This window comes from Eschrichtius robustus, chromosome 1 (assembly GCF_028021215.1).
Source record: "Eschrichtius robustus isolate mEscRob2 chromosome 1, mEscRob2.pri, whole genome shotgun sequence".
In the NCBI taxonomy this organism is placed as follows: domain Eukaryota; kingdom Metazoa; phylum Chordata; class Mammalia; order Artiodactyla; family Eschrichtiidae; genus Eschrichtius; species Eschrichtius robustus.
In genome coordinates this window covers 159,165,474-160,318,906 of record NC_090824.1, presented here as the reverse complement: position 1 = coordinate 160,318,906, position 1,153,433 = coordinate 159,165,474, and the positions used below count along the sequence as shown (strand labels likewise).

Genomic DNA, 1,153,433 nt, shown 5'->3' with positions numbered 1-1,153,433 from the left:
TAAACAAGAACCAAAGGAAATGGAACACATATAAAATTACAATTTTGATAATTGCTCAGAAGGAAAAGTTCAAAGTGCTAGGGGTTTGTATGGGAAGGTCAGAAAAGCCTTCTTAGAAAAAGTGATACTTCAACTGAAAAGAATAGATTCTACTCAGGAGAGGTGAAAGAGTAAGAATGTTCTTGGCAGAGGGAAGAAAAGGATTTTGACATGTTTCCGAAACCAAAGGCAATGTAACTAAAGCATAGTGACAAGGAGAGAGGAGGGCAGGGCCAGGCCATTGTGAGCTATAATAAGGACTGTAGAATTGGTAGATAGCATAGAATCTGGATTTTAGATATGATAGACACCCAAGGTACAAACAAAGAAGGTGAGAAGATGAGGGAAATATAGAAGGAAGGGTTAAGTTTATTGATGGAGATCTCGGATAGCGCTGAAGATAAAACTTAGATGCCCCAGTAGACAGAATGTCTGGAAATGTTGGTGCATATTGTGTATACAACCTAGTCAAGCTACCCCTTTCAATGGCTTTGACAGATGATTTCCTAAAGGGGCCACGTGAAATTTAAAAAAATAATAAAATAAAATAAACCCCGCATGCAACTCTTCTGTATGTATCTCATTTCAGTAGGTTCGAATGTCTTATGAACAAAATTAAATTAAAATTTCAGATCACTCCTGGGGAAGGGAAGTGACCATTTTCAATGGGAGAAAACAAGGGAGTAAAAAGGAAAGCCATTCTAACAGATATTTAAAATTCAGTTTGTTATCAATCCAACAACTCTTGATGTACTTACCATGTGGACATGGCCCCTGTGTCTGAAAGCCACTGTGGTCTGAGGAATACAACACTGGTGCTGATGCTTGGAGACTTGCTATTTAAAGCCTCAATTGTCGGCAACCCAATTTTCTTTTAGATTCATTCTGTTTGTTTTTGTTCAGTTCTAGGAGCTCAGCCTGAGTCTGAGAAATAATTTAACAATCTTCACTCAAACCATTGGGACACATCTTTCTAAATCATCAGCAACGTTTTCTCTTTTCGAAGAGACCAGACGGGTCCTAGCTCCCTGTCCTCATTCTAAAGGAATTTATGAGAAATTCAAGTTCAAAATGGCTGATGGAGCATTTGAGGTTATACCTGCTTCCTCCCTAAAGCTCAGTAAATTTACAAAGAAAAAGAAAAAAATCACACCAGCATTAGGAGCTTGGGGAGCTCTCTGTCCATCAGCAAGCGGTAACATTCGAGATTCTACGGATGCTACAAAATTCTGTAATTGAGCACATGATAAAAAATAAAACAAAACAAGCATCTCAACATACAGCATAGAGAAGAGAGGGTCTTCAATAAAAGGAGGTTCCCTGGGGTCAGAATAGGCAGGTGTAGGCTGCAGGAGTGGGCTAAGAAGAAACTGGCAATGATATTGATTAAAATGAAAGGGCTCTGATATAGCATATCTGGCTGGACCAATCTTTGCCATATAAACTGTGGAAACTGCCATCTTGTGTACGTTTCTATTATTGTGGAATTTGCCATCCTAGCTAGAGGTCTCTTACAGCTACAAGAGAAAGAGGCAGGGCAGTGCCAGGTAAGTCCTGGCCACCAGACAAGACATGGACTACTGTCTAGCAGAGGTAAAACATCTAATGCACAAGAAAGAAGAAACTGTGTAGACTACTTGTCTGCCCAGCTTCTCACTGCAGAGCTTCTGTAAACCAATCTCTGTACCCTGAGGGGGACGGTGATTTTCCTTCTTCTTTAGATCTCAGGCACAATCATATTATCAAAATCCTTATATAGTTGATATATAAATCTCACTGTATTAGTTATTTTCATAATGTTATAGCCACCCATGAACCTATCACCTATAGCAGAAGCTAGGATCTTGAAAATGTTCCCCCCATCCCTCTGCCACCCCTCACCCATTAAGGCGATCATCTTGAATCCCACCCCATATTCATCATTTCCTTGATTTCCTTTCTGCACATGTTTATTTCTTATAAAGAAATTCTTTAAAAATTATATAATTTTTATTTGACTTTATAAAAATTGGTATCATGCTGTGTATAATCCTTTTACAGTTACTTTTTGCTTAATATTATATTGCTATGTTTTATCCCTATTCTTGCATCCCTGTTCTCTGTAGTTACGCATTCTGACTGCCATGTAATATTTTGTTATCTGCATTTACTTTAGTCATGCACTCTCCTGCTGGTGAGGGTTTAGACGGTTTCCAATTTTCTGATAATGTGAACAATGCTGCTATGAACATGCTGGACCATTTCTCCCATGTTCAGGTGCAAAGTTTTCTCTTGGTATACACTTAGGAGTGGAATTGTCAGGCCATAGCAGAGAGGATGTCCAACTTTAGCCAGGAATACCAAACCATGCTCCACAGTAGGTGCTCAGCCTACACCCCCTCCAACAAGGTATATTTTATCCATGTGCTTGTCTCCAATACTTGATATTGTCGGATTTTAAATTTTTGTCCATTAAATCATATAAAGTGTCACGCCGTTGTGGTTGTTACTGACATTTTCCTGATCAATAATTATGCTGAGCATTTCTTTACAGATTTATTGGTCATTTGTGTTTACTCTTCCATGAAATGCCTGTTCTTGCTCCCTACTACCTGACTTTAAAATCAGTTTTTTGGTGTTTTTCTAGTTAATTTTTGAGCTTTTAAAAAATATTTTCAATAGCAGTCTTTTGATTTTCCATTTTGCAAAGATGCTTTCCCAGATTGTGACTTACTTTTCCACTGTCTGGAATGGGTCTTTTGATAAATAAAATCTGAATTTTAATATTGCTTATTTATTGATATTTTATATTCCTTGCTATTTCTATGTTATTTAAGGAGCTGCTTTTTGTAAATTAATGTAGTCATCTTGCTAAATTATCCTATTATTTCTAAAACATTTTCTGTCTTTTATTTTAGTTCTTCTATGTAAGCAGTTATGTTCCAGTGATGACACTTTTGCTTTCTCCTTTCCAAAACATATGAGTCTACTTTTTTCCTTTCATGTATCTTAAATCTTACTGGACTGGCTAGTACTTCTGTTAAAATATTGATTAGAAGTGGTGATAGTGGATCCCCTTGTCACCTTTCCTATTGTGAAAGGAATGTTTATAATATCTCTCCATTTATAATTAACTTTACCCATATATTTTTATTCTGAATGAGTGTTAGATTTTATCAAATCATTTTTTTGCATCTATTAAAATAATGTTCCTTTTTCAATCTAATAATGTAGTAAATTTCAATTGCAGATTTTTAAATATAAAATTACCTTTGCTTATCCAGAATAAACCCAACTTGGTCATGGTGGATGATATTTCTTTTTCTCACCTTAGAAAACTGATAAAAATCAATACTAGATGTATCTTGGCTTAGTGTTTCTTTACTGCTACAATTCTTAATAGTTATAGAATTAATCAAATTTTTTATTTCATTTTTACTCAATTCTGATGTTATATTTTCCCAAGAATTTGTCTACTTCTTTTAATTTTTGTAGTATTAAATTTTGTAATATTAAAGAATATCAACTTTTTAATCTTCTAAGTTTCTACACACATTTCACTTTTTATATCATTTTAATGTTATTTTTGTCTTCTTTATTTCTTGATTATTTTGCCAGATTTTTGTCTACCTTAATTTTTTCAAAGAACCAACTTATGTGTTCTTTTTTTCCACTGCCATTGTATTTTGCTTTCTATTTTATTAATTTTTGACCTTACTTCTGTTGTGTTTTTCCTTTCTTCCTCCCTCTCCTTCTTTCACTTTTCTTCTTCCTTTGTTTCTTTTTCTTACCTTTCTTCTCCTTCTCCTTCTTTTTACTCTTATTCTTACTCTGATATTCTGTGGATAACATTTAAAAAAAAATTTATTGAAGTACAGTTGATTTACAGTGTTGTGTTAATTTCTGCTGTACAGCACAGTGATTCAGTTATACATATATATATTATTTTTCATATTCTTTTCCATTACGGTTTATCACAGGATAAACCCTCCTTGGCAACCACAAGTCTGTTCTCTATGTCTGTGAGTCTATTTTTGTTTCATAGATATGTTCATTTGTGTCATATTTCAGATTCCACATAAAAGTGATATATGGTATTTGTCTTTCTCTTTCTGACTTACTTCACTTAGTATGATAATCTGTAGGTCCATCCATGTTGCTGCAAATGGCATTATTTCATTCTTTTTTATGACTGAGTAAATATTACATTGTATATATGTACCACATCTTCTTTAGGTTGTTTCCATGTCTTGGCTATTGTGAATAGTGCTGCTATGAGCATAGCGGTGCATGTATCTTTTCAAATTAGAGTTTTGTCTGGATGTATGCCTAGGAGTGGATTGCTGGATCATGTGGCAACTCTATTTTCAGTTTTTCAAAGACCCTCCATACAGTTTTCCATAATGGCTGCACCAATTTATATTATGGATAACTTCTTAAGATCAACACTTAGCTCATTAATTTGGAGGTTTTCTTCTTTTATTATGTAAGGTCTCAAAGCTATAAATGGTACATCATTTTTGCTGAACACATGTGTTTTGTGATATTTGTTTCATCATAATGTAATTATAAATGTTTACATTTTTATTCTTAATTTCTTCTACAGTACACCCATACATTTAAAAATGTCTAAGTAAGTGAGGATTCTAAAAAATATCTTTTTGTTATTAACATTTAGCCCAATTGTGTTTTGGGTGAGATTATGATCTGAAAAATATTTATTTTATGAAATTTGTTGAGGCTTTCTTTATGGTTTTGTACATAACCAATTTTTGAATGCATGAAAAAAAAGCGTACTCTCCAGTAGTTGCATGCAGAACTCTAAAATATGGTCATTAAGTTATACTGCTTGATTATGTTTTCCAGATCCTATATGTACTCACATTTTTTCCCCACTATTTGACTTATTAATAATCGAGAGAGGTATTTTTAATTTTTCTATTAAAGTAGAGGAATTATTTTTCCTGTAGTTCCATTGCTTTTTTTACTTTCTATATTTTCAAGCAATTTTATTAAATACTTGCATCTTTAAGCTTGTTATATTGATATTTTTATTGCTGAATTAACTTTTTATTTTCTATTTGTGACCATATCAATCTCTAATAATTTGGTTTTTAATCAGTTTTATTTGATATTAATATTCTCATTTGATATTAGTAACTCATGTTAGCTTTCTTTTAATTAAGCATTTGATTGATATTATTTTTCTGTCCTTTAAGTTTCACTGTTTAGTGTCTGGGGTAGTTTAACAAATATATCCTCAAATTCTTTCATATTCCCCTTTCATATGATGGAGCTTAATTCCTGACCCCTTAACTGTGGGCTGGTCTGAGTTACTCATTCTAATGAAAACAATACCGCAGAAATGACGGTTTGTCCCCAAACAATTCCTCAGGCCAAAGCTTCACTCTTTGTGGTCCTGGGAGAAGCAATCTGGGTCTTGGCATTTGAAAGGGAAAGGGGTGGGATTCATTGCCTGAGATTAGTTAGTACAATGCTTCTCAAATTTAGTCATCTGGAGAGCATGGTAAACCATAGATTCCTTGGCCACATCACCACAGTCTCTGATTTTGTCCTTCTGAGGTGGGGCTGAGAATCTGCATTTCTTACAGATTCTCAGCTGACTGCCTCCATTTGGAAGACATGCTTTGACTAGTGCCGAGTTAGTATTCACCTATTTTTCTCAGTTCCTCATACTTACTGTGCTTCTGAGCTGTCTGATTTTATTCTAGAAGATAACCTGGACCAAAATTCTGACTATTTATAGGTATAGATTAAGGTTGCCAAATAAAATGCAGGATTTGCAGTTAAATCTGAACTTCACTAGAATATTTACACTAAAAAAAAGTATTTGTTGTTCATCTGAACTTCAAATTTAACTGGGTGTACTGTAGTTTTTATTTCGTGAATCTGACCTCTCTAGTATAGGTAGAGGCATTGTTTATCCCAGAGTCTCTTGGAGGACTTGTAAAAGCACAGATTTATGAGCTCCACCCGCTCAGTTCTGTTTGGGTTTGTCTGGGAGAGACCCCAAGAATTTAAATTTGTCACAAGTTCCCAGATGATGCTATTAATGCTGGCCTGGAGCCAGACTTTCAGAACCTTTAGTTCATCCCAAAGCAATGGTCAGGGAGAAGCAGAACTATTGCTTTATCCTCTGACAAAACCACTATGCCCCACAAACCAGCATGCACCCTAGAGATTTTTCACAGTTTTTGATGTGTCTTGGTTTTTCTTCTATGAGCCTTTTGGGATCATTCCTGGGAGAGACAGCCAGAAACTCTCCTAGTTCAACATCTTGGTAAGAGCTGGAACCATAGAACAGTGATTTTATTTTAACTTGCCCCTGAACTACAACAAAAATTCTCCTAAAATTAGTTATATTATTTTATACCAATGTACACCAATAATTTATATAGTTATATAAATAATAATCAAATTATATAAATAAAATAGTTTTAATCTTTATTCACCAATAACACCCACATTTTAGAAATAGCAGAATAAGAAGAGGAATCTTAATGCACCTGGAGTTAATTTTGTATATGGTATGCATTAGGAGTCTTTGTTGGATATCTTGTGTATGTCCCTCCAGATTAATTCTCCTCCATTTTGAACCCATTTCTGGCTCAGAAATACTCATTTATATCTTGTGCAACAGAGATCCCTTGACCTCTGGCTTCTGGTTTGCTTCAGGCATTGAGGAACCAAAGGAAATTAGAGGGTAGGAGGAAGGTGAGGTGGGGTATTTATGATACTTCAATGGATACTTCTTCCCTGAAGTATTGCCTGGGGCTGGTTGTGCCTCTAGATTAAAAGTTACTTCTACTGTCAAGGTCCTCCTCCTTACATAACAGCTGTACTTTCCAATCCTAGTAACCCTCTCTTACCCTTTTTATCCTTGAGTCTAGAGGGAGTAATAGTTCTGCTGTTTCTAGCCCTGGGTTATGACATCCTTTGTGGTTTCACTATTTCCTGCTAGCATCTCTGTAAATAATCCCTTTATTAAACCCTTCCCCAAAGTATCCTAATAAGTATGTGCCATCTATTTCCTGCCGGGATTCAAATGGCACCTTTTTATTTTTATCCATATGGAAAAACCGATTGTTCTAGCACCATTAAGTAAATATTTCATCATTTCCTTATTTATTAAAAAAAAGCCATTTCTATGATATATTTCCATACATTTATGGGTCTGTTTCTGGACTCCTTAGTGTTCATTTCATTCCATTTAGATTTGTGAGTAAGAGTCTCTGTAAGACCCAAGAATCTATATTTTAAACAAACTCCATAGGGAATTCTTAGGCACACTAGATTTTGAGAACAGCTTAGAATTTTTTTTTAACTAATTCAATAAGATTGCCAAGTTGATAGCAGAGAGGTAGTTGTCAAGAAAACTGTCCTTGTTTTAGAGGAAAAATAACTATCGAGTTTTATAATTAGCCCAAGAAAGACACTTAGTCTTATTTTTTCCACTTTTTTAATGAGCAATTTTGGAAGTTTGGGAAGGTAGATAATTCTATTTTGACAGGTCTCTTTCAGACAGTTTAGAGCTATTGTACACATCAGGTACACAAATGGAGATTCTTGATTACGCAGAATTTAAGTGAAAGGTAGCCAAAAGGACAAACAGAAGTTTGGTTGTGTAGGAATTTTCATTATTTCAATTCAACTTAGCTAGAAGAGCATTTGATTTGTCCTAGGTTATCTGCATTTATTTGAAAGTTGCTAATTATTCTAACTTAGACATGTCTTGCAAGGTTTAATAAATAGATTGTGATGAGTAACCATGCTGTTTTCAAAAAGAATTAAGTTTACAGGAAATTATGTATTAGAAATATACACTAGATTCAACCAATTCCTGTCTTGGAAGCTTTGACAGCTGGCTTATGTAAATGCCTTAAGGCTATTCACCTGGAGTGACCACCCACATTTAGACCAAAAAACAAACCAAGTAACTAATATCTATCCTCTAGTCTTGCAGTCTCCAGAGCCAGGTGCCTGTACAATATACGATCCTATGGGGCGGGGCGGGTGCAGGAAAAAGATATCAGAACTTCTATTTACATTTATTTTAAATACTATCATTTGCAATTTTCTATTTTTGGTTGCATGTTATAATATCCATAATATTTGTAACAAGTGATAGCAAATATATTACATTCTACATCAGTAAATCCACATATACTGGGGATGTATGCTCTTGCATTTTTAATTGAGCATAATGCAAGTTCAGGTAAGTTCAGAGATCGCTGCTCTAAAGCCATGCTACTCTTAATGGAGCCTACTGACCAGCAGCAATAGCCTTCTCTGAGTGATTGTTTGAAATGCAGGTCCAAATCCAGTTACTGAGTCAGAATCTGCATTTTCATTAGATCCTTAGGAGATTTCTTTGCCTAGTTAACTTTGAGAAGCACAGAGAGCTGGCCTTGTAAATCCTTTCAAAGTTAAGTCACAGGGATCCTATGAAGGAACGAGCAGATGAAAACTCTTTCCTATTTATTTAATTCTCTTAGTAGGACGGGGAAATTTCCTGTTTTCCTCCTCTCAGTTTTAGCTCAGAAAAGCCAAAGGTGGTCTGTCTTCTTCGGTAAGAGATGTTTTTTTTCCCTTGTTCTTTTTTCCTTTCCTTTTTTTTTTTTTTAAATACTATTATGGTTTTTTCCTCTGGGTTATATTATTTCTTTAAAAGACAATTCCCTGTGAACAAATACCTGTACTCGAGACTATTTTGCAGTGCAAAAACTAAAGAGAAGTCTACTTGATTCCCTGATATCTGATTTGACTCTTGTCTTCAATATCGAAATAACCTTCTAGTGGATAGCTCTTATATTTTCCTCCAACACACTCTGTAGTACAATCAGTTACCTTTCCAAAAGCAGATTTTCAGGTAATTCCTCTATTTAAAAACATTTTATCAGAACAGTGGTTTCCAGTTTTTTAAAGCATCCTATCATTAAACATAATTGAATATGGAATTCCTCAAATGTTTATATTTCTATTTTATGTTAATATCTATAAAGCATAATCATGAATTGCAATATTAAGCTCTCATTAGCATACTACTATATTTCATAATAATATACTAGGTAAAAAGCATGAGAACAGGATGAAATAAATAGTATTTTACTATCTCATTGATCACCCTGAATTTACACTATTATTAGGTGATAGCTTATAAGAAAATATACACTTAGGACAAAGTTCGTTCTTAACAGTCGCAGAGGTAAATATTTCAAAGAATTTTCTCGATAATTTCAAGTATTTTTAGCTGATACCTTGTCAGAACTGATTACATTGTCATTATTTTTGCTTCATCACTTGGCTGATGAAGAGCTACCACAAGGTTAAAGGAAAGTGTCAGCTTTGCCATTTTTGAGTTGCTCACTTGTTCTTGCATTATTAGTATTATCTTCAGTCTGCAGCTCTTGGGGAAAAAATTTTTTTTTCAATCACTTGTCCATTTTATGATGGTTTAATTAAAACCAGATAATTTAATGCACAACTCCACATAACCTGGCCCACAGAAATTACAGCATATTGTGATGTGCTGAAAGCAAGCAAACAGGAAAAGATGAGGCTGTCAATCCCTGTCTTGGGAGCCTGTGCATCAGATGAGGGCACCTGTGCATCAGATGAGGACAGGGGCCACCTTACATACGTCCCAGCAAAGACTTCGGTGACAATCCACGTGGAAATGTGAGTAAAGCTTATTTTCTTTATTTTTTAGCTTAATATTACAAATAGAAAGTCTAATAATTTTTTTTTTTTTTGCATCCCAGTGCATTGTTTTGTACCTGATGAAGACTGCTGGCCTTAAGAATTAAACTCAAATTCCTAGTGCAATGTTTATTCGATTAGACTACTTAGGATCACACACAATTTCTAGACTGGGGCAAGATTTTCTCACTTCCTTATCCACAAACCTTTATTCAGAGTCTACTTTTTGCCCAATAATAATAATTCAATGATGCCATTTTATTTTTGCCAAAGGGGTCTAAAGTCATTTTATTGATTTTAAGGATCTTTGAACCACATTAATGTTCTTCATTCAAGCATTAGTTACATATTTCTTTGTGCAGCGTTATATCTCACAGCAGAGGAGAGATGTTGAATAGAGAATTCAGTGACCTTCTACTTATTCACTGCTATTTAATAATCTACAAACTCTTCCCAGACTTACAACATTATGTGGCTTTATAGGTTCCTTCCTCCCTTAATACCAATTGCTTACTTATTTTCTCCCTTATTTCCAATTAAAAAAAAAAATTCTGTTCTTCAGGAAAAAAAAAAATTGGGTGGATATGAGATCATGCATGATCCCACCATATTCTCTCCATCCTTCTGCCAAATGTTCTTGCAATTTCTCTGATAAATGGGTGGTAAGTGAGTGCAATTCTGACACACAGACAAATTCTTACAGTCTTCCTTTGGAAGGAAACTAAGCTAAGAAAGGGACTGTTAATAGCTCTTTGGAGCATCCATAACTTTGGCTTTTAATACTGTGGTTGGAAAAGGAAATAGTATACTCCAAACTGAAGGGATCTATTTGAATAGTAGATGGATAAAAATTTGACTCAACTCTACTAGGAATTGGGTGTGTGGTTTCCTGAGGGCTGCACATGCTATATTTGATGCTGAGATTCCTAAACAAACCTTTAGGCAGATTCCATTGCCTAAGTGTTCTTACACTGCTGAAGACCTGCCTGATATTATTTTTTTCTTATTTCTCTGAGAAAGCCTTTTTCTTTCCTTCTTTCTCCCATTCCTTCTTTCCTCCTTCTGCCCTTCCTTCCTACTTTCCTTCCTCCCTTCCTTCCTCCCTCCCTTCCTTCCTCCTTTCCTTCCTCCCTTCCTTCCTCCCTCCCTCCCTTCCTTCCTTCCCTCCTGCCTTCCTTCCTTCCTTCCTTCCTCCCTCCCTTCCTTCCTTCCCACCCTCTACCTCACCATCTTCTCTGCTTCCTCCTCCTCCTCCACCTCTTTCTCCTTCTTTTTAAAATTTAGGTCTTAGTTGCTCTCAGAAATCTGCTCTGTTTTCTTAGAGTGTTCAAATGAGCCAGCCTAAATTTATGGCAGATAAAAGGCAAATCTTGGTCAGTGTTAAAGATAGATCAATTAATAGGTAAACTGTATCAGTCTTAATAAACTCAAAATAAATATTTTGTAATAAAACCTATACAATTAAGTCAAACAATCTCCATATGGTTGTTCTCTATAGGATTTACCACAAGCCAGAGTTCTCTCACATGGAGGGAAGAGCTGAACCTAATTGTTGGAAAAAAAGCTCACTTTCCATTTTACCTTACATTTAGGTTGAATGCAAATCTTTATTTTCAGTAAAATGTGTTTATCTGTTCTGTGTTTATGTCAGGAAGAAATTGCTGCAGCGGATGAGAACTTGGGTGTGCCAGTCAGTGCTAATATAGACAGATACTGAAAACACTAGTATTGCTTTACTAGGTCTTTGTATTTTATTTAGTTTGGGGAGAGAGAGAGAGAGAAACAGACAGACAGACAGAAAAGAGAGAGAGGCATCCACTTCATAAAGCAATAGATTTGTTGAAGCTGTTCTAAATTTGGAGAACTGTAGTACCATAGGGGCTAATTTATTCACTATCCAGTTTCTATCTCTTGGGGTAAAGTGGTATGTCCAATGAGCTAACTTCTCAGACCACAGTGTACCTCTAATGGTCTAACACAGCTTAGCACTAAAACCAGGGCCCAGCTCTTACTGGGGTGCCATATTTGAGCCTGATTTCTCAGTACACTAGGATGTCCCTTATCCTAAATACCTTTGCTTCAATTTGTTGTCCTGGTAGGAAATACAAGGAATGGACATAGCATCTACTCAAGTTCTCATGGTTTAGCAGCATCCTACTATGTGGTACCAAGGAATATGAAAGAACATAGCATTTAGAGTTGGCAATCACTTAATAGGTGACAACTTTAAGCTCCTCTTTTTATAGATAATCAAATCGAGAGACAGAGATAATATGAAAGATATGAGGGCTTTAGTGAGTTAATTCTAGAGTTGAGACTGGGGAGGAAATACGCTGTGTTCCAGGTCTGAGTTTGTTCTGTGGTACCACACCTGTCCTTCTGCTTAAGTGGAAGGAAAGGGGTGCAAGTGTACTGGGCAAAACCATCTGACTCATTGAGTCTGGGGCCTTCCCAGAGTTAACAGAACACTTTGACTTGGTAACACTTATCAGAGCCTATCCACCTACTTTTTCTTATTTTATCTTCATCATAGTTAAGTGGGGGTAGATATCATTAGTCTCATATTTTTTGATGGAACACCCAAGCTGGAAGTGCTCTCTCAAGGGGTTGCCAATATGGGCACTTTTTAAATTTTTCTTTTCATTTGCAATTTTATAAGATAAACAAAAGATATTTGTTTATGTCATATGTTTAGTAAGATTGATTACAGTACATACATGGGAGTTTAATTAAATTCTGGATCTTATTTAGGTTACCTTATACTTAAACCTTTACAGAAGTGCCCTGATCCCTAATTCAGAGACAGGAATTCCTGCACAGGGTTGAGGTTTTCTTTAAGAAACATCTAACACTCAAGGAACAAATGATTCTAGCTTCAGTGTATTTTTAAACCATTCCTTAGGGCTTTATTTTAAGAAAAATTGTCTTTGGATCTCATTTTCCAATCCAACACCCAAGGGAGTGATTGCTATACAAAACAAGACGGGCTATGGCTGATCATTTCATTTGTACTCATTAAAAAGATTGAAAAAAACTAAATAGGAAACTATACACAATAAGCATTGAATTTATAAGTTGATGCCTAGAAATAGAAAGTCCCTTGAAACTAATTCCAAATAGTTTTAATGCAGTCATCATGCAATGTGACTGGAAGGTTGGCAACTAAGATTGGGTTTTGATTTAACAAATGTGTATTCAACACCTATTTATACCAAGCAGTGGTATAAAGTTTGAAGAAACAGTGGCTAATGAAACGAAGTCTTGACCTCATATAGAAGTTATTTTATGTTGAAAGCAACAAGTATGAAACAAGCAAACAGATGATATAATTTTAGGTGGCTGAGTCCTCAGAAGAAAAAAAATGCAGTTGTATGTAGTTGGGTCAGTGAATAGAGGGTGGAGATGAGCGTTATTTTAGGTAGGATTGTCTAGGAGGTAGCATTTGAACTGAAACCCACACAACGTGGAGTATCTAATCCTTCAAATCTCCTGGGGGGACACATTCTGGGAAGAGGTAATAGCCAGTATAAAATCCTAGAGGCAGGAAAGAACTGACCATGTCGAAGGCACAAAAAGGGTGAGGGGACAGCAAAAGGGGTGAGTGGGAGGTGTGTGGAGGTGAGGTCTAAGCGGTAAGTGAGGCCAGACCATGTAGGATCTTGTAGTCCCTCCTAAAGATTTTCAATTTCATTCAAAAGCTGGAGAGAAGTCATTGGGACATTTTGACCAGAGGAGTGATACCATCTGCTTTTCTTGATAAAAAGGATCCCTCCTGACTGCTATGCATGGACTAGCCACTGTGGAGGGCACAGGGCAGTGTGTGGTGACCCCAGAAGCTGGAGAGACTCAGAGGTCTTCGCGATAGTCTAGGGGAGATATGATTGAGGTTGGCTCTACATGTGAGCAGTAGCTTTGGTAAGAATTGATCGAGTTCATGATATAATTCTAGCATAGCAGTGACAGGACTTGTTAAATGGGTTGTATAAGGGATATCAGAGAAAAGAGAAACAGGGAAGATGCCTAGACTTTGGACTACATAACTGGGTGAAGGATGATGCTATTTAATTAGATGGAGAAATCCTTGTGAGGAATGGACTTGGGAATGCGTTTAAGAGCTCTATTTTGTACATGATTGGTTTCAGACGTCTCCAATACATCCAAGTGTAGTTAGTAGTAGAATAAATGAGTCTGAATTTCAGGGGAGAGGTTCAATCTGAAAAATACAAATCTGGGAGTCATTAGGGTAGAGAGGTGAAGGAAGCTAAAGACTGAGCACCAGAGAGTTAAGGTTTTATATCTTCTACCTCCATCTTTTTAAGGATGAACTGTGGTCTGTGATTCTAGCATTGGCTCAACTCTGTGCTCAGTGACCTTGGATACAGTGAAATGCTCCACTCACACACAATTCACGCATCCACAGATCTGAGCAAACGAAGAAGGAATAACCTTGTTTTCTGTTTGAATCATTGACTACTTGTCTTCTCATCGCCCTGTAGTCTGTCTTTTGAGCATCTCTGTTTGTTGCTTCTTTTAGTTGAAAGAGGTCCACGCTCATCTTTGTAGGTGCCCAAGAACTCCACATGTTTGCACTAGGAGCATTGCCCTGGCCATCCACTTCCTTAGGTATACCAGCCAGAATCTGTTTGCAGTTGATTGCATATATATTACAAAAGCCATCTAGGAAACATTGAGTTTGGAAAGCAATGAAATCACATGGCAGGAAGATTGCAGAGGAAAATCAGATACCTGTTTTTGGCTTCTGGAGAAGCTGTATTGTTTGGTAAATTTGAACATACAATGTGGAAATTTTTCCTTACGGTGAAAAGGGAGTTTAAGTAAACTACTCTGTGAGGTTAGGGGGAGGCCTGATTGAATAGGGTGTTAAATTCTAATTGAATTGGCTTTGGTGAAGTCTGTACCCCCAGTGCCATGTATACAGGCTGGACTGTTGTCTACTTTTTAAATCTCAGCAAGTAGCCAATCACCCCTAGCCAGATTTAAAGGGAGACAGGCAGTGGGAAATGAAGATTAACATTCTAACATTCTCAGGACAGGTAGGATTATCTCACTTAATGCTACTTTAGTCTACAGATGTCAAATATATGCATCTAAATACACAGACACTGATGCTCAATGTGTCTTTAGAACAAGGCAGAGTAGAGAGCCTGAGGTATGTTTAATCACAATGGCTTACTGTATAGACTGGAAATGTGAAGCATGTTGTGCTGGGCAAATGGAAATGTTTAAGATGATTGTAGTAAAGAGAGATTGGCTGTTTGGGGTCTTAGAGCTTCTAAAGAGAAATGACTGGGGATGATCACTATATCAACCAGCCCAAAATAAACGCTTTAAAACCCCGTAATTCAAGTCCGAAGACAATTGTGTTTGGGACATCAGACACATTTAATAGTTTTAAGAAAAAAAATCCCTCTGAGGCAAGTTTCTTTATAACCAAATTTTCTGGCTTGCGCTTCCCTGTTTTGCTTTATACCTAAATGTGTTAAGATGGCCCTGAAGCAAACACAGAAAGGATTCTTTTAGAGAGGCACTTATGGGATTTGTGTCTGAGGAACCCCATTATCCCAGTGTTCTTTGGGGCATATTAGCATGTTTTTCCTCCCGAGAAGAGTACTGAGAATGTCATTTCCCTCCTTAAAAAACCTTGCTATTGCATACACTCAAAATATTTAAGCACACCATTTGAGATTATTGATTATAATAATAAAAACTAATACTTCCAGACTTCCCTGGTGGTCTAGTGGCTAAGATTCTGTGCTTCCACTACAGGGGGCGGGGGTTCGATCCCTGGTTGGGGAAGTCCTGCATGCTGCGCAGTGTGGCCAAAAAAACCCCAACAAAACAAAAACAGACAAACAAAAAAAACCTGATACCTCTATAGAGCTTTACAGTAAAATCATACACTCTAGAAACAAGATACCATTTCCCTTTCCTCTGGTTCCCCATCTTACTTTGTCAACTAACCACTCTCACTTTATTTCTTACCAATTCCTCAACCAATTTCTTTCCCCTCAATTTTTGCATACTTCCTCACCTTTGTAGTTCTTTTTCCTTCTGAATGAGAACACCTTCTGGGCATCTAACACATTTCTTTACACGTAGAACGTTCTCAGTAATATGATGATGAATGAATGAATAACTACAGAAAAACTAAGTCTTTACTGGTTCCACTCCATTCCTACTTATTGAAATTCTCTTTTTCCATCAAAGCCCACGTAAAAAGATGTCATCTCATGAAATTTCTCCTAATTGTATTATTTAAATTAAATTTATCCCCATGTATTTTTTCTTTTCTGCCTAAAGTTCTTTGTAGCTTCATTATTGTGCTTGCCCCCTATTATATTTAAGGATTGTATGTCCCTGCACTGGTTTATGAACTCCTTGAGGGCCAAATTTATGTTTTCTTCATTTTATAGGATCAGTGGTGATTACCACAGTGCTTTTTATATAGTAGTCTAATAGCCATGTACTATTTGAAAGTAGATATTATCACTTGAATTTTATATGTAGGATGACTTTAATTCTTCAAGGGCTTGGCCCTGTATGAACTCTTTTTTATCTATTTTTCTGCCTTTCCATAATAAACATTTATCTTATTATTTGTGTATGGTAAGTGGCAGGAAGTAGAAAAAGGAACACATTCAAGAGTAAGAGGAGAGTTGCTATATATGTTTTGTGGTGATGTGAGACAGTAAAATCACACCTATAAGGAAATTGGAGCGCCCATTTGAAATTACAGGGACATGCAAATCAGAACCGCAAGGAGCTATCACCTCACACCTGTCAGAATGGCTATCATTAAAAAGACCACAAATAACACATTTTGGTGAGGACGTGGAGAAGAGGGAACCCTAGTACACTGTTACTGAAAATGTAAGTTGGTGCACCAACTATGGACAAGAGTTTGGAGGTTCCTCAGCAAACTAAAAATAGAGCTACCGCATGATACAGCAATTCTACTTCTGGGTATATATTAAAAAAAAAAAAACACTAGTTCAAAAAGATATATGCACCCCAATGTTCATAGCCGCATTATTTACAATAGATGAGATATGGAAACAATCTACATGTCCATCAAGAGATAAATGGATAAAGAAGAAGTGGTAAACATACAATGGATTTCCACCAGTAGAATATTACTCAGCCTTAAAAAATCATGAAAATTTGCCATTTGCAACAACATGGATGATATTATGTACCCTGGAGGGTATTTTGCTTAGTGAAGTGTCAGACAGAGAAAAACAGATACTGTATGTTATCACTTATATGTGGAATCTAAAAAACAAAAAAAAAAAAATAAAAAAAAATGAATATAACAAAACAGAAACAGACTCATAGAGTATAAACTAGTGGTTACCAATGGGGAAAGGGATGGGGGGAGGGGCAAGATAGGGTTAGGGGATTAAGAGGTGCAAGCTAGTATGTATAAAATAAATAAGATACAAGGATATATTGTACAGCACAGGGAATATAGCCACTAATTTAGAATAACTTTAAATAGACTATAAGCTATAAAAAATATTGAATCATGTTGTGCACCTGAAACTAATATAATATTGTAAATCAACTCTAATTAAATAATAAAAATAAAATGTCTAAGAAAAATAATAAAAGTACTGGGCTAAAGGTATCTTTAATAACATAGGTGATTTCCTAGGGTCCTGAAACCTAGGGTTTCTGAGACCATGAGGTCTCCTTCTTGAGCCTCTTCCATGGGATTAGAAGATGACTGACATATTTCAGCTTTTAGTTTCTTTCTCATTCTTCTGGTGCATGGTTGGTGTTGGATAATCAGCTTCAGTTTGGAATTTGGGAGACCTCTGCTTTCATGAACCTTTCCCTTTTCAATAGAAAATAAAGCAGTAGCTAGAGACTGAGTGTTCCATTTTATAAGCATTTCCTTTGGAGAATATAAATTAAATTCATGTCTCAAATGAGGGAGAAAACTCTGACACTGATTTTATGGGAATGAGTGTTCCTGGAACAAAGGAGGGCTGTGCAAAGGTCCTGAGGTGATAGTGGGACTTGCAGGTTCAGGTGCAGCAAGGATACCAGGTGGCTGGATCAGTGGGAGCTAGGTAAGGAGGTCAGAGGAATAATGAGGGTTTTGATCTTGTGCAACCTGGTAGGTCATTGTAAAGATGTTTGCTTTACTTTTTGTGAAATGGAAAAACATTGGTGGAGCAGAGTCAGAACTCAATTTAACTTCTATTTTGAAAAGGCTGCATGCACTGCTTGCTAGGTTGGAAACTGACTATAGAGAAGCAAAGCTGGAAGCAACTTGTGTGAGATGGTGGTGGTTTGACCAGGGGGGTGGCAGTGGAGGTACTAGTAAGTGCTGGATTCTGGATATGTTTCATAGGATTTGCTGATGGCTTGGGTGTGTGGTGTGAAAGACAGAGGAGGAATCAAGGATGAACCCAAAGTTTGGAGCCTGAGCAAACAGAAATAGAGTTTCCATTAAAAGAGATGAAGACAATTATAGGACAATCAGGTTAGAGGAAATATCGGAAAATCGATTTTGGATGTGATAAGTTTCAAATCTGTATTAGTTATCCTTGTGGAGATATGAAGTAGGCAGTTGGACACGAGAGCCTGGACATCGGGGGAGCAATCTAGGCTGATATAAATCTAGTAGCTGTCAGCATAGAGATGGAATTTAAAGACATGTGATGTCATGATATCATCTAAGGAGTGATTAAGTAGAAAGAAGAGCTCAAGTACTGAGACCCATGAGAAAAGAAGGATCCATCATTTTAGATCCAATAGGAATACCAGCGAAGTGGGTTGAAAACCAGATGAGTATAGTGCTCTAGTGACCAAGAGAACAAAGTGTTTCCACGTTCAAATCTATCAGTGTTTTCAGCTTGTTTTTGAAACTCTCTCTCTCCCTTTTGGTTCAGTAGACAACTGAGTCTGTAACGTACTGTGATGAATGTTTGACAAACTGGGAGCTCCAAGATAATCATATCCTCTACAAAACAACCCCCTTGGGAGGATGTGTACCTCCCAAAGTAATGCTGTCATAGCCCAAGTCATTTGCAGAACTATTTGGGGGAATTGCCATCATTTCCCTTAGGATATACATGGATAGTGCACAATTATGTTCTGAAAGATAATTTTGTGGGAGGACTAGGGTTCCCCCCACCCCCGTATCTCAAGTCTGGTGAATAAGGGTTGTGAAGCCAGACATCTCTATACTTGGTCAACACCAAAGTATGAATGTCAAGGCTTAAGGTTGATTTGCATCCTCGTCTATCTTTTAGTACATTTTCTGTTTGTTTCAAAGCTGTGTATGCTCACTGATTTCAAATTAATCATTAGATTACACGGATAAAATAAAAGGAAGGGAAACACACCCACAGTCTTACTTTTATTGTTTGTAAGATTTCTGCATCATTTTCGCACTTTTCTACTTGCTTTTAATTTCATCTTTTGGAGACCAAATATCTTATAAACCTCCCAGAAATGGCCTTTAAGTTGGCTCTCAACATAAGAGCTGTAAGTGATTTCAGAAAGACATTCAGAGGTACGTCTTGGAAGTATGAAATATAAATGTGAATGTATAACTTCTAATTTTTAATTTGTGTCTTATCTTCTTTATCTTTTTTTCTCTCACCCTATCCCAATCCCCTTTTCCAACGTCCAGTTGGTCAACTGGTGAGAAAAAAAGAATGCGATTTGGAGTCAGACAGAGTTGGATTTAAATTGCTGTTCTGACTGTGAAGTTATTTATTCTATCTGAGCCTCATTTCCTTCATCAAGAAAGTGGTAATCTTAATAGGGAATTGTACATAATTAATTAAGGGAGCACGTGTAATGTATAGTGTATTTAGCACAGCATAGGTGCTCATCAAAATTTAACATAATTGGAAACACGTGTTTTATAGTCTGAAAAATAATGCCTCGTTTTTTTCTCATCTGAGTGATGTACTTTCCTCTTTGGTTTGTTGTAATGATCAAATTAAATCATGTATATAACATGCAACAGAGAGGCTGGAATATGTGTCCAACAAACCTTTGTTGAAGACATGGATCTATGTTTCATGTTTTATTCCTAGTCCAGTGCTTTGCACATAGTAAGAATCCAAATACTTTTTTAAAAAATTAAAATGAATTTTATTTGTTTATAGTCCCATGCTTGTACTCATACTTCTCCAGTGAGATATGTCATGCTGTTTTACTAGAAAATGTGCAGGAAATGCATGGGGTGCTGTTTGCAGTAGGAGGTAGATTAGTAAAATAAATAAGTAAACACACTTTCCTCACCTAAAACACACATATTAATTATAAAGAAAAATTCAAAACACTGAGGCAAACAGAGAAACAACCTAAAAATATTACTAAGGATCCCATGATTCTTCTCTGATTGTATTTCCCTAATTGCAAAGGGCATGAAACAACACTGTCAGTTGGAGCAAAACCTTCAAAACCCAAGTTTAAATGGCAACCCAGGTCTTCCAGGTTTCATTCCGGTTTCCATAGAGTCCGTTCACTGTGCGTGAGTGTGACCTTGATGTTCATTTCTGCTCCTTGCACAAATTCTGTACATTTGGCTCTTCACACGACTTAAATACATGTTCATCTGCTTTGCCCATGCCCATGGCTGCAGTGCCTCATGCAAGCTTTCTTTCATACCACGCCTTCCTTTAACTCCAGTGGAAATCCTTCACAGCACACTTGAATGTTGTGAAACTTTTATTTCAAATGCTTCATTTCATCACAACAGGCTTTTATTCTATAATATCTATTTGGAGTAGGTTGTCCTTTTAGAGAATTTGTGACAAAGGAGCTTTATTGTATGTTTTCTCTCCCTCTCTTTCTCTGTCCTCACCAGACAAACATAGTACCTGCATTATGTTAAAAAAAAGTCTCTGTTTTATTAATTAGGTCACAAAAGTATAGCAGTTTAATGAAAAACTCAGTCATTTGTACGTTAAAACACCTCAAATAGAGAGTGATTTCAAAGTACTCCCTTCATCTGGAAGGTGTGATAGTGTTTATTTAGATAATCTCTCTCATACACACACTTGTGCATGTGCACACACTCCCTCACATAGGTACCCACTCTCTCACACATGTTCACTCACATGCACACATGTACTCACTCTCTTACACCCACACACTGCTTTATTTTCCAAACTCCAACTCTCAAGAAGAACTCTTAGGTGGCAGAAACCCCAGCTTAATTGGCATACTCCACATCACTGAAATGCATGGGCAATGCTTGATCAATAATTTTTGACTGAATATCAATTTCCATTAATTCAATCTGTGTAGCTATAGATCGGCTGCAGCTGATTAGTATTTTCTTCTTTCCAAATCAGAAGTGACATCTTCCATTATCTAAATCTATGGTTTTCAGCCTCGTTGGAATATTAAAATCATCCTGAAACTCTAAACAATACAATGCCCAGACTTCAGCTCAAGAAATTTGAATTCCATTAAGCGGGGTGAGACCCTGAGCGTTGTTTTTTTTAAAAGTCTCAGGTGACTCTAAGATGCCTCATGGGACTTCCCTGGTGGTCCAGTGGTTGGGACTCTGCACTCCCAGTGCAGGGAGCCGGGGTTCGATCCCTGGTCAGGCAGCTAGATCCTGCATGCCGCAACCAAGATCCCGCATGCTGCAACCAAGATCCCGCATGCCGCAACCAAGATCCTGCATGCCGCAATGAAGACCCAGTGCAGCCAAATAAATAAATAAATGAATAAATAAAATATTTACGATGCCTCATAGTACAGAGCCACTGATTTACCTGTACTTTTGAGTTGCCTGCCCCAGGCTGCTGGCCATTTCATCTTAAAAAGCTAAAGCAAGAGGCTTTAGCAGAGGGATCTAGAGGGGAGAGATATTCCCCAAATTCTTAGAGAACATAGAAAATCCAGCTGTAAACAGGAAAATGATCCAGAGAGAAGATGAAAAGTCCAGAGAGAAGATGGTTCAGAATAGAAGGTAAAGTCAAAAACCAGGAAGTAGATGGACCCTAATGGAAGCTGGTTGGAAAACAAAGTAAATAAGATCATAGATGTTATCTTAGATTACAATATTTACAGGTCAATGTCTGGTTCCAGCTGGCTTAAAGGCACCTGATCTGGTCAGATAATCTCCATTGACTTAGTCTACCCTGGACACCATCTGCATTTATAAAGGCTGTAGTAGAGTTAAGAGATCCTGGCTAGACTTTTCAAGGTAATTGAACACATATATCAACAATGCAATCAGAAGGACCACACCGTGGTTTCTCTATGGGTGGGAAAAAGCAGACCCTGAGTGCTTATCTCTCTCAGAGACTAGCTTGAAAGTGATTAACAGGCGGTATCAGTTGTCAGTTCCGCGTTTATCTCACGGAAGTCCATCCCAAACTTTGTGCGCAGTACAGCTTATCCTCGGGTGAGACTGTGGCAAATCGCTCGCATGATCGCATGAGCATTAGGACCCAGGGCCAGAACGTTTCTGCCACTGAATGAAGATCTTTGCAATGAATAATTACAAATGAGGCAGGCAATCATTTGCGTCATGGTTCATCGGCCCCGTCAGAGTGAAACAAAGACATTTTTCACTCTCGTCCCTCTACCATATGCACTATTAAAATGCCTTCGTAGATTACTGTAAATAATTCAAGTGTTTATTAAAAACTCTGTTGGAAGATCAAGGAATCATAAATAATAAGAGAGAATACCGTCCAATTTATTGTTATATGGCATGCTCCATCCATCATATCACAAAGTGCTTCAAGGGGAAACACAAAGGGAGACAGGTTTTTCAGGCCAGACTCAAAGAGGAGCTCATTTAAAGTGATCTGAGAAGAAGAGTTACAGGGATACGTTGCTTCTTAGGGTCCCAGTTATTTTGCTGGGTCAGGTCATTTCGCTAATCTAGCTCAGGCATTTACTTATTTTCATCGTAATTCCAGCTGATGAACTTGGCTTACAGTAAGGAGAAGGAGTGGGTGTATGTTCTAGCATCTGCAAGCAGCCCATCTTCTGTGTCCTTCTGTTTTTGTGTGTATAGAGACCGAGAAAATGTGAACCGCATCCAGCTCCCCCTGGGGTAGGGGCATTATGACTCAGCAGCATTGCCATAGAGCATGTGACTGCCATGTTGGCCCAGTGTGAGATGAAGTAGGGGAGGCCAAGGCAAAGGTAGCATCCTCATCTGAGCCGTGATCTTCTTGGTCGAGCATGATCACCTGCCCTCAGCCCAAGTGATCCTTGTAGTTATGAATAGCAAGGTAATAATATCTGCCATTCATTAGGCACCTGACGTGTACCAGGCACTGTATTTGGCAGTTGTGATGCAATAAGGATGGTTTCGTCTCCAGGTGATTGAGTTGCAGGCTTGGGAGTCAGACTGCAGAATTTGGAGTCTTGGCTTCACACGTACTAGTTCAATGCCTTCAGCAAATTCTTTAACCTTTCTAAATCTCACGTTCTTCATCTATAAAATGTGTTTAACAATGAAATCTGTTTCACAGGGTTGTGGACTGTACGTGCTCCATGAAGAAGCACTAGCCTATGACTGGCACTGCTAACACTCCAGAAATGTTAGCAATTATTATTAATCTCACTTGGTACTTAATATTAATAAGTAATACACTCTGGTGAATATACTTTAATATTATGGCAATATTATTATCTCCATTTTATAGATAGGCTAGTGAGACTCAGGGACATTTAAGAGCTTGTGTCTGACCCAGCTAACATTTGAATCTAGGCTTATTTGATTCCATAGCATGCTTCAAATGTGGTTATCAAAAGGGTTTACCCTTATTCACGCTACAAATAGAATTTTAATGTCATTCTACCTCTTTAGGAAAAGAAAATAACAGAATTTTTACAGGAAGTAATAGATATCTAAGTACCTCCAAGGTATATTTCCTCCTTACCTTGGTTCTCTGGCTTCCATAAGCATCTGGACCTTGAAGGTATGGGACTCCTCTTGTCATCCTGTGAATCCAGTCTGAAGATACTCTAGGCTCACACAAAGTTGTTGTTTACAGACCTAGAGCTAGTACTCTTCCCGCAGTATCAGACAGGATGCTATTGACCATTCTAGGTATTTTAAACACACAGAATTTAATTTAGAAAATTGGTTACAATGGAGTAGAAAGAACTACAAGAGTGAAAGGGAATAGAGGAATGACTGAAGAAACAAGATGAAAAATAGGTACTGTTCAAAGATTAGAAGCTGCTAATGTTCTGGGTAGACTCACTGGGAGGCACTGGTCTGTACCAACTGATGCATTGCTAGCTGTGCGATTGTGGTCACTTCCACTGAATGAATGCCACCTTGGCAAGGGCTGGAATGGGTGAAAACACACAGGCTCTCCCTGGGATGCTGGAAGCTGAAGTTGCCCTATCATGTTACCTGTAAATCTACTGCCACACTGTCAGATCCAGAAGCAAGAAATGTCTCCTTTTTCTTGCCTTCTTATTTCCCAACAGTATCTACAGTTGGTGGAACCCAACAGAAAGCCAGGTGGACCAGGAGTCTCAAAAGTATTGTTTGCCAACTGCCTACCCCAGTGGTGCAGTGCAGGGTATAGTGGGTGTGGGGCATATATAGCTGAAAGACAATAGGCAAATACTTATTATGGTAAGTGACACCTAATATAACCCTAAACTTTTAGTTGGAACTCTACTTTCAGTCCACAGGATTGTGGCTTTGCCTATCCTGACCAATCACTAGATCTACTTTAACACCAGCCTTTGCTTTAATGAGAATGGCTTGTAAGAAATTATAAGAAGTCATTCCCTCATAAAAGTAGAAGGGACAGAAATGTGAGGTCACAATTCTGAAATTTACCCATAGCTAGAAGAGTCTCCTCATAAATTGGAATATTCAGGTAACCAACTCTACATAATTAAAGACTCGCATTCTCAAAAGTCTTTCATTATTTCCCTTAGAAATTTCAGTTTGCCTTGGATTTTCTAGATTTAATATTCAACTATGAACATTGCCAGATGCTCCCCAGGACAATGTGTCATGAAGAATTGTCCTGTCCGAAACACATGAATCAATGCCCTATTTCTGCTCGACTGAGCCAGTGGCAATAGAAGCAGATACCTGCTAATGCTTAGCTTAGCTGATTTGTGTTATTTCAATCTCTTATCCCTTGTAGCTGGTCAGGGTCATCAAGTGACAAGTGTAGCAATGGATTGTGAACAGAGGGACATCACTTCCAGATTCAGGCTGTGAAAAGCCCCTGCACAACTGTCTGTCTCTTCCCCTTTGGTGAGAGTGGAGGCTGTGTTTTAAGATAGTAATGAAACAAGGTGGAAGAAGCCTGAGTCTCCCCACAGATAAAAGCAAGGCAGGGCTCAGCTTAGTGAAGATTTTTGATCAGGCAAAAATCTCTCTGAAAGCCTCTCCTCTTGGGTCCCTTATTTCTGCCTTGTTACACTTGAAACTTTGCAGTCACTTTCTTTCTTTTTTACCCTAGTTATCACATAGGGTCAGTTCTATTTCCAAAGAGTCTCTCCCAAATCGTTTTCTTGTCTACTCCTGTACCTACCACCTTGGTCCACGAGCTTGTCAACAATTATCTGGACTATCTTAACAACGTTTAAGTGGTGTCCTTCACTCAGCCTTTCCCTGCTTCAGTTCTTTAACTTGGATATTCCAGCACCGTATCAATTTCCCTAATCGAAGTTTTGGTCAATCCAATCTCCTACTCTTTAAGCTTTGTGGGCTGCCCAGTGCCTAAAGAATGAAGTTTAACTTTCTTATCCTGGCATTCTTTTTTTTTTTTTTTTCCCAGTGTAATACTTCTTTTTCCCCCTTTATTTTTTTAATTGAAGTATAGTTGATTTACAATGTTGTGTTACTTTCGGGTTACAGAAAAGTGATTCAGTTATACATACACATTGTATATATATATATTTTTTTTTAATTTTTTTCAGATTCTTTTCCCTTATAGGTTATTACAAAATATTGAGGATAGTTCCCTGTGCTAGAAAGTAGGTCCTTGTTGTTGATCTATTGCATATATAGTAGTGTGTATATTTTAATCCCATATTCCTAATTTATCCCTCCCCCTCTTTCCTCTTTAGTAACCATAAGTTTGTCTTCTATGTCTGTGAGTCTGTTTCTGTTCTGTAAATAAGTTCATTTGTATCATTTTTCTTAGATTCCACATATAAGTAAAACATACTGTATTTGTCTTTCTCTGTCTGACTTACTTCACTTAGTATGATAATCTCTAGGTCCATCCATGTTGCTGCAAATTAGTGTGGCATTCTTAATTCATTATGCTCTGGCCAAACCATTAGTTCCTTCCTATGTTCGTATCTTATTGGGAACGCATTGCGGAAATTAAAACATGACCCTTTTTTTCCAAGTCTAGCTACACACACTTCTGTGGGCAGGGAGATTCTTGAAGTCAAGTGGTAAATATGCCTACTTTACTGGTTAGGGCTGGGATTATGCTGTGATGGCAAATAAACCCAAGATCTCAGTGGAGTATTATAGAATTTATTTCTTAAATGCCCAGAGTCTGCTCTATATTGGGTTCTCTCCAGACCTATTTGGTTGACTCTTGCTCAGTGACCTAGTGATCCTATCTGTTTTGATCACGTGGCTTTATGGTGTGAACACATCACTTCCACACTTACCACCAGAGAGGAAGAAATGGTTGGAAGGTTATTAGGGGGATCTTATTACCTGAACCAGGAGTGATACACATCACTTCTGCACATAATCTACTAAGACAATAGTCATTTGGTCCTGACTACTGCAGAGGACTAGGAAGTGAAATATACCGTTTTCACTGCCCACAGAAGTGAGGAGACCCAGATAGGAGTAGCACTAGCAATGTCCATTCACACATCATGCTCAATAATTAATTCAGCTGCTCCATGGTAAGAAATTACAGCTGATATTTTTATAATAAAACTGGCATGTCATACAAGAATGTGTTTGCATTAATACTGAAACTAATACGATTTGAAAGAAATTCTGCACTTCCGGCAATTGCTTTAGATTATGTCCTCAAAACCTGGTAAATTAATTGTTTCATTTGTGGTTCTTTGTTGAAAAGGATTTGAGAAGCACTGAATAGATATATGATTATCTCTTCCTGATGAATTACTGGCAATTTTGTTAATGACATAACTTTCTACTTACATTTCTATTATTGTTTTATACTGGTGACAATAATTTCTTACCTTAACCATCTGATATATGACTTTTGTCTAATTTTTTACAAAGTAAGTTATTTTTTCAAAGCTTCTACAACTCTTTAACATGGAAAAATTTGCCCAATAACTTGTAGGGCCTATTTTTATAAGGTTCCAGCTTATTGTGAATCAAGAATTCAAGTCTCTATCTTAACACGTGCAATGTTACATCTCCAAAGGCAGTGAGAGTACAGGCATAACTCGGAGATATTGCAGGTTTGGTCCAGACCACAGCAATAAAGCAAATATTGCAACAAAGGGAGTCACATAAATTTTCTGGTTTCCCAGTACATATGCAAGTTATGTGTACACTATACTCTATAGTCTATTAAGTGTGCAATAGCATTATGTCAGAAAAAAACCCACAATGTATGTAACTTAAAAATACTTTATTGCTAAAAAAATGCCAAACAATTAGAATAGTAACATCAAAGATCACCGATCACAGATCACCATAACAAATATAATAATAATTAAAATGTTTGAAATACTGCAAGAATTACCAAACGATGACACAGAGACATGAAGTGATCAAATGGTGTTGGAAAAACGATACCAATAGACTTGCCCTATTCAGGGTTGCCACAAATCTTCAATTTGTAAAAAACACAATATCTGTGAAGTGCAATAAAGTGAAGTGCAATAAAACAAGACATGCCTTTAAAGGCAGGTAGGTAGTTAAGGGAAGTTGATAGAGCAGTATTGAGGCTCTAAATTTCAAGTTCAGTAACTAAGATGAGCTGTAAGTCATGAGGTCTTTCTAATTTTATCTCAAGGGTTTATTCTTTCAGGATACTGGTATACTCCATTTAATGTGACAATAGTAGAAATGTACTAGCTAAATAAGTGGACTATTTTGCTTTCAAACTAAAGAAAACTTCCTGGTAACTGAGGTGATGACCCTCAAGTCTCTATTTTGATGCCGTGGATATCTGTCAAATGTTGATAACTCTGATTTGTGAAAGCATCAGTTAAGAGAATAGATTAGAAGAAGAAAACATTTATAAAACACCATATATTCATGCAAAATGAATTATGAATGGATTATTGATTAAATGGGTGAATTAATGACTATTTCTCCAACCAAAAATCTTAAATAAAGCAGTAAAAAATCAAATGGAAGATACATTTTAGTTAAGTGCCTCTTGGTTTTCAACCTTCTAATTGATTTTATTTCCTATGGATTGTATTTATAAAAACTAAGTCCTCCTCAATATGCCTTTCAGGATATAGATTTTGTATAGCCTGTGTTGATCAAATTTACTAGAAAGAATCTGTTGAGAATTGGGAGTACATCTATTTTGTGAGTTTGAACCAGAAAGTTGAAGTCACAAATCCTACTGTTAGACCTCTTCTATAGAATTTGGTAATTTCAGTATTTACCGATAGAGCAAATATTTAAACCATTTGAAATGTGATTTTATGTCTGTTTTTTTATATATTGGTTTTCTGAGGCTACCATAACTGATTACCACAAGCTGGGTAGCTTAAAAAGAAGCCAGAAACTTATTGTTTCACAGTTCTGAAGGTTGCAAGTCTGAAATTAGGATGTTGGCAGGGACATGTTCTCTCTGAAAGCTGTAGGGGATAATCTGTCCTATGCCTCTCTTTTAGCTTCTGGTGTTGTCAGCAATCCCTGGCCTTCCTTGGCCTGTAAATGCATCACTTGCAACATTACCATCTTATCATATGGTGTTCTCCCCTGAGTCTCAATCTCTGTGTGTCTTCTCCTTTTCTTGTAAAGACACCTTTCATGTTAGATTGAGTCCCACCCTAATGACCTCATCTGGACTACCTATGCAAAGACTCTATTTCCAAATAAGGCATTCACAGGTACTGGGCATTAAGAGTTCAACATATCTTTTTGGGGATACAATTCAATGCATAACATCATCTGAAGAGTGACTTTTAGCTAACAAAAGAACAAAGAACTTCAATGGTAAAACTTGAAAGCAGTTGTCTAAGAATTGTTAGTCCTTCTCTACCTACAAGTTTTTACTTGATACATCTTTTTCCTTAACCACCTATCTAGAAACACATTTGTTATGTTCATGAGTTTAATTTAGAATCATACAATCTAGCTTCATGTCTGGACAGAATGTCAAGGTCTCCTACAGAGTTGAATTACATGTTAATTCTCTCTTAAATAGGGAGATTTTTGCCCCTCATCTCCATCCCAAACTGAGGAGTATTGGCCTCTTTTCTTTCTCTATAAACACATCTGATGTCATCTGGATTCTTAGTCAGAATATGAATCCAGTCAAAGCATCAACTTCATCACAGGGAAGTTGGGAACACAAAGAGAAAATTGAAAATTCAAACTCATCTCCATAAATCCTTGAGAATGTTTCATTTGCTGATATTTACCTGTTAATTAGGATCAAAGGAGAACATTTATATAATAAAGCTCATAAAAGCACACTGGATAAATATTAATGAATTCAGTGATGGGCCTCTGTTTCCAGGCAACCAGATATTCCCTGGGAGTATTAATGTTGGCTGTAAAATAACAACAGCTCAGGCAGAAGTGCTGATGGCTCTGTGGACTAAATGCTCTGGATCCTCTAGGCCAAACTGCCACCCTTCCTGAGTTGCAGATTGAAATGATGGCTTCAAAGATGACTGCTCTCTTTGCCTCTATCATGTCTGTCAGCAATGTGAGCTACACACTCAAAATTCAATGGGATCTGGTGAAAAATTGATTTTGACACCCATAGGAGAAGTAGTGAAGTGGGTGACTGTCCACAGTGTCAAGGAGCATGAAGCAGGGGGTTTGCATTTTAATCCTCACTCTATTGCTAATGGATTGATGCCTATAACTTCTGTTTCCATACCTGTCCACCAAAGGAAGGAAGGAAGGAAGGAAGGAAGGAAGGGAGGGAGGGAGGGAGGGAGGGAGGGAGGGAGGGAGGAAAGGAGGGAGGGAGGAAAGGAGGAAGGGAGGAAAGAGAAGGAAGGAAGAAATGAGAAAGAAAGTTTTTGGATTAGCTGAAGTACAGAATCATGTCCAGTTCTGACAGTCTGTGATGGTTACTGTTCACCATGATTAAAAGAATAAAAACTACTACTCAAATGTTAAAAGGAGGTGCTAGTAGACATAATTTGGAAATAAGCCACTCCACTGGAAGGTAACATTTGGGTTCCAAAGTTCAGATTGGATAAACGGCAAGTCCAGTATCAGGGAAAGCAACTTCTGGTCTCCTTTTGATGCACAGGTTATCTAATTAACCCCACTTCTCATCAAGCTCCATGTCTGCCCCCTCCCCACCCCATGTCACACCCCCAGTCACAGCCTCCCTTTAGCTCTCTCCTGATGGAGTGAGAATAAACGGGAGATTTGGAGTATATCTTGTGTTCCCACCAGCGTTAATCTGCTTCTCATCAAATCGACCCAGTGCAGCAATCAAGAGAGATGAGCTAGCCCAGAGCCAGTTGGCATAGCCGCCACTTTCTCATGCCGTTGCCAGTGCCTGGCTAGCCGAGCCAATGAGTTTGAAAAGAAGGGCCCTGTTCATGGTGTGTGAATGGGGACACAGCCACCTCTAGTGAGATTCCACACTGGGCCTACGAAGCCAGCACCCAGGGTGGGGGGATTTACTACTCTGCTGTCCTCTCAGAGCAACCTCCAGCCAAAGACAAGGTTGTCTCCATCCTCCTTGCCTAGGCTCCATAAACTTCATGCATTGATGGGAGCAGATCTTGGTTTGCAACGCTATTTCAGGCAGCCGCCAGCTAGTAATTTATTCCTACTTTGTCTTACACGGCTCCCTTCTCATTAACAACATATTTCATATTTTACAGCCGAAACTGGAAAAAAATATCTATTTCCCTGAATCTAACCTAATCATTGGCATAATTTCCCAGAAGTCAGACTAACTAAGAAAAGGGAAAATGGCATTTTGGTTTCAAGTCAGGCAGACCTATATTCCCATGGCAGCTCTGTCTCTTTCAAGAACTGTGAACCCAGGGCAAGTTACTTGGCCTCTCTGAGCTTCTGTTTATTCATCTTTAAGATAGGTATAATATTGCCTACCACACAAGGCTGTAGTGAGAATTCAATTTGTGTATTTTAAAATGTCTTGTACTGGGTCTCGCAATTTCGATCACTCAATAAGTAGTAGCTATTATTGTTATGGTGATGATCATTATTATTATTATTACTCTGAAAATACGCAAAGAGCAAAAAATCTTCAAATGGAGACAGTTAGAACTAGTTCTAGGAAAAAAATATGAAAGAGGTGAAAATTGGCCATTGAAAATTGGCACTTCATGTTACGGAAAATGGATTTGGGAAAAAAATCTGGATTTTCATCTGCATTTTGACACTCTAGGAATTGCTTTCTTGGAAGGGCAAGAGTAAGGATAAGTCATTTAGAATGTCCAATTCTTACGATCCTGGAGTGTAAAATACGGATGGTAATGGCCATGTCAGGAGATAAGAAGTATGAGAGCATTTTGATGTATTATGAAGTGTTGTATGTCACAAGATGGTTATGCCTTTGAATACTGACCTCCTTTGATTCCGTCCTTTTTCTTCATTGATCTCTTGTTACCATGCTACTTTTTTCTAGCACACTGTAGGTGCACTGTAGATTGAATTCCATTCGTACCACTCTCATTGCAACACCAGGTGCCCTTACCCCTCCCATCCCAACTGTCGTTAAAGGTTGCTGGCACCTGAAAACAAATTAAGGCGTGAACGGTGGATTCAGTACTTCTTCCAAATAAGATATGAATTTCTGTATTCAATGACTTAAAACAGTGTATTGTAGGCAGTGGTTCTTGGATTTTTATGTGCATGGGAATATCCTGGGAGAATTTTGTAAAATGCATATTCCTGGATCCCCCATGCTAATTAAGTAGGTTCCAGGAATCATCATTTTTTAATAAACTTTCCAGATAATTGTGGGAAATGCTAGAGATGGGACTATCAGTATCAAGACTAAAACAGGAAGGGAGAGCACTCTTTATTATTATTATTGTTTTATTTTTTAAATTTTTGGCTGCATTGGGTCTTCGTTGCTGCGTGTGGGCTTTCTCTAGTTGTGGTGAGTGAGGCTACTCTTTGTTGCGGTGTGCAGGCTTCTCATTGCGGTGGCTTCTCTTGTTGCGGAGCACGGGCTCCAGGCACCTGGGCTTCAGTAGTTGTGGCACATGGGCTCTAGAGCGCAGGCTCAGTAGTTGTGGCGCACGGGCTTAGTTGCTCCGCGGCATGCGGGATCTTCCCTGACCAGGGCTCAAACCCGTGACCCCTGCATTGGCAGGTGGATTCCTAACCATTACGTCACCAAGGAAGCCCGGGAGAGCACTCTTAATATCACAAGGTAGAAAGCTGCCTAATTTCCCAGTGGGTAAACCTACACAATTTTCTGCTTCATCCTAGCATGAGGTTGTGCTTGCCTCCAATCTCCTCTCCCCAGAGCCACAAAATAGATCATTCTTATGCAATCGTTTCTGATAAATTTTTTCTAGAACAAAACTTGGTTCTATGTCAGTTGGCCTACTTCAGCAACCTATCTCCCGTTCACCCAATTCTTTGGGCCTTGATAAATACTCCTGTGCTGCTTACTTTACCTTTCTTTGTTCTTGCTGGTCTTTCTCACACCTTTATTTCCTGGACAACTTGTAATATCTGGTTCAGGTATCATCTCTGCCAGAAAACCTACCCTGAGACCCTTCAGACAAAGCTAAGACCTTTTGCTGGCATCTTATAGCACTCAGAGAAGCGATATGAGATCATTGGTTTGCATATTTTTTCCTTCCATTAGACTGTGAATTCCTGGAAGATACTGATGATATTTGATTCATCTCTGTACCCTCCCCAGAGCCTCAACCAGATATATAAATAGATGACATTCTGTTTTAGGTGTTTGTTGCTCACAATTTATCTCTTCTTTCCTCAGTGGAAACACACACACTCACACACCCACACAAATGATATCTCCACCTTTTTCTCCTCTACCTCCTTGCTATTCCTCACCCACCTCTTTTCCTTTCCTATCCTGGAGTATATTGTGAACCCTGGAGGTCAGACTCAAGCCTGGGGATGCCGGGACTGTGGAATAAAAACATAAGACTGGCTGTGTTCAGAAGATGTCTTATTACTATTCACTAGGGCTGCTGGAATAAGAAGGAGACGTTTTCTTTTTAAAGGATTAACATTTCTGCCTGCACCAAGGAGTTTATAAAAATTAAAACACAGGAGATCGCGAATGTCAAATATGGTTCATGTCTGAAGGAAAAAGGAAGAAAAGAACTCCATTTTCTTTCTGGGTGACGATGGCAGTCACCTTTAAATGAATTAGTGATTAGCTCTGGAGGAAAACTCTTACCCCCATGGGGTGCTATTTATTTGTATGTTTGTAGGCTAGAAGCCAAATCCTTTCCTTGTCCTGTTTGCCTAGGGGAACCCCAAGTCCCTGCTTAGTATTCTGTTATGAATGCTGACAAAATACTGCAATTGTCTCCCCGGATGTTAATAGCTAATTTCTGGACCTCAGGGAAAGGATTTGTGGTTATGATTTACTGCTGCTAATGAGGCAAGACAGTACTCTTCCATAGATGAGAGAGAAGGTGAAACCCAAGTTCAGTTCCATGCATGCCTTTTCTTGGAGACAAGCTGTAAAGGATTGAGCATTACTTTCAAATCCAGTTGTCATAATCCTCTATGCTCAAGGATGGGTGTCTGGCTTATAATTCTTGGTTCACTTTTTCTTTCCAAAATAGGAAGAACAGAGATCACTTTAGATCCCTGGCTTGAGCTTGGTGGATGGACCAAATGTAGAGTCCACACTTGTCACAGAAAGGAACTCTGTATTTATTTATTAATGATGAACAATAAATGCCCTTGCAACAATTTGGTATGTGCCTTTAATCCACACTTGTTTACAATACAGTAAGCGTGCATGGATGCATCTCAGGAACTTCAGCTGTCTGGCTTGGACCTGAACCCAGATGACCAGATGCTTATCAGAATCTTTTGTGAACCATCCAAGCTTCTTACATGTCAGGAACTGAAGCGAACTGATTTTCTCACGAGATTTCAGGCATTTCCGGTAAGACCCTGACTAATGCAAGAACAAGCTTTTCTCAGAGTTTTGGCGCTTCACCAAAACTTTACAGCACTTCCTTGTAAAGACACCTTCCATAAGCCTGTGTGCAGTTGATCTCCCTGGGCCATTTGAAAGGCTGAGCAGAGAATCTCCATGTTCAGATAAAGATGCTGAGCATGTAAGGAAAGACAGAAGCATTATGTGTGGTATGGTTAGTGAATGAGGTGATGTCTTCTTTCTGTGTCTTTCTTACATGTGTCTTTGTCAATAAATACAGATGCCACGCTGAACTTTGGTTGTAAAATCATATATATTTTATGTTGCATTTTTAGATCCTTTTTAAAAACTAAGTTGATAGCTTCCATAAATATTTTGTCCCCTGGTGGTTTGAGTCTGGTTATTTCTTCCTGAATGTATTCAAAAATTCAGTTAGCTTTGCCTAAGTGAATAGTTGTACCTCAATTAAATGACAAGATTCGTCAATGATAGGGACAAGTGGCATGCATGTCATGGGTGATCTAGAATCCTTGGGCAGAGAATAACTGAGTGAAAGTGTATATAATGAAGTTCCACACTTATCCGTTACAATAGTAGTCATTGATTAGTTATCAGTCCACACATAATGAAAAATGCAACTTAGAGCAAAACACAGAGAAATGGAAATATGTCATAAGATTAGTGTTTTTTTTTCCCGCCATGCAACCTTTTATTGTAGATTATCACTGCTTAATCAAACCTTTTTTTCTTCATGAATAAATTTTAATTTCCTTTCTAAAAACCTTTTTTCAAATTGTTTTCTGTTTTGTTTTTAAGTTTAGGAGAAGAAGTTTCAGAAACTAGTTATAGTCAATCACCAAAACGAAAACCATTGGTTAAAAAAATTCAGTTTTTTTAATTTCATGGTCACAGAACTGAATTAAGGCTTCTAGATCCATACTTAGTCATGTTTTTCAGAAATCCTTTCTTTTCAATATTTTTAATGAATGTTTAATTTTAGAACAGTTTTAGTCTTAGAGAATTATTGTGACGATAGTAATTCCCACATACCCACACCAGTTTCTGTTATTATTAACATCTTACATTAATATGGTACATTTGTTATGATTGATAAACAAATAATGACACATTATTATTAACTGAAGTCTATGCTTTATTTGGATTTCCTTATTTTTTACCTAATGTCCTTTTTCTGATCCAGGATCCCATTCAAGGCACCACATTACATTTATAGTCATGTCTTCTTAGGCTCTTCTTAACTGTGACAGTCTATTCATTCATTATGACAAATATTCACCATACTTGTGATTGTCTTAGATGTTATACTAGTAAGAGTTGCCAGTTAGGTTTTATTGCATTTGTCAATTTAGTTTGATTGGAGAGCAGCGCTGAAAGTTGTTTTGAGAATGACTCTGAGTCTGCCTCTGGTTTAGTGGGAAAGAGTATCAAGAATGAGCCAGTCAATGAAAAAGAGAGAGAATGGTCACACATATGCCTGATGGTGGTTTCACCCAAGCTGTTTGAAATATAAATGAAATGGAAATAACTACCCTTTACATTTACAAGTTTATAGTGCATTTATGAGACTGCAATCATGCGTGCATTAAACCTCAGCAATAATCCATGCCCACTCTCTTATTTATCTGAAAGTCATTGAATGGATATTGTGTGCTGGTGCTCTGGGCTAGATGGTGGAGAAGGGAGGTAAACCAGACATGGACCCTGGACCTAGAACTTGTTATCAACATATGAAGTCTGGACAGTAGGATTTATAGGAAAGGACCTTCTATAGAAAAGGTGATCATTGTGGAAATGGCCAGAGAAAATGTTGTGTGTGTGTGGCTTTTGTTTTAAGTAGGACCAGAGTTAATCGTTTTAAAAAACAGGAAAAAAAAAAAAGGGAAAAGAAAAAAAAGGGCTTTTCTAAGATTGCATGTGTATATTGGGGACGAGGATGGGAGAAGGGTGCAGAGACTCTTCCTTAACCCCAGTGAATCTGATTTCAAAGGGACAAAAAGGCAGGGCATTTTATTTGCCAAGAAGCCACTTAACTTGGGTCTTCATTGCCCTCTCAGACCAGTACTTCACTACATGCATCCCATTATTCTATAGGTAGCCAATATATAGGTTTTCAGAACTCGAAGGGAAAAAAAAAAGGTTACTCTCAGCCCAACAATTGGGCAACTGCATTGACAGAATCATGATGCTCAGCTTAAATTTCTTAGAGGTTTCTGTCTGCTCCAAACTATCATAGTCTTGAGGCTGATTTGTGAATGCAGTTTGTAGGATCAGATTTAAAATTCCAAAGTCACACCATGGTGTCCTCTCTGGGAATGTCAAACGCAAGAATGGGAGGAGGAAATTAACGTATTCTGAGGACTGACTCTGTGCCAGGCTCTAGGCTGACTGCTTTTTAAGCATATCTCTCTATCTTCATAATGATTTGGGAAAGCATGTTGCAAACTTGAAATATTACTAGAGGAAAAAGTCATACATATTTTGAGCCTCCTTCTTAGAAATTCCACCAGAATCTAGAGAGTTAGATATTCTAGTTGTCTGACTTCTACCATTGGGGTCTGAGCTGGATATAATAATGCCCCTCAAAGACATCCATACCCTAATCCCTTATAAACAGGTTACTTTATAAAGCAAAAGGGATCTCTGCAGATAATATTCAGATTACTGATCTTAAAAAACAAAGATTATTCTGGATTATATGGGTGAGTTCAATCTAATCACATGAGCCCTTAAAAGCAGAGAACCTTCTTTGGCTGCAAGCAGAAGAGGGACAGAGATTAAGCAGAAGAGGAACAGGAAAAACAAAAAAGCAAAAAAAGATGGGCAGTGATATCAGAGAGATTCGAAGAATGAGAAGGATTTGAGTGGCCATTTCTGGCTTAGAAGACGAAGAGGGCCATAAACCAGGGGATGAGGCAGCCTCCAGAAGCTGAGTATTACTCCCACCCAACAGCCAACAGCAAAATGTGGCTCTTAGTCCTACACCTACATGAAACTGAATATGACCATCAACCTGAATGAGTTAGGAAGTGGGTTTGTCCCCAGACCCTCCAGTAAGGAACACAACCTGTTAAGACCTTGATTTTGGCCTATGAGCTATGTTTTTGTCTCCTAACATATAGAGCTGTGAGATAAGAGGGTACTGTGTGTTTTTTTTATTTTTAATTTTTTTTGTTTCTTTTTTTATTTTTTGGCCATGCTGCATGGCATGTGGGATCTTAGTTCCCCAACCAGGGATCGAACCTGCGCCCTTGCATTGGAAGCTTGGAGTCTTAACCACTGGACTGCCAGGGAGGTCCCAAGAGGGCATTGTTTTAAGCCATTAAGTTTATGGTAATTTGTTAGGGAAACCATGGAGAAATAATACAGAGGCCCATGTCATTGACCTAAGTGGGGCATGTGATAGACTAGGGGCACCTGGCTATACCTGTAGGTCATGGAGTAAAGGAGGAGTGAAGACAGCATCTAAGGACAAAAACAGGTATAGATACTTGGAAGTTGATAGCAGAGTCTAGACAAAGTTTCAGATCCGAAGCAGAGTGTGAAGGAAAAGGGACGAGAGAGGAAGCAGAGCCAAGAGGGTGTCCCAGATGCTCAGAGAAGAACTATTGAAACAGGATGATGAGTTTTGTCCATGAAAGAGGAGGAAACTATTAAAAACCAGGGCTGGTCTCCATTGGAGCAATGCCATGAGCATCGTCTCGCACCCTGCAGCCAAATGAGGGTTCACAATGGACCAATCAAGGATGCTTTAGCTGTGAGTATCCCTGTGTTGACTGGCTCCCCACTTATATTACTTTACCCTATAGAGGATGTAATTAGGCACTTTGCCCAGTGACTGAGAAGAAGCAATTTTTCTCTCTCACAGATGTAGGCATAGTCTGCAGAAACACACATGGCTATGGGAAAACAAAGCTCTCAGTCTGTGCCTGTGTTGGATTCCTTGTCATATGAAGGATGAGGTATAGTCATTACTGGATGATCTGGGGCAATAAAAGAGATAGACCTCAAAGGGAAGAGTTTTTCTCCCCATTATTTACTTGACCACTTCTGCTCATTCTCAGGGCTCAGTTTAGTCCAAACCTCTACAATAACCCTCCCTCACTCCCCCCACCCCACCCCAGGGTGGATTAACCTTCTGCTTCATGCTTCCTTACACCAGAGACCTTAACACACTGCAGAATGTCTGCACGTTTCTACACTCTACATGGTAGATTCAGAGTGGCCATGGGCCATGGACTATTCCTATATCCTCAGCCCCTCAAGCAATGCCTGAAACATAGTAAGCCCTCCTATTTATTTTATGGTAAAGATTATGTTACCTTGGATTTCTCTTCTTTTAGGTTATCAACTTGACCAAAAGATACCCAGTGCCTTATGTTAATAGATTTTTGATGGAGCAACCACACAAGCATTCCAGGACAGTTTAGATTTGGTTATTTTTTCAGGGACTGTATTTCTTAGGCTATTTTATGGTACTTTGGTTAAAGTGAATAGGTTAGTTTGGAATTAGAGTGAATATCATTACTGTCACATCAAATTAAAATCTAACCTGTTGCATCAACAGTTACTCAAAAAAGAAGTCAAAACACTTGATTATAGCGATTAAGCCAGCACATGTTGATATATACTCACAATTTACGTTACCTGCTTATCTTTACGTACTGTGTAGATTTGCACCTGCCTTAATGACAGAGAACACCTAAGTGCCTTCCACTCTTAGTTATTGTTCAATGTCACCTTTCTGGCAATGCTGCACTCAAGGCCTTAAATGTTAGGTCTGCCATCAGAAATCTATCAAGCGTTCTTGGAAGCTGGGCAAGTCTCTCTCCCTAGCACTGTTGCCAGCTTTGAGTTAATTGTTCATTCTGAATAGAGAACATATGGACTTTAAAGGCCGAGGTTTGAAATATTTTTTCCTTTCATTTTGAAAGGCTTTTACTTGAAATGTGAAAGGTTCTAAACATCGCTTCATTTCTGAAGGGAAAGAAAAAGTCCTCTGCAAAATGCCGTGAGATGGAGAAAAAAAAGAGAAGAAAAAAACTTTCTCAATGTAATGTTTTAACTATCTACTCATTTATAGGCACAACTAGGGAAGAGCTGGCTCTAATGAACACGAAAGAAAAATAGATTTCAGTTTATTTTCTAAAAGGGGTTGGGGGAATCCCTCTTCCCACTGATTATAGCAGAAAAATGGACCAATTAGTTGAGGCAAAAAGAGGAGAGGGGCAAAGAAATATTCATTGTTTCTCTTTCAAAGCCCCAGCTTGACAATATGTGTTTTTTCTTACCCAGCTCTGGGATGGTAATTAGCATAACTCAGGGCTGAGCTGTGTGCTAAGACATCAGGCCTGTCTCCTTTTCCTCACATCGCTCACACAGCAGCATGAGGGAAGCACAAGGGAAAGTCACCTCAGTCTCCACATCAGGTTGAAGCCATAATGGATAAAAATAAGCCCTGGGCTTCTTTACCACCACAGCAGACTCTACAAATCCCCTGTATACCAGTGTCAAATGTCCAGCGCATTGGCAGAGATTGTCCAGGGTCCTGGAAAAATGACTTAAAAATATCACTCCTATTTTGATACTTAAGGGAAAGTAAGACTTAAAGATGGGGAAGTTGAACCATTAAGAGCATCTTTGTGTGGCTGTATAAACTCTAGTGCAGCCTCTGGGTCATGTACAGTCACCTGGGACCCCCTGGGCAAAACCATTGACTTCTGTGCTGAGATCCTGGAAGACTCAGGAAGCACCACTGTGTGCCAATAGTCATCTAGGAATTTACGAAACTTTCCTCTAGAGTTGCATTCTGATGAAACTCTTGTCCCTTTAAAATAACAAAATGAAACCAGGTGACATTAATGGCTTGTGTAAGTTTCCTCTAAGGTAGGGCATTTTGTTCCCCAATTATCTTTCATTGCTTCATAGGTGAGAGTTCTATTCTTGACAATGTCTGTGTCCATATCGCCATGAAGCCAATAAACTAGACCCTTATCTGGTTGGACCATCCACTACAGCCTTCTTTGGATGAGTAAGGATGGGAGGGACAGAAATGCACATGAGAAATAGCTTCTTTTCTCAAGCATGCCTCGAAGGACTGTGCAAGAAGAGATCACTCCAGTTAATTTGTGACCATACTGAAAATACCCATCACACTTGCTGAATTTACCTTTTTATTTGTTTATTCATGTATTTATCCATAAATTTAACATATTTAGTATATATATAATATATATAGACAACATATATATATGATTTTAATACATAGATTTATTTATAGACTATCTTGTGCCAGGTACTATGGCAGACACTAGGGATACATCAGTGGACAGGACAGCCAAAGTCATGGAGCTTATAAACTAGCAGGAATGATGACAATTAGACAAGGGAATTTGACAAAGTATGTTCTATAAGAGACTATTCTGAAGGGTCTTATCCTAGTCTAGGTATGTGGAAATTTCTCTCTAGGAAGAAATTAAATTTATTTATTTATTTATTTATTTTATTTATTTATTTTTTTTCTCCTTTTATTTTTATTTTTTTAAACATCTTTATTGAAGTATAATTGCTTTACAATGGTGTGTTAGTTTCTGCTTTAAAACAAAGTGAATCAGTTATACATATACATATGTTCCCATATCTCTTCCCTCTTGCATCTCCCTCCCTCCCACCCTCCCTATCCCACCCCTCTAGGTGGTCACAAAGCACAAAGCATTGTATTTCTGCAGTGTCAGTGGTTACTTCTCCTTTTTCATTTCTAATTCTATTGATTTGAGTCTTCTCCCTTTTTCTCTTGATGAGTCTGGTTAATGGTTTATCAATTTTGTTTATCTTCTCAAAGAACCAGCTTTTAGTTTCATTGATTTTTGCTATTGTTTCCTTCATTTCTTTTTCATTTATTTCTGATCTGATCTTTATGACTTCTTTCCTTCTGCTAGCTTTGGGGGTTTTTTTGCTCTTCTTTCTCTAATTGCTTTAGGTGCAAGGTTAGGTTGTTTATTCGAGATGTTTCCTGTTTCTTGATGTAGGCTTGTATTGCTATAAACTTCCCTCTTAGAACTGCTTTTGCTGCATCCCATAGGTTTTGGGTCGTCGTGTCTCCATTGTCATTTGTTTCTAGGTATTTTTTGATTTCCCCTTTGATTTCTTCAGTGATCACTTCGTTATTAAGTAGTGTATTGTGTAGCCTCCGTGTGTTTGTATTTTTTACAGATCTTTTCCTGTAATTGATATCTAGTCTCATAGCGTTTTGGTCGGAAAAGATTTCAATTTTCTTAAATTTACCAAGGCTTGATTTGTGACCCAAGATATGATCTATCCTGGAGAATGTTCCATGAGCACTTGAGAAAAATGTGTATTCTGTTGTTTTTGGGTGGAATGTCCTATAAATATCAATTAAGTCCATCTTGTTTAATGTATCATTTAAAGCTTGTGTTTCCCTATTCATTTTCATTTTGGATGATCTTTCCATTGGTGAAAGTGGGGTGTTAAAGTCGCCTACTATGATTGTGTTACTGTCGATTTCCCCTTTTATGGGTGTTAGTATTTGCCTTATGTATTGAGGTGCTCCTATGTTGGGTTCATAAATATTTACAATTGTTATACCTTCCTCTTGGATCGATCCCTTGATCATTATATAGTGTCCTTCTTTGTCTCTTGTAATAGTCTTTATTTTAAAGTCTATTTTGTCTGATATGAGAATTGCTACTCCAGCTTTCTTTTGATTTCCATTTGCATGGAATATCTTTTTCCATCCCCTCACGTTCAGTCTGTATGTGTCTCTAGGTCTGAAGTGGGTCTCTTGTAGACAGCATATATATGGGTCTTGTTTTTGTACCCATTCAGTCAGTCTGTGTCTTTTGGTGGGAGCATTTAATCCATTTACATTTAAGGTAATTATTGATATGTATTTTCCTATTCCCATTTCCTTAAATGTTTTGGGTTTGTTATTGTAGGTGTTTTCCTTCTCTTGTGTTTCTTGCCTAGAGAAGTTCCTTTAGCATTTGTTGTAAAGCTGGTTTGGTGGTGCTGAACTCTCAGCTTTTGCTTGTCTGTAAAGGTTTTAATTTCTCCATCAAATCTGAATGAGATCCTTGCTGGGTAGAGTAACCTTGGTTGTAGGTTTTTCTCCTTCATGACTTTAAGTATATCCTGCCACTCCCTTCTGGCTTGCAGAGTTTCTGCTGAAAGATCAGCTGTTAACCTTATGGGGATTCCCTTGTGTGTTATTTGTTGTTTTTCCCTTGCTGCTTTTAATATGTTTTCTTTATATTTAATTTTTGATAGTGTGATTAATATGTGTCTTGGCGTGTTTCTCTTTGGATTTATCGTGTATGGGACTCTCTGTGCTTCCAGGACTTGATTAACTATTTCCTTTCCCATATTAGGGAAGTTTTCAACTATAATCTCTTCAAATATTTTCTCAGTCCCTTTCTTTTTCTCTTCTTCTACTGGGACCACTATAATTTGTATGTTGGTGCGTTTAATGTTGTCCCAGAGGTCTCTGAGACTGTCCTCAGTTCTTTTCATTCTTTTTTCTTTATTCTGCTGTGTAGTAGTTATTTCCACTATTTTATCTTCCGGGTCACTTATCTGTTCTTCTGCCTCAGTTATTCTGCTATTGATCCCGTCTAGAGTATTTTTAATTTCATTTATTGTGTTTTTCATCGTTGCTTGGTTCCTCTTTAGTTCTTCTACATCCTTGTTAAATGTTTCTTGCATTTTATCTAGTCTATTTCCAAGATTTTGGATCATCTTTACTATCATTATTCTGAATTCTTTTTCAGGTAGACTGCGTATTTCCTCTTCATTTGTTAGGTCTGGTGTGTTTTGACCCTGCTCCTTCACCTGCTGTGTGTTTTTTTGTCTTCTCATTTTGCTTATCTTACTGTGTTTGGGGTCTCCTTTTCACAGGCTGCAGGTTCGTAGTTCCCGTTGTTTTTGGTATCTGTCCCCAGTGGCTAAGGTTGGTTCAGTGGGTTGTGTAGGCTTCCTGGTGGAGGGGACTAGTGCCTGTGTTCTGGTGGATGAGGTTGGATCTTGTCTTTCTGGTGGGCACGTCCACGTCTGGTGGTGTGTTTTGGGGTGTCTGTGGCCTTATTATGATTTTAGGCAGCCTCTCTGCTAATCGATGGGGCTGTGTTCCTGTCTTGCTAGTTGTTTGGCATAGGGTGTCCCGCACTGTAGCTTGCTGGTCGTTGAGTGAAGCTGGGTCTTGATATTGAGATGGAGATCTCTGAGAGATTTTCGCCATTTGGTATTACGTGGATCTGGGAGGTCTCTTGTGGACTGGTGTCCTGAAGTTGGCTCTCCCACCTCAGAGGCACAGCCCTGATGCCTGGCTGGAGCACCAAGAGCCTTTCATCCACACGGCTCAGAATATAAGGGAGAAAAAAATAGAAAGAAAGAAAGAAAGAGGATAAAATAAAATAAAATAAAGCTATTATAATGAAAAATAAGAAAAAAAATTATTAAGAGTAAACGTATTCAGAAAAATTTTTTTTTAATTTTTAAAAATAGATTTATTAATTTTTTATAATAAAAAATAAGAAAAAATATTAAGAACAAAAAGTTATTAAGAAAATAAAGTTTTAATTTTTTAAAATAAAAAATATGAAAAAAGTTATTAAAAATTTTTTTTAATTTCTAAAAATAGAAAATAAGGAAAAAATTATTAAGAAAACATATATTAGGAAAAAAAATTTTTTTTAAGTAAAAAAAAAAAAAAAACGGACGGACCTAACCCTAGGACTAATGGTGAAAGCAAAGCTATACAGACAAAATCTCACCCAGAAGCATACACATATACACTCACAACAAAAGGAAAAGGGGAAAAATTAATATATCTTGCATCCAAAGTCCACCTCTTGAATTTGGGATGATTTGTTGTATATTCAGGTATTCAACAGATGCAGGCACCCGCCTCTGCATGTAGGTCGCCTGAGGGCGTCTGTTCTTCGCTCAGACAGGACGGGGTTAAAGGAGCAGCTGCTTCGGGGGCTCTGGCTCACTCAGGCCGGCGGTACGGAGGAGGCGGGGCGAGCCTGCGGCGGCAGCGGCCGGCGTGACGTTGCAGCAGCCTGAGGCGCGCCGTGCGTTCTCCCGGGGAAGTTGTGCCTGGATCACGGGACCCTGGCAGTGGCGAGCTGCACAGGCTCCCAGGAGGGGCGGTGTGGAGAGTGACCTGTGCTCACACACAGGCTTCTTGGTGGCGGCAGCAGCAGCCTTAGCGTCTCCTGCCCGTCTCTGGGGTCCGCACTGATGGCCACGGCTCGCGCATGTCTCTGGAGCTCGTTTAGGCGGCGCTCTGAATCCCCTCTCCTCTCACACAAGGAAACAAAGAGGGAAGACAAAGTCTTTTGCCTCTTCAGCAGTTCCAGACCTTTTCCCGGACTCCCTCCCGGCTAGCCGTGGCGCACTAGCCCCTTCAGGCTGTGTTCACGCCGCCAACCCCAGTCCTCTCCCTGGGATCCGACCGAAGCCCGAGCCTCAGCTCCCAGCCCCGCCCGCCCCGGCGGGGGAGCAGACAAGCCTCTCATGCTGGTGAGTGCTGCTCGGCGCCGAGCCTCTGTGCAGGAATCTCTCCGCTTTGCCCTCCGCACCCCTGTGGCTGCGCTGTCCTCCGTGGCTCCGAAGCTTCCCCCCTCCGCCACCCGCAGTCTCTGCCCGCAAAGGGGCTTCCTAGTGTGTGGAAACCTTTCCTCCTTCACGGCTCCCTCCCAATGGGGCAGGTCCCGTCCCTATTCTTGTGTCTCTGTTTTTTCTTTTTTCTTTTGCCCTACCCAGGTACGTGGGGAGTTTCTTGCCTTTTGGGAGGTCTGACGTCTTCTGCCAGTGTTCAGTGGGTGTTCTGTAGGAGCAGTTCCACGTGTAGATGTATTTCTACTGTATCTGTGGGAAGGAAGGTGGTCTCCACGTCTTACTCTTCCGCCATCTTGCCCCTACCCGAAATTAAATTTAAATGATGGATACTTTGGATTTGGTCAGAAAGAAAGGTGTTAGGATGGAGGAAGAAAATATTCCAGGATGAGAGAGGGTTGGAAATATGGGAAAGCTGGAAACTAGAAAAAGTGTTTTGTTAAAAAAATCAAAATAAAGTCAAATATAGTCCTCTGAAAGCAAGAGGTCTAGAGTTGTAATAACTATTCAACTAACTACACAGTTCCTGGGACCAGTAGACAATAAATATGTGTTGAATGATGAAGTGCGTTAGTTATCGATTGCTGTGTAACAAATTACCCCTAAATGTAGTGGCTTAAAATAGCAGTTATTTATTATCTCACATAGTTACTGAGGCTGAGAAATCCAGGAATGGCTCAACAGGGTGGTTCTGGCTCAGAGCCTCTCATGAAGCTGCAGTCAAGAAGTTGGCTGGGGCTGCCTCATTGAATGCTTGTCTGTGCTGGAGGGTCTTCTCCCAAACTCATTCATGTTGCTGTTGGCAAGAGACCTGGGATGTTGGCTGGAGTCCTCAGTTCCTCATGACCTAGGCTTCTCCATAGAGTAGCCCACGACATGGCAGCTGGTCTAAAGTGAATGATGAGAAACACACACACACACACACACACACACACACACACAGAGAGAGAGAGAGAGGCAAAAGCCACAAGATCTTTTACAGCTTGGCCTCAGAAACAACACACTACCACTTGTGTCATATTCTGTTGGTCAAACAGATCAGACCTGGTACATTATGGGAGAGTTCATACAAGGCATGAATACCATGAGTCAGGGATCACCTGAGACCATCTTGGAGGTTGATTATCATAAGGAATGAGTAATAAAAACAATTAGAATAACCGCAGTAGAAATAATATAAACTAGACAGGTAATAATCATGCATTTTTGGAGGGAAGTGATCCTACAACATCCCTAATCCTCAGCGTTTAATCATTAAGTATCATCAGCCAAATGGTAGGCCATGTTCATAACCTCATCTGCAGCACTCCATTCCCAAGCAATTTTTCCATCACTTGTCTTATACTTCTCCCCTATAAACCAGACTGGCCAGGTTGTGCCCTGTTTCCAGATTCCCAACTTTGATATTTTACCCAGATAGACCTCTCTTCCCAGAGGGCCCACCTCTTCTCTTCAGCTTCTCTTCAGCTTCATCTGCCCAATTCCAGCTCATTTCAGATGCTGTTTCTTTCAGGGACACTTTCCTGATCAGTCTCTAACCCACCAAAGGTGACCTTCTCACCCAACTCGTTTGCATCTTTCCTCTGGCATTTGTTCTTTGTTTCACGTGGTAATTGTTTATATACCTGTCATATTCTCTAATAAATTTTAACTTCCCTGAAAAAACGGACTTTTGTCACACTCCTCTGGATCCATGCAGCACCCAGGACTATGTCTGATACTTAAACTTCCCATTATCTGATCTTCCTTTCCCAGTTCTTCATGTAACTTTGGATATTTACCTGCACTTTCTGGCTTCATATTGGTTAAGGTTCAGTTTTTCTCTACAGTATAGAAATAATCCACATAAAGGTTCCAACTCTTGCCTTTCAAATGAGTTAAGCATACACATGTGATTCTATAAAACCCCAATTGCTTCTCTGTGTTACCCAGGTTTCTGCCTCGAGTCACATGACAATCCCTTGTCTCTAGTTTTCAACTCTCTTGGGTCTCCCAGATTTGGGTTTACATTCAGGACTTGTGGCAGCTCATACCCTCATGACATGAACCTATTTCAGAAATGTTACTCTGATTTTATCTTTGGCATATTCTCTAATATTCCCAGAACCCTGGCTCCCCACACTAGAGCTGTGGGAAAAAACATTCTGAACCCAGGGTCTTGGGATTGCCACCGTCTGGGCTACCCATGCATACTGGTCCTAAAAAAATACTGTATATTTGTATCATGCTTTGTAGTCTATTAAGTTCATCAACAGATGTTACCACATTGAATTCACAAAACACTATTTATGTTATAGTCTTATTCTAATTTTTTGTTTCTATCAAGAAATAGAGGTCCTAAACTGTATGTAACTTGCCAAAGATTACAGAGCTATCAAATAGTGGAATCAGGAGTTACTTCCAATTCTCTGACCCCAAGTCCAGTGTTCTTTCTCCATAACCGTAACTCTATAGTTCCTTGACCTTTAAATCCTCACATCAACATGGACCAAATTTACTCTGGGGACATTGCCCTCCTTACATGCTACACAACAGCCTATCAGAATTGCTGGCCCAGAATCAAGATATTTTAATCGTCTTCCGTTCACATTCATCATTGCTAATTAAGGAAGCAGATACAGACCTATGCCAGGCACATAATAAGCCAGTATCTCACTGAAGCTAGGTTAGGATAGGAGTGGAGAGGCATATCCCAGAGCTTAAGCCAGTCATTAAGTAATTCAGCTGGCTGGCAGAGTCAGGAATTAGGGTAAAATGCTGAAGCAGATGCTTCTGCAGTCTTGCAGCCCAAAAATTAAGTGAGACCTTTGACAACATTTCCCTCATGGACTAGGTTCCCTGCTCAGACCTAGCCACTAAAACCCACCCTGCTTTTTCTGGTCAGCAACATGGGCTGAAAGCTTTTTACCGTCTATAGTTGTCTCCGTATTTGCTAGATCCCAGGACAGGCTGGGAAGTCCTTGGTGAGGTCTGTGTATCAGAAACTGGGCGCTATATATCCCCATCCGGAGCACTGGCGCCCTCCAGGTTCAAATCAGGGACCTTGACTTCATAGTCAGAGGAAAGATATTGGCAATCTTGAAGCCTAGACACTAGTGGGTCATTCAGATCTTGTTTCAAACTCTATCCTTCACACTGGGCAGCACTGACCTATCCTCCCTTTACAGTGAGGATAATAATACACATCTTTTTACTGGATTCTTAAACACATTAGATGAAATAACTTATATAAAGTAGTTAAGCTAGTACAGGCATACCTCGGAGATATCCTGGGTTTGATTCCAGGCCACGGCAATAAAGAGAATATTGCGATAAAGCGAGTCACATGAACTTGTTGGTTTCCTAGAGCATATGAAAGTTATGCTTACAATATAATGTAGTCCATTAAGTGGGCAATAGCATTATGTCTAAAAAACAATGTACATACCTTAATTTAAAAATACTTTATTGTTAAAAAAGGTTAACCATCTTCTGAGACTCCAGGGAGTTGTAATCTTTTTGCAATAATAACATCAAAGATCACTGATCACTGATCACATAACAAACATAATAATAATGAATAAGTTTGAAATACTGAGGAAATAATGAACATATGACACAGAGACACAAAGTGAATAAATGCTGTGGGAAAATGGCGCCAATAGAATTGCTCAACACAGGGTTGCCACAAACCTTCAATCTGTAAAATCTGCTGTATCAGTGAAGCAGAATTAAGTACAATAGCATGAGGTGTGCCTGTACTTGGCACATGCAAGGTGCATGGCCTTGTACTTGTTTCCTCATCTGCTTTCCCTGTTCCTTTGTAAGTATCCTTAGTGTCCTCAAGAACAAGTTTAAGTCCCCTGGAGAAAAAGCATAAGGAAGTGCCAGAAACACAATTGATCAGAAGAAGGTCAGGTGTTTTCTGACCATGAGGCAACCTCCGTGTTCTTCAAGAATTAGAGCTTCCCTTGGGTGTACGGCCAGAAAACTATAATGTCAAGAAGAGCAATAATATCTGGCCAGTGGCCTTGGTGGGGCTGGAGCAGAGGCAAACCCCTTCCCCTATCATGTTCTTCTACTTCTGTGTCCAGGACTCTGAAATAAAAAGATGCAATAGATAATCAGGTGAGCCTTTGGTCTGATGAGGAAGTAGGCTGTGCATGGTCCTTTGGAACTGCATAAGCCTTCTGCGGGGAGACAAAGGTGACACGTTAGGACCAGCATTCTCCCCCCGCCATGCAGAGGACACATGCACGAAGGCTCCCGCTCTCTTTCCACACCGTCTAGACAGCACAGGCCCCAGTAGAGCATTGTTCTCATTAGTTACTCTCCTACGACTGGCTTTTAGTACAAATGCAAAACACAAACTGCATCCCAAGGGGCTGATTCTAAGATGCTAACAATGCAGAAATAGACACAGTACTGAAGAAACATGCAGAAATAGACACAGTACTTAACAAACATACAGAAAAATAGTAAGACATTTGCCATGATTTTTCTACTACCATCTAATTTTCATACTAAGGCATGAGTAGAGATGAGACAGGGTAGTTAGGGATGAGCTAGAGTGAAGGAAACCACTGGGGAGGCAGGGCCTCTACTGTTCCCCTCTACCCAGAAAAGCAACAGAGGTATCTGGCCTGTGTATCAGAAACTGGGCACTATACCTCCCCATCAGGGGCATTGGCACACTGCAGGTTCAAATCAGGGATCTTGACATCATAGTGGGGGAAAGATATTGGCAAGCTTGAAGCCTAGGCACTAGTGGGTGTATGTTGGATCACTCAGATCTTGCTTCTAACCCTGTCTTTCGTATCTGGCCGCTCTGGGCTATCCGCATTATAAAGGGAGGGTTGGACTCCAGGAGAGCTGGATGGGAAGAAAGGACTGAGCTCTGTTCCAGAGGTGGAAATTCTTTGAGATTTTTAATATTCTTAAAGCCTAGACCCAAATGATCAAAGCCAGGTGAATTCTGACTCTACATGAACGACTGTTTCACACTCTAGTTATTATTTCCAAACACGTAAACGACTCCTTATTACATTTCAAAGAAGAAAGTTCATTCTCCCGCTCTCTCTCCCCCGTGTGTGTGTATATGTGTATATGTGCATATATACATATATATGTACATACATATATCTCTGTATATACTTATATAGAGAGATCTACATATATATCTCCCTATCTATCTATCTATCTGAAATTGAGTTATGTTGGGGAACAAAATAAGTAAATATTAATAATAAGTAAATACTAAAAATAAGGAAATATATTTAATGTTGACACTTCATTTTAAATATCTTATTTAGTACGATGGAAATTTAGTTCTCTTTCACATAGAATGATTCTGGAGGTGGGAAGTCAAGGTCTTGCACGGAGGTTCCTTGGTCATTATAGCTCCAGGCTCCTTTCACTTCTCAGCTCTTTATTTACATAGATGGGACCCTTACTCTCATGGTCCAAGATGGCTGCAGACCTCCACACATCACACCTATGTTCTAGGTGACAGAATAATGAGAAGGATACTAAAGGGTGTACCCTTTCATTTAATGAGCATTATCAGTAAATTTCACATATTTCTGCTTACATTTCTGCTTTAGCTCAAGATACCCCCAAATCAAACACTGCCTGAGACAAGGGTTCCAGTGTTGCTATAGTTTATTTGGAAAGCGTAGGGAATAAAAGTAGAGAAATGTGGAATGATATATGGAAGAGAAGGTAGCCAAATGGTAGTTTGCCATTAAGCCAGCCATCAGAGTGGACAACTGGAACTCAATTGGCAAACAAATTCTGGGCAATTGTGTAAAATACACAACTTTAAATTTTCCCACCCAAGGGGGGAGAAAGCTGGGGTATAGGTACATCAATTCCAGGGAGCCGTGGATTGAGGTCTGTTCTTGACTGTGTTAACTTTTACTTCTGATGCCCCACACGCAGGCAGTGGCCTTCCACAGTCCTGGGAAATGATGCAGCAGGCACAGAGGTGTAGACCCTTGCTGTCAGAGCACATGCTGGGCAACTTGTAGTCTCAAGTTCACTTAGCAAACTGTGCCTCACTTGTAATCCCCAAGGACTTTTAGTGAACAAATTAGATTTGCATTTCAAAGCAGGTTGATTTGTCAAGATATACTTCTTACATCTGGGACTGAAATCAGTCTGCCTTTCCTATAGGAACACTTCTGATCAAGGAATACACAAGGTATTCCATTAATAAATATTAATCTCTTGATTTGAAGTTTAACTTAAATATTTTAATTGGTAGCAATCTATTTCTAGCTCTAAAATATATTGTGGAGGCACAAACTACTGTCATAATTTTGATTTCTGAATTCTTGGCATATCAGATAAATCAGGATCCAGGACCTATGTTCATCTCTATTTGGGAAGAAGTCAGAGGATAGATCCTTTTAAAAAAATCGTCAATTATAAAGAGGTAAGAATGATCTATTCTGGCTGTGATTACTGAACTACTCCAGGGATTAATGTCAAACATCCAGTGTAACCAGGTGCAAATTGACTCAAGCAGATGTACATCATATCCCATAGTGAGAAAATAAGAACAAGCTAAGAGTAGTATGAGGGATGAGGCATGAGGGTGAGAGAAACTAGCTGCAACAGAGAAGGTAGAACCTTCCAGAGAAGGTGCAGTAACTCAAATCACTATGTCTCTGGAGGTACAGTTATGAATTCTATTAAAATCTAGACCAGAACTGACACCTAAGAGGTTTTTTTTTTTTTTTTTTTTTTTTTTTCTGGAGGCACAGAAAATGTTGTGATAATGGGATAATCATAGATCAAGAAAATGTGAGCCTATAAAAGTGATATATACACCTTTATATCACCAATGCCTTACACAAGACAGCACAGAAATAAGAAATCAGTAAGTATCTGTTGAAAAAAATGAATGAATAATTATTGAATTTCTAGATCTCCCATGTGGTTCAAGAACTGAGCAAGGCTGCTTGGGATAGCTGTCGATTATGAAATAATCTAATATAAAACTATACATTTGAAATATCTTTTGGAGTTTTTTGGGGTTTTTTTTTTCCCCTTTGTGATAATCATTAGTTTCATTCATCAAAAAATCCCCAGCCCTCCACCTGCCAGGCACATGGGAAGAAGGCTCTTCCTGGAGTTCTTGGTGTCAGAAGGGATCACGTGGTTGGTTCTAGCCAATCAGCTGTGAGCAGAAGGAAAGTATGACTTCTGGGCTGAAACGCTGGCTCTCCAGAGCTTTCTTTCCCCCCTGCCACAGCTACCCACAGATTTCCAGAGAGCGGCTGTGTTGTCAACCTCTGTCTCCAGTTCAGGTGATGAGGAGCAGAGCCCCCAGACAACACACAGTTGTTCTGTAGCATAACAGGAAATAAATGTTGTTTTAAGCCATATTTCAGAGTTATTTGTTACTACAGCATAATCGAACCTATCCTGACTGATTCTACTCTGGGGATAGTTTATCAAACTTTCAACACATGCTCTCTGTTGTGTCCTGCAAATTCTATTTCTTTCTCCCACAGCCCTTTCCTTCATTCACTTCTCTTTTAGGGAGGAATCCATTTATTTCCCTAAGGAAAACCTGTATTTGGATATAAACCTTTTTTTTTTTTTTTCTGGCAGTGCCACAGAAAGAAAATCTTTCCAGGGAAACTGGTCCTCTTTCTTTACAAGTTCCAGGATTCAGAGCAAAGGAATCGTGTTTCCAAAAGAGATCAAAGTACCTTGTGTAAATGTTCCCTTGCTACTCTTCCTGACCCTGACTACTTGATTGATTAAAGACGGGCAGGAATTTCATCTGAACACTTAAACCTATTCCTGCCCATGTGTGCGGATCATACACACTCTGGTCCCTAGGAATCCACAAAATTATCTGTTATGGTGTATGCTATGGGGGACATGAGGACCACCTTCCTTGCCCTCAAGTCAATAGCACAGTGGAATTGGTTATTGCAAATATAACAAACATCATTACACAGAATTGGTGTAATACCGACTAATGTAGAATTGGGTTTCAATAGATGGGAGACGAATCTAATTTTAGCCAAGGCTATAGAAGAGAAATGGGCATTTATTACAATTAATACTGGCTGAAGTTAAGATGGTAATAGAAATATAACTGTGTGGAAGAAGACAGATGGATCCTGCCCAAGCTACTTCAAATCTTGATTTGTACCGTAAGATCCTGATACCCTGATACGCCAGATTTTGTAAAGGGCAGTGAGTGATGGAAGGACAGGGATTCCTGCCTTTCCAGCAGAACCTTCCAAAATTGATTCATGAGCACTTGGCATTGCTCCCAGCTGTGCTCTGAGCACTGCGAGAGTGCTTTTCTTAATGGAAACCTCATTTGCAGCTTTAGTTTAATTCTATTTCAGTGCCGGGGACCGCATGCTTATCAGAGAAGGAAAGGGAGGTGAGAAGAAACTGGCTGTCCCCAAACCATTGTGAAATCTTTGCTCTTTGTGGCTGGCTCTTCCCTGCTTCCATTCTTCTATCCTCTTTTATGATAGTATTCTTTATGTTAAATCTTCATTAACATCCTGAACCCAATATTACCTGGGAAGGTTTTCTTCTCTCAATCTTATTATGTTCAGGGTATTGTTGGGATTACATTTATTTTTGCCTGTTGATATTTTCCTAACTTCGTTTTTGAGAGTTTTATTTATCTTGTTTTAACTCCAGTGTGGTCTGAATGAGATGGTGTTGCCAGAAAAAGTGATGGGTTTGAGGAGGAGGTTGCCATGGAAACCATTTAGGTTCTGAGAATGGAGGATGATGGCACATCTTCTGGAAAGAACTTGGAACTATAAGGATACTTGATCCTTTTTAGGGCAGAGATAGCAAAGGGCCTAGATTTGAGTTCCCATCTAGTTCAGTGGGGCAGCCTTTTGCATTTCTCTCTGAAAACACCCCCAGCCCCCCCTACATACCTTTTAAAAAATAAACCATGACTCTCTGATCTTTATGACACAGGAGTCCAGTACTTGGAAACATGGTAGTAGTAGAAGGAAGTGTATTTCAGAACCTGTTTCCTCGAGGGTAAGACTTGATTCAGATTAGGACGTCGTGAATAAGATTATAAATATATAGGGTGAATTTACATGATAGATGTCTAGTGGTCTAGTTCCTCATTCTCTCAACCTCTGTTAGGATGCATCTAGCTCATGTTCATTTCAGGTAGAAATACAGAAGGAAATAATGAATGATTGACGAAATGATGGAATTAATTAATCTTAAGACCGTCTCATGAGCGAATGTGGGAACTTCATACTTTCTTTTGGCTGCTGTGGAGGACACCTGGAGAAAAAGAGGCTATTCTGGTGCAAAATGGCTTGAGGTTTTGTAAGATTTTCAAATCATATATGGCCACCACACACTGAAAGTTGTTACATAGTCTGAGTTCTTCTCTTCTCTCTGATACTAAATTGCCATGTGATCTTGGACAAAGGGCTCTATCTGTTAGACTTCAAGTGACCCCGTGAAGGGGTTGGACTAAGGCCAAGGGCACTTTTCAGATTATTGAGGTTTATAAAATAAAGCTTAGCTTTGTGATTTCTGCTTATAACTAGTGTGAATCTTTTTCATTAAACTGCATTTTGGGGTTATTTTTTCCCTCAATGGTTACCGCTGACCAGGGAGCAGTAGCTGGTGCTTTTCCCCAGAGACTAGCTTCCTTTTGACTCTGCACGGGCACCCACGCAGAAAAACAATAAATGAGAAACACTAATTGTTTGAGGGCAAAAAAACCCAAAAAAACCCAAAAAACACCACACATCACAGTGAGACTGTGTTTAAAAGATTTACAAGGAGATTTATACCAGCCAGGCCATTACAAAATCAGAAATTGACTCAGGATTGAAGTATAGATCCCAAAGATGTTTTGGTTTCATACTGTCTGTCGTTTTAGAAAGTAAGACATATTGATTAAGTGTAATAGTTTGCTGTTGCTGACTTGGAGGAAGGCTGATGCTACAACTGATCTATTGAATTGCCTGTGACTACACACAGGTTCATGCTTAGAGTGGCATTATCTCCCCGTAAGTACAACAGTCCAGTCGGTCTAGCTGTCAAGAAGATTGACATATGTTTGGCATGGGCTGCCACCCAGCCAGTTGTACGGTTTTTTCATTGCCATTATTCCTCTACAGAGTCGCTTACTTTGCAAATGTAAATTTATTCTAATGCAATTGATGCATGAATGTAAAATTTGATCGTAAGGTGAATTTTGCACTTGTTTATGCATGATTTTGTTCACATCCATGAGAAACGCTAGGTAAACAGAAAAATGCATTGTTACATAAGAATATACAAGATGCACACACGTGCACACCTTAAACATCTACCGATGAACTCAGTTCCCCCACCTGAGCCACACCCACCCTCATCTGATGTTAAACTTTCTGTTCAATTTCAGTTAACCCTCCCTTCACCACTTCACAAGAATGCATAAGCTACAGTCCTTCCAACACCTATTTCCAGAAGCAAGCTTCTGATCTTTTTTAAGGTAAAGTGCCATATTTATTGCAGTATTTATGTATTTGTTAACCATTTCACATATGTAAAACTATGCTACCATTTTTATTAGATGTCTACCTTCTTAAGGGTTATTTTGCATATGTCTGTCAAGTTTTTGAGTGTTTTGCCCTTGATTCATGTGTTTTTCATTGCACAATTTTTCATAGCATTGTGTATTCATTTCCTATTATTGCTGTAATAAATAACCTCAAACGTGGCTGCTTGAAACAATACACATTTATTATCTCACAGTTTCTAAGAGTCAAATGTCCACACACAGCATGGATCAGCTGGGTTCTCTGCTTAAAGTTTCACAAAGTAAAAACCTAGGTTTTGGTCAAGTTGGGCTCTTATCCAGAGGCAGGGGGCGGGGTGCAGAAATCCACTTATTAAAGTTGTTGGAAGAATTTGGTTCTGTGCAATTGTAGGTCCAAGATCCTTAGTGGCTAATGGCCAGAGCAGTTTTTGCTTCTAAAGGCTGCCTGTAGGCCTTGGTTTATAATCCTTTCTACATTCAAAGCCATCAGCAGTGTGTGAAATCCTTTTGCTTCAAATCTCTCTGTCCTCTCCTTCTGTTGTATCTCCTGACTTCCTCTTCTGTCCTCAGCTAGGACAAAAGCTCTGCGTTAAGGGCTATGTAAGTACATTCAATCTCCCTATTTTAGGGTCAACTGACTAGTAACCTTGATTACATCTGTAAAGTAACGTTGGCCACATAACATGACATATTCAAACCAGGGTGTAATGGTCACGGGGGCCAAATGTCTGCTTACAACTTAGTGACTTTGAGGAGCACGTGCGTCACATTATAGCAGAACTGACTCTATTTATGAATCATCTTTTGTCTTCATAGCTTTCCCATTCTTTCTCCTGCCTCCATAATGTTGAGATCCCTCAACAATTCATTCTTTTTTTTTCTTTCTTTCTTTCTTTCCTTCTTTCTTTCTTCCTTCCTTCCTTCCTTTCTTCCTCTCTTTCTTCCTCTCTCCCTTCCTCTCTCCCTTCCTCTCTCCCTTCCTCTCTCTCTTTCTTTCTTTCTCTCTCTCTTTCTTCCTTTCTTTCTTTCTTCGTTGGGTCTTCGTTTCTGTGCGAGGGCTTTCTCCAGTTACGGCAAGTGGGGGCCACTCTTCATCGCGGTGCGCGGGCCTCTCACTGTCGCGGCCTCTCTGGTTGCGGAGCACAGGCTCCAGATGCGCAGGCTCAGTAATTGTGGCTCGCGGGCCTAGTTGCTCCGTGGCATGTGGGATCTTCCCAGACCAGGGCTCGAACCCGTGTCCCCTGCATTGGCAGGCAGACCCGTGTCCCCTGCATTGGCAGGCAGATTCTCAACCACTGCGCCGCCAGGGAAGCCCAACAATTCATTCTTTACTGTTCTTTCTTTGCACTCTCTGAAACTAGTACTTACCTTTTCTTTGAGTGACAGGCATTGGAAAATGTCATAAAAACTGTGGTCCATCCCCTCAGACAAATGCAAACACATATAAGATTCCACTGATCCTGCTGCAGCCCATCCGTGGAGCTCCTGCAATGTAATATCTCCCTTTGCCATCTTATGCTGAAGGATCTTATAATGTGGCAGCGAAGATACAACATATTCTCTGTTTGCCATCATATTTAATCCTCCCAGCAAAACCATGAGAATGGTATTGTCATCTCCTTGAACTTGAGGCTTTAAAAAAGTTTAGTATTTTATTTAGATACTTGTCTAGTAGGTGATGGATCACACATTCAAATCCAAGTTTGTCTAGCCTGTGATGAAAAACACCTGGCTTAAACTATTACATTACTACAGATCACGCAAAAATGTCCATCTTTAGCTCTGATATCTGTCCTGATGTCCAACCCAACCAGCCCCCACCCTTGGCAGCGCCAGACTCTCTCACCATTTCTAGACTTGATTAGATGTATTCCTATCATCCCTATCTTACCCTCAACCCTCAGGAAAACTCACAAAACTTGTTTTGATTATTCTCTTCTCCTTTGTTGTGATGTCTCACCAATCACCGAATCTCTGCTAATATCTATCCCCCACACCTATGGCCAACATCTACTTATTCTTAAAGAAACAGATAACATGTCACCACCTTTGGAAGTTTCTCTGACTCTACCATGGAGAAGCATTACACATTCCCATATTTTAAAACTACCCCCCCGTAAATTCTTGTTAAAATACTCAGCTGTGGCACCTACCTCACTCTATTTTAATTAATTATTTGTATCTGTCACAGAGTGCATAAGAAGTGGGTGTTCCTATAAGTAAAAAGTCAATCTCTTGATTGTCATAGTACCATTCTTTTTTAGCACATTGTCTGGAATATAGTGTGAGCTTAACGAATACATGTTAAGGGGAACTGACTTGAATTAAATTCAGATAGAAACAGCAAAGGTATGAGTTTTAAGTGAGAACAGTCTGACTTTTGTCAGTCAATATATCTTAAGGTACCACCCCAATTTTAAAACATGGGGCAAAAATAAATAAAAATTTAAAAATGGGGCAGAAAGATATTGATAAAATGCTTGATAGACGTAATTTACTTTGAAGAGTTTTTAACTAAATAGCTTACTACTTGGGGCCATCCTGAGAGAGATGGTTCCTTATGTAGAATTCTCTTATGCTGCTTGCCCAGTTGAGATAGCCTCTTTTTTCTCTACTGATGAATACATGGAATCAGTCGATCAAGCAACAGATTACTGGGTACCTTTCCTATCTCCTTTTTTTAGTGGTTCTAATCCTTTAAGTGTCAGTGAATGTGGCATAATTGCTGGGTGTGAAAGAGGCTCTGATTTCTCTTATCCTCATCTCATGAACCTGATTCAAGTTGAAACTTTGAATTAGGCCCTACCAAGACTGCCTACCCACCCTTTACAAGTAGAAAATTTGGATACCGGCACACATTACAGTGGGTTATAGGATATTTGTCATGAACAAGCTCAGAGAGTGAGTCAGGCCCCAAACCCCCCTAATATCAATGAATGTGCAGAATATAACTCCAGGAACAAAAGTTTTCTGAATGTCACTCTATGCCTGGCCCAGGAGTGGACACTTTCATCCACTTTACCATACTTAATTCTCAGAACCATACAAATAAGAGTAGATTTTCTAATATTCCATGTTTTAGGGGAGGAAATTAAGCTGATGGTGATTAAGTAACTTACCTAAGTTTTTCCTCTACTAGAAAATTTGAATTTAGGTCTGTCTGATGCCAAAGTTTGCGCTCACTTGGTTTGTGTTCAGAGCTGAACGAGGTAAAGTATTAGAATTCTTAAGCCAGAACTGTGCTGGTCAATCCAAGTCCACCTGATCTATGTCCCCTGCAGCTTCTCTGGAAGCAGCCTTGCACCTGAGTGCTGAATATTCCATCTGGGACTCCAGAAGTGATATCCTATCATCTTCCCCAGTGAATTGAGTGAGGCTTGAGCAGATGGCAGTTTCTATGCCTCTGCTACAGGTGACTGCACTGACAAGGTTCCTTGAAGAGCCTTGCCAAGTCGGATGCCAGGCCCTACCATATGTAGACCTCCAGCCCTTCAGCTTCGTGCACATTAACTTCTCCAAAAAGCCATTTGGAGGATAAGCCAGTGGAAGGACATGGAGCCTGACTGAATGCACGCCAGTTACAGGTTTGTCTTCCACCTGTCAGTTTGCATTCAGACAAGGAGATAATCTGATTAGGTGAACTGGGAATTATCAAGATTCACTCACTCTACATATTTACACATAACAGACAGATCTAGAGATTTCTGGTAACCAGTGAAGCACAGGTAGAATGGCTGATTAAATTCCCCAGGATCCATTTTATATCTCAAATTGAAAATCTAATCCTCAATTTCTCCTCGCTGGTTAAATCAGCATAAGTCTTTCTTGGCATGCGACATACTGTGACCTAGGAGAAAGCTCCTTCAAATCCCCTATATTTCACATTGATCTTTTGTTATCCAAGGTTTTTCATTAATTTTCAGGGTCTCAGAGGTAAGTCACTCAGTCCCTAAGAACACAATCCAGGGTATGGAAGAAAAATAAGGGGATATCAAAGATATTTAGGTAAGAAAACCTAATCCTTTTAGGTTGAAAATGAGGGAAAGTCTGTTGCTGTCCCAAAAATGACCCTTAGGGCTGCTGTTAAAGTCAGAGCATGACAGACTCTTTGATTTGACTTAGTGTGACATTTCATCTGTGATTATGACACAAAAGTTGAAAATTACTGTTACATACTTAAGCAGTCATACTGACCACTCAGTAGAAGCCATAAGAGCATCACAAATGTTGACATTCGCAGTGGTATTTTCCAGGGTTTCTCCTCCCTTCAAAAATTTCTGATGTAAAAATGGCCCAAGAACTGCAAATGAGAAGTCCCATAGTTTTCCAGAGTTCCCAAATCATACACTGTATCAGCAGAGGTAAATTTTTTATGAAATGTAAGCTTCAGGGCCCCTCACTTGCATGGGCTTCTTCCAAGACTCTGAGAGGGGACCTGGAATGTTTTAACTTTGTAATATATTTTTGCAAAATTTGCAAAAGTAAGCTACTCTAACCACAATCAATTAAGACTATTATCTCATCCCACTATAATGCCCACCTCCCCCAATACCTTTCCTCATGTTGGATAGAACTGGAGTGCCTGCAGGCATTGTTGGGATTCAGCTAAAGTTAGGATGGGTTTAGTGAGATATTTTTATGTGACTTGTGGTCATGTCTGTAGTCTGTAGGTGATTGCTGGCCAGCCCAGCATAGGAATAGCTTCCAGGAATCCCCATCCTGTTCTCCATATTGGATCATCCAGTATTGCGGCACAAAGTTGTGGGTTCAAAAATCATACTGTAATATGATTAAGATGCTCAAGACTAAACTAGGTAGTAGAGAAAGAGAAACAAAGTTTGATATAAATGGAGTCAGAAGCTAGTCTGAGGAAAATTATTCCAATTATCAGATATGTAAAGTTATACGAGGAAGATGAGGTTCTCTTCTATAACCAGTCAAAACAAAAGTTCTCTCTTGTCAGGAATATACCAGTGAAACTAATGAGAACCTACTGTATAACAAAGGGAACTCTGCTCAGTGAGCTGTGGTGACCTAAATGGGAAGGAAATCTAAAAAAGAGTGGATATATATATACATATAACTGATTCATTTTACTGTACAGCAGAAACTAACACAACATTGTAAAGCAACTATACTCCAGTAAAAATTAATAAAAAATGAATATACCAATGATTCAGCATATCCACTTACAAGCTCATCAAAAATAGACCCTGGGATTGCTTGGTAATCCAGTTAATGAAGAGAAGTGAATCATATGAACACACTGGAAAATAATTAAACATAAAATTCTTGTTATTGTGACATGAAACAGTAACACAGACAAAGATAACAGAAAATTCATATTATATCATTGTAACAAAGACATTGACAATAATTAGGACAAAATGGATCCTGAGTGGCAGCAATTCAAATAATATTCAAGAGGCGTTCATATACCAGAAAACTTCAAATTGTTTGAAATCTTACAGTTCATACGTCAAAAAATCTTGAGAGAAGTTTTCCCAAACTTTACAATAATTCACATTTTTACAATAATGTCCTTAGCAATTATGGTTTGTGTATCTAAAACAATCTGAACTATTAAAATTTTAAAACAACAAATACTGATTGACCATCAGAGGAAACATGAATTCTATTCTGTCTTTAGAAAAATGATAGTAAAAATAGTTATCTCATGACAAGGAAAATAAAATGTATACAGCCAAAAAAAAAAAAAAGAAAAGATTACATAAATAATTAATTGACAAAAAATTTTTATTTTGGGATTTTGTAAAGTTTGGGATATTTGTTGGACTTTTAAAATTCATGATTTCTTTTCAAATTCTCAATAAATAATTATTTTCCATCTTATTTTCTTTTTATAGTGTTGTACCCTTTTCTTAAAGAGGGCAATCCAAATTATTTCTAAACTTTAAGCTCCATGAAACCTGAATTCACCCTTGTATGTCAGTCAGTATCCTTTGGTTGAAAGTGATAGAAAAGAATAGACAATTTAGACAACAAGAATGAAGTATGAAAAGTGAAGCAGGGCTAGGCCCAGGGTCTCAAATTATGCTGTTGGGATTCAGTCTCATACTTTCCAGCACTTAGCTCTTTTTTTCTTTTTTTGTGCCTTCTGTGCTAGTTCCATTCTTAGTTGGGCTCATCTCCTGGTAGCAAGATAGCTGCCAGCAGTGAGACTTCTACCTTATCCTTACAACAATTTCAGCACTTCTGACAAGAGTCCTGTATTGAATCTCTTTGGCTTAGACTACCTAATGAGCTCATCCATGAACAAAGCCAGGGGACTATAAGTCTCTAGCTGTCCAGAACTGGATTATGTGGCAACCTCTTTTCCATCTCATGAACAACCTGGAATGAGAAAGTGAGAAGAAGAAATTTTTTTCCCTGAAGAAAATCAGGAAACTGATATGAACAGAAGGAGAAATGGATACTGGTTTAGCAAACACAGAAGAGCTCCAAGACACATACATATTTCCTTCTATATTTTCTGTTTAGGACCTGGTTAGGCCCAGATGGCTTATGACCATAACAAGAGACATACACCTGGCTAAATACTGTGAATGAGGAGGGGAGGACCGTGGACTTCTCATCAGAACGTGTCCCTGTATTTTTTTAATTAATCATATTCTTAAAATCATAAGTTTAAACTATAGCTTTGTGCCTAAATACAGCTGCTAGATCTGGAAGGGAAACAACAGGACCAAAGATCCATCATGAATATTGTTTGACATATAAAAGGATCCAAGGTTCATTTAGTCAAAACATGAGCTCCCACTATTGGGCATCTGACTTGTGCCAGGCATGGGGCTAGATGATTTACATATGCATTTCTAATCTTCACAATCACTAAAGATGGAGGTATTTTTTTTAATATCTTTATTGGAGTATAATTGCTTTACAATGTTGTTGTTAGTTTCTGCTGTATAACAAAGTGAATCAGCTATATGTATACATATATCCCCATATCCCCTCCCTCTTGAGCCTCCCTCCCACCCTCCCAATCCTACCCCTCTAGATCGTCACAAAGCATTAAGTTGGTCTCCCTGTGCTATCCAGCTGCTTCCCACTAGCCATCCATTTTACATTTGGTAGTGTATATGTGTCAATGCTACTCTCTCTCTAATCCCATTGTGCTCATCACTTCACAGTGTATACGTGCATCAAACCGTCATGTTGTACACCTAATACACAATATTATATGTCAATTATATTCATTCAAGCTGGAAAAGAGGAAAAGAACGCATTTGAAAAAAAAAAGAATGTATCTTTGTGTATATTTTAATGGTGAAAAATGTGACCCTCAAACAGATTAACTAAACCATGGAAGATCACTCAGTTCATATGTAGATCAGCCAGTATTCAAACTTCCAAACTGGTACTTTGTATTATATTATGCTATCTCTAAAATGTTTTGCCATACTTCAAGCCTAAAGCATTTTACTTATGCCTGTATGTGATTATATATTATAGAATAAATCTAGCTAAAATATACCAGACCATAGTCTGATTTTTCAAAGCATATAAATTCTCCCATTGCATCTCCAATATTCTGCAAACATGGGATACATCCCAGCTCCCAAATAAGTAGTGGTCTTGCTAGATCAATTTCATTAAATACCTGATGTTGGTAGAAAGTACCATATCAAGTTAATACAAGAGAAATTCTGCCTTTGTAGGCTTTGATATAGTAAAAAGAGGGGCCAGTGCATTCTGAAAATTACCAGGACATATTTAGTCTCCATGCTTCAGCCTTCTCTCTGGGCAGATGCTTGTGCAAGCTTAATCTGTTTTAGAAGGCCTTATTAGAAATGTTGTGTGGCTCTATGGCACTTTACATTTTGTGAAGCAAATTTATATGTTAGTGTTGAAAGAGATTTGAAGAAGGATGAGAGGTGGAGGAGAGATTCAGCTTCTCTGTTCCCCAGGAAATCTAGCCAGGAAGAAATCAGAACAAATATGGGTGAACCTAGAGAACTAGTAGGACCTCTAGGTCCTGCAAGCAGCATCAGTTCTTCTCAGGACCCATCTGGTGCCCAGCACAGGAAATGAGAAACTCTTATTATTCTGGCAGAGTTATTACAATGAAGAGGGAGCCAACTCTGCAGCATAAGACTGTCCTTTTCCAAAATGGAGGCATAAATAATTAGTAGAGCCAACACTCAACCCTTCTAAAGGAAGGAGGTGTTACAGTGGGGAGTTCCATGTCATCAAAGGAGCTGATAGCATCAAACTATTAAAGAGAAGATCCAAGAGTCACAAATTCTGCAAAAGAAGGTATAACCTGGGCAGAGGTGCTGTTGCCATGAGCTTTGAAGGGCATACAAAACAACTCTTAAAAGAACAGATTTTTTAGTGACGCAAACTTGAAATTTTCTTCTGGCAAATGCCTATGTGGTATGACTCCAGTAAAATGTGTGAGACCTGCGTGTTCCAAGAGTGTTTAGATTGGAAGATTGGAAGGGGCAGCAAACCCTGTAACTACCCTCTATTCTCATCTTTTCCCATTCCTACAGTCAAACCCCACACAAACTGATAACTTAAAACTGAAATAAGGTTTACGCGAGTTTTCAAAAAATAAATGATTATTGTTACTAAGAATAATAATAAATTCACTTAATCTGTGACTATCAGATTAAGCAGAATAGCCATACAACTGAGAAAAAGGAGAAATTCAGCACACTCCATGGGAAAAAAGATGACCTCATGTACGAATGCATTGTTGTAACCATTGAGAGGGAAATTGTCTGTGCTTGGATATTATACTTAATCAAGTCTCTTAATGCATTTATTGGCACTTAAATCTGTTTTCCTCCACAGAGTTGCTAATCAGAATGATCTGACAGCTGTTTAAACAATTTCTCATGGACAATAATGAGAAATAGAGTAACTACAGTCAAGGAGATTTTATGATACCTCTCTGTCTTTACTTTCCTCACACATCAAGCCTTTCCCTTCTGCCATGAGTGTATTAAACTGGGGGCCTAGAATGGCCCACAGCCATCTAGAATACCTCTAAAACTTATTTGAAAGGTCCACATATTATAAATATGACAAAAGGTACATGAAAAGGTGCTCAGCATCTCTCATCATCAGGGAAATGCAAATCAAAACCACAAAAAGATATTATCTCACACCTACTAGAATGGCTACTATCAAAAATACAAGAAATAGCAAGTGTTGGTGAGAATGTGGAGAAAAGGGAACCCTCCTGCACTGCTGATGGGAATGTAAGTTGGTGCAGCCACTATGGAAAACATATGGAGGTTCCTCAAAAAATAAAAATAGAACTACCGTATGATGCAGCAATTCTATTTCTGGGTATTTACCTGAAGAAAAGAAAATCACTATCTCAAAAGGATATTGATACCTTCATGTTCATTGCAGCATTACTTACATTAGGCAAGATATGAAAACAACGTAAGTGCCCACTGAGAGATGAATGGAGAAAGAAAATGCGATGTATATATAATTCAGCCATAGAAAGAGAAATCCTGCTACTTGGGACAACATGAATGTAACTTGAGGGCAGTATGCTAAATGAAATAAGTCAGGCAGAGAAGGACAAATACTGTATGATCTGACTTGTATGTGGAATCCAAAAAACAAACAAACAAACTCAAGAGATATAGAGAACAGTTTGGTGGTTGCCAGAAGTGGAGGCTGGGGAGGTGGGTGAAAAGGGTGAAAGATAAAAAAAATAATAATAATTATGTGACTCCTACATATTCAATGAAGAAGTAACAAAAAAATAAAAATATGCTAAAAACATTGATTAAGAAATTCATGAATATAAAAGTTGAAATTGGTGATTTAAAAAGACAGAAAGAAATTAAAATAATGAATAAACTCCATCATAAGGTTTTATTTATGATTCATCTCCCAGCTAGCTCATGTAGCCTGAGAACAACTGTTTTTTCTAAATGGATAAACTATTTTCTAGACCCATACACATCTGAAAAAGGTTCTTCTCATAATCCTGCCTCAAAACAAGATGTTACCTGGGGACAGAATTATTGAGTAACAACAATTCCTCACTTAAAATTTAGTAGGTATTTATCAGCTGACAATGCTATAAACAAAAAAGTCTGATGTTAGCATTATTCCTTTCTTAAAAAAAATTGTATTTCTCTGTTTTGTCTTGGTGAGAATTTCTTTTTAGTGTGTTAAATTTTTCATCTTTGTCAGTAATTTTGGATTATGAAAGAGTGGTTCTTTTTTTTCAGTTTAAATATGTTTTCTTCTGTTAAGTGTTTGATAATTATTTTTGCTTGTTTGTTCTGGATCCTTCCTGAGGATGCCATTTATTAACACATGAGCCTATATTTTCTGCCATTCTTAACATTCCTTTAAGGAAAAAAAAATCAGTATGTGACTAATGTGTGCTAGAGAAACAACAGTGAAAAACACATCAATGTTCCCTAACTTTTGGGAATTACAGCCTAAGATAATAAATAAATATTCTATTATGTTGTACATCCATTTAGTTTCTTCTTTAACTTTTTAACTTTTTATTATTCCCCCCTGCATTCCTAGATCTCTAGTTTATTATCTACATACTGCCTTAATTTCCTACTCTGTTAATTTTATTTTTAGTGTTCTTAATAGATGTTCTGCCCCTTTAACTACATTTTAAAACACTTCCCTATTTGGAACCTTTCTGTAAACTTCTTTTTCATTGCAGATTGTATCTTGCCCTAATTTATCCCCATACCTTTATCATAAATTCATGAATTTTGGCCTTTATTGGCCCACCTCTTGGCTCACTGGCCTTGTGACTATGTAAATGGATGGGGCATGAGCAGTAAGTTTTGAACTCATCTGTTCTCTGAAGCCATAGACAGGAATAACTTCTTCCATATCTGGAAAATTTCTGATGCACAGTCTTAGCCCTTGAGGAAGTTGTGATTTTTTTAAAATATCATATTGATTTTAAAGGGAAGCTAGCACCATTGTAAAGCAATTATACTCCAATAAAGATGTTAAAAAAAAAAAATAGAGGGAAGCTAGAAGGAGGCAAACCCTGTGCTATCATTACTGTAAAAATGTTTTTTCTTTTCTTTCTTTTTCTTTCTTTCTTTCTTTCTTTCTTACTTTCTTTCTTTCCTTCTTTCTTTTCCTCCCTCCCTCCCTCCCTCCCTCCCTTCCTTCCTTCCTTCCTTCCTTCCTTCCTTCCTTCCTTCTTTCCTTCCTTTCCTATTCTATGTACAAGGTACATCTCAAGGTAATGGTACATCATTTTTTGCCCATCCCTTCAACTTCAAGTTCTTTGAGGTTCCCCAAGTTTGGGGTGAATGTCTGGGCAGAATCCCCCAGGCTCACGTTCCCAATCCAGTGCTGGTCACCATGCCAACCAAATAGAGTAGGCAACTTGTAAAAAGACCATGGAAAATCAAATAGCATTATAAAATAGGTGAGGTATTTTCAAGGGTGATTTTACGTGCAGATACATTTTAGAACAGAGGTTATCAGAAGATGGTTCCAGGACCAGCAACATCATCATTCACCCCAGGGAATTTGTGAGAAAAACAAATTCTCCGGTCCCACCCCAGACCTACTGAATCAGGGACTCTTGGGCTGGAGCTTAGAAATCTGTGCTTTAACAAGCACTCCAGGTTATTCTGATACATGCTAAAGTTTGAGAAACAGTGTCTTAGTGACTAACGCTTGTAATAATCAGTTTACTGTGAGATTGGGTTCCGGGCTCAGCATATATCCTCCCATCCCAGCAACGAGTTGAGAACAAATGAAAATAAAAATAATTGGTAGTTACACTGTTTATTTATTTATTCATTCAATGTGTGTGTCCAGCTATGCACCCAGTGCTGAAAATATAGGGAAGATTTCCCAGTACGGTGATAGATGGAAACATATGTAAACTCCTAAATTATAAAGTATTTTGGTCAGCACAGACTTTGAAAGAGTGCCATGAGAACACTTCATTTGACCTGGAGGACCAGGAAAGGCCTCACAGAGAAGAAAATATTTGAGCTGGAACTTGTTGGAGTCTGCTGCAGAAAGAAGATGATTTGTAGAAAAAGGTCAAGGATAATACATGTTAATGTAATGTGGGGTTAAGAGAAATTCCCAAGAGGATACGTTAAGAAAATCTTATATCAATGCCAAGAGCGGTCACACTGATAGGAATGATAGACCCTAGACTCAAAGAGAGTTTGAATTGGGGTGGATCCAAAGTTAAGGACAAGAGTCATGACCTCTAGACAAAGTGCAGGGGAGAGCAAGCCAGGTGAGGTGTCCCTGCAAATTGTTTTGACACGGTCAGAGCCCACCTCATCTGTTCTGGAAGTGTCACTGGTGACATATTGGATATGACATCTCACTGGAACCATAGCATGAGGTCTGATTCCATGTACCCTCACCCAACTTAGTTCTCCAATAGGTAAAATCTTCTCTAAGAATGGAGGAATTGTGAAAAGTTGCAACATGTCAGGGAATTTGGCAGTAGGATCTGGAATCCTATATTTATTATGTGGTCTCATCATATATCCTAATGCCTAAAATTTGGGATCAAGCTACTTTGGATGTAGGGCTCTGGCATAGCTTGAAATATAAGTACACTCTTCCTTTAAGCCAAGTTTTTTGGAGCTTTTTGAGCAATAAACTTGAACTTGCCAGATGCATTGGGATTTTTTTAAATAGATTTCCTTAACTGGAAAGTTATATGGCAATCGAAATGGCAGAGCTTCTGATGCCAGTGCCTAGGGGACCGTGTAGATGACAGAAGCTGGATTCTATGATTTTAACATATGAGTTTTAAGGAATTGGAGAAAATGAAAGCTCAATATCGGAAGTTTTGACCCAAAGAGAGTTTGCAGGTGCCTTTGGCTCTGGAGAACGAAATATAACAGTTCTGGAAGTTATCAGAAGAGAAAGGATGTGGTTTGAATGCCAGGCACTATGCTAGAAATTTTCTCATCTGCCAGGCTATTTAATTCTCACACAATGAGGCTAGAGGCAAGGAATTAGCATCACCATATTCACATGAGAAAATGTGTGCTCAAAAAGATTTGATAATTTACCCCAAATCTCAAATAGCTAAAAGGTGGCAAGACCAGGATTCAAACCCAAGCCAGCAGGATGCCAATAGCTTCCGCTTACTCAACCCCCAAACTTTTTTGGTAGATCTCTCCTGACTTCTCCAATGAGCTCCAGCCTAGCCATGGGGACCTGGGCATCTCTTGATGCCTTAGGGGCCAGAGCAGCAGCTTTTAGTAGTTTCACAAAATACATCTGAATCAAGTTTCAGTGAGTCGAGTAGAATGAGGCCGGATTTATGGAGTTCAAGAAACATTAAATCCTTCCCTTCCTGGGGTTGAGGGGCCTTCTCGCTGCCAACCAAAAAACAAAGTGGTTTCTCATTCTCCAAGGCTACATTTGAAAGCTCAGGCTTCCAAGATACAGGATGAGCAAAGTTCCAAAGTTCTCACAACAGGGAGAGGGCAGACTCAGCAGCCATTCAGGGTCCAACTCACTCCTAATGGGCAAGTTTCCCAGGCCCTGGAGCGATCCCTGGAATTGGACATAAAGGCTCAGGTAAGGGGATCATCAGAGGAGGGGGCATTCGTTCAGTCATGTGTCCCTTCATTCAACCAATATTTATTTTGGCAGGTAAGGAAAGGATTGCTAAAAGCAGCCAAATTCTTCATTCTACCGTAAGCCCAGAAGTTCCATAAAGCTGGATGGTGGCTAATATGAGACCATTGATGTGTAAGATGTGGGGCAATATGAAGGCAAGCCTGTCCAGGAAGTGGGCAGATTTAGAACCTGGTTGGGTAGCCATGGAAAATCAGGGATTCAAGCAAGATGCAATGGCCTGGGGCAGGGGCAAGACCACCCGAGTAAGGGGCTTGCAGCACAGAGGTAAGGAGGGAGATGGAGTCTGAGCTGGAGACTTTGTGACTTTCAAAGGCTGGCTTCTTACATATTTCTCATCCAGGACCCACACAGTTCTTAGCACATATGCGAACTGGATCCCCTAACAGAAGAAAAATATGACCTGTGAACGGTCAGGTGGGCAAGAGGAGATAAAGGAGCAGTGAGGCAGGCATTTTTAGCAGCTCTGGAGGCAGTCTGGGCTTTGTCACGTGCAAACTCATTGTTCTGTTCCCTGGTGAAATGCAATGCACCATCCTGCAGCCTCCACACTCACACCCCAGGGTTTTGTGAAGTCTGATCTAATCCATACTGGGGATACAAAAAGGTGAACGGGTTATGTTGCACAAGGTAAGCTCTGCTGAAAAAGCACGCCTGTTAAAATGTCCTTAACCCAAACAGTGCCCATCTAGACCAGCTTTCTTTTGAAAAGCAAAAAAAAAAAAAAAAAAAAAAAACCCAAAAAACAAAAACACAAAACAAAACAAAAAAACTGTTAATTTTCTCAAGTGGCAACAGGGAGAGATTTAAAAAGCAAACCCTAACCTTGGAGATATATTTCTAAATTTTACCAGGCCAGATAGAATTACTTTTTCCCCATTCTTCTTATACTAGATTGGAAAATTAGGAGTATTTTTTTGTGTAGTTTACAAGTTTAAAATTTCACCATGTTCTAGGAATTGCAAAAATGTTAGAGCCCAGGGTATTAACATAAGTGAGTGAGTGCAAGCGAGTGTTCCCTCTGAGTTAAACCAGTTGGGACAGAGGCTGCTCTGCAACTGCCACGCATCTGACCAATGTTGGTCAAATGGAAATACCAAGGGTCTTGTGCTCAGGAAAATCTGAATTGGCATCTGAAACTCACCAAGCATTAAAGACCTACCAGTGAGTCTGATCCGTGGTGGTTACACACTTAGTACCCTCCTTCTCTCCCTCCAAGAAGGACGCTCTTAAATCCGTAGCCCCATTCACGTTTACGTGTGATATGTTTCTTCCTCCAACCATCCTTCCACCCCTAGCCTTTTCTAGCTCACGGTGCATACCTGGAGGCAATGCTTAAGAAATTGTAAGAAACTGACTTAGAGAAACCAGGCTTCAAGGCTCAGCAGGAGTCCTGAGTCTTGCCATATACAGCACCTCCAGAAGCCAATTTGTCCAGAGCACACTGGCAGACAATAGAACATGACAGAATGATGTCCCCTACAACAGCTACCACTTTTCCTCCTCTTATCTTTTGCCTTTCCAAAACCACCTACGGACTGCCTCATCAGGCATCTTCTTTGCAGCTCTGCGTCGGAGCCTTCTCGGGGCCCTCCCACTATAAAGCAGTTCGATAGACTGGTACCCGACTCTGTCTCATCACAAAGCACCCGAATTGGTGGCTGCTTTCTGCCTGCAGCCTGGCGGGGCGGTTAGGAGAGCACAGATTGCTGAGTCACATTGTAAATTGTTTCAAATGAGTTTTTCTTTCCTGTTAACCTACCACAGTAGGAGGAGGTGGCCAGGGGAAGGATGTTGAGCAAAGAGAGACAAGGTTGAGAGGAAAGGGCTCAAGGGAGCTGGAGGGAGGGAGGATGAAATGATGGGATTTAGGCCTGCTCGGTTACGGCAATCAATTTCAGCCATCATAATAAAATAACGCAGAGGGGAAAAAGCAGACGTGACAGAAGTGATAAAATGGAAATGAATCCTCATTACCTCGCTGAAGAGAGGGCCACAGCTGCTGCTACTGTTTTGTCACTAGGCAAGGGGGCATTTCATCTCAGTGCTTATCATGTGGGTCTGGGCAAAGAAGGGGAGAAGAGAAAAACGTGCCCTGCGATGTTTAGCTGCAGAGCAGTGACCTTGGCCATGCGGGGACTGGGGATCTCAGAAATGCTCTGAGATTCACTTTTTCTTCCCTCTGCCCATCTCCCCAAGCTCCCACCCTCTCGCTGTGGGAAAAGCGCCTTGGCCCACCCAACCAAATAATTGAAGCAGTTGGAGCTTTATGTGGCTTCCAGTTCTCCAGCAGGAGCTCACATAATCTCCAAAAGCATGAGAGTGCACGGGCTGCAGGAAATGGCGGGGGACAGTGAATCCATCTGCACAATTAAGCTTGTGTCTGGAGCTGGTGGCAATGGCAGAGAACACGACGCATGGTCCAGGCAGCCTCAAAGACTCCTTGGTGTCTCGCAGTCCATACTCCTAAGCAGGATTTAGGGAAAGATGGATTTTGCCTTTAGCACCGGAAACCCCTTATCTTGTCATTCAAAGACTGTCCATGAACTGGTCCCAAATCGTTGCACTCACTTCTTTAAGCGCTCTGCCAGAGTCTAGCTTTATTACACTACCCACTATTCCTAGAACATGCCTTGTATTTCCCACACGTGTTGGCTTGCATGCCCTCCTCTGTTTCTTGTGTCTTTTTTCTTAGTTTTAATCATCTGAGTCTTATCATCCTTAAAGACACAGCTCCCATGGTTGTAAATGACATCTCCCTTTTGTAAATTCCTTTATAACTTGTGTCTAATTATTTTGCTTTGTGTCTTGGACCACAGTTACTTGTACTGGTATCCCTTACTGAGCTGTAAGACATTTAGAGACAAAAACATTGCCATCTATATAAGGTCTAGTGTGGTAACAGAGCTATCTACGTAGTAGATACACAATACATTTTTTGTTTGCTTTGTTTTAATGAGTAAATGAGAAGAGGAAAGAGAAAGTTAATGCCTCTTCCTCACAGCCAGTTGCTAGGATTTCTTTCCATCCAATTCTCCAGCCCTCTGCGGATCCTTGGAATGTCAGCTGTTGTTGATTCCAGACTTGATGGCGGACGCAGCCTGAGGCCTTTCCAGTTCTAGCCGGTGCTTCCTCCCATGATCTCCTGGATGAAGCATGCACTGGCAGGAAGCATTAGTGTCCTGACACCCATTATCATATCTAAAATTGGACAGTGGGCTCTGTTGGCTTGTAAATTTCAACAGTCTGATTCCCTTTAGAGCAGGCCTCCTTCCTGGCAGACCCAGACCCCTCAGATGCATTCTTACCATCATTTGTGGCTGTCCCCACATCAACACTTTTTCTACCTTTAATAAGGGCTACCTCCTATGTAAATCTGGGTCAAGTGTGGAGAAAAATCTGTGTCTAAGGTGCCATCCTTACCCTTAGGGGGTATTCAGTACAGAATACGTATCCAGCAGTTATCACAAACTCTTGGGATGGAGACAAGACAGTGACAGTTTTATCTCGGAGCAGAACTTGGACTCCTGAAGAGGCAGGGAAGCCCATTTGCCTGTGTGCACTGAAGCACTTCATAGCATGTCTTTCTGAACACGGGGTTCATGTCCAGCTGACAGCACTTTTGTTTTCAGGACATGCCTAGGCCAAAGATTAAACCCCATTGAGTCATGTACAAAAACGTACTTTCCTCTCAATCGCCTTTCATCCTCCTGACTATACCAAAGAGAAAGTCTTGGTTTGGTGCTATCCTTGAACACTTACTGATATTGCCTTTTAACAAAAAGAGAGCAAGCCCGAGGCCTGTAACCTTAGAGCAGCACTGCATGGCCAGATTTAAGAATAATGGCTTGTTTTCCTAGTATTGATTTATATGGTTACCTTTGGTTTACAGAAGGTGGTTTGGGTTTTCCACTTATGTACTAATGATAACAATAGCTAATAGTTCTTGAATATTTAACCCATGCAGGGCACCATTGTGTTTACCATGTTTTTATCTAATTAATCCCCATGGCAAGTCTATGAGTTGGGTGCTATTATTACTTCCTTTCCCAGATGAGAAACTGAAGCAGAGAGGTAAACTAAGTTATCTGAGGTCACAAAGCTAAATAAGTGGTGGAGATGGGATTTGAACCCAGTAGGTGCTCTTTTAATCTCTGTACTAGATTAAGTTGTTGATCCTCAGCCTTTACTTTATATTTGCCTTCACTGGTGGGATTTTTCCTTTCCTATAGATGCTTACTCCTTGTTATAGGTTTTTCTTTTCTACTTAGAGAAGCCCTTTTAACATTTCTTTTAGGATCAGCTTATTATTGATGGGCTCTTTTAGTTTTTGCTTATCTGAGAATTTCTTTATCTCTCTTTCAATTCTAAGTGATAATCCTGCTGGGCAGAGTATCCTAAGCTGCAGATTCTTCCCTGTCAGCACTTTAAATGTTTCTTGCCTCTCCTGTAAAGTTTCTGTAGAGAAATCAGCTGATAGCCTTATGGGGGTTCCCTTGTAACTGACTATTTTTCTGTTGTTGCTTTTAGAATCCTCTCTTTAACTTTTGCTATTTTAATTATGAAATGTCTTGGTGTGGGTCTGTTTGGGTTCTTCTTGTTTGGGACCCTCCGTGCTTCCTGCACCTGGAAATCTGTTTCCTTCTTCAGTCTTGAGAATTTTTTAGCCATGATTTCATTAAATACATTTTTGACCCCTTTCACTCTCTTTTCTCCTTCTGAGACCCCTACAATGCAAAAGTTGGCATGTTTGATGTTATCCCAAAGATCTCTTAAACTTGATTCAATAGTCTCCAGAATGTGTTCTTAATCACTATTTTATTACTGCTCATAGTAATGATATAAAATGTCTTTTTGGAACAAATTTATTTCAGTAAAAATAAACGTTAGAGCAATTTAAATATTAAATAATAATAAACAATCCTGAAAGTGGAACATAAATGCCTGGAGTTTGGGAAGCTCGGAATTAGAATGACGCAGTGATAGTCGGCCTGGAGCTTCTTCTCTGGCATGTAACAACCCAGATAAAGAAGCAGATTGAGCAGAGAGGAGTTGACCAGTTGTCCGTACCTCTTTACAAAGCAGACTGGAATAAATGGCTTTTCTGAGCTTTGTGTGGAGTGGTAGAAGCTTGTGGGCTCTGAAGTAAATCAAACTTGGTTTGATTTTTCTGTGATAGACTTTGTGCAGTTTTCTTGGTCTTTCTTGATTTCAGCTTTCTAATATGCAGGCATGAAAAATATCCTATATCAGAGGGTTGCTGTGGTGGAATGGGATGATTTATAGAAAACCACAGTACTAGATTTCCAACAATGATCTGTTTCTTCTAACCCCGTGATTTTTGTTTGTGACAGATGACAGGATGTGCAAAGTGTTACTGTTATGGCCAGACTCACAGTGTGAGGACTCTTTCTGAACTGGGAAATTAAAATATGTGATATTGCTATTACAGTCTTAAACTAATACAGCACTGGGTTCTACCCACTCCCCACCCCATTTCCAGTGGTAGACTCTAAAATATTTGGCAGAGGATTTGGGTGGAAGACTGCATGCTGAAGATATGCAAAAGCCATATTCCTTGCAGGAGAATATCAGCAAAGAAGCACTTGCCCCTGCTTGCAAGGAAGAATGGTGGGGAAGACTTAAAGACCACCTCTGGCAAAATGTGAAAAGCATTTTCTTTCACCATCTCAAGAGGTTCCTTTTGTTCTCTTTTTCTTCTAACAAAGCCAATTATAAGAATTGAAAATGCAATACTTGCATTTCAGCAAATATTGAACAATAAATATTAAGTGTTTGATTGCTGGGAAAACAGAGTCTGTGACCTCCAGAAACTTGATTTAGTTGGGAGAAAAAGAAAAGTAAACATATAATGTGTCAATTCGATAGAAAAAAAAAAAAAAATTAGTCCTAGCACTAAGCCTGGTGTATAGCAGAAACTCAATATTTGCTAAGTGACTGAATGAATGGAAGAATGAATCCTGAGGTCAGAAAATGTACTTTTTTGGAGTGTACACAGTGATTTGCTTTTCTAGTAAAGCTTCTCCTGACCTCTACATCAATACCCTGTACCTTACCCCTCTTTTGGTTAACATATTTGCCTTCTCCATTATACTGAGGGCCCCTTTATAGGAAATGTGTTTTGATGTCTGTCTCTGCCAGAGTAGGCGCTTACTAAAAATTTATTGAATTCATTTTTATATGAGCTTCATTTCCTGGGATGACTTTCTTCTAATTCTGGTACCTCATGCATTAGAAACCAGGGAGTTCTCTGGTGTTTCTGGATCCTACAAAAATGACTATTTATCCAGCATAGGTATGAGATAAAATGACTGAGGTCATTTTAATAAAATTTCAATTTTGCCCTCTAGTTATTTTGCAATCAGCTCTATATGGTTATATTATTCTTTACCAGTTTATAAATCAGTTTCTGTAAGTTCATAAATTTTGCATTATGTGTCACAAGAATTTGGCCCTGACTTGAAAACACTGGCTGTGTTGATTAAAATCCTGGTCAGGGATCATACACAAGCCAGTTCTGAGTCTGTCTTTCTCATAATGACAGCCTTAGTTTTGTGTATTATTTTTTAATTTTAAACAATGCTCCTTATGAATGGATTATGGATTTACACCCAACTAAATTTGTGACTGAGGAACAAAATGTGATATTCGGATCTCATCTAAGTGGAAATATTCCTAAGGGAGAGGAGGATGGGAAGAGATGAAAGTTGTCCAGAGAGAATTAACCTCAACTATGTGTAAGGTTCTCTGCTGGGGGCTTTACATATGTTGAAGCTTATTATAATCACTACAACACCATGAGACCTGTGTTATTAGTCCCTTTCCTATACAAGAAAGCTGTGTTTCAAAAAGAGATTTTGATAAGCCCAAGGTTATGCAAAAATGATAGGGTTTAGGATTTAGGACCCCTGCAGAATTTTTAACTCTAAAGGTCTTCCTTCCACTGGGAAATGAGTGCAGGCAGGCAGGGGAAAACTAAACTGATTTAGATGTCTCTGTTGAAAATGGATTAGGAAGAGACCATCTTCCATGAATATCCATGGAAATAACAGTATTTAAGGAACCCATTTAGTATGTCAATCTTCATTAGCATGTTATGGCAAGATCAGAGGGTCTGAGGATGGTCCAACATGAGGAAGACTCCGGCAGATTGTGATGAGTGTTTAGAATGTAAGTATTTGGAAAAGGGTATTTAAAAAAAATTTTTTTTTCTTTTTGGTTTGGTTACTTTGGTAAGAGACAGATAAAGATTAACTAAAAAGGAAAGCATGAATTAACTTTATAGAGAGCTCACACACACACACACACACACACACACGCTTTAAAATATTCCAATGCTTCTTTTTGTCCTTAGGAATAAGTACAATGTCCTTTCATGGCTTACAAGGACTTTCCACGTTCTGCCCCAATTCCCTTCCAACTCTTGCAGGTTGGCAGCAAACACTCATGTCTATGCCCCTGTCTTGCTGAACAGCTTGACTTAGGTTTCATCTCATTCTCTCTCTCTCTCTTTTTAAACAGCTTTATCGAGGTATAATTGACACACAGTAAAGTATACTTGTTTAAAGTGTACAACCTGATAAGTTTTGACATTTGTATACCCCTGTGAAGCTGTCCCTAAGATCAAGAGAGTGAATATACAATTATCCTGAAAAGTTTCCTCCTGCTCCTTGGTGTTCCCTCCCTGTATCTCTCCCCACACTGAGCAGCCACTGATCTGCTTGCTGTCACCATAGATTAGTGTGAATTTTCTAGAGATTTCTATAAATGGAATCATATAGCTTATAGTTCTTTGGCTCTTTCGCTCAGCTTAATTATTTTGGATTCATTATTTTTGGATCCATGTCATTGTGCATATCAGTATTTCATTCCTTTTAATTGCTGATAGTATTCCTTTGTATGGACATACCACAGTTTGACCATACATTTCCCAGTTGCTTCCAGTTTTTGGATATTATGTATAAGGCTGCTATGAACATTTGCTTACAAGTCTTTTTTTAAAATATTTATTTATTTATTTGGTTGTGCCGGGTTTTAGCTGCGGCAGGCCTGCTCCTTAGTTGTGGCTCGTGGGCTCCTTGGTTGTGGCATGCGAACTCTTAGTTGCGGCATACATGTGGGATCTAGTTTCCTGACCAGGGATTGAACCTGGGCCCCCTGCTTTGGGAGCACAGAGTCTTATTCACTGCACCACCAGGGAAGTCCCGTTTACAAGTCTTTGTATAGACATATGCTTCCATTTTTCTTGGTTAAATACCTAGGAGTGGAATGGCTGGATCATATGGTAGATGTATATAGGTTTATGTTCAACTTTTAAAGAAATTGCCAAGCTGTTTTCCAAAGTGTTTGACCCATTTTATACTCTAATCAACTGTCCATGAGATTTCTAGTTCCGCCACATCCTTACCAGGTTAACACTTGATATAGTCAACCTTTTTAAATTTTGCCATTCTAGTAGAAATGTTTTAGTTTCTCCTTGTGGATTTCATCTGCATGTCCTAATTATTAATGGTGTAGAGCATCTTTTCACGTACTTATTTGCCACTCATATCTTTCTTTTGTAATTGTATCTTTTCAAATGTTTATTTGTATGGGTTTATTTCTTACTATGGAGTTACAGGAATTATTTTTATATTCTAGATATGAGGCTTTTATCAGCTAGAGGTTTGGAAAATATTTTCTCCCCGTCTGTGGCTTGTCTTTGATTCTCTTGTGCCTTGTGATGAAGTCCAATGTATCAGTTTTTAAATTTTTATGGGCTGTGCCTTTGGCATCCTATTTAAGAAATTTTTGCCTAACCCAAGTTCAAAAAGATTTTCTTCTGTGTTTCATAGTTTTAAGTCTTATATTTAGATTAATATAAAATTTTAATTTTAAAATTTTAATTTAGATTAATTAATTTTTGTATATGATGCAAGATATGAATTGAAGTTCATTTACTTGCATATGAATACCCAATGGTGCCAGTGGCATATATTAAAAAATATATCCTCTCCCCACTGAATTGCATTTGCAACTTTATTGAAAATTAGTTATACATATATGTGTAATTCTATTTCTGTTCCAATAATTGATTTGTCTTTCTTTATGTCAATACCATGTTGTATTTATTAATACAGCTTTTTAAGTCTTGAAATCAAGCTGTTCCAGTCCTGAAATTTGTTTCTTCTCTTCCAGAGTTATTTTTGATTATTTTAAGATCTTTTTATTTCTATAAATTTCAAAATAAGGTTGTCAATTTCTACCAAAATATTTTTAAAAGCCCACTGGAGTTTCAACTGACATTGTATCAAAACTACAGATTAATTTAGAATGGCTTCTTACCAATATTGTTTGAATCTTCTGACCCAAGAACATTGTATATATCACAGCTGATTTAGGTCCTCTTTAATTTCTCTCAGCAGTGTCTTGTAATATTTAGTGTACAGGTTTTGCACATTATTGTCAAGTTTATTCTTAAATATTTTGTATTTTAATGCACTGTCAATGATGTTTAATTTTTTTTAAATTTCTTATTGTTTTATGTAGAAGTACATTGATTTGGGTACATAGATTTTGTATTCATTACTAAACTCACATATAAGCTCTAGTAGTAATTTTGAAGGTTCCATCAGATTTTCTACATGGACAATCATGTTGTTTGCAAATAAAGAAAGTTTTACTTCTTTCCAATCTGGATGTCTTTATTTTTTTTTTTTCTTGCTTTATTGCACTATATAGAGCCTTCATTAAAATGTTGAGCAGAAAGGGTAAGAGCAAACATTCTTGTCTTGTTCCTGATATTTGGGGAAAGCATTCAGTCTTTCACCATTACATATGATGTTAGGTATATTTTTGTTTTCTTTGTAAATGCCCAATGTCATATTGAAGAAGTTCCCTTCTATTTCTGATATTCTGAGAGTTTTTAATCAGAAATGGATGTTGGATTTTCTCAATTGCTTTTTTCCCCCTGCTTTTATCGAGACAATCATGTTGTTTTTCTTTTTCTGTTTATTAATTAATGGCAAATTGCTTTGACTGATTTTCAAATGTTAAACTAATTATTTATTTCTGGCATATTTTCTACTTGGTCATGATATATTATTACTTTTGTATATTATTGGATTTGATTTGCTAAAATTTTTAAATTTTTTATCTGTGTATATGAGAAATCTTGATATGTAATTTTATTGTAAAGGCTTTGTCTGGTTTAGGTATCAGAGTAATATTGTCCTTATAGAATAAGTTTATAAGGATTCCCTCCTCTTCAATTTTCTAGAAGAGCTTGTGGAGAATTGGTGTCACTTCTTCCTTAAATGTTTGGTAGAACTTACTAGTAAAACCAGCTGAGCCTATAGTATTAGTTTGGGAGAAGTAGGGGAGAAGGACAGTGGAGATGTATTTAACTATGGATTCAATTTCTTTATCAATGTGGAGCTATTCACATTATCTATTTCTTCTTGAGTATGCTAAGATAGTTTGTGTCTTTTAAGAAATTTGCCCATGTCATGTAAGTTGTCAAATAAATTTATAAAATTATAAAGTATTCCTTTATCATCATTTTAATATCTGTAGATCTATAGTGATCCCAGCAATCTCATTCGTGATATTGTTAATTCATGTCTTTTCTCTCTCTCTTTTTTTTTTTTTTCCTCATCAGTCTGGCTACAGTTGCATCAATTTGTTGACTTTAAATATATATATATATATATATATATATATATATATATATATATATATATATATATATATATATCTTTTGGTTAGTACATTGATTTTCTCCATTGTTTTATGATATTCTGTCTTATTTATTTCTGCTCTTATTTTAGCTATGTCCCTTGTGAAGCTTATTTGGGATTAAATTGCCTCTGTTTTTGTTGTTTCTGATTTTCTAAAATAGTAACAGAAATAATTGATTTGAACTCTTTCTTTTTTCTAATAAAGGCATTCAGTGCTATACATTTTCTCCAAGTACTGTTGTGTTTTTATTTTTACTTAGTTAAAAATACTCTATTTTTGCTTTCGCTACCTTTGACCCAAAGTTTATTTAGAAGTATTTTATTCAGTTTCCCAGACATTTTTATGCTAACAGTGTCCAATTAAATCCCATTGTAGTTTGTATGAATTAAATCCTGTTAAATGTATTGATACTTTGCCTAAAATATGGTTTACATTTGTAAATGTTGTGCATTTGCATCAAAGGATCCAAAACTCTGCTGTTGTTAAGTGGAGTGTTGTATAATTGTCAATTACATCATTAGTTGATAGTGTTATTCAAATCTTCTATATCCTTACTGAATTTTCAGTCTATCATTCCAATAATTATTGAGACAAAGGTGTTGAAATCTTTGATTATAAATTGTAGATTTGTCCATTTCTCTTTGCATTTCTACCAACATTTTGGATGATTATGTCCTCTTGATAAATTAATACCTTTATCAATATGAAATGAACTTCTTGGTCCTTAGTAGAATTCTTTGCTATGAAATCCTCTTTGATATTAATATACACATTCCAGCTTTAGTCTGACTAGTATTATCATAGTATATCTTTTTTTCCATCCTTTTGCTTTTAACCCATTTTTGTCTTTATATTTAAAGTATGTTCTTTGGGCTTCCCTGGTGGCACAGGGGTTAAGAATCCACCTGCCAATGCAGGGGACGTGGGTTCGATCACTGGGCTGGGAAGATCCCATATGCCATGAAGCAACTAAGCCTGTGTGCCACAACTACTGAGCCCGCACTCTAGAGCCCGCGAGCCACAACTACTGAAGCCCTCGCTCGGCAACAAGAGAAGCCACTGCAACGAGAAGCCCGCGCACTGCAACGAAGAGTAGCCCCAGCTTGCCGCAACTAGAGAAAGCCAGTGTGCAGCAACAAAGACCCAACGCAGCCAAAGATAAATAAATAAATAAATAAAAGTATATTCTTTGAAGGAGCGTATAGTTCATTTGCTTTTTTAATAAGATCTGACAATCTCTACATTTAACTGGGATGTTGACCTCATTCACATTTAATGTGATTATTGATAAAGTTAAGTTTAAATTTACCATTTGTTATTTGTTTTCTCCCTTATTTGTTTTTTATTCTGTTTGGACCTTCTTTGGAGTGAGTTTTTTTTTTTTTTTTTTAGTTTCCACAGTATTTATTGGTTTTTATTTCAACTACCACGATTTTCTTTTTCTTCCTTTAGTTTTTTTTTTTTTAACATCTTTATTGAAGTATAATTGCTTTACAATGGTGTGTTAGTTTCTGCTTTATAACAAAGTGAATCAGTTATACATATACATATGTTCCCATATCTCTTCCCTCTTGCATCTCCCTCCCTCCCACCCTCCCTATCCCACCCCTCTAGGTGGTCACAAAGCACCGAGCTGATCTCCCTGTGCTATGCGGCTGCTTCCCACTAGCTATCTATTTTACATTTGGTAGTGTATATATGTCCATGACACTCTCTCACCCTGTCACATCTCACCCCTCCCCCTCCCCATATCCTCAAGTCCATTCTTTAGTAGGTCTGTGTCTTTATTCCCATCTTGCCACTAGGTTCTTCATGACCTTTTTTTTTTTTCCTTAGATTCCATATATATGTGTTACCATACTGTATTTGTTTTTCTCTTTCTGACTTACTTCACTCTGTATGACAGACTCTAACTCCATCCACCTCATTACAAATACCTCCATTTCATTTCTTTTTATGGCTGAGTAATATTCCATTGTATATATGTCCCACATCTTCTTTATCCATTCATCCGATGATGGACACTTAGGTTGCTTCCATGTCCTGGCTATTGTAAATAGAGCTGCAATGAACATTTTGGTACATGACTCTTTTTGAAGTATGGTTTTCTCAGGGTATATGCCCAGTAGTGGGATTGCTGGGTCGTATGGTAGTTCTATTTTTAGTTTTTTAAGGAACCTCCATACTGTTCTCCATAGTGGCTGTATCAATTTACATTCCCACCAACAGTGCAAGAGGGTTCCCTTTTCTCCACACCCTCTCCAGCATTTATTGTTTCTAGATTTTTTGGTGATGGCCATTCTGACTGGTGTGAGATGATACCTCATTGTAGTTTTGATTTGCATTTCTCTAATGATTAAGGATGTTGAGCATTCTTTCATGTGTCTGTTGGCCATCTGTATATCTTCTTTGGAGAAATGTCTATTTAGGTCTTCTGCCCATTTTTGGATTGGGTTGTTTGTTTTTTTGTTATTGAGCTGCATGACCTGCTTGTAAATCTTGGAGATTAATCCTTTGTCAGCTGCTTCATTTGCAAATATTTTCTCCCATTCTGAGGGTTGTCTTTTGGTCTTGTTTATGGTTTCCTTTGCTGTGCAAAAGCTTTTAAGTTTCATTAGGTCCCATTTGTTTATTTGTGTTTTTATTTCCATCTCTCTAGGAGCTGGGTCAAAAAGGATCTTGCTGCGATTAATGTCATAGAGTGTTCTGCCTATGTTTTCCTCTAAGAGTTTGATAGTGTCTGGCTTTACACTTAGGTCTTTAATCCATTTTGAGTTTATTTTTGTGTATGGTGTCAGGGAGTGTTCTAATTTCATACTTTTACATGTAGCTGTCCAATTTTCCCAGCACCACTTATTGAAGAGGCTGTCTTTTCTCCACTGTATATGCTTGCCTCCTTTATCAAAGATAAGGTGACCATATGTGCGTGGGTTTATCTCTGGGCTTTCTATCCTGTTCCATTGATCTATATTTCTGTTTTTGTGCCAGTACCAAACTGTCTTGATTACTGTAGCTTTGTAATATAGTCTGAAGTCAGGGAGCCTGATTCCTCCAGCTCCATTTTTCGTTCTCAAGATTGCTTTGGCTATTCGGGGTCTTTTGTGTCTCCATACAAATTGTGAAATTTTTTGCTCTAGTTCTGTGAAAAATGCCAGTGGTAGTTTGATAGGGATTGCATTGAATCTGTAGATTGCTTTGGGTAGTAGAGTCATTTTCACAAAGTTGATTCTTCCAATCCAAGAACATGGTATATCTCTCCATCTATTTGTATCATGTTTAATTTCTTTCATCAGTGTCCTATAATTTTCTGCATACAGGTCTTTTGTCTCCTTAGGTAGGTTTATTCCTAGATATTTTATTCTTTTTGTTGCAATGGTAAACAAGAGTGTTTTCTTAATTTCACTTTCAGATTTTTCATCATTAGTATATAGGAATGCAAGAGATTTCTGTGCATTAATTTTGTATCTTGCTACTTTACCATATTCATTGATTAGCTCTAGTAGTTTTCTGCTGGCAGTTTTAGGATTCTCTATGTATAGTATCATGTCATCTGCAAACAGGGACAGCTTTACTTCTTCTTTTCCGATTTGGATTCCTTTTATTTCTTTTTCTTCTCTGATTGCTGTGGCTAACACCTCCAAAACTATGTTGAATAATAGTGGTGAGAGTGGGCAATCTTGTCTTGTTCCTGATCTTAGTGGAAATGGTTTCAGTTTTTCACCATTGAGGACAATGTTGGCTGTGGGTTTGTCATATATGGCCTTTATTATGTTGAGGAAAGTTCCCTCTATGCCTACTTTCTGCAGGGCTTTTATCATAAATGGGTGTTGAATTTTGTCGAAAGCTTTCTCTGCATCTATTGAGATGATCATATGGTTTTTCTCCTTCAATTTGTTAATATGGTGTATCACGTTGATTGATTTGCGTATATTGAAGAATCCTTGCATTCCTGGAATAAACCCCACTTGATCATGGTGTATAATCCTTTTAATGTGCTGTTGGATTCTGCTTGCTAGTGTTTTGTTGAGGATTTTTGCATCTATGTTCATCAGTGATATTGGCCTGTAGTTTTCTTTCTTTGTGACATCTTTGTCTGGTTTTGGTATCAGGGTGATGGTGGCCTTGTAGAATGAGTTGGGGAGTGTTCCTCCCTCTGCAATATTTTGGAAGAGTTTGAGAAGGATAGGTGTTAGCTCTTCTCTAAATGTTTGATAGAATTCACCTGTGAAGCCATCTGGTCCTGGGCTTTTGTTTGTTGGAAGATTTTTAATCACAGTTTCAATTTCAGTGCTTGTGATTGGTCTGTTCATATTTTCTATTTCTTCATGGTTCAGTCTCGGTAGATTGTGCATTTCTAAGAATCTGTCCATTTCTTCCAGGTTGTCCATTTTATTGGCATAGAGTTGCTTGTAGTAATCTCTCATGATCATTTGTATTTCTGCAGTGTCAGTGGTTACTTCTCCTTTTTCATTTCTAATTCTATTGATTTGAGTCTTCTCCCTTTTTCTCTTGATGAGTCTGGTTAAAGGTTTATCAATTTTGTTTATCTTCTCAAAGAACCAGCTTTTAGTTTCATTGATTTTTGCTATTGTTTCCTTCATTTCTTTTTCATTTATTTCTGATCTGATCTTTATGACTTCTTTCCTTCTGCTAGCTTTGGGGGTTTTTTTGCTCTTCTTTCTCTAATTGCTTTAGGTGCAAGGTTAGGTTGTTTATTCGAGATGTTTCCTGTTTCTTGATGTAGGCTTGTATTGCTATAAACTTCCCTCTTAGAACTGCTTTTGCTGCATCCCATAGGTTTTGGGTCGTCGTGTCTCCATTGTCATTTGTTTCTAGGTATTTTTTGATTTCCCCTTTGATTTCTTCAGTGATCACTTCGTTATTAAGTAGTGTATTGTGTAGCCTCCGTGTGTTTGTATTTTTTACAGATCTTTTCCTGTAATTGATATCTAGTCTCATAGCGTTTTGGTCGGAAAAGATTTCAATTTTCTTAAATTTACCAAGGCTTGATTTGTGACCCAAGATATGATCTATCCTGGAGAATGTTCCATGAGCACTTGAGAAAAATGTGTATTCTGTTGTTTTTGGGTGGAATGTCCTATAAATATCAATTAAGTCCATCTTGTTTAATGTATCATTTAAAGCTTGTGTTTCCCTATTCATTTTCATTTTGGATGATCTTTCCATTGGTGAAAGTGGGGTGTTAAAGTCGCCTACTATGATTGTGTTACTGTCGATTTCCCCTTTTATGGGTGTTAGTATTTGCCTTATGTATTGAGGTGCTCCTATGTTGGGTTCATAAATATTTACAATTGTTATACCTTCCTCTTGGATCGATCCCTTGATCATTATATAGTGTCCTTCTTTGTCTCTTGTAATAGTCTTTATTTTAAAGTCTATTTTGTCTGATATGAGAATTGCTACTCCAGCTTTCTTTTGATTTCCATTTGCATGGAATATCTTTTTCCATCCCCTCACGTTCAGTCTGTATGTGTCTCTAGGTCTGAAGTGGGTCTCTTGTAGACAGCATATATATGGGTCTTGTTTTTGTACCCATTCAGTCAGTCTGTGTCTTTTGGTGGGAGCATTTAATCCATTTACATTTAAGGTAATTATTGATATGTATTTTCCTATTCCCATTTCCTTAAATGTTTTGGGTTTGTTATTGTAGGGGTTTTCCTTCTCTTGTGTTTCTTGCCTAGAGAAGTTCCTTTAGCATTTGTTGTAAAGCTGGTTTGGTGGTGCTGAACTCTCAGCTTTTGCTTGTCTGTAAAGGTTTTAATTTCTCCATCAAATCTGAATGAGATCCTTGCTGGGTAGAGTAACCTTGGTTGTAGGTTTTTCTCCTTCATGACTTTAAGTATATCCTGCCACTCCCTTCTGGCTTGCAGAGTTTCTGCTGAAAGATCAGCTGTTAACCTTATGGGGATTCCCTTGTGTGTTATTTGTTGTTTTTCCCTTGCTGCTTTTAATATGTTTTCTTTATATTTAATTTTTGATAGTGTGATTAATATGTGTCTTGGCGTGTTTCTCTTTGGATTTATCGTGTATGGGACTCTCTGTGCTTCCAGGACTTGATTAACTATTTCCTTTCCCATATTAGGGAAGTTTTCAACTATAATCTCTTCAAATATTTTCTCAGTCCCTTTCTTTTTCTCTTCTTCTTCTGGGACCCCTATAATTTGTATGTTGGTGCGTTTAATGTTGTCCCAGAGGTCTCTGAGACTGTCCTCAGTTCTTTTCATTCTTTTTTCTTTATTCTGCTGTGTAGTAGTTATTTCCACTATTTTATCTTCCGGGTCACTTATCTGTTCTTCTGCCTCAGTTATTCTGCTATTGATCCCGTCTAGAGTATTTTTAATTTCATTTATTGTGTTTTTCATCGTTGCTTGGTTCCTCTTTAGTTCTTCTACATCCTTGTTAAATGTTTCTTGCATTTTATCTAGTCTATTTCCAAGATTTTGGATCATCTTTACTATCATTATTCTGAATTCTTTTTCAGGTAGACTGCGTATTTCCTCTTCATTTGTTAGGTCTGGTGTGTTTTGACCCTGCTCCTTCACCTGCTGTGTGTTTTTTTGTCTTCTCATTTTGCTTATCTTACTGTGTTTGGGGTCTCCTTTTCACAGGCTGCAGGTTCGTAGTTCCCGTTGTTTTTGGTATCTGTCCCCAGTGGCTAAGGTTGGTTCAGTGGGTTGTGTAGGCTTCCTGGTGGAGGGGACTAGTGCCTGTGTTCTGGTGGATGAGGTTGGATCTTGTCTTTCTGGTGGGCACGTCCACGTCTGGTGGTGTGTTTTGGGGTGTCTGTGGCCTTATTATGATTTTAGGCAGCCTCTCTGCTAATCGATGGGGCTGTGTTCCTGTCTTGCTAGTTGTTTGGCATAGGGTGTCCCGCACTGTAGCTTGCTGGTCGTTGAGTGAAGCTGGGTCTTGATATTGAGATGGAGATCTCTGAGAGATTTTCGCCGTTTGGTATTACGTGGATCTGGGAGGTCTCTTGTGGACTGGTGTCCTGAAGTTGGCTCTCCCACCTCAGAGGCACAGCCCTGATGCCTGGCTGGAGCACCAAGAGCCTTTCATCCACACGGCTCAGAATAAAAGGGAGAAAAAAATAGAAAGAAAGAAAGAAAGAGGATAAAATAAAATAAAATAAAGCTATTATAATAAAAAATAAGAAAAAAATTATTAAGAATAAATGTATTCAGAAAAAAAATTTTTTAATTTTTAAAAATAGATTTATTAATTTTTTATAATAAAAAATAAGAAAAAATTATTAAGAAAAAAATTTATTAAGAAAAAAATTTTTTAATTTTTTAAAATGAAAACACGAAAAAACTTATTAAAAATTTTTTTTAATTTCTAAAAATAGAAAATAAGGAAAAAATTATTAAGAAAACATTTATTAGGCAAAAACATTTTTTTAAGTAAAAAAAAAAGGAAAAAAAACGGACGGACCTAACCCTAGGACTAATGGTGAAAGGAAAGCTATACAGACAAAATCTCACCCAGAAGCATACACATATACACTCACAACAAAAGGAAAAGTGGAAAAATTAATATATCCTGCTCTCAAAGTCCACCTCTTGAATTTGGGATGATTCGTTGTCTGTTCAGGTATTCCACAGACGCAGGTACATCAAGTCTTTTGTGGAGCTTTAATCTGCTGCTCCTGAGGCTGCTGGGAGAGATTTCCCTTTCTCTTCTTTGTTCGCACAGCTCCCGGGGTTCAGCTTTGGATTTGGACCCGCCTCTGCGTGTAGGTCGTCTGAGGGCGTCCGTTCCCCACCCAGACAGAACGGGGTTAAAGGAGCAGCTGCTTCGGGGGCTCTGGCTCACTCAGGCCGGGGGGAGGGAGGGGTACGGAGGAGGCGGGGCGAGCCTGTGGCGTCAGAGGCGTCCTGACGTTGCACCAGCCCGAGGCGCGCCGTGTGTTTTCCCGGGGAAGTTGTCCCCGGATCACAGGAGCCTGGCGGTGGCGGGCTGCACAGGCTCTCGGGAGGGGCGGTGTGGAGAGTGACCTGGGCTCGCACAGAGGCTTCTTGGTGGCGGCAGCAGCAGCCTTAGTGTCTCCTGCCCGTCTCTGGGGTCCGCGCTGATTATCGCGGCTTGCGCCCGTCTCTAGAGTTCGTTTAGGAGGCGCTCTGAATCCCCTCTCCTTGCGCGCCGTGAAACAAAGAGGCAAGAAAAAGTCTCTTGCCTCTTCGGCAGCTGCAGACTTTTTCTCGGGCTCCCTCCCGGCTAGCTGTGGCGCGCTAACCCCTTCAGGCTGTGTTCATGTCGCCAGCCCCAGTCCTCTACCTGCGATCCGACTGAAGCCCGAGCTTCAGCTCCCAGCCCCCGCCCGCCCCGGCGGGTGAGCAGACAAGCCTCTCATGCTGGTGAGTGCTGCTCGGCACCGCTCCTCTGTGTGGGAATCTCTCCGTTTTTCCCTCTGCGCCCCTGTTGCTGTGGGATCCGCGTTGATATCTGCGGCTCGCGCCCATCTCTGGAGCTCATTTAGGCGGCGCTCTGAATCCCCTCTCCTTGTGCGCCACAAAACAAAGAGGCAAGAAAAAGTCTCTTGCCTCTTCGGCAGCTGCAGACTTTTTCCCGGACTCCCTCCCGGCTAGCACCGAAGCCCGAGCCTCAGCTCCCAGCCCCACCTGCCCCGGCGGCTGAGCAGACAAGCCTCTCGGGCTGGTGAGTGCTGCTCAGCACCGATCCTCCGTGCGGGAATCTCTCCGCTTTGCCCTCCGCACCCCTGTGGCTGCGCTGTCCTCCGTGGCTCCGAAGCTTCCCCCCTCTGCCACCCGCAGTCTCTGCCCACGAAGGGGCTTCCTAGTGTGTGCAAACTTTTTCTCCTTCACAGCTCCCTCCCACTGGTGCAGGTCCTGCCCCTATTCTTTTGTCTCTGTTATTTCTTTTTTCTTTTGCCCTACCCAGGTACATGGGGAGTTTCTTGCCTTTTGGGAGGTCTGACGTCTTCTGCCAGCGTTCAGTGGGTGTTCTGTAGGAGCAGTTCCACGTGTAGATGTATTTCTACTGTATCTGTGGGAAGGAAGGTGATCTCCACGTCTTACTCTTCCACCACCGTGCCCTGGAGTGAGGTTTTTAAATTATATTTTATTTTCTTTGTTGATTTAGTGACTATTACTCTTTGTTTTGTTATTTTAATATTGTGTGAGAATATGTATATATATACAACACACGGACAGTTGACGTTGAATCCTTTTATCTTTTTTTTTATGCCTGAAGAAGTCTTTATTTTGCCTTTAGTTTTAAAATACATATTTTCACAAGGTATAAAATTCTAGACTGACAGATTTTTTTCCTTTTGGTATTTTAAGTGTTGTTCCACTCTCTTTTCTTCTGCAGAGATTTTGTGAGAAATCAGCTCTTATTTTTGGTCTTGGGTTCATAATTTGTCTTTTTTTTCTCTGCCTGCTTTTAAACTCTCCTCTTTATCACTGGTTGTAAGCAAGTTGACCATGGTGCCCATGTGATTTTCTTTATTTCTCTTCTTCTTCCATTTTGTTGAGCTTCTGGGGTCTATGGTTTATAGTTTTCATCAATTTTGGAAAGTTTCACCCATTTTTGTTCCAATAGTCTCCAGTCTTATTTCTTTTGGGGAATCCAATTACCTACATCTTAGGCCCTTTAATGTTGTGCCAGAGTACAGTAGTTTTTTTTTTTTTTTTCTTTTGCAATGTCTTTTATCTGCCACTAATCTTATCTAGTGTATTTTTAATTGTATGCATTGTAGTTTTCATCTCTAGAAGTTTGTTTATATGAGATATAGTTAATAATAACTGTATGCTAATCTTAATACCCATTTCTGTTCTGTGTTAGTTTTGATGGATTATTCTTCTCATTAAGGGTCATATTTTTTCTACAGTATGCTTGGCAATATTTAATTGGATGCAGGACATTGTGAATTTTACCTTTTAAAGTGCTGGATATTTTTGTATTCTTATAAATATTATTTAACTTTTGTCCAGGATGCATTAAGTTACTTAGAAACAATCTGAACCTTTTAGGTCTTGTTTTAAGAAGTGTCCAGGCCAAGATTTGATCCAAAGATAATTATTTTCCACTACAAATGCAAGACCCTTCTGAGTATTCTGCCTAATGCCCATTAATTATGAGGTTTTCTAGTCTGGCTACTATTTATGGCCCTTTGTGAGCACTAGGTACTATCCTTTCTAATCTGTTTGTGTAATTTTTTTCTGACTTTGGCTAGTTTTTCACATGCACACACTGACCAGTACTATGCTGAGTACTTAAGGGGACCTTCTGCATATCTTCAGAGCTCTCTCTCTGGGCATGTTTCTCCCCTCTGGTTCACTTTCCTATGAACTCAAGCCTTATTGCTCCCTCTGGACTTTTGGTTGTGTTGCATCAATCCAGAGTCCACTGGTTTCTGCCTGTTTCCTGCTTCTTTTACCATAGCCTAAGAATTCTTTCAAGGCCATAAACGAAGGCAATTAAAGGGCTTATCTCATTTGTTTCTTATCCCGCCAGGATGACACCTTTTGTTGCTTGAGGTCCAGGGATTGAAAATCATAGCTTCATATGTTTTTTGGTTTTTCAGTTAGGAAGGTAAACCCAGCAACTGGCCAGAAATGAAATTCCTCTCTGATTCATTTTTTTGTTCCTGCCTTTTTCACAATCTGTTGGCATTACCTGAAATATTATAGTATTTCCTTTCTCTTCACAATCCTTTATATGTATTCAGATCTTTTTTGAGTCAGTTCTTTTCCTGAGTGGCTTTCCCATTGCCTTTTCTTAGTACTCCTGGAATACCTCAGGCTTAACCTTCCTTATCAACAATAACATTGATTATAATTGTCAGTTCTCATTGTCTTCTATTCTACTAGACTATAAGCATCTTGAAGGCATCATGGGAACAAGAATTACTTTCTTTTTACCGTTACATCCCCTGGTCCTTGCACTGAGCTTTACACATTTTCATTCATATTTTCCAAAGTGAAAATTAATAAATGGTCAACTCGATTAATTTTAACACAATAGGTAAAACAACTGGAGGAAATAAAAGAGGTGCATCTTGCTAAGGATATTTTACTCATACATATTTGGCCAGCTATTGGAATATTTGCATTTGAAATTGGAATTTCAAATATTTGAAATATTTGTCTTCACACCTGCCAATTCCACACTAAGGTACAAGGATCTATATATGTCCAGAATATTGCCTCCTAAATTGTTGAAAGCAATAGTAATGCGAGAACTCTGTGGAGAGCTCCTTAGAAGAATGGACTGCTCTAGTGATGGTTGTAGTACTTTCATACAATCACAGAAGTCAGCAAATCAGAAACCCAAGCATGTCATTTATCAGTGACTGTGAGGAGCTTTGCCAGCTTGCCCTTACTTTGTTCAGTGACAGGATGACAAAGACAGTGAGAGATATAGGAAAAGACAGTCTGAAGAAGCACCAAGATAATACCACCGTCTCATTTGCATCAGTCATGATATGCGAAACAATTCCTACTGAGAGTTCAAGTAATAAGGGCTGATGTTATCCCACTGACATCAAGAGAAGTTCATGAGAGCCAGGGTTTAAAACTTGGCTTCAAAGCAAGGGGAGGTTTGGCATTCATGTTTCTGGAAAACCAACATGTGAACCAGCATAGCTTACCACCCACGTAATACAGATCTCCTCAAAAATATCTATAAAGAATGACCAACTATCTAGTGATGTGGCTTCAAATGATGAGCAATGTATGGACTCTAAAAGGTGTACAGTCCAAATCTGAGAAATTTAATTAGAGCAAAAAACCCTATTCCTCTGCAATTTTCAACTACGGATATTGGTGCTGTTCTCCGGGAACTGTACAAGTGTGTTTGCTGTTTTCTTCATAAGCTTACTTTCAACACTGTGCTGGAGTTGTTTATACCACCTATAGGAGCCAGTCTTCTCAATGCCATGTTTAGTGCCTTCACATTAGAAGTTTGAAATTAGCCATGATGGGGTATTCATATCATAGAAACCAGCAACAAATGAGGACTTTCTCCCCAGAGAGTCAGTTGCTAAATACTACCAGTATATCACTGGTTGTACTTTAAATATTTGTTTACAGTGACTGTTTTAATAATAACAAACTTTTATAATTGACTGCGCACATTGGACTGAGCTCTATATGGCGGGGCAGCTGACCCCTTCAGGCTATGTTTTCCAGGCAAACATCTGTCTAGGTCTGGCCATTTGCAGGCACTGATGGGAGACTGGTGAGTGGCTGGTGGGAGAGAAGCCGGGATATTTCTATCCTTTTGTTTCTGCCCCAGGGCTCCCGAGTAACTACATCCCTTCTTTGGTTTCAGCTCGACAAAGAGACCTGCCATGATGCCAGCTTCTGGAAGGTGCTCCTAGTCCTTGACTGTAGTGTTGGCACTCTCTCCTTCTGTCCCCTGTGGTCTTAGGGTGTGGTGGCTTCCTGCTGTTACTACTGTCTGGATTGCCTGACTCTCCTCTGTTAGACTTCTAAGCTTTCTCATTACCTGTGTAAATCCTGAATCAAATTCCTTCTGCTTAAATATTGAGATAGTATTTGAATCCCAGCTATATCCTGATTGTTAGAATGCTTAAGCAATTGACCAAATTTCACATACAAATTAGCTAAGCTTGGACTTGAACCCTGGTGTGTCTAACTTTATAAACTGCTATATCGAATACCCTGGCTCATCCTTCAACTCTTATCCTGGTTTTCAGATTCTCTATTCAAGCTGTCCTTCATGGCCTTCTTAGAAGGAATAATCAAGACTCCAGGAAGATCCAAGTAAGGCCACCATGGAGAAATCCTGGAGAAATGCCTTTATTGGAGTCTAAATGGAAATCCTCTAACCATTCATCTTTACTTGGAGTTGGAAAATGAAAGATACTACATGAGCTTTCCAAGGCTCTTTTGCTGTAGGAGTGTATGATCTTGTTGTGTCTAGAAATGGTGCTATATTACACTTTTGGCCCAAAAGGGAGATTTAAAATAATGTGACATAACAATAAACATAATAATATGCCAGACCCATTGAAGGCCCACACTCAGCTAAATTTGATATTGAATTGGAAATATGTCACATAGTTTCACAGGGAATAGGAAACAATTACAGAGCACATGCACCTGGTCATCATTACCCTGTTTTTCTGGTCCCTTGTTACTCATCATTCTTAGCTTTCTTTGGACAAAATCTGACCCAGTTTTCCTGTCTAGGCTGTTCACAAGCATGGATTCTATCACTGTGCCTGGTTATTCTAAATCCCTGGTAGTTGTTGTCATTTACTTTTTGCCCTGTCTGGTGTTGTGGTGATGGACATAAAGGCAATCTCCGGAGAGGTCAGGGCTAGGTTAAAATTCCTGCTATGAGACTCCTGTGTTTATTACCATGACCGGTTTTGTTTTTCCTGCTTCTCATCACTGTATCTGTGGATTTCTTGGGTTTGGGATGGTGGGGTTTTTGCTGAGCCAGTGAGAGGGAAGCAGTCACATCTTATGCCCTTGACCAAGGACAGACTAGAGGTCACATGCCTGCCCCCACCCCATCCCTGCATTGGAGGATTTCCTTGAGCTCAAAAAAATTGTAAGTACCTGAGTGAAATAGACAGATGGATGCAGGCCCAACATCATACAACACCCAATCCCTTCTCTGTGTGCTTCTGAGCCCTCCATCCTTTCCTTGGGCAGGAATGAGCAACCCAGACAGTCCCTGGCTGTTCCCAGCCTCAAACTGATCTCTGCCATACTAGGTCTGCTGCTCTGACTTGCCTTCCTGGAGCATTCTGTTTCATGATGTCTAGCTGAAAAGAAATCTGGAAAAAAAAAGAAGATGACTTCTACATTTTGACGTAGACTAAATCAAAATATCCTGTATTTGTAATAAACAATAGTACTATCACCCTCAGTTTAAATCAATCCTTTGTCTCTTATAAGTTGTGTTGCCTAAGAGAGGACATTTAGCTTCTCCGATTTTTGTTGTTGTGCTCATATGTAAAATGTACATATGAGTCATTGTACTTTCTTTTACTAATTCATTCATGCTGAGGAATTTAAAAGTAAGTTCCCTAGGCAATGCTCTTACTCCCAAATGACCCCTTGTTCTTTCTTGCTTATTTCTCTCCTCTCACAAAAATTCGAGTTCTTTAATGCATAGCTCTCATTCAACTTCCAGGAAAGAATTCTTTCAAATACCATCATTCCTATAATGATGGGAGTGGCTGATAATTGATCCCTGCCCTTCTCAGGGAAATTTACATTAAGTATGGTGTTTAATTGGCCAAAGTGATACAATTTTAATAGGAGAACTTCAAGGTGTGTTATGAACTTACAAGGAAGCTATTTGGATCCAGAAGGAATTCTTAAGGTCTCTTAAAATGAAATCACAAATAACTCTCTCTGTTATCTATACCTAAGGTTTAACAGGTTGATCAATTCTGAACATGCTGTACATAACACTTACCAAGGTTGCTGTTGGTGTGATATGATATACACTGCAACTTCTTCCTAAATTGGAGAAGTACAGAGCAGCCCTCAATAAATAGTAACTCATGCTCTTCATGGGGAAAAATGGCCACATGGTACAGTCTAGCTGCTCAGAAAGTGGACTTGAGGAGAGTTTTGAGTAGTGAGGAGAACAAAATAATCTAGGGTTGGAGTCTGGGCTTCAGAGGACAGTTGAGCGTAGAGCTACAGTTCCAGGAAAGATTATTCACAGACTAATAAATCTATGGATTTATTAATTATACATTAATTAATAATAAATTTAGGAATACAATTGTCACCTCAGATCACTTATTCAAGCTTATATAATTTAAGGTCTGGAAAGCGCTTTAATTCTATTGGTCAGAATAATCTAGATTTTTCTGTAGTATCACATTACCCCTCTAATTTCAGTGACTTAGTAGTATAAGGTTATTTCTTACTATGTTATATACCTCTTGTGAGTTGGCAGGGCCTCTGCTCCATATAGTAACTCAGAGACCCAGGCAGACCTCTTCCAAATGCACACCTTTACTTGAGAACGGACACACCTGCCAGAATTAGTTACCTGGCCTTGTCTAACTACAAGGGGGATGAGACAGGAAGTCTTCCCGATATTTGGGAGGAGAGCTGAGCCAGCCATGAATTGCAGTATCTATTATAGATATCGTCGAGCTAGTGGTCCTTGTTCGGATCAGGAGCTCATCAAATGACTGCTAAAAAGTGGGAATCAGCTACCCAGAAAGATTTAGATGGTTATATACACATTGTTTCATTCAGTTATGTTAAGTTCACAGATTCCGGTAAACCTCAACCAGGAGGTCACTGACAGAGGTGTGCTGGAGCTGGTTTTTAGTGGTTGGCAGAGACAGCTGTAAAATTTCCAGAAATTTTGCAGGCCACTTAATGTTGCATTGTTAGCTTAAAATGGCTGCAGTTGGAATGGTTATACCATGGAAACTGGAAAATGCTACCAATCAGCCTTCCCCCCAGTTTTTCTGAAGAGTTGATTTCTTGCACACCAATGCTAGATCACAGATCTCAAATATGTTGCATCTCACATGTTTTTTTTTTTGTTTTGTTTTGACTAGCAAGTGATTTCTTGGAGCACTATTTTGGGAAAGAACGTCAGGTGTGAAAGAGTACTAGCATCAGATAGCAATGTCTGACATGGTGTCAGAGCCCAGCGAGCCGCAAAAGTGAATTCCTGCTTTCCTGAAACAATGGCCTCATTATACAGATAGGGATACTAAGACCCAGTGGGATTAAATTAAATTACCGGCTTAAGATCAATTAATGTTGCCAACAACCCTGGAACACTGATCTCGGGATTCCAACACTGTGTGTAACCATGTCTCTGAATCAGCATTGAAACAGCTAGTGTCTGCAGCAGCCTGACATTATCACGGGCCACCCAGGAGGCAGTGATTCAGGATGGTTACAGCTCCTCTGCTGACCTTTGAAGGGCATAGCTTTCTCTGTGGGTGTGCGCTTTCTCTAGTACCATCCAGCCTACAGGTGTGAGGCAAGCCCTCTTCCTAGGAGAGGAGGTTGGGCTTTATATAACTTAGGACATCTGAGATCTCCCTCTGAACTGGAGATTGGATTTGGAGATCAAACAACAGGGCCAGATCATCCTTTAAATTACTAAGCACCTGCTGGCATGACGACCCCTTGGTGTTAGCCCCCAAATTAGGTGCTCCTCATTTTATCACCTGTAAAAATTAAATCTGCTCAATACATTAACTTTGAGTGACTGTGTTTTTATCATACGCAATTAAAAATATATACACACACAAAGCCTGAAGGCAAAGGAAAAGGAGCTAGGGACCTAGTAGAAGCAACACCTAGTACACGGCTCCCACATGGTCTAACATGAAGCTATTTTGGTGCTTCCTCTGTGTGTCACCGTTATTCCAAAAAGAGTGAACATACCAACAGGAGTGACTCCCTCATACATGGGGGTACGCTTGTGCCTGCCTTTTTGGATGCCTGACCAAGAGTACACTAAACCAAACTCCTCCCACTCTCTATCTCCTGTGTTCCTAACTGACCAATGACCTCTAGAGCATTAGAGAAGAAAGAGCTATAAAAGTGTTGCTGCAATAGTTACTAATGAATATTGATGAGGTGTCAAGGCATTGCTGCTTTGAACAGCACAAAACCCAGGGCCTGCCCTCCAGCAGCTCATGACCTGTGGGTGATGGGTCTTATTTCACATGCAAAGGGATGAGGACATCGTGCTCTGCTTTGATGTTCAGAATTCCCAGAGCCTGCCTGAAACAGACAGCTCACATCCCAGACAAAGAGGGACTTGCTTCTCCTTTTACTTTATATCCTGGAAGTAGCAAGACTGGGAGAGTTTAAAGGATGGCATTGCAGCACCTTCATTCTCTGGAAAAATCAGAGCCACACAGGGGAAGTGATCTATCCAAGGATGCACAATTATTTTATGTCAAAGTCCATTTACAGACGTAGAGAACGGACGTGTAGACATGGGGTGGGGGTGGGGAGCATGGGATGAACTGCGAGATTGGAACTGGCGTATGTGCGCTACCATGTGTAAAACAGACAGCTAGTGGGAGCTTATTCTGTAGCGCAGGGAGCTCAGCTAGGTGCTCTGTGGTGACCTAGATGGATGGGATGTGGTGGGTGAGAGGGAGGTCTAAGAGGGAAGAGATATATGTATACATATAGCTGATTCACTTTGTTGTACAGCAGAAAGTAACACAACATTGTAAAGCAACTACACCCCAATAAAAAAAATAGACCCAGTATTCTAACTTCCGGTACAGTGTGCTAATCAGTGGCATTTTAAATAGAATTGAAATTATCTAAAACTTCCCTAAAAAAAGTAGCATAATTATGCCAAGTTCTATGTGACTCATTTACAATCAAATAATCATTTTGTTTACAAGAAGTGAGGGTTTTTTCCCCTGATTATTTCTAGTTGTTTTTTGTTGATTTGACTGCTTTGGATTTCTGTTTCTGACTTAGCTCTCTTCTTCCTTAATATTCTGGTTTCTGCTAGTCATTACCATGGAAGAAATTAGGACAGAGACTGAAAAATAATTAACAGCAAGCACACATTCATACAGATAGTACTTTTTTTTTTTTTCAAAGAATTTTCCACACTCATTCCCTCAGTTCATTCTAAAGCAACTTTGTGAGGCAGATCAATTATTATGATTTGACCCATTTTATTGTTGCTCTAACTGGGCAGTTAGGTAACATTCAGAGCAGCAGACAAGTATTTAGTAACAAAGTAGCAACTTAGGATTGGTTTTTATGATTTGAAGTTCAATGTTCTTTCCATGATAACAATGTGTAGTATCTACTTGAATCAATGTGTTATACATACCAGCACAGCACTAAAGATTTCTATGCAGGGCTCTATAAAAGGTCGCTAAAATAATAATCGTTGTTGAAATATGATTATCTCACATGCTAGGCAGACAATTTTTTCTCTCAACCCCACTTCCTGCTTATTTGGGATACTGTCAACATCTAACACAAAAGTAAAAAAACAACCAAAAAAAATGTCACAGTGTCCATATTCAAAATTATGAACATTTTATTCACAGAAATGCCTCTTAAGCTATCACTCATAATTGAACTACCTTAATTTTGCACCCAATTCTAATCAGTGGCCAAACCTAGAGCAAATCTGGAGAGGAATCATGGAGGATGGAAGTGGAAAATAGAGATTATATGGTTACAATTACTTTGTGGTAACAATTACAACTAATAGGTGCAAAGGTGAAAGCAAGGAAGAGAATGAAAGAAAAATTGGGAATCGAAAGAAAAGAAAAGGCAGACAGCGACTCTCGAAATACCTGGTAACCTGGTTCCATTTTGTGAAACTTGGTAGGTCTTCAGTGCTGAAAAACAATCTTGAGCCATTAAAAACAATGTAATAAAGTTCATTAAGGACTTGAGATCATTAGCAAATGCAGGGAGGAATTGCCACCAATCATAAAAACATTTCAATCCTGCGTTGTTGAGACTAATCCACCACAAATACGTATTTTTAATGCTTTACAGGACATAAGCAAACAAAATTACATATCTTTTGCTGTTCTTCCGTCTTTTAATTTGGCAAAGGGATAAACTTCTTCTTACCTGAAAATGTCCCCCACGTGGGAAAGTTCCTTTGCTTGCAATCATAGACACAGGATCCATTGACATCTCTTCGCTTTTGCTTTCTTTTTTTCTTTAATTAATTTTTATTAGAGTATAGTTGCTTTACAATGTTGTGTTTGTTTCTTCTGTACAGCAAAGTGAATCAGGTATACATATACATATATCTACTCTTTTTTGGATTTCCTTCCCATTTAGGTCACCACAGAGCCTTGAGTAGAGTTCCCTGTGCTATACAGTAGGTCCTCATTAGTTATCTATTTTATACATAGTATCAATAGTGTATATGCATCAATCCCAATCTTATCGGAGAGGATGCAAGGCTGTCGGGGCTGAGAGAGCCTGGAAACCCTCCTCTCTTGTCAGAGTTGGAACCATCCACCATCACAGTCCCCCTCTGGTGCTTTATGGTTGAAAAGAGAGTGTTAATCACCTGTGCGGTTTCCCAGAGCAAAGAATGACTGTGGTCCCTGGTCCTGAAAGAGCAGAGAGCCAGGAGGCTAGTGGGGGCTGGGATGGGTGGAGCTGGGAGTACAGAAAAGAGCAGTCCAAGGGATCACTGAATGACCATCCAGGCTCTCAGGAGGCTGACAGCTGTCAGGGCAGTCCAGAGACTTCCATCTGAAGGCTGATGTCCACAAACTGTACTTCCCTCCTTGCCTTGTTTAAAAGGGGACTACCTGAGTATTTTTGTTATTCACTTGGTACCTTTGGTTCCATTAGCCTCTATATGTCTGTCCATGGCAGTCTTGTCTGTGGGATAAATAACCACTGGGGCTCTGAGTGTGGCCACTCAGGGCAACCACACTGGCAACAATCATGGCAGGTCTTTGCAAGTCCACTTTCTTCTTGGCATTCCAGTATGAGCCCAAAACCCGCCCTAATGCCAGCTTCACCTTGTCCTTCAGACAATGTTTTATGGTCTTGTTGCCCTATTCATTTTTTTTCCTTAATAGCATTTGAAATGATCTTAATTTTTATGTACTTGTTCACTATTTCTCCTTTCCTCCACCAGGAGAGAGATCCCATCTGTGTTGTTCATTGCTGCATCCCCACTGCTTACAGCACTGCATAGGACTTGGTGCGTGCTTAATAACACTCATGGGAAAATGGTGAAAGAATAAGTGGATACATTAAGGTTATTCTTTTTCTCACGATGTTTCTGGGGTTTTTTGTTTTTGTTTTTAATTTTTATCAGAGTATAGTTGTTTTACAATGTTGTGTTAGCTTCTACTGCATAGCAAAATGAGTCAGCCATACATATACATATATCCCCTCTATTTAGGACAATACAGTGCATTAAGTAGAGTTCCTTGTGCTATACAGTATGTTCCCATCAGTTGTCTATTTTATACATAGTATCAATAGCTTATATGTGTCAATCCCAATCTCCCAATTCCTCCCACCCCACCCCTTTACTCCTTGGTATCCATACATTTGTTCTCTACGTCTGTGTCTCTATTTCTGCTTGGTCATTAAGGTCATCTATACCCTTTTTCTGGATTCCACATGTATGCGTTAATATACGATATTTGTTTTTCTCTTTCTGACTTACTTCACTCTGTATGACACTCTCTCGGTCCATCCACATCTCTACATATGACCCAATTTCATTCTTTTTTATGGCCGAGTAATATTCCATTGTATATATATGTACCACATTTTCTTTATCCATTCCTCTGTTGATGGGCATTTAGGTCGCTTCCATGTTTTAATAGACTTTATTTTTTAGAGCAGTTTTAGGTTCACAGAAACACTGAAAGAAAGATACAGAGATTTCCCATATCCCTACTACACTCACACATACATAGCCTCCCCCATTATTAACATCCCCACCAGAGTGATGCATTTTTTACAGTTGATGAACCTACATCGACACATCATAATGGCCCAAAATTCACAGTTTACATTAGGGTTCACTCTAGATGTTGGATCTTCTATGGGTTTGGTCAAATTTATAATGTCATGTATCCACCATTAATAGTATCATACAGAGTAGTTTCACTTCCCTAAAAATCCTCTGTGCTCCACTTACTCATCCTTCACTTCCTCTTGGTCCCTTGCAACCACTGATTTTTTTTCCATATAGATCCTTTTGCCTTTTTCAGAATGTCGTATCATTGGAATCATGCAGTATATGGCCTTCTCAGACTGACTTTTTTCACTTATCAATATGCATTCAAATTTCTTCCATGTCTTTTCATGGCATGATGACTCATTTCTGTTTAGCACTGAATAATATTTCATTGTCTGGATGTACCAGAGTTTATTCATCCACTCACCTACTGAAGGGCATCCAGATTGCTTCTAAGTTTGGGCAATTATGAATAAAGCTGATATAAACATCCATGTGCAGGTTTTTCTGTGGACATATGTTTTAACTCTTTGGGGTAAACACCAAGGAGCACAATTACTGGATCATATGGTAAGAGTATTAATTTTGTTAGAAATTGCCAAACCATCTTTCAAAGTGACTGAACCATTTTGCATTCCCACCAGCAATTATGAGACTGCCTGTTGCTCCACATCCTCACCAGCATTTGGTGTTGTCAGAGTTCTGGATTTTGGCCATTCTAATAGGTGTGAAGCGGTCTCTTTTTATTTTAGTTTGCATTTCCCTGATGACATATGATGCAGAGCATCTTTTTATATGCTTATTTGACATCTGTATGTCTTCTTTGGTGAGGTATCTGTTAAGATCTTTGGCCCATTTTTTAATTGGGTTGTTTTCTTCTTGTTGATTTTTAAGTGTTCTTTGTATATTTTGGGTAAGAGTCCTTTATCAGATGTGTCTTTTGCAAACATTTTCTCCCAAACTGTGACTTTCAAGTTTCTTTTAAATTAACATTTACAGAGTGTGAGACATTGTGCCTGGATTTCTCAGTTAGAGATGTCAGTAACAGTGGAATAGAAACCAATAGAGTCACAGGGAAGTGAAAAGACTGTCCCAGGCCATCTAGCTCCACTGTTGTGAGAAGTTCCATTTTAGAAAAACAGAAATAACTCATCTATTTTAAGAAGTTCAACTAACTTCAGTGACATACATTGACACCTCCCGTCTTAAGTGAATGTTCTTTGTATTTTACCACATCTGTACAAGTCTTTGATGGGGACAACAGATGAGACAGGATCCTACCTGGTTTGGGCAACCCAGAATTCATCTTGAGAGTTCACCTCACCTGCCCGAGCAAGGAGGGAAAAACAGATGTAAGAAGTCAGCTCTAGTGACCTACAAAACTACCTAACACTGAAAGCTGAACTTGGATATTCTGGGATCTTCTGCTACCCAGAAGTATAGGAAAAAGATGTCCAGAATTTGAATCTTCTCTCTGGTCTTGTTCCCTCTTTTAGTTATTCTGAACACAGAAGCCAAAGTCACTCCTTTGCTCATAATTCTGCAGTGGCTTCCACCTCACTCATTAAATCCAGACATCTTCCATGCCTCCATGGCCCCATGGAATCTCCCAAACTCCACGCCTCTGACTCATTTCTTCTTCTTTCCCTTCCCTCTCTGTGTGGCCAAACATGCTCAGTCCTGCTTGGGGCATTTGAACCTGCCAGTATTTCTGCCAAGACTGGTCCCCTCCCTGAGAGCTGCCCACCTCTGCTCAAGTATCACCTTTTCAGGGAGGGGGACCTATTGTTATTACACTACCTTAAGATAGCACTCCACTGTTACTTTTTATCATCCTACTTGTCTTTTATTTTTAAACCACCTAGCGCTTGTGACTATTTACCATAGATTCATTCATTCATTGGTTATCTGCTTCCTAGACTGGAGCCTAATGAGAAAGCAGGGACTTGGTTGTCTTCTTTCAGCTGATACATCCCCACCAGCTGTTACAGTGACTGACACATAGTAGGTACTCAATAAACAGTCGTTCAGTGTATTACTAAATTAATTATGTGACTTGGGACACATCTGCCAATAAAACTGAATAGTTTCTGTTTGCCCAGCTTCATTACTTTTGTATGATTCTAATGGAATATTTTATCATCTATGACACAATAATGAATGTAAGAACTTATTATTCTACCAGCAGTAACTTCCATTTAAATATAGCCTGAGTGACAATTGAGTGGAGAACACCAGCATCCGTACTCCATCTGGGCTACTCTTAGAAAAGAAAATTGGGCCAATCAAGATAGATTCTGTCACTCTTCATGACTGGAAACACACCCGTTTGCTCTATGACCATCATCATCAGATCTCTGACTCCACTGCTCTTGTTGTAATATTGCTGCTAGAATACGCTGTTTCTCTCAAAGCTTAAGGATAAAATTCCATTGAGAAACCAGCCTTTTGTACTGTTTTCTTAGAGACGATTCTCAGACATGATCTCATTCTATCTCTTTCTTCAACAAATTCCTCCTCTAGGCTGCTAACCACTTCTTACTGCACTGATGCTCTAGGGAAAGGAGTTTGTCACCTTAGAGCATCCATTAATGCTCCCACTCTTCACTCTTCACTTTCTTCCTTCTCAGGCTAAAACTTCATCCTGTTCTCTTACACAGCCTGGAGAAAAATACACATGTTGGAACTATTGATTTCTGTCCATTTTTGTTTGAAATGGTCAAAAGAGAGCTTAAGAAGAGGGAGAAGATTAAGACGAGATTTGCTCACCATTCTACTTCCTACTACATACTAATCTTGTGACCTTGGCCAAGCCACTTAACCTTTCTGGGCTTCATATGGGTAGAGTAAAACTTCATTTCCTTGGGGTCAAGAGGCTGACAGTTATCTTTCTTAGGGCTTTTCCCATTCTAATTTCCATTCTGTGTTTGTACTTGACCTGTGGACCAACTATTTAGCCCAGCTTAGTGACATCATTCTCAGGAAGTGACCCAGAGTGAAACACTGGCTCTGACTTGCTTTGGGAAACAGATTAGAGTGTATCTTGATTTCTTCTCTGGGTACCTTGATTTGTTTATATGTTTCATGGGTAGAAGAAAACCACTCCTTTATATGGCTTAACATGACCAGCAGGTGATCAAAAAAGAAAGGGCTTGCAGCCTTTAGACAATGACATGCACATAGACTGACTGTGAAGACGTATCACTTTGTATCACCTCTTCTATCTCCTCATGAATCTTCACACAGAGGGCCCCCCCATCCTTGCCATAGCGTCCAAGGTGACTTTCAATCTTACCTTCAGCTTAGGTGTAAATCCAATTCTGATGGATCAGATTCCATTCAGCTGAAGAGAATGGATCTGATTTTCAGTTCTTTTCCAAATAAGTCCCAGAGAGGTGTTTTTTTTTTTTTTTCATAGCCTGGGGAGCAGGGGAAGGAGCGCCAATGCACCATGCCTCGAGAAGACTTGGATACCTGGAGCTGAGAGACAAACAGGAAGTAGGATTTCCTTCTTCAACATGACACCTAAGCTCTTTCAGCCCTGGGTACTGAGTGGATTGGCTCATTGGAAGTGATATTTTCCTATGATGTTGACTGTTATCTACACCATGATGGTAAATAACTATGACATGGAACTAATCTATCTGTAACTTGGTGATATGTTCCTTCCACCTCTTTGCAGCAGAAAATTTTAGGCTGATTGTGTCTAGTCCCACCTGGTTTTGAGGTAAGATGTGGGCTTTTCGTTAGTGTTACCACCTCCAAATGAAATATTCAAGACCCACCTTGTTTTTCTGTATGGATCGGTGGGGATTTACATTTGTCCAGACCATCATATTTTTGGTTATTCATGGAAGAAGAGTTGGTTGGGGTTAACAGCTGGAGGCACAGATGAACATCACTTTAAAATGGACATTTTTTTGAGGAGCTGGCTTATGGCTGTTGGTCAATGGGCTCCCCTGGGGGGCAATCGGAGGACTCGTCTGCAGTGAAACAGCTTCCTGGTCCTTGTGATCTTTTCTCTTAAAGATGGATGTCTATCTTATCCTTACACTCTTGTCTCTCCTGTTCCTTGGCCTCTACACTTCTGGCCTCTGTCATTTACCAGTCTCTGTAAATGGAGGTCTGAATCTTCTTATCTAAAGCTGTTTACAGAGTATTTGTCAATGTTTTCACAGTGAGTCACTATCCACTGCCTATTTGGAGAAGAGAGAAGGAGTGGGTCCTCAGGGTATAATTGAAATAATTTCATGGGGGTGGGGGACAAGCTGTTTGATTTGAGAAAATACCATGCTTCTTCATATAGATCACTTTAGTGATGGACAATAGCTGCTTGGTCTCACTCACAACTAGGGTGGTGTTGAAGGTTCTAATGAGCCTGAAAAAAATGACATTATCGTGAAGTCCTGTCCAATGCAGTTGAGCTTTGTATAATGTTGAGTACATAGGAAGTTCTCAACAGACACACACTGGATTAAATTGAAGGCCTCAGGCCTCATGGTCAAGTGGAGAGAATACCAACTGAAGAATCACTGTCTCCTTGTAGCTTTCTAGTCCCTTATCTCCTGAGACTCCAGATTCAGGCAAGGCTTTGCTGTTTACTAGAACTGCATTGCAGGAAGTAAGGAGGGGAGTGCTTGCTGGCCCAACACCAGGGTTCACCCCAATACTGAGGACCCCCCTGCCGAATACTTAAGACACCATTATTACAGGTCATCTTTTAAAATACATGAAAGTAACATATAGTCACTTCCAAGTATTGCCTGTGATCACCAAGAAAGGAGTGACCTTGTGACATAGTAGGTAGGTGGGGGGAAAAGATCTCAGCATTGAGGGAGAAGATAAACCATGTCATATTTAGCAAATTTCAAAGCTTCTCGAAAAAGGATGCTGCTGGGCAGGGAGGGATAAATTGGGAGATTGGGATTGACATATACACACTAATATATATAAAATAGATAACTAATAAGAACCTATCATATCGCACAGGGAACTCTGTTCAATACTCTGTAATGACCTACATGGGAATAGAATCTAAAAAGGAGTGTATATGTGTATATGTATAACTAGCTCACTTTGCTGTATAGCAGAAACTAATATAACATTGTAAATCAACTATACTCCAGTAAAAAAATTAATTAAAAAAACAAAACATTTTAACTTAGAAACTCCTATTAAAAAATAACTACAATAAAAGCAATAACACTATCATTAAAAAATTTAAAAAAATAAAAAGGATGCTGCTAATATATTCTGGATATAGTCTGCTTTTGAATGTCATAGTATTTGTCATGTGAAACATTTAAGACACATAAATTGGTAACAGTGTTAGGAATCTCTTTTTAAAAATGAAATAAAAGTGAAATGAAGTTTTTATTGATGATGGAAGTACTGCTTTCTTCATTAGTCATTGTCCCATCCTATGGAGGAGAGAAGGGGAGAGCAAAACTATCACCCTTTCAGCCCCAAGTGGAATATCCTTCCTTCTCTCCATGGCTTCTTATCTTTGCCACCGACTAGGCTGCATCTTGATATTGCTTCTTTAAACTTTTGATGGAAGTTGTGAAGCTAGTAGTAGTTTGGGTCTAGACTTTAGAGGACCACAAATGTTATACTAAGGGCATCCAGTGTTATTTGATAAGACCTTAGAAACTATCATAGATGCAAGTTTTAAATAAATAATCAAAGATGTCTTTAAGGAAGTAGTTGTAGTGTTGAAAAGAAGGAGTTGGATGATAAATTGGAAGAGATTGAAGGTGGAAGCCACGTTAGAAGGACGTGGTCCAGGTGAGACAATAAAAAAAAAAAAATTAGCTATACTGGTGACATTACAATGAAAAGGAGGGCACAGATACTGTCACAGAGTCTCTGGATTTATAGCCACCCCAACATGCAACACTAGAAATAGACACCAGCCTCTCTCTCTGCCCTGCTGCTAACATTATTAATAATTTGTTATAAAAATAATAATAATAGCCAGTAATGACTGGTTACTTACTATGTACCAGGCACTTTACTCAATGCTTGCTATTCATTAACTCCTGTACTATTCTCAACCAATGCCCCAGGGGGGCCTATTATTATGCTGTTTTTGTAGGTGAGGACTTTGATGCTTCATGAAACTAAATAATTTGTCCAAATTCTCACAGCAGGTAAGCAGCAGAGCTGGAATTTGAACCTCAGTCTGTATGACTTTATAGCCCACTCCGTACATGATACACTGTCCCTCTTCTCTACCATGTAAAGTGGTCATCTGCTGTGCTCACGGGAAATTATAAGTATGCTTCTTATAATATTTTCATAATTTCTACTTCTTGTGCCCAAGAAGAAATGTTTTAGGGGAAGTCTACCTATGTGTGCCAAAAGAAGGTAAACTGGAGGGAGGAGCAGAGGAACTCTAATTAGCCTTCCAATTTACTGATTTTGCACCTCACATTTCTGAGCATGTCATTACTGATGGGCTTATAGTGGGTAGACCAGATGGTTGAGTTTTTGGAGCCTCATGGGTTGTATGTCTCTGATATTAGCTGAGAGATTGACATCAGATACAAGTGATTTGTCAATTCATCGGGATGAAGGAGGATGAAAATTAATGTCTTGGGGTAGACCCTGATGTTTTGAAATTCTCAGGTGAGAATGATGATTAACTGATTTTAATCCTGAGTGGGAGGGATGGGTATAGAGTGTTACTTGGAGAAATATTCAATAGAGGGTGCTTTGGAAGCACCCAAAACCCAGGTTTCTATGCAAACAATATAGTAACCAGCTGGGGCCGGTCCAGGTTGATGACTCCAATTGATGAGCACTGTTAGGCGGGCGTTGGAAGTCAGTGGAAGATGGAAATATAGAGTCCTCAGAGCATTTTCTGAGGAAGTGTGTCATGTTAAATGCACGCTTGAAAGTCTTAACTTCCCCAGGGAGAGATTTTTGTGGTGTACGTGTCTTCCATTTAAGAATGAGGAATTATTTACCAGACGTTTGCCACTAACGAGAGCTTTGATTAGATAGAGAAGGTTTGTCCTTTTTGTGATTAAAAATGCTCATTGCGGTGCATTAAATTAGATGCAAAACATCCTCATTAACACAGCCAATCTGGTATGTAATGTGTCTTAGGGAAATTGTCTTATTAATTAATAATTAGGGTCTTTGCTCAATGAAATGTTGGAATCTTGGTCTCGTAAATGAGACTCCCCTCCCCAACCTGTTTTGTTTTGTTTTGTTTTTCTCCTCTATGCTTGTGAAACTGGTAACATAAGAGAACAATAAAAATAAATCTCATAAGAGAATTGAGCTCTACTCTGTTCTAAGCTTTGCTCTAAGCTCTTTTCCGCAGCTGGAGTTCCTCCTTGGTTCAATGATCCAAAAGTGTCTCTGGATCTTTACTGGTGTTACAGATGTAGAAACGCTTCCAACTAAAGATAGCTTTAGACATCATTTAGTTCAGCCTCTGACTTATCCAAGACTGTGTGGTGCAATTTCTTCAATGTACAACTAGGCAGTTTCTGGTTTTTTTATATATAATGTGACTCTCACGACTTCATGCTGCTTATACTGTTGTGCAGATCAGTCAAATTAGCAGGAAGCGCCTCCTCATTTTGAACCAAAAGAGACTCCTTACATTCTACTTACTGATCCTAGTGTGTCTCTGGTGTAAGTTCTACGCCACAGGTCTCTTTATTTCCCTTGATGTTGCTTCATATATTTGCAGGCAACTCTGCTATAGTCCTTTAGTCCAGTTTAAATTTAGCAGTTTCTTGATATGATTCATTTTCAAACAAATTTATTTTGAGCCCTTCCATGTGGTAGCCTAGGAAAAGGCAAGATAACCAAAGCCCTGCCCTCATCCTTCCATTTCTAATGGAGATTAGAGAGTCTTCAATTTCACACACCTAAACAAATAAAAAGATAATTTCCGAGAGGTAGATGTAAAATGAAGGAAATAAAATAGGGTAACGTGATAAAGGATGACTGGGTGAGTAAGAGTGCAGGGAGCTAGGTGGCTAGTTTTTGATAGTAGTTTTTGATAGTAGGCTAGTTTTTGATATATATACACCACATCTTCTTTATCCATTCTTCTGTTGAAGGACACTTCCATGTCTTGGCTATTGTAAATAGTGCTGCAATGAACATTGGGGTGCACATATCTTTTCAAAGTAGAGTTTTCTCTGGATGTATGCCCATGAGTGGGATCCTGCATATGGTCCCTCTTTCTAAAGTAAATTCTGCTCACAACACCTTTTATGCTTTATCTCAACAGCCTGCTTGTTTCTTTTATAGAATTTACCATAATTCTCTATACACATTTTTATTATATTATACATGATGATTTATAAACTTATTAAATTACAATTTACCAGAATGATTTATATTTATTTATTTAATTTTAGCTCTCTTTTCTACCAGACAGTAAGCTCTGGGAGTTCTGGGTTATTGCCTGCCTCGTTTACCACGCTAATCCTATTGCCTGGCGCTATGGAATGAAGGAAGGAAGGAGTACTTAAATGTATGAATACAATATGAATGACAATTCGTGGGTTTTATAGGTAGACAGGCCTGAGTTAAAATTCTAGCTCAACCACTTACTAGCTGCATTCCTGCAGGCAAGTCACATCGTCTTATTGATCCACAGATTCCTCTTACTAAAATTGGATTGTTCTGAAATCAAGAATGTGAAAATGCCTGCTAGGCAGTAGGTTCTTACTGATACTAGTGTTCTTCCCTGTCACCTATATGTCTTTTGACATAGCCCCTATTGTCCCGGAGTTCTTAAAGATTACCCACTTTGTCTTGGACATATCTACAGCCTTTTTTATCAGTAGCACTAGATGCTCTTTTTTTTTTGATCTTTGAGTCTTTGACTTCCCCATATGACTACTTCACTATCTTATCTTTCAAGATTATTTGCTTGCAATTTTCCAGTTGTAGACCCATTTTTCCTCTAGAAACAATCTTTACATCCCCGACTTTATCAAGCATAATGACTTGCTAGGTAAGTGACTTAGATACCCAGTTGTATGTTAGATGACAAGGATATATTTGTTGAGTAGTGAATTGATTTACTGAGGCATTCATTACATCTGGCATACATGTCTTCTATTCCCTAAGGTCATATTCAGATGCCTATCTCAAATGAGAAGATTCTAGGTAGAGCAGAGACCTTGAAGAATTGTTTTTCTAAAACATGGAAGCCTCCTTGGTTTTGATGAACTCAAAATCTTAGAGTTAAAAAAGGATATTTGAGGTCATTTAATCCAAACTCCCCCACTTTCTGTTTAATAGGCAAAGAAACCAAAGTGAAAAAGGGTAAGTAACCTTACCTAATGTATGAAAAAAGCAAGAGTATATCCCAGATATCCAGTTTTTAGGCCAGTTCTTTGTCTTTGAAAATTAAGTACTAACATTTGGTGAACCATTACCATGTGCCAATTATTATTTAATCTTCAAGATTAGATATGAAACATTATTATCTCCACTTAACTTATGTGGAATCTGAGGCTAAGAGAAATTGTTTACTTTGTCCAAGTTCTCCTTGCAGAGCTTGCAATTGTCTGAATCCAGTTACCTGTCATGTCTACTCATGAGTTTGTGCTGCTTCCTTTAGTCCATTTAAATGACAGCAAAAGGATGAGCTCAAGGAAATAAAATCTGCATTGAATGACTTTTCCCTTACTAGGCCCTAAGGAGTAGGAATTGGTAGTGGATTTTGAGAATCCCTGAAGAATAATTCTGCAGGTGAGAGTGGTCTACACTTTCATGCTCCCAGAATACTTGAACTGAGGCAAAATTAAACGATCGACCAGAATCACAGAAGTTGCTCATGCCTTTGAAGTTCATGTCCACCGTCATGTTTTTCATTTGAGTTTTAGGTAAAGCTGCCTGATGACAGTCTGGCATTTATAAGTCTTGTTCCCCTAGCAACACCAAAGACTGAGGTGTCCTTAAGATTAAGGGGTCTACTGGCAAACTCCCAGTCCCCATCAAATTATTCTGCCATGGTGTCAGAAAACCATGACTCAGATGGTCTGATAGTCTTTTTAATATAAAATTTTTTGTAATAAAGTCTATGTGCCAAGTATATTAAGCACTTCATAGAGACTTACTTTACTCCATATAGTATTCTACAAGTTTATTGTTGCCATTTGGCAAATGATGTAAGTGGCTCAGAGAAATATATTGCCTTTGCCAAGACCACACAGCAAAGCTAAAATCAAGGATGACTGCTTCCATAATTCCTTCTATTCTATCATTCTTTTTTTATCCTTATTCCTGGTATCGGAGTTAACATTGTTAGCAAGATCTTATAGCCCAAAACGAATTAGATCTTTGAGAGGGAATATACGTTGCTCCGGAGGGCTGTGACTGAAGGGCCAAGGGCATTATGAGAGGGTGGTAGAGAAAGTTCTAGAGGAGAGTGCAAGGAAGTAGAAGGGTAGGAAAATGGAAGACTTCTAAAACCAATTTTATTTTCCATTATAGGCTTCCTCTTCCTGTGCAGTGTTTCCTGTGAGGCTTAAGGTAGAAGGCATGCTGTAACCAGGGATCTCTATGAACATGAAAAGGAATAATATTGCCTCTTCTGAGCATAGTGGCTAAAACAGAATCACTGACTAAAATTCAAAGTGATAAGCGAGCATGTCTTAGCAATGCCTTTGAGATTTCCCTTTCATCTTCCAATGCCAGAGCTAGATATTATCTACTTCCAGTGATTTTCCAACTGTTTTCCTTGGCTCTCAGGGAACCACAGAGGACAAAAATGGGAGACCAGAAGGACAGAGCTTCGGCCATAATGCCACCTCACCATCAACACGAACAGATCTTAATTTATACTTTTATATTAAAAAATAATTTGGATAAATAATTCTGCTGTTTAGGAAAAAGAAAAATATTTCTGCATTTTGCAGGAGAGCAAAATTGCTCAAAGAAGGTATAACTCTTTGAAGATTATGTAGTTGGTTTTAATATCAAAATGAAGTTTAGACTACAGGTCTCCTGACTTCAAAACCATGCTAATGCCAAATTTCACAAAAGTTTATTTTTTGGTATTTAGGTCTTGCATGAAATATTAAAATCAGCCTTCTATAACATCCCTAAGTGGTAGCACTTCATGTCATAACTGTAAATCTACAGAGACCATCTTTGACCAGTTGAAGTCAGCTTCTTGGAAAAGACCTGAAATCATACAGTATTTTGATGGTAATTGATTGAAGCCTGCCTTGCTGCTGAATGAATATGTTCAGTCCTCTCATTTTCAGGGGAAATAATACAGAAATCCTTCTTTACCTTGGTCGTTGTTTTTAGCAGGGTATATACTCATTTGATGTATGCTATCCCAAGCAAAAGGGTAGACTGATGCTTCTGCCTAAGCTGTTCTGATTGGTGGCTTTGGAACATAATAAAGAATACCCTAAGGACCAATTCAGATCGTAACATGTTTGACCTAATCCAAAATATTATCTTGTTGCATTTAGTTATCATTTTCATTGAGGTATAATACACCAACTGCACAGATTTAAGTGTACAGCTCAGTGTATATGTACATGTCAACGCAATCATGTAATCTCAACCTAGTTCAAAATAAAATCATCTCCAGCACCTAAGAGTCCTACCTGTGCTGCTTCACAGTCAATGACTGCCCTCTGCCAAGTGATAACCCATATTATGATTTCTATCACCCTAGATTTGTTCTGCCTATTCTTAAATGTCATATTAATGGAGTCAAACAATATATACTCTGCTGTGTCTGTCTTTTTTCTTTCATCATTATGTCTGTGAGATTTATCCATGTTATTCCGTGGATCAAGAGTTTGCCTCTTTCTATTGCTGAGTAGGTAACATTCCACTGAGAGATTAAAACACAATTTATTTCCCCATCTTCCTGTTGATGGACATTTGGGTTGTTTCCAGATTTGGGCTATAATAAATAAAGTTGCCATGTATCTTCTTGAACATGTCCTTTGGTAGACTTATGCCCTCATTTTTTCCTTGGGAACATACCTAGGAGTAAAATTAATGGGTCCTAGGTTAAGCAATTGTTTGATTTTAATAGGTACAGACTACTCATTTTCCAAAGTATTTCAACCAGCTCACAATGTATAATTCCAGTTGTTCCACATCCTCTGCAATAGTATTTTCATTCTTCAGTGTAGTTTTGATTTTCATTCCCTTAATAACTAATGGTTTGACCTTCCTTACATATGCTTGGCCATTTAGTATCTTCTTTTGATAATTATCTGTTAAATTATTTTGTTCATTTATTAATTGGCCAATTTGTCTTTTTCTTATGCCTTGTAGGAGTTCTATAATTTATTTATTTATTTATTTTTCCAGCTTTGTTGAGATATAGTTAACATGTAACATTGTATAAGTTTAGTGTGTATAACGTGATGATTCGATACACATATATATTGTGAAATAATTACCACAGTAAGATTAGTTAACACAATTTTATTTTTATTATTTCGTTTAACACAAGATCATACTGGGTTCTGAGAAGGAATGCATCTCTCTGTATCCTCAGATGACACAGTGCTCAGGTGTCAACAGAAGAAGAAGTGTGAGGAAGTTAAGGAGATGGTTGGGGATAGCCCATACTTCTGATGCCTGTGAACTACCTGTTCAGTGGAGAGGTAAAAGGAAATTTGCAGCACCAGGGCTCTCTGATTAGCACTCCAGCCAAAAGGTAATACCATCTGACATTGTGCAAAAGTGCTCCATCTGTCCGGGGTTCGGGTGGGCATGAGTGGGAGAGAAAGCGGACGAAGTGCTCTCTGATGTCAGTGATGGCTGAGCCATCTGGCAGTCATCCCTGAACCATATAGCTGCTGCTACAGGCCTAGCCTGATGGATTGATTGCAAAGTTTCCTTTGCACAAGTCTTTCCCAAGCCACACGGACTCATTTTTAAAGCCATGTGTAAGGAGAGAGGATGAGAGAAAGAGAAAAAGAAAGGGAGACCCTAAGGGTCTAGAGAAAATTAGAAATAGTTACACTTTCCAGACAGTTCTAAATAAGCATCACAATCAGTCTCTGAGAAAAGAAATGCTGGGGCTGCAGATGCCAATCCAGACCCTCCTTATGGACTGAGGATGCTCTGGCTTCCACAAGGAAATGGACAGAATTGCCCTGCAATGTGCACCCCGATCAATACTTCCTTATCAATCTTGTTACTGTTTGCAGGAGTTTCTACTTCAGACTCCTAACAGCTGTCACTAAATCTTGCTGATCAGTGCAGCCTTCTGAATAAAGGTAATTTTTCACCAATCATCTTTCTCAGATTTGGTAAAATTGGGCAGCGATTCATGCATCTTCTCAAGTTCTCAACCTATACGTAAGCAACCTCCTTTTGATGATTGTAGATCGCTATCTATAAGTCTTTCGCATAAAGACCATGAAATCTGAAGTCTGGACACTGCCCCAGCAGCCACCCATTACAGAGAAAAGTTAAATAGTACCTGGTGCATCAGGTTGTCAAGAAATCTAAGGGTAAGATGAAATATTTCAGGTCACCTGGTGTATTTCTTAAATCCATCCATTCGTTAAATGATTTGACAAATAATTATTGAATTTCTCCAATTCGTCAGGCACAGTGCTTGACACTGGGGATTCAGTAGGAAATAGGAGAGAAAATTTACATGAGTGATTTTGATAAAAAGAAATGGAGTCAGGATATAGGCAGTGATTGGGATATGCAGTGGAACTTTCTCAAAAGAGACGACAATTAAGTGGATACCTACATAAACAATTGGGGTCAACCATGGGGAAAAAAAGAAAAACTAGGGAAATATTCCAAATAGAAGGACATACAAACCCAAGAGCTCAAAGTCAAGAAAGAGCTTGGTTTTGTCAAAGACAGAGAGTCAATGTGGCTAGAAACGTTTATTCCTTGAAGAATCTGGTTTGTATTCATAATAGAAAAAGGAAGAATTATTATTATTATTATTCTTGCCAAGAAAGGCATTAAAAACTAAGGATATCCAAAACAAAAGGCTGCTCTGAGGAAAGAAACTACTATTCCAAACATTTTTTAGGGCCATGATTCATGGGAATGAGATGGTCAAAGTAATCTTGGCACTCTGGGAGGAGCTGCCTTCTCTGGTGAGCGCCATGTGGCAACACGGAAAGTCCAACGAAGTGATGGACTCCACGAAGGAAAGGGGGGTGCATTTTTAAAATTCTGCCCTAAATCAGGAAAATATATTAATGCCTCTTCTGATCACTTATTCCAAAAATACTGATTAGACATCTGCTGTGTGCCAGAGCCTGTTAACTCTTAAGGATATAATGATGAATAAAAATGGTTGGGGCCATATGGAACTGATTTCAGTCAGGTCTGTCTAAACCACACCATGGATAATTTTTAAAGGGAAAAAAAAAACTCCTTTATGTTTGTGGATATTCCTAGAGTTCTTGGGGGCAAGGAAAAGGCCTAAACAAGGGAATCTGTGATTAGTCAGGTCATTAACCACTGAAACACTAGTTAGCAGAGAATTCTGGCAAGACTAGGTCCACCTATCACAGAGAGAAGTCTCCACGGTTGGAGATGGTACTGCTGCTTGGTTTCAAACCAACAATTGACACCAAGTTTTCTGCCACAGAAAAATAAGGCCAAGACGTTTACATGATCAAAGCTGAATGGAATGAGTCAAAGAGATATGATAACTTTCACTTTTCAAAACTCACAGACCCCATCTCTGGACCACCAAGTCCAGATGCTTTAGGATACTCCATAATATAATGAACCTGCATTGGATGCTTTTGTGATACTTTTTCAGAAAAGAGGATTCAGGAAAACTTAATGGTCTGTTGATGGGAATGAAATAGAAGAAAGGAAAATGAAAAAAAAAATGCATCCCCAGCAAATTTTTATTTACTGTTACGTGAAAGCCATTTTTGATAAATTGCACAAAATTAACATTGTAAATATGTAGTTAAGAGGGTCATGGTGGTTTGTAATATGCTTGGCATTTTTCTGTTACTTGTTTGTTTTTCATTATGTTTTCACAAGTGGCAGGAGTCAAAGCTGTTTGTCCTTCTGGAAGTTTCTATATTAGTGTTAATCAGAAATGGATTGCCTTTTCCTTGAATTTGACATTCATGGGAACAAGAATCATCTTGTTTTCAGTCTTGAATCACTTGTGCTTAGCATGGTACTGGCTGAAAAATAGATGGCTATCGCATGAACAAGTGAGTGCATGGATGCATGGCTGTAGAATGCACGTGGTGACCCAAGCGTTAAATGTATGGGTTACTTTATCCATTCATCTGTTGATGGACACTTAGGTTGCTTCCATGTCCTGGCCATTGTAAATAGAGCTGCAATGAACATTTTGGTACATGACTCTTTCTGAATTATGGTTTTCTCAGGGTATATGCCCAGTAGTGGGATTGCTGGGTCGTATGGTAGTTCTATTTTAAGTTTTTTAAGGAACTTCCATACTGTTCTCCATAGTGGCTGTATCAATTTACATTCCCACCAACAGTACAAGAGGGTTCCCTTTTCTCCACACCCTCTGCAGCATTTATTGTTTGTAGATTTTTTTGATGATGGCCATTCTGACCGGTGTGAGATGATATCTCATTGTAGTTTTGATTTGCATTTTTCTAATGATTAGTGATGTTGAGCATCCTTTCATGTGTTGTTGACAATCTGTATATCTTCTTTGGAAAAATGTCTATTTAGGTCTTCTGCTCATTTTTGGATCGGGTTGTTTGTTTTTTCGATATTGAGCTGCATGAACTGCTGTGGCACATATATACAATGGAATATTACTCAGCCATAAAAAGAAACAAAATTGAGTTATTTATAGTGAGGTGGATGGACTTAGAGTCTGTCATACAGAGTGAAGTAAGTCAGAAAGAGAAAAATACCGTATGCTAACACATATATATGGAATCTAAAAAAAAAAATGGTCATGAAGAACCTAGGGGCAAGACAGGAATAAAGACACAGACCTACTAGAGAATGGACTTGAGGATACGGGGAGGGGGAAGGGTAAGCTGTGACAAAGTGAGAGAGTGGCATGGACATACATACACTACCAAACGTAAAATAGATAGCTAGTGGGAAGCAGCCGCATAGCACAGGGAGATCAGCTCTGTGCTTTGTGACCACCTAGAGGGGTGGGATAGGGAGGGTGGGAGGGAGGGAGATGCAAGAGGGAAGAGATATGGGGACATATGTATATGTATAACTGATTCACTTTGTTATAAAGCAGAAACTAACACACCATTGTAAAGCAATTATACTCCAATAAAGACGTTTTAAAAAAAAAAAGTATGGGTAACTGACATAGATCTGACTTCTAAGGAGGCTTTGAATCTTGTACCATTGCTTTCAATTTTCAGTAAGTTCTTCAAAGATTCTTACAAAAAGGGAAAAAAGAAACTCATAAAAAGAGATGGGAGCTTAAATCACATGTTATATTTCTTTCAGGCCATACTGTGTTTTTAAGTCCCATGCCTCTTTTTCAAAGCACCAAGCATATTTTTTTAACTTATTTTCCCAGTTTTATTGAGATATAATTAGCATAACATTGTATAAGTTCTAAGTTAAATAATGATTTAATATGTGTACATCCTACACTACAAAATGATTATCACAGTAAGTTTAGTCAACATCCAGCCGCTCACATAGTTACAATTTTTGTGTGTGTGTGTGGTGAGCACCAAGCAAGTTTCAGCTTCCTAAAAATAAGAAAGGGGCAGGAGGACATGCAAATCAACTTGTGGTTTTTAAAAGAATACTAGTCTTTGATGTGCACAGTGTTTCAATTCTCTGACTAGCAAATTCTAAACACAGCCTGAAAAAACAGCTCAGAACTAAGCCTAATTCTGACCAGCAGCCTGGTCAAGGTAGTGGTTGAGCCGGACGCCATTGCTGCCATGCACAGAACCATTTGGAATGGAGATGGAGTGAGCCAAGCTTGTAATTGCCCAGCTTTACAAAAAGGAAACTTCATTTGAAACATGCACAGCTTCCTGTGTGTCAGCTATTTATTCCTTCTGTTTTCAACCATCCAGCAAATCAAAAGAATTAAGGGGATTAAAAGCAGAAAAACTCAGTGACTTCATACCTCAAAATGGGGGCAGTGTTGAATGAAATCGTTTCTGGGAAGTGACTGAACAAAATAGGACTGGGATAGGCAGCTCAAGGGGAAGAAACACCTCAAGTTTGTCTCCTCCACCTACTCTTAACCAGCACACAATCTAAGACCAGATCCATTTCAGGATAAAAGCCCAGAAGAAATGCGTATCAAATCCACATAGGTTTTTAAATATGCAGATTCTCGCTGCTGCAGAGGGTTTTGAGAGGTGCATTCCTGGCAGGCAAGAGGCTTGGTAGGACACTTTTGTAAGCATTTTGACAATATGAATCAAAAGCCTTAAAACTCCTTTGATTCATTAATTCCACTTCTGGAAAGTAATCCTCAATAATTATCTCATAATATATATATAAATCTTATGCACATAAATGTAGATCAAAGCTTGTGCATAATACAAATCAGAAAATAATTAATCTAAATATTCTCTAATTTAGGAAATATCTAGAAAGTTTGTTGGAATATTATACACCCCTTAAGATTAGTTTTGCATACAATTGGGTAATGTGAGGTGAACCATGCACAATAGAAAAGTATATGTGAAATCCAGGATGGGCCAGTCAACTTTGACTTGTTCATTAAATCGTAAGGACACTGCACTCCCTGTAATGGAAAATCTCAGGTACAAAATTTCATTAATATGAAATAGTCATTTAGGTGGCTTACTGAATGCTACTTTGTTAATATTAAAATCAAGGTCATTGAAATCTTAAATTACTTGGGAATTGCTTTTTTGTCCTAAAGTGTGACCAGGAATTGTGCAAGGGAGTAGAACCTTTAATATTGGGCATAGGTAAAGTTGAAAAGGGCACAAGGATTTTAGGCTATTTCCCACTGTGTGTGTGTGTGTGTGTGTGTGTGTGTGTATGTGCGTGTGTCTTTCTGTCTGTGTGTGTGTGATTTATCTGAATGTGTTAAATAAAATTAAGCAAATTTGATAAAAAAAAGTTTTAAAGCCTAGAGAATCCTAAGCTGTGACTGTTTCTTTCTTTTTTTATGCTAATGTGTAAATGTGAGCAGCTCAGATAGGGAACCAGCAGCACATGGTGCCAATCAGTAGAGGATGTGATTAGTCCACTTTCTGGAAGTCGTTGGGATAAAACATTTACATTTCTTTGAAGTCTCATTTTCCCACTAGAAAAATAATGGCTCATAATACCTGTACTTTATAGCTCTTTAGTTGGTCATGGGGACCCAAGGAGATACTATGTGGAAGAAACTCATAAATTTAGTAATTCTGAGGCTGCATTAAAAAAAAAAACAAAACTATTTGGCATTCAAGTGCCAGAAAGAAAGAAGCTTAGTAACCACAATACCAGTAGTCAATCAAAAAAATTCTTTATATTAAAACTATAGGGCTTCCCTGGTGGCGCAGTGGTTGAGAATCTGCCTGCTGATGCGGGGGGCGCGGGTTCGAGCCCTGGTCTGGGAGGATCCCACATGCCGCGGAGCAGCTGGGCCCGTGAGCCACAATTACTGAGCCTGCGTGTCTGGAGCCTGTGCTCCGCAACAAGAGAGGCCGCGATAGTGAGAGGCCCGCGCACAGCGATGAAGAGTGGCTCCCACTTGCCACAACTAGAGAAAGCCCTCGCACAGAAACGAAGACCCAACATAGCCATAAATTAAAAATAAATAAATAAATAAAAATTAAAAAAAAAAAAAAAAAAAAACTATAAATACGTAGAGTTCAAGTCTATAATTGTTCTACCACTTTCCTTACTTGGTTTGTAAATCAGTATGTAAACAATGTCTGCATATTTGATTTGATTGATATGACTTTAGTGTCCTCTCTGTTTCCCTCTTTCTCTTTCTCTCACTCCCATTTATTTGGGGGAAAGAACCAAGTCCTTTTTTTCTGTCATGTTTCTCACATTCTGAAGATCTGGCCATATGTCATTTAGCATGTTCTTCTTTCCTCTGTAAATGTTGAGCTTCCATGGAGATTTGATCAGAATCATGTTTGATTTTTTTTTATCTTCATAAACACTTCTCTATACTTTATCACTGCAAGAGTCACAGAATATCTTTTGTTTCTTTGTTTATGTTAATGTTTAGAAGTTATCAGTTCAATTCATTCATTTTTAAGTTCTTCATTAGCCTTTCACCTACTAGTTTTAGCAGCCATGATGGATCACTGTTTAGATATTTTACTACATTAAGGGGTGGCTAAATGATGGTATTCTATCATTCCATCTGTGCTTATGAACCGTGGGATTCTTCTATAAAGAACTTTTACTCTTCTGCTATTAAAGTACCTTGAAACATAATCGGTATGGGAAAGGCAGTATAGATGTTCAATTACACTCTCCTACCTTTTTTTAAACCAGTTTTCAGAATGAGTTTATGCCTTAACAGTTTCCTAGAGTGATTAGTGAGATTTATTTTTGTGTCACTGTGAACTTAAGGATGATGAGTTCTTTTGGTGCTCTAAATGTTCATTATTTTTTAGTGGGATCCTTGTCACATTGGTGCTTATGACCCTTTTGGGCATAACCCAGGTAGGCATTGATAGCTTTCTTGTTTTCTGGTAAATATAGTTTATGTTATACATAACAATATATTGAAAGAATCATACACCATAATCAAGTGAGAATTATTCCAGGGATGCAAGGATGATTCAATATCTGCAAATCAATCAATGAGATATGCCACTTTAACAAAATGAAGGATTAAAAATTAAATGACCATCTCAGTAGATGCAGAACAAGCATTAGACAAAATTCAAAGTATGTTCATGATAAAAGTCCTCAACTAAGTGGGTATGGAGATAACATACCTCAGCATAATAAATGTTATACATGACAAACCCACAGCTAACATTATACTCAATGGTGAAAAGCTGAAAACTTTTCCTCTAAGATCAGGAACAAGACCAGAATATCCACTCATGTCACTTTTATTCAACATAGTATTTGAAGTCCTAGCCATAGCAATCAGAAAAGAAAAAAAGATAAAAGGTATCCCACTTGGAAAGGAAGAAGTAAGACTGTCACTATTTGCAGATGACATAATACTATACCTAGAAAACTCTAAAGACTCCACCAAAATCTGTTAAAAGTAATGCATGAATTCAGTATAGTTGCAGAATACAAAATTAATACACAGAAATGTGTTTTATTTCTCTACATTAATAATGAACTATCTTAAAGAGAAATGAAGAAAGCAATTCCATTTACAATTGCATCAAAAGGCATTGGAAAACTGGACAGCTACATGCAGAAGAATGAAACTAAACTACTTTCTTACACCATACACAAATATAAAGTCAAATGAATTAAAGGCTTAAATGTAAAACCTGATACCATAAATCTCCTAGAAGAAAACATAAGCAGTAAGCTCTTTGACATTGGTCTTAGGAATATTTTTTTTTGATCTATCTCCTCAGGCAAGGGCAACAAAAGCAAAACTAAATGAATCGGACTATAACAAACTAAAAAGCTTTTGCACAATGAAGAAAACTATCAAGAAGATGAAAAGGCAACCTACTGAATGGGGGAAGATATTTGTAAATAATGTGTCTGAAAAAGGGCTAATATCCAAAATATATGAAAAACTCATATAAATCAACACACACACACAAAATCGATTTGATTAAAAAGTGGTCAGAGTCCCTGAGTAGACATGATTCCAAAGAAGACATAGACATTTTCCCAAAGAAGACGTACAGATGGCCAACAAACACATGAAACGATGCTCAATAACGTTAACCATCAGGGAAATGCAAATTAAAACCACAATGAGATGTCACTTCACACCTGTCAGAATGGCTACCATTAAAAAAACAAACAAACAAACAAACAAAAACAAGAAATAACAAGTGTTGGTGAGGATGTGGAGAGAAAGGAACCTCTGTGTGCTGTTGGTGAGAATATAAGTTAGTATAACCACTGTGGAAAACAATATGGAGGTTTGTCAAAAAATTAAAGATAAAGATACCACATGATCCACCTCTGGGTATTTATCTGAAGACAATGAATATACTAGTTTGAAGAGATATATGTACTCCAATGTTCATTGCAGCATTGTTTACAATAGCCAAGTTATGGAAGCAACCTAAGTGGCCATGCATAGATGAATGGGTAAAGAAGATGTGATATATACATAAATAAAAAATCAATGTAATCTTGCCATTTCTGAAGAGCATGGATGGACCTAAAGGGTACCATACTAAGTGATATAAGTTAGAGAAAGACAAATATCATGTGATTTCACTTATATGTGGAATCTGCAAAACAGAACAAATGGGTGAACAAAACAGAAAAAGACTCATAGGTACAGAGAACAAACTGGTGGTTGCAGAGGAGAGGGGTATGGAAGGATGGGTGAAATAGGTAAAGGTGATTAAGGTACAAACTTCCAGTTATAAAATAAATAATTCAAAGGGTTGTAATATACAGCATATGGAATAGAGTCAATAATATTGTAATAACTTTGTGTGGTGACAGATGGTAACCAGACTGATCATGGTAATCATTTTATAATGTATAAAAATATCAAATCATGGCCTTGTACACCTGAAACTAATATAATATTGTAAGTCAATTATACTTCAATTAAAAAATAAAGAACATGTATAACCTTAAATGCAAATTTTAGAAAACAAGAAAGAGAAATAATGAGCTAAGAATTCTACTGAGCTAAAAAAGACAGAGTGAACACAAGGAAAATCATAAAAGGATGGACGTAATAAAGTTAAAAAGCAGAACTTAATGAAGCAGAATGCAATGAAACAGTAGAGGTAACTAACAAAAGCAAAAGATGTTTAAAAAATAAAATAATAAATTACTTCCTGGAAAACAAAGGAAATTTGAGAAGTGGTCACAGAACAAGGAGAGCTAAGTTGTCTTAGCTAAGTATTAAGATAACAAAATATTAAGTGTGGTATTCTGGATGGATTCCTGGAACCAAAAAAAAAAAGAAAGGGAAAGGACATTGGGGAAAACTAGTGGAATCCAAATAAAAAGTGAAGTTTAGTTGAGTAATGTACAGGCATACCTTGGAGATATTGCAGGTTCAGTTCTAGACCACCACAATAAAAAGCATACCACAATGAATCGAGTTACAAATTTTTTGGTTTCCCTGTATAAAAGTTATGTTTACATTGTACTGTGGTATACTGTAGTCTATAAAGTGTGCAATAGCATTAAGCCTAAAAAATTAATGTACATACCTTAATTAAAAAATACTATATTTCTAACAAATGCTAAACATCAGCTATGTCTTCAGCAACTTAATCTTTTTACATGAGTAACATCAAAGTTCACTGATCACAGATCATCTTAACAAGTATAATAATAATGAAAAATAATGGAAAAGCAAAGCAGAGAGACTTGCTCAATCCTGGTTTCTCACAAACCTTCAATTTATGAAAAAAACACAATATCTGTGTAGCACAATAAAGCGAGGTATGCCTGTATAGATAAGTAGAGAGATAGTAGATAGATAGATAGAAAGATAGATAGATAATGAACATATAGATAAAATATAAATATAGATATATAATGTATATATATTTTAAATATAAATTATATCCATATTTATATAAAACTGAGCTCCTAACTCAATATTTTTTATACATAATGGCTAATTTCATATGTCAACTTGGCTAGACCATGGTGCACAGTTATTTGGTCAAACACCAGTTTAGATGTTTGCTGTAAAGATATTTTCAAAGATGCAATTAACATCTAAATCATTAGACTTTGAGTAAAGCAGATTACCCCTCCATAATGGGAATGGATCTCATGCTATCAATTGAAGGCCTTAAGAGAGAAGACTGAAGTCCTCCTAAGAGGAATGGATTCTGCCTGCAGTCTCATTGAGAATCAAGATTGTATCATCAACTTTTCCTGGGTCTCCAGCCTCTCAGACTTCCCTGCAGATTCTGGGTTTGCCAGTCTCTGTGATTGTGTGAGCCAATTCCTTAAAATGAACCAATCTTTCTGTCTCTACCATCTATCTATCTATCATCTATCATCTATCTATCTATCTATCTATCTATCATCTATCTATCTACCATCTATCTATCTATCTATCTCACATATAAATTATTATTCCTTTCTGTCTAGCTTCTTACTACTCCATTCTGGGAAGAGTTCATAGTTTATTTCACCAGTTCCTATAATAGCCATTGGGGTATTTAAGTAGTTTTCCATCATTTGATATATCAAATTGCTGCAATAAATAGCCTTGTGCATACTTTATTTCATATTCTTGTCAGTGTATTTTAGGAGTAGATTTTTAGAAGTGAAATCCTGGCTCATATGATTTTTCCTGGGTATTTGCCAGGAATTTAAAAAATCACTATAATGAATGCTTCTCAGCCACCTCTATTTGGACATAATTTATCCTTTAATTCATCCTTTGAATCTGAAACAAGAGCCGTTTTGTGTATATCAAATGTACCACTGTATATTTTAAGGGTTCTGATGAAAAACTGAAGAATTCAAAAGTAAAGTTAAGTTGCATGTCAAAGGATAAGGGTTAGTCAGCATAGAAATGGGAAGGAAATGTCTTGAAACGGAAGGCGTGTGTACAGAGGAGCAATAAGAATGAGGGTTCTAGTTCAGCTGGAGGTAGACCTGTAGGTCTGTGAACAGAAAGCCCACTTCCTGGGGAGATGGAGTAAGAGAAGGTAAGCTGAAGGACTGTTTCAAACAAACACTCGAAAACCAATGAACAACATTTGTCTTCTGCCTCCAATTAATGTGTGGATTGAGAATAACCAAATTTGTCTGTGGCTAGAGTAACTAAGATGTAATTGGATTTTAGATATCCTATATGTTATGCTAATTTATTCAGCAAGAAGATGATTAGACAAGGAATTGTGGGAGTGAGTCATATGCCCTAGGATGCCCATATGACTTCAGGATGAGGGGACAGAATATGAAGAACTGGAGTCTTTGGGAATCAGCAGGGTTTAGAGAGCATGAGGGGAGATTAGGGAAGAAAATGCACACATGCTGGGCTTCCTTGACCCTTGTATGGGCTGGATGTTCAGGCATATTTTATGGACAGGATTCGGGATAGTTACTGAAATGAGACTATATAGAAAAGTGTTTCATGTTGCAACATTGAGGAAGATCCAGGGATCATGTGAAAAGAAATTTCTTACAGAATCAAATGAAGAATTAAAATATCACCAGCTGTGTCATAAAGATAAGGACTAGGTCTTCTTTTGTTGAGTTATATTCTCAATGCCTGAGACATAGTAGGTGTTCAATAAAAATGGGTCAAATGAATGAATGAATCAATAAATTAAAATAAACACAGTAGCTAGTAGATCTATATTTCCTTATAAGATCCTGATCAGTTGGTTAACATTTTGCTGAGTAACTCATAGATTTGGCACGCATTAGGACCTCCTTAAACATTCCATCGATGAGTATTCACCCCCACCTTGATCTTCTTCCTAGGACCCTAAGTGTTCCAGGATGAATCCATTGGGCTCACTAAACTCAGTCTGGTTGACTTTTTGTTTTATGAGGGCCACCACACTGCATCCTTAGGTCTTTTTCAGTCCCGAGATTGGAAATATTTTGGGACACAGTTTTCCCCTCTTCAGCTACCACCTTCCTTTCCAGTTGCTTTCAAAAACCAACAGGAAGAGTCCTTTGGCCTTGGGGATTTATTTCTTCATCAGTATGGGGAATTGAAGAAACAAATTAATAAACACAGGCTGATGGAAATGTTCAGCTTCTTAGGGTTTCTCAGAAGCTTGGTTCCTACACTCTTTTTAATTCCTTTCTCAGATGATATCTGCTATGGACTAAATGTTTGTGTCCCCCCAAATTTCATATGTTGAAATCCTAAAATCCACTGTGATAGCATTTGGAGGTGGGGCCTTTGGGAGGTTATTAGGTTTAGATTAGGTCATGAGTGTGGGACCCTTATGGTGGGATTAAATCCCTGATAAAATAGAGATTCCTCTCTTAGTCATGTGAGGATATAGCAAGAAGGTAACCATCTGCAAGGCAGGAAGAAGACTCTCACCAGAACCCACCCATCCTGGCATCCTGATGTTAGACCTCCCAGCCTCCATAGTGGAAATACACTTCTGTACTTTAAGCTTCCCAGTCTACGGTATTTTGTTACAGCAGCTGAACTGACCAGGCCAATATCTTAATATTCCACTGGCTTCCAATGGCCCTTAAATCTCAGAATGGCTTTCACCAAACCTTTCTTCTTGATTTGTCCTCTATAACCTGGAGTCCAGTTCATGTAGAAAAACTCCTTTTATGAAGTGTCCTCTTTCCCAGTACAGAGGTCCAAAAGTACAATTAGGGTGAAATAGCAGTTGGGCTCCATTGTTCATTTACATTTGGCCTAAGCGTGTGTCCTACATTTGTGGAGATCTTTGGGCTGAATGACCCCATCTCCTCAATCCCAACCCGCCTTCCTGTCTCTGCAAGAGTGAATGTTTTATGCCATTTTAAAAATGCCTCTGACAAGCTAAAATTAGCAATAAAACTGTCTTCAATTACCTGCCTAAAAATAGTTAGTGCCTGAGCTTCCCTCACTCTGTTATAAAGTCATTTTAACATGCTAAGAGGATTTCACACATTAAAATCAAAAGAGCACCCACTAAGAGTCAAATAGAATTAGGTGATTCATTCATGAATTCATCACCTCCTGTTCCCATACTCTTAGTATTCCTGATAGTTTTCTGGCTATCCTTTCGCTTTCAACTTTACCTCCTTTCCCTCATCCTCATTTGCACTTTAATGCTTATTCTAGGCTCTCTACTTTCCCCGTTCTCTACCATCTCCTTAGATATTTTATCCAAGTCCATGCTTTCATGACCACTTACATGCCAATAAGAGTCAAATGTACCCCCTCAAGTCTGGACTGTTCCTAAAATTTCTGATATGTAGGCACATGTACTTAGATGTTTCAAGAATTTCAAAACTGAGCACAAAATATCCACCCACCAAGCATGATTCGCCTCCAGTATTCCTTGTCTTGGTGAATGGCAGCACCTGTTTTGCATGTCAGAAATCTAGGAGACATCTTTGTAAGTTTATGTTCTTTTCTTCCCACCCATATCACACCTACAATAAAATCCTGTCAGTTTTGTCTCCTAAATATCTCTTGAGTCCATCCATTTTTCTCTCTCCTTTTTTTTTTTTTTAGCATCCTACACCAAGCTACAATTATTGCACTTGGAGTATGGCCATAGCCTCCTAGCTGTTTCATCCATGAGCATTCTACACTTGCCTTTAGTCCATCCTCTGCACTGCAAGTCAAAGAGAACTTTTAAAGCATAAATTTTTTTATGCCACACTTCTCAACTCTATTTTAAGAATAAAACTTCAAAGCCTTCTCTTTTTTTTTGCTTTTTAAAGACTAAAGCATATTCTGGCCCATGCTTCTTTTTCCAGTTCCCTTTATTATCCTTCCTCACCTTCTCTGTACACTTGCCATTATGTTTTTTGTTTGTTTGTTTTTAGGGTTTGTTGCATCTTTTTTTTTTTTTTTTTGCCATCCTCCTTCCTACCACAGGACCCTGGCATATGTTATTCCCTTTTATATGGAAATTCCTTCTGTGTTCTCTTGACCTATTAATTCAAGGGCTTGCTTCTTGTAGATGTAAAAGTGATATAATGTACATCACAATTTTATGTATATATAAACAATAATGATCATTACAGCACTTTTTTTACATAGTGAAAAATTAAAAATATGAATATACACTAATTTGGCATAACTAAAGAAGTTACAGTATAACCTATGTTGGAATATTATACATCCATTTAAAAAGTACTCTAGACATTTCTATAAACTTATATATAATATGCTTATAAAATTAAATTGAATAATAAGAAGGCACAGTTATATGGAATGAATTAAATGAAATTCCAATTTTCTTAAAATCAAATATGTATGTTTGTGTATGTTTTAGTGCATTTACACACATGGAAAAAAGCTGACATATACATTCACAAATATGTAAATAGTAATGTCATGGAGTTGAAATCATAGATGATTTTTATTTTCTTATTTTCATATTTTTGTTTTCTATATTTTGCATATCAACTGTATATTGTTATAGTCTTTGTATACATTAACCTTTGAAGATGTTTTATAAAATGTATAGTTTTAAGTAACTTTTAAGTAAGTTTTAAGAGATTAGTGGCATAGGTGTTGGGCAGGGAAAGAATGGTGAGATAACATCCAACTTTTTTACACAGGTGTAAAAATGATTTTGGACTCTACCTGGCGGGCTGGACAAGTGTGACTGTTGTGTCATGGATATGGTTATTATCTTGATCTCCATCCCTGCGCATTCTGATAGCTAACATCAGGGAAAGTTCTTTTGGAGCATCCTGAGTATATAAAAATGATGGCCATTTAAAACAGGACAAATAAAAGGAAAAGTGAAGACTACAAGTTGGCTCTTCTCTGCTTTGGGTCAAATTCAGCATTTCTTCTCTTAGCCCTATGATAACCAATAAACCTTGACCCTATAAGAGACAAAATCTATCCTTTGAGGCTAGATTTTAAAAAGCAGGGTATGTGTTATGTCTGCCAAGATGTAGACAGGCTTTGTAATATTAGAGGAAGAGAAAGAGAAAAAGAGAGAAGGAGAAAGAGATAGAGAGGTAGATAAATAGAGAGAGAGAGAATATAAATGTCCTAACTTCAACTTATGACCAAAATGAATCATAAAGCCTTTGCAAAACCATACAAATATTTGAATGAACAATAGCAGTTAAAAAAAGAAAGCCCAGAGGTGTAATAAACCTTTGTCAGGAAATTAGCTGAGGTGAATTTTTAGCAGGAACCACTGAGCAACCAGTTTTCACAGTCAGAGAGACATAGGTTTGAATTCTGGCCCTTCTACTTCCTGTGTGAGTTTGGACAAGTTACTTAAATGCATTTCTCTATGCCTCAGTTTCTACATAACACTTATCATGAGGGTTATTTTTTTCTTCGAAATATGAGAAATGCTGTATGCAACATACCAATAGAAAAGTATTTAATCACAATCATTTTTAACATAGGACTTTTACCTTAATCCAAACTTGACTGTTTAATGCTTAGGACTGGATTTTGCTGGATATAGGAAATAGTGATATTTTGGTCCTTATCAGATGTTATAAATTCAAACCCATGAACATCAACAATAACCAAGAACTCTGCTGGGCTTATGAGAAAGTTTGGGTCTCTGAGTTTATAGAAAGTTGTCTGAATAATATTCAGGTGACCCAGTCCTCTAGTTATTGAAAATCCATCCTTAGGTTAAGCTGGACAATCAAAGAAACATTATGGCTCTCCCTCTTCCCCACTCCTTCTTTTCCCACCATAAATCCTTACTAGAATGCCTTTAAATGAAGAGCTATTTGTCATCATGGCCGATGCTTCCTTTGAGAAATAATAAAGAAGCATTCTAACAAAAGTTGTTGTACTTTTTGTAAATAGTATGTTGAAAGCCAAGTCTGCATCAATCCATGGTATTCTCTGTATTTCTCTCTGGTCCCAGCATCAGGGATACTCATACTTCTCCTGCTCAATGAGTTTGTTTTTATCTTGTAGACAGGTTGAAATATGTAGTTCCTCTCTTTCCTTGCTATTACAAAACACAGAGAAACATTCTAGAAAGAGCCGTAAACTTTGCAACAGGTTTTCTGTATTTGCCTCTATCCTGGGCTCATCCAGTTTTTTCTTTTGCCTTAACTTCTCTTTTCATGTAAATTTCACTTTTCCTCTTCATCTTTTTGTAAGCCGGCTTAAAGCACTTTTGAGGAAATATAATGAAGAAGGAGGAAAGAAAGAGAGGGAAAGCACAGAAATAAGAATGGAAGCAAGCAAAGAAGGAAAATGTAAATGAATGGTGTGTGTCTTTTTCACTTATGTTTGTGGCAGAGCTGCAATGAAAAATTTTGATTATAATAAATTGAGAATTAGAAAATAGATATTCAAGAAAGTCATAAATGATATATATGGAATGTATGGGCCAACACTTTGGAAATGGATTCCCGACAAGGTTATTAGTCTTTCCTAAGTGTGTGAATAACAACAGTAATACCAGAGCTTGGACTTTTCGATAGTTAATTGTTAATACAGTCCAGGATCAGCAAAAGCAAATCTTAGTATTGTAGTCTATTGTAGTATCATTGCTTGAGAGTATCCCATCATTTTCCTCAACCTAAAACAGGTATGGAGGGCAAAGATTTAGGTTTCTGTGACTGTCTTCAGGGCCTTTTGCCAGTCTTAAAGTCTGCAAAGGTTCTGATGCTCCAACAAAAGGGGAAAAGCCAGCACACAAGCAAGCAAATAAAAGATACTAGATCAAAAAAATCTGTTTAAAGACAGTACATACACCAGCCCCGGGGTATTTCAAATGTTTATAATTCTCTACATATTTCATCTTTAAGAGTTCTCGAGATGCTATGTTCAGAATATGTTGCTAACATACCCGGCTCAGTGCTGATACTATCAAAGTCATTAAAGAAACATAGATGGTGAGAGATGAAGGAAACACATGAAAAAGACAAAATAATCAGAACTCCTAAGGCAGTCTACATGACTAGATTCATAGAATGACAGAATTAAAGGGGACCTTGGAAATCCCATTTCTGTGTTTCACAAAGAGAACACTAAGACATAGGGAGATTTCCCAGCATGTCCATATTAATCAGAATTGGATATTTTGGGGTAAAAGCACAGTGCTTTCCAATGAGATGAACAAACAGTGGTTTGCCAAAATCATAGAATATTAACTCAAATAACACAGGATAATAACAACATGGACTGAAGTAGCACATAACTTCATACTTCAAAGGGGAAATATTATTTCCATAAATTAATAATATCAGCTATTAATCAGTATGTAATTATTATGGGTTCATCTTTGTGCTACACCAGAAGCAATGAGGAAAGTAGAAGAAGAATCTCATAAGGACACTGTCCCCGGCTTCAGCGAATTTCCATTTTAATTGGGATGACAAGAGAAAATCACTGAAAAATATAACAAATGATCCATGGTTGTCCAACAGTGTGTAAATGGTATGGACTATGTAACACTCACGGCCATGCTACAATGCCTCTTGTCCAACCCTGATTTATTGAAGGCATAAATCTACTTTAAAAAGCCCTACAAGTGATTTTCCAGAATCTGCTTAATTTGTTGATTGACAACTCTTTTTTCTAATGCAGCCAGTTCTATTTAAGAACATTCTAAATTGTAAAAATGTCCCCTTTATGTTGATCCCAGACTCCCCTGCCATGTATATAATCCCATAGAAAAATTTTGTTTTTCCTTCTATGTGACAGTCTTTTGGATACTTTAATACACTCATCTTGGCTTTCTTCCATCCTGACCATGAATACCTTTAATCATTCCTCATATAACATAGCTCCAGTTTCCTCCCCTACCTGAATACTCCCCAGAATCCAATCCAGCACTCCAGGTGTGGTCTCATTGGCTCAGAATGGAGTGGGATGATTGCCTCTTGTTCTGAAAGGTTGATTCTATTTCTGTCCTTGTTCCCCAAGATTGCATTAGTATTTTGGCAACTACATCACACAGTTGACTCATGTAGAGCTTAGAGTCAATGAAAACCCCTGTGTCTTTCTTTCACATGTGTTATTGATACATTCCCCCCAATTATTCATGTGTGCAATAGTTGGTGGTTTTCATTTTTAAATTTACATTTGTGCCTGTTAAATGTCATCATGTTATGTTCAGTCTATTGCTGAAGCTTTTGGAACATTTTTTTGGATCCCTTTTTAGCTCTCCTTCCCAGCTTTGTGTCACACACAGGTTGATTTAGTCATATGTGTCCTCATCTAAGTTAAGGACAAAAATGTCGATTAGATGTACGCCAAAGTCATGATTAAAGAATGACGTTCTCCTGACAAACTGCCACAGCTGCAAAAGGCCAAAGAGGCATGACCCCAAAATGTAGTGTGGGGTGCTGGATGGGATCCTGGAACAGGAAAAGGACAGTGGGTAAATACTGAAAAGATGAGAATCAGGTATGAACTTACAATAATGTATCCATATTGATTCACTAATTGTAATAAACATACCATAGTAATGTAAAGTGTCTGTAACAGGTGAAACTGGGTGTGGGTATATGAGAACTCTCTGTACTATTGTCACATTTTTTCTATAAATCTAAAGTTTTTAAAAAATAGAGTTTATTTTTAAAAAATGACGTTGTCTTATGGTAAAACCTATCCATTTGTTACCAGTCTTTGGGTCAGTAAAGGTAGACTTGGACATAAAGCATCCTGAGGCTGGACAGTAGTGACTGAAAAAGAAATCTTGGAATTGTCAGTAATATTGGAATCAAGCAGAGCTATGTCATGAAACTGATATAACTGTTTACTTAAGACAGGGTCCCCCAGTGGTAACTTATGATAGGGGTCAGTTTTAGCTTGTTGGGGAATGGTAACTGGCAAGAACTGTAAGGATTCAGTTCAGTAAACTGGCAAGAATTATAAGGATTTAGTTCAGTAAGTAAAGTTACTGAAAAACTCCATTTATTAATAGAGACTAGTTCCAATAAACAAAGGTTACAAAGAAAGACATATAGATAAAGCCTACACGGGGAGTGCTGTAGTGTCTACACAACACTCAGGACTAATCTCTGGCACAATGGCTCCTGAGTCTAGAAGGCAGCACAGTGCTAATTACCAACAGATGATGTGGCTGAATCTACCTCTTGGTGCAGAGAATGAAGGTGCATTTGGACCTACAGTTGGGACCTACATAAGATCCAGATGTGATCACCTGGGGAAGCCATCAAAAAGCTCAATCAGGAATAAGTACTCTAAGCTTCATGAATATTTGAGCCCATATTTTCTATAAATTTTAGTAGTATAAATAGTTTAATAATTTGTTTAGTAGTATAAATTCATTAAATGCTATCTTAATTTGGACTGTTATAATAAAATACCATAGAGTAAGTGGCTTATAAACAACACAAATTTATTTCTCACAGTTCTGGATAAGTTTGAGGGTGCCAATATGGTCAGTTTCTGGTGAGAGCCCTCTTCCTGATTGCAGACTGCCAACATCTCATTGTATTATCACATGGCAGAAGGAGAGAGAGCTAGCTCTCTGGTCTCTTTTGTAAGGACACTAATCCCATTCATGAAGACTTCACCCTCGTGACCTAATCAGCTCCCAAAGGATCCACCTCCGAATATCATCACATTGGAGATTAGATGTCAACACATGAATTTGGGAGGGACACAAACATTGAGTCCATAATAATAAATGCCTAGTAAAACCCATATGTATTACATTTAGATCAGCATAGCCCTGATCTACAAACTTAGCAATTCTATTAAGGCGGGAAAACAGGGTGACATGAAGTTGGATTTACCTTACTTACTTATTTTTTTTTTAATTGAAGTATAGTTGATTTACAATATTGTGTTAATTTCAGGTGTACAACAAAGTGATTCAGGTATATATATATTTATATATTTTTCAGATTATTTTTCCATTATAGGTTATTGCAAGTTATTTAATATAGTTCCCTATGCTATATAGTAAATCCCTGTTTCTTATCTATTTAATGTGTAGTAGTTTATTTTTATTAATCCCATAGTCCTAATTTATCCCTTCCCCCCATCCCTTTCCCCTTTGGTAACCATAAGTTTGTTTTCTATGTCTGTGAGCCAGTTTCTGTTTTGTATATAGATTCATTTGTATTATTTTTTAGCCCACATAAAAGTGACATCATATGATGTTTGTCTTTCTCTGTCTGACTTACTTCACTTAATATGATCATCTCTAGGTCTATCCATGTTGCTGCTACCTAACTTATTTTTAACAAACTTTGTGACCTAAAATAAATGATCTAATCTCTCTGAGCTTTAATTTTTCTATCTGCTAAGTAAACCTAAAATTATCTACTTTGCAGAATTTAGCATAGATGAAAATGACAAATAAGAGTTCCCTGGCACATCACAGTCACTAAACTAATGCTAGTTCTTACACACACACAAAATCAAATGGCAACGCAAGAGGGAGGAGATGTGGGGATATATGTATATGAAAAGCTGATTCACTTTGTTATAAAGCAGAAACTAACACACCATTGTAAAGCAGTTATACTCCAATAAAAATGTTAAAAAAAATGGCAAAAAAAAATCAAATAAAAATGAAATCAAAGATCACCTTCATGCCAAACCAGATTGACTAGAAGAATATATAAAAATTATATAAAGGAAGTGCTTTCAAAAACCCTCCTATAGCCAAATTTTCACCAGTCATCAATATAGAAACAGTAAGCTTCTAAAAAATGAGATTTACTGGGTCCTTCATAGACCTCCTTTTCGTCAACACTTCATTAGTTATAACTGTATGTTTGTTTGTTTCTTAAATTTTTATTTTATATTGGAGTATAGTTGATTAACAGTGTTGTGTTAGTTTCAGGTGTACAGCAAAGTGATTCAGTTATACATATACATGTATCTATTCTTTTTCAAATTCTTTTCCCATTAGGTTGTTACATAATATTGAGCAGAGTTCCCTGTGCTATACAGTAGGTCCTTGTTGGTTATCCATTTTGAATATAGCAGCGTGTACATGTCATCCCTAAAAGTGGTATGGATAGATTTCTTTAAAAATATTCTGAACCTGGGCTTTCCACTCATCTGCTCTCACCTTCACCCCTTCATTCCAAATCAGTGAGGCTTGAGTGTGTTTCACATCCCATGTTCCCTTCCTTCATTTTGCACAATAGAGGCAGGGAGAGTGTCACTGCAGCCCCTGGGGGTCACAGGGAAGGAAGGAGATGGTGACAAGGTGAAGAGGTTTTGGGCCGTTCCCTGATCATTTTTCATCTGCTCTTTTAGTATCCAGAGATCTGTGTGATAAAAGATGAAGTCCGTGTGGCCCGTACCCATGGCTGCCTTCCTGATGATTAATAATCTGGTGTAAATTAATATTTCAAAGTGCACAGGGAGGAGTAATTCATGAGATGAGACGTTCACCACCTTCCTGCCATGTGCCCCTTAAAACGCTGTTCAGAGCTCAGTTGTGCAAATGACGAGAAAATAGAAGAAAAAAAAAAAAAGAAAGCACACTCTGGTATATTAAAATCGAGTTGGTGCCCAGGCACTGGAGATTTTCCAGCCACAATGATTTAATCTGGCATCTTTCTGTATCATGCATCTGGCATCTTTCTATATCAGGTGGGAGCAAGGCCACACCCTCTTCACTCTTGCTCCACCTCCTTTCCCCCCCTGCCAATCTAAGTTCTCCTGGTTTAAAAATGAAATTAAGGAACTCTACACCAATAGCCTGGGTATTGCATTTTAAGCACTCAGCACTCCTCGTGCTGTTGCTGAATGTTCATGCTAATGTGTTACAAAATCGCAGAAATTAGTAAAGATGTCCTGTTCCTTGAGGTCCTGTGGTCTATGCGAGTTGCCTGGATGCCTGGCTCACCAGTTTGGATGAGGAAAGGGCCCTAAGTATTCTGCTGCCTTCCTGCCCCAGCATCCTTCTTCCAGCCTGGAATTAGGATTTGCCAGGCAGTCGTTGCTGCCTGATAAATTCATCTGAGGGTCAGGATTGTGGGGTGGCACAGATATTGGGAAGGGCAACATTCACTTGGAAATATGTCTGAAAGGAATGGGCTTGGGTTTGGGGTGGGGGGAAAGGCAGCACGGAGCAGGCTGAGTCTTTTTCAGGGTTAGAAGGATCTGTCTCTTTTCTGTGGTGTTTGGGGAAGCACTACCATGGCCAGAGGGACATAGCTTGGGGCCCGAGATGGGGCCATAGCTCTGTCTTCCTCCAGCTGGTTCCCCGTGCCACGCCTGTAAGCAAGAGCCACTGAAGAGAAAATCCATTAGCAGGCTTCCCTTGGAGCGCCGAGGGCAGCAGCAGCCCTGTTATCCGTAGTTCCCATTCACTCCATGCCGGTGCTCAGTAAGGCAGCCAAACGGAGCTGCCCACTTTGCGCTACCCACATTTGACTTATTAGTAAGATAGTAATTATGTTGGAAAGGGATGAAGGACAACGAGGGGGAGGTGATGGAAGCGATTTGTCAGAGATGGGATGACAGGGCAGCACCTTCGCATAAGTGCCTTGGAGAGGGGGCGGAGAGGAGGATGAGAAGAAAGGTGGATGGAGATCTTTAATCACAATTCAATATCTTGTGTGCCTTTTTAGAAACTTGCTTATGGGGAATGGCCTCTATAATCAGGCCATCCACCCACCCGTCCTTATGAAACAACTACCAACAGCAAAGCCCAAAGGGGGACTTTTAATAAGGAGCGTGCACTTGCTTATGGGTGTTTTCTGGAGACAGTTATAGCTGCCTATTTTTTCTAACTACCTTAATGATGTCTCTTTCAAGAGAGTTAAAGTTAAATTTGGATAAGCTAGTGTGAAGTTTTGCCCAGCAGCTGGGGTATTCAAAACGGGAAGCATCCTTTATGCATTCTTTCAACAAATATTTGTTGAGGACATACTATGTACTAGGCACAGTTCTGGATGCTGGGAACATAGTGATGGATCAGACAGACATATCTTGGTTGTTGGCATTCCCATAGAGCTTACATTTTTGTAGGGGGGGGGGACAGAAAATAAATAAATCAACAGATAAGTACTTTTAGATAGTACAAAGTGTGTCATGACTAAGAATGGAAGCATTTTTTTTTTAACATCCTTATTGGAGTATAATTGCTTTACAATGGTGTGTTAGTTTCTGCTTAATAACAAAGTGAATCAGCTACACATATACATATATCCCCATACCTCCTCCCTCTTGCGCCTGTCTCCCTCCCACCCTCCCTATCCCACCCCTATAAGTGGTCACAAAGCACAGAGCTAATCTCCCTGTGCTATGTGGCTGCTTCCCACTAGCTATCTATTTTACATTTGGTAGTGTATATATGTCCATGCCACTCTCTCACTTTGCCCCAGCTTACCCTTCCCCCTCCCCGTGTCCTCAAGTCCATTCTCTACGTCTGCGTCTTTATTCCTTTCCTACCCCTAGGTTCTTCAGAACCTTTTTTTTTTTTTTTTTAGATTCCATTTATATGTGTTAGCATATGGTATTTGTTTTTCTCTTTCTGACTTACTTCACTCTGTATGACAGACTCTAGGTCCATCCACCTCACTACAAATAACTAAACTTCGTTCCTTTTAATGGCGAGTAATATTCCATTGTATATATATGCCACATCTTCTTTATCCATTCATCTGTCAATGGACAAGTAGGTTGCTTCCATGTCCTGGCTATTGTAAATAGAGCTGCAATGAACATTGTGGTACATGACTCTTTTTGCATTATGGTTTTCTCAGGGTATATGCCCAGTAGTGGGATTTCTGGGTCATATGGTAGTTCTATTTTTAGTTTTTTAAGGAACCTCCATACTGTTCTCCATAGTGGCTGTATCAATTTACATTCCCACCAACAGTGCAAGAGGGTTCCCTTCTCTCCACACCCTCTGCAGCATTTATTGTTTGTAGATTTTTTGATGATGGCCATTCTGACCCATGTGAGTTGATATCTCATTGTAGTTTTGATTTGCATTTCTCTAATGATTAATGATGTTGAGCATCCTTTCATGTGTTGTTGGCAATCTGTATATCTTCTTTGGAGAAATGTCTATTTAGGTCTTCTGCCCATTTTTGGATTGAGTTGTTTGTTGTTTTGATATTGAGCTGCATGAGCTGCTTGTAAATTTTGGAGATTAATCCTTTGTCAGTTGCTTCATTTGTAAATATTTTCTCCCATTCTGAGGGTTGTCTTTTCATCTTGTTTATGGTTTCCTTTGATGTGCAAAAGCTTTTAAGTTTCATTAGGTCCCATTTGTTAATGGAAGCATTTTTGATTGAATTGTGAGTGAATGTTTCTGTGAGTAGGTGGCATTTTTGCTAAGAACCAGTTAGACAGAAATCTGGGGGAAAATATTATAGTATCCCTGGCAGAAGGCAAAACAATGTAAAGACCCTGAGGTAGAAGTGAACTGGTGTTCTGAGGTCTAGCAACAAGACAAGGAGGGCTAGAAGCAAAGTGAACAAAAGGTGTCAAGGTCAAGGAGGAGGGAGGAGAGGCAGGCAGGGGAGTCAATCACAGGCTATGATGAGTTATTTCAATGTTATTCCAAGAAAATGGGAAACTGTTTAAGGGTTGAAGGTTGGCATGATCAAGTTCATGTTTTCAAAACATCTCTCTAATTGCTGAATGGAGAATCAATCATACGGGAACATAGAATATTATTCAGTGCTAAAAAGAAATGAGCTATCAAGCCATGAAAAGACATGGAGGAACCTTAAATACATATTACTAAGTGAAAGAAGTCAATCGGAAATATATACTATATATATCCAACTACAAATATAAGTTCTGGAAAAGGCAAAACTATGGAAGCAGTAACATAATCAGTGGTTGTCCCTTGTGGGTGGGAAGAGCTGAATAGGTGAAACACAAGATTTTTAGGTCAATGAAACTATTCTGTGTGTACTACAATTGTGAATACATGCCATTATACATTTTCAAAACCCATGGAATATACAACACCCCGAGTGAATCCTCGTGTAAACTGTGGACTTTGGGTGATAATGATGTGTCAGTGTAAGTTCATCAACTGTACCAAATGTACCACTCTTGTGGGCGATGTTATATATTGGGGATTTTTATGTGTGTGTGTGTGTGTGTACAGAAAGTATATGGAAATTCTGTACTTTCCATCAATTTTACTGTGAACCTATAAATTCTCTAAAAAATAAAGTTTATTAATTAAAAAAAAAAAATCATATGGGAACAAGAGAGAAACTAAGGAAAGCAGGGGTCTATTGAGCCAGACAACAGATTATAAAAATGTCAAATGTCGGCATTCAAAGGAAACAAGTGGATTACAAAGGAGGCGGTGTCACAGCCCCTAAGAAAGGAGGCACTGGAATTTAGCAGCTTTCCTGTGCACCTATTATATTGCCCATTGGCTTGACAATCTGACAATGGATTTTCCTTGGTGCCTATTATACTCCTGGTGGGTAAGTATCCCCATTAAACAGATGGTAACTCAGAGACTGAAAGTGATGTGTATTTATGTATAACTGATTCACTTCATTGTATAGCAGAGAGTAACACAACATTGTAAATCAACTATACTCCAATAAAATTAAAAAAATAATAAAGTGACTTGTCCTTCATTCCACCTAATACTAGGTGGTAGAAACAGAATTTGAATCCAGGAATCACATCTGAAATATGTGTTGTCCCCATTTTACTACACTGCCTGTCACTTGGGGAGACACTCTTTACCAGGCACCAGAGTGACTCTCAAGCACAGGACTCTAGTCTGGGTTACTGTTCTACCTCCCAGCACCTAGAACAATGCCTGGCAAATAGCAGGCACTCAGAAATATGTCTGCATAAATGAATGGCTGAGTAAACTCATAAAGGAATGCTGGGTATTAAATAAGACTGATTTAACTCCTTTTGCATGGGGCAAAGATTGGTCTGATAAATGAGGCTGTCTGAAATGGAGGACAAGTAGTACCAGATATACAAGAGGTGGGATGCAGAGATGGGAAAGTAAGGAAGGACTGTATCGATTAGGGAAATGACTTGCCTAAGGTCACATCATAGGTAAATCAGTGGGGAATGGTCTCAGGACTCACATCTCACTCTCAATCCCGAGAGGCTGCATTTGCCCTAGGAAGGCATCAAAGGACCTGGGTTTAAATCCCAGAGATGATTATCCATAGACCTCAGCATCCTCCTCAGAAAAGAGGAATGATGCTGTCCATCTCTCAGTAGTGTGGTAAGAAATAGATGAACTAATGAATTGAGAAATGCCTAAAAACAAGTCCTGGCCAATTAAAAATTCTGATGAGTTCTTCAAATATCAGTTTTATGAGTGATATACTCTGATCATATAATTTTGAATATTAGTAGCCACTCCATGCAGAAGTATTAGAAATTACTCAGACTTCTTAATCTGCTAAAAATACATGCACCACTGAGCAACAAATCTTGGGCAATTTCTTTGGAAAATTTGCTCTTTATCAATCCACAGAAGTTCATAATGCACCTATTAATTAACCAAGATTTTCTTAAAATTCTAAAAATACAAGATGATTTATATTTTGGTCAACATTTGGGGAACCAGAGGATAGCACTGAGGATTCCAAGGGACATATATCCACAAGACTCTTCTATATCTTGGAGTATAGTGGTAGACAGAGAAAAAAAATATGTGGGTTGAAAGAGGGGATTGTCAAAAGTAGTCCAGAAATGTGGGAAACCTTCATCTGTTGGTGGCTATTCTTTAGCCTGTAATGATTACTACCCGAAGTCTAAGTGTCAATACCTTATTCAACACTTATCAAATAGTTCTCAGGGTGTCAGAGAGAAAATGGTCAGGTAGCCCTGCTAAGGATGAATATTGTTACCTGGTTCATTACCTTTGTACATATGTGACTATCTCCCGAAATTGACTATGAGTTCTATAGTAAAAGGACCTCATATATTTCTTCTTAACTATGGTTATCACAGTTAAATCTTCGCTGACACAACTTAAAAAGCAGCCAGGGTGCTTCCTCAGACTTAAAAAATCTACGGAGATTGGCTTGAAACCTCATTTATGCATTTTGTGGAAGTTCAAAGCACATCCATATCATGATTTTTAAAAAATTCCATGAAGGTTTATATTGGATCCTGTTTGCTTTCTTCTCTGTGATATCTTCAGTACTCCATATTGTTTCAATAAAGTAACTCCATCCCTTTACTACCTTTTCCGAAAGAAGATCGAACCCACCATAAAAATATACAAGATTGCAGAAGACTTCGTAAAGGAGCTGAAAAGAGAGTTTGGGGAAGAGTAGGGGATGTGGAGAGAAAATATTTCACAATGGAAAAGCGAACAAAACAATGGCATGTTATACAGGCTTTTCCTCCAAAAGTCCTTTCTGTTCTTTCTGATACTTAGAGTTTCTCTCTTTGCCCTTTGTTCTCGAAGTCCCCTATTCTTCCATCCCCTGATCCCTCCATCTTCTTCCTCTCTATTCTCTTCTTTTCCACACACTTGCCAGGGTGATACATTTACATAGTCTTCATGCCTTACTTAAAGTAGCTTTGTCTGTGTCTCTGAGATTGGCCACATTTGACATACAGGACCTTGCAATCTGTTTCTATACTGTGTTCATCAAGACACAGTTTCAATAGCTTTGATTTTACCATTTGTCCTAGGGGTCTGTCTGTTTGTTTTTTTGTTGTTGGTTTTTGGTTTTTTTTAGTATAGTTTTTAGCACTTGTTATCATTGGTGGATTTGTTTTTTGGTTTGGTTGCTCTCTTCTTTCTAGCTTTCTTTTTTAAATTTTCTTATTTTTTATTACTTAAAAATTTTTTTTAATAAATATTTTTTATTTTAATAACTTTGTTATTTTATTTTACTTTGTTTTATTTTACTTCTTCTTTCTTTCCTTCTTTTTTTCCTCCCTTTTATTCTGAGCTGTGTGGATGACAGGCTCTTGGTGCTCCAGCCAGGTGTCAGGGCTGTGCCTCTGAGGAGAGCCAAGTTCAGGACACTGGCCCACAAAAGACCTCCCAGCTCCATGTAATATCAAATGGCGAAAATCTCCCAGAGATCTCCATCTCAATGCCAAGACCCAGATCCACTCAACGACCAGCAAGCTACAGTCCTGGACACCCTATGCCAAACAACTAGCAAGACAGGAACACAACACCATCTATTATCAGAGAGGCTGCCTAAAATCATAATAAGGCCACAGACACCCCAAAACACACCACCAGACATGGACATGCCCACCAGAAAGACAAGATCCAGTCTCATCCACCAGAACACAGGCACTAGTCCCCTCCACCAGGAAACCTACAAAACCCATTGAACCAACCTTAGCTGCGGGGACAGACACCAAAAACAATGGGAACTATGAACGTGCAGCCTGCGAAAAGGAGACCTCAAACCAGTAAGTTAAGCAAAATGAGAAGACAGAGAAACACACAGCAGATAAAGGAGCAAGGCAAAAACCCACCAGTCCTAACAAATGAAGAGGAAATAGGCAGTCTACCTGAAAAAGAATTCAGAATAATGAGAGTAAAGATGATCCAAAATCTTCCAAATAAAATGGAGAAAATACAAGAAACCTTTAACAAGGACCTAGAAGAAATAAAGAGCAAACAAACAGTGATGAACAACACAATAAATAAAATTAAAAATTCTCCAGAAGGGATCAATAGCAGAATAACTGAGGCAGAAGAACGGATAAGTGACCTGGAAAAAAAAATAGTGGGAATAACTACTGCAGAGCAGAATAAAGAACAAAGAATGAAAAGAACTGAGGACAGTCTCAGAGACCTCTGGGACAACATCAAACACACCAACATTCGAATTATAGGGGTCCCAGAAGAAGAAGAGAAAAAGAAAGGGACTGATAAAATATTTGAAGAGATTATAATTGAAAACTTCCCTAATATGGGAAAGGAAATAATCAAGTCCAGGAAGTGCAGAGAGTCCCATACAGGATAAATCCAAGGAGAAACATGCCAAGACACGTATTAATCAAACTATCAAAAATTAAATACAAAGAACAAATATTAAAAGCAGCAAGGGAAAACAACAAATAACACACAAGGGAATCCCCATAAGGTTAACAGCTGATCTTTCAGCAGAAACTCTACAAGCCAGAAGGGAGTGGCAGGACATATTTAAAGTGATGAAGGAGAAAAACCCACAACCAAGATTACTCTACCCAGCAAGGATCTCATTCAGATTTCACAGAGAAATTGAAATCTTTACAGACAAGCAAAAGCTAAGAGAATTCAGCACCACCAAACCAGCTTTACAACAAATACTAAAGGAACTTCTCTAGGCAGGAAACACAAGCAAATGAAAAGACCTACAAAAACAAAAACAAAACAATTAAGAAAATCATAATAGGAACATACATATTGATAATTACCTGAAATGTAAAAGGATTAAATGCTCCAATCAAAAGACATAGACTGGTTGAATGAATACAAAAACAAGACCCGTATATATGCTGTCTACAAGAGACCCACTTCAGACCTAGGGACACATACAGACTGAAAGTGAGGGGATGGAAAAATATATTCCATGCAAATAGAAATCAAAAGAAAGCTGGTGTAGCAATTCTCATATCAGAAAAAATAGACTTTAAAACAAAGACTATTATAAGAGACAAAGAAGGACACTACATAATGATCAAGGGATCAATCCAAAAAGAAGATATAACAACTGTAAATATTTATGTACCCAACATAGGAGCACCTCAATACAAACACTAGGCAAACACTAACAGCCATAAAATGGGAAATCGACAGTAACACAATCATAGTAGGGGAATTTAACACCCTACTTTCACCAATGGACATATCATGCAAGATGAAAATAAATAAGGAAACACAAGCTTTAAATGATACATTAAACAAGATGGACTTAATTGATATTTATAGGACATTCCATCCAAAAACAACAGAATACATTTGCTTCTCAAGTGCTCATGGAACATTCTCCAGGATAGATCATATCTTGGGTCACAAATCAAGCCTTGGTAAATTTAAGAAAATTGAAATCATATTAAGTATCTTTTCCAACCACAATGCTATGAGGCTAGATATCAGTTACAGGAAAAACTCTGTAAAAAATCCAAATACATGGAGGCTAAACAATACACTACTTAATAACCAAGAGATCACTGAAGAAATCAAACAGGAAATTAAAAAATACCTAGAAACAGATGACAGTGAAAACACGACAATGCAAAACCTATGGGATGCAGCAAAAGCAGTTTTAAGAGGGAAGTTTATAGCAATACAATCCTACCTTAAGAAACAAGAAACATCTCAAATAAACAACCTAACATTACACCTAAAGCAATCAATTAGAGAAAGAAGAACAAAAGAAACCCAAAGTTAGCAGAAGGAAAGAAATCATAGAGATCAGATCAGAAATAAATGAAAAGAAATTAAGGAAACGATAGCAAAGATCAATAAAAGTAAAAGCTGGTTCTTTGAGAAGATAAATAAAATTGATAAACCATTAGCCAGACTCATCAAGGAAAAAAGGGAGAAGACTCAAATCAATAGAATTAGAAATGAAAAAGGAGAAGTAACAACTGAACTGCAGAAATGCAAAGGATCATGAGAGATTACTACAAGCAACTATGTGCCAATAAAATGGACAACCTGGAAGAAATGGACAAATTCTTAGTAATGCACAGCCTTCGGAGACTGAACCAGGAAGAAATAGAAAATATGAACAGACCAGTCACAAGCACTGAAATTGAAACTGTGATTAAAAGTCTTCCAACAAGCAAAAGCCCAGGACCAGATGGCTTCACAGGCGAATTCTATCAAACATTTAGAGAAGAGCTAACACCTATCCTTCTCAAACTCTTCCAAAATATAGCAGAGGAAGGAACACTCCCAAACTCATTCTATGAGGTCACCATCACCCTGATACCAAAACCAGACAAAGATGTCACAAAGAAAGAAAACTACAGGCCAATATCACTGATGAACCCAGATGCAAAAATCCTCAACAAAATACTAGCAAACAGAATCCAACAGCACATTAAAAGGATCATACACCATGATCAAGTGGGGTTTATCCCAGGAATGCAAGGATTCTTCAATATACACAAAGCAATCCATGTGATACACCATATTAACAAATTGAAGGAGAAAGACCATATGATCATCTCAATAGATGCAGAGAAAGCTTTCGACAAAATTCAACACCCATTTATGATAAAAACCCTCCAGAAAGTAGGCATAGAGGGAACTTTCCTCAACATAATAAAGGCCATATATGACAAACCCACAGCCAACATTGTCCTCAATGGTGAAAAACTGAAACCATTTCCACTAAGATCAGGAACAAGACAAGGTTGCCCACTCTCACCACTATTATTCAACATAGTTTTGGAAGTTTTAGCCACAGCAATCAGAGAAGAAAAAGAAATAAAAGGAATCCAAACTGGAAAAGAAGAAGTAAAGCTGTCACTGTTTGCAAATGACATGGTACTATACACAGAGAATCCTAAACATGCTACCAGAAAACTACTAGAACTAATCAATGAATATGGTAAAGTAGCAGGATACAAAATGAATGCACAGAAATCTCTTGCATTCCTATACACTAATGATGAAAAATCTGAAAGTGAAATTAAGAAAACACCCCCAGTTACCATTTACACAAAGAATAAAATATCTAGGAATAAACCTACCTAAGGAGACAAAAGATCTGTATGCAGAAAATTATAAGACACCAATGAAAGAAATTAAAGATGATACAAATAGATGGAGAGATATAACCTTTTCTTGGATTGGAAGAATCAACATTGTGAAAATGACTATACCACCCTAAGCAATCTACAGATTCAGTGCAATCCCTATTAAACTACCACTGGCATTTTTCACAGAACTAGAACAAAAAATTTCACAATTTGTATGGAAACACAAAAGATCCCAAATAGCCAAAGCAATCTTGAGAAAGAAAAACGGAGCTGGAGGAATCAGGCTCCTGGACTTCAGACTATACTACAAAGCTACAGTAATCAAGACAGTATGGTACTGGCACAAAAACAGAAATATAGATCAATGGAACAGGATAGAAAGCCCAGAGATAAACCCACACACATATGGTCACCTTATCTTTGATAAAGGAGGCAAGAATATATAGTGGAGAAAAGACAGCCTCTTCAATAACTGGTGCTGGGAAAACTGGACAGCTACATGTAGAAGAATAAAATTAGAACACTCCCTAACACCATACAAAAAATAAACTCAAAATGGATTAAAGACCTAAATGTAAGGCCAGACACGATGAAACTCTTAGAGGAAAACATAGGCAGAACACTCTATGACATAAACCACAGCAATATCCTTTATGACCCAGCTCCTAGAAAAATGGAAATAAAAACACAAATAAACAAATGGGACCTAATGAAACTTAAAAGCTTTTGCACAGCAAAGGAAAACATAACCAAGACGAAAAGACAACCCTCAGAATGGGAGAAAATATTTGCAAATGAAGCAACTGACAAAGGATTAATCTCCAAAATTTACAAGCAGCTCATGCAGCTCAATATCAAAAAAACAAACAACCCAATCCAAAAATGGGCAGAAGACCTAAATAGACATTTCTCCAAAGAAGATATACAGATTGCCAACAAACACATGAAAGAATGCTCAACATCCTTAATCATTAGAGAAATGCAAATCAAAACTACAATGAGATATCATCTCACACCAGTCAGAATGGCCATCATCAAAAAATCTAGAAACAATAAATGCTGGAGAGGGTGTGGAGAAAAGGGGAACACTCTTGCACTGTTGGTGGGAATGTAAATTGATACAGCCACTATGGAAAACAGTATGGAGGTTCCTTAATAATCTAAAAATAGAACTACCATACGACCCAGCAATCCCACTACTGGGCATATACCCTGAGAAAACCATACTTCAAAAAGAGTCATATACCAAAATGTTCATTGCAGCTCTATTTACAATAGCCAGGACATGGAAGCAACCAAAGTGTCCATCATCGGATGAATGGATAAAGAAGATGTGGCACATATATACAATGGAATATTACTCAGCCATAAAAAGAAACGAAATTGAGTTATTTGTAATGAGGTGGATGGAGTTAGAATCTGTCATACAGAGTGAAGTAAGGCAGAAATAGAAAAACTAATACCGTATGCTAACACATGTATAAGGAATCTTAAAAAAAAAAAAAGGGTCATGAAAAACCTAGGGGCAAGACGGGAATAAAGATACAGACCTACTAGAGAATGGACTTGAGGATATGGGGGGAGGTGAAGGGTAAGCTGGGAGAAAGTGAGAGAGTGGCATGGACATATATACACTACCAAAAGTAAAATAGATAGCTAGTGGGAAGCAGCCGCATAGCACAGGGAGATGAGCTTGGTGCTTTGTGACCACCTAGAGGGGTAGGATAGGGAGGGTGGGAGGGAGGGAGACCCAAGAGGGAAGAGATATGGGGACATATGTATATGTATGACTGATTCACTTTGTTATAAGGCAGATACTAACACACCATTGTAAAGCAATTATACTCCAATAAAGACGTTTAAAAAAAAAGAAAGGCATTCCACAATAAAGATATTTTAAAAACTAAATAAATAAACAAATAAATAAAAAGGAAAAAAAAAAAAAAAGACACAGTTTCCATGAAAGACAGCGGTCTTCCTAGTAGTAATTCAGGTGTTAGTTGCTGAAATACCTGTTGGTTTTCAATAGAGTTGGGCTCTTGAGGAGTTACACCATCCCTATCTGCCTCCCTTCTGTCTCTGCTCCTCTATCTTCCAGCCGGAATGAATTCTTCATAGCCAGGGCTTGTGGACACTTCTATATATTTGCATATTCTGATTCCAAAGCCTCGAGAAAGTCAATATCCCCTTTGCACGGATAAATCTTACATAATTTTTAAATCAGCTCAAAAGTAGCCTTCTTTAAGAAGAATTCCCTGTCGCTGAGCAATGTCACCACCTCTTCCCTGAAATGTGGGTATTCCTGTCACATCTCTGTGAACTTCTACAGTTGGCCTTGGCATTCATATATGAAGTCTGCTCACTGTCTTCCCATTTCCTTTAGTCTCTTATTAACTGAAGACAATAGTACCTTCATCTCCATAGTCCCACTTCCACACACCATGTGTGATTTACAAGATACATTAACTAGCTGTTGAATGAATGAAAGAATAAGTGAATGATGAATCAACGAATGATGAATCAATTTATGATCAGTGAGTGATGTTGTTAATGACACTGAATGAATCAATCAATCAATGATGTTTTAATGACTATCCCTATCACTGTCTCTGTAATAACAATGCCTCCATTTTAAAGAGAAGTAAAAATGAAAACACAACAACTATAACATTCTCTTGTTTTTCTCTTCTATTTCTTAAATTGCCACAGCTTTGGCAGCAACTGGATCGGTTGGTTGCAAACACTATGATGTGTTTTGGCCCTTGAATCCTATACATTATGGCATATGAAAAAAAGTTATAATTTCAAGATTATAATTTGAATGGAAACAGATGGTATTTCAGTAGTGATGCACATAGATTCTTACATCTTGCAGGTCATATTCCCTGCCCCCTTCCCTTGGGAAAATATTACATGTGCCATATTTCTTTCTCCACCTCCATATCCCCACCCCTCTGGCCATATGTTTCATAATGAGGGCACTTAAAATACCCTAGAATTTGCCTATCCTCATGATATTTAAAATATGAGATGTGACAATATATTAAACATATTTCAAACACATGGGCTACATAGGAGGAGAGGAAAGGCAACAGAAAAAGTTCACACCATGTTATTTTGAGGGGAGTTCAGCAAGAAAGTAAGGGCGTGATGTAAGGGATTTCAGATAACAGCAAAACTGGCTACTCTGGCATAATGTGTGAAAGATGGTGTTTGGCGAATGTGTGATCAGTGTTTCTGAGAAACAGACCATCGGTCTGAAAATGTACATTTGAATTTATAGAAGCAAAGATCCTGGGCCACCCAGAGAGTTTGACTGTCTGTTCTCTAGTCTGGAGAGCAGGAAAGGGAAAGGTCACCCATCTGGTTCCCTGGGTGTCATGATGCTGCTTTGCTGGGATCATCTGCCTCTGGGCCCGCCATGGAGGCAACTTGGCTGGGCTTAGCTGTGTTGGCAAGAGGTGAAATATCCAATAAGAAGATGATAAATAATAAATGGGCCCATTTTTCATACTTGGATGGAGGGAAATGTTAATGGAGTTAGGGAAAGTTTTGCTCCCTTGTTTCAAACAGCTAGGCTTGATTATTTCAAGATTGACTGTTCAATCTCCAAAGGCCTTTGGATGGTATTTCTCTCTGCCAGAATGGGTAGAAAAGCTGACCATGTTGGAGGGTCTGCATGCCTCACTTCCTTTTAGAGGTTCAGCAATTATAGGTCCAGCTGGCTTTTGAATTCCCACTTGTCCTTAGGACAAGCTTGGTAGATGTGAGAACTACCTTCTTCCCATGCTGCATGCTTCTGAAAAAAATAATTATCCTCCTTATACTTATTATAGAGGGCTATGAGTACCCCTGGGTGGCATAGGGCTCTGCAGAGAGTACTCAACGCCATTGGATTAGCATGGCACATCTTCCAGTGCACAAATTTTACTCCAATAATGAGAAAGAATACATCACTTTTATATCAAAGTGAACACAGATATGAAACTGGACAGAAGGCAAAAGTCCATCATAATTCTAGACATAAAACAAATATAGGTTAAAACATAAAAACTTTAAAGAAGTGTCTGGGCTTCCTGTAGACCTCTTTGTTTACACCTCCTGGTCCCTGGGGATATCTTCTCATCGCCCGCCGTTATTGGTTCCCCATGGGGAGTTGTGGTGGAGGACTGTATGAGGAGCGTCTTCCTACAAAAACATTGGCTAGTTTGTTGGAATCAGAAAAGCAAATCACTTCTCACTTTTCATCTCATTGCTTTCCCTCTAAGCATCTGTAGGGCAAAAATCAAGGGATGCTCCCTGTCTTCCAGGAATTGGGACTTGGTATTGTGGAGTTCAGATCCACAGTGGAATCAGAAGAGTATCTCTTGGACATCCCATTTACTAAAAAGTAGTTGGAGGAACCAGTGCTAGCTCCTGGGTTCCGGCAAATGAGTTAAATTAGTGGCAGTGGATATGTTCAATAAGATAAGTCACAGTTGGTCATGATCACTGATTGCCAATGTGGAAACAGAAAAAAATATGTAAAGAATATTGAATATTGTGCAATTCAACTAATGCTCCTCCATTGGAAGTTAATTGGAGAGAACTAGCTGGGAAGGATGATCATCATGGCGTCAGTCTCAGGACCTTCCTGCAGAAACTCTGCTCCTGTTCTCTTTTCCTCTGCAATCCAAATTTTCTTCACCCAGGCTCGAAACATCATTTTTAATTACCTCCTGTCTCCCATACTAGTTCCCTCCTTTCTAATCCCACAGCCCAGGGTCTGCTCTCATTCAGGCTCTCACTTTACACTCTAGGTGTGCTACCACTAAATTCTCTTTCCATCTGTCTTCTGCATGCTGCCAGACTAATTTTTCTTAACTACTACTCTGATTATGGCACTTTTATGATCTGAAGTGGCTCCCTCCAATGGCTCCACATTGCCTACCAAATAAAGTTTAAACTCTTTTTGCTTTGCACACAAAGGACCCAATCTATGTCATAAGTCCTTCCCTCCTCACACCCTCCATAATGTTACTCAGAGCAGATAGCTCCAGTTTTCATCCTCTGATATGCTTGCCCTGTTTTGCCACCTGCCTTTTCTGTTCATTCTTCCTGGAGTGCCCTCTTCTACCTGTTCTAGTTAACAGCATCCTAGAGGCCATAAAAGAAGTCTTTCCTGATAATCCCAGCCCACAAAGTTGTGGTCTACTTAGGAAGTTTATAATGCTCTCAGAGTAACCACCATATACTGTCCTGAATTAGAAACATCATGTCAGTTCTTTTATCTCTGCAACTAGATGGGAAACACTAGAAAGGCAGGGAGATTTAGCTTTGAAAGATTCCAATCCTTAGTGGAGTGCTTTGAATATAGTATATGCTCAATAAATATGTGTTGAGTGAATGATTTGATTTTAATTTCCTAAGTAAGATAACTTAAACCTTTAAGATGTTTATTAATATTCCAAGCAACATGCTGTCACTTACAGAATGAATTGTTTGCTTACAAATGCTGCCTGGAAAAGAGATTAATTGCACTGTGGAAATTACCCTGCATAACGCAGAGGTGAGGCTTCAGACACAGGATGGAGAACTAGTTTAAATTCATAAATTAAAAATTCTGAAAAACAACTACTACTTTCCGTAAGAGATACACCAGCTTACAGCCAAGCTGTAGCCAAATTCCTAGCTATCTGTCAGGAACAAGCTTGTTTTCACCATGACAGCTATAGAAGCCGGTCAACAGGTTGGAGCAAGCTCTGGTTTCCATGGGGGCATCAAATCTAGTTATGCTGATACATTCCAACTGGCAGGTTGAGAGGGTTTGGTTTTCCTGTATGGCAACTAGTGTTAGGGAAAGGCACTTGAAAGTAAGAACAGACTATTTCCTTTCTAGTACTCCAAGACAGCAGAAGCGGTGTGGCTGAGGTTAATTCACAGCTGATGACACAAATAAATAAACATGAATAGAAGACATAATGCATAACTGTTGGTTGAAAGTGATTTTTTTTTTTTTAGAAATTAAAGTTCATATTTACTCACACTAGTTTTTACCTAATGCCCTATTGGTGTCCATCCAGGATACCAAAAGAAATGTCATCATTTGTCCTTAGGCCACTCTTGACTGTGACAGTTTCTCAGACATTTCTTGTTTTTGACGACCTTGACAATTTTGAGGATTAACGGTCAGATATTTTGTAGAATAAACCTCTTTTGCAATTTGTCTGACGTTTTTAAGGCTCGGGTTATGTGTTTCGGGGGAAAAAGACACAGAGGTAAAATACCATGTTTGTCCTGTCATATCGAGTCCACATACTGTCTCATGACTTATCTCTGTTGATGTTAACCTTGATGAACTGGCTGAGGGAGTATTTGTCAGGTTTCTCCACTACGCTATTTTACCCCTTTCCATACTGTACATTTTAGGTAGAAATTACCATGTGCATAACACACTTAAAAAGTGAGAGAACAGTTATGCCCATCTCCTTGAAGTGGAGGGTCTACATCAATTTTTTGGAATTCTTCTACATGCAATATTTGGCTATTCTTTTTCATTTATTTATTTATTTATTTACTTATTTATTCATTCAACTATTCGTTTATAACAATACAGACTCATATGTTTATTTTATATTTTGTGTTGTAATCCGATACTACTTCATTTACTTTCTTGCTAAAATTGTACCCACTTTGAACAGCAGGAGCTCTTTCAGTTGCATCCTTTATACCTCTGACATCTTCCTGTCACTGTGTTTGTGTGTGTGTGTGTGCATGCACGTAGGCACGTGTGTTAATTGCTTTTATTTATTTATTTATTTTCAAGCCCAACCTAAGTGCCTTATTTTATTTTTTTTTGAATTTTTGAATTTTATTTTATTTATTTTTTATTAGCAGGTTCTTATTAGTTATCAGGCTTATACATATTAGTGTATATATGTGAATCCCAATCTCCAAATTCATCACACCAGCACCTGCACCCGTCACTTTCCCCCCTTGGTGTCCATATTTGTTCTCCACATCTGTGTCTCTACTTCTGCCCTGCAGACTGGTTCATCTGTACCATTTTTCTAGTTTCCACATTTATGCATTAATATACGATATTTGTTTTTCTCTTTCTGACTTACTTCACTCTGTATGACAGTCTCTAGATCCATCCACGTCTCAACAAATGACCCAATTTCATTCCTTTTTTTGGCTGAGTAATATTCCATTGTATATATGTACAACATCCTCTTTATCCATTCATCTGTCAATGGGCGTTTAGGTTGCTTCCATGACCTGGCTATTGTAAATAGTGCTGCAATGAACATGAGGGTGCACGTGTCTTTTTGAATTACGGTTTTCTCTGGATATATGCCCAGTAGTGGGATTGCTGGGTCATATGGTAATTCTATTTTTAGTTTTTTAAGGAACCTCCGTACTGTTCTCCACAGTGGCTGTATCAATCTACATTCCCACCAACAGTGCAAGAGGGTTCCCTTTTCTCCACACCCTCTCCAGCATTTGCTGTTTGTAGATTTTCTGATGATGCCCATTCTAACTGGTGTGAGGTGATATCTCATTGTAGTTTTGATTTGCATTTCTCTAATAATTAGTGATGTTGAGCAGCTTTTCATGTGCTTCTTGGTCATCTGTATGTCTTCTTTGGAGAAATGTCTATTTAGGTCTTCTGCCCATGTTTTCATTGGATTTTTTTTTTTTTTAATATTGAGCTGCATGAGCTGTTTACATATTTTGGAGATTAATTCTTTGTTCATTGATTCGTTTGCAAATATTTTCTCCCATTCTGAGGGTTATCTTTTCATCTTTTCATCTTTGCTTTGCAAAAGCTTTTAAATTTCACTAGGTCCCATTTGTTTATTTTTGTTTTTATTTCCATTACTTTAGGAGGTGGATCAAAAATGATCTTGCTGTGATTTATGTCAAAGAATGTTCTTCCTATGTTTTCCTCTAAGAGTTTGAGAGTGTCCGGTCTTACATTTAGGTCTTAATCCATTTTGAGTTTTTTTTTGTGTATGGTGTTAGGGAGTGTTCTAATTTTATTCTTCTACATGTAGCTGTCCAGTTTTCCCAGCACCACTTATTGAAGAGGCTGTCTTTTCTCCACTGTATATTCTTGCCTCCTTTATCAAAGATAAGGTGACCATATGTGCGTGGGTTTATCTCTGGGCTTTCTATCCTGTTCCATTGATCTATATTTCTGTTTTTGTGCCAGTACCATATTGTCTTGATTACTGTAGCTTTGTAGTATAGTCTGAAGTCAGGGAGTCTGATTCCTCCAGATCCGTTTTTTTTCCCTCAAGATTGCTTCGGCTATTCGGGGTGTTTTGTGTCTCCATACAAATTTTAAGATTTTTTTTTCTAGTTCTGTAAAAAATGTCATTGGTAATTTGATAGGGATTGTATTGAATCTGTAGATTGCTTTGGGTAGTACAGTCATTTCCAAAATATTGATTCTTCCAATCCAAGAACATGGTATATCTCTCCATCTGTTTGTATCATCTTTAATTTCTTTCATCAGTGTCTTATAGTTTTCTGCATACAGGTCTTTTGTCTCCCTAGGTAGGTTATTCCTAGGTATTTTATTATTTTTGTTGCAATGGTAAATGGGAGTGTTTCCTTAATTTCTCTTTTAGATTTTTTGTCATTAGTGTATAGGAATGCAAGAGATTTCTGTGTGTTAATTTTGTATCCTGCAACTTTACCAAATTCATTCATTACCTCTAGTAGTTTTCTGGTGGCATTTTTAAGATTCTCTATGTATAGTATCATGTCATCTGCAAACAGTGACAGTTTTACTTTTTCTTCTCAATTTGTATTCCTTTTATTTCTTCTTCTTCTCTGATTGCCGTGGCTAGGATTTCCAAATCTATGTTGAATAATAGTGGTGAGAGTGGACATCCTTGTCTTGTTCCTGATCTTAGAGGAAATGCTTTCAGTTTTTCACTATTGAGAATGATGTTTGCTGTGGGTTTGTCGTATATGGCCTTTATTATGTTGAGGCAGGTTCCCTCTATGCCCACTTTCTGGAGAGTTTTTATCATAAATCAGTGTTGAATTTTGTCAAAAGCTTTTTCTGCATCTATTGAGATGATCATAGGGTTTTTATTCTTCAATGTGTTAATATGGTATATCACATTGATTGATTTGTGTATATTGAAGAATCCTTGCATCCCTGGGATAAATCCCACCTGATCTTGGTGTATGATCCTTTTAGTGTGTTGTTGGATTCTGTTTCCTAGTATTTTGTTGAGGATTTTTCCATCTATATTCATCAGTGATATTGTTCTGTAATTTTCTTTTCTTGTAGTATCTTTGTCTGGTTTTGGTATCAGGGTGATGGTGGCCTCATAGAATGAGTTTGGGAGTGTTCCTTCCTCTGCAATTTTTTGGAAGAGTTTGAGAAGGATGGGTGTTAGCTCTTCTCTAAATGATTGATAGAATTCACCTGTGAAGCCATCTGGTCCTGGACTTTTGTTTGTTGGAAGATTTTTTTTTTTTTGGCTGTGTTGGGTCTTCGTTTCTGTGCGAGGGCTTTCTCTAGTTGTGGCGAGCGGGGTCCACTCTTCATCGCGGTGCGTAGGCTTCTCACTATCGTGGCCTCTCTTGTTGCGGAGCACAGGCTCCAGACGTGCAGGCTCAGTAGTTGTGGCCCACGGGCCTAGTTGATCGGCGGCATGTGGGATCTTTCCAGACCAGGGCTTGAACCCGTGTCCCCTGCATTGGCAGGCAGATTCTCAACCACTGCGCCACCAGGGAAGCCCTGTTGGAAGATTTTTAATCACAGTTTCAATTTCATTACTTGCGTTTGGTCTGTTCATATTTTCTATTTCTTCCTGGTTCAGTCTTGGAAGGTTATACCTTTCTAAGAATTTGTCCATTTCTTCCTAGTTGTCCATTTTATTGGCATAGAGTTGCTTGCAGTACTGTCTTAGGATGCTTTGTATTTCTGCGGTGTCTGTTGTAACTGCTCCTTTTTCGTTTCTAATTTTATTGATTTGAGACCTCTCCCTCTTTTTCTTGATGAGTCTGGCTAATGGTTTATCAACTTTGCTTATCTTCTCAAAGAACCAGCTTTTAGTCTTATTGATCTTTGCTACTGTTTTCTTTGTTTCAGTTTAATTTATTTCTGCTCTGAAATTTATGATTTCTTTCCTTCTACTAACTTTGGGTTTTGTTTCTTTTTCTTTCTCTAGTTCCTTTATGTGTAAGGTTAGATTGTTTGAGATTTTTCCTGTTTCTTGAGGTAGGCTTCTATTGCTATAAACTTCGGGTTTTGGATCATCATGTTTTCATTGTAATTTGTCTCTAGGTATTTTTTGATTTCCTATTTGATTTCTTCAGTGATCTCTTGGTTATTTAGTAACATATTGTTTAGCGTGCATGTGTTTGTGTTTTTTAGGTTTTTTCCCTGTAATTGATTTCTATTCTCATAACATTGTGGTCAGAAAAGGTGCTTGATGTGATTTCAATTTTCATAAATTTACTGAGGTTTGATTTGTGATCCAAGATGTGATCTATCCTGGAGACTGTTCCATGTGCACTTGAGAAGAAAGTGTAATTTGCTGTTTTTTGGATGGAATGTCCTATAAATATCAATTAAGTCCATCTTGTTTAATGTGTCATTTAAACATTGTGTTTCCTTATTTATTTTCATTTTGGATGACCTGTCCATTAGTGAAAGTGGGGTGTTAAAGTCCCGTAGTATGATTGTGTTACTGTCTAATTTCCCTTTTATGGCTGTTAGCAGTTGCCTTATGTATTGAGGTGCTCCTATGTTGGGTGCATAAATATTTACAATTGTTATATCTTCTTCTTGGATTGATTCGTTGATCATTATGTAGTGTCCTTATTTGTTTCTTGTAATAGTCTTTATTTTAAAGTCTATTTTGTCTGATATGAGTTTTGCTACTCCAGCTTTCTTTTGAATTCCATTTGCATGGAATATCGTTTTCCATCCCCTCACTTTCAGTCTGTATGTGTCCCTAGGTCTGAAAGGGGTCTCTTGTAGACAGCATATATACAGGTCTTGTTTTTGTATCCATTCAGTGAGCCTGTATCTTTTGGTTGGAGCATTTAATCCATTCACGCTTAGGGTAATTATCGATATGTATGTTCCTATTACCATTTTCTTCATTTTTATGGGTTTGTTTTTGTAGGTCCTTTTCTTCTCTTGTGTTTCCCACTTAGAGAAGCTCCTTTAGCATTTGTTGTAGAGCTGGTTTGGTGGTGCTGCATTCTCTTAGCTTTTGCTTGTCTGTAAAGCTTTTGATTTCTCTGTTGAATCTGAATGAGATCCTTGCCAGGTAGACTAACCTTGGTTGTAGTTTGTTCCCTTTCATCATTTAAAATATATCATGCCACTCCCTTCTGGCCTGTAGAGTTTCTACTGAGAAATCAGCTGTTAACCTTATAGGAGTTCCCTTGTATGTTATTTGTCATTTTCCCCTTGTTTCTTTCAATAATTTCCTTTGTCTTTAATTTTTGTCAATTTGATTACTATGTGTCTCATCTCATCGTGTTTCTCTTTGAGTTTATCCTGCCTGGGACTCTCTGTGCTTCTTGAACTTGGGTGGCTATTTCCTTTCCCATCTTAGGGAAAATTTCGACTATAATCTCTTCAGATATTTTCTCGGCTCCTTTCTCTTTCTCTACTCCTTCTGGGACCCCTATAATGCAAATGTTGTTGTGTTTAATGTTGTCCCAGAGGTCTCTTAGGCTGTCTTCATTTCTTTTCATTCTTTTTTCTTTAGTCTGTTCCGCAGCAGTGAATTCCACCATTCTGTCTTCCAGGTCACTTATCCGTTCTTCTGCCTCAGTTTTTCTGCTATTGATTCCTTCTACTGTATTTTTCGTTTCAGTTATTGTGTTGTTCATCTCTGTTTGTTTGTTCTTTAATTCTTCTAGGTCTTTGTTAAACATTTCTTGCATCTTCTTGATCTTTGCCTGCATTCTTTTTCTGAGGTCCTGGATCATCTTCACTATCATTATTCTGATTTCTTTTCCTAGAAGGTTTCCTATACCCTCTTTGTTTAATTGTTTTTCTGGGGTTTTATCTTGTTCCTTCATCTGGTACATAGCCCTCTGCCTTTTCATCTTGTCTTTCTGTTAATGTAGTTTTTGTTCCACAGGCTGCAGGATTGTAGTTCTTCTTGCTTCTGCTGTCTGCCCTCTGGTGGATGAGGCCATCTGAGAGGCTTGTGCAAGTTTCTTGATGGGAGGGACTGGTGGTGGGTAGAACTGGGTGTTGCTCTTGTGAGCAGAGCTCAGTAAAAACTTTAATTTGCTTGTCTGCTGATGGGTGGGCCTGGGTTTCCTCCCTGTTGGTTGCTTGGTCTGAGGCAACCCAACACTGGAGCCTACCTGGGCTCTTTGGTGGGGTTAATAGCGGACTCTGGGAGAGCTCACACCAAGGAGTACTTCCCAGAACTTCTGCTGGCAGTGTCCTTGTCCCCATGGTGAGCCACAGCCACCCCCCGCCTCTGCAGGAGACCCTCCAACACTAGCAGGTAGGTCTGGTCCAGTCTCCTATGGCGTCACTGCTCCTTCCTCTGGGTCCCGATGTGCGCACTACTTTGTGTGTGCTCTCCAATAGTGGAGTCTCTTTCCCCCCCCCGTCTTGTCGAAGTCCTGCAATCAAATCCCACTAGGCTTCAAAGTCTGACTCTCTAGGAATTCCTCCTGCCACTGCCAGACCCCCAGGTTGGGAAGCCTGACGTGGGGCTCAGAACCTTCACACCAGTGGGTGGACTTCTGTGGTATAAGTGTTCTCCAGTTTGTGAGTCACCCACCCAGCAGTTATGGGAATTGATTTTATTGTGATTGCGCCCCTCCCACTGTCTCATTGTGGCTTCTCCTTTGTCTTTGGATGTGGGGTATCTTTTTTGGTGATTTCCAGTGTCTTCCTGTTGATGATTGTTCAGCAGTTAGTTGTGATTCCGGTGCTCTCACCAGAGGGAGTGAGCGCACGTCCTTCTACTCTGCCATCTTGAACCAATCTCTTTAATTGCTTTTAGCAACTGCTTACTTACCAGCACTAAAACTTCTCCATGTTCATCTTCCATAGTTCCAGTCCTACTCCTAGAATTGACCACTTCTCCAAGATGTTCCACATCCTTTAATCGGAGAATGGAATTAGAAACCAAGATCATAGTGCTGGGTGTTTGTTGCTACTGTAGTGTTATGACTTCTAGGCCTTCTCAGCTAACAGAGAAAAGAAATATAAGAGTGTATACTAACCTATGTATGCACACATATCTATAAATATTTCAATATGTAACCATGCCTGTAAGCTAAATATGAGTGCATACTGATATCTCCAAGGCTAATATTACCACATAGATCATTCTATCCTCATCCCCTTGTTCTGTCATCCATTTATTTAATTGTTAAATGCAGATTTATATCTATAGCAGTTTCAGAATTATTAACCCACATTTCCATAGGAAATAGCTGCATTACTAGGGAGGGATCCTTTTGCTTTTAGTCTTACAGACTCCACTCATTTCCCAAATTACTTGGCTTAAGACATTTTCTTGAACCTCATTCAGCAAGGTTGTTTCACACATTTGTAATATTCACTGCCTGCTTTCCATCCTTGGATCTCCCAAACTCCTAAGTGCTTTTTAAGATATTTTTTCACTTTTCATATATTAATATTGACTCTTTGTGTGGTATCCCTTGCAACTAGTTATCTATTTACTGTCTTTGTAATATTACTTTTTAAACAATGTCACACAATTGGAATCATATAATATTTAACCTTTTCAGACTGGCTTCTTTCACTTAGTAATATGCATTTAAAGTTTAACCTTGTGTTTTTGGGTTTTTTTGTTTGCTTGTTTTTTTGCTTATTTTGTGGATTTTTTGTCTATATACCTTTATAATATTGAATAATATTTCATTCTGTGATTATAACACAATTTAATTATTCACTCACTTATTAAAGAGCATCTTGGCTGCTTTCAGTTTTTGGTCATTATAAATAAAGCTTCTAAAAACATATGCATGCAGGAGTTATGTGAACGTAAAATTTCAAATCAATTGAGCAAATACCTAGGTGTGCAAATGTTGGATCATAAGGTAAAACTATGTTTTAGCTTTGTAAGAAACTGCCAAACTGTCTGCCAGAGAGGCTGTACTGTTTTGTATTTGAACCAACAATGAATGAGAGTTCCTATGGCTCTGCATCCTCACCAGTAGCCAGTATAGCATTTAAAAAAAAAATTCAGCCATTCTACTAAGCATGTAGTGACATCTTGTTGTTTTTGCATGTTCCTAATGACAAATGATATTAAGCAGCTTTACATATGTTTCTTTGCCATCTGTATATTTTCTTTGGTGAGGTATCTATTCAAATATCTTGCACATTTTTTAACTGGAATATTTGTTTTCTTCTTATTGAGTCTTTAGAGTTTTTTGTATATTTTGGATACAAATCCTTTATCATATAAGTATTTTGCAAATATTTCCCCCCAATGTAGTGCCTGTCTTTCCATTCTATTAAGAGTGTCTTTCCCAGAGCAGGAGTTTATAATTCTCATAAAATCCAATGTATTAGTTTTTTCTTTCATGAGTCATGCTATTGTCTTATATTTGAAAACCTATCACCAAACTGAAAATTATGTAGATTTTCTCCTATGTTTTCTTAAAGAAATTTTATATTTTTGCATTTTACATTTAAGTATATGATCCATTTTTAATTAATTTTTTATTGAGGTATAATTGTCATATAACATATTAGTTTCAGGTGTAGAACATAATGATTTGATATTTGTATATCCCCAAATCCTTCCATGGGTGCATTGTTCTCAACTTATTTCCTTGAAACTCTGACCCCCTATTGGATTTTTCCCCTCTTAGTAAGATTGGAAATTTGAAGGGTACTGGAATAGAAGGAATTTTCTTCCTGGTATAAGCCTTTAGAAAAGAGCTTTCCCCTGGGGAGTGGGATTTTGTTAAATAGAAATCTCTGAGCTTATTTCACAGTGTTTACTCTTCCCCTTTCCCTGCCAGAACAAAGAAATAATCTTTCTCAAAACTTCACCATGGCTTCTGGTTCGAGGCAGCTGCTGTGGTGGGGCAGACTATGGCAACTCAGGAAGCCAGTCAGAGGAGAGCAATGCTTTGGACCTGCCATCAGCTTATGACGTAAGGGATTACGTGTTGCAGAGACCCAGCCAGGAGGCCAACAGTGAGGCTTTTAGTTCTGAATAAGTCCTTTCTATTCCTTGTTCTTCAGATGTATATCCGGCTGTGTGGCTGACAGGGTCTTGGTGCTCTGCCCTGGTGTCACGCTTGAGCATCTGAGGTGGGAAAGCCGAGTTCAGGACATTGGACCACCAGAGACCTCCCAGCCCCACATAATATCAGCTGGTGAGAGCTCTCACAGAGACCTATGTCTCAAAGCTAAGACAACTCCACCCAACGGCCAGCAAACTCCAATGCTGGACATCCCATGCCAAACAACTAGCAAGACAGGAACACAGCCTCACTAATTAGCAGAGAGGCTGCCTAAAATCATACTATGTTCACAGACACCCTTAAAAACACCACCAGATGCGGCCCTGCCCATTAGAAAGACAAGATCCTGACCCACCTGCCAGAACACAGGCACCAGTGCCCTCCACCAGGAAGCCTACAAAACCCATTGAACCAACCTCAGTCACTGGGGGCAGACACCAAAAACAATGGGAACTATGAACGTGAAGGCTGCAAAAAGGAGACCCCAAACACAGTAAGGTAAACAAAATGAGAAGACAGAGAAATATGCAGCAGATGAAGGAGCAAGGTAAAAACCCACCAGGCCAAACAAATGAAGAGGCAATAGGCAGCCTACCTGAAAAAGAAATCAGAGAAATGATAGTAAAGATGATCCAAAATCTTGAAAATAGAATGGAGGAAATACAAGAAACGTTTAACAGGGACCTAGAAGAAATAAAGAGCAAACAAACAATCATGAACAACACAATAAATGAAATTAAAAATTCTCTAGAAGGAATCAAGAGCAGGATACCTGAGGCAGAAGAACGGATAAGTGACCTGGAAGATAAAATAGTGGAAATAACTACTGCAGAGCAGAATAAAGAAAAAAGAATGAAAAGAATTGAGGACAGTCTCAGAGACCTCTGGGACAACATTAAACACACCAACGTATGAATTATAGGGGTCCCAGAAGAAGAAGAGAAAAAGAAAGGGACTGAGAAAATATTTGAAGAGATTATAGTTGAAAACTTCCCTAATATGGGAAAGGAAATAGTCAATCAAGTCCAGGAAGCTCAGAGAGCCCCATACAGGATAAATCCAAGGAGAAACACCCCAAGACACATATTAGTCAAACTATCAAAAACTAAATACAAAGAAAAAATATTAAAAGCAGCAAGGGTAAAGCAACAAATAACATACAAGGGAATCCCCATAAGGTTAACAGCTGATCTTTCAGCAGAAACTCTGCAAACCAGAAGGGAGTGGCAGGACATATTTAAAGTGATGAAAGGGAAAAACCTACAACCAAGAATACTCTACCCAGCAAGGATCTCATCAGATTTGACGGAGAAATTAAAACCTATACATACAAGCTAAAGCTAAGAGAATTCAGCACTACAAAACCACCTTTACAACAAATGTTAAAGGAACCTCTCTAGGCAGGAAACACAAGAGAAGGAAAAGACCTACAAAAACAAACCCAAAACAATTAAGAAAATGGTAACAGGAACATACATATCTAGTATTACCTTAAATTTAAATGGATTAATTGCTCCAAACAAAAGACATAGACTGGGGGTGAATGGATACAAAAACAAGACCTGTATATATGCTGTCTACAAGAGACCCACTTCAGACATAGGGACACATACAGACTAAAAGTGAGGGGATGGAAAAAGATATTCCATGCAAATGGAAATCAAAAGAAAGCTGGAGTAGCAATTCCCATATCAGAAAAAATAAACTTTAAAATAAAGACTATTACAAGAGACAAAGAAGGACACTACATAATGATCAATGAATCAATCCAAGAAGAAGATTTAACAATTATAAATACTTATGCACCCAACATAGGAGCACCTCAATACATAAGGCACATGCTAACAGCCATAAAAGGGGAAATTGACAGTAACACAATAAGAGTAGCAGAGTTTAACACCCCACTTTCACCAATGGACAGATCATCCAAAATGAAAATAAATAAGGAAACACAATGCTTAAATGACACATTAAACAAGATGGATTTAATTGATATTTTTAGGGCATTCCATCCAAAACAACACATCCATCACCCTGATACCAAAACCAGACAAAGGTGTCACAAAAAAAGAAAACTACAGGCCAATATCACTGATGAACATAGATGAAAAAATCCTCAGCAAAATACTAGCAAACAGAAACCAACAGCACATTAAACGGATCATATACCATGATCAAGCGGGGTTTATCCCAGGAATGCAAGGATTCTTCAATATATGCAAATCAATCAATGTGATACACCATATTAACATACTGAAGGATAAAAATCCTATGATTATCTCAATAGATGAAGAAAAAGCTTTTGACAAAATTCAACACCCATTTATGATAAAAACCTTCCAGAAAGTAGGCATAGAGCAAACTTACCTCAACATAATAAAGGTCATATATGACAAACCAACAGCCAACGTCGTACTCAGTGGTGAAAATACTGAAACCATTTCCACTAAGATCAGGAACAAGACAAGGTTGCCCACTCTCACTGCTATTATTCAACATAGTTTTGGAAGTTATAGCCATGGCAATCAGAGAAGAAAAAGAAATAAAAGGAATCCAAATCGGAAAAGAAGAAGTAAAGCTGTCCCTGTTTGTTTGCAGATGACATGATACTATACATAGAGAATCCTAAAGATGCTACCAGAAAACTATGAGCTAATCAATGAATATGGTAAATTTGCAGGATACAAAATTAATGCACAGAAATTTCTTGCATTCCTAAACACTAATGATGAAAAATCTGAAAGTGAAATTAAGGAAACACTCTCATTTGCCATTGCAACAGAAAGAATAAAATACCTAGGTATAAGCCTACTTAATGAGACAAAAGACCTGTATGCAGAAAACTATAAGACACTGATGAAAGAAATTAAAGATGATACAAACAGATGGAGAGATATACCAGGTTCTTGGATTGGAAGAATCAACATTGTGAAAATGACTATACTACCCAAAGCAATCTACAGATTCAGTGCAATCCCTATCAAACTACCAATGGCATTTTTCACAGAACTAGGACAAAAAATTTCTCAATTTGTATGGAAACACAAAAAGCCAGGAATAGTCAAAACAACCTTGAGAAAGAAAAATGAAGCTGGGGGAATCAGGTTCCCTGACTGCTGACTATATTACAGAGCTACAGTAATCAAGACAGTATGGTACTGGCATAAAAACAGAAATATAGATCAATGGAACAGGATGGAAAACCCAGAGATAAACCCATGCACATATGGTCACCTTATCTTTGATAAAGGAGGCAAGAATATACAATGGAGAAAAGACAGCCTCTTCACTAAGTGGTGCTGGGAAACTTGACAGCTACATGTAAAAGAATGAAACTAGAACACTCCCTAACACCATACACAAAAATAAACTCAAAATGGATTAAGGACCTAAATGTAAGGCCAGACTCTATAAAATTATTAGAGGAAAACATAGGCAGAACACTCTATGACATAAATCACAGCAAGATCCTTTTTGACCCACCTCCTAGAGAAATGGAAATAAAAACAAGATAAACAAATGGGACCTAATGAAACTCAAAAGCTTTTGCACAGCAAAGGATACCATAACCAAGACAAAAAGACAACCCTCAGAATGGGAGAAACTATTTGCAAATGAAGCAACTGACAAAGGATTAATCTCCACAATTTACAAGCAGCTCATGCAGCTCAATATCAAAAAAACAAACAACCCAATCCAAAAATGGGCAGAAGACTTAAATAGACATTTTTCCAAAGAAGATATACAGATTGCTAACAAACACATGAAAGAATGCTCAACATCATTAATCATTAGAGAAATGCAAATCAAAACTACAATGAGATATTATCTCACACCAGTCAGAATGGCCATCATCAAAAAATCTACAAGCAATTAATGCTGGAGAGGGTGTGGAGAAAAGGGGACCCTCTTGCATTGTTGGTGGGAATGTAAATTGATACAGCCACTATAGAGAACAGTATGGAGGTCCTTAAAAAACTGAAAATAGAACTACCATATGACCCAGCAATCTTACTACTGGGCATATACCCTGAGAAAACCATAAGTCAAAAAGACTCATGTACCACAATGTTCATTGCAGCTCTATTTACAATAGCCAGGACATGGAAGCAACCTAAATGTCCATCGACAGATGAATGGATAATGAAGATGTGACACATATATACAATGGAGTATTACTCAGCCATTCAAAGGAACGAAATTGAGTTATTTGTACTGAGGTGAATGGACCTAGAGTCTGTCATACAGAGTGAGGTAAGTCAGAAAAAAAAAAACAAATACCGTATGCCAACGCATGTATTCGGAATCTAAAAAAAAAAAAAGGCTATGAAGAACCTAGGGGCAGGACAGGAATAAAGATGCAGATGTAGAGAATGGACTTAAGGACCTGCGGACGGGGAAGGGTAAGCTGGGACGAAGTGAGAGAGTGGCATGGACATATATACACTCCCAAATGTAAAACAGATAGCTAGTGGGAAGCAGCCACATAGCACAGGGAGATCAGCTTGGTGCTTTGTGACCACCTAGAGGGGTGAGATAGGGAGGGTGGGAGGGAGACACAAGAGGGAGGGGTTATGGGGATATATGAGTACATATAGCTGATTCACTTTGTTATACAGCAGAAACTATCACAACATTGTACAGCAATTATAGTCCAATAAAGATGTTAAACAAAAGAAAACAAACAAACGAAAAACTTCACCATGAGAACTGGGTGGAGTTCCTGTGGTTCATGGAGATAAAGCCCATGAATATGAGCTACCTTCCCCCGCCATCCCAAAACAATGGTCTTCAGGATTTTCTCACTCTCAAGCTTATCCATACGCAGCCTCCTGCAATTTATCAAATTCGCTGCCTAAATGTTTCTGTCCAGGGTCCCCATGACTACCCCAGGTTCAATAATTTAGTAGAAAGTCTCATAGGATTCAGAATACCATCATACAGCTAGGATTTATTACAGTAAAGTGACAGAAAGCAAAATCATGAAAGGAAAAATGTGCATGTGTGAAATTTGGAGGAAACCAGGCACAAGCTTCCCCCAGTCCTGTCCCAGAGGAGGCACACAGGATGCTCTTCATACTTACAGCTATGAGTTGTGACAATGCATATTAAATGTTGCCTATCAGGGAAGCTCCTTAGAGACTTAGTGCCCAAGGTTTTTACTGAGGTCACCCTCTGCCTGGCACATACCAAAATTCCAATCTCCCAGATGGAAAACAGGGGTCAGCTAAACCACATGGTTTATATAAACAGCCTAGGCACAGTGAGTAAGCACTGTTCTGTGAATCGTGGGAACCCTCCTAAAGTCGAAGTTGCCAGGCACCAGCCAAGGGCCAGCCTTGCAAGCAGGCCTCTCCAGGCCTGCTACATTACTGTTCTGCCCAGTGTTCCTACTAGTTTATGATCGCAGTGGCTTCTGCTTCCAGCAAGTAGATCTCAGTGGCTCCATCTCTCTGGATGCGCCTGTCTCTCCAGATTTCAAGGTAGTAGTTTATCCTGCAACCTCCGTTCTCTGAGAGGTCTAAGAAAAGTCATCGCATTGCAGTTTTTCCAGCTTTTCCTTATTGGAAGAATGGGCAAGATAACTTTTAAGCTCTTTACATGTCAGAGCTGAAACCAGAAGCTCCAAGGAGCAATTTTAATATCAAATTCTCCCTCACAAAAGTTCTTACACAAAGCTAGTGTTGTAGTTAACAACAGGACTTTCTCTTCTTGGAGAAAAAAGAAGACAAACAAAAAAGAATGTCCAGAGGATACATGTGTGTACATGTGAATGTGCCTATGGATGGCCAAATAGCAATACCCATCAATTCTCAGTAAACTTTTCAGGGTCTGGAGCAATAACTCTTACTGTCTACATATCAAAATCCTATGGGGGACATTCTGGAGGATATTATTGTTCCAGCCCCATCTAAAACCAAATAAATAAAAAATTGGGGGGTGGAATTCAGGAATTAAAAAAATCTTTTCACATTAAAAAATGCAGTCAGATTAAAAGCAATAACAACAATAACTGTCTTGGACATGTTGCTTAAGATGCTATCTGAATTTTACTGCTTCAAAAGAACTCTTTAAACTGACAATTCTGGATATCATTTTAGATTACTAAACCATGATTTGGGGAGTAGGGATAAAAAGCCAAATTTAAGAACCCATGTTTTAAGAACCCTCCAGGATATAATCATGTATGTTCAAATTTGAGAACCACGGATCTAGTATTTTAAAGACATAGGAAGAAAAAATTGTAAGTGACACATCCGTTACCTCCTCCACAGAGATTGTAAAGATTTAACAAGTTTACCTATTTAAAGGCTTTCGGGGAACGCCCACCCCATACTCTATAGAAATGGAGACATCCACAGTGGTCACCATAGCTGGCAAAATAGTCAGGGAAGCCAAATCTTGATAAGGAAGGGAGAAAAACTTCTCAAGAATGAAACCGCTGGTCTAGGATTGATCTCCTTCTCCCAGCTCAGGTTAGACTGGGAGCTGGCAAGGCTGGAGCAGGTATGCTGGCAATGGCCTTTCCCCCACGGCCACCTGGCTTGGTTCAGAAAGGCAAATATCAAACATGTGTCCCAGATAATAGTGATGACGTTACTCAAAGAAGAAAAACAAGATCATCTGAGGTCATTAATCAGGAGAGACAGAAGCAAAATGGTACCTGAGATGCAGCACCAACCAGCAGATCAAGAATAGAGAAACCAATATCATCAGTTCTGAGACAGCCTGAATCAAATCCTTAGAGAGGATCTTAAGTGTACAGCACGTTTTTATACCTGAAGCGTGTGATGTGGGCACATAGAAAATGAATTATATTGTCCAACCTCGCTTTCATAAAATAATCTTAAACAAACAACATTTCAAGATTATCTATCTATCAATTTGCATATATTAGAATGTTAATTATAATTGTGGTAATGTGCACTATTTCTCAAATTCTTCACCCCTTTCAGCTTCCATGCCTTTTTCCATGTTCTCTTAAGGTTTCTATTAACAAAGGTGAAATATACTTTAAGCTTTGAACTTGACTATGTGATTTGCTTTGAACAATTGTTTATAGGCAGATGTAATGTCAACAAGGGTTTGGAATATGTTTGCCAAGTGGGGCTTATCTCTACTATTGCTGTGGAAATCACATGCCCCAGTTAGCCTGATGATTCAAGGAAGATGAGACTCATGGAGAAGATACTGAACTGCAGATTTGCAAAGGGAACCAGAGCTGCCGCCGTGGCCAACCAGTAGATCTATGAATGTAAAGATTATTTTAAGCCCCTGAGCTCTGCAGTGGTTTGTTATCCAGCATTATTTTAACAATAGCTGACTGATGTAATAGTATAATTTACAATTTACAAAAAGTTAGAATCAAATTAAATGTTCAAGAATAGGACTGTCTAAGTAAACCATGGTATATTCATGCAATGGATGTGCTGCTGCTAAAAATAATATTATAGAAAAATATTCATTGACATACAAAATGCTCATAATAGACTTGCTAAGTGAATATGTGACTATTACATACTGTGCTTACTTTTTTTTTTTTTTGGTAGAAAATATGTGTGTAGATTTCTACCTGTATGCACCTATACATTTATATATAATTTTAAATTTTTTCACAGGAAAGATTGAAAAGTTAAAGACCAAAATATTGAAAGGGATTATTTCAGAATGCTGAAATAATAGATTTTTTTCCTACCTTAAAAAGGTTGTTATGTGTTCCACATTTTAGAATTATAAATAAGGGAAAGAGGGAGATTTTCTAAAAAACTAAATATTCCATGCAGACAGCTGTAGATTTCTCTTCAGTATTTCAGATATTGATTTGGTCCCTCTGCATGCTAATACTGATTGGAAACATCTGAGAGAGTGCCTGCACATCTCAGTATTTGCAAAATCTGAAAGGATAAACCTTTGAACATGAATGAATAGTTTATTGGTGTCAATAAGTGTTTTCATCAGCATAGTTTGTCATTTGCAATTTGTTATCAACTCTTCTTTCTTGATTCAGGGTGGAACTTTCCATAAAACAGAATTGTTAGACAAATAGACACTTTGTGTCTATTTGGTGATTGTGTGAGTATGTGGTTGAAAGGCTGAGTCACTGATGGAATGAATGTCAGATGGGTCAGAGATTATCCAGCAAAACAATGGCTTTTGTCCAATCCCACTTGTCTGCAAGGAACCAGGGAACCAGGTGGGAGGCTGGCTCAGATAAATTGGAAATGGATCCATGTTCCAGAGGATAAGGAATAGCTCTATATAATGTATCATGTGAGTGTCATCATGGTATTGTTCCCATTCATAAGCAACAGTTTCTTTTAGAAACTTGTTAAGCCTGTGTGTCAATAATACATTAATGTGGGCAAATGGCTCGAATAATACATTGGCAAGATCCTCTAAATCTTTGTGCCACCAAACAACAAGTGCCTTCAGAACAGTGCCTTCTTTAAATGGATGCCTGAGCATGAAAATGTTTGGGGAAATATTTGGAATTGGATCAATATTATATGTCATCTAAAATAAACCAAATAACCTGAGAACTAAGAAGAAAATCTTCCTATCATCTCCCACAGATTTGCCCATATTCTTACTAGGAGTGACCTGAGTTTGAGCTGCAAGATCAGTTGGACTCAGGACTTCAAACCAATCACAATCTTATGAACTTCCTCTAGTAATGAACATGTTACCTAATGCTGACAAAAGAAACGGCTTCATGGCAGCAGGGATCTGTAGCCAATAGAGCATTTAAAGTTTTCTGTATAGATTTCATTTCCAAACCATATCAACTCTGCCTTGCTGTGTGATGTGGGAAAGCTAGCTAAATTTTCTGAGGTTACCTGTGTGCAGTGCTGTGGAAATGCTGAATGAGATGAAGCTGGAAGAACCTAGTTGTACTCCTTAAGTGAGGCCATTCACTCATCACTCCTGGCAAGTCAGGTAATTGATGTAGTCTTCTCTAAAAATGGAATAACAATAACCAGCCACTGTGACAATGAACAAGGTGAGTCACATAAAGTGCCTGGCATGGATGTCTGTGACATAGTAAAGACTAAATTAATATTAGCATCCTCCATGCTTTTTTTTCGTCTTTTAATCTTATCTTTTTCTGCCTCTACTCTGGACTCCCTATTCTCTCCTTATTTCTTCCACCTCATATACTAGGAATTATGGACCCAGAGCAGGTATTTGGTTAGGGAAACTCACCTGTCTGGTGACAGGGATCCACCTGAACCACAATAGGAGAGGTAGAACTTGAAGAACTATTGTTACAAGTTGATTGAATAGATGCTGAGATGCTTAAATGAACACATTTAACTTACACATAACTTCATTCTATTACCAGCCTCCAAATCTTCCCATTCCTGCAGCCACAGCTTTTTAGGTAACATAGAGAAGGCATGGAATGGTCTGGATGGCAAGATTTTTAGGAGCATTTGTAGCCTCAGGATACCAATCTGTGAGCTTTCTTGTTTTTAAAAAAAGGAAAAATTTCACAAAGATTTATACAAGAAATAGTATGTAATATTACAATGTCTTCTCCAGTCTTTTCCCAACTTGACTCTTACTTATTGTCTAAAAGATTCAATCATTTCATAACTGATAAAGGATACCCGAAAAGAAATTTACTTCTCTTCTTTTCTTTTCTGTGTCTCATCTTCTTTAACGTTTCATCATCTATATCATCATCAGTTTGAGCCTGAGTCCCAACTCCTGCAGAATACTTGGTGACAATGTCATAGGTTTTATGTGTTCAAATGTCCTCCCCATGACTCATGGTATTCATTCAGCATTTCAAATTACATAGATTGTTTCCCAGGAGAGAGACATAAAACTGTGTAGACAAGGAATATAGAAGAACACACACACATACACACAGAAAGACATTACCACATGGCTACAAAGACATGGTCTCTAGGGTAAAGATGGTAGTTTCTATAGATTCCTTGTTAAAACCCACTTAAAAAGGAAGGAAATAGATTGTAACACCTCTGCTTAGCACTTCCCTCCAATTGCATTAAACCTTTAACAGTAACAAGGCATCCCCCAAACACCATTATGTAGGAAACCCACCTATCCCTACTGTTCAGATATGACAGCTGAGGCTTCGAGATGTTGAATATCTTTCCTACCAAGATTTATTAAGGACCAGCAGACTTGGTCTTTGTTTGCAATGTAGACATACATCAGCCTTGCAACACACACACACACACACACCCCTAAACAAATTCACTTGGGTGAATTTTTTTTTATGAGATTGTGCCTACATGTCATTGATTCTACTAATTCAGTCTCAAAATAAATCTGTTTTGTTAAAAAGAGCAAGCCATGAAATTGTCTGAACCTTTTACTTTTCCACTGGTCTGATGACTGTGTATACAGAAGCACAAATACATATAAATACTTCCTTGTGTGGTCTCAGGTAGAACTCAGAGGAAATGTGAAAGAGAGGCAGAGAAGAAAATTAAAAACTAAATGGAGGGCTTCCCTGGTGGCGCAGTGGTTGAGAATCTGCCTGCCAATGCAGGGGACACGGGTTCGATCCCTGGTCTGGGAAGATCCCACATGCCATGGAGCAACTAGGTCCGTGAGCCACAACTACTGAGCCTGTGCGTCTGGAGCCTGTGCTCCGCAACAAGAGAGGCCACGATAGTGAGAGACCCGCGCACCGCGATGAAGAGAGGCCCCCGCTTGCCGCAACTAGAGAAAGCCCTCGCACAGAAACGAAGACCCAACACAGCCAAAAATAAATAAATAAATAAATTTATTTAAAAAAACCCAAAAAACTAAATGGAATCCAATCCTGAGGAATGAGTCAGAAAGGGGAGCAGAAAGGAATGACAGTCTACAGAGGACACAGAATACCAGGCATCCCAAATTGAGGTCCGTTAAGAGAAGGGCATTAGAGTAGGTCAATGCACCAATGTTGTTGGTGCTCTTATTACAAGCCAAGGACTTTTATAAGTTCATGACAGATATTAATTCATTTAACTTTCCCCTGAGCTGATGAAGTAAGCAGTGTTATTATCATCCCATTAGTAAAGATGAGAAAACTGAGGCACATTTGGGTTAAGCATCTTGCCCCAGGTCATAAAATAGTAAGAGGTAAAAGGAGGCTGTGACCCTGGGCAGCACAAGCACCCCTCTTCATAGTGGCTATGAAAGAACCCAGAGAGGTGGGTGGTGGACATGGGACCACATGGGGCTGAAGTGAGAACAGTGCTAGGTACAAAGCAGGTGGTAGGTGCCCATTATATGTTTCATGCATCCTGAGGAGATTCCAGTAAAAAGGGAAAAATGTTTAAGTAGATGGAAAAGAGCACATAATAAGGTGGAGAGTAGGGAAATTGGGAGAGAAGAGAAAAAGAAAGGATTCATTCAGGTAACAGAAGCCTTGAGTTTTACTGAAATGTGAGCCAGTCCCACATGGGTCAGAGCCAGTTTACCCTACAGCTATCTCAGAGTGGCCACCGTCTTCACAGGCAAGCCCCACACGGAAGTGGGGTGGTTAGATTCTGGGTGTTGATAGTGTCTGTGACTAGCTGAGCACAGTATCCAGCAGAGGGCAGCTCCTCAATAATTCAGTGTGTTTAATACCTACTATGTACCTACTCTGGGTCAGGTAGTGGTGATACAAAAGAAAAGGTGATCCCTCAGGCTTTGCAGTCAGTTTAGAATTAGAATCCCAGGGTCTGCCACTTACTATGCATTGACTCTGGCAAATTTCTTTACCTTCTTCTGTCACATTCTCTTTTCCCTGAAACGTGACTAATAGATGCCAGCACAGCACCTGTGGTACCCTAATGGCTCCAAAGCTGTTAGTTGTTGAAGATGTTCTGTCATTATTTTCAAAGTATGACTGCACAGCCCTTGATGTTGATGGAGCTCACAGCTTAATAGGGATGAGAAACACATAAACTGACAATCACCAGAGAGCGTGCAGGATGTCCTGGTGAACACAGGCGTGAGCCCTAGAGGCGGGATGCATTTCTCCCACTCGCAGATTCGAGATTCTCCCTCCTCATTTTCGGGAAGCTGCACTTGGGGGTATCAACAAGGTTGAGGTGGTAATTCAGCTGCCTCAGCAAAGCCTGAGGAATGATAGAAAGATTCCACTAGAGAGTTCAAACTTGAGTCTTAAAATGGCAAGGTTGCATCATATGTTTAAATATAAATATCATCAGAAGCCTGGGAAATAATTCTGAAGTTGGAAATTCAGGCTGTATACCTGAAAACAAACCTTTGTCAGACTAAGAACTCTCTCACAAAGCAGTTCCTCACGTTATTTGGCATTGCTTTGCCACATGGTAATTATCCTATTAATCCAAATTAGACCCTTATCTTAGGTTCTTCATCCAAAGTGTGAATATAACAACTACTGAGGGGAGAGAAGGAGGGTGATTTTAGAAACATGCCTTGTCATGAGAGCAGGCACTTTTTTTTTGGCAGCAAGAAAGAAATACAATTTTAACATATGTAAGAACTAAGATGCATGAGTGTATTTAAGAAATATAATAAATTATAGTTTTTTAAAATAGATCTTTATTGGAGTATAATTGCTTCACAATACTGTGTTAGTTTCTGTTGTACAACGAAGTGAATCAGACACATGCATACATATATCCCCATATCCCCTCCCTCTTGAACCTCCCTCCCTTCAGAGTTCTTAGAGTGATCTTTAGGGAGATTCTAAAAAGGCAAGCAGACTCAGTTACCAGGTGTACCAGGCCCTCTGGCACCTCATTCCAGAGGCTTCTATTTAATTAACTAAAGACTTCTACAAAAGACTTTAACTTAATACAGGATCACATGACATAGACCCAAAGGGCAATAAAAGTGATATCCTTGTGTGTGGGACTTCCCAAACGCCACTGAGGAGCTCTGTGTGTCTGCTTGGTATGAATACCCTGGGAGGTGTGGCTAATAAGGCAGACTCTTGAGCCCAACTTTAAGAGACTTTATTCAGTAGGTTTGGAATGGGGTTCCAAGATCTGTAGGTTTTACAAAACTCTATGCAAGATTCTGAGAGCTAAGAGTAGACACTACTGACAAATGCCACATGCAAATCTTGCCTGATGATGAAAATCACTTGGAGTGTTAGTTAAAATGCAGATTTCTAGGCCACACTCCAGACTCACTGTATTGGAATATCTGAGATCTGGGCACAGATATTGTATTTTAACTACTCACAGGTCAGTCTCAGCTTCTGGGCTGGTGTGAACCTATGTGTCAATGCTTTGATGTCTATAAATCAATTTTCTAACATTATCAGTCAGTTCCTAAATGGAGACAGTTCTGAGTTTTAATTCCAGTCCTTGACCTACTAGACATGTAATTCTGGACAGTTCCTTAACCATACAAAGTCTCTGGTGACTCAATTGTGAAATAATAAGAGGTTATTGCGAAGACTAAAGAGTAGCAAGTATAGGGAGATTGGCTCAAGATGGCGGAGTAGAAGGAGGTGAGCTCACTCCCTCTTGAGAGAGCACCAGAATCACAACTAAATGCTGAACAATCATCGACAGGAAGACACTGGAACTCACTAAAAAAGATACCCCACATCCAAAGACAAAGGAGAAGCCACAATGAGATGGTAGGAGGGGCGCAAACACAAGAAAATCAAATCCCATAATTGCTGGGTGGGTGACTCACAAATTGGAGAACACTTATACCACAGAAGTCCACCCACTGGAGTGAAGGTCCTGAGCCCCACGTCATGCATCCCAATGTGGCGGTCCAGCAATGCGAGGAGGAATTCCTAAAGAATCAGACTTGGAAGACTAGTGGGATTTGATTGCAGGAATTCAACAGGACTGGGGGAAACAGAGACTCCACTCTTGGAGGGCATGTGTGTGCATCAGGACCCAGGGGAAGGAGCAGCGACCTCATAGGAGACTGAACAAGACCTACCTGCTAGTGTTGAAGGGTCTCCGGAAGAGGCAAGGAGTGGCAGTGGCTCACCGTGGGGACAAGGACACTGCCAGCAGAAGTTCTGGGATGTACTCCTTGGTGTAAGCCCTCACAGAGTCGACCATTAGCTCCACCAAAGAGCCTAGGTAGGCTCCAGTGTTGGGTCCCTCAGGCGAAACAAACAAGAGGGAGGGAACCCAGCCCCACCCATCAGCAGACAAGCGGATTAAAGTTTTACTGAGTGCTGCCCACCAGAGCAACACCCAGCTCTACCACCCACCAGTCCCTGCCATCAGGAAGCTTGCACAAGCCACTTAGATAGCCTCATCCACCAGAGGGCAGACAGCAGAAGCAAGAAGAACTACAATCCTGTACCTTTGGAATAAAAACCACATTCACAGAAAGATAGACAACATGAAAAGGAAGAGGGCTATGTACCAAATGAAGAAACAAGATAACCCCCCAGAAAAACAACTAAATGAAGTGGAGATAGGTAACCTTCCAGAAAAAGAATTCACAATAATGATAGTGAAGATGATCCAGGACTTTGGAAAAAGAATGGAGGCAAAAATTGAGAAGATGCAAGAAATGTTTAACAAAGACCTAGAAGAATTAAAGAACAAACAAACAGAGATGAACAATACAATAACTGAAACGAAAAATACAGTAGAAGGAATCAATAGCAGAAAAACTGAGGCAGAAGAACAGATAAGTGACCTGGAAGACAGAATAGTGGAATTCACTGCCATGGAACAGAATAAAGAAAAAGAATGAAAAGAAATTAAGTCAGCCTAAGAGACCTCTGGGACAACATTAAACGCAACAACATTCGCATTATAGGGGTCCCAGAAGGAGAAGAGAGAGAGAAAGGACCCGAGAAAATATTTGAAGAGATTTTAATCAAAAACTTCCCTAACATGGGAAAGGAAATAGCCACCCAAGTCCAGGAAGCACAGCGAGTCCCAGGCAGGATAAAGCCAAGGAGAAACGTACCGAGACACACAGTAATCTATTGACAAAAATTAAAGACAAAGAAAAATTATTGAAAACAACAAGGGAAAAGTGACAAATAACATACAAGGGAGCTCCCATAAGGTTAACAGCTGATTTCTCAGCAGAAACTTTACAGGCCAGAAGGGAGTGGCATGATATATTTAAAGTGATGGAAGGGAAGAACCTACAACAAAGATTACTCTACCTGGCAAGGATCTCATTCAGATTCAATGGAGAAATCAAAAGCTTTACAGGCAAGCAAAAGCTAAGAGAATTCAGCACCACCGAACTAGCTCTACACCAAATGCTAAAGGAACTTATCTAAGTGAGAAACACAAGAGAAGAAAAGGACCTACAAATACAAACCCATAATAATTAAGAAAATAGTAATAGGAACATACATATCAATAATTACCTTAAACGTAAATGGATTAAATGCTCCAACCAAAAGACACAGGCTCGCTGAATGGATACAAAAACAGGACCAATATAAATGCTGTTTACAAGAGACCCCCTTCAGACCAAGGGAAACATGCGGACTGAAAATGAGGGGATGGAAAAAGATATTCCATGCAAATGGAAATCAAAAGAAAGCTGGAGTAGCAATACTCATATCAGATAAAATAGACTTTAAAATAAAGAATGTTACAAGAGACAAGGAAGGACACTACATAATGATCAAGCGATCAATCCAAGAAGAAGATATAACAATTATAAATATATATGCACCCACATAGAAGCACCTCAATACATAAGGCAACTGCTAACAGCTCTAAAAGAGGAAATCAACAGTAACACAATAATAGTGGGGGACTTTAACACCTCACTTACACCAATGGACAGATCATCCAAACAGAAAGTTAATAAGGAAACACAAGCTTTAAATGACACAATAGACCAGACAGATTTAATTGATATTTAAAGGACATTCCATCCAAAAAGAGCAGATTACACATTCTTCTCAAGTGAACATGGAAAATTCTCAAGCATAGATCACATGTTGGGTCACAAATCAAACCTCACTAAATTTAAGAAAATTGAAATCATATCAATCATCTTTTCTGACTACAGTGCTATGAGATTAGAAATCAATTACAGGGAAAATATGTAAAAAACAGAAACACATGGAGGCTAAACAATACATTACTAAATAACCAAGAGATCACTGAAGAAATCAGAGAGGAAATCAAAAAATACCTAGAGACAAATGACAATGAAAACACGATGATCCAAAACCTATGGGATGCAGCAAAAGTAGTTCTAAGAGGGAAGTTTATAGCAATATAAGCCTACCTCAAGAAACAAGAAAAATCTCAAATAAACAATGTAGCCTTACACCTAAAGGAACTAGAGAAAGAAGAACAAACAAGACCCAAAGTTAGCAGAAGGAAAGAAATCATAAAGATCAGAGCAGAAATAAATGAAATAGAAATAAAGAAAACAATAGCAAAGGCCAATAAAACTAAAAGCTGGTTCTGTGAGAAGATAAGCAAAGCTGATAAACCATTAGCCAGACTCATCAAGGAAAAGAGGGAGAGGACTCAAATCAATAAAATTAGAAATGAAACAAGAAAGAAGTTACAACAGACACAGCAGAAATACAAAGCATCCTAAGAGACTACTACAAGCAACTCTTTGCCAATACAATGGACAACCTGGAAGAACTGGACAAATTATTAGAAAGGTACAACCTTCCAAGACTGAACCAGAAAGAAATAGAAAATATGAACAGACAAATCACAAGTAATGAAATTGAAAGTGTGATTAAAATTCTTCCAACAAACAAAAGTCCAGGACCAGATGGCTTCACAGTTGAATTCTATCAAATATTTAGAGAAGAGCTAACACCCATGCTTCTCAAACTCTTCCAAAAAGTTGCAGAAGAAGGAATGCTCCCAAACTCATTCTATGAGGCCGCCATCACCATGATACCAAAACCAGAGAAAGATACTACAAAAAAAGAAAATTACAGACCAATATCACTGATTATTATAGATGCAAAAATCCTCAACAAAATACTAGCAAACAGAATCTAACAACACATTAAAAGGATCATACACCATGATGACATGGGATTTATCCCAGGGATGCAAGGATTCTTCAATATACGCAAATCAATCAATGTGATACACCATATTAACAAATTGAAGAATAAAAACCCTATGATCATCTCAATAGATGCAGAAAAAGCTTTTCACAAAATTCAACACCATTTATGATAAAAACACTCCAGAAAGTGTGCATAGAGGGAACCTACGTCAACATAATAAAGGCCATATACGACAAACCCACAGCAAACATCATTCTCAACGGTGAAAAGCTGAAAACATTTCCTCTAACATCAGGAACAAGACAACAATGTCCACTCTCGCCACTATTATTCAACATAGTTTTGGAAGTCCTAGCCACAGCAATCAGAGAAGAAAAAGAAATAAAAGGAACACAAATTGGAAAAGAAGAAGTAAAACTGTCACCGTTTGCAGATGACATGATACTATACATAGAAAATCCTAAAGATGCCACCAGAAAACTACTAGAGGTAATCAATGAATTTGGTAAATTTGCAGGATACAAAATTAGTGCACAAAAGTCTATTGCATTCCTATACACTAATGATGAAAAATCTGAAAGAGGAATTAAGGAAACACTCCCATTTACCACTGCAACAAAAAGAATAAAATACCTAGGAATAAACCTACCTAGGGAGACCAAAGACCTGTATGCAGAAAACTATAAGACATTGATGAAAAAAATTAAAGATGATACAAACAGATGGAGAGATATACCATGTTCTTGGATTGGAAGCATCAATATTGTGAAAATGACTATACTACCCAAAGCAATCTACAGATTCATTGCAATTCCTTTCAAATTACCAATGGCATTTTTTACAGAACTAGAACAAAAAAATCTTAAAATGTGTAGGGAGACACAAAAGATGCCGAATAGCCAAACCAGTCTTGAGGGAAAAAAATGGAGCTGGAGGAATCAGACTCCCTGACTTCAGACTATATTACAAAGCTACAGTAATCAAGACAATATTGTACTGGCACAAAAACAGAAATATAGATCAATGGAACAGGATAGAAAGCCTAGAGAAAAACTGATGCACCCATGGTCAACTAATATGTGACAAAGGATGAAAAGATATACAATGGAAAGAAGACAGTCTCTTCAATATGTGGTACTGGGAAAAATGGAAAGCTACATGGAAAAGAATGAAATTAGCACACTCCCTAACACCATACACAAAAATAAATTCAAAATGGATTAGAGACCTAAATGTAAGACTGGACACTAAAATTCTTAGAGGAAAACATAGGAAGAACACTTTTTGACATAAATCACAGCAAGATCTTTTTTGATCCACCTCCTAGAGTAATGGAAATAAAAACAAGAATAAACAAATGGGACCTAATGAAACTTAAAAGCTTTTGCACAGCGAAGGAAACCATAAACAAGATGAAAAGACAACCCTCAGAATGGGAGAAAATATTTGCAACGAATCAATGGGCAAAGGATTAATCTTGAAAAGATATAAACAGCTCCTGTGGCTCAATATTAAAAAAACAAACAACCCAATCAAAAAATGGGCAGAAGACCTAAATAGACATTTCTCCAAAGAAGACATAGAGATGGCCAAGAAGCACATGAAAAGCTGCTCAACATCACTCATTATTAGAGAAATGCAAATCAAAACTACAATGAGGTATCACCTCACACTGGTTAGAATGGGCATCATCAGAAAATCTACAAGCAACAGATGCTGGAGAGGGTGTGGAGAAAAGGGAACCCTCTTGCACTGTTGGTGGGAATGTAAACTGATACAGCCACTATGGAGAACAGTATGGAGGTTCCTTAAAAAACTAAAAATAGAATTACCATATGACCCAGCAATCCCACTACTCAGCATATACCCAGAGAAAACCATAATCCAAAAAGACACATGAACCCCAATGTTCATTGCAACACTATTTACAATAGACAGGTCATGGAAGCAACCTAAATGCCCATTGACAGATGAATGGATAGAGAAGGTGTGGTATATATGTACAGTGGAATATTACTCAGCCATGAAAAGGAACAAAATTGTGTTATTTTTTGAGATGTGTATGGATCTAGAAACTGTCATACAGAGTGAAGTAACTCCGAAAGAGAAAAACAAATATATTATCGCATATATGTGGAACCTAGAAAAATGGTATAGATGAACCGGTTTGCAGGGTAGAAGTTGAGACACAGATGTAGAGAACAAACGTATGGACACCAAGGGGGAAAGTGGCCAGGGGGTGGTTGGTGTGATGAATTGGGAGATTGGGATTGACATATACACACTAATATGTATAAAATGGATAACTAATAAGAAGTTGCATAAAAAATAAATTAAATAAATTTCAAAAATTAAAAAAAAAAATAGTAGCAAGTATAAAATCCCTAGTAAACTGGCAGATAGTGAGTATTGAATATTCATTTCACCCTACCATGACTTTATCTACCTCTTAATATGAATGTAAATTCACAAATTAGAGGAGGTATAAAATAGAACATTTTGATCAAAGAATTATGATCAAAACAAAAGTGAGGTCATATTTCATTTTTTACTAAAAAATGAAAAATGAAAAATAATGATAACACCAATTTCACATGAGGTTTAAATGAAAGTTGTACATTCATACATTGCTACAAGAAATGTAAATTGGCAAGTTCTTTTGAAGATTAGTCATGCTTTTAAAATTATAAAAAATATTCAGATTTTTTGACTTGGTCATTTCGTACGGAAAGTTACCCTAAGGACAGAAAACATTATTTTCATAAATATGTTCATTTCAGCATTTTTCAAAATAGCAGAGATTTTTAAACAGCCTGAATGCCCAACAATATTAAAGACCAGGTATATCCATTTATATGTAATACTATGAAGGCACTAAAAGTAATCATTGAGATCACTGAGCAATAAAGAAAACCATCTGCACTGTGATGTAAGTGAGAAAAGCAAAGTAAAATTATATTTCTTCTATGATTACAAGTGTAAAATATTTATGTATAGAGGACATGGAAAATTAATAATTAAGTTGCTATGGGATGAAGAACTTGAGATTTTTTTCTTTTTATATAATACTGCTATTTCCGTTACAGTACTGCTGTATGTTCCATGATTACTTTAATATATTGCCTGTCCTTTCTATTATTTAAAAGAAAAAGACAGCTCATAGGCATTGTTCCATCCACAGAGGGTCCTGATATAAAACCACTTTGATGATCTCTGACCATTAAAGAAAAATCTAATTTGTATTACAGGGTCACCCTGGTTAGTCACCAGACCCCAGGCAGGAGATCAGGATCCAGTGAAAGGAAGCCACAAAAGGCAATGTGACAAGGGACATTCCAAACTGGATGCAAGAAAATGAGCTAAGTCCAGAATGAATGTCGAAATGCAGGCTGGGAAGAGGGTGTTGGTTTATAAGACAGCTGTAGCTGGAGGGGCTCAGAGTTATGAATGCTCTTTTACAGGTTTGTTAGTTCATGTGGAATGAAGAGATGAATTTGGCTCAAGCGTCCAGAGTGGAGTCACAGAAGTACATTTTCATATGTATTTTTAAAAGAGTCTGACCTAAGCATTAGCTGGGTTGCTCCAGAGAAGGGATTGCTTCTCTTTTCCTGCTCATTCTCTCCTTCCTATTCCTAATATGCTCCAAAGCTATGCCTGATTCTATGGGCATCATTTTGGCTCCATTAAGTAGTTGCTGTATGAATTTGCTAGGGCCACCACAACAAAGTATCTCAGACTGGGTGGCTTAAACAACAGAAACATTTCTCCCAGTTCTGGAGGCGAAAAGTCCACAGCCAAGAGTTGGCAGGGTTGGTTTCTTCTAAGGTCTTTCTTCTTGGTTTGTAGATGGCTGTATTCACACTGCATCTTCACATGGTCTTTCCTCTGTGCCTGTGTCCAAATATCCTCTTCTTAGAAGGACACCGATCGTATTGAATTAGGGCCCACCCCAATGACCTCATTTTAACTTCATCACTTCTTCACAGACCTTATCTCCACATTCATATTCTGGGGTACTAGGATTGGGACTTCAACATATGAATTTTGTGGGGACACGAGTTAGCCCATAACAGTTGTCATGCTTTAGCTCAAAGCATAAAGCAAGTCAGGTGGCAAGGGGTATAACACAATATATACTTGGGCAGAGAGACTCTGTGGGTTTGTTAGCACCTTGGAGATTCCTCATTTTATAGAACAAGGTGAGGCTTAGGTGGGTTAGGTGGACTTCCCAGGACTACAGAAGGCAAACTCACAGCCATCCTTTTGTGTCTCATAGTCTGAGACACCATGTAAGTCATCACTTCTTTCTTCCCTCCTTCTCACCCCTAGACTTTCCCTCCTTCCCTTGAAGCAGTCCCAGTTAATTGTATTCCAGACAAGAGTCCACAAAGGTATAAGCCTCAGTACAGAAGGAATCTGAGGAAGAGTCAGAGGCCACTTGAGTCCCACTGCCCACATCCTAAGGGGTGAATCTGTCAGATTCCACTGCAGGACAAGGTAAAGGCTCCACTGTGCCCCAACTGAGGTCTTTTGTCTACAGGATCCTGGTGCAGTATAGTGGGAAGTGTGGTTCTCAGCACAGAACTCTACTTCAGGAAGCAAGAAAAAACCTGGGCCCAGATGCCCCCTGATCCTGGGAAGTGGTCTCTCTGTATCTCATCTCCTTCCCTCTCCCCCAGCTCACTCAGCTCCAGCCACACTATCCTCCTCGTTATCCCTTGAACATGTCAGGCATCCTTATTCTGTCTGAGGACTTCTGCAGTGTGCTATGGTCTGAATATTTGGGTCCCCTCAAAATTCATATGTTGAAATCCTAACCCCCAGAAGTATTAGGAGGTGGGGCATTTGGGAAGTAACTAAGTCATGAGGGCTCCACCTTCATGAACGGGATTAATGTCCTTATGAAAGAGGCTCCAGAAGGATCTCTAGCCCCATCTGCCATGTGTGAAAAGTGTGTGACCTGGAAGAGGGCCCTCATCTGACCATGCTGGAACCCTGATCTCAGACTTCCAGCGGCCAGAATCATGAAAAATAAATTTCTGTTTTTTATAATTTACCCAGTCTGGTCTTCTGTTATAGCAGCCCCAGCAGACAAAGGCACAATGGCCACTCCTTCTGTACATGACATTCTTCTTTCAGATATCCAAGTGCCAAACTCCTCAAACTCCTTCAGTCTCTCACTGAGGCCTGCTCTCATCACTCTGTTTTAAGTTGTAAGCCATTATACTCCCCCAATCCTACACCTCTGATCACCCATGCTTTTTTTCTGTTTTTTCTACAGCAATTATTGCATTCAAATATATTATAAAATCTATCTACTTATTAGGTTTTGGGGTATTGTCTGTCACCCTCCTCTAAAATAAACATGAAACAATATGCTTTTATGCATACCACATTCCAAGAACAAAGTAGGCACTGAAGGAATATCTGTTGAATGAATGAATGAATGGATATCTACGAGGCCAAAATTGGAGGCAAGTTTAGTTTGCTCCAGGCAAATTTAGTTTCCCAAGAAGCAAGAATCAGAGAGAGAGAGAGAGAGAGAGGGAGAGAAGGATGTTGGCTAGGTCTCTGTGTACTGGTTTGCAAAAGCACAAAAATTTCAACTGTAATTATATAATAATGGAGGAAGGATCTTACATTCACCAAAAATCTGTTTGGCCCGAGTCAATTCCATATTTTACATCACACAGCAACTCTATTTTACAGATCTAAAAACTCAAGTTCAGAAAAAAATTAGGTTGCTGGCTCAAGGTCACATAGCAAGTAAGAGGAATCGAATTAGTTGTCAAATCCAGATCAATCTGGATCCCACATTCAAATGCTTTCACTACATTGTTACAGCCCTTCATTTGGTGACATACCAGGACCTAACACTCTGTCTTCCTTATCTACCTAGAGGAGAGGCAGCTTTTTGTGTTGGGAAAAACTAGCTTTCTAAAGGTGCTGGATGAGACATTGCCTGGTCCCAACTTTACTGCCATCTGAATATCAAATCAATGTCTCCTCTAGCCCAGTGAGTGAATCCCCATTTCAATATTGCAGTACATACATATGTTGATTAATTTGGGGGTGTGCTCTCTAGTGTTTGTTATTAATAAGAGTTAGGGTACTGCCTTATACAACTGAAGGAATTTTACAGTTGGGAAGATCCAACATTATATTCATAGTAGCTCACTCAGATATCTTTGTTTTTCTATGTTTTTTCTTAAATGAGAAAAAAAAAATAAATGGAGTTACAATGAGCTTACCCCAAATTGCTGAATAAACCAAGGGAATGAACTACCCAGGAGAATGTTCATCATCGTGTGGGTCTGTTCAGCCAGTGGGCAGATCACAGGAGGTCTGTGTGGCAGGGCTGGCCCGACTCTGTTCTTGAGTTACAAGTGTCTGCAGCAGGTATGAACATTCATATCACATACACGGAGTGGTAGAGAGAGTATTGGGGTTTTTTTTTTTCCTAAAGTAGAATTTAGTATCTGTTTTAAATTCCCATTTTGACAGACACAAATATTTACTCTCAATAGATTAAGGGACATCTTTTTCAGCTGGGTCGTGTCTCTCTTACCTGGGAGAGCAGTCAGCAAATGCCAAGCTTTGCTGGGGATGGAAGTGAAAGAGATCTCCTGTCATCAGTCTCCACAGATTGTTGCTTCTCATTCTGGAAACTAGCAGCAAGGTCTTTTCATGTTCACTGCCTTTCTCATCCGTATTTTCATCATCTTTTCGTGGAATCCCAGAGAACATCCTACAGACCCTGTGTGCTCAGAGACGCCAAGAACTCTCGCTTCCCATTAGGGGCCCCGGGAAATCTGAGGCAGCCCAGGGGGCAGAACCCAGGTCTTCTCTCTCAAACCTATGGAGTCTCAAGACCCAGTCTAAACTCCAGTATACATGGCACCACATCTAGGGCTCACGAGCAGCTGAGGTTTCCCTTTGGTTTCCCGACTGTCTCGTCTCCACACAGTCCATAAACTTTCTACCTAATCTGACAGCAAGTTTGCTTGGCTCTTTATCTCTTCACAATAGACTGAGGTTTGCGCCCCCAATTCTTTGTGGTTTAGGATTTTGAAGATAAAATCTTATGTTTTTCAGTTCCCAAAACGTTCCCCTTCAGAATCCATTTTGAATCTCAAAAGCCTAAAATTGACCTATTTTCTGGGCTCTGCTGTAATAACTCCAACCCAAGGCAGTGGATCCTTCCGAGTCTATTTTGAATGGAGAAGAGCCACGACATTTAAAAAAAAAAAAAAAAAAAAAGATAGGAAGGAAAACGTACCATCAAAATAATGCCTACTAGCTATCTTAACCAGTGAGAAAAATATGTGGTCAAACTCATCTAAAACCCAACAACCCTGCTAACTATGAGTTCTTAGGCGTGCTGTTTACTGCGGAGAGCAGAGAAATAAAAAGAACCTTGAGGATCTGCAGGTGTAATTCAATTGCTCACCCCCTCACTTCCCGGCAGGTTTGTGTCTGTCAAAGGCTGGAAGCTCTATTTTTATTTTTATTATTTTTCAAATTAACCTGTTAGCTATTGCACACCTTAGCCCAGGGCTTCTCAAACTCTAACATGCATGCAAGTCACCTGGAGAGCTTTTCAAAATGCAGATTCTGGTTCAGCAGATCTGTGGTAAAGCCTGAGATTCAGTATTTCTAGAGAGCTCTGGGGGCTGCTGTTGTCCATACTTTGAGTACAAGGTGGTAGCTTTATTTCATCAGCAACTTCTCTATATGCACCTTACAGTCCCAGGATGCAAAACACTTGTAATTTTTATCTTTATGTTTTGTCCATGCTGTTTGTCCTCTCTCTGGATGAACTACCCAGATTCGCTGTTTGTTTAGATCTTTGCAGTTTTCAGTCCTCGGGTCCATCCCCCTGATACTTTGAGTTCTCTCTCTCCCGTCAGTGAGTTTTGATACAACTGCCTCGTTGTGATGCATCACAGCGCACCCTAATTTTTGTCTGTTTGCTTGTTTGTTTTCTTTTACATCATATTATGAGCTCTTTACAGAAATCATTTGTCTCCTTTCTCACCACCTAATACAGTGTGTGGTCTAAGGAAGATAACAGTGCCCACTTGAAGAGGTCAGAGATCATCACGAAATTGGGTTTTGTCACTAATGAGATGAATTAATCACTAGGACTGTTCACGTAAAATGATGCACTTTGTACTTCTAGCGCTCAGAGCAGGGTGCAGGGATGAGGGAGGCAACCAGAGACAGGTAAAGACAAAGATATTTCTGCCACTCAAGGCTTCAGGGGGAACCTCACTGCACAGTGCCGATCACAAGGGGAGGCCCATGGCGATTATTACCTTTTGAAGATGGTGGATTCATTTCTGCAAAAGCCAATTCCAGGTCTGTTCCCATTAATCCCCTGCTTGATGAGAACGGCAGGGTGTACTGCTAATGATTTCTGGTTGCTTGTGGGCTGATGTGAAATGCATGTGATAATTAGCTAACTAAATTAGTTCTGTTCCCATTTTTTATATAAAACAGTTTTGTGAGGATGGCTTTTTACAATGATTTCTGGTCTAATTTCTTATTATCACCATTGGAAAAAAAAAAGATTTTTTCTCCCCATTCTCTGGGATATCTCTCCCACTCACCACTCTTGACACCTTCCAAATCTACCCATGTATGATCTGTTATATGTTAAGCACTAAATCCCAGGGATGCCTCCCTCTTCGGTCTTCTCTTTTGGATCACCGCACTACCACCACTGTTGGATTTCCTCCTGAATATTCAGATTAGTACGGATTTTTTTTTTCATGGCTCTAAATGTGGAGAGAAACACAAGTGATTTACTCAGAGCTTTCTGCTACTATAAACACTAGGACCTTCAACCCCAACATGTTAACATCCCAGATGTATGACATGAGTCACTCTCTGGGAATTGGCCCATCTGTTCTAAGGCTCAGCCAACTGGTGATTCTACAGAAAGAGCAGCATGCAGCTTTTTTCCTGGCACGGCCACTAGGTTTTAGGGCTTTACAGATTCCTGTATATCCAACCTGCTCTGGAGAGCTACCTGTAGGGTTTTCATAGTGCTCTGTGTTGAGTTGTTTTCAATGAGTTGAATTTGCACCTCCTTTCTAGAGGCAGTTTCTTATTTTTAAGCAAATCAATACTGGGCAGCCTTATATGTGGGAAAGTTCCTAGATAATGTTGTGAATTTGATCACAGGACTTTACCTACCTGTAGCCCGGCTACTTCATCAACAAAATAAAACATTCTCTTAGGTTCAATTACCAGAAATGTGATAAAACGGATACTGCTGTATGGTAGATCAAGATTCAATTCTCATCCTAACTGAGTTACCATGGTATAACTTTTTAAAGATGGCCAAAGATCCTTTGACACTCCTTCCAATGACAGGTGGGGGTCTAATTCCCCATCCTTTCATTTGGCCTGGGCTTAGTGACCTACTTTTCCAAAAGAATGACATTTTGAGACTTCTGAGGGCAAGACATAAGACATATTTCAGCCCAGGCCTCTTGGCCTGCTCTCTGTCTTGTCTGGAGGAAGCCAGCCACTATATAAAGAGTGTGACAATCCTTACACTGCCATGCGTTGAGGAAGCTCATGCTCACCATGTGGAAGGTCACATGGAGAGAAAGAGAGAGATACTCAGCCAGGCCCCTGATGACCAAGCCATCTCAGCTCAGACAACAGACATGTGACTAAAGGTGCGCCATCTTGGATGTTCAGCTCAGCGGAGTTTTCAGATGACTTTAGGCCCAGCTAAGCATTAGAAAGCCCAAGTGAGAGCCATCCAGCTGAAAACAGTCGTCCCACAAAGCCATGAGAAATCATAGTATTTTTATAAGCCACTAAGTTTCAGATGGTTTGTTCGGCACCAAGAGGTAGCTAGAATATATGAGAAAAGAGCTCCGTTTCCTTATCTATAAAACAAATATTTATGCCTAACTCCTGTGAATATTGAGAAGATTTAAATATAAACTGGTAAATCCCTTAGCACATTACCTGGCAAGAGGAGATTCTTAATAATTGTCACCTCCCCTTCCCTTCCAGTTCTAACAGGTTATAAATTTGTGATTAATTTGCTGTAGGTCTGTATTTGATTTCCTCCCAAGTTTACCTGTCTAAAAATCCCTAGGAAAGGGAGGCACTTAAAAATATCTATTTATTTCATCACTCACTATTTTCAATAACAGCTGAATCTTACCCATCTAGAAACACCAAAGAATGAATAATCTAGATAGTTATGTTTACAAAATGCTCAGTATGCATTTTTGTAATCTTCAATTTTTTAAAAAAAGCCTTCTAATTTAGAAGTAAGTTCTTTTTAACATCTATTATATTTTTTTCCTGCCTCTGAGGCACAGTATACTGAACATAAAGTAAATGTTTACTGATCACTCAGTTGTTATAAAAACTAGTTATTGTATTTCATTGTCATATAGTTATTATACCCCCATTTGCCAGTACACTACAGGTCCCTGCTTGCTATATATATGTTTTTTTCTTGTTGAGTGAATTCAAGTCCCCACCTATATCTTTGTGGTAATAGGTCAGCTGTCACATCTTAGAACTGACAGTATAATTATTTCTGGAACTACCTGGGCCACTGGCCAGACTGTAGAGGTCTGCCTTTAGGTCAGATGGCCATCCCTGGTCTTGTCAACTGGGGCAGGTTTGGATGGCATAGCATAAATCATAATGACCTACTGGGGAGGAATTCTACAGAAACAGCAAGACAGTCACCTGAATGTCCTGGGAGGTACACACTAATATCTAGACCACCTGAGGATTAGGGCACCTAATGTCTAGTAAGTTGCTGTTCCCACTGGCATTACTGTTCCTGTTCCCATATTAATCCAGCCTGTAGAACTTAATTCCCTGATTAGCTGCCTGCTTCTCCTGATGGGATGAGAGCTCTTCTTTGAACCTCAAACCATTCGACTGGGGCCTTGAAAGTATTTCAAACCCTTGCCAACCCCAGTTCCTTCTCTCTGGAGCCTGGACTTTGTCCAACCAGCTGCTATCTGGGGCCTTAATTCACATAAGAAACAGGGGCTAGAACCAAAACATCATTAACATTGAGTATTACTACTCCCTATAGACTAAAAGGGAAAAAGGAACAAAACCAAATCTTGTATATTAGTGCAATTCAGAATGAGCCAAAGGTCATCTCCCTCAGGGCCCCAATAATCCCAATAATGATTTCTAAGATTCAGAGAATAACTCAACATGTTCTACGTGCAGCTTAATCTCACAAGCTACATTCTACTCTTATGCGTGTTGCATACAGAAGAAGTAGAGGACAGAGGCTTGAGAGAATTTCCCAACGATACACAGGGAGTAAGGAGAGTCTGGATTCAAACCTGGGCCAGCAGATGACAGTTTACTACTTAACCACTGGACTACGGAGCCCCACAAAGTGCTAGCCCTACACCTGGCCTTGCCAGCCTTCCTTCTCTTTCTTTTGCAGTTCAAGGATGATGACTTAAATGCTTCGTGGCCCAGGCTGTGTGTGTTGTCATGGTGTTTAGTATATATTTTGGAGCTCTCTCCAGCTCCTATGTCAGCATCGTGAGAGAAGCAGTGAAGACAAGGAATTAACAACTCTGACACCAAAAATGAGATCCAATAAATACTTTCTGTCCAACAGCGGTTTTTTGACAGGATTTTAATCTCTCATGTTCCTTAAAGTAGTACATTCTTGGGAACATACCTCAAAAATTCCACACTGTCTAGATGTTTCCGGTTCTGCTCTACATTTAAGTTTAATTCCTAAAGAGAAATGGTATAAGTATTTGAGACAATTACTAGGAAACATAACATTGTTTCTTGTTCACATCCATAGATCCTTCTCACCTTTCATTCTGTTTAAAATTAAGTGGAAATAGTTTGATAAATTAGAAAATTCCATAAATATTATTCAGACACTCTTTTTCTAGTTAACAATTTCTACTTAATTCTTCTATACCTACTTTTTAAACAACAGCTCTTTGCCAAGATCTTAATTAAGTTTTAATTATTCAAATGTCTGTTTTTCCTCTTACTAATAGGGGATTTTAAAATTCTCCTAGCCATTTTATTTTTAGCCCTGGTCCATCTTTCACTTCAGTAATGAACTAGCCTATATTTCTAGCCTTCGCTCCTTGAAGCTATGGGTGACTTAGCTTCTCAGGGGATTCAAATGGAACCCCTGGAGAATTCAGTTTGGTTATCTGTTGTATAAATGGCATTCTTAGAAACCCTCATCCAGTAAATTTATTATACAAATAAAAACAGAAAGATCAAAATGTAAATGTCCTTAACAGCGTGAGTTTAGTGCTAAGGATCTTCTAATTTTGTTTTATCCTGTGATTTCCTAAAAATGACAAATAATGGGATGATTGCATTGACCTTCAGAGACCCTAATTAAGATGATTTTAAAATTGCCCTTGTAACAGCAAGTTCTACCCCGAGATTACTAAGGAGATCAGTGTCAAAAGAAGAGCCAAGCTTTTTAAAAGATGTCATGTTTTTTTTTTTTTTTTTCATAACTCCATTAACCAGAGAAAAACAATAAATAGCAAGTACAATAAGAAAAGGGGATGTGGAGAGAGAAGCCAAATGAAATAATTAAAAACAAACAAACAAACAAAGAAGCCCTCTTGGCTCTAAAGATAAGAGGCCCTGTTGAGAATGTGGCAAACAGAAGTTGCTTTTCAAGATAGAAATACAGGATGTTTCTCATCAAATTCTTAAGGAGAAGTAGTCAGAAGAGCAATCCATTTCGAAGTGGGTGTAATCAGGATTTTTAATCCTTTCATTTGGATGTAGTCTGATAGGCAAAAACCTGAACCATTAATCTCAGCTGCTGTGTCCTAGCAGACTAGAGCCTCTTTTTGCCCTTATGTCTATGTGGTTTCACTGTACTTTGGTACCCCCCAAATGGAGACAGCTTTACTTAACATTATTATTATTGGGAATTCCCTGGTGGTCCAGTAGTTAAGACTCCATGCTTCCATTGCAGGGTAGATGGGTTCACTCCCTGGTTGGGGAAGTAAAAGCCCACATACCACATGGCATGGCCCAAAAAAAAATAGATGTGCAAGATCTGTACACTGAAAACTGATAAAACATTGCTGAGAGAAATTAGGGAATAAATAAATGGAGAAATCTATTTAAAAAACATTATTAAACATTATTATTATCTATAATATAGGTAGCCTCTTAAGGTTAGACTACACTGCCCCACCCCCACTCAATTAACTCCATCCTAACTGACTGCTACCTCAGAATCAGGTCCAATGAGACTCTTTAGCACCAACTAAAGAGTCTTTTCTCTAGTTCCTCAACTGGAGAGGTATAGCCTGGTCCCTTCCATTTCTTTCTGTCGGATCAGTTATATTCTGTACAATTGTGTGCTTCTCAATAGCACTTCAGGTTGATTATGTTTGACCACTCCATAAGCCATGACAACTGACAGCCATTCTTCACTTTAACCCTCAGTGTTTTTTTCCTATGTTCCCAATGTTTGGTCTGCATCAGGTGGGTCAGCCTTGAGTAAGAAAGGCTAGAAGACTTCAGAACAATCTTCTCCCTAGGCTAACGTTCCCAGGAGGGGTTTAGCACATTCTTCCATATGATGTTCTATTTTCTCATGTCACCAGGAGCTTATCTTTCACAGCACTTAGAAGTGTTGCTCTTTTGCAAGTATCGTTTTACTCATTTGATTAAAAACTCTCCCCCCTCTTAAATGGTAAATTCCATAAGGGCAGAGTGCAAGCAGGTTTTTATATCTCATGCCTAGAGCAGCGTCTGGGACAAAATAAAGATGCAATAATAATTTGTTAAATGGATGAATACTGCGTGCATAGCTGGAGTCATACAAAGGTCTGTGTGACTTACCAGCAATGCAATTTTAAGTAAGTAATTTACTCTCCCAGCCTAGAATTTACCTGGAAAAAGAAAAGAAAGAAAGAAATGAAAGACAGAAAAAATAAGGATAATAAAATTCCTAAAAACGCAGCTTTCTATAAGGATTATAAAAGATAATATAGTTAAAGTGCTTCAAGCAGAGTGCCTGGAGGACAGTAAATGTTCAGTGCCCTGACATCATCTACTGTGAGTGCTTCATCTTAGAAGGAAAATCTAGAGGAGACTGATTTTCCCAGCATCACACAGCTTATGGCAGACACTGCATTGCATTTTTCCCATATCAGAACCTTGTTTTCCTCATTGCTTATCTAAGTGGCATACTCAGATTTCCATGTTGACAAGATTACTCTGACTGCAGTGTGTGTGTGTGTGTTGGGTACAGCCCTCTTCCCTATCTCAAACCACACCCTTAACAATACTTTCTCATGTTATTGGAATCTGATGTCAAACAAACACACAACCCACAAAAAGAAGGTAGGAAAACATGACACAATTCACGTATCTTTATTTATAAATTTGGGTGGGGGAAGGTTATTGAAATTCTAGCTCACTGTGTTGTTCCGTACATCTAGTCAGAAAGCAACAAGAGAGAGGTCCATGGGGGGCAGCTTTGGCTCGGAGGCAGGGTGTCTGTGATTCACAATTCCTAGTTCCTGTGACAAAAGCAGCCGCCTGACTGACAGCCTGGGGAGGGAGCCTTTTTCAGGCTTGTTCCCTGGGCTTCACGTGTCTCCATTTACTTCTGCCCTCTCCCTGTAAAAGAAGGGAGAATATCTGTTCTGAGATGCAGAGGGGTTTTGGAAAGCTTTTCCACCCAGTGGTGATAGCTGCCCACAATTACATTTATCGGTCATGGAATCTTCTTAACTGAGCAGAGCCAGAGGCCCAATTCTAATTTCTTTGCCCAAGTAAGATTTTCTCTCCCAGGTCTGGCTTATTCTCTCTTACTTTTAAAGGGGAAAAAATGCACCCTTGCCTAATTAAATCAAGAGTCAGTGTTATGGACTGCATGTTTGGGACCCCCAAATTCATATGTTGCAACCTTAACTTCCAAGGTAATAATATTTGGAGTTGGAGCCTTTGGGAATTAATTAGAGTTAGATGTGGTCATGAAGATGGGAGTCTCATGATGAGATTACTACCTTTATAAGGAAAGACAGCAGGATGAGAGAGAGGGAGAGCTCTTTCTCTTCAAAAGGCACACACAGAAGAAAAGCCAGGTGAAGACACAGTGAGATGGTAGCTGCTTATAAGCTAAGAGAAGAGCCTCAGAATGAAACCCACCTTGCTGACACCTTGATCTTGGATTTCCAGCCTCTAGAAATAAGTTTCTGCTATTAAAGCCACCCAGTCTATGGTATTTTGTTATGGCGGCTCAAGCTGCCTAAGACAGTATAGAGTATCTCTTTCTCTATCCAATGAAAGAGATACAAAATGATGCCACTTTGGTGACTTCAGAGGAGACTGTGGCTACTTGGTGAATCTGGTAAAATGTCCTTTTATTTATCAGCTACAGAGGGCTAGGGTAGGGCCAGAGGGGCAAGGGTTTTTGTTTTTTTCTTTTTTTTTAGTTAGCACTTCTCTCAGTGGGACTCTGCCTTGCTGTCAAGCTCCCCTTGATTCAAAGCCTTCTTAATGACAATAGACTCCAGCAGGGGCCAGCACAGTCTAGCATTGATTTTTGCCATTTTTAACCTCCTGTGGGTAGTAACTTTTATTATTATTAATATGGGTCTCCATGTCATTCAGATCACCCTGGAATCTGAGACTGAGGCATGAGGGCAAATGAACTGACTACTTCCTTAGATCCTTGCAGTTAATTCTTGGGTCCATCCTTCGACTCAGCTCTCTAAATGTATGGGTCCAACTGGAGCTATAAGCCCCTCAGTCTATACTTTGGTGCTTTTATTTCCCAGAAATGATTAGAAAATTTTCTTCTTTCCTTAGACTTGGAGTTGGACAAAACTTCAAGAGCCAAAATTTTCCCGGCAAAAAGAATTAAAGATCCATGTCCAAACTTAAGTCAGACATGTAACTCAGCCCTCACTCAGTCTTCCCAGAACTCAAGGCTCTGGGTCTGTAAAGTGAAAACAGTAAACACTCTTGTACCTAGCAGTATATTTAGGCTCTCCCTGAAAATAAATGGGACTCTACCTGTTTCCCAGCCTCTCCATAACTTGGGAAAGGATTTTTATATACAGCTTTCTCTACACCAGCTATTCCCACAGTATAAACCAGCAGCACCAGCATCAGGTGGGAATTGGTTAGAAATGTGGAATCTCAGGTCTCGCCCAAAACCTACTAGGTCAGAAATTCTGCGAGAGGCACCCAATGATCTGTGGTTTAACAAGCCCTCCAGGAGAATCTGATGTACACTCAACTTTGACAACCACTCAACTTTTTATTCACCCTATTTGTAAGCATCTCTACCAATACAAAAATGAGAGGCCATGTAGTATGATCTCATTCTTCTTGCCTGGGTGATTGGCTCAGGTTGGGTCAACTGTGTTCAAGCTTGGGACTGTTGATTCATATTTGGTGAACAAGATATCTTTTCTCTCCCCTTGAATGTGAATGATGAAAGCTGAGGTCTAGATTGCTGCTGATCACCATCTTACACCAGGAAGGAAGCCAGTGGTAAGACAAGAGCCACCACAGAGGAGTACACAATAATGGTAAAATGGACCTAGATTCCTGATACAATCATGCCTGAAATCTGAACTGCTGCTAGAATTACTAATTAAATAATACAGCAAATTCTCTTTATCCCTTAGCCAGTTAGAGTTGGATTTTCTCTTATTTGACCCCAAATCACCCTGACTAATAGTGATAACGGAGTCCAATTAAGAGGCTGTTGTAGAACCCATGGAATGCACATTGGTGGCTTACAGCAAGTGGGTGGTGGAATTGGGAATAAAGACAAGTGAAGAGTTTCTACATATTTAGAAATAAGAAGTTATGGGGCTTAATTTTGAGTGGGAAAAATGGTCGACTATTATAAGCATCAGAAACAGAAACAAACACCAGATCTTTTGATCTGGGGAGACTTTACTAGTGTTGCCTCTCCCAGCCACCATCCTGTATCTTACCCCCATGCCACACTTTCCATCTCTACTATAATCCTCTTTCTTAATTTGCCTTCAATCCTTTCGTCATATCTCGACCTCACCTTTTATCCATTTCAGGCGCACATTTTTTTGCTGCCCTTCTCAGATTTACTCCCCACCCCAATAAATAAAACATTAATAGTCTAAATTTAACAAAGAATTGAAAGAATATTTCTTCTTTTAATTCATTAATGCAAAAATAGTTTTTAAGCACCGTGCATGAACAAAGTGTGGAGTATGCAGAGATAAGAAAGAAATGAGCTTGTCCTCAATATTTTTATGGTCAAGAACAAGTTCAGCAACCTTTGCCTCTAAAGGGTCAGATAGTAAATGACTTTGAGAGCCATACTATCTCTGTTCCAACTACTCAACTCTGCCATTGCAGAGTGAAAGGGACCATAGACAATATGTAAATGAGTGGGTGTGGCTTGTTCCAATAAAACTTTATTTATAAAAGCAGACAACAAGCCAGCTTTGACCCATGGGCCACAGTTTGCTGACCCCTGATCTAGACAGACAGCTAATAAGAAAATGACAATGCAATATAGTGGAGACATTAAGAGAGTATTTTCAAAGTGGTCTGAGTACTTGTACATTGCTTGAGGGTATAATTTATAAGCTAAGGAAATATTTTCACATTTATTCTTTGCTGGCCTTGCCCACAAGCATGCTCTAAGTTAAGGTCATGGGCTTCTGGAACCCCTGTCCTTCTACAGGGCTGACTCAGAAACCAAACGTTTCAAGACTTCCTGAGGAATGGGCCTACCTAACCAATCAGAAAGCATAAGTTAAAAAGAATATATAAGAATGTAATTTGTTATTTCTTACTACATATAAGTAGGACAATAGTGGTAGCAAATCTTTATCTTAACTCCAGGTGGGGTTATCCCCTTTACCCATGTCCTGGGAGCCCAGGACCTCTTCACTGTCCTTGAGATATCCAAACCTTAAAATGAATTTATAGATAAATTTAGAAATAACTGAACTCTTCACAATATTGAATCTTTATAGCTACAAGAAATGTGCCTTTCCTTTGTCTCAATTCTTCTTCTATGCCTCTCAGTGGAGCTTTATTATATTCTTCCAACAGACACTGAACATTCCTCCAGGTTCTTTCCAAATTATTTATCTTTTTTGTTGCTCTTGTAAATGGGATCTTTCCTGAATTTGATTTTTTAACTTTACTCTTTGTGTCTAGGCAGCAATTGATTTTTGTATATTAATTTTTAACCAGACAATTTATAAAAACTCTCTTACTGTTAAAATGGTTTATCAGTTGATTCACTTCCCAAATATACAATCATATCGTGTGAAATATTAATAAATTTGCCTCCATTTTTTAATACTCAATACTTTAACCTTGCTTCTTTTCTTATTGTTTTGACTCATACTTTCAAAATAATTTAAATAAAAGGTGGTTTGTTTCCTTATTTTAATGGTAAGACTTCTTGTATTTCACTTATCAGTTGTGATGTTTACCTTTGATTTCATGTATATATATATATATATATATATATCAGATTAAAGATTTATAAATATATTTTTAATTTATTGAATTTTTACTGGTAAAATGAATAAATATTCCAGAAATAGATCCTTGTATATATGTGAATTAATATAGATACATGTATTCATCAAATCAATGGAAAATGATGGATTAATTAATAAGTGATGCTACTGGAATATTATCCATCACCAGAAGATATATTTGGACCTCTATTTTGTACCATTCCCCAAAGAAATTCCGAGTGAAATAAACATTCCAATGTAAAAATACCTTATTGATGGTAAAGTATGCCATTAATAAATTCAATATATGATAAAAATAGATTTTTACTAAAATTTTTTCAATGCAGTTACCAGGGATAGCAGATAAAGGACCCATGTCTTTAATTCCCAAAGAACATTTACAAATTTAACAGAAAAATACATAGAATCCAATAGAAATTCTGAGTCTCCTGGTGCAACACTCAGGAACTCAGAATTTGTTTCCCAGGAAACCCAACCCACTACAATGAAATGCAGATATTTTATGATGCATCGTCTGTAGTGACAAAATGAGGAAACAATGTGAATTCCAATTATAGGCTGAATATTTTATCTTATATCCATATCATAGAATATTATACCAGAAATAAAATGCCTCAGAGCTGCAGAAGTTGATGTGGAGGGATTTGCACTAGATATTTTGTTGAGGGAGAAAAGCAATATATAGACAATTGTGTATATTATAAAAATATTTTTATTAAATAATGTCAAAACTCATAAACAACACCTTTGTGTATATGGATTTATGTATATGTCCTGAGTCTATATGTGTATATATGCATACATATATGTTTATATGTAATTACATAAGCATGAGCAAAAATTAGAAAGAATATATGCTAAGTTGATGACCTGGGTTACTTTGTAGGAAGGATAAAGGTGGAAGGGGAGGGAAGAAGAGAGAAGCAAGCAAAAAATATACATTAAAAAATAAGCTTAGTTCATTTGTACCATTTTTTTATATTCCATATATAAGAAATATCATATGATATTTGTCTTTGTCTGCTTTTACCAAACAGAAATAGAGTCACAGATGTAGAAAACAAACTTATGGTTACCAAGGGGGAAGGAGGGGAGGGATAAATTGGAAGATTGGGATTGAGATATACACACTACTATATATACAATAGATAACGAATAAGAACCTACTGTATAGCACAGGGAACTCAGTACTCTGTAATGACCTATATGGGAAAAAAATCTAAAAAAGAGTGGATATATGTATGTGTATAACTGATTCACTGTGCTGTACAGCAGAAACTAACACAATGTAAATCAACTATACTCCAATAAAAATTAATTTAAAAAAATGAAAAAATGTAAGCTTAGGATCACATCTCTGCAGTGATATAAAATATATTTATGTGTGTCTCTGTGTGTGTGTATATATATATGTATGCATAAATAAAAGATATATAATTAAAAAATATATATACGTACTTATATATTAAATATATTAAGATAGGCTACCTTTTCACAAGGTATTGACAATATAATAGAAATATAACTCAGATCAGGAATAAATGCTTCATTTTATCCATAGTATTTTCAGTCTATATGGAGATGATCATTAATAAGTTAGACACAGTTCCTAATATTGAAACATCATTCCTTCTGTTAGCATGCATTAATATCTTAAAGTGTTATAGTATTCCATTCAGTAATTTATTTATGATTTTTTGGTTCAATATTCCCAGAGATTGTTTCTTTAACTTTATTTATGGGGAAATCTTTTTGTCTATTGACTAGAGATTAAGTCTGGAGAACAGGACAGAGAGAGTACTTTTAGGAGAATACTGGAGGAGTCTTGGTGTGAGATTGTGATTTAGAACAAAATAATGGAGGTAAAAATATGAGAAATATGGTAGTACTAAAGAAAGGGATTGCCTAATATGTGGTCAGTGTTTGTAAACATAGATACTTGAAAAGACATTGCCTTCCAGTGTATAGTACGGGGGATAATATTGTGATGTATGTTTTTGTGTTTTCCTGGTGTGATTTTAGTCTGTCTTTTCATTTTCAACCCTTATGAGTCCATTTCAGATATGTCTCATATATATAGCATGTAGTTGGGTTTTATTTTTTATATATAATCTGAGTCTTTTTCTTTTAATGGGTTAGTTTATCCCACTGACATCTGTTGCTATAACAGATATTTTTGCTCTGAATTCTGTCATTTATGTTATTCCATTTGTATTAATATTTCCTATGGTATCTGTCATTTGCTCGATGATCTATATTCTCTTTTACTTGGTGTATACGATTTTGGTTTTGGTTTTCCTAGTTTAATGTTTTTAGACTCTATTTTTCATATCATTGTCTTCATAACTTTAAATACCGTAATATATATATGTATAGATAGATAAATAACCTTATCAATCTATCAATTTCAAGTAGCATCAAATAAAAAATGAGGAAATACTCTTGACATTTTCTCACAACTTCTCTCCATATATAACGCCAAATCTTTGTAAGTTATGATTTTTAAGTTGTCAAGCTTAAAAAGCTTTACATTTTATGGTGAAACTTACCACATTTGTTTAGGCACAGTTCTTAATATAAATGGAATTCACGTTTCCACCCAGTTTTTTACCTCCCAGCTTTTCCAACCCCAACCTTTTCATTTTCTTTAACCATTCACTTGCTGGAATGTCACCAGTGAAAGACAATCCCTTTCCACCCTCCCATACACACTCTCTTCCCCTCATAACCCTCAGTGTTTCCCATTTCTACATCCTATAAGCCACAATTCTTAGTATTATATTCAGTCTTTCCATGTCTTTGTCCCTCCCTGCTTTTTCAGCTTCATCTCCACCACTTTCTGTCTCAAAGTTTCCATTTCACTTGTGGAGCTGCTATAGTTTATACATTTATCATACTATTTTATGCTCCTGCACCTGTACTCACATTGCCAAATACTTAACTCTCCTTGCTTTATTTTCTGCTAAACCTTATTTATTCATAAAAACTCAGATCAGAATTTATATTCCAAGAACATTTTTATTAAAGTATAACTTACATGTAGAAAACTACAAATACTGAGTGTACAGCTTAGTAATTTTCACTCATAGATTAAAAAAACCCTCATAATCAAGTAATTCACTATCTAGACGAGATAGAAATTTATCTGCATGCCAGACTTCCCCTTTCTGCACACCAGGCTTCCCGTTTCTGCACTCTGAATCTCTATCTCCCTCCCTAAAGGTAACCACTCTCCTGACTTGTTACCACTAGTTGTTTTGTTTTGGTTTTTTTTGGCAAGTTAATACCATTTATATGCATTTTTGTAAGTTTATATCATTTATATGCAGTTTTGCAAGTTTATACCATTTATATGTGTAGAAAGATATTGTATGTGTACTTTTGTGTCTGACTCCACAGACCCTGCAGTCTTGGTCACCTCCTCAGCCCCAGCCCCTCAGACCTTCTCAGCCCAGCTGTCTCCTCAGTTCTTGCTCTCAAGACCTATGGTTCAGGCCAACCCCTCAGCCTTAAGGGGCTCCCCAGACAGGACCCACTGCTCCTGGTCAGCTCAAGGAAGAGAAGAAAAACAAAAGAAATGGAAGACAAGGAAAAGGATGGGTATAGAATCATTTGTTTTTAAGACAAAAGAAAAAGAAGGGAGAAAGAGAAGACGGACGAGAAGGGAAGACGAGAAGAGCTCATCTATACTGTTTTTATTTGAGGTACTGAGATTTTCAGTTCTGGTATCTTATTTTTTATATATATATGTATATAATTTCCAGTGAAAATTTCCTTCTTGTCATCTACTTTTAAACATATTAAAAGTTATTTTAAAGTCCACGTCTGACAACTTCAATATCTGCATCAACTATGGATATATTTATATAGCCTATGCCTTCTCTTGGTCCTTTTTCTTGGAATTCCTAATAATTTTTTAAAGAATGAAGAATGGTGGATGTTAAATATGCTATATACTTTGTATATAGAGTATCTGGGTGATGTTCTCTGATTTCAGAGATTATTTTCTTTAGGTTATGGTTTGTAGTGAGATTAATAGCAGACCACCAATCTGGGATTGAGCAACTTTGAGGCTGATTTCTAGGTGTTGTAAGACATGAGTCCAGTTGACTCTCTTAGCCTATAAGGGATGTCTATTTGAAGTCACGGGGTATTTACCAGGGCCCCTTGACCATGGAGTGCTCTGAACTATAATATTCATCTCTCTTGTTCCATAAAGCTGCTCGTAGCTCTGCTCAGACCCTCAGTCCCCTGGCATATACTTTCTACTTGGCTTCCTTACCTTTCAGGCAGCACAAGTTACACAAAAGAGAGTATATCTAGGGAAAAAGTCATTTTCACTTCTCTCATCTTCCCTTCTATTTGGGATCTTGGACACTCAAGAAATAAGATCCATGAACTCTTCCTCTTATCCCCATGAGAGAGTTAAAAGCTCTGATCATCCTCTCTGTCTTGGAGCAGCTGTTTTTAACTTGGTTCTCAGACTCTCCACATATCTTGTGAAGGAATCAATAAGTTGCTGAGGTGAAAAGGTAGAGAAGAATATCAGACTCACCTCAACACTTTTCCTTTGGGACTTTGGCATCTCATGTCCTGGCTGCCTTGCTAGATATTTAAGGTCCCCACATAATTAAAAAAAGAATACATGTTATCCAGCTTTTCTAGTTGTTGTCATGGGGAGGGCTGGTCTGCTATGTGCTAGTCCATCATAACCATAAGCAGAACTCAGGACTGAGTTTCTAAGCAAGACAACTACTAACTCCCTCCACATATCACCCGGATTCACTTTGAAATAACAAAATGTAAACATAAGAATGACTTGCTACTATTTACAATAGCCAAGACATAGAGGCAACCTAAATGTCCATTGACAGATGACTGGATAGAGAATATGTGGGGTATATATAGATGGATAGATAGATAGATAGATAATGGAATATTACTCAGCCATAAAAAAAGAAATAATGCCATTTGCAGCAACATGGATGGACCTAGAGATTATCATATTAAGTGAAGTAAGCCAGACAGAAAAGACAAATACCATATGATATCACTTCTATGCGGCATCAAAAAAAAAAAAAAAAAAAAAGGACACAAATGAACTTATTTCCAAAACAGAAAGAGACTCACAGACACAGAAAACAAACTATGGTTACCAAAGAGGAAAGGGGGATGGGGGGATGGATAAATTAAGAGGCTGGGATTAACATATACATACAACTATGTATAAAATGGATAACCAACAAGGACCTACTGTATAGCACAAGGAACTATACTCAATATTATGCAATAATCTATAAGGGAAAATAATCTGAAAAAGAAATATATACTGAATATCTGTGTGGCATACCAGAAACTTATGCAATATTGTAAATCAACTATACTTGAAGTTTTTTTAAATTAAAGATGAATTTAATGATGAAAAACAAAAAGAATGACTTGTTATAGTGTCAAACACTACAGATGTCTGTTGTTCTCTGAGATCTTAACATTTGAGAGCTTAACATTGTAGATGCATTGTATAGTTGGGGCCGCATGGAAAGAAAGCTTTGTCCCATGTGTCCTCTTGTGCAAGAGCAGAATTCCCAAGTCTGAAATAAGAAAATATAGAGTATGTAATCATGGATCTCCATTAAAATCCATTACTTTTGGTGGTAAGAGCATAATTTGAGGGTGGTCTGTGGTGAAAACAGGGTACACTTTTGGATCCTACCAACACTCCTGCTCAACAGAATTACATTTTTGCATATCTGAGTCCCCCACTAGAGTGTAAGTTTCCTGAGGGCACAAATTGCCTCTTTTTTTATCCAAAGTTAAGTTTTAAAGTATATGCTGGTTAGATTGTGTGCCCTAAGGACTTCTTCAGTGCTTCGATGGGAATTTATTTTGTCAGTGTGTTCATTTTTTCCCCCAACAACCTAATACATGGTGGGGATGAGTGCCCTCCTTTAGGGAAATAGCTGGGGACAAAGCAGGTCAAGTCCAGGCTCTCATGTGACACTGTCTGATAGCATTTTCACTCAAAAACTGTTTGTTTTGACACATTGGCTCCTTTCCCCTAATTATAAAGACTGTATATCTAAATACAGAAAAATAAGAAACTGTAGACAGGGAAAATAAAGATTAATATAAAATCCACCTTTATTAATATAAAATCTACCTTTTCTTAATGGGGCCATTATTTGGGGGTCATTTCATTTCTTCCTTTAGATTGGGATAATTTTTTTTTAAACTTTTTAGGCCTGCTTTATATTGAAGTTATCTGATGCACTTGTGAAGTAATTGCATGGTGATTTGATTCCGCGTTTGGTTCTTTCTCATTCTTTCTAGTTTCTGTTTTCATTTGCTAAAGCTATTTTTCCCCGAGAAAAGTACATGGGAAATAATATTTCTGAGTTCTTCACATTTGAACATATGTTAAATTTGGATTCACATTTGACTTGTTCTTTTGATACACTTAGAATTCTAAGTATAAAATTATTTTCCCTCAAAGCTTTGAAAACATTAATTCATTGTTTTCTGGTGTAGAGTGTTGCTGAAGAGAAGGCTAAAGCCCTTGACTTTTTTTTTTTCCCTTTGTGGGGAAAAATATTTGTATTCTTTTGCTTTCTGTTTGTGTGTTTTATCACTCTCTGACACTTTGGAAGTACCCTTTTCTTCATTTCTAGTATAGACGTGGCTTCTTTCATTCACATGACTGGGCACTTGTTGGATTTTTGCAAACTGAAAACGCCTTTCTTAAACCCTGGTAATATTTATTCCTTTAGTTTATCTAATATATTCTCCATTCATGTTTCATTTCCTTCTGTTGTGTTCCTGGTTAATTCTCACTATTAGCTTTTTTCTCAAATATTCCATCTTTTTTCTCTTGCCAAACTATCCGGACTTAAAAAAAAAAAAAAAATTACTCATTTTCCCAAATAACTTTTAGCCTAAATGAAATATTTTAATTTTTCTCTTGATTACTACATTTTGTGACAATGTTAAAACATATTTTTATGTTTTAACATAATTTCTTCTTTAATCTAATGAAAAAAATCCTCTAAAGATATTTTCTGTTAACTGTACAATTTATTTTACTTTCAGGTTCAAGTAGTCTGTTTCTAATGAGCGTGTATTTGTGTGTGTGTGTGTGTGTGTGCGTACTCTTGGTTTTCTTTAAGTGTCTGCTGATCTGACTTGTTACTGCTGTTATATAGGAAAACAACTTATTTTTATAAATTTACTATGTCAGTAACTCAATTACTAAATTGTCATAATTATTTTTAATCTCCCCTTTTCTAAATAATATTCTTATTTCTTCTTATTTTTTTATTGTATTGGTTGGAACTTCCAGGAAAACTTTAAATATAGTATGATAGCAAGTTTAAGGATACATACTATATACGGATGGCCAAAAAGCACATAAAAACATGCTCAACATCACTAATTATTAGAGAAATGCAAATCAAAACTACAATGAGGTCACCTCACAGCAGTCAGAATGGCCATCATCAAAAAGTCTACAAACAGGACTTCTCTGATGGCGCAGTGGTTAAGAATCCACCTTCCAATGCAGGAGACACGGGTTTAAGCCCTGGTCCGGGAAGATCCCACATGCCGTGGAGCAGCTAAGCCCATGTGCCACAACTACTGAGCCTGCACTCTAGAGCCTGTGGGCCACAACTACTGAGCCCATGTGCTACAACTACTGAAGCCTGCACGCCTAGAGCCCGTGCTCTGCAACAAGAGGAGCCACCTCAATGAGAAGTCCACGCACCACAGCGAAGAGTAGCCCCACTTGCTACAACTGGAGAAAGCCCACATGCAGCAATGAAGACCCAATGCAGCCAAAAATAAATAAATAAATACATTTATACAAAAAAATGTCTACAAACAATACATGCTGGAGAGGGTGTGGAGAAAAAGGAACTCTCCTACACTGTTGGTGGGAATACACTGTACGTTGGTACAGCCACTATGGAGACCAGTATGGAGGTTCCTTAAAAAACTAAACACAGACCTACCATATGACCCTGCAATCCCACTCCTGGGCATATATCCAGAGAAAACCATAATTCGAAATGACAAATGCACCCCAATGTTCATTGCAGCATTATTTACAATAGCCAGGACATGGAAGCAACCTAAATGTCCATTAACAGAGGAATGGGTAAAGAAGATGTGGTACATATATACAATGGAATATTACTCAGCCATAAAAAAGAATGAAATAATGCCATCTGCAACAACATGGGTGGACCTAGAGATTGTCATACTGAGTGAAATAAGTTAGACAGAGAAAGACAAATATCATATGATATCATTTATATGTGGAATCTAAAAAATTGGTACAAATGAACTTATTTACAAAACAGAAATAGAGTCACAGATATAGAAAACAAATTTATGGTTACCAGGGGGGAAAGCAGCTGGGTGGGGGAGTGGAGGGATAAATTGGGAGACTGGGATTGACAAATACACACTACTATATATATAATAGATAACTAATAAGGACCTATTGTACAGCACAGGGAACTCTACTCAATACTATGTAATGACCTATATGGGAAAAGAATCTAAAAAAGAGTGCATATATGTATATGTATAACTGATATACTGTGCTGTACAGCAGAAACTAACACAACATTGTAAATCAACTATACTCTAATTTTTTTAAAAAAGGATACATACTATACAGAGAATATATACAATAAAATATTACATATTATATATTATATATATTATAGTGTGCACACAATAAAATTTTATATTGTTTAATAATATTGATATTATTTATTAGTTTTGAAGTCTTCATCATGTAAAGTTAGTATTTTTTTATTGATAGTTTGCTCAAAGCTTTTTTTAATGTTCTTGAATGTAAAGAAATAATATAAAATTTCTTCAAATTATTTTTAACACCTACTAATATCTTCTCTTCTTTGCTTATTAAAGTGTATCTTAATATATTAATATATACCTTAATTTGGACTAGCCTCACATTCCTGTATAAACTTTATTTAAATGTATTTAATAATTTTAACATGGTGATTTATATTATTAATATTTTATTAATACATTTCTATTCTTAAAAATTAGTCTGTAGGTTTTCTTGAGTTATCTTCATGGTTTATTATGATAATTATACTTGATTTATAAGTTTAATTGAGAAGAAATATATTGCTTTCCACACACAGAGAAATTTAGACAGCATAAGCATTATCTGCTCTTTGTTTTTAAGAACTTAAAACTCTCTGGACCTATCATTTTGAAGAAGGTCTTTAATAACATGTTCAATATCTTCCCTTTTAATAAGTCTATTATGTCACATCTTCTGTTTTGAAACAAATCATAGGCAATAGCTTATTTCATACAGTTTTCCAATGTTATTCATATAATTGTATAGTACTATTCTATTAAGTGTTTAATCTCTCCCATATTTGTGGCCCCTTGCTGTTATATAAATTTCTTATTCTTGATTTCCTGACATTTTCTTGATTTACAAGAAGTTTGACTGTTATTAAATTTACTCAAAACATTAGTTCTTACATTTGTCTTTTTAATTTTTAAAATTTTCTAATATATTAATTCAGATTTTGTCCTTGTAATTTATCATATTATCACCAAGGTGTTTTTAATTTTTTTTTTCATTGTTTTATTTGAGGGGGCTGGGGGAGGATAAGTGAGTTATCACCTGAAGAGTTAATTCTCATTTTCCTAATTCAATAGTTAATGTGTGCGTCTGAAGGCATATTTTTCTGCCTCCTTTAAGGTTTCATGGATGTTTATTATTCTAATTGGCATTAGTGTCTAAGACTATAACTGGACACAATACATTATCTTTGATCCTAGAGCTATTTGGTGGACTGTTTTCATCCTCTTTATTTTTCTATTTCAAGTAGGTACGTATTTTGTAAACATTCTATAATGCTCATATTTTTTAGTATTGAAGTACTTGAGTCTCATCTTTAAATAATAACAGCCCTTACACAGCTGCTATTATGATGTTTAGTAAAAATTGTTACTAATGTAATATAATCTGGCAAGTCAGATTTCGGCTTACTGTATTAGTATCTAAATCAAGAAACTTAGGAGGAGATTTAAGGTTTTTCATCAGCTTCTAAATTTGGGAGCTAAGTCTAAGTAATATCTCATATGGTATCATTTTTTTTAAACAAACTTTTACATCCCTCAGTGCAAAAGTAAACCATAACTCAAACAACTTTTAAAGATCAGAGCATTGGGGCCAGAATTAATAATGTGGTATAACGATAAATTAGTTCTGACAAGAGTTGTGTCCTTTTAGTCCTTCGAAATGACTAAATAAACAAAGGGGGGAAATGAAGCTTAGCAGAAGCTGATGGACAGGAATTGTTTCAACACATCACACATATAGGGAAAGTCTATACTGTTTTAAGCTACTCTGTCTATTGATTTCTCCTTTGACCTTTCAGTAAGATCGGGCTCATGTTCACCACGATGTCCATGACAGCTGCTATCAGGAACCCTGTGGGTGAGTTGGAAGATATCCAATTTCTTTTGAAACAGTGCATTCTAAAGAGAAGCTGCTGTTGCTTTTGATATTAAAAAACACAAGTACAAAAAGGTCCATATTTCCTGAAGCATCACTGCTGTGGAAGGCACATTTGTGGGATGAGTTTCAAAACATGACTTTAACGACAGAACAATACTTTAGCCTTCACCAGATGAATCACTGAAAAGCCAGACCCCAAATCCTTCCCTATGGGTCCCAAGAATCCCTATATTGTCTTATATTCGTTCCCAAACAGCCAAAGCTGACCCTTCTCACCTTTTGACATCTAGCCTGTTTCCTCTTTCCCACTACTTGTATTTCAGCACCTGGTCCCTATGTGAACATCACATTTCATTTTTGATTTATAAAGGCAACTCCTCACACCTAGTTAATGTCAGTTCTTGCTCTTGTCTCTGTCTCATAATAATAACAGTTTTCATGAGCAGACCCTTCACTGTTTTGCGACAGCAGGGAGTATGTTTAGCTATTCAGAATCACAGAAACATTCCATTTGAATAGGACCAAGACACCATTACTTTGTTCACTATCTTACAGCTACAAAGTAGGAGCATGACTTTCTTAAGTTTACACACAGCTGGTCTATAGGAGATGTAGGGCTTGAATCTAACTTTCCTGAATTTAGTCCTGTGTGCTTCCTCCTCTATCAGTCATTTCCCAACTTTGCAAAGCCCCAGAACACTTTAAATGATGTATTCTGTTGAGTCAAAGAATAGAAAACTCATTAAAGAGAGCTAAATTAAAATAAATGCTGGAAAACTAGACTCTGTCTGTTCAACCTCCCCGTTTCTTCTCCTTCTACAGACCCTGAGGCAAGCCAGCAAACATATACTTTGAAAACCACTGCTGTAGAAGAAATTAAACAACAGAAAGGACAATCAGGAGTGCCAGAGGCTGAGGAGGTAGGGGATGGGATAGGGATGTGGGGAAGAAATTGCAATTTTAAATAGGGTGCTCAAGGCAAACCTCATTGAGAAGGTGACACTTGAGCAATGATTGAAAGCAAGTGAGGGAGCGATCCATGTGGCCATCTGGTGGAAGAACATTCCTGGTAGAGGGAGCTACCATTGCAAACCCCTGAGCTTGTCTGAAACACAGTAAGAAGGTGCATTTGGAAATATGAGAGAGGAAGGTTTAATCTTCTAGCCATCCAGGTCAGATCAGAGAGTCCTGATGATACTGTGGCAACAGATGTTGTAGCTAAATCACCTTTTGTATCATCTTTATGGATATACCAAGCAGGCTCAACCCTCTCATCGTACAAAGATTTATCCAACCTTAATTTCCTTAAATGTGTGTGTTTCTGTATAAATCTATTAACAAGAAGCTTGCCAATGGGTTTGTTCTAGATGACATCACTTATTGCTATTGTTTTTAGACACTTAGTTACATGCTTGGGCACCCATCAAACTGAGAACAGAGCAACTTGGACAAAATCATTACGTGCATATGAGATGTAATCACATCTAGACACGTTCCCTCTAAAGATGCTGCCTCCACATATATCCAGACAAAACTATAACTTGAAAAGATACATGCACCCCTATGTTCATAGCAGCACTATTTACAATAGCCAAGACATGGAAACAAACTAAATGTCCATCGACAGATGAATGGATAAAGAAGATGTGATACATATATACAATGGAATATCACTCAGCCATAAAAAAGAATGAAATCATGCCATTTGCAGCAACATGGATGGACCTAGAGATTATGAGACTAAGCGAAGTACATCTGACAGAGAAAGACAAATATCATATGATATCACTTATATGTGGAATCTAAAATATGACACAAATGAACCTATCTATGAAACAGAAACAGACTCACAGACATAGAGAAGACTTGTAGTTGCCAAAGCAGGGGTGTGGGGGAGGGATGGATTGGGAGCTTGGGGTTAGCAGATGTCAACTATTATATATAGAATGGGTAAACAACAATGTCCTACTGTATAGCACAGGGAACTATATTCAATATCCTGTGATAAACCACAATGGAAAAGAATATGAAAAATAATATATATTATATATATATATATAATATATATATAACTGAATCACTTTGCTGTACACCAAAAACTAACACAACATTGTAAATAAATTATACTTCAATTTAAAAAATAAATAAAAAACAAAGATGTTGCCTCCATAGTAGGGTGAGTTTTTTTTTGGAGTCTGAGAAGCTGTGTCATTTCTTTGTCCAAAGAGTCAGGGAGGTCTTTCCCAAGAACAGAGTTTGATCAAGATATCCAGAACTCCACAAAACACTATGTCCTACTCCAAACTCTCCATGTTCCGGGACCACCCCTTTCCTTTTCCCATTGGTTTGCTCTGCCCAAAATGCTTTTCCTCTGACCTTCCCTCCTTCATCATCCCATCTACCTGGAAAATTCCCATTCTTCCTCCCAGATCCAGTTCATTGATCACCTCTCCCGTGGCAGGCAGAGTAAGTGGCTCTCTTCTCTGTGCTCCTTCAACATTCTGCTTCTGCCTCCTTTGTGGTACCAGTTGCATCCTACCATTGCTGTAGAAATGTGCACGTCTTCATCTTGTAGCAGATGGTGAGCTCCTTGAGGACATGTGCTGGCAATTGATTCATTTCTGCATCCACGGGCTGAACCCACCTGATACACAGTAGGCTCTTAATAAATGTCTGTCTAACAAACACGTGAATGAGTCATGCTAGTTCAATCCTATTATGCTGGTCCATGCTGTGGAAACTAACAGTTTGCACATCTGTGGAGAAAATTTCTATGTTGAGAATCAAAACTGAAATGTCCTGATATCACTACTCATTGGGATTATATAAAAAAGCAAACCACCTTGGGTCTCACCCAACATGAACTAGACTTGCATGGAACCATGTTTGATTATATAGGTTATAGGTCCTGGAAACTAGAATAATCACTCTCATTCAGGACATGAGATTTATAGATCAGATAAATACAATGCCTTACCAGAGATGAATTCATTTATTTATTTAGTCCATGCGTGCTTATTGAGCTGCAGGCACTGTGCTAGACACTTGAATATATCAGTGGAAGAAAAAAAAAAGACCAAGACTTCTGCTCTTATTGAACTTACATTTCATCTGTAGTTAACAGAAATAATTCATTGACTTCTTTTTAAATAGAGCAGGATAAGAGAGATCAGTAAATGCAAGGGGTTAGGGAGCAGATTTTAGTATTAATAGAGCAGTGGGCCTAATCAAGAAAGGTGACCTTTGAATGGAGATATAAAGGAATAGAGACCTCATAAGAAATTTCAGCTCAGCAGTGTCTTCTATGGATTAGAACCTCCTGTAGCAAGGAGACCAGAGGAGCAAACCCAGTAAACATTCCTGGCACCATTTGCTACATTATCCAAGTACCAGTAGCCTGCAGAAATGGCATCCATAAAATATTCTAATAGCATAGCCATCTCCAAGATGAATCTAGTCTATGCATTTTAAGATAGAAAAATGCTTCCACATCACTGCTTTGCAAATGTTTTTAAAGATCAAGGAAATTGGCCAATTTGAAAATGTTTAAAAACGGAACATTTTTACATCACCTCTTATATTACCCATCCCTTCACAATACATTTTGTGAAGCCTGCACAAGGGGTACAGTTATGCCCCCGTCCCCTACACCTCATGGGATGAAAGTGCTGAATAAATACTGTTGGTAAAATGCCCCGAGATGATAGATTCATGACAAGTTCACTGGTGGTCGCTGTGTTTCGGATAAGATGAGGTCCTTTTACTTTGTGAGCTCCTAAAAGATTTTGCCACTTGGAGAAAATTGACTCAGGCAGAGCTATCATTATTACTACTATTCTTTTATTCTTGCCAGAAACTGCCGTTTCAAAGTGTGTTCCTTTCTGGATTGAAAAAACAAAATAATGAGCCCATGTTTTTATTTCCTGGGAAGCCACATTCATTTACATTCACTCACTGTTTAGACTCCCCTGGTCTGTAATTTGCACAATGCTTCTAGACCCAGGTTTACAATCATAGCTAGGGCAAAGTGAGTTCCCAAAGCCTAGATTTTGCAAGATGCCTAGGTTGTGCTTATGTTAGCTCAGGGGTTCTAGTGCCTTCAGCACCATATCCATATATGTGTGCTGAGACATTTGATATGAAGCAATTTGGGTTCTTGCTTGTTGTGTTAAATCTCTGATGGGTCCTGTCTTCAGAGGCCAAGCACCATAGTGCTCTCTGCTGGATGAAATCTATCAGGCCCCTGACCTGTCAGATTTTTGTTTTGTTTTGTTTGTTTCTTTTGTGATAGGTGAATAACACTAACTTATATTTATATAGCACTACCAGGTGAAGAGTCTCTTTGTTCAAGACTAAACCAGATTGGTGATAAAAAGTAACTTAGTAACAAGATAATATTCCTAGTCTTCCTCTGACCCCATCTACTCTGAGTATCCAGGCCTTCAGCCCATCATACTCTGGGAATCCACAAGGAAATTTCATAGATGCTTCTTGCCTATCAGTGGCTGTCCCCTGTTTTCTTCTTTCCCCTGCCATTTCCTGTGATGATTTATATCAGCTGCTTCAGTCATTAGAGCATCCAGCCAGAGCATTTCTGTTCTGGTTATCTCTGGCTGCCTCACAAACACATTAAAACTTAGTGGCTTAAAACAACCACCATTTTATTTGCCCATGATTCTGATTTTTGGGCTGGGCTCAGCTGGTCTCTCCGGTGCTCACTCCTGTGATTCCATTCAGCTGGGATGCTGGCACACGGACATCTTTTCCTGTGTGGTCTTGGAGCCTCTCCTGTTCCATGGGAACCCTCCAGTTTGTCTCTCCATGTGCCCTTGACAGTGGTGTGACTGGGCTTCTTGAACAGAGGCTTAAGTCTCCCAAGAGCACAAAAGCAGTAGCTTCCAGACATTGATAATGATTTACATTCTTTCCACATGCAATATACTCACTTTCTACTCCACAGGAGCCCAGATTTGGACCCATTTTAACATCATGCTTGGACTGAAGGTCCAGAGTACTGTCTTCTAAATCACACCCAGGTGTAGAGGGGGCTCCGTTTGTGTTTTCCTCAGGGTCAGCCCAGTAAGTGCAAGTCCTCTTAGTCTGAAGATCTGTAAACTCACCCCATACACCCAAAGGTGTGACACAGAATTAGATACAGCAGCTGAATAACTGTAGTGAACACTCCCACACCAACAAGAAGTAAAAGAAGTTGCTTATCAGCCACTGGTTCATGGAAATTCTGAAATCTACCTTGGCATGCATCACCAATTCTCCTACCCCAGGAGCAGGAAATATTCTTGTATAAGGGCCGGATGGATTCAATTTTATTCCTTGGAAAGATTGTGTGTGGGGGTGTGTGTGTGTGTGTGGGTGTGTGTGTGTGCAGGCATGCTCACGTGCATGTCTTGGCTCTGCTCTCTGAGCTGTTAGTCCTGGCCTCTGCACCATCCATCATCCTTCCTTTCAAAAATGAAATAACCTGTTTGTAGCTAAAGATCTTCTCATCCCTGTCTATAGAAGTTCAGATGCCCAAAAGCCTCTTGCCATTTTGAACTATCCCTATCCCTTTTAGTCCAAGCTGGTAACACTTCCTTTAATATAATTATGCTTAAAAACTTTGTAGGTTTTCTATGAATCATGTCAGTGTTTACTTCACCCCCAGATATCATCAAGACAAGTCATACTCTACTTTGGGTTGCTGTGATAAAATGCCTTTAAGATTCTTAACATTTTTTTTCATCTAGTTGAGTCTATAAGGCACCACATTACATCTTTCTGAAGGCTTAACAAAGGACTTAACACCTGCATTCTTGATTTGATCTTGACTCTAAGGACACCTTTTACTGAAGAATTCCTGGATTTGATCCTTCTCCTGAGGACATTTATTACTTTGAGAATCTTTTTCTGACAGGGGATCTGGGAGTGAGAAACCGTTTTGTTTTCCAAATTAGCGATTTCAGATTTGAATTTATTTTTTTAATCTAGATTCTGCTCAAAAATTGAACAGTTTATTCCTTAGTTCGTCAGCCTCTGATACAGCTAGAAGAAAGTCAGCTGGCACTTTTAGCATTCACCTTAGATATTTCCTCAGCTAGAAGCACAAATTCATTGAATACATTTTCTGTATTCCAATTTGCATAGGTGATAGTGTTGCCAAGTGTTTTGCCACTGCATAGCATGACTCTCTTTCCTTCTAACTTCTATTTACAAATTTTTTCATTGCCTTTCTAGCCTCTGTCACATATATTACATACAGTAAGTCCCCTACATATGAACGAGTTCCATTCTGAGAGCATGTTCGTAAGTCCATTTTGTTCGTTAAGTATAACAAAGTTAGCCTAGGTACCCAACTAACACAATCGGCTATATAGTACTGTAATAGGTTTATAATACTTTTCATACAAATAATACATAAAAAACAAAAAAATACAAAAAATAAAGAAAACACTTTTAATCTTACAGTACAGTACCTTGAAAAGTACAGTAGTACAGTGCAACAACTGGCGTCCAGGGGCTATCCTCGAGTGAACAGGCTAGAAGAGTTACTGACTGGAGGAGGGAGAGGAGGTGGGAGATGGTAGAGCTGAAGGATCATCAACAATAGGAGGTGGAGGGGAAGCTGCAATTTCACTCACGCCTGACGTTGACCAAACACACGTTCGCACGTTTGAAAGTTCACAAATTGAAGGTTCTAACGTAGGGGACTTACTGTATTTGTTATGGCAGCGCCCCATTTCAAGGCACCAATGTCAGTTTTAGGTATTTATTACTGCATAACAAAGAACCCCAAAACATAGTGAATTCAAACAATACCATTTTATTTTCTCATAATTCTGTGGGTCTATAATTTGCATAGGGTTCAATTTGGCAGTTCCACTGTTCCATACGGCTTCAGCTTGGACCATTCACATGGCTGCATTCAGCTAATGTGTGGGCTGCCTTAAAGATACAAGAAGGCTTCATTCACATGCTTAGCCCTCATGCTCCTTCTTACGACCCCTCTCTCTCTTTGTGGATAGGTTGGGCTTCCTCACAGCATGGTGGTTCCAGAATAGTAATACATTTTTCATAATAGCTGTTTTCCAAGAGAGAACATTCCTGAAGGGAGGGTAGAAGCTGCATAACTCTTGAGGCTCAATCTTGGAAGTTAAGTACTTGACTAAAGAAAGTCCCAGGTCCAGCCCAGTTTCAACAGAGAGGGTGATCCAAGAGCAACCGATGTAATAAATTTCATACAGATTATCATAGTTTCCCTCCAGATTTTTTCTTTTTCTCAATAATAGGAGAAGCTGGCCTATTTTTTCTCTGATCAGTCTGCTGGGTCCACTGTACCATCCAGCACGTTCCAACATGTTCTAGCTACTACCTTGATTAGAAAATAAATCTTGATGGTGCTAAGCATCTTTAATCATGTACATATGAGCCATTTCTATATCTTCTTTTGTGAAGTATCTGTTCAAATTATTTGCCCACTTTTTTTTTTTGTCTTTATATTACTGAGTTTTAAGAGATTTCTTCTGTATTTTGGATACAAGTCCTTTATCAGACACAGGTACAAATATTTCTTTCCCATTCTATGGCTTATTTGTTTCTAATTGGTATCTTTTAAAGAAAAGGTTTTAGTTCTGAGGAGACCCAATTTATCAATATTGTGTGTTTAAAGTTTGCCTTCATTGATTTACAGTTAAGAAATTTTTGCCAGTCCCAAGTTTACAAAGATTTTCTTTTATGCTTCTTTCTGTAAATTTTATAGTTCAGCTTTTTACTTGTAGGTCTATGATTCCATTTGTGTGTGTACTCACATATGCCTGTGTCTGGATGGTTTGAAGGACTCTTTATTTTTCCTGTTTGGATAGACGATTTTTCCAGAACCATTCTTTGAAAAGATTTTCTATTCTCCATTAAATTGCCTTGGCACCTTTGTCAAAAATCAAGTGGATATTTATACGTACATGTGTCTGTACTTTCTCTTCTGTTCCACTGTTCTGCTTTTTACCAATACCACACAGTTAAAGTTTCCTCTATTAAACCAAATGTCTGTGACTTCTAAGGGATAGTTTTTGTAAATTTCTTCCATGAAGAGACACATTTTCTTGTTTCTTTGCATGTTTTATAATATTTTGTTGAAAATGGGACATATTGAATGTTATAATGTGGTAACTCTGGAAATCAGATTCTTCCCCCTCCTCTGAGTTGTTTTGGTTGCTTGCTGTAGTCTGTAGCTGTTTGCTTAGTGACTTGGCTGAACTAATTTTGTAAAGTATATTTTCCTTTTCACGTGTGGTCCCTGAAGCCTCTGTTCCTTTTGCTTGTGTTCAGCTAGTGTTTTGACAGATATTTCCTTGAATGCCAAAGTCTTGCCCCGACAAAGCAGAGAAAATAATATAAAAATGAAGAAACAGATGATGAGAAGAAGAAGAAGAAGAAGATGGAGAAGAAGGAAGCTCACTTGGTCTTTGCAGGTTGGCTTATATGCTGGAGCTCTTCTCCAACACTTAGGCCATTTACAACTCTGCATTACTTTTCACTTCCTGCTTGCTCTGAGCCTTGAGATTAGCCAGAGTGAAAGCTTAGGATGTTCTCAGGTCTTTTTGAAGATTCATCTTGCCCTGGACCTTTCTTTCTATGAATCTAAATTTCCCAGTATACACAGGTGCTTTTGAGTGACCTAATTTCCCAAAGAATCTCTCTTCAGAGATCCTGTCCCCACGCTTTGGGTGCTCTATTGTATGCTTCAGCCGTAATTTTTGCCCCAGGTGACTGTGGTTTGTTTAATTGCTTTACAGTGGTTTTGAGGAATGCCTGCTGCTTTTCACCCTACTTTACTTCTGGGTTAGGTGACACAAAGGCAAGGGACTTGTGTCAGGCCTTCAGGCAGCCCGCAGGCAGATTAGAACAGACAAATACAATTCTTTGCAAATAAGGTCTATTCTGCTCCCTCTAGAATCAGTGACTAGGGTCTCACACTGAGAAAATAAACCACTGTCTTCAAAACTTCTGCCAGCTTGAGGAGGGTAAAGAGCAGGGGCAAAAAAAATGAGACAGAGCTTTCCTACCATTTGTTTTTTATGAGACTATACCTTTTTATTTTATTTATTTTTAAAACAGCTTTATTGGAGTATAATTGCTTTACAATGGTGTGTTAGTTTCTGCTGTATAACAAAGAGAATCAGCTATACATATACATATATCCCCACATCTCCTCCCTCTTGCAACTCCCTCCCACCCTCCCTATCCCACCCCTGTAGGTGGTCACAAAGCACCAAGCTGATCTCCTTGTGCTATGCGCTGCTTCCCACTAGCTAGTTATTTTACGTTTGGTAGTGTATATATGTCCATGCCACTCTCTCACTTTGTCCTAGCTTACCCTTCCCCCTCCCCGTATCCTCAAGTCCATTCTTTAGTAGGTCTGCGTCTTTATTCCTGTCCTGACCCTAGGTTCTTCAGAACCATTTTTGGTTTTTTTTTAGATTCCGTATATATGTGTTAGCATATGGTATTTGTTTTTCTCTTTCTGACTTACTTCACTCTGTATGAGAGACTCTAGGTCCATCCACCTCACTACAAATAACTCAATTTCGTTTCTTTTTATGGCTGAGTAATATTCCATTGTATATATGTGCCACATCTTCTTTATCTATTCATCTGTCAATGGACACTTACGTTGCTTCCATGTCCTGGCTATTGTAAATAGTGCTGCAATGAACATTGTGGTACATGACACTTTTTGAATTATGGTTTTCTCAGGGTATATGTCCAGTAGTGGGATTGCTGGGTCATATGGTTGTTCTATTTGTAGTTTTTTAAGGAAACTCCATACTGTTCTCTATAGTGGCTGTATCAATTTACATTCCCACCAACAGTGCAAGAGGGTTCCCTTTTCTCCACACCCTCTCCAGCATTAATTGTTTGTAGATTTTTTGATGATGGCCTTTCTGACTGGTGTGAGATGATACCTCATTGTAGTTTTGATTTGCATTTCTCTAACGATTAGTGATGTTGAGCATCCTTTCACTGAGAGGCCAGATTCCATAGGGCTTTGTGGGCCATTTTAAGGACTGGCTTTTACTCTGGGTGATGTAGGAAGCCATCTGAATATTTTTAGGAGGGGAGTGACATTATCTGACTTAGATTTTAAAAGAATCATTCTGGCTTCTCTGTTGGGAAAAAAATTCTCTTGGACAACAAGGGTATTAACGCAGATTTTCTTTATCTTCTTCTAGCTAGATAACCTGTTTCTTTGTCCTGCTGCACTTTTCTGGGGTTCCCAAGGAATAATTATACACAATGATATCACATCCTTACATCTGATAACCAAGTTAAAGACTGCCTGATCAATGAGGTCTATTGGTCTTGGTCTCAAGACAGTGAATGTCAATATAATTTTATGGTCTGTTGGCTCCCCAGCCAAGCATGGGCAAGATTCACTGCCCTTTGCCTTGACTCAGTCGGATTCACAGTGTCTCTGCACTTATGATACCATTTCTCATGACTAGTTGAGATTCCTTAGGTTGTAAGCAACTTTATAAAGGATTTCCTTAAGTTTATAGTCATATTTCAACAAACCCAAGGGCTAAAAGGAAGCCAAGTCTCAGAGATACTGGAATCAGGATCTGGAAAGCCAATGGGTACTCAGGGAATCCTCAAAAAAGTGAATGGGGTTAAGCCATCGGGTCAAATTATCAGGGTCTAAACAATTATGTCCAAATGGACAGTCACATTGTACAAAGGTAGCCACAGGGGGCCCCCTTGTGGAAGGAGGTGGGGTATTTTCATGAAAGGGAAGATGACTGAAGAACTGTACTAGTCTTCTTACAGTAGAGAGTGTATTATGGATAGTATAGTATAGAGACAACTTATTTCAAGTTTAACATGTTATTTTCTCTGACTGTACCACTCAGTAAAAGCCCAAAAGATCAGCTCAAGAAACCAGTTAGATCTGTGTTGTCCAAAATAGTAGCCCTTAGCCGCATGTGGCTACTAAACACTTGAAATGAGACTAGTCCAAAATGAGATGTATAATAGGTACAAAATACACATTGGATTTTGAAGACAAAGTACAAAAAAGAGTGTAAAATACCTCACTGATTTTTTTATTAATTACATGTCTGGAAATACTGCATAAAATAAAATATATGATTGAATTTAATTTTATCTATTTCTTTTTACTTTAATGTGAATGTTAGAAAACCTTAAATTACATACTTAGCTCATATATTTCTACTGGACAACACTGGACTAGATTCATTGTACATCTTGACACGGAATGAATAGCATACCACATATGTGCAAACATTGGGAGGAGAACACATGGCTTAGCAAACACTGTCAGTGCTCCTCCAAGGTCCCCTTGGATCTCTGAATTTATCTCCAGCTCTGTGCACTTCACTATAAGTGGCCTGTACCTTCAGATAAAGGTCTTTTGGCTACTCTAGCCATCTCCCCCTGTATGCCTGGGAGCTTCCATCCCTCCAGGGCAGCTTATAACCAATGGCTGACTGTTAGAGGATTAAGAAAGCCTAGCTCCACTGCTTTGAGTTTTGACAAACTGAGATGCAAACTATATACACTCCGAATTCCCCATAGGATCAGACTGAGATTAGACTTTGCCTGAAATCACCCTTGACTAACTTCTTTCCCTTCCCTGTCTTGTTTCCCCCAATCTTTTATCAGGTTATCTTGGGAGCTCTATCTTCATAAATCACTTGCAAGTGAATCCTCATCTCAGGCTCTGCAGCTGGGGAGTTTAACTAAAGACACATGGTGACTTTCTTTAATTGGCATTTGGACAGAATTTAGTAATAAGGGTATGATTCCTGATGAACCACATTGTTGCCTATGCTTTGGAGAGTCTTTTGCTTAGAGACATGAAGTCTACAGAAATCTACAACTGCAGGGTCTTAATCTATATCTCTGTTCTCAAATAATAGACAAGCAGTAAGTGCACACAACACTGAAGGATGATGTCTAATTGTGAAACGCCTTTTCTTTGGCTACTGAGAAAAGTAATTTTATTTTAAACAAACCCAGATTGATCTGAAAAATAATCCTCTGTGTTAGAGAAAAGTATATTTGGACTATTCTCCTTCAAATGTCATGTGTAGATGTGTGCAGGGCACGCATGGCACGCAATAGGACATCTCTGACTAATTAGATAAGTGCCCCAGGGCTTGCCAGGACTATTTGTCAGATTAAATATAGATCCATTCACAAGTTCAACTCCAGCAAAAAAAACCGAAAGAAAGCAACAAAACAACAACAGCAACAGTAACAAATAAAGTCAAAACAATGTAATAAACCATGTTAAAGTAGGTACAGTAAAATAGAAGGTATTGAAAAAGAGTAGAACTTCAGTAAAAATACTGGGAAGAAAGAAAAATCCATTTATTTTCCCACATTGAAAAATGATGTGATTTGAAATAAAGATCTAATTTTTACTTCCTCTTAAGGCTGTTCTGTTGTCTTAGTATAAGAGGTGAGCAATGTATTCCTGTTTGGTGCAAATGTATATTTTCTGTAAGAAGTGTCTCTCTATCCTATTAATACATCTCCTTTCTCCAATTTTCTCACTGACTAATCCCTCATTTCGCAACTATGGTTATATCAGGGCACCACAGATGTTGGTTAAAAAATATACTGAGAAGTAAATGAGGCAAAATATCAGCAATATCAGAATTGTTTGGAAAGTCGCTTCCTTTAATACACAAAGCTGACACATAGAAAGATAAGGGAAGGTTGAATTTGTTCTGGCTTACAGAAAACCCAAGGTGTTGTAGTGGGAACCAAAGAAGTAGGCAAATATGTTTGCTTCAAAATGAAAAATCCTTTTTTTCAATAATAGCAAATATTTGCCTTCAGTTGAGAGCAAGTCAGTGTCTCTCTTCTGGGAAGCAGTGCTGGTTGTATCGAAAAATGAGACCCTATGATGCCACCCTATGCCATTTCTCCTCTCTATAATAGCGCATCATATGGGAGCAATGCTTCTAACTATTGGAGATGTTTGTAAGTGGGTGAGAGGTTGTGACTGGGGCCAAGTAGAATGAAAGAGGTCAAGTACACTGATAATTGAGAAATGTATACCAGTGAGGGGATTGGGAGATTTTCCCAAGGGGGAAAAAAAAAGTAAATTTTACTCATGGGAAGAGAGTAAATTGGTGAATTTACCCAGTATAGTTAATGATGCCATTACATTGTTTCAATTTATTTAGAATTTATTTAGAATCAGGATAAATTTATTTAGAATCAGGAAAAATGAAGATGTTCAAAGTAGCTTGGTTCATATCTGGAAATCATCAGGAGAAATTTTTGCTGGGCTTACTTGCAACAGCATTGCTTTTTTTGCTCTTTTCACAGGTGTTTGCCTTGATGGCAAAACTGGTTTTGATTATTCTAATATGCTAAACATCAGTGATTTTGTTAGTGATATACTATATATCCATGCACAGACTTTTAAATACAGTGAAGGACAAAGAAGAACATCTACCTTTATTACTAACTTTCAATAAGAAATACTTCTCTGTTCAAGATTCTTCAATGGAAATAAAAATAGTATCCAGGCGTTTGGTTCTTAAAACCAGTAAGTATTTGGACATTGATATTCATAGTTGAATTTGGCATAGTCTTAATGACAGAATCAGCTGTTTTTATCATTTTTATCTATTCAGCTGGTTAACCTTGTATTAATTTATCCACTGTAAGATTTCTGAATCCTTGTACACTGTATTAAAAATGGTATGGCTATGCAGTAGATGCAGAAAGGCAATGCTGGTAATAGTAACAACAACTACAGCTATAAGTGAGCTCCTCAAGGTAAACAAATTTTCCGGAATCTTGAAGTTTAGTTCATTTTAAGTACCCAAACTTTTAATTTCAATAATTTGTTTAGACATATCTTGAAAATGCAGCTATCTCTTCCATTTACCCTAAGGCAAAAGGATTCAATGGAATTTTACTTTTAGTTTATTTTTCAGAATTATCTCTGTATACCTTAATTAATGTACTGTCCTAGAAGACTTGAGGATGCAGAGTTCTTTGCCACTAGACTAAAACGTCCAGAACTGCTGTGCATTTTTGTTTTATGAATTGCCCTTCTCTCTCCCTCTCTCTCTCTGTCCTTGTTTTATCTCTGCCTCTCTCCATTTATTAGCTATTGTGGGTTAGAAAATCAGATAATTGAGGGTAGGATTGTATTTTACAGACAGATATACATATACAGACATTAAAATCCTTGTTTAACAACAGATTACATTTTTGACATTGAAAAATAAATTAAACTCTGTAAACCTGAGTTTCTTTATTATAAAGTGGACATAATAATCATACTTACCTTGTTAGAGTTTGTGGGAAGATGAAATAAGGAGTCATATGTGAGTATATGCTCCCAAAGGGGTAGCTGTCCTCACTATTCTTGTTATTGTTGCAATTATTATTATTGTTGTTTTTGCTATTGTACAGCTCCTTTGAAGGAGGAGCTAAGAACAATGCAAAGAGTAAAGTATTAGCACATCAGAGCATGCAAGAACCCAGGGCTTCTCTTTTGGCTACTCAGATTGACCTTATTCTGGGTTCTTCATTTTGGTCTATGTTTCAATTAGTGGATGCTTCTAGAAAGTGATCTCCGGATACTTGAGTTTTTTCTGTACTGTGTAAAGGACATTCAGTCCAGATGTTAGGAAAACCACTCATGGCTCTTTGAAGCAAGAAGAGAGGTACTATCTCAAACATGATGAAGCTTTAGAAAGAGATATTTTTAAAATCCATCAGTAGAAAATAGGTTATGTGAAGTGCCTTTACTATTCTTTCATTTATTTAGTGAACACATACTTATTGAATGTTAGTGTGCCCTCCCATGGTTCTGTCTTCTGGGTACTAGGGACCAGATAAGTGGAGTCTATTTTTATGAAGCTTGTTGGTGCTTATGTTTTCTTCTTCATGGAGCTATTCTAGATTAGGAGGGCAGGGATGAGGAAGCAACAGTTTTCTTAAGACATACACCATATCTTACAGGTTTTAAATATATTCTCATAGATCCAGGGGAACCTGGACACGTTGCAAGAACTTAAATACTTGACACCTAAAAAATATTTAATAAATACTTGTTTAATGAGTGGGTGATTTAAAAATATAAAGTGGTTAGGCAAATTCCAAATATTTACATTTTTGATATTATCATCACTATAATTAAAATATTAGTTTACATATGAAATTCACCTTTAACAGGCCTACCTGAATTTGAACACTTGAATACAACTAATTCAATTCAGTTATACAATAACCACATTTGAGTGCAAATGGGCCAGATACTCTGAAAGGCAATATGGATACAAGAGTGAATAAGAAAGATAATCTCTACCTGCAAGGCAGTTATAATAGAGCTTACCAAATATTTCCATTTTTCCAGTAGAGAGAAGTTCTCATAAAGAAAATCTCACAAGTTACTACATTGAACATTTTGAGGTGGATTGAGAAGCAAAAGAAATTGCCCAGTTTCCAAAGTTATCAGTGAAACAGAAGGTGTCAGATGAGAAGGCATACTTTTTAATGTCCTCATTTTATAGATGAGGCAAGGCCTTAGAGATACGAATTTCGTTAAGATTCCCTTTGTGGGGACGATTTTTCTACCTCTTTTCAGCCGGGCAAGCCCCATTCATTCTTTAAGGCACAGATCAAATGTTCCTGCAAGAAACCATTCCTAACTCCTTCAGGCTGAGTTGGTTGCCAAGCCTGCACTTCATTATTTCCTCTATTATAGCAATTAGAACAGTCATCTGAAATTTGCCTGAACATAAGAATCACCTGGTGCACTTATTAAAAACCCAGATCCAGGGCTTCCCTGGTGGCGCAGTGGTTGAGTCTGCCTGCCAATGCAGGGGACACGGGTTCGAGCCCTGGTCTGGGAAGATCCCACATGCTGCGGAGCAACTGGACCCGAGAGCCACAACTACTGAGCCTGTGCGTCTGGAGGCTGTGCTCTGCAACAAGAGAGGCCGCGATAGTGAGAGGCCCGCGCACCGCGATGAAGAGCGGCCCCCGCTTGCAGCAACTAGAGAAAGCCCTCGCGCAGAAATGAAGACCCAATACAGCCAAAAATTAAAATTAATTAATTAATTAATTAAAAAAAAAAAGATTCCACATCTTCCCCCAATGTTGGCTTTCCTTTAAAAAAAAAAAAAAAAAAACCAAATCCATGGGACCCGTCTCCCTACAAGTACATCAGAGATTCTGATTCTTCATATGTATTACCTGACAGTCTGTTTTTCTTTTTTAATTTTTATTTTATATTGGAGTATAGTTGATTTACAATGTTGTATTAGTTTCAGGTGTACAGCAAAGTGATTCGGTTATACATATACATATATCTATTCTTTTTCAGATTCCTTTCCCATTTAGGTTATTGCACAATATTCAGTAGAGTTCCCAGTCAGCCATAAAAAAAGAATGAAATAATGACATTTGCAGCAACATGGATGGACCTAAAGATTATCATACTAAGTGAAATAAGTCAGAGAAAGACAAATATCATATGACATCACTTATATGTGGAATCTAAAAAAATAATACAAATGAGCTTATTTACAAGACAGTCTGTGTTATTTATTTATTTTTTTGAATTTTTGAATTTATTTTATTTATTTTTTTATAAAGCAGGTTCTTATTAGTCATCAGTTTTATACACATCAGTGTATACATGTCAATCCCAATCTCCCAGTTCATCACACCATCACCACCACCCGCCACTGCTTTCCCCCCTTGGTGTCCATACGTTTGTTCTCTACATCTGTCTCAATTTCTGCTCTGCAAATTGGTTCATCTGTACCATTTTTCTAGGTTCCACATATATGCGTTAATATTCAATATTTGTTTTTCTCTTTCTGACTTACTTCACTCTGTATGACAGTCTCTAGACCCATCCACGTCTCAACAAATGACTCAATTTTGTTCCTTTTTATGGCTGAGTAATTATTCCATTGTATATAAGTACCACATCTTCTTTATCCATTTGTCTGTCGATGGGCATTTAGGTTGCTTCCATGACCTGGCTGTTGTAAATAGTGCTGCAATGAACATTGGGGTGCATGTGTCTTTTTGAATTATGGTTTTCTCAGGGTATATGCCCAGTAGTGGGATTGCTGGGTCATATGGTAATTCTATTTTTAGTTTTTTAAGGAACCTCCATACTGTTCTCCATAGTGGCTGTATCAATTTACATTCCCACCAACAGTGCAAGAGTGTTCCCTTTTCTCCACACCCTCTCCAGCATTTGTTGCTTGTAGATTTTCTGATGATGCCCATTCTAACTGGTGTGAGGTGATACCCAGTCTGTATTTTAAACAAGAATCCGAGGGGACTGTCATGATATGAAATATGGAAAGTGTTGCATTAAACCAATGTCAGTTGGAATGCTTTTGGCTTCAAGTAAGTGAACTTCTAATTTAATTTAATTTAGGCTGGCTTCTGCAAAAAAGTCATTTATTAGCTCACGTATCATGAAATGAAGAGCGAGAAGACCTCGGTTTGATTCAACCAGTTGTTATTGTGTCATCCAGGACAGTTTTCTTCCCTCTTACTGCCCTGCTGTAAACAACCTTAACTTCATCTTTAGGCTGGTTTCCGTTATGGGTATTAAATGGTCTCTTAAAACCAAGAGGTTATTTGGATTCTTGTTTTCCTTTATTTTCCTAGAAAGCTCTGTAAAGTCACTCCTAGTGTTTCAATATGCCAAACTGGCTTAGATCCACAACTCCATCCCTGAACCCATCAATAACAAAGGGGTGGCAGGGATGAGGTTACCATAACTGGTTAAGAATAATCAACTGTGAGGAAATCAGCTGTAAAATGTTTTAGAAATCTATTAATGGACGCATTTGTATACAACAACTGGTTTCCTCCACTAGACCATTTTTAACTGAGGTCAAGGATCATGTTGTATTTATTTTTGTATTTATAACTCCTTGTACAGTAGGTGCTTGGTGTCTGCATAATGGATGTTGTATGAATCACATAGCTAGGTGGGGGCTGAGCTGGTAGACCCAAGTGTTTTGATTCCCGTATCATAGTGCTCACCTATACATTGCAAAGAAGGAAGCTCCTTTAAGCAGGTTTCTAATATGTGATACAAGGGAAGTAGGAAGGTGCAAATGATATTAAGGGCAGGCCTCCTTGTTCAGCTATTTCCCCACTGAGGCTGGCAATACAAGTGATAAAAAAAACTTCTCTGCCTGAAATGCTCAGAAGTGAGAAGCATTGAAATATTAGGGTGCTTTTCTGTAGCTCTTCTTTTTCCTGATTCTGCCTTTGTAATGGACTTTATAATCACATATCTGTTAATCTGAACACTTCTTAAGAGGTAATCATAATAACTCGCCTAGATCTAATGTTGTAGAGAAACATTTTATGGCCCCAGGATACATTTTCATCCAAGTTATTAAGTTCCAATTACATCATATTTTCTTCCAAGGAATGCCAAGTACTTGAGGGACAACATTGCAGTCTCTCTCACTTGTCTCTTGGAAATAATTTACACAGATATAGCCTTGATACTACAGATAAAGCCCTCTGCTCTTCCTCCCCAAAGAGATGGAAAAATGTACTTGCTTGTTTAAGATCACACAGTAGAATTAGACAGGGAATATTGGAATGAGAATGCAAATACTCTCTTTTTCATTAGCTAATACATGTAGCCTTACTTTATGAAAATATCAGATCTGTATAGTGTGCTTTTGTTGAACAAGAATCTACCATGTCATGTGGTCGAGTAAATTTCCAGTAAGGGGAATGAAACTTAAGCTTTTCTAAACATAATTTCTGGACTATGACCTTATCATAACCCATATCACAAGTGTCAGCCTTAAACCAAACAGCCTGTTGGAAATAGTAATGAGAGAAATAATGAGAAGACTATTTACTATTATGTCTTATATTTGAGGTAGATTACAGGCATTTTTTAAGACTGACAATAACCCCTGTAAAGTAGACTTTATTTTTCTCTTTAGGAACCGGAAGCTCAGATGCTATTTTTATATGGAAGGTCATACAGCTAGTAAAGCGTGGCTTCCAGAACTCAACTCATGTGTCTCTATGTCCAAAGCTCAAGACCTCTTTGCTACTCTATGCTGTTCTAGAATACTTGAACTGGGAATTAAGCAGAACCCTATTTTGTTGAATTTGAACAAGTCACTTCATATCTCATTGAGTGAAATTCTTTAACTAAATATAACATCCTCCCCTCCAAATTCTACAGGAGGGTAACTTCATGCAACTCCTCTAGAAACACGCTTAGAATGAGGGACAAGCCCCTGTTTTCCACTGGGCCCAGATAAAGTGTGCAATCATCATCACACGACAATGCATGTGTCTTGGGACCCTGCTTATCTATTTCTTCAATCAAAATAAATCCTCAGAAATCTAGTAGAAAATTCCTCCAACACAAATGGAAAATCACCTTACTCCTTTGCTATAACAGGATTGCAGTATTTTCAATGTTGTTGAAAGTTTCATGCCACCTCTAAACGCAGAAATTTCTGCTATAGTTGTTGCAATTAAAGCAGGACCCCAGTAGGCACAGAACAGGTTGCTCCATAAAGCCCACAACTTAAGATACACTGAACACCAATGGAAAATCCACTGAGGAAGAATGAAAAGAGCATGAGGCTGGCTTAGTTTCACCCAGACTCTCCTTCTTGACAAGGCTTTCAGATAATAAAGCATGCATATTTAAATTTTAAAGGATTTTAAAAAATGATTATTTAATAAAATGAGGATGAAGTCAGCAAATAACTGGTGAGAGCTAACATTTAATTTTCAAGAGTGCCCTGAGAGACAGATCATGGAGTGAAGCCATTGAAATTACCTGGAAATTCATTGTCAGAAACGTTAAACTAATTCAGGCTATAGGAAAGTACCCGACAGTAACATGAAGAAAGTCTAAGTGGCCCTGGTCAGAAAATAAACAGTGTAGCAGCAGCGTACAGGACTGGGGTTGAAGATTAGAAATTCCAAAATCAAAGGCAAAATATTCAGCCAATTAACTCCCAGCTCAGCATCTTATAGCATCAAAGTGCAGGGCTGGGAAGAGATTTGAGACACCCTCAAGGGGTAATCAGCTCCCTCTAGGTAAGAATATTTTTCAGCCATACTGAACTGATGGACTTTGACTTGTTTTTAATTTCAGGTTTCACTTTTTATTTAGATTCTAGCTTCCCATCTAGTCTGCTCTCCTGCTCCAAATGCCAAAAATAATTTTTTTTAATTGACCACACTGGACATGTTTGGAATAGGATTTAAAAGTGTCTCCTCCCCGTTTTAACACTGATATTGTAACAGAGGAAATTGCAGGATACAGCCCCAGCTCACATTCAGCATGGCTTTCTTGTTTCTCAATCCTTCATCCTTCCCTTGTGCATCATTAGTACCTAAATCCTTCTTACCAGTTGACAGTAAAACAATTTTCTTCAAGTTAAGCCATTATTTCTTATTCAAATGTGTATCTCTACCCTCTACCCCACTAAACATATATTCAGTAATTGAGGTTAAACACATTTTATTAAACATTTTTCACATGTATAATCATTTTTCTTCCCCCTCCAATGGGAAGAAAATACCCCAGAAAAATAGTTGATATGGAAATGAGAAAAATCAAGAAATTAGCTTTATGTTACCACATTCTTGTTGGATTTTTTTTGTTTTGTTTTGTTTTTTTGTTTTTTTACCTTGCTTGGGCTGAATACTGATGCAGTCATAAAAGTATTTAGATATATAAATGTGTATACACACACACACACACACACACACACAGAGGCACTGTAAGAAACTAATATAAAGGGTTACCTTGATTTAAAAGAGCATTCCTGAGCCTCTTCTCTTTCTCAGCATTTATATCTCTAAATAGAGCTATCTCTGTAAAAATTAGAGATCGTAGCCTCTATTGGGTCTTTTATAAACCTCAACAGAAGAAAATAAAATTGGCTTTTTTTTTTTTTTTAAGTTTCATGGTGAGATAGTTCTATGGGAAGTAAATGGAATATGTACCAGCTTGTTCTCATCTTGAAAAGTTTGATAACTCTTTTATAGATTTTCTGCAAAGTAATTAAAGTCCAATTAATTGGAAAAATATACACAATGGGTATTCTGAATATTATATCTCCAATGGAAGGAACTTTTATTACCTTAAACGAGTGGCTAAGCCAATGTTGCAAGTTTAAATTCTGAGCTCCTAAGCAAATATTTCAGATATTTGCACTCTTGCACTGCATTGGCTCCAAAATAAAGGCCTCTCCAGTGGAGAGATGTCTCACCTCCTTTGGGTGTCCATTACAATTCAGACAGCATGCTGTCACCCCTTTCATATATAATGGCTATACACACAAAATTATGCTGTAAACACAATCATTATAAATGGACAGGAGAATTTGGCCACTGGTAGGAATCGAAGGGGAATATTTCTGTGATGCAGAGAATCACCAAGTCATTTGTCCGTTCTCTAAAGTCTTCCGCTTCCTAAACACACATAAAGTCAGCTACATAATGCCCCCTTTTTGCTTCCATTTAGGCTCTATTTGTAAATAATGCCAACTACAGTCACAGTTTAGTATTCTCAGTGGATTAACACAGTAAAGGTTTCTTTTTCATTCATTTCCAGACCAATAGAGACAGTGTGGAGGTGGGCATCTGTGTCAGGCAATCGTTCAGGGACTCAGGCTCCTACTATGTGATGGTTTTTTTCAGTACACAGTTCAGGTTATTTTTGGCCGCACCACTCGGCATGTAGGATATTATTTCCCCAACCAGGAATCAAACCCTTGCCCCCTGTACAGGGTCTTAACCACTGGACCACCAGGGAAGTCCCACTGACATAATCCAACTGGCAGACAGGAGGGAGGGAAGGCATGGGGAAAGTGCATTTATGTATAACTTCTGTCACTTAACTGTAAACGACAAATTACTTCCACTCACTATCCATTGGTGAGAACTGCTCACATGGTCTCCCTTATGTGTAAGGGGGTCAGAAAACAGTTTCTCTGCACTTACAGGAAGAGGAAATGGGTTTAGTACGTATCTAGCCAGACTTTGCAACTTTTTCTAGGCTTTGCCTCTGTTTGACCTTTTCTTCCTCCCTTCCTGGCTCTCCTTCTTTTGCCAAATTAATCTATCATGGGGAGATGATAATCTAAATTTTCTTCTTTATGACTTCTATTCTTTCTCTCTATGAAGGTAACACATTCAGTTTCAGATTCAACAAACATCATTCAGAGTCTACTACATGGCAGGCTTGATGCAAGGAGTTACTGTCTGTGTTAGGCCATTTGAAATAGAAAGAAGCATTATAATTTGTTTTAAGATGAGAAATCTGAGGCCCAGGAATTGACTAAGCATACATAAGAAGTGATTTGTCAACTCAGCATTTCTATTTGATCATGGGATGCATTTACTTGTATATCTAACTGAGCTGATTCTTTCACCAGCAAGCATTTTACGTTTTTTTTTTGTATCCAGTAATTTTCTTAATTCTTTTGTTGTTTGTACTCACCTTTCCAACTTCTTATCTAGTTATTTCTGAACAAAATCACCTCATCCTCTCTGTGCCCCTATTCATGCCTATTATGAACAAAACTAGTGATAGCAATATATTTATATCAAGAAAAAGTATGCTGTTTTGTAAAGAAATCAGAAATAATATAAAGCTAGTGGTATCAATTTTTAAAGCTCTTACAAAAGCCCAGAATCCCCACAAATTTTCCATTAAAACTGATTTTCTTGAAGAAATAATTTAGTTAAGCAATTTATTTTTCTACCTTATTGGGGTTCATTTGGCTGTTGTTGTCAAATATGTTATCATTTCTAGAGTCTGGTATTCTGTATTTTCATTACAAATGTGTAGTGTTTCAGCTGCATTATTGTTATATATATATATTTCTAGCTAGCCTTCGAACCTGGTAGAAATGCAAAGAATGGCTTTCCTGGAAAAATTTGCTACACGTTTTAGATGACTACTAAAAACATTTCCCACATTAGCTTTTTTAAATTAAAAATGGGCATAATCTCCGTGGCTCTCATTCGTCAACTGATTCTTACACAATTCAAGAGAATTTAAACTAATTCTCTACCTTCCCTAGAGTTTTATTTCTATAGATCATGACTTACTTCTTCCTTACTTTGAGTCATTTCCTTTTGTATTTGGGGGCCACCAACACCCAGTCTACCTAAAGCTCAGTCCCCTCTCTCATTCCTGACCCATGAAACCAAGATTCATGTCTGGTCCTTTCATTTTTTCTTCCCATTCCCATTCTTCACAAGATCTAGTCTGGGTCTTGGAATCCTGGCTCTGTGTGATCTTGGGTAGGCTGTGTTAAATTCTCTGAATTTTTTTTCCCTATAACTTTGTAATTTAGAGTCATCCCTATGTACCAACCAAAAACATACCTTGCAAAATGGTTGCAAAGACCAAATAAGGTTCTTTGCATCAGGTCCCTCTCTTCCAATGTCCAGTACAGAGTTAGCACTCCAACTCCACAAATGTATAAATTATCTATTGCTACATGACAAACTATAACGAACAAGGGCTTAAATTAATACAGATTTATTATCTTATAGTTTCTGTGAATTGGGGTCAGGCTGTGGCTTAATTGGGTCCTTTTGCAGGGTCTCTAGGAGGCCATGATTAAGGTGCCAGTCAGGGCTGGAATCTCATGTGAAGGCATAACTGGGGAAGGATCCATTTCCAAGCTGATGTAGTTTTAGACAGAATTCAGTTCTTCAAGGACTGTTGGCTTGCTGGCCTCAGTTCCTAGATGGCTGTTAGAGGCTGCCCTCAATTCCTTGCCTCCTCAAGGTGACAATTTTTTTAATCAAAGCCAGCATGGGACACAGTCAATCAAGAGAATCTGCTAGAAATATGGAGGTTGCAATCTCTTATAACCAATCAGTAAGGCAACATCCCATCACTTTTGCTATATTATATTACTTAAAAGCAAGTCACTAGACTAGCCCATCCCATGGGGAGGGGATTACACCAAGTATGAATATCAGGAGGTAGAGATCACTGGGGATCAACATAGAAGCGGCCTGACACACTTCCCAATCACATTTTCCCTTAAATGATAGTAAGAGAGATCTATATTGAGATTCTACTATGCCTTGCCCCATATATTGAGAATTTAGTACGTAAAGAGATAGGAAATATATTTCCCTGTCATTAAAGAACTCACAGTCCAGGGTTTAAATTAGCTTTTTTTTTTTTTTTTCATTAAGCCTCTTTTACAAAAGGAACAGATATTAAGAATGTGGGATTTACAAACATGGTTGGTGGCTCTCTCTGTGTAATTTAACAATCAAGTTTTGAGAACCCATGAGAAAAAAAATCCAGTAAATCAATTAGTCATAAAATCATAGACTCCAGGATTGAAGGAGACAGTCTATTAGCTGACCAATCAATAACTATTGTGTGCTTTCTGTTTTCAAAGCCTTTTCTAGTCTCCAAAGTCCAGATTCTGAAGGAGGGAAAAGCTACAACAGTTGAAAAGAGGCTTGATAAATTGAAGCTGAGAATTAATTTAGCTTTCAATTATTTTGATATATAAACAAATGTTGAAGCAGGCTCCTTAGGGATGGGGAAATTGAAGGAGAGGATACTTCAGGGAGCGAGAGGGAGGGAAAAAAAAAAAAACTTAAGAATGAAGGGAAAAGAGGGCACTGCTGGGAGGTCTCCAGGACCCGGCAAACCTAATTAGGGAAAGTTGGCCATGCATTTGGTTATCTCTGAGATACAATGTACGGAAATGAGAGAGAGGTATGCACAGTTAGACTCTGGAGTACCGTGGGACCAGGAAATATGATTAGGCCACATACAAATCATGTAAGTTCAGAAGAAGGTTAGTGGATGAGGGACTAGTTTCATTCAGAGATGCATAATTGAACAAATATGAATCAAAACAGCGAGCAAAAAAAAAAATTGTCTATGGAATTCTTTTTTCTTTCTTTTTATTTTTGCTTTCAATTGCAGCCTTATAGAGATGATAAGATCAGGATTTTAGAAAAAGCAGGTTTAATAATGGTTATTTTCTATACATGACTTTCTTAAATAATGTTAAAAGCTAAATGTACATTGAAGTATTAGGAGGGAATAAACAGGAATATTCAGTGTTTGCAAGTTTTTGTGTTTTTTTTAAAAATAGTGTTGAACTCTAAGTTTCCTCATTCTGGGTTATACAAACTCAAAAATGTGTGAACAATATCATTAATTTTGGATTGTAAATAATTCTCTCAGTCAAAATCATACATTCATCTTTCAAGTAAAAGATGGCAGACTGATCCAATGCATTTATTTTCATCTGTTCTAAAATCTATTGAAATGACAACATATATTGAATAGCAAAGTAAATCAAAACCAACAATTCTACTCCGAGGTATACGCCTAACAAAAATGCATACATATATTCACAGTAAGTTCATACCAGCCCTATTTATAATATTTCAAACCTGGATGCTATCTGAATGTCCAGCAGCAATACAAAGTATAAATAAATTGGGTAATAGTTGCATCTTGATATTATATACACAAATGAGAACAAATAAAGTACAAATGCTTGCAAAAACATGGGTGAATTTCCAAACACCAGATTGAGTAAAAGAAGTCAGATACAAAACTAGAAACCTGCTTATATAAAGCACAGAAACAGGCAAAACTAATATGATTTATAGGTCAGAATAGTAGATTGCTTCTGGGAGGGGGCTTAGTGACAGGAAAGGCACAGAGGGTGGGTTTCTGAGATATTTAATAGGCATCTACTTCTTGATCTGGGTGTTATTATACAAGTGCACTCTTTCTAAAAAAAAATCAAGTTATATCCTTATAATATGTGAATTTTTCTGTATGTATATGCTTTGATAAAATAACTGGGTATGTGAACAAATGAATAAATAAATAATCAATAGCAGGGCTGGAAAGCTGGTAGGGGTGCCCTCAGCCCACAAGATCATTGTAAACTTTGTAAAAGGTGTAAAGCTGATGGAAAGAGCTTAAAAGACAACAAAATGCAATGAAGCTGAGAAAATTGCAAACACGTGCAGGTGAAGAAGAGGATTTCTAAATTTGTTTTTTTCATTAGAGTTCAGAATAATTTCAAGGTAATAAACAGTGATGTCATAAGATCAGAGCCTGGGGCTGCAGAAAACCTGCTCCTGCTACCAAGACTGATCATACAGATTCTTATTTATAAATATGTAAAGATGATTAAGAATCCCCAAACATGTAAAGCAATCTACTCCTGTGAGAAGAAGCATTGAAACAAACATACAACATTCAAACTCAGGAAGAAAAGTAATTAAAATTTAAAGAGGAAAAATTACCATAGCAAAATACTATTAATATACTCGAGACATTATTGGCAACATGCCATCTTTCAGGTCAGGGGAATTTTCTTCTACTATATCTTCAAATATTTTCTCCTCTCTCCTCTGTTCCCTCCTTGTGAAAATGATATTTAGAACTTTTTGAAGTTTTACACACATCTCTTTGTCTCCTACAATGCTCTCACCTCAGGAGTCTCACTGGAACAAAATTGGATCTTTTTGAGTGTGAGCTGTAGAATCATCAACTTTAGCAGACCTAACTAAAGGTAACTTTAGTTGCCTTCTATATGTCTCAATATCTTTATTTTTAAAGCAAAGTATAATATCTACCTCACAGAATTGTAGTATGGATTAAAGGAAATAATGCAATAAAGTCTTCATCAGAGTGCCTGGCCAAAAAAACAAAAACCAAAAAATATAAAACCACTTTGCCACCAAAATATTTAACTTTGTGCTTGGTAAACACCAGGTTTAAAAAAAAAAATAGTTCATTATAGTCTTCTCTCCTTTTTGTATAGGTCATAGATTTTTATTTCATCTGGAAATATCAGTTGCTTTTGATTATAAGGCTAAGAAATAAAGTTAAGTCATACATGGACACTGTGTTGTAAAGTCAGCTTGCAAGGTGACCAATTAGAATATTTAAATTTATACTTAGAAAACCTTTTAATGGTTTATAAAATATAGAAGGGATACCTGATATTTGAATACTACTTTGTAAGCAACTTTTCTTTAATCATTTTCTTTTTGATTCTCATTTAATTTTTTTAAGCTCTTCTATGATGAAGAAGCAAACAAATAGTTGCTTAGTAATAAATGTTTCACTTTTCCAGTAGCTAGGAAAACTTTACAGTCATTAGCCTGTTCTGAGTGAACACTGAGCACTTCAGATTTGGCTGTTTCCATGCTTGAGGTAGAATAGTATGTCAGAGAGCGTTTTAGTTGTTTTATCTTTTTTTTTCTCTCTTTTCTGACAATTTATAATTGAATTTAATTACATGCAAATTGATTGTAACTTCTTTATTGTTTAGATCTTTCAGCATCATTCAAGTGAAATTCAGTGCCCTAATTCTTGAGGATCATCTTAGTCCTAAAACTGGGTCACCAATAAACAATCTAATGCACTATTTTGTACGTGGAGGACAAGTTTCAGTTTCCCACACAAAACTCACTTCTGGCTACTTGCTTGATACAGTGAGTTTCCTCATTTGGTGGTTTCCACTGGCCCAATCTTTAGTTCTTTTTCAGAACCCATATTATAGAAAGTTTGATGGAAAAGGGAAATTGAGTTTTGGTAGGTTTGAATGGAACTCATGTACAGCTCATGTTTGGATCAATATCTCCAAAATCACCTCTCCAAAGGAATTATGGTTTCTCAATAAAGAAGGTACAGGTACCTTTGAAATGCAGACCAGTGCTAATAAAATAATAAAAAGCATACTGAGAAAAAGATCTGATATTTGGAGTGGGATTCATTGAGAGTCTGACTTCAGGCAAAGGAAACTGTTTTAGATTCAGATAGTTCTGCTTTTTTTCTGTTTGGATTCAGATTGCTCTGCATTTCTTCCTCCCCCCCTCCCCTGCCCAAGGTTTCACTGAATAATAATGTACATAGAGAAAAGTGTGCATAGCACAGATCATAACTGTAAAGCTTCACAAAATTTCACAAACTGAGCATAACCATGTAATCAGCACCCAGAGAAAAAACAGAACACTAACTGTCCCTTGACCTCCCCCACCAGGGTCCCTTCAAATGACTACACCTACCCAACGTACAACAGCTCTCCTGCTTGCTGTAGCAGAAGTAACAGGCAGATTTACTTTTGCAACTTTGTTCCATTGTGTCCCAACAATTAGGTTTAGGGATATTTGATTAACTTGTTGATTTCCTCATCTGCCATGGGGAGGGGGGAGGGGGATTAATACCTCTGTTATCGCCTAGCATAGTGTCGGGTACCTAGCTGGTGCTCAACAACGATTTGGAATAAAGATTTAAAAGGAAAACAGGAGTTAATAAACAAAACGTCTTGGGAATAAACAGTGATTTGGAGGCGAGAAAGTAGAGACCAGCTACTTAAGACAGTTTATATTCAGTGAACTGTGTCTGAACATTTACACTGCTAATTAATACCAATTTAATATGCTTCTGCTTGATATTACTGTTAGGGCATAATGTTGATATTTTGAAACTGTGTAGGATGTTATATCACCTTTGCTTTTCACTTTGGGATAATAAAGAAGATATTACAGATTTTTATCATTAAAAAATGGACGTTTACCCTCACTGGGTTAAGGACTGCTGCTCTATTTGAATTGTTCCACCCACTCACCTTGCTAGGAACACTTTTGGAATGTTCATGCCTCTTTGCATCGTTCAAGCCATTACTTCCTTTTGGAACAGTCAGGAAGGAAAAACTATGACTCTGTAATAACGTATTTGAAAAACCAAGCTGGGACAGAAGCTGTCCTGAAATGTGTGTCATACAGCCATTGTACAATATTTAACAGTTTAGGCATGGCTCAAGTTGTCGTTGATATCAGACAGGCTTAGAATTAGGGATGGCAGTGAAAAATCACTACACAGAGCACAAAAGAAGGCAAGCCTGCTTGGCAAGGAATATTCAAACTGAGACAGACTGTAGCCCTGTCCTCATGGTAATCTGGCCATTCATGGCGACCCTGGATGAGGGAGGTGACACCTAAGCTAAGTGCAGTACCCATACCTGTCCAATAGGCAGGAATTTAGTAAAGGACTGTATTTCTAGCAGGCTTTTGGTCAATGGGAAATAAATCTAATATATCCAGTTCTATGTTTAGCATAATAGGACAAAACTGTGGTTTGCTGGAAGATGGGGAGTGGAGTTCAAAAGATTTAACGTTAAATAGAAAACTATTCTTGCATTAACCAAACATTTGCTGAGTATCTAATATGTACCTGGTATAGCAAAGATGCAGAGATAAACAAAATTGATAGTCTTGGCCTATATATACTCAGATCGTAAGATTTTTTTCAGTTAAAAGTTGATTCCAAGTCCCTGGAGCAAGTAAAACTGAAATTGGGATTCTGGATCTCCCTGATAATTACGGAGGAATTGCTATGGACCAGAATGTATGGGGGAACCATAAGTAGATAGATTTGTGAGCTAAGTGTAGAGAACTGATGCAGGTCTAAACAGGCATGCATCTTCATCCCCGTTTATAAATATTGTATAAAACATGTACCACGTAAGTCAGACAAAGAAAGACAAATATTGCATGATATCACTTATATGTGGAATCTGAAATATGATACAAATGAACTTACCTACAAGACAGAAACAGACTCACAGACATAGAAAACAAACTTATAGTTTTCAAAGGGAAAGGTGGGGGGAGGGATAAATTAGGAGTTTGGGACTAACAGATGCACACTACTATATATAAAATAGATAATCAACAAGGTCCTACTGTATAGCACAGGGAACTATATTCAATATCATGTAATAAACTATAATGGAAAAGAATATGAAATATTCTGAGTATTTTAGAATAACTGAATCATTTTGCTGTACACCAGAAACTAACACAACATGGCAAATTAACTATACTTCAATAAAAAAATTTTAAAAATAAAGGATTTTTCATGCAAAAAAAAATATACAGTATTCATATTCAAGTTCAAATCTTAGTTGTTCTTTAAAGTCCTCCCTGGTCTTTTGGTCAAAAGTCATTTTTCCTTCCTCTAAAATAATATCTTATTGCCTAGATCATTCTTATAGAATGTGTGCTAGGTTGCCTTGGTCTGCCACTGTATATGGGTACCAAGTCTTGTTAATCTTACTGTAAACTCCTACAAATCAGGGACCATTTATTATAACGCTATTCACCCCTCACAGCATATAACATAGTTCTCTACCCATAAAGGGTATTCTATAAGTATTTATAAATTTGTAAATCTGATGCCCTAATGCCTGGGTTTGTCTGCTCCACATTCTGACCTAGTCCTTTCAGACCATTTAGATGTGATTTTCCAGGCTCCCAACCAGATCTAAGTTCCACAAATCATAATTACACACCAAGATTCAGAGATGTGGCTATCGAATATATGTTCTTCAGATCTTTGAAAAATGCTCAACCTTCATATATATTATATATTGCATCATACGCTAGATTATATATAATCACTTAAAATGCATAATATTGTATGTAATTATATGTATTATAGATATACATCATCATATAATACAAATATATTACATTATATAAACGTATGCATACATAGTATACTTATACTTACATAGTATACTTATATATGTCATATGTACATATTTATATGTAAATATAGATATATGTATGTTTTGTACACATATACAATATTTTCATTCACATGTACATTAATTTTATACACATGTAATTTCACATACATGCAATATTTTCTTCTTCTTGTTCTCTCTTATTCTCTCCTAAACTTTGGTTTCCTAAGCATTTTGAAAACCAATTGTTTAAAAACTAACAAAAGATAAATCTAAGATGAACAGAAAGTACCTAAGGGGCTTGGGGGATTTCACCCTTGGGAAATGATGGAAATGACCAAGCATGTGTAAGCAGCTAGGATGCTGAGGGACTCTGAGAGGCATATGATTGACAGTTTTCTGCAAGGAATAATAACTTGGTCTTCTGTGCCATCACACTAACAATGCACAGAGCTTTATTTAAAAAAAGAAAAAGAAAAAAAAGAACAAGAAGAAAAGGACTTTTCTACCTTTAAGCCAAGAAAATTCTGATTCAGCTCTTGAATATTAAGGAATGGCCATTCAGTGTAAGCAGGTTAGGCGACTACAGCAAGAATCTAAGACCCTCTACTATTTGTCCTTTTGTCTGTTAACACAAAAGTTCACTGTGGCTCTCAGACTCAGGGAAAATACATATCCCTTTTAAATGTAGTAGTAACAGTAACAAAAAAAATAAGTTATATAAGTCTTCTCCTCCTGTACTAGCTTCAATAAGGGAATCCTCTTGTATCCTTCCCAAGAACAAAGATTTCTATCCTAAGCAACACATCCTAGAATCATAGACAATTAAAGTGTCTCTGAAACTCTCCAGTGGGGTCTCAGGCAGCCGGTAAACCTCTCTCTATTGAGTTACTATATGTCAAGGAACCCCCCTGCCCTGTTCTTGGGTGCTTTGGATACCTTCCTGGTGCCATCTTTAGAGGTAGATTTCATTGTGTCAGGGCTTCCAATCTATCCCTTGACCCTTTTTAAACATATCCAGGTATTTCACCTTTCTGTACCTCAGTTTCTTCATGTGAAATGGAAGTAATAATAGTAGTTATCTTCTGAAGCTCTTATAAGTGAATGAAACAAGTACATATTTATACATCCCTTAGAGTGCTTGGCAAATCCTAAGTGTTGTGAATAACAGTATTTGCTATCATCATGGATATTCAGTATATGTACAGAATCATAACCTTTCTTATTCACTCAAGCCACCAGTCTTTCTCATCTGGAGTTTTGCATCAGCCTTCTAACTGCCTGCTTGCTTTTATCTTTGCCCTCTTGCTTTCTCTCTATCTTCTACAAAGGAGCTAGAGTATTCTATTTACAAGGAAGTCATGCTCAAAGTCTCATCAAGACCCCATAATGAAGCATCTGATTATTTGGAACCTACATAATCTGACATGCTTCTGCCTCCTTGGCTATTTACTACCTCTCACACTGCTGCTTGCTGCTTCCCAGTCATACCAACCAATTAGTTCTCCGTGGTTGTGCTGCAGGGCCTTTGCACTTGCCATTTCCTTTTCCAGGAAAGCTCTTCCTGCATGTATCTACATAGTTCCTTTTCTTACTCCCTTCTAGTCTCTGCTTAAATGCCATTTTTTTAAAAATCAGATAGGACATTCTTAAACATCTTCTTTAAGATGGGGAATTAGGGTGAAATGCTACGGTCTGAATACTTTTGTCCCCTCAAAACTCATATGTTGAAATCCCAACTTGCAAAGATGATGATATTAGGAGGTGGGACCTTTGGGAGGTGCTTAAGTTATGAGGGTGGAGCCCTCATGAATGGATTAGTGCCTTAGAAAAGAGATAGCGCTCGTTAGCCCCTTCTACCCTTTGAGGACATAGCAAGAAGGCCCCAGCTACGAACCAGGAAGAAGGCTCTCACCATGCTGGCACTGTGAGCTTGAACTTCTCAGCCTCCAGAACTATGAGAAATAAAATTCCATTGTTTATAAGCTACCAGGCTGGTATTTTGTTATACCAGCCTGAACAAACTAAGATAAGCACCCACCAATCTCTATCTTGTTTTATTTGTATTCAAAGCACTTATTGCCACATGCCATATTATATATTTATTTGCTTTTTAAAAATATAACAAAGGCTTTAATTATTATTCTTTGGTTCTTCATTGTTATATACTTATCTCCAAATCCAAACAAAATACCTGGCACAAAGTAGGATTTAATGAATATTTGTTGAGCAGAGAAGCAAATTTAACATTGGTTAATTTTAGAAAATATTTTAATGGTTTCCCATATGTTCAGATTAAAGGGGAAAATCTTTACAATCTCTTCAATAGAAGGGGAAAAATTGATAAAATTTAGCTTCTATTTAAAACAATAATAGTAAAACTCTCTTCAGACTTACAGTAGAAGGAAACTCTCTTATACTAACGAAAGTATCTACCAAAAGCCCATCAGACTCTACAGTAAATGCTTAGAAGCACTTTTTAAAAAATCAGAAACAAACAAAAATGATTTTGACAATCACCATGTCCATTCAAAATTTAATTGGAAGTCTTAACCCATAAAGTAAGAAAAAACAAACAACTAAATACTGGTCATAAAGGAGCATATTAATATCTACCATAAAAGAAGCATGGGGATCCACAGTCAATTTATTAAAATTAATAATTTTAAAAGTATAGCTAGGCTTCTGGATATAAGACCAAAATAAAAAAATAAAGTGAATTCTTATACACAAGCAATACAGAGTTATAAAGTATAATTTTAACATACTAGCTGCATTGCCAAAATATTAAAAACTTAACCACCTTGGGATAAATCTAACAACAAAGATACATGGATAAATCTTTATTTTATGGCATTAAGGAAGGCAAAAGTAAAGGATTTTTAATAGGTATACTCAATATTTTAAAAATATAATTTTCTCCGAATTAATCCTTAAAACTTAATGCCACTGGAGTCTACATTAAACAAACATGAGCAAGTATTTCAAAGAGAAACAAGAATCAAGAGCAAGCAAAAAATGTACCCAGGAAATGTTAGTGTTTGTTTACCAACAAATAAAGCCACAAAGGGATACCAGTGTGCATGGAAAAAAAGATATATCTGATAAAGAATTGTATCCAAAATAAAGAGAAAAAGCTTACAAACCCAAAATGAGAACACAACTGACTCTATAAATTGGGCAAACTCTTGAAAAGACACATCACCAAAAAGTTTTAGAGATGTCATATAAGCATATGGAAAGATGCTTAGCAGCTTCAGTCATTGGGGAAAAGCAAATTAAAACCATAATAAGATGTCACAGTATACACATTAGCATGCTAGAATTAAAAGGGCTGATAATGCCAAATGCTGGTGAGATAAGGGACAACTTAAATTCTCACATTTATTGCTGGAAGGAGTGTAAAATGACACAGCTGTTAGGAAATCATTAGGCGGTTTCTGAGTTAAACATAAACAACCGTATGGACCAGCCATTCCATTCCTAGATATTTACCTATGTAAAATGAAAATAGATGCCCACACAAAAACTCATACACATACATTCATAACAGCTTTATTCACAATAAACAAAACCAGGTGCAATCCAAATGCCCATCAACAAGAGGTTGGATAAACGCAATGCAGCATATCTATGCAATGGAGTACTATTTCACAATAAAAAGTAATAAGCTACTAAAACATGTCATGGATGAATCATGACGCTGAGTGAAAGCAGTCAGATATAAATGCTGTATGTTTCCATTTATATAAAATCTAGAAAATGTAAACTAACCTGTTTTGGCAGAATGCAGATCAGCAGTCGTCTGTGATCAGACAGGGGTGGAGGTAGGGATGGACTGCAAAGGGGAAGAGAAAACATTTTGGCGTGATGGAAGTGTTTTTTCTGTATATTTATTGTATGCATCTTTAAAACTCACCACATGTGCAGTTTAAATGGATGTTGTTTATTGTATACAAATTATACTGTAATAAATTTGACAAAAATGACATCATTAAGAAAATGTGAAGGTATGACACTTGACTGGTAAAAAATATTTCTAATATATAAATATAATTATAATATAATATATTGATAGATATATTTTAATATAAATATTTAATATATACATATATATTAGAAATATATATATATTATAGGAATGACATATCACATATATACACAAAATTCTTGTATCCAAAATATATGGACACTTTTAACTCAACAATTAAAAGACAACCTAATTTGAAAATGAAAATGACAAAAAATGTCAAAAGACACATTACAAGGAAGATAGAGGGATGACCAATAAGCGGAAGAGAAGATGCTCAACAGCATTAATCCTCAAGGAATACATATTAAACTCACAGTAGCTAAAATTAAAACTAAACAAACAAACAAAAACAAAACCACTAAACTAAACTAAACTTACCTAGTGGTTATGGATTAACTGAAACATTCACGCATTTCTTTTTTTTTTTTTCTTTTTTTTAAATTTTTATTTATTTATTTATTTATTTATGGCTGTGTTGGGTCTTCGTTTCTGTGTGAAGGCTTTCTCTAGTTGCGGCAAGTGGGGGCCACTCTTCATCGCGGTGCGCAGGCCTCTCACTATCGCGGCCTCTCCTGTTGCAGAGCACAGGCTCCAGACGCGCAGGCTCAGTAATTGTGGCTCACGGGCCCAGCTGCTCCGCGGCATGTGGGATCCTCCCAGACCAGGGCTCGAACCCGAGTCCCCTGCATTGGCAGGCAGACTCTCAACCACTGCGCCACCAGGGAAGCCCCATTCACGCATTTCTGATATGAATGTAACATAGTGCAAACACTTTGGAAATGTTAAGAAAAACTCAGACTTACATACAATTTTTACATACAACCCAACAATTTCTTGTCTACACGTATATCCAAGACAAATAGCAGATATGTCCACTCAAAGTATATGCCCATACTTGTACGTAAATATTATAGTAGCTACATTAATAACTAAATATAACAGAGGTAACTCAACTCTCCCTCAACAGGAGAGTGGGTATGCAAATTGTGGTATACAATGGGATACTACCCAGAACTAAAAAGTAACTTCCTACATCCACACATGCCACAACATAGATAAATCTCAAAAATATCGCCATGCAAAAAAAGCCAGAAACATCAAGAACGTATATAATGTACATTATATAAAATTCTAGAACATTCAAAACTAATCTTCAGTGACAGCTTAAATTGGTTATATTTGGGGCATGGGGTTAGGAGAATGGCTAATGATTGCAAAAGAGCAAAGGGGAACCTTGGAGGTAATGAACATGATATATATCTGGATTATAGACATATATTCTTGAAGGATATCAAACTGTACACTAAAAATGTGTACATTTTATTGTATGTAAATATATCTCAATAAAGGTGAGTTTAAAAAATTCAAAAGTGGGGTTAACATAGGGCATCCAGGGGACTTCAAAGGCACTGGTAATATTTTTATTACCAGATGATGGGATGTGTGTTCAATACAAGGGTTTTTGTTTTATTATATTTTAAGCCTTCTATACGTATTCATTATATGAGTGTTTATTATGAAGGAAATGGAAGATGTGGGGAATTGTCTGGTCCCAGAAAGCAGAATTCTCATGGACAAGATGCTTAAACTCTGCCTCCCCTTAACATAACTCAGCTCAGCTAGCTGTACCGGACAAGTGGTTTGGAATGGTGATGGATCCTGTTTTGTCCCAAGACAACTTCAGTTCTCCTGGGCACCGAAGCTGGTCTTCATAGGAAGCAGGTCTATTATATGGGGATTCAAACTAAAAGCTGTTAAATCACGTAAGGACAATCATATCAAATTCACAGAAGTACAGCTCTACTGTACTTTTGAAAGTATCCTACATTTATGTGCCTAATAACACAGAATTTCGATGTATAAACCATGACAAAGGTTTATACTATAATTATATAAAGAACCTTACAAGTCATAGAGACAAAACTAATGCCAAGAAGATACATAGACAAAAAAATCATGAACAAAATACTCATAAAATAGACTCAAATAGCTGAGAAACATTTAAATCATTTATTATAAGTAGTTAATGCATTGCAAATTAAACAAAAAGGCAGCTTTTCTGTCCAATCAAAAAGGCAAACAGAGTGCAGTTAGAATGACACTCTCCGATGCAGCTAAGGAGAATAAAAAAGTATAAAATTTTTCTGGAAAGCACTTTGTTAAAATATATTAATAATTTAAAATTTTTCGTGTGTTCTGGTCAAGCCATTAATTTTGTGGAATATTTCCTAAGGAGATAGTAAGAGGTGTGAATAAAGGTTTATTTGCTTTTGAGTCTAACTTACGCGTTCTATGCTTTAAAAAATCATGGATATATTTGAAGGAAATGTTTAGGAAAATGCAGAAGAGGGCTAGTTAGGGATAAACAAAGATATTCAAAAAGGGCTCCCACTTTGCAGGTAAATATTCAAAAAGAAATGGAGAACAATATTTACATAGACATTTTTGAAGCATGATTTATATTTAATCATTAGAGAAAGCTTAAATGTTCATAAGAAAAATAAATTATGTTTACACAGTCGTGTTTTTTAAATAGTATATTACATAATTTTGCGTTTTTAAAATAATATTAATGACAAGGGGAATAAGCAAGGATACAAAATATTTCATGAAAAAAATCATAATACACTAGTATTATGCACTAGTATTCTATCAATATTATGTGAGTGGCAGAATATGCACATCTGTCCATATATGAAACAAATACAGGAGGCATGTTTTCTCAACAAATCAATGTAACAGCTATTTCATATCTAATGTAGGAGAGAAGTTTGTGACCTCAGAGAAGACATGGAAGTTGCTTTTTAAATATCAGTGTCAGAGGATTAGACTTCAGGGGAAGCTGCCTTAGCTGGATTTTCTGGGTCATTTCCCCTTCACAATTTTTGCAGCTCCATGGCAGTGTGAAACTGACTTTGACTTCATATACCGAGTGACCTATGCAGTTTTCTGGAATGTTCTCCTGGGTGGCAAAATCTCCCGTTCAAATAGCCCATTAAATATAGTTTAAAATCACAATATCACAAAAAAAGCAATTGGCATGCAGCTGTAACTCCTGGCCACCCCCTATAAACAGGTGGTTAAATTCTTGTACCAACCAGTTTTTCAAAGGATATTGGCTAAAATCCCACTTGTGGTTTAAGCCTAGGATCTTATTATTGAGTTGAACTGCTCTAAGAGGGTAAGAAATTCAAGACGTAGGGTAAATACAGTTAACATATTAAAGGTTTCTTTCTTTTAAGAAACCTCTTCTTGGACTTCAATCCCAACAAATGGATCCCAGCAAAAATCCCTTAGTGGTGATCTCTGTTCCATGGGATGGGAGAGGGGAAAAGAAAGGCGTGCATTGGATGGAGGCAGTGGGAGTGGGGCGGGGGGTCCTTCTCTCTAAGATTCGAGTTCCTCAGCGAAATACTACAGTAAGTCCCCTACATACGAACCTTCAGGTTGCAAACTTTAAAAGATAAGAGCATGCATCTGGCTCCAGCAAGGAACCAGAACCTGTGTCATCGACGTCAGGCATGAGTGACATTTCAGCTTGCCCTCCGTCTCCTATTGCTGACGGTCCTTCAGCTCTACCATCTCCCACCTCCTCTCCCTCCTCCAATCAGTAACTCTTCTTGCCTGTTCACTCGATGCCAGCCCCTGGATGCCAGCTGTTGTACTGCACTGCTGTACTTCTCAAGGTACTGTACTGTAAGATTAAAAATGTTTTCTTTATTTTTTGTGTTTGTTTTTATATTTGTGTGAAAAGTATTACTATAAACCTATTACACTACAGTACTTTATAGCCGATTGTGTTAGTTGGGTACCTAGGCTAACTTTGTTGGACTCATGAACAAATTGGACTTAAGAACGTGCTCTCGGAATGGAACTCGTTCACATGTAGGGGACTTACTGTATTATGTTCTTTTTAATTATTGGCTCACTTACCTGTGTGTTTGCAAATAACCATGTGTATACAATCATTCTAATATTGCCTCATATATTAAATATAGTAAGGTGACTTTGTAATTTGAAGATATTTGGGGGAAATGCATGTGCTTTATGACTGTGGATACTCATATTATATTTGAAATAAGGTACATCTGTATCTATGTTTGCATTTTGAACACCTTCCAGCATTTTGCAAATTGCCAAAATGGATTTTTCTTAAAGAGAGGTCCATTCTTCATGGTTTATGTTTTAATTATTCGGGTAGATATATCTTAATATTTTAATAGTTCAAGGGCAAGTGGCCAAAATTGATAGAAATTGTCTGGTTTTAATGACAGTTTAGATGAAAATAACACCAACCATTACAAGTAGGATTTTTCTACTTACAGTGTTTCATGCCAATGAATAGGATAAATGTGTTCTGCAATCAGTAATGCCTGCACTGATTCCAGAATGCTCAACACAGAGGCAGCAATACTTTCCCTCAGTCTGAGTGTGAATTTGAAAGCAAGAACTCATTAGATTATTTCTCTCATTCTTCTGCCTCAATTTTTCACCTCTCGTGGGGTCTCCCTCACTGAACCTTTTCGTCTATGCAAGTTCAGATTTGTTTGCAAGGAGAAAACAGATTGAAGACTGGAAATGTTAAGAGGCATGATATCCCTGCTAGCCCAAGAGGCCTTATTAGTATTTACTATCTTAGGTGACCAGCAGTGACCCAGAGCTAATTGCTGAGTCCTTCCCTGATGCCTGAGTGACAGTCTGACCCTAAAGTTGCTATTGTCTACGCCCTCACCTGGGATCCATTCTTGGTGCTTGTTCTCTGCTCTGTCCATATTTTGGTTCTAGATCAGTCACTTCTGAGTTATCCCTATTCCTTTAAGGATTATTTCTTCTTGTATTACTTTGCTCTAGGACTGGACCTGGTCCTTAAACCCTCAAACTAGAAAATCAGGCTCTGCAGCTCAGAGCCACCTCCCAGAAGTTGTTTGTCTGAATTCCTTATCTCTAAATTTGGCCTTTTTCCTAATTTTAGCACTTGCTGATATTTATAACCACCACTGACATGTGTGCCACAATGAAATTTACCATCCCTTTGTTCTCTCTGTCTGGTCAATTCTTTTAACACTACCTGTCCCACCTGAGAATAGAGGTTGAGGTGAGGATCTATTCTCAGAACTTTAGCCTGTTTTACTAGCCTATGACATTTCCAATATGAATATTTCCTTCTAAGTGTTAGCCTAGCATGTAGGGCAAACAGCCAAAAGTGGTTTGGTAATAGCCTATGAATTTGGTTAACGGAATGACTCATAGATATTCATCACTAAGTCAGAAAAGTTAACATTTTTTTAAATACAACTTTTTTTAGAAAAATAATTTTAGAAAAGGTGACTACATGATAGTCTTAGAAACATAGAAAATAATTTTGATAAGATTTAACATCTATTTCTAATATGAATTTTTTTAGTAAATCGGAAATACAATGGTGCTTCTAAATCATGACAAAAAGTATATATCTGGGGGTCCAAGCAAAACTTAATAGAGAGGCATAAGAGGCATTACCTTTAAATTTGAAGATTAAGATATATATGCTCACTTATTAATCAATATTGATCTGAGAGCTTTTAAACAGAAAATAACATAATAAATAATCATAGAAAAATAGGATAGAAATTCATAATCTATTTGCAATAAAATAAAATTTAGTAGAATTAATTAATTGATTACACACTAAATTCATAAAAGCCAATAATTGTCCTATCTTTGTATAAGCAGTTAGAGAAATGTAATGACACCAAAAAATCTTATTCTTAATTGCAAAACAAAGATTAATGCTTAGGAATAAAACTGACAAACAATGTGTAGGGACTAAAAAGGAAAATGAAAAGTTTTTTGAAAGATAAAAAATAAGTATGAATAAAGGAACAATAATCAACTCTAATTTTAACATGCAATGATAATCCCAACGAAAAGGAGACAAATTCTCCTTTTTATCTATAAAAAGAAATGCATCACAATAACAAATTTTTGAAAGCTTTAATGAAGAAAAATAAAGAGGACTTACCACATATTAACAATACATCATACAATTACATGGATAAAAGTAGTTTTCTGGCATTAGAATAACAGATCACTGAAACTGCATAGAAAATCCAGTGCCAAAATCAAATACATATTGAAATTGTTATGTGTTAAGAGTGGCCTAGCAAGAAAGGAATGAATTTTTGTGTAAGTGATATTAGATGGAACAACTGGAAATTTATTTGGAAAAAATATGGAAAAAAAATTACCTTATTACTTAGAGAAACAGAAATATGAAATCTATTTTAAGATGTAAAAGATACACATGTGCATACACATGCACAGGATACATATCTGAAGAAAACAATAAAGGAAGATGTAACTTTCAATATATCAAAATGTGTCACATGATAGCAAGCCCATAATGCAAAATTAAAAAGAATCAACCAATTGAGAAAATGTAATATGCTGCAAATGTAGTATAAGAATCTTGAAAAAATATATATTTATACACCTCTGAGAAAAATAACAAACATCTTGAGTGTGAAAAATCAACAGATATGTACAAAATAGGAACAAAATTAAATATTTAGAAAATAGCAAATATATGTATAAATGTATATATATAAACTCAACAGATGCTTATAAAATGAATAAAATATGAGGTATATAAATGGTAAATATGTATATATATGTATATATGTATGCATGTGTTGATGAATAAATTCAATCCTATCTGTAATCAAAGAGGTACAAATTAAAATAAAATACAAATGTTGTCTATCAACTTGGAAGAGTTTAAAAGAATAGAAATAATATTGTTGAGATGAGTATGGCTAGATATTCTTACATCCCACTGGTGTGAGAGAGCTTTGTAATCATTTTCCTTTTAAAACAACTTGGCAGTATGCATCAAAATATTAGACTGAATAATTCCATATTTAGAAAATTATCCTAGAAAAAGGCATGAGAAAATTAGCAAAACAACTGTTTATTCCACCACTGTTTATAATAAAATATTTAAAATATTCTAAATACCAATAATAAGCTATTAGTTAAATAAATTACTTGACAAAAAGCCGCGGTGCTACATAGCTATTAAGAATGATTTTGATGGAGAATGTTTAATGATTTTGAAAATTTTTCATGGTATTGCTAAATTATAAACAATGTATGCCCAATAATCCAAAATTATATCTCTATCCACACATATATATTATATGTATGCATTCATATTTAACTGGAAGGAATTATAATAACTTCAAAAACATAATTTATTGATACATTAATAAAAGATAGGTAAAATAATAAATGAATAAAATTTTAATAAATTGTCAGTCCTATGTAATAGAAATAAAATATGTTGTCCCATTTATAATTTTGTATTTTTGAAATTTTCTGTATCAAATATGTGTAAACAATATAATAATAAAATATATTTTATAATTTTAAAGTATGCAGTTTCATTTATTCATGAACACATTTAGCAATTATTATTGAACAGCTGCACGCCTTTTATTAGGTACCAAAGGCATTGAGTAAAATTCCCTCTTCTGTGGGGCTTGCACAGTAATGAAAGTAATGCCAGTAAAGGGGAGCCAAGCCAAATAACCATACAGAAATTTCCAAGACTTCAGACACTTTGACTATACAGGGAAAGAACTGACCGGGTGCCCTTAAGAACTTGTAACAGGGATCTGAGTTAGTTTAGAGACTCAGAGGACGTCTTCCTGAGGCTGAAGGGTAAAGGCTGAGTGAGAGTGGGTTAACTAAGCAAAGAGGTAGAGAAAGAGGGTCTTAGACAGAGAGGCCATCATTTGCAACAGCCTTATGGCAGGAGGGAGCCTCATACCTTAGAAAAATTACAAAAATGTTACTGTTGAAGCTGGAGCGAGGAGAGCAACGGGGATATTTGCAGATAGTCTCAAGTTATAAAACAAGATAGACTGCGGCTGTACCTTAAGAGCAGTCAGAAGCCATTGGGGATTTTTATCTTAATACCCCTGTCAAAGGCTCCTTGGGAGGGGAGGGCAGCATATTCTTGGTCCTGCCTCTAGAGCCTCAGAGCTGATGACAAATGAATATCTGGAGTCTTCCAAGAATCACTTCTTCTAGAGACCTCTTATTCCCTTGCCAAATCTCCCTAACACCTTGAAAAGGCCCATTTTCCCATAAAAATTCTTTTATTTCAGATCCCTGCTCAGTTAATAAAAAACAACTATCTAGAAGTATGATTTCCGAGTTTTCAACTCATTAGATTGTTACTGCTAACCAACGTGGAGTAATTTCCACCCCAATCCCCAACTAACTTGCCTGAGATTCTGTTTTCGATCTGGCCCAGAGTGGAAATTCAAAAAATGATACCTATAATTATCTACTATGCTCATCTCCTCTCTGCTCTGATCAGTTTGTTATTATTATTTTATTTTTGCAGAAAGTGTTATATAAAAATTCATGGCACATTGCAGATGTTTTCAAAGTATTAAGAACCCTGGGAGGTAGGCGGATTTTATAATTCCATGTTTCAATGAGGAAGCAGATTCAGAGATGTAAAGTGAATTGCTGAAGGACAAACCTGGGAAAGGTAGGTCTCTTGACACTTGAGTGAACACCCCTTCCAGTACAACACACCCCTTCTCATAATGTGCCAAGACCCTTTCTCATTCTCTTTGGAGACGTGTTTGTTCAATATGAGGTCCTAGATTGCTGGGGCTATGTCTGTGTAATTCACTTTGCACAATAGTTAGCAGAGAATTATGCTTTTTTAGGTGCCTAAGAAAGGTCTTTGGATGATTGATAGCCAAGCTGTGATTTTTTTTTCCTGTGATTGTGGTAAGCCAACCTGACATGAGAAAGCTTGGGAGGCACTAGTTCCCTGAAGATCAGCTAGGCTTTCTGACACTGAGTGACTAAGAAATGACACGAAGTCAGTTGAAATTGCTACCATAGTTAAAATGTCCTTTTAAGTAATTATATGGAAAATAGATTTCTCACCATCAAGAAGCTTCAACTGTTGATGGGATAGCAACGAACAATAGTTGATTAAGTCAAAAAAGTAAGTTTAGGTCTCATGGGTACAACATTATTAGGGACCCTGATGCTATGCACACATCACCATATTCTCCATGTGGTAATTTAATGCCATTGGAGTTAGAAAGAAGGAATTATGACAATAGCTATTATACATTGAGTACTAACTAATGAGACTCCTAAGTACATCTCTTCATCATTTTAGTTAATCTTTACAAGAAGCTTACAGCACTAATAAACACTATTATTACTATTTCACAAGCATGAACTGTCTTAGAAAGGTTTTGAAGTTCACCAAAGGTCACACAATCAGAAACTTACACACCATTGTAAAGCAATTATACTCCAATAAAAAAGTTAAAAAAAAGAAGTTGCAAATTCTAATTTGATCCAAATTCTTTGCTTAATCACTCGGCTATTCTGTTTATGCCTATTATAATGAAAGGAACAGATGACTACTCTGGAAAGCTGATTCTGGTTATTGAGACACTGGATGTACAATTATCAGGAAAATGAAAGGGCATCAGGGAAATTACTTATAAGGCTGTGCAAAATTCAGTTTTAACGGAATGAAAAGAATTAGAATTTCAATATGTCAGTGTAGAATACAAGTGAGAAGCCTAGCTTTTGTAAATCAGAATACTTACATTAGCAAGATCAGGGCATTTTTTTCCCAATAGGAAAAGGGGAAGCAAAGAAATACGCAAATGTTTGGCGATCGTGGAATCAGAGAAATGCAAATGAGTCATAATTCAAATATTTAATGGCATGTGGCCAAAAGCTCTGGGTATCCATGTATAAAATGAGGATAGCCTGGACAATAACATAATATGGTAAAAGTACAGTGGACAAAACTCCCTATTTCAAATCAGAGATTATGCATTTAATAATGTAAGTAAAATGCTTTAATTGAAATAAGTATCTTTATTTCTGATAGACCATTAATCAGCTAAGTCTGGTGGAATAAGCTAAGTCTTATTCTAGAACTACACCAAAAGATGTCACTACTTTGTGGGAGCTGCCAGAATTTCACCTCTTCACCATATGGTAAGCCAAGTCAGCCAATTTCAAGGATGCCAACTATTGTACCTGTGAAACTACTTTCTTCTTCTCTCCTCAGCATGACAGAGTTGACAAGTAGGGTTCATACAGTGATAATCATCTATCAATAGCAGCTTTATGACATACTGTGTTAAGAAGGATTCTGAGGTCTTATCCAAGGTGAAGAGAAAACTATTATGATCAGTTAGTGCCATTGGCCAAAGAGTGCAAAGGGAGGGGGCTGGCAAGTGTCTAGATATTTGTTATCTCTGAATTAAGATGGAAGTTTAATAACCTAAGTAATTTAAGTTAGGCCATATATTTTACTTTCTCAGTAACACTAAATGCTGGGAAGCCAGTATTTCTCTCCTTTTTTTTTTTTTCCTAACCCAGGAGTTAGTCAGTTTTTTTTAGCTTGAACCTATTCAGTTAAAAAGCACAGCCCTCTCCCCCACTTCCACACACCTGGGTTAGTAGGAATAGCATTAAGTGAGGCAGGATTCAGCATTTATGTCAACTGGTAACTTTTTGAACATGCTTTCTCCTATTACAAGGCTTTCACTTGATTGCAGGTGACCTTGGAAACAATTTGCCTAAGAAAATCTTTTCATTGTTATTATCACCGCCTTGTATGGAAAAGCAGTTCTCATGCTGGTATTCATAGGATCCCAGTGGTGGCTCTCATTTGAAGGATCAGATCCATACCAGATGAGGTCCAAAATAGCAAGGCAATCAGGATGGGTTTGCTTAGATGAAGAGCATATCCTCTTTTCTTTCAAAACATCTCCAGCCAAACTCAGAAGGCCCTACATTTCCAACTTAGGGCTCAGTTGCTGGGCTTCAAGGAAATGGCAATTTTAATTTGATCTTTGGTGTCTTTTAGGAAGGGAGCAGGAAGGGGGGAAGGGTTATTATGCAAAGAGATGAAGAATGGGAGGGTGTACTAGAGCATAGACAGCAAAAAGATGGAGCTGAGAGGTAAGGAAAAGTATGTTCACGTTTCAAGAACAAAAAGCTCCATTATGGTTCCTTGGGCTGGCTTCACAAATGATGGGAGCTTCCCATTTCTTATTCTTCTGTCTCCTCCTTTTCCTCTTCTTTGTCTTTCTCCTTATTCTTCCTATTCCTCTTTATCTTCCTTCTTTTCCCCCCTCCTTTCTACTTGTTTACCCTACCAATCATGTGTTGGTTCTAAAGGGATATAGTACTGACATTTCCCATACTAAATATTTAATATTTATTCCTGCCCAGCCTGACTTGATTTCCTGCCTGTTCCTGAAAACAAAGCTTCAACATGTGAAAGGAAAATCGAGAACCCTTGCACTTCCGTATCATGAACTCCAGCCTAGTTCAAGAAGACAAAACAATTGGTCTCCTGGCTCCTTTTTTGGGGGGTTATGTTGGCGTACTCTCTTGATTTTCCAGAATTAAGGGTTTTTCCAACACAGAAGTCATGTCAAGCCCTTGAAATGAATGTGACAAAATAGTTTTTCTATCCCCCCAAAGCTTAAGAAACTTCTCCTATGCACCATTATTGCCACCTTGTATATATAACCACTTCCCTGAACTTCTGTTCCAGCAGGGGTTATTCACTCCATCCCATGATGCCGTTTATTCCCCGTGTACTTAAATATTGTCCTTCCCATCACCCTGCTACTTTATCTCCATGGAAAGTGCCTTGATTTATACCCTAATCATCTCCCACTGGGTTACTGACACTGTCTATTCTCTATGTGTAAGACACCGTATTCTGCATATTTTGGGTCATTCTTGATAGAATTACCTGTCATCTTTTCCTAAATCCTAACAAATATGATTATACTAGTCTTCTTTTTAAAAATAAAAATATGTTTTCTTTAATCAACACAGATATCATTGGTCAAATTTATTTAAAATGACCCTTTCCTTATATTTGGCTTATCTCCAATCTAGGGAGCAGCTCTTAAACCAAAACTGAGGGATTTTTATAAGACTTCCTTGGGTGACCTGGGATTATTTTTAAAGCAGGAAACATCTGACTCTTAGTTGATTCTCAGGTCTAAGTGTTTATATTGGGTGGGGGAGGGGTTGGGGTGGAATTTGATAAGGGGAAAGTATTTCTTCCTTAAGCTTTTAGATTCCTTGTCTCAAATTCTGTTTGCTAGGATTCTTTGGTTATATGTGACAGAAAGCAAACTGGAACTACTTTAAGTATAAATTAAGTTTTATTGGAAAAACATCTGAGTAACCTACAGAGTCAAGGTGGAGATAAACCACAAAGCTTCAGGGTGTTAGGAAGAGGGATGGTTCTGGAGACCTGAGATATGGAAGCCATAAGCTCTTGTTTCTGCCCATTGACATCATTCTTTGGTCAACTATTTCCCAGGTTGATCCTTAGCTCACACCCCAACCGTCTTCACCTGAGAGGGAAAGGAATCAGAAAAGACCCTGATTCCCCTGTCTTCGGTCATATTTCTGTCCTCAGACTTGGAGATGTCAGGGGACAAAAAAATATATTTATTTATCTTCACCAGAATTACATGGCTAAAAATGAGGGCAAACCAGTTTCCTAAAACAAAAAATGGAAGCAACCATAGGCAAACCTGCTAAGTCATCTACATTAGTGAAGTTGTATCAGTGGTCCATGTTCCACAGATGATTTACTATAAAATGCTCATATTCAGGATCCTAGGGACCTACCATGACTAGAACAGTGGTTTTCAACCAGGGATGATTTTCCCCCAGAGGGTATTTGGCAATGTCTGGAGATATTTTTGGTTATCTGGAGATAGATGGGAGGGGGCAGATATGTACTGGTATTCAGTGGGTAGAGGTCAAAAATGTTTCTAAACATCTTACAGTACATAGAATAATCTCCCACAGTGAGGAATTAGCCTGCCCCAAATGTCAGAAGTGCTGAGGTTAAGAAACCCTGGAATAGAGTGAAGATTAAGAGTCTAGTTTTACATGTTTGATTCCTTATTCTGCTGCTGACTAGCTTTGAACTTAACCTCTCTGGGTATATCTTCCCCCAACTGTAAAATTAGCATAATAACATGGAGTCTTCTAAATTGTTTGAAGTAACACACATACACACACATGAATGCACATGCAGCAAGTTTCCTGGCTCAGACATTGCATTAACGTGATTGCTTGCAAAGATGACTTTCTTTTCTTGAATTATGACAATGCTTTACCCTTGAATCACTCATAACTATTTCTCCAAGATCTCTCATCCCTGACTTTATAGGTAAGAACTCTGAGTCCAGCCCTGTACTAGGTTGTGCTTCCCAGCTTCCACTGGGAAGCTACCATCTTCAGAGAACCATTGTTCAGAAAATCATTGAACAGTAGTTTAACGAAGAAAAGAGTAAGTCAAAAAGGACCAGTAACAGATACTTGGGAGAAAGAGAATCTTACTTGCCCTGTAACCTACATACTACACGAATTCTCTACTAATTCCCAGTGATATGAAGATGCACAGACAAAAAACGACATGTGGATTTTTTCAGATCCTTAATCCTACTCTGGTACCTAGCATTTATCATGCATATTTCTGATTTATGGAACTTGTTGCTATAACCTTGCAGTATACGTGTTTTCAAAATTGTAGATTGTTTATAATCCAACTAATATGCTGGATTGTGTGTCCTGCTACAGGAAAGTTAATGTCTTCTTCTTTTTTTTTTTTTTAACGTCTTTATTGGAGTATAATTGCTTTACAATGGTGTGTTAGTTTCTGCTTTATAACAAAGTGAATCAGTTATACATATACATATGTCCCCATATCTCTTCCCTCTTGGGTCTCCCTCCCTCCCACCCTCCCTATCCCACCCCTCTAGGTGGTCACAAAGCACCGAGCTGATCTCCCTGTGCTATGCGGCTGCTTCCCACTAGCTATCTAGTTTACATTTGGTAGTGTATATATGTCCATACCACTCTCTCACTTCGTCCCAGCTTACCCTTTCCCCTCCCCATGTCCTCAAGTCCATTCTCTAGTAGGTCTTCTTCTTTATTCCTGTCTTGCCACTAGGTTCTTCATGACCTTTTTTTCTTTTTTTTTTTTTTTTTAGATTCCATATATATGTGTTAGCATACAGTATTTGTTTTTCTCTTTCTGACTTACTTCACTCTGTATGACAGGCTCTAGGTCCATCCACCTCACTACAAATAACTCAATTTCGTTTCTTTTTATGGCTGAGTAATATTCCATTGTATATATGTGCCACATCCTCTTTATCCATTCATCTGATGATGGACACTTAGGTTGCTTCCATGTCCTGGCTATTGTAAATAGAGCTGCAATGAACATTGTGGTACATGACTCTTTTTGAAGTATGGTTTTCTCAGGGTGTATGCCCAGTAGTGGGATTGCTGGGTCGTATGGTAGTTCTATTTTTAATTTTTTAAGGAACCTCCATACTGTTCTCCATAGTGGCTGTATCAAATTACATTCCCACCAACAGTGCAAGAGGGTTCCCTTTTCTCCACACCCTCTCCAGCATTTATTGTTTGTAGATTTTTTGATGATGGCCATTCTGACTGGTGTGAGATGATATCTCATTGTAGTTTTGATTTGCATTTCTCTAATGATTAATGATGCTGAGCATTCTTTCATGTGTTTGTTGGCAATCTGTATATCTTCTTTGGAGAAATGTCTATTTAGGTCTTCTGCCCATTTTTGGATTGCATTGTTTGTTTTTTTGATATTGAGATGCATGAGCTGCTTGTAAATTTTGGAGATTAATCCTTTGTCAGTTGCTTCATTTGCAAATATTTTCTCCCATTCTGAGGGCTGTCTTTTCGTCTTGTTTATGGTTTCCTTTGCTGTGCAAAAGCTTTTAATTTTCATTAGGTCCCATTTGTTTATTTTTATTTTTAAGGAAAGTTAATGTCTTCTTGGTCTGAGGATAGTGATAGATCCAAAGAATGCACTTGTAAAATGAATTAATGAACCAGTGAATGAGTAACTGAATAAATGTTAAGACAGTTATTTTCAAATAATTAAAATGTTTCTAAACCAGGAATTCTTGTCCTCTTACACAAATGTGAATGAAATGAGGATTCTGCAACCTGGAGATTATCATACTAAGTGAAGTAAGTCAGATAGAGAAAGACAAATATCATATGATATCATTTACATGTGAATCTAAAAAAATCATACAAATGAACTTAATTACAAAACAGAAATAGCCTCACAGAAATAGAAAGCAAGCTTTTGGTTTCCAAAGGAAAAAGGGGGGAAGGATAAATTAGGAGTTTGGGATTAAAATATACACACTATTATGTATAAAATAGATAACCAAGACTGACTGTGTAGCACAGGGAACTCTACTCAATATCTTGTAATAACCTATAATGGAAAAGAATCTAAAAAAGAATATATATATATATGAATATATATATGAAGATATATATATGAATCACTTTTCTGTACACCTGAAACCAATACAACATTGTAAATCAACTATATTTCAATAAAAATTAAAAAAAAAAGAAATGTGGATTCTGCAAATAATATGTCAATATGACCATAGTGCATGTATGCTGTTAAATACTTTTCCTTTCTGACAAGTAAATTGTTTTAAGTCCTAAACAGGTGAGAGTTGAGGCTTTGCTCTGCTTTTGCCATGTCTTCTGCCAACCTCCTGCTTTCATAATACATACTGACCCAGTTATTTTGATCCAGATCCAAAGCTGATATGTGTTAATTCAAACTGGTCCCCTATTTAAATTTGGCATAATATTTTAACATGTTTTTCTCTCTAAAATTGTTCAATGCTCAACTTTTAAAATATAAATGTCATGAACCTGAATTACAAAATTCTAGCTTGTGTTTTCCAATCTTTATTCAGAAAGGCATAAAATTCATGTATTTTAGAAAGAATATCTCCTAAAATAGTCTTCCTCAAACTTGTTTTGTGAACAGGAATCACCTGGGACTCCTGCAGATGACGTGAGATTCTGATTCAATAGCTCTGGGGTACAGCCAGAGCTCTGCATTTCTAACAAGCTTAATGGTGGTTCCATGTTACTGTTCTAAGAAACATATTTGGAATAGCAAGGTCCTAAATAGGCCTGTCTCAAAATATGTTTTGTAAATGTCTGTGGATTTTCATGGGAAGAGCTTATCTTGAGATGAGTCTTATCTCCAATGGTATGTTCTCCACAATTTGAAGTATGTTTATTCTGCATCTTTGTTTCCCAAAGTGAGCTGCATGAAACAAAAGTTTCAAGAACTGCTAATAAGGATTCTCAAGAAAAGTGTTTTGTGGTCAAATATGGGGAGTGCTAAGTAAACAAAGTAAAAGATTTAATTATTTTAGGAATCTTGGACCTGTCAATATTCCTGATGAATCAGTAGGAATGAGATGCATTATTCAGTGTTTCCCAAGCCTAACTGGCCATTTTTAAAAAGTGTCCGTCATGGAGGATCATTTTGGATACTGTTCCAGAGATCACGCAAATCTAGGAATCTGTCATATGTCTGATCACCCAAAATCCTCTCCCCCAACTCCTACCCCAGCCCAGAGCTGGAAATTGTCAATTTTGCCAAGGCTTATGTTAAAAGGTTTTGTATCTATATATGTGTTTATTAACCTGGGGGCTACTTGTCTTTCTTTTCAAACACTGCTAAGCTTATTGGTTGGCTGTCTCTGGGATAATTGAATTTAAAAATTGAATTTGTAATTTGTGATAGAAAATGGTAACATCCTCTGACTGCAAATAAGGACTCAACAACGCATCACAAGAAGTTTGTTGAGTGTTTTATGGGGAGAAATGAAGCACACAATTGATTTATCCTCACATCCAGGCTTTCTGGACATTCCACTGTAAGGCTGGCATCAGATCCTTCTCAATGGCCATGGCTCTTCTACTGTCTCTGCTGCTGTCTTTAGGAACACTGAGTTGAGACCTTGGTCTCCATAACGATAGAGCTCTCTTTGTCAGGAATCCTACAGTAGAGCTGCAGTGCGGACACTCATTGGTTCCTTTTTGCTTCTGAGAGAGAAAAAGGCAATTCAAACTCTGGGTGGTTTTACAAGTACTCTCACAGAGGCCAAGGCAATGACTCTCTCATTGTCAAACCCAACTAGAACCTGATCTGTACCGTATGGAAACAAAGCACCTCTCATTTCCTAAGAGTGGTGAATTTGGTTCATTTCAATCAGATCATGCATACTTGTAAGTGATATGGCATTGCGTATTGTTTATAGATCTGAGTGGGTAAATAATATAAGGAAAGAGAAACTCAGAAACAGAGTGACAATTTGAGTAGATATGAGATTTAGAAGAGGTGCCTGAATAGGAAAAAAAAAAAAAAACAACACAAACAGGAGACATCAACTAGAGTCCTGTGTCTGCATCTACTTAATGAATAAGGAGGTGTTGACTCAGACTCCGTGGAAAGCAAGATAAATAGTACTCTGTATTTTCTTATTTTGTTTTATTTTGTTTTCAGTTCAACATAGAAAAGTTAAAGAAATAGGAAGTCTCCTGCTGAAATATTTAAAAAAATATATTTTGAAATATTATCCACTATGTATTTCCCCAAAACTTTAAAAGAGTTCTTGTGTATCTTTACAGATGACACAATTACAGTAGAACTAATCCCATTTCCCCTGAATAAGACAAATGAACAGAGCAATAAAGATCCAGTGTGGCTGTGTAAACATCTAATCAATGATCCACTGGTTAAGCTAAATCTGTTCTGGAAATAGAGAAGTGGGGAGAGACCCATATAAGAATAATGTGCATCCTTATTTTGGCTTTGGAAAAAAATATAAGGCCGGTGAAAGGACATTAAAGCACATGAGAACAGAGATGAATGTACTGAGGTGAGAAAAAGAAGGAAAGAGTGAGGAGAAAGAGAAAAGAGGGAAAGCTCATTAATAAACAAGGAAGAAAAATAGCATTGACTTATCAGTTTTCTGTAATGTAGAACTTAAATTTTAATTCATCCCTGCCGAAGAGTCACAAAGCAAAATAGAAAAAGGCTTCGAGTGCAGATGTCGTAATAATGATCTCATAAGCAAATGTCTTCAAAACAAGAAGGAGAAAATCCATATGTCAAGTCAGTCCACACTGAGGAACGTGGAAAGTTTACAGGTAAAACCAGAGAACATCCTTCCTCCGTGCAAGGACATTTTTATAGGGGAAGAATGCAGATGGAAAGCCTGAATTGGAGGTCACGAATGGCCTTTGAACCACTCATTTTAATGAAATTTTTGTATTTATAGGTAGGTTTAATTTTATCCCTACACATTAAAAATATCTTTAATCAATGGGACAGACATAACCAAGAATGACTTTTATTTTTATTAATAGCACATTTTCATATATAGAAACACATAGATAAATATATTTTTATGTTTGATCTCAAGTACTAACAAATATTAAAATGTTTCCACATTTTCCTCAGAACTCTTTTTTTTTAAATTACAAATTTACATAAACCTGCAATTAAAATCCCATATCGTCTCATTGCCCTCCCTCCCTTTTTAGAAAGGTAAGAAATTTCCCTTAAGAGGTTCTATATATTTAATACATTTGTCGGCAATGATAAACAATATATATTATTGTTTTGAGTATTTTAACATTTTAAATATATAATGTCTTACTGTAAGTATCACTTTGCAACTTGCTCTCTGTTCTTGGTATTATATATTTTTGAGGTTTATTCATGGTGATAATTTTAGATCCAGTTAGCTCATTTTAACAGATACATGGTATTGAATTAAACATAAAGTTTATTTATCTTAATGATGCAGAGTAAAATTGTTTGCATAATTTTGCAATTACAGACTGTGCCAAAATAATTATCTTTTAAAATATCTTCTTGAATATATGTCTGAAGTTTTTCTAAGATCGCTTTATAGAAATGAAAATGCTGGTTAAATTTGTGCACTGCTTTAATTTTGCATTCAGATCTTTGCATTTAGTTTTTTAATCAATTGGGGATTTATTTCGTATATAAGGTAGAAATCTCTGTGATTTATCATTTTCTATAAACAGCTAATTGTTGTAGGATTCTCTACTAAATTTTCCCCGTTAACTTGTAATAGAACTTTTATATATGCCAAATTCCCATGCATGTTGGTCTGATTCTTATTTCTTTCCTCTTTGTAATTAGTCTCTTTGTCCACACCTATGCTAGTATCAAAAATGGTTTTAATTATTCTAACTCAGTGGTCCTCAACCAGGGGTGATTTTCCCCACAGGGGACATTTGGCAATGTCTGGAGACATTTTTGGTTGTCATAACTGCAGAAGTAGAAGCCAAGGATGCTTCTAAACATCCTATAGTGCATAGGACAGTTGCCCACGACAAAGAATTATCTGGTCCAAAAATGTGAGAAGTACCAATGCTGAATAACCCTGATGTAACCTGGTAAGTTGAGAGACTGAGCCACACACATATTTGAAATCTTAAGTATCCCTCACTCCACTGCCTTTTAACTGTTTTGTTGCTCCAGAAGTATATCGGATGTGCTTATTCTTTTATTCCTTTGTATGAATTTTAGGATTAGATTCTTAAATTCTAACAAAAACCTTTTGACATTTAACATTAATTAAATTTGCATTTAGCTTCGGCAATAATATGGCAAGAATTGACAGTTTTATTACACTGATTCTTCCAATTTGCTATGGTATAGATCTATGCTTATTTGGTTTTTTTTTTTTTAGATCTTTAGTTAAATTTTATATTTTTACTCTGAAAGATCATTCATTTTTTTGTTAGATATATTACAAGATCATTACCTGATTTCTTTTTGCTGTGTCATAGGTAATCTCTCTAATTGCATATATCATTGTTTGTTGCTGCTATATAGAACTCTGATTAATTTTTATATATTGATATTTTATATTATATATTAACCCACTATCCTTGCTGAGCTCTTTCATCCCTCTAAATAATTTTCTATAGATTCTCTGAGAGTTTTATTTGCAGATATTCATCTACCATCTGGGAATAACAAGGAGTTTTTAACTTTCTTTCAATCATTACATATTGTGCTTAATTTTCTTGTTCTATGGTAGTGCTATGCCCCTTGCTACCATATGATGCCAGAGGTGATGGCTGATCTCAAACCTAAAGAGTAGGATTTTAGTAGATATATTTACCAGGTTCAGTACATGCCCTTTAATTTCAAGGTGCCATAGAATATTTAACATGAACTTTAAAACTAGTTTAACCTGTTACTGTGTTGAATTAAGATATTACACTTGTTTTCAGGTCTCACATGGACAGAATCGAGCTAATCACACTCCTCATTTCCTAATTAACGGGTTCCCTTATCATCTGACTATGCAAGGCACCCCTAATATCTCATGTCATTGTTCTTTCTTTTTATGCTCCATCACCTTTGCACCCACTCTCCTAGACACCCACTTTATTTTGAACAGTCTATGCCACTCCAATCCATTTGTGGATACATATATATGGGTCCTTGTTGTCATATGTTGCATATGCTTAACTTACATAAATAGCTATTCCATTCAGTTTCTTATTTATTTCACTAATGATATTTTTGAGATAGCATTACATTGCTCTTTGAAAATGCAGGTCATTACTTCAGATTTCTAAATAGTAAATCATCGTTGAATATGCAATGGTTAATTTTATGTGTCAACTTGGCTAAACAACGACGATCACCTGTTTGATCAGGCACCAGTCCAGATGTTGCTGTAAGGTATTAGACGTGATTAACATCGAAAATCAGTTGGCTTTAAGTAAAGTAGATTACGCTCCAAAATGTGGGTATGGATGGTCTCATACAATCAGTTGAAGAGCAAAGACTGAGGTTTCCTGAAGAAGAAAGAATTCTGCCTCCAGATAGCAACATAGAAAATCTGCCTGGGTTCTCAGTCTTTAAACTCAAGTCATCAACATCAACCCTTACCTGAATCTCCAGCCTGCTGGCTAGCTGTATGGATTCTGGACTTGCCACCTGTGCAATCCCCTTTAGCCAATTCCTTAAAATCCCACTCCCCTCCATATTTATACGTATATAATGCCATTTAGATACATATGTACTTAATTTTATTCCATAATAATAGTTTTCTAAAACCATGGCTTCCAGCCTCATTTCCAGGTCTCGTTTCCAACATGAAGGTACCTGTTTCTCCACAGCCACAATAACATCTATATTATTGAAGTTAATTTTATTTGTTAGGGTGATGGGGGGAAGGCTTGGAATTCCATTTCAATATATTAAAAATATAATCTAATAGATTTTTAAATTTTCCTCTTCAAAATCTAGTGGTTAACATATTTTGAGAAATTAATTCATTTGATATAATTTGATGCATTTAATCATGTATATTTCATTGTACCCTTTCAACACTTTTAAAGCCTCTGTTAATTTTGTCATTAAATCTACTTTACATTCAGTATTTATTTTCATCTTTCTTTTTCTTACTCATACTTCTTAGAGTTTTGTCTATAGTGTCCTTTTAGAAACTAGCCTTTAGTTTTCTGTTTAAGTCTTTTTTTCAATAAGTTTTCATTTTTTTCTCATTATTTTTAGCACTAATTTCTGCTTCTTTATTTGGGTTTACTCATTTCTATTTCTCACTCCTTGAATTGACTTCTTAGTTCCTTTGTTTCTGACTAGTAATTTGTTTTCTGGAAGTGTAGTTAGAGTTGTAGATTTCACTTTAAATGCTGTTTTGTTAGCAACCCATTTGTTTTAACCTGTAGGGTTTTCATTTGATTCTGTGACTCAATTTTAAGGATTTGTTAATTTTTCTTAGAATTTTAAAATATTTTAACCACAATGAATATTTAATAAAATTGATTTTAACTTTAGAAATATGTAATATTAAAACTTTCTCTCATTTTCAGTAAACTTTTTACTAGAATAAATATATTCTAAAATTTGCATGAATCTTAAGGCAAAAATAGTAACAGGATTGTGGGGTTTATAAAATATGTAGCAGTAAAATGTATGACAGCAGTAGCATAAAGACCAGGAGAGGAAAATTTATAGTATATTTTTGTAAGATTCTTACATTATATGAGAAGTTATATTAGTAGGGTTTAGACTCTGATAAGTTAGAGATATATAAATAAAGATGTATAAACCCTAAAAACCAACTAAAATGCTAACAACAATAAGTAATATGTGGATATTAGTTAACTAATGAGTAAAGAAAGAGATATAATAAAACATAAAATAATATTCAGTTAATCTAAAAAAGTGAGAAAAACAGGGAAAGTAGAGTAAAGAATAAAAGAGATAAATAGAAAAAAAAAACAAGATGGTAAACACAACTGTATCAATGATCACATTAAGTGTAAATCATCTAAAAATTCAATTAAAAAGCAGAAATTGTTAGATTGAATAACAATATATCAAGACCTTACTATGTACTGCTTGCAAGAAACACACTTTAAATATAAAGAAGCAAATAGGTTATATGTAAAATGATGGGAAAAGACCATGCCAATAACAACCAAAAGAAATCAAGACTGTCTATTTTTAATATGAAAGTTAATTTCAAAGCAAAGAAAGTTACCATAGATAAAGAGCATCATTTCATAATGATTACAGGCCATAAAGAGGACATACCAATCCTAAACTCTTACGCACCTAATAACAGAGTTTCAAGTATAAGAAGCCAGAATCGATAGACCTTCAAGGAACAATAAACAAAAATTGCCCCAATAATAAGTGCACAGCTGAGTAAATGTTTACAATTTTCAGAACCTTCAGGTCAAGGAGAATGATATCACTGTCATTCCAGAAGTTCCCTTTGTGCCCCTTCTCAGTAAATTCTTTACCCAAAGTAACCACTTTTCTGAATTCTAATCCCATAGATAACATTGCACCTTCTTTTAAAATTATTCTAAATCAATAAGTATAATCCATTGTGTTGGTCTGCTTTCACTCAACATTATATTTGTGAGATTAACTCTACATACAATGTCGTGTACAGTTGCACTTTGTTCACTTTCATTACTATATACTATTCCATTGAACTATCACACGACTGTGTATTTACATATTCTTCTTTTGATGGACATTAGAATTGTTTTCTTTGTGGGGCAATTAGGAATTGTGCTGTCATGAGCATTCTCATACTTGACATTTGAGAAACACACGTATTAAATTGTCTTGGGTATAATAACAAAGAGTAGAATAGCTGTGTCATAGGGTATGTGGATATACTTCTTTAGTAAATATGCCAAAAAGTCTATCAAGGTGGTTGTGCAAATTAATACTGCCACTAGCTCTTATCCTCACCAATACTCAGCATCAGGGTCACAAGTAGGTGGAGGCAACTAGGGATGAAAACTTAAGAACTCTCATTGAGTTCTATACTCTGGTCTCTTGCATGAACCTGAGAGGGTTTTTGCTTAAAATTTAGATGCCTAAAGCACAAAATGTAAGGAGGCACTCACTTCCAGATTTGTGCAGAACTGTGCACTGATCAAATTTAAGAGTAAGTGCTTACTTAAAATTTGTGCCTTAGATGCCTCACTTACCTCACTCTGCTCTCAACCCTGCTTGATACAGTCATTCTTTTTCATTTGTTTAGTAGATGTGTAGTGTTATTTCATTGTGGTTTTATTTACATTTCCTTGATGATTACTGATGTTGAGTACATTTTCATATGTTTATAGACAATTTTGAGGTACACTCTTTTATGAACTGTCTGTTCAAGTCTTTTATCCAATTTTAACTGAATTAGCTATGTCTCCTGTTATTAATTATTTGAAGCTATTTTTATATATTCTGCCTGGATCTTTTGTTTTTTGTTTTTCTATTGCAAATATCTTCTCTTACTCTGATTTTTGTTTTTACTCTTGAATAGTTTCTTCTAATAAATATAGTTTCTTAATTTTAATTGAGATTAATTTATTAATATGTTTTCCTTCTTGGTTACTGCTTTTCTGTCCTACTGCAAGGTCACTCATTCATTCTGCTTCCTTTTAAAAGCTTTATTGTTTTGCCTTTCAAATTTAGATCTACAGTTTACTTGGAACTGATGTTAGCCTTTACTGTGAGATAAGGTCAACATTAAATTTTTTTTATATATGTGTATCTGTTAACTCAGCATCATTTATTAAAATTATCATCCTCTCCCTATTCTACTATAGTGTCATCTTTTCTCATATGAGATGAACTTATGACTATGATCTCTCTAATCTGTTTCAGTGGTCTGTTTCTAAAAGCTCTATATTAATTTCTATGACATTATAATGTCTTGCTTTCTGGTTTTACAATTTCTTTAACTCTGTTTTTCCTCAAGATTGTTTTGAATGTTCTTGTCCCTTTTCATTTCCATATAAATTTTAAAATCAGTATGTAAACTTTCTTTATTCTCCCCCAGGCCCCCCAAAAATACACAAAAAAACACAAAACCTTTCTGATTGGAGATGTATTTAATCTACACAGATCAATTCGGGGAGAATTGCTATCTATACAATAGTTATTATTACAATTTATAAACATAATATATGACTCCATTTATTTAATTATTCTTTAATTTTTTCTGTAGTTTTGTAGATTTCAGAGAAGGAGTCTTGAAATCTTTTATTAGAATCATTACTAAGTATTTGATGTTTTGCTGCTAGCATGAAAGGTATCATTATTAAACATTTATTTCCTTTTTGCTTGTTACTGGTACATAGAAATACAATCAATGTTACATAATAGCCTTGTATCAAACAACTCTGATACATTTACTTATTATTTTTAATATTTTGTAGATTTTTGAAAATTACATAAATAATTGTCAACTGTAAATAAAATTGGAATTTCTACCTCCATTCCCTGTACTTTGAATTCCTTTTCCTTACCTCATTACACTGGCAAGTAGCTTGAGTAATGGTGGCAGAAGGTTTCCTTTGCTGACTCTCCAGTCTCTGGGGGGAAGACTTTAAGATTTCACCATTAAGTATATTTGCTACAGTTCTTTTTCAGAAACTATTTATCAGATGATGGAATTTACTGTGTAACCATAGATTACTGAAAGGAATTTTCTGTTGTTGTCATTACTAGGTTATTGGTTTTTAAGGATTTCTTTTGTAAGTGTATTCATTTAAGATTATTTCTCCTCTAAATAGAGATTTAACATTATCACACATGTTTTGATAGGGCATATTTTTATTATTACTTAGTTCAGAATATTCTCTAATTTGTAGGGTGATTTCTTTGACCCCTGGCTTATTTGGAAGTGTATCTTATTTCCCAAAGAGCTGTAAATATGCATTTTGTTATTGATTTCTAGCTTGATTCCACCGTTATCAGAGAACATACTCTGAATAAAATCAATCCTCTGAAATTTGCTAAGCTTGCTTTAAGGCCCAGTAAATGATTACTTTTGATAAATATGCATTTTGTTATCACTGGGTGTAGTGTTCTGTATGTGTCGATTAACTCAAATTTGTACATCTTAATGTTTTGATTGGCCATTCCTTGCTGTTTTTTTGTTTACTTGTTTTATCAGTTATTCAATAAAGTGTATTAATAATCTCCTACTACAATTGCACATTTTTCTATTTCTCATTTTAGTTCTTACAAATTTGTTTTATGTATTTCAAAACAATATTATTATATACCTAAAAATAGAGAAGTTTAGTATGATCTTAGTAGATTAACCATTTTATTATTGTGTAAGCTTCTTCTTTTGCTCTAGCAATACTTTTTTCTTAGAGTCTAATTTATTAATATATTTAAGCCAACTTTCTTTTGGTTAGTTCCTGGCATATTGTTTTTCACCCATTAAATTGAAATTTTTTGTGCTCTCACATTTAAGAAGCATGTCTTGTAAGCAGCATATGCTTCTTTCTCCTTTAATCCAATTTTATTATTTTTGTATTTTAATTGGAGTATTTGAACAATTTAATGCACTATAATTATCATTACAATTTGGTGTACAGCTACTATATTATTTATTTTTAGTTTTGTTTCTCCTGCTTTATATTCCTTTTTCTTCTCCTTGTTTTGTAATTTTATGTTAAATGCTAGACATCATTATGATAAATTTTAGAGCTTCTGCCTGGTCTATCTTTCTCCAGTGTAGGCTTCTCCCCTACTAAGCAGAGTAGTAGAAGATAAAATTACTTCAATCAGAGAGGGAGCTTATTTATTTCTGGGTTGCAAGTATCATAAGAGTCTGTTTACTGTATGTTTCACTCACCCCTGGTGTTTAGCCCTCCAGGTCTTAGAGTGTTTATAAGCTTTTCCCTCTACCTTTTATTTGTTTATTTGTTTGCATGTTTGTTTTTGTTTTCTACCTAGTTGCTTATCATGCTACATTTGCACTGCAAAACCTCTGGAGAAAAACCAGCAAAATGTTGGAGTTACTACACTGAACCTATTTCCTCAACAGGATTATGGCCCCCCAGGTCCTCTGTTATTTGACTGCTTGAAACACCTATATTTATTTTCCCCTCTACTCCCGTGAGTTCCAAAATGTTTGCTAGCTTCTTTGTGTAACAGTGGCCTTCTGCCTAAATTGCCACCAAAATTTTGCATGTTCCTTGAAAAATGGAGCTGTTACAGAATATGGGCTTACTTCTCTACAATTCCCTTCCATCTGTGATTTTAGCCCTTTGAGTATTCTTTTGTTGGCAGTTCTCTAACACCTTCAATTATATATACATAGCAAAATTTCACCTTGATTTTCTAATTTTTTCCAGTAGGAACATAGGTCAGCTACAATGTACTCTATCATAAAAGGAAACATAATTCTTGATGAGTTATTATCTTTTTTATGTTTTAATTTAATAAAATTATCTTCCATTATTTCTATAATATGTCTTTTTATTTTTTTTTCTAAATTATCACCTATTGAAACGTTTACAAGATTTTCGATAGTTTTTGTTCTCTCCATTTCTTTATTAGAGTTTAGCTTTCCTTTCTTTCTTTCTTTCTTCCTTCCTTTCTTTCTTTCTTTCTTTCTTTCTTTCTTTCTTTCTTTCTTTCTTTCTTTCTTCTTTCTTTCTTTCTTTCTTTCTTCCTTTCTATTGAAGTATAATAGACATACAATGTTATATTAGTTTCAGGCGTGAAACATAGTGATTTGACATTTACATATATTTTCATAAAGGAACAGGTATTTTAGGCTTTGTGGGCCATATAGTACCTGTTACAGCTATTAAGTTCTGCTGTTGTAGCATAATAGAAGACATAGATATTATATAAATGAATGAGTTTGGCTGTGTTCCAATGGCATTTTATTTTGTGTGTGTGTGTGTGTGTGTGTGTGTGTGTGTGTGAAATATTTTATTTTTTAATTTTTATTTTATATTGGGACACAGTTGACTAACTATGTTGTGTTAGTTTCAGATGTACCGCAGTGTGATTCAATTATACATATATTAATACATGCATCTACTCTTTTTAAAATTCTTTTCCCATTTAAGTTATTACAGAATATTGAGCAGAGTTCCTTGTGCTATATAGTAGGTCCTTGTTGGTTATCTATTTTAAATATAGTAGTGTATACATGTCTATCTCAAACTCCCAGTCTATCCCTCCCCCCCACCCTTCCCTGGTAACCATAAGTTTGTTCTCTAAGTCTGTGAGTCTGTTTCTGTTTTGTAAATAAGTTCATTTGTATCTTTTTTTTTTTTTTTTTGATTCCATATACAAGCGATATCATATGATATTTATCTTTCTCTGTCTGACTTACTTCACTTAATATGATAATCTCCAGGTCTATCCATGTTGCCGTAAAGGGCATTATTTCATTCTTTTTGATGGCTGGTAATGGTCCATTGTATATATATGTAACATTTTATTTGCAAAAAGAGGTGATTAGGGCCTGTAGTTCTTAGTTGAACAATCCCTGGGCTAGGTTTACTAGTGTAACAAACATTCCCAAAATCTCAGTGGTCCAAAACACCAAAGATTTATTTCATTCATTTTTTTTCATGTTACATGTTAATTTTAGATTCATCAGAGGGAGTCTGCTCATTGTAGTTACTCAGGGACCCAAGCTAAGTGAACCTGTTATCATTTAAAGAGAAAAGAATACTCTGGTAATTAAATGTTTGCTTTAGAAGAGCTATTCATTACAACCATTCATTACTCACTGGCCAGAACTTATGATCCAACCTATGCATAAAGCAACCAGGAAATGCAACCCTATGTGCACCAACATAGCAGTCAAACAACAGACATTATGTGCCTATGCTCAGTGACACTAATGCCTACTTTTGTGGGTTTTAACCTATCTTTCATAGCTTTCATTTATTTTTCATTCTGATAGTAATTTCCTTAGGCCTATTTTCTTATTTACCTATTCTTGACTCAGATATGTTGACATTTTAAATTTTAAACGTCCATTTAAGTGTTAATTTAATGACTACTTTTGATTTCTAAAAGTTCTATATGGTGCTTTTTTAAATCCACCATTTAAAAGTGTTGTTCTCTACCTTACTTGGTGTTTTCTAAAGCTTCATTTATTTGTTTAATCTCTTTAATCGTTGGGTGTCTATTTTGTGTTATTTGATCTAAATCAATGTCCTCTTTCCCCACCTCAAGGTACCACAGCATCAACACACATGTTTCTTCCTCAGCTATTAATGCTCTTCTTGTTTCTGTCACTCTGGGTATTTCCTCACTAGTATATTCCACCACGTTGCAGACTTAAAAGTACTTATTTCATCTTTCGAGGTAAATGCCAAAATTAGCATCATATGAATGAGAAAACTCATATAGGTAGCTCATAAAGAAAAAAATTTAAGCTCAACCAAATAATTACATGTTTCCCCTAAAGTCCATGATCATCAGGTATAATAGGTCCAATACTATATTTTTAACATAAAACCCAAAGAAAGAAAACACACACCTCTTCTTTAACAAACATTCTGTATAATTATTTCATATAATCCTCACAACGTCACAAATTAGGTAATTTTAAAATCAGGAAATTAAATGAGAAATGTAAGACTAACTTGCCCTAACTCATTCAGCTGCTAATTGGTGAAGCTGGGATTTGAACCATGGAGCTCACTCAAGGTTTATACGCTTTTGACAACTGCATCCGCATTTCCTTGCTTCATGTTGTAAAATGAAACCTAATTTTATTTGTTTACTATTGGCAAATAAAAAGACAACAAAATATCAAAAATAATTAAATAAATTAATAGAAAAACTTCCCTGGAATTAGCTCACCAAGTCCTCTCCCTTCCCACCTGAACACATGCTCGGACAACCATTTTAAATGTCTGCAAATTATCTGCAAATTATTGGGTCTCAGAACAACATAAACTCTGAAGTATCTGACATAAAATCTACTGAAAATAATTTATGAAATAACTGATGTAAATTTTAAAGCTATACTAAATATTAAATATCAACAATATAAATTGAGGCCAGGTCTGCAAGGCAAGGTTGTTAGATTTCAGGACTAGAAATTATGCAGATGTGAGTGACTGTCCTTCAATTCTGTGATCATTCAAAGCAATTATTTAAATATGAAATTAAATGGCTGCTCTAACCCAAGAATATACATAGTCAACAGGAGCCAGGCAGCTTTCTATTCATCAGAATAAGCAACGGGAAACATGTGTTAGGGACTTATCTCATAACTCTTTCCCATCACCCTTCCCAAATTTAGCATTTAATTTCCAAAGAAACAACAATGGCAGATCTTTGTGTTTCCAGCTGATTAATTTAGTATTCCCTGGCTAGATTTGAGCCCTGACAAGAAGTATTGCTCACCTCTTCAAGAAGTCCTTGAAAGAATTTAAAGCCCAAATGAGAAGATGCACATTTCTGAGTCATAAGCAGAGGGCATGCAAAGACTGAATTAATGCTTAACTCCCTTCAACCACCCCCATAATCTTTATTAACATCTCCTAAGATACAATAATAATGATAACAAATTTATTAATAAATGTATAGAAAGCTTATGGTCTTGTGTCTTTGTTTATGGGGAAAAAAACTAAGTAAATACTTTAAACTATATAAAATAGAATTGGAATAAATTCTACCATGAAGAAAAATAAAATCTTAAATGTTACATCCTTAAATCACAGTCAAGTCTTCAGATCATGTGACTAGAGTTTGAATTTTTATTAAATTCAGTATTTTAATTTTCTGGTGATCAGGCAAGACCCAGTTTGCTAAGTACATCACTCGTGCATCTGAAATTTCAAGACAAATTTTCCAGAGACCCCCTTCTAACTAAATAGCAGCCCCTTAGCAATGTTAATAATAAAAATTTGGGTCGTGGGTTTCCCTGGTGGCGCAGTGGTTGAGAATCTGCCTGCTAATGCAGGGGACACGGGTTCGAGTCCTGGTCTGGGAAGATCCCACATGCCGCGGAGCAACTGGGCCCGTGAGTCACAACTACTGAGCCTGCGCGTCTGGAGCCTGTGCTCCGCAACAAGAGAGGCCACGATAGTGAGAGGCCCGCGCACCGCGATGAAAAGTGGCCCCCGCTTGCCACAACTAGAGAAAGCCCTCGCACAGAAACGAAGACCCAACACAGCCAAAAATAAATAAATAAATTAATTAATTAATTAAAAAATAAAAAGTTTCGTTTGCAACCTAAAATGTATATCAATGGGCACAACTAACAGTGAAATAAAATTCTCCTACTGTATTGCCTTAAATAACTTTAAAGAAGCTGAATATTAAAAAAAAAAAAAAAATTTGGGTCACAACTAGTGACCCAGGAGGACCCCAAGAAGCTACCTTTGAAAGAAATTTGAAGTCAGAGTTGGGAGACGTGAAGTATATTCCCACTTTACCTCCAAATATCTGTTTGACTTTGGGCAATTAAGTTAATCTTTCAGAAATTCTAATTCTGACACTGTAAAATGAGAGTTATAATACCTATCTACTGTTGAGTAGATCAAATGAGATAATGCACATGAAAGCACTTTAATGTGAAAGTGCTATATGTTGGGGAAGAATTATTCTTTGTCTCCGAGCTGCCCTTCAGCTGAATTCACTAGTTAAAAACCTTGGTCAAGTCCAAAAGTAACTTGTTAAAGACTTTTTACAGACTCCCTAGACTGCCAAATAGTAAGAGTGCATCAAGCTAGAAAATACAATTAAGTAAAGATACACAGACATACACACATACATCATTCTCCCATTCAGCCATTCAAGTTCAACAATTTTCATAAGCTATAGAAGTTTTCACTATTTTTTCCCCTACACTATGAATAGAAATAAAATTTTAACCTGTTTTTCTCACATCTTGACACATTGTGAACTCTTTCCATAGTATCCAGTGTTTTATTTATAACATCATTTTATCAACTGCTAATTAGGTCATTTTATGAGAATTATAATACCTTTCTATGTGTTTATTAATATCATATTTTTTTACTTTTACATTATAAATAGTGATGTGACACATTTCAGGATACATATAGAAATTTCATGACATCATATATCCCTGTTGGCCCAGGATAGGATCAGTTAACACTTGTTGTCCTACTGTACTTATAGCTTATCCTTTCACTCACAAAAGTATCCAAGTTTGGTCAATAAATTATATTGTCACTCTATCTTGGTGATCCATAATGATTGCCCTTAGAACAACTCCTGAAGGAAGAATTGCTATGTGAAAGATAATAATTAATTACACCTGCTTTCTAAGTAATGTGAAACATATATTCATCTCTGAAAGTGAAGGCATTAAAAATATCCTGGCTCTATATGTAGGTACTGCATATTTTTGGAAGATTTCAAATACTGCATTTCTGTCCCTCCCTATTCCATTCCTACCATGAATTCCATATGTTCTCAACATCGCTAAAAGCCTCAGCAGAAAGAAGTCCAGTCTAATGATATCTTGGGATGTATCTCTCCATCATCAAAAAAAGATTTTGAGTTAGTCCCTTGAGTCTTAGCCTAGTATATTTCCAGTGTGGCACCATGTTTTCTCCGCACATGCTGATCCTTCAATCTGAAACATACTTGCCCTCACTCTATTTTGAGAAGCCATTTTTTGTGGGGTTTTTGTTTGTTTTTACTATTGAAGTATAGTTGATTTACAATGTTGTGTTAGTTTCTGGTGTACAGCAAAGTAATTCAGTTATATATACAATATATATAATATATATATATTCTTTTTCAGATTATTTTCATTATAGTTTATTACAAGATATTGAATATAGTTCCCTGTGCTATATAGTAGGATCTGGTTGTTTATCTATTTTATAAATAGTAGTTTGTATCTGTTAATCCCCAAATCCTAATTTATCCTCCCTCCTTCCCCTTTGGTAGCCATAAGTTTGTTTCCTATGACTGTGAGTCTGCTTCTGTTTTGTAAACAAATTCATTTGTGTCATTCTTTAGATTCCACACATAAGTGATATCATATGGTATTTGTCTTTCTCTCTCTGAATCACTTCACTTAGTATGATAATCTCTAGGTCCATCCATGTTGTTGCAAATGACATTATCTCATTTTTCTTGTGGCTGAGTAATATTCTATTGTAAAAATATATCACATCTTCTTTATCCATTCATCTGTCAATGGACATTTAGGTGGCTTCCATGTCTTGGCTATTGTAGTGTTGCTATGAGCATCAGTGTGCATGAATCTTTTTGAATGAGTTTTCTCCAGAGATATGCCCAGGAGTGGGATTGCTGGATCATATGGTAACTCTATTTTCAGTTTTTAAGGAACCTCCATACTATTCTCCATACTGGCTGTACCAATGTACATTCGCACCACCAGTGTAGGAGAGTGCCTTTTTCAAGAAGCTACTATTGACAAACTTTTTCTCCTCCTCTGCCATGCTGATCTTGAAGGTTGCACATTCCAGAATTGTAGCTTGGGGACAGAAGAAGGCTGTTTAATCTGTATCAGACCTGGATTAAATGAGAAGTAATCCTTTATTCTGTTAAGAATCACAGAGGTTTTAAGGTTGGTATGCTTCAACAGCAAGACTTAATTATCTGGATTAAAATGAATATCAGTTCCAAAAATGTAGTATCATATTACAAAAGCTTGATGTATGCAGCATTGGATAAGGGCATGAACAGTAAGCTATGAAGAACGTGGTACTGGAGGCTGAAAAGATGATGCATGTTTAGCAATGAAAACAGTGAGAACAGATGTAATATGCTTGTAATATGCTAGGGAAAAATTTTTAAATAACTATTATTAGTGATATATTAGCTACTACTCTGGATTTAGGGAGGTCTTACAAGAAAGAGATGAGCTGAATAAATCAGCCTGTGTACAAGCAGAAGTGAATTGGAAAGAAACAAACAGAGTCTGGAAATTTGGGGCCTTGCAGGGCTGGAAAACTGTTTCTGAAGCCCAAACTGTAAGAGAAGAAATCGGACAAGGCTTTGAATGACAAATGTCCCGAATAACCTCGCAGAAGGATAAAGTGATTCAGGGCAAAGATCAGATTGAGTCTGAGAGCTTTAAGGTAGTTTTAATTAAGCTGAGAGAGAAGTGTGAGGGCAAAAACAAGGAGTAATAGAATGGCTCTAATATCTAATATCTCTGAAGCTATCAGGGCACAATTACTAGCACGAGGAGCTGAGTGAAAGTCAATGAATCAGAATCCAGCTAAGTCTTCAAGGGAATGAACCTAAGAAGCCACAAGACTGCAAAACATCCTTGTCTGAAATTTTAATCAATTCTAGGATGTCTGATGACACCCTCAGAGAGCAGAGCCAGGGAATAGAGAGGAAGTGGACCAATGAGCCCTTCCAGAGAGCACGTGCATGGTCTGATCTAGAACTCTACTCCATCTGGGGTTAAAAAGTTTCACAGTTTTACATGCAGAATCACTATGATCAGTATCTGCTGCCCCCCTCACCTTCCCTTTTCCAAGTGGGAGTGTTCACTACAGTCATCCTATTCTGGCTACACCATTGTGTACTTAGCGAGTGAGTGTGTGTGTGTGTGTGTTTAGTGGGGAGGGGCTTAAGGAGGAATGTAGCATTTTAGTTTCCAATTCTCTGGACCCAGAGATGACATTGTTGTCTTAATAAAGAGAATATGGTACATTGCCTAGTTTGAGTTCGACATTTGTGCTGTTTATCAGTCTGTTGCCTCACAGCTCCAATTCACCCTTTTTGACTGTCCTGTGAAAATGGAGCTGCACTCTTAACTATTTTCCCTTCACCAGCTTGCACTGATGCAGCGCAGGGCAATGGAGAGAGATTCCAGGAGAAGAAGGGGTCTGCTCCCTGCTTCTGGTGTGCTCTTGAGGCATGCTCCCACAGTGCCTGCGGCTTCCCCATCGTGAGGTTACTGCAGTGCATGGTGGCCCGCAGCTCCTTGAGGCCAGCAGGTTGCTTGGCATCCCCTCTGTGAGCATATTGCAGTGGAGTGCTTCCAGTGAGACATCTCTTTGAGAATAGCTTTTCTAGAGGACAGTTTTCCAGCAAATTCCAGAGGGTAGATTTCCAGTAAGGTCTCCCAGCATGGCACCACAGTGACTTCTCTGCCATCAGAGAGCAATGCAATGAATCTCCAACCGGGTTGGATCTCAGCCCTGGCCACTGGGGGTGGGGAGTGGATACCACATAAGGCTCCTCCTTGGGTGTGATATCTCAGCCCCAAGTCCTGACTGCTCCTTATATCTTCTGTTCCCATATCCTTTAGAGTTCTCTTGACTTCTAACTAGCAACTCTCTTGTTAATCTAATCCCCTCTTACAGTGAGTAGTTCTTTATATTAAAGTTTCCCTGTTATGATTACCATGTGGTTTCTTTCCCTTGATTGGACCAGACAATACAATGCATTGACTGGGTTGAACTCTTGGGTTGTTGTCTCCCTTGGGAGGGGTAAATATATTCCACACCTGGGAGAAGGGAACATCCAGATACTTAGTGACCAGATGGACTTACTGTGGTGAAGAGTTTGTGCTCCTCAAATATATCTTGGAACCCTATATGTTTCCCAATCTTCTTTGCAGGTAGGTTACTTAGCACCTTGTTTTTCACTCCATATCATAGCACTTGTGACATCAAAGAATGGGGATTATCAACTGACTTTCTCTTATATGTACAATCCTTGAAGGTGGGGACTAAAGCTTTCTGGTCATTATTGTACTCCAGGTGCCCAGCATAGAAACTACACTTAATAAATATCTGTTGATAAAATGATCTACTCCTCGCTCAAATAGGTTAGATTTCTCGCATACTTACTGTGTATCAGGCACTATTCTAAATGCTTTGATAAATCATCTCAGCTAAAACAACAACCCTATGAGGTCTATATTACTATTATCCCCACTTCACATATCAACAAGTTAAGGAACTCTGAAAGGTTAAGTAAGTTTCTCTAAAGAAAAATGCATTTCAAAACAAGAAAGACCAAATCCAAAGCCCTCCATTAAAATGCTGCACCTACTCTCTCCCCATGGCCATCAGGATTCAGCCTGAATGACCAGTGCATTTGGTTGGCTTTATTCCTTGTTCTGGGCTTCGTTTTGTTCCCCACTTCGGTAGAGATAGGTGCTTACTAAAAGCATTGAGGCCACACATCTGCAGGGAGACACTAAATAAGGCTTGAGGGGAGAAATAAGTTCATAGAAAGGCTATGTAGAAATGCAAACAGGAGAATTGTGTAAGTGTCAGAAGTGGCAAGAAGCAAGAGCAAGATGGAAAGAGAGAGGTATAAGGGATGGCACAAAGAGTGGGGTTTACAACCCAGCTCTTTATAGCAGAACAATGCTGGACTTCCTCTTTTGCATGAAAATGACTCATGCCATAAGGTCCTGAGGGAAGACAGATTTTCTGTTTTGTTTTGTTTTGTTTTGTTTTAGTGCAGTTCCCTAGAAAAATGAAACCAAATCAGTGTAGAAGCTCAGTCTTCCTCCTTGGGTCTGTTAATCTCTACCAGGGACAGAGTCTACTTTTATATGGCCTGACTTAAGCAGTCACAGTATCCCTAAAAGGCTATGTGGTGCTTCAACTTTGATCTCTATCCATCCGGAGAACTCCGGCAGCTGCTTCAAGACTTCACATCTCCTTGCCCAAATCCCCACATGGTGATAATTACTTGGGTCAATCTCAATTTTGTTATGCACCTTAGACTAGGTATTTGCAATTGCTGAGTCTCCCTCCAGAGATATAGAACGGTCCCGTCCCTTTCCATCATACTAATAGTTAGGAAAGGTTTGGCTGTCTGTAATATAAAATCTGATTACACAGGCTTTCAAAAACAAGGCTTTGCTTTTCTTCCACAACAATAGCAGAAGTAGGCAATTAGAATCATTTCAGTGACTCAGCCATTGTAGGTCTAGTGTCTCTGCCATTCTTATAGCCTTCCTCTTATGATCACAGGAAGGCTGCTGCAGCTCCAGCCATCATATCTGAGTACAAGACAGGAAGTCTATGGAAGGAGGAAGAGGTATTGGCAGCCACATCCATTTTTGTTAATCAGGAAAGCAAGCATTTTATAGACCACCTCTTCCCACCCGCTTCCCAGCAGGCTTCCACTTCAATTTTATTGACCAGATCTGGGTTGCAAGTCTTCCCATAGGTGCTGGGAAATTGGGAATCAGGTTTATCGGGATTGTCTTTGAATAAACTTGCCCTTAGTTGGCACCCTGCAAAAGTTGAGTTTCTCAGAGCAAGGAATGCTGGGAGACTAAATACTTCCTGGGCAATGGACTGAATTGGCCACACCTCCTGATTAATTTAATTCATCAGACCCTACTCTGCCTCTCTTTGCTCTGCAGCCTCCCATCTTGCAATTTGTCCTTGAGGTCCCTGAATGCTTTGGTTTTGTGTCCAGGGACCGGGCTGTAGAAGGAATGACCCCCCCCATCTCCCCATGGAGCTGTGTGACAGGTAGTAGATGGCATGCGATACTTCACAGGTTGAAAGAAAAATGTTAATAGTCTGCTAACATTCCTCCTATACTTATGTGAAAGTGCTGGCACAAAGCCTAGCATTCGGTATGATGCTGAGTCTGGATTCCTTGGACGTCCAGATCAGAGAACTTGCCAGAATGCACCAGATAATGGTCAGTTTGCCACGAGAATAAAGATGTCTAGAATTTCCACCCCCTAATACAAGGCTTGGCACACAGTGAGGACTTTGCTGCTTCTTTTTTTCTATTTACTTTTCTTTTTTGTCATTTTTTAAAACCAGTTGTTCTGTTTACAGTTTGGATAGTCCTGTGTTGTCCTTTCAGAAGCACTTGTTGACAGAGCGGGGCTACGGCGAGGGTGGCTGAGACGCTCTGGATTAATCAGCGTGGCAGGAGCCCGAGGCGGGAGCACCTGCTCAGCGGAGCGGTGGAGATTCAGACGCATCCATCACCATCCATCACCGCTTCCGCCTGCTCAGCAGGCTTCCCACCACCTCCCGCCAGCCCGTGGCCAGGGCTCTTCAAACGCCTAAAAGGACAGGACATGATGCTGCTTTAGTCAAGTCTCTTTCTGAGCTTCCCGCCGCTGCAGTTGGGACTCTTTTGTTTATATTTGTAACCTAAGTGGATGTGACACGGGAGTCACCAAGGAGGAATAAATCTGGAACACTGAAATGCCTTTTAACAGTCACATTTCTGATCATACCTCCCTTTTTAAACCCACATAAAATCATCATCGCCATAAGTTCCTCTGCTTTCCGGTCTCCGTGTGGCTCCTCTGCAATCCCACAGCATGACAGGAACAAGATTTCATTTTCAGTCAGACCTGACACCGGGCTAAACACAAACAGGCATTCTTCATGTTTCCATAAACTCTCTCTTTACCAAGCTGTCCATGGAGCATTGGCAACTCAGAAACATGGTCCGGTTACAGACCACTGTGCTGCCGCGATGGGGTGGGGTGGTCACAGCGATTTTAGAGAAGAAAGAGTAACAGAAGGAGGCGGTCCACCCCAGCTGGCCCCTGGAAGAGTTCACTGTCTCTGCTACCAGCCTTATGATAGCAGCTGAGAAATCTCTCCCATCAGCTAGCTTGCCTCCAGGCCGAGAATGTGCCTTGCTCTCTCTGCCTTCTCCTGAGCCATCCCTTTCTCTGAGCAGATCTGCTGTCTTACAGCACAGCCGATGGATTCAAGCATACACCTAAATTTAATGTCGCATGTCCAACCGCATTCTCCCCCGAGGTGACTCACAGCACCCGCATTATTGTCTAAGCCAAGTAACTGCTAAAACACTGCAAGACCCTCTAATTCCTCTCTGGTGTCACACAAGACATGAGGAGGGGGCTCAATGGCCAAAAGGATAGGATGGAGGGGACTGGAAAGTGGAAAGGGAGAGGAGTCTGGGAGAAAGCCAGCTGAGTTCATTTTCACACCCATAATAAAGAAATCTTTTTCAGCCTGGAGGATTACAAAATAGGGCAAGACCAATGTGACCCAGGTTGCAGTGCAAATGTATTCTATGCCTTTTATATTTTAACTTAAACCCTATGTTTGTCCAGTTCATTATAACACAAGCTTGGGAAATGTGGTCGGGTGTATGCAAGGGAAGAACCGTCCAGAATATTGGAGTACATTTTATTCTTCCAGCCACAATTTTCTCAAACACAGTGTTTTAAAAGTATTTATTAATGTAGGTAGGGTTTACTTTGCTTGTCTGTGAAAGAAGAAACATTATTATTTCCTTCATTTTGTATCTAGTACCCAGCAAACAGCAACAACAACCACTAACACTATCAAACATTTATTGTGGGTTACCTATGAGACATGCAGTGCTTTAAGTACTATATTAACTGGTTCCAGGGGCTGTAATCTTACCCACTACACTATATTGACCCCGTACCTTATAGATATAACATAGTAGGCACTCAACAAATATTTATTTTAGCTATGCATGACTTAAGGGAGCAAATTCCAAGAGCTTTTGGGGGTAGTTTGCTTCTGTTTACCTTCTTTTTACCTATGTATAGCTTAACCCGGAGGAACATGTAATAGAGGGAGAGAAAACCCATTAAAAGCACAGAACACACTAGCTGCTTCATTCTTCGCCCCCCCCCCACCACCACTTTGGTCAATTAGAGGAGTCACACACTCTGGTCTATTGTCCTAAACGGATGACACCCAAATTTTGCTTATTCTTGGCCAATGACGAGGTATTCGATTTTTTTTTCTTTTCCTGTTTTAACAGCTTTCTGGACACTTAGAGAAAGGTAATCAAGAATAAATCATGTGATGTCTCCACTTTGCCACTGGAAGCATTTGGTTAACAGCACTCCCAGCCTGCAGACACATCCTTCAGGTTTATCAGAACATGAGTCTCCTCGGAGAGGTGAATTCACTTCTCCCTCTCATTAGTTCACAGCAGCTTTTGGTTGCATTTCATATTTCTGAACCTTAAGTACAAATTTGAAAAGATAATGGATGGAAAACACTCTATTAAAAAGATAGAGCAGGAAAACAGTGCTGTCTGATGACTGTATTATTTTGTTTCTGTGACTGAGATTCATCATAGAATCTACAGATGAAGGACATTGGAAATGACCTTGCCCAACTTGCTGGATTTTTAGATCAAGAAATTTAAGTCAGGCCATAGAATTTGCTTTGACAGTTAAAACTGAGGTCTCCTGATAATCAAACCAGAGTTCTTTCCAATGTATCAGTTCCTAGGGTAAGAGAGCCTGTGCTATATGAATTGCATAAAGTAAGCGGGATTACAATGAAACAGTATTAAGGAAAGAACTCAGGAGTGGGAGGAATAGAGCTGCTCTTTAAAGGAACCAGATATACAGATGCCGTGAAAAAAAACATAGCTGCCTGGCAAGAGCATCACGATTGAGGAAAGGCGACCCTTAAGGTCATGCTCAGAGACCAATTTGAAGACCAGTTATGAGCTAGTCTGTGGAAAGTCTCAAATACCAGAATTAAAGGTAATGCTGTATTGTTGATAATTCTATTATTATTCATTCCATGGCATTCACAAATTATGCCTCAATATTTAGAAGATTGATTCAAACTTGGTCTCAAAAAAAATCACCATGGAGACCATAGCTGACTAACAATTTCATTTCCACCAGGAAGTCTCTCTTAGTCAAGCCCAGAGCACTTAAATACTGGCTAAAAAAAATCTTTCCGTCAGAAAGAAAATCAGTCTGGATTCATGTAACTAGACTTAATGGAAGGAAATTTCTCCCAAAGGTTAATTTCTGCCTTCAGCAAAACCTTCATGATGGGCCATTATATGGTGAACAGTGGAACGGAAGAATGGAGAGTGTGCAGGGTTGATGTCATTGCAAAGCAATTTGGGGAGAAAACACAACACTCAGGTCCAGCCCCTGAAAAGCAGTCCTACCCTTGCCGCATGGAGTAGACTATATATGACCTAATCGACTGTTTTTCTCTGAAGACTTGTGATTTGATTTATTCTCAGGAACTCTCTTTCCTAACAATTCTCTGGCCTCTACTCTCAAGCAAATCTACACAGCAAGAAGGAAAGGGATGCTTTCCCATAAACCCTTTTCACATGGGCCCTATATGCTGTCCAATCAGCTCCCTGTTCACACAGCCGTCCATTTCAGAACCCGAAAGATCTGGACTGTTCTTGACATTAATCAAATGATTTGGTCATGACCAAATATCTCCTACCCACTTTTAAATTTGTCAACAGAGCCTAAAGTTAACTGTTGGTTCTGTTCTTGCGGTAACACCATGTTTAGAAAATTGCTTGGTTGTTTATAGGCATGTTAGGGAAATTCACATGATACATTAGCAGTAGTGGATATAAAAGGGCTCTTAAGGGAAGTGTGTTGGAAGGAGCTTTGAACTAGGTCTTGGGAAACCTGGGTGTGAGTCCTATTTCTTGCTAGCTCGGTGGCCTCAGGACTCATCTTCTTTAACCTCACTTTCTCTATCAGTAAAGTATACAAGCTAGATAAGACTCATTTTAAATTCCTTCCAGCTTTATAGTTCTATGATTCCACAATTACATTTATCTTGTCCTTTAGAATGCCAAACACAACCACAAAGAGGCATTTAATAAACATTCCTAGATAGTATCAGATATGATTTTTTTTTTACTTGTATGTCTTTCCCCAAACCATTCCATATTTTAAAGTACTCAGCTAAAGATTCTGCAAATTGCACATTTCATTTTGTTTATATATTTAGGCAACTATGATGCCTTCAGGGTTATGGTTATAAATGATGGCATTGATTTGTTTTAAGAAACAAATAACTCCAGGAAAATGTGTCCCAATAGAATTCAAAGTGTCTCCCCCAAAGTCCTCCCCCTCAACCACACACACACATAACGTAAAGTTTTAAAATGTGTAAAACGTTAAAAAAAAAAGTCATGTTAGCATGGAGAGAATACAACAAAACAACAACATCAAAAAACACTGCTAGTCATTTTGTTGGTGTATTTTTTTCCATTAAAGAATTTTACACTTTTATTTGCGGATGCCTATGAAAATAATTGTTGAGTTATCATGGGTAATTCCTTTGTTAGCATTTTATATCCTAGATTCCAAAATCCTGAAATGCAAAGCTAACACCAGTTTGATGTCATAGCAGGTGAATGTGCTTCTTTTCACTAAGATGCCCAAAATTATACTGTAATAATTGCTTATTTTTTCAAGAGATTTATCTGCAAGAGAAACTATGTATTAAACAAAGGGGTCAGACTGAACTGATTACCTCTAAGTAAACATTTTGAAACCTTCCCTTGCTTTTTGGTAATTATAAAATAAACAAATCTCTTACAACAGTGCCCCAATACAGTGGGTCTCCTCCTCTTCACTGCTAAATAGCTAACCTGACTCTCCTCCTACATTCCTAGGCTGACCCCTTCTACTTATATAATAGTGTTAAGTATGCTGCCATATGCATCGTTTCATCTGTTCAGCGTCGTCCTAAGTGAAAGGCAAGACAGGGTTTTTATTTTCACTCTAGAGGGTTTTCCAGAGATTAAATTACTTGTCTAAAGTCACACTCTCAGCAATTAAACTGGAACAAGAAACGACATCTCCTAATTCATATCCCAGAGTGTTTGCAATGTATTCTGTGGGATGGAAAGGAGTGAAACATTGATTATATTATTGTCATTTATTTGTGATTTTTTTATTAGATTTTGGGGCAAGATAAATACAAGGTTGATGATATAGTTCCTTGTAAGCATGATAGAGAAGTGGAAAGGGTACAGCATAATAGATTATTCAGATTCAAGACAGCCAAATCACACATACCTTTGCCTATCTGTTTACCAAAGTATTACCTAGCTAAAGGTTGTTTATAAAATTGGGGAAAGGCATGTAGGTAATCTCAAGGCAGAGGCATCTCCTGGTTTACAGAGTCCAGAGATAATGCTCTGTGTATCTATGAATATGATATATAGGGCTTCAGTTGAACACCAGAGATGAATGTTGATGACCATAAAGATGGCTATTATTGGGAGTTTGCCAGTTTTATTTAAAGCTGAAATACTGGCTCTCTGGAAACCTGGATTCCTTCAAAGATCACCAGGCTGATTGGTAATACCAAGTAGTTCTTGGAGTTTAGAAGCTCCCCAGTATTGAGCTAGTTATCTGAAAGGAACCTCTGGACTCTGCTCTCATATAATTTTGTGACTTTTTAGACTGGGAATCTCTTCACTCCTGAGCATTGATGTTTCACAGATGCCTCTCCCTGAGACGGGGGACACGCAAGCAAAGGTGGTGGAAATTCATGGAGGGAGTCAGATGTCTGAGTTTGTATTCGAGGATGTGATCAGTTGCTAGGATTATGACACTCAACCATCCCATTCTCTGTATTGTCCAGAAGCCTATGAAAAGGTAGTATAAAACTCCTTCCTTGACAATGATGTTGACATTCTTTTTGCCCAGAGCCACAAAGGGCAGATCTTGAAAGGGTGTCTCAACATGTTGTCTTTCCCACTCAAAAAATGCTAGACCATGTTTCCCTATTGTTACTATTTATATCAGATATTTTTTTATTAAAAAAATGGTTCAAGACCTCATGTACGAAGACTGAGTAATGGCAAATGAAAACGAAATAATAAAGAATATAAGTGAATGGTGAAATGGGGAGGAGAAAATGGTAGACACTGGAAAAAAATTGTAAATAACTCATAAACTAACCGAGCTTAAATTAACACCAAGCAACTTCTAATATAAAAATAAACGTGTAAAATATAAGTGAAAACTTTACTAAGTTCATTTATTCCAATGAAATATTTTATTGTCAGACACTTTGTGATTAGAAGAGGTTGGGATAGAAGAGGTAAAGAGATAAATTGTCAAAAGAAGCCTGTCATTCACACACACAAGCACACAACATCATGGTACATGAAAACAAAAGAAAAAGATTGAGAGATGGAGCACACTGGTCGTTAAGACTCATACCTTCTTCCACATTTGTAAAGGCTCCAGAACACACTAACATGTCCTGGAAAAAGCAAAAGCAATGGATCAAGCCAGTCTGGATTCAAATACCTCTGCTCCCCTCTGTGTTCACTGAATAATCTCAGGCAAGCGACTTCATATCTCTGAGTTTCAAGAAAAACCAGATTTATTGTCAGGATTGACACGGACTACAACTGGGCCAGGAAAATCTTTCTACAAGAGAGACAGCTCTTGAACCAGGTCCTGTCTCATCCTCCTGCATGTGCTGTGTGCTTTCTCTGCCTTTGGTTCTCTCTATGTCTCTGCTCTATATCTCTCTTTCTTCTGCATCGCAGATTCTGCCAACACGGGGTTCAACATCTTTACACCTTCAGTTTGCATACCATCCTTCCTGACCTCAATTTTGCCTTGTGACTTTTCAAAACAGCATTTCCTTGAGGTAATTAGGTCATTACCTCAATACTCTTAGTTTAAGTGGCCCGTACAGGGATCTGATTGGCCTAGGTCATTTTTTTTTAAGATTTATTTTTATTTTTTAATTTCATGAGCTATAATTACATAGAATAAGGTATATAAAATTATATATATATATATATATATGTATACAGGAATCTGCTTCTTTTGAAGTAGTTGCTCACCTTTGGTCTAATGATGTCAAGGTCGAGTAATACACAATTAGGTTTGGCTTTCCATCAGTGGCTTTAAGAGGAGCAATTGCCCTAGAGTCCTATCATAGGCAGACAGATAACAATGATTTAATTTTCTAGTGCACTGAGACTTTGAAATATTTTTTTCAATGACTGCTACCAATCATGATTATCAATCCTGGATTCTACTATTGACTGCTCATCTATTTATTATAGCCTTCTGCCTAGATCTTAGTCTAAAATAACTTTTCCTATTGTTTGTAAATTAAGCTTCTTTGAGGCACAAGGAACACAGATTCTTAGCTTATTCAAACAGTTTGCTATAAAGATACACAACCAGGCTTCCTAGAGATAGAAGTTTTGTTCAGGTCTTGGCAATAGTTCAAAAAGTGATGATGCAAAGAAATTTTAGCAGTTGCCCCATGGCATACTATCCTTCAGACTATTGCTTTGGTGTCTTGGCAATTCTTTACCTCAACTTCTATTGTTAGCACTGCTTTTGTATGATGATCCTGAATGTGTCTCAAACTCTTCAACAAAGAAAAATCTGACTGACTTGGAAAATGACCATCCAGCAGAGGGTACTCTTGTTGGTGTTGGATAGAGCTTTCACACCAGGTCACACTTCATGAGTCTAAGGAAAGCCTATGAACAGGCTCCTTTTGGGTCAGGAGTCAAATCCATTGTATTCAGGGTCATGATGTCACTGGGCACAAATACAGCAATCTACACATATGGAGACTCCTGGAAAGAGGTTGTGTACATGGCAGGTGTACTAAGCTATTCAGAAAAGGTCATTATAACCATCAAACATCTTGCTTGGCCTGAAAGTTTCAAAGTCTGGACAAGTTTCTAGGTTCAGAGCTAGTGGCGTTCATTTTGTTCAGAAAATGATTTATATACTGAGGATAAAGTAAGAGGAAATAAAGTCATGGAGATGGAAGTTGGCAGGCCAGACCGTGATGAACTCATTCACACTAACTTCTGTAGGAGAAAGAGGAGGATAGAGAAAGACTCACATACCTAGAGAAAGTGAAAGGGGACAAACTAACAGAAGAGAGGCATGAGGGGAAAGTGAGGGTAGAGGGAAAGTAGAGGAAAAGAGAACTAGAAGGAAAAGAGGAGAGAAGAAGCAGATATTAGTGTTTTCCTTCCCTTGTTAGAGTTCTTCTATTCTTCCTTGTCCAGTGACAACTGACTCTTCTCTCAAGAAAAGAAGAAAAGATCCCATCAATGACAGCAAGCCATCAGCACCTATTTGGTGGACAGCAACTTAGCCTTCGTAAGAACAAGGCATGAGATAGCATCAATGTTCGTATAATATAGCAAAGTTCTCTACATGCTCTGAGATAAGTGAGAGAATATTGGCACTAGCGTAGAGAAAATATTTAGGTTTGGTGTTAGGAAAAGTGTCGTAACTATTAGCATTATAGTACATTTTCTTGGAGGGACCCGATGTTCCTATGATCACCTGGTGCGTCCTATGATCACACACTGTGTCTGTTAGGACAGTGGTTCTCAAAATGTGTTCCCGGGACCAGCAGTATCAGTATCACCTGGGAACTTGTTAGAAATGCAAATTATTTTACCCCATGGTGTACCAACTGAATCAGAATCTCCAGAATTAGAGCTCAGCACTCTGTGTTTCAACCAGCCATCCAGGTGACTTTTATGTGGCTGGAGTGTGAGATCTACAAAGAGGGAAATGTTATGATTTTCTCATTATGCACGTGGCGAATGTCTGATGTCAAGAGGTGAAGTCAAGTATCCAGGGAACCTCTGAACAATCAGGCTCTGGTTTCTTCCCATCCACAGTTCTCTCTACTTGCCATGCTTCTTCCCACTTCTGAACACTAATAGGTTTCAGAGATATTATGCCTCTCTCTCCTAAATAGGGAACAAACCAGGAACCTGAAAATATAACCAGCCTGCTGAGCACCCTTTCCATTCATTAGATTTTCTGGGAACATGAAAACAGATGAGTTGACACAGGGCTTTTTAACAGAGGAGTTCTTCAAAGCTAATATCACAATGAACAGGTCTCTACTTTAAAGTAATATGCTAGCCATAAACCTAACCAATAAGCTCTGGGCATCCTTGCAATAAAATTGAGGCTTGAAGCATCCTGCTAAGATTATACCCCTTTCTAACTTAAATGGGATTAAAAGTTTTCCACGTCCTTGCCAATGAAGGCCATTCATTGTGCCATTGGGAAAGCAATGTCCTTTCAGGCAGACCTGTGTGCAGCACTTATCAGTTAATCTATCATGGTGCAAACATCTTTGTATGTGTGTGCACAGGTGTGTGTGCATGTACCTGTGAATAGACATTCTGTCTAGGCATTAGATTTAATCTGGGAATTCTATACCCCTGCTACAAACATACAAATTGCATGCAAATCACCTACAGTAACTGAAATATACTTATGGAAAATCTCTTTTGTATGTGTAAATGTTATGAGTATTTTATTGTGAGGCATCATCTGGAGTGATAGCTCCAGGTAGGTATCATGATATCATGGTCTTATTGGAGAAAGCAGAGGGTTTTTGTTCAACTCACATGATTTCAAAGTTTGGTTCTGCCACTTATTAGCTGTATGACATAGGGTAGGTTTTTGAACTTCTCTAAGCCTCAATGATCTAGTCTGTACAATGAGGGAAGTGATATTTAACCTTAAGTTTTATAGTGAGCATTTCACGAGATAATATCGATAAATGAATTGATATTAGAGGGTGCTAAATGATGAATGATATGATAAAAAGATGTGGCCTGGCTCTCAAGAATCAAATAGTGTGCTTGCGGAGAAATGACAGACACATGTGAAGCATCACACCGCGATAAAAGAGATAAATGGCCAATCAGTAGAGCGTGAAAGGATATGGCTAATTGCATAATAAATGCTTTAAGGGTCATAGATGGAGGGACAGAGAGAGTAGGAGTTATAGGAGAAGATATTCAAATCAGGGGCAATTTGAACTAGGCCTTGAAGGGAGGGAGGAAGAGCAAGACAAGGTGAGCAGGTGATAACATGCAGGATACATTTAGGAGATGTTGGCTAGCCCACTTTGGCTGAAAAGCTGGCTCTGGGGCCATGTGTATTTGAAGATAAGCCTAGAAAGGAAGGCTGGGGTGGGCTAAGAAGGCTTTGAATGTCAAACTAATGCATCATATGGACAACTGAAGAAGACTGTCGTTCCAATTCATTTTAATCTGTCCTAAACCCACATAATTCAACAGATCTAAGTTAGCCCTTCTACCTATTTATCATGTTTTCAAAGTTACCTTGTATAAGAGGGAAACAAGGGGCAAGAGATAAGATATGGGCATATTACTTTGTTCATCACCCCTCAGGCCTGAAGCCTGTGGCTCCTTCTTGCTGCGGCGCTCTGGGTAGGAATCCTTTTGTGTTTTCTGTCTTTTTACTTTTCACATACTTTGGTTAAATTTCCCCAGTCAGAGATTGGAAAGTCTCCTCCTTTTCATCCAGGCCTTCTATCACGGCTCTGATAATAAACTCATTAATATTTCTCGTAATTCCCTAAACCATTTCCCCATCTCAACTGTTTATTCCAAACTTCAGCTTTTGCATTTATAATTCTTCTCGTTGGTAATGGCTCCCTAGAAATCTTTACTCATTACCTCTTTTCCACTCTAGATTGTTTCATTATGAATCTTTTTGTTTAGTTTTGTATAATGAATAAAAAATAGTTTTAGATTCCTTTTTTGATCATAGCTGATATTCTGTGTCACTTCGTGGTATAATTTATATCATTTACATTTATAACTACAATTATTAAATGTTGTCAGTCTTCTTTCTGTTTTTTGTTTTTTTTAATTTCTTGGTTTTGTTTTCTTGTAATGTCTTTTGTTATATGAACTATACTCTTTCACTGTGATTTTATTGGTGGATTTCCAATGTTAATACGACTACTTATGATATTAAGGCATTCAAAAATAAAATACTATTCTTAAAATCAACTTTATTTCATAATTATTAACCTTTGTCTTTACTAATTTCTAATTATAAACTAATTGTGTCTTTAAGGATTTATCTCATCTCCTATCTAAGCCAAAATAATGTAACCCAATCAGTGGAAGATGGAACACGTATAAAATTACCTCAGTTCCCCCTTGCGACTGAGCATAGATGCTTTCAAAGAAGCCCATATTGAGTAAGCATGGGTTTATTAAGTTACTTTTCCATATAGACCTGAGCCCTTGCACAGCACAACCTTCAATTCAGGTGGAAAAAAGAGCCCCAGGGACATGAGAGTGTAAGTCTATTTCATAAAGATTTCACTGTACCTCAAACCCCTTAGCAGACATTGCTAGATCCACTGCTCCTGAAGGACGCATAGGGAGGGAGTACTCTCAGAAGATAGTTGCTCTTTGTAACTGGCTAAGATGTTGACTACAAGACGGAGAGCACGGAAGAGCATGTTACATGTAAACCTTCACTGAAGACCAGGTCATGGGCAGTCTGAACCATGCTGTGCTACCTTCCACCTGTATCCTATCCCCTCCTACTAAACAACTCCAGGTCCCATGTTCGTACCACAACTTGGATGGAAGAAGGAAAAAAACTATGTCTAAGAGAACCCATTTTTAGATAGGTCTATGGAGTTGTGATTAAGAAATCTGTCACAAACCTGGAGCCATACTGCTTAGGTTCAAATCTCAGCTCAACCATTGAGAAGCTGTACATAGTGTACTAGCCATGTATACTACATCAACACTCCATGCCTTAGTTTCCTCAAATGTAAAATGAGGACAATGATAGTACCTACCTCATAAGGTTATTGTGAAAATCCAGTGAGCTAATGTAGGTAGATGCTTAGACTGTTCCTGGCACAGGGAAAGTGTCATATAATATTTGTTATTAGTACTTTTTGTAGTAAACAGCCTTATAAAAATGAAGCCCAATGAATCTGCCCTTATATAATTCTCTCCCACTTTAATCATGGGTGCAACCTGTGAATATGATGAGATTTCACTTCTGTGATTATTCTATGTCATAAGACAAAAGGGAGATGATCAGGGTGGGTCTATTTTAATCACAGAAGTTTTTTAAAAACATAGAGCTTCCTCCAGCTGGTTGCAGAAGAAAACATCAGAGAGTCAATGCATGAATGGGGTTCAACACACTGTTACTGGTTTTGAGGTGCCACACGCCAAGGCATGAAGGCAGCTGAGCTGAGAATAGCCCCAGCTGACAGTCAGCAAGCAAATGGGGATCTCAGTCCTACAACCACAGGAACTGAATTCGACCAACCACTTGACCATGTTTGGAAGCAGATTCTTTTCCTGAGCCTCCAGATAAGACCCCAGGCTGGCTGACCCTTGGGTTTTCAGCTTTGAGGTACCTTGAGTAGAGAACCTAGTACAGTTCTCCTGTACTTCTGACCTAGAGAATTGTGAGGTAATAAATGGATGTTGATTTACACTTCTAAATTTGTGGTCATTTATTTTGCAGCAACATAAAACTAAGGTGCAGTTATTGACATCACCCATGAGGTTGCCCTTTACTCCTGAAGCCCATAGTAGAGTGGATGAGGCAGCCCCTATCTGCTTTTCCTTTGTCCCACTCTGATCCCACTGGGACTTCTGGCAGTGAGGGTGCTTCCTAAGCTGGAGACATCCCTGTTACACCATTCTGGCAAAAGATATTGTGACATCAATTATAAAACACTGTGAGAGAAGTTACCTCGATAACTTCTATTTATAAACTTCTTTCTCTTACCACAAAAACTCTACTCTCTGCAATGGTCACCAAATTAGTGTCCTTGAAGTCTCCATCTTGTTCTAGATCTATATAATAGTTTTTCCTTAGGAAGTGAAGTGTGCTTGTGTGTGTGTGTGTGTGTGTGTGTGGCAACAGGGGTTGGGCAACAAGTAACTGACCATCCTGGGATTTGAGTGTTGACTTTCTTTTAACTTTCAGGGTCATGATTTTCCTTGCCTAAGAGTCTCTGGTCCTATCATCATATAGTCACTTCAGATGAGAAAAAAACCAACCAGCCAACCAACAAAAACAAAAACATTCAGAAGAAGAGCAGGAAGTCTCAAGTAAACTTTCTTTGTGGAATATCATTGGCTTACACCAAAAGACATGGAAATCCATTTCCAACAGAGGTGGGCAAGGTAAGAGGGCAAGGACAGTTTCTCCTGTTGCTCTTTGATTAGTCGCTTTGCTGAGGTGGCTGACTCCCTCAGGACATTGGTAAGTAGAAGTTAAGTGAAGGGATGGGGTGGTGCAGAGATAGTTTAAGATTTGGAGATTCTGGCCTAATAAAGTATATCAGAGATTCTGGCCTAATAAAGTAAATTGAGTATCACTTGAAATGAGGTAATGGTTATACGGTGCTCAGAGATCTTGGAATGTAAGCTCACAGTGAACCCCAACACCCTTATTCCAGGGTGGCTTGCAAAATAGAGCTCTTACAAAAATATAGCCACTGGGAACAACTTACATTGTTCAGAACACTCATAAGTGTGATAGAGACCTGAATAATCATTTCCTGACCACAGCAGACACCTTAAGGAAAACCCTGCTAAACCCAAACCCAACCTAATTTTGTTTGGATGGAACCATATTCATCTTTGGTGTTCGCTTAACCTCTGTTTGCAATTCATGTTCTTTGCCTTTAAAAACAGTGCTCTCAACATTAGAATGTGCTTCATGCATTCCACATACACATCACCACCCACCACCATCAACCCGTTGGGAGATTCCTTCAGAAGGTCACACCGCATTTTCATCTAGAAATATGGAAGGGAGGCGGAGCAAAATTAAGGTTAATAGGTACATGGGGAAAGAATGTCTTCATGAAGTTTGAAAATAAGATGCCTAAAATGACAGATACACTCCTAATTGAATTTGAGGAAGAAAGCACGAAGACAAGCTTGCCTCAAGATGATTAAAGAAGAAGGACGCCACACTGCCAAGGATCATCACTTCCTTTATGGTGATTTTGTACCACGGAGAACATGGGAGGGAGGGGAACACTCAGCTCACACCCTAACTTGACCTCTGTCCTAGGTACTTACTTGGTACACACTCGCTAGGACTTTGTGTCTTCATCTACAAAATAGGGATAACGATAGTTACTTACCTAACAGGGATGTCGTGTTACACTCAGCCCAAGAAATGGTGCCTGGTAAGGGACCATGATAACTTGGTTTTTCTTACGATCACTATTATCATTACCATTTTCATAGACAAATAAAATGGCTGAAGCTTCCAAGCTGGAGGGTGGGAACTGTAATTTGCCCTAGAAGCAAATTTTGCAGATTTCCTGCTTCCACTGAATTCTCCTGGACAACCTCTACCCATAGTCTTTTTATCCAAAATGAACAATCTCATCTTCCATTTACTCAAAATATTGCTGTTTGGGATGGTCATCTTTTACTAAAGATTTGAGGGCATAGGGATGGAGTAAAATGAGACCTCACAGAACAGGAAATGGGTTAAAATCAAACACTGGACATCACTTTTTTTATGAGTCAAGATTTCTCACGAACCTTCTTTTCTCCATGGATTTGGGCCTCTGGCCATGTTGGGGAGTTCTCTCCCTCCCTCTTCTTTTCTGCCAGCGCACAAGCCCCAAATTTCTGTTAGTATCTATGCACAGAAGGACAGCTCTTTGTCCTTCACCCCGACAATGTTCACATTTGCATATCCCCTCAATTCATTAAGCCACCATTTTTTTTTTTAAAGCCACCTTCTTTTGATAAAAATTCCCTCTGATCTGGATCTTTACCCTTAGCATCTGTGAGAACTAGAAGTGGCCAAATAAAGTGTGCAGAGGTGATTTTCACATGCTGACTTGCCCTGCAGTTATTCTGAGACCCCTCCCTGTCTCCTTGTATGTTGCATGAATGCACCTATCCCCGTGGCTGGAACGTGACATGTACTTAATAACTAGTAGTACCCTTTCCCTACCTAACCCTCCTGCACACATCTCGCCCTGAATCACCAGATAGGAGAGCCACTTTGATTGAAATACCGAGTGTGTGCAAAGAGGAAGCAGGGCCCCAAAGGCTGAGAGACAAGGTCGATGAGGGCAGCTGGCCCTGGCCCAAGCAGAGGTCCAGGGACAGGAGGGGCACTGTTAAAGAGCGAGCTCTTTGAACAGCCAACAAAGAGTCAGGGACGAGTGGGCGGATCAATTGTGCAGCCGAGAGGAAATGAGCCTGAGGAAGGAGTCACACCTCTGCTCCATGGCCTGCATCCTCTCCCAGGTGGCATCACGCCCCCATTCTCAAGAGCACTTTCACCTCTGGAGCCTCTAGCAGGCCCATCCTTGCAGAGGAGAACAAACTAGATTCCTCCCCATGCCGCCCCCAAGTTTGCTGACTCAATTCATCCCCCACCACTTCTTCTAGGTCTTCCTGTTTATGTTGTCACTTTGTTTCATTATTTATTTTTAGCCCTGATTTCGGAAGCTTTTATTCTGCCGGGCATTGGCAGGGTATCAACTGCATCATTCCGGGCTCTGAAAAGATCATTGTGCAAGCCTGGCCTCGGGCCCTCTGGGGACAGAGCGCTAGTGTGAGCCACCTCACGCTGCCTCTTCACCCTCCTGGCCAGCCCAGGGGCTGCTGGCATTCCCCACGGGTCAGCTGGCACAGTGGCAATGAATATTAGAGATAGACATGACCTGAGATTTCACCTGGCCCAGCCCCTCACTCTCCAGTGGAGAAACAGAGACCCAGAGAACGAAAGGATCAGCCCCAAAGTCCTCCATGAAAGTGACAGAGTTGGACCCCAAACCATGGACTCTTGTCAGTCTCATGCTCTTTCTTATGCACTAGGGAACAATTTATGGAACAAAATCAGTGGTTCCTAAATGCTAGTAGTGATCAGAGGGCCTTCTCCATTTTTATTTTATATATATATATATATATATATATATATATATATTTTTTTTTTTTTCTGGACTCTGAATGCACTTACATTCATGAAAAATACCATAAAGCTAGAACATCAGTGGGAGATACTCTCATGGGACTCACACACTCTCCAGTTTGTTACTGTTTTGCTTTAAGAGATACAAAAATATTTTTTTTTTTTTGCCATGAGCCGGGAGCAGTAAGCTGGTACTGCTTGCTTCCTCGGATGGGCTGCGGTAGGAAAGAAGGGACGCGCTTCAGTTCCCAGGACAATGGTCTCTTTGACTGGGAATATACCGAAGCAGAATTACAAGTGTGCAAGAATAAACAAGGCTGGAGTCAATCTAAAGTTGCCTTACACTCTGTTTTATTAAACTCAATGCATTTCCGCTCCTATGTGCAGCGCCTAGGTTTGCTTAATTATAGATACCCGGGGTGAATGCTAATTGAGGCAGAGGACAGTCCGCGATTGGAAACCAAGGCCCTTTTCTGACCTCTACAGGCCATTGGAGGAAAAAAGGAAGCTGCTTCTGGAAAATTACAGAGCAAGAGGCCCCGCGGACCAGGGGCTGAGGGAGATTCTTCCTGGATGCTTCCTTGATGCTGCTCTGAGTTTGCTGGACACATGTGTGTCCTACTTTCCGGCAGCTCTGCTATCCATGTTTAATAGGTTACTGAGGCAACGGGTAGAAGGTCATTCTCGGGAGACGTTTGGAATGGAAATGAAGAACTCGATCATTCAATGCGTATTTAATGAAGGCCCACCGTATCTTGGGCAGGGTGCTAGGCCCTCAGGATACAGCAGTGAACAAAGTCATTCCTGTCCTCCAGGAATCTCTAGTCTGGTGGGGGGAAAAGAAAACTCCACAGGCAAAACCTTGCAACAAAAGCTATGATAGGGTTCCTACAAGGCGCTACGGGAACTCAGAATCAGATCACGGAAGACTACTTGGAGGAGGATACATTTAAGCACACAGTGAATGAACACACATAGGTGGAAGCAGAGAGAATAAAGTGCTTTCTGGAAACCGGAAGTGATTTTTTTAGGACCTGAGCATGGGCTTGTGTTAAGAGAGGAGACAGGACAGTAAGCCAGGGGCTGGATCAGGAAGGGCTCAAGTGCCAAGTTCCATTAGCATTTTATCCTTAGGACAATAGGAGGCCAGTGAAAGGTTGTAAGCAGCAGAAATAGAAACAGATTTTCATTCCAAATGTTATGTCTACGTGAGAATAAAGGGCTGGAGAGGAGGCAGAGCCTCCAAAGATGAGGACAGTAGTGGGGAGACCATTGTTGAAATCCAGGTGAGAAATGGACCAAGAAGAAAGAGCCCCAGATTCTAAGCAAAGCTAAGAGTAGGCTTGACAAGACTGGTGAATTCACCCATTGAGCGAAGCATTAAGTGCCTGCCTCAGTCGGACATTGAGCCGTGCATCAGGCACACACAGAAACAGATTCTCATCGAGATGATCCAGTTTAGGAAACTGGGAGGTAGAGACTTTTCTGGGTGGAGATAACGAGGCTCTGACATGGAACTTGTTCAGTTTGAGGTTAAAGGGGATATTATACAGGGACGTCCGGCATGAGTTGTTTATATTTGACTCAAATATTGAAACCAACAAGAACAAAAATAATACATCTTCCTAGAGAGAGAGAATCGCTCCTTGGCCTCTGAAAGGCCCTGAAGAGTCTTTGAAGAGGCACTTTTCCTTGCAGTGCAGGCTCAGGTGCCAGACTGCCTGGGTGAAAATCACCATCCTGCTACTTACTAGCTGTGTAATCTTAGGCAAATCCCGATCTTCTTTTAGCCTCAGCATCCTCACCTATGGAATGAACATAAGAAGAGGGCCCACCTTGTAGGTTTGGGTTGTGAGGCTTAGACATGATAACAAATGCAATGGACTCAGAGTCCTGTATGTGGCAAGAATTCATATTCAGCCCATGTTAGTGGTAACTGTTGGTTGTTGTGTACTATTACCGTCCATCCCTTCTAAGGAAGTAAAAAGGAGCATGGGCTGGGAAGTCAGACTTCTCGGGGAGTAGATCCCAGTTCCATCACTCACTAAAAGTGTCCCTTTATTTCCTTAGATTCCATATATATGTGTTAGCATACTGTATTTGTTTTTCTCTTTCTGACTTACTTCGCTCTGTATGACAGAAAAAAAAAAAAGGTCATGAAGAACCTAGTGGCAAGACGGGAATAAAGACACAGACCTACTAGAGAATGGACTTGAGGACATGGGGAGGGGGAAGGGTAAGCTGTGACAAAGTGAGAGAGTGGCATGGACATATATACACTACCAAACGTAACATAGATAGCTAGTGGGAAGCAGCCGCATAGCACAGGGAGATCAGCTCAGTGGTTTGTGACCACCTAGAGGGGTGGGATAGGGAGGGTGGGAGGGAGGGAGATGCAAGAGGGAAGAGATATGGGAACCTATGTACATGTATAACCGATTCACTTTGTTATAAAGCAGAAACTAACACACCATTGTAAAGCAGTTATACTCCAATAAAGGTGTTAAAAAAAAAAAAAGTGTCCCTTTATATAGGGCCAAACTTCTTGTCGAAAATGGCATTAGTAATGCCCATTTATCACCCAGAGTGGTCGTGAGAATTTCAGTGAGTGACTATGAGCAGGATAGGAAGACAGGCAGGCTTTTCCTCCCCTGATGCCTCCTAAAATAACTTCCTCTTCAGAATGAAATGTGGGTGGGGCCTGGTCGATATTATTCTATCCAAGATCATCCATTCGTTTAACACCCACACCCTCGAGGACAGGGCTGTGGGTCTCTTTGCTTCCTCACTCTGTCCCACAGCCATTCCAGAATGGATCTCAGGGTTACTTCTTGCCCTGACTTCCAGAGACCAAGGCCACACTCAGACACCTCAATTGAACTGCTCCCAAGAATTGTGCTTAAATATTATTATTTTGTCAAGGGAATGGTCATGATACATGCCTGCTCTTAAGAAATCATTTTAACCCTATAAGGCCCTACAGAAGACTATAAAAGATCAATAAAAGCTCCTAATCAGAATAACCAGTATACTCCATGCATTTTAACAGTTCATCGCTCTGCTCTGTTTGGCTACTTGTCGTAAGAGGTGAGTGTGATTAAATTGGTAATTTTCTCCCAAATATGCATTCTCTTCCAAAGAGAACTGGATCCATTTTTCTTCATGACCTGAACAGGCTCAAAATACACACATGCGAGAAGGCCAGTCTATGTCATATGCCGATGAGAGAGGTTCTCACATTCTACCCCAAAGGCCTTCACTTCCATTTCTGTGTGACAGCACATCGTAAAATCATCACCTAGCTACCCCTTGCCCTTAGAAACATGTGCCTGATGACAAACCTTTCCTCACTCTGTTTTCTTTCTGAAAGCCCTGGACCTATATTGTGTGTATGTGTGTGTGTATGTGTGTGTGTGTGTGTGTGTGAGGGAATCAAGCTCAATTTCAGCTCTATTGTGTTGAAATGCATGTAATAGATAATTTTAAGTTGTATACAGTTGACTCTTTTTTATAATTAGGCACAGAAAGGCTGTAATATAATCCATTTTTACCTAAAAATTTCCTTTTAGCAGTTCCTTTTTTCTAAACAGCACTTTTATCAAGAATCAGTTGGATATGCAGCACACATGGAGCCAAATTACAACACAAACAGAAGAGGACATCTGTTGGGGAGATAGCAGCAGACTCCAGACCTCATGAATTATCTTTGTCTAAAAAAGCTTGCTTGGTTAGTACCCAGGCTACACTGTCATGTGTCTTTCCAAGACTAGAGCCTTTAGGGGGCAGGGGCGGGTTGTACCAACAGGGCCAAAAGAGTCCATCACTCTGCTGAGGACGCAAATGTTCAGGTCCACCACGCAGGTCTCTGTCCTGAGTCCCTAACAAGGATGACTCGTGTCAGACATTTCATGGAAGCTCCTTTTCTTGGCAGAGGGCAGAGGCTCCCCTTGGAATATGAAACTGACTCTACAGGTCAGTTGCTCAGGCTGGACGATGGAAGCCGTGGGTGAGAACTCCCCTCGGGGTGTAACGTGACCTTACTTTTGTTGGCAAGGCTCAACGCGAGCTTGTAACTCAAGGATCAGGTATGTTCAATTGTTCTTTGCGGCTCTGAATCCTTTTACTGGAAACCCAGAGGAAAGTGGAGCCAATGGATGGTACTGAAAGAAGCACCCAGGCAGCCAAGTTGGCACAATGCACATGGAGTCATGTGCCAGTTCTCAACAAAGTGAGCCTGTGTGTCCACAGCACCTTGATGAATACTGAAGGCATAGACTCTCAGAGATTCTGTTCCTCTGTTCTTACTTCTCTATCTAAATACTTGCACAGTCTAGACAAGGACAAGGCCACCCTGCTCCTTAAGAAGCTTGCCTCACATGGGAAACGGTCTTCCGAGGCGAGGCTATACTTGTGCTAGATGCCATTTTAATGAAACCAATTTCCCTTCCTATAACACAAGCTCTGATATGAGATGGAAAATGGAGGAATTTAAGGGAAATATATGGAATTTCATTGAGATGTTGGATGTCCAGTTTTGAGGCTAGGTGGAAGATACATTTTTGAAAAACTTTAATGTGTCAGGTGAGGGGCGACATAGAAAGATAATAGGCAGCTCCATGCATCTTAGAATTCTCTATTCATTGGCCAGTGGGGTTGGTGCTGTAAAAAACACATAAATAAAGTTGTAAATGGCAAGCATAAGCATGCTATAAAAGGAATGTATAAATGGTGCATAAGGGGCACAGAAAAGAAATTATATAACTTGACTTGGGGTGACTAGGAAAGGTTTTACATAAGAAAAGTGATATCTGAATTGGGTCTTGACACCCCCAAATGAGATAATGGGAGAAGCTTATCAGAGACAGAGGGAAAGTGTCAACAGGTTTGAAAAATCAAAAAGGACAGTTAGGTAGATGCATGGCTCAAGAAGTGGTGTGTGTGTGCATGTATTTTTGTGTGTGTTCATCCACACTCACCAGTATGATGAGATAAAATGAGGTTATGTCCCATGGCAAACTGTAGAGACTGCAGATGGGCAGGATTTGAATTCATAAAGGAACCAAAGAGTCTCTAGCACAGGGAGGTGTCATGGAGAGACAGCAGATTCCATCCTTAAAGGATCATGGAAGCATGGTCCTTAGGGGATCACGAGAAGCCTTGTGCTTCTCTACCCATGATGATTATCCTGGGTGTGAAAATGGCCCCCTGTTCTAGCCCTGCCATGCAGAGCATCGGACAACAGCTGGCATAGGACAGCTGTGCACGTGGCCTGGACCCCACATCACCCCTATAGACGCACTTCCTTTGCACATTTTGAAGCACAACTGCTTCCCATTAGAGCTTACAACTCCCTGGAATTCTTGAGTAATAACATTTGGCTCGGAGTTCGGTAGAACGTTTTGCAGGAAAATTGACCATAGTGGTTTGGCCAGCAAGAGACATGTCTGTCCGGGCTGGAAGAACTGCTCCTGTGACTATCTGTAGGTGACTTGTGATGAGCCTTCCCCACCCCCAGACTGAAGATCGGTGAGGTGTGACACAGAATGGCCTTCTGTCCTAGCAGGAAGAGAGGAAAGTCTGCTCCCCCCGCACTCTTCTGTTCCCTCCAAGCAAACTCCTTCACAGTTGGCTGGTGCCTGGGCTCAGTGGCTCAGGACTTCCACCCAGGTCCCCAAGCTCGCTGGGTGGAGCTCATCTTCTTCTACTTCCTTTCCTGATATACTTCTGGATTCTAGGAGTCCTTTACAACTGGACATCTCATAGACCCCAGTATTCAACTACACTCCTTATCTCTCGCCTCACCCCAAACCTGCTGCTCTTCAAATATGATAATTTTATACCCAGTGTACTTCTCAGACCACTGAACAACCAGCATAGCAAGGGTGCCAATCAATCAATCACAAACATGTGGTGCAGCAGGAATGATGCATACATGCCGACCTCAGTCCTGGCTATGCCTCTGCTGAAAATCTTTGTCTCCTCCCAGCACATTCAGAATAAAGTTCAACCTTTCATCAACACATGACAAGTGTTGTTGATCTGATGGATGTCTACCTTGTCAATTTCATCTTCTGTCACTCTCCTCCTTTCCCCACATACAAGCACATGTTTTAAATCAGTTCACGCTGAACATTTTATTTCAAGCTATCACCCCACCCCGGGACCTTTGCATAAACTCTTCCCACTTCTTAGCAAGTCTGTCCTCTTCTTTTTAACCAGGAAACTTACATATCCTTCCAAAATCACCTAAGTTATCACTTTCTTTTGGTAGACTTTTCCCACCACCGCTGCCTCCATTAGATGAGGTGATTCTGTATCATCCTCTGCACAGCTCCATAAAGCCGTGTGCCACTGTGTTAAAATGAAATGTTTATTGTTCATCTCTGCCGCTGAACTTTGAGCAACTTCGGGACACAGTGAGTCTTTTTTCTCTGCAGCTTTAGAGCTTAGTAAAGAGCAGGACACATAGCAGGTACTTAATATATATTTGTTACATGGATGAATCAATAAATAGTCCACGTTTCTGGCTTTTCCTGAGCACATCACATAGAAATTTACCTGCCCTGGTCACATTCTCAGAAACATGGTAAATAAGCAATTTTGAGCTGAAATGCAAATTGATGATGAGTTAGTATTACTTCCATTCTTCTCACCATTTACGTTTTCAACAATATTATCTTCTTGAGCCTCAAAACAATGGAAAAAAAAAAAAAAACACAGAAGCATTATGCCATCCTCTATTTAAGAATGGAAATATTGAATATGGGAGAAGTTAAGAGATGCTTTCAGCCCGGATTTGAATTCAGTGTTTTTGTCATTTCCCTCAAAACTCTCATTATGTTACAGAAATCTGAATGCCTTAATACAAAGAATGAATTGTGATTTCTGAATGATAGCAAAGAAATTTGAAAAAGAGTTGAAAAATAAGGGACTATCAATAATAATAACAATAACAACAACAACAATAATAATAATGTCAACTTCCCAAATCACAGCACATATAACTTTCTTGTATGCCTTGAGGCTAAATTATGGCAAAACATTTTTTTCTGAGGCTAAACTCTTTCTGCTGAGTTTTCTCTGAAATTAGTCTGTTTCCAAGATCTCTTGGTGGTGGTAGGTACATCAGGAAAAGTCTCTTTGGCATGTTTTTGAACCTCAATATGCACTATTTTCTTTTCCCTTAGGATTAAAATTTCAAATCTTTAGCCTTGCCTACCTGAAATAAAGACTAGATTTTCCATTCTCCCTTGCAGCTCCCTGTGTTCATAGGACCACTTTCTGGATGGTGGGATTAAGCAGAAGCAGTATGTATTGTTTTGGAAATATGGAGAACATGATCTTCTATTTCTGTCCTTCTTACTGCTGACTGGGATGTAGATGCAAAGCCTGATGCTTCAGCAGCTCTCTTAGAGCAAGAATAGAAGTAACACACGGGGGCGGGGGGTGGTTAGAAAGCTGCTGAAGCTGAGTGCCTGACATCAGGCATTCATGATACCTGCTCTGGTCTGCCTATATCTGGAATTCCACATGAAAGATAAACAGACTTCTATCTTACAAAGGCTACTGCTGTTTTGGATTTTCCATCTCTCATAGCCAAACCTAATTCTAACTAAATACATATGGCATCTGGACCAACATACATTTGCTTTAACATATTATCTCCATTTTATCTTCCATTCTAATCTGCCTTCCATGTTTCTTCTCATCCTTTCTGCCTGGGCCCTGTACATATCATCCTTCACACTTTCAAACTGTTTCCATCTGTCTGTTGAAGGGCCTTGCTCCATTTTCACTTGGTCTAAGCTACGCCAGCCCCCTAGGCTCTGTTCCTACAGAACCTCCTGCCCTGATCCCCTCTAGGAAGAGAGAGTATTTCTCAACCATGTGACTCCATAGAATGTTAACTGTGAGAATAACTCCATAGAATGTTCTGCCTGCATTATGGAAGAAAATAAGCCAATATTATTGTCTTCAGTGTGCCAAACTGTATACTTTTACATGTTATCTCGTTTCATCTTCATAATAACTCTATGATATAGATATGCTCATCTCCACTGAACTGTGGTTTAGGGAGATTTAATTACTTTCCTCTGTTCTCATAATAAGTAACAGCCAGATCCGGGATATGAGCCACATCTATCTGAGTCTGAAATGAATGAATTGCTGCCTCCCAAGATTATGAATTTCATAGATTTTCAAATTTGTAAAGACCAGTGGCCATGTCTTATTCACTATTGTCCCCCTTCCCTTAGAAGGGGATCTTCTGCAGATTCTATATCTGCAAAATGTATACTGTTCCAACAGACCAAGGATGATTACTTGGTTGTACAGCCTTTTATGTTCAATCAATCACTCAGCAAGGGAAGACCCTGCCAGGACCCTCAGAGTCTCAGTGGGGCTCATGGTTTGGGCTGAGAGGCTCAGATGCTATAAGAGGGAGACAACAGGAAGTGATAACCCTCATATAGGGAACGACTTAAACAACCACTTAGAATTCTGGCTGAGGAGACACGAAGAGAGTCCAACTCCTACTACTTCTAGTCTACTCCAGTTTCAAGCACAGGAATGGAGAAGAGCTCAGCACAGTCTTCAGAGGATCCATAGTCATCTTGAGTATCTCCCATTCTATCATAATGACAGCATGCATATAGCCACCTATCTATATATGTAAAATGCTGTAATGAAGAAGTAGCCACTCTGGGGACTTCCCTGGTGGCACAGTGGTTAAGAATCCGCCTGCCAATGCAGGAGACACGGGTTCAAGCCCTGGTCTGGGAAGATCCCACATGCCGCGGAGCAACTAAGCCCATGTGCCACAACTACTGACTGAGCCTGCGCTCTTGAGCCTGCGAGCCGCAACTACTGAGCCCGCGCGCCTAAAGCCCGTGCTCCGCCACGAGAGAAGCCACCGCAGTGAGAAGCCCACGCACTGCAACAAAGAGTAGTCCCCGCTCACCGCAACTTGAGAGAGCCCACACGCAGCAGTGAAGACCCAACACGGCCAAAAATAAAACAAATTAATTAATTAAAAAAAAAAATAAAAGAAGTAGCCACTCTCTATGCATAGTGAAACTAGAAGAAAATCTGGATGTAGGGATGCTGACCTCGCATGGGCTGGCTTTCTGTGCCAGCATTGTGTGTGTGTGATGGTAAAGCAACGACATGGCAGCTAATCCGATGGTTAGAGGCACAGAACTTGCTATGAACCGCAGGGTTATGGGATGGCTTCTCTTCCCTGCCCTGGCCCCTCCTCTTCTTCCTCTCCTTCATCCTTGTGGAAAGCGCACTCCTGGATCTCCCGGTCCAGCTCGGAGAAGCTCCCTTCCTGGTCCGAGCTGCTGTCGGTACCATAGTCAATCTCCTCCAGGCCGGGAGGCTCATCATCCAGTTCTGAAGCGACGCTGCTGTTGCTGCTGCATCTGCCACGAGTTCCCAGAAAACATGGAGAAGAAAGCAAAGAGAGGGAAGGAGGGAAGGAAAAAGGGGGGAAAAGGGGGAGAAGGGAAGTAGAAACAAGGAGGTGAAGAGAAAGGAGGGGGAGATAAGAAAAGAAGTTACCCAAAGAAAGGAACATGTACAATTGGTTGGAAAAGGAGGGTGGAGGTTATCTTCACTGAGTTTTAATCTCAAGAGCCCCTGTTCCTTTCAACGTGTTGCATACATAGCACCCTGTGTTCTCAACCACTACCTTGAGATGGGGGAAGAAAATCTGTAAAATCTGTGGGCTCCCTTCTTCCTTGGCCAGCAGAGTCTGCATTTCTAAGTCCACTGGAAGATTTCCAATCACAGGATAGGGACAGCCTCATATATTTAACACTGTCAGTGTCCTTTAAGCTCAACGTGAAAAATCAGAGACGGCTGTCATTGACTATCTGAGAATGTCATGTCAGTTATGCCCAGGAAAGAGTGGGGATGGAATTCAGGTAGGTAAGATTCAAAATCCCTAATGTTTCCCACTCTAACAGCACAATAAGTCATATTACATAGCTCCCTTTTACCATGGTGAATGCTTTATTAATTAAAAAAATTAAAAAATTAATCCAGGTGGACATGAACGGAGAGAGTAAGCGGGAAAACAGTACTCTTTCCACCATGTTTGTACTCCCTTATCATCTCCCCTACCTCCCTCCAGTTTATTCACAAGTGGAAGATCACAGGGGTTGACTAATGAGAGACAAAAGGGGGCAATAGGAATGAACATCAAACCTGGACCATATATTGTGAGCAGGGGAAATTTCCTCCCAAGGAACTGTATATCTTTCTCATTTGCATGAGGTGCCTTCTTTCCTGAAGACTTCCTAATCACTCCCTACTTAGGACTTAACCAATTAGGATTAGCAGTGTGCTGGGTTTCTACTCTGTGATTTATAGAAGGCAAGCACTTCATAAATCAGGCAGAGATGTTCATCCACCTGCCTCGCCATAAACAATGAAAATGGGTAATCAGCAGCGTGGTTATGTTTTAGCTTGGGACATGAATCAGAGGCCAGTTTCTTAATTGTCCACTAACTGTTACGAGCTGCTCCATGCTCTTCAGGCTGTCAGTACCCTAAGCTGCAGTTCTGGTGGGACATAGCATGAATGGAAAGGAAAGAGAAGAAATATGAATCTTGATTCCACAGCACCACAGCATTAAATTGTTATATTTTACAGGCTGAATGGTGGGTGATAAAGCAGTTGAATAAAGGAAGGTAAGAGCTGCCCAGTCATAACACAAGCTCAAGTCAGCAAGAACACCAAGTGCCTTTGACTCCGTTGTCACCATGGTAGGTACTGAGGTGACCATGCTGTACAATGTCAAGAGTCTGAGTTTTAATCCTGACCAGGGAACCTTGGAATATCCCCTTCACCTCACATAATGACAATAATAATATCTCAAGAGTTGTTGTGAGGTTGTGAATACCAAATGAGAAAACACATGGATGCAATCTAGCAGAATGGACTGCAAAATAAAAGCAATCAACAAATTTTAATTCCACTTTATTGTGGATACTGAAAAAGATGGTGAAACATGGTGGTAAAAGTGAGCACGAACTGAGATAGGTTGTTTTACACCTGAGTTGCTGCAATCTCTATTGTAAAACTATCCAAACTGGCAATGCTAACAGTTTCTCTAAAACATAATTTTTACTATTCCATTTCAAATTCAGTAGCTTGCAAGAACTAGCCCTTGCTTCTTAACGCAATGTGAGTATCGGTGGATGGGACATTCTTAAAGGGTCCAGTTGGCAGGAGTCCAGGAGTAAACAACAGGGTCAGTCTTCCCCTAATAAGGCTCTGCTTTCCCTTCACTGTAGAGTCTGCTCCAGTCACACACAGACTTGGAACTTTCCTACTACAGTCAAGTTGTCAGGCTGTTCTTGTTGTGACCATTCAAACGTACCAGGCTAAATGTGTTTCCAAGTCTTTATTCATACAAGCAATTTCCTATATCTAAAATCATCTTCCAACCCCTCAACATCCAACCAAATAAGATAGATCAATTTTAAAAGCTCGTCTTAATTTCCACCAGATGACTGTTTTGATAACTCTATCTCTTATTGAAATTTCTTCCCTAAATATAACTCTTCACATATTCATTTAATTTGCTTTGATCCTTAATAGTGTTTATAGTCTTATATTGTGAATAAGGCCCATGCATCTGTCTGATTCATATTTATATTATTGTATAGAACATCTAGAATGTGCGGAGAATATAATAGGAATCAATCAATCAATCAATCAATCAACTGTTCCCTGTGTAAATCATATACACCCACTGGCTTTAGCAAGGCAGCTGTAGAGTGTAGGAAGCAGGCCACCCTCTCTGGCTTCCAAAAGGCGGCAGAAAAATGTCTTGACTGTGCACGCCCGTGGCTTTCAGCAATGCAGCAGGAGAGTGTGTTGCTCGTGTGCACGTGCTGAAGTTAGGCTGGGAGTGGGAGAATGCCTGGACCACTCTCACGTGCCAGCCCCAGCCAGGGAGCAGGAGAGTGTTGCAACTGCCTGTGCTCTGTGGCTTCAGCAGGGTGGGGGATAGTGCCATGTCCGCTTGCCCCTGTCCATCTTAGCAAGGCAGCAGGAGGGTAATGCTTCTAAGCTTAACTGCCTGTGCTAGCAGGGTATGTGGAGAGGGCAGTAATGGCATCTGCCAGCACCTCCATCTCTGGGGTGAGTTTCAACTGACCCCTGCTCCTCCAGCACATGCTTTTAGATTAGCAAATGGGTCTCTTTCTCATATACTCTAGGCACATTTCAAGCTGCTATTTTTTCTCTGTGTCTCAGGGTGGGTAAGACCATATGTGAGCCCTTTAAAAGGGAAGGTTCAGATTCCTGTAGCACTATGGGTCCCTTAGACATCAGCCCTGTTGGTTTTCTAAGCCAGACATTTTAAGGGCTTGTGTCTCTGGTGTAGATCCCAGATGATGGGTACATGATGTGGAGCACCAACCCCTCACTCCTCCTGTAGAAACACTGGACTGATGAGATTCCCTCCTTATTGTGTGTTGCCATGCTTGTGGTCAGGGAGATTTCTTGCCAAGACTGTCTCAAACTTCCCTGCCCTTCTTGATGTGGTCCTTTAATCTTTTGTTGTGGTGAAGCAGGTCATCTAGTTTTCAAATCTTTTTCAGAGAGAAATGATCCATATATAGCTATAGATTTGGTGTGTCCATGAGAGGAGGTGGGTTCAGAATCTTCCTATCCCGCCATGTTGGTCCCCCATTCAAAAGTTTTATATATGAATTAAACTATAATTATCATGTCAGTACATTTTAATAATTTTAAACAAATATCATTTCCTTTGTCATTCGTATTTATAAATAAATGTAAAGTATAATATAAATATAATATAAAATTAATACATAATATACAATGTATAATGTATTATAAAATTATATATTATACATATTAATATGTTACATATTTATATGTTATGTACATTTACATATATATTTTTATAAATTAAGAAGGCTTACAATAGTTTAATTATATCTCTCACTTATTTGCCCAAATGTGTAGGAATTCTGATGAGTTAGAGAATCAAATGCATATTCAGGGACTCCCACTTCTGGATAGATAGAGAACTATTTCTCCCTTTTCCTCTTCGTAGTTCTCCCTGGATATTATATATTAAAGAAACATAAGGAAATGTGGATGAAATATGGAGAGAAGAAGCCAGACCAGATCGGGACCTAATGGTCAATACGGTGGTATGTTCCCTGGGTTTTCTTTCGGCCTCATATTCTCTAGTCTTGGAGCTGGAGAAGCTGACAGCCTGGAATTGCTAATAAGTGCAGACCAAAAGTCCTTAACAAGAGTTTGTTTTCTTTATCCAAATGATGAGACAAGGAGCAACCTCACAAAAAAAGACAAGTTTTAAATTATAATAGCTCTATTCCAACCAAACCCCACAGAAAAACAGTAGTCCTACCCTCATTTTGCCAACAGAAGCGTGGTGAACCTAGATTTTTACTCTCATAAGACCTAATTGTGATGTCCGAAATCCCTTTCTTTCCCTCATGCTAAGGAAGCAACAGGGAAGGCAGAATAGAGCCTGCACTTTCATCTCCAATGTACAATAATGAGGTCTCCTACCCATTGATACCAGTGGGGGCCATGTAGGGAGCCTGGACTTCCAAACACAACTCTTGGTAACAAGACGACTCCTTACCAGTTTTTGTGGAGACCAATAACAAGGTACCCGTGCTGCTTCCACCCAGAGCAGTACTAGTGAAGGCCTAGCAGGAAGCTAAAACACTTACCAATGCCCAGCAGTAACAAGGAGCCCTCAGCACCATGGGTGTCAATGGAGCCCAATAGGGAGGCTAGACTTTCACCCACATGTAGCAGTAACAAGGTTCCTTCTTCTCCTCTCTGAATGGTGTCATAGGAGCCCAGTTCAAACAGAAGATTTTAATAAGACCCATATCTCATAGTATATTATCCCAAATGTTCAGATTTCAATAGATAATCACTCATTTTACCAAGAACCAAGACAATTGATAGACGCTAACAGCAAAATGACAGAGATGTTAGAATTATCTGACAAGGATTTGAAAGCAGACACCATGTAAGTGTTCCACTGAGTAATTACGGACACACATGACAAAAATAATTGAATGTCTCAATAAAGAAATGGAAAATCTCAGCAAAAAAATAAGGAGTATAAAGAAGAATCAAAGGAAACTGTAGAAGTGAGAAATACAATAACGGAAATATAAAACTTGAGGAAGAAACAGAAAGTCTCAACAAGGAAACAGAACATATAAAGAAGAGCTAAATTGGAAAGTTTAGAACTAATAAATACAAAAAAAAATCTAAATAAAAAATTCAATGGATGGGCTCAACAGCAGAATGGAAGGAACATGGGAAAGAATCAGTGAACTTGAAAACAGAACAATAGAAATTATTCAGTCTGAATAACAGAGTGAAAATAGATTAAAACAATGAACAGAACATCAAGACCCTGTGGGATTATAACAAAAGATCTAATATTCATTTCAGCAGAGTCCGAAAAGAAGAGAACCTGAAAAAGTATTCAAAGAAGTAATGGCTGAAAATGCCTTAAACGTTGCAAAAGACATTAATCTACAAATACAATAAGCTGAGCAAATCCCAAATAGCTAAACTGAAGGAAACCTAACCAGACAGATAATAACAAGCTTTCTGAAAACTAAAGACAAATTAAAAATCTTGAAACCGGTGTGAGAGAAACTTTAGGGTAACAGCACTATAGTGGAAAAATAATTCTAATGGCAGCAGAGATCTCATCAAAAACAATAGGGGCCATAATAAAACAGAACACCATTCTTCAAGTTTGAAAAAAAAAACAACTACCAACCTAATACTCTAAATCCAGAAAAAACAGCCTTCAAGAATGAAGGGAAAATAAAGACATTCTTATAGGAAGTAAAATTTTCAGAATTTGTTGCCACCAGACCTACCTTAAAAGGATGGCTAAAGGAAATCCTCTAAAAAGAAATGAGCTAATAAAATAAGGAATGTTGAAATATAAGAAAGGGAGAAAGAACAACAAAAGAGTAAAAATATAGATACAGACAATAGATTTTTCTTTTCCTCTTGAATTATTAAAATTATGTTTGAGAGTTGAATCAAAAATTATACAATTGTGTGTTATGCTTCATGTAAATAATTAAGCTAATTTTATAATAAATGAGAAGGTAAATGGATATACAGGGAGGTAAGTTTTCTATACTTCGCTTGAACTGGTAAAAATGTGACACCAGTAGATTATAATAAGTTATGTATATAAAATGTAATACCTACAACATGAAAAAATATATACATAGAGATACACTCAAGATCTTATAAAGAAATAAAAATAGAATTCTAAAACAAATCCACTAACACGGAGACAGGAAAAACAAAACAGAGATTAAAAAAGGGAGAGAGAACAAAAAATAAAATGGAAGAGTTTGCCCTAACTTATCAATAACATTAAATGTTATATAATTGTCATATATACTAATTAAAAGAAAGATGGTCAGAGTGGATTAAAAAAATGTAACCCAACTGTATGCTGTTCATAATAACTCACTTAAAATATAATGAATATGGTAGATATAAACTCAAAAGATGGAAAAGATATACCATGAAAATATTAATCGAAAGAAAGCAGGAGTGTCTATATTAACAATATCAGATAAAGTAGTAATTGGAGGAAAGGTAATAACCAGGGACATAGAGAGATACAATGATAAAAATGTTAATACATCAAAAAAATCATAGCAATCTTGTACACGTATGTATCAAACAACAGAACTGCAAATTATGTGAAGCAAAAACTGATAGATCTGAAAGGAGAATTAGACAAAACTATAATTATAATTCAAGGTTTCAACACTCCTTTCTCAACAGTTGATTAAACAACTAGACATAAAAGCAGCCAAGACACTGAAGAGTTCAACAACACCATCAACCAACAACACAGAATTGACATTTATAGAATACTCCCCATCCATTAACAGCAGAATACATATAATTTTCCAATGCTGATAAAATATATATCAAGACAGACCATATCTTGAGCCATAAACAAGCTTCAACAAATTTAAAATAATTGAAACAGTGCAGACTGTGTTCTCTGACCAAAGGAATCAAGCTGGAAATCCAAAACATAAAGATGAAAAGAACATTTCCAAACATTTGGAAAATAGATAAAAATACTTCTAAATAATTTAGGAGGTCAAAGAAGATGTTTTAAGGGAAAGAAAAACATACATTGAACTTAATGAAAATGAAATATAACATATCAAAATTTGTGGCACACAGATAAATCCATGGTGAGAGGAAAAGTTATAGCAATAAAATGCTTACCTTAGAAAAATCTGAAATCATAAATCTAAACTACACCTCAAGAAAGTAGAAAAATAAGAGCAAAATAATCCCAGAGCAAGTAAAAGAAAGGAAATAATAAAGGGCAGAAACCAATATAACTGAAACAGAAAAACAACAGAGAAAATCAATGAAACGAAGAGCTGCCTGTTTGAAAAGATCTATACCAAGACCAACCCCTAACTATACTGAAAAAGAAAAAAAGAAGAAAGGCACTGATTACCAATATCAGGAACAAAAGAGGAACTATAGATTATAGACTCTGCAAGTATCAAAATGATAAGGTGATGCCACACACACAAAAAAACTCTACACACATAAATTTGATAATTTATATGATATGGATCAATTCCTCAAAATGCAAAAACTACCACAATTATAGATAATTTGAATAGCCCTATAGCTAATAAAGAAATTGAATTCATAGTTTAACACATCTTGAAAAAGAGTTTTCCAGACCCAGATATTTTCACTGGAGAATTCTACGCGATTAAAGAAGAATTAACACCAATTCTACTCACTCTCCTTCAGAAAATAAAAGAGGAGGGAAGACTTTCCATTCACGTTATGAGTCAAGTATTATTCTAATATTAAGGCCAGACAAAGATAGTAAAAAAAAAAGGAGGATAACTACAGACCAATATCTCTCATGAATATAAATGTAACATTCATAACAAACTATTAGCAAATTGAATTCACTATTCTATAAAAAGAACTATACACCCTGACCAAGTGGAGTTAACTCCAGGAAAGTAAGATTGGTTCAATATTTAAAAAATAATCAGTGTAATCCACTATATTTACAAGCTAATGAAGAAAAATCATATGACCATATAAATTTATGCAAAAAATATATTTGACAAAATTAACACCTATTAAAGATAAAACCTCTCAGATAAGATAGTAATAGAAGGAGACTTCCTCTTATACATATGAAATAAAGCGGCAGAAACAGACACCCACAAACTTGAAACCCTATGACAATTTGGAAAAGACTGTAGAATAAGTATGTTTACAACGATTAAGAAATTAGAATAAGTTCTGGATGCATAATAAAAGATAAGGTACTTTTGATAAAGAAAAGATGAATTTGAAAATTAAACAGTTTCTCTCTAAAAGTAAAAAAAAAAAAAAAGATACAATAAACAGCTCAATGGAACAGTTAAATGGCACAAAAGACACAGTTAAATAGAGAATTAATAAACAATAAGAAATATGTCTAGAAGTAGAGAGGCCATATTCAAGAAGATAATAGTTGAAAGGTGATAGTCCTCAAACTGAAGAAATACTCTGGCAAGCAGGAAAATTAAAAAAATTAAAAAGTCCATAATTAGATACATCAGGGTGGACACCAATAAAAAAAAGAGAAATCTTAGAGAAATTGAGAGAGAAAAGACAAATTACCCTTAAATGAATGACATTTAGATCAACAGATTTCCCATTAAACAAAAAAATAGGGGAAACTAGGTGAAGGGAAATTTCTGTGCTATCTCTGCAACATTTCTGTGAATATAAAGTTATTCCAAATTGAAAGTTTAATTTTAGAATGCTTAAAAAGTGATAATAATATTAAAGCTAGTCAGAAAAAAAAAAAAAAAGAATGAATGTCTTAAAGATGCTAAGGGAAAATAAATCCCAAACTAGAATTACATACTAAAATAAAAACAAAAAACTTTATTTTTCTTGAATGAGGGTGAAATAAATATGTTTTCCCACTCATGGACCATCACTGAAAGGACTACTAAAATATATACTTCAGTAAGAAAGAAACTGAACTCATAAAAAGTAACAAGATCACAAGAAATGATTTTGTCAAAAAATACTAAGTATGTTGAACAATTTGGAAAATATATTCCTATAGACTGAGAGGAGTCATATATAGACAGTGAGATTAGAGTGATTTAAAATATTCTCTGACCAAGAGAATGTAGGCAGAAGTGATTTTGCCACTTTCCTCCAGAAGTGCCCTAAGCAATCCTCCATGGGTTCTTTAAAAATACATACACATACGGGAATTCCCTGGCAGTCCAGTGGTTAGGACTCCAAGCTTCCACTGCAGGGGCACAGGTTCATTCCCTGGTTGGGGAACTAAGATCCCACATGCGGCGAGGCATGGCCAAAAAAAAAAAATACACACACACACACATATACATATGTATCATATACATCATATTATATATCATATATAATATATAAATAAATGTATATGCCATAAAATAATGATTTTAGTGGGAAAAACAATAATAAAATGTTTTAAATCTAAGATGATAAAAGAAAGGCTGGGAGGACAAAGGAAGGAAAAGAGGTAGAGAAAGAAAGAAAACAAAGAAAAAAAGAAAGAGGAAGAGATTGGGATCGACAAACATACACTACTATGTATAACATAGATAACTAATGAGAACCTACTATATAGCACAGGGATCTCTACTCAGTGCTCTGTAATGACCTAAATGGGAAGGAAATCCAAAAAGGAGGGGATATATGTATACGTATAGCTGATTCACTTCACTGTACAGCAGAAACCAACACAACATTGTAAAGCAACTATACGCCAATAAGAAAATAAAAAACTATACCCTACAATTTTATAATATAAAGTTACTAATAAAGGGTAAAAGTTCAAAAAAAGAAAAAAGAAAAAGAAAAGAAAGAAGAGGGAGGGAAGAAGGAAGGAAGAAAAGGGAATGGATACAGAAGATAAACTGCTGGTGGCGGGTGTCCCTGGTCAGGGGACAGGGCTGCTATATATATCCTGCTACCACTCAGACCATTATCTTATGTCCTTTGAACAAAATTGCTCAAGTCTAAAAAAATACAATAAAATTGTCCTTGACACTCTTGCCAATCTATCCCATCTTGAAGGCAAAGCTTGCATCTCACTTCTTTGAAATCTTCTGCAGAGAACAGTAGCAAACTGCCCTCCTTCTTTTACTTGTTCAAGCACTTAGCTTGACCATTCTCTTTGACCATTCTCTAATAGGTACCCAGCTGGCCCCATCTCATTAGCTGCTTGCTCATTCCAGGCAACTCCACATACTCATAAAAAACCTCACCCTAATGTTAGCCCAGCAGACCAGAATAGCAAATATAGCCCTGGTGTCCAGGGAGAGCCTTCTTCTAAGGGCAGCATTCTACGTGGCAGAGGGAAGGTTCAAGTTTCTAAAACAAAGCTGCCAATGTCATTAGGAGATGCTCTCTCTGCAGCTTATAGATTCAGCTCTCACAGGACAAAATATATATACGGTAAGGCAGAGTAACAGTATTGTCAGCAATATTATGGTATCCATGATTCTCCCTTTTGGTCTTTCTCTCTCTCTCTATTTTTCAAAGATGATAAATTCAAGAAGAAGACATCACCATATGCAAATTAAATCAAATATAAATAAAAGGAAATAACATTATGCAGAAATCAAACTCTGCTTCCATTGATAGGGTGGTCCTTAATACGCAGATGTGGAAAATGTATGGAGAAAATATCTGAAAATTGATTTCATTTCCCCCTGAATGCTTTGATATCCTATAAAAACACATTAAAAAGTCAAAAGAAAACATAGTCATGAATGTGAGTGGAGGTAAGAATCCTGGTTTCAAAGACCAAGTGAGAAACAGGAATTTACCTTCTCTGAGCTTCATTGTCTTCATCTATAAAATGAGTATCTTACTAGCTTTCTTCTTGAAATGATATAAAGGAAGCAAATTTCCTAGCACAAGACCTGACACATAGTTACTCAACTGAATTTGTATTCCCCTTTCCTTTCCATAGTATTGGAGATAAGGCACGCAAATATTTTTATTTTGGCAAGTTCATCATCTTTCATCCTCAAATACAAACCCATAAATGCAGCTTTTGAACACAGTTTCTGGGCAAAGCCATTAAGAAGATTCTATCCTTTGCAATTCTTCCAAGCCAGCCTGTACAGCAATTTGCAACTTTATGATGTGATAAATAGAATTTCTTTGTTTTGATTTTTCATTTGCATATTTATTGAGATATGACGATCTTAATTAGTTCTGTTTTTTTTTGTGTTTGTTTGTTTTCTTGGTTGGGAAAAGGCAGCTTTCTGTAGTGCAAAATAATTCTTCATGCTAACAGGGTGAACGAAACTTAGCCCGTGGCATTCCTTGATGTTGATGCTGCTTAGAACGCAACTTTGTGGATTTTCTTTTCACTTGTTTTCTCTTTAAGTGCTGAGGTAATGCTCAGGACTTGGGTGAATGCCAGACCTCAAGAGGCAGACGCCCACTGAGAAGCAATAGAATGCTCTTTAAATTCTAGACACTCAGACTCATCCAACACGTTCTCCCCAGCCTACTTATCACCTATCTCCCTCCTGAAAAAGCTGAGCCCCACCAAATGCCTCTTCGCAATGCAATGCAGCCCTGCTGCATCTTGGCTTTTATAGAAGAGAAGGAGTAAGTCTGAATTCCCTGGTTAATTGCATCCCAGGGGAGTATTTGGACGCGTTGTTCACACCATGCTGTTCCTCTTTGACCTTTGGGAGCAAAGCTGTGTGAATGCTGTGCCCCATTGAGGAGGTACCAGCAGCTTATCAGACAACTCATAAATATCTAAAGACATACAAATTATTTCCACTATGAATATCTCACCATCGTCACCCAAAACAATTAGCATGGTTCCCTAGTGTTTCCTATTTGCCAAGTTCTTCACATCATCACAAAGTCTGTCACTGATTCAACACTTGTAAGAGGAAGGGCATAATTTATTATTTCCCTGGGTTTTTTTTTTTTTTGTCTTGTTTTGAGTTAACTCCAGTAATGGAGCATTTCAACTGTACAGAAAACAGCACTAGGCATTATTGGTAAAGGAAAAAAAAAAAATCAATAACATTGTTAATCACCTACTGTGTGTCAAGTGTTTTGCATTTGCTCTCATTTCATTTAAAACATTAAAAAACAAGTAAATCTATAGGGTGATATTATCATTCCTGTTTTACAGTTGGGAAAAGAGAGACCTTGGGTAGTTAATTTTCTCAGTATTTTAAAGTTATGCATGGCATAGAAGATGTATGACAATTAGACAAGACCAAGGGCTTCTGTATCCCAAATGAGTTGAATGACTCAATTCATTCAACAAATATTGATGTATAAAACCTACTTTATCTGAGGAAGAACTGGAATGAAATTGTAATTCAGCCAAAATCAAAGTCATAAACTCTATCATGTGGTTTAGAGGTCTAGAAAAAGTCCAATGCCATTTTCACTCAAAAAACTATGGAAATAAATGTCCCACTTCTTTTTATTTAATGATTTTTAAATTAATTTTTAATTGAAGTATAGTTGATTGACAATGTTGTGTTAGTTTCCACTGTACAGCAAAGTGGATCAGCCATACATATACATATATCTACTCTCTTCTAGACTCCATTCTCATATAGGTCATTATAGAGCACCAAATAGAGTTCCCTGTGCTATACAGTAGGTTCTTATTATTATCTTTTATATATAGTAGTGTGTATATGTCAATCCCAATCTCCCAATGTATCCTCCCTTTTCCCCCTTGGTAACCATAAGTTTGTTTTCTACATCTGTGACTCAATTTCTGTTTTGTAAATAGGTTCATTTGTACCATTTTTTAGATTCTACATGTAAGCTATATCATGATATTTGTCTTTCTCCATCTGACTTACTTCACTCAGTATGACAATCTCTAGGTCCATCTATGTTGCTGCAAATGGCATTATTTCATTCTTTCTCATGGCTGAGTAATATTCCGTGGTATATATGTACCACATCTTCTTTATCCATTCCTCTGTTGATGGACATTTAGGTTGCTTCCATGTCCTGGCTATTGTAAATAGTGCTTCAATGAACATTGGGGTGCATGTATCCTTTTGAATTATGGTTTTCTCTGGATATATGCCTAGGAGTGACATTGCTATATCATATGGTAGCTCTATTTTTAGTTTTTCAAGGATTCTCCATACTGTTCTCCATAGTGGCTGTACCAATTTACATTCCCACCAACAGTGTAGGAGGGTTCCCTTTTCTCCACACCCTCTCCAGAATTTATTGTCTGTAGATTTTTTTGATGATGGTCCTTCTAACTGGTGTGAGGTGATACCTCATTGTAGTTTCGATTTGCATTTCTCTAATAATTAGTGATGTTGAGCATCTTTTCATGTGACCTCTTGGCCATCATCCCACTTGTGATTGAACAAGTTAATCCATGACAGTGTAAGGATGTGGTCCAAGTTCTTCATGAAAATAGAAATATAGAATAAAAGAGGGTGAGAGTGGGAGGGGGGAGTTGGTGAGAAAAGAATGAGAACAAAAGAGATGGGGAGGGGAAAGAGAATGAAAGAAGGAGAGAGAGAGGAGAGTTTAGTGAAACTTGTCCAAACAACATGTCATCAAGAGCTTTACCCTTAAGTTCTGATAACGTATATGATAAATGAGTTGACATAAGTGGCTTGAAGGAAAAGGTATGTAAGTGTAAGATGCTGGTTCATTGTGGAGAATAGTCAATGACTAAAAAAATGGTAATTGTATGAGAGAAGATCTTTGAGTGTTCCATTAATGTTTCAGACATGTGCTGTGAATTATTTATCTAGTATAGCTGATGAAATACCACTGAACCAAATCATAGTCACTTGCTGAGTCTTTCCCTCTAGAAATGTACTGGGTGGTTATAGAATTGGGGTCTGGGTTACAAGGTTGGCTGTACTCTGTGGCTAAGGGACCTAAAGAAGTTAACTAATTCATAACTAATAACTACTTCATAACTAATCCAAATAAGGATCCAAATAAGGATCATGATGACCTAACTCGATGTCAAATGACCAGACAGGGTGTTTTAGGGCAAGTCAGTTTGTCACTTTAGAAATGAATGATGATGGTCTTGCCCAGGCTACTACTATTACAGTGTCCAGAAGATACCCTTTCCAAAGCCAGAAAGATACAATGTCTGCTTCCCACCATTCTCACCATGTTTTCTCACTGAAATTCCATTCTATTAAATATCTATGGGTCATTACTCTTTGGCTACAGCATAATTGGGTACAGGTAAAGTACTTTACCGTTTGATACAGTCCCTCCAACAGTGGAACACATAGTACAAGGTAAGTTTCAATGGATCAAAAACAAAAACAAAAGCACTTTAGAATTAAGAGATACACACTACCATATATAAAACAGATAACCAACACGTACTAACTGCATAGCACAGGGAACTATACACAATATTTTGTAATAACCTATAAGGGAAGAGAATCTGAAGTATATATGTATATACAAAACTATATATATATATATAAAACTATATATATGACTGAATATATATGTGTTATATATCTGAAACTAACACTATATTGTAAATCAACTATACTTCAATGAAAACAAAAACACTTTACATTGACACCAAAAAAACTGTGGTGTATCTCACTCAACTTCACTGCTGTAAAACTCATCATCTTTCAAAAACATGTAAAAGAACAATTCCTCATCGTCTGCAAAGAAATCAGAGCATCTGAGAGAAGTATCAATACATGTTTGTAGAAAACACTTAGATTTTTTATTAACTTTTGTTCCACCTTTCCATGCTAAGTGGTATCACCACTCCAGTTTTATATTAAAAGGACTTTCCTTTCTTATATGCTTCAAAACCATGAAGAAATAAACTTGGTTACTACGCATAAAGTAAGCAACAAAAAGAGAACTGGGTTATGAGAAAGGTCAGGAGTGATTTCTCAGGGACAGCAAAACAAATTAAGACAATTTAAAATATGGACATAAAGATCTGATCCTTCAAAAAGTTAAAAGATAATCAATCTATGCATTTATTTTCTGACTCACAATTTATAGACATAGCTCCTTAAGTACTGCTCTGCACTTATTTGTTATAGAACTCTTAGTGTTATAAATGTTTATATATTAGTCTCACTCCAGGAATGAAAACCATCTATTGCTCAGCCAATGAATGTAACATGACAACCTGTGCTTTCCTTATTTCAAAAAGTATTCATTTTTTAACTCCTCCACAGTTTTCTCTTTCTGACATGATTTTATGTTCTGGTGAATGGTTTTGACTCATAATGGCTCACAAAAGACATGCAAATAATACTGCTGGAGGTGCAGACAGTGAATGCTAGTTTGAGGCCATGAGCATATTTAAGGAATTGAAGGGTAAGGAAACAGCTGGTAAATGGCCAAAGCCAATTGGTGTCCCCATGGAGGTCACTGAGCAAATCTCCTTTTACTAGGATTTAGAACCACCCCACTCTCTCCCATCCCCAGGAAATTCATTCTGTATCTAGATCGTCTTTGGTTATCATCCTCTCTCCCCAAATTGTTGCCATCTATAAGCTGATGGAACTTACAAAGAACCAACAGTTTGAATTTCAGCATTAATATTATCTTTAAAATGTAAATATATGTTTAATTTTAGCTCTATATTTTAGATGGATGGGTGAGTGCGTATTTTGGTTTTGTTTGTGCTTTGACAGAGAGTTTCACTCTTCTGAATGTTTAGTTTCCACTGGACAGCCCAGTCCCTTTTGATGAGGTAGCCCCCAAGTGACTGGCCACCGGCAGTAGAATGGGTCATGGTCCATGATGCTGCCTTCCCCCTGCTGGTCCCAGGGGCTGAAGTTCTGTACCTTCTTGGGCCCAAAGAAAAATCATTCAGCTTTCCCAAATCTGGAGGTTCTCACAAAGATGTGCCCTATCTTTGGCATGTAGAGGCAGTGGGAGTGGTGAAAGTTTGCAGCCCTAAACTCTTCTTCTTTATCACATTTCCTTCCCATTCTTCCCCGGGGGGGTTAGAGTAAATGGAAGGAAAATGGAAGCTTGCTGGGGTTTATACACATCCTTGTGAATCTATGTCTCTCTGTTGAGATCCCTTTATCCTGAAGGGAGGAATGTTTTCTCTCTTTTTTTTTCCCCCCATTCATGCTAACTCAATTGGAGATTTATGAAAGTTCTTTGATATTATAAAGAGCTTCGTAAAACTCACTGTACCTTGTGAGGTACCTACTCTAAATTATGTGACCTGTAGGTAGAAGACTCTGCGCTGGTGGCCTGGAACAATGACAGGGAATTGAAAGGAAAGGAAACAGCAGTTGTAAAGTACAATGTCAGGAACTCATTTCCATAGGGACTGTGTTCGAATGACTTGTAGAGCTGTGATTCACGTTGTAGTCTCATTTCCACAAACACTTCCCCCTCTCCAGACACAGAATGCCTGGACATATTAGGAATTAAAAACCTAATAGTAGAACACAGCAGAATACAACTCGGGGGAGATCCTTAAAGGACTCTTGGAGGAGCAGATCATAACTGAACCAAAGGTACAGTGAAGGTGAAGTTTGAGGTCAGGCAGGTGGCTTTAAGTGGTTAGGTAGGAAAGTGTTAAAGGAGGTTTTTCAATCTCATTACAATATATAAATGTGTCAAATTAACATGTTGTATGCTTTAAATTTGCACAACATCATATGTCAAAGATAGTTCAAAAAAAGGCTGAGATTTATGGTTCAGATGATGGAAATATTTAAAAGTAAGAACCAAGATAGATAGATAGACATATAGTTACACATATACACTTTCCACAGATGTAACTTATTATTTCTATTTATTTCAATAAATTATTGTATGCAGCAGGATATTCACACAAACAGTTTAATTTAAATTGACTTAGTACCAGTATCTTTTTTAAATTTTATTTTATTTAATTTATTTATTTTTATTTTTTTTTGATCTTTTTTCTTCATTTAAAAAAAATTATTTTTAATTTTTTTGGAATTATATTTATTTTTTTATGCAGCAGGCTCTTATTAGTTAAATAAATGAAGAAAACTTTTGGGGAAAAATAATGGAAACATGATGATCCCAAGAAAATAACCATTACCCCTGACCCCCTTAAATCTAAGCATTTCTGAATAAATAGAACTAGAATCCCTGTATCTGGTACTCTTTTTTTTTTAATTTTAGAATTTTATTTATTTTTTTATACAGCAGGTTCTTATTAGTTATCCATTTTATACATATTAGTGTATATATGTCAATCCCAATCTCCCAATTCATCCCACCACCACCCCCTCTCCCCCCCCCCCCACTTTCCCCCCTTGGTGTCCATATGTTTGTTCTCTACATCTGTGTCTCTATTTCTGCCCTGCAAACCGGTTCATCTGTACTGTTTTCCTAGGTTCCACATATATGCGTTAAAATACGATATTTGTTTTTCTCTTTCTAACTTACTTCACTCTGTATGACAGTCTCTAGATCCATCCATGTCTCTACAAATGACCCAATTTCGTTCCTTTTTATGGCTGAGTAATATTTCATTGTATATATGTACCACATCGTCTTTATCCATTCGTCTGTCGATGGGCATTTAGGTTGCTTCCATGACCTGACTATTGTAAATAGAGCTGCAATGAACGTTGGGGTGCATGTGGCTTTTTGAATTATGGTTTTCTCTGGGCATATGCCCAGTAGTGGGATTGCTGGGTCATATAGTAGTTCTATTTTTAGTTTTTTAAGGAAATTCCATACTGTTCTCCATAGTGACTGTATCAATTCTAATAGTTTTTAGCTCTTGCTGTATACATAGAAAATGCTCAAAGCATACACTAAATTCAGAAATAGCATAAAACCCCACTTTTTTAACACAAGAAAAATGGACTCTGCCTCCAGATTAAGGATATTCCTATGTCTCTCCTGATTTCTACTGGCCACACACAGAAATTGAAGAGGTGAGGTGTTCAAGAGGATTCATACTTTAAAATCTGAAACTATAGAAGAGACACTGCTAGAATGGGCCATTTCTTTACAAGAACATTTGCTAAAACTTCAAGTTAATCAGCGTTCTTCTGTGAGATTCTAGTTTGCTTATCATAGGCTGATATTTGTGTTCTCTGTCCTAGGAAATTAAGAAGTACTAGAATAAGATGTTTACAGCTAAGATGAAAAAAGCAGAAATGGATAGACGTCCAAAATTTGCAGGATGGAGGGTAAGAAGTTGGAGAGCCTATATGAAAAAACAAGATCAGGATGTATTTTGTTATCTTGGAAACTGTCTCCCAAATTCTACGTTTCTATCAGGCTCTCAGGTTTCAGATAAAAGGATTTTGTGCTGCTATTGTTACACAGACTAAAAGAATTCTTTACACAGGCCTTTTTGTTGTAAGAACAAAATCAAATCTCCTTGCCTTCTGAAACACCCAGGGATTGCAAGGAGTTTACAGAGCAATGAATTCTGATCTCAGTTGTAGGAAAAAAACCAGATGGCTCTTGGTTTCAGAACATAGATCTATGTCCACACCACCTCCCACTGAGTTTGGGGCAAAACCCAACATTTTGTGGATGTCTTATTCTATTTCTGGTTATGAGTAACACATTTAATCTATGGATTATCGCTTTTATCACACACATTTTTCCTGACATTGAAGTTACATGACAGCCAGGCACAGTGGCCATGATTTGAGTACCATAAGCGTCTTTGGGAAAAACCACTGGATAAGTGGAATAAGAATGAAGTGGGTATGTTTGTCAGAAACTATATGTTGTAGAGAGTGGTGATCCTTTTTGCCATGAAGTAGATAAATAATCAACACATGACATTTGAAGAGATGTGAAGTGTTGAGAATAGACCCCCATGTTGTACAGACTACGGAGAAATCAAGTCTTTTCACAAAGTGTGGGAGAGCAAACTGTCAGTACCTTCAGAGGGAGGTTACCCTAACCCCAACAAGCCAATTTTAATTTATCCCACACTCAGTTCTAAGGGAACTTAATTAACAGGGTATTAACAGTAGAATCAATTTTACTATAAACATGACTGTTGACCTTCAAGGAAGTATTTTGATTTGAGCAGTTAACTAGGCACAGCTTGAGTTGGGTTAATGAAAAAATAGTTATAATTGTAAGTGACAATTATGGCCTTGTTAAAAAAAATATCAAAATCTGAACTCAATAGACAGACTCTGAGGATCATAACGGTGACAGGACATGAAAGACTGTAAATATCCTGTCAGAAGCAGATCAGAGACAGCTTGTCACAAGGAGTCAAAAAATAAATATCCTGGGCTTCCCTGGTGGCGCAGTGGTTGAGAATCTGCCTGCCAATGCAGGGGACACGGGTTCGAGCCCTGGTCCGGGAAGATCCCACGTGCCGCGGAGCAACTGTGCCCGTGAGCCACAATTACTGAGCCTGCGCGTCCGGAGCCTGTGCTCCGCAAAAAGAGAGGCCGCGATAATGAGAGGCCCGCACACCGCGATGAAGAGTGGCCCCCGCTTGCCACAACTAGAGAAAGCCCTCGCACAGAAACGAAGACCCAACACAGCCATAAATAAATAAATAAATAAATAAATAAATAAATAAATAAATAAAAAGAACGTGAATTTCTAAAAACAAAAGATTAACTTTATTAAAAATAAATAAATAAAAATAAATAAATATCCTTCTAGGAGGGGCTGGGATAATTTGTTATAAGCATCATGATAAAACATATTATGCAATATATTATAGTAACTTTTGATATGATGTAAAACATGCCACAGCAATTTGGCATAGGCAGAAGTAAATAAGTATCACTTAACAAAGTCGTGATACTGTATTATAAGAATTATAACAAAGGGTAGTATGTATATATATATATATATAGTAAAGTTATTTTACATATTATATAAAACTATATATATAGTTTATATATAATAATATAAACTATTATATATATTAAACTATGTTTTACTACTATAATTTATTTCAAAAGTGTCTTTAATAAAAATGAAAATAGCATTGTTAAATATATGCTTTAGCATCCTCTGGTAGCATCTGTTATATTAGGTAGCTTTTTCCATTTACTAATTACTGAGTAACATAGCAATAACAACAATAAGAAGCACAACAAAATGCATCTACTGTATCTGAAAGCTTACTGAGAAGCATTTTGCTAGATACTTTAAATAAATTACCTCATTTAACTCCACGGTATTGCTTTATACTTTGTCACTTCTGATTTCAAAATATAAGTATTCTGTTTCCGATTTTTTTTTTCTTGTGCCTTAGCCATACCAATCCCAAACTCACTAAAATTCTTGGAGTTACTAACTCATTTAATCCATTCATTCATTCAATAACCATTTATTGATTGTCTATGAATTTTCTTTTCTTCATTTATCTATTCATTAATTTGGGAAAAGAAGGAAAGAAAAGCCAGCTTTTATCTACCTTCCATGTGTTGAGGGCTATTGCTACAGAAGAGAATACAGAAGAGCTGGGCTGTGGAGTGGGGGACAGACATACTGAGAGATCATTTGCAGTGTTTTTCACTGAACATTCTAGCAGAGGAGCTGGCATTGCAGGCTGGGAGCTCAGTGGATGAAACAAGTAATTCGGTCAGAGGGGTCGAGAAGGTGTCCTCAAACAGGGAACATATGAGCTTTGATCTGGGCAAAGACTAGAGGAAAGGACACCCCAGGATGAAAAGTAGTAGGTACAAAATCCTGGGAAAACATACCACACACAGCAACTGTGAGCCTTTTACGGAGTTGGAAGCATAAACTGTGTGTGGTTAGTGGTGGGACATGAAGCTGCGGGGCTGCTTAGCCAAGGAGAAGAAACCAGACTTAATTGTATAGGTCATTTCATTTTGTGTTTATAAAGAAGATGCTGGAATGAACTCCCTACTCCATTAGCATTAGATATAATTATTTAAACATAACTTGTTAGAGATTAGCTGTTTAGTTTAAGAAACATAATTAATTGGAGCAATGTATTAAATAATAATATTTGACATCATTAATGAGGGTATAATTACATGTGCTATTTAAAAACAGTGCAATACTGATATTTTCTCATCAAATGAAGCAAAAATTAACTACAAAGCACCTTAGCTCCTTGATTAAATTCATTTTGGAATTCACATTCCTGGCAATAATCACTCAAATTTAGAAAAATTATTTTAAATTTCTCCATACAAACTCAAGTAAGTATGAGAAAAATGGAGGCACATTTTCATAAGCAACAGGTAAATAAAAAAACAGGGGCAGGGGAGATTCCCACTGGGTTCATGTAAATTAAAAAAGGCCTCTTCCTCCTTTCAGACTTAGGAGGACTTAGAGAAAATGCCCCCAGAGAGTTGCCATTTAGCTGTAGATTATCACAAGGGCCCAAGAGAAGCCTGATCCTAAAAGAGCTGGCCTTGCATTGATCGAGAGGAGTAAAGAAGGACCAACATCATGGACCACTTAGTAGGGGCCAGTCACCATATTTAACACATTATATTCACTATTCCTTTAATTTTCAGGAAAGCCCAATGGGTTAAGTACTATTAATATGCTTAATTTTTATATGAGAAGAGTAAAAAGGTTAGGTGATTTGCCCAAGGTCATTCAGCTAATAATTAGTAGTGGCAGGATGCGCCCTGAGGTTTTGCTGACAATTCTATACTGGGAGACATTGTGTACTGTCATCAGAAAGGCTACAGTTCAGTTGCAAATACAGGAAGTCATTAAATGTGAACATGAGCATATATTATTATTATTTGATTTGAACATTGCATTTGAATGATATATGGCTGTTCTTTGCTGTCTGTTATCTAGCAAAGAGCATCTATGGGAAATGGGGCTCCGGGGTACCACTCTGGCTTATTTAATTCTGGGAGAGTGATTAGGAAATGGAGTACAACACATTCCTCTCAGAAAACTACTGTTTATGGGATGCCAACAAAGATTTGTGAGCTAGATGATGGTATCGGTTGAATTATATTAAACTGCTATTTTTTGCAGGTCAAGAGGGGTCCAATATATCAGCAATTTCATATGTTTGAACTTAATGCTATTAGATCTTTCCATTGAAAGGTCTCCTCAGCAAGATGTATAGCATGGAGTGGGGGAAATGGAAAAGGAAGACAAGTTTGAATGTTCTTGCAGTGATCCAGGTGAGAAAGAATGTCTGTTTTCATAAAAGTCGTGTCTAAGGGAGAGGTTAGAATCCTCTGCAAACTAACAGATAACCAAGTGGAGACAAGGAGTGAGAGAGTTAGAATCATCAAGACACTGAGATTTTCAGTAAAAGAAGCTGGGACCATCATATGAGCTAAGGCTCCTCCCACCACAAAGAATTATTTTACAAGAGATGTTCCTCCTCTTTCTATAGAGTTTATTCTATATTTCATGTTTGCGTCCGTGCTAATTCAAGATATACCTTTCTGTTTTAGAAGTAAACACGCAAAGAAAAAGTGACAGATTCCCAAAGTTGCGAAACTGAATGCAGCATTGCTGGTGAGGAGAGGACCCGACAAGCCTGCCTGCCACACACACGCACCATCTCCCAGGCTCATCAGCACGGTGTGCAGTTCATCTGCTCAGCTCAGCAGATGTTAATCAGCTCCTACCGGGAGCCGGGCTCAGGGCCAGGTGCCAGGTGTGGGGTGAAGCACACTCCGTCTCTCTCCTCCCCTGACCTGCCTTGTCCGGGAGGCTGTCAGTTCACTGTGCAAATGCAGTGAGAAGGATGCAGACTGTGATGGGCAGTGGGGGGGGTACAGGCTGGAGGAGAACAGTAAGAGGGGTCTTCTCTGATCTAGTGTGCGTTGGTATCACACACACAGACACACAGGCACACGCACACATGTACACTCGCATGCATGCACACACCCATACCCACTACACACATACAAATGCACATGTGCACACACACTCATACCTACACATGCACACCCATACACAAACACACAAGTGCACACACAAATGCACGTTACCACACACTCATGTTCACATACTCTTATACCTACATGCACACCCATATATACACACATGGACACACACATGCACACAACTCCAATCTACACACACACACAGATGCCACACTTATGGACACAGAAACACACACGACCAACCACCACTCCCAGGGTACTCTGAAGAGGAACCTTCTCAGTACTGTTCAGATTCAAAGAACTTTTTTCCTCCTGTCAGCCATCCTTGGTCCTCCTGACGCATAAAAATCATTCCTAAATTTCCCCATCCTCTGACTCCATGCTTGGAATGGTTACAACTTTGCTTCCCTGTTTCTCCTTTTGTCCTGATAATCATATTAACAGTTCTGAATAACATTTCCCATAAACAGCAGTTCCAGGTGAAGGAGCTTCAGCTGGGAGGATGTGAGTCCTGTACATGGGCTGATTTCCTGTTTTTATTATTGATATACTTCTAGAATCTGCTTTCCAATGTTACTTCAATAAGGAAAGCCTTTATTGGTACCTAAAGCTGAGATTCGGCAAACTCTGAGATTCCCCTGCCTGTTGTTACCGGGAAAAAAACCAAAAGCTTTCTGCTTTGAGTTTCTTCTGACAGGCTCCCTTGCCGAAGGAGGCTCTGACCACTGCCAGGGCCAAGTTTATCATGCTGCTCTGCCTTCCCTTCTAGATTTCCCCCTGCATCTGCTGCCTGCTTTCTGTTGCCGGTCCCCATATTTTTCCCAAGTAAACTGAAGTTCCTCCCTGTGGTGGAAGGACAGTCCAGGGCCCATGGATAACCTGGTAACCTCCCCCAAAGCGTAAAAGGTGATGTGCCTGCCAAGCAGAGCCACTCCGGGCCACCTCTGACAAATACCCAAAAACACACGTCAGAGCCAAGTAAAGATCATCTTCAGATTGTCCCCGGCAGAGCAGAGAAAAACTCCTTCTCATCGTCCTCAGAAAAGAGTTTTCTGGAACATAAGGCCAAAGGAAAGGGGTAATTTATTGTGGGGATTGCGTATTAATCAGTTTTCAGGAATTCCTTGAGTAATTACAACCTGTAACATTTGTAATTGATTTGCCAGATTAAAACTGGGAAGCTTTGGTGCATCAGTGGAATTAATAAGTGGCCAAGGAGAAGTGGGGGGAGGAAGTGTCTCACCTAAGAGATGAGGAGAAGGTTGGCTTCACACCAAGCCCCAGACAACACCTTCCCTGGAGTCAAAATGGCAGCAGGCATCTAAGACTGTACACTCAGCTGGTGAGTTCTTTCCCCCCAAAAGACCATATGGGGGCACCTAAGCGGCTCGTTAACAATTAGAGGAGTGCGCCCCTGGGGTCTTGTGAAGTCAGACACCTACCTCAACCCCACCTTGATACTGGTCAGGCCAAGAAGATTGGCATAATTAAAAATCACTCATTTTGCAAAACAGGAGGAAAGGGCCCTTCTCCAGGAAGAGATGAGGGGCAGAGATAGGATGAATGGGGCGAGGATGCAGGAAGGAAGCTGCCTCCTGCCAGACATACTCTCTGGCTGAACACCTCCCTCTTGAGCCTTGCGGATGGCCTTCTGTTCTTCATGATCATGGACAAAAGACTCTTGCCCCTTCTCTGTCTTACTCATGCCTCTGCCTTGAGCTGGAACAGCACAATGGCTCTTCGGGTGTTGGGCTGGGACACATGGCTGCTGAAGGTCCCGGGACTCAGACATCCCCTCTCAGGGGCTGCGCCCCAAGCTGAGAGGTCCAACCAGAGAGGTAATAAGGTGTCCCTGATAAACAGTGCTGTGGAGGTTGTGGATGGAAGACCAGGTATGGGGATTCAGGAAAAGAATGAGTAAGATATCCCAATTTAATGGGCTTATTAGTTAACATTTACGGAACACATTCTCTGTATTAGGCATTGTCTGTGGCTGCTTTTGTGTTACAAGAGCAGAGCTGAATAGTTCCAAGAGAGTGTATGCAAAGCCTGAGATATTTACTGACAGAACAAGTTTGCCAAGCCCTGCTCTAGAACAAAACCCTAATCACAAAAGCACACTCTATGCACAAGAGCGTGTGTTCATTCTTTCTCCAGGGTTTCATGAAAACGATGATCTGTGGGCTAAGCTACTGAGCTCCATGTTGAAATCTGGGGGCTATTTTCTGCTCCAGGAGAGAGACAATTTACCCTTTCCAGTGTTCTTTGTTTTTCCCCATCAACATGGAGGAGAGGTGGAAGAAGGGCTCACCATGATGGGGATGGCTCCATTTAAAATACAGACACATGTCATTAGAAGCACCATTTTTAGCTTTGACCTTGGGGAGAATGAATGTGAGAAGAGAGACATGGGTTGGTAACCACACTGCCTGCAATGGGGCTGGGGGGGGGGAGTAGGTATGATGGAATAAATAATGCTTAATAAGTAATCCAAAGAAGTGACCAGAGAAAAGTTGCTAAAGTATGGAGCACAAAGTGGCCCTCAGGTCTCTTTGCTTGGGTATGTTTCTAATAGCTGAAAGTCACAGAAGTTAGATAAATGTTCACAGTCTTCCGGGTTCAGAGCATATGGCCTCCCAGTAAGGATGGCATATGTCTAACTGGACTTGGAGATGCAGACTCATGTTGTTCTCCCATGGGCAGGGCTCATGCCTCAGCACATTCTACTTGTCCCTTTCCCAATACTGACAAGAAGGAGAGTTTCCAAGTATCTTTTAACAAGAAGGTCCATCATCAGCGGTCACTGGTTTTATTTCCCATCTCCAAGAACATTACCTAATTTCCTACAGAAGAGATGGTTGTCTGCCTAGTCTCTTCTTCATGGAAGAGCATGCCAGCCAGGTCTGGTGACATACATTTAAGCAATCTCTTCCATTGATTATAAGCACCTTTCGTACTGTCCACTTAGAAAATGGCACAGAGCTGGGCACCTGCCACCTACTTTCCTCCAGGAGTTGTGACTCAGGTTTTCTTAGCTAGTCCACTGTTGGGTGGCACTCAGGATGACTGAAGTGCGGTAAACTAGGTGAGCCCTCAGTGAGCGTGGGGACGTTGGGGTGGAGACTGGTTATGGGCTTTCATATATTTGAACACATAAAATTTGACATTTGATAATTGACCCATGTACACTACTCGTACGGACTGGGAAGATTTTCTTAAGCCCAGTAAGTGAGATAAGTGGATAGAATTAGACCTTAAATGCCTCTTCCCATCCCAGAAACTGAAAAGTAATATTAATAATGAGATACATCACTATTGCTATTGTTATCATTGTGCCTGACCCTACACCACGTGATTAGCATCTGTCTACTCATTCAAACCTCTCAAAAACCCTAGCCTTAGAGGCAGGGGTTATTACTGCATTCTAGAAAGGAGGAAACTGAAGCTCAGGGAGCACAAAGCATGCTTATAGGAAGTAGCAGATGAAACCTGGTCAGCCACGGACTCTCTCTTTGGCCCAGAACCAACAGCAACCATTCCCAAGAGGGACTTTCTCCTACAAGAAAGGAGGATCCAGGAGTCAGTTTTCTTACGTCAGGAGCACCTGATCTGAACATTATTCCGGGACCCCAAGGCAGCAGCACCTCCACTCTGATTCCCTGTTATGCCTGAAGTCCTGCCCTGAATCATGGACCAGGTTACTAGATGCCATCTTTCCACCTGTCCCCCATGGTGCCTTCCCCTGTGGTTGAGCCCTGCCTCTCTCATTGCTCTCATCTGCTTGGGTGGGCCTCCCAGGTTATGACTTGAGTCCAAGACGGTAGCTCCCTAGAAACTGAAACTTCATGTTCCACTCTTCAATGTCTTGAGTATAAATGCTGGCCTGGATCAAACCGGAGTTCACTGCACTCTCTTATACTTGGTGACAGAAGAGGTCCCAGTATTTATGACAAATAAAACTCTGTATTCTGTTTGACAAAGCTTCTATGATGATTCAGTAGCCAAGGGACCACTTTGCTTCCTTCTTTACCAATTGCCTGATGGTCCATGTGAATTGCCTGTTGGTGGAGGACGAGTGATGAGGAGGAAGTCAGGTCTCACGCTGAAGTAAGGTGATATCTCAGCCTTGATCCTCCAGCCTAGATTTCCATGATCTCTACCCAATTCTTAATGGTAACCCCCTCAGGATCCCCTTTCTAATCTCTACCTTTAGTCCAGCCTTTGACCATAGAGGCCGGAAAGTTGGAGGAAAGCCAGGGGTTCAATATCCAATGTGATTGTTAATTTCTTTCCCATAGAAAACAAATCTTTATGTCAGTTCTGTGCTAACATTGCATCTTTAACATCATGGCAGGAGCTTTAGGCCACTAGGCATTAATAAAACAAACTGACTTGCACAGATGCAAGTCAGACACTATAGAGAAAGCTATGAGGCTCACTGCTAATCCCAACCACTAATTCATCCCCTACTCGTCTATGGAATCTTCTATTAAAAAATAAGTAACATAATAAACTCCAATTAAATGATGCCAAAGGTCATGCTGTGTGTCTAAGGGAAGTGGCACATTTCTCAACCACAGTCCGGATACAGAGATGTGATTTGGCTCTGGGCTTGTCCCATGAAGCAGGCACGGTTGTAAGACCTAGATCTTATTGACGGTGGCAGTGGCAGAGCCTGATGGACTGGGTGCCCTGAGCGGAGACTGGGGAGGCCCAAGACTGATTTCATGCTTTTATTGTTATTAACAGATCCTTAGCATTTAGGTTGAGGGAAACTGTGGGACTTTTTCTCTGGGAATTATGAACAAAAATCCAAGAAAGAAAAATGTATATATATATATTTTTTCTGTTTTGTATTTTTGATGTCTTCTAAATTCAAAGTCCTGGTTATGATCTCTTAGTTTTCTGATTTGCAAAACAATAACAGTTGGCTCTGTTACTTATCAGACAGGGACATAGTAGGGAGTGACAAATGAAGTTGTGATGTTGGAGGTCATACTTGGAGATACGCTGAAAAACATTTTTAAACTGTTGGATTGCTACCAATTAGCGTGTCACAAAATCTTATTTTTAAAGATCACAGAATGAATAGACCAGAAAGCAGCATATATTGCCAATAAAAGTAAAAGTAGGGATTGTTTCATTAAATTTTGTCTATGACTGTATGTATGTCCATTTGTTCATACTCGGTCACTGCACAAGATGTACTATACAATGTGGGTTGCATTAAAAAAAAAAAATGGAAAAACTCTGTTCTAAAGGTTGACCTTAGGTCAGTGAAGGGGGGAAAATACCCCATTCCTTCTCCTTGTGGTTCATCCCACAGAGAGGGATTTTCCTGATCCTGGGTCATTTGGCTCTTAAGTGGCAGCTGGTATTTCCCAGCCCCTCTAACAGGGGCCCATTCATCCACTCTGATTCCCCTTCAGTAAGGACCACGAGCTTTTCTCAAATCAGGAGCAAGATGGATTGAATGACCAGTGTAGGGAGGAAAAACTAACCGTAATTTAGTACTTATTATGTGTTGGTTACTGGCACCAAAACATTAAAAAATATAAACTTCACAACAATCCTAGGGCAGGTATTTTACTTACTTTTGCACATAAGGAAATAGAAGTTGAGAGAGGCAGCACCATGATTTTTCCAAAAGACTTTACTATCTAAATCATTTTTTAATTGAGGGCACTGTGTTAAGTGAACTAAGTCAGAGAGAGAGAGAAAGACAAATACTGTGTGATCTCACTTATGTGTGGAATCTAAAAAATACAACAAAGTAGTCAATATAACAAAAAAGAAGCAGACTCACAGATATAGAGAAAAGCCTAGTGGTTACCAGTGTCGGGGGAGGGGAAACATAGGGGTGGAAGAGGGGGAGATACAAACTATTGGGTGTAAGATAGGCTATGAGGATGTATTGTACAACACGGGGAATATAGCCAATATTTTGTAATAACTGTAAATTAAAAGTAACCTTTAAAAATTGTATAAAAAATGAAAAGATAAATTATTTTTCCTTTTATTTAAATAATCCCTGGGACTGTTACCATGCCCTGTGAGAAGGATTGGGAAATATTGGCAAAATTGTGGCTCTCCATAAAGGCACTTTATGTTATTTTATAGGAAATAATGTATGTAGGTACATCAGGCTTTACAATGAACAAAGCACATCACAGCCTTCTTGTTTGACATAGTCTGTGTCCCTCACCACATATCCATCAGATGGGTAGGGGAGTGTTCTTCCCATTGTAGAGATTGGGAAATGAAAACAGAGATGGCAAATGATTCACAAACTTAATAGGAGGAGATGGAGTCAAATCTTGCTTTCAAGTCCCCTGTTCTTTGAACCATAACCACTATTGTTATGATTTCATAAAGACCCTTGTGTCTTGAGTTGCATTCTATAGTTTTTATTATGCTGGAGGCAAAAAAAAAAAAAATAACATTACAAAAAGAGGAAGAAAACCCACATTACTAAAACTATGGACTGGAGATTTTTAAAACATCTTTAGATGCACTGAACACAAGTAGATTTTTAACATTGTTATTCTCATTACATTTTATTCTCTCCCAGCACTCAGTGAAAACTAACCAGATTACCAACTCCTTTATAGAATACTGAGAATTTTGTTCAGAAATCAACTCATCTGACTCAGCAGGGAAACAGGAAAGACCAACATGCCTTTGCCCCCATACTGCATCTGCCAAGCTCTTAGAATGAAAAGCAGAAGATAAAGCTTTTCTCTGTCCTTTTAAACAGGGAAAATTAATTGCTCCTGCAGAGATGAAAACTTTACACTGGAAAAGAAACCAGTGCAAAATGCTTTATTCTTCTGTTCCCACCTGTGGAGACCGAGGGTTTGGCAGCAAATTGGAACTTACACAGAATAGTCACAAAGACAAATACCAGATTCCTTCCTAATTAGGAAGTGGATAGTCTGTTAGACACTGTGGTTAAAGGATGACTGTAGATAGAGGGGAAATGAGGTGAGGTGTATAATATTTGCATGCTTGAGAATGATTATCTTCACATGGTCTGCATTTATATAACTAGGTCTGCCCATTGAACTGCTAAGTGAGTATTGAAAATTAAATAAACAATACTGCTGATCATAGTGAATATTGAAAATTAAATAAACAATACTGCTGGCATAGGAAGCACCTCTATGTATCTTTCTATTTTGTCTGCAATAATAGTAGATGAGCTCACAATACAACTAGTAGCAAAATCCAATACATTAATTCATGAATGAGGTAAATTTGGCCTAGTGGTTTCTGCTGACCAGGGTCCAGGACTTGAGGCTTTGCTATTCAGTTCTCCAATTGACTCCTTTTAGTCCATCAATTTGTGTCTCAGTTTTCTCCATCTGCAAAGGTGGGAAATGGAAATACTTTCCTCTTTGACTTCAGAAAATATATTAAAAAGAGGCATGCAAGGGGACTTCGTAGGAATTCATAGGCGCTGTTTGTGATTCAAACAAGCAGCTCTTCTGTCCCAGGAATCTAATTATTGCAGTTGTCCTGATAGAGTGTCTGAGTGAGTTTTGGATTGCATGACAGCTTTGGAATCTGCTCTTTGATTTCTAGATATGCCTCTGTTGATCAATATTAATTTGAGAAATCCATTTCAATATCACTTAAACCATTTTCTCATCTGAATGAGGACATAGGGATATGAGTATCACAAGGTTATTTGTTGTATCAGATGTGAAAAATATGTACCAAAGTGCTTAATAACTGTAGTTGCATTTTAAAGCTGCATGTGTCATGTGGCAATCATTCAGATAAACAATCTGACCAATCATTTTTTCCATAGAAAATAGAAAGTCTTTCCATAGAAAGACAAAGTACAGGTGATCAAACTCTCTTTTGACACAAGGGGATGGGGAAAGTTCTGGAGCTCAGTTTGGGGAATGAGTTCTGGGAACGAGGATCTTAGGCATGGAAGAAAGTCAGGGCTGGTGATTATTTTGAAGAACATGAAGATAAAGGGTATCCAACAGCCCTGTGTAACAGAGTGAAAACCTGAAGATGGACCAAAGAACCAACCCCTGGAAGAGGCCAAGATGCCCTAAGTGTGATCACTGAGGCAGTAAGAGACCCCACAGTTTAGCAAACAAGAGAGGAAGTAGAGAGTGGATAGAAGGATAGGAGTCCCTGAGGACCCAGATCACAAGCATGGCAGCCTCTTTCCAAGGAGCCTATGGGAAGGAAGAAAGCAGTGTGGGGAGTCAGTTTGTTGCGTCTACAGAAATTTATTAATTCCACTAGTTATGGCCAGCCAAGGAGTTCATGAAGACTTGTTTTACGAATGTTCAATGTTCCAATAGCTGGACTTGTCTGGTTGACAGGTTGAGGTTAAGCTGGATGCTTTTGAGTATCTCAGCACACAGACGCTCTTTGGAGATACTGACCACATATCTGATAGATGGGTGTCCTTATGGACAATGGACACTGCGAACACTTTATTGTCTGTTCCCAATTCCTATTCACAGGTCATGCGAAAAAAAAAAAATGACAATGGTTTTCCTTGGTTTCATTTCTTGAGCTGACTTCCTTGTTAAGTCAGTCAAAGAAGTCTGTCTGATTTAATGAAATGATTCCAATAGCAAAACATCACATGGGTTGCTAGGTGTAAGATATAAATCACTACACCTAGCCAATTAGCTGCTGGGTTCCAAAGGCAACTTATCTAGTCTCTCTGTCAAGGCAACTAAGAGAATCCATATTTAATATTCACTTGAGCTAAAAACTTTGGAAACTTTCAATGTTGTTTCTGCAGCCAACTGGCCAAATTGAAAGATCAGAACCAATATTATTTTTGATGAAATAGTAATCTCAGTACATCTGATATATTCCCTATGATACAGACAGCACCAGCATGCTAGTTTACCCCAGAAGGAATTGGGCTAGGATTACACTGCATCTTTATTCCTCATGATTTCTCCCACTCACTTATTCATCGGATGCTTTTTTTTTCACCCCCTCTCTTTTCTTGCTTTTAATATATCCATTCAAAATATGTCTGAAATAAATCCCAAGACTCCTAAGAATATTTCTGCTCATGTAAGCATGTGTATAACTTCCATCCTCATGCTTTCACACAAGCAGTGTCTAAATGCCAAAGGGAAAGAGGACTTTCATTGTGTTTTGTTTTCTTCTCTGTTTTTGGCAGATGTGCTTTATTTCTTTCTTACCAGAGTTAGATGCAGGCTGTGGATCCTCTTTTCAACGTCCTTTCTGAGGCAAAAGAAGGTAATGGAAAAGCTTAAATCCTGGCTCTGCCTATTTGACCTTCAACCTGTGACTTAAATTCTATAAGCCTCCGATTTCTTCCTTGTAAACTGAAGATGAAAAATAAGATAGAGCAAGAGTATTGCATTTAGTCCATAAAAAGCACTGGATATAGTGGCTATAAATTGATTTCCTTTCCCTTCCTTTTCTGATTATACTCTTTTACGACAATTTAAGCTCATGTTGTTCAATTATAAACATGAATCTCTTAATAATGAAAGATATCTGTGTGTTAGAATAGGGGTTCTCCAAAGCACTGCAGTCTGAACGGGAGTGGGTGAGCACAGTAGAAGAAAAGGGGGAAATGTTACTTTGCTGCCTTTGTTTCAAAGCAGGAACTTGTGGGCAGTGAAATGGCCTGTTTTCCAGCTCTTCTGGATATAAGCCCAGATAGCAGCCAGAGGCTGCCAAATCAAGAAATGATGCTGGTCTCTTCTTTGTGAATTCCCTGAGAAAGTGAGAAATCAATTTAATATGGGTCTATAGCTGGGAAGGATCTAAAGAGATGACTGAGCTTAGACTTTGGCCAACTGAGATAAAACATGCAAACTGCTTGGTACATGGCATTTCTGGTCAGCATCTGTAATAGTTGAGGTAGAAGAAGAGGTTGTTATTGTTATTGTTAGAAAAATATTTGTCTGGAATCAAATCGAGGCAAGGTTTGGTAGCACTTTTTTTTCTGTCTCCAGGCTCTACCTATATATAAGATCTATAAAACTTAAACAGATATCCTATGAAGTGTGTCTCTTGTGATTTTTGGTCTGTACCTCAATTTAGTCTCCAAAATAGTTGAACGCTATGCTACAGACTATCCCATTCAACTTTGTCATATCTTAGATGGAAATGTCTACCAATTCATTTCTAAAGAAGGAAGCTAAAGCAGAGAAAATGGCCATGATTACTAATGAAGGGTGTTCAGAGGCTCTGAAGCAGGAGGAGAAGAGGCCTGTTGCTAGAATCTTCCTGAACAGATGAACAGATGCAGCAACACCGTGGTGGCTTCAGGGGCGACCATCACAATGACCGCTGGGAAGTTGCCACAGGTGCCCTTTTGATAGCTGTGCCCCGTTCCCCCACTTCTGCTCTGTTTTTCCCATGGCGCACCACTCTGACTCCCCCAGTAGGGAGTTTGGGGAACTGACTATTAGAAAGTTCATCAGTCGTTCAAGTACAGTTTCATAGAGTTTAGTCTGTTTAACTCAAATTCAGAAGCATGTATCACCCTGCCACCAAGGCAGTTGACAGCTAGGATACAAATACCTAAAAATTCTTTCAAAATGGTGCCTTTGCTTGGTCCTTGAGACTGTGTGATTTTAAAGGCCTTGCATTTGGAACATTCGAAACTGTGGGCCAAGGTAGGTGTGCCACTTTCTTTCATTCTCCTCTATTAAAAGCACAGGCCATTTCATTAGTAAGTATTTATTCTATTCTTCTTCTTCCTTTTCGAGATTGCTTCTTATTTCTCAACATCTGTTTCCTGTCACCATTCCATTAATTTGTGTCACCCACTCATAACTACTAATGATTCACAGGCCCTATTTTTTAGTAGTTTTGTTGGATATAAGCTCAGATACAAACCAGACAGTGTGATGTCACAGAACGAAACTCTTCTCTTTTTAATGAACTCCCAGGGTGAGTAGAAATCAATTTAATATGGTTCTAGACAGTTATATTTCGTTACAACATCCCCTTCACGATTCCTTACACATCTGTATTTCTTAAGCATTAATGCTAACTAGATCTTTTTTTTAAGTTATGTTTAACGTTATTGTACTTTATTTTTTCTTTTTAAAATTTGTATTTATTTAAAATTTTTTATACAATTTTTGAAGCTTACTTTCCATTTACAGTTATTATAAAATATTGGCTATTTTCCCCGTGCTGTACAACACATCCTTGAGTCTATCTTACACCCAATAGTTTGTGCCTTCCCCTCCCCCTCCCCCCCCCCCCACTGGTAACCACTAGTTTGTTCTCTGTATCTGTGATTTTGCTTCTTTTTTGTTATATTCACTAGTTTGTTATAATTTTTAGATTACACACACAGATATCATACAGTATTTGCCTTTTTCTGTCTGACTTATTTCACTTAATGCTAACTAGATCTTAAAGTATTTAGAATTCTGTCATAGTTGAATGTGTACCATGTGTGACACACTTTTGGGAAACTGGCCTCTTCTTCCATGGCTTCTAGCTACTAAATCTGAAAGAATTCCCTTGGCTCGGTGCTATGAAGAATGTCATAAAAGGTCTGCTAATTGCTTTGCTAACAAGACTTCACATCTGGAAAGACCCAAGAAGTTGCAGTCTCATGTGACTTAGGTAGCTGTATGAGAGTCTTGCACCATGAAGCTGGTGAATGCCACATATGAATGCCCTCTGGTGACCTCAGAGTGCTTTAAGCTCCTCTTATGACCTACTGAACAAAATCATCTACAGTCCACTTCTATACCTGTTCCTTTGTTTTTAACTCTGTGTGTGTGTGTATGTTTAGTTTTTCAACCTCACCTGATGCCTGTGTTACATCTTGACTTCCCTTTTTGATCATATACTGGATTAGCCACCTTGACAATTCATCATTCTGACAAACTGTAAAACATACACTATCTTACATCCCATGGATAGTGCCCTAAGAGCATGATCTAGATCCAGACACTGTGAGACACTAAGATACGTGCTTACCTTTCTGTGATGGCTGTGATTTCCCCTTTTCCCCATTATAAATAGCTCTAGATTCATTGAGATCTATATATTTGGCATTTGCAACAAAGCTTAGAAATTTTCATGTAAGGGAGAGATCAGTGCCTTAAATCTTTAAACTCAATTCTACCCATATCCTCTGCTTTAAATTATATCTGCTAATTTATTTTCCCCTGTTTTTATTCAACGTATATCCTATTTTTTGAATGCCTATTTATTTGTTCAATGCCATAAATAATAAAATTGAACCAAAAACACCTGGCACAAAAGCCCCACTTAGTCCACATACATTTTGCCATTTTATTGTTGTTTTTTATAGAGTCTGGCCTCCGCCTCATAAGTTTCCTCACATGAAATGGTCCTCTCTCAAGCAAAGCACTATATCCCTTCACTAAAGTATCAAAGACCATTACTGAAAATAAAATTTAAAATGTCAAATGTAATTGAGCGCTTACAGTTTTTTAATTATTGTTTTTATTACTGACACATACAGAATGCTTCATTCCTGGGGTGGCCCATAAACTGAAATGCATACCATAGAATTCAGAAAGTTATTCTTACCTACCTGGTAGAAGAGTTGATCTGTAAAATGTAGAGCTAGCAGGATGCCAACTCTGGGTGAGAGGGAAACTGAAGTGCCAGCACTTTCAGCACAGCCTTGAAAGAAGTGCTAGGCTAGGATTATTCAGACTAGGACCAACATGGCCAAAGAAAAATTGAGGGCTGAGTAAAACTTCAATTAATTCTGTAACTTTAATGACCATTTGTGATTATGAAACAGAACTTGCCCACTCCTAAGAAATGGACAAAACCGAAATCCTTACAGCATGATATGCAAGTGTTTTTATAAGATGACCCTTCTCTCTCTGTGTCACTCCACCCACTCCCAAACCCCACACCACACCACACTGATATAGTAGATATCTCCCAAGAGTGCTTTGCCCTCTTACCTCATGCCTTTGCATATTTAGGCATTCACGTATTTATACATTATGAATATATATTCATATGGTTAGATGTTATTTCATCAAATGATAGCTCTGTTCTCCATCTTGCCTTACTTTTATTCATCCTTCCAAATTCTCTTCTGATAGCCCTTCTCTGAGAAGCTTTCCTGATTCTGCAGCCCAAGCTTCATGGGAATACACTGGATCAAGCATAACTCTATTATAGAATTGTTGCCTTGTGTAATGCTCTGTATGTCTTTTCTCTGCAATAAATCCTTTCTCAGTGAGTTCCTTGATGTCAGATAAAGCATCCAATTTATTGTTGATTCACCAGTGTTTAGCACAATGCCTTCTTTGGCAAACAGTAAGTGCTCAATAATTGTTTGCTGAAAGACTCATGAAAGAAGTGGACGGTGATTGGATTAACCACCATTCCCCCTACCTGGTTTTGCTTGCAGATATAAGAGCCCAATTTACACACCTCCTTTAAGTGTGTGATCAATGCCATATTGACATGGAATTAGCATTTCTCCGGCTATCAAGGGAATGGCATTTGGGACTCAGGTTCAACAAACATTTCAGAAATAGTACATGAGGAAGTGATAGATAGGCATTGATCACTGTCACTATAAGAAAAATCTATTGTCCTTCACTTGACAGGATGACTCTTCTAATTCATTTAATGGAATGTTTATTTTGAGCCATATTCCAGCTATGAGAAGGTAAACAGTCTTGTTTGTATATTTAGAGTTATAATAAAAGGAAACTGTGGTTTGAAAGTTTAGAAGGGAGGTAAAGAGAATGACGGAGTAGGAAGAGATGTATCTTACAGTGCAAATCTGGGGGAGGGAAAGATGGCTGAGGCAAGGTCATCTGGATGTCAAACAACAACAATGAAAATAAAAATAATTACAATGATTATGTCTGAGTTCCCAAACACTTGGTTACATGCTAGGCCTAGAACTAAGCACTTCATATATATTAACTAATTTAATCTTCTTGTAACTATGGGAAGATTTGAAGCACAGAGAGTCTACTCACCGCAAAGTAACCCCAGTAACCCAGGTAACCCAAAGTAACCCAGCGAACTAGCCCCAGAGGTGCACAGAAAGAAAGAGGCAGAGCTAGAGTTTGAGCCTGGGCAAGTTAACTATAGACTGCAAATACGACACATGAGGGCCTAGGGAAAAGGGAGGTACAGATGTACACAGAGCATAGGACTCTGATGAGTATGACATGCTGTGACATAAGGTTTTAATGGATGAAGCTAAAGTTTTGCTTTGGGAAAGAAATGTAATAATTAGCTCTGGGTACATGGGATTTTTCTCTTAGTTATATTGAGTAAAGAAAACTAAATACAGTTTATCTAACCTTAGTCGTCCACCTCAACCCTTTGCACTCTACATTTTTCCTTAGGACCATCATGGAACTGAGAAGGTAGAAATTGATTGAATTTGCCTATATTCACATCTCTGGTCCAATTATATCATGTGCCTATTGGTGAAATGCTCAGTTAAGTGGTACCTCCAAAATGTTATCATAGGTTCCTTTGCAACGTGGCATAATAAAAAGTGTGGAGCTCCGAATCCAAGGAGTTGGAGTCTTACATTTTGTAGGACTTTGGGTAATTCAAAGAACCCTTTTGATTCTCTGATTTCTTTTCTGTAAAATGAGGAGTGCAATTTTAGCTCTCTCCTGGGGCTGTTGATGAATATCAAATGGAATATTATATCGGCGAGCACTTCCTGAACTTCAGGGAGATGATGTAAAGTGTTATACCAGGATCTATCATTGTTGTGTTCATTCACTATTCACTCAACAGCTGTTTATGTAACTCCTACAGTGCACCAAATCTGTTATGTGTGCTGGAGATTGTATGGTGAACAAGTCGGCAAGTCCTCTGCTCCAGGGAGAATAAATATTCGTAGGGAGCGGTAAAGGGAAGAATGGCAATAAATAAGTAAACAAATTTAATCATTTGACAGTCTGATAAGTGCTATAAAAATCAAAATATAGAGATATTTTCAGTTGTCTTGCTATACCATATTCCAACCACTAGCATTGCTTGATTACAGAATAATTAGTCTAATAAACTGTCCCTTCTAAACATCCCTCACTTTGTTATACAGCAGAAACTGACACAACAATGTAAAGTAATTATACTCCAATAAAGATGCTAAAAAAAAAAAAAAAAAAAAGAACCTCTGAACCTCCGGCAGCTGTCTATTTCATGGATACTTTGGTTTCCGTCTTCATGCAAGACTATGTAATCTAACTAGTGAGAAATGCTCTATACACCAAGATGCCCACACTGGGGACAAACAGGTAGTACTTTGCTGTTCTGATTATTAGGAATAATTGTAACAATTACCTTTTGTTGAAGCCCTACCATATACCAGTCCCTAGGCTAAGTAGTTTATATATAACATTTAATTCTCACAACAAATATACGAAATAGTTATCATCACACTTTAAGCTTGAGGAGAAGCAGTTATGTAACTTGTTTAGTATCACACAGTGAGTTTTGGGTCCACCTGATCTTAAAGCCCGTGTGTTTTTCTCTAGAAGACATTGCATAGACATCATCACCTTTCTAAGATCATTATTGTGCCATTCCCATGATCCATACAGAGCTTTCTAAAATTTAAAATACCCAAGTCTTGTCACTCATAAGGGGTATCATGTCTCATAAACAACATGAAGACCTCCCAACACCTACACAGACCAAACCCTTTGCCTTGAGTAAGGGATGGTGACTTCCCTTACTTATCACAGTTAGGGAAAATAAGGACTTTTTTTCAGTAACAGGCATTGGTGGTGAGCTTCCGCCAGCAGTAATTACTATGGCTTCCTGGTCTTGTCATAAATGAGATATCTATTATACCCCAAGAGCTCAGAGCTAGAGTCTGAGCAGTGGTTGCAGCAGCTAGCAAGGTGTAAATGTTTAAATCTCTAATCAGACATCCAGTCACTGGCTACACAGTTGCTTTTCCTTTTGATGAGGAAATATACAATTCCTTAGGGGTGGATGTCAAATGTTCATAAATAGAAAGGCATCTGAAATATCTATGAGCAATACTTATTTATAGGACTCATTTATCCAGAGTCTCTATGTGCCTTTCCAGCTCCAGTATTTATCTGTGGCATTATCTATCACCACATAGCACTCATATATCCACATGCTCTTTCTATTTATATGCATGGAATCTATCTCTCTAATTGTTCTCAAGTCTCTAACTAGTGGGTACAGTAATTCACCTCCTGCCAGATGGCAGTACGTGCTTCTCCGTGACTTCTAATTCTACCCACAGTAAACCTATCGGCAAATCATTTGTCTGTTCATTCATAGTTCCTTGCCACGTCAACCAGTAACTACATTTGTTTCTATCTACAATGTCTGGCCTAATCAATGTGGTGTTCTTTTCCTTATGCAATGCATTTTCCCCATCCAGCTTTTCACTGGCTTCTTCTTCTGACCCTCTCATGAGTGTCTGCATGTATGTACATCCTCAGCAAAACCGATTATTGTTACCCAATGCTTGTGGCCAAAATGGTGAAAAGAACATCTGCTTTGGATTATGGTGATGTGAATTCAAAGCAAGTACTCAATTTTATGACTGTTCCACTTCAGGCTAATTCTGCAAACTATTTAAATCTCTTCATCTGTAGGACCTGATTAGTAATACTAATCTTACAGTGTTTTTATTTTTATTTTGGAGGCTAAGTTATAAGTTACAACATTTGCCTGTAAATGTGCAATAGACCTTCCTAGGAACTGATTTGCATAAATAACATCTGCTTAGCACTTACTCTGTGCAGCGACTATGGTTTGTATCTTTCAACTCACTTCATCTTCAAATAATTCTAAGAGGTAGATACTGTTGTTATTCCAATTTCATAACAGGAGAAAACTGAATGCCATCGAGGTTGGTAACTTGCACAAGAACACACAACTAAGAGAAGAAGGGGCAAGGTTCTAGTTCTTGTTTTTCTGAACCCAAAGTGCCAGATACACTTTTAATTGCTGTATTCTCAGCAACTAGGATAGTGCCTGGCTCTGTAGGTTTGACTTGGCATCTACGAGTTACTGCTATCTTTGGAGTTAAGTTATATTTCCATTCTTGTGATATTTAATGACCATATAGTTGCTTTGACCCTGTGGATAAACCTGATAGTAACTCATAAAGGCAAATGAATGCTTTAGAGTTTCAAACACATCCGTCTCTTCTCAGAAATATTGATGGCATATCGAGGACATTGATGAAGCTATAATAAAAAATAGCTAACATTTTTGGTGTGCTTGCTATATCCCAACAGAAAATACTAAATACTTAATATATATTATTTTATTTTATTTTTATAAGCCTATGAGGTAGATAACAGCATTACCCCAACTGTATAAATGAAGAAAATAAGTAACAGAGAAATTTAAGTAATTTGCCCAAAATTACAATTATAGTAACTGTTTAAGCTAGGGTTTGAACCCTGGCATTCTGTCTCCAAAGCCTCCTTCTAATTGAGCTAGTCACTAAACCTCTTGAAGCCTCATTTCAAGTACCAATATAATAGGGGTAATAATATCAGCTAACTCACAGGGTTATGAGAATTAAGTGAGATGCTGTGCTCTTGAGACAGTCCTTGGCACTTTGAAGAGTGAGCTCAATATACATCAAGCATTATCGTTAGTAGCTGCTAGATTTCAATCTCCCGGTGTACAAATATCATGCCTAGTTCATTTTCATTTCCCCCCACAGCACCCAGACACTGTATTGTTGTCTATGGTTGGTGCATAATAAACGCCTTTGAATGAAATTGAACAGAGAATGGGGCTCAGTCAATGGGGATCAGAATCTCCCAGGAGGAATCCAAGAGCAGTGGCCTTCAGGAGTTTCGGGGGGCTTGGGGGAAGGTAGGGTTACTTTGTAAGTCCCTCTCCATCCATGCAATAAAATAAGTGAGCTCCACAACCTTCTCAAGAAGCCCCATCTCTTAGAATTCCACTGACTTCCCTAAGGGCAGGAACAAGACGACACAGCTTCCTATCCTTAACTGCCCCTCTGAATGGGCTGGCTGGAGGGGCCAGAGCAGCCAATGCCAAGGAACAGGTAATCAAAGAGCCCCTCAATCAACTGCTTTTACCTCAATATTGCCTTCTGCCCACAAGAGACACAAGCAGAGCCTAGATTTACCTATGGCAGGTGGCAGGCCTATTAACATGTTCAGAAGCACAGGAGAATGTGTTCATCAGAACACGTGTAGATCTACATGCATAAATGGACACACGTTTATAGAAGAAAAGAGCAATCAGTGATGGTGCAGGCTAGCAAAATTCAAGCTCCCTGGGACTGGTTGTCGAACAGCAACTCCTGCTGCAGAACCAGGTACCAAAGCATAATTTGTAGTCATGTAGCGCTAACATGCCTGGATGACAGTGTAAAACATTCATAAATCAGACCCTAATGGACAGCCTCTGTGCTTTATAACTGCGTTTAACTCTTTCTCACTTCTCCGCTGGTAGGAAACAGGAATACATAAAAATATACTAATAAGAAAGAGGAAAACCCTATTCCTAACAATTTCACTTGCAAAAAGGAAATGAAGGGAAAGCAGATGTCTTGCTGTAGTTGTGATACTTAATAGTAATAATGCCTCTACTGCATTGAGAACTCACCATGTTCTGGGTAGTGAGCTCAGAGCTGCATATGCATCCTCTATAGTCCTAAAATATGGCACAGGGGTGGGCTGTGATATATTTCCTTTTAAGGATGCCAAACAGAGGTTCAGAGAGGCTTAGTAATTTGCCCAGAGTTCACAGTTGATCTGCAGGGCTTTGGGGTATCCAGCCCCCAAATCTATCATTACGGTACAGCAAGAAGACCAGACCTAGGTAAAACTCAGAGGCAGACACACACATCATGTATCACAAGTTTCCACTCCAGATTCAATTCTCTCTCTGACAATCCTGGATGGGAGGTCTCATCATCTCATTTTACAGACAGCAAAACTGAGCTCAGAGTATGTCTGTAACTCATCCAAGGTCACATCTGGTAAGTGCTGGAGTGGCATTTCGAATCAAGTGTGTCTGACTCCAAAGGCTTACACAGCCCTAGAACATCAAGAGGATGGAGGTGTGAGTTTTCTTCCACACTTGCATCCCTGCCTTCAAATGCTCACCATCACCTATGTACCCCTTCTTGTACATTTTCTGCCAAGTGTCCTTTCTGCTTCTAAGCTGACTTTCTCCAGACCTGGTATGGTTAGTTGACCCTCTCAGGACAAATCCTATGCCCTTAGCACCCTCACAGGATAGAACTTGTCTAGATTTCAGAATATTTTACCAAAGCCAAACAGCTTTGGTAGCAGCAAAGTTTGAATTCATAGGACTGCTTCTCAAGTAGTATGAATTTATGACATAGTAGCTGTTCATAGGAGATGGATTTGGGGTGGGGGGAAGGGGCTAAAAGTCCCTCTCATCCATATACCACCTCTGGGTGATGACAGCTCTGTTTTATAGAAAGAAAGACTTGCCTCTATTGCAGAGTCCGTGTCCTGTTCATTTTTCTTCCCTAGTATCTGGCACAATAATGCTCAATTAGTGCCCACGAAAGTTCTTTGTGTGGGTTGGGAATATCTGAGCCACCACTGCCTGTAAAGGAGGACCCTGCCTGGGGTGTGACCAGAGCTGCTCCAGTTATCCAGGGTGACTGGCAATGCTAGAAACATCTATTCATGGATTTTTCAAAGTTAAACCCATGTATCAGCTCTATAAGCTCTCAGAGCACAGGAGGCTTTGACCCTTTGTTTACTGTTGTACCCCAAGGCCTAGAACAGTGTCCTGCACATAGGTTCTCAGTGAATATTTGATGAATGAATAAATGAATGAATGATTCTTACCACATTGTAATTTAGTCAGTCTCCACCTCCTTTACACACACATACCTGCATGTACACACACACACGCCCACATAACACACATGCATATCCATGAACTTGCACACCAGCAGGCTTTGACCTGAGACTGCCTTGAGGTCAGAATCTGTTTCGTATTTCTCGCTGGCTCCAGGATTTAGAACAGTGCCTGGCACAGCCTTAAAGAAGCACTGGTTTGGGCTGGTAAACCGTCTCCCAAGGATGTTCTCCAGGGCCCCATCTCACTGAGTTTTAAGAGGCTCTATTAAATCTGATTTTTCAATGCTTTTCTTCACGCTAGTGCTTCCTTCTGAGAAATTATTTCTCCATTTTCATTCTGAGTTTTTGCCTTTTTCCTTGTTATATCCTCATCTACCACTAAACAACATGTCTCCCTCCTGGGGATTTATGTTGACCTCTGTGCTACAGATAGTGTATCACCAGCATGGGCTTCTGTAATATTTGCCAAAGTGGTAGCAAGGGAGCCCAACCTTTGTATAGTGACTCTAAGGTGTTACTTGGGCTAAATGAAGAAGGGGAACTGGAAAGATTATTCTGGAATGAAAGAAAAATCCTGGCTAGGGCTCATAGTAAAGGCAAAAGCCCAAGACTGTAGCGCAAAAAAAAAAAAAAAAAAAAAAAATTTTGTGAAAGAAGAAACTCAGCTGTGGGATATGGTAAAGAGGTTGTGGAATAAGAGGAAGCCAGATAGAAATAAAGAAAGAAAGAGAGTCTAGACTGAATTGAGTATATTCAGTCTTTATTTCAATCTATACTTATTGATTACCTTCTAGGTATCTGCTGCCATACTGGGTGCCAGGGACACAGTCCCTACCCTGTTACATCTTAGACCCTAGTGGGGAGCTATGTATGGATGAGATAGTCACATAAGTATATAATGAATAGCAGATGAGTCCTGTGTGTGTGTGACAGGAGGTTCTGTTCTATCTGGAACGGTCAGGAAAGCTTTCCCCAAAGAGGTCATTCTTGAGTTGAGATTCAAAGCTGGGGAACAGTTAACTAGACAAAGGAAGATGAGGAGAGTTGAAGGGGATTCGAAGTAGAGGGGATAATATGTGCAGGGTTTCTGTTTTGGGAGAGAATGTGTAAGAGGAAATGAAAAGAGACCAAGTGGCCAGAGCACAGAGGCAAGGAGGTCCTCCTGAGAAGAGATCAGAGAGAAGAGTAGAAATCCCACACTGAAGAGGAATGAAGGCCACAGAAGGGATTATGACCTTCACCATTAGAAGGATAGGAAGCCATTAGAGGGATTTAAGCCAAAGAGTGGTAGGACACATTTGCACTTTTCAAGTTGACTCTGGTTAATATGAAGGAAATGGCCTGGGTGGAAGAAACAGTAGAAACAGGATGCCCATTGGATAGTAACTGTCAGAATCCAAATGAAAGATGATGGCTTGGACCAGCATGCCAACCATGGGTTGAGGAGGAACGGGGGTATGTATATTCGAGATGTACTGAGAATATAAAATTGACAGGGATTGATAATGGATCCAATGTGGTAGGGGAGGGAAATTTCTAGTTTGGTTTCTGGGTTTCTGGATTGTATAGCTAGATGGCTGGGGGTGCCACCTGCTGGAATACAGGGCCACTGGGTGAGAACCAAGTGGGCATGGAGAAGAGCACGTAGCTGTTTGGGTCCAAAACATGGCTTCATCAATCTCTAGTCATGAAAATTCCTGCATTAGCTTCACCTCTCAGAGCTCATGTTCCTCATTTGCAATGTGAGAATAATGCCTCGTCCATAACATTGTAAGAATAAGATGAGACAAAATACAAAAAGGGTGCAATGCAGTGTTGGCCCTAATCTTGCATTCCACAACAGTAGTCACTGCATTACTAACTTTGTGATCTCAAGCCAGACAATTAACCCCTTTTCTCATCTGTGGAACGGAAATAATAATAGTGGCTACACTGCACTTTTCTGTGAAGGATAATGCATCAACACTGCCTGTCACAGAGTGGGTACTCAATACACATTACTTATTAATATTAAAGTCCCAGAAGTGTACCTGCTTTCTGTTTGGCTGGAAGAGTGGGAAATAAGTGCATGAAGGAGAAAATTAGCCAAGAGCAAACATTAAGACATTTGCCTGTTTTTGTTCGTGTCTGTCTCTGCAAGGGTTGGCTTTTGGAACTAGACCTTCACATTCCAATCCATAAAATGGAGATGAAGTTTGTTTCCACTTCCCCTCCCAGTCACCACGCAGAAGGTCATTGAAGAAAGGACCCCTTTGTCCACCTGGGATGCTTGTGCTGGGCAGGGTACAACAGATGACTGCTTTTAAGCACGCTCCCAGAAAGAGGGCATTCTCCTTCAGAAAACTTAAAAAACAGCATTTCAGCCTCCAGGGAGCCAGGGACAGAAAAGCCAAGAGATAATGAAAGAGAGAGGGAGGTGGACAAAGACAGCCTGGAGCTAACAGTGAAAGATAGTCTGCCTGCCTGCTGCCACCCCTCTGCGGCAATGTCAAGTCAGCGCCCATCCACGTTGATGAGAAATCAGATATAGGGACTAGGAGAGGGTACATTCCAAGGAGTGATTCATCTCTGGAGGCTGAACCTATGTAATGTCTTTACTAATCTTGGGCTCCCGGGTTATGAAGCCTGCCATCAAGGATGAGTTATATTTTCAATAAGTCATTCTAGCTAATCAGGCCCGCTCACGGTGAGCTGCTAAAGAAGAGACAAGATGAACCGCTCTACGGCTTCTGATCAGGGGTCCCCAGTGCGGAGAGAATCCTTGGCGGGGGCCTCCTGCCCCAATTGGGTACCGCCATCACCCTTCCCCTTGGCAGTTGGCACAAAGGGAAACACAGACCGTGCAAGCACAGGAAGATGACAGGATCTGTGTTTGATAAGGTTATGATTGAATCAAGGCTTTTGCTCTAATTATACTGCAGTTAAATAAATGCAGCCTAGTAATTGTAATTGATGCACAATTAAACATGTATTTATATCACCATTGCCTTTCCCTGTGCAGCTGTCTGTTCCTGCTTCACATTGTGGCTGGGGACACTGAAATCTGCCTGATGCTCAGCAGAAAGCCCCACTGCTCTCACGTGGGTGCCTCGTCCAGGAGGTAGAGCAGGAGCTCTGGGGCACTCTTAGAAATGTGACAACATTCCAGGACCTGAACAATATATGCAGGTCTTCTCAATTGGCCTTTTCAAAAGAGTTAGGGGGCTAAGTATCCCAACTATCACTCCCTCTGGCCCCAGAAGGTTCTCATCTTCTCTATGTGCTGGATGGGCCATTAAACACGGACACAGTTTGGGAGATGGGTGAAAAATCACAACTAGGTAAAATATCACAGGAGTCATCAGAAGGCAGTGATGAATATCTTTGAGATGCTAGATGAAAAGTCTGTGAATTTCTAGGTGTTTTAGCTATATGGAAGATAAGACTTCCAAATATTGCAAGCTGGAGGAAATAAGGACAGATAAGAAATTGCATGAAGATTCAAGCTCTATTTATATTTCAGTGAACATTTATCAATGCTGGTAGCTAGAATAAATCATACGGCTAAAGAAGATATGCCCTCAGGATGTTCATAGTCTAAGCTATATGAAAGTAGGAAAACAGCTCGGGCAAAGAATTAAAGCAATGTAAATAAAAGAAGGTTGGGGGCATTAATGCTGAGCTCCACGCTGACTGCTTATTTGGGACTTAGATGAATATCATACAGCTTTAGCCTCACTCCCCAGCAGCTGTGATGGAATGCATCTCAGTTGGGCTTCTCGTCACCCATCAGAGTGCTAATTAAGAGGCTGGAGAAATACCACCATCCACCTCATCTGTTCTTGTTCTCCTGCTAAAGGGACACCATGCATCTCCCTGACAGCTAGTCATTACAGGAGTGTATGGGCACCCCGGGCTTCTGCCAGGGACAGCAAAGCCCCCTGAAGACCACAAACAGAGCTCTGAGCCATACTAGTGCTCAGGAGGGGTGCACACTCTCACCAGCTATGATGGCTGGTGCAGGTTTTAACTCCCAAAGGAGTGTAGTGATGCAAACCTCAGTGGAGTGAGGATGTTGGTACAGGAGAACAATGGGCAAGAGGGAAAAACAGCTGGTCTTGCGTTAATTGTAATTCTCTGGGGTCAGTTTCAGATCTAAGGCATTTGGAAGGTGCAAAATGTTTTTCAGCATGTTCAAAAAAAAAGTGCAGTACTTTCCACTTCCTTAGTTCTTCTTAGTTACCAAGCACTTCTCTATGTGATATTTAATTGACCTTTACCCTATAGCAGGGATTATTACCTCTAAGTGACTAATTTAAAAAAGGAGACTCGGAGAAGTCAAGGAACTCTTCAAGGTCAGAGGACTATGTAAATGATAGGGTTGGGAGTAAAGCCCAAGTATTCAGCCTTCTAGTCCAATGTTCTTTAAAAGCCAGTCAAGTAAATGGGCGTAAGGGATCTTTTAAGGACGTTGGAAATGTTTTAAAACTAGAAGTGGTGATGGTTGTACAACTCTGTAAATTTTCTAGAAATCACTGTGCACTTAAAATAGATGAACTTTATGGTATGTAAATTATATTATAATCAGCTCTTAAAAAATAAAAGCAAACAAGTGTAGTAAGCAGGGCCTGAGCTTTGGTGTCATTATACCATGGTTCAGATCCTAATTCCAACTCTTAAGCCCTGGGCAACCTTGCACAAGTTCCTTAATTTCTGTACACATCCATTTCTTCATTGCTACAATTAGAGTAATATTATCCACTTCTCAAGATTGCTGTGAGGATCTGGCACTAAAGCAATAATATCTAATTTTATTTCTGTTATTTCTGATGCCTAGGAATCATGATATAAAAAATAATTAGCTCTTCACTGCTTGCTTAAGCAATAATCTTTTTTCATATCAAGGTTGAATCTTGTATGAGTATCAGGCATACGATATTGTTTTGATCAAAGCCCCAAATCAGTACTTTTCACTGTCACTCAACTAGCAAGTAACAATGGCTCAGCATACCAAGGGCATATACACCCCACTTTCTCCTAAACTGTTCACTCTCAAACTTGGCTGCTCACTGGGATAAACTGGGGAGTTGTAAGAATGTGGATGCCCAGACCCTGTCCCAGAGAATCTGATTTTTTTTTTAACAACTTTATTGGAGTATAATTGCTTTACAATGGTGTGTTAGTTTCTGCTGTATAACAAAGTGAATCAGCTATACTTATACATATATCCCCATATCCCCTCCCTCTTGCCTCTCCCTCCCACCCTCCCTATCCCACCCCTCTAGGTGGTCACAAAGCACCAAGCTGATCTCCCTGTGCTATGCGGCTGCTTCCCACTAGCTATCTATTTTACATTTGGTAGTGTATATATGTCCATGCCACTCTCTCACTTTGTCCCAGCTTACCCTCCTTCTCCCCGGGTCCTCAAGTCCATTCTCTACGTCTGTGTCTTTATTCCTGTCCTGCCCCTAGGTTCTTCAGAACCATTTTTTTTTTTTTTTAAGATTCCATATATATGTGAGAATCTGATTTAAATCTGGTATGGAGCATGGCCTGGGCATTGGGATTTTCGAAATCGCTCCATGTGATTCTAACTGCAGCAAAGTTAGAGAACTATAACTCTTTGGCTTTTGATTCTGACTGTGATGCAATCTTCCTGGAGAGCTTAAAAAAAAAAACCCAAGCCTGAGCCTCACCCCCCAAGATTCTGATATAATCAATCCAGGGTGGGGCATGGGCATGTTAAAAGTTCCCCAGGTGATTCTAATGTGCAGCTCGTACTGAGAACCACTGCTTCAGACCTTGATAAGCAGGATGCCTTATGGGTAGGGGATCTACTCCGCAGCCCCTCCCCTTATTCCTCTCCCTTGCTTCCAGGAAAAGGGTTCACGGGGTGGTATGGTGGGCACTTCCTATTATCGCCTGTTAGACTATGACCTCAGATCTTAGGCCTGCTGCAATGAAGCAAGCCCTGGGGTTTTTAGTAATCCTAGGAATGTAGGAAGAATATTATTAAGGAGAATAACCAATGCTAATTCAAAAGGGGCATTAGCAGAGTAAGCTGAGTGTTCTTCAAGTCTCAGGGTCCACATAGTACAAGGAGACTGGAGGTTGGTGAGAGTAGACTTTCCAGGAAGTGGAGGAGGTCATGTGGTGTTTAGGAGACTCCCAGGAAATGATCAGCCATCCATTCATCCATTCAGCAAATGTGAATGGAGTTGCTTTACTATGGTAGGTGCTGTGACAATGGTGAGCAAGGTAGGCATGGCAGCCTATTCAGAACTTAATAAAAATACAAACCTCCCTCTGCTGCAGTCAAACCATTCACTAAAATGAGTCTGAACTTACCACCATCTCCGTCATCTTGTATTAAAACCAAATCTCTGTTGGTCACCCTGTCACTCGTCCAGAACGGCTCCTGCATCCCTCGTTGCCTTCCCCACTGATCACTATTCTCATTCCTCCCTGATTTGGGCTCAGATTGATGCCTTGCCTTTCTTTCTGGCTACTACCCCTGTCCAGACCCAGATTCTTTTTTTATCAAGCCAGTTACCACCCTAGAGACCTTGAGGATGGGAGAATTGGGGGGTTCTGTGAGTCAGGTAGAACTAAGACTGGCAGATTTGGTCAGAAATGCTTGCTCTTATAAAAGTTTTCAGAAAATCCTGGGAAGACAGAAAGGTTCACTCACTGTACAGGTTCAATACGTATTGTGTCACTTCATCCACATTTCCAGTTCTCAAGGATTATGGCCAAGCAGTGATGTCTTGTCCTTGACCATGTGATGGACCTGTCCTCACTGTTTGCCCCCATCAGAGTCATTTGTGGTTCCATCCTACAGGGTCAGCTGGGCAGGGTGAGCCAGTCCTGGCAGACTTAGCTGCAAGATAGGATCAGCACCTGCCCCAAATCCTGACTTGTATTCTCAGGAACAAGAGAGCCCACAGGTCCAGCTCCCAATTTTCTCTCCAGGCTTTATATCTGCACTTCTTTCTTCCACTTCTTGCCCTCTTTCCCAAAATAGTAAACGATGGTGATGCTATCAGGAAAGCACTTAGAAGGGATAAGAGTGGGTGATCCTTCCACTGCTGTGATGTGTGGTATCACTCATCCTTAATCAGATGGTCTAAAGTACCTTATATATCTAGTCCATTCAACAATTGATCAAAAAGCCCCTCCAAACACATTTTAGAGGTGATGTCAGAGAACTACTACTGATTTTCTACAGTCTGGTACCCTTATCAATAAAATGGATGTGGCAATAATTAATGTGAGAAGGTGCTTCACATGGTATCTAATTTACAAATGTTACCTATTATTTATATTGTTGGTGACCAGAAGGAAATTTCTGTGTAATTTTTAAAAGTTTTTGGAATGATCACATGATATGAAGAGTAATTAATTAGCATTTACCATGTAGTATGTATTATTGTAAGCATGCTACTTATCTCATTTAAGCCTCACAGCAATATATCAAATAGATACTCTTATCCTTCCCACTTTATAGTTGAGGGAAATTACCACAGAGAATTTAAGTGCCAATACCAATAAATATTCTCCGTGTTAATAAAAATGTTTGGAAGATTCCAGAGAAAATGAGAGAGAGAGAGAAAAAAAAGATGGATCTTGATGGAGAAAGAATAATCTAAAACAGAGTAAACAAAACAGAGAGAGGCAACATGGCAGGTGGGGCATCTGTGTGATGAGGGCAGTTGGGTACTTGGTTCTTCGGTGAAGTTCAGTTAAGTCCTATTCACAAAAATGACATGTCATAGGTGTTGTAGGACCTGAGTGAAAAATAGGATGGGGGAGGGAGTGGAATTGACAGAGATAGGTCGGCAATGAACATGTCCTCTGCATAGTGGTAATTCCTCCGACATTTAATCCATGCCATGTACAGACAGTATTTAATAAAATTATGGATGAAGGAATGAATAAGTAATGTTCATAGCCTAAGGCAGGTGACATCTTGCTACTTCCCAAGCCTTGAAAACGACTCTCCTTTTGAATCCAGTTATCAGTGCATTTCAGCCTGTGCTAAATAGTGTTGAGATATAGACTGTAACAAAGCCTTATAATCCTTCCCATTGTGTTCAACTGGGTTGAAAGAGATAGAGCATCACACCACCACGTAGGTTGATCAGTTTGTGCTATGGAAACCTCAAGGCAATAGCATTGAAGTCTCCTAGGCCAAAATGATTGCCTGGAGAAGCAGTGGGAAGAGTTACAAATCCTTCTTTATTTTCAGAAGTGTAAAAAGATCAAAAAGGGCAGCTCCTTCTATAACCTCCCATTAAAATTCAAGCATATCGTTGACAGAGGCCCTACTCCACTTGTAAGGCAAGCATGGTGCTGCTAAGACAGGAGAAGTTTTGCTTTCCTAGGATGAGGATTTGGCCTCAGAGTTATTGGAAATGGTCCCAACGGGTCCTAGAGGCTAAGCCTGACATAGCCTGTGCTGTTTCTGTCACTTCCGGGACTTGGGGATAAAATTGGCCAGAGCTGCCATTTTCTCCGTTCCAGACATGATTCCATTTTCATCCGATATAAGGTCTATCAGGATTTCAGCAATATTATTTTCATGTGACTTGTTATTCTGATTCTTTCCTTGTGGTTTGCATAAGATTGGCCAAAAAAAAAAAAATCATTAGAAAGTACCACCTTATTTTCAGAACCCCTTGTTCCATTTATCTAATGGCCTCAGATTCAGTGGCTGCCAGCAATGCTGATTTGAATTCCCCTGTTCCGTCCTGATTTGTGTGCAGTTGTTCTAGTGGGAGGGACGGCTACTTATTATGCAGAACGTACTCCTGATGTGCATAGCAGTCTGGATGCTTCAGCAGCCAGGGGGCCGGCTTCTTAGCCGCCTTTCCTAGGGACTGGCAATTTTTGGAGGCAAAGCAGAGAAATTTACATAAACTGGAACCTTGCACCACTAAAATGCGTTGTAAGCTGGACTCTAAAATTTTACACCAGTAATCTTTCAATCTCCTTCAGAACTGGCAAGGATATAAAGCAAGGCATTCCCAGATTAGCTTCCAATGAGAACGCTCCCTTTACTAGGTAGTGAGCCTCACTGCATGCTCAATAAGTGCCCAGATCTGGATCCCAGAATATCCACAGTCAAACTTTACTAGCTCTGTGATTTCAGCCAGGTTGATTACTCCAGCTGATTTCAGTTTTTTCATCAGTAGGGTTGCAAAGATCAAAAAAGCAATTACCTGTAAAACACCTAAAATCATGCCTAGAACTTGAAAAGTTCTCAGGAAATGCTGGCTTTTATCAATATTATTACACTCTCCTTTTTCCCCTGTGGAGGTTTCTATTGCCACCATTAAAGATTGAAGGATAAAGATAGTTAAAATATCAATCCCAAATTTCTCCTATGGAAACTTAATCTAGTGTTTAACTACTTTCCCATCATGGATCCCCTGCCTGAGCCCAAACGAATCTATTGAAATCTATTGAAAAGATTAACTTTTATTGTTTCTTATTTACTATTATTGAACAATAGATTCTCAGTAAATCGATTCTATATGGGTAAGTTACAACTATCTGAATGAATGAGACCATGCCCGCAATATTGCATCCAGTTTTGGGGACTAAATATTAAAAGGGGGTGTTAGTACTCCAAGATGTGAATTAAAGTCACGAGGGGACTTGATATCCCATAATAAAAAGGATGAGCATGTGAATTTTTTTCAATGGGGGATCTATGATAGCTACATTTTTACTGATTGTTCATTCATTCCTTCTCTCAAAAATAACTTTTTGAGACAAGACTTCTAATATGACAAATCCTCTCAGCAAATCTTCTCCCCGAAAATCAGTTATGACACTGGACAAAATTGTAGAACACACACACACACACACAATTTCAGGGCTTTGGAAATTAACCAAATGCATACACCAAGTTGGGAAGCAATTATTCATGGAAAAAATACTGAATTTTGGGTAGAAATTGAAAGCCTGTGCCATTTTTTCCACCAGAATGGGCCAGTTCATAAAAATGAGAAGCTTCACTGATGGAGAGGGTTGACTTTATTTGCAGCAAGCAGGAAAAAAAAAAAAAATACCCCATACTAACAGCTTTGTCAGTAATGTTAGCTATTTCTGTCACAAAAGAATGAAAGACCAGTTGTTCAGTTAATCAGAGGTGTAGACCTAGTTGGGCAAATAAGAAAGTGGCAGAGTAGACAGAAACCTAGAAGAGAAATCTGAGAAATGACACAGCAAAAAGGGGTCTTGATAACTTTCCCCCTGGTCCCTAGTTGACAAGAAAGCTGTGGCACGCATGCAAAACAGACCAAAGAGAATCTAAGTTGTCTACATGCTAGTGTCTGACTCTGTCCTCACACATGTGCAACAGGACCTGCAGAAAGTAAAAGCTGGAGCTGGCTTAAAAACTGTATGAATGTGAATGTCCTCCCCCACATATACACAGATCAATTGTCAGAGGGTAGAGACTTACTGAACTGAGGCGTTTAGCACAGCTTTTCAAATGTCATTGTTTGATCAGTAAGTTATGCAGAATAGTGTGACCCCTAGGAAGCAATGAATAAAATAAAATTAAAATTTAAAAAAATTGAGTAGAAACAGTAGAAGTCACACAAGGGAAATAGATTTGGTAGATTTATTCATAGCAAGTTACTAAAAAACAAAACAAAATTTAAAAAAAAAAACAAAAAGACTACAGAAACAAAAATTTCTGCATAGGTAGGACATATCAGAATTCAATTCAATTATTGTCATCCATTGTCTAAAATACTCCCACTTTCAATAAAAACTGTGAGACATACAAAAAAAGAAAAAAAGGGCAAATGTAACACAGAAAAATTTTAAGAAGTCACTAGAAACTGTTTTTGAGTGAACCCATATGTTGGAATTAGTAAACAAAGACTTCAGAGTAGCTATTAAAAATATGTTCAAAGGACTAAAGAAAACTATGTTTAAAAGATTAAATATGATGACAGAGAATCAACAAATAGAAAATCTCAACAAAGCAATGGGAATTATGAAAAGAGCCAAATGTAAATTCTGGAGTTGAAAAATATAATAATGGCCCATGTACAAGAAGTTGTGGATGGTCCCTAGAACTGCAGATCTGAGGGTGGCAGCTTTATGAATAATATCACCAAACTGAAAACAATCTCAATGTTTATCGACTAATGAATGGATAAACAAAGTGTGGTATATCCATGCAACAGAACACTATTCCACCATAAGAAAAGAAAAAAGAATTGACATGCTGTAAGATGAATGAATCTCAAAAACACTATGCTAAGTGAAATAAGTTGGATGTAGAAGACTACATATTACATGGTACTATTTATATGAATTGTCCAGAAAAAAAAAATCTATAAAAAAAGAAAGAAGATTAGTGGTTGCCTGGACTGGGGCTGGGAGGAGGTGTGGGAAGGTTGATTCTAGGTGGACATGAGGAAATTGGGATGATGGTAATATTCCAAAGCTGGACTGTGGTGGTGATTGTGCACTGTACACATGTACTAAAAATCCTTGAATCTTATACTCACCATGAATGAAATTCATGGGGTGTAAATTATATCTCAATAAAGCTGTTAAAAAAAATTCTTTAATGTAAGATTCTTGAGGTCAGGGGTCCATCCACAGAGTTCAGTTAGAAGACTTTAACTCATTCATGCAATTAGGGTTCAATGCAAAAGCTAAACATTCAATCATTCTGGGTTGCCTTATTCCCCTGCCTTGGGGACATTGTTTGAGGTCCCTCCTTCCCAGCTAAGCTCCTCTGTAGATCACTTCATAAAAGGGAACAAACAAACAAAAACCCGAGCTGGTTGGTTAGTTAGTTAGTTTTTTGGGTTTGGTTAATTTTCCAGTGTTAAATTCTCATCAAATTATTTTTACCGTGGAAACTCTTCATATCTAACCCTTACCTCTTTTTCTCACACCCCTGCCTCTTTTGCCTTGGGATTTGCAACTCAATGTTAAAAAAACAAACAAAAAAAAACCAGCCCCATGTTGCCTGCATTTAAAGTATACTGCTCTTGCTGTTGCAACATCTGTCACTCTCTCCACAGCAGGGCCATCAAACTGTCAGGGTTAAGTGAAGTTTTGTTGATCCAATGTACTACCTCCTTCAGAGACCCCTGTCAGAACCATCGGGCTGTGGTGGATAGAGATGTGTGCTCTTTGGCTGACTTGCTTTTTTTGTTGTTGCCCCTTAAGGACACTTATTGTTTACTTATCTGTAGCATTGAGTCAGAGGCACACAGTCAATACTTGTTGTTCTTTGCTTGGAAAACTGCCTCCAAATCCACTCTCCCTACCTCCCTTCCAATCAGGATGCCCTCTCCACCCCAATGTGTGACATCTGACCTATTGGCAGGAGCCCTAAACCCTAACTTGGGTACAATTATATGTGCTAGGGGACTTGTAAGCATCTTCCAGATGGGATTCACTGTGTAGTGAGGTCGTTAAGGAAGCAAGGGAGAGGGAGTGCAGCCCCTCTTTAATTAGTGATACTGATGGGCAATTGCATGCTGGCAATGAATGCTCCACTTCCAGCAGAATTGCAGGCAGTGTTAATCTGGTAGCACTAATCACCAGGCCTCATAGCAGAGAGGAATTCTGTGCTTCCATTTGGAAGGAAAGAATGCATTCTCCCATTGAGTATTTGGATAATTGGAAGAATTAAGGAAAAATACATTATTCCATTTGGATACGGTACTAACCGGAATGAACCAAACAATCAGCTCACCAGCATGAAGCACAGCTCCTTACCTTCCTGCTGCAGAGAGGAAAATTTCTCTACAAAATGAGCTGCTGTGGCCCCTTCATCAACAGTTAGATTGCCTGCTCCTCCAAAGTACCCTGTGGGAGGTCCCTGTGCCATGTCTTCTGCCAGCCAGTTACTGATTCAGAAAAAGAAAGCCTTCTAATTCTGTTGAAATGGAAATGGAAGGCCAGCTCCATGGCTAGACTGGGCTCTGCCTGGCCACTGAGCTCAGGAAGAGGTGTCTGTAGTATCACAGAGCAAGTTTCAAGGGCTTGATTCTTTAGAGAGAAAATCAATCTATTTGAGGTGCTCAGAATCCAGAACAAAGTTCTTAGGCAGTTCCTGTGCCACCACTTCCACTTCCTTAGAACAAAAACACTCAAGACAGGTGAAGTTGTACTTTCTTCAGTCTTGATAGCTGAGGTCTCATGCCCTTCCTGAAGAATGAACTCTTAATTCTTTCTCACTGTCGATGAGAGTGAACCAAACAAAGCGGTTTTCTTTATGTAAGAATTCAGATGATATTTTTTTTCTTCTGATGGATCCAGAGTTTCCGATTCTTCCACCCACCCACCCACATATCCATTTATCCATCTTTTTGCCTTTATTGAGTATCTAAGCCAGACTCTGTTAATCAATTGGTTCCATTTTATAGATGAGGAAATGCAATTTTAGAATAATTAAAGAACTTGTACCAGTCCTCTATCTAATAAGGAGTGGAGCTGGTATTTTAAAACCTGATTTTTCTGACTCTAGAGACCAAATCCTAATATGGATGGTGAAAATGCCAAGTTTCAAAGTCAGATTGATTAAAAATAAATACATAAAATAATAAATTAAGAAATATACTTAAAAAGAGCATTCATTGGCCCTTCAAAATGCTAACATCACAGCAAAACATTCTCTGAAATTCTCACCTGAATTCAGTATGTGCTTACACAGCTTGTATTTTTACACATAGAATTTTCCATGCACTGCATTATTTTCCTTTTCTGACCTAACTCCTCATAGTCCTTCCCTTTTCTCACTTTCGCTAACAAAATCTTTCTGGAAATGATCTCGTTAGCTCAAGATGAATGATATATACCTCAGCAATAATTATATTTTATCTGGCCAATTGCCCTCTTCCTTCCTGTAAAAGAGGAACTGCCCTAGAAATGCAGAACTGCTCCTAGGGCTTGAATGCAGGTAAATACAATCCCCCATCCAGGTTGCTCCATTCTCCCCAAGTATAAGCATCACTAGGCTTGCTTTAGGACTTTTTGATTGGTAGGGAAAAATCTAATCATTTCTGGAAAAAAAAAAAGTATCTTGTAGTCCTACTTTCAGAGGATAGCTCTTTTGGCAAAGGGCTTTTGGCTGCTGTTGGTAATTTGCAGTGAAAATAATGTACACCTTCTGTTGGAAAGACTACTCTTTTTGTAATTCTGGAGAACTAACAGCGTTGGGGCATAGCTTAGAGAAAAAAAGGGCAGGGACATAGATGATTCAAATATGATGAAAGGAAGGATGGGGAGATAAATTTCAAAATAGAGGATGAGAATGAGATAATACTTCTGTCTAAGACTAGGTCATGCATTTGGGTAGGACATCTAGGGATGTATCTTTTAGGAACTAAAGCTTTGTAGACCAGGGTCATTCATAAGAAATTGTTCCCATTTTAACAAGTTGCAAGGACATAAGCCAAAGAAATAGTTCTTTAATGCTGGGGATAGAATTCCAATAAGTTGATGGATGAGGTAGTCTTCATGTTCTAAGATGACAGTACTTGTCAGTTGGACCAGAAAACTTTAAGTTCCTAATCCAAACCCATTGCACTTCATGCTCATAGTAGATACACCCAGGGGACTGATCATGGGCAGGAGAAATGTATTGAAATATATTATAAAAGCACAACAAGGTATGGTTACAGGGCAGAGGAGTAGGAGACATACGTAATCTATGAACCATCATTTCTATTTTGCTTAAAGTAGAAACCCCAAAATACCTCCTATGCACATATGTGGAAGTGTGGAATTATATAATATAAAACCATATTCTGTTGTCAGAAAACCTGAGCTCAAATCATCCTTTTATTATTGTTTTGAGGCATATCAATTTACTTATGAGATTTATTTTCCTTATTTGAAAATTAAGTTGTTGGACTAGAAGATCTCTTCTATCCCAAGCTCTATGACCCAGCTTTCCAATAAAAGGAAATTAAAATGCACATTAGTTAGGTTTCAGAGTTGAATCAGTTGTGGGCTTTTTGATAGATACTGTACAGATCTCATGTTTTGAAATATTGTTCTCTCCCAATAAAAATAGGATGATCTGTATAACTGAGCAAAAGTCTACTAAGGTGCTATAAATTTTCTTCCCAAGAAGATATGAGAAAATTGTGACTTGCTTGGAAAGATAGTTAAACACAGTAATTTTATGGAAAAAAAAGTCTGAGTTAAGATTTGCTTTTTATAAACACCTTGATTATGGTAAGGGCAACCTCAGAGGAATAAAGTTGAATGGTCAGTTGTATGAAGTTGGAATCTGTCTTGAGTGGGTTGAATGCTTTTTGCTCTAGATTATTGAAAAGAATTAGAAGCTAACTTCTTTTCCTTTCATCCATCTATCCTATATACCAGCGGTTCTCAACCAGGAGTGATTGGAGCCCCAAGAGACATTTTAAAGTCTTGGGGAACATTTTTGGTTGTCACAACTGAGGGAGGGGGCTTGCTACTGACAGCTAGTGAGCAGAGGACAGGGATGATGTTAAACATCCTATAATGTGAGAACAGCCCCTCACAACAAAATCTTACCCAGCCTAAAATGTCAGTAGTGCTAAAGTTGAAGGACCCTGCTATATGCTATATATTGTTAGTATAAAAAGACTGCAATGAGATATCCATGAACTTTGTGGGTCAAACTCATAAATTTAACACGCAATGATTCAAATAAAAAATATAGAGACATCACCTTCAGAGGATGAGCATCCCTGTGTCAGAAAGAGTAGGATTTAATGTAGTAATTAAGTGACAATATCCAAAGCAAGAATATTTCAATAAAATGTGTGTAGAAAATCAGCTTTCTAGAGGCCATTACTGGAGGTATCCGTCTAGGACTTTTCAGAGGATAAGCTGCTTTGATCCACAATGTGGTTTTCTTGTCCTCTGATGGTGCAGCTCCCAGTGATAGATAGATGAAGCTGGGTATCCAATGCCAAATATGTAATCTTCTAAACAGCATCTCTCCTCCCTCTGCTTGCATTCTACACTCACCAAACAATCTTCTGATTATTGTTTGTCTTCTCATTTAGTTCCTCCTACAGGAAGATAATAAGCTGACCAAAGAGATAAGATTATTCTGGTCTCCTTGGCTGTTATATCTCTCATACTAATTTGATGAATTGGCATTTTGATTTCTTTATCAGATAAAACTTTGGGAATTTGGTGTGAGTCAGTCCTGTGGGAGACAACCAGAATCCTAAGTCCCTAGCCATAGACCATGGTGACCTTATTAAGATAATGCCATCACAGACAGGCAGCCAAATGTTATCTCTGGGCACTATCGCTTTCATAGCCTAAAAATTGCAGCACCAAGAAGAACAAAGGGTTGAAAGGAACTAATGTAATATCCAAGCTCTTCCACACTTTTTTCCCTAATTGATCTAAAGAGAGGCTAAGGGAAATAATAAAGTTTAACTTTGCAATGACTCTATGGCCTCTTATATAAGAAGCTCAGTGTACAGTACACTTACTTATAGGCTCATGTCTTCGTCTTTTCATATGAAGAGTATCTTGTTCAAAGTAGAAAAAAATGTGAAGTGTTTCAAAGGGGATATATGAAACTATTTTGTTTTTTTAGGTTAGAACATGGAAATTAGGGCTAAGTTGGTCAAACAGCCAAAAAGATTCCCAGATGGCAAGGTAAGATCTTATGGGACTGCCTTGAGGTAAAGCCAATTCAATGAGTTTCTGCAGCATAACTGTCAGGACCCCAAAACTAGGTGGAATAATGAACTTATTAAAACCTATAATTGCAATTCAACGGGGGAAACCATTCATCACAAAGATGGCAATGTTCCCTACCTTACAGATTGTGCAGAGAAGACACTAACAAAGGTAGGAATCAGGAGCCTGTTGCAAACCTGAGGAGAGTATACATCTCTTAATAAGAGAATGCAGAACTAGCCTGAATGGGGAGCTTGGTCTTTATCCAGTATAGTTCTGGTTTCTGACTCAACAACTGAAACGCAGGCTTCTCTCTCATGCTCTAATCCAAGACCATGTTGAAGATACACTTCTAATGTGATCACTATCAAATTTCCTGGATTTTACTCAAAGCAAACATTAGTCAGTGCTCTCAGTTTTCCCCTGATGTTTTACAGGTCTTTTTCTCATACCATTTCTATCTTTGAACCCATATTGCTTTGTATCCAGGGCCAAATTGCCAATATTTTGAGCTTTGGGGGTCACACTGTCTTTTGCAGCTCTTCAAGTCTGCTGCTGTGTCCCAAAAGCAGCCACAGAAAATGTATAAATAAATGAGTTTGGCTGTGTTCCAATAAAACTTTATTTACAAAAAATATGTGGTGGGTCAAATTTGGCGCAGGGGCTATAGTTTGCTGACCCTTGTTCCACATATATAATAATAATTAAAATAACATGTAAAGCAAAGTAATAATTGAAATAAATGACCAGCATACAATAACTTCCTTCATTTCTTGAAAGATATGGTGGTCATTTTGTACTAAATGGCGTTTTCCTCTGGTAGCTAAGAAGACTTTTGGACCAGCCAATAATAAAAAGCAGTAATGAATGTAGGAATCCTGGGAGTAGAGAGTCTGGGAAATGCATAAAGCATACTTAGTTTCATTCATTTGTTCATTCTTTTACTCACTCAACAATATCTGTGTGGCTATCTGTTCTGAAAGCTTTTCTAGGTTCTAGGAATATAATGGAGAACAAGAACAAAATGGCTTTTGTGCTTTTGGAGATCATATTCTAGTACTAGGAGGCAGACAATAAACAGATAAATACACAGACAAGATAATTTCAGATAATGAAAATTCCAATAAGGAAATAAAAACATGATATTATATGGACCAGCTATTGGTGGAATAGTTACTACTATAGTTTGGGAAGTTGGACAAAGCTTTTCTGAGATGATCCTTTAAGCTGAGACCTAAGGGTGATATAAGTTTCCTAAAAAAGGATTTAAAGAAAGAAATAAGAAAAGAAACATTGGTATAGTTGGAACATATGGTTGGAGTGAGGGGAAGGGTACCAAATATGAGGTGAGAGAGGTAGGCTGGAGCCAGGTCATGACTTGGGACCAGGTTTAAGAGTTTGAATGTTATTTCTGATGTGAGGGGAAGAAATTGCATGGTTTGAAAGAGGAGATACATAGTCTAACCAGATTGTTTAAAGGGTAGCTCTTACCGGGGTGTGAGAGTGGACTCTTGGAGGGGTTAAGGGACAGTGTTAACAGGGAAATAAATTAGGAAACTCTTGCATGATGGTGGCTTGGTTTGGAGAGTTTTCTTTTTTCCTTTCATTTCCATTTTGTTAATTTATTTATAATTGAGACCTTGGTGGAAATTGGTATTTTAAGCTCTATTACCTTTAAAGAATTTACTTCTACCAAAAGAACCAAGGTCTGGGTCTATTGAGTACTGGTCTTTTGTTATATTCTATATAAACACCCTTGATTTCATCAGTTTCTATTTTAAGGGTCATCTATGTGACTTATTGTACAAATTAACTATGGGATTTCAGAACACGATCTTCAATATTTTAGTCAGTGAATATACTTTTAATCTGGTATTACGCTATAGATTTTGAACAGGCAATCTCTGTTTAGCAGCATAAAACTGAACTCCTGCTTCTCATGTATTTGAGGGTACTAGTGGTGGCCTTTGGAAGACAGCAGAATAAAATGAAAATAGTTTAGCCAAGAAATAAGCTAGAAGCAGCATGTTTCTGCTCAACAGCAGACTCAAAGGTAAGAAATTGTTTTTCCTTCACTTTGTGGGTGGGATCTGGCCCATATGCCTCTGTGCGAGAAGGTGGACTTCTCTTGATATGATCCAGATACCAAGTGGATAAGATATATGTCTGTGAATGAACTCGGGTCCAGCTTCTGATAACAGCTCTACACCTACCTCTTTGCAAGCTAATGCTCCACATGTTTACTCCCTGCCCAGGTCTCTCATCGTAGTCATTTACATCCCAATTCTCACAAACTTTCAGTTCATACCCTACCTATTCATAAACTCTACCCTCACTGTATATTTCACCCACCAGTATGCCGGGGAAATCCCTAATGGTTCTAAGTAACCATTTCTTAATTTTCCCTTCCTCTTCTTCTTCCTTATCTTCTTTCTTCTCACTTTTCTTCAACCTGTCTACCAAAGTCACCTTGCATTTCTCTTACAGAGTGCTTTTTCTACATTACTCTCATAGTGCAGAATATGTTTCCTACGCTGGTCTACTCCACATGAGAAGGCACTGGCTTTTTAATTCCATTGACTACCCATCATCTCATCCCCCTGATCATTTCTAGTGAAGCTATTGTGGGGCATCAGCTCATTTTCAGCCAGCACCAACATGTTGTGCTAACCCATCTGTGAACAAAGCCCAAGTCCTATTCTTGTCTGTTGGCTGAGGGTAGGAAGCTGTCCAGGAGGGCATGGGTATGAGTCAGGGAGAGGTGTTAATACAACAGAAGCAGGTAATGTGAGACTCTGATCCAGACATTTATGTAATTTACTCATGGTTTCTGGACCAGCCAATCCCCAGTCCCAAGCGTGCCATTTGCACCATGTAAATGATTCCTACCAACTACGTGAATTGATGTATCTGATAATTCCTAGCTCATAATGGGCAGCTCCAGTCACACCTCACTGGTGTCCGGTAATCAGATGCTCAGCCTCTACTAGATCTCAGTTACATGGAAGGAATTGTTTTCCAAATGGCAAGTATTTCTCTGCCATTCAAAATCCTGGGGTGTGAACAGTGACTCTCTTAATAGGGCTTGCCGCAGAAACAATGCAGCATCATTCTTTAGCACAGAAACAACTGACACCATCAGACTTGTGGGGTTAAATGGCATGAGTGGAAGGGAGACTTGCACTGCACAGTAAACCTCTTGCAGAACTTTGTATTTATCAGGGCTCCACTTGAACCCTGCAGTTTCCCAAACAGAGCAGTAGTCTCACACATGGAACTATGCTGCTTGCAAAATCCTATAAAGCCGACTAAGTGTCGTGCCTTTTAGTGGTAGAAGGTGAGTGGTCTGACATCTTACCCTTGATCCTAATTAGAAGGATGTCCCAGCATGTGGCAGAGCACTAGATCCCCCCAAACTTCACTGATACATCACCCTCCAAATCTCTACTGAGACCACCTCCTATTCTGTCACATATTTAACTCTCTAGAACATCAAGAATATTTGCCATTTCCTACTCACTATGTCTAACCAAAATTTTGTCTTCAACTTAAGGATAATTCAATGTAATACTATATTCAATTATTTATATCTCCGTCCCTAGCTATCTAGCTATCTAGCTATCTATCTCTCATCTATCAATATATCTAATTTTGGACTTTATATTATTACCAAGGGCAGGAGATTTATCACAGCCCTGGGACAAGACAATGGATAACTTATGCTGCTTTAATCCTTCCTGCTAATGGGGTTGTCTTAGTTTCTTGTGGCTGCTGTAACAAATTACCACAAATTTGGTGGCTTAGAACAATGCAAATTTATTCTCCCAAAGTTCTGGAGACCAGAAGTCTGTAATTAGTTTCACTGAGCTAAAGGTAAGTTGTCAGAAGGGCTAATTCTTTCTGGGGGATTTAGAAGAGAATCTGTTTCTTTGCCTTTTCTAGAACTTTTAGCTTCTAGTCTCTAGAGGGCCCCTGTGTTTCTTAGTATGTGGCCCCTTCCTCCATCTTCAAAGTGTCTTACTCCAATCTCTGCTTCAGTCATCACATGGCCTTCTTTTCTGACTACAACTCCTCCTGCATTCCTTTTGTAAGGGCTGTCATGATTGGGCCTGGATAATCCAGGATAATCTTCCCATCTCAAGGTCCTTCACTTAATTACATCTGCAAAGTGCCTTTTTCCATATGTATTAACATCTGTAGATTTTTGGGATTAAGACATGGACATATTTGGGGGCCATTATTCAACGTACCAGAGTATCAAATAAAATGCCATATAAAAAAGCCACACATCAAGTAGCAGAGGCTCTACTGATGGTCAGTAAAAATAACACACCCAGTAAGACAGATGCAGATAAGGCTACCACCTGTTACATTTCTGGTAGCCACCATAATCTACTAGAATTCATCTGGCTTTTGCAGGGTCTAGAAGTATTCATAAGGGAAAGGGATTATACCACCTCTGCATAATTAAAAATTTTAAGGGCAGTAGAGGTCTCTGAGGTTCTTCATAGATGGTGATGTTGCTTCTGAGATACTATCTTGGCTGGGAGGAGGAGTTTCAGTGTCTTCCACTTAGCCCTTCTGACCATAAGAGCCCTTGCTCTCCAGAAAAGGTAACCATTTGGGGCAGCTACTTAATAAGTCTATGCCAATTATACATTCAGGATTCAGAGAAATAACCACAGGCCAATTTCATATACCCATTGAACCCACTATGAGATGGACTGGGGTCAAATTCTATTTAATATCTGGTTTTCTTACAACCCACCTCTAACTGGAGGAGTGTGAAGGCATTTCAGGTCTCCTGATATTAGTGTTTGGACCCCTGTCTAATAATCCTTAAATGTTCTGGCATTTCCTTGTCTTTGTATGAGTAGCAGCCCTATTTTAAGTCTCTTTGGGAAAGATCAGATGGGTCTTTACCCCATCTACTTGTAGTGACATTGAAGGGTCCTTACTCATGGGGCAGACCTTCTCCTTTAATCAAAAAGCCCCATGATCCTTTAGCCATTGCTACAAACCACTGCAGGTCAAGGCACCATGATCGCCACTCCAGCCTTCCTACACATTATAGTAATTATATCAGGTACGTCTTCCTTACCTCTGATGGTTAAGTGCTGCCACCTAGCCTCAGTCATTCTGGAATCTCAGCAGCAGCATTGATACTAGGGAGCTTACTTCTATGTTAACATCTCCCACTGTCAAACCCACCCTACAGAGGACAACCACCACTGAACTTCTCAAAGATCCTGGAGCTGCCCCGTCCCCAATGCATTTCTTATCACCTTAGTGTAGCGTTCTCTCAAAGTGTGAACCTCAGAACCGTCATGTTGATATCACATGGGAGCTTTTTAGAAATATAAATTTTAGGACCCCCAATTTGATGGCATACTTAATCACACTTTGGAGATGGGGCCCAGAAATTGATGTTTAACAAACCTACCTAAAGATTCTGTGCAGGGTTAAGTTTGAAAACCACTGACAATGAAAGGAGTGTCCTCTGGGACACCACTCATTCTAATATTTGCACTGTCCTGAGTCTTCTGAGTCCATCCTCAATGTTCAGCAAAGGCATTTCTATCTCATTAGTGTAGGCCTATGATGTGCCGAAGCTTTAAGGAGCTACTCTGCAGATTTTTACTTTTTGTTTGCACACACACAAATGAGTACAAGTAAAACTGAAGAAATCTGAGATCAGTGGATTATGTAAGTGTGAATATTCTGATTGTGATATTGGACTATGGTTTTGCAAGAAGTTACCACACGGAAGAACTGGGTAAAGCGTACATGGGATTTCTCTGTATTATTTCTTACAACTGCAGGTGTCTACTACAGTTACCTACCTCCTATCTATCTATCATCTATCTATCTATCTATCTATCTATCTATCTATCTATCTATCTATCTATCATCTATCTATATTTTGCATTACTATCAGCATTGACTAAGTGATCCAGTTTCTCCTCATCTTCATCAGCATTTGGTGTTGTCACTATTTTTTATTTTAGCCATTCAGTATGTTGAGATATCCCATTGTGGGTTTTTGTTTGTTTGTTTTGCATTTCTCTGATGGTTAATGACGCTGACAATATTTTCATGTCCTTATTTACCATATGTATATCCCTTTCAGTTAAGTGTCTTTTATGTCTTTTGACCATTTTCTAATTGGATAGCTTGATTTTTTTTGTTTGATTGTTTTTACTATTGAGTTGTGAGTGTTCTTCTAGATACAAGTTCTTTGTCAGATATGTACTTTGCAAATATTTTCTCCCAGTTTGCACCTGTCTTGTTATCCCCTTCATATAATCTTTTACAGAGCAAAAGTTTTTAGTTTTAACGCAGTCTAGTTCATCATTTTTTCCTTTTATGGCTCATGTTTTTGATGTCAAGCCTAAAAACTCAGTTAATTTTTGAATAAGGTGTGGGGTATAGGTTAAAGTTCATTTTCTTGCCTATGGATGTCCAATCACTCTGGTACCACTTGTTAAAAAGGTTTCCTACATTGAATTGATTTTGCACCTTGTCAAAATCAGTTAAGCATATTTATGTGGGTCTGTTTCTGGGTTCTCTATTCTGTTCCATTGATCTATGCATCTATCCCTCCGCCGACATCGCACTGTCTTGATTACTGTAACTATAAGTCTTAAAGTGGCTAGAGTGATTCCTCCCATTTTATTCTTTTCATCAAGATTGTTTTAGCTGGACTTCACTGGTGGTGCAGTGGTTAAGAATCCGCCTGCCAATGCAGGGGACACGGGTTCAAGCCCTGGTCTGGGAAGATCCCACGTGCAGTGGATCAACTAAGGCCGTGCTCCACAACTACAGAGCCTGCGCTCTAGAACCCACGAGCCACAACTACTGAGCCCACGTGCCACTACTACTGAAGCCCGCGTGCCTAAAACCTGTGCTCCACAACAAGAGAAGCCACTGCAACGAGAAGCCTGCGCACAGCAATGAAGAGTATTCCCTGCTCGCTGCAACTAGAGAAAGCCCGCGCGCAGCAATGAAGACTCAACGCAGCCAAAAATAAAAAATAAATTAAAACAAAAAGAGATTGTTTTAGCTACTCTAGGACCTATGCCTTTCCATACAAATTTTACAATAGGCTTTTTCAATAACTACAAAAAACCTTCGCTAAGATTTTGATGGGTGTTTCATTAAACCTGTAGATCGGTTTGGGGAATATTGTCATCTTTACAATTGGAATTGTTTTCCAATCCATGAACACAGTATGTCTCTCCATTTTAGATCTTCTTTGATTTCTACCATCAGCATGTTCATTCAGGTTTTGTATACGTTTTGTTAAGTGTCTACCTAAGTGTTTTATTTTCTTTGGAGTAATTATAATTGACACTATATTTTTAATATAGCAGGCTCGTTTTTAGTATATAGAAATGTGATTTCTTTTCATGTGTTAACCTTGTATCCTGCAATCTTGTTGACCTCATTTGTTAGTTCTTAGAGGATTTATTGGGGGTGGAGCAGATTATATGGAAGTTTTCTATGTAGATAATCAGGCATCTGCAAATAGGAAAAATTTCCTTTTTTTCTAATCTATGTGTCTGTTATTGCCATTCTTGCCTTACTGTGCTTGCTAGAGCTTCCAGTTTTATGCTAAATAGTAACAGTGAAAGCAGACATCCTTGCCTTATTCCCAGTCTTAGGGGAAAGCTTTCAGTCTTTCATCATTATTTATGATATTAGCTATACATTTTTGGTAGATGCCCTCAATCAAGTTGAACTAATTCTCCATTGCTAACTTTCTGAGAGTTTTTTTATCATGGGTGGCTGTTGGACGGTGCCAAGTGCTTTTTCTGCATCAATTGTATCTGTTCATATGACTTTTCATCTTTGGCCTGTTGACAGGGTGCATACAGCAAACTTTTAGAATCCGCTCTATGTGTTTTTAACAGAACATTAAATTCAGAGTCTCATGTGAGTGCTTCCATGTCAATACATTCTCCCCTATCCAGTTTTAAATGTCTGTCCCTACCCCAAACTCACCTACTTAAAACGGACTCCCACACAGATTCCCTCAGTTCTTACATTCAAACACAATAGGAAGGTCCTGCAAATCCTTTCACATGTAGACCATACTGTCCTGGAGCAAGACTGTACTTCCCTAATCCAGCCATGCTAAAACCAAACTCTAATTATTGATCTGGAGGCAATAGAGGGAAAGGGGGAGATCTTGAGGAGGATAAGCATTATCCTGCAAGGCTTCTTCTTCAGATGAAGAGATTGCAAGTTTCTAGGCAAGAAGAGTCTGCTCTCCTGCAGCAGGTGGAAGGAGGGTTACTTCTGCTAGCGTGAAGAATCCAGGGGAATTTGAAGATTAAAGACTCTCAGGCACGTCTATCCAAATGCCCATATCCTAGGTGTCATTGTCGACTCTTCTTCTATCAAGGCCTAATTCTCAAAGGTGATTTATTGAAGGGGAATATTCAGGTTCATGTACAGTTTTGTTATCCTTATAGTAGACTCTGCCTGATTTTCAGTAACATATGCCTTGTAGTTACAGAAGATGAGAGTCTCATTAAAAGATGTTATAAAGGCATTCCGGGTTTTATAGCATGACTCAAGCAAGCAGTAGATTGCCCTTAGCCTATTATTTTCTGTTGTCAAGGCTACCAGTGTTGTTAACAGAAGCCGTAATACTCTACAATCCTTATAAGTGTCATTGTGTCCATTCTGGCCCATCACCACAACCACTGCATAATCCATGTGTCACCTTCCACCTGCAGCTCATCCCAATTATGCACAGGTGAAGGCCATAAGACAGGGATACCCCTACACAGCAGACATTATAACCATCCCATCCTGGTACCATTATCTTAGTCTGGGTTCTCTAGAAAGGTCAATGCCTATGCACTACTAATTTATTGGGAAGATAAATATCAGGGGAGCAGAAGAGAAGTGAGAGAAAAGGTTGTGGGACAAAGAAGGATAGAGAAACAATATGAGGGTGTGTCACTGGCCACTACTTGTGATCAAGAGCAACCAATTGCTCTAAATTGGGAGATTCTTATTTCCCAAGAAGACTACTGAGATGTCTTTATGAAGCAATTGGTTCACAGGAAGATCATTCAACAGATAGGAAGGGAGACAAATACATTAGCTGACTCCCATTCCCAAATGGTTATAGGTTCATTCTACATGGCATTAAATCCCCTAGACTTCAGGACTGTCACACATGGACACTGATCCGGTCCTACGATTCTACACATCTCAGGGATTATTAGGAAGTGCTAGGGTAGGAGGTGAAGGGTGAGCGGCACAGGAAGGCGCTCAGGTGTTGTTGGGTTGTGCCATTGTGATGTTGGTTGGAGCCAATGAATAGTCACTGCAGAGGCAACCAGGGTAGAAGCAGTAACCAAGGGCTCTGGAGATGAGTGAGGCTGAGCAGATCTGAGGCAGCATCTTTGGGGCACAAAAACATTAGCTCAGAGGGTTGGTTTAAGAATTGTACTCACAATATCCTTAATACTACAACAAGAAAATACTCACAATAATACTCACAATATCCTTAATACTACAACAAGAAAATAGTCAGTGCCCAATAAATAGCACCTATCACTATTATCATTAGTAATAATGATATACTTGACATTTTTACACCATCCACAGGCATCCATAGCCATCACATAATAGGAAAAACTCGTCAACGTAATACATTGCTGTGTTACACAAATGATTCACTTTGTGTGTCTTATCTTCAACGATTACCTTTTTATTCATTACCATTTTTTACGTTTGATCTCGTCCTCCATCTCATCCCTGTTACCTGGAATTACTTGCAGTTTTTCTACTTGAGACCAAAACACTGCCCTTTGTTACAACTGAATTTGTTCTCAGTCTTGGATTCCAAATGTCAACGTTCTCCACTCTACAACATTTCACGTTCTTGCTAATATATGCAAAGCACATGGAAAAATGTCTGGAACATAGTAATCTAAAACCACCGTTCCTCTTCCTCCTCATCTTCTTCCTTGTATTACTATTGCTACTACTATTACTGCTGCTGCTGCTGCTATTGCTGCTACCACTAACACCACAACTGCCCCTAGCATCATGATACCTTTGATGGACAAACAAATATACTTCAATGCTTGAATTTGTTCTCAACCTTTTCTGCCTCTACTCTCTGTAGTTCCACATAAAAATGCTGCTAGAAAAAGGCATATAAACAACATATGTTGTTATGCTGGTAACAACATAAACAATAACTCACACTATTACAACCACTACCAACTCACCTAAATTTATTGAGCACTAAAAGGCACTGTGGTGAACACTTTCCATGTTTCATGCCATTTATTTTTCATAATAATTCCATGCTGTAGGGATTATTATGTTTATTTTGCAAATAAGTAAACAGAGCCTTAGCAACCTTAAATAACATTTCAGTGTCTCCCAGCTAAAGAGAGGCAGAACCCATCTCCGTCTGGTTACAACATCACTCTGCTCAGCCACAGTGCTAGACTGCCAGTCTTGGCCCATGGTAAACACTCACCCCAGGACTACCTACACTCCTCTGTGAAATCCCACACTTAACCTCCACTTCAGTCACCCACACCTTCTCTTTTCTGCTCAGGTTTTCACCAAACCCATCTAAGTTAAATCCCTCCATATTCGTTTCCTAGGGATATGATAACAAAGTCGCATAAACTGGGTAGCTGAAAACAACAGAAATTTCTTGTCTTATTCTTCTGGAGACCAGATGTCTGAAATCAAGGTGCCAGCAGGGCTATGGTCCCTCAGAAACCTATAGGGAATTATGATTCCTTGCTTCTTTTAGCTTCTGGTATTTGCTGTAAGTCCTTGGCATTCCTTGCTTGTAGATGTATCACTCTGACCTCTACCTCCATCATCACATGGCTGTCTTCTTCCTGTGTGTCTGTCTCTGTGTCTCTTCTCTTCTAAGGACTCCATTTAGATTAGATTAAGGGCCCACTCTACTCCACTATGACATCATTTAATTTACATCTTTGTTACATGTGCAAAGATCCTATTTCCAATAAGTTCACATTCCAGGTAGCAAGGGGTTAGGGCTTCAACATGTCTTTGGGTGGGTGGGGACACAATTCAATCTATATCATCCTCCAGTGAGCACGCGCACACACACACACACACACACACACACACACACACACCATCTTATTTAACAACTCCAGGCCATCCAGACGAATCACTCTCATCTTTGATGTACATTTCAACCTAAGTGCAGACGTATGTGAGGAACAGGGAGGAGACTTGGCTCTTGCCTACTGTCTTAGATGAGGAGATCTGAGATTTTGGCCTAACCCTACCACTTTCCAGGTATAGGATTTTGATTAATTTACCTACCCGACCTAAGACTTTGTTTACACAATGTAGGATGGAAATAATAATTTTTTTTTTTTTTTACAGAGTCCCTATGAAGGTCTAACAACCTAAGGAAAAATATTTAAATGAAAAACTGTTTATACAGACCCTGAAGGATGTACAGTATTTTCAAAGGTTAAATAATATAACTTTTACCTCTTCTGGTCATTGATCTCAGGAAGGGGCCAGTTTTCCTCTTCCCTGAGTCTGTTGTCTGGCTCTTGAAGGATTTTTCTTCTTTATGATACTTCTCAATTTTAGTATCTCCAGGTTTTCCCCTCAACGGAATTGCCTTCAAATATGTTGCTTTTTCTAATCCTGAAATGATTTTTAAGTGGCCCTACTCACTACTTTTGCTTTCTCCTTCCCTTCATAGCCAAACTGCTAGAGAAATGTTTTTAACTGTGTTCCCATTTCCTTTTAACTGATTCTCCTGATATTCCTTTGGCATTCACGTCACCTGTCAACTGAGCTGCCTTTATGAAAGTCACAATGGCATTTAAGAATCTTGGCATTGAAAGCAACTGGCTAGGTGCCAATGTGTCTTTTCTTGGTCTCTAGGCCTCTTGACAATTCTATTGGTATCCCAACTGGCCGCTCCTCCTTCTGGATGTTCTCTTTATTTTGACTTCTGTGATATGATAGAAGACTCGGTCCTCTTGCCTCTGTGAATAAGACCTCTCAATCCTATTGCTTCTACACAGAGAGCTTTTCCTCTCTGTCCTGTAGATGGGTGTTCCCCAGTTCTCAGACTTTCATAATGTGTCCTTCATTTAATTTCTCTGGAAGATTTTTTTATGGCTTCGACTAACACCTACTATTCATCTTCCCGCACTTCCTTCTTGCTGTGTACGCATCCCATATTTCTGGCTGAAAATGGAAACTCCTCACCAGCACTTGACATATTTGCATGCTGCCTCTGCAACCCCCTCAGACTCCATGGGTCTAAAACATAAACGAAAAACTTCCTTTTCGCTTCCTCACCCTTCCCTTCACCAAAGCAATCTTCACTAAACTCCTCATAGCTATAGATGTTCTTTTAATGTCACATCTCTGGAATCATCTTTGACTACTCCATACTATTTGCTTCTCTCTCCAAATCCTTCCCAGAGCCTTGAGATTTGTTATCCCCTCCTCGGTCCACAAACTGTACCCACCAAAATCTGAATTATAACACATCTCCTGGGGGACTCTTTTCCCTCTTTGCTCCGACTATTCTTGCTAAAAGTGCAGTTAGGTGCCTCTCTGCTTCAGTAACTCCTGATAACTAGCAGTTTTCATCAATGTGTGATCTTGACTAATTTCTTAAGTTTTTTTCATGACTTTGTAAACATGAACACCTTGCCAGAGGTTGTTAGTCTCTTTAATCTCGCTTAAAACAGAATTTTTCCCCCAAATCCTTGCAGTCAGAAGGAATATCATAGAACGTTTTGGAAAAAAAGAATACCAACACCATACTAGAAATTGGGAATGGGCCTTATTAATTCCTGTCCACTGACCTAACCCAGCTCACCTAATACTTGCAAACTCATTTACTCAAATACGCTCAATTCTAAAAACAAAAGAGTAAAAATTTCAAAGATCTCCTAAACCATTCAATCCATAGAAATTTGAGTCTCTGCTAAGTGCAAGGTACTTAGATCATTACTGAGTGGAGATTAAAGTATAAGGCAGTTTCTCAGTCAAGTACCTCACAAATGAATGTCCGTTATTTACCAGAACACAGTATATTATAATGTCCCATAATCTTTCCCAGGAGATACACTGGTGGTCAATTGTCATATAACAAACAACCTGATTCCCTGACTATTCTACATAAATTACGCAGGAATGCAAGAAGGTGAAAGAGAGAAGTCAAACAACATTTGTTTGCACATTACTACTACTAAGAGGTAGGCACTCTGTTAGGGACTTTAATGCATTTAATCAGGTAATCTTCACATGAGTGTGGTAAGCATTTTCCACTTCCATTTTACAGAGGAGGAAAGGAATATTTGAAGACAATAAAAATCTCCAAGAATTAACTTCTAAAACAAGTCAACAATGTGGCAACGTGGATGGACCTTCACTTACTTACCAAGTGAAATAAGTCAGAGAGAGAAAGACAAATATCATATGATATCGCTTATATGTGGGATCTAAAAAAAATGATACAAATGAACTTATTTACCTAACAGAAATAGACTCACAGATATAGAAAACAAACTTATTGTTATCAAAGGGGAAAGAGGGGGGAGGGATAAAACAGAAGTTTGGGATTAAAATATACACACAACTATATGTTAAATAGATAACCAACAAGGACCTACGGTATAGCACAGGGAACTATACTCAATATCTTATAATAATCTATAATGGAAAAGAATCTAAAAAGGAAGATATATATATATATACACATATATGTGTGTATATATATATATATATATATCTATATATATGTAGGTATGTATGACTGAATCACTTTGCTGTACACCCGAAACTAACACAACATTGTAAATCAACTATATTTCAGTAAAAAATAAAATAAAACAAAATAAAGTAAGTCAACAGAAATTGATTGTTTTCTGTGGTGGTTGTTGGGATATCAGGATGATTAAGATAGACACAGCCTTTGCCCTGGAGGGATATAGATATCAACACTGATAAAATAATTCAGATTTGAATCAAATCATCCAGACACCAGAGTCTTAACCCCTACTCTAAGTAACACTGTCTCCTTTTCCATTCTTCTTTCACTTCCTGGAATATGAAGAAGTGTCTCCTCCAAGCTCCAGAGAACTTATTTCTGTGACCTGGACACTTCTTGGGTGAGCACCTGTGTGTATCTGTAGCACATTAAGAGTCCAGGTTCATTTTGATCTTCCTATGTGGGTTCAGTCTCTGTCTGGCCACCCCATCCCTTCCCATCAGTCTACAGCTTGTCTTCTGCCAAGTCTACAGCCAAGGCAGGCTGTAGTAGTTGGCAGGTCAGACAGGGATCTAGACTCAATTCCACAATCCTACGTCTGGTATCCACTCACTTGCAGTCAGGTCCCAGGGCTAATCACACGTGGAAAGAGAGGCTGTTTCTGCCCATCTCTTCAGCAGGTGCATTGCTCATAGGGTTGAGTTGGGTTGATGATCTCAACTCAGATCATTAGTTTTCTCTGGAACTGGAGCTCAGTCTTGAGTTTTCTGGGGTTTGACTAACCTTAAAACCTCTTCCTATTTATTCCAAGCCCCCTCTCTTTCTCTGGAATGTTGTTCTTTGTCCAATAACTGGTGAAGAGCCTGTTTCAATCTCAACACATCTCCTCAGAACAAAGATGCTGTCACCCACAAGAAATGAGAGCTGGGCGAGGATTCCAGAGACCTTGTGTGTTGGCATGGAAGGGATGGAGGGAAGAGGGGCCTTTAGGATAAGGCTCTTCAGTGTTAACCTGCCTTGGAAGACAACAGAGAAATGGACAGAGGTTCCAAAAAACATCTGTGATTCCTTTACAGACATGAGATGGAAGATAGAACCACTTTCATCAAAACATCTCTTCCAGTTCAGAAATATTATTAGGGATATCTAGTTAGTTGAGTTTACAGCATTAGAAAAAGTACAATGGAGAACCATTCTGTATTTTGAGAACATCAGAGTAGAACTTCATAGCAAAGCATCTAAGACCCTTTTGACTGCTCCCTACAGACCTCTCCATTCTCATCCACGGAGGCCCCCCCATCCTCAGACTCTATTCACTATCAGTCCTATCTTTCTGAAGATCCCACGTGCCTCAAGGTTATTTGTGACTCCCTAAACATGCCCCCCCCCCTTTCAAGAATATCTTCCTTCCTTCTCTCCTCTCCTACGGGCTCCCTGTTCTCTGTTTTCACTGGTTTGACTCATTGGAAAGTTCTCACTTATCCTTTAAATCCTGCCCAAAATTTGCCTCACCTGTGAAGACTTTTCTTTCTGCTTCCCCTCTCCAACCAAGCACTCCCTGCTCTTTAATACTTCTGGACTTTTACATATGTATATCACTGCAAATATCACACTCTCAGTAGGTTCATTTCTTTACGGCCAGGCATGCATACCCCTAGAATGCCTCATGGGCAGCAATTGTGTTCTTTCATCTGTGTATCCAGCATAGTGCCTGGACACATGCAGTGACTGTGGATCCAAAAGGGTTTGCATGGTGTGCATTTCCAACAATATAGCAAGGAGTAGCTGTGAGGGAGAAGGTATGTCAAGGGGATATATTTACATGTGAAGGTCAATTGTGATGAATGAATTTATAAATCTGAGACTGGGGGAACCAACTGACTCATGCACATATCAGAATCACCTCTGGCTTTTTAGCTAAATCCATGGGTTTGGGTTCAATCACTTAGGGAAATTCAGGATATCCTGATTTGATGGGGCTTGGACACCAAAACTTTTTAAAGAACTCCATGGGTGATTCTAATGTTAAGGCAAAGTTGAGAATTCTATTAATCGTTTCAAAGAAGAACCCCTTTTTCTCTTTGTAGATTCTTTTAAGATAAATTTCAGCTCACTGCTTGAGTGGATTTTTCTAAGTACCAAGTAGAGTGGTTAGAATTAGGAAGAGAGATGGTGTGTGTGTATGTGCGTGTGAGCACGCACATGTGTGTACATATATATTATATATGACAAAGTTAATTTGCTATGGGAAAAGAAAGCATCTGGACTATATTCTTTTTGAAACTGAGTGTATAGAGAAAAGAATTCAACATAAAAGTGAACAAATTGTCACATGCTTAGGCTAAAAGTCAGGAGACCCGAGTTTTCATCCTGGCTCTGTCACTAATTAGCTATTTATCCTTAGACATTATAATCAAAGCCATTTATTCTGAGAGTACATTAAAGTTTACAAAGTGTTTTTCCATATGTTGATTGATCTGAGAAGCAAGCAAGAGAGCTATTTTCCCATGCTTTCAGAGTTGAAAAATAATAAGCCTTGGAGTGGATAAGTAGCTTGAACATGGGTATGGCCAATTAATATGAATTAGTATACATGATAGAGATGGAATTGACTCTAAGTCAGAGACTTAAACTATACGTTTTCTATAATTCCTTCCAAACACAATGACAAGTATTACCGTGTTAGTTTAAAAAGACTCACTTAAAATACTTGTCACGGGGCTTCCCTGGTGGCGCAGCTACTGAAGCCCGTACACCTAGAGCCTATGCTCCACAACAAGAGAAGCCACTGCAATGAGAAGCCCGCTCACCACAACGAAGAGTAACTCTCGCTCACTGCAACTAGAGAAAGCCCCCGTGCAGCAACGAAGACCCAACGCAGCCGAAAATAAAATAAATACATTTATTTAAAAAATAGCTGTCACAACTTATATTGGCCTATACTTTCTTTTTGCTATTGTGCTTCCAATAGTTATTTCCAACATCATGGAATTTGGAACTAACCCCATTAAAGTCATAGGAGTCTAAGATTATCCCATGAACATTGACTGACAGAAATGCCACGCATTTAAATATTCAACTGTATTTGTATAAAACAAAAAAAGAATCTGGAGAGTTTTTTATAAAGAGCCTAAAAGGGCACAGAAAGCCTATTAAAACACAGAGAATATATTTGTCCATCATAGAGAGCTGATTTTACCTTCAAATGAAAGAAAATGTTACAGGGCCGTGCAAGAGAAATGTATCTGAAGAAAGAATCAGAGCCACATTTATAGCCCCAGATCTCACTCCTCCAGTTATCTCATATCTAAACTTTCCAGTAGCCTCCTGACTGTTCTGCCCATCTTTTAGCTCCGTCTGGGTTCCATGCTTTTATTCTACTGGAGTGATTTTCAAAAACTCTCCTCCGCTAAAAAATCTTCAACTGTCCCTACTACCTGTAGGACAAGGACCAAGCTCCTGGGCAGAGCGCACATGACATTTCTTTTTCTAGCTACTTTTGATGTTTACTTTTTTCTATCACCTCACCTGACCCTCATAATCTAGACAGACTGGATAAGTTCAACTTCAATTAATCCTTCAAGAATTACCCATATATTTGCACATTATCTTCTCCTTTGCTTATAATAACCTTCCTTGGTCCATCTGCTTGGCCAACAATAACCAACCCCTTAAGATCTGGTTCATGTGTTGCCTTCTCTGGTACTGTAGACAAAAGTTAAGCACTTTCTCCTCTGTGTGTCCAAAAGGCCTCATTCTGATCAATTTCCCTTTTGAGACTGAGAGCTTCTTGCAATGAGGTCCAGGTATCACTCAACTTGGTCCTCACCAGCCCCACGTGCCATGTCTAGCAACGTATTGGAAGTATAATCATATTTGCTGATCAAATGAACATTTTAGAGACAAGCTGGAGTTTAGGAGTAAATACACACCTCCAGCAAAGAAAGAACACCAGTGAGAGAAAAAAAAAGAGAGGAAAAAAAACCCTCCTCTGAGCTGGCTCCTTACAAGCTTCAGTACAGAGAAATTTGGACTCTTAAGGATTCTGAGAAATGGGGCTAATTAATCAAAGCAACACTAGAGAGTGAGATGACTTTAGGTCATTTAGTCCTGCCAGGACTATAATATTCCCCACAGTATATTTCCTAGTGTATTACCCTGTCACACTTTAAATATTCTCAGTAATGGGGCCTTTCAGAGGTGCTGATGAATAGGGTTTAAAGAAAGACTGCAAGAGGAAAGCTGCTCGACAAGGAGAGAGAGATGGGTAATGTGATGTCTTTGAGCCTAGAAGGTGAAACGGTCATTCCTTATAGGCTGTGTGTGCTGGGGACAGGCAAGAAAACCTTTGGTTGTATCGTAGCTAAATGACAGATGAGAAAACCCCTACTCACTCAAAAGGACTAGCTCTGAGTCAAATGCCCAAGAAGATTGTATTACATGTAGCGTGTGTTTTTCTCTCTCTTTCTCTCTCATTGCAGCAGAAGTGAAAATCTACTTACTCTTAAAGAAAGGAGAACTGGTGTATTTTTACAAAACCTTCCCACATTTGAACTCATTTGAGACATAACCAGCCGGACTGCCAAATCTCTCGCTTCAAGATGGAGCAAACCCAGAGCTGAATCAATCTGGTGTTTTCATGGGCTTTAAAAACAAAAAACAAAACAAAAAAAAACTGGAACCCAATGTTTCCATGCCAAGTATTTTTTGTTAGAGGTAATCATTTATTTATCTTGTTAAAAATCTACTGATCCAACAGAGATTTGACAAATCAAACAATATGCAAAACTCATACCAAGGAAACACAAAGCTAGATTCATCATTATTTGTCTTGTTAGAGATTTTCCAGTCTGGGTAGCCTGAATTTCAATATTACTTTGAGAATGTGTGGTCTACCAAACTGTTGTAGATTACTGGGCCTGTTAAGTACTGTTAATTTAAGTCAAGTAGACCTAAATGTCTTTAGAAAATGACCCGGCTGGAAGTGACTGGAAGTTCCCCAAGTCCACATGTTCCTTTCTTAATTCCCAGGCACTGCCTGACTCTCTCAGCCACTAATCTTGTGGGTTAGAGCAATGTCCCCAGTATGGTCCAGCCAAATGAAGTAGCACTGACTGCAATGGCTACTCACAAGTTGCACACAGGGTTAGTGCATCAAATTAGCTAGTTCCCAGGTAAGAATACGAACGAATGGGATAAACACCAAACACAGTTTGATAGGGAAAAAAAAAAATCCTGGTTATGGTGGGAATGGATTTTAAAGGTGTTATCCTTTGACATGATGAGGACAGGGACTGCTTGGGATAGAAGGAATCACCAAAGTAAAACTCTCTTAATCTCATATTTTGTCTAGGGAAGACCTTAGTAGTAAAAACCTTCAAGTCACCAGTTCTAAAAGGAGAAAAATGAGAAGACCAACATGAATTATTTCACACACACGCAAATTAGAATGAACCATTGTTCTCTAGTGAAACAGACCTTGGATTGAATCATGAATCTATTACTTTCTAGCTAGTGACCTTAGGCAAGTTAATTATTTTCCTTAATCCTTACATGGATGAGAATAAAATGAGACAATGTATGTAATAAGCTTCTCCTTCTTTATGTATTCATGTATAATTTTTTGAATAGAAAAGAGTGATTCATTAAAGAAACCATAAGATTACACCTCTGTTCGCCTCATCAGTGTCTCACACGGTGTCTGGCCCAACTGGAGGTGATCAATAAATATTCACTGAGTATATTATTGAATGAATTGTCTAAAGAAAAAGAGAAGATTCATCCATGATTAGTGGTGATAAAGAAATGATAGTGACAACTAAAATGGAAGTCAAGAAGAATTAAGGGAGGTAAAGAAACTATGATTCACATGAGAATGGAAACAACTAAAGAAACAATGGAAAAGTTGGAAAGATGGAAAGAAGGAGAAAAGAAGAAAGGAAGGAAAGAAGAAAGAAAGGAAGGGGAAATCATGACACTGAGTATAAACAATCAGTTTTTCATGTTAGCAGGTGCTGAATAGGTTTATACCATTTTTTATTCCTCTTTCAGTTCCTATGGGGCATTATTCAGGATGAAAGAAAGCCAGTGGGATTTAGAAACAAAAACTCGTCTGCTACACCAAGTCTGTGCCTTGCTGTTAAAATCCTGGCCAGCTCCTCAGTGTTTCTGAAAGCTGTTTTGTGCTCTGAAACACCTCATGCAGACACTTCACAGAGAGCACCATCTTCTCCATGGGAAGGGCATGGGTGGCACAGAGCAGAACTGCTTCTGGAATATTCTCTCAGCTGAGAAATGCAGATAATACCATGGGTCAACCAGTGTTTGGAAGCCTTATTTCTCAAGATGGTCATTCTGTTTAAGATTTATGGATTGAAAATCCACTGAAAGAAAAGAAGGGAGTAAGAAGGGAATAAGAAGGGAAATACCACTTAATATTGTTCCCATGGAGTAATTGTCTTTTCTTCACTTAATCCCCCTCTAACCTATAAAGGTCAATATTATTATTATTATTATTGTTATTATATAGCTGATAAAATTGAAGCTCTGAAAATTTCCACAGTTTGCCCAGCTTTACACAGCTACCAAGTTGTGGAGGCTATATCCACACTCTGATGTCTGTGGAGCAGAACAGGAGTAACATTTGTCGTACTTCTACTCTATGGCACATACTTCATATACAGTTTCTTATTTGATAACAAAGGCCCTATCAGTCAGGTTTTATTTTCGCCATGTGACAATAAGAAAAAGTCCAACTCACATATTCAAAGTGAGGATTCACTTAAAAGCACTGGAAGTTCCATATCTTGGAACCCCTCTCATTCCACCCAAACTGGGATAGTTGGTCACTCTATCATCCGTGGCTTCAAGGTCAACATATATTTCACAATACTCAGGACTTCCAAGGTACAGAGACAACACTGGTAGACTGTGGCCTCTTGGCTTGAAGTAGTAAAATTATGGGAGGCTCCAAATCCACTCTTCAAAAAAACACAAAACTACAGCAAATTTGCTCTTCCTCTTCTCCTTTACTGTCACCATTGCCATCAGCACAAGCACAGGAGTTAATATCGTTGGTGCACCTACTATGTACCAGGCCTCATACTCAACACTTCAAATCCAACCTCTTTCTCAGTGCTCCCTAATGGGTTTTCTACTATGAATTCAGAGAAAATGGTAATAGTTGTAGGGCACACTGAAATAAAAGGACAAGTTGTCAGAGACAACGAGTCAAGTGCTCCAATTTTCCCAGAATTTGCTGCCCATCTACAAGGCTAAAGTGCTCACTATTTAACCCAGTTAACTGTGCAGGGGACTCTGGCTGGACCGCTCTCTTCTAACTTATTTAAATTCTCACCAAGACCTATTTTCAAGTTCAAGAAACTGGGACTTAGGAAGGATTATCAAGGTTCCACAGCTAATACTCATTGGAGCTGGCTTTGAGGCAGATCACATGGAATTTGTCTCAGAAAATATAGAAAGCAACTACAAATTTTGAGGAAAAAATGGACATCAATGTATGTTCAGAGATTCAACGCAGATATAGACACTAATAAAGAATAATATACAATACATGATACTATATAACATATAGTATGTAATATAACATAATATAATGTAATCTATAGCTATATATAATAATCATTAACCATATGCTATAAATTATAATTACAATTCATATAATTAAATATGTTATATAAACTATGTATAATATAATAAATGTAGAATACTAACAATACAACAATAACAAGCACTTATATATTATTTTCTACGCATCAGCACTGTTGTAAGTCCTTTCAAATGTAATTTAACTCAATTCACCCTCACAGCAATCCTACAAAATAGATGCTGTTATTCCCATTTTACAGGTAGGGAAGGGGAAGCACAGAGAGGTTATGTGCCTTGCTTAAGTCCACATAGCTAGCAAGTATTAGAGCTAGAAATTGGACACAACTCCAGAGTCCTTATCTTTAATTGTTACACCATCGTGGCCTGTGGAACTAATCTGAGGTGAATTTCTTGGAATTTCCAGGCCCAGGACACATATTTTATACAGTATTAACAATCTGATTCTTCTTTGGGGAGCTTCAGTCTTGTTCAGTCACTTCTTTTTTTTTTTTTAATTGTCTCTTTTTTTTTAAAAATTATTTTTATTTTATTTATTTATTTTTGCCTATGTTGGGTCTTCGTTTCTGCGCGAGGGCTTTCTCTAGTTGCGGCAAGCGGGGGCCACTCTTCATCGCGGTGCGCAGGCCTCTCACTGTCGCGGCCTCTCTTGTTGCGGACCACAGGCTCCAGACGCGCAGGCTCAGTAGTTGTGGCTCACGGGCCTAGTTGCTCCACGGCATGTGGGATCCTCCCAGACCAGGGCTCGAACCCGTGTCCCCTGCATTGGCAGGCAGACTCTCAACCACTGCGCCACCAGGGAAGCCCCAGTCACTTCTTAAGTGAAATCTCTCCCTAATTTTTCTCTCCCAGGTCACGTTTCCGTTTCCCCTTCTTGTTTAGAGTGTCGTGCCCCACCCCCTCCGGCCTCCTTAAGATTGATCTGGTAGGGTCCATCTGGGGTGGTCAAGATTGGTCCAGGTTACAGCTGGACCCCCACTTAGAACATAATTACCTTCTCATTGAGTCATGGAAGCCAAATGGTATTACAATATATTGTCTCTGGAGGAAGAGCTAGTTCTAAGTCTCTGGAATATATCTTTGTGTTTCCAGAGGCCACCCACCATTCCTTCCAATCCCTAATCCCCAACAGGCCCCCAGTCAGTAGAGCTAAGGTATAAATATACTGGGTCTTGAGCTCTGATGAGTTCTGGCAGGAAGAATTCTCTGGGGAAGGAGGCCCTGAGCTCAATGTAGACTCTAGCGGCGTCTTCCAGAGTTTGAGATGCTGCCGAGCCCTAACTCCAGCATTATGGGCTGTTTTGATTTTCCCAGCTGACGTGCCTGTCAAGAATTAATTAGGATGAGTATAGTGTGAATGGACTTTGGGGAATTATAAATGGGTAATAAAGGGCTCAGTGCTATAGCTGGTTATGGAAAGTCTTCCAATTCCTTTCCCCTGCATTTAGAGCAAAATTAACATTTCATTTAGAAGAACATACTTCTTTCCTTTGAAATATTGTGTGTTTTTGCGGGGGAGGGTAGAATGGGGTAGGCATTTCAGAGAACAGTGAGAAAACCAATGAGCCTGTCACACCAAACCCAAGGGGCCATATTAGGTTCTTAATATCGTCAAAACAGCTAAAAGTCATTCCAAGCAATTCCTGATTTTGTCTTCTATGAGACACACGTCCAGCCTGCTTCTAACGAGCACATGTCCACATCCGAGTCCTACCCATTTTAACTAGCTCATTGGCAGGTTCAGCAGAGGAGGTCAGATGGCCCTCAGACTGAGGAACTCTCTTCTCATGCCAAGAGGTGTTGTGTAGGGGGTGAGGTGAGCAGAGGAAACTGGGGTCCTGAAGTAGGTCTGGGAAATGCTGGGAGAATTCACAGAGGAGGATCACGTACTGCTTTTGTTCGGTTAAGTCACTATCCTGTGAGTTAATAGAAAACTTCAGCCTCTGGGGTCTATTTTTCTGGTGCTCCTTACAGACATAAAATTCATTTTGAGAAAAAGGTGGTGGTGGTGGTGGTGGTGGTGGAACATTCTTTTTCCCTTTTTTCTTGTTAAAATAATGGATTGTTATAATTTGACATTGGCCCATGAGTGAGACAGCTCTGCTCAGTTCACCAATTATCTCCGAGGCCAGAAAAGACCACTCGAGTCTTTGCAATCATTTTCTCTAATGCGCTCTAGAAGCTTGGCACTGGGAGTCCCTCAGCCCCTTGCCGTGGGACCCTGCTCCCTCCCCGATGGCTCTGTCTCAACAGCATTTCCCTTGTTGGCTAATCTAAACTTTCGCTGCTGTAGCTTCGAGCCCTTTTAGTATTCCATGGTTTCTGGCTGCCAATGCTTCTTTTCTCTGTGGAGTGTGAGCTTGGAAAATAATCGTTCCAATGTGGCTTTGGTCCTTAGATGCTAAGATCCTCTAGGACTTTCCTTCCATGTGGACATAAAAACTCTGGATCGTGCCCTCCACCCCACTCCTCCATGTTCCCTGCCTGCCCCCTGTGATGCCTTTCCCAGGAACAGTTAGGAGCTATTTCTGTGCAAGAGAGAACAGTGCGACCCAGGTTGTTTGAGGTGTGTCTTGGGCCAGAGCCTAGAGAACAGGCATTGCTCGTGTTCCAGTTTAAGATCACATTAAATTGCAATCAGGACACATGCACAGCCTTCACATTTGGCTTCGCTTCCTTTCGTTTTGCATCTTTCCCGCTGCCAGATTTGGGGTGGTGGTGGTGATTGTTGTGACTTTTCATTTGGGCTTTTTGTTGTGTTCTTGCCTCCACCATTGGCTTGATGCAGGAAACCAGCAAAAGGGGAAACACGGTGACTTAGAAATGGGTCAGAATGTCCTCTATTAAATCCCGATTCTGTCATTAACCAGTTGTGTGTTTGTGAACCCAATTTCGAAATGGCAAATAATGCTACGTACTGGGAGTTGTTTTTTGTGATAACTAACATGAGATATACCTAAAGCCTGTTATAGAGCATACACTTAACAGATGGCAGTCTCCTTGCCCCTTTCTCAGATTATCTAACATGTAAATAACTCATTTTGGAAATTACTGTGATTTTTTTGACTCACTTAACACTTTTTATTCATTTTAAATACACAGAGTTAATTACCAATTTATAGCGCTGAATTTCCTGCCCCTTCCCTTTGTCTAAACCCCTTTGTCTTCTGGCCCACAGTTGACTTTATTTTCCTAGGAGCAGCTCCTTTCCTGTCTCTCTCCCTGAGATAGCCTCAACAAACCATTGGGTGACTGACCAGTGCTAGACCAAACTCTCTTTCCCTATGCCTGCGGTCCTCAACTGTAGCACTGTTGACATGTGAGCTCAGATAATTCTTTGTCGTGGGGCTGTCCTGTGCACTGTAAGATGTTTATCAGCATCCCTGACTCTACCCACTAGATGCCAGTAGCACCACCCTCCCTCCCCAGCTGTGACAACCCCAAATGTTCCTATGCATTGCCAAATGTTTCTTCGAGGGCATAATCACCCTGGATTGAGACCCACCACACCATGCCCTTCCCATTCTCTGTCCTCCAAGAATTCCAAAATAAATGCGCTCCTTACCAAGAAGCAGAAGCAATATTGCCACACTGTTTAGAAAATTCCAAATAGCTAAAAGGTGAGGGAAAGGAGAGATGCCAGGGGCCTTACACGGTTCAAATGGATCACCCATGAGGTGCCAGAGTTTCCTCTAAACTTTTCTGAAATGACACAGGATAAACGTTCATCGATGTACAGGTCAGGGCTACATATGATGCTTATTATGTTCAACAAATCTAGATTTCTTATCATTGTATTGCCCCTTCACATGGCTGGAGTTCCTACAAAAAAATTACAAAAGAAAATTCACTTCTCTAGGGACAATTTCCCTGATTTTGGAGTAACAGTTAATAATAATGCAAACAATTTGTCAAATACAGTAATAATTACTTTATATATCTTATATCATCTAAACCTTACAATAGCTCTGTGCTAAGTGCTTTGCTATATCCTTTTTACAGACGAAGAAATCAAAGCTCAGAAAGGTTAAGCACAATAGCAACTAATTGAGCTGCAATTGAAACACAGGCCTGTCTTGCTACAAATGCTTAATCCTTAATCCTCACCCGGCCTGTATGTCCGATCGCTCCAATGAATTACATTTATAGCACGATATTGAGATAATCTGCTTATTTATCTGTCCCTCCCATTAGACTGTGAGCAACTTGAGGCCAGGAACAATCATATGTATAGTCCCAGTTCCTACCTAAGAGAAAGAAACAATCTCCTGATTAGTTTTCATGTGCTACGTTAACATATTAAGCGCTAAGTATATGTTAGGCTTAAGGTAAATCAGGTAGAATGACATCACTACCTTGCGTTCTCTAACACTGAAATGTGGCTTTACTTTGTGATTTAAGGAATAGATGCTACAGATGTGTGGCTAAGCCTGGGCATTTACTCACTGAAGGTACATCAGGCAAGAGATATTACTGAGGCCCTGCCCAGTGCCCGGCTCTGTGCTAGAAACTGCGATCCAATGGTGAATTAGTAGGCATAGCCTTTGCCATCATGAATTTCTGTCTGTTGAACACTGAAAGATTTGAAAAAACTCATTCAAAAAGCATCTGATTAATTTGAGAATGGGAATAGTTGTCCCAAGCAAAAAAAAAATTAAAAAAAAAAAAATATATGTATATATATATATATATATATATATATGATTCGAGATTGAGAGCTGGTGAGTTGGAACCTGAGAAAAGAAAAAGTTCTTCCCACTGGTTCTGTATATGGAACCATTCAAGGAGACTTTTATAAACTTAGCATCCCTCAACAACAACAAAAAAGAACTCGACAAATTTAAATCCCCCTCTATCATCAAAAATATTTTCAGGATTTATTCCTATCATCCAAGGAGCTGTTGAATCTCCAAAGGAAATAAAGGTTAATTCTTCCAGAGCTTAATAGCATCCATGCGTTGTTGACAGGGCTTAAGCATTTCTCATCTTTAGCATAAACGGACCAAATTGCGAGTCTCATTCCCTTTAAGTCTGTAGGATCTCTAAGTTCCTCTGTGGCTCTCTCCAGAGGGCATGTGGAATAACAACAGCAATGATCTATTTCTTTGTTCTTGTATTTTTTTCCCAGAGCACCTCAGCCACTTTAATCATAAATCCATCAGATCTTCATCTGGCACATATGGGTAGAGACTTTAAATCTCTGCTGTGATGAGAGACCTCCACGATGATTAAAGACTAAAAAAAATCTCCCTTTCTCTATATAGATAGATAGATAGATAATAGATAGAGGTAAAAAGAGATATAGATATATGCAGGAAATGTTCTTGGGAATGTAGACCTTCCGTTATGAGAGTTGTTAGAAAAGGAACATATCTTTCAATGGAAAATAAGGCATGGCATAAAGTGCACGGGTCCTGGCGTCTGTAGACAGATCAAACAAACTAGAAATGGCTATCATGAAACAACATGGTAGCAGATTTGGAATAGCAGGATATGAGTTCATTTGTGAGGGTTATAATAGGTTTTTGTATATGTTTATGTAACTAAGGGGAAATAGTGAATGGTTTTAAGGTAAGAAAAAAACCACACATTTCTTTTCTGCTTCTCCCCAACATTTTTCCAAGAAAGAGTTTTGCTCCCAGATAGAATTTAGAAAAGGAACTGAGAAGACCTAAGAGATCTGTGATGGTTGTTACTACAGGAAGAAGCAGTCTTTGAAGCTGTGAGATGGTGAATGTGAGGGTCACTTTGAGGATGGGCCCCAAAGAAGCATCACACATAAAAGTTCAATTTTTTTTTTTTTTTTTTGTCTGAAGGCAAGCAGGTACCAAGAAGAGACATCTGTTTCACACTCAATGGCCCTTTGCTGGAGAAATCTGCTTTAAAAAAAAGCTCCCCAACACATCTTTAGCTGATATGTCACTTATCTTGCCCTATAAAATGTCACCTGCTATAACTTAATTCAGCAACTGCTGCTTCTGATAAAAGTTATTGTCTCCTATCAGATCCTTCACTTCTCACTCTCTGGCCAGTCTTCCTGCTTCCATTCCCTTATACTCCACTTCCCTCTTTGTAAGTGACCTTCTTTTATACCATCAGCCAGGTAAGTGTAGAGCAAATATTTTCAAATGGGGTAGACAGCACGCCAAACGTGTTCGGAAACTAGCTTGCCAGGAGGCGGTTGCCAGCATATGGCTCCTGCTTGAACCTGGCAGGGCTTGCGAAATTCCATCTTTAAATTATGTCTCACTTCTTAAAAATCCCCTAAAAACATAAGTGGCCAGTTTTCTAAGCCAAATGTTTAAATCAGGTTAAGTGGAGTAGGAATAGCATAGTCTGATTCATGAGGGAAAGCTCTGAATACCAAACATACATATGGAAGGCTTGTTCCTGGGTTCCAGATTTCAGGTCTTTCTCTCTCCTAGAAGCTCTTAAAGGAAATACTGGCCCTATCAAACCACTCCTCTTCAAGGGTGTACTATTTGCAAAGATGTGGAAAAGATAGAAAGATAAAATAAAAATAAGTTTAAAAATCCTTGATTCAAATGATACACCAATAAACTCAAAAGTATCTCTATATGGCTTCAAACATTTTATAGTTCTGTGGCATACTTTTTTGCTACCTAAGGCCCATAAAAAATGTCCCAAAATAATATGCGTAAATAACATGCACCTATTCATTGCCAGGATCCATGACAAAAAGAATAATATTCTATCAAATGATATCACTCAGATTATTTCATGGTGGTGCAGGTATTTGCTAAAGAGAAACTGTTGTCCATCAGATACAGATTAGTAAACAAGCATGATATTGGTTACTATACGGCAAGAAATAAGAATAATGAAAAATTACTTGTGTTCTCAAAAGGAATCTGCTATTTTGAGAAGCCCAGTATACCTGAATGTATTAAGCTGCATTTTATACCTGGGTAATTATGTGGATATTTTTCTGTTCCTCACTGGAATCTTAATTTTCCAATCTAAACACTGCCAGTTATATGGTAATCAATCTTTGAGCTTTTGATGACTTCAAGTATTATTAAGCAGTAATTTGCAGAACCATTTCATTATAAGGTAATGATTAGTTTTATATGCAATTCCCTTGCACTTTTCAGCTAAGAATTTCAAAACGGCTTACAGATTCAAGATGAAGATATTGGGGCTTCATTTTTTTGTCCAAAGTCAACAAAAAATAGAAGTGAATGTCAAAGTGCTTATTCCATTTCCCCAACTGCCTTGAGCCTACAGAGTTCCCCTAGAGCAAGAATCCTAGAACCTAGTTAATTCAATCACAACATCTGAGGATTTTTTTTTTTTTCTTTAATTGGATGAGGTACTCTGAAAACAAGTGAAAGTGTTAAGAAATTGGTGTTTGTGGATTGACTGAGTACGTGAACTATCCTGATGTAAAGAGAAGAGAATGTTACCTTTGGTGCAATTGCTTAGTCTGGATTACTCTCTTAACACTCGCCCTTTGGACTGGCCAATTTCCATGTGCTTATGCATTTTTGGGGAAAGCAGAGTTAGTTAGATTTATTTAATACAGAAGAAGAAAATTGTCTAAGGACTTCTGCCCATAACAAGAGGCCCCAGAAAGCTATAATTGCATTCAGATACGAACAAAAGGAACTAGAGGTGATATTCAAACTAGACAGGACTCTGAATCCACAGTTTGGCTACTATCCAGACACTGAGTGTTAGGAAAGAACCCTAGTGTAGAAGAAAGATTTCCCAAAAGGAAGACTCACCTCAGATAAATACCTTTATTTTTTTACATTTCCCCAGATGCCCAAATGAAGATTGCCAAGCAAACGAGCTTCTTGCCAAACTCTTCATAAACTCCACAAAGTCTCCCATTCAGGAGGTCTACTTAAAACAACAACAATGTAAAAAGAACAAAACAACAAACAAAAAAGCACCACCAACAACAATGGAATATCTGGTCTCCTAACTGTTTTTTTCTTTCAACTCTTCAATAAATATGAGACTCTGGGCTTCACAACCTAGGAATCTAAGTGCATTCCTTAGATATCTAGTCATATTACCTAGCATATATGTGGTATAAACAGGACAAGTTACTTAAATTGGCTATCCTTCAATTTTCCAAGGGCTAAATGTGAAAAATAATATTTATCACCTATGGTTGTTATAGCACTAAAGTATGGCATGTGAAGTGTCTAGCTTACTGCTATTACAGAGTAGTTGTCCATTCAGTGGGTGGAAACTAATCTTAGTAACAAAGGAAAGCAGGGTCCTCTTGATTCAAACTTCTAAGCATGTCCATGGATTAATAATTCTCCTGGGATGAAGAAAAAGACTGTTTGAGCATCCCATGTATTTTTTATGCAGTCTTTAAAGTATAATTCAGCTTTTACAGACATTATAGATTGACCCGCTGGACTCTATTCCAACTGCTTTGTAGCATGCACTATAAGTTTACCTAATGCTGGGAAGCTAAAGTCTAAATTTCCCTGACTCCCTCACAGTTAGGATTTCAGGAGTAATCTGGCTTCTGAAAGCAAAGAGTCTCACTCAGGACTTTGAAGAAAGAAGGGAGCATGGTGAGGCAGTGGCTGCCTGGCTCTTCTGAAGCATGTGGTTGAGGCAATTGTTTTGGTTTTGTTTGGTTTGGTTTGGTTTGATTTTCTGTAGAAATAGTGACAGTTTGATTTTGTGATTGGCAATCTAATGGCTTCCAAAGGACTTCAGTGACAACCGTGGGATTTCAACTGGGACAGTCTCACTGGGTGGTTAGGTGTTTCTCCTGGCTGCATTGCTTATAGCTGGGTAGCACCCAAGCTTAGCTACATGAACCTCCAAGAAATTCTGTATAATAACTGTCCCTAATAAATCCCTTTCTGCTTAAACTAAAACCCTGACTGATACATTAGCAGAATATCTTTTGACAAAAAGGTCATATCAAAAAAAGAAGCTTTGTCTCACATCCAACTTCTGATCTTATCCTGAGCCCTCCACCTCCACTGGCTGCCTTCTTCCCATAACAGGTTAGTTCAGGTTTGGTCTCAATCCATTTTGCTGATGGATTTTTCCCCTTCCTCTGCTTAAATATCTGAAACTTTAACTTAAAGTTCCATGCCTCTAAAAATGCATCTGCACTGGTTCTGTGTGTGTGTGTACGTGTGTGTGTGTGTGTGTGTGTGCGCGTGTGTCTCCTGCAGAAAGACACTGCCATTCTGACATAGAAATATTTAAACGGGGCTTCTTTGTCCTGACTCATCTCAATAGTAATAAGCTAGAAGGGTCACTCAGTAACCTGAGATGGTCGCGCCAAAGAAAGAGATCAATAGGGAGGTAGCTATCAGCAATTAGCAATTGCCTGGTGCATTTCTTTATTCATCAGAGTAGGCAAGTTGAGATGCCTGCAGGATAGCAGGTCTCTGGCATGAGAAAGACAAAGGAAGGAAAGGAGAGCAGAGATAGTCCTGCTACTTTTTTGAAATGACTCTGCTTTTGCATTCCATTCTTAGAGCTTCAAGGCACTCAGCCTCCTATACGCCATGCATCATTGGGATGTACAAAGCAACCTGCCATCATGGAACAGCTCAGAGATAGTATGAGCTAATGCGTGTACCTCCAAAATGCCAGTTTAACTGAGACCTTCATGACGTGGAGGTACAGTCTTTTGAGAGTCACATAGTAAATATCATTTAATGAGGCACTTGTGCCTGGCACTAGGCTAGGTTCTACAAATATCTCAATCTAATTCAATCTTCAAACAACCCACAAGGTCAGAATGCTTATGTGCATTTCACAGATGAGGAAATTCAGTAGTTGAACGACTACCCTAAAGAGTGCACAGCCAAAAAGTTGTTTCAGTTTGAAGTCAGTGTCTTCTGATTTCCAGAGTCCATGTTTTGGACCACTGCACTGCCTTTCAGAGGCATCACAGGCAACTCAGCCTTGCACAATTCACTTTTATTAACACCAGGAATTATACTTTGTAGTGAGAAAGTACTAGAAAGCCGTTCCCTCCTGAACCATTAACAGGATTTGAAAACCTTTCTTTCTCCGTAAAGGGCCAAATAGTAAATATTTTAGGCTTTGGGGACCACACAATCTCTGATGTAACTACTCAACTCAGTCTTGTAGCACAAGCAGCCTTAGACAACAGGTAAATGAATGGGCGTGGTTGTATTCCAATAAAAGTTTATTTACAAAATAGCAGTCAGAGGACTGAATTTTGCCCTTGAGCCATAGTTTGCTGACCTGTGTTCTAAAACCAAAGCCTTTCAGTGTTGCAGGAGCTGCTAAGTGGTATGAAGCAGATGACTTTATACCTCTGAAGCCATAGCTAAATCCTTGGCCATTCTTTTTTTTTTTTTTTTTTTTTTTAAAGTTTAATTTTTTTAAATTTATTTATGGCTGTGTTGGGTCTTCGTTTCTGTGCGAGGGCTTTCTCCAGTTGTGGCAAGTGGGGTCCACTCCTCATCGCGATGCGCGGGCCTCTCACTATCGCGGCCTCTCTTGTTGCGGAGCACAGGCTTCAGACGCGCAGGCTCAGCAATTGTGGCTCACGGGCCTAGCGGCTCCGCGGCATGTGGGATCTTCCCAGACCAGGGCTCGAACCCGTGTCCCCTGCATTGGCAGGCAGACTCTCACCCACTGCGCCACCAGGGAAGCCCTCCTTGGCCATTCTTAAAGATGTTTATCATGTCCTGGGTATGAGTTACATGTGGTCAGCGGCATTCTGGACGGTGCTACACAAGAGGCAAGCAATATGATTTTTACCTTTGACCCTTACACTTAGTTGATGCCAAAGGATAGATTGAGACCAACTACTTCAGGTTTTAGAGCTCACTTTTGTGCTTTGGGGGCTTAGAAACAATCCCTTTTGACAGAAATGAAAGGACAGAGTGTATTATGTTCAAAATCCAATGACATTTACTTTTCTGATAGACCATATGTCCAGTCAGCCAACTTGTCTCTTCACTATTCCCAGTGTGAGGTAGAACAAATGTGGCCTTTTGGATCAGAAAGAACGAGAAGAGAACGCTAGTTCTAGCAGTTACTCTTTTGGTATGACTTAGGGCAAATAATTTTATTCCTCTGAGCCTGAGCATAGGTATCTTTACTTGGAAATAATGACAGTGGGTGCCTCATGAAGTTGATGTGAAAATTTAGCTGGTTGACACATTTGCAAAGACTGCGGCACCCTCCTGGGCGCGCGGTGGACACAGGACATTTCCTTACCCCGGGGAAACGGAGGGGTCGCATCTTCAGAAAAGGAGTCTACTGCTTCCTTCCTGTGTACCACTGAGCTTCCTTTTGGGGCTGTAACACCAAGAAGGAAGCAGGCTGCTGACCAGTCTGATGCCTGTGCTGGGTGAAGGGAGACAGTGCCCTTCAGATGAGAAAGATGAGCCCCCGCACGTGGCATTGGAGCTGCATCTCCAGCAAGCAATTGCAGAGTCATGTTCCCCGGCCCAGATAACGGGAGCCCCAGCGAATGTTTAGGAAGCCTTTATTTCAAGGATGAACATCTCTGAATGCTCCAAAAACTTCCAGTCCCTCTTCTGAAGCCCAGAAGGCTTTATAAAAGATTGGCTGCCAGATATCACAACAGGGCTCCGCCAATCAGCCTTCTTCTAAGCAACAATTTGTCTCCCCCCATTTCTCCTTGTCACCACCAAGGGATTCAGGCAAGAGCAGGTAGTCAGTGGGAATTGATGATCTGGCAATTAGAGCTGAGGATTCCAATTGAGCTGAAGTGCTAGAACTGGACCCTGCAGCCATCAGTGCTATGGAGACTAAATTTCAAATGTTGATAGCCATCTTCTTCAGCTGCCCTTTAGCAGATGGCTCTCAGCACTAGGACCCAAAACTGATTAATTGATTGCACCCAGGGTTAGAAGTCTACCATTTTTTCCTCCTGTGGCAATTGTCTTGCTTTTTGGCAGGTGCTGGTCCACAGGTGGCCCTCTGATTAGGAATTTTCTGTGATGTGATGACACAGCTCATTGTGTCCACTTTGGGACTCTCTCCCTACAGAACTAGCAAAACTACAAAACTACCTGCTCAAATACCTGCATACAGCCCTATGTTCAGGATTGAAGACTAGTGCTACCCCTATCCAGCTGCTCAGGGTATAAGCAAAATATTTCTTCTATATGCAAAGTCACCAGGTGTATATCTAAGGGCTGTCCGGTTTCAGAAAATCAGTGAATACATGGCTGGGGGAAAGTGCACTGATGTGGAAGTAGTAAACATGAGACCCCCCCCGACCTAGTTTTTTTTTCCATGGAGGTAAAATTCATATAACATAGAATTCACCATTTTAACAATTATAAAGTATACAACACCAGAAAGTAACACGACATTGTAAATCAACTATACTTTAAAAAAAATCAAATTATAGTATATTTTTTTAAAAAAAATAAAATTATAAATAAAATAAATTTATAGTGTATATAGTTGAATTATACATTCAACGGCTTTTTAGTACATCACAATGCTGTCCAAGAATTACCACCATCTAATTTCAGAGCATCACCCCAAAAAGAAATCCCATACCCATTAAGCAGTCACTCCCCATTCCCTCTTCCCCTGGCAATCACCGATCTAATTTCTGTCTCTATGGATTTGCCTATTCTGAACATCTCCTGAAAATGGAATCATACAATATGTGGCCTTTTGCAACTGACTTCTTTCACTTAGCATAATGTTTCAAAGGTTTGCCCATGTTGTAGCATATATCAGTCCTTTATTCCTCTTTATGGCTGAATAATATTCCATTGTATGGATATACTACATGTTGATTATCTGTTATTAGTTAGTGGACACTTAGGATGATTTTACTCTTTTGCTATTGTAAATCATATTGCCATGAATATTCATGTACATGTTTTTCTTTGGACACCTGTTTTTAATTCTTTAGGTATATGCCTACTAGAATTTCTGTGCCATATGGTGATATTATATGTAACTGTTTGAGGAACCAGCAAAAACTTCTTTCTACAGTGAATATGCCGTTTTACATTCCCACTCAACAATATGCGAAGGTTCCAGTTGCTCCATTATTTCACCAATAATTGTTACTTTCAGTGTTTTTGATTATATCTTAGTGGGTGTGAAATCTCGTTGTAGTTTTTATTTGCATTTATCTAATGACTAATGACTTTTAGCATCTTGTCCTATACTTTCTGGCTATTAATATATCTTCTAATATACATATATATACATATACATACATACACACATATATACATATATATACTTATATATATGTAGTATGTATATAAGTATAGTAGAGATGAGTGTATAAATTAGTAAAAAAGAGGAGTCTATTCTTGTTTTTTATCATTTTTAATGCAAGAGGGAGGAGATATGGGGATATATGTATATGTATGGCTGATTCACTTTGTTATAAAGCAGAAAATAACACACCATTGTAAAGCAATTATACTCCAATAAAGATGTTAAAAAAATTTGGGTTGTGTGTCTCTTTGTTGTTGAGTTGTTATGTATTCTGGATACTAGATCCTTATGAGATATATGATAGGCAAATATTTTCTCCCATTCTGTGGGTTATCTTTTTTCTTTCTTGATAGTATCTTTTAAAGCACAAAAGCTTTTAATTTTTATGAAGTCTAATTTCTCTGTTTTTTCTTATGTCAATTGTGCTTTTGGGTCATATTTAAGAAAGCATTGTCAAATCTAAGATTTTGACAATTTACAACTATGTTTTCTTCTACAACTTTTATAATTTTAGCTCTTAAGTTTAGATCTATGATCCATTTTGTATTAATTTTTGTATATGATGTGAGGTAGGGATCAAACTTCATTCTTTTGCATGTGGATATATATATATATATATATATATATATATATATATATATATATATATATATATATATATAACTGAATCACTTTGCTGTACACCAGAAACTAACACAACATTGTAAATCAACTATACTTCAATTAAAAAAAAAAAAGAAGGACACAAGCTAGCATTTACTGAACACCAGCTATGGGTGAGGTGTTTAGCATGAATTACTTGTTTTAATTTTTGAAGTAATCCTTTTTTTAAAATTAATTAATTTTATTTATTTTTTGGCTGCGTTGGGTCTTCATTGCTGCATGCAGGCTTTCTCTAGCTGCGGTGAGAGGGGGTTACATTGTGGTGAAGTCTCACGTTGTGGTACGTGGGCTTCTCATTGTGGTGGCTTCTCTTGTTGCAGAGCACGGGCTCTAGGTGCGCGGGCTTCAGTAGTTGTGGCACGCAGGCTCAGTAGTTGCAGCTTGCAGGCTAGAGTGCAGGCTCAGTAGTTGTGGTGCGCATGGGCTTTGTTGCTCCGCGGCATGTCGGATCGTCACGGACCAGGGCTCAAACCCATGTCCCCTGCATTGGCAGGCTGATTCTTAACCACTGCGTCACCAGGGAAGTCCCTTGAAATAATCTTATTAATTAAAAGCATCCTTAACTAGCAAATGTGGAAAGTTAGGGAGTTTACTTACCAAAATCATACAAATAATCAATGGAAGGATTGAGATTCATAGATGATCCACATTTGGCACTAACCTACTCAGAAATTTTAGGGTCAGCCTTATCAGGACTCAATCTTCAGACCTCAGTAGTTCATTAGAGTGAACAGGCCATCCAGTCAAATGGCAGTTGATTGGAGGGGTTCGTCCTCAGCAGAAGCTCACGTTGGGTTCATGTGTTTTCCAGACTAGGATGATGATCTGAGTTTAAGGGCTGGGTCTTTACATACTTCCAAATTTTCCTTATATTCCAGGACTATCTCTCTCTACACGATTACTGATCATCTGCAAATTCTGATGGAGACTGATCTTTCTCTTTCTTGTTACCTTGTAACATGGTTTATTTAATTATTTTGTCTATGGATTTTGCATTTTACCGATTTTTCTGTATTTTTTTAGCATTTGAGACTTATTACAACTCCTTTCACGAAATTGCTTCCTGTGGGTTACAGATGTCACAGTATGTTTCAGGAGCTGTGACCACATGGAATAGATATACATTTCCTAAATACTTGTTGAATTAAATTAAAAGCATGTTGATCTTTATAGCAGGAGAGACTTTTAGCTGTTTAAGATTAAGAAAGAGAAATCATGAAAGTGAATTGATAAATTCCTAGGTTCTGTCATGTATTTCTTGCTGCCCTCTCTTCATTGGCATTCCAATGGAAACCATTTCCCAAAGCCACACAATAAAAATAACAGGATCCAAAAAAATGAGTCCAAATAGTGATCTTTTATGACTTAATAGTCTAGAAAAAAGGCAAGTTTGCCCCAGGGCACTAGCCTGCAGACCCTTCAGGTGTCTACCAAGCCCTGAGAAAAATTTAGAGAGCAGAGGCTGAAGAAATGTAGAGATCAGCAAACACTTGTACAAAATACAGCATTCTCTCAATCTCTTTCTCTCCCTCTCTCTCTTTCTCTCCGGGAGGGGCTCCTTTTCTATTCAGCTGGTGAAATTAATACACTGTGTGAGTTCCTTTCCTAGGTTGACAGTGTTACCCAAATGCCTTGATGGGATAACATCTATAGCATCTTTCTTCTAGAGAAATACAGTGCCCCCTGCCCCCCCAGTGAAGTTTCTTTGAGCTTTGCGATTAAAAAATAATTGTCAAGTACAAAATGCAGCTCTCTGTGCCTTCTCTAGAATGCTCTGCATTCCCTGGGAATGCTTATTCTTAAGTAATAAGAATGCATCAGTGTGTACTGAAAATAACAACATCAAAAACACCATTATTTTAAACTAATGTCTAAATTTAAGAAAGCAGATAAAAAAGGAAGTGAAGACAGTGAAAATCTGGAATGGTTCCAATGAAAATGAGTAGTGTCTCCGAGTCTACCAGTGACTACTTTTATCACCAGACTATTTAAGTGATTGGAATCATTTAAGCAGAACTAAGAGCCATAGAAATAGATTTGAGAAGACTGTCCAGAGCTATCTCCAGAGAAGGATGACCTATCCTATGTGCCCTGTCATCAAACAGCATTTACTTGGTCAAGTGAATATTTCTATTCCTTCAAAAACAAAGGGGGGTTCTCTAAGTTTTATGAAGACTGCTAAAACTTGCATGTGTTTTAAAACTATCCCCTGCAGTGAGTGATGTTGAGAGCTACTGAGATGGGCACTGTGGAAATTCAGGTGATAGGGGCTGGATTAGTTTTGTATAGACCTGGATCATTGGCCAGGAGGTATAATTTAAAGGCTCATTGCTTGCTCCCCGCTAGCTTTCTGAGAGGATGGAGTTAAGTCCATTTGTATTCAGGTGTTCATCCCAAACAATGGGATCATCTATATACCCACATGAAATATTTGGCAAAGAAAATTTAAACAACCCAGCAGCAATGACCAAGTTCAAAGCAGAAGCTTCAGAGATGGGAATTTGAAACTTGCCTTTGATGATCTCTACCTAACCCTCTCACCCCTAGTTAAAAATCACAACCTGAGTTCTGTTACATTCACATCTCTGAGAGAAAAATCTCCCTTTACTGGATCATCTGATGGTTTTTGCCTAAAGATGGAGCCCATGGAAGTTCCAGGATTAGGAGACACAAGTGTGCCAGCAATTGGGTTGAGCCCAGGCTCTAGGAAGAGCTGTATGCAGTGAGTGGCCTTGTGTCTGACTCTGTGATTGCATAGGTTAATGGATTTAGATGCTGAAGCTTTGGCCTTGCACAGAGTATTTACTCTCCTAATACCTGTTCATATGATTTCCCGTGGCCTGAATATTCTTTAGATTATTCTCCATCCTTCCTGACTTTGCCTAATGTGACCTCCTCTGCAAAACTTGCCTTCCTCTCCAAAGTCCCCTGCCTGCCAGCAGATTCCACTACTCCCTTTTCTGTGATTTCTGTTTACTTGTGAATCCCAACTTCATTCTTGCCTTGCAGACTTGCCCTTGCTCTATTCTTGATCCTCCTAGATTTCATAGGGCTGACTCCTGCTCGTCACATACTTCTCACCTCAAACATTTGCTCCTCAGAAAGGCCTTCTCTGGCCACATCAGCTGCAGTAGACCCACTCTTCAACAATTTTTATCATGGTATCCTTTTAAAAATATGTTTGGCATGACACGTAGCACTGCCTGCATTTTCTTGCTTATGAACTTATTTCGTTAAGGATGACATTTATGGCAGTGATTTGTCGATTTACGTGCAGATTCCTTATTGATTATCTCACATCTTTAAAAATATATGCTCCAGGAGATCTTGTCTCCCTTGTTCACAGCTGTATCCCTAGTCCCCATAGTAGATGCTCAATAACTATTTCACCAATGAATGAAGAAATCAATGGCTCCTGTCCTAAGCTGTGTTAAGGCTCTTGTCACATTGCTATCCAAGGGCTTCCTTAGAAGTTGGTCCCTCTGACAATACTGAGAGCTCCTCAAGGACTGTGTCATCCTCACACATTGTACATAGGAAACTGGTGCACAGCCTGGCACATGGTTTGAGTTCATTAAGTGTTTGCTGGATAAAATAACAACTGAATTATTTATTCTTCCCTCGATTCATATGTGGTTCTGTGACTATAGAGCTGCTTGAGTCCACAGCAAGAGAACAAAAAAAAAAAAAAAAAAAAAAAGAAAAGAAAAGAAAATTCCAGGTTCTTTCAAAACCTCAGCCTCATGTGAAGGTCAGGCAGAACCACTGGCTTAGACTCTATAACTTCTGGATCCTGATCCCTTCCTTCTGGCCTTGGTAACTCACTGCCACGCCTCCTATTTTCCAAAAATGTGACGTATGCTTCCTTGTCCCTCTACTTGACATTTTACTTTCAAAAAGGTGACCCCACCTAAAAAATATCCCACAGTTGAGGGGAATTTTCAGTGCAATTATATATCAAGAATTAGTGTCCAGAATATGTAAATGACTCCTTGAAATCAACATTTAAAAAAGGAAAAAAAAAAACCTCACAGGAAAATAAGTATAAAATATGGATAGAAAATTCTTGGAGGAGAAAACCTGAGTGGTCCAATCTCAGTAATAATTAAGAAAATGCAAATTAAAACCATCATCAGATAACACCAATCAAATATTCAATTGGTAGAAATGAAAAAGACAGATGACAGCAAGTATTGACAAAGGGGTGGCTCATTGGGAGCTCTCATATACTGTTGGTGGGCGTGTAAATGGGTGCAACCCTTGGAGCATCTAGACGATGCGCATACATTATGGCCCAACAATCTCCATTCTTGGAGAAACAATTGTATGAGGTACAGGAGATATATGCAAACACAGTGTTTAATAGTAAATGGATAAATTGTGATGCATTTACACTACAAGAAAATTAAATTGAAGGGCTAGATCTACATACTTAACATGCATAAGTCTCAAAAATATATGGTGAATTTAAAAAAAGAAAGTAGGAAGAGATAACTAAAGCATGACAACAATTATATAGAGGTTAAAATGTGATTAAAAATCATATAAATATAGTTTATAGATACATACTGAAGTAGTAATGGTATAAGACAGGCCTTGGAATGGTAAAAGCTAAACTCAGAAGAGTAGTTACCTTAGATTGTAAAGAGGAAGACACATTATAGCACAGGGGTAAAGAGGGGATCCCTTTTATTGGTGATGTTTTAGTTTTAAGCTTGAAAGAGAGTTTGTGTGTTTGTGTGAGTAATATTTTTCTATATATGTTTATGTGACCTAAATATTTCATTGAAAATCATTGTACCTGCTGTCTTTTGCACCTTTTGGCCACTGGCACAGTGGTTCTGTCCAGGAGACTAAGGGACTCTGACACCTGCCTGGCTCTAGGCTTTTCCCAGCACCAATGTGGAGACACTGCCTCTCTCGTGACAATATACCCAGAAGAGGACAAGTCTGTGGGATTGTTTGGCACAAGCCATATCATGCCATACTTGTTTCCTACAACTCAGATGCCTGGCAGTCATGAACTTCCAGAACCAAGGCTCTGACACAGAAGTAAGTCCCAGAAGAACCAGTGATAACCCCAGAGAAAATCCAGAAAAGTGCAAAGTAGATGAAGAGAAACCAAACCCATCCACAACTATTTATCCAGTGGTGTTTGTGCACCAATCACCTCTACTCTCCTCTATCTTAGCGTGGTGCCAGCCCTAGCCTAGAACACTCAAATACCTCCAATCATAGTGATGATCTTGCCTCTCTTGTAGTCCTGGCTCTCCTGCCTGAGTGTCGGCAATGAGATACCAGCTCCCCTGGGGAGAGCTCTCAGAACACTCAGTTGCACATAACTTAGGTCCCCTGGAGTCCAATTATCTCAATACACAACTGGTGACTTTTTTCTAGCTTCTGATTCTTTACTGCTCTCTACGGTTTCCAAGCTTGGCCAGTCATCATAATCACTAATGACTCTTTAAAATCTGCAGATTCCTGTACCTTGTCCTAGAGCTTTTGAATCAGCAAACATCCTAGGGGATTCTGCTGGTCAGCCTGCAAAACACTGACCTGGATGATACTTCTTCCTAATTCTTTCCATCTCCCACCCAATCACCTAATCCCCTTACTAAGAGCAGCCTGCGTGCACTTCCCTACAGCCAGTCCCTGGCCCTCCTTCTCTTCTGTGGGTCTCAGGAATGCAAAAGGGCTGCTAGTACCCTTTAGGAAAGGAGGTTCCTTCCAGAATAACACCAGTTCCTCTGTACTGTGGGACATTTCCTGAAGAAAGCACACCAAACCTCTTAATGTAAGACAATGACTCTTACTTGTAAGAATGGGAGTTAAAAAGGTACTTGGGAAACTAAGAAATTCATAAGCTAATTTTTTAAATAAACTTTTTCTTTTGGCATAACTTTAGATTCCAGAAAAATTGAAAATAGGTCCTATTCCAATAATGGCAGACTTCATTTGGACAATGAACTTTAAACTAGAAGGATTCTAATGCCTTGAAGGAACTCAAGCGACATCTACTTAAGACTATATATTCCAGAATATTCTGTAGGCCAAGGCAGGCTGACTAATGTGACTCCAAGGATAATTCTATCAAGTATCAGAAGTCACAGTTACCTCTGAAACTCGGCTCAGGTAATAGTGGGAAAGTATATAAGAAAGTAAACTTTATTAAGTACTATAATTAGCCTGACTCCAAGTCCAGTACGGCCATCTTTAATGTATAGTCAACAGAAACATCTAGGTTACTTCTTAAAAGCAGAATCCTGAACTTCAGGGCAACTTAACAAAAACCTCTAAGTATGGAACCTGGGCTTCTGCATTTGCAACAAGCTTCCCAGGGATTTTTACTCACAGTAAGATCTGAAAACCACTGGAGCAGTGAATATACTTTGGCAAGCTGAAATAAAAGTTAGCTATTATTTCTGGAATTTGCATAACCGCATCCTTAGTTTGCAGTCAACCCGTTCACAAAGCGAATTAACTTTCTGGCTCTATTTTTCCTGAGTTCCATCAGTAGGTCGCCTCTGTGGGGAATGGTGCTCTCTATGCTCCAACATTATTAATATCATTATTAATATTTAACATGGCATATAGGAGCTTATAATGTGCCAACTCTGTCCCAAACACTTTACAGAGGTTATCTCATTTAAACTTAACAACACCCATTTATGGACAGTAGTATCACTACTCACAAGTTACAGGATGGAGAACTGAGGTTAAGAGGTAGTGCAAAGGTGCACAGCAAGTAAAGATTGGGTCAGGTGTTTAAACTCATGTCACTCAGACTTCAGAATCTGTATTCTCATCTCTGGTCCAACACTGTCCTTGCCCCAAACCAGAAGCCTAATTTTCTTAGTGAATGGGTCAAAGCCCCACAGAATCTCACAGTGGTTCTTCTAATATAATTTTTTCAGCTTAAAAAAAAAAAGCTTTATGAGGTAAAATTAACAAATAAAGATTGTATATACAACGTGATGTTTTGACATACATAGGCATTATGAAGTGATTACCACAATCAAGCTAAGTAACATATCCAACTCACAGGGTTGGGATTTTTGGTGTGTAGTGAGAATTCTTAAGATCTCTCTCAGCATATTTCAAGTATACAACACAATATTATTAACTATAGTCACTATGCTATACATAAGATCTTCAGAACTTATTCATCCTGCATAACTGAAACTGTGTACCATTTGACCAGCATCTCCCCATAGCCTCTGTATGTAATTTAAAATCAGAGATGCTAAGAAAGCTGTTGGCAGGGAGCCTTGTACCTCAGAGACAGGACCGGGCTGCCATGGAAAAAGACTCTCTCACCCACAAGGATGACATGCTCTGCCAGCTCACATGTTGCAAAGGAAAGCAAGACTATTCCTACTCCAAAAGGGAAAGAGAAGGTAAAAATAAATAGAAACCTTTGCTTTGAATGATAGAATATATTTCCAGAGAGCTCCAGGTGTTAGAAAATTCCATAGCAGCTGATCAACATGAATACAAAGCAGGTGGATGCTTTTGAAGAGATGAGAAAGAAAACAGAGGAGCGGACCAGAACTTAGTCTATGGACTCAAGCATGACAGGATAATGTACATGCATCCAAATGGATTAACAAGAAGGGGAGGGAACAGTGAGAACATGGTGAGGGGGCAGGGGGTATAACAAAATAATTTCATTCAGTGGAAGAACTTCCGCAAAACAACTGGAAAGCATAAGCAATTTCGAAGGAATGAAGCAATTTCATGGACGTGGATTCCCCCGAGATCCAGCTGTTCTTCTCAGCCTTTTAACTAATTATGCATGCCACTGGAGAGAGACAGCATCACTTAAAAGAAACAAACAAGAAAAAGTGGCGAAAGAGTTTGGTTACTGCCAAGTTGAAACTAATTTCACTTCAATCAAAAGCAGGCATGGAAAGTAGTTAGCTTTGGGGCTTTTAGCAAATTTAGCCAAGATATCCAGTCTTTAATTCTTAAAACATTTCACTGCTGACCTCCGTGAGAACTAAATACCTGCTTTACTGCTGTGAGACAGAATTTTGGGTGATTTCAACATTTATAAAAATGCTTTCTAGGGCTCAAGCTTGGCTCTTCTTCCTTCCCCACTGGCCGTCTCCCTCTCTTGGTCAACCCTGAATTTGCTTGATATACTCAAACTATAAGGTCAACTTGAAGCAGAGATTCATGCAAGTGTTAAAGCATGATCCAAGATCAGCTTCACTCACAAATTACTTTTTAACCACCAGTTTCATCCCATCTTTCAAAAGCCCACACCAAAGTAGGAAATGCTTGTTTCTGGATCTTGCGTCCAACTCCTCAAATAAGAGCAGAATGGACTGGGTAGTATTTCAAACATATTTTTTTAAATGGGAAGCAATAAAATCCTACTGTCTCTCTTACAGAGTTTATACCTGAATTGTCCTGTCTGCCTTTGCAGGAAAAAAATATATATTTTGGAGTAAGAGATCATATCTACCACTTAGCACTGGGTCTAATAGTGAGTCAGACATTACATCCAAAACGTATATAAGTGTTACTGTCAGATAATCCTCAAACTAAAAAAAAAAAAAAATGATAATGAAGATTTTGAAATGGGTCAAGGCCCTTTGATAGATGTAGTCCGGGATTACATCAGGACTGGTATTTGAATGAATGAGGTTGTGAGGTGGTGACTTTAAAGTCTGAATTTTTGCGGATTAGGAAGATCCTGAAGCCCAAGGCCCAGAACTGGGTCTCAGAGCCAGAAGACCCATGAGTTGTGATTGAGACAGATCCAGAAGAGCCAGGAGAAACTCCTTAGTGGAAATGAAAAGGCACAATTCTGTTAATTAACTCAAGCACCCCAATTAAAAACTTTTTTTTTCTTAGGGCAGAAACCCTTTGTGCTTGTTCCTCCCAGTGGATGATCAGAGTGTCACTGTATCTACGTTTAACAAGCCACATTTAGGCTGGATGGAAAAAGCATATGTCAGCTTCTTGTCTCATAAGCCTTAAGTTAAGACTCCACTACCCAGACGTGTACTGTCTTTGGAAGCTTTTCTGTGTAGAGACATCCCTGGTGTTTTTAGTGACTTGATTTTTTTCTTATGATTAAAAACTCAGACATCAGAGCCCTTTAGTTAGCATAGGTTTAATGTCCAGTCCTAGAAAGATATAGAGAGAGTGATGCAAAGAGATATTAAAGGAGAGGGAATGAGGGAAGATGATGATTTTTGTACCTTGATAATATTTCTTAGTCAGAGGAATACTCATAATGATAATTACCATTTTTTGAGCACACATATATCATGACCATGCACTCTGAATATGTTGCCTCATTATTGCTACTAAATTCTCAAATCAACTCCCACAGAAGAGGTATTATATTGAAATATTAAGGGAAACCAATAAAAGAATAAAAGCATAATGTGTATCTTCCAAAACAGTAAAGAGGAGGCTGGGAATAAATAAAATTGATCACCCCTATAGAAAGCAGAAAATATGGAGATAAAAGCAAAGACAAAAATGATTAGAAAATTAAAAATAGATAAGAGGAAATAAATGAACACATATCATAATGTGAGTGGACTAAACTTGTCAGTAAATACAGAAATGGTCAGCTTGAAGAAAATCACCTTTATGTTATTTAAAAGAGGTATGAAACATAACACAGCATTAACAAACAAATATATTTTAAAAGATACTATTTGTCATAAAATGTCAAATACCTATGAATAAAATAAATTAATGAAAGTTGTGCAAGACTTCCAAAATAAGACATTTTTTAAAGTATTGAGAGGAGCTTAAAAAGAACCAATTAATTGGAAGGATATTCTCTGGTCATAGAATGGAAAATTTCATGTTGTCAGGCTGCAAACATCCTTTTTGTGGAGGTTTATAAGTTGATTCTAAATCTTTATATGAAAATTCAAATGTCCAAGAATAGGCAAGGTAATCTTGAAGAAGAAAAACAAAATTGAGGGACATACCCAACAAGAAAGAAAGGCCTATTATCAAGCTATAATAATTAAGACACTGTGATCTTTGTCTAATGATAGACAAATAGATCAGTGGAACAGACTAGAGTCCAGAAATAGTGTATTACATACACAGTCACCTGATTTATGACATGGTGACACTGCAGTGTAGTGAGGGCAAGGATGGTCTTTTCAATAAATAGTACTGTGTCAATTGGATATCCACATGGGAAGTAAATGTTATCTTGATCACTACATCCTGCTATATACAAAAATTAACTAAATGTGGATCGTAGACCTACATGTGAAAGGTAAGATAATAAAGCTTGAAGAAGAACACAGAAAAGAATCGCTTTATGACCTTGAAGGAGGCAAAGATTTCTTGAACAGGACACAAACAACAATAGCTATAAAGGGAAAAGTAAGTCGTATCACACTAAATTAAGAATACGTATTCTCCAAAATACTGTGGTAAGGGAGTGAAAAGTCTATTGTGTGTGTTTGTATCCAAATCAATCATGAAAACATAACCAACTCAATAGGACAATGAGCAAAAATTGGAACAGCCCCCTCACAAATGAGCATATTCAAATGGTTCATAAAGTATAAAAATTAAAGGCTACATTTCATTAGTCATCTGAAAAAAAGCAAATTAAACCGCAACTAGATATCACTATTCTCCATTAGAATGAATCAATGATAAGGAAAGGCAATTCCCATAAATGGTAATATGGAGCATCAGAATTCTTCATAAATGCTGAAAAACTCTTTGTCAGTATTTACTACAAGCTGAATATATGTGTACCTATGACTCAATAAGTCCACACTTTAATTTGTGGACACCCAAATAATTGCATGCATACATTCACTGAAAGACAGATACAATAATGTTCATACCAACAGTATTTACAATGGCTCCCCACTAGAAACTACCTAAATGCCCATCAAGGTTTCAGTGGAAAAATAAATGCAATGGTTAAATAGTATTCACACAATGCAATATTATATAGCAATGAAAAAGAATAGTCTACAATTTTATGCAACAATATGGATGCATTTTACAAACTCTATGTTGAGTAAAAGCAAGTCAAACCTAAAAGAATGCATAGTGTATGTTTCTGTTTCTATAACTTTTTTTAATAGGCAAACTATTTAATGGTATTTGATAATAAGGTTAGTGAAAGATCTCTAGGAAGGGTAATGACTCAAAGAAGACACAAAAGGATGCCTGGGATGCACATGATATTCTCTTTGTTGATCTGGATGACAGTTACTTGATCGTGATCACTCTGTAATCAAGCCTTCCAGTTATAATTTGTTCACTTTTCTGTATCTATGTGATAACAAAAATTGAAAGGAAAAAAGCAGAGAAGAGGTAATAGAGGTGATGACAAGTGCAGATGGGCACTTGTTTTAATGACAAAACATATTACAAACATATATACATATATAAATATAAATATATATATATATAAATATATATATATTTATATATATATATATAAATATATATATATATATTTGATGTATAAAACCTTAATGGCCAGAATGTAAAATTTTACGGAAATACTAAAAAGAAATCCTATAAATGAACACAGATACATCTACAGGGATGGTAATTATCAATATCATAAAGACCCTGATTCTCCCCAAATTAATCTACAAAGTCAGTGTAATTCCAGTCAAAATTTCAACAGAACTTTTCATGAACCTTGACAAGCAGATTCTAAAATTCTTATGAAAACTGAAAACTGAATAATAGCTAAGGTGATGTTGAAAAAGGAAAAAAAGCTGAAGGAGGCAACTGATGAGGAGGAGGAAAAAAGAGAAGGCACAGAAGAAGGAGTATGGATTGATACAGGGATATTTTATTTAATATAAATATATCATATATAAATAATTATAAATATTCACAGTAGTAATATTAATTAAAATAATATATTTTATTGAGGTATAGCTGATTTACCAAATTATATTAGTTTCAGGTGTACAACATAGCGATTCAACATTTTATAGATAATATTCCATTTAACGTTATCATAAAATATTGTCTATATTCCTTGTACTGTAAAACATATCCTTGCAGCTTATTTATTTTATGTATATTTTATATAGTAGTCTGTATTTTAATCTGGGTGATATGGGATACAGGAATAGAAAACAGTCCAAGGGAACAGATTATAGAACAAAGAAACAGACCCTTGCATATATGAGAGCTTGGCATGTGACAGAGGTGACATTATAAAGACTTTGGTGATGGTGCTGAGACCGTTAATTGGCTGCCCCTATAGAAAAAGACAAAATTAGAACTCTACCTCTATCTATATGTGAAAATAAATTTCAGGTGGATAAAAGACGTGTGAGAAGTAATCCTATAAAACTTTTAGAAGAAAATACAGGAAAATGAATAACTTTATTGTGAGATTAGGCAACAATTTCCCAAACAGTACAAGAGACACAGCAGTCATAAAGGAAAAAATCATACAATTATTTCAAAACATATTAAGTGACACACACACAAAAAAAACAAAACAGAAAATTTTCCATAAAGGAAATTAAAGTAGCAGAAAAATGAAAAGACAAAGTTACAGACTGGGTAAAAATAATTTTAACCCTTGGACCAAACAAAGGACCAAGTATTCAGGATATAGAATAAATTTCTCCAAATCAATAAGAAAATGAATATAACAGAAAGAGAAACAGCAAATAGAAAAATGGATAAAGCATATTAATTGGTGACTCACAGCAGAAGAAAATCAAATGGTTCATAAATTGTGAGGGAAGAAGCTCAACCTCACTAATAACTAGAGAATTGTATGTTAAAACAATAATGAGATATCATTTCACTTTCAGACTGTTCATAAATAACTACACAGAGGAGACCTTGACAATGGTGGAGGAGTGAGATGTGGAGATCACCTTCCTCTCCACAAATGCATCAGAAATACAGCTGCATGTGGAACAACTCCTACAGAACACCTACTGAATGCTGGCAGAAGACCTCAGACCTCCCAAAAGGCAAGAAACCCCCCACATACTTGGGTAGGGCAAAAGAAAAAAGAAAAAACAGAGACAAAAGAATAGGGACGGGACCTGCACCTCTGGGAGGGAGCTGTGAAGGAGGAAAGGTTTCCACACACTAGGAAGTCCCTTCACTGGTGGAGACGGGGGGTGGGCGGGGGGAAGCTTCAGAGCCGCGGAGGAGAGCGCAGCAACAGGGGTGTGGAGGGCAAAGCGGAGAGATTCCTGCACAGAGGATCAGTGCCGACCAGCACTCACCAGCCCGAGAGGCTTGTCTGCTCCCCCACCCTGGTGGGTGGGGGCTGGAAGCTGAGGCTCCGGCTTCGGAGGTCAGATCCCAGGGAGAGGACTGCGGTTGGCTGCGTGAACACAGCCTGAAGGGGGCTAGTGCACCACAGCTAGTGGGAGGGAGTCCGGGAAAAAGTCTGGAGCTGCCTAAGAGGCAAGAGACCATTGTTTCCGGGTGCGCGAGGAGAGGGGATTCAGAGCACCACCTAAACGAGCTCCAGAGACGGGCACGAGCTGTGGCTCTCAGTGTGGACACAAGAGACGAGCATGAAACGCTAAGGCTGCTGCTGCAGCCACCAAGAAGCCTGTGTGCAAGCACAGGTCACTATCCACACCTCCCCTCCCAGGAGCCTGTGCAGCCCACCAATGCCAGGGTCCCGTGATCCAGGGACAACTTCCCCGGCAGAATGCACAGCGCGCCTCAGGCTGTTGCAATGTCACGCCAGCCTCTGCCGCTGCAGGCTCACCCCGCATTCCATACCCCTCCCTCCCCCAGGCCTGAGTGAGCCAGAGCCCCTGAATCATCTGCTCCTTTAAACCCGTCCTGTCTGAGAGAAGAACAGACACCCTCAGGTGACCTACACGCAGATGTGGGGCCAAATCCAAAGCTGAACCCCAGTAGCTGTGCAAACAAAGAAGAGAAAGGGAAAACTCTCCCAGCAGCCTCAGGAGCAGCAGATTAAATCTCCACAATCAACTTGATGTACCCTGCATCTGTGGAATACCTGAATAGACAATGAATCATCCCAAATTGAGGCGGTGGACTTGGGAGCAAAGATATATATATTTTCCTTTTTCTCTTTCTGTGAGTGTGTATGTATATGCTTCTTTGTGTGATTTTGTCTGTATAGCTTTGCTTTTACCATTTGTCCTAGGGTTCTGTCTGTCCTTTTTGTTTGTTTTTTTAAATATTTTTTAGTATAGTTTTCAGTGCTTGTTATCATTGGTGGATTTGTTTTTTGGTTTGGTTGCTCTCTTCTTTCTTTTTTTTATCACTTTTTAACTTTTTTATATTTAATAATTATTTTTTATTTTAATAACTTTATTTTATTTTATTTTTTGTTTGTTTCTTTTTTTCTCCCTTTTCTTCTGAGCCATGTGACTGACAGGGTCTTGTTGTTCCAGGCAAGTGTCAGGCCTGTGCCCCTGAGGTGGGAGAGCTGAGTTTAGGACACTGGTCGACCAGAGACCTCCCAGCTCCACGTAACATCAAATGGCAAAAGCTCTCCCAGAGATCTCCATCTCAACACTAAGACCCAGCTCTACTCAATGACCAGCAAGCTACAGTGCTGGACACCCTATGCCAAACAACTAGCAAGACAGGAACACAACCCCACCCATCAGCAGAGAGGCTGCCTAAAATCATAATAAGGTCACAGACACCCCAAAACACACCACCAGACACGGTCCTGCCCACCATCAAGAAAAGATTCAGCCTCATCCTCCAGAACACAGGCACTAGTCCCCTCCACTAGGAAGCCTACACAACACACTGAACCAACCTTACCCAGTGGGGCAGACACCAAAAACAATGGGAACTATGAACCTGCAGCCTGTGAAAAGGAGACCGCAAACACAGTAAGTTCAGTAAAATGAGAAGACAGAGAAACACACAGCAGATGACGGAGCAAGGTAAAAACCCACCAGACCAAAAAAATGAAGAGGAAATAGGCAGTCTACCTGAAAAAGAATTCAGAGTAATGATAGTAAAGATGATCCAAAATCTGGGAAATAGAAGGGAGAAAATACAAGAAATGTCTAACAAGCACCTAGAAGAACTAAAGAGCAAACAAACAATGATGAACAACACAATAAATGAAATTAAAAATTCTCTAGAAGGAATCAATAGCAGAATAACTGAGGCAGAAGAACAGATAAGTGACCTGGAAGATAAAATAATGGAAATAACTACTGCAGAGCAGAATAAAGAAAAAAGAATGGAAAGAATTGAGGACAGTCTCAGAGACCTCTGGGACAACATTAAATGTACCAACATTCGAATTATAGGGGTCCCAGAAGAAGAAGAGAAAAAGAAAGGGACTGAGAAAATATTTGAAGAGATTATAGTTGAAAACTTCCCTAATATGGGAAAGGAAATAGTTAATCAAGTCCAGGAAGCACACAGAGTCCCATACAGGATAAATCCAAGGAGAAACACACCAAGACACATTTTAATCAAACTATCAAAAATTAAACACGAAGAAAAAATATTAAAAGCAGCAAGGGAAAAACAATAAATAACATACAAGCGAATCCCCATAGGTTTAACAGCTGATCTTTCAGCAGAAACTCTGCAAGCCAGAAGAGAGTGGCAGGACATATTTAAAGTGATGAAAGGGAAGAACCTACAACCAAGATTACTCTACCCAGCAAGGATCTCATTCAGATTCAATGGAGAAATTAAAACTTTTACAGACAAGCAAAAGCTAAGAGAATTCAGCACTACCAAACCAGCTCTACAACAAATGCTAAAGGAACTTCCCTAGGCAGGAAACACCAGAGAAGGAAAAGACTTACAATAACAAACCCAAACCAATTAAGAAAACGGTAATAGGAATATACATATCGATAATTACCTTAAATGTAAATGGACTAAATGCTCCAACCAAAAGACATAGACTGTCTGAATGGATAAAAAACACAAGAACCATACATATGCTGTCTACAAGAGACTCACTTCAGACCTAGGGACACATACAGACTGAAAGTGAGGGGATGGAAAAAGATATTCCATGCATATGGAACTCAAAAGAAAGCTGGAGTAGTAATTCTCATATCAGACAAAATAGACTTTAAAATAAAGACTATTACAAGAGACAAAGAAGAACACTACATAATGATCAATGGATCAATCCAAGAAGAAGATATAACAATTGTAAATATTTATTCACCGAACATAGGAGCACCTCAATACATAAGGCAAATGCTAACAGCCATAATGGGGAAATCGACAGTAACACAATCATAGTAGGGGATTTTAACACCCGACTTTCACCAATGGACAGATCATCCAAAATGAAAATAAATAAGGAAACACAAGCTTTAAATGACACATTAAACAAGATGGACTTAATTGATATTTATAGGACATTCCATCGAAAAACAACAGAATACACTTTCTTCCCAAGTGCTCATGGAACATTCTCCAGGATGGATCATATCTTGGGTCACAAATCAAGCCTTGGTAAATTTAAGAAAATTGAAATTGTATCAAGTATCTTTTCTGACAACAACGCTATGAAACTAGATAACAATTACAGGAAAAAATCTGTAAAAAATACAAATACATGGAGGCTAAACAATACACTACTTAATAACCAAGAGATCACTGAAGAAATCAAAGAGGAAATCAAAAAATACCTAGAAACAGATGACAATGAAAACATGATGACCCAAAACTTATGGGATGCAGCAAAAGCAGTTCTAAGAGGGAAGTTTATAGCAATACAATCCTACCTCAAGAAACAAGAAGCATCTCAAATAAACAACCTAACCTTAAACCTAAAGCAATTAGAGAAAGAAGAAAAATAACCCAAAGTTAGCAGAAGGAAAGAAATCATAAAGATCAGACCAGAAATAAGTGAAAAAGAAATGCAGGAAACAATAGCAAAGATCAATAAAACTAAAAGCTGGTTCTTTGAGAAGATAAACAAAATTGATAAACCATTAGCCAGACTCCTCAAGAAAAAAAGGGAGAAGACTCAAATCAATAGAATTAGAAATGAAAAAGGAGAAGTAACAACTAACACTGCAGAAATACAAAGGATCATGAGAGATTACTACAAGCAACTCTATGCCAATGAAATGGACAACCTGGAAGAAATGGACAAATTCTTAGAAAAGCACAACCTTCCGAGACTGAACCAGGAAGAAATAGAAAATATAAACAGACCAATCACAAGCACTGAAATTGAAACTGTGAGTAAAAGCCTTCCAAGAAACAAAAGCCCAGGACCAGATGGCTTCACAGGCGAATTCCATCAAACATTTAGAGAAGAGCTAACACCTATCCTTCTCAAACTCTTCCAAAATACAGCAGAGGGAGGAACACTCCCAAACTCATTCTACGAGGCCACCATCACCCTGATACCAAAACCAGACAAAGATGTCACAAAGAAAGAAAACTACAGGTCAACATCACTGATGAACATAGATGCAAAAATCCTCAACAAAATACTAGCAAACAGAGTCCAACAGCACACTAAAAGGATCATACACCATGATCAAGTGTGGTTTATCCCAGGAATGCAAGGATTCTCCAATATATACAAATCAATCAATGTGATACACCATATTAACAAACTGAATAATAAAAACCATATGATCATCTCATTAGGGGCAGAAAAAGCTTTCAACAAAATTCAACACCAAGTTATGATAAAAAACTTTCCAGAAAGTAGGCATAGAGGAAACTAACCTCAACATAATAAAGGCCATATATGACAAATCCACAGCCAACATCATTTTCAATGGTGAAAAACTGAAACCATTTCCACTAAGATCAGGAACTAGACAAGGTTGTCCACTCTCACCACTGTTATTCAACATAGGTTTGGAAGTTTTAGCCACAGCAATCAGAGAAGAAAAGAAAAAAAAAGGAATCCAAATTGGAACAGAAATAGTAAAGCTGTCACTGTTTGCAGATGACATGGTACATACATAGAGAATCTTAAAGACGCTATCAGAAAACTACTAGAGCTAATCAATGAATTTGGTAAAGTAGCGGGATACAAAATTTAATGTACAGAAATCTGTTGCATTCCTAAACACTAATGATGAAAAATCAGAAAGAGAATTTAAGGAAACACTCCCATTTACCACTGCAACAAAAAGAATAAAATACCTAGGAATAAACCTACTTAAGGAGACAAAAGACCTGTATACAGAAATATATAAGATACTGATGAAAGAAAGTAAAAATGATACAAACAGATGGAGAGATATACCACGTTCTTGGATTGGAAGAATCAACATTCTGAAAATGACTATACTACCCAAAGCAGTCTACAGATTGAATGCAATCCCTATCAAACTACCAATGGCATTTTTCACAGAACTAGAACAACAAATTTCACAATTTGTATGGAAACACAAAAGACCCTGAATAGCCAAAGCAATCTTGAGAAAGAAAAACGGAGCTGCAGGAATCAGGCTCCTGGACTTCAGACTATACTACAAAGCTACAGTAATCAAGACAGTTTGGTACTGGCACAAAAACAGAAATATAGATCAATGGAACAGGATGAAAGACCAGAGATAAACCCACGCACATATGGTCACCTTAATTTTGATAAAGGAGACAAGAATATACAATGGAGAAAAGACAGCCTCTTCAATAAGTGGTTCTGGGAAAACTGGACAGCTACATGTAAAAGAATGAAATTAGAACACTCCCTAACACCATACACAAAAATAAACTCAAAATGGATTAAAGACCTAAATGTAAGGCCAGAGACTGTAAAACTCTTAGAGGAAAACATAGGCAGAACACTCTATGACATTAATCACAGCAAGATACTTTTTGACCCACCTCCTAGAGAAATGGAAATAAAAACACAAATAAACAAATGGGACCTAATGAAACTTCAAAGCTTTTGCACAGCAAAGGAAACCATAAACAAGACAAAAAGACAACCCTCAGCGTGGGAGAAAATATTTGCAAATGAAGCAACTGACACAGGATTAATCCCCAAAATATACAAGGAGCTCATGCAGCTCAATATCAAAAAAAACAACAACCCAATCCAAAAATGGGCAGAAGACCTAAATAGACATTTGTCCAAAGAAGATACACAGATAGCCAACAAACACATGAAAGAATGCTCAACATCACTAATCATTAGAGAAATGCAAATCAAAACTACAATTAGGTATCACCTCACACCAGTCAGAATGGCCATCATCAAAAAATCTACAAACAATAAATGCCAGAGAGGGTGTAGAGAAAAGGGAACCCTCTTGCACTGTTGGTGGGAATGTAAATTGATACAGCCACTATGGAGAACAGTATGGAGGTTCCTGAAAAAACTAAAAATAGAGCTACCATATGACCCAGCAATCCCACTACTGGGCATATAGCCTGAGATAACCATAATTCAAAAAGAGTCATGTACCACAATGTTCATTGCAGCTCTATTTACAATAGCCAGGACATGGAAGCAACCTAAGTGTCCATCGACAGATGAATGGATAAAGAAGATGTGGCACATATATACAGTGGAATATTACTCAGCCATAAAAAGAAATGAAATTGAGTTATTTGTAGTGAGGTGGATGGACTTAGAGTCTGTCATACAGAGTGAAGTAAGTCAGAAGGAGAAAAACAAATACCGTATGCTAACACATATATATGGAATCTAAAAGAAAAAAAAATGTTATGAAGAACCTAGGGGCACGACAGGAATAAAGACTCAGATGTAGAAAATGGACTTGAGGACACAGGGAGGGGGAAGGGTAAGCTGGGACGAAGTGAGAGAGTGGCACGGACATATATACACTACCAAATGTAAAATAGATAGCTAGTGGGAAGCAGGCGCAAAGCACAGCGAGATCAGCTCGGTGCTTTGTGACCACCTAGAGAGGTGGGATAGGGAGGTTTGGAGGGAGACGCAAGAGGCAGGAGATACGGGGATGTATGTACACATATAGCTGATTCACTTTGTTATACAGCAGAAACCAACACACCATTGTAAAGCAATTATACTCCAATAAAGATGTTAAAAAAAAAAAAAGTAACTACACGGATCACCAAGTATTGATGAGGATGCAGACCAGCAATTCTGATTCTCGATAGCTATCACAGAGGAACTTTCATGCAAGTGAAAGAACAGGGAGAAATTTACTGTGTCTCAGTAAAGGAAACAGATTTATAAACTCTGATTATCAGTGCAGTGGGATATATACTGTTATTAGAATAAATGAACAAAATCCACTTTTATCAACATAGAGAAATCTCAAGAGCAACATTTTGATTGAAGAAGACAAGGTAGAAAAATGATCAAGTATGATACAATTTCTGTAAGATTTTAAAATAGACTATGTTTTGTTTGTGGATACATCCATGTCAAGTAAATGTTGAAGTATATGGAATGACATTCACCAACTTGCAGTGATTGTTTCCGCTGAGATATTCAGGATGTTGAAGAGAGCAATCATGATTTAATTACATCTTAACTGTTTAAGAAAGATACCTAAAGCAAATATGACACAAAGTTAACTTTTTGAAATATTAGTGATGGCTCCATAGGTCTGTTACATTATTTTCTGCCTGTTTTTATGTGTTTGAGATATCCATAAATAAATATTTAATTTAAAATATAGCACTATCTTGGGGAAAAAAAAAAAATCTCCTGCCATGAGTTAAAAATAGAAGAAAAATCTACAACTGCAGGAGCTCTGGCCCATGAAAGAACACAAATATGAAATTGTAAATAGACTTTTGCATCTCAACCTGTACCAATCCTTCTTCATATTAGCTGCCCAGAAACTGGCTATGACGAGTGATCTTCTGCCCGAGGGTATGATATATTGACAGATCTCTCCAAATTGATTTGCAAAATTTGAATAGGTTCCTTTTTCTCCACGGAACAGACTGAGCCCTGTCATGTCATTCCATTAGGGGAAGTTATGGTCACCAGGAGATCTCAGCTGTCTTATGACCTCTACCTCTACAACAATCTCTGGAATCAATCCATCCCTCCCAACTCCACTCTCTGCCTTGGTGTAAGCCACCACCATCTTCCGTCTGATTTTCTACAAGTGGACTCTAAGTTGCCTCCCTGCCTCAATCCTCCATCTCTTCATGTCTCACACTGATATGTTATCAACCCTTTAAATCATTTGTGTAATGTCTATTTTACTTATAAATTCTACAAGGGCAGGGATTATGCCTGCTTTGCACACCACTGTAAGTCCCAGAGCTCAGCCCAGTGCCCGGCCTAAACAGAGGCTTCATATGTCTTTTCTTAATATGAATGAATTAGTGATTAGGGAATATTTTCCAAAATACAAACATGAGTGTGTTTCCTTTCCAGTTAAAACTGTTCTACGGACCTAGAGATTATCATACAAAGTGAAGTAAGCCAGACAGAGAAATACAAATATTACATGATATCGCTTACATGTGGAATCTGAAAAAAAAAAAAAAAAGAATACAAATGAACTTATTTACAAAACAGAAATAGACCCACAGATATAGAAAACAAACTTATGATTGCTAAAGCAGAAGGGGGGGTATAAATTAGAAGTTTGAGATTAACATACACACTACTATAAATGAAATAGGTAAGATAACCAACAAGGACCATATAGCACAGGGAACTGTACTCAATATCTTGTAATAACCTATAAGGGAAAATAATCTGAAAAAATATACATATAGATATTCATATATGCATAGATATGAATATATGTATGTATGTATAGCTGGATCAGTGTGCTATAAAACCTGAAACTAACATGACATTGTAAATCAACTATACTTCAATAAAAAAAACAAAAACAAAAACAACTGTTCTTTGACTACCTAGAGGGTAACACTGTAGCTCCTTTGCATGGCATTTGAGACCCTACATGATCTAGCCCCTGCTAACCTCTCCATCTCAATTCTTATACTCCTATTTTAGCTCTCTCAATCTCAAGCCATTAGTCATTCAACAAAGATGCCCTGCTCATGTCTGCTGCCTTGATACATGTCGTTAGCACTTCATAGAACACCACCATCTCCTTTTTCCTCAGCATGAATCTTAATTTTCCTTACAGGTTAACTCCCCCATCAGCCTTCCAGGATTCTTCAAAGATTGGGTTGCCTACCTCTTCCCCGGGCTCCCTGTACTTACAGCCCCCTACATTTAAGTCTCCTTATGGTAACAATGATCTCACTGCACTGAAATGACTTTATTGATTTCCTCACATAGATTTTAAGTTTTTGAGCACAGGTACTCTGTTTTGTTCAATATTGTGCCCCTCATCTATGAAATATGTGAAATAAATATTTGTTTAATGAATGAATTGAATCAAACAAATGGTAAACCAAGGGTGTATGAAAACTTCCATTGTACCTGTTCCATGTCTCAACCATCCTGTAATGACCCTCAAACATTGTTTTAATATCCTTATTTGAAACCATCCATCGCTGGTACTCAAGGGCCAGATGAAAAGGCCACACAGAGTTTAAGTTTGTTGGGGGAGAGAGGTGCTGTCTTGGGGATCTGTTGAGCTATCAGAAACTATTCATCTGGGTGAAGCAAAAAGTAGGGGCACAGATAGAGCAGTCAGGCTCAAGTTCAGAGACTTCTCTTGCTACTACCCACTCCACTCTGATTCCTCACACTGAAGTTCTTTCATAGGACTGAAGTTGCAGATGCTCTTGGTTACAGTTGCTAGGCAGAGCCTTCTGGGATGGAACGACCTGCCCTAATTAATAGACAAATTTTTCTGAATGTGGGTCATTGGGTCCTGCCAACACCCACATCGCTGAGAATAGATTTTTCTCTGACTATGTGGTCCTTTTCAGAGCCAAACTATTCATTTTCCATGGCTTGTTAAATAGGTTCCCATCTGTCAGGGGCTTCCCTGTGGAGCTGATATATTTCATTCTGAAACCCCATGGAGATAAGAAATCTAGGAGAGATTCTTTTCAATATACACCTAACAGCTCTGCCTTTTCCTTTTTTCAGTGCATATAGAGCCAACTAGTGGTGGTTAGGCCATGTGATGAGTGTAAGCAAACTAACTGACTTCTGGTTTTCTGTACACTTACACTTTGGGTGCATGAAGGCTAATTGTATTGATGTCCATATTTTATGGATTGGCTCCATGTATGGAAGAGTTGTATTTCCACAAGGATAAACTTAAATCCCACATATACTTCAAGACTTGGTTCAGCTGTCACCTCCTTCAGGAGGCCTTTGCTGCTTCCCCTCAGGACTATCTCCTCTGTATTCCTTCACTGAATTACCATGTTGAATTAGACCACAGTCTTTGCAAGTCTATCTCCCCATCTATATGACAGTTCTTCAAAGCCAAGACACAAGTCTTGTGCACCTTTATAACCCAGAGCCTAACATGGGGTATAGGCTTAATAAATGTTGACTGAACAAAAGTGTACCATGGACAGAGAGCCAGGCATACCTGTGCTCTTGATTCTGAGAGATTTAGGCAAATCTAACCCCAAATCTCATTGGCCAAGCATGTATTTAGCTTCTGGTAGTTCACTACTGCATGTGAAGGGCTTACTGGCCTGAAAGCATTATTTATGATAAGCTGTCTCCATTTCCTTACTCCTCATTTGCCCCTCAACCCACCCCATCTGACTCTTGCTCCGATCACACTCCTGAAACGAGTCCTAAGGTCACCGGTGGCATGCATGTTGCTAAATCTGATTAGTATTTCTCAGTTCTCAGCTTATCAGACCTGTCAGCAGCCATCAGCAATGTTGACCACAGGATCCTGGAACACTTTTCTCCTGCCTTAGTTGGTACAAAGGCCTCCTTGATTTCCTCCTACCTCTCTGGTTGCCCTTTCTCTATCTTCATTTGCAGACTCATTCTTTTTCTACTTAACCATTACATATTGGGCCTAATATATCCCCAAGGCCTAGCCCCAGGCCTCTTCTCTACTCACTCTTAACCTTTTACTCTCTGATCTTATAAGTGCCCATGAATTAAATTCCCATCAATTCACAGATGACTTGCAAATGTACATCTCCCGTCCAGAGCTCTTCACTGAAATTTGGGTCCAACTTTCCAGCTACCGAACTGAAATTTCCATGTGAATGTGATAAAGGTACCACAAATATAGTGTATTCAAAAGTGAACTCACGATCTTTCCATCACTTCCACACTTGTTATTCTTAAAGGTTGCTCTATTTTTCCTTGAGCAACTCTCTAATTCAACCACTTTCCCAAGCCAGAATCTTAGGAGTGATTCTTAACAACTCTCTCCTTCTTAATTTCCATCCTTAGTTCATTAATACATTAATTGTATACCCTAAATATCTCTCTAACGTGTGTTATTTTCTCCAATGTGAGCTCCACTACTCAAATCAACGCTACTCACCTCTGTCATCTAGATTAACTAATCACCTGTTACTCTCACCATTGCTGGCCCTCTGACATACGCTCTCCACTGTGCAGCCAGTATGATCTCTTTGAAACACAAACCTGAGCATGTCTCTTGCTTAAATCCTTCAATAATTTATCATTGCTGTTCGGAAAAATGTTCATATCCTTACCCTGGCCTAGAGGAACATGCCCGATATGTATTCCTTTAGGCTGCAAATGAGAACAGCCCAACTCAAACTAACTTAGACAAAACAAGAAAATGCAAGGCTCCTAAAATGGAAAACTTAAGCATTTGGTTGATTTCATTTATGACTATATCCCTAGACACAATCCCTAATAATATCATCTGGGTGTGTTTTACTTTTTTTTTTTTTTTTCAAATCTTCTAGTAATGCTTTCTTCTGTGAGGTTGCATTCTTAGGCTCTCCTTAAGGAATATCCCTGATACCCCAAGGGTTACCAGGCCCAGCTAATTAGATATATCTATAATCAGAAAGAACTTTCCCATGACAGCACCTGAACCATCCTAAGGATGGTTCTTACTGGTGCTGCTTAGGTGATATAGCTGTTCCCATAACAATCATTGTGGCTGCAGACAGAGGCGGGAGATGGAGAGAGAAATAAGTAACAGGTCAAGGTTGGGTCGGTTGCCCAATCCTGGAAGTAGAAGGTAGTGCTCAGCCCCAACTAAATTTCAAGGACTAAGAAAGGAGGAGTGATAGTTTCCCAAAGGTACTGGACAGACTGAAAAACCAAGGCCTCATGTGTTTCCCCAGCCTCATTTCTTACACTCTGAGACCCAGCGATGCTGGTCCTTTTTTTTTTTTCCTTCCGATGTGTCACATCAAAGACATAAAGGCTACACCTTTCAGGCCCTGACCTCATCCCTGTCCATAGAAAGGTCCTTAGGATTTCCCAGGGCTCATTCATGTAAACACCCGTTTCCTTTATGACTCTATCTGATTACTGGTAACTCCTCCTTCCAGCAGTCTTGGGGAGCCATAAACTCTCTCACTAGGAAATGAAATGCAACTTCCAGCAGCTGAGAGAGGGAGAAGATCCTTTGCTTCGTGTACATTCTCAATTCGTTGAAGAAAAAAAATAAGGAAAATTACAAGCAACGCTATTTGTGAAGGTTTTTTTTTTTCATCCGTGACTGTCTGACAAGCACAGTACCACTTCTGCAAGAGCAGTTTCTATTCACCAATCATGTTACCTCTTGTACTGGGTCAAATATTTTAGATGATGAGAATGCTGCATCTGTATACTACGCCAGGCATGGGAACTTGGAAGAAAACTATTTGTTCCCCCTCTGCACCAGAAGAAATAGGGAAAGATAAGGAAAGATGCAAATCTCTGTAGAGAAGCTCTCCCTTGAAAAAGTTATCCAGTCATTCAAAGCTACTTCTTGCAGAAGGACAGTGCATAGCTACTTAGCATATTGGAAAGATTATGCATTTGATTCCTAATTCTCTCCACTTACTACTTTATGTTACTTAACCACTTGGAGCCCTTTCTCCTATGTTTAAAATACAAGTAATAACACCTGTATTGTAAGGTCATTGAAAGGATTAGGGATAATGGACTTCAAGTACTTAGCTCTATCTATACTGATCATGGTAGCACTTCCTGTTATAATAGATCAACGCTGAAATCCCAGTAGCTTAATACCATAAAAACTTAGTTTTTGCCAAAGTAAATTCCAGCACAATGTGTTTCATGCAGTGATTCACGGTCCAGCCTCCTTCTATCTTGTGAGGTCTCCATCCTCAGAGCCTTAAAGTCCTTTGCTTTCAACCAGTGGATGGGGAAATAGAGTGAGGGCCACACATGGGAGGCTTAATGAGTAGGGCCTGGAGGTGGACACCTCCCTCCTCACGCCTGCACCCAGTCAGATGGCTACATCTTCCTGAGAGTGGAGGTGAGATAGGTAATCTAGTTGTGTGCCCAAGATGAACAGAAACAGATATGAGATGAGCTGGCCAGTCTGCCCCCTTGTCCCTAACACAGAGAGGATGTCTGAACATGGTAGGTATGTTACAGCTCTGTGCAAACATACACTGACAGTGAATCTCAGACCAAGTCCTTTCAAAAATTTCAAGAGAGAACAGATCTCTCCCCTTACCCTGACTACTTCTAATGTCCTGCCACAAGGGGGTCCCCAGTATCCTTGGGGATCGGGAAGTTCTGCGGTGGGAAAACTGCGTCATATACCCCAGCCTTTGAGAGAACCTACTCCTATAATGCCCATCACATCTACTTGAAAAACCCCTAGTTATCTTTACAATTCATCTCAAAACACAGTTCTTCAGTCAAGGCTTCTCTGGCCACCCTTCAGGGAGTTATAATAACCCCCTAAATGTGCAATCATAGTGTCTTTCTTACTTCTGATGCAGCGCTGTCACCCTATTATAAGGTTTCTAAATCTCAGCCCTATTGACATTTTGGATGCGGTAATTCTTTGTTGTGGAAGATAGGCTTATGAATTGCACAATTTTTAGCAGCATCCCTGGTCTCTGTCCAGTAGATGCTGGTAGTAATTCCACCTTCCCTCAGTCTTGACAATCACAGGTGTGTCCAGACATTGCCAAATGTCTCCTGAGGAGACAAAATCAACCCTGTGTAAGAATCACTGTCTCATTATAATTATCTCACCAATCTAGAGAGACCATGTCTGACCACCTGTCTAGACTGGCCTGTGTCCCAAATCAAGTCTCTCTACCACATTGTACTATTAGATTTCCTTCACAGAAGTTACCACCAGATAAACATTAGCCGTTTAATTTGTTTAGTGTTTACTCAGGCCCTGGAATGTAAGCCCCATAGGTCAGGGGCCTCTTCTATGCTATATCCCAAGGGCTTAAAGGAATCTCTCATGTATAATAAGTGCTCTTTTAAAAAGCTGTTGGATGAGTGAATAGCTGGAGAGATTAAACATTGAAAACATGGTGCTATGTCAGACATTGTGAACAGTATGGGACTGTCACCTACTTGCCGGATAACATGAGACCTCCAGGTGAGAGATAAAGACAGTTTATTACTCACAGCAAAGCAGCTGCCAGAGCAATACATTACGTCAATTCCCAGTGTCCAACCCCCAGATCCAGTGAGGGCTTGATGGCTCCTGCACATGCAATGGGTGTATTACAGGCAAGGGCCCCGAATGCAGAGCTGCTGGTGGGTTGTCCGCCCTCCCCTCCAGAGAGAGAGATGGAGGTTGGAGTTGAGGGCAGGGGAAATAAATTCTATTTTCACTCTAGAATATAAGCAAATATTCTCTGGTGAGGGGAAGGAGAGGTCTGTACCTTTACACCCCTTGGTTTGAGTTCTGCAAAATCTCACATTTGAATAGAATACAAGTTTGCCTGATTTCTCAACGTCAGCATCTTACGCCATCAGAGAGACAGTGGCATGTTTTTCAGAATACCACTGGTAAGAACATCAAGAAGCGGAAATAGCACTGGTCGTGACATCAGAAAATCTGACTTTAAAACCACTGTTCTTACTCTGATGGACTGTGTGATCTTGGGAAAAACCTCAAAAGCAAGGCTCGGTTTTCTCAACTCTAAAATGGAAATGTTAATAAATTGAAGACAAGTTGAGAGCTGTTAAGTCAAATGAGTTAACAAAAAACTGTTTGGAGCTCAACAAATGCTATATTGTTTTCTTCAGTTCAAGATAGGGATTCTGTGTCTGTTTGCCTCTGGAATATTTGCTACCCTCTGAACCTCAGACCATGCTTTTGGTAACAAGTCTCCTCTGCATTTATTATTAGGGAATCTAATAATAACAATAAGCATGTTAAAGTTCTTATAGTAAGAGGAATACAAACAAGTAAGGGGTGGGGGGTGGGGGCTGGAAGCTATCTTTCCCTAGCTTAGCTTTACCTATTTTAGAATAATTTATAATCTCACAAGACACAGGCTGAGTAGTCTATGTCTCTGCTTTCTGCTTTCACAGATGCATCACCAGAATGCCTGCCTTGCTGCTACACTTGATGACCAAAGGTTAATCTGGGGGTATCTATTTCCCTAGATTTTCAAGACTCACCTCTTCACAGTCAATCACTCTTTAAAATATATTTAACAATCGGAACTTCACCTATTGCTAATTGTGTTTTAAAAAGATTGATATTTCTTTAAAAAATAGTTCAAGGGAAGTAAACATTAGATGAAACTGGATACTTCGCCATTAATTCTTAAACAAGATTACTATTTAATACAACATAAATTTCCTACTTAAATTTTAATGTAGCACTATTTACTAATTTACTCCAAATCATTAAGTCAGGGCTATCATTTCTTCCTCTTCTCCATCCAGATTTTAAAAGGGGGCTCTGTGGTTTGTCAGTAGCTTCTCAGAGCAGAGTTGTGTGTGTATGTGTGTGTGTGTTGAGATTCTTTTGCCAAGATTTTTCTTAAAAAAAGATTATTTAAAAAAAAAATTCTTATCATCTCTGATCATTTGATTTCTTGGCTTCACTAAATAGAAGCCTTCCTGATTCCCACTACCCTGTCTCTCCCATTATAGACAGCAGCAGAAATAAGAATTTGATGAGACCCAGTTGACTGAGAGATCTTGGAGGGCAAGGACCGTGTCTATTTGACTTTATATCCCTAGTACATGAGCAGCATCCAGTGTATAGTTAGCACTCAATAGATATTTGACAAATGGATGGATGGATGAATAAGGGACTCTCCACGCTGAAATATAAATCACTATGACTTGTTCTTCTATACCAGAAACATTTTTATATGACCATCTATCTTCTCATATAAATTTTGTATCTCTTATAATTGATGGGTCTAGAAGAAAATGAAAAGGTTAAATGAAATAATTTCGTTACCAATGAGTTTAATGATGACACCAATTATTAACTTGTCTAGGACACAGAGTCAGAAGTACAAAACCACCAGGTTAGGTTATAACACCTTTGTCAAAAGAGCAGTGTCTGGTCTAAAGAAAACATATTCTAAGTAACATGTAAACAATCAAACAAGCAAGAACAGTGAAAGGGCTTTGTAAATGAAAACATAAAATGGTTTTACTATAGGAGGTGGTATAGCATGGGAGTCAGGGCATGGTTTCTGGAGCCAGACCTCCTGGGTTTGACACCCGGCTACACTCATTGGCTACCCACGTGATCTGGGGAAAATGATTTAATCTCTCTGGGCTTTATCTGTTAAATGAGAGAAGAACTGCAACCTATTTCATTGGGTTGTAGTCAGAGTTCAGTAAGCAAATACACATGAACTTTAGAACAATGACTGGCACATAGAAAGAATTCAGTAAGTGTTGGTTGCTGTTATTATCATTATTACCATTATGAGACATTTCAACAAACCGGGGTGTTAAAGAGCTAAAGTACTTTAAAGCAAGCAATTTCTCACTAAACTAGGTTCTACTCTTCCTTTCTTACAAACAGCCTAAAGACTCTATCTAGTTCAGTCTACTGAAAACACCAAGAAGCCAGAGGGTCACATAAGATCCCTATAATTCTGGTTAATTTTATTTACTTTTTATCACTCCCTTGGCTATAAAGTATCTCCCAGCCACAGATATATTTTTGTCTTCAGACTCATCTTCCCATAGGGCAGCATCTACACTGCTATGAGAGGGATTTTATTTTTAAAACAGAAGTCTAGTCATTACCACCTCAAAACACTTCAACATCATGCCATGACTCTAGTCTGTGCTTAGAATGTCTTCTACCATACCTCAGCCCCTTACAGCTCCAGAGATTTGAAAGTACTGCTGCTACTATGTGGAGTATGCTCCATGTGGATTAATTTTGTATGTCAACTTGACTCAGCTAAGTGATGCCCAGGTAGCTGGTAAAACATTATTTCTGGGTGTGTCTATGAGGGTGTTTCCATAAGAGCTTAGCATTTGAATGGGTAAGACCAAGTAAATATCAACCTCAGCAGTGCAAGTGGGCATCACCCAATCCTTTGAGGGTTGGAAGAACAACAACAACAAAAAAACATGGAGGGAGAATTTGCTCTTTTTGCTTGAGCTGGGACATCATCTTTTCCAGCCCTCAGGCATCAGCACTCCTGATTCTCAGGCCCTTGGACTCAGACTGAATTATACCATCAGCTTTCCTGGGTCTCCAGCTTGCAGATGGCGGGATTTCTTGGCCTCCATAACAGCGTGAGCCAATTCCTATGGGAAATCTCTTTTCATGTAAATCTCTATATATCCTATTGATTCAGATTTCGGGGGAAGCCTAACTGACACACTCCCTCATCTTTCCTATTTAGCTAATAAAATAAAAGGTGCTACATTCTCCAGAATGCTCCCTGTGACCCACCAGTTGTAAGCTGGGTGCCCTTCCTGCCCCACTCTAGGACACCGAGTGTCTTCAACAACAGAGCTTACCGAGTTGGGATCACGGTTGTCTGTCACCTGCTTCTCTTTCTCACTAGACTGTGAGGGTCCTGATGAAAGTATCTGGGTTGGCTGTGTCTCATCACAGTGCATGGTTCTTACTAGGAGCACGAATATTATTTGTCCAAAAAAAAAGTGATTTATTGTAAGGACAGTAAGGCAAGGGAACTGGAGACAGATAATCCCAACTATTAGGAAAACAACACAAGTCAGGTGCTTTCCTGCTTCTGGACCTATATCATTTTCAAATATGAAAAAAGCACACATGCCATCCTAATGCCACATGCCTGCATCATGGTATGGCGTAGAACAGATTCAAATCCATTCCCCTCATAAGATACAGCTTGTGGGTCTTGCCAAGTTTTCTATCCTTACAGTTTCTCCTAAGAACACAATCCCACCATCTTCCCATCTTCCCACCTGTAATGGTAACACATCTCTTGGGGAATCAAAGGCATCCTAGAGGAACTGATTACAGAGGTTCTGTGCTCTTTATTATTGTCTAGAAATAGGTTCATCAGAGTGGAGATTGATTAATCAGGTTTTTTCTGTATAATCTACATCTACACAGCTCAAAGGTGGCCCAAATTAACATCAAAAAGAAACTTTAACGTTCACCTGCAAGATCTTAAAAAAACTTCACGGTCAAAATGAGTTAGACATTTCATCTCTTAATGACCTCAGCAACTGAGGCAAGGTGACCTTAATAAAATTATGTTAGAAAATGAAGTATTTGTAGAGTAGATTATCAAATCTATAACACTATTATCAGCATCCTTGTTGATTATAAACAATGTGTTTATTTTTATTTTTTAATTTTTTTATCCTAAAAGGTAACTTAAATATACAAAAGAGTATGGAGGATTTATAACAGGCATCCATGTACTCATTTTATAGATTTAACCCATGTTAACATTTTACATATTTGTCTCAGATCCTTCTTAAACACACACACACACACATACACACACAATGAGCATTAGACACACTTAGTTAAATACTTCATCCAGTGCTCACATTCTATCCCTATGTTACTCCTCTGGTAACCCCATATGACAACAGCATGTCTCTTATCTTGTCAATGTTTTAAAACTTTTACTACATATGATTGCATCCACATACAGCTCATATTTTATCATCCTCTGTTTACCTGTACAGTTGCCTATACTATCTTGCTTCTTTCTGCCTTTATCTCCCTCCATTGCAATCCTTGGTTTGTTTCTGGAAGTAAGGCTATTGCAAAGCTCAATAATCCCAAGCAGTGGCAGTTGGACTAACTTTCTAATTCAACCCACTTTCTTGCTCCTCAGAGAGACCATACAAGCATGTCAACTTCTCTTTTTCCCCTCTGCCTTTCCCCATCAAACAAGCTCTTTCACATGCACTCACATCCATCCCCCCAACCTTTCTGTCTGCTCATTTCCTACCCATGAAGATATCTGTCCTTCACTTCATTTCATTTTTGATCCATCTCCTGACAAATGACAATAATCCCGGTCAATAAAGGCGAGAGTCGTATTAGGCGTTTACCTCCATCAACAAAAAAGGAACATTATAGCCTTAGAAGTAACATAATGCAAAGGAGCAGGGACCGTAATTTCTAAAGTCCTATAGACCTCCTAGAAACCGATCTTAGAATTCCATTTCATCTATTTCCCCATCCTCTTTAAATATACATTTTTTCAATAAAATGAGCATTTTTATTTTTTTTTCTCTGATTCGTTGAGCACAAATTATTAGCAACATTTCCTGCTTTTATTTATCGAGGAGAAAAAAATTCTCAGCCACTTTGGGAGTTAAATAGTTCTTTAGTGACATATTCTGAGAATCTGCAAGTAATCTAGAACATTTTTCTTATGGGAAAATATTTGGGAGATTGCCTGAGTAAACCACCAACTAATTGTCCAAACACATAAAACACAAATCTCAGTCACAGGGAAATCAGCTCAGTGCTTTGTGACCACCTAGAGGGGTGGGATAGGGAGGGTGGGAGGGAGACACAAGAGGGAGGAGATATGGGAATATATGTATATGTATAGTTGATTCACTTTATTATAAAGCAGAAACTAACACACCATTGTAAAGCAATTTTACTCCGATAAAGATGTTAAAAAATAAATAAATAAATAAATAAATAAATAAATATCTGTAGAGTTATTATTATTATTACAGTTGTTGTTGCTATTGTTATTATCAATGGCATGCAGGCAAGGGGGTGTAAAGCAGGACAAAAATACATCCACACTAATGCAGATTCGAACATGGTGTGATCGGTTATTACTCCCATCTTCCGCTACTCAGTAACCTAGCTTCTCATTTACACACCATTATGCAACGTTCGATTCTATGCGATTAGATATTGGACCTAATTTTTAACACTGTGGTATTTTTTATTGCACTGTTTCTGTCTCTACCCATCCTAACCAAAATAACCTTTACCCTCTCCATGTCTGCATCTGACCTGGATGCGGTCTCTTTAAAACATGCTCAACTCTGCCATAAATATTCAACAAGAAGGAACACCAAAGAAATGGGGAAGTTAATACATGTTTTTTGAGTCAGAATCACAGAATTCCAAAGCTACAGTAAAACTCTGGTTTCACAGCTGAAGAACCAAACTTAGCTTCTCTAATGTCACAGGGCTCAGGAAAGATAGTACTGAGACTAGAACACAGGCCTTCTGACTCCCATTTCTATGCCATCTCAATGGACTTTGTTGTCTCATAGAGTTGTTCAGGGCCCTCCAGTCATGGTTTCCTCTCTCAGAGTTTTATGATAACCAGTAATGATTCCTGAACCAGATGGATATCTCCAGGATTAACTTTTTACCCTCCCCTAAGCTTTCTAAAATCTCCCCTGCCCCCAGAGACCGCTGGGATAATCAAATCACTCTTCGCTGTCTCACACTTGGATTTATTTTCTTAGGGCACTCAACTTTCCATATGCAGACAATCACGGCATTTGTGGTCTCAGGTGGACCTGCATCAGATCAGCCTCTTCCACCACCAACTGAATGGAAGCAGAGCTCCCCCAGAGTTAATGAACCTGCAGCCATAGCACTCCTCTCTTGCACAGGCCCTTTCTGCAACCCTATACCTAAATTTGTAGTAATTTTTTTCCAAAAGGGTTCTGCAAATAGTATAATTTTCAGGCCCCAAAGAACTTGGATCTTCCCTAAGCTTCATGAACTTAGGAAAATCATTATTACTAACATCAGGTTTTTCACCAACAAAATTAGGATGATAATCTTTACTTCGTAGTGCAGTTGTGCAATTCAACTCTTTTAGTGCATGTTGGGTTACTTATTCTAGGGTTTGACATGTAGTAAGTCCTCAATGAACATGTTGTGATTATTACTGAACTTTTACTCTCACCTGGAAGACAGTAAATTGTAGCTGAGAGCTTCTGAGATCCATGATCAAAATTAATTAGGCAAACAATCAGCAGTACAGACCTGGGGTCTGTACCAGAAAAAACCTCCTAAAATCACTTTGTGTATGTGTCGTAGCATCAAAAGTGCATTCCAGGAACATGCAGTCTTCAAGGCTAGAATACTGTTTCCTCTTGAAAATTCCTGAACAGCACTGTCTGTCTACGCATCACTACTGGGTCATTCCTTTAAGGGCATTCACCAGTCCTTCAGTCAATGAGGCAGTTCAGTTTTACTATACTTCCCACATCACTCATTTGAAGACTCTACAGCATCTTCTGTAGGAAGTCTGTGGCTTCCTCTCTCTAGGACAGGGGAAGCAAATTTGGGGGGATCCAATTAATTTCCCAAGCTGTCACTCCTCCACTACCCATTCAACCTCTTCATTTTCTTTGTCCATCATGAGGTTACAGTAATGGAGAAAAGACAGAGCTGTCTAACACATTGGCAGAGGAAAGGCATCTAGGTTATTTATTTGTACAGAGGGAAGAGGAGAACAGGAGGCAAAATCTTCTTTAGCTCTCGCGGCAGCATCTGGCTGGCGGAGGTATCAATCATTTTGTTCTTAGGTCGGTTCATTTACATTCACAGGAGCAGGAGGCAAGCAGCAGAAACATCTCTCAGTTGCATGTTTCCATAATGGCCCCCCATCCTTCACCCCTTCTGTGGTTTTTCTCTGCATTTAGAAAGTCATTGAGAAATGTTAATGGTCTGGGGGAAAACTAGCGATTGGGGAATGACGAATGGGCAAGTAGCAGAATGAGGGTGTGCAGCTAATGATTTCCTACAAGTGATGATTAAACATCGTTCCTCCGTCTCTCAGCACCTAATTCTCCCCAAGGCTGATTTATGTAAGACACCCTAACGTACAGTTCCTGCAGTTTTATTAGCAGGACCGATTTAGCCGCGAGGGGTAGTCTGCCCCTGCTTCTCATTTTCTTCCAGCCTAAGAAGAAAGAAATGATAAAATGCGAAGAACAACAAGGGCCTCATTCTCTTAATACTAAAAAGACAAAGTAGCATAATACAAAGACCACTAAAGAGGTAAGTAATCATCAGCGGGATAAAGTTTATGATGGCAAAGTCATTACTCCATAGAAGTCATTACCTTGTCCCAGACACAGGAGAAGGTTCCCACAGTTCCTATAAATGGAAACCTGCTGATGCTATTTGAGACAGTCTAAAAATAACTGCACACCTCATTTTTCCAAATGTCAGAGTACCTGCCTTTACTCCTTTAGGAAAAGTTATAAGGTTACCATAAGAACCCAGACATAATGTGGGAATGTTTGTGATTTTAAAAAGTGATGAAAAAAATGTTACCATGGTGGGCAAAGAGAAATTAGAATCTTGTGAAGATCATCAAAAAGAATGTGGAGTCATCAAGATCTTTCCTTCCCTAAAAGAATATACTTGCTTGTTTTCTGTCAAAGGTTTTAACATCTTTCAAGATTCTATATTGATATTTTCAATGAATGTCTAGATATCATCTAAAAATCAAGACTTTCTAATGGGAGTGCTGCAAAAGGAGATGGGGTCTGTGATTTTCGGAAGAAAGCCAAAGCATGTCAATTAATATTTATTAATTCCTTAATAATTTAATAATATGTATTAACCCCTTATTTATATAAGAGCTAACATTCACTGGACCCTTACTTGATGTCCAGTACTATGCTATGCAGTTTGCAAAGATTATTTTGTTTTATCCTTATCAATCTTAGGTGGAAGTTGCTATTATTTTTTTTCTATTTTTCAAGTAAGGAAACAGAGGGAAACTAAATAATTTACACAAGGTCACATACGACTATGTAGTATTTGATCTGAAAAGGTCTGATGCTAGAACCTGGGCTTATAGCCACTATAGAAAACTAATTCTCCACATGCTTTCTCCTGTAACATTCACTTTCCACTGGCCAACTAACTTTAATAAGCATAAATTAATCCCATAGTATTCGGGAATTCTGAACTAAACATAAATCCTGCAATATTTTGGATTAAGTACAGGGTTCTGGACTAATCTGAATAAGAACGGAGTTCCATATGAAGATACAATTTAAAACTCCTTCAATTCACATAAATCTATATCAAACCTGATCATACTCTCTAGCCTCATGCAGTATTAGTTTAAATTCTAACAAAAGTGGATCCTTGACACCAGAATCAGAATAATTTAAAAGGCAATTAAATCACCCATAATATAATCCAGAGCACTCATTCAAACTTTCAACAGGTACCATGGAGCACCCAAGTGCCAGTTACTGAGATTACAGTGGTGTGCAAAAGCAGATTTGATCTCCATCATGAGGTTTATAATCCACTGAATGAGACAGACAAGAATCAATCACAATGCTAAATGCAAATAACTATGACCACTGTTACAAAGGAATGATACATGGTACTCTGGGAGCACATAGTAGCCAGAGCTATTCTAGGGGCTAGGAAGTGCTTCCTTGAGGAAGTGGTCATTGATTGAGATAAAAAGGATGAGTAGATGTTAATTAGAGGGTGGTAAGAGGTGTCTGGGCAAAGAGAGACTATGCAAAAACCTTTTAGCAGGAGGGAGCTTGGAGTGTTTGAGAAACAAAAGGAAACCAAGGAAAACAGTAGGAATGGAGCACAAGACACAAAGGGTCTTAGGATACCAAATGAGGTGAGCGTGGAGGGGTGCAGGGGCGTGGACCATGATGAGCCTTGGAGGCCATAGCATAGTTTTTGGAGGTTTTTTTGTTTGTTTATTTATTTATTTATGGCTGTGTTGGGTCTTCCTTCGTTGCTGCGCTCGGGCTTCCTCTAGTCGCAGTGAGCGGGGGCTACTCTTTGTTGCGGTGCGCGGGCTTCTCATTGCGGTGGTTTCTCTTGTTGCGGAGGATGGGCTCTAGGCACGTGGGCTTCAGTAGTTGTGGCTCGCAGGTTCTACAGCGCAGGCTTAGTAGTTGCGGCACACAGGCTTAGTTGCTTCGCGGCACGTGGGATCTTCCCGGACCAGGGATCGAACCCGTGTCCCCTGCATTGGCAGGTGGATTCTTAACCACTGTGCCACCAGGGAAGCCCATAGTTTTTGGTTTTAATCATAAGAACACCTGGAAGCCATGTGGATACTAACTCAGAGTCCAAATAAATACAGGGATAGCACTTCAGAAGCCCTGTTGGTTGCTTGTCTTAAGATCTCCCTTTGTTTTAAGTAAAGAGGAAGAATGCTAATCCCTGCATCAGAGATGGGGCTGTGAAAGCCTCCACAAAGTAGAATGAAATGCCCAGAATCACTCATCTTACATTTCAAGATCAGAGTCAGGAAGAGAATCTGGGTTTCCGAAATTCAGATCTGCATTTATTACCTGCTACACTACAGTAAAAGAGCAAAGAGCCATCGGTGGCAGACGCACTCATGGTTCAAGACTAGAAACTACAAATGAGCTTAGGGAGGCATAATGGACCAGATAAGAAGACTGGAGGGAGAAAAGAAAAATGGAAAGCCTGAGGGACTAGGAGGACATAGCCAAGACAACTTTTGAGAATGGAGATAATGACCCCAAAAGGTGTGGAGACACAAGACCATTTGTCATTGAAACCAAACACATCCATTTTCTTTTCTGTTTTCCAAGGGTATTCCAGAGCTATGTGAACACTTAACCCCACTGAGCCTTGGTTTCTCCTCTGTAAAATCAGAGTGGATAAATCCTTCCCAACAGTGTCATTGAGGGGATCAAAAGAAATGGCCATGGAAAGCACTTTTCACTTTAGCAGTTGCTCAGTAAAAATTAGGTCACTCTTCTAGTTCATAGCAGGGCATTCAAGCTGATAGCTAAGGAAGTAATCCATTCCCTTATCCGTGAGAAGGAGAATACCAATACTACCCACTCATCTCACCTGTAGTCCTGCTATGAGATTAAAATGAGAGAATGTGGAGGAGCTCTGGTTGCTTAGATTCAGCAAGAACAGCAGCATCAAGCTTTACAAGAAATCTGCAAAGAGGACCTGGCTTTCTCTGTGCAGCTTCAGGAGGCAGCATCTAAGGTTAACCATGAATCAATTTGCCTAGACATCCAGAGAGGATATGAATTTATAAATGCAGGGCAAATCTTAGGCTGTTAATAGTTATCGATAAATTCTCTGCCTAATGAACAAATTTCCAGACCCAAGCTAAGGCACAGCACTCTGGAAGCTGCTGTTGCATAATTACTTCCAAGTGGAAAGAGCGTAGGACAGGGAGCAAAAAGACATGCTAACTGGATTCAACTTTGGTCAACTTACCTTGGACCAAACTACAGACAGAGGGAGTATCTGAATTGCCCTATGTTCTTGTTTTTAAAACCCTTAAGTGACTTCCAAGTACGCTCCTGATGAAGCCTAAACTCATTAATTAGAAGACTGGCTCAGCCTATTTGCCCATCCTCAACAACTCCCTTACCTTATTCTGTCCGCTCTCCAAGATCCAGCCATATGGACCAGCCCTTCCTGAAGGCTCTTGGATCAATCACCTCCAGGTGTTCACACGGGCTGCTCCCCCTGCCTCTTTCAGGGCTCTTCCACATGAGGTACCACCCTGCGCCCTCCCTCTCTCATTTCTGAACTCCTGCTCATCCTCACATCTTCATTTGGGAAGTACCTCTTCAGGGAAGCCTTCCCTGACTACCCTAATCCAGGTCAAATCCTTTCCATACCTTCCCATAGAATCCCGCACTTCCTTTCTTAAAACACTCATAACATGGAACTGCAGGGTCTCTGTCTAGTTTACCTCTGTCACTGGACAAGAGCCTAGAAGGGCAGGGGGCTTTATCTATCTTTATCCATCTTACCACATCCTCTGGGCTCACACATAGGGGTTCTCCTAGAAAATCCATGGGTGAATAAATGGACTCTAGAAAAGGGATTGGAAGATTTCAGAGCAAACCTTACCTGAAGCCTGGGAATTTTGTGAGAAAATGGCTATGTAGTCTTGTTTTTTTTGTGTGTGTGTGTGTGTGTGTGTGCATTTTTTTAATGGGGAACTAATGGAATTTTGTGGGGACACATCTCTTTGTGTGGGCCTTTTTTCTGCATATTTCAGGGCATTTGTCATTCCTAGACCCCGGCATTAAAAGCTAATATTATCCATTCCACCCTCTAGTCTTCATGAAAACTTACAACTGACCCTACCACCATCACTATGTGTCCAGATGCTCTTGGGGGATGTGCTGTTCCCAATGAGGAAAAAAAGCAAGCATCCAAGGCATCTGGACTCAAGGCTAAATGGTATGGGAAAATCCCAGCCTCAGGCCACCATCTTTCATTGTCATTTTAATGGATATCTTTGTGGAGGGGCCACCTCTCAGGAAACAAGTCCGTGTGTGTCAGGACTGGCTGATTGTCCTGGTAGGTCCTTTTCCCCCTTGCTGCCTCTCCCCTCCTTAGTCTGGGCAAAGCAAGAAGTTCCACTCTGGAGAGAAGTCAATTAACAGTGAAAAGCCAGCGTGTACAACATGGAGTCAATCAGTAGCTGGGAGCAGATGAGAGAGAAAAAGCTAAACTCAAGCACACAGTATCCACCTTCAACAGCCAGGTGGGAAAACACATAAAGAAATAGAGGCATAAGAGAAGAAGTTGACATGAACACAAAAGTAAGGGGCAAGTAAGCGTATCCGTGTACAGAGGGGAGGGCAGTCAATCAGGGAAGAGCACCCAGAAGAAGGGAATTGGGGGGCCAGTCTGAAACGAATGGTACTTTACCACTGAAAAAGATAAAAGATCTTTAAGAAATGGCATTGGTGCCCATTGCCCCTTGAAGAAGGCAGCCAACTGTATTTGTTCCAGGATTGTGATCTTTTCTGGGTCATTTTCCTATATTTTTTGCTCACCCAAAAGTAGACGCTTGTTTTCTCAGGGACTCTCAGTGCTACCAGTTTCTCTGCTCCTCAGCTGTAATGATAACCCAGACTTGAAATGAAACATAGGATAGAATTTTCTGTACTTCTTACTTTACAGTGTAATGAACGTTTTCGTTCTGTTTTGAAGGGGCAGGAAGAACCGGCTTCTTCTATATTTCCTAGAGAGACAGCCAAAGCTGCCTTTAAGCCAAACCTAAAGCCCTAGGTCATCCATCCTCACTTTTATTCGCCTTCCTTTATATTTTTCCTTCCTTTCCTTTTTCACTTTTGTCTTTTCCTTATAGCAGACACCAGTATAAAAGTCCATCAATACATAAATATTTTCTCCATCTGTTGTCTCTTTCTGAGACAAATATATGGATGATGAAATTTCCCATGCCATCATTTGGCAGTAAAAGTTTTCTGATAAATCTCAAACTTAGTGTCATATGTCTTCTTCTTCTCTTTGGCCAGGAAGGCTCCAAATGACCCACAGGAAAGAAAATACAATCAAAAGGTTAAGTGAGAGGAAAAAAAAAGATCTAAGAGAGAAGGGAGAGGAGGAGAGGAATGGGGGAGAGCCACCATTGCCAGGTAAAAAAAGGAACAGTTTGGGTTTTTCTCTGGAGCTTGGCAAAGCAGGCAAACTGAAAGGTCAGCGCTGCTGGAAGGATAAAAGGATGGGAACAAAGAAACCACTTTATGCAGAGATATTAGTGCTATCAGCAGCAATATAACTGCATAGCCACAGTCGAACATCAGAATGGAAGATGATACTGGGGAGAGGCCCGGCTAATGCTTTCAGGATGCACGGGGCACTCATCCAGTTGAGAGGGGTGTAGACATCAAAGCCCTGCAAGAAGCTTGAGGAGGAGCCCTTTGGACCCAAGAACAGACACAACAGAGTTGAAATGTGTGCCCTCTTCCTACCACTCCCCACACAGATCCCTCAATCCTTGAACCACTACAGAGTAAAGAGAAAACCCAGACCTCAGCACACATGTGGAGACAGTACCATTAACCAATCAATATTGTTTGAGCATCACATAAGTTCCTTGGTACCCTGGGATTTCAAAAACCATGTGATTCATGGGACCTGCCCTCAAGAATCTTGTAATCTAGCTAGGCAAGCAAGCCATACACACATGAAAAAAAAATGGATGACGATATTAATTAAGGCTGTTTCTCAAACTTGAAGTAAGCACAAATCCCCTTCAAAGACAAATGTCCTCTTCAAGCTGTTGACGTCATTTAAAAACTAATAGTGTTTAAATCTGCACAAACACAAAACATTATATTATATTTAGAGCTCTTATACTATAAAACTAATAAACTTTGAATGCATCTTTATAATTTCGTGTGATAGATGTTGTTTTACTGAAAGTAAATTTGTGATGCAGTTTTTGTGATGAAGTTTCCCTTGCACTGAAGTGAACAACAGCACGTTTAGTAAGATTCTCAACAAGATTTTAGTAAGAACTTGTAGTTTAGAGCACAGGAGAGGTGGAAAGACAGAAGTCCTTGCTCTCAAGTTGTTTATGCCTGCCTGGCCATAGAGAGTAAGTGGACCCCCTGACATGACAAGATACAGGGAGACCTGCATCTAAGCAAGGGATAGACCTCTGCTTCAGGCATGCAGCATTGAGTGTTCTGACACCGAGTTTAATATGCCCAAGTGTTGTCAGGGAGACAAAGGGGCATCTTTCCCCTCTTTCCTTAGTATAGTCTCACCAGACATGATCTACAATTAGAAAGAAAGCCTTTAGGAACCCTCTTACACTGTTGGTGGGAATATAAATTGATGCAGCCACTATGGAGAACAGTATGGTGGTTCCTCAAAAAACTAAAACTTGAGTTGCCATATGACCCAGCTATCCCGCTCCTGAGCATATACCCAGACAAAACTGTAATTGGAAAAGACACATGCACTCTTATGTTCATAGCAGCACTCTTTACAATAGCCAAGACATGGAAACAACCTAAATGTCCATTGACAGATGAATGGATAAAGAAGATGTGGTAGATATACAATAGAATACTACTCAGCCATAAAAAAGAATGAAATAACGCCATTTGAAGCAACATGGATGGACCTAGAGATTATCATACTAAGTGAAGTTACGTCAGAAAGAGAAAGACAAATATCATATAATATCACTTATATGTGGAATCTAAAATACAACACAAATGAACATATCTATGAGATAGAAACAAACTCACAGACATAGAGAACAGACTTCGGGTTGCCAAGGGGGAAGGGGGTGGGGGGGGAAGGATTGGGAGTTTGGGATTAGCAGATGCAAACTATTATATATAGGATGGATAAACAAGGTCCTACTGTATAGCACAGGGAACTATATTCAATATCCCGGCATAAAGCATAATGGAAAAGAATATGAAAAAGAATATATATATATATATGTATATATATATATATATGTATAACTGAATCACTTTGCTGTACAGTAGAAATTAACACATTATAAATCAACTGTACTTCAATAAAATTTTGAAAAAATGACAGCCTTTATTCTTGCCTTGGATTATTCTCTTGTATCCCTAAGCAAGTTTGTGGAAAATGAAACTCCCTGGAACTGACCTAAACATTTATCTGCTGCCTCATCGTTGGTCAGACTCCTTGGCAAGCACAGCTAGAATGGAGATTGAGAAGGAGGACTCCTGTTCTGGGGCTACCCAGGGCCACATGGAGACCATGTAATATAATAATATACATATCATCTATATAACATAGCTATGCATTCTCTAAATGTATTTAGTCTCTGCTCTTCACAGATAAATATACAGAAAGGCCAAAAGTTCATGGAACAATGTGATTTTAAAAGGAAGGATCCAAAAGGGAGGGGATATCTGTATGTGTATGGCTGATTCATTTTGTCGTGCAGTGGAGGCTAACACAACATTGTAAAGCAACCATACTCCAAAAAAATTTTAAAAAAATAAAATAAAAAAATAAAAGGAAGGAGTTGTCAGGGAGAAGCAGATAGGATAGTCTCTTATAAACAGTGCCTTGATTTTGGAAGGACTGAAGGAAAGAAGGGAAGGAAGAAGAGGAGGAGAGGACAGGGGCAAGAAGGAAAGATAGACGGGTTGTTCTGTACTTAGGTGATTTTATATGTGAATACTGCAAAATTTTATATGAGAATATTGCAATATTCTGGTCCATTAATTCTGCTAATTCACTGTCCCTTATCTAAATCATTTGTCCTTGATGTTTGGTTGAGAAATGCACTCACTGAAAAAAATAGCCCAAATATAATCACTCCTCATAAAACATATAAGGGTTGGGCTACAGAGTTTGCTTTCATCTCATATCCTTTCTTTCCAAATATAGCTCCCAATGTATCTATTCCTGGGAGGGTGGGGAAAGGCTGTCACCTTTAATGTCAGTCTTAAAATATACATATACATATATATATAACAGTAAAGAGGGCATAGGGACCCTTTTTGCCTGATCTCTGAGCCTGGAAATGGGGGGAGGAACAAGGCTGAGGTGCTGAGTTCTTACATTCTCCCTAGAGCATGGGATCCTGCAAGGTGGTGACAAGGGAAGAATCTGTCTACCTCTCCCATCATAACATCATTTGAATCAAACGCATTATCTGGGGAAGTACTTGGAGATCCCTCTTATACCAGACACAAGGTGAATGACCTTGTCCTAAAAACCTAGACGGATTAAGACACATTTCAGAAACACATCTGTTTTGCTTCGGTACCCAGCACACCACAAACCCACAGGCTAAACCATGCTGGTTCCAATGAGACTGGAAAGATGGATAAGCAGAAACCCAGGAAAACTGGAATAGAGAAGGTATTGGGGCCCAGCTCTGAGCTAATGGAATAACTGCTACAAAACCTGAAGGCTTCATTTAGCTTTTTGATCTCCATCATGGCAACGCTATGCACAGAGATTAGTGAAGTTTCCAGAATGTCCACCTATGGTACATTAACTCCTCACTAAGACGGGTCACTGGGATGGGAGTGTGATTCACAGAATAGCATAAGGTGAAAGTTAATTTATTCCATACATATCACACATTGAACCAAGGTAATAAAGTGTTGCGTAGGAAAAATCATTATAGATAAATATGTGAGGGTGATTTGTAAACAGAATATCAGTCCTTTCATGTCAAATAAGCATGGCCAAAATTTTAGGACCTGTGATTAAAACACGTTTTTCTTTGAAAAGGTCTGTGTAATCCTGTCTGTGTTTATGATTTACTTTTTTAAAAAGAGCTATTTTTTCTAACTGATTTTAAGGCAGCATCCCAAGATACATACCTACCACATTAACAAGAAAAGATGTGCAATCTCACTTATAAAAATGATATTTAAATACAAATCTGATATATACTTTTTCACCTATCAGAGTAAGAAACATTCAGCATTGCTAGGGTGGCTGCAGGAAATGACTCTGCTCCTACACTGATCAATGTGACTTGGAGGATGATTTAGCAAAATCTTTCCAAATATAAAATGCTCGTAAGCCTTACCAGCAATCTCACTATCTAATATTTATTTTGGAGTTGCACTAGGAGGAGAATGCCAATGAATGTCCCTGACAACATTGATTTTGAAAACAAAAACAATGGCTACAACAACAAACACAACTGGGAAACCATCCAAAGGTCCATCAGTGGGGTTACGTAAATGACATTAATAGCCATAAAGGGAAATACTACACAGCTGAAAAAATGAACAAGATTGTTCTGTGTGTGTTGTTATAGAGAAATTATCAGGAGATACGTTGCTCAATGAAGAAGTACATACAAACATATGTGGATGGTGTGATTCCTTTTTTGCATTAAAAGTAAATACACACAACGTTATTTGACTAGAAAATTTGTCTGTGAGGAATCTTAAGAGAATATTAAGAATTAAGGCCTTTAGCAAGAGGTTTTGCTTCATATTTTTGATGTTTTTACACCTTTTATATATTTTGTAATCTTTATATATTTTATAAATGTTATATATTTCATTTTTTATCTGCCATTTCCATTTTCTGACTATGTGTATGTAATACTTTACACAATATTATCAGCAACTCTCTGGAAAACTGGGACATGGTCGTTATTGCTTTCTTCTCCATGCTTTTTATAAAGTATTTAATAAATATTTTAAGTAGGAAAAAGCTTCCATGTTCCTCTTGTATGACTGTGGATTCCAAGTAAAAGCAGCAGGAAATCAGGGCCTATATTTGGAGCTCACACTGTCCTGGAAGAAGAAAGATAAAAGTGTTCCCCCTAGAGTTCTGGGGGTGCATGTGCTGGGGAGGCCGGGTCACTGGGCAGTACCATATCTCTCCATTCCCAGTTTTCATTAGTCTAACGACCATGCCACTTAATTGTTGAGATACTGAACATTCAAATTTCATTTGACCTCATCTACTCCATGAGAACTAAACGATGTCAATTTGTGACTGGAAAAGTTTAGGTCATCATGTAATAGGGTCTGTTGTAATGTTTTCATGTAGAACTTATCAGAGTTTGTAATTGTATTGTGTGCATGTGTTTATGTAGTTGTGTAGTTATGTATTTCTGCCAGAAGACCAGAGGTTCCATGAGATCAGTCTCGTACTAGTTTTCCTCTCTATTCTGTCACCAGCACTAGGCACAGTAGCCGGGAAGAGAAGGGAACATTTGTTCACAAAACATCCATTAGCTATTCCTTCATGTAACAAATATTTGTTTGGTACCTGCTTTGCGCTGGGCCTGGTGCTAGGCAGTGAGGACACAGTGATGAATCAGATAAACATGGTTCCCAGTGCCATGGGGCTCCCAGTCTATAGGTAGAGACAGATGTACACATTCAGGGAGTTACAACACAGGTAATAAGTGCTAGGACTGGGGTTCATGCAAGGTATGTTTTGAGCACCTAGTAAGGGATCAAGCGTGAGCTCATGGAGAGAAGTGATGCTTACACTGAGTCCCCTTGAGTGAGTAGGACTTAGCCAGACTTACAAGAAGACAGGCAGTGGGAACAGCAAGTTTAAAGCCTCAGAGGCAAGAGAAATGATAGCATATTTGTGAAAATAAAACCATTTCAATATTGATGGGGTTTATAGAACAAGGAGGGACCATATCTTGCAGTGTCCTGCGTAAATCACTTTAAGAAGGACATGAAAGAGAATTCAACCTCATCTTTTCAGTACAGGTGGACATAGCCAGGTGTATTTTCAAAAGTTGTCTCTGTCCACAACATAGAAGATAAACTTACCAAAAAGAGAAAAGAGGCAGAGGGGAGGCCTTAACTGAGATAAAGTACTGGGTGAAAGGAGAACCACAGGAAGCTCCCACAGGGACCAAATTCATGACTGTTCAGTGCTGCCCTGGCTTGTCAGCACATGGAAGAGTGGGAGCCCCAGACTCGAACCAAAACTGAAACAGCAGAATATCTGGGAAAGAAGAAGTAAGGAGCTGTCTTCTGGTGCCCAGCATGGGGCATGGGCTCCTGTCCCAAATCTATTGCTGACTGCTGGCAGGATGAGACCAAGGAGCCTGGAGTTCTGCAGGTCTTACAGGGAAGATGACCTAAGTGGATTGCCATTTCTTCAACAAGATGTTTTAACCATCCCAAATAAAATATGGCTGGCCACCAATTAAAAGAAAAGGCTTAGAAAGATCCCAGACCTGGGTTACAGCTTTGGCTCAGCCTTGAACATGTCGCTTGTCTCTTTAGATCTCAGTTTTCTCATAGATAAAATGGGGGGAAGGGAGGGAGAATTTAATGTGATTTCTGAAATCTTACATGGACCACATAGTACATTAAAATTCTAAGCTTTCTAGGCCATCTCACTTGGAACAAGATATTTGTCCAAATGTTTGCCTACACAAGGTCCAGAAAAAGCTGGGCTTCCTCAGAGGGACAGTTCCCGATTCTCCCAAGCTCCTTTTATAGACCATTTATGGATGTCTTTTCCTGTGGCAGAAAAGCATGCTTAAAAGAATGGACTTTGGGTCGCACAGCCCTAAGTAAAATATGCTTCACTTAATATCTTCCATTTGTGTGACCCAGAGCAAGTCACTTAAATGTACAGAGCCTCTATAACATCATTTGTAAAATGGGACTAATAATAGACGCTCTTTCAGGGTTCATATACAGTATTTAGAAAGATGTGGCACAATGCCTAACACCTAGGTGTCAGTAAACATCAATTATCAAAATTATCTATGTGATGATTCTTAACATACCAGACATTGTTCCTAAATTGATCGTACATCTCCTCTTTGTTCTCATTGGTGTATTATGATACTACATAAATAACAGCCATTTGTTGTCATGTGTATAGCAATAGGTCTAGGGCAGAGATGCCGCATGAACTGTCTTCATCCAAAGGTCTAGACACCTTGACACTTGGTGGCCCCACTTCTAGCCCTGTCCCTAAATGTGTCTCTGCAGAGGGACTAATGGTTGCAGATGAAGACCAGAGCTGCCCTGCAGATCAACAGAAGCCCTTGAAATAACTCTGCTATGCAACTGTGTCTAGCAAAGAATTCACAGCAAAAAAACTAAAATAAGCTAAAGACAAAGACAAACAATCCATCTCTCAAAACTATGTATCAGCCCAATCGACAGAAAATAGTGGCTAGAGAAACATCCTGTGAAGGTGTGATTTTCTCCCAGATTAGTTCCAGGACTCAGAGCAAGTTGGGAGTGGGGGAGGGAGGGAGGAAGAGGATCTATTTTCACCCCTCCCTACTCTGGTGGGGACATGTCTCCCACTTTGTTGTAGTCTAACATTGATCTATAGGGAAAGGGGCCTCTGTCCTTTGCTGTTGGAATTGATGGTCTTGGACTCCACTGTTATTGCCCGGGTTCCCTGAAAGGTCTCTTGATTTATTCCCTTTATATTAGAAAACCATATCTGCTCATTATCTCCGAAGGTCACTGGAAGGGAGATATTTCTTCCAGCTTCAATAGCAGATCACTTGGCCTTTTTTCATATCTCTCTTGGCACGGCAGGAGCTCTGTGAGTAAAGGGGAGGCTGGGACAAACAATAAAAGCACATTTATTTCTAGGCAGAAAGCTCAATGCAAAGACCTGGTGGGATATATAAACACGCAAAGCAGCCTCATGAGCTAGTGTCCTCAATTTCTATTTCAACTGTTATTTCCAAAGCTAAGTATCCCTGTCAATAAGAAGTCCTGCCTTAACTAAGGTGGCTGGAAACCATTAGTCTTTGGAATTTTTTTTTTTTTTTTTTTAGACTAGGCTTGAATTTCCCATTCCATTCATTTCCCAGCAGGGACTTAGGCTCAGCTAACAGTTTCAAGATATGTTTAAACAAGATATGGCATCGTTCTAAAAAATTATTTTCACAAGAAAACTATATATATTTAACTTCTAAATGACTTTTCCTTATGTATCCATATTAGCTTGCCTTTTCTTTGGTGCACGTGTGTGTGTGTGTCTTTAATTAGACGCACCAGAAGGGCCGCGTTAGGTAGATAAAACTAGATCTGCTTAGACCAATGAAGTCAACATTTCCAACCCATAACCATTCTGACGTTGCTGTAAATTCATTCAGTGTCTCTCAAAATGGTCTCAGAATGAAATGGTCTCTGGGACCACCTACACCAGAATCCTCTTGGGAGCTTGTCTAAAATACAGTTTCCTTGGGCCCACATCAGCCCTCCTGAGCCAGGAATTTTAGAGGTGGAACCCAGGAATCTGCACTTTAAACACTCCTGATTGAGATCCACTAGGCTATTCAGATAAGAACTCTCAAGTGGGTATGTAGGTGCAGGGCCTACATACACAAAGGCCACAGCCAATCCTTCATCCCACAACCTGCCAGTAGGGGGAGCTCTCCTGCCAGAGGCCCAGGCTTCTAAGAGGAAAAACAGGCCCCGTGGTTCTGAGACCAAATGGGTTTGCAAGAAAGCACTGTGCCCTGGGATCCTAGTGGATTACAGTTTTGGTGATAACCTTTAACCTCCTTAGGTTGCCCTACAGATCAATCAGAGAAGCACTCTTCCTTCCTCTCATTAAAGCAAAAGTTGGGTCAAGAATAAATGCAACGTCAATGATAATGTACTTAAATGGGTGGATATTACAATATGTAAACTATACCTCCATAAAGCTGTTAAAATAAATAAAAAATTTAAAAACAATTGAAAACAAAAATGAATGTAACTTGAGTGTGAGCGTCTTTGGGAGCTAAAGTGTAAAAGCCTGTAATATCTCCACAGCAAAATGCTTTGGGGCGCTTCAGAATTCATCTGTTCATCCAGCTGATACTGAGTTACTGAGTCCTGCTCTAGGCACAATTTTAAGACTAGGTGCTGCGAAACAAAAATTTTAAATCCTTAAATAAACTGTATATGCTAACTATTGCCACCCCAGTTTTCAGGGAATGTGTCCATATAACAAGCACTGAAGTATGTTGATTTCCTCATTATTTGCTGAACCAAGCTACCTGTAGGCTTCTGACTCTTTCCAATGCAGAATTTAATTTGGTGACTAACAGACCAAAGCAGAGAGAGCGGTGGGAACCATTTAATCTGCATAAAGAGACTTGTATTTACCGTGATTCTTTCTACAAGAGGAACAAAGGGGGCCCTGCAGGAAGGGCTTCTTTTTATGACACTGCCAATGGCATGAATGTCAGCCTCCAGCTCCCTCTCTGTGACAATCTGGGCAAATCCCTGGGAACGACACAGCTCCAAGAGTGACCTACAGGGAGAGGATTTGGACAGGCGGGGGCCATTGGCACCACCTAGGGACAGCAGAAGATGAAGGGGGGCAGGTGTTACCCCTTCCTTCCCTGCATCCCATAATTAGATCTCATGATCCTCCCAAGCCCATGGAAACAACAAGCCAAAGAAAACATCTTTGCAAATAAGTATAAATTTAGATTACCAGAGTAACAACTTATGGCTTTTGCAAAAATTTAAGTAAAGAAGGGTCTAGTCATTCTTGCCATTTACTTCTTTACAAAGGGACTCCACAAAAGCAGAGGGCATTGTTTCATTTGTAACTAATTTAAATCAGTCTTCCCTTTTGAGATGTCTAGAAAAGCCATGCAGTCTGATTCCATTTGTAGGGGCTCATAACAAGTGCAAAATGGAAATCCTCGAGGAAAGGAACTCTTGACAATTGGTGCTGTGTGGTCCAGGTCACTTCCCTTTATTTCTATGCAATGAAAAGGATGCCCTTGTCATCAGAAAGCACAGATGGCTCAACACTTTACTGCTGCTTATCTAAGTCATCACCAGCCTCTCTGCCTTCCTCTCCATTCAAAGAGCCTTAACCTTCCTTTTCATCATGTTTAGCCTGACATGATTTTTGAACCACCCATAGTTAAAAAAAATTCCCAGTAGATAAGGAGAATTAATAGGGACCTAGATCTAACAAAGATTAGAGGGAAAAAAGGGAATTAACATTTATAAAACATCTACTATATGCTGAATACTATATTACACACATTGCATTAACCATTAAAACAAATCTTAGATGTAAACATTGCTCCTCTCTTCTACAGATTGAATAACTAAAGCAAGAAGTTAAATAAAATGCTTTCTAGCAAACATTAAAGCCAAACTTGAAACTTGAGCCTGGCCTCTTTTCCGTCCAGCTGTGGTGTTTCAAAAGTCAATAAAGGACCAAATTCTTTTCTTGAAGGTCAATTAGCACAATATATGAAGTTTCTTTCCCTTTTCTGCTTGATTGCCTGCTGATCTAAAACTTAAGGAGTTCCATCAACATGCAGAACTGTGATGTTTTATCACACTTTAAGACTTAAACATTGTCCCCATCATCACGGTCAAAAATTCATTATCCTATTCTTTTATATGTTCAGTGCTTATTTTCTTTCGAATCATTTTCCTGAATTTCAAAGCCATGTGTCCTCTGGCTGAATTCTTCCTTTTTAGTTTTGCCTTAGACCACTGTCCACTCTAACTAAGCAATTCTCTTCCCAATCTCAATGTTTCTGCCCCTCCTTTTCCTTAACCTGGCATGGCATTTTGCATTAGCAGTGTCCCTTATCTTTCTTGTTAGGGAGTGCTTCCCTGCTAATATAAACAGTCCTGACTCCAGCCCCTGGGACAGAATGTCCTATATATTATGTGACCCTATCCCTGAGCATGGCTGACTTAGACGATTATAGGCCCCTAACTCTGGAGAAAACAATCAATAGGCTGGCTAGTGGCAAAGGACATATAGGGTTCTACCCACACAGAAAGGAGCTTTGCCAATGGAAAGCAGAAGCTGCATTTGGGTGGAGCTGTAGGCAAGATAAAGAATAAGCATTCTGTCCTGCAAGAGGAAAGAGATTGAGCAGGCATTCTTAACAGGCCTCTGAGAGTCCTTTAAGGTCTGGAGAGAGTGTCACCTCTGGATCCTAAAGCATTTTATTTCTCAATTTCTATTCACCTAAAATTTGGTTGAATTTCCTCTCCTAACTGGAATTTGCAAAATTACCTTATCCTTGTATCAAAACTGTATTTTTCACATGGGATACCTTAAGTCAAATCCTTTTTCCTTGCAAATTAAAGAACCCTGTCAGAATACTTTCCTTTTCTTGACTCATCCAACACTCACCCATCCGTCTACCCACCTCCCCATAAAGCCATTCCTGAACTAATGCAATCTCTCTACTAATCTACAAGCACTTGTAATATGTGTTCTATAATTACCACTCAACTTTACACTGACTAATTATTTTCCATTTTAGTCTTATGTCCCCAGTTAGACAGCAACCCCCTAAAATATTAGGGACAATTTTGGCTCAACTTGAATGCTAGCAGAACCCCCAATCTTATTCCTTCCATCACTTGTAATATGTGTTCCATAATAACCACTCAACTTCACACTCTCTGTTTTCTATTTTAGTCTTATATCCCTAGTTAGACAGCAACCCCCTAAAAAATTAGGGATAATTTTGGCTCAGCTTGAATGTTAGCAGAATCCCCAATCTTATCCTTCCATCATATCCTCAAAGTAAAAGAAAACAATAGTGTGGATTATACCTAGCAACACTTTTGCACAGAATCACAGAACTTCCTGGGTGGCAGGCTGCATTGATAATACAATAACCTCTTTCATTTGCATATGTAGAAGCTCAGACCAGTTAATGGTCAGTCAGCTAATAAGATTCAGCATGACTCTCCCATCTGGAAGGTCTGGAGTGATCCAAATATGGATGATCCAGACAGAAAGTTTTATTCTTTATACTTTATAACAAAAGGGACAAAACTACCCAGCTTTCCACTGCTAGAAGACCATCTAGGCCACAGTGAAACACACTGACAGGGCTTCTCATCTCTAAATTACTAAGGTTCTAGCCAGGGCACTTTTATTCTCTTTAAAAAAATAGCATTGCCTTTTCAAAGCTGGGTTATTTTTATAGCAATAGAACTCCTGGAACTGTAAACAGGAGGCAGAATATATCAGGCTTAAAGATGAAGGGGGTTATTTAAGAGTGTTATCAGAACTAGCCAGCTGCAAACATACAGTATCAGGAAACCATAAACCTTTCCCTTCCTAGCAGGGCTCAGTTATTCATTAGACCACCCTGCTGCAGGGGGAGGGTCTTTATAAACTTAGTGTCTAGAACCCTTGAGGTGTCCAGCCCTCTGGGCATCCTGCTGTACAGATGAATAGTTTAAGGACTGAACATTATGTCTCTGTCCTTCCTTATCCCAAGTGCATTAGGGTTTTGAAAGCGATAATGATAAAAATAATAATGGTAATCACCATTTCCTACCACTTTCCAAGTGCAATGGTGAGTCTATTATCCTAAAGGTGGATAAGTTACTCATGAGAAATGACATAGCAAGTTAGTGGGATTTGAACCTAGGTCTTTTGATACCTGCACCATGATTTTAACCTGTTACTATGACATTCCTAATCTCTCCTCCCCAAGGAACACTAATCTTGATTGATCCTGTAGGAAATTATTATAAAAGGTAGGGAAGGGGGACTTCATGGTCAAATTATCTGCCTATAACTTCTGCCTTTTGGAGCTTCACAATGCACTCTAGTGCATTAAAGGCACTGAGAAAGTCTGCAGTAGTGATGATGTTTGCTTTTCTTACATAACTCATAGTCCCAAATTCATTTGACTTCAGAACCCCATTTCATAGCATTCTATTGCCAGGGACACATCTTGGATAGTGATGCATGCCAAATACTGACTTGGTGAGGAGAGCCAGAAGACCCCATGAAGTTAGAAATGAAATTATACTTTCCCTTATGGAGAAATATAAAAAGGGGCAGAGAGATATATAATATATTATATAAAAATATATATTGTCCTAAGTATTTTCAATATATATTTCATTATATACATATTTTTTTCTTTTAAGTTTACCCACTCAGCATTAATATATATATATATTTTTTAAGCCACGTGTGTGAAAAACAGCTTTATAAGCCAAGGAACAATGTCGTGACTTCACATTGAATGTGATGACTATAGACACAGGAAAGCAGGAGCACAAAAGAAAAAGGAAACCTGGGTGGAGACACATCCTGAGCCTGTGACGGGGGTGCTATGGGGTCTCTTTACCTTCCCTGAGTGTTTGCCTCACCCACCAGGAGTGCAGCCCTCATTAGCTCACTCACCACGGGACAATGGCAGGAGTGGGAGGAAAGTCTTAATCTTTGGTCCTCATTTTTGTTTGTCTACAGAGGATCATGTAAGAGGAAGCAGCCAGTGGGAAGGAGTGTCAGCCCCATCATGGAGAGAGACAGTGCTGTCTCTGCTCCTTTTTTCCTACAGTGGCTTCATTGCTTTGCTGTGATGGGGAAGCAAAGAGACCAACAGTGACATTGACTCCTCGCCAGGGAAGGGGCTGGCTGTGGCTGTGAGCAGGAGGGAGAGCCAGCATCAAGGTGTGACTTCTGCAAACCAAAGGCGTCTATTTTTACCCAGCTTTCCTTCCATCCCTCAGCCCCCACCCCTTGTGGACCTGAGACATGGTCCACATCTCTCTTTGCCTAAATCATCTACTCATCACTTCTTTTCCTAGAATGGTTCTGAGTCTCTGCATCTTTTCCAACTACAGATCTCCTTGTCACTCCCTGCCATAAACTGCATGAAACCCATTATGCCATACTTCTCACTACAACTTGAATTATGATTTTATTACCACTCTAGTCATCTTTTTTCATGGGGACACTTGGTCATGGTCATGTTACATCAGAAATACATATTTTGAGTCAAACAGTCCTGGTTTTCAATCCTAACTATACTTCTAGATAACTGTGTGACCTTAAGCAAGTTTCTTAACCTCTGAGAAGCTAAGTTTCTTGGGTCAAAAATGAATATACTGTATGTAGGTCCCAGGGTTGCTTATAGTCTAAGGATTTGAAAAATGAAAAAATAATAATAATATGCAAACTGCTTAGAGCAGTGTCTTGCATAAAGCTTGACTTCAGTGAAGGTCACCACCCTTCTTACCATGACATCACAGGGGGTCAAACTCAACCCATGTAAGGGGTCACTGGAGATGTCACAGACCTAGGGTAAGTGGGAGGAGTTTAGTTACAGATGGTGAAGAGTGCCTATTCTCATTACCAGTAAGTGTATGAATGGGGAATTCTCTAGATACATGTGCCCCATGCAAATGACCTCTCTTCTTCCCAAATGAGATCTCACAGACATGGAGGATAAAGAGCCTTGCAATTAGATACAGATAAGCCCAAGTACTAAACTTGCCAATTTCTGGTTGTGAGATTCTAGAAGAGATCTTTGACCTTTCTGAGCATCAGTTTCTTCACCTATAAAATTTTGCTAACACAGCCCTCTGCAAGACTGTTGTGAGGTCATATAGAATGATTAGTACCATGCCTTCTACACAGCAAGCAGGCAATATGTGTTAGTTGTATTTCCAAAAAAAAATTCCTGGGCTTTTAATAATAGTAGTTAATTTTTTTTTACTGTAGTTACCATGTATCAGGCAGTATTCTAAACAGTGACTGAATTTCTCATCTAATGCTCACAAAAAAATATGAGATATACAGTTGACCTTTGAACAACATGGTTGGAACTGTGCAGGTCCATTTATTTGCAGTTTTTCTTCAGTAGTAAATACTACAGTACTACATGATCTGAGGTTGGTTGAATCTGTGGATAAGAAGGAACTGTGTACAGAGAGGAACTCCGTACATGGAGGAACCCTGTATTTGGAGAGGCAACTGTAAGTTATATGTGGATTTTAAGCTGCATGGAAAGTCTGTGCCCCTAACTCCCACACTGTTCAAAGGTCGACTGTGTGCTGTCATTTTTCTATGTTAAGATGAGGAAACTGACACAGATACATCCCCTGACTTGCCTGAGGCACACAGTTAATACACGGCAAATCCTGGAACCCAGTTCTCCATCCCAAGCAGTCTAGCCTCAGAGTCTGTCTGTTCTACTAAGGACTCTATTCGACTGTCTCAAAAATGCAGAAGAATGAACTCCTGGCCACGTACCCTGTATTTGAGAATGCAGTTTTCAAAAGAGTACTAGTTTTCATAATCTCTATAATATTTTACATCAATCATGATTTTTAAGTGCAAGGAACTGAAACCAAATCAGTCTGATTTAGGGATACATGGAAGAAATATTGAGGAATTCACAGCATGAACAGGAATACTGGAGAACAAGGATCAAAAAAGAGGTACTGACCATAGCACCTACACAGTTAAAGATGCTTGAAAATCACATCATATGAAATTTCTATCTCCAGCTCTGATGGAGTAGATTGTATCAGACCAACCTCTTACTGAGAGCAACTATAAACCTGGATAAACTCTCTCTCTCTCTCTCTCTCTCTCACACACACACACAAACACACACAACATATATTTCAAGAAATTAGATGAAATGCATAGACTCTGGAGCCCCATTGCCTGCAACCAAAACTTGACTCTACCATTTACTGGCTGCATAGTCTTGAACAAGCCAATTAACCTTGCTGTGCCTCAGTAGTTGCATCTGTAAAATGGGGATTATTATAAGACCCACCTCATAAGACTATTACGCAAAACCTTCCTCTCAATCTTCATACGATAACCAGGCAAGCAGAGTGGCTGCCAACCAATGCCCTGGAGAAATGCCACCTGTGTAAATGTGGGAGGGAAGAAATGACCTGGAAATAAGATGGTCATAGGCTGGGATTTTTCCTTATTCAGTTCCAATGGCTAAGCCAGTGCCCTGAACACATTTCTAAGCTTCCTGCTCCCCAAGATTCCCAGGTTCCAGACTTCTAAACCTGCTGCCTTACCCACAAGCAACCTTTATTTCAAAAGCATCCAGAAAACCTCCAGCTCCTCTAGGTTGCCTCAGGCCAGTGATTTACCCTGCAACCCCAAAATCAGTTTGGGTGGAGGGGGGCGTTATGTAACATTGATTACTTCTTCCTCTATCTCTTTGCTTCTTGCTTGCTTTCAAGTTTCATCTGCCAGCATGGCAGAAGGCGGAAAGAAAACCAACATGATTTTCTTCCTGTTAGCTCTGCAGGATCTGATGGAAACCCAGAAGAACCAAGCTGGAGACTTTGCTGCTTGGTAAATCAATCACCTGAACTGTCAGCTCAAATCTCGTTGCAGAATATTTACTGCTGGTGATAATATAAGAGGCAGAAAGATCACAGCATGATTTGGGGATCCCTGGCGTCATTCGATGCTTTCAGTGATGGAGGGGAAATCTCCAGCCTTAGGATCTGAGAAAGCTGAATGTGAATATCAGAGTGAGAGAATCGGACAGTGCCCCAATATCCCCACCTATGAAATGATTTCTTGGGCACATGATTCTTCTTTCTAGGTCAGTTAGTTATAGAAAAGAAAAACCCAGCTAAGCCTAGTATCAGTCCAGAAAGGCCAGAAGCATAATTCAACAATTTGGGGCATATATAATCATACCTTTTCTCTGTTTGTTGGTATATAAGTACAATTTTGTTTATATACAAGTACAAATCCAAAGATTTTTGCTCTGCAAGGAATTAGTAATCATACATTCTTAAATTTACATTATCTTTACCACTTATAAAACTCACTTCCATGTATTCTTTTTTAATCCTTACCAAACTGTTTGTGATAACTTTTTATTATTGCCAAATGACGAATTTTATGTCCAGAAACATGGGGAAACCTAGCTAAGGCTACCAAATGAGCAAATGGTAGCTTCTGAGCGACTCTGTAGTTAAAATCTAGCATTACTAGTGAACTGTTTTACAATCACCATCGTCCTTATTATCTGCTTAGAATACTCTAAGTGGCCAGCCAATACAGAGAGGCCAAGTCTCAAAGAACTAATAGAACTTGGATATGGTCCTATAAGACTCTGTTGGAGGGAACTTAGACAAAATGTTAGCAGATTATAAACACTAAGAACAATAGAGTGTTACTGCATTTACTTATCTGATCAACAAATATTAACTGAGCTCCTACATTTTGCTAAGTGTTATGCTAAGCTTTGTGGATATATCAGAGAACAAAACACACAAAACTTCTCCTGCATGGAACTACATTCTATGACTGCATATGTCGACTTCTTAATGCAAACTGAATCTGAATGTGTAGGTCAGAGTCCTCTGAAAAATGGGTGGAATCTATCCATTTTTATCTTAATTTTGACACAGTGAACCCAAAGGCCACAGAAAGTCAAGGGAAGCATGGAATTCTATCCAATCTAAAATCCCAGGTGCAAAACTTAAGGAGGTGTAAAAAAAAACCCAGTAATCAAGGTAAATAATATTTTAATGCAGTATTTTTAAAAATCAAAATTAATGCAAAAAATTCATAATGATCATAGTGTCAAAATTTTAAATAAAGGCAAGGTTTTTGTCTTTAACTTCCTTAAGGCTCAACAGGAAAAGAGGCTGAAAAGAGGCTAGAGGTGAGAAGATAGCTGTGCCAGTGCTTATAGGGCCATGTGTCTGGCTGAGGCCCCTGAATGTACCTCCTATCATAACCCTCGGCAGTTGTAGATAAGCTACCAGCAAGAACCTTGTTGCAAGATGGAATTGCTTTAGAAGTGCAGCTCCTCATGCAAAAGGAGAAGAGCCAATTGTGTCAACTCTGGTTTGCTTATACTTAGATGATGTGACATGAGAAAATGAGAAAAGCCCTACAACAAGAAGCTAAGGACCCCGGTCCTTCAGCGCCATTTATTTCCTATGTAACTGTGCTGTATTTACTTATTTTTTCGGGACACTTATCACATCTGCAAAAGAGGCACATCCTTCCCAGTTGTATGACTCTGTCAGACCCTGACAAACTTGTCCAGCTGATGTCTCCCAGAAAGGAAAAGGACATCTGCTTGCCTTTATACAATGAGTTTAGAACCAAGAACACGATACATTTTGTCGAGATTCAGTGCATGTTTTTGAAGTCAAGTCTAAACAAAATCTCCCTGTATTCCATTTTCATACAGGGAAAGTGAGGAATTTGCCTATTACAAAAGTTTTGCTTATGAGTACAGAGTAAGCCTGTGTAGGAGCTAAGTCTAAATCCAGGTATTCTCATCCTAAGTGCACCTGTTCTGATGTTACACAGGAAACTCACTAGATAACCTTGGGCAGGTCACTGAACCTCTCTGGACCTTGGTTCTTTCATTTATACAATAAGTATTTAGACCTGATCATCTGTGGGGTCTTTGCAGCTTAGCGTTCAATGATTCTCCAAGCATATCAACCCATTGTTCCTTAGTGTCTCAAACTGGGAAATCAGAATCAAGCCCCTGCCCCATGGAAAATATCCCGTTTTATTATTAGATGAATTCTTTTTTAATATATTTTCCAGTTTCAGTTGCACTCAGCTCTATCTTTCTTTACAGTTTAGTATGGAGAGACAATGAATCTAAAGACAGCTAGTTTGTGATGAGAAATGAAAATAGGGTCTTGGGAAGTACTATCCCCATGCTTTTCTCTTATCCAATAAAGACCCTTCTGCTTAATGGAGAGTCTATTTTGGGGGCCTTAACACATGGGAACTAAACTGAAATTCAAAACATTTTTTAAAGTGACATCTCCTTCCCAAGGTACCTCCTGCAGAGTGACATAGTCTTTGCCAGTCCATGTGTTACTGCTTGACACCTCAGCTGACACTTCTGAATTCACAAGTTCAGCCAGTCTCAATGCCATGAGAGTCTTCTTAAGTCTTAATCTCAGTGTCCCCACTGTGGTGTGGAAGGTCCCTGATTATGACAGGATGTCTCACACTTCCCTATGTTTTCGTTTGGTAAATATTTGAATAGTGCAATCACACGCCCTCTCAGGACATTGTTTCATCAAGGTTGCACCTTTTGATTTAGTGTCATTATCATTAGCGTCCCCATCATTCCGAGTCCTGCTTGACTCTTTCTCTTCCTTCTCTTTGACTCAACACAGTCCAGAAGGGAGGGAAAACATGGTCTACACTTTCATATCCCTTTTCTCCAAGTACATTTTTAATTTGTGCCAAGGCATAGAAAGTAAAAGTGCCCCATGGGCAACTGACCAATGAGAAAAACCACATTCCCACCATTCATTGTTGCACCCTGTCACCAATTAACTGCTACTAAACATGGTGCATCTAGTGATCATAATAGTATGTAGTACGCACCAATTCTGAGTACCTACTATTGTGCCTAGCACTATACATGTTTATGCATGATCCTAAGTTAAAGCTTCATCATGCTTTGGTTGTAATTGTCTTCTTGATATAGATGGAGGAGCTGATCCCCACAGAAGTGTGCTAACTTGCTCAAGGTCAAACAAATCAAGTAACCAGCACTGAGATTTAGACTCAATACCTACTCTCCTCTAACTGTTCCATGCTGGGAACCCAACTCTATGATGCAGCCAAAATTAGCCCTGGCTTTCTTGTTGCTAAAGCACAGTGCATTTTCCAGAACTTGCATCTAGCACTGACCAGTGGATCAGAAAACCAGATATCTAGCCCCAGCTCCTCCAGGTATTATCTTGTGGTCATGAGTCTCTCACGTATTAATGGAGACACTGTGCTTTGCTATGTAAAGCAGAAGTTGATAAGCATACCATATAACTCAGTACATTGTTTGTGGATCCAATAAGTCAATGTATATTTCAATGTCTTAAAATTTACAAAGCACAATGTACTCTTAAGCTAATACTATGATATTCCATTACAGTATTGCTGAATGACTTCTTTCTCATATTTCTCTGCTCTTTGACTCCATTGGTGAAGGTTAAATAAAATATCATCAAATGGTTTTTCAGTCCGTGCTTTATGCCAGACGCTGAGCTAGATGCAGGGACTCCAATGATGAATAAGACGTGAATCAGCCCTTTCAGGGCTCATAGTCCAGTGGATGGCTCCTCCAACCACAGCTCTACTGAGAAGGGCTGTAGTGAAATCTACAAGTATGTATGTGTGTGCCTTGCATCTTAGGGCTGATTCATCCACGAATGCATGTAGTGTATACCTCCTGGTGGCACCAGAATACAATTCAACATGTCACTTTGGTCTTTGACTTAGTGGTGCACATACCACTCTATGCCCTGCCAGGAAGGGGTAAACTCACTTTACAAAGAACATTTCAGAAAGAGTATATCAGGATTAGAAGAGAAAGGATCCCACAGGAAAAACTGTCACAGATGCTCACGCTGGCACACGTGCAGATACACACATATGAAGATAATGCACACCAATGTCTACCTAGAGATTCACCTATGCCTTTGTCTCTTAATAGAGCATTGGTAAAAGAGGCAGCCATCACTCTTAGGCTGGGCCTAGTATTGTGTGATGCCCTCATGCCTTTTGGACTTTTCCCAGGCTGTTTCCTCTGCTAACCTAACCTCTCAGCAGCTACTTAATTATCCTTGAACCACCCCTTTCTCTAAGAAACTTCCTCTGACCTATCACAGGGCTCTACACCACCCTGCAGGAGTTACTTGATCCTTTTTGTGTTCCCAGAACACCTAGAACATGCCTCTGTGTTTGTCTCTACTCCTCTGAGCTCCTTGAATTAAATTATTTATTTTGTTCCCTTTTATCCTGTCATATAGTGGCAACTTAAAAGAAATGCAATAATAACAACACTACATTCATTCATTTATTCAACCTACATTTAACTTCCAGCTCTACTGACTATCCTTCAAGGATATTATCTCCTGTGCAGCACTCTCAAATATTGGCTGTTTTTTTCCTGTCACATCTCATGTACCACTGATTCTAAATAACTTCCTTGCTCCTCATTTTCACCACAAGGTCACTGTTCCTTCTTCCTCTGTAAACTCCACCCCACCCCCAGCTCCTTTGATGCCTGTACCAAAAGACTATACTTTTATTATTGATTATTCTTCCCCATAGAGTCACCTACATGTTTCAGGTCACTTCTCTTCATTCCTTGAGTATTTTAGCACTACATAGATCCAAAACTTGCTGTAATTCTTGAATACTTCAACATCCACACAGATGACCTTTCCAACATCCTGGTCCCTTAATTCCTTGGTTTCTTTGCCTCCAGGAGCCTTTTCCTTGATCTCATCTATTTACTCCCAAAGGTCATACCCAGGGAACTTTTAATGTAATCATTTCACCCCTCCATTTTCAAGCAGCGTTTATCTTCCAGAAACCATCATCTAGAACCTTGACTCCAAGAATCCTCAGCTCCGCCAGAACCTCCATTCATGGGCCCTGTCACCTTTTCATGCCCCTCATCTCTTTCACATCCCCACTTCCCTTCTTACCCCACTTATACTCCATGGTCTATATTATAATCACCCCTGACATTTACTCTCAACAACTTTGCTGTCTTTCCCGTCATCATTCTTGTCTGGCAAAACCCATGGTTATAGATAACTATTGCCCACTGCAGGAGAGCAATGATACACAGCTGAGGAACCAGTCACATTTTACACTGCAAATATTTACATTTTACATGACCACATATTGCACATAGGACCTTGAGCAGGAAGGTAAACTCCTCTCATAGGAGGTCCTACAAGTTCCATGGCAAAGAACATGCATAGTCAATCCTTTATAGAAGAAGGAGAGAATGAATACTTGGAAACATTAATACAATCTACAGTGGTAGCAATAAAAATAAAAATAAACAAGTTTATTTAAGATATATTTTGAAGATAGAAACAGGAGAAAGGAAACATGAAGGAAGAGAAGAAATCAAAAATGACTCCCAGGTTTTGAGTATGATAATTGGGTAGATACTAGTGTTAGTTATCCAGCTAAAAAAAATAAGGAGGAATAAGTACAGTGCTGGGATGTAGACAAAAAGCTCTTTATCACCACTTGTGATAGGCTATGTCTGGGTTATCCAAGGGCAGCTGTCACAGAGGTGGTTGGCCATGTAAGTATGGGGCTCTGGGGAGAAGTCAGGGCTAGAGACAGCAATTTGACCATTATCTGTATATATTTGTTATTTGAACATGATAGGGTCCCTTAAAGATAGAATATAAATAAGCAAAAGCTGAGGGCTAAGAATTAAGCTATAAAGCAGCCCAACATTTAGCAACAGGATGAGAAAGTGAAGAAATCAACAATTTGAGAATCAGTGACCAGAGAGGCTGGGAAGGGGTGTCATGGAAACAAAGAGGACTCTAGTGTGTGCCAGAAATTTGACACACATTTTCCTGATCCTCACACCTTGCTGGATAGGTATTAGTATTTCCATCTAATGGGAATATATCAAGAACTAGAAAGACTGATGACCACATCTAAATTCACACAAGTATTGTATTTTAGCATTGGTAATCAAACTGAAGTCTGCTAACTTCAAAACTCCTGTGCCCTTCACTACACTTTATTATCATCATTGAAGACAAAAAAAGAATACTTGGAAGAAGGAAGGAAGGAAGGAAGGAAGGGAGGGAGGGAGGGAGGGAAGGAGAGGGAGGGAGAACAGAGGGAGGAAGGGAGGGGAAAGTATGAAATGGGAAGGGAGGTGAGGGGAAGGGTAAGTGAATAAATGAATCCTAGCTCACAGCAAAAAGGTTCAGGATGGAGTCTGGATTTACTGTGAAATTTATCAATCTCTATAACATTGAAAAGAAAGAAAAAAGGCATTTCAACCACCACTGTAAAGATCCTTTGACTTTTTTTTAAGATTGGTAGATTTTTCCCTATCCCATTGTTAGCAAAATGCCTACTCAGGACTGATATCAATTAATTTAATATATTTAAAGTGCTTGAAGGGTAGTAGAGAACTGGAACTACATAGGTCTAAAAAAAGATCTGTTTTGTAGCTAACTGCTGCTGACTTTCCCACACCACTGTTCTTCGCCATTTGATTGAAAGAAGAAAAGGCGATTGCATATACGGGGCATGATTTCTCCCTTAAAGATTTGCAGTTTGACTTGCTGATCATTATCTCTCTGTTCTCTAATGCTTACGGATTTTTTCTCATTATATTTGTTCCATTACTTACTAAAAATCAATGTTTAGTTTCCCAGCAAGTCATTTCCATTATATTTTTCTTCACTTTGGAGAGAAAAGAGTAAGTATTGGTAGAGTAAGGGAGTATTGGGAGATAGATTGTTTATTTCATTAGGCAATTAGCCTAGAAGCCAAGACTAATAATAGTACCAGATGCAGAGATTGGTTCAAGGTGGCGGAGTAGAAGGACGTGTGCTCACTCCCTCTTGCGAGAGCACTGGAATCACAACTAACTGCTGAACAATCATCGACAGGAAGACACTGGAATTCACCAAAAAAGATACCCCACATCCAAAGACAAAGGAGAAGCCAAAATGAGATGGTAGAAGGGGAGCAATCACAATAAAATGAAATCCCATAACTGCTGGGTGGGTGACTCACAAACTGAGAACACTTATACCACAGAAGTCCACCCAATGGAGTGAAGGTTCTGAGCCCCATGTCAGGCTTCCCAACCTGGGGGTCTGGCAATAGGAGGAGGAATTCCTAGAGAATCAGACTTTGAAGCTAGCGGGATTTGATTGCAGGACTCTGACAGGACAGGGGGAAACAGAGACTCCACTCTTGGAGGGCACACACAAAGTAGTGTACGCATTGGGACCCAGGGGAAGGAGCAGTGACCTCAAAGGAGACTGAACCAGACCTACCTGCTGGTATTGGAGGGTCTCGTGCAGAGACGGGGGGTGGCTGTGGCACACCATAGGGACAAGGACACTAACAGCAGAAGTTCTGGGAAGTACTCATTGGCGTGAGCCCTCCCAGAGTCACCATTAGCCCCACCAAAGAGCCAGGTAGGCTGCAGTATTGGATGACCTCAGGCCAAACAACCAACAAGGAGGGAACCCAGCCCCACCCATAAGCAGACAAGTGGATTAAAGTTTTACTGAGCTCTGCCCACCAGAGCAACATCAAGCTCTAACTACCACCAGTCCCTCCCATCAGGAAAATTGCACAAGCCTCTTAGATAGCCTCATCCACCAGAGGGCAGACAGCAGAAGCAAGAAGAACTACAATCCTGCAGCCTGTGGAACAAAAACCACATTCAGAGAAAGACAGACAAGATGAAAAGGCAGAGAGCTATGTACCAGATGAAGGAACAAGACAAAACCCCAGAAAAAACAATTAAACAAAGTGGAGATAGGCAACCTTCCAGAAAAACAATTCAGAATAATGATAGTGAAGATGATCCAGGACCTCAGAAAAAGAATGGAGGCAAAGATCGAGAAGATGCAAGAAATGTTTAACAAAGACCCAGAGGAATTAAAGAACAAACACCTAGAAGAATTAAAGAACAAACATCAGAGATGAACAATACAATAACTGAAATGAAAAATACATTAGGAGGAATCAATTGCAGAATAACTGAGGCAGAAGGACGGATAAGTGACCTGGAAGACAGAATGGTGGAATTCACTGCTGTGGAACAGAATAAAGAAGAAAGAATGAAGAGAAATGAAGACAGCCTAAGAGAACTCTGGGACAACATTAAATGCAACAACATACGCATTATAGGGGTCCCAGAAGGAGAAGAGAGAAAGGACCCAAGAAAATATTTGAAGAGATTATAGTTGAAAACTTCCCTAACATGGGAAAGGAAATAGCCACCCAAGTTCATGAAGTGCAGAGAGTCCCAGGCAGGATAAACCCAAGGAGAAACACACCGAGACACATAATAATCAAACTGACAAAAATTAAAGACAAAGAAAAATTATTAAAAGCAACAAGAGAAAAACAACAAATAACATACAAGGGAACTCCCATAAGGTTAGCAGCTGATTTCTCAGCAGAAACTCTACCAGCCAGAAGAGAGTGACATGATATATTTAAAGTGATGAAAAGGAAGAACCTACAACCAAGATTACTCTACTAGGCAAGGATCTAATTCAGATTCGACAGAGAAATCAAAAGCTTTACAGACAAGCAAAGCTAAGAGAATTCAGCACCACCAAACCAGCTCTACAACAAATGCTAAAGGAACTTCTCTAAGTGGGAAATATAAGAGAAGAAAAGGACCTACAAAAACAAACCCATAAAAATTAAGAAAATGGTAATAGGAACATACATATCGATAATTACCTTAAACGTGAATGGATTAAATGCTTCAACCAAAAGACACAGGTTCACTGAATGGATACAAAAACAAGACCTATATATATGCTGTGTACAACAGACCCACTTCAGACCTAGGGACACATACAGACTGAAAGTGAGGGGATGGAGAAAGATATTCCATGCAAATGGAAATCAAAAGAAAGCTGGAGTTGCAATACTCATATCAGAAAAAACAGACTTTAAAATAAAGAATGTTACAAGAGACAAGGAAGGGCACTACATAATGATCAAGGGAGAATCCAAGAAGAAGATATAACAATTATAAATATATATGCACCTGAATACATAAGGCAAAGGCTTAACAGCTATGAAAGAGAAAATTGACAGTAACACGATAATAGTGGGGGACTTTAACACCTCACTTACACTAATGTACAGATCATCCAGACAGAAAATAAATAAGGAACACAACCTTTAAATGACACAATAGACCAGATAGATTTAATTGATATTTATAGGACATTCTATCCAAAAACAGAAGATTACACTTTCTTCTCAAGTGCGCACAGAACATTCTCCAGGATAGATCACATCTTGGGTCACAAATCAAGCCTCAGTAAATTTAAGAAAATTAAAACCATATCAAGCATCTTTCCTGACCACAATGCTATGAGATTAGAAATAAATTACAGGGAAAAAAACGTTGAAAACAAAAACACATGGAGGCTAAACAATATGTTACTAAATAACCAAGAGATCACTGAAGAAATCAAAGAGGAAATAAAAAAATGCCTAGACACAAATGACAACGAAAAGACAACGATCCAAAACCTATGGGATGCAGCAAAAGCAGTTCTCAGAGGGAGGTTTATAGCAATACAAGCCTACCTCAAGAAACAAGAAAAATCTCAAAAAAACAATCTAACCTTACACCTAAAGGAACTAGAGAAAGAAGAACAAACAAAACCCAAAGTTAGTAGAAGGAAAGAAATCATAAAGATCAGAGCAGAAGTAAATGAAATAGAAATAAAGAAAACAATAGCAAGGATGAACAAAACTAAAAGCTGGTTCTTTGAGAAGATAAACAAAATTGATAAACCATTAGCCAGACTCATCAAGAAAAAGAGGGAGAGGACTCAAATCAGTAAAATTAGAAATGAAAAAGGCGAGGTTACAACAGACACCGCAGAAATACAAACCATCCTAAGAGACTACTACAAGCAACTCTATGCCAATAAAACGGATAACCTGGAAGAAATGGACAAATTTTTAGAAAAGCACAACCTTCCAAGACTGAACCAGGAAGAAATAGGAAATATGAACACACCAATCATAAGTAATGAAATTGAAACTGTGATTAAAAATCTTCCAACAAACAAAAGTCTAGGACCAGATGGCTTCACAGGTGAATTCTATCAAACATTTAGAGAAGAGCTAACACCTATCCTTCCCAAACTCTTCCAAAATTGTGAGGAAGGAACACTCCCAAACTCATTCTATGAGGCCACCATCACCCTGATACCAAAACCAGACAAATATACTACAAAAAAAAGAAAATTATGGATCACTATCACTGATGAATAGAGATGCAAAAATCCTCAACAAAATACTAGCAAACAGAATCTAACAACACATTAAAAGGATCATACACCATGATCAAGTGGGATTTATCCCAGGGATTCAAGGATTCTTCAATATATATGCAAATCAATCAATGTGATACACCGTATCAACAAATTGAAGCATAAAAACCATAGATCACCTCAATAGATGCAGAAGAAGCTTTTGACAAAACTCAATACCCATTTATGATAAAAACTCTCCAGAAAGTGGGCATAGAGGCCATATATGACAAACCCACAGCAAACATCATTCTCAATGGTGTAAAACTGAAAGCATTTTCTCTAAGGTAAGGAACAAGATAAGTCTGTCCACTCTCACCACTATTATTCAGCATAGTTTTGGGAGTCCTACCCTTGGCAATCAGAGAAGAAAAAGAAATAAAAGGAATCCAAATTGGAAAAGAAGAAGTAAAACTGTCACTGTTTACAGATGACCTCATACTATACATAGAGAATCCTAAAGATGCCACCAGAAAACTACTAAAACTAATCAATGAATTTGGTAAAGTTGCAGGATACAAAATTAATGCACAGAAATCTCTTGCATTCCTATACACTAAAGATGAAAAATCTGAAAGAGAAATTAAGGAAACACTCCCATTTACCATTGCAACAAAAAGAATAAAATATCTAGGAATAAACCTACTTAGGGAGACAAAAGACCTGTATGCAGAAAAGTATAAGACACTGTTGAAAGAAATTAAAGATGATATAAACAGATGTAAAGATATGCCATGTTCTTGGATTGTAAGAATCAATATTGTGAAAATGACTATACTACCCAAAACAATCTACAGATTCAATGCAATCCCTATCAAATTACCAATGGCATTTTTTTACAGAACTAGAACAAAAAATTTTTAAATTTGTATGGAGACACAAAAGACCCCAAAGAACCAAAGCAGTCTTGAGGGAAAAAAACGGAGCTGGAGGAATCAGGCTCCCTGACTTCAGACTATACTACAAAGCTACAGTAATCAAGACAATATGGTACTGGCAGGAAAACAGAAATATAGACCAATGGAACAGGATAGAAGCCCAGAGATAAACCCACGCACCTATGGTCAACTAATCTATGACAAAGGAGGCAAGGATATACAATGGAGAAAAGACAGTCTCTTCAATAAGTGGTGTTGGGGAAACTGGACAGCTACACGTAAAAGAATGAAACTAGAACACTCCATAACATCATACACAAAAATAAACTCAAAATGGATTAGAGACCTAAATGTAAGACTTGACACTATAAAACTTTTAGAGGAAAACATAGGAAGAACCGTCTTTGACATAAATCACAGCAAGATCTTTTTTGATCCACCTCCTAGAGTAATGGAAATAAAAACAAAAATAAACAAATGGGACCTAATGAAACTTAGAAGCTTTTTCAAAGCAAAGGAAACTACAAACAAGATGAAAATACAACCCTTAGTATGGGAGAAAATATTTGCAAATGAATCAATGGACAAAGGATTAATCTCCAAAATATATAAACAGGTCATGCAGCTCAATATTAAAAAAAACAAACAACCCAATCAAGAAATGGGCAGAAGACCTAAATAGACATTTCTCCAAAGAAGACATACAGATGGCCAAGTAGCACATGAAAAGCTGCTCAACATCACTAATTATTAGAGAAATGCAAATGAAAACTACAATGAAGTATCACCTCACACCAGTTAGAATGGGCATCACCAGAAAATCTACAAACAACAAATGCTGGAGAGGGTGTGGAGAAAAGGGAACCCTCTTGCACTGTTGGTGGGAATGTAAATTGATACAGCCACTCTGGAGAACAGTATGGAGGTCCCTTAAAATACTAAAAATAGAATTACCATATGACCCAGCAATCCCACTACTGGGCATATGCCCAGAGAAAACCATAATTCAAAAAGACCCATGCACCCCAATGTTCATTGCAGCTCTATTTACAATAGCCAGGTCATGGAAGCAACCTAAATGCCCATCGACAGACGAATGGATAAAGAAGATGTGGTACATATATACAATGAAATATTACTCAGCCATAAAAAGGAACGAAATTGGGTCATTTGTAGAGACATTGATGGATCTAGAGACTGTCATACAGAGTGAAGTAAGTTAGAAAGAGAAAAACAAATATCGTATTTTAACGCATATATGTGGAACCTAGAAAAATGGTACAGATGAACCGGTTTGCAGGGCAGAAATAGAGACACAGATGTAGAGAACAAACATATGGACACCAAGGGGGGAAAGTGGTGGGGGGGAGAGGGTGGTGGTGGGATGAATTGGGAGATTGGTATTGACATATATACACTAATATGTATAAAATGGATAACTAATAAGAACCTGCTGTATAACAAAATAAAATTCTAAAATCAAAAAAAAATAAAAGAGTACCAGATGCAGGGATTCTAGTTCTATTTATTCAGAAATGCTTAGATTTAAGGGGGTCAGAGGTAATGGTTATTTTCATGGGATCATCATGTTTCAATTGCTTTTCCCCCAAAGTTTTCTTCATTTATTTTCCTGTTCAAAAGACAGATTTACAAAATACAATTTACAAAGAAAAATGATCCCTCATTTCCTGGCCTCCTGCAGTTCCATGGCTCCCTGCCCCTTCCCTAACCGTAAACATCACCGCAGATTTTTCAAGCTCTGTTTTCCCTTCACAACTCTAACTAGCCAAATGCTCTCTCATCTTTTTCCTCATCTTCCCTTGGTTTGGGAGGCAGTTTGTTCTTGTGACTGCCCTTCGTTAAGCTACACTGTTTGCCTGCCTTTGCGTGATCACAGGATGTTTTCTAGCTGAACTTTTATCAGCTGTACTTCAATGATAGGGTGTCTGGCTGCATTGTCCACACACAGACAATTGAATATTCCTTCTCGTGTTCTTATCATGAGTGGCGTTTTTAATTCTCCCAAAGTATGATGCTGTAATCCCATTACTTGGGGTGAGGATGGGGGTATCATTCTGGAAGAGGAATAAGATCCCTGAAGCATAAATGGATGAAAAGTTCAGGCACACTTCTCAAGGAGCTGAGTCTTTGTTTTCCAACATGGCTGAGGTCACTTTTGTTCTCCAGGGCAATTTTTCAGTTAGTAAAATAGGAATGTTCTGGGAAAAGCTTACAAAACAGGTTGAGAACCTAAAAATGAGGGGATACACAAGGATACAAAAGGATCGTTATTGAGGAACTACATGTGCTCTTTACGTTTACGATGACTACAAAATCATGGCTCCTGATCTTGCTGGAGTCCCTTCTAGTTGGATCATATGGTGCCATTTTCCTTAGCCTACCAAATCCCTTTGATAGTGCATTCTCCCTTTGGGTTAGTAGGTGAAACAGAAGAATTTGTCAGGTTCCACATTGCCCATGTTAGCTCATCACTTTGCTTTGGCCTTGACATATTAACTTGCAGAAATGGAGGTTATGAAATAGAAACACATAGCTCTCATTATGGAGTGTTATCTCACCCCCATTGTTCCTCAGTTCTCCTCACATTTCATCTCAAATTTTACTTGCCCTGCCCTCCTCTTCTTTTATGATGTCTTCAATCTTCCCCTCTGAACCATTTTGTCACCTTGGACATTTTTGTTTATCTTGCCTTAATACTAACAATTAATATTGAGCACTTACCATACACAAAGAAATTGCCTAAAGAATTCACATGGATTACTTCACAAAATATTCTTTGAGTTAGGTTATATTATTGTCTCTGTCTTACAGATCAAAACAAAACAAAACAGAAAACCCAGAATGATAAAACAACTTGTCCCAAATCACATACCTAGTAAATGGCATAACTAAAACTCTGACTCAGAGTCTGAGCTCTTAAGCTACCTAGTTCAACTGAGTTCTCATTCCATCCATGAAGTCTTGATGTTTTATCTAAAATTTAACAATGTGTAGACAAAAATAAATTTGGCTTATGCATCTATTCCAAATATTAGCCATAATGGTTTTGGGATGGTTGAGATCCAAGTTATGAACTCCTGAACCAAATTTCTTGCTTACTCCAGGTCTGGGACTTCTTCCTATGCTTATATCTGAATATTATATATTTTCTGGGGATATCCATGGGCATTTATTTTTACCACCTTTCCCATCTGCTCACCCTTTTCCAAGTCTTTTTAAATATAGCTTTATTGAGGTATAATTGAAATATTTAAAACTGCACATGTTTAATCTGTACAATTTGATGAGTTTGGACTTAGCTATACACCCATGAAACCATCACCACAATCACCGTAATAAGCATATTCATCACCTCCAAAAGTTTCGTTGTGCCCTTTTGTTTTTGTTTTTATGTGTTTGTAGTAAGAGCACTTAACAAGAAATCTACCCTCTTAACACATTTTTTTAAGTGCACAACAGAGTATTGTTAACTATAGGCCCATGTCGTACAGCAGATTTCAAGAACTTACTCATCTTGCCTAACTGAAACTTTTCCAAGTCTTGATTGGTTGTTTATTTGTTTTTGATATCCATCTGGGATTTTCCAAGCTATAGGAAATACAAACAGTGATTTTTCAATGATGTATTCAGCTCAACTATAAATCAGGCTGGGCAGAATATCACATGGAAAGGAGGTGACATGAACTCTCCTAGTCCCAGAAGAGATGTTAATTAACACGCTATAAACTGAAGCCCCTGAAGCCCCTTAAGCCCCCCATGGGACCCCACTACACTTGAGCAACACTTCAGGTTTCCTCTGTGCAGCAATGCTAACCGGAAATGTGGATCGGGCTGTGTGTTTGGCAATCCTTATAGTAACTTCAGTCCGATCCTCTTGAGAAAGATCTGGACTTGGAATGGTAGGGAGGTTCCAGAAACGGAAGGGGAAATCCCTGGCAGATCTGTAGAGAGGAAACACCACCGTTTGTCCCATTAATACTATATGGGGTATAAGTAGCTCTCATGGGCATGAGATTTATGGACAACACCATTGGAGAAAGTGTTTTAAAAAAATGTCTTTCAGAAGACTAGGGGCCGTATATATGTGGAATCTAGAAAAATGATACAGATGAACCTGTTTGCAAGGCAGAAATAGAGACACAGATGTAGAGAACAAACGTATGGACACTAAAGGGGGAGGTGGTGGTGGGATGAATTGGGAGATTGGGATTGACATGTATACACTAATATGTATAAAATAGATAATTAATAAGAACCTGCTATATAAAAAAATAAAATAAAATAAAATTCAAAACAATAATAAAAAAATAAACCTACATTAACACATTAAAAAAAAAAGAAGACTAGGGGGAAGATTGTTAAGTTACTCTTAAATTGTATGTTAAGTAGTAAATGCTTCAGAACATAGATTATTATTACTATCAACAGGCTAGCAAAGTAGGTTGCAATAGAGAAAATAACTGATATCTTTCCTATTTAAAGAACCACAAACTGCTCATTTAAAACTTATCAAATAATCTTTTTGCTGTGCTTTACTTTCCTCTTCCTTTCTGTTCTCTTAAATTCTTATGACCATGTATACTTACTAATTCAGTCTTGCAAATAGGACTTCCCTGGTGGTGCAGTGGTTAAGAATCTGCCTGCCAATGAAGGGGACACGGGTTTGAGCTCTGGTCTGGGAAGATCCCACATGCTGTGGAGCAACTAAGCCCGTGTGCCACAACTACTGAGCCTGAGCTCTAGAGCCCACGAGCCACAACTACTGAGCCCATGTGCTGCAACTACTGAAGCCCGCGCGCCTAGAGCCCGTGCTCCGCAACACGAGAAGCCACCGCAATGAGAAGCCCATGCGCCGCAACAAAGAGTAGCCCCAGCTCGCCTCAACTAGAGAAAGCCTGCACACAGCAACAAAGACCCAACGCAGCCAAAATAAATAAATAAATAAATAAAATTTAAAAGCAACAACAACAACAAAAATAATTGGAAATAATATAAGAGATTCACCAAGACATTTTTTTTTCTCCCAAAAGACTTCAGAGAATAAGATGAATACAGTTTTCATTCCTAATAATCAGCTTCACATTAACCAGTAACTATTCTGGTTGCTGAAGACCCAAAGAAGGGTAAAGTGAGAACAAACAATGAAGAAAATTATATCAATTCAATTGTGAGGTAGAAAACTGGGAATTCCCATTCTCGTTATTAAATCATCAGGTTTAAACTCTTCCTCTGTGAGGAGACCCCAGATGGGAGCTGTGAGGAATATGAGCTGCAATGAGTGGTTCATCAGAGCTGTTTTCCTCATGGCTTCTTTGTTGTGTGTGCGATAAGGTTGATTTGCCATTACAGGAATAGTGAACAGCAACAATAGCAGGGGCATAGGTCTCTGCCACTAATTCACTGTGCAGGATTTAGGTTAGTTTCTCCCATTCTCTGACTTCAGAACTGGTGGGACAACTCCACTCTGAGCATTTGGCTTTTCAGGCTTAAATCGGTCAAGCTGCTGAGTCAGGTCAATATCCTATGTCTCCTTTCCTAAAAGCAAATTAAGTTCACAATTCTGGACCAGCGGAAGCTCTGTCAGGAGTGCAGATGCATGGCAGGATTGGGAGGCGAGGCCATAGGGATGATTGTTAAAGTATTTAACTTTATTTGAGCAACCCTAAATTTCAAAAATCCAAAAGTTTGAAGTGGTGAGCACACAGCTTCAAACACTCGGTGTGCAGGCTGATTGCATGCCTGCTGGGAAGCATCAGACGAGGATGTTCCCACAGAGGAAGGATGCTGAGGGGTCCCTCACTAAAAGGTGCCTGTCTATTTCCCTCGAGAGGATCCTTTATGTGTTGGTAGACTGGAGAGGTGATTTTAAACCCCAGAAACGTCAGTCGGTAAGAAACCTTTTCTCTTTTAGTAAATTGTACTGACTTTCAGAGGGTCCTTGACGACAAGGTCATGACCAGTGTCCACAGTACAGGACTTTGCCAGCTGAACCACACCTGCTCTGAGGGTTACAATGGGCATTCAGGGTCTGTACACTATGGTTTTTTTAACACTTGAATCTTAGTAGTTTCAGTTTCTTTACAGACCCTGCCAATCCCTACTGTCTCACACCAATCTAGATCCACTATTGGTATTAACTCTCAGGCCCCTGGTTATCTATACCCACTGATGACTTTCCTAAGGCAGCCTTTGCCCCAAATTCCCCAGAGCTTAAACTACTTCAACTTTTCTCTTCCAGTCTAATTCCCCACATATAACTTACTTGTATTATGGGTCGGAATCTATGCTGTGCTTCCCATCCTGTCTTCTGCTTACATTACTTCTTTCCCCCCTCATTTCAGCCAATTGACATTCAACTACACTTCAGGGTCTGATTCAAATATAGCCTAAGTCTTGAACTCCTTTATCCCTGTCACCAGTGAAATGTGTCTTTACTCTCCTCTGAAACTCAATGGCACATGTGTTGTATTTATTGGGCCCCCTACTGTTGCCTCGTAATTAACACGATATTTGCATACACCCCTCCCACAACACTCTATGTGCCTCTGAGGAAGTCACAGCAATATTTATAACTCCTATGCCTTCTAACCGGTGTTCAGTATAAATTCTGTGACTAGAAAGAGTAAAAACCCAGCTACTGGCATAGGTTATTCTTCTCTCCTGTTGCCCATGCCTCCAGCTTTTGTGTGTGTGCTAGAGGAGAGACACAGTGTACATACATTGCATAATTTGCTCTAACAAGGGCATGCTGAACGGGGGGCTAATTAATTAGTAAACTCTCCAGTAATCTGTGTCTACTTTGTAGCTCTGTTATGATTAATTTAATTCTAGTGGATTTCTTTTAGTAGTTTCATGGAAAGAAAGAAAGAAAGAGAGAGCGAGAGAGGGAGAGAGAGAGAGAAAGAAAGAAAGAAAGAAAGGGGACTTTCCTGGTGGCGCAGTGGTTAAGAATCTACCTGCCATAAGGGAAAAAAAAAAGGTCATGAAGAACCCAGTGGCAAGACGGGAATAAAGACACAGACCTACTAGAGAATGGACTTGAGGATATGGGGAGGGGGAAGGGTAAGATGTGACAAGGTGAGAGAGTGGCATGGACATATATACACTACCAAACATAAAATAGATAGCTAGTGGGAAACAACCGCATAGCACAGGGAGATCAGCTCTGTGCTTTGTGACCACCTAGAGGGGTGGGATAGGGAGGGTGGAAGGGAGGGAGATGCAAGAGGGAAGAGATATGGGAACATATGTATATGTATAACTGATTCACTTTGTTATAAAGCAGAAAGTAACACACCATTGTAAAGCAATTATACTCCAATAAAGATGTTAAAAAAAAAAAAAAAAGAATATACCTGCCAATGCAGGGGACATGGGTTCGAGCCCTAGTCAGGGAAGATCCCACGTGCTGCGGAACAACTAAGCCCTTGTACCACAACTACTGAGCCTGTGCTCTAGAGCCCATGAGCCACAACTACTGAGCCCGCATGCCACAACTACTGAGCCTGCACTCTAGACCCCATGCTCCGCAACAAGAGAAGCCACCGCAATGAGAAGCCCGTGCACCGCAACAAAGAGTAGTCCCAGCCCGCCCGCAACTAGAGAAAGCCCGGGCACAGCAATGAAGACCTAATGCAGCCAAAAATAAATAAATTAATTAATTTAAAAAAATAGATAAGCAAGAAGCATTGAAAAAAAAGAAAGAAAGAGATAAAAGCAAAAAGAAAAATTCAGTCTCTACCCTGTTCACCTTAGTGTTTGTCTTCTTCTAGGGCTGAATGAGCTTCCGGATCATGTCCTGGTGAGCTATATATACTCTGAAGGTGCTTTAAGTGTCCACAACTAATTTATTATGCTGACCTGAAACACACTGAAGAGTACTGGAGCACAGTTCTATCTCCTATCAGATCACTCTGCAGCTGTCATCACTCCCCTCTCCCCCATTCATTTGTTTATTCAAGACATTCTTTAATCTCCACAACTTGTCTAGCACCTTACGGGGCACCAAGGATACCAATGTAATGCTTATCATTCTAATCATCCATCCAGTCTAGACCCGGGGTGGGATGACGTTTAAAGAAATGCATTTCAATAGTCATAATTAAGTAAAAAGCCACTTAACCTCTGTGTTTATATACTTTAGAAATTAGGAAAGCCCCATTCATAATCCACCGCAATGCTTCATCACATACACTTTTCTCCCATTCCAGTGTTCTGCTCCTCCCCCAACACGTTTTCCCCAGTAAAAACTCTCTATCAACATGCTGCCTGAATTTTCTATCTTTGCCCTTCCGCAATCTCTTTCATAATTAATGATGTAGCTATACTTAGCCTCCCTCCTTCCCAAAGAGAAAGAAAAGGAGAAAGCAGAGGGCAAAAATAAGACTCTGTGTAGCAGGAGGGGAAGTGTAGGGTCCAGTAACGCACAAGTAAATGAGACAGAGACCCCGTGACCTCAACGAGCTACTTTCTAAAGGACAGACAGAAATGCAAGCATAATTGTCCTGTCTGTATGATGGGCTATAATACACAGCATTATTACACTGGAGGGTAGTATCTGTTAGAATCCTGCAAATGTGACCGAACTGATGTGATGAGCGCAGGGCTGCAGCATGGAAGGAGGCTGAAGGGGGCAGGAGGCCCCATCCCACTGGATCTTTGGGGCTTTTGTCCAGGAGGCTCAGCTTCAGCTCTGGCCCTTGCACTGGCCCTCTTCACTACCAAAGAGTCTTCAAAATCTTGGCAGTCATTTCTAGTTCCTGGAAATAGACTTCCCATCTCTTTTGTTACCTAATGAGTCTAGAATTAGACCAGATGCTTTGGTGTGTTCTAATCAGCACTTCACAAAAGGCCTGGCATCCCAGGACTAATAGAGTGGCCCTCTGCATACCAGCTGACAGCACATTAGCTCCCTCCATCTCTGCTGTACACTGAACCCAGAATGCAAATGCTCATTCTCTGAGTACACACGGATCTTTTTTTCTCTGCCATATTAACGAATTAAGTGCCATTTAAGCTGTACTTAGCCTGGGCATTATTTCTACCCAAGTGCATCACTTAGTCACATTAAATTTCATATTCCACTTTGAAGCCCATTTGCCTAATCCCTCAGAGTTTATCCTGTGAAATGGTTCTATCTTGGTTTCTTAACATTTCCTCTATTTCAATGTCAGCAGTGAGTGTAAAAAATAATGCACGTCACCTCTGTAACCCCTTCCATTAAAAACAAGCAAACCAAGAAAGAAATATAATGAAGAGAAAGTGACAATTCATGGCAACCAAACTTATAAAACAAGGCTCAGAAACTTTTGTTTATTTTTTTGTTTTGTTTGGTGGTTTTTAAAAAATCATTTCGACCCTAAACCCATGAAGGAAAAGGAAATGGAGACACTGAGAATTTAAATGACTTCTCATGGTCACTTAAAATGCCTGTGGTAAAAATGTGAGTAGCTTAGTACAGTATGAAGATCAAAGGCTTTGGAGTCAGACAGGTTGAGGTTGGGGAGGGATAAGTCTGAACTCAGATACTGTTGAGCTCCATATCCTTAGCTGTGACTTCTCTGAGTGCCAGTTTCCTCATGTGCAAGATAGAGGAAATAAGACCCACCTTGCAAATGCTGTTAAGAGACCAAATAATGGCACCTAAAATGTCTAGTCCAATTAACACATTTTTGAGAGCTACGATGAGGATGGTGATGATGATGATATCACATTGTTGATTCCTATCTTCTAAACCAGGTGTGGGCAATCTTTTTCTCTAAAATTCCAGGTAGTAACTATTTAGACTTTGTAGGTCACCCGGCCACACATTCTGCCAACTACAGCATAAAAGCAGACATAGGAAACATACAAATGATAAGTATAGCTGTGTTTTTTGTAGGCTGTTCAAAGCAGGTGGCAGGCTGGACTTGACTGGTGGGCCATAGTTTGCCGACTCCTGTTCTCGCCATCAACTATTAATTTTTTTTTAATTTTAATTTAATTTTATTTTTTAACATCTTTATTGGAGTATAGCTGCTTTACATTGTTGTGCTAGATTCTGCTGTATAACAAAGTGAATCAGCTATATGTGTACATACATCCCCATATCTCCTCCCTCTTGCGTCTCCCTCCCACCCTCCCTATCCCACCCCTCTAGGTGGTCACAAAGCACCGAGCTGATCTCCCTATGCTATGCGGCTGCTTCCCACTAGCTATCTATTTTACGTTTGGTGGTGTATATATGGCCATACTACTCTCTCACTTCGTCCCAGCTTACCCTTCCCCCTCCCTGTGTCCTCAAGTCCATTCTCTACATCTGCGTCTTTATTCCTGTCCTGCCCCTAGGTTCTTCAGAACCATTTTTTTTTTGACCAACTATTAATTCATTAAAAAAATATTTATTTGGGTGCCTATGGTAGATTAGCAACTCTAACAGGACTAGCAACTTGAAGGGTTTATGACTCACAGAATAGAGCAATAAACAGGATAGGAAAAAAATGTTATTTTCATATGGCCTACCTACATTCCTGGGAGAGGAGGCAATGAATAAGCAGGAACGCAGAGGAAGTAAATGAGAAAAGCCTCCAATAGTATGTAGACTATGCAGAGAATTATTAACAGAAGAGAGTGGCTTGGTGGATACATGAGGCTTCTTGTCACGTCCCACCATGGAGCATAAAGTATTAAGAAGGCCTTTCCTAAAAGGCTTTCACTGATTTTGTTGAAGCTTTTATCTTAGAATTTTTGCAAAGATTTTCAGGTTTCTCGAGTTTCTTATTTCCAAAGAACTAAGCTGGGCTTTACAGTACTGATCTCTTAAATAGGTGTTTACAAGAGAGGGAAATACTTAAAACATATATAAGGTATCAAGAGGTCAAGGACACAATAGAGCTTGGACCTTAATATTACCCAGAGTCTTGACTGAATATTGAAGCAGTCCTCTCCCTAAATTTCATAGAATTCTGTGTGATTAGGGGAAGCCATTGTGGCATAAGGGGTCTAGAAGTAGGCGGGAAATATCACATCAACACCTGCTACATGCCAGGCCCTGAGCTGCACACTTTCAAAACATCTAATTTGCTCTTCTCAACAGACCCTGGAAGGTAACTATTATGATTTATTTTTATAGATGAGAAAATTGAAGTTCAGAAAGGTTGTGACTTATCATAAAGCCAGTAATTAGTAGTGCCAATATTTGACCTCAAATCTGTCTGCATCTAAAGCCCTCCACTTCTGGTATTTTGTACTTTTCCAACCATTCCAAAGAACAGCTATGTTTCTTTTTAGATCTTCAACCCCAGCAGCCGTTGTCTATCACCACTTGACTATTTACTCATAAACCTACCTGAAACTAATCTATATGTTTAACACTAAAAAAGAATGTTGTCAGGTGGCTTTTTAAAAAATCCAGTTGTATTGAATTTACTTGTTTTCTCTTCTATCTAGTCCAATAGCAATTTAATTTTAAAAAGTAATCAACGGTGTTTGACATGATTTATTTTCCCAAACCCATACTGCCTCATACTAATTAAATTGCACTTTTCCAAATGTAATGCTGAGCAGAGCCTTAAGTATCAGCTCAAACTATCCTCCCATTAGAAATAACAGAATTACCTTGGTCCACAGTCATTCATTCTTTATTGAAAATAATGGGATGTTATTTTCAATTTTATAATTATTCATTATATCTTCTAATTTACTTCTAAAACAGGTGTAACAGGTGTTACTAAGTGAAATGATGGATTCTCTAATCAGGTGCATCCCCCCAAGAGGCAATCCATCGATACAAGGTGTTTTGTCTAATTATATCCTTTCTAGAGCATTGTAATGCATCTGTAGGATTGACTGTTTCATGCTTTCTTTTTAAGTTGAGCAAATATATCGCTTCCTGCAAGGGAAGATGACTATGATGATATGTGATTGTATATAACCATTTCTCTTTACTAATACCTTTGCTATAGTACGCCCCTCTAAATGTTTCTCTTTGCACCCATTCAAAGCCAGTCCAAGAATCTGGCTCTGTTTTAGATCTACTTATACATATTGCTCATCTTTGAAGCAGGGAAAAGTTGAAGCAGCAATAGGCATAGAAAGAGTGTGGATGAAGGTATAACAAAATTCTCTACACAGTGATTTCCAACGGCTACAAATAGCAATTAGGAGATTCCGCAGCATTTATTATGAGCCAGGTTCTGTGATGGGGGCTTTAAATAAGGAAAGTATGGCTGAGAAAAGTTAAGTAATTTTCTTAGTAGTAAAATAAGGAAGTGGATGGAGATAGGTTTCAAACTCAGTTCTGTACAAAGTCCATACAGCTTCCATCACACCATGCTGTCTTTCTGTGTATTAAACAGCCACTCCATTCGTGATCCCTTTTCAGTGTTATTGGTGAGCAAAGATGAGATTGTGTTGGATATTCTTTGAGTTTTGGAGCACATAGCAGTAATACCATCACTCATTCAATCAATCGATCTACTATTTGTTGAGTATCTTTGGAGCATTGGGCTTAGCTATGAAATACACTACAGAGGAAGAATAGAGTATATTCTTATCCAATACCATTTTAGTTTTTGCAAAGCCTAGATCATATAGTAACTGATCAGTAACTACTTATTGTTTCTTTGTGTTTGAAAAAAATTCTCATAAACATAAGACAACAGTGGAAGAATACATAACCAAATAGTAAAAAAAAAAAAAAAAAAATACATGGCAAAGCGCACACACACGCGCACACACACACACTCACACACACACACACACACACATACACACAAACTAGAAGAGTTCCAAGCAGGGGGATAATATAGACTGACGTAAGAAAAATGTATACAAGTAGTTGGATTGAGTTTAGCCACAGATGATGAGTATAATTTTTGTATGTATATGGGAGAGGAAACTGTTTTCCAGGAGAGGGAATGCCACAGATAATAAGATCATAAAGACAAAGTTGAATGTGGTGTATTCCAGTATAGTATGGTGAATCAGAGATTGGACACATGAGCTTGAAAGCAGTGATACGTTTTAATTTAGCAGGCTCAGATTTTGAACACACCTGAGAAGACAGGTTAAGGATTTGGGGCTTGTCCTGGCAACTCTTAGAGGTGCATTAAATGAGCATGAGGTGAAGGTGAAATAACAAAATAGATGCCTTTGACTTGATAATTATACAAAATTAGCACGGGTGCTGGATAGCTCTGGGAGATGCTGGAAACCTAGACAAAGAAGGCCTGGCTTACGGTAATGATATTGGTACTAGCATGGAAGAAACACACTTTTAAAATAAAACCGGGCTCTAATCGTTTGCGGTCATCTTTAGCTCTGTGTACTGGGGGAAATAATTTAACCTCTTAGAAAATTGAAGTGCTCATCTGTATAAAACCTCATTCATAAGGTTTTTGTGAGGATTTATTTAAACCTGGGACAAGGTATAGTAGCACTGATTCTGGAATACTGTGGTTAGTCTATATCTTACTTTGGGATGCCATAACAAATACCATAGACTAAACGGCTTAAGCAACAGAGACTTATTTTCTCACAGTTCTGGAGGCAGGAAAGTCCAAGATCAAGGTGCGACAGCATTCAGCTTCTGTTGAGGGCTCTCTTTATGGTTTGCAGACATCTTCTTTCTTACTGTGTCCTCACGTTGCCTTTCCTAAGTGCATGTGTGTGAGAGAGAACAAGCTCTCTGGTGTCTCTTCTTATAAGGACATGAATCCTATACCTTAATTACTTTCATAAAGTCCCTATCTCCAAATAAAATCACATCAGGGAATAGGGTTTCAACATATGAATTTTGGAGGGACACAATTCAGTCCATAGTAGCCTATGTGTGTTTGTGCCCATGACATTGAAAGAATTGGCATGGAAAATATTAAGAATGGAAATTGGCCAGATGTAGCCACTAACCAGAGAAGGAAAATGAAGAAAGGGGACAAAATAAATGGAATGTCGAAGTTTTGAACACGAGTGGCTAGAGGGATTGTGGTCTATGTCAGAACAATGCTTCCTATCTCTGTCTATTAACCCTCCTCATCCAACTCCAGTTTCTAAAGGAAAAATCATTCATGGTCTCATCACGTACGACCCTTTTAAAAATTGATCACACATTTCTAGCTCTTCATTTCCATTAAAAAAGAAAACTCAATTTTGACTTCTACTTCCAGGAAAATTCTCAGAGGAACTCATGATATTCTTTCAGGTAATATTTTTTTGTTGTGAAAGAAATTTGACATGCTTCTTATTTTCTTATTCAATATTTCTTCAACATTTGATACAAAAAGTCCAGAAAAGAGGTTTTCATTGACCTCTTGGGACTATCTTTTCTTTAGTGAGGTTCCTGTAAATTCTATCCATTTGACTTTGCATCTTTTCCAAATTTTGAAAAAGTTATTGGAGGAAGGCATGTAATATCCTATTACATTTTTACAACGTATTATGTTTAGAGCTTACGAGGGGTGTAGTGTGTGTGTGCGTGCATGTGTGCGCGCACATGCCCACATTTTTTTTAATGATTCCTCCATACAGAGCAGGTAGAAAAAAAAGAGCAGAGTTATGTGATTTCATGAAAACCTAGTCTTTCCTCTTTGCTTAAGTGGGAAGTAATAATTTTAGGGATACTGCCAACTTATAAAGAGGGAATCATTTCCATACACAATTTAGAAAACAATAACTTGCTGTACATGTGTATTAATTTTTATTCTCATTTTTTAATTCATTGGTGGGAGTGAATCATTGTTCCCTATTACAGTGGTGTGCACAGATGTAAAGGTGATTTGGTGTTGTGAGTAGAAAGATGGAGCTGGGGAAGGAGAAAAAGGAACTCCCATATGTTATGTACCTACCTCTTAGAATTACCCTTCTAGGCTCTAGCAGATAGTTAGCAAAGCTAGAGAGATGGACAGATGGAGAGATTTAAAGCTCAAGGACAGATAATTAAGTTAACCACATTCCTTGCTTCATGGTGCATTATTTTCATTGTTGCATGCAAGGTCCCTCTCTTTTGTGTCTACTCATTTATCCCCCTCACTACATTTTCCACTCTTATCCTTTTTTCTCTCTGCAGGAAAATATATAATTGTATAGATCAAGTGACTGAGGTTAAGAAAAGTCAAGTCAATTAAGTAGGTTTTTCTCATGTCGCACAACAAATTAGTGCAAGTGCTGGATTTGAATTGGGATTAGTTGAAATGCATATTCCACCGAATATGTTTATTTTGTGAAATCCTCAAAACAGACTGTAACAAAATATGCCAGAAAATTTTGGAACACACATTGAGATGCGTTTGTCCAGAGGAGAAAAGCAAGGTTTTGGGATGCCCGGTAGGGAGGTGGTAAGTGTGTTAACTGCCCATGTGAACCACATGTTAAAGTTTTAAGACACTTTACTAAAGAATAAATGAGCCTTAAGGAATTGTGATTAATAGCATGTAATAGTAAGTTGTACATAACAAACTTCAGGTTTCCCTGAAGAGGATATTACCTAGGAGATGAGCATGCGGTGGAGGGAGAGTTTTAGCAGTGATTTTCATAATTAAGCGCTATAATCAAACTCATAATATTTATACTCTAAATTTTCCCCCATGTTAACGTCTCAGTTCTAAGAACCTGAGTCCTTCCTCTTCAGTTATTGATTAAAGGGAGCTTTTTTCCCTCAGGCACTCATTTCATAATCATATACAATTTTGTAAAAACTCAAGATTTGTCAAAATATTTTGTACTTTTTTGTTGTGGCAATAAAAAGCGGATTGAGGTAAAAACAGCATTTTCTATTTGACCAATGATGTATGATATACTATAATATAAAGTTAATTTATCATAGCCTCCAAGAATACTCATAAACCATATAGACAAATTTTACTGTCCCATTTAATAACTGACATGGGTTACTTAATATTTGATTTTAGATTGAAATGAAGCCATGAAATTAAACATTGATTTTCAGACCTAATGTGTGGAATTATTGCATTTCCTACTTAAAAAACAATTTATTTATTTTTAAATTTGTTTCCAAAAGATGAGCTAAAAGAGGTGGTTTCAGTATTCCAATTGAAAGCACTTCACGTATAACATGTTCGTGAGGATTCTGTTTATCCCCCCAATATGAAAGTCAAATTGGATTTAATCATCACTAAATTTTCTCTTTTTAACATTGGTTTTCAAAGCACTAGAAACACCTTGATGTGCTCTAGGAGAATTTTGATCAGATGAATGCGTCTTTAAAATCCTGTGAAACTGCATGTGCATCAGTGATCTTTATGCTTCCTTTCTTCAACCAACAGCACTTTATGAGCATGAATTAAACAATATATGACTTAGAATAAAACAATTGAAAGCTGTGTAATGCTTCCATCCCCATAACCACTAGCAGTGATCAAGTGAGGGATAAACTGGGTGGCTGGGTCATTTAATTCATACCAAATGATGAACATATTCAACAGTGGTTCCATCAACATGTTTGGAGAGCTTACTATGCACAGAATACCTTACATGGATAGTCTAGTTTGATTTTCACAATAATTCTATGAGTTTGGAACTAGGCATGATGCCCATTCAACAGACAAGGAAACACAAGCTCATGGGACAATAGTCACTGAGGGCTTACCCTGTGGTACTCAGATTCTCAGTTGTTTAAATATGTTTTCTTATTTAATCCTTAGAGCAACCTAATGAAAGAGGTACTATTATTATTCCCATTTTATGAATAAGGGAACTGAGACTTAAGCAGTGTACTCATCTAAAATCATATGATCTGCTGATAAAAAAAGCCAAAGTCAGGCCATCTAACTTCAGAGTCCAAGTTCTTACAGCCATGCTATATTCATAGAAGGCAGAACCAGTATTCACATCAGGTTTATCCAAACCTTTGTTTAATGGGTATCTATCTATCCATTTATCTATGCATTTAAAAAAATAACAAATGAAACAAAAATGCTATTACCACTTACACTAGTGTGAACTTACCAGAACACTGCACCCATGGTTGGAAACACCAATCCATTGTCACTCAGTTGGTAAGAGCCTTTCAATGTTCCTCCTTAAAATGCTTACTTCTCTTGGCTTCTAGGACACTAAAACCACCTGATTTTCCTCCAACACCTCTGGCCACAAATTCTTACTGTTCTTTGGTAATTGCTCCTCATCTCCCTGCCTTTTAAAAGATGGAGCACCCCAGGACTCAGTCTGGGGTTACTTTTCTTTCTACGCTCACTTCCTTAAAGGTTTTCTTTTTTTTTAAGCATGGAGATCATAATCCAAGTCATGGAGCTTGATGTGATCACCTCAGAGGAATGGGCAGAAAAAGAAAAGAAAAGGCAGGTAAAGAACTGGAAAAACTAGCAGATGAAGAAGACCAGGGAAATCCCTGGTGGCCCAGTGGTTAAGACTCTGTGCTCTCACAGCCAAGGGCCTGTGTTCAATCCCTGGTCAGGGAACTAAGATCCCACAAGCCGCTCAGCTCAGCCAAAAAAAAAAAAAAAAAAAAAAAGACCAAATGATTGTGTGTGTGTATATGAGATAAGAGTACCTGAAATCTGTGTGAGATGTTATGTTAGTTAGTTGACTGTAGTAATCATTGCAGTGTGTTATGTATATTAAATCATCATGTATACCTTAAATATCTAAATTCTTATTTAAAAACTAAAAAAAAAGAAGAGGACCAAATGAATGGATATTACTGACAACTCAGACTCATAGGAGGAAAGCCAGAGGAGATGCAAAAAAAGTAAAGTGTGGGAGAAAAGTAAAGGAAGAGGAGAGTTTAAAAGTAGAGGAAGCAATGAGCCACTGCACTTGATGCAAAGCAGAAAATGCAGTGAGGACGTAAAGGGAGAAAGTGGATTTGACAGCAGTGTGTCATCCCTGCTGCAAGAAGTTCCCATAGAGTATGGTAGAGTGAGTTAAGGAGTTTATGGTAAAGGAGGAGGTGGAGTCCACTGTAATTTTGCAAAAGAGAGGAGAAGGGAATAAATGATGATAAAAGATGTGAACACTACCATTCATCTATTCATTCGGTATTTAATGAGCATCTACTATATGCCTGGAACTATTCAAGGAACTGGGTACACAACAGTGAACAAAACAAAAGACAAGCCCTATCTTCCTAGAGTTCCATTCTGATGGACAGATAAAAGTAAATATTGCTATTCATCTATGAAGGATATTGTATGTAAAATACATACAGCTTGTTAATTCCTACTTCTATTATACTAGCTTTATATCTGTCCTAGCTTATTTACTATAATTTAAGTTCCCAAAATTAAAAAAAAAAAACCCTCACTTTATTTTATTCATTTCTATATCTCTTTTCAATACACTCTGATATTTGACTTCATTTAATATAAAATATGTATTGGAGGAAGAAATAATAGGATTCTGTTGATCATTTGTTGTTGTAGATCAAACAGGAAAAAAAAAAAAAAAAAAGAAATGAGAAGAAAAGGGAAAGAGGGGAGGGGAGAAGAGACTTGTGTTTTATCATTCTATCTGGTTTTCTTCACCTGCTTTCCTCCCCCATCTCATCTTTGGACCATTCATGAGACCAGGTAAATTTCAACCCTTGAGTCTAAGCCTCTCGTTTCATGATCTAATCTTGGTTTACCCAGGATTCTGATGACATGTACCTTAGCATACACTCAGCACAAGTCTGCTTGATCATTTTTAACAATAAATTGGATTTCCTCCTACTTAGAAGGATTTTCAGAATTACTGACAACTCTTGGTTCACTATTACTAGTACAGGGAACCAGAATCACTATTTCCCCGTCTTCCACCTCTTCCCCCCAATGCAACCTTCCAGTACACACAGACCACACACACACACACACACACACACACAAACACAGACACACACACCCCACATTCTCTAAAACACCAAATGTGAAAAACATTCTCTTTCCTCCTTATCAGTGATAATTATTCCACTTCCTTACTTTATAAAGAACACACACGGGCTGAAATTTTCCCAGCAGAATGTCATCATTTGCTTTTCAAAGCAGGCACTAAATTAAAAAGCATTGTGGGTAACGGAATGCAAATGATGCGAGGCTGACACCTTCTTAACAAAGTTAAACTGTTAATATGCACCTGGAATCATCTGGGGAATGAGCAATGGACCAGTTATGGAGCAGCCCTTCTAGCACCTTATTCCCTTGGTGGGGATTGGGGGGGGGCACTCAGAATCACAGTATCCCACATGATTCCTAAGCCTGCTGACTCTGAATGTCTGTTATGGTTTTATGTGGAGGCCGATAAACACTGTCTCAAACACTAATGTGTTCACTTGGAAAAATCCATTTAACCTAAACCTAATAGGAAGTTTGTTGACATCAAATAACATCAAGTTTCTTGGTGATGAACTAGACCTCATGGAGAAATTTATCTGAAAACAATGAATCAGGAGAGAAGGAAAGTTAGGAGTACTTGAGAGGCTATGAAATATCAAGGCAGCAAAAACTTTACCTATACCCATGGTGTGTCATTCGTTTTTTCTTGGTCCTAAATTCCCCCAGCTGAAAATTGCCAGTTCTAATTATAACTCAAAGACTCTTAATGACAAAACTCTATGTTTTTCCTAAAGAAAAGCTCTATATTGTTGTTTAAACTATTCTTTTTCAACAGTAAGACCACTTCAAGAAAGGGGTGTGTGTGTGTGTGTGTGTGTGTGTGTGTGTGTATTAGTTCAGTCTGCTAAAAAAGTAATATGCACACCTGACACTTAGATCTTAGTTTCTAAATACCACCTTCAAATAAGATCAGATCTCTTTGGGAAGAAAGGATGATTTCAGAGATAAATCAGGTACAGTACAAAACGAACTTAGAACATATAGTGGTACCCTAAATAATGACATGCTCAAAGAATGATGGGGATGTGGCAGAGGGATAGATGAGCCAGTATGCAGGAATTTCCGCTATCCAAATTAAGGACAATTTTAGCATCAAAATAAAAAATAATGGTAATTAATTATACCTCAATGAAAAAAACTAATCAATGAATCCACAGAGATATAAATCAATCAGAAAGAATAGTTCTTCCTTACAATGGAATGCCAACTAATAAATGTAGAAGAAATAATATAACTGGGAAATCACCATTTGGCTTCTACCATAATAGTACCATAATAATAACTGTTCCAGGCAAAATATCATCAATGGATGCTAGCACTGATAGGTGAATATTTGATGAAAAACAGAACACTTATATAGTCTCAGGACATCTTTCCACTAGATACTTGTTAATTAAAAAGGAAAAAAGTAACTTTATAGTAGAGAAACTTGGCAGACACCGCTTTAAACAAGTGATCAAAGTGTAACATCATCAGTACTGAGACAAATACATATTATATGGTTCTTAAAATGAAACACTGAGAAAGAAAAAAAAACATCATTTCTGTGGTATTCTTGCCAAAAGTACACAACCTAAATTTAATCATGAGAAGATATCAGGCAGACTTAGACTGAGAGAGACATTCTCCAAAATAACTGGCCTGAAATTTTTTTCAAAATGTAAAGGTCATGCCCAGCAATCCCACTACTGGGCATATACCCTGAGAAAACCATAATTCAAAAAGAGTCATGTACCAAAATGTTCATTGCAGCTCTATTTACAATAGCCAGGACATGGAAGCAACCTAAGTGTCCATCGACAGATGAATGGATAAAGAAGATGTGGCACATATATACAATGGAATGTTACTCAGCCATAGAAAGGAACGAAACTGAGTTGCTTGTAGTGAGGTGGATGGACCTAGAGTTTGTCGTACAGAGTGAAGTAAGTCAGAAAGAGAAAAACAAATACTGTATGCTAACACATATATATGGAATCTGAAAAAAAAAAAAGAAAATGGTCATGAAGAACCTAGGGGCAAGATGGGAATAAAGATGCAGACCTACTAGAGAATGGACTTGAGGATATGGGGAGGGGGAAGGGTAAGCTGGGACAAAGTGAGAGAGTGGCATGGACATATATACACTACCAAACGTAAAATAGATAGCTAGTGGGAAGCAGCCGCATAGCACAGGGAGATCAGCTCCGTGCTTTGTGACCACCTAGAGGGGTGGGATAGGGAGGGTGGGAGGGAGGGAGACGCAAGAGGGAAGAGATATGGGGACATATGTATATGTATAACTGATTCACTTTGTTGTAAAGCAGAAACTAACACACCATTGTAAAGCAAGTATACTCCAATAAAGATGTTTAAAAAAAAAAGTAAAAAGAAACAGGTCAAATTAATTTTACTAAAATCATTTACATAAAAAATGTAAAGGTCATGAAACGTAAAGCATGATCAAGGAATTGTTCTAGATTAAAGAAGACTCGAGGTTTGACAACTAAATGAAACGTATTGTTCTGAATTGGATCTTATAGTCAATTCAGATCTTTTTGTTATAAAGGGCATTACTGAATCAACCATTTTTTAATAAGACCTGTAGATTGTTTTACTGTATGAATTATTATTGATTTTTATAATTGTACTGTAGTTATATACAGGATTACCATTGTTTTTAGGAAATGTACACTGAGATATTTAAAGGTAAGTTTGCATTATGTCAGCAACTTATTCTCCAATAGCTCAGAAAAAGCAGTGTGTGTCTGTGTGCATGTGTGTGTGTGTGAGAGACGGAGGGAGGAAAAGAGGGAGCAGATGTGTAAAATATTGACATTTGAGAACTCTCAGTGAAGGTATTTGGATAGTTCTTGCAACTTTTTAATAAAGCTGAAATTATTTAAAGGTAAAAGCTAAAAATAAAAAGTAAAAAATATATATGAAAGGTATGTCACATGAGATTGACGATACTGTATTTTCCTTCTTTTAAAGATTCGATTATTTGACCTCCCCAACTTTATTATTTTAAAAGAAAATTTTACAGTCTTTTGGTGAAGTCTTAAAAACTGAGATTCTGTCTCATCTTACTAAAAGGAATCCACAAGAACTCTAAATTACATATACAACAAAACAAACATATTAAATAAATCTGTAATTTGTCGGCAGTGGTCTGTCTTCAAACTTTACAATGTGCCTTCGAGATCCATTTTACTACTAATGGCAGCAAGTTCCCAGAATGGCATTTCAGGGCTTGCCCAGAACACTTGGCTCAAATTTTCCTGTTAAGCATCCCAGAGAAACTACAGCCATGAATAAAGGGCAGGATGGAGAACAGTAAGATTGAGATTCCCTGCCAGAGAAATTCTGATGAGTTACTTTTGTTAATCCTGCTGGTCTCTTTGGAAAACAAGGATCAGCACTTTATACATAGTAGAATTACAATAAGGAGGAGAGGTAATATAACGATATATTTTTCTCCTTTTGTGGATTTTCTTCCCCCAAAGACGACCTTTGGAAACAAAGGAAAAGTAGCAGCATGGTATAACGGAAAGAGGTTGAAGAGTTTGAAGTCAGATAGATCCTTATTTAAATTGGGGAAAATTATTTAAGGACTTTAATCTTAGTATACTTATCCATGAAAACATGGAAACTAATAATTTTGGGGTATATTTCCAAAACTAGGTAAGCTAAAATGTGGAATGTGCTATATATTCTCCATTTTCCCCTCCAGGTCTTCTCTTCATCTCGCTCCATCCTGCTCTGTATCCTAGGAAACTGGCCTCAAAGACTGGTTTAACCAAGCTTTCCTGCCTTGGTTGGGTTTGGACAAACTGTGGCATATTCAGGAGATCAGGAGTTAGTAAGAGAAAAAGGTATGGCATTTATTCCTTCATGTCCCTCCCTATGAAAATATTGTTTGGCAGTGGCTGCAATATTCTTCCCTGTTGGACACTCCTTACCGTGCAGATACATCTCTCACAGGCTAGGGCAACTCTTCCTTGGTTCTACCCCTCTACCTCACTAAGGTGATAATACCTTCCCACTATTGCCCTTTCCAGAGTGCTTCACCATCCTTTAATGGTTCCCTTAATCTTGCCTTCAAAAACAGTCCCTTCATTGATCTCTTCTCATTTACCCCTTTGCCATCTTCCAGCTGTTTGCTGCTAGAACATAGACTGATTCAAGAACAATCCTGACATTCGAAGGCCAGTTTTACAATCCTTACTCCATCTGGCTCTCCATTTGCTCTTTGAGGTTGAAAGGAGACTCTAGTTACGATGCTTCAACTCTTTCACAGCAAAATTCTTATCAGGAACCACCTAACCAACCCTTAAATGAAAGGCAGTCTTGATGATTGGATATGGGGTTCTGGTCCCTGAAAAATAAAACAGTCCAGATTTTGTTCATTTGCAGCCCTGTGGCCCTTGTGCTGAAAAGATAAGGTAATTCATGCTTAATGTACTATTTATTAAGGATTAACAATAATATTCCTTAATATTTCCTACAATAGTATCAGGCAAAAGGGGAGAAAGGAAAGGAGAAAATGGGTTTAATATAGTTAAACTCTATGATTATTGACCTTCCAGAGGGATTTCATGACAATGATCTTATTTATTTTCTTAGATTTTACTTCAATAGATTGTATAATATCTGAAACCCACCTCAATTTGCTCCTTGTTCCTGGCATTTTCTCTCTCTTACATCAAACATCTGGGAGCATTTTACAAGGCTTTCCTGTAATCTGGCAAACTATATACACATGTGTCTTTTAGGAGTCCAATTTTCTCCACCCAGTAATTGGTGAATGCAGAGAAACAAAGTATCATTTTATTTTACATAACGGTACTATGTAAAATGATTCACTAATTCAGTTCTGAAAAATAATAATCACAAGTTGGAAGATTTAAAAACACATGTGAGAAGACAGCACCCAGGGAAATCTAGGTTCTTAGTGCTTACACAAGCTCACTCTTGCCCCCTGCAGTTTGCTGAGAGACAGAAAAATATTTTGTAATTAGCCTTGTGTGTTGCTTGCAAAGTTCAGCTGAAATGTTCATTCACCTTATAAGGAGCTGTCAGTACCTCTAGGAATACACCACACAACAGTATCACTTAGAAACAGTTTTGTTTCCACATCACGTAACAAATATGTCTTTGTTCTTCCTTTGTCTCCACTTCTTGTTAGTAGAGAAAATTGTCCAGGAAAAATGCAACCTGCAACTTAATATGGATTACTATGTTTTGTACTTCTTACAATTTGAAATAAATGTCTACATAAAAGAAAGATACAGCAATAGCTAATGCTTTTCCCTGGGTAATAATACAATTTTGAAAAATAGAATGCCTAAGTAAATAAATTGGGCAAGCTTATCTTTTTGCCTGCAGTTTCATTTTACTAATGAGACTGCTGAGAAAATTTCCCCTCGAGAGCCCTACAATTCAGCACCCACTCCGTTGGACAGTACCATCTCAGCAAGCATCTACACAAAACCATCCAATTGAATGGAAACTGAAGAATATAAAATGATTTCATGTGGTGACTAAGACCTAGAAACCAAAGCTTTCAATATCCCCCCCCTACACCCTATTAAAAACTGCTATTCTCTGGTTTAAGTAAAATGCAAAAACAAAACAAACATTTTTTTGTCCCCTAATAGCGCAAGATAAAATTTCAAACAAGAGTGCCAAGCAGCCACTCCTCAAACTTACCTCTGCAGTAGATTATTCATATCAATAAGGAATTAAGGGAAGAATTTGTGGTTTCATCTATTTTTAAAAAGTGAATGGACTACATCTCATACCAAATAAACTAAATGAAAATGAACAGCTTTCTTTATTAATATTGTGATACAGTTTAATTTATAAGTCAGAGTTAGTACAGATTCTAAATATGCTATCATCCAAGTAACAATTCACAATCTTAAATCTGACCTACAAAGCCTTTTTCAAGTGCTGTAAGAGCCTGAAGTCACTCCATCTGTGGGCATCTCTGACTGAGCAAACCAGGTAGTATCAGATATTAATAGATATTAGTTCACTGTTGATGCCAGACCAAGACTAGCCTTAATTTTTTTTCATTAGGGAAATATACGAAGACAGCCGACGAAATAAACACTGCCCATTTCTTCTATTCATTATATGTACTATTTTTACATTACTCATCTTTCTATTATGTATGCAATCCATTGAAACCATTTCCATTTTTGTGGTTCAGGAACAAATTATAATACTCTAGGTTTTGTGTTGTCAAGAGCAAAGCAGAAGGAAACTCATGCCTCTCCAATTCTGTATTTTATAACTATTAAAGCCACTAAGTTGTCATTAGAACTTTGGCAGGTTTAGCACACTGAACCTTATTAAGCTCACTGTCAGTTACAACCCCACACAGACAGCTGTGTACTCTTCCAAGGGGGTGTGTCCTTGTCTGGGAGCAGAATTTACCCTTATCTACTTTCATCTTTTCAGCACCATCTATCATTTCCATCTGTAAATATATTTTAGAATATCAATTACATCATTATTATGTGTTGTAACTTCAAATTATACAGAAAGAAATACCATTGTTTCTATAGTTACAGCTAAGTGCTTTATTTTTTTAATGTGTAAAAATTGTGGAATAGGACAGGACTTAAGGCAAAGCTGTGAATATAAATCCCAATTCAGACTGAAAAATATCCATTAATCAGCATAATTAGAATATATTACTTCAACTAATAACAATTGCATTGAATTATGCCATTATTCAGCCCATAGGTCTCCATAATTTCCCATAAACATAGATGAAAGGCTTGGCAAAGATTTATTTGTTCACTTATTTATTGATTACCTCCTATGCATCAGGCACTGTTCTGGGGTGCTAGGAATACAGCTTTGAACAAGACAGATAAAATTCCTTCTCTCATGGGTTGTACATGCTAGCTGGGAAAGACAGATGATATTAAATTAAAGGTGTCATAGTAGTAGTGACTAGGAATGCTACTCTAGGCAAGGTGGTCATGACAAATGTTGCTGAGATGGTGAAATTTAAGCTGAGATTATGACATTTAAGCTGAGACTTGAATGTCAAGAAGGAGCCAGCTATGCAATGATCTGCAGGAAATGCATATCAGTCTGAGGGAACAACCAGTGAAAAAATTTTGAGTTTGGATTGATCTATCTCAGACTGTTAGAGAAACAGAAATGTGTGGTTGAAGTCCAGGTAAACAATTTCTTCTACATTTATTTGATCTACTAGCTACTAACCTTATAAAAATAAGATATAATCAGATTAGGACATGGATAAATCTCAAGATAATTATGCTGAGTGAAAATGCCAAAGGAGGGGGGGGAAGAGTACATACTATACGATTTCATTTACATAAAAGTCTAAAAATACAGACAAAAATTTAGGGACTGAAAGCAAATCAGTAGTTGTCTCAGTGAGAAATGTATTACAAAGGGACTCAAAGATGTTTGGGGGGGGGGAACGATGGGAATAGTTGTAATTTTTATTGTGGTAATGGTATCATGACTGCATGTATAAATGCCAAAACCAATCAAATTAATATTTTAAATATGTGCAGTTTATTGTACATCAATAATGCCTCAATTAAGCTATAATAAAATCAGGTTTGTTTGAGCATTTTCTTTTACAGGGAATATTTAGTAGTTTCCAGTCATGCCCAGTTCATTTTCTAAATACTTAATAAACCTTCCTCAATAATTCATCCTGTGCTTTCCTGATATCTACATCACACTCATCTGCCTAAGTTTGAGAGACTATCTCTCTTTCTAGGTTTTGGAGAGTAAAAGGATATTTTTCCAACTTCAGTTTGCAAACATGCCTCCTCAAAGATCTTGGACAGGAATTAGATAATATCATATGGGTATTATTTCAGAATTGCATTTTAATACAGCCAATCCAGAAACCCTGAATTCATTTAGACTAATACATATATTTTTAAAAGTCCTTCTCCCACGTTTGACATCTGTTCCTTCTTGGCAGGTTTTATTCTATTTTCCTTCTCCTCCTCCCTCTCTTCCTCTTCTCCTTTTCCTCCTCCTCTTCTTCCTTCTCAGTCTGAATATCATTCTTTACGTAGTGAAGACAAAACATGCCATGGATCAAAGGTTTCCCTGCTGTGCCTTCCCTTTAGCTGCATTCCTGCCTGAAATATAACGAGGTATGTTTTTGTTTCTCCTTTGGTTTTATAAATTCCAACCTCTTTAGGAAATTTAGTGTCCCTGACCCTATGTTTATTACCGCTGCTAACAAAAACTGGGGTCTTAGGGAAGACACAAACTTTGTGTTGCTGATGGAGTTAGTAACAGTTATGCCGTTGGATATATGAGAACTCTGCCTGGAACATCTGTACAGATCCCAAGAGGTGACTGTGCAGACCTGGCTGCCTGGGTGCACGTATCTCTCACCCTCTCACCATTCCAGTTTCTACCTGGGGGCCTTCATAGAGTTGTTATAAACATAAACAGAAACACCTAAAATATGAATTTTACAAATTAAAATTATTGTAATCTTCATGTATACATTGGGAACTCAACAAAAATGTGCAGATTTAAGAATTACCATCATTCTACTCCATGGGAACTAGCGAAACCAACTTAGCTTCTGCTTAATTCTGATGGCACTCATACCTCTGCTTTGGAGCCAGAGATTTGTTTACTTGCCATGATTTTTCAAAATCACTCATGATTATATTAAAAACATGACTTAGTATTTAGCGATATAATAATTCCATCATTTCTCTCTAGTTCTTCTTAAGGTTCTGTGTTAGATTCTGCCAATCTGTTTATCAGATTTGGAGGCAGAAGGGGAGAGACCGTTATCCCCTGGCAAGCATTTGTGGTAGATGGATGGGGAGACATCAGACATCATCAGCCTTCAGGCAAGCCTCAGCCAGCCACCTTCTTTGTGCCTATAGACCGCAGATGTAGTTGAGGGCAGTTCCTTCAGGAGGACTCCAGCAGATGGAGATGCATGGAGAGAGTGTCCTGGAAAATCTTGAGATTCAAAGCAGCTTTGAGTGGGCTCTTGAAAACCACTAACTTTGGCACTAAATGTTAATCTGCCACAGAGTCCTTGCCTTTGTCCCCCACAGTCTTTCCAATGGTTTAATAAGCCTCTCCTTCCCTTTACACAACAGTCTGACCTGGAATTCATAAAGAGCAACTTGTTTTCCTGACAAGGTAAACAAGTATAGACACACATATGATCCAGTTAGAAACAAGAGATTTATGATTTTACAAAACCATCTCTGCTGTTCAAACTGGTATCGTGGTTAAACATGCTGGTCCTGGAGAGGGCTTCCGGGGTTCAAATTCCTGCTCCATCACTTACGAGTAACTTTAGGCAAGTTATTTAAATTCCCTGTACCTCGGTTTCATCTCTTTAAAATGGGGGCAAAATATTTTTTTACCTCTTAGGACTATTTGAGGGAATTTAAAAAGCTTATGTGTGGCTTCCCTGGTGGTGCAGTGGTTAAGAATCTGCCTACCAATGCAGGGGACATGGGTTCGAGCCCTGGTCCGGGAAGATCCCACATGCCATGGAGCAACTAAGTCCGTGAGCCACAACTACTGAGCCTGTGCTCTAGAGCCTGCGAGCCACAGCTACTGAGCCCGAGTGCCACAACTACTGAAGCCTGTGTGCCTAGAGCCCGTGCTCCGCAACAAGAGAAGCCACCACAATGAGAAGCCCATGCACCGCAACGAAGAGTGTCCCCGCCTTGCCGCAACTAGAGGAAGCCCGCGCGCAGCAACGAAGACCCAACATAGCCAAAAAATAAATAAATAAAATTAAATTAAAAAAAAAAAAAGCTTATATGAATAAAAACTTAGAATAGTGTTTGGCATTTGTTAAGCAATAAATAAACATTGGTTACTATCAACAGTGGTGTCCTTAACTCCTGCTTTTCTGATGAGTATACTCAATTCCCCAGTGTCTAATTTCCCACAATATTAATGGCTGAGTGGTTAAACTATAGCTCAGACTGGAATGCAAATCATCTCTATGCCCTCAGTGCTTCACTGATAAGAGACAGAGTCAATTCAACTTCTTCAGGCCCTCTTTCCAAAAGCTAGATCCATCCTTTCTAAGTCAAACCTTCAATAACTAAGTAGACCTAAAAGATAATTTTACATCTTTTCCTTAGAATACAAAGAAGAAGTTCCTTTGACTTTTCCTAGGTTATTCCCAAGTACTTAATTATATGAATAACAAGAAAAACAACCAAGTTAGATTGACTGGTTTTCCTTCATGGTCTTGAACATTCAGTGAGTGAAAGGTTTAGAATGTTGAGACTTATTTGCATGTATGTTTCCTTATCATGGAGGATGTTGTGATCTTCGTACTGAATGTACAGGAGCCAGCTCTTTGGTTAAGAACATCAACTTATATAGATTATTTTTCATGGTCTAAGCTTTCCCCTTTGTGTTGGAAACTGCTTTATAAATAAAATTTTAAAGAATTATTTGCAGTGCACTTCAGGAAAAAAAAAAGAAATTTGGAATCAGTGATCTGTGTTTGAATCACAGATCAGCCATGTAGTAGTAGCTTGGGTTTTATCAAACATTTAGCATCCTAAGCCTCCATTTATTCATCTATAAGGTAACAATTAATAATAGTAATAAAGATTTCCTAATAATAATAATAATAAAGATTTCCTAGGGTTTGCTTGATTTAAGATAACACATATCAAAATACCTTTATCACACATACCTTTATCACACTTCCAGCCCTATGACCTGTCACCATTCTACTCCTCATCGTATTTAGTCACACACTGGCAAAGCACAAGGAACTAGTCAGCCTCCCTGATTCAAAACCACATAATGAAATGATGAATACCAAGTCATCATAAACACATCGTCCCTCACCATGTTATTGCCCCTAAATTTGTGACATCCACTTCTGAACAAACCCCTTTATTTTACCCTCTCCTTTTCTTCTCATTTATTTATAACTCCTTTCTGTTACCTAAGTACTGTTAAGCTTCTGTCCCTTTATTATCTACTCAGTAGGCATGGAGATAAAATTTAATTTTCATTCAACCAAATACGAGCTTTGTGCCACTTAGCATAATTCAACTGCCTTGCCTTTTATATCTTGAATGTAGTGTTGCAACCTTACCGCCCATGTTGAAATGAGAGGATGTCAATGGCTGTAGCCTTGAGAATAAACATAGGCTATTCAAGATGAAAGGAATTTAAAGATCTTTAATTTTAAAGCTAAAAAATCTGAGAGTAAACAAGTTAAGCCACCTCTCCATAGTCACAGAGCCAATTGTCAGCAGTAATATTCTGAACCAGAACTGAGCTTCAGTGAAACTAAGCCACTTGTCCTTGGTAAAAACTGTGCTCGGTACCAAAGTGAGGGCTTCATGGAAAATTGTGGAACAGCAAAAACCATGATAGATTATTTCATCTTGGATGCAGTGGATGTGTCTCGATTTCTTTACTTGATTCCCTTCTAAGAGGGGGGAATTGGACAAATGGCCAGAATAAAGAAAAAGGGCAAAACATGGAAATGTTCACAGAAACTCACTGCGCATTTCTCTTCTACAACAGTCATCTAAATTCAGAAGCTTACAAATCAAAAATGTAAACTTTCTGTTTCTTTTTATCCTCATAAGGCTACTCTAGTTTGAATATTATGACCTTGATTTCTTCTCTTGTAAAACAGCTTTCCTTCTTTCCTTTTTTTTTTTTTTTTTTTTGCCTTTGTTGTCACATCCATAGTTTTGCTTTCCTCTATACTATCTGGTAGACTAACGCTTATACGTAAAATGGTTTGAACCATAATACTAGCGGGTTAGCTCTTTGTAAGAGCCACAGGGGCTCATGGGGTTTTTTAATAAAGAGAAAACCAGTATTAAGAAATAAAGAGAAAAGGGTATTACTCTAAAAATTAATGAAAAGCTATTGAATTAACTTAGACCACCCATACCAGGCAATTTGAAGCTTTCCTATATAAAGATAGCCTCTCCTGTTTGGCAAAACTTTAAAGATTTTTGTCTTCCATTTTTAAAATTAACAACAACAAAAGACAAGGCTGCAAAAGGCTGCTGTTGATAATAGAGAGTGGGAAGAGTGAGTTTTCTTGATTGAAATTTTCTTCCAGGGCCTGGTAGCCTATTCTGTTTCCAGGTATTTATAGATTCATAGGCAAGAGACCAGCCTTTCATTTGGTTGAGCCTGAGGCAGAAGTGAATGAGATCCCCAGTGTTGACTGGAAATGGGTAAATCACTTAACCACACCTAGTGGTCACTTAGACTCCTGGGCTCCCGTGGAATCATTTGTAAAATAGGTATTCTTTTAGGTTAACATTCATGGTTGTTATTAGGTGGGAATATTTTACAAATAACAAATATGCAATATGAAGAAAATTCACTTTAACTCCTTTCTGTCTGCAATCTGTATCACCTCTCTCTTTTGAATTCTTATCCCCGTGAGTTGCAATGCATTCAACCCATGGTGACATACATTCCACCTATGATGATATACATTAATCTTCCCTGAATAGTATTAAAACAATCAAGGGATATTTCTGGGCCAAAATACGTACAAGACGTTAAGATTTTAAAACTTACACATAAACACATACAGACATACATTCACCCAACACATACTTTTAGGGACTGAAGAGAAAAAGAAACTAAGATGATTAAATAAGTTTTAGATTATCCATTTAATGGCCCTCACCTCTGTCAGTGGTTCTGCATGTTGCTGAAGTCACAATCAGCATGTGTAGAGTATTAATTATCCTGATTTTTCCCCATTTATTATTTGAAAGTCTGAATATCATAAAGGAGAAGAACTTGAGCCTTGTAATGAAACAGAAGTGAATTCAAAAGCTAGCAGTTCTTCTATAAGATTCATGGCATTTGGCAGACTTCTTAACCTCTATAGAACAATTTCTTTGTAAAAGGGGACTCTAATAATAGCATCTATCACACAAGATTATTTACATGATAAAGTAAAATAATACTAATAAAATGCTTAGCATAGCATCGAGTTCATGGTAAGGTTCTAATGAATGTCTGCTCTTATTATCATCTCATATATGCATTGACACACTCATTATTTTCATGGTTTCATGGTATTCTAGAAAATTAATCAACCACGTTCTTTCTTTTTTCTCTATTTACTACTAGGAATTTGGGTTAAATTTATTTGGGGATATAAGTCTCATTGCTATAAATATCTATGTAGTAAATACTGTTTTCTGATAAGTTTATTTTCTTGAGGGATATTGTAGCTGGAAACAAAATTAAATGGGAGGTTTTTATGGACCTTCTTAAAAGTTGCCAAATTCTTCTCCAGAGGAAAGTAAACCAATTTACAGAGTACGATATTATTAAACTTCTTTCTTCATAGATGCACTAACACTGAGTTTTCATTATTTTTATTTGCTTATTGTAGAAGAATCAGCATAGAATCATACCAAAAATATTTGAATTAGCCTTTCTTTGTTAATGGACCAGGGTTTTTTGTTGTTATTGTTTCCCGCTAAGATTAGCACTTCTTCCTGGCTAATCAATTCATTTTCCCTGATCCATTAGAGAGCCATTTAATGTTTTAAAGCTACACGTGATAACTTATAGTCTCAAAAGATCCCCAGGCTGAGTTCCGTTCCAACATTTCCCTCCTCATAGCCACTGGACATTTCTTTGCCTGCAACTACAGAGTGAAGCTAAGACTATTCTCAAATATTAGATATTGTGGGCTAATTTTTTTTAATTTAAATAAAATTAGGGTGACCAAAGACAAGCAAAAAGAAATACTGTCATAATTGCTATGTAGCAACAATTGGAATTGTTGGAAACAGTGTAATTTGCAATCTGAAACACTGAGTTTCCATCTTTTGTTTTGATACAATGCACCTTTTGGGGAACAATTCTCCCCATTCCCATATGTCTCATTTTGGCCCACAGACATTGGTACTCCACTTCCTGCCCTCACCTGCTTCTTCCTAAGGGAGGAAGAGTGTCATGAAGTTGATGATTCAGGGGGAGATGCTGAGTGAGCATGAGCTGCTGATGGCCCCCTGTGTTCATTCTCTCCCTGAACTCAAGATGCCCTCATTGCTCCTCTGCATGATAAGCTTAGCAAGGCCAGCTCTGCTCCTACAGTTCTAGGTAAGGAAGTTCAGTTCTGGTGGGTCCATGCGCTATAATTCTTTATAACCAGTAAAAAGTCAGGTATGTTCCATTCAAGCTATCTAACTCCTGTGTTCTATTTCTTATTTGGTTTAGAATTCATGAGAGAAGAAAAAAGTGTCATTCATTGGTCATATAAAAACCCCACCCAGCTTAGTATTTGTAGTCACTAAACATCAAGGATACAGAGTCATACTGCTTGGTTCAACTCCTATGTGATTCTTATTAGCTGGGTGAAAGACAAGTTATATAGCTTCTCTGACCTCCAGTTTCCTTATCTGTATAAGGGAGATAATAATAGTACATACCTCAAAGAATTGTTTAAAGCAGGAGTTGGCAAACTTTGCCTCTCTGGGACAAACCCAGTCCATTCTTTATTTTTGTAAATAAAATTTTACTGAAATGTACCCATGCCCATATATTTGCATATTGGCTATGGCTACTTGCATGCTGCAACAGCAGAGCTAAGTAGTTGTAAAAGAGACCATATGGCCCATAGAGACTAAAATATTTTCTATCTGTCCCTTTACAGAAAAAGTCTGTCAACCCCTGGTTTGAAAGATAAAGCAAGAAATGAGGTATGCATACAAAACACAGAGCACTGGACATGACAAAGAGTAAATTCTTATTATGTGTTAGCTATTATTATTGTTATCCATTAAGAGGTAGTGTATCATAGTGATTAACAGTACTGATTCTTTAGCAAAACTGTATAGGTTCAAATCTCAGCTCTACAACTTATCAATTCTGTCATCTTAGGCAAGCCACATTTTTTTTTTTTTTTGAATCACAATGTACTCATCTGTAATACGAAGATAATAATATCTAGTGCATAAAGTTATTTAGAGGTTTAACTGAGATTATACAAGTAAATTAATACTTAGGAGATTGCATGTCACTGATATAAATATTTGCTGTCATCACCATCACCATCATCATCGTAACTGTCATTAATTTCCCCCTACAGGATTCCAAAATATAAACTTATTTTGAACACAAGTTCATTGATATTAGATCTCAAGTAATTCACATATTCATTTAGTAAATATTAACCAACCATCTTGAGGGAGTCAGAGAGTCTCCAGAGATAGAGATATAACTCTTCCTTTCTCCTTAACTTCCCCAGTGTAATCAGATCTATACTTTCAGGTCAAAGCCAAAATATCATGAATTCTTGAAGAAAAAGCACCATCTAAATCAAGTTACTTCATACTAAAACAGGAGGAGTTATCTGCATCCAGCTAGACTACAAATGAGTTTAAAGAGCATCTAAACCCTGGGTTATTGAGCAATTTTAAGCCTTAATAGAGCTCTCATGATTCAAAGATGAATAAACAAAAAAATGATGAAATAGAAGTTGAAAGAGGAGGATGAAAGAATCTTAACAACCCAGAGGCTGAAACGTTCTGCAGTGTATAAGGAGATGAATGCCTTACTCAACCCACAGAGCAATGGTGCTCTTTGGGAAATGATTAGGCACAGGAAACAGAAGCCAGCATTAGGTAGCCCCTGTTCAGGTATCAGGAAAATTCAAGAAAAATGACATCCGTGAAACAGTACATGAAAAGGTAGCAGATCTAGATGGAAAGAGAGCTGACTATATTGCAGGCAAGCATGAATAAAGGAAAAACTGATGAGAGATAAAGAAATAGGTGCAATAAAACCTAAATGTAAAATGGCTGAAAATAAAACACATCAGCAAAGAGGAGAGTCCACGCTGCAGAAAACTGGATCTATGAGGACAAACATTAGACGCACTTCCAGAATCTAGTGTTAAGAGTTACAAGGTACTACAGAATATTGAGCAGCTTTCCCTCTGCTATACAGTAGGTCCTTGTTGGTTATCTATTTTAAATATAGCAGTGTGTACATGTCGATCCCAAACTTCCAATCTATCCCTCCCCCCGATCATTCCTGCTTGGTAACCATAAATTAGTTCTCTAAGTCTGTGAGTCTGTTTCTGTTTTGTAAGTAAGTTCATTTGTATTACTTTTTTGGAAACTAACACAACATTGTTAATCAACTATGCTGCACTGTAAGATAAAATTTTTTAAATATGAAAAAAAGAGTTACAAGGTAGAAGTGATGAGAGGAGAAGACATGACGGACACGGAGGCTGGAAAGCAGGTATCAAACACTCCAGAGAAAGAGAATGAAGAGTTAGAATGGAAACACTGCTGTCGTATGATTGAAAGACATGTCAGAAAAGGATGGGATATTCAAATTCAAAATGAATCAAAAGGACCTAAACCTAAAAAGAAAAAAGAAAAGAAATAATTTTGATGTAGTAGAAAAAGAATATTTGTGTTAATGAAAAAGGAAAAACTATTAAGGCAGAAATAAACAAGGTACATACAAAGAAAGAAAAGTTAGGCTGATTACTACTGGCTTAAATATCAGAGAAAATTGAACCAAGCCTATATTGTTTTAATGAAATCTCTAGGTAGGCAAAGTGGAACTCCGATGTAAAGGAAAGAGGAAGATATCCACATGTATACTAATATACCAAAAGTACACCATTGATTTACTTTACCAAAAAAAAAAAAAAAATTAAGGTGTTCTCTAACAAAAATGTGAGATGAATCAACGTAAAAATAAGAATGAGGACGTGATTGCACAGAGTGGATAGAGATGAGCAATGCAAGTAATTGAACATAAAACTGAACTTTAAAATGATCTGACTATGGCTATTAGACAATCCAAATGCCACAGATACGTCTTATGTGAGAAAATAAGAAGTGGAAAACAATATTTTTGCTTAAAATAAATGAGACAGAGATGGTTGGATCGGCAATATGTGTATTTCAAAATGTATATGTTCCAGGAAAAATCCTAGGAAATGTAAAGTGTTGTGGATGATTGAACAATACAGACCAAGTACACACTTCACTCACTCACAAACATAGGAAAAAAGCTCCTATATTCACAGTAAATACCATCAATATCTATAATAAAATAATATTTTAGATCATAGCCAAATACATTTTCCTCTGATTTTCAAGGATGGGTGAATATTATAAAACCTATTAACATAATTTAAGACTATTAGTTTAAAGTAATAATCATTTTCCTAGATACCAAAACAACTCATCATCCAATCCTGATTTTTTAGTTACTAAGCTAAGAAAAAAGAATAATTAATAAAGAAGACATTGAACATGAATACCAAACCAACAGACATTTTACTTAATTCTTAAATACTTAGAGTCATTCTCATTTTGAAGTGAGATTCACAATGAAGTTGCCCATAAAATCATCATCATCATCTTTAAACTGTGGTCTCAAAACTGAGCAGGTTATAGATAAGAATAAAAAGTAAGCAAAGGGCTTCCCTGGTGGCGCAGTGGTTGAGAGTCTGCCTGCCAATACAGGAGACACGGGATTGAGCCCTGGTCTGGGAAGATCCCACATACCGTGGAGCAACTAGGCCCGTGAGCCACAGCTACTGAGCCCGCACGTCTGGAGCCTGTGCTCTGCAACAAGAGAGGCCACGACAGTGAGAGGCCTGCGCACCACGATGAAGAGTGGCCTCCCGCTTGCCGCAACTAGAGGAAGCCCTCACATAGAAAATGAAGACCCAACACAGCCAAAAATAAATAAGTAAAAACACAACTCTGCCTATGCTATTTCCCTGCTGAAAAAAAAAAAAAAAAAAAAGTAAGCAAAGCTAATTGTCAAAATTTATAAATGATACTATGATTTATCTAGAAAAACAGAAAAATGTAGGGGAACACTTTTAGGTATAACTACAGAGATCAGTGAAGTTACTAATAAGCATATCAATAATCAAGAATGTTCCTGTATAACTAAGACAACCACTTACAAAAATATGATGAAAAAGATGCTTTTTGAGTAACAAGAAATTTTTAAATATTAAGATTAAAACCTCATGATAATATATCAAGGAAGTACATGAAAAAAAAAAAAAAAAGGTTACAAAAGAACCCCCACTATACTTTGTGAACATCAAAGAAGATCTGAATAAGTGGAACAAAATATCAGGTTTTGAAAAAGTCATATAGGCAAATAGTCAATAGATGAAAAAACCTATAATTTTAATGCAACTTGAGTTAAAATCCCAGTGCTTTCACTTTGGGCAGGTAACAACTCATTATAGAGTTTATCGGCGAAAATTTAAAAGGGAAAATAGCAAAGCACGTTTTTAAACAAATACACATATAAATACATTAAGTGGCAAATATAAGTATATGTAAATGTATATGTGTGTTAAACAATACTAATGAGGTGGTGCTTGCAACATCATAGGTTTCAATTACACAGTTACAACATTAAAACTATGTGTTCCTGGCAGATAGATTAATGGAACAGAATATAAAACCAAAAAAATATATATATACATATATACCAGATACATGCACATGTAAATACTATATAATAAGCTGATATTATTAATCAGTGTTAAAGGATTGATTATTAAGTAATTGCTATAGCAAATGGTTAACAATTTAGAAATACAGACTTATTCAATAGCGAAAAAATGTAGAGGAACTACAATATGTAAATATACTCATTATAAACTTACCTACTTCAGTTGAATTAACACATTCTTACAGTGCATGTGAATTATTTGTTATTAGATTGAGGCAGATAATTTTATCAAAGGTAAATGAAACAAAGAAGAAGACTGAGAAACATATCTATGTAAAAACAAATATATCCAAAGTCAATAAACTATGTAAAAAACATGAAAGGTTGGGCTTCCCTGGTGGCGCAGCGGTTGGGAATCTGCCTGCCAATGCAGGGGACACGGGTTCGAGCCCTGGGCTGGGAGGATCCCACATGCCGCGGAGCAACTAGGCCCGTGAGCCACAATTACTGAGCCTTTGCGTCTGGAGCTTGTGCTCCGCAACAAGAGGGGCCACGACAGTGAGAGGCCCGCGCACCGCGATGAAGAGTGGCCCCCGCTTGCCGCAACTAGAGAGGACCCTCGCACAGAAGCGAAGACCCAACACAGCCAAAAATAAAAAAAATATAAATAAATAAAAATTAAAAAAAAAAAAAAAATGAAAGGTTAATGGGAAAATATTCAAAATATCCAAGACAAACAGAAGTAGAATATCTTTAATATAGAAATTGAAATTAAATTTAAATGTAAATTTTAAAATGATTATTAAAAGAATAAAGAACAAAAGATATTATTTGGAAATTTATTTTAAAAAAGAATACTAATGAAATAGAAGCATGTAATCCATTTCAGAAAAGGTCAAAGTGTAAATTAAAACAGCACCCCATTTTCACCTATAAATTGCAAAGATTTTAGTGCAAAAACAATCATTGTATCTAGAAGATGAGGTAGGAGAAAATATAGACAACCTTGGTTTTGACAATTCTTTTCTTTTTTTTTTAACATCTTTATTGGGGTATAATTGCTTTTCAAAGGTGTGTTAGTTTCTGCTGTATAACCAAGTGAATGAGCTATACATATACATACATCCCCATATCTCCTCCTTCTTGCATCTCCCTCCCACCCTCCCTATCCCACCCCTCTAGGTGGTCACAAAGCACCAAGCTGATCTCCCTGTGCTATGCGGCTGCTTCCCACTAGCTATCTATTTTACATTTGGTAGTGTATATATGTCCATGCCACTCTCTCACTTCGTCCCAGCTTACCCTTCCCCTCCCCGTGTCCTCAAGTCCATTCTCTATGTCTGCATCTTTATTCCTGTTCTGCCCCTAGGTTCCTCTGGCAATTATTTTCTTAGATACAACACCAAAGGCATAATCCATGAAAGAAAGAATTGTTAAGGTAGACTTCATAAAAATTAAAGATTTTTGCTCTGTGAAAGGTACTATGAAGAGCATGAAAAGACAAGCCACAGACTGGGAGAAAATATCTGAAAAAGCACATCTGATAAAAGACTGTTATCCAAAATAGGCAAAGAACTCTTCAAATTCAAAATAAGGAAACAACCTGATTAAAAAATGGATCAACAACTTAATAGACACCTCACTCAAAAAAGATATACAGATGGCAAATAAGCATATGAAAAGATGCTCCAAACTCTATGTCATCAGGGAAATGCAAATTAAAACAACGAGATACAACTACACATCTCTTAGAATGGCCAAAATCCAGAACACTGACAACACCAAATGCTGACAAGGATGCAGAGCAACACGAACTCTCGTTCATTGCTGGTGGGAATGCAAAATGGTACAGCCACTGTAGAAGATGGTTTGACAGTTTCTTACAAAACTAAACATACTCTTACCATAAAATCCAGTGATCATGCTCTTGGTATTTACCCAAAGGAGTTAAACATTTATGTCCACACAAAAACCTGCACACATAGGTTTATAACAGCTTTATTCATAATCGCCCAAACTTGGAAGCAACCAATTTGTCCTTCAGTAAGTGGATGGATAAATAAACTGTGATACACCCAGACAATGGACTATTATTCAGTGATAAAAAGAAATGAGCTATCAAGCTATGAAAAGACATGGAAGAAACTTAAACACATATTTCTAAGAGAGAAACAGCCGATCTGTAAAGGCTACATACTGTATGATTCCAACCATAGGACATTTTGGAAAAGGCAAAACTATGGAGGTAGTAAAAGGGTCAGTGGCTAACAGAGGTTAGCAGAGAGGAAGTGATGAATAAAGGGAGTGCAGAGGATTTTTAGGGCAGTGGGACTACTCTGTATGAGACTATAATGATGGATACACGTCATTTTACATTTGTCCAAACCCATTAAATGTATAACAACATGAGTGAAACCTAATGTAAACTCTGGACTTTGGGTAAGAATGATGTGTCAATGTCAGTCCATCAGTTGTCACAAATCTACCAGTCTAGCAGAGGATATTGATAATGGGGAAGGCTATGCATGTGTGGGAGCAGGGTGTATATGGAAAATCTCTACCTTCCTCTCAATCTTGTCGAGAGCTAAAACTTCTCTAAAAAGTAAAGTCTATTTTGAAAAAAGTATTTATAAAGTTTCAAGGAAAGGAACTCCTATACATGGTTGTTGAGGGTTTTTTAATCTATTTATTCACAGGTGAAAAAGTAATCTAATTTCACCAAAATGTTGACAACGGTTATCCACAGGTAGATGGATGGTGTGTGATTGAAGGCAGGAGTAGGGGTGTGTTTTTGTTGTTTGATTTCCAAATTATATTTTCTTATTCAGAAAGACAAAAGTGTATATGTTTTAAATGAAAATCAAGTGTCTTTAATTATTAAAAAGTCTAATTAGGTTTTCTAAAGTCTATGAAAGATTTTTATTTTTTCCGTGTTGTTTCATCAAACTAAAGAGAGGATTAAACTAATTTATCTTGATGCTAAGGGGAGCCCCGGTTAAGGCAATGGGACTGTAATTTGGGAGAATAGGCGAGATATTAAGCTATTGCTAAGGCTCAGGTCGGAAACTCTGAGCTTTCTGCTGTTATTAATGGAAGGACAAATGGAGAGAGGGGAGCTGAGCTGAAAAGCGGAAAGGCACTGGAGGGATACAAATCGACATGAAAGGTGGCTGACTCGGCAAAACTGTTAAATGACTTTGCAAAAGACCTGTCGCAATGGATAAACGGCCCCTCCTGAAGAAGCAGCTTAGCATTCCTGCAGTGCACACACAATTATTTCCAGGGATGAGACTGAGAGGAAGGAGGAAGAAAGAGGAGCGGCAAGAAGATCTAAAGATGCCTCAATGAGTCTGCAGACATTTCTTAAATGAGCAACTGGGAAGGAGAGAGCTATAGAAGAAAAACCAAAACAAAGAGTGCATGTACTTCATTTTCAGCTTCAGCCACTGGGCAAACAACCACCATTCTGCCCTTTCTCTGCTCATGGAAAACGATGAGTTGCTCTGTGGATGCTGACTACCCTCTAATTGTTTTTGTGGTAAGTGAGGCATAAAACCTATTGTCAAAAAACATGATGTCCACGGCGTACAGCCAGCCTTTATCTTCCCAGTAGATCACTCCCAGGGGTTAATGTTGTCGGAGGGACTCTCAAAATAACATGTGCTCGCATTTCTTTAAGGCAGACTTTCAGGTCAGAGCCCCCCTTTTTTCTCTAGTATTCCCCTCTCTGCAAGAAAAGAAGAATTTTCCTGAAGTATAGAACCCTGTTATGTCAAATAAAGGCCACACGCCCAAGGAAAAGAGGCAGGAGTCGGGGGGAGGGTAGCAGAGGTCTCCCCTCTAAAGCATATGGAGAGTTGTACTGACAAACATTAGTTACACCCTTTGTATTATAGTAAGAACCCCTGTTGCTAACACAATTCTTAGGATTCACTCTGCTGATTATTATATCTCATGATTTAGTTCTATTCATCAGAAACGAATCAAAGGTACTCAAACAGCTTGCTGCTGGTTTCAAACCAATAAATATTATTTTATTAAGTTTCCCTCTGCCAGCCTTTAATGATTATACACTTACTGGCAGGAATATTTTCTGGGTCAAGACATTTTCAGTGTAATTTCCCTCTCAACCATGTAGTTCTCAGGTCCTTTGGGCAGGAACCATGATTTGTTTGGATTACCTGCCTCCATGAGTAGAAAAATATATTATGATACAAACGTTTGGGTGAAATAGGCAGTTTTCACCCTGCTGCTCTCCACCAAGCTCCACGCCTCTCAAATTTAATTGAAATCTTTTCAAAACACACAGATTAATCACACCCTTTGTAGGTATCCTGCCCTTAAGAAGCCGTACCAGCCTAAGAAGGGTCAGAGGTCATGGGAAGACGTCAACCTTCAGTATCCCTGGACTGGTTGTAACTGAAAAATTCCTAGTCAGTTGTGCGGGATGGCATGGAGGGCAGGTAATACTATGTTCTTATGATAACCCACACAGCGGCCACTGCATTTGGAGCCTGACACCAAATTCTTTAGACTTGAATTAGAAAAGGCACTTCTTTGATAGATTTCTTCTTGTTCCAGTTTACAGGCAACTAATCCTCACTGCATTGGATCAAACAGACGGGCACAATCAATTCAGGGAAAGCAAGCAATGCCAGGTCTGCTCAGTCTTCCCTCAATGAGCAGCAGAGGAGAGGGGGTGGGGGGAAGATGGAAAGAGAGAAAACGCAGGCATGCCTGCACCCAGGATAGCTTAGCAAAGGCAAAGATGAAAAGACAAGTTGAAATATATATCCCGGCAGATGGAAGCGCTTTGCTGTCAGAGGGAGAAGCTGAGACATCAGCCACGATGCCAAGCTCACCAAGCCTTCGGGCTCTGAGGGGTGTTGAAGGAGCAGGGGCAGACGGAAGTGGCTGTGATGTCAAAACGAAATTGGCACAGTGACTCTAGGGAGGGAAGAAGTCTTAAGTCTCCAGAGTCTATGATCTATAGCATCGTGTGATAAGCAAGTTAAATATTGCACTTAGGAAATTAAGTCTCAGAGAAACCAGTGCCTTCCAAAGCAGTATTAATTTACACTGCTAGATCTTTCTGGGCTTGATTGGCCATTTGGTGAGAAGTCACACTGCAACGGCAGCCTAACAGCGGCAGGAGGAAAATTAACGAAAATGAGCTAGAAACAGGAGGCCCCAGTATTAGCGGTTTTCTCTCTGCCTTGGGACATGAAGTGCATGGCAATATGTTTCCTCATCTACCGGCAGGCACTTCCTCACCCAACAGCTCAATCCCCCGCTCCGTGGCTTTGCTCAAAATGTGGGCAATGACTTAGCGTTCTTTGACTCCTCTGACGTTTCCTGATACTCTCTTCTCTCCCACGGCCTTTATATCTTCCCTTCTTGCCCCCGAATACAACTTGTCTACGGTCCAGGGCATCAAAAGGGCTTCTGCAGATAACAGTTCTCCCTCTGCTGACTCTTTAGAGATCCTCACTGCTCTCAGAGATCCAGCCTTTCCCTGCCATGGCTGTGAGTCAGTTTCTCTGGGCCAGTGTATTCATCACCATCATGTATTCTGAGACAGAACATGGCTTTGTAAGAATGGGAAGATTAGGGGGCTTCCCTGGTGGCGCAGTGGTTGAGAATCTGCCTGCCAATGCCGGGGACACGGGTTCGAGCCCTGGTCTGGGAGGATCCCGCATGCCGCGGAACGACTAGGCCCGTGAGCCACAACTACTGAGCCTGCGCGTCCGGAGCCTGTGCTCCGCAACAAGAGAGGCCGCGATAGTGAGAGGCCCGTGCACCGCGATGAAGAGTGGCCCCCGCTTGCCGCAACTAGAGAAAGCCCTCGCGCAGAAACGAAGACCCAACGCAGCCAAAAATAAATAAATAAATAATAATAACAAATGTTCAAGTACAATTGGTGTCTTTAAAAAAAAAAAAAAAAAGAATGGGAAGATTAAAACATTTCTTGTCGCCAGGTGCCTGGATATTCGCAGTGAGATTGCCAGTTTTTAGCTGACAAATGACTCCAAAGTGACATCAGTATACATATAAACACATACCTGGCAAACACAAGCATAGGTAAATGTGCACATGTGTCGCTAAGCTGCATCTTCTTTGCCATGAGCAAAACTTAATAAAAATACATATTTATAAATGTATGTAGCTTTATATGTGCATTTATGTACAAATAAGCAACACTTCCTTGTCTTCAGCAGGAAGTAAGGATGCCCCGAGTCTGGTTCCCGTGGACCAGTACTACCCTACCTTGATCTGGCAGCTTCTCCATATTTTCTCTTTGTCAAAGACCCATAGGTCCGCGTGACTTTCATTTCCCAGATGTTCTCCAATGGAAACACAAAGGTTCAAATAGTGAGCAACTTACCGCTGGAGGTGGTGGTCCAGAGACTCCTCCTCAGCATTCAGTAGAGCTGCTGCACAGGTCAGGAGCTGACGGCTGCAGCTTACAGATTTGAGTTCCAAGATGAGGAGGCCCAAGCAGAACATAGACCCCATCTCCTCCAGTTCACTGGTACCAAACTGTAGACCCTGTCAGTTAAACAAAGCACTCAACAGTGAGTATAGGATGGAAACCGAGTGAAGACAATCTGAGATTAAGAGGAAGGACACCTGGACATAGGCTTATCACAGAAATTAAGAATTAATAGTATTTATCAGTCACTGCCCAATGTGTTTTGTTGTGGGATTTGTGGCTTAGCGGTTCTCAGTCTGCATTACATCAACCTTCAGGATTTCCCAGAAGTACTCCCAAGACGGCAATGACCGGGTAGGGGTACTAGAGGGTAGGAGGTGTGCGTGGAGATCCAGGAGTCACTTCCCCCCACTTTAGATAAAGCAGCAGTGCTTCTATCTGTATTTTACAAAAGGGTTTCACAGCTGAAACAAAAGTTTGTAAACGATATTACTAAGAGATACCCTTTTTCTCCCATAAATTTGCCAACCAATGGAGAAGAATGAGGGAGGTCTCTCACTACAAACACTAAAAACTTAAAAAAAAACCCAAAAAACTCATTCACCATTTATTTAGAAACACCTGTTCAGCTGTACTAAGATAAAACATGAAAGCAAAGCCATGACATTCATGCTATGCTATTATTCACGAAGTTAACAGATAATAATAACAATGAACAAACAACTTTATTGAGTATTTACTATGTCCAATACTGTTCTGAGCCCTTTTACATGCATTAACTCAGTGAATCCTTAACAAAGTCCTATGAGGTAGATACTGTTACTGTATCCATTCCACAGAGAAGGGGATTTAGACCCATAGAACTGATACTTTATCCATGTCCTCCCAGCTAGTACATAATAGAGCCTCATAAATCACTTCTGACTTAACTACTCAACAAAGTGCTTTATGTAGGCTAGGAGGAACTCTATTACATGGTGAGGTAGAAAGTGCATGGTTTTTGAAGTTAGATAAAAATTGGATTTGAATCCTGGTTTTACTATTTTCTGACTGTGTGATCTTAGATATATGAACATTCGCCTTGATTTTCTCATTCATAAAAGGGATTATAATTCTTCCCTCCATATACTTAGACAAGTCATGATAGGAATATTTCAAAGTCCCCCAATATTGATCAGTAATAGCTCAATTTTTCTTTCCTTCATCCTATAAAGATATTTAATATGACAGAATGCAATGTGGTCCTGAGGTCTTCATGTTTATAAAGTACATTTGACTTAAATGAAAAAGAATCAATTGTTGAATATTATATTTTAAAAAATAGATTTTCCATCCAAAGAATAGTGATCAAGAAGACAGGGATGTGATAGCAAAAATTTCAGAAGATTGGCCAAAAGTATCCCAAGGCAAAAGAAATTCCAAGCTCGGAAATTGTAAGCGTCACAAAAGAATTTCTAGGTAAAAGGATAAAGAAATGTGTAAAGTACTCAAGTTTATTTTATTTTATTTTTTTAATTTATTTTTTGTTTTTTTAACATCTTTATTAGAGTATAATTGCTTTACAATGGTGTGTTAGTTTCTGCTTTATAACAAAGTGAATCAGCTATACATATACATATATCCCCATATCTCCTCCCTCTTGCGTCTCCCTCCCACCCTCCCTATCCCACCCCTCTAGGTGGTCACAAAGCACCGAGCTGATCTCCCTGTGCTATGCGGCTGCTTCCCACTAGCTATCTATTTTACATTTGGTAGTGTATATATGTCCATGCCACTCTCTCACTTTGTCCCAGCTTGTTTTAGCTGTTTAAAAATGGGATTTGCTGCATGTTTGGACACCTGTTTTCCTGAAGAAAGGAACCATTACTTCAGAGTTAAGGGAAGTCTGTTGTTCCATAAACAATGGCAGTGGGAGGGGAAAGACGTGTTCAACAAGTTATTTTCCTTAGGTCAATGGAAAAGATCACTTTTTTACAGAGAGAGAAAAATCTCAATCTCTTTCCATGTGCCACAGCTCTGAGGGCTGATACTTTTCCTCTGCGCATTTTCCTGGCTGCTTTTCTTCATTCTGGAAGGGCTGTCTTGGTCACACCCTCCTCCTCAGCCAGAAGGAGGAGGCCTCCTCTTACGTGTGTTACCCCAGCATCCAGCTGAACAGACAACAGGCCAAAAGAAGGAAGAGTCCTGGGGGAAATAAATCTCATAGCATGCACCATATTGCCAGGTCAGGGGCAATTTCTTCATACAAGTCAACTTCTGTACAACAGCAGACAAAATGATAGCGTTTTCATAATGCAAAAATAGTCCATATCTCCGATATTGGTCCATTTATTTCAGCCAATGGTTGGTATTATAAAATGACTATTCCAGAAGGCCTTGAATAAAGGAACTTATACCATTTATTGGCTGTGGGGTCTTGGGTAACACTTATTCTATTTCACCCGCTACTATGAATTTCACTTGAGTACTCTATACTTTTTACTCTCACACAGTATCAAAAACATTTGTTTATCCAAACGGCCTCCTCTTACCTCCCACACCCAGCCTGGAGTGAAATCCTCAAAGGCAAGGACTGAGCAGTGTCTGTTTTTGTTACATCCCTGGCATGGAATACATAGCCTGTCATATGGCATGTCGTCCATATATTAAAAATGGATAAGTAATGGTTATAAATGGGTGGATATAGAAAGGCATGGATGGAGTGTCTCTTGGATACTTATTGTACTTGTTAAGTGAAACTTCATTTCTCGGAGTAACGAATAGAGGAATGCCTTTAAATTATGTTCTCTCATTGTTAAATGTCATGAGCATTTTTTAAATTCTCATTTTATTTTTGCTCCAGGAGATGCATTCACTCCCTGGATATGTTTGGGGAAACAGGTGGATAAAATTTAGAAATTCTTTTATATACTTTGGTCAGTTACCATGTACTCACAGCAGCAAATTTATAAATAAATCTGGCTTTGGGTTAGTTTAAAAGTGCATCTTAATAAAACAGAGACCCAATTTTCCTCTCCCCCAGCTTAGTTGTGTTAATTCGGATTTGCTTTTCACAGCCAATGACAGAAAGCCTGACTATAGTGGCTTAAACATAAATAGAGCTTTATTTTTTGCGTATCATAAGTTTTATGAAGTTCGTGGCATTATTTCAGTGTCTTAACAAAATCAGGGTCACTTTATCTGCCATTCTCCTGGTTTTCTCAACATGACTACAAGATGGCTGCTGTAGCTCCAGCCAGCACATCATCATTCAAGGAAGGAGAAAGAGAAAGTGGGGGGGAGGAGGTGACAGCATACTCTTGCTTACACTTTACTGGCCAGAACTGTGTATTATAATAAAGCAAACTCCAGCTTTACAATGGTCTGGTAACTGAACATTTTAGTTTGTTCATCCTCTTTAATAAAGACATGTAAGACAGAAGAGTGTTAGAAACAAGCGCTGGGTGAGCCAACAATGTCTGTCATATCAATATTCAGTTACCAATGCTGCCAGAAAGTATAGGCGCCTATCTTTTCATCACACTGGTAAGCAAAACTCACTAGCACAATTCTTTATATATATATATATATATATATATATATATATATATATATATATACACATACACACACACACATTAAATTTTCTTGATAAACTATCCCAAAATAAGTCAAATTCATAAGTACATTTGAACCCAAAATTGCCTACCAACCTCATCCTCACTTAATTTTTAAATATTAATATGGGAAGAATATTTGTGTTATTACAGAAAATTACTTATTTTAATATTTATGTTATTGCAGAAAATTACATATTGGTAAGACATACACAGAATCCATAAAAAATAAGTTTATGAAGCATGAATACTGATAACTGGTGAGCAAAAGAGGAAAAATAATTAAAAAACAAACATGGAAAAATATTCTATCTTATTACCTAAATAAAAATGCCTCTTACACCCAGCAAATTGGTAGATATATATATTCAGATTTGTAATATTTAGTGCTGACTCATGATAAAAGCTGGCACATATCAAAATACATTGACTATGTGACATGATAATATCACTTCTGGGAACTTTTCCTAAGGAACTGATTCTAAATAAAAGTGAAGCCATATGTGCAAAATGTATATTATATGAAGGTTATATATAATAATTAAAATTTGAGAGAAATAAAAGTCTAAATATCTAATAAGGAAAAAATGACTAAGGAAATTATAATGGAATAAATTTTATGGCATATAATGAAGTCACTAAAATGATAATTATAACAACAATTTAACAATATGGAATATGTTTATGATTTAATGATAGGTGTGAAAAGCAAAATCCAAAGCACATAATGATGTGATTTCTGGTGAAGATTTAGAAATGAAAATTCCTCATGCTCTCTTTGGCAGCACATATACTAAAACTGGAACAATACAGAGAAGATTAGCATGGTCCCTGCACAAGGATGACACGCAAATATGTGAAGCATTCCATATTTTATTTTACCAGGGGAAGGGATAGATTGGGAGTTTGGGATTGACATGCACACACTGCTATATTTAAAATAGATAATCAACAAGGACCTACTGCATAGCACAGGGAACTTTGCTCAGTATTATGTTACAGCCTAAATGGGAAAAGAATTTGAAAAAGAACAGATCCATGAATATGTATAACTGAATCACTTTGCTGTACACCTGAAACTAACACAACATTGTTAATCAGCTACACTCCAATATAAAACAAAAAGTTTTTAAAAAGCCATTAAAAAAAATAACCCTCACATACACTTTCAGACACCATTGCTATGATTTGCCAATATTACACAAACATTTGGGGGAGGGGGCTCTATAATATCAATAAAACATCCATGTAAGAAATACTTTTTAAAGTTATTGCTCCCTAGAAAAATGTTTAAAAAGCTATATGTAGTATGCCAATAAACTATTGTAATTCCATTTAGCGGTTGTAAGATCTTCTCTTTATCTTTTATATTCTGAAGCATATTTAGATTTATTTCTTTTACGTGTAATTCAGTGACACTAAAGATTGGTGTCTTTCATTAGTTCTAGAAAAGTGTCACCCATTATCTCTTGGAATAATTTATCACCCCCATTCCCTATCTCCTCAATAACTCTTAGCTCTACTTTCATATTTTTATTTCTTTCTATCACTGTGATTCTGAATATTTTATATAAATATTCCACCTTAATAATTCTCTCTCCAGCTTCATTGAACCGTCTCTTTAACTCATCCATCTCAAAAACTGTCTCTAAAACACTAAAAACACAGTTATTTATATTCTCTACCTGATTATTCTTGAATATAGTCTTTGCGTGCATCATTTGTTGGTTTGATTTTTCTGTTTAATGTCAATAATGTAGGCTTGTTTGCTCAAATATTTTATGATTTTTCAAAAATTCTAAATTTATATTTCTTTTCATTCAAAGAAAGTCTTTGTGGATTGATTTTAATGTTCTTGCCTCCAGAAAGAACTTGTGTTTTCCTCCCCTGGGCACCTGGGGACAACAAATCAAGGACCATTATAGGCTGAAGCTTTGGCTTGAGGCCTTTTGGGCTACACTGTACCCTTGAAATATGACTCCAAATCTGCTTGAAGGAGGGTTCGTGTTGAGAAATTATGAATGAAGACTTTTCCATTTTTTTCCTGCTCTACCCAAAGCAATGGCCAAGACAGTCAGGCCAACCCACTTTCTTGCTTCACAGATTGTGGTTTCACTAGTTTACTGACTGCAAATGTCATTTTTGGAGGTCCTGGCTTTGTGTGGTTAAGTCTTCAATTAGTCCTCACATCTTGCATGGGCCTCTCTTTGTGTCCCAAAACCCAAGTTATAAGTGGATAGGGATTAATATCTGCCCCAAAGACCTACAACAACGTCTGGCAAAGCCTATCTTTTTAACAAAACTAGGCTTCATTGAACACCCTCTATAAACATACACAGAGGGAAGATGTTACACCTATGTAGAAATACTGCAGTTAAAAAGGGTGGCACTCAAAGGACACCAAACAAGTATGTTTACTGCCAGAAATGAGAAAAATCTGGGACATTTCTTGTTTATATTCTTGGAAAGAATCAAGAGTATATTGCATTGGTGAAAGTGTAGCAAAAGGCATGATGAGAGAATAAGAGCACAGAAGAAATTGTAATATTGAGATGGAAAGTACAATTTCTAAGTTAAAAGCCATTGGAAAGAGTTAACAAACTGTGTGATGCAGAAAATAAAATTCATTTTATATAGGACAGCTTTGAGAAATTTTCCAATATCTCAAGGGAAAACTAGATAAACAAGACAAGTTAAATACATAAATAAGAACTGTAGAACAGATTCAGGGAAAGTGATCTTGGACTTTCAGACTAGGTAGTATGGGAATCATAACAGAAGTCAAGAAAAAGAAAAAGAGGGAAAAAAGCATGAAGAAAAAGAAGAAAGAAATTCCTTACATTAAAAAAAAAATCTGAGTCTGCAGATCAAACAAGCTCATCAAATACATGTGTTATAATTAATGAAAAGGAACAAAAAAAGTATAAAGATCCCTATAAATAATCAAAAGTGAATAGTAAAATTTGCTCACACCACTAAATACCAAAGACAATGAAGCAACAACATACAGAATTGAGGAGAAAATACTGTGCCTGAAAAATGTTGTTTATGTGTGAGGGCCTCAGGAAGATAAACCCAAGGAAGAGAAAGAATTAAACACAGACCACACATTGAGAAGGAAAATTTCAGAATTTCTTTTAAAATATTGTTGTAACCCTATTATTTACAATAACCAATACATGGAAACAACCTAAGTATCTATCAATGAACGAATTGATAAAGAAAATGTGATATAGATATAGGTATAGATATAGATAGGTATATTAGGATAGTAGTCAACCATAAAATAGAAGGAAATCCTGACATTTGCAACAACATGGATAGACCTTGAGTGCATTACGCTAAGTGAAATAAATCAGGGAAAGACAAATACTGTATGATTTTACTTATATGTGGAATCTGAAAAAACAAACATTGATACAGAGAACAGATTGGTGGTTGCTAGAGGCGGGCGGGTGGAAGGTGGGCAAAATAGGTGAAGGTGGTCAAAAGTTACAAACTTACAACTGTAAAATAAGTCCTGGGGATGTAATGTGCAGCATAGTGACTATAGTTAATAATACGGTATCGTATATTTGAAAGTTGCTAAGGTAGTAAATCTTAAAGGTTCTCATCACAAAAAAAGTTGTAACTATGTGTGGTGATGAATATTAACAAAACATGATGATCATTTCTCAATACATACATTTATCAGATCACTATGTTGTACAGCTGAAACTAATATAATTTTATATGCCAATTATAACTCAATAAAAAGTGGGAAAATATTAGCATAACCCTAAAACCAAAAAACTGATCATTATAGCACATAAATAAAGCAGCAAGCCAAGTAATTGATTATACAGCATGGTCTAGAGAGTATTTTTCTAAGAATGACATGGGGTTGGTTTTATTAGGAAATCTACTAACATAAATGTTAACACATAGAGATCAAAAGGCAGAAGAGAAAAGAGAACAACAACAACAACAAAAAAACCCAGGACCTTCTGTATGCATCCATTTCTGATACAAGTCTTAGTATATGAGCCCACAAGGGCACTTACTAAACCTGAGAGGGCAGCATGGCATGGTAGGTGTAAACACAGGCCTGGAGCCCAGATTGCTAGGGTCTCAATCCCAGTGCTGTGCTAACTGTATGGCCATCGGGGAAATCATTTGACCTATCAGTGCCTCAATTGTCTTATCTGTAGAATGGGAATAATAATAATAATAATACCACTATCTATCTCATGGAGCTGCTGAGATAATTCAGTGAGTTAACATATATAAAAATTTAATTTAGTACGTGGTCCATTTCACATTATACAAGTATTTTTTATTATCAATAATAATAGCAAATGCCTATATAAAACCAAAAGTCAAAATTATACTTGGCATACCCAATCCTTACTAAAACTATGGTATACTCTCACTACTGTTATTTACCATTATTTGGCAGGTTCCAAACAATTCAATAAGATAAGAAAAAATGAGTCACACATATGGAAAGAAGGAATCACATTATCATTATTTGAAAACTGATTATGTACTAAAACAAACCAAAGGAATCAACTGAAACAGAAAATCTATTAGATATAAGGCAAGAATTGAGTAAGTAGACAGGTAACAAATTAAATATACAAAAATCAATTTTCTTTCTATGAACCAGCAAAATAAATTAAGTATAATAAAAATTCCATTCACAATAGCAACACAACTCTAAAATATCTAGGAATGGAATTAATAATAAATACTCTAAGGGTTATATGATAAATCCCAGGACTTTACCAAGAGATAACAGGTAAAATTTAAATAAATGAAGAAATATGCTGAATTCTGGGACAGCAGCGACCAATAGCATGCAATATCAATTCTCCTCATATCAGTCTGTAAAAGCATAGAAATCAAAACAGCAATGGGGATTTTCAGACTTGGCAAACTAAATCCACTTTAGAAGAATACATGGCAAAAGTATCCCAGAATAATTTTGGAATGAAGAGTAAAAATAATAATGAGGGTTTTCCTTTACAAATAGGCAAAAGGTCTTACACATTTACAATAATTTGCTGTTATGGTATTGATGCAAAATATGGCAGCAGATCAAGGGAAGAATACAGAAAGCACCAAAACCCTGGAATATGTGAAAGTTTGCATATGATAAAAGCGCCTTTCAATTCACCAGGAAATGGATTATGATGGAGCTAAAACAAAAACAACTGGTTAATATTTGAGGTAAAACTCTTAACACAAATACAAAATTATTTAATTTTGATTAAAGGGATAAATATTTAAAAGTCAAGCAATAATAAAGAATAAAATAAAGATTTATGTGTTCTATCATCTCCAAACCAGGAGGTCTTTCAATGCATATCCCCAAAGAAGAAACCATAAAGGAAAATATTAGTGAGTGGATAAATAAAATATAAATATATCTAAATTGCCTAAAATATTACAAATGAAACAACAAACTAAACATAATTTTAATAAAGGGACAAATAACCTCACTTGATATAAAGTGCAAATTACTATAACAATAAAATATCATGATTTGCTTCTCAATTCAGGTTTAGCCTTGATCACTAAATTGTACTGATCTGCTGGTCCACAGCTGTAAAAAGGCACTAATCATAGTCTGTTACCAATGGAAGTACATATAGTTGCAGTATTTCCAAAGGACAATTTGAAAATATATTTCAAAAGCCTTAAGAATGTTTAAGTTCTTGGAGTTCATTCAAATTCCAGAAATCATTATTAAGAAAATAATCGTAAGAAGAACAACAAGAAAGTCCTAAATGTGCACCAGTATATTACTAGTCAAATAAGCTTGAGTATATTCACATCATGGAGTATTAATATTATGATGTGCTTTGAAGAGACAACACCATGGGGATAATTTCACAATAGAGTATTTTTTTAAGTATCTGTGGAATGCTTTAATTTCTTTTTTTTTAATTTTTTATTTTATATTAGAGTATAGTTGATTTACAATGTTGTGTTAGTCTCAGGCGTACAGCAAAGTGAATCAGTTATACATATACATATATCTATTCTTTTCCAGATTCTTTTCCCATATAGGTTACTGTATCACAGAGTATCGAGTAGAGTTCCCTGTGCTATAAGGTAGGTCCTTGTCGATTACCTATGTTAAATATAGTAGTGTGTATATGTTAATCCCAACCTCCTAATTTATCCCTCCTCTCACAACCTTTCCCCTTTGTTAAGCACAAATTTGTTCTCTAAGTTTGTGAGTCTGTTTCTGTTTTGTAAATAAGTTCATTTGTATCATTTTTTCAGATTCCACACATAAGTGATATCATAGGACATCCATATTTCACTGTCTGACTTACTTCACTTAGTATGATAAACTCTAGGTCCATCCATGTTGCTGCAAATGGCATTATTTAATTCAATATAGTGTTACAAGCTATAAATCCACTACAGTGTAGTATATCCATTGTGATCCTAATTTTATTTAAAAATTTTTAAACAATTTACATGTACAAAAATGTTAAAAGTAGTTAGAAATGCATGATGATGAGGGTACCTACTTTAATTTTTTTCCTTGTTCGTTTTCCTTACTTTATTTTTAGTCATAAAAATAAGTTATTGCTTTTTCACTCATATTTCCTTAAGCAATGCACCTAAGCCTGGAAAGAATAGTATATCTGAATGAATATTATTTTATATGTGATTTTAAATTTATAAGTAAAATTAAAATTCATTTTAATAATTCCTTAGTTAAGTGAAAATTAAATCAAATATTTGAATTTAAATATTTAATCAGGACAAAAGACAAAGAATAAAGCTGGTTAGTCACATTGACTTTCTTGAGTACCTGCTTCTTCCTTCACACACATTACCTGGTATCCTCTAGATTCTCCTTAATTCCTTTGGGTCACTGAGCCTGTGCCTATTTTCATTTTGGGGTTAAACATCTTAAGGTCTGGTAAAAATATAGCAACAAGAAATCTACTCCCTTGGTACTGTCCCCAGAAACATTATCAGAATCTTTACAAACTGCCAGCGTGAGCTGAGAGACAGTGACTTCTAGAGTTTTAAATGAGTTTGGAGAGGTTGTGAGATGAATTAAGTTTGTACATCCTTTGTCCTGACATGCACCCAGCAGAGAAGTTAAAACTGAGCCAATCCAGCCATGCTGATCTGTGAACTCTAATAGGTGGCAGAGAAGAAAGCGAGAAAGCTGGTGGAAGGGGCTCCTCGGCTTCCCTGCTTATCGACCCCATCAGACGGACTCTAATGCTTTCACACTGAAGACCAAATCAATCGCGAAGCATGTTGATGTCTCTGCCAGACTCCATCTGATGGGATCCTGTGTACAAAGCCCCTCTGTATCCATCCTTTCAGCCCCGGCTTCCTAATCCATTACTGACAGTTGTTTCCTTAGTAACTGCAAAAAGGCCCTATATTCATGGAAACAGCAGGGCTGAAGGTGTGGGCTGGATTTCAAACGTGTCCTTTATTTCCATGCTGGACCTTCCCTGGGTCTTTTATTGGCAAATGTGTGCTTAAGCCATGAATGACACAACAGACAGCTAAGTCCTCTGTGATTGCCTTTCCATGTCTTTCTGGACCACGCATATGAGAGTAAATATGAATCAGAGGCTGTATCTTAGACAGCCTAGAATTTGAGCAGAGCGGAATCTTAGAAAGCTGAACTCTGTTTTATAGATGCATAAGCTGACAATGCCTTATACAAAGTTATGTAGCTAGGTGCCAGTAGAAACGGGCTTACAATAAATGTTCCCCTGACACTAATCAAATGTCCATGTCAACACACAAGGCTTCAAACTTTACATTCCTGTTTAGTAAAAGATTTGGAGTTCATCTTTTCTTAGAGGTTATGTGCCTCCATAAGTCTTACCTTTCAGCAGGAACAAGCTCAAGCCCAATCGTAAGCAATTAGGTTGTCACCTTCCTTCTCTATTTCCACCCACTGTCCCTGGCACTCATCTTCCCTGGCCCTTTGATCCCTTAGCTCTGCCCTTGGCTCCTGAAACCTGCCCTAGCCCGCCTTATGATGAGTAGCTGGAGCAATCTCTCTAGCCCTGGGTCCCTAGAGGTGCTCTGAGATCTAGTTTTGAACTTTCCTCCTAGTGTCACAGATTGGCGGGGAGTGGGGGAGAAGGTCCCCTGCCTCTGTCTAAGGGTTCTATACAATATTTTGAGAAATTTGTCTGAAAAAGACAATGATCAATCAGAACAGATGCTGGTCAGAGCAATGGAGCAGAGTTCTGCTTTGCCAGGTTTGTATCCTGTGGTTTCTGAATCTTGATATGGTCCTGGAGGAATATGGAAGAGGAGTGAGGGAGAACAGGATAGTGAAGGGGTGGGTGGGAGTTTCACTTGGAGGGCATAAGCCGTGGGTATTAACACACAGATGTGAAAGTATTTCAATTCCCTACACAGTGGAATACCAATCCTAACCCTTATCCAGGTCTCCAGGTTCCACACCAGTCCGTCCAAGTACACCCAGTCTCCCTGTCTGGTGAGGGGGATGGGACACAAACCAAAACTATTTTCAAAAGGTGAAATCACATTAAGCTGAAGCTGCAGCCCCCAATTTTCCATAAATATAGCTTCTCCCAGGAGAGTGGCCCACCAGACATGCCTTCACTAGTCACGTTGGATGGCCAGTGGCTTTGGGAGGGTAAGAGCACCGTAACAATATTCAAGTCCGGCACTTCTCAAAGCATGGTCCCCAGATTGGTGTTTGCCTGTGACATGTTTGTGAACACTTATCCATGATGAAATAAGAGACCTGAGACTGAATATAAATCAATCATGTGACTAAGTACACATGTTAAGTTCATCTGATTGTTTTTTTTCCAAGGAAGGGAGCATTGTGATTGTGTTTATTTATATTCTGGTACAAGCTTCCTATATCTTTGCAGCAACCGAGGAATCAACAGTTCAGGGACCAGATAGTTTGTGTAGTACTGCTCCAGAATAAACTCCCCAACAAGGCCTCGGCTTTGAACAATGCAAAAAGAATATCTTGGGAGTCAACTCTCTGGGATCTGAATCTCAGTTCTGCCACTTCTTATCCCAATGACCATGTTCAAGTTATGTAACCTCTTTGAATTCAAGGTCTTCTTCCTTAAAATGGGAAAATATTATATGTCACTTAAGTGTTTCTATGAAGTTTAAATGAAATATAATGTGCACATGTGCTATACAGATGCACAGAGTAGATGCTTCATAAATGCGAATTTCAGGCATTTTTTTCTACATGCACTATTATACACAAGGGCCTAGAAATCTGTATAAATCACATTTATACATAACATATAAATGTATGTATGTCCTTAAAACCTAAAAATAGAGTTACCATATGATCCAGTGATCCCACTCCTGGGCATATATCTGGAGGAAACTCTATTTTGAAAAGATACACGCACCCCAGTGTTCTTGGAAGAACTATTTACAATAGCCAAGACGTTGGAAGCTACCTAAATGTCCATTGACAGGTGACTGAATAAAGAAGATGTGAGATATATATATATATATATATATATATAATGGAATATTACTCAGTCACAAAAAAGAATGTAATATTGCCATTTGCAGCAACATGAATGGACCTAGAGATTGTCATACTAAGTGAAGGAAGTCAGAAAGAGAAAGACAAATACCATGTGATATCACTTATATATAGAATTTTTTAAAATGATACAATTGAACTTACTTACAAAACAGAAATAGGCTCACAGAAATAGAAAACAAACTTGTAGTTACCAAAGGGGAAAAGTGGAGAAAGGATAAATTAGGAGTTTGGGATTAACAGATACATACTACTATATATAAAATAGATAACCAACAAGGGCCTACTGTATAGGTAGGTATAGTATACTGAACTATAGTCATTATCTTGTAATAATCTATACGGGAAAAGAATCTGAAAAACAATTATATATATATACATACACACAAACACACACACACACACACACACACACACACACACACACATATATATATATATATATATATATATAAAGTGATTTAGTTATATATAACTGAATCACTTTGCTGTACTCCTGAAAATAACACAACATTGTAAATCAACTATACTTTAATTTTAAAAAATGTATGTATGTGTGCATATATAAATACCACTCATCTTTGATCAATTTTCATTCTCTTTCTTCTTTATTTTTCTTCCAATTTAACCTGGTCAATTTGATGTGGATAAAACACAAAGAGGCAAAGTATTGAGCACTGGCATTCAAGAGAAGCTAGAGCTTCTATCCATCTATATAAGTAAAGTTTTGAATGTACTGAGAGAGAAGAATCATATTCCTGGTGTACAGAAACACCTCAGAGATATTGCGGGTCCAGTTCCAGACCACTGCAATAAAGTGAATATCGAGATAAAGTGACTCATACAAATTATTTTGTTACCCAGTGCATATAAAAGTTATGTTTACACTATAGTGTTGTCTATCATGTGTTTTGGGGGAGGTAAAATTTCTTCCTTACCCTTCTGGAGTTCTTTTGGCTGGTCTAATGATTAAATTGACACAGACATACTAACAGGAGGAAAAAAAAAAGTTTGTATGCACAAAGGGCTCATGAAAATGAGACCCCTGAAAGTGACCAAAACGGGCTGTTTATGTATCATTTTTAGACAAAGAAACAATTATTTGTGAAGATTTAAGAAAACAAAGGGGCTTGTACTTGGAGTATCAGACTAATCAAGACGTAACAAAGTTTGTTTACACAGTTTTCTTAGCCTTGAATTCCCGAAATCTGGAGATAAGGATGCTTTCTATACTCCTGGTATAGGGAAAATACCTTCACATGGGAGATTTATTTCCTGCTTTTAGGGAGAAAGACGGGGATCAGAGTGTTTTTTAATATCTTTTTACCTCCACAGGGTGTTTCCCAAGTTACTTTAATTCAAAATAATCAATATGCCATTGAGTCGTATTTTGGGGTGGCCTTCCCTGGGCCCCAACAGAGTGCAATGGCATTATGTCTTTAAAAACACCAATGTGCATACCTTAATTTTAAAATGCTTTATGCTAGAGAAATGCAAATCAAAACTACAGTGAGGTATCACCTCACACCGGTTAGAATGGGCATCATCAGAAAATCTACAAACAACAAATGCTGGAGAGGGTGTGGAGAAAAAGGAACCCTCTTGCACTGTTGGTGGGAATGTAAATTGATACAACCACTATGGAGAACAGTATGGAGGTTCCTTAAAACACTAAAAATAGAGTTACCAAATGACCCAGCCATCCCACTACTGGGCATATACCCTGAAGAAACCATAATTCAAAAAGACACATGAACCCCAATGTTCATTGCAGCACTATTTACAATAGCCAGGTCATGGAAGCAACCTAAATGCCCATCAACAGATGAATGGATAAAGAAGATGTGGTACCCATAGACAATGGAATATTACTCAGCCATAAAAAGGAAAGAAATTGGGACACTTGTAGAGACGTGGGTGGACCTAGAGACTGTCATGCAGAGTGAAGTAAGTCAGAAAGAGAAAAACAAATATCGTATATTAACGCATATATGTGGAATCTCAAAAAATGGTACAGATGAACCGATTTGCAAGGCAGAAATAAGAGACACAGATGTAGAGAACAAACATATGGACACCAAGAGGGGAAAGCAGGGGTTGGGGGGGTGGTGGTGGAATGAATTGGGAGGTTGGGACTGACATGTATGCACTGATATGTATAAAATAGATAACAAGTAAGAACCTGCTGTATAAAATAGATACATAAATAAAATAAAATTCAAAAAAAAAATTTTATGCTAAAAAATGCTAACCATCATCTGATCCTTCAGTGAGTCTTTTTGCCATAGTAACATCAAAGATCTCTGATCACAGGGATAACAAATATAATAATGAAAAAGTTTGAAATATTTTGAGAATTACCAAAATGTGACATAGACACACGAAGTGAGTAAATGCTGTTGGGAAAATGGCACTGATAAACTTACTTAACACAGGGTTGCCACAAACCTTCAATTTGTAAACAACACAATATTAGGAAAGTGCCATAAAATGAAATATGCTAGTATACAATTCTGATACAAAGTGGAAGTTGAAGAAAGAAATTCAGAGCTTGAGCAGAAAAAGAGAGTAATCATCCCCAAAGAAAGCTTCATTTGACGAATCAAGCACACTAATCAGAAAGTGACCTGGAACAACGTGACAGTCTGGGGGACCAGAGTGAATTCTTGGGGAGCCCTACACCCTGATGAGACCTTAGCACCTTCACCATTCTTAACACCATCTCCCAGAACCCTAGATCACAGTTTATGTGGGGACCGTCTACTTGTTCCAGCCAAGAGTTTTCTAACTGGGTTTCACTAGGGAACAATAGGGATCCAGGGACAGTTGATTATTCCCCTCAATTTGCATGCAAATTTGTGTGTTTGGGCGGGGGGGCGGGGATCATTTAGGAGGTGCTGTTGGCTTCATGAAGAATTATAGGGTTTTCCGAAGGTTGGCAACTGGGTTTGGTCAGCATTCATCATCACCAAATAATTAGCAGAGTCAGCTGTCCACTCACAACTGTAATGTAAATTTATTTAACTCTCACTAAGTACGTGATGCTGTGCTGGGAGTCACGAAGAAAGAGGTATGATCCCACCTCAACGGTGACTTATGTGACTGCCACCTCCAAAAGACCACCTCCATTTCTATATCTCTAGCAGAGAGTATGACACAAGGTATCATTTTAGAGTGCAGGGTGGGCATTCAGAAGATCATCAAAAGAGTTCAAAGAAGATGTCAACCCTCAAGGATCTTACAGCCTACTAGAAAAGGCACAACTTATAGTAATGAGAAACATTTTGAATGTTCAGAGGAAAAAATAACTGCTCTGGCTTTGGCTGGACTTTGTGTGCCCCTGTACAGCATTTTAAAGGTGGTCTAACAAAACAAGTGTAGCAACATAAGCAGCTAAATGCACAGTTTTACACTTTCCCAGCCCCATGCATTTATGTTACCCGCTTGGCTCCTGTAACACTCAAGTTCTGAGCAATTCTAGTCACTAACACTCCTTCTTTGATATTTTTCTATTATTCCCCTTCAAGTTTTGCTTGACTGAATACTTCAGGAGAGACGGAATAGGGAGAAAACCAATATAAGCAGGAAGAGGGGCTAATATCCATTAGGGCCTGAAGATTTATGTGTGGCTAGAAGTTGATGTTATGATCCAAAAGATATCATATGACCAAAAGTAATATAACAACTTTATATTCAATTCAGCAAATGAAGCCTGACCAAATGCAGAGAAAAATCATCATTTAGGGCTTAAAAGAAATGAGGTTGCTGTGTAAAACTCTCATATTGAGTCAATCAGTAAATTAAGAAATAATGGTTAATTTTAGAATGTTTTAACTAAAAAATCAGTAAGAAAATTTTATTGACAGCATTGGATTATTAATACAATTAACCTTAAGGGAAAAAAAAAAAGATTATGTCTTCATCCTTCTAGAACTTCACTCTGTTTTTCAGCAAATGACACCCACCCAATTGCAAATATATTTGAAAAGTTGATATGTGCAAATGTTGTTTTTTAAAATATGTACGTAATGAGAATGCATGGAGAGATTTGTTTCTTTGGTAAATTTGTTCAAGAAAATCCTTTTTGCTGTGTGCAAAGCATTGACAGAATCCGTTGTTCAAAGCTTCAAGTCTAGGCCCCAGACAGTTTGGCCTTGAATACGCCTCTTGGCCCAGAGGCAGGCAGGAAGCGCCTGGTCCACTGATACTTGGAGATCTTTTTAGATGAAAATTAAGAAGCCACTCTCCTTCTATCCTGCTCGCTGCCTAGAGTAGAGACTGACATTTTCTGCAGGGAATCCTCTCTTTCCTGTGGGTGTAAGTCTAAACATCTCTGGTTCTGCTCACCAGATAAAGGGAAGATGCTAAAACCACATCAATCCAAGAGCTGCTGAGCGGTGACTGCAAACGGTGTGCCTGTGGCTTTGTGATTCCCCAGGGTTTCGCGTCTGTGTAGAAAGGCCTTCAGAATCCATGAGCAGAGAATAATAATAAGAGCAATAAAAACAGTAACCGAGCTGAGCACCATCAGGCTGTAATTGCTCTGGCATCAGAGCAAACAGTCCTCCCGTCGGCCCATGCGGCTTTGATACCCAACTGCTCAGGAGGGAACAGCTGGAAACCCCAGCAAGCAGGCTACATGTTAGCAGACTTTGTTCACTTCAAACGGGGAGAAATGTTTTATTTTTAATGGAACTCTTCCTGTCAGTCTTGTCTTCTTCCTTCCTGCCTCCAACCTCCTACAGCCATCTCGTTCTTGCATGAGGGGGCGTGTTCAGGTTACAGCCCGTTGATGGCAAAAGAACTGGGATGTGTCCTCAGGCAGAGAGACTTACAAGTTCAAGGTGCAGCAGCAGGTAGCAGGAGATAGGCGCGTGCTGCTGAAATTCCACAGAGAAGGCGCTGGATGCCATACTCAGGAGAGAGAACACATGTTAGGCGTGTAGCTGAGGTGTACCACATACACCTTCAGGACTAGATCACAGAGTCCTGGACTTCAGCAGGGTCTTATTTTAAGAAAACTAAAAGTCTCCCTGCTTCAAATCATCTCCATCAATCTGACAATTACTCAGATGCCTCTTATTAATAACTTTAAAATAATATCCATTCATACATAAAATAACACCAAGTCTTACATTGCTTATGAATGCCTCACTGCTACCTGGCCATTCAGTGGAGGTTTGGGGCTGATAGGAATGAGATACAGAGCAGGTCAAATCTGGAAAAAGAATCAGAAATCTGGAAATCTTCAGGTTTTCTCTGAGCCTCTTGAGGGCAGGAGTTGGTAGGAGGGATTGGCAATAAACGAGGCAAGGAATTTTCTTAATTAAAAAAGAAAAATCCTGACTTCCTTCTGTCTTTATACACATTCTCCTTTGCTTTCTGTGTGGCACAAACTGCCAACCTGTCCTGCTTGTACAAAAGGAACGTTACCGTAACCCATTCATTGAATCCACACGATAATTGGTATTACATCCCAAACGCCTTCCTCCAGGTTTATTCATTGAATGTAATGAACTAGGCAGATCTCATGACTTCCAGCTCTTATGCCATAGAAGTTCAAATCAGAAATATCCTGTGAAATATGTAAATAGATATTTTAATCTTTATTCAAAGGCAAGTCTTTTTCTAGTCGAGGTTGGTAGTGGATTGGAAACTCAAATGAGGCTGGGACTTGGAGAGGGAGGTACGAAGCATTGCTTCCTTCCAACTCATTTACTGCTATTTTGGGTACCTCCAGTGTTAGACGCAAGGAAAGGTCATACAGGAGAAAGATCCAGCCTCATATGGTGGGTGCAGTTACCCTCTGATGTGGAGGCCACCTGGGGGCAGATGTACACTTGCTGTTCTTTGGATTTTCCTATCAGGGGGTCTTCTCACTTTCTTGACAGATAGGTCTCCATTCCAGGTGGTTGCTTGAGAACCTGCTGCACAGTCCCTAGAGAGCATTTCCTTTCCCACATGGTGGCTGGTGTTTCTTTACCATTCCGGATGGCTCAGTTGGATGTGGCCTGAGATGGCCCTTTGCTGTCTCCCTCTTGCACAAGCCACTCATCTCTGGGCTACAGGAAACACATATGCATCCTTTGCCCAGAGAAATGATCTGAACCTAACTGGGTCTCTGACTCACCATCAAATACAGTTATTCAGCATATTGCTCTTCCTCTAGATAATGGGAATCCAACCCCAATGCACTATGGCTCCCAAACTCCAGGGGTCACATATCAGGCTATGCCAGTGGTCTCAATGAAGCTACTCCTCCAGGCTTGAGGCAGGTAAGGGGAAATGGGGTGGAGTCCACGTGATTTTATCCAGATCAACTCTCTTTCTACTCTGGCCTCTTTCTACATTCTTGATCCGGTTAACGGGGTCAAAAGTCATGGATTGGATGGTAAATATTTCCTTTGAAAATTCCTATTTTTTTCAGCCACTCTTTTTAGTACTGGGTAGTATATATACCTGGAAACTTCAGAGGTAATTTTCACACCCAATTACACAATGGATCCACTCTAATACTTTGTATTTTCTATACAAGAGTATAGAAAGGGCTTTGCACTGATTTTCCCAGTCTCTTGCACAAACTTATTTATAAAAAATGTGGTATTTAATGATGTTGAAGACCACAGTCTCTGATCAAATGGAAGGAAGATTATGATTTTTCAGGATGACTGGACAAACAATTGCTTATCTCTATTCCTCTAGCCATTGACTAAATGATTGTGCAGACAAACCCCAGTCCAAAAAGCACTTGTAGATGTAGCTCATTTTAATTCTCCTTATCTCATATAATAAAAGGTTGAGGTTTTTTTTAAACAATGATAATTGTGTGGACAAATATATGTGTAAATATTACATTTTAAAGCCTACATGCAATGACAATGTAGAGCACTTTGATCACCTCAAAAGAGAAGCCTTATTAATCATTCCCTTGGTTTCCAAACTAAGTTCCTTAGGTAGGACCAGCTCTTTCTTTCCCTACTCAGATAAACTGTGACCTTCTTGGGAAAGGGGTTATACCCTATGAATGTGTCTGTGCCCGGCCCCTCACTCAGACTCTGGGACTGATTAGACATTGATCAATATTTGCTGAGTAAAAAGTGAGCCTTCTACTGAACATCTTCTATCAGGCATTTTGCTGAGAACCTTCTAGGTATTATCTCCAATTCTCATCACAAGCGCATAAACGATGGTGTTAACATCTCCATTTTACTACCAAGACTAGAGCATAGAGCAATCACATATCCAGCCAAAAATCACACAGTTGGTAGTAGCAGACCTGGGATTTGAACCCATAATTGTCTGACTCTGAAGCCAAGTGTAACAACAACAATACCTTTCGTGGTCAATTTAGGTATTAGGTTCTTCATTGACAGAAACACTGTAGTATTGCAACTGAGAAGGACCCTGTGGGGTCTTCCTAGGACAGACACCCCCATGTCCTCTGCCTGCCTCTTGTCTGTAGAAAAACTTTAGCCAAAGAGAAAATTCAATCAGAGAAGTAAGAAAACGCAGAAACAAAGGAAAATAGTCAAACAAGACAAAATAATAATAGTTTAGTCATTAAACAAAGTAAATAACCTTTAGTTCCTCCTCAAGGGCTATAGATAACATTCGGAGCCATATCCTTTGAGCTGTTTTGTAGATACTGAAACCCTCTCCCCAACCGCCGGTGGAAGAAGTTAACTACATGATGACCAAACTGTAGCCATGACATAAGAACTGGCCTCAAGGAAATGGGAACAAACTGACCTTGGAACTGAAGACTAACTGTACTTAAAACAATCAAGATGACACTGATCAGACCAACATGTGACCCAACTTCAAGATGATTGTTAGAGCTAACTGTGCTGTTCTGCAAGTAGCCCCCTCCCTCTGCCTGTGCACCCCTGACACTCCCCTTTAAAAGCTCTTGCCCGCTGATTGGCAGTTAGGAGTTGGTTCTTGGACACAAGTCCACCTTCTCCCCAGGTTGCTGGCCTCCTGAATAAAGTAACATTTCCTACCAACACTTGTCTCTCAAGTATGGACTTCTGAGCAGTGAGCAGCCGAACCTGAGTTCAGTAACAAGGTGTGTTCCTGTTGGGTTCATTCATTTATTCATTTGTTCACTCATTGTTTACTCTTTTAGACCTTCATCATACTGTTAGTGAGCACTGTGGCAGATTATTTAGGGTCCAATCCTACACAATAAAGGCACTTATTGTCAGCTTAGGCATAGTCTTGAGATCTCTTTTACCAGAAAGTCTGTAACCCTAATGTATCCCTTCCTACTTAGACACTGCAAAAATAATAAGAAAAAATGCTGTAAAATAAGCAGTGAAAAAAATAGCAGTCTTCCTGTGAAATGATGTTAACTGCAAGACATGCAGTTCTGAGGTTAAATATGAAATTTCTGCCTAACAGAGTAAGAATTAGATGTCAAGGCGGAGGCAAGATGTGTATTCTCTCTTCGGAGGGAGGTTTAAGGGAGAAGGTGGGGGATGGCATACTTTTTTGGTCAGCCCAGTCTCCAACAACTGTACAATTCTTGGCTCCCAGATGCCTCACTGCAGGTTGGAGCTACACGCTCTACATCTCAGCAAGCATCCATCCAGCTGGAAAAATAAAAGGCTGGTTTTCCTTTCTTAGAGCCATCTTCAGTGTCTACCACCAACTACTTTGGAGCTCTTAGCTACCCTAGCTACTGAGGACAGAGAAAACAGGAAGCCCTCTCACCATGAGCATGGCCTTGCATGAAGCTGTTGGTGACTATTTCCCCACCTCCTGCTCCAGTCTCTCTTCCTATATGTTGAAGTGGGGTGTGGTGCAAGGCGTAGTAGGCTCAAATCTGACTTTTCTTAGTAAGCCCTGGGAACTTATTTGCTCAATGGGGTTTTTTTTTTTTTTTTTTTTTTTTGAATATGGAGTGTGGAATGACTTGTACTGCAATCTGCTAGCTCCAATTCTCAGACTCTCAGACTAGGGAAAGTCCCAATCAAAATTCTGTTACACTAGCAATAAGAAGACCTGAATTATAATTCTGGTCCCATCAAAACCTTCCTGTGTGATTTGAGGCATTTCTACTTTCTCTTTAGACTTCAGTTACCACATCTGTAAGATACAGCTGGAAGTTGAGTTCTAATGGCCAATTCTAATACTCCTCCCCGTTCTAACATTCCATGAGTCACCTCGCCCTGCCCACATGGAAAATTGCTCTCCTTAGTGTTTCTATGACCACATTTTAAAAATCAAACCCCAAACACATGACCAAATGATTAGATTATTAGTGGGGGGTGATAAGGCAAAAGTCAGAAATATACTTCAGCCTATGACCTCTATCTATGGAGTTTCTGTAACCACACACCCACATAAACTTCGAATTAAACAATCCTGGATAAGGTCAAGACTTATGATTCAAGGTAAGAGTAAGTCTACAAATGAGAAACACTGACTAGAACCAAATTCCAGGAAGCCTCAAGAGTTATAGTTATAAAATGGGACTCATAATCTCATTTTGTGAGAAGCTGTAAAAACTCAAATGAGATAAGAATAATTAGTGATATAAGCATCTGGGATATTATTGAATCATATTATTTAGTCCAGGATCAGAATAGACCAATAGAGATGTCAGTATACATTAGTCATTAAAAAAAAAAAAAAAATACTACTAGGGCTCATTCATACTCAGACTTAACAAATGCTAAAATTTAACAGTAATTCATTCAAAAATGTATAGTAAATTCCTTCCCAGTGCCAGACATTGTTACATTGTTCTCAGGCTGAGGACACAGCCCCTCCCCCGTCAGGGAACCTAGTGTAGAGAAGTTATGTTAATAATTGCTTTATTATAGTTTTGAAAGTACTGAGACCGAAAAATGCAGAATGCTATGAGAATACATTAAAGGGACTCTCACCCAGCCTGGATAATTATACTGATCATGTTCTCTTATATATATAAATATACTCTAGGCATATATATGCTATTTACATTTATAAACTAGATAGATACGTAGATCGATAGATAGATAGGTAGATAGATAGATAGAAATGACATAGAAATAGCAATAGTGATAGAGATAGAGATAAAGTTTAATCTTAAACAATCCTAAAGAAGGTTAAGGTAAGATTATCTCTGAACCCTCAATAACCAGGTCCCCTGACCCTACGCCCAGGATGCTTCCCACCAGGACATCATAGCTGCTAGCTCACTGGAAGCCTTTGTTCCCTATTTCCCTCTGTGATATATGCCCCAGGTCACTGGCCCATTTTATAATCCCAGAAGTAGGAGATTTAACAAAGATGTGTTTTTTTCTATGATATGAAGTCCAGGTCACCAACTTCAGTTTGGGCAGAACAAGACCACACACAGATGACACTGTGCTTACCCATATATAACGGAGTATTTCTGGAGGAAACTATTAACCACGAATTTGAAAAAGTGACCTCCATTTAGCAATAACACCAAGTCTTTCTTTGGCATTTTTATATCCTACTGTTAGTCACTTTTCCAACCCATGGGGCAATGGATTTCCACTCTAAATGTCACCTCTAGTCAATATGTATATATATATATATATATATATATATATATGCACACACACCATATTTTATGCATCTCAATAGCTTTACACAGGCATTGTGCTTCTGCCCTGAGGCTGGCTATAAATAAATTGACAGTCCGGTTTCCCACAAATGCCATCAGAGAAGGTTCTTGTTGAATACTAATCACAAAGTCTCATGAAATGAGGGAAGCTTGTGTCAAGAAGCAGGAGGAAACCAGCATTTACTGAGGCTGGAAAACCAACTGGCCAGAAGGAACTCAGTTGGCCTTCGGGGCTTGTGCAGTTGGCTGTGTCCTAGCTCAGCTTCCCCTTCTCAAAATATTTCTGGGGACCAGAGAAAAGGTTGCCTAGGCCTTAGCAGAAGGGCTAGGATGGATAGTTGAGCGTATCAGCAAAAGAAATCAAACTGATAAATGAGGAAGGTGAGGGTCTCAGAAGCAGCAACAGTTGGTATGAGAGGAACCAAGTGATCTTCAAAAGAAATAAGTTAAGGTTCAGGGAACCAACAAAAACTAGCAGAAAAATACCCAAACTCATCAAGCAAAGACCTCTGTGATTTGATCTGTTACACTGAGAGTGCAAAAACGGGCCAGGCACCAAGCTTTGTGCTCTCTACGATATTCCACTACTTATCTTAATTGTATCTATAATATATAACATGATATACATGATCTATTATACACTATATATGATGTATAACACATTACATAACATATATTTATATTTACAGCAGCCCAATGGGGGTAAGCATTTTGTCCCCATTTTATGGATGCTCAGGAAGGTGAACCAACGTGCCCATTATTTGAAATGTCACCTCATCTTTCTGCCATATCACACTTAGGGTCTACAGGAATCTCTTGCTCCAGTCACACAACATCTAAGCCATAGGTTCCTCATGATGTTTATCCCAACCCGAGCCCCAGCTCCCTACTCAGTGACCTCTCCTCCTAACTATCCAAATTGTACACCTTCTTGCAGTATTTCCTGACCACTACAAGGTAACGATGACTTTCCCTCTCCCCAGGAACAAGAATGACCATCACAGCAGCAGCAACTGCATTTTTTGAATATCTAAGAACACAAGTGCCCTTTCTAACTTTCCAAATGGTGTATATTCTTTTTCTCAATATATATATGGACTTGATGGTAAGAGAGCCCCTCCTAAAAGTTAGATGTGTCCAGAATTGTACACAGTAGAAGATGCTTCACAAATATGGGGGGGAAGAAGAGGAGGAAAAAGGAAAAAAAAAAAAAAGAAGGGAAAATATTATGTACCTCTGAATGTTAGTTTGAAGAAACTTAAACATTCATTATTTTAATGTTTGTATATTTTCCACTGAATACTTACTAGTGAAGATGTAATTGCCTATATTGGTACTTAGAATCCAGTTAGATGGCTACTCTGGTTTCTGTCTTCCAAATGTGTACTCAGTTATGCTCCAACTGCTGGGAAACAGTGGGAGGGCAAGTTGCTAATAGGTGCTCACAATTCAAAGAAATATGAAAGGAAGATTTGTTTGCATTCTCTGAACACCTGTACCTCCTGGCTCATGATTTTTCCAGGGAAGAATGCATTTCAGAGTTTGGGATCAGCCCCAGATTTGTCCCACCGGATACATTCGGAATGACTGTCAATTGATCCAATAAGCCCTTGCCTCTGCACCCTGCCTGCACCTTCCCTTATGGATGAATGCATCACCTCTCCTGGCAGGCTGTTAGTGGGAGTTTTGGTTAACACAAGCCACCATCAACTGCTTTACTATAATGCTGCTCTGAAAAGGAAAAGCTGTTGAGAAGATGTTACATTCCAACAGAGTAAAACCAGATGAAAGAGATTCAAGAGTGGCAATCTCTTGGTTCCCGTGGCTATATGAAGCTCCTGTCTGATTTTGACGGTTACTGGCATCTTTAGTTAAGGGAAGGCTATGTGTAATGTTTATTTCTCCATGGCTGGCTGACTTGGCAGGGCCAGGTCATCAGGAAAGCCTTACCGTGAAGGGGACCAGGAGGTCAAAGACCACTGCCCACCCCCCCAAAGGAGAGCTGCAGTGACACCTAGAGGAGAAGGCTTGAAATGGAAAGGGTCACCAAAAAGTTACCCTGACCCATATCATCTTCTACCCTCTAAGAATGTATGTGGGTCCTACAGTGAAAGCAAAAAAAAAGCCAATACAAAAACAAAAACAAAACCAAAACCCCATGATGTGCTCTATAAAGGCTTGATCAGGGTCCTGGGACTAATGAACATCAAACGTCATAAGCTATTTCTTTTCAAGGAAGAAACGTTGAATACAAGATCATGGGAAGAGTGAGGCCCAGCCTGGCAGCCAGCCCACCGATATGTTTTCGTTTGTTTTTGGCCCACACATTGTTTTCCTAAATGAAATTACTCACCCATGTAATACAAATTTGAAGACTTTACATTAAAATAGATATTTATCTTATATATTTGAAAAATGGGCAGATCTGAAAACGTATGTCTGCTTGCCAACAATTTGGTTGAGCTGTTGGCAGAGGGCTGGAGACTGCAAGAAAGGCATGTATCTAGATGACCAAAGACTCCTGCACAACATTTCCCCTTATCCCCTCCTTTTCACTCATTCATGTCATCTACTTGGCCCCTAGAGACATCTGAGCTGTGGCTCCGAAGAAAATGTTGGCATACGGATTATCAGCAAAACCCAGCAGTCATTCTGCCAATGATAAAATTTTCCCTATGAAAGGACTAACATTCTAACTGTGGTTTCCTCTTACCTCCGCTTTGGGACAAGCTTTTTATCAAACAGCTCACATTTATCGGTTCTAATCTGTTTACATTTATAGCATAGACTAATTGCAGCTCCCTCATAAAGTAAGAGTTGGGAAATGCAGCTGAAAAAAAAATAAGCTCCAGGATTTAGTTTTGTTTTGCATTCTGTCTCTGGGAGCCTCAGACACTGGCTAGTTCTGGGCCAAGGTGATGGCACTTATTCATCTGCAGCTGATGACCATCAAAAGGGTAAATCAACCTGATGAAAGAAGTGTTTGAAATTAGTTCCTCCTCCCTCATATTCGATATGCCAGCATGCATCTCTTCCATCTGGGAACCCAGACAGCCTGTGGTCACTAGGGGAGCAGCACAGGAAGGGTGAATCAACCCATTAGGAACAATAAGGGTAAAACCTTGGCACTTTTATTAGCTTTGATTTGTGTTGCTTCCAGCGCTCAAGTGCAGGGTTTATAAAAAAGAAGCAAGCAGTTAGAGACTGTGTACTGCTCCTCGCTATATTTTATATCCGATGTCTGTAAAAGTTTTATTGGATTATTGGTAGGGTGTTTATTTGCCTGAACACCAAAAGTCCTGCTAGGCCTTGAGAATGATATAGAGAGAAGGGGCTCCGTGATATTACAGAATGTGGGAGCAAGTGGTAGGTGGCAACGCTCTGGGTGGCAGGGAAAGGAGAGATGAGCAGTCGCTAAAGTGCACTGTGTATGGACCATAATTTAAGATGAGGTCACTGAACAGACGTGGAGGGAGCCCACCAAGCCAGCGCTAACTATTCCTTATTTGTGAATCATGGACCCCTGGGATATTTGTGATGATTTAACTCATTTGGTTTGCAGTTGAGGGGGTTTATGGAAGGAGCATGTGAAAAGGCCACTTGGCAATATTCCAATTGGTTGATGGGGGAACGAGCTTTTAATAAAAATAAAATGAAAATACATTCTCATGGATAAACTTTTGTAGGCTCTACATCAAAGATTCTCTACCTCAGCACTTTTGACATGTGGGCTGGAAAATTCTTTGTTGTGAGGACTGTCCTGTACATTGCAAGGTGTTTAGCAACATCTCTGGCTTCCACCTGCTAGATGCCGGTAATATGCCTACCTAGTGCGGACAACCCCAAATGTCTCTAGATAGGGCCAAACGTCCTTGGCATTGAAGAGTAGGGAGAGGGGCAAAATTTTACCCTGTTTAGACTTCTGCTTTACACAAACTAAAGTGTGTGTGTGTGCATGCGTGCGTGTGCACATGTTGGGGAGATTTAATGCAGTTACTCATAAAATTCAGAGAGAAAACTCCAAACACAAGAATTATAATTAATTCCATCAAAATGAGTCTCAGGATGGGGTCCCAGAAATTAAAGTTGGGAGATTTTTAAGAAAGGAAAGCAAATAAGCAGTCAATAGAGCGCTAGCTGTAGGTAAATCTTACCCCAAAAAGGACTTCCATCTACAACCTGAGCTGTGAAATACGAAGCACTTACACTGCATCCCAGGGTGTTTACATTGATCCCAAGACAACATCTTTCTAGAAGTTCTAAGCCAAGAAGGATAAAAACCTCCAGTAGCCAGAAAAAGTTTTTGTTTTTGTTTTCATTTTGCCTTACAACATTAAAGCTTGGTTCATATCTTCAGATCTTCAACAACAACAAAATTAAGAGGCAGAGTCCCTTATGTTTCTCTGTAAGAACCACAGAAGTGGGCATTGATTTTGTCCCCTTTTTCACTAAGTGGAGTCATGTCACAGCTACTAAAATCTCCCGGGTTGCTTGAGTTGAACAAGAGACGTGGGGAGACTGGGTTCCTCTAAATATTTTCTGTCAATCTTTTGACCTCAAAATAACATTTAAACTGGAAGTGCACTTTGGTTTAAGCACAGGTGTCCAAGTTACTCTTATGGCAGAGGTTTCTCTTTTATCATATCAGGGAAAAAATGCGGAAAGATAGTGAAGGTCAGCCATTTGTTAGACTATCTCACACAATGAAACTGTTCTAAGCAATTAAAGTACAGCTGAGTCAGAGAATGTCAATTTCCATGAAGGCGTCTACGAAATTCTCCAAATGTGATCCACGTAGAGAAAGCCCACACCAGAGCCATGGGATGACACTGGTTAAAAATAAATAATCCTGGGCCCCACCACCAGATCCACCAAATCAGGAACCCCAAGGCTGTGGTCTGATGAGATGCATTTTTATCAAGATAATTTTATGCTCATTAAAATTTGAAAGCTACTTAATTGGGTTGTATGTTGGAGGGACATAGGAAAGATAGGAAAGGGAGTCTTGAAGATACTTGAGTGAATAATATCAGAATTTCCTTCTCAGAAGCAAGCCGATTTGAGGATTTGAACCAAGAAGTGCTAGGGGATTCACTAACTACAAGGTTTTTCAAGAATCACTGCTCTGCCAATGAACTGTGAAGTCAATGAAATCCTCAAATCTGACTTACTTGGGATTTGTCCTTGGCAGATAGCAGTGTGGGTAAGACTAACGGAAGGCTACAGAAAATTAGATGACACCTGTATTCAGAATCCATAGGTCTGAAAGATGGGGGGACTTGGGAAAGAAGAATCCAGATAGTGTGCTGATCTATATGCCTGCCAATCTGTGACTCAATGTTAATTATTGGTGGGCCACGAATCTGAACTTTACAGGCATCTTGCCTTAGAGTTTTTTAATTCAGGTGTTTTTTTTCTTTGCCCTTTTTAAAGTAGTGCCTTTTTGTTCTGCTTTTATTTTCAGATAATCTCATGTGGAATAAAGAGAAACAAGAAACAGGACGCTCAAGCTGGAAAAAAGGGATGTTGCCCTTTCATACTCTGGGGAGGCTGCAATTCATCTGCTTCCAAATATCTCATAATGACATTGGTTTACAAAAAATTAATTCCCTTTCATAATTATTTTGGCTAAAGGTATTACCTCCATGGTGTCAGAGACCCAGGTTCTCAATAACATAAATGTATGTAGCGTCCATTGTCAAGATTATGGTCCCAGATGATTGACACATGCCCTGCACATTCATTTGATTGTCCAAAGATGGTCACATGGCCATACTTAATTAGAAGGAAGCTGGCAAACAGTTTTTATTTCTGTGTCTATGTACCAAGCTCAAAATGGGAGAAGGGATTCTATTACTATTAAAGAATGGGAGAATATTTGAGGAAAACTAGCAGTCTTTTTCACAAAACTCAATGCCCCCAAAAGAGAAACTGTACATATACTCTAGCCCAGTGGTCCCCAAACTTTTTGGCACCAGGGACCAGTTTTGTGGAAGACAATTTTTTCCACTGGGTGGGGGGGGGGGATGGTTCAGGCGGTGATGTGAGCGATGGGGAGTGATGGGGAGCAGCAGATGAAACTTCACTGGCTCACCCGCTGCTCACCTCCTGCTGTGCGGCCCGGTTCCTAACAGGCTGCGGACCGGTACCAGTCTGCGGCCCGGGAGTTGGGGACCCCTGCTCTAGTCTATTGGGAAACCAGAGTATGTTAAAATGCCCATGAAAAAAATGTTGAAAAAACACAATCCAGAATAACTGTTGTAACTTTTAAAAATCTGACATACCCTGTACATTAAAAAGATAGAAGGAAATGCAACAAAGTGTCAATTTTCTGAATATACCTATTTTTCTTTATCGAGTCTAAATCCTATGACCAACCATTATAATCACTCACTTGCAGATGTTTTCAGCTCTGCTTTCCTTACCACCTCTTCCCCACCTGCTTCCTTCCAAGTCACCGAATGTAGGAAGGGAAAACACATCACCCTTCTGTCCGGTATCACTTTCAACCCATGACCAAAACTTTCATGAGTGCTGAAATGCTGCCAAATGATTAGAGTGTGTTTCTCTTGCCCCTTTATTCCTTCAGACTCCTACTGAACCATTTCTCACCTTTTCCTTTCTCCTGGAACCTCCAACAAGTCTTCCCCCATCCTCATTCACAGCTGATAATCTTTCTACCAATTTCACTGACAAAATGGAAGCAATCAAATGCGATCTTCCAAAAATCCTAAGGATCCCTTCTACCCGTCTTCCAGAATCTATTTTCATGCATGTTGCTTTCCTCGTGTTACTATGAATAAACTCTCCATGACCCTGCCTCAGGCTAATCCCGCCATGGATGCATTAGATTCCCTGTCTTCACCCCCATGCAAAGACATCCATCCAACAATTCTTGCCCCCTCTTCTACATTCTCAGTTTTTCCTCTTTACTAGATCATTCCTATCAGCATAAAAATGATATTATTACTCTGTCTTTAAAAATAAAAGATTTCAGACTTCCCTGGTGGCGCAGTGGTTAAGAATCCACCTGCCAATGCAGGGGACACGGGTTCGAGCCCTGGTCCGGGAAGATACCACATGCCGTGGAGCAGCTAAGCCCGTGCGCCACAACTACCGAGCCTGCGCTCTAGAGCCCGCAAGCCACAACTCCTGAAGCCGGCGCGCTTAGAGCCCGTGCTCTGCAACAAGAGAAGCCACCGCAGTAAGAAGCCCGCACACCGCAACGAAGAGTAGCCCCCACTCACCGCAACTAGAGAAAGCCTGCACACAGCAACGAAGACCCAACGCAGCCAAAAATAAATAAATAAAATAAATAAATTTTAAAAAATAAATAAATAAAAATAAAAGATTTCTTGGTGTCACCTTAAAAAAAAAAAAAGGCCCCAGACTATGGTCCCATTTTTCTGTTCCTCTTTGCAACAAAACTCCAATCCTATTTTATTCTGGCAGCCCCATCACTCTACCAAACCCCCTCCAGTCACTCTGGCCACCTTAGCGTTCCTCAGGAATTCCAGACATACTCTCACCACTGCACTGACTCTTCTTCTTTCTGGAATGTTCTTCCATCACATATCTGCATGTCTCACTATCTCACATCTTCAAATCATCACCCAAATATCACCTTCTCAACAATACTCCCCACCTACTTCTCCCCGGATAATCCCAAACCCTCTTTCCCTTCACTTATTTTAATAACATTTATCACCTTTATATAATCAATATGATTCCTATATTACACATATTCATGTATATAATATACAATGTAGATTGAAAATTGAACAAATTATAATGTCAGCTGCATGAGAATAAGGATTTTTTTCTATTTTGTTCATTGATGCAGTTTTGACCCTTAAAACAATGGCTGGCATATAGTTAGGGAATTAACAAATATGAGACATGGGTGATATTTCTGTAATGTTTTCATATTTTAAATATTTTCTACTTTACAAATTATCTTTAATGCATCATTTTGTTATCTATATAGTGAAAAAAATGGCATATTGACATTGAGATTATTAAATTCTTAGCTTTACTTCTAGCTCAATCAAATACTAGACTTTTAATATTAGATAAATCAATTAACTTATCTCACTTAGCTTTTATCTTTTAAGAATACTAGTTTTGGTTATCTGAGCTGAAGAAGATCATGTAAGAGAAGGCAACAAAGCAATGTTCAAATATATAAATTGTATCCGTATCCAACTACTGGATAATTAAGGTTTGGTTTTTTTAAATGTATCTTTTAGAATGTATTTTTATATCTTAAGAATGAACAAGTAAAATCTAATTTCTTGCCACCTATCAGGCACACATTAAGGCAGAATCTTTTCATGTTTTTCACTGTTACTTATTTAGTGATGAAAAATGGTCTGATCAGGTCATAGCACTGACTAATCTCAAAACTGAGATGGTGAGCCCCGGATTCCTATAACATCACACAGGACTTTATGGGGGAAATCTCTCATTGGTGAGATTAGCTATATTTTTGTGGATGGTCTTTCATTTAAAGAAAAAAAAAAAAAAAAGACGACTAACCCAAACTCTGGGCTCTGAGTCTCAGTGTGGGAAGGGAACAACAGAAACATCTCTTTCCTCTCAGGGAAGGCTGGGGCCAAGGAAAAGTAAACAAAAAGATGTGGATAATGGAAACAAAGAAATCGAAAACAAAACCTTTTCTGTGAGAAAAGGATGAAGGAGACTGGATAGGGCTCTCAAGTCCAAGAGGACTGTCAAGGGTCCAACATACCTATTTCCAAGAAGCCTGCTAATAGACACTAAACTGAAATTAACAAAGCCAGACAGAAGGAAGCCCTCCCTTTGGAGTTTTTACTGCCTTCAGGCAAGTCAGCATGGCTCTCTGCAGAACTATTTACTTTGGAATTACCCATAATGCTTGACACCGTGATAATTCCCTTCTGCCCTGATGCATACTCTACTGACAGCATTTTCACTCTGTCAAAGGTAAAAAGTAAATGATTCAGCAAACTGTTGTTACATAAGACAGGGAAATAAACACCCAGGAATTCTGCTACATGCCAAGATACGTTCCCAACCTGGCCAGGGAAAGAAAGCGAGGATCTTACACATTCAGAGGAGTTAGACAAAATGTTCCTGACTCAAGCAATAAAAACGCCTGATTGACATGTGGTCACATGTCAAACATAAACCTGAAATGCAATTGAAAGATTTTGAGGGGTTTTTTTTCTTTTTCTTTTTTCTTTTTTAAAACTTTGTTGTCACGGCCCAGAATTCTTCCTGCAAATGCTTTCAGTTTTCGGTGGTGCAGTGAAAATAACATTGACCTAAAAATCAGAAAACCAAGATTTTAACACAGGCTCTGACACCCTTTAACCAAATACTTAAACTCTCTCAACATCATTTCTAAGATTAGAGTATCTGAGTAGATAGGTTCATATCTTCTATAAAATCCCAGGATGCTTTGTAGCTTTCATTTTTCTGAACTGTCAGTCAACAGTATCCTTGTGGCTTTCGTGGAAAGAGCATACTTTAGGCAATTTACCAAACTCCCCTGAGCCTCAGTTTCCCCATATGTGAAATGGAATCACAGTGGAAAATGTACTTCTCAGATTTTAAAAGTTAGGATTAAATCACAACGCATGCTTATCCTTCACATTTTTTTTTTTAGTTTTGAAAAATTCAACTCCATAGAAAAGTTGAAAGAATAATATGACACTGTTACATCCTTCATCAATGTTTAACATCCTACCACATGTCCTTGCTATTTTCATACAGACACACACACACACACACACACACAAATATATGTGTATGTATATTACTTTTACTGAACCATTTTAAAGTAACTTGCAGACCTTGTAATATTTGACTCAAATATATCATCACATCATCTCCTAAGAGCAAGGAGACATTCTTCTATATAACCACAAGACCATTGCACACTCAAAAAATTTAACATTGATAAAATAATATTAACTAATATACAGTGCATATTCAAAACTCTCCAGTTTAATCATACATTTGGTTGCCATAGCGACTGGCTCTCCTTTACTCTAAAATAATCCTTCAGTTTTGTGTTTGTTTGCTTCTCTGGTGCCTCACGATATTGACTTTTTTTTTTTTTAGTTTTTTTTTAGCATTCAGGTCAATGGTATTATAAAACATTCCACACAAAAAATATGAACAAATCTCACAAATAGTGTTGAGTGAAAGATGCCAGACATGAGACACTACAAAAACAGACAAAACCTATCTCTGCTGTTAACATTAAGGACAGTTACCTGTAGGGGTTAGTGACCAAAAGGAAACATGAGACTGAGTTATCAGTGTTCAATTTCTTGACCTGGATGCTAATTATATAAGTGTGTGTTCACATGTTACTTAGGAAATCAATTATTTAACTAAGCAATTATTTGTCATTAATAAATAAATTAAAATTTATTTTAAATTTTAAAATAAACTAATTAAAATTAATTTATAAATTAAATTATAATTTATAAAATTAATTAAGAAATTGAAAGAAATATAATGGAGTTGCTTTAATTCGCTACCTTCACTGTATAATGAATGAAGTAGTCAAAAATATATATGAATAGTGATGATTGGATTAACATAATTAACAAAAGTGTGTGAATAGACATATATTTAATTTTATATACCACAAATTGAAAAATGATTCTTTCTTTTTAAGCCTGTAAGGAATGGCTTAAAAATTGTGTCTATTGGGACACAAACCTGCATTAAGTTCTGCAAATTAGTCACTGTACAGACCAACATTATTTGTTCAAGATTCAGTGAGAGGGACTTCCCTGGTGGTGCAGGGGTTAAGAATCCGCCCGCCAATGCAGGGGACACGGGTTCAAGCCCTGGTCTGGGAAGATCCCACATGCCGCGGAGCAACCAAGCCCGTGTGCCACAACTACTGAGCCTGAGCTCTAGAGCACGCGAGCCACAACTACTGAAGCCCACGTGCCTAGAGCCTGTGCTCCGCAACAAGAGAAGCCACGGCGATGAGAAGCCCGCGGGCACCGCAATGAAGAGCAGCCCCCGCTCACCGAAACCAGAGAAAGCCCACGCGCAGCAACAAAGACCCAATGCAGCCAAAAATAAATAAGTTTATATATTAAAAAAAAAAAAAAGATTCAGAGAGAGTAGAAATTTCAAAAATAACTTTACAAAGCCCTAACCATAGAAATTGAAAGCTGCTATTCTAAGAGCCCATTGAGTCAGTTTAAATGCATAATAAAATACTAAACTACTTAGGAACTATCTTAAATAAAAGTATTATAAATCCACATAATAAATATAAGCATACATAAATCTGGATCCTTAATACTTTGTTATTAAATGATGAAAAACAATTTTTAATTATCAAGAATTTAGAAAAAGAATATAGAAGCAGTCTTAAGGAAAGGAGGAGGAAATGATAAAATGCAGCAAAAATTAATTATTGAAAACTGAGAACCAGCAGACATAAGCAAATCTAAGAGCTAGTCCTTTAAAAAGAAATAGATAAAAACAAAAAAATTGTAACAAGTCTTATGAGAGCAATTAGAAACAAGATAATATATGTAAAACTCTTTGCACAGTACCTAAGTTCTCATCACTATTATTATTGTTATTATTCAAAAAGAAAATCAAGGCTATGGTAATAGATATAGGGGCACATAGGAGATTAAAAATAGGGCAACACTATACAAAATGTTGGCTAACATATTTTTAAGATGGGACAAAATGAATGATACACTTGGAACAAATTACAAAATGGACTCAATAAGACATAGGAAACCAAAATAGATCAATAGAAAAGTAGGAAAAATATGTTTGAAACATAGGAGAACCCTAAATGGTTTTAAAGTTAGATAATTTAAGTTATTAAAGGATGTCTTTTTAGTGAATATTGAGGTTGTCTCACCAACATCTTATCTTTCCCTCCCTCACTATCAATAGCCCTGAGGGGTGGCTTATCCAGTATATCCAGGGTGGGACTCTATTTTAACTAATCAAGGCAAAAGTTCCTTTATTATCATGATTGGATCAGGTGACCCATCTATAAACCCATCAATTCATGGCATTTGCATGGCCAGAAAGTACAACTGACTCAATTCAAGACAATGAAACATAAAGCAGACAGTTTTTCTATGAAATTCTCAAAGAAGATACCTCCATCTTATGAGAACTTATAGAAGCCAGCCCTCTCTCTTCTGAACTGTAAAGATGTGATGCCATGCAGGGAGCCAGCTTGAAAAGTTTGTCACCCCAGAATGCAGAGTGGAGAAGTGAAAAGAAACCAAATCATTGTGAATCAAACCAACCCCCAAACCCACCCATCCTCCTTACCATTCTTGTATATAAGCACATAAACACATGTATTAATAAAACAGAACAAAACATTGCTAGTTTTCCTGTTGTGTGTAATATAAAAAAATAAAATAAAAATCATTCTCCTAGAGTACAGAGAAAGATGGTAGCTACTCAGCATTTCTGGTGAAGGTAGTACAGCCCTAATTATAAAACTGAATAAAGAAAACAAATTGAAATTGCTAATGTAGAATGCTAAACCCTAAATAAAATATTACCAAATAGATTTCAATATGGTGTAAAGGATAATTCACTAAGGCTAAATGGGATCTAGGCTAAGATTATAAAGATGGTTTACTTTTAGTAATGTATTAATATAATATTTTATGACTGTAAGTAAAATTTTAAAAGCTAATCACCACAGTAATTTTAAAGACAAAAATTGAATGCTGGTTAAATCCCTTAGTGAGTTGGTGAATACATCTCCTTGCCAGAAGGATGGCACACCCTAACTCCACAGGGACAGGACCCTTCCAGACTTCACAGTAGGTATCTCTTCGTGTGGCTGTTCATTCATTCATATCTTTCATTATATGTTTTATTATGTGAACTAGTAAGTGTAAGTATTTTCTTGAGATCTGTGTGCCATCACAGCAAATAATCCAACCTGAGGAGGGGGTTGTGGCAACTCCTGATTTACACCTGGTCAATTACAAATACTGGAGGTCCAGACTTAGAATTGGCATCTGAAGCTGGGGGCAGTCTTGTGGGACTCAGCCCTTAACCTGTGGGATCTGACGCTAACTCCAGGTAGATGGTGTCAAAATTGAATTGAATTGTAGGACACCCAGCTGGTGTCAGAGAATTTGTTGGTGTGAGAAAAAAACCATGCATCTGGTATCAGAAGTGAAGTGGTGTCAGTGTGTAGAAGAAATAGAGTTTCTCCTTTCAGAAAATAATGAAAGATTTTAAAAAATAAAACACAAAAAGAATGGACCATAAAGGCAAAGATTGATAAACCTGTCTATGTGAAATTAACAACTTGAGTTCATCAATGAAAATACATCACAAAGAGAGTAAAAAGTCATACCATAAATAGGAGGAATATACTTGCAACACTTATAATGACAAAAAGTAGAATAAAAAAAGAGCACCTGTGATACAATTAGAAAAACTTTTCTAAAAAACAGGAAAATAAGCAAAGAATTTGAATGTTTTCTCAGAAAACATGAATAACCTCTAAACGTGTGAAAAGTGCTTTACCTCACTTAGTAATGAGCAAAGTTATAATTAAAATCACATTGAAATAATATTTTATATTCATGCTGTAAGTAAAACTTAAAAAGTCAGAAGTCCTAAGTGCTGTGCAAGGAAAGAAATAGAAAACTTTGTTCACTGCTGGAGGGGGAGAAAGCTAGAATAAATACTTTGGGAAACATTTTGGTGTTTATCCTGTAAAACTGAATACATCCATATCCCAATACCCAACAACCTGACTCCTCAATATATTCCCTAGAGACATTTTTACACATTTGTTCTAGGAGACTTGTCATCTACAAGAATGTTCAAAGCAATATTGCCTGTAATTGCAAAATGACCACAAAAGCCCTGAAAACAACCCAAATAGTCATTAAGAATATAATGAACAGATAAAGTATGGAATACTCACTATACCACAGAGCAAAAGAATTATGACATGCATCCACATGTCATTATAATTTAAAACTACAATATTGTTGAATGAAAGAAATTAATGACAAAAAAGCACAGTGTGGTTTGACACTTATATAAAGTTCAAGTACGAGAAAAACTAAACAATGTATTGATTAGGAATACACACATGTTTGCAAACTTGCAAAGAAGAGGAAGAAAGTGATGATCACCAGAGTCAAAAGGCTGGTTACCTTGGGGAGTGGAGGAGAGTTGTGTGATTAGGGAAGTCACACTGGGGTGACCAAGTAGTGGCATTAGTTCCTTTTCTTAAATTGAGTGGTGGAAACTAGAGTGTTTATCGTTATTCTTTAAACAGTTCACATACATTTTACACATTCTTTAGGAATATGTTTTATATATTCTTATGTGCATAGAAAATATCTTAAAACAAAAGCAAATAAGTGACATGATTAATAATTTTGGAAAACTAGTTGACTATGGTGCACTAGGTATACAGAAGGAATAAATTTATTTAGATGCCAAAAACATCATATACAAAATCTTAACAGCAAAGAACATCTTAAAAATGATTGCAATACAATAGTCAAAATGTTAAAGTAAGCTATCAAAGAGACTTTATCAATCAAGAAGGAAAACATTAAGACCCATCAAAGTCACGTGGGCAAAAGTCATGAATAAACCATTCACAGAAGAATAAATACAAAAAAAAAAATGGAAAAAAATCAACCTCAGTAATTAAAAAATACAATTAAAGTAAAATGCAAGTATATTTCTATAAAATCAGCAGAAATTTTCAACTGATATTATTTGATGCAGTTGAGGGTAAGAATGTTCTAGACTCCTGGAGGAATATAAACTGGCAAATTCTTTCCAGAAGAATGCTTTGCCAAATTTAGAAAAAAATATTTTAAAAGGTCATGCCATTGACCCAGTAATTCAACTTTTAAGACTCCAGAGGAAATAACTAGAGTGGTAGACGATGGCATATTACCAAACAATACCTGGAACATTATTCATATTAGGAAAGAAACTTAAATCTCCAAAATGTAGAGAAATGGTTACACATGTTATACCTAAAATTTTAATGTCACCACTAAATTGATATTTAGAAGTATAATTAATAATATAAGAAATTTCTCAAAATAGACTATAAATTTGGCAAGATATAAAATCTGTATGTGTACAGATAGCTATGCACACATGTATCTAGGTGTGTACATATACACACATTTATACAAAAGGCTGAAAAGAAATATGGTAAAATGCTAACAGTGGTGTCTTCTATTTTATGTTGTCATTTTATTTCTAAATTCTATACAATAAACCTGATTGCTTTTATAATCAGAAAAATATAATACTTAGAAACCTGATTGACATTGTATGTGACAGTCCCACTCTATAATGTTTATCATCCTAAATTTTAAAGCAAAGAATTGATGCACAAATGTATCTTTGGAAGGGATTTGTTTATTCTGCTGAGCTCAAATTCTAATGGTCAAGATGAAGCATCTATCCAGGAAAGGGTCTATTTTTGCAGATGGTGCCTAAAAGATGTGCTAGAGGATGATGATGATGGTGATGATAAAAATAACCGTGACATGTAAACAGAGCGTTACCATTTACACAGCACTTTCAGGCACATTATCTGTTTTAATCTCTCAGTCTAATGGAAAAATTGTCACAGCCCAGCACACATACCATCCATTTGTCCCACCCCAGCCCAACATTTGCTATGGGGGAAAACAAGAAAGTAGAAGATAAGAACACGTTTTCAAGGAGTTTGCAGTCTAATTAAAGAAATAAAACCTGCACCCAATAAATGCTATGTGCTGAGACTGAAAATATTAATATATGTGGGTTTTCCAGCTTTTCTCCTCCCCTGCTTGCTAAAGAGAACATGCTTTGCCTGCTTTGTTTATTCCCCTTCTCCACTCCCCAAAGAGGGTTCAGTGATTGCCAGACATTTCTATGCTGTAGCTGAATCTTTTTTCTGGACTTTTGTAAATCTAGAACTAGAAGAAAAGATAAACCATCTGGGAGATTGTTTGGGAAGATAGGAAGAGAGCAAGTTTAGCACAACCATGGTGTTGTGTATGAGTTAAGTGGGTGGAAGAAAAAACTGGGATTTTCAGAGGAGATGGTGTAGTGTAGAAGATGCCTGTCCTCCGTGATGTTTGAGAAACTGTAATAAACATTAACTTGAGTCAAGGAGAAATCGTTTTTGGCTACCAGACTGTTTCTTTAACCACCACATTAATCTGAGCCTAGATCTGAGCTCAATATTAGAGTAACACTTTGGAGTCCCTTCTATGTAGAGGGGAAGGTACTTACCAAAGAAACTCCTCTTCCCTCCCTCTGCCGTGACAGTTTCAATATTTGCAACAGATTCTAGTTCGAGGTCAGAGAGGTAGGTGGACTTCTAAGATGACCCCCCACCATGAGCTCCATCGCCTGTATTTGTGCCCTTGTATAATACCCTCTTCTTGAGTGTAAGCTGAGACTAGTGACTTGCTTCTCATCGATAGAATACAGCGAAGGTGACGAGATAATAATTCTATGACTAGGTTACAAAAGACAGTGACTCTTACCTTGCTTGCATGCTCTCTACTGCCTTCTCACACAGTCACATACATATAGTACAGCTGCAATATCGGTAAAGCAAGAGACCCACATGGCAAGGAACACAGGGCAGCCAACAGCAGTGAGAGACTAAATCCTGCCAACAGCCACTGAGTGAGCTTGGAGGTGTTGCCTTACCAGGTTGAGCCTCAAGATGGCTATAGACCAACTGACCCCTTGATTGTAGCCTGTGAGAGACCCCTGAAGCACTGGACCCAGTCATCCACGCCCCAATTCTGACCCACAGAAACTAAGGTAATATATGTGTGTAGTTTTAAGCCTCTAAATTTGGTGGTCATTTGTAACTCAGCAATAGATGATTAAGCCAGTCATCTATCTACCTCTTCCTTCATTTTGTTCTTTCTCTCAGACATTTTTCATCTCTACTCCAAATCAAGTCTCCTCCAAATCCTGACCCTCTTTCTAATGCAAGTTTCCCATTCAGATTGCTTAGACACTAAGCCTGAATGTGAGGAACAATGTGTCAGGCTGAAATAGGTCTCCAAGGTGGAGGAAAAGGCCATTTTGGTGATGGCCACCCACCAAGTCCAACAAACCCTCCAGAGCAACTGCTCTGCCCCCAGAGCTCATTACCTATACCCACTTCCCCACAAGATGAAGAAACAAAATGACTACAGCCCTATTTCAACCCTCCTAATTCCAAGAAAGGCCAGGAGATGCAGATGGCAGTGAAAATCCAGGGCATCATTTCCTTTGAAGATCATTTAAAAGCACCAGATCCCACACCATTTTCATTGAAGTATTCATGGAAATGATTAAGATGCGTATAAGGACATTTTAAAACCATGTTCCTCTGGTAACCATGCAAAAAACAGAGTAAGTACTGACTGCTGCACCATATTTCTTTATCCCAGCTGGGTTACCAGCTGCTATGCTGGATAGCCCTTCTAGGGTGGCCACCCCAGCAGTATTTATCCAAAAGAGCAAGAACAGCTATGTGTCTCTAGCCTGTGCTACGTTGACAGAGGATGGTAAGTAGCCCTGAAATGCAAGGTGTGAGAGATAGGTTTTCCTGTTCTTCCTCCAAGATCATGAGCAGGAAGCAAATACACAGTAATGGAAAGAAGACAAGAAAACCCTAAGGAGTAGAAGGTGAGGGGAACCAGATTCTCTATCCAGTACAACAAATTGAAAAGCATATTTCTTAATCACCTTCTACAATCTTGATGCTGCAGAGATTACAAATCAGCAGAAAACATGTCTACTGACTAAATGAACTCACAGTCTTGTCACAAAGTTAAGATTATAATATATACCGTATGATCCTGCAATCCCACTCCTGGGCATATATCCAGAGAAAACTAATTCGAAAAGATACATGCACCCCAATGTTCATAGCAGCACTAATTACAATAGCCAAGACATGGGAGTCACCTAAATGTCTATCGACAGATGAATGGATAAAGAAGATGTGGTACATTTATACAATGGAATACTAGTCAGCCATAAAAAAGAAGGAAGTAATGCCATTTGCAGCAACATGGATGGACCTAGAGATCATCATACTAAGTGAAGTAAGTCAGACAGAGAAATATATATCATATATCACTTATATGTAGAATCTTAAGAAATTATACAAATGAACTTATTTACAAAGCAGAAATAGACTCACAGACATAGAAAACAAACTTATGGTTACCAAAGGGGATAGAAGGCAGGTGAGGGGGTGGGGGAGGAGGACATAAATTTGGAGTTTGGGATTAACATGTACACACTACTGTATATAAAATAGATAAACAACAAGGACCTACTGTATAGCACAGGGAATAACACTCAATGTCTTGTAGAAACCTATAATGGAAAAGAATTTGAAAAATATTTTCAGATATATATATATGTATATACATATATATCTGAATTACTTTGCTGTACACCTGAAACTAATGCAATATTGTAAATTAACTATACGTCAATGAAATTTTTTTAATTTAAAAAAAGTTTATAATATTAAAACAAGCAGTCTAGTATGATCCTTCTCTTTCACTCCCCACCCAATCCATACCCAAGTCTTGTCAATTTCACATGCAAAATCGATGACTTCTTACCCTCCACCCTCATTGCTTCTGCACTAGTCCAAGTCACCACAGTCTCTCCCCGAATGCCTCCAGCAACCTCTTGCCAGTACCTTTTTTCTGCTTCCAATCCACACTCTGTATCATACACGAGTTGTTGTTTTGTTTGGTTTTGTTTAATATCGCCAAAGGATTCCCATAGCACAGAATTGTTAACATGCCTGTTAAGTCCCTTCAGAATTTAGCTTCTACTCTTGCTCTCTGAACCACCTCATGCTGCCCTCACCCAGGCACTGTAATCCAGCCACACTCACCTTCTTTCAGTTCCTTAAACTAACCAAGCTTTCCCCTCCTTAGAACCGTTCTCACTTGTGCATCTCTCTGCCCAGAATATTCTACCCCCTCTACCTAAGTCACTCACACTCAGCACTCAGCTCTCTCTGATGTGTCAACTTCTCAGATTTTATGACCCTCCAATCTTAACCAGGGTCCTCTTTGATTGTCTCCCAAATCTATTTTTTCATAACACATCGCAGTTTACAATGAGATAGTCATGAGCGTGTGGAATTATTTAATGCACGTCTTCCCCACTAGATTATAAACTCTGTGAGGTCAGGGACCAGATGTATTCTGTCCACCCCTCCATCTTCAAATAAATGGATGATATTCTCCCTCTTAGGAATTTCCACAGGGTTTTTTTAATTTATTTGTTTTTTCATATCTACCTGCTACCCAGCATTTTATTATAGTTACCTGAATACATGCCTTGTTCTGCTTAAAAAGAATTATGAGCTCCACAAGGACAGAGTCTGTGTCTTATAAATCTCTAAATTCACCTTAGGCCTAGCAAAGACCTGCATGTAGTTGGCACTAATATATATGTCTTAAACAGATGAAACAACTGAATTGTGCCTATGAGTCATTAGAGATGGTTTTACAGTGTTCTGGTTAAATATATTAAAGAATGTGATCTTTTCCTGTCTTTTTAAATATATAATAGTGATGGTTCCATGGGATGCTGTAAGCCAATATGATAAGATTTAGATTTGCTGACTCAGTAATCTAATAATACTCCCATAGTGAGGGCATTACAATGGATTTGGGATTTTTTAAAATGTATTTTATGAGGGGAAAAAATGTTTTCATCTCTGTACTACAAATGGGAGATATTCTAGGAAAATATATCTTGATATATTAAAGAATACTTTTCTCATGCTGCTTCTTTTTCTGTAGCCCCTCAATTTTAAACTGTAATGTTTCAAAATGTCCTATGAACTTGTTATTCCTATGAAATTGCCCAGTTGAAATGGGGAAAGCAGATTTATTTAAATGGATATCTGGGGACTTCCCTGGTGGCACAGTGGTTGAGACTCTGCACTCCCAATGCCAGGGGCCTGGGTTCAATCCCTGGTCAGGGAACTAGATCCCACACGCGTGCCACAACTAAGAGTTTGCATGCAACAACTAAGGAGCTCATGTGCCACAACTGAGGAGCCAGTGAGCCACAACTAAGGAGCCTGCAAGCCACAACTAAAGAGACCACCTGCCGCAACTAAGACCTGGTGCAACAAAATAAATAAATAAATAAATATTTTAAAAATTAAAATTAAAAAAAAATAAATGGATATCTGCAAAATGTCTCTGAAAAGGAGAGGTCAGCGGAGACATATTTACCATGAAGCTAAAGAAGCTTAAGCTTCAAACCTCTCATTAACAGATTCCTTCCACAGCCCTATTGTCGTAAAATTTACAGAAGTGGGAATTTTAATAGCCATGAATTAACACTGCCTTCTGTCTCCTTTCTTATAATGTCACTTTCCCACTTCCCTCCATCATATTTCCCCTTCTGTGGTGTGGTAAGGTGGTGCCCATGGCATTTTGGGCATCACACTCAGGAGGGGTTGAATTGGGATATATTCACTTTCTGGCTAGTGGTACCCATTTATAAGGTTCATAGTGAATCCCTTGTATAGTTAAGTCATAGCTACCATCCTGGTATAGAAAGAGCTTCCAATAACTCTCCTGCTTCCAACTTGCTGACTCACCCAATGATGTGACATGAAAGTTGGGCCAGGAATTCTACTGTGTTCCAAATACATCCTACAGCACCTGGCAGTGAGAGTTGGGAAGGAGGGGAGAGGCATAAAGTTTGAAATGAGTTGTTCTTTTTTAGATTTCTTGTTGGTGGGGTTTGGCAGCATTTTACCTGTGTGATTTGTTATGTCTTTTGTCTCTCTAAATAGAAATTCACTTTTGTAAGTATTTTTATATTTAAAACTTGTAATCTTTTTCTTATAGAGGATCTCCCAAATTCAGTTGAAGTCCCCACAAAAGCTGATTTACTTCCAGCACCAGCATACCTACAGAACTACTTTTCCCAGAGTAAGAACTCAAGGTAACTGTCAAACACATCAGGATCCTTAAGTAATCTCTCTGGAAAGAATACCAGATATTAGACTGGATTTATTTATTAGATTAGCCTCCAACCAGGGAGCTAAAACAGTGCCATCTACCTGCTGTTCCTTTAAGTTACCGCCACAGCAATCTGAATGACAATTCAAGCCAACAGTACTTTGCCCTTGATAATTACTCAGAAATGAGAAAAAAAAGGGGGGGCGGGTGGGAATTCCCTGCCATCCAAAACAGGTCAAGAAGTGGAATAATGGGTAAACTCTGAGCCTTCCAGGCTTAAACAGAAGAAAATATGAAGAACTCCTTCTTCTCTATTCTCCACAGTCCCTTAAATGAGAACAGATTACAAATCTAGTAAAATTGTTTTTCTTCTAATTCACAGAACAGTTTTATGCAGCATGTCCTAATTCCTCAATGTACATCCAGTGGGGTTCCTTTTAGACCACTGTGAGCACACACAAAATGAAACATGACATCTCTTGTTAAATCAAAGCTTATAGGGATAATTTAAAGAAAAACATCTTTTAGAGATTGTGCTATTTAAAAAGAGAAAAAAATGTGGCAACCTAATGTAAATAGAACTGAATACTTTTACTCTCATGATCTTCTAAGTTATACTGGCTTCAACCAGTTTGTGTGAGTTTACCTACAGCAGTGGTTTTCAAACACATTTTTCTTTCTTTTTTGTTTTTTTTTAACCACTGTTTTTTAGTGTTTTGTTTTTCACAGAATTGTACAACCCTCATCATTATCTAATGTTAGAACACTTTCATCACCCCAAAAAGAAACTTCATACCCATTATCAGCTGCTACCCATTTTTCCATTCCCCCCAGCTCCAGGCAACAACTAATCTACTTTCTGTCTCTGTGGATTTGACCATTCTGGATATAACAAATAAGTGGAATAATAAAATATGTGGCCTTTTGTGTCTGGCTTCTTTCATGTAGCATAAAGTTTTCAAGGTTTATCTGTGTTGTAGCATGTGTCAGTACTTCACTCCTCGTCATGATATCCACTGTATGGATAGATATACCTCATTCTATTTATTCTTTCATCAGTTGTTGGGCTTTTAGATCGTTTCTACTTTTTGGCTCTTATGAATAATGCTGCTATGAAAATCCATGTACAAGTTTTTGTGTGGACATATGTTTTCATTTCTTTTGCATATATCCCCAGAGGTGGAACCATTGGGTCATATGGTAACTCTATTTTTAACAATTTAAAGAATTGTCAGATTGTTTTCCAAAGTGGCTGTATCATTTTACATTCTCACCAACCAAGGGGTCCGATTTCTCCACATCCTTGTCAACATTTGTTATTGTCTGTCTTTTTTATTTTAGTTATCTTAATGAGTGTGAAGTGCTATCTCCTGGTGGTATTGATTTGCATTCCAAATACTTTGGCTTTTGCATACATATTAGCATTTGCACTTTCACCTATTTTAAGTGTAATGGATTATTTATGAAGTTGTTTACATACAGTACAGTAAAAATGTAGGATATATTGTATAAAACATCCACTAAAAATATGTTTTAAATATGAGAAAGACGTTCTAAGACTTTCTTCCAAGATGTCAGAGAATGGTTCTTTTTACTTTCCTGGGGTTAATACATCCCACTTAGAAACTATCTATCTAAAGATGAAGGAAATTTAAAATAAGAATTTTGCTGAAGATCAAGGATTCTAACATTCTTTCAGCAGTGTTTATTTACTGAGAACTCACTACATGTGAAGCATTCTGCTAAGTACTTTCCAGGATATAAAGAACATAGAAGAATGTCCATGATGTCAGATGTCACAGTCTAATTTATTTCACAACCATGTTTCTTTTGATATATATTTCTTTCTTTTAAATTTGGAGCATGTGACCAGATTACATAAACAATAATTCATGGTACAATCAAACACAGAGAAACCAATCTGGCATATCTTAATAATATAGACAATAATTAATGGGTATGTAAGAAGCTATGAAAGGTAATGATTCACCTAAATTTCATCAACTTAGTGTTACACAACCCAGCTCTCCTTCTGTACATATGTACCTCTTCTCTATAAGTATTAACAGGTGTTTGCTATCTTTCCTTTCTAATTGTCTTCAAGATATTTTTTTCTCTTAATTGTTCTGCATTTTTACTACAATGTGTTTAAGTACAATGTGTTAAGATTTATTTTTACTTATTGTGGATTGACTGTGTCTACCTACTGTTAAGTTTCACTATGTTCATCAAATATAGAAAGTTCTCATCCGTATTGTCTTCAAATATTGCTTTTGGTTTTTTTGTAGGCTTTTTGGTTAATAATTGAACAGTGCAAGTGAGCAGAGAATGGTTAGTTTGAAGCAAAATCATCTCCATAATGACAAGAAGGATAAGAAAGAAATCAGCAATAACATTAGCAAATAAAATAAAATAAAATAATTTTAAAGTAACTGTGAAAACAAAATGATGCTGGTGGAGAACAACCCCAATATTATGCATGCATCTTAAGAGTAGCGGTAACTAATATACTTGTTCAGATCCTGTAACTTGTAGGCAACCTCACCTAAAGAATATCACAGGCTAGTTGAACCCACAATGAAGGCAGCCCTTGTGCAAACAAATATGATGAGATGTAGTTATTGCCACGGTTCTGAGGATGGACATGGGGGAATCTTGACATCCAGGAGCAAGATCTGAGCAATCTGAATGGTTTGTGTGATCCAGGTAAATTCCTTCCTTTGTCCTGAGTGGCAACTATGTAATTCAAATGGACCCCATTAACTTTCAAAACTACCGGAAAAGCAGGGAACCCAATGGAAACAAGGGAAGACTGCTAGTTTCTGGAAATCCTCAGCAAAAGAAGGAACAGGAGTGGGTGGAGGCAGAAGCAGTAGAAGGAGGCCATCAGCTCTGTGGAAGGACAGCAGTTCAGAGAGGAAGAGGTCCAGGACCTGGGGGCAGGTGGGAGGAGCCACTTGACCCCCTAGCTACGAGCCTTTTTGTACATCTTCCTGGGGACTCTTGTGAGACTAAGAAACCTCCCAGCATCCTATGAGGGATGTGTGCTTAGCCTCCCAGGAAGTTTTGGCACTCAGGCTGCCACACATATCTCATGGGAAATGATGCAAGCCATAAATAAAAGATACTCGTGGGCCTCAAACCAAACTACAGGTCTCAAAGAATAAGTCAGAAGCAGTATTTTTTATAAATAAAGGAAAATGGACTTCCTAGTAACTTGGCTCTGGGCAAGTCACTCAATCTCTCTGAATCTCTCTAAGCCCCTCTGAGTTCCTTTATCTTTGATATATGACATTACCTACCCATTAAGGCTGTTGCTAAGATTAAAACCTGAAATGTTTGTTAAGATTAGCACAAAGCGTGCTGATAAATGTGAATTTTTTTCTTCTCCCAAACCCAGGTCTGCTCCCGCTTCCTTTCAGGAACTTGTGACATAAGGACACCCTTCCTAAAAATTAATAACTAGGGTTAGAATGAAAAATGAGGCAAACTCCACTGTCATCTCTACACAGCTCTCACTACCTCATGCTCTCACTTACCTCTACACCTTGGGGGAAAACTCTCAAGGGGATTTTCCTATGTGATTTCAACCCTGTTGATTCATTTTCTTTTTCCTTGATAGAAAAACTACCTGGCCCTCTGGAGCCATCTGAGCAAAATTCTAGTTGTTTTTGTTACAGAAGACAGACAGTTAAATTGAAGGAGCTGAATGAAATCCATCACGGGTCAGGATGACTCAAAGTGTTTCGTGGACCAACAGCATCCGTATCCATGGGAGCCTGTGGAAGCAGATCTGCTTTGTAACAATATCTCAGGGGTACCCAGATGAATGTTTGTTCCACCTTGGCACTATTGCCTCTAATTTCCCTCGTCTCAGTAGGGGATGGAGTGTGGGGAGCTTTTGTTTTGCCCTCAGTCTCCATTTCAATCCATTATCCATGGCAGAGCCATTCAGGAGTCCCTAGTAGTTCAGTGACACAATCCATCAGAGCTGAATTACACCAGAACTCTCAAGGAACAGGCTGGTTCTCTCTGTCTGCGCTTGGGCTTGGGCCACTATCTTGTCAACAGCCAAGAGAAGAAGAAGGAAAGGGTGTGAAGGATTTGGATTTGAAATACCCAAGGTGCACAAGCAAGCACAGAATATCCCTTACACACAACACAGCTGGACAGACCTATAGCCACTCTCTTACCCTGGGGCCTGCATCCTGACCACACAGAAAGAGAATCCATCAAAGGAGAGCCTTTTAGTCTCTTAAAAGCACTAAATTAAAAAAAAGTAAAGAAGCTGAATTTAGCAAGCAAATGGCAGCAATGTATCTGAAGCAGAATAAGCATCTTTTTGCATGTGTTTGTGTGGCGTCATCCTCTATCGCTTTATGTATTAATGCAATGTTAATTCATTCTACTAATGAGAGTTATAACAGGAGGGTAATGACCAGAAGCCCCATACAAATTATTCTTCATCTGTTTTCTTTTCTCTATCTCTCTCTCTCTCTTTTTTTTTTTTTTTCCTTTTAACAATGAACTGATTAGGGCCTGAAACGAAGCAAATGCATTCTCTGTCAACTCACTATAAATATGGACAGGAAATTCTAAGAGGGTTTTTTCTGTTTCTTTGGCATTTGTTTCAGTGCTGCACAGACTTATCCAGAAGTGAGCTGGGAAGTCAGTATCATAAAAATGACTAAATACAAACATAAAAAAATTAAACCTTTGTACCTTGGACCAAGCTAATGGTTATCCAGCTGCAGCCTCATCTGCATTTTTATTGGAAACAAATTACACATCTAGGTATGACTCAAAGGGTGCTTCCTTTTATCCTTCCCCTTCTGAATGTGTGTGGTTCGGGTGCTTCGGTTAACTTTGTGCCAGCAAAATTATAAAGCTGCCTTCAGGCTTATATGTCCTGCTCACCCAGACAGACAGACTGATGCAAGATTCATGCCAGTTCTGAAATCACCTGCTATTTCACAGAGATAAGTTGATGCAGACCAAATCTTTTGCCCACAAATGTGCACAGATCTCTCCATTTCTTTTTAAATAAGCAAAATAAAAATATTTTTCTCCTCTATGCTACCTCCTTAAGCTCCAGCGAGCCTCTGTCTTATTAAAAATGGTTCATAATTTGAGTTCAGCGAATGTGTTTTAAGTGCATACTCTGAGATAGATCTCACTTAACACTCCTATTAGCCCTACGTCGCAGGCAAGATCTTCATCTTGCATAGAAGGAAATCAGCAGAGACGTGTCTAACATCAAACAGCAAATAAGGGAAAGAATTGGGATTCACTCTAGGTCTTTTAACTAAGTATCCAGGGATCTTTTCAGTAGCTCAGTGCTTCTCAAAGCGTGGTAGCTAGACCAGCAGTATCGGCATCAACCAGGAATTTGTCAGAATGAAAATTTGGGCAACTCATCCCAGACCTATTGAGTCAGACGCTCTGGAGGTGGGACCCAGAAGTCCATGTGACAACCCCACAGGCAATGTGTTGTCAAGTTCAAGGACTGTGACAGCCCAAGCTGCCTCTGTCTCCCCCTTCAGAACTATTTGGAAAGACAGAGGAGGCCCACTGCGCTCTCTTACTCAGAAGCCACTCCCTCCTTAACAACTTCATATCCATGCCTACAGCTTTCTTACACAGCACTGTGTTGGTGTGTCTTCCTTTCTCCATTCAGCAAACATTCACTGAACGCATTCGATGGGCGGGATGCTGTGTTGGATGCTATGAATGTAAACGCCCAGACAGAGCTTCTCTATGTTCAGAGAGAATGGCAGTGGTGCTAGAACAACCCTCATCGAAAGCCATTGTGATTTTCTCATGAGCGCATCTAGGGGCTTCGCCTCAGTCCTCCTGAATCCCCCAGGCACCTGACACTACTGACCTTGCCTCTTCCTTGCTTAGGAATTCTCTTCTTTTGCAACTCTGTGCCTCAGCTGGTGGTTTCTGTCTTTTCCATTAGCGTTACTGTCTCACATTCATTCCATCATATAAGTTCTCCCTAGTGTTTCATTTGTATCCATCTCCTCTTCTCTTTATATACTTCCTCCTGTTAGTTTTCTCGAAGATTCTCACTCCTCCTGACTTTTCTGCCTCTCTTAACAGCACCTTCGTTTTCCACGGAGGCTCAAAACCTCAGCCTCTTTTTACCTTTTCTCCAATATCCCAACCTGTATTTAATCAGAAACCAAGCCCTCAAGTTCATACCTTGGTGAATCTAACATCTCATTTTCACTCCCACTGCCACCAAATTAGTTCAACCTCTCCTTACCTCTAACAAAGGTTATTTCACTAAACATTTATCTGGCCGCCTCATCTCCAGCCTCCAGAATCCATCCACTATGGTACAATAGACAAAGAACTTTTTGTAAAAGCTACATTGCTAGCTTGCTTCAAAACTCTGTTTCCTTCTTGTCTACCAAGCTCAAAATTGTCTTTTAAGAAGACTTGCTACGATATGATTCCAAATTAACTCTTCCAGGTCTATCTCCCCTATGTGCCCAATAACTTCAATAAAACAGACCACCAATAAAACTTTTCCAAATGTAAGCTTTTTTTTTTTTTTAACTTCTGTTTATGTATTTCTTTCTTTCAGTTAGTTCATCCTTTGTACCTGCTCTATCCTGCTCTTCTTTAGGGTCCAACTGAAATAACACCTTCTCCATGGTGCTGACCTAGTTCCACCAATGGGTATGGTTTCCTTCTCCGTCGAATTCCCAAAATGCCTTGCTTGTTCTTCGCCAGCCCTTTGTTACTCTCCTTTGAACCTGGATATTGGTGTGGCTGGATTATCATCTGCCCTCAAGAGATGCATGTCTTTTGCTGCCCTAACCAGTAAGTTTCTCAGGAGAGAAACTCATTAAATATTGGTGGAACGTAATTGAAATTAGTTTTCTTTCTCCCATTTCTCCTTTGCACACATAATCCTGTTTTGTTCTTAACATTTGATTCACAAATCAAATTTAGCTTCTATCCCAAAGATCCAGAATTTACCTTTTACAGAGCCTAATTCAAATTTATCCTCTTTGCCTTTTATTTCATCATGTCTTACATTTGGTTCCCAGAATTCATAAGAGGTTTGGATATGGTTTGTCAACTAACATCTTAATTATGGTGGAATAAACCCAGGCAGATCTGGATGAAATATCTCCCCTATATGACCTTTCCATTACCTTTTTCTAGTCTCTCAGAAATTCAGTTTCTGTGTCTGTAGAAAGGGGTTACTCTAATTCTTCTTACCTTAGAAGCTATCAAGGCCAAATAAGACAATGAAATTGAAACATCTAACAAGGTAACACATGACAGATCATTCTCTAATGCTTTGGAATTGAAAAGGTTTGCTTTCATTTCACAGATAAAGAAACCAAGGCCCGGCTCTCTGATCACCAGCTCGAAGGAAGCAGAGCCAACACTGAAATCGTTGTCTCTTGGCTCCCTGACAGGTCCTTCTCCAGGTAAATGATGCAAATCCCTCCAGGGGTAAACTGGGTCTGATTAACTGAAGGCCAATGAGGGAGACAGTCCTAAGCAGGCCTTGGGCTGTTCGCATACCCTCACCCCACCCATGGGGGAAGCCAGCATTTAGATCCCCTCCTCTTGTTATATAGGGAGCCTCTCAAGGCCTAGGGAGGAATTTTGGAGCCATTTTGGCAGGGCCTTGGCAGCAATAAGAAACGTTTTGCATGGTTTCTGCAGCAGCTGGCTGACTCAGGGCTGACTCACGTAGCAGGAGTTGGGGCTACAGGCAGCTGCAGTCTGACCTTTCAGACCTTCTCTCCTGAGTATGTCTGGGAGTCTCTGGGGCAGTTGTGACACCCTGTGGCCAGGTGGGCTCATCACAGCAGAGTGTCCCTTAGTAAAACCAAGAGCATGTGGGAACGGGTACAGGCGGAATGAGAGCTGTTGGCCTGAGTCTGTGGAACATTCAGCCTTCTGACTTCAGCACATGATCAGTATTCCTCCAATGCCCAGCCCCACTTCCACCCCAATTAGATTTTTTTGGCCTTTTGGTGTTAATCCAGAACACCCCCAAGAGAGAGGAGATGAAAAGAACCGAAGAGGTGAAAACCACAGGAAATGACTCAGAATCAGTACTTAATGCCTCCAGACGGCAGGGGCCATGTCCTTCTCTCCATAGCTCCCTACCCACCCCATCAAGCTCACTGTATACTGTAGGTGCTCTATAAATGTTACCGAATGTTGAATATGGCCATGCCCAACAGCTTGATCAAGGGCTAATAACTGTGCTATTGTATTAGATCTGATCTATCAATACAAGTTAATCTCATACTTTTAAAATACAATTACAGTTTGACTTGCTCTTGCTACATAGTCAGTCTCCAACAGCAGGAACAAGGAACCCTACCTCTCAATGCCTTTCTAGAGAAGTTTAGAAGACAGGATTTCACTTGTGTGCACTGATGCAGGAAATTTCATTAGACCACAAGGAGACAATGCTATTCACTACTCACATACCTGTGTGCTTTCCTAGACTCGCCCTGCCTTTGTTCAGCTTTCCTTCACTCTCTCTTCTTCCTCCCAATACTCATAGTGTCTTTTCTTTCCCTTTTGGAAAGACCTCTACTACCAGTTTTATCTTTTCATGCTTGCTTTTCTCTTTTGAGAAAGTATTTTTTATTAAATAATTGAGCACCGCAGGACATGAGGCTGGAATGGGATTAACTCTAACTCTGGCCCCTTCCCGGTGAAGTACACAACAAAACACAACAGAGTGTAGCTTCAGGCAAAGAGACACAACAGCTACCAGTGTAAGTAAACTCACTTAACAGGATTTGTAATTTTGTGAAATTATTTAGAAAGGCACTATCATGTCGCTTGTACTGGAAGAACTGACAGTCTGAAAAGCATCTTTTGTTCTATGCTGGTTTCTCGAAGTGTCTTGGAGTATTACCATCTACTTCTATCAGATTAAAATAAAATAAAATAAAAAGAACAAGAACAATTATCCAGAGATGGTGATATTCCCATAGTTGGATAACAGTTTGGACAGGAGAGAGAGACTAGAGTTGGAGAAGGAGGGCAAAGTTCTATGTAACCTAGACAATGGCCCAATGTCAGGAGAACCAGCTCTGGTGGTTTCCGTCCACACTGCTGGCTGTCTTTCCAAATTGCAGCCAATGGTAGCTGTTGCCCTTGGACACTGTGCTGTCAGCCATACTGGATCTTACTCAGCACCTGTGACAGGTCCAATCTCAACCCTGTCCTACTAGGCTGTATGTAATCTTCCTCCTCCAAATTCTACCCCACCTCCTGCTGCGTTAGATGTCCTGGCTGTCTGTTTCCTCCTTCTGCCGCAGGTCCTTTGCACTTGCTATTCCCTCTGCCGAGAATGTGTGTCCCCCCAACCCCTTGCATGGAATGACTCCTCGCTTCATTCAGAACTTGCCTTCATTGTTACCTTTTCAAAACTCACCTTCCCCCCTGCCCTCCACCATGCTCCATCCCTTTGTCCTGCTTTATTTTCTCTATTTACTTATAGTAACCTGGAGTTATGTTGCATATTTATTGTGTTATTCTTTATTACCATTTTTTCCATGATGCCCGGGCTCTTGTCTCTTTTAGTCAGTGTTTAGTACTTAGTAGGTGCTCAATAAATATTTATTGACTGAAAGAATTAGGCCTGCCTGACTTTTGTCTGAACCTCTTCTTCCCCCAAATTTCCAACTTTGTCTTGCAGATGAATTATTAGAGGGAAACTTATTTCTCAATTTCTTATAGTCATATAGCACTAGATCTGAGACAACTAATTTTTCAATCTGTACAATAAGATCACATATGTTTTCTAACATACCATACCAAAAGAGTCATTGGAATTTTAGAAAAGGAAATTAATACTTACTGATGACTTACTATATGCCCACTATAACGCTAGGGGATTTCCAGACATTTTGTGATTTATTTCCCTCAACAACTATTCTGGTTGGCAATATTATCCATATTTTATAGATGAGGAAACAGGCTCAAAACTGTTTGAGATTTAAAAACTTGACTAAGGTTATAGTGGGTTGAATAGTGTCCCTTAAAAAGACATGCCCAAGTTCTAACCACAGGTACCTGTGAGTGTAATCTTATTCAGAAACAGGGTCCTGTCAGATGTAATTAAGTCTTAAGATGATATCATACTGGATTTAGCATGGGCTCTAAATCTAATGACCGACATTCTTATAATAAGAAGGGAGAACACAGAGACACAGCCATGAAAAGATGAAGGTAGAGATTGGAGTGATGTGTCTACAAACCAAGGAAGGCTAAGGATTGCTGGTAACCACCAGAAGCTGGGAAAGAGGCAGGCGTGGCAGAGATTTCCCCTCTCAGACTCCAGAAGGAACCAATCCTTGATGTTGGACTTCTATCCTCCAGAACTATGAGAGAATACATTTCTTTCATTTTGTAACCAAGCAGGACTCTATGGGGCTTTTTTGGGGGGGGGGGGACAGGCCCTTCCCCCATATCCTCTGCTTTAGCTCCTATCTGAAGTACCCAGAAAACAGTATTCGATGCATATTTCCTGAGTTGTTTTACAGATGTGAACACCCCCCCCAAATGGAAGACGTTAACTACTTGATGACCATGAGCACATAGCCCCAGGCCTCCTGGAGCCTAAGGACTGATAATGTTAACCCCTGTGACTCCGCCCTGTTACCTCACCCTCAGCCAATCAGAGAACTGTGCATGAGCTGATCACATGCCCTGTGGCCCTCCTCCCTCACCTGGATTTTAAAAATGCTTTGCAGAAACCCTTCAGGGACCTCGGGGTGGGGGGGGGTGGGTGGGTTTGGGCATGAGCCACCCATTTCCTGGCTTGGCCCTGCAATAAACCTTTCTCTGCTCCAAACTGGCATTGCGGTTTGTTCGGCCTCACTGTGTGTCGGGCACACGAACTTACGCTAATAATTTTAAGCTGTCCAGTTTTTGATCGTTTGTAACCTACACAAAACTCTGGGCGGTAAGTGGCAGAGCAAGGATTTGAACCTGGATCTGTTGAATCCAAATCCTGCACTTGCCCCACCAGTCCAGTTGGCTTCCCTGAATCCTACAACAGAGCGCCGTCCTTGCTCAGCACAGTATAACAGTAGAGAAAGATTTTAAAGCAGAGCCCCATAACGAAATAAAATCTGCAAGTATGGTTGCTACCTTTAGTCGTATTATCATCTATATTCATACCCTACGTGCAAAAGATGACCTCACACGAAGGAAATTCTCCGGTGATTCCAAACTGAAAGGGTTGCAAATGCCAGGAAAGAAAGAAGAGCCAGGCAGGGGAACTTACCAGCAATAGCAACCAGAGAGCAGAGTATAATAAAAGGAGACTTAACTGGAGGGAAAGAGCAGCGGCTGCCTTTGAAGAGAAATATTCAAAGCACAGAGCAAACTTGAAAAAGAATCGTGAGACGAGACACATGGGCACGGGCAGCTAGTGGGATTTAGACTGGTCATGCAACGCTGTAGCGGGGAGGGAAAAAAAGAGCTAATATTTCGAAGTTCAGCTTCAGAAGTGGAAAAATCACACAGCTGGTAGGTTGCAAAGTCCCTTTTTACGAGGATCTAATGTGAGGATGGATTATTTTCTCGAGTCCTTTCCAACTAGGACGTGGAAATGCACCAGCGCGAGGTAGGAAACTGATGAAAGGGTTAAACCAAAGGGCTACGTGCAGCAGGATGGATTGATTTCTGAGGACAGATGAAAAGCGATAAATATGTGCACTTGACGAGGTGATAATTAAGGTCACTGGGGAAGCCCTGGGAGGAAATGGGGGCGGGGGAGAGGCCAGCGCGGAGGCAAGGGTGGAATTGCTTAGAATATCCCATGCAGGCAAGTGGGTAAGTGGGAGGAAACCAGAGAGGAGCCTCAGGGCAAACTTCCTGACAGCATGAAGTTTATTGCGTCTCCACATACCTCAGATTCCAAGTGACCTTTTGCCATTCCACAAGTGAAGTCATTTCCTTTGAGGAAAGGTGCTTTACAAGTATAAACACGTTAAGTCTGCGCTGCACAGACTGCAAGAAAATGAATACATTCCGGAATCCTCCTGCCCTGATCCTCAAGAGACAGACTGCATGTGACCTCATGGACCTTTCTTTTCATCTTCTATTGATGGGAATTGTACCTGACACCACCAATTTGGTGTCCCCTTTCCATCTGGGAAATTCACAAATAAGTAATATTACTGGAGACCACACTGTTTTAATAAAAACACGCTAAGGTCAGTTGTGACCCTGCTTGTCTGGAAGAATAGTTACGTGGCCAAGACTGGTGAGTCTGGAAAACCCTCGATCAGGAAAGACTGGGTTCTGATCAAATAAAAGTGACTTAACTCCGTACAGATCTACCCAGGAGTAGAACCTTGTAGAAATCAAGAGTTTGCCCATTTTCTCTGCATGTGCATCTGCGTCTACATCTCATTGCTTTGCATATGCGGCGTCTGCCACCTGAAATGGCCTCCTTTGCTCCATTTGTCAAAGTCCTGATCATATAAAATATAAGGCTTAATCCAAATGTTTCCTACCCTGAGAAGCCTTCCCTGATTCTCAGGTCAGCAGTAAGCCCTCTCTCCTCTGGATGCTATTTTGGTGCTTGTCACAGTCTGCTGTCATTCTTCTACTAGCTGCTGTGGCCCAGGGTCTGGGAATCAGAGGTCAAAAGGATGAGAGCCATATCCCACCTCTGTTTACCCCCATAGCACAGCCCACCGCATAGGACCATGCTTATGAGCAGAGTCTAATTACCTATAAATAGAAAAGACACTAAGGATGATTTTCTCCCAGCTGTGAATTAACTAAAAAGTCACCCAAAAATGTGACTTTTCTCCCCAAGAAATAGTGATCTCAAAAGCTACTGAAATCCGCACTTTATCATTTTCCACTGAACTTTTCATTCTGTTTTAGGATATTAAAAGAGAGAGAAGCATGGAGACAGGGAAAAACTGGAAGTCAGGAGTTAGTTAGATCTTAAGAGGACCTTCCATTCCATTCACAGGTGATCTTTGATATTAGGCCAGACATAAAGTATAGTCAAGTCTTTATACATGGAAGACATTGTAGGTTTGCTGAAGATAGATGTCACATCTCTTTAAAAAGATATACTGAGTACTTATTATGTGCTTGACACTATAACTGATAATAAATATCTCTTGGTCCTATCATGGTGCCTTGCTCATGGTAGCACTCAATATATATTGGCCTTGCAATGAATAAATGAATGAATGAAGAGGTTTGAACTAGATCAGGGCTTCCCCTGGCCACAGATGCCTGGGGCCCTAATCACAGAAGGGTCCACAAAATTTTTGACTCTTGAAGTCATATTTTTTAATCTCTTAAGCTCTAAATCAGGGGTCCCCAACCCCTGGGCCATACACCGGTAGCCGTCCATGGCCTGTTAGGAACCGGGCCGCATAACCAGGAGGTGTGCAGTGGGAGAGTGAGGGAAGCTTCATCTGTATTTACAGCAGCTCCCCATCGCTCGCATAACCACCTGAGCTCTGCCTCCTGTCAGCATTATGGTGAGTTGTATACTTATTTCATTACATATTACAATGTAATAATAATAATAGAAATAAAGTTCACAATAAATGTAATGTGCTTGAATCATCCCAAAACCATCCCCACGCCCCCGGCCCGGTCCATGGAAAAATTTTCTTCCATGAAACCAGTCCCTGGTGCCAAAGAGGTTGGGGACCAGTCCTCTAAATGGTTTCTAATGACATTTACTGCCTGCATTTGTTCTCAGGTCCAAGGGGAGGAGCAATTATAAAATAAGGGCAGTACTTATAGCCCAAGGGAAAACGTTAATGTCAGAGGTTTAGCGAAATAGAGAAGTGCAAGGTGCAGCAGGATCCATGGAGAACAAAATAAGAGCTCTTAGAATAAACTCTGAACTCTTTGCCAGAGATTACATCAGATCAAGATGTGATCCACTTCCCGTTTTCTGATTAAGGACAGGTATTCTGTATCAAATACACCTGGATGTATTCTTTACACTACACTCTTTGGTTTAGTGGTTCTCAAATGTAAGGTGTCTAAGAATCATTAGTAGTATTCATATTACAGTATTAATACTCATTTATACAGCAGTTACTCAATGCCAGGCTTTTGGAAAAGATAGTCAAAATATAGATTCCCTAGCTCTATCCCTAAGGATTCTCATTCTGTAGGTCTGGAGCTGGAGCCCAGAAATCTATATTTTTAATAAAAGACCCACGTGATTCTAATGAGGGTGGTCCTGGAACCAAACCTGGAGGAAGATGTTTTAGTTCCATTTGTTTCATGACCTTAATAGATCTGCCCGTGTCATCTTAGATTTAATAAATCATATCCAGAGTGGGGAAGGGTCTTTTAAATCACCTTAGCCTAATCCTGTTTTGCTTAACCAAAATTGCTGTTATTTAAAGGCAAGACAATGGAAACTTTTTTTTTTTAATTTTTTTTTTTTACCTCTTGCTTTTTTATTTAAATTCTCCTCTGTGGCATCAAACTTAGCCTCCTGCACAGTTTGGAATTGAAGAGTGATTCTGTGGTTCATAATCTGCTCCCTTGATTGAATTTCCATCAAGACTTCAGTTTCCAAGATGTGCATGAGGGAGAGTCAGTCTTAGGTGGAAGCATCCTGTAGGGTGAGCCCTGCTTCATCAATTTGTAGCTTTGTGACACTTGTTCCCTCTCTTTGAGCTGCATCTTCAGAACGAGGATATAAAGGCCTACCTCCCAGAAATATTGTGATTAAATGAAATGTTTAAAATATTTGACCCATAGGAAGCCTTCAGTAAATATTAGTTCCACTAATATTGTATAATCATGGATCCAATAGCAATAACATGTTTTAAGTGGCAAAACAACACTTTCCTATCAAAGTTCTGTTGCCAAGTACTTGCATTTCAAAACAGTAAATTAATTTCTTCCACAGTCTTTCTCTCTCTCTCTCTCTCTCTCTCTCTCTCTCCCCACCCCACCCCAGGCTCGCATGTGTGTGATATAAAGTTGAACCATATACAATTGATGTTATCAACCATTTTCAATCTTTGAAAACAAAAATTTCATACAATTTCACTTAATATATAAAATATCTGCAGTTATGATTTCGGTGATACCATATTCTCATCAACCCAACTGAAATTTTACATTACTAACTGGAGCTCCAATTGTCAGACTTTACCATAAATTATGGGGTATCAACACTTATACAATTAATTAGTAGATGAGAATTCCATGCAGTTTCTCATCCTCAACTGTCTTCTAGAGAGTTTTAGATTTTGAACATAAAGTCCTTCGTACTGTAGTCAGAGGCAACATTTTTCCAACTGTCAAAGTCAGTTTGGGCAGTTCTTTCAAACCTCTTGTGCCTGCTCCTTAAAGCAAAAGAAAAAAGTGGCTCTGAAAGGTCACAGGAATATTGTTCTCAGCTATCGACTGAAATCCAAACAGCTGTCAGATTGCAAGAAACATCAATTCTGTCAAATGACACTACCCAAATTCCTGTCAAAGGGTCAATAAATTGTGTAAAAGCAGGACCCCTTATGAAATGCAATTAGAAATTACAGATCAAAGGGCAGGGCAGGCCAAAGGTAGCTTTCCAAGGCTAAGAAGGGACTGAGCTAATCTCACATTTGAGCAGAGAGAGATAAAAGGAAGCAACACTTAACTTGGAAAGTGATTATAATATTTATTAATAGTAGAGTATTACAACACAAATTCCTACCAGCTAGCAATTGTTCTTGGTGATGGAGGAGACAGAAGAGATAGTCCTTTTTTATAATTAGGATCTAAAGATATATGAATAGCCCTTTAGATTTCTTTCTTTTTCTCCTTCTTAAATCAACTTTAAGTATAATTTATAAAAAGGTGGGAAAATTGGGGTGGAGGTAGACAGCCAATGTAAATGTCTAAAATCTGACACATTTATGAGTGAAGGGTAAAAATTCATTAATCAACTGATTATTTTTGTCTATATAAAGTCAAACACGGTAATGTTCCTAAATCTATGAATTTGGAGAAATAATAAATGACTTGGCATTATGGAAGCATATGATATAGCTTTCCCAGGGTCAACAGCAAGTCAAGTCAATAACAAAATGAGACAAGAGGTATGAGTTCTGAATTCACCCTTCAGTCAGGCAATTTTGAGACAGTGTCCTCTACTTGCCACTCCTGTCTCGTCTCCCAGTTATCACTTAACCCTCTGCAATCTGCACATTCCCAACCTTCACAGAAACATCTCACGGTGACCACCAATTCAATCCAATGACTAGTTTTCTTTTTTCTCTTATTATATTGTGGTAATTGATACTCTAATCAATGCAATTGAGGCAGGAGATAGATGAGCCCCAGGCTGAACAGCTGGAGTTTGTCCTCTGTGGACAGATACTCCAAAATAGCAGGAGGGAGGAGAAGCTGAGCCCTGCCCAGATAAGAGATAAAAGACCATGTATTCCTCATTCTCGAAGTCAAGGAGACCTTCCAGACTACACATGTGCAGAAAGGCTCCTTGGAGGTCCAAAAGGGAGGGGGCGCCACCGCATAGTAAGTGATATCAACCTACCCATAGGGCTCTTCACTAGAATCCATCTTGGCTAAGAGATGCGTTCACATACATGGGAGGACCCTGAGATAAACCAAATATGGACTCAGAACCAGGCAAAGCAAGATGATTGGTCAAAGGAAACCTGGAAGAAATGCCCCATAAAAGTGATTCAAACTACCACAATGGTGCGACTCTCTCTCTGAGCCCACACGTGTGTCTATCCATACGTACTCTTTTTCTTCCTAATAAACACTTTACTTGCTTCACTACTTTCTGTCTCTCTGTGGAAATTCATTTCTACACAGCTGACGGGCCAGGGCCTTGTCAATGGCCACGGGTCTAGTGGCTAGGATTCAGCGCTCTCACTGCCGAGGCCTGACTTCAATCTCTGGCTGGGAACCGACATCCTGCTTCAGGCTGCTGCAGGCCGGCCGAGGCCGCCCAAGATCACAATCTCCCTGTTCCCACCTCCTGAAATTCTTCTCTGGTTTACCTTCCACATCCCTGGGTTGTGTCAAACACACCTCTAGGAGGAAATAAGGCAATGAAGGCAGTAGGCAAGCCTCTGCCCAGGTGAGGAGACAAACAGGAAACAAATAAATACGTGTTGTCGAGTACTGTTATGTGTTGAGAAGAAAACTAAAGCTGGTAAAAGGGTAGAGTTAGGTCAGATGGAGAAAGATGAATACTGTGTGATCTCACTCATGTGGAATAATCTAAACAAACAAACAAAAACAAAATAAATAAACACACCAAACCAAACAAAAACAAACATGTAGATACCAAGAAAGGAGTAGTGGTTACCGAGGGGGAAGAGGCAGGAGAGAAGGGAAAATAGGTAAAGGGGATAAACTGTGTGGTGACAGGTAGAAACTAAATTTTTGGTGATGAGCACACAGTAGGGTAGATAGAAGTAGAAATATAATGTTGTACACGTGAAACTTGTAGAATGTTATAAACCTCAAGGTTATTATCTCAATTAAAAAACAAATTGGGGCTTCCCTGGTGGTGCAGGGGTTGAGAATCTGCCTGCCAATGCAGGGGACACGGGTTCGAGCCCTGGTCTGGGAAGATCCCACATGCCGTGGAGCAACTAGGCCCGTGAGCCACAACTACTGAGCCTGCGTGTCTGGAGCTTGTGCTCCGCAACGAGAGGCCGCGATAGTGAGATGCCCGTGCACCGCGATGAAGAGTGGCCCCCGCTCACCACAACCAGAAAAAGCCCTCGCACAGAAACGAAGACCCAACACAGCCAAAAATAAATAAATAAATAAATAAATTTAAATAAATAAATAAATTTAAATAAATAAATAAATTGAAGAAAAGTGGGGGAGGTAGAGTGTGGGGGGGCGGTGGATGTTCTTTAAAATCAGAAGATCTGGGAAGACCTCCTGGGGAGAGATGTTTGGGCAGAGACTTGAGCAAAGACTGTTTCAGCTCCTGCTCTCAGACTCAGTTCTGGGGGCTTCTATGTGCATATTCGAAGACCCTTGCAGGTGATTCGGTCTCCTTCTGGTTGAGATACAATGTCTCCAGGCTCTGCCTTCTCCCCTCCCCACACAACTTTCTAAGAGGTAAAGAGCAGGGTGAAGATTTTATCCCTCACACTTCGCAGGCAGAGCGGCAAGAGTCTAGTTTGGGTTTGGGGTTTGGGGTTTACTTTTGCTATATTCTTTTAGAGGACAAGGCTCACAGTAGTCCAGGTGCGTTCTGACCCCTGTAGAGGAGAGCACCCCCGGTCTGCCCCTCATTCGAAATACAAGCTGCTTACAAACTAAGGCAGCACAAGATCAAATGAAATTTCTTGGCAATCTTGTCATTCTGTTGACTCACCCTGAATTTACAGTAAACACCTGCCTCTGAGCCTTTTTTTCATGTAGCTGCTGCTTTCACAGTATCTTGCAAATGGGCTGCCTCTCTTAATAAGAACCACTTCTTTGGCCACTGTAGCCTGCTGAATACCATACTTTAAAAATAACATAATGATAGGAAAAACCCCACAGAAATGTAAATTGGCTTTTGGCTTTCTGATTAGATTACGGGATGGTGTGGTGGGGCAGGGGTTGGGGGGGAACCCCTTGGCAGAAGGGGCTGCAACAAATCTGCAGAGATTTCCACATTCCCTTGTTCATTACACTGATACCTTGCAGCATCTGAGATTAGCCCTTTGCCACCATGTTGTTGAATATTCCTCTTTCTAGCCCTCTTTTGATTTTTAGTTGGGTTCAGGTTCTCTGCCCGAGAAAAACTGAATGGCTTCCAAATGGATACAAATATCAAAGGTGTGTTTTGTATCCTCTATATTGAAAAATCCTCAAAAGGGAGTTAGGATCTTCTCCTGGTTTGGTGTTACAGATAAGCAATGGCTGAGTGCCTGCTAATTTTGGAAGGACCACATACTGAAACTATGTGAATGTATAGACAACAATCTTTGGACGATAAAAAGAGAGTGCATTGGAGTGTCTCTCAAAATATTAATTTTAACTTTGTCCTTCCTTTTCTCCCCCATACTTTGTGCATACCTATATCATATAATTCATCGTATACCATTAATTTTCATGCTGTTCCCATCACCAAATTGGAAGTTGCCAAGGGCAGATACCAGTCCCATTCAATTTTGTAGTCTGGATTAGTAGTCCTCAAATTTGAGCGTTGTGTATCAGCATCCCCTGAGGTCATGTTAGAACACAGAATGCTGGGCCACACCCCTGAGTTTCTGATTCAGCAAATGAATCAGAATGAGGCCTACTCATTATCTGGAGTGGGACTGAGAATCTAAATATCTAACAAGGTCCCAGGTGATGCTCTGGCTGCTGGTGCAGGGGCTACACTTTGAGAACCACTGGTCTAGAGCATAGTACGGTGTCTCTTTTATATCGTGACCTCTACAGATACATAATGAAGGGCAAAAAGCAAGAGAATGGAGGGAAGAAAAGGAAGAAGAAAAATGAAAAAATGTGCTTATGGAAATGGGATAAGAGCTGATTCTGGAGGCCTCTTGGGATTTCTCAGAAGAGTGTGAAATGGAGCTTTAGAGTCAAGTATAAATCAGAGATCCTTTTCTTTCCCTCACAGATTTGCTGGAAATGGTTTAGGAACCAGATTAGAGTGTTTCCCATTTTAAACACTGACTGACAGCAAGTGGGGGGGTGGGGAGGGGGAGGGAAAGACCAGGATTCACTCTGAGAGGCAGAAATTTTCAAGAACTGCATGACTTAGTCTAGGAAACGTTAGTTTATCTATTTCCCTCTGGGGCAGAACAAGCTAGTTTTCTTAGCTATTACCAGGCTACATTTTTCATTCCCATCCAAGAAAGGGTGTCTTCATGACTGAGGACACGAAGGTAGACATTTCAAACCCATCTGCTACATATTGAATATTTTGGGTTTCTCTTTAAGCATTCAAGGTTGCTTGGTCTTAAACTTTTGTGTAGTATCACGTGGACCAAAGAACCAGTTGGTTGACTAAGTTTTCTTCTTTCCCGGCAGTTGTGCTGGACCATTTTTCACATAGTGTTAACCTGACAGCATGGCCCTGGTGAAATCCGGTTACCCACACTTTTCACAACCACAGTTTTATTGTGGCAAAAGAGATGCAATGACTGTCTTCGGTTAATTGACTATGCTAAAGAAAGGAGAGATCACCTGGTTATTAAACCAGTACTCTATTTAAGTTTCTAATAGGAAAAAAAATCTGTGTGGCCCAAAGGGACATGAAAGGTTTGGTGCACCATTGGAGGGAAGAGGGAGCACACGGTCTTTTTTGATTTATAGCTCTGTCACTTATTTGCTCTGTGAACTTGTGCAAGTTACGTGTTCACTGATGCTTGATCTCATCTATAAAATGGGTATAATCAAAGTTAAAGTAAAAATTTGAGATAGGGTTTGTTAAACAGAACACAAACACCAGCATATTGTTGGCATTTAATAAGTAGTTGGGGTAAATCTAGATACGTCGTTACGGTCTCCACTAGAGGTAGGTTGTTGTTTTGCTTTGCTTTGCTTTGTTTTTTTTTTCTACAAAAGTAGGTCACTTAAAAATCCTCTTCCCCGCTATCTTGAGAGTACGATTTGTTCACATGGCTACTATCGTGATGAAGATTCTCACGTGAGTCCTGTTTACTATTCAGTCATTTATTAGAATACATGGATTTTTTTAAACGAGAAGCTTTGCATGAGGATGAGGCGTTTGGAGGAGACCATACAGCGTGCTCCATGAATTCTGTAACCTGGGACCGCCGAGGCAGTATTAAGCCCAAGAGTGGGTAAATACAAATCAATTCCATGCACCCCTGCCCCCATAGGCATCTATATTCCCTACTACAGCTACTTACGTATAAACGAAGTATGTGTAAGCCCAGGCACCAGACTTTTCTGACCAGGGAGTGTTTCTCAGGTGACCACATTTATCATCTACAGAGCTTCGAAGATCTGTAACGTCATTTGAGGGCTAACCTTCAGGCCTCTGCAACCTAGCAACTCTGCTTCCTGGGATTTCTATTCTGAGTCCCTCCTCCATCTTGCTCTCTTTATAATTCTACTCCTTTCATCTGTGCCTGCTGCGCAAAGCCTGAGATCTAGTCATCCACATGAGGAAGGCCAGTTTTATAAATCTTTACCTCGGTAAAGCCTGCAACCACTTCAAGAATGTATCTCTCCATGGGGGTGAGTGTTGGATCAGGCAGCATGCAGAAAGGGAGTGTAACCTTACACATTTAGGAGAGGAAACCAAGGTGTTTTGGCGTGAATATGTTTGAAAACAAAGTAATGTGCTTACAAAATTAAACTAAGGGTCCTTCCTGTGTATTTTTCTATATAGCCACCTTGTGTTTGTCAAAGTGCAATTTCTCATCAGCAAATCACCAGCAAAGTGAACCCACATAGAGCACACGTCACCAGCTGGAAGCCCTGTAGTGGGCCAGATCTCATCCACAGATATATTTCATTAAGGTCACAGGGCTTTAAAACATATCTGAATTCACTGCCAATATTTGAAAATTAGGAGATTTCACATTAAAATCAGATTCACAGCTACCCTTGAAAAATCAGATTTGACTCAGGTCTCCATTCCAGCATGCAATGCCCGAGCTGCCCTTTCCAGTGGGCGATGCTCTCCAGTTTGCTACCATCACCTGCTTGAGTACCTACCAGGTCCCTTTTATGAATCCTGAAGTTCAGCCTCAGGTCATATATTGGGAAGGCAGCTGAAGGTCTTCTTTGCTTTTCCTCCATCTCCTTCATATTTCTCAGTACCCAAGCACTTTACTTCCCAGTGAGAAGTTACAAGACCACAGACTTTGAGCCACATTTCTAGGTCATCTTGTCAATAGGGAAAAAGACAAGGTTGTGTTTGGACACACACTTTTCCCTGCTCTTGCATCCCTGATTTAAAAATCTGAGATTGAGAAGTGAATTAGAGGGAAAGGACAAGGAGCTGGCCCCCTCAACTGCCCAAGCCTGTCTCTAGTCAAAGCAAAAAAAGTCTTCTGATAGCATCGTGGAAATTATTATAGTTTGGGATCAAAGACATGTAGTGATATTTCTGGTGTTCCTCATTACTGAATAAAGGGATAAAAGTCTTCTGGATTCCAAATAATATATCCACAGATTAGCAGGCATCTACTGACCTTGGTTTCAAAAGTACTGCATTCAAAATGAATTATCTCATTGCTGTGTCATTGGTGTTAAAGCAATTGTAAATACCAATGGAAATGCAGGTACCAAACGTGAATGATAGTACTTGGTTATAAGCAGATCCTCCGCCTTATCCAGTGCATGCTTCTCTTTACAGACATAACCTCACATATAATAATTTGTAAGTCTCTGAAAGTATATCCATGTACTGCCTCGATTTTTCTGATCTCCATTGGAGAAACATGAAATTTGCATAATAGCAACTATTTCTCTATAAGATTTTCCCTTTGAGACATCAGATATCAAAAGCAAAGCACATCTTAAAACTCATCAATAAGAAAACAACCCAACTGAAAAAAGGGGGTGGGGGCAAAAATCTAAACAGACACCTCACCAAAAGATATACAGATGGCAAATAAGCATATGTAAAGAAGCTCCATATCCTATGTCCTTAGGGAGTTACAATTAAAATAATGAGGTACTACTCCTCACGTACAAAAGTGGCCAAAATTCAAAGCACTGACAACACTAAATGCTGACAAGGATGTGGAGCAACATGAACTCTCGTTCATCGCTGGTGGGAATGCAAATTGGTACAGCCACTTTGGAAGACAGTTCGACGATTCCTTACAAAACTAAACATAGCCTTACCATACTATCCAGCAGTCATGCTCTTGGTATTTACCCAAAGGAGTTGAACATTTTATCCACACAGGAACCTGAACATGGATGTTTACAGCAGCTATATTCACAATTGCCAAAACTTGGAAGCAATCAAGATATCCTTCGGTAGGTGAATGAATAAGAAACTGTGGTAAATCCAGACAATGGAATATTATTCAACACTAAAACGACATGGGCTAGCAAGCCATGAAAAGACATGGAGGGGGGTACCTTAAATGCATATTTCTAAGTGAAAAAAGCTGCCCTGAAGAGAATACATACTGTATGATTCCAACTATATAACATTCTGAAAAAGGCAAAACTATGGAAACGGTAAAAAGATCAGTGGTTGCCAAGGGAGAGATGAATAGACAGAGCACAGAGGATTTTTAGGGCGATGGAACTATCCTGTGTGATACTGTAATGTTGCATATATTTGTCCAAACCCACGACATGTTATAATTAAAATGGCAAAATTTAAAGATAAAGAGAAGATTCTAAAGGCAGCAAGAGAAAAACATAGAGTTAGTTACAAGGGAACACCTATAATGCTACCAGTTGATTTCTTTTCTCTTATTCTTACCATTCATGTTGTCTTCCCAATCCCAGCCATCATACATGTAACCTCTGAGCCCAGTTCAGTACAATATGAATTATTTGACACATGTTGAAAAATTAAAACCTGAGCTTCAGCTAGAGACTAATACTGGACGAGCAAAACCAATGTCTTCCCTTCTAAGGGCAATTTCTATATTCCATGTGATGTTAGGAAGGGATAGGGTACATCAAAGATTTGAAAAGAAAAAAGGAGTTGAAATAGAAAGTCCCCAGTTGCACCATCATCTTCCATACAAATTTCCCCAAATGTAGAATTTAGTGCTTAGTGCCTGCATTTGTATTAAAAGATGATTTTTAGATGCTACACAGATTTGTGCAATAAATCCACAAGGAAAAGATTTATAAGAGACAGAAGAAATCAAAAAGCAAATCACGCTGCTTTCACAGAAAACACAGAGAAAGATGTGAGATTTTCTTTCGCTCTTTAAAGGGTCACCAACAAGATGGAAATATTACAATGTCCTGTTTGTAATGAAAAGGACTTTCCTTCGTAAGAAAAGACTTATTGTTAAAAGCTGAAAGAGCATTAGTTTTATTTCTTTCAAGCAATGTTGTTCACTATCTTCAATCTCCAAATTTGTTCTTTGAAATAAACTTATTCTCTGCATGTCACCAGTTTCGACTTCTTGACATAAAAGCTAGAAAATAACAATCATTGCGATTCACTGATTATTTTTACATAATTTTAATTACATGATACTATCACTTACCCCTCAACCTCCTCACAAGTAGCAGAGAAAATTTTGCTTCTTCTGCCTTTGGGTTGGTAAATGTCAATCCAAGTGTACAAGTATTGCTAAAAGGTAAAACGTACAGAAAACATGCCACAGGGAGAGAAAAGGCAGATAAATCAAGTGCAGGCAATCTGCAAGCTTGATCAGCCTTTACCTAATTAAGACTTCATGAGGCTTAATCACCTGGTCTTGGGATCAGAAGACATGAATTGAAACTGCAGCCCCGCCCCTTATTAGTTGGGTGACTTTGGCCAAATTCCTTATCTTCACTGACAATTTAGCTTTCTTTGAAGCTATTAAGTGAAAATATTAGCTTTTTTTCCACAGGGATGTTGTGAGAAATAATTATAATACCCATGAAAGTGTATAGATTTGACATATGGTAAACACTTGATAACTGGTGTTTAATGAGAATGTTAATTGTTATCTAATTGCCTACACTTTCATATTACAATTTTCTAATGGTTGTTCCTGTGTTGTTTAAGTTTTTGTTGCCCCCCTTCCCACACAAAATTTCAAAATCACCTCTTTTAATATCTGCTGATGTGGCCCCCTATGGGTTAGTTAGAGATGGATGTCATTTTAATACAATTTGCCTGGGTGGATAGTTGAAACAATGAGATAATGGTGTAAGTAAGTGCTCTCCTGAGTTTCACATTGTGTGAACCTTAATGCAGAAGTATTTGAGGACGTCTCAACAGCTCTGTCTCTGGTGGCAGAATCCAAAACACCCCTTTGAAGTCTCTAAGGGACAATCTGTCCTCTTTCTTCTTGGAAAGGAAAAATGGAAATTTGCTCCTCGGGGGCTAAAGAAGAAAAGAGAAAAAACAAATGGCAAACAGACTGCTGCAAATGTCCGTAGGGCCCTCTGGGTTCCTTCCACTAAAGGATAAGCTTTCACATTTTTTTTGGCGCTTTCAGTAGAAGTAATTAAACTTTGGCAACTTCCAAATCTCTGCGTTTCTCTTCTCTTCCAGATGGAGGAGGTGGGAAGAGAGGGAAGGGGTCAGGCTCCCCTTCTGAGAGATTTGATTCAGTGCTTCCCTCTGAAAGCAGCGATTCCTCCTCTGGTAGGTACTGTGCCAGCCTGATCCCATTCTTAGGCAGGATGCCCATATTGGAAGCAAAATGGTTGGGCATGGGAAACTGGGGGCGGGGTGGGGGGCAGTGGCTAACAGAGAGAGGCAGCACACAGCGCTGCAATATTACACTAAGCCCTTAGCCAAGTGCCCAGATTCTGGAGGCTGGGGGAAATGACAACATTAGGAGAAATCTTAAATGGATTTTATATCCCTATGCCTAAGTCAGCTTCCAACTATTTCCTGAGTAAGATAATTAACATATAGAAGTGAGATGTTAAAATGCACATCAGATGTTGGATCTTTTAGAGGGGAGGATTTATGCTGTAACTTAGGAAACCTGTGTTTGGAAGGAAATGGCTGTTGACCTCTCCTGTGTTCACCCTGTCATTGCTTTTTACTGAACTGTAATGGAACCATTTGGCATGGGGCTTCATATCCAATTACTCGGCCAGTCCACACCCAGCAATGTGTCAACAGCCAGGGTGAGAAGCCTGATTTAAGATGTGTCACTAAAAAAAAAAAAAAAAAAAAAAAAAAAAAGATGTGTCACTGCTGTGAATAGGGCCTCCACTGGTCCATGTCTGGAGAAGCAGAGATCCTAGAATTCCTCTTAGAAGCAACATTTTTGATGTTGACTCCAAGAGACCAAACCATGACTAAAGTCTCCCTCCACCTCAGGACCTTATTTCTTTTTCCTACTAATGCATTTGACTTAGCATTCTTACTTGCAAATTCTAAGACGTTTCTCCGGTCAAGTCCTGATCTTTGAATAATTTCCCACCTGTTGATAATATAGAACGACCCATTCTGGTAAATTGTGATTATGACTCCACAAACATATTGTTAACTCCATCATTCATGCATTCCCCACTGGCTGTGCATTTTTTCAACCCATTATATATCTTTCATACACGAAGAAAATATGAAAATTGACTGGGATTTGGCCAGAAAAGGCCCTAAAGCAACTGATACAATACCTGGGTTTGATCTCAAATCAGTGCTGTGTATTCTGTGACTCCATCCCCATTCTTTGAAATGAGGATGGCTTTTTGTCTTTTCTTAAAATTTCAATTTCATTGTTGCTTCGTGAGCAAAACAACCCAACAGCAACAGCTACCGTTTATTGAGTACATACATCTCACAGTGTTACAGAAGTTGACCTAAGCCCTTCACATGATGATCAAGCTTAATCCTCAGAATAATTCTATAAAGGAGTTATTTTATAACAACTCCCACCATACCTCATGAGATGAATTAAGAATGTAAAGCTCAGGGTTACTATGAGTAAGTGGGTTTAGGAGTTTGGTATTCAAAGCCAAATATATGCGTGTGTGTTTATATACATAAGTAAGTTAAGGTCCGTGCTAGGTAGCCATGCTGCCATTCAGAATGAGAAAGGGGGGATGAAAAGGTTTTATAGGTCCTAAACAAAGAGATTGCTAATGTCTACTAATGTCATGGTATTACAAATGAAGAAAAACAGAAAGCAAGTAAGGGAGGGAAGGAAGTGGGCAGTCGGGAAAACAAGAAGGAAGGAAGGAAGGAAGGAAGGAAAGAAGGAATAAAGGAGGGGAGGGAGGGAGGAAGGACGGAAGGAAAGAATCAAGGTATAGTTAGCCACTGGAGGCTTAAATTGGATGGAGATCATTTGTAAATTTTGAGTGGCAAAGTGGTCAAGTAGAAAGAGTTAAGTGGCTAAGCTAAGAGGCCTGGGTCCTGGCTTCAATCCATTTATTAACCAGCTGTGTTATTTAAAGCACATTATTTACCCTGCCTATCTCCATTTCTTTATCTATTGAATGGGATAATAATGATAATTTGCCTAAATTACCTGAAAATAAAATGACATGGTGAATGTAGAGGGCTTTAGGAAATTAAAACTGTTATTAAGTGGAATATGTTATTACTGATGATTCTGCTTAAAATACCAGTTAAAATGCCTCTCTTTCTTTCCTTTTGTTCCCATAGCACACCATTCATGACTTCTTCCTAATTGGCCGGGCAAAAAATTTGTCTAGCTTTCCAGAGACAGAAAGCACCTTAATCATGTTTTTTTTCAAAAAAATTCTTTAGTTGATCATTCATTTATTCTCTCTTTGTATTACTTAACCCACTTACACCCAACTAAAAAGCATGATTGATGCTTAACGTCACAGCAAAATTTTTGTCCAATGTACTTCAGGTTTTCAATCCCTCAACTCTAATGCAAGTAATGCAAATGTCAAGAAAGGCAAATTAATTGTATTATTGACATAAGCGATGCATAATTGGAAAGGTAAATATACTAAAAACAAAATCAAATAATGTATTGTCCAACTATTTTTACAATACCTGGCTTAAGGATTTGATAGCCCTCAGCTGGCTGTCTATAGAAGAATCTGTTCATTAATAATCAAATCTATACAACCTCTCTTTTAACCAAATGACTGTCAGTGATCAGACCTGGTCCCTATATTATCCCCATCACCTCCTTTGACAATGGGCTTTCCTGCTAGGCTGTTTGCTCCATGGGTTCTGTCTGAAGCTTAACGCAAATAAGCAAATGGGAAAAAATGGTTTCAGTTACCACTAATCCTAGGACATTTTAATATCCAGTAGAGTTTCACTAAAGGAGGTCTGCAAAAATTACAAATGAAGTCAAGCAGGACCTGGACCCCTGGAGAGTGTCAGAGCTTACAGGGAATACTGGTTAGAGATTTCCTCTTCTACCCTGATTAAATTAGCATCAGCCTGCCCTGCTCTACTACAGGAGTGTCCAGAATGTCTAAGATATAAAATTCCTTGAGACTATGCCACCGAAAGAGCAAGTCAGCCCAATTTGTCTCTCTCTTACATTTGCTCATTATGATACTGCTTAGTGATAAAAGTAGATTCAGGAGTTACTTTAGGGGTAAAGGCAAGGGTAGGATAATCAGTGCACCCTACCAAGGATCTTTTGGGTTCAGCTTCCTGTCCTAGAAACCAGTTCCCAGGCTGCAGGCATCTCTCCCAATCTATCCATCTCAGCTGCCTTCAGCAAGAAACAAAAAGCAGACTGAGTGACAGACGAAATCCTCTCCAGTACTGCCAGTGGGTGACTTTCGCCAGAACATGGTCCAGGAGGCGTATACAAAGGGCTCTTGACAGATAGGTTTCCATGTGGCAGTAAGCAGAAAACCACATCATACAGACCTTTTGCAAGATCTTTTAGCATCATACAAAGGGCTCTTGACAGATAGGTTTCCATGTGGCAGTAAGCAGAAAACCACATCATACAGACCTTTTGCAAGATCTTTTAGCATCTTTTGGGTACTTCATGAAGTACATTGTACTTCATGAATGAACATATGCCATAATGCATAGGTATATTTGTATTTCTGGAAGACTTCCATTTATGTACAAAGTTTGTTAAACAGTGGACAAATTCAAGTCTGATATCAGAAAGAAGTAACCATATCAATTTAGAGTAATCACTTTTCCAGGTTAAGCATTCACAGTTCCAGCAGTGACACGTGAGGTGCTTCCAAAACCCCTCATCAGTTTGTTAACTTCCCCTGAACCCATTTCAGGTTTTTGATGTCCTTCCCAAAGATGTGGCCCAGAACTGAATACAGCATTCTAGACCTGCTCAGATCAGTCATAATTATAGAGAAGCAATCACTTTTTACTACTGTACAACAGAAGTAATTCAAAGTTCAATCTAACAAAGATGACAGATCAAATGTACCACCATTTGGGGACCCAAAAATAGCTTATATAAAACTCAGCTGTTATTTTATGTTTTACTTTCAATATGGGACTTATATTATGAGAAACCTTCTCATATATATCTAGCATGTACTGAACCCTAATAATGCTATGCAAAATAAATCCTAGAACATAGTCAATCAATTTGTTATTAGCCAACTTGATCCCATTGTTTACCACCACTATTCCAAATGAGTATTGGGTTAGGGCTGATGGTTATCAAAATGGGAACCTATTGGGGAAAAAAGATACTTGGATGTTGGATAATGGAGGAAACTGCTGACAATGATAGTGATTGACAGTTTACTCCATCATTATGGAACATGACGACATCACTACTTACTGGAACTTACCAAAGAGAACACCGATTTGCCAAGTCATTATCCTTACATCCACTTATCCATCCATTCATCCATTTTCCATCTCATTTCACAGAGAATTTAAGGTACTTAGAAGAATGCATGATGTATGTAAATACCAAACATAAAAATAAAGAGCCAACACAATATCACTTAGGAGATTGAGACCAGGAAGAAAAACCATAAATATAGAGGCAATCTGAACATACACAGTTAAAATGTTTAACTGAAAATTTGCCCCTGGATTTCATGCCACTAAAATAAAAATGGGAACATCTTCAGTTACATGATCCACATAGTCTTTAAGGAGAAAATACACCAAATTATTAGGGGAAGAACATCTGACTATAGAATACTCTGTATGGCAGATGAAACAATATAAAGCTAGTAAATTTCCCGTTATAACTCTGACTCAGAAACTAAGCAAAACTCAGTTCAGTGTGAAACCAATCTCTGTTTCCTCTATGTGATTACCCTAAAATCAGTCATTCTCTTTTTCTTATAGCAGTTAGTCATTAATTTGCATCTCTCAAGAATCATTCTGAGTCACAGACTCTTAGCATTGAAAGAGACATGAAAGTTAATCTATTTCAACCTCCCATTCAAAGCTAGAACCACTGCCTGAAAGCATTAAATAGCAAGAAGTCCACTACATTCTCAAGACAGTCTGCTCCATTTTCATAGTTCTTATTAATACCAAATTCATCTTTATATTGACTTTCAACAATGGACTCCGTAGTTTTACTGCCCAAAGAGCAACAAAGTCTAAGTTGAATTTTTACATTTAAATACATTAACATGTTTAAATAAGTTATCTCAATATAATATCCTTAGAATAGATGCTGTCATGTTTTAAACTGACTCATCATATATGAGAACAGTCAGAGCAGTATTCCAAACAGTGGAAGTAAAAAACTTGTCACTGACTCTGACAGAAGTCGTTATGCATACTACTCTGCCTTAGGTGAAATGTAGATCAGTCTCACTCATTGACATGAATAGTGATGTACAATCGCCTTGCTCTACATTTCTTGTGGGCTCGTCATGGTGGCAACTGTGTCATTGCTAATAATATTTTTTTGTACTTGGATCAAACAGGCAAGGTAGAACAGGCTATACCTTGCATTATGGAAAAGACTACTTAGATCTACAAGGTTGATCCCCATAACCTCTGGGATTTGTACTCTTGGCAATTGGGGTTCTTGAGTCCGAAGCATATTACAGGAACCAGTAATTGTTGTCTTTATCACAGTAGTAGTAACATTGGTCCAGTGCATTCTGTCCAGATTTTTAAATGCTTCTGCAAAGATATTCTCTCACCCAATGATAACCTCCATGATACAACAACAAGGTCAAGAAGATCTCACAATACAGTTGACAATGGTGACAATCACTGAGAAATGAAGATCTGGAATTTGAGCCTTCTCTGAATTGCTCAATCTCTCACAAGCAAGAGAATGACCAAAACAGAGGCTTGCGAGACTGAATATACAAACAGACAATGGCCAGACCATATATGACAATAGGACTCTGATCCACATACGAAGCCCAGAATATGCAACTGCGACCTCTGCAGCAATCAGCCAGAATGGCCAGGACTGGGTCAATGATGACCAGCTCCCCCAGCTGTCACCCCTCTCTCATCTAATTCAGGACAAACTAGAGAAAGACAAATATTCTTCCCAAACCAATCACATAAGGTGCCCCTCTGCTATTTATCCACTTTTCCCAAGCCAACAACCTCCAACCTGAAGCTTTCCCCTTTTCTCACTATAAAGCTCTTTCAACTACCTGATTGCCTCTGAGTCTCTGCCAAACACAAGTGATGGTGCCTGATTCCTTTGCTATAGCAAGCTCTGAATAAATCGCCTCTCTGTTCTCATTTATTTCCACAAAACACAAGTATGGCAAGAGTCAATTTTAAGTATCCTGTTATGTTCTATTACATACTATATCTAAGAATTGTATGCTTAGGAATTTAACTGCTTGATGGTAAAGAATAAGCCTTGCACTTCCAATGGCACTGATAAATGGGCTCTGAGGCTGAGGGGTGATGAGAAAAGCCCTGGTTTGTAGCATTTTCCAATTAATATAATGTAAAAGCTCTCACCATGGCCAATTTCAAGCTACCACTGTTTTAACAACCGGATTGTAAAATTCCTGAATATTTAACAATCAGTTCTAGCAAGCTAATATGAGTGGCTCCAGTGCATCAGTGTTTGTTTATTTATTTAATTTATTTACTTTTTGGCTGTGTTGGGTCTTTGTTGCTGCGTGTGGGCTTTCTCTAGTTGAGGCGAGCGGGGGCTTCTCTTGTTGCGGAGCACGGGCTCTAGTTGCGCGGGCTTCAGTAGTTGTGGCATGCAGGCTCTAGCTCGCAGGCTCAGTAGTTGTGGTGCATGGGCTTAGCTGTTTTGCGGCATGTGGGATCTTCCCTGACCAGGGCTCGAACCCGTGTCCCCTGTACTGCCAGGAAGATTCTTAACCACTGAGTCACCAGGGAAGCCCCATCATCAGTGTATATTTATCTATTTTTTCCCACAGTATCTAACACTGTCCAAAACAGGTAAATATTAAAAAAACAAATGGATAGAAAAATGGTAGATATAGCTATGGATATAGATGTAGATATAGCTATAGCTATAGATATAGATAAATGATAGATGGATTACTGATTGAATGGACAGCAGATGGATAGATATGTGATAGATAGATCCACCTTGTTTTGGAAAATGGGAACAACCTGCCTAAATCACTCATTCAAGATAAATTAATTAAATAGCTACGATGTGTTGCTTCTTCTTTCTGGTGCACAGTATATTAGTGAACAAAACAAACAAAGATCTCTGCTCTTAAGAAGATTAAATTTTAAAAGAGTACAGACAATAAAGAGTAAATATAACAAGTAAGTACATTTTATATTAGAAGGTGATGTGTGATATGGGAAAAAGAAAAAGGAAAACTGGGTAAATGGAACTGGGAGCTCTGAGGGTAAGGACAGTCAAGGTGGGCAGCCTTGGGAAGATGAGAGCTGAGTGCTGACTTGAAGGTGGTGGTTAGCTGTGTAGATCTCCAGAAAAAGAGGGAGTGGTTAGGACAAAGCCCTTGGGCAGGAATGCACCGGGAGCTTTCAAGGAATTGTAAGGAAACCACAGTGTCTGGAGCGGGGAATAAGGAGGAGACATACCAGGGAGCAGGGCACGTAGGAAATTGTAAACTGTTGTAACGGCTTTAGATTGTATAATGAGTAAATTGGGGAAACATTGAAGTGTTTTGAGTAGAGGGATGACGTAATTAAACTTAAATTTTAAAAGTCCAGTTATTAATGTGATCCTATTATGAGTGTGTTGGGAATAGCTTTAAAGTTGGAAGATTTTTAGAGTAATCCAGGGAAGAGATGATGGTGGCTCAGACTCTGAAAGGGGTGGGAGAGATAGGAGGAATGAGGGGCAGTAATAATTGATAATGCAATGACATGGTGAAAAGTAATAAGATTCTGAATGTATTAGAAAAGTAAAGCCAGTATGATTTGGGTTTTGTTCAAATATAAGAGAAATATGAGTCACAACTGTATCCAAGTATTTTGAACTGAATAACCAGAAAGATAGACTTGACATCAACTGAAATAAGAAAGGCTGGGGCCAGAGCAGGTTTTGGAGAACTTAGTGTAGAACATGAGATTGAAATGTCTGTCTGACTTCTGAGTCTGAGGTTATAAGACAGATCTGAGCTGAAGACATAAACTTGGAATAATCAGCAGCAATGGTATTTAAATCTATAAGTCTGGTTGAGATTATCAAGGGATTTAAGGTATAAGGAGATGAGAAGATGACTAAGAACAGAGCTTTGGATCATTTCAACATTAAGAGTTCAGGAAGTGGAACAGGAATTTCCACAGGAAATGCAACCATCAAAACACATCAAAATGTAGCAACCAGTGAGGTAAGGGAAAGCCAAGAAAGGGTGGTGTCCTTAAAGCTAAGTGAAGAAAGTATACTGAGGAGAGAGTGATCAACTTAGTCAAACACTGCTAATGGGTCAAGTGACATAGGGACTAAAAACTTATTGGATTTAGCAACATGGAGGTAATTCATTAGCTTGGCATTAGCAATGTCACTGGAGTAAAAAAGGCCTCAAAAGAGTGGGTTTAGAGAAAATGAGTGTGAATACACAAGTGGAAAAATCAGGTAAATAAATTGCAATACATGCATAAAATGAAATACTCTACAGTACTTGTGTGTATTTGTTGATGTAGAAATGTGCCCCAATATATCGTTGAGTTTAAAAAATTATATTTTACTTTGTTGTACTTCTGGTAATGAACAAGCATTATGTGTCATACTAACCTGCCCCCAGATTATAAATTTCAGTATTGGACTAAATTAAATATATACATATTTGAAGCTACTAGAATGTGACCAAAGCCTTATATCATTACAAAAAAAAATTCCCACAAAGAAAATCCCAGGACCAGATGATTTCACTGGCGAATTGTGTCAAATATTTGATGAATGCATAGTACCAATATTCTCCAGGCTATTTAATAAAGTATAGGAAGAAAGAACATTTTCCACCACATTTTAGGAGACCAACATTACCTTGTGTGCAAAACTGAACAAAAACAGTATAAAGAATAAGATTCAAAACAAATATACCTCAAAAGCACAGATGCACATATCTTTAACAAAATATTTACAAAATGACTCTAGAAGCATGTAAAAAGTTAACAAATTATGAACAAATATGGTTTATCCTAGGAATGCAAGGTTGGTTTATCATTCAAAAATCAGCATCACACAGATGAAGAACCTCAAAAACATCATATTGAGTAAAAGAAGCAGAAACAGGAACACTTATTTTATGATTCAATTTATATGAAATTCTAGAAATGGGAAGTATGATCTTCAGTGACAAAAAGGAGCTCAGTGTCTGCCTAGAGCTGATCTTTGCAGTGGAAGATTAATTACAAAGCAGTATGAGGAAACTTTGGGGGTGTTAGAAATATTCTATACCCTTTGGAGAAATGTCTATTTAGGTCCTCTACCCATTTTTGGTTTGGGTTGTTTGGTTTTTTTTGATACTAAGCTGCATGAGCTGCTTGTATATTTTGGAGATTAATCCTTTGTCAGTTGCTTTGTTTGCAAATATTTTCTCCCATTCTGAAGGTTGTCTTTTTGTCTTGTTTATGGTTTCCTTTGCTGTGCAAAACCTTTTAAGTTTCATTAGGTCCCATTTGTTTATTTTTGTTTTTATTTCCATTACTCTAGGAGGTGAGTCAAAAAGGATCTTGCTGTGATTTATGTCATCGAGTGTTCTGCCTATGTTTTCCTCTAAGAGTTTTATAGGGACTCAGCTATAAAAAGAAATGAGATTGAGTTATTTGTAGTGAGGTGGATGGACCTAGAGTCTGTCATACAGAGTGAAGTAAGTCAGAAAGAGAAAAACAAATACCATGTGCTAACACATATATAAATGGAATCTAAAAAAAAAAAAAAAATGGTTCTGATGAACCCAGGGGCAGGATAGTAATAAAGACGCAGACATAGATAATGGACTTGATGACATGGGGTGGGAGGAAGGGGAAGCTGGGACAAAGTGAGAGAGTAGCATTAACATATATACACTACCAAATGTAAATTAGATAGCTAATGGGAAGCAGCTGCATAGCACAGGGATATCAGCTTGGTGCTCTGTGATCACCTAGAGTGGTGGGATAGGGAGGGTGGGAGGGAGGCTCAAGAGGGAGGGGATATGGGGATATACATATACATATAGCTGATTCACTTTGTTATACAGAAGAAACTAACACAACACTGTAAAGCAATTATACTCCGATAAAGATGTTTAAAAAAAAAAAAAAGAAATATTCTATATCCTGATTGTGGTTGGTGGTTTCAGTGGTATATACATTGACAAAACTCTTCAAACAGGACAGGTAAAATGGGTGCATTTTATTGTATATAAACTAAATATCAATAAAGTTGATTTTAAAATTAGTCAGTGCAATTCATATGTTTGCGGAATAATGCAGAAATTTCTTCAATTATCTCACCAGGTTTCTCACTGTTGGAAAAGACAACTAAAAATATGAAAAAAAAGAAAGATTAGAATATATTCTTTGGTGTTGCACTGGAGAAATCTGTATGTCCTCCTGTCTATATATATGCTATATATGTATCTCCTAGCTCCTAGGTCTGTCTGATGAGAAAGCAATGAGCACACCTAGTCCACAGACAGTGGTTTCTAAATGCTTTTCTTCAGTGAAAATAGCCATTGTTTCATGAAGGAAAAGCTGGATTCCACAGCCCGGATGGAGAAAGTACAAAATTGGCGAGGAATATTTTGTGGTGCCAGAAGCTAATGAAGTGCTCAGAGAACGATGAGAATATATCCAAAAAGAAAGAAGACGGGATGAAGGGGCTCCCTGTTACCACATGTGGAGAAATTTGAGCTACAAAATAAATGACACTGATGGCCTATAATTCATTGAGAAATCCACGCATCCCTACCAAATTGATAGATAGATACACAGATAGATAGGAAGGGAAAGTTTTTTCTTGTCATAGAAAGCTAACTAGTAGACAAAAAATAGTGATGGAGTGAGAAAAATCTAAGTAGATGTTAAGCTAGTGGTTTGATGAGAAATACCCTATTTGGGGGCATTTCTCTGGTCCCAAAATATCTCCCCATGGGAAAACTCTTTAAGACAACGGGGGCAAATTGTAAGTTTTCAATGGATAAACCTGGAAGACAACACCTTAATCAAGTGATAAAATTAGCATCATTGATACTGGGATAAACATACTCTATGTACCTCCTGATATGCACCAAAAAGGATGCAACATTATTTTTGTGATACACCTGTCAAAGATGCATACACTGAATCTAACGATGGGAGAAAAATCAGACAGATCCACTGGAGGCACATTTCCTTCAAAAATGTCAAGGTTAAGAGAGATAAAGGATGTTCTAGATTAAAGTAAATGAAAGAGACATGACAGCTAAATGTAATATGTGATTCTGGGCTGGATCCAAAGCAAGGGGAAAAGAGCTATAAAATACATGATTGGGATAATTGATGAAATTTGAAGATGGACTCTGGTTAGATATAGTACTGCATCAAGGTTTATTGTTTGATTTCATAATTTATAATAGTATGTAAGAGAATATTTTACTGTGGCTATATAAGAGATTGTCCTTGTTTTCAGTAAACACAGACTAAAAGGGCATGATGTCTCCGAAGTACTCTCAAATGATTCAGAATAATACATGGAAAGATAGAGGATAGATTAGAGGAATAAAGAGGTAGATTGATAGATGATAGGAAGGAAGGAAAGAGGAGGGAAGGAGGGAAGAAAGGAAGGGAGAATTATAAAGCAGGTTGGGTAAAATGCACACTGTTGGTAAATCTGGGTGATCAGTACTTTATACTGTTCTTGCAACATTTCTGTAAGTGAAATAATTTCAGAATAAAACAGATACCCCCAAATGATAGATTTCAAAACAACAATTACAGGTTATTCATATTTTTAAAAATACTTGTTTGTATGTGCTTATGTACTTAGCATACAAATATATGCATAAAGATTCTGGAAAGATATACATGAAAATGGTAAAAGTGCATGAGGGATGTTTAATATTTTTTATATTGTTCCCCAATCAGTATTTTCTCAGTTATCTCAGTGAACGTTGATAACACATATTATTCACGATCAAAAATTAATAAAGGTTTAACAGAAAGCAAAAGACACTCGCTCTAGTTTTCTCTAGGGAGGAGTCACTCTCAACAAATATGGGTCTTTGTTCAGTTATTGCTGCCTAGGGTCGGGTGAAAATTTTGCCTGAGGAGAACAAAAAACAAAGCTTATTTGGATTGCAAACAGAATACTACACGAGTAGTATTTCTCTGCTTTGGAGGTGAGCCTGCTGTGCTCCTGGGCCTGACACTCCAGGGGCTGAATTTGATCAGATTTGCTTGCCGTGGTGCCTGACCCCAGGCAAATGAGATCTAGGTCTATGTGAGCTTCAGCCTTACTAAAAATGTTGAAAAGTTGAATCTGACAGATCTCAGCCCTCCCTGCAGTAACTTCCCCCATGCAGGGCACAGAAGACAGAATTGTCCTCAATAGCTACTGCTATCAATGTTCTTCTACCCAGACACGCCCCATTGTTTGGGCTGGCAGGGTTCCTGTTGGCTGTATCCTCTTCTTGGTGATAACTAGAGGAGACCAACTGCATCAGTCTTTGATAACATGGTTAAGAGACTGAGGCCCGGGACTTCCCTGGTGGCGCAGTGGTTAAGAATCCATCTGCCAATGCAGGGGACACGGTGTTTGAGCCCTGGTCCGGGAAGATCCCACATGCTGCGGAGCAACTAAGCCCGTGCGCCACAACTACTAAGCCTGAGCTCTAGAGCCCGCGAGCCACAACTACTGAAGCCCGCGCGCCTAGAGCCCGTGCTCTGCAACAAGAGAAGCCACCGCAATGAGAAGCCCGCGCACCACAACAAAGACCCAACGCAGCCAAAAATAAATAAGTTAATTAATTAAAAAAAAAAGAGAGACCGAGGCCCCCTAAGCTTAGATTCTTTATTCACTTTCATTGAAGAAACTGTATCCTGTCAGTAGAAACTGTATCCTGTCAGTAGAGTAGAATATCACAGTATTCAATTAATGAAGGTATAATGCAGACTTTTAAAATTCTCTTCATAAACTATATTCTTACTGTAAGTGTAATTTGCTAATTGTGCTGTTAAACTTAAACATTATTGATACCTTTAAAGGAGTTAATATTTAGAATCACTGGCAATAGTGCCCAGCATACGTATGTTAGTTGTTCATAACACTTTCCATATCGATACATTTACACACTAGTAATTCGTCTCAGAAAAGGGATGGTGTTGAAAGATAACTGGTTTTCTAGTGAGTCCTCAGGGCCTGTGGAAGAGAAAGAAGTTTCCTACTGGGCTGTGATTCTCGTCTTGTGATTTTTGGGAATGATCCCCACTTCTAAAGGTAACCCAGCCCAGGCACTGCTGGGTGATTACCACAGGCGTCCCCATGGCAGCATCTGCTTTGTTCTTGGTCACTTTCTAAGGCTGTCCATTGGTACTGGATTTCGTCAGTGTGCCCATATCTCTTTCTAAACCCCAATTTTTTTTTTTTTCTGAGTCCTGAGTTTCCCTGAATTGCTGTACTTTCAAGCAAATCTTCAAGAAAGTTACAGCTTATCTGTCTCAGGAAAGACTACACCCTTTTCACTGCCCCAAACTTCTCCATGACCAACTGAAGAACATTTTCAGGAACACCCTGCAAAACTCAACCTCTATGCCTTTGCTTATGCTGTTTTACCTTCCTAGAAATCCCTCCCTTCAACTTCTGCCTGTAAAATTAGCCCATTTCCCCAAGCCCTAGCGAATACCACCCCTTCCATGAAGCCTTCTTGGACACTCCTTTCCAAGCAGCAAAATGTAACATCCTCCTTCTCTGAATAAGGAAAGTATGCCACCCTATGTGTGACTCCGATGACATCTGTCTCACTGGGCAGTAGCTTAGCACAAGTCCTTGTAGCTCCTCCACAGGGGGCAGAAGGCACAGAGGCAAGGGCAAAGACTGAGAGCTGGCCAATCGGATTGGAATCCCTGATTCCTTACTTCATTTCTATGTGACTTTTGACAAATGACTCAACCTCCCTGTACCTCAGTTTCCTCATCTGTGGAAAAAAGACAAAAATAATAACTACTCATAAGGTGGCAGTTAGAATGAAGACCATGCTATAACACACTCAGGGAAGTGGTAGGACATAGCAGCAAGGGGCAGAGGCTCAAGGAGTGGGTCTGACTGGGTTCAGATCCCAGCTCTTTCAACTTACTCTCTGTGTGACTTTGGACACGTTACCAACTACTACTCTCTGCTCAAATTTCCTTATCTAAAGAGGTAGGTGAAAAAACAACTACCTTAGAGGTTTGTATTGACAGTTAATCTAACACATGCAAACCTAAGAGTACATAGTAAGCTCTAATAAGTCTCATGATGTATTACGAAGTCAAGGCCAAGTCAGGTTTCAAGTTCATGGCAAGCACTTAAATAACATTACTAGTTATCCTTCACAGTCATGAATGCTTACTGTATGACTGTGAAACTTGCCCTGCTAGATAGTTTAGAAGTGCAGGGTTAGGAGAGAGAGAGAGAGTGAGAGACCAAGCAAAAGAGAGAGATTTCATATCCCTTCCTCTTCTCCTTTCTGAGTGAATTTTGTCGACTGTTCTCTCTCAGGTGAGAATGTTCTTGCCTGTGAAGCTGGACCCAAATCCATTGGTTCTATTCGGCACACGGGGCGTGCTGACAGGCAGCATGCTTGTGTGTCTAAATAGACACCGAGCATCACAAAAGCTCACTCCATGGTGACGGCAGTGAAATGTGGAGCATGGCTTGCTATTCTTCATTGCCTCCTTCCTGCTCCACCCTCACAGCCATTCTAGAACTTCTGAACTTCTGTTTCTTACCAGTGTTCTGAATGTATCAATACTAGTGATTCCTTTCAATCTACTGGAAAAGCAGTTAATGGATTTCACACCTAGTCTCCCATGAAACTTAAGTAACCGAGTGATGAACGAAGAAGCCTTCCAGTGGAAACATATGCTCTTAGGAAATCAGTTCCTGGATTCCTTGAAGCTTTTTCCTCTTATCATCTGATTATTTTATGTTTAAAAGAAGTGATGTGGGTATTTTCAGACTTGAAATTTATTGATTTTTGCCTTCACTTCTATTTTAGTGTTAGATTTGGTCACTTTTCTCCTATCTTCCGATTCCATCATACTCCAGCTTGCTTCTCATCTCGAAACTTTAGGACATTAGCACAAATAAAATTCCTAGTTCTGGTCTCTAACAATTTTTTTTTTCCTTAGAGAAAACAGTAGCCCATCTTGTTTACATTCCCCAACTGAAAACACCATAGTGTTTCTTTTAAAACACTTTCAGAACATTGTGGCAATTTCGAAACTTCAGGAATCACAAAAGTCTAGGGTTTGAAAGATCATATACACAGTAAATCTGTTTCTCTGGCTCTGGCATGTTCAAACACCTTTAGAGTTAGAGGAAAACTGGATATCACCTAGTTCAATTTTCTGATTTTGTAGGTAAGGAATCTGAGACTCAAAGAGGGGACACGGGAAACTAAACAACTGCAGGTAAGCAATAGTTCTCAATTATGGGTGGTTTTGACCCACGAGGGGACAACTGGCAAGGTCTGGATACATTTTTGGTTGTCACAACTAGAATCTGTTACGGGCATCTAGTGGGAAAGGCCAGGGATGCTGCCAAACATCCTACAATGCACGGGACAGCCCCTCGACAAAGAATAGCCCAGCCCAAAGTGTCAGTAGTACTGAGGCTGAGAAACTCTGAGCTAGAGAGCTTACTACCTCAGTAATCTGTTTAATGTCTCATGCTAACATATATCCATAAGCATTTCCTAAGAAACTCATAATCCAAATTAAACTCATATCCTGTGTCCTTGATGAAGTCTTCTGGTTTCCACTTCACCACTTTCTTTGGCAATCTCTGTAATGTTTCCTACCTGAGACTACAAATGGTCTTATTTCTGTGCCAGTGTTGAGCCAGTGAGGAAGTATCTATGTCAAGGAGATTTGGGGGGAGGAAGATTTTATTTCTGGATTATATTTTGGGGTTGATCATGAACAGCTGTACTCAACCCATTCATGAGTGATGGAGGAGAGTCTGAGGAGTGTTAGGACACAAAAATTGATTTGTTATGGTAACTGGCAATGCTTTTCAGTGGTAAATGAGATTTCAATTGAATGATAAAATGATGACCCAATTTGGAAGTCAACCCCATGGTTGTTTCAGTGGCCTCTTTTAGGACATCATTTCACAAAAGCTAAAAAATAAATTGACAAACAAACCTATGAACTCCTTTCTATGACAATATATCTGAATGAGAAAACATAAGAAATGTTGCCACTTGATCTTCCCATTAGCTGGTCTGGGGGAAAAAAGAGTAAGAAGGAGCCTATCAAAATTGTGAGATGCAAGAATTTGAGAATTTTTTAAAAAATAAAAGTGGTCATTATATTTCTATTCTGCCTTCCTTCCTATGCTGAGTTGACTGTGCATTCAGTTAAATGTGCTATATACATGGTTAAATTAAAAAGCCCAAGTGGAAATACAACTTCTCACACTGACCATAAGCAAGGAGTCAAGGCCAAGCCAGGTTTTAACTTGGTAAAGATATTTTGTAATATCCAATTAAACAAATTTTTTTAAGCACTTAGACTTAGAAATTCTGCTTTGGAACTCTAAACTATTAGTTGAAAATATTGGTGGTGAGTGGGGAAAAGTTTATAGATTAATATCTTCTTCTTAGAGTTGCATAAAACAGCCAAAATTTTGGAAGCAAACTAAATGTCTAACAATTCTAAGTAAATTGTAGTGTAATAAATGTAATGTTGGAAAAAATGCAGTTGTTAGAAGCATGATGTTTTTGGAGAAATGTGGGAAATTCTTATGATACAATGTTAATTAAAAATAAATAATTCACAAATATATGTACTGATTGATAACAAGTCCGTAAATATGTGCATATGATCAAAGTCTAGAAAGAAATATCAAAGTGACAAAAGAAATGGCAGACACAGACACAGGTTCATACACTTATGAGCCATACTACTTTTCTTATTTTGTTCCCCTAAACTTTTCTATAATATGGTTAGAAAAAAAAAAAAGAAAAGTATATGTAGTTAAATTTGACCCAGGGCTCTTTTCTTCAGTCAAACTAATACCAAACGTACAGATTTGCATTAGGAAGTTAGTAGCAATAAGGAAAACTATAATAAGAATTTTGGAGTATATAGAGGAATAAGCATTAGAATCTAAATTAAGCCACAATGAGGATAAGGTCAGTGGTGTTGAAACAGTAATGAGTGTACGTTAGAAAGTTTCTCATAAGGTCAATACAGCAATTTTGCATTCTTTTCCATTAATGGTCTGATCACAAAATCAAGAACTTCACAAAGGGAATTGGCTATAGAGTTTATCCATCAAGCCAAACTCTGTTTCTCTAGTTTCTTTTGTAATATCCAAAGTAGTAGTGAGTTCCCTTGCCTACGTGTACGATCATCCTTTCTCTCTCACACATGCCCACAAGATGATTCCCCTTCCTACATTTCCTACCTTGAATCCAGTCCAGAAACCCGGGAGTCATCCTAGAGTCTTCCCACTTCTTCACCCCTCACTACCTCATTCAGCCGATTATCAGCTCTGGTCAAGTCCACCTCCTGAATATTTCTTGAATTTGTCTCTCCTGTTTGTTTCCAAGATCTCTGCCCTCCTTCCAGCCATGGACGGTTACAATAGCCTGACTAGTCTCCCTGTCCCCAGTCCCAGTCAGCACACAGCTGTTAAGGAACAGATATGATCCCATTACTTCTCTTCTTAAATCATATTGATGGACACCTTTTATCTTTGAAAGTAAACTCCATCTTCCTTAGGATGGCTCAAAAGGCTCTTTTTTACCTGACCACTGCATACTTCTACTACAATTCTCCCTTAAGTGCCTGAAAATCAAGTCATATTACTGAATGGAACACATTATTCTCAGTGCAATTAGACCGAGTTAGAGAAAGCAGAAATATCAGCTTTCTCATTCTAAGTGTTACGATAATTTTAACGCAATCGAATATCATATTCACATTTTTAATAGTCATAGTTCATAATTTAATCATATTACATTACCAGTAAGTAAAATCCCTAAATATTTTTTTATAAACTTTCTTGTACTGGAGTGATTTCTTTTGGTTTTAACCAAATGCTGAACTTCCCAATTATCCACGTTAAGTTCCTATTTTGATATTATGCCCAGGATTCCATTTTGCTAAGATCTCTTTAGACACAAATTTTGCTGTGTAACTCAATAACTGCTTGTCCCAGCTTTGTGACACCTGAAAATTTCTTCAAAGTGAGGCAACATGGTATAATTAAAGAACACAGGATTTAGTGTATTCTAATTCTAATTACAACACAGCCTAAATTCTAATTCCACCACTGACAAGTTATCATGCACTTGGAATGCCACTTAAATTTTCTTCATCTTTGTTTTCATGTCAGTAGGTTGAGTCTAGCAATATATAAGGGAGATGCCCTCACCTTCCCCTTGAAAACTCTTCCCTGAGACCCATCGGGCTGTTCAAGTCTTTTGAGCATGAGCCACCTGTTCTCCTTACTTGGCTCCTGCAATAAATCTTTCTCTGCTCTCTCTCTATCTATATAGGGTTGGCCAAAAAGTTCATTCAGGGTTTTTCCATAAGATGTTCCAAAAAACCTGAATGAACTTTTTGGCCACCCCCCCCAAAAGAAAAAATATGTGTGTGTGTACATATACGTATACATATATTTATTATATTTATTACATTTATATATTATATATTATATATATTTATGGGAGAGGACAGTTAGGAGGATGACAGTGAAGACAAAGGTTAGTTAGTATTTTGTGTCTACTAAGTGCTTTACATACAAATATGCTGAAGAAGGTATAATCATTATCCCCATTTTTCTGATGAGTACACAAAAGGTTAAAAGGAATAAATAATGTACCCAAAAAACAATCAATACATGACGGAGCTAGTGTATAGAAATGCTAAAGGCCATGTGAATGTAATTATCTTCTTCCTTTCGTCTGAGTCATCCATTGTTAAACAGACAATTGTTTATTTCATCGGTCCTCTACGGATGGGAATTAAGGTTGTTTCCATTTTCTCACTATTAACAAGTAGTGATATCCTCGTATGTGGTATCTTTGTGCACTTCTGGAATTAAATTTCTGGAAGTGAAACTTTAGGATCAAAGGTTATGAATATTTTTGTTGAATACTGTCAATTTGTGTTTTATAATGTTTACGATTAAAAATATAAAAAGATTTTCTTGGGAATTGTATAGGATATAGCTTAGGTGCCTCCTCAGATTCCATTGGTGACATGAGCTGCTGGACCCTCAGTAGTGAGCAAACTTTGCCTTAAGTGCCCCCAGTTCTGTTTGGGCCCTCACAGCTCCACACCCTTGGGTGGACCAGTTACATTCCTAGGAGAACTTCCTTCATTGCTGCTACTATAGAGCCAGGCCCACCAGCTTCACACCCTGAATTTCTGGCTTCTCTCACCATCTCTGGACTTGTATGAGTGGCTGCAAAGGGGGCCAGATGGTTCAACTCTCTGGGCTCACACTTTGACTAATGGGAAACAGGAAGTGGAGCTGTGTGCAGCAGGCAGATAAATCTCTCCTTCTTCCTTCTCCGCAACCCCTCTGGGAAACTGTTCTGCACACAGCCTGTCCAGACGCACCCCACATAGCTGAGCAAACCTACCTGCCTGCTTTGACCAGAAATGCAGCACTTTGCATTACTTTCCATCTCCTTCCTGGCTCACATTTCTTATCTCCCACTTTCATTTTCTCTCACACTTGGTCTATGGCGGTTTTCTGGCTCTCTGAGATAATAAAGTTTATGAAAGTGTTTTACAAATTATAGATGACTATGCAAAGGGAGGGTATTTTTATTGCTGTGATTTTTGTTGCTTTCAGGAATACTTGTGGGTGTACAGAAATTCATTTCATAAAATAATCAAGATTACCCTTATTTACATTCCATCATTCATTATCAGTCTAAAAAGGATTTTGAGATATTTTTGATCTTTCTGATTTGATGTGTGCCTTTAGGGAGGTGTAGTAAACTATAAGCTCCATAGAAACACCTGCAGAACATTTCAGGTGCTTCCTGAAGGAAGGCATGCTAGAGAAAGGAGTAGGATATTATACTGGAGTGCTCCAGTGTACTCGGGTTTAACCTAATGCACACCCCCAGCATGGAATTCCATGGAGATTTAGAAATATGAAATGAGAAAAAAGTAGCACGAAAGGAAACTAGGATGAAAGAAAGGTCAAGCACTCCCTGACCCTACCCTACTTTCAAACAATTATCTTCTACTTTGTCACATAAGTTATCCTCCCCAATTTCACAAAAAATTAACTTGTGGATAATTTATATTCAACTCAACCAAAATTGAAGGAAGGCCTAAATTATCTCCTTCTGTGTTCTCTTATAGCACCCAGTTGTTTTATATTAATCTCTGTTGTTATTGCTTACTTAACTAACTTCCTTTCTGGCTGGACTATAAACTCTGGGAGGGTAGGAAGCTGTCAATTCCACTCTCTGTCATATTCTTAGCACCTAACATACTGTCGGGATTTTTTTTTAAATGTTTATTGAATGATGAATGAAAGAAAGAATGAATGAAGAGTGAAGATGAATTGACCACGTATCTGACTTTGGCTAAGTGTTTTTAGTTTTCTCTATATATCCCCAAGTCCCAAACTTCAGCTTAAAACAAAGTAGATACCTAATAAATATGTGTTAACTAATTGATGAAACAATGATAAATTTATATAAAAATACCTAATGCCTCCCTTCTGACAACACCGTTCAAAGTATTCTAAAATGTTCTCTTCTCATTTACATTCAGGGAACGCAGAAGGAGAATCACTGCTTAGTTTTATAAATAGAAATTTCTGGGGCTGCTCCACTGAAGTGAAGTCATGGTAGAGAATATCAAAAAACTGGCTGGAGGAATAGAACCATTACCTGCCCCTCCTAGTCAAGGAGGGTATTGTGGTCTGGGGTCCACTCCATTTTGTAGAGGAGAATACCCTGTGGATAATACTTTCATAGCCTGAACCCTCCCTTCTCAGCACATTTGTAAGGAGATGCTAGTCCGAGGAACTCAATCATGTACCAAGAACCAAAGAAATGCATCTTGGGTTTGGCCAATCCTTTTTCTCTATGTTACAAGCTAAAAACAAACAAACAAAAAACCCCCAAATGAAAACAAAACCAAAAAAAAAAAAAAAAAAAAAACCCTAGATTAAATGAATCCTTTCTTTGGTTTTATATCTGCTCTCTTAGGGCATCTGGCTTATTGCATTTACATTAATCACATGAAGAGAGTAAGATTTAGAGATAAACCGTCTTTTCTTCTCCCTGGTCCTTTGAAGCCAAATTATTTTTAACAGACAGAGGTCATCAGAGGCTCATTGGATTATCCCACGTGCCAGATTTTGTCCTTATTTTTGATACAATGAACCATTTTCTACAAACGGGCATATAAAATTCACTGCTCCCAGGGTTTTAGAAATCCCAGGAAAGGCCCCTGCTGGCAACCTCATTAGCATCTCTACCTCTAGATTTTTATTTAATTCCTTTTACCATTCTATCATAATGCTGACAGACTTTTTGGAATGGAGGGCTACAGAATGAGGACAATATTTCACTACATCATTAGGCCTGCAGTGGGTTAATAAATGGCTCATAATGTGCTTTGAGATATACAAAGAGGTTAAAAAACAAAAACAAAAACAGAACACTAAGGCAACACTTGTTGAATCATAGTTAATAAGAAAAAGGGGATTGACATGAATGATTCAAATAGAGGTTCATACTAAAATGACACCTTAGCATCTGGATTTCATATTTGTCTCAACAAAGGACTGAAGTTGCATTTCAATGGTAAAGCAGGCGTTTGGGAAATGGTCCCCTTTTCTAAGCCCTAGAACGGGGATGGTTGTTAGAGAATAGAGATGCAGGGGAAAAAACAACAGACTCATCTAGCATTAAAATGTTGGCACCGATCAACAAAAGGTCTCATATTGGGGATTACTTTCACCTTTTAAATCACATCCACATACAGCATCTCTTTCTAGAGCACAAAAATTCTGGGAACTATGTCCTTGCCTACTGGAAAAGTTAGAACTCCCTAACTTTTCCCTTTCTTCACCCCTAATCCTTTCTCACCTCCCTGCCGACCAAGGATGCTCTAAATCAGTGCTTTCCTGGGAACACGGATCACCTGGGGATCCTGTTACAATGCAGATTCTGAAGCAATAGGTAGGGCCTGAGACTCTGCATAGATGCCAGGTGTAGCTGAGGCAGCTGCTCCTCAGTCTAAATGACCACCTGTGAGAAGCAGCATCCTGAAAAGATTAGTGTCCTAAGTGCAATCACAGAAGATTTAGACTGAAGTTACTCCAATACACACTTAATGAGATGCATCATTATTCTTGTGCTAATTGATAAGTAGAAGAAATAGCGATTTAGACTCCATTTGCTTTTCACAAAGTCAAGCCAAGCACTTCTAGAGCTGATTTAAGAGCAGACACTGCGAAGCTGTGATGGGCCATCTGGAGATCTTGGATTTAATAAACTAAAGCATGAGCTCTTAATCTTTTGGGTGGGTTGCCCACCCTTTAAAAATATCTTAAAAACCATAGCCACTCTCCCCAGAAAAGTGTACACATAGGCAAACAATTTTGTATATAATTATATCAGTTCCTAGACACTTTTGTTCTACAGGCAGTTTAAGAAACTTTAACCTGGTGGTGTCTCAGAAGCTAGAAAAACGAACGAACAAACAAAACCAAAAATGTCTTTAAACTCTCACTGGGATATTAGACATTTATTAAATACAACTTCTGTGGGAGAACTAAGTCAGTTATCTAAAAGTACAGATGAAACACAGACACACAGACACACACACACACACATCAAAAAAAATTTTTTAAAGGTGGGGGAGAGGCAGAGAATTTGAGACTTTACAATAAAAGCCATGGAAAATTCTCCATAGGCCCGAACGAATCAGGAGAAAGAGAACAAAAACAGAAACCACAAAAACTAGTTTCAAAACCATCTCGCCTTTTACCTCTGGGTATCCTGCCTCATCTCTCGGTGACTGAGAATATGAATTTCCAGGGGTGCTTGATGAAATGCAGATTCCTGGGCCATTCCCCAGGTCAAATGGAGACATGGTTCAGAAATCTGCATTATATAAGATCCCTAGGTAGTTCTTGCGCACATTAACGTTTGAGAAATACTATTCCTCAGTTTATGTTAATGAAATTAAGATATCCCCAACTCCCATTCAGAGCTCAGAAAGAGTTACATTCCAATATGAGGCTGCCCGTAGAACAGGAAAATGACTTCCAAGAGAATAATGATCCAAAATATATTCTTGAGTTGTGCTTGTGATCAGAATAGGCTTTTAAATTCAGCAATTTTGGAGGAATTTAAATCTGTTTCCTGTCCTGTCCTCCACACCTCACTCTTCCCCTAGAAGCAGGCTCACAAATTCCCCTTCCCTTTCTCTAGAACCTCAGCTATAAATTGACTATTATATAGCTTAGACTGCATATGAAGTTTGATAGAATAAAGGGTAGATAATAGAGGAAAGGTCTAGATAATACAGACAGAAGCTGTTTTGATATAGCTAAATCTATAAATATAGATATATGGATATCAGCCTCAGTAAAAGTCAAAGTCTATCATTCTCAACGCTGGCTTCATAGTAAAGTTAATAAAATCACAGATACCTAAACTCTAACCCCAAAGGTTCTAATTAAGAAGATCTGAATAAGACAATTATAGATAAAAGTTGGAGTCTCAGTGTCTTTATTTAAAATGAAAATAGTAAACAACCATTAAAAATTCTTATATACCATCAATAATGGTACAAATAATGGTACATACTTACAATAAGTAAGTATGAGTTTACTATGAACATAATGATAAATGTTTTACAGGCAATTGCTCATTCAGTCTTAACAGCATCTCCATAGGCAGGGATTGTGAGGAAACCACTACTACAACCAAAATTCATAGAGGTCAGGTCTCAAAGTGATGACTGCTAAGTGCAGAGCTCTCCTTGGAACTCTATGTCTGACACAGACACCCACACTAAACAATAAACCGTACTTCCTGTATAAATCTATGGAGAAACGCTGGTAGGTACGTATGTTTGTGCATACATGTGTGATACACACATATAAAATGTGTGTGTGGTCAAAGAATGTGTGTGTAGACCCTGGCAGAAGGGCAATTTTGCAACTTGGGACATTTGAGGAAGAGAAGTGTCCTCAATTAAAGACTGGTCAAGTCCAAAGAGCTGTGTGAGAGCAATAGCTCTCTAAGAGGAAAAGGAGAGATGTCATTAGGAAGTGAAATGAGTGTAGGAAACAATGTAGGAACTTGCCTAATTCAAACTTCAATAGGTTGTCTCACTGAAGACCAGCTCCGCTCGCTCCCCCCATTTTCCCTGCTGGTAGAAAGCCTCCACTTCATAGTATTACATTCCTCCAATCCCTCTTTGTTTACTCTGGAAACGTCAAAAAAGAAACAGGTCAAGTTGGATGAAGGGGTGTGACAAGATGGGATGGATGAACAAAGGCTCCTGACAACTAGCTAATTGGTGCTAAAAGCAGAGCACATTCTCCTTGGAAAAACCACATGCCCAGCAGTGGTTGCAGAAGATTTTTAGGGGTTTCAGAATCATGCCAGGTCACCCTGATCTAGGTAACCCATAAGCCCCATGGATACCCAGCAAAGGCAGCCTATTTCAAACATAATTTACCAGAGACTATGCCCATTTCTCAGTTCTAATTATGCCTTCTTATTATAGTCAAGAAACCCCTTGTTGCAAATTTACTTAGTGGTAGCCAAAAGCAGAAGCTGGGTCTCTTGTTTCCAAAGCCCAGGGCTCCTTTCACCAATGACATTCAACTAGGCAGATAGCAGGGGCGTGAGGGGTCAGATGTGCCTGTATTCAAACCCTGGTTCTAAAATTTACTAACCGTGTGGCATTGAGTAAGTTATTTAACCTCTCTGCCTAAGTATCCCAATTTGTAAAATAAGGATGATGATGATGATAAAAACAACTTTGCCGTGTTTTGTCCTGTGGTAGCAAAAAATGGAGTAAGTTTATACCTGCAAAAGGCTTAACACACAGTAAATACCATAGACGTGTTTGTTATTATTGCTTATTTAAGGGCACTGCATGTTATAATACTCAAGCAGCACTAATCAGCATTCATTAATTACGGCATGACTCTCCAATTTGTCTTCCAAAATGTTCCAAGAAAATCTAAACTTCTTAATTTCTTGATCATGAGGTAGAGAGAAAACAAGGGTAGTTATCATTTGTTTGGGGATTCACAGCACAGAAATATGGAGACAGAAATAAAAACCTCTTTTTGGTTCTTGGATCTAAATATTCTGTACTTTCTTGCCTGGACCAGTGCACTAGGTTGAATAGGTCTCCCCAAAATTAGTGTCCTTCCAAGAACTTCATAATTTGACCTTATTCGGAAACAGGATTGTTGGAGATGTAATTAGTTAAGATGAGGTCATACTGGAATAGGGTGGGTCCCAAATGCAATAATGACTGGTGTCCTTATAAGAAGAGGAGAGAAGACACAGAGACAGAGGCAGACAAGTGGAGATGGCCATGTGATGACAAAGGGAAGAGATTGGAGTGATGCATCTACAAGCCAGGACACATCAGAAGCTAAGAGAAAGCCCTGGACCAGATTCTCCCCTAGAGCCTTTAGAGAGTATGTGGTGATACCAACACCTTAATGTTGGACTTCTAGCCTCTAGAACCAATACGGAATAATTTTAAGCCACCTAATTTGTGGTAATTTGTATGGTAGCCGTGGGAAACTAATACACTCAATCTCTCTTCTGGCCCACAATAGCAGTAGAGCACCAGTGCAGGAGGCCCTGTACCTAGCTGCAGTCTCTCATTCTGTGTGGGCCATGTTCCCAAAACAGCTAAGGGGAGCAGAATGTGAATGAGATGGCACCGGGAGGCTTGAAAGCCAAGTTGAGATGATTAAATTTCTTCTATGAATTTGTCCCTATCAAACCATCTTCAATAGCTCAAGTGCTTAGTTCCAACATTTATGCTTTCTAAGTTAAGCCTTTGTGAAATACTGTTATAATTTGTTTTGCAGAAGGATTTTTGGGGAGCTCTCACCATAACACCACCTATGAGTGGTGAGGAAAGCAGAACTGGGCAGAGGAGGAGGTTGAACCTCAGTGCAATTGCTACAGAGGTCCCCACCGATCCTACAGGGAGTTCTGGAGCTGGAATGGCACCCCCTTTGGAGTTTTCCCAACTAGGGCTAGGAGGCCAGGCCATTGTAACCCCACATAGACCAGCCATTGGATGCAGGCTCAGAGGAGCCATGGCTTTGGTCAAGGCAGTTTCTGCCAGCTACAAGTAATTTCTGGTGATGGACACAGCTGTGAGCCACTGGGGAAATGAGCACCTCTTCAGGGGGATCTAGGAGGTACATCCCAGCATCTCTCACATGCACAGTGGATGTCTTCTTTTCTAATCATCACCTGTTATTAGAATGTGGCCATGTGAAATTCCACACCAGGACTAGAATCACCTTACTCTGGGAAAGAATCCATTAGATGCTCTCAAATCATGTATATAGTGACAGGCCTAAGAGGTCTCAGAGTTGCATTCTTACTCATTTCCCTCTCTCACCCATGCATTTTCCATTTCCACCAATTACAGCAACTCTTAAAAATCTCCACTTTAGAATGGCTTCTAGTCATATTTGGACCATGGTGATTTCTTCTCCTTTTTCTAATTATCCATGGACAGAGGAAAATCATCTGACCCTACCTGGAAATCACCATTCATTTGCTCACTTATCCATTTGGTCACTGGTCAGTCAACACAGATACGTAACACCTATTCTATACTAAAGAAGGCATTGAGTATAAAAAAATGAGTGAGGAGATTGTCAAAGGCCTTACACGTCACGATGAGGAGTTGGATTTTCTCTAGACATAATGAGGGTTATGGGCAGTACTTGACTTGAATAGGTTTGGGTTACTGAAAGATCCTTCTGTTGGTGGTGGATGGATTGCTTGAGGGTCCACAATACAAGGCAAGCAGTTGCAGGTAGGGAATATTAACACCCAGTTGAGTCACTCTTCAAACCTCAGCTGAGTCACCCATCTTCTGTCCTTCCTCTAAGACCCTCTTTGCCATCCCATGAGTCAGCAGCACTGTCAAGGAGCATGTCAACAGCCTGCTTGGGTGGGAGCTTTTACGTCGTCCTCCTAAGCCACAAGCAGCCCACGGGACCCAGTCACATGGCTTCGCATGTGCAAACACACCATGCATGTGACTCCAGGTCGCAAACACTCAACTCAGTGTGAAGTACACATCTGTCCACATAGAGTCTGAAAAATGACTCTAAAAAATGAGCCCCCAAAGGACACATCGTTCCATTTTGGCTTTTCCCTTCAACAGCCTCCACAGCTTTGGGCCAGTCCCTAATATGGAAAGTAAATCTCTCAGTGGATGGGACTTCCACGTTAAATACAAATTATGGATCAAAGCATATAACCTAGCAGTAGAGACTATATCCCCCAAACAACAAAAGCTGGAGAAGTTTTTTTTTTTTTTTTTTAAATTAGCCAACTATAGACTGGAAAACAGAAGGGAAAATGTCATATTAGTAATTATTATTTGAAGGTGATAGCTTATATTCTTTAATGCAGTTCCAACATAAATGTCACTGTAAGAAATGATATTTCATTTCAGTACTAACAGATCAGGTACTTAGTGTGCTGGGAGAAATTATTGGAACTACGTTAAAGCTGCGTTAACCAGAGAAACTGCAAAAATGTTTATATTCTTATGAAGGCAGGAAGGAATGCCCCTCGTGGGTATACTTAAGTATCTCCCATCTTTTGTATAAATGGTAATGCTAAACAAAAAATGGAAAGATGACCTTAGAATAATAACCTCGGGACCCAACTGGGACTCAGCTTCTCAATGTACAAAAATCATTTGCAGTATGTTCAGGATGGAAATTTCTATACTGCTTTATAGCTCATAGACTTCAATATATACCTCAAACAAAAATCACCAAAACACCCAACTCTGGGCTGGTTTCATTTCCCCAGGGTGCCCCTCCACCCCCCCCATATATAAAATTACTCACCATCCTCTTGGTCACTGTCTCCAATTCTCGACAATGTTTGTAAGGACAGAAAAACAAAGGGAAGGGGAAAACCTATCCATTCAGAGAGGTGTTTCATATAGAGAATAGGATTTTTAAAACAAAATCAGACCTGGCACTGTTAGGGCTTTTCTCTAGTCAGTTCCTTCTCCATTCTTCCTTATAGAGACCCCATGCAAAGGCCATGTGGAAAATTTCCCAGGGCAAATGATAAGCCCATATCTGAAAGCTGTCCCACTGGACAAGCCTCTTTCACTGTCATTTCCAACAGCCAGTATGTATGTTGCATGGAAGACAAAGAGTTGGTGAGGGCCTGAACCTATGAGTCATTTAGTTTTCAAACAACAGCTTCAAGGGCCTTGGAGTGTCTGGTTGATTTACTGTGAATGGCATTGATACTTATGTGACTAGAAGCTGTTAGCCTGAATTGGTGCTTGGAGAAACAAAGTCAGTGAAAGTCACAAATCTAATAAATCTGTGAGGGATGTGTGGAGTTGTCTTCAAGAAGCATACAGCTAGGGAGGCACAAGTCTATACCCATAAGGTCTTAGAGTCACAATATTCCAGGCTTATTTTTTTCCAGTCCTATGGGTTTTGAATGTCAAGAGAATGAACAGATTCCTGATGATATAACCTCCAATTATATTTGTGTATGTATTTACTTTTGGCCTTTACAAAAATTTTGTCTAGTAGGAAGGAGACGAATCCTTATTAATATCTGCGTTTGATATATGAAATGTATAGGTTCAATAGAGGTAAGCAGTTTGCAGCATGCTTGGTAAGTGGAAGAGTGAGGTCTTTGGATGCCCAATCCCATGTCTCTCCAACAAGCTCACTCTTCTTATTCTGCATTGGATTAATGTGGATAAATAAGGATTAATTCAGTCTAATAGTTTATTAATTCAGTAATAAAAACAATTCTTTCAAGCCACTGTGTAGACAAACTAACTGGCTATTTAACAGAATTAATAGGTCAAAATGGGTGGTTCAGTAACCCTGTGTTGAAAAATCTCTTTGACCAGGTGGGAAGTTAGAGAATGTTCATCACCTGTCACTCCCTGGACTGCCTTTGATAGTTAACAGATTTCCGCAAGCACCAGATTATGGAGATGCCAAGCACTTCCTAGCAGTTCCAGGAAAGTATCAAAGCCAACACAATGAGCTTTAAGGCTGGTGAGGTCCAGGTATTCTTGAGGTTGAATAGAAGTCACCAACGAGTAGTCTTTCAGCTTGCCTAATGAATTTAAAAGAGTCTATTACCCTGGCACTGTCACAATGTCCCTTATTTATGCTCCTCTAGTGGGGGAGTGGGACGAGCAGCTAGAACAGCCCGCTGTAAGAGCATCCAGCTACTCATACAGCTAATATAGTGGTAGAAAGAATACTATTTATATGAGCCATTTCCCTCAATGTTAGAACTTGAGTCCTAGCCCCACTCATCTTGGGGAGACCCATGTCATGCACACGCTTCTGTTTGCGCTGGTGATAGCAGGATAACAGAGAGCCGCTAATTTAGATAAGCACAGAAGACAGAGAAACACAATCCACGTACGTCTTGACAATATCTACATGCTGACCTATGTCTTTTTTATGATGCATAGGGGACTGGTCCCAGTTGTTGCAAAATGAAAGAAAATGTTCTCATGCATAAAACAGGGCCAGGCAGAGGTTCCATAAAAGCTGGGGGTGCCTGTCTGAGGGAGGCTCCCCTGCCACTTGCTGGCGAGGGCAGATGATTGAGAAACCAAATCAGCAGGCATGCACAAATTGCTTCCAGGATCAACGCAGATTGTGCTGCCAGGGAAGACAATCATTGAACTAGTTCTTCAGCAAGATCAGGGAGCTGGGTCAGACTCTACCTGGAGACGTCTTCCTCTTTCAGGCTAGAGAGCAGGAACAAGAGGTGTGTGATAGCTCCGCATCACAGTGTACTGCTGCCAGACAGAAAGCATGGATATTCCGCAGCCTCACATACCTGATAGGGGCCCTGGTTGCAGCCACAGTAGCTGCTCTCCATGGTGTAGCTTCTGGACACCCCCATCTCTCTCCACACCACTACCCGTGCTGTGGAGGCTCGGGATTTCTCCACGAGGAAGCTGCAGCTGCTTAAGGTGAATGCTGGTGCTAGTTTATCAAGGATTTTGGGAAGAGTCTACAATTAAAAAAAATCAAATTATGATGAGTTGCCGGTGATTGGGGCTATGCATCATAAAAAACAACTTCTCAGTATGTATTAAGCATCTCAATACATTAAACACTTAATATGTGCAACTATAAATCTTCTATCTATCCTGAGTAATGGACACCAATTTTTTTAATAATTTGAAAGATGAGGAAACTGAGGCTTAGAAAAGTTAGAAAGAAATAGTTCAAGTCCAACTACAAAGTGACTGGAATGGGATCCAAATGCCAATACGGCCAACTCCAAAGAGTATGATCTTTCAACCCCATCTTCCTGCATCACGGTGGACCAAGGTTGCAACGTACATTCAGCCTCATACATTGCTGAGTTGAGTCTCATGGAAAGCCACAGACTTCACAGGGAACTGAAATTTAGAGAGTAGCTCCATCCAGCCTCACTGTTTTCTAGCTGAACTTCCCTTATCTCAGACATACGGGCCATTGATGAATCTTGAGCAGGAGCCCATATAACGTTCACTTGTTTCCTGAGAGACTGGAACTGCCAAAATGAACATTTCAGTCTCATTCTCTGATCCATAAATCTGAAGCTGGACCAATTATAAAACTTCTAAAAATCCATACTCTCCGGATTCATATATACCATCTTTTCCTAGGGTAGAAAAGCTTTATGTGAGATCACTTAATTTCCATTTAGAAGGCATCAGTAGACCCTTGCCACTCTCCGACTGACAGAGAGGGGACTTCTAGTCATTGGACCTTTCCATCCCCCAAAGATGATGTCTCAGAGTTGAAAGTACACCAAGTCTTTGGGACAGCTGAAATACTACACTTAGCTCAGAACTTTTGTGACATGAACAAGAAGGGTTCTCTCGCTTCAGTGTTGACAGAATCTCCAAAAACTAGAGCATAATAGAAAATTATATACATTAGATGAGAAACAGTATAGCATTGGGTCTTTGGACAAATTATAGTGACAAGATGCAGAAGCAGAACAAATTGATGAGAACATAAATTAAGGAATTATTGTTAAGGAAATGCAGTTTTGTTCACTTCTAGAACATAGAGCAAATCTTTTAATATTGTATCTCTGGCTCTTATTGTCATGTTTAACATAACCATTAACTATATTAATATAAGGATTAATATAATTATATGATATATGATATAAATATATATTAATGTAATTATTAACATAACCTACTATGATCTCTAAGTTCTTACATAGCCTCCAGACCTAAAGCATCATAATTTTAAGGGAAATGAAATGTTAATGTTATCCTCAGAGTTTCTCCAATTGCCTCCTAATTGATTTTATCTATCCACTCTTGTCCCTCTCTCCCTGCGATTCCTCACCCCATTTTTCTCCTTCAGAGTACTCATCACAATTACAGTTAAATTATTGTGTATGTAATTTGTTGTTTATTTTCTATCTCCTCTGCAGCCTAGAAGTTTGTGTCTTGTTCACAGGAAAATCTCTGCACATGAATCTATGCTGCTTGCAGAGGGTACTTCATAACTATTCACTGAAATAAATGGAATCTGTTAGTCCAGGCCTTTAGAGGACTGCTTAAACAGACGTAAATAGAATATATATATATAAGTATATATATATATATATATATATATATTTAGTTGCTATATATATATAATATGATCAAGAATACATGAATGTAATTATAATTTATCAATGTTTTACCTTGTTGCGAAAACTTAATCTGACATCATTTAAATGATCTTTGCTTTCTTACTTAGGTGAACCTTGTTTTCTTAGCTAGTACGGCCCCTCTCCAAATAACCACATACTCAAATTGATGGCGTGCATCTTGGAGAGCTATGAGCTATGATCCCTTCACTGGAGCCTGGAGGATGTGAGATTTACAAAGTGCAGTGGCAGTACCCTCTTACACCTCCATAACCGCAATTTATCCATTCATTAAATAATGGGCTCCAAACTATCTCATTTACAGTAAAGTCCTCGTTGCATTTCCCTTTTGATTTCACACAAATAGATCTATGTCAGAGTGAGCAATGAAGATGATGATAGCTGTGATAACTGGAGGTTGTTTGTTTGTTACATTTTGTTTTGTAAATGAATAGGAAATTGATGAACTCTACATATGAATTGATCCACTGGAGACCTGCTTCAATGTTTCCTGGGATCGCCCAGTTTGGGTGGGGCAAGAAGGCTTGGGACATTCAACTCTTCCCCTGACACTTGCTCTGTACCTTAAACTTAATTTCAGTTTCCCAAACATTAAGATTATAATAGATATCTTTTCACTGAATGCTTACTATGTATTTTGCATGCATTAATTCATTTAATCATCACAAGTCTTTGGGGTAAGCTTTATTATTATCTATGAATATTGTTAACTTTCTTTTGGAAAAAGAGAGCTAAAACTCATGGTGACTCTATATTTAAGATTAGATAGTATAGATTCTTTTAGTTTAAGATATACCACTCATAAGAGATAATTTTATATAGGTCAGCATGACCTGCCCAGATGAATGTTTTAATTTATTAAACTAGTTTCCTAAGTAAGATAAAGCAGTTAAGCTTCTTGAGGTTTATCGCCAGTACTCTAGCTGAGCCTTAGTGTAAATAGGACATTGAGGATAAGCTGTTGGTTCTGCTTTAATAGCCTTGGGGGAACTCTACTGATCAGTAGCAGTCATGCTTCTAATAGACATGAATGAAGAGGGTGAAAAAAAATTCAGGACACAGGGGAAGTAGTTCCAGGTGAAATAGTAGTTTGGTGGGTTTTTACCTCTTTTATTACTCACTAACCCTGTAAATGACGGTATTTCACACACAGTAAATTCATGTATCCAGAATAATAAGGGATTTAGAAGAGGTTGGTACATCATAACTGTGATATCGTGATTTGTAGTAAGAAATATATATTGGTTCTTCACCCCCAGTTCTGACATGAGATTCCTAAAACATTTGCAAATCCCTATGTGATAAGAGTGGTAGGAGAATCTTTCGTTCTAATAAGGCGACTCTGGGTGGGCTCCTGAATGATTCCTGGATCAGGGCATATCATCACTTCTCTAGGAAAGAGAGAGGGGCTGGAAATGGAGTTGATAAATGATCATGCCCATGTGAGGAAGCTTCCATAAGATCCAAATAGTATGGGGCTCAGGGAGCTTGCTGGTTGGTGAACACATCCATACACTGAGTAGTAATGCACCCTACCCCCAACTCCACAGGTACAGAAGCTCTGGACCCTTCTATATCTACGTATCTCTTTATCTGGCTGTTCATCTGTATCCTTTATCACATCGTTTAATAAATTGGTAAATGTAAGTAAATGTTCCCTTGAGTACCGTGAGCTGTTCCAGCAAATAATCGAACCCAACGGGGAGGAGATCATGGGAACCTCTGACTTGTAGCCAAGTCAGACAGAAGTTGTGGGTAACCTGAGAACCTACTACTCGCAGTTGGCATCTGAAATGGGGGCATGTCTCCTGGGACTGAGCCCTTAACCTGAGGGATCTGGTGTTATCTCCAGGTAGATAGTGTCAGAACTGAGTTAAATTGTAAGATATCCAGCTGGTGTCACAGAATTGCTTGGAGGAGGGAAAAATCCAAATACTTGGTCCCCAGAAGTGTCATAAATGAAGTGTTCTGTGTAAAAGTAAAAGAGAAAGACACAGGAGGAGAACTAGGTTTTTCTAACACAATAATTTTTCCCCTTTTCCTATATAAATTTGAAACACAGGCCAGTTTTTATTTTGTGGTTGGATAACTTGGCCTCTTCTACCTCTTCCTAATATCCAGTAAGCAACAGCCTGTTTACTTTATCCTGACAGGAAGAAGTCCTTCCTTCCTTACCTCTCCTTAATCTCCTCTTGGGTTCAGTGTGGGGATAGTTGAGCTCCAACTACTGGAACCCAGAAAAAATAGAATTAGGTTCAGCGGGTCACTGTTGTACTTTTTATAGTATGCTCAAGCAGAGGAATGTGGATGGTGTAATGTCTTAAATTTTTTTCATCCCTTCATATTTATTTAAGATCCTTTCCAATTCAGCATCGTTTTGCTCCTTCCGTAAATATAATACCTAACAGGGGCGGTATTTTCACTATCCTCGTTTTACAGGTGAAGAATGGGGGTTCAGAGAGGGAGTGTTAATGGCTCATAGTCACACAGTTAATAATTATAAAGTTAGGTATTAAGATGAGGTTTCCTGTCTCCAATTCTCATGTCCTATGCACTGTATCATATCATATAGAAAAAAAAAAAAAAATTCAGAGTAACCAGGCAAGAAGCCATTATTCATCAAAAATGTGGAGAGGTTACACATGCCTTCAACCTGCTTGTTCTATAATCCTATAGTTAAGATAATCAAAATGCCTATTTAGGAAAATAATGGTTGAGGCATGTCTCAAAGGCAAGCATATGGACACAAAATATCTGGTGTCATCCACCATAATGACTTACCCTGTAGCTGACATCTTCCAAGAGATTGGATGTGCCCACCGTGGACCCTGCCTGCCACAAAGTCTCTTTGATGCTACAACCATAAAGGAACACATTCCTTTTTTGAGAGTGACCATGGAAATCACAGAAGACCTACAATGGCCAAACAAAGGAGAAACTAAATCTATTGGTTTCTTACATGTTTAAAATGTCAACTTTCTTAGGAAGATACTGTTTACTTAGCAGAACCAGGCACACGAGGACCACTGGTGACTTTAGCAAGAGTTCTGTTGGTAGAATCATCAGGAAGGAAGGTAGATTGGAAGGTGCTTAGGGTTGAACAGGATAAAAGGAAATATGAGCCACATGTAGCTCTTCTGACAAGTTTACTTGTGACAGGGGAGGACACAGGGCCAAAACTGGAAGAAGAAATAAGAAATAGGCTTTAATAGTTCTTCCGTACAGACAGACTCCAATTAATAAATACAGGAGAAATGAAGTAAATAGAAAATCACCATTAGAACGCCTCTGTAATAATTGTTGCTGGTAAGATCCACTGATGGATGCCAAAATTAGTGAGAAAGATTTGTGGAGAAAAACGATTATTTGCATAGTGTCAGAATATCTCCACCAAGATGTTAATTGCAAAAGAAAAAATAGTAACTTTACGATGGAGAAACCCAGCAGACATCACCCTTAACCAAGTGATCAAGGTAAACATCACCAGTAACAGACACATTGACAAAATTCATATTGAAGAAAAGTAAAAATATGACCAATATTTTTAAAATCATCATGGTCATGAAAGACAAAGAATGTCTGAGGGACTCTCATAGAGGAGAAGCTAAGAAAACATGAAATCTAAATACAATGGGGATCATGGATTAGATTCTGAAACAAATAAAAAAAATTGGTGGAAAAGCTAGTAAAATCCACATGAAGTCTGTAGTATCACTTATACTATTGCTCTAATATTATTTTTCAGCTTTGATAATTGTACCATAATTGTGCAAAACATTAGCATTAGGGCAAACTGGATGAAGTATATATGGGTACTCTGTGCTATTTTTGGAACTTTTCTAAAATTGTTTCATAAAAATGAAACAAGTATGCATCATAATATTTCGTTAAAATCCGGAATGCAAAGTTGGGTTGTTTCAACATCAAAAATAATTCAATGTGATTCACTCCATTTACAGACTAAAGAAAGAACTAATATGATAATCATAATAGATGTATAAAAACGTTTGATAAAATTCAATAGACATAAAGGATTAAAAAATAATACACAATCTTGGGACTTCCCTGGTGGTGCAGTGGTTAAGAATCCACCTGCCAATGCAGGGGAAATGGGTTTGATCCCTGGTCCGGGAAGATCCCGCATGTCGTGAAGCAACTAAGTCCATGCGCCACAACTACTGAGCCCATGTGCCGCAACTACTGAAGCCCGCGGACCTAGAGCCCGTGCTCCACAACAAGAGAAGCCAGCACAGTAAGAAGCCCGTGCACTGCAACAAAGAGTAGCTCCCACTCACCACAACCAGAGAAAGCCTGTGCGCAGCAACGAAGGCCCAATGCAGCCAAAGAAAAATAAATTAATTAATTAATTTAAAAAAAAAAAACTCTTTAAAAAAAGGACTAAAAATAAATGAAAATATTTAAAAACTAGATATATTTCATTTAAGAATTTCTTTTGATCCAAAGACACCAGGAAAAATGTGAAAAGGCAAACCAAAGAGTTAACATATGTGCAGTACCTATATCCAACAAATGACTCATAGAGCGAATGTATACACACATCAATAAGAAAAAAAGAAGCAACTCAATTTTTAAACGGGCAAAAAACTTGAATCGATATTTCACAAAAGAGAAGTTCCAAATGGCTATTAAGCAAATGAAAATGTACTCAACCTCGTCAATATCAAGGAAATATAATTTAAACACCACAGTGAGATGCCCCTGCGTCTAATGGGTTATCAGGACTCCTAACATCATGAGAAGACAATACCAAACGTTGGCTGGGATATGGAGCAAGTGAAACTCTTGAACCCAGCTTGTGGGACTATATCTATACCACTACTGTAGAAAACAATTTTGGAGCGTCTTCTAAAGCTGCATATACACATATTCTAGAACCTGCCCAACAGAAATGCATATACTGGGCACCAGAAGATATCAAGAATATACACAGCAACACTATTTTTAGTAGCCTAAATCTGTAAACAGTAGAATTGATTAATAAATTGTAGTATAATCATTCAACAGAACACTGTCCAGCATTAAGAATGAAAGAACAAGCTAGATACAGAAGAGTACATCCATATGATTTCCTTGATATGACATTCAAAAACAGGCAAAACTAATGCGGTGATAGAAATTAGGATAATGTCTATGTTTGGGGGAAGGGGGACATTACATTATGGTCTGATGTCTGGGTTGCCCGTGGTGTTCTGTCTCTCGATTTGGTTGATGGTTACATGGTGTGTTCATTTCGTGAGAATTTATCAAGCTGTAGAGGTGTGATCTGTGTACTTAAAATTAATATATGATACATACACATTTGAGTGTTTCAAAGAGATAGAAGTCCTGGTATTTCCTCACATTTGTTCCTTAGTCTGTAGAAATGTAGTCTTTATGTAGTTAGTTAAGCACACAGGGTAGGTAACTGAAGGTGTTTGTCAAATTTGCTAATGATACAGAATTGAGGACAACTGATAGCAGAGTAAACAAGTAAGAGCAGAAATTACAAGGGCCAAAAAGAGCAGAATTCTTGGAAACAGACAAACTTAAATTGGAGTACGCAGCTCCTACAATTCGATTCTAACAGTGGCGAAAGTAAAAGTGACATTTAGCTAAGAAGTAGGTTTTGAATGAGAGATTTGGAGGTTTTAGATGACAGTTTGCTCAGAATGACTCAGTAGCCATGGATGTCAAAACTAATCATAAATTGCTTCTGGAGAAGTAAAGTGGTCATACATAAGGAGAACCATCAGTCCAATGTACCTCATACTGGTCAATTTATATCTCATATAGTGTTTTTTAATTCTGAGTGTGGCCTTTTAAAACAAGCTAGGGTACCTCAGTAGAGAGGAATCTGAAGGCCAAGGAAATGGGAATGTTTATAAACACAGATCGCCTAAAGATACTGGAGATGCTTATCCTAGAAAAAAAGAAGGCTCAGTGGGGTCTTGATAGCAGCCCTCCAAATTTACAAATTTTCCCATTTGAAACATGAATAAATATATTTGCTATCATTTCAAAGAGCAGAGGAAGGCAAAAAGAAGGAGAATATGTACCATGGACGTAGATTCCAGCTCCATATTAAATTCAGTTGTTGAATATTTATTACCAGCAAGAAATAACTTTCGATGATTATAACTGTCTTGCAATGCTGTGTCACACTTTTAAAAGTTTCCGTTCTCTGGAAACACGTCAGCAAAAGCCAAATAAATTGCTGTCAACGATGTTGTTGGTTGAGAAGTTAGATGAGATGATGGCTGAGGCTACTTTCTGGTAACTGATGAAGTCCTATAGTTCATTGATTGAATAGGAAGCCATTGACAGCAGGAATGTCCCGGGACACGCAAGGTGCATGCATGGAGCCATAAATAAACACATATGTGTAAGAAAAATTAAAAAGGGTAAATAGGTAGGTGGTCTGCCCGGTCATAATGGGAGAAGATGAAAACTCTTGAATAGCTGGTCAGAACTGATAGTTGTGTTGCTTGGGCTATGTAAGCAGGGAAGAATTCAGCGATGTCAAGACTAATTTCTGGAATCAAGGTGGTTGCCAGACAAACATCTGTGAGATGAAAGTTTTAAGAACTAAAGGAATTGAAACTGTTCTCCATAAATTTACCTTCTTTTCCTCCCCCTCTCTCTTAATTGTCAGTGATAGAATGCTACTATTTTATTGGGTGGGTGGGGAGATTTTTAAATTACATTGCAAATTTCCTGTTAGCAGAAAAGTATTTTTAAGTATTTTTTTCTCTTCAAAAAAAAAAAAAGATTTTTTTTGGTGGGGGGAATCCTTAGTTCATAGTTTCAAGTTAAAAATCTTATGAGAAAATAAATCTCTCTAGAATCTAGAGCCGTGGGTGTTCAAGCCAAAATGTCATACAGAGTTGGGAGGAGGGAGTTGGTCCAGTGACGAGACAAATAATGAAAAAGCAGAGCAGAAACAGTGAATGAGAAGAAGAAGTTGTTTTGTAAAGGGTGAGATAATTAAATGTGCAGAGAAAAGCAGAAAACAGAAAATGTGGCCACAGAAGGAGAAAAATGCGAGATGGACAGAAGAAGTGTCTGGGGTTTTGGTGCTTTCCAGTTCTGGTTAGAACTTATTCGAATTTTTTCCTTCAAAATTTCCACCTTGGGTTACTTTAGCAGGTTTCTGTTATGTGCAACAAAAATATACCCTAGGCCAGTGCTTCTCCATCCTGTCTGTGCATTTAGAATCTCCTGAGATTTAAAAAATATCAATCCCTAGAGCCCATCTCCAGAGATTTTGATTTAATTGATCTGCAGTGACACCAGGGTGATGGGATTTTTTTCAAGTTTTCCAGGTGATTCTATATGTGCAGCCAGGGTTGAAACCCACTGTATGGGTCTAGAGTCTAGAGCAGTGGATCTGACATGTTATCAAGCATCAGAATAACCTGGAGGACTTGTTAAATCACAGACTGTGGGCCACTCCGCAGCAATTCTGTGATGCAAGCAAGTCTGGGTGAGGTCCAGGAATGTGCATTTCTAACAATCCCAGGTGATGCTGATGACCCTGGGCCCGGGACCATGCATTGAAAGCCTCTAAAGGAACCAATCAAATCACTGTTTGAGGTTTAATCCTCTACCATCATGAATTTTCCACCAACCTTTATCTCTCATGCCTCAGTTTCTCTCTGTGAATGAACACCCACATTCTTATGAAAAGTGTGCAAACAAATTAAGACTGTGTCTTAGCAACAGATTCCTAACTAAAGCCAGAAGCTATATAGGCCTACGTGGTGACAGGTGCTCCTTAGCTGCTAAATGCAACTGGAAAAAAAGATTTGATTGTTTTCTGACTCTTAACAGATTCTGAAAGCTGAGGTAAACAACAAATCATAGACATCCCCACCTGTGGGAATGAGCCCTAGGAGTTCTAGTGGCCTCTGAAAATTCAAAATAAAGGAGGTATTGTTCTACTTGTTGCTCAAATGACATCCATAAAAATAAATGCCTGTTAGTTATAAGAAACATGTGTTCCTCTAAATTGCAGGGGGCAATTGCAAGACAAATTATCAAGGTATTTCAGTTGAGGAAGCTTTTTCTTTCCTATGGATGACTTTCCACTGGTCTACTTCCTTCCGGTAAAATTCTGTAGTAGGAAGTGTGCCCAGTCATGGCACTCTAACGCCCATGGGTTAATCAATGGCCCTATCTTGCTTATTCATCAACTGAGTCAACAAATATTCGCTGGGTGCCTGTGGTGTGGCAGGAGAAATTAAAATTTTAATATAAGGCAGTACTGCCCTCAATAACAATGACAAGAGCAACAGTAGTTAATTTATTGAAGACTTAACGATGCTTCAGATACTGTGCTAAACACTTCATATAGATTATCTCATGATGAAGTAGGTGCTATAATTATCCCCCGTTTTGCAGCTGAGAAAACGTAATAGCAAAAAAAAATAAATAAGTAACTTGCCTAGGCTTGCTTAAGTTTGCACTGCTATTAAGTATGTGAGCAAGTAATTGAACCTGAGTTTGCTCTCATCCAGACTCCATGTTTTAAAACACTTTTCAGGTCTATGTTGCCTCTTCCAGGAGCTGTTTTGTTGGGACGATCCCACCAGTGAATAGGTGGTCATATTGCAGTGAGAGGAGAGAGACACACAGGGTTCTCTGGGAACCCAGATAAGGACACGCTGCACAACTCATGGGGCATCATTCACACTGCGCTCTAAGGAGTGGCACCCCTGAAGGTGTATGATGTGGTGGTCCTGGGGTTCTCTAGGGGGTGATGCCTAAGGTGAGTCCTGCTGAGTGAGGGCTGTCCAAGCAAATGGAAAATGGGGAAGAAAGGACTATGGGTGTGAAGAATTGCAATAATTCAGAATAAGACTACAGCGTGAAGGAGAGTGGACCTTAGGTGTAGGCAGAAGTGGACGGTGGTCACATCATTAATGCACGTGCATACCATTCCAGGATGTCTGCACATTTTCCCAAAAGTGGTGAAGGAACCATCAAAGTATTGGAGCCAAGAGGACCAGCATGATCAGTTCACCAGAACAGGAGTGTTAAGAATGGATTGCAAGGACTGAGACCAGGCAAGAGAGACGACAAGGGCCTAGTTTAAGTCAGCAAATGTAAGTATGGAGAGAAAGGACTTTTGGTGAGAGAGTAAGGAAGTAAAATCTATAGGAATTGGAGACTAAATGGATTTAGGGGCTCAGTGAGGAAGAGGTTAGGAATGATACCTAGATTTCCGGATTAAGTGAATAGACAATATGATGCGCTTTTCCCCAAGGCAAGGAACATGGGAAGAGATTTGTTCAGTTAAGTTTTGTTTTGTTTGAGCTGGAGTGGTTAGTTTTGAACTTGTTCACCCTGAGCTAAACTGATTCCCCTGTGTCTCAGTTTCTTCATCAGCAAGGTATATAGTGTGGATTGGATTACGATTTTGAAATCAGGCTCTCATGCATCTCCCTAGTGCCTTTCCCAGTGAATTACTGTCTGAGTTAAATTGCAAGGTTAATTTAATTCACGCAGACATGAGTTCCATCATTTCTTGCTCAGCAAAGAGACCATTCAGGGCCACATTACTATGCTACTCACATGCCTTCACCATCTTTCCCCTCCATTCTTTGGTCCCATCCTGGTTCCTCTGTAAGCTAATTGGGCACCTTGTTCAAGAGGTTACCCACCCCCATCTCAAACACACCTCCCCTAGCCATTCGCCCGCTCCCGCGGCTCACCTATCCCTGATTGTTTACTGCTCTGCTTTGCCAGCTTTAAGCTGCTGTGTTTTCCATTCCTGACATCTGGGTCTTGTTCCTGCTTCCCGGCAGCAAGACCTCCGCATTATTTATTCCATCGCCACAAGAAAATGAAGGCGAGGCTGGAGCTCAAAGGAGGCTAATTCTGGGGAATGTGATGGAAACCCAAAACAGCAATGCTTCCAATTAAACCAACCAAGTCTCACTAAAGCCCTGGAGATGCCAGCCTGTGCACGATATTTTGCAGGCAACATTCAGCCCAAGCTATTGAGTAGAGTAAACCTTTCTATGAGGGAAATGCTACTGGTGGCATGTTCAATTCTCCAAGAACCCTGTTTGCAAGACCACATTTCCCAGTCCTTTTACTGACAGTCATGCTCTCTTCTTAGCAAGTGTTTCATCTGAGTTATCAGCAACATCAGTCATGGCTGAGGCTAACCACAGAGGGCGTGTGCAGCACTTATCCCTAGAACTACCTGAAGAAGATTTGATGCTGCTTTCCCTTTCCTAAAGTGAGAGACTTTCACTTAAATTGCGTCGCTGTGGGCCAAAGTTCCAACATGGCCTTAGAAAAGCAGCCTTTACTTACAAATCAGTTTTGTCCCCCTCCAATGTCTAATTTGGGGTGAAATTTTTTACATTTCACTCAGCAGAACTAACGGTTAGTAACTAACCGGTTATGAGATTTCTCACAGTGGGACCCTTTATTACATGTTATAAAATGCTGGAGGAGGCTTTCTGCCATTCCAGTGTTATGCATTATAATATAATGGCCTGCCTTCCAAAATATTTCAGTTACATTGAAAGAGCACATGTACATTAATGCAAAATCATGCAGTCTAGTCCGAGGCTTTGTTTTGTATGTAGCACCCTCCTGGGAAGTAATAATAATTTTAATCCCTGCTGTTTGTTTAAATGCTTGATACGTGCCAGTCACACTGCTAAGGTTTTACATACATGTTTAATCAGTATAAAATTCCTGAAAGGAGGCTATCATTCACATTTACATATGAGGCTCAACTTTTACTAAGGTTAAAGGAAGTTAAGTGATTTGCACATGGCCTCCCATTGAAAACCCATGTGTTTTATCTCAAACTTCTGATTGGTCTGGCTCCAAAGATTTTTCCAGAACAAAATATTATAAAACATTGGATTTATCAATGATGAAGCGCAGTATAACGAGTCTGTCAGTTAGCAAAATTAAGAGTGAATGACCAGGCTTACCCTGAGGTCTTGCCTAAGCTGATTTCTACTCGCTGCCTCTGGCCAGCTGTCCCTCCGTGAGCAGGGAGCTTAACACCCCAAGAGGGTACTTGTGCAGTGAGGCCTTGGCAGGCTCCCCAGCAGTTAAAACTGCTCTTTTTCTCCAGCTTTAGACATTGAAGGGAGAGAAGCAGCAGTCTGGCCGCCACCTTTGGACACAGTGCCTGCAACCTATCAGCCTGGGTGAGGCCTCTGCCATCTATCTCACTCAGTTGCAGGTACTAAAGCTCTCAAGGTAGAAGCATTAACCTACCCACTTTGTGTGACAATGTCAATTAGGGTAGATAGCTTATCGGGAAGCCTGTCTTCACCAGAAGGTGGGATCTGGACTAGTCTTTCTGACCCATGGCAGATTTCCAAATTGTCTGGATAAACCTAGGGAATGGGGTATGAACACTGACCCACCACCATGCCTAGCCAGTCAATAAAAGGAAGCTTGCCTCCGTTTCCTGATTTGCAATCCTATCTTGGAGGACTGTTAGTTGTCTTGGACCCTAGGCTGGACTGTGCTTTGGGCTTGGCAAACCCTACTTTCTGGGACTAGAACTTTGAGCTCTATGCCCAGTGCCATTGGCCATGATCATCCCTGCCTTGCTCTCTCACTAGAGTCTTCCTTGGACATAGGTATTTAGCAGATGAAGCACAGGTCTCCCCATGTCTTCATCTGAAGCCTGTTCTGACTTGCAGCCCACCCTCACAGAGAAGACCTTTATAGCATAACTAGTCCCTCTGGCCCTGTCTCTTGCCTTCCTCCCATTTCCACCAGCGCTGAGCAGAGGCACCTTCAACGAGGCTGAAGGGAAACACTGATCCAGGTAAATGCCCTCCTATTTTCCCCTCTACCCCACCTCCTAACCTCGGTCCATTTTGCAAAAAATGAAAAAGAGGGAATTTTCTCAGACTTCTTTGAAAAATCTAACTGGCCTTCCCTGTAGCATATGGAGAACCCCAGGTTTCAGGTCCCTGTGATACACAGAAGTTTCACTGGAGCTACTAGTCAGAGAGAAGGGAATATTCCCTTTGCTTTCCAACATAAGTTTATCCAAGAAACCTTAGCAATTCACTTAAATGTAGAGTATTTACATCTGTAAAAACACCTACAGGATTGACATAACACACTACTATATATAAAATATATAACTAATAAGAACCTACTATATAGCACAGGGAACTCTACTCAATACTCTGTAATGACCTATATGGGAAGAGAATCTAAAAAAGAGTGGAGGACTTCCCTGGCAGTGCAGTGGTTAAGAATCCGCCTGCCAATGCAGGGGACACATGTTCGAGCCCTGGTCCGGGAAGATCCCACATGCCGCGGAGCAACTAAGCACGTGTGCCACAACTGCTGAGCCTACGCTCTAGAGTCCGTGCACCACAACTACTGAGCCTGTGCTCTAGAGCCCGTGCGCCACAACTACTGGGCCCACATGCCACAACTACTGAAGCCTGCGTGCCTAGAGTCCGTGCTCCACAACAAGAGAAGCCAACGCAATGAGAAGCCCATGCACTGCAATTAAGAGTAGCCTCCGCTCGCTGCAACTAGAGAAAGCCCGCGTGCAGCAACAAAGACCCAACGCAGACAAAAATAAATAAATAAATTTATTTTAAAAAATAAAATTAAAAAAAAGAGTGGATATATGTATAACTGATTCACTTTGCTGTACAGCAGAAACTAACACAACATTGTAAATCAGCTAGACTCCAATAAAAATTAATTTAAAGAATAAAAATTACAAATTGTATGCATTCTCTTTTTATCATTTAAAAAAAACACCTACAGAACATGGTTTCTGGTTTGTTAAAGAAGCACTGTTCAATCTTTATTCTGATAGCATGGGAACAATTTTAAATTAAAAAAAATGGAATCAAATTATTATTATTATTATTATTATTTTTACCCAGGAACTCCATGGGTTTTTTTTTTTGGTTTGGGGATTCTTTTTTTTTTTTCCCTACTATATCCTCAAATACAAAAAGAGGAGAAATCTAGATTCAGTACCTTAGCCTGAGTCAATGAAAATAAGTAACAATAACACTTGTTCCTCTAACACTTCCGAGGAGCAAAGTGGATATAAAATAAATTATGTGTATAGAGTTATCTTGAGGTCCTTGGAGACAAGATTTCAGGAAGGGACATGCCATTCCTTTTTCCCCCTCTCTTTTCGTGCTTTTTTTTTAAAAAAGAAGCTGATTAACTAAAAACATATGCCAGAGGGACAGAAAAGACCAGGAAAATCATTTAAGCAGCTAAAAGTTCTGTTCCATTGGGCCCCAGAGAAAGATAAAACCAAAATATGCCCTCCCTGCCCCCTGGCAGAAGGCGCCCTAGTTTTTATGAGTGGTAAACGGAAATCAATGAGCTGCTCAGAGAGCGCTGCAATCCCTTTACCAACACGCACTCACAGAGCAAGAGACAGGGGATGGGAATCCATACCTCTCCTAATTCTGAAGCCCAGGCCCTTTGCAGCGGCACAGGGGCCAGGCGTCTACAACCCAGCAGCTCAGAAGAGACTGCTGATCTGGCTTCCTGGGAGCTTGCTAGAGCCTGAGAGCTTTGGCCCACTCCCCCAAGCCATGCCCTACTGCCCCTGAGCCATGTGCCTCCTGGCCCTTATGGGGCGCTCCACAAAGAGGAACACTTCAACGCTTCCTACTCATTGATTGTCAAGCCTGTCTGCTCCTCTGGGCTTCTCTGCTTACGTACATTTTCTCTGGCCAGAGCTTAACTGATTTCTAATAAATCTTCTCAGCCTTTCTCTGTGTTCTGGCAAAGATAATCTTCCTTGGATTGACTTGCATGCCTCCATGCTGGTCAATTTAATTTGGGACAGCCCCCTTTACCTCCTAGCTGCATTTCAAAGCTCTGTGACTTTGCTTTGATTTCTCTTTAATTCTAAGTAAATATAAATGTAAATGTGCACATGAACAGAACTTGAATGAGTTTTGAGTCAATGAGTTTTGGTGTAACTGACTCTTCATTCAAAATATAGAACATTTCCACTAACCTAGAAAGTTCCCTCCTGGCCCCTTTTATTTAATCCCCTTCTAGAGGCAACAACTGTCCTGGTTTACTTAAACTTTGCATAAATAGAAACATAGAATATGTGCTTCTTAGTGCCTAGCTTATTTCACTAAACATGTTCCTGAAATTGGTCCATGTTGCTGAGTATATCTGTAGTTTATTGTTATTGTCTTTAATTTTTTATTGCTGAATAGTATTCCAATGTATGAATATGCCAATATTTTGTAGGTTTCTGGGCTTTTGGCTCCAACATCTGGAGCAGATTTCCTGATCTTCTAACAAACAAGAGAGACAGAAAATGGAAGTTCAGGAAGATGGGAAAGAGAACATAAGATCAGTGTGATGTGAGAACTATGCCATCAGTTAATAAAAAGCTTCTTTTCTTTTGTTCTGTAAGGTGACCCTAAATTCACCAGCTCTTCAATTTCATAAGGCAGAAGACCTAAGAGTCCATAATCAGGCCTGTAGACCTCTGAAGAAAGAATATTTCTCTACTTTACTACAATAAAAAAAGACGACCTCTCTACTTTACTACTTTACTACTAGTGCAAGAAAAACTTTTACTCGTCTTTCAAGTCTAGCTCAAATGGCATCTCTGGTCTCTAGCTTTTCCATAACCTTGAGGGAAAATGGCTCAACCTTTCATTTGTGTTCTTACAACTCCCATGAGCCTTGGTTTCAGTTTTTACCATCTTTTACTACATTGGTTCCTTTGCAGACCTGACTCTACTTTCTACCAAGCAAACTATGGACTCCTCAAAGAAAAGGTACCTTCTGGCATCTAGCACAGTGATTACACACATGGTATAGATGAGTAGACAAATGGATGACTGCCCAGATGGATGGGTGGATAGATGGACAGATGGATGGATGGACGGATGGATGGATGGACGGATGGATGGATGGACGGATGGATGGATGGATGGATGGATGGATGGATGAATGGATGGATGGAAGGATGGATGGATGGATGAATGGGTGGATGGATGAAACAATTTGTGAATAATGCCATATTGCTTATAAACTGAATGAATTATCTGGTCTTTAGCAACCCACAGAAGTATCATGGCATTGCTTTCTCTCACTGTCTTGCATTCTCATTGGTTCCAGGAGTTTATATTATCCTACCTGCCAATAGGCAAATGTCTCAGTATCATCTAGAACAGGTGGAATCTCCTAGCCACCAGAAACTGGCTTCCTGATGCTTTAAGAAATATTTTCATAAGAGTCAGAGTTTGGGTGGAGTCACAGTTAACCTACAACTAACCCAAGAGGTAATCTTGACTCAGTGGAAATCTTCCTGGCACAGGACAGGCCTGAGTACTGAATGAGTGACAGTGTTTCTGCTGTCAGCAGGAGGCCAGTTAAATACAGTTGCATAGGTAGCTGAAAGGTGATGTTGAGCCTATAGGAGAGCTTTGTGACACTGTGAATTGCATCTAGGGCTCAGCTGTTTCTCACCCACCTCTCAGATGGTCCCAGCAGGAAACAAGTCTGTGGCTGTCATGTTTACAGTTAATTAATGTTTATTTATATTTTTAAACAAGGCTTTCACCTGTCACGCTTTAAAATAAATGTTCTGCTCTTCAGTTAGAGATTGTCAGAACAGAGAGGAATCCTGTTTGTTATGGGTTGAATGTGTGTATGCTTAACCGTGTAGCAGGTTGGAACCTTTTTTTCTGTAAGTCTCTCTCTCTCCTCCCAGAGGCTAAGGCCTTCTATTCAGAGAGACATACTTTTCAAGATCTTGACTGTGATATTGGTGCTCTGCTATGTAGGCCATGAACTTGCTTCTACAGGGTAGACAGCATAGATTACAGCATCTCCTTGGAAGGGAGGGGGTGAGAGCTAGCATGAAAATATTGCACATTTTGACCAGTGTAGAAAAAGCCTTCTTAAGGGAAAAGGATGTGCTTTGTCCTCTTTGCAATAAAGTGTTGACTCAGCAAGTCTGAAGTGTTTAAACCCTGTACACTCCAAAGAAAGGTCTGGCCCTTGACTGACTCCTGGGAGAACACCTTGACATCTTTGGAATATTCTGCTAGATAAGAGTGTCTTTCTTTACCTGGGCCTCGGGCAATGTGAGAAGGTTGATGCTGACAATGTGATATATGGTGGGGTTCTTGTGCCACAAAGTGTCAGTTTGACCTCTGAAGGGTCTGGAGACTGAGTAACTAAGATTGGCCACGTGGGACACCTTGGCTACAAAATAACCCCTGATAAAAAATCCTGGATACCGAGGCTCAGGGGCGCTTCCCTGGTTAGCAACACTCTACCTGTTATTACACATCATTGCTGGAGAATTAAGCACTGTCCATACAACTCCCCTGGGAGCAGACACCTGGACTTACACCTGTCTCTCCTTGACTCTGTCCTCAGTGCTTTTTACCTTTGTTGATTATAATCTGTATCCTTTCACTATAATAAACTGTAATTCTGAGCAGAAAAACTATTCTGGGTTCTGTGAGTCTTTCCAGGGAATCACTGAACCTGAAGGTAGTCTTGGGGACACGCCAACACATCCTCTCAACGAGTATGTGTTGAAGAAAGATGGGGTTCTGGGTGGAAAACCAGATCAGAACTGAATCTCAACTCTGCCATACGCTTCCTGGTGATGCCAAGGAAATCACTTGACCTCTTTAATCTTTTTGAGAGTTAAATAAGCTTCTATATTAGATATTCACCATTGTTTCACTAGATATTCATTGAATGTGCCACTGTTTTGATGACATAGTACATGGTCAAAAATTGGCTAATGGTAGAGGTAATTGCTTGAGTTGTTTCAGCCGTGAGCTTTTCCACATTAGTTTAAGTTCCTTAGGTTAGGTAAGCACTCTAAATTTGGACATATGCTCCTCTGCACTTTTGCAGACAGATATGTTCACAGTTTGTAGTCAATAAATGATCAGTTTCATACAGTTACTTAGCTAGTATTGCCTCCTATCTTATCTTGAGCCTAAGCCTCTGGATCCGTATAGTCTGTTTTTCATCAATTGCTAAGTTACTATAGGCTTGGGAGAAAAGCCTACACATGAAAGTGCCTAGCACAGTGCCAGAATCATCGTTGGAATTTAATAAGTACTAGTTGAATGTCAATCTGAACATCTAGAGGATTTTTTCCAAATAAATTTTGGAAAAAATACCATTTGGAAAAAATACCATTTCCTTTCTTGACCAATAACTGAAAAAAAAATAAAGACCCAGGAAATGGGATGAAATGCAATTTTTTGGCCAGTTTTCACCAATGACTATTGAACTACTGGTTTGCTCCTATTGTTGGTTAAATTGTTTCCCAAAAAGATATGCTGAAGCTCTAATTCCCAGTCCTTATGAATGTGACCTTATTTGGAAGAAGATTCTTTGCAGATGTAATCAAGTTAAGAGGAGACCATACTGAATTAGGGTGGGCCCTAGTCCAGTGTCTGCTATCCTGATAAGAAAAGGGAAACTTCTACACAGACACACAGAGGGCAAAGATGGCCATGTGAAGACAGAGGGAGAGATTGGAATTGTGCCCCGCCCCCCCAAGCCAAGAGATGATAAGGATTGCTGGCAATCACCAGAAGCTAGGAAGAGGCAATGAAGGGTTATTTCCCATAGCCTTCAGAGAGATCAGGGCCTGCTGACACTTTAATCTCCAGACTTCTAGCCTCCAGAAATGTGAGAGAATATGTTTCTGTTGTTTTAAGCCACCCAGTTCGCTATGGCAGCCTTAGGATGTGAATACCCACACACACACACACACACACACACAGACACACACACACTTTACAGCTTGTCACACACAGGTCTTTGGCTTGTGTCTGGTCTTCCTGCCTGGACAGAATGTATTCTGCCTCCTGGAAGGTGGAAGGAACCAAGCAAGAGTGTAGAAGCAGAAGGAAGTGAAGGAAGTAACTCACCATGGGACGCCGGCCAATGCTGCCCAGGTAGTGGAGGAGTCCTTTGGCGTGGTAAATTGTGGGCTGGAGACGAGCACTAGGAGAGAGCCACTGTCTGTTCAAATCCTCTCCTCTCAGTGAGCATCTGTGACTGCAGGAACAAACAACAAGCAAATAAATACACATTTAGAAGAAAATAACTTGAGAAAATAAACCTCGACAAGACAGACAATTAAACTAATGAATCTAACTTCCTTCTGTCTTCTTCTCAATGGACATCAATTGAAGTTGCCCAGAAAGATGCATATCTGGCCTCCAATCTCCCAACGTGTCGTGATTATTCACAGCCCCTAAAAGAACTTAGAAACCATATTTAACTTAATTTGGGGTTACCAGAGTTTGAAGGCAAAGTTTGGGAAATGTTCCCTTGCCATACAACACATCCACGGAGAACAAATTCAATAAATTTCTCTAGGCTCTGGGACCTTCAGTTCCACAAATAATTAAGTTGAGCTCAATCTATCATGCTGGACATATTACATATGATATTTCTAGCCGGCCGAATAACTCTGGATATTATTGCACCCCAGTGAAGAGACTGACACTTAGAAATGGTTAAATAAATGGCCCAAGGTCACATAACTTAGAGCTAGGCTGTTCATCCAGGTCTGTTTCCCTCTGAAAAAAAGCATAAGGCTCTTCCTCCTATCACATTGCTTCTGCCTGCCCTGTCCATATAGATGACACAGAAAGCTCGACATTTACTCAGAGAGCCAGACTATTATTTTCAGAGACATCATCATGGAATATTAGCTCTAGAAATGAGCTTAAAATCATACATCTCCTCATCTGGGAAAAAGGGATGCTCATGTTTGAAAGAATCAAGTCGCTTTACAAAGGTGACACAGCTGGTGAGTGAGAACAGTGACTGCAATTCAGAGGGACGGAAGTTGAGTTGCTGAGTGGCAGGTAAGGTCATCCTAAAAGCCAAGGACGACCAGAAATTACCAAGCACAGCCCATTCTCCAGGGAGGCAACCAGAAGTCCTGCTGAGACATTATTTATTCAATAGGGCTAACGATCAAGGTACCACAGATTAGGAGGAAGCAGTGCAGTACCTCCGTCACCTAGTCCTCCCAACCCCTTACCCTAATCCCTATCGCCACCTCCTGCCGCTCTTGTCTTTCTATACTTCAGCTTGATCAAACCGCACACAGTTCTCTGAGCAATTGTGCCTACTGGTCTCATTGCCAGGACTCTCCAAAGCTCTATCCCTTCCCACCTATTCAACATTCAGGGATCAGCCCTGCAGGGAAACTTTCCCTGATCCCCAGGCCATTACATTCTGCTCCTATCTGTTGTGATAGCATCCTGGGACAACCGTCCTCAGAGTTCTTATAAAAACCTTTTTAGATTTTTTTTGTTTTAATTTCTTTTTATTTCTCTTACATTTGCTGTTAGACTGTAAGCTTCCCGGAGGCAGAAACAGTTTCTTTGTTACCATCAAAACCCTAATAGAGTAACTGTGTCAGAGTTGGTATTCAGTAAATAATTTGGAGTGAAAAAAATGTACTAGATTTAAATGTAGAATCACATACATTTTCTGTTTAAAGAAAAAACGCTATTTTCAATAAACCTTGGAGGTGGAAGGAAAAAGGTTCAGCCTCCTCCTTTCACCACTTTTTCATCTCATGTTTCTGAAATTATCTTTAAATATTAGTTTCCTGCTGCTTGCTAGCCCCTCTTACAGCTCACTGGAACCTGAAAATCTTTAATCATTTATCCCGATTTCACCATTAACATATTTTGACTTGAGAAATGGGAGGTTTTTTGCATCTACCTCTCTGACATTTTTGTTCTTTTCTTGTTTTCCACCCCCCACTTCCTCTTTTTAATAGCAATGACATCTAGAAATAGGGTTTCTGCCTGATGACCAAGGATGAAGGTAAAATACAAAGCAGATTTTTTGAAAGAAGCAAATAACAATGGAAAGAAGCCAGTGTCCCAGACTTTCTCCTGAGCTTATTTGCTGAGTTTAAATGAATTTCTTTTCTCAAATCAAGGTACTTGCAGGCACAAAATCCCAGAGCCTCAGGATTTTCTTTAACTGCTCTGTGATTCTCCTTGCCTTGACCTGGATTCTCATCAACACTGGGGATTTCTTTTTTCTTTGTAACATCAAAAGTAGTGAAATCAGTGAAGGCCCCTTAAAAGCATTTCTGTTTGTAGAAATGAAAATGCAAGCATTATATGCGTCCAGTAGCCAGCAATTCCACGCAACTCTCTCTACCTCTTCTTTCCATATGTTCCACAAAGACCAAGTTCAAGAGCAATGTCCACATGGAAAAGACTCAGAGGTTACTAAACAGTAGATATACTGTTCTAGATTACAGTTCTTCAAAAAATAGGAAAGAACAAGTTTTGTGTTGCAATCAGAATGAGCCTGAGTGTTGGTTAAGGAGATCAAGTCTCAACTCCCAGCTCTGTCACCAGATACGGGGTTGGGGGCCTCTTTGAGAGTCAATATTGTCATACGCAAAAGAATATAAGTATAACCTATCTCCCAGGACTATTTTGAGGGTTAAATTAAATGATCTCTATTTTAGATATCTCCATGGAGAAATACCTACATAACTCTTTCATCACCCTTGTCTATGTCCATGTCATGTCCACACCTATATACATATGCACATCTCCATCTGTAGCTGTATCTACATCCTCATCCACATCTACAATACTCAGGGATGCATAGCACCACTTGGACTATGTTCATTAGTTCCTTATCTCATCCTAATATTTTTCCTTATGAATAATAATCAGAGAGCTATATGCAGGTTGATTGGAGAGGAGGAGAATCTTGGCTAGGAACCCCAAACCAGAGGCTGTGGTTGGTTTTAAGTTCAAGTTGACTTGAGCACTTTTAATGGTGGAAGCAATGAGACTGAAGAGAAAAGAAGTTATCTAAGGAAAAAATGCAAGGATATTACAATATAAATTGCTGAATGGACTATTTAATATACCAAGCGGGCCATTAAACAGTACCAAGAGGAGGATGGCATCTAAGATTGACTAGGTACATGGATTTGGAGAGAAACTGGGCCAATGTGAGACTTAGGCAAGCTGTTAGTTGGGGATAAATTTTGTTTGTTTCACAGTGGTGGAGACAACGATGCGTTCCTTTGGTATACGTAGGTTGTATGAACTTGGGAAACCCGTATGTGTGTATTTGTGTTCAGCGCTCTGTGCGTGGCTATGATTTTGAGAGTATCTCTGTGTGTGCCTATGGCTTCAGCAGTTCCTAGATCTCGGCAATTGTAGATTATTACAATATGTACAACACCTAACTTGAGTGCTTTTCCTTTTAAAGCAAATACATTTTCTTCCAATCTCCAAATCCATTTGGCATTTTGTGTTAATAATATCAGAGATTCTTGCAGTCAGGGGAACTGCTGCCACTCTTCCTGGGGATTTGTTTTAAGCATTTGAAGAGGGAATGCACCCCATCTTATTATCCACTGTAGCATTTCTGAAATGACAGCTGCTCCCTCTATGTGGAGAGAATTAGCAGATGGACAGCTATGACTGGTTGGCAATAAATTCAGTGCCTCTAATTTCTGAAAAGGGGTCATCCCTCAAATAGAGTTTGAAGTCCTACTTTGCTTATAAGGAGAATAAAATGGTGAGCATTGCTATTTTTTTCCCCACTGAAAATTGCAAACTTACAGAGCAGGGGAAAAAAGCAGTTCCTTCTGGTTTTCACAGGGGGAAGTCATTTGATCCAAATAGTCCTCAATTCTTAAAAGAAAAGCTTTGGTTTAACTACAGTGTCGTTTAAGATAAAGCTTAGGTGCACAAAGTATGCCAGGTCTAGGGTGACCAACCATCCAGCTTGACCTGGAATGTTGCAGTTACAGCCTTGAAATTCCTGTATTTCCCAAGAAATCCCTCAATTCCTGGTGAACGGAGGGGTTTCAAAGGCAGGATCCCTGACCAGAATTGGGTTTGATTGTTTTAATTGACTTTGAATGTTTTAGTTGGGGTACACCCTCCCCCAACCTCAGGCACCTTTGCTCCCTATTTTTACCTCTGAGTGTTTTATGTATATATTATGAGCCTGCTTTTTTTAGGTATTTGCAGCCCGTGTCTAGGACGTCTCTCTAACCATTAAACCTGCAGTTTTTGGTAGGACAAATTCCTTCCCTTAAAAAAAAAAAAAAAAAAAAGGCTTTTCATTTCCTGAAAATATGGTCATTTTATGACCAGAAATAAAAAAAAAAAATCTCAGCCAAAATTATAAAAAATGAATCAGAAGGGCCAGTCCTAAGAGGTCACTGAATAAAAGCCACCAACTTCATGGTAACCTAAGGATAGCCTTAAAGGTCAGACAGTCTAAAGGGAAATGATGTCACTATAAACCAGTTTTTTAACACTAATTGTGGATTTTATGTATCTGCTAAGAACAGGGCTTATCCTGACCAGAGAATGGGAAATAAACCATATAACCAAAGGCCTTGACAAGCACACCCTGACCTACCAGGACCCCTGAAGCAAAGAAAGAACCACAAGTCAGAGGCAGAAAGAGGAAAAGTGAGTTGCTTCCTGAAAGAGCATCTATAAAGCTGCAGTCAGACAATAAAATGATTCAAAAATCTCCCATCCATCCGTGCCTGATAAAAGGAGAGATGGGGCCCATCAGACTGAATGAGTGATGCCAGGCTTGCTGATACAAGTGCCCGCGGCACAGCAAGCTCTGAAGTCTAAAGAGAGGTAGCGTGCTTGAGACTTAGCAAGTGCGTCACCGTGCACTGCACATCCTAGTAACAGGAGGCGGCATGGATGCAGGAGGAGAATATTTATCAAGGTAAAGCGATGCATGGAAGAACAGGACAGAACAGCATGGGCCACTATGGGTCAGACACTGCACCCAAAGCTTTCCAAATAAAGATCACTTGGATCAGGAAAGGGAGGAACGAGGGAGAAACAAAAGGCAGTTTCATCTTAAGGCCACAGTTGTTATACAATTCAAACGATCAGGGTTACCAGAGACATATTATTATGTTCAAAATATTTTTGTCATGCAAAATGCTCAGAGAGGCAATAATCTAGGGAGAAGGGGAATAGAAGAGATCAAACCCAGGGGTCCCTCAACACCTCCAAGAACCCAGCAATGTGACACCAGAGGACTGGTCACCCCAGAGTTCAGGTAGAGGAAAGCTGAGGTCTTTAAAAGATGGGCCTAGAGAACTGACCAGGGTTCAAATGTCAACTTTGTTAAATAAATTACCCAGAGCTGACACTTGAACCTAGGTTAGTTCAAACCTAAACTAGTCATTTTCATGCACTTGTTCCTCAAAGTATGGTCACAAACCCACAGCATTAGCATCATTCAGGAGCTTGTTAGATATGTAGAAACCTGGGTCCCAGCCCAGAATCTGCATTTTAACAAGAGCTCGAGGGAATCTGCATGCACATTTAGTGACCCTTCCTACGCTGTTGATGGGAATGTAAATTGGTACAGATACTACGGAGAACAGTAGAGGTTTCTTAAGAAACTAAAAATAGAGCTACCTAATGAACCAGCAATCCCACTCCTGGGCATATATCTAGAGAAAACCATAATTAGAAAAGATACATGCACCCCTATGTTCATAGCAGCACTATTTACAATAGCCAAGACATGGAAACAACCTAAATGTCCATCAGTAGATGAATAGATAAAGAAGATGTGGTACATATGTACAATGGAATATAACTCAGCCATAAAAAAGAATGAAATAATGTCGTTTGCAGCAACATGGATGGACCTAGATATTACCATACTAAGTGAAGTAAGTCTGACAGAGAAAGACAAATATCATATATCACTTATATGTGGAATCTAAAAAATGATACAAATGAACTCATTTATGAAATAGAAACAGGTTCACGGACTTAGAAAACAAAGTTATGGTTACCAAAGGGGAAAGGTTGGGGAGAGGGATACATCAGGAGTTTGGGATTAACATACACACACTACTATATATAAAATGGATAATCAACAAGGACCTACTGTATAGCACAGGGAACTCTACTCGAAGAATCTGAAAAAGAATAGATATATGTATATGTATAACTGAATCACTTTGCTGTACACCTGAAAGTAACCCAACATTGTAAATCACCTATACTCCAATATAAATTTATTTTAAAAAGCCAACGGCAATAAACAAAAAGAAGCAGTGCCTTATACTATACTTTAAGGAAAGAAAGAAAATTAACACTTACATAGGAACATGTACTTTATAAAGGACTTTATTGCCACCACACTTCCAGGAACCTAGAACATATGCTATTTAGAATCACTAGCATCCGACCTAGAGCAGCACTAGCTCCAAATGTTTGAAGAGACATCCCCCCTACTTTCCCACCTCATTTTCCCCACTATTGTATTAGTCTTTTGCATGTTTTAATTTGAAAACCAATATAGAGTTAAGATGAAAATGTGTTTTCTCCAAGTTATTTTGACAAGTCTGGTTTCATGGTATCATTCAAACATCCAACGGAACAATTCAAAAGATAACAAGGTGAGGACAAGCTGAAATCAGGTCTGACCAGATTAAGAGGTGGGCAAATATAGGTGAGCCCTACACTATCACTTGTATAAATCAGGAATATGTAATCAGTTAATTCACATTTCTACATAGCACTTGATCCCATATACAACTGACTCAATAAAAATAGGTATCACTCTCAGTGAAACAGTTAATACTCTAAGGTTAAAGTTTCTAAAGCTATGCCTTGAGACCTTTGTCTGGGCCAACAATTCTGAGACGAGCCAGCGTGTCAGTAATCACTTGAGGTCACTTATTGCAACTGGCTGACATTTTGGACCACATAATATTATTTACCAGATATGAGTAAGAATAATTTATTTAATTTATGAAATTTTAAATACATTAATAATCTTCACAAAAAGTTGTCAGAATGGGAAATTATAAAGAGCACTTCCAAAAACCAAGAACTAATGATTATCTCCATAATGTTAAAAAATTAAATAATAATCTTTTGAAAAAATTCAACACTCATTCCTGAGAAAGACAATCAGAAAATAAGAATTGGTGGATACTTTCTGTGTCATATGTATGTGTTTAAAAAGTATGCATCAATTCTGCTTCTACATATATATGTGAACATAATAACATATTTTTTATATATTTTTATTATGACCTAGAAAACCAATGATTAACTCAATAAATAATTCAGTAAGGTAACAGGATATAATATTACAATACAGAAGAAAATGCTCATATAAGAGAGTGGTTGAATAATTAGATGCATTTAAAAAATGGAGTATTGTGCAGCTATTAAAATGAAGAGGAAGGTATCTACGAACTAATATGGAATGGTGATTTTCATGGTATAAAGTTAAATGATAAAAAGTTATGTAAAACATAAAAAGCATATTTAAGAATGAAGGAGACATAAGACAATACACATACATCTATTCATTTGTGCAAAAAATACAAGATAAATCAGAAACTAATAAGATTGATTACTTACAGAAGGCAGATGGAAATAGGATATAAAGTATGGATGAATGGGAATGGGGTAGGAGGAATAAAGGGCAAGTGACACCTCTCTGATCATACCTTTCTGTATTGTTCCAACTTTTAGAATCATGTTAATGTTTCATATACTTATATGATTAAATAAATATAATGAGAAAACCATGAATAGAACTCCAAATGGATTAGTTACAAATAAACTTAAACTCTATGGCAAATAAATAACACTTACGGAAGTAGGAAGGAAATAACTGACTCAAGTAACTTTAGAAAAAAATATTGTTACTATATACTCTAAAGCTAAAGACAAAAACAATAGTACACAAGTGTGTTTTTCACAGCAGTATTCAATTCTGAGCTACCAATTCTAAGACTGCTTTGGATGTATTCTAGAACTGAGTAAATAAGTAAGTTAATTATGAGTAATAACAACCAGGTTTCTCATAGTCACAAAAAGGAGTTATAAATAAAGAATTAACTCTGTGGTGTTGTACTGGAATCAGAAGTATCAGCATGAACTCAGGGTTTCATATAGAGAGATAGGTAGATAAAGAAATAGATACAAAAGTATGTGTATTGTGTGTGTGTGTGTGTGTGTGTGTGTTCATGCATTTATTTCCTAGCTCTGTCTACTAGAAGAACCTAGAAACAATAACCCCCTAGTAGCAGTGAACATATAAAATGCTCAGATCACAGTTGCTAAGTACCATTATTTAATCAAAGAAATCAGGGCTTCTTGAAGAAATACCTGGGTGAGGAAAGAAGAATATAAGTCTAGAACGTATTATGATGCCTGAAATTTTAAAAGTACTCAAAAATAATGGGAACATGTTGAAATGACAGAGGAATCAATTTTAAGGGAATCCCAATGACCAAATGTGGTAAGATTTGAACAATAAAATCAGTAATAATAAAAGTAATAATAAATTATTATCCATAAATAAAGTAAATATTTATAAGTTTGTACTGATAGAAATAAATAAAGGAATAGCTCTTCATTTGAGTAGAATTCCAGTTAGTAAATATAGAAGGAGTGAAGGAAAATAAAGTTATTATTTGGTAAATATCATAATAGTAATTGTTGCAAGCAAGAATCATCAATGGATGCTAAAATTAGTGGGTGAAAGTATTATGAGTAACAGAATATTTACATAGACTTGGAATATCTCCCCATAAGATACTTGTTAATTTCAAAGGGAAAAAAATACTAAATTTATGGTGAAGAAACACTGCAGATACGGCTGTAATCAACTGATCAAAGATAACATCACCATTAGAAATACATAGCAACATCATATACCCAATGATACGGTGCACTGAGAAAGACAGAGCATCACCTATGTGATGCTTTTGCCAAAAATACAGGATACGAATTTACTCATCAGACAAACCCAAATTAAGGTGTATTCTCCAAATAACAGACCAGAACTCATAAAACATGTCCAGATCAAGAAAAACAAAAAAGGATGAGAAGCTCTTCTAGATTGGAGGAGATTAAGAAGACATGAATACTAAATGCATTGTTATGATTGGGGAAAGGGACTTTATTGGCACCATTGGTGAAATATGAATAATGTCTGTAAAGTAGTTAATACTAGTGTCTTGATGTTATTTTCATCATTACACTGTGGATATGCGAGATGTTAGCATCTGGGGAAGATGGGTAAAAACTATACAGGGTTTTCTTGTACAATTATTAGAACTTTTCGGACAGATGCCCATTATTTCAAAATAAACACTTAAAAGATTTTTAAAAGTTAAAATTTTAAAAGGGAAGAAATTCTATACTTCATGAAAAAAAAATACATGTAACAATTTTAAAAACTCAGAAATGGGGTAACTCAGTAAACGGTTAGAAAAAGAAAATATAATTTTGTAAATGAAACCTAGACTAGAAAGAATATGAGTGAATCAATACAAATCATGCCTTATGAGAAAAATGTGAAAAGAAAAAGTTTTAATCCTAAGGAAACAAAGAGATGAAAAGGATTTAAGAGAAAATGACACATAATGACACACTGAAGACAGGCAAACAGTGACCAACATAATACAAGCAGGTAAGAAAGAAAAGCTAAGGATCAGAACAAATACTATACTAAAAATACTAAAAAACCTATATTGAGAAAACTCACATAAAATAATCAAAAAATTAAAACTACATATTGAAATAATTTATTATGTGTCTGAGATACATAATCTTGATCCAGAACCAACATCAAGACACAACCTAGTAATATTACTGGATGTTAAAGAAAAAGAAAACTCATTGGGGAGCTAGGCAATAAAAGCAGGGGACTTAAAAAGGGAAAATTAGGTTATCCCTTTTTGACAGCAATGCATCAGAAGAAAATTGAATAATGATATTCAAAGAATTAAATAAGACATTTACGGAAAGAAAATATGAGACAAAGATGTTTGTATCCAACAAAACTGATCTTCAAATACAAAGAGGGACAGACACATTGTTATTAATATTCAAGAACCCAGGGAATATTATTCCCATGATCCTGTCCTGAGAAATATATTAGACCACAAACTCCGATAACCAAAACGACCAGAGAGATATGGACATTTTCAATTTTTGTAAAGTAACCTGTGGATACCGATGCCACAGAATTTGTTTTACATGATTATAGTAGTTTACTCCACCAGAAGTTCAGCCCTTTGAAGATAAGATTGGGTCTTGTCACATCTCTGAGTCTCCAGAACCCGGAAGAGCACCTGGCCTACAGAAATTATTTAATGAATGTATATTAATGTGAACAAAACAGAATTTAATTTGAATTTCTAATGTCCTAAATGAAGTGTGCTTAAATAAATGTTTATTAAAGCAAAATCAATTGCAAAGCAAAACAGTTTTAAGACCTTCAAACGTTTTCTGACACCACAAAAGCAAAAACACATTGTTCCCAGTGTTTGTTTTTATCTTAGTTGTCATGTCTGTGATGTAAAATAAAATGAATACTTATATTTCATTTAATATTGAAAGATCCCATCACTACATGAAAAACAAATAAGGTCCACCTTATCTTTTTACATCAGGCCAGATGATTATAAAAGCTGTTTTTTCTCCTCATCACCATCATAACTAACATTCATTGAGTGCCAGTCTTTTGTTAACTGCTTCTATGCATTATCTCCACTAATCTTCACAATAACCCTACAGGCATTTGTTATTATAATTGCCACTTTGCAGATGAGGAAATAGAAGTTTAGAGATGTTAAGTAATTTGTCTAAATTAGCACGAGTAGATTAGCTTCTGAATCCAGAGCAGACTGCATAATACAGAAGCAGGTTACTTACAAGATGCCTAAAAGTCTTAACCACCATATAGACATATCAACCCAATGTCCTCAAGGGATGAAAGATGGGGAAGAAACCTACAGAAATGGACGAACTTTGCCTCCCATACCTTCATGAACCAGTGTGTCTCAGCTTCCATCTGATTTGCACATTGAACTTTAGAGTCAAACTTTGAAGAAAGGATTACAACGTTTAATATGTTAATACTTGATGGCTTGTGAGTCCAGTGCCATTACTCGACCTAGCCTTAGAAGTCTTTTGACAATTTAGTCTCCAGTTTTCTCATATGTAAAATTAATACTCCCCTGCATACTTGACCAGTTGGTGTAAGGTATAAAATTATATTCAGAAGACAAAAGCATTGTATAAAAACATATATCAGTCATTAATTCACCATATATTTATTGTTACAACATCTACTATGTGTCAGATACTATTCTTATCCTGAGGAATACAGCAGTGAACAAGCCTTACTAGGAATTTGCATTCTGGGGATTATCATCGCGTGGTAATTAAAGACAGACATATGTCCATCTTGTTGGCTAATTTTTCAGCACCAACTCAGCACAGTGACCAGCATATGGTAGGCAAATAATTCATCATTATCTAAGGAACTCCCCATTCTACTGCTGAAAAATATTTCTTCTCTGGGCAGCCAATATCTAAATTAAAACTGCAACTTTTTTTTTTAAACTGTTAATTCAACAGACTTAATTATGGGATATTGATTTTTCCTGATCATCTCTGTCTTGGTAGGGGTCTCCATACTGCTATAGTCTAAAAATCTCTGTACTTTCCTTCTTAGAGAGAAACGCTTGATGAAAAAATTCCATGTAAAGCTCAAAACCATTAATATTGAGAAAAATTTAAAAAATTATTTTTCTAAAATTGCATTGTGAGTTTCATTCTCTTATCCTTAATGCGAGAGTTGATAAGATTACAGCTGCGATCTCCCAAAGAAGCCCAGAAATTAGGGTCCTTTATTGGACCATAATACCAAATAACACAATAACACCCCATGTTTCTCTTCCTGAATGGAACAAAATCATAGCTCTTTACTTGTTTCCTTTTTCTATGCCTCTGAGGCTTCTTTCATATTAAGGTAATTTTTCCTTATGGACCAGAAGGTATACTGGACATTTACAACTCCTTGATGTTCTGTAAGCCAAAAGGTATCTCTAGAGAGTAAAACTCTCCCCTCTCCAGCTAACTAGTAGAGGTAGCAAGAAAAGTGATTCTCTGCTTTCTCCAGAGGATGTCAATGTGTTTAATTCTGGTGTATAATAAAATCCAGATGAGTCTCTTGGGGAGAGAAACAGAGATGTAGAAAAATAATTTCTGCTAATTGGGAGTTTCAGTAGCTAGGAAACATTCAGCTCATCCCCTGAAAGCAATACTGACTGCCAGTACCATCCTAGATAAAGGAATGAAGAATATCATCCAGGAAGTCTGGTGTTTCTTCTTCTTTAAGTCCTCGCAGGAGAAAGGAAAAAGATAGGAATGATACCACTTACAGTGCTGAAGAGAAAGTCAGAAAACTGAGTTTTAGTCTTGGCTTTGACACTTGCTTTCATATGAACTTAGACAAGTTCCTTAATTTTGTTGAATCAGAGTTGTCATTTGTTTAAAACAAATTAGGGCACGTGATATTTAGCCAAGGAAACTCTCCTTTAAAAATCCATTTCTCTAAGTAAAGACTTCTAAGAAAAGGGAAGGAGAGGGAAAGAGATACACAAGGGGAGAGGAGGGTAGAGAGGAGAGCTATACGGTTTTACTCTTTGAAACACAGATTCCTAAGGAGAAAAATTGTCCAAGATTTATCACCTCATACATGGATAGCAGCAATTGCCTCCACAATGGCTTTCTTATCTTCTATGTCTCATAACATTTCTCTCCCAACTTGACATAATTCCAAACTGATATTCAAATTCTTCCAATGGCTTACCATTACCTACGAGAGGATGTATAAACCACCCTGGCATTCAAGATCTTCTACAAACTGGTCTCGGTTCACCAATCCAACTCTTGGTGAGCATTCCTGTTTGCACCATCAGCAAATACTGTCCTGAACTTTTACTTAACTAAACTACATACTTAGATTATAAATCATTGGAGGATAAACTTTTTTTAAAAATTTGCTTCCATCCTTATTCTCAGTAATTTTATTACTGCCCAACACAAAGCCAGTGCTATAAGCAAGACAGATGTCCTTGTTGTTTCCAAAATAGTTTGTGCTCTCCCAACTATCAAATCCTCTCAACTGCTAATGGAATCGTGTCTGAAATTGGATCCTTTTCTTTTTTTCTTAGTCTACCCACCTTTCAGGAAACTTTTCAAACCCTGCCCCTTTCATGAGACTTTTTTTGACTGCTCCAATGTATAGCAACAATTTCTCCAACCTCTGAACTCCCTTAGGAAAACAATATAGTGAAAAGTTTATGTGTATAGTCAATAGAGTCAGGTCTGGTTCTGCAACTTGCTAGGTAAATTTGGCTAAATTATTTAACCTTGCTAAATTTAAGACTCCGTAATATCAGGTAAGAAGTATTCCTGCCTCTCAATCTCTACCTAAAGGAAGTAGTAGTATCCAACTCACAGATTGTTGTTTGTCTCTTAGAATTAAGTGACATAACATACTGAAGGCACTTAGCAAAATACTTAGTAAATGCTCAGTGACAAACAATAAATGTTTGAATTTTTTAAAACAATTACTTACAGCATTCATGTTTGCATCACCCTCAAATACTGTCCTGAACTTTCATTTAACTAAGCTATATGTGCTTGTACTTAGATTATAAATCACTGGAGGATGAACTATACTTTGTGTGTTTATTAAATCAGCTTCAATCCTTACCATTGTCCCCTACATTCAATGGGTCTCAGTAACTACTTGTTATATAAAAGCTTAGAGACAAATTAGACTATAAATATAGGACTGTTCTCCTTACTTTTTCTTTTAGGTTTTCAGTAAAGCATGAGAAGAAAATAAAAATCACAGGGGAAAAACTATATTTTTCACTTAATCCTCAAAACAGTCTCCATTTCATACCTGAAGAAACTGCAATTCAGAAGGTTTACATAACTATCCATAGTCACATATTTCAAGCTGGAATTTGAACTGAGGTTTTTCACCAAATTGAATAATAGGTGGCACAGAGGAAGTCTGGAAATTCATTTACCTAAAGCACAATCTTCTGATATCTTCTTCTTTATTGTTTGCCCTCATTTTCTCTTTTTTTTTTTTTTTTGATTTTTATTTAATTTTATTTTTTTTATACAGCAAGTTCTTATTAGTTATCTATTTTATACATATTAGTGTGTATATGTCAACCTCAATCTCCCAATTCATCCCACCACCACCACCCCCCGCCCACTTTACCCCCTTGGTGTCCATATGTTTGTTCTCAACATCTGTGTCTCTATTTCTGCCTTGCAAACTGGTTCATCTGTACCATCTTTCTAGATTCCACATATATGCCTTAATATACGATATTTGTTTTTCTCTTTCTGACTTACTCCACTCTGTATGACAGTCTCTAGGCCCATCCACATCTCTACAAGTGGCCCAATTTCATTCCCTTTTATGGCTGACTAATATTCCATTGTATATATGTACCACATCTTCTTTATCCATTCATCTGTCGATGGGCATTTAGGTTGCTTCCATGACCTGGCTATTGTAAATAGTGCTGCAATGAACATTGGGGTGCATGTGTCTTTTTGAATTATGGTTTCCTCTGGATATATGCCCAGTAGTGGGATTGCTGGGTCATATGGAAATTCTATTTTTAGTTTTCTAAGGAACCTCCATCCTGTTCTCCATAGTGGCTGTATCAATTTACATTCCCACCAAGAGTGCAAGAGGGTTCCCTTCTCTCCAGCATTTGTTGTTTGTAGATTTTCTGATGATGCCCATTCTAATGGGTGTGAGGTGATACCTCATTGTAATTTGTCCTCATTTTCTCTTGGCATGCTCTATTTTCATGCAGAAAGGTTTGGTGCTGGCTTGACTCTTATCCTGCTCCTCTGTAAGCCATTTACAGTAGCTTCTGCCTTATCCACAGGGAACACGTTCCAAGACCCCCAGTGGATGCCTGAAACCATGGATAGTACCGAACCCAATATATACTATGTTTTTTCTAGCATCACTGCTCTTGTGCTTTGGGGTAATTTTTAAGTAAAATAAGTGTTATTTTAATGTAGCACTGTGATATTGCGATGGTTGATCTGATAACAGATATGGCTACTTAAATGACTAATGGGCAGGTAGCGTGTTCACTGTGGAGCAGCTGGACAAAGGGATCATTCACATCCCAAGAGGGTCGGCGTGGGACTGCTTGAGATTTCTTCACACTGCTCAGAATGGCATGCAATTTAAATTTTATGAATTGTTTATTTCTGAAATTTTCCATTTAATAATTTCTGGCCGTGGTTAACCTCAGGTAACTGAAACCTTGGGGGGGAAAGAAAAAACAGATGAGGGGACTACTGTATATTGTTCAGCTAAATTACACACACATACCATGCCAGGAACTTAGAAAGGCAAAGGAACTATTTATTAGACTTTATAAACAAAGAAGGAGGAAATACCAACTACTTTCTCACTATCCTCAGTAAATGGCTCCCCCATTTCTTTGGCTTCTCAAACCAAATATCTTATAGTCATCTTTGATGTCTCCTTATTTCATACCCCTAATCCCACTTATCAGCAAACCGTACAGACTCTGCCTTAAAATGTATATACAGAATTTGACTACAACTCACCACTAGCTCCCTCAAAGATATTTCATAAAAAGTTTGAAGTTACTTTACTTTGGCTTATTTCCATTAAGACGCAGAATAAAATCAGACAGGTTTCTCATTAGTAGCTTGACTTCATCCTTTTATTCAGGGAGTTATTTTAGTAATATGAAAATTCAAAATATCTTTATAGCTAGGTCTCATGGACCAGAAAAAAAAAAAATGTTATCTTTGATCTACTGTATATTTTAAACTAAAATATACACTTCAAGCTAAACATACTTAATATAACTTTTACATCTCTTTATCAAAGAGAATAATTATCAAAATTATATTTTATAAGAAAACTTCTCCTATATAAGACAATATCTGCTCTCCTTCTTCTTCACCCCTCTTCCAAGGTAAGAAAACCTCAAATAAAACTTAAAGAAATAAAATGGACACATTTATTCATTCAATGCCAATTCTGTTAGCCTAAGACAAGAAGCAATCCTTTGGATAATATTGCATCGTTTCCCCAGGATCCAGATTGGGTAGCCACAATCAACAGGAAGGTGTCATTTTCTCCTTTCATTCTGTCATCTGTTCTTAATTTACATTTTACTGGTCTCTGACAAGGATAGTGTAGCAGATGGCAAGTGAAATCTAATTAGTGATGTCTTGCAAGTTGTGTCAAGATTCTTCAATAAGGTTGTTTTGTTGAAAAGCCATTGGAGGAGTGTTAGCTCTGTTTCCTGATGATAGGCAAAAGGAATAAGTAGCACTGGTCTTTATTTTACCTAATTCAGAGCTTGTCGTGTGGAAACAGCCTTTTTCCCAGGGGTATTTCTAAAAAACAATCAGAGGCAATTGCTGAACATCATGGCTGTCTGAGGCAGTGGACAGCAGTTGGGTAAATAATGAACTAACCACAAAATCTAAAACTAAAAGCTGGGGAAAGAAATGTCCATAGGGGAATTTGAAAAAAATCTCCAACCTATTCTGGGTGTATAAACGCAAAGGACTGTGTGAATACCCAGGCCTCTGTGCATGCCAGTGTTCACACTCGGAAAAGACCTAAAAAAGGCACTGGGTTCTCACCTGTGACTAACCTTGAGGGTCTACACAAGCAGGAAGTAAAGAGTAAAGCAGAGTTGTTGGCTTGAGTATTGATGGCACACCCCAACATGCCTACAAGCCTTCCAGCAGAGGCTATGGGACTTATTAGTTCGAGGCAAATAAGAACATCTCTATCTAATGACTAAATGACCACTAAGCTAGCCAAGCAGAGACTTCAGTGACCACATATTACAAATAATATAGGCTTTACAAAATTAATTCAAAAAAGTTGCTAAACAAATGATAACAAACCCTGGCATAGAGGATGAACCTGATTTCCAGAATTGAAGTATAACTAATGCTATTTAAAATGTCTACTTTTTATGAGTCATGCAAAAAAAAAAAAAAAGAAAAAAGAAAAGAAAGAAAAAAGTATGGCTCATACATAGGAAATTAAGCAGTTAATAGAAACTGTCCCTGTGGAAGCCCAGATATCAGACTTTCTGAGAAAGATTCAAATCAGCTATTATATGTATGTATACATGTTTAAAAGACTAAGGAAAACTTAGTCCAATGGATCTGAAGAACTAAAGGGAAGTATGAGATCCGTGTCTCAACAAAGAGATATTATCAATAAAGAGATAGAAATTACATAAAAGAAGCAAATAAAATGTCTGGAGTTGAAAAGTGTAATAACTGAAATGAAAAATTCACTAAAGGTGCTCAGTAGAAAATTTGAGCAGACAGAAGAAATATTCAGTGAAATTGAAGATAGTTAAATTGAAATTATACAATCTCAGGAACAAAAATAAAAAAGAATTTAAAAAATGAACAGTCTCAAAAACCATTACGACACCACAAGCACACCAATATACATATAACAGGAGACCCAGAAAGAGAGGAAAGAGAAAGACAAAGATGTAGAAAGAATGATTAAAGAAATAATGAACAAAACCTTCCTAAATTTGATGAAAAACATTAATTTACACATTCAAGAAACTCATCAATCAAAAAATCTACAAACAATAAATGCTGGAGAGGGTGTGGAGAAAAGGGAACCCTCTTGCACTGTTGGTGGGAATGTAAATTGATACAGCCACTATGGAGAACAGTATGGAGGTTCCTTAACAAACAAAAAATAGAACTACCATATTACCCATCAATCCCACTACTGGGCACATACCCTGAGAAAACCATAATTCAAAAAGAGTCATGTACCACAATGTTCATTGCAGCTCTATTTACAATAGCCAGGACATGAAAGCAACCTAAGTGGCCATCAACAGATGAATGGATAAAGAAGATGTGACACATATATAAAATGGAATATTATTCAGCCATAAAAAGAAATGAAATTGAGTTATTTGTAGTGAGGTGGATGGACCTAGGGTCTGTCATACAGAGTGAAGTAAGTCAGAAAGAGAAAAACAAATACTGTATGCTAACACATATATATGAAATCTAAGAAAAAAAAAAAGGTTCTGAGGAACCTAGGGGCAGGACAGGAATAAAGACGCAGACATAGAGAATGGACTTGAGGACACAGGGAGGCGGAAGGGTAAGCTGGGATGAAGTGAGAGAGTGTCATGGACTTATATATACTACCAAATGTAAAATAGATAGCTAGTGGGAAGCAGCCATATAGCACAGGGAGATTAGCTCGGTGATTTGTGACCACCTAGAGGGGTGGGGTAAGGAGGGTGTGAGAGAGACACAAGAGGGAGGAGATATGGGGATATATGTATATGCATAGCTGATTCACTTTGTTATAAAGCAGAAACTAACAGACCATTGTAAAGCAGTTATATTCCAATAAAGATGTTAAAAAAAAAAAAAAAAAGAAATTCATTAAACTCCAGGACAGATAACTTGAAAGCCACACCTAGACAGTTACAGTCAAAATGTCAAAAGACAAAAAAAGTTTTGAAAGCAGCAAGATAAGTGACTAATCTTATACAAGAGATCCACAGTGAGATTTAAAACTGATTACTCTTATCAGAAACAATGAAGGTCAGAAGGCCATGAGATAACATACTCATGCTCATGCTGAAAGAAAGAGACTGCCAACAAGAATCCTATATCTAACAAAACTATCCTTTAAAAAATGAAGGAGAGATTAAGATAGTACCAGATAAACAAAAACTGAGAGAATTAATTCCTAACTGATGCACCCTGCAAGAAATTCTAAAGGAAGATCTTCAGGCTGAAAAGAAAGCAGATTAGATAACAACAAGAATACACACGGAAAAAAAAGAAAAATACACTGTTAAAGGTAACTACATAGATAAATATAAAAGATAGTATAAACCTATTTTTAGTTTAACTTTTTTTCTCATATCTAATTTAAAAGACAACTGCATAAGTAATAATTATAAACTGTGTTGATGTGCGAACAATGTATAAAGATATGATTTGTGTAATAACAGCATGAAGAAAGGGGGAGGAAATGAAACTCTTTAAGAGCCAAATTTTATGTACTGTTATAATTCAGTCTGTATTAATCTGAAGTACATTGTTAAAAATCAAGATATTAATTATAATCCCCAGGGCAAAAACTTAGAAAAGAACTAAAAAAATAATTATGAAAGCACTGACAGATTAATTTAAATGTTACAGTAGATAACCTTTATTTAACACAAAAGGTGGCAGTAATGGAAGAATGGAAGAATTTAAAAAAAGGACATAGAAATATAGAAAACAAATAGCAACAAGGCAGATATAAATTTTCTCTATCAGTAATTGCATTAAATATAAAAGAATTAAACCATTCAATCCAAAGGTAGAGATGAGTAGAGTGGATTATTTTTTAAATAAATGTTGCAGTTATAACTTGTCTACAAGAGACACACTTTAGATTCAAAGACACAATGGGTTAAAAGTAAAAGGATGGAAGAAGATATGCCATGGAAATAGTAATCAAAAGAGAGACTGAGTGGCTATACTAGTATCAAACAAAATAGAGTTAAAATCAAAAACAGTTACAAGAGACAAAAAGGAATATTATATAATGATAAAGAGTCGATTCATCAGTAAGATACAACTTGTAAACACACATGCACATAATAAAGGAGTAGCATAATATACGAAAAAAAAAAACCAAAAAACTGAAAGAACCAAAGTGAGAAACAGACAATTCTATAATAATACTTAGAGATTTCAGTTCCTCACTTTCAGTAATGGATAGGACAACTATACAGAAGATCAACAAGGAAACATAAGACATGCATAAAACTATAAACCAATTAGACTCACAGACAACTTATAGAACACGTGGTCCAATACAGCAAACTGCACACATTCTACTGAAGTGCACATAGAGTATACTCCAAAATAGATCACACGATAGGTCACAAAATAAGTCTCAATAAATTTCAAAGATTCAAATCATGCAAAGTATGTTCTATGATCAAAAGCAGATGAAATTAGAAATCAATAGCAAAGGGAAATTTGAGGAAATTCACAAACATGTGAAAATTAAATAATGTACTCATTACTTCAGTCAAAGCAGATATCAGAAAAATAATTAAAAGAAATGGAAACAAAATGTACCAAAATTATGGGATAAACTAAAAGCATTGCTCAGAGGAAATATAGTTGCAAGTGCCTATATTAAAATAAATAAATAAATAAATAAAGATCTCAAGTCAATAATCCAAACTTCCATCTTAAGAAACTAGAAAAGAAAATTAAATTAAACCCAAAGCAAAAAGAAGGAAAGAAATAATAAAGATTAAAACATAAATCTATGAAATAAAGAATGGAAAAACAATAGAGAACTCAATGAACTAAAAGTTGGTTCTTGGAAAATGTATAAACCTCTAGTTAAACAGACAAAAAAGAGAGAGAGGGAAGGAAGGAGAGAGAGAGAGGGAGAGAGGAAGAGAAGATGTAAACTACTAAAATAAGAAATGAAGGAAGGAACATTATTATTAACCTTACAGAAATTAACAGGTTTATAAGGACATACTATGAACAATTATACACCAACAAATTAGAAAATCTAGAGGAAATGGACAAATGTTGGGAAAGATACAAACTGCCAAATCTAAATCAAGAAGAAATAGAAAATTTGAATATACCTATAATAAATAAAGACATTGAATTAATAGCTGACAATTCCTCACAAAAGAAAGCCCCAGACCATATCCCACAGCTGTTATCACACTTAACGGTGAAAGACTGAAATCTTTCCCCAAAGATCTGTAATGAACCAAGGATGTCTGCTCTCACCACATGTTCTCAACATTGTATCGGGAATGCTAGTCAGAGAAATTAGGTAAGAAGAAACAAAAAGCATCCCAACTGGAAAAGAAGTAAAATTACCCTTACTGGCAGAGGAAATAATCCTGTATATAGAAAATCCTCAAGAATCTACCAAAAAAAAAAAAAAAAAAAATAGAGCTAATAAATCAGTTCAGCAAAGACACAGGATGCAAGATCAATGTGCAAACATTGACTGTATTTCTATACACTAGCAATGAATGATCTGAAAATAAAATTTTAAAACAATTCCATTTATAATGGAATAGCATCAAAATGAATAAAACACTTAGGAACAAATTTATCCAAAGAAGTGCAAGACTTATACACTGCAAACTAGAAAACATTATTGAAAGAAATTAAAGAACACCTAAATACATGGAACAACATCTTCTTTTCATGGATTTGAAGACTTAATATTGTCAAAATGGCAATACTCATCAGATAGATCCAAAGACTCAATACAATATCTATCAAAGTTCTAGCTACGTTTGTTTTTTTTTCAGAATTTGACAACCTGAACTTAGAATTCACATGCAAATCCTCAGGACACAGAATAACTTAGAATTCACATGCAAATACTCAGGACACAGAATAGACTAGACACTCTTGAAAGAGAAGAAGAACCAAGTTGAAGGACTCACACTTCCCAATTTCAAAATAACTACAAATGAGAAAAAAAAAAAAAAAAAGTCTTTTCAAGAAATAGTGCTAGGAAAACTGAATACCTAAATGCAAAAGAATGATTTTGGACCCCTATCTCATATGACACAAAAATTAACTCACAATGGATCATAGGCCTAAACACTAAAACTGAATTACAAAACTAGAAAGAATCACTGGATTACATCTTTGTGACCTTGGGTTAGGCAATGGTTTCATAGACATATTATCAAAAGCAAAAGTGACAAAAGAAAAATAAATTGTATTTCATCAAAATTTAAAATTCTTGAGTATCAAAGGACACCATCAAGAAAGTAAAAAACAACCAACAGAATAGGAGAAAATTTCACAAGTCATATATATCTGATAAGACAAACCCATTAAAAACTGGGAAAAGTATTTGAATAGACATTTGTCCAAAACAGATATACAAATGACCGATGAGTACATGAAAATATATTCACCATCATTAGTCATAAGGTAAATGCAATCCCAAACCACAATAAGATACAATTTCACACATTAAATTTAAAAAGATGGCTAAAATTAAAAAGTTAAAAAATGTTAGAGAATGTGTACAAATTGAAACTCTTACACATTCTAGGGCAATAAAATTTTTTTACCTATTTTGCAGTAGACTTGCAGTTACTTAAAATGTCAAACATAGACTCCCCATATGACCCAGCAGTTTCACTCCTAAGTATACACCCAAGAGAACTGAAAAAATATCTCCACATAAAATCTTGTACGTGGATATTCATAGCAGCGTTATTAATAACAGCCAAAAAGTGGAAACAAGGCAAATGCCTATCAGTGAATGAATGGATAAACAAATGTGGTATATCCATACAATGGAAAAATATTGAGCCATAAAAAGGAATGAAGTGTTAAAAAGGAACGAATGAATGAACCTTGAGAACACTAGGTTAAGTGAAAGATCCACATATAAAAGACCACATATCATATGACAATATTTTCATGAAACACCTAGAATAGGCAAATTCATAGATACAGAAAGTATATTAGTGATTTCCAGGGACCACAGGGAGGGGAGAATGGGGAGTGACCACTAATGGGGTAACGAAAATGTACTGGAATAAGATAGTGGTGATGGTTGTACCACGTAGTGAATATATTAAAAATCATTTAATTATACACTTGCAATGGCTGAATTGTATATGTGAATTATATCCCAATTTTTAAAATGCAATTATAAAAATTGTGAAAAAATGCATTACGTATTGTAGATACTCCATTAATTAGTTCCTTAATCACTGAGGTTTTACTCTATCAGACTATGTCTATGTATTTACATACTGAAACTTGGAATAACATGTCCTTTTAAAATTTATTAATAATCTATTTGAAAACGAAATATAGAGGAGACTTATGAATAATGTTAGAAATTCTTAACTACAGCTTGCTTTCCAAATTTTCTCATATATACCAAAGTCATAATGATGATGCTTTAAAATACATCTAACATACTGAATACAGTTATTTTAAGAATGACATCAATTTTGTATATCTTATTTCTACTTGTTTATTACTGAGGGTCTTAATTTAATTATGTCAGGTGTTTCGACTTGCCCTTAAATTTATTGCCTGTTATGTGAATCTCCAACTTTCATTTTCAGAGGTCAATCACAATGTGTTGGTAAGTTTTTTGAAACCTAATGACCATCAGGAAGCTATGAGACAAAGCTGAAGCTTCCCTCCACAAACCTATGTATCATAAAAGGATTTTCCATCAGCCAGCTCCATAAAGCTCTTAAGTCCCACCTGTGTGATGGACGTTTATCTGTTTATTCTTCAGGAGAAGAAAACAGTGGCACTTTCTTCAGTTGTCCATTTTGCCTGGCCAGTCTGCATGGCCCCAAACTTCTTAATTATCCAGCTTTCTCACAACTAACAGAAAAACTGCTCAGAGTGGCGAGTGACAAACTCTTGAGATCACCAAGGGAGTTACACCTGAAAAGCTGCTAGGTATTAGCAGATGATATCCCTGGTGCTGTGATATGATGTGAATTAATTTGATCTCTCAGAAGAACAAGGAACATTCCCCTGCTCCCCATGATTTACATAACAATTGAATGTTTCCGCTGCTAACCAGATCACTACTTTCACTGAACACCTTGTTGTCAGTTTAAGATGGCAGAATGATTTATTTACAATTTTAGCTTCCTTCAATGCATTTAAGATGCACGCTTCCTACTAGCTAAAATCCAAGCTCAAAACGTCATTCTATGGGACTAGTCAAGAAATGAACTACAATACCAATTAGTGGAGGTTGCATTTTATGTCCGACATTTCACAATAAATGTGTTTCCATTCAATGTACACTCCTTCTTTTTACTCTGAATCATCACTGTTTAAAGCTTCTACCCAGAAATCTTGCTCTGGGACCTTTTCCTCAATTTTTAAAATATTCCCTTGTCTAATCTCAGCTTCGCTACTTCCATTTCACTTTGTTCTAAATTGTATAGACCTCAGCCCTTCTAAAACCTATACCATTCCTCTCTCCTGGAATCCCAGCCCACCCTATATCCCCAGATCTCCTGCTTCTTTTAGAGTAGATTAAACAATTCTCAGAACTAACAAGTGTAAGTCTTTCTACTCTAGGCAAAAATGATCATTACTCCTTTTCACTGTCAACTATTCTGTGGGCAAGAATTTCTAGGATTCCTATAATTGTGTTTAAATGTTTGCTATGTATAAAAATAAATAGTGGTCCCTTTACCTTCTCCCTTTAAAAAATTAGAGAAGAGAAGCTCAAAGTTGGAGTCATTTTCTGGTGGGAATGAGGGGCTTGGGCGAAGAGGTGTGTCTGTGTCTGTGTCTGTGTGGGAGGGGCCTCCAGGAGAGCATTTTTGAGGATGAAGACATGTTGGCCCAAGTCTTTTCCTATTTCCATTCAAAAAACAGAGGGTATGAGCTGCCTCATGGCGGTGTTATGAAAGGAAAATCAAAATAGAGCCAGTATTGCTAAGGGAGTTCTCTAAAATGGAGCCAGGAGGCCATTGAGGAAGTGTGATTTATGCACATCTCAGCCCACATGGAATCTGACCTTTTGACTGCTTATTGTCTTAATACAGGCATCCAGAACATCTACCCAATGTTCCAGAAATTCCAGATACTTGTTGGATCCTTAGTCTAAAATTACTCATGACAGCTTATCCCTTAAGGACAAATATTTCCTTTCTTATGTCAGACTACAGCCTTGTGGTTTTTGCCTTTATAAACCCCTGATTCTTTCTCTTCCCGGGAATACACTTTCAGCTTTACCTGAGTCTGTGTCTCCTGAGTTGCAATTTTCAAGACTCCAAATAAAGCTCTTTGTTCTTTGCGGCCTTTATACTGATTATTGGTCAAAAGCACTCCCTAGGGGCAGAGTAAAATGGAAAGAAAAACTACAGGTTCTACTTTGGCAATCGACATTTGCTCCATGCTTTATTATCCCTTTAAGAAGCTCTTCCTCGGTTCCTTTGTTTCTGATAGTTTTACAGAAAATGATGTGAAATAAGGGGATATTCTTGGATTATCCCAAATTGATGATAATTATCCCCACCAGTGTCTTGTATTTTTGAAAGAATAAATAAAAGTAAAATACACCTTGCAATTCTCCAATATTTCAGGGGTGTGTGAGGGTTAGAAAAATATATATGGGTATGGAAGCGCCTTAAACAATAAACGAATTATATAAACATAAAATAATACTGTTATTTTATCATTACTTGAAGGTTTAATCTCCTCACAATACCAGTTTCTAAACCGAGTAATCAATCAAATCGTGGGAGAAAGCTGGGAGAAAAGTCTGGGATCATCTGGTTCAAATTTCTCATCAATGGGTGAGAAACACTCTTGTCATAGCTGAAAGTTTTCTGTGTTAATTCTGATTCTAAATTATTCAATGTTATTGAAGAGGCATTTATGAAGCAATCTCTTTGTACCAAGTACTGTGATAGGTACTAATGATACTCAAAGGCAAAAGTGCCTGAAACATAATCCTAACTAGTTCACAGTCTAGTTATTGAGGACTGCCTACCAAAAACCATAAATACGTGAAGGAGATATAACAGGGATATGGAAGCAATTAATTCTGAATCAGGGGTCAATTATAAAGACGAAAGCATAACAGCCATTTATAATTATAAGTTAATGTACTATGTCTCCCTGGGATATTTCTAATTATGAAATGAAGGACTCTATCTTCTGTTAATAGAATTTCCAGTGTCCGCAAAATCTTAATGGAAAGGATTTTTGTTTAGACACAGAAGACTGAATATATGCAGTCATCCATTATATCTCCAAGAACCTCTCCCCCCCAAAAAAAAAATTACTGTAAAGGATTTGAAAATATTTATAAATCTTCAAACATACAGAAAATAGGAGAGATGACAGACAAGAAATATCTAAATATTGAGAGATGGAAAGCAGATGGTCTAGTGGCATGTGATTTAACAGATCAGAGATCCCTCAAACTTATATACCAAAAGGAAGCAAGCCAATTTACAAGAGAAAAAAATCAGAAATTGTGTGCAAAAAATATCTCTTCCTGTGAGACATACAGAAAGTGTCTAAACACAGTATTGGTTGAAAGTCTTTATGAAAAGTAATCAGGCCCTCAGATCCATGCCCGAGGTTATATGACTAAGCAATCTGCCTTCCTACTTTATGTCTGAAGACTACAGATTTATTCTCAAATGATTAAACTATACAGGCCCCAAACATAGGGACATCAGGCAAAGCTAGCCGTAGGGTGCAATGCCATACTAAAAACCAGAGGACCCTGCTATTTCATGCAGTGAAAATAAAAAGAAATATTCTTGAAACTAACAAATAAAAAAGCCAAATTTCCTTCAAAGGAATGGTAATTATATTGTGAGTAAATTTAACATTATTAATAATGAAAACCTGAAGGCAACAGAGAAAAAATTTCAAAATGCTAAGGGAAAACAATTGTCAAATTAGAATTTTATATCTGGATAAAGTATCATTCAAGTGAAGATGAAATGAAGACATTTTCAGACCTAAAATGAAGTTGAGAATTTAGTTCTCATAAATCAGTACTGAAAGAACCACTAAAGGCTATATTTTAGTGCAAAACAACAACAACGGTGGAGGTCTGGGCAAGATGGCGGAAGAGTAAGATGCGGAGATCACCTTCCTCCCCACAGATACATCAGAAATACAGCTACACGTGGAACTGCTCCTATAGAACACCCACTGAACACTGGCAGAAGACGTCAGACCTCCCAAAAGGCAAGAAACTCCCCACGTACCTGGGTAGGGCAAAAGAAAAAAGAAATAACAGAGACAAAAGAATAGGGACGGACCTACACCAGTGGGAGGGGGCTGGGAAGGAGGAAAGGTTTCCACACACTAGGAAGCCCCTTCACGGGCGGAGACTGTGGGTGGCAGAAGGGGGAAGCTTCGGAGCCATGGAGGAGAGCGCAGCCACAGGGGTGCGGAGGGCAGAGCAGAGACATTCCCGCACAGAGGCTCAGTGCCGAGCACCACTCACCAGCATGAGAGGCTTGTCTGCTCACCCGCCGTGGCGGTTGGGGGCTGGGAACTGAGGCTCGGGCTTCGGTCGGATCCCAGGGAGAGGACTGGGGCTGTTGGCGTGAACACAGCCTGAAGGGGCTAGTGCGCCACAGCTAGCCGGGAGGGAGTCCGGGAAAAGGTCTGGAGCTGCCGAAGAGGCAAGAGACTTTTTCTTGCCTCTTTGTTTCCTGGTGCATGAGGAGAGGGGATTCAGAGCGCCGCCTAAACGAGCTCCAGAGACGGGCGCAAGCCGCAGCTATCAGCGTGGACCCCAGAGACGGGCATGACACGCTAAGGCTGCTGCTGCCACCACCAAGAAGCCTGTGTGCGAGCACAGGTCACTCTCCACACTGCCCCTCCCGGGAGCCTGTGCAGCCCGTCACTGCCACCATCCCGTGAGCCAGGGACAACTTCCCTGGGAGAACGCGCGGCGCGCCTCAGGCTGCTGCAATGTCACACTGGCCGCTGCCGCCACAGGCTCGCCCCGCCTCCTCTGTACGCCTCCCTCCCCCGGCCTGAGCAGCCAGAGCCCCGGAAGCAGCTGCTCCTTTAACCCCGTCCTGTCTGAGCGAACAACAGATGCCCTCAGGCGACCTACACGCAGAGGCGGGTTCAAATCCAAAGCTGAACCCTGGGAGCTGTGCGAACAAAGAGAAAGGGAAATTTCTTCCAGCAGGCTCAGAAGCAGCGGATTAAAGCTCCACAAACAATTTGATGTACCTGCATCTGTTGAATACCTGAATAGACAACGAATCATCCCAAATTGAGGCGGTGGACTTTGGGAGCAGGATATACGATTTTTCTCCTTTTCCTCTTTTTGTGAGTGTGTATGTGTATGCTTCTGTGTGAGATTTTGTCTGTATAGCTTTGCTGTCACCATTTGTCCTAGGGTTCAGTCCATCCGGTTTTTTTTTTTTTGGTTTTTTTTTTTACTTAAAAAAATTTTTTTTTTCTTAATAAATTTTTTCTTTTTTTAAGATTTTTTTTATATGTATACATTTTTTTTAATCAGTCATCAATTTTATACACATCACTGTATACATATCAATCCCAATTGCACACCACCATCCCCACCCCACCACAGTTTTCCCCCCTTGGTGTCCATACGTTTGTTCTCTACATCTGTGTCTCAATTTCTGCCCTGCAACCCGGTTCATCTGTACCATTTTTCTAGGTTCCACATACATGTGTTAATATGCGATATTTGTTTTTCTCTTTCTGACTTACTTCACTCTGTATGACAGACTCTAGATCCATCCACGTCTCAACAAATGACTCAATTTCATTCCTTTTTATGGCTGAGTAATATTCCGTTGTATATATGTACCACAACTTCTTTATCCATTCATCTGTCAATGGGCATTTAGGTTGCTTCCATGACCTGGCTATTGTAAATAGTGCTGCAATGAACATTGGGGTGCATGTGTCTTTTTGAATTACTGTTTTCTCTGGATATATGCCCAATAGTGGGATTGCTGGGTCATATGGTAATTTTCTTTTTAGATTTTTAAGGAACCTCCATATTGTTCTCCATAGTGGCTGGAAATAAATTTTTTCTTATTTTTTATTGTAAAAATTTAAAAAAAAATTTTTCTTAATAATTTTTTTCTTATTTTTAAAAAATTAAAAAATTTTTTTTCTTAATAACTTTTTTCTTAATTTTTTTCTTATTTTTTATTTTAAAAAAGTAAAAAATTTTTTTCTCTTAATAAATTTTTTCTTAATAATTTTTTTCTTATTTTTTATTTTAAAAAAATTAAGAAAATTTTTTCTTAATAGATTTTTTTCTTACTTTTTTTCTTACTTTTAATTTTAAAAAATTAAAATAATTTTTTTCTTAATAAATTTTTTTGTAATAATTTTTTTCTTATTTTTTATTTTAACAGCTTTATTTTATTTTATCTTACTTTATTGTATTTTATTTTATTTTATCCTCTTTCTTTCTTTCTTTCTTTCTTTCTTTCTTTCTTTCTTTCTTTCTATTTCTTCTCCCTTTTATTCTGAGCCGTGTGGAGGAAGGGTTCTTGGTGCTCCAGCCAGGCATCAGGGCTGTGCCTCTGAGGTGGGAGACCCAACTTCAGGATACTGGTCCACAAGAGACCTCCCATCTCCACGTAATACCAAATGGCGAAAATCTCTCAGAGATCTCCATCTCAACACCAAGACGCAGCTTCACTCAACGACCAGCAAGCTACACTGCTAGACACCCTATGCCAAACAACTAGCAAGACAGGAACACAGCCCCATCCATTAGCAGAGAGGCTGCCTGAAATCATAATAAGGCCACAGACACCCCAAAACACACCACCAGACATGGAAGTGCCCACCAGAAAGACAAGATCCAGCATCATCCACCAGAACACAGGCACTAGTCCCCTCCACCAGGAAGCCTACACAACCCACTGAACCAACCTTAGGCACTGGGGACAGATACCAAAAACAACGGGAACTACGAACCTGCAGCCTGTGAAAAAGAGACCCCAAACACAGTAAAATAAGCAAAATAAGAAGACAGAAAAACACACAGCAGATGAAGGAGCAAGGTAAAATCACACCAAACCTAACAAATGAAGAGGAAATAGGCAGTCTACCTGAAAAAGAATTCAGAATAATGATAGTAAAGATGATCCAAAATCTTGGAAATAGAAGAGACAAAATGCAAGAAACATCTAACAAGGCCCTAGAAGAACTAAAGAGGAACCAAGCAACGATGAAAAACACAATAAATGAAATTAAAAATACTCTAGATGGGATCAATAGCAGAATAACTGAGGCAGAAGAATGGAAAAGTGACCTAGAAGATAAAATAGTGGAAATAACAACTGCAGAGCAGAATAAAGAAAAAAGAATGAAAAGAACTGAGGACAGTCTCAGAGACCTCTGGGACAACATTAAACGCACCAACATTCGAATTATAGGGGTCCCAGAAGAAGAAGAGAAAAGGAAAGGGACTGAGAAAATATTTGAAGAGATTATAGTCGAAAACTTCCTTAATATGGGAAAGGAAATAGTTAATCAAGTCCTGGAAGCACAGAGAGTCCGATACAGGATAAATCCAATGGGAAACACGCCAAGACACATATTAATCAAACTATCAAAAATTAAATATGAAGAAAACATATTAAAAGCAGCACGGGAAAAACAACAAATAACACACAAGGGAATCCCCATAAGGTTAACAGCTGATCTTTCAGCAGAAACTCTGCAAGCCAGAAGGGAGTGGCAGAACATATTTAAAGTCATGAAGGAGAAAAACCTACAACCAAGATTACTCTACCCAGCAAGGATCTCATTCAGATTTGATGGAGAAGTTAAAAACTTTACAGACAAGCAAAAGCTGAGAGAGTTCAGCACAACCAAACCAGCTTTACAACAAATTCTAAAGGAACTTCTCTAGGCAAGAAACACAAGAGAAGGAAAACACCTACAATAACAAACCCAAAACATTTAAGAAAATGGGAATAGGAACATACGTATCGATAATTACCTTAAATGTAAATGGATTAAATGGTCCCACCAAAAGACACAGACTGGCTGAATGGATACAAAAACAAGACCCATATATATGCTGTCTACAAGAGACCCACTTCAGACCTAGGGACACATACAGACTGAAAGTGAGAGGATGTAAAAAGATATTCCATGCAAATGGAAATCAAAAGAAAGCTGGAGTAGCAATTCTCATATCAGACAAAATAGACTTTAAAATAAAGACTATTACAGAAGACAAAGAAGGACATTACATAATGATCAAGGGATCGATTCAAGAAGAAGATATAACAATTGTAAATATTTATGCACCCAACATAGGAGCACCTCAATACATAAGGCAAATACTAACAGCCATAAAAGGGGAAATCGACAGTAACACAATCATAGTAGGGGACTTTAACACCTCACTTTCACCAATGGACAGATCATCCAAAATGAAAATAAATAAGGAAACACAAGCTTTAAATGATACATTAAACAAGATGGACTTAATTGATATTTATAGGGCATTCCACCCAAAAACAACAGAATACACATTTTTCTCAAGTGCTCATGGAACACTCTCCAGGATAGATCATATCTTGGGTCACAAATCAAGCCTTGGTAAATTTAAGAAAATTGAAATCGTATCAAGTATCTTTTCCGACCACAACGCTATGAGACTAGATATCAATTACAGGAAAAGATCTATAAAAAATACAAACACATGGAGGCTACACAATACACTACTTAATAACGAAGTGATCAGTGAAGAAATCAAAGGGGAAATCAAAAAACACCTAGAAACAAATGACGATGGAGACACGACGACCCAAAACCTATGGGACGCAGCAAAAGCAGTTCTAAGAGGGAAGTTTATAGCAATACAAGCCTACCTCAAGAAACAGGAAACATCTCGAATAAACAACCTAACCTTGCACCTAAAGCAATTAGAGAAAGAAGAACAAAAAAAACCCAAAGTTAGCAGAAGGAAAGAAATCATAAAGATCAGATCAGAAATAAATGAAAAAGAAATGAAGGAAACAATAGCAAAGATCAACAAAACTAAAAGCTGGTTCTTTGAGAAGATAAACAAAATTGATAAACCATTAGCCAGACTCATCAACAGAAAAAGGGAGAAAACTCACATCAATAGAATTAGAAATGAAAAAGGAGAAGTAGCAACTGACACTGTAGAAATATAAATGATCATGAGAGATTACTACAAGCAACACTATGCCAATAAAATGGACAACCTGGAAGAAATGGACAAATTCTTAGAAATGCACAACCTGCCGAGACTGAAGAAGGAAGAAATAGAAAATATGAACAGACCAGTCACAAGCACTGAAATTGAAACTGTGATTAAAAATGTTCCAACAAATAAAAGCCCAGGACCAGATGGCTTCACAGGCGAATTCTATCAAACATTTAGAGAAGAGCTAACACCTATCGTTCTCAAACTCTTCTAAAGTATTGCAGAGGGAGGAACACTCCCCAACTCATTCTACGAGGCCACCATCACCCTGATACCAAAACCAGACAAAGATGTCACAAAGAAAGAAAACTACAGGCCAATATCACTGATGAACATAGATGCAAAAATCCTCAACAAAATACTAGCAAACAGAATCCAACAGCACATTAAAGGGATCATACACCATGATCAAGTGGGGTTTATTCCAGGAATGCAAGGATTCTTCAATATACGCAAATCAATCAACGTGATACACCATATTAACAAATTGAAGGAGAAAAACCGTATGATCATCTCAATAGATGCAGAGAAAGCTTTCGACAAAATTCAACACCCATTTATGATAAAAGCCCTGCAGAAAGTAGGCATAGAGGGAACTTTCCTCAACATAATAAAGGCCATATATGACAAACCCACAGCCAACATTGTCCTCAATGGTGAAAAACTGAAACCATTTCCACTAAGATCAGGAACAAGACAAGGTTGCCCACTCTCACCACTATTATTCAACATAGTTTTGGAAGTGTTAGCCACAGCAATCAGAGAAGAAAAAGAAACGAAAGGAATCCAAATCGGAAAAGAAGAAGTAAAGCTTTCACTGTTTGCAGATGACATGATACTATACACAGGGAGTCCTAAAGATGCTATCAGAAAACTACTAGAGCTAATCAATGAATTTGGTAAAGTAGCAGGATACAAAATTAATGCACAGAAATCTCTTGCATTTCTATACACTAATGATGAAAAATCTGAAAGTGAAATTAAGAAAACACTCCCGTTTACCATTGCAACAAAAAGAATAAAATATCTAGGAATAAACCTACCTAAGGAGACAAAAGACCTGTATGCAGAAAATTATAAGACACTGATGAAAGAAATTAAAGATGATACAAATAGATGGAGAGATATACCATGTTCTTGGATTGGAAGAATCAACATTGTGAAAATGACTCTACTTCCCAAAGCAATCTACAGATTCAATGCAATCCCTATCAAACTACCACTTGTATTTTTCACAGAACTAGAACAAAAAATTTCACAATTTGTATGGAAACACAAAAGACCCCGAATAGCCAAAGCAATCTTGAGAACGAAAAATGGAGCTGGGGGAATCAGGCTCCCTGACTTCAGACTATATTACAAAGCTACAGTAATCAAGACAGTTTGGTACTGGCACAAAAACAGAAATATAGATCAATGGAACAGGATAGAAAGCCCAGAGATAAACCCACGCACATATGGTCACCTTATCTTTGATAAAGGAGGCAAGCATATACAGTGGAGAAAAGACAGCCTCTTCAATAAGTGGTGCTGGGAAAATTGGACAGCTACATGTAAAAGTATGAAATTAGAACACTCCCTGACACCATGCACAAAAATAAACTCAAAATGGATTAAAGACCTAAGTGTAAGGCCAGACACTATCAAACTCTTAGAGGAAAACATAGGCAGAACACTCTATGACATAAATCATAGCAAGATCCTTTTTGACCCAGCTCCTAGAGAAATGGAAATAAAAACACAAATAAACAAATGGGACCTAATGAAACTTCAAAGCTTTTGCACAGCAAAGGAAACCATAAACAAGACCAAAAGACAACCCTCAGAATGGGAGAAAATATTTGCAAATGAAGCAACTGACAAAGGATTAATCTCCAAGATTTACAAGCAGCTCATGCAGCTTAATAACAAAAAAATAAACAACCCAATCCAAAAATGGGCAGAAGACCTAAATAGACATTTCTCCAAAGAAGATATACATATTGCCAACAGACACATGAAAGAATGCTCAACATCATTAATCATTAGAGAAATGCAAATCAAAACTACAATGAGATATCATCTCACACCGGTCAGAATGGCTATCATCAAAAAATCTAGAAACAATAAATGCTGGAGAGGGTGTGGAGGAAAGGGAACACTCTTGCACTGTTGGTGGGAATGTAAATTGATACAGCCACTATGGAGAACAGTATGGAGGTTCCTTAAAAAACTACAAATAGAACTACCATATGACCCAGCAATCCCACTACTGGGCATATACCCTGAGAAAACCATAGGTCAAAAAGAGTCATGTACCAAAATGTTCATTGCAGCTCTATTTACAATAGCCAGGTCATGGAAGCAACCTAAATGTCCATCATCGGATGAATGGATAAAGAAGATGTGGGACATATATACAATGGAATATTACTCAGCCATAAAAAGAAATGAAATGGAGGTATTTGTAATGAGGTGGATGGAGTTAGAGTCTGTCATACAGAGTGAAGTAAGTCAGAAAGAGAAAAACAAATACAGTATGCTAACACAAATATATGGAATCTAAGGAAAAAAAAAAAAAAAAAAAGGCCATGAAGAACCTAATTGCAAGAAGGGAATAAAGACACAGACCTACTAGAGAATGGACTTGAGGATATGGGGAGGGGGAGGGGTGAGATGTGACAGGGTGAGAGCGTGTCATGGACATATATACACTACCAAACGTAAAATAGATAGCTAGTGGGAAGCACCCGCATAGCGCATGGAGATCAGCTCTGTGCTTTGTGACTGCCTGGGGGGTGGTGGGATGGGGAGGGTGGGAGGGAGGGTGATGCAAGAGGGAAGAGATATGGGAACATATGTATATGTATAACTGATTCACTTTGTTATAGAGCAGAAACTAACACACCATTGTAAAGCAATTATACTCCAATAAAGATGTTTAAAACAACAACAACAACAAAACAAGCACACAGATAAGGAAGTAAGATGCGGTTTGAAAATTTATGTAACTGCAGATATAAACTAGTAGACTTTCTCTGTCTCAAGTGAGTAAAATTAAAGTTAAAACAACATAAATGATGGTGGGAAAGAGTGTTTAATGACTAGTTAAGTTTGCTAATGTCCTCATCTCATTTGAAAAAGTACAGAGATATTGCATAACTTTAGCTAATTTAAGAAATTTAATTAACTTTAAAGATTTCTTTTTTTTTTTAATTTTTATTTATTTATTTATTTATTTATTTTATTTATGGCTGTGTTGGGTCTTCGTTTCTGTGCGAGGGCCTTCTCCAGTTGTGGCAAGTGGGGGCCACTCTTCATCGCGGTGCGCGGGCCTCTCATCATCGCGGCCTCTCTTGTTACGGAGCACAGGCTCCAGACGCGCAGGCTCAGCAATTGTGGCTCACGGGCCTAGTTGCTCCGCGGCATGTGGGATCTTCCCAGACCAGGGCTCGAACCCGCGTCCCCTGCAGTGGCAGGCAGATTCTCAACCACTGCGCCACCAGGGAAGCCCCTAAAGATTTCTTTTTTAAAAGGCATTCATGCTTTGTAATTCTGAAATATTGGAAATGTTTTATTTCTTGTATGGCAGTTACATGAATGTTAATTTTGTGATAATTTCATTTTTGTTGTGTGCAATTTTCTGTATGTATACAGAACTTCAATATTTTTTAATTAGGAGAAATATACAAACAGAATAAAAATATAATTAGTAGTTTCCAGAGTGGTGAAGGGGAAAAACAAAGGAATATTTTAAAATTGCTAAGCCAACAGAGGTAGGAAATGTGGGATTAAAAAAACAGAAGCAAAGAAAAAATGTTTAATAAATAGCACAAAATAAGACAGAAGGAATTAATCCAAAGTGATCAATGCTCACAATAAATATAAAATTAAGTAATCTACTAAAAGGCAGTACTATATATTGAATTTTCTAAAAACAAGCAACCAAAAAGCCCCCTCTATAAAATCTTTAGAAAATGAACACTTAAAACAAATTACCAGAGAAAAATTAAAAACAAAAATTTAGTGAAAAAAATCACTAAACCTATTTTTATCTGATTTAGCAATACTAATATTGGGGGGGGGAAGAATTTAAGGCAAAAACATTGGACAGGACAAAAGAGTTCCAAGGAAAATTAATACTGTTTTTTTTAAACAAACTTTTTAAAAAATTGTTAGATCAAATAGTAAAAGAGAAAAGAGAAAGTTGGATAAAATTTAAATAGCATGATCAAAAAGCTTCGTATTAAATAATTATGTTCCCAACAGAAAATATGCCCATCTTTATACCATATATTGACTATCTATAAAAATTTGTCAGGGACTATGTCATAAAGAAAACTCAGTAAATATTAAAGAATAACCCCCACAAACTGATTCACTTTGCTATAAAGCAGACACTAACACACCAGTGTAAAGCGGTTATACTCCAATAAAGGTGTTAAAAAAAAAAAAGTATTACCTCCACAGAGTCCAGGTTCCCTGAGCACCATGGAATTGAGTGAGAATGAAATAGAAAAAAACGTCAGCTTAAAATTTACAAAAACAATTATTCCAACAGTGATAACCACCCTTACCACTGTCTGGCACCCAAAAACAGAATCTAATCAGTTCATGGGTTAAAGAAATAATGATGTAAATTTTAAACTATATACAAATATAATAATGCTTATCAAATATCTTTTGTAAAGTTATATTTTAAAAAACAAGGTGAATTAAAATAAAAAGACTTTTGTTGAAATCAAGGGTCAAGGGGGTAGGGGGAGGATGGAATAAGTCCAAAGAAAGAAGATGAATGGAATACGCACAAAAAAAGAAGAAAAAAATAATGAAATAGGTAAAGAAAAATGATCAGCAAACCCAAAATTACATAGGAAAAAATGACTAATAAATTAGACAAATCTCTAACTACTACTACATGAAAAATTATTCATAGCAAAATTATTAATCAAGATGAAGAGAAACACAATATAATCCTTAAAGGAACACTGCACTGAGAAATTCTCACAACCATGAATGTGTGTACCTCTGACAACATCACTTCAAATACAAAAGCATGTACCAAAATGTTCATTGCAGCTCTATTTACAATAGCCAGGACATGGAAGCAACCTAAGTGTCCATCAACAGATGAATGGATAAAGAAGATGTGACACATATATACAATGGAATATTACTCAGCCATAAAAAGAAACGAAATTGAGTTATTTGTAGTGAGGTGGATGGACCTAGAGTCTGTCATACAGAGTCAAGTAAGTCAGAAAGGGAAAAATAAATACCGTATGCTAACACATATATATGGAATGTAAGAAAAAAAAAAAGGTCATGAAGAACCTAGGGGTAAGACGGGAATAAAGACACAGACCTACTAGAGAACGGACTTGAGGATATGGGGAGGGGGAAGGGTAAACTGACAAAGTGAGAGTGGCATGGACATATATACACTACCAAACGTAAAATAGATAGCTAGTGGGAAGCAGCCGCATAGCACAGGGAGATCAGCTCGGTGGTTTGTGACCACCTAGAGGGGTGGGATAGGGAGGGTGGGAGGGAGGGAGACGCAAGAGGGAAGAGATATGGGAACATATGTATATGTATAACTGGTTTATTTTGTTATAAAGCAGAAACTAACACACCATTGTAAAGCAATTATACTCCAATAAAGATGTTAAAAAAAATACAAAAGCAAAAGTACTTAAAAGCAGAAATTGATAGATCTCAATCACAGTGGAGGTATTTTTTAAGCAAACATCTCACAAAAGCTGTAGCTCAACCTGAAAAAAATTATATTTGAGGTGTTTTTTTTTTTTTTAATTTTTAATTTTAGGGTGTTTTTCTGGGCAGGGTGTGTGTGTGTGTGTGTGTGGTTGCTTTTAATTAATAGGGAACTTTAACTAACACTTTCTATAAAAACATTGTAAATTAGCCATGCACAGACATAGAAAAATTAACCAAAGAAAGCAAAGAGAAAACCCTAAAGCAGAAGCAGATAGATAGATAGATATAGACAGACAGATAGATAGATAGATAGACCAACACTAGTTGTAATTTTGGAGAAGGAAGGATGGAAATTAGATTTTGACTGGATACAGGAGGGCTTTAACCTTTATCCACAATATTGCCTTTGTGTAAAAATAAAACCCTGAAGCAAATATGTAAAAGTGCTAAAATTCGTTAAATAGTAACATTAGCTTTAAGTGTGTTCCTTACATCATTTTCTATGCACTACTTATGTTTGAATTTTCTAAAACAAATAAAACAAACACATGAGTAATTGTGGCTTCTACTATATTTACATGAAAGGAGAATTACTGAGACTTATTTTTTAAAAGTGCTCCAGAGTAAAGAACAAAGTATGTATTTTTTAAAAGCAAGGATAGTTCCAAATAAAATAATTAACTGAGTAGGATGATGAGATCCTACAGCAGCAGTCATGCAGTGTGGATGTCTATACTCAGGTAGTTATGACACTACAGTATCTATACACAGTCTCATTGCTGGATCCCATTCAGCTACTTGGGGATATGGTATCAGGGTTCACTGCCTAAGAAGACAAGATGTTACAGAAGCTGAGCAGGGTGTAAGTATTTGGTCCCACCTCTACCAGGACTGTATCCTGATTATCAGAATACCAAACATAAATCCAGTATGTGTTGGGTGAACCATTATTTCTTCATGGTCAATCTTGATGCTTCAGGAGAGGCTCACATCACATTCAGCTCCCAAGGCTGAACACCTGACCTGGGTATAACCAATCAGAGTGTCATGTTCCCTCATACACACCGACTGGTTTATGGATATGCAAACGACTCAGGCTATGTCAATCAAAGCTTTCCCCAGGACTGCTGTTGAAATTGTCAAGGAAGAGGAACCCTATCTGGAAATCATGAGTACCAAAAGTTTATGTGTAGTTGAAGCTTGTGGTGATGATCTTCTACCATCTAGGAAGCATAACTAGGAAAGAGAGAGGGGAGAGGATTAAACAGGGATGAGAGAGGAGAGGAAGTCCAATGTCCCCTTGTATTTTTCTGATAAATGAGCATTGAGTCTCATTTTAACTTAAACTAGTTTCCATGAGTTTTTGTTACGAGTAAAAGGTTCCTGACCCTATTATCCCAGCCACAAGAATCAGACCAAAACTCAAGAATTTTCATGGCTAATGAATGCACTGATGCAGAAGCAGGCTGACATTCCCATGGCGGTGATAGATTTTTCAGGGTCATACCTGTTTAACTTTGTGATCAGTGGCATAGAACTCTGAGACAGCGAGCAGGATGAAAGTGCAGCCTGTGGCAGTGGAACTGGGGTTTTTAATTGTGTGAACTACCTACCCTGCATATTAGACCCACAGTCTCATTCTCACTAGGATAAGCTTAGATCCTCAGCCCAGAACTAAGACACAAACCCTCTAGCACACTACTGTCCTGCAGAACCTATAAAACCAGCATGGAAAAAGCCAGTGGAGGAAGGGAAATGACCATACTCAACAGTTAACTTTCTTTAGGTGTGAATATAAGGGAAAGGACAGAATGACCTATAACATTCTACTTTTTATAGGAAGCATCTTCTAGGAGGAGTGAGATTACCTGAGACCATGAGAGTAACCTTGATGTCCCAGAGGCATGTCAAATGAAATTTGCTTAAAATAAAATCTGTCATTCTTTGTTACAAACATGACCCCTCCCCGAAACTCGTCCTGTATTTACTACACAATGAAGTGGGTAAATTATAATCCCTTTACAGCCAGTACCTAATCTATCTTTGGAAGAAAATACTTGATAAACACTGAGTAAAAGGCGATGTTTCACCACCCTTCACCAGCTGTCCCAGGGTCACAAGGGGCTGGGTGTCAGTAAGCACCAAGGGTTCAGAGAATAAGGAACAAGCGCTCTGCCTGTGTGTGGGAGAGGCCATGGAGGATTATGTGTTTTGCAAGAACCAGTGAAAGGAACAGTTTCACATATGGATAAATATTGTGTAAAAATCCACAGCACTATAGAAGAAAGTGTGTAGACTCAAGAAATCATGAGAACTTAAGCGTCATGAAATCTTGGAAATACTGGGGGACTTTAAAACTTCCACAAGTTAGGAAAGTGGGCTCAAGGCACTTTTCTGATTCTCAAAGAGCTGGAGACTCCACCTGACAAAAGGTTACCCTGCTCTATAAATGATGCCATCATCCTTTGGCATGTTCAATGTGTCCTCTGTTTCGCTCTCTTGCTCACCACTCATATTCTACCCATCTATCTTCTTCCATGTGCCTTCTAAATGTCTCTCGATATCCTTCCCTCAAAGCTCTTTCCTCCCCACAAACTCTTCTTCTTGTAGTCTCCATCTTTGTTTAGTTCTACTCTCTACCCAGCCCCCAAACAGAAAACTCAGTGACTCCTTATATCCTTCTTTCCTATAACCCCTCGTCAGCATGCTGTCTCTAGTCTCCTAAATGTTAGTCCTGCTTCATCTCCACTTCTACCATGCTAGTCCAAGCTTCCACCAACTCTTATCTAGAAATTGCCTTCTTCCAATCTTCTTCATCCTCTCTACAGGGCCACCAAAATGATTTTTCTAAAATACATATTTTATCTTAACCCACACTTGCTTAAAACTCATGGATGCTTTCCCATTGCTTTTATCATAAAGCCCACATTTAGCATGTCATAGATTCTCATCCCATGCCACTCCCCTCTATACTTCACCAGCCAGACCGAACCATTTGCAGTTCCCAGAACACAGTCCTTCACATTTTCTACTTGTGATTCCTTTTGCTGCCCCCTCCTGCCTCTTGGACAGTTTCTACTCCTCTTCACAGGCATGACTTCCTCTGTGAAGTTTCTCCAAATACAGCTCAGCACTTTTCTTCTGTACACTTGCATCGCTCCATGTATGTCTTTGTCTTGACTTGTTTCACTGTGAGTTATAATTCCACTTACACAAATTTCCATGAGCATTTTGAGGACAGGGAATCATCTCTAAGTCTCCATCCCGCAGGCATAAATGGAAATAAAATCCACCTCAAAGGGCTATTGTGAAAACAAAGAAAATTCTTGAATATATGGTATTTGGTCAGGGCCTAGAATATAATATTTTTTGCAAATATTATTTTTCTTCTCTTTTCTGTACTCCTATCTCCCACATATACCCAGAACCTAGCCTAGAGCCTAGAAACTCCTCATTAAATGTTTTCTGAATGATGCCCCCAAAGTTAACTTTATCTAGTGCTTTGTAGTTTACAGAATGCTTTTACTCACATTAGTTGAGTTTATCACCAGTATAAGCATATCCCTTTTCTTCACCGGCCACATCCAATCAACCTCTCTCCCCCTAACAATTATATTTATGACTTCTGGAAACCACCGCCTTTCTCTCTGTCTCTTCTGTCACAGATCTGCTATATCCCTTTCATTGGAAGATGAAAATGTTATCACTTATCTTTAAAACTTGCTCCCTTTGGAGTAGTACCCACACATATTAACCAAAGTGTTTAATCAAATATGCACTATTGTGTCACATCCCTGCCTGAAAGCTTCACTGGCTCCCCAGAGCTCTCTGGGTAAAACTGGGACTTCTTGGCAAGGCTTACAAGGCCCTTCGTGGCCTGGTTCCTAAATGTACCTCCAGCCACATACCCTGTCACGAATGTTCTTTCTGTGATCAAATCCTACCAAATCTCTTAAAGTTTTCCACATAAACAAGGTGGTTTTATGTTCCCCTGCTTTCTCTCATGCTAGGATCTCCATCTAAATAATCCTTCTTTTCTACCTTAGCATGACGACACTAATTCAATCACAGCTCAGGTACCATGTCTCAGAGGAAGTTTTCCTGGACACTCAGACTGAGCAAAATATCCCTATAGAACCCAGACCATATCCCATATGATTCATACCAAATTATATTGAAGCCATCCTCGTATGTATCTGAATCCCCAATACACATTAAACTGGTAAGGAGAGAGGATTATACTGATGTATAACCACAGTGCTAGGCAAAGAGCCTAGAAAGAGTAAATGCTCAATAAAGTGTTGTTAAACTGAATGGAACGGAGTTAAATTCCTTGAGGAGCATGATACTGTGATCACCCAGATTTCATACAAGAGGAAACCGAGGCTCAGAGAAGTTACAGAGTAAATCAACCACAGTCTTGGAGCCTGTAAGTGATGGAGCTGTGCTTAGAACCCAGGTCCTCTTATTCCAAAGTCTGTGCCATTTTATTATAGCAGATACCTCTGAGAAACAGGATATTTCAGTATTCTCTCTATTTGCAGGATTTCACTCTGATCTGGAAGTCACTTAATCAGTTTGCAATCAGTTTCTTTATCTATAATTCAGTGATTAAAAAAAAAAAAAGAAGCCAGTAAGGCTACATGATAGCTGCCAAGATAAAGAGGTAAATTGCAAACTCTCACGTTGGATTTGTTCTAGAATATTGGTGTTGTCATGCAGATAAATGTAAAGCATCTGCCTGTGGAAAAATCCATCGCGATTTATCAAAGTAAAAAAACATCATCCAAATGCAAAAGTTTCCCCACAGCTAGCCAGATAGCTCATGACTTCCCCACCCTGCAAGTGGCAAAATCTTTCAGAGGCTGCAAAAAAACGAAGAGGAACCCTTTGGTGTAACTGAGCAGAGGGTTACAAATGGATTCATCAGAGGAATTTGCTAAAATGCCTACAGGTGTGAGAGGTCCCATATGTTCAGTCTACTCAGTAATCCGCTGGGGAAAAAAATTACGTTCTCAGAGTGAAGGCAGCCTGCACCCACTCCACAGATGATGCAAGGGGGAGAGAGGAGACACCCATAGCTAATTATGTTACTTTCAGCAGAGCTGCATCTGGAGTGAATTCTCAAGTGTAAAGATAACAGAAAGTGTGAGATAAGGAGGGAACTGGGATGGCTTAACGGGATATCACAGCTGCCTTGTGGAACAGTGGGCCCTCAGAAGTGCCTTACACTGAGCTTTTTGAGATTTCACAACAAGCTTGAGTCAAAAACACTGGGTATTCCAGAGTGTCTTTACCCATGTGTTGGCTGAAAAGGATGATTCCACGCTGTTATTTCTTTACTTTCCCATGCTTACTCCCTGATCTTTCTTTTTAAGTATATTACTTAGATCATAGATCAGAAAATACCACCCAACAATCAAGAGTGTTTCCAAAGGTGGATAGAATTTTTCCTACCTTCTCTGACATCTTTCAAAGTGACTTGTGCACCCTGCTATTATTGAAATCTAGACCAGAGGTCAACACACTTTTTCTGCCAAGTCCCAGAGAGTAAATATCCTAGGCCTTGAGGGCCTGATCATCTCTCACACTTCCCACCTCTGTCTGGTAGTGAGAAAGCTGTCAAAGACATGACGTCATGAGTGAGCATGGCTGTGGTTCTGATAAATCTTTATTTACAACAGTGGTCCACAGGCCAGATTTGCCTCACAGGTTGTGGTTGTGACCTAGACCCCAGCGCTAGATAGGAGGTGTTTCTATACAATCCTCCGTGCCATGGCTTCTTCTGGTTAAATTCTCAGCTTCAAATCGGTTGCTTATTTGTATGCTTTCTGGCTCATTCACGGAAGTGCAGAAAAAAGTGACAACTTGCTAACAGTCACAGCAAGAATAATGATATATGTGGAAACACTTCGGAAAATCTTACAAATGTAGGGCGTTACTATTAGCACAAACAGATCCAACCAGATTTCACTGGAGTTCATTCATTCACTGTTCAATCCATAAGCGTTCTTTCTAAGTATATGTCAGAGACCAGGTACTGTGTAAAACCCCAAAGATACAAAGGAAAATAGAAGACCCCTTCTTTTAAAGTGCTTTTGCTCTGGTACAAAAAGCAAACAAGCCAGGACAGTGTAGTGCCATGGGCCAAACAACATAGCCAGAAAATGTTCTAGAATATCCCAGATGCACTTTCTTTTCTTGGCCTCTTTGTCACACACGCATCCTCTTCCCCCTGCCCTGCAGCCTTTCTGCTATTAAGGCTAGTTAGTCCAACAGGCTGATGATCAGTACTCCAGGGAAGGAGAAAACAGAGAAATTGCTCAGCTTTTTAAATCCACAATGAAATGACCGTCTTGAAAGGTAAATTTCAAGCAGAAGAAAACTAACTATAGAAGTTTGGTTATTTTTTCCTGAAATCAAGAACAAATACTTGGAAGATTAACTCTAGAGATGGAAGGATGAATATTTGACATAAGGGAAGTGCTTGCCCTCTCAGTGCTTGGAGAGAAGTTCAAGTAAGATGAATGTTCCCCCATCATTGGAACAGGCCTGACAGAGAAGGGTGGTGAGTTACAGCCTTTGTTTGAAGAAAGGAGGGCATGTATGTGGAGACCAGGGATAAGGGTGGGGAGAGAGAAAAGGAAAGGGGAGGGAAGGAGATACGATGGAAAGTCGAAGAGAGGAAACAACAGGCTGTGCTCTGAATCTTTTATATGCTGTTTGTTGCAGGTAGTATTGAATTGGGGGGCTACGTTTGTGACCCCATAGATCTCATCTTAGGCCTGAATCTGAGTCTTATTTTCCAGCATCACCTTATCATCATGTCCCTCTCAAACTTCAATTGATCTATCATCCTGGCTCAATCCTTGGCTGGATTTACAAGCCTAGAGCTAGGTCAAGTCCTTAATAAGAAGTGAACATCATTTGCAAGCTGGAACTAGACTTCACATTTTGGCTGCAATCTTGGGGGTGGGAGAAAGGGAAGTGCTTTTCAGTTGGGGTGGAGTGCATGATTGCTGGATTACAGTGCAGAATATATATCTTCTGGTGACTTCCCAGCTGCAGACTCCTGGCTGCAATTAGAAACCTATACGTCTAGTCATTTTATCATTTTTATACATTTAGGAGCTCAAGTGTTTGCTCTAGCAGGCTGCAGCTGGCTTGCTGTCAACTCCCAGCTGTTGTTTAGCTGAAACGCCACAGCTAAAATTGTGGGCAAATATGACCGGAAACCAAATTGGGAGCTGAATAAAAATGTTCAGGATTAGTGAACGACGTTTAGTGCTCTCATTCTTTGCTTCGACCAGGTGAAACCCACTCATTTAGAAGAAAGTAGAGGAGGGGAACTTGAAACTCATCCAGAAACTTTTGAGAATCCTTTATATGAAACAGACTGGCTCTGCAAACCAGTGTTCTCTCAATGATTATTCAAGTCCATCATGTGCCATCCCATTAGGCAAGTTTCTGGTTTTTCTCACTTTCCTGGGGTTACCAGTACAGAGACTTAATTCCAAACAAATAAGTTTGGCTGCTTAGAAAAAGAATGCATCCAATATACAACATTTAGGGTAGTGTTGTTGGATGAGTCTTTGGACAACTGCAGGAAAAATCATATTAATCCAGTGGTTAGGTCCTTTACAGATGAGATGGAGGGGCTACCTAAATGCATTAGCCTTGCACTCTGGCATGGGTCTGGGATTCCTCGCTAAATGAGCCTTCATCTCCCTTTAGACTGAAGCCACTTTCCTTTAAAAAAAAAAAAATAAGGGGTCTTTTCTATTCAAATTTTTAGCTTATGTCATTAACAAGGGCTTCTGGGTTTCTAAAAAGTCTTTATGGGACCCATATTCTTCGTCCATCCAGCTTAGTACAAAATGTCCCTGATGAGTCCATAATGTCACATCATTTATTAATTATTATTTCCATCACCATTCTGTTCCCTGGCAATGGTGTCAACTGCACTGTCAGACCACAGGACTGGGACTTCACTTCAGCTGTCCTGGGGCTGAGGAGCAGCTGCCTTTGGAGGAAGGAAGCTCCTTTTTCAAGCAAAGAGCTATAACAGGAAGGGAGATGATTTTAGGTGGAGTAAATGTGTTTCTGGATAAATGTTGCACCTTGTGGCCATCCCCTTGTGACCTGACCTTTCCACTCTTTCATTTCTGATTATAGAATACCCTCTGGTGACAGTTCTAAAAGGTCAGGAAGGACTACAGATCAGAGCAAGAAAGAGCAGGCAGCCCCAAGGGCTAGTAGAGTGGTTAAAACCACAGAGCACAGGGCATCTACAGATCCTGGCCAGTTCCATGAAAGGGGTGTGCACTGTTATTTGAGTCCTATGGGCTGAAATGAAATGAAGATAAACATCTAGCAGGTTATGTGAAGAGAAAATATGGAAAGCTATAAAGGTAGGCTTTCTAGAATTGAGCTGGGAACTCGACCACCCAGTAAAGATGTCAAAGGTCACCAGCATTCAATGTGCAGTATCCAAGTTGAATAAAAAGTACACAAGAAGGAGTAGGGTCAATAGAGACAGGCGGAGCTGAGACCCAAGTACCCACAAGCAGGGAGACATAAGGAGAGAAAAAGAATGTTTGAATTCCAAATGACACATGGAGATGAATTGTATTGACCAATATCTCACTTATAGGAATGAAGTTGAAAACAAATTGTAATAAAGATTCCAAATAATATTAATAATGTATTCTCATAGCCATCCTCAAGTTCTTTACTCATAACAACTATATTCACCATATATTTATCACTTTCATTCGTGCAGCAAACAGTTGCTGCATGCCCACTCTGGGAAACAGACTGTGCTAGGTGCCTGGGTTACAAAGTTGAATGAGACAGAGTTCATGTCTAAGGGTCTCACCATCCTGCCAGTGAGGGGAACATACACATGACCGTAATGAAATGTGAGAGCAGTTATGATGATGTGATTAACAAAGCACAGGTAGTGAATAAGGACTATTACCTAAGTAGGGGATTGAAGAAGTGGAATGGGTTAAGAAAGATGTTAGGAGTCATGTATATCCTGGGCCTAGAAGGGTATGGAAATAGAAGGGAATAAATGGGGAGAAGGCAAACTGGTTAGAAAAAACAGTATAAGCAAAGAAAGACAGACATCCAAATCCACAGTGTAGATCAGGAGTGGTGAATAATAATAGATGCCCTTATGAAGGATGTATAATTTGCATTACATTATATGAAGAACTCTGCATATTTTATCTTTATTTAACACTTGGCACAAAAATGGCAGGCAGCAATGATATAATTATCTCCAAATTAAAGATGAGGAGGCTAAGGTGTATAGAGGTTAAGCACTTTACTAGCTCACATACCTAATAAATAGAAAAGCCTAGATTTGAACCCAGGGAAGTGTGATCCTGGTGTGCAGTCTCTTAGCTGCTATGCAATTCTGCCTTCCTGAGGATCTAATGTATGGGGGCGGGGTGGGAAGGGGAAGGAGGAAATGAAGCCAAGGTTTGTGAAGAGCTTTGTGTGTGATTCCAAGTTTTAGACCTTCCAGCCAGAGCTGCTCAAGGGTAATTCTATAGACTCCCTGCATCAGAACCACTTGGGGAAGGGGTTACTGCGCAGATCCTCAGGGCTCCCTCAAATCTCCTGAATCCTACCTTTGGGAGGAAGCCCAGGAATTTACATTTGAAGAAACACTACTGAGGGATCTAGGGAAAGTTTGAGAAACACTAGGTTAGGTCAGGACTTCCCCAATCTGAGGATGTACCAAACCACGTAGGAACCTTGGTAAATATGCAGAGTCCTGGGATTCAGATTCTTTCAGTAGGTCTGGGTTAGGCTCATGAATATTCATATTAAACCTATGGGTTGATGACCATTAAACAAGAGAGTAATGCATTCATATCTGTGTTTTAGGATCAAAGGAAAATAACCTCTGGTGGAAAGACAGAATGGAAAACCAGGGGCAAAAAAACCCAGCTGATTAGAAGAGTGGTGTTAAAATTTAAGCAAGAGATGGTGAAAATTTAAACCAGGCAAGAATGAAAATGAAAGAAAGGATATGAAAGAGGTAGAATCACTAAGGCTTGATAATTAATTAAAATAGGGGTAATGGAAAGAAGGAGTTAAAAATGACACTAAGGTTTCCAACTTGGATTCATGGATATAGGCTAATGCCGTCAGGAGAGGGGAACGCATTCAGTAGAGGTCAGGCAGCATAAGGCATTTTGTAAATGCTACCTTGTATTTAATAGATGTTATTATGAACCAGAAATTATGCAAGACCTTGAGGGTACGAAGGTGAAGAGTTCCTACTCTCCTTGCTTGAGGAGAGGGCAGACAGACCGATAAACAGGTAAGATTGATGTGTCCACTACACAATGGGAGCTCAGAAGAGGAGACTAAGCCAGCCTGGAGGTTCAAGAGGGTGTTTCCAGAGGAAGAATCTTTCATATTATTCTGAGTCTCATAAAGGTAAGGAAATCTGCTCTGATGAGTTTAGGGTTAGAAGTATCAGACTGATAGATCCTGAGCAGGAGATTCCGGTTCCTAACACTCCCTTGGGGAAGACATTATTACCATTGCTTGACAGATAAGGAAACAGAGATACATGCATGATACTCAATGTCAGCTGAGTTAGATGGACTGATTTCTGTCTCCAAACTCTCCATACTCTCCATACTCTCTCATAGAGAAAGCAGATTTGCATTTTAGATATTTTGAGGTAGAGATAGGTAAGAGAGAACTGGGTTGAGATGGAAAGACAGTTGGGTATATGTATCTGGTAATTAAAATAAAGCTCCTGGCTGAAGGGAGACCTTTTGAAGTCACCTTCATAGAAGTCAAGTTCAAATAGACAAGTATTAATTGGGTATCTCTGTGCCAGGCTCTGTAAAGATGTGATATAAGTATAAAGATAAGATCTAATCTCTGCCGGTGAAAAGTCACAAGTCGGGAGTTCTTAACCTGAGGTTCATGGAGCGTCCATGTTGGGTAATAGACTCCAGAAGTTTTGTGTATAAAAATGCTTGTGTATATGTATTTTTCTTGGGTGAGATGATTTCATCAGATCCTCAAAGAGATCCAAGATCCAAAAGACATTAAGGACCACAGATTTAAGACCTGGCAGTGTGAAAACTAATAATATATGTTTCTTGTTCATGCATTGTAATAGATTATAAAAAATTGCACATATACTTGCGAGTTGTTTGTGCCATCTTGCATGAAAATGAATGTCAAATATTAAGGAGCAAAATCTGTGACTTCAGCAAGTTTACTGAAGGGGCACCGTATCATCTTGATGGCTTCTCAAAGACATACTCTTACAGTTTTGCTCTAACCTGGAAGTTAAAATAACGAATTATAAATCCTCTTTGGCAAAGCAGTAGAGAAGAGGCAAATGAAACAGAGAACCAAAACAGAGCTACATAGAAATGATGGGAAAATAGACAATTCCATAAAGAAAGTAATGGAAATTTTAGAGAGCAGAATGAAGGACAGAAAAAATTGTCCTTGGATATAAAATTAAAACTTTAAACTTAAAAATCAGATTTTTTAGCAACTGCAAATTAAGGGAATAAGAATTATATTTTTTGAGTATCAATTGTTCAAATAGAGTAAACAATAATGGAGTATGTCTTATGTGTCAGGCACTATTGTTAGCAGTTTACATGGATTTCTCTCTCTCTTTTTTTTTTTTTTTTTTTTTTGGCCATGCCACACGGCTTGTGGGATCTTAGTTCCCAGACCAGAGGCTGAACCTGGGCGCAGAGTCCTAACCACTGGACCGCCAAGGAATTCCCATGGATTTTTCTCTTTAAATCCTCACAACTACTCTTGAAAATAAGAACTTAAATGGCACAGAGCGAAGCAGCATCAATGCACGAATGATCTAGATCAGCAGTCCCCAACCTTTTTGGCATTAGGGACCGGTTTCATGGAAGACAATTTTTCCACGGACCGGGGGGGCAGGGGGATAGTTCAGGCAGTAATGTGAGCAATGGGGAGCTACAGATGCAGCTTTGCTCACTCACCCACCACTCACCTCCTGCTGTGCGGCCCGGTTCCTAACAGGCCACAGACCAGTACTGGTCCGAGGCCCTGGGGTTGGGCACCCCTGATCTAGACGATACCAGAATCAAAGGGCATAGAGCATCCTTGAAGCTGTCATGACTCAAAGTGTAGTCTGTGGGCCTGTAGTATTAGCATCACCTGAAGTTTGTTAGGTCTCACCCCAGACCCACTGAATTCAAATCCGCATTTTAACAAGATCCCCAGCCATCTTTGGGCAGAGCTTGAGGATAACTACTCAAAGCCATATCTGAATAAGAAAAGGCATTAACAGCCAATACCAGGACATTCAACATAGGATTGTTTACTGTTTACTTATAGAAATTGTGTTTTTTTCCATATATGTCAGGAGTGAAACAAACTCTTTCTGTCAAGAGCCGGTTAGTAAATATTTGAAGTTTTGAGGGCAATACAGTCTCTGTTACAAGTCTTCAGCTCTGCTATTGCAGGGCAAAAGCAAGCACAGACAGTATCTAAACAAATGGGTATGGCTATGTTCCAATAAAACTGGATTTATGAACACTGAAATTTAAGCTTCATATAATTTTCACATATCACAAAATATTCTTCTTATTCCAATTGTTTTCAACCCTGTAAAAAAATGTAAAAACTATTCTCAGCTTGTGGGCTACACAAAACCAAATTATGGGTCAGATTTGGCCCTTGAACCAGAGTTTATCAGCCCTACACAATAAAACTGTATGTTACATGATAAACTGTATTTAGCTTTCATTCTATATGCAGATTCATTCGTACAAAATTGATTCTGACTCTGTCTTTACAGTAGAGAATTCCATAACCCCTTCAGGTAGCTTTCTAGAGCACAAATGACATACACCAAGAATTGCAGAGAGATTCCTTTATCCAGAACATACAGGTAAGTAGATCTTCCCAAGGGATCCTGTACCTCATCTACTTTTTTCTAGGTGAGTCACTTGTTATTTTTGCTCTGTGATGGAGAAGAGAGGGTAATCTCTACCTTGCTACTGCCTAGCCTTCTTCCTTATTGGCTAAAGTATCCTTTCCCCTAAAACCCTTCACCAACCCCAACCAAAAGCCAATCCAAACTTCAAAACTACTAAAGGAAATCAAACAATACAGACAGATCTTAGAATATGGATGAGGGAATGGTTTCCAAGGTTTAAGCACGGCATCACTTTCTTCCCTCGAATTCTGTCCTCCTGTGTTCTTGTTAATTTGCCACCAGAAAAGATAGCCTTTTCTAGTGCTTGCAGATTAAAGGTGCAATTTCCTAGAGTTTGTTCATCATTAAACAGACACACATGCACACAGTGGACAAAAACTACAGATCCTCCATAGTTTCTGTTATAACAAAGTTTAAATCTTCAGCATCGTGTGGCAGAAAGATTTTAAATCTTAGACCCAAACAGACGTGGACCTGAGCCCTTTTTCTCACTTATTAACTATGTACCCTTGGCAAATATAACCAAGCTTATAAATCCTAATATTCTATTCTATAAATGGCGACATAGTGCTATCCCCTCTTTTTCATTTTTTTTAAAAATTAATTAATTTATTTATTTATTTATTTATGGCTGTCTTGGGTCTTCGTTTCTGTGCGAGGGCCTTCTCTAGTTGCGGCAAGTGGGGGCCACTCTTCATCGCGGTGCGCGGGCCTTTCACTATCGCGGCCTCTCTTGTTGCGGAGCACAGGCTCCAGACGCACAGGGTCAGTAATTGTGGCTCACGGGCCCAGTTGCTCCGTGGCATGTGGGATCTTCCCAGACCAGGGCTCGAACCCGTGTCCCCTGCATTAGCAGGCAGATTCTCAACCACTGCGCCACCAGGGAAGCCCCCCTCTTTTTCTTATGTTATCTGTCATGTGTAAATATCAAAGGAGAACACACTGAGAAGCCACATTGAGTCATTAAAACCCTGCTTAAACCGCGTCTAATGTCTTTCCACTGCCCTTAAAATAAAACCCAAACTCCTTCCCATGACCCATAAGCTACTGCATGGCAGCCCTTGCCTCCCACTCCAACCTCCGATCATGCCCTTTTCCCTTCCTCCTGCTGTAGTGTGTACTGTGGTACTTCACCCAGATCCCCCTTTCAACACTGGAGGCCGTCATGCCCCCAGATGATGGGAGTCTTGGTGGCTGACAGCTGTTAGTTGAGTTCTTCTCTGGGAATTATTTTCCACCCAAAACATCAACCCTATCCAAGGACGTTTCTCTTTTTTGGGAGCAACTTACAAGATCTGTCCATGCAGGAGTATAAAGGTTTGCCCCGCCAGCCTCGGGGCTCTGAAGAGTATCTCAGCTGCAGAACAATCTAAGGGACTAGCTGAGGTCTCTGTTGCTAGTGCCTCAGAGTTCATTCCGCTCCTCCCTTTGTCCATTCCTACTGTTTTTACTCCCCCGCAGGTGTTGATTCTGAGCACATTCACCAGTAAACTCCCTGCCCACAAAGCTCTGTCCCACAGTCCGCTTCTCAGGGAACCCAACCTAAGACATCTGCTGCTTGAAGACCACTCTTGTCTTCTTTAATTCTTCAAACATGCTGCATTCTCTTCCCACCTCAGGGCCTTTGAACATGCTATTCTATGAAATGGGACCACACATGCCTGCCCTGCCTCCTCATCCTCCACATGTCAGTTCACATATCCCCTCCTGGGAGAGAAGTTATTCTCCCTCAGAAATCATTGCTATTAACCTCAGAACACATTTTATTTTGCATGAAGACTATGTCTGCTTTTTTCACCATTACATCCTCAATTCATAGCAAAGTCCCTGGCATTTAGTAAACATTTGTTGGATACCTGGACCTAAACACCACATTAAAAACAATGTATCATGAAATGCTAAACTGAAATCTCAATTTTCTAGAATAATATTATTTTCTTGTCCTTGTCCTGTGCATGTTGTCATCAGGCCCAGCCAAGAGTTTGGCATCAATATATTAGCCAACACCTCACTCAGTACGCTTTGACTGTAGTACTTGGCACAGTTCACTTTGCCTGTTACTCTGCACGTGGCCTCACCTGTGCTCTGCTCTACTCTTTGTCAGGAGCTGTCAGAACATCCCTGAGGTTTCAAGTTAGTTGCCCAAGAGCTTTACAAGCCATAAGCAGGTGGAAACTCACGAACACAGTGGTTCTAAGGAAGGTGTGAGGGTGTGGAGAAACGAAGGCAAATTAGAACAATCTAGGAAACTTTTCAAACTTTTTCAGTTACCTCCAGTGATTCTTTTTTTTTTTTTTTTAATAGTAGTCATCTTTTCTTTTTTAAATTTATTAATTTATTTATTTATTTTTGGCTGTGTTGGGTCTTCGTTTCTGTGCGAGGGCTTTCTCTAATTGTGGCAAGCAGGGACCACTCTTTATCGCAGTGCGCGGGCCTCTCACTCTCGCGGCCTCTGTTATTGCGGAGCACAGGCTCCAGACGCGCAGGCTCAGTAACTGTGGCTCACGGGCCCAGTTGCTCCGCGGCACGTGGGATCTTCCCGGACCAGGGCTCTAACCCGTGTCCCCTGCATTGGCAGGCGGATTCTCAACCACTGCACCACCAGGGAAGCCCCCTCCAGTGATTCTTATCTGGTCTCATGGAAAGCTTTGAAAATGTTCTCAGAGCAACTTTATAGCATACATTTTGATTGAGTACCACAGTCATAGAGTCTGGAGGAAATAGACCCTAAAAGAGGGGAGAAAAGCTTTGGAAGTTCTTGACAAGATATGGAATAAATTGATAACAGGCTGTCCTTTCAATGCATCTCCTACTCAGGCAATAGCATATCAGTGTGCCATGGGGAGTGATCTTGCTGGGAAATGCAGACGCAAACCAGTTTCTATCTTAACTTGCCCATGCCTCTTTAAGAATAAATTTGGGCTCGGGGGAGACTTAGTCCTAGAATCAAAACAATGCCTCGCAGATTCATAAATGATCCCTTGCATTTTCAATTTGGGAAAATATTGTTTCCTTACTTTTGCCTAATCAAAAAGTGGCATGGGCATCATCGGATACATGTTAACAAGAACTTCTGTACAGATGAAAATGAATCATTACTCTCCTCTGTGTTTCTTTCCACCTGGGACTCCCTTGGAAGTTACACAGAGGCTGGTTCTGCACCCTCCGTCTCCTCTCTCATCTCACCTCACGATTTCTGCCCAAATTCTGTGCACTCTTGCAATTACAGGTTCTCAATTACACTTGCTACTTGCTGGAAGGGACAGAAAGTGTGTTTCCTCTCTTGGCAGCTGCTCAAGACAGATGTTACACTGGCAGGCTGCGATTGGCTGGCAGATAAAGGAGAATGGCTCTTCATGGATAGATGAGTGGAAAGATGTAAACAAACCCATTTCAGCACTGAATCAGCAGGTCCTCGTTAACCTGATTGGAAATGCCCTTCAAATTTCCATTGGAAAACAAGGAGGACATTTGCACGAGATTGTTCAGCTGAATCCCGACTGCTCCCTCTCTGGCTAAGATAGCAAGAAGCTTCATCTGGAGACATCATCACAGCATTCAAGATGAGCTGGGATTCACTGAAGCTGCATCTGCATTGGTAAGCAATAATTGTAGGGATGCAGAAGTTTGTTTATTTTCACTGCTACATGTTTGTATCTGGAAAACCAGTGAAACTTTTCTGTAATCACTTTTGAGAGGCACTTGAACCATTCCATCTGCCCAAATCTTTCCATTGTGTTTCTCAGTCAGTGACAATAGACAGTGATGAAGGCAGAATTACTCAGCTACCAACTTTTCCCCGTGCCTCCTTGGGGCAAGCGTGAAACAGGAAACACATTTTGGCTTGGCTGCTGAAGCTTTGTGGAACAGTTAAGACTATTTCAAATAAGGTGACTGATAAAAAAAACTCTGGTCAAGGTGGACTGTTATTAGACCTAGTGCAGATGTCCTGGGTCACAAGAACTGGCCCACATGACACAAGGGTCAAAAAATATGCCATAGATAAAACAAAACTCTCTTCCCCTTTTTCTTCTTCTCGTATTACAGAGGTAATAAAAATCCGTGAAGTTTCTTTGCACTGTTACTCAATATAAAACACAAAGGGTCCAGCCTGGATTTTAGTGTAGTCTGTTTCCATTATAAATACCAAGAGTCACCAGATGAAATAGGAGGGGGAAGAAGCAGTTCATTCAGAATAGATTATGGGGAATCATTATTTTTTTTTAACTCCAATGTAGAGTTAATCCTTCTAAGGGATTAGACATTTATTGTGCCCTGGACTGACACCTGCAGCTACACTCCTGGGGATAAAACATGGCAGAGACCATCAATCTCCATAACTCTGGGCAGGAGTTGATAATAATAATAATTCATAACCACTTGTGTTCTCTAGCTCCCTTCAACTGGGATCTCAGAATATTTTCACTAACACAAATTCATTAAGCTTCAAACCACACCTGGGCATTCAGGAAGTGCTTGAAGGTTAGCTCTGTTATTATTTTATATTCATATTGCATCTTTCCTCCAAGGAGCTCAAAAGGATTATAAATATATTACCAAAGTAGGTTAACTCATCACAGTTATGGGTCAGGAATACGTCTCTTCTTTCTTATTAGCACAGGAGTTCCTACACTGTGAAAGGTGGGTAAGGCTGAAATCAACACTGCAGACTCTTGGACGTATCTCTAGCAGCATCTAACCGTTACTTTTTCTATTCAATGTTTAACCTCTCTAGAAGTAAACGTGACTTTCCTTCATTCCACTTCTCAACTATATTAAATGAGTCATTCCAGTGTAATGCAGTAAAGTTTTGAAGCAGAAAATATCTATCTGAGATGCCAAATGGGGATTTCAGTAGAGTGGACGGTGAACCAGATGACCACTGAATTTCAATCTGCAGACGGTCCCCAACTTAACAATGGTTCATCTTATGATTCTTTGACTTTATGGTGGTGTGAAAGCACTGCACATTCAATAGAAAGGGTATTTCACATTTCAGATTGTGATATTTTCCTGAGTTAGAGATATGCAGTACAGTACTCTCTCTTGAGGCTGGGCAGCAGCAACGAGCCTCAGCTCCTGGTCAGCCAGGCGATCACGAGGGTAAAAACTGATACACTTACAACCATGCTGTACCCATACAACTATGCTGTTTTTCAGTATAGTATTCAATAAATTACATGAGATACTCAACATTTTATTACAAAATAGTCTTTGTGTTAGAGGATTTTGTCCAACTGTGGGCTAATGTAAGCGTTCTGAGCACTTTCAAGGTAGGTTAGGCTAAGCTATGATGTTAAGTAGCTTAGGGGTATTAAGTGCACTTTCCACTAAACTATATTTTCAACTAAGATGGGCTTATCAGGATGTATCATAAGATTTGTAGTTCTAAGATGATGGTTTGGCAGAATCTGCAGAAAATATTATAATATGAAAACAGGTAATCTGCTGGACATTCATTGCATATGATAACACAAGTTCTCTATGCCCTAGGGTGCAGAGATACGACTTAATAAGAGAACCAAGAAAATCCTGCACATGGATGTCTACATATTCAGAAGAGGGCAGTAGTAAGAGCATGGGATCTGGAAAAAAACAATGTAAGTTTTATTCCCAGTGCTATAATTTACAGATTGTGTGATCTTGGGCAAGGCACATGACCTTACTAGACTTTGGCTTCCTTATCCATAAATGTGGCTTAAAATACGTACCTGAATTGTTATGGAGAGTCAATCAATGGCTCAAAATGCATCTAGCACATAATAAGTCCCTGATAAATGATGGTTATTGTTATTGTCACAGAACCATCAAGAAGTTCTCTAAATGTGTCAAAGGACCTAGATAGGAAAATGGCTTTTTCTTTCTTCCTCTGTCCTTCAGCTGTAATGTTCAAATTCCATTTCACCAAAAAATATTATACTCTTTTTTCTTCCTCTTCATCTTTCATAATATGGACTTTGGACTGATAAATCCTACCCATTGTAAACAGTCTCCAGCACTTAATGACAGGAAAAAAAAAAAAAAAAAAAAAGCAGGAATACCCAGAGAGTACTTTGGCCATTACAATAAGTTTCAAAGTTGGTTTCAATGTTGGTCAAAGTCCTTCACATTCTTTCTAGGCTCCAACTAGATTGCTGACCATTACTTAAATATTCCTGGCCTTTTATGACCTTTGTTCCTGCTGTTCTTATGGCCTTCTAATCTCCGTCTTTTAAAATCCTGCCTTGCCTTGGTGGCTCACCTCCATGTCATATCGTCCAAGAAAACCTGACTTCCATCTCCCCTTTTGCTTGCATCCATATGAGTCTATGCATCACCTTCTTCCTTGTCATATGTATGTGTATTCATTTATAAGTATGTGTAAGTTCTACCCCTCTATGTGCTTTTTAAATGAATCATATCTCATTCATCTTTGCATAGTACCAGACACAACAAAAGTCTCATGCTCATAATGGATGCTTAATGGATGTTTGTTTAACAGAATTTCATGGAATCATTTCTGCCACAAGTTCTTTTAATGAGATTTTTCTTTATAAATGTCCATTAGCCTGAAAAAGATGACCACCAACCTGAACTCTGACATAAGCACTCAAAGAGGAAAACAACTTTGAATGTTGGCAACACACGACCTTCCTCATGACATTCAGAAAAGACTCAGGACATGGGCACCCTCGCACATTTCAAGTAAAAGTACAAGTTGGGACACTTCTCCAAGAGCAATTTGCCACAACTTAGTACAAGCAAGAAAAATGGTAAGAGGCTTGACCCGGCAGTTCCCATATGGAAATTAATCCTTAGGTAATAATGGTATGGTAAAGACTGACAACAATAGCATTCGTGGAACTAACTGAAATTCCAGTGACAGCATAGTGGTCAAATAAATTATTTTCCATCTTTGGAACAAAATATTTACAATCGTGTTATTAAAAATGATGTCTCAGAAGAATAGTTTTGCATGAGGAAAAGAAACAGAGTAACACAAAGTGTGTACTACATAATCTTTTTTCTAAAAAAAAAAATGCAGGGAAGCTAATATATATATTATATTGCAATATTACAATATACAATATTATATGTATATATTCACTTCCATACTTTTTATATATGTGGAAACATATATGTAAATATATATGCATATGTGTATTACATACACATACAAAATGATGAAAGTTTATTCACCAAAATATTAACAGTGGTTATCCCACAGAAGTGAAACTATAGGCACTCAGGTTTTCTTTTTTACTTAATTTTTATTTATTGAAAATCAAAGCTAAGGGAAAGAGAGACAGAAATTCACCTAAGCACCAAGCACCAAACAAGAAGGCTTTGCCCGGATCCTTAGAATGGCCCTGTGAGGTGGCTTCATTATGCCCATCATATTCAGTCCTTCCTTGATGTCTTTCAAGCTGGGTCAAGGGTCCCTTTTCTGGGGTCCTAGAGCTAACTCCCAGGGCACAAATCTATCTTTGTGCATATAAAAAATTCAGGTGAAACCTAAATGCTACCCTATCAGGGGACAATACAAAGGACTTTGTAAAGTCATTACAATGATATTTTAAAGTAATATTTCATATCATGGTGAAATACTTGATGTAGTGTTAAAGTAGGAACACTATTCAAATTTTCATAAAAGTACAACTATTTATAAAATGGGTGGAAGTAAATCTATGAAAATGTTAACTGTGATTAATCCCTTGGTGTTGGGATAATGGGTTACTTTTATTTTTGCCCATCTATATTTTCTAAATGTTCTCCAATTAGCATTTTCTCCCATTAGAATATGTATAGTCAGATAAAGAAAATTTCACAAACACATACTGTAATAGCTGATTTCTTTTCATTAGATGTAACATTTTTTAATGTTAGGAAACACCTCCACTCACCACAATGTCTACCACAGTGGCTAGAGCACAGGAGGAAGTCAGTATGTATTTATTGAATAGATTACTGAGTACATGATGAATGAATAAATGAATGTATCAGTGAACCAACCAATCAGATATCAGAGAATATCTTTGCCCAATGCCATACAACCTAATAAGTAGTAAGAGAACTTACACCTTGACCAGTCTTTTAAATCTGCCTCCCTGATATAAACCCTAGTCACCTGTATTCATCTTCTGTGGCTGCCATAAAAAATTACCACAAACTTGGTTACTTAAAACAACAGAAATTTATTCTCTCACAGTTCTGGAGGCCACAATGTCAAAATCAAGTTGGGCAGAGCTGTGTTCCTTGTCGAGGTTCTGGGGGAGAATCCGTCCTTGCCTCTTCCAGCTTCTGGTGACTCCTGGCATTCCTTGAGATCATAATTCAATATGATCTCATCTCCAGATCCTTAATTATATCTACAAAGACCCTCTTTCCAAACAATCATGGGCTCTTAAGGTAAAGACATACACATATCTCTTTTGGCGGGTCTCCATTCAACACTATATATCACCCTTAAAATGCTCCCCAGTTTTCCTCTGTGTTCCACTCTTTAAAATAGAAGCAGTGGGATGCCCTGAAGAGGGCAAAGTTTACACAGAGAAGCCACCAGCACTGTAACCCTTCTGTCCTCATCAAGGATTGGAAACATGATTTAAAAATATTAATCACAATCCACTCTGCCTTCCCTGCTTCATTTAGGCAAATTAGATTCAAGGAGGGGAGACCAAAAATTCTGTTCTCATTCAGTCTCAAGATTGATAATTCATCTTTCCTAATTCCCCTATGCCCTTCTCACATCTATTGAACACAACACTCTTTTAATAACCATGATCACTGAATTATTAGCTAAGGAATTTGCAAACCCTGCTCATTATTCCTTGGTGATGAAGGGAACAGCCATAAACATGAACATGCAATTTAGAAGAAGGAAGTACAGCAGTCTTATTAGTAAGAGTTTCAGCCCAATTCAGAATGGAAGCTTCCACCAGAATGGAAGCTGTGCTACTAAAGGGCCTGCAAAGGCTGATAATGAGATGGTTTAAGACTTTTTACCAGACACATGAAATGATTCTCTCCTTAGTGGAGAAAAAACAAGCAAACCCGCAGTGATGTCCATATAGATGTTTTCAAGCCCCTCTGTGGAAAGTGACCTGCCCCTGAAATTAACCTGAACCAAAGCAGGGAGGCCAGCTGCCCGGAGTGCAGATTCTGGCAGTGAATCTGAGAAACTACACCGTCTGCTTAACTGTGTTCCTTATTCTCTAGAGGAACTCAGCAATTTGAGCTTCAGAATGCCACAATTTTTGCAACGAACAGAGTTTCTAGATTTCCATTCTAAAAGCCAGACATAGCAAGGCTTGTGTAAAGGTCCAATTTAAGACCAGTTGGAAAAAGGTGGCTAAGGCCCTGAATGCTTTGTCTAATGCTCTCTTCCCACACAGCCAGTGAAGAAATTCACAAGCAGTTTTTATCAAAGTATTTGTAGGTAGCAAGTTCCCTGCCTGTCCCCATACTTTCATGATATACTTGTGTCTGGCAGTAGGGATAGAGCGATTTAAGTCACATCTTTACCCTCAAGAGTTTACAGTCTAGGGGTGGGTAGAGAAATCCTAGCAAAAAAAGAAAACAATATCAAGGAATGTTCATAAAGGGGGTATAAACAAGTGGAAATGATACGATAGGGAAACAAGTCATGAAGTCTCCCTACAGGAGTCAGAAAAGATTTTAAAAAAGAGAAAAAGCTTGAGCTGAAACTTGAAGGCTTGGCAGAATCAATGGTGATAATAAGAATGTCACCATTTATTGATCACCTATCATGCACCGGACACACTGCACTCCACACAATGCATGATTATCTCAACTCATTCTCACAACCACCCAACAAAAGCGTCTCAGAATGGTCATATAGTTAGAAAGTGGTAGAAGTTGAACCCAGATCTGTCTGACCCTTCATTGTATATTCTCAACTCCTATGTGGCACTGCCTTTTGAAATAGATGCTGGCAATGAGGGCTACCGATATCTATTTCTCAACTGATGGAGCAACTCAGATTTCGCCGGCAATTGACTAAAGAAAAGGAATCCCAGGCGGGAAAGACTGTGTATGGACTGAGTGAGGCAGGGAGGGACTGGATGGGAGATTTCAAGCAGTGGATGCTGCAACCGTTTGATCACTATGAAACAACTTTGCCCCTAGGAGCACATGAGAAATAATCAATCACAGTGAGTGAGCTACCGGGAAGTGCAGCCATGGGAATTTCAGTAATAAAGAGAGATGAAAACTCCTGCAAAGGGAAGGGAAAGAAAAACTGGGGCACTAAAGATTAGAAGAAGGTTTTGAAAACAATATTAATAAATATTAAGTACACTGTGGGGGAGGGATTGTGTTTAATATATGCCCCATATATTTTATTTTTATATAGACACACATGTATGCATGAATGGTTATGGGACGTAAATATTAAATTAAAAAGTCATATGGCACTTATATATATTTTAAATAGTGTTTTCAACATTTATATATTGATGCGATACTCCTGTGAAATCCTAAATAAAAATCTGTGAGGATTAATGAGATCTTAAAACAAATCTGCCTGACATGTGTGCTCCAGGGAGCACTATATACATACTGGATATTGTAACAAGTTCTTCTCAGATGGGGCTTGGGGATGAGTGTGGCTAGGCATAAACAGGGTTCATTGAAAATTCTTCTCTCCTAGAAAAGAGAGTTTGGGTGAGCAAGATGCTACTTTGGCTGATTCCTTTAGAAGCTTCTATTGTTAAAGCGAAGTTCGTTAAAAACCCATTTCCACTCCTCTGTGGGCCAGTGCAAGGGTCGCAAGTTTTCCTAGAGCAGTGGGTTTCTACTCTGGAGACACATTAAAGGTACCTGGGGGCCTTAAAAAGGGCAGGGGTATGATCTGTAAAGCTCTCCAGGGAACCCCATTTCAGGCTGAGGTCCTCTGACCTAGAATACATTTACCTGGCACACTAATCCAAAAACAAACAAACAAGAAAATAAGATCATATCATCCTTTAACTTCTTGGGCTGGAAATGGTTTTTTTTGGGCACTAAACCACCAAATCTCTCACAGGGTCACAATGACAGAGATAAAACTTAGGGTTAGTAGTAGAAATAGCAAATGGCTATGACAGAAGAGGCAGGATGGTGGGCAGACGAGAGCCCGAGAAGATGCTGGGAGCCCCATGAAGGCAGAGCTGAGCTAAAGTCAGTGATGCAGAACTAGCAGTAAGGACCCAGGAAATCTGGGGGAAGTGTCAAGGAAAAGTTGTAGGGTAGTACAATTAACTCTGCTGGCCTACATCTTCCTTCCCTCAGCGGAGTATCTCAAACTTCTCTAATAGTAAGGATCTGCTAGGATATTTGTTAAACATGTTAATTCCCAAACAACATCTCAGACCCTCTGAATCCCGGTCTCCAAGGGAGATACCTGGGAAGCTCTATGTTCAAAAGTACCCATTTATGGTTTTTAATGCACAATTTGTCCACTTATGTCTAAGCAGCTGCAACTGATACCCAAGGCAAGGAGACCAAGTTGAACTGAGTGTCCAGTAAATACTCCTCTATCTCTGAGTCACTCTGGCCTGACCTTGACACAAAAATAGTCCATTTTTGAGTTCTTTCCTATACCTTCTGCAGAAGCAGGAATCTTTTATCATCAATTTATGCTCAAGCCTTGATTCTAAATTCTTTCCTCATTTTGAAATCCTCTGGGGTTTCAAACATGTAGCAAGTCACTAGGCAATGTAGCTATGTAAGCTGATTCCAATATAAGGATTGCTTCCTAAGGAAGAAGATCAAAATTATATAATAACATCAAGGCTTAAATTGGGGCAAAATTTCATAGGATCTCAAATTTATATCCCCACGTCTGTCTTTCTTCTCACCCCAATTAAGTATACGAACAAGAATTGAGAAATTTACTTTCAAGGTTTGATATAAGCATAGTGAATGAAGATTCCATTGCTACATACTTTCAGGCAAACTAAGACTACAGAGAGTAGATCTTGGGGACAAATGAACACTTGCACCAACTGTAGCTTCTGTTTCCTTCATGTATTTGAGTGCATGCTCCCTGGTCAAAATGAAATGAGACTAGAGGAAGATGAAAAGAAGAGAAGAAATGCAATTACTAGTCATCTTACTGAATTGGCAGCAAGCTCCAAAAAATGTGAACCTTCAGTGAAAATAGTAATAATAGGTCTGGTCTTCTTGAGGACAGCTTCTTGAGGTGGGCACTTTTACAGGGTGCCTATTATACTCACGTGATTATTGTATATATGTAGGCTAAGAAAGCAAAGCTATGTACCAAAATAAATGAATACAACTCAGAAAGAAGTAGAAAGTTCCACTTTTTTGGAGTCAAACTATAATTTATGAGCAAGCATACTGAGGAGTAATAGTTCACTTAGGGATATGTATGAGACTTTACTAAGCTTTTAAGGCAAAACAAAAAACAGTTATAAGTTCATGATTAACTAATTCTGTAGCATAATTCATTCATAAAGGTTTTAACTGAGCAGTGCTCAATGGGACTTTGAGACGTCTATTTGCCTCTACCACAAATCAACTGCAATTTCCCATCTATTTTCTTACCAACCTCATTTTCCTTATAATGCCGAACTACATATGATAGCCTACTATAAACCTAAAAATTCTCCCCATGGTCCGCAAGCTAGGATAATCAACCTGCAACAGGAACTTAGTGCTGGTGTGCCCTAGGATGAGCTCTTAACCTCTCTCTGCTTCAACGTTCTCATTTCTTAAAAGGGACAATGAGACTATGGCTCACATACAATTATTGCGAGAAACAGAAAACTGATGCAAAATGAATAGTTCAATGCCTGGTACATAAATGGAACTTACTACCATACAGCATAATATGGAATATTATATAGGACATAGTATACTAATTATGACATTGTATTTCACGTACTAAAGGTAATTATAATTATTTTTATTTTGTCATCTACTTCTAAAAGTTTTAATTTTTTTTAAAGAAACCTATCCTCTAAGTGTTGGGGAAAACTGGCTTGATCTTCATGTTTCTTCAGATTGGGCTCTAGTCGTACCAGTTGACTTCATTTCAGTCACGCTGCTGAGCCTTGTTATTGGGTTGATTTAACTCATTTTTTAAAGTGGTAATATAAGGGGGCAGTCGATTTGCTTTCCAACAAGAAAAGCAGGACTATTTTTTCTACTATTTATCTCTCATTCTTTCCACTTCTATTCCATCGGTGTTCCCTTTATACCAGACTACTCATGTGATTGAAGGCACTGAAAGTTGAAAGCGACCAAGAGCCCTACGTGGACAAATCTGGGATCCCCACTCATCCCAGACCCAGAAAATCTCAGAGAAATTAGGAGTACTGATGATCATAGTATGTGTTTCTAACATTATCCTTTTATCTACTCTACTGGCAGAAAATAAACTTTTATTTTGAACTTGATGAAAGAGGATGACTTATATAATCCTTTGACACCCTTTAAGCCAACCAACCTGCATAATCCTGCACAATATGACTACCAGGCAGACATATCCTGCAGGTGGTCCCCAGAAGGCTTCTAATCTTGTTTGGTTTCAAAACTGGTTTTAAGTCTTTCTATATGATTTGAAGTTTGAAGCATAGTAGAGATAATTTCCCCTAGACATGATACCCTAATCATACATTCCTGATTCTAGAATTCTCCTGAATGAGTTAAGACAAATCTTTATAATGATCCCTTTTATGTTGAATATGCCCTGGGTGTCCTGTCCTCTTCAGAAAGTAAAGATTTCAGCTGTTGGAATTGTTCCCAGAAGGATCTTAAGTAAGAAGACTGCCACAAACCTGCTGAGTAACCCTCCTCTTCACCTGACAGAATCAAAAACCTAGTGTGTCAACTATAGCCCCATTACAAATAAGAAGCTCTCTGTGCACACCCACAAAAGATCAAAGTTTCTTGCATATCTAATAGATAGAATGATTATTTTGGTTTTTCACCTATAAGGAAGAAGTTAATTTTATAATAGAAAAAGTTAACAAAAGTGTATTTATTTAAGTAACAATAAATAATAGAGATGGAGCTATAGAGAGATATTTCATTCTGTCCCGTTGCACAGCTTTCCAGAAAAAAAAAAAGTAATTTTGGCTTGGCTCCCTGATGAAAGGGATTTCGTCCATTTAGTTTATTAACTAGACAAAATATAGTGTGTGCTCTCTCTCTCTCTTTGTATATATATTTAATAAGTCAGTAATGAATAGCTAATAAATGTATCAGTCTGCAGAGTGCAGGCAGTCCTTTTTTGAGATATTCAAATGTTGCCCGTACCACCTCAGTCAACACAATAGCAAAGGTTATAAAGACTGAACGTTAAAGCATTTTAGATAGGCTCAGTTTTATAAAACCAATCAGGTAAAACTGACATCCATTTAATAATGCGACAATTCCTTTCTTAAACTGAAGCATCCAAACAGTCATGAAACAGATTAAATTTTATTTGCTCTAGAGGCATGGTTTATCACAGTTCTCTCCCTGAAACATCTTTTTCTTTTTTTTTTTGGCCACACCACGCGGCATGTTGGATCTTAGTTCCCCAACCAGGGATCGAACCCACGCCCCCTGCATTGGAAGCGTGGAGTCTTAACCACTGGACGGTCAGGGAAATCCAGCTCCCTGAAACATCTTAATCAAACTGTGGCTTTGACCAGACCTCCTCTGAATGTATTTTTATCCAGGACTCTTGTCCCAAATGTGAGATCCAGCCTACAGACATGGATGGCAAACTGAAGAATAACCACTCAGCTCCTATGAGGGCTTCTCCTCTGAACACCACACTGGTCAGTTGCTCTGGAAGACACCATCACCATCACCTACTGTGCCCAGCACTGTACAGTCCTTGGAAAGAATGCTAACGAACGGCTGGGCATAAGCCCTTTCACTGTTCAGCTGAAGAGTCAAAATTCAGCCATCGCATGCCAGACTTGGCCAACAGATTTACAATAGCAGGAAAAAAAGACATTATAGATGGAATAAGCAGGATAGCTTTTTGGAGGAGTTAGCCCTTTGTGTTTTTTTCAATTTAAGATGACATTATCCAGATAAATATGTCATGAATTACTAATGCTGAATTTATGCCCTGACACTGTTTATTTGTTTGCTGTTGTTGTTGCTTTAATCTAGAGCATCAGTTTTTATCCTGAATAAGAAAAAAGTGAAATTTTCAACTGATTCATAGAAAACTGCATAACTTGCAGTCTGTTAATCTATGTGGTGAACTGACATGAATGACAATGATGTGAGAATATCACTGAATGAACATTAATTGTCAGATATGTTTCGAGGAAAAATGCTGAGAACCATTGTTTTGGAGATGGATGGACAGATGGATGGATGAGAGAGTACAAGGTAATGATTATGAGATATCTGTATACAGACTATTTGGATTCATATCTTAGCTCTGCCACTTACTGCCTCTGTGACCGGGAAGCCCTGCGTGAACCTCAGTTTTCTCATCTATAAAATGGAGATGATGATAATGATGATGATGGTGACGGTATATCTACCCCATAGAGGTTTTTTTTTTAATTGAATTAATGAATTTTATTTATTTATTCTTGGCTGTGTTGGGTCTTCGTTTCTGTGAGGGCTTTCTCTAGTTGTGGCAAGCGGGGGCCACTCTTCATCGCGGTGCACGGGCCTCTCACTATCGTGGCCTCTCTTGTTGCGGAGCACAGGCTCCAGACGCGCAGGCTCAGTAGTTGTGGCTCACGGGCCTAGTTGCTCCGCGGCATGTGGGATCTTCCCAGACCAGGGCTCGAACCCGCGTCCCCTGCATTAGTAGGCAGACTCTCAACCACTGCGCCACCAGGGAAGCCCTACCCCATAGAGTTTTGGTGAGAACTGAGTGATTAAACATGCTATATAGCACTTAAAATAACATGTGGTACCTTGTAAGCACTCAAAAAATGTTAGCTTTTCTTGTGATAGACAAAAAGAAAGCCAAATTCTACATTAAATCATATTGCTTATTTCTTGTATTTCTACAAAGCTTTAGAGTTTACAAAGATTGTTCACATATTTTAAATTGTTTGATCATCAGTACAGGCACATGACTCAGATATAAGATGTAGATATAATAACAATTTTACATAACAGCAACCAACTAGGAGGTAATATACCCTGTATTAAACCAAACTAACTTAATGGAAAAACAAATGCTAGAGACCTGGACTCAAAACCTGGCTTTGCCAATTAATTAACTCAGAGATTTTGGAAAAGTCGCTTAACCTCTCTAACTTCAGTTTCCTTATCTATAAAATGATGATAAAATGATGACATATTTATAACATTGTTATAAGGTTTGCCCTGTTATTCAATAAATATTCACGGTGTGCCTCTTACGCACCAGGCACTGTGCTAAGAACTTGATACAAGGAGGTAAAGCACTACAAATGCCAGGCATTGCAAGCAGTCAATACATTTTAATCATGTTCATTGTCTTTATCATTCGTTGCTGTCCCTGAGATATCACAGGAAGAGGCTAGCAGAACCAGATCTTGAATTCAGAGCTTGTTTTTTTATAATAACTTAATGAAGTGTTCTAAAGCTCTCCTAATGGGTAAAATGGTCAGTAGAGTTTCAGGGAGGCAAGAGTTCTTTTTGGACAGAGGGTTTGGCAGGTGAAGGATGTGGATGAGAACAGACTTTAAACATGAGTTCATTTTGTTTTCATTTTGTTCTGTTTTTATTCTAAATCAACAAAAGGCACCTATTTGAAGGGAACTGTTTGATGCATTTTCACAAGTGTATACATCCACATTAACACCACTTCAATCAAAATACAGAACATTTTCGTCACCTAAAAATGTTCCCTCATACTGTTTGCAGTCAGTAATCCCACCACTGTCCCCAGGCAACTATCAATCTACTTTCTTTCACTTTAGATTAGTTTTGCCTGTTCAATAATTTCATAAAGTAGAATCACACTGCATGTAGTCTTCTTGTGTCTGGATTCCTTCACTAAGCACATTTTTGAGATTCATCCATATTACAGCATGTGTCATATTTTTTCCTTTGTATTGTTGAATAGTATTCCACTGTATGGATATGCCTCAGTTTGCTTTTCTATTCATCTGTTGATAAACATTTGGATGATTTTCATTTGGGGCAATTATGACTAGAGCTGCTATGAGCAATCATGTGCACATGTGTTTTCATTTCTCTCGGGTAAATATCTATGAATGGGATTACTGAATCATAGAAGTGTGTTTTTTAATTTAAAGAAAGTTCAAAAATGTCTTCCAAAGTGGCACTCCCACCAGACGCCTAGGAGAGTCTGAACTGCTCTACATTGTTGCCCAAACTTGGGTTCACTTTTAATGGGCAGAATTGTTGGTGACAAGGCTGAAGGGATCTCCATGGGCACATACATAGGACTCTCAGATGCCCTCGGGATCCTTTCTCTGTGTGCGCCTGTAAGGGAACTTTTCTAAGGTTTTCCCCATAGACTCAAAAATCCCAAAGAGCCTTCAGTACTAAGTGAAGAAAGCAAGCAAATGAAACACAGATTGGAGGAAGAAAGTGAGGAAAAGAAGAAAGAGTGAGAAATAGACTATCTTAACAAAAAAGGCAAGTTGTAGCTATCAAGTAACAATGTGGAGCAGAGGGTAAAAAGCAAAGCTCCACATTTACAGAATTATTTTCGTCAATAGTCTATTCACAAAACAATAAGATATAAAAAAAAAAAATACTAGATGAGAGATCTTTTTCCAGTGGGTTCCACTGGGAGGTTTTTGTTGCCGTTATTACTAGGTTTTGCTCAGACATCTAGGGCTTGGCTGTAGCTGCCAAGGGCTCTTCATTAGCTTGCCACTAAGAATGTAAACACTGAAATCGGTTATTTTAGAGTCAGGCACTGGAAAAGATTCTAATAAGATAAATTGACCAGCTTCCCACGGATGAGAAAACTCTAAAACCTGACGGCTTTTTGCTGGTAACTGCAGCAGTAAATTCAGGCAATCCGGGATAAATGTCAGACTGCTTTCTGGGATAAAATGCCTCTATCAAGCTACCAAAATATCATTAAGAGGGGTATGGAATTGCTGCAGGGAGAAATGCTCAGGCCTTCTCCTCTCCCGATCTCCTTAAAGCGATGCCAGACATGATGGATTTTGTATTATGAATACCCTTGTGCCCGTATTGGATTTGAAGATTCAGGAACATGTATCTGTATTTAATTTAGGTGTCTGTCTGTTCATGTGGAAAGGACATTATAATGGCTGGTGAGAACATTTGCCTATATTCGATCACACTGAACACAGTCATTTTACATGCTTTGTGCTCCCTTATGTCTTTCCATGTCTTTAGCACATATTCATTTATTTAACAAATAGTAATTGAGCGCCTAGGTGCCCTTTCAGAAGCTGGTGATAAGAGTGGCCAAGATAAAGTCCCTATCCTCATGGAACTACCGTATGGAGGGGAAGACACGTAATAAACACACCATTGAACATGTATCATGTCAGATGATGCTAAGTGCTGTTGAAACAATTGAGAAGGGTAAGGCAGAGAGAGAGGGCCGTGCGGGGCATGCATCACGACAGCAATAGGTCAGGGAAGCCCTCTCTAATAAGATGACATTTGAGTGAAAACATTTGAGCAGAAGAAGCCATGTAGATATTAGGGGGAAGAGCATTCCAGGCAGAGGGAACAGTCAGTACAACTTGGCCAGCCCAGAGACACTGTAAGATTTTTAGCATGATGGGCGTATAGGGTGGGGATGGAGAGTAAAGGAGAATTCCAGGAATGGTAGGAGATGAGTCTGGAGATTATGCTCAGATCATTCCTAAGAAATCTAATGAATCTATATGATGTGTTCAGGAAAGCTACCCTCGCTGGGATAGTACTCCTCCGCCAATAGACAGAGGCCATCTTCAGGATAAAAGAGCAAATTCATTGAAAGGATAGTCCAGATAGAGATTTCTAAGTGATAAAATCATAAATATTAGTAAGACACAGATTTTGTAGGGCGTTGGATGTCAGGCAGAGGAGTTTAAACTTTGTAAAGTGAGGATTAGAAGTCATTGAAGGTTTCAATATATGGTAAAAGTGTTTAATCTTATAGATGTGTGCAAAACATATTAAAATTGGGAGAAAGCAGTAGTTAGGAAACTATATTAGAACAGAGACCAAAGCCTAGAGACAATAGGAAACATGAAAGGCATTAAGAAGGCAATTTTTGGTAAGTAATGGAAGATGAAGAGGAGACATGAATTATTTTGCCTCTACCACTGCATCTGGATCCTCCTTTGGAGGAATTACTTCTACTGCCTGGTATGCAATCTTAATACAATTCTTAAAATTCCAAGCCCTCTCTGGCCAAAGGTTGAGAGATCACCACATGTGTGACCAAGGATTAACTAATTAAAGATTCATAAACCTAGGAAGGCTGTTTTTCAAGGGATTTTGGTAAAGGGAAAGTCTAACATAATTTCAATTCAACAAGTATTTTTTAAAAGCAAGACACCAAAGCAGTGCTAAGAAAGTCAAACATCCCAAAAGTTTAGAGGGTAGGAAAGAAAACATCCAACCAGTTGAGTTATAGTATAGAAACACAATCTCAAAACAGGTAAAAAATAGTCAGTGATGAGCCTCTACATAGTCAATTACTAATAGCTATGATTATTAGTCTGTGCATACATGTACATGTCTGTAAATGAATATTTTCAAAGAAATGATGGCTAGTCATTAAAACATGCCCTAGAAGATCTTATTATTTTCTGACAAGTCCCAGGTGAAAAATACCAATTTGAATTTACAAATATATGGGATATTATGAGGATAGTGCAATAAGAATATCTATTGATTGGGGCTTCCCTGGTGGCGCAGTGGTTGAGAATCTGCCTGCCAATGCAGGGGACACGGGTTCAAGCCCTGGTCTGGGAAGATCCCAAATGCCGCAGAGCAACTGGACCCGTGAGCCACAACTACTGAGCCTGCGCGTCTGGAGCCTGTGCTCCGCAACAAGAGAGGCCGCGATAGTGAGAAGCCCGCGCACCGCGATGAAGAGTGGCCCCCGCTTGCCACAACTAGAGAAAGCCCTCGCACAGAAACGAAGACCCAACACAGCTAAAAATAGATATATTAAAAAAAAAGAATATCTATTGATTAATCAGTAACTACTTAAGATAATTAAATTATTAATAATAATAATCATTTCCATGTCCAGGTACTGAGCTGGAGAATTTGTGTGCAGTATCTTCTTTAAACCTAACTTGTGAGGTGGACATCACCTTCATTTTATAGATGAGGCTCAAAGAGGTGACATAATGTCCCAAAGTCACAGTTAGTACACAGCTGAACTGAAATTTGAACCCAGGTGTCCCTAACCCAAAGTCTATCATTTTAATTCTATTCTAAAATAATTGTAATCAAAAAGTTAAGTTTTGGATAAGCAAGGAGTCACCCTCCAGTCTTAATAAAAGGACAAATAATGTTTAAAATTAATGTTTGTTTAATCTAGGAGACAAGAAACATGTGGCCCCAAACATTTCATTCCAGAACAAACAACCAAAAAAAAAAATCAAATCCAGTTCAATTTTTCAAAGATTTCTCTCTTTAAATATGTGACTTCACCACAGAATCATCCAAGGAGCTTTGTAAAAGTATACACGACTCAACCCCATCCCTAGACATTCACATGCATTGGGTCTAGGATAGAGATTTAACAAAAAGGAAAAATTGTGTAGTTGAAAAAAAAAAAAAAAAATCAGCACACCAGTTAGAATGGGCATCATCAGAAAATCTACAAACAACAAATGCTGGAGAGGGTGTGGAGAAAAGGGAACCCTCTTGCACTGTTGGTGGGAATGTAAATTGATACAGCCACTATGGAGAACAGTATGGAGGTTCCTTAAAAAATGAAAAATAGAACTACCATATTACCCAGCAATCCCACTACTGGGCATATACCCTGAGAAAACCGTAATTCAAAAAGACACATGCATCCCAATGTTCATTGCAGCACTATTTACAATAGCCAGGTCATGGAAGCAACCTAAATGCCCATTGACAGACGAATGGATAAAGAAGATGTGGTACATATATACAACGGAGTATTACTCAGCCATAAAAAGGAATGAAATTGGGTCATTTGTAGAGATGTGGATGGACCTAGAGACTGTCATACAGAGTGAAGTAAGTCAGAAAGAGAAAAACAAATATCGTATTTTAACGCATATATGTGGAACCAGAAAAATGGTACAGATGAACCGGTTTGCAGGGCAGAAACAGATGTAGAGAACAAATGTATGGACACCAAGGGGGGAAAGCGGCGGGGGGGTGGGGGTGGTGGTGTGATTAGTTGAGCGATTGGGATTGACATGTATACACTGATATGTATAAAATAGATAACTAGTAAGAACCTGCTGTATAAAAAATAAATAAAATTAAATTTAAAAAAAAAAAAAAAGGCAAAAAAAAATATCAGGGAGTCTCTCCTGGACCAAGATGAGCACTGACAACTTAGACATGCAACAGTCAAATACATCATGAAAATGGGCCCCAGGTATAAGGAGGTGGCTGAACCGAGTGGCTGTCACGCCACAATCCATTTGTCTAGCCATGAAGAAGAGCTGACTTTGATCAGGCCAAAGTTCATGGAGTCAGAGGTGCACTAGGGACCCATGGCCACAGTATTTGTGAGCTGCTGGGGTAAGATGACATTGAGGATCACAGATAGGTGAGGAGATGGTGCACAAAAGGGCACCCTGTACGCCAGGTTTCCTCTGGATTGTTTTGTTGTTGTTGTTTTGTAACAGGCCAATGAAAGAGAAAGGGAGTTATTTGCAACTTAGCATTCTGCTGATGAAGCCATGGATGCCCCTGACCATGGCAGCAAACCAAAGTATGGCTCTCCCGTGTGTGAGGAAGGGTATTCCCTTTCTCAGCAGCTCCCCTCACAGGCATGTGTACAGCATCCTGGAATCCGCCTCTCTGAGGACCAGGAGGCTGCCTTAACTGGATACACAACATGGCGACTCTGCCTAGTCTCAGCTGGGGCCTCTCACCTTTTCCACACTCTGAATAGACATCTTATATTGAGCATTGTACCAAGTATTCATTATTTAATCCTTGCAATGAGCCTGTGAGGTAGGTAAATGTCTTAGCCTGCTTGGACTGCTTTAACAAATACCATAGATTGGTTGGCTTAAACAACAGACATTTATTTATCACAGTTCTGCAGGCTAGAAAGTCCAAGATCAAGGTGTCGGCAGATTTGGTGTCTGGTGAGGCCTCTCTTCCTGGCTTGCAGACAGCTGCCTTCTCACTGTGTCCTCACATGCCAGAGAGGTGTCTCTGCTCTCTCTTCCTCTTTGTACAAGGGCACTTATCCAACCTTGGGGGATCCACCCTCGTGACGTCATCTAAACCTAATTATCTCCCAATGGCCCCATATCCTAACCTAGCATCATCACATTGGGGGTTGAAGCTTCAACATATGAATTTGAGGGATGGGGCAGACAAATATTCAGTCCATAACAATAAATATTCTCCACATTTTTATAGAAGAAGAAACTAGACCACTTGGCCAAGAACACCTGGCTAGTAAGTACAGAGCAGGGATTCAATCCCAGGTCTTTCTGGCTCCTTAGCACAGGCTTCTGAAGAACAGAACCTCTATTCTACCAGTGAAAGATCTCACACCGCCTTCAAAGACAGTCAATACAGTTGCCTTAGATTTTTCTATAATTAGATCTGTCCTCTGACTGTTTCTTCTTTGCTTGAATGAAAAGGTGCTGTTGATTTTTTAAAAATATATTTATGTAGAACTTACAGCCTTGCATCTGGCAACTAGTTATTTTCACTATGGTTGTTATTTCTGTTATGGCTACTACATCATTGACTAACTCATCTATATTTTTGAGCCCATTTATTCCTTTTACCCCAGAAATTTGCTCATATTTTGTCATTGACCTTCATATCTTCTCTCTGTATATTCTCTTTATTGGACTTTAAATCTATTCCCACAGTTTTAATGTTGTGTGTTTCTCCAAAAGCTGCATCTGTAGCCTCAATTTCACTTTGCTTTACCACCCCCTCATTTCCCATGTACCTGCCAGAAATATCTCCACACAAATGACTTGCCAACCAATTAAATTCAAAATATTTGAAATTGAAAGTATTCTATTCCTCCAAAAATCAGCTTCTCTTAACTTTTTCTGTGTTTGCTTTTGAGATAAATTTTGAACAGTAAGTTCCCTATTTACCCAGGTTAAAAACTTCAGAATCACAACTAGCTTCCTTCTCTCTCTTACACTCCACAACCAATCAATTGCTAACTACTCTTGTGTCTATTTGACCTCAAGCCCCTCCCTACCAACCTGATTGCTCCCACATTTGGTTTTTGTCTTTCTCTTTTTAACTTACTTCACTTAGTATGATAATCTCTAGGTCCATTCATGTTGCTGCACATGGCATTATTTCATTCTTTTTTTTATGACTGAGTAGTGTTCCATTGTATATATATATATGTACCACATCTTCTTCATCCATTCATCTGTCGGTGGATACTTAGGTTGTTTCCATGTCTTGGCTATTGTAAATAGTGCTGCTATGAATATTGGGGTGCATGTATCTTTTTGAATTAGAGTTTTCTCAGGATATATGCCCAGGAGTAGGATTGCTGGATCATATGGTAGTTCTATTTTTAGTTTTTTAAGGAATCTCCACACTGTTTTCCAAAGTGGCTGCACCAATTTACATTCCCACAAACAGTGTAGAAGGGTTCCCTTTCCTCCACACTCTCTCCAGCATTTGTTGTTTGTAGATTTTCTGATGATGCCCATTCTAACTGGTGTGAGGTGATACCTCATTGTATACCTCATTGTAGTTTTGATTTGCATTTCTCTAATAATTACTGATGTTGAGTATCTTTTTATGTGCCTATTGGGCTTCTGTATATCTTTGGAGAAATTTCTATTTAGTTCTTCTGCCCATTTTTTGATTGGGTTGCTTGATTTTTTGTTATTGAGTTGCATGTGATTGTTCCCACATTTAATCAGAGTCTGTAGAGATTTTAGCCTAGATACTTAGTGGAACTCCCCTTCTTCTGAAAGATTCACTTTCTCTAATACACCATAGACACAACTGCCACGTTCTTATTCTCAGATACACCAGGACGTCACTCCATGGGGAAATATCCTCAGTGTTGCTCCTGAATGGCCAAAGTGTGGGAAGTTGGGTGTTTAAATTCAGTGAATCAGATGAGTAATTAATTACCCTCATCCTTGTACCAGTTACCAAACCATGGTCATGCCCTCAATTGTGTCAGCTCGCTTAACTCAAGAGTGGTGGTGCCTGCTTAAATGGAGATGAGCTTTCACTTATCCTCTCTTTGGTCATAGAAGTTACCCAAGTGTGATCGAGAAAGAAGACAGAAACCCTTTTAAGTAGACAACACTGGCTGAATGGTCCTTGGGAGCCAAGAATAACAAGTTCAAATTGTACCTCCTGTGTGTAGCTTTCATCTCACTGGTTCAGAGAGAGCTCTTCCACCTTGGACATCCTTATGCTGGCTGATTGTACTTCTCTTTTGACAATTTTATATTGTCTCATATCATTAGCTCTTTCTTAAGGCGTACCTTCCTCTCTTCCCTTCAGTCGTCCTCTCGAAGATAAGAACTCAGCTTCACCACTCTGGGTATTCCATCCTGAATTTTACATGTATCATGCTTGGCCCTGGCAGGCACTCAGTAAGTATTATTAGGATCAAGTGTGTGGCTGACGTTAATTTTGGATTCTCTACCTATCTGGAAGGAGATTTAGAGCAGGTTTTCCTAAATTTGCCCATTTGAATCAGGTAGAACTCTTTTGGTGTTGAGTGATTTAAAACCCAACTCATATTGGCTTAAACACTTTGGCTGATGTTACAGAAACATCTAGACATAGATTGCAAGCCAGACAGGCCTGATCAAGAAACTCAGTTGATGCAACAACTTTCTCTCCATCTCTCTGCCTGCTTTCCATGGTGTCAGCTTCATTCTCAGGATGTACATAGTAGCCCCAGCAGCTCTAGGCTTTCCCTGGCTAGAGCAAACAAAACTGCAATCCTACTGCAACTCCAGGGGCCACATCTTCACCCACTGCTGCAGAGGAAAAGAGTCTTTTGTAATAGTTCTAGGTCTTAAGATTCACTCTCTCCCACTGGCCTGAATGGTATAAGGGCAGGTCTATGTCACAAAATAATTGCGTGGTGGAGAAGTGGCTGAGATAAATACACAGAGGGAAATTTGGGTACTAGTAACAGGAAAAGGGGAAAACTGATATTTAGATTGCAACTGATTTGTTCACTATATTAATCATCAGAATCAACTGGATACATTTTTTTAAATTTCAGATTTATGAACCTTATCTAAAAACTTCCAAACGGAGCCTGGGAAATTTATTTTATGAAACCTCCTCCAGTGATCCCAGGTAAGGGGATCAAAGCATCTTACTCCTGTCTGCGCCTTTTCCTTACCTCTATCACACAGGAAAGTAATCCAGATATATATTAAAAAGATATAAAATAATACTTAGAAAGAAATATGAGCACCAAGGAAAGTGACTCTGTAAATATGAAAGTGTAATTATTTTCAATAAGCATTTCTGCCTCCAATCTCATCTAAAATAAAAGCAGATGAGCTCCAGGGATGTCTGGTCCTGATCTATTGGACTCACTAATACAGATTTATTCTTTTAGATAACATGATAAGCAGTTGCATCTTTGAAGGGAGTGAGAAATCCATTTATCCTCCTGGGTGCCTCTGGCCTCATCCTGGAAAAGTTGCACTAATAATATCACAAAGAGAAATCCAAAACAAGTGGAAGTTTTCTCTCCTGACACAAAATAATCAGAAACTTTGCATCCAGATAGGGAAGACAGGCATTTGCATTACTATGATAGGAACGTTAGATTGATGAAATGTGAAGAAATCCAAAATGAAAGATCTCTCCTGGCACAAAACCTGTTCTCACACACGGGCTTCAGAGCATTCACTTAGACAATTCTAGTACAGCTTGCCATGCCAGTGAAGTTGCAGAATGCTCGATTGAGTCTGTCTGGCCCCTGAGAAATCCAACCCACCTCCAGAGCGGTGCATCTGGAGAATGAAAGGAACAGAACAATGGTACAACCAGCTCCAATCCCTCACCTGCCTGCGTGATGGTTTAATACACTCAACCCTCAACCGATTAAATTTTTTAAAAATAAAATCAAGGGAAAGGAGATGAAAGGGACAGGGAGAGTGGCGGGTTGCTGGAGGGACTCACTGGCTCGCTCAGCTTCCTGAATCACTTTTGCTCTCCCAAGGTTAGGGGGCTCGTTTCTTATCTTCTTCCAGCTGTGTAAAGTCCTGCTTCCTCCTAATTCACCCACCTCTCAGCCCCCTCCCCTCAGCCCCTCTCTCTCTCTCTCTCTCTCTCTCTCTATCCAAGTGTTCTGAGGAAGCCGGCATGATGGATAACAGATGTTCTTTGACACATTGTGTCATTCATCACACAACAGCCCCAATCCCACTAACAGGGCCTTTCCCATATGTCACTGTCACCTTCTGAGTGGTCCCAATGCATCAAGGAGAAATGGTTTAATGCAGTGTGCTGTAATTCCTGAGTCACAACTCAGTGGAAGGGTTTGGGATGCTGAGGTCCTTTTCCTTTCCACCTTATTTATTTGTTTCAACTGGCTCCTGCTCCTGATAAATGGGTGAGGGGACTCATCTGAGGCCAGGTAGAGGAGAAAACTGACCACAAAATTGTGCACCAGGTTGGAAGAAAAAGGGAAGTCGGTCTAGAGTGGCAGGCAGAAAATGCACCCTGTAGTATATTACCACACTCCCTGGCAGGCTCTTGCTTACTTTCTATGGAATAGGTTGTCTGCCATGCTTGACAATGAGTAGCTTTCAGTGGTGAAGAACTGTAAATCCAAATTGACATGGGAGTACCCTGCTGTGTCCCCGAAGGGAAGAGAGTTTACTGCATCAGAGAGAAGGGAAGTTCCCCTGACCAAGCCTCCACTTATGGATGCTCCTGCTTTGGCTGAAGCAAAAGGGTTTTGAGGTATTTCCTGTTATAATGCATTCATCCCAGAAGTATCACCATAGCAACAAGTCACATCTTTGCAAGCACCAAAGGCTATCACAAGTTCACACACTTTATGGATTTCTTTCTCTCCAGATCCGCATGGTGGACTTGCTACTCTGTCGGCTTGCCGGGGGTCACGTCTCCCCAGAGTGATGGGCTTCAAGTCAGGAGGAGCACCAGTGTGATTGTTCCTGATCTCCCAGGCCTTTGATTCCCACCCACTCCCATGGGAAGCAGACAGGATGATCCCCACTGTAACAGTAACACTCACAGAGCAGAGTCACAAATTTGTTCACCCTTCAGCTCAGACAGTGCTCCTAAAAAGACACCTGCCCCCCACCCCAACTCCCCACCATCACACTGGATAAGGAAAATCTTAAATTTTCAAGCTGGGGTATCTCAAATTTTTCTGGTTTTAATTCATTTTCGGGGGAGGGGTTAAAAACAACTCTGTTGGGGAAAAAACTCAATCAATTCAGAATTTAACTCTCTACTAGAGCTCTTTCCCTCCCCTCTCCTTTCCCCAAGATGGAATCTGGTTATCGGGGGACCATGAAGGCATAGGGAGCAAAGGGCCTCTGATCTTGTTTCAGTCCTTGGGCTGCAGAGGGCTGGCTGGATCCATAAGTGTGGGCTGCTTGTAGCAACTAAAGCATGATGGCTCTGGTGCTGGCCCAGTCTGCTCCTGCCTATTCAAAGATAGATTTTTTTTTTTTTTTCCTTGACCTAACCATGTGCTTTTAAATCCAGCTGAGTATTACACACTACATGGCTGGTACCCAATTAAAACCAGGCATAGCCTCCTGGCTTCATGCCAACAATTGTCTTAAACTAGGTTTTGCTCCCCATTACCTTTGCTCTTTGTTCCCTTCTCAGTTCCTGAGGCTACTGGAATGTTCTAAGCTTCATCTGCCATGTTACCATCTGTCCCTGATCCTGTGGATTTGACTGTTTTCCTTTTGATGCTCAGAGCTCTTCAGAGTGTGACCTGAGCTTTTCCTTAACCTCTTCTGACCCTGCCCTCTCCAAGGACTGATCTCACCACCATCTGCTGGACACTTGGCCGCTGGGGTGCTGTCCTGCTGGGCGTGTCTCTCCACAGGCAGAAGAGGCTGGCTTAACTCCCCCTGCCAATTCCACCATGATGATGTTCAACCCAGTAAGCTGACCCTTTGGTTGGACAACTGCCATGTTTATATTCTGGGGAAGGGAAGCTACCCCATCTCTTCCAATGACAGAGATACGATGCCCCTCTAACAAGTGTGAACCTTGCCATTTAGTCATTTGGTCCTTTCAGGGTTTATGATGGGGCCTGTTGGCACAGGTACCTGGATAGTCTCCTACAAGCATAGCTATATTATTGGCACACCTACCCTCCTATCATCTTCTATGGTTCTCAAAGTCATTAATTTAACAGAATTAGCCATCGGAAGGAGTCTACTCTATGTGCCCGTCTCTGCTTCAAAGGCCGTAAACCTTATTTGGACAGAAATTGGAGAGAGTTGTTGGATTCTTTTTTTTTCCTTTCTGTAGCATGAGATGTCAAAAATTTTAGCTCCAAAGACAAAATACTAGGTCGATATGAAAAAAAAAAAGCCAGATTTTGACTTCAGTAGTTTAAAGGATCAATGATCAGTGACATCCATATTCAAATATCCCAATAACCTATATAAACAACCATCAGTCTCAAAGCTACTTAATACAGACAGTTACATGACACAGTGACCACATTGATAGCCCTTTACAAAACAAGTCCATGCCAGCAAGCCTCCATCTGCTAGATTGGAGCACATCATCTTTCTTGAGTTCATGTAGTCAGATGGTTGCTGGCCTTGGTCATCAATTATATCTCTAATTGTAAAGGTTAGGGCTTTACTCCATCTGTTCCTGACCCACACTCTAATATACAACCCTGACTGTTGTCCATTCCCATCACTGTGTTGATCATGATGTTTCTTGAGCTTCTTTCCCATACCTGATTATTCCACTTAACTCTTGGCATCTCATGTCCTGATGAAAGGTACTTTATTCCAAAACCCCTTGGTTTCACTCTCACATATGAAAGTGTTTTGGAGGTTGGTTGCTGCTCCCTGGGTCCATTCCTAAGGCATCCATGCTGCGGTGTTATAGCAAAAGGCCATGTTAAATACATGGTGAGTAGGTTCTCCATCTTGGTTTAGAGTATCAATAATGCTGTTCAATAGTTTTGTGTCTTGGGGCAATATACTGGACCCATTTCCTCACTAATAAGAAAACCAATCTTACAGGGTGGTCATGAGGAATAAATGAGATCATGGTCTATAAAATCCTTCACACACTGACTGAAATAAAGTAAACGTTTAACTCTCATTCACTATTATGAGTCCTGTTATCATTATTTTTGTAATTATCCATCCCACAGCAGGGGTAGGACAATCACACATGTCAATTTAGCCCTTGATGACAGGTTATTGACCATAATCTAAATTTCTCCTTTCTTGATGATCAAGAAGACTTTTACAAAGAGATCTACTTTTGTGCACAACCAAATAATATATGAACCAATCATGAGTGTATTATGTTCTTCTTAGCATTTCCGCAGTTGGGCAAATTCCTTTATTATTTTTTTAAATTGCTCTATGCATCCCCCATGAAAAGAGTATTAAATTTCCTTACCCAAAATGCCTCAGATCCTGATGAATGATTTTCAAAGTATCTTTTGCTCTTTTACTGTCATTATTATGCAGCCTAGGAACACAGTGTTTCCATTTCGTAAAAATATAATACGGTTACACAGGAATCACGGGCAAATTACGGTGGAAAATGAGTCAATAAACTTTTATTATACCAGTCCTTAATGCTTTTATTAATATTGAGGAACTTAAAACTAAATTCTTTCTAAAGCAAGATTTACTGCTGAAACTCCAGAGATAAAGCTGGCTAGGGCACCTACTAGAGGCCCCTTCAGTGTCCCATTGGCTGTTCTCACCTGGGCTGTGTGCACCGATGGAAATATCCTCCCTATGTAAACTGGACGTGCTTCTGTTTATACAACCTCTCTGCCATGGCTGCTTTAGTGAATAAGGCATGAGGAATGCAACTCATTTCATGATGTCTGAAAAGAATGCGTATGTAGTAAAGTCTGGTCGTAGTTTGAAAATCTATAGATTTCTGTGCTTTCCTCAGTGTTGCTGGTTTTTAACTCCTATTCTTGGTCTTGTTGATAATTTTAGTTGAATCTGGCTACACTGAAATTACTCATTCATTCATGTATTCACTCATTCATTCATTCTTTCAACTGATAATGCATTAAATACTAAACCCTAGAGAAGAAAAGATGAACATTTCCCTACTTTCTTGGAGTTGATAGTCTTCTTGGAAAAAAATCAAGATCAACCATACAGGGCCATAAATACTGAGCCATCAGAATGGAGCCACGCATGGAGTTCACCTGAAAGGGATGCCATATCTAGTGTGGGTTTTCGGAGAAAGTCTGCATGGAGGAAACAAAAGGTCATTATCTTGGCCAGAGTTTTCAAATTTGTGACCCATGGATAATTATTAAGAATTTAACTAGTTCCAACATTTAAATATTAGCATATCACACATGCTTTATTTTTTAAATTTCCAACTACTCTTGGAAATTAGTAACATCTAGCATCATGAGTTCCACATCACACATAGAAACAACCAGCTGGAGATGAGATGCCACTGCCCTACATGTGTTTTCAGGTTACAGCACCCTCACTAGGCCCCTTTCACCTATCAGCATTCCCAACCTGGCCACTACAGACACTTCAGGGTGCCACTCCTAAACAAGGCTTAAATAACACATGAGGTTTGGTAGGCAAAAGGCAGTGAGGGAGTGAAAGAGTTGTTGGATAAAACATAAAGTCAGTTAAATTTAACTTTTAGACAAATAGATAAAATTTTAGAAGAAATATATCCCATTAAATATTGCATGGGAACTACTTATCCTAAAACATTATCTGTTGCTTTTCTGAAATTCAATTAACTGGGTGTCCTGTATTTTTACTTGCTAAATCTGGTAACCCTGGAGGACTTGAGTGGAGTGAGGGGGTTGGGGAGGTCATTCTTGATAAAGTGAATGGTATAAAAAAGTAGGGAAAAGGACAAAGCAAGTCCCTGAGTGAAGGAGTGTTCCAATCTGCTCAGAACATGTGACTGGGGAGTACTGGGAGATAATGAGATAAGAAAAATAAGACCTTTGTGATATTGGGCATTATATTGGGCATTTGGGGCTAGATCCCATGCAAAACAGTTTACCTAGATTAGCTTATGTTTTTCCCACAACCCATCTATAAGCGAGACTTGGCTGAATTATATACTTTGTTCAATGACACCTGGTGATTGGGAGAGGCCAGATTTGACCAGATATGTCTCAAGCTCATCTACAGTCACCTATGATAAGAATGGAAGGGTAGAAGGAGACAGTCAGAGAGACTGGGAATTCTTAAGAGTAGGATTTGTACTTTTTTCAACTTTTCATCACCTGACCCCTAAGCTGTACCCCACAGTGCTTAGTTAGTAATAATTGAAATTATTACTGATGTTCTCATAAAATGAGCAGCCACATAAGTCACTTACCAGGATTGAGATCATCTAAGCTTGTGCCAGAATAGGTAGCAGGACCCAGCTAAGTTGGGGGAATTACATGAATACTGGGAGAAAAAGGAATTGAAAGGACAGAATAAGGTGGTTCCATGAAGGCACAGGACTGTGGAGAAGGGACTGCATCTCACTCTGTTTCTTGAAACTATGGTGCTCAGTAAATGTCTCAAAATGATAACCCAGTGCAGCCCTGGAGCAGGAGCAATGGTGCCGCCATCTGATTTACAGCCCCCTCTCCTGTCTCTGTTGGAGAAAGGAAGTAGCAGATCACTGGGCTAGTGCTCCACAGAAAGCTAATACTATTTCTATAAATACCAGGCCTTGAACAGGAGAGATTAGGTCAAAGCTCCAAGATACTTAGAATTCTATATTTGACATCAACATCTATTATCAATGTTTCCCACTTAAGTTCTCTAGAACACGCCTTAATACACATACTCAGTATCATCAAATTGAGATAATTTATAAAATTATGAAAACCATAGTCCATTCAGAACTCCTCTTTCTGGCAATAGTAACTAGGGGAAAAAATGGTTTTGAGGAAAATTCCTAAGAAGTCCAGAGTCATTTGATATAAACAAAATTTATTTTAAAATCCAACTTGTTCAGATCTCTCTGCAGATTGATGGTTTTTCAAGATTTGGCAAAGCTGGTTTGTTTTATTTTGTGGATTTGCAGAGTCTTGAAAAAGATTAGGGGAAGTCCTAACTTTGGCGATTACCTATTTTTATTCCCCCATAGTTATTTTCCAGAAACATAAGCAGATCCTCACTGTCTCTGAATTTTACTCACACCTTCTTTCCTCAGTCTTTCTTTAGCTGATCCAAATAATTAACTTTGGGTACCTATTCCTTATTAACACTGCTGATGTGCTTTATTTGTAAAATAATAATTTTGAGATCATGGTTGTCAACTAATATTAATTTATAATATAATTCTTCCTATTAACTTAGTGTAACTGCCATTGGAGCAAAGGCCATGTCTCTGGTGTTTGTCACTCTATACAAGGCTTAGCCCAGCACTTGTCACTTAGTGGGAGCATGTCAATTATCTACTGAATGGATGGAAAATAGCTAGAATTTCTTTGCTTCCAAACTCTTCTTGCACAAAAAGCCAACCCTGGACAAGACTATCTTTCTCACCAAGGAACTTGCTCCCACAAACCCAGTGGACACATTTATTCCATTTTATGTCTATTTTTTTTCCTTAAATTTATGATACTCCATATTTGCCTATTTTATTACTTATTTTGAATGTCTTCTTTGGCTTGTCTTATGTGGCAGGTTTCCCCTTTCTCTTCCACTCCATCTGACTCTAGTGATGCATAGTTTGGGCCAGAGATGGAACTTCCACCAAGCTTAGTCACAATAGGATGACACTAGAACCCTCCTACACCCACTCTTCCTACCACTACAGAGAGGGGTAAGTCAAGAGTCATCTATATGCATGTAAGGCTCAGAATTAAGGAGTTCAATAAGAAATGGGCCAGCAAAGGGGAGAGAGGAAAGGGTTGGAAGAAAAAATTAAGAAGTTTCCATAGCAGTTACCCCAGGGAAACTCTGAATACCACTTTAGAGAAGGAAACTGAGGTCACCTTCCAGACGGCAGAGTAGTAAGACATGGAGATCACCTTCCTCCCCACAAATACATCAAAAATACATCTACATGTGGAACAACTCCTACAGAACACCTACTGAATGCTGGCAAAAGACCTCAGACTTCCCAAAAGGCAAGAAAATCCCCACATACCTGGGTAGGGCAAAAGAAAAAAGGAAAAACAGAGGCAAAAGAATTGGGATGGGACCTGCAACTCTGGGAGGGAGGTGAAGGGGGAAACGTTTCCACACACTAGGAAGCCCCTTCACTGGCAGAGATGGGGGGGTGGCGGGGTGAAGCTTCGGAGCCATGGAGGAGAGCTCAGCAAAAGGGGTGCGGAGGGCAAAGCGGAGAGATTCCCACACAGAGGATCGGTGCTGACCAGCACTCACCAGCCTGAGACGCTTGTCTGCTCACCTGCCAGGGCAGATGGGGGCTGGGAACTGAGGCTCGGGCTTCGGATGTCAGACCCCAGGGAGAGGACTGGGGTTGGCTGCATGAAGAGAGCCTGAAGGGGGCTAGTGCACCACAGCTAGTCGGGACAGAGTCCGGGAAAAGGTCTGGACCTGCCTGAGATGCAAGAGACCATTGTTTCGGGGTGCGCGAGGAGAGGGTCTTCCTACTCCATGTGCCCATAGAAGGCAGAACACCACCTAAGCAAGCTCCAGAGATGGGCGTGAGCTGCAGCTATCATCTCGGACTCCAGAGACAGGCATAGACTGTTAACGCTGCTGCCGCTGCCACCAAGAATCCTGTGTGCAAGCGCAGATCACTACCCATGCCCCCCGGGAGCCTGTGCAGCACTCCACTGCCAGGGTCCCATGATCCAGGGACAACTACCCCGGGAGAACACATGGCATGCCTCAGGCAGTTGCAATGTCACGCCAGCCTCTGCCACCACAGGCTCGTACCGCATTCCAATTATGACTACCGTACCCCTCCCTCTCCCCAACCTGAGTGAGAAAGAGAGCGCTAATCAGCTGCTGCTTTAAACCCCTCCTGTCTGGGAGGGGAACAGATGCCTGAGGGTGGCCTACAAAGAGGCAGGGCCAAAACCAAAGCTGAACCCCAGGAGCTGTGTGAACAAAGAAGAGAAAGGGAAATTTTTCCATGCAGCCACAGGAGCAGCGGATTAAATCCCCGCAATCAACTTGATAAACCCTGCATCTGTGGAATACCTGAATAGACAACGGATGTTCCCAAAATTGAGATGGTGGACTTTGGGAGCAACTGTAGGCTTGGGGTTTGCTTTCTGTATCTGATTTGTTTTTGGTTTTATGTTTATCTTAGCTTAGTTTTTAGCACTTATTATCATTGGTGGATTGTTTATTGGTTTGTTTGCTCTCTTCCTTTTTTCTCTTTTGTGAGTGTGTGTGTATGTTTCTTTGTGTGATTTTGTCTGTTTAGTTTTCTTATACCATTTTTTGGGAGGGTTCTATCTGTTCTTTTTTTTTTCTTTTGAGCCATGCAGCTGGCAGGGTCTTGGTGCTCTGGCCAGGTGGCAAGAGCTCTCCCAGAGATCTCCATTTCAACACTAAGACCCAGCTGGAGCCAACAGCCAGCAAGCTCCAGTGCTGGACACACCATGCCAAACAATTAGCAAGACAGGAACACAAACCCACCCATTAGCAGAGAGGCTGCCTAAAGTCATACTAAGTTCACAGACATACCAAAACATACCACCAGATGCAGCTCTGCCCACCAGAAGGACAAGGTCCAGCCTCACCCACCAGAACAAAGGCACCTGTCTCCTGTACCAGGAAGCCTACACAAGCCACTAAACCAACCTCACCCACTGGGGGCATACACCAAAAACAACAGGAACTACGAACCTGCACCCTGCGAAAAGGAGACCCCAAACACAGAAAGGTAAGCAAAAAGAGAAGACAGAGAAACAAACAGCAGATGAAGGAGCAACGTAAAAATGCACCAGACCAAACAAATGAAGAAGAAATAGGCAGTCTACCTGAAAAAGAATTCAGAGTAATGATAGTAAAGATGATCCAAAATCTCAGAAATAGAATGGAGAAAATACAAGAAACAGTTAACAAAGACCTAGAAGATCTAAAGAGTAAACAATGAAGAGCAACACACTAAATGAAATTTAAAATTCTCTAGAAGGAATAAATAGCAGAATAATTGAGGCAGAAGAACGAATAAGTGACCTGGAAGATAAAAGAGTTGAAATAACTGTCACAGAGCAGAATAAAGAAAAAAGAATGAAAAGAATTGAGGACAGTTTCAGAGAGCTCTGGGACAACATTAAATGCACCAACATTCAAATTATAGGCGTCCCGGAAGAAGAAGAGCAAAAGAAAGGGTCTGAGAAAATATTTGAAGAGATTACAGTTGAAAACATCCCTAAAATAGGAAAGGAAATAGTCAATCAAGTCCAGGAAGAACAGAGAGTCCCATAATGGATAAATTCAAAGAAGAAACATGCCAAGACACATAATAATCAAATTATCAAAAATTTAATACAAAGAAAAAATACTAAAAGCAGCAAGAAAAAAGCAACAAATAACATACAAGGGAATCCCCATGAGGCTAACAGCTCTTCTTTCAGCAGAAACTCTGCAAGCCACAAGGGAGTGGTAGGACATATTTAAAGTGATGAAAGGGAAAAACCCACATCCAAGATTACTCTACCCAGCAAGGATCTCATTCAGATTCAATGTAAAAATTAAAACCTTTACAGACAAGCAAAAGCTAAGAGAATTCAGCACCACCAAACCAGCTCTACAACAAATGCTAAAGGAACTTCTCTAGGCAGGAAACACAAGAGAAGGAAAAGACCTACAATAACAAATGCAAAACAATTAAGAAAATGGTAATAGGAACATACATATCAATAATTACCTTAAATGTAAATGGATTAAATGCTCCAACCAAAAGACACAGACTAGCTGAATGGATACAAAAACAAGACCCGTATATATGATGCCTACAAGAGACCCACTTCAGACCTAGGGACATATACAGACTGAAAGTGAGGGGATGGAAAAAGATATTCCATGTGAATGGAAATCAAAAGAAAGCTGGAGCAGCAATTCTCATATCAGACAAAAGAGACTCTAAATTAAAGACTATTACAAGAGAAAAAGAAGGACACTACATAATGATCAAGGGTTCAATCCAGGAAGAAGATATAACAGCTGTAAATATTTATACACCCAACATAGGAGCAGCTCAATATATAAGGCAAATGCTAACAGCCATAAAAGAGGAAATTGACAGCAGCACAATAATATTAGGGGACTTTAACACCCCACTTTCACCAATAGACAGATCATCCAAAATGAAAATAAATAAGGAAACACAAGCTTTAAATGACACATTAGACCACATGCACTTAATTGATATTTATAGGACTTTCCATCCAAGAACAACAGAATACATTTTCTTCTCAAATGCACGCAGAACATTCTCCAGGATAGATCATATCTTGGGTCACAAATCAAGCCTTGGTAAATTTAAGAAAACTGAAATCGTATCAAGTACCTTTTCTTACCACAACGCTATGAGACTAGATATCAATTACAGGAAAAAAACTGTAAAAAATACAAACACATGGAGGCTAAACAATACATTACTAAAAACCAAGAGATCACTGACGAAATCAAGGAAGAAATCAAAAAATACCAAGAAACAAATGACAATGAAAACATGACAACCCAAAACCTATGTGATGCAGCAAAAGCAGATCTAAGAGGGAATTTTATAGCAATACGATCCTACTTCAAAAAACAATAAAAATCTCAAATAAACAACCTAATCTTACACCTAAAGCAGTTAGAGAAAGAACAAAAACCCCAAAGTTAGCAGAAGGAAAGAAATCATAAAGATCAGGTCAGAAATAAATGAAAAAGAAATGAAGGAAAAAACAGCAAAATAAATAAAACTAAAAGCTGGTTCTTTGAGAAGATAATCAAAATGGATAAACCATTAGCCAGACTCATAAGAAAAAAAGGGAGAAGACTCAAATCAACAGAATTAGAAATGAAAAAGGAGAAGTAACAACTGACACTGCAGAAATACAAAGGATCATGAGAGACTAGTACAAGCAACTCTATGCCAATAAAATGGACAACCTGGAAGAAATGCATAAATTCTTAGAAAAGTACAACCTTCCAAGACTGAACCAGGAACAGACAGAAAATATGAACAGACCAATCACAAGCACTGAAATTGAAACTGTGATTAAAAATCTTCCAACGAATAAAAGCCCAGTACCAGATGGTTTTATAGGTGAATTCTCTCAAACATTTAGAGAAGAGTTAACACCTATCCTTCTCAAACTCTTCCAAAATATAGCAGAGGGAGGAACACTCCCAAACTCATTCTATGAGGTCACCATCACCCTGATAATAAAACCAGACAAAGATGTCACAAAACAAGAAAACTACAGGCCAAAATCACTGATGAACATAGATGCAAAAATCCTCAACAAAATATTAGCAAACAGAATCTAACAGCAAATTAAAAGGATCATACACCATGATCAAGTGGGGTTTATCCCAGGAATGCAAGGATTCTTCAATATATGCAAATCAATCAATGTGATACACCATATTAACAAATTGAAGGAGAAAAACCATATGATCATCTCAATAGATGCAGAAAAAGCTTTCGACAAAATTCAACACCCATTTATGATAAAAAACCCTCCAGAAGGTAGGCATAGATGGAACTTACCCCAACATAATAAAGGCCATATATGACAAACCCACAGCCAACATCATTCTCAATGGTGAAAAACTGAAACTATTTCCTCTAAGATCAGGAAAAAGACAAGGTTGCCCACTCTCACCACCATTATTCAACATAGTTTTGGAAGTTTTAGCCATGGCAATCAGAAAAGAAAAAGAAATAAAAGGAATCCAAATCAGAAAAGAAGTAAAACTGCCACTGTTTCCAGATGACATGCTACTATACACAGGGAATCCTAAAGATGCCACCAGAAAACTACTAGAACATATCAGTGAATTTGGTAAGGTTGCAGGATAAAAAATTAATTCACAGAAATCTCTTGCATTCCTATACACTAATGATGAAAAATCTGAAAGAGAAATTAAGGAAACACTCTCATTTACCATGGTAACAAAAAGAATAAAATACCAAGGAATAAACCTACCTAAGGAGACAAAAGACCTGTATGCAGAAATCTATAAGACACTGAAGAAAGAAATTAAAGATGATACAAACAGATGGAGAGACATGCCATGTTCTTGGATTGGAAGAATCAGTATTGTGAAAATGACTATACTACCCAAAGCAATCTACAGATTCAGTGCAATCCCTATCAAACCAACAATGGCATTTTTCACAGATCTAGAACAAAAAATTTCTCAGTTTGTATGGAAACACAAAAAAACCCAAATAGCCAAAGCAATCTTGAGAAAGAAAAACAGAGCTGGAGGAATCAGGCTCTGTGACTTCAGACTATACTACAAATCTACAGTAATCAAGACAGTATGGTACTGGCACTAAAACAGAAATATAGATCAATGGAACAGGATAGAAATCCCAGAGATAAACCCACACACATATGGTCACCTTACCTTTGATAAAGGAGGAAAGAATATACAATGGAGAAAAGACAGCCTCTTCAATAAGTGGTGCTGGAAAAACTGGATAGCTACATGTAAAAGAATGAAAGTAGAACACTTCCTAACACCATACACAAAAATAAACTAAAAATGGATTAAAGACCTAAATATAAGGCCAGACAATATAAAACTCTTAAAGGAAAATGTAGGCAGAACACTCTATAACATAAATCACAGCAAGATCCTTTTTGACCCACCTCCTAGAGAAATGGAAATAAAATCAAAAATAAACAAATGGGATCTAATGAAACTTAAAAGCTTTTGCAAAGCAAAGGAAACCATAAACAAGACAAAAAGGCAACACTCATAACGGGGGAAAATATTTGCAAATGAAGCAACTGACAAAGGATTAATCTCTAAAATATAGAATCAGCTCATGCAACTCAATATCAAAAAAAAAAAAAAACCCTATCTAAAAATGGGCAGAAGACCTAAATAGACATTTCTCCAAAGAAGATATACAGATTGCCAACAAACACATGAAAGTATACATATCATTAATCATTAGGGAAATGCAAATCAAAACCACAATGAGGTATTATTCTCACACCAGTCAGAATGGCCATCATGAAAAATCTACAAATAATAAATGCTGTAGAGGGTGCTGAGAAAAGGGGACCCTCTTGCACTGTTGGTGGGAATGTAAATTGATACAGCCACTATGGAGAACAGCATGGAGTTTCCTTAAAAAACTAAAAATAGAACTACCATATTACCCAGCAATTCCACTTCTGGGCATATACCCTGAGAAAAGCATAATTCAAAAAGACACATGTACCACAATGTTCATTGCAGCACTATTTACAATAGCCAGGACATGGAAGCAACCTAAGTGTCCATCGGCTGATGAATGGATAATGAAGATGTGGCACATATATATAATGGTTATTATCTGCCCTACTATACTGATAAGGAATCTGAGCCTCAAAGAGGTTAGCTCTGTGTCCAACCAGATCTGGAATTTCAGAATTCAGGCTCCAAAGCCCATATGCTTTACCTCTAGTCTACACTAGTTTAGTGACTAACCGAAAATTTAAAATAATTTTAAAGAAGCCCACTGAAACCTAATAAAATAACACAGGGCCATAAATCTTTAATTTGGTTTAAATTTCTGATCCACATAAAAATGATTATTGAAAATTTAGGCTAAGTGGGGCATCTTTCATGGCTTAAAAACTTAGGAGTCTTTAAAAATATGCATTTACCAGGTTTAATATTAAAAAAAATTAGTTCTTAACTGGTGATATGTTAAGCATCTAGCAAGAATAAGCTTCCCAACCATACTTAGGGGAAAACCTTCGTAGTTCAGAGTTTATCTACCCCCTGCCTGGCCTTGACCTTTCCCAATTTCTTTCAGTATATTCAGTATAACATCAACTCAGAACTGAAATAGTGGGGGGAAATCAAGAACATAATTAGAAAACGGGTGCATGGAGAAAGGAGGGCCTCCAGGGTGTGGGGTTCCAGAGTTTCGAGGATCTCAGTTCCCCGACCAGGGATTGAGCCCAGGCCACAGCAGTGAAATCACCAAGTCCTAACCACTAGACCACCAGGGAACTCCCATAAAATTTACCATTTTTAAGTGGACAATTCAGTGGCATTAAATACATTCACATTGTTGTGCGACCATCACCACCGACCATGTCTAGAATGTTTTCATCTTCCCAAACTGAAACTGTGTACTCATTAAAAACTAACTTTCCATCCCCCCTTCCCCTCCAGTGGCAAAAATGTCACCTGTTTACAAAACATGTAGGACAGTTTCTAAAAAAAAAAAAAAAAAAGAAAACAGGGATGAACATTTTAATGTCAACATGTTTTTAATGTGGGACTCATATGTGCTTATGTAGAGATTTACTTGGGTAGATTAATGACCAAAAAAATGAATTTTCTTCCCTTTCTCTTCCCCTAGAAATTACAAGAATAACCATCTGAGTTGTCCAATCAGTATTTTTCCCTGTGCTTCATATGTTTCAACCGAATGGATTTACGTTAGCTCAAGGGTCTTTCAGCACACATATTCAATCAAGAATACTTACTATTGGACCCACATCCTAATTTATAAGCTTCAGTAATTGTTGTGGCTGTGTGAGCAAAATAAATCCAGAACAGTAGGACTGAGTGTTACGTGTTCATTTCTTCTGTATCTATTATAGCTGGATTATAAACCACTACTGGGAGGAAGCCTTGTCCATTTAATCAAGTTTTGCATACTACCTTGTATGAGCCCAGAAACACATCAGATATTAATTGTCACAGAGGTAACGATATAGTTCCCCTGATCAATTCCGACATTTTCTGATGCCAGATATTTTGGCAGAAGGTAGAAAAGTAGCGGAGAGAGAACCAACTAATGAATGCTATTTAAGAACATTTGATGAAAATGTTGACTGGCCCATGACTGATTTTATTCTTAGCGCTTAAATGTTAGTCAGTTTGAATGTTAATTAGCCAAAATGACAAGAAGTGTCTCTTTTTATGATCCTCTTAAAATGTATCCAGGGGCTAATAAGCAGTGGGTGTATCTCATAAATATAATAAGTAAATAAATTAGCATCAGTTAATTTAAATGTAAGCAAACTGCACTGTGAGGTCTTTCCTGTGCTCCTACTGCACTTCGCTTATTTTCCTCTCAACATCGATTCTCCTCGCCTCATCAATTTCATGATCTAAACAATATACTTGACAGCTGAGGAGCAAGGTCAGATATTGAATTCAGTGTAAAGCAAGTGGACCTTTTTCATTTTTTAGACACATGTTGCCAGATAACTGGACAGTTAGAATAAAGGTCAAAGAAAATAAGAGTCATAAGACTCCACTTGGGTGGACAACTGGTTTCACAGGGGTGATTAACCCAGATGGTTAGTACTGTCATCAAAAAGGTTAATTTGGTCAGGTAACTACCTAGACTCCATTTTGTTTAAAAGCTGGAATGACTAGGTAAGTGAAGGATCAAATGTTTCAGCTACAATAAAAAGACTGGCTGGATGTGTAGACAGGTCTTAAGATGCCTGTAGATTCCTCCACTGTCTGGATCAACTAGAATTCTTTGCATTTGCCCCAGCTTGGGATGATGGAATAGTCAGGAAAGTCTTACAAACTGGGTCTCAGAGCTCAGGCTTCATAAAGCATTGTCCCTAGGGGAAAGGGCTGCAGAGGTAAATTCAAGGTAGCAGAAAGGGAAAGAAGAGAGTTATCCAGGAAAGATGCTCTGTATATCCCCACCCCCTCCTTCCCCGCTCCCTCAATATTGGTTTCTGGATGTCCTAGTATATATGTTAGTGAATTCATCAAATCTAACAGAGAAAGCTCAGAGACTGACTGTGTGTTGTTCCTGGCAGCATAGGCTGAGGGACGCCCTCCTGGAGGTGCCAGCAACCATAGAGCATATGCCAGAGTTCTCACAGGTCAGACCCCTACACAGGGTGAAACTTCTTTCTCCAAGAAAAGTGCCTAACACATCTATGTGTCCAGGGGAGGATTTTGGAGTAACTGGTTTCCTCAGATAAATATATTCCATTTAATGTTTCCCTGAGACTTGCTCCCAATCTAACACTGACTTAATTTCCGTGGAACATTCCTGAGCAGGATCTGCCACCATCCCCTTCTAGAAGGAGCTAAACAGGCCTATTTAGAAAGATGCTATCCATCCTGACTCTGTATAAAAGTCCTCTAACCATCCATTAAAGATGTGGCCAATGGCCAAAAAGAAAGTGAAAGGAACTGCACCTTCTTTCAAGGAATTCACTCAGAATCCTCTTCTCTCCAAGTCCAGCTGGGTCACTCCACCTCGGTGCTACCAGGCTGCTGACCATCAGCTTTAGCTGGTGCCTGTCAGACTTCCCTTGGCGTGAGCCACAGCTGAGCCACCCTTGGCCATTTTGTTCTGCACATTGTCAAAGTCAGCCTTGATGAGAGCACAAGGACAGACCTCCAGCGTGGCCCCTGGTGACCCTGCAGCCTGGCCCCTCGCCAGCACCCTGAGGGAGTATGGGGACAGGGGTCATTCCCATCAGTGGGGCCTGTCCCTATGCTGACATATTGGCTTACATCTGCCAGGAGCCCTCTCCTCATTGTTCTCAAAGAAAATTGTTTCAATGTTTCCTGCCACCAGACCCAGGAACAAATTAAACCCAAAACAGAATAGCCTCAGGCCTTAGATCTCCTGACCTCCTTCAGGCTTTTATCTAACTAAGCTCTTCTTTATCTCTGCAATCTTTGGTGGTGACCTGATATTATTTAAGTGAATAACATTGGTCAGAAAGAGTACAGTATAGAAATGGGGGAGAAAATATAGTAACTCTACAGTGGACGAACCTGAAAAACTCCAACTCAGCCGGGTCAACATCAATAGCAGGATGTCAGTTAATAGAATTACCTTTAGTATGATGTGATGAAAATGACATTTTACCCATGACCTTTACCCATGAAAATGACTTTTTATGGGTTTTACCCATAACCCCAATCTAATCATGAGAAAAATACCAGACAAATCCCAATTAAGGGACATTCTGCAACATACCTGACCAGTACTCCTTACAACTATAAAGGTCATCAAAAACAAAGTCCAAGAAACTCATAGGAGATATGACAACTAAATGTAATGTGATGCCATGGATGGGGTCCTGGGACCAAAAAAAAAAAAAAGTACATTAAGTAAAAGCTAAAGACATCTGAATAAAGTAGGTTTTGGTTAATAATAATGTATTAATATTGGGTTATATTAATTGCAATTTGATGCATGCATAGTTGTTTGTCATGAGATTGGATGCCAGGGCAAACTACTCACATGCCCCTCAGCTGGGTCCTGGACAAACAGAATCTTGAGCCACAAGCTGAAGCTCAATTCTGGGAGCTGAGCAACACTGAAGACCCCAACTTGGGGGAAGGTGGGGAGGAAAAGAGGTGAGTCCCTGGGCTCCAGGGCTGTATGATGGGAAAGGAGATTCAGAACTGTTGTGGATTTCAGTGCACAGTCCTAGAGCCCCAGGATATTCAGCTCTGCTGAAGGGAGGGGAAGCATTTGAGGTTATTTTAAACTGCCTGTCCCATGTCAGGGCAACCAGGAGTCTCAACGGAAGATATGATAGAAGGTAGGCTCCAGGAAGTCAAAGAGGGAGATCACATCAACCAGCACCACAGTAGGGTTCTAATGTAATTATTACAATTCAGTCCCCAAGCTGATACAATCTATTAAGTAAGCAGTAACATTTTTAAATGCACGTGGAAATTGTATTAGAAAGGAAGAAATAAAACTGCCACTATTTGCAGATGACATGACATTGTATATAGAAAACCTTAAAGACTCCATCAAAAAACTGTTAAAACTAATAAACAAATGCAGTAAAGTTGCAGGATAAAAATCAGTAGACAATCTGTTGTGTTTCTTTACACTAATAACAAACTATCAGAAAGAGAAATTAAGAAAACAAATCCACTTGCAACTGCATCAAAAAGAATAAAATACCTAGGAATAAACGTCACCAAGGAGGTGAAAGTTTTGTGTATTGAAACTACAAGATATTAATGAAAGAAACTGAAGGACACAAATAAATGGAAGGATAGTCCATGCCCACTGATTATAAGAATTAATATTGTTAAAATGTCCATACTACCCAAAGCAATATACAAATTCAATACAATCCCTATCAAAATTCCAATGGCATTTTTCATAGTAATAGAACAAACAATCCTAAAATTTGTATGGAACCACAAAAGCAATCTTGAGAAAGATAAACAAAGCTAGAGTCATCAAGCTCGCTGATTTCAAACTACATTACAAAGCTTTGGTAATTAAAACAGGTATGGCATTGACATAAAAACAGACACATAGATCAATGGAATAGAACAGAGAGTCCAGAAATAAACCCATGCATATATGGTCAATTAATTTATGACAAAGGATCCAAGAACATATGGTGGGGAAAGAACAGTCTCTTCAATAAATGGTGTTGTGAAAATTGGGCAGAAGCAAAAGTGTGAAACTGGACCACTATCTTACATCATACACAAAAATTAACTCAAAATAGATTATAGATTTGAATGTAAGACTTTAAACAACAAAACTCCTAGAAGAAAACAAAGGCAGTAAGCTCCTTGACATAGGTGTTGGCAAGGATTTCTTTTTTTAATCTGACACCAAAAGCAAAGGCAACAAAAACAAAAATAAACAAACTAAAACTGAAGTGCTTCTGCACAGCAAAGAAAACCATCAACAAGATAAAAAGGTAACCTACTGAATAGGATAAAATAATCGTAAATAATATATCTGATAATGGGCTAATAACCAAAATATATAAAGAACTTGTACAACTTAGTAGGAAAACAAACAAACAAACAAAAAGAGTATAAAAAATGGGCAGAAGATGTAGATAGACATTTGTCCAAAAGACACACAGATGGCCAACAGGTGCATGAAAAGATGCTCAACATATTAATCATCAGGGAAATGCAAATCAAAATCACAGTGAGATAACAACTCACACCTGTTAGAATGGCTATTATCAAAAAGACAACAAATAAGAAATATTGGTGAGGATTGTGGAGAAAAGGGAGCCCTTGTGCACTGTTGGTGAGAATATAAATTGATGCAGTCACTATGGAAAACAGTATGGAGGTTTGTCAAAAAATTAAAAATAGAACTGCCATATGATCCAGTAATTCCACTTCTTGGTGTTTATTCAAAGAAAATTAAAACTTATTCTAAAACATATATGCAGCCCCATATTCTTTGTAGCATTATTTACAACAGCCAAGATGTGGAAACAACCTAAGTGTGTTGATGGATGAATGAATAAAGAAATTTTATATGTATATGTATATGTATATATATATATATATATATATATATATATATATATATATATATATATATATAATATACATATACATATACATAATGGAATATTATTAAGCCATAAAAAAGGATCTTGCCATTTGCAACAACATAGATGGACCTCAAGGGCATTGTGCTAAATGAAATAAGTCAGACAGAAAAAGAAAATACCATATGATCTCTCCGGTCTGTAGAATCTAAAAAAGCAAAACAAACAAAACCAAAACAAACAAACAAACAAATAGCCAAGCTCATAGACACAGAGCAAAGATTGGTGGTTGCAAGAGACAAGGGGTGGGCATGGGGCGGGAGAAATGCGTGAACTTTTTTTTCTTTTTTTTAGTTTAAAAACATTGAATAAAAAATAAAATAAAGTAAAATTAAATTAAAATAAGATAAAATGCATGTGGGTTCCTACGGCTCGTCAGACACCACATAAACACCCAGGATTAGTAATAAAGTAAAACAAAATCTTATTAGCTAATACTAATTAGGATGAAATTCAGTCTGAGTTACAGAAAGTTTTACATGCAGTTGTTTTACTTCCTAATACTGAGTAGAAAGCAAACTTTGAGCATGGCCTTGATGTAAAGATGGGGAGAGTTGGAATTGCTAGGTCGCAAATTACTCAGAAATGTAAATATATGGTAACCAGTACCTTCATGAATGACTCATTATGGGCCAGCCCTGTGCTAAGCCATCCACATGTGTCATTTCCTTTCATCCTACCAAATACTGCATAATGGAAGAATTGTTATATTCATTTTACAGACTAGGAGACAGGGCTACCTGGTTTTTTGTAACTTTTCCAAGATCACTTGAGTAGTGAAGCTGACACTGAAACTGAGAGCCGCAGAGTCCAAGTCGGACACCAACTGTGCTGACTCTGTGTCAGGCCCAGTTCAGGCAAGTAGGTTCATAGCAGGGTCTCACGGTTTATAAGCAAATAGGTCCCATTCAAATACTGATAATTTAAATATGTTGAGTGAAATAACTCTGTCTTCATTGCAGAGCTGTCGTTACAAACTGGGATGCTGGAGGCAGACAGACCAGGTTCAAATCCCAGCTTCACTACTTGGTAGCTGGGTGACCTGGAGTAACTTAACCTCTCTGGGTCTCAATTTCCTTACCTGCATAGAGGATTTTAATATTACCTTTCCCATAGGGTTGTCATCATAATTAAATAGGCTTTTATAATATTAAATGTCTAGCACTATTCCTGTCACATAATAAACACTGACATTAAGAGTCTTTTTTTAACAGAAATAGATTCACAGACATAGAAAACAAACTTATAGTTACCAAAGGGGAAAGGGTGGGGGGAATAAATTAGGAGTTTGGGATTAACAGATACACACTACTATATATAAAATAGATAAATAACAAGGACTTACTGTACAGCACAGGGAACTATATTCAATATCTTATGATAACCTATAATGGAAAATAATCTGAAAAAGAATATATATATATATTATATATATATAAAACTGAATCACTTTGCTGTATACCTGAAACTAACACAACATTGTAAGTCAACTGTACTTCAATAAAAAAATTAAAAAATAAAAGAATCCTTTTTTAAAAATATGTAACTCAAAATTAAACTATAATCCAACCTTACTTCCTCACAAATCCTATAAAATCCTTATTCTTTCAAAGTCCAGCTTGAAACCCTAATTACTGCCTGTGATACTTCTGTTGTTCCTCTTAAACAAAATTAATTCTATGTGCCTCTTTTCTGCTTCCACAACAACTTACTGATGCAGTCATTAAAATGTGTATTATGATGTGTGGTTATTAATGATTAGCTCTTCTGGGTCTGTCTCTCAAGCTTGATTATGTGCTTTTTAGGACTAGATTATGTCTGTGCTTCCCTAAGACCTAGACCAGTGTCTAGCACTTGAAAAAAAACCCACAAAATATATATATATACGTTTCTTCAATCCCTAAATTCCACCTTGGGGTGCTGAGCAAATCCTGAGTCAAGAAAATCCAATATATCACAACTAAAACCTCTGCACTGAAATAATGACTTGCATTTTGTGGGCACTCTCCCAATATACAACAACGTAAATATTATGCTTTAGTTTTCAGAGTCTTACAAATTCCAAGATTTGGTAAGTCAAAGCAGACACTCTATTTCCAAGAAAGAAATGCTGGAATCAAAATAGGCTAGATTTCATTGTACTGATCTCCCAGAAAAGCAACCCCAAACTCAGTCATTGAAGGCTAAAGAGCTGACTGAACTCCAGGTCAGTGTGGGCAAGAGTAAAGAATATTCATCAAAGTCAGTATTGCTATTTGTTGCAACATGGATTTTTCTTAGGTTCCATTTTATTTATATCTCTGGCTATCTTGGCATTATTCGCAGCAAAGCCCAAAGGCAATGATAAGAAGGATGCCTGATTGCACAAACAACATGTCCTGTGAGGAATTCATTTGCCTGAAATAAAATGAAAAATGCAGACATAGTTCAAGGTTGTATTCACCCACATAGTGAGAACAGACCCTGAAATTATAGGGCTATGAGTATCTGGGAGAGTAAACCTTTCATGTTGATTCCTCAGAGATGAATTGAAGTTATGATCCCAGGCAGCATTTGTGCAACACTTGGCTGTTGCCCTATCTGTCAAATTTACGTTGTAAGTCTGCTGAGTCCAGCTATAATTTTCAGTTTGATAGTGTGGTTGACAGTCTATTATGCGCAATGCATTTTTTTAAACTTCTACTTTCAAAGAAAAATCACAGCTGTCTTACTCTTTTCTATTTATCATGCATATATTGCCAAGGTAAAGTTTTAGAATTTTTTTTCAATTTCAGTGGGGTAGAATAGACCCACTCCATACAGCTCTGTCACAAGGCTGGCCCTGGAGGAAGGCAGAGTCAAAGCTCCCAAGTTTGACATGTTTTAAGCCAGCACTAGAGATACAAGTACATGTCTGTTTTCCCATGGCCCTGGAGTACGACAGAAACTTCCCAAAAGAGACTACCCTGCCTTCTATTCCAGACCTAAAGTTCTCATGACCTAGTGACGCAGGAAATGAGTACCATTGGCAATGCCTTTGTGAGGGGGCACAGTGAAGCAGAAGGACACTTAACCCTCTGTGAAGTCAGCAGCCATAGTCCCCCTCCTAGGTCTGTTCTGTTTCTCAGTCTTCACTTGTCCATGGCTTCATTCTCTGAGACTACCTGCTCTGGAATACACTAAGAAAATCAGGAAGATAAACCTTTCAATTACGCTTTTTTCTTTCAGTGATCACTGAGAACATGAGCCTCCAAATGTGCAAAGTCATTTAATCACAAGGCAAGAAAGGGCTTCATTCAAGCTGAATGTCCATTGACAGATGAATGGATAAAGTTGTTTTATATGTGTGTATACACACACACACACACACACAATGGAATATTTTTCAGCCTAAAAAAAGAATGAAATAATGCCATTTGCAGCAATATGGATGGACCTAGAGATTATCATACTAAGTGAAGTAAGTCAGAGAAAGACAAATATCATATATCACTTATATGTGGAATTTAAAAAAATGATACAAATGAACTTATTTACAAAACAGAAATAGACTCATAGACATAGAAAAAAACTAGTGGTTACCAAAGGGGAAGAGGAATCAATTAGGAATTTGGGATTAACAGATACACACTACTATATAGATAAAAAACAAGGACCTACTGTATAGTCCAGGGAACTATATTCAATACTTTGTAATAACCTATAAGGGAAAATAATCTGAAAAAAGAATATATATATACACACATATATGTGTGTGTATGTATAACTGAATCACTTTGTTGCATGTCTGAAACATTGTAAATCAATTATACTTCAATAAAAAATTAAAAATTTAAAAATGTAAAAAAAAAAAAGGGCTTCAAGCACCTAGCTGCTTTTAGAAAGACTTAGTTCATCCCTAACATCCCAGGCAGGTAGGAATCCAAAGTACTCTTGAAGATCTTCAGATGTTATTCTGTGAACTCTGCTGTTAACCCATCCTCATGAGTGGCAATGCCTATGGTGAATATATGAGTCCTTAGTTCTAGTCATAATCTTCCCCATTTCAAATTTTCTCTTGCTTCGTTTTCTCAGAGAAAAGGTAGAATTCAAATCAATGCATTGAACAACAATTAAGCACATATTAAAAACACAAAGTGTATCTTCTACTCAACATTGTCCCTGAACAGGACACTAAGCAGTAGATTATTTCCAAGTATAGCAGTTAAAGGACTCAGTGTATATAGAAAAAAGATGAGAAGGAAAATGGAGAATGTTAAAAGGAAGATTTAGATCTGACCTTCCCTAGAGTATTTCTCTTTAACATTTTCCGCCTACTTTGAGGTACTTAATCATAATGGATATGGCCCCTCAAGCCAAGGTATTGCTGTTGGCACCGAGGGGCACCAAAAGCTTCCTCTTTGTCCGACTCTGTTGTACAGTTTTCTACACGAAGCTGCCCTTGATGAGAGTTCCAAATGCCCAGAGTTTCATTTGGATTTGTGGACAATTCTACCTTCATGTTAGCTCAGTTTTTCAGATCCCTCCCTTTTAATGAGTTTATCTAGGACCCCTTTTATGCGGATAGAATTGAAAAGTATGCTGGTCTAGGGGACAAGCCATCCAATGGCTACTGGCAACACTGGATCCCAGTATCATCACCCATAAAATGGAGGACAGAGATCCCTGGAGTATTTCAGACCCCTTCTATTTTGTATTTTACTTCTGTCTATAAGGTCAGGAATAAGAAGGGAAAAGGGAGAAGGTCTTTGTCCTTATGCTTTGCCAACTTCTATTATTATGTTCACCATGTTTGGATCCCAAGGAAAGTTTAGGAATGTGAGTTTCAATTCTTGGAGAAGATTCAGCTAGTAAGAATTGGTCCAATCAAATGCAGAAACTGCCAATGCTAAAGTCTAGTAAGTTGTGACTCTATTAGCCCCTTTTATGTGGCCACAGAATATGTCATCCGTACTTTTGAGAGTAAAAAGGTATACTGTTTAATAATCACACTGGGAAATCAGGTATAAACAGGGATTGCCCTGGAAAACTGGTGTAAATTGTCAAAACCATATGAATGGTCACCCTTGCTAAATGCTAATGGGGGTTTTCTTAAAACCATGCACAAAAATTGCAGAGCATATTTTATAATAAATTGTGGGTGTAAATGTTTAACATGTATTGAAAAAAAAAATAAAACAAACTAAAAGATACTGAATGGCAGTATAAAGCTGGAAATGTCATTTAGGACTCTGGAGATGTCCTGGTTTGAAACTCATAGAAATATTGCCCAATTAATGACCTCCAGTATGTATGAAAATATCTTATGAAAGACACTAATATTCATCCCTGTACAATTTCTGTTTCTTGGTTATGGATATTACAAAAAGGTCTAGCACATTTGTCATCACGCTTATAAAATGAAGCTTTTATAATTTCATTCCATGAACTGTTCCTCTTTTTCCTCCTTCCCATGAAAAATATTTCTATGGAGTGTCTACCCCAGGAAGGATTTATCAATTCAGTCGAAAACAGAGTAATACAGTGACAAGGAAAACATGAAGTACATTTCTTTCATTAAATGATCACCATGTGACCCAAAGTAAATAAAATAAATACAAAGAACATAGCAAAACAGACAAAATAAATAACTGAGTAGCCCCACTTGGGCAGCTTTAGTACGGGATCCATGAGGATTTCAACTGACGTGTGCATTTATATTGTATTGCATTCTCCAAGCAGAACAGGCCTCCTTCAGGCCGCGTTTAGCAGGGGTATAACTCATTCCCACTGCTTGCTCTGGCCACCATATCTGAGGCTTCAGTTGTCAGTTGGTCTAGCTGGCTGAGGTTGAAGTTACCTGAAGGAATCCTTTTAATTAGGACTAAAGGAAGGTATACAATGTTGTTCATGTGTGGATGAACCCATACTATGGAACCACATGCAATTTACTTTTGGGTTTACTTAAGCAAATGACTGATTTTATATATATGTATGTATGTATGTATATATATATATATATACATACATACATACATATATATAAAATATATATATATATGTATGTGTGTGTGTGTGTGTGTGTGTATATATATATATATATATAAATATAACAGCCAAAAACTGCCTAAGATATACAGGATACATTTTTCATAACATGTCACTATCAAAAATGCTCAGGCATCTTTAACCGTGGTCATTTTTAAGTCTTTTATCATTTACAGACAGTTCTCGGTGTACTCTGATGCTTTTGCAAAAATGTTCCTATAAAAGGGTTTCATCTTCAAGGAATTCATGGAAAAGACTCTGACAAGTACAGGTTTCTGGTAACTGACTATACTGCTGAACTGAATGAATAAGCATGTTCAGAACTCCAGTGGAAAACTGATGAATTCATAAAAGTGCTAACAAAAGATCAAGATGAAAAAAAAAATAATTACATGGGACTGAGTAAATTGATGAGGATGATTATAATTTTTGTGACTTTCTGTTTGAATTAAAAAAAATTATGACTTCTGTTAACAAATGAATTACTTCTATACTTCAACAAAATTCTTTTAGAATCTTTATGTTTGGCATGATATACATTTTGATTTTGTGTTCTATATTGTGTTGTATCTTTATATATGGGATACAACTAATTTGTAGGCATTATTTCATTCCCATTTTTGGATAATTTACTATTCCTTAAAAGAAATTATATAAATTAAAAAAAAAAAATGCTCAGGCATCCTTTACAATCTATGATCTAATACACACACACACACACACACACACACACAATGATATAGTTCTCTGATTAAGATGACTTCCAGACAGTTTTCCAAAGGAATAAGTAAAATGCTTTGACAGATCTGGTTAAGGAGATTTTCTTTGTCCTGGATCTCTCAGAATCCCCTTCTTCGGTGAAGCTGAAGTTGGCCTTAGAATGTCCACTGAACTTTTTCAGACCCCATGCTGATTTGTCCCCCACCCACCTGTGGCAAAACTGATATTCTCTTATATGAGGTCTTTGACATTAACTTCAGAGATTTCTCAGTCTTTATGTTTACAAATCTTCAATGTTCAAGCTCTAAGTACAAAGTCTTAGCTTTATTTCTATATTGGCTCCTATTTTCTACTACATGTGTTCTGCTACATATGTTCTACTGGATACTAGAGATGTGGTCAAATTCACCTCTAGTGGATGCTTTGAAAAAAATGTTTGCTGCCTCTCACATGGAGATGGCTTCTTCCTGTCTCTTTTGGTGAGTTCTCTTCATATGCATTATTTTTATGTTTCCGTTCTCTCTCTCTCTCTCTCACACACACCCACATGTTTATATGTCCATAGTCATAACCTCTCTCCATAATCCTCTGATAGTATGACCGTCACAAAGGTTATATAGACAAGTAGCATACTATTGACCTATTTTCAGAATTATCTAATTTATTAAAAACACAAACTCCTAGGCCCCACCTATGCTTCCTGAATCAGAAATCAGAAACTCTAAAGGGGTGACCCTGGACTCTGTGCTTTTCGAAAGCTCCTCAAGGCATTCTGATGATCAACCACATTTTTAAATCATTGATATAAATTACCAGAATTTTAATTGGAGTAGGAAACACTTTTAGTAGAAAAAAATCTCTCACACGATGACTTTAATCATTGATTTTAACTTGCTTCCCAAGTTATATTAATGGTCTGGAATTTTGCTGTTTACCTCCATCAAGGTAAATCACATGTGGTCAACATTTTCATGTTAAAAAGTGCCTAAGATATGCAGGACATATATTTTATAACGTGTCACACATCAAAAAAATGTTCAGACAATCTTTACAGTCTATGATCTAATCGTATCCAAGAAGGAGCTCTATTGGTACTAAAGAGCATTAAGTCAATAGAAGTAAAATAAAGAATTTTCTAGATTAAAATACCTGAAGCCACAATGCTTTTGACCCATGTGTATCATTCAGTTCAGTGACCTAAGGCCAAAAGAATTGCAGTTCTCATGCCCTTAGACTAAATAATCATCCTGACAAAGCATAGTGCGTGGTCTGTTCTGGGGACAAGGAAAACAAATAACTGCAGCACCTAGAGATGCCTTTAAGAAGTTTGAGCTACCCTAAGTCAAGAGGAGCTGAGGTCTCCTCTTCACTTTTCAAAGGCTCTGGCTGAGCCCACCTTTAGCCTGAGACAATGGCAGTGATCTATGGAGAATTCTGAACAAAACCGAAGATGGACAAGTGCCCTTCCATTTGTGAAAAGGAGAAAATGGCAGATGAAGTCAGCAAGCCTGACACTGATCTTCAGCAAACTTCTGGGACACTTTAACAGGAAAGTTTGGGGCTGCCCAGAAAAGGAAGCAGAAATCATAGAAACCAGAGCCTATCACCAAGAACAACTTAGGAAATTATTCCAGCTGTGCCAGCCCAACTTCATTTCACACTTTGACAGGTTATTAGGTAAGGAGACAGAGTTTAACAGGCCTTCAGTGAGGAATTTGCAAGAGTCTCTCAAGATACCCTTGCACGTTATATAAAGAAAGATAGGTTCAATGGCAGTACTCAAATAGATTAGAATGTGGTTGAATGATCATAACTAAATTGATCTATGTTTTGGGTGATATGTATTCACTCAAGTTCAACAGATGTGTCAATAGCTGGTAAAAAGATAAAAGAAACTCTTGTCAGCACTGAAGGCTCCACGTAAATTAGAACAGAGGCAAATGAAATGGATGACAGGTTCAAGATCCAAAGTGGTTTCATAAGAATGGAATCTAATCAGATGAAACTGGAATAAGTGTGAGTTCAAGCACTTGGTCCATCCAGATCCACTACACAGTGTTGTAGCTGGAAACATTCATGCTAACGGCAATTAGTATAAAAAAGGAGTTGGAGACTCTACTTGACACTAAGTTGAAAATGAGTTAGCAATATGATTAGGCCATCAAAAGACCTTAAGGCTTCATGCTTCAGACTTCTTTAATAGCAGTTGGGTTTTCAGAATGATAATGGTGGTTATCTGGGAATCCCACCATAATAGAGACTTAGATATTCCTAGACTCTAGGCATGTTGGCTTCTCCTGTAGAAAGCTCTCACACCCTCCTACCTCTACTGTCCCACACATGCTTTGCTCCTGGCTAACTCTTCCTTCAGCTCTCAATGTAGATGCCAAAGGAAGTTGTCCCTGACCCCGAGATTAAGTTACGCACCCTTTCTCTGAGCATCCCTACAGCTAACAGCTATCAGATCACTTCTAACACTGAATTGTACTGTGTTTAATTGTCTTTTTCCACCTCTACACCATGAACAGCTTACTCTGCTCATTGTTACATCACAGGTTTACCAGATGTTCAATAAACTTTTAGTGAATTAATGAGTGAGGTAATTCAGAGAGTAATCAGGATAGTGGAAGAATAAAAACACACATCACAGGAGAACTAGAAGGAACTAAAGATGCTTACCCTGGAGAAAGGAAGCCTCATGGGAGTGATGTGAGGGCAGTTTTCAATTAGGTAAAGGTCTGAAGAGGATTGATTCAGCTTATTCTACATGGCATCGAGGACAGAAGTTTCAAGGAGAGATATTTTAGCATGGTTCAAGAGATGACTTGCTAAAGGAATATAGCAATTATATAAATTCCCATGAGATAAAATAAGTTCATACACTACGGGCCTGCTAAAGCACAGAATGTTTGGCTACACGGCAGGAAGGCCGTAAAGGAATATCAAACACAAGATGGGAAGCTGGACTAAGTGCTAAGTTCCTTAATATTCCATGGTTGAATGATTAAGTCACAGAAATGTATTCATCTATAATTCACACTATCCTCCTCTGTGAATTAATCCATTAGGAATAAGATGTTTGTCGGAGAGAAATTACATTCATGGAAATATCAGTAGAATGGAAGTCAATTGTCTTTTGACTTGATCTTATCTATGCTGGAGAACTGGGTAAACTTTTATAAGTAACATCAAGTCTCCAAGCTTATTTTTTTTTATCAGTAGAATGGAATCCTGGGTTAAATCAAGTAATTCTGAATACTTTTCCAGATACACACACATATATATATAGTGTGGATATATATATGCTATTTTATGCTATTCAATGACTTTAAATGGTTGAACCAATAATTCTGAACTCTTCCAGATATATATATATATATACATATATTATGCTATTAATCACCTTTAAATGACCTACCCAAGGAGAATAAGTTTTTTTTTTTTTTTCCAGAGAATATCCATTATATTGCATGCATCATATGCTAAGTCTCTCACTGGCCAAAACCACTGAGTTAGAACACCCAATAATTCACTGTCAAGATGGCTAGATTAATAGCTAGATGTCGTATTCCATTTTTTTAAAAGTCTGCCCCACATTAGATCAGACGGACTTCAATGGCCTTGATTACTGTTGAAGGGAGTCTTGCTGTCTGAATTTCCAGAATTACTACCACAAATGATGTGCTTTAATGTGCTGCAGTCTCCTGGAGAGAGGCCCAGCCTAATCAGGACTTCAAACACTGTAATTCTTTGCCCTGACATTGGAAAGTTCAGCCCGAGCTTTGGACATTTTTACTTAACACTGCACTTAGAGAAAGACCTCAGCTTATCTAGTATCAAATCTCTGGACATCATTTTAGGATAGGCCATCTCTTCCATGGATGTAGTTCCTTTTAGATCAAGTCAACACCACAATCAACTTCCTAGGTACTAGTCAATATCTAGTAATCTCTATTCAACTTACTTCTTGGTCTGGTTTAAATTTTTTTGCTTTTGTTTGTTGTTTGCCTAATACATGAACTATCCAAGGGAATGCCTTCTGAAGTAGAATGCTCTCATCACAGAGACCTACATTATTAAGGAAAGAACACACCAGAAGATGCCTTTTTGTCCCAACCTAAGAAAGCTATACAGAGGTCCACTGGTGTGAATATATGATAACATAGAGGGACTAAAATTGTTTTTAATTCACTAGGAGTAAAAAATATATTCTCTTTTTTTTCTTTTGGTTTTCATGGGCTTAACTCTAACTATGAATTCCGTGATAAACAACTGGTATGTATCTTAAGTATTATTTGTTATCTTAATTATTTTAACACTTGTTTAGCCCTAGTAAATATTTGGCACATTGTACAACTCTCTTAACTCAAAATGATCTTATTAAGAAGGTACAACTATTTTGCCCATTTTACAGATGAGAAAAGTGAAGCACAGTGGATACTGTGGTGTGTCCCTCAGAGTACCCCTCTAGGACTGAAAAACTCATTTCTCAGCTGCTGTTGGCTACTGGTTCATGGTTGAGCACCTCCTCTAAGAATTGTCCTCAGGCAAAGGAATCTCCTTTGCCCAAGGTTGCACCCACTCCCCAGAGGCAGTCCACATTCAGTGACTGGTCATTAGTCAGGTACACAAAGGAAAGGCTCAGTCCACTTGCTTTAACTCAGGATATTCAAAGGCTACCCCAGTGGCAGAGTTTCCCATTCACCATCTGAGGCTTCTGTAATAACTGCATCACAATTCAACTCTACCCTAGTCCTAATCCAGCTACCCCCGTTCCCTCACAGGTGTTATTAACAAGAACACGCTACAATAAACCTCCTGTAGCAAATCTCCATCTCAGAATATGTTTCCCACATAATCCAACATATGAAAGTTCCTTGTCCAAGATCACACAGCCAGTAAGTGGCAAACCCAAGCAATCCAGCTCCAGAATGCATGTTCTCAGCCACTATGCTAATACGCTTCTTTATATGTAATAAGCTTAATTTTATGTCTGCATCTCAGTTAAAAGCCTGGAGCCACACTTCCCAAGTGGAGGGATAACTAATACTCCTCTAGATCTTCTAGGTATATATCAACAAAACTGACCCTGTTTGAATAAATTCAGTAAATGCCATGTAATTTATCCCCTATTGGATAGTCTCCATGCATGTTAATATTCCAATAGAACTGGTAGGTTCTGCAACAAAGATATCTTTTAACATGAAATTTGCAATATGTTTTCCAACCATAACACCCTATTTTATGAAACATCTATTAGCACCAATCTGCTAGTGTCTTTCAGACCCAGTTTGAGAAATGTTGGCCTGAAAAAAACCTTCATTTGTCTTCCAAGAAACTTCTGCTTCCCCTTTTTAAACTCCCTTTGCTGTCTCATCATTTCTGGGATGCCATCTTAGGCAGGCCGAGGGAGTTCTAGCATTTTGTCATTTTCTGCGCAAAACCCTTTGCATTCTCTGCCTTAAGAAAGTACTTACCTTTGCTTTACATGCCTAAATGTCATAAGATTATGCATAAGGTTATTAATGAATGTCCGCATAGGTTGCAAATGCATTATCCTAGCATGAAATGGCCATTCAGTGGGGGAAGTTTTAGGCCTAGCCTGTAAACTCAGCTCTAAAATTGTATGGATTTAAAAACCTACTGAACCTGACTAGGCATCTTTTTTCTCTTCTATAAAGTGAGAGCAGGGCTAGATTTGTTGAAATGCAAGAGCCTTTCCAATGCTAACATTATAGGATTTCTTAACTTTCGATTTAATGTACAACGTAGTGGTAAGTAGGCAGGTTCTAGAATCACACACACACACACACACACACACACACACACACACACACACACACTCGTACAGAAACCTAGATTCTACACCCTCTTCACTCACATATTATCTGTGTTCTGTATGCCCTTTTGCTCCTAAAATATTAGTTTCGTCATGATTAAGTCATACTGGTAGTACTTATCACAGAGGATTGTTGTGAAGATTAAAAGAGATAATGCATGTAAAATGTTTAGCATTGTCAAACACATGTTAAATGCTCAATATATTTGTCTTCTTCTTATCATTGATGTTGGCTGTGTTTGTAGGGATGATGGTGGTAGCAGTGATGGTTGAGAGAGGAGGTGGTATATTACGTGTTTAAACTGTTCATTTTTCTTGGATTTCAACTGTGTGGACGACTAAGACCAATCAGCCAGAATAAGTTAGAAGATCACATGCACACATAATGGATTAATAAATGTGATTGCTGTTGTTGTGACATTGATGTTGAAGAATGACACTAAGAGGCATGATAAAGCTATTATGCCGTGCCCTAATCTGCCTTCCACACCCAAGAGTAACTTGAAGAAGGCTAAGAAAACCAAACAGTGACAATTACATTATAGTTAAAAGATACTAAGTGCAGCCCATAAAAGGACTTAGGTTAAAGAAGAAAAGTGATTCAAATGCCAAAAGGACTTGGAAAGATGGCTATCATAAATGAGATAATAGCCATAATTAATGAAGAAAAATAACTGTTCCCCATTTCCACTCTGGACCATACAAGAACAAAGGGATATAAATTGATTTCAGATAAAATTAGATTGGCTACAACAAAAAAACATTTTAACTCTAAGAACTGGTCAGCACCAGCACATTTTACTAAGGGACGCACTGTGACCTCTACTCAGAAATTCACAAATGACAGGGTAAATACCCATCTATTTGGGTGATTAAGGGGGAGATTATCTGCAGTCAGAGGGAAAAATGCCATGCAATTCTTTGCAGTTCCCAAGTTTAGAAGATTATACAACTTAGCATGCAAAATGCTGCTGTTCTCAACATAGGGCTGCCAACAAGGAAATTTCTCGAGGAATTCCTCGAGCCAAATTTCCCCTTTAAAGACCCAAGGTACAAGTCAGGTAGGGGCAGGTGTATTCAAAGAGCAATAACAACGTTCTCTAATTAGACACAATCTCCTATGCAAGGCATCAACAGAACAGTGAGACTGGCGCTAGTAAATTAAATTTTTAAAATCCTGTTGCAATCACTCCCGTGACATGCCCCCTTTCTTAAGCTCTACTCTCAGTTATTTTTTATTTATTGTAATTACTTTAGTAATAAGATTTGTTTTCTGGTTATTATATATATATATGTTACTGTGCAGGGTAAGAAAAAAAAATAATAGCCAAAAAGAGTTATGTTCCTTATTTATCTCCTTGGCTGTTATTGGGCCAGGGGGAGGGGTGAGGAACAGAGAGAAGCTGTAAATACAAAAGAGTTTCCTGCTCAGTGAAGATGTATAGGAGCATATTTGCAAGAAGGAAGCAGGGCAATAAAGGAATAAGACTAATAATTCAAAAGGGCTAGGTGGCTCAGAGAGATAAATAACCTTTTGCAAGGAAAAGACAACCTGGAAATCAGAGCAAGGAGGGTGGATCCGCATTACCAAGGTTTATGTGCTGCCTTTGACTTTCCTGTTTATAAATTCTGGCTAGCCAGGAAGAGGGATCCAGAATCTGAAAGCATAAGCCTCCCGGCAATTGCCCAATGCCATACTTAGAGGTGTAATTCTTTCTGGCTCCTGATGGGGTGCACTTTCCTAGGAATCCAGCCTTCTGTGGGTGGTGGGCAATGAGGCTGTGATGCTGAGACTGGGTGCACCAAAGAGGCAGTCCCTAGGCTGGGGGACACAGACGCCACCAACCACAGACACTGCTCCTTACAGACGTCCTGAAACGCTCTTGGAGATGCCCTGATGGAGGCTCAGTCTGATTACAGGCTGGCTTCTGAAAGACAAGAAGCCAGATTTTTGTCCATTCCAATGGGACAGCTAAATTTATTTAAAGAGTAAGCATGAGGAGAAAAAAAAGGCATTAGCTGAATTCCTCCAGCTCTAAACTTCTCTACTGCTGTATATTTTATACAGTTTATTCAACCCTATACCCAGTCCATCATTTTTAAGTCATAATCACAAGGACAACCAAAGCTCTAACTAAAGAGGTTGTTGTCCTTGTGACTGTGATTTTAAAATTATGGAGTGCGTGTAGGATTGAATAAATTATATACATATACATGTAATTGTATATATATATATATATATAATATATATATATATTTAAATATATATATATTATATATATATTTAAATATATATATATATTATATATATATATAATATATATATATATATATATATATATATATATATATATATATAAAAGGAGGTTTTCTCACCTTTGACCTTATCCCATCCCCTGCAGAATACCTATCTCGTCTATCCCTGCCAAATCTTACCCTGGATCTCTTTGAGAAACTGAGAAATGGAAGCAGGAAAGAGCCTGCTTGGCTTGGCCATTGAGAAGAACTTTGCATGTCCCACCATTGAAACTCAGGCAACAGAAAACAAGAAGGTTCAGATCAAAATGGTAGAGTAGGAAGATCCTGGGCTTACGTCCTCCCACAGACACACCAAAACTATAACTACGTATGAGCAAATCGGTCAGAGAATGACCTGAAGACTAGCAGAACAGATTTTCTACAACTAAGGACATAAAGAAAATATCACATCAAGACAGGCAGGAGTAGCAGAGATGTCACCCAGTCAGAGCCTACTGCGCCCCCGTGGGGTGACTCACAAATGGGAGGGGTATCACAACTATGGAGATGCCCCCTGAGAAGTGAGGTCCAAGCCCAGTGTTGGGCTTTCCAGCCTGTGGGACGTGCACCAGGAAGATGAATGACCATAATGTCTGCCTTTGAAAATCAGGTTGGCTTACATTCAGGAAAGTCAGAGGGCTGTGGCAACCCAAGACTCCATTCCTGAAGAGCTTGCAAAAACTCACCCACTCCAAGTCCCAGTGCAGAGTCAGCAGCTTGAAAAGTGCCTGGGTCTTACAAGAAGATTCATCAACTAATTTTATAGTGTGTGCTGAAGAGGCTGGGACCGAGTGGAACCTTCTCTGGGGAAAGAAGTGCTGGTGGATGCCATTTTTTTTTTTTTTTTTTAATTCTCCTTCCACCTAGCTGGCCTGGTGCTGGTGGGCACTATCTCTGCCCCTCTCCATCAATCTAGTTAATACCATGCACACTGCCCCAGCATTCCCCTGAGGATGTTCCACACCCAACCCACCCACCCAAGCCAGCCCCTCTAAAGTGGTTCCTTCTCTGGGGGACCAGACCTGTCCCCCAGCACACCTGCAGTAGTCTCAGCCAGGCCTCAGAAACAGGCCTGCCAAGGAGCAGCCCTGCCCACCAGGGCACCTGCAACAGTCACAGCTGGGCCTTGCAGATAGCTAGGCTGGGGGCCTACCCCACCCCCCAGTGTGCTTGCTGCCCAACCATGAGAGGAGGGCACATGCCACCTACACAGGAGCACCTGTGTGGTGATCACTTCTACATAAGGTCACTCTTTCAAGACCAGGAAATGTAGCTGATAAACCTAATAAACAGAAACAAACACAGAGAGTTAGGCAAAGTGAAGAGACAAAGGAATGCCTTCCAAATGAAAGAACAAGACAAAACCTCAGGAAAAGAACTAAACAAAAAAGAGGTAAGCAATTTACCAGATGACGAGTTTTAAAAAATAATCATAAAGATGCTCATGAACTTGGGAGAAGAAGAGATGAACTCGGCAAGAACTTCAACAAAGAGTAAGAAATAGAAAATATAAAAAAGAACAAATCAGAACTGAAGAACACAATAACTGAAATGAATAATACACTAGAGGGAATCAACAGCAGATTAGAGGATGCAGAATGGGTCAGTGATCTGAAAGACAGGCTAGTGTGAATCACCCAACTGGAACAGCAAAAAGAATTTTGAAAAATGAGAATAGTTTAAGGGACCTCTGAGACAACATCAAGTGTAATAACATTCACATTATAGGGTTCTCAGAAAAAGAAACTAGCGAGAAAGAGACAGAAAGCATATTTTAAGACAGCTGATTCATTTCACTGTACAGCAGTAACCAACACAACATTGCAAAGAAACTATACCCCAATTTAAAAAATAAGTTAATTAATTTAATTTAATTTAATTTAATTTAAAAAAAATGGCTGAAAACTTTCCTAACCTGGCGAAGGAAACAGACATTCAAGTCCAGGAAGCACATGGAGCCCCTAACAAGATGAACCCAAAGAGACACACACCAAGACACATTATAATTAAATTGCTAAATGTTTAAGATAAAGAAAGACTCTTAAAAGCAGTGAAAGAAAAACAACTAGCTACATATAAAGGAGCCCCCAGAAGACTATCAGCTGACTTTTCAGCAAAAACCTTACAGGTCAGAAGGGACTCACACAATATATTCAAAGCACTGAAAGGAAAAAACTTACAACCAAGAATACTCTACCCCAGCAAAATTATCATTCAGAATTGGAGGAGAGATAAAGAGTTTCCCAGACAAGCAAAAACTAAGAGTTCATCGCCATGAAACTGGTCTTATAAGAATGTTAAAGGGACTTCTTTAAATGAAAAGAAAAGGCCATAACTAGAAAAAAGAAAATTATGAAGGAAAAAAAATCTCACTGATAAAGGAAAACATACAGTAACGGTAGTTGATCAGCCACCTATAAAGCTAATATGAAAGTTATTGTAAAAGACAAAAGTAGTAAAACCATCTATATATAAAATAGTCAAGTAATACTCAAAATAAAAAGATGTAAAATATGACATCAAAAACATAAAACATTGTGGGGGGGCCAGTAAAAATTGTATTGCCTCATGGTAACCACAGACCAAAAATCTACATACTTATATGCGGAATCTAAAAAACAAAGCAAACAAACGAAATAAAACAAAACAGACTCATAGATACAGAGAGTAAACTGGTCATTGCCAGAGAAGAGGGGGTTGAAGTGTTGAGCAAAATAGGTGAAAGGGATTAAGAGGTACAAACTTTCAATTATAAAATAAATAAGTCACAGGGATGCACTGTACAGCAAAGGGAATATAATCAATAACATTGTAATAACTTTGTATGATGACAGATGGTTACTACACCTATTGTGGGGATCAATTAGTATATAAATGTCAAATCGCTATGTTGCACACCTGCAACTACTGTAGTATTGTATGTCAACTATACCTCAATAAAAAAATTAAAAATAAGAAATATTCCTTCCTCCAGTTAAAAAAAAAATAAAGAACACCATCAGAGGAACCCTTACTTTTATAATTCCATACAGTGTTTAACAGTTTCAAAGTACTATGGTACTTGACCATTGACCATGATAATAATTAGGTGAGGTGCAGTGGTTAGGGTTTACTAGCCCCTTAATACTTTGAAGAAACAGGAGTGGAGAGGTTAAGCAACTTGTCCGAAGCCACATGGATGGAAAGAACACAGCTCTGACCTAAACCAGAGTCTTCTGATCTCCTGATGGGAATTCCTTGTACCACACCACAATCACAGTCACCCCAGATGGGAAAAGAAGAAAGAGCCAGGGAGAAGGCAGAAAAAGTACAAATAGTTTCCTTTGAGGAAAGCAATGAGATCTTCTTATAGCTCTGATAACAAGGGGACAGGCTCTCCCTCCTCCTTCATAAAAGGAGAGTCTCCCCAAGAGTAAATGGCAAAAGAAAAAGCACCCTCAGTATTGGCAGGAGCTGTCAGGTCTGTGCTTCCTATCTTCCAGTTATAAACTTTCATGAATTTTAGGAAGCCATGTGACATACATCATTAAATACGTGGTAGATGTGATGGGAATTGTGAAATAACACATCTATATTATACTCAAGGGTTTGCTTTATAAAGACTTCTAAGTGCCTGTTGAAAGAAGGTGTTAAGAGTGGGGACACTAAAAAGAGAGATGTCTAAAGGGGAAATCAAGAAAGAAGAATAGATGCCCATCTGTCTCCCTCCTTGCCTGCATCCCTGCCCCCATTTCTTCCTCCTATAGGGGAAGGAACAGAGAAAAACTGGAGTGCAGACAGATATCAAAAGTTGCCCAGCCAACGAGGGAGAAAAGCATTTAACGAAACAAACGCATTTCCCCAAGAGCCTCAGCTCCAACTTGATCAATGATTCCGCAACATTGAATCATTTTTAATTTAATGCTTCTGGGAAGAAAGGGGGGAACCCATCAACTACAGGCACAGTTGTCAAGAGCTGGGTATTAGCATTTGGTAGCATTTATTATCGCTGTTTATGACGGCATAAAATAGGTTTATGCTGATATAATTAATGACCCTAAATTTAGGAATAATAAATGGTAATATTTATTCAGCACTGCAATGTCTGAAGAAGGCAAATGGAGTAGTCAAGCTCCTGACTCCCTCTCGGTGTGCAGGCTGTGGTAGGAACGGGTGTGAGCGAGGGAGCCCTTGGACACACACTCCCAGAACTCTCCACCCAGCACTATGCATCATTTAACACTATGCAAATGACTTAGCAGCAGGACATTAACAGTTTCCAGAGCAAATAATTTTCATTTTGATCTCTAAGAACAAGTTCATCAGCAAGATTGTGTCACATTTCCCTCTAGAACCAAGACCCTCAAATGTTCCCTTAGCTCACACTCTTCCTATGGGGTATACACAGAGGTTTGGACAGTTGTACCAAATGCTACACTCTTCATGGATCTCTTTACCTCCTTCCATCTCTTAGAAGGAACATCATTGATGTCCTGCAAAATCTCTATAGACCATGATTTGAGAATTTCTGGCAGACATTTGCAAGGAAAGTATTTAAGGCAGAAAACAGTTACGTTTGCATCTTTTAAAACAATTTCAAATGCATGTTTGTCTTTCATTTTGTAGTTATCTTCAAAACCTGTGAGGTTAAAATATTCCTGTAAATGTTCCATTTTTGTGCCTAAGACAGTATCTTAGCATTCAAAATGGACTAAGACTTCCATTCTTCCTTTTTTTCAGTGAGGGCAGGAGGTGAATGGAGAAAATTATAGTTCTTCCGATCGAATAATCCCTTCTGGATCAGAATAACATTCTCCCCCATTTTCAAATATAAGGAAAGGAAAGCAAAGAGAAAGAGATTAAATACCCCTTGCCTACCTCTCCCCTACCTCTTGCCCTTAACACAGAGACCCACAAACAGGGAAGAACCAGACCCAGACTGACATTTCCATCCAAATAGCCAACCTTCGCTCCATGTCCAAAAAATTAAAATTTTCCTAAAAACAAATAAAGCACAAATATCCATCCATTGATAACTCTGTTCCAAAGAGTACGAAATAGCAAAACAATCTAAATTTCAAAAGTCCATGATTGCAAGTTTAAGTTCCTTTGTCAGCTCTCAGGCTGGGTTCTATATTGAAGGACAGATGACTGGTGTCGGCTAAGCTTTAACTGCTAAGAAATATGACCTTTGGCCAGCAAACATTCCAGAGAGATTCCACAGCAGGACCATTGGATTGCCTGGCCTCACTGAAAGGAGAATTTGGAGATGAAACTTTGGAATGAGAGTTCAAAGGGGAGTATCACCCTCATGTTGTATCATGTCATGTCATGTCATCATGACCATCAGCACCGTTTCTACAGACATCGTGGACTCAATCATTCATCTTCCCAAAGGCCACAGAGAATGTAGAACTTTCTCCTTATAGGCTCTTCAGCCTGTGACATTTTGACCTTTGTACAGGAGGACACAGTGCCTTGCTGAGTGAGAGAAAGAGACCCATGGGGAGGCTGACCATCTGACAGCCAACATCCCTCTGCCTTTGCTGGTCTTCCCTGATTTTTCCTGCTTCTCCTTCTCCCCACTATGAAGGAGTGTGGTCTGCTGTTCTTGCTTTTCAGGACGTACTGCAGAACTCATCCACAGGCATACAGAAATTCTATGCTTCAGAAGCCAAACATGGATGGTGAGTCCATAAAAAAAGCCAATCACTTCCCTATGTGATCCAGCAGGAGACCTAAGGTCACAAATCTTCCCAGGCTGGAAGATACTTATTAAACCTTAGCCTGTTGGAGATTACCCAGACATAAAATCACACTCCCTGATGTGTCCTCTGTCATTCTTTCAAGACAGTGACTAAAAGGAGGAGAAGGACACGGAGAAGGTTAAGTATCATGCCCACAGGTTCAACAAAAATCATACCTCAAATGGATAGGATACAAATTTTCCCTTCCAACCAAACCTCTAGTAAAACATTGTGTCGGTGGTACACCAATACTTAAGTGCTAATATTTAACTGAAGATGTATCCAAAAGCTCATTTCTGATGGAGGTAACTCAAGGCCCCTTAGAGCCCTTGTTCTGGTCTGGGATGATATACCTGGAGGCCCACACGTTAAAAAGAATTTAGAAAGGTCAGGCACCCTGAGTTAGACTCAACAAATATGTATTAGGCACTTACCACTTCCCAAGTTCTACGCTAACAACATTCAAAAGGAGAGTCACCAGATGACCATCTGGAAGCTTTGACATAAGTGGGGCTGCACAGCCAAGTGGAAAGAACACGAGCTTTGCAACCTGACAAACCTGAGTTTAATTCCTGACTCAGCTGTGTGGCTGACCTTGCATATGTCACCCAGTCTTTTGCCTCAGATTGGTTTTTTTTCATTTGCAAAATGGGAGTAAAATATTTACTTTTTTCATAAGTATAAAAAACTTAAATTTAAAATCATATTTTTATCCTATCACATTGACAAGGAATAAAAAGAATGATAATGTGCAGTGTTAACAAGGTGTGGGGACCAGGCCCTTTCATCCATCAGTGGTAGGAATATACATCTGTGTATCTTCTATGGAGAGTAATCTGGCAATAACATACATCAAATAAAAAATATGCATAACATTTGACTCAACAGACTACTTTTAAGAATTTATCTTAAGGAAATGACTGGAGAAATTTGCCAAGAGACTAACAAGACTCTTCACTTGTCTGTTGTTTATAATGGAGAATTGTTTAAATCAATTATGGCCCATCAATACCATGAGATTGCTGTTTTAAAAACTATAAATGCCATTTGCATTCTTTGCTGTAGGAAGAAGCTGTCTGTTTATAAACTATACTACAAAATACATTACCTTATGAAAGTTAACATGGGTATAAATATAGAAATATATTTAAGGAAATAGCTGATACACCTGAAGCTGTCAATTTACAAACAAATGGCTAATGGACCTTCTTCAGCTTGCTAATAGTGTTTCTCTCTGGGCAGCCTGATCCAGGGATGGCTTCCATGTTACAAAATTCTGCAGGCAAAATGTAATTATCATAGATGATAATGTGAACAATGCCCCTTGGATTAACGTAATATATTAGCCCCAAATTTGGGTGTTTTTTAATTTCTTCTTTAAGCTTTTTCTCTGCACTAGGATTTTCTACAATAACGATGTTTCATTTTTCTTCCCCCATTGGAAACAATAAAACCATTTTATTTTTTGAAAACAAAGAAGTCACATATAAACAATAATAAGCCTGATGCAAGTGCGTGTTGGACACTCGGTAAACGGACGCTCTGTGCTTGTTTTTCACCAGTTGTCTCTGAGCTCTCAGCCCACAATTCTATCCTCTGCTCTGTCACACCGCAGCTAAAACTGTGCAGATCGCAACACTCAGATTCCCTTGCCAGTTGGCTTCCTGCTAAGTTCTGCCAACGAGAGGCACTAGAGGGAGATAGGAAGGCAGGAAGAGGAAGAAAAGGATACCCTTTATGTCTCCCAGTTCCACTTAATGAGACTAGGGCAGCAGCAGGGGACTGGCTGAACTCCTGCGTCTTAAGACGCACAGCATAGCATCACTGCATCTTCTCACGGGTACCAGCAGCAGGCGGGATGCATCCCCTTGCCATCTGGATACTTTCATTCCTTCACCCTTTCAACTGCACCCTTTGGTCCACTGAAGCCCTTGCCAAGTCAGACTCCCTTCTCAGAGTTCCACACACCAGCATCATGGAGACTTTCCACCCCTGGGTTCTGGTAACTCCACCTCTTCCCTTTGCGTCCCCATGCTTGTAGGCAGTGCCCGCCTCTGCAAATGTTAAATCTCCTGGTTTCTTCTGCATCTCCTTTTTGAACTTTCAGACTTCTACCACCAGTGTGAATCAAATCTCTTTTTCTTTAACACCTATTATCTTGACTGTGTCATGTATCATTTTTATAATTAGAAGACAATAAAGCTATTTTATTTTTTAAATGTCCCAATTATACGGAGTACGACTCTTAAAACATATTAGCCATTGTACTTATTATTCACTGTTCCCTTAGGAATTTCTCCAACTATGACTGCTACTGATCTTCTTCACCAATCGGAGGCATAGACATTTTCTTTCAATCTCAATAACACAGCTGAAACAAGACGAAAAGGCTTATTAACACTTTACGAAGAATAAATGATATAACAGATGATATCTACTCACAGCAAATTTAAAACGGATTATTGGTATAGCTGTTCTCATTCTCAAGCAGCCATGTGAGGGATTGCTTCTTCCAACCTCTTCCACATAGCAGATGCCATCTTTCCTCAGTGACCTAGGGGGACCCTCTGGTTAGACCAGAGTTTCTTCACTTTCGAGCTCCAGAGAATTATCTCTTCCCCCTAAAGGTCCATCTGTCAGGCATCTTTTCTTGTTCCAGGATCTACTCCTTTCCAGGAAGATTGACAATGGGAATAACAAATTCATTCAATGACTACACTGCTCTCTACCCACAGGGAAGTCTTCATGGCCAGTAGCAAATGTATCAAGGGCAAGCAAAATGTATGAAGGGCAAGAATGCTTACTGCCATGATCTAAAGATCTAGCATCAAAAACCCCTGAGTTGCTTGTATGGTTGTATGTAGGTGAGGAGGCAGCCCAAGAAACATCTAATGTTGAATTTCTCACCAGTCTGTTGTTTGGGAGCTCAGAGAGTATCTTCCATTCTTTCTTGAGCATAATTTTTAAAAATTATATATTTATTACAGTCCATTTTTTTTTTTTTTCAAATGTAACTGATCTGAGAAATCTAAAAGTCTGAGAATCACTGCTACATGTTTTTTTTTTTTTTTAAGGATATATATATTTTTTAATTTATTTATTTATTTTTGGCTGTGTTGGGTCTTCGTTTCTGTGCGAGGGCTTTCTCTAGTTGTGGCAAGCGGGGGCCACTCCTCATCGCGGTGCACGGGCCTCTCACTATTGCGGCCTCTCTTGTTGCGGAGCACAGGCTCCAAACGCGCAGGCTCAGTAGTTGTGGCTCACAGGCCCAGTTGCTCCGCGGCATGTGGGATCTTCCCAGACCAGGGCTCAAACCCGTGTCCCCTGCACTGGCAGGCAGATTCTCAACCACTGCGCCACCAGGGAAGCCCGCTACATGTTTTTATATCGAAGAGATTTGAAATACATTAAAAGTTAGAGCTGAGGTCACATAAGAGGGAAGCCCTGAACATATCAAAAAAGGAGGAAAGAGGCATAGCCCAGCCCAAAGGTGAAGTGAACCCAATGGGGATAATCATAAGCATTTTGTGATCCTGAATAGTTACTTGAGTGAAAACGTACAATAGAATGGGCCAGTGGAATGGCAGCCCTGTGGCCAAACTATTCAAAGTCAGCTGGGTGCTGTTTACAGCCAAAAGATGGCATCAACAGGAAGTATGTCTTCTCCAGAGGAGAAAGCTGGCAGGACATGGTACAGTGTTGAGGCCCAAGCCATGCTGGGAATTCAAATTCCGTGAAGGAAAACTGAGGATGAACTAATTCATTCATCCTGGGCCAAGACTGCAGAAAGCTGGGAAGGCTATGCCTTCTTTCATACCAGTCACACTAGATGTGAAGATTGAGGTCAACAAGGCTAACTTCAGAGACCATCTGCTGATGGGGCTGAGGCTTTACTTGCATCTCCATCCAAGTTGGGGAAGAGCTGATAGATTAAAATCAACACGGGCTCTGGAGGTAGACATGGGTATGTGTGTGCCGGAGTGTGTGTGTGTGTGTATGTGTCTGTGTATTTGCTTGAGTGTTTTAATTATCTAGATAATTTTTCATGCCATTTCTGCCTTGAACTAGGCTATGTGATAACTCATTTTATCTCTTTAGTCTCAATTTCCTTATCATTTGAAGGACTGGGACTAAATAATATACAATAACCCGCCCAGCTAGAACATTTTAAGATTCTTTTATTCTAATTCCCTTAAATCTCTATAGAAAAGGAAAGTAGAATAGACAGAAGTTTTAGTCCTGGCTCTGTAATACGAGCTATTTAAACTGCACTGAAGACTTCACCCCTGTATACTCAAGTTTCTGTACCTGAAAATTATACGGAAGATCTACCTTGGTCGGGCCATAGTTACTATTACATAAGAAAATATATGTAAAAGAACAAGGTTCTTTCTTGGCTTATAAAAAGTGCTAAATCTTTTTTTGATAAAGTCTGTGAGTGCTCTTATTGTAGTAAAATAAAGCCTTCACAATCCACAGAGTAAAAGACTATCGATACTAAATTTAAATGGTCCCAGATAGTTAAAGCTGTCAAGATTTTTATCTGATTTTTATAGTTTCATGTGTTTCCCCTAGAGCATTCAGCCTATTACTTCTTAATACCTTGGTGTGTTTACTTATAGCACGTCTTTTGCTCTTTGTGGTTGTTTACTTCTCTTCCACAATGGCCTTGGAAGAAAGTAATCAAGTTTGCAGTGTTGTATATATACTAAGAATAAATATACTCTGATTCTCCTGGGAATAAAATGTTGGCCTGGGTGTTGATTTTATAAAAATTATTTGTCACTACCCTCCACCCAACAACCAAAGTCTAAAAATTGGGAATCATGCTAGATTTCTTCCTCTCCTTCACTTACTTGCCATGTTGACCTTTTAAGTCATCACTTGTCTTCTCCCCACTCCCCACTCTAATCAAGCAGCCATTATCACTTCTGCTCTAACCCAACTGGTTGTCTCCTTGTTGGAAAGAATTATAAGAAACAAGGGATCCCTGCATCAGTCCTCCTGGATTACTTTGAACTCAGACCAGTTCAATACAAACTACCAGGCCAACAAGATGGTAAATTGTTTCTTTTGGAAACCATCTTTGTATTTTGTTTTCCTGTTACAGACATATGTTGCTAAGAGATCTTTGGCTTGGCAAGACCCACTATATCTTTGCTAGAAAATCCTGGCTTTGTCTCCCTGACCACTGCTATCAAAACCTCCCAGCCATCCTCAGAGGCTCATTAACATCACCACACAAGGAAACTACTCCACCTTTACACAGTTTTGCAAACTCCACAGGGGTCCATGATTTCTTTTTTTTTTTTTTTTGAGGCTGGTAGAATCTTTTTTATTGAAAAGCTGAGTCTTCTAATACAGTGATTTCCTGAAGTTTCAAATAATTTTCAAAGTATGCAACCTGAATTCCTTTGTAAGGCCCCTTCTGTGATACCCTTAACTTTCAGTCATAGCATTTAAATGAAGGCAGCTATGATTTTAAAATACAGTATATAATGATAGGTACACAGAAATATTATGGATTTTTTCATAAGTTCTTTTGCATGATACTAGCAGGGAAAGAAAGACAAGCATCTTGTGGTAGGTTAAGTGCCAAGTTCAGGTTCAGGCTCTCTAATCTTTAGGCAAAAAGCTTGCCTCTTTGCTGGTCAGACCACACACAGGGAGGGCAGTTCTGTTAATGTTTAGAAGCCTATGAATAGGAATGTGTCCAAAGAAAATCAATGACAATCAGAACATCAGAAACAATACCACATAAGCAATGTTTAGGTGAACCACATCGAACTTGGAGAGAGCTTCACCTGAGGAAGTTAAGGCATGTAAAACGGGGATTAGATCTTATCCTTGTTTCTACACATTTTAGGTAAAATGTGTAAAATTCACAAGGCAAAGATCAAAACAAAGAAAAACAAATCCACCTAATTATACACTATGGAATGGGTATGTCCTGAAACGGAATGTCAACGAAGCATTTAAGTGGAAGTTAGATAAACCATATGTTAGGTGTGTTTTAAGGGTTCGTGAGCTGAAACTTTTAAGCCCATTTATTGTAAGATGTTATGATTCCATGGCAGTCTCAAGTCTTGGTAATGATGTGCAATGACCTGGGGATTTTTTTTTCAGTAGAATAATGCTATGATTTCCAAATCCCTTTCAGTCAAAATTGTTTGGGTGATCCAAGTAACCTACAAAGTGCCTTGAGCTCCATGATGAAAGATGCTATATAAATAAAAAGGGTAATTTAGTCATAATAAATAACGGTAATGACGATGGATGGTGGTGTCACAGAGAAGCTGGCCTGCCATTAGGGAGCCCAGAGCAACCAGCTGTGAGCTGGAAATAATGTGTGCCCAGGCCAGGAGGATATTCAGTGACTGAGACCATGTTAACCTTTCAACCAAAGACCTGGATCAAGCCTCTGATTCAGAGGTGTGAGCATTTGAAATGAAAAAAAACTACAGTATTTATTCCAGAGCTTGAATGTTACTTTGGGCTTATAAGACCTCTACCAACACAGGTCAACAGGGAGCTTCCTCTTCCAACAGAAGAGAAAATTGAGTAGGTCAGGGGAAGAGCCAGAATTCCAGACTAGAGTTATGACTCTGAACCCTGTGCTCTTTCCATCCTCTACCAGACCCCAGACAATTCAATGGAACATGTAACTTCAGAAAAGAGCCAACTTGGATGAGAAAATGTTGAAAAGAGGTCATGTCTCTCAAGATGGCTTGCAGAGCTGTTTTCCATCCATTTAGGCTCAGTAAGCCTGCTAGTAAAACTCTTAGCCCCTCAAGCAGGGAGGAGCCATGCACTGAGGCCCTGGAGCTGATCTCCAGAGTTAAAGGAGCACGTGGTAGGAGCCAGCTGAGTTCTGTTGGACCAGGAAAGGACACTGCTTTAGGGCTTTGTCCAGCTTGAGATCTAGGAAGCCTGATTGCTGCCAGAGGCCTGATTGCTGCCACCTGGTGAAGGACTTGGCTTTCCACGCCTCAGATGTGCTTGAAGACCAACCAGTCACCATATGCAAAGAGGAAAGATCCTCCTCTCTGCCCACCAAAAACTTCCATCAAAAAAAAAAAAAAAAAAAGAAATCTGGAAGCTACAAAACTAGGAATCTTGTTAGAACACATGGATGCTTTCCTTACCTACTTATCTTCTTTCCTTTTTTTTTTTTTTTTTTGTGGTATCTATTGAAATTTTAGTTTAGAGCCTTTAGCTTTAACTTGCTTGCATTTTGGCATAATTTAGCATACTTTATCATTTGGAATTTATTCTCATCCTCTTTTTCTAGTTTATCATCTTTAAATTTTTAACGTTTTTAACTTAACAATATTCTTTTTGTGCTTTTCCTTTGAAGCTAGTCTATTCTCAGCCTTTTAATGTTTATTTTGGGTTTTTTTCCCAGAAAGAAATTATTATTTTATATTTCTTAAAACATTTTCTTATTTATTTTAAGTCATTGTAATTTTATCTCTGAAAGTTTTGTTTTCTTTTTAAATTTCTTTATAATTCTCATTTTATCTCTTCTGTTTCACCTTTTCAATATTGCTCTATTTTCCCAGTTTCTAAACGTATGCTTTTGCCTCTTTAAAACTGATATTTTAAATTATAACTTCTTCTGCATTTTTATTTTTAGCTTTTGAAATTATTTTTCCTTTCAATTTTTCTGTTTACCTTGTATTCTGTTTATTTCCATAGGATACCAATGTCTGCTCCTATAGTAAAAAAGAATCATTTATTACCATAGGAAGGGGCTTTAAGTCTTTTTCCACAGTTTGAGGCAGGTATGTATGAATGCTAATCCTGTCACCCCCACCCACTGACTGAGTGATCTTGCAAACCTGCTCTTCTATCTGGGTCTCAGCTCACAACTCTGCAAATGCTGACCCCTTATGACACTGGAATTCACCTTTCCTATTATACGTTCTGAAAGGCATGGAGGAGCTAGGCCAGGAGAAGCACCATGCCAATCTTCCCTCTTGCAGCCAACCATTTTTCAGTCATTTCACTTTTAGCCATTCCACAGCCATTTTTCAACCATTTCAGCCATTCCATTTAGATAAAGTGACACCTTTATTATAGCTGTATCCAGAATCCAGTAAAATACAACTGAGAATAAAGATTTATCTGCAGGAAATAGAAGCAAATCAAAGCATTAGTCTTTTTTTGTTTGTTTGTTTTGTTTTCTTTTATTATTTCATTTAATCTTTTTTTTTATACAGTAGGTTCTTATCAGTTATCTATTTTATACATATTAGTATATATTTGTCAATCCCAATCTCCCAATCCATCCCACCACCCTCCCCCACTGCTTTCCCCCATTGGTGTCCAAACATTTGTTCTCTACATCTGTGTCTCTATTTCTGCCTTGCAAACCGGTTCATCTGTACCATTTTTCTAGATTCCACATATATGCATTAATATACGATATTTGTTTTTCTCTTTCTGACTTACTTCACTCTGTATGACAGTCTCTAGGTCCATCCACAGCTCTACAAATGACCCAATTTTGTTCCTTTTTATGGCTGAGTAATATTCCATTGTATATATGTACCACAACTTCTTTATCCATTCGTCTGTTGATGGGCATTTAGGTTGCTTCCATGACCTGGCTATTGTAAACAGTGCTGCATTGAACATTGGGGTTCATGTGTCTTTTTGAATTATGGTTTTCTCTGGGTAAATGCCCAGTAGTGGGATTGCTGGGTCATATGGTAATTCTATTTTTAGTTTTTTAAGGAACATCCATACTGTTTTCTGTAGTGGCTGTATCAATTTACATTCTCACCAACAGTGCAAGAGGGTTCCCTTTTCTCCACACCCTCTCTAGCATTTGTTGTTTGTAGATTTTCTGATGATGCCCATTCTAACCAGTGTGAGGTGATACCTCGTTTTGATTTGCCCTTCTCTAATGATTAGTGATGTTGAGCATCCTTTCATGTGTTTTTTGGCAATCTGTACATCTTCTTTGGAGATATGTCTGTTTAGGTCTTCTGCCCATTTTTGGATTGGCTTGTTTGTTTTTTTCATATTGAGCTGCATGAGCTCTTGTAAATTTTGGAGATTAATCCTTTGTCAGTTGCTTTGTTAGCAAATATTTTCTCCCATTTTGAAGGTTGTTCTTTCATCGTGTTTATGTTTTCTTTTGCTGTGCAAAAGCTTTGAAGTTTCATTAGGTCCCATTTGTTTATTTTTGTTTTTATTTCCATTACTCTAGGAGATGGGTCAAAAAAGATCTTGCTGTGATTTATGTCAAAGAGTGTTCTTCCTATGTTTTCCCCTAAGGGTTTTATAGCGTCCGGTCTTACATTTAGGTCTTTAATCCATTTTGAGTTTATTTTTGTGAAGCATTGGTCTTAACTTCAAGGAAATCACAATTTGAGCCCTGACTTTGTCACTAACCAAGTAACCGGGGGGAGTCATTTGATTATTGTGGACACCAATTCCCTCCTTTTTAAAAGGAGAGTTTTAGATGAGATTATTTCTAAGGATTCTTCTGTTATTAACTGCCAATGAGTCTATACCTTTCTATTCAAAGGAACTATGAGATTGACATTAATATATATGGAGATTACCCTGTTATTTGTACCAGGTAACAGAACCCAAGAGAAGTTATTCCTGCCGGAGTACCAAGACCTCTCCAGTCAAGCTCATTGAGCAAAACAACAACATGTTACCATGGTAACATAAAGGCTGGCTAGGTTGAGCCAGGTGCCTGACATACTTGCCATTGATGACACCATCCGGGTTGAGCATGGGGATGATCTTGAAAATGAAGTTTTCCCTCAAGAGCCTAGCCACAGGGTCACTGCTGACCAGGAACTCCAAGGTCCCCTTCATCACCCAGCTGGCATTGCTCTCTCCTGGGTGAACTCGAGCAGTAATCACCTGGTATGGGCGCTGCCCTGCAGAAAAAGAGACACAAGAAAATTAAACCTAAGTACACTTTTCATTTCCACCCAGATAATCTCTAGGAAGCCAGTATTACACCTGACTGGCATGAAGCCTGAAATAGGTTGATTGTTTCTAATACACATCTAATGTACATGTATCCATTTTCCATCTGCCTCTATGGTCTGCAAGACTCAAGAGAGTATAAAGTTAAAGCTCAAGGCTGTTATCCAAAGCATAAGTACTTAGTGGCATCAAAACCAACCAAGAATGAGATTTTAGCAAGACCACCAAAGAAATAATTTACTCTTCAGAGTCCAACAGCATGATGCTGGGTGTCCCAGACCTGAGACTGAATCTTATCTTCATCATTTACCAGTTGTAAGATCTCAGCCAAATGACTTAATTTCTCCAAGGCTGCTTTCTCATATGTAAAATGAGGACAATGATACTGACCTCCTGCAGCAGTTATAAAAACTAAAGGATGTGATTATAAACAACTTGGCATATTGCTTGCTGTTCAGTATGTACCTGTTAGCTCTCTCCCTTATCAATTATAAAGTCTGTGGTTAGGATGGTGCCTCACATTCCCCAGTAGAAATAGGAGTCAAGTACAGAGACTGAATTGGGAAATTTATGACTGACTTTAAGACACTGAAGCCAATCCTGGAGAGATTTCACAAAAGAGGGAAGCACTTGGAAGCTCAATCTCGGAGTTGCAATACTTCCTTCACTTTGCAAAAGAAATCAGGGACACACTCTCTACCAATCACTGGGAGTGTATTGGCATGAATAGATCTTATGAAGAATGCATTGATGAAAGAGAGACTTATCATCCTTTCTGTGCTGACAGAAGACACGTGGAGTATCGTAGTGTTGAGACGTATTCTTAGACCACATCTGGGCTCAGGTGGTAAATGTCTTTTGATTGATTGGTGATGTCTGTCCCCATACACTTGAGGAAGAAGTGGGGAACATGTGGTATCATACAAGCAATTCACCATGTCTGCTCTAACCCTTTGTTTAATTTTGTGTGGGTTTTTTGACTCTTCCTTCTATATCCTCACCCAATTCCTTACTGTTCCTAAACCCATTCTAATGATGAGAACTAAATATTTGCCAAGTATAAATACCTTAGCCACTAAACAGCCTAAAAGCTAAACCAGTCATTTTCTTCCTGATCATTCAAATCATGAGTTAAATATGGCTTTTCTTCCCTTAAGCAGTAATCTTTTTGAGGGAATAAACTGTGTCTCTAATTCTGTACAAAGAAAGATGAAACTGAATAACTCTCAATTACAGCTAAATAACAAGTAATGGAAGATACAGAGAAATAAACTATTAATTCCCTAATTATATTACTATTATCATCAGTTAAAACAAACAAAAAACCCTCTGTCAACAGCCAATGAGATGCAGGTTTAAGGGGCATATATTGGTGCATTTTTACTGACTATGGTGAGAACATGTTACTTCTCTTTGTAGATCCTTTATATATTGTGGATAATATTCAGTTATGTTTTTGCTTAAGCAGGTATTTTAAACATATTCCAGAAACTGCAGGAGGCATTGGGTAGAAAAAGTTGAATATATTATAGTTCTTGTTCTGTAAGAGGCCAAAGCATTTGTCGGTAGTGACAAACATGCAAGCAAATAATGACAAGTGAGCTAGTGGAGGTGTATATAAAGCACCAAAAATAGATCTGACTCAGAGAGGGAAGGACATTTCCAGCGATGTGGTGCTATTTAGACTGGGTCCTGCAGGATAAGTATCAGCTAACTGGAGAAAGAAGGTGAGGAGGGGTCTTCTAAGCAAAGAAAAAGATACATGGCAAAGAACACAGAGGAGAAAAACTGGTGCATTCAAGAATAAAGAAAAGTTGGAATGGCTGAAGCAAAGGACTAGAGATAGTAGTTTGTGAATTTAGAAAAGTAGGTTGCTGTCAAACTGTTAAGATCCTTCCTCATATATTTTGTTTAGGGATTTGGACTTTATTCTGTAGATCAGAAGTTCTCAACCATGGAGTCAGTGTCTCCCTGATACACTATGATCTGTGGTGAGATCTACTGAAGAATCATTGGTTAGTAATAAAAGTGTAAATGCTTGTTATATATATATATATATACCTATATATATATATATATATATATATGTGTGTGTGTGTGTGTGTGTGTATATATATATATATATACACACACATATATACTACACTATATATGTATACATATACTTTATAAATATACATACATAGACATATATACATGTATATACACACACACATACACATATCACACAAAATGCTGGCTACCCGTCCAACAGCTTTTCTCCCCTTCTTTCCTACTACCAGACCCCTGATTTTGGGGGTTTTAAAAAGTGCCCAGATCAAAACACCCAGCTTCGTGGATCCTCTTGTAGGTAGGGGTGACCATGTGACAGGGTCGAGACCAATGAGATGTAAATGGCAGCCTGGGGTGGGTCTTTCTGGAAAACTGATTAAAGGGCACCATTTCACCTGGCAAATGCCTTCTTGGTTTTTGTCCCTTATCCCTCATCTTTGTCTCTTCTTCCTTCCGTGAGCATAGATCTGATACTTTCAGGTGAGGAAGCCAACTTGAGAATCAAAGTCACATGATAAGATGTTGCCATAAAGGTAGAAAGAGCCTAGGTTCTTGAAAAATCCCTTAAGCAGCTACCCTGCACCTTCACTAGCTTCTTCAAAACTTCTGGATATTTGAGACCAATAAACCACTATTTGACTGGGCAAATGTAATCATGTTTCTGTTATATCTTGTTAGACTCTAGTTTAACTTATATGATATAAAAGCAGGTTTAAAGTCATCCTTAAAATAAGGTTACTTTGAACAACATGCATCCAAGTGTGCTTTCTGGACTGGGGAGAAAAGAATGGCAGAGAGTTGTAATGAGAATATTTGTTATGTGTGCCCCAGAAAACAACAGTTGAGAATGTCTACTTTAAGAAATAGAAAGTAAATGATGGCTTTTCAACAGGAGAAAGACATGCCAAAGACTGTGCGTCAAAAAAATTCTGACATTTATGAAGATAGTACATTTGTTTAACCATAGACAGTGGTGGGGTTACGGAGCAGAGAACAACTTTTAGAGCCATATTTCCAGAGTTCAAATTCCAGCCCCACCATGTTCTACCTGAGATGAATTATGTAAGTTTCTGAAGAAATTGAGTATTGGGTTGGATGTTCTGCGTGTAAGCCTAGTGATTTGCTAACTGGAACTTACTAAGTAAGCATATTGGCAGGGGGGGTGGCGGGGTGGTATATAGTTAGCTAGCTGAGCACAGTTGAAGTTAGTTGAAGGTCAACTTTCCCACTGTATCATTTGCTCACAATTACTTTTCACTCCTTCCAAAGCAAGCTGTATTGGCACGCCAATAAAAAGCTTGTTGAGTCATAAAGAGGCTTGACGAATTTGTACCCAGTCAGTGGCCTATTTTCAGTTCTACAATTCCATATCACTCTCCTTGTGGTTTTTGAACTATGTTCATTTACAGCATATTGAACAACAATAGTAAGTGCTCCCAGCCCAGCAAGAAGAAATTAAAAAAAAAAAAAAAAAAGAAAAAGTAGCTCAAGCTCGTGTAAATTTTCAACACCAACTGAACACTCTCATTTTCTGGGCCATTTGAGTCCCATTGCCTGGTAACCAGTGCAATGCAGTGCATTAGTCAGTAAGCCAAATGCAGCTCTTGCAAAGAAATGTCAAGATGTTTCTTCCCTTTGGAGAGTCAGGTTGATAATCTGCTAGATTGTAATACACCACAAGACCTGCCAGGCTGTTCTGAGCATCCTGAGGAAGCAAACAGGGAAAACTGTGGATTCTCATGAAGAAATAAGTATAAGCAGCATTTTAGCCATTTCTAGTTGATTTTCCTCCTTCCTCTCCGTGATTTAAGGCAATTTTGCAGTCGTATTGGTGAGTTAAACTTATGGGACCATTCAGTTGTAGCAGCAAATGGTGCTCCAGAGAACCCATAGCAGACAACAGCTGTGAATAGTATGCAACATACATACTATGTGTTTTTTCTTGTAATTGACAATTTCAGTTTTAATAACTCATCTTTGCTTAGGGTAGGGCAAAGAGTGTCAAGTATATGTCTTTTTTTTTTTCTCTGTAATTTATAAAATCTATTCCGGAGGCCACCAAAATCTATGGGGGAGTCATGGTTTGGCAATATTGTAATTCTGAAAGCAACATATTGAATTTATGTCAGTGGTAATGACATCTGTGTTAGAAACAAGTAGGGGGTTGTATAATGCCTGAGAGATATCAGGCTCAGGGCCAAGGAAAAGCTGAGTAAGAACAGAAGACATGTGTGATGATACACATGTACGCCCAACTATATAAACATCCATTCATTTATTCCTTCTTTCTTTCAACAATATATATTAAGCTCCTACTGGCACTCTGCAAGGTTCTGGAGATTCCAAAAGAAATAATGATTTTTGCCCTCAGGGAACTAATAATAGTCTGGTGAGAAAGACAGGCACACAGATAATTATGATCCAATATGATCAGGGACATTTGGCAAGACATTTTTCAAAGCACAGCGGAATGCTCATTACGTTATTTATGGTAATGCGAGCAACTGGAAGTGACTTAAACATGCATCCACAGGACATTAGTTAAAGAAATGATACGTAAAACAGAATACTATGCAACCATTAAAAATGGCACATAGATCTCACACTGGAAGGTAAATATCACAAAGTGATGAGTGAAAACAATATAGGAGAGAGCGCTGCATCATAATGGATCCCATTTGTGTCATTGTAGATACTTAAAGGTATCTATACACAGAGACACATCTGCTAGTGGAGGCCATGTGGGTCATTTTTATGTCTTCTTTATCCCTATCTAGCATGTTTGTCTCTCCAGAAAATAACAATCATATGTCAGTTTTCATAAAGGCAAAATATTTTCCAGGAGTAGTAAACCACAGAAGAGAAAGATTAAAAAAAAGTTTTTTTCACATAAGATGTGACATATGATCTGGTTTGTCCCATTGGAGTTTGAGTTTGCCAGATGAAGAAAAGAAAGGAGGGAGATGATGGAAGGGGCTAAGTCGATGTATTTGCAAGATAACGAGGTCATAAAGCACAGAGTGTCTGAAGAAGAGTGATGTGATTTTATGTGACTAAAACACTAGCTATATGGAAGGTAAGAAGGGGAGTGATGCTCTAAGCTAAGTCTGTACCTGTTTCTTTTAAACAGGCCTTTTAGCCCATGCTAAGGAGTTTGGAAACAATCTTATAGGCTGTGGAAGCACCATGGAAAATCATTTTGCAAGAGTGTGATCAGATGGGGCTTCTTGTTGGAGCTGAAGATGATAGGAGAAATGGCCAAAAGAGCATATTATGATTTTAAGGTCCAGTCAGCTAACTTGACCTTAACTCTGGAAGAGAGTGGATAAAAACGGCCTGACTGAAGGGCAAGGAGTGAGGAAGGAGACCAGGAAACAGAAATGGAAAAGAAAATGTCAATGAAAGAAGATTCTGAGAAAGAGAAAATTTGAAAAGAGGTGTGGTGGGAAAAAATTTATACATTATATAATATACATGATACTAATGTTTACCACCAACGGTAGCATGCTATGAAAATTTTCTGCACTGTGTGTTTTTCATTTACTAATATAGATTGGTGATCTTTCCACATCGATATATAAAGATTCTTCCATCTCTCTTTTTTAATTAGTTGTATTTAGGGTACAATTTACATACAATAAATTTTACCAATTTTAATTTTACAATTCAGTGAATTTTGACAAATGTATGCAGTGCTGTAAAACCACTAAGATCATGATTATCATCACAAAAATTCCCCTCATTCCCCTTTGCAGGCAATTGCCTCACCCCATCCCTATCCTCTGGCAACCACTGATCTGCTTTTTGGCTCTGTAGGGCTGTCTTCTCTGGAATTTCATAATAATTGATTCATACAGCATATAACCTTTTTGTCTGGTTTCTTTCCCTTAGTGTAATGCTTTTGAGAGTCATCCATGTTGTTACATATATCAATAATGTGTTCCTTTCAGCCACTGACTTACGTTCCAGTGTACCACAGAGCAATGGACATGCCACGATTTGTTTATTCCTTCACCTGTTGATGAGCATGTGCATTATTTCCAGTTTAGGGCTACTATGAAATAAGCTGCTATAGTCATTTGTGTATACATTTTTCTTCAAAGTGAATACTTGGGGGAATAGAATTTCTGCATACTTTGGTAGGGTTAATATCATGGTAGGTTTTTATGAGATGCTGCCAAACTGTTTCCCGAAGAGTCTGTACTATTCTGCATGTCCACCAGCAGTGCCTGAGGGTTCCAGTTAATCCACAGAACAACGACCCTTAGTATTGTCAAGCCTTTTTAATTTTAGTCATTCTAATGGGGGGGGGTAGTGGTGTCTAATTGTTGTTTTCATTTGCATTTCCCTGATGACAGATGATGTTGAGAACCTTCGTATGTGCTTTTTAGCTATTTTCATACTTTCTTAATGGAAGTATCTTTTCAGCTCTTTTGCTTATTTTAAAATCAGGCTGTTTGTTTGTCTTATTATTGAGTTTGAAGTGTTCTTTATATATTCTAAATACAACCGTTTAACAGATACAGGTTTAGTAAATTCTCCCACTCTTTGGCTTACCTTTTCATTTTCTTGAAAATGTATTTTGAAGCAAAAACATATTTTATTTGATAAAGTCAAATTTCTCCATTCTTTTTCTTTCATAGTTTGAGTATTTGGTGTTCCATCTAAGAAATCTTTGCCTAACTCAATGTGACCATGATTTTCTTCTACAAGATTTATAGTCTAAGTTTTACATTTAAGTCAATCAATATTAGGTCTAGTGAGTTAATTTTGGATTATGATATGATGTAAGGGTTGAGATTCATGTTTTTCTTCCTATGATATCCTTTAGGATTTTCTACACATTCAGTCTTATCTTCTGAAAATAACAACAGTTTTATTTTTTTCCTCTCCAAACCTGAAAGCATCTATTTCAACTGGAGGGTGGAATGCTACTCACATCTACTGGTCTCTATTGGATAGGGGCCCAGGATGCTACTAAACATTCTGTAATACACAGAACCGACTCCCATAACAAAAAATTATCTGGTTCAAAATGTCAATAGAGAGGAGAATGAAGAACTCTGGCTTATACTCTACAATACAATATTAAATAGAACTGGTGATAGTGGCAATCTTTTTTTTTTGTTTCCAGTCTCAAAAGGCAAGCTTTCAACATTTCCCCATTAAGGCTTTTGAAATTACCCTTTATCAAATTAAGAAAGTTTTCTTCTATTCCTACTTGCTAAGAGCTTTTGATCTTAAATTATGTCAAATTATTTCAAGTGATTTTTTGCTTCTATTGAAATGAATACATAATTTTCTCCTTTATTCTGTAAATGTGATGAATTACATGGATTTATTTATTTTCATTTCCTTTATAGAAAACTTTGAATATACACAAATATATTTACTGCCCAGCTACAACAATTATCAATTCCCAGCCATTTTTGTTTTATTTATACTCTCATTCTCTACCTCTCGCAAGATTATTTTGAAGCAAGTCTTAGGCATAACTTTATTTTAACAATGATTTTTTTGCAAGTTGTATCAACATTACATTCCTGAAATACAATCAATTTGATTATGATATATCATATATCATTTTATGTAATTCTGGATTTGGTTGTTTTCTCTGGAATTTTGCATCTATGTCCCATGAGAGAAGTTGGCCTACAATTTTTCTTTCTTGTAATGTCCTTTTCAGACTTTTATAACAAGGTTATGATGAGTTGGAATCCATTACCACTTATTCTTTTCTGTGGAAGATTTCTGAAGATTAGAAATATTTCCTCCTTAAATTTATGGTAAAATTTCCTAGTGAAGCCCTCTGAGCATAGAATTTTTTTCTCTGAAGATTTTAATAACAACCCAAATTACATAATAAACAAAACCAAAATATTAAAAAGCATTCAAATTCATGTAATAAAAAATCCAACTGTTTAGATTTTCTATTTCTTCCTTTCTCAGTTTAGTAATTCTACTTTTCAATAATTTTAAATTTAAAGCTATATTTTCAAATTTGTTGGTGTAAAGTTATTTTTAAATCCCCCTTATTATATTTAAGAGTCTCTAGTGATGGTCCTTATTTTTATTTCTGATATAGAGTTCTTTATTCTTTATCATTCTCAAAGAGAGCATATCATTTTTAGTCTTTTCCAAAAATGAACTCTTTATTTTACAGTTGTTTCCTCTTTCATTTATTCCTGCTCCTAAATTTTATTTTTCCTTCTTTCTACTTTCTTTGGTGTCAATATTTTTGTTCTTTTACAAAGAGCTTAAAATGGTATTTACATCATTGGCCCAGTGTATGATAGAATTTTATAAATGTTATCCATGTGTTTAAAATAATGCCATTGAGTGCAACGTTCCATATACACCAATTAGATCAGATTTGTTAGTTATATTCTTCATATTTTCTATATTTTTGCTTGATATTATGTCTCCTTATTCTATGAGTTACCGAGAGAGGTATATTAAAAGTCTCCAAAGACTGTTTTAGATTTGTCTATTTCTTCTTACAATGTTGTCAATTATTTCTTTATTTTAAAGCTATGTTTTAAATGAAAACAGATTTAGCATCGTTATGTTGTCCTAACTGGACATTTTATTGTTATAAGGTATTTCTCTATTTCTACTAAAACATTTCTCCCTAGCTTCTCCTTTGGCTGTATTAATATAGCTATGCTGGATTTCTTTAGGTTAGTATTCACAATGTGTATCATTTCCCATCCTTTTACTTTCAAACTTTCTATAATTTTTCAGTAGGTATTTATTTCTCGGATGTATCATATAATTGAATATTGTATTTTATTCAGTCTAGCAATCTTTATTCTCTTTTATTTTTTTATTTTTTATTTTTATTTTTTTTTTAATTTTTGAATTTTATTTTATTTATTGTTTTATACTGCAGATTCTTATTAGTCATCAATTTTATACACATCAGTGTATACATGTCAATCCCAATCGCCCAATTCATTGCACCACCAACCCCACCCCCATGCCGCTTTCCCCCACTTGGTGTCCATACGTTTGTTCTCTACATCTGTGTCTCAATTTCTGCCCTGCAAACCAGTTCATCTGTATCATTTTTCTAGGTTCCACATATATGCGTTAATATACGATATATGTTTTTCCCTTTCTGACTTACTTCACTCTGTATGACAGTCTCTAGATCCATCCACGTCTCAACAAATGACCCAGTATCGTTTCTTTTTATGACTGAGTAATATTCCATTGTATATATGTACCACATCTTCTTTATCCATTCGTCTGTCTATGGGCATTTAGGTTGCTTCCATGCCCTGGCTATTGTAAACAGTGCTGCAGTGAACATTGGGGTGCATGGGTCTTTTTGAATTATGGTTTTCTCAGGGTATATGCCCAGTAGTGGGATTGCTGGATCATATAATAATTCTATTTTTAGTTTTTTAAGGAACATCCATACTGTTCTCCATAGTGGCTGTATCAATTTACATTGCCACCAACAGTGCAAGAGGGTTCCCTTTTCTCCACACCCTCTCTAGCATTTGTTGTTTGTAGATTTTCTGATGATGCCCATTCTAGCTGGTGTGAGGTGATACCTCATTGTAGTTTTGATTTGCATTTCTCTAATAATTAGTGATGTTGAGCAGCTTTTCATGTGCTTCTTGGCCACCCACCAGTTTTGGGATTTGATTTTACTGTGGTTGCGCCCCTCCTACCTTCTCATTTTGGCTTCTCCTTTGTCTTTGGATGTAAGGTATCTTTTTGGTGAGTTCCAGTGTCTTCCTGTCGATGATTGTCCAGCAGCTAGTTGTGATTCTGGTGTCCTTGCAAGAGGGAGTGAGAGCATGTGCTTTTACTCTGCCATCTTGGTTCCGATTCTCTATCTCTTTTAAATGGAGTGTTTAGTCAACTTACATTTGATGCAACTAATGATATATGTGTGTTTAACGCTATCATTTTATTTTTTGTTCTACATTCATTTTAACTTCCGTATAATCTGTTTTCTTTCCTGTCTTGTCTTCATTTAGAATGATTGGGTATTTTTTTTACCATTGTTCCTTTTTTCTGCTTTATTAGTTTAGTAGTTACACATCCTTTTATTCTTCTTCAGTTAGTTACTTTCAAGATTACAGTATGTACGTTTAACTTATCATAGTAAATATAATCTACCACATTTTGATCTATCATACCACAAATCTTAAAACTCACAAAACACATTTATTGTGTCATAAAGTTGATGTTAATTTAAATTAAATTATATATTTACCCTTTTAATTCTTCTTCATTCCTTACTCCAACTACAAGCGTCCATCAGGTTTCATTTTCCTTCTGCCTGAAAAATCACCCATCATTATTTCTTCTAACATGAGTTTGCTAGCAGTGAATACTCTACCTTTTTGTATTTTCTTCATTTGTCTAAAAATGAATTCATCCCAACTTCAGGTTTAAAAGTTACTTTTGCTGAATATTGGATCATATCTCACCCCTGGTGCTCAACTCTGTTTTCCATTTCTTTCCATGTTCCTTCCACCAAGATACTGTTAGTACTTGGCTGCTTTCAACACCCCTTACAAGTACTTAGAAGTCTGTCTCCTCATTTTGCAGAAATAGGAATATGTGTTTTTGTTTTCTATCGTATGTGTCTTTTTAATGCGGTTTCCAAAAGAAGGGAGAATGTCTTCAATGGAATTTCCAAGTTCTTGAACTTTCTTATACTCTTCTTTTTAAAATTTCTGTTGATTATATTGAAATTTCCAGGTAGACAATCCTAACATCTGCAAAGAATGAAACATTTCTTTCTCTCCAAAGTTTGTATCACTTATTCCGCATACCTTTCTAATTTCTTAGAATTTCCTCACTAATGTGAAATAAGAGTCCTTTAATGCTATTCAATGTTATCACACCTGGTGGCTCTCTGACAGATTAACCAATAATTTGTGCCAGCTCTGTTAAAATGTGTGGGATTACATGTAAACACATTCATGACATTTCTATAGAAACTTGCAGCTGAGAAGGCACTTTCACCTACATTATCCTTTTAGTTCTCAAAGTAAATGGTAAAGTAGGCAAGACAAGTATTATTCTCTTCTCACTCATAAAGCTAGAAAGGAGAGAAAGCAAGAGGAAAATTTAGGTGTTCTGAAACAAAATCCAATGTTCTTTTCATTTGACCGTGTACTATTTTGTATGTATACTTAAGAGGTAGGCTAAAATTAATCTTCTTGAGATAAAACATGATGATATATTGAGGGGAAAACAAGCACCATGTAAATTCTGAATCAGGGAAGCAGGGTTTGAGACCCAGTTCTGCTTCATACTAACTGAATGTATTTGGGGAAATTAAACTCTTTTGAAATCTCAGTTCCTGACCTATAAAATCAGGCTCTCTCAGGTCTTTGCAGGACTAAATTCAATGATTATCAATGGCAATGTGAAATACAGTAGATAAAAATGAAACTTTTTAGCCAATGGTTTCAATCCACTTTGATTCTATTATATTCTTCTGTATTCTTTTAATAGAGCACCTAAGAAGAAACAAAATTACATGGAGTTTCATCTCTTTTTTTCTCTTTTTCTAATATTCAGATGCAAGTGCTAATAAGTATAGAAGTCAAAAGTCAGGTGGTGGCAGAAGAAAGTAGTGTAGGTAATCACTGCTAGTAATCAGCTTCTGAACAATCAAGTGTGGCCTGGATCTCTCTTGCTTCTCCTAACAGCTGGGACACAATTCCTTTCCAGATGAGCAGGGTCTTCTGTTCACATGCCCTCTTTTACAAACTCTTAAGCTATGAGCTTTCTGGCCTATATGCCATGAGAATAAGAAATTGACCAGATTGCGGTTTCCGAACTAGTCTCATTTGGGGTTGCTCCAAATGGTGAGGTTAAAAACCTCAGTTCACCCCAAATTGGTCATCTTCACTCCCACTGGAAGAGGCAAGAAGTGGCCTCAGATCTTGTCCCTCCCAGAACTTTGTAATCTACCTTCCTCGCAAAGCTTGAGAAATGACCTCCGTACCCCAGAATGGCATACAGCCTGAGGAGCTCTGACTTCTTTCTGTAAAGAGATTACTTAATTGTCACCAGATATATAGGGGCTCCTGCACTGACAGAGGGAAGAGAGAGGATGCTCACGGCCCCCACTTGCCTCTCTGAGGATTCGCGGGGGCAGCAGGGAGGCAGCTGTGGAGCAAAGGCTGACCTTAGACCCTACACGGCTGATGAGCTATAGAAATTGATTGGAGGATCATGATCGTGTATTGGCAGCCCATGATCATTTTCTTAACTCTTTAAAACTTCTTCACGAATTGTAAGCAATACACACAACAGGGAGGGAAATGCCCAGGACCAGAAAGGCCCCACCCTCTCTAATTCCTCCTCTCTCCCTCCTGCTTCTTCATACATCCCTCCTGCTTCTTCACCGCATGCATACAACCTCTTCCTCACCATCTGTTCCAGCCACACAGCATCCCAAGAGATCCAAAACAAACAGAAAAAAACCCCAGATCTGACTGTATCACCTTCCACATAATAAATATAGTAGAATCTATACTTCTTATAGAGTTGAAAGTCCTCACCAGCTGGCCTCAGCCAGACTGTCTGGTCTCAATCCCTGTTCCTCGTGAAACAAATAGCATTCGCTCTGCTTTTTACTGTTCCCAAAATACATGTCCTTTCCCTTCCATGGCTGTGTTGCTGCCCACACTCTTCCCTCTGTTTAGAAGTCTTTCCCCACTTCTGTGCCTGGAAAATTCTTATTGCCCTTCACCCTGAAGCTTTCCTTGATCCCCCCTACCAACCTAGGAAAAGGGAGTAGTCTCCGTCTCCTAGTTCTTACGACATTTGTGGATTTCTAGTTTATCCAGATGCATATTAGCCATACATCTGTACACAACTCCCCAAGTAAACTTATCATCCATTTTATTGTTTGGTCTCTTTCTTCCACTATCCAGCCTGCTTCCTGTACCTTAATTCTCTGTTCCTAAAGCGGTGTACATTGGGGGTTTTCAGAAAATATTTGCTGAGTAGATGTGTGTAATTAACTGCAATTAACCTCTAATTAACCTCTCCATGCCCCGTTGTGTCACAACATACAAATTCACTAATTTTTTCAGAATCCATTCATTCATTTGTTCATTCATTCAACAAGTATTTATTGAGTGCTTAAGATGCACCAGGCACTATATTACAAATTGGAGCTGTAACAGGGAAAGAGTCAAAGTCCCTGCCATCAGGAGCTTACCTTCTAGTGGGGAAGGCAAACAGTATCATCATATAAGTACTGTGAAGAAAAATAAAGCAGAGAGGCAGCAGAGAATTCAGAGGAGGGGTGGAGGTCATCATTTTAGAAAAGATAATGCAGAGAAGTCTCTCCGAGGAGTTGGCATCTAAGCAGAGACCTCCTTGCATTGAGGACATTTAGCCAGTTCAAGAAATAAAGTTAAATAGAGCTGGAATAGAATGTGTGAAGTGGACAAGAGCCAGATTCTCTGAGTCTTACAGAAAAAGATTGGGTTATAATGAGAAATCACGGAGGTTTGAGCAGGGCAGTACCATGATCTAATTTGTACTTTTGCTTCATTTAAGATAATTTTCTGTACCACAATCAGAATAAGGTTTTCAAAGTCCAGAAGGGAGGCCAATTAGGTTCATCACGTGTGACAATAGCACATTGTTCTGTGTTTCTGATACCAAAATGATGCCATAGAAGACCGACCACTTTAAACTATTTGCCCTCAACAGTGGTCACTCACCAGGCTTTTCCACTTTACGTGACCATTATGAAAGTTTACATCCATAAAGTGGTAGACAAGATTATGTGCCCATTCATTTATTCAACATTTATTGAGTATCTTCTATGTGCCAAGGACATATCAAACACTGAGGGTAAACAAGCAGTTTTAGGCAGAGTCCCTGTCTTAAAAGAACTCCCAGTTTTCCCATGGGTAAGAGATATTTATTGGGAGTGAAAGAATTTTGGCCTTTTAGGAAATTCCCTCAACTAAAGCAGTGTTTCTCAAACTGTGTTTTACATGTGAATCCTCCGGAGAACTTGTTAAAATGCAGATTCTGTTTCAGTGACTCTGGGGTCTGGGCCTGAGGTCCTGCATCTCTACCAAGCTCCCAAGTGATGCCAAGATTGCTAGTCCAAAGATCACACTTTGAGCAGCAAAGCTCTCCCTGTCCCATGGAAATATAATGCAAGCCACAGAAATATTATGCAAAATTTTTAATTTTTCTAGTAGCTACATTTTTTAAATTAAAAAAATTAATTTTAATAATAAATTGTATTTAACCCCAAATATTCAAAACATTACCATTCCAATATGTAATCAATACAAAAAACGACTAATATGATATTTTACATTTTTTTGTGCTTAATCATCAGAAGTCTGGTGTGTATTTTACACTTTCAGCACACCTCAATTCGGACTGCTTTCTTTTAACTGCTCAATAGCCTCATGTGACTCGTGACTACTAACTTGAACAATACTGCCCTCGACCCTCTTTCAAGTTTCTAACTGAAACCCTTCACCATACTCAATGACAAAAGTTTACTACACTCTAATGTGATATAGTCAAGACATTAAGAAAATGAATAAAACAATAGCCCCCCCAAACAAAACATTCTGTTTCATTGCCTTCTTTCTCATGAAACAATCCAATTTTGAAATATTACAAAAACTCATATTTCTTTGCAAAGGGCAATCTTGCCTTCTTATTTTGTTCCTATCTATCTCTGACTATAAGAAAGTGGGTTTGGATAATAGGTATAAATGAAAAGAAAATCAGGAAATCTATTCCTGATTTTCAGATAACCAAGAGGAAGTGGTGTAATCGAGGCTGAGATAACAATTTTAGACTCTGCGTAAATAAGAGCAAATTCATCTGCATTTCCTCATCTGCATCAAAGTGTACAGACTTTTCTGGAGATTTTGTTTAATATGCTGAAAACAAAAATAATACATCTGTGCTATAATGATACATAATATATACAGTATCATAATAGAGTATTTGAATTGGGTTTGAGAAATTTACTACACACAGAAATGACAGTCACTTGGGAGAAGCGTGTAATCGCATCAGGAAAATTACAGACAGATGCTGCTGCAACCCCCCCACCCCCCGCCACGAACCCATCAGCTGATCTCGGTTAGGTATGCTCGCAATTCTGCCTGGGATCTGCCGGCTCCCTGGTGCCCCAGGGCACTGGCTCCTTTACCCCTGGCCTCCCTATTAGAATTAATTCTGCCTGAGGAAAGCACTATAATTCCCTCAAGCTCCAGAAGGTCCCAGGAGGGCTCTGTCACCTACAGACCACGAGGGTGGGGCTAAATCACTACCAGCTGTTTCTGTGTGTTTCACTACAAAACCAAGGCTCCAGCCACCTGCTGCCAGAGCTCCTGGCCTGAGCACTATGGCGGCATAGCCGTGCATCACAGTAACCTCGAGAAACATAAATAACCGAAGTGAGTTGGAAGGAGACTTCTTCAGGCTCCATGAAGACTCATCCAACACAGCTCACCTTGTTACGCTAGATTACATTCCACCAGGTTGAGGCATATTATAAGGCAGTGAAAGATACAGATACGAATCTTGAAGTAAGAGATTAAAGAGCTTTTGGCTTTGCTCAGAAAACGCTGAAATATCCTAGTGAATAATTCTGCTCCCAGATCGCATACAATGGGTCTCTCGCTTTGCTCTTACCCACATTATTTGCCTGATCATATCTGAACGAGAAAAGAATCCAAAGTCCCCGAGGGTGCAGGCTCTCAGTTCCAAAGCCAAAGGTTTCCTCCATAAGCAAAGTACCCCTGTGTTACCATGGGCTGCTGGGCAATCTTATTGCAGGATATTATTAGGCGTCCATGACGAAGGGAAGGGAAATGATAAGAGTGAGAGGGGAGGAATGTGATCTCCTGTGCAATGGACATTTTAAAATAGGCAAATAGGATGATTCTCTTTTTAAATTATAAAGTACAAACTGAAAGCCCGCTCTCTTTCCTGCAGTACTTTTCAGGAATCTTAGACTGTCCCCAAACCCTTGCTAGTTCCAGCTATTTAAGACACCAAGTGAAACCACCAAGTGAAAACCACACGATGAATAAATTACAGGCCTGAGTCATAAGGACCAATAAGGTAGGAGGAGAAAATTTAAGAGTCTTAAGCCCAAAACATATGTCACCACCTGACAATGGAGCAGAGCAGTTTAAAACTGAAATCGTGCCAGGAAATTTCAATAGCTGTGTTACTTGCTTTGAGATGTGGAAATTTTTACTCTTGCAGTGGTTGTGGTTGGCGTGGTACAGGTTGTTTCAAGAACCTGGGGGTGTTTAAGGAACTGGGGGAAGTCGGCAATAGGAAAGTAACCTTGCTTCTTAGTTACTCCACAAACAGAACCCAGAGCTGTTCCCGGGCACACTTTGGTCGGAATAGAGCTATTATACCTTAAAACTAAGGCTCAGCTGCTGATTTATGGTAAGAGATGAAAGGAGGGAGCGTGAGAAGAAACAAGAGAAAAAGAAAGAAAGAGGATTATTATCGCTGCTGTTCCGATCAAAACAACTACAGTGGTGACCTGCCAGTTCCTCACTTACATAACCTGACAAGAGTATTTCGGATTCCCAGTTGCTTGGCAACCTGGCTTTTATGTTTAAGACATTTAAATGTATTCACCTTCTGAATTAGGTACATTCACAGATGACTGAGCAATAAGAAAGAGCCCCTGGCAGGCCAAGAGCTCCTAGGATGTGTGGAATCAACAGCGTGGGGTGGAGTGGGTCTGGTCGGTGAGCCTCGCAGAGAGTATTGGTGACACATTTAGGCCTGAACATGAGAAATTGAGATCAGCATACAAAATCTTTCGCTGCTTCCAAACCAGGCTGCTATCAGGATCAAAGACTTATTTCTGGCCCATCTTTCTCATGTTTCCTTCTGCCTTCCTGACACCCTCCTGCCAGTTTTTGTGGCATGGGCAGCAGGTGCCTGAGACAACCGCCCAGAGACAAATCCCCATGCACTCGGACCTTCGAGCTCAGCTGCCCCGGCCCCGCCCTGCCCTGTGTGGCCAGAGATGGTGAAGGTGCAGGGCATCCCGGTCCCTCCCGTCAACTCAACCGGAAACAGGGAGGTCTCACCGGACACCCGCATCACAGCGAGTTACCCCACCTGCAGAGAGTTACCAAGTCTTGTCTTTTCTGCCTCCAAAATACCTTTTTGGGTATTTTACAACCTCCCCATCGCTGTTCATACAAAATATTCAGTGCCCCCTCCCCATTGCCCTTAGGATAAAATTAAGACTTCTTAAACAACAAGGATTTACGGTATAGCACAGGGAACTACATTCAATATCTTGTCATAAGTTATAATGGAAAAGGATCAGAAAAAAAGAAAATATGGATATATACATATATGTATCTATATGTATAACCAAATCACTTTCCTGTACACTTGAAACTAACACAGCATTGTAAATCAACTATACTGCAATAAAAATAAACAAACGAAAAAATAAATACATAAATAAACAAACTGCCAAACTAAAAAAAATAAAAATAATAAGACTTCTTTTTGGGGCACAAGGCCCTTCATAATGGGCCTTCCCAAGGAAGGGACGTTCCCCCCATGCCACACCTGCACTGTCACTCCACAGGTACCCACACAGAGTAGCCTCCTGGTTCAACAGGCTCTGTTCTGCTGCACGACTTTGGCTCTTTCTTCTGATGGAATGCCCTCTCACGCCCTCTCTGCTTGACCGGCTCGACTGAACTTCAAGTTCAGCTCAAGTTTCCCTCATTTCAGGGTAACCTCCCTTCTTACCTCCTTCTGAGTTTGAATTAAATACTCCGGAGCCTGTGCTCCTCTGCCATCTGGCTCATATTTCTACCATGGCATCAAAGCTTTGAGTCCACCCTGCCTTGCACTTCTTGCTTTTCTTCTCTGTCTCGAGCTGGAACACACTTCAAGGCAGGGAGGTCACGCAGAATCCTTTACCCCACAGGGCCCTAGCCACGGTGCCTGGAGCCAACAGGCTTTGTAAAACTCAGAAAAGTATTTGAGACCTGAAAAAAAAGATATCTATTGGCTCCAAAATATGAAAAGAAATAATTTATGGAAATAAATGTTTAATTGCCCAAAAAATAGAATATTATGTCAACTTCATTAATGGGTAAATTTAGTATTCATAAAAACCTTATTATCTTTGACAGTAATTGGTAGGTAAGATTTCCTCACTTGGCAGGAATTCTCGATTGCTGACAATGATGGCTAAGGAGTAACAGACAACCATAAATTAAGTATCACCCATAGCCAAATAATTGCAAAAACAAGCATGAAATTATTTCAAATTCAGTTAAAAAAAGATAATGTGGGATATGAGGGCATTTTATTATGTTTAATATGATATATGATGATGGGCCTCAAACTCTTTAAGTGCCTCGGCCTAAAAGATCTTAAAATGGCCCTGAGTATGTATATTTCATTCAATTTTGTTTCCCCAGAAACTAGGAATCAGCATGGTGACTGGGGTGTGTGTGTATGAGTGCACACGTGCGTGTGCACACACACACACATACTTTAAAAAAACATGGGTTAGAAGAACAAAGCCTAGTGAGAGAAATATCATCCTGTCTGAAAGTCACATAAGGACTAAAAGCAAGAATTTTTAAAGTTCTACTGGGTATCCTTTGAGACATGCCTTCGAAGCAGAATTAGATGAGGATGTGTAGCCTTAAAAGGACACAGTTTGAAAGGTGAGGCTTATAAAATAGATTTCTAAACCATGCATTTACACGGATGGCCTTGTAAATTAAGAGGAAGTTAATGAAATACTTCTTTTCCTCTTTCGGGGTTCAGAGACAGAAAGAAAGACAGACACTCAAAGAAACAGAGAGAAAGACATAGACAGATGGATAAGAGGGAGGGAGGCGACCATGTGCCCATAGTATAAAGCTTCTATCATGTGAGAATCTTTGGTCATCAGTTATTCCTGAGCAGTGTATAGAGTTAAAGTTCCCCCAGAAAGCCATTTAATATAAGCCAAATGACATCCCACTAGTGCTCTGCTTTCAAACAATCCCCTAGGCCATGCCAAGGAATTGTGTCAGAGGTGGGCCCTACAGATTGCATGTAAATGTATATTTTAAAAATCAAGTCATCATTTAAATTTACTTGGAGAGCTCTCAATTTTGAAGCCCGCTGCTATGAATCTTTTTGAAAAGTTAGAATTCCTGCAGTTAGTTTTTGAAGTGAGACACAGATACATGGGTTAAGACTGGACTGCTGCAAAGCACTTGAAGACAGCCCTAAGGCTGTGTGGAGTAGGGCAGATAAATTGTGCTCCCCTATGCCATGAGTCAGCCAGCTCTCTGACCTCAGAAATGGGTTAGCATGCCAGCTCTGCATGCTCTCTGTGGTCAATCACTTAAGTTCTCTGAGGCCTTATTTGCAAACTGGGGGAAAAAATAGTACTGTATGATGGATGTGTTAACTAATCTATTGTGGTTATCATTTTGCAACATGTATCAGATCATAATGTTGCACACCTTAAACCCACACAATGTTGTATGTCAATTATACCTCAATAAAACTGAAAAAAAATAGTACCTATCTCATAGGATTGTTGTCCAAATTAAATATGATAATGCAAGTAAAAGCATTTTTGCAAAGTAAAAGGCACACATTAATTGCTCAATAAATGTAATTAATTAAATTGTATAACTATTAATTAAGGAGGATTATAGTATTATTCAGGCTATAGTAAATCAATTGGATGAATAAAGTATTGGAGTGGCCACATCTAGTTTGAATGAGAACCATCCAGATCTGACTTTAAAAACTTTTGTCTAAAACACAATATAGAAAGATGGGAACAGAGGAGTGTGAGTAACACTGTATTAATTCATGTGATATTATTATATTATATTCTTCTCCATGCAGGTGGGGTAGTGACCATAATGGTTAAGATGAAGGGCTTTCAGCCAGTCAGATGAACTAGGATCTGAACTAGGGTGATCAACCATAGTGATTTGCCCAGGACTGTTCCAGTTTTAGCACTGAAAGTCCGATGAATCCCTCAGAATCGGGCAAACAAGGACAACTGGTCACCCTAAATTCTAATCCTGCCACTTCACCTCTAACTTGACCTTTTATAAGTTATTTAGAGCCAGCCTCAATTTCTTCAGTGGTCAAAAGGGGAGAATAATAATAATCCCACCTCACTATGTTCTTGTGAGAATTAGAGGAGGTGACATAAACAGCTTAGCCTGAGCCAGACCCCTAGTAGGTCCTCGATAAATGATAACTATTGTAAGCCCCCTGTGAAGTCAGCATTCCTCTCAACACAGCCCAGCTGGAAGTTCAAACTGCTTACAGCTTATGAGAAACCCGGCACTGGGTCACCAGGCTGCATTTCCCTCTGTTCTGGAGAAGCAAAGTGGTCCCTAGGAGACTGCTCCCTGGAGACAGACCCCCAAAAGAACAAGGCAAGAGGAGGAGGCTGATGGGAAAAGAGAGAATTTCCACTGACACAGAAATATCTTCTGTGGTAATCAGCATTGATGGGAAAAGGAAATAAGGGGAATTTATGTGACAGTTTAATAGGGTTTAGTGAAATATGATATTATTTTAAAGTTTGCCTGAGTGAGGCAGACAGCACATTAAGGTGACTCCGGCTCTAAAAATACGACAATACTGTATTTTAAACTCTGAAATTTGCCCTACTGTTTCTTTGCTGTATTATGTAGAGCATTAAGTATTTATATTATCCATACATATGTACACACTGTGGTGTGAACCCCATTTAAATGAAAAGTCTGTCTGTAGGAAAAGTGAAGCGTTAATCCTAGGTATATAAAACCTAGATATTACATGAGAATTTGAAATTCTCACCCACAAATAACCATCTTTTTTTTTCTTCCCTACCATTATTATTTTTTTCATGCCCTCTTTTCTACCATAGGAAGGAAGAGAGGGGTTTTGAGCGTGAGTTCCTCCCCCAGGCAATTACACAAAGCACTCACCTGCCAGGGTATCTGAGGAAGATGAGGATGGAGTGCTCAAAGTTGGACCCCAAATCACCAGGTCCTGAAATCTGGAGAGGGTGGGGAAGTAGCTCCTTGGAACTGGCAAGCATGGCAGCCTCCCGCTAGAGGAAAGGCAGCACTAGTACACTGCACATGGTGATTTAGAGCTGGCCTATTAGTGAGATTAACATTCCAGGAACCAGTTACTCTGAAATGTCACTTGTATAAAATAAGCTTGTAAATTGTAATATAAAATAATGTAATGAGAGAAGCCTTTGGGACCCGATAAGAAATAATGAAAATGGAGACTTGGAAATTCAGGACTTGTCAGCACTGACCACGAGAAATTTTGCTCACATGTTAGTAGTCTGGTACAGTGGTTTAGACTGAAAATGCTGCTGGAGAGAAAAGGCCAGTCCATCAGGCTGTGAGAACTGCCATATCTTTAAAGCCCAGCTCTGTTGGCTCCAATTCTATGCTGACCAAGCTGCCTTCTAGGGTATATTTTGGTGTCCTGAGTGGATGATTCACCAGCACTGGGACCCCCCTCAGGGGGATGACCTCTTCTGGTGCTTAGAAGTATGCACAAATACATGAGTGTGTATATTTAATTATAAATTAGTAAATTTGATAGTAATTTTTTAAAATCCATTTCTTGGGACTTTGGTCCATAAAATCCCATCCAACTAGATGAATGGATAGAGTCGAGTTTCTCAGACTGCAAAGCAAAGGCTAAGGTTGGACCCCTGGTGGGTCTGGCCCCATTAGGCTCAACCAGAAAAACCCAGCCAGTATAATTCTTATAACATAATAATTATAATTCTTACTCTAAGGACCAGGACCACCCTGTCTGGCTTTCCCATACTGAGATGATTACAAGTTACTGTGGCCTAGTTCTTCTATCATCTATAACCTACTCCTGTCCTTTTGTCACCATCCACAAGATAAGTTCAGAATAGGGCAACTCAAGGCTTAATAACTATGAAATGAAAAATTAACTTTACCTGAAGAGAGTCTGGTCTTTTCCCTTGGCTACATGGAGGTCATCCCTAGGCTCCTGGAATGTACTTCCTGATAAGAGTGTCTTTGTTTGCCCGGGGATTTTGCATTTTGGACAGTCTAACAATATGATTTATCATGGGGGCTTTGGGCCACATTGAATCACTTCCTACTTTCAGAGGAAATGAGATTACAGGTCAGCCTCATGTACAGTATGTTATCAAACCCCAGTAAAAACTCAGGACACTTAAGTCTTGGGTGAGTTTCCCGGGTGGGCAGTCCTTCCTGTGTATTTCATACATCTTGGTGGGGGGGAAGGTACTGCTATCCATGACTCCATGGGGCCAAGACCAGCAGCGTCTCTGCATTTGAACCCATTCTGGACTCTGTCTGATGTGTCTCTTTCTTCAGCTGGGTCCAACTTATACCCCTTCCCTGTAATAAACTATCACAGGAAGTAGCTTTCAGTGAGTTCTTTCAGTCCTCCAGCAAATTATCAAAACTGAACGTGGTTTTGGAGAAACCCCAAACTTGCAGTTGGTGTCAGAAGTGAGAACAGCTTTGTGGGGACTATTCCTCAAGACTTGGAAGTTGCACTAACTCTGAGTGATGACATTCACCAAGCACTGACCCACTTCTCATCCTGTTTATAACACTCCCTGATTCTGACATCCATTCCCCTTCTCTTTTGCCCCACTGAGTTCCTAGCTCAGCATCTAAGTTTAAAACACATACCATATCCTTAGGTAAAACCATGGCACTTCTCTAGCATAATTCTATTCTCCATCTGCTCACGTAGACGTTGGTCACCTTAGATGAAAACCTGTCCAGATCCAACCTGATGCAGGACCCACCACCTTGTCCCAGGCAGTGTGGCCATCTGATGTAATCAGACTCAGAATGTGATGAGTCCTTCTCTGAACAGAGAAGACTCCACCCTTCTGTTCCCAGCATGCACTTGACCTTACCATTGGCCAGGGCTCAAACTAGCACACTTCCTTGTTGATTATGGTGTTCTTCCCCTTCCCCTTCACTTATAACCCCTACACTTAAGTCTTCTACCCTTTCCTGTCACATTGTAAGCTATAAAATAGGGGGGTAACACAGAGAATAAGCCAGAATGCTGAGTACACTGTCTTAGGACCAGCTCAGGGCTGCACAAGAGACTGCATTTCTTCACTGAATAGTGACACATACGTTCTCCTTCCTGTGGTCAGCACACACTTACTACTCTCCCTACATCAGGCACCGTGCAGGGCTCTACAGATAGACTATTGAAAAGGATGACATGACCTGGGAATGGTAGAGTTCAGGGAACTCAACGTGATTCTATAAATCATCATTACAAGTTCCATACCTTTCAAGGCAAACCCCTGCCCAACTTTGATCTCACCAGGAGTAGGACAGGTTGCCTCAGATTTGGCCAGAAGACAAGAGCAAGGGTTGAATCCCAAGTGGCTGAGTGGCAGGAGGGGTATGGCTGATTCCATGAAGGGAAACCAAGAATAAGTAGCTTTGGAACCAGATAATAATAGTAGATTAAGGAGTATTAAATATTTGTCCATGATTGACTATGCACTTTGCTTATTTTAACACACATTTTCCTCAAAAAGTATCTCAGAATAAAGGTGCTATTGTAATCACCATCCTACAGATCATGATAATTAAATGACTGGCCCAAGGTCATTCAGAAAGCAAGTAATAGAGGCTGGATTTCAACTCAGGCAGACTGGCTCCTGAGCCCATGTTCTTAATTAAGCTCTGCTACATATTATGTGCAAGTCCAGTTCCAAAGGAATAGTCTCATGAGAGGTATACCCATGATTGAGGGTACATTGACATAGGAGCAAGGCAGCAATTGAAGAGAGTCAAGGACTCTGAGGGTCTCTTTTTTGACCAGACAGATGCAAGAGGCAACTGATTGTGATTGGTGACCCCAGCTTATAGGTTTAAGACTGCCCAGCTCACTCCAGGCCACAGTCAGATTGTTCTCTAACTCCAATCATTATTGTCATTGCCAGAGGGCCTAGGATGGAAAAGTGGATAAATCAGAACAATCCATCACCAGCAGTGCATAAACAAGTCACATGCCCTGAAGAAGGTGCTACCTGGATCACATTGCCTCCTTTATATGTTCTTACTATTACTTTTAGGATATTTAGATAAATGCAAGCATTAAAGTCAAATATGCAGACCCCCAGGGCATTCATAAAAATGGAGCCATGAAGCATAAAATTACACTTATCTTCATAGGCTTTGTAGTAAATCAACAAAAGTTTCCTCGCTAAGATGCAAATCTTATTTCACCCCAAATTTCTGTTGATATCAGTAAGTGTTTACATGCTTAATTGGAGATGCCTGTGGGTTAGAATTTAGAAATGCTGAGTTATATTTCTGGCTTTGCTTCTAAGAACTGTTAGGACCTTCACCAAGTCAAGTAACCACTGTGGACTATAGTCTCTGTCCTAATCTGAAATCAAGTCAAGCTTGAGTAGGAGACCCTACTCCTATTCCCGTGCAAACCTTTGATGGGGAGTCAAGTTCCATTCTAACAGCTCATGCCAGAGGGCCTTGCCTAGGTCAGGAGGAAGGTAACGTTCATTTATTCAGAGCTTCTCTGCAGCAAGTCCTGTACTAAGCACTTGGCACACATAATTTCACTTAATTCTCACCACAACAAAGCAAAAGAGTTTCACTGGTGCCACTGTAAGTAAAATAAATGGCTGACCGACGTTAATTATGCTCATGGACAGACTTCTCATAAATAGCACAACAAGAATTTAAACCCAGACCTGACTGTGAGACCTAGCAGCCTCTGGTCTGTCCATGCCATGCTGTGCCTCATCTAGGGATTTTCCTGTTACCAACATTTTTGACTGAAGGCTCCTGACTTTGTAATGCCCAGAATCCCCACCTGTGCCTTGAATTTTTGTGCCTGGTCTTCTGGCCTAAAATCCTGTTCTGTTTACAGCAGTCCTTGGGTCACTGTCTACCTGTCTGCCTGAAGCTCCTTCTCAGCACTGTGAAGTGTCTTATATTTCATCTCTGACACACAGGACTTCCTGACACCCCAATCCATACAGCCAAACCACTGGCCCTGGCCTTTCGGGGCAAGCCTATTACCATCCCCACCTCTATCTCCGCTCTGGGCCATTTCTATTCTGTCACTCTTCATGCCCCAGCATGTCAAGGTTATTTTCTCTGTCCACAGGAGCAGGGCTTCCAAATGTTGGAAGGGTGCCAAGGCCTCCCTGGAGGAAGTAAGTAATCACATTATGAGGGACACACACTCTCAAAGCAAATTGCACATGGAAATTCAGCCCAGAGAATTTTAAGCAGAATATCACCAAACTTTTCCTCGGGATGTGTGGACTAAACCACATTGAGTTAATTAGATGAGAGTTGGTGGGGTTTATTTATAAAGGTAATGATCCTTTAGGCTGCATGTGATTTGAAATGGATGTGGGACCTGTTTCAAAACTTGGACTATTAAATGACATGACAGATGATTGGGATTGACATGTATACACTGATGTGTATAAAATTGATGACTGATTAAAAAAAAATGACATGCCAGAGACTTTTAACCAAAATAAATAAATTAAGAAGAAGAAAAGACATGACAAGAAAAGGAAAGAATAGAAAAAAAGAAGAAAAGAAAGAAGAGTAAGAAGAGAAGGAGGGGTTAGAGGTTTAGGTCAGTCATGCCAGTACTTTGACCAAAATCTGCTCTTCTGGGCTCCCAGCCTCACTCTCACCACCCAATGGCAACCAGATTCCTGGGTCTGCGGGGGCACTAGGGACAGGAGAGCCCTCTCCCACCATGACTTGCTACACTCTGCTCAGAACCCTGTGGGCCCTAGTCCTCGGCTTTTTAATTTCTCCGGAGAAGCCCCTGCAGCATCTAGAATCCAGCCTGCCAGTCTGAGTGTGGTGAGCAGAGAGCAGCCTCCCCTGTGGAGACAGGTTCTCAGATCTGGTCCCAGCTGACAGTGCAGGGGTAGCCAGGAAAATGACAATTCTGAGAGAAAGAGCCAAAGGTCTGTACTTCCAAAGCTGAGTGAACTCCTCATGCACATAGCTGCGTTTATAAAGTGTGTGCGTACATGTAAATGGGGAGAAATGGATAGAATACGAATGAGAGAGAGAAAGAAAGAAGATAGACACTCAAAGAAAGAGATGATACAGAGGGAGAAATCAAAAGAGAGAATGAAGGAGGGCGGGAGGGAAGGAGGGAAAAAAGAACAAAGAAAATCTACATTTGTCCTTGGCTTATGCCCCACTTGAGGCCAAGAAGCAGGCAAATCGAGTGGGTGCCACTCTTAACTGAACGGATTGAGACCTTGTCATTCAAACCCTGAAAAAGCACAACACGGAGAGTGCATAGAACCCACATACACATAGTGCCCAGGCAGGGGCTAGAGATGAGGATCTGTCCTGCAGCCAGCCCCGCCCCTGACCCCAGGCCCCAGTAGATCAGAATGGAAAGCCCCGCTCAGCTGTGAATCCCAGCAGCTGTGGAGCCACACTGCACTCTTCCAAGAAGTGTTGTGAGGAGGAACAGCGTAAGTACTGTCTGAAGGATGCTTGGGACCCTTTCCCTTAGTGGAAGGGGTCACTGCCAGGTGTGTGGGTAGGTGGTACTCCGACAAAGAGGCTCTGCGCCCCTATCCTCTTACCACTCTGCATATACTCAGCCCCCGTCTGCTTCTCCCACACACCCAACCAAGGTCGCGCTAAATCAGATTTATAGGCTGAAACCGGGGAAGGGTGGAAAGAGGCAGCATCCACTGCCTTAACCTCTCCTCCCTTCCACACCACCTCCCTGGAATGGCATCACCCGCACAAAAAGCTTTTCTATTACTGGGTGAAAGATTACACACTGCAGAGCCAGATGACTCCACACGGTGTTGGAACCTGGGACACAAAGGAAAAAAAAGTAGTCCTTGACCCAAATTCTCAGATTCCTGGCAAGGATGATGTGTAGGAGTTAAATATATAAATAATTATGATGCAATGTGGTAAGTGTTGGAATATATATATATATATATACACACATATATATGTATTCAACATATATATACACACACATGTGTGTCTTATGTCTTATGCATATCAGATATGCAATGCAATAAAGATTGCATATACACATACAGATGTTACATATATATGAAATATATGCAAATATTTAACATATGAAGTACATACAGAGGATGGGCTACTGTGAGCCAGTCTAGAGGGTAGAGGAAAAGGGACTCCAGGTCGAGCGACTCCAGGGGGAAGTCATGCAGACAGTTCACTCCAATCTAGCATCCTGCTACACCACTTCCTAAAAACTGACCTTTCTTACGGTCCCCAATGACACCCATTGCTTTTACTCCAGTGGAATCTTTTCAGGCCCCATTGTTCTTTACCTGCCAGCATCATCTGGCACAATTCACCTCTCCTTAAGGCACGCTCTTTTCCAGTTTGCAGATACCATGCTCATTTTCCTCCTGCCTCTCTGGCTGCTCCACTTCAGCCCTCCTAATCCCCCGCACCATATGTCATTTCTCAGGCTTTCTCCTCTGCCCACACTAGTCAGTGCCAAAATGATCTTATCCCATCCCCATGTTTTCAATACCATTTGAACGCTAATGATGCTCAAGATCATGTCTCCAGCCTTGACCTCTGCTCTGAATTCCAGACCAACAGACCCAAAATTCTTTACAAGAGGGATAATGTGTACATGCCTTCACAATCAACTTGGTACTCAGCCTGTACCCTACTATATGTACACCACCATGTGCAAGTCCCCAATATGGGCATGGTGGGGGATATAAACATCTCTTCCCCCAAAGACCTTCCAGCTAGTGGAGAGAGGAGAGTTAGGTTAAGAAAGTCAATGATTACTCAACACTAAGGCCTACTGAGATGTGCCGTGAGAGCAGAGAGATAGAGACAGAGGAGTACAAATCAGCTCGGGTTGGGAACCAGAGGGTGTATTCTGGGCAGTTGTCACTTATCTTGGCCTTAAAAAATGAAAATGGTAGAGAGATGAGGAGCAGTCTGAAAAATGGAATGTACTAGATTCATGAGACCTACTGGGTAGCTGCAAAGTGAATCTCCACCCCAGGCCACAGGGGAATGTCACCCACGGTGTTCAATACCAGCTTAATTGGCAGAAAAATTTTCTAATTAACACAAAAGCTACACCCCATAGGTTTTGATATGTCATATTTTCATTATTTTTCCTTTCAAGACATTTTGAAATTCCAGGGAGGTTTTCTTAATGAAGAACTAAGTTTCTAAATATTTTTATGACTGATATGGAATTAAATTGCCCTCCATTCATAAAACCTGGTATGTTTGTACTTGATTCTTTGAAATTGCCTGAGAATTCTCCTTTTGTGACCTAGAGTATGGTTAGATTTTGTAAACCTATTTGCTGGGGGTAGAATTCTATATATACCAATGAAACATTTGTGTTGAAATCACCCACAAAATAGATCGGCACATGTCTCCTTGTAATTCTGTCTAGTTTTTCTATGTTGGTAGACAGAGTAGTAAATAATGGTTATATCTATGTACTGAATATAAAGAGGTAGCCCTCTTTATCCCAATTAATAAGGTTTCCTTAAATTCTTTCTCATCTGATATTGATATTACAACTCAAGCTTGCTATTGGTTTATAATTTCAGACTTTCTCAGAGTGTCCTCTTAAGTATGCGTCTGTTAGCAGGATGGAAATCATTTCCCTTTTATCAATCTGATAATTACAGTCAAAAATACCTAACTTTAATCCAATTATATTTATTGGTATTATTGATATGTATATACACTAATTTCAACCAGCTTATTTTGTCTTCACATTTTTTTTTCTTCACTGCTTTTTTTCATCTACTTTCTGGACTCTGCTTAGATTGATGAGGTTTAATATATTCTGCTCTCTTTTCTTTATTAGTTTCAAAATTTTAGATTTTTATGTCTGTGTTTTAGTTATCTTTATACTATAAATCTTCTGAACAAAATTTAATTATTCACAATGTATTCCCTCCCCTCAAACATGACAGGAATTTTAGCATATTTTAAGTACCCATTAAATACTGTCTCCCTTCTTGCTATTGCTATCTAGAGTTTATTTTATCATATTAAACAATAAACTTCTTTTGTGGCCAATCCTTGTCATAGTTTTCTTATCAAATGTATCAATTTCTATGATCACCATCATTTCTCATAGCCCATGCCTCCAATCTCTTGTTTCCCATTCTTACTGAAGTAGATTTAATTGTCCTCTTATTGAAGGTCTCTTTGCAAATTCTTTTCATCTTTTATCATTTAAAATATGTGCATTTACCTCATTCTCTTTTAAAACATTGTGTCTTGCTGCTGATCAGTTTCTTTCAGTCTAATGGTAGTCTTGTTGGAAAGACATCTGCATTTTTCTTTGGATACTTTTAAAAATTTCTTTATCCTGTTGTTCTGCTGTTTAAACATGGTGTTTCTAGGTGTGGGTTTATCTTTGTTTTGTTTCTTAGTATTCAGAAGGCATATTTGAAAGATTCAAGTCTTCTGTTCTGCACAATTCTAACCTATTGCTTCTTCAAATATTATTTCCCTGCCATTCCACCCATTCTTTCCTTGAAGTTTTTAGATGTATATTGGGGTCACTCAATATGTCCTCTGTGTCTCTACCTATACTTTTTTTTTTTTTTTAACATCTTTATTGGAGTATAATTGCTTTACAATGGTGTGTTAGTCTCTGCTGTATAACAAAGTGAATCACCTATACATATACATATATCCCCATATCTCCTCCCTCTTGCGTCTCCCTCCCACACTCCCAATCCCACCCCTCTGGGTGGACACAAAGCACGGACCTGATCTACCTGTGCTATGCGGCTTCTTCCCACTAGCTATCTATTTTACATTTGGTAGTGTATATATGTCCATGCCACTATCTCACTTCATCCCAGCTTACCTTTCCCTCTCCCCGTGTCCTCAAGTCCATTCTCTACATCTGCGTCTTTATTCCTGTCCTGACCCTAGGTTCTTCAGAACAATTTTTTCTTACTTTTTTTAGATTCCATATATATGTGTTAGCATACGGAGTGCTAACTGCTGTTACTGCTGCTATTAGCAGCACTCTGTATGACAGTCTCTAGGTCCATCCACCTCACTATAGATAACTCAATTTCATTTCTTTTTATGGTTGAGTAATATTCCATCGTATATATGTGCCACATCTTATCTATCCATTCATCTGTCGAAGGACACTTAGGTTGATTCCATGTCCTGGCTATTGTAAATAGAGCTGCAATGAACATTGTGGTACATGACTCTTTTTGAATTATGGTTTTCTCAGGGTATATGCCCAGTAGTCGGATTGATGGGTCATATGGTAGTTCTATTTTTAGTTTTTTGAGGAACCTCCGTAATGTTTTCCATAGCGGCTGTATCAATTTAAATTCCCACCAACAGTGCAAGAGGGTTCCCCTTTCTCCACACCCTCTCCAGCATTTATTGTTTGCAGATTTTTTGATGATGGCCATTCTGACCAGTGTGAGGTGATACTTCATTGTAGTTTTGATTTGCATTTCTCTAATGATTAGTGATGTTGAGCATCCTTTCATGTGTTTGTTGGCAATTGTATATCTTCTTTGGAGAAATGTCTATTTAGGTCTTCTGCCCAATTTTGGATTGATTTTTTTTGTTTTTTTGATATTGAGCTGCATGAGCTGCTTGGGTATGTTGGAGACTAATCCTTTGTCAGTTTCTTCGTTTGCAAATATTTTCTCCCATTCTGAGGGCTGTCCTTTCATCTTCTTTATGGTTTCCTTTGCTGTGCAAAAGCTTTTAAGTTTCATTAGGTCTCATTTGTTTATTTTTGTTTTTATTTCCATTTCTCTAGGACGTGGGTCAAAAAGGATCTTGCTGTGATTTATGTCATAGAGTGTTCTGCCAATGTTTTCCTCTAAGAGTTGTCTGGCCTTACATTTAGGTCTTTAATACATTTTGAGTTTATTTTTGTGTATGGTGTTAGGGAGTGTTCTAATTTCATTCTTTACATGTAGCTGTCCAGTTTTCCCAGCACCACTTATTGAATAGGCTGTCTTTCCTCCATTGTATAGTCTTGCCTCCTTTACCAAAGATAAGGTGACCATATGTGCGTGGGTTTATCTCTGGGCTTTCTATCCTGTTCATTGATCTATATTTCTGTTTTTGTGCCAGAACCATACTGTCTTGATTACTGTAGCTTTGTAGTAGAGTCTGAAGTCAGGGAGGCTAATTCCTCCAGCTCCGTTGTTCTTTCTCAAGATTGCTTTGGCTATTCAGGGCTTTTTGTGTTTCCATACAAATTGTGAAGATTTTTGTTCTAGTTCTGTGAAAAATGCCACTGGTAGTTTGATAGGGATTGCATTGAATCCGTAGATTGCTTTGGGTAGTAGAGTCCTTTTCACAATGTTGATTCTTCCAATCCAAGAACATGGTATATCTCTCCATCTGTTGGTATCATCATTAATTTCTTTCATCAGTGTCTTATAGTTTTCTGCATATGGGTCTTTTGTCTCCTTAGGTAGGTTTATTCCTAGGTATTTTATTCTTTTTGTTGCAATGGTAAATGGAAGTGTTTCCTTAATTTCTCTTTCAGATTTTCCTTCATTAGTGTATAGGAATTCAAGAGATTTCTGTGCATTAATTTTGTATCCTGCTACTCAACCAAATTCATTGATTAGCTCTAGTAGTTTTCTGGTAGCATCTTTAGGATTCTCTATGTATAGTATCATGTCATCTGCAAACAGTGACGGTTTTACTTCTGCTTTTCCAATTTGTATTCCTTTTATTTCTTTTTCTTCTCAGACTGCCATGGCTAAAACTTCCAAAACTATGTTGAATAATAGTGTTGAGAGTGGGCAACCTTGTCTTGTTCCTGATCTTAGTGGAAATGGTTTCAGGTTTCACCATTGAGAACGATGTTGCCTGTGGATTTATTATGTCATATATGGCCTTTATTATGTTGAAGTAAGTTCCCTCTATGCCTACTTTCTGGAGGGTTTTTATCATAAATGGGTGTTGGATTCTGTTGAAAGCTTTTTCTGCATCTATTGAGATGATCTATGGTTTTTCTCCTTCAGTTTGTTAATATGGTTTATCATATTGATTGATTTGCATACAATGAAGAATCCTTGCATTCCTGGGATAAACCTCCCTTGATCATGGTGTATGATCCTTTTAATGTGCTGTTGGGTTCTGTTTGCTAGTATTTGGTGAGGATTTTTGCATCTATGTTTATCAGTGATACTGGCCTGGAGTTTTCTTTTTTTGTGACATCATTGTCTGGTTTTGGTATCAGGGTGATGGTGGCTTCGTAGAATGAGTTTGGGAGTGTTCCTCCCTCTGCTATATTTTAGAAGAGTTTGAGAAGGATAGCTGTTGGCCCTTCTCTAAATGTTTGATAGAATTCGCCTGTGAAGCCATCTGGTCCTGGGCTTTTATTTGTTGGAAGATTTTTAATCACATTTCACTTTCAGTGTTTGTGATTGGTCTGTTTATTTTTTCTCTTTCTTCCTGGTTCAGGCTCAGAAGGTTGTGATTTTCCAAGAATTTGAGCATTTCTTCCAGGCATTTTATTGGCATATAGTTTCTTGTAATAATCTCCCATGATCCTTTTATTTCTGCAGTGTCAGTTGTTACTTCTCCTTCTTCATTTCTTATTGTATTGATTTGACTCTTCTCCCTTTTTATCTTGATGAGTCTCGCTAATGGTTTATCAATTTAGTTTATCTTCTCAAAGAACCAGCTTTTAGTTTTATTGATCTTTGCTATTTTCCTTCATTTCTTTTTCATTTTTTTCTGATCTGATCATTATGATTTCTTTCCTTCTGCTAACTTTGGGGGTTTTTTGTTCTTCTTTCTCTAATTGCTTTAGGTGTAAGTTTAGGTGTTTTATTTGAAATGTTTCTTTTTTCTTGAGGCAGGATTGTGTTGCTATAAACTTGCCTCTTAGAACTGCTTTTGCTGAATCCCATAGGTTTTGGGTCGTCGTGTTTTCAGTGTCATTTTTTTTCTAGGTTTTTTTTGATTTCCTCTTTCATTTCTTCAGTGATCTCTTGGTTATTTAGTAGTGTATTGTTTAGCCTCCATGTGTTTGTATTTTTTATAGATTTTTTCCTGTAATTGATATCTAGTTTCATAGTGTTGTGGTGGGAAAGGATACTTGATATGATTTCGTTTTCTTAAATTTACCAAGGCTTGATTTGTGACCCAAGATATGATCTATCCTGGAGAATGTTCCATGAGTACTTGAGAAGAAAGTGTATTCTGTTGTTTTTCAATGGAATGTCCTATAAATATCAATTAAGTCCGTCTTGTTTAATGTATCATGTAAAGCTTGTTTTTTTCTTATTTATTTTCATTTTGGATGATCTGTCCATTCGTGAAAGTGGGGTGTTAAGGTCCCCTACTATGATTGCATTACTGTCGATTTCCCCTTTTATGGCTGTTAGTATTTGCCTTATGTATTGAGGTACTCCTATGTTGGGTGCATAAATATTTACAATTGTTATATGTTCTTCTTGGATTGATCCCTTGATCATTATATAGTGTCCTTCTTTGTCTCTTGTAATAGTCTTTATTTTAAAGTCTATTTTGTCTGATATGAGAATTGCTACTCCAGCTTTCTTTTGATTTCTATTTGCATGGAATAGCTTTTTCCATCCCCTCACTTTCAGTCTGTATGTGTCCCTATGTCTCTTATAGGCATCATATATATGGGTCTTGTTTTTGTATTCATTCAGCCAGTCTGTGTCCTTTGTTTGGAGCATTTAATCCATTTACATTTAAGGTAGTTATCGATATGTATGTTCCTATTACGATTTTCCTAATTGTTTTGGGTTTGTTTTTGTAGGTCTTTTCCTTCTCTTGTATTTCCTGCCTCGGGAAGTTCCTTTAGTATTTGTTTTTAAGCTCGTTTTGTGGTGCTGAATTCTCTTAGCTTTTGCTTCTCTGTAAAGGTTTTAATTTCTCCGTCATATGTGAATGAGATCCTTGCTGGGTAGAGTAATGTTGGTTTTAGGTTTTTCCCTTTCATCACTTTAAATATGTCCTCCCACTCCCTTCTGGCTTGCAGAGTTTCTACTGAAAGACCAGCTGTTAACCTTATGGGGATTCCCTTGCATGTTATTTGTTGCTTTTACCTTGCTGCTTTTAAGATGTTTTCTTTGTATTTAATTTATTTTTTAAAATTTTTTTTATATCAGTCATCAATTTTATACACATCAGTGTATACATGTCAATCCCAATCTCCCAATTCATCCCACCACCACCCCCACCGCTTTCCCCCCTTGGTGTCCATACGTTTGTTCTCTACATCTGTGTCTCAATTTCTGCCCTGCAAACCGGTTCATGTGTACCATTTTTCTAGGTTCCACATATATCCGTTAATATACGATATTTGTTTTTCCCTTTCTGACTTACTTCACTCTGTATGACAGTCTCTAGATCCATCCACGTCTCAACAAATGACCTAATTTTGTACCTTTTTATGCCTGAGTAATATTCCATTGTATATATGTACCACATCTTCTTTATCCATTCATCTGTCAATGGGCATTTAGGTTGCTTCCATGACCTGGCTATTGTAAATAGTGCTGCAATGAACATTGGGGTGTATGGGTCTTTTTGAATTGTGGTTTTCTCTGGGTATTTGCCCACTAGTGGGATTGCTGGGTCATATGGTAATTCTATTTTTAGTTTGTTAAGGAACCTCCGTACTCTTCTCCATAGTGGCTGTATCAGTTTACATTCCCACCAACAGTGCAAGAGGGTTCCCTTTTCTCCACACCCTCTCCAGCATTTGTTGTTTGTAGATTTTCTGATGATGCCCATTCTAACTGGTGTGAGGTGATAGCTCATTGTAGTTTTGATTTGCATTTCTCTAGTAATTAGTGATGTTGAGCAGCTTTTCATGTGCTTCTTGGCCATCTGTATGTCTTATTTGGAGAAATGTCTACTTAGGTCTTCTGCCCATTTTTGGATTGGGCTGTTTGTTTTTTAATATTGAGCTGCATGAGTTGTTTATATATTTTGGAGATTAATCCTTTGTCCGTTGATTCATTTGCAAATATTTTCTCCCATTCTGAGGGTTGTCTTTTCGTCTTGTTTATGGTTTCCTTTGTGGTGCAAAAGCTTTGAAGTTTCATTAGGTCCCATTTGTTTATTTTTGTTTTTATTTCCATTACTCTAGGAGGTGGATCAAAAAAGATCTTGCTGTGATTTATGTCAAATAGTGTTCTTCCTATATTTTCCTCTAAGAGTTTTATAGCGTCCAGTCTTACATTTAGGTCTCTAATCCATTTTGAGTTTATTTTTGTCTATGGTGTTAGGGAGTGTTCTAATTTCATTCTTTTACGTGTAGATGTCCAGTTTTCCCAGCACCACTTATTGAAGAACTGTCTTTTTTCCATTGTATACCCTTGCCTCCTTTGTCATAGATTACTTGACCATAGGTGCATGGGTTTATCTCTGGGCTTTCTATCTTGTTCCATTGATCTATATTTCTGTTTTTGTGCCAGTACAATATTGTCTTGATTACTGTAGCTCTGTAGTATAGTCTGAAGTCAGGGAGTCTGATTCCTCCAGCTGCGTTTTTTTCCCTCAAGACTGCTTTGGCTATTCGTGGTCTTTTGTGTCTCCACACAAATTTTAAGATTTTTTGTTCTATTTCCATAAAAAATGCCATTGGTAATTTGATAGCAATTGCATTGAATCTGTAAATTGCTTTGGGTAATATAGTCATTTTCACAATACTGATTCTTCCAATCCAAGAACATGGTATACCTCTCGATCTGTTGGTATCATCTTTACTTTCTTTCATCAGTGTCTTATAGTTTTCTACATACAGATCTTTTGTCTCCCTAGGTAGGTTTATTCCCAGGTATTTTATTCTTTTTGTTGCAATGGTAAATGGGAGTGTATACTTAATTTCTCTTTCAGATTTTTCATCATTATTGTATAGGAATGCAAGAGATTTCTGTGCATTAATTTTGAATCCTGCAACTTTACCAAATTCATTGGTTAGCTCTAGTAGTTTTCTGGTGGCAACTTTAGGATTCTTTACGTATAGTATCATGTCATCTGCAAACAGTGACACTTTTACTTCTTATTTTCCAGTTTGGATTCATTTAATTTCTTTTTCTTTTCTGATTGCCAAGGGTAGGACTTCCAAAACTATGTTGAATAATAGGGGTGAGAGTGGACATCCTTGTCTTGTTCCTGATCTTAGAGGAAATGCTTTCAGTTTTTCACCATTGAGAATGATGTTTGCGGTGGGTTTGTCATATATGGCCTTTATTATGTTGAGGCAGGTTCCCTCTATGCCCACTTTCTGGAGAGTTTTTTATCATAAATGGGTGTTGAATTTTGTCAAAAGCTTTTTCTGCGTCTATTGAGATGATCATATGGTTTTTATTCTTCCATTTGTTAATATGGTGTATCACATTGATTGATTTGCATATATTGAAGAATACTTTCATCCCTGCGATAAATCCCCCTTGATCACAGTGTATGATCCCTTTAATGTGTTTTTGGATTCTGTTTGCTAGTATTTTGTTGAGGATTTTTGCATCTATATCATCAGTGATATTGGTCCGTAATTTTCTTTTTTTATAGTATCTTTGTCTGGTTTTGGTATCAGGGTGATGGTGGCCTCATAGAATGAGTCAGGGAGTGTTCCTTCCTCTGCAATTTTTTGGAAGAGTTTGAGAAGGAAGGGTGTTATCTCTTCTCTAAATGTTTGATAGAATTCACCTGTAAAGCCATCTGGTCCTGGACTTCTGTTTGTTGGAATACTTTTAATCACAGTTTCAATTTCTTTACTTGTGATTGGTCTGTTCATATTTCCTATTTCTTCCTGGTTCAGTCTTGGAAAGTTATACGTTTCTAGGAATCTGTCCATTTCTTCCAGGTTGTCCATTTTATTGGCATAGAGTTGCTTGTAGTAGTCTCTTAGGATGCTTTGTATTTCTGTGGTGTCTGTTGTAACTTTTCCTTTGTCATTTCTAATTTTATTGATTTCAGTCCTCTCCCTCTTATTCTTGACGAGTCTGGCTAATGGTTTATCAATTTTGTTTATCTTCTCAAAGAATCAGCTTTTAATTTAATTGATCTTTGCTATTGTTTTCTTTGTTTCTATTTCATTTATTTCTGCTCTGATCTTTATGATTTCTTTCCTTCTGCTAACTTTGGGTTTTGTTTGTCCTTCTTTCTCTACTTCCTTTAGGTGTAAGGTTAGATTGTTTATTTGAGATTTGTCTTGTTTCTTGAGGTAGGCTTGTATAGCTATAAACTTCCCTCTTAGAAGTTTTTTTGCTTTTTGCTTTTGCTGCATCCCGTAGGTTTTGGATCGTCGTGTTTTCATTGTCATTTGTCTCTAGGTATTTTTTGATTTCCTCTTTGATTTCTTCAGTGATCTCTTGGCTATTTAGTAACGTATTGTTTAGCCTCCATGTGTTTGTGTTTTTTACGTTTTTTCCCCTGTAATTCATTTCTAATCTCATAGCGTTGTGATCAGAAAAGATGATTGATATGATTTCAATTTTCTTAGATTTACTGAGATTTGATTTGTGACCCAGGATGTGATCTATCCTGGAGAATGTTCCGTGCACACTTGAGAAGAAAGTGTAATCTGCTGTTTTTGGATGGAATATCCTATAAATATCAATTAAATCTCTCTGGTCTATTGTGTCATTTAAAGCTTCTGTTTCCTTATTTATTTTCATTTTGGATGGTCTGTCCATTGGTGTAAGTGAGGTGTTAAAGTTCCTCACTATTATTGTGTTACTGGCAATTTCCTTTTTTAGAGCTGTTAGCAGTTGCCTTATGTATTGAGGTGCTCCTATGTTGGGTGCTTATATATTTATAATTGTTATATCTTCTTCTTGGCTTGATCCCTTGATTATCATGTAGTGTCCTTCCTTGTCTCTTGTAACATTCTTTATTTTAAAGTCTATTTTATCTGATATGAGTATTGCTACTCCAGCTTTCTTTTGATTTTCATTTGCATGGAATATTTTTTTCCCTCCCCTCACTTTCAGTCTGTATGTGTCCCTAGGTCTGAAGTGGGTCTCTTGTAGACAGCATATATATGGGTCTTGCTTTTGTATCCATTCAGAAAGCCTCTGTCTTTTGGTTGGAGCATTTAATCCATTCACGTTTAAGGTAATTATCCATATGTATGTTCATATGACCATTTTCTTAATTGTTTTGAGTTTGTTTTTGTAGGTATTTTTCTTCTCCTGTGTTTCCCACTTAGAGAAGTTCCTTTAGCATTTGTTGTATAGCTGGTTTGGTGGTGCTGAATTCTCTTAGCTTTTGCTTGTCTGTAAAGCTTTTGATTTTGCCTTTGAATCTGCATGAGATCCTTGCGGGGTAGAGTAATCTTGGATGTAGGTTCTTCCCTTTCATCACTTTCAGTATATCATGCCACTCCCTTCTGGCTTGTACAGCTTCTGCTGAGAAATCAGCTGTTAACCTTATGGGAGTTCCCTTGTATGTTATTTGTCATTTTTCCCTTGCTGCTTTCAATAATTTTTCTTTGTCTTTAATTTTTGCCAATTTGAATACTATGTGTCTTAGCATGTTTTTCCCTGGGTTTATCCTGTATGGGACTCGCTGAGCTTCCTGGACTTGGGTGGCTATTTCCTTTCCCATGTTAGGGAATTTTTCAACTATAATCTCTTCAAATATTTTCTCGGGTTCTTTCTCTCTCTCTTCTCCTTCTGGGACCCCTATAATGCGAATGTTGTTGCGTTTAATGTTGTCCCAGAGGTCTCTTAGGTTGTCTTCCTTTCTTTTCATTCTTTTTTTCTTTATTCTGTTCTGCAGCAGTGAATTCCACCATTCTGTCTTCCAGGTCACTTATCCATTCTTCTGCCTCAGTCATTCTGCTATTGATTCCTTCTAGTGTAGTTTTCATTTCAGTTATTGTATTGTTCATCTCTGTTTGTTTGTTCCTTAATTCTTCTAGGTCTTTGTTAAACATTTCTTGCATCTTTTCAATCTTTGCTTCTATTTTCTCCAAGGTCCTGGATCATCTTCACTATCATTATTCTGAATTCTTTTTCCGGAAGGTTGCCTATCTCCACTTCATTTAGTTGTTTTTCTGGGGTTTTATCTTGTTCCTTCACCTGGTACATAGCCCTCTGCCTTTTCATCTTGTCTATCTTTCTGTGAATGTGGTTTTTGTTCTAAAGGCTGCAGGATTGTAGTTCTTCTTGCTTCTGCTGTCTGCCCTCTGGTGGATGAGGCTATCTAAGAGGCTTGTGCAGTTTTCCTGATGGGAGGGACTGGTGGTGGGTAGAGCTGACTGTTGCTCTGGTGGGCAGAGCTCAGTAAAACTTTAATCCACTTGACTGCTGATGGGTGGGGCTGGGTTCCCTCCCTGTTGATTGTTTGGCCTGAGGCAACCCAACACTGGAGGCTACCTGGGCTCTTTGGTGGGGCTAATGGCAGACTCTGGGAGGGCTCATGCCAAGGAGTACTTCCCAGAACTTCTGCTGCCAGTGTTCTTGTCCCCACTGTGAGCCACAGCCACCTCCTGCCTCTGCAGGAGAGCCTCCAACACTAGCAGGTAGGTGTGGTTCAGTCTCCCCTGAGGTCACTGTTCCATCCCCTGGGTCCTGATGCACACACTACTTTGTGTGTGCCCTCCAGGAGTTGAGTCTGTGTTTCTCTCAGTCCTGTCGAAGTCCTGCAATTAAATCCCACTAGCCTTCATAGTCTGATTCTCTAGGAATTCCTCCTCCTGTTGCTGGACCCCCAGGTTGGGAAGCCTGACGTTGGGCTCAGAACCTTCACTCCAGTGGGTGGACTTCTGTGGTATAAGCGTTCTCCAGTCTGTGTGTCACCCACCCAGCAGTTATGGGATTTGAGTTTGCTGTGATTGCGCCCCTCCTACTCTCTCATGTGGCTCCTCCTTTGTCTTTGGATGTGGGGTATCTTTTTTGGTGAGTTCCAGTGTCTTCCTGCTGATGATTGTCCAGCAGCTAGTTGTGATTCTGTTGTTCTCACAAGAGGGAGTGACAGCACGTCCTTCTACTCCGCCATCTTGGTTCCAATCTGTCTGAAGCAAGGTCCTGGAGTGACACCTCAGCATGTGCGGCAGACGGCAGGCAGGCCATGGTGGCAGTCCTGTCTCTACCTATTCTTTAAGGGAGATATTTTATCTCTCTCTCTTCATACCACTCTCTGAGTGAATTTCTTCCAATTCATTAATTCTCTCTCCATCTGTCTCTAGGATTGAATTAATCCCATTCACTTTTTTTTAATGAACTATAATTTTTTCATATATAAGATTATCACACCTACCTATTCTTGTTTCATTTCTGCTTCTTTTTGTTTCATGTGTTCTTGTTCTTTTCATCTGGCCCTATTCGTTCATTTATCATTATATGCATACAGATTATAGTAACTTTAAAATCAGTATGACATTTTCATATATTTGTTATCACTTAAGTGAATTTGTAGTCTTATTACTGATTTTTGTGGCTACCTGTCTTATCACCCATTTTGAAATTTTGACTTGTAGGCTCATTTTAAGAGTTTTGTTTTTGTTATTTGTCTGAGTTTTTCTCTTTCTCCATCCTTCTATACCCACCATATCTATCTAGTGGTGTTTCCCTACATATCCACAGCCCAGAAGCACTTGGGGGCTCTTCCCTCATGGTGATATCAGAACTATCACATCTCAGTGCTATTTCTGGTTGCATCTTGATCCTTCCAGTGCCCTAAGCCAAGAGAATCCTGAAAAGCCAAATACCCAAGCACTGAGTCAGCAGCTAATTTTTTGCAGTGTACTTTCCTTTATGAGAAGTGGGCAGAGCCCAGCCTCAGCACATGACATCAAACATGAGCTGGGCTCTTGGCCCCCAGTTCATGTTCAGCAATTTTAGCAGAAAGTCTGGGAGTAAAATGCTGACTGCTGCTGTGACCCTTCCACCCTCAGAACCCAGCAGACCACTGATGTAAGCCCTGCACAATGCTTTGAAGTTCTGATCCATTTGTGGTCCACACATCTCATTTCTGAACCTATGTTTTTTGTTTTTTGCTTTTTTTTAATCAATCAATATCACATATTTGGAACATGAATAAAGTATCCTAAAATTCATTTTCTTAGATAGTGCTTATAAATATGGGAGGAAGGGGCTTGACTTCACATCCTATGGATGACATATCTTGGCTTTTCTCTTTCCTCTAACAGAAACTTGATTTTCTTTGGGAACCATTGCTTCCCCACTTTCAATCCACATGTTTCAGGTGAGTATGACTTCACCCCTGGGTTGCAGGCATGGGAAACTTGCATATTCTTTCATCACCCCTCCTCTTCAGAGAGACTGGATAAAAACTGGCACCTAAATCAGTTCACCAAGAAGTAGTTCTAGGAGTTGTACTCAACCTACCATGAAAGATGCTCTCTCTTGGCACTGGAATTGCTAATTATTGGAATGTAAACCAGGAGCTCTACGAGTGAAGGAAGATCACCAAGTAGAAATAGACTACCTAAAATGAATCCCATTCAGAAAGGAGCACAACTGGGAGAATAAAGCAAAAGACCAAATCCTGATAACATTTTTCAGTCCTTAGATAAAACCATGCTTGAAGAAAATGAGCCTATACATTTTCTACTTTGCTAAAGCCAGTTTGCATTGAGTTTTGTCACTTAGTTCCAAAAGAGTTCTTAACTAATGCTCAGATTTTCATAGAATGAAATGATATTTAAAAAGTACATAGTCACACATATATACACTGTATATATATATATAATTTCCAGGCACTCACAGATGAATGAAGCCCAACCACGGTCCCCATTGATCTAAAATCTCTGGCATAAGGACCCTTAGATCTACGAGAATGTGGTGTAGTAATCAGAAATGAGGAGTCATGAGTCTTAAGAACATATTTTCTCTTCATAAGTCCTAATCCAGATTATAAAGCCTATAAATACGAAGTTATGTGGGTGGAGATTCCTCAGAAAATGCCACCAGGGGGCATAGCATAAGCTGTATGCTGTGAACCTCAGACCTACACAGTTCTTACACAAAAAGCACTTGAAGTATCCATTCAAGGTGCTTATGTTTGGGGACTTCCCTAGTGGCGCAGTGGTTAAGAATCCGCCTGCCAATGCAGGGGATACGGGTTCGAGCTCTGGTCCAGGAAGATCCCACATGCCGTGGAGCAACTAAGCCCATATGCCACAACTACTGAGCCTGTGCTCTAGAGCCCGTGAGCTACAACTACTGAAGCCTGCTCGCCTAGAGCTCATGTTCCACAGCAAGAGAAGCCACCGCAATGAGAAGCCACCGCAATGAGAAGCCCATGCACCACAACGAAGAGTAGCCCCCGCTCGCCACAACTAGAGAAAGCCCATACACAGCAATGAAGACCCAACGCAGCCAAAAATAAAAATTAATTAATTAATTAATTCTTTAAAAAGGTGCTTATGTGTTTTTTTTTTTTTTTTTAAAAAGGCCTAACGGTGCTTATGTTTTAAGACCATCCTGCATACCATGTATTTTGCCCAAATTAGAGAATAAAAAAAACTTATTAGTGGCTTCCCCCAAAAGACTTCCATGTCTCATGCTAATTTAGTCTCTGTTGACTGCCTAAGGCATTTATCTCTTTGTCCTCATGGAATATGTTATCATTTGTACCTATACATCATAACAGAGGCTGTCGAAAGGACATAAGGAATAGTCTAAAACGCAGCAAAACCAGGGAAGTGTACTAATGCTAATAGGTTCTACAGAGCAGCCTTGGGGCAAAGTTTTTAATCTGACTCCAGCCCCCTAGAAGATAGATTTCGAATCTGAGATCAATTTCTAAGCATAGTCCACACAGCCTGGGTGCCCCCAAAGAATATGGGTCAAGTTTAGGATCCTACCACTTTACTGTTAGAACAGAAGCAATTGCGTAACCCAGTCTCACTTTATTTTACAGATGGGTAAGAGAGTAGAGTAGCTGTTTTCCCCAGTACCATATAGTTAGTTTCTGACAGAACTGAGACTGCGTGTCTCAGGAAGGAGTTATTCTAAGATTTGGGAATCTGGACATTTCCTGAATGCTTCTGGCATAGTTTGGAAAATGTGAAGGAATGTAGTGTGCAACATTTTTTAAAGGAGTAATCCAGGGACTCACCAAAGAAGAACTGGAAAAGTGTCTGTTAGAAAAGGATGATGTTAGGGAAAACACAAAGCAAACTGAACAATTTAATGTGGTGGCAGCACAGTAAAATGATTAAGGGCGTGGATCCTGGCAGCCGGCCACATCTGAATCCTGGCTCCACTACATGCTAGTAACTGTGGTCCTGTTAACTCACTTGTCTGTGCCTCAGTTTATCCATCTGTAAAATGTGTAAAAAACTGGATCGACATCATAGGGTTGTTATGACCATTAAATGAATTAATATTTAAAGAGCCCTTGGAATGCTATCTGATCCAGACATATGAGTGTTTGTTAAATAAGTACTTCTTTGTCCCACTGTAGCCTTAAGCATCTTCTAATGAGTTAACTGGAAAGGACAGTTCTCAGACATAATCTCAGAGTTCTTAAATCCTCCTGAATTTATGAAGTGGGGCTGGATAAAGAAAGTGGGGAAGGCTTCTGTCCCTGCCATGGCTAAATAAATTTCTTGAGAAGAACCAGAGAGAAAACCTGAAAGCCACACATTACATCAAGAACTTGAGCAACTTTATGGAAATACTTGCTGCCAGGCTGGGGGACACAAAGGGCAGGAATATAAGGTGACTTTCTTCACAATGTACATGAAATCTGCTCTGCTTTGATTCAAGCTTCTCTGGGGGAAGAAAAAGGTTTTTCTTTTTTAAATTATGAAAAGGCATTGCAATCAGAGTCTTCCATTATCACAGGGATAAAATATCAATTTTTGTCAGGATAAAATGAAGCACAGATTGGTCCTGATAGGGAAAATTAAATTTCTGGCCTCCACTTGATTTGATATTTATCACTCCTTTACCCCAGAAATGTTCTGTCACAAAACATTAAAAAAAAATTATTCATCACACACCAAACAAACTTAAAGGCTCTTGGAAAGCAGAACTGACAAATAACAGGTGTGACTGAGAGAAAATCAAAGGACTGAATGAGAAAAGGGGATAAAGAAAAAAATCAGAAATATGAATAATCTCAGGCAGTGCTGCAAAGAGAAAAATGGGTGTAGAGAGAGCCTGTAAGGATGAGTTTCACATATGAGAGGCAAAAATTCCATCACCCACTCTCTGAAACAGGGCTACCCAAATGGTCAGTTTCAATTCACTCATGCAGATGGTTGCTGAGACAACCACATCCCTCCATCCTGGGTAACAGAGACACAGATCTACCACAAGTACTAAGTGCTCATCACATCCTCTTTCCCAGCTTTTCCCACTCAAAGGGATCAGAAGGATTCAGAGAACTCACAATTAGTTGCTCAACATGAACTCCTGTGTCAAAAAGTTCAGACCATCATATGTCAACTAGAATAGCTTAGATGAATCTTTTCTGTCTGTTGTAAGAGGTCAAAATTAGGCTATTAATTCTAATTAATGAATATTTTTCCATCCATTTGGACATTGATGTGGCACTTGCTTCACATATTATCACTTGTCTCTTGTAGAAATGAGACTTTTCTTTCCTTCACTTAGAAGGGCAATTCTTGAAGTGTAAATAAATCAATGCTATGTATATCAGTGACATATAAATCAATGAGGCTACTTCCGGTTGTCTAAACACTAGAGCTAGGAGTAATAATCATAAAAGCATGAAAGGGGCCACTGTACTGAATTAGGACAAGCTCTTATATATAGTTAATGTGCTGTGGGTTAATTCAATTTAGACAAAGATCCTACTATGTTGTAGGGAAGGTGTGCTCTGCTAAGTAACTTAATAAAATATGTGATTGACAAATGGTCCCTGCCTTTAAGGAGATGATAAATATCAGAGCTAAGAAGCTATGGATATACACTACTATAACAAATTTTTAAAGAAGTTGTACATAAAAGTAAAAAATAAATAATGTGGGATTTGAAGTAGGGGGCAGGAAAAAGTAAAGAGTCCTTTGGAGAATAGATAGTTTCTAAAGCAAAATATGTAGAAAAACATTCCAATCAGAGGGAGGTAGGGCAGATGCATTAAAATTTCAGATGAAAGCTACATAAGGTATAAATAGAGAATAAGCCAACAGGACATCAGAATGGTTAAAGGTTCTAGAATCACCCCTCCCAGGCTCAAACGCTTACTAACTGTGACCACTGGCAAATTAATTAAATTACAATATGAGTACCTACTTCATAGGGTTATTAAAATCACTTAACACAATGCCTAGTCCAGAGTAAACACTCATACATTAACTATTTTTTAAATTTGATTTAATTAATTTTTTATACAACAGGTTCTTATTAGTTACCTATTTTATACATATTAGTGTATATATGTCAACCCCAATCCCCCAATTCATCCCATCACCACCACTCTCCCCCGCCCCACCACATTCCCCCCTTGGTGTCCATACATTTGTTCTCTACATCTGTGTCTCTATTTCTGCTGTTCTGCCTTTTAAAAAAGAATATTGGAACAAACACCTCCATACCCACCACTAAGTAGAATGATGAGACAAGAGTCATCAAGAGTTTATGGAGTGAGCATGAATTGGTAAGTGAATTGGCACCAAGTGTATACAAAATATTATTTCAGGAGAAGATTCAGAATGGAAATATGAGGGATAGTACAGGTAAGAGAATATCGTTTTAGGGTAAAGAAGCATGTGGTATGTTAAGGAAAGAAAGTGCCACTGGCAAAGAAGATAGACAACTAAAGTAGAGAAAGGGATAAATTGATGAGTACACTGAGAAGGAAATGGGAGAAAAGAGGAATGAGTCCAGAAAGATGAGGTGGTCTCTGCTAAACCTACGTGGGGACAAAAGTTTAGATGAAGAGTAGAAATCAAGAGTAAATTTAAATATAATTTAAATGTAACATAAAAATATATTTAAATTATATTTAAAATTTAAATTATATTTAAATTAAATTAAATTAAATTTATTAAATTTAAATATAATATATAAATTTAAATATAATCTTTAAAATGTGTGAATCACTATGGTGTACACCTGAAATGTATATAATATTGTACATCAACTGTACCTCAATGAAAATAAAAAATAATAAACTTTTTTAAAAATAAAAAAGTAAATTTGAAAAATAGGGAAAGGAAGGTATGGAAGCTCAGGTAGAGTAATTTTAATTTTGATGGAAACACTGAATTTCAAGATTTGAGCTATCAAGCACAAGCCCACTCCACTCTCATGCCAGTTCTGTAATTTTCTGTACAGCATCCTTGACAAACATTCAGCCTTTATTTAATTACCTCAGGAGGCAGAGAACTCATTATTGCATAAATTAGTTAATTCCATTTTTGAACAGTTCAGATTGGAAGGAAGTTCTTCATTATCCCGGATTGAAATCTGCTTTCTTGGAACTACTACACCTCACTCTTGCATCTGCCCTCTGGGACCGCAGGGGTTTAGGTAAATCCCTCTTTTACACGACTCCCTGACAAATATCTGAAGATAACAATCATGCCCCAACTGAGTTACTTGGTTCTAGCTAAAATATTTCCTGAGTTCTCAAAGGTTCTCTCAGCTATGAATAAGCTCTACACTGATAGTCTCAGTGTTTGTTTGCAGAGAAACAGGAAACAAGGTTATCCTCAGGGAATACCAGAGTAGAAACAGGGTTTTAGGAATCAAGAAAAATTAAGAGTATTTGGATGAGTTGGTGTGGATGCTGCTGTGTGATGCTTGGCAATTGTGGTACCCATCTGGGACTCAGCTGCCTCAAATGTAAGATGAGACTATTTCACCTTACTTCTCCATCATGCTCCACAAGAGAGGATGCAAAACAAAATGCCAGAGAAAGCGACAAAAGGAACACCTCCTCATGTGACCTGGGGTAAAGTCAGCCCTAACTCTTCCTCAGACTGAAAGTCTTGCTCATGAGAACTGTAGCCTTGCTTTTCACATCCTTCCAGTGAAACTCCCAGGGTAAAAAGTCTCTGCAGATCATCAAAATCATGGGACACAGTATAGCATCGGTGCTGAGTCCATCTGATTCACCCTATGAGATAACTTGGGTTCAGCTTTTTAGTTCCACCTAGATTCTAGCTTACAGCCAGCAAGCTGGCCTCTTGTTGCCACTCACCTTCAGAAAAACAAAGGCAAGAAGACATAAACCCAAGGTTTGGGCATTAATTGATCTTCCAGGAAGGCACGTGACTCCCTGAACTAATATTTTTTTTTCCGTATCACTGTTATCTGACTAAGAAAAATATGCTTAGCCTATTTTCCTAGATATAAATTGACACGGTCTTTTTTTCCAAGTTATTCTATTGCAGTCCCTCTCTGGGTTAACTCCAAAAAAATTCTGTTTTAACCTCTTCGGTTTTAATCCCAATCAGTCTCTGTATTTTTTCACTCCCTTCCCTTTCCCACTTCCCAGTCTCACCAAACAGCCTCTCCCTCTGCTATTGTGCTTCCTGTCAGTCCAGCTCTTGTATATCATAAATTAGCATTTTTCAGTATCCATACTTAGATTTAAAACACAGAGGATAGCTCTGTTGACTGCGTAAGAAGTGCACACAAACCGCCTAGCCTCCTAGGGAAGCTGTCCATCCCAGGCTGGTGCTGAAGAGGAGACAGGCAAGCAGAGTGGTGGCTCCAGGGAGAGTTCCATTAAATTCTTATGATCAGGGTGTTTGAGAAGAAAGAAACAGAAGATGTTTGCTTCTGCATAAACTTATGGGTGAGTTTTCAAAACACAGGGAATCACAAATAAGGGAATCCTGCAAGAGATGTCACTGTGAGAAAAGGACAGTTTCAGTGTTGACAAAAAGCAAATCTCCCCATCCTCCTTCACCAGCTACATGTTTCAGCAAGGCTGGTTTCCAGTTCTGTTCTTAACACATTAGAAAATTGCTTTGGAAATGAGAGTTATATATCTGCCTATATGTAGTAGACACATACCCTAGACACACACACACACATACACGTATATTGGCTGGAAAAGTTATCAAATTTGACAAAGGTGTGGGGGAAGGCTGGAGCTTGAATTTCTGATAATCTTTGCGAAGCAGCAGCTCTCAAAAGCAGAGGTTACAATAATTTCCCACATGGAGTCTCTCTCTTTAATAAATCATGGAAGAAGTTAAAAATAGTTGTAGGCCACATGCTCCCAGACCAGCTCTCAGTGGTGAGTGCCAGAAGCATCGACCATAAGGCTGCATATTCCCATGAACTCTATTTATTCCAGTATGCTATATAGTGTATGGTACTTTTGCTCAGATATGTGTGTGTACACACATTAAAATAATGATAAAGGACTTCCCTGGTGGCACAGTGGTTAAGAATCTGCCTGCCAATGCAGGGAACATGGGATCAATCCCTGGTCCTGGAAGATTCCACATGCTGCAGAGCAACTAAGCCCGTGCACCACAACTACTAAGCCTACGCTCTAGAGCCCGTGCGCCACAACTACTGAAGCCCGCACGCCTAGAGCCCGTGCTCCGCAACAAGAGAAGCCACCGCAATGAGAAGCCCGCGCACCGCAACGAAGAGTAGCCCCTGTTCTCCGCAACTAGAGAAAGCCCACGCGCAGCAACAAAGACCCAACGCAGCCAAAAATAAAAAAAAAATTCTTTTAAATAATGATACATATATCTATGGAAACACAGATATGAGAATATATTATTTTTCCTTTGCTACCATAGCAAATTGCCACAAACTTAGAGACTTAAAGGAAAAACAATTTATCTCACAGTTCCATAGGTTAGAAATCCAACACAAGTTTCACCAGGCAAATGTCAAGGTGTCACCTGTCCAGGGCTCTTGTCTGGAGGCTTGGGGAAAGAATCCACTTCCAAGTTTACTCAGGTTGTCAGCAGAAGTATGTTCCTTGCTGTTTTAGGGCAAAGGTCCCCATTTCCTTGCCGGCAATCATCTAGGAGCTGCTGTCCGCTTCCTTCCTCCATCTTCAAAGTCAACAACAGTCCATCGAGTTCTGTTCATGTTTCTAGTCTTTCTGATTTTCACTCATGATACGTCTCTTCTGCCTCCTTTTCCACCATATCTAATTCTGGCCACTGAAAGTTCTCTGTGTTCAAGGGTTCATGTGAACAGATATGGCCCATTTTAATAATCCAGGATAATCTCCCTATTTCAAGGTCTATAACCTTAATTATATCTGCAGGGTTCGTTTGCCATGTAAAGTAACCTATTCACAGGATCAAGGGATTAGGGCAAAGACATCTTGGAGGAGCCATTATCTGGCCTACCACAGTGAATCTATCCTCTAAATTTCTATTTATACTAAACTTCAACTGATGTTTCAGGAATATTAGCTGATTGTCCAGAGCTATATATCAATACTTCACTCTAAAATGCATCTCCTGGGGCTTCCCTGGTGGTGCAGTGGTTAAGAATCTGCCTGCCAATGCAGGGGACACGGGTTTGATCCCTGGTCCGGGAAGATCCCACATGCCGTGGAGCAACTAAGCCCGTGCACCACAACTACTGAGCCTGCGTGCTGCAACTACTGAAGCCCATGCGCCTAGAGCCTGTGCTCCACAACAAGAGAAGCCACCACAATGAGAAGCCTGCACACCACAATGAAGAGTAGCCCCAGCTCGCCGCAACTAGAGAAAGCCTGCGCAGCAATGAAGACCCAACACAGCCAAAAATAAATAAATAAAATAAATTAATTTAAAAAGATCTTTAAAATGCGTCTTCTCTTTGTTAGCATTTTTCATGTTTCTAAATCCACTTAACCCTGGTCCATCCCAACTACTGATGACTTCCCCTCAGCCCCATTCAATTCCTAAACCATTTCTGACAATGGCAAAGACCACAGACCTGTGCTACAATTTAACCAATGTGAGTGGGCTGTGGCCATTGGCCTACCTCTCATCCAGGACATTGAAAACATATCCTATACCTCATCTACTAGGAAAGAGCCAACCATGACTTATCTAATGCCTCAAAATCATCATACTGTCAATCAGATGGCTGTATCAGGCCTCCCCTGGGCACTCCCTATATTTTTCCAAATCACCAAATGAACCTCCTTCTTGCTTATGCTTCCCTGAACCACACCTTAGACTAATTTTACCTTAACTCTCAGTATACTTGGATGCTGCTCAGGGACCAGCTTCTGGGATAAGGGACAGATTTGGTTGTTCCACAGGCCAGGTCTGGGCATACCCCCTACTCAAGCATATGGAAGTTGTGACAACCATCCGCTTTAGCATCTGCCTCTATGGAGAAGTTAAGTGCAGATCGCCTGCCTCATTAGAGTCCTTCACAGAGCTACACTCTCTGGAATAAAAGTATCACTCTGTGATATAATCAGTACACTCTTGTCTTGAGCCATGCATGAATGGAAAAAAAAAAAGCCGCTGCTTTGTCAAGAGTGCAACGTTTATTACAACAACTACCACTACTGTAGTATCTCTTCGCCAATACAACTTCATGGTCTGGTTCTCATGTGACTCTCATCTTTCAGGTATGTGCTGGGACATCTGGTCCCTGGCTTCTAATTTTACTTCCAACCTGCCCTAAAACTCTGGTCTTGGTTGTTAGATATTCTATCAAATCTTTCCTCTGTGACTGTTTATATATTTCTCCCTCCCACTCAAAATTGAACTCCAATGGCTTTCATCCAAATGACTTGTCTTGTCGTTTCCAAGATAAACCTCTCTTCTACCTGCACTTCTCTGCCAGTTACATATTTCACATATCCTTCAAATGATTTTATCATAAAATCTCATATACTGCAAAATAATTGGCAAAACTTGCTAAATGTGAAGAAATAAGAGTGACATTTATTTCATTTTCCTGGCATGGCAGGGCTTTCCACTTTAGAACCAGGATGGGTTTCATTAACGTTCTCCACACTTCTTTTTTGTTCATGAGTAAATGAAGCTTGACCTAGAGCTGACCTCAGTGGCAGCCCATTAGATGCATCCTCACAGTAAAGAACATGGCTTTGTATTGGTGGACTTTGTTTAGAGGCATGCAACCAGGCTGAAGCTGCAAGACTGTCCTGATCCCGGCCAATTTAATTTCACAAATAGAGTTTTGTGAAACTCTGTCTTACTCTTGTCCTGGCAACAGCTTGCATATTTTCAAATAGCCCATTGCCAAGCCAACTGATTTCCCACACTCAGCTCTTCTGCAAACCATGGTAGAAAAGCTACAGTGGATAACATATTGTCGGACCAAGGAGCAATAACTGAAAAATCATATCTGAAACTTTTTGGCCAACCATCTTTCCATCTCCCTGAGATTCTTTCAACTGACATATACTGCAACAGATGCGTCATTAAAAGAATGACACACTCCCCAAGAGAAGATTTTTAACATCTCTTTTTTATAAATAAAATAAAAACTTTATATTTTTTCTGACATATTTATAGAACAGAGTTCAATGCATCATCTTCTTATGACTATTAAGGCACTTTCTTTCCAATGTAAGATGTTTGTCTTAGCCTGAGGTTTGGAAAACAGAGCCTCAGATGAGAATTAAAGTTTTTTTCATCAGGAAAGGTGTGAAGCAATGAGAATATAGCATTACCATTGTATCAGTCTGCTTTGGGCTACCATAATAAAATACCAAAGACTGGATGGATTGAACAATAGACATTTACTTTCTTATTACTCTGGAGGCTGAAAGTCCCTGATTAAGGTGCCTACAAATTCACTTTCTGATGAGGGCTCTCTTCCTCACCTGTAGATGGCTACCCTCCACTGTGTCCACACATGGCCTTTCCTCTGCACTCATGTAAACATTAATTGTAAGGACATCAATCCCCTGGATTAGAGCCCCACCCTTATGATCTCATTTAATCTTAACTACTTCCTTAAAGGACCTATTTCCAAATACAGTCACATTGACAATTAGGGCTTCTACATATGAATTGGGGTGATTGTGGGTGGGGAACACAATTCAGTTCATAACAGCCATGTTGACTCACAGCCTTCTATGAACAGATAGACTAGGTTACTCAGCATGTGAGTTAACTAAAGACAAGCTGTAAAGAGAAACTCTATGTCCAAGGAGTCAATGAAAGGGAAGGATGGGAGATGATTTGTTTGACCACCTCCTTCCTGTCTCCTGTTTCCAGCTGGTGAGAGTTCACTTCACGGGGTATTAAACCTTCCTTCATAGCTGGGTTACTTTAGTGGTTTGAAATGCCACAACCCACACCTTCACTGTGAGTTTTCATCCAAGTCCAGAAATTGCTGGAAGAACCAGAAACTCCAGGCTTGCTACTGGTTAGACTACTTTCTCAGGAGCAGTAAGAAGGAGGGATTGGCCTTCCCAGAGAAAGTGACAGGTCAGCCCCTGCTGGCTGCAATATTGTGAAGGAGGTGGGCAGCGCCTCCTATAGGAAGAAAGCAGAATGTCTAAGAAAAGTCCTGTGTCTGATACAATGGAATTTACTTCTAATATGAGTTAAAAGACTCAAAGAACACCTTTGGTGTGTGCTTTGTCAAAACCAGATGAACCAGAAAGAATGAAAATATTTCTGATGTCACCTCTCATATAGAAATCAATGGCCTCAGCTTGGATAGAAGGCAGAAGGTATAACAGAGAAACGGAGAAGAATACAAAAGCCACTTATCCCTAATGGAAGGACATTTAGAAATATGTTTTATATTTGACCCTGTTGGATATAAACTTATAAAAATCCAGAAATGTGAAAATTTTGGAGTAAGACATCAAGGGTTAAATTAATTTGATAATAGGGTAGTAGGAAGTTAACCTTTTTCCCTCTAATGATCAAATATCTGCTCCTGTAGCACCATGGCAAAAGAAAAAACACTAATAAAAACTCTCAATGATGATCACCATAAAATGAGCCCATTCTTCATCAGTGTGCAAGTGTCATCCTCAACATCCACACATGATCAGGTTTACAGACCCCACATGGACCGAGGGATGAAAGCTGGGTCTTCCAAAGGCGAGATTTACAGCATCATGTGAGTCCACAGTGCCCTTCAACCACAGGTACTACTGGCATTCTATCTATAGTACAGGAAGACCGTGCTTCCCATCCACATGGGCTTCCAACATGAATTTCCTGGATAGCAGATCTGGCGTAACTACACAGAATACGCTTAACTCATATAAGTAAAATATAAAACTAGCTTTCCCTTGCCATGATTCTGGTCTCATATAAAAAAATTATTCACTCAGATATCACTTAAATGCACTTGTTAAATTTGTTTTTCCTTTGAAATGTTTCACTGAAAACTTGCCCATGGATCTACGTATTTTTCCGTCAGGGCATAGCCCACTAGGACATGGACATTTTCTCAGAGGAGTTGCCAGGTATAAATTCCTAATATGATCCTAACTCAAAAGTTTGGAATCTTCTTTTGGATTGTCAATTCTTACTCAATATCTCTTCCCAGACCTTTAACCTTGTCATGCTCTAGCTCTGACAGTGATAATTCTGAGACCAACCAAATCAGCAGAGTGCCCTGTGGAGATCCTGAAGCCATGGCCCATCCCTTCTCTTTATTCTGTGGCCATGGACAATACTATTAACCTTCACCTGACATATTGCAGGAACATGCTGGAGATCAAGCTGTAGTCAGCACTAACTGACTAACTAGAGCAAAACAGCCCAGATACACAGCCAGGCAAGAGTGATCCAGGAACATGGTCTTTGCACAGAGATGATACCCTATAAACACGTTCACTTCATATGACTTCTATAGGATGTCTTCTGTTCCAGTGCTACTTTGGCTCCTCACTTTTCTTTGATTTACCAAACAACCAAACAGGACCTTTCATATAAGTTTGGCAGGCAGCAAGTGCAGCTGAAATACTGTGGGCTCTAAGATCAAATCTGAGTCTATCCCTACTGGCTTCAGCTCTTTGTGAGTTTTACTTCCCTCATTTCAAACTGAGAATAGCAATTGCTACCTCAGAGGGGTGTCCTAAGGATTAAATAAGAAAGCGTGAAAATGCCTGGCACATAGGAGGTAACCAACGTTAAGCATTACCCTCTTCCCTGTTTTCTGCTTCTCAGGCAAAACTCACAGGCCCATCGTGCATATATTTATATCTCCTGGTTGTGCCATTTTCCTGAAACAGGAAAAGATGCTCGTCCTGGTTTTTACATGGATAAAAAATCAAATATTTATTTAATACCTTTGTCAGGCTTCTTGTATTGTAACCTGCTTGATTCTCACAGCAACTCTATATGCTAGGTATCGCTATTCTCATTTTATAGGTGGGGAAAACATAGTTCAGAGAGAACATGTGAGATGCCCCAGGAGTTAGAAATTGAACCCTTCTCCTACCCACCATTCTGGAGCTCTTTCCGAAAGACCATGCTTCTTCTACATCTCATCCACATCAGGCCTTCCTTACTGGGTTGACTGGTTCCACCCAGACTCCTCTGACTTAAGGGACATTAGTCAAAACTTGGGAAAGCACAACCTCAAGACCTCAGAATATGTTCTACTGACATGACTGGGGACATGTGTCACTGTAACTAGATCATGGGCTGATAACCTTTGTTCATTTATTCAAAAAGCATTTGTTGAGCTCCTATTATATGCATATCAATTAAGCAAAGAAGGACATCAAAGAAGCAAACACATGTCCCCTGCCATCCAAGAGTGTACTTAGTGGATGTACTGACACACAAATGCACAAAAAGTTAAATAACGAATAAGGATCAGGTAAAAAAAAAAAAAAAATTGCAAGCATAGAAACTGCCTCAAAGCATATATAATAAAGTGTTTAATGAGAGTTATAGACTTAAGCTCTTCAGCAGATTTTCTCAATCTTGACACTACCAACAATTGGACTGTATAATTCATTGCTGTGGTGGGCTGTCCTGTGTGTTGTAGGAAGTTTAGTGGCAACCCTAGGGCTTCTGTCAAAAAGTGCTGCAAACTAGGTGGCTTAAAGCAACAGAAACTTATTATCTAACATTTCTGGAGGCTAGAAGTCTGAAACCAAGGTGTTGGTAGGCCATGCTTCCTCCAAAGTTTCTAGGGAAGAATCCTTCCTTGCCTCTTCCAGCTTCTGGTGGTTCCCAGCAATCTTGGCTTTGCTTGGCTTGTGGCAGCATAACTCCAACCTCTGCCTCCATCATCCCATGGCTGTCTTTCCTCTGTGTCCATATCTCTGTGTTCCAATTTCCCTCTTCTTATAAGGGCACCAGTCATTGGAATAGGACCCAATCTAATCCAGTGTGACCTCATGTTAACTCAGTTACATCCGCAAAGGTCTTGTTTCCAAAAAGGTCACATTTATTGTTTCCAGGTAGACATGAATTTTGAGGAACAGGATTCAAGCCAGCACAGCTGTGCTCTACCCACTGCACTGCCCTCCCCACCACAAGTTATGACAATTGAAAATATCTCCAGGTATTGCCAAATGTCCTCTTTGGGGGGGGGGGGTGGAAATTATCACCTATAGTTGAGAACCACTGCTCCACAGAGATCAGAAAAGGAAAACATTAATGTGAGCTGAGTACTCAGTAAAGGTTTCAAGAGAACAGGGAGGGGTCAAGGGAGCCTGGTATCCCTGGCTTTGCAGTGCTGTTCCTCCCTCTTGATTTCTCTTCCAAAAACATTGCTACTTCCTTCCTCCTCTTTCCTTCCTCCTTTTATTTTCTTACCTTCATTGCCTCTCCTTTTCTCCATTCCCCCCCCCTTTCTCCCATCCCCTGCCAGGACCTTCTTTTCCCCTTCCCTAAGAGGACTCTGTAGGCTAGCATCAGGATGAAAGATGCCATTAAAAGTATCCAATGCCAGCTGGTAGGGATGACTTGGAAATAAAGGGGACACAACAGGCTCACTTCCCCTGTCACCTTGTGAAGAAGGGCTCTTATCCAGCCTTTTCTCTTTCAAGAGTTTATTAAATTCATTCAGTGAGAAAAAGGAGAAATGTAAAAGGAATTATGAAGTCTTGAGGAAAATTACTTTTTTTAAGGTTAAGTAGCCTGACAATGGCAGCTGATAGAGAAAATTAAATTCTAACTGCACCAGTGATTTGATAGATATAATTTTGCTAAGTGTTACTGCGGAAATGCCTGTTTGGGGAGATGAAGCTCAAATTCAGAATGAGCACTTGTCAGCTGTGGCATCTGATTCAATTAGGTGAAATTCATTAATATAAAGAGGAAAAGGGTCAGATGGAAAATGGAAATTGTAAAACAGATCCAGAGCATTTTTACGGAAAACATACATGCACCATCTTTAGGAAAGCAAGTATTTATTTATTTCAGGGTCTAAAAGGAAAGAAAATACTTCATTTTCATATCAGTGATCAGTCATAGTTGTAGCTTGAAATGGTTCATTTCTTATGACATTTGAGAAACATGCATAAACTACGCTTTGTCTTTGTGAACCCAAAACAAAGCTTGCCAGGAATTTAGTCCAGAAAAACACTCTCAGTCACTTGGGCGTGGCCCTGTCATCATAGGTAGCAAGATAAAGTCAGTAATGACTGCAATTACTCTGTGCCAATCCTGCACATCAAGAATTTTGAACACCAAAGGCAACCACCAACTGGGACTTTCTGGTAACTGTCTAGTTATCCTTAAAAACATTAGTAAAATGGGTGATGTAAAATATTTGCCATGAAATATTTATCACCCATTTAGTAGATCACTCCTCCTAAGGCATTCATGCAGGGTTTGCTAAAAGAGTTTCAAAATCTTATTTTGCCTAGATGCAAGCAAGTCTGCCTCATTAGTGATCAATTACCAGTCAGGTCCACCCTAATAAGTCATTAATATATACCTTGTACTGTCAGATCCCGTAATTGGGCACTGCATGTCCAATAAACCATCAGATGCTATTCTTAATAAAGCTCTCAAAGCTCCACCAGGATCCATATTGTGTAAACGAGGTACCAAATAGGGTAATTTTTCATTGCCTTCTAACTTGGCCTACAATAGAGGCAAAACAGCGAGTGCTCAGACCCAAAGGCAGAGTTTCGCTGTATGGTCCATCGTTAGCATTGATTCTCCAAGCTTCCACTAGTAGTGTCGTTTACACAAGCTTCTTGCTGGCTGGTGAACCACGACTAACTGAACAAGGTCCATTTTTCAGAAGTTCCTGCTTACTTCTTTTCAACATGCAAGGTTGTTAGGTCAGTGATGTTGCTATTCACTGAGTCATAAAAAATGAGATCACATCCTGCATCAGTTGAGTGCTTTTTAAAAGGAGGGGCTGGGGAAAGACAACTTTGAAAAAGAGCCCTACATCTTTATTCTTTTAGGATTCTTTTAGGAATGGTTAAAGATTTCAGAAACTTCTCTCCCTGTACCAGCTTTTTGTTGGCTACTCAAAGTCATCCTTCAAGTCTCAGATTAAATATCACTTCCTCAGAAAAGCCTCCCTTGACTGTTTCCTCCAAGTTATAAGTGCCATAGCCTTCTGTATTTCTTTGCACATTTGCTATCTTTTAAGTAGTTACTTTCAAACCTCTTTAGTATCTGTATTCATTACTAAACTGTACATTTCTGATGTGTTCACCACGGTATTCCTCATGCCTAGCACAATGCCTGGTACATAGTAGGTATGCAATTAATTGTGGCTGATTGATTGACTGTTGGTGCCACTGTTGGTTGTAGGAGGCAACCACTAACGGGATGACTTGTCAGCAGCAGTCTTTTGAAAGGGAGGAGTCAAGGCCTTTGACTAATAGTTCTGGCTTTACTATCCATAAAATGTCTTCTCTAAATGTCGTCTTCCCCCTCCTCCGCATCTTCTTTCTTCTCTTTCTCTCCCTCTCTCTCTCCCTCTCCCTCTCCCTCTCCCTCCCTCTCTCTCTCTCTCTCTCTCTCTCTCTCCTAATCAGCTGTCTCCCCATAGGTAAAAATGAAAGCAGAGCCATTGGAGACAGTTAATAAGATGCTCAGGCAGACAAGTAGAAGCTGTGTCAAGAGCTTTGGACATGACATATGTATTGTCTTCTCTGTTTCTCTGTTCACTGCTGCTCCCCAGAGCCTAAAACAGTGCTGAGAAAGTGCAGGCACTCAATTAATTTTGAATAAATGAATGAATAGATTGATTAAATAATTAATTGATTGTGGAAAAGTCATGCTCCTCTCTGTTCACCGATGACGTTATGTGACTGAGGGAAGAAAAGGAGTCAAGGAGGAACTAAGGACTCTGAACAAGGCATGGCAGATCAGGTCCCCTTCCATGTTCTCCCGTTAATCATCATCATTTCTTGCTATATTGGGATCTAGGTTCCCAGTCAGGGTCTATATTTTAAATAATAAGAGCAATAATACCTACCATTTAGGAATTGCTTATCATGCTGAGCAAAGTGCCTTACTCACATTATCTGATTTCACAATCAAAACCACACAGGAAGGTGTTGTTATTATCAATGTATTTAAAGCGAAGATCCCGAGGCTCAGAAAATGTAAAGGACACGCTCCGGAACATACAGCTAGCAAGTAAAAGATCTGTGCTTCCATCCAGGTCTTAGCCACTGGACTATGCTGCCTCCTAGACCCAGGGTGTTATAAACCCCGTGCCGCCCTGCCTGGATGCACGGCCTGTACACTGCACAACACCAGGGTGCTCTATTCACATGGATGACACCGTGACCAGTGCCCACTGGATTTGTGCAATATGGCAGCAGTGCTCACACTTGAACTGATACACCCGCAGGACACCGAGTGATCAGCTCACTCCTTGGGCAGAAGCTCAACCCTCGCTTCCCAAAGGAAGCTTTGGAAAGAGCGTCCCTGCCATTGTGTCATCACTCCATTCCAGTGGTTACTCAGCGTGACAATAACAATGGTTCTAAGGCACATGTTACAATTTTGCTTTGCTGACCAAATCACTCTGGCACCGGAGCCATTTTCCCCACCTCATGCTATGCCCATCAATACACATTTACAATAGATTTCATTCAACTCCAATGGTCCTCTGGTTAATTTACACAGTGCCAAACTGACCTTTCCAAATATGTCCCACGGTACAGTGAGAGTGAGGAAAATTTACTGCCAGGAACCAAAAATATGCTACCTTGTGAAATATGGGTTTTTTCATGGCTTGATTTGAACTTTATATCAAAAACTGTGGAGCAGTTCAATGATTATTCACCATCTGAGGAAGGGAAAAGTCAGTGCGGGGGCCTTCAGGGGCCTTATTTCATAGCCCTATCAAATATTCACACAGGTGATTAAAAGCCCTGCAAGCAGCAGCCACTGCAGGGCCTTCTGGTCACATTCTAGAGAAAGAGACGGATTTCTTTGAAAAGGAAGAAACTTACGAACCCACAGGCATTGGAAAAGTTGGTACAAATTTCACTAGTGAATGCAGTTGAGAAGAAAATTTTCCCCAACTTTTGCTGCTTTTTCTTAATTTTTGAATTTTATTTTATTTATTTTTTATACAACAGGTCCTTATTACTCATCAATTTTATACACATCAGTGTATACATGTCAATCCCAATCTACCAATTCATCCCACCACCACCACCACCCCCCCACCGCTTTCCCCCCTTGGTGTCCATACGTTTGTTCCCTACATCTGTGTCTGAATTTCTGCCCTGTAAACCAGTTCACTTGTCTAGGTTCCCCATATATGCGTTTTTCTCATTCTGACTTACTTCACTCTGTATGACAGTCTCTAGATTGATCCATGTCTCTACAAATGACCCAATTTCGTTCCTTTTTAGGGCTGAGTGATATTCCATTATATATATGTACCACATCTTCTTTATCCATCCGTCTGTCGATGGGCATTTAGGTTGCTACCATGACCTGGCTATTGTAAGTAGTGCTGCAATGAACATTGGGGTGCATGGGTCTTTTTGAATTATGGTTTTCTATGGGTATATGCCCAGTAGGGGGATTGCTGGGTCATATGGTAATTCTATTTTCAGTTTGATAAGGAACCTCCATACTGTTCTCCATAGTGGCTGTATCAGTTTACATTCCCACCAACAGTGCAAGAGGGTTCCCTTTTCTCCACACCCTCTCCAGCATTTGTTGTTTGTAGATTTTCTGATGATGCCCATTCTAACTGGTGTGAGGTGATACTTCATTGTAGTTTTGATTTGCATTTCTCTAATAATTAGTGACATTGAGCAGCTTTCATGTGCTTCTTGGCCATCTGTATGTCTTCTTTGGCGAAATGTCTATTTAGTTCTTCTGCCCATTTTTTGATTGGCTTGTTTGTTTTTTTCATATTGAGCTGCATGAGCTGTTTATATATTTTGGAGATTAATCCTTTGTCCGTTGATTCATTTGCAAATATTTTCTCCCATTCTGAGGGTTGTCTTTTCGTCTTGTTTATGGTTTCCTTTGCTGTGCAAAAGCTTTGAAGTTTCATTAGGTCCCATTTGTTTATTTTTGTTTTTATTTCCATTACTCTAGGAGGTGGATCACAGAAGATCTTGCTGTGATTTATGGCAAAGAATGCTCTTCCTATATTTTCCTCTAAGAGTTTTATAGTGTCCGGTCTTACATTTAGGTCTCGAATCCACTTTGAGTTTATTTTTGTCTATGGTGTCAGGGAGTGTTCTAATTTCATTCTTTTACATGTAGATGTCCAGTTTTCCCAGCACCACTTATTGAAGAGACTGTCTTTTCTCCATTGTGTATCCTTGCCTCTTTTGTCATAGATTAGTTGACCATAGGTGCGTGGGTTTATCTCTGGGCTTTCTATCTTGTTCCATTGATCTGTAGTTCTGTTTTTCTGCCAGTACCATATTTTCTTGATTACTGTAGTTTCTAGTATAGCCTGAAGTCAGGGAGTCTGATTCCTCCAGCTGCATTTTTCTCCCTCAAGACTGCATTGGCTATCCAGGATCTTTTGTGTCTCCATACAAATTTTAAGATTTTTTTGTTCTAGTTCTGTAAAAAATGCCATTGGTAATTTGATAGGGATTGCATTGAACCTGTAGATTGCTTTGGGTAGTAGAGTCATTTTCACAATACTGATTCTTCCAGTCCAAGAACATGGTATATCTCTCCATCTGTTGGTATCATCTTTAATTTCTTTCATCAGTGTCTTATAGTTTTCTGCATACAGGTCTTTTGTCTCCCTAGGTAGGTTTATTCCTAGGTGTAGGTGTTTTATTCTTTTTCTTGCAATGGTAAATGGGAGTGTTTCCATAATTTCTCTTTCAGATTTTTCATCATTAGTGTATAGGAATGCAAGAGATTTCTGTGCATTAATTTTGTATCCTGCAACTTTACCAAATTCATTGATTAGCTCTAGTAGTTTTCTGGTGGCATCTTTAGGATTCTTTACGTATAGTATCATGTCATCTGCAAACAGTGACAGTTTTACTTCTTCTTTTCCAATTTGGATTCCTTTTATTTCTTTTTCTTCTCTGATTGCAAAGGGTAGGACTTCCAAAACTATGTTGAATAATAGCGGTGAGAGTGGACATCCTTGTCTCGTTCCTGATCTTAGAGGAAATGCTTTCAGTTTTTCACCATTGAGAATGATGTTTGCTGTGGGTTTGTTGACCTTTATTATGTTGAGGCAGGTTCCCTCTATGCCCACTTTCTGGAGAGTTTTTATCATAAATGGGTGTTGAATTTTGTCAAAAGTTTTTCTGCGTCTATGGAGATGATCATATGGTTTTTATTCTTCAATTTGTTAATATGGTGTATCACATTGATCGATTTATGTATATTGAAGAATCCTTGCATCCCTGGGATAAATCCCACTTGATCATGGTGTGTGATCCTTTTAATGTGTTGTTGGATTCTATTTGTTAGCATTTTGTTGAGGATTTTTGCATCTATATTCATCAGTGATATTGGTCTGTAATTTTCTTTTTTTTTTTGTGGTATCTTTGTCTGGTTTTGGTATCAGGGTGATGGTGGCCTCATAGAATGAGTTTGGGAGTGTTCCTTCCTCTGCAATTTTTTGGAAGAGTTTGAGAAGGATGGGTGTTAGCTCTTCTCTAAATGCTTGGTAGAATTCACCTGTGAAGCCATCTGCTCCTGGACTTTTATTTGTTGGAAGATTTTTAATCACAGTTTCAATTTCTTTACTTGTGATTGGTCTGTTCATATTTTCTATTTCTTCCTGGTTCAGTCTTGGAAGGTTATACCTTTCTAAGAATTTGTCCATTTCTTCCAGGTTGTCCATTTTTTTTGCATAGAGTTGCTTGTAGTATTCTCTTAGGATGGTTTGTATTTCTGCGGTGTCTCTTCTAACTTCTCCTTTTTCATTTCTAATTTTATTGATTTGAGTCCTCTCCCTCTTTTTCTTGATGAGTCTGGCTAATCATTTATCAATTTTGTTTATCTTCTCACAGAACCAGCTTTTAGTCTTATTGATCTTTGCCACTGTTTTCTTTGTTTCTATTTCATTTGTTTCTGCTGTGATCTTTATTTCTTTCCTTCTGCCAACTTTGGGTTTGGTTTGTTCTTCTTTCTCTAGTTCCTTTAGGTGCAAGGTTAGATTGCTTATTTGAGACTTTTCTTGTTTCTTGAGGTAGGCTTGTATAGCTATAAACTTCCCTGTTAGAACTGCTTTTGCTGCATCCCATAGGTTTTGGATCATCGTGTTTTCATTGTCATTTGTCTCTACGTATTTTTTGATTTCCTCTTTGATTTCTTCAGTGATCTCTTGGTTATTTAGTAACGTATTGTTTAGCCTCCATGTGTTTGTGTTTTTTACGTTTTTTCCCCTGTAATTCATTTCTAATCTCATAGCGTTGTGGTCAGAAAAGATGCTTGATATGATTTCAACTTTCTTAAATTTACTGAGGCTTGATTTGTGACCCAGGATGTGATCTATCCTGGAGAATGTTCCGTGCGCGCTTGAGAAGAAAGTGTAATCTGCTGCTTCTCGATGGAATGTCTTATAAATATCAATTAAATATCTCTGCTCTATTGTGTCATTTAAAGCTTGTGTTTCCTTATTTATTTTCATTTTGGATGATCTGTCCATTGTTATAAGTGAGGTGTTAAAGTCCCCCACTATTATTGTGTTACTGTCGATTTCCTCTTTTATAGCTGTTAGCAGTTGCCTTATGTATTGAGATGCTCCTTTGTTGGGTGCATATATATTTATCTTCTCCTTGGTTTGATCCCTTGATCATTATGTAGTGTCCTTCTTTGTCTCTTGTAACATTCTTTATTTTAAAGTCTATTTTATCTGATATGAGTATTGCTACTCCAGCTTTCTTTTGATTTTCATTTGCATGGAATATTTTTTTCCCTTCCCTCACTTTCAGTCTGTATGTGTCCCTAGGTCTGAAGTGGGTCTCTTGTAGACAGCATATACATGGGTCTTGTTTTTGTATCCATTCAGCAAGCCTGTGTCTTTTGGTTGGAGCATTTAATCCATTCACGTTTAAGGTAATTATCAATATGTATGTTCCTATGACCATTTTCTTAATTGTTTTGAGTTTGTTTTTGTAGGTATTTTTCTTCTCCTGTGTTTCCCACTTAGAGAAGTTCCTTTAGCATTTGTTGTACAGCGGGTTTGGTGGTGCTGAATTCTCTTAGCTTTTGCTTGTCTGTAAAGCTTTTGATTTTGCCATTGAATCTGCATGAGATCCTTGCGGGGTAGAGTAATCTTGGTTGTAGGTTCTTCCCTTTCATCACTCTAAGTATATCATGCCACTCCCTTCTGGCTTGTACAGCTTCTGCTGAGAAATCAGCTGTTAACCTTATGGGAGTTCCCTTGTATGTTATTTGTCATTTTTCCCTTGCTGCTTTCAATAATTTTTCTTTGTCTTTAATTTTTGCCAATTTGAATACTATGTGTCTTAGCATGTTTTTCCCTGGGTTTATCCTGTATGGGACTCGCTGAGCTTCCTGGACTTGGGTGGCTATTTCCTTTCCCATGTTTGGGAATTTTTCGACTATAATCTCTTCAAATATTTTCTCAGGTCCTTTCTCTCTCCCTTCTCCTTCTGGGACCCCTATAATGCGAATTCTGTTGTGTTTAATTTTGTCCCAGAAGTCTCTTAGGCTGTCTTCATTTCTTTTCATTCTTTTTTCTTTATTCTCTTCCGCAGCAGTGAATTCCACCATTCTGTCTTCCAGGTCATTTATCCGTTCTTCTGCCTCAGTCATTCTGCTATTGATTCCTTCTAGTGTAGTTTTCATTTCAGTTATTGTATTGTTCATCTCTGTTTGTTTGTCCTTTAATTCTCTTAAGTCTTTGTTAAACATTTCTTTCATCTTCTCGATCTTTGCCTCCATTCTTTTTCCGAGGTCCTGGATCATCTTCACTATCATAATTCTGAATTATTTTTCTGGAAGGTTGCCTATCTTCACTTCATTTAGTTGTTTTTCTGGGGTTTTATCTTGTTCCTTCATCTGGTACATAGCCCTCTGCCTTTTCATCTTGTCTATCTTTCTGTGAATGTGGTTTTTGTTCCAAAGGCTGCAGGATTGTAGTTCTTCTTGCTTCTGCTGTCTGCCCTCTGGTGGATGAGGCTATCTAAGAGGCTTGTGCAAGTGTCCTGATAGGAGGGACTGGTGGTGGGTAGAGCTGACTGTTGCTCTGGTGAGCAGAGCTCAGTAAAACTTTAATCCACTTCTCTGCTGATGGGTGGGGCTGGGTTCCCTCCCTGCGGGAAGTGGCTGTTTGGCCTGACGCGACACAACACTGTACCCTATCTGGGCTCTTCGATGGGGCTAATGGCAGACTCTGGGAGGGCTCACGCCAAGGAGTACTTCCCAGAACTTCTGCCGTCAGTGTCCTTGTCCACATGGTGAGCCACAGCCACTTCCCGCCTCTGCAGGAGACCCTCCAACACTAGCAGGTAGGTCTGGTTCAGTCTCCCCTGAGGTCATTGCTCCTTCCCCTGTGTCCTGATGTGCACACTACTTTGTGTGTGCTCTCCAAGAGTGGAGTCTGTGTTTCTCCCAAGCCTGTCAAAGTCCTGCAATCAAATCTCACTAGCCTTCAAAGTCTGATTCTCTAGGAATTCCTCCTCCCGTTTCCAGACCCCCAGGTTGGGGAGCCTGACGTTGGGCTCAGAACCTTTACTCCCGTGGGTGGACTTCTGTGGTATAAGTGTTCTCCAATCTGTGAGTCACCCACTCAGCAGTTATGGGATTTGATTTTACTGTGATTGCGTCCTTCCTACCATCTCATCATGGCTTCTCCTTTGTCTTTGAATGTGGGGTATCCTTTTTGGTGAGTTCCAGTGTCTTCCTGTCGATGATTGTCCAGCAGCTAGTTGTGATTCTGGTGTTCTCGCAAGAGGGAGTGAGAGCATGTCCTTCTACTCCGCCATCTTGGTTCCTAATCTCTCCCTTCTTTTTCTAATCTTTTGTTCTTCCATGAAAATCCCTGAAAGCCCATTTAATCTATGATTTTCTGAGCTCAGATATAACTTTGAGGAGATGCAGAGGCAAGAATAATTTCTGAGAAGACCAGGGTATCAGGGCATTGGCAAGAAACAGCACAAGAATCTGGGGGAATTAGCAAGGCAAGGTCCAGGATCCTGGGGCTAGCTGTGACCACTCCTAGGCCTGAAGGCAAAAGGGAAGGGAGCCATTACTGGTACCCAGAAAGGGCAGTGGTATGGAGAGGGGAGCCTCTCAGGAGTTGTGACCTTCAGAGGAGGGATGCAGCCAACCCACAACCAAGGAGGAAGCTGGGAGAATAAATAGTTAGATTTTGCTCTTCTCCATTTTACAATCTCTTGTACTGTCTTCCATTTGTCAACCCAAACCAAAGCCATTCCATCAAAGGACCTCATTTGTATAGACCGTAAAGATCAGCCTCCCAATTCTCAAGTCACTCTCTAGGGTTAGAGAGTAGATATGGGGTGCTGGGAACGATAACTTGAAAATGTCTAGCACACAAAGAAAATTCTGAAAACCCTCCTGTATCCTTGACCCCCAGTTCTCCCCCTAATTTACTGAAGACCATTTGTCTGGTGCATCAGTCTGGGTGGCATGCAGAGTACACTAAATTTAAGTTCTTCACCCATTGCCAGTTTAAAGTTCTTCACCTATTGCCAGTTTAAATTGCCAATTCAATTCCTTTGAATTCACAAAATGCTGTTCTCATGGCAAATTCTACAAATGTTCTAATTTCTTTGAGTATATGCTTCCTTCACTATTATAATATAAACTCCTTTGAGACAGAAAGTCACGATTTGTTAATAACCAACATAATCTGAGTACCTAGTTACAGTGGGTGGGTATCCTATATATTTGTTATTTCATATAATCATCATAACAAACACATAGATGAGGAAATCAAAGCTCAGAGAAGCTAAGTTTCACACGTGACACAGCTAATATGGGGCAGATCAGAGATCTAAACTCAATTCTTTCTGACTCTGAAGTTCAAGTTTTTACCTACCTTGTCAGTCTGTCTCATTCATTTTTGAAATCTCTACAATCCTTAGTAAGGTGCCTCATATACAGCAGGCCTCTGTATGTTTGTTGGATGAATGGATGAACATAGTCTAATGGAATAAAAGCATAATTCTCAGTCTCCATCACTATCCCCTAAGCCAGATTCTCTTGATCTCCTTCATTAATTCATTTCACAATCAATTATTGGGCCTGTGCTTTCTTAATCACCCCAAAAATGTAAAAAAGGAACAAGAAATGTAGCCCTGGATCTCACACAGTATATTATATTTCTGAGAAAAGCAACACATACAGGTCAAGAGACATAACTGAGTTCATAATCAAACAACTATGTATAACATATGGAGAATGACCAGAATTCAGCTATTTCCCAAATGCTCATGCTGAGAAAAACTTAAGCAATGCTCAAAATCATAGTAAGTGCTGGGCAGTCAGACAACTGGCATTAAAGAAAGGATATTAGATAACAAGGTGAGAATAAAATTGGGAAAGGGACTATTTTAAGGTGATAGCCTTTATTAGTATGAGAAATGCACATAGGAGGAGGGCACTGGCCCATTGCCTTTCACAAACCGGGATTTCAATAAGCAATTACTGATTTTAACATTTGTGTTCATGAAAACATTCATGTAAACTAAATAATACTTCATTCACTCTTGAAAGACTAGCTTTTCTGAGAAATTCTATGGTTAAGAAAATTCTAAAATGAAGACACTCTCTTTAAAAAAAATGAGTTACTATCAATTTCCCTTCCTCCTTAAAGCAATGGCTCAAGTGGCTAACTCACAAGTAAAGGCAAAGGACAAAGGAAATTTCTGACCAAAATCATATTAAGGTCCATGGCCCTCCTAAGTCTGGGGGACTTGGTTGGTCTATGGGCTCATAATTAAAGTTCTGATCTAACAGGATTCCCTAGATCTCCATAAGGTCTGAGGATGATACTTACCCAGAAAGGACATAGAATATAAATTCTACACTCTGACAAGAGTAAAGGTATGAAAAATCTTTAAAAGGCACATAAGGATTTCCACTTCTGGGAGTACAGTATACAGCAGATGTATCTTTCTTTTTTCCTCCCATCTGGTCATGATGTTTAAAACAAACATAAGATGTCTCTGAGAAAGGAAGAGGGGAAGGTGGACCAGCTAGCAACCTCAGGACCCAAGGAGTGACATAGGAGTAAGTTCTCTGTTTTTTTGTTTTGTTTTGGTTTTTGGTCTTGGGTTTTGGGGTTTTTGTGGGGGGGGGGGTTGCCTCATGCTCCCCAATCCTAGAGCCAAAAAAGTCAGCAACTCAGAAAGCCAACAAGCACAGACAAAAAAAGCCCCAACAAAAACCTGCTTTGTCTAGTCAAAGGATCAGAAAAAGTGGAGCTCAGCAGAACAGAAAACTTTTAGATAATAACCACTCTGCTCCAGTCAAACACCCCAGAAAAAACTGAGGCCCCACCCATGCCAGCAAATGCTGAGTGGGGAGCCTAGATTTCCACCTTGGACAGGTCCTACCAAGGCACCCCAATCCCCTGTCTTTCACCCCCACAGTGGTGTGTCAGAGAGGGCCAGGTAGGGAACCTTCAGAGTAGGGGAGACCACACGGGGAGACTGGACTTGCACTCCTACCCCAGCAGTAATGAGATGTCCTGATCCTGCCCCACCAGGGTGGCATTAGTGGAGGCCTGATAAGAGTCAGGACTTTCACCACTGCCCAGGAGTAATGCGGTCACCCTCGCCCAAGGTAGCAGAAGCCATGTCAGGAGCAGTAATGAGGCACTTTGACCCCTCCCAGCCAAAATAGTATCAGTGGATGCCTAGTGTAGTCAGAACCCCCATCCCCAATCAGCAGGAATGTGGAGAGTTTCTGCCCTCAGGGGTCAACAAAAGCCAAGTGGGGAACTAGGACTTCTTCACTCATGTAGTAGTTACAAAGTGGTACCCACACCCCTTCCCCTGCCAGAGCAATACCAAAGGAAACCATTTCATTTGTTTCCTAGGACTACCATAACAAACGACCACAAATTTATTGGCTTAAGATGACAGGAACTTATTCTCTCACACTTTTGGAGGCCAGAAATCTGAAACCAAGTTGCCAGCAGAGCTACACTCACTATAAAGGCTCTAGAGGGTAATCCTTCCTTGTCTTTTGTGGCTTCTGGTGGCTCCATATGTTCTTTGACTTATGACAATGTACTCCAATCTCTGGCTCTGTCTTCACACAGCTTTCTTCTGTGTGTCGCTTTGTATCCTCTCCTCTATTGATAAGGACAACATCATTGGATTCAGGACCCACCCTAAATCCAGGATGATTTAATTTCAATATTCTTAATTAATTACATCTGCAAAAACTCCATTTCCAAATAAGGTCATATTCTGAGGTTCCAGACAGACATGAATTTTGGGGGGACATTATTCGACCTATTATATCAACTAAAACAGAAAGTTTAAATAAGATTCACTGTCTTATAAAATAATACATCAAAATGTCCAGGTTTCAGTCAAAAATTAATCATCATACAGAAAACCAGGAAGATTGTCCTGAAAAAGGGCAATCAATAGATAACACCAAGAAAACAGAGGTATTAGAATTTTATGACAAAGATTTTTTTAAATCATCATAAAAATCCTTCAGTAAGCAATTATGAACATACTCAAAGCAATGAAAAATTTAAAACCTCAACAAACAAGATATAAAGAAGAACCAAATAGAAACTTTAGAACTGAAAAATACAATTATTGAAACAAAAAAACTAGTGGATGAGCTAAACAGCAGAATGGAGGGTACAGGGAAAGAATCAATGAACTTGATAATAGAACAATAGAAATTACCCAGTTTGAACAACAGAAAGAAAACAGACTGAAAAAAAAAAAGAAAACGATGAACAGATCCTTAAAGATCTGTAAGACAATAATACAAGATCTCCAATAACGCAATGATCATATAATTGGAGTCCCAGAATTAGAAGAGAAAAAAATGCAGGGCTGAAAAAATATTAGAAGAAATAATAGCTGAAAACTTCCTAAATTTGGCAATGGACAGCAACCTACAGATTAAAGAAACTGAGCCAACTCCGAACAGGATAAACCCAAAGAAACCCATAGCAAGACACTTCATAGTCAAACTTCCGAAAACTGAAGGAAAAAAAAAAATCTTGACAGCAACGAGAGAGAAACAATACCTTACCTATAGGGGAAAAGCATTTTGAATGATAGTGGATCTCTTATTTAAAAACTAAAGAGGCCAAAAGGGAGAAGCACAATATTTTCCAAGTGCTAAAAGCAAACACTGTCAAGTAGAATCCTACACCTAGTGAAGATATCTTTCAGAAAGATTGATCAGACGATGTAATTCACTGTATTAACAGGATAAAGAAGAAAAATCACATGATTCTATAAAGTACAGTGGAAAAAAATTCAACATCCAATCAGGATAAAAACTCAGAAAAATAATAACAGAATGTCACATCCTCAAGTTAACAATAATCTACAATACAGTCACAGCTAACACTATCTATGATAGTGAAAGACCAAATGCTTTCCTCCTAAGACTGGGAACAAAGCAAGGATAGCAACTCTCATCACTCTTATTCAACATGGTGCTGGAAACTCCAGCTTTACCTCAGTGACTGAGAGTAGCCTCTATCCTGCTCTCCTTGGCTCCAGTCTTGGCAGCCTATCCAAATTGTTTACCTGGAGAAGCATCCTTGATGATTTTCTTTTTTGTACATCTTTATCCAATCCAACAGCAAAATCTGTTGCTCTGCCTTCAGAACGGATCCAAAACACAGCCACCTCCCTACCTCCACTGTTCTGTTCAAAGTCACCACTATTTCCTTCCTGACCAAGGCAATAGATTCCCCAGTGGGGCCCTCCTTCACCTTTATCCCTTAGAAGCCAAAGTGATTCTTTCAATGTATAAATCAGACCACATCATTCAGCTCTCCTATGGTGCCACATCACTCAAAGGAAAAGCCAGAATTCTTACAACTACTACAGGGACCTGCAGGAACTGGCCCGCATCACCTCTTAGACCTTGCCTCTGACTCATCACCTTGTTCACTTCACTCAGCCACACTGGCCATCCTGATTAGAACCCACCAAGCACACTCCTGTCTCAGGGCTTTAAAACATGTTTTTTTCTAAGGCTCTTTTCATTTGCTATTTCCTCTGCAGGGAATGGGTCTGCAAGCCTCCAGCTGGCATCTTCTTGAGGAGACTTCACAGACCACCTCTTAATAATATACAGCCCATGTCCGCCTGGCACATCCCATGCCCCACTCTGCTTTTCTTTCCTCCATGTCCCTTAGAACCATCTGACACATCATTTATCCCAGGCTACATATTGATCATCTGTGTCCCCTCTTTAAAATGTAAGTTCTCAGAGGGCAGGACCTTATCTGTTTTGTTTCCTAATCCCAGCTGTATCTCTACTGCCTAGAAGAGTGTCTGGCACATACCAAACACTTGTAAACATTAGCTAAATAAACAAATAAGATAAAATAATACCTTACATATGTCTTTCTCCTTCCTTCCTTCCTTCTTTCCTTCCTTCCTACCTTCATTCTTTCCTTCCTTCCTTTCTCCCTTTCTTCCTTCCTTCCTTCTTTTCTTCTGTACCTTTTTTCTTTCCCTTCTTAAATAAATGTGCAAATGCCTACTGGTCATGCAAGGCAGAACACTGGATTCTTGCAAAATATGGGTGAATAGGTCAGTTTTCTGCACATATCCAGGCATGTAAACAAAATATCACATGAGAAGCAGATGGCAACTCAGTTTACAAAAGTAAACCAGTGTAAATCTGTGCAAGTTTCTATAAAAATGAGCAGAGGAAAGGAACAGAGAGGCATCAGGAACACAAAAGCTCCCAAGATTTCTAAATTGATTATTTTGCATGTCCACGTAATGCTTTACTCTTGAGAGTGATGATAATTCTTGTCTCCTTTCCCTGACAGCCAGAGTCCTCAGGAATGCCTCCTAACGTCCTAGAAATAGAGAGTACATGACTCCCCACCCTCAGACAATTTCTCTGTGCTAGAAGACTATGGAGAGGTAGGTGGCAGAGTAATTCTTACTTAGGTCATAAGTTTTCACAAATCATGTGTCACAATAGGAGCTTTTCTCGGGCCCCTCTTTCAACTGACTCTGAAGGCAGAGGCCAGTCTGATGTTTGCTTTCAAACCCCTGCTTTCAGAACTATGAAACGTTCCCATTAAGTATCTGCCCCATGGGGTGTAAGGGGATAGGTTTTCACCCATCTGCAAGGACAGTCTTGTCTGCTGCTCCCATCTTGGTATAAATCATGGATCAGAGCTGGAGTATGTCCAGCCAATCCAGCAGTCCTGTACTAACTAAACACCCCTAACTTCTCTTCATGCGGAAGCCAGACTGCTGGGTAATAAAAGCACAGTCAAATGCCAACTCACACGCAAGAATTGTTATTCCAGGCAAGTACCTTGTTCCAGTCAGCCCAAGAAGTGGGAAACATTATTCATTTAGCTCTAAATGCAATTTATTTTCTGAACTTGTTTCAGTTTGATTCTCTCGCATTTTATTCTCCATAATAAGTTTAGATTTTGTTCTACTTAAGTCCATGAAACCTCAGGGGTGTCTCTTGCAAGTTACAGAGAGTGATGATTAGCAACTCAAAAATAGAAGCATGTTTGAGACGTCCAGAAACAGAACCCAACTCCACAAGGCAAAATGCAGCTCTGAGGAAAGAGCCTGGAGCGGATGGAGAAAGAGACAGAGCAAAAGGAGTGAGAGATCACCAAGGCACTGCTACTCTGCACAAACTAACTCCACTGACCCCAAAGCTTCAGTTGGCCCTAACATGTGGGGCCCTCGGAAGCAGCAAGCGGAGACTGGTTTTTTACCTCTTCCTTGGCTCCTCGGTTTCTCCACCCTTTCTCCTCCCTGTATAGCGAGCTGACCTCATACTTTTCCACTTCTCTGTGTCAACACTTTCACAACACAGGCACACTGGGCTCTGTGCTGAAAAATAACAATACTGTGCAAAATGAGTTGATGGTTGACGGTTGAGGCTTGTTAAAACAAAACCAGAAAATATCCCATGTATGTTCTTAATCAGAGAAGTTAGGTAACTTAGCTAAATTTTCACAGCAACAGACCTGGAATAGGGTCTCCTGAATCTAAGTCCTGTGGAGATCCTCTTTTTAATACCCTTGTAGCTGTCCCTCTCTTTTATTTCTTACATTTTTCTTCTCTCTCTCTCTCTCTCTCTCTCTTTCACCCCTTTCCTCTATAGTTTTCTCTAAATTTCTCATAATATTATTTTATTTTGCTTTTGAATTTTAAAAAAACAATTATCAAGCACTATATTATTTTATGTATTTTTTTCTTCAGTTGCTTTTAAGTATTTCCCTTGCTATTTGGTGTTCTGCAATTTCACTTTAGTGGATCCAAAGTTTAGTGGATACAAAGTTATTATTATCCTCAATTTAAAGATTCCTCTCTTCAATAATTCTGGGATATTACCAGCCAATATGTTTAGAACATTGGCTCATGCAACTCTCTGTTTGTTTCCTGAAATTTCTTAGACCTTCTCATTTTTATCTTCCATGTCTCTCAGGCTTTCTTTTGTGGTGTCCACTTTTCTCTAAGTCATGTATCCTAGGTTATGTCCTCAAGTATGTTTTCAATTTTCTTAAATTCATCAACTGTGTCTAAAACTGCGGCTTAGCTTGCCTATTGTGGTTTTCATTTCAATAGATATGTTTTCTTTTGAATTTCTAAAAGATGTATTTGCTTTTTTTTCTTAAATATGCCTGTTGGTTTTTATAGTTTCCTATTCTATTTTCATGGTTTTGATTCTTTCTTTCATTTTTGGTCATTTTAAAGCCCCATAATTTGAAGCATCTTTCAGATTGTTCTATCATCTCAAATTTTTTGTGGGTTAACAGTCCTGATTATTGGAATTTTGGTTTCCTTCACGGTGCATCATTTCCTTGTGTAGGGTATACATGTTAGCAGCAGCAGAAGTCCAGTGTTCCCGGGTTATGAAAGCATTGCTAAAGAGTGCTTCTGGGACTTCCCTGGTGCTGCAGTGGTTAAGAATCTGCCTGCCAATGCAGGGCACATGGGTTTGGTCCTTGGTCCGGGAGGATCCCACATGCCATGGAGCAACAAAGCCCATGTGCCACAACTACTGAGTCTGCACACCACAACTACTGAAGCCCGCATGCCCTAGAGCCCATGCTCTGCAACAAGAGAGGCCACTGAAATGAGAAACCCGCACACCACAACGAAGAGTATCCCCCACTTTCCACTACTAGAGAAAGCCCTCCCATGGCAACGAAGACCCAACACAGCCAAAAGAAAGAATTCAAAAAAAAAACAAAACAGTGTTTCTGCATTGCTTTCTTCCGGGTAGAAAATGAGTTTCACCAGGACCTGTCTTTAAATTAATTTATTTACTTCCTTCATACCTAGCTGGTATTGTACACTTGCAGCAGAAGTCTGGGGCTTCAGTGTGTCTCAGGAGACTATTTTCTTCCCCACTAAGCTCTAAGAGAGAGAATCTTCCTTTTTGCTTCTCTAAGCTAGACGGCTGGTCCTTTTATTTGTGCTGTGAGTGAGGGAAACATCCCTACCAGCCTCACATCCTATTTATATACCAGCCTCTACACTTGCCTTTACTGCACACAAACACAGGGTGCATCGCCCATCTCTACAGATCTCCACTTGTAAATCCAGTTCTGTTCTTACATCCATACATCTCTCACAAGCTGACTCCCAGACAGTCAAACAGGCCAACTATTTCTTCTTTATTTCTGTCACATGCTTGGATGTGTTTTCCTTTTAAATTATGACTTTTTAAAAATTGTATTTCAAAACAATGTCAGACTTATAGAAAAGTTGCAAAAATAGTTCAAAAGATTCCTGGGTACTGTTCACTTAGATTCCTCTAATTCTTAATATTTTACCACACTTGTTTTACTACTCTCTATATACATATGATTATTAAATTGTGATATTTTGATACCATTGTTTTAGTTCTTATTCTGGAGAAGAACCACAATAAGCATTAACTTGGTCTCCCATATTTAGGGCTAGAAGTTCTACGGGTAAGGGTTGGAGGGAGGAAATGAGGAGTACAAATATCCACAAGCCAGGAGCTCAGCTCAGTGCTTCAAATACTTGGTCTACAGAATAATAAAACATCGTGTATTATGAGCCTCAATTTTACGAAAGAAAAAAAAATGAGGTTAAAAGTAAACACTTGTTCAAGTTCACATAGCTATAAAGTACATGTAAGTATGAAGCCAGGATTCTAACCAGATCCCTCTTTCTTTGGGATTACCTGAATTCTCAGGGAGCCAAATCACAACACACCCCATCTGAAGCACGCCGCATCTGACAGTTGCCAAGACTCCTCCTATCATATGACCAGACTGTACATAAATTAGAATAGGTGTGCTTTTTCCATCAGCAAGTAATTAGGCAAGTCACACCTGCCTGAGGTTCGTTTGTAGATACATTATTCTGGCTCCTTTCTGAATTTTATACCTGTCTCTTTGGCAATTAACAGACTCAGCTGAATTTTCTATGACTCACCTCAAAATGCCATATGTTCAATAAAGGTACTGGTATAGAAAAAGCAGTTGACGAGTCTAGGAAAACATAAGCAAACACTAAGTACACAAACATTTCTACTGAGTGCATATGCCTAAGATTATCTTCTCTTATGGGGATTCCATCACTTCTCAGAATAAATAAGCAAAACCAAACTAATTTCCAGTGACATTTGCATTCAGACCAGAATTTCTGCATCCGAAGAGTAAAATTTATCATCAGAGAATGAGTCAGAGGTGTTGTAAACTTCAGCTTCCTGAGTAAAGTACAACACATCTAGCTATCACATATTAAGGGCAAATTTAGTGTTTGGAACGTCACAAATTTGTTAGATAAGAACTCAGTGGGTTCTAGCTCCATGAAACAAAAAGTTTATGACCTAAGTCTCCATTTATCCCCCAGTCTTTCCACTTCCTTGTCCTACCACCCTCAACGTTAGGTCAGTCCATCCACTGACTTTCTCAACTCCAGGAGACCTGCTGAGTACTGCTGGGGAGAAGTACACGTCCACATAGACTGAAGCCCCAGAAACTCGTGATCTCCCTTATCACTGGTCTTTAAGCCCCTCTCTGTCATCCATCTCTCTATCATTGGTCAGTTTTTTCTCCCATTCCCTTGAATGACCATTTCTACTTTGACCAATCTCCTCAAATTATTCTCCCATCTTACAAGCCATCAGTGGATGACCTCATATTACTCCACACAGACTATCAGGGCTATGGGGAGTGACCTCCTTCAACTTCTTACTTCCCATATCCATAAACTTATCTTCATTTGCTCCTAAAACCCACCTTCTTCCCTTCAGTCTAAAGGCAGAGGTTCCTTTCCAATCGTTCATGATTAATCTATCCTAATCCATTTCTAGCTTCTCTGGAATATTTCGTTCCCAGTTTAGGCTGTGCTTTAAATCTTGTTTATCTCAAAACTGGCTTCTTCTCCACCCAAAAGTGTTTTAGAAGTTTCTCAAATACTTCCTCCTTTAAATGAAACAAGCAAAAAGAAAGAAAAATCAAAAACAAAAAGTCAGTGTATACCACTCCTCTCTATTGCCTTAATGGTCTCTTTCCTTTAACAATCAAGTTTCTCAAAAGAAGACGACACCCATTTTCTTCTTTCCCACTGGCCAAACTTCCCTAGCCAAGGAAACAAATCTTTTCTTCTCTTGCATCTTCAACTTTAACTTGGCTTCACTGCAATATTTGATAACTTTATTTATTTTGCAGAGTAAACCAAAAACCATTCTCTATATCCCTCTCTCTTCTATTTGGAAGAAAATACATAACTAAAAATAAATTTCACAGAACTTTTTTTCACTAGCCCTAGATGTCTAAGCTAGAGACACCCATAGATGGTGTAACCCAATAATTCTGTGTTTCTTGCTTCACAAGGAGACAGGAAACTATCTTCTCAATAGAAGGGGTTTCCATTGTTCATATAAGACTGAACTGTGTTGCTCTGACCAAAAAAGAAAAAGAAAAAAAAAAAAGAAAAACTGCTCACCTTGACAAAGTGTGCTAGCTTCCTATGTAATAGTGAGGAAATCAACTATAGCACTTGCTGGTGGAGAGAATGAATGAAAATTGGAGCATCAAGCTGCTTTCACCCGTGAGACCGCACTTTTCTCATTTGGATTTCAGAAAAACTCTCTAGCACCTATCCGAACCCTATGTGATTAAGTTTGGAAGATACAGGAGTTCAGGGAGCAAAACTTCCTGCTCAGGTAGGAAGGCCTGGAATTTTCTCAAGGAGAAAGTAGGATACTACCTTCGGGGGCTTGAGTGTAAAAGATTCAGGAGAAAAATGGAAGAAATTAAGAAGTGATAATTGAAGAAAGAAAGTATTCATGTGAGGCACCATCCTTTCAAAGACATACATCTACATCAGGTGCTTCCCATCTGGATTGGATGCAGGAGAGCAACTAAACCAGATGAAACAGTAATATCTCCTCCCTTCCCCCAACACACACCTTGTAGCTCTGTGAGATCTATATAATCTATTAGAAAAATATCATCCTGCATTTCCACTATAATCCAGTGTTTTGCCTGGTGAAATGAACCAGGAAGTACTAAGAAAAAGGACATTAACTCATCTGTGTTCATCTTGCTAGGAGGTTGGGAGATGGCTGTTCGGCAAAGATTGGACTGTGGGACTGGCCAACTCAGCAACAAAGCAATGCCAGGCTGGCAACAACCTGTGTCCGTCTCTCATACAAGCTCTGGCTGCTGTCACAAGCTCCAAACAGATCTGCAAGTCCACTAAATGTTATCCTCTTCCCACACACTCTCAGGACCTCAAAGGTTATACCTAATAGGTTTAACACCTAATAGTAATTCATTTGCCTTCCCCCAAAAACCTGCTACTCTTGCTGAATTTAGAGGCTTAAAAAATAGCACCACCATCATCTACCCATGAATGTCATTTGCAGTCTCTCCTCTTTCCCTACCCAAACATTTCTTCTTCTCTGTTCCCATTTATACTCATTAGCTTCTATTCACACTCTCACAAAAATCACCGAGTGATCTCCCTACCTCTCTCTCTGGTGAGCTAACCCTCCAACCTATCCTGTCCACAAGTGGCAGAATGGCATTTCTAAAATCCTAGTTGTCAATAACTTTTTTTATTCAAAACCCTTCAAAGGCTCCACACTAATACTTCTTATCCTGGTCTACTGTGTCCCCCCAGATCTGTCACCTGCCTACTTGTCCAATGTCATTTACTGCTACTCTCCCTCTTCCCCCCTTTTTTGCAGTCACCCTGGCTTCCTGTTCATTCCTGGAACACACGAAGCTCATTCCTGCTACATGGCTTCTCACAGGCTGTTCTCTCTGCCTGTAACCCTCTAACCCTTTCCCCAAACTCCATCCCACCTCATCCCGTGTTCTCAAATGGAAAATTCTTGTTAAGGCGTTGGCTTAAATGTTGTCTCTTCAAAGAGGCCATCCTTATCTAAATTATATACTACCACAACCACCCCACCTTATTTTTTATCCCTGCAACCTACTTATTTTCCATATGGCTATTATCACATTATGTGACTATTCTCTTATTTGTTTCCTGGTTTATTGACTGTCTCCCCTTAGTCTGAAAGCTCCAAAGGTCAGAGGACACATCTATATACTTAACACCTGATATAGTCCCTGGCACCTAGCAGATGCCTGATACAAATTGGTTGAATAAATGATGAATGAATTAATGAATGAACACAAGCTATGAGATGTTCACAGCAGCCTCACACAAGTGGACCTTTACTACGATGATCTCTCATCTTAGACACAGCCCTTTGTCCACTTTAGCATCCTGAGGAACAACCACACTGCATCCATGCCTTAGCACTAGCATCATTAGCTCCTTCAAATATCATCTGACTTCCTCCCTTCCCTCCCAGATATAGTTTTCAACTCCCTCCTTTATACCTTACCTCAAATTTGTATCAGCTTCTATCATAGTATCTGTAACACTTAAATGTACTATTTGTGTGTTCCTCTTAAGAGAAATCATTAATTTCTTAAGTATAGGGACTATGTTTTAATCATCATTGTAAACTTGATACCTAGCAGAGTGCCTGACACTAAACAGAATGAGACATGCTATGATTCTATTTTTTTAAACATATGAAACATCCCACCATAGAAATTATCAGAGGATCTTCTCTGTGCATATCACCATCTATTACCTGGAGCGCTAAGATGTACAATAGTGCAACATACAGGCTAATGCCTAGTAAATTACATCCTTTCCAAAAAGCAAGACATATCAGATTGAGCAGAAAAAAGGAGAAACACCATGAAGAGAGGTCAGTAGTAAGTTCATTAAGTTTGCAAAATACTGTGCAAAACTGAGCACCTATGGTCCATGACCCTAGTCAAGTAAAAGAAATAATTTCAGGGGTCACACTGACAGTGTTGAACACAGAGACTGCTCAGCAAGGTGGAGTCAGAGGCATTAGCCTTTTAGAGATTAATTCTATGCCTGGATAAGGAGTATCACTATTAAACCCAGAGACCAAACACATTTAGCACAAAGATCCAAGCAGGATTTTGCACTCACAGTTCTTTAACTTCTGATGCCCTTGCCTCTAGTCAGATTACCTTTAGCATCATCTGCCAATCAAATGATTCTCTTTCTTGACAGTGGGTGGTGCTTTATCATATAGTTCTTTAACATAACTGTAGTCAATACCAAGGTTCATACAACCTCCTTACAATGAAGTGAGTTGATCTGATTTCTTTTTCCAAGCATGAAGTCTACTTTATATGTTTTACATCACTTACTAATGTTATTCAGTGTTACCTAACTATGGAAAACCTAAATACTTTGTTGTTTCTAAAGCTATTTGGTACTTATTACTTTCTTGAGCCCCACAGCCACCTGAGAATAATACACAACAAATATTTGTTAAATATACTTCTATTTCTGGCAACATGATAAACGGGATACATATTTTCATTCAACTTCCCCACAGAAGCAACTGAAATGGTGGATTCGAAAGAAAAAAAAAACGGTGGCTAAAAATACAAAGCATCACCATGCTGGCCGAAGAAAAGATATGTGCTATGCTCCAAAGCAAAGTAAAACCAGAAAACCTTGAGAATAAGTAAAGCCATCTTTGAACATTTCCTGCCAACCCCTAAAGAACTTGAGTTTCTGCTTTGAAAACTGCATAGAACCCAGGAGACAGAAGAAGCCTAAGGTCTGGCCAACACAGGGAATTTAATAGGACACCACTGTAAAAATGTGGTACTCTAAAGGGCTATACACATAGTATAAAATTGAACCAGAATCGGGACTTCTCTCGTGGTCCGGTGGTTGAGACTCCGCCTTCTAATGCAGGGGATGTGAGTTCTAGCCCTGGTCAGGGAACTAAGATTCCACATGCCACGGGGCAACTAAGCCTGCACACCACAACTAGAGAGAAGCCTGCACACTGCAACGAAAAATCCTGCGTGCCACAACTAAAGACCTGATGCAGCTTAATTAATTAATTAATTTTTAAAAAATTGAACCAGAAACAAAGTCCTTTTCCAAAGGAGACAGCAAGAAAAATATCTGATTTGACTCTGATGCTACTCTGGGAAAGTGTCCATGTATAGCTGGTGTTCAAATTTATACTACCTATCTAGTTTGAAAGCCATTAAGCCCAGGATTTAACTTAAAGTGGATCCATGTTGAGAGTGCTGCTGGGTGACTAACAGAAGAAATTCTCTCAGGAGGAAACTCAACCCAAATTACAAAGTGCTCCCCCAGCTGCAGTTCTGAGTAAAAGGCCATCTTACAGTCAATATTTATAAAGCATACTAGAAATGAGATACTATAGATGAAAACCAACAGAAGCAACTGACTTTAAAAAAAAATAGATTCCCAATACATACACTAATCAAAATAGATATCAGACAAATATGAACCTGAAAACTTAAAGTATATATATTAATATCAAACAAAATTCTCTTTAAGGAACTTGAGATAAAAAAGATCACTACATAATAAGCAATGCTTCAATTAATTAGTAAAATGCAATATAATTCTAAATTTATATGCAACTAACAACATAGCCTCAAAATAGGTAAAGCAAATTTTTTTTTAACTAAACAAGGAAAAATTAACAACTCTATCACTATAACTGGAAATCTTAACACAATTCTCTCAAATATTGACAGGTCAAGCAGTCAAAACAGGAGTTATTAAAGATATAGGAGATTCGAACAAAACAAAAAAAAAACATGTTCAATCTAAAGCATATATAAAGAATCACACACCTACTAGTTGAAGAAAACACATTCCTTTTGTATAGATATTTACAAAACTTAACTATACACCAGGTCATAAAAGATAGCTCCAACAATTATCAAATGATGAATAACAAGCAGATGGCATTATCTGTTCATAATAATGTTAATTTAATATCAATATCAAATAGATAACTAGAAAAACTCCATATGTTTGAAAAAAATTTTAAACTACTAAGCAATTGATGAGTCAAAAATGAATCATAATAGACTTTAGAAAAATTTTAGTACTGAGAGAAAATGAAAATATGACATAGAAATGCCAGTGGTATAGAGCTAAAGTGGTATTTAAAGAGAAATGGGTTGCTTTAAATGCTTATATCAAAAAAGAATGAGGTATAAAAAATTTTAACAATGAAAATAAAAAAACTACACAAGCTGAAAATTTTACAGATTAATAATTGAACATATAATCACAGTTATGCCAGCAATTTTTAAAACTTAGATTAAATAGACACATTACAAGAATTAAAAAAAAAGATTCAAAGGTTACCAAAGTCATCTCAAAAAGTAATAGGGAAACCAAAATCACTACTGAATCAATAAAGGAGTTGAATCAATAGGTTGAAAACTTCTTGCAAGAAAGCACCAGACCCAGAGAAATGTAGAGGAAAATTCTCCCAAACATTTAAGAAAGAGTTCATTCTAATGTTATACAAACTCTTCCAGAGACTAGGCGGAAAAAACAACAAATAAAAAACCAAACAAACAAAATGGAATATGTCCTCATCTCATTTTAAGGAATAAGCACAGCCTTCATACCAAAAGCAAAGATAGCAAAAGAGAGGAAAATTACAAGTCTGTAGCACCACGGACATACATACAAATCCTAATAAAATAAGAGCAAATTTAAACAAGCAATGTATAAAAAGGTAATATATTATGACAAATAGGTTTATCTTAGGACTGCAAGTTTAGTTTAATATTAGAAAATCAATTAATGTAATGTATCTCAATACCAGATTAAAAGGGAAAAATTTTCTGATAATCATAATAGAGGTGGAAAGAAACATCTAATACAATTCAACATCCATTCATATCAAAAATCTTTTAGCAAATGGGGAATAAAAAGGCACTTCCTTAACCTCATAAATGAAATACATTCAAACATGAGCACGCACGCACACACATACATACACACACACACACACACACACACACACACACACACCCCCCCTTCAGTTAATGTCATACTTAATGGTAAAATGCTGAAAGCATTTCTTTTAAGATCAAGAACAATACAAAGATATTCACTATCACCATTTATACTGACATTGCTCTGAAAGTTCAAGCCAATGTATTAAAAGCAGGAGAAAATAAATAAAAGGTACAACACTTAGAAATGAAGGGAAAAAATCCTATCATTTACAAATGATATGATTATCCATAAAGAAAACCCTAGATAATGTGCAGAAAAATTATTAAAATTTTAAAAGTATTCCATTTTCTAAATACAAAAATGATATATAAAAGTTAATCTCATCTCTCTTTACCAGTAGCAATCATTTTTAAAAGGAATTTTTAAAGAATATATCATTTACAATAGCCCACAAGTATATAAATAATCAAGAATAAAGTTATGATGTATAAGCAAGCTCTTTATACAAAAAACATAAATTTTATGAAAATTACTGAAGAACCTTACCTAAATGGAGAAATACACATGCTCTTGGAGACTTCTTGGATAGGAGCATTTCCTATCATTTTTTATGTCATTTTTCCCTGATATGAGTGTAATTTGATAAAATTCCAACAAAAATCCCAGTAAGTGCTTTTATATTTTTGTTTTGCAATTAGGCAATCTGATACTAAAATTTATTTAGACATGAAAAAGGCCCAGGATAGTTAAAATATTCTTGAAGAAGAAAAACTAAGTTCAGGACTTCCCTATTAGATATCAAGATTTATTTAAAGTACTATTCCATATAGAATGTGGGAGAAAGACAAACCAATAGCAAAATGGAGGAAAAAAATGAACAAGACACTTCACCAAAGAGGAAACCCAAAGGGCATAAGGAACATTTGAAAACATGTTTCATCTTGTTCATAATCAAAGAAATACCAATTAAAACTACAATGAGATATCATCACATACTCATCAGATTGGCAAAAATCAGAAAGTTTGACAACTCCAAGTATTAGCCAGGATGTGTAGCAACAGTAACCCTTACCTGAAACTGGTAACTGGTAATTGGTAAGGAAGAGAACTGTGTAACCACTTCAGAAACCAGTTTTCCATTTCCTACTAAAGTTAAATATCTACGTAGGGATGCATACAATTACTTCTCTTCCAGGTATATACCCAGCCTGGGAAAACTTTTATACATATCAAGAATGTTCGGGCTTCCCTGGTGGCACAGTGGTTGAGAATCTGCCTGCCAATGCAGGGGACACGGGTTCGAGCCCTGGTCTGGGAAGATCCCACATGCCGCGGAGCAACTAGGCCCGTGAGCCACAATTACTGAGCCTGTGCGTCTGGAGCTTGTGCTCCGCAACAAGAGAGGCCGCGATAGTGAGAGGCCTGCGCACCGTGATGAAGAGTGGCCCCCACTCGCCGCAACTAGAGAAAGCCCTCGCACAGAAACGAAGACCTTCAGTTCCATACACAGCCATAAATAAATAAATAAAAATTTTTAAAAAAAGAATGTTCACAGCAGCATTGCTTGTAACAGTAAATGCCCAGGAACAACCCAAATGTATCAAGAGTAGAATAGATAAGTAAATGTGGCTGTATTCATACAATGGAATGTTATATTGCAATAAAAATAAACTACAGTGATAAAGTTTTTTTAATGCCTTTTCTGGCATCACGGTTGTAAGGGGAAAACTGATAATTTGGAAAACATGACTGGCAGCATGCACCCAGCTCACATAAGCTCAAACTCTTTTAATACCCATTTATCCAGATCCATACCTTAAAAGATAAAACCACAAACTGATCTAACATTGTCACTACATGAACTCATATGTTCTGTTCTAAAGATACAATCACTGACTCTTCTAGCAACAAGGTTTACAAATTCTGACCAATCCCTACCAAGATAATCTATGACCAACTCTAGCCACCAAAACCTATAAATAGCCTCCCATAAATCCCCTTTTGAAATGCCCAATGATTCTCCATTCTCCTGGGCTATAGCAATTCATAAATCTAACATTATTTGACTACAAGTCTGGCTCTACTGCTCTTTGGGCCCCAGATTTTATCAATAGCTACACACATCTGTGTGGACAAATCCACTCACCCTCCCCTAAAAAAAAACACTCCTAATTTAAAAATGCTTGTCAAAGGAGAGTAAAACAGTATGTTTCCAATAATTTTAAAAATCAAAGAGGCAAAAATTTAGGCTATATAATTTTAAATGAAACATACATATGTGGCAAAACTATAAAGAAAATCAAGGAAATAATTAGCACAAAATTCTGTGGGAAAGAGAAGCATAATGAGACTTGGGAAAGACACACAGAAAACTTCTTAGGTATTGATAGCATTCTATTTTTTTTTTAACATGGGTGGTGGACAAATAGATGTTTGTTTTAATTTTTATATTCTACATATACATATTATAGATTATATTGTATGTATAATATGGCTCATGATTTTAAAAAATCAGATTTCCAAATGAGAAAAACCAGGGCTGATGCTGTTGAAGTGGCTTGCCCAAGCTAGCACAACTAATTAGAACATAAAATCTTTCAATGACAGAGATTTGTGCGCTGCTGTATTCCCAGTGCCAGCACAGTGTATTTCATGAGGCAGATCCACAACAAAAGTTTGTGGAATAAACGGAGGAGCTGGGACCTATCTATTCAATACCCATCTATTCTTTCCACTCATGATACCATAATGCATGAACCAATAAGTCTCAGGAGGAAGTCTGGTGTCAATACTACTATCAAGGCCCTTTCCATTTAAATGTGGCACTTATATTCTATAATCCTCTATTTCAAGAATTTCTTGGGTCAAATCCAGCCCACAACCTATTTTTATAAATAAAGCTTTATTGGAACACAACCACGCCCATTTGTTTATGTATTGGCTATGCCTACTTCTGCAACACAAAGTCAGAATTGAGAAGTTAAAACAAAGACTACATGGCTCACAAAGCCTAAAATATTTACTGTTTGACTCTTTACAGAAAAAGTGTGCCTATCCCTGCTCTATTTCATTATGCATACAAACTCAACCCTCCTCTCAAAGCTTGTCCCTGTGTTTCACAGCCTCTGGCAAGTTCCCTAATCTCTCAAAGTTTTAATTAACTCATTTTGCATGTAGTTCATCATCCCAAGGGAGTTGTGCAGATTCATCATTTGTAATGCCTGAAAGGAAACAAACACTGCTCGAAAGTGTTGCTAATTTCCACCCCTTTCTCTGACACTGTTTGGAAATGGTTCTTCTTCTCTCTCACTGCTTTTTGATTTATCTCTCCCTTGTTCTTTATTACCAAGGAAAACTGTGAAGAGGATCTTGTTTTCCTTTTCTTTTATCCAAAAGCCTATCTGAATGAATGGATAAAGATGTGGCACATATATACAATGGAATATTACTCAGCCATAAAAAGAAATGAAGTTGAGTTATTTGTAGTGAGGTGGATGGACCTAGAGTCTGTCATACAGAGTGAAGTAAGTCAGAAAGAGAAAAAAAATACCGTATGCTAACACATATACATGGAATCTAAAAAAAAAAAAAAGGGTTCTGAAGAACCTAGGGGCAGGACAGGAATAAAGACACAGACGTAGAGAACGGACTTGAGGATATGGGGAGGGGGAAGGATAAGCTGGGACAAAGTGAGAGAGTGGCATTGATACATATACATTACCAACTGTAAAACAGATAGCTAGTGGGAAGCAGCCGCATAGCACAGGGAGGTCAGCTCCGTGCTTTGTGAACACCTAGAGGGGTGGGATAGGGAGGGTGGGAGGGAGACGTAAGAGGGAGGAGATATGGGTATATATGTATACGTATAGCTGATTCACTTTGTTATACAGCAGAAACTAACACAACATTGTAAAGCAATTATACTCCAATAAAGATGTTAAAAAAAAAATGGGTCTCTTACAAACAATAAAAACCAGAAGATTAAAAAAAAAAAAGCCTATCTGCAATCTTGCCACCTAATTCCTCCCTCAGGTCATCACCTTCTGTTTGTGACATCATGATTGGCTGCTATGGAAACAAATGAACCAGAAACTAGGTTGATTTAACATGTTTTAGGGACGCTCCTTTAACTACTGAGAGCCTGAATTGATGCACATCTCCTTGGAAAGAAATAATTAAGGGGAAGGAGAAGCAGAAAACAGATAAGATGCAGGAAGTACCAAATTGCATGTTTATAAATATCGTGAATGAACATGGCAACAGTGAAGGATGCCAGACTGGCAGGTGTGGGGGCTGACATTTTCTGTTTGTCCACAGGACAGCTCATAGCCCTGAAAGTCCCAGTATAAGCTTCTGCCATCATCCTACAGGAGAGAACTGCTTGTCTCGGGACTACATCATCCTAGCAAGGATCAGTCGCTCCCTCCAAGGGAAGAAGATAAAGCCAGAGATCAGGACCTAGTACCCAACTGAGATCAGTGAGGACACAGTGACCGGGACAAATCAAGCTTCACAAGGTAGAGCTGCGCTGTCAGTGGAGTAAAGGAAGACAAGAAGCAGAACAAGATGGGCAATGTAACGTTGTCATCTCTACAGCCTCTGATCTGCTACTTACTTTCCAGGATCAGGCTCCCAACTTCACAGATAAAATCCCTATCTAGTCAGATAGAAAGAGCATATTGGCCAGCAAAATAAGGGACCCACTGATTCCCAATTCCCAAATCCTCTGAATTGGGGTCACCTCTGACAGATGCTCAAATTCCAAAGTGTCAGACCTGTGTGAGAACCAGGGCAGTCATTTTAATCCTTGTGCCTATGCACTTGCAGAACAGACAGGTGTAGTTATTTAGTAAAAACTGAGTGAGAGGGAAAGGAGACTCTAACCAAAACGAATCAAGCAAGACAAAAAAAAAAAAAAAATAGTTCTAGGGAATTATCTGGGGTCTCTGGAGGAGCACTTCACTTCAAGATGAACTGGGATTTATTTCAACGCAGGAACAGCAGTTGAATCTAGTAAGAGATTTCTTCCACACAATTCAGTATTCTCAGGACACTTTTTCCCTGTAATTTTGTCTAAACTCTTTATGCTAACATAATAGTACGATTTCAGGCACTCTCCATGGGTTTACCCATGATAGACAGCTGGGTATAAAGAAAGGAGTAAGGAATAGAAGGACATCCATGGTCTATGCTAAAATTGGATACCTTTGGGTTCATTCAGAAAACATGAGTAACATAGAGAGTGCTTCAGTCCCTGCCAAAAGTTGTCCTTAATTTGGTGTATCAAAAATAGACAAGTTTCCCCAACCTCCACCCCAAGAGCTTTAGGCTGTTTGAGACAGGATGTTTTGTAATGTTTGCTACATCCTGCCTAGTGGTATTGTCTGAGATTGCAGATGGGAAAGGTTATATTCTCCTCTTTGACCAATGCCACTTTGAAGTAAACACTAGCTGTAGTAATGCCCATACAAAATGAGTAAGGGGTGATGGAACACTACTTTTTACTGAGCACCTACCTAATGATGGGCATTGTGCTTTGTATGCACTAACTCTTTTCAACTTTATCACAGTTATATGAAAAAATATTACTGGTGTCATTGTACAGATGAAGAAACTGAGGCTGGCTCAATTCAGAGGTTGCCCAACAGTCAGTGGTTTTACAACAGTCTACTTAACTACCGTGAGGGAAAGTTCAAAGTTGAGTGCAGATCAGAATGGCTCCAAAACCTGTGCTTGGGCTGCAGCTCTTGATATTACATTTGGGTGGCTTGTCTGTCCACCTGAGTCTCACCCCCTTCCCCTCAATTCAAAAGGCTGTGTGTTAACCTGAGTGTTAAAACAGCACCAAGTAAGGTGGGTGATGACACTTCAGTTTAGAACATCAAGGCTGGCAGAGTGAAAGAATATGTATGTGACCATTTAACAAGCACCCTCTCTTAGACATTGTTAGGAAAATACACCTTACTGCACTAATCCTCACCACCCTTATGAGGGTGATAATATCATCCCCATTCTACAGACAAGGAAACTGAAGCTCAGAGAATTTAAGCCACTTTCCAAAATTCATGCAGAAAATCCAGGATGCCAACCGAGGTCTGATGATGAATCTATGCTTTCCCACTCTATCAAAATCTTCTTTCCTGGAAAATGTGCACTTGAAAACATGCAGCACTTGAAAACATGAGGCTTTTAATGGCATTCACAAAAAGGAAAAAACGGAGCCTGAAATCAGATCTTATTTCTTACTCTGCTGGACTCTGGGCTAGGTTTTGGAGATCAAAGAGGCATCAAAGAGGCATCTCACTGGGGAAGGAACATCTCAGGAGGGCCAGATGTGTTCATCCTGGAGTGAAAGGGTCCTACAGAGCTAAGAACCAGAGGTGGCAATAGTGATGCCTTCCAGGATGTCTTCAATAAAATCAAGTCCCAGTCCTTCAAGGAAGGCTATGGAAAGAGACTCCCAATGTAGGAAGGGGCCATGGGACTTTGCCAAATTGGGTCTCGCCCACCAAAATTTTACTTTCCCCTTGAGCATCAAACATGACCAAGTTGACCATGTCCTCTCCTTTTATGCTTGGCTTCAAGTGTGAACTCATTCTCAACTCCTGTCTTGATTCCTCTGGCATAGCTGAGAGCAGGCTGGGGCTCTGAAGCAAGATTTTGCTAACCAGCCAAAAAAAGAAAAAAAAAAAAAAAATGGAGCTAGAAGGAGAGAGAAATAGTATGCAAGGAACTAACCTGGTTTAAGTGGGATAACTCCTCTTTGTCAGTCCAAGGTCCCTCTAAAGGGCATTTCCCTGAAGAGCTCCCCTGCTTCCTATCTCTAGCCAGGAAATGTCTGCTCCTTCCTCTAGAATCCTCAAACACCCTTGGGCATATCCAAACTTCAAAGACAGAATCAGTAAAATCCAGGAGAACAGGAATGATGCCTATATATCCAGTGCCTGTTCTAGTCAGTGGCATATAATAGGTGTCTTTTTGGGGAATAACTTTTTCGGTATGATCTCAGCTGAAAAAGAACGTTGTCCCCAATGTCAATTGATGATTGACTAATACATTTCCTTGGTGTTAGAAGTTCCAAAGAGTTGTTCCTCTCCCAAGCTCTAAGGATCATCTTTCACACTGCCAATTCTGTTTTCCTCTCTGAGGTCCTATTTTTTCCCCCAGATGACTGACAATGGGGGCACCCATCTCCGCCAGGTGAAATCCACCCCCTACTGGGTGAGGAAAGGTCTTGCTCAATAAGTAGAATCCACTGGCTTATGAGGTTGACATCACCCGCCTCATTTAGTTGGGCTCACCATCCAACTCGGGCATGATGCCTTCCAACTCTGTCTTTCAATTCTTAAAGCACTGGCTCTTAAAAAGGCAAATGTCTGCTCCCTTTTATTAAACAATACAGGGTTGAGAAAGGCTAACTCTGAACTAAAGATAATCTTACTTCATTAAAAACCCCATCAGCTTTATCTCTAAAGTTATTCCAAGAAAAGTGCTTGAGCATTCATAATTAACATGTTGCAGCAGGTGCAGTGAAAAAAGCAGGCACAATTATAATAATTTGAAGCCAATAATTCATAAACGATAATGTATTATTAACCAATTATTGGGGCCTGAACAACATTTAATGAGATTAAGCTGATTGCCAGGCTGAACTGTTGGATACATATTGATTTAATCAGGGTGCTTAATTAAACTATATAAGTTGCCCACCAAATCACATCACAGCTTCCTTCAAAGGAGTACAGTTTCTACTCCTCTTCCTACTGAATTACGAATAGTTATTGACTGAAAAGAACTTAAGATAAGGATTCTTGCTTTTCACAACAGTTTAAGAAACTACCATACGATCTGGCAATATATCTTTTCAATTGTAAGAGTAAAGGCAGTTTGCACAAGTGTATTCAGAGTGCAATATGGTATGTAGGATTTGTTTTTTTCCCAAAGAATTCTGAATCTTAATAAACAGGGCTACATTATATGCCTAAACAAAGGGGAGAGTTGCTTACAATTCTCCAATTTAAAGACGGAGAAACTGAGCTTTAAAGAAATGAAAAACCCTACAAAATACTGGGATGAATCGTGATTCAAATTCAAGTCCCAGCCCATCCCTTTCCCAGCCTAAAGTGTTTCCAAAACCTCAAATTAAGCTTCAGTCTGCTGAAGACCAGAGGGGCATACCCATTTGACTCTATGAGTTTCCAGTAGCATCTTTCAGAAGGTGAAAGCTACTTCCCCAGGAGCTAAAAGTTTTCAGAATCACCCATCACAACCACAGTGCATAAATCCTTGTCTCTTGACATGCAGGTCCTCCTTTCACTTGTCACGATGCTAATGATGGGAGTTATTTATGTTGAATATTGAGCAAAATGTTTTTTGCTCAGTGTTCCAGCCCAATGATCCTGCCTGAGGGGAGACAGTGACAACTCTGTCGAATCCTCCCGGGGTACAGGGAGCCTGCTGGTTTTTCTAATTAGGGTTTTACCCTGTCAGTTTCATGAATAGCCACTTCCAACCCAGATGTGCACCATTACATTTTGAGGACGCCCTTGCCCTATAAAATTCTGGAATGTCAAAACCCACAGTTGCCACCTGGACTCAATACTCAATGAGCCACAGAAAATCAGCTACAGGGAAGGTGCACAGACAACACTGGGGCACCACCAGTTGCCTCTGAGTTATGGCATGCAAGCTCTTAACGCATTCATCTGTTGCTTGGTAAAGGCAGCACCGCACATACCAGCTTGAGGGCAGAACTCCATCAAGAGATCATTATCGAGGTGGCTATGGACATACATTTCAATTATCACATTTCAGGCAGTTAATATGCCCAGTGACTCAGCCCGTAAGTCTGTGTTCCTGAATCTCTCCTGCGACTGGAATCAGTAGAGTGATATCCCAGCTCTGGGCTCAAGAGGCTCTTGTTTACAAAAGCCTGTCTGGCCAAACTACTTTTTTTTTTCCAACTTTGTCTGGAGAATGGGAGTAGCAAACCACCACAAACAAATTGGATAATGCCATATCATTCGCATCAGTGTTCCACCACTAAATTCAACCCCTACTTTCAAGAAGAAGAAAGGGTATTATAACGCAATCTTAGCATTCTGTAAGTCAGGCTTGCAATGTGACTGCGTATGTTTTGTTTTGGGGTGGCAGGGAGTCCCTGCTGTCACAATCACTCATCACTCACCTCTAATGGAGTGGAACGAAGGATCCCGGTAGGTCTATGAACATTAGTTATTGAAAGGACAGCTAGAATCCATTGCCAGCTTCTACTGCATCACTCTATCCTGGCTTCTTGAGAGCATGCGGAACATTGATCAGCTGTGCTGAGAATCATTCCCTCCCCCAATTACATTAAATATACCTGCCCTGCAAATTGCAATTTAGAGACTCCATTATGGGGACCAAGAGACTGTCCACCAGCTGCAAGGGAACGAGGAATCCCTCCCACAGCTGGAGGTACCTCAAGTTAGTTTCACAGAGCAGAACAGCCGGGAGGGATTAAATAACTTGTCTTTTGGAGGTTTCTGGTGTTGATGTTAGTAACGGGGGAGTGAAATGAGAAAGAGAACGTTCCTCTAGGTGAACCAGTCATCTTAAAGGCAAAGAGCAAAACGAAACCAAACAAAAACCACTCTTCTGCTGATATTCAGGATGTCAAAGAAAATAAGCAGGAGGCACTGGAGCAAACCTAGTCTTTGGTTGGATTCTTAATTTAAAAATTTCAAAATACTTCTTCACTAAAATCCCTACTTTCTACTAGGGGGAGAAAAAAAGTATTCCAAGAATGAGAAAAGAAAGAGTAGTCTTTCAGAAGGACTAATGTCAAATTCTAAATATAGAATAGCGGATATACTATTTCAGATTCACAAACAGACTTTCAAATTCATATTATCCATTCTAGTAAACAAAAAATAGAAATTCATTTTTCTTTCTAATGGAAAATTTCATTTTTCTTTCTAGCATGTAAGGTAGAAAGATCAAGGAGTGAAAAAACTTCCATTTTCAACAGAATAATAGACTAAATATTCTGAAAAATCCCCCAAATGAAACAACCAGAATGCTAAAATAAACTCTTTTTTTCAAAAATCATTTTCAGTGCATTGCTGAGCTGGTCTAAAAAGAAGAAATCTGTAGATGCCAAAAACAAAGTGAGACCAAAGAAACCTTGGAAGGTAAGCAAGCATCAAAGCATACTTTTCTCCCAAGGGTTTCTACCAAGCCTTGGAGTCCCTGAGCTTTTGCTTTGAAGGCTGCAGGAGATGCAGGGAAGTGAAGCATGGGGCTCACCGACGGTGGGACATCAAATAGGAGATTCTTACGTAAAGCTGAGACCACCCCCCGCAAAAGTCTTCACTCTCGATTCACAGAAAGGAAAAGCGAGAATAACTTTTTATTTCAAAATTTCCCTAGAAGTATATAACTATAAGCAAATTTTCACATACATTTGAATTCATGATCCATCTGTAGTCCCCGGAGTTTAAGGGAGGTAATACAGTCATATCAATTTGCTAGCATCCTCAGATAACTAGCAAAAGCAAATTCAAATGCTTCCTTAAGTAAAGCAGCCTCAATTCTGACTTCAAAGATTTTCCAGAGATAAAATTCCAAGTAAAATGAGTGACTTAGCATCAACAATTACAGAACAAACCAGGAAACAAGGTCCCATGAGTGAAAGGCAGCAGAGATAGGAAGGAGCACCAGAGTAGCAGAGACATGAGATATTAGATTTATGGGAAACAATATCAAATAACAATATGAAAAAAAACAATAATGTTTAAAGAAATGAAAGAGAAATTTGAGATATGAGCAAGGAATGAGCCTCTAAAAGCAAAACACTGATGTGGAGAGGATGGAATAAATTTCTGGAAGTGAAAAATCTAACAGTTGAACCTAAAAAGTCAATAGAGAAAGGGATGTTAATGGAGAGCTCAAGGGGTGAGAATTTCCATTAATAGAAGAATAAGAGACTAATACTTTTAACAGCTTTCTTGAAGAAAACATGTAGAAACCCGCTGGAGAATGTTGCTCTTATCTTAACTGAGAAAAAAAAAAAGCTGAATAATAATCTCCCTGAGATAGGAAGGGGGCAGGGCACAACCTTTAAAAGAATGGCATAGCCATAGGACTTGACAAAAACTGGTTAGAACCCACTAGGTCCAAGATGGCGGGAGATCTGCCTTCCAGTGGATCTTGAGCCTCATTATACGCTCATTGTAATACATTAGCATAAGCTAAATGACACAAGCACCAGCGCGATGACAGTTCTGAGGCCGACCATCAAGGATCAAAAAGTGGGTGGGGCCCAATTCCTGGAAATCCCCACCCCTTCCCCAAAATAGTTGGAATACTCCTCTCACTCATTAGCCTATGAAATTACCCAGCCCATAAAAGCTAACCACCCAATATTTTGAGGCCTCTCGCCTTCTGAGATGGCCCACACTCTGTCTGTGGAATGTGTTTCTCTCTAAATAAATCCACTTCTTACCTGTCTCTTTTTGTCTCTCACTGAATTCTTTCTGTGATGAGACATCAAGAAACTGAGCTTCATTAGTCCTGAGACCACGTGTGTGATTTCAATTAAAAGACTGTGGGTTCAAGTCCCAATCTGAGTTGCACAGTTTCATATCCATCATAACTTTCCTTGAATCTATCAGAGGTTAATATCACAAAGCAGCTGAGTGAACCGAATTCCAAAGAGTGATATTTCCCAAAAGGAGAGACACACAAACTTTTCTACTTTGGTGGAGTGTGAGAGGAAGAAAGGGATGCTGTAGAAGCAGTTAAAATTTTAAGAAATCCCTGAAAGCCCTGTGTGGGATAGTGAAACTGAGCAGGATCCTGTGGGGCCCTCCTGGACACAAAAGCCTTTCCCGTTTCCCTATTCGCAGGATAAAGGCTTCAGCCTCCTAGACCTTCCCAGAGTTCCAAAGAGCAGATTCAAACAGTTGCTAATCAGGGAAGTAAGGAATGCAGAAACAAAGGAGGAATAATCAGGAAACTATAGTGCAGCAATTAATGCAGGATCATGCTTCCTCCTCAAGGGATATACATAACAATATCTTTGAGTTCTTCTGCAGGAACTAAGGCCTCCACCCAGGTGGAGGATGGTAACTTCAGGCTGAGCACAAGATTCCTGGAGCACCACCCTGTTACCTCACCAACCAATCAAAAGAAAGTCACATACCCTCCAGCCCTCACTCCAAACTTTGCCTGTAGAAACTTCTCCCCTAAAACCACCGGGGAGTTCAGAGTTTTTTAAAGCATGAGCCACCTGTTCTCCTTGCCTGGCACTGTAATAAACCTTTCTCTGCTCCAGACTCTGACGTTTCGGTTTGTTTGGACTCACTGTGCTTGGGCCTCACTGTGCGTCAGGCACACGAACTTGTGTTCGGTAACAATAGTGTATCAACTAGAATCCATCATATGCAAGGAGACTTCACACTCTGGAAACTCTTCTCCTTGGATCAGTTGCAAAACTTGGCCCTAGGAAAGCCCACAAACACACACACACAGAGGCAGAGGCTAGCAGAAGGTGCTCAGTTGCTGTTGATGGACAGGCAAAAAACAGCACCTCTTTCTTTAGCTCCCTTCACACAAAACAAAACCTTAAACTGCTGTGAGAGAAGCACCAAGCCCTCTCACCCTCAGGACCCAGACTAATATCTCATGCTTCTGGGGTAGGAGTAGATGCAAAAGTTGTCTGCCCCTGCAGGCAGAAATGAACATGGAGACATAGGCCCTCTGTAATGCAAACATGCTGTCGAAAGCTTATGGTGGAGCAGGAACACTGAGAACCGCTGCCCCCTGCACCCTAGACCCTACACTAATTACGCGATAACAGCAGGCAGCACTGGAAGGAATTGAAGCCTGTGGCTCAATAAGAGTATGAGCAGAACAAAACCCACTCTTGACCAGACTCACTACACCCTACACTGACAGAAGAAGTATAAATGGTCTTGATCTCATTCTCTGATATTCTTCTATACATATGGAATATCCACCATTCAATCAAAAAAAAAAAAAAAAAAAGCCCACTAGGCTGAACCAGGCTCAGAGAAGATTCAAATGTTGGAAATGATCAAGTAGAGACTTTTAAATAAATATGATATGTTAAAGGATCTCATGCAATAGAAAGAAAACATAAATGAACAGCTGGGGGATTTCAGCAGGAAGGACACTACAAAAAAGAGCCAAATGGTAATGCTATAAGTGTTTAAAAATAATATTAGATATGAATTCTCTTGGTGGGCATACTGGAAGACTGGACAGGTAACAAAACAAACAGTGAATTTGAAGAAAGATCAATAAAATTATACAAAATTAAACAAGCAGGAAAAAAAAAGAATGAAAGAAAAACAGAACAAAGCATTCAAGAGCTGTGCGACAATACAAAAAGGACTCCGTGCATATAATTGGGGTCCCTGAATGAGAAGAGAGAACAAGGCAGAAGAAATGTTTAAAGAGATAAAGGCTGAAATTTTTCAAAAATTAATGAAAAAGAACAAATCACAGATGCAAGTAGCTCACAGAATTCTAAGCAGAATAAATGATACATACATACATACTTACATGCATACATACATCACACCTACATAGATTATAGTCAAACTGCTGAAAACCAAAGATAATGAGAAAATCTTGAGAGCAACCAGAAACAAATGAAACACTACACAGGTAAAAGCAAACATAAGAATTATAGCATTCTTCTTCTTGGCAACTGTGCAAGCCAGAAGACATTGTAGAAACATCTTTTAATACACTGAAAGGAAAAACATCTGTCAACCTAGAATTCGATACTCAGGAAAAAATGTCTTCCAAATAAAAGAAACTATAAAGACTTTTTCATAAAAATAAAAGCTTAGAGAGTTTATTACCTGCAGATCTGCTATTAATACAAGAAATATTAAAGTTTTTCAAACCTCCCCAAAAAAATTCCAAGTGAAAAATTGGATCTAAAATAAATAAATAAAATAGACCAGAAAAGGTAAAAATAATTGATAATAGGCTTCCCTCATGGCGCAGTGGTTGAGAATCTGCCTGCCAATGCAGGGGACACGTGTTTGAGCCCTGGTCTGGGAAGATCCCACATGCCGCGGAGCAACTAGGCCCATGAGCCACAACTACTGAGCCTGTGCATCTGGAGCCTGTGCTCCGCAACAAGAGAGGCCGCGATAGTGAGAGGCCAGTGCACCGTGATGAAGAGTGGCCCCCGCTTGCCACAACTAGAGAAAGCCCTCGCACAGAAATGAAGACCCAACACAGCCAAAAATAATAAATAAATAAATAAAATTTTAAAAATTTTAAAAAATGAATAATGCTAAAAAAAAAAGTGATAATATGCATTAGTTTCTTATGGCTGTTGTAACATATTACCACAAACTCAGTGGTTTAAAGCAATACAAATTTACTCTCTTACACAGCACTGGAGTCCAGAAGTATGAAATCAGTTTCACTGGGGCAAAACCAAGGTGTTGCCAAGATGATGCCCTAGAGGATGCTCTAGGAAAGAGTCCTCTTCCTTGCCTTTTCTAGCATCTGGAGCTGCATTCCTTGCATTCCTTGGATCATGAACCTTTCCTCCTTCTTCAAAGACAATAGCATAACTTCTTCTCTTTGTGCCTTTGCTTCTGCCCCATGATGTCTTCTACTTGCAACCTCTGTCTGCCTCTCCCTTATAAAGATGCTGTGATGGCATTTAGGCCCCACCCAGGTAATCTAGGATAATCTCCTCATCTAAAGACCCTTAACTTAATCATGTCTGCAAAGTCTTGGCCATATAAGGTATCCATTCACAGATTTCAGGGATTAGTGTATGAAGATCTTGCGCAGCGATTATTCAGTCTACCACAACATAAAAACACTTCTCAACTCATTTTTTGAGGCCAGCATTATCTTGAATTGAAATCATGCAAAGATATTTCAAGAAAAGAAAACCACTGACCAATATCCCTCATAAACATAGGGCAAAATGTATCCTGACCAAAGGGAGTTTCTCTCAGAAATGCCAAGATTGGAGGCAAGGCAATGGGGGGTAGTGGTTAAGAGCTTGGCCTCTGGAGCTCGAAATGCTAAGATTGGGTCAACAATTGAAAATCAAATACAATTCATCATACAAACAGGTTGAAAAAGAAAAATCATGGGATCATTCATTTATGATAAAAAATTCTCAGCACACTAAAAATCAAACACAACTTTCTCAAGGACATCTATTAAAACCTACAAATAATACCATAGTTAATAGTAAAAAACTAAATAATTTCCCAGACAATCAAGAACAGGGTAAATAATATCTCCTCTTACCACTTCTATTCAATATTATATTAGAGTTCCTGGGTAGTATTATAAGGCAAAAAAAGAAAAAGATACAAAATGTAAAACAAACAAACAAAAATCCCTGTCTTTATTCACAGACAACTTGCATAAGTTATTTGCTAAAATTAAGAAAGAAAAAGAAAAAAAACACGAGAAAAGCTACTAGATGTAAAAATTACAGCAAAGTCATGGGACTCAAAGTTGATACACAAAAATCAATTGTATTTTCATATACTAGCAATAAAAAAATGAAATTTAAAAATTATCATTTACCACAGCATCAAAAAGTGAAATACATGGGGGACTTCCCTGGTGGCACAATGGTTAAGACCCCATGCTACCCCCCAGGGCTCAGTGCAGCACTATTTACAATAGCCAGATCATGGACACAATCTAAATGCCCATCAACAGATGAATGGATAAAGAAGATGTGGTACATATATACAATGGAATATTACTCAGCCATAAAAAGGAACGAAACTGGGTCATTTGTAGAGAGGTGGTTGGATCTAGAGACTATCATACAGAGTGAAGTAAGTCAGAAAGAGAAAAACAAACATCGTATATTAATGCATATATGTAGAACCTAGAAAAATGGTACAGATGAACCAGTTTGCAGGGCAGAAATAGAGAAACAGATGTAGAGAACACCACGCATGGACACCAAGGGGGGAAAGTGGTGGGGGGGTGGTGGTGGTGTGATGAATTGGGAGATTGGGATTGACATTTATACACTAATATGTATAAAATGGATAACTAATAAGAACTTGCTGTATAAAAAATAAATAAAATAAAATTCAAAAATTCAAAAAAAAAAGACCCAATGCAGGGGGCCCGGGTTTGATCCCTGGTCTGGGAACTAGATCCCACATGCATGCTGCAACTAAGAGTTTGCGTGCCATAACTAAGGAGCCGGTGAGCTACAACTAAGGAGCCCATGAGCCTCAACTAAGGAGCTTGCCTGCTGCAACTAAGGAGGCCACGTGTTGCAACTAAGACCCCATGCAACCAAATAAATAAATAAATAAATAAAAAGTGAAATACATAGGATACATCTAAAGATTACATATAAGAAGTTTACACTAAAAACTGCATAACACTAAAGGGAAAAATTAAATAAGGCCTAAATGAATGGAGAGGTATACCATGTTCATGGGTAGGAAGACTCAATAATGTTAAGATTGCAATTCTTTGCAAATGTCAGAATCTCAACAGCTTTTTTGTTGAGGAAAAAAAGAATGAACCTTTGTTCTTGATCCATGCCTCATAATATACACTAAAATCAACTTGATATACACCGAAATGTAAAGCCTAAAACTATAAATCTTCAAAGAAACAAGTTTTGACTTCAGTTTAGGCAAAGTTTTCTTAAGCTCAGCACTATTAACATTTTGGGGTGGGTTGAGAAGGGCTGTTTTGTGCATTGTGTGATGTTTAGCAGCATCCCTGGCTTCTACCCTCTAGATGACAATAAGCATACCCTGAGTTGTGATAACCCAAAATATCTCCAGAGATGGCCAATTGTCTCCTGAGAGGCAGAAATGTCCCCAGCCAAGAACCACTGGGTTGAGTAAATGTTTATTTAGGATACACAGAGCAGTAACCCTACATTAATTTTAAAAAAATTTTTGAATGCCATCAAATTTTTTAATTTCCACTCTTTAGAAGACACCATTAAGAAAATGAAAAGCAAGTCAGAGAGTAAGAGAAAATATTTGCAAAACACATATCTGATGAAGAATTCATATCCACAACAAATAAAGTCTCATAACTCAGTAATAATATAAAAAAAAATCCTATGAGAAAATGGGCAAAAATTTGAAAAAACACTTCAATATCATTAATCAATAGGGAAATACAAAGTAAACTAAAATGAAATACTACTTCATACCTACTGGAATGGCAAACTTAAAAAATTAAAATACAAAGTACCAGCAAGGATGTTGAGCCACTGGGACTGTGAGAGATTGCTGGTAAGAATGCAAAATAGAATAACCACCTTGTAAAATAACTGGTCAGTTTCTTAGAAAATTGACATACACTTACTTTATTTACCCAATATAAAAGAAAATATATGTCCACAAAAGACCTCTATGTGAGCATTAATAGTTAGCTTTATTCATAATTACCAAACTGGAAACAATCTCCATGTCTGCCAATGGTGAATGGATAAACAAACTGTGGTACATCCATTCAACAAAGTAATCCTCAGTACTAAAAAGGAATGAACTACTGATTCATGCCAATAATGTGAATGAGTCTCATAAGCATTACACTAAGTGAAAGGGGATAAGAACGAAAGGCCACATACTGTATGATTCCATTTTTATGACTTTCAGGAAAAGGCAAAATTATAGGGACAGGCATCAATCAGATCAGTAGTTGTCAGGGGCCTGCGATAGGAGAGTAGAATGATTGATTACAAATGAGTAAAAAAGAAAATTTTGAGGTGAAGAAAATATTGTGTATCTTTATTACAATGGTGGTTACATGACTATACACAGTTTTTCAAAATTCATCAAACTCTACACTGAAAAAGAGTCTGTTTTCTGTCTTAAAGTATACCTCAATAAACCTAATCTTAAAAAAGTGACAATACAAGTATCAATAATCTCGACAAAAGACCACAGGGAAAGATCAAGCAATAGATTAGACATATACACATATATTCTATACTGAATTTATAAATGAAACTACCCAGTAGGAAAAGTGTCATTTCAAAAAAATTCAGATAAAATAGGTAAGAAAATACAAATGACCCCTAACTATATAAAAAGACACTTACCACTAGCCATGAGGGAAATGCTTATTAAATCATAGTGTTATACCATTTCACATGATAGATTGGCAAAAATTACAGTCGGACAATACCAAGTGTTATAGGCACCTTCAAACACTGCTGGTGGGAGTGTAAATTGGAACGACCATCCTAGAAAACACTGGCATTACCAACTTGAACGTAAGTATACCCTATTCCGTTTGTAATAGCAACAAACAGAATAACAGAATAGAAATATTCTAAGTAGCCATCAACAGTAAAATGGATAGATTGACCTAAATTGATACATGGGAGTATTATACAGTAGCGAAAATGAATGACTTAGATCTCAACTCCTACATGTCATGTGGTTCAGTCTCAAAGTTTTTAACGAAATAAACCAATCACAGTACAATATATATATATACATATATATATATGCTGTATACATATATATACAGTATGTTTCCATTTACCTAAAGGCCCAAATAGGCAAACTCAGCAGTAGGTTGTTTAGAGATATATAAATGTGATTTTTAAATATAAAGATAAGCAAGAGACAATTTAGCACACAGTCCAGGACGGTAGTTACTCTAAGGCAGAAATAGTGGGGAGTCATAGGAACAAGGGTTACAGGGTCTAAAATATGGATAACGCTGTATTTCTTAAATTAGGTATTATATACCTGGTGTCCATTTTATTGTTCTTTAATCTGGACCTTTATGTTATATGAATTATTTTATAAGTATTGCATTTAAAATAAAGCACTTTGTCTTATTATAAAAGACCTGGATTCCAATTTCTGGCTCCATATTTAATAGCTATGCAACCAGGCACAAGTCACTTTAACTCACTGGGCCTTACTTCCATCATCTTTAAAATGGGAATTTTTCCCTAACACATTACTTTCACAAGTATAAAGGAAAAGATTATTATACTAGACTCTATGAAAGTTAAGCAAAAAAAGTTAACAAATTTAAAAAAGAAGTGACAGACTAGGAAAAAACATCAGCCACTCAATGTCCTAGGCTTAGAACAATGATCAATACTTAATAAATACTAAATAAATCAATTAATGATTAACAAAGAAGAATATTTCTAATATATAAAGAGCTCTTAATAAATCATTTAGAAGAAGATAAAGCATCTAATAAATAACAGACAAATGATTTTTAAAATTAAGCAATTTAAAAGGAAGATACATAAATGACATTTAAAAATATGGACCACTTGAGTTATGCTCAAAGAAACTCAAATTGAAATAACACTGAAATGGTGTTTTGAGAGAGGGAGATTAATTTTTTTAACTAACAGGTAGGAAGATGTAGAAGACTGGTAAATCTATTGTTGGCTGGTCCCTGGAGGAAAATAATCTCCTATACTTTTTGTGGGAGTGTAAATTGGTAATGCAGCATTTGGTGAGGTTGTCAATTCTCAGAATTCATGGGGAAGAGATTTGGACTTCCATGGGACATAATTGTCAGGAAGGCTAATTTAAGTTCATTTCGTCTAAATTTCAAGACTCAGCATGCATGAGTTCATGTGTTTATGTGTGAGTGTGTATGTGCATGTGTGTATGTGTGTGCGTTTGTGCACTGGAGAAAAACATGAAACTGTTAACAGCAATTGCTTAAGGAATAGTAATATGAGAAATATATGGTTAATTTCATGTTTTACTCTAATGTATCAATTTTTTAAATAAGGATGATATGTTAACATTTAAAATTCTTAAATTAATTTTAATTTTAAATTAAATTTTAATTTAATTTTTAAATTTTAAACATGAATTACGAATATAGTTGAAGACACTCAAAAAATAATAGGACAGACTCAGGTACCTACCCATCCAGATTTAAAAGTTGTTAGCTTTTGGTTATATTTTCCCTAGAACTCTTTTTCTTTAAGAAATACAAACTCCCCAAAAGATTTAAAACCCATTTCCCTTTCTGCTCCTCCATCTTCAGATGGAATCGTTATTTTGAATCTGGTGTTATCTTTTTTCAGCACAGTTTTATACTTTTTCTATACACATAAGTATCCATAAACAAGAAAATGTATTGTCCCGTTATATTAAAACGATAGGTAATTTTAATAACAAATTCATGGTCATGTTGTGAGGCTTCCATGAAATATATGAATCAGAGTACAATCTGGTTAGCGCCGCCTGGTAATCTGAGTTTGACTATTTTTGTAACTGGCAGGTTGGTAGTGACCCACGCTTGAGAGCATGTGTTGGTAGGTAGAGAAACCTTTGCATCTGAGGCTGGAAGACAAGTGAGGAGTTTGGGTTAGGTTTTCAGGTCTTAGTTGCAGGGACTCTGAGAGAGAAAAACATCTGAATAATGGAGACATGGGTTGTCATCTGGTCCCTGCCCAGGCTGTGAAGAAGGAGCTTCTTTCATAGGAAACTTAGGGAGCTTTGGTGCCAAGCAACACTGAGGTGTGGTACAGAGTTCTGGAGAATGCTAATCCACCCACCCCCCCCATCTTTACATGAAATCTAGCAACTCTCTGAAAACCCAGCAATGGCAGTAGCAAGAGTCCTTTTAGTAGCTGCAAGGACAGCAGACAACCACCAAAAGAAGCCTAAGCATCAGGGAAGAATGGACTGGCCCATAAGGGTGACTAACCAATGGCTACTTTGTGAGTACAATTGAGGCTACCCGTGGGTACCCCAAGAAATACCTAGGAAAGAAGAAACTTTTCAAGAGAGGTTTAAAGGCCCTGAATTGTGGGTAGAAGCAAGAATAGATGCGAAGTTTTCATTTATTTGTTCAATAAATATTGAGTGTGCACCAGTGTTGTGCAGGAACTGTTAGTTCCCAGAGATACAAGAGTGAAAAAATACAGCGTATAATCTGTGCCCTCATGGAGCCCAGTAAGAGGGGCTATGAAGAAAATAGAGCAAGGTATGTGAAAATGAGGTTCTGAGTGAGGGAACATTACATACGGTGACCCGGGAAGGCTTCCTCAATCTGAGCTAGGATAATATACAACAAGAAGAAATCAACCATGCCAAGTTATGGAAGAAAAGTATTCCACTCAGAGGGAACAGCAAATGCAGAGGCCCAGGGGATATAATTAAGTTGCTATGTTCAAGGAATAGAAAGAAGATTAGTGTGGTTGAGGGTACGAAGTGGTAAAGGGGTAAGATACAAAACAGAGGGGCATGCAGGGTCTTGCAGAGGCAGTAAGATTTAGATTTTACTAAAATTACAAGGGTTATTAATGTTAACATGACCACATGTGTACTCACACATTGGAGAAGCCTAGAACGTATTACTTGTAGTATAAAGAAATATTTTTACATATAGGGAATTGCATCTCGAAGATAAAGGATTTTCTCTCATTACTACACCGCTGAAAGAGGTCATAGAATTTGGGGGTTAGGATTATGAGGCTTAAGATTCAGAGAGTCTGGGGATAAATCTGAGCTTTACTCTTACTAACCATAGGAATTTTTAGGGCCTCAATTTTATCATCGAAAATTGGAGACCATAAATGTAATTCTTTTTTTTTTCTTTACCTCAGAGTTATTGTGTGGAACAGTTAATCACATGTAAACATTCTGTAAACAGTTAATTCCCTTAAAAAGATATAAATTGTTATATCTCATGAACATATTTATAGGACAGAATGTTTGGCATTGATTCTGATGAAATATATTACATGTTTCTGCTACAGTAACCACATACAGTCAATTTTTAGTATCCTTGCTAATTGAGAAAATTATTCAGGTGATGCAAACTTTGTTTTATTTCCCTCTGAAATAGATTATATTTTATAGAATATTGGCTTTATAATTATGTTTAGCCTGAGTTCTTATATAATTTGCAGGCCTCTGGAAATGAACATTCCCGAAACTGAACTCAGTATCCGTCCACCACAGTCTTACTCTCTCATATATTCTTCTGTTGGCATTAAACCGTGCACCCATCACCCAAAGGAGAAATATTTCAACTCCTTCCCCTTTATCCATACTCCCAATCAATCGCCAAGACCTCTCACTTGTAACTTAGACATGCCACCTATATTTAGACCCTTCCCTCCCATTTCCATAGACTTATCTTCCTTGGGAACCTCATCGTCCAGATAGAGGACTAGCAATTGTTATCATTTCTTTTTTTTTTTTTTTTAACATCTTTATTGGAGTATAATTGCTTTACAGTGTTGTGTTAGTTTCTGCTGTATAACAAAGTGAATCAGCTATGTGCCAGGCACTGTTCTAAGTCCTCTACAAGCTTCAGATTGCCCCATGAAGAAGGTACTATTGTTATCTGCAATTTATAAATGGGGAAACCTAGGCGTGGAGTATTGAAGCATCTTTTCCAAGGTCATGAAGCTGCTAAATGGCATAGTCAAGATTAGAACCCCACTGAGTCTGAATCTAGGGTCTAAGCACTTAAGAACTCCTCTGTGCTGGGCAACATGTCACGATATTCTCACTCCAGACCTCTCCCACATTACTGCCATAAAATCTTCCTCCAAAACAAATCTGATCTTGTCATTTTTCTGCTTTTAATAACATCCTGTTAGCTCATCACTGCCTTCAGGAGAAAGTCACATGAAAAATAAGGTTCTTTACCACTCAGCCCAAATTACCTTTCCCACCTTATGGTCTGACCCTGTAATCAATCTACCATCCTGTAGTCCTGGCACCCTGAGATGTTCACAGCATCATTTCCAGGTCTCCCTGTCTCTGCAAAAGCTATTTTCCTACTTGAAAAGACACTCCTCCATTTCTCTGCACGTAGCAGTCTGACTTCAAGAAGAAGATCATATGGCATTGGCACTGAATCTCAGTTTCATCATTATAAAATGGGCTTCATAATTACACTCTTCCTCAACTCACAAGGGAACTATAAGAACAAAATGATACATTATGTAAAAACTTTGTAAGAGTAAACTACGTGATTGGGTGTAAGCAAAACTATTCACCTGTCAGGTTTTACAGTTTTTCCCATCCCCTCCAACCAGCCTTGGAAGGAGAAAGAGTTCTTAACCTTCCTTTTCTTGGAGTGACTGGGCCAAAATGGGAAGTAAAAAGGAGGTACTCAACAGGTCTAAATGTCATAGCTTTGAGGGTTTGTACTGAAAAAAGGTGGGATTACTGTGAACCACTATTTGTGTGTGCAGATTGATAATAGTAAGATAGAGGAGGAAAGGTGAATTTACGATGGTTTGAATAGGTTTTATATACTCCCCCTTTCATGTTTTCTGAAGAAAGATTCAAATAGTTCTTTAAATGGTTTTGGGATTCTCCACTGAGGTTTCTTTGAAAGCAAAGCTGTGTCAATATAGGATCATTGTGCACATGGGATTTACACAGCTTCCCCTCGTGGTTACCAGTTCCCCTTTGATTCTACCATGAAGACAAATGCTCTCTTTTCTGTGCTTCCACTGAACTTTGTTCTGGTATAACTTGCTGTACCATAATGACCTGTCAACATGAATGTCACACACAAATACACACACACACTGTCAATCATGGGTGTCTCAATGACTAGGGTCACATACTATTCATCTCTATATTCCTAATATCTACCATGGTTCCTAGCCCTGGTTGCCTGAAGAGATGGAAATCTCAAAACAAGAAAAGGGTACAATTCAGTTTTTCTAATTCTAAATCCTTTTATTAAAAATGTCCATAAAGACGTCTTTTCATACTCTTGTAGTTCTTTTTTTTTTTTTTTTTTCAGTTCTAACATTTCTCAGAAGCAGTGCTTTACAAAAAAAGAAAAGCACATGATTTAACCAGGAGACAAGAGGTCTGAGGTCTAGAACCCCATCTGCCATCAATCAGCAAGGTGACCGAGACAGGTCAGTTCATGCTCCTGACCTTCAATCCCTCACTAGCAATCGAGGAATCTGGTGTCCATAGTCTTTATGGATGTTTAAGCTCTAGAATTCAATGATCCCTTAATAATACTTGGCTCCATATGCCTCTGGGGGTGGGGGGCATAAAAGAAACAGGAATTCCCAGGAGTGGGAGGTTTCCACTTTGGGTTTCTGTTTTCCTTGGATCACTACTGTCCCTTCACCCTCTCGCCACTGGAAAGCTCTGTTCTTCATATCTGATCAGGTGTCTCAGAAAGAGACAAAGGCCAGAGAGGATGGAAAATGATTTGCAAAGAAGCCAAAAGGGGAATTCTGTAACTGTGTATTTTTCCATTCCGTTTTAATTTAAAACCACTTACAAGTGACAACTCCCAACCCGAGGCAGGTGCCGTGGGGTAGCTCATTACACCCTTGGGACCCCGTGTAAATCTTTTTTTCTGAGAACAGCTATTGTCTTCCAAGGAAAAGCTATTAGCATAATGTCAAGCTGAATAGAACACTGCTTTCGTGAGAATGTTTTTAAGAAAAAGAACAAGAGAAAGGTATTCTTTAACAACTGCAAACACAGCCTCTTGCTTCCTTCACCTCAGGCCCCCTGGAAAGAACAGCACGTGAGCCATAGGAGGCCGAGGCAGTGCCATGAGATTACCTCACCTCCTGAGACATAGGAAGGTTACACTCTGCTCTTTCAGGTTACAATAAATGCAGGGTGGAGGTGTCTCCGAGGGCAAAAATAGCAGACCCAGCCCCCTTCCATCCGCCTTTGTTGTTTCTCCGCTTCTCACCAGTCAGTGAGTCAGTCAGCCACTCTTCACCTGGAGAATGAGAGTTTCTAATAAGAGAATGACATTTTCCCTCAGAAAATTCCCACAAATTAATTCCCCTCTCAGGTCGTTCTTGAGGATGGTCAAGACAATACTGCTATAGGGTCTGGATGGATAGATATCCAAAGGGGAAAAGAATGAGCAAAAAAAGCTCCTGAGAAAAAAATGAAGCATCCATCACAGAGATGTAGTTCCCCAAACTAAAAAGGAACTCAACTTTCCATGGACTGAAATGGTCATTGAAAATGTGAAGGACCTCCCTGGCAGTCCAGGGGTTAAGACTCCATGCTTCCACTGCAGGGGGCGCAGGTTCGATCCCTGTTCGGGGAACTAGGATCCTGCATGCCGCAGAGCATGGCCAAAAAAACAAATCAAAATTTAAAAAAGATTAAAAAAAAAAAAAGAAAATGTGAGGTGATGGGGGAAATGTGGAGAAAATAGAAAATTTAACAAAATGATGATGGTCTTTAATAAGCTGTGTGTTTGGATTGTGTGCATTTCTGGGGAATTTCCCAGTGAGAGCAGACCCTAAGGAGGGGGATATTCTGGAAATGTGTGGTGGAGACCTGGGGTCTCCTCCTTGAGTAACCACTTACCATGGGGCCTCAGGCTGGTTATTTACCCTTAGTGAAGCTTACCTTGGCCATCGGCAAAATGCAGATAATGACAAGTCATGGAGGTCCATGACAGCAAAGGCAGCACTTGTGCCAAAAGCAGGAAGCAGGCCTGAGTTGGAGAATGGCTGAGCCTTGGTAAAGGTAGAACTACTCTCCTCTCTAGGTTTTTCATCCACCTCCACTAGGGTTTAAGGAAACAATGCTCCCCACCCCAAGGCTTTTTTTTCCTTCTGAATTGTTCTCTAGTTCTTTGTAAATTCAGTACCTTTTCTCAGTTCAAATCCAAAAAGCACACACGTGCATACACACACACACACACACACACACACACACAAACATACACCATTCCTGAAGAGTACACAAACTAAAGAAAATATGACTTCTCAACTCTTTACTTGGAAGTTGCATATTCAAAAGCTCTGCTAATCAAAGTACCTCTTGACATACAATGTGTGAAAGGATTTAACTAGGCTAAGGGCAATTATGCCAGAACACCATTAACCAATGGAGAGTAGTCTCAGAAAGCACTAGAATCCACATCCTGGATGGATCTTGCCTACCAAATCTACCCCCAGACCTGCTCATCCGTTGCCTTCTATTCCAACCTGTTGGAGCCTGTATCCCATCCTCCTGGGTTCTATTCACTCCTCACTTACTCTCTGCTCTGCAAACCTCAAAAGTCCAGGGTTCCTTTGACCTCTGGAATCCTACCGGTTAAGAAGGGTCTGGACTTTCTAATTCCTCAATGCCTCATCCACTGAGAGTCTCTGATGCTAGGATGAGCCATTTATCCTTTGGTAACAGCTCCCTTTTATCATCTATTTCTTCCATTATGGCACATCAATGACAGTCTCTCAGAGAAATTCCCTTTTCACTGTCCCACTGAAAAGGGCAGAAAGTGACTCTGCTCTTGGTGACCTGCCAGCATTTTGGCTCTGAGGGCTCAGATCTCCAAGTGTAAAGTGTGCCTTCTCTCTTGGGACCATTGTGAGAAGGTACCCGCCCTCAATTCTCAGGAGAACAATAAAGCATACGCCAGGCAAATCTGGGTACTACTGAACTGGAAATATATTTATCAAGAAAGTAAGGCTAAATGTTTCCAGGAAAATATATTTTTTTAAAAATGCTTTTGAAAAATAAATCAAACCAAATGAATCCTTCCAGGAGACTCTCTGGAGCCCAGACCCTAGGAAGGACTAAAAGTAATCAATAAATTGTTCTGAACAATCCCCTGGTCAGGCTTTAGGCCAGACCACTAGGAAATCAGTCTCCAGCAGGGGCTTTCTCCCAGGGCCCTGTAGCCATGCTTTTATCTCCTGGGGTTCTAAAATAAAACTGAAGTGATAATCCTGAACAGTGGAAAGAAAGTCTTTCAGTGAACAAAACCTCCTTATGAGGGGTGAGTGGCAGCCACTGAGTCGGAAACTAGTCAAATCACAGCTAAATACAACTGCAAACTGAAGCTGGCCTTGTCCCTGGGAGGGAGGAAGTGACTAAGACAATTGAAGTTCACCTGCAGGGAAGCTTGGAGGCAGGAGAGTCTTGAGCTGCTGGCTCATTTGCTATTTTCTTGTCCTAAAACAATGCATCATATTTTGTGGTTCAAAGAAAGTTAAGTAGTTTCATTTCTGATTTATAGGCATGTTTAATTGCATTTTGGAGGGTAGGTGATGTTCATATTGTGTGTTTTTTAATTTTTTTTTTTAAGAAACACAGCAATCGCCTGGGGTCAGGTATGTATTGAAACCTGCTAAACAAATTTTTGATTCTGCAGCCCATCTGGGACTATGTTCCCAGCACTGAGGGCCAAGACATGCAATCTCAGCTCTGTGCTGGGATCTGAGGGGTCTGGAGGTTCTGAATCTTCCCTCCCTCTTTCCTTCCCACCACAGTGTCTGAAACATCCACCACGAAAATGCTTCCATTGGGTTAGGAGAGGAAAATAAAATTCACTGTGAGCAGGAAGAGGGTAATACATTCATTTGTGGTCAATTTAGTGTGAGTTGTGTTAACAACTAAGCTAGCTTGCAATAGTGTGAGTACATAGAACAGGGAGGAGGGCAAGTTCTGGATCACAGAGTGGAGCCTGAAGAGTGGTGCTGAATACCTGTTCTGATGACTGCGTTAGCACATTTCTTGTGTGTATGGACCCAGGAATCAGAAAAAGAAAATCAGAAATCAGGCACCACCACTGACTGTGGTATTTAACCTCCCTGAGCCCCACTTACCTCATTTGTAAAAACGGAGAGTCCTGAATCCAGCCCCATTATGAAAGATACCAATCAGCTACATAACCGATAACACATAAGACTTTCAGAGTATGTGCAAAATAGGCTGGAACTCTTCTTGTATACTTAGAAGTAAAGGATAGTAGCATGGGAAGGGCACTAGCCTTTTCACTTTTTAGCTACATGACCTTAGATTAGTCCCAGGACCGGCTACTCAATGTGAGGGCCCATTGCAAAATGAAAATGCAAAGCCCCTCCTTCAAAACTTTTAAGATTTTCAAGCTGGAGATAGGAGAACATTAAACGAAGTTCAAGGCCCTTCTAAGCATGGAACCTGTGCAACTGTACAGTTGACACACCTATAAAGACAGCCCTCATTAGTCTTTTCTCCTCAGGATTCAGCTCAACGATTGTCACTTGCAAGTCAATTATGCCAAAAAGAAAATGAACAGCATTCATTTCACCACTATCTGGGTCCTCTCCATGCCTGCCCATCTTGAGATGAACAACAGCTGACATGTTGGCACACGTTTAAGAGAGAACACTGTAATGATGCATGAGAGTGAGGTAGAAGATAGGTGGGCCCCAGGCTGAGCAGCTGCAACGGGTCTCTTGTTGACACTTCGAGATAAGATACTAGCAGGAGCATAGGGTCTTGATTGGGTGAAAGATAAATCGACCACATTTTTTTCATTCTTGTGGTCAAGGGGATTTCCCAGCCTGCACATGCACAGAGAAGGTCCTCAGTCTAGTGAAGGGGTCAAAGGGAGAAAGAAACACCAGTCCACAACACCTCCTGTCAAACCCCCCAGAAACCTTCACGCTGGAATCCGTCTTGGCTGAGAGATGTGTATGCCACCAGGAAGGATCCTGAGTCAGGCCAAATATGGGCACAAGCAAGACGGTTGGCCAGAGACAAACCCGGAAGACTGCCCCCATATAAGCGATCTAAGCCACCTTTATTGGGAGCAACTCACTCTACGAGTTTGCCCATGTGGTTTGCTTCTAATAAATGCTTTATCTGTTTCCCAATCTTGGTCTCTTTACTGAATTATTTCTTCAAAGATGACAAGAACTGAGGTCCTGCTTCCAGCCATCTCGCCACCACCACCCAGAACCACCACACCAGAATCAAGAGTATACATTTATTATTACCAATCTTAGACCATAAGCAGAAACCAGCCTCCTTTGATTCATATGAAGGTGTGCTAAGAGATATTTTTTCTCTTTTTTTTAACTGAACTATTTTGGAGTGCCAAATTATTTAGGGGCTTTTACTATGTTTCAAGTCCTCTCCTTAAAGTAAGAATGAGCTCTGTGGTTATAATATCAACAAAAGCACCATTGTCAGCGTAAATAAAAATGCAAAAACAGAGGCAGCTCCATGTCATAATTACACATTGGGTACCACTCAGCTCCTATTCAGAAACTGAGCCTGCACAATGAAGACATACATAGATCTACTTTCTTAAATAAATAATTGTTCTATGAAGGTTGCCCTAGAAGGATTACTGTCTCTAACGTCCAAGAATTTCTCATTTGCAAGGAAAGGACTTGGCAACTGTTACAGAAATTGCTCTCAAAAGCATAAAACACATAAGAGAATTTTTAGAAAATCCCGTATCATTCATTAAAGCATTTTAAGGCCTTATTAATTCAGATGGGATAATCGGTTGTTGATTAGCCAGATAGTTAAGCATTCATTGTCATGTGCTGACGAACTGTGAGAAATTACATTTCCTATCCACCAAAGATTCACCTCATGCAGTTAGCACTTCATCAGGTAAGGCTGCATCTGGATAAATTAGCTAGATTTTTATTCCCCAGTCTTTTCTTTCATCTCCCAAAACTTTTCCTTAATGAAAAGTATTCCTTACTCTGCTTGGTCGAAAACTATATCAGGAGCCAACTTTAAAAGCTGGCTAGCAGGGGGACCTTCAACATGGTGGAGTAAGATGCGGAGATCACCTTCCTCCCCACAAATACATCAGAAATACATCTACATGTGGAACAACTCCTACAGAATACCTACTGAACGCTGGCAGAAGACCTCAGACTTCACAAAAGGCAAGAAAATTCCCATGTACCTGGTAGGGCAAAAGAAAAAAGAAAAACAGAGACAAAAGAATAGGGACGGGACCTGCACCTCTGGGAGAGAGCTGTGAAGGAGGAAAAGTTTCCACACACTAGGAAGCCCCTTCACTGGCGGAGACAGGGGGTGGCGGTGGGGGGAATCTTTGGAGCCATGGAGGAGAGCGCAGCAACGGGGTGCAGAGGGCAAAGCGGAGAGATTCCCACACAGAGGATCGGTGCCGACCAGCACTCACTAGTCCGAGAGGCTTGTCTGCTCACCCGCTGGGGTGGGTGGGGGCTGGGAGCTGAGGCTCAGGCTTCGGAGGTCAGATCCCAGGGAGAGGACTGGGGATGGCTGGGTGAACACAGCCTGAAGGGGGCTAGTGCACCACAGCTAGCCAGGAGGGAGTCCAGGTAAAAGTCTGTACATGCCTAAGAGGCAAAAGACCATTGTTTTGGGGTGCGCAAGGACAGGGGATTCCTTCCCTGTCTGCCCACAGAAGGCAGAGCACCACCTAAATGAGATCCAGAGATGGGTGCAAGCCGTGGCTATCAGCTTGGACCCCAGAGACGGGCATGAAATGCTAACACTGCTGCTGCAGCCACGAAGAATCCTGTGTGCAAGCACAGGTCACTATCCACACACCCCCACCCCCACCCCAGGAGCCAGTGCAGCCCGCCACTGCCAGGGTCCCATGATCAAGGGACAACTTCCCCAGGAGAACACACACTGCACCTCAGGCTGTTGCAACACCATGCTGGCCTCTGTTGCCACAGGCTCGCCCCACATAACAATTATAAATACCATACCCCTCCTTCACCCTGGCATGAGTAAGCCAGAGCCCCCTAGTCAGCCGCTGTTTTAATCCCATCCTGTATGGGTGGGAATAGATGCCTGAGGGTGACCTACATGCAGAGGTTGGGCCAAAACCAAAGCTGAACCCCAGGAGCTGTGTGAACAAAGAAGAGAAAGGGAAATTTCTCCATGCAGCCTTAGAAGTAGCGGATTAAATCCCCACAATCAACTTATCAACTTGATATGCCCTGCATCTGTGGAATACCTGAATGGACAACAAATCATTCCAAAATTGAGGCGGTAGACTTTGGGAGCAACTGCAGACTTGGGGTCTGCTGTCTATGACTGATTTGTTACTGAATTTTATGTTTATCTTACTATAGTTTTTAGTGCTTGTTATCATTGGTGGATTTGTTTATTGGTTTGGTTGCTTTCTCCTTTTTAAAATTTTTATTATTTTCTTTTTATTTTAATAATTTTTTTTTCTTTTTTTCTCCATTTCCTTCTGAGCCGTGTGGCTGACAGGGTCTTGGTGCTCCGGTCTGACGTCAAGCCTGAGCCTCTGAGGTGGGAGAGCGGAGTACAGTACATTGGACTACCAGAGACATCCCAGCCCCATGTAATATCAATCCGCGAAAGCTCTCCCAGAGATCTCCATCTCAACGCTAAGACCCAGCTCCACCCAAAGGCCAGCAAATTACAGTGCTGGACACCCCATGACACTCAACTAGCAAGACAGGAACACAAGCCCAGCCATTAGCAAAGACGCAGCCTAAAATCATACTAAGTTCACAGACACCCTAAAACACATCACAAGACGTGGTCCTGCCCACCAGAAAAACAAGATCCAGCCCCACCCACCAGAACACAGGCATCAGTCCCCTCCACCAGGAAGCCTACACAAGCCACTGAACCAACCTCACCAACTGGGGTCAGACACAGAAAACAATGGAAACTAAGACCCTGCAGCCTGTGAAAAGGAGACCCCAAACACAGTAAGTTAAACAAAATGACAAGACAAGGAAATATGCAGCAGATGAAGGACCAAGGTAAAACCCCACCAGAACAAACAAATGAAGAGGAAATAGGCAGCCTACCTGAAAAAGAATTCACAGTAATTATAGTAAAGAGGATCCAAAATCTTGAAAATAGAATGTGGAAAATACAAGAAATGCTTAACAAGGACCTAGAAGAACTAAAGAGCAAACAAACAATGATGAACAACACAATAAATGAAATAAAAAATTCTCTAGAAGGAATTAATAGCGGAATAACTGAGGCAGAAGTACGGATAAGTGACCTGGAAGATAAAATAGTGGAAATAACCACTGCAGAGCAGAATAAGAAAAAAGAATGAAAAGAATTGAGGACAGTCTCAGAGACCTCTGGGACAACATTAAACACACCATCATTCAAATTATAGGGGTCCCAGAAAAAGAACACAAAAGAAAGAGTCTGAGAAAATATTTGAAGAGATTATAGTTGAAAACTTCCCTAACATGGGAAAGGAAATAGTCAATCAAGTCCAAGAAGCACAGAGAGTCCCATACAGGATAAATCCAAGGAGAAACATGCCAAGGCACATATTAATCAAGCTATCAAAAATTAAGTACAAAGAAAAAATATTAAAAGCAACAAGGGAAAAGCAACAAATAACATACAAGGGAATCCCCATAAGGTTAACAGCTAATCTTTCCACAGAAACTCTGCAAGCCAGAAGGGAGTGACAGGACATATTTAAAGTGATGAAAGGGAAAAACCTACAACCAAGATTACCCTACCCAGCAAGGATGTCATTCAGATTCAACAGATAAATTAAAACCTTTACAGACTAGCAAAAGTTAGGAGAATTCAGCACCACCAAACCAGGATTACAACAAATACTAAAGGAACTTCTCTAGGCAGGAAACACAAGTGAAGGAAAAGACCTACAGAAACAAACCCAAAACAATTAAGAAAATCATAATAGTAACATACGTATCGATAAATACCTTAAATGTAAAAGGATTAAATGCTCCAATCAAAAGACATATACTGGCTGAATGAATACAAAAACAAGACCCGTATATATGCTGTCTACAAGAGACCAACTTCAGACCTAGGGATACATACAGACTGAAAGTGAGGGGATGGAAAAAGATATTCCATGCAATTGGAAATCAAAAGAAAACTGGACTAGCAATTCTCATATCAGACAAAATAGACTTTAAAATAAAGACTATTACAAGAGACAAGGAAGGACACTACATAATGATCAAGGGAACAATCCAAGAAGAAGATATAACAATTGTAAATATTTATGCACCCAACATAGGAGCACCTCAATACATAAGGCAAATGCTAACAGCCATAAAAGGGGAAATCGACAGGAACACAATCATAGTAGGAGACTTTAATGCCCGACTTTCACCAATGGACAGATCATCCAAAATGAAAATAAATAAGAAAAAACAAGCTTTAAATGATACATTAAACACAATGGACTTAATTGATATTTATAGGACATTCCATCCAAAAACAACAGAATACACTTTCTTCTCAAGTGCTCATGGAATATTCTCCAGGATAGATCATATCTTGGGTAACAAATCAAGCCTTGGTAAATTTAAGAAAACTGAAATCATAGCAAGTATCTTTTCCAAACACAACGCTATGAGACTAGATATCAATTCCAGGAAAAAATCTGTAAAAAATACAGACACATGGAGGCTAAACAATATGCTACTTATTAACCAAGAGATTATTGAAGAAATCAAAGAGGAAATCAAAAAAGGCCAAGAAACAAATGACAATGAAAACATGACAACCCAAAACCTATGGGATTCAGCAAAAGCAGTTCTAAGAGGGAAGTTTAGAGCAATACAATCCTACCTCAGGAAATAAGAAAAATCTGAAATTAACAATCTAACCTTATACCTAAAGCAATTAGAGAAAGAACAAAACAACCCCAAAGTTAGCAGAAGGAAAGAAATCATAAAGATCAGATCAGAAATAAATAAGAAATGAAGGAAACAATAGCAAAGTTCCATAAATCCAAAAAGCTGGTTCTTTGAGAAGATAAACAAAATTGATAAACCATTAGTCACACTCATCAAGAAAAAAAGGGAGAAGACTCAAATCAACAGAACTAGAAATGAAAAAGGAGAAGTAAAAACTGACACTGCAGAAATACAAAGGATCATGAGAGATTACTACAAGCAACTATATGCCAATAAAATGGACAACCTGCAACAAATGGACAAATTCTTAGAAAAGCACAACCTTCCGACTGAACCAGGAAGAAATAGAAAAGATAAATAGATCAATTACAAGCAGTGAAATGGAAACTGTGATTAAAAATTTTCCAACAAACAAAAGACCAGGTCCAGAGGCTTAACAGGAAAATTCTGTGAAACATTGAGAGAAGAGTTAACATCTATCCTTCACAAACTCTTCGAAAATATAGCAGAGGGAGGAACACCCCAAACTCATCTATGAGGCCACCATCACCCTGACACCAAAACGAGACAAAGATGTCACAAAAAAGAAAACTACAGGCCAATATCACTGATGAATATAGATGTAAAAATCCTCAACAAAATACTAGCAAATAGAATCCAACAGCACATTAAAAGGATCATACACAATGATCAAGTGGGATTTATCCCAGGAATGCAAGGATTCTTCAATATGCAAATCAATCAATGTGATACACCATATTAATACACTGAAGGATAACAACCATGTGATCATCTCAATAGACGCAGAAAAAGCTTTTGACAAAATTCAACACCTATTTATGATAAAAACTCTCCAGAAAGTAGGCATAGAGGGAACCTACTTCAACATAATACAGGCCATATATGACAATCCCACAGCCAACATTGTTCTCAAATGTGAAAAACTGAAACCGTTTCCTCTACAATCAGGAACAAGACAAGGTTGCCCATTCTCACCACTATTATTCAACTAGTTTTGGAAGTTATAGCCACAGCAATCAGAGAAGAAAAAGAAATAAAAGGAATCCAAATTGGAAAAGAAGAAGTAAAACTGTCACTGTTTGCAGACGACATGACAGTATACATAGAGAATCCTAAAGATGTTACCAGAAAACTACTAGAGCTAATCAATGAATTTGGTAAAGTAGCAGGATACAAGATAAATGCACAGAAATCTCTCACATCCCTATACACTAATGATGAAAAATCTGACAGAGAAATTAAGGAAACACTCCCATTTACCATCGCAACAAAAAGAATAAAATACCTAGGAATAAACCTACCTAAGGAGAAAAAAGACCTGTATGCAGAAAACTATAAGACACTGATGAAAGAAATTAAAGACGATACAAACAGATGGAGAGATATACCATGTTCTTGGATCGGAAGAATCAACATTGTGAAAATGACTATACTACACAAAGCAATCCACAGATTCAATGCAATCCCTATCAAATCACCAATGGCATTTTTCACAGAACTAGAACAAAAAATTTCACAGTTTGTATGGAAACACAAAAGACTCCGAATAGCCAAAGCAATCTTGAGAAAGAAAAACGGAGTTGGTGGAATCAGGCTCCCTGACTTCAGACTATACTACAAAGCTACAGGTATCAAGACAGTATGGTACTGGCACAAAAACAGAAATATAGATCAATGGAACAGGATAGAAATCACAGAGATAAACCTACACACATATGGTCACCTTATCTTTGATAAAGGAGGCAAGAATATACAATGGACAAAAGACAGCCTCTTCAATAACTGGTGTTGGGAAAACTGGACAGCTACATGTAAAAGAATGAAATTAGAACACTCCCTAACACAGATACAAAAATAAACTCAAAATGGATTAAAGACCTAAATGTAAGACCAGACACTATAAAACTCTTAGAGGATTACATAGGTAGAACATTGTGTGACATAAATCACAGCAAGATTCTTTTTGACCCTCCTCCTAGAGAAATTGAAATAAAGACAAAAATAAACAAATGGGACCTAATGAAACTTAAAAGTTTTTGCACAGCAAAGGAAACCATAAACAAGATGAAAAGACAACCCTCAGAATGGGAGAAAATATTTGCAAATGAAGCAACTGACAAAGGATTAATCTTCAAAATATATAAGGAGCTCATGCAGCTCAATATCAAAAAGCAAACAAGCCAGTCCAAAAGTGGGCAGAAGCCCTAAATAGACATTTCTCCAAAGAAGATATACAGATTGCCAACAAACACATGAAAGGATGCTCAACATCACTAATCATTAGAGAATTGCAAATCAAAACTACAATGAGGTATCACCTCACACCGGTCAGAATGGTCATCATCAAAAAATCTACAAACAATAAATGCTGGAGAGGGTGTGGAGAAAAGGGAACCCTCTTGCACTGTTGGTAGGAATGTAAATTGATACAGCCACTATGGAGAACAGTATGGAGGTTCCTTAAAAAACTAAAAATAGAACTACCATATGATCCAGCAATCCCACTAGTGGGCATATACCCTGAGAAAACCATAATTCAAAAAGAGACATGTACCACAATGTTCATTGCAGCACTATTTACAATAGCCAGGATATGGAAGCAACCTAAGTGTCCATCAACATATGAATGGATAAAGAAGATGTGGTACATATATACAATGGAATATTACCCATCCATAAAAAGAAACGAAATTGAACTATTTGTAGTGAGGTGGGTGGACCGAGAGTCTGTCATACAGAGTGAAGTAAGCCAGAAAGACAAAAACAAGTACCGTATGCTAACACATATATCTGGAATCTAAACAAAAACAAAAACAAAAACAAAAACATGGTTCTGATGAACCTAGGGGCAGGACAGGAATAAAGACACAGAGGTAGAGAATGGACTTGAGGACATGGGGAGGGGGAAGGGTAAGCTGGGACAAAGTGAGAGAGTAGCATTGTCATATATACTACGAAATGTAAAATAGATAGCTAGTGGGAACCAGCTGCATAGCACAGGGAGATCAGCTCCATGCTTTGGGACCACCTAGAGGGGTGGGATAGGGAGGGTGGGGTGAGATGCAAGTGGGTAGGTACATGGTGATATATGTATACATATAGCTGATTCACTTTGTTAAACAGCAGAAACTAACACAACATTGTAAAGCAATTATACTCCAATAAAGATGTTTAAAAAAAAGAAAAAGCTGGTTGGTTACAAGCAAATCACATTTGTGCTCAGGACTCTAATATTAAATGGGCATTTGTGCGCCTGTGAGAGTGTGCCTGTGTGTGTGTGTATGCCTGTGTGTTTTGGTTTGGTTTTATAGTTCTTGGCTAGAGCCTCCTCCACACTGTCAGCTCTTCTGATCCAAACTGTAATCCAGGTCATCAAGGGAATTCTTCAGCCAGTGTTCCAACACTCAACTTCCTTCCTTTCCTAACCTTGACTGACCGTGAGTGTAGTATAACGGGAGTGAGCATGGTGAGAAAAGTCCCTGGATTAGAAGTTGCAAAATGTGATTCATTTTCCAGTCTTGGTTCTGTTTTAGGAAAAGTGACTGTCACTTGTAAACTGCTCTCAATTCCAACAAGTCATTTCATTTTTCTGACAATTTGCAATTTATTGTTTTCTCCCTTTGACAACAGAGCAATATGAATATTTACCCTTTTGTCATATCAAGAAGAGTTGGGTTTCTATAAAGGTAGACCAGTCCCCAACACTTTATGGAGCTTCTGATCTCAAAGGGACAGAGTGCTTCCAAGACTCTGAGGACCCCCACCTTCACCACCAAATCTTCAAAGAAGAGGGTCTGCCATTTACTCACGGAGCTGCTCCAGGTGGTCAGCACTGTTAGACTCGGGCATGGCAGTGATGGTCACCAGTGGACATGAATTCCCTCCTAGCGTCTGGCAGAGAACCTCCTGCCGGAAGTAGACCTGCTTGGGGTTCACGCTTTTTTCCAGAACGTCAAGGTGAGTCTGGAGCAGAGATGTAACAGAAGTGTATATTAAGATTTTTGATAATAATAATAGGTGAAAGCAGCAACAAAGCTTATATTCATCTAACTCCGTATAGTTTAGAAGTATTTTTGTTAACCTAATCTGCCTGACAGTGGGCATTAAGTGATTTAAAAGGGGTGCTCTTCCTACTCCCTGGAAGAAGTTCAATGAGGCTGAACAGGAAGCATCATGCCTGCTTATGTCTGCACAGTAGAATATCTGTTTTCAAGTTGCACTGAAAGCAAAAGAGCAGGGGCATACAACATTCTTCCCATGACAGTTGCATGTAAAGAATGCTGTTACCATGAAGACAGAGTGCATGCAGGACACTCGGGAACATGAGACAGAGCTTCAGCAGTTCAGATTACTTTAGAATCAAGCAATATAAGGAGAGTAGGGAGCATATTGAAGGAAAATAGAAAGCAATTGATCCAGGGAGAATGCTAAGTGAAGAGAACCACTAACTGGTAGCAATTGATTTTCCCCACCCTACCTTCCCATTTAAACATTCATTTAAAATGCAGAAAGATACAAAAATGGGATAACCATTGAAAATAGGGTTCTTGGTCAACAATCTTTAAGACCTCTGAAGATACTTTCAATAACCCAAACAGCAGAATTAGTCATAAAGATGTTAAGAGATTGCCTCCCAACCACACTGCATACCCTAACAATAGGGACACGGTGACTTCAGTAACCAGTGAAAGGGAAGCGGTCCTTCTCCAATACAAGAACGTCAGTGCACACAATCGTCCTTCCAGCTAAAGATCAAATAGGTATTAACACATTCAAATAGGTATTAAGAGGGCCGAGGAAAAACTGCCCACCTTGTTATTTAACAAATAACATGTCTGCTAGACAAATGAAACAAACATGACTCCTATGAAAATATTTATAAAAGATTCATAATACATTTTATGAAAAATGGAGTAATGCCTTCAAAAGGTAGAGGAAGTGTTTACATGTGAAAAAGATTTACTACAGAGGTGCTAGGCAGAATAATGGCTCCCCCAAAGACGTCCATGCCCTAATCTTCAGATCCTGTCAATATGTTACCTTACATGACAAAAGGGACTTTGCAGATATGTTTAAGACTGAGGTCTATTTGAGGTGGGGGGATTATCCTGCATTAACCAGTTGGGGCCAATCTAATCAAAAGTACTTAAAAGCAGAGAACTTTCCTCAGCCACAAAGGACCAGAACCACATGCAAAGGACTCAGCCTGCCATGCTGGGGGGTAAAGGGGTAAAAAGTTGAGGAATGCGGTGTCCTCTAAAAGCTGGAAAAGGCAAGGAAATAGATTATCCTCCACCATCCTCCAGAAGGAACACAGCCCTTGATTTTTGCCCAGTGATTTTTATCCATGTTGAACTTCTCACCAAAAGAGCTGTAAGTTAATTTTTTCAATTGTTTAAGCTACAAAATTTGTGATAATTTGTTACCGCAGCAATAGAAAACCAGTACACTGGGAAATAAGAGAAAGAATGTCCTAAGTTAAGTAAAAATCTTAGCATCTGGGTAGGAAGAGACTAAAATCTACTTGTACTCTATTGAAACATTTGACTTACAAGGAAAAAGAAAAAGTTCCAAGGAAAGAAAAGATTACCAGATGATTCTGTGGCCTTTCCTATAGCTTCAGGGATACCTGAAAATTTGACCCTGAATCATATCCTCCTTACAACTGAGACCCCACATCATCTGCCTCCACACAGCCTGTTTCCTAGATTAATATGAATTTATTATTCCCTATCTGCATCAACATAAGTTTAATGTCCTAGGAAACTCTTGCCCAGGAAAATAGAAATTACAAATAAATTTATTTTTCATAAATTTATTATTTTTCAGGAACATCTCATCAACTCTTCAATAGAAAGTAACAATGACTTGATCCAAGACCCTTTGAACCCCTCTCCTCAAGATTCTTGCCTTACAGTGTCCACCAATCTTTAACCATTATATCATGATCTTTACCCAATGCTAATCAAGCCCCTACATTAAAATACCTGACCTTAACAAAACTTTAAAGTCTTAATAAATACCCCAGCTTTGCCCTTCCCCCTTTGAGACACTATCAAGACTCTGTCACATTCTCCCTTATCAAATATATTAGTTTCCTATCACTTCTGTAACAAATTACCACAAATTTGGTGGATGAAGACAACACGAGTTTATTGTATTACAGTTCTGGAGGTCAAAAGTCCAAAATGGGTTTTACTGTGCAAAAATCAAGGTGTTGGCAGGACTGCTCCTTCTGGAGGCTCTAGACGGTAATTCATTTCCTTGCCTTTTCCAGCTTCTGGAGGTCAGCTGCTTTTCTTATCCCATGGTGTCTTCCTCCACATTCAAAGCTAGCAATGGCATCATTCCTACCCTGGCTTCCATGGTCAAATCTCCTTCTCTGACTCTGACTCTTCTGTCTCACTCACTCATGGTTAAGGACCCTTGTGATTACATTGGACCCAGTCTAATAGTTCAACATAATCTCCCCATCTCAAGAGGCTTAACTTAATCACATCTGCAAAGTCCTTTGTGCCACATAAAGTAACATCCTCACATGTTCCAGGGATTAGAATATGAACATCTTGGGGTGGGCGGTGGGCATTATTCTATCTAACACACCAAGGTACGCAATACACTTAGGTTTGTGTTAGAAACAGGTTGTTCTGGTGGTATTTCTTGGAGCCAGCATTTGACACAATACTAAGAAAAGGAATTAGAAGGATCATGGTTACTCCAGGTTCAAGATGAGATTCAGCTAAGGCCCATTTATCTGACCAAACCTTTGTACTTCAGTCTTCTGATTGTTTGTCAAGTGCTAATGAATGCCACGCATTGTTGTGATGCACCAGCACTAGAGATTGGGTGGTAGTCTCACACCCCTGGGGAGACAAGGAGGCTCACTAATGGTATACACACAAACACAAAGGCCCTGCTTAGAGTTTGAAAGTACAGAGGATTATAATCGCGTAAACCTATAACCCGCCAAGGTTTTGCTCATGAGTTTCTGCTCATACATGCTCAGCTATGCAAGAGCTCAGGAAACATATCATCTTATCTTTATTGACATTAATAACTTGAAGACAAATTTCAGCTGCCCCAAATCAAACTAAAGAATGATATCAAAGGACTGTTCAGTTAAACAAGGTTTGCCTAAATGACTATTGGAAAACACAGTTACTACATAATACAAACATTAAAAATAATTTTTTTAGGGAGAAAACACATATTATCAAATGTTAATCGCATCATCTGGTTCTAAAACAAAAGTAAAAAGAAATGTGTAAGTGAGGAATAAAGTAAAACAAAATATTAACTTTTCAACTTACATGAACATAATATTATTTAATTCTTGAAAATGGAAAGGCAGAATGGCAAGATGACTAAGAGGGCAGGATCTTGAGTCAGACTGCCTGGGTTCAAAGTTTGGTTGTGGATTCTAGAAGAGTCGTGTAAATTCTGTACTTAACCTCTTTGTAACTCAGTTTTCTCATCTTTAAAATGTATATAAAATGGCATTACCTATGTCATTCAATGATTGCTATAATTTAGCGGTTTATTGTGTATGAGAAGTGCCTGTCATACAGGAAACACTCAATTTTAGCTGTTATTTATGATGAAGAAATGTAGGTTCAAAATTTTTTTAAGAACTAAAAGGGAAACACTAGTAGAATTATAAACACTGTAGGAAAAAAAAATCAAAGAAAATATGGTCACTCCATGTTGCATAAAAGAGAAAGAAAGAAAGAGAGAGAGAGGGAAGGAAGGAAGGAAGGAAGGAAGGAAGGAAGGAAGGAAGGAAGGAAGGAAGGAAGGAAGGAAGGAAAGAAGGGAGGAATGGGGGAAGGGGGAGAGAAAAAAAGGAAGAAAAACAGTGACGCATCAAAATGACAGAAGTAACACCAAAAATTGTCTTGAGTACAAATAGGTTAAACAGCCTTATTAAATGACAAAAACTTTCAGATTAGTTTTTTTAAAATCTCACTGCCTATTGTATATAAAAGGAACTTTCAAAGAGAATAAAAAAAAGACCCATGATGTGTATGATAAACACTCCTAAATTATCTTCTTGTTCTGTTTGCCTCCACTAAAATATTTTAAAAGAGAAATATTGAAACTAAATGGTTAAGCAAACATAAATTAAAGCGGGCCTGGCAAGAGTGATATATGACAAAGTCATATTCAAGACCAAGTGCATTAAATGGGATTTAAAAATCTTATTTTGATAAAGGGCACAATTCACAATGAACATAAAAAACTCATAAATCTTAAGAATCAAATAACACAATTGAAATGTACAACACAAAAATGGCAGAAAGGGAAATAATTGTACTAAGAGTGGGAGGCTTTAAAACAGTACCTCAGTCTTGAATAAGTCAATTGCAAAAAAAATGATATAGAGTATTTGAACAATATTGTTTTTTATAGATATATGTCAAGCTGTCTTTACAGAGAGCATCCTTTATTTTTTTCTTAAACATTCAGGGAACTATAACAAAAATTAATCATATGCAGGACTATGAAAAAGTATTCACTAAAAGTTTTTTAAAAAGCAGATATTGTACAAGCCACATTTTCTGACAATAATTGAATGAAATTAGACTTAAGTAAAAATGGTTTTAAAAACAGGAAAAATAAAACCATTAAGGAATAGAAAAACATCCTCCTAAAAGAAGCTCATGAAAGAAATTCATATATTAAAAAGAAAATAAATATTAAATCAGTGTAATTAAAGCGCTAATAGAAGAAGTGTCCATCTGGCATCCCAGGAGAGAAGGCACAGGAGAAGAATGAAAATGATCCCATATGAATGTCTGCCCGTCTCAGCCACACCGGTAAAAGGAAATTCCAGCACCCTCATAAAGAGTCAAGATCGCCCTGGATTTAGATGATACTCTGTGATCGTAAATGAATTATTTTAATCACTTTCATACATTTCTGGGTGAAAATTGCTCCCAATATTAATTATTGAAATCTGAACTGAGTAGACTCTGCCTCACAATTACTATCAAGATTCCAGGCCCCCAAACTAGGAAATCAATACCCTTTCCTGAATCATTTCCCAAAATGTAACCTTCAGGATGTTATGAAGTGCTGGGGTATAGAGGGGTGGAGATTCATAGCCAAGGCACCTGGGATATGGTGAATTAAAGAAAATGAAAACATTTTCATGGCTGCAGAATTGTTCAGATTCTTTAACATGCCAATACACATTTTGAACTCTTAGAAGAAAAACTAGCAAACAGTGTTTCAAGAATGTATGTGACTCTTCAACCCTTTTTCTCTAAAGATCTCAGGATCATGGAGTGCTGTAGAATACTCTTTGGGAAACACTGTCTGCTGAATTGAGGGTTTTTGTTTTGTTTGTTTGTTTGTTTTGTTCTTGCCATCAAAGTTATTTGTTTCACATTTTATTATGGCTACAAGATGTGGAGGAGATGGGGGAGAGATAGAGACCCTTCTCCAGAAGAGTACTGGCCATCATTCTGTGATGTCACAAAAGTTACAAACAGGCCATAGCTCTTCTTGCCAAATCTTGAAAAAAAATTAAATCTAGATTCTATAAATCAGATAAGGGCAGGAGGCTTGGAAGCAGTTTTGTCTGTAGAAGTCATCAAACACAATTAGATACAAAAGAAAAAAGTAAAAAAAAAAAAAAAAAAAAAGAATAAACCTCTTTTGCCCACATACATTGTCCTTTAAAACGGGGGTCCCCAACCCCAGGGCCATGGACCACTACCGGTCTGTGGCCTGTTAGGAACTGGGCCACACAGAAGGAGGTGAGCGGCAGGGCGAGCCAGCGAAGCTTCATCTGTATTAAAACATCTCCCCGTCGCTTGCTTTACAGCCTGAGCTCCGCCTCCTGTCAGCATTGTGGTGAGTTGTATAATTATTTCATTATATATTACAATGTAATAATAATAGAAATAAAGTGCACAATAAATGTAATGCACTTGAATCATCCCAAAACCATCCTTCCCACCCTCAGTCCATTGAAAAATTGTTTTCCAAGAAACTGGTCCCTGGCGCCAAAAAGGTTGGGGACCCCTGCTTTAAAACACTGTCACGTTAACGGGCAATGCTGGAGGAAGCAAAGTTCGAAAGTTTTCTTCTCCTATGAGTTCTTTGTTAATTTTTTATTATGACATTTTTCATGATTACTAATATTACAATTCAACAAATGCCTAATGTCTTTTAGCTTAAGCCCATTTTCTGTAATTGTTCATGCAGCCATCTCCTTGTGCCCCTTAATGAAATCTCTGTCCCTTTGATCATTCCACCTGCCACCGAATACATAACACCTCTGTGCTTAGTGCATTATTCTAGCTCCAGTCACACAGACAACTTCCAGAAGTAAACCAATTATAAACTTCTGTTGGTTTGCCTTTTGCAAAAATGGTTTTGTACTGTTCTCCTGAAGATGATTTTTAGGTGAACGCCCCCATCTCAGGTCCAGCAAGGCCATGTCTAATTGGATATTGTTGGGATCACTGATGAGAGAAGCAGGGCTTCTGAATGTGTGTGTCAACAACCAACCGTAATAACATCCCTGCGGAAGCCACAAGTGTGGGTTTCTTTATAAAAATGGGAATGAGTTCAAGGCAATTACGGAAACCCCCAGAGAGGCTGTCTTAAAAGAAAATCCTACCTACCCATGAAAGACATCCGGCTGATAACTTAGCCTGCAGCCTCAGTGGTGCCTCTCGGCAGGAGTCTTCTGCCCCTTCTGCTTTATCAGCTACTCCCTTAAAACTTTCATAAAAGGCTTCACTTGACCTCAGCAGGTTACCCTGCTGGTGGCTACTGATAAAGTAAGAAGCACTATACACTCAAAAATTGTTCGTTTCTCATTGTTATCCCCTAAACTGCTACACTCCCTGTCCCCCCTAATTCAGAAGAAAGCTCACCCCTAAGGAGATGGCCTATTTTATTTGGTACTGCCTAGTTCTCAGTTGTCACTTAAATACACTCATCAGAGAATCGAAGGCTTCTCATCACAAGAACAAATGACACCTTTAAGCTAAATAGAAAGCAAGAGAACATGCTGTAAGCAGGTTCTAATGAGCTTTCTCAAACTGCCCCAGTCTGCCAATACCATTCTCCCTAAGTTATACAGCTTGACTTTGAGACTGAGAGAAGTGATTAGTCTCTAGATGTGTACTCACAGATTTGCTGATTAGTGACTTTAATACCCTTTTTCCATTAAAAATAAACCAAGTTATATTGCTGATGATTTGGAAAAGAGAGTAAAGAAAAAATAATTACAATCAACCACCCTAAGAAAACCATCAGTAGATTTTGTATTTATTTCTTTTTGGTCCTTTATTGGAATTTTTTTTTACATAATTTTAATTTTATTATGTATTGTGGGATGGGTATCTTCCAATCAGTCCAACAGAGAAAATAATCACACATCATCATAAAAAAGAGAATAGGGACTTCCCTGGTTGTGCAATGGTTAATAATCCACCTGCCAGTGCAGGGGACATGGGTTTGATCCCTGGTCCGGGAAGATCCCACATGTCGCGGAGCAACTAAGCCCGTGCACCACAACTACTGAGCCTGCACTCTAGAGCCCGCAAGCCACAACTACTGAAGCCCGCACGCTTAGAGCCCGTGCTCTGCAACAAGAGAAGCTACCGCAATGAGAAGCCCGTGCACCACAATGAAGAGTAACCCCCGCTCACCATAACTAGAGAAAGCCAGTGTGCAGCAACAAAGACCCAATGCAGGCAAAAAAATAAATTAATTAATAAAAATAAATTAATTTTAAAAAAAGAGAGAATAAACGTTCTAATGGTCACCACCTAATATTGTTTACTAGTTGTAGGCACTTGGCTAACACTTGCTATGTATCAAGTCATGTAATCTTGATAACCTGTAGAATAACCACTTCAATGGTTCCAATTTTACAGATGTGAAAACTGAGGCTGAGAGAAGTTAAATAGCTTGCCCATGACTACACTGCAAGACAACACAGAGCTTAGACCCAAATCCAGGCCTGACTCCAAAACTTGTTCTTACATTGTGCTCAAAACCCTGGAATTCAGGGGTCCCTGTGGTCAGTGACTTCACCATCCACACACACCTCAGCTCCTCCAAAATGGCTCTTTGTGTTCAAGTCCTCAACATCAGGACCCTTTACTGGTGCCTGTCCTTTCTTTTGGCCCATGCAAAGATAGGTGTCTGTCTATTGATTAAGTGACAGCACTGATTTATGACTTGCTCATTGCATCTTCGATCTACCACATGTAAGTCGATATTTCCTACTTGACACATTTTAAATGTGAGCCCTTTATAAGAGATTGTGAATATGACATTCTAATTCTCAATTCTTTCTTTTTCTCTCCCTCTCTCCCCCTCCCCTCCCTTACTCTCCCCACAGTACACTCCATTTTATCTCTAAAGATGATGCTGGTAGCATCTACCACAGTGGGTATATGCATCTGGTGAAAACCCTACTCTACCCTTCAAAAGCCTTAAGCTCTCCCAACACATGTATCCTACTTCTGAACACTTTTCTCATCTCTTGCCAACTCATGTAGTTATAAGTTCTCAGTGAGATCCCATTTTCTTACTCTCTAAAATGTCCATCAGAAATTCTCTTGGGGCACCATTTTCAACCAATACTCCTGGCTACCTAGGGGCAATCCAGAACATAATCCAAATACTTTAACAAATATTCTAACAACACTTTAACAATCATTGCAATTATTGATACCTTGAGATGGATGATTAAATAGAACTCCTTTTGCTTGCTTCATAATTACAATAATATTGTATTTCTTTCTTTCAGCTTTATTTTAATACTATAATTTGGACAATTATCCAACAGAGTTCCTGGCAAGCATCTGGAAGATATCAATTTGAAAGATCCAAATACTAATTCTCTTATTACAAGAGAATAATAAAACTTTTAAGGTTGTAAAATTATATTCATGTTGAAAAACCTCCAAAATACATGTCCTCTGCTATAAAAATGTCTATAATTAGTAAGTGTAATCCATATTATAAGTGATTTACAAAATTGTGAATTCCACATAGAAATATATTTTCCACCCCTCGGCATAACCCTCAAGTAACATCCAGTTAATTCTGCCCTTGGGGTATCATTCACATTTATCACTGATCTGTTGGAAGAAAACTGTTTCTCCTTAGGACATGTCCAAAAATAAAAATGACTAGTGTGCATTACAGAATGTACTTATTTTGTCCATGATGGGAGGAAGAGTTTTTTAAGAGAAGTCACAGAGTCAATTATTGTCTTAAACCTGGAGAAGACAAAGCCCATGCATTATTGGAAATGTAAAACCTAAAATTGAGTATATACATTTTTTACTTCAAGTAACAAATCGTCTTTCTTATTCTGTTCTACTCATTTAAAAGAAATGAAAAGCTATCCTTTTCCTGTCTCTCTTTCTCATTAATTCTCCTCTTCCTAGTGGGAAGAGGTTCAGTCAATAGGCAAAGTAACAAGCCAATAAGCATCAATGAACAAGACCTCTCTCTTCCTCTCATTGAGATCAAGTGATGGTGGGGTCTTCTTTTCTTGAATTTTTGTCCCCCCTCAATATGAAATTAGCCCCAACTTGACCTCAGTGGCTCCTAAACTATTTGTTGATTGTAAACTTTAGACCTTGTGCTTTAGTCTGACAAGAGTACTGAGTGGTCCCAAAGACAAAAGCTATGACATACAGTAGTTACTGCAATGGCAGCCCACATTTATAGGTGCATATAATCATCAGGTTGTGTGATTATATAACCTCCAATGGTTGAGTTCAAGTCATCAACCCAAGATTTTTGTCTATAACTCTGGGTGCTATGGATGTGGTTCAGGTGAGAAGGGTGTTGTTCCCCAAACATGATCCCATTTTTATTCCAAGATGCTTTGATGGGTCCTTGCTAAGTGCCTACAAGCTGATTCAAAGTCTGAAATTCAAAGTAAGAAGCCAGCTGCAGTCAAGGCCGGCTGAAGGAGTTTCAGACTTTCTATTCAGACAGGAATAGATGTCAAAGGCCAGTACTCTGTTCCCTGCTTGGCCACTAGCTAAATGTGAGATTTCTAGGCTTCAGTTTTTGCATCTATAAATGATAAAGGTGAATTAGACAATTCCCCAAGCCCCTTTGTATTCTAAACTTTTATACTAATTGCCACTGAGAATCTCCAGGAGGTCAAAGATATTCTAACAAGGGTAAAGAATAGTGTCCTGGAACCATGGATCATTCCCCAGATGGAAAAGGCAAACCTGCATTCAAAAAGGAATCCCCTTCCCCAGTAGAGTTTTCATGTGCAGGGTTTCACAGGCAAGACAATAAGAACAGCTGTTGAAGGGGATCATGAATCTTGCCTGTTGTAAGTCCCTAAAGGCAACGAGCATGTTTTAAAACAAACATGCCTTGTTACAGCAAAGCTTGTGATGCACATTTCTTGGATTAAGTTCTTGAGATCTCTAAGTACAATACGCAAATAATACTAGTTGTATATCTTTTGCAATCTGGGAAATAGTAAAAAAAAAAAAAAAAATCTCTCTTTAGGCAAACCAACATATGGAGAGAAGGGCAGATGTACTTTTATGAAGCAGTTAGCCAAGTGGTTTAAGGTATGCCTTCTCAATGGAGAAAAAATTGTATTTATGCTTGAACATTTCTTCTGAGGGGAAAGATGTTCTTGGTTATCATCTTTTCCAACTCCTTATCACAGACTTGCAATGAAAATGCTCATCCTTCAGGCTAAGTGATATATCCGCTTGCTTATACACATATTATTATAAATATGCTAATAACATTTTGCATTAATGCAGAGGGTGAAAGTACTTTATAAGAGATACTTTAGCTCTTTAATCCTCAGGATATCCATGAAATAGCTAGGGGAAAGGGATGGTTTGCCAACTTTTTCAAAGGACAGGAAACTGTATGGTTTAAGCAGTTTGCTCAGATGGGTCAAATGAGCCCTGTGCAGGGCCTGATAGGACATTGGAATGCTGACTTCGAGTTTGGACAGGTTGACACTACCCTCCTCTCATAAAAAGATTGTGACCCACATTTGCAGTGATTCAGTGCTTTATTGTTCCACCCTTCTTGTCTGCCCTGGATCCTTCTAGCAACCTCCAGCCCACAGCCATGGGAACCACTGGAAATGGGGAAGCAGCTGTAAGGTGAACTCAGGGAGTTTTTCCAAGCTTCACCTCCTCACCCTCTGCTTCACTCCTCTCAATGCACCCATGTCCTTTAAATCTGCATCTCAGCTGACCTGCATGGTTTTACCCCATTTCGACTGAATGATCTCATTCTAATCTCATTTCTCCTTGCTTAATTTGAGGGCTTTTTAAAGATAGAGCCCCTAAGAAATGTCCCCCTGCCCTCCACCTCCCACACTCAACCTGCAGACGAAGAGCACTAGATGCCACTGGGGCCTCCAGAATGTCACTGGTCATGACCTCAGCCTCGAACTCTGTCCAAGGAAGGAAAAGGGACAAATAGAAAGCCACCAAGTTAGTGACAACAAACCCTGGCTCCCTTGGAAGGCTGAAGTCCCCACCAGGATGACAGGGTCTCCTGAATATTTCCAGGAAAACCTCAAAGAGCCCCTTCAGTTGGGCCGCCATAAGGCTGTAGAGAGGAAGTTACCATGAGGGCGGTGTAGGTGTAGGGATAGTGGTAGGCCAGGTAGCAGACATCCTCGGCATGCGGGAAGGTGACGGCAAAGGTGAGGGTGTAATAGCACTTCCCAGACTCTGCCCCTGTGACGGCTGCGCTCTGGCGATAATGATTCCTACAAGAGAAAGGAGAAGAGAAGAGAATGAGGGAAAGGTGGGGAAAACAGTCATTTAGGGTTCGAGATGCCATAAACCTTTAGTGTTATATACTAGCAAGATGTCCTTCACTTGAAACACTTGGTGAGCAAAATTTAGAAAACGGAGAAATAGAGAAGTGAGCTTACTGCCAGGTCATGAGCCCAAATCAGCAACATCTAGGCTACTCCATCTGTCTCCTAATTGTGGCATCTATGCCATAGGCCTTTCCTTGCTGTGTCTGAAAATGAAGGCTATAGAGTCACTGAACTAGAAAACAGAGGAAAATGTGAATAATTCTGTTCTTCCTGGGATTTTATTATAGACATATATTTTATTACCCAAATCTGGGTTCCAACCCCTGCCTCTCTCCAGATAACACAGAGTCTGGCTTCTCCTTTCCTTTCTGCCTGCCAGATGGTTTATTAGCAATCACTACTCTATACAGAGTTCCGACTCAACACAATGTATGTTATCTTGTTATCACTGTAACAACCCATTGTGTGGATGAAAGAGCAAAAGCTTAGAAAAATCCATTTGTCAAAGGTCAAAAGGCTAGTAAGTGTCCAATACAGGACTCAAACCCAGATCTGCCTGCAAGGCCTTTGTTCATTCCACTACACAATACTTTCTTCCCAAAGGAAAACGTTTGTCACCCCAAATGTGGTTCAGCTTCTTACAGCTTGAGAATGAACATTTTCCTTTGTCAAAGGTGAAGAACCAATGTTGACACTTCAGAGAACAGTATCAAAGTAATTTGCACCCAGAAGTACATTCCAAGCAATATTTTCCCTATCCGCTGCCAGTTAACGCTCCCTCCTTGCCTCTTGATGCTGAGACAGCTGTGCAGGCTTTCCTGAGAAATGTTATCATCAAGGCTGCATTATAATGCAAAATACACCGGGACACCAAAAGATGTAATTCCACCTTTGAACATTTACAACGCTGGCTTTCTTGTCCGTTGTGCTTTGGGGTTTCACTGGGGGAAAGGGTGGGGAGAGGGGAGAAACAGCAGATAATTATTCTGTGCGTTCTTGCAAATATAAAAGATATGGATTATTCTTTTCTGCCTTTTTTGCTACCTTCATGACACCTCCCACCAAAGCAAAAAAAGATCAAGTGAGCAAGAAAGGAAGAAATAGAAAATCTACTGTCTGGTTTTGTGGTTTTTTCAATATTCATAAAACTAAGAATGGGAGTAAGGGAAATTGGTAGTTCCACGGACTATGACCTATCAGGCTATACACTTCTCTTGCATCGGCTTCTGCCAACATGGCACACTGGATCCTTGGTCATCCTAGGGAAAGAAGGAAATCCCCAACGATGTACCAGTTTTCAGCATCCTATTAATAGGACCCATATCCTTTGTGACTACAGGACTAGAAACTTCAAAAAGGCAACTTTTTTTTGTTGTTTTTCCTTGACCGCACTGCTCTGCATGCAGGATATTAGTTCCCTGACCAGGGACTGAACCTGCGCCCGTTTCAGTGGAAGCAGAGTCTTAACCACTGGATCACCAGGGAAGTCCCCAGAAAGGCATCTTTACCCATGGTGCCGTCTGGATCTTGCTACCTAATTGAGTCTATTTTCTCCAGATTTCCCCAAAGTTCCATAATTTCTCCGGAGCTAAGGCTCTCATTATTAGCAAGTATGTAAAGAAGCAGATGTTAACTCAGAAAGCGTGCAAACCACATATGCTCTACCTTTATTCACTCTGATTTCAAGGCTCCACTGCAAGCACACATTCAGTTTACACCTAGCTGAACCTAGTCAATTACACCTCTCTTCTAAGTGAAATGAGCCAGTCAACATTTTGACAACCAATCAGAATGTGGAATAGAGCTTCACATGCATGAGTGTGAAAACACACACATCACACATATATATTCATGAAGGTAAAGGCAGGTGGAAACACTCATCTAGTGACTTGCCATCCCCAAATTTTTCACCTACATGCAGTGGAGACAGAGCCTGCATCTTTCCTCAAGATTAATAAGATGCCGCCGAGGCCAGTGGGGGTGGTCTCATCTGACATGAGCCTTGCTTGTTTTTAGGCTTCCCACTGTACTAAGTACACTGAAGTCACATCACAGGCACATTCATCCTAAGCAAATTCTATGCTACCCCACCAGCCACCAGAGAGAACAAGAGAGAGAGTAAAAATAAGAATATGAAATTCCCATCCCTAGGCTCTTTCCACCATTCAGACCAAAACTGGACTCCAGGCAGGGAACAGCTACAGTGAAATGGAGAGAGAAATAAAACAGAATAATTTTTAGCTTTTGAGCTTCTGTGGGCCAAGGTTCTAGTGATGTAAGGAAAGTTTAGAATGGTAGTTTGGGCTATAAAATCTACTTCCTCACCCTCCCAACACACACACACACACACACACACACGTGTTGTACACACACCCTTGCTGTAGCTTCATGGGCAAGATTGTCGTGGGCAAGACTAAAAGCTCCCCACTAATAATCCAGCCCTCTTCAGGATGGTTGCTGATGGCTGGAATTTAAGAAAAATGAAAATCACCTCATTTAGGATGAGTTTCAGCTAAAGGAGATTCATTTGCAACCCTAATCCAGGGTCTATGCTGTAGGTGAAACTAAAGCAAACGTCAGGCTTCCCCACTGGAGTCTCCTGGTGGCCGCATTGTAGTGGGAGAGTCCCGGAGATGACTCCACCTCTAGCAAAGCTTTCCTCTTCAGAAACCTTTAAACTTTCCCAAGATCACCTTCTTCAAAGTGAAGTGTTGCATAAATCTCCAAAGTGAAACACTTGACTTGCTACAATTAGATCTGTCCATGATAAAGTGAGATCCTATCAAGTTCTTTTTGTTTTCCCAATTATGATATGAACATACTGAGGGATGTTTGCAAGGCAGTAACATTCATCCTTTATATTTCAAATGGTTCCCATGTTCTTCCTTTGTATGGAAATGCTTTCCTTCTTCCTCATTTAGCCAACTCTTCTTCCTCCTTCAAGACTCAACACAAGTGTTTCCCCTTTCAGGAAGCCTTCCCCAATATCCACCCTTTTACATAATTCTTATCACATTGTGCCTCTCCCTCACTGCCCATGCTTTATGGCAGGGATTATGCTTATTTGCCTGTGTATCTTCAAGCTTGGCATAGTACCTGGACTTAGCAGCTGTTCAACTAAGGCCTGTAGAATAAATGGACCTAAGACTCTAGAAGTAATAATTAGAATACTTGGCATATCTTATCTCTAATCCTAATTATATCCTTTCAAGGTATTATTATGCACACTCTACAGACTGGGAAAATTGAGATGTTAAGTGTCTTGAGGAACTCCACACAGCAAGCGCAATAAACAGGATTCAACCCTAGGTGTGGGCTTACCCCCAAAACAAGATTGTTTTTCATTTTATCACCTGTCTCATAAGAATGGATAAAAGGACAAGAGGTCTTTTGGTATAATTCAGCAAATAAGAATTTGAAGTTTTCATAAATCAGGGATACCTGTAAACCTGAAGTCTAAAATAACAGAAGGAATGTAAAATAATCCAGATGAGAGCTAGTAAGAAAATTATTCATAACACTATGATTCTTTATGTCACTGGTATTTGATGCCACTAAGAAGCTTTTACTAATTACTAGTAATTGCTAACATTCACTGAACATTCACTATGCACCAGACACTGTTGTAAGATTTCCATGTGCTTTATCTCATTTCACTTCATCCTCAGCACAGATTTATCAAGTAGATACCATTATTATCCCCTTTTACTGATGAGGAATCTGAAGTTGAGAGAGGCTGGAATAATTTGCCCCAAGGTCACATCATTAATGAGTGGTAAAAGTTTCACTCCAGAAACTTTCTCTCCTTGATCTGCTCTTCTAGGTGGAGAAGAAGCCTGGTGAAAATCAAGTGTGCTCTCAAATATGCCAGATCCTGGATGCATGTTGGGTCAAGGATGATATGGATAGATCAGCCATTCATTCCACAGTTAAAAGGCTCCCCTTTGCTTTTCCATTCCCTGAACAATTTATCCTCGGAAGGGTCTGCACTTTTAAAATCATAAAGCTTTCAATGAAGCAAGGAGCAAAGTACACAAATGCATGGTTATGGACTCAGTCTTCTTCCATTTGTACGTTAAAATATGCTGAGAAGTCATTTTTTTAAATTTTATCTTTGGGAAGTTTTTTTTTTTCTGTGTGTGCATGAAAGAAGCAAATGCCAAGATAGAGAGTGAATTCGATAACCTTATAATGACGATGGCTCTGTTTAACATGGGAGCATCATTTCACTTAACAGGATCTAATAAGGCAGGGCAGTCAAGTCACCAGGTTGCCCTGTGTCTGCAGAGTTTCTAATATTCTGTATAGCACCAAATCGCTCTCCTGAGATCCCTGGGAAGGATGCATGATGGCAGAGCTCTTGTATGACATTCATCTTCATGAGTGAACTGTTCCATCTCCTCTCACGAGCAGAGATAAATGTCAGAAGAGATCGGCTGTTATGTATTACATGGCCACTCTGAGCATGCAGCTTCCCTCCCTCTGCCCTTCAGCACGAAAATTACTTTAGACCAGAGCTGGAAGAAAATTCAAAAAGGTGTGAGGCTGTGTACATTAGAGGGAGAAGCAGACCGCGGGGAAGTAAATAAAGCAGAAACTAAAACAGTCTTTGCTTACTTTTACAAGAGGCATGGAAAAATAAGCCTGCCCATTTCTGTTCTTCCCTCTGGAGGATCCCTTTTGATTTTCTGGCTTAGGGATCTGCCAGGTGGGTGGGCGAGGGGGTGGGATGAGGGGGAGGAGGTACCCCAGGGGAGGGGCAAGAAGGTCAGATCTACTGAACACAGGGAGAAGGTATTAGAATTTCTCTTTAAATTTATTATGATCTAATAAGGAAGGAAGAAAGTTGTCTAAGGTTTAATATGGGGATGGACAACGTTGCCCTTATGTTGTCCAAGTCAAGCTGCTATGATGAATAATTATAAAACAAACTAGATTACATTATAGCAGTCTTATCCATTCTTCTCTGTTGTTTTCCAGGGCTGGAATATGAAAAATACATTACATTTTATATCTATGGTTTTCATATGTCAGGTAGTTTAGTATCGACTGCTGTACAGTAGGCTTCCTGAGGGAGGGATGAGAATAGCTTACCATCTCTCTCATTCTTTAGATTTTAGCTTCTGGCAAGGTATTTAAACTTGCAGAAGCCTTCTCTAGTGGATTTACAGATTATATTATCTAAATTAAACTAAACCCTGCAATATAGATAATTAGTTTTTTCTAAATTCTGCTTGGAATTCAGAGATTGATAATAATATTACATTTTAAACAAAAATGACTGAGAAAATGGATGATAATATTACATTTTAAACAAATGACCGAGAAAATGAAATAATTGACATGGCCTACCTCCTACCTTAATATTAGTTCTTTCTCAAGAATTCTTATTTGTGTAAAAATTATCTAATTAGATCGGAGAAGTTAACCACAATTTTTCAAAATTAGCCAAAAGGCAATTTACAACTATATTTTTCATGGTAAACCTTAAGGGTATAGGATGGCCCGAGTTACCAATAGTAAAAAATATATATAACAATTTTACATTTAAAATTTGAAGATTTAAATTTAAAATTATTTTTTTCATCTTTTCCCCATGACTTAAAACTCTAAACTTTCTGCATGTTTTCTAGTATGCATAATATGTTAGTATAGTAAGGCGTGTATAATTGATTTTTTAAAATTATGAACAATTCTATATTAAAAGTACATGGATTAGTATATCTTATCAAAATAGTTTGGAGATCACTTTCTAAGTGATGATGTTCGGACCCACAAAGCAGTCAGCCCACCTCCTTAACTGATCACTGCTTCTATCACTTTTTGAAGGAAATGGATATCCCATTCTTTCTGAGTACTCTTTTCTTTCACTCTCCCATAGATATACTCAGGTACTATGGTTCTCTCCACAATAAGCACCCTGGCACCCCCTTTAGAACATGGTACTAAATATAAGAATGTAATAGAAATAAGACTTCTGAGTTCCTGATGACATACTGGAGACAAAGAAATAGGAGGTAAATTTCTCCCAAATTAATACATTAGAGAGCATAAAATCAGGGATGAAGCCAAAAAATCTCCAAAAGCAGATCAACTCAAAGATTGTGATGGGTAAAAGAGAGAAATAAATACATTGTATAATCTAACGCATTCTATGGTAGGGAAAGGCACTCTGATTTGCGGTTGAATAGAGATACACATAATCTATCTATCCTGTTGTTAGATCACTTTATTGGAAATATGTTAACACAGTGCGGTGAATTGGTATAAAACAAACTATGTTATAATGTAGCAATCTTATCCATTCATCTCTGTTGTATTCATGGCTGGAAGATGAAAAATGAATTACATTACACATTCATGGTTTTCATGTTACCCCTCTGTTACTCTTTAATCACATAACAACTGTCTTGTTAATGAATCTAAAAGCTATTAACATTAACATTGGCATTCTTTAGGCCAAGGCTCTGCTTTGGGATGTTTGATTTCTTCCTTTTCCTCTTGGCAGATTCTAAATCCCCTTAAGCCCACGCCTTATCCCCCACCTCCAAGGAAGCAGCCTCCAGGGAGGGCTATTCCCCCCCTCCCCCAGAGGATGCTGAGTGTTAGGTTTGTCCAATCTCTTACTAACCTCCAGATCCAAGCCCACTGCAAGCTGGCTCTTTCATGTTTATTTAGAATTACTATTTCTCGAGGACACTAAAAGTTATTCTTGACACATCAAAGTCCAAATTTATGCTTCCATTATTTTCCCCTACAGCTGTGGCCCCTATCACCTTGAGATGATTTTAGTCTCAATCTCTTTGGACCATAAGAGGATCCTGAGATTCTGTAGATAGGTGGGTCAGAAAGTCATTGCTATGGAAAACCCAACAACATTGTATGGCTTTGCTACTGTTCTGAAGAATATAAGGAAAATACTACCCAGGTCCATATTCTAATACATCCAAGACTAAAGACTGCTGACTCTTTCATTACAAACTGTTAGCCCATCTCTGTGCTTTATAGACTATCCTTACTTCTATGGTGATGATTGCCCTTGTGCCTGATAGAGCAACAAGATTCTTGACCTGCCTATCTGTCAATGCTCCTGTCCTTACAGTCTCAAAAACCAAGAGGCATAAGATTTTTACTCTTTCTTTTTGATATTTGCAACTATCCTGAACTCAAGAATGCCTGAGAATATTTTTAGGGGCCTCCTGTAATCTCAGAAAGAGATATAAATTACTTTATCCAAGAAAATAAGTACTAGCCTATCAGTTTTTTATAAGAAACCAGCAACGAGCTAATAATTAGCTACATAGTTTCTACCTGTCCACACTCCCTATACTTTTACTTGTCTTATGAATTTGTATTTTATTTTCTATCAAAGGAAAATGCATAAATAAGCAATTTATGGGTCTGGAATGCATGCATGTATTTTATCAAAATATATGGATAATTCAAATTTCATTACAACTTTACAGGATAAATTGATGAAAGTGGCTACTGATCAAGAGTTGAAGATGAATTCTGAAAATACCTTTCTCTTCTATTTTTTCCAAAATTTATCTTTCTGTGGAGGAACAGTTACTTAAGTATATTTCTCACATATTCATGTTTATCTGCTTTGGAAGACTGAAGCATGGGATGGATAAGAATAAGTTAGAATATCTCACACTTTTTGTTCACTGGGACCGATGGAAACAGGAAAAGAACTGAAGCTTGATGCACTAATCATAGGTTGAGTCTATATAATAATATCCAACAGTAAGGTCTAAAGGTTTTAAGGTGTTTAAATAAGAATAGATGACTTTTCAGAAAATCAAAAGATATTTCTTGAGGTCTACCGTGGGTGCCATTTAACACGCTTAGGCTTCTGAAGGACAGAGCGTTTGCCATTGGAAGAGTGACAAGTACAGCAGACAAGCACAGATTGCTCAGGTTTATAAGATTAACATGGAGAAGCAGGAAATTGAGAGAGAACAAAAGAGCAAAGGAAGCTAACAACACTCTAACTTACTTGTAATAACAGATTTCATAGCCTGTCCGTACCCAGGCAGGTCTGCCAAGAAGAGCCTCCTTCACAGAATACAGAGTTGGCTGCATCCCTACACAAAATAAAGGCAGGATTAATCCATTAGGTGGGGGGGGGGGGGAATAAAAAAGGAGAGCTGTGGTAGGTTGAATAATGGCCCTCAAAGATACCCAGGTTTAATCTATGAAAGCTGTATATTAACCTTATATGACAAAAGGGACTTTGTAGATATGATTAAATTAAGTATCTTGAGATGGGGAGATTATCCTGGTGGGCCCTAAATTCAATCACACATGTCTTTCCAAGAGGGAGGTAGAGAGAGGTTTGACTACAGAGGAAAAGCAATGTGGCCAAAGCAGAGAGATTTGAAGATGATATGCAGCTGACTTTGCAGATGGAAGAAAGGGCCATGAGCCAAGGAATGTGAGGAACATACCTCTAAAAGCTGGAAAAGGAAAGGAAACAAATAATCCCCTAGAATGTCCAGAGGAAGCATGGCCTTTCCAACACCTTGACTTAAGACCAGTGAAACTGATTTGGGACTTGTGGACTCCAGAACTGTAAGAGAATACATTTGTCTTCTTTGAAGCCACAAAATGTGTGACAATTTGTTACAGCCGCTGCATCAAGTGAATACAAGAGTCAAGGCTTACCTTTTCTCTTTCTATACCAGCAAGAGTCTATTTAATCAGTACAAAATAGAGGTAATGTCCTATGCTCGGACCTGGAGCTACGGGGAATATTTTTTCCTTACTCAGAGCCACTAATACATTAGTATGTGAGCAATAACAAGCAGAATTTACCATTTCTAGAAACATTCAAAATAAATATGGGCTACTAGTCAGTCATTGTCCCTCGAACGTCTCCTCTAAAATTGACACAGGTATTCAGGAGAATTTAAACTTTCTCCAGAGTTTTCTGAGAGTGTAAATCAGTATTGTCCAATGGAATTGTGCCGTTTGCCTGTCTGTGACAAATATCAACAGATCAATACATTTGCTCCTATGGGATTTAGGAGGTGGAGAGAAGGAATAAATGAGAGGGCTCACTGGCCTCAAAAAGTTCAAGGTGGGGCAAGGGAGGCAGGAAGCGGTGGAAAGTTATGTGAGGTATTAACATTTCATAGCAGAGGGAGAGTTTCAAGCTTCCCCTCCCATAGTAGCAATTTACCATAGGTTGGCGGCTGTCTTGCCATACCTGGCAACCAAAACATGTCAGCCCAACTTCAAACCCTTTGCAACCCAAGCAGGGCTTCTGATAATAATTCAAGCACTCAAAAGTGACATCGTTTTTGGTGTTATTGAGAAAGTCTCTATTTCCCAAGAGCTCATACCGTAATTGAACTGGCTGTTGGCCTTCTCACAGTTGATAATGTTGAAGCGATAAGGGACCGCCTCCCTCATACCGCTCACCTTGAAGTAGAACCACTGCTGGTGCTGCGTGCTATTCACATCAGCATTGATCAGTAAGTCGTACTCCAACCTGCAAAGTCAGAAGCAAGATCAGAGGGTTAAAAGCCTTTAAGAGAACTTCCAACACTGAGAAATCTACACATCTCAGGTTCTGGATGACAGATGTAAGATCCAGGATCTTGGTTGGCTGGTAAGTTATAGTTGTCATCCTTATCTCACAATATTGGACAGAGGCTTTAGAAATTTAAGGAGGGGGGATCAGTGTCCTGGTATTAGAAGAGTCAGTTATACAATTATAGCCTATCTTTTTATTAAATGGTAATGAAGTTTCTGTCCAGCTGGAAAAATGCAAGTGTGCTATATCCCAGAGAAAATGTGGTCACATCTGGTTGGATATGCCATTACTATTTGATGTTAGACATGACTTTTGAGCATCAGTCTCCTCAAATGAAAAATAGAAATAGTGTCTAGGGACTTCCCTGGTGGCACAGTGGTTAAGAATCCACCTGCCAATGCAGGGGACATGGGTTCGAGCCCTGGTCGGGGAAGATCCCACATGCCGTGGAACAACTAAGACCATGCGCCACAACTACTGAGCCAGTGCTCTAGAGCCTGCGAGCCACAACTACTGAGCCTGCATGCCACAACTACTCAAGCCCGTGCTCCTAGAGCCCATGCTCCACAACAAAGAGAAGCCACCACAATGAGAAGCCTGCACACTGAAATGAAGTGTAGCCCCTGCTGGCCGCAACTAGAGAAAGCCCGAACGCAGCAACAAAGACCCAACACAGCCGTAAACAAATAAATTAATTAATAAATTAAAAAAAAAGAAACGGTGCCTAAACTTGCAGTACTGTTTGTAAAGATTAAGTAGTATGATATATGTAAATCCCCAGCAAGGCAACAAACATGAATTAGACTAGCAATGAAAGATTTCTCTGTTTGTTTTTTCCCTTTTTAACTGATTTAGTTTACATGAAGTAAAGTACACAGATCTTCAATGTACAGCTCAACGAGTTTAAGCAAATTCATCTGGATACACCTGTGTGACAACTCCCTGGATCAATATGTAGAACAGTTCCGGCACCCCAGAAAGTCCTCATGTGTCCCCACCCAATCACTATGTGGCCAAAAAATTACTTTTTCAAGCTTGAGCAACAGAATTAGCAATGAAGCTTTGACTTAAACATTATCATCAGGATATTTCATTTTCAAAAGTATTCTTATCCCATCCCCTTGGAATGCTCTTTGAGTTGCTCTTCTAGAAAGGGCAATGGTTTTGCCCTGATTCATTCATACTCTCCTACTCTGGCCCTCTGATTAAATGGCAGTGTATAGTGAGATTTGTGGAAGGGCAGAGCTTTGTTGAAGCCGTAGCAGAGCAGATGGTGTCCTACCCCTCCCATCGTCACTATAAGCAACACACTCTAACCACTGAACTCACCACACAATGAATGAAGCTATAGTTGGCACTATAGGGACACTCATGAGAACAATTCCAGGAAGTCTGTGACCCTCAAATTGTCTGCTATGCCCACAATGCTCTCTCCAAAAAGTGATCATAAAAAATCCTTGCCTGTAAGTAGGTTTGTTTTCTGTCATTTGACTCTGTCACCCAGACCACAACTGATGAGTTTAGGATTCTACACTCTGGCCAAAGGCAGATATAAAGAGAAAGACCTGAGTAAGACCAGGAGCTTAGGCACATCCTGGACTGCTCATTGTCTCACTAGGAGATTCCTAATTAGGTCTTCCCTCCTGGATCCTTGGAACACGATAAAGGAAGAGAGTAAATAATAAAAGCAGGAGTTGTAGGAAGAAGAAGCTGAGATAGCAAGCAAGAAAGAGAAGGAGGCTGAGGAGAAATCTTAACATGCCTGCCTTTCCCTTCTCCATCCCAAACAGCTCCACTTGTATTTGTTATATGTTGGGCTTCCATGAAATATTTCATGTACCAAAAAAAATTACTTACCACTCACCACGTCCCAAAAAGGGAAAACTTCGAAAATGTCTCCTTGGGGGGGATACAAAACAGGGCTGAGCCATACTGAGTATGGTCCCTGCGGCTTTCTTTACTTACTCACGCACTTGGATGGCTTTGCGAAGATTTCCAGATTCAAACTTGGAGAAGAACCGTAAGCAGTCAGAAGTGGTGTCTTGCAAAGGCCTGTAATGAAATAGAGAAGCTTTGAACATGGGACTTATTGCTATTCTTGGGCACAGTTTAACATTTCTTAGAGATAAGCTTTCTCTTACAGATCTTTAACCCGAATTTTCACTGTGTTGATTTTAGGAGAAGGAATGGATTACTAACTTAAAATATTCTTAGGCTCATGCCATTAAAAGGACATTCTATACTCCCACCCCCCTCATTCCACTGATGTTCAAGACCACCTACCAAGGCTCATCTAGACTGAAGACAACTTTATTTATAATATCGCTTGGCTGGATGAGCCTCCGGACATCCTCAAATATTTTGATCCTGGAAAGGAAAATTGGAAACATTTTAAGGGTTGGCCCTCACTCCTTACCCCATTCATCCTATGGTCATGTGGGAAGGGCCTTGGGACTCATCAGAGAATTATGAAAGAAAAATGTAATAATGCTCCAACCTTGAGCTGAATGAGTACAAAAAGCACGACCCCTCCTTCCTTTTCTTCTTTATCAAAAAATAAAACTACACTGAGCAGTAGGAATGTAGGAAGCAGTGATGCCAGGTTTTAGTTTTAGGAGGATTCTCTACTCAAAGGAGAGTTTTGTCAAGAGCATTTGGGCTGAGGGACTTTGAAGCCTCTGGTTGTGTGAATAAGTGGGCCCTCTTCACTAAGACAGTTTTGAAGGAGACATTAGGATTGCTGATGGTCTGGGAGGCTCCAATAAGCCTTTGAATTCTTGTGTCATTTATAGTCCTTGGTTCTGTTTGCTCCAGAAGACTATGGTCAATCTTCTCTCTGAGAAACACCAATATCTGGGAGATTTAAGTAAGAGGGAGGAAGGATACCTAAGGGATATTTCAGATTCCCTCCTTGAATTTCCAATCCAGGTCTCTGGGGCGGGGAGGGGTAGGAGAAGGGGGAGGGAAGGTCAAAATGAGGCCTAGACTCAGGGGGAAGATGTCCTGTCCAGTGGGGAGCTGTTGCTGGGCCAGGCCCTGTGGTGTGTCTCTCAGGAACTTGAGCATGGAGATAAGGTCAGAGGGGTGAGGTCAGAGATGTCAGCCAGGAGACCAAGTGGGAGCAGTTCTTGGGATCCACCATCAGTTTGCTGATGAACTTGCTAATAAGTTAAGAAAACTTACTGCTATGCACACTTTGCTTCATAGACTTAGTGTATGCATACTTAGTATATTTTCTGGGAAAATAGTTTTCTCCTTGAGTTTAGTAATTTTCTTTTTAATCTCGCTATGCCTATTCAAAGGCAAAGCTCCGTTTCATGCATCCTGGGAATAATCCATCACACAACGTTTCTTCCCTGCAGGATGCATTTTTTTCCCTTACAATCCTCAGTGATGCAGCAAAACTATTCCCCAAGCCAAGTCGGGTTCTATAAGGTTGGGACTGTGGGATGGAGGTCCACCACCTCCTCTCATTAACAAGAGATCAGATTACAATTTGCAGTGAATGAGAAAAGTGATCCCAAATAATCCATACTTGTTTTTTCCTGAGAACCTTCCCTTAAGGAATGATCCCAGTATTTGGAGAAACTGGATAATCTTTCCCTTTTGTAGGATTTGCAATGGATACGGGGTAAGGGGTTGCATTAGAATCATCTAAGAAATTATTTTTGTGGAAACGCATGTCTACCACCACCCTACCCTTGGCTCTGAAATGTCCTAGTAGGGAGGCAAGATTGTATATTTGGTGAAAATTTCCTTAAGGCTTTTAACATGCTCCTGACTAATGCTCACTTTCCTGAAGATAACAGAATTATCTGTACAAACCATTCCACCTACAAAAATACTAAAGAAGAAAAAATATATATAGCTCCCAAGTTAGTAGCACCATCACCTTTGGACTCCACATTTACGTTCCAACATGGACTGGGCAGAGAGAGGTGGACAATGTCCCCAGAAATCAGGAAATGCCATCATTGTGAAGTCAGACACAGATCTGGTTCTTCTAGCTTTGGCCATATAAAGATAGGGGTCATGGAAGGCGATATGCGTCGGATGTGTCTGCAGGAGCTTATCTATTAATTCAGCAGTTTCTCTAGGTCTAGTGGAATTGGAAAAGGAGGCACTTATCCTTGGGCAGGAAATCGCATCTATGTCCCAAGCATCCTCTTTGAAAGACGCCTGAATGTCTGAGATTTCACTTCCAGAAGAACCTATCCCAAGATCATTGGATTGTGCATTTTGGTATGGGTTAATTCCAGGTCCTTTTTTGGAGGTTAGATGTATGTTGGACCTCCCCATCTTCACTCTGCTCAGAAGGGAGGTCTGGACAGGGACTTCTCTTTCTTGTCCCCAGGAGATTTGGTCCTTATTCAAGCAAAGCCCTTTTGGGGAGGCAGCAGTCAGAATGTGGTGGTGATTGGCATACTGAGTCTCATCATAGTTCAAACCATCTCCAGGTTTGGACTCCAGTTCCTTCAGGTTAAAAGTGGAAAAGAATACGTCAGTGTTTCTTTCCAAGTAGAGAATACAATCTGATCCCTGCCCTCACTCTCTGGGCACAGAGCTAAGCATAAATCCTGTGCACTGGAAAACTTTTTCCAAGGCCAGTCAAGGAAAGACTAAGCTTCAAGAGTCAAAGAAATGGCAGAATCCTAGAAACGCACACTTGGAAGGGGCATTTGGTGGGGCTAGTATGAGTCTATGCAGTACATGAACGCCTCCTACAACACCCCCAATCATTCACAGTCTGGTTGGACGACTCATTTACAGAAGCTTCCCTGTATCCCAAGGTGGTTCCTTCTATTTGAGGATCATTCTGATTGTTTAAGAAAAATTCTTTTTTACTCTGAATTAAAATTTCCTTCCCTGAAACTTTTACCCACTGATGCCCTTCTGCTTTCTAGAGTGAAATACAATATGTCAACTCCCTTCTATAAGTGACTTAGCTTGTACCCTTAGATATGGCCAAATTCATGGTTTATTAAGAGTCATAAGAAAATAATGGAGGTCCAAAAGCAGGTCTAAATTTTGGTGGGAGAACAGCAGAAGAAGCAGCAGCAACCAACCACTGGATTACCATGACCAGGTATAAGGTGCTTGATTTGCTTCTGCTAACAAAGAAACCCTAGAATCAGGCTGGTCACCTTCAGAAAGCCATCTCATGCAACCATCCCACCCTCACAAGAGAACGATTAAATCACCATGAATTTTCACTTGCTTTCCCAGGACGTGAGAGTAGGGGACCTTGCCCACCAGACAACAGGCAGCAATGTGAACCTTCATCCTACTTCCTTCCGAGGTGATGGGTGTCAGATTGTATTGATAGGACCCTTGCATGCATCCTATCTCTGCCACCTTCTCACATTTTTGTTTAGCCTTTTCCTTCCCTCTCAGAAAGATCCCAGAAGCAGATTGCTAAAGATGAGCAATGCTTTCCATCTGGAGACCAGTTTGGATTCCCAGGGTCTGCAAAGAACCCATTAGCATCACCGAGGAGTAGAACCACAGCATACATTCTACCTCAAAACTGCAGGAGAGCTCAAGACACATTGCCTTGTATTGCATCAGTTCCTCTTCAGGTCGATCAAGACCAGGTTTGGAGCTCAGCTTGTTCACATCTGTTTCCAAGTCATCATCCTACAATGGCACATTCAAAAAATATGTTACAATCAGGAGAGCCATCCTGAGAAATATCGGGACAAGCTACATATGTGACTTTTCAGAATCCTGGGACACGGTTTCCTTGCCTCCAAGTTACAGTGCTAGCCTAGTCAAGGATAATTTAATATGTAAGCTTGTATTTTTTAAATACAAAGAAAGATTATAATTTTTCTCAGTGTTCATGTTAGTATTTATCAGCCTTCATCATAAATAATTTATGTAAAATGAGATGAACTATGTAAACAATGAAGCACAATACCAAAGAATTGTTTTTATCTCATCACCACTGTCTTTGACATAACTGTAATTGTCGTACCTATTCATCTATCTACCTATTTAGGTCACTCTTTTCACAAACGTTTAATGAGCACCTACTATGAGTGGGCACTCTCCTAGGTACTAAAGACTCACTGATAATTGAACAGACCAAGGTCCATGATTCCATAGAACTTGCCTTCTAGTGAGAAAAGGAAGACAGTAAGAAAGCAAACAAATGAGCAAAGTAACTTCGAACAGTGATAAATGTCATGGGAAGAATGAGAGGTGGTGAAGTGATTGTGAGTGAGGCTGGGGTACAAAGAAGCTAAGGAGGTCACATTTTAACAATAACGGCCAACAAGGCAAAGACTTGGGGAAAGAAATTACTAACAGAAAAAGAAAACAAAAAGCAACTTAAATTTGCTTACAGAAAGAAGGTGGCTGAATGTATACACTCATATACAAGAATTTATATATATAACTGAATCACTGTTGTATAGCAGAAATTAACACATTATAAATCAATTATACTTCAACAAAATAAATTAAAAAAATTTTTTTTTAAATAGAAAGAAAGTGGCTGAAGCATAAAGAATAAGAGGAAGACTGTAGGAGTCAAGATTCCAGAAGCAGGTATGATGCTTTGCCTTCCAGGCTCTGGGGAGGAGGTTGTAACCTCCTACTATACCTTTATCCCTTTGTACATTTAAAAGTTCACCGAGTCACCACCAGCCTTTTCTTCATTGGGCTGAATAATACCAGACCTTTTATTTCTTCTTCTAGATCATCATTTCATAATAGTTTAACAGTGATGGTGACTCTCCTCCAAACACTTCTGTATTTTTCAAAGGTTATAGAATGTTACAGAGAATGGACATAGTTCAATCTCTTCATCTTTCTGTGCCTCTCTTAGATCAAGTTTCCCTAATAAAATAGGGGGGGAATCCACCCTATATTTTAGGAATCTATTTTGTGAGTTAAGGAAAAACCTGATAGTCCTGAAAGCCTGGCTTATTCTTCCTGAAATCAAATAGATGTGGAAAATAAATGTTATATTCCTGGGCTTCCCTGTTGGCGCAGTGGTTAAGAAACCGCCTGCCCATGCAGGGGACATGGGTTCGAGCCCTGGTCCAGGAATATTCCACATGCCGCGGAACAACTAAGTCCGTGCGCCACAACTACTGAGCCTGTGCTCTAGAGCCTGTGAGCCACAACTACTGAAGCCCGCGCACCTAGAACCTGTGCTCCTCAACAAGAGAAGCCACTACAATGAGAAGCCCGTGCACTGCAACAAAGAGTAGTCCCCGCTCGCCGCAACTAGAGAAAGCCCGCACACAACAATGAAGACACAACGCAGCCAAAAAAATAAATAAATAAGAGGGTTAACATAAATTTTTTTTAAATCATTTTTTAAAATGTTATATTCCTGATTCAGGGGATAAGGTGCAATATTCCATCCATCTTCTGCAATTGTCCTCCAAGCTTTAAATTAAAAGAAATATAGATCCCATGAGGTTGATATAATGCTATTTTCAGATACAGCGCACACCAACCCCAAACTCCTTAGCCTGGTATTGGAGGTCCCAACACTTATCCTTTCCAGCTTCATCTGTCAGATCTTCCTTCCTTCCACCATCTCTGCTACAGCCTCAGCCATGCCCCAAGGTGGCACCAATAGAAATGCAACCTGGCAGGCATTGAGAAGCATCTCCCCACCAGCAAGTAAGGTTGGTATGTCTGGAAAGAGGAGCGTCAGGTAACCCATGAGCTTCAGCCTATCTCGGTGACCTACTCAGTCTTAGAGCAGGTGTTAGCAAACTATAGCCCACTGCTTGTTTTTGTAAATAAAGTTTTATCGGATCACAGTCATGCCCATTCATTTATTTACTGCCTGTGATGGCTTTCTCAGTATAACAGCAAAGTGGAGTACTTGTAACAGAGACCATCTCTGGTCCTGAAAGCTTGAATCTTGGCCTCTGAATCTCCAGGCACTCAAGCAGGTCGTCAACTACTTCCGTATTTTATAAATACCCTTTATATTTATTTAGGAGTGGACCAGCTTCTCTGTCCTCACAGCAACCCAGAGAAGCTTCATCATTTAGGATTTTGGTACCCATCTAACCCAGATAACTCCCTCCCTCCTCAGATTCCACCCTTCCAATATTGACTTTTCCCAGCCTTAGATTTGAGTTCAACAGCCTTTTGAAGGTGCCGATTCAAACTCTGGTAGAGACAATCCCCAAGTTTACTAGACTGAATTCTTTGAAGATAAAAACTATGTCTTATTTGCTTTTGTATCATATTAACATCCTTAAGAACTTAGCATGCTGCCTCACATATGGATCATATCCAAGAAAATACCTGAAAGAAATAAAAAGTTTAAGAGGAGGGAAGGAGGGAAGAAAGGAAGGAAGAGCTTGAATTCACCCTTTCTGTCCTCCTCCTCTTCAGAGTCTGTCCAAATCTAATGTTTGTGTTCATTAAGAAAAAACAAACAAACATGGCCAACTTCTAGTCTATATTCGTTGTAAGTTTCTCTTTCCTTATGATGACATTCACAGTTTTCAATCAAAGAACAGCACCCAACTATACACTCTCAAGACCCTTTACAGATATAAGTTCCTTTTAATCATTCTTTCTAAGAGGCTTCTCCCAATTGTTAACTAAGATTTTCAAAGGAAAAGGCCACAAGTTAAAGGCCTGCATCCATTCTCTGACCAGAAATAAATACTCTTGGCTTCTTGCCCACATAACTTGCAGCAAATGCTGCTGGGTTCTCCAGGGGAAAACCAGTTTGCTAGGGCCCCGGTTCCCTGACTCCTGCTATACCCCAGAATCAAGCCCTTACTCTGATGTTCCTCTGTTTCTCTATAATGCATGCTCGCACACTTACTTCTCACCTTCTTCTCAGCTCGAAGACTCTTGATAAATTATTTCCAGGCCCTCACTTATTTGTCTTATGCTTCCTTCCCAGCTGGATTTATTTATTTGTTTAGATTCCACTCCACCCCAACCCACCATCATCTGCAGAGTGGGGGTAAGGAGACGGTCTGAAAGCTCTCTCCCAACCCCATGCTGTGTGAAGTCGAGCACCAGCCTGCAGCTTGTCCCTCCACATCAGATACAAGAGGTGACTGATGCTACGCATTAAACATTCAGTTATCAAAGAGCCAGCAAGAGCGGTGGGAAAGTGGCATTGATGAATGACTGTAGCAGCACAGTATTATTCAAATAATTCAGCAAGTTCTCCATAGGCCTGCATCGGCAAGTCACAGCATTGAGCCAATTTGCTACTGATGACTTCAGAAATTATTCTATTTATCAAGAAAACCCTGAGCACACCAGAATAGCAACAGCAGCCTTAACCTAGAGACCTGGCTAAGAGGTAGTCCCTCTATGTCTGCTACTACCATTAGCAAGGTGAGTGATTATTATGACAGAGAACGCAAAAAGTCTCTTCCTCCCTAGGCAGATGTGTAGATGGAACGGTATGTAAAAAGAAAGGAAGAGGGAGGGGGAGAGGAGGATGGATGGATGGATAGTAGATAGATAAATAGACAAGTAGATAGATAGATAGATAGATAGATAGATAGATAGATAGATAGACAGATTTTTTAATCCAGATTTCATCTCCAGGAATGTCATAAAAGGTAGCATTTACTTCTCAGTCTTATTTTGCAGATGTCAAAACTAAGGAACTATAACTTGAAGGGACTTGTCCAAGTTGATGTCCACCAACAGAGATGGAGACAGAATTATAACTCATAGATAAATTATCATTATTCTAGAGCAGTGGTTCTTAACCACAGGGTGATTTTTGCCCCGCAGGGATATTTGGCAAGTCCTAGAGACAGTTTTGATTCATGACTGGGGGACAAAGGGGTGGATGTCACCAGCATCTTGTGGACTGAGGTCAGGAGTGCTGCTAAACAACGTATAATGCACAGGACAACCCCCCATGAAAAATAATTATCAAGCCAAAATGCCAAGGCTTAGAAACCTTTTTCTAGAAATGCTGTCAGTAAACTATGCCCCACTGTCTGCTTTTGTGGAACACTGTCATGCCCTATTGTTTATACATTGTCTATGGTTGCTTTTGTGCTACACCAGCAAAGTTGAGTTGTTGTGACAGAAACTGTATGGTCCACAAAGCGTAGAGTAATGATTATCTGACCTTTCATAGAAAGTTGGCTGACCTCCATTCTATAGCATAGGTTATTATTGATAGAGACCAAAAGGCACCACTTCCTTGCTGGCCAGGATATGCACCATACAACCCAAAGGAGCACAGTTCACATAGACTCCAAGGTAAATGGAATTGTACAACGCAGTGGTCCTGTGCATAGATTGGGTAGATAAGAAGAGTGACTTAGAAAGACAGTGGAGATCTACTAGAAAAAGTTTCCTAGGAAATCTTTCCATGGTCTCTTTGCCTGAATATCCTTCACATTCATTAAATACACCAACCCTAAGTGTCTACCTCAGACTTATCCTGATGGAATATTAGTGTCTTGATAATAGATAGCCTCTGACTTGACGATGGGATTGTACCGGGCCTACCAAGACAAAAATGACAACTTGGAAATCAGTAACAGTAGCCATCATTTAGTGAGCGTCAGTATCTGCCAGGCCTTAAAGTGGAAGCGCAAAAGTCCGTCCTTAAAATTTACCCTGGGCGGGACTTCCCTGGTGGCACAGTGGTTAAGAATCTGCCTGCCAATGCAGGGGACACGGTCCGGGAAGATCCCACATGCCGTGGAGCAACTAAGCCCATGCACCACAACTACTGAGCCTGCACTCTAGAGCCCACGAGCCACAACTACTGAGCCCGCATGCCACAATTACTGAAGCTTGCGTGCCTAGAGCCCGTGCTCTGCAACAAGAGAAGCCACCGCAATGAGAAGCCCACGCACTGCAATGAAGAGTAGCCCCCACTCTCTGCAACTAGAGAAAGCCCGCAGGCAGCAACAAAGACCCAAAGCAACCAAAAATAAATAAATAAAATTTCTAAAAAAACAAAATTTACCCTGGGCTTAGCTGAACATAGAAAGGGACATTTTCCTTTGTAGAATTATGAATGTAGAGATCATTAGAAGCAAGGGCTAGTGTACCTACTTCCTCTTTCACATCTTCAGAATCTGAGTCTTTGTCCTCTTCTTCCTCGCCATCATCTTCAAAATCTGAGTGGGAAAAAAAAAAAAACAGGTGAAATGGATAAGGCTTCCCCTTTGCCTTGGATTGAGATTCTCGCCACCCAATGGTTAGTACTTCTCACAAGTAAGGGGCCATTATTAAGTGTACAGGATCCCAACACACGCTTACACTTATTGGATGTGTAAATCATGTGCACATAGGCACCTGAGAGCACTATATCATGACATCTAAACTGCTGTCCCACACTGAATGCAAAATGAGTGCAGAATAAAATGACACATGAATACCATTCTGGCTTCCTTCACCCAGTGTGGAAGTATTTATGCAACTTCTATGTAAAAGTATTTACGCAACTATTGCCAGAGTTTAGTGATCACATACATGCCAAAGCTGTTGTAATGTAGAGAGCACTTTGATTGATTCCCTAATTTTAATACGAAGGAACTGATTTAAAACAAAAGTCCACAGAAAGCACCCAGTGTCATTGTGACAAGATGATGCCTATGGAAAATCTGTTCCCTGGAAGGAGGACAAGGTTGAAAAGCACTAGTATCTTCTGACAACAAAATCTTCTCGGAGATTGGATAATCATACTTTCAAGTATTCTAAAATGACTTGCATGGGGTGGCAAAACAGCAAAAGTTTGATTTCAATTTCATCCTTAGGGCAAATTAATTCTAGAACCAGTCTGTATGGTGGAGGGACTCCATCATGGGATTGCAAATAGATTTTTTAAAATCAGCTGAGATGACTCTACAGGCATTCCATAGCTACCAGGCAAAGTGCCAACAGTTAATAATTAAGGACAAAATTAATAAGCTTGGTATTATGAAAAACTAGCGTTTTCATACATGTCTCTAATTACTTGTTAGATAATCACAGTTGATGTGTTAAAAAAATTGATTCTACTTTCATCCACATTCCTCTGAAGTATTATCCAAATGCAAAAATTCATCATAAAGCTCATAACTATGAGCAAAATAAGTACAGAAGAACTACCCACATACTTTACCTTCAGTTAGAACATGTGGAGGTTCAGAGGTGATGTTCCCAGGGACTGGGAAGGAATAAGCACTGCTGGCTGTGACCAAGGGAAGTGGACTCTTAGGGTAGCATTGCCTCAGGATCTGAAGCACAAGGGAGATGACAGGCTCCAGACTTTTGTCATCCAGGCAGTTCTGAACAAAGAGAAGATCATATCAGACACTGACATCTTGTGCGGAGTCCCTTTGCTATAATGTTATTTCAAGTAATGGATTACATGCAGCCTAAATGGACAGTAAATATCCTTAATGTAGAACATCTAATCTGATCATTCTAATGTAGAATTTTGTCTAACACAGGATCTGCTTTGGTCCAGTGTGTAATCTGCATTTTTATTTCTCTTTTACAGCTAATATATTATTGGAATGAATTTAGTCTGAAAATAGACTTAAAAGACTTTCAAGGGATGCTGCACCTAAGGTAAAACATTGTCCAGAATAGCTGAGGGAAGAGGAGATAATGGCATCTTCCTTCAACCATCCATGTGTCGTTGTGAATTACTGTCTAAATTAGAGAATGAGTAGCTGAATTGATAGAAGTCTTACTTTTCTCTTTCAGCTATGATCTGAAGAGAAAAATATCAAGGAAAAAGATAAAATATGAAATCAGAAGAAAGACTAAGAGAATCCCAAGTACCTAAATTAAATAACATGCTTCTTCTCAAAGCCCACAGTGGTGATCTCTCTTGGTATCTACACAAAGCAAAGAAAAATTGGGTTTGCAGATGTAACATTTTGATACTGATGGAACATGACAAGACCCTTCTTTTCAGACACTGTGAAAAATGTAAGAACAAGTTTACTAAATTGAGAGACAGAGAGTTGGGAGTAGTCAGTATCTCTTTGGCAAAAATATGGCCATTTTCTGCAGTCTCTTAGTAAATGTTTTGTCTACTGACTTGATACAGAAAGTTGACTAATGTAAGCCTCCAGTTTGGTATTCCTAAGGGGTTTCCACTAAGCTCTAAGGCCAATAAGTCATAGTAGGAGATATGGTGGATGCTTAGAACATGCCACAGGGCAGTGACTGTCTACAATGATGCCATGCATGGTACCTCCAGGCCCACATTATGGGTGGCTCCACAGGAAAGAACATGGAGGAAAAACATTTAATAAAATTTAAACCATGGATTCAAGCTACCCAAATGACTCCAAAGTAAAAAAAAAAAGTAAGCCAACTTTCAAAACAGAAATTTCTTAATAAAATCAACAATGCTATTTCCAAGGAGGAGCTTCAAGATGGCGGAAGAGTAAGAAGTGGAGATCACCTTCCTCCCCACAAATACACCAGAAATACATCTATATGTGGAACAAGTCCTACAGAACACCTACTGAACGCTGGCAGACGACCTCAGACCTCCCAAAAGGCAAGAAACTCCCCACATACCTGGGTAGGGTAAAAGAAAAAAGAAAACAAAAGAATAGGGACGGGACCTGCACCAGTGGGAGGGAGCCGTGAAGGAGGAAAGGTTTCCACACACTAGGAAGCCCCTTCGCGGGCGGAGACTGAGGGGGGCGGAGGGGGAAAGCTTCGGAGCCACGGAGGAGAGCGCAGCCACAGGGGTGCGGAGGGCAAAGCGGAGAGATTCCCGCACAGAGGCTCGGCGCTGAGCAGCACTCACCAGCCCGAGAGGCTTGTCTGCTCACCCGCCGGGGCGGGCGGGGGCTGGGAGCTGAGGCTTGGGCTTCGGTCGGATCCCAGGGAGAGGACTGGGGTTGGCGGCGTGAACACAGCCTGAAGGGGCTAGTGCGCCACAGCTAGCCGGGAGGGAGTCCGGGAAAAGGTCTGGAGCTGCTGAAGAGGCAAGAGACTTTTTCTTCCCTCTTTGTTTCCTGGTGAGCGAGGAGAGGGGATTAAGAGCGCCGCCTAATCGACCTCCAGAGACGGGCTCAAGCCACGGCTATCAGCGCGGACACAAGAGACGGGCATGAGACACTAAGGCTGCTGCTGCCGCCACCAAGAAGCCTGTGTGCAAGCACAGGTCACTATCCACACCGCCCCTCCCGGGAGCCTGTGCAGCCCGTCACTGCCAGGGTCCCGTGATCCAGGGACAACTTCCCCGGGAGAACGCGCGGCGCGCCTCAGGCTGCTGCAACGTCACGCTGGCCTCTGCCGCCGCAGGCTCGCCCGCATCCGTACCCCTCCCTCCCCCCGGCCTGAGTGAGCCAGAGCCCCCGAAGCAGCTGCTCCTTTAACCCCGTCCTGTCTGAGCGAAGAACAGATGCCCTCAGGCGACCTACACTCAGAGGCGGGGCCAAATCCAAAGCTGAACCCTGGGAGCTGTGGGAACAAAGAAGAGAAAGGAAATTTCTCCCAGCAGCCTCAGGAGCAGCGGATTAAAGCTCCACAATCAACTTGATGTACCCTGCATCTCTGGAATACCTGAATACACAACAAATCATCCGAAATTGAGGCGGTGGACTTTGGGAGCAATGATATATATATATATATATTTTTTTTTACTTTTTCTATTTTTGTGAGTGTGTATGTGTATGCTTCTGTGGGTGATTTTGTCTGTATAGCTTTGTTTTTACCATTTGTCCTAGGGTTCTGTCTGTCCGTTTTTTGGGGGGTGTGTGTGTGGTTTTTTTTTAGTATACTTTTTAGTGCTTCTTATCATTGGTGGATTTGTTTTTTGCTTTGGTTGCTCTCTTCTTTCTTTCTTTCTCTTTCTCCCTTTTATTCTGAGCCATGTGGATGACAGAGTCTTGGTGCTCCGGCCAGGTGTCAGGCCTGTGCCTCCGAGGAAGGAGAGCTGAGTTCAGGACATTGGTCCACCAAAGACCTCCCAGCTCCACGTAATATCAAACGGCAAAAACCTGCAAGAGATCTCCACCTCAATGCCAAGACCCAGCTCCACTCAATGACCAGCAAGCTACAGTGCTGTACACCCTATGCCAAACAACTAGCAAGACAGGAACACAACGCCACTCCCTAACACCACACACAAAAATAAACTCAAAATGGATTAAAGACCTAAATGTAAGGCCAGACACTATCAAACTCTTAGAGGAAAACATAGGCAGAACACTCTGTGACATAAATCACAGCAAGATCCTTTTGACCCACCCCCTAGAAAAGTGGAAATAAAAACAAAAATAAACAAATGGGACCTAATGAAACTTAAAAGATTTTGCACAGCAAAGGACGAAAAGACAGTCCTCAGAATGGGAGAAAATATTTGCAAATGAAGCAACTGACAAAGGATCAATCTCCAAAATTTACAAGCAGCTCATGCAGCTCAATATCAAAAAAAACAAACAACCCAATCCAAAAATGGGCAGGAGACCTAAAGAGACATTTCTCCAAAGAAGATGTACAGATTGCCAACAAACACATGAACAAATGCTCAACATCATTAATCATTAGAGAAATGCAAGTCAAAACTACAATGAGATATCACCTCACTCCTGTCAGAACGGCCATCATCAAATAATCTACAAACAATAAATGCTGGAGAGGGTGTGGAGAAAAGGGAGCCCTCTTGCACTGTTGGTGGGAATGTAAATTGATACAGCCACTATGGAGAACAGTGTGGAGGTTCCTTAAAAAACTAAAAATAGAATTACCATATGACCCAGCAATCCCACTACTGGGCATATACCCTGAGAAAACCATAATTCAAAAAGAGTCATATACCACAATGTTCGTTGCAGCTCTATTTACAATAGCCAGGACATGGAAGCAACCTAAGTGTCCAGCGACCGATGAATGGATAAAGAAGATGTGGCACATATATACAATGGAATATTACTCAGCCATAAAAAGAAAAGAAATTGAGTTATTTGTAGTGAGGTGGATGGACCTAGAGTCTGTGAAGTAAGTGAGAAAGAGAAAAACAAATACCATATGCTAACACATATATATGGAATGTAAAAAAAAAAAAAGAACACAATGGTCACGAAGAACCTAGGGGCAGGATGGGAATAAAGACGCAGACCTACTAGAGAATGGACTTGAGGACATGGGGAGGGGGAAGGGTAAACTGGGACAAAGTGAAAGAGTGGCATGGATATATATACAGTACCAAATGTAAAACTGATAGCTAGTGGGAAGCAGCCGCATATCACAGGGAGATCAGCTCAGTGCTTTGTGACCACCTAGAGGGGTGGGATAGGGAGGGTGGGAGGGAGGGAGATGCAAGAGGGAAGAGATATGGGCATAGATGTATACGTATTCACTTTGTTATAAAGCAGAAACTAACACACCATCGTAAAGCAATTATACTCCAATAAAGATGTTAAAAATAAATAAATAAATGCAATTATTAAAAGAGGAAAATAAATGTTACTTAACCACCCCCCCAAAAAAAAGAATGCTATTTCCCCTTCCATGTACTCAAATAATACCAATTAGGTATCCTGAACCAACAGCAGGAAACACTCTTCATGGAAAATAAATTCGTTGAGGCTATTTTATCACTGGGACTGGTCAAATAGTTTTAAGTGCTTAGTGAAAAGTATGAGTATTGGAAAAAGAGAGAACTGAGCATGGAGGATGAAGAATGGTAAGGTAGATGACTGATCAGAGATAATGCTCTAAGCTTCAACCTTAGGAGATAGTGAGCCAAGTCCAAGCCAGGGAACTCAGTCAAAACTGCCAGCATTTTGGAAGCCAGGTCTGTCTATGATTGCCATTGGTACTATTGCTGATGATGGTAACAGTGTAATGTTTTACTTGGTGTGGGATGGTGCAGGTGGAAAGCAGGTGAAAGGATGGAGTCAAGTCCAAGAGTCCTGTTTGGATTGGGCCACACCATGAACTGAATTTGGGGGATGGAGGGAGTATTAGTATCTACAGAAACCTAGGCATTAGGGATAATGTTATATCTGGTGTCTGCTCTACTCAGGGGAAAACATTTATGAATTTAAAGATGATCGTTGGGTCCAAGTTAATAGAAATGCCTAGATCCTTTGTCAACATTTTCCTGGTGTTAATGGATCAGGACCAGGACTAAGGTGAGGCAAGGAGGTGCCCCGGACACAAAATTTAAGGAGGCACTCACTCCCAGGCTCTTGCAAGTGCAGGGTCAGCACCTGTGCTGTGTATCATAAAATGACAAGACTCCAAGAAATAGGATCCCTGTGGACCAATGTCTCAGAATTGGGGGCAAAGGTGAGATTTGTAGGCTCACTCTTCCCATGATTCCCAATAATCCACCTGCTACTTGGAAAAGATGATAAAATACAAGAGTGCTTAAAATATTCAATTCACATTTAACATCTTTGCGTTAGCTTCGGATGATAAATACCCTACTTTCATGATACATATGCAAGACAGTGTAGAGCACGCAGCTCAGATCCCAGAGCAAGACTGCCTGAATTCAAATCCTGGGCTGACGATTGCTAACTGCTGTACAACCCTGGCAAGTTACTGCACCTCTCTGTGCTGCCGCGCTTCCTTATCTGTAAAGAGGAAATCATACCAGAACCTCTCTCATAAGGTTGTGTCTGAATTAAATGAGTTACAGGTAAGGTGAGTGCCTAATAGCAAGCATTCTGTAAGCTTAGCTAGTAGGATGCCAGAAGGCATCATTAGGGTCATAAAACTGTATAAGAATCTGAAAAGAAGACCTTAGGAGACCACTGCTAATTCAGGGCAGAGTCCTAGCAATAATCCCCACAATAACAAAATGAGGCATTCTAGTGGAAGAGGAGCCTGAGGAAGAAACAGGAGTCCTGGGTTTAAGCTCTGCTTCTCATGAGCCAAAGCCATCAGGATAGGATCTCCTGCCTCGGCTCCCGCAGTCTGACTCCTCCCCTTGTCCTCCTGCCTCTCCCTCCTTCTCTTGTGCCCTTGGAGACTCTCCTCTCCAAAGGGCAGCCAGAATGATCCTTGAAAAGCATAAATCAGTTTGAATGGGTGTAGAGTTTCAGTTTTTCAGGATGAAGAGTTTTGGAGATTAGTTATACAAGAGCGTGAAGCTATTTACTACTGAAATGTACACTGAAAAATGGCTAAGATGGTCAATTTTATGTTATATGGATTTTGCCACTATTAAATTTTTTTAATTTTTAATGAAAAATAAAAAGCATAAATCATATTGTCTCCCCTGCTTCAAACCTAAAAAAACATAAAATCTGAATTCCTTTTCATGGTCTAGAAAACTCTACATGATCCGGTCTTCCCAAACTCTCCAAATCTGTCTTCCCCCTTCTTTGTACCTGCTTAAAATCTGATGGAATAAAACCCAAATTCCTTATCATGGTTCAGGATGCTCTAGACACTCTGGTCCCACCTGTGTCTCTAGCTTCACCTCATTTCTCCCCACTTTTCCTGCCCATGCTTCTGCCCCACCCCCGACCCCACCACCTGAGGGCCTTCACATTTGCCTTTTTTACCCTCTCCCTGGAGCCCTCACATCAGACTTTCACATCACTGGTTCTTTCTTGTCATTCAGGTTTCAGCTCTGAAGGTCGCTCTTCCACGCCAGCCTTAGAGTGGCCCCTCTCCTTCCTCTCGCTCCAGAAACTCTTTGAACATAGACGGGCAAATTCTAAGGTCCAGAACAGATGTGGTGTAGCTTCAATTTAGGACTGTCTTAGATGGAAACACCTTTGGTTTGGGACCTTCTGGTTCATTCTTGTCCAGGTCTTTCCCTCTTGCCTGACTCTCCAGAATGTCTTAGTGGTTCCACTAGTTGTACACTGCTTTCCTCTCCAGTCTGTACCTCCTGGCTAACTCCTTGCACTTCTGTACACAAACCAAGTTTTTCAAGCTGTTCTGCCTTGACTCAAATGTCAATGACTTCCTTCTCGAAGCCTTCTCTGGTCAGCCAAGACCACCCAGAGCTCTCCTTCCTCTGCATGGCTTTGCCAGTTCCACTCTGGCATCCCACTTGCTGCCTATACTGCAGTGATCCTGATTTCCCCTGTAGGACAGTAGGTGTCCTGAGGAGGATGGGAATTCTAATCGCCTTCCTCTTTGAACTCCCTACCTAACCCCAATACCTTTCACAAAGCGGAAGCTCAGGAAACATTGACTGAATAAACAGTAAATGATCTCCAATTACCCTGACCTCCAGAGTATCGAGCTCCTGATCCCAAGTGGGTGACATTCCCTTTAGGATTCAGCCCTTCCTTCTGTAGATCCACAATGCTGGGGTAATCAGTCCTGTGGACAAAAAGGGTCCTGATGAATCAAGACCTGGCCTGACATGCTTTCTGAGCATATGACAGTAGCTGCAACTTTTTCAAAGGCTACCAGAGTTTATTCTAGTGGTTCTCAAAGTGAGGGTCCCAGACCAGCAGCATTAACATCAACTGAGTACTTGTTAGAAACGTAGAATCAGATCTACTCAGATCTAATGATTAGAAACTCTAGGAGCGGAGTCCAGCTATCTGTGTATTAACAAGCCCTCTAAGAGATTGTGACACACCGTCAAGTTTGAAAACCACCAATCTTAGCAATGCTTTTGGTCTCTGAAGCTGTTCTAGCTCCAGAGAGTGGCCCCTTTACCTGATTATTTCATACAAGTTTGTTCCATCTGCAATTACCCCTTTCTCCAAATTGATAACGATCTCAAACTGTTTCAGGGCATCCTTGCAGGGGTTTGTTTTTAACATTACATCCAAATTGTCGGCCTTCTTTCTCCTTCCTCATACAAAGCTCCAACAAGATCCCATTACGTTACGCAGCAGCCTCACTGCATTATGGACAATCTGATCCTCTGAACGTTTGAAGGATGCTCAGAGGATCTGTGCAAGGCTGTGGGACCCAGGAAACAAAGAGGTGGGGTTATTGAGAGAGAATCATGGCAAGCAGTGGCCTCAGCAGGAAGGCAAAGAACAATAGGATGGGCAAAGTCTGTAGGAAGGACTCAAAAACAGTTCTTTCTCAGTCACTCTCATGCCCAGTAGGCTTGCAATTAACACCACAAGCACCGATTAAAAATAGTAAAGGACAGTGGTTTTCAAAGTGCAACCCAGACCAGCAGTATCAACATCACTTAGGAATTTATTAGAAACACAACTTCTCAGGACAATCCCAGACCTACTGAATCAGAAACTCTGAGGATGGGGCCCTCGCAGCCATGTAGGTGGCTTTGATCACAGTTAACTTAGAGAACCTCTGGTCCAGTGGACAGAAATATGGACTGTTGAGTAAGACCATCAGTTTCAAATCCTTTCAAATGTTGAAATCAGAAAGTCTGCATAAACTGCTATGCCAGCCCTAAGCCATAGTAAGCATTCAAGACAAATCTCATTCCCTCTTCCTCTTCCTCCTCCTCCTTTATTTTCTTCTTCTTCCTCCTCTTCTCCTTCATTTTCATTGTCATCTCCATCAGCTGCAGCCGCCGCAGTAGAAGCAGCATAATTTGCAATAGCTACTGAAATGACATCCCCAGATCCAAGGTTCCCCAGTTGGCCATCCTGTGACTCACGCATCTTCTCTGGCAGGAGAGGGGAGAGAACGGATGGGCAGCTCTAACTCCAGCACAGCTGCAAGGGCATCTGTGCTCAGAGCACTCAGCCCAGGTGCTGGGAAGCATTTCAGGCAGGAGAAACCTGGCCACCAAGTGCAGATTCTGCCTCTGCTCACATCCTGTTTCCATTCCCAACAGTAATTGGAGGCCGGGAGCTCATTGTAAATTTGCTTAATTGAGCAGTTGAGGTCTTTATTGTCCTGCTGAGGAACTGCTTCTAAAAGCCTGCTTCTGGGCTCACAGTCCCTTTCATGCCTGTGCTTCACTTGGTATTTTCTCCACTCCCTTCTTGTCATAGACCTGGACCTCTGGGATCACCATCTTTTCCCTTTATTGCTCTTTTAATTGTTTTTTTTTTTTTTTAAACGCAGATCAGAAAAACAGTCAATAATGCAGAGGGCAGGGGGGAGAGGAGCTGGCTAAAGCACACGAGCCAGAGTTGGGGAATTCTAGGCATCAGCAAAAGGGGTGGGGGAGTTACACGAAGGCTGGGAGAGATTAGAGATTTGGGGGTCACAGGCTTACAAAGTATGGTGAAGCTTGGAAAAATTCAAAGCACTTCCTCATCCAGAGGAATAGAATGTAGCTATTTCATGACTGAGAAGCTCTGAAAGCTGTAATGATGGAGAGAAACCCAGAGGCAATAGCAGACAGAAAATTAGATATTGGTTTGCAGTGCAGTATTATGTTATTGTTTAGAGGGGAAGAAAGCTTTTTTTAAAAAATGGTTAGAGTCTACAGATGCCGCGGTTGGAAAATGGCACTCTCGTTGACCGCTTCATTACCTCAGATGTACTCAGGTACAGAGAAATTGGACGGTGTCCAGAGAGAAGCAACGAGACCAATGAAAGTAGTGCAGAGACTGACTAATACGAAGACAGCCAGGAACATGATGTGTGTGAAACACGGCTGCCTTGGCCCCAGGAGAGGGTTGGTGAGCAGATGATGGGTATTTGGGAGATACTCACATCATCCATGGAGAACGTATAGGTAGCCTCACATGATGGTGTTTAAATTAGCCCTAATCAAGTGAAATTAAGGAATTTATTATTTGGTTGAAATCCAGGAAACCCTAGACACTTATTCCACTGGGAGGCAGGTAAGTGACAGCCCTTATAGGTGCTACTCCCTTTGCCTGGGATGCTCTTCCTCTTAAACTTGGCATGACAGACTCCTTCAATAATTCAGGTCTCAGCTTAGGTGTCACCTGCTCAGAGAAGACTTGACCTCTCTAAGAGAAGACCTTCTCCCTGCATATGTAAAAGTCACTGTAGACCTGTGCCCTTGCTCTGTTGATTTCACAGAGCAATATGAAATCATCTTCCAGATTGAATTCTTTGCTTCCTTAGTGTCCAACTCTCTGGTGGAATGCTTGCCCCAAAAGATCAGGGGTCTCATCTATCATATTCACCACTAGGTTCCAATAACTAATTATTATTCCAATACCCACTCACACTCATAAAGCAGTTAAGTCATGGCAAGAACCCTGCTAACAAAGACATGTCTATGTTAACTTATTCAGGCCACGTAAAAACCTAGATTTTATCATTTCCATTTTTTTTAAGAAGAAGAAACTTGAGTCCCAGAGAAGGTGGGTGACTTCTCTAAAGTTGCACAGCTATAGGTGTTAGGGCTGGGATCTGAAGCCAGGTTCTCTAGCTTTAAAATCAACACTTTTAATCACTGCACCACCCAGTGTGTACCCAACTAATATGTATTGAATAAATGAGTCAGTCAGTACGTGAGTGAGGGAAGGAATGAGGATTTGAGTCCAGAACATCTGCCCAGAGCAGGAAGTAAGAAACTTATTGAGGTTTCCCAGCTTTAGTGAAGGTGAGTCCTAAATGACGGCCTTCAGAAATCATCCAGATGTCATCCAACTGCAGAGATAATCCCCATGCTGATTACCTGTGTGGTGCTGAAAAGGATCTCCATGCCCTGAGCTGCCAGGAAGGCCTCCCTGCCAGACCGGAGGTTGGCTATATGCCTGAGGCAAAGCAGAAGCGCCCTGCGGATCAGCACGTAGGAATTGGTCGTGTCATGGCTGTGCCAGTCCTGATGCAGCCTGAGCAAGATGGTGACATAGCCTCTGTTCACTGCCCTGCGGCTGTTAGACTCTGAAACCAATGGGAAAAGACAATGTCAATCACAGGCTGGCCATACCTGCCTGAGGATGTCCCAGTGTACCTCCCACAAGATACTAATTCATCATAAAGGGAATGATAATAACTTTCCAGTGGAGAATACAGGCAGATATCACCTTAATCAAGTGACCAAAGTCAACATCAGCAGATAAGATGCCCTGAGAAAGACACACCATCACTTTAGCATCACTTAAGCACCACTTTAGCATCACTTCAGCATCGCTTCTATGATTTTCCTGCCCCAAAATGCATAACCTAAATGTTACTGCGAGGAAAATCAGCAAACCCAAAATGAGGGACATGCTGCAAAATATCCAATCTATACTTTTCAAAAATGTCAAGGTCATGAAAAGCAAAAAAAAAAAAAAAAAAAAAAAAAACCAACAACAACAGGAATTGAGCTAACAGAGACTAAAAAGACATGGCATGTCAGTATGATATATATTTATAATTTAGATCCTGGACCAGAAAACAATTTTTTTTTCTTTTGCTACATAAGGCATTAGTGACGCAGTTGGTAAAATATGAATAAAGTGTTTAGATTAACCCATAGTATTGTATAAATGTTTATTGTTAGATTTTGATAAACTATTATATGTTTATGTAAGTGAATATTCTTGTTTTTACGAAATTCGCAATTGTGAATGCCTATAATATTCTCAAATAGTTCAGAAAAAGGATAATAGTGTGTGGGGAGAGAGAAGAAAGGAGGCGGGAGGAATCCAGCAGATTTCCATTCCTCTTTCCTAAGCCTCAGTAGACTTGGGATATTGTCATTTGGGTTGAGCAAACTATAAGGCTTAGGTTGGAAAGGAGAGGACCCTGAGTGACAGACATAATGTCAGGAAGGCTGTCATGTTTAACAGATGCGTTGGGTGTTTTCCCTAAAGAGAATGGAAGACAGATCATCAAGGGGTTGGCTCCGTCCAGGAAAGGAACTCCTCTGAGTCAAGGCTACCCAACAAGGAGCTGGTCTCTATGTGGTAATGAGACGTGGCACCAAAAATATCCAGAAAGAGGTTGGAAGTCCACCCAGCAGGGATGTGAGGACTGGGCTTCCTTACATCTGACAGGGAGCTGTAATAGCATGCTCTTACGGTTCCCTTCCCCTCTTCCACACCATGACTACCCTTTGTTAGTTGAATGACCCTGCATGAGACCTCCCACGAGACCCGTCTGATGGGTGGATGATTTCTTCATTTTTCCATTATGAAGAAAGAAAGGGGGAAGAATGGTCCAAGATACCTCTCTCAACAGTCCACATACACCACTTTTCATGTTAAACTCCTCCGCCTACAGCGTTGGAGGACAGATGTGTACCAGTTCAGGTCTACCCAGTAGATGGGGAGATACTCTCTGGATCCTGGTCCTCTCTACCCCTGTGGACTAAGTACTCTGAAGAACTCTAACGGGCTGACTCTCAGGAACAAACGCCCACATCTTGCAGCTCTGCCCTCTCACGACTGCATTTCTCCATTATCCATACTGTTCATGCTGGTTTATAAGACAATCTATGCTTCTGGCCGAGCATGTGAGAGAGATCCCCTGAGCTGTAATTGGATAAGCAAAATTTCAGCTCCAAGTCAGACTTTTTCCTAAGACCATGTAACTGCATATGAGTGAAACAATAACATGGACATTCAGTGCTTTATTCCAGAAGGGTTTTCTCATAATATTAATGGAATTCTCCTTTTCTTCTACTTGTTTGTCAAATTCTAAATTGTCAGGCTTGACTGAGCCCCACTGAGATTTTTGACCCATTTGTGCAGTTGGTTTTATTTTTTTTTTTCACTTTTTACAACATTTCATTCAGCCATGACCCTAAATTGAGAGCCATGAGCTTTATTCATTCCATGATGTGTTTGTGGAAGGTTTAAATCACCTTCATTACCTCCTTTAATGAATTATTCTTTTGTATCAAAAATATTTCTCTCCTCAGCTGGTCCCGGCCACAAAGCACTGGACTTCTTTACTGCCTAAATGAGGTTCCAGCCTATCCAATATCTGATGTTTAAAAGAAAATTGAGGATTAGGTAGGAGGTATTAAAGGAAACTATCGCCTGCTGAAAAGAAGACAGAATGTCAAAAACAGTGCATGGAGGCCGCGTGGGCAGCGGGAGGTTAAGAACTTTGGTCTTTTATCTATGTTAAATGTATGAGACTAATAATGTGTTATCCTCATGACTTTCATCTCCCACTTTTGGGGGAGGGGGAGGGAGATAATGAGAAAAAAGTCTGTAATTGTCTGAGAGAAAAATCCCTTATCAGATCCCAATGATTTTATTCACGATTTCCTGTTAAACTTCAACAAGCTGTCATGTTTACTAACATCGAAAATAGCTACACCTCCTCCCCCAACCCCAAATCAGTCAATCTTTCTCCGTGAACGGCTTGGGAGTTTTGCAAAAGTCAATACACACATGAAACCCGACAAGAGATCCGTCAAGCTGAACAAATGTAGAGAGGAGCCGAAGAATGAAATGAGGGTCACTGGGATCAGCAACTTGCAGGAGTTTGAGAAGATTTGAGGGGAGGACAGTGCTTCTCCCAGGGAAAGGAAGAAGGAAGCCAAATAGGAAGCCAAATAGGAAGGAGAAGATGTGGGACTTCATACATTCCTTTGGGTGAGCTCAGGGTTTGGAGGCCAGAGAAGCTCCCCAGACCAGCTGTACTTTAGTCTGTTTATGTAAATGGCTTCTTCCTAAGATTTCCTTGGAAAAAGAGTTCCTGTTCCTTAATTTTTTTTTTAAATTTCTGAAACAGATTGGCTTATGTTAAACTGGTTGGAGGATGGGGTGGAATGGACAGAGGGGACTTCTGGGGACCTTTAATTTAACAGCGCACCTCCACCCCCTACCCCATCCAAAGGCGTTCTCCATGTCCCCTTGTCTCCACCAGCCCCTCCCTGGCAGCCTCCTGCTGAAGTTCTTATCTGGCCAGTTTTCCTGTGGCAAATCTGCATCCTTGTCCTCACCTCCAATTTATCCTCTTAAGTTCTACTCTTTCTACCTACCTTTCCAGATTTTATCTTCCTGAAGTCTTATTTGTAGTTAATTCTTAGTCTAAAATGTGATCTCGCATTCTCCTTATTTTTATCCTAGGTATTTCTTCACAGAGGTTCGAATGTTTTCTTTAGTGCAAACCCCACTGATGCAGCAGATTTTTACATTCAGGAAGAAAGAATTAAAAAAGGAAGGGAATATGCCAAGATATCAATAGTACTTATGAGGGAGGAAAATATTGACGATTCGATTTGCTTTGGATTTTTTTAGACTAGACTTAGACTTTTCTGTAGTTTTTATTCTCCACATCCTCTGCAATGAACTTTGACAATCAAGAGGAAAAAAGACAGGTTACCCTTTGACAGGAAGTCCATAGTCGATAGGCCATGCCATGTTGTAAATGCTTGTGGGCAGGACAAGCAGTCCCCGGGTTGCCATAGCAACCAATTCACCTTACCCCATCCCTTTCGAAAGTGAATTACCTACCTTGCCCCTGAAGGTATTTGAGGGCATGATCATCTCTATAAAGATGTTCGTCTTTTAACAGGAAAGCCCAGATACCTTCAAGACTCAAAGATTGGATTTCTCATGGGGAATTTCCGGCCCCATGACAGGTTGGTGGAGAAGTGCTTGGTGACCCAGATTATAATACTTGCAAGCAACCCAACACTCTGCCACATTTACTGGGCAAAACCAGAGGAAACTTCCATGACTCCTCTTTGTTTCCCATATCTGAGAATTTCATCACCCTTTTTAGAGTAAAGAGATAACTTAAAGTGGAGGAAAAGTGGGAATCTGTAGCAGAGGAATGAGCTGTACGCTTTCACAACCACAGCTCTAGGAATGAGACATACAAATTAGTGCAGACCTCCAGACTCATCTTCACTATCCTCGTGTACCCTTCACTGCCTTGCTGGGCAGACCCTTCAGCTGTCAGCTTTCTTTCTGGAGTCCTTGCACATGGCTGTGACCTCCACTGCTTTTTAGCTGTGTGACCTTGAGCATGTTACTTCACAGCTCTTGTCACTAAGTCTTTATCTAAAAAACAAACAAACAAACAAACAAAACTGATAACAGTCCCTTCGTTGTGGAACTGTTGAGAAAATTAAATGAGATAATATATATAAAGTAGATAGCTCGATGCCTGGAAAGTAATAAGCACTCAATACCTGTTGCCTATTATAATTGCCATCATCAACATGATAAGCATCATCTATTTACTATTCCAACTCCCCCTCTGTAATTTTGGACAACAAACTGCCAAATGCTCAGGACATGAACAGATTCCTTTGGACAGCCTCACACAAGAATAGGAGCACCAGGATCACATAGTTGTTGATCTGCATTTTGGCTCTGTCATTTATCAGCTGTGCAACCTTGTTTAAGTTACTAAGCCATTCTGGACTACATTTCCATCATCTGCAAATATTAAAGCAAGATAAAAGAGAGATAACTACAGCATCACCCTTACAAGTCCATTATAAGGAATGAATGCATAGCGTAGCACCTGGCATCAAGTATGTGCTCAATAAATGATAATCCCTTCCCCTTAAGGATGACATTCAAACTTCAGATTCACTTCACTAGTGAGAATAGCCCAAGGAAAAGTTTCAAAATAAGTAAAATTTATAACCACAGTCCTTCAATCCCCATGTAATGTAATCGACTTCTCACCCCAAATGCCCACACATTTTACATAGCTGCCTATCTGTCCTTAGACACCCCAAACATACATACTGAGGACCATTCCCCCACGTTATCCCAGGAGCCCTTACAGACAATGTCCATAATGTAGAACTTTTTAGTTCCCCTCTCTGACCAACTTTACCCGAGTTGGGTCCCATTACACTAAAGCTTTTTTAGAAGACTGGGTAGTGCTGTAAGATCCTCTTGATTCATAATGGTTAAGTGTTTAATAACTCACCCTTGCTTTTGATAAGCACATACACGAGTAAGAATAAATACAAGGATTCTAGGCTCCCATCATTCTTAAGAACAGAAATCATCTTCAGCCACATAGCACAGTAGGACATTACTATCCCAGGAAATTCTTGCCCAGGAAGATTAAATAGTTTTATTAAACAGATTTATTTCCTTCTGTTTCAGGAACTTCATGAAAATTCATTCATATGAACTATTGACAATTCAGCTAGCCCTTTTCAGGACTGTGGCCCCCCTTCTCATAAGAGAAGACCACTCAGCTGGGCTTATCATACATTCCTCCCCAAGGTTTGCCTCCAAACCCTCTCCTCACTGGATCCCCCAGCTGAGCAATTATATCACAAACACTGCCTGATCTTCATCAGGACTCCACATGCAAATACCCATCTGGAGCCACAGAACTCGCACTGTATAATATCCCACCCTAGAAATCCCCCTTTGGAGACATTACTACCACCCAAGATAATGGTGACCTTAACTACAGCAAACAATCCACTGGCCTCTGCAACAGTGCTCTTTTCAGGGAGTCAATTTAGAAGATGTTTCTGGACAAAGCAGGCTTTTACCAAGACTTCTAAATCATATTACATGAACAATAAGCTGCCTGTTTTGCCACTGTAACACCAGTTACAATTACTGAGTATTTATTTACTGAATGTTTCCTATGTGCTTAGCATTGGGCTAATCATTTTACATGATCATCTCATTTATCTCATGGAAATGCTTGAAGATAAGCATTATTTGCCTCCTCTTACAGATGAAGACACAGAAGCTGAGAGAAGTTAAATAACTTATTCAAGTCTGAGAGCTTATAAATGACACGTGGAGAATTCAAATGGAATCCCCCATCTGCCTCCAAAGCTGACATCCCACATCATTATCCCCAGTGCTGGTCTGTACAGATTACACTGTTTTGCATTCGGATAAAGATCTCTAAGGGTTACCAGGAGAACCAGCTTCTTGAGGAGGGTTTCCGAAAGGCTGAAGGAGATCAAGTCCGCGGAACAGCTGAGGTGCTTGAGGGGCGTGGCTTTCAGCCAAATCTAACCTTGCACGGTCCCTCCGGCCAATCGCCCTCCTCCGTCTTCTCCGCTCCCTCCCAGGCCCCTGAATTGCGGTGCAAGTTGATTTTTAATAGGAGACTCAAGAAGGTTTAAAGAGCCAAATTAACAGCCGATGGTGCTTTGGTGCCCTGGAGGAGATGTTCAGGAGCCCTCCTGACGCCCCGCAGGGACCCCTGAGGCCAGCCCGTAAGTCATGCCCAGTACGTGAGCGCAGGGCTGCTGAGCAGGGGTCCGCTCTCAGCCTCCCCGGCAGCTGCTTCGATGCTCCTCACAAAGGACAAGCTGCGATGTATGTGCCGAAACATAACTAATCCTAATGTCAGCAGTAATGGAAATTACATTCCATTATCATTAGCTCAAATAAGAATAATGATACTGAATTAGCTTGCAGGTATTTTTTTCTCTTTGTAAAATAGATACTTTTCAGTAAACTTGGCTCTAAAGTAAATTTGGGTTTCAAGCAAATCTTGTTTTCCCATTGACTGCCTTTTGAAAATTAAAGATGCTTTCCCTAAGCTTCAGAAAGAGTGGCTAAGAAGGGTGAGAAACCATCCTTCACAGCATTGTTTTAAATCTAGACTCGCCTACTGTTGGTTGGGTTATTTTTTAATCACCAGCTGCTTCTAATACCTTCCCACAGATACATTCCCAAGCCATAGAAATTTCTCCACTCTTGAGAAAGCCTCAGAAGCCATATCTGCCTCTTCCTCCACACACCCAGCTCTTCCTCTGGTCCTTGGAGAGTACCATGTCCAGGGTGTTAGGCTGCAATGCTACAGCGGAAGGGACCACTAACAAATGGGGACGTACTCCAGACCAGAACCCCCTGCCGCTTCCTTGCATTCCATATGATGAATCAATCTCACCTTATACTTTATCAATTCTAAGGCATATATTTTTTCACATTTTGGCATTTCCAGAATTAGGATGCTTCTTACCAATGATGGTGTTTCAATGACAACTGGCAGCATTTTTTTGCTCTTCATGGCACATAAAAATTGGAGCATCTTATAGTCAATGACATCCTAGATTTGAGGAAGTAGGATTAATTTTTCAATATTTAGTTTGAAAATTCTCTAAAAGGAGCTTGTTCCCAGCAAGAAATGATTGCTTGAGAGGTTTGCTCAGTGTATGGGAATAAGCAGAGACAGTTTGTCCTGAAAGCCAGATCTTGCTGTGGCTAGGTATGCAGTGAATTATCAGCTAAAACCATACTCATACCCCCTAAACTCCAGGAACCACCATTCACTCATTCAACAAACACACTTAACAACTACTACGTGCTAGTATGTGCCAGGCAGTATTGCAGGCACTGGGGATATTAGAGCAGTAAATGAGATGCACAAAGTCTCTACTCTTAGGGGATTGCATTCCCATGGGGGAGCTGGGGAGACTCTCAGATCCAAATAGGTGCACACACACACACACACAGACACACACAGACACACACACACACACACAAATTAGGTAACGTCAGACAATGACGAGTCCTACAGTCAAAATCAAATAATGATTCTAGAGGGACTGGTGGGGCGGCTACTTTAGATTGGGTGGCTGGGGCAACTCTTTGAGGAGGCAGCATTAACACTGAAACCAGAATGTAGGAAAGAATCAGGCTGCAGAGATCCGGGGACAGAAAATTCTAGAAATCTGGAGAGCAGAGCAAGTAGAAAAGCCCAAATTTGGTGAGTGCAAATAACAAAAAGTCTGGAAGCTAAAGCCAGGTGAAGAAAGTGAGGGGAGAGCAGTAGGGCAGAGATCAGAATGCGGGACCCCCACCGCTTTGACATTCATCACAGCGGGGTTGTGCAAAATCAGGTGGGCGGGGGGAGGGGCGGGTATGTCTGTCAGATTTTCTCACTCTCCTTTTTGTTATTTGTTTTTGACATCTCTGCAAGAAAGCCCTTAGGAATGATCATCTTTGCCTGGACTTAAAATTTCCCAGGAGTTTTCCTATCCATCCAGAGTTTTCTTTTGAGTTTACATTCTTGGTAGGGAAAGAAGGACCTGCTAAGCCCTGAGAGGAGCCCCAGTCCCTTCTGGGTCATTGTAGATAACCTTTCTCCTAGTTTCATTTTGCCATTTCCACTGTCTACTCATCAGAAGGCAACACTTAAAGAAGAAAGCCAGGATTTATACCTGGAAGGAGAGAAACAGAGCACTTCCCCACCTGCCTTTCTCTGTCAATGGATGAGGGAGACACCTGTCTGTCAGTGGCGTTGCCTGCTTCTGGCCAGAGTACAGACAAGCAATGTGAACTACAGGAAAACAAATCTGCACGGTGGTGCAAACATCATGTGCAAACTGGTTCACACTGCATTATGCTTCCAGGCCTTGAGCATGCTCAAAGCAAGGTAAAGAGCTTAGCCTCTGTGCTCCTGGCCTGCTGCCCTTTGGCCTGATGTCATACAGTAGCACAGCACTGAAAAGTCCCGAAGCAAGCGTGAGCCTTTCACTTCCTCGTTTTAACTCCACTCCTTTCACCCATGGTCCTTCAGTCCCCTTCCCTACCGCCTGGAATGTGCTGGCAGCAGCCTCCTACTTGTCCCCCATGCCTCCCGCTCCCCTCCACTGCCCAACACATCTTACTAAAATGCACACTCAGATGCTGTCATCCTCTACTCAGAAAAATGTAACAGCCCAGGGAAATCCAGAACATCTGTGGATGCCAACAGGGGCCTAATGTTCTCTGGGTCTCCTTGTATGGGCGTGGCAGTTGCCAGGCAGTCTGTGTGTCCCTGGGATTAGGGGGAGGGGCTAAGGAAGAGGTTCCGCGGGGTCTCTGACCCCTGCTGCCACCAGAGCAGCTCCACCATCAGCTGTTTACATGCAATGGCTCTGCCAAGGTTTTCATTTAAAATTTAATACCTAAAATTTATTTCTTTAAAATAAAAATAAAAGATTTGAAACCCTCTGGTAGTGAAATGTAGGTATGGATTTCAGTCCCATTGTGCCAAGTACACATAATGCAATCTTGGGCATGTCAGCCGACCTCTCTGAACCTCAATGTTTTCTCTGTAGAACAGTTTCCCAGCCTGGCACTATTGACATCTGAGGCCGAATATTATGTCGTCGGGTCGGGGGCAGCTGCCCTGTGCATTGTAGGATATTTAGCAGCATCCTGCCCTCTACCCACCTGATGCCAGGAGCACCCACACCCCCTGCAGATGTGGCACCCAAAAATGTCTCCAGACCTTGTTAAATGTTCCCTTGGGACAAAATCACTCACGTTGAGAACTGCTGCTCTAGAAGAGTTAAATCTTTACCTGTCTTGCAGGACTACGGTGAACATTAAATGAGGTAATATATGAAAAAGTGCTCTGTAAACTGCTATTATTAGAAGTCCGTAGGAAGCATCTGACTTACACCCTGACATAAACAAGTAATTGTCCAGTCAATCCTGAATGGGATAAGGAAGCTACTGTACACTTTTCAGAGCTCTGAGATGTTTAGCTTTTTGTCTATCTCTTTAAATCTTTGTGATACCTTACCTTTGTCAATCCATAGCCAGTCATTCATTATGCCAGGGTGACACAAATTCTGAAATCCAGAACATTTAGAGCTCAGCAATCCTGGATGTTAACCCCTGATTCCCCAGAATGAAAACAAAGTACGTAAGTGTGTGGGGATCAACCTTCTAGAGAGTAAGAGGTTTGAGCTTTTAGCAAACACACACTACCTTCACACATGAGCCTGAGCTTCCTTGAACACATTCACACTGTTGTCAAAGCAACATCATGGCCCAAACCTACAGGCAGGTAGATAATCAGGCCAGAGGGAAAGCCCTAGAGGTAGAACCAGGTCTTTAGTTCCGGAAAACAGGAGAGCCTGGTTAAAACACAGCAGCCTGCTTAGTTGTGAGAACCAGGATTGGCTGCAACCTTATTACAACAATGTTTTTTGCAGACAACAGTTTATGTCGAGCAAGGAAAACACACCACCACCATCCACAGTTCTGTTAGACCCCGTGTGGGTGCCTGGCCATCTCGGGAAGGTAGTTCACCATCTTGCCTATACTAACAACCATTGTAATTTCCACCGGAAGCTGACCCTTCTCATTTAATTAGGTCCAGTTTAATTGTTTAATTAGGCCTCTTAATCCCAAGAGACTCAAAAGTTACTTGACTAAGGCTCAAGGATGAAGATAACAATTTTGCATCTCTCTCTGAGTCAAACTTGACTAGCTCTTCCTTAGGACCACCACACAGTAAAAACGAACACGTGTTCCAAACCTCCTAAAGGATGCATCAGCCCGTCTTTAAATTATAATCTCCGACAATTTACTGAGCTCTGAAAGTGTCCCATGGGAATATTTATTTCAGAGGTTTTCAAACTTGATTCTTTCGAGCCCTGAGGAACTTCCATGGAAGTTTCTCAGCATCAATCACGAGCCAGGGAAAGAAGAGGTGACAAGGGAAAGGCCAGGCTGTGATTCACTGGGGTCTCCCACTTCTGCTCCCGTTTTATCTGCTTTAGATGTGTCATCTCCTCAGAAGATTTCTTTAAAAGAAAAAAAAAAAGTTTCTTCTACTGAAGCACCCTCAAACCACTCAACTTGTACAGCCCTCCCATTTTTGGAAAACCAAACTGAAGTCAAGTACGATGACAAAGAACTAATGTCAGGTCACATGCCCATCAGCCAAGTCCAGGTTTCCTGACTCCATGTGGAAGGTGAGACTCATCCTTGAAATAGGAAGATTTTCTGCTTTGAAGACAGTCACAACTGAGTTTGAATTTCAGCTCTCCACTTACCATTCATGGGATCTTGGGGGAAAAAAATCATTAACCTCTCCTAACTACAACTTCCTTGCATGTAAAATGGGAATATAACGTGCCTGGCAAGTGCCAGTGCTCTGTAATTAATAGTTATGATCATTATTCACTGAAGGTACTCTAATAAACAATAATTCTCTTCCCACTCCCCACCTTCCTGCCCTCTTCCTTGAGGGATCGCAGAGAACAGTTCATGAAACATATTATCAAATGCGATGTGGGATGCTTGTGAACCATGGGAAGGCAGATGGGCATCTTCCTTAAGTCGTGCCTTTGGCCTTGGCAGCAAAGGTGAGGAAGATACAGGTTATCGCAAGGGTTCAGGGGAGATGGGGAAAAGTAACTGCAGGATTCTCTGCTCTCTACCAGAGGCAGCCCTCAAAAAAGCTGCGCGAGATGCGAGATGCTCCCCACCCTCGGTAAGTCCCTCTCAGTCACGCTAACCTCACTGGGAGTGCAACAAATTTTAGCAACTTTTCCAGCGCCGGGCTCGGGCTCCGCTCACCCTGCCTCCTCCCAGCTCCCTTAAATAATGGCTGAGCGAATGCCTCCGGGACCATCTTCGGCTAATTTCCTTCAAGACATGCAAGCTGCTAACGCTGGGAAGCACAGATAGTGTGGAATAGCAAATATGGCCAAAATTAGATTAAAATAACCTCCTGATAAACAAATTACTCACCGAAAATAAATATTGGGCTAGCGCGGCCAAGATAACTAAAAGAACAGCACCACCACATGGCAGGAAGAGGAAGTACATGAGCTGCGGTCTGTGGCCAGGGACGATCAGCGCCCCCACCCCAACTCGGGGGGGCCTGACAAAGCCAGCAGGGAAAGGGAACAGAGAAGCTGTAATCCTTCCCGGCCCTGTTCCCTTCTCCTCTCACTCACCCCGTCATTCATCAGCCTCGCCTGATGCTCAGCCTCACAGCAGAGACTCTGGCCCTTCGCACAGCCATGTTGGTGTGGGGCACCTCTCACTGGGTCCCCTTCAGATGCTTGTATGGGATGGACCGTGTGATGCTCTTTTCTAAACTAAATGACAGATGCTCCCACCACAAAAAAAAAAAAAAAAAAATCCTTCTAATACTTAGAAAGTATTTATTTAGCTTCCTTTCAGATTTTGATCTTATCTTCTTTGGGCTAAATAAACCTACCCTTGTTTATCTCTCCTTGGTACACACAGAGCTCAGGTCCCAGGGTCTACAGCAGGTAAGCTCTGTAGCCCAACCTCTCCAGGCCTCAGTTCCTACACCTGTGAAATGGTGATGATGATACCCCCTTACTAGGCACGTACATGCAGTGGTATATACAGTGGCTGACACGCTAAGCAGTCGATAAATGGTAGACCTCTGTGTTGTCATTTCAATCCCACCGTGTGGCAGATGTAGTTTGCTAGTCTGCATTCATACAAAGTCGATCACAGCAGTCCATCCCAGTGTGACAAATGCAAAACTCTAGCAATATTACTTGAAGCAGATTTCTGGATCACCACAGAAATATAGGGCTTGCTTCTCCAGAAGTTACGATGGCAGAAAGGACGTCGGGTCTATAATCACACCACAGTTTGATTCCTTCTGGGTACAGGAATTGGGCTGGCCTCTTCATTAAGGCATATTGAAAGCAAATGTATGAGGCTTAAGTCACGAAACTGGAATCCTTCCTTAGTTAACATTAGTGTGTTAGAGGTTCTCTGGGTACAGCTCAATGTGAGGTGCGCAGGCTATGATAGGGACCCCAGTGCCCGTGGAGGTAGACCCTGCAGGGAAAATACGTGCATACGTACACAAAAATGCATACACACAAACACATATGCAAAAATATAGGACTCACTGATTACAGTATAGTTAGTTCTTAGTTATAATTAGTATATTTATAGTTAGTATAAATATAGTGAAAAGGTTTAATTGGAAACCTAACCCTGGGCAGAGATGGGGGGTTGTCAATACCCTTGACAGAGACATTTGTGCTGAGACAAAAGAAAGAACCAGTGTTAGCTGGACAGGAAACCTTCCAAGTCTCAGAGATCTGGGTGGGTCACTCCCTCTCTCTGGTCCTCAGTTTCCCTGTGCGAAAATGAGGAGGGGGTGGATAAGACCAACAGCTTTCTGGGATCTAGACAACAATTTGTATTGTAGTCATCAAACTCACTAAGAGACTAGATCTTAATTATTCCAACCACTAAAAAGAAATGATAATTTTGTGACATGACAGAGGTATAAATTATTGCTATAATAGCAATATAGCAATATAGATGTAGCAAATCTATAATGTAATCTATAATGTAAATCTATAATGTAAATGTGTTACGTTTACACAATGTTAAGTGTCAAATATATTTCAATTTTTAAAAAGGTTAGTAGCTTTCTGGGTTCTCAGGGAGCCCTATATTTTTGTGAATGTGTCTCAGAGGCCACCTTAGGGGAGAATCATTGGGAAATGGACAGACAGGGCTCTGAGTTCTCTACTCAAAAAAAAAAAATGTTTGACCACCACTGCACTAAGCAACCTCGAAGGTCTTTTCCAGCTCTAATGGTCTGACTCCATGGCCCCCATCTGGAAACTGAAGGGGAAACACTCCGTGGGCAGAACCCTGAGGCACCAGGCTTGTCCAGGCAGCCTGGGAAGACAGGAGGACAGATTCCAGGCCCCATGGGAACATAGATTGTACGTGTGAGCCCTGTGAAGTCTGTGCCACCCTGCGGCTACTGGTGTATGTCAGAAGTTCAAAGGAATCACACTGCCAACCATCCTAAAACATTGATGCCATTCTGAGAGCTCCTCAGAGCTCCTGGAACTCCTACAAAAGCCTCAGTTGGGGCTTTTCAAACGTGGCCCCTTCTCTGACATTTTGCTGTAGAGCAGCTATCTGGCCACCAAGTCCTCCAGTCCCTACACTGCTAATTGCCAGGCCATAGCAGAGGACCGCTGAGAGCTTGAGGTGTCTCTCCATGATCAGGACTCTGGGAGCCAGAAGTCCCCTCCTTCCTATACCCCCCTTAGCAACAGGCTGCGCTGTCCCCGTGAGCCAGCCAGGCAGAGCTTACCGAGGAAGACCACAGAGCATCTCCTCTTCCTGCCAAACTTCCCACTAGCTCCCTTGCATCTCTCCCTCCCTTCTTTCTTCCCTGTCTCCCTCCCTTTATTAACTCACTTTCCCATTCCCAGCACCCTCTCCATTGCCCCAACTTATGCAAACTCCCAGACTTCTCTGAATGCTAATGCTGAAGTTGGAGAGTGGTCTGAAATAGACCTATCATCCTCTTATTAAGATATAGGGCCTGAACCAGAAAGTGCTTCAGGTCTTTCCTTGTTGCGAGAATGTGACCTTTAAAGCTGGGCAGCAAGGTTACTACCAAGGCGTTACGTGAAGATTCATCACTGGAGCCAGTACAGATCAGGCAGAATCCCACGGCAGATTGCACGGCAGAATGCACGCTCATTCCAAGCACCACTGCCAGGCCACCACTTCTCCAAACTGCATTTATACCTAATGCTCACAAAAGGGTGTTAAGGAGCAGAAAGAAAGAGGGAGAGGTGGAGAGGCCAATGAGAAAGGAGAAGAAGATGAGGGGAAAAAAAGGAAGAAGAGACACAGAAGTCCAGGTAGAGACACAGATAAAAGAGAGAAAGGCAGAGTGGATGCAGATAGCAAAAGGGACAGGGGCACATGGATGGACCTAGAGATTATCATACTAAGTGAAATGAGTCAGAAAGAGAAAGACAGATACCATATGATATCACTTATATGTGGAATCTAAAATATGACACAAATGTTGTATAGCACAGGGAACTCGACTCGATACTCTGTAATGACCTATATGGGAAAAGCATCTAAAAAAAAGTGGATATATGTATACGTATAACTGATTCACTTTGCTGTACAGCAGAAACTAACACAACATTGTAAATCAACGATAGTCCAATAAAAATTTTAAAAATAAATAAATAAACTAGACATAACTTGGTTTAAAAATAAAATAAAATAAAATACGAAACAAAAACAGACTCACGGATATAGAGAACAGACTTGTGGTTACCAAGGAGGAGGGGCATTGGGGGAAGGATGGACTGGGAGTTTGGGGTTAGTAGATGCAGATTATTACATATAGGATGGATAAACAATAAGGTCCTACTGTATTACACAGGGAACTATATTCAATATCCTGGGATAAACCATAATGGAAAGGAATAAATAAAAGAATGTATATATGTGTATAACTGAGTCACTTTGCTGTACACCAGAAATTAACACATTGTAAATCAACTACACTTCAATAAAGAAATAATTTTTTTTTAAAACAGGGACAGGGGCAAAGGACCATGTGTTATTATGACTTATTAGAGAAAAAAATTGCCTACAATAGAAGCATTATTTATTCATCAAAGCCTTATTAAGTTTTGGTAATAAAAAGCTAAATGTTTTTGTGCAGGATAAAGCATAAAAGGGCAAAACTTTCAATACAGGAAAATTTAGTGTTTGCACGTGCGTAGGTAGAGAGAGGGGAACTGATACAATAAAAGTATGGAATCTGGATTAGACCATTCTAGCCCACATACTTACAAAAAGGACCCTTGAATGAGCAATGACTTTAATTTTTAGGATTCTAAATTTCGGAAATAATTGGAAAAGAGTCCTAGGACTTCCAAGGCCTTATTTTGCATGCTGTTCCTTGGAAAAGGAAAGAGATGAGAGCTGTCTTTTGGTTCGTTTCTCTTTGTCCGCCATCTACCTTTCCTACATTGGCTTCTCATGCAATAGCTACTTGATGGAAGAAAGGGCTGAGACAAAATAACAAAATTGTTCTAATGCAACCCGGTGCTCTTTCCTTTTCTTTCTGTTGTTGTGGTGGGCAGCTCCAAAGCTCCCAGATCCCTCAGCCCTGCTCTCCCTGTTACTGGTGAGGATTGCCTCCCACCACCCACTACATCATAGGGCCTCGTTGACCTAAGATTACCAAGCCCACCCATGTTTACTGCCCCCAAGGTAGTAGATATGTCCTTCTGGCTCTATTTTAACTGGGGAATGTTCTCCTTTTGTAACGCAATTATAGAGATATACTAAAATGGCCAACTTTTATACTGATAAGTATCAAGGCCAGAATAATCACCAGCTAAAAAGAGTTTGCTTTTAGGAGATAAAGGTTCACATAAATATTCCCAGATATCAGTGCCAGATGGTGAGGGTTTGAATTTTAGACAGAAACTGACTTCCTGCATTTAGGTTCAGTGGACGCAGTCTCATCTGGGATGTAAATTGACAGACATTCGATGTCAAGTCTTACTTATACATGAAGGCATTTGAAGGCAACTAGAGAATTCCATGACACTCATCTCCCCCACAGCAACCCCAGCCTAAGTGCAATGGTACTATCCATACCCAGACCTTACATGCCACACGATACTTTGGTTAGGCTGGTAGAACAAAGATGGCAACTGCTCCTCCCCAAATCCATGAAAGACTTTGCTATTTAAACACAGCACTCTTGAACGTTCCTACATTGTTTGTGGGAACTGGTGCAGCCACTGTGGAAAACAGTACAGAGGTTCCTCAAAAAGCTAAAAATAGAACTACCATATGACTCAGCAATTCCACTCCTGGTGTATATCCAAAAAGAAAACAAAACACTAATTCAAAAAGATACATGCATCCCAATGTTCATAGCAGCATTATTTATGATTGCCAAGATATGGAAGCAACCTAAGTGTCCATCAACAGATGAATGGATAAAGAAGATGTGGTATATACATATACAGTGGAATACTATGCAGCCATAAAAAAGAATGAAAATTTGCCATTTGCAGCAACTTGTATGGACTTGGGGGGCATTATGCTAAATGAATAAGTCAGACAGAGAAAGACAAATACTGTATGCTATCACTTATATGTGGAATCTAAAAAAACAATGCAACAAACTAGTGAATATAACAACAAAGAAGCAGACTCACAGATATAGAGAACAAACTAGTGGTTACAAGTAGGGAGAAGGAAGTGGGGAGGGGCAGTATAGGGGTATGAGATTAAGAGGTACAAACTTTTAGGTATAAAATAATCTACAAAGATAGATTGTAAAACACAGGGAATATAGCCAATATTTCATAATAACTATAAATGGAGTATAACCTTTAAAAATTGTGAATCACTATATTGTATACCTGTGACTTGTATAATACTGTACATCAACTATACTTCAATAAAAAATAAATTTAAAAAAGAAAAAACAGCCCTCTTGCCTGCTGAGCTCAAATATGATCTCAGAATCCTTCTACCCAAACATGGGAGTTGGCACTTGCAGTGTCCTTGTTCTAAGATGCTATAGATCTCTAGAACCTGCTCCCTCCCAAGTAACTTCTGCATGTTCATAAAGACTTTCTGCCATCGTATTCTTACTTCATGTGAACCCACAGGAATGACACCAGTGCTGGGGAATTTAAGATCAATTACGCAAGAAGAGCATTTCTATGAAATACCAATAAAGGTATTTGGGAGGGATCATTTGAAACCCTGAATGAGCTTCAGTTAATGTGTGGTCAAATATGCATCAGTGATTCTCAGAAGGAGACAATTTTGACATCCCAGGGGACAATTAGCAGTGTCTAGAGACAAATTTTAGTCATTATAACTGGCAATGGCACCTGGTGAGAAAAGGCCAGGGATGCCACTAAACATTCCAAAATGCACAGGACAGGCCTCAACAACTAAGAATTATCCAGTTCAAAATGCAAGGATGTTAAGGTTGAGAAACCCTGATAGACATGAAGGCTGAGTATTTAGTGGTAGAAAGAACGTAAGAGAAGTTCTTATCCAACTCTCTCGTGTTAGGATGAACCTGAGACTCAGACAAAAGTCTATGTGGACAGCTCAGCAGAATTAGCAAACAACCCTATACATCCTTCTAATGGGACAATAAAACATGCTTTATATGTGGAGGATGGCAGGCTATCATTTCCCTGACAGTCTATTTGTATAGTCAAACAGAGATTAGAACTAATATCATTGGTTCTATGCATGGGTCGTTGGATTCAGTAGTAGAGTGTAGTAGGGGGCGGTATTGCCTTTTTTATACATGTAAATATTATAAATCATTCATTCACTTAAACATTTAGTACACAAATATTTATTTTAGGCTTTTTATTGTGCTGATGCAAGTAATACAACAATCAGCAAAGATGACCCTTGCCCTCAAAAGTTTGCAATCTGCTGGGAGAGATGGGCAACAGCAAATTCAATGCAGTGTAATCAATGTTGTGTTGGGAGAGCCTATGGGAGCATAGAGGAGGGGCATCCAGCCTGGTCTTGGTAGCCAGGGAAAGTGTTTTCAGAGGGAATGAGGTCTGAGCTGAGCTCTGGAGGGACAGTAGAAGTTAGAAACTCTAAAACTGAGCCCCTAGTGCAGTGCACTCCATTTGCTAAGCACAACTAGTGCGTTGGAAGCCCAGTTAATGCTCTAAGCCTGAATCAGACAGTATTTGCACTGGCTATTGGTTTCTCCTGGGCCCATGCATCATGTTTCACACAGAAATAGTTAATAACTGTCATGTGACTACATTCAGATTTTTACACATGGTGTATCAGGACACTCAACTCTGAGCTTCAGGGGTGTGTGTGTATGGATAGAAAAATAAGTCAGCCATTCTCAGCTAGTGTAAACAGCTCTTTGCAGGAAACTGCTCTCAGCCAGAAGCCCCTTTCTCATCACTTTAGCAAAGCTAGATTGTAACTAACTTTTTTTTTTGTATTTTTATTGGAATATAGTTGATTTACAATGTTGTGTTAGTTTCAGGTGCACAGCAAAGTGAATCAGTTATACATATACATATATCCGCACTTTTTTAGATTCTTTTCCCATATAGGTCATTACAGATTATTGAGTAGAGTTCCCTGTGCTATACAGTAGGTCCTTATTAGTTATCTATTTTATATATAGTAGTGTGTATATGTCAATCCCAATCTCCCAATTTATCCCTCCCCAACCCTTTCGCTGCTGGTAACCATAAGTTTGTCTTCTACATCTGTGACTCTACACCTCTTTTGTAAATAAGTTCGTTTGCACCATTTAACTAACTTTTAAATCAGGCACCCCAATTCTCTACCATCTCTGGCCCAAGTACACCTTTCAAATCTTTTAATCACACAATACCTTGCCTAACTCATCGGTTCTTTCCATAGATCAAAGAAGTAGAAATGAAGAATAAGTAACTAACAGATGACCAGATCTCTTCCCTAGCTTCCCCGTCAGTAATCTCCCCAACAGACCGTGTGACCAAACTGCATGAACAAGGTAACATCTTAGAGAAAGATCACCGGAAGTCTACAAGCCTGCACACAGTGAGGGATGGTGATGATTCTGACCCCCTATCTCAATGACTAACTGAGATTACTTCCCTCCTTCCCTTTAAAAGTATCATGGATGAGGGCTTCCCTGGTGGCACAGTGGTTAAGAATCCTCCTGCCAATGCAGGGGACAAGGGTTCAAGCCCTGGTCTGGGAAGTTCCCACATGCCGCGGAGCAATGAAGCCCGTGCGCCACAACTACTGAGCCTGTGCTCTAGAGCCCAAAAGCCACAACTACTGAGTCCTTGTGCCCCAACTACTGAAGCCCGCACGCCTAGAGCCCGTGCTCTGCAACAAGAGAAGCCACCGCAATGAGAAGCCCACGCACCGCAACGAAGAGTAGCCCCCGCTCACCGCAACTGGAGAAAGCACGCACGCAGCAAGGAAGACCCAACGCAGCCAAAAATAAATAAATTAATTAAAAAAAAAAAAGTATCATGGACGAATCTTCAGAGGTGGTTTTGTGGGGAGGCTGAGTCTACCATCTCCCCAGATCGCCAGCATTCTGATTAAAGGCATCTTTCCTTTCTACCAACATTTGTGAGTATGTAATTGATTTTGTAAGCAGCAAGCAGCAGGACCCCCACCCCCTGCATTTGATAACACTAGCAGGGCTCTGTCCCCATGAAACATCAGGCCTCTACTGCCAAAGCTGGGTAGGGAGGATACAGGAGAAAGCCACTTTCCTAAGGCACAGCACTCGCCGGCTGGCTTACCCAGCCTTTCTCAGTACCTTTACTTCCTGCAATCCAAGAACTTTCTCACCTTGCTTCCTCAAACACCTGGTGTTATAATCAGGTGAGCAGACAGAGTGAGCAGGTAAATAATGAAAACCCAGATGTCAAACCTGAGTCAAGTTCAGTATGGAGAATGAACCGTTCTCTCCCCATAACCTGCAGGTAACACTTTCTCCCCGCCTCTTATCTCCAGGGCTTCCTAACCCCTCACTCTTCGCTCCCTCAACCTGCTCTAACCACCTTCACTCTCCCTGCAGGTCAGGCAGCTGTGGATAGACTTGTGTACTGTATCAAGTTCCAACAAAGCAAATGAATTCAAGCTTCAATTATTTTTTCAGTCTACAAAGGGAAGCACTATGTGATGTGACTCTTTCTCTGCACTTAGAGTTGACAGAGATATATGGTTGGGGGGAGAAGGTGTTTTGATTTTTATTTATTTATTTGTAAGTTTTATTAAAGTTCACTTATTACCCACATGCCTCGGGCTCCCTATAGAGAAACAAATATCACAATTGAAGCAGCTGGTTTCCAAGGTGCCAAATTAAAATAGATGAAGAGGTAAGGAGGGGAAAAACATAAAAACATTAAGCTGAAACTTCTTCACTCCCAAGTGCATGGTGCCTTCTACTATATTGCACACATGAAATTGACTCCCAATGTAATTAGACCAGAGCTACAAGGCAAAAAAAAAAAAAAAATTCTCAAATTATTCAGACTCCCAGAGCTATTCTTTTGCAATCACTCAAGTAACTGAGAAAAAAGCCAATATTTTAATATAAATTTGTTATCAGCATCTACACTGTCCAAGCGATTCCAACACCCCATCTGCCCAAGAACATAGTCACTAGCTGAGTTGTGAATCAAAGGCAAGAATCATGCTTCCCACCCACTGTCATAAACTTTTCTTCCATAGGACAATCCCATTGGAACCTGCAATTTATTCCAACAGTCCTTAAAAGCTGCTGGTCCAATTAGAAGGAGCTGGAGAGTTCAGCGGGTCTGCAGTAGACAACATACTCCAGTTAGAGTCAATTGTCTTGGCAGAATTATGAATGGCATCTCCACAGAGAGAGAGGTTAACTCTCTTTGCAGCCCCGAGTTAGAACAGCCTTAATATCCTCCATCTCATCCCAAAGATCCAGGAATGGTTCTATTGCCTTCCAGGTTGAAAATGAGCCATGGAGACAGAAGAGCATCTTTCACTGAACTCAGAGGGGAAAGAAATAACCACGTTTCAAAATAGGCACTTACTGGATTTCAGCAATGCTGCCAGAACTTCAGTGGCTGCCCTGGGGAAAGAGAAAGAAAAGTGGAAAAGTCAATGCTCAATGGTCTTTTTGTCAGCCCATGGATCCCATAGCTGGCAGCTCATTGCTGCCACCTAACTGCCCCATTATTAACCAGGTAGCAGGCATTCCATTGATTCTACTGCTGACCATTAAAGGGGCACAAATGTAGAAATCACGCTGAGTGAAGTGTCTGTCTTGCAAATGGGTCTCAAGATTCCCTTCCTCTGCTGAAAGTCTCTTCCCCTCCCCATCTTGCCTCCCACCTTCCACCAACTTCCTCACGCTGTGCTCCTTCCAGCCAGAACTCTTACAGTCCCTTGATTTATACCTGGAAACCCTGGGGACTCTGGAGAATGGGTTGGGAGGGGGTGAGACTTGGAGGTTGAGTGAGTACAGCAGTGCACTGCAAACTTCTTGAAACACTCACGGCCCTGGGAACACACTAGAAAACATTCACACATTGGAGAGCGAAGCTGGTTCCTTAGGGAAAAAAAATGGTTACATTGCATTTTCCTTCCAAATTCACTGTTTTCTTCCATGAAGGAATTTGACAGCCTTTGCAGTAAGGGGAGGCATACAGAATGAAAATGCATTTGGTTCAGGTCTTAGTGACCCTTCAGTCTACTCCCTGAGCCTGGGAAGGTCACACAAAGACCCACTTACAGGGCAGAGGAAAACTTCATGGCACTGAGGACACTGTGGGAGAGAGAATGTGTACTTTTTTAAATTAAAGAATAGAAGTATTCTGCACAGCCCTACTAACTTATCCTTAAGGCCTGTTAAACAGTGATATGTCCCCAGCACCCTTCTGAGAACTGGGGGAACAGGCCAAAGAGGCTAGATCACCCTTCCAAGATTACATAGACATGTGAGCAGAACTGGGGCCCCAAACTCAGGAATCTCACTGCCCATCTTTGCTTCCTCTACATCCATTGTTCTCCAGAATCTCTCTCGGTACTTTCTTTGCCCTGGTCTCTGCCCAGTTGATAAGGGACAATTCTCTTTGCAATATATTATTTACTATTGAGCAATAGAGCTGACAGTAAAAAAATAATAATAATAACAAAGGAATGAATAAAAATAAACTAAAACAGAAAGTAGGCACTTGAAAACTTACTGCTTCCCATAACCCACAAGGGAATCCTGCAAAGCAGTGGCCTGAAACTCACTGGTGCAAATCCATGTCTGGGATGACCCCCAGCTCTGTGAGATCCAAACAACTGCAGGGCAGTCATAAAGAACGCAAGGCTAGTTTTCACCAATAGACTACATCGTTTCTCCTTCCCAACCACGATTTCCTCTAATCAACTTTCAGCTTCCTCAGCTACCCTCTTTTGTAACATGACATAGTGCTGTTGCAGGAAGGAGGATCTCTTCCAAGGCCCGAGAAGGGGACCCCTTCTTGTCTAACACTTGGAAATGAATGCCCAAGGAGACAAAGTTGTCTCTTGCTGCGAGACAACTCATGAAAGTGGTTACCATCATGCCTGGCTAAGGCGGGCAGTTTCGGCCAACGGTTCCCTAACAGTGGGGCAACAGTGGATTTAAGAAAGGGCACTTTGAAGGTGTTGCTGGCAGCCCAAGCCAGAGTGGAAAATCTGTGAGCCACAGTGCAGAGGGCCTGGCTTGGGTTGGGACAAAATGAAAATCAGTACTTTGGGGAAAAGCAGAGTAGCCATATTGAGTTCATCAGAGGAGGTTAGCAGAGAAGAATGAAACCACAGAAGCAAGAAAAGAAAGAATGGGGATGTCTCAAGCAAAACACCTAGCCAGGTCCTTAGATCACAGGCCAGGTCTTAGGGCAACTCTGCATTTCTGATTTGCATGGCACATTTGTTTGGGCGAGTTCACCATGGAGGTAGAGCTCTGTTAGATAATAGTTTTATGAGGGATACACTGGTGGTGGGGAGGAACAGGCTGCAGGCAGGTTAGGAGGATCTGAGGTGACAGGGTCCCCAGCCAAAAGAGTGATGTAGAGGAAGAAGGAAGAGAGAGGGGTTAAAGGGAAGTTTAGAGTCCTGCTACTCAAAGCATGGGTCTCCCACCTGCAGCTTCATATTTCCTGAGAGTTAAATAGAAATGCAGACTCTCAAGCCCCATCTCTGGCCTGCTGAATCAGTACATTTATTCTAGCAGATAATTCACACGCACATGAACCTTTGAGAATAACTGGTTTAGAGGACAGGGTCAATCTGGCTCAGTTACTCTTTGCTGTTGCAAGGAAGACTCAAGGTGACTCCCAGATCTCAACCCTCTAGAAGGTAGCTAATAGTATGATAACACAATAAATAAACATGAATCCAAACAGTGACATGATATAGCAGAAAATACATGGTAAGTGTCACATTAGTCAAAGATGGAAGAGAAGCAAGAGGAACTACAATCCTGCAGTCTGTGGAGCAAAAACCACATTCACAGAAAGATGGACAAGATGAAAAGGCAGAGAGCTATGCATCAGATGGAGGAACAAGATAAAACCCCAGAAAAACAACTAAATGAAGTGGAGATAGGCAACATTCCAGAAAAAGAATTCAGAATAATGATAGTGAAGATGATCCAGGACCTTGGAAAAAGAATGGAGGCAAAGGTTGAGAAGATGCAAGAAATGTTTAACAAAGATCTGGAAGAATTAAAGAACAAACAAACAGAGATGAACAATACAATAAATGAAATGAAAAATACACTAGAAGGAATCAATAGCAGAATAACTGAGGCAGAAGAAAGGATAAGTAACCTGGAAGACAGAATGGTGGAATTCACTGATGCAGAACAGAATAAAGAAAAAAGAATGAAAAGAAATGAAGACAGCCTAAGAGACCTCTGGCTGTCAATGCAAAAACATTCGCATTATAGGGGTCCCAGAAGGAGAAGAGAGAGAGAAAGGACCCAAGAAAATACTTGAAGAGATTATAGTCGAAAAATTCCCTAACATGGGAAAGGAAATAGCCACCCAAGTCCAGGAAGCGCAGAGAGTCCCATACAGGATGAACCCAAGGAGAAACACACCGAGACACATAGTAATCAAATTGGCAAAATTAAAGACAAAGACAAAGACAAATTATTGAAAGCAGCAAGGGAAAAACAACAAATAACATACAAGGGAACTCCCATAAGATTAACAGCTGATTTCTCAGCAGAAACTCTACAAGCCAGAAGGGAGTGGTATGATATACTTAAAGTGATGAAAGGGAAGCACCTACAACCGAGATTACTCAACACAGCAAGGATCTCATACCGATTCGATGGAGAAATCAAAAGCTTTACAGACAAGCAAAAGCTAAGAGAATTCAGCACCACCAAAACAGCTCTACAACAAATGCTAAAGGAACTTCTCTAAGTGGGAAACACAAGAGAAGAAAAGGTCCTACAAAAGCAAACCCAAAACAATTGAGAAAATGGTCATAGGAACATACATAATGATAATCACCTGAAATGTGAATGGACTAAATGCTCCAACCAAAAGACACAGGCTTGCTGAATGGATAAAAAACCAAGACCCATATATATGCTGTCTAGAAGAGACCCACTTCAGACCTGGGGACACATACAGACTGAAAGTGAGGGGATGGAAAAAGATATTCCATGCAAATGGAAATCAAAAGAAAGCTGGAGTAGCAATACTCATATCAGGTAAAAGAGACTTTAAAATAAAGAATGCTACAAGAGACAAGGAAGGACACTACATAATGACCAAGGGATCAATCCAAGAAGAAGATATAACAATTATAAATATATATGCACCCAACATAGGAACACCTCAATACATAAGGCAACTGCTAACAGCTATAAAAGAGGAAATAGAAAGTAACACAATAATAGTGTGGGACTTTAACACCTCACTTATACCAATGGACAGATCATCCAAACAGAAAATTAATAAGGAAACACAACCTTTAAATGACACAATAGACCAGATAGATTTAATTGATATTTATAGGACATTCTATCCAAAAACAGCAGATTACACTTTCTTCTCAAGTGCACATGGAAAATTCTCCAGGATAGATCATATCTTGGGTCACAAATCAAGCCTCAGTAAATTTTAAAACATTGAAATCATATCAAGCATCTTTTCTGACCAAAACGCTATGAGATTAGAAATAAATTACAGGGGAAAAAACGTAAAAACACAGACATGGAGGCTAAGCAATACATTACTAAATAACCAAGAGATCACTGAAGAAGTCAAAGAGGAAATTAAAAAATACCTAGAGACAAATGACAATGAAAACACAGCGATCCAAAACCTATGGGATGCAACAAAAGCAGTTCTAAGAGGGAAGTTTATAGCTCTACAAGCCTACCTCAAGAAACAAGAAAAATCTGAAATAAACAACCTAACCTTACACCTAAAGGAACTAGAGAAAGAAGAACAAACAAAACCCAAGGCTAGCAGAAGGAAAGAAATCATAAAGATCAGAGCAGAAATAAATGAAATAGAAACAAAGAAAACAATAGCAAAGATCAATAAAACTAAAAGCTGGTAGTTTGAGAAGATAAACAAAATTGATAAACCATTAGCCAGATTCATCAAGAAAAACAGGGAGAGGACTCAAATCAATAAAATTAGAAATGAAAAATGAGAAGTTACAACAGACACTGCAGAAATACAAAGCATGCTAAGAGACTACTACAAGCAACTCGATGCCAATAAAATGGACAAACTGGAAGAAAGGGACAAATTCTTAGAGAGGTAAAACCTTCCAAGACTGAACCAGGAAGAAACAGAAAATATGAACAGACCAATCACAAGTAATGAAATTGAAACTGTGATTAAAAATCTTCCAACAAATAAAAGTCCAGGACCAGAGGGCTTCACAGGTGAATTCTACCAAACATTTAGAGAAGAGCTAACACCTATCCTTCTCAAACTCTTCCAAAAAATTGCAGAGGAAGGAACACTCCCAAACTCATTCTATGAGGCCACCATCACCCTGATACCAAAACCAGACAAAGATACTACAAAAAAAGGATATTACAGACCAATATCACTGATGAATATACATGAAAAATCCTCAACAAAATACTAGCAAACAGAATCCAACAACACATTAAAAGGATCATACACCGTGATCAAGTGGGATTTATCCCAGGGATGGAAGGATTCTTCAGTGTACACAAATCAATCAATGGGTACACCATATTAACAAATTGAAGAATAAAAATCATATGATCTTCTCAATAGATGCAGAAAAAGCTTTTGACAAAATTCAACACCCATTTATGATAAAAATTCTCCAGAAAGTGGGCATAGAGGGAACCTACCTCAACATAATAAAGGCCATATACAACAAACCCACCGCAAACATCATTCTCAATGGTGAAAAACTGGAAGCATTTCCTCTAAGATCAGGAACGAGACAAGGATGTCCACTCTCACCACTATTATTCAACATAGATTTGGAAGTCCTAGCCATGGCAATCAGAGAAGAAAAAGAAATAAAATGAATACAAATTGGAAAAGAAGAAGTAAAACTGTCACTGTTTGCAGATGACATGATACTATACATAGAGAATCCTAAAAATGCCACCAGAAAACTACCAGAGCTAATCAATGAATTTGGTAAAGTTGCAGGATACAAAATTAATGCACAGAAATCTCTTGCATTCCTATATACCAATGATGAAAAATCTGAAAGAGAAATTATGGAAACACTCCCATTTACCATTGCAACAAAAAGAATAAAATACCTAGGAATAAACCTACCTAGGGAGACAAAAGACCTGTATGCAGAAAAGTATAAGACACTGATGAAAGAAATTAAAGACGATACCAACAAGTGGAGAGATATACCATGTTCTTGGATTAGAAGAATCAATATTGTTAAAATGAGTCTACTACCCAAAGCAATCTACAGATTCAATGCAATCCCTAGCAAATTACCAATGGCATTTTTTATGGAACTGGAACAAAAAATCTTAAAATTTGTATGGAGACACAGAAGACCCCGAATAGCCAAAGCAGTCTTGAGGGAAAAAAACGGAGCTGGAGGAATCAGACTCCCTGACTTCAGACTATACTACAAAGCTACAGTAATCAAGACAATATGGTACTGGCACAAAAACAGAAACATAGATCAGTGGAACAGGATAGAAAGCCCAGAGATAAACCCACGCACCTATGGTCAACTAATCTATGACAAAGGAAGCAAAAATATACAATGGAGAAAAGACAGTCTCTTCAATAAGTGGTGCTAGGACAACTGGACAGCTACATGTAAAAGAATGAAATTAGCACAGTCCCTTACACCATACACAAAAATAAACTCAAAATGGATTCGAGACCTAAATGTAAGACTGGACACTATAAAACTCTTAGTGGAAAACATAGGAAGAACACTCGATGACATAAATCACAGCAAGATCTTTTTTGATCCACCTCCTAGAGTAATGGAAATAAAAACAAAAATAAACAAATGGGACCTAATGAAACTTCAAAGCTTTTGCACCACAAAGGAAACCATAAACAAGACGAAAAGACAACCCTCAGAATGGGAGAAATTATTTGCAAATGAATCAACAGACATAGGATTAATCTCCAAAATATATAAACAGCTCATTCAGCTCAATATTAAAGAAACAAACAACCCAATCCAAAAATGGGCAGAAGACCTAAATAGACATTTCTCCAAAGAAGACATACAGATGGCCAAGAAGCACATGAAAAGATGCTCAACATCACTAATTATTAGAGAAACACAAATCAAAACTACAATGAGGTATCACCTCACACCAGTTAGAATGGGCATCATCAGAAAATCTACAAACAACAAATGCTGGAGAGGGTGTGGAGAAAAGGGAACCCTCTTGCACTGTTGGTGGGAATGTAAATTGATACAGCCACTATGGAGAACAGTATGTAGGTTCCTTAAAAAACTAAAAATAGAATTGCCATATGATCCAGCAATCCCACTACTGAGCATATACCCAGATAAAACTATAATTCAAAAAGACACATGCACCCCAATATTCATTGCAGCTTTATTTACAATAGCCAGGTCATGGAAGCAACCTAAATGCCCATCAACAGACGAATGGATAAAGAAGATGTGGTACATATATACAATGGAATAATGCTCAGCCATAAAAAGGAACGAAATTGGTTCATTTGTTGAGACGTGGATGGATCTAGAGGCTGTTATACACAGTGAAGTAATTCAGAAAGAGAAAAACAAATATCGTATATTAACGCATATATGAGGAACCCAGAAAAATGGTACAGATGGACCGGTTTGCAGGGCAGAAATTGAGACACAGATGAAGAGAAAAAATGTATGGACACTAAGCAGGGAAAGAGGCAGGGTGGTGGCTGTGGTGGTGGGATGAATTGGGAGATTGGGATTGACATGTATACACTGATGTGTATAAAATTGATGACTAATAAGAGCCTGCTGTATAAAAATATAAATAAAATTCAAACATTAAAAAGAAAAAGAAAATATAGTTGAGTATAAGTTAATGGGATAAATTAAAATCACCCAAATATCTCTCATCTAACTACTGTGAAACTCCAGAATGAATCTATTCATATCAACTCTAGGACTCCTTCAAACTGTTCTTTCAGCTGCAACTAGAGTGATCTTCCCAAGAACATCTGATTAAGGAACCCTCACATTGCTACTCCCATGCCCACTTTCACTCTTGGATAAAAATCCAAATCCTAAAACATGGTCTAGGAGACCCTACAAAGTCTGGCTCCTGTCACCTGCTCCAGCCTAGCTTCATACGACCCTCTTACTCTCTGTGGTTCTGCCCCTCTGGCCTTTTTCCAAGCTTTGGAACATGTTCCCATAACTTGTCCTTTGTCCTTGCTAATGACACAGCCTAAAATGCTCTAGACCTTCCCCCCCTCCTTCACATCCTAACTCAGGTGTCACTTCCTTAGGAAAGACTTCTGTGACCCCTAGCCTAGGTCCAGGTCCTCTAATTGGTGTGTTCATCCTTCACCTTTTTTAATTGCTCAATTCAGTTTGTAATTCTTCACTCATTTCATGTTTATTTTGTTAATGTCTGTCTCCTCTTCCAGTCTGCAAACTCCAGAAAACAGAAAACATTTTGCTTTGACTTATTCTACCCTTACCATTTAATAGTATTTGAATACAGAACACCATCGAATATTTGTTGAACCTTTTCCAAATATCAGGCCCTGGTCTAGGAGCTTTATATACACTGTCCATTCATTCAACAAATATTTACTGAGCACTTACTATGTGCTGGGATAAACTGATAAACCAAAGATTCTTGCACTCAAAACAGTTAGGGTGAAAGAAATAGTTAATAGGTAATCAGTATTTTTGAAGAATACATTAAATTAGCATTCTAAAATGTGGTCAGTGTTATGAGGGAAAAAAAAGAAAAGTATGAACAAGGTAAAGAGATAAGATGCACAGGGGTGGGTTGCAAGTTTGGCTAGAGTAGGCTTCATGGAGAAGGGAAACTCTGAGCAAAGGCATGAAGGAGGGAAGAAAGTTGCTATATGAATATCAGAAGGAAGCATGTTCAGACTCTCTAAAATGACAATAGGCCTGACCTGTTCAAGGAAGAGCAAGTTGGCCAGGGCTGCTGGAGCCAAAGCAGATGAGAGGAGAGGAGTAGGAGCTGGGGTGAGGAGTAACAGGGAACTATTCATGTAGGGCCTGGTAAGCACTCTAAAGGCTTTCCCTTCACTCCAAGTGAGGGATTCACTACAGGATTTTGAGCAATGATCTAACATGTTTTAAGAAGATTTCTCTGACTGCTCTATTTTTCAAAAGAGAAAAGGACTCTAAGGAAGCAAGAGTAGAAACCAGAGACAGACCAGAGTAGAAAGCAGTAGAGAGCTTTGTGGAGCAAACCAAATACAGCAATGAATAAAAAATGTTATAGACAATGGTCAAGTGGGATTTCTCCCAGGAATGCAGGGTTGGTTGAACATCTGAAAATCAACCAATGTAATAACCCACCATAATAATAAAATAAAGGATAAAAACCATATTATCATTTTAATAGACACAGAAAAAGCATTTGATAAAATCCATTACACTTTCATGATAAAAATACTCAACACACTAGGGATAGAAGACAACTTCCTCCACCTGATAAAGGGAACTACTTAAAACCAATAGTTAACGTGATACTTAATGAAGAAAGATGACTGAATGCTTTCCTTCTATGAACAGGAACAAAATAAGGATATCTATTTTCACCACCTCTGTTCAACATTGTACTGGAGGTTTTAACCAGGGCATTTAGGAAGGAGGGAACAAAGGAAGGAACGAAGGAAGGAAGGAAGGAAGGAAGGAAGGAAGGAAGGAAGGAAGGAAGGGAGGAAGGAAAGCCATGCAGATTGGAAAAGAGGGAGTAAAACTATCTTATTTATAGATGGTTTGGTCTTGTACATAGAAAGTAAATGAATCCACTAAAGAACTAACAGAACTAATAAGTTCTGCAATCAATATTCAAAAATCAATTGTATTTCTGTAAACTAGCAATGAATAGTTCAAAAATGAGATTTAAAATGGCAATCTCACTTATAATGGCAGCAAAAGAATAAAATTCCTGGTAATAAATTTAATAAAAAGAAACTCAAGCCTTTTACACTGAAAGCTAGAAAACTCTGTTTTTAAAAAAATAAAGAAAATCTAAATGAATAGAAATCACCTAAATGTCAGCAGTCACCTAACTACTGCTATAGCCCCAAAACTGATGCATCCATATTCACTCTAGGTCCCTTCAAACTGTTCTTCAGGGTACAACTAGAGGGATCTTCTCAAGAAGAACGTGGATATGTTTTGAATTTGGAGATAACAGGATTTCTTGGTGACTTGCTATGAGAAGTAACATTAGCTAACTTATTTCCCATAACAATTCCCATTTTATAGATGAAGGGACTATTCAAGGTAAATTAACCCACCTGAAGTAACATTAGAAAGCAGCAGAGCTGGAACTTCGCCTCAACTCTGTCTGACCTCAACATCTGGCAATTACGCCAGCCACCCAGCAGAACCTGGAGCCCTGGGCTCAGTGATCTTTCCCATTCATTGCTAGTTTACAGAAATACAATTGATTTTTGAATATTGATCTTTTACCATGGTCACATTGCAGAACCTGTTTATTAGTTCTGATACTTTTTTAGTGGATTCATTGAGACTTTCTATATACAAGATGAAACCATCTATAAATAAGACAGTTTCCAGAAAAAAAAGAAGTAGGTAGCCCTAGAATTTAACCCTAGATCCTCTCTAGAATTGGCCATGGGATGTGGAGTTGTAGCAGTAGAAACAGAAAGTGGAGGGAAAAGGAGTTATTTAAATAACAGGCGGATAAAGCAGCAGGACCTTTAAAAGGGATAGAACACATTGCCTGCAGATCAGAGGCGCCCAGAATGCCATCTGGTACCATCCCAGCCTCCTGCCTGGCTGGAGAGGGAATAGGAGGATGGGTAAAAGCAGACACACACACACACACACACACCACACACACACACACATAGCCAATTACCAAGGAAAATGGATGACAAATGGATCTTACTAATCACTATTTTTTCAGAGACAGAGGAGAAAACAGAAATGGAAACTGAGATGGCTCCTACACAGTGAAAGAAAAGAAAAACCGTGGACATATGGTGCAAAGTTTGAACCAGATCCTGTGCCCAGCATGGAACTTGTCCATCTTATCCTGGGAAAAAAAGAAAAGAAAAAGTACCCCTCCCCCCAACTCTATCCAGATGCTGTCAAAGACATCTTGTGGGAATCATCATCAATCGTGGGAAGTTTTTACTAAAGAAATGGAAATCCAGACCTCAGACTGCTTTGGTTAGTAAAACTCAGTAGGGAGTGTGACAGAGGGGTGGCTACTGCCTGAGCCAGCGGACCAGGAGCACAGCACTCCAGTCAAGGCTGGGAGGACCCCACCCACTCGACTTTTCGTAAGCAGAAACTATGCAAAGGGGAGCTGGTTTTGAAGTACTTCCAAATCCATGGGCAATATCATCAATACCAAGGACTCAGACAAAAGCTTTTCAATAATATTAGAGGAATTTAACACCCCACTTATACCAATGGACATATCATCCAAACAGAAAATAAATAAGGAAACACAAACTTTAAATGACACATTAGACCAGATGGACTTAATTGATATTTATAGGACATTCCATTGAAAAACAACAAAATACAATTTCTTCTCAAGTGCACACAGAACATTCTCCAGGATAGACCACATCTTGGGTCAAATCAAGCCTCTGTAAATTTAAGAAAATTGAAATGATATCAAGCATCTTTTCTGACCACAGTGCTATGAGACTAGATATCAATTACAGGGAAAAAAAAAAGGCAAAAAACACAAACACATGGAGGCTAAACAATATGCTACTAAACAACCAATAGATCACTGAAGAAATCAAAGAGGAAAGCAAAAAATACCTAGAAACAAATGACAATGAAAACATGATGACCCAAAGCCTATGGGATGCAGCAAAAGCAGTTCTAAGAGAGAAGTTTATAGCAATACCATCCTACCTTAAGAAACAAGAGAGAGGTCTGGGCAAGATGGTGGAAGATTAAGACGTGGAGATCACCTTCCTCCCCACAGATACATCAGAAATACATCTACACATGGAACTGCTCCTATAGAACACACACTGAACGCTGGCAGAAGACGTCAGACCTCCCAAGAGGCAAGAAACTCCCCACGTACCTGGGTAGGGCAAAAGAAAAAACAGAGACAAAAGAATAGGGACGGAACCTGCACCAGTGGGAGGGAGCTGTGAAGGAGGAAAGGTTTCCACACACTAGGAAGCCCCTTCACGGGCGGAGACTGCGGGTGGCAGAGGGGGGAAGCTTCGGAGCCATGGAGGAGAGCACAGCCACAGGGGTGTGGAGGGCAAAGCGGAGATATTCCCGCACAGAGGCTCGGCGCCGAGCAGCACTCACCAGCCCGAGAGGCTTGTCTGCTCACCCGCCGGGGCGGGCGGGGGCTGGGAGCTGAGGCTCGGGCTTCGGTCGGATCGCAGGGAGAGGACTGGTGTTGGCGGCGTGAACACAGCCTGAAGGGGCTAGTGCACCACAGCTAGCTGGGAGGGAGTCCGGGAAAAGGTCTGGAGCTGCCGAACAGGCAAGAGACTTTTTCTTGCCTCTTTGTTTCCTGGTGCGCGAGGAGAGGGGATTCAGATCGCTGCCTAAACGAGCTCCAGAGACGGGCGCGAGCCGCGGCTATCAGCGTGGACCCCAGAGACGGGCATGAAACGCTAAGGCTGCTGCTGCCGCCACCAAGAAGCCTGTGTGCGAGCACAGGTCACTATATCCACACCACCCCTCCCGGGAGCCTGCGCAGCCCGCCACTGCCAGGCTCCCGTGATCCAGGGACAATTTCCCTGGGAGAACGCACGGCGCGCCTAAGGCTGGTGCAACGTCACGCCGGCCGCTGCCACCGCAGGCTCGCCCCGCCTCCTCCGTACCACTCCCTCCCCCCGGCCTGAGTGAGCCAGAGCCCCCGAAGCAGCTGCTCCTTTAACCCCGTCCTGTCTGAGCGAAGAACAGACGCCCTCAGGCGACCTACACGCAGAGGCGGGTCCAAATCCAAAGCTGAACCCTGGGAGCTGTGGGAACAAAGAGAAAGGGAAATTTCTTCCAGCAGCCTCAGAAGCAGCGGATTAAAGCTCCACAAACAACTTGGTGTACCTGCCTCTGTTGAATACCTGAATAGACAACCAATCATCCCAAATTGAGGAGGTGGACTTTGGGAGCAGGATATATTAATTTTTCCCCTTTTCCTTTTTTTGTGAGTGTATTTGTGTATGCTTCTGTGTGAGATTTTGTCTGTATAGCTTTGCTTTCACCATTTGTCCTAGGGTTCGGTCTGTCCGTTTTTTTGTTGTTGTTGTTGTTTTTTGTTTTTTTATTTAAAAAAAATTTTTTTTCTTAATAAATTTTTATTTAGTAATTTTTTTCTTATTTTTTATTTTAAAAAATTAAAAAAATTTTTCTTAATAATTTTCTTCTTATTTTTTATTTTAAAAAATTAAAAAAATTTTTTTTCTTAATAATTTTTTTCTTATTTTTTATTTTAAAAAATTAAAAAATTTATTTTAAAAAATTAAATTTTTTTTTTCTTAATACATTTTTTCTTAACAATGTTTTCTTATTTTTTATTTTAATAGCTTTATTTTATTTTATTTTATCCTCTTTATTTCTTTCTTTCTAGTTTTTCTCCCTTTTATTCTGAGCCGTGTAGATGAAAGGCTCTTGGTGCTCCAGCCAGGCATCAGGGCTGTGCCTCTGAGGTGGGAGAGCCAACTTCAGGACACTGGTCCACAAGAGACCTCCCAGCTCCACATAATACCAAATGACAAAAACCTCTCAGAGATCTCCATCTCAGCACCAAGACCCAGATTCATTCAATGACCAGCAAGCTACAGTGTTGGACACCCTATGCCAAACAACTAGCAAGACAGGAACACAGCCCCATCCATTAGCAGAGAGGCTGCCTGAAATCATAATAAGGCCACAGACACCCCAAAACACACCACTGGACATGGTCCTGCCCACCAGAAAGACAAGACGCAGCCTCATCCACCAGAACACAGGCACTAGTCCCCTCCACCAGGAAACCTACACAACCCACTGAACCAACCTTAGCCACTGGGGAAAGATACCAAAAAACAACAGAAACTACGAACCTGCAGCCTGTGAAAAGGAGACCCCAAACACAGTAAGATAAGCAAAATGAGAAGACAGAAAAACACACAGCAGATGAAGGAGCAAGGTAAAAACACACCAGACCTAACAAATGAAGAGGAAATAGGCAGTCTACCTGAAAAAGAATTCAGAATAATGATAGTAAAGATGTTCCAAAATCTTGGAAATAGAAGAGACAAAAATGCAAGAAACATTTAACAAGGCCCTAGAAGAACTAAAGAGGAACCAAGCAACGATGAAAAACACAATCAATGAAATTAAAATACTCTAGAAGGGATCAACAGCAGAATAACTGAGGCAGAAGAACGGATAAGTGACCTGGAAGATAAAATAGTGGAAATAAGGACTGCAGAGCAGAATAAAGAAAAAAGAATGAAAAGAACTGGGAACAGTCTCAGAGACCTCTGGGACAACATTAAACACACCAACATTCGAATTATAGGGGTCCCAGAAGAAGAAGAGAAAAAGAAAGGACCTGAGAAAATATTTGAAGAGATTATAGTTGAAAACTTCCCTAATATGGGAAAGGAAATAGTTAATCAAGTCCTGGAAGCACAGAGAGACCCATACAGGATAAATCCAAGGAGAAACATGCCAAGACACATATTAATCAAACTATCAAAAATTAAATATAAAGAAAACATATTAAAATCAGCAAGGGAAAAACAACAAATAACACACAAGGGAATCCCCATAAGGTTAACAGCTGATCTGTCAGCAGAAACTCTGCAAGCCAGAAGGGAGTGGCAGAACATATTTAAAGTGATGAAGGAGAAAAACCTACAACCAAGATTACTCTACCCAGCAAGGATCTCATTCAGATTTGATGGAGAAATTAAAACCTTTACAGACAAGCAAAAGCTGAGAGAGTTCAGCACCACCAAACCAGCTTTACAACAAATGCTAAAGGAACTTCTCTAGGCAAGAAACACAAGAGAAGGAAAACACCTTCAATAACAAACCCAAAACATTTAAGAAAATGGGAATAGGAACATACATATCGATAATTACCTTAAATGTAAATGGATTAAATGCTCCCACCAAAAGACATAGAATGGCTGAATGGATACAAAAACAAGACCCATATATATGCTGTCTACAAGAGACCCACTTCAGACCGAGGGACACATACAGACTGAAAGTGAGGGGATGGAAAAAGATGTTCCATGCAAATGGAAATCAAAAGAAAGATGGAGTAGCAATTCTCATATCAGACAAAATGACTTTAAAATAAAGACTATTACAAGAGACAAAGAAGGACACTATATAATGATCAAGGGATCGATTCAAGAAGAAGATATAACAATTGTAAATATATATTTTTTAAAACATCTTTATTGAAGTATAATTGCTTTACAATGGTGTGTTAGTTTCTGCTTTATAACAAAGTGAATCAGTTATACATATACATATGTTCCCATATCTCTTCCCTCTTGCATCTCCCTCCCTCCCACCCTCCCTATCCCACCCCTCTAGGTGGTCACATAGCACGGAGCTGATCTCCCTGTGCTATGCGGCTGCTTCTCACTAGCTATCTATTTTACGTTTGGCAGTGTATATATGGCCATGCCACTCTCTCACCCTGTCACATCTTACCCCTCCCTCTCCCCATATCCTCAAGTCTATTCTCTAGTAGGTCTGTGTCTTTATTCCCGTCTTGCCACTAGGTGCTTCATGACCTTTTTTTTTTTTCCCTTAGATTCCATATATATGTGTTAGCATACTATATTTGTTTTTCTCTTTCTGACTTACTTCACTCTGTATGACAGACTCTAACTCCGTCCACCTCACTACAAATACGTCCATTTCATTTCTTTTTATGGCTGAGTAATATTCCATTGTATATATGTGCCACATCTTCTTTATCCATTCATCCAATGATGGACACTTAGGTTGCTTCCATGGCTTGGCTATTGTAAATAGAGCTGCAATGAACATTTTGGTACATGACTCTTTTTGAATTATGGTTTTCTCAGGGTATATGCCCAGTAGTGGGATTGCTGGGTCGTATGGTAGTTCTATTTGTAGTTTTTTAAGGAACCTCCATACTGTTCTCCATAGTGGCTGTATCAATTTACATTCCCACCAACAGTGTAAGAGTGTTCCCTTTCCTCCAGACCCTCTCCAGCATTTATTGTTTCTAGACTTTTTGATGATGGCCATTCTGGCCGGTGTGAGATGATATCTCATTGTAGTTTTGATTTGCATTTCTCTAATAATTAGTGATGTTGAGTAGCTTTTCATGTGCTTCTTGGCCATGTGTATGTCTTCTTTGGAGAAATGTCTATTTAGGTCTTCTGTCCATTTTTGGATTGGGTTATTTGTTTTTTTTAACATTGAGCTGCATGAGCTGTTTATATATTTTGGAGATTAATCCTTCGTCCATTGATTCGTTTGCAAATATTTTCTCCCATTCTGAGGGTTGTCTTTTGGTCTTGTTTATGGTTTCCTTTGCTGTGCAAAAGCTTTGAAGTTTCATTAGGTCCCATTTGTTTATTTGTGTTTTTATTTCCATTTCTCTAGGAGCTGGGTCAAAAAGGATCTTGCTGTGATTTATGTCATAGAGTGTTCTGCCTACGTTTTCCTGTAAGAGTTTGATAGTGTCTGGCCTTACACTTAGGTCTTTAATCCATTTTGAGTTTATTTTTGTGTATGGTGTCAGGGAGTGTTCTTTTTATTTATTTATTTATTTATTTATGGCTGTGTTGGGTCTTCGTTTCTGTACAAGGGCTTTCTCCAGTTGCGGCAAGCGGGGGCCACTCTTCATCGCGGTGCGCGGGCCTCTCACTATCGCGGCCTCTCTTGTTGCAGAGCACAGGCTCCAGACGCGCAGGCTCAGCAATTGTGGCTCACGGGCCTAGTCGCTCCGCAGCATGTGGGATCTTCCCAGACCAGGGCTCGAACCCGTGTCTCCTGCATTGGCAGGCAGATTCTCAACCACTGCGCCACCAGGGAAGCCCTCAGGGAGTGTTCTAATTTCATACTTTTACATGTACCTGTCCAGTTTTCCCAGCACCACTTATTGAAGAGGCTGTCTTTTCTCCACTGTATATGCTTGCCTCCTTTATCAAAGATAAGGTGACCATATGTGTGTGGGTTTATCTCTGCGCTTTCTATCCTGTTCCATTGATCTATATTTCTGTTTTTGTGCCAGTACCAAACTGTCTTGATTACTGTAGCTTTGTAATATAGTATGAAGTCAGGGAGCCTGATTCCTCCAGCTCCATTTTTTGTTCTCAAGATTGCTTTGGCTATTCGGGGTCTTTTGTGTTTCCATACAAATTGTGAAATTTTTCGTTCTAGTTCTGTAAAAAATGCCAGTGGTAGTTTGATAGGGATTGCATTGAATCTGTAGATTGCTTTGGGAAGTAGAGTCATTTTCACAATGTTGATTCTTCCAATCCAAGAACATGGTATATCTCTCCATCTATTTGTATCATCTTTAATTTCTTTCATCAGTGTCTTATAATTTTCTGCATACAGGTCTTTTGTCTCCTTAGGTAGGTTTATTCCTAGATATTTTATTCTTTTTGTTGCAATGGTAAACGGGAGTGTTTTCTTAATTTCACTTTCAGATTTTTCATCATTAGTGTATAGGAATGGAAGAGATTTCTGTGCATTAATTTTGTATCCTGCTACTTCACCAAGTTCATTGATTAGCTCTAGTAGTTTTCTGGTAGCATCTTTAGGATTCTCTATGTATAGTATCATGTCATCTGCAAACAGTGACAGCTTTACTTCTTCTTTTCCAATTTGGATTACTTTTATTTCTTTTTTTTCTCTGATTACTGTGGCTAAAACTACCATAACTATGTTGAATAATAGTGGTGAGAGTGGGCAACCTTGTCTTGTTCCTGATCTTAGTGGAAATGGTTTCAGTTTTTCACCATTGAGGACGATGTTGGCTGTGGGTTTGTCATATATGGCCTTTATTATGTTGAGGAAACTTCCCTCTATGCCTACTTTCTGCAGAGCTTTTATCATAAATGGGTGTTGAATTTTGTCGAAAGCTTTCTCTGCCTCTATTGAGATGATCATATAGTTTTTCTCCTTCAATTTGTTAATATGATGTATCACATTGATTGATTTGCATATATTGAAGAATCCTTGCATTCCTGGAATAAACCCCACTTGATCATGGTGTATGATCCCTTTAATGTGCTGTTGGATTCTGTTTGCTAGTATTTTGTTGAGGATTTTTGCATCTATGTTCATCAGTGATATTGGCCTGTAGTTTTCTTTCTTTGTGACATCTTTGTCTGGTTTTGGTATCAGGGTGATGGTGGCCTCATAGAATGAGTTTGCGAGTGTTCTTCCCTCTGCAATATTTTGGAAGAGTTTGAGAAGGATAGGTGTTAGCTCTTCTCTAAATGTTTGATAGAATTTGCCTGTGAAGCCATTTGGTCCTGGGCTTTTGTTTGTTGGAAGATTTTTAATCACAGTTTCAATTTCAGTGCTTATGATTGGTCTGTTCATATTTTCTAATTCTTCCTGGTTCAGTCTCGGCAGGTTGTGCATTTCTAAGAATCTGTTCATTTCTTCCAGGTTGTCCATTTTATTGGCATAGAGTTGCTTGTAGTAATCTCTTATGATCGTTTGTATTTCTGCAGTGTCAGTGGTTACTTCTCCTAACAATTGTAAATATTTATGCACCCAACATAGGAGCACCTCAATACATAAGGCAAATACTAACAGCCATAAAAGGGGAAATTGACAAGAACACAATCATAGTAGGGGACTTTAACACCCCACTTTCATCAATGGACAGGTCATCCAAAATGAAAATTAATAAGGAAACAGAAGCTTTAAATGATACATTAAACAAGATGGACTTAATTGATATTTATAGGACATTCCACCCAAAAACAACAGAATACACATTTTTCTCAAGTGCTCATGGAACATTCTCCAGGATAGATCATATCTTGGGTCACACATCAAGCCTTTGTAAATTTAAGAAAATTGAAATCATATCAAGTATCTTTTCTGACCACAATGCTATGAGACTAGATATCAATTACAGGAAAAGATCTGTAAAAAATACAAACACATGGAGGCTACACAATACACTACTTAATAACGAAGTGATCACTGAAGAAATCAAAGGGGAAATCAAAAAATACCTAGAAACAAATGACAATGGAGACACGACGACCCAAAACCTATGGGATGCAGCAAAAGCAATTTTAAGAGGGAAGTTTATAGCAGGACAAGCCTACCTCAAGAAACAGGAAACATCTTGAATAAACAACCTAACCTTGCACCTAAAGCAATTAGAGAAAGAAGAACAAAAGACCCCCAAAGTTAGCAGAAGGAAAGAAATCATAAAGATCAGATCAGAAATAAATGAAAAAGAAATGAAGGAAACAATAGCAAAGATCAACAAAACTAAAAGCTGGTTCTTTGAGAAGATAAACAAAATTGATAAACCATTAGCCAGACTCATCAAGAAAAAAAGGGAGAAGACTCAAATCAATAGAATTAGAAATGAAAAAGGAGAAGTAGCAACTGACACTGCAGAAATACAAACGATCATGAGAGATTACTACAAGCAACTCTATGCCAATAAAATGGACAACCTGGAAGAAATGGACCGATTCTTAGAAATGCACAACCTGCCGAGACTGAACCAGGAAGAAATAGAAAATATGAGCAGACCAATCACAAGCACTGAAATTGAAATTGTGATTAAAATTCTTCCAACAAATGAAAGCTCAGGACCAGATGGCTTCACAGGCGAATTCTAGCAAACATTTAGAGAAGAGCTAACACCTATCCTTCTCAAGCTCTTCCAAAATATTTCAGAGGGAGGAACACTCCCAAACTCATTCTATGAGGCCACCATCACCCTGATACCAAAACCAGACAAAGATGTCACAAAGAAAGAAAACTATAGGCCAATATCACTGATGAACATAGATGCAAAAATCCTCAACAAAATACTAGCAAACAGAATCCAACAGCACATTAAAAGGATCATACACCACGAGCAAGTGGGGTTTATCCCAGCAATGCAAGGTTTCTTCAGTATATGCAAACCAATCAATGTGATAAACCATTTAACAAATTGAAGGAGAAAAAACATATGATCATCTCAGTAGATGCAGAAAAAGTTTTCGACAAAATTCAACACCCATTTATGATAAAAACCCTCCAGAAAGTAGGCATAGAGGGAACTTTCCTCAACATAATAAAGGCCATATATGACAAACTCACAGCCAATATCATTCTCAATGGTGAAAAACTGAAACCATTTCCTCTAAGATCAGGAACAAGACAAGGTTGTCCATTCTCACCACTATTATTCAACATTCTTTTGGAAGTTTTAGCCAGAGCAATCAGAGAAGAAAAAGAAATAAAAGGAATCCAAACCAGAAAAGAAGAAGTGAAGCTGTCACTGTTTGCAGATGACATGACACTATACATAGTGAATCCTAAAGATGCTACCAGAAAACTACTAAGGCTAATCAAAAAATTTGGTAAAGTAGCAGGATACAAAATTAAGGCACAGAAATCTTTTGCATTCCTATACACTAATGATGAAAAATCTGAAAGAGAAATTAAGGGAACACTCCCATTTACCACTGCAACAAAAGAATAAAATACTTAGGAATAAACCTACCTAAGGAGACCAAAAACCTGTATGCAGAAAGCTATGACACTGATGAAAGAAATTAAAGTTGATACAAACAGATGGAGAGATATACCATACTCTTGGATTGGAAGAATCAACATTGTGAAAATGAGTATACTCCCCAAAGCAATCTACAGATCAATGCAATCCATATCAAACTACCAATGATATTTTTCACAGAACTAGAACAAAAAATCTCACAATTTGTATGGAAACACAAAAGACCCCGAATAGCCAAAACAATCTTGAGAAAGAAAAACGGAGCTGGAGGAATCAGGCTCCCTGACTTCAGACTATACTACAAAGCTACAGTAATCAAGACAGTATGGTACTGGCACAAAAACAGAAATATAGATCAATGGAACAGGATAGAAAGCCCAGAGATAATCCCACGCACATATGCTCAGCTTATTTTTGATAAAGGTGGCAAGAATATACAATGGAGAAAAGACAGCCTCTTCATTAAGTGGTGCTGGGAAAACTGGACAGCTACATGTAAAAGAATGAAATTAGAACACTCCCTAACACCATACACAAAAATAAACTCAAAATGGATTAAAGACCTAAATGTAAGGCCAGACAGTATAAAACTCTTAGAGGAAAACATAGACAGAACACTCTATGACATACATCACTGCAAGATCCTTTTTGAGCCACCTTCTAGAGAAATGGAAATAAAAACAAAAATAAACAAATGGGACCTAATGAAACTTAAAAGCTTTTGCACAGCAAAGGAAACCATAAACAAGACCAAAAGACAACCCTCAGAATGGGAGAAAATATTTACAAATGAAGCAACTGACAAAGGGTTAATCTCCAAAATTTACAAGAAGCTCATGCAGCTTAATATCAAAAGAACAAACAAGGCAATCCACAAATGGGCAGAAGACCTGAGTAGACATTTCTCCAAAGAAGATATACAGATTCCCAACAAACACATGAAAGGATGCTCAACATCACTAATCATTAGAGAAATGCAAATCAAAACTACAATGAGGTATCACCTCACACCAGTCAGAATGGCCATCACAAAAAAATCTACAAACAATAAATGCTGGAGAGGGTGTGGAGAAAAGGGAACCCTCTTGCACTGTTGGTAGGAATATAAATTGATACAGCTACTATGGAGAACAGTATGGAGGTTCCTTAAAAAACTAAAAATAGAACTACCATATTACCCAGCAGTCCCAGTACCGGGCATATACCCTGAGAAAACCATAATTTAAAAAAAACACATGCACCCCAATGTTGACTGCAGCACTATTTACAATAGCTGGGAGTTGGAAGCAACCTAAATGTCCATCAACAGATGAATGGATAAAGAAGATGTGGCACATATATACAATAGAATATTACTCAGCCATAAAAAGGAATGAAATTGAGTTATTTGTAATGAGTTAGGGGAACCTAGAGTCTGTCCTACAGAGTGAAGTAAGTCAGAAAGAGAAAAACAAATACCATATGCTAACACCCATTTATGGAATCTCAAAATAATGGTACTGATGAACCTAGTGGCAGGGCAGGAATAAAGATGCAGATGTAGAGAATGGACTTGAGGACACAGGGAGGGGGAAGGGTAAGCTGGGATGAAGTGAGAGAGTGGCATGGACATATATACACTACCAAATGTAAAATAGATAGCTAGTGGGAAGCAGCTGCATAGCACAGGGAGATTCAGCTCGGTGCTTTGTGACCACCTAGAGGGGTGGGATAGGGAGGGTGGGAGGGAGGCTCAAGAGGGAGGGGATATGGTGATATATGTATACATATAGCTGATTCACTTTGTTGTACAGCAGAAACTAACACAACACTGTGAAGCAATTATACTGCAATAAAGATTAAATAAAAAAAAGGTTTTGAGAATCCCCAAGACCAGGATGGGAAAGGTTAATGTGGGGGAAGGGAGAGCAGAGTGAGGATTCTAATAAGCTTTCACAAAAGGGGGTCTCTTTCTGCATAAGGCTGTGACTCTTGGGTTAGAACTCTATGTGACAGTAACCCTTGAGTTTCCTTAAATTATTTATAAAGTACAGTATATATGGATGACTGACTGTAATCCTATACTGTAATATGTACATATAAATGTACCATATAATGAGCACAGTATATAATTATGCATATGAATGCAAAATAAAATGTTACAGAATTTCTCCTGCACTACTATAGTAGAATAATTGTTGTATTTACTTGAAATCCTCTAAGTTTAATGCATGTATTATACCATCCACTCTTGACTATCTGGAAGCACAAAAGGAAAGCTGTGATATCTTATCTCATTGCATAGCAGAGAACAGGCACCCGGAGGATATTTGCTGACTCAATGAATGAATAGAAATGTATCTGATTTTGCTCTTGCTGAAGGGCAGAGCAAAGACAGGCCTGACCATTACTGGACCTGTTTGGTTGAGATGTAACAGAGCATCACGCTTGATACCAAGACTTAGAGTCCCCAGCATTAATGCAACCAGCACTTCCAAAGGTTGTCATTCACAAAAAGACAAATATTGTAGGATTCTTCCCACTTATATGAGGTACCTAGAATAGGCAAATGCATAGAGACATAAGTAGATTAGAAGTAACCAGGGGCTGAGAGGAAGGAGAATGGGGAGTTATTGTTTAATTGTTACAGGATTTTGTTTCAAGTAATGAAAAAGTTTTGGAAATAAATAGAGGTGATGGTTGCATAACAATGGGAATGTAATCAGTGCCACTGAATTGCACACTTAAAATGGTTGAAATGGTAATTTTTTTCAATTGAAATATAGTTGATTTACAAAGTTTCAGGCATACAGCAAAGTGATTCTGTTTTTTATATATGTATATATACACACATATATTATTTTTCAGATTCTTTTCCATTATAGGTTATTACAAGATACTGAATATAGTTCCTTACACTATACAGTGGGGTCCTTGTTGTTTGTCTGTTTTATATATAGTAGTGCGTATCTGTTAATCCCAAACTCCTAATTTATCCCTCCCCCCCCTTTCCCCTTTGGTAATCATTTGATTGTTTTCTATGTCTGTGAGTCTATTTCTGTTTTGTAAGTAAATTCATTTGTATCATGTTTTTAGATTCCACATATAAGCGACATCATATGGTATTTGTCTTTCTCTGTCTGACTTACTTCACTTAGTATGATAATCTCTAGGTTCATCCATGTTGCTGCAAATGGTATCATTTCATTCTTTTTTAAGGCTGAGTAATATTCCATTGTATATATATACCATATCTTTATCTTAAAATGAAAAATTTTATGTTATTTGTATTTTACTACCAAAAAGTAAATTGTCATTAGATCTGAAGATGAGTGATCTCTTTTCCAAAAAAAATGCTTAGGTCTTTTAGGAAAGAGGGGTAAAGAGTGTGAAAAAGTCTTTAGACTGCTCACTTTAGACATGGGAATAGCAAGAGAAAAGTTCATCACCCACCACCCAGACCAGTGATTTTAACTGGCGGGTGCATCAGAATCTCCCTGAGGGTCTCATTAAAGCACAGAGTGCTGGGCCAACCCCCAGAGCTCCTGAGTTTGGGACCTCAGAAATTTCACTTTTAACAACTTCTCAGGTGCTGCTGATGTTCCTGGTCTATGAATCACACTTGCAAAACACAGTGCTAGGTAGGATGTACTCAGGAGATTTGGATGAGGGGCTTTTTCAGTAAGAGGTGTGGGGAGTACTCCTAAGCCATTATTCTTTCAGGTCAAATTCTCCAGATCCTCAGTGATGTCTCCTCATAGTACCATCACTGATGGACCTCCAAGCAAAGATTTCCTAAACTTCCCTCTCCCTTAACTAAAATTAACTTTAAAAAGACCCATGATATTTTGAGGACTCTTTCCAAATCAGAGTCTGAGGTTCCAGACAGCAGAGGAGTTATTCTTTTTGTCTGTCTCAAAGCCTCACTGTGACTCGGTACTCATTCCTTGATTGACAGAATGTATGCCTATGATCCCCAGCATCCGTGGGGTGTTTATCTCTTTTAGAAATCAGGACCTTCACTAAAGCTCAGGTGAGACGGAAGATGAGAAAAAATGCCAACCCCACTTCTTTAAAGGATTGGATTTATTACCAATAAAATCCAACACAGGCCATAATCTGCCAGAGAACTCCAGGCACATAATGCTACTAGAAATTCCCCTCCACACATCATGGTCTTGAGTTTCTTTACAGGTCTAAAGAAGCAGTTTTCCCATTCTCTAGAAATCCTTCCCTCCCTTTGTCTTTTTCCCTCTATCAAACTTTTTCCCCCTATCAAACTCCTACCCACCTTACAGCAACCAGCTCAAATTCCAGCTCTCCAATTACCTGAGTTCTCTAAGTTCTCAATACTCTTTCTACTTTCCCTTTTTATACCATTTTCACAGTAACATGGACATTATCTATTTATATATCTAACTCCACAATAGGCTAGAAGCTCTTTGAGGACAGAAACAATATTATGATCTTGGAAGTCTGAGCACTTATCACAGGACCTGCTCCATAGTAATTTTTAAATACGTGTTTGGTGGGGAAATAAGTCAGTAAGTGAATAGGCCGCCAACAGTCTTCTGCTAAACTTAAATATACCTCAATCTGAACCCCACGTTAGCTCTGGAAAACACAAAGTAAGTGTCATCCAAAATAGATTACTAGGAGTGAGTTGGAATGGTGGGAGGAAGGGCAAGGGAGCAAGGAAGCCCTTGAGAGGGAAAGGAATAAGATGCTGGGCACACTGTCCAGCTTCACCAAGAATGGGTCCTAGTACAAGGATTCCTCTGTGTGGGTCATCCTGAACCAAATGAGACACACATCTTCAGATACACCCTTCCCTGTGAGTGCTCTGAAGGTGAGCTCATGTGGCATTGTCTACTTTTTTTCAGAGGATTTGATAGTTGTTAATTGTACTTCATACATATTTAGCATTGCTTAGTTCATCAGATTCATCAGATGAAAAGTAATTCCCTCACCGAAAGGATGCATAGAAAAAATTTTAAAATATTAACCTACATGGGCAGCTTCTTGAAGGTCTGAAAATCATCTGGCTTGCCGGGATCACATGTTCTTCAGGTTAAAGTGAAATTGGACTCCAAATTTGGTGGGAATTCCAGCAACCCTTTACCCCCAACGTTCACCCATAAATGTTCACCTGGCAAGATTTACTGGAGGCTTGGGGCATAAGGTGGTTGTGACGGTAATTAAACCACCGGGCAGCACAACAGGAGAAAAACTGAATATTGGACATTCTAGATTTTAAAAGTCCCTCAAGGCTTGCCTCCCCTAGAGAATTTTTGTCCCTTTATTCTTGAGCTCAGCGCTGTCATTTGTTCATGTTGCTACATCTATCCCAGCTATGCCCTGGGGGTGTCTTTCAACAACTGTCTTCTTTCAGTGAGGACAATAGGACTTACTGAAGACAACAATAAAAGGATCCCATTATCAAACAAATTTGGGGAGCTCCAGTTGAAATGCAATAGGAATTTTTTTAACCCTAGGATTTCTCTGAATCTTTAATGCACTCATACATGTTATAAATTGCTAAGAGAGTGATTTTTGAAAGTCTTTCACAAGCTCTATTTTCATTATTTCTCAGACATCGCATCGTTTATGATGACTTTGGCTCCAAATAGCACAAACTCTGACTCACAATGACTCGAGCAACAAGAAATATGATCATGTCGTGTGGCTGGAAGTTCAGAGGTAGGATGGTTGATTTCGTGGATCAGTGATGGCACCAAGGGCTCAGATGTTTTCCCTCTTGGCCTCTGCCATCCTCAGTGTTGACTCACAGTAGTAGTAGGATGGCTGCAGCAGGTACCGGCTTTAAATCTGTAGTGGCAGTATCCTTAAGAAGGGGAGTGGCCATTTCTTCTTAGGGCTTTTTCTTAGAGAGAAAAGACTTGTTCCAAAATCCCCCCATAGACTCTCTCTCACATGTCTTTGGCTGGAACTAGGTCTTAGCCTTATTCCTAAACTAACTCACAGCAAGGAGACTGCCTGAGCCTCCCTTAAGCACCTGGCTACACATGGGTTGGGTAGATACCTGCACGCAATTGAGGTTCCTTTTGGAAGGCGTTAGGTGGAAATAAGTGCTGGTCAGGCCACTAATAATGTCCATTAAAGAAACAGATTGCTATGGACTGAATTTTGTCCCTCCTAAAATACATACGCTGAAGGTCTAACCCTCCATGTGACTGATTAGATTTGGGGATAGGGTCTTCAGGAGTAATTAAAATTAAATAAGGTCATAAGTGTAGAGCTCTAATCTGGTAAGACTGGTGGCCTTATAAGAAAAGGAAGAGAGAGATAGAGTACATGCACCAAGGAAAAGCCACGGGAGGACAGTGCAAGAAGGTGCTGTCTGCAAGCCAGGAGGAGAGCTCTCACCAGAAGCCAACCCTGTCAGACCTGCATCTGGGACTCCCAGTCTCCAGAACAGGGAGAAAATAAATTTCTGTTGTTTAAGCCACCCAGTCTATGGTATTTTGTTACAGCAGCCTGCACTGACTAATGTACACTTCAGTGTGATAAGGAATTAAAATAATACAGGAGTTTCTGGAAAAATGATGAAATACTCCTCCTCTATGCCAACTCCATTCCCTCCCTGGAGATTGCTGCTAAAAGCAATTTGTGGTATACTTTTTAATGCTTACCAAATGTATGTATATGTTCATGTGCCATAAACATACATATATCATTGTACCCACATATGCCTTTGTTGTTGACTTTTTATTTTTTAACACTGACATTTCACTTACCATTATGCAAGCTTATTTTCATTCAACAAAATATATAGCCTTAAATCATTCCTTGTAAAGGTTGCATAGATATACCATCCAGATGTATCATAATTTCTTCAACCACCTCAGTATGGAAGGGTGCTGTGTGAAGCGGGTCCCACATGTACCTGAACATGGAGTATCTCCTGGGATTTGTATTCAGCACATTTGTGGATCTGCTGCTCTAGAATTACAGGTTCTCTCTGTTTCTCATCCTAAAAGAAGACAATGTCTTGAAGCTTTTACGACGTTTGACCATGGCAGAATGTAGTTGGCTGATGGTACACAAAGGACATGATGACACAGGACGCTAATGAATGATTGTGTGCTGGATAGTCCTCTTCTGGCCCCTGTGCCTCAAAAATGCTAACTTCTCATTCTTTAGGTGACCAGACACTTTGTTCTTTCATGCATGACACTGTACTGTTATGGAAATTGTGACATGACTCATCCACTGACTTATTCCATCTTGGATGAACTCTCCTTCAAACTATGTAGCTCGAATAGAGTAAATCTGACTAATAAGTTTACAGGCAGGCTTTTGGCAACATAAAAGATTCTGGCCTCCCTGGAAAAGTTTTTAAAAATTGTCTAATGTTTATGAGGAAATTATTTTTCATTATATGCTACTTGAATCTAATTTTAATAATCCACGAACACTCTATAAACGTAGGAAACCCGCCCTAGTAAAGTCATTTAGTCTTTGAACTCATTTAATCCTACCAATGGGGTTGTTGAAATAAACATGGGTGATTTCTAACATGACTGAGAGTTTACACAACTGCCCTGTTTGCAAGAGCCAAGATATTATTGTGTTTATCGTAGACAAAAGATGACCTTCACTTGGGGATTGGATTGAGTTCCAGCAGAAAGATTATTCTGTAAACCTAATTCCCATATGATTGTGGGTAATTGTTATACACATATCTCAGTTTGTTGACTCAGTTGTTGGAAGGTCCACATGCAGTATTTTGGAAGGTTTGTCTAACAAATTAATTTTTCATTTCTTCATTTTTAAGGCCTCATTTTGGCTTGAATTTATTTTAGGTGACAGCACATATAAGTAGAGGAAAAGAAAAAGAACTAGAGTCATTAAATTGATGGATCAGAGACAAATATTTTTAATGAATTTTCTCTCTTGATTTCAAAAGAATTATGAGAAAAAATATCTTTCCCAAATCTGCTTAATCTTTAGCACCTAATTTTGTCATCTGTGGTGTCTTTCTAGACAAGGGTGACTTTCAAATCACCCAGATTTCAGACTGTGGAGGCTGAGATAGTTCCCATGCTTCATTGTTTAAAGGTGTTTATTTTATAGCATTTGTTAGTTCCATTCCATTATTTTCTTAGAGTAGTAGCCACTAATTTTTTCATTAGTTTCTATCACAGTGTTGCTTCAAAGAATCATGGATACATTAAATTGGAAAAAAAAATCATATTCTTATTCAAACTCCCATGTAAACACTTTTATATCTTAAAAGTACATAATATCTAATGATGGTATAAGAAGTATGATTAGACTACAACAAATAAACAAAAGTATGTTAAAGTATATTTCAATCATATATAGCATGTATGAATACTTATATATGATAAGTATCCATCCATCCTATCTGCAAAGACTTGCTTAGGATACTAAAGATATGAATGATTCAGAAATTCCAAAGGGAAAAGAAACAAAACTGTGCAAACAGAAGAAGAATTTCTTCACCTTGCAGTCTAGGCAAGCCATCAACCTTCTTATGGCACTTCTGTTGGAACTCAATCCAATCCCCAAGTGAAGGTCATCTTTTGTCTACGATAAACACAATAATATCTTGGCTCTTGCAAACAGGGCAGTTGTGTAAACTCTCAGTCATGTTAGAAATCACCCATGTTTATTTTAACAACCCCATTGGTAGGATTAAATGGGTTCAAAGACTAAATGACTTTACTAGGGCGGGTTTCCTACATTTATAGAGTGTTCGTGGATTATTAAAATTAGATTCAAATAGCATATAACGAAAAATAATTTCCTCATAAACATTAGACGATTTTTTAAAACTTTTCCAGGGAGGCCAGAATCTTTTATGTTGTCAAAAGCCTGCCTGTAAATTTATTAGTCAGATTTACACTATTTGAGCTACATAGTTTGAAGGAGAGTTCATCCAAGATGGAATAAGTCAGTGGATGAGTCATGTCACAATTTCCATAACAGTACAGTGTCATGCATGAAAGAACAAAGTGTCTGGTCACCTAAAGAATGAGAAGTTAGCATTTTTGAGGCACAGGGGCCAGAAGAGGACTATCCAGCACACAATCATTCATTAGCGTCCTGTGTCATCATGTCCTTTGTGTACCATCAGCCAACTACATTCTGCCATGGTCAAACGTCGTAAAAGCTTCAAGACATTGTCTTCTTTTAGGATGAGAAACAGAGAGAACCTGTAATTCTAGAGCAGCAGATCCACAAATGTGCTGAATACAAATCCCAGGAGATACTCCATGTTCAGGTACATGTGGGACCCGCTTCACACAGCACCCTTCCATACTGAGGTGGTTGAAGAAATTATGATACATCTGGATGGTATATCTATGCAACCTTTACAAGGAATGATTTAAGGCTATATATTTTGTTGAATGAAAATAAGCTTGCATAATGGTAAGTGAAATGTCAGTGTTAAAAAATAAAAAGTCAACAACAAAGGCATATGTGGGTACAATGATATATGTATGTTTATGGCACATGAACATATACATACATTTGGTAAGCATTAAAAAGTATACCACAAATTGCTTTTAGCAGCAATCTCCAGGGAGGGAATGGAGTTGGCATAGAGGAGGAGTATTTCATCATTTTTCCAGAAACTCCTGTATTATTTTAATTCCTTATCACACTGAAGTGTACATTAGTCAGTGCAGGCTGCTGTAACAAAATACCATAGACTGGGTGGCTTAAACAACAGAAATTTATTTTCTCCCTGTTCTGGAGACTGGGAGTCCCAGATGCAGGTCTGACAGGGTTGGCTTCTGGTGAGAGCTCTCCTCCTGGCTTGCAGACAGCACCTTCTTGCACTGTCCTCCCGTGGCTTTTCCTTGGTGCATGTACTCTATCTCTCTCTTCCTTTTCTTATAAGGCCACCAGTCTTACCAGATTAGAGCTCTACACTTATGACCTTATTTAATTTTAATTACTCCTGAAGACCCTATCCCCAAATCTAATCAGTCACATGGAGGGTTAGACCTTCAGCGTATGTATTTTAGGAGGGACAAAATTCAGTCCATAGCAATCTGTTTCTTTAATGGACATTATTAGTGGCCTGACCAGCACTTATTTCCACCTAACGCCTTCCAAAAGGAACCTCAATTGCGTGCAGGTATCTACCCATCCCATGTGTGGCCAGGTGCTTAAGGGAGGCTCAGGCAGTCTCCTTGCTGTGAGTTAGTTTAGGAATAAGGCTAAGACCTAGTTCCAGCCAAAGACATGTGAGAGAGAGTCTATGGGGGGATTTTGGAACAAGTCTTTTCTCTCTAAGAAAAAGCCCTAGGAAGAAATGGCTACTCCTCTTCTTAAGGATACTGCCGTTACAGATTTAAAGTCTGTACCTGCTGCAGCCATCCTACTACTACTGTGAGTCAACACTGAGGATGGCAGAAGCCAAGAGGGAAAACATCTGAGCCCTTGGTGCCATCACTGATCCACGAAATCAACCATCCTACATCTGAACTTCCAGTCACACGACATGATCATATTTCTTGTTGCTCAAGTCATTGTAAGTCAGAGTTTGTGCTATTTGGAGCCAAAGTCATCATAAACAATGCGATGTCCGAGAAATAATGAAAATAGATCTTGTTAAATACTTTAAAAAATCACTCTCTTAGCAATTTATAACATGTATGAGTGCATTAAGGATTCAGAGAAATCCTAGGGTTAAAAAAATTCCTATTGCATTTCAACTGGAGCTCCCCAAATTTATTTGATAATGGGATCCTTTTATTTTTCTCTTCAGTAAGTCCTATTGTCCTCACTGAAAGAAGACAGTTGTTGAAAGACACCCCCAGGGCATAGCTGGGATAGATGTAGCAATATGAACAAATGACAGCGCTGAGCTCAAGAATAAAGGCGCAAAAAGTCTCTAGGGAAGGAAAGGCTTGAGGGAGTTTTTAAATCTAGAATGTCCAATATTCAGTTTTTTTCCTGCTGTGCTGCCCGGTGGTTTAATTACCGTCACAACCACCTTATGCCCCAAGTCTCCAGTAAATCTTGCCAGGTGAACATTTATGGGTGAACGTTGGGGGTAAAGGGTTGCTGGAATTCCCACCAAATTTGGAGTCCAATTACACTTTAATCTGAAGAACATGTGATCCCGGCAAGCCAGATGATTTTCAGACCTTCAAGAAGCTGCCCATGTAGTTCAATATTTTAAAATTTTTTCTATGCATCCTTTCGGTGAGGGAATTACTTTTCATCTGATGAATCCAATGAACTAAGCAGTGCTAAATATGTATGAAGTACAATTAAAAACTATCAAATCCTCTGAAAAAAATAGACAATGCAACATGACATCACCTTCAGAGCACTCACAGGGAAGGGTGTACCTGTAGATGTGTGTCTCATTTGGTTCAGGATGACCACAAGCAAATTCAACCAATCAGAACTCCAGAACATCCAATCCCCATGCCCTTCACAGAGGTACCCTCCAACTACCAGTTATCATTAATGTTATTTTACAAGTATTTGTGGGATGTTATGATTAACAACTGTCTCTTCCTATTTCTTTACAAAACCCATCAGGACAGAGACCGTACCTATTTCGACTCACCATCCCATCCCAGGTACCTACATGGTACTCAGCCTATAGTAAGCTCTCAATAAATGTGTGATGAAAGGATGAATCCATCAGTGAATGAGATACTTAAAAACCCTAGTAGATAAACTGAAGAAGGGAATCCGTCATGCTTAGTGACTATCATAAAGAATAAATTCATTCCCATTGTAAAATAATATCTATCAAAGACAGTATATTCATATCAGGTCCTGCAGAAAAACCTTAATGACAAATAATAGAAATATATATCTTTCCTGATGTATGTCTCTTGCCTAAGACCTTGCTAGCTTGTTCCTTTCATGTCTGTTTTGACAGAGTTGGGACCAGTATTAAATTGCCATGGAGTGAATTTTTGGGATCTGGCATGCCTGATGGAACAGAGGACTGCTTGTTCTTTGCCCACACACTGGCACATCTTCCCCTCATACCAGCTACCTAATATGGCATCAGAATTCGTTCTATAATTCATCTTGTCTCTTGGGTTATCACCAAGGCTACCATAGGTTAATTAGTTGTAAAACGGGTTAGCGCTTCAGGAAGTTAGGTCTTCCCGTACAAAGGGACATAAAAAGGGAGCATCGATTTCCAGAATGTTCTACTTCTAAAAGCATCTTCACAGAAATCTAAAAGCCCATTAATTGAACGATCTTCTTTCTCAGATACGGAAAACAATGTTATCATCTGGCAGGGCAAATGGGGAGGAGAAGGGGAAAAACGTGGGAGAAAGATCCCAAGACTGCAGCCAAGTAGACGTTGCACCCTGTTCGCATGTTTTCATTCCTTTTTTGGCAAATGCCAAAGTGTAGACCCAGACAGTTTGACAAATGAGTAGGATCATGGAGAACACTGAGGAGGATGATTAAGGGAGTGGAATCATTGATATATGAGGAGAGAAGCTTTTGAAAAATCTAATTATGAAGCAACCCAGCCAAACGATTAGTTTGCTGAAAAAGTGCAGATGTACTTCTGGTTTGCACTTAGAAGCAGAGCGGGTTAGGAACAAAATGAATTTTTTCAGCAGGATGTGCATAGGAGTGAAAGGAAGAAATAAAAAATGGGGAAGTCAAGACCCAGTGTCAGGAAGAAATCCCTCACAGGATAATACATTACTCTGTAAAGATCTCTCCCCACGCCTGGGAGTCTCATCTCCAGATAGAGGACTTGGAAGCAGACCCCAGCTCCTCCCTACTATGCCCCACCCTGGGCCTGACAGGCTGGCCAGAAGGGCCCTGTCATTTCCAATGAGTGCGATTGTTTAATGCAAACAGCTTTTATGTTTATGATAGGGGTGTCGTTAGAATAAACAGAGAAAATATTCCAAAATTAATAAGTCTTGAACAACCTTCAAAATGTGGCTAAAAGGCTGGCTTACCCTAAGAGAGTATGTCAGGTACTGTTCTTTACACAAAGGTCTTCCCACTGTGCTGAGAAACACAGTCCCTGATTTATTCTGACGTTTAACTACTTCTCTGTGTTGTCAAGCTTTTCCAGCACCCTCAGGAGAGGCTCATGGAGACAGGCACCCTCTCTGTGCCTGCATGCGGGTCTTGAGCACCTCAACTTTGCCATAAAGCAAAAGCTGCTCAGGATGGAGTGGTAGACCCACCTCAAGTGAGCTGTGGGTCAAAATCAGAAAAAGCCGTAAGAGACTGGAGTGACGCTTCAGTTTGCCACCTTCTAATGTGGAAACATGGTTCAATGGCTCTGTTGCATCATTCTGAACTCCAGGGAAATGAAAAAGATCAACTCACAGTGGATTAAAGACTTAAATATAAGACCTAAAACCATTAAAATACTAGAAGAAAACAAAGAAAATAACTTCTTGACATTGATCTTGACAATGATTTTTTGGTCATGAGGCCAAAAGCACAAGCAACAAGAGCAAAAATAGACAAATGCAGGAATTCCCTGGGGGTCCAGTGGGTAAGACTCAGCAATCCTGATGCAGGGGGCCAGGGTTCAATCCCTGGTCGGGGAACTAGGTTGTGCATGCACGCTGCAACTAAGATCTGATGCAGCCTAAATAAATAAATAAATATTTTTAAAAAACTGACAAATGGGAGTGCATCAAACGAAAAAGTTTCTGCACAGCAAAGGAAACAATCAACAGAGTGAAAAGGCAATTTACAGAATGGGAGAATATATTGGCAAATCATTTGTCTGATAAGGGGTTAATATCCAGAATATATAAGGAACTCCTATAACTCAAGAGCAAAAAAAATTAAAATTAAAAAACCTGGTTAAAAAGTGGACAAATGACCTGACTAGATGTTTCTCAAAGAAGACATACAAATGGCCAAAAGGTCATCATCTAGGGTTTTGGTGGTTTTTTTGGTGGGGGGGGATTATTTTGTTTGTTTTTTGTGGTTGCTGTTGATGCTATTACTGTGCCTGTAGTCATCATCATTAGAATTTCCTTGATCTACTTGTTTTCATGTGTTTATCTTCAGGTTTCAGATATCATTTTGTGTCCAGAATATCTCTTATAAATATCACATAGCTGGATTTTAATCTCTGTTGCACCTGTTGTGATATGGTTGGACTTCTGCTGTCTCATTTTGTGTGTCCCACTTGCATTCTTTCTCCTTGATTCCTTTTAATTTTCTTTCCTGCCTTTTATTTAATTAAAATTTCTTTGCTTCATTTTTTTCCCTCTATGGTTTAAAAGTTTGCCTTTTTTTCCTACTTTTCTAGTAGTTTTCTTGAACTTTAAATGAGCATAATTATTTCCTAACAATGTATTTAGTAAGAATTTTACTTACAAAGACACTTTTTCTTTTTAATTTTGTTTGTATGTGTACTTTTGATTTTCTTGGGGGTGGGGATGGGGAGTTGAACAGGGAAGTCACCTAATGATTTTTCTCTCTTTTCCTTTTTTCCCTATAGCTTCCCCAAAGATATTTGCATTTTTAAAACTTAAAAATAAAAGTACGTGGGTATAAATTCAGATAAAATTAAAGGACTTATATGAAAATAGCTATACAGCACCATACTTCTCCATATATTTACAACTTGCTGCCTGAAGCAAACTATTCAAATATTTTTGCTGTTTATTCTAGTATTTACCACCAAGCTTGTAAAGAATATGTTGACACTGTTGCTTACTGAGTTATCGAATTTAGACAATGCCTGTGGACTTGCTGTTTTGGTAGATGGCTCTGGATTGGCTTCCCAGAAGCCATAGTTAACCTCTGTCATTTCTCAACTATGGAAAACTAGAATACCTTCCCAGACTCCCTTGAAGCTGGGTGTAGTCATGTGACACAGTTTCACCAATGAGATATAGTCAGATGTCCCTGGGAGAGCTTATTCCTTCTTAAATAAAAGCACTAACTCTCACTAGTAGAAACAATTGGCCCCATGTCGTTCATCCATGTTCCTGCCTGGAATGTGGAGTCAGTACATGAAGGCACAGTAGCCACACACTAAAGATGGTGGAGCAGAAAGATAGAAAGAGCCTGATTCCTGATAACATGGGTTGTCATTCTACCAGGACTTCTGAGGCCACTCTTGCAGGGTTTTCTGTCATTCACAACAATTCTATTTGTTTTACTTTCTGGGCTTTCCTGGTGGTGCAGTGGTTAAGAATCTGCCTGCCAATTTAGGGGACATGGAGCACTGGTCCGGGAAGATCCCACATGCCTTGGAGCAACTAAGCCCATGTGCCGCAACTACTGAGCCTGCGCTCTAGAGCCCGCGAGCCACAACTACTGAGCCCACGAGCCACAACTACTGAGCCCACGAGCCACTACTGAAGCCCGCATGCCTAGAGCCTATTCTCTGCAATGAGAGAAGCCACCTCAATGAGAAGCCCATGCACTGCAACAAAGAATAGCCCCCGCTCGCCACAACTAGAGAAAGCCCGCGCACAGCAAAGAAGACCCAATGCAGCCAAAAATAAATAAATAAAATGAATAAATTTTTTTAAAACTAAAAAAAAAAGGAGAACAATTACTGTTGGTTAAAAACACCATCTCTTACCTTTTTATCTATTACTGTCATTCTAACTCCATTAATCCCTTTGATTTTTTTTTCCTCATTCAGGGTTATCATCACAAGGCTTTGCTCTGTCATGAATTCACTTTTCTGCTATGTCTTTTCTATTCCTATTCTGCTTCTTTCACTTAAAAGAGAACTTGTACCCTTAATTTTTTTTTTTCTTCCTCAGTAATCTTCCTTTTCCACTCACTCTGTTGTTTTAGCAACTGATCTTTGAGCTCTTAAGTCATTGGATTCATGTTCGCTTTAAATTCTACACTGCAAAGCACTTGTAGGAAATTTTTATTTGTTTCTTGGGTCATGTTTTCTTAAGCTTAGATTCTTATTCTTTTTTTTTTTTTAATGCCTGCCTTCTTGCATCTTTTAGATGGTTTTTTCCTCCACACTGTTACTTTTCATATTAACTAGGACAGTCCATTTTTATATATTTTATTTGCTCTATAGAGATGAGGTTGAATTATCCATTAGTCCATCCCCACATTACTTGATACCTGATTAGCTTCCCTTCAGAGTTTCACTTGGAGGTCTGAATGTTGTAAGTTAGATATGTTTTTACACAGCTTCAGTAAGTAACATCTGCTTTCGTGCATCCTACAGGAAGAAGAAAGGGGAGCCCAGGTGGGACTAGAGCTAGTTGTAGTGCACTTCTCTGGGTAGAATTATCAACTGTTTAGAAAGCCAAACCAGGACACAGCCACATCAAAACAAACAAACAAAAAATCATAATAAAATACAATAATCATTCATATATCTGTTATTTTAATATAAAATATGACAAGTGGATGTTTATTAGAAATAATAATTATTCTATACAAATGTTAATATTTAAACAAAAAAATAAGACAAAGTAGCACTTAGCAGTACTTACTAGTAGGTCTAAACAAATAATATGTGTGAGAAATGTGTAATATTTTTATAAAATTTCTTCCTGCCCTCTGATAAATTATTTAAACCTTTTAAAACTATTGTATGTAACAGTTATGCTATATATACATTATGCTATATTAATATCTATTCTGAAGATACCCGAATATAATGCATTGTAAAAAGAGAACCATATCACACTGGTTTCTAGTTTTGATGATGTCAAGCTAAATATCCTCTCCACAAAAGCATTTGCACATAGAATACTTAAGATTTATTTACTAGCAACACTAGGTTTTTAGACTTGTAGGAATTAGTTTCTGGTTCTTTAGAAAGGTCTATCCATATCATATCTACTAGCTTGTTACGGTAGACCAGTTGTCTGCCCATGAGGTCCTTTGCATCCTTAAATTTATCAAATAGATTTTCCATGTCTACAATGTGTATAATTTTGAAAAAATCTAAAGTCAAACCTCTTTCATGGAAAATGGCTTTAAAGCAAAAAGGTAGTTTGAATTTTTGAAATCAAAGTTGGATTCCAAATATACTACAGTTTTAGTAAATAAATTGAGAAAGTCCTGTTTAATTTGGCTGCCCATTTTTATGAATTCTGAAGCAGTCTTATTTCCCCCCTAAAAATGAGTCTTCTTTTCTTTTTTTCCATATAAATGTTTGCTACAGCCTAAAACAATTCAAGTGCAGTCAGTTCATCCTTTTCTAGGGCTCCTTAATATCTCTTCAAAGATCACCAAAAAGCTTTGAAGAAACATTATATAAATCTCTCTTTTAAAGTAACCCTTTCCCCCATTTTTATCCTCAAGGTATTTCCAAATTAGAGAAGGAGATTCTTCTTATCTCACACTTGAAAATATTTTATAGCAGGCCAACATTTTAAAAACTTTTTTATGGTCAATAAAAATGTATCAAGATGTACCATGCTGTAGGATGCTATCTCCTTTCATTTCTATAAAGTCAAAATTTTATTAATTGCTTCTGTATGTTTTGAGGAAACTTGAAAGTGACAAAAGAAAACTCTTATTGTGAATAACACTGGTAAGAAAATCACCCCCTTTTTAGCAATGCTGTGTATAAGGTGTGCAGGGCATTTAACAGGTAAGATCTTTTCATTTTCTTTGGTAAAAAGTTCATAGAGTAAATAGGATTTGTCAAAATTTACATTAGCACTGTCTGCCAAATGAGTGTGTGTATACACACACACACACACAATGGAATAATACTCAGCCATAAAATAGAATGAAATAATGCCATTTGCAGCAACATGGATGCAACTAGAGTTTATTATACTAAATGAAGTAAGTCAGAAAGAGAAAGAAAAATACCATATGATATTACTTATATGTGGAATCTAAAATATGACACAAATGAAGCTATCTATGAAACAGAAACAGACTCACAGACAGAGAGAACAGACTTGTGGTTGCCATTGGGGGAGGGGAGGGATGGAGTGGGAGGTTGGAGGTTAGCAGATGTAAGCTTTTATATACAGAATGGATAAACAACAAGGTCCTACTGTATAGAACAGGGAACTATATTCAATATCCTATGATAAACCATAATGGAAAAAAATATTAAAAAAAGAATGTATATATGTATAGCTGAATCACTTTGCTATACAGCAGAAATTAACACAACAGAAATTAACACATTGTAAATCAGCTATACTTCAAAAAGAATTACATGGTCATTTGACTTTCTTCCTCAGTGATATCTGGGTCATGCTGACAATGGTATTGTGATCATTCTCATTTTGTTATCTGAGCTCTCAGAAAATCTGTTCACAATGTTTAAAATTAAACTAACAAATACAGACTGTTAATGTTCACAGTCACAATGCCTTTACATTCACACTTAAGTCTCACCATCCAGAATGGTGCAATAATGAATAGTCCAACAGTCCTTTATTGTGAACCACAAATCATGATTGCCAACATCAGCGGTCAGAGGAAACAATGGTGACTACAAAGGGTACCCATTTATCCAACTACACCATATCTAATTGCCATTAAAAACAATATTACTTTCAGGCCCTATTTTGGGGGTTACCATATGAATTTTGTACTTTTCCCTCAACTTTCCACACACATCACCTGAAACCAAGACCTTTCATATTTCACTGAGGGGTTCCCCAGGACACAAGATTTTCAGATTTTCAATGCAAAAATTGAAACTGTCACAAACTAGGATGGTTGGTCAACTTTCTTACGAAATTTATTAAAAATCTGGTGACAGAGTTAATTACACTTGACTAAGAGCATATATTAATCACATGGGAAGAATATTTGAGCTTTTAATTATCCCTCTGATAGAAAATGGAAACCAATAGAAATTATCAACTCCAGGAGTTCATTTTTTCCACTTCACTTACTTCTCCCCAGCTGCCATTTATAATGACTTCACATCCAGAGAAAGAAAAATATTAAGTAAAACTGATGAGTTTGGGTTACAGAGTTATTATTCTGCAAGGTTATGGGAAATGTCTTCTAGGGCTCCTCAGAGAATCTTGACTTATGTATTTTCCTAATATGGTGGGCATTTGTTGTTTTTTCGACCCAGTATCTACTCCTCCTTTTGATTTTACATTGGAATAAAGATAGGGTGGGGCTTCCCTGGTGGCGCAGTGGTTGAGAGTCTGCCTGCCAGTGCAGGGGACACGGGTTCGAGCCCTGGTCTGGGAGGATCCCACATGCCGCGGAGCAACTGGGCCCGTGGGCCACAATTACTGAGCTTGCGCGTCTGGAGCCTGTGCTCCACAACAAGAGAGGCTGCGATAGTGAGAGGCTCGTGCACCGTGACGAAGAGTGGCCCCCACTTGCCACAACTAGAGAAAGCCCTCATGCAGAAACGAAGACCCAACACAGCCATAAATAAATAAATAAATAAATAAATAAATAAATAAATAAATAAATAAATAAATAAAAATTCCTTCAAAGGTTTTAAAAAAAAAAAAAAAGATAGGGTGTATTCCATCATTGGATACTGTGCACACATTTTAAAAGTTTGGCAAGATCAACAACAAAAAGACAACCCAATTACAGAATAGATTAAAAAAAAACTTGAATAGACCTTTCTCCAAAGAAGATACATAAATGGCCAATAAGCACACAAAAAGATGCTCAACATCATTAACCATTAGAGAAATGCAAATTAAAATCACAGAAACATACCACTTCACACAGATTAAGATGGCTATAATAATAATTTTTTAAAGTGGCAAATAACAAGCATTGATGAGGATAAAGAGAAATTATTGGAACTTTTATACATGGCTGGTGGGAATATAAAAGGGTGCAGCTGCTATGGAAAAGAGTTTAGTGGTTCCTTAAAAAGTTAAACATGGAATTACTTTATAATCCAGCAATTCTACTCCTACATGTATACCCAAAAGAACTAAAGACAGATACTCAAACAAATACATAAACACATGTGTTCATAGCCGCATTATTCACAATAGCCAAAAGGCAAAAACAATCCAAATGTCCATCATCTGATGAATGAATACACAAGAGTGGCATATCAATACAATGGAATACTATTTGGCCATAAAAAAGGAAGTATTGTATATGCTACAATATAGATGAACCTTGAAAACATTATGGTAAGTGAAAAAAAAAAAAAATAATGGACACAAAAGGTCACTTACTATATGATACCATTTATATGAAATATCCAGAATAGGTAAATCCATAGAGATAGAAAGCAGATTAGTGGAGGCCAAAGGCTGGGAGGTAGGACAAAATGGAGAGTAACTGCTTAATGGGTATGGGGTTTCCTTTTGGGGTGATGAAAATGTTTTAGAACTAAATAGAAGTGATAATTATACATTGTGAATGTACTAAATTCCAATGAATTTTAAACTTTAAAATGGTTAACTTTATGTTATGTGAATTTTACCTCAATTAGAAAATAAAAACGGATGCCAAGAGATATTTATGTTGTAACTCAGAAAGCATTCACTATGTTTCCTTAAACAAAAATGCAATAGAAGCACGATTGTTTTAGGACAATCCTGTTTTTTGTAAAATAATACTAGTAATAATATGTGTTACAAGCACATGCATGCTAATGTATGCATAAAATAATTTGAAAGCACTTACATGTTCAAAGAAGCTATCTCTGGAGAATTACAGGAGATATTCATTATATATATTCATTTTATGTATATATATATATTACTTTCTTTACAAGAAAATAGAAAACTTGTAACAGGCTCTTAAAAAGTAATTACTGATGCCTCCCACATGTAAAATGAGTAAATTAACATCAATTTACATACTCCTAGTTCTCTATTTCTTTGGTGTGTGATTTTAAAATTTCACCATGAATAATTTTTTTAATGTTTAATTTCCACTTGTCCCATATCCTCCTTCATTTTAGCAGCTACCCTCCCACATTAGTGGATGAGAGTAGTTTTGCTGAGGATGGGAGTGGTGAGGTGACTTTTGTATCCTTTCCTCAATCTTGACCCTTCTCTACTATATTTATTAAAAATGCCTTGAAGCATGTGGATGACATCCTTATCTAATTTCCAACCCTGATGCAACATTTTCCCTTAATTATCTATTTCTTTGTCATGTCAATAATCATCCTGGAGCAGCAGAGCAAACACCGTGGCTCAAACTGTCATCTTGCCCCAAATCCCAACACCACTAATAATTGCTCACTAAAAGAATGCTTGAAGTCACAGGGAAATGGAGCAGTCTAAAATGAAGTCACTTTTGAGTAAATGCTTAGGGGAGATGGTAAATCCAAATGACAATACGGATAGCTGCATTGTAAACCAAAGGACAGGATTAGATACACCTTGGGTTAGTGCATTTGTTGAGCAGTGAAAGTTTTAGTCACATGTGTCCTGCATATAATCTTGATGGTTATAGAGACTGACTTTTGAGGGACTGGCGATGAGCAATGAAGGGTACTATTCTTTACTGAAGCTTGTTATGTTCTAGCCATTGTTCTGGGCCCTTACATTTATTATCCCATTTAAATCTCTCAGCAGCTTCATGAGATAAAGCCCTATGATACCCATTTGTAAAGTCTGCAAATTGAGACTCAACCAAGTTGAGAAACTTGCTTAAGGTCACTAAAAAAAGGGGAGTCAACTCTTGAATCCTAATCCATGACTGCTGACCTATTGTTATTTTCAATAGGTTAGAGGGTTTTTAATATATGTTCTTTCAAGTCCTGGAATCCTAGAAATGTGATGAGGAAGAGAAGTTTAAGATGCAAAGAGAAGGCAGAACTCCAGATTTTCAACCACTGTCAAGAGGGTAGCTCTTAGCTGTATTATATTTTGAAGTTCCATGTAAGAACCCATTTGGAAAAGGGGGCAGAAATTTTTCACTTATGAAAAGAAAAATCTCATAAGAAATCAGACTTTAAAAAATGTAAAACATTGTCTTTCCTTTCCCCATATCCTTTCTTAAAATTGATCTTAAGTAAGTCCTCGGTAACTAATTGTGGGTATGTATTGGTTTTCATAGGGACATGTGAGTTTGCAGCACAGGTTAGATATTTTTGCTTAGAAGCAAAAAGGTAGATGAAGGTGTAAGTGCTTTAGCTTTATTTGCTACAGTACAGTATTAGTATCAATAATAGCTTAGGGATCCTCAGATTATAGATGGAAATAAGCATAGACTAGGGCTCAAAGAATTGAAAAGCCAGTATGCATTGTATAATGAAAACAGTTTTGGATTTAAAGTCAGTTACTCTGACCTGAATCTTCATTCTGGTACGACCTTGGACATGTTGCTAAACATGTCTCAGACTCCAGTTCCTCATTTGTAAAATGGAGGCAAAAATGCCAACTTCACAGTGATTGTGTGAAAGTTAAATAAGATAATGTACATGAAAACTTCTGACACGTCTTAGGTTCCCAATTAATTCTCCATTTTATTAATACTAATGATTCAAATTCTTGAAAGCCTGGAGGAATGATACTCTCTGTGAGATTTACTTTGGAGAGGTCTTTGTGGAGGCCACAGTGTTCCATATCAGATTGGCTCTTGAGATTAAAATTCTACTCCACAGCAAACATTTTGACACATCTACACAGCAGGTTTGCCTTCATATTTAGCCCTACACTTGAAGAGGTAGATTGGAAGGCCTTGGAACACCCATAACAAAAAGAGCAATCTTTACACTGTAATTAATTTCTCCATTTTTCCCTTTTAGTGGCCATGATGCAAAGTTGAGATTTGTGTTTGTATGCATATTTTCAGACCCATCTTGAGATGTGTCAAATGTACCACCCTCTCAGTAAATAAATAGTCTGAGATCTGAGTAAATTGGATTGTCCAAGGCATGGACAGCCATAAACCAGTTCTAGCCATGAAGTCCCACCCTACAGGACTCCTTAAAGGGTAATTTTCAGGGACAGAAGCTGACCCTGAGCGAGAGAAAATAGTTTTATTTTAGAAACTCCTTGTAAGACACCAAAAATTATTCTAGGACTCCTTTTTAAGCTGTTTGCCCTTTTGAAACAAAAAGTACAAAAATAGAATATGTACAAAATTCCATGAAAATCAAAAGCCATTCAACAATTGGCTTCCAAAATACACTCTTATACTTCTGCTTCGAAAAACAGTCTCATATTGATCCAGCGACTAACTGTTCGATGAACTCATTTCAGCCTTCACTAGCAACTCTGATCAGAAGAAAATACTAACAGGATACTACTTGTGTTTCTTGCCAGCACAAACAAAATTCAGGAAGGCAATATTTAGGTTTTCCGAACAGCAGAAAAAATAAGATAATTAATTGAATTTCTCAAAAAGCTATTTTCTTTGAGTGGCTTGGAAATAACACCTCTATAAATATAAATATGAAGTCATTTCATTACAACACTTTATACTCCTAATATCTTAAGAAATACATGGCAGCTTGTAGATGAGGTAATTTGGAACTGTAATACCCATGGCTACCAAAAGATGGCGGTGGGCTATACATGTGCTCAGGATTAGTGGGTTGCTGACGTCTGGAACTGCCTTTCCTGTTTCTCTGCCTCATTGAATCTTGATCTTGTTTCAGAAACACTGCTTTCTTCCATTGCTATTGCCTGATCATTTCCCACTTTCCCTGTTACCCCTTATTATCATAACTCTGCCAGTGAATTCTTTAATTCCATAAGAGCATCATATAACTGGAGACCTTGATATTAATTCTGATGGGGGGATTCATTTGACCCAAAACATGCCACATAGAATGGGATTTTATTATGCAGATGATGGTTACTATGATTAGGGCAGGCCATTTTCAGAGACAAATTATTTTAGCCACAAGGAAACAGAGACTTGAGGTTGCCTCTTTCCTTTTTAGAGCCCTTGGGCTCTAGTGAAATGGTCCACTGCACATTTTATTTATTTTTTCTAGACTTTTAAACATTTCTGCTTTTAAATATTGAGGAAAAAAGCCATCACTCTACAGCATGATAGGGTGAAAATAGACTTGGATATTCATATCAAGAAAACTGGAATTTTTATCTTACCTCGTCTACCCACTACCTGTGTAAATTACAGGAAATCACCTATTTTGAGCACAGTCTCTGTTTATCAGGCGGGGGTATTGGAATGAGTACCCTCTACTTTCCCTTCCACATAAAACATTTAAAGCTTCTATGGAAATTAAAAACACTGCTGTCACAGAGTCTAAAATTGTTTTACCCTTTTAAAAAAATATCGTAGAAATATTTAGATTGCAAAAAATTGTAGCAGTTCTGAGAAACAGGAATGAGAATCTCCCAAAGTAAAATACTTTTTTTAAAAATCTCATAGCTGCACCAGAAGAAAATGGACAGAGACCCTAGTAAACTCTTGGAGAAAGCCCCCATCCCAGAGAAGCAAGAGCTTGAGGTGAAAGCAGCATGGCAATCTTTGGGATGAGCACAAGCGTGGTCACCTTCCTCCTAGCACACCTACATGTGAGAAGCCCCCAAGGTCTGCTTTTGATCAGACACACTGGAGAGTTAGCCATGGTGTGGAACATGATCTCAGTGACACTGAAATAAAATAGCAACACCTGTGTCTATGGCTATGGCATTGTTCCACTACATTCCTTCTCTAGGTTGCCAGATCTTTAAACTGGCAAAATAGTAACTACCAGGATTTCTTTCTTTCTTTCTCTCTTTCTTCCTTCCTCCCTCCTTCCCTTTCTTCCTTCCTTGTTTCCTCCTTTCTTCCTTTCTTTTTCTTTAATCTGACCCTGAAGATCCTGCTATGAAATATTTGAGTAGAGACCTATACCGAGTTCCAGCATAGTCCTCGCTCGGGGGTTATTGATTACAAACGAATACTGAGAGAGAATATAAGTGTCTCTGTAAGGCTGAAATTGAAAAGAAAAGAAAGAAAGAAAGAAAGAAAAGAAAAACCTGTTCTTCAGTTCAAAAGAAGAAGGTGACTTTTTCTTAATAGGTTACCTCGGAAGGGAGGCTCAAGAAGGAGGGTGAGAAGAGCATCGACATATATACACTACCAAATGTAAAATAGCTAGTGGGAAGCAGCAGCATAGCACAGGGAGATAACTCGGTGCTTTGTAATGACCTAGAGATGTGGGATAGGGAGAGTGGGAGGGAGGTCCAAGAGGGAGGGCATATGGGGATATATGTATGCATATGGCTGATTCACTTTGTTGTACAATAGAAACTAACACAGTATTGTGAAGCAATTATACTCCAATAAAGATCTATAAAAAAAAAAAAAAAAGAAGGAGGGTATATGGGGATATATGTATGCATATAGCTGATTCACTTTGTTGTACAGCAGAAACTAACATAACACTGCAAAGCAATTATACTCCAATAAAGATGTATTAAAAAAAGAAAAGATACATGCACCCCTATGTTCATAACAGCACTATTTACAATAGCCAAGACATGGAAACAACCTAAATGTCCATCGACAGATGAATGGATAAAGAAGATATGGTACACATATACAATGGAATATTACTCAGCCTTAAAAAAGAATGAAATAATGCCATTTGCAGCAACATAGATGGACCTAGAGATTATCATAAAGCAAAGTAAGTCAGAAAGAGAAAGACAAATACCATATGATATCACTTATATGTGGAATCTAAAATATGATACAAATAAGCTTATCTATGAAATGATAGCATATCTATGAAACAGACTCGCAGACATAGAGAACAGATTCGTGTTTGCCAGTGGGGAGGGGGGTGGGGGAGGAAAGGATTAGGAGTCTGGAGTTAGTAGATGCAAACTATTACATACAGAACGGATAAACAACAAGGTCTTACTGTGTAGCACAGGGAACTATGTTCAATATCTTGGAATAAACCATAATGGTAAAGAATATAATAAAGAATGTATATACGTGTATAACTGAGCCACTTTGCTATACAGCAGAAATTAACATAACATTGTATATCAACTATACTTCAATAAAATTTTTTTTAAAGTGATAAAAAAATAGGTTACCTCCCTATGATGCAGAGTAAATGTAAGATAGAAAAGGAAAATGAATTCTAAAATACCTGATTTCTGTTCTTCAGAATATTCCAGAGGGCATTTTTGTCTATAACCCTAGAGAAAACTGTACAGGGCCATAAATCTAAGAATACAACGAATTGGATATGTATATTAAATAGATGGTTATGAATGTGAAACTGTCGGAGGCAGTGAACAGCAGACAGGATATAGCAGAAAACTGAATTATTCAAGTTGAATACAAGCACAAAGAATTTCCCTAAAGGGCAAACAAACAAACAAACAAAAAAACTAAAGTGAGAAAGGGGAGGGTAGGGGAGAGGAGAGGAGGGTGAGAGAGAAGACAAGATATAGAAAAAAGATCCTGCCTTGGTTCATATCCTTCTTTCCCATGATCAACCATCTCAAATTTTACCTATATTAATATCCAACTAATTGTTCACCCCCCCGAAACTAGTCTGTTTCTTGCTTCTATGCATTTTCTAGTGCTTTTCTCTCTACCTAGAAAAACACACTCTGCTTTGTTCCCTCCATTCCCCATCCCTAATACTAATGGACTAAATCCTCCTCATCAGTCAAAACTCCTCTTCAATTCCTTTTTGAATGAATGAATAAATGAACAATCTAATGATCAATAATGGTGTTGTTAGTTTCAATGTATGTATCTGTAGCCAGAGAATCCAATAAAATATTTTGCAGACTAGACATTACTGCAACTATTTTCATTTAGCTTTAATTTTCATAATTACAATAGCAATGCCTAATAATTACAGAAAACACTTTAAAGTTAATATATAGTCCCACCACTCAGAAATAGCTACAGTTATTGGTATTCTTCTTTAAATATTTTCTTGTGCAAATTTTTGTGCAAAGAGAACAGTTTTCTGTTTTTAACTGATATATTGAGATATACTGGCATACAATAAATTATACACTTTTGAAGTGCACAGATTGATAAGATTTGACATCTGTATACCCTTTGAAACATCACCGCAATCAAGATAATGAACAAATCTATAGCCCTGCAAAGTTTCCTCATGTTTTTTGAATCCCTCTCTCTTAACCCTGTTTAACCCTAACTCTTGTCTCCAGATAGCCACTCATCTGCTTTCTGTCACTATAGTTTACTTTACATTTTCTAGAATTTTATATAATTGGAATCATACATCATGCACTTTTTTGTCTGGCTTCTTTCACTCAGTATAATCATTTTGAAATTTATTCATCTTGTAGCAGGTATCAATAGTTCATTTTTTATTGCTGAGTAATATCCCATTGTATGGAAATATTACAGTTTGTTATCTATTTATTAGTTGATAGACATTAGGATTGTTTCCAGTTTTGGGCTATTACAAATAAGGCTGCTATGAACATTTGTACAAGTCTTTGTAAAGATGTATACCATCAGTTCTATTGAGTAAATACCTAGAAAAGGAATAGTTGTATTTTAGGTGTATGTACAGTTTTTAAGAAACTGTCAGACTGTTTTCCAAAACGATTATACCATTTTCAGTTGTTCACCAGTAAAGTGTGTGAGTTCCAGTTCTCCCAGATCTTTGCCAGCCCCTGTGATGGTAAGTCTTTTTAATTTTAACAATTGTAACAGGTATTCAGTGCTATCACATTATGGTTTTAATATGCAATTCCCTGATGAATTTTAACATTGATCATGTTTTATATGTATATTTTCTTGTATATCTTTTTTGGTGACATGTCTGCTCAAATCTTTTGTCCATTTTTTAGTTGGATTGTTCATTTCTTATTATTGAACTTTAAGTGCTCTTTATATACATGATAAAACTCCTTTTTGAGATATGTGATGGACAAATATTGTCTCCCAGTCTGTATCTTCATTCTCTTAATAGTGTCTTTAGAGCACCAAAGTTGTTAATATTGATGAAATCCAATTTATCCATTTGTTACTTTATGGATTGTGCTTTTAATGTTGCATCTAAAAGAATTTTTGCCTATCCAAAGGTCACAAGGGTTTTCCCAACTGTCTCCCACAAATTTTACAGCTGAAGTTTGCATGTTTAGATATATTATCCATTTATGTTAATTTTTGTTTATTGTGTGAAGTATAAGCTGAAATTCATCTTTTGCATATGGATATCAAGTTTTTTCAAGGACCATATATTGAATAGCTGATTAACTGTCCATGGAACCTGCCTATGCCAAAAATCAATTGTCTCTATATGCGTGGCTTTATTTCTGAACAGTCTATTCTGTTTCACTAATGTATCTGTCAATCTTGACATCAATATCACATTGTCTTGATTACTGTGGCTTTATAATAAGTCTTGAAATGTAGTACTGTTAGGCCTCCAATTTTTTTCTTCTTTTACAAAACTGTGTTGGCTGCTCCAAGTTCTTTGCATTTCCATATGAATTTTAGAAACAATTTGTCAATTCCTACCCCAACAAAATCCTCACAGTTTTGACTGGGAATGCATTCAATCTATAAATAAATTTAAGGAAAATTGACATCTTAACAATATTGAGTCTACTGAGCCATGAACTCTATCCATTTATTTAGGTCTTCATAAATTTGTTTCAGCAATGTTTTGTAGCTTGCAGTGTACAGATCTTTTGCATCTTTTGTTGGGTTTATCCCTGAGTATTTCATATTTTTGACACTATCATAAACTGTATTTTGAAAAATGCTTGTTTCCAATGGTTTGTTGCACTCTATAGAAATAGAATTATTTTGTATATTGATTTTGCAACCTGGAACTTTGGTACACTCAATTAGTACTCCTTGTACCTTTTGTGTGTGCATAGATTCCATCAGAATTTCTACATAGACGATCATATCACCTGCAAATAAAGAGTTTTACGTCTGTCTTACCCATCTGGATGTCTCGATTTTATTTGTTTTCTTGCCTCATTGCCTTGGCTAGCATCTCCAATTCAATGTTGAGTAGAAGTGGTGAGAGTGGACATTCTAGTCTTGTTTCTGGTCTTAGTGGGAAAGCACTCAGATCACCATCAGATCAGTACTCTTTCACCATTTAGTATGCTACTTAACGGTTTTTATAAGTGTTATTTATTAAGTTCCTTTCTATTCATAATTTTTTGAATTTTTATCAGAAAGTAATGCTGAATTTTATCGAATTTTTTTTCTGTGTCTAGTAAAGTAATCATGTTATTAGTTTTTTATGGTTTTTTATATGATAAATTATAGAGAATGGTTTATGCATGTTAAACCAACCTTGCCTTCCTGGGATAAATCCCAATTGGTCTTGATACTTTTATATACTGTTGATATCAGTTTTCCAAAACTGAGTTAAGGATATTTGCATCTCTATTTTATAAGAGATATTGGCTGTTTCTTTCCTTTGAAATCCACTTTATCTCATATTAGTATAGGCACTCTACTAGCTTTATTTTGATTAGTATTAGCTTGGTGTATCTTTTTCATCCTTTTGCTTTTAACCTACTTGTGCCTTTTTATTTAAAGTGTGTTTCTTGTATGCAGCATATTGTTGAGTCTTGCTTTCTTATCAGTATGATAATTGGAGTATTAAGACCATTTACATCTTATTGATGTGGTTAAGTATAAATGTATCATCTTCCTATTTGCTTTTTGTATGTAACATTTGTTCCTTAATCATCCTTTTCCTCTTCTTCTACCTTCTTTTGGATTAAACTGAATATTTTTATTCCAGTTTTTCATTTTGGTTGTCTTAGTAGCTATAACTCTTTGCTTTATTATTTTAGTGGTTGCTTTAGTATACATTTTTAATATATCACAGTCTACTTTCAAGTGTTGCTATACTATTTCATGTATAAGGCCATTACCACAGGATATTTCCATTTCTCCCATCCTGACCTTTGTGCTTCTGTAGTTATACATTTTAACTTTACATGGTATATCAACTCCAGACTACACTGTTACTATTTTTACTGAAGCACTTAACTTATCTTTTAAAGAGATTAAAGTAACAAGTCAAAAATCAAATATACTTATTCATGTAGTTACTACTTCCAATGCTATTCTGTTTTTTGAGTAAATACATCTTTCTACTTGGTACTATTTTCTTTCTGCATGAGAGGTTTTTTTAACATTTCTTTTCATGAGACTAATTCCTCAGTTTTTGTATGTTTGAAAAGTCTATTTCATCTGCATTTTTGAAACATGCCTTAATGGCATACAGAATTTTATATTTTAAAGATGCTGCTCTACTGTTCTTTATTTTTCCCCCACTTGCATTGTTTCCAAAGAGAAATCAGTTGCATTATTATCTTTGTTCCTATGTGCATAATGTGTCTCTTTTTTTCTGGCTTCTTTTAAGATTTTTTTCTTTATCACTGGTTTTGAGCAATTTGATTACAATTTGTCTTAGAGTGGTTTTCTTCATGTTCCTCATGCTTGTGATTTATTGAGTTTCTTGAATCTCTGACTTTACAGTTTTCATGATACTTAAAAGATTTAAACCATCATTTCTTCAAATATTTTTTCTGTTCTTACCTGTCTCTCCTCTCTCCAAGGACTCCAATCATGTATATTAGGCTGCTTGAAATTGTCCCATGATTCACTGGTGCTCTCTTCTTAATTTTTTTTTTTTCTGCATTTCATTTTGGAAACTTTTTTTGCTATATCTTCAAGTTCACTTATCTTTTCATCTGCCATGTCCAATTTGCCTTAATTCAGTCCAGTGTATTAACCTCTTGCACACTGTACCTTTCATCGCTAGAAGTTCAATTTGAGTCTTTTTAAATATCTTCTGCATCTTTACTTAACATTTGAACATATGTTAGAATAACTTTTTAATGTTCTTGCTTGAGAATTCTAACATCTATCTCAGTTCTGGGTTGTTTCTTGATTTAATAATTTATCTCTTCACCATGAGTAGTATTTTCCTGTGATAATTTTTTTTGGATTCTGGACATTATAACCTTTACCTTGTTGAATGCTGAATATTTTTGTATTCCTATAAATATTCTGAATCTTTGTCCTGAGATGCAGTTAAGTTTCTTGGAAAGTTTTATCCTTCCAGGTCTTCTTTTAATATTTGATAAGTAGGGCCACAGCAGTGTTGAGTTTAGAGCTCACTCCTCCCCACTACTGAGGTAACACTCTTCTGTGCACTCTACCCAATGCCCCACAAATCACGAGGTTCTCCAGTCTGCTTTGTAAAACCAAGCATTATTTCCAGCCCTGTTTGAGCACCAGGCATTGTTTTCTCCATTCCATTCAGGTGGTCTTTCCCTGGCTTTGAGCAATTTCCCAACAAGTATAATATATACTGACCAATATCCAGCTGAATACTTGAATGAGAACCTCTGAAGCTCTCCAGAGTTCTTTCTTTTTGTGCAGTTCTCTTTCTTCCAGTACTCTGGTCTATGATTCTAAGCACCTTGGTCTCTGCATACTTCTAGCCCTAGCTCCTCAACTCTGTCTCCTCAACTCAGGCCATCCACCAGGCTGTACCTGAGGTTCCTCTTCCTGCACTGCAAAACAGAAACTCTCTTAAGACATTAACTGGTATAATTTAAGGTTCATCTCCCAGGGATCACTGTTATTCATTACCTGATGTCTAGTATCTTTTGAAACACTTTTTAAAATATATTTTATCTGCAGTTTTTTTCAGATGGGAAGATAAATGTGATCCTAGTTCTTCCATCTTGGCCTGAAACAGAAGTTGTATGCATGTTTTTTTACACAGTTGAGATCATTCCGTATTTTGAACCTTATTTTTTTTCTTGTCAATATTTTATCATAAGCTAGTACCACTGGCAAACATCATTTGTAATCTATTTTTTGTGTGTTGCTACATAATATTATGATGTATAAATGTTTCACTTTTACTATGCATCCCATGTTATCAGACTTTTTCTGGTTATAATATTTTCATTATAAATAATACCGTGATTGACATTTTTGTGCACAAATCTTCATCCACCTTTCTCAATGATATTCTGGACAGATTTCAAGAAGTGCTTAAGAAACGGAAACTTAATTTAAAAAAAAACTTGATATACATCATCCCATTGTTTTCAGGACGGTTTTATCAATCTACATTCTTAGCAGCATATATGAGTGCTCATCTTATTGAATCCTCACCAACAATATTATTTTTAAAAATCTTTGCTACTCTGATTTGTGAAATTGGTATCTTGACCTAAATTGTCTCTGATTATTGGTAAATTGAATATTTTCATGAGATTATTGGTTTATCTATTTCCTCTTTGTGAGTTATGTATTTCCATCCTTTTATTGCTATTAAGATATTGGGGGCTTCCCTGGTGGCGCAGTTGTTGGGAGTCTGCCTGCCAATGCAGGGGACGTGGGTTCGAGCCCTGGTCCGGGAAGATCCCACATGCTGCAGAGCAAGTAAGCCTGTGCGACACAACTGCTGAGCCTGTGAGCGGCAACTACTAAGGCCCACGTGCCTAGAGCCCGTGCTCCACAGCAAAAGAAGCTGCCGCAATGAGAGGCCTGTGCGACGCAACAAGGAGCGACCCCCGCTCACTGCAACTACAGAAACCTGCACACAGCAATGAGGACCCAACGCAGCCAAAGGTAGATAGATAGATAGATAGATAGATAGATAGATAGATAGATAGATAAATAAATAAATAAAATTTGTAAAAAAAATTTTTAAATAGAGGATTATTTAAAAAAAAAAAGATACTGGAGTGTTCCAAATCAATTTGGCTGAGCTCCCTGCCCTACTCTCTTGCAATATATTCTAGCCACATATGAACTCCCCATCTTTTCTTGCTTTTTTTTGTCTTTGCACTTGCTTCTGCCTCTGCCTGGAGGGTTCTTCTTTTATAATCTTAACGTCTTCGAAAATCCTTTACTATTTGAAACCAAAAGCTGCCTTTTTAGTGAGTTCCTCCTTGACAGTTCCTGGATAGACTAAAATCCTCCTTCTTTGAACATCTTGCCATTATATTATTTATTTTATTGTGCATGTATCTGTAAGTGCCTTAAGGGGCAAGGACTATGTATTTTCATCTCAAAACCCACACATCTCTGCTGATAATAAATACCCAAGACATTTAGTGAATGAATAAATGGTTAAAAGAGTGCAATTCCGACACATTAAAACAACAGTGGTCATTTATTCCGCTGGCATTTATTGAATACCCACTATATACCACTTGAAAGAAATTCAAACCTGATATATAATAATTCAATTCTTTTAAATGGCAGACTATTGTTTTCTAGCCATTTTCTCATTGGCTCTTTTATTTTCTTTATTTTCTTTTATTTATTTATTTTTTAAACATCTTTATTGGAGTATAATTGCTTTACAATGGTGTGTTAGTTTCTGCTTTATAACAAAGTAAATCAGTTATACATATACATATGTTCCCATATCTCTTCCCTCTTGCATCTCCCTCCCTCCCACCCTCCCTATCCCACCCCTTTAGGTGGTCACAAAGCACCGAGCTGATCACCCAGTGCTATGCGGCTGCTTCCCACTAGCTATCTATTTTACGTTTGGTAGTGTATATATGTCAAGGCCACTCTCTCACTTTGTCCCAGCTTACCCTTCCCCCTCCCTGTATCCTCAAATCCATTCTCTAGTAGGTCTGTGTCTTTATTCCCGTCTTGCCCCTGGGTTCTTCATGACCATTTTTTTTTTTTTTTTAGATTCCATATATATGTGTTAGCATATAGTATTTGTTGTTCTCTTTCTGATTTACTTCACTCTGTATGACAGACTCTAGGTCCATCCACCTCACTACAAATAACTCAATTTCTTTTCTTTTTATGGCTGAGTAATATTCCATTGTATATATGTGCCACATCTTCTTTATCCATTCATCTGTTGATGGACACTTAGGTTGCTTCCATGTCCTGGCTATTGTAAATAGAGCTGCAATGAACATTGTGGTACATGACACTTTTTGAATTATGCTTTTCTCAGGGTATATGCCCATTAGTGGGATTGCTGGGTGGTATGGTAGTTCTATTTTTAGTTTTTTAAGGAACCTCCATACTGTTCTCCATAGTGGCTGTATCAATTTACATTCCCACCAACAGTGCAAGAGGGTTCCCTTTTCTCCACACCCTCTCCAGCATTTATTGTTTGTAGATTTTTTGATGATGGCCATTCTGACCGGTGTGAGGTGATACCTCATTGTACTTTTGATTTGCTTTTCTGTAATGATTGATGATGCAGAGCATTCTTTCATGTGCTTGTTGGCAATCTGTATATCTTCTTTGGAAAAATGTCTATTTAGTTCTCCTGCCCATTTTTGGATTGGGTTGTTTGTTTTTTTGATATTGAGCAGCATGAGCTGCTTGTAAATTTTGGAGATTAATCCTTTGTCAGTTTCTTCATTTGCAAATATTTTCTCCCATTCTGAGGGTTGTCTTTGCATCTTGTTTATGGTTTCCTTTGCTGTGCAAAGCTCTTAAGTTTCATTAGGTCCCATTTGTTTATTTTTGTTTTTATTTCCATTTCTCTAGGAGGTGGGTTAAAAACGATCTTGCTGTGATTTATGTCATAGAGTGTTCTGCCTATGTTTTCCTCTAAGAGTTTTATAGTGTCTGGCTTTACATTTAGGTCTTTAATTTAAGAAATTAATTCCCTTGTATGTTATTTGTTGTTTTTCCCTTGCTGCTTTTAATATTTTTTCTTTGTATTTAATTTTTGATAGTTTGATTAATTGTGTCTTGGCGTGTCTCTCCTTGGATTTATCCTGTATGGGACTCTATGTGCTTCATGGACTTGATTAACTATTTCCTTTCCCATGTTAGGGAAATTTTCAACTATAATCTCTTCAAATATTTTCTCAGTCCCTTTCTTTTTCTCTTCTTCTTCTGGGACCCCTATAATTCGAATGTTGGTGCGTTTAATGTTGTCCCAGAGGTCTCTAAGACTGTCCTCAATTCTATTCATTATTTTTTCTTTATTCTGCTCTGCAGTAGTTATTTCCACTATTTTATCTTCCAGGTCCCTTATCCGTTCTTCTGCCTCAGTTATTCTGCGATTGATCCCTTTTAGAGAATTTTTTTTTATTTATTTATTTTATTTATTTATTTTTGGCTGTGTTGGGTCTTCGTTGCTGTGTGCAGGCTTTCTCTAGTTGTGGCGAGTGGGGGCTACTCTTTGTTGCGGTGCATGGGCTTCTCATTGTAGTGTCTTCTCTCATTGCGGAGCACGGGCTCTAGGCACGTGGGCTTCAGTAGTTGTGGCACGTGGGCTTCAGTAGTTGTGGCTCACAGGCTCCAGAGTGCAGGCTTAGTAGTTGTGGTGCACCAGCTTAGTTGCTCTGCGGCACGTGGGATCTTCCTGGACAAGGGCTTGAATCTGTGTCCTCTGCATTGGTAGGTGGATTCTTAACCACTACACCACCAGGGAAGCCCGAGAATTTTTAATTTCATTTATTGTGTTGTTCATCACTGTTTGTTTGCTCTTTAGTTCTTCTAGGTCCTTGTTAAACGTTTCTTGTATTTTCTCCATTCTGTTTCCAAGATTTTGGATCATCTTTACTGTCATTATTCTGAATTCTTTTTCAGGAAGACTGCCCATTTCCTCTTCATTTGTTAGGTCTGGTGTGTTTTTACCTTGCTCCTTCCTCTGCTGTGCGTTTCTCTGTCTTCTCATTTTGCTTAATTTACTGTGTTTGAGGTCTCCTTTATGCAGGCTGCAGGTTCGTAGTTCCCATTGTTTTTGGTGTCTGTCCCCAGGGTCTAAGGTTGGTTCAGTGGGTTGTGTAGGCTTCCTGGTGGAGGGGACTAATGCCTGTGTTCTGGTGGATGAGGCTGGATCTTGTCTTTCTAGTGGGCAGGTCCATGTCTGGTGGTGTGTTTTGGGGTGTCTGTGGCCTTATTATGATTTTAGGCAGCCTCTGTGCTTATGGATGGGGTTGTGTTCCTGTCTTGCTAGTTGTTTGGCATAGGGTGTCCAGCACTGGAGCTTGCTGGTCTTTGAGTGGAGCTGGGTCTTGGCGTTGAGATGGAGACCTCTGGGAGATTTTTGCCGTCTGTATTACATGGAGCTGGGAGGTCTCTTGTGGAGCAGTGTCCTGAACTGGGCTCTCCCACCTCAGAGGCACAGCCCTGACTCCTGGCTGGAGCACCAAGAGCCTGTCACCACACGGCTCAGAATAAAAGGGAGGAAAAAAAAAAAGAAAGAAAGAAAGAGGAAGATAAAATAAAATAAAATAAAATAAAGTTATTAAAATATAAAATAAAAAATTATTAAAAAAAAATGTTTTTAAGTAATAAAAAAAAAGGAAGAAAGAAGAGAGCAACCAAACCAAAAAACAAATCCACCAATGATAACAAGTGCTAAAAACTATACTAAAAAAATAATAAAACGGACAGACAGAACCCTAGGACAAATGGTAAAAGCAAAGCTGTACAGACAAAATCACACACAGAAGCATACACATACATACTCACAAAAAGAGAAAAAGGGAAAAAAATATGTATATCGTTGCTCCCAAAGTCCACCTCCTCAATTTGGGATGACTCGTTGTCTCTTCAGGTATTCCACAGATGCAGGTACATCAAGTTGATTGTGGAGCTTTAATCCGCTGCTTCTGAGGCTGCTGGGAGAAACTTCCCTTTCTCTTCTTTGTTTGCACAGCTCCTGGGGTTCAGCTTTGGATTTGGCCCCGCCTCTGCATGTATGTTGCCTGAGGGCATCTGTTCTTCGCTCAGACAGGATGGGGTTAAAGGAGCAGCTGTTTCGGGGCTCTGGCTCACTCAGGCAGGTGGGAGGGAGGGATACGGATGCGGGGCAAGCCTGCGGCAGCAGCGGCCAGCGTGACGTTGCACCAGCCTGAGTTGTGCCATGTGTTCTCCCGGGGAAGTTGTCCCTGGATCACGGGACCCTGGCAGTGGAGGGCTGCACACGCTCCCGGGAGGGGAGGCGTGGATACTGACCTGTGCTTGCACACAGGCTTCTTGGTGGCGGCAGCAGCAGCCTTAGCGTCTCCTGCCCGTCTCTGGGGTCCATGCTGATAGCCGCGGCTCGCGCCCGTCTCTGGAGCTCGTTTAGGCGGTGCTCTTAATCCCCTCTCCTCGCGCACCAGGAAACAAAGAGGCAAGAAAAAGTCTCTTGCCTCTTCGGCAGCTCCAGACTTTTTCCCGGACTCCCTCCCGGCTAGCCGTGGCGCACTAGCCCCTTCAGGCTGTGTTCACGCCGCCAACCCCAGTCCTCTCCCTGCGATCCGACCAAAGCCCGAGCCTCAGCTCCCAGCCCCCGCCCGCCCCGGCGGGTGAGCAGACAAGCCTCTCGGGCTGGTGAGTGCTGCTCGGCGCAGAGCCTCTGTGCGGGAGTCTCTCCGCTTTGCCCTCTGCACCCCTGTGGCTGCACTGTCCTCCGCGGCTCCGAAGCTTCCCCGCTCCGCCACCCGCAGTCTCCGCCCATGAAGGGGCTTCCTAGTGTGTGGAAACCTTTCCTCCTTCACAGCTCCCTCCCACTGGTGCAGGTCCCGTCCCTATTCTTTTGTCTCTGTTTTTTCTTTTTCTTTTGCCCTACCCAGTTACGGGGGGAGTTTCTTGCCTTTTGGGAGGTCTGAGGTCTTTGCCAGCGTTCAGTAGGTGTTCTGTAGGAGTTGTTCCACATGTAGCTGTATTTCTGATGTGTTTGTGGGGAGGAAGGTGATCTCCACGTCTTACTCTTCCGCCATCTTGAAGCTCCCTCATTGGCTCTTTTAAATATAACTAACGATCACTTGCGATCTAATATTAAAAGAATGCTGTAATTGAACTTAGACAGAAAGCCTCCGATCTGTTCCCATCCTGCAATCTCCGTCTAAATTCTTTAAAGAAGCTAGCTTTAGATGATTATACATCTGCTTAATGGTTTCCTTTTGACCCTTTCCTTTCCAACTAATTGAGCTGGCTTATCTCTGCTAAATAAACACATCCCCAGACACAGCACCCACTCACAGCCCCATAGGAAAAGCAGAGTGAGTTTCCTTCACCCATGTGCTTTATAATTTGTAGTATCTGAGTGTGGAATCAACCCCTGAAGAATTTGGTAATGGTCTATTAGAAGCATGTCTTCCCTCAAAGCAAAGGGTGAAGGTCATAAGAGTTTTTACTGATACAGGTCTTTCTGTACCTCCCCCTGGTTCTTCAAATCCCCTCACTCATATATTTGTGGGCAGTTACAGTATTGTGAGGAGGGCATGATTTATAGGAAGATACAAACTTCTTTGCAAATGCTCCTTGCTGAGTCAGGCTGGGCTATAAGATTAATTTCTATGGAAAGTGAAAATTCTTAAGAGCCTGCCTCCAGTCTACAGAGGGGAAATGGAGGCAAATCCATGAAGAGATATGGGCAGAACTGGCTTCAGCAGATAAAGATGGGAATGGAGTTTCTGTAGAGAACCCTCACCAGGGCAAAGCAGGGCACGTATGACCGTCCTAGGGTATGCAGGCCCCGGACGTTTAGTTTAGTTTAGTTTTGTTTTGTTTTGGAGATTCTGTCTATATAAACAATTGGATGCACTCAAAATCAGCATGTCAGCAACATTCCGTCTGCCCCATCTCATGTCATGATGAGGACAAAATACCGCACCAGACCGCAAGAGTGATCTCCTTGCCAGATCATCCCCCTTGACTCAAGGACTGGCCATGGAGTCTCAGGACAGCCCCATATGCATGTGTTCCAGAGCTTCTCCTCCTCAAGGTATCCAGTCCACCTCACTGAGGTGTTAAGGCATCAGAGAGCACCCTGAAGGGGGAGAAACAGACTGGAGCCCTGTTGATACTCTGCCAACCCAAGCCCATCTCAGGCCCAAAGGAGTACTTTACACATTTCCAGCAAGGCTCTCCAAAGTCCTGAGCCTCCTAAGGAATGGGGCCCACAACAGAAGCCCTTCTGGCTCAGCTCTAAGGGCGTTTCCAGATAAAGGCATGATGAGGACATTTCCACAGAAGAGGAAGTCAGTCCATTTCATAAGCCCAACAATGGGTCAGAAAGTTCCTCCCACACTGCACTCTTATTGTTGCCATAGACCGTCACCAACTTGAAAGACAGGGTCCACCTTCTGCTGTTTTCATACCCCCGTGCCTAGCACCAAGACAGACACTTACAATGTTGTCAAATAAATGTTAAAAATCCTACTTCAAGGCAAGTTTGATTTTCATTATACAGTAGAGCATCTTAGAGAAATGAATAGTGTCTTGAAATTAGGTTAGAAGGCTTAGTTCAATCTCTGAGTTTCAGTCACCTCGTCTTAAAATGAAGGAGCTGGACCAGCAGATCCTTAAAGACCTTCCAACTTTAGATCTTATGACTTGAATATCTATGACTGGCCCTAATCAGGGAGAGATTACTGGCTTCCCAGAAAAGATGAGAGGGATTTAAACCAACAAACCTAGTCACCAAGGTTTAATATATGTAGGAAACTATTCATTCCACCATCAGCTACAGGCTTGGAGTCAGGTGGCAAACGCACTAATCACTCTGTCAGTAAGTTGAGCCTGTGTTGTTCACTCCTAATAGAAGCACTTGTAGGGCTGGGGTGGAATTTTTTTGTTCCTGTTCCAAGGTATCTGAGTCCAAGTGATCGGGAGCACACGGTTTCTGAAACCCCAATGTGAGCCCTTGCTCTGGACACCACAGAGTCTAATTATATTGAACAGAGGGCAGCAAAAGTCACAAAGCCATTAATGGGAGGGTAAGGGGAAAATGAACACCCAGGGAGAAATTCAGTAGCTATTTTGAAAAACAGGAGATTTTGCTTCTTTGTCTCAGTGACAAAGTAGCTGAGTCACCCAATCGCTCATGATCTCAGGGAACGCATTAGCTTTGGCTGAGTCTGCACTCATCCAAAAAGTGGAAAGGTATGATGGTCGGAGAAAGCCCGGAAGGTCTGCTCTGAAAAAAAAAGTAGGGATTTTGGGGGAAGGGATAGGAGGAGCAGGACATATTTTAGAGCTTATGAACTGAAGATGAAATCACCATAAAGAGCCGTCAAGGAAGCAATGCCTAGTAATCCTGCACTCAGGCAAAGCTCAAATGCCAGGCATGCCCTGAGATCAGGACTTTGAAGGGAGATCACTTAAAACTATTCTACGCACAGACAACGAGAGACTAAGCTAAAGAATTTGCTTATGAGGCTTGCTAAAGACCCAACATATCCCTCTTCTCCTCTTGTCAAAGTGTTTGAGCCCAGGTAAAGCACACAGCCTCTGAACACCATGACCTCATAGAAACCCAGGCGCCCAGGAACTCCTGAGCCTGATGACCATAACTCACAGCATGAAAACCCTGCTGAAAGCCTGAGAGGACATCGAGGGGGTGTGAATATTGGAAATGCTGTCTTCTGTGAGGGTTAGACCAGCAAGGTCCTGAACAACACATTTCCTGACCTCCTGTCTTCTTGGGAGAGCTCCAGAGAAACTGTAAGTGAAGGATGAAGGAACCCTCTCAGCCCACAGATGTCCTGAGTTCCCTTTCTCAGAGGACGGTGCAATGGTCAGGGAATACAATGGAGCTCAAGGTCCAACCTCTGCTAGGAAGACTCAACCCGTTTCTGATTGACTCTGATGTTTTTGAGGCAAGAGAGGCCAACAGAGTTTAAAGTCCTGGGAAATAAACCAATGATAACAGCTGATAATTCAGCTTCAAAGGTTGGGTTAACTATTACCATGTGAAAATTTGGCCACGCTTTGGAAATAGTTACGTGGACAGACAGTGGAAATTGTCATTATTTTTACCAAAACCCTTAGGTCCACCCTGGAAATGAGGGCACAAAGGTACAGAAGGTGTTGAGACATGGAACAAACACAGACTCTTCTAAGGTCACAAGATGAGTCAGTCACAGACAAGCAATTTATCTTTGCCTCAAAACATTTTTCTACTTAGTGAATTTGGAAAGCTCAAAGACAGCTTTAGTGCAGATAAACAAACTTGTTCACAGTAGAGCAAGCTAGCTCACCCTGGCCCTGGGTCATTTCTCCCTCCCTGATTCTATAAAAAGCTCCCCCATAAATTCTAAAGCCCCATAAATTCCAGCTGAATGGATTATCAAACCAAATACTGGAAGCCTAGCTCTGTCTCAAATAGGAAGCAAAATTTGAATGTGAATGCTGCCCGTCACATCCCCTCAAACGCAGATCTTTCTCTTCTGCCAATCTCAGTCAGTTTCCCCAGACAACTCTAAGTAAGAGACAAAAGACCCCCTCCAGTGAGACTTTGTTCTCTTTCAAGCTGATGGTTGCTGCCTCTCATTCTCTCAGAATGAGTCCCCTTCCGCAAGTCACCTCAGTCCCTCATGCAAGAGAGTTCTGGGTAGACCAGCTACTTCATTTCCCAGACATGTTTAGACATGATAGAACCTCAAATGTGAAGTGGGCTTGGTACCAAGGAATAATAAGATAATAAATATGGAGTGCCTACTATAGCACCCACTCATTAAATGTTGGCTTTTATTTGTCATTAGATAGGTTATTCACAAAATATAAAATTTTTTTAATTGAAGAATTTCTTTCGAATTGAATTAAGAGCCTACCATGGTCCCGGCACCTGGGTAGGACCAATGGAGAACAGCAAGATAAATATAATTTGACTTCTACCTTTAGGAGGTTTAGAATTTATATGGGAGAGAAGACACACACGCCAACATGGTACAGAGTCAAATCTGATATATATATTAAAGGAAAATAAGAACAAAGTGCTGGAGGAGGGGAAATTCCTTTTGTCTGGTGAGGTGGAGCAGGCACCATAAGGTGGGGTCTGAAGAATGGGGGCAGCTTCTGCCATTCAATAAGGCAGGGCTGCCCTTCCAGAGGGAGGGAAGCACGTGAGGAAAGTTCTGGAACAGGACAGAGCATCCCAGGTGCAGGGGTAGCTGGCTAGAAAGAAAGAGGAGAGGAGGACTAAAAGGGAAGGATGGAGATGGAGATAGGGACACATTCTTGATTGCTTTGAAGTCAGGAAATACCAGTGGGAGGGCTATAGGAGCTGTCTAGGTCTGAAGAAAACTGCTCAGACTAAAGCAATGGTCATGAAGGAACAGGTGCAAGCCGACACAAATCTATGACAGTAAGACTCTGCCAGCATGGTGGGTATTTGAGAAGTGAGGAAGGCTTGGAATAGCCACCTCCCCTGAGAGTGAGGGCTGGCACAAGGCCACAGAGGGTGAGTGACATTGCTCTGCATGCCCCTTGTCTCTAGAAGGTGTGCGGTTTGTTTCTCTGTCATAAATCTTGCCCTGAAAACTATCTGGAGACAGGGTTTTATTGGAGGACAGCTGCATAACTAATTTTAGGTTTGTGCTAGAGAAATAGGGCAGGTTTAATCTCCAGGGCAGGGAGGAGTCATAGTGACACAACGCTGGGCATCCGTTCCTACAGAGGCATCCAAGAATAACTCTCCCAGGGCTTGCTAGCATTTGGAGGCTGACACTCATTAAAGCTATTCACATCCCCTGACATGTTACTTCATCCCTGAAATACCCCTTCAAACGCACAGGTTCTGGCATCCAAGTGGAGTTGAGTAGAACTCATTGGGGTACAACTTAGTTACTATTTGGGAAACGGAGTTCATGGGAGAAGGCGAGTAGTGGCAGAAACTTCCCATCTGCATGTTCACCTCTAGCTTTGCTGCCAGATCTCAAGCAGGCAGCCAAGTACCCAATAGAATTTATATTCATAACGAGGAACAATATTAAAGCACATCAAAGTTTCCAAGATTTTGGGCACAGTATTTCTTAATGCCCCCAACAAACCTAAGAGGTAGGACTTGATATTCACACTTTGAGAAATGTAACAGTTTAGTTAAGAAAGGATAAATGACTCGCCAAGGAATCAGCTAGAAAGAGGCCGACAAGGCAGCTCTTCTGATTTTAGCACCTTTGTTCTTGTCTTGCTGCTGGAGGCTGGGGGTAAGGCAGAAGACAAGGCAGCTTTGAGAAAGAATTCAAAAGCAGAGGGAACAGACATTTATTTCGCCTTTGAGAGGAAAGAGCCATACGATGCAGGAGAAAGACTCCCCCTATCATTAAGCAAATTGGTCCATAAGTATGTGCGTTTAGATGGTAACAGAAATTTAAACAAAGTTTAACCGCTTGTGATTGTCTTGTATATATATGGTGGTTTAGAAATCAAATGCTGGTAAGATACTCCGGTGGTGGTTCAAGAGCTAAGGCTCATGTATCAGACAGGGTTTAAATTCCAGCTCTTTCACTTAAATCCCAGCATGTTACTTAACTTCTTTCAGCTTCAATTTTTTTTTCCCTGTAAAATTGGGGACAGTAATAGCACCTGCCTCGCAAAAGAGAGGAGAGGATCAAAAGAGATAATGCATGCTAAGAGCTTAGCATGGGGCAGAGCACATAATAAATGCCATGGCAATGACAGCTCTATCGAAATGGTTGGTGGAAAAGCCTCTCCTCTATGGAGGTTTGGTTTTAATTTGGCATTTGGATCAAGAAGGGGAATCATCTTGTCTAACTTTTACAGAACAGACCAGAAATGCAGAAATATGCCCGAGGTCCCTGAAAAGTCATTTTGTCATTGGAAACATCCACCCCTGTTTATCCCTGGGGTTACTTTCCAGGAGAAAAAAAGCAATAGAGATGGCAACTAGCATGAGTCTCTGAGAAGGGGGCTTCTGTGCTTTGTTGCTTACTCCCCCTAGCTCAATCTGAATAGGGAAGACAATAAAAGCTATCAGGATCCCAGAAGGGAAGGGCCTAGTGCCAAGGTAAGCTGGGAAGGGCTTGCCTAGAGGAGCTCTCCAAACAACATGGTACCCAAGTGAGTACCGTGTGATACTGGTATGTGGATGGGCCCAGGAGACATCACTAGATTTTCACATGATGTAGGGTAAGCAACCAAACATTCCTGAGCTGCCAAAGAGATACACGGAGACAACAGCAGATTAGAAGAGTCCTGGTGAGTAAGGCAAAAAGATATGGCTCATGGATTGCTGACCAAAGGACATGTTAAGACTGCATATGTCAGCAGCAAAGGCCTACACACCACGATAAAAACCAAAATATCCAAATCAAACATATTCAAATTGAATAATGGAAGTTTGAGAGGGAAATAAAATATAATTACAGAAAAACCAAGAAAGTTAATTTTTTTGGTCACTGAGCTTGTGACTCTGAAATTTTATACTTAACTAAATGAGGATCCCTTGACAGAATTTAGTTGAATCCCATTTTGCAATACATTTGCACTTCAGAGAAGAGATTTCTCAAATGAGGTACATGCAACACTGACTCCAAAAAAAAAGGTGGTCTGCAAACAAAAATAGTTCCCTAACCAAATTAGTTTTGGAAAAGGGTATATACTACACACCCATCTTGAATATTCCGAATGTGTGTTGGCTTTATGAAGGCTTTGAGAAGTCTTACAGTAAAGAAATATACCTAACTTTGTTTAACCCAGTACTTCTCAATATATTTGATGAGAAATTTTTTTTTTAACAAGATATAATGTTTTTCACTCTAGGAAATGCTGGTGTAGAGAGCTGCAGGTGAGAATGGATGAGAATGGCATTACTGTGGTGACCCAAGAGAAAAATAATCAGGTGGAAGATGAGCCGAAGATTGATGCTGGGATGCAGAAAATCTCATGGCTGGGCATGGAAATGCTACTTTGCCAAATGACCTCATGTATCTTGGAAATTGGCTGAATTTTTTCTAATATTCTTTCAAGGTCCTCGCTGAGTCACTCCCATAAATGATGGATCTTATTGGTTCCGAATATCTCTAAAGCCTGCGTCTCTGACCATCTCCCTTTTTTTAAGTTTGTGATTCACTCCACTCCAGGAGGCAGGGCCAGGGAGAATAGGCTGAGTTTCACTTTCCAATCATAAAAACACATCTCAAAACTAGCACACAATCCAAATTTCATATCAGAAATTTAGGAACCCTGAGAGCATCACCTTTCCCTATCATGTCTGGACTGTCTTTTAAGGGCTGTACTCACTATGGTAGAGTCTGTGATTAAAAGAGATACCTGAAGGCTTCAGGCAAAAAAACAAGGGCTTTTGAGTCAGACAGATCTGGCTGGATTCAAATCCCAACTCTGCCTTTTCCTAGCATTGTGACCTTGGATAAGACTCTCTCCACATCTGAATTCCCTCATCTGAAAATGAAGATGATATTATATCCATTCAGGTTGTTGTGACAATCCGAGGAAATGATGCATGGGTGGGGAGAGATGTGAGCCGAGACAGGATAAAGTCATAGAACCGTATCTACAAGGGGGAAGTCATCGCTAAGTGAACTGGAAACACCAAGAGAATATCTATGAGACCATTCCCATATCTGTATCTACTACAAAGAAGGCAAAAGTACTAAAAACTGCTCTGTACCTGATTACTCGGGTGCGCTTCTGGGTATAAGGGGTGATGACCTTGAGAAGCAGTTCCATCGCTCCATTAATTCCCAGCATGGCTCCTGTGGTGACTGAGAAAGACAAAAGCACGCTAGTTACTGACCCATCTGAACCAAGTGTTATTTTCAGCATTACAGTATGAGCCTAAAAGATAGGGGAGGTCCATCACCTTTCTTACCAAAGGCAACTTAAAAGCAGAGAAACTCTATGGTCTTTTATCCCTGGCTTGGAAGTTAAAGATCATCTGAAAAGCACACATTATCTTCCCACACTGTCTCTTTCTCAAAAGGGTCCCAAGCCATGAAATTATGTTTTTCATTTTCTGGTGGCCCATTGCCCTACTCCTTTGTATAGTCAATCAGAATAGCCAAGGCAATTGCCGAGCAGAAGACTTTTTCTGTAAGCAGATCTTTGGGTTTCTGGCAACTACTTAAGTTCAAGCTGTTTCACCCACCACCGACTTCCTATATGATACATACATGCATGCACACATACATGCATGCACACACACACACACACACAGAGCCAGTATCTTAAAAAACACTTTCTTAGACGCATTTTGCTGTTTGGAGACTTCACAATGAAGAAAAGTCATAAGTGGATGGGATAAGTTTCAATCCAACTTGGATTGACTTCTTTAAAACTTTAGGAAGCAATCTAATAAAGAAGATAGTGTCCTTTTTGTTCCACCCCGATTCCAAGTTCCCCTACAACTTTTGCACTCGGATCGCCCATCACTAAAAGGCTAAGGCTTGACTATACCTCTATCCATTAGAATGGCAAAGGAAGAATCAGTTAGGCCTCCTCAGAGGTAACTACCAGAAATTTTTGCCTTTTTGCCCAATTGGATGGCTATAAAAACAGTGATAGATCTGAATAATAGAAAGAGACAGAAAGGGGTAGCTGATCATCCTGGTGGCTTCAGGTAAGTATTTTGGGTACAAAACCTCTCATCTCTGATGATGCCCAGCCACTCTGCAATATCCCCAGCACCTCACTCCAGTCAGCTCACTTTAGGAAGAGCTCTGATCACGTCAAAAATAAGAGGAACCCACACGATACAAAATGGAATCAGTTTGGCCCAAGGCAAAACTTTCAGTGGGAGAAGGAAAGAAGGTTATCTTCCAAGGGGTGACCCTTTTTCCTTTCCTTCACTGTACTGTTGTAGTAAAACAGAGACCCATGAATGCCTTGTGCTTTGGGCCAGCTTTGTTCCAGGAAATATGTGTGGAAACAAGGGGGTCAGGGAGAAGCGAAGAGATAGAAACAAGGGAGGCTTATACTGTCTGGCTCCAAGCCTCAGGAAAGGAGGAAAAATGGAAAACTGGAGTCTCTAATATAGTTCATCCCAGTACAGTCCACCAGAGAGAGACTGAGGCTGATGTCTTAGTTATCACCAGGAGTGCGTGTTCCTGGAATATCCTCTATGCATTCGTCCCTCCTGAGGCTAGTACAGGCAGTCATTGAATGGATCAAAATTCAAGAATTTGGGCATCCTAATCCTGCCCATCAATCTTCCCTTCCCATGGCTACTAACTCAGAACTTACTTCTAAATTGGGAAAACATGCTGGAGTAAACTCCTGGCAAATAATTCAGCAAAATTCTAGTATTAAGTAGAGTTAGGGAGGAAATAGTTTTAAGAGCATGAATTCTAGCATGGGAGACTTTAGACTTGGAACTGAAAGAGGATAACAATAAAAAGTCCTCACTAAGTTCTTCCATGCTGGATGCCTGCCCAAGGTTAGACCTCTGGCAGCTCTATAAGCAAACTCACCGGCCATCTGAGAGCTGCCGAATGGTTCGCTGGCTGTCACAGACCCATTATGTTTCCAGCCAATTCCTTCTGCAGATAGGAGCTGTTTAGAAAACTTGCTGGAACTTTCAACAGTGGCTAACAATTCAACAAAGCGACAGCAACCCATGGGCTTCATGAACTCTGCTTGCCTCTCATCAGTAAAGTCAATGTATAGAGAGTGATCGTATTTTTTTTTAATATTTTATGAAACAGTTCATACAATAAATGTTGTCTTAGAATAGGAGACACATAGCCACCTCCTCATACCCACAGGCAAATCTCAGAATTTTTCAGAGCTCCCTGCTGAAGGAATTCTTCAAGATCTCTATAATCAAAGTATATAATGAGAGTAAGTTATTCATCTTAACTATTCTTTACAGAACCAAAATAAGATACTTCAAGTCTCGTGCTGCTGGCAAGCTCCAAATGGGGGTGACACACCTTCTGCCTACTCATTAATAAGAGTTGTCCTTTATACAAAGCCACAACTTCTCACTTAGATTTTCCTTTGTTAGAGATGGGTTTGGACAGATTCTTTCAGCCTCTCTCAAATATTCTCTGATTTTCTGGTCAACATATATGAGTGTGAGTGGAGATTCTGTCTGTGAACACGGAGTCAAGCATCTGTCTCATTATTCCCTAGAAATACTTTCTTTTGATGGGTCTTCCATGCTTATTCATGGAGTTAACCAATGAAACATGTCCCTACTATTTTGTTAGTTCTGAGGATAGTTACGGAAAAAGGTCACCACCTGTTTACTACCCTTATGTGTGTGATTCCTATTATTTCAAAGGACTGAGGGAAAAGATTAGAGCAGAGAAGAAAAACTAACACTTACTTAGCAACTATTATGTGACGAGCTTACCCATGAACATGATCTTACTTATCCCAACCACCAAGTCTATGAGCTCTTATTACAACTGTAATTTTACAAAGGAAGAAGCTGAGGTTAAACAGGTTAAGTGCACACATCATATGACTCTTAAGAAATGAAGTCAGAGTCAAGCCCAGGTCTTCTTGGCTCTAAGCTCATGTTCTTTCCTCTAGAGAGTATTACATCTAAATAGTTGTCACTTTTGTTCTGCAGGAAAGGGGCTTAGAAAGGAGAAATAAAAGTCTGTGTTCTTTACACTGAAATAGGTGGTACAGAATATAATCTATTAATAACTGTATCCGTATGGAGAGTAGAATAAACATGAATTTTGCAGTTAGAAACTTAGCCCTCATGACTTATCTGTATGAACTCAAGCAACTTCTTCATTCTTCTAAGCTTCAATTTCTTTTTTCTTAGCTATAAAATGCTGAGTCTACATACAGGATGGTTATGATTATCAGAAATAATCCAAATCAGGAGATGGCAAATAACATCAACCCATGTGCTATGATATATCAAGTTACCTGAAAGACAATGTTGAGAAGCATTGGGAGATAAACTTTGGTAAAGGATGTCATGATCAATGAGTGACTTCAGGGACATAGTGGAGAGACTTGTGATGTGAGGGTCGCTCTTGACAGCTGTAACACATTGCTCTGTGCCTTGGATATAAGGACTGAATAAAGTCTGCCTTCCGCTGCCACAGGTCTTTTTCACCTCGTAGTACTGACAGAGAGACGTAGAGTGCTAAAATGTTTTAGCGCCCAAGGGAAAACAATATGGATCTCTCACTTCAAGTACTGGCTCAAGAGTTCTCCATGGCCGAGAAGGAGATGAAGAAATAACTTCTCACCTCTACGGTCTCTAGAACATGAGGCTCCTCCTGGTTTATTTATCTTGTTGGGACTACATTTGTCCTCCACCCATGCCCTCCTTCCAACCACACCCCCAAATGGTTTCCAAGTGTCCCAGCCCAGATCTGGAAGCCACCCCCAGAGAGCCACAATTGAGTTGCTTACCACTAAAGGCAAAGACACGCAGAGCCCAGAGACAGTGGAGGAGCTTCTGGCTGTGAGACAGGTTTTTCTTCGCCAGAATCAATGTCACATCAAGTGCTTCCAATTCCAGTGCCTTCTGTCCAAACTTTTTATCTATGAACACAGATCAATCCATCTTAGTTGTGTTTCACATTAATTCTGAAGGTTGTATAATGTGTGGGGGAGAGGAAGGCAAAGATGGTGGAGTGAAGAAGATTATCATGGCCAATGAAACTTTTCGGGTCTAGTAGAAAATGCTACTAAGTATGTCCCCATTGGAACCAGATGACTCAAAAGAGCTAACCGAGGGTATACATATGGTCCATTATTCTTCAAGTAATATTTACATGAAGTCTTGTGGGTTGTGTGACTTGCACCCCCTATATGTAAAAATGTTTCTGGTTGTCCTCAAACATGAGCTACAGTTTAGCTGGGTATAAATTTCTTCCTTTAAGACAGCTCCAGAAGTAAGGATACTTAAGTTACATAACATTCAAATGCATTGTGTGAACCTTGACTGGATCCTTCTCTGAACATGTCTGTACAAGTCATGCTGGGAACATTTGAAGAAACTGGAATGAATATAAATATGTATGCATTGTTAATTTTGTTAGATTTATGATCATGGTATTATGATTATATAGGAAAACGTCTCTTTTCAAAGAAATGCACTCAAAAGTATTTAGGAGTAATGCTATCTCTAATTTTCCTTAGAATATTTCAAATAAAAATAAATAGGTTAAGGAAATATGGCAAAATGTTAACAATGGTTAGATCTAAGTGATAGGTATAGAAGAGGTCATCTTTCTATATGGTAGAGAATTTTATAATAAAACATGAAAACATAATTTCAGAAAATAAAATTTTCTCCCCAAATTTCTCTTAATTATTGATCCAAATAACCTGATATTCAGTGTTGTGGGTTACTCATTATTATTTTAATAATTACTAATAATTATTAATTATTAATATTATTTAATAATTAGTAATAAGCATAAAAAATAAAGGGAAAAATATTTTTTAATTCTATCCTCCTGACTCCCACTAGGATAATACGTGACTGTGCCACCTGTCACATTTGTTTGTGTCCTTTCCAAAGTGCAATGCCCAAATCACCATGTTTGTTTTTGCAAGAATACAATCACTACCAGATTCATAGCAGGTGGAAATAAGTAAAACAGAGACAACATCCTAAACCTCATTTACCAATATTTATCTCTGGACCAAAAGACACCGGCAAAGAGATTGTGACTGAACTCATATGACCCGTTTCCTTTATCGGAAAAGAAAGATACCTATCTGGCTCCATTCATGAGCAGCCAATCTCATTTTTGTTCTGTTCAGGTCAGCCCCTGACAGCTTGAATGTCAATATCAAGGACTACCATCTTTAATGGCAGAAGGTGTAATTATGATAATAATAATATCAAGGTCCATAACTTGAAAATCACTGCCCTGGTGCATCACTCATCGCTCTTTCTCCTATGAAACCTACATGACTCTTGTCCATCAAGCTTCTGGCGCCACATGCTAAGCAGGCAACATACAGCCTTGCTTAATCCTTACAGCAACCCAAGAATTATGTACTGAGACCCATTTTGTAGATGAGAGCCCAATGGTAACTTGCCCAAAGCCACACTGCTAATAAGTGTCAAAGCCAGGCCTGAAACCCAGATCTGACTTCCCAGCCTCTGCCATTTACTACCAGGGTGTATATATCATGTCTTTTCTGTCTTTTTTTGGAGTTCACTTGGCCCACTCTTTGTTTTGCTGACTTCTTCCTATCTTTCAAGGTTGGGCTCAAATGTCACCTCTCTCTGTCCACACCATCTTAGAGGAACATCACCTTTTCTTTTCCTTCCAGTTATTATGTAGTTAATTATCATTGTCTGCTATTATCTAGTTGATTATTTACTTTCTGTCCTTCCCCACTTGAATGTAAGTCCCATGAGAGGAGGCCCCTTATCTGTCTTTGTGACTGTGATGTTCCCAGTGTCTAGAACAGTGCACAGCCCTGGGAGACATGGAATAAATAACTGTTGAATATTCAATGAATATTGGTTCAATTGGTTTTGTCTGGAACATGCTCATGCAGGTGCTGGCTGATGGCTGGGTCTCAATCATTATTTGTGAAATGTAGAATGGACTCAAACCACAGCTCCGAACATTGAAAGGAAAGGGTACCCCAGAGCCCTGTGCCCTCGGCTGCTGCTGCCTGCACCGAGCATCAAAGATCCAACTTTCGGAGGACCTGAGCTTCTCGACTGTGATTTATGTAAGACTGCGCACAATCGGAGCTTAACTGTTATGACTAATTTGCAACGCTTACATGCATCCTGAGTGCCCAGGCTTTTTCAAATGTGCTCCAAAAATTTCTAGGGCTGTAGGGAGGTGTTTCAGTCTTCTATGAGGAAAGAGAAATGGATATGTGGCATAAGTGGAAAGAATTCTAGACCCCCACCTTCTCTTCAACCAAGGAAGCTTCACTTCTATGTGACATGTTGTAGTGAGTTGAAAACCATGCTCCAAAATTCATGTCTGCCTGGAATCTCAGAATGTTATCATATTTGGAAATAGAGTCTTTGTAGACTTAATTACTTAAGAGAAGATCATACAGATTTGGGTGGGCCCTAAATCCAATGACCAATATCCTTATAAGAGGAGAGGACACAAAGAAAGACACAAGAGTAGAAGGCCATGTGAAGATGGATGCAGAAATTGGAGTGATGTTTCTATAAGCCAAGAAACACCAAGGATTGCTGGAAATTACCAGAATCTAGGAGAGAGGCATGTAAGATATTCTCCCTCAGAGCCTCCAGAAGGAACCAATCTTGCTAACCTCTTAATTTCAGACTTCTGGCCTCCAGAACAGTGAGAAAATAAATTTCTGTTGTTTTAAGCCATCCAGTTTGTGGTAATTCGTTACGGCAGCCCTAGGAAATTAATGCATTTACATAATGATCCTCCATATAGGATGTTATTTGTAGAAATGTTCCATTTATTTCTAAAGTGATTGAAAACCTCCTTGGAGTATCTCCCCTCTGTCCCCCATATGCTTCATGCCCCGTGTAGTCCATGCCTGCTCTGGGTCCTGTCCTAAGCACCTAAGTACCTTGGATTTGCTGACATCTACGAACCTCTCCTGGACCCTCACCTTCCAGGTGAGGCTGGGGCTGGTCCTGCCATCACCACCAAGGTGTCTATACCTCCCTCCGCTCCTCCCTGTACTCCCCCACAAAAGCTTCCCAAATTGCTCTCGTGATAACATCCCCAGATGCCCTCTCAGTCATCTTTGGGTCCCAGGGGTATGGGTACCTCGTAGGCCAACTTTGGCCAGCAGCCGGAAGAGGGGCAAGAGGATGTCATAGTCTGGAGAAGCCGTCCTGGCTGTGTTCACCAGGGTCTGCAGAAGGGCTTCGCTACCACCCTTGCTGATCATGTAGCGAATCCTCCGGTCTGTGCCTGAGGGGGAAAGCAGAGGAGCGCTGAGCCTCAAATAACTACCCTCATTTCCTTGGAACAGGAAGCAGACCTCACAGCTAGAGACAGAGCAAGGATTGGTTCATTTCACCCCAGAATCCAAAACTGTGGAGTTCTTGAAGCAACTTGTGTAAAGTTGTGCTATTAGGTAAGGGGCCAGGGTTGTGGGGTGGGGGTGGGGTGTGAAATGGAGAAATAATGGAATATTTCAGAACTTGCAGCAGCTGTACTAAATGGAGCCTAAAATCTACTTTCCTGAGAATCTATTAAGTCTCAGTGTAGGTGTGTACTTGTGTTGCATGTATAGAAATATGCATATAGGCTTATGTATAATCATATACTTAATTAAAGAGGGATCAGTATCCCCTCAGCTATAGGTTTGAATCATCTACAAGAGGGTCTGGTTTGATAGCTTATCTGGAATAATTTCATGGATGGTGTTAATGATTATTTGATGCTGGCCTTCAGTAACAGATGTACGGGAAATATGGAAACAACCAGAATAATCCCTTGAGAAACAAACATCTAATCATATGTCTAGGGAGTTTGAAGAGGGTCTGGGGCTAGGGTAAGGTATATTGGTCTTTCTACCTAAGAATAGTTTTAAACATCTTGCTCCAGGACAAGCTCAAAAGCAGTGATTACATTTCAACTTGGAAGGGGACCCACGTGATTCTCTATACACTTGGACAAAGGTGGCCAACAGCGTGGGAGATTATTAGCAAAGAAGACCCTCTGATTTTTCATCCTCTACTAAAGGGGCAATAATCAGTACCTATTTCAGAAGGAGAACTCCAAGGTTTCATTCTCAGAGTTCCAGACACTACTGGACAAATTGAAGGCAGAACTATCACAGAGGACAAGTGGTCTTCACCTAAAGAGGGTACCTCACGCAGAAGAAGGGAAGTCACCCTGCCATCGGAGGGCAGCACAGCCTATGGAAATACCTCAGTATGAGTGGACCCTTCCTCCTGAATCTGTAACCTGAGGGTTTGTGGCTTTGGAGCGACATTCACTTTGGTATTGTCTGCTTGGTGATAATACATCTTTCTAATGCAATGTGACTGGCTACATAGAAGTGAAAACTGAGTAAATGTTGGAATGTCCAAGAAGCTGTGTTTTCCAAGACCCTCACATGGAAATGAGCTAACAGAGGCATGCCCCAGTTAACTCAGTTGATGCCAGTGTAGTCACCTTTGTCATCTTATCTCTGAAAATGTAGTGGCTGAACACTCTGCTAAGTCCAACTCCTGCCTCATCTTCCTGTCTCCACTGGACATATGAAGGGAGCTGCCAATACCTGGCTCTTTAAATGGGCCACGATGAGGGAAGCAGGGGAGGCAACAGGTCGAATTGCTGAGGGCTGGAGGTCCTTGGCCCCAGGAATAAAGTATCATAGAATCAGCACCAAGAGTCTAATTCCCTCCTAAGTTTGGATCACTGTAGGGTGAGTGACAAGACTGAAGAGCCCAAAGTACAACCATCCCATGGTGATTCTGTCTCTCACAGAAAACTTGAGCTGGAGCAAACCCCCAGGCTACATAGGTCTCTGGGAGACACCACAGCTGCATGCTTCCATGTCCACCATACAAGGGATGAGGGCATGGTTTACTCACCAACAGAAAGCAGATCTCCGAGGACCTGGAGGATGGTCAGGGTGGACTCCCTGTCAGAGGAGCTCTGCAATGAAAGCACAGGTAGCCATTTTTAAGATGGAAGGTGAGGGTGCAGCCACTATGGAGAACAGTATGGAGGTTCCTTAAGGTTACCATACGATCCAGCGATCCCACTCCTGGGCACATATCCAGAAAAGATGAAAACTCTAATTTGAAAAGATACATGCACCCGAATGTTCATTACAGCACTGTTTACAATAGCCAGGGCATGGAAGCAACCTAAATGTCCAGATGAATGGATAAAGAAGATGTGGTACATATATACAATGGAATACTACTCAGACGTAAAAAAGAATAAAATAATGCCATTTGCAGCAACATGGATGGACCTAGAGATTATCATGCTAAGTGAAGTAAGTCTGACAGAGAAAGACATATATCATATGATATAACTTATATGTGGAATCAAAAAAATTATTCAAATGAACTTATTTACAAAACAGAAATAGACTCGCAGACATAGAAAACAAACCTATGGGGCTTCCCTGGTGGTGCAGTGGTTGAGAGTCCGCCTGCCGATGCAGGGGACACGGGTTCGAGCCCTGGTCTGGGAGGATCCCACGTGCCGCGGAGCGGCTGGGCCCGTGAGCCATAATTGCTGAGCCTGCGCGTCTGGAGCCTGTGCTCCGCAACGAGAGAGGCCGCGATAGTGAGAGGCCCGCGCACCGCGATGAGGAGTGGTCCCCGCTTGCCACAACTGGGGAAAGCCCTCGCACAGAAACGAAGACCCAACACAGCCAAAAATAAATAAATAAATAAAAAATTAAAAAAAAAAACAAAAAAAAACTTATGGTTACCAAAGGGGAAAGGTGGGGGGAAAGATAAATTGGGAGTTTGGGATTGACATGTACACACTACTATATATGAAATAGATAATCAACAAGGACCAACTGTATAATACAGGGAACTGTACTTAATATTCTGTAATAACCTAAATGGGAAAAGAATTTGAAAAAGAATAGATAAATGTATATGTATAACTGAATCACTTTGCTGTACACCTGAAACTAACACAACATTGTAAATCAACTATACTCCAATATAAAATAAAAATTAAAAAAAAGAAGGAAGGCAAAAGAAAGGAGGCGGCATGGTCAGGGTACTCATGGGAATGGCAGGGCTGTGTTTCCTTCCATTGAGAAAGACTTCCTGAAATAAGAAATGGTTGAAGGGTTGTTCCTTAAATAATGACTATGAGGGGACTCACTGAGTTAAGGTCTCAGGGGTTCTGCCACCATATTTAGACTTCAGGACCCTTCTTTGGGTACCCATTTTTTTAGTAACATCAGCAAGATGGGCAAGAGAATAAACATTGATAATTTATGCAGAAACAGCAAATGAAAGGGGCTTTGTGGGCCAAGTTAGCATAGTTCTCACTTATTTCAGGAGGCTTGGATTATTGTTAAATGCAGGGCAAACAGCAGAAACAGAAACCCACTAAAATGTTCCGATGGAAAGAGTTCCCTGACTGACAAGGATGAATTTTTATTTTCTCAAGAGGCACCTAGGGTAGCACCAAATCACATGATATAGATGCTCTATGGGATGCTTGCAACGCTTGACACTCTACCCTTTGTTATACAGAAGAGGACAGTGAGATTCAGAGGGAGGGAGGATTATTCAAGTCCTCTGTGGTACCCACAGAGAAAAACCCAAAGTTACAGCCCAGGCCAGGTTCCCAAAAATCAGGCCAGTGTTTGTTGCACTGTAATATGCTAATTTGCTAGATCACAAGAACTTATTTATCTACTAGTTGCAAGTTTGTACCCATAAACAACACCTCTCCAAATCCCCCACTCCAGCCCTTGGTAACCATCATTCTACTCTCTGTTTTTGCAAGTTCAGCTTTTTTAGATTTCATATATCAGTAATATCATACAGTATTCATCTTTATCTGACTTATCTCACTGCACCTAATGCCTTCAAGATCCATCTGTGTTGTTGCAAATGGCAGGATATGCTTTTTCTCATGGCTGAATAATATTCCATTGTATGTATATGCATCTTCTTTATCCGTTGATCTGTTGAGGGCACTTAAGTTGCTTCCATATCTTGGCCCTTATGAAAAATGCTGCAGTGAACATGGGTGTGCAGATGTCTCTTCCAGACACTGCTTTCAATTCCTTTGTATATATAGCCAGGAGTCCTATCTTACACCACTCACAAAAATTAACTTGAAATAGATCAAAGGTTTTTTTTGTTTGTTTTTTTTTTTTTAGTTTTTGGCCCCACTGCATGTGGGATCCTAGTTCCCCAACCAGGGATTGAACCCACAGCCCCTGCATTCGAAGTGTGAAATCTTAACCACCGGACCTTGAGGGAAGTCCCAGATCAAAGATTAAAATCTAAGACTTGAAACCATAAAACTCCTAGAAGGGAGGAGACCTTCAAGATGGTGGAGGAGTCAGACGTGGAGATCACCTTCTTCCCCATAAATACATTAGAAATACATCTACATGTGGAACAACTCCTACAGAACACCTACTGAATGCTGGCAGAAGACCTCAGACTTCACAAAAGGCAAGAGACTCCCCACGTACCTGGGTAGGGCAAAAGAAAAAAAGAAAAAACAGAGACAAAAGAATAGGGATGGGACCTGCACCTCGGGGAGGGAGCTGTGAAGGAGGAAAAGTTTCCACACACTAGGAAGTCCCTTCACTAGTGGAGTGGGGGGTGGCAAGGGGGAACCTTCAGAGCCATGGAGGAGAGCGCAGCAATAGGGGTGCAGAGGGCAAAGCAGAGAGATTCCCGCACAGAGGATCAGTGCCGACCAGCACTCACCAGCCTGAGAAGCTTGTCTGCTCAACCACCAGGGTGGGTGGGGGCTGGGAGCTGAGGCTCGGGCTTCGGAGTTCAGACCCCAGGGAGAGGACTGGGGTTGGCTGCGTGAACACAGCCTGAAGGGGTTAGCACACCACAGCTAACCGGGAGGGAGTCCGGGAAAAAGTCTGGAACTGCCTAAGAGGCAAGAGACCATTGTTTCACTGTGTGAAAGGAGAGGGGATTCAGAGCGCCGCCTAAACAAACTCCAGAGACGGGCGTGAGCCGAGACTTTCAGCGTGGACCCCAGAGACGGGCATGAAATGCTAAGGCTGCTCCTGCCACCACCAAGAAGCCTGTGTGCAAGCACAGGTCACTATCCACACCGCCCCTCCCGGGAGCCTGTGCAGCCCGCCACTGCCAGCATCCCGTAATCCAGGGACAACTTCCCCGGGAGAATACATGGCGCGCCTCAGGCTGTTGCAATGTCATGCCGGCCTCTGCCGCTGCAGGCTCGCCCCGCATCCGTACCCCTTCCTCCCCCCGGCCTGAATGAGCCACAGCCCCCTAATTGGCTGCTACTTTAACCCCGTCTTGTCTGAGTGAAGAACAGATGCCCTCAGGTGACCTACAAGCAGAGGCGGGGCCAAATCCAAAGCCGAACCCCAGGAGCTGTACGAACAAACAAGAGAAAGGGAAATCTCTCCCAGCAGCCTTAGGAGCAGAGGGTAAAATCCCCACAATCAACTTCATGTACCTGCATCTGTGGAATACCTGAATAGACAATGTGTCATCCCAAAATTGAGGTGGTGGATTTGGGAGCAACTGTAGACTTGGGGTTTGCTTTCTGCATCTAATTTTTTTTTGGTTTTATGTTTGTCTTAGTTTAGTATTTAGAGTTTATTATCATTGGTAGATTTCTTTATTGATTTCTTTGTTCTCTTATTGTTTTTATATAGATATATATTGTTTTTTCCTTTTTCTATTTTTGTGAATGTGTATGTGCATGCTTCTTTCTGTGATTTTGTCTGTATAGCTTTGCTTTTACCATTTGTCCTAGGGTTTTGTCTGTCCACTTTTTTTTTTAGTACAGTTTTTAGCACTTATTATCATTGGTGGATTTATTTTTCCTTCAGTTGCTCTTTTCTTTATTTATTTTTTCATTATTTTTTAAGTTTTTAACTTTTAATAGTTTTTAAAATTTTTAATTTCAATAAATTTATTTTATTATATTTTATTTTTTTCTTTCTTACCTTCTTTTTTTTTATCCCTTTTCTTCTGAGCTGTGTGGCTGACAGGGTCTTGGTGCTCCAGCCGGGTGTCAGGCCTGTGCCTCTGAGGTGGGAGAGCCGAGTTCAGGACATTGGTCCACCAGAGACCTCCTGGCTACATGTAATATCAAACTGTGAAGGCTCACCCAGAGATCTCCATCACAATGCTATGACCCAGCTCCACCCAATGACCAGCAAGCTACAGTGCTGGACACCCTATGCCAAACAACTAGCAAGACAGGAACACAACCCACCCATTAGCAGAGAGGCTGCCTAAAATCATAATAAGGTCACAGAACCCCAAAACACACCACCAGATGCAGTCCTGCCCACCAGAAAGAGAAGATCCAGCCTCATCCACCAGACACAGGCACCAGTCCCCTCCACCAGGAAGCCTACCCAACCAACTGAACTAACCTTAGCCACTGGGGGCAGACATCAAAAAACAATGGGAACTATGAACCTGCAACCTGCGAAAAGGAGACCTCAAACACAGTAAGTTAAGCAAAATGAGAAGACAGAGAAACACACAGCAGATGAAGGAGCAAGGTAAAACCCCACCAGACCTAACAAATGAAGAGGAAATAGGCAGTGTACCTGAAAAAGAATTCAGAGTAATGACAGTAAAGATGATCCAAAATCTTGGAAACAGAATGGAGAAAATACAAGAAACATTTAACAAGGACGTAGAAGAACTAAAGAGCAAACAAACAGTGATGAACAACACAATAAATGATATTAAACATTCTCTACAAGGAATCAATAGCAGAATAACTGAAGCAGAAGAATGGATAAGTGACCTGGAAGATAAAATGTCTCAGAGACATCTGGGATATTAAACTCACCAACATTCGAATTATAGGGGTCCCAGAAGAAGAAGAGAAAAAGAAAGGACCTGAGAAAATATTTGAAGAGATTATAGTTGAAAACTTCCCTAATATGGGAAAGGAAAGAGTCAATCAAGTCCAGGAAGCATAGAGAGTCCCATACAGGATAAATCCAAAGAGAAACACACCAAGACACATATTAATCAAACTATCAAAAATCAAATACAAAGAAAAAGTATTAAAAGCACCAAGGGAAAAACAACAAATAACATACAAGGGCAACCACATAAGGTTAACAGCTGATCTTTCAGCAGAAATTCTGCAAGCCAGAAGGGAGTCACAGGACATATTTAAAGTGATGAAGGGAAAAATCTAAAACCTAGATTACTCTACCAGCGAGGATCTCATTCAGATTCAATGTAAAAATTAAAACCTTTACAGACAAGCAAAAGCTAAGAGAATTGAGTACCACCAAACCAGCTTTACAACAAATGCTAAAGGAGCTTCTCTAAGCAGGAAACACAAGAGAAGGAAAAGACCTACAATAACAACCAAAAACAATTAAGAACATGGTAATAGGAACATACATATCAATAACTACCTTAAACGTAAATGGATTAAATGCTCCAAACAAAAGACATAGACTGGCTGAATGGATACAAAAACAAGACCCATATATATGCTGTCTACAAGAGACCCACATCAGACCTAGGGACACATACAGACTAAAAGTGAGGGGATGGAAAAAGATATTCCATGCAAATGGAGATCAAAAGAAAGCTGGAGTAGCAATACTCATATCAGACTAAATAAACTTTAAAATAAAGACTATTACAAGAGACAAAGAAGGACACTACATAATGATCAAGGGGTCAATCCAAGAAGAAGATATAACAATTGTAAATATTTACGAACCCAATATAGGAGCACCTCAAAACATAAGGCAAATGCTAACAGCCATAAAAGAGGAAATCAAGAGTAACACAATCATACTAGGAGATTTTAACACCCCACTTTCACCAATGGACAGATCATCCAAAATGAAAATAAATAAGGAAACACAAGCTTTATATAATACAATAAACAAGATGGACTTAATTGATATTTATAGAACATTCAATCCAAAAACAGCAGACTACACTTTCTTCTCAAGTGTGCACAGAACATTCTCCAGGATAGATCATATCTTGGGTCACAAGTCAAGCCTCGGTAAATTTAGGAAAATTGAAATCATATCAAGCATTTTTTCTGACCACAATGCTATGAGACTACATATCAATTACAGGAAAAAACCTAAAAAATACAAACCCATGGAGCCTAAACAATACACTACTAAATAACCAAGAGATCACTGAAGAAATCAAAAAATCTCTAGAAAATAATGACAATGAAAACCCGATGACGCTAAACCTATGGGGTGCAGCAAAAGCAGTTCTAAGCTGGAAGTTTATAGCAATACAATCCTACCTTAAGAAACAAGAAACATCTCAAATAAACAACCTAACCTTACACCTAAAGCAATTAGAGAAAGAAGAACAAAACAACCCCAAATTTAGCAGAAGGAAAGAAATCATAAAGTTCAGATCAGAAATAAATGAAAAAGAAATGAAGGAAACAATAGCAAAGATCAATAAAACTAAAAGCTGGTTCTTTGAGAACATAAACAAAATTGATAAACCATTAGCCAGACTCACCAAGAAAAAAAGGGAGAAGACTCAAATCAATACAGTAAGAAATGAAAAAGGAAAAGTAAAAACTGACACTGCAGAAATACAAAGGATCATGAGAGATTACTACAAGCAACTATATGCCAGTAAAATGGACAACCTGGAAGAAATGGACAAATTCTTAGAAAAGCACAACCTTCTGAGACTGAACCAGGAAGAAACAAAAAATGTGAACAGACCAATCACAAGCACTGAAATTGAGACTGTGATTAAAAATCTTCCAACAAACAAAAGCCCAGGACCAGAGTGCTTCACAGGCAAATTCTATCAAACAATTAGAGAAGAGCTAACTCCTATCCTTCTCAAACGCTTCCAAAATATAGCAGAGGGAGGAACTCTCTCAAACTGATTCTACGAGGCCACCATCACCCTGATACCAAAACCAGACAAAGCTGTCACAAAGAAAGAAAACTATAGGCTAATATCACTGATGAACATAGATGCAAAAATCCTCAACAAAATACTAGCAAACAGAATCCAACAGCACATTAAAAGGATCATAATCATACACCATGATCAAGTGGGGTTTATCCCAGGAATGCAAGAATTCTTCAGTATATGCAAATCAATCAATGTGATAAACCATATTAACAAATTGAAGGAGAAAAACCATATGATCATCTCAAAAGATGGAGAAAAATCTTTTGACAAAATTCAACACCTATTTATGGTAAAAACCCTCCAGAAAGTAGGCATAGAGGGAACTTACCTCATCATAATAAAGGCCATATGTGACAAACCCACAGCCAACATCGCTCTCAATGGTGAAAAACTGAAACCATTTCCTCTAAGATCAGGAACAAGACAAGGTTGCCCACTCTCACCACTATTATTCAACATAGTTATGGTAGTTTTAGCCACAGCAATCAGAGAAGAAAAAGAAATAAAAGGAATCCAAATCGGAAAAGAAGAAGTAAAGCTGTCACTGTTTGCAGATGACATGATACTATACATAGAGAATCCTAAAGATGCTACCAGAAAACTACTAGAGCTAATCAATGAACTTGGTGAAGTAGCAGGATACAAAATTAATGCACAGAAATCTCTTGCATTCCTATACACTAATGATGAAAAATCTGAAAGAGAAATTAAGGAAACACTTCCATTTACCATTGCAACAAAAAGAATAAAACACCTAGGAATAAACCTACCTAAGGAGACAAAACACCTGTATGCAGAAAGCTATAAGACACTGATGAAAGAAATTAAAGATGATACAAACAGATGGAGAGCTATACCATGTTCTTGGATTGGAAAAATCAACATTGTGAAAAGGACTATACTACCCAAAGCAATCTACAGATTCAATGCAATCCCTATCAACCTACCAATGACATTTTTCACAGAACTAGAACAAAGAATTTCACAATTTGTATGGAAATACAAAAGACGCTGAATAGCCAAAGCAATCCTGAGAAAGAAAAACGGAGCTGGAAGAATCAGGCTCCCTGACTTCAGACTATACTACAAAGCAACAGTAAGCAAGACAGTATGGTACTGGCACAAAAACAGAAATATAGATCAATGGAACAGGATAGAAAGCCCAGAGATAAACCCACACACATATGGTCACTTTATTTCTGATAAAGGTGGCAAGAATATACAATGGAGAAAAGACAGCCTCTTCAATAAGTGGTGCTGGGAAAACTGGACAGCTACATGTAAAAGAATGAAATTAGAACACTCCCTGACACCATACACAAAAATAAACTCAAAATGGATTAAAGACCTAAGTGTAAGGCCAGACACTATCAAACTCTTAGAGGAAAACTTAGGCAGAACACTCTATGACATAAATCACAGCAAGATCCTTTTGACCCAGCTCCTAGAGAAATGGAAATAAAAACACAAATATACAAATGGGACCTAATGAAACTTAAAAGCTTTTGCACAGCAAAGGAAACCATAAACAAGACCAAAAGACAACCCTCAGAATGGGAGAAAATATTTGCAAATGAAGCAACTGACAAAGGATTAATTGCCAAGGTTTATAAGCAGCTCATGCAGCTCAATAGCAGAAAAACAAACAACCCAATCCAAAAATGGGCAGAAGACCTAAATAGACATTTCTCCAAAGAAGATAAACAGATTGCCAACAAACAGATGAAAGAATGCTCAACATCATTAATCATTAGAAAAATGCAAATCAAAACTACAATGAGATATCATCTCACACCGGTCAGAATGGCCATCATCAAAAAATCTAGAAACAATAAATGCTTGAGAGGGTGTGGAGAAAAGGGAACCCTTTTGCACTTTTGTTGGGAATGTAAATTGATTACAGCCACTATGGAGAACAATATGGAGGTTCCTTAAAAAACTAAAAATAGAACTACCATACGACCCAGCAATCCCACTACTGGGCATATACCCTGAGAAAACCATAATTCAAAAAGAGTCATGTACCACAATGTTCATTGCAGCACCATTTACAATAGCCAGGACATGGAAACAACCTAAATGTCCATCAACAGATGAATGGATAAAGAAGATGTGGCACATATATACAATGGAATATTACTCAGCCATAAAAAGAAACGAAACTGAGTTATTTGTAGTGAGGTGGATGGACCTAGAGTCTGTCATACAGAGTCAAGTAAGTCAGAAAGAGAAAAATACCATATACTAACACATATATATGGAATCTAAGGGGAAAAAAAAGGTCATGAAGAACCTAGGGGCAAGATGGGAATAAAGACACAGACCTACTAGAGAATGGACTTGAGGATATAGGGAGGGGGAAGGGTAAGCTGGGACGAAGTGAGAGAGTGTCATGGACATATATACACTACCAAATGTAAAATAGACAGCTAGTGGGAAGCAGCCACATAGCACAGGGGATCAGCTTGGTGCTTTGTGATGACCTAGAGGGGTCGGATAGGGATGGTGGGAGGGAGGGAGATGCAAGAGGGAAGAGATATGGGAACATATGTGTATGTATAACTGATTCACTTTGTTATAAAGCAGAAACTAACATACCATTGTAAAGCAATTATACTCCAATAAAGATGTTTAAAAAAAAAGAAAAGAAGACATACAAATGGCCAATAGTTATATGAAAAGGTGCTCAGCATCACTAATCATCAGGGAAATGCAAATCACAACCACAATGAGATACGACCTCACACCTGCTACATAGCTTTTATCAAAAAGCCAAGAAATAACAAATGTTGGCAAAGATGCGGAGAAAAGGGAACCCTAATATGCTTTTTAGATATGTTATTTAAGGCAAAGCTTTCTTTTAAATCTTCCCATAAGTAAGTCTCATGTTCCTCATCGGCTTCAAAGACCTCAATAACTCCCCATGACATATAGGATAAAGTCATGACTCTATCATGATAGAGTCGATAGTTTTGATGGGGTTTCCAAAGCTCCCCATCATCTTTTCTTGGTTATCTCTCCAGCTTCATTATTCATTACAACACCCCTGCACAAATACATGCTTCAGCAACATGGAATTACTTATAATTTCCTGCTCAAACCATGTAATTTCTTGCCTCTGTACCTTTGATCATGTCAGTCCCTTTTCCTGACGCCTAGTCAATGCCAACTCATCCTTCAAGTGCACTATGACTCCCATAAGTTTCCATTCCCACCCACAAGGCTGGGTTTGGAGTCTGCTTTGTCGCCACATCATTCTGTGCCGTTCTGACAGCATCCATACCACATGGCATTGGCAGCAGGGTACAATCTTGCTTCCCACCCCACCCCCACTAGATATTAATCCTTAAAGAAAGGCTCAATTGTTGTGCATATTGTATGCCCAGCACCTGGAACTGGGGCTGTTCCAGAGAAAAGTGTGCAATAAATATTTTTCAGAATCGAACCAAACTGAACCATAAAGGACTCCAAGGAGCCATGAAGTCCAACACCACATCCCTAGGCAGAGTGGTGCTTATACTTTCTTCAATTCCAGGCTTAAGACCCTCTAAGAAGTCACACTTTAAAACCCCAGCAAAGGCCAGGGCTAGGGTGAGGCAAGTGAGACACTAGCTTGGGCACAAATTTTTAAATTTAAAATGCAGTAATTAAGATAATAGTGTAATGCTATATTTTTCCACATCAAATAAGGCAAAAAGAAATCCATGATGAACAAAATACCAAAATTTAACACTTTAACTCATCTTCCAGGTGTGATGAGACATCTGGGGATCCCTAGGCACTTGATGTCTACACTTATCCAGGAAAAGACTTGGGTTTGCTCTGAGATCTTCTCCACTGGGAGCTGTGGCCTAACGAGGGCAGGCTCAGCATATACTTTTCTGGTGCCTCCCATCACAGCTGCACTGGACACTAACCGAAGGCACATTCTTTGAGTCCTCAAGTCTGAGCCACCCTCCAGCAAATGTCATCCCTACTTGTGCACCATGTCAGTGCTCCCCGCCCCTCCTTCGTCTCGCAAAATCTGAGAACAGGAACCAAGGAGCAGGGCAGCAACGGATCTATCATCCTGGGGAGTTTGCTAGCCTTAGGTTCTGGTACCAGTTCCAATTTCCAGAGCATCAACAAACAATGCTCTGGACACCATCTGGGTGTCCTACAATTCAACTCCATTCTGACACTACCTACCCAGAGATAACATCAGAGTCTACTGGTTAAGGGTTCAGTCCTGAAAGATTGCCCTCCCCCACTTCAGACTCCAGTGGCAAATCTGGATTGTTACCTGTCCTTCTGACCAACGAACTCATTATATATTAGAGGTTCCAATGATCCCCTCTAATTCAGGTTCTTACCTGTACTTCGATCGACTGGCTATAAATTAAAGATTCCCACAACCGACCTCCTCCTTGGGTTTGATTAGTTTGTTAAAGGTACTCACTGAACTCAGAGAAACATTTCACTTTCTGGATTGCCAGTTTATTATAAAAATAATATAACTCAGGAACAGCCAGATGTAAGAGATGCACGGGGCAAGGTATGGGGAATGGGCACAGAGTTTCCACGCCCTCTCCAGGAGCGCCACTCTCCCAGAACCTCCACGTGTTCACCAACCTGGAAGCTCTCTAAACCCCATCCTTTGAGTTTTCATGGAGGTTTCCTTACATAGTCTATAGATTCAACTTCTGGGTCTTCTACCTACCCTGGAGGTGAGGGGGACTTGGGGTGTGCTGGGGAGCCAGGGGGACAGACTGAAAGTCCCAACCATCTAATCACATGGTTGGTTCTCCTGGCAACTAGCTCCCACCCTTAGGTGTGGTCCAAAAGTCAACTCATTAACTTAACAAAAGACAACTTTATTGCTCTCATCACTTAGGACATTCCAAGGGTTTGAGGAGCTCTGTGCCAGAAACAGGAGGAAGACCAAATAGATATTTCTTACTATAAATCACAATATCACAGCAGGACTCCAGCTCTTTGAAAATGGACCCAAGGATGGCTCACAGTAGAAAACAAAGTCCCTGGAATGGTGTCCCTGGTCAGCACTGATGTTTCTGGATCCATCTGCAGGACCCCCCCATAACTGCTCTTCTTTCTGAGAAGAGAGAGGGGGATAAGCGACAAAAGCAAGGCTGCACAATATTGTGTAACTTGCTAAATGCAGGATTCATTAGTTAATTGTGAATAATGAGCAAGGAAAGGGAAAATAAGAGAGGAAACAGAGGGATGAGAAAGAAGGAAAGAAAAAAAGGGAGAGAGAAAAACCAATAAAGTAGAAACTGATTGAAGAGGGATGAAAGATCCATGTTTAATTTCCTTTCATTCAATTATTCATGCATTCATCCTGCAAACGTTCATTGGAAATCATCTATGTTCCAGTCACCAGGCTGGGAAACAAACTGATGGAAACAATCTGCCTTCATGGGGCTCCAGGCCTGGCTGAGATGAACAGCTGGCAGAGAGTTAGGACCCAGGATGTTTAAGAACTGTGACAAAGGTAAGCATCGATGCTAGAAGAATTGAGGGAAGGAGCATTTAACCCAGCCAGGTCCATGAGTGATAAATCTGGGAAACCAGGCAGAAGCGGGATGGAGGGAGTGTTCCAGCTGTGTTACAGCCCTGTGTACTCAGAGAGAAGCATGATGGAGCATGGCGACCTTGGGGGATGAAATTGCTTCCAGCATGAAGCAGATGGTGAAGGGAATTGTGAATGTCTGTGGGCAAGAACTAGGTCTTACTCATCTCTGCATTCCCATCTCCTAAGGTGTAATAGATAATCAGTATATTTTATTACATTAATTTATCCAGCTAAGGAATTGCCTGCTTTTAGTACAATGCCCACTAATGCTCCCTGAGAACAAGCACAGTCTTCTAGGCTTCTGTTGTACCTGCCAGCAGGGATATAGATCTGGGCATACAGAACGTACTAAATCACTGCCCCTAGATTGGTTTGACCTGTGGCCAACACAGTTGGCTGCACACACACGAGCTGTTCCTCTGTAATTGCTTCCCAGAAAACCTCATTTGTTTCAAGCACAGGGCAGCAGTGTGCTGATGGAAGGTGCACATTCTACTCTCCCCTGCCCAGGGAATGGGTCTCAGTTAACCTCCTCTAAGTCTTTCTCCTTTTCCTACGACTGGTTTAGAGGTGAGGATGAGCCCAGATCTGGATAAGGAAACTCAAGTAGAAGTTGGCTGAGAGATTCCAGGGATGCTTTTCCTCCAGGATTTTAAAAAGGAAAACATTAAAAACAAAAACAAAGCAAAAAACCGAAAACTCTATTTCCTCGTTTTGGACATTGTTGAATGAGGACGTGACCCTGGGTCATTGGTGACCTTGTTAAGCCATCGAACCAACTCTATAAAATCACCTCCCTGTAGACTTTCAGATACATGAAATAGTAAATATCCTCACTTATAAAAGCTATTTTCAGTTGGGTAGTTTGTCATAAAGAGGGAGAAAAGAAAATTTTACACCTCCACTTGCCCTCTTCCCAAGCATTAAGAATCTTAATAAACAGGAAAGAAATTGATTTCACAAACTCTAGGGCCAGCCCACCTAGAGAATCCTGCCATTCTGTCAGCACTAAGAGACAGTACCGTCATACAGATGTCGAGTTCATAATGTTCTCACTCAGCTCTGAGCCAGAATCGATCAGCACAACATTTTATTTCTTTAAGTAAAAATCATGGCTATCAGTGGAGGAAAAAAAATGCTCCACAAAATCTCAACTGGCATTAATATATGCACTGCTATATTTACCAACAAATATTTTACACTATTTAGAAGAATAACACAAAGCCATTATCTCACCCACAGTAATAATAAATGAGCAATTAAAGAAGGCAGGATGTGACGTGCCTCGATTTTCTTTTAATGATCCTTTTAAATGAATCATTGAGTAATCCCCTGTTGTTTAAGACTTTCCTACAAAAAAATGGGTCTGCCTAAGCTTTCAGGGAGAGGCAGGCCGTTGGAAGAACAAAGAGTGTCTTTCACAGTCTGTGGGGTTTTGAACTGCAATTTTCTCAAATACTGTTTTGAATTTGTTGCTCCCTTGCTTTGAAATCTTTGTCTCCCTGTTGCCTTCCTCCTCCTGACTCCCCGTGAAGGTATAAGACCCTTCACATCACTCAACCTTTGGAGGTTCATCTCCATCCACTCTCCCGACCCCAGTACCAAGCATGCTGACCACACAGGACCAGTCACCATGCCCCAAGTCCATCATGGGTTCCTATGCCTTCAAAGTTTTGCTCACGTTGCTTCCATTGCTGGAGTATTATTTCTCCTCCCTCTTCCTTAGCCCATGAAACCTACTTATATTTCAATTCCAAGCTCAAGTTCCCTTTCTTTATGGTTTTCCCAAATAACCTCCCTTCCTGGCACCCATTACCCAAAACTTCCACATGTCTGCATACATTGGGCACTGCATAACTCCAGGGGGTGCCATTCTCAGGGACTATCACACAATCAGTGCCCTCTAAAGTGATGCGATGCAGTGGCCCAGTTTCTCCAAGAACAGAATTATTTGCTCTAAACATTTGATTTCCCACAATCCACTTTGCACATACTTTTATTAGAATTCTTACTAGATCCTGGTTATCTTCTTGCCTCTCTGTTTTGGTTGTCTATGGCAGGGTAACAAACCACCCCAACACCTAATGGCTTAAAACAACAGCCTTTTTATTATATCTCTTGATTTTGTGGATAGGGAATTTGGGCAGGGCTTAGCTGGGAGATTCTTCTACTTTCCATGGTGTCAACTAAGGCCACTGGGTGGCGCTCAGCTGGCAAATGGAACGACTGGTTTGGAGGATCTATGATGGTTTCACTTGCATGTCTGATACCTTGGTAATGATGGTATCTCCTTGGCAGGCTGAAGGACTGAGCTCACCATGGACTGTTGACCAGAACGCCTCCATGTGGCCTTTCCAGCACGACAGTCTTAAGGTACTTGGACTTCTTACATGGCAGACCAAGCATTCCAAGAGAACTGGTGGAAGTTGCAAGGCCTCTTTTGACTTAGCCTCAGAAGTCCAACCATCACCTCTGCTGCATTCTATTGGTTAATCAGGTCACCGATGATCGCCCAGATTCAAGTGGAGGGAATTAATCTCTACCTCTCAAATGGAGGAGTAGAAAAGAATTTGCAGCCATTTTTAATCTTCCATACTCCCTTTAGACTGTGAGCTCCTCTAGAGCAAGTATTTTGTCTTGTTCCCCTTGGTATCCCGAGATCCTAGCATGGCATCTTGCACAAAGGAGGCATTTGGTAAACATTCTGAATGGTATAAAATGGGATGAGATGAAATGGAAAGGAAACTTAATATGTAATCTGCCAGAGTCTTGCTATCTAATTCTCTTTGATGACAGGATTTACCTCCAAGTATATTCCAGTAGAACATTGTTACAGAAGTTTACGAGGTATGCAGCTCAAATTTTCTACCAATCCAGCAACTGAGCAAGCATTTATAGGATGCCTATCATGTGCCAAGCACTGTGTTAATGAATAGGGAACATCAATATCATCCCAGACTTAAAGTGGAGGAAAAAAAAGCATCCTGTGCCCCTTTGCCCAGTTTTCTCAAGTCTAGGCCCAATTTTACTGAACAGGCAGAAAAAAAAATTCCATCCCTATCCCATTTTGTGTAACACCCCTGATATCACTGAAATAGAGTGCTTACACTCTGCTAATCTGTTCCCACAGAGGGAAGAACAAGCCCATGAAATTTTAACTCTTGGTCTCTAAAGAATAAGACAGAATCTCTTCCAAATGCATGAGCCAGGAGCACAGGACACAGCTTATAGCCCAAGAAAACCATATTGCCAAAAATAAATTTGTTCTTCAGTCATGCGGTTTGAACACTCTCTAGAAATGGTCCATTGGTTAAAGAAAAGACATTATTAAATTTGGAGTTGGTAATGAATGACAAAAGGGGGTTCTAGTCACAAACTTCAATGACTAAAAATGGTTATTCTACCACAAACGGTGACCAACAGCTCTCTGCCTTCACACAAGAGGAAATAGGCAGAAGCTGAATCATTAGAAATTTAGTTTAGGTAGAAGGAAAAACTTCCCATCAGTGTTGAGATGGGTTCAAAAGAGAGAGGTGTTTTAAAAGAGTATGGACCGAAATACCTATGAATGAAGTGAAATAAGGTTTGTTTCAATATGATGGAGGTTGGGCTGGAAATAGTGGGGCATATAAACAAGGTTTGCCGTAATTACAGAAGCTGGGTGATGTGGTTTTATAATATTACAAAATAAAATAAACGTTACAGAACATTACAAAATAAAAAAATAAAATGGTATGTACTGTAATGTTTTCTGTCTTAGATGGAACCTTAAGAATAAGCAATCCCACTAGGATCTTTCCTCATAGTTCTTGGGCCCCAGAATTTGACAAATGCCCCAGTCATAGATTGGGTCTTACATAATTAATTGTTAAGAATACCAATACTCTTCCTCCTGGGTAAAAGGGTATTCATGGTCCAGCATGAGGTGAAGTTAGAATGTGGTGCATTTTTTAATCATTTGGCAAATATTGTTAAGTAGTTACTATGTACCAGGCACTGTGTTAGGTGCCAGGAACACCATGGGTAGCATAAATATACACAGCCCCTGTCCTCATGAAACTTTCAGGCTAGTTAGAAATGCAGATATCTAAATAGTCACCCAAGGGAATGTAAACTTGCAAGTGGGGATAAGTGCCCAGGTTTATTGCGCCACATGACCATAAAATAAGGTTATTTGACATGAATCAGAAAAGGATTCCCTTAAGAAGTAACACTTAAGCCAAGAGCAGAAGAATAAGCAAGCATTAACTAGAAGCAGATTGGTGGGAAGAATGCTCAGGACAAAACAGGGCAAAGGAGATTAGTATACAGTCATATGGCTGGTAGAAACATGGCAAAGGTGAGGGAGATAAAGAAGGCCAGTGAAGCTGGGGTAGAGAAAGGGAGGGGGATGTACTTTTAAAGGATGTACTTTTAATTCAGATAGACCTTGGTTACCATAACCTCTGTACAACTTAATTTCTTCCCCACATTATTGGACTAGTCACTGTACCCAACTCATGGGTACAATTGGGTTGGAAACACCATAATGTTTGTAAAACGCTTTGTAAAATGAATGTAAAACGCTTAGCTCTCTGCCCAGGTCACAATAAATGTTCAATAGGCTGTTGGTAAATAAATATTGCCATGACCATGCTTAACGAATGGTGAATAAGAATAGATCTGAAGATCTTTAGAAATGCATCTTCCTGGATCAATTTTCCACCCAGATCACGATGTTCCTAATTTAGCAGGATGCTCTTAAAGAAGAGGGAAAAATAACCAAAACATATGAAAATGGTGAGGTTGTGTCCTCTGGGCAGAGACAGTTTGGAGTCCTTTGTCAATGCCCAGCACACTGGTTGGCACTTGGTAAACAGCAAAGACTCTGAGTCATAATAATAATGACAGCAATCAACAGCATCACATACTTGAGATGTTCTCTGATTTCTTTTAAAGGACGTTCATTGGAAAGAAGACTGTCTCTATTTCTAGGAAGGCTGTGAAGTCTCTCCAAATCACAGTTGACAAATGACAGCACAAAACTTGCAGGTTAGAATTAAGGATTACTGAAAAGAAGTGCCAAACAGTTTTCAGCTTTTCTGAATGAATTCTAAACACAGCTAGTAAATAACACTTCCAGGTGTCTGCCACCCAAGGTTCAGTACCAATGCTGAGGAAGTGAGTTGCTGCCTTCCTGTTCAATCAGCAGCTGTCACTCACTGCCTTGATCCTCTCTGAATGCATCAACCTCCAAAACACACAGGGAAGGTTGAAAGCACTGGGACAGGGAGGCTCCATGTTGCCTCTGCAAGGCCACTGAACCTAGCAGTTTCCAAAAACGCTAAGAAGATGCTCTTTTCGAGGTCAACCACCCAGCTAATTCTTAGGCAGCTGGTCTAAAGCACGATCATGAAGCAAGAAAAGTTTGACTCTGGTGTCCTCGTGTCTCCCATTTCAGGGACCCCATCATCTCATGGTCTTGCTCCACCACTTGGGTCCTGTCTAACCTAGTAGGTTATGACCTTCCCCGACCCACTCTGAAAAGCCGCTTTTCAGAGATATTCTGTGCAGTTTCAAAATTAAGAACTAGGCATCGGATTATGAATTGACCTCCCACGTAGGTCATAATACTATATTACCATTGAGTACCCACTTCGTTTCAGATATCACTTGCTTAATCCTCATAACTATCTTGCAATTTTTTTTGATACCATCATCTATCTTGTGACATTTATTTTCATTTATTTGTTGTTTTTTTTTTTTCTGGCCCTGCCTCATGGCATGCGAGATCGTAGTTCCCCCGACCAGCGATCGAACCAGTGCCCACTGCAGTCCTGCAGTGGAAGCTCACAGTCCTAACCACTGGACTGCCAGGGAATTCCTCGAAACCGTCTTGCAATTTTGATATCATTATTCCTACTGTCCTGGTGAAGAGATTGAGGCCAAAACAAGTTGAATGATTTGCTTGAGAGTAAAATAACCTTTCTTCATATTTTCTGAATTGAGTTATGAAAGCTAGTAAGTTTGAAAAAAAATTTTAGGACATTCTAAAGTCACTAAATTAATGTTTCTTTAGTGAAAACTCTCTGATTCTAGAAAACAGACTGACAATTTTAAAATATGTCTGCAAATGCTTTATCACACGTACTAAGAGGTAGCATCTATGGCCCATATCCTTGAATTTTGGCCAAGTGACTCTCATTACCAAATAGACTGTAGCAGAAGTGACACTGCTTAACTTCCAAGGACAGGCCTTAAAAAGTGATGCAGTACCTAGGCCACTGGGATCTTGGCTCTGGACCCCTGACCCACCATGTGAAAGTACTGACTACCCTAGGCAGCCATGATGTAAGGAAGCCCAGACCATGTGGAAGGACCTACATGATACTCCAGCAGACAGCTTCCATTCAGCACTCGGCTCCATTGGGATCACTCAGCATCAGCTGTGAACCATAACAGCGAGAAATCTTGGATGTCCAGACTGGTTGAACCTTCAGATAATTGCAGCCCCAGTCAACTTCCAATGCAACACACAAGAGACACCAAGCAAGAGCTACCCTTACAGTCCTTTCCAATTTGTGAGAAAGATTAAATGTTTGTTTTAAGCCACTGAGACTGGGATCATTTGTTACACAGCAATAGTAACTGAAATGCAAACCAATTTCAAAAGTAGATCAATAGCACAGGGAGATCAGCTCGGTGGTTTGTGACCACCTAAAGGGGTGGGATAGGGAGGGTAGGAGGGAGGGAGATGCAAGAGGGAAGAGATATGGGAACATATGTATATGTATAACTGATTCACTTTGTTATAAAGCAGAAAGTAACACACCATTGTGAAGCAATTATACTCCAATAAAGATGTTTAAAAAAAAAAGTAGATCAATAAAAAACATTGAAAATTTGATTTCTAAAAACTGAATTTGAAATGTATAACAGTTTAAAAAAAGGATCTAGACCTTTTAAATTGCAAAACATCACAAAGATTTTACAAGCTTCTTTCACTGATTTTTGCAAGAAACTACATGATAGCAGAGAAAACATCAGACTTGGAGGAGTAGTAAACCTATTTCTAACCTAATTTTTCCATTATGACTTTAGATAAATTATTCACCTTCTCTGGCCTTTACTTGCTTTCCTCATGCTTCAACTAAGAGAACAAGAAGAGATGATTTCTCAGGTCCCTTCCAACTTTATGATCCTGTGGCATTCAATGATGTCAGACTGGGGCGAATAGAAGATCCTCATGCTAAGAGGCTACCTTTCTAATTTTGGCCTTGTGGGTCAAGAGTGGCTGCTTAAAGGTGGGTCAGACTCTGAAAATGAGGGATGAGAGAGAGAGAGAGATGGTATCTGTTCATTTGCTGGAAACACACCCAAGAGTCTCATAGGACAGATGTGCCCTTGGAGACCTAAGATAGGGCATGATGCTCTTCCAAAGACATCCTCCAGGATCCAGAATAATCCAGAGAGGCATGTAAAAGAGGCCAGTGTTAACTTCAGGTCAACGATCCCTGCTCTTGCCCTCACCACGTGACCTGTCCTCCCCTCTGTGAACTTAAGACAGCGTTATGCCATTTTAAAAGAACAGCTCTACGTTTGGCATTTTTCCCAGGAAGAAGTAATTCTTTACCTTTCAGTTCACAGATGTCGACCTCTGGGACATGAAGATATGCCAACATTTAACTTCCAATTTCACAATTTTCTTTTAATGCATTTCTGTCCATCCTGCCCACTCTCTCTCAAAACCTTCCACTCTGCCAACTATCTTCTCAAAAGGATCTTTCAGTGAATTAGTTTACACTAAGACAGGGTTGCTCAGACTCAGTACTATTGATACTTGGGGCCAGATAATTATTTGTTGAGGTGGGGTGGGAGTACTGTCTTGTGCATTGTAGGATATTTAACAGTATCCCTGGTTTCTATCCAGTGGATGCCAGTGTGTAGCCCACCCTGCTCCCCAGTTGTGAAAACTGAACAACATTGCCAAATTCAAAATTGGCACTGGTCAAGAACCACTATACTAATGAATTAATGACAAATTCCTATGTAACACGGTATCCCTCCCAGTGTATCTAATGAGAATAATGACATAAACCAAAGGAATAAATGTTTTCTTGTTTCAGGGATCAGTGAAAAGCCAAGTCAGAGGGATTTTGGGGGGCTTGGATCCTTTTGGTCATCCCACAAATTACTTCTCCCAGACAACTGTTTACTTTCTTCTTTCATTCATAGACAGTACTAGATTTCTAGATCAGACATATGATCAATCAGGTTCATACATACATGTGCAGACACACACGGTTAAATAGCAAACTAGTTGAATTTAGCAGGCTTCATCCTATAGTGATTTCCACCAACTATTCAACTGCTTGAAAATAAATCAACCAACCAAGAATTAAAATAAAGGTGTGGCTTTGGTCTAGCATGGGACATTACATCTGGTTTTGAATGATTATTAATTACTGTCCCTCTAGAGTCATTGGTTCTGTTATATTGAAAGAGAACATCCAGCATATTCTAGAAGGTAACAAATAAGATTCCTTCTTTGTTTAATTTCCAATATTGTCCCTGATTTGCCCATGGTTGGCTCAGTTATTGAAAGCAGTGAGTTAACATAATTGGAAGATATGTATTGGGTGGCCACTCCATGTCAGGGATGCAGCTGTAAACAAGCCAATAAGGTCTCAATTCTCACAGCTCTCTCAGACTATGAAGTGTTTGCTTAACTAAAGTTTGGTAATGGTAAGATTAGTAGACATAATGGTTATATGCCCCAGTTCCTTTCATTCTGCTGCATAAGTATAAATTGCTTCCCCAGCTCTAGTAAATGAGCTCTTTTGGCTTAAAAAGAAAGATAAGAAAAAGGCATATGGATGAGTTAGCATAAACTATATAGAAACTTCCTGCCTCTGTCTATAAAATAAGGCACAAACCTGTAAGTTTGGGTTGTAAGGAGGGGTTGGGGAACCACTACATGGAGAGGGGCAACTGCATCTCAGAGATTAATTCTCTGCTTGTGGGTATTCACCTTCCTCCCAAGCTGCTAGGACAGCATATTCCAGAATCAGGACATAAACTTTGCACATGACTCCAGCTGTTGTGTTAAAAGGAGAAGAAATAGGTTCGGTAGATGGCTAGTGTGGCTCTGACATAGTGTAGTCTCCTCATCCTCCATTTAGGGTTTCTCAAGAGGTATGATCTCCCACCACGCCCTTGGCTGGCCTCATGCTGGGGGATGCCATGTTCCCTCCATTATGTCTAGACTTGCTAAACTATAGGCCAAAGTAAGCAAGACCAGGAGGCACTGGATTTACCATCCTGCCATCTAAGGCAATTTTCCAATTCTTATTTCCTGTATGAGGACCCACCCCATTCATGAAAGATTTACTCTGGCATCTTTCACGAAGAACCAAAATTTCAAGCTCAATAATAAGCACATTATTATATAAGAAAAAACACAAAAAGGAACAAGAAGGAGTCAGTATGTCCCACAACCTATGGCCAAGGTTGAAAACACAAAGCCCTTATACTTCTGGGTGAGTTACCTCATACAAAATAGTCATCAACAGCTAAGGGCAAAAATACCAAGGGTAAAACATTAAGAATTCCTGTAGTTCTTTCCTTATTTGAAGGGTGGAGTGCTGGTGAGCACCTCAGAAAATGCCTGTCAATACTCAGCTTTAAGTTTCTATGAAAAGCAATTACTCATCCTGTCTGAATATCATACCCTCTTGATCTCATGAGGCACTTCTCAGAAGTATTTCAAGCCACGTCAGGAGCTTGTTGGACCAGTTGGCCCATACTGAACACCTCTGAGGAACCTCAACTGTGATTTCCATCCTAATAATTCTCATCTTCGAAGCAAAATGCTTCCAACCAAATATATCCAGGAATCTCAGTGCTATGTGGGCAGCTGCAATGGGAATTTCTTACAAGATTTGTTATATTAATTATAACCACAATGCAACTGCTAAACAAAAAGCAGTTTGGAAATAAATTAGTCATCCTATTTATCTTTCCAAATACTCTATAGCTTCATTTCCAGGACACCCAAAGACCAAACACTTAGTTAATAGCATATTTTACATCTGCATCCCTTTACAGATCCTGTTGATCTCTTCTTTGGTGAATGAAGGTGTTCAAAATGGAATCATCATTAGGTAACGTGCACGGGTGAGAGTACTTTGCAAACCATTCTCCCAGAGAAGGTTCATCCCTCACCAATAGGAACTTCTGTTTAACGCATTGTTAAATTCACATAGACACTACCATCTATTTATGGAATATCCTGGAGGCCTCTTTGGAAATGTGAAATCCCACACTGGAGTCATAAAGACCCACCGATGTCACACTAGAACTCTACCAGGGACATGGTGCCTACTTGAAGTATTGTACTTTCGTCTTGGTCGTTGATAATTTCACAAGAGATTCTTCACGCACTCAGACTGTATTTCATGAAGTAGAGGAAGCAGGTGAGAGAGGTTAGATGAAGATAATGTTGAATACAAACTGATATTTTATTTTTTCACAACTCATGTCCAAGAAACCAGAAGATTCCAGAAAAACGATGTTAGAAGGCTGAGTTATAAAATTGATAAGAGTTGAGAGGGTAAATAAATGGGAAAGATACTAGAAAAAAAAAGAGCTACAAAGGGTAGAGGTGATGGTTCCACTATGGATCAAGGCTTCAAGGGTCAGAGATTGTAATGGGACAGTGGGAGAAAAATGGTCTATCAAGAGATTCAGCAACCAAGCCCTGCATGTTTGGCAAGTAGCCAGTTAAGTCACAATTTTAGTAGTCCAGAAAAGTGTCTGCAGCTGTGTAGGATCACATACCCCATTAAGAGGACATCAGGCAATTCTCTTCTAATTGCCAGGGCTGTTCTAAGAACTAAGGAGATACTCAACAAGCTCTTAGTTAAATGCTCCCACTTAAGGAGAACACATTTGTTTCAATTCGCTTTTCTGGAATTCAGCTTTATGTTGAATTATCAAATAAATATCATGATAATGGAAGTTACTTTTGACTGCATCCTTTCAATGAATCTGAGAGACATGGCTGGTACTCCAATACTCAGTGATGCAGTGGCATCTCCCTGCCTAGGTTGAAGAAGGATGAAATGAAAATTACTGGTTGAAAATCACCAAGAAGTACAGTCACAGAGAGTCATGACTTCTTTCATAAACAATAACTAGACAAAATGTCCACTTATCTGTCATTCCATCCATCCAGTCAATTGTTTATTAAAATTATTTGATATACATTAATACAATAAGCCATGGATAAGGAGGAGCCAAAGGATGCCACCAGTGAGGGAGTTCTCAACCCAACTGCAAAACAAGCCAAAAATGACACAAAAATACTGACATGTTATCCAAGTCCATACTGAATTTAATATATGAGAATGATTAACAGGAGTTCAGGGAAAGGTATGTAAGAAGAGAGGAAAATCTAATTGTGAAAAGCTTCACGTGTACACGTTGCTATATTTAAAATGGATAACCAACAAGGACCTACTGTATAGCACAGGGAACTCTGCTCAATGTTATGTGGCAGCCTGGATGGGAGGGGAGTTTGAGGCAGGATGGATACATGTTTATGTATGGCTGAGTTACTTTTTTGTGCACCTGAAACTATCACAACATTGTTAATCGGCTATACTCCAATATAAAATAAAAAGTTTAAAAAAAGAAAAGAAAATGAATAGAGATGTACCATGAGGAAGTAGGAAGTTCTTCCTAAATAGAGGCTACAGTCATTTTGGTTAGCCATGACTATTCCAATTTCAGGGTGGAAACCTCTTCTAAAAACCTTATGAATTATTTCTGACTCTGTCTTAAGTTTTGGTTTTCATCTTCTTGGAGGAAGTCAATCAATCGTGTAAATAAAGCACCAGATTTGCCGTGATTGAAAATCAAAGTTTTTCTCTCTCATCAGGACGATGAGAATTAGCTGGGTAAGCAAAATCAGGGCGCTTTCAATCAGAGTTTCTATAAAGGCATTACTGCACTTTGGAGGGATGTTTGATCAAATTAGTTCTAAAGTCTCTTTTATTCATTTCTCCACAAAATAAAGTCAACCATTTTAACATCAACCAGTTTTATGCCCATTTACCAAGGGTAATTATAATTGTGTCATGCCATTCTACAGACTGTTGTAAGTTTATACATAATTAGATTAAGCATTAATGACTTACTTCTGCTTGCTTTTCAGAGTCTCCATGGTCAATTCTCAAGCATTAGATGCTGAATGATCACTCTAATCTTTTACTCTTAAGAGATTCAATTCAGAAGTGTGGTCTTTGAGCCATAGGATTGGAAATGCTGACACCCTTTGTGAGGAATATATTGATTTCCTTAAAACCATCTGATGGGTCAGTATCAAAGGCATGGACCAAGTCCACTAGTGAAATGGAAGTGAAATTTGCACAGAGACAAAAATCCCTGGAAATTTTTCATAAACCTCTTTAATTTAGAATAATTTTAGATTGACAGAAAAGTTGTAAAGATACCCATCACCCTGTTTCCCCATTGCTACATCTTATAATAGCATGTCATATTTGTCAAAACTAAGACACTGACATTGGTACATTATTAACTAAACTCTAGATTTTCTTGGATTTTGCCAGTATTTCCACTAATGTCTTCATTCTGTTCTAAGTTCCCAACTAGGGTACCACTTTGCATTAGTTGTCATGTCTCCCCAGTCTCCTCTGGTCTGTGACAGTTTCTCAGCCTTTCCTTTTTTCCCATGACCTTGACAGTCTTGAGAAGTACTGAAAACGTATCCTGTAGAATGGCCCCTCAATCTGGTTTTATTTAGTTTTTTCTCATCATTGACCAGGTTTATGAGTCTACAGAGGGGGTACATCAGAGTCTTCCCATCATATATCAGGGGTGCATGATACCCACATGACATCACTTGATTCAACACTTGGATAAAGTGACATTTGTCAGGTTTCTCCAATGGGAAGTTACTATGGTTCCCTTTCTATACTCCATTTTTGGGAAGCAAGTCACTAAGTCTAGCCTACACTGCAGCAGAGGGAGTGAAATTAAGCTCTATCTCTTGGAAGGGGGAGTATCTACAAAAATTCTTTGAATCCTTGACCTTGAGGGAGAAATTCATTCAGTGCATTCAGCTTTCATGGGGATGTCTACATTCTCTTCCATCCCATTTTTCATAATCACATGCCCATTACTATGCTTGGAACAGGACTTTCTACATCACTCAATGTCAGTACCTCCTGCAACCGTGTCAGGAAATGGACAATATCATGTTGCTCCAATGACTGTTTTGCCATCAGCAGTGGATTCTGGCTGCTGAGAGGTGAAGTGTAAGGAACTTGGAGACAGTTCCTTGGAGGGAGAGCTCCCATTCAAACGCAAATGTGTGCAGTAATTAGGTATGATGGGCTGTAATTTTCCTACTTCCTTTTGCAAAGTAAATTGCTTTCTGAGCTGAAATGTTCTCTGGCTTTCTTTCTCTCAAGTTGGACCTTGTATGAAAGTCCCCTTTTTCAAAAAGCGAAATTCGTTTCATTTTATCCTATAACCAATTTAATGCTAATTGCACAATGACTACATTAGGCATCACAGGATACATTGTGGAACAAAAACTCATCTGTCAACCTGAAAAGTGTAAGTGAGCCTAAGAATGCATTCAAAGATTAACCTCTCAGAGGCTGCCTTTGAGGTTTAAGCTGGTTGAGACAAGGCTGCAGAAAACTACGCATTCTGGCTCTCAACACAGCACACTTTTAGAAATGTGGGTTCCCCTTGGAATCCATGAGAATTCTCCCAATGGATCAGAATCCCAGACTTAAGAAGTTCTCTAATCTATTGTCAAATGCATGAAATCACTCATACAACACACAAATGAGAAATTGTCTCATCTTTTTTTTTTTTTTAAATACATCCAGAGATAGGAAACTCAGCATCTCCCAAAGCAGCTTACACCACTGTTTGAAACTCTAATTTAAAGGTCATCCTTAGGCTCAGGGTATTTCTTTGTAACTGACACATTTACATATCTCTCTAATCTCTATTTAAAAGGAATGATTAAATTTGTTTTAAAAATATTCCACACCAATGTTTTTTGGGGTTTTTTTGCACAGAAAAACATCTGGGGAAGCAGATGTTAACAATTGTTATTCCTGAGGAATGGGATTGGAAATTATTTTTGCTCATCCAATTTTCTAACTTTTCTTAAAATGACCATAGATTTCTTCCATATTAAAAAATGCCAAAAGTAAATGAGGACATAAGCAGAGAGGGATGTGGGTAGTGAGAAATACGTGGGCCCCAAAGCTTCTAATATCCTTAGGGCAGGGACCACACCTGTACTGAAGCGATATCTCTACAGCACTTACTCTTGCCTTATAGTCATTCATGCCTTATACTTTACTTCTTTTGCATTGATTCAACACACATTTATTGAGAGTTCTGCTAGGCACTAAGGATACACAATTAGTGCAATATAATTTGTGCTCATGGCGCAAGAGTGGAGACAGACATACAAGCAGATGGATTCCGGCTGTTCCTCCCATAGTGGAAGGTGGTTTGTGGCTACTGCATTCAGCCCTGCGGTTTGTGTTCTGTTCAGTGGCTTCAGGTCTGAAGGACATATCTGCATCACAATCAGCTCATGTTTGCATGCTTACTACAACAATTTTCTAACATTTGGCAATAAAGTGTCTCCAGGAGGGGACATGTTTTTCCTCACTGGCACAAAGGTGCCACAAGTTAGGGGCACTTGTGGGCACACAGACCCACAAGTTAGGGGCAGTTCTGAAGAAAGGCCCACTCAGTATTATGGGAACATCACTTAGCTTTGCTTTAAGGGTAAGAGAGGGTGTTACAGAGAAGAAGTTAGGGAGATAATGCTGGAACTTTGCCTTGAAACCAACGATGTTCATTTATCATATAAACAAGGCAAAAGGGCATTGCAACTTGTACTAGAGCTCCAAGTACACATGGGGGAAAGTAAAAGATGATCTGCAAAAGTAGGCCTTGGTTTATTCATAGTTAATGGATGTTTAGAATTGATGCTGAGAACAGATTATGAACAAATTCTTCTCTTCCCTGACTTTCCCTCGACCATCACCCAAACTCTTCCACTCTTATCCCTTGTGGGGACCCAGCCTTGGGGACAGAATTAAAAGTGGTAGTGTGGCAAACCACGCCCCCTCCAAGACCTCCACAACCAGAAGACACCTGCAATCTGTACAGACGTACTGGACAACTTCTGTCTGCCCAGTTTCTACATACAGACATACATGCATTGTGCACACAAACATATACACACACACACCACAGTCCTCTGAGATCTTCTCTACCCTAATCCAATTTTCTACGGGATTCCTAACCACTGGCCACTGTGGGTTCAGCCATATTTATAGAACTCAACTTTCCCACTGGCCCAGTTGGACCAGTCAATCCATTTTTTTGGGCTATTGAAGCTGGTATCTATCTCTGGTGCCATGACTGTGTCTGTTTCTGTATGGTAACATGACTGTGTCATGTTAAACTCCGGAACTGTTGGCGGTATGTGGGGAGAGTTGGCAGAAAGAGCCAAAAGAAATCCATCGACAGCAAGAAGGAAGAGTGAACTGTGAACTGAGGGGTACAGAAAAGCAAAAACAGGGACCAGCATGAGTACTTTCTGGATTTAAGTACTGGCTCTGGTTCATTTCAGAGACTCAGAACCACTTTAGCATCTGGTTAGAAACTTCTGGATCTCTACAATAAATTCCCTTTTATATGTAAACTGGGGTTGGGTTTAAATTAATTTTATTAAACCCAAAGTGTAGTTTAATTGGGGTTTGATGGAATCCAGACCTGGACTTCAGTGACTTGCAATCAAATGAGACCTAATCGAGCCAGAGGTGCGGTGCCACCTAGAGCAAATAGCAAAGACTTCAGACCCTACAGGTTTGGATCTTGGTTCTTCTGCTTACTGGCTGGGCACCCCTTTGTGTGCCCTCTCAGATACTCCCAGAGTATGACACAATATTCTCCAACAATCTTATTGTGGGAACAAGAAATCATGGCAGTAAAGTACCTGGTAGCCTGCCTGCAAATAGTGGATGCTAAAATGGGAGTTGCTACGATTATGCCTACCATAGGAGACCCTTTCCAACACAATCTTAACTCTCTGAGTACATGAGGAACTGATTTTTAGTTACGAGTACAACTTTGGTTTCTAGCTCCACCCCTCCCCCAAAAGCTTTAGTCTTCCTTATCTTTACTGCATTGTGAACAGAACCCAAGAGAAGAGGAATTCCCGTGTCCTGCCCCATTACCCCCCTTAACGTCCAGGTCTCCAGGAAAGCATTCACATTCACAATGGATATGACAGAAAGCAAGGCACTGGGTTCTAGACTTTTCTGAGTATATTTTTAATCTCTGCACCTGCTCTTCAGCACTGAACTTACACAGGCACCCCCAGAGCAACCAAATAAAGGATATTTAAAATGCATTTCTCGCTGCCTTTGTTTTTGAAGCGTAATTATAATGTTGTCATTGGTGTCGATTTGCAGAGGGCCAACAGTGTACGTGATGCCACAGAGTTCTTGCAAAGACAGCCTTTTGTCAGCATAAACAGAGGGGAGATATGTTTTGAATATTATTTTTGTTCTTTGAAATCCAACCTGCCAATTTGGAGTGTTTATACTTTTTTCTCATTCTCCCCTGCCAGCCTTAACCCCAGAGAGAAGCAAAGGGTTGCAGGGGGGGCAAGATGAACTGGGGGTCCCCAGCATCTCAAATGAGAGCAACTCTTACACAGCCTAGGGAGCAACTGTAAATACAGAACTGAGCTCACCCAGAAAAAAGTGAGAGCTGTCTTCTGAAAGAGGATTCCTGAGGGTAAATCTGAGAAGAAAGATTATATTGACACACCCAGGTGGGTGATAACAATGTCAGTGTGACAAGAAATTTAGAGACGGCTGTTTAATATGACAGCACAAACATTGGAATAGGCAAAGACTTTTCTATCCAAGAAGAAGATACCAAATTAAGACCAGCAAAACATTTCCGGAAAGCTATTCTTCTTGTGCCAGAAGCTCACCCATGGAGATACACATCAACTTTTTAAATGACAGATACCTCAAGCCCATCCAGATCTACTAAATTAGAAGTCCCTAGAGTTGGATTTCGGACATATGAATTTGTATAGAACCCTATGACATTCTCCTATTATCTCTGATCACATTAAGCTTGTTTTTTTTGTTTTTTTGTTTTTCTGTGAAAACCTTGATAAATTGAAAAAATGAAGGATGAATAGTCCTACTTGATAGTCAAGAGAAAAACTTTGGGTTAAAACAAGGTAAATAAGAGTTTTGAATAACTTGTGTGCCACGTGAAGTGCTAATCATCACACATTGATCGTTATTTGATAAGAACTAACACATTCTGAGCCTTGGTTTTCTTATCTGTAAAACAGAGATAATGGGGGCTTTAGTAAGAGTTAAATGAGATGATTGTGTAAAGTACCTCACTTAGAGAAGCTACACAACTTGCCCAGTTAGCAAGTTAGTCCCAGGGAAACCTGGAAATTATAGCCAGGTCAACCTTATTCCACACTTTATTTTTCATACACTCAGACTCCTACTGAAAAAAAAAAAAAAAAATCCCAAATAATGAGAAATAAAGGAAAGCAAAGCCAGTCACCACAGCAGAGACTGCTGGTTTCTCCCGTTCTTCCTTAGTAACAGAGCAAATTTTAGTAGGATTTCCCAGCCACCATCTTGGAACATAGGGTGATCTTAAGGAAGGCAACCATGCATTGCAATATTAGGGCAGAAAGAAAGCCAGGGCCATGATGAGAATGGAGTCCCATAGCAGTTCAGGGCTACTTACGTCCAGACTTCTTTATGTGAGATAGAATAAAACAGTGATTTTTAGTTTTTAGTATGCATAGTCACATTTAATCTTAATCAATACAGTAACCCAGGGAAAATCTCCAATAAGACTGTAATGATGAGAGTTGATAACTCATTAGGCAAATGGCCCAAGTAATACAAAAACCTCTAAGAAAGTATTCCTGAGGCCAGATGAAGAAAGATGACTATTTGCCAACAAAGTGATTGGAAAAAACAAACAGATAACCCCTGGACTTGAGTACTGAAGAGAACTAAGATTCAGATCCAGCTTTAACACTTACCAGTTGTGTGACATCAAGCAAGTTATTTTTGTCTTTCTGAGGCTCACTTTTCTTTGTTGTTGGTTTGCTTGTTTTATTTTACTTTGTTTTAGCTGAAATAAACTGGAATAATACCCACAAAACAGAGAAGAGATGAAGTTTAAATTAAATGAGGGAATAAATGCAAATAACCTAGCACAATGATGCTCAATAAATTCTACGTTCCCTGCTTCTTTTAGTGGCATAATAAATTCTATTATTTTTCCTAATTATTTACTTCCCTTCTTGTGAGAGGATTTTAGGCAAGAAAACAACATGATCTTATTTAAATGCCAAACTGGCTACCATATGGAGAATGGATTTTAAGATCTATCCAAGGAAGAGATGATTGTGGGTGGTCTGGAATTGTAGTGGAGGGGATAGAATTGGGTAGGTCTAGGATGTATTTTAAATGGAGAGCCTACAGAGTTTATTGACTGATTGGATCAGAGAAATTAAATGATCAAGGAAAAGTACTAGATAACTGGCTTAAACAACTGGTAGATGTTGCGTCTATTAACTGGGAAGATATAAGGGAATTGGATAGAAATTTAAGAGCCTAGTTTCAGACATAGTAATTGGGATGCCTATAAGATACTCAAGCGAAGATGTCAAATTGGCAGAGATGTGTAGGATGACATAAATGGTACCTTTTGAGAGAGAGATGGGGTGTTACTACTAATTATAACAGGATAACAAGTATAAACCGGTTCTGCTACAGAAAGCTGGAATGTTTGGTCATCCTGTATATAAGAGTCTGGAGTTTTGTGGAAAGATCAGGACTAGAGCTATAGCTCAGGGCATCGCCAACATATAGGAGGTATGTGACTAAGGAAGATAACCTATACAGAGAAAAGAAGGTAGAGGAACCCAAGTAGAGCCTTGAGCTTTCCAGTATTGATAAGTCAGGCCGAAAATGAGGATTCGGTAAGAAAATTGAGGAGAAGCACCAGATGTTGGGAGGTGGCTAAGTGGTACCCAAGCATGAGAGTAAATAATTCTGAGCATCTCACTACCTCAGGCTTTTATGAAATCACAATAGAGCCACTCAAAAGTCCTTCATTTCAAAGAAAAGTTATGCTTCTGATATGTTCTTCCAAGCCATGAAGAACAGAAGGAATATTTTTTTTAATGAAAGAACGAAAGAAATAGCCAATGAAGTGAAGATTTACCAGGACATGCGCATCAATGCTATGTTTATACTCTAGCACAAACTAGTGGCAGTGTGTTTACCAGGCAGGTCTAGACTAGGGCAGAGAGATGCCACTGTTCAAATTCCATCTTTATAGTCTCAGTCCTCTGCTGTGACTTCACAGAGCTCATCTGGAATCATGGGCTTAGCAGTAAGATGGATGTCACAACACCACCTAGAAAATGGCTGAAGCATCCTTCAAGAAAGGTAGTTTCAGGAAAGCAAAAGTAGCCTCATTGTGTCATTTCTGGATAGAAGGAGCTATGTTTTAGAAGTCAAGACATTACCTCTATCTTCCTCATTCCCCTCATTTCATATGTCTGGCAGGTGTTTACCCATCACCCAATGGTGAACAGTGAGCGGAAAAGTGGCAGCAATTTTTCCTACCCTTTTTCACATTGTAATAGGGATGGGGCAGGCATGCAGCTGTTAGTGACTGACCAGTAGCGGTCCCTCTCAGCCACTGGTCGGCGTTGCAGTGGGCCCCTCCCCCAAGCAAGCGACCATTAGTCAGCGACTGTTAGCGGGCAACCATTAGCGGTCCTGCTCAGCCATTGGTCAGCGTCCCAGGGGCCCCCTCCCCTTCCCTTCCTCTGTATAAAAGGAGCCCGAATTCGGACTGAGGGAAGATGGTTTTTTGAGACTCTCGTCTGCCATCTTCTAGGTCTGCTAGCTTTCCGATTAAAGTCCTTTGCCCCCAACAAATCATCTCCTGATTTATTGGCCTGTCGTGCTGCGAGCAGAGTGAGCTTGGGCTCGGTAACAACACTAGAGATTATCATGGAACTCAACAGAAGGGACAAATTCTTGGAAAGCTCTGGCCACTCTTCCTAGATTCCAAGTGAATTCACTGAGAAGAGGACTTCTTGAAGGACCCCAGCATTGGTATGGACAGGTGACAGAATAAACTGGCAGACACTTGATCCTGAAGTGGGCAAGCAAGCCACGAGTTGCCATTTGCACCAAACTCAGCTCACAGTATCTTACTGGCCATATTTCAGTATGTGGAATCCTTAAGCCAGCAAAGTCCACAGCTTCGACAAGATGCATGAAGCTGATCATGCCATCAGTGAAAAGAACAGCCCCTTCCTGGAATCTTCCAACTTTCTCTTTGTTTCAGAAGTCAAGCTCATGTAAAGGAAGTCTCATCATGGAAGAAAGATATCTATGCCACATTGGGGTCAAGTCAACATTTGGGCCATGGAATCTTAAAAAATGACGCAAATGAGGGCTTCCCTGGTGGCGCAGTGGTTGAGAATCTGCCTGCCAATGCAGGGGACATGGGTTCGAGCCCTGGTCTGGGAAGATCCCACATGCCACGGAGCAACTGGGCCTGTGAGCCACAACTACTGAGCCTGCGCGTCTGGAGCCTGTGCTCCGCAACAAGAGAGGCCGCGATAGTGAGAGGCCCGCGCACTGCGATGAAGAGTGGCCCCCGCTTGCCACAACTAGAGAAAGCCCTCGCACAGAAACGAAGACCCAACACAGCCAAAAATAAATAAATAAATAATAAAGAAGTATTAAAAAAAACAAACTTTAAAAAAAAAATGACGCAAATGAAATTATGTACTAAACAGAAACAGACTGATAGATATAGAAAAAAACTTATGGTTACCAAAGGGGAAAACCGGGGCGGGGGGGGATTAATTAGGAGTTTGGGATTAACATATACACACTACTATGTATAAAATAGACGAACAACAAGGACCTACTGTCTAGCACAGGGAACTGTACTCAATATTTTGTAATAACCTATGAGGGAAAAGAATCTGAAAATATATAAATGTGTGTGTATAACTGAATCACTTTGCTGTATACTTGAAACTAACACAACATTGTATATTAACTATACTTCAATTAAAAAAAAAAGCTTTGCGCCATAAGGAGCTATGTTCCTATGACTTTTCACAAAAGCAGGGTTCCAGGAATCCCACTGGATCATCAACAGGGAGTATTTCTGCAGACCAAGCACACACAAGCTGACTGAGGTAGAGGATGGAGGCTACCTCCCCCAGGTTCAATTGGAAATGGTGCCTCTGAGCTCTTTCTTCTGAACTGGAAGAAATGCACATAGCCTAGACAGAGTGTGAACTTGCTTCCCCCATCCTTCACCTCGCCTGACCCCACCAAGTCCAAGTCCAAAGAGACCAAACCACTGGCAAAAAAAAAAAAACAGTTTCAGATTTCAAATATAACATTATCATAATATTTCAAATGGAAAAATGGCACTCATGTTCTATATAAAGAGTTCCTTAATTGGATTGTTCAACAAGACTAGAAGCAGTATTGGATTCCCATTTCAGCCAAGTTTGTAAATAACTTCAATTTGTCAAGGCTCAGTTATTAGCAAATATAGTCCTTGAAATGTCAGTGGTAACTCCCACATTTTATTTCAAGTGTAGTTAATGACTTATGTGTAGAATTCTCTTAACTGTTTTTTACCACTCTAATAATTCTCAGCATTTTCAAAGAACACAGAACCTTATAAACAAATATTACTAGTCTTTCCTTTGGGGCATGGAGAATGAGAAGCACTATAAAGTTGGGTCATTTTTCTAAGACAACCTAGCAAGTTTGCAGAAGGACCAGAAAATTCAAACCCTGCTGGAATTAAAAGGGCATTATTGGAAGGTGGCATTATCCATATTCATCCCACATTAGAGAGCACCTTTTATGGACAAGCCACTGTGTCGGGTGCAGCAGAACCTAAAAAGTTGAAGAAGAAACTGTCCTTGTCTTTTAGGAGCTTATAACCTAGGATGGGGCAGGGTAATGCCCCATCTATTATCAGTTTGATAATTAGTATAATATAACATAACAACATAGTACAAACTACCTAATATAAGCTATACTATATAATACAGTATAATATATCAGTTTATCTATTTGGTATAGATACTCAAATATCTAGACTATAAGGCAGCCTTTAGTTATCTCCTAAAAGAGATGTAATATACAGCCATGAATAGAAATCAACTAACCTCTGGACATATACCCAGAGAAACCATAATTCAAAAAGACACATGCACCCCAGTGTTCATTGCAGCACTATTTACAATAGTCAGGTCATAGAAGCAACCTGAATGCCCACAGACAGACGAATGGATAAAGAAGATGTGGTACATATATACAATGGAATATTACTCAGCCATAAAAAGGAACGAAATTGGGTCATTTGTAGAGACGTGGATGGACCTAGAGACTGTCATAGAGAGTGAAGTAAGTCAGAAGAGAAAAACAAATATCGTATATTCACGCATATATGAGGAATCTAGAAAAATGGTACAGATGAACCTGTTTACAAGGCAGAAACAGAGACACAGATGTAGAGAACAAATGTATGGACACCAAGGGGGGAAAGCTGGGGGTAGTGGTGGTGGTGGGATGAATTGGGAGATTGGGATTGACATATATACACTAATATGTATAAAATAGATAACTAAAAAGAACCTGCTGTATAAAAGAATAAATAAAATTAAATTAAAAAAAAAAAAAAAGAAAGAAAGAAATCAACTAACCTGAGAAGTAAGTTTGAGGCAAGAGCTAAAAGTTGAGGCAAGAAGGCTAAATTCTGCCCCTGACCCCATGGCTGGACTCACCACTTGCTAACAGGGACATCATTTCCTCCTTTAGACCGTCTCTTCCTTCTTCCAGTGGGAGGCATGTTTTTGAAGTGTGAGAACGAAAGACAATGTTTTACAAAATTGATCCTAGTATCTTAGGGAGAGTTTCCTGAAGGAAAAGATTCTGTTGCCTGAAAGAAATAAACTGGCAATTTACAAAAGCAGAAATGCAAATGGCTAATAAGCTTATTATAAATAAAACTGCTCAATCACATTCGTAATCAAAGAAATGCAAATTAAAACAAATTACCATCTTTCTCCTCTCAAATGGGCAAAGATTTAGAAGCATGATAAAATCTAGCCCTAGTGAGGGTGAGAGGAAATGGGCATTCTTCTACAGTGCTGAAGAGACTTAAATTGCTCCAACTTTTCTGGATGGGCAATTTAGAAATACTTAATCCAAAGCCTTTAAAATGTACAGACCCTTTGACACCAAAATTCTACTGCAATTATTCCTAAGGATTGGAGACAAACATCTATTTGCAAGGATCTTCATCGCTTCATCACTGTTGCTAATCGTGAAAAAATGAAAACACTCTGAATGTCTAACATTAAATAAATTGCCATAACACAGTGGAATAACACTCAATCATTGATAATGATGCTGTTGTAGGACATTTTTATTAATGCAAAAAGATATTCATGTTATATTAATAAATGTACAAAATACGGTTGTAGCATGTCTGGTTTTTGTTTAAACATGCATATATATATATGGATAAATGCACAGAGCAAAATCTGGTATGACAAACAGCTATACATTATTCTCAGCCTTTCCAGCCATGGACAGTCTTTATTTGCCTGTGACAATTCAATGCATGCCTTTTGCCCTTCTGTAGTGCCTTGCTCTCCTAGGAAACTTCTACTGAGTCTTCAAAACGTAACTTGTGAAAAACAAGACAATAGGCCCCAAATGGAGTCGCTTATGCTAAGCCTCATGCCACCAAACCAAGACTTAATTATAGTTTCAGCTCCCCCAGAAATGGCATCTTAAACCAGTCGGTCAGGAATCACCCGATCAGCACCAGCGAGGTCATCTGCCTGATAGACCCCTGCCACCACCCGCTAAAGGAAAGTAGCTTTTTACAACAACCAGACTGCTTTTTGCCTAGACTAGCTTCCTTGTTCCTTCTCCCTTGGGCCGATAAAAAAAAAAGTCTTTCATTTTGTACAGGTCCTCGGAGCTCCTTTCTATCTGCTCAATTGGATGCTGCCCAATTCAAATCAATTTTTGTTCAAATAAACTCATTTTTAATCCACCTCAGTTTATCTTTTAACAGTTTCGTGTCAGAAGAGGGAATCAAAGGAGACGCCTGACAGCCTTCACAAGCAACAAGGAAGCAAGTGTCCGTACCTGCTGAGTCCCTTAAGTCTCGCTGCTGCCTCTGGGGGTGATCCTAGCTTCCCAGCTTTTGCGTTACGAGTCTTCAGACTTTATTTGAGCACTTCTTTTTCCACACTGGGTCTGGAAACCAGCCAGGGTTGGGCTGGGTCTGACTTAGAAATCAACTGGATAGGTGCGGGGTCGGGCGGTCTGGGTCTGGGTTGAACCGGATTTGACTTAAGCAGGACTGGGCTGAGTGTGAGGCCTCAGGTGGATAAAATTTTGTTTTGAGGCTAAGCAAGCGGGTTAACCTTCCAAAAATAATCTTGAGTTACAGTGGAGATCTTTTTTTTCTTTTTTTTGGAGGGGTGTTATTCTTTACATTTTATTTATTTATTTTAATTGAAAGTAGAGTCATCTAATTTATTCAGCTCATCCAGCCATCAATATTGAATATTTGTCTTTTTTCTTACACATATTTCTTGTATTCCAATCATGACGCTCTAGACCACAGTGAGCACATTTATAACTTATTACTGCATTACTACCTTGGCTATTCCTTGACCAAAATTTACTTCATACAACTGACAGCCTAATTAACCTACTGGAGTTTTTTTTTAATGTGTTAACCTAGACAAGCTTATCCACTTAGGAGGTGCCCTAGAGAAAAGGGTTCTCAGCCAAGCACTCACCATAAAGCATAGAGGGAAAATTGTTTTTCTTCCTCTACAGTGTCTGGTGACCAGGATGAGACCTTCTGGGACACCCCACTAGCTCCAAACCCTATAGATGGCATCGTGGGAAAACTGGCAGAAGCTGGCAAAGGGTGAGAACCCTTCCCAAAGTCAGATCTCTATCTGTGGTGCCTGGTCAAAAGAGGAAGGTAAAATTTTACATTGTCCCTTCCTTTCCAAATTCAGATTGGCAGGCTAAGAAACGTGTAAGAATTAGGTCTTTCAGTTGTGGCTTGTGAATTTGCTTTTGGGTACCCAGTGGTTGTTGATTCTTTCTCTCCTAGGGACAACTGCTGCCTTCTTGTTTGTCTCATTTTGTGTCTTGAGAACTTGACTTGGCAACTATCAGGTTGGGGCCCCCAAAATATGGCCAGACAGAAATGTGGGTTGCATCCCATTTGCAGTTAGCTAGTTTGCAGTTAGCTGTTGCCAACTCTCAGGGGAGTTGTCTTTTCTTTCTTTTGGTTATCCTTGGGAGTGGCTCTGGATCTTGGGATGATAGTATCTTTTGCACCCTCTTTGGGGATGCCTCTTGCACCCACAATGTTGTTCAATACTGCCAAAAATATTTACTGTTTGTCCTGGCCAAAACCTGACAAGATATTTGAAAGAATTTTTTTTTTTTTTTTTTTTTTTAAGTAGCTCTATGGTGAGGTGTGTGCCAGATTGGAAGTTGATAATCAGAGCCAGATAGGAACTTTTTTTAGGCCTCCTTCCCTAAGCCAAAATGAAACTATGTACCCAAAGAGAAAGAAAAATATTCTGAAGGCTTTGTGGAAGGATTCACAAAGAAACATTCCAAAGACAATTCTAAATCTAGAACTTAAAACTTTTTAATTTCATCTTAGTTGAAGATCTTCTCCCTGATATTAAAAAGCAAACTGAAAAAAATATAGTTGGAAGGGTGGACCAGCTTCTTGATATCATTCAAGAATTGCAGCCCAATTCTTGGAGGAATTCAAAACAGCTGTACTTGTCTTACGGCTCGAGTTTTTACAAGAAAAGAAATGCAGCTCTAGAAAAATTCAAAGGCCACCTATCCCTCTACCAATCCCCAGACCTCCCCTATTTCTTTCAAAAGGCTTGCACATATTGTAAAAGATCAGGACTTAGGGAATAAAAATCCTTCTTGGCAGAACTTGTCTCCTTTCTTTGTGCCTTTTAAAATGCAAGTGTCTACCTGGTCTTCTCTAGGAACTAAGGTAATTCTTATCAGAAGGAGAAAAAAAAGGAAAGCCTATTTTGAAAACTAAGCCTGTGAAAAATCTTTAAAGTCTCTTTCACAAATACTAGTAAAAAGCTTTAGCCGTCTGAGTAGGTGACCTTAACTTATTCCATCTGCCAGAAACATAGTGTGGATCCAACTGTTCTTTTATAAACCAGTTTTGCATTCTCATACCTGTCCCATGACTAAAATCTTTAAAGGAAAGCCATAAGATCTCCATCTGCATCCGCCTGGATGTCTACGTATGCATGTCATAGATGTGTGATTTTGTTTCTACCTCTAGACTGTATTACCAAAATTAATTTGTAAAGAGCTCTGTTTAATTGGCTTAAAAACAAACAGCATTATATCAAGTATACTCTCAGAAATATAGAAACTAACCTAAATGTTTTTCAAGTTCACTTGGTCTAGGATAATCTTTGGTAAATAAAACCTAGTTTAAGTTTTTTGGTTTAATTAAAACAGGCATGTCTTTAGAATTATCAGCATTACATATAAAACTTTTATTCTACCTAGGTTTACTAAAAGTCAAACAAGCTCATGTTTTCTGTGTTACAGAATTCGTCAGCAAGAAAGATAACTTAAGGAGATGGTTAGCTCTTTCATGTCTCATGAAATTTTTATAAAATATCTAAACATAATTGTTAAGAACAAGTAAATTAAACAGATGTAGTTTGATAAAAGTTTGTAAGTTAATTTTCAACAATAATTATGTTTTATGGTACATCTACTTAAAAAATAACTTTAAAGTTATATGGAGATAAGTTAAATAATGGATGTTTATTGAATAGCTAATTCATTTACACATAAGATAAAATTCTGAAACATTAATTATTGACCACAGGTTTATCCACTTTTGGCTTCCTTTTACAGAGGAACAAAAGATATTTGGGTCTTTTAGTAAACATGTTTTGTGCCACATTGAAAAATTTGCTATGAGGAAGAATATATTTCTAGAAATTATGAAATGTATTTACACATTTGCCAGTCCACAGAATGCTAGTGTAACAGTCCGCAATTGCTTACTTCTTAGTTTTCACTAGGAATAAAGGATTCTAAGTTAAGAAGTTCAATCTGTGTCTGTAATTATAACTACTTAGAAAAATAAGGGTGAAAAGAAACAAGTGTGTACAAAATGTAGGTAATGTAACAGGTTGTTCCAGAAAGAGAAAAAACACAGGACAAAAACTAAACAGATGTCAAAAAAGTTGTAGGTGTGTGCAAAAGGAGTCTTGGGAAAAGAGTTTTACGTATGTTCAAGCTGGCTAAGACTGGAATGAATTTAAGTTTCTTTAAAAATGAGTTTTAATACCAAAAGTACATTCAAAGTATATATTGTCCAGGCAAGACTGGTCACCACCCACTTTTCTCTCACTCCAAGTCCATCCATCAAAGGAGAGGGATTAAAGATCAAGAAGTGAAGACAGAAGGCACTGGAACTCTCTCAAACTTACAGTCTGATCTGACTCCAAAGCAATGTCAAAAACAAGAATTGCTCAGGACCACCCAGGGAATTGGCCTGAGCCCTGCTGCCTCCAAGACAATTCTCCTCCTGCCCTGATGACTTTCAAAAGAGGAATGTCTGGGTAAGTCATTCAGACAGCTCAATTCATTCCTTACGTCTTACTCCTGGGAAAATAAAAGATAGGTCTGTCACAGCCAGTAATTGTAGCAATACTCAGTGGTACAGTTTTCATAGATCTGCTGTGCTGGGAAAATTCAGGATTAGTTTGCTAAGCAAATTTTGCTGGAGGAGAGAGGGAGGGAGGGACGGTCTTAATGCAATAACTATTTCTTCTTGCTCTTTCCCAGCCTCCCTGACCCCACTAGGCTTCCTCAGAAGCAGTTCTCAGAGTAGCCCACTGCTGTGGGTATCCAGGACCTTACACATCACCATGTTCACTTTAAAGATGGGAAAGAAGGTCCATAAAAAATGAAATGATTTACCCAAGGTCACATAGCTAGTTCCCAAGCAAAATGGTGGCCCAAGTCTACTCATTACTTTCTCAGAGCTTTTTATTATCATCAGAGGGAGATTGACCGTGAATCTTATGGAGCTTAAGCTTCAGAGTCCCTCATTTGCATGGGATTCTTTTAAGACCTGAGAGGTGTCCTAGCTACATGTTTACATGGCAATATGTTTCCGTATAATTTGCAGCAGGAAGTTATTTCTACCACAATTAAGACCCCTATTTCTTCCCTCTTCAACTTCCTATGAGTACTTTGCCCACATACTGAATGACATTGGAGTTGAGTTGAGAACCTAGTTAACCCGGATTTAGCTGGATTTATTCCTATGATTTACAGTAACTCTTGTGTATAGTTAAGTTACTGTTAGCCATCCTGGCAGAGCAATGGCTTCCAGGGATGTTCCTACCTATGCAGACTCACCAGCATCATGACACGAAGGTCTCGTCATTATGGGAACGTCGTCTACAGCATCCAGCCCTGGATGTAGGTAATGGAGGGGGAACAAGGGATGCAGTGGACAGAGCCAGAATTTGGTCTATGACATGTTCTTTCAAAACTTGCAGCTCTTTTAAAAGAAACTCAACAAAGGCTTTCCCAAATTTGACAATAATACTAAAAGTTTACCTGATATGACCCCAAAACAAGTTGTGACACTGAAAGAAATTTTTCCTTAATTATCAATAGTAAAAAATAATAAAAAAATAAATTTTGATCAGCCATGCTAGGAAGAGGCTGAATTGTCCTCATTCTCTATAGAAGAGGGTATTGTAAAATGCCATGTGAATAGGGCAATCAAAGAATAGTCAGCCAAAAAAGAAAGTTATGATAAAAAGGATTATAAAGGAATGCCAGGAAGTCAATTAAAAAATACATTATTTTTCTGGATTTTGTGATGCTTGTGGTATTTGTCAGCTTTTTAAAAATCATTACTTTGTAAAGGTTTCTTATTCTAAATAAACATTCCCATTCATATTTAATTTTGTATTTGTAATTTTGTACTCTTTTTCTTAACAAGGAACCCCAAAATTATAAAAGCTTCAGGCCCCACAAAACCTGGGTCCTCTCCTGATTATCATATTACAATATTTTATATTAATAGCAACATTTAACAAGTACCAACTAAGCACAGCAAGGAGCTGTATTGTGTATATTATCCCTTTTCACTTTATTTCAATCCACATTTTATTTCATCATATATACAAAGTATGAAATTTCCCATCTCCTTTAAAAAGAAGACACACAAAATTGTTTGGTGAAGATCTTGGTGAGGATGTATGCTCCTTATCATGAAAATTAATTACTATGGTCAATGTGTAAACTTAAGTCTGCTTGGGCATAGAGTTACAACTTCTTGTTTGTGTCAAAGGAGCTATATTTAGTGTCTTCCCATTTAATCTTTTTTTTTTTTTTATTGGAGTATAATTGCTTTACAATGTTGTGTTAGTTTCTGCTGTACAATGAAGCGAATCAGCTATATGTATACCTATATCCCCTCCCTCTTGAACCTCCCTCCCACCCTCCCCCCATCTAGATCACCACAGAGCACCAAGCTGAGCTTCCTGTGCTATACAGCATGTTCCCACTAGCTATCTATTTTACGCATGGTAGTGTATATATGTCAATCCTGATATCTCAATTTGTCCGACCCTCCCCTTCCCCCGCTGTGTCCACATATCCGTTCTCTACGTCTGTGTCTCTATTCCTGCCCTGCAAATAGGTTCATCTGTACCACTTTTCTAGGTTCCACATATATGTGTTAATATACGATATTTGTTTTTCTCTTTCTGGCTTACTTCACTCTGTATGACAGACTCTAGGTCCATCCACATCTCTGCAATGACCCAATTTTGTTCCTTTTTACAGCTGAGTAATATTCTATTCTATACATGTACCACGTCTTCCTTATCCATTCATCTATCATTGGACATTTAGGTTGTTTCTATGTCCCAGCTATTGTAAATAGTGCTGCAATGAACATTGTGGTACATGACTCTTTTTGAATTATGCTTTTCTCAGGGTATATGCCCAGTAGTGGGTTTGCTGGGTCATATGGTAGTTCTATTTTTAGTTTTTTAAGGAACCTCGTACTGTTCTCCACAGTGTCTGTAGCAATTTACATTCCCACCAACAGTGCAAGAGGGTTCCCTTTTCTCCACACCCTCTCCAGCACTTATTGTTCATAGATTATTTCATGATGGCCATTCTGACCTGGTCCCAGCGAGACAATTGCCTTGAAATTAGATCAAGAGGTGTGTTTAATTGCATGTAAAGTATTTAAGAGTAAGGCAACTCTAGTTATGGTAGCATGGGGCTCTCCTAACACCATATATGGATTTTATAGCATGGCATCAGTTTGGGCTCTTCCCATTCATTAACTGGTTATTGTCTTGGTTCTCAATTATTTTTCAAAAGATCTGATTCTCCTGGAGAACTGAGTTATAAAAAGTGAGGTGTTACTGTACAGCCACCAGAACTGGAATCCATTTGGTTGCATGAGGCTCTGAGAAACACTGAGGGGGCAAAGCGGCAGCCAGTCAATTCCTAGAGATTCTCATTTTCTAATCCATGGAGTAGACTTGAACCAAGTGTTTATCATCCTCCTTTCTCCCATCCCTGACCCCTACCGATGACAGAAGAAGAGAGAATGCTGGTTAAATATGAACAGTAAAGCAATGGTAGTAAGCCATCCTCCTGTATCCACCGAGGAACTCTAGAGTGTGCCTTTCACCCTGAAGCACATCCAAAATTCTTCCAAGAACGAACTTCTGAGAAGCTCAACATTTTAGTGGGATGGGAGACTTGGCATTGCTTCAGGTGTGGGTGGGGGGAAGATGGGTGAATATTCACCCATCAAGCATGGCCATCAAGCATCTACAGATAGTCCTCAACTTACAATGGGGTTACATCTTGGGATTCTAAGTTGAAAATATCATAAGTACAAAATGCATTAAATATACCTAACATACTGAACACCATAGCTTAGCCTAGCCTACCTTCAACATGCTCAGAACACTTACATTAGCCTACCGTTGGGCAAAATCACCTAAAGCCTATTTTATAATAAAGTGTTGACTATTTCATGTAATTTATTGAATATTGTACTGAAAGTGAAAACAGATGGTTGTCTGGGTACAGAATGGTTGTAAGTGTATCGGTTGTTTACCTTCATGATCACATGGCTGACTGGGAGCTGAGGTTCATTGCTGCTGCCCAGCATCAAGACAGAGTATCATATCATACATCGCTAGCTAGGAAAAGATCCAAATTCAAAATTCAAACTTGGGATTCTTCTAAATGCATGTTGCTTTCAAACCATCATAAAGTCGAAAAATCATAAACCAAATCATTGTAAATCAGGGACCATTTGTAAAGTGTGCCAAAATTGTGTTAGCATGTTCACAAATGATATGAATAGCCTTTCAACTTCACAACAGGAAGATATCATTTTCCCCATTATACTGAAGAGAAAACTGAGGTTTAAGGAAGCTAGATAACTTGCCTAGGAGCACACAGTTTATATGTACTAGAACCAGGATTGAAATTCAGCTCTCTCTGGAGCTAAACCCAGTGTCTGGCCACTAAAGATCAAAATTAAGCTCTCCACTCTCTAACCATGCTGCAGAAGAAATAAGAACAGGATAAAAGTCATGGAGGACCCAAGTTTTTTGTAAAACTCTTTTATTTTATCTTCTCCTGTGGTCTCCTATGCACTTGTAAACCATAGGGCACACTGGCCATCTTCATTTTGGACATGCCTGGATCTTGGCGTGCATACATTTGCTTGCTGAATGATTTTGGATCCCAAATGTTTCCCACAGTGTGTTCTGTTTTTAATCAACTCTAATTGGTCTCCTTCTCCCATTTATGAATTATAATACACTTTGCCTCCAGGCATGTGTCACTCACATAGTTCAACAATTCCTTTAGCCTCAGGAATACATCAAAGCAAATTGCATTGATCACTGCCAACTGGTTCAGGATGCAAAAGCACACTGCCAGTGGGGATGAGGAGGAGGTGGCTCTGGAGAGAAAACATCTGTCCTGAGATTCACTAGCTTGATTCTTCTATGAGCAAATCCAAGAATTAACAAAGATAGCATCACTATCCTTCTCAGGGAAAGTATCATTTGGACCAAATTACACTGTGCTATCTGGTATTGTGCCATCTTAAATTTCAGCCTCAATTAGTAAAGTGAATGAAGGGCTGATTGAACAGAGAAGGGCCCTAATTTTGGCACTGTTGACATTTTAGACTGGGCAATTCTTTAGGAGGGGGCCAGATTCTGTGCATTGTAGGACATTTTGCATTTAGCAGCATTAGGATGCTAAGCATTATAGGATGTTTAACCAGTAGCATTCCCCCACAACTGTGACAACCAAAATTGTCTCCAGACATTGCCAAATGTGCCCTGAGGGACAAAATTATCCCTAGTTGACAATCACTGGAGTCAATTGAAAAGACAGGTATTATCCCGAAATCAAATGCAGGTTTCCTAACTCTGATTAGGGCTCAAGATAGGTTCAGAGGTCTTCTGCATCATATCAGTGTTCCATCTTCATGCAAGCCTAACATATCATGCATGAAAATTGCTTTAACCGTGGTTACCTTGGAGTGCATCCAAATGCATTTCTGTCCTGAGTAATGGGGAATTAGCTTTCCTGAAAACAATTCTATGAACCAAATCTCACAAAGACCAAGTACATGTAACATAAGCACCAAATTCACTGAATAGTGAACCATCCCGTTCTCTCTGTAGATCCAAGCACTCGACAAACACAACAGAACACTGGGTTAGAGACCTTCAAGATGGCAGAGGAGTAAGACGTGGAGATCACCTTCCTCCCCACAAATACATCAGAAATACATCTACATGTGGAACAACTCTTACAGAACACCTACTGAACGCTGGCAAAAGACCTCAGACTTCCCAAAAGGGAATAGACGCCCTCAGGCGACCTACACTCAGAGGCGGGGCCAAATCCAAAGCTGAACCCCAGTGGCTGTGTGAACAAAGAAGAGAAAAGGAAATTTCCCCCAGCAGCCTCAGGAGCAGCGGATTAAATCCCCACAATTGACGTGATGTACCCTGTATCTCTGGAATACCTGAATAGAAAAAAAATCATCCCAAAATTGAGGCGGTGAACTTTGGGAGCAACTGTAGACTTGGGGTTTGCTTTCTGCATCTAATTTGTTTCTCCTTTATGTTTATCTTAGTTTAGTATTTAGACTTTATTATCATTGGTAGATTTGTTTATTGATTTGGCTGCTCTCTTTCTTTTCCTTTTCTCTAATTTTTGTATTTTTATATATATATAGATATAATTTTTTTTTCCTTTTTCTCTTTTTCTGAGTGTGTATGTGTATGCTTCTTTGTGTGATTTTGACTGTATAGCTTTGCTTTTTTTCCTAGGATTCTGTCGGTCCATTTTTTTGTTTTGTTTTGTTTTTTAGTATAGTTTTTAGTGCTTGTTATCATTGGTGGATTTGTTTTTTGGTTTGGTTGCTCTCTTCTTTCTTTCTTTCCTTTTTTATATTATTTTTTAATTTTTAATTTTAATAACTTTATTTTATTTTATTTATTTATTTTCTCCTCCCTTTTCTTCTGAGCTGTGTGGCTGACAGGGTCTTGGTGTCAAGCCTGTGCCTCTGAGGTGGGAGAGCCAAGTTCAGGACATTGGTCCACCAGAGACCTCCCAGCTCAATGCAATATCAAACAGTGAAAACTCTTCCAGAGATCTCCATCTCAATGCTAAGACCCAGCTCCACTCAACGACCAGCAAGTTACAGTGCTGGACACCCTATGCCAAACAACTAGCAAGATAGGAACACAACCCATCCATTAGCAGAGAGGCTGCCTAAAATCATAATAAGGCCACAGACACCCCAAAACACACCACCGGACACAGTCCTGCCCAGCAGAAAGACAAGATCCAGCCTCATCCACCAGAACACAGGCACCAGGCCCCTCTACCAGGAAGCCTACACAACCCACTGAACCAACCTTAGCCACTGGGGGAAGAAACCAAAAACAAGGGAATTTGAACCTGCAGCCTGCAAAAAGGAGACCCCAAACACAGTAAGTTAAGCAAAATGAAAAGACAGAGAAACACACAGCTGATGAAGGAGCAAGGCAAAAACCCACCAGACCAAATAAATGAAGAGGAAATAGGCAGTCTACCTGAAAAAGAATTCAGAGTAATGACAGTAAAGATGATCCAAAATCTTGGAAATAGAATGGAGAAAGTACAAGAAACGTTTAACAAGGACCTAGAAGAACTAGAGCAAACAAACAATGATGAACAACACAATAAATGAAATTAAAAATTCTCTAGAAGGAATCAAAAGCAGAATAACTGAGGCAGAAGAACGGATAAGGGACCTGGAAGATAAAATAGTGGAAATAACTACCACAGAGCAGAGTAAAGAAAAAAGAATGAAAAGAATTGAGGACAGTCTCAGTAACTTCTGGGACAACACTAAACGTACCAACATTCTAATTATAGGTGTCTCAGAAGAAGAAGGGAAAAAGAAAGGGACTGAGAAAATATTTGAAGAGATTATAGTTGAAAACTTTCCTAATATGGGAATGGAAATAGTCAATCAAGTCCAGGAAGCATAGAGAGTCCCATACAGGATAAATCCAAGGAGAAACACACCAGGACACATATTAATCAAACTATCAAACATTAAATACAAAGAAAAAATATTAAAAGTAGCAAGGGAAAAACAACAAATAACATAAAAGGGAATGCCCATAAGGTTAACAACTGACCTTTCAGCAGAAACTCTGCAAGCCAGAAGGGAGTCACAGGACATATTTAAAGTGATGAAAAGGAAAAACCTACAACCAAGCTTACTCTACCCAGCAAGGATCTCATTCAGATTCAACAGAGAAATTAAAACCTTACAGACAAGCAAAAGCTAAGAAAATTCAGCACCACCAAAACAGCTTTATAACAAATCCTAAAGGAAATTCTCTAGGCAGGAAACACAAGAGAAGGAAAAGACCTACAATAACAAACCCCCAAAAATTAAGAAAATGGTAATTGGAACAAAAATATCGATAACTACCTTAAATGTAAATGGATTAAATGCTCCAACCAAAAGACATAGACTGGCTGAATGGATACAAAAACAAGACCCATATATATGCTGTCTTTAAGAGACCTACTTCAGACCTAGGGACACATACAGACTGAAAGTGAGGGGATGGAAAAAGATTTTCCATGAAAATGGAAATCAAAAGAAAGCTGGAGTAGCAATTCTCATATCAGACAAAATAGACTTTAAAACAAAGACTATTACAAGAGACAAAGAAGGACACTACATAATGATCAAGGGGTCAATCCAAGAAGAAGTTACAACAATTGTAAATATTTATGCACCCAACATAGGAGCACCTCAATACATAAGGCAAATGCTAACAGCCATAAAAGGTGAAATTGACAGTAACACAATCGTACTAGAGGACTTTAACACCCCACTTTCACCAATGGACAGATCATCCAAAATGAAAATAAATAAGGAACACAAGCTTTAAATGATACATTAAACAAGAAGGACTTAATTGATATTTATATGATATTCCATCCAAAAACAAAAGAATACACTTTCTTCTCAAGTGCTCATGGAAGATTCTCCAGAATAGATCACATCTTGTATCACAAGACAAGCCTTGGTAAATTTAAGAAAATTGAAATCCTACCAAGTATCTTTTCCAACCACAAGGCTATGAGAATAGATTTCAATTACAGAAAAAAAAATCTGTAAAAAAAAACAAACACATGGAGGCTAAATACACTGCCAAATAACCAAGAGGTCACTGAAGAAATCAATGAGGAAATCAAACAATACCTAGAAACAAATGACAATGAAAACACGATGACCCAAAACCTATGGGATGCAGCAAAATCAGTTCTAAGAGGGAAGTTTATAGCAATACAATCCTACCTCAAGAAACAAGAAACATCTCAAATAAACAACCTAACCTTACACCTAAAGCAATTAGAGAAAGAAGAACAAAAAACACCAAAGTTAGCAGAAGGCAAGAAATCATAAAGATCAGATCAGAAATAAATGAAAAAGAAATGAAGAAAACAATAGCAAAGATCAATAAAACTAAAAGCTGGTTCTTGGAGAAGATAAACAAAATTCATAAATCATTAGCCAGACTCATCAAAAAAAAAAGGAGAAGGCTCAAATCAATAGAATTAGAAATGAAAAAGGAGAAGTAAAAACTGACACTGCAGAAATACAAAGGATCATGAGAGATTACTACAAGCAACTATATGCCAATAAAATGGATAACATGGAAGAAATGGACAGATTCTTAGAAAAGCACAACCTTCCGAGACTGAACCAGGAAGATAAAAAATATAAACAGACCAATCACAAGCACTGAAATTGAGACTGTGATTAAAAATCTTCCAACAAACAACAGCGCAGGACCAGATGGCTTCACAGGCGAATTCTATCAAAATATAGAGAGGAGCTAACACCTATCCTTCTCAAACTCTTCCAACATATAGAAGAGGGAGGAACACTCTCAAACTCATTTTACAAGGCCACCATCACCCTGATACCAAAACCACACAAAGATGTCACAAAGAAAGAAAACTAAAGGCCAATATCACTGATGAACAGAGATGTAAAAATCCTCAGCAAAATACTAGCAAACAGAATCCAACAGCACATTAAAAGTATCATACACCATGATCTAGTTGGGTTTATCCAAGAAATGCAAGGATTCTTCAATATACGCAAATCAATCAATATGATAAACCATATTAACAAATTGAAGGAGAAAAATTATATGATCATCTCAATAGATGTAGAAAAACCTTTTGACAAAATTCAACACCCATTTATGATAAAAACCCTCCAGAAAGTAGGCATAGAGGGAACTTACCTTACAGAATAAAGGCCATATATGACAAAGCCACAGCCAACATCATTCTCAATGGTGAAAAACTGAAACCATTTCCTCTAAGATCAGGAACAAGACAAGGTTGCCCACTCTCACCACTATTATTCAACATAGTTATGGTAGTTTTAGCCACAGCAATCAGAGAAGAAAAAGAAATAAAAGGAATCCAAATCGGAAAAGAAGAAGTAAAGCTGTCACTGTTTGCAGATGACATGATACTATACATAGAGAATCCTAAAGATGCTACCAGAAAACTACTAGAGCTAATCAATGAACTTGGTGAAGTAGCAGGATACAAAATTAATGCACAGAAATCTCTTGCATTCCTATACACTAATGATGAAAAATCTGAAAGAGAAATTAAGGAAACACTTCCATTTACCATTGCAACAAGAAGAATAAAACACCTAGGAATAAACCTACCTAAGGAGACAAAACACCTGTATGCAGAAAGCTATAAGACACTGATGAAAGAAATTAAAGATGATACCAACAGATGGAGAGATATACCATGTTCTTGAATTGGAAGAATCAACATTGTGAAAATGACTATACTACCCCAAGCAATCTACAGATTCAATACAATCCCTATCAAAGTACCAATGGCATTTTTCACAGAACTAGAACAAAAAATTTCACAATTTGTATGGAAACACAAAAGACTCTGCATAGCCAAAGCAATCTTGAGAAAGAAATACGGAGCTGGAGAAATTAGGCTCCCAGACTTAAGACTCTACCACAAAGGTACAGTAATCAACACAATATGGTACTGGCACAAAAACAGAAATATAGATCAATGGAACAGGATAGAAAGCCCAGAGATAAACCCACGCACATATGGTCACCATATTTCTGATAAAGGAGGCAAGAATATACAATGGAGAAAAGACAGCCTCTTCAATAAGTGGTGCTGGGAAAACTAGACAGCTACATGTAAAAGAATGAAATTAGAACACTCCCTAACACCATACAAAAAAATAAATTCAAAATGGATTAAAGACCTAAATGTAAGGCCAGACACTATAAAAGTCTTAGTGGAAAACATAGGCAGAACACTCTATGACATAAATCTCAGCAAGATCCTTTTTGACCCACCTCCTAGGAAAATGGAAATTAAAAAAAATAAGCAAATGGGACCTAATGAAACTTAAAAGCTTTTGCACAGCAAAGGAAAACATAAACAAGACGAAAAGACAACCCTCAGAATTGGAGAAAATATTTGCAAATGAAGCAACTGTCAAAGGATTAACCTCCAAAATTTACAAGCAGCCCATGCAGCTCAATATCAAAAAAACAAACGACCCAATCCAAAAATGGGCAGAAGACCTAAACAGACATTTCTCCAGAGAAGATATACAGATTGCCAAGAAACACATGAAAGGATGCTCAACATCACTATTCATTAGAGAAATGCAAATCAAAACTACAGTGACGTTATCACCTCACACCAGTCAGAATGGCCATCATCAAAAAGTCTATAAACAATAAATGCTGGAGAGGGTGTGGAGAAACAGGAACCCTCTTGCACTGTTGGTGGGAATGTAAATTGATGCAGTCACTATGGAGAACAGTATGGAAGTTCCTTAAAAAACTAAAAATAGAACTACCATACCACCCAGCAATCCCACTAATGGGCACATACCCTGAGAAAACCATAATTCAAAAAGAGTCAGGTACCACAATGTTCACTGCAGCTCTATTTACAATAGCCAGGACATGGAAGCAACCTAAGTGTCCATCAACAGATGAATGGATAAAGAAGATATGGCACATACATACAATGGAATATTACTCAGCCATAAAAAGAAACGAAATTGAGTTATTTGTAGTGAGGTGGATGGACCTAGAGTCTCTCATACAGAGTGAAGTAAGCCAGAAAGAGAAAAACAAATACCATATGCTAACACATATATATGGAATCTAAAAAAAGTAAAAAATAAAAAAGGTTCTGAGGAACCTAGGCACAGGACAGGAATAAAGATGCAGATGTAGAGACTGGACTTGAGGACACAAGGAGGGGGAAGGGTAAGCTGGGACGAAGTGAGAGAGTGGCATGGACATATATGCACTACCAAATGTAAAATAGACAGCTAGTGGGAAGCAGCCACATAGCACAGGGAGATCAGCTCGGTGCTTTGTGACCACCTAGAGGGGTGGGATAGGGAGGGTGGGAGGGAAACGCAAGAGGGAGGAGATATGGGGATATATGCATATGTATAGCTGATTCACTTTGTTATAAAGCTGAAACTAGCACACCATTGTAAAGCAATTACACTCCAATAAAGATGTTAAAATAAATAAATAAATAAATAAATAGGTAAATAGATAAATAAATAAATAAAAACAAAAAAACACTGGGTTACAATACCGCACAGAAGTTATCTATACATCAGGCTGAACACACATTTATTTGTACATTATTATTCATATAAGTTTTGTGCCTCTGCCAGTTTCAGAATTAAATAACAGCATGGGGAGCAAGAAAGACATTTGGTAGCAAAGAGAAAAGGGATTCTCAGATGAGAATTGAAGAGATGGAGGGCTGAGTTGGCAGGTCACTCTATAAATACTAGCATATCTTTGGATACTCCATGTGACTCGTAAGTTATACCAAATAAAACTGTATATATAAAACTAACTCACTTTCACAGACCTCATTGAATTGGGTCCGAGAACTGACTCGCTACCAAGAAGGGTTAGAAAGATCCATAAAAAGAGCCAAGATTGGGTTGGTCCAGAAGAGAATAAGACATATTAGTTTGTTCAATAGCACTTGAGCTCTAAAACTTAAGGGATGAATTCATCACATGGAAGCATTTATATTCAAAGATTACTATCGGCCCTGCCTCTGTGAAAGGCTGAGCATCAGGCCTGGAACTAGTACATGCTCAATAAGGGTCTCTCCCCTCTGCTTCTCTCCTCTTGCCCCTTCTCTTCTTGCACCTCCTCCTCACCTTCTTCCTCCTCATCATAATAATGTCATCATCATCATTATTTATGTATTGATATAAATTGGTTTTATGATAGAAGCAAGGAGGCTTCATGGTCTCAATTCTTGGTGAATGTTCAGAATGTAGAACTAACTGAATGAAGGGTACTGGCCCCACTAAGGTGAACACCTTTACTAGCCTCAAGAAAGATAATTTTCCTGATTTGTTTATGGAGGAAATGGGTATGGACATAGAATTCCAGCCATCCTTTGGTTGGCTACTGCAGGTCAATTCAATAGGCCATGCCAAATCCTAACATCGGGGGATGAAAGGATGCCAAGACTAGGATGAACTGTTTATTACCATAGCTGAGTAAAGAATCAGAAACAGTAAACCTAGTTAAGCTTAGAATACAGCTGAAATGCTGGAGAAGACTCAGAGTTCTATTCCTGATAGTGATTAACATAGGCAGAGGTGATAGAACTCTGAAAGCAGGCCAATAGGTTTGGGCAACCCGGTACAGGGTCCAATACCTGGACGATATCACGGGAAGAATTTTCAAGGGCCCTCCTATTAATGCCTAAATGACCTGGGATAAACTGGCTAACTCCAGGTCAGCATGGAAACAGCATCTGAACAAGAAACTGGTGGTCTCAGGATGACAGGACCATACATTGTGCTACTTCAGATCAGTCATCCCTGAGGACAGGAAGCTAGACGTAGGGTAGAGCTGTGCTAGGCTACCAAAGGAAGGAGTGTCTACCACCTATGAGAGGCTCTTTCTTCCAGGGGTATTGGGAGAACTGAAGCCTTGCATTCTCGTTGCTAGTCATCATGGCTACATTTCAGATATGGTGTGCTCATAATATTAGAAACCTTATCCAAAAAATTTAATTCCTCAAGCTTCTGGTTGGTACTCAATCTAATAGATGTATGACCTTTAAAAAAAAGTATAACTCATAAATATTTTCTCTCTAATATTCCTTTCCCACAAGGAGAGAATCATGGAATAACATAATTTCACCCTAAAGGCTACCTAATCAGATTTTCTTGGAAGGTCAGAAATCTCCTACTGAGAGTATATGACCTGGATTTAGATGTCACAGGAGACATAGCATTGAATTTCACTGAATCACATACAGAAAAACATTTATTCCCAGTAAAGTGTTTATTCTTCTTTTAGGGAATGTCTGTTAACATCTTAGTTATTAGTATATTTCCAATTATTTTCCAATAGTTGCTAATCTTTTTAGAAAGCAGAGAGCAGGCTCAGAGACTCTACAGGCAAGTGTCTAGCTGGACTTTAACAGCATTGCATTGTTTATGTTAAATTTATTTTTGTCGCTACTCTCTATTTTTGCTAAGTACTACTGCTATATCTATGGTTGTATATAAAGTGCCACCTTAAGTTACATTAAGTTAAAATGAATAAATTTGCTGAAATAAATCATGTTAAGTAAACAATAGTATCATTGATCCAAAATATGAAAAAAAAAGTATGAAAGTAGCATACAAACGACTAAATTTGAGGAAAATATTATCTCATTCCTACTCCTGTTTTTTTAAAGATGAGGAAACTGTGACCCAGGGGGTTATGTGGCTTGCCCAAGATCACAGAGTCAATTAGCAACAAAACTAGGATTTGAACCTAGGTAGCTTGATGCACAGTCTTATCAGTTGTCACCTGTAGTGGATGCTACAGCAGTGCCTCTTGGGTCTCCCCTTCAGGACTGAGGCACTCATCCCCCAAACCAAAGGGAATATTAGTGACTGACAGCTCTCACCTGAGTCCCTCTTTGGGAACTGCTGTCCGGATGAAGAGATCTCTAAGGTCATGTCCTCTCTCTGGAAGCAGCCTATAACCTTAGAATGCAGCCTATAACTCTAGAATGAAGTGCTTCCTCCTAGATAGTTTCTTATGACCTGATTTTCAATTTTTTCTTCAGCCAAGTATAATCTGCAGTTAAATCTATCCATTGAGTTCTTAATTTTGGTTATTTATTTTTCAGTTGAAGAATTTCTATTTGGTTCCTTTTCAAATCTGCTATATCACATCGTATATATTATAGTTCAATGCCAAATTTTTCAAACTTGATTTTAATCTCTTTGAACATAGTAACCAAAGCTTTCTTACATTCTGTGACTGGTAATTCTCGTTTCTGGAGTACAACAGAAATCTGTTATTTCTTTTCTTCTTCTTTTTTTTTTTTTAATTGAAGTATAGTTGATTTACAATGTTGTGCCAATCTCTGAAGTACAGCAAAGTGACTCAGTTATACACATTCTTTTTTTATATTCTTTTCCATTATAGTTTATCACGGGTTATTGAATATAGTTCCATGTTTCTGCTGGTGTTTACTCATATTGATTTATCTCCCCTTGTCCTTGGTTTCCAAATTATTTGTAGAATTAATGTAAGGCCTAGTACGATATTTTCTTGCACTGATTTTAATTTGCTACAACCAGCACCTGGAAGCTCTAGGAACCTGAGACTGCCCATTCAAGTCTTAGGATTTTCTGGGCCACCCAGATGAGTTGAAGAATGGCTCAGTGTAAAGATTAGTTTATGTATGGCTCACCTTTATTTCTAGGGAGCATCCCTCCAGGTCTCAGCCCAAAAGAAGACAGTAGTTTACCAGGGTCCCCATTCTTGGCAAGCCCTATGTTCCAACTCCTTTTCTTCTAGACATGCAAAGCTACAGAACATACAATTTAATCTTTCCAGCCACACCTTCCAAAATAGTAAATGCCTCCAAAGCAGAAGTGCCAGAATTTTGCTCATCTCTCTGGGTTTCCCACCTCTTCTGACCTCAGATCATTCAATGTTCATTATCTCACTAGAATATGGATGCTTTTTAGAAAAAAATTATGTATATTATATCTATATTTTAAACTGTCTCCAACACAAGTGTTGGTCTGAATTACCTAATCAATCTATTACTCAGGAAGAAAAGGTCATAGAATACTGGAGATTGTTTGAGATGCCCCTTCTTCCAAGAGTATACTGGGCATGTTGTTATACCTTCAATTATAATAATACTTTATAATTATTTGTTCATATGTCAACCCGAGCAATCACATGGCATAGATTCTTATTCAAACTGTAGGCAAATCTAAGATTCAAGTGCTTAGTTACAGTGCAGATGTATGATTATCTAGAGAAAGTGTCTGTAACGTTCAGGAGATTCTCAAATGTATATCTGGTTCCTCTAGATACGTACAGTGAGCTCTGGGAGGACAAGGACCATGTCATATTTATTTTGGGATTCTCCCTGCCCAGTAAAGGTTTGTTGAAAAATAAAGAGCAACTATAATAAAGAAAAGCATAGATGGTTTAAGAGAAAGGTACAAATGCTTAGATGCTACTTCAGAAGAGAGAGAAAAATATCACCTACACAATTTATCAAAAGAGGCTTTTTTTGAAAAGTAACATTACAGTTGATCCATCAAAGGTACTTATAATTTTCACAAGTATAGATCAGATATGAAAGATGTTCAAGGCAAAGTTGGGATGTGGATATAAAAAGAGTATTGTGACCAGTTTGGAGGCATGAAAGATATATCACAATTGGACAGAATTGTGGGGTTTCTTCTATGTGACTAGAATTCACCTCTACTATTCCAACCTTAAAGAGCTCCATTCCATGAAACAAAACCCAAGTAAATACCTTGAGAGAGTGAAATCTTATGGTGTGGCTTATTACCCTGAAATTGTTCACAAAAATTTGTGTGAGCATTTATCTGGGGAAAGTGTCTTTAGCTTTCAATGGCATCAGAAAGGAACCTATGGGACCTCCCTGGCGGTCCAGTGGTTAAGACACCTCGCTTCCACTGCAGGGGGTGAGGGTTCAATCCCTGGTCGGGGAACTAAGATCCCACATGCCATGGGGTGCAGCCAAAAAAAAAAGGAATCTGTGACACCCCACTCCCTGGAAGAAAAAAGAATGAAAAGATTAAGAATAGTTTAAAAAAAAAAAAAGACCACATATGAATTAACATAAGTACATAGGCATAGCTGAACATGTTACAGCAGCTGAGTCTTCAGATCTTCCCCAGGGACTTGGAGTAATGATAATACTGTGTTCTCAGCCAGTCACCACAGAATAAAATGGTCCATGGAGCAAAGGAGGGCAGGTGTGACTGCAGCATTCTGGATCTCTCTCTTCCTGACATTAGTCATTAACATTTGGAAGAATTTCAGTAGGAAAGTATCTGAGGAATAAGATTCTTGAACCTTGCCACCCACTACCTAGCACAGTCTCTGGCACGAGGGAAGCATTCAATAAATGAATGAACCATTAACAAGAGAGTCATAATATACCAAGGAAACAGATGATATTTCTGTTAGGAATTTCTGCTAGGAATGGGCACATTCCTAGCACTTAAGTCTGAAAACCATCAAAACAGAGTATGCTGGCCCAGGGGATTCGAGTCAAACAGAAAGACAGTGACAGCATCCCAAATCAACTCTGGCCTCCTGAAGCCCAGCCAAGAAACCTATATATGTTTATTTTAAATAAACATTTATGTCAAATGTAAAATTTCCAAACACTATGAAGCAGAGCTCTATTAGATGTTACAGAACTGGGTTCTTCCAGTAAAAGAAATTTTAAGCATACAAATTTGTTTACTGTTGCCATGTACTGGTGAAGTGTGGTATGGCAGAGAAGCTCTATGAAAGCAACAACACTTAAGAAAAAGAGAATGGTATGGAGTTAAATTCAAACATCATTAAGTATAAGAGTTAGATCCTGGGGAAAATGTTTCATGGCCAAAAATAATTCATGAAAGAAAAGTTTGATAAAGTTGACTATTAAAATGCAACACATAAAACATCAAAAAACGAAAATAAAACACAAGCCAAGTCAAATTTAAGTGAAATGCTAGAAGAAACTATACTTCTATTTATTTAAGTTATATCACAAAAGATTGAGCTGGGTCTATATGTGCTGGCTTGAAATATGTGCAATTATACTGACATGTAGGAAAAGCAAATTGAATAACAGTGTGTTAAAATGATATACACACATAGACATAGTTATAGAAATACACATATTGCTATATGTATGTAAACATATAAAAGAATATACAGCAGGCATTTGTGTGGTTGTCTTAGGGATCAGGATTTGATGGGGTGATTTTTACTCCCTAAAATTTATATCTATATTTTAATTAAATTTTTGCAATCACGAGCTTGTATTACTTCTTTAATCAGGAAAAAAATGTGTAGTGGTAAAAAGGACAGGTAAAAGGAAAAGAGACTGTAGCTTGATGAGTAATAGCAATGAGTAATAAGCAAGCTAGAGTCAGACTGTGCCTGAGTTCACATCCTGACCCTGCTACTTAAAGGTTACGTGACCTTGACAAGGGCCTTGTGTTCCTCATCTGTAAAATGCAGATAACAGGCGTACCCACCTCATAGGATTGTTGTGAGGACTGCATGAGATAACACATGTCACATGCTTAGACTTCTTCCTGGCACAGAGTCAGTGCTCAACAAATGTGAGCAGCTCATGGCAAAAACATTTCTTGAATTTTAATATCCACTTTCAAATAATACCTATTCAAATATTATCATTCTAGCCTCTTCCTTAGTCTAAAATTTTAGCTGTGGTTTGGGGAATTTTTTTCCTTTAGGGTATATGATATATATTTTATGATTTAATAATGAAAGTCAAGGAGAAAATGGAATTTTCTTATAGTGACTTCTAAATCTACCTATTGTGAAAAGTAAAAAATATCTGCATTGTCAGGGGGGTTTCCTGGACTAATTTGAGTTTTAAGAGGGATGGGATAAGGATGCCTATGGGTCAGAAATTTAGGGCATTGGGCTGTATTGATTGGTGGGATCTGAAGATTAGAGATGTTAACACACATTGAGCTTGGGTTTGTTTGGGTTTTTTTAAGAGTAGAGGAAGAATTCATTACTGACCATTTATTGAAGAAGCTGCCTTCTCTCCAAGTTCCCTAGGGGAAGTTTCATCAGATATCCCAACTCTGAAATCTGACCCTGCCTTTCATCTGAAACCTGAGGCTAATGCTGTTCTTATCACCATCTGGCCTCCTGATCAGAAGCCGAACGGCTCTCTTGAGCCTCTAGGAAGAACCTTTTTCTAAACCTCCACATCTGTCACTTATATTCTTTCTCCCAATCAAGTAAGGATTAGAATTCATGTAACTCAAGGCCTACAGATAGATCGTAGAGTCATCAGTTTGTGGAATTCACCAAGCAGAGGAATGACCCTAGGTCTCCAATAGATCTAACTTTGTATCAACTCAGATCAGAAATGTTTCAACAAGCCAGAGGTTAGTTTCCAGATCAGGAGAAATTCAACCCTCACAGACCAGCAGTGATTTAACATGGCATTGGTCTACAACCATTGTTTCCCAAATGTGCTCCATGGATTTCCCAAATGTGCTCCATGGATTCTTAAAGTCCTGTGGGGTACTAGTGGGGTTTTGCTATAAAAAATTATCCCATCTCTAAGATGGTTTAGAAATGCCATATAGTATATCTCCAACTTGATAATATACATGCACATTCATCTTATTATTCAATCAATAAGTATTTATTGAGCACGTACTATGTCCTAGATAGTGCTTTAGGTAGTAGGGATAAAGTTGAACAAGACAGATGAGATCCCTACCCTGGTGCAAGAAAGCAGAGTAGATACAAACAAGCATCAGGAAATGGCAAGTTCTATGCAGAGAGTCAAACTAGAGAGGTGGGACAGAGTGACTGGGTAGTTCATTGGGCTGTCAGAGTATTCCTCTCTGAGTAAAAGACATTTAAACTGAGAGCTGTAGGACAGAAATCGTTGAAAAGCCTTTAAAAGATTGATTATTTTTTTTTTTAATTTTTTTAAATTTTATTTATTTATTTATTTATGGCTGCGTCGGGTCTTCGTTTCTGTGCGAGGGCTTTCTCCAGTTGCGGCGAGTGGGGGCCACTCTTCATCGCGGTGCGCGGGCCTCTCACCGTCGTGGCCTCTCTTGTTGCGGAGCACAGGCTTCGGACGCGCAGGCTCAGCAGTTGTGGCTCACGGGCCTAGTCGCTCCGTGGCATGTGGGATCTTCCCAGACCAGGGCTCGAACCCGTGTCCCCTGCATCGGCAGGCAGATTCTCAACCACTGCGCCACCAGGGAAGCCCTTGATTATTTTTCAGTAAAGAAATTGGTAAATTTATTTACCCTGACATCTCAGATCCATCTGTCAACAAGACCCTTTGTGAGTAGAATACTCATTGGCATCCCAGAGAACACTGGTGTTCTGTGGAACCCAGTTTGAGAAGTGTGGTACTGAACATGTCTTATGCTGGTAGCGCTGTTGCATGCAGACAATATCTGCAAGACAATCACCTGTTGCACTGGTAAGTGCTACTAAAATGACCTGAAATCCCACCTTGGAGGGCTGACAGACACAGTCACTGCCTCCATGATACTTAGAAAATTGGAGGCAATAGCAGTGGCAGGAAATGACATTCTGAAGTGTGCATTTCAGGTTCGGTAAGACTTGCCCCCAGAGGAACTCAGAGCATCATCTGATGTGCTGCCTTTGCAAGAAAGGCAGCCTGGGAGTTGAGGAGGACACCCATGGCATATGAGGGAAGCTCCCACTTGGCAGTTGGCAGCCCCAACAGGCCCCTGCTGCTCCATCACTCTCTTTCTGTCCCATCTCCCACCCCTACACCCTGCCTGTGCCCAAAGGACCTCCAGCCAGGGGTCCGCAATCTACCGCCAACAGCCAAGTCCGGCCCACTCCCTGTTTTTTGTACATAAATTTTACTGGAACTAAACCCATTCATTTGCACACTGTCTACAACTACAGTGGCAGGGTTGAACAGGTATGACAAAGATCTTGTGGCCAGAAAAGCCTAAAAAATTTTCTATCAGGCCCTTAGCGTTTGCTGACCCCCACTCGAGGCAGCTGTTCTCTGCCCTCTTGGCCAGTCCTGCCAGCCTTGCGGGAACAGCTGCTGTCTTCCCCACATGTGACAAGTGGGGGATCTCCATTCTCCTCAGCAGACACCTACCACCTGGGAAAATCGGTTCTGAATCTTCTCAATGCCCCTCCTTTTCCTCAGAGAGTTTATACACCTGGTGAGAAAGCATCCACTGGTGTCAGATTCCCTCCTCTCAAATTCCAGCTTTGCCACTCACTCACTTTGTGACCTTGAGAAGTGTGTTAACCTCTCCAACCTTCTGTTTGAGAGCTTTAAAATGAGGATAATAATACCACCCACCTCCTTGGGTTGTTGTAAGGATTAAATGAGATGTTGCATGTGAAGGACTTTGCACAGCTCCTTACGTGTAGAAACTGTTTAATAAATGTTAGTTATTATTATAACCGTTATTATGAAAGGGACCAAGTAGAGGGAATTAGACACATAAAACATGACAAAGTCCTCCATGCAAAGCATCTCAAGCCACTTTCAACTAACAAATATGAATTAAGCAAGTTAGGGCAAGGGTGTGGAGTACACCAAACGCTCATAAATTAATGGTATTTACAGGGTAAATAGGTGTTTATTTTGGAGCACTCATTTTTGAAAAATATCATTATCTACTACAGCTGACCATATATGTATCCCATGACCCCTCAACTCCACTCTAGGTATTTACCCAACAGACACGTGTACCTACCTTCACAAAAACATGCACTGGAATGTTCATAGCAGCCGTATTTGTTATAGCCAAAAAAATAAAACTACCCCAAATATCATGAGCTCTAGAATGGATAAATAAACCGTGGAACGTTCAGGCAACAGAATGCTCTTCAGCAATGACAGTGAGAACAATCTACAACTGTATCAAAAGGGGGACTCTCACAATGCTGAGTGAAAGGAGCCAGACACAAAAGAAGATTGACTGTGGGGTTCTAGTTACATGAAGCACGAAGCATGCAAGACTATCTGCGGGGTTAGAGATCAGGGCAGTGGTTACAATGGGGGAGCAGGGCTGGAAGTGGGGGTGTGAGGGGTCCTCTGAGATGCTGGGAGTTCACTTCGTCTGGGTGCTGGTTACATGGGTGTATTCATTTTGCAAAATTTTATAAGGAAGGAAGGAAGGAGGGAAGGAGGGAAAGGGGGAGGGGAAGGCAGGGAGGGAGGGATGGAGGGAGGGAGGGGGGAGGGAGGAAAAAAATATGTATTGAACGCATACTCTGTGCCATTCTGTTTTCTTCCACACTCTTTGCTCTACTCATTCTTGTATTCTTGGCATCTCTGCTGTTGATCTCTTCCTCACCCTACACCACATTCTTTTCTCTAATGAGAATCTGATTTGCGGATCCGTCACTTTGAAGGAGCCGTGCAGTATTCACTCTGTGAAAAAGTACAGATCCCACAACCTTTGACTTCCTACATTTCAGGGCTGGCACAAGGATATGGAGGTCACACCCAAGTGGATGCATTTCTGTGTGCCTATTTCTGAAATATGAAGAAGCACCTTATCTGTTTGATTTATAGCTGCCTGTCCCATGCTTACAGATATGGTACAGCGATTGGTAACCCAGACCAGCTTCTCTTCCCTGGTTGCGTACTTCCCCAGCTCCCAGGGCTCAAACCCAGGCTATGTTTGGCTTTCATCAGAATAGTTCCAGTTTTAGCAACTGGGTTGTGGAGTACATGTTGCCAGGTTATGAATTTCCACAGAGAGAAATTCTCTCTGTTGGCCATTTGCCTCAACATGTCCCCAGCAATGGTAAATTTCCAATTACACCTCAAAGCCATGCAGGCCTCTGTCCCTCACCTGCTGCCCTGCGGAGGTGGGTGCTCAGCGAGGCGGTCACATCCAGAATCTGGGCTCAGGGGATGGAAACTCAGAGTGCTCTCAATTCCCAAAAGTGAGGATGGGACTTTTGGACTCAACTCTGGTCATCTTAATGCAGACATGTTATGAGAGCTGCTTTGACACAAGGACATTTGAATGCTGCCTCTAAAATAATTTGTGTTTCTTCCAAATTAAAAAAAAAAAAAAAAGTTTAAATAGTTCTGCTTCTCCAATCCCTGAGCCTTAATCCATCTCAGCCTTTCCCCCTGGAGGGGTCTAGGGATGGACAGTGGCTGAGGCGGTGTGGGGAGGGGAGTGAGATGCAGAGTTAAGTGACAGGAAAGGGCTAAAGGCTGGGAATGGATAGGAAGAGGACCAGGATAAAAGGTAGGTCAAGGATGGGGAGGTTGCAGGGAACACATCACATCCCTTGGCAACAAAAAGCAGAGATGCAGTCATGTCTAACATCCCCCATCCAAATAGCTTTGCAACGGTCACCTTGGCTGAATGTCCTGTAGTGCCCATCACCTACCTTTAGGGATAGGCAGCCATCACCAAGGGCATGATCGGATCTGAAGCTTGCCACTCAAGGCTCTCTAGCATTTAGGCAAACTGCCATTTCAATCTCCTTTCTTCCCCTTCACGAATTTTCTGTTTTAATCAAACTCAGTGCCATGGCAAATACCCTGAATACTCTCCACACTTTCCTGACATAGGAAAGATCACTGGGGACCCTTATCACCCTCTTAACTGCACCTTCCTCTGCTGAAATCTGACCCATTTTCCAAGGTCTTCCCTGAATATCCAGTGAGGAGGAGACTCTTGTCCCAAATTACACCGAATTTTTTTTGATGTTTATGTTTACCATGGCGTTCATCACATGCAAACTTGCTCTACAAATATTTTTATCCTCGTATCTTACCCCTTGAACACTGTATTTTCATGAGGGCAGGGACTGTGTTTAATTATAATAATTGCTATTTGTCAGGCACATAACTCCTTTTTCATGCATTTTCTCCAAACATATAGTAAGCTCATGAGTAGATACTATAATTCTCATTTTACAAATGAAAAAAGTTTCAGCAAAGAGAAGTTTGTCTTAAAAAAAAAAAAAAAAAGTTTGTCCTGAGTCACACAAGTTTTGAATGGCTGAACCAAGATCCAAAGACCTTGCTCTTCTTGATGTATCATCCTACCCAATACTCTGAATTTCTTCTAGCACATAGGATAGCTATGGAGGGTTGGATGGATAGATGGATGGATGGATGGATAGATAGATATTAAAAATATCCAATTGACCCAAATCAAAACTGTTACCTTCCTTTATCAGGAGTTATTTACCCAAATATCAATACAGGATGTGGAAGATTGTTTTAGTTCTATTATGAAGAATCCATAACCCCTCGGTCTTCAGGTTCGGTCAGGTAAGGTAATACCCTCAAAATAAAGAGTGAGTGGGTATTCCCTAGGTCATGTAAGCACCAGAGACCAGTGAAAAGACCTTAGAGTGACAAGATCCTCTTCACATCTCTCCTCTAGGGATTTATTAAGTTTCTGCCATTGAGCCTTGAGCGGCTTATGAGGGTCAGGGTCCTCATCTGTAAGACAGACCAGCCACATCCCCCGACAGGTGGCACAGAGAGTGATGTTAGGTAATGAACGTGAAAATTTGGCGTAGAGTGGACCTTTAATCAATGTTTATTTTTTCCAATCTCTAAGTCCAAGGAGTTTAAGAAACTGTGAAAGCAACAAGGTCTTAAAAAACAAAACACTATAGAAGGTCACCTCCCCACTCCCAGCTCAGCACAGGGCTCCATGCCTCCATTGCCCCCTTCATCCTCCAGTTTGACTGGCACCAAGTCATTCTTTAGACACTGACAGAGGCTATTTCTTGCCAATTTTGTCCCTTTTCCATTGGGCACTTGTCCTTTGGGCATTTTTCTCTTTCTTTGTTTCTACTGGTGCTTGAAATTAAGACAGATTTCAGTCTTAATTTAATAAGTCCTCCCTCTCCTGGTTTATTTCCACGTTTGTCTTGTGGTTGAGGCAGAAGTCTCCAAAAATAAAAACCTCAGAAAGCCTCAAATTTCACCAGCAGAGGAATACTGTGATGTTTAGAAGGTCTGCACAATGTTTACTATCTAAAAGGAAAATTCTTCTCTTGATTTTTCCAAACCCTTCTGTTGATGTCCAAAGGGAAAGCTCAGTTTCTGCTACACCTAGCCCCATGCATGTACAATAGATGGATATTTCTACATCCTCTGTGGAAAATTCTAGAAAGGAAATTTTTAAACACATGTTTTGGAAACAAAACTCCCAAGTTCTATGAATGAAACGTATCAGTCATCATTCTTCAGCCCATCCCCTCCTTGCAGCCCAGGGGCTGAAATCACCTGTTGTCTTGGAAATATCCTTGGAGGAACAAGTCCAAGGGGAAAAGTGGAGTTGTCACCCCCTCCAGGTTTTCTATTATCTAAGCTCAATGCTAACTCAAGACAGGAAGCCCCACATCCTGCAGCCTCGTTGGCAATCCATAATAGATAATGTTCCTGGAGCCCAAGTTGAGAAATGAAGCTTTGCTATGCACATTTTGGCCAAGATGCAGACCTGGGATTCAGTTTGAGCAACTATAACATAAAATAATAAAGTGCAAATGCAAACAGCAAAAATGTGCCCATATCACAGCTCAGAGTGTGCCAAAGCTGACCAGATAATTATACATTTTTCATGTTTTGATAAAGTACTTAATTGGTATTTTGTGGGACGCCACTGGGTGAGGGCTCCCAGCAACAGGGCTGGCGTGGAGCCCACATCCTGCTACCCTGGCAGCTTCCCATCTTCCCCATTAGCTCAAACCACATGGAGAAATGAGAGCAGGACGAATGAGACACCTTCTTTTTTTTCCAAGTGTGTTGGAGTCCACCCAGGAAAAAAGCAGGGCAGGTTGATGAAAAGCCTAGGCAAGTGTTCCCAGCCTCTCCACTGTGTACTCAACTGGGGAAATCATAAAAACCAGAGTCATCTGAACTGCCATTTATAGTTTACAAGCACTCTTCAAATGGGTTCTCTTAATCCTGGCACAAAGAGCTGAGCAAAGTATTTTTATTGCCTCCCTTTTACAAATCTAGAAATGAAGGCTCAGAGAGGTTGAGGGACTTGCCTGAGGATTTACAGCCGGTAAGTGCCAGAAATGGGGCGGGATCCAGTTCTTCCTGTCTCTCATCTGTGCTCTGGGCTGTGTCCCCCCCATTCACCCAGGCCCTCATGAGTCAGTCTGATTTTCTGCCTCCACTAAAATGATAAAAGTCAGGGACTTGGAAAATGTCTGGGTAGAAATCTGATTCTCATACTTTCAGGACAGAGATAAGTCGGGGTAGGAAAAAAAAAAATCAGTTACTCCTTTCCCATCTGTACAGGAAAAGATAATAGGCAGAAAACTGATATTTCTTAATGATCTAGTTTATTTTGTCATTGTGGCCCAAAGAGGCAGAAGTGGTGATGTTCTGGAGTAGGGGGATTTCTACTGTCATATCATGGGGACATTGTCACCCCTGTGCTTGCTCTTTCTGGTCATCTGATCTCTCTTTCTCCCTTCCTTTGGCAACGTTCTGGGGTGCTTCTGAAAGATACGGGAAACTCATATCCTGAGCTCACGTTCTGCTCAGACATAACCACTGTCTCCCACAGAGGTTTGGGTAGCAGTACAAAGCCTTCGGTCTCTCACCATTGTGCACAAGGAAAGGAGGACTGGCTTGAATCCCTAAGACCTTTGGGATCCCCGATCAAAAGCACTTCAGCTAAGCCCTTCTCAGAAACTCTGCCGGGTTTAATCCATGGGGATTGGGGATGGGAGTGGGGCATGAAACCCATCATGAAACATCATTCCACGGTATAACTGCTCCGGGTTCTCTTTTTTTAAATTATGTCAGGGTTCTGACTTCTATTCTCAAGACAGAAACCAGGTTCAGGCAGGCACTTGGAGAGCGCTGGCTCAGGGCTCAGCCAGGAACCCAAGTCAATTCCACCACCAGATTCTGAGATCAACCAGAGCGCACAGGGGAAGCGTGTTCTGGTTATTTTAGTGTTCTAGTTAATTGGGAACTAAGTAGGGTATATTGAACATAATTAAATCTTTCTTTGATGACTGAGAATCTTGCAATGCCCTGGAACAATCATTCTAAATATCAATTAGAAATCCCCACGGGTAGGAAGACAGGAGATTGAGTTCATCCTGCAGTGACTTCCAGGCCAAATGCAGATTTATTTTGAGGTCCACTCCCACCCCCAACACTCCTAGCCCAAACGCATTCTTGCCTCTGATGCGTCGGATAGAATGAGTCAAAGACACTAGGTCCAAAGGATATTGAAGTTCTTTGGTGCTAGTCCCAGTGCCCCTATTAAGTGGTTAAGCGACCTTAGGAAGCTTCTGAGACTCAATTGCCTTATCTGTGCACTGGAAGGTTGGGTTTATTGGTTCTTCAACTTTTTATGGATATACATTTCCTTAAGAAGCTGAGCAAAACTAAGCTTTTCAAAGCTGGGAAGTATGCACGTAAGTGCAAAACATTTACATTCTAAATCGGAGGGTGAGGGTCATGGAGACCCTTGAAGCCCATCCTCTTATGATCCCCGTCCATGGACTTCAGGTTTAAAATCCTGGAGTAGAAGATCTCTTAGCTCCCTTTGAGCCCTGGCATTCCCTGCATCCGGTTCAGTGCAAGCATCTACCCAAGTCTATAGAGCAGGGGTTCATTGACTTTAGTTGTACTTTGAGACCACCTGGGGAGTTTTCAAAGCTCCAGTGCCCAGGTTGCTCCCCAGATCAATTAAATCTGAATTTGGGTAAGCGGGCGTCAGCATTTTTTAATACCCTCCGGGAGTTTCTAATCTGCAGACAGGTTCACAAACTAATGCTCTGGGGTAGGAATTCTCAAAATTAGGAGTGAATAGAATCACGAAGAGGGCAAGGCAGATTCCAGGGCCCCTGCCCCTGGTGACTGCGATTCCTTCCGGCAGATCCCGCCTGAGAAGATGCGCTGTTAGCGGGCATCTTAGGTAATTCCGACTCAGACTACTCTTTGGGAACTTGGTAACACCCATTCAGCAGAAGCCCAGAGGGGTCCTCTGCCCTGCTGCCCCTTTCCTCCTAGGCAGTTCTACGTACCCACCCCCAAGTCTCCTGCCCTGCTCAGGGAGAACTTGAACGGGTTTGCTTTTGCCAAACGGCTTTTTTCTCCATCTTTCTCATCTCGAGCAAACCTGGATCTTTTCGCCTGAGTATCTAACCCCACCAGGTTCAATAATTTAAGCAGAGCACTCATCAACGCCGTCAGGTTTAATATTTAAACACCATAGCATCACTTAGGTCAGCCTCAAGGTGAGAGCTGCTGCTGACTCCGGTGTCACTGCTGTTTAGCAAACCAGGCCACTGGTGCCAGAGGGGACTGCGGGGAGAGCCCAGCTCCGAGGCAGGCCCGGCCCGCAAAGACCCAGCCGGCCGCGTTCTGCAGCTCTCCGCCTCTTCCTACCTGGAGCGTGCGTAGCAGGACCCGCAGCCCACTGGCTTCTTGCTCTGCCATCACCTCCTCGGGTCCGGGGGGAATCGGCTGCCTGCGGCCCGATCGGGGCTGGAGAGGCAGCGGCTTGCCAAGCTGACCTCGCTGCCCGGCTGGCGGGAGACTGCTGCACGGGGGGGCGGGGAGGCCTCAGCTGCACATGCTGCCGGGTGTGAAGTGACCGCACTGTAACCCTAGCCCTGGGCCCAGGCGCGGGTGCCCCCCGACTCCCACTGCGGGGATTAGGTGAGCCCCGGCCCGGGGAGGGCCGAGCATTTGGGCGCGGGGGTGGAGAGGGCCCCGGCGTGAGTCACTGACCCACCTCCAGGCCCACGCAGGAACCACCCTGAGCGGCTGACAGGCATTCCCAGCTGACCTGGTCAGACTCCCGGCAGAGGCTCGCTCGGCCCTCCCCGCTGGTCCCCGGCTCCTTTATTTTGGTGTGTTGCTGGCTCCCGGGTAACAAGAGCCTGGAGAGCACTTGCACAACCGTGGCCTTGCAGGGCACAGAAGCCCAGGGCTCCCTGAGGTCCCAGGCTTAGGGACTTGGAGCTCTGGCTGAGAAGGAAGAGAACGGCTCTGGATGTTTTCTACTAACCGGGTCCCTTATACAATAACCCTATCGAGGTGGTACTGTTCTTATCACCCCTGACCCCCCTTTTACAAATGAGAAAACCCAGGCACAGAGATGTTAAGCCACAGGAGCAGAGCTTAGGAGTGTATGCCCGGCCTCCCATAGGTGAACTGGTACCAAAGCACCAGCACTGACCATTACACCATCCTGACTCTTGCTGCTGCAGACGCATTGATCAAAGTAATGAGGGCTGGGAGCCCCCTCCCCTGCTTCAGGGAGAGTGGATGCCCTGGCTGATTTCCTCCAGACCAATGCAGGATCCATCATCTCTTTCTCTGTCTTCTGCTCGGAATGCGCCAGAAGAGCTTTAGTGGCTATTTGGCCACCTAGCCCCCTTCCCCCTGTCAACACCTAGGTGTCTTGTAGTCCTTTAGGTACTGGCTTCTCAGAGTGCGGTTGGAGCATCACCTGGCAGCTTGCTAGGCTCCACCCCAGAGCTCCTGAATCAGAATCTGCATTCTCACAAGATCCCCAGGGGATCCATAGCTGGTTAACAAAATTACTAGAGGATTAAAGTTCAGGAAGCCCCGATTTTGACCACATTGATGACATGGCCACAAACAGTCCATGTGTTCGATGCCTGACAAGTTTTGTCCCTATCACTAGCACACAGCAAGCTCCAAGCACAGTTTTCGCGTGTGAAATTGGAGAGTGAGCTCATTGAAGTTCATGACTGACAGAGAGCAAGCTAGGCAAGAGGGCCTGGACTCACAGCCAACACCCCCGTGCAGAGTTCAGGGAGCTTTTGTGAGCTTCAAAGCATCCAGCTGGCAGCTGCCCAAGCCCGTTGTGGTGACCCAGGAAAGGGAGTTTACATTTCCTGATCCTACTTGGCTGAAATGTGCCCAAGTCAGGAGACAGACAGCATCTCAGTTATTCCCTCTCAGTGCTAAGCCTGACAAGCCCTCAAATTCAAGGACGAAATTCATGTGGTTCCTGCCCTCCAGAAACTTACACTCTTAATGGCTTTAAATATGAAGACCTTCCATGCAGGGAATGGACTATAAAATCTCATGTTTATGGAGCTTGGGGGGTGGGGAGAGTTGATCCCTACACTTCCCACCACCTCTAATGACAGGAGGGAAGAAATAAAGGCCCCCTAGGGATTTCTTCCTTCTGTGAGGTGTGGAGCTTTTCAGGGTACACATTCTGTGATCCTTTAAGGTCCAGAGATGCAGGGAGGACTGAACTGTCCCATGTCATTACCTTAAGGGCAGATATCCATGCCCCTCGGCTGCAGGACAAAGAAAAAAGAGAGGGAGGAAGGAAAAATAAAACCTCCCTTCCAACATATATCTCAAAACTAGTTTAAAGAAGAAAGCTACCTGGGGGGAGGGATACATTGGGAGATTGGGATTGACATATACACACTACTATATATAAAATAGATAACTAATAAGAACCTGCTGTAGAGCACAGGCAACTCTACTCAGTACTCTGTAATGGCCTATATGGGAAAAGAATCTTAAAAAAAAACAGTGGATACATGTATATGTATAACTGATTCACTTTGCTGTACACTGGAAACTAATACAACATTGGAAATCAACTATACTCCAATAAAAATTTAAAAAAAGGAAAAGAAAAAGCCATTTTGTAGTGAGAATTCACAAAAACAACCTCTGAGGACATAACTAAAGGCACTTTTGTGGTCACAGGCCCTTACGTTAGCATTGACGTAAAATCGGCCCCATTTGAACAGGGTCTCTTGGTTCGGCTCGCTGGAATTGTGTAGGGCAGAGGCAAGGTGAAAACCTTATACATAAAGGGATCACTCTCTTCTACTTAGTGACCCCTTTCCCCTGCAGCACCATGAACGCTATTTTCAGCAAGAAATAAGGCAAGGAGTGGGCTCCCTCCGTCTCACATGCCCAGCTTGGATGCACCTCCCCATCACCCCTGACAAAGCTCCATCTTCTGGGGAGTCTTCACCCACTTGCCCATGTGGATACACATGGATGCCAAACAAGGAATAAAGGGTTGGTTTTGCCCTCTGATTTTCTAACAAAATTAGGGCTCGCCTCTAGCTTGTTTCAGCTCTCCATCATACCTTTAGCACATTCCTCTCTTGCTCCCCCAACGCTTACACCACATCATTGCCCCGTAGAGACCTTAGCAACCCTGCTCCCCTCTCCGGCACAACCTCCTTTACTCTCAAGCTTTGAGAAAACCCCAGCAGTGCCCCCATCCAAACCTCCCTCTCCTGGGTTCTATCTTAATGAGACTCCACTTCCATGAGTGGGCTGATTTATTCTGGCTGGAGTATAAACGAGTGATAGTAGCTTAGCGTGCACATCCCCCTTAGTATTTGAATTTCAGCAGGGACTTTCCTAAAAGGCAGGAGCTGATACCCAAGCTTGGAATCCTCCTGGGCAATACAGGTATCCGGAGTAGATTGAAATGAGTGCTCACTACCCACATGGGGTAGCCAACAGGGGAAGGTCTGGCCCTAGGGAAGGTTAGGGAGGATGTTACTTTGTGTGGAATAGAAAGACCTTCTTACTTTCTTCACTCCATACCTTTTGAAGAAGGCATTTAGGGAAACTCAGATAGAACTCAGTCCTCTGGCTTCAAAGAAAGATACATTTAATGTGGTCCAGAGATTCCTGTTGCAGTTTCAGGAGGTCTCCAACACCACCTCCTGGTCCAGTAATTCACTAGAAGGACTCACAGAACTCAGCAAAGCTGTTATACTACAATTATGATCTATTATAGCAGAAGGATACAGATGAAAACCAGCAAAGGGAAGAGGCACACAGGGCAGGGTCCCAGAGAGACCGGGCATGAGTGGCCAGTTATGCTCACCCAGGACGCTGTGTGGACAATGCTTACTTCTCCCAGCAACAGTGGGTTCCAACAAGCACAGAGTGTTGCCAGCCAGGGAAGCTCACCTGAGCTTGGCTGTCTAGGGTTTTCACTGGAGGCTGGTTGTGTAGACGTGGCTGACCTTAGTCTCCAGCCCCTCCAGAGGTCAAGCTGACACCATGTGGCCCAAGGTCCCCACCTAAATTATATTGTTTACACAGTCTATCTAGCGTGGCCCAAGTCCCCCAGGCAAACAGACACTCTTCTCAGGCATCACATTCCAAGGACTTAAAGATCACCTCTCAGGAGCTGGGCAAGAGCCAGAACTTTATTTGCACAAGGTTAATCCTTTACTGCACACCTGCCCTCTTCTCCCATAATCTCAGGCCCAAGAATCTCATAATATCTCGTGAATAAGCTGGAGAAATAAGCCCCGGCCTGTATAATTAGGAGGACCAAATAGCTGGTAGAATGTCAGTACTCAGAGAGTGGTGATTAATAAATTGGTACTGATTCAGAGGGAGTTTCCTAATAGCATTCAGAGAGTTCCCCTGGCTCTTCCTATTCAACATTTTTTCTCAATGACTTGGATGAAAATACAAACTGCAAGCTTATCAGATTTTCTGATGACACCCAATTGAGAAACATAGAAATATGTCAGATTACATAGTTGGGATCCAAAAAGATTTCAGCAGCCTTGAGTGATGGACCAGATCCTACAGGATGAAATATAACAGAGCCAGGTGGACGCTCCTTTCCCTGGATCCTCAACACCAACTGTGCAAAAATAAGGTAAGATACTTGGCAAAGCAGTGTTGAACATGGAAAGGCTTGGGAGTTTAGCCAGAGGGGAGAACTATATGAGTGTCAGCATGGTCCCATATCCCAAAGTGTCTTTTCAATCTAATGCCATCATCTTTAGAGGGGGATGAACGTTGTATCTGTAACCAGGATGGAAGTGAGGCAGCACTGAGGCCCCACCAGTGCAGGACCTCAGCACAGTCCCTGGCACAGAGGAAGTGCCCATCAATGAGAACTATGTGTTATTATTATGGACATCACCAACAAAAGGGTCATAACCACAACAGAGGAGACCCTAGTCCTGCTCAACACCGCTTGGTCTCTAGATGCATGACAGCTGTCGCCAAAGCCGGAAAGGATGTGGAGGGATGGGTTCTGAGGGCAAGAAACAGAAGCAAAGGGTGGAGCTACGAGGAGCCTGACCTGGGGCAGGTGCAGAACTGTCCTGAGCTGGTTCAGGCCAACGCGAGGGGCTATTTCCCTGCCAGCAGGGACTGAAAGACCGTTTGGTCAGAAGGTTCCAGAGGGAATTCCAGGACTGGGTGGCTTTAACAGGCCCTCTGCTCAACGACTTGATAGGGTGAGGAGAAAGAGAGGTGTTCCCCGGCTCCAGGTCATAGAGCCAGGAGATGGCAAAGCTGCAACTCATTCTCCCTTTGAATCTGCCCTTTAGAATGTGGCCCACTGTCCCAGGTGGCACATGCAATGATTTGGGTGGAACTCGGATAAACAGTTTACATTTCAATAGATAGGTTGTATCTCAGCCTGTATTGGAAGAAATATCTAATTAGCACAATAAACCATGTTTTCTCAGGTATTCATTCTCATGACAAAGATTAAAGTTTAAAAGTGAGTCAATGTTCAAAACTATAATTCAGAAACATACATGCACCCTTATGTTCATAGCAGCACTATTTACAATAGCCAAGACATGGAAACAACCTAAATGTCCATCAACAGGTGAACAGATAAAGAAGATGCGGTATATATATACACAATGGAATACTACTCAGTCATAAAAAAGAATGAAATAATGCCATGTGCAGCAACATGGATGGGCCTAGAGGTTCTCATACAAAGTGAAGAAAGCCAGACAAAGACAAATATCCTATGATATCACTTATATGTGGAATCTAAAACATGACACAAATGAACTTATCTACAAAACAGAGGCAGACTCATAGACAGAGAATAAACTTGTGGTTGCCAAGGGGGAAGAGTCTGGGAGAGGGAAGGATTGGGAGTTTGGGATTAGCAGATGCAAACTAGTATATAGAGAATGGATAAACAACAAGGTCCTACTGTATAGCACAGGGAACTATATTCAATATCCTGTGATAAACCATAATGGAAAAGAATAAGAAAAAGAATGTATATATATATAGCTGAATCACTCTGTTGTACAGCAGAAATTAACACAACATTGTAAATCAACTGTACTTCAATAAAATAATTTTTTTTTAAAAAACTGAGTCAATGTTAAGAAAAACATTTAGGGAATAGTACACATGGCTCCCAGACACAGCAAAAATCTAGAGGGAGGAAAGTTAATAGCTAAAATTATAGAAGGATCACATTGCTCCACGCTTCCTGTCTAATATTCAGCTTAGATGATCTTTTCCCTAATCTTATAGTGAGACCAAATCTCCCTCAAATAATAGCTAACACCCTCCTTCCTCAGACACATTTTAAGCTGATTAGTATAAAGATTTACCCAAGCCCACACATGTGATAAGTCTACCTATCATGGTGATTTACATATAATGTTACTATCTTTAAGCTTTCCATTTCATGCTCCGGTTCTCTTCATTTTCACTTTCCTGATTTTTCCTGCCCCATCTCCAGCACACACGTGTGTGTACACACTGGTGCCTGCACACGCAGACACACACATTGTCTGCAACCTTCTGCCAATCAGAACAAGGCTGCCTTGACAACACATCAGAGAGTTGATTGTCTGTCCCTACTGCCTCTCAAAAGATTTCCTTCACCTTCTAATGCATGAAATGCCTAAGGGGGATGGGTGGGAGCAGAGGAGAAGAAATCTGCGTCCAAGAGCTGGTGTTCTGTGTACATTAGCTAATGGAATCCTTGTCCAAGCCCTTTGAGTCAGACATTATTCCCATTTCCAGATGAGAAAACTAAGGTTAAATTATGTGAGGGCGTTGTGCAAGGATTTGATCCTGGGTCCATCAGCCCCCATGGCCCTGCTCTCCAATGAGAAGAGAGGTTGGAGGTGCAGAAGTCCAGGAAGGGAAGTTCTCAGTGAATTTACATTCATAAACGACAAATGTGGATTCTTTCCTGAGCATGGAGGAGAGTGTAGGTAGGAGGAGGGTGTACCCTGCAGTGAGGGTGTGAGTGCAGCCCCCAGGGGTCTTAGCTGATCTAGAAGGACATAGTGACCTAGATGCACACGAATACAGGTACCTCAGGCAGAAGCGGAGGCCTGAAAACAGACTTCCTTCCATCACTCAACCTGGGACCAGCCCTCTGACAAGCCTCTCTCCACGCTAAACATGGAACACCTGGGATCAAACTTTTGCTCCCTTGCCTGTTAGCTATGTGACTATGGGAAAGTGACCTAAACTCTCCGTGCCTCGGGTTTCTCGTCTGCTAAATGGGGGAATGATAATGCCTACCTCATAGGGTTGCTGGGAGGATTCACTGGAATAGCACAGTGTTCTTAGCACAGTGTTTGTCATCTAGTAAGCCCTCTGTACGTGCAGATGTGATTGATATTATGATGATTATGATTACCTTTGTTACAGATTCAATAATACCTACCTCAAATAATTGGTGGGAGGATTAAATGAGCAAAAATATGTGGACATGACTAATGTAAGGTGACGAATGATGGAAATTATCAAGCACTGATGCACTGGACTCCTGCTAATTTAGAGGGTACTGAGCAGAGGAAGTGACTTGACACCCATATTTCCACCCAATGGAGAAAACTGTTTTGAGTTCTCATCGATCCTAGGCGTCTCTGAAATGAACTCCCATCACTACAAGACACCTGCACAACAGCAGTCACCAAAAAAGCCTGCAGCTGCCCGAGCTCAGATACCAGACAAAGCAAAGGAGATGCAGACAAGATGTCAGCATCCTTCTGGCTGGAGGGATAGAGAGACGCAGCACCACCTACCATGGACAGGGGCCCGAGGCAAGCCAAACCTGCAGGAGACATGGCTTCTACAACACTGGGTAGTTTGCCCTTTGAGCAAGGACTAATTCGGACATTAGAGGTGAGGGATCTGAAGCAGCAGAGCCATCCCAGCCACCACCAGACCTGGTGACAAGAGCAGAACAGGACACGATAGAGTGAGGCAGAGAGAACATCTCCAGGCAGCACCAAAATCAAGACTGTTCTCCCAGGTGTACAAGTGAGGAGATACTACCCTTTGAAATGGGGAAGAATTGAATCTACTCTATTCTCTGTATAGTGTGTTCTATACAGCTCTGTCAAAAATTGTATATTGTTCTCAACTGACCGTGAATTGGGCCATTTTTCACCAACCCATAAACAATCAGAGAACTATTCAAATATTGTCAGTCTGGACCACTTCTTATCTGGCTATTGGATTCTGGGGCCCAGAGTGGACAAAACAGGTGAACGACCCTCCTTGCTGAATATTTCTGACATAAATTTGAAGCTCAAAAATAACAGTAAGATGGCTTCCCTTAGCACTAGGAGGACATTGACCACCCCTCCCTCAACTTAATCATCAGAATCCTTAGTCCTGTCTGTCCAAGACTGAAAGACACTCATCACTAACTTTCCTTATCTGTAAATCCTGATCTACTAAACCGGGCATCCAGGTGATAACTGAATTCTCCTGCACTGTCTTAGAATGTTCTTCCCTTCCTTCTCGTTGATGTGCAGCAAAATCCAGATCCTTCAGGAACTATGGGGAGGGGTGGGATACCAAAGCCATACTAGAGGATCTGCCTTTCTAGAAGAGTGAAGGGGGTTTCAGTGGCAGCTGATTTATCCTCCTTCTCTTAATATTGCTTTTCCTGCCCCCACCCCAGCCATGCATCCCCACCACCCAAGTCCCCACCCCTTTACCATTTGGTGTGGAGTGATAAGGATTATTATTACAATTAGGGTAAGCTAACCCAGGAAGGTGACTATGTAATGGTCTGCTTCCACAGGGAGTTTCTTGTGAACTAGGTAAAGCCTTGCTTTACAATGTGATCTTTTTAGACAGGCTCAAGGATAATTTTGCCTGGTTTTATGCTGATTGTGTTTTCCGTTAGAAAAGAATGATAAGCATTTTTAAAATCTTCCAGGGGCTTCCCTGGTGGCACAGTGGTTGAGAATCTGCCTGCCAATGCAGGGGACACGGGTTCGAGCCCTGGTCTGGGAAGATCCCACATGCCACGGAGCAACTGGGTCCGTGAGCCACAACTACTGAGCCTGCGCGTCTGGAGCCTGTGCTCCGCAACAAGAGAGGCCGCGATAGTGAGAGGCCTGCGCACCGCGATGAAGAGTGGCCCCCACTTGCCGCAACTAGAGAAAGCCCTCGCACAGAAACGAAGACCCAACACGGCCATAAATAAGTAAATTAATTAATTAAATTAAAAAAAAAATTATAAAAAAAAATCTTCCAAAGTTTTCTCAGAAAGACTTTTCTTAAGTTATTCCAGAACCCCAAAGTGATGTTATTGCCACAAAAAGGATCACTGGTCCCAGTAGCAAATACATGCTAGTTCAATTGAGTTATTTCTATTAGAAAATGTTAGAAGGATAATTGGCTCTGTAATAGTCCCTATTGTTTATTTTTTTTTTACTTCATTAATTTCTGCTCTTTATAATGTCCTTCATTCTACTTACTTACATTGATTGTATTTTTCTAGCTTCTTAAGGTAGAAACTTAGATCACTGACTTTAAGTTTTTCTTCTTTGCTTATATAAGCATATAAATCTATAAATCTCCCTCTATGTACTGCTTTAGCTACATCCCACAAATTTCCATGTGTTTGTTCATTATCATTCCATTCAAAATATTTCTAATATTTGCATATGTGTTATTTAGACATGTGTTGTTTAATATACAAATATTGGGACTTCACCAGAGTTTCTATTATTATAAATTTAATTTCTGGTTAATTCCAGTATAGACAGAAAATGTATTCTAAAAGATTGTAAATTTTCAGTCTTTTCAAAGTTTTTAACACTTAATTTTTGACCCAGCATTTGGTCTATCTTGAAGAAAATTTTGTGTTTATAAAAAGAATGTGTATTCTGCAGTTGTTGGATATAGCATACTATAAATGTCAATTAGGTCAAGATACAGTATTGTTCAGATCTTCTATATCCTATGATTAAAGATTTATCTATCTCTACCTTTAGTTCTGTAAATTTTGCCTTCATGGATTTTTAAGTTCGGTTAATAGGCAACTACACATTTATAACTGCTATGTCGTTCTGATAAATGGACCCTTTTATCTTAATGAAATGTCTCTATCTTTGGAAATACTCTTTGTCTTAAAGTCTATTTTGTCTGATATTAATATAGTTACTCCAGCTTTTTTATGCTATGGTTTACTTGGTATAGCTTTTTTCATCCTTTATTTTCAATCTATCTGTTTACACTTAACATCATTTCTTATTCAAAAAATATATTGGTGTCTTGCTTTTTTATTCAGCCTGACAATCTCTGCCTTTTAATTGGAGTGGTCCACTTACAGTAAGTCCCCTACATACAAACCTTCAAGTTGTGAACTTTCAAAGATGCAAACGTGCATTCGCATGTCTAATCACATAAGTTAGTTCACTTGTCTGGTGTACATTGCCACATGCTTGCATCTTCTATAAGTGGTTGTGCTTTTGTGTACTTCACTGTACAGTACTATTCTTTTGTGTTTGTTTTTTATGTATTATTTGCGAGAAAAGTGTGATAAACCTATTACAGTACAGTACTATATAGCCAATTGTGTTAGTTGGGTACCTAGGCTAACTTTGTTGGACTTACGAACAAATTGGACTTACAAACGCACTCTTAGAATGGAACTCATTCGTATGTAACAACTTACTGTATTTACATTTAATGTAATTCTTGATATAGTTGGTTTTATCATTATGCCATTGTTTTTCTCTTTGTCTCATCTCTTTTTGTTTCATCCACTCCTCCTCCTTTTCTGCCTTCTTTTGGGTTAATCAAACATTTTTTAGTATTCCATTTAGTTCTGTGATTGGCTTTTCAGCTCTACCTCTATGTGTTATATTTTAGTGCTTGTTCAAAGGACTACTTTATGCATCCTTGACCTTTCACGGTCTGGCTGGAGTTTATATAGTACCTCTTCATGTAAAATAGGATAACCATGTAACAGAATAGCTCCATTTGCCTTCCACTGCCTATCCTTTTGATATCGTTGTCATAAATAGTAACTCTATATTTGTTATAAATCCCACACAATATTTATTTTACTTAAGACAGTCATGTGTCTATTAAAGAAACTACGAGAAGAAAAAGTATATAGTCTTTTATATTTATTCACACACTTACTATTCCCAGTGCTTGTTATTCCTTCTTGTAGATATGACTTTCTTTCAGGAATCATTTTCCTTCCACTTGAAAAAATTTCTTCAGCATTTTTGAAGTTGTAATCTACTGGCAACAAATACTCTCCATTTTTGTTTATTGGAAAATGCATTTATTTGTTATCATTTTTAAAGAATATAGAATTCTGGGATACTGGACTGACAGTTTTTCTTTTTTCCTTTCAGCACGTTGAACACATCATTCTGCTGTCTTCTTGTCTCCACTCTTGTTAAAGAAGTTTGTCATCATGTGTATCAGTGTCCCGTGTATGTGATGTGTCACTTTTCTTTGACTGCTTTCAAGAATTCTTCTTCCTCTTTGACTCTTGGCAGATTTAATATGTAATACCTAAATGTGGCTTCCTTTATGTATATCCTGCTTGATTTCTTGAGTTCCTTGAATTTGTAAGTTTGTGTTTTCCACCAAATTTTGGACACGTTTAGCATTATTTTTTCAAACATCATTTCTTTCCTCCTTTCTATTCTCCTTCTTGGACTCCAATTAAATATATGCTAGATCACCTGATATGGTACACCTGAGGCTCTGCTCATTTTTGTCAAGCCATTTTGTCTCTGTCCTTCAGATTAAATGGTTTCTATTAATTTTCCAAGTTCACTTACCTGTCATCATTTTAAAATTTCAACTAGTTTAATTATATGGTGTAAAGAATCCATCAGGTTCTTTTTTTATACTTTTCATTTCTCTGTTGTTACCCATCCGTTTGTTCACTGTGACCATGTTTTTCTTTAATTTCTTAAGCATATTTAAAATAGATGCTTTAAAGTCCTAGTCCACTCATGCTAATATCTCAGAATTAGTTTCTATTGATTGCTCTTTCTCTTGGCTGTGGAATACATTTTTCAGTTTCTATACATGTCTAGTAATGTTTTACTGACTGCAAGACATCGTCATTGAGATATTGTGGAGATTGTAGATTCTGCTATTAGAAGGACTCTTGGATAAAATGTAGTCCATTTTTCTGCATTTACAAATTATAAAAAGGAATCTTTGGGAAAAAAGGATTTGCCCAATGCACACAGATAGTCATGGCCAACTGAAACTACAACCAAATCCCCTGAGCTGAGGCTCAGTGTCTTCCCAGTTTTTTAACTTGAAAACATACTGCTTTTTCAATGCTTTTTAAAAATTTATCCTTGGGAATAACATTTTCTGCTCTTAAAGGTTTGCTAGCCCTTTCCTGACTTCTGTGCCTGACGATCACTCACCTATTCTAGATCTAGGGATGCTAGAATAGCATCTGCTGTTGCTGCTGATAATGATATCTGACATCCTTGAGTACCTACTGTTTGTCAACTACTGTGCTTATACTACTATGTGCCAGCTAATGTGCAGGAGTTTTACTTACTTTATTTCACCCTATACCATCTCTTCTTTTGGCAGCTTACCCTAACACCACTCTTTCTGCCGGCAAAATTAAGTACTCCTGTTTCTATGTCTCCAAAGCACATGCATATATAATACAGTACTGATGAAAATATGTTAGAGTAATTAGTTTATGTGGACAGATGTGCCATTAGGTTTGTAGTCTTTCAGTGGCCAGGGAAGCCCTCTATGTTCGTAACACCCAACACAGTGCCAGGCACATAGTAGTTGGCAGAAAATATTGGGTTCCAGTGGCCTCCAGTGAAGGGGAAAGCCCACCTTTGGACTAGCTGCATGCCAGTATTCCAGCCTTGTCAGCAAGTGGCAGCCCAAAGGTCACCATATCCTTGGTCCTATGAGGTGGAGGGCCAACTCTCTACTCAGCATCCACTTGAGGCTTTGTTGCCATGGACACCCGACAAAATTCTTCAGGGAGGGCCAAGATAACCCCCACCCTTCTGCCCAGTCTTGTTCTATCAGTGGCCAGACCTGGAGTGCTGACAGGTGTGGAATGTTCATCAGGCACTTGCATCTGGGCCAGCCCAGAGGCTCATGGCTTCTGGGTCCCAAAGCTGAAGTATCAGGTCACAAACAAGCCGGAACTAAGGGCTCCTAAGGTCCGGCTGCCCAGAGTGAGGCTGGGGAGAAATGGAGATATCAGCCATCAAAGCCACGAGTCCAGATGTTTCTTTCTGCTTCACTGAAGGCTGGGGAGACTGCAAGCCAGGACTACAGGAACCAAATGCCAAACTAGACAGGGGCATGGCTTCATTGGGAAGGGGCTATGAGGACGAGGCCATGCTGCAGCTTGTGACACATTCATTCAGGCATTCACTCCACAAACATGTATTCATCAGAGTTCTACAGTAAGGAGTATACCATCACATAACAGCTAAGAGCAAAAATCTCTGGAATCAGACAACTTAGATTCACACGCAGGTTCTGCCAAACCTAGCTACGTGACTTCTAACAAGTTACATACATTTTCTGCACCTCCCATGATTAAAACAGTGATAGTAACACAAAAGGTTGTGAAGATGAAATGAGTCATTCATTTAAAATTTGCAGGTCAGTGTCTGGCATATAATAAATGCTTAATAGATGTCAGTAGTTATTATCATCAGGCCTGGGATGGCATCAAAGAGATTAAGGTGACAAACTAACTTAAAGATTCTTAAGTCCCTGCCCTCAAAGAGCTCTTAGGATAGTGGGAGAAACTGACCTGCATATAACCTTTTCCAGCATGATTTGATCATGCAGCTGCCTAATGGGAGTCCCAAAAAGAAAGTAACTTCTCCTTCTTGAAGAAGTTGGGGAAATTTTCCCAAAGAGTATGGTCCTAGCACTGGACCTCAGAGGGCTTCCAGGATGAAGAGAGCAGAGAGGCACTCTAGGTAGACGAGTATGTGAAAGGCATACCTGTATAAGAGAGTTTAGGATACTCGATATCATAAGGGGCTGGTGTACAAGTGATAGAGCCCTCACAATGAAACTGTAGAGGTAACCCAGGCCAGATAAGATAGCTCTGTTTTCCATAATGTGGGATGAGATCCCAATGAAAGTTTGTAAACAGGGAAGGGACACGGATAAAGTTCACTTTCATGTTTAAATTTCTTCTCCCTCTGTGGAAATGTGAGCTTTCTCCTGCTCCACATGCAGTGAAGGATATGGCAAACTCATTTCCTCTTCTCTCATTCACACTAGGCTGTGAATGACTGGTAAGGCTTGATGCAATTCTTCACCAAGAAAACTTACAGTTTACTAAGGGACAATTAAAATCTAGGGCACTATCGAGGAGATGAAGGAAGTCTTTTGAGATTCAGGGGACCTTTCCAAATCCCCTCTCTCACCTTTACAGACTGGTGTCTAATAAGTTCATTACAATGAAAGGCTCTCTTTATCAGTTAAACAATTGATTAATAACTTCTGATAGAATTATCTTGTGATACCCATTACTTTGTGAACATATCAGAGATTCTGGATTTCCCTTTTGTGTCATTATCCAAGGCTTTCACTGAGCCATCTGTACTTGCAAAAGTTCAGAGCCGAAACACCATTACTCACAGCTTAGCTATCTGTAAGAAGGGAACAAAAACCTTGGAAATGACAAAGTCCCTTGTCCCCATTCTTAGTTTTTACCCCATCCCTCATCCAGTGGAAACTTTTCTCTACCCCATTTCCTTTCCATACTAATAAATAATGATCTGATGTTAGCCCTGAGGACCATGGTGACCAGCTGAGATAACTAAATTCCGTCATGAGTAACCTCAGAGGAGCATGTGAAATGTAAGTCTTCTATTTCTATCAGCTTATAGCAACAGAAGACATCAGCTCATTTTAGAGAATTATTAAACATCTTAAACAGGTGGAAATGTTCAAAAGGTAAGGAGGACCAACCCTCAGTAATCTTGATATGGCTTCAGATGTCCTTCCAAGGTGACGTGACAGTTGACATTGCTTAACCCTTTTAGAATACTTGGGAGTAGAATTTATAAGGAAATGAATGGACAGACGCTAAGGTGCCCCATCCCAATCCATGATCCCCACCGGCTGATGGTGACGCCTTTGTGTAACAAACCCCTTTCCTTGAGTGTGGGCAGGACCTAGAACTTGCTTCTAATCAATAGAACATGACAAAGGTGGTAAGATGGCACTCCCACAATCATGTTCCATTATGACTCCACCTTGCTGGAAGACTAGCTGTAGACACTCTCCCTGCTGCTGGCTTGATGACATAAGTGGCCAAGGTGGAGAAGCCTGTGTGGCAAGGAATTGTGGGTGGCCTCCAGCAGACAGCCAGCAAGAAGCCAGAGCCCTGACACATAGCCACAAGCCTGACTCCAGCCCCCACACTCTTCACCATTATGCTGGCAGCCTGAGGATTAAACCGAAGTCTTATAGAGGAAGCCATGGCCGTGAACAGACCATCCAGCCCAGACGGTCTCCCATCTGTCTTTCAGCCCCGCCCCTCCAGCAATCTACTCCTTCTGCACAGGAATCCCAGGGAACTCGCACGCCCACACATCACTCACACCGAGAAACACAAGGAAGCAAGAAGAGAAAAACCTCAACATCTGATCTGGCTGGTTGAAACCAATTCTCATTACAGCAATTTACATAAATAGGAGCTCAAATTTGCATACCATTAAGTGTTTAAGATTAACTTGTGCAAGTTTTTATTTGATTTCAGCCTTGAATTCTTCATGGAAGCTGAGCCTCCACTGTCTTCTCCCCCAAGTAACAGAGCTTTAAAACAAAAATTCAAAGACCTGCCACATCCCATGGATTTCTTTAAACTCACTAACTTTGAGGAATGGGGCTGCCCAATTACACTTGGGATGCTCTCTTGACACGAAAATGGCAGCATCAATATTCACACCGATGCCTATTTGAATAAGAGCTAGAATTTTTTTAATTTATTTATTTTATTTATTTTATTTTTGGCTGTGTGGGGTCTTCGTTGCTACGCACAGGCTTTCTCTAGTTGTGGAGAGCTGGGGCTACTCTTTGTTGCGGTGCACAGGCTCTAGGCGTGCAGGTTTCAGTAGTTGTGGCTCGTGGGCTCTAGAGCACAGGCTCAGTAGTTGTGGTGCACGGGCTTAGTTGTTCCACGGCATGTGGGAATCTTCCCGGACCAGGGCTCGAACCCGTGTCCCCTGCATTGGCAGGCAGATTCTTAACCACCACGCCACCAGGGAAGCCCAAGAAATAGAATTTTAATGGTAAGCTCTGCAGATCCCAGGCAAGAGTTTGCATAATACCTATAACCCCCTGCCAGGACTGGCAGAATGGTGGTTTTGGAGTCTGTCATTTTCCACAGGCAGAAAGAATTTGATGTGCTCTTCAAAACGGAAAGAAAGCCTGCCTCTGGGATTAGGCCACACCTGTCCACTGGACTTTGAGTGCCAGAACCTGGACGGGTGTGTTCCATCAACTGGCCCCTAGAAAATCCAATAACAGTATTTTATATAAGGACCAAGAGTGGCACAGAATACCCCCTCACCCTGGAAAATGATCGGGAAAAACACGGCTGAAGAGCTGCACTAGCACACGGTGTCGTGATGTGATTAATCCATCTCAGGAAAATGACTTTAAGAGCCAATTAAATGCAGCTAAGAGGAGCTATTTTGCATTGTCTCTTATTCCATTTCTGGCGACAATTGTACCTGTCAGGAAAGCTGTGAGAAACTATCAATTTCTGCAGCATGGATTTTCAGAGGAAAATAAGAATCGCTGCCCTGGGAGAGATCGGCTGTCCCTATCAGAGCACAAATCCCCACTGAGAGATGGAGTCCTTTGAGTCTGGGTTGCTTCCAGCTCCAGGTGACGGGTTCCTAGGTCTTGCCCTCCCCTCCCCTCCCCTCCCCTCCCCACCCCTCCCAGTGACCTTCTGCTCCGGAACAGAAAAGCCACCACCCCTTAAGTGCAGATGAAGCAAATACTTTCCATCCTGGAGAAAAATCTCCTCCTTTTATCACAAGGAAGAAGAAAGAGGAGGAGGAGGAGAAGGAGAAATGCTTCCTACATAAGAAGTAAAATTATTTTCCAGGTTTAAAATGGCAAACACTTAAATGAGCAGAATGGGGGTTTGCTTCAAGGCAATGACTCTAGCTTGCTTTCATCAACACTTATATTCAAGTAGGTAACAAAGCATATTCATAGCAGAGAAAACAAAATCCATTAACCCTCCCCCTTAATGCTCCCCCCCAAAAGCAGGGATTGCCCCAGTGTACATCACTGAGGAAAATAGTTAATTAAACTGGGGAAAAAGAACAGCTCCCAGTGCCCAACCCCAAGGCAGGGGAGGCTATCAGCAGAGGAAAGTAAACACTCAGACCAGGTGGTGAATCCTCCCGGTTCCTTAGGTTACTACTACTTAGCAGTGAGCCAGCAGCTCAGATGTCATATAAAAGGGAAAGTGCTGGCTCAGCCGGCGGCTCAGGTTCTGTCACTCCAGCCTGGGTAGGGTTACAAGCTTGCTGCCATGCCCGTTGACCTTTGGTGGGGACACACACCATCAGTTCACCTCTCCGAGAGCTCAAGGCTATGCAGGGTGGCCAGGACCAGGCAGAGGCAAAGCAGAGACTTCGAGACACTAGTTCTGCAGGCCCCTAAATTGTCCTGCTGGGAATGACGGGCATTTTCCAGACTAGATATGGCTCCATGGACACCATGGTATGGCTTGAGATTCGGGGGACCCGTGTAGCCCCACTTGGACTAGCTACGTTGAGAAATTAATCTATGACCATTGCAGCCCCATTGCCCTCCCTGGGAAACATGAACAATTGAACTGGGCCTTAGGAAGGTAATGTCTTAACCCCAGCCTGGCCTTGCCAGCTCTTCCTGCAAAGCCTCTGGCCTCAGCAGACGTACGTGTGTTCATTTCCCCAATCTTTTGCCCAAAGCCCCATCACAAATGCCCCCACCCTGACTTGCACATACACACATGCCCAGGGACCCACTCTCCATCTCTTCTGCTTTTGCAAAGTTCCATCAGAAACCAGCCAAAGATCCAATGCCCGTGCAAGGAATTCCCAGAGGCCTCCTCTGGGGAAAGATATCTTTGCTTCCCCTCGGCAGCTTCAGAAGTGTGCCTTGTCTCCATTATATAATTTACCACAATCTCCAACACCAGACCATACCCTGCTGAGCATCCCAGACCAGACCACACTCATCTGTGTATCTCCAGTGCCTAACTCAGGACCAGGAACAACAGAGATGCTCAGGAAATGTACGTAGAAGAAAGGAAGAAAGGGTGGAGTGGGGGAGAGGAAGGCAGGAAAACTTACATGAAGATTAGCTGGCTTCCTTCAGTTGCTAGAGATAGATAAAGGAGAAAGTAAAGAGAAGAACCAACATTTATTAAACACACGTGCGTACCTGGCATTATTCTAAGCACTTTCTTTTATTTCCCTCATTATATTTTATATATGAAAAAAACTGAGGCTCAGAAGAGTTAAGTAACTTTTCCAAGGGCATACAGCTAATAAGCCTCAGAGCTGTAATTCTGCATCCAGCCCATCTGACTGTGAAACGTGCACTCTTTTGCTCTTATAGTATTGTCTCCTTAGGCTCCTAAAATATTAGGATCAAAATGGACCTTAGAGATAATTTAGTCTGAACTGTCTGAGGCCCAGAGAGGGTAAGTCATTTGCCACACGTCACCCAGCTGGTCCGTTGTAGAGCCAAGAATCCGTTTCTCCTAACTCCCATTCCAGTGCTTTTGGCATCACCCCCAGCCTCTCAGAAGAGCCATAACTATGTGTGATATTATCCTATCAAAACAAGTCATTAAGAAACAGAACAAAATATTTGGGCAACAAGGTTAGCACACTTTGTCTTCCCAGGGCAGCCGAGGCTGCAAAAATACACTCAGAAACAACATGAAGGAGGCAGCCAGCTCCATGGACTCCCAGCTGCTCCTGACATCCCTCGGAGGAGGCCTGTTCCTGAAGGAGCACGAACAATTGGGAGAGCTTCTATGAAGCCTGTCAAAACCTGCCCTCCAGATGGGAGGATTAAATGATGCCAGTAAACAGGACCTTCACTGCCTTCCTTGTGAAATTATCCATCCGCTGACTCTGGTGTGTGTGTCTCCACACCTCAGTAGCTTTACTGCCTGTAAGCATCAATCCTTCATCCTGTGAGGTGTGCTGTTTGGCCGTCAGCATCTTCAGGATGGGCAAATGGACACTCTGAGAAGGTAAGATACTTGCTGAGTTAACAACAGTACTTTAACAGCCAGGGAGGGCCCACCATCCCAGCCTCCAAGCCACTGGGCTTGACCAAGCGTGGGTTGCTTGTCTCATGTCTTTCTCCTGAATGAATTTTCCTTTTTCTCCTCTTCTTCTTTGTCTGGGTTACTCCTTCCTCTACTGTGTACTCTCTCCTGCAACCTTCTCCTGGCTTATGGAGCTCCTTCTAGCCACAAGGCCCTCCCAAGCTCTCTCTCTCTCTCTTCCCTGTGATCCTCCCAAGAGAAGCCATCTCAGTCAAATGATGGGAATGAATTCATACTGGTGCAGATTCTTTGGGTACAGGGTGGGCAGGGAGGAAATGGGAAGGCTCCCTAGCATAGGGAGCAAGGCATAAAGAGGTTGGCAAAGAATTCAGTAGAAGAGATTAATAGAGAATCCTGGAACAAATGAGAGAGTTCAAGAAAGTGCAGAGGGAAGGATTTGGAGGAAGAGAAGCATTACGTAATTGTATAATCGTCATAACCTAGAGTGTAGGGTGATACTTTGGAGAAGGAAGGCTGGAACAAGTAGGTAGATTGGGGCCAGATCATAATAGCCAGATTAAGAAATCTGAACCTCATTCCGAAGACCTCAAGTTGCCATTGTGGTCAAAAGGGTGAATGATGCAAAGTGTCTGGTCACTCACCTCTAAATGAGCTGTCTATTCACAGACTTCTACAACCATATTACAAAACTGTACATTCATATACTTTGGAGCCCGAGAGCTGTGCTTCACTTCCCCAATTCACCCGTGCCATCTCTTGGCTGTGTCAACGCCTCTATCCATTGAGGGTATACAATGGAGCTCCTCCTGAGAACAGGGCTTCTCCCCAAATCCAATTAAACACCATGCAACAAACAGAAATTAAGAATCTCTCATGTGCAGGAAAAGTTAAGCTCCTGACTCCAGTCTCTAAGTTGTCTTGTTGACATGGTAAGGTATACACAGATGGAATTATTAATCACCTATTCACATAATCAGGAAGTGGATTTTGCAATTCAGACCCTTCTAATTCTGTGGTCCTCAAACTTGGTTGCACATTACAATCACCTGGGTGATGCCTGGGTCCCATCCATGGAAATTCTGATGGAGTTGGTTGGGCATGGGATGCTGGCGTGGGAATTTTAAACATGTCAACCCAAACATGTATCCAGAGTTGAGAACTACTGTAGAAATAGGAGACCTGAGAAGGAAAGGGTTTTTGTGGACAGGAGGGATTGAGCAGGTCTTTGAAGGACAAGTACAGGGGTTGAGATCCTATTGGGTGGGAAAACCATGTGGGCAGAGGCCCAGAGGCAGCCATGCACATGGCTTAACCAAGTATATTAAATGCTGGGCCAAGACTGAAGGAGCTCTTATCTTAGGACCAAGACAAGACAAGAGGAGGTGTCCAAACATCTGGACCAGGTGGTGCAGTCCACTCTGGATTAGGTGTTGGTGGCTTTGGTCCAAGTCCCAGTTGGTAATTTCAGATACTCACTTAACTTGTTTGCATCTCGGTGCAGTATCTAAATTTTACAGATAAAATAGACTGAGCCACCACCTAAGGATGTTCAGGTCATGTTCTACATAAGGATTTTTGACTGAGAGAGGGAGAGGGGGCTGAAATTCTGCCGGAGACCCATTTATCAAGCCTCGCACATGGCAGGATGCTACACTGCCCAAAAAAGATGTCTGTGGGCTAGCTGCCACTGAGGGTGGAAGGTCTGAAAATCACTTTTCAGATTAAGTGATGTTCTCCGTTTCCTCTGCTAAACACCCATCCTGAGCCCACAGGCCCGCTGAATCGCACAGATGGCATTGCCTACTCACTGCTGTTGTCACCAAATGCCAGCCACATTCGTTCGGAAGCCTGGCTTGCCAACGATAGTAACTGGGTAATTTTATTAAATAAGGTCTACACCAATGAAATATGAGTGCAAAAAGGTTTTATTTCTATGGAAACTAAGTTGAATACCTCAGAAAATCACAACAAAAGCAGTAACCTTAAAAGTTGCTGTCCAGAAAGTGAATTGGTATAGTCATTACAGAAAACAGTATGAAGGTTTCTCAGAAAAATTAGAAGTAGAAATATCATATTAGCCAGCAATCCTACTTCTAGGTATTGATCCAAAGGAATTATAACTCAGGGTCTCAAAGAGATACCTGCACTCTTATGTTCATTGAGGCATTATTTACAACAGCTAAGATATGGAAACAACCTAAATGTACATCCACAGATGAATGGGTAAAGAAATGTGCAAGATGATGGACAGATAGATAGATAGATAGGTGAAAATATATAGTGGAATATTACTCAGTCTTAAAAAAGAAGGAAATCCTACCATTTGTGACAACATGGATAAAACTTAAGGGCACTATGCTAAGTGAAATAAGCCAGACACAGAAAGGAACTTACTGTGTGATCTCATATGTGGAATCTAAAATAGTCAAACTCATGGAAGCAGAGAGTTGGATGGTGGTTGCCAGGGACTGGGGAGAGGGGAAAATGGGGAGGTGATGGTTAAAGAGTGGAAAATTTCAATTATGCAAGATAATTAAATTCTGTAGATCAACTATAAAGCATAGTGCCCATAGCTGACGATACTGTATTGTATACTCAAAATTTGCTAACAAGGTAGACCATATCCTATGTGTTCTAACCACACACACAAAATAATAATAATATTAAAGGGGGTGGGGACTTCCTTGGTGGTCCAGTGGTTAAGACTTCACCTTCCAATGCAGGGGGTGCAGGTTCGATCCCTGGTTGGGGAGCTAAGATCCCACATGCCTCAGGGCCAAAAAACAAAAACATAAATCAGAAGCAGTATTGTAACAAATTCAATAAAGACTTTAAAAATGGTCCACATCAAAAAGAATCTTCTTAAAAAAAAAAAAAAGAGGGTGGGAGAAAACGTTGGTGGGTGATGGATATGTTTATGGACCTGATGATGGTCATGGTTTCAAGGGTATATAGTTATCCCCAAACTTTACATGTCAATCATACTTCAATAAAGTGGTTTTTTTTAAATTGCTGTCCAATTAGGTATGAGTGAAATAATCATAATTGAATGGGGGAAATTACAATACCTAGAAGGAGTCTAAGCTCCTAATGCCTTGGTTTTAGGTTTTGGTTTCGCTTTAAAGAAACTAAACCTAGAAATTATAGCAGATGAATTATGCATGAGATTTGTTTATGGAAAACAATGTACATCTCCAATCAGTGGGTCCACGTTCACATAAAAGGGACATCAAAATCTTGGTAAAAGAATGTATACTTACATGTTTTGAGTTAAAATAAAAGGGCCAAGGTATGTGCTATTTTACTAGCAACTCATTCAATGGTCTTCTAATCACTGCATCTTTAAAGACCCCGGCAGCCTCATAAGATTTTTCTCGAGGGCAGATGAGAATGATGAGTAAGGAAGCATTTTGTAAACAAGACAAGGCTATCTCAGTAGCCATAAAAGGGGCTGCTTGTTATCTTGTTTTGTTTTTTACTATTTAGTACAATGCTCTGGACATAGTAGATGATCAAGGAATTGTAATAGGATGTGTTTCAGCACCACCGGTTTCCACCAAGTTTCCACTTTCAGCAGTTTCACCCTTCCACACTATATCTACCCTTCTGGATGTAAAGATTCCCCCACCTCTCTGTGGGAAGAATTACTCATTAAGGATTGCTAGCACATTCCTTAATGAAAAAAGAATGATTACAAATGAGAGACATATAGCACAGTAGAAGTTTACTTTTTTTCTCATAATAAGTTACCACATTCCTTTATTCAAAGACAGATGATAATAGTGAATTGTTTTTACTATACCTTTAAAAAATATATTACATATTAAATATTTTTAAAATAGTCACTGATCAGAAGTTAATCTAAAATTTCTACTTTTTTCTATTACTACACTATTGATGATTAGAATAGTTTATGGGCTAGCACAATATATAAATACTAAATAAAGCAACTTGACGGTGAAATCCTACTGCCATTCAACGCTACTGATACTGAATTAAATATTAAAAATAAGCAGATGGCACAGCAATTCCTTTCATTTCCAATGACTAGACCATGATTCATATTTCACAGAATTTTAGGATACCAATAGGAAACACATATTCTAAAAATCTAATATATGAATAAAAATTGAGTTAGAAATTATGGGCCAAAAATATAAAGTAATTATGCTCAGAAATATTTTTTAAAAGTTCACATCATAGAAGTATTTAGTCAACTAGAAGTATTATTTCTTGTTCCATGTAGTAATCCAATACAATAATTCCCAATGAACAGGTGTCATTCCTTGACGGGTGATTCAGCAACCCAAGTTCTACCAAGCCCTAGGGCATCAGTCCTCTGCAGATGAGAAAAGAGAGCAGAGAGCTTCCAAACACATCACACCAGCCCTTCACCATTGGTTCTAACGTGGCTAGACCTGGATGCAAGTGGCGCTGGGAAATATAGTCTCGGGCTGGGCTGCTGCCTGCCGCCCACCAGCAACTCCTGCTAGCTATCTCAGCCTTAGAGGGCTACTTTCAAGAATGTTTGACCATTGGAAATGGGGAATGTCCCCCTCAGGGCAGTCCAAATGGGACCTGGCAAAGTTTTAGCACAGACTGGTGTCCCATGGGACAACCCTTGAAGAACGTGTAGGCGGATGTCACTGGAAAAACCATACCGTACATCAGTGAAGCCAAAAGCACTGGCTGCCCAACCCAGGCAGGAGGCATTGTCCCCTTGAATGGTGGCAGATAGTTTTGCATGCATTAAGTCTGTTTCCACATGTTGGCATGGTACACACAAAAATTAGATGAGGAAAGAAAAGGCAGTTTATTTCACACATAGTTGATCTGATTTATTCCCATCAGGCCCCACACACCGGGCAGGGACTATATACTAGCGTGCACGGGGGCCCCCTGCCTCTCTCCGCCTCTCCTCAGCTCTTGAGACCTCCCCCCATCTCTCTGAGTCTCTGCCGCACCCTCCACCTGCCCTGGCCTCGGCTAACTCTGGAAGTCCCTGCTCATTCCTTGCCATGATGGGATAGAGGCCCAGCTGCTGCCGACACAATTACTTTCTGCAACCTCCACTCTCCACAGCACATATGGCAATTCTGGGATCCATCTATGGTATGTGGGAACCTAGGACAGTTCAAGAAAAATCTAGGTGCACTAGGTAAGCGACTTTCCTTCACAGAGTCTGGCAGGGCAACCTGGGAAGCAATGTCCTTTCAGACTCCCAAACGTGAAGTACAGCAAAGCTGCCCTCCGAGCTCCCCTTCCAATCCAAACTCATGCCCACTAGGGCGATCCAAACCCAGGGTCACAACCCCTGCTTTTCCTCCTGCTCTCTCTTTCTTTCCAAAATCCCTTAGGCTAGGAAGATGCATGTCCCTTCTTCTCCCAACTCATCAAGAGCCTTCTTACTTCTTATTCACTGCAGCCATGACTGGCTTGTGCTTGTTAAAACTGCCAGGAGTCTGACACTGGGACGGTGCTTATTTTCTTGATTCTAATTAAAACTGAAATCTAATTTGACAGTTGAAGCTGAGCAAAGGTTTCTTTGCTCTAGGAGTTATCTGCCCTCCTCTGAGGTCCTGAAACTTGTTGCTTCCAAGATGGAAAGCCTTAGGGCAGCAAGGTTTGCAGCCTATGGAAATCCCTATGAAAAGATCACTTCAGAGATGTGAAGTCACGTGACTAGAGCAGAGGATTTGTTCTTGAGGGGCTGGTAAAAGGAAGAGCTGGTTAAAAATGTTGAGGACAAATTGTGACAAAGGCATCAGCCTCCCTAGAGAAGGACAATAGACTTAATTTTCCGGACAACGTAAGACTTGGAGTTGGACAGACCTAGGGCCAATTTTTCTTTCTTCTGCTTACTAGTTTGGAAAAATGACTTAACCTGTGTGAGTCTCTGATTGCCTAGTTTAATCTGGGGGTGATTAGGTTACCTTCCTTATGGGGTTGTTGTCAGGATCAAATTCACACCAAGGAATCCTATGTAGCTCCAGAAACTATGAGTAAGCTTTTCATTTACTAATATGGAAACATCTGCTAGACATATTGCTTCAATGCAAAAAGGCAAGATACAACTCACAGAATATAGAAAAATATACACCTACACAAAAAGACCTGTACTTGAATGTTCATAGCCACTTGATTTACAATCACCAGTAACTGGGAGCACACAGGCGTCCATTCATTGGTGAGTGGATACGCCAATGGTGGCACATTCATTCATGTGACAGAATATAACTAGGCAACAGAAATGATGAACGTCTTATACGCACCTCTCAAAAGCATTACGGTAAGTAACAGAAGCCAGGCAAAAAAGACTACACATTATATGATTGAATTTGCAAGACATTACAGAGAAGGCAAAACTAGGAGAACGAACAAAACAGTGGGTACCAAGTGCTGGGGATTTTGACTGCACAGGGGATGGGTATGAGAGGACATTTGGGAGGGGTGGAACTGTTCGTTCTATGTCATGATGGTGGGAGGGGTTACACGCCAGTACACATTGTTAAAACTCATTGAATTGTATATTACAAAAAGGTGAATTTTACTCTGTGTAAGTCATACTTTGATAAACCTCCTTTTTAAAGTATTGTAAACTTTTCTGTTAAAAAGCTGGAGGCTGAGAAACTGTATTTTCTTGTATATACACAACATCTGTATGGAAACCACATAGCCTATTAACAGCAGGCTCCTGGGGTGGGAGGAAAAGAGTTGAACCTCACTATGTGGAGGACAAGAATGAGATGGGAGAATTTTTTAATGGGATATTGTTGTATTCTCTCTGTTTTTAAACCCGGAGAATGTATTACTTTTCAAAAATTTAAATTAAAAATGAATTAATCATTCTCATGAGCTAACGAAAGTAGAAGGACTTAGTGGACTCAAAAGCATGCAAAGGTTATTTATTACTTGTAGAGAGAAAACCTTTTTTTTAAATTTATTTATTTATTTATTTATGATTTTTGGCTGTGTTGGGTCTTCACTGCTGCACATGGGCTTTCTCTAGTTGTGGCGAGAGGGGGCTACTCTTCATTGCGGTGCATGGGCTTCTCAATGTGGCTTCTCCTGTTGCGGAGCACGGGCTCTAGGTGTGCGGGCTTCAGTAGTTGTGGCGCATGGGCTAAGCTGCTCCACGGCATGTGGGATCTTCCCGGGACAGGGCTCGAACCCGTGTCCCCTGCATCGGCAGGCAGATTCTTAACCACTGTGCCACCAGGGAAGTCCAAAACCTTTTTTTAAGTTACTGAAATAGGAGCAGAATTTTCTTAAATATTGCTTTGTTGCTCAATATTTTCTGGGTTAGCGTTTCCCAAAGTGGGATCCATGGAACATTCACTCCTTCATATGCCACCTCAGAAAAATATGTTCAGGCAAGGTTGAGGGACTCTGTTTTCCACACCAATTTTTGGAGTTTCCCAATCAGGTTAGCTTATTAAACAGCTCTAGGAAGTTCTACAGTAAGTAAATCTAACTTGTTTAACCCAAATTTTACCAAATCTATTTGACCACGTAATGCTTTTTTTCATGGCACATTTCTCTGGGCTACTTTTCCCACAGAACAGTTTGAGAAAAGCAGTTCTAGGCTCATGCCAGTGATCTTTTGAGTGGGAAGCCCAGGCCAGGGTCTACATTCTAAGTCACATCTGGGAGACCCTGGGTGTCTTGGGTTGCGGGGGTAGGATGGGGAGGTAGTAGGTATGGCAGAGAGATCACTCCAGTCCCTGGAATGGGATACACACCATCCCATGGAACCTGGTACCCAAAGAGCACGTGGCATTCCCTTCCCTTCCACTAAAGAGGAAAATATATCAAAGACTTTGGACAAATTCTCGGAAGTAAAGCCATCAGAACCCCCGAGGGCTGGACGCGGTGGGAGAAGGTGACATGGGATCGTGTATGTGCAGTGGTGCTCAGGGAGGGGAGGGGAGCTTTCAAGAACTCAAACGTGATGTAGACAGGAGAACAGTGCAGAACAGGGAGAGGTTCCCAGGACCTCCTGCATCCCAGAGGAAATGGTTGGGATACTTCAAGATGAGTTACTGCAGATTATGTACTTAGAAGACCTTCATGCCTATAGAGCACAAGTGACAATTAGAATCACTCTTTGGCTCTGCATCTTTGAATGTGAAATGACTTAAACCCCAAGACACCTGGATTCCTACTTTGTAAACATTAAAGTTAGAATAAGTCAAGGGGAACATTTCTGCTGATAAACTTGCCTAATAAGAAAGGCTGGTAAAGGAACAGGAGAGGGCCATTGGGTGTCCTGAAATGGGATCTGGAATTGAAGGTTTCTGCTACCCAGTGGTTCCCACAAACACATGGGGTCTCAGGGGAAGACCAAGAGAGAGAATGCCTTGATCTTAATTAAAATTCCCTTTCTAAAGCCTGATACTCCACACTTCTTAACCTTCCTCCATGCTCAGGGCTGTTCTGAGTCTTTTAGCAGAAACAACACAGCCTGGTGGAAAGATATCCCCAGCGTCTGTTCTCCCTTAATGCACGTATAGAAAATGACACTTCCCTGCACCTTGCAGTTAGGTGAGGCCCTATGACTAGAGTGGACAAGGAGATGTGAGTAGAAGTGACATGTAATCCTCCAGGCTTGGGCAGTGAAAAGCCTCTGTGTAATTCCCTGTTCCCCTGCCACAGTGAACACGAAGGCCTCACAATGAGATGGCACAGCTACAGATCAACGTGGCCTGGCTTCATTGAGACACCATGTGAATGACACTGTCCTGAAGAGTCACCCAGATCACAGAGGATTTAATATGAGTAAGAAATAAAACTTTATTGTGCTAAGCCTCTCGGATTTTGGAATAAGTTGTTACTACAGCATAACCTAGCCTAGCCTGACTAATAAGCCAGGTTTCGACCAGACCAGGCCCAAAGCCTTGCTTCACCCCTTACTAGTTGTGGGATCCTAGACAAGTTGCTTAACCTCTCTGAGTCTTATTATCCTCTTTCAGGCAGGATAGCCCAGGTGCACGGCAGTAATAGACAATAGGCGGTTTGTTAAATCACAAAGGTCTATTTCTCGCTCACACTACAAATTTTTACGCTGCAGTAAGCACTTACTGTATGGTGGTTATTTTGTGATTTTACAACTTACTTTATTTAAAGAAGTCCTTTAAAAATGCGCCTACCTGAAAAAATAATAACTTTTCAGTGGAGAAATCTGGCAAATACTAGCTTAATCAATAGTCACAGTTAACATCACCATGATGTCACATGGATTTCAAATACCCCCTGATACGATGTGACAAGAAGGGCACTTCACCTCTGTAGTACTCTTTTTAAAAATTCATAACCCCAGTCTAATCATGATGAAAACATAAGAAAAAAACAAGTAGAGGGACATATTACAAAATATTTGATTCCTCAAAACTCTCATGAAAAACAAAGAAAGACTGAAAAACTGTCACAAATCAGAGACGATTAGGTAGATATGATAACTAATGCAATACGGTACCTTCAATTTGATCCAGGAACAGAAAGAGGACATTAGTGGACAAGTTGGTGAAATCTAAATAAAATCTGAAATTTGGTTCATAAAAACCGTGTGTGCTTTTTCCAAACAATGACCAATTCTCCGACACCATCTAGGTGTCCTGTAATTCAGTTCACTTCAATTCACCCAGAGTTAGCACAGACCCCATGGGTTTAAGACTTAGTCCTACAAGACAGCCCCCAATTCAGATGCCAGCTGCAAATGGGGTAACCAGGTTTCACAGCCCTCATCCAACCAACTACAAATTCAAGGGTTCCACAACACCCCCCTTCAGGTTTGATAATTCACTAGAATAACTCACAGAACTCAGGAAGGCACTTTACTTACAAAAGCTAGTTTATGATAAAGGACAGAACTCAGGAACAGCCAAATGGAAGAGCTGCATAGGGCAAACTCTTGGGGGACGAGGGGAGCACGGAACATAGCTTCCATGCCTTCTCCAGGCAAGTCACTCTCCCAGCACATCATTGTTTTTCACCAATCCAGAAACTCCCCTAATCTTGTTGTTCAAGAGTTTTTATCCAAGTTTTATAATGTAAGCATGATTGATTAAATCATTGGCCGTTGGTGATTGAACTCGATCTCCAGCCCCCTCTCTCCTGGGGTCGGGGTGGGGGGAGTTGGGGGGGTAAGTCCCAACCCCTTAATCACGTGCTTAGTTCCTCTGGCAACAGACCTCATCTTAAAGCTACTGGCCACCACCACCAATTAACTACCTTATTTGCATAAACTTAGGTAAGGTCATAAAGGGACTCATTATGAATTACAAAAGACACTCCTATCACTCAAGAAATTCTAAAGGTTTTAGGGACTCTGTGTCAGGAACTGAAGACAAAAACCATACATTTTTTTTTATATCACAATAATGGACCAATATAATTTTCTTAGAATTGACAAATATGCCATGATAATGTAAGATATTAACATTATGGGAAAACTGGAGAAACACATGCAAAACAATGAAATTGGACCCCTATCTTGTACCATTCACAAAAATTAACTCAAAATGGATAAACATTTAAACATAAGACCTGATACCATAAAACACTTAAGAGGAAAACATAGGGAAGAAGCTCATCGATACTGGTCTTGGCAATAATTTTTTGGACATGACACCAAAAGCACAAGCAACAAAAGCAAAAATCAGCAAATGGAACTATATCAAACCCAAAAGGTTCTGCACAGCAAAAGAAACAATTAACAAAATGAAATGACAGCCTAGAGAAGAGGAATAAATTTTTGCAAACCATATATCAGATAAGGGGTTAATATCCAAAAGGCATAAAGAATTCACACAACCTAATGACCAAAAAAAAAAAAAAAAAAAAATCCCATTTTAGAAATGGGCAGGAGAACTAAATAAACATGCTTCCAAAGAGGACCTCAAAATGTCCAACAGACACATGAAAAGATGTTTAGCATCACTAACTATCAGAGAAATGCAAATCAAAACCACAATGAGCTATCACCTCACACCTGTTAGAATGGCCATCATCAAGAAGATAAGAGACAGCAAGTGCAGGCAAGGATGTGGTGAGAGGGAATTTTATACACTGTGAGTGGGAATGCAAACTGGTCCAACCCCTATGGAAAACAACATGGAGGTTCCTCAAAAAATTAAAAATAGAACTACCATGCCATCCAGCAATTCCACTCTGGGTATGTACCCCAAGAAAATGAAAACAGAATTGATGCACGCCCACGTTTATCATAGCACTACTTCACAATAGCCAAGATATGGAAACCACCCACATGCCCATCAACAGATGAATGCATAAAAAAGATGTGGTATATATACACAATAGAATACTATTCAGCCATCAGAAAGGAGGCTATCCTGCCATCTGCAACAACATGGATGGACCCTGAGCACGTTATGCTAAGCGAGATGAGTCAGACAGAGAAAGACCAATTCTGTATATGATATCACTTATATGTGGAATCTAAAAAAGTCCAACCCGTAAAAAAACAGAGAATAAATAGTGGTTACCAGGGGGTGGGGAATGGGGAAATAAGATTGATGGTGTTTTAGGGTACAAACTTATAATGAGCAGTAAATAAGCTATAGCGATCTAATGCACACTTTAATGAATACAGACAACAGTATTGTACTATAATGATGTAATGGGATAAATATTGCTTCCATGGCAATCATATTACAATATATAAATGTATCAAAGTATCATGCTGTATACTTTAAATTTACAAAATGTGACATGTCAAATTTATCAAACAAAAAAATGAAAATGTTTTTATAAAAAGGTATTAAAAGAAAGTGGGTGCAGGTATATGGGAACTCTCTGTACCACCTCTGTAATGTTTCGGTAAATCTAAAATTATTCCAAAATAAAAAGTTGTTTATATATCCATATCTGTCCTAACTCTGCCCAAAGCCCATGTATCAAAACAAGTGATACCTTCACTTCCCTGTATGTGGCTAATTCCAGGTATTCAAGAAATAAAACGTGACCCTCTATATCACACTCATCTTCCCACTGTCACTCTTCTTGAGTCACCACTGCATGAAGTTTCGGACCCTTCTTCCCCTTCCCCTACTCCTGAAGGGCCTGGAGCTGAAGGATCTAAAATAGGGACCAGTAAATTATGGCCTACGGGTAAAATCTGGCCCACAGCCTGTGTTTATAAATGAAATTTTATTGGAACACAGCCATGCTCAGTTCACTGACATATTGTCTATGGCTGTTTTCACAGTACGATGGCAGAGTTGAGTAGTTGCAACAGAGACTGTAAGACCTGCAAAGCCTAAAATATTTAGTATCTGGTCCTTTAAAGAAAACATTTGTGCACCTCTGCCCTAATAAGTTAGGCCCTCCCTCCCCAACCAGTTACTACTCTAGGAAAACTAAGCTAGATGATTTCCTCTGGCTGTGGGTGAGAGAGTGCTGTCCTAGGAAGACCTCTATCTCTCTGTCTCTCTCTCTCTAGTATACACACACACATTGCTTAGACTGAATGTTTGTGTCACCCCTCACCAAAATTCATATGTTGAAACCTAACCCCAATATGATGGTTTTAGGAGGTGGGGCCTTTGGGAGCCGATTAGGTCATGAGGTTGGAGCTCTCATGAATGGGGATTAGTGTCCTTATAAAAGAAACCCCAGAGAGCTCCCTCACCCTTTCAGCCATGAGAGAACAAAGTGAAAAGCCAGCTCTCTGCATCCCAGGGAATGGGCTCTCACCAGACACCGAATCTGCTCACGCCTTGATCTTGGGCTTCCCAGCCTCCAGAACTGTGAGAAGTAAATGTCTGTTGTTTATAAGCCACTCAGTCTCTGATATTCTGTTAAAGCAGCCCAAGCAGACTAAAGACACACATATACATGGTACTCCATAAAGATAGCGGATCAGTCTGATTTTCCTGAGCACCCACTTAGCATCAAGGGAAGCTTCTGAGCTGCAAGAGAGCTCTCAGCGGTGGTCACAGTTTGAAAACACCTTAATGAAAGGAGCTTTTAAACGTGCCCCTGTGGAGTGCTTCCTTGCAGGGGTGCCTGGCCCGACCCTGTCAGATGCTTCCTTTTATGCAGGTGCCTGTCAGCAGCGAGGTTGTTATTTGTTTTCTTATGCAGGAGGCATCATAAAGGCTGCTCTTTTTCTCAGTGCAGTTTTCCTTAAAAAAGTACAGTTTCCCCACCAGTTTTAGGTTGCTGTCTGAACAAAGCCCAGAATTGTTTCTGGCCAAAAACAAAAGTGTGTAGTTTGTTCTTTGAATCCCTAAGTCGTTGTAATAATTGAAAAAGTTGTTTCTCAGTACAAATTTGTTCATTGAATTGGATTGGATTGAATTGAGATGAATTATTGAATTGCATTTCACTTCTAATGTAACCTACATGACCCTTTTCATTAGCTTTAGGGACAGACACTGCTACTTCTATTTTCCCAGTTAATGCCTAGATTAGAAGGCTTGTGCAAAAAACTTATCAGCTGTGTGACCTTGGGCAAGTTACTTAACCTCTCTGTACCTCCAATTCCTCATCTGTTAAATAGGAATTGTGATGGTACCTCCCTTAAAGAATTGTGATAAGAATTACATGTAAAGTATCTGGAATCATGTCTGGCAAATATTAACAAGCAAATCAATCTCTTAACACACATCCAGGCCACTGCCTGTGAAACAGCTCAGAAACTAGGAGCACATTCGGTCCAGAGAGTTTAATCAGTCCTGTTCCAAATGCCAGGTGGGGGGAAGTAGGTTATCAGTGGTCAATTCTCTAGAAGGTGTCAATCTTGCCTGGGTGGTCATTTTTTCTATGGCTTCTGAACAATGTCACTATTGAAAACTGGTTCTCTCCAGGAAGATGTGTTCTTATCCACTGTTGCAATGATGTCCTTGGGTCCTTCCAGAGACTCTGTAATAGTCCCAGACTTATATATCCACGATTACAGCTTTTTAAAGAACATGCTTAGCCATTGAGCTCCAAATAATATCACTCCATCAGGGTGGCTAAGTCCAGAAGAGCTTCAGGCTTCAAAGACCCATTCTTCTGGAATAAACATCTAGGCCCTGGTTATTGGCCCCTGCCTTCATGATAAGTTGCACTACAGGGACCCCGAGTGTTTTCCTTCCAATAATCTCTATAGAAACTTTCCCAAGCCAATAGAGATGTTCTAGAATTGTAGAACCTCCCAGGAGAAGAATCACACATCTTTTTCCTTTTTCTCCCTAGAGGACTACTGTGGTTCCCTACATACATCTGTCCATCCCTCTCCAGGACCAGCTTTGATTACTGAAGGTATTGGAAGGGGTAGCCTTTAACAGACTATGAACGGTCCCATCTGCTTGCCTAACAGCGATAATCAAGAGTCCAGGATGGAAGCCAGGAGAGCCACCAAATTTGAGAAGGGGCTTAACCCATTCCTATGGGGTATCTGCTTCTTAATAAATTATTTTCCATTCTGCCTCACTGGTCGCTAGCAACCCTTCTTTTTATCTGGAAAAGTAATGCATTCTTTATGGACATAAGATATTTCTCCCAGCTATAAGATCTATTCATCATGGTCCTTTGTGTGAACTTCTGAAGGAGCATAAAAGCCATGTTATCTTGACCTATGTATTTCAAACTCTTAGTACACCTCTGTACCCCATTTGAATTAAAATCCTATCCACTCTCCTAAAGTGCGTCTGGGTTGTCCTAAAGTTCTATTCTTGCAATGCCTAAGAACATCTCAGATTTCTTTTGAGGATTTGGTACTACCTATTATACTCAGGAATATATGCAATTATGGTGAGAGCCCTGATAGACACACTAGTCCATTTACTGCTTCTTGGGAAACTTTCATACATTCACTTAACATTTGTTGAGTGTTAGGAGTAAACAAGAGCAGCACAGATCCTGCCATCAAGGAGCTTGTAATTCTACTCAGGAAAGATAGACCCAAAAAAGGGAAAAATCCCAGTGATTACAATCTTGGGTCATAAGCGATATGGAAGAGAAAAATCTGAACAGTGTGTTCTGAAGGTGTGTGCAAGGGGACATAAACCTAGCAGAGAGTGGAGAGAAGCAAGGGCAAGAAAGTGGATTCAAAGAGGGTAGAAACTGAGCTGCATCTTGAAGGTAAGGATTTAACTGAAGAGAAGGAGGATATTTGAGACAGAGGCTACAGCATGTGCAGGCTTTTGCAAAATATCCATTGTACAAAGTGACCCGCAAGGAGGGTTGAAATGGCTAGTGCAGAGCCAAGGTCAAGGCAGTTGAGCTTGCACAGCTAGGAAAGTGCTCCCCATGTCGTTATCAGAACGTTAGACTTTGTCCTGGAAAGCACAGGTTGAAAATTGAAGAACCCATAGATTTACGGTTTTTAGTTTTCACCACGCTTCCAAAATATTTTCTAATTAGTAAATGTATCAGTAACTCTTCGTACAGCAACAAAGGACCCAGAATCTCAGTGGCTTTCAACAGCATTGCACTTTCTTACTCATGTTCATGTCCGTTGAAGGTTGACCCCAGCTTTACTCCACAGTCTGTTCATTCTGACACATAGGCTGAAGGAGCAGGGCCTGTCTGGGATGTGCATTCTTGTAGCAGAGGGAAAAGAACGATGGAACAACCCCGGCAACGGCTCTTAAAGTTTCTGCTTGGCCATGGTACACGTCAATTTCACTCTCATTTCATTGGCCAAAACATGACATGTAACAAAGCCCCAGGTCAATGGATTGGTTAATGTAGTTCCTCCTGTACGTTGGGCCTGGTAAGAAGGGATAGTGACTATTTTGAACAAATTATTTCCTCCACCACAGTAGCCAATATTTAAAACTTCACAGATTTCACAGAAAAGTCAAGATTTCCAGGCTTTATTGGAAAAAAAAAAAAAACAGCTGGCCACATGGGGCTCTGTTTCCACGGGGCAGCCATTAGATGGGGCTGAGCTTCAGCCACAGCTTTTAGACCAAGGAATGCTTCTTTCCAGTTTGTCAGAGTTCCCACACTGCCTGCTCACTCATTTATGTTACCTGCCCAGCTCGGATTAAGCCAATGAGTTTGCAACCTGAAGCAACAAGCAGTTACTGAAGAGATGAAGGGTGTGAATGAAAAATGTTGCCTGCCATTCCAGGAAACAAAGGATGTTGCAGCCATCAAGCCCTCCCGTTACAGCCGCCCCAATGGCGAGCCCTGATGAAACTCGGGATGGAGGCAGGATCCCCTCCCCATCTAGTAGTCAGCCGCTCTAGTCACCCCGACAGTGTACCCTGAGGAAACTCAGCACGCGAAAACACAGGATAGTGACCCCAAAGAGCTGAGGTGCCTATCAAAGGAATAATTTCAGCGAGCCCAGACTTGCATCTTCCCATACATAGAAAAGCACCAATATCGTTAACTTGAGATGTCTAGTTTTCTTTCATTAACGGTAGTCTTTCGATGTTCCCCACTACCTGGTCTTTGTTGCAAAAACTCCTGTATATCCTGGCTTCCCGCTTGCCTCTTCGGAGCAGGCTCTCAGAGTGATCTGAGAGTCCTGTCTCCCGGGCCAGAAGTCTGCAGAATGTCTGCCGAGTAAGACAGAACTCTTAACTTTTAGGCTGTGCATTTTTTTTTCAGTTGACAAGGAGGAAGGTGATGGGATCAGATCTACTTTTCAGACAGTTTAACCTGAGAGTCTGAAGTTGAAGGAGACCCCAGAACAGAGCGACGAACACTAGCTAGGAGGTTACTGCAATAATCCCTAATCTAGCCTAAGCATGTAGTTTAAAAAAAAAAACAAAAAACAAAAACAGACACCAGAGGCTCTACCCACGATTAAATGTGGAGCAACAAGCTAGAGGCAGCATTCAGCTAGAAGCAGCCAGCAAGAGCCAAGAGAGGAACACTTCCCTAGTTGCCTTTAGGCATTGAAATCTACCTGCTCCTCTGAACACTGAAGGGGGACTCCCAGGGGTGCCTTTCTTTTTTTTTTTTTTTAACTTTTTATTTTATATTGGCGTATAGCTGATTAACAACATTGTCTTAGTTTCAGGTGTACAGCATAGTGATTCAGTTATACATATACATGTACCTATTCTTTTTCAAATTATTTTCCCATTTAGGTTGTTACATAATATTAAACAGAGTTCCCTGTACTTGTTGGTTACCCAATGGTGCCTTTCTCAAGGCTGGTTGGGGGACCCCCCGAGGAGAGGGGGCAGGGGGTGAGGGACTGAGGGGGTGGGAGGGTACATTCTAACAGGTGGGATGAAATAGCCGTTTCCCTCTCCTAGTCTCTCCCCAGCCTCACTCCTCCCAGCCACCCTCCCTCGGGCAACCCACTATTGGCCTAAATTAAGTTTTCTAAAGGCGGAGAGGCTCTGTGCTGATTTTTGCTGAAGAGCATTGAATTCAATAAAACATAACTATTGGTTTAATTAAAACAGTTGCTCTGTGAGAAGTGAAGCTTTTTTAATAGCCAGCAGAGATGGAAGAGCCCTCATTCATTTCCAGTGTAGCTTCTGAAACAAATTGGGCTGCTTTTTTTTAATAGGCACATTCTAAGTGCGGCTTTGAAATGGATCCCCTAGTCATTCATATGCAGTAATTCAGTCACTGAATAAGGTGCCTTTCTCATTGGCTGCCTTTCTGGACGGAAAGAGAAGGCTCTGTGAGCCCGGACTAGGAGACGCATAATTCATGGCCCTTCTTCTGGGGCCCCTCTGTGCTCCTTTCTGCTTCCTTGTACTTATCTTTGAAAGGAAACGTGAGGCTGGGGACTGTCCCGCTGTGGGGCTTCCACATCCTCTCTTGATCTAGTCGGAGACATGCTGCCCAGGAGGACAAGTGGCCTTCAGAGGCGGCCGGACCCTGGATCCCCACCGCCGGGCAAGGTCAGACCCCTACAGGGCTGAGCACGGGAAAGAAACCGAACTGGGAGAGCGGGGGAGAAGGTTGTCCTCCTTGGCACAGTGGATCAGAACCTACAAGGGTCAGACGAGGGCAGCCCAGCCCCCCCCCCCCGGAGACCCCTCCCTTCGGCACCTGCAGCCACAGGCGGGAGCGCGGCTGCGTGGGCGGGCCCATCACTTCTATTAGCGGAAGAGAATCATGATACATCCTCGGAGAAGACATTTATGAGGTGACGACACGTTTTTAATTAAATGCCTTACGTATATTATTAATCCATTCCTCCTGGAAAGACACACGGTGGTACATTATAAACGTGAGACGGGCCGGTGTATATCCGAATGCGCACACACACTGCCTTTCCCCCAGACCCCGGGAAGGCTCTGCAGCATCAAAGGCAGCCATGGGAGTTAAAGCTGCCTTTGTTACAGCCTGCGAGCTGGTCTCAAAATCTGTGCTGCCTCTGGCCTCAAGCCTGCGCCGGGGGCCAGTGGGACTTGTGAACATGCCCTTGGCACCTACGGGCTCACGTTTCAACCTGGAGCCGTGTGATCAGCTATGGTTTTAAGAAGTCACTGGGTTAGAGGTGGCGCACACAAGGCGCTTACTTGCCGACGGTCTGGCGGCACCTTGCCCAGAATGTGCTCAGCTCCGCGACCGCTGCCCCGCCTCCCTCCTCTCCCTGCGTACCCCCGTTTTCCACAGTGGCCGGCAGCAGCCCCTCTATTTGACTGAGGTTAGTGGTGCCTCCTCCACTAAGACCCCTGGTGTCAAATTGGATGTCACCACCATGCTCTTAGATTTAAACAAAACTTAAAGCAGAACAACAATGATAGATATATTTTTTCTTGATGGTGTACAGAATTTTTTCGTTTTATCGGATTTAGTCTGACCTGCCCGTGAGAGAAATATTCTGAAAAAAAGGAATCAGAATAAGTGAACCTGTTCTCCAGATGTTGAGATATTGAAAAGGTCTTTGTTCAATGTGCTTGCAGTTATAACCTTCGCACAGATTCAGGAGGTGTCAGGTCTGGGCTAGACTACAGAACTCATCCTGACCAACTCTTTCATTTTATGGATGAGAAAACTGATGACCAGAATGTAGAATAATAGCTCAAAGCCACACAGATGGCAAACCGGATGTAGAGCCAAAGTCTTCCTTTTACCAGTCTACTCAGTTTTACTTGAAGTTTATCCCAATTCAGGCAAGCTTAGACTTCACATTGGATAACTATCTATTAGCAGGTCCTGCCGACTCTGCTTCCAACGTGAATCCCATTATCTATTCATAAACACAACTATTATATTGATCATTAAATAAAATTACTATTTGTTGAGTGCACATATGCTGGGCACTGTCCTAAGTACAGAGCATATATTCTTCATTAATCCTCAACGTCCTGTGGACGTTATTATTAACACACCCATTTTACAGATCAAATACGTTTGAGGTCAGAAAGTTAGTAACTGGCAAAGATAAAATTCAAATTCTAGTCTGTTTGATTTCACTACACTGCTGCTGGCTTAGAACTTTCTAACACTTGACCAACTATAATTGTTATTTTGCGAATAAGGAAATTAAGGAACTGAGAGGGTAAGGTGAAGGGGCTGAAGTGCCACAACAGGGAAGTAGAAGATGGGATTTGAACCGGAACCATCAGGGTCCAGGGTCCACCCACATACCCACCATGCTAAGGTGAGAGCAGGAGATCAGGTACTTATATCCCATCCACATCGCTGGACGGGGACAAGAAGGCCATGGGTTCCCAGTCGTTTTCACGATGGAAATAAGAGTGGATGGAGCAGGAGAAATCAGGCTATCACTAGAGGAACTGTGTCCTGTTTCTTCCTGCAGAGTCATAGTGAGACCCGATCAGATTTCATTTCTCTCCATCACCTGAACTTTATTCTGGGCCCTCTGCCTTCATCCCAAATCTCCTGGAGAAAGAAGGACATATTCTGCTTTCCTACAACGAGTCACCAATGATCACAGGGAACAGGGACACAAGAACCCAAAGGAATAACATGCTTTTCTGCTCCATAAAAGGCAACACTCACCCACCCACTCACACTTCACAAGGAAGAGTGACCAAGGAGGTGGAAGACAGCTAACCAAACATTCTAGAAACATAACTAGGGCCAAAGGAAGTGTGCCACGGCCAAGAGAAGGAGGCACCGTGAAGACTTTCACCCCAGATCACATCAACTGTACACATACTGAATGTATAATTATTGTCTATAGGAAACCATGTGCAATGACATTTCAAGAAAAAGTATTATTGCTTCCATAAAAAGAGGTACGTCAACAGCTTTAAATGGTTTCTGGCCTTTCCTCCTTAAGCCAAGTTGTCAAAGTGTGGGAAAGAATCCCTCGAGATGGTTCTCCATTAGGGCCACAAGACAGTAAAAAAGGCACCTCCCACAGGGATGGCACTAGAAGCATTTACAATTGACAAGCCCACTGAAGCCTCGACAGGTATTTGTAAAAGGTGTTTGGAAATGTACTTCAGAAAGAATCACTTCAAGTTTCACTAACAGTCTGCCTGGCCGCATCCTCTAAGGCAGCTGACAAATTGGTCATTACCTTATTTAGGTAATATATGGGATATTAAAAGTCAAAGGCCCTGCCATTTTCCTTTATAAGATTGAGCCTCTGCCTAGATTTCTTGAACTAGTGCCTCGAAAGAAAAATTTTTAATGAAGTGACCAACTAATTCTTATAAAATTAGATTGCTAACATTTTCCTTAGTCTGCCCCCCTCTTCCTCTTCTTTCCCTATAATTTTTAAAACAGCTAATAATGTTTATTCTGGGACTTTAGTAGAGCGGGTGGCGGGTTCGTAATCATCTGGAATTTAGAATGTATCTCAGACAGGAAGCAGAAAGGTATGGGGTGGGGGGAATCAGAATTAGATGCCTAAACCCGTGCTCCCCTCCAGGCTTTTCTGCTGAGAGTGTGAGTTTTGGGGGAACTAAAAAGTTTCTCTCTGTTCCCTGCTCAAGTTCAGAACCAACTGGGTGATAAGCTCAGACACTAGACAGAGGAAGAGCAAACATTCACCTTATTATTGAGAAAGGCCACTGCCAGGGCTCACTTGCTGGCCGTCCCTCCTAAGAGCTGTGTGACCTTGGGCAAGGTACTCAGTAACTGTACCTCCCTCCTCTGGGTTGTCATGAGGATGAAATGAGAAAATATCCATAACACGTATTTGCACAGTTGCTGGCACACAGGAAGTCCCAAACACATGTTAGCTCTTGTTATGATCTTCCTGCAAACAGAGCCAGTGCAGCTGGTCCCAAATAATGGTAGAACTCTGCACACCCCACCTCCCTTCAAAGTAACATGGGTTTGGAAAGCATTGCAATTTTAATTTAGGAGCACGGAGTTAACCACACCCCTTGTCAAGGCAAAATGAATAAATAAAACTGAATCCATAATTGTTTTATGATGCTAATTTCATTTCATAGACATGTGGGTTCTCCTTTTCAGAGTCTGGTATTGATTGTTCTTGTAGTGTTAACTCATAACCAGACCATATTTGAACACATAAACTTTAAGAGAGATAATAAAGTAGAGACATACTCATGCATGAGCCTCATTTCTCCTGGTTGAGTAGAATTCTTAAACACTTAAGAGATCTGCGAAGCTATGTGACCAGACATAAAACCTGGATTGTGGTAATTTGGAATTCAGTGAGCTTCAGTTAAACTACTCTGCACTAATCAGATCACATCCAGACTATCTTAACAAGTTCTAGAACCATTTTCAAGAGCATTATTACCAAACTGGAGTCCATCCAGGTAAGTGGACCCAATGTAATATGCAAACACGTAACCACAGTATGATGCTGACTCCAATTCCAAAGCGCAGGGATTTTTCCCACACTACCAAACAGTTCTCCAACGCCAGCTGGGTGTCTTGACAATTCAACTCAGTTCTGACACTGTCTACCTGGAGATAGTATCAGATCCTACAGGGCTCTGTCCCACAAGCCTCTCCCCACTTGTCCCCAGTCCAGATGCCAATCACAAGTCCAGGTTGTTACCTACCTGTGCTTCTGACCAACTGGCTATAAAACAGAGGTTCCGACGCCCCCTTCCTCGGGTTTAATTTGTTTGCTAGAGCAGCTCACGGAATTCAGAGAAACATTTTAATGTACTCACTAGATTACCAGTTTGTTATAAAAGGCTATAACTCAGAAGCAGACAAGTGGAAGAGATGCAGAGGGCAAGGTGTGGGGGAAAGGTAGGGTGCTTCCATGTTCTCTGAGTGTTCCACTTTTCTCCAATCTCCTTGTGTGCATCAAGTGAGAAGCTCTCTGAACCCCGCCCTTTGGGGTTTTTTTCGAGGCTTCATTACATAGGCATGACTGATTACATCATTAGCCATTGGCAGTTGACTCAACCTCCCGCCCACCATTCCCCCTCGGCAATTTCCAATCCTCTAATCACAGGGTTGACAACCAGCCCCACACCTTAGGTGTGGTCCAAAAGTCAGCTCATTAACATAACAAAAGACACCTTTATTGTTCTCATAACTTAGGAAATTCCAAGGGTTTGAGGAACTCTGTGCCAGAAAGGGGACTAAGACCAAATACATATTGCTTATTATAAATCACAGTATTACACACAGCTCATAAGGACAATAGAAGAAGGATTGGGGAGCTTAACCTGGGGAAAGAAGGTGCAGGGGGTAGGTGTTTTGGATCAACTAAAAGGTTGTCATACATAGGGTAGATATTCTACTCGTGGTTTAACCCAGAAATAGGACAAATGTAGGAATCAAAAAACAGATGGCACGGTGTACTAAAATATCCATGGGCTCCAAAGTGAGGATGCCAGAGGTTGAATCCTGTTTCTACCATTTATAAGTGAGTTGTCCTGAATTCAAATTGTCTCCTAAGGCTAGATAGGAATGTGTGAAGTAATCCAGTAAAAAGATGCAGTGGCATGATGAAGAAGATGAAAGTTACCCAAACTCAGTTTTCTTAAACACGCATCAGCCCCAAAAAATTATCAGTGGGCCAATTCAGTGATATATGTCTCTAATTTCAATCTCTTAAGTCATCTTGGGCAAGCTGCTTAATTCCTTTGATTTTCCTGGAGTCATTCTTCTGTAAAATGGGGATATTAATAAGATTTGCCTTAGCAAGATTTTGTGGGGCTCAGGAGAAATAAGATCTATAGAAATACTTTGTGAAGAATAAAGAGCTACATAAACATTGGATATTATTTTTTAAAGCTTTCTAATTATTAGAACTGTCTGCAAAGGAGTTTGGGTCTTATAGATGGTAGAGAGAGTTCCTTGTCTCATGAGGGCTTGGGGATTGGTTTACTCTATTGAAAAGAAGGTTCAAATATTAAATGGGAGAAGTCTTGGGGGAAAAAAGATTCTGAGATTTTCATGCAAAAGCCTTATTGGAAGTGTCCTAGAGAGCGGTACTGTTAAGGAAAAAATTATTCATGACACTTGCTAAAGAACAGTAAGACAGACTTTGTGTAAGGCGGGCTATTACAATGGGGTTTTGTAAAAGGGGAGAGAGATGAGGCTCAACTCCTAATTCAATCAGGAAAAGTGGGAACAGTCAAGGAGCAGGGCGGGGGTCGGCAGGGTGGGTAGAAAATTACTCAGAGGAAACCTGAGGGGTAAGGAGGTTTTCTGGCTGAACCAACCTCATAAGATTCTTGCTGAAGGCAGGCCAGGGTGTTCAGACATCACTTGGGGGATGGTAGAGGGTGAGGAACCCGATCAGATATCAAAGGTGATCAGCTATCAGGGATGGGGGATTCTGGCTAAACTGACTTAGCAGGATTCTTGCCCAAATCGGACAATGCAGAGATGAACACAGAAGTCCAAAAGTCCTGGCTTACTTGGGGAGAGGATTCAGAATAGCCTGACTAGAGTTTAGTCAAGTAAAGAATTTTTGTCAGTGTTTGTGAAGGTGAGGAAAGCAGGACTGGGCAGAGTAGGGAGGGGAGTTATGCTGCAGTTACAGGAGAGGATTCAGCCACAGGGGCTCTGGAGCTGAGAGTGAAGCCGAATCTGGCCTCTGTACCGGACACCAAATTAAATCTCGGAGACAGAGTTTTAGGTGAAGTAGAAAAGAATAGATTCATTGCTTTGCCAGGCAAAGGGGGCCACAGCAGACTTATGCCCTCAAAACTGTATGTCCCCACTTGCAGAGGGTAGTGAGGAGTTTTATAGTAATGGTTCAAAGAGGGCGTGACCAGCTCATGGACATACTTCTGAATGGTGAGGTAAGTAGGAGTCAGCGCCATCAACTTTCAGATTCCAACTGGTCTGGGGTCTACATGCTTGTGGGAAGCATACCACCATTAATCGTTAACTTCTCCCACTTGGAGGGAGTTTCAGTGTTTGCGAAACAGCTCAAAGATATTGTTGTGTGTATTGATGGGGAACATGGACCTTGCCTCAAGGCTGCACTATTGTTTCTCTTGACTGTTTGTTTCTCCCTTGTCTGGCATCCCCTCCCTTCCCTAATTAACAAGTGCTTGAATCTGCTCATTGGAACCCAGGGAAGGTCATGGAGGCAGAATAAAGGCTATTTCCTGTAATCAAAGAAATGGGGGACACAGAAAGCCTTTGCGCCCAGGAGCCCCATAGGCCCCTGCTCGGTATCAAGAGGGCCCTGCAGAGTTGTCTCAAACTGAGATGAGGTGGCTGGGATTTGTACCTCCACATGGATCAGTCACTGATTGCAAACTGCTTCTGGGAGGAGGTGTCACCTTGGACAACTCAGCTCCCTTCCAAGGAGGACAGCAGGACTCGGCCGTGAGCTGTCAGTAGCCCATAGCCCTGGCAGCTGAGGGCTGAGATCCTCGTTCCTGAATGAAGAGTCTAGGCAGCATAGCACAGAATCGTTACTAAAGGTTACAAGACCTTAACAGTACTTGCAATAGTAATAACAATGATATTTAATAATCTGATGAATGAACAATTATTGACTGCCTTCCATATATCAAGTTCTATGCTAACCCCTCTCATACGTCATTTCATTTAATCTTCACATAGACTCTAGAAGATAGTCATTACTGGATAGATTAGTAGTTATTACTAAACTACAGGTAAGAAATTTGAGAGTCAGAGAGGTTAAGACCCTTATTCAAGCTTGCACAACTGGTCAATAACAGATTCAGTATTCGAAAGAGGTCCATCCAACCTCAGAGCCTGGGCTTTTAGTCTTTCAGAAATTATCATATTGACCCAGGGCCTTCCATGTTGCTGTAAGTTTTACACATATGACGTTGCTACTCTGCTGAGTAGGATTCAAGCTCCCTGCTCCCCAGAGGAGGAAGCTGACACTCAGACATCTCAGGTCTCTGTAAAACATGATCTAGGTTGGATTCAAACCCAGGTTGTCTGAGCCCAAAGTCCATGTGATTCTCCATGAACCACGCTGCCTCTTCTAAAAGACAGTGATAAATCTAAAGGGACCAGATCTCAGACCCAGAAAGCTACATGTGGTCCAGGTCTGATGTTACCTTAATGGCCCAGAGAAGGTTGATGGAATAGCAGGAAAGGTTGCTATGCGTTAGGTTTGCAGGTTACATGAGTTCCTGTGCAAGGACTGTCAGAACCTCTGGTCAAGAGGATTGGAAGAACTCAGGAGAACAGAAGGTGGCGCTCTATTCTCAAGCTGCCTGGTGCGCTAAAGCCAGAGGTTGCACACACAATTAGAATGGGTCTTCCATATATCACCATCACCACCTCTGGTCCCTTAGCAACTGCCTAAGGGGGAAAGGAACCTAAACCTCTCACCTCCTTCATCCCAGTAGAACTACACTGACCTCCTAGGACCTGGGTCTCTAAGTGGGAGGGGAGCAACCACCGGGTCCATCCATTTCCTATGCTATCAGCTCTCTTAGGGATTTAAAAAGCTAAAGTCTACCTGCACCTTCCATGACATCACCTGGAATGTGAATCACGGAGGCTGCCGGAAGAAGGCAGGGAGGAGAGAGATAAGCGTTCATTAAAGACAGCCTGGAAGGATTTCCAGACACCTCGGGCCAGGTGACATGCCGGATCTGAGTAGTTGGTACCCCATTTATCCCTCATTTCCTGCCATCCCCACCTCAACCTCTGTGAATTTAGTGAAAAAAGCATCAATTTTTGAAGGAGGTAACCACAGTTTCAATGCTGGCTCAGCTGTGTGAATTGACATATTTCTTAACCTCTCTGGGCCTCGTTTTTCACATCTATAAATGAGAATAACCAGAGCAACATTTGTAAAAAGTGTCTGGTAAAGTGGACTAGCTTCCTGTAGGCACTCCAAAACAAAACAAAACAAAACAAAAAGAAAAGAAAACAGGAATCTTCTTCCCCCGTTCCCCTTCTCCATCTCACTCAAATAATGCAGTCTAGGTACGATCAGCACAGAAAAGGAGAGGAGAGATTTCAACACAAACCAAGACATGGAGTAAAGAAAATGTATTTAATGTTATCCAAGCTGTATTCTTATATCAAGCAGTCTTTTCTCATCTTAAAGAATGCCCTGGGAGTTTTTTTCATTTTATTTCAACAAGTATCTATTGGGCACCTATTACATGTTAGGTGGCTCTGCGGGGCAAAGGTAAAAAAGACATCAGCCCAGCCCTGAAGATGCTCACACGAGAACCAATAATTATGTTTGTGTCCCTTTCAGCCATTTGGAAAGCAGAAAAGCCTTCATGTCACTCCCCAGAGTGCTGTATATGAGCATCTTTTTACTATTCATTGAACTCAAGCTACAGTAATCAGATTAAAAATTTTTGATCCTCATGTCCGTATAGTATTTGCATTTTCCAAAGAGACACTCTGTCATGGACACCTAACTAATAATTGTCAGTGGCTCAGTTGAAAGAGTCTGTCTCAGAATCAGATTCGATGTTTAGCAGGCATGTGGGGAGTTTTGCTTGTGTCCCCGCTTGTGGGCAAGAACAGAGATCTGGGTTTTGTCCTAGAAGGACCTTTCACATTCAGTCTGGCTGAAGCAGAATTCAATGGTTACTCTAACTGTAGGTCCTACTGAGAATTAGAGGAAATTATGTTCCCATGGCCCCCAGAGGAGGGAAAACCAATGAAAGCACAAGTCATTATTTCATACTAAATATGGGCCAAGTTGGGTCCCCCGAAACCTATTAACTACGTGTGTTGGAAATCTGCTTTCACGTGGCCTCCTAGGAAGAGTTGTCTGGGCTGGGAGTGCAGCCCATCAAGGCCATGGCAAGAGCCCTGTGAGTGGAGAGGGGTCTGTGAGTTCTGATAGATGGAGAGAAGCAAATGAAGGCAACCGATTAGATACTCATGCGAGCCCCTCGCTGTGAAAAAAAACACGGAGGAGGAAGAAAAAGATAAAGTAGAAGGAAAAAGGAAGAGGAAGGGGACGCAGAAGAGGAATACGTACTGAGTTCCTAGTATAAGTCAGAGGTTGCCCCGCTGCTTCATAAAGGTGATCTCACTGGCATCTTTATTCCCATTGTACCAAAAACTGAATCCAAGGAAGTTAAGTAATTTCCTGAGGTCACATAAGCTAAGAAGTAGCGGGACTCCAAAATCTCCTCAATTTTCAATTTGACCACTCAGGACAGAGTTTATTAAAGTTCATTTTTGTAGAACATGTAGCGCATTTAGTTTGCATGTGGGGTGGGGCGGATCCTTTGACATCTCCACTGCCTTATCCTCGCGCCACATCAATTGTTCTCTAAACCCAGTGGAAGATGGAAGACGCTTCTTTGAGATTCAACGATGTGAAGGAGTATGGATTGTCAGGTAGCCAACCAGAGGAAACAGGGCTTCTGGCTTCAGGGGTTGAACCTCAAGAGGCACCCGGAGCAGCCACTGGTCTATTGCAAGAAGGGCAGTGCCTGCCTGGAGCTCACAACCTATAGGAGGTAAATGACTATATAACTACAGTAAGTACTAGGTGTCGCAAAGACAACAAAGGGATAAAAGATTCCAGGCAGAGGGAACAGCAAAAGAGGGGATTTGCTTGGCACAAAGAAAATCCAGAAAGCCAGTGTGTCTGGGCATCATGAATAAGGGGGAGAGTGTCTGGACATGAATTTGAGGCCTTGTGTGTCTCTCCAAACTGGCTACATGAGCACCAAACTCATTCCCTCTGGGCGCACAGCTAAACTGTGGATCCCAGCCTCTCTTGTAATCAAGTGTGGCCAGGTGACTGCATTATAGGCAGTGGAATGTGAGCCAGAGTGGTGTGGACTTGTCCCTCGTTCCACTCTCCCCGCCCCCAACCCCCTAACAAACCTCCAGGTTCTTTCCCATCTGTCAGCTAGGCAATGTCAAGTCCAGTGACCTTGGAAGCCAGGTGTTAAGAATGATGCAGCCACAAGACAGAAGGAGCTTGGCCAACAGAGGCCCATAACTTTGAGTAATGAGGTCATTATAAGGTTCCTGGCTGAACAGTCCTTCAGACAGAATAATCAGCACATTCCTCCAAATTCTCCCATACCTAGTTCAGCTACATTGACATTGCCTTGTATCTGTTACCAAATTCATATGAAAGAAATATTTGCACTTTCCATGTGCAAGGCAACATGAGACAGTGAAGCTGCAAAACTCTTCATATCCAAGTTCCTGCCCTTAAAGTTCTCACAATGGGAGTCGCAGAAATAAAGACAAGGAATTTCCCTGAAGAGTGTGCGTGATAATCACTATAATTGGAAAATGGAAAAACAGTGTGGGAGCACAGAAGATGTAGCCATGGTCTCTACCTGGGGGCTCAAGGAAGTCTTCACAGAGGAGGATCCATTTGGTTTGGGTCTTGAAGGACGAGTAGGAGTTTTCTATGTGAAGAAGGAAAGGCAGGACAATTCCTGTAGAGGAAATAGCACATAGAATGAATTAGAAATCCATATCCATGATGAATCAGAAACATCAGGGAGCCAGTGAAGAACTGTATCATGTGTATAGTTAATAATCTCCTAATGGTACGTTAAGCCCTAGAAAGCAAGAGATACCTTTAATTTCTTTTATTCCTCAAAATCTGCACATGTGGTAAGAAAGGAGAAGAGAGGGAGCAAGGGAGTAAAAGAGGGAAAGAGAGATGGAGGGGGGAAGGGTGAATCACATCCACTCAACCTTAATTAACCTGGGCTGGTCTCACTGATGAGAAAGAACATTCAGAGTTCATGTGAGTTTCATTTACCTTGTATCTATGTTCATTTCACACCGTCTGGCAGCTGTTTTAGGCCATTTCATTCTCCGCTGGAAGCATGATCAGACCTGAAATGCAAACTGTAAATAGTTCACGTTGCATATTAAAGTTGGATTTAATGCATAGTGTGGTTTATTAATGTTACAGCATGTACTGGGCATTTAGAGTTGTCATTGATTTTTATCCAAAAGGGCGCTTTTATTACAACTACATGATGCTAGCAAAATAAAACCCTCCCCCAGCCAAAGCAAATTTGGGTTAATTTGCTGTAAGTGCTTGTGAAAAGCCCAGCTAAATTTGGCTGGTTTGGCTTATCCCTCCCCTGTGATACTTCATCCATACACCTCTGCGTGAAGGATTACAAGGGGAAATGGATAGCATCCTCACCTGGACCAGGATGGATGCCAAACAAACGGAGAGCATTTGTGATACTTTATTTAGGTTTTGACCATAAAACTAATGAATAAAGGCCTCCAGCTACGACTCAGTTAATATGTCCAGGATATGAGAGATAATCTTTGGGATACTCTCATTTTATTTCTTCTCCACCAAGTTTGCACCTACAACAAACAGCCCAAACCTGGGATTTCACAGTAGAAGTTTCTGCTATTACAGTTGTCTTCAAAACTACCAGTTGGCATAGCAAAAATTCTTCCCTCCAGTTTCTCCCCCATCTTTTTCCTGGACCCAGAAAACCTCTCCTTGTGATATGGAGATAATAGAGTACAGTGTCCAGTATGATAGCTACTAGCCACATGTGGCTATTTAAATGTAATCATAAATTTTTTCAACTAAAAATTCAGTTCCTCATTCACTTTAGACGCATTTCAAGTGCCCAGTAGCCACATATGGCTAATGGCTGCCATATTAGACAATGTAAATATGGGACATTTCCATCCTTATTTCGGGATTCACATATATGCACTATTATATGTAAAATAGATAACCAACAAGGACTTACTGTATAGCACAAGGAACTCTACTCAATATTTTGTAATAAACTATAAGGGAAAAGAATCTGAAAAAAATAGGTATATATGTATGTATAACTGAATCACTTTGCTGTGCACCTGAAACTAACACAACATTGTAAGTCAACTGTACTTCAATAAAATAAAGTTTTTAAAAAAGAAAGTTCTATTGGACAGCACTGCTCTGCATCATAGGTCCCCTCAAGACCATAGAAATAATTGCCCATTTTGCTTGCACAATACATCCTGCATCCACCCATTTTTCTCCCTTCCCACAGTCCTTTTCTATAACGCACACCCCCAGCCTTGTGTGTGAGGTCCTGTGGCCTCTTCCCCTGACTCTAGCCCTCCCAGATTCCAAATTATAACCTCCCATGCCAACCCCACCCCTGCCTGCACTTGCAGACACGTTCCTTCACATTCATTCATTCATTCGAGATTTACTGTGGCAGTATGTGGAAGTATGTGGCATTTGTATGTTCGGTGCTAAGGATGCAAAAGCAAAGAAGGCTTCATTCCTTATCCTCAAGGACATCACAATCAAGCAGAAAGCACTAATGATAACCTTCAGTTGTTGGACAAAAATTCACAAATCAGATCATATCATTTCCCTGCTTACACACCTTCAGTAGATCTCCATCTACCGAAGGAAATGTTACAAATATTTGCTGTAAATTATTCAATCCGTATACACACTTTCAGGTGTGCAACCTTTTGCACCCTTCACATGCGAGGAGTAGAAAAATACCTCTGGCATATTTTCCTTTCCACTAGGGGTGATATCATTTCTTTTAAACTTTTCTAAGTTGACACTTTTTTTTTAATGTTTTTTTATTGTGGTAAAAGTCACATGATATAAAACATACTATTTTAACCATAGTTACTGGTACAGCTCAGCAGCACTAAGTACATTCACATTGTTGTGCAACTCTCACCATCACCCATCTCCCGAATTTTTCACCTTCCTAAACTGAAACTCTGCCCCCTTTAAACACTAACTCCCCATTCCCCCTCCCCATCCCACCCCCACCCCCACCCCCAGCCCCTGGCATCTACCAATTACTTTCTGACTCTATGAATTTGACTCTTCTAGCTACCTCATATAAGTGGAATCCAACAGTATTTGTCTGCATTGGAATGCATTTTAAGTTGACACTTTTGAGAGATGTGTTTACTTTCTGATACAAAACTGGATGCCAGAAGACAGAACTTGGAAGGAAGAGGCATGAGGTTCTCCCCAGAAAGGCCTCAGGGACTCCAGGAAAGGCCAATGGTTGGGCCACTTCCAAAGGTGGCTTGAATAAGTTGAGCCCCAGAGGGTGCGTTGGGCTGTGAAGGCTCTGCTATTCATTTGCACCCCATCGCGCCAACCTCACCCAGTACCACAGCTCGGCTGCCAGGCTACATCTGGGCAGAGAGGAAGGGGGAGCTCACCTGAGCCCATACAGGCCATGGAAACTTCCATGAGTTCCTTGATATGCTGGTGGTTGTTGTTACAGTTATATGTCCATGTGGGCCCTTGCATCTCCTTGACATTCTAGAAAGGTGGGCAAAGAGATGAAGTAGCTGCCCTCCAGAGGAAGACGACCTTAACAAAGCAGGCTCTGCCACCTCCAGCCCCACTCAGCAATCTACAGTATCATCCACTCCAGGTGGTCAACCACTGCCTGTCTTTCCCCGCCCACAGGACCTAGATCTCCAATTGGATGCTTCCTCTCTACCAGGAAACAAGATCTGGAAATAAATTGCAGAGCACAAGCAGGACGAGGGGGTGGCGTGCCAGGCCCTGGCCAAGGTTTTTGGGGTTTTGGCCTGTTTGTTTTTTAACTGTCAGAATCAAAACAATGTATTTATTCTTCTGCCAAACACAACAACTGATTTCCATCTACAATTATTTTTTAAGATAAGAAGCAATAAGTCAATTGAAGGAACAGCTGTGGCCTTGAGCTGTGGAACGTTATTATGCTTTAACACATCCACTGAGAAATGCAGAGCTCATGGGACTAGCTTCATTGGCTGCAGCAGGGATGGATGTAAGCCACCTGGACAGGGGCCTGGTACCTCACCGGTTGCTGCCCAGACCATCCCTCCATGGGTTGTGATGTTTCCACTAACCCTTGCATCAGCTCTGACCTCTCAGGTGTAACTATTCTATATCCACTTTTTATCTAACATTACAGCCACCCTGAAGCCTTTTTCCTCCACCCTGCCCCATGTACAGGAGACTGTACCAGTAAAGACTGGTCCAGCCAGCAATGGACCATGGAAGCAGTAAACTGCATAGTGGCTAAGAGTGTGTCCTCTGATGGCTGGTGGCTTGGGTCCACTATTCATTCACTAACTGTAGAACTTCGGGCAAGGTAATGCTCCTCCTCTCCAATCTTCAATTCTCTTATCAATAAAGTGGGGACAGTTGTAGTGCCTTGTCCCTAAGGTGGGAACAGTTGTAGTTCCTTGTCCCTAAGGTGGTAGGGAGGATTCAATGAGATAATCCAGCTAACAATTGGACACTCAGCACAGTGACCCCTTGTATGTACTCAGTAATTGTGAACTACTTCTTTTATTAGACTAGAATTCCTCACTCTGTTGGACATGGAAACATTGACAGCTGGACCCTGGAAGGCAGGGACCTTCTGTTTCTTTAAGTCTCCCCAGTTTCTGCCTTCCACGGGAAGACATAGTGGTGACAACTTCACCCACTACCTGGAAAGAACTCAAAGACCTGCCTAAGACCTCAGGGTAGCCAGTCCAGCAGAACGAGCCAGAAGGAGTAGACAGAGGTGGAAGTGTGCTCCGTGTCTATTTGAAATTATGTCTTAAGCTTGAAGGCTCTCGCTCATCCCAAGACTTAACCTGAGCAGAGTTTCTTCACGACAAACCCTGAGGCATAACCCAAGGGACAGCACTTCTAAAACCAAGACTTTTCGTTGAATGAGTATTCTCATCATTAGCCTATTATCACATTGAGGGACCTAGGAGCTATGGCCCTTTGATCCCCACTTCTTGGGGACGCTCAGGAAGCCTGGGGTTGAATGAAGTCACCTCTCTGAAACGAATCACTCTTCTCTGTAGTTTAAAGTTTGGGTATCTCTTAGGCATCACCAAATGGAATGGCTAAAAAAATACTGTGACAAATGCATAATGAAATATTCATACCCATGATCTGTCCCTGTCATTTGCCCCACATAATGCCCTTAAGACAAGTTAAAAGTTCCCGGTGGGTGACAGTCAAAACCTGAACATTTTCCCCGGGACATCAATCATTCCTCAGTAACTTGTTAGAACAGAGTGACTTTCCATGGAAGCTGGTCCAGAAAAAACTGGGGACCCTCTGAGTCAGAATAAATTCTCCTATCCACCTTTCTAATAGTTTTAATGCAACTTAGGGTTGTTTGTTTGGTTTTTTTTTAAAATCACCTTTGGATGGTGAATCCTTAAAACTCTGATGAAGGAGTGGACCCTCCCAAGAAAAGTACGTACTCACAACCACACACAATTTGCCAAATTTTCGAGCACTCCGGGACCTCCTGAGTTCATCTGTGGACCCATTACGAATACCTCCTTTGGTTATTTCTTTCAGTCACTTGCTGTCAGTAACATCTATGTCAGGCAGAATATGCTGCGTGATCAGCTCTCTCCCACGGCAAATCTGCTTTGAAAATGCAGCTGCTGCAGAAGCGGGGTGGGGGGGGGGGGGGCGGTGGGTGGGAGGGGGAGAGAGTGAGCCCACTTTGGCTCTGGGTGAGACAAGAAGTGTCTCCTGGCCCACATGCCCCTTGGATAGTTCTTCCCTCATACTCAGAAACCCTTCTGAGCTATTTTTTTACTCACAACACTTCTGACACCAAATGTGTGGAGTTTTTGTCTCACACCAACCAATCCTCCAGCAGTCTGGACACAGACTGGGTGTCCTACAGCTCAGTTCAGTTCTGACCCTAACGACCCAGAGTTGGCAGAGACCCCAGAGGTCTAGGGGTTCCATCCTCCAAGATGGCCCTCACTTCAGATGTCAGTCGTTTAAGTCTCAGGTCCCCAGGTGACCCACCCTTCTGCGGCTACAAAGTCAGCGTGTTCTTACAACCCCTTTTTCCAGGTTTGATAATTTCCTAGAATGGTTCAGAAAACTCTGGAAAACACTTTTCTTGCTATTACCTGTTTACTGTAAAGGATGCACACGAACAGCCAGATGTAGAGGTACCTGGGACAAGGTTCGGAGATTCCCTGTCTTCCTGGAGTTGGGGTGTGCTACCCTCCCGGTCCGTCGATGCGTTCTCCAACTTTGAAGCTCTCCAAACCTACTGTTCAAGGGTTTTTATGCAGATTTCATTGCTCGCCATTGGTGATTTACTTAACCTCCAGCCCCTCTCCCCTTCTAGAAAGTTAGGAGGCGGGGCCAGAAGTTCCAAGCTTCTAATCGAGGCTTGGTATTCCTGACTACCCATCCTGAAGCTTTCTAAGGGTCTGATACCCCCGTTAGAACAAAAAGCGTTCCTATCACCCTTCACTCAAGAAACACCAAGGATTTTAGAAGCTCTGTACCAGGAACTGGGGACAAAGACCAAATATCGTACTTAATATAATACCACCCCTGTTTCCTGCCTTCCACGTGGAACATTCCCCAGGCCTCCTAGACTGAGTGAAACCTGCTCGTGTCAGAAGAGGTGCAAGAACCGTTGAACTATCTCATACTCACTTACCTGTGGGTTTGAAAGGTTTGGAGAGCTGCAGAGGACTGTGTAAAAGTATGACAAATCTCCTGATGGAGACTGAGAATGAACTTGGCAAAGGCTGCATCACCGTAGTCCTTCAGGGACCCGATGGTCACCCATCTAATCCAGGCTCGCTACACCAAACACTGCACACTCTCTGTGCCCTCTCTCCCCATCCAGCAATGCGCCCTCCCCGCTGGGATCAAGTTCCATCCCCTTCTGGTTCAAAGGCAGTGAGTAATCTATCCATCTTTCAAGGTACACAAAACTATTTTGCTAGAAAGAGGGAAGGGGCAGGTGGAGGCTGAGAAAGTCCTTCCATCTCCCATCTGGACCACGCTTCCACCAGGGCTTGGATCCCATCCACACACCCAGATGAGCACTGCAACTCAGCCTCCGAGGGAAGGAGGGATTTGCTCTCTTGCTTCAAATGCTTTGCTGATTGTGTTTGTTGGCCCATTAATTATCTGTCTGCGTCTTTTAACAGTATCAGTCCTGGAAAAAAACAGCTGGACGCCATGATGCCAATGTGACTTTTCAGGGTGATGGAAATTACCAAGTGGTCCAGCCGTGGAGAGCCTGAGGCACTGTAACAAGGTTCTAATGTAAAGCACAGAGCAATTAGCAGGGAGATTTACCTCCCTGTCTTAAAAGCATTTTTATTACTTAATCAATCACAAGCAACTTCTAAACAACACTGGGGTTTTACAAAGAGCCATAAATCTTTCCCATCTGCTTCCAGGAGAAAGAACAGAAGAAACCGACATGACATTCCAGGAGGGACATTGTATCAATTAAAACATAATGGAACCCAAGTCACTTGCAAAACAGAAAGTGGGCAGGAGGTGACTGCAGGGTCACAGAAGATCCAGGGAAGGAACTGGTCGGTAGGGGTCAGGTATCTAGTCCTGACCACAGGTTCTCATTCAATTGTGTCTCATACATTAGGAGGAAGGAGGAGGAGGAACACAAGATGAAAGAAGCCTGCAGAGTTAGCCAAGGAGATTTTCTGCCAATTTCTTTTTCGGCAGAAGGCTTTCTGTAGCAAGCCTGTCTGTGGGCCTCAGTTTCCTCATATGCAAACTGGGAGAATTCAGACTGGATTGCATCCAAGTGATTCTCGGTCCTGACAGCGTTTCAGAATCACTGGGGAGCGTTTTAAAAACACCATTGCCAGGCTCCTTTCCAGACCAGTGAACTCAGACTATCTGAGGCTAAGCTGAAGGGTCTTGAATCTCATCTAGTTTCAGTATGAACACCCAAGGAAGCAGGGAATCTTAATTTGAAAATAAAATGCTTCAAATCTGCACAGCGGCGACCTCAGCAATTAAGGACAGAGACGTTCAGCTGTGTTCACGTATTCACACTCTCCTTCCTCCAGCAGACCCTTCCTCGTCTCTTCTCTACAGTAAGAGCCTGGGCTGGGCCCGTGGACCTGCGTCTCACCACCTGCCATGATGCTCAGGGGGAAATGTCCCATTAGCTCTCATTTAAACCGCAGAAGTGGATCCGGGAGACCTCGGCTAACAGGTGTAGAGGTTGGGAACCACCGTCCACAGACAAATCATAAACACCTATCGGTGTGCTGTTGACCCTGGTTCTCAAGCCCTCTCAGAAGAGTGGTGCAGAGTAACGATTCTTCCCTCACAAGACTGAACCGGGCAGAGGAGCTCCCAAAACCCAACCCTGGTACTTCAACTGGTTCCACCGTCAGCAAATGCAGCAGAGACCAGGTGACTAGGGAACCAAGGAAAAAGAACCCGATGGAAGTGAAGCTGCATCTGCCTGAAACGTTTTCTTGGGTCCAGGATGGATCTGTTCCTAAAGTCACCACTTAAGACGGTAACATGTGGGTCCCTCCGGAGAGGTGGCCTGCAGCAAAGGCTGTACTTGGCCGACCCCTCACGGACCCCAAAGTCAACATCTTTTCTTCAGGTAAGTAAAGATTGTCAACGACCTCCCACATTTTGACCCAGTATAACATCTTTTTTTCCCCTCATTTTACCTGAGACCTCGAATTTGAAGGAAAAACATTTTTTTCTTAGTCATATGGAATTATAATCAAGTTCAAATGCTTCCAGCTATAGAAGGTTTCCCTTTTTTCTTCTGAACCCTTCTAGCATTTATCTACCTCTTACATGGAATATATCTCATCCTGACTTTAATTATAATATTTGTACCATAACATCTTTTCTGCTAAACTGTTGATTCCCCAGTGCAGTAGAAAGAACAAGCTTTTGGAGTCACAGTGACCAAACCCCAGCTCCTGTCCTTTCATGGCTGTGTGGCTTTATGGAAATTGTATGACCTTTCTGAGCCTCAGTGTCTGAATCTAAAAAGTGAAGATAGTAAGACCTACTTGACAGCATTGGTGTAAGGATGAAAGGAGACAGCACACCTTGAGTCTCTTAAGGTTACCCATGCTCAGCTTAGAGGGTAGTGCCCAGAACCTACCAAGTACCCCTGCTATGGTCCATGGACTTGAGAGCACGTGGTGATTTCACTTGAGCAGTGTGAGGAGTGCAGAAGGAAGGTACATTCCAGCATCAGGAGTGGGGAGGAGATAGCGGGGCTGTCTGCTGGGAGGGGTCAGGACCAGCTGGGAGGGCTGGTGCCGCTGGTTGTTGGGTGAGTAGGCACATTGGAAAGACCCCTGCCTATGACGACCTTCTTTACATCTTTCCTATGTCAGGCTTTTGCGCTGCTTCCCCTGGCAGCTTTCAACGGTGCTGAGCAGCAGTCCTGTCAACAGTACTATTAAAAATGCAGAAAACTTTCTAAACTGCTCATGGAAAATGACCACTCCCCTGGTCCTCTGGCTACACACACACACATATACATACATATACCCACACATATACATGTATACATATACATACGCATGGATACACATACGTACGGATAGACATCCACACACAGGCACACACATACTCTTGCACATACACACATAAAACCTTGTATTTAAGTAGCTGCAACTCTACGGAGCCCTTTCATTCAATGCTGATAAAGTGTTGATTGCCTCCTTGCCCAGTAGCCACCTAGGTAGTAGAAGATCAAAATTAAAGTGCCAACTTTCACTAAACCCTATGCCACCAACACAGAGGGCGCAGGGCAGAGGGCAGATTCCTGCCCAAGCCTCTCTTACTCCAAATTAGAGGTTGGAAAGCTTTCTATAAAGAGTCAGATAGTAAATCTCTGTAGTTCTGTGGGCCATTTGATCTCTGCCACACTCCTCAACTCTGCTGCTGTAGTTCAAAAGCAGTGATAGGTGATACATAAACAAAAGGACATAGTCATGTTCCAATAAAACCTTACTTATAGAAACAAGGTTTCTGAATCCTGGTCTAAAGTCTTGGTTCTTAATCACTAGGCTGTAGAACTTGGACTTGTTTTTCTTAATTCAAAACATGGTTCCTTCAATTTATTAATATATGTAGCAAATGTGTTAATTATCTCTACACTTCTTGACCTAATAATTTCACTTGTAGAAATTTATATTAACAATGACCAACAGTTATGGATCATTTTATATTCAGAATCTACTTAATCTTCCCAGTAAGAGATGAGATGAGTCATATTTTTGTCTCCATTTTGCAGATGAGGAAACCGAGGCACAAAGATGCAAAGTGACTTTCCCCCAGCCACACAGCTGGTAAGTGATAAAGCTGGGTTCTGAACCAAGGCAGTAATTTCTAACTCTCCCATGAAAAAGGTATGCGGAATTGGACAAATGCACAAAAATCCCTGGCTTTTATGCAACTAGGTTCATAACAGCATAAAAGGAAGTAATCTAAATGTCAAATATGGACAATGGGTTAAAAATTGTGGTACAACAGAATAAAAGGCAATGTTCTCAGTTGATAGAGAAGAATGTAGACTCTGTTTGCCAAAAGGGCTGCAGCAATTCCTCTCATCCCTGGATGCATGCCCCTTTGCAATGCCACGTTGCTGGTCCTTCCGTCAAAAGTTAGAGCCTCTTTCCTGTCTGTTGAATGTGGGCTGGCCCTGTGACTTGTTTGACCAATAGAATGAGGGCGAAGTGATGTCATAAGATGCCCAGCGCTAGGTCCCAAAAGGCCTTGCAGCTTCCGCCTTTGCCCTTTTGAGATGCTGCTCTGAGCCCACCACGTGAAGAAGTTGCATCCAGCTTACTGGGGGACAAGAGGCCACATGGAGCAGAAACAAGGCCCCTAACTGCAGAATGAGTGACCCCAGGGGAGTAAGGTTGCAAAGCTAAAACACAGAATACCCAGTTAAATATTCTTTCCAGATAAACAACGAGTAGTATTTTAACATAATTGTGTCTCGAATATCACATAGACATGTTTATACTACAAAATTATTCATTGTGGATCTGAAATTCAAATTTAACTTGGGCGTCTTGTATTTTTATTTGCTAAATCTGACAGCCCTACAGGTGAGTGTAGCAGAAGAACCCAGCCTGAATTGCTGATCTAAAGAACCATGAGAAATGATACATTGTTATTTTAAGCTACCAAGTTTTGCAGAGGTTTGTTGCACGGTGACATAACAGAAACACTGCCCTATTTATTGGCATGGAACATGTTTGCTATAGGTTTAGGGGGTAGTCATATAGGCAGAGAAGAAAGAGGGCATAAGGAGAAGAAAGAGTCATGACCTTGAGCAGAGAAATGACACCAAGTACATGTATATATACATATGTATATATGTAAAGTACATATGATCTCTGTGTTCAAATTAAATACTTAATTTTTAATAATGCTTTTTTTTTTTTTTTTTGGCTGTGTTGGGTCTTCGTTGCTGTGCGCGGGCTTTCTCTAGTTGTGTCGAGCGGGGGCTGCTCTTCCTTGCAGTGCACAGGCTTCTCACTGCGGTGGCTTCTCTTGTTGCGGAGCAGGGGCTCTAGGCGCACGGGCTTCAGTAGTTGTGGCACGCACGCTCAGTAGTTGTGGCTCTCGGGCTTAGTTGCTCCGCGGCATGTAGGATCTTCCCAGACCAGGGCTCGAACACATGTCCCCTGCGTTGGCAGGCAGATTCTTAACCACTGTGCCACCAGGGAAGCCCTAATGATGCGTTTTGAGGATGTGTACTGATGTGCATAAATGTCAAATATATATTGGGAGGGGAAAACCCCAAATTTCTAAGTTTGGATTCCAAGAGCTCATCTTTGAGATACTTTTGATAATGATTTCCTAGTGAAATCTCTGCTTAGGACCTAATGCTATATTAATACTTTTCAAAGAATAAAATTTGTTGATGATTTCCTGTTAAATTTCAAAACGTAGTTATAAAAGAGCCACACGGGCATGATTCCATTTTGATATACATGCACACATACACACACACCCAGAATTGACAGTGTTTGATGGTAGGGACTGGAGAGAGGTGGTTTTCATTTTGTTTTTAACTCTTCTTTGCACTTCCGCATTTTCCTGCAACGCACACTTCTCTCTTGTGTAACGAAGTATATGTGAGCGTGTGTGCATCCGTGTGTGCATTTACTGTGACTTTTAATCCCCCAGGCTTGCACCAATCATTAAGTATTTACAGAGTTCTTGGTCTTTCACCAGCACTGTTTGTGAAAGCAAGTACCATAAGCAATAAAAAGTAAATAAAGAGCAAAGCCTGCTTCTCTGGCCCAGGTGAGAGTGAAACAACAGAAGACTCAGGTAGTTATTTAAAGTATGTGGTGCTTGGGGATGTACTATATCCAAGGTGATGCCAGAAAAAAGTGAGGCTGTGTCTGTGGACTTCTTGGTAAGCTGTAAAGTGCTATAAAGTATGGTATTTTTAAGCTCCCCCTTGGAGAGATGTATGAGCATTACTTAGAGAGCTTTTTTTAAAAAATACCTATGCCTGGGCCCCTCCGCTGGAGATTATAATTCAGTAGATGTGGACAGGGCCACAGGTATCTGTGTTCTATAAAGCTCTTCGTTTGAGAATCACTGAGCCGATGTTTCTCCTGGTTATTTCTCTTCCATTGTGACCTTGAGCTACGGGAAGAGTTAAAGAAAGCTTCTTGGATGAGGCGGCCCCTGGCTGAGGGCTGAGGGGTGAGGGACCGAACGAGCCATCTCTAGTCTTCATGGTAGATTGTCACGTTCACTGCCAATACCGTGTGCAGATGGCTTCCCAGCGTGGTCCGCCGTGGCCAGCCGGCCCTCGCACGTCCTGGAACCGGTCCCGCTGTCACCCAGCTCAGGGCGTGTTCACTCCTGCGGTCTGGTCTTTGCCCACAGTCGGGTGTTTGCCCACAATCATGGCCCTGATCTAGCCTTTGGGCTTCGCTTTGCATCTGCTCCCCCCGATTCCTCTCAGCCCCTCTGGCGTCTCAAGTTCACCTTCTCAGCATCCCAGAGGAGGCAGAGCCCCCCAAGGTCAGCTTCTGAAGGTGCGGCTGTGCTGTCACTTCATCCCGTGGCCTTAAGCAAGCTCCTGAAGCTGGTGGCTCTGGCCCCCGACCCCAGCATAAGATCAGTAACTCCTCGGGGTTTCAGCCACATGAAAACCGGAGGTGGTATAGAGGTGTAGGCTGTGAGGTGGGCTTAGCATGGCTGCAGGCCCGTGGCGTGTGCCAGGGCAGTGGGCCATAGGACCAGCACGCGAGAAAGTACAGAAGCCAGAATGGGGGCAGGGGCCAGGGACCCACTCTGATGGTACAGAACCCTCAGCCAGGTGGTGGGGGCCATCGCCTGGGCCCAGGAGAAAGCGCTCTAGCAGTCCAAAGGTGACTTGGAACAGGAGCGGCAGGGAATGCCAATTTTCTGCAGAATCCCAGGATTGTTGCGGGCTAAGTGGAGAATGGAACCAGGAAAGAGGAAAGAAATTATTGAAGGAGGAGGTAGTTTTGGGGGAAGTAGCTTTAGGGACCAACCACAGGCCCATGTGAGCCCATCCTGTCTCATTTTCTTTGGACAGCTGCCACATCCTTAATCCCCATCTTTAAATACCAGCACACAGAGGCCGGGAAGCCAATCCCAGCCCAGAGCGAAATCAACAAGAAGCAGAGATTGCCTGTTGCTTTGCTCTGGGCATGCGGTGGCAGAGGCAGGGCTGGGACCTGCACGCTGATCTCTGGTTGGAGAGCTCCTACTGTACCACACTGACTCCAGGATTCTTCCTTGGAAAAGTCCTCTGCCCAGGAACCTGTGGCCTTCGCCAGCTGCCAGAAAGAGCTTACTCTGTACTCCTGGGCTAAAATGCAAAGGTCAGCAGCCAGAACTACCCCAGAGAGCGAAAAACATGAGTTGGTGTGTCTGTCTAACCTAAATGTAAGACACATCAGTGTCGACTTACAAGCCAGCCTGACTCGCTCTCCATTACCCACCTCTCAGCTTCATGAGAACCCCTGTCTTCCTGACAGACTCACACAGCTGCTGTTCTGAGCTAGATTTTGCTTCAGCGGCCTCAGTAGATCAGGAATGGGGTGGGTACCCACCAGGCCAACATCTGGTTGATTCTGTCCTAAATGTGTAGCCCAAGCCATCAGGGACGTTAATAATGACAACACCATCAGTGCTTTATAAAATCGTCTCTTTGATTGGGTCACATTCAGTGCCAGCTTTCAATTATCCACACAAGGAAGGAGAAAAGGACTAGTTAGGGCCAGAAAAAGAGCAAATTCAAGACAATAATTAAAAAACAGTCTGCAGATGATAGGCTAGGAGGATCATCTGTATTTAGATAATTGAGCTATGACCATAAGCAAGCCATTTATTCAACAGACTTTGTATGTGTAAACCAGGACTCCAATTTATTAATTTACTGCTCGAAATGAATGCACTGTCATGTGGCCCAGATGCTCACATCCATCTGACGGAACATGCATTTGCCCCATCGGTGGCAGCTACCAGCGAAGTCAAAGTATCTAAACGTTGCTTGGTGAGCATGGAATCCATACAAGAGGAGCTTGCTTTGTAATTTAAATTCAGCAAAAACTTATTGAGCTCTGTATGTCAGGATCGTGCTGGGTAACAAGGACACAAAGATGTGATGCCCAGCTTTGAAGTTTGCAGTCAGATAGAGAAGTGTGGTTGGATGGTAATTTAATGTGATCAACATCACAACAGAGGTATTAGATGTATGGGCAGGGGATCCGGAGGCCTGGAAAAGTGTTGCCTTTCTGCTGCGCCTTTATAGGAGTTAGGAGTTAAACCTTAATAGGGGATGTGCGTTTACGGTGGGATAGATTTCAGGCAGATGTAAGAGTGCATGCAAAACACCAGAAGACAAAGGTGTGAAGGGTCCTTGTGTCTAGACCACGGTGTGAAATGGTGAAAGATATCAGATTGTGACAGTGTTAAGATGCTAAGGAAGTTGGATGTTATTACCAAGCCAATGGTGCTCAACTTCAGCTGCTTCAGACTTACCTGGGGCACATTTTAAACACTGTGAGTCTTCTACTGACCCAGAATCTCAGGAGAAGGGGCTCAGGCAGTCATACTATTGAGAGGCTACAAAGCTGATTCTGAAGTGCAGCCTGGGAAGAGATTCTAACACAGGAGATGATGGAGCATATTTTCTAGAGTATTTTCAAAACTCTTAATGGCCATAATAGGGATGTTATTATATACCCACTTCACAGATGAAGAAACTGACAATACAGTGGGGGAGAAAACGATCTCATTGGGGGGAAAAAAAAACAGGGCTGGTATATTAGTCAGAAGGGTTCTCCAGAGAAACAGAACCAATGGGAAATATATAGATATAGATTAGATCTATAAAGAGACAAAGAGAGATGTTAGGAATTGGCTAATGAGACTGTAGGGGATGGCAAGTCTGAAATCTCTAGAGCAGGCTGGAAATTCAGGTAGGAGTTGATGTTGCAGCAGGCTGGAAACTTTGGCCAGGTTTCCACATTGCAGTTTCAAGCATTCCTTCCTTTTCAGGAAACTTCAGTCTTTACTCTTAAGGCCTTCAAGGGACTGGATAAGGCCCATTCATATTATAGAGTGTAGTCTGCTTTACTGAAGTCTACTGAGGTAAATGTCAGTCACGTCTTTAAAGGACCCTCACAGCAACATCTAGACTAGTGTTTGACCAAAGAAGTGGGAACCATTAGCCCATTCAACACATAGAATTAACCATCACAGCTGGGCTCCCAGCTCTAGCCTACCACTGCTCTCCTTCCTGGTTGGGGGAAGGATTTGGACAGGAGGAAATGTTTCTCCTGACAGTCAAGGCTGCCAGCTCCTCTGGCCACCTCCCTCCCTGAAACAAGGGTGTTGAATCCACAGCCTGGGAGACAGCACCTTAATCCAGGGAAAAAAGGAACTAAACCAAGGGCCCGAAATCTTGATATGCACCCTGCACCACCGAGTGGGCCAGCCCATGCGGTCTTCTTTAAGGAAACTTTGTTGTTTTTCCACTTTAATGGGGCTGGGCTGTTACAACGGCAATCACTGGTTTCTGCCATTTCAATGGTTAATAAGAACCAGTGGCTTGGTGCAGAGTTCACGGATCTAACCATGCTGAGGATTTTGATAAACGGCTCCTTTATATTTTCATTTCATAGAGTTTCACATCACACAATGAAAAACAGGAATGTGCTGCTTCATGGTGCAAAACTTGCCCACCAAGGAGAAGCCTTCCCCCATGCATGGGGAGCTTGGGCAACGCTGCCTGCTGCAGCCCCGCTTCCTCTCCTGGCCTGCTCCCCTGAACCTCAGCTCTGCCACAGGGGAAAGTGGGAGGCTGCTGCTGGCAGTTTCCTGGAGCAAGAAGAAAGCATGTGGGGTTTTTTTTATTAGATTGATCTAAATCAGTGACTGTGGTTCCGTCTAAATCTTATTTTATCCTACCCATCTGAGGGCAAAAAAATAAAAACTCAAAAAAGTAAGTACATAAACATTGGACTATCACATTGTTTCAAAGGATGTTTAAACCAGAAGGGACCTTTAAAACTCACTCATAATACTATGAATTCTCTAGAGATCAGGAATGGGAAGCAACGTGCCCAGAGTCACTGCCCAATTCTAAAACCAGAGCCTCCAGATTCCCAGTCCATCGGTCAACCTTTCTTTTCCTCCCTTCCTTCCTTCCTCCATTGTGTCTTTTTATTTAGCATCAAGTAGTTTACACTCACAGGGTGCCAGTCACGCTTTTTAGCTGCAAACAGCGGAGTCCACTTTGGCTAATTTAAACAGGGAGAGGAATTATTAAGGGATGTTGGTTATCTCACAGGAAGATAAACAGACTAGAAGCTGAGTATCCAGATATAAGTGCAGGTCTGCCTGATATGCAAACAGCATCCACTACTGCTCCTGAGTGATAAGTCCAGTGAAATACCAGGTCACTACGATGGGTCCCAATCCAATGTCACCGATGTCCTTATAAAAGGGGACATTTAAAAACAGACACACACAGAAAGAATGCTACTTGAAGATGAAAGCAGAGATGGAAGTGATGCTTCTACAAGCCAAGGAATGTCAAAGATTGCCAGAAGTCCACCAGAAGCTAGGAGAGAAGGCTAGAAGAGATTCCTCAGAAGGAAGCCACCCAGCCAATACATTGATCTCAGACTTCTCATTTCCAGAACTGTGAGATAGTAAGAAAGCCACCGAGTTTGCAGTACTTTGTTATGACAGCCCGAGAAAACTGCTATAGAAGGCTACAGCTTGGGATAGTAAACCCCACAGTTACTTAGGTAGGAAACGGGGAAGAGGGGTAGACAGCCAAGGAGATCTTCAGTTTAACTAGTATGACTGTAGGAACAAACCCAGATGCCTTAGCTTGGCTTCCAAAGTTCTTCTCACCTCCTCCAGCATGGTCCCCCAAAAGAGGGGGACCCTGTTTTGGATCCCCACGCCAGCACCCTTGAATTTCTCATGGGTCCCCAACACGCCAGCCCCAGAGCTGGTGCTTTGCCTTCCATGTGCTATTGCTTCCACTGGAACATCCTTTCCTGTTTGGTAATCCATCCCATTACCAATCCGTATGTGCCTGAAATATACCTACTCATCCATAAAAACATAGCTCAGGTATGGTCTCTTCTATGCAAACACCCCAATACCCTCAGCCAAAGCAAATTATTCCCCCCAGACCCTCCCATCACAGGGTGATTTCTATCATTCCTCTCTCTCCTTCCCTCCCACCGTACAACTTCCCTCCCACTGTGCATTTGCTCATCTGTCTCCCCCACTAGGTTAGGAACATCTGGGAGACAGAGACCACTGAAATCATCTCAGACGCTCCCACAGTGCTGGAGCATGTGGCCAGAAAATGAGCCCCTCTGTAACTTTAGACCTTTGAGTCGCCTATTTGGAAGTTTAAAAATATCTCACCAGCAACTAGATCCTGAACGTCGTATGTCATGTTTTATTCCCCTGGATAAACACCGTCACTCTTCTATAGCTTTCTTTACACAAATACTATAAACTGTCTTGACTCTATTAATAAGTATTTGATGGGACAAATATGGTGGCCTCTTCCAAATCCAGGTTATCAGTACCCCTTCCAAATATTCTTTCTCAAGTTTGACCCCTGACCCCCGAGGTCCTCCTCCTTCTCCTCTGGGTTGTGTCTTCATGTTCCATCTTCCCTGCCTGATGGTTACGGGATTCCAATTTCCCAGGGATTATAAGGCGAATCTTGGAAGGAGTCTTGAGTTTTACTCAGGTATAAAAGAAAACCTGACCTTTTCATGCTTGAGGGAGCTGGCTGGTGGGCACACACCCGCCTCTTTTCTAAAAATGCAGTTCTCACAAACGACAAAGTCTTGTTTCTGAATTCTAAGTCTGTGGTCTTTTTTCCTACAACATGTGGGCTAAGTACCATGAAATTCTAGTGAGAAAGGTGATGGACGAGTAAATGAATGAATGGACAAAGATAGCTAAAAAGAAGAATGCATTTGGATACACAAGATTTAATAATCTAATTATTCAATAATAGCATACTCAATCTCTTACTTTTTTCTTTTCTTCAAAAGTGTTGCTTTTTGCCAAGTAACCACCATAGTTTTCTTTCCTCCAGGCCTACCTACTTTCTCCCCATTTTTCTCTAATCTGCCCACTGCGTATAATGGAAAGCAAATACTGGCACAGTCCTGCTGTCTGCCCAGGTGAAGGAACTCAGTGATGCTGACATGAGGAAGTGCAAATTCAACTCTGCAGCTATCAAACCCAATGACATTTTAGAGGAATCTGAATAAAGGTAATTATTGTGTGAAGGTAAATTGCCTGGGGAAAGAAAAATAACGGAGGCAAAATGATTGAACATTTCAACTATAAAAGCCTGTTCACCGTGAGCTACTAGGGAAGCAAAGACCTGACCTGCCAGAATGCAGGGATTTCGCCCTGAGAAAGAGCCAGATTCATCAGGGTTAATGTCTTTCCTCTGGTTTCCCTCACACCTACCTCCTTGGGTAGCCAAGGGCACAATGAAGGCGTCTTAGCTCCTTTTAGAGGTACTGAAGTATAACTTTTATCTTTACAGCTCTCCTCTCTCTATTCTTCTACTGATCTCCCTTGACGTCTTTGTTCCAAAGGTAAAACCTCCTTTGAAGTCCTCGCTCCTGTATGACAGGTGTTCTGCTAGACGCAGGGATATCAACATGAAATATACCAGTGCACACAAACACATGCAGAAATCCACAACCACGTGATCACCCACAAACACGCACACAAATGGGCTTGCGTGCCTACGCAAACACACACGTACACACAATCACACATACACACATATCCAGCCCTTGAGAAGTGTGCCATCTAAGAGAACTGTTAGAATTCAAAATAATTGCTAACCTGGAATTATCTCCAAAGTAAAGTGGGAACACAGGAGAGGAGCAGGGCTAAGGGCTAGTTTTCTGGGGAAGGTCAGGAGGGATCCCCAGAAGAGTCACGTGCTGAGTTGAGATCTAAAGAGTGAGGAGGAGGGCAGAGAACAGAGGAGAGAGGGCTTCAGTGAAAGGCAAGAGCACAGATAAGAGGGCTGGAGGGGCCAGGGGCCTGGCATATGCAGGAGACAGGGGAGCCAGACTTCCATCTGGCTTCTGTGAACTTGGGCCATGGCTGAAGACTCTAATGCAGTCCCGGACATTATCTCTGGGTCACTGGGGCTAGAGGAAGAGGATATAAATATGGCTTCCCTATATATCTGGAGATCCAGAGTCCTGGAAGGGAAGGATCAGGTAAAATAAACATGTGTGTTTCTACCCCCAAGCCCTCCTTGGTGAAGATGTATCCCTCTCCCTGTGGGATAAGTCATTGCCAGGATTGTATGAACGGATAAGCCAAGAACAGCACCGAATTAGTCCCTCTAAATAAATAGGCATTTGTCTGGACCATGCGACTGTAAGCTTTGTGAGAGCAGGAGCTAAACCGACTTCTCTTAAAACTAAGTCACTTTTGATTCTCTCTGTTTCTCTCCAAACACATCCAGCCCATCTGAAATGGTGACACCAAAACACACCCCAAACGTCTTCTCTAGGGCCACGGCCAGCCCCAAAGCCAGCCCTCACCTGGGTTGCTGCAGCAGCCTCCAGACTGTTCTCCTTGCTTCCACTCTTGATCCTCTATAATCTATCCCAGCCAGAGAGACTTCTGAAAAAATGGGAGGCAGATGTGTCATCCTTATTTTAAACCACCTAGCGGCTTCCTTCTACTAATAGTGGCTGAGACCACAGCTCTGCAGCCACGTCCTGTGTTCTGATCTGAGTGCAAATCTTAACTCTCCTGTGCTTCCGCTTCCTGCTCTGTGAAATGAGCAGGAATTGTACCTATCTCATACAATTTTAGTGGGGATTAAATGAGTTACTATATGTCAAGTGGCATAGGGTAAACATTCACTGATATTAGGTTTTATTAAAATAAAATCCAGTCTCATTACTGTGGCCCCAGACTATATCTCTGTCCTCATTTTGATCCAGTGTGCCCCGCACTCACGGGGTAATTACCACACTGACTTTCTTGATCTTTATTTTTATTTATTTATTTATTTATTTTTATTTTGGATGCACCCACATGGCATGCACGATCTTAGTTCCCCGACCAGGGATCAAACCCATGTCCCCTGAAGTGGAAGTGCAGAGTCTTAACCACTGGACAACCAGGGAAGTCCCATGACCTTCTTGATCTTTAAATAAGCAAGTTCACTTTGAGCTCAGGTCTTTTGCCTTTGCTGTTCTCTCTTCCAGGCTGGCTCCCTCTCATCATTCAGACATAGCAAAAATGTCACTATCTAGTCCCCATTAGCAGCCCCACATCCATCTCCCACACACACAAACACACTCAAGATCACCCTGTTGGTTATCTTCATAGTGTTTACCATTAGCTGCATTCATATTATTTATTTATTGGTCTACTTATTGATTACTCACCTTCCCCAGCTAGAAGGAAAGCTTCATAGGGTGAAAACATGTATAACAGTGTATGGCATATAGAAAGAACTGAGAATACATATACTGGATGAATCAGTCAATCGATCAATCGATCAACCAATGCAGTTAGCACCCTGCAAGTGTTTCCTGAACGCACTGAAGTAAGCTCTAACCACTCCCAGAATGGAAACAAACCAAAGTTTAAGAAAGCTTCGTCTCTACCATGTGTGGTTGCTCATGTGACAGATGTGAAATTCTTATGCCACGTGATCCAATTAGCATCACTCTCAAAAGGGCATTCTTCTTGGATATGATTACACCATCTGTCCTAAAAGCTTTCATGATTCATGATCAGATAAGCACCGAACCCCATTTGGCAGGTCTTATAAAATGACTCTCTCTTCTCAGCTGGGCTCTGGCCATGTGTGGGCAGTATTTTGACATTTTCCAATGAAATATGGGCTCAAATGAAAAACACATCAAGTAGTGAGATGATCTGGGCCTGGGAAGAATATTGCACTCTGTTAAGTTCTCAGGGTATAGCCAGGAGGGGAAGGGATACGTTTAAGTCCAGAAAAATGTGGACGAACTTTGTCCAATGAGAAAGTTTATTAAATTCTGGTTTCATCTCCCTGAAGGAATTGCTGGAGGCTCTATCACATATAGCTGGACAAAGACTCAAAGAACCCACCCCGTGCATGTTGCAGAGGGTCCTAGGGGTGTAGATTATTGTAGAAGGGTAGTTGCAGAAAACTATAGAGCCGAGGGAAGAGATGAGTATCCTTGCTTTACAGGTGAAAAGAGACCGAGTAGCTCTTCCTGCCCAGCCACCATATTCCTCTACTTTTCCTCAAGAAACCACTCATTCTCCACTCTTGGTTCTTGTAGTTTGAGTGGAGCCCACGCCTAATTCCAGGGATTCATGCTGGAATCAGTGTGCATTACTCTCTGACCACATGATTAGCTCAGGGGTAAACAGGTAGCCCATGACAGACCAACGAGAGAAATTCTGAGATTTTTTTTTTTTCTTTTAAATAATTGGGGAAGAAAAGTTTTCTGTCTGTAGAAGTTGCTAAGCTCTAAGAAGACAAGTCTCAGGCTATCAGCAATCCATTTTCTTTCTCTTGTAGAGAGCCTGCCGAAGAAAGTAGCCGATGCGAAGGTAGGCTGAAGCTGAGAAATGGAGGAAATGAACTCCAAAAGTAGGCAAGTCTCTAGCTAGCACGAGCAATGGATTTGTCAATCATGTAAGCCAAAAATTCCCAAAACCCTTTGTCATAATTAAACCCTGTTCTATAATAAAAATATACATTTATTCTTTGTCCCTGGCTCCCAGCATACAGCTCCTAAAATCCTTGGAATTTCTTGAGAGATAGGAGTGACTTTTGTTATCCATACTGAGCCCCTTTTTTTTTTTAGCATCTTTATTGGAGTATAATCGCTTTGCAATGGTGTGTTAGTTTCTGCTGTATAACAAAGTGAATCAGCTATACATATACATATATCCCCATATCCCCTCCCTCTTGTGCCTCCCTCCCACCCTCCCTATCCCACACCTGTAGGTGGTCACAAAGCACCGAGCTGATCTCCCTGTGCTATGCGGCTGCTTCCCACTAGCTATCTATTTTACATTTGGTAGTATATATACGTCCATGCTACTCTCTCACTTCGTCCCAGCTTACCCTTCCCCCTCCCCGTGTCCTCAAGTCCATTCTCTACACCTGCGTCTTTATTCTTCTCCTGCACCTAGGTTCTTCGGAACCTTTTTTTTTTTTTTTTTTAGATTCCATATATATGTGTTAGCATACGGTATTTGTTTTTCTCTTTCTGACTTACTTCACTCTGTATGACAGACTCTAGGTCCATCCACCTCACTACAAATAACTCAATTTTGTTGCTTTTTATGGCTGAGTAATATTCCATTGTATAGATGTGCCACATCTTCTTTATCCATTCATCTGTCGATGGACATTTAGGTTGCTTCCATGTCCTGGCTATTGTAAATAGAGCTGCAATGAACATTGTGGTACATGACTCTTTTTGAATTATGGTTTTCTCAGGGTATATGCCCCATACTGAACCCCTTTTAGTCATAGCTGAGTTTATGCTAGTGGGATAACTTGGAGTAGGACATCTAGATGGGCTCAGGATAGGACTGGAGACCAGAAAGACCAAGTGATTAGAGGGCTGGAACTTGCAGCCCCACCACTGACCTTCAGGGAGAAATGGCTGGAGATTATGCTCTTTCAAAAAAAAAAGAAAGACAAGTCTCGAACAACAAGATCTGGGGGAGCTTCTGGGTTACTGAACACATCAGGGTGCTGGGAGGATGACACACCTGGAGAGGGTATGGAATCTACACACACACACGCACACGCACACACACACACACACACACACACTGCATCTGTTCCATTTGGCTGTTCCTGAGTTGTATCCCTTTATATTAAACCAGTAATGGTAAGTAAAGTGCTTTCCTAAGTTCTCGGAATCATTCTAGCAAATTATTGAACCTGAGCTGGAGAGGGTTGTGGGAACCCTTGAATTTATAGCCAGTTAATCAGAAGTACAGGTAGCCCCTGGGACTTGTGACACGCATCTGAAGTGGGATGTCAGTCTTGTGAGACTGAGCCCTTAATCTGTGGGGTCTACACTAATTCTGAAGTTAGTATCAGAATTGAATTGAATTGAATTATTGGACACCCAGTTGGTGTCAGAGAATTGGAGATTCGGTTGTCCGTATGGAAAAAAGCCTCATGTTTGGTGTCAGAAGAAAACACCATGCAAACCCATTCCAATGGGATTTTCTGTTACTTGCAACCAAGAATCCTGATTGTTCAAGAGTTCCAGACTTAGAAAATTTTAGTAACTCACCCATGATCACATAGTTAATAAGTGATAGAACTGGGACTTAGACAAGGTCCATGTAACTCTAAAACCCAAAGTTTTATCATTGGAAACCCAAAGTTTCCTTGACAGGGTTGTTACCATGGAAGGGATTTCATCCTTAGGTGGGAGGCTATACCAAGTGACTCTTAAATCTCCAAGTTTCTATCGCTGTAAATATCTCCCCACAGATGATTGTAGGAAGGTCTACCCACCAAACCCCAAAGAAGCAGGATCGTCCAGTCACAGCAAACCCAGCCCCCTCTTGTCCTGGCATTCTGAGCACCATACACAATGTCATCTGTGAGTCTGCACTGTCAACACAGCCCATGACATACTGGTCAACTATTTCCTGAACAAAGCTCAGCAGCAGGGTTGGGGAAAATAATCTCTTTAGCTTGGAGTCAAGTGCATGAAAGGGACCTTAATAAACTGTCGAAAAGGTTGGCAGTTTGAGCTTTCTATTTTCTTTCTAATTTCCTCTTATCGCTCCAAAATAAATTATAACATCCTTCTGGCAGGGACCATATCTGAGGCATTTTAGTGTCTTCCCCAACCTCCAACGCTATGCCTTATGTGTAAGAAAACATGTTGACTGACTAATTCAGGATGTTTTTCTTGTCCTGGTTTGGTTCGTTATCTCTGTCCCCTTCCAGATTCAATGCTTCCAAGCCTGATACTAGGAAGTCCTTTTCTTTTTTTTTTTTTTTTTTAAGAAAAGAATAGCTTTATTGCTCTGCCAGGCAAAGGGGGACACAGTGGGCTCCTGCCCCGAAAAACTGTATGTCCCCTAGGAAGTCCTTTTCTGAGCAGTATTTAACTTTCCTAAGATGCTGGCTTTCACAGATATTTGCCACATGTGTTGTGGTGAGTGGCTGTGAAATAACATTGTTTAATATTAGCTCACCAATCATTTAAAATAAAATGGCAGCTGGGAAGAAGATCAATGAATGGGGAAGAGGATCATAAAAAGAGCCAGGAATAGAAAGTTTGGGGGCATCTGGAGAGAGCGGGCAGTATTGGAAGGGGAGAGACATAGCTCTGGGCCTGGGTATATCTGAATTTAATGAAAG

General features: G+C 39.3%; 1 protein-coding gene and 1 non-coding gene across 2 annotated transcripts; one reads left to right on the top strand and one right to left on the bottom strand.

Moving 5' to 3' along the window:
* Positions 1 to 302,129: 302,129 nt before the first annotated feature.
* On the bottom strand, positions 302,130 to 1,081,331 carry AGBL1 (AGBL carboxypeptidase 1). Its single transcript, XM_068543058.1, has 23 exons — positions 1,081,175 to 1,081,331; positions 1,013,547 to 1,013,618; positions 1,011,766 to 1,011,912; positions 1,008,434 to 1,008,565; positions 1,004,721 to 1,004,814; positions 939,219 to 939,256; positions 917,883 to 918,091; positions 907,518 to 907,683; positions 906,467 to 906,531; positions 900,953 to 901,069; positions 899,325 to 899,905; positions 897,716 to 897,799; positions 897,398 to 897,484; positions 895,239 to 895,387; positions 893,891 to 893,978; positions 885,687 to 885,831; positions 873,887 to 874,040; positions 754,540 to 754,720; positions 627,990 to 628,119; positions 612,847 to 612,978; positions 608,236 to 608,412; positions 508,243 to 508,406; positions 302,130 to 302,334 (listed from the first exon to the last, which is right to left on the bottom strand). Exons 1-23 carry the CDS (start codon positions 1,081,329 to 1,081,331, stop codon positions 302,130 to 302,132), a joined length of 3,474 nt encoding a protein of 1,157 aa, XP_068399159.1.
* Positions 512,656 to 512,762, top strand: LOC137776624 (U6 spliceosomal RNA). Its single transcript, XR_011076276.1, has one exon. It is a non-coding gene; the product is annotated as a U6 spliceosomal RNA (small nuclear RNA).
* Positions 1,081,332 to 1,153,433: the final 72,102 nt, after the last annotated feature.

Bases quoted from the DNA above. Each gene is read 5' to 3' on its own strand.
- AGBL1 (XM_068543058.1), bottom strand. From the start codon at position 1,081,331: ATGAGTGCTCTGCTTAAATTATTGAACCTGGTGGGGTTAGATACTCAG. The intron at 1,004,815-1,008,433 runs GTAAGCAACTCA...TGTCTTTCTCAG, and splicing joins GCGTGTCTTTGCCTTTAGTG to TCACCACAGGAGCCATGCTG. The intron at 897,485-897,715 runs GTAGGTGGTCTT...ATTTCATTACAG, and splicing joins TTCAGTCTAGATGAGCCTTG to GCCTTTGCAAGACACCACTT.